This window comes from Homo sapiens, chromosome 2 (genome assembly GCF_000001405.40).
Source record: "Homo sapiens chromosome 2, GRCh38.p14 Primary Assembly".
Taxonomy (NCBI): Eukaryota; Metazoa; Chordata; class Mammalia; order Primates; family Hominidae; genus Homo; species Homo sapiens.
In genome coordinates this window covers 69298213-70435906 of record NC_000002.12, presented here as the reverse complement: position 1 = coordinate 70435906, position 1137694 = coordinate 69298213, and the positions used below count along the sequence as shown (strand labels likewise).

Here is a 1137694-nt window from a genome sequence, read left to right as displayed (position 1 = left end):
TATAGATCTTATATATAGGAAACCCTAAATAATCTACCTAAATATATATATCAGAACTAATAAATGAGTTCAGCAAGGTTACAGAATACAAGTTTAATACTTTTAAAAAACCATATTTCTATACACTTGCAATGAACAATCCAAACATAAAATTAAGAAAACAACTCACAACAGTAGCAAATAAAATACTTAGAAATAAACTTAACAAAAGAAGTGCAAAACTTATCCTCAGAAAACCACAAAAAAACTGTTGAAAACAACTAAGGAAGACCTAAATGAATGAAAAAATATTCCATGTTCATGGATTGGAAGACTTAATACTGTTAAGATGGCAATACTCCCCAAATTGATCTACAAACTCAGGCAATCCCTATCCGAATCTCAGCTGACTTCTTTGTGGAAACTAACAAGCTGATTCTAAAATTCATATGGAATTGCCAGGAATCCAGAATAGCCAAATCTTAAAAAAAGTAAAAAGTAAGAAGACTCACAGTTCCTGATTTCAAAACTACTATAAAACAATGAGAATCAAAGCAGTATGAAATTGGTGCAAGAACAGACAAAACAGACCTAAAAAATAGATGGATAGGATAGGGTAGGATAGGGTAGGGTAGGGTAGGGTAGGGTAGGGTAGGATAGGATATAGTATAGGATAGGATAGGATATAGGATAGGATAGGATAGGATATAGGATAGGATAGGATAGGATATAGGATAGGATAGGATAGGATACAGGATAGGATAGGATAGGATATAGGATAGGATAGGATAGGATATAGGATAGGATAGGATAGGATATAGGATAGGATAGGATAGGATAGGATAGGATAGGATAGGATAGGATATAGGATAGGATAGGATATAGGATAGGATAGGATAGGATAGGATATGGATAGGATAGGATAGGATAGGATAGGATATAGGATAGGATAGGATAAGATAGGATAGGATATAGGATAGGATAGGATAGGATATAGGATAGGATAGGATAGGATAGGATAGGATAGGATATAGGATAGGATAGGATAGGATATAGGATAGGATAGGATAGGATATAGGATAGGATAGGATAGGATATAGGATAGGATAGGATAGGATATAGGATAGGATAGGATAGGATATAGGATAGGAAAGGATAGGATATAGGATAGGATAGGATAGGATAGGATAGGATAGGATATAGGATAGGATAGGATAGGATATAGGATAGGATAGGATAGGATATAGGATAGGATAGGATAGGATATAGGATAGGATAGGACAGGATATAGGATAGGATAGGATAGGATATAGGATAGGATAGGATAGGATATAGGATAGGATAGGATATAGGATAGGATAGGATAGGATAGGATATAGGATAGGATAGGATAGGATATAGGATAGGATAGGATAGGATAGGATATAGGATAGGATAGGATATGGGATAGGATAGGATAGGATAGGATATGGGATAGGATAGGATAGGATATGGGATAGGATAGGATAGGATATGGGATAGGATAGGATAGGATATGGGATAGGATAGGATAGGATATGGGATAGGATAGGATATAGGATAGGGGATAGGATAGGATATGGGATATGGGATAGGATATAGGATAGGATAGGATGGGATAGGATATGGGATAGGATATGGGATAGGATATGGGATAGGATATGGGATAGGATATAGGATAGGATATAGGATAGGATATAGGATAGGATAGGATAGGATAGGATAGGATAGGATAGGATAGAATAGAATAGAATAGAATAGAATGTCCAGAAATAAAATCATACCTCTGTGGCTAACCAATCTTTGACAAAGGTACCAAGACAAGCCAATGGGGAAGGAATATTCTTTCCCAACAAATGGTGCTGAGACAACTAGATAATAACATGTAAAAGGATGAAGTTGGACCCCTATCTCAAATCACATACAACTCAAAATAGATAATATACCTAAATATAAAAGGTAAAAATATAAAAATCTTAGAAGAAAACAGGCATAAATCTTTGTGACATTGGGTTAAGCAATGATTCTTAAATACAACACCGAAGAAAAAATAGATAAGTTGAATGTCATTGAAATTAAAGTATTTTGTGCTCCAAGGAATACCATCAAGAAAGTGAAAAGATAATCTACAGAACGGGAGAAAATATTTTCAAATTATGTATCCAAGAGATAAGTATCTAAAATAAATAAAGAATTCATAACTTAACAATAAAAAGGCAAATAACCCAATTTAAAAATGGACAAAGGATTTGAATAAACATCTGTCCAAAGATATATGAATGGTCAACAAGCATATGAAAAGATGTTCAGCATCATTAGTTAACAGAGAAAAGCAAATCAAAACCACAATGAGATACCATTTTACATCCACTAGGGTGGCTAGAATCAAAAAGTCAGATAATAACAAGTGTTGACAAGGATGTGGAGGAATTAGAATCCTCATACATTGCTGGTGGGAATGTCAAATGATGCCGCCACTTTGGAAATAGTTTAGTGGTTCCTCAAATGATTAAACATAGAGTTACTATATGACTCAGAAATTCTACTCCTGGGTATATATATACACACACAAAAAAAGAAAATATATGTCCACACAAAAACTTGCACATAAATGTTCACAGGAGCATTATTTTTAATAGCTAAAAAATAGAAACAATCCACATGTCTATCAATTGAATGGATTTTTTAAATGTGGCACAGACTGTGCAATATTATTTGGCCAAAAAAATGAAATACTGTTACATGCTATATTGTGGATGAATCTGGAAAACATTACACTATGTGAAAGAAGCCAATCACAATAGACCACATATTGTATGACTCTATTTACATGAATTATCTAAAATAGGCAAATCCATAGATTATTTGTTGCTAGGAGCTGGGGGAGAAGGACAGAGGGTATCTGCTAATGAGTAGAGTTTCTTTTGGGGATGTTGAACATGTTCTAAAATTAAGTAGTAGTGATGGTTATGCAACATTGAGTTAACTAAAAACTGCTGAATGTATACTTAAAGAATTGTATACTTGAAGAATTGCATAAAGAATGAATTTTTTGGTATGTAAACTGTATCTCAATAAAACTATTCCTAACACACAAAAAAGGACAACTATAGATCCCATTATGGAAAAAAGGAAAAATAATAAGTTAAATGAAAATGAAACCATCACTGAACTGAAGAAATGGACTGAAATTTTCATTGTTTTTGTCTCAACATGAGTATGTATTTGCTGGAAATGCAGTTGTTCAGCATGATGAAGACAGGATTCAAAACGTACAGGACAAAGTAAGAAACCATTAGGCAATTGTGATTTTTTTCTTATCACCGATGAGACCATTGATATAAATAATATCATACAGCTACTATACTTATAGTTGTTCGTTGGTTTTTTGGTTTTTTTAACATGAGCAAAGAACTTTTGGACATGTGCCCATGTCAGACACAACATTAGGGAATAAATTATTTTGCATAGAGAACATTCTTGAGAAGTTAAATGTAGACAGGTCAAAATTAGTCAATATAAATATAAACAGTGCTGCTGTGATGTTGGTGCTAACATGGGACCTCTCATGAAACTTTTCCATGGTGGCATCATTCAGCAAGAAAATAGGATTTAAATTCATTGTGTCATTCACCAGGAATCTCTTTGTCGGTAAAACATTAAAAAGATAATGCATGATGACTGTAGTAATTAACTCTGTACACAAGATTCCCACTCCGGCTTGACCCAGAGTCACGATGAATTGTCTTCACAGTATGGCAATCTGCTGCCCTACACAGAGGTTATTTGGCTAACTAGTGTCCTCATACAAAAGCAATTGTTTCAACTATGGGTAGGAAAATTGCATCATTCATGTCATCTGAGGAAAAGTCCCCACCTCAGCTCACCAAATAAAATTGGATCAATTCTTGTTACTTTTCTTTGTCAAGACAACACCTCCAAAATGCCTTTGAAGGGCATTCACAAGTAGTTCCTCAAACGTATGATTTCATTTGCTCACTCTTGAGAAATTGTGTCTTTGGGAAACTTATTTGGCAAGAACCAACCTGGTTGACCTTCCTGCACAAAAATCAGTTTTCTAGTAATGAAAGTGATGATCTGAAGTTTATTTTTAAATTGAGGAGGTGAAGATTGAATTCCACAAATGGGCCCCTGTTATTAAAATTATGAAAATGAATGTTGTTCAGTTGTCTTTCCCAATTAATATATTAATGATGTGGATGAAGAACTATGAAGAGTTTTTAAAATCCAGTACTGAAAACTAAATAAAAAGACATGGGTGTACCAGAATCCTATAAATGTTCGTGTGATGGTTACTGTAATTATATGTATTTTTTTTAATTTCCTTTTCTACCATAGGCCTCAAAGCACTTTAAATATCCACTTGGAAATTCTAAAAAAAGAGTGTTTCAAAACTGCTCTATCGAAAGGAAGGTTCAACCCTATGAGTTGAATACACACATCACAAAGAATTTTCTGAGAATTCTGTCTAGTTTTTTTTTTTATTATTATACTTTAAGTTTTAGGGTACATGAGCACATTGTGCAGGTTAGTTACATATGTATACATGTGCCATGCTGGTGCGCTGCACCCACTAACTCGTAATCTAGCATTAGGTATATCTCCCAGTGCTATCCCTCACCCCTCCCCCCACCCCACAACAGTCCCCAGAGTGTGATGTTCCCCTTCCTGTGTCCATGTGATCTCATTGTTCAATTCCCACCTATGAGTGAGAATATGCAGACGACATGATTGTATATCTAGAAAACCCCATTGTCTCAGCCCAAAATCTCCTTAAGCTGATAAGCAACTTCAGCAAAGTCTCAGGATACAAAATCAATGTACAAAAATCACAAGCATTCTTATACACCAACAGCAGACAGAGAGCCAAATCATGAGTGAACTCCCATTCACAATTGCTTCAAAGAGAATAAAATACCTAGGAATCCAACTTACAAGGGATGTGAAGGACCTCTTCAAGGAGAACTACAAACCACTGCTCAAGGAAATAAAAGAGGATACAAACAAATGGAAGAACATTCCATGCTCATGGGTAGGAAGAATCAATATCGTGAAAATGGCCATACTGCCCAAGGTAATTTACAGATTCAATGCCATCCCCATCAAGCTACCAATGCCTTTCTTCACAGAATTGGAAAAAACTACTTTAAAGTTCATATGGAACCAAAAAAGAGCCCGCATCGCCAAGTCAATCCTAAGCCAAAAGAACAAAGCTGGAGGTATCACACTACCTGACTTCAAACTATACTACAAGGCTACAGTAACCAAAACAGCATGGTATTGGTACCAAAACAGAGATATAGATCAATGGAACAGAACAGAGCCCTCAGAAATAACGCCGCATATCTACAACTATCTGATCTTTGACAAACCTGAGAAAAACAAGCAATGGGGAAAGGATTCCCTATTTAATAAATGGTGCTGGGAAAACTGGCTAGCCATATGTAGAAAGCTGAAACTGGATCCCTTCCTTACACCTTATACAAAAATCAATTCAAGATGGATTAAAGACTTAAACGTTAGACCTAAAACCATAAAAACCCTAGAAGAAAACCTAGGCAATACCATTCAGGACATAGGCATGGGCAAGGACTTCATGTCTAAAACACCAAAAGCAATGGCAACAAAAGACAAAATTGACAAATGGGATCTAATTAAACTAAAGAGCTTCTGTACAGCAAAAGAAACTACCATCAGAGTGAACAGGAAACCTACAAAATGGGAGAAAATTTTCGCAACCTACTCATCTGACAAAGGGCTAATATCCAGAATCTACAATGAACTCAAACAAATTTACAAGAAAAAAACAAACAACCCCATCAAAAAGTGGGCAAAGGACATGAACAGACACTTCTCAAAAGAAGACATTTATGCAGCCAAAAAACACATGAAAAAATGCTCATCATCCCTGGCCATCAGAGAAATGCAAATCAAAACCACAATGAGATACCATCTCACACCAGTTAGAATGGCAATCATTAAAAAGTCAGGAAACAACAGGTGCTGGAGAGGAGGTGGAGAAATAGGAACACTTTTACACTGTTGGTGGGACTGTAAACTAGTTCAACCATTGTGGAAGTCAGTGTGGCGATTCCTCAGGGATCTAGAACTAGAAATACCATTTGACCCAGCCATCCCATTACTGGGTATATACCCAAAGGACTATAAATCATGCTGCTATAAAGACACATGCACACGTATGTTTATTGCAGCACTATTCACAATAGCAAAGACTTGGAACCAACCCAAATGTCCAACAATGATAGACTGGATTAAGAAAATGTGGCACATATACACCATGGAATACTATGCAGCCATAAAAAATGATGAGTTCATGTTCTTTGTAGGAACATGGATGAAATTGGAAATCATCATTCTCAGTAAACTATCACAAGAACAATTATATGTACTTTTTAAAACACTGTGAAAACACTATATCTCCGTTTAGAAGTGCCACACTTTTAATTAGACTTTTTTTGTTTGAAAACTAAGCATTACCTCCAAGTAAAGGATTCAAGGCTGAATTCCACCTTTGCATCATTAAAAAGGAAAATAAGACCTGTCTTTGAATTGTCAGTACAAACAGAAATAATACTGGAATCCATATTCTACAAAGAAGTAATAAAAAATTATGAGAAAGCAAAAACATATTATTATACAATTTTTCTTTTACTCAACTCCATATTGAAAATATGATCAACAATATCACGCATATTTATATCATATTGGATGCTTCTCTTCATGGTCTAATAAAAATAAAGTTTTACAATACTTAGAACAGCTTATCTTTCCTATCAGGCTTGTTTCACTCAGTTACATTACTTCCCTCATCCCTGCAGGCATTCTGACCCTTTTTTCTATGCTGGTGGAGACATATACAAACATCTATACACATATAAAGATTTTTCCAGCCGGGTGCAGTGGCTCATGCCTGTAATCCCAGCACTTTGGGAGGCCGAGGCGGGTGGATCACCTGAGGTCGGGAGTTCGAGACCAGCCTGGCCAACGTGGTGAAACCCCATCTCTACTAAAAATACAAAATTAGCCAGGGGCATGGTGGCACATGCCTGTAATCCCAGCTACTCAGGAGGCTGAGGCAGGAGAATCACTTGAACCCGGGAGGCAGAGGTTGTGGTGAGCCAAAATCGCGCCATTGCACTCCAGCCTGTGCAATGAGCGAGACTCCGTCTAAAAAAAAAAAAAAAAAAAAAAAAATCCACAAATAAGGGATTAACTATAAGTGTTAACTACTCAGATTTCTGTGGGGTTTTTTTCACATAATAATACATCATGAGCATCCCTCCAGGTCAATAGACATCAGTCTAAATCATTCTTTTTAATAACTGTACAACATTTTATTGTATGAATATATGACATTTTATTTCACCACATGGCTATTGATAGATACTCCATTTGTTTTTAGTTCTTCACTTCCAAAGTCAATGTTATACATAAATTGTACATAAATGTTTACCTACTGGTACTTTCATTTCTTAGGATGAAGTCACATGTAGGAATGGCTGGGTTGAGGGTAAACATGTATCTGATTAGAGGCATATTTGGCTACCATTAACAGAAACCCTCCTAACAGAGGCTTAAATTAAAAAATAATGATTTGTTCACCCATAACAAGGGCTTAGAGGGTAGTAGTGGTGGGTATTAGTTCAGAAGCCCAGGCCCTTATACATTTTTCTGCTCTGTTATCCTAGCATGTTGTTCTCATGCTTGTTTCCTCACGATTACATGGCTGCCGCAGCTCCAGGCATCAATCATGTTCAAATTCAAGGTAAAGTTGAAAAGTAGCAACAGCCTCATTTGTACCTTACATCAGCAAAGCAAAGGCCTTCCTAGAGATCCTGCAACAGCAGTCTTTCCCTTACTTTTTTTTTTTTTTTTTTTGACACGGGGTCTCTCTCTGTCACCCAGGCTAGAGTGCAGTGATGATCTCAGCTGACTCAGCTGACTGCAGCCTTGACCTCCCAGGCCCAAGCGATCCTCCCACTTCAGCCTCCCCAGGAGCCACCACATCTGGCTAATTTTGTATTTTTTGTAGAGACAAGGTTTTGCCATGTTGCTCAGGCTGGTCTCAAATTCCTGAGCTCAAGCAATCCACCCACCTCAGCCTCCCAAAGTGCTGGGATTACACATGTAGGCCATCATGCCTGGCCCCTTACATTTCATTGACCAGAACTGGGTTACATGGCCACTGATAGTTGCAAGGGAGCCTGGGAAATTGAGTAACTGGAAATTGTCATGATGGCTTAAATCAATTGTGGTAATTCACATTTCTACCACAGAGATAGTAGCCATTTTTTGAATCCTTGTCTACCCTAGATATAATAAACCTTTTTTATTTTTACTGGTCTGATATGTTAAAAGTATATCAATGTTGTTTTAATTTGCATTTTCCTGCTAATTAATGAGGTTGAGAATCTTGTAATATAATAATTGGCCATTTGGATTTCCTCTTCTTGAGTTGCTGCTATTCACATTCTTTATTCATTTTTAATTGGCTTATTTTTCTTTTCCTTATAACTTATAGAATCTTTTTGTGTCATATTAACTATTCATCTGTCATTTGTATTACAAATACTTTCCCAATCTTGTTGTGTCATATATATATATATGTATATATATATATAAAATTTTTTAATTTTGTGGGTATATAGTAGGTATATATACTTATGGGATACTTGGGATGTTTTGATACAGACATGCAATGCATAATAATCACATCGTGGAAAATAGGGTATCCATCCTCTCAAGCATTTATCCTTTGTGTTACAAACAATCCAATTATAGTCTTTTAGTTATTTTTAAATGTAAAATTATTATTGACTATTGTCACCTTGTTGTGCTACCAAATACTAGGTTTTATTCATTCTTCCTAACTCCAATCTTGTTGTCTTTTGACTTCATTTATGGAATTTTTTGTTATATAGGTAGTCAATTTTGTCTATTTTTTTAATTGGTTCTGGGTTTCCTGTCTTGCTTAAGAAAATATTCCCCTCCTCCCCTAACAAATTAAAATTATTCCAGTGCTCAGAAAGCTACTCATTTCAAATTTGAAGCAAATATGACTAGATGTCTAAACATTGGGGATAGGGGGAACTATATAGTTCAATCTCATTTATAAATGGAGATTTTTAAAATCCTAAATAAAATTTTAGGTTTTTAATTTGAAGTGTATTATAAGAAAAGGCATTACAACCAGCAGGGCTTATTCCAGACCTACAAGGATAAGGGGCAGATAAAAAACACATCACAGATATAACAAGTCATGGTCACCTGCATAGGCTTGTGATTAAGTCCTCACTCTACCACCATGGACCTTGGGAAGGTTACTCAACTTCTCTGGGCCCCAGTTTCCTCATGGTAAAATGAGGGTGTTAATCATATCTAACGCAAAGAGGTTTTGTGAGACTTACATGAGTTAATGCTCTCAGCCCAAAGACCGACACATAGCAAATGCTCAATAAATAGCTATTGCATTAACTATTATTAACAACACAAACAACCTGCATTATTTGTCTGTTTGCTTTGTTGGTTTCAGCCTTATTGATCCCTGGGAATCATGTTACGTATACACAAAGCAAGATCTCACTCAACACAGGTGTGTTGTGAATGATCTTTGAAGCCAGTTCCCACTACCATGTCGAGTGTCTGTTAAGGGAATACAGTAGAGACGAGGGGAGCCAAGTGTTTGCAGGGGAGCTGGGCCAGCCAGGTTTCATCATGCCAGCTGCCTGAGAAACACATTCAGATCTGTGCCCAGCGACTCGGCAGTCATTGCACAAGGCACAGGAACACACCCTCGGGGAGACACACCTAGTCACAAAGCAGGTATAGTGTGTCTGCCAGGGTCCCCCACCCCCAAACCAAAGGGCAGTGAGAGGTGACAGACACAAAAATGGGGCTCAGAAGGCGGTATGACAACCTTACTCCTGAGGGACTCCAGCAGGCCCTCCTCATGTCCCTTCCTGCTGGCCCCTAGGGCAGGCAGCTAGAGGGCTTCAGCCTTGGAAATTGCTGCTCAGCTAGCCTTTTGAGCCAACCTTACAGGTTGGACTTGCATTTGCCTGGATCCTTCTTCCATGCCTAGCCAGGCTACCTGAGAGTGAAATTAGCAGCAGGAGAGTGAAGAAGCTTCCCACTCACTCCCAGACCCCGTAAGACTCCCCAGAGCTTGCATGGCTTACACCTAGGAAGGGCTCAACACATTTAATTACACTTTCCTAAGAGGAATCAGACTAAGGGCATGGCTGGACTGAGGGCTTAAGTTCCACTTAAAGATCTGCGTTATTGGTTTGGCCTTGTTCTTCTCACTAGATTTTTCTCTCCGCTGGGTTTATTTTTTTCCTATCACCCCCTACCCCACCCTCAGAATAGAATACAGGCATTTTACCACAGGTGACATTTCAGCTTAACATACAGGCAGCAAACAGAACAACCAGCCAAGATTCAAGAAGGAGTTTTATTCCAACAGAATTAGAATATTTAGAGTTACATGAGACATGGCCCTTGTATTGGACTTAGATATCACCATTCAAAAGTAAGTTTTCAGAGAGCCTTTTAACGATGAGAAGAAAAGGTTCACAATCTAACATCAGGAGAGGGGAAAAAAAAGACTATATGGGAAAATATTAAAAATTAGTGCTTTTTCTGTATAGCAGGATTGGGAATGGCTTTCATTTTCTTCGTGTTTTTTCTGCCTTTTTTTTTTTTTTTTTTTTGAGACAGAGTCTCACTCTGTCACCCAGGCTGGAGTGCAGTGGTGCAATCTCAGCTCACTACAACCTCTGCCTCCCAGGTTCAAGCAATTCTCCTGCCTCAGCCTCTTGAGTAGCTGGAATTACAGGCACCTGCCACCACACCTGGCTCATTTTTGTATTTTTTAGTAGAGACGGAGTTTCCCCATGTTGGCCAGGCTGGTCTCGAGCTCCTGACCTCAAGCGATCCACCCACCTCAGCCTCCCAAAGTGCAGGGGTTACAGGTAGGAGCAACCACACCCAGCCTTTTTCTGCATTTTCCTTAAAGTGTACTCATTAATGTCATTATCATGTTTGTCACCCGGACCAGAATTCCACACCTGTCCATCAAAAGCCAGTTCCCATCTCTATCTCCTTGCATTTTCATCCACCTACTCTGCATCTCTAAGCCCAAATGCCTCTGTCCCTGGATTCTGCTTCCAGAGGTGTATCCCAATCACCAGCACATGCTCAGCAAAGGGATTTATCAAAAAATTATTTTTAATCAGATTTCAAGCTTTTCATGAAAAATCAGAAGACCTATCATAGTGCTCCAGGAATCCCACACGGCAACTAACAGTCTACACAACCATACCTTTTAGAGGAGCCACTCTTTTTCTGCCTCCCAGCAGCCGTTCCCTTCAAGATTTTGTTGCCTAAGCTAATCACTGCAAGGGGAATAGCCTTAATTTGTTTGACTCAATCAGGATTGACCCCCTCAGCTGGAGTTGTAAGCTACTTCCCTGAGCATATGAGAGGGTGAACAAAAAGCATCACTGAGCAAGAAAGTGGGGAATGACAGCTGGATGGCTGACTCACATCATTTTCCATATTATCTATGCACACTTCAAGGCCCACCTTAACTCCATCTTTCTTTGGAACTCCACCTTGGATCCCTCCAATTCCTTTCAACCAAGAGGGCTGACTTCCTGGATATCTTCTTTATAATTAATAACCCACAGTCTTGTGGCATTTCTCGAGTGTGTTTGGCACAAAGATAAAGTCAACTCTCCTAGAATGAACGGATGGATGAATGAATGAATGAACAAATAGTTATATGATAAAATGTACCGGAAGAGGACATGACTGGAGGAAGCCAGCAGGCCAATGCATTCATTCAAGAGAAGGGGAAAGGATAGATTGAAGCAGGGATAATGAAGATGAAAATGGAAAATATTTCGGAGATATTTGGTAAGATCTATCTAGCCTACTACTGGGATGTGGGGGTAGGGAGGGGTGGGGAGGAGTTGAAAATGCTATGGTTTTCTGGCCTAGATTCTGTAATTCTATTCGTAGAAGAAGAAAGCTGCAGGGTCCAGGGAGCTTGGCAGTACCTTCTTCTTATGGCATTGCTAACTAATGCCTCAGGTATGAGAAGATACTTTTGGGGTAAAAGGGGCCCAGTAATCAGCCTGGAGTCAGGATTGTTGTAAGGGAAGAGAGTGCATGCCAAAAGGGCTGATATTTCCGTTATGTCCTATAACTGGGAACTCCCTAAATGCAAGACACTTAATCAGGTCCCATAGAGAGAGAGGACCTCTGAAATGCTGGGCTAGGCTGCTGTCATATTAACTCTAGTGACAGAATCAACATCCAAGCACAGGGCAAACCTCCATAAATGAGCACCACAGAACACTGGGTCTCATGCTGCTGGGGGAAGAGTCAGGGCAGTTCCAAACACTGCAACCCAAAATCATTGGAAAGAGCCCCAATATTGAATTAAATGAAATCAATTTGATTTGACCATTCACTGTATTTTAAAATTCTCTAGCCTAAAAAAGGAACACAAAGGTATTTGGAAGATTGTGCTCCATGATTTAAAGGGCAGGAGTCTGCACCAAAATTATCTCCAATTGAGTTGAAATGTCTCTAAGAATGGAAATGTAGATCATAACTGGAACTTACTTTGAATAAAGCCCACTTATGGGAATTTACGTTGGTCCATGTTCCTGGCAGAAAGAGCACACATCAGCCATCCTTCTCAAAAGACTCCATGCTATGGTTTGAATGTGTCCCCCAAAATTCATTTGTTGGAAACTTAATCCCCAGTGCATCAATGTTGGGAGGGGTGCCTAATAAGAGATGATTAGGTCCTGAGGGCTCTGTCTCATGAATGAATTAATGTCATTATTGCGGGAGTGGGTTTGTTAGCTCAGGAGTAGGTTCCTTATGAAAGGGTGAGTTCAGTCCCTGCCTCTCTCTTGCCTTCTCTTAGCTCTTCCACTTATCTGTCATGTGAGGAACAGTGCTCCTCCCCTCCAGAGGATGCAGCATTCAAGGTGCCATCTTAGAAGCAGAGACCAGGCCCTCACCACACACCAAACCTGCCAGCATCTTGACCTTGGACTTTCCAGCCTCCAGAACTATTAGCCAATAAATTTCTCTTTATTATATTAATAAATCACCCAGTCTATAGCATTCTGTTATAGCCACACAAACCATGACACTAATCATTCAGAATTGTAAGGTTTACCTTCTTTCCCCTCCCCCTTAGTCTTCTATTCTCTGGCCTAAACAATCTTTATTCATTTCACTTTTCTATACCCTCACCTTTAATTACTTTGGCTCATTTCTGTGGCTTGTTTTGGGTTCTCTTCTGTGGCACCTTCAAATTTCTTCAGTAGGGTACAGGGACCCAAGCCACGCCTGACACAATGAGGACATTGCCATGCATCTTTCTGCCATTCTGGATGCCTCTTCTCTAAAAACAGGCAGTGGATATGAGCAGGTATATCACCTAAGAAGAAATATTATTATAAGTGGTCAATAACATATACTCAACTTCACTAATAATTAAAGACATGCAAATTAAAATAACAATATAACATTTTTCGCCCATCAGATCAGCATAGATTTAAAAAAAAAAGATTCTTAATATCCAGTGGTAGTTAGGGGTTTTTCAAACTATTGGTAGGAATATTGGAACAAACTTTATGGGGGGAGGGAGAACTTGATAGTTCTATACAATTTTACATGTATACATGTATACATTATACATTTTACATGTAGACATGTAGACATTATCACCCATGTAGACATTATCACCCATCTATTCCACTTTTATGAATTTATCCTTCAGAAATATTAGCACAAGCGTGTAAGATATAAGCAAAAGGGTTGCAGCATTGTTTGTAATGGGGAAAAAAATGGAAAAAATCTAAACTTCCAACAATAGAGACTGGTTAAATAAATGGTGCAAAAATACAATGGAATTCTATGCAGCCATTAAAAAGAATGATAGAAATCCCTAATCTAGGATATGATGTAGGAAATCAGCAAAGAAATGTTAGCTAGGATATTTTGTTAAATGAAAACAAATTTCAAAATTATTAGTAAAGAATGGGTTCATTTTTAATAATCTGTTGTGTATACGTGTAGAGATACAGAGATATACAAGTCTCTGTAGGTACACGAAGAACACTAAACTGTGCTTCTTAAGTGAGGTTCCTATACCAGCAACATCAGCATCACCTGGAAACTTATTAGAAATGCAAATTTTCCAGCTCCACCCTAGACCTGCTGAATCAGAATCCCTAGGGGTGGGGCCCAGCAATCTGTTTTAACAAGCCCTCCAGGTGGTTCCAATGTTCACTAAAAATTTGAGAATCACTGTTCTAGAAAAAGCATTTATCTAAAGGTGGGGAGAGAAGACATGTAGCTTACAAGAAAATTTCTCATTGTTTATTCCCTTTTATAATGTTGGAAAAAAAGTTAACTCTTTTAATGAGGGATGTTTCTCAAAGTCACGTACACATCTTATTAGGTTGTGGCAACTTATCAGTTAAATTGGCTTTTAAATTTTTTTTAATTTTTTGTGGCTGCATGTTAAGTGTATATATTTATGGGATGCATGAGTTTTTTGTGTTTATTATTTTTTAAGTTCCAGGGTACATGTGCAGGATGTGCAGGTTTGTTACATAGGTAAATGTGTGCCACGGTGGTTTGCTGTACCTATCAACCCATCACCTAGGTGTTAAGCCCAGCATGCATTAGCTCTTTTCCCTAATGCTCTTCCCACCGTCCCCCGCCCTCCCCACATACGATGCTTTGATACAGACATGCAATGTGTAATAATCACAGAGAATGGGGTATCCTTCTCCTGAATTGACTTCTTATCAGAAGAACTGACTTTTGCACTCTGCTTGAGGAAAATCCAACCTTCAAAACTTCCAACGTTTGAAGGGAGATACTTACATTACGGAATGATTTATGACATCACCAGAATAAAGGAAAATGAACACACACACATCAGGAATTGAACCTGGGTCTTCTGTGTGAGCTGAGGGAAGGGAGCTCATGGTCCCTGAGCCGTGGTTGCATCGTCTATGACTGAGGATAGCAACAGTACCTTGTCTCCTCAGAGGTCACACGGAGGAGCAGGTGACATACAGGAAAGCTTACTGCTAATTATCATATTCTGAGTACCAAGGTTTCTTAAAACAGTGCCCTCAACAACATGATCAACTGACTCTATTTTTCAGAAACACCATTATTGCATAACATCAGCCTAGAATGATCCTTCTAGGAGAAACAGCTCTGCCAGAGAGCCTTTGACACACACCTGCCAAGATTGCTTTTACTAGTGAAACATGTAAAACCTTGATGAAGCCAGTGAATAAGTGCAAATGATTTATTTGCACTCATTCCCAGGCCCTCCTGCCAGTCAGCCTCAAGCCTGCTTTGTGTGGAGTGTCCCTTTTATGATCTGTGAAAGCTCTGCTTCTTACAACCTCACCTCCTTGTCTTCAGACAACAAAGCAGGCTTTTCTATTTGCACAAAGTGCTTGTTGCTTTCTTGATCCATGAGAAAACGCGGAGCAAGAGAACAATAATGTGCTGCTTCTTTCTGCTCCAATAAAAAAGAGTTATGAAACAGAAGCCTGGGGCCAAAGCAGGCTCTCTGTCGTGTGTTTTGACAAAGAAATTGTTCCTTAAGCACAGTCTTCAGGCAGATGGCAGTAAACAAGACGGTGTGGCTCAGATCATATCACTGGGAGGCTCTTGCTCTGTCAATGCCACCCTGCTCTCTGGACCCAGCTAGGTGCCCAGAGTAGCAAGCAGAACCTTTGCCTTCCATCCAGAATGCCTCAAACCCCCTTTCCCCAGTGGATAGAGGTGCAAAGACCACCCAGCTAGGTGCCCAGAGTAGTAGGCAGAACCCTTCCCTTCCATCCAGAAGGCCTCAAACCCCCCTTCCCTAGGGTATAGAGGTGCAAAGACACCCAGCTAGGTGCCCAGAGTAGCTGGCAGAACCCTTGCCTTCCATCCAGAAGGCCTCAACCCCCCTTCCATAGGAATAGAGGTGCAAAGACACCCAGCTAGGTGCCCAGAGTAGCTGGCAGAACCCTTGCCTTCCATCCAGAAGGCCTCAAACCCCCTTCCCCAGTGGATAGAGGTGCAAAGACCACCCAGTTAGGTGCCCAGAGTAGTAGGCAGAACCCTTCCCTTCCATCCAGAAGGCTTCAAACCCCCCTTCCCTAGGAGATAGAGGTGCAAAGACACCCTGCTAGGTGCCCAGAGTAGCAGGCAGAGAACGCTTCCCTCCCTCCAGAAGGCCTCAAACCCTGCTTCCCTAGGAAACAGAGGTGCAAAGACACCCAGCTAGGTGCCCAGAGTAGCAGGCAGAATCCTTGCCTTCCATCCTGAAGGCCTCACATCCCCCTACCCTAGGGGATAGAGGTGCAAAGATACCACCTAGAGCTGTCCCTAGCTCCCAGACCTATCCCACCAGCCCTCTAGCAGTCTCCATCTGGCTTCAGGAAAGCTGTTGGAAAAAATTCAGGTGGATTCTGTTTTCTTCACAATACTAATTTGATAGGGTTTGAGGAGGAGCCCAGGAATTAGCCTTTGTTTGTTTGTTTGTTTTTCGTTTAACCTCTCTGGATGATGCTGATGGGCGGCTGAATTTAGGAACATGTTTTAGAGGCATCTAAAACATTTCCCTTTCTTTGAAACTCTGGCTCTCCTTAGCAGAACTGGTCTAGCCACCCACCTTAGCCTTCCCTGGGCTCTTCACACAGGCCCCCTAAGGGGCCCATACACATATGAAATCTATCACCCCCTTTACACATATCTCTTACCCCTCAAAAATAAGTAGAGGTTGGATCAACTGGGTCCAACTCCAAGCTTTGCTACTTACCAGCCCACGTCCCTGGGAAACTGACGAGCATTTGAGCCTCCGTTTCCTCAGCTGTAAGACGAAAATAATAATTATTGCCTAGGTTAACGAGGTTGAAAGGACCCAGGTGTGGGAAAGCACTACGCATGTGTACAGCATGGGCAAAGGCTACAATCGTTATTCACAGGTGTTGGTTCAGAGCTCTCCTCCCAGTGGGTGGTCCTCAAACTGGTTCCTGGCCTTTTAGAGACACCACAATGACCAGTGATATGGTTCGGCTCTGTGTTCCCACCCAAATCTCATGTCAAATTGTAATCCTCATTGCTGGAGGAGAGGCCTCGTGGGAGGTGATTGGATCATGGGGACGGACTTCCTCCTTGCTGTTCTGGTGACAGTGAGTGAGTTCTCGCGGGATCTGGTGGTTTAAAAGCGTGTAGCACGTCCCCCTTCACGCTCTGTAGCCTGCTTTGCTGGGTAAAGATGTGTCTGCTTCCCCTTCGCTTTCCTCCGTGATTTTAAGTTTCCTGAGGCCTCCCCAGCCATGCTTCCTGTACAGCCTGTAGAACTGTGAGTCAATTAAACCTCTTTTCTTATAAATTATCTAGTCTCAGGCAGTGCTTTATAGCAATGCAAGAACAGACTAATATAACCAGCATCCTTAATTCATTTCCAACCATTCCTCTAAATTTAAGGGATGGGGAGAGAGGAGGGTCGAAGGGCCTTGGGTGTGGGTGTGCCCTGCTTGGGTTAGGGGAACTCCATTTGAACAGTTGTCTTCACCACTCAAGAGTTCCTTTAGGAAAATCGTCCTATGCTGAAAACCAGGCTGGGGTAGGGGAGGGAGAATGCTGTGTGTGAAAGAAGTGATGAGTTACCACACTTCTAATAAGTTGAACCAGGCTTTAATTTTTTTTACTAAGCTACATTATTTGGGCTTTCACTAAAAAATTCTATTAATATTTTTAATGAGAAATGTGCTTGGGTATGCTTTATTACAGTTTGAAATCTTGTTTAATTCATTTTGATGCAGCATTTCCAAGATTTGTTCTAAAGTGGGCTTTTTTCAATACTTGTATTGATTGGCTATTATTGCTGGAAAAGATACTTCCCAAAGACACCTGCAGTACATCCAAATGGGAGAAGCGAATTGTGATATTCAGTGTTCAAACTGACACCAATTATACAAAGGCTTTTGTTGAAATGCAGCTGGTGAATTTATATATTCCTGACGCCAATTGTTCCACAAACTAATTGGAAGGTGTCACATTTTTACATTAACAAGGTTCAAAACTCACTGAAACTCTTCATTTAAAGATTTGTAAATACTGAGAAAAGCATGTTCCTAAGTTTTTTAAGAAGGCAGATCTGGGCATTTTTTTTAGGAGGCCCACTGCACTTTTTACTATAAAATTATATGACTACATTACCAAATACTCATCCTCAATTCTGTCTCCATAGCACAAGTTCCCGTCATCGCAAAGCAACTATTTTCTCCCTCATTGCTAGAGGATCACCATTACCTCAGAAGAACAAAATACCTGTGTTTATTGTTTTAAAAATTGCTTTTAGAAAGCACACTTCTAAGGGTCACTTGTCATCACTGATAAATGGGCAGCATATTCATAGCCCTTCTCTTTATAAAAGGAAATTTCTTGTTTTTAAGCATTCTGCCACAAGATAATCAGCTAATCTCTATGTGGTATAAAAGATGCTTGTAGTCACTACCCATCTCATTCAGAATATTAAGATTCCACTGTATTTTTATAGTCTTTTTTTTCATTATTACCAAATTGCTGATCTAGCACCTAGGGTACATATGGCTTCAACAGCATTATTGGAAAGCTTGCTTTTTAATAATATAGTGAATTAATTTCATCTAAGGTGTTACCTCTATAACCTTACTTCTGAATCCTCTTTTGTATGTTGTTCAAAGCAAACACTCGGTTAATGATTACACAATTTTTTCTAAAATTAAGTGTATTACAAAGCCACTCACTGTTGAAAAATATCCTTTGTATGATCTTCCTTTAGTAATTAAAAATTATGTCTTTTGGGTTCTTGTTTCCTGCTATAATTATGTATTTGTCTAGTCCTTCTCATTCCATCAGTATTTGTTTTATGTTTTTTGAAGCTTTTTATTGGGTACATAGATATTTAGGATTGTTATGTCTTCTTAATGTATTGACCCCTTTAACATATGTAACGTCCCCCTTGTTCTGAAGTCTACTTTGTCTCATATAGCCACTCTTTTATTATTACTTGCATGGCATTTTTCATGTATGTTTTTATATTTAAAGTAGGTTTTTTGTAGTCAGCATACGATCAGTCTTGCTTTTTTTTCCAATCTTACCACCTCTGTTTTTTATTTGGAATATTTAGATATTTGCATTTGATATAAATATGGTTGGACTAAATCGACCACCTGACAATTTGTCCTATCTGTTCTTTGTTCTTTTTCTCTCTTCCCGCCTTTTTTGGATTAACAGAGTGTTTTAATAATTATTTATCTCTACTACTGGCTTAATAATTACACCTCTTTGTTCTACTTTTTGGTGATTGCTCTAGTGTTTATAATACACAGTCTACCTTCAATATAATACCTCTTCAAGTACACTGACAAAACCTTACAACAGCACACTTCCACGTCCTCACTCTCGTCCTCTGTGCTATTGTTGTTATACATTTTACTCTACATACATTGTAACACCCCCAAACACAAGTAGGTTTCCTTCTCCTCCCCCAGCAGCAGTTAGCTTTTACTTTTACTCCTAGCCCAGAGATTGTAGCTCTTAGCCTAGGACAGGGGATGAGAGAGTTTCCTTCCCTTCAGTCTCCCTCTAAAGTGTATGGCTTTTGATTCATATGAAAGTAGTATCTGGAAAGTAAGTAGGGTCCATGCCTGTGCACCATGGAGGGAAAAGCTCTCTCAGGTTTCCTATCTCACCCCTAATCTTCATGAGTACCTGGTGGCGGCTCATACAAAAGGGCTGGCAAGTTAGCATGGGTTCCTCTTGGGTCTGGGGTTTCTAGAGATTCTAAATGGAGATACTAGAGGCACACTTGGCCCTTAAGAATTCATTAAAATTTTTTCTTACATGTTTTTTTGGCAAAGTGCTGATAGTTCTGTGCTCTATCTTATCTCAGGGGCTTCTCACCCCCTGGAATTTAGTAAACCCGGTTGATTTGAGACCTCAGCTCTCTAATGAGCTGAAAAACATTTAATGACTTATCTTTAGCCAGCTTTTTCTCATTACCTAGGGTGGATGCAATGAGCTCGTGTGACTTTCTGTATTATTTAAAAAAAAAAAAAAGGAATTTTTGTGGTATTTCTTTATTGAAATAGAATCTTAGAATGACCATAAGCTGATACATCTATACTTCCATCCAACAGTATAATATAAAACACCTCTCACGCTGAGCAATCCATTTTAATGCTTCTTGCTCCAAATTTTAAGCAATGTTTTCTAAGCATCATTCAACAGTTTCCAATGTTGTTTTTCTAACAAATGAATGCATCATAGTTTTTTGCCATAGTGTGTTCTATGTATTTCAGCCAGGAACTCAGAATATTTTCCAGTGTCAGAAAGTATTCCTCTAGTAGTGTACAACTTTTTGCCTTTTGCTATTGCATAAGAAACCTCAAAAGAGACTTTAAGCTGGGAGCAGTGGCTCACACCTGTAATCCGAACATTTTGGGAGGACACACAGGGAGGATCACTTGAGCTCAGGAGTTCAAGACCAGTCTGGGCAACATAATGAGACCCCCATCTCTACAAAAAAAAAAAAAAAGAAAAGAAAAAAAAAACCTAAAAATTAGCCACTCATAGTGACATGTGCCTGTATTCCATGCTTCTCAGGAGGCTGAGGTGGGAGGATTCGTTGGGCCTGGGAAGGCAAGGCAGGCTGCAGTCAGTGAGCTATGATCGCACTAGTGCAGTCTAGCCTGGGGGGTAAGAGAGATCCTGTCTCCAAAAAAAAAAGACACTTTAAACATATATTATTATGTTTAATAAAATTTTCTGCATTCAGAGTCCAGAGTGCTCACCATGGAACCATCTGTGTTTAGTAAAATTTTCTAACAAGATTTTTTTTTCCTGACTTTAAATATTGCTGAAAAACTGTAGAGACATGTCTTCATGTGTTGGGTGCTTAGTTTTTAAACACGCTGCTAAGTGTGATGGGGGTTTTTTGTTTTTGTTTTTTTGTTTGTTTTGAGACAGTGTCTTGCACTGTTGCCTGGGCTGGAGTGTAATGGCACTATCTCGGCTCACCGCAACCTCCACCTCCTGGGTTCACACGATTCTCTTGCCTCAGCCTCCCGAGTAGCTAGGATTACAGGTGCACACCACCACACCTGGCTAATTTTTTGTACTTTTAGTAGAGACAGGGTTTCACTATGTTGGCCAGACCGGTCTCAAACTCCTGACCTCGTGATTCGCCTGCCTCAGCCTCCCAAAGTGTGAGGATTATGGGCATGAGCCATCACGCCCAGCCAGTGTGATGGTTTTATATCACCATTTGCTAATCTCTTGAAGCATGATATAAACTTAGAGGGAGGCTCACCTTAAAGATTGTGGATGTAAATCCATATTCCAAATTGCCTTCCTTACCAGCTTTCTTCAACTTCTCGGATCTGATCAGATTGTCATTGTTTTTACTTTGTAACACAATGAGCCTGACACAGCTCACTGTGGGAATAGAAATGTCCCCTACTTTTTCTCTGTGTGTTCATGAGATTTGCTTGGATTTATGTTTTAGTAGGATTTTCAATCCATGCCTTCTTTATAAGCCGCTTGTCCACTTGTGAGCATTATTTTAGAATTTATAAATCTAATGTTCATTGCAGTTTGTCTCAGTATGCTAAAAAAATAAACAAAAGCCCAAGAATGCCACTGTTAGCCTTCTGTGTGATTGAAACCCTCATTCTGCCCTCAAGATACCTTACATGCCAGGCATGAAGGTGCTAGCTTCCATTAAATGTGAGTAAACTTCATCTCTTTCTTGTATCTTGGATTGGAAAATAAATATGAGTAGGAGTACTGGCATGTTCTTCCTGCTCCCCAGTGGGTCATCCTTGGGGATCTCACAGCCCACCTTAGAGAGCATTCATGTAAGACACATAGGGGGTGCTTCACACACAGTGGGTTTGAATTCCTGCAAATCCTCTTCCCTCGGGGGAACATGTGTAGTAAAAAACACTGGGAATGTCATCCAGTCCTCAGCTCTCTGGGGAATCTCGGAGGTTTATCTCTATAGGCAGGAGAATTAGGGAAGAACAAGTAAGGGACTAAACCAAGGGGTCTTACCTGAAAACTCAAGATGAGGCTGGACAAGGCTTGTGTTAGATCAGAGCCTGGGGACCAAAAGATGAGAGTCATTGGGTATCTCACAAGGTCATAGACATGGGGATGACTGTCAGCAGAAATGGCTCACCCAGATGTTTCTGAAGACAGATTCTCCCGAAAAGGAGGGGAGAGGACTCTGATGAGAGAGCCCAGGCTCCCCCAGCACAGGCAACCTGACCCAAATAATAACTACTTTTAGCTGACAGGAGCCATACAGGCCCCATGCAGGCAGGGGCACCTATATGATTACCAGCAGCACCCAATGTCCTTGACTCAGAAATACAGCACTCCTTTTTCCTAAGTGTTCTCCTAAAACCAAAGTAGATGGTGGCCAGGTGCAGTGGCTCATGCCTGTAATCCCAGCACTTTGGGAGACTAAGGAGGGAGGATTGCTTGAGCCTAGGAGTTTGTGACCAGCCTGGGCAACATAGCAAGGCCCCATCTGAATTATTTAAAAAAAGAAAAAAAGTAGATGGAGACACTGCAACCAAAGCCACCAGTCTGAGGCTTCTGTATCCCTAGATGTGATTGCATGTCTTGCCTGCTACTTCTGGGATCTGGATAAACCCCACAGGTGTCCTTCTCCCCACCTCCTCCTCCATCCTCCTCCCTACAGAGAGGATGAAAACCAACCCTGTGGTTCCTGCAAGGGGCAGCCTGACAGAGAGCCTCTGTATCCACACAGGAACAGTTCTGCGTGTCCGGCTGCCGGCCTGTGGCCTTTGATAAAGCCACACAGGGGAAACCTCTTTCAAGCAATGAGCATCGCTAGCAGAGCATTTATTGGCCTGCAGCAGTCCTGTGATGTGTAAGCCACTGCCTTGGCCTTCAGCCCACTTCAGAAGCACAACTTAAATAACGGCTTTCATGTTAGACTCTGAAGTGAGCCAAGGTTTGGGAAGCTCCTAGCTTTTAAGATGTGGCTTTCCTCATGTTTTGAATGGTCTCCTTTGACTAAGCCTAAACCAAGGTATCAGTCAACAAAAATTTATTGAGTACTTACTATTTTATTTCATTGCAAAAAAAAATTTTTTTTTCACATGCTCACTTGTACCCAGACACAAGCAAACTTCAAATCAAGAGAGAGAAGATAGATAAGAGGCATGGACTCCAGAGTTAGAGAGACTATAATTGAACTTCTGTTTCAAAGGTGACAAAACTGAGGCCCAAAGGTTAACTAACTTTTCCAAGGGCTTCCAGCCAGTCCCAGTTAATAAACAGCTTTAGAAGTTGAATCGTAGACTCTCAGAGTAGGGAGGGACCTCATAGTATGTTTTCTCCGGCCAGCTTCAACATAAGTTTGCTGATACCTGAATCTTTTCCCAAGATATGCTGATTGAGAGGTCTGGGTAAGGTCCAGAGATCTGCATTTTAACCACTCCTCCCCACTCACCACCCCACTTCCCACACATATCTGATTCTGATGCAGGTGGCACGCTCTTTGAGAAGCATTGGTCTAGTCCAAATTTCCAGTTAACGTCAAATTTTCAGGAAACTATGCCACCTGAGCAAAAGCAAGTGCAGTGATAGGACAATCTGTACTTCCTAAGGGGCTAGCACATTCCACTGTTGTGTGGCTGTTAGCATTAGAAAGTTCTTCCTTAGAGGTAACAATGTTTCAGGGAGGCTCTTCTGGGTCCTGGGAAGGCATGCGCTCATGAACCTAGATGATGAGGGAGTAGGGTAAGGTCACATGCAGAAGGGAGGAGGCAGGAATTCCAAGACAGGACTCTGCCTGGATTGCAGGGGTCACTCACAGGGAACTGAAACAAGAGCCAAGTGTCATTGAGGTCCTATAAGCATTCCCAAGGACCGGGTGAGTCGTCTATCCTTAGCAGCAGGCATTTGTTCTTCACAAGGGAGCAAATCTGGTTGGGTCAATTTGTCAGCATGCAATTCAGAACCCCGTGGAAATGCTCTTTCCAAGCTTCCCTTCTGGGAGGGTGTAGTCAGTGGACAGCCTCTAGCGGCTGCACCTCAGGATCCACCACAGCCTTCACAAGCCCCACACCGAATGGGCTACTCCCAGTCAGTCACTGAACACAGCAAGGGAAGCAGAGATAGGGCACTGTTTCCTGACAAAGGACTCTTCCAGCAGGCAACCTCATCTGAAGACTCCCCACCCATCCAGCTGAGATTTTTCTCAGATGCCCTGCAGCCTGAGGCTCTTCCTACACAATCCTCCTTTCCCTCTCTCCTTTCTCTGGTGTCAGACGAGCTTCATGGTCTACAGGATCTTTCTGTCTACTCCTGCTTCCTGTCCCCTGTATCCTTCCCAAACATTTCCCTCCAGTACATCTGTTGCTCTTTTAATTCCATCTTGGCATCTGCTTCCTGAAGGGCCCAACTCACATGCCACCTGATATGCAACAGCTTCTTTTATGTTCTTCCTTTATGTCCATGCTTGCTTTGGCCTGGGCACCAACCTTGGTCTAATCAGGTGTCGGGATCGCACAACCCCAGAAATAACTGCTCTTGGAAAAATTAATTCCTGGGGCTCTACCATAGGAGAGGGCTATAGATATGACAATCCAGTAAGGCCAGAATCAACTTTCTTGAAATTCTCCTGCTGGTACTAGCTGTCCCCACAAAACCGTGGTCTCCATATCAGGGTGTGCACATTCCAGGGGCAGCACAAGTCACCCTCCAGAGTGGGGGGAAAATACAAAGACGGCTTATTTTCCATCTTAAAAACAAAAAAGAACTTCAACTCTGCTAACAATTAATGTGCATATAACTTGTAAATAAATATATACTTGCCGGAAGAGTACTGAAAATATTTTACTGTTATGGGTGAACAATTTTTTAAAAGTGGAGAGTAGAGCTTTAGAGTGATAATGAATGAAACTAATCCCTGTTTGACATAATGCTTCCTAACACTTAAAGACAGCTTGTATGTCCTTCCTAAATTATCTCTTCCTCAGAAGAGGTATCCTCAGGTACTTTAGTCGGCACTCAGCTAGCTGAACTCCAAGATCCTTCATCAACCCTAGTTGTTATTTGTTAGTTACCATGAGAAAGTATTTGGCTAGGACTTAGTACCACTAACCTCCATCTCAGGGTTAGTGGCACTAAGTACTAGCCAAATACACACACACATTATATATATATATATACACACATATATGTAATTGTAAGAGCACTTAACAGATTACTGTGTTAAATGTTTAAGAGTACAATACAGTATTGTTAACTATAGGAACAGTGTTGTACAGATCTCTAGAACTTATTTAGCTTGTGTAATTAAGACTATACCTGTTGCAATTAGCAACTCCTCATTTCCTCCTGATAACCACAATTCTGATTCTATAAACATGACTATTTTAGATTCCATATATATATGTAAGATCATGCACTATTTGTCTGTATGTGCCTGGCTTATTTCACTTAGCATAATGTTCTCCAGGTTCTTCTGCATTGTTGAAAATTGAAAGATTTCCTTCTTTTTTAAAGCTGAATAATATTCCATTGTATCTATAAACCATATTTCCTTTCTATTCATTCAACATTGGGCATTTAGGTTGTTTCCACATCTTGGTTATTGTGAATAATGCTGCAGTGAAGTTGGGAGTGCAAATACATTTTTGAGATCCTAATTTGAATTCCTTTGTGTGTATATATATCCAGAAATGGGACTGCTGAATCATATGGTGGTTCTATTTTTAATTTTAGGGAGAGTCTTCATACTGCTTTCCATAGAGGCTGTAACGTTTTGCATTCCCACCAACAGTGTCAAGTACTCCAATTTCTCCATGTATTTTCCAACACTTGTTATCTTTTGTCTTTTTCATAATAGCCATCCTAACAGTGTGGTTTTGATTTGTTTCCCTGATAACTAGTGACGTTCAGCATCTTTTCATATAGCTATTGGCCATTTGTGTGTTGTCTTTGGAGAAATGTCTGTTCAAGTATTTGGCCCATTTTTAAATTGGTTATTAGCTGTTTTCCTTATATATTTTGGAAATTAACCCCTTATTTGATATATGGTTTACAAACATTTTCTCCCATTCTATAGGCTGCCTTTTCACTCTATTAATTACTTCTTTTGATGTGCAGAAGCTTTTTAGTTTGATGCAGTCTCATTGTTCTATTTTTGCCTTTGTTGCCTGTGCTTTTGGGGATATATCCAGAAAATCATGACCCAGACCAATGCATGAAGATTTCTCCTATGTTTTCTTATAGGAGTTTTATAGTTCAGGTCTTACATTTAAGTCTTTCATCTATTTTGAGTTGATTTTTGTGTGTGGTGTAAGATAAAAATCAAATTTTTTTATTGCATGTTGATACCCAGTTTTCCCAACACCATTTATGAAAAAGACTATCCTTTCCCCATTCTGTATTTTTAGCACCTTTGTTGAGGATCAGTTGACCATGCGTGTGTGGATTAATTTCTGCGCTCTTTATTCTGCTCCATTGTTCTATATGTCTATCCTTGTCCAGTACTAGACTGTTTTAAATTGTTGTAGTATTCTGAAATCAGGAAGTGTGATGCCTCCAGCTTTGTTCTTCTTTCTCAAGTGTGTTTTGGCTATTTGGGGTATTTTGTAGTTTTATATAAATTTTAACTTTTTTTTCTATTTATGTAAAAAATGCCATTGAGACTTTTATAGGGATTGCATTGAATCTGTAGATTGCTTTGGATAGAATGGATATTTTAATAAGTCTTTCAATTCATGAACATGGGGTGTCCATTTGTCCTTTTTTTTTTATTTTCCCATAGGTTATTAGGATACAGGTGGTGGTTAGTTATATGAATAAGTTCAATAGTGGTGATTTGTGAGACTTTGGTGCACCCATCACCCAAGCAGTATACCCTGCACCCTATTTATAATGTTTTATTCCTCCCCCCTACCCTTCCCCCAAGTCCCCAAAGTCCATTGTATCATTCTTATGCCTTTGCATCCTCATAGCTTAGCTCCCACATATCAGTGAGAACATACGATGTTTGGTTTTCCATTCCTGAGTTACTGTACTTAGAATAATAGTCTCCAATTTCATCCAAGTTGCTGTGAATGCTGTTGATTCATTCCTTTTTATGGCTAAGTAGTATTCCATTGTATATATATATATACCACAGTTTCTTTATCCACTCATTGATGGGCATTTGGGTTGGTTCCACGATTTTGCAGTTGTGAATTGCGCTGCTATAAACATGCGTGTGCAAGTATCTTTTTCAAATAATGACTTCTTGTCCTCTGGGTAGATACCCAGTAGTAGGATTGCTGGATCAAATGGTAGTTCCACTTTTAGCTCTTTAAGGAATCTCCACACTGTTTTCCGTAGTGGCTGTACTAGTTTGCATTCCTACCAGCAGTGAAGAAGTGTTCCCTGATTACCACATCCTTGCCAACATCTACTGATTTTTTTATTTTTTGATTATGGCCATTCTTGCAGGAGCAAGGTGGTGTTGCATTGTGGTTTTGATTTGCATGTTCCTGATTATTAGTGATGTTGAGCATTTTTTTATATGTTTGTGGACCATTTGTATATCTTCTTTTGAGAATTGTCCATTCATGTCCTTAGCCCACTTTCTGGGGGGATTTTTTTTTCTTGCTGATTTGAGTTCCTTGTAGAGTCTGGATATTAGTCCTTTGTCGGATGTATAGATTGTGAAGATTTTCTCCCATTCTGTGTGTTGTCTGTTCACTCTGCTGACTGTTCATTTAGTTTAGTTTAACTAAATCTCTTTAGTTTAATTAAGTCCCATCTATTTGTCTTTTTTTTTTTTCTTTTTTGTGAGAGGGAGTCTCGCTCTTGTTGCCCAGGCAGGAGTGCAGTGGCGCGATCTTGGCTCACTACAACGTCCGCCTCCCGGGTTCAAGCGATTCTCGTTACTCAGCCTCCCAAGTAGCTGGGATTACAGGAGCCTGCGACCACGCCCAGCTGATATTTTTATTATCAGTAGAGACGGGGTTTCCCCATGTTGGCCAGGCTGGTCTCGAACTCCCTACCTCAGGTGATCCACCCGCCTTGGCCTCCCAAAGTGCTGGGATTACAGGCATGAGCCACCGTGCCCGGCCTGTCTTTGTTTTTATTGCATTTGCTTTTGGGTTCTTGGTCATGAAATCCTTGCCTAAGCCAATGTCTAGAAGGGTTTTTCCAATGTTATCTTCTAGAATTTTTAGTTTCAAGTCTTAGATTTAAGTTCTTAATCCGTCTTGAGTTGATTTTTGTATGAGGTGAGAGATGAGGATCCAGTTTCATTCTTCTATGTGTAGCTAGCCAATTATCCCAGCACCATTTGTTGAAAAGGATGTCTTTTCCCCACTTTGTTTTTGTTTGCTTTGTCGAAGATCAGTTGGCTGTAAGTATTTGGGTTTATTTCTGGGTTCTCTATTCTGTCCCATTGGTCTTTGTGCCTATTTTTATATCAGTACCATGCTGTTTTGGTGAGTATGGCCTTATAGTTTGAAATCAGGTAGTGTGATGCCTCCAGATTTGTTCTTTTTGCTTAGTCTTGCTTTGGCTATGCGGGCTCTTTTTTGGTTCCATATGAATTTTAGAATTGTTTTTTCTAATTCTGTGAAGAATGATGGTGGTATTTTGATGAAGATTGTGTTGAATTTATAGATTACTTTTGGCAGTATGGTCATTTTCACAATATTGATTCTATCCATCCATGAGCATGGGATGTGTTTCCATTTGTTTGTGCATCTGTGATTTCTTTCATCAGTGTTTTGTAGTTTTCCTTGTAGAGGTCTTTTGCCTCTTTGGTTAGGTATATTCCTAAGTATTATTGTTTTTTGCAGCTATTTTAAAAGGGGTTGAGTTTCGTTGTTGTTGTTGTTTGTTTTTTGTTGTTTTTTTGTTTTGTTTTTGTTTTTTGAGACGGAGTCTCGCTTTGTCGCCCAGGCTAGAGCACAGTGGTGCGATCTCGGCTCACTGCAACCTCCGCCTCCCGGATTCAAGCTATTCTCCTGCTTCAGCCTCCTGAGTAGCTGGGACTACAGGCATGCACCACCACGCGCCCAGCTAATTTTTGTATTTTTAGTAGAGACGAGGCTTCACCATGTTGGCCAGGATGGTCTCGATCTCCTGACCTCGTGATCCACCTGCCTCAGCCTCCCAAAGTGCTGGGATTACAGGCATGAGCCACCATACCCAGCCAGGGTTGAGGTCTTAATTTGATTCTCTGCTTGGTCACTGTTGGTGTATAGGGGAGCTACTGATTTGTGTGCATTAGTCTTGTATCCAGAAGCTTTGCTGAATTCTTCTATCAGTTCTAGGAACTTTCTGGAGGAGTCCTTAGGGTTTTCGAGGTAAACAATCATATCATCAGCAGACAGTGACAGTTTGACTTCCTCTTTACCAATTTGGATGGCCTTTATTTCTTTCTCTTGTCTGATTACCCTGGCTAGCACTTCCAATACTATGTTGAAGAGGAGTGGTGACAGTGGGCATCCTTGTCTTGTTCCAGTTCTCAGAGGGAATGCTTTCAACTTTTCCCCGTTCAGTATTATGTTGGCTGTGGGTTTGTCATAGATGGCTTTTATTACATTGATGTATGGCCTTTGTATGCTGATTTTGCTGAGAGTTTTAATAACAAAGGGATGCTGGATTTTGTCAAATGCTTTTTCTGCATCTATTGAGATCATGTGATTTTTGTTTTTAATGCTGTTTATGTGGTATATCACATTTAATGACTTACATATGTTAGTCATCCCTGGTATGAAACCCACTTGATCATGGTGGATTATCTTTTTGATATATTGTTGGATTTGGTTAGATGGTATTTTGTTAAGGATTGTAGCATCTATATTCATCAAGGGTATCAGTCCGTAGTTTTCTTTTTTGGTTATGTCCTTTCCTAGTTTTGGTATTAGGGTGATGCTGGATTCATAGAATGAATTAGGGAGGGTTCCCTCTTTCTCTATCTTGTGGAATAGTGTCAAATAATTGGTATCAATTCTTCTCTGAATGTCTGGTAGAATTCTGCTGTGACTCCATCTGATCCTGGACTTTTTTGTTGGTAATTTTTTAATTACCATTTTAATCTTGCTGCTTGTTATTGATCTATTTATTGTATCTAATTCTTGCTGATTTAAGCTAAGAGGGTTGTATTTTTCCAGGAATTTATCCATCTCTTCTAGGTTTTCAAGTTTATGTGACACAAGACAAGTTAAAAGTACATAGGGTGGGTCCAGGGGACCAATGCTAGTATGGAGGCTGTGAAGCCTCCGAATTCTGGGAACCCACACTATTTATTGGTGATCAAAGAAGCAGGTGGTGAGGATGTGAGGATGTGGGAGTAGCAAGATAATGGTGCATCAAGCGTAGATGTGACAGTTTAGCATATGCTCTGCTACTTGAGATAATGGAGAACAGGTTCTTCTAACTCAAGGTACAATCAATTTTTGATCCTGGGAGAGCAAGAAGCAAGGCGCCAGCGAGTCTGGACACATTCCAGAGGCCACGAGGGGTTTTATGCCCTGAGTCCCGGATTCTCTCCAAGCCACAAGGAGTTTTATGTTTGGGCTTAGATTGTAGTGTGGTGGGGCAGCCTTCCACCCTTAGGCACAGAGCTTGGTGTTCCATGGGCCATGAGGGGTTTTAGACCCTGGACCCTGGATATGTTCCAAGACTCTCTTACATTATGTCAGACAAGCAAGCCCTGCCTCAGCCCTTCTATCAACATATGTGGTTAGGATTGTGATATTTTCCTGTTGGACAAGGTCTTTTACCATTATGTAATGTCCCTCTTTGTCTTTTTTGACTGCTATTGCTTTCAATTTTGTTTTGTCTGATGTAAGAATAGCTAGCCCTGCTCACTTTTGGTGTCCATTGGCATGAAATGCCTTTTTCCACCCTTTACTAAGTTTATGTGAGTCCTTATGTATTAGGTGAGTCTCTTGAAGGCAGCAGATAGTTTGTTGGTGAATTCTTATCCATTCTGCAACTCTGTATGTTTTAAGTATAGCATTTAGGACATTTAGATTCAATGTTAGTATTGAGATATGAGGTGCCATTCCATTCATTGTGCTATTTGTTGCCTGTGTACCTTGGTTTTCTGTTTTTGCTTTTTAACTTGTATTTTTATTTTATAGGTTCTGTGAGATTTATGCTTTAAAGATGTTCTGTTTTGATGTGTTTCCAGGATTTGTTTCAAAATTTAGAGCTCCTTTTAGCAGTTCTTGTAGTGGTGGCTTGGTAGTGGTGAGTTCTTTCAGCATTTGTTTGTCTGAAAAAGACTGTATGTTTCCTTCATATATGATGCTTAGTTTCTCTGGATACAAAATTCTTGGCTGATAATCGTTTTGTTTGAGGAGGCTGAAGATAGGGCCCCAATTCCTTCTGGCTTCTAGGGTTTCTGCTGAGCAATCTACTGTTAATCTGGTAGGTTTTCCTTTATAGGTTACCTGGTGCTGTTGTCTCACAGCTCTTAAGATTCTTTCCTTCATCTTAACTTTAGATAACCTGACAACTCTGTACTCTCCCCCTTTTCCTATGGATGTGGCTTCCTGAGAGCCAAGCTGTAGAGATCGTTATCTCTCTTCTGGGTCTAGCCACCCAGCAAGTCTACCAGGCTCTGGGCTGGTACTGGGGTTGTCTACACAGAGTCCTGGGATGTGAACCGTCTATGGGTCTCTCAGCCGTAGATACAGCACCTGTTCAGTGGAAGTGGCAGGGGGATGAAATGGACTCTGTAAGGGTTCTTAGCTTTGGTGGTTTAATGCTCTATTTGTGCTAGTTGGCCTCCTGCCAGGAGGTGGTGCTTTCCAGAGAGTATCAGCTGTGGTAGTATGGAGAGAAACCGGCAGTGGGTGGGGCCCTAGAACTCCAAAGAGTATATGCCCTTTGTCTTCAGCTACCAGGGTGGGCAAAGAAGGACAATCAGGTGGGGGCAGGGTTAGGCGTGTCTGAGCTCAGACTCTCCTTGGGCAGGTCTTGCTGCAGCTGCTGTGCGGGATGGGGGTGAAGTTCCCAGGTCAATCGAGTTGTGTCCCTAGGAGGATTATGGCTGCCTCTGCTGAGTCATGCAGGTTGTCAGGGAAGTGGGGGAAAGCCAGCAGTCACAGGCCTCACCCAGCTCCCATGCAATCCAAAGGGCCATTCTCACTCCCACCGTGCCCCCTCTCTGCAACAGCACTGAGTCTGTTTTCAGACAGTGGACAAGCAGGGCTGAGAACTTGCCCCATGTTACCCACCTTCCAGCTGCAGAAGAAAAGGGCTTTAGTTCTTCCTGCACCTGTGGAGTCTACATGCCGGATATGTGCCCTCCCCTAAGTTCTGGCCAAGAGGCTTCTCAACCAGTTCAAATTGTTACAAAGTTCAGCTGAAGACTTCCTTCTCCCTGTGGCATTTTCCCCGAAGGATCCCTGTGGTGCCAGGCAGAAATGGCCTGCTTGGGGACCCAGAGAGCTCCAAGGGCCTCTCCCACTGCTTCCTCTACCCCTGTATTTCGCTTGGCTCTCCAAACTGACTCAGCTCCAGGTAAGGCTGGAATCTTTTCCCGCAAACTAGACCTTCAGGTTCCCCAGTGGGGGTGTGTGTTTGGGGGTGGATGATCTCCCTTTCCCACTTCCACAGTTTGGGCACTCACGGTATTTGGGGTGTCTCCCGGGTCCTGCAGGAGCAATCCACTTCCTTCAGAGGGTCTGTGGGTCCTCTGGGATTCCTGATTTATTCCTGCAGTCATTCTGGAGCTAAAATTCATGATGCGACCCTCCACACAGTGTTCTGTCCATCCAAGTCAGAGCTGCAATCTAGTCCTGCCTCCTGTCTGCCATAATCTTGAGTATCTCTACTTCTACTTCTGTGGCACAGAAGGGCTCCCCAGCTCCTATTCCCTGAATCCTCCTCCTTCTCCCCTCTTTCTCTGTCTCTCTCCCTCAGTCTGTCGTCTTTAATTTTTTTTAATCAATGTTTTGTGGTTTTTAGTGTACAAGTCTTTCACCTCCTAAGTATTTTATTTTTTTCAGTGCAATTATAAATGGGAGTTTTCCTAATTTTCTTTCCAGATAGTTCATTATTACTTCACAGGTTTTTAAGGTAACTAAACAAAGAAAGAACAGGACAAAAAAAAAAAAACGCTTTTTAATTCTAGTTTTCATTCAAATGTGTTTATTGAGTACCTACCATGTAAAGTTACTGTTTTAGCACTGGAAATATAATGTTGAAAAAGTTAGGAAGGGTTTCTGCTCTCATGAGCTTATATTCCAGTAGAGGAAGCAGTCAATAAACAATAAATATAAGTGCTATGAGGAAAAAATAAAGCAGGATAAAAAGTTAGCCATAGGAATGGATGGCTTTTTAGATAGGATGGTCAGGGAAGGTCTCACTGATTGTTAACTCTTAAGACCCAAATAAGGTAAGGGAGGAGACATGAGACAATATGGGGGAAGTACATTCTAGACAGAAACAAACAGCCCATGCATAGATTCTGAGGCAGGAACATACTTGGATTTGAAGAGAATAAGAAGGCCAGTTGGTTAGAGTGCAGAGAAGAAAGAGATGAGGTCAGAGAGACTGGTGGGGTTGGATTAGAGACAGAAAGAGGCTAGAGGGCCCTCAGGTCTTTGACTCTTACCAGTATGGACCACCAGACCTGTGAGTGAGTAATGTTTCAAATTATTCTAGCCCCAGATCTCAAGCTGCTCTATAGAGATGAGCCTGCCCCACTGTGTCCTGTCTAAACTTCTGGCCCGCAGAATCTGCGAGCACAATAAATGGTTGTTTAACACCACTCGGTTTTGGAGTAATTTGTTAAGTGCCAAAATAACCAGAATAGAAGGGAGGGATAGTCTTTGCATCTCAAACTATAACTAGAGCCCACTGTTACAAGGGTGACTTTGCAAATATACGATTGAATCATGTGTGTTGATTTGATTGGTCCTTCTATCAGAGTTATGGGATTATCAGGAGATGCTGGATTCACTAGTAAAGACTTGGTTACCAACCCGGGTGGGATAGGTTCAATTAGTGGGCTATATGCTCTTCAGCTGAAAGGGGCTCTGGGTTTCCCCACTTATTTGTCACTGAGATTTCAAGTAAAATAAACTGGAGATGGCTACCCTGCCAGAGATGTTGGAAGAAGGCAGTCCTCTTACAAAGGGACTTCTTTATAAAAAGTCTCTTTGCTAAACTACAATTGGATTCATGTATTTAAAATTGTTCCTTCAGTCGATCAACTAGGAACCCACGATGTGCCCGATACGGGATTCTGTGTAGGGCATCTCTTTCCTGACCTCTATATGAATTTTAATATTTTCAGCTGTAAGAAATAGAAACCCCAATTTAAAATAACTTTAAACAATAGGGGAATTTAGTTCCTATAACAACTCCAGAGGAACACGGCTCCAGTGTTGGCTTCCTCAGTGGCTCAGCAATGTCAGCAAGGATCCAGGCTGCTTCCACTTTCCACTCAACCATCCTCAGTGTGTCCTGCCCAGACCAGCTCCCCTCGTACTCCCAACATGGCTGCTGCAATTCCAGGCATCAATACGCAGACATCAACACATACACAGGGCAACATCCAGAAGGAGAAAGGGACCATGTCTTATGTATCTAGTCCTTGATTTAAACAGTTCATGATTCACCCTATGGAACTGGACATGGGGCCCAGGCCCCTCTGAAGATAGAGGTGGACAGCAGGAAGCAGGATGTGGGCATCACCCAACAGTCTGCTCCAAACTCTAAGCCTGGTTAGAGAAGATCTCTCATTACTACCAAATAATCTCTCTCTGTAGTTAAAGTTTCTCCTTCTACTTCCTAAGGATGCCAAAAGGAATAGTTTTGTTTACAGGTCTTGCTACAGTGTCCTCGGCTCCTTGGAGAAAATACATGAGCTTAAAAAAAAAAAAAAACCTAAGCCTTATATTTTCTATCAATCACCTGCCCACGTGCACTTGAGCACCTTTTGCTCAGGATGAAGTTGACAGATAAATAAATAACATTCCTATCTTGATTGGCACTCCTTGTGGGTGAGAGCTGGTTTGTAGGCCATTGTCAATGGAGAACTGAGAGGGTCTGGGGAGGGGAACAGATGAGGAAGCATTTACCATCTATCAAGCTGTGAGGAATGGCTGCCACTCATCTCTCAGAGCAGGGATCTGCCAGGTCAAATCCAGCTTAATCACTTGTACGATGCATAAGCTAAGAATGGTTTTTAAATATTTTTTAATGGCTGAGAAAATAAGACTATTCATGACGTGAAGATTATTTGAAATTCAAGTTTCCGTGTCCATAAATGGAATATTTTGGAACATAGCCATGCTCATTCATTTACTTCTTGTCTATGGCTGCCTTTTACTTACTTACTTACTTACTTATTTATTTATTTATTTATTTATTCATTTAATACAGGATCTTGCTCTGTGGTCCAGGCTAGAGTGCAGTGACGCAATCTCGGCTCACTGCAACCTCTGCCTCCCAGGCTCAGGTGATCCTCCCACCTCAGCTTCCCAAGTAGCTGGGACTACAGACACATGTCACCACATCTGGCTAATTTCTGTATTTTTTGTAGAGACAGGGTTTCGCCACGTTGCCCAGGCTGGTCTTAAACTCCCGGGCTCAAGCGATTTGCCCTCCTCAGCCTCCCAAAATGTTGGGATTACAGGCGTGAGCCACCGCACCCAACCCTATGGCTGCTTTCACACTTGAACAGCTGCATTAAATAGTTGTAACACAGACTGAATGGCCCATGAACCCTAACATATTTACAATTTGGCCCTCCACAGAAAGCATGCTGACCCCTGCCTTGGAACAAAGTCCCTGACAGGGTCCCCAGGCATTGAGTAGGGCTGTGCCTGGAGCCTCCAGAGATACCAGCCCTCAGCCCATCTGCAGACCAGCCTCTTCCCAACTGAGTGGGATAGGAACCCCCGATGCTGTCTCATCCATTTAGCACAGGGGTCCTTAGACCTGAGTGCACATTAGAATCACCTAGGGAGCTTTGAAAAAATCCCATGCTTGGTTTCCACCCAGCACACTTTTTCTGTGGAGGGCCAAATTGTAAATATGTTAGGGTTCATGGGCCATTCAATCTGTGTCACAACTATTTAATGCGGCTGTTCAAGTGTGAAAGCAGCCATAGGGTTGGGTGCAGTAGCTCATGCCTGTAATCCCAACATTTTGGGAGGCTGAGGAGGGCAAATTGCTTGAGCACAGGAGTTCAAGACCAGCCTGCGCAATGTGGCAAAACCAATTAAAATCTCTGGGGATGGGCCCAGGCATCTGTCTCTTTCAGAAGCCCCCCAGGTGATGGCAAAGTGCAGTCAAGCTTGAGAACCGCTGCTAGATGCTTGTTGCCAATGTCAAGCCTGGTTTCTGGAGCTTTTTCTAAGCAAACACCATCACCCACCCTCAGGCAAGTGTTTTGGGGACAGCCCATCAGCACCACGCTAAGGTGGAGCTGGGCAAGAAGACATGGGAGAAGCAAGCTGTGGTTAACCCCTACCTTTCATTTGTACAGGTGTGCAGCCAAATGACCTCACCTGTGTACAGATGAGTTCCTGAGGTTTCCCAGGCTGGGGAGTCCTTGCCACCAGGGTTCTTCTTGTATCTCTTGCCAATTCTCAGCAGAGAAAACACAGTGTCTCACCCTAGCTGCCACTCATGAGTTTATTTTCCTTCACCTAAGAGGAGGCAAACAAAAGCCTGGTCATTGTCCAACCCAGGGACAGTTTAGTTGCATATCTTTCTCAATGGCACCAGAAACCTCTCTCTTCCTTGGCATGTAGTTGGAGAAGAAGAGCCACATATAGCACCCTCTTTCCTTTATTCACTCGCACAACAGATACCTACTGAGCACCACCTACTTACTAAGCCCTGTAGATTTTCAGAGTACAATAGTGAATAAGAGCCCCCAAAAGCTCATGGACTAGGAGAAGCCAACTTAGCCCACTCTTCTGCAGTGCTGAAGGGCTGCATCCAAGGGACATCTGCAGACTGAGTGAGGAAATGACTCTCCTTGTCAGGGGAAGAAAGGCATTTCATGCCAAGGATAGAGCATTTGCAAAAATACAGTGGCTGGAAGAAGTAGACATGGATCTGACTGGATCTGGGGCAGAGGGCTATCGGGTGGGCAGGAGTTGAGGCTGGAGATGAAAACTGGAGGCAGCATGAGAACAGCAGTCTGGCCAGGACCAGAGGAAACCATGGGAGCTTTTCTGGAGAGGAGTGAGCGAGGTTCAGAAGGAAGGAACCCCCGGCTGGATGTGCTGGATTCTGGAGAACAGAGGAACAGCCCCCATGTCCAACACTCTGTCCATTGCTCAGGATAAGATGCAACAAGCTCCCAAACTACTGCCATGGGAGTGGGGAGAGAGAGGAGCCAGATACAAGAAGTATCTCAGAAATACATTCAGTAGGACGTAGAGATCAATTTAAAGGGTGGTGCCAGAGAGTCCCTGCCACAGCTACCCAAGTCCCTCCCCAGCTGCCCAAGGTTCCAACCTCTCCTGTCCCCTGCTGGCTTTGCTCTCATCCCCAGCCAGAGCCAGTGAGAGAGAACACCAGGAAGGGAAAGAATGCTATTGGGGGATTTTCTTCTGTTTCTGTTTGTGTTCCTTTTTAACACCTGTTGTTAAGCCTCCCAAAAGTTCCCCTGGCTATTCTTCAAAATGGATTTTTTTGAAACGGCTCAGTGGGCTTCCCTTACAGACCATGATTACATTGCCAAAGCTCAGTGTTGCTCTCTGGTTATGCCCATGAGCTCTGGCATCAGAAAGGTCTGGATTTGAGCCCTAAAAAAAACACTAGCTGAAAAACCTGATCAAGTCATATAACCTCTCTAACCCCCAGACTCCCCATCTGTCAAATGGGTAAAGCAGTACCTGCCTCTTGAGGGTGTAGTGAGGATTAAATGAGATAGTAAAATAAAGACTTTAGCACCGACCCTAGCACATAAACTGCTTGGTAGATAGAGGCTGAGGTGGGAGGATCACTTGAGCCCAGAAGGTCAAGTTTGCAGTGGAGCCATGTTCACGCCACTGTACTGCAGCCTGGGCAACAGAGTGAGACCCTGTCTCTAAAATAAATATTAATAATAAATAATCATGAGAGCCTAAGGTCAATGGATGGGCAGTCTCAAGGAGACCAGGGTGTTCTACAGTACGGGCTCTAAAGTGAGGAAGCAAGAAAAAGAGTAGCTCATTCTCAAAGAAGGTGAGAGCAGTTGCTTGTGATAACACAATCTGTGGTGTAACCAAGAGAGTGGAAAGCTGAGCTGGATTGAAAGAGATTTTTGGAGGTTCAAAGGTTAAGGAACAACAAAGCCAGGGTGTTGGATGGATCATGCCATTAGATTTTGTTGCCAATGATGACAAAGGCAGAGATGGAGAGGAAGACAGTGCTAAAGTTGTTAGTAAGGGAAGGAAATCTCAGCCATGAGGAGGGGAAACAGATGGGATGGCAAGATAGCCCAAACCTCAGAGAAGTTGGTTTTAGTTGTTCATTGATTAAAAGGTTGATTTTTGTCTATTCAAAGGAGGAATGAGGAGAAATGGTTTAGAAACAGGAAATGTAAGGAAAATACCTACCATAATTCTTTGCTTATCAAAATTTAAGCTGTCATCTTTGAAAAGATTTCCCAAAACACTGCTAGGAGATACCCCAAAATGTTAATAGGGTTGTATAAATGTATATTTTCTGGTCATCTATTGACGTATAACCAACCACCCTAAAACTTAGTAGCCTAAGACATTAATTTTTCTCATGAATCTGCAACTTTGGCCAAGTTCAGCAGGGACAATTCATCTCCGCTCCACTCTGTGTCTGCTGGGGTGATCTGAAGGCTCGTTCATTCACATCTGACGGTTGATGCTGGCTGAGCCTTTAGCTGAGGCTGTGACCAAAGGACCTAAGTGCAACTTCATCTTGTGGCAACTTGGCTTCCTCACAGAATCGTGGCTGTGTTCCCGGAGTGAGTGTCTCAAGAGAACCAGGCAGAAGCTATATCAGCTTTCATGACTTAGCCTTGGTAATCATGTGGCCTCATTCTCCTTTAGTCACAGGTTCACCCAGATTCAAGGAGGCAGAGCAGAGACCCCACCTTTCAATGAAGGAGTGTCAAGTTCACATTGTGAGGAAAGCTTGCAATGTGAGATGGAATGTTGATGCAGCTATCTTTGGAAAATACAATCTATCATAGTGACTTTCATTTTATTCCTCTTTTACCTTATGGGATGGTGCCCAGTGAGTTCAAACTTTAGCCATTTGATTTTTTTTTTTTTTTTTTTTTTGAGACAGTCTCACTGTGAGACTCAGGCTGGAGTGCAGTGGTGTGATCTCAGCTCACTGGAACCTCCGCCTCCCAGGTTCAAGCGATTCTCCTGCCTCAGCCTCCGAAGTAGCTGGGATTACAGGTGTGCACCACCACACCCAGCTAATTTTTTTGCATTTTTAGTAGAGACAGGGTTTCACCATATTGGCCAGGCTGGTCTCGAATTCCTGACCTCAAGTGATCCGCCTGCCTCGGCCTCCCAAAGTGCCAGGATTACAGGCATGAGCCACCGCACCCAGCCTAGGCATTTGATTTTGAACCACCAGCCTGATCATTAAAAGGTTATCAGTCTTTCCTGTTTAAATGGAAATACTAAGAAATCTTTGAACAGACTTTCATTTGGGGAAGAATCACTTGAGTGGCCCCTTTCAGTTATGTTGATATAAAGCAAGAAAGCACACATGGTTCTGGAAAGACAAAGGACAAAAATTGTATCTTTTTGTTTGATTAATTTTTTGCTTGGCAAAGTCCTGGGCTCAATGCTATAAGCAGATAGAATTAGGCTGCCTCTCCCCAACACTCATTAATCAAAGGAACTTAAAAGTTATTGGGGAATAAGCAGGCAAATTTGCCAAAAGCACAAGGAGCTTTCTGGGAGGAAGAGGATCAATATCTTGACCTTTTCCCTTTAACATTCAAAGTTATCATAATAGGTTTAATTAATTGTAGGTATTTTGTAGAATGCACCTCCATTGAGGTTTGTCTTATGTTTTTCTTATGATTAGACTGGAGTTATGTGGTTTGGGGAGGAAGACCCCAGAGGTAACATCCCATTCTCATCCCATCATGTTAAAGGTACACACTATCAACATGACTTATCACTGTTGATGTTGACCTTGGTCACCTGCTCAAGGAGTGTTTGTCAGGTTCCTCCACCATAAAGCTACTCTTCCCCCACCTGCCCACCTTCTCATACAGTACACTTTGGACAAAAGTCACTATGCAAAGCTCATACTTAAGGAGCAAGGAGTGTGGTAGACTGCCTAATAGGCCCTAAATATGTCCACATGCTAATCCCCAGAATCTGTGAATGACACCTTATATGTCAAAAGTGATTTTATAGTTGCGATTAAATTGAGGATTTCACCATATAGAGATTATCCTGGATTATCAGAATGGGCCCTAATTGTAATTGCGAGTGTTCTTGTAAGAGAGAGGCAGAACAGGAAAAGAAACTATCATCAGAGTGAACAAACAACTTACAGAATGGGAGAATATGTTTGCAATCTATCCATCTGACAAAGATCTAATATCCAGAGTCTGCAAGGAACTTGAACAAATTTATAAGAAAACAACCCCATTAAAAAGTGGACAAAGGATATGAACAGACACTTCTCAAAAGAAGACATTCATGTGGCCAACAAACATATGAAAAAAAGCTAATCATCACTGATCACTAGAGAAATGCAAATCAAAACCACAATGAGCTACCATTTTATACCAGTCATAATGGTGATTATTAATAAGAAACAACAGATGCCAATGAGGTTGCAGAGAAAAAGAATGCTTTTACATTGTTAGTGGGAATGTAAATTAGTTCCACCATTGTGGAAGATAGTGTGGCAATTCCTCAAAGATCTAGAAACAAACACAGTTTGACCCAGCAATCCCATTACTGGGTATATGCCCAAAGGAATATAAATCATTCTGTTATAAAGATACAAGTCCACGTATGTTCATTATAGCACTATTCGCAATAACGAAGACGTGGAACCAACCCAAATGTCCATCAATGATAGACTGGATAAAGAAAATGTGGTACATATACACCATGGAATACTATACAGCCATAAAAAAGTAATGAGATCATGTCCTTTGCAGGGACATGAATGGAGCTGGAAGCCATTATCCTCAGCAAACTAACGCAAGAACTGAAAACCAAACACCACATGTTTCCTATTAAAAGTAGGAGCTGAATGATGAGAACACATGGACACATGGTGGGGACAGGGAACAACACACACTGGGGCCTGTCAGGGAGGGCAGGGGGAAGGGAGAGCATCAGGAAGAATAGCTAATGGATGCTGGGCTCAATACCTAGGTAACAGGTTGATCTGTGCAGCAAACCACCATGGCACACATTTACCTATGTAACAAACCTGTACATCCTGCACATGTACCCCAGAACTTAAAAGTTGAAGAAGAGGAGGAAGCCAGAGGGAGATTGACCCAGAAGAAGGGAAAAGCAATGTGATCCCAGAGGCAGAGAGTGGAGAAATGCGGCCAGCAATCAGGAGAAACTGGAGGAGGCAAGGAGACCCCAGAGACTCCAGAGAGAGCACAGACCCACTGACACCTTGATTTTAGTTCAGTGATACTGATGGCAGATTTCTGGCCCCTATAACTGTGAAAATAGATCTTTGTCAAAAATCGCCGAGTGTGGCAATTTGTTATAGCAGCCACAAGAAGCTAATGTGGAGAGTTATGTTCTACCTCCTTGAGGGTGCAGTGTCTATATAAATAATTTGAAATTCTTCTGCATTGGAGATTTGCCTCTTTGCCCACTTTGTTATTTATTCATTTATTTACAAAAATATATGAACTCATAAATATTTATACTTTGTGTTATAATCCATTACTGCTTTATTTTGTTCTCCACATTCTTTTGAGAGACACATGTCTTTCTCTTTGCAGGTAACCTACTACATCCACAGGTGCCTTGGGCAGGGCACATGAGAAGGTTCTAGAGATTAAATGGAGATTTAGAAGATGAGTTTGTCCACACCCAAGACAGTGACCTGCAGGCTGGGTGTGCAGATTTTGAAACAGAAACAGAGTAATAAACTTTCCATTAAAGCAAAAATGCAAAGGACAGTGTTACATGCACACATAAAATGGATTTTGCACACAAGTGACTAAATGGATAAATAATATCTCTAAAATATGCATCAAGTCTTCTCAGTAGTATAAGTTAACAAAATATCTTAGTTTATTCAGGCTGCTATAACAAAATACCTTAGACTGGGCAATTTATAAACAACAGAAATTTATTGCTCATGGTTCTGGAGGCTGGGAAGTCCAAGATCAAGGAGTCAGCAGATTTAGGTGGAAGGGAAAATCAAGCTCCCTCAAGCCTCTTTAACAAGAGACCCTAATCACACTCATGACAGCAGAGCCCTCATGACCTCATCATCTCCTAAAAGCCCCACCTCTTAATACTTGCAATGGAGATTAGGTTTCAACATATGGATTTTGGGGAGGACACAAACGTTCAGATCATAGCAACGTGGAATTTATAAGAATAAAAACTTAGTTTGGGTCTTGGTTGATGTCACTGATGGATTTTAGTCACCCTGAACTAACAAAAAACAGCAGCTATAGTCTATTTTCTTCAGAAAAACCTCAAAGCAAAGCGACTCCACACCTGTATGTCATTCTCACTCAAAAAATTTTCTGTTCCTTGCTGACAAGGTTTTCCTTGTTTCGAACAGAAGTCTCTTCAGCTTTAATTTCTATTTTCAGTCATCCAGAGATAGAACGAATATGTGTTTCCAAAAAAGTTTTAATGCCAAATTGGGTTGGGGACAAGGAGGGCTGCAAAGGCCATGGTACTTGAGGGAACAGTGAGAGGAAAGGGCCCTGGTCTAAGTGCTAGATACACAGGCCTTAGATTTCCTTCATGTGCCATTACTTTGCTGTGAACAAGATTGTTAATTTAAGAACATATTTCTCAAAGAAGGGAGAGATCACAGCCCAGTCTCCAGGAGTTAAAAGGGTAGTCTTTGGCATAGGACAGACCCGGGTTTTCGTTTTGGCTGTACCTCTTACCAGTTGTGAGATGTTGGGCAAGTTATCTCCCTGGGGCTCATTTTTCTCATCTGTAAAATAAAGACCATATCTATGTCATAGGTCATGTGAAGAGTATATGGAATCATGTTGACAGAACATGGCAAGCCCTGAACTGACCTTAACTAGACCTGGCAGTATATTAGGGTCCAATCCCCACCCTCTTCTCCCCTTCCCCCACTGCACAGGTGGGTTCCTGAATTGTTCTTGCTGCCTTAAATTAGTACAGCCCCAAACTGCAACCTGTAATCTTCCCTCTGACACTGAACAAAGGCCTTCAGGCCAAAAACTCATCCTCTGCCTTGGGTTTCTGAGTATACCCTTGATGAGGCTAAAAGTGGGCCCCAACCCACCTTGTTTAGCATACACTAACCCTGACTCCTTGCCTAGCATGCACTAGCACTGACTCCTTGCCTAGCATGCACTAGCCCTGGCTCCTTGCCTAGCATGCTTTAGCACTGACTCCTTATCTAGCATGCACTAGCCCTGACTCCTTGCCTAGCATGCACTAGCCCTGACTCCTTATGTAGCATGCACTAGCGCTGACCCCTTGTCTAGGATGCAGTAGCCCTGACCCCTTGTCTAGCATGCACTAGCCCTGACTCCTTGTCTAGCAGGTACTAGCTCTGACTCTTTGTCTAGCATGTACTAGCCCTGATTCCTTGTCTTGCATGTACTAGCTCTGACTCTTTGTCTAGCATGCACTAGCCCTGACTCCTTGTCTAGCATGCTGTAGCTCAGACTCTTCGTCTAGCATGTACTAGCCCTGACTCTTTGTCTAGCACGCTCTAGCCTTGACTCCTTGCCTAGCATACACTAGCCCTGACTCCTTGTCTAACATGTTCTCGCTCTCACTCCTCACCTAGTATTCACTAGCCCCCTCTCTGGGACCTGGTACATTCTACCTTAACCCTCTCCTGCTGGCTATAACCCTGCTTTGCCTCCCACACACATCTCTAGAACTAGGGCCTCACTCAGAACCTCCTATTGCCTCACCTCAGTCACTAGCCACAACTCTAAAGATGCTGGCATAACCTTGCCCAAACTGAAGGTCACTGTGTCCTCTAAGATTCTAACATCCAAATGCCACTACCTCTTGGTCCCTGTAGCCCTAGCTCACCCTCTAGCTGGCTCCTCCTCTGCTGATAGCCTGCTTGCTTCACACCTGAGGCACTGAAGGTAGCCTTTATCTTGTTTTACCTTCCACAGCAACTTTTGAATTGCCCCATTTCACAGATGAGAAAACTGAGCCCCAGAGATATTTGGTAATTTGCCCAATGTTCATGACTAATAACCTCCAGAGAACTTGGGGCCCCCTGACCTCTAATTCAGGTTCCACTCAGCTTCCTGTGTCACAGATCCAAACATCAGAAGAGCCAGCTCCCTAATTTGCACTTTGGATGGCAGTGAATTAAACTTTAAAGACTTGGCAGGTAGTGCTGTTCCTGACTCCCAGGCATTTGGCAGTGGTTGGTATATGTTTCCAGAGATACATTTCTACATGAAGGAAAAAAAGAGGGAACATATTTCTGTTTGACTAATAAACATCCAATCCCAAGGGCTCTACAAAATTTTAAGCCCTCAAATGGCACAGAGACCTGCCCAGTGAAAGACAAGGAAGTATTGAGTCGGGCAGAAACATCTGATTTTATTTGCAAAGGGGCCGTTTGGGATATAAGTGCTGTTAACATGATCCCAGGAGGAGGGAAACAGAATTTTCCAAGGCTCTCCCACAGTCAGTGAACTCTGTCTCTCAGAGGACATGGGGCCTTGGTGTCTGACCAGCCAGAAGCTTAGCCCACAAGTCTTGTGTGTGCACAGGTAGGCACAATAGAATCAGCCCTGGTGGCCTTGAAATGACATTCAACGTTATCAGGAGGAAAAGACTCCAACACATCAGTCTGAAAACAAGATGTCTCAGCCCTCATCACCATTGGAAATGACCTTGTTAATTAAATTGTTTATGTATATTCCATGGGGTCAAGGATGTTGCCTATTCACTGCTGGGTCCCCAGCTCCTAAAAGTGTCTGACATACAGCAGGAGATCAGTAAACATTCTTTGAGTGCACATATTATAGTTTCCATCTTGGACCTTCTTTGTTAGACACCAGCAAGACAAAAGGTACTGTGCTTTCATGGTCCTGGGGTGGGGTAAGCCAGGTCGCCAGCCCTAGTCTGCTGCCCAGGGGTCAGAGGTTATTGCCTGGTATGACCAGGATAGGGGAGGTCAAGGGCATCTATCCTAGTTATACCTTTGTTTATTTGTTTTAAATAACAAGTATTATCATGAATTTCTTTGCCAAAAGGCCCATCTCATTAAACCTACCAAATATCCTCCCTATCCAAAACTTAGTTGTAATTAATAATGATTACTATTGGCTATCATTTACTGATTGATCACCATGTGCTATGTATATATTATCTTATCAAGTTCTTAAAGCATCTCAGATTTGTATTATCCCTATTTTACTGATGAAGAAACTGAGGCTTGTAGAAGCTAAGCAATTTGGTCTAGGTTATACAGCTGTTAAGCAAGGGATACAAGCTGTGGACTTGAACCAAGTCTATTCAAAGCCCCTGACCTTCGCCACTATGCTATACTGCCTCTCACAAGGTCATAAAATTAGTAAATTGCTTGTTTTTTTCTCTTAAGTCAAAATTTCACAAGGAAAACCATCCAGCCCAGATTCTCCTATCAGACTTGGATTATTCAGTTACCTCCTGGAAAGCAGCAAAACTGCCTTTCTGAGCTGACTGGGTCACTGAGGTCATCTCTCCCTGACATGCTATCAGAGTCAGATCAGAACAACTGAAGTGGAGACCAGGCATGGCAGCCTTTACCTGCCACGAATGATATAGATGGTGGCAGCATCACAAAAGGAAATCAACTTGGGCTTTCATTCAACTTGCGGTCTCCCCTCTGTGGGTCTTTCCTACCTTTCACCTGTCTTGGGAAGAAGTAGGCATGGGTGAATTAGTTTACAGAAGTGTGCCAGAGCTCTGGGCACAAGGTGCCACTTCCTTAGGTCATGTGCATCCTCCACCTAGGAAAGACCAAAGCTCACCCAGAATCCCTCCTGATATTTTCAATAATAAAGGTTATGGTGGGTTCCTGGTATCCTCCCAGGAGGTGGTTCTCCCAAGGGTGTTAAAAAATATATATATCAGTTCTCCCTTGTTAAATGTGTGGTTTCCTATAATAGCTTGACATGGGCCATTACTCCATCCAGCACCACTCTATCTTCTTGAACCCTCAACCTCACCAGCTTACCTATTACATTAACTCCCAAGACAATGTCATCTCTATCCTCTTGGAAGGGAATGAGGCCTAGGACTCCATCTGAAGAGGGGTCACAGTTCTGACTGACTCAGGAAGGATGGATGTCTACCAGTCTCCATTTGCTAGAGAAGGGTTCGGTAGGCATCCAAAATTCTACCCTCTCAGAAGAGCCACCCCACACCATTTCCAGTGGCTGCCTCGGGGAAGGCCATGCAATAGTCCTCAGCTTTCCATCAGAGCTGGCAGTCCAAAATCAATCTCTCATCTGTGCCACTGGCAGCGCCCTCCATTGTGGGTGCCAAGAAAGTGGTACTTAAGCTGGGGGGTCAAGCAGAAAGGAAAAGATACATAACTGCAGCTGCACCGTGTCATGACGTCAGGGTCTAGAAACTGAAGAAGGCACGGGAGGGAGAAAGAAAAGGGATGTTTGTTGGGAAACCATCTCACACAGTCCAAATTAAACAGGCTGTTTGCTCAAGTCTACTTTCCATTTCTGCCCCTCTCTCTACTAATTATTACCTCTCCTAAAACCTTTCTCCCTTAACCCAATGTCCCACTTCTAAAAGAGTCTAAGGAATTCTTCCTGATCCTTTAAGAGCCTGAATTGCTGCATAAACTTAGTATCACTGGTCCCATTTTAAAATGCCAAGAACAAAGCAAGGCCCATGTCCTCTCCTTGAAGTCTTTCTTGAAAATTGCAGCCATCTCTGATCTCTCTCCCACCTCACCAGTCTTGAAATTTACTGACTGTATCATCCATTTGAGCACTTGAGCCTCTGTTCAGCCCAACAGAGGCCATGGCTTTTTTGTCTTGACTATTCTCAGACTATTTCATGTAAGTATCTTGTCTTCCTGGGAAAACTGTAAGCTCCCTGGAGTCTAGGACTGGGTCATGTAGTTCTTTAGTATATGACACTGTGTCATATATAGTGTTCTGTATATGGCTCTGAATACACAGGAAATATTTTTTATGAAACTGCAATGAGCTGAACAGAATCAAAGGGAGGCATATGACAAAAGATGAAATCACTGGGCACTCATCAGGAAAATATTTAGTGGCCTCCAATTTCAGGTGAGCAATGTTTAGGATGGGGCCACAGTATAAGCCAGAATAACACATGGGCCAGTACCTGTTGCAATAGGTAAGCTGACAGAGTGCTGTGAGGCTTTGGATTGAGCAGTCTGCACATGCAGAGGGAAGAGGAAGGAAGATCCATACTTTATTTGGACTGAGACTCAACACCAAACCATAGTCCAAGCGAGGCCACCCAAATGGCAATGCTTCCCTAGAACAGGTGCCAAGTTCACCAGATTAGCTGTTGATTTGTCCATTTTAGCACTATTCTACATCTCCATGGTCATCCAGTTTTCAAAGGACACCTGATTTTACCTCAACCACTACCTTTGTTGAAACAAAAAATAACTCATCAACTTACCCAGTCAAACAATATAAGTCAGAGGTAGCCTTGGGAATTTCACTGACAGCTCTAGAATTCCAGGTCTACTCCCTGCGGTTGGAAGTAGGCGTCCTTGTTCTCTCACTGGCACGTTTGAACTCTAAAAGGGCCTTTTTTCTAATGGCCTCCCGTGCAGATGTTAGCAAGAATGAACCTTCGGCCAGGCACAGTGGCTCATGAGTGGGAGAAATCAGCAGCCTGAGAGAGGATGGCACTCACAGAGTGTACAGCGTGAGGCTAGTGTTGGAGTCCCTGGAGGGTTTGTCAGCATTGGGAGGGGCTTCAGAGAGCACCTGCTCCATCGCCTGTGTTACAGGCCAGGAGCCTGAGGCCCTGGGAGACTGGACAACCTCCCAAGGCCACACAGTGTGATCACAGTGTTCCCGCAGCTGGGGCTTTGGGCTCCTAACTCCCAGTCCCCGGTTTTCCCAGTACCTAAGAAAAGAATGCAAAGAATTAAAAAATAAGGTGCAAACTCTGTGGTAAAATTTGATGGGTGAGAAGTACAATATCCTTTGAGAGCTCACAAAGAACAGCAACAGAAAAGTTCCACAGAATAGCTAGAGCGGGTTGCAGAGCTCATCATTGCCAGAAGTATCTATAGTGCCCACCAGACCCAGTGTGTCTTTCCTAGGGATGCTGTCATGAAGCCCACTGGGACTGGGGGGCTTTTTTCTTTGAGACAGGGTCTCACTCTGTCACCCAGACTGGAATGCAGTGGTGATCACGGCTCACTGCAGCCTTGACTTCCCAGACTCCAGCAATCCTCCCACCTCAACCTCCTGAGTAGCTGGGACTACAAGTGTGTGCCACCACACCCAGCCAATATTTGAATTTTTGGTGGAGATGGGGTGTCACCATGTTGCCCAGGCTGGGCTCAAGCAATCCACCCACCTCGGCCTCCCAAAGTGCTGGGATTACAGGCGTGAGCCACCATATCCAGCCAACTAAGGGGCTTAAACAACAGAAATTTATTTCCTCGAAGCTCTGGAAGCTAGAAGTTCAAGACTGAGGTGTCAAAAAGGTTGGTTTCTTCTGAGGCCTCTCTGCCTGGCTTGTAGATGCCTGCCTTTCCCCGTGTCTAGACATGGCCATCCCTCTATGTGCCTCTGAATCCTAATCTTCTCTTCTTACAAGGACACCAGCATATTGGATTAGGACCCACCCTAAAGACCTCGTTTTAACTTACCCTTTTAAAGTCTCCATCTCCAAATACAGTCACATTCTAAGGTACTGGGGGTTAGGACTTCAACATATAAATCTGGGGAAGACACAATTCAGCCGATAGCACCCAATAACATTTCATTCTGAATCTACTAGTGGGGAGTTGTCCAGTTCTTCTCCTCCTCCGACAGGGGATTTGGGCTAGTCTAGTGGGACATTGGCCTAGAAGCTACAGTGGGGCTGGGGCCTCTCAATCCAGCAACCAGAGCAGGATCACAGGGCTCCTTGAAAAGCCATGAGCCAGCCTTCCAGGAGCTTCTGCCCTGAGTCATTCCACATGCCCTCGTCACATCCTTCTCATCAATCTCCGCGGATCTCCACGTGCAAGTACAGAATAAACAGGAGGCTTTCTAAAAGAAATGCAGTTTGGCCTTTGTCCCATTCACGTGGAACAGAACTCCTGGGCTAAAGAGTAGAGGCAAATGTGATGGAGATGAAGATTATGCTGTGGCCCTGGCCTGGTCCCAAATGAGCAGCGCCCTCAGGCCCTGAGGCTGGAGAGACTGCTGCCACCCCAGCTGGCCTAGCCTACCCTGCAGGGGTGAGCTGGTGGGGCAGCGCCCCCCTCCGGCTTCACATTTTCTTCAGATTCTTCGCACATCTGCAGCAGCTTCCTGAAGATAGAAATCGGTTGGTGCCTACCTGTTTGGAAACCCACCAAAGCAAAGAGTAAAACAGCATCCAAATTGGTAGGAAACACTGTTTCAAGTCTGGAAAATACTCTTTTGATTATGTTAAAAAAAAATGACCATAAAGATAGCACAGAAACTGTGTCATTGAGAGCAAAATATGTGTTGATTTAAAAAAAAAAAAGTCCACGGCCTGGGAACTGTGTTATGAATCATGTTCCACTTTTGGAGGAAGAGCCAATTAGAGTACAAAACCTGGCTGGGCATGGTAGCTTACACCTGTAATCCCAACATTTTGGGAGGCCAAGACAGGAGGATCGCTTGAGGCCAGGAGTTTGAGACCAGCCTGGGAAACATAGCAAGACCCCATCTCTAGTTAAAAACCTGAAAAAGCAAACACACAAAAACCATAACCAAGTATGGTGATGCACGCCTGAAGCCCCAGTTACTCAGGAGGCTGCGGTAGGAGGATCTCTTGAGGCCAGGCATGAGGCTGCAGTGAGCTATGATTGAGCCACTGCACTCTAGCCTGGGTGACAGAGCAATACGCCATCTCTTAAAAAAAAAAAAAAAAAGCACAAAACCATTGTGTGCCCCTGTAACAAGGGACTTATGAGAAGGGCAGGTTTGCCCAACTCCTAGGACAACAAACATCAAGCAAACATCAAAAATGCTTCTCTGACCTTGCCCTAGGCTAACTTGATCATTTACAAATGAGCCCTGTCTACCTACACATGTGAAGTTCTCTATGAATGACATGAAACTTTGGTTACTTGCTGTATGTAGGGTCAAAGAGCTTTTGTTCCACGTTTGTCAGAAAGACTCAATGACATAGGACACAAGGCAGAATGCCAAAAACTACCCATGCCTTTTGTATTTTCATACCCTTGGAGTCATGGGTCTTTCCTTAACAAAGCTGGTGGACTAGTCCAGTCACAAAAGATAAACTGACATTATTTAAGGTGCCTTCCCAGCTCAGAGTTTGATGGTTGCTTTACTTCCCATTGACTGTTCAACATTAGCCAATCCCAGGGCTTTTCATGAGCCTGACACCAAGCACTGCCCTTATCAGAAGCATGGCATATTCAGGATAGCAAATGGCTCCCCACGGCTGGTACCTAAGGTGTGTTTTGCTTTGTATAACATAAAATTTTCGTCTCTCCAACTGCACACGAATTCTTTGTTTTCTGTTTTTGAGACAGTTTCTCATTTTGTCACCTAGGGGCTGGAGTGCAGTGGCGCAATCATGGACCACTGCACTCCAGTTTCTGGGCTCAAGCAATCCTCCCACCTCAGCCTCTCAAGTAGCTGGGACCACAGGTGCATACCACCACACTTGGCTAATTTTTTTTATTTTTTTGTAGAGATGGGGTCTCTACAACTGTGTTGCCCAGGCTGGTCTCCAACTCCTGGGCTCAAGCAGTCCTCCTGCCTCAGCCTCCCAAAGTGCTGGGGTTACAGGCATGAGCCACTGCACCCAGCCTGCACATAAATTCTAAATAGGGCCAGTAAGCCAGGCAGGTGCTATGTAGGAATTTTTAAATCTGAAAATCCAAAATCTATGTGTGAAAAACACTGCCTGAATGTACAGAGAGAAAATGTTGTGTTCTTTGTTGATGAAGAAAACCAAATTTTGTGAAATATTTAAAGAGGTTTGTTCTGAGCCAATATGAGTACCCAGGCCCCAGGGAACAGTCTCAAGAGGTCTTGAGAAACTATGGCTGAGAAGATAGGGTTACAGTTTGGTTTTATACATTTTAGAGAAATGGAAGTTACAGGCAAAGACATAAATCAATACATGTTAAGGTATATATTGGTTCGGCCCGGAAAAGCTGGGTATCTCAAAGCAGGGACTTACAGGTCACAGATGGATCCAAAGATTTTCTGATTGGCAGTTGGTTGAAAGAGTTGAACTTTGTCTAAAGACTTGCCAGTAGAAAGAAATGCTTGAGTTAAGCTAAGGGAGGTTGCCACGACCAGGGCTCTTGTTAGGTATATGAAGCCTCATAGGTAGCAGTCTTTGGAGAGAATAGATGGTAAATGTCTCTTTTTGGACCTTAAAAGATGTTTATCCCTCCTAAATTCAGGAAAGCCCTGTCCGCATTAATGGAGATTCTCTACAGATACAAATGTCCTCCCCTAAAAGACAGTTTTGCAGGACCATTTCAAAATATGTCAAAGAAATACATTTTGGGGTAAAATATTTTTATTTCCTTCAGGGTCTGCTGTCTGTCCTGTGATGCTAACCAGAGTCAGGTTGGCATTTGGTGTCTTATTCCCAGAGTCTGTTTTGTTAGTCTTATGATCTGTATTTTAATATTAATGCTGGTCAATTGCGCATAGACTCCAAAGGAAGGGGTATAATGAGGTGGTCCTTCCTTCTTGTATTAGTTCATTTTCACACTGCTATAAAGAACTACCTGAGACGGGGTAATTTATAAAGAAAAGTTTAATGGACTCACTGTTCCATGTGGCTGGGGAGGCCTCAGGAAGCTTACAATCATAGCGGAAGGCAAAAAGGAAGCAAGGCATGTCTTCCATGGCAGCAAGAGACAGAGAACAAGGGGGTAACTGCCACACGCTTTTAAACCATCAGATCCCGTGAGGACTCACTACCACAAGAACAGCATGGGGGAAAATGCCCCATGACCCAATCACCTCCCACCAGCTCCTTCCCCTGACACCTGGGGATTAAAATTCCACGTGAGATTTGGGTGGGGACACAGAGCCAGACCATATCACTTCCCATCATGGCTGGGTGTGATGGTTAATACTGAGTGTCAACTTGATTGAAGGATGTAAAGTATTGATCCTGGGTGTGTCTGTGAGGGTGTTGCCAAAGGAGATTAACATTTGAGTCAATGGCCTGGGGAAGGCAGACCCACCTTTAACCTGGTGGGCTCAATCTAATCAGCTGCCAGCAAATATAAAGCAGGCAGAAAAACGTGAAAAGTGTGAGACTGGCCTAGCCTCCCAGCCTACATCTTTCTCCCATGCTGGATACTTCCTGTCCTCAAACATCGGACTCCAAGTTCTTCAGTTTTAAGACTTGGACTGGCTCTCCTTGCATCTCAAGTTTGCAGACAGCCTATTTTGGGAACTTGTGATCATGTAAGTTAATACTTAATAATATATATATAATATATATATAATCTCATATTCTGTCCCTCTAGGGAACCCTGACTAATACACCAGGAATTCAGTTTTTCAGGTTTCTCTGGGGTCCCCTTGGTCCAGAGGGGATCCATTCAGTTTCAGGTAGGTAGCGAGGGGGTGCTTAGGATTTTATTTTTGGTTTACACCTTATTTGTAAGGATTTAGCAAACATACAACTAAAAGTGAATGAATAAATGATCCTGACAAGTTTGCTCCACACTAGTCCCCATCCTCCATGGAACTAGGAATGCCCATGGGCCCTTCATCTCCTTGAGACTGAGTTCCCAGAGGCTGCTCCACAGGCAACCCAAGGAGTGCAGGAGGTATTTGCCCTGTTTTTTGCATGTAAGATTTATCTGCTAGAAGTCAATGATAATAGTTAATATCCATGTTGGTTTAATTAAAAGAATTAGTTTTTCTCCCATATAATTAAAATGAAACTTGATGTCAGAATACAGAAGCACTCTAGTAATATACATCCAATTAGATATCCAGGAGATTTCATAACAACAGAATGCTAAGAGTTCTGTGGAAAGAGAACAGGGTAGATACTCATTTGCAGTAACATTCCAGTTCTTTTTTCATTCATTAAGGAAAGGCTGCCCACTGGACAAATTCAGGAAGTTATTATTCTAATCAAGATAAAGACCCAGACCTGACACACTTATAATAGCCTTAGGAATGCCCAGGGCAGGATGAACCAACCCAACCTGCTAGGACAACAACTGAGGTAGAGACCCAGGTGTGGGAAAGGTTTAAATGTAACCGCCACAGCCTGGATGAGGACAGGAAGTCCCAATCCTATACTGGAATGGGTGAGAACATTCTACCAGGGCCACACTTCCTGCTGCACCCAGTGTCAGCTCGATCCCCCAGGGCATGCAGATGAGGTCGGCAGCACAGCCCTGCCCTGCCCTTGTGGAGATGACAGCACAGGGAAGAGGAGATTAATGCCGGGGACTATCAGAAAGCAATCCAGACTGCGTGTGAGCAAGTGTTGGGTAGAAACTCTGACCACACACACCAGAAATGCAGAAAAGACAGTGATGAGTGGACGGGATTGCCCAGAGGAGCCTCACCAAGAGGGAAAAACTGAAACTGGGCGTTCAAGGGACAGATAAGGACTTCCTGCAGCAGAGAAGAGAATGGCAAAAGAAAAAAGGAAAAGAGAAAGAGATTTCTTTATAAAATGGAGTCACATCTAAAGAGTTGGTGGGAGTTTTCTATGTCATAGGTTATTATAGAAACTTCATGAGGGCTTAGTATATTCTCTCCCCCAACTTTCTCACTCTCTCTTTCTCACTCTTTCTCAACTGTTGATATGCATTTTGTCCAGTTATGAAACCAGAGGGCATCATTCTATAAATTAGAACTTTCAGGAGAGTAGAGGCAAACCTCTGAGGTCATTCAGAGTCATTTAAACATTGTCATTAGCAAGTAAGGGTGACTCACTACAACCTCTCATAGGCAGGTAGATTGGGTCCAAGAGGGTCGTGATTCATTCTTCCTCACCCCAGAAATCAGTCTCCCTAGCAGGGCAGGAAGTGGCCCCTGCCTTCTCCAGGACAGTTGACCAGGGACTTCCAGTAGGTTTCATGAGCCTGCTCAGCAGCCCTCTCCTGAAGGCCACTAAGACTTACTGTAAAGGGTGCAGCTCAGAAGGGGAGATCCTCATCACCTCTGGAGAATTCAAGAATGAGGCATCAAGCCAGAATTCATTATACCCTTCCCCACCTTCCACAAAACTTCTTTCCCTGAATGTTTCATAGGTTCAAAATGTAAGTCCCAGAAAGTTGACCACATGGATGGGCCTTATAAATGAACTGTTTCAGACATTAAAGAAGGTCTAAATAAATGGAAAAATTCCCTGCTTATGGGTCAGTAGACTTAACACTGATAAGATAGTGAAACTCCCCAAACTGATCTGCAGGTTCAACAAAAACCCTATCAGAATCCCAACTGATTTCTTCGTAGGAATCAATAACGATTGTAAAATTCATATGGAGTTTCAAGGGACCCAGACTAGCCAAAACAGTACTGAAAAATAACAAAGTAGGAGGACTACACTTCCTGATTTCAAAACTTACTACAGAGGTTCCTGGTTACTATAAAGCAATCAAGACAGTGTAATACTAGCACAGGAATAGACATGTCGATTAATGGAGTAAGATTAACAGCCCAGGAAGAAACCCATACATCTATGATCAACTGATTTTCTACGGGGGTACCAAGATTGCTATGTGGGGAAAGAAGAGTCTTTTCAACAAACAGCACTGAGTAGACACAGGCAAAACAATGAAGTTGGATCCTTCCCTCACACCATATGCAAAAATTAATTGGTCATTAGGAAATGTAAATCAAAACTGCAATGACATACCACTTAATACCTATGAGGATGGCTATAATAACTTTTTTTTAAAAAACAGAAGATAAGTATTGATGAGGATGTGGAGGAATTAGAACTCTCATGCATTACTGGTGGGTATGTAAAATAAAGCAGCCACTATAGAAAACAGTTTGGCAGTTCCTTTAAAAGTTAAATATAGAATTACCACATGACCCATCAATTCCACTCCCGTGTGTGTGTGTGTGTGTGTGTGTGTGTGTGTGTAATGTATATATGTGTGTATAAATATGTACAAAGTTTGTATATATATATAATATATATACACACATACATACAAGAGGAATGAGAACATATACCCACATAAAAACTTGTACACGGATATTTATAGCAGCATTATTTATAATATCAAAAAGGTGGAAACAACCCAAATGTCCGTCAATGGATGAATATATCAGCAAATGGCACTATATACATACAATGGAATATTCAGCCATAGAAAAAGCAATGAAGTAACTTGGATGAATCTCTAAAACACTACGCTAACTGAAAGAAACCAGGCACAAAAGGTAACATACTAGAATATTCCTTTTATATAAAATAGCCAGAATAGGCAAATTCATCAAGACAGAAAGCAGACTAGTGGTTAACAGGGGATTTGTGGAGGGGGCTAATAGAGATTATTTCATGGATACAGGTTGTTCTTCTGGGGTGGTGAAAAAGTTTTGAAACTAGAGAGAGGTAGTGGTTCACAACATTATAAATGCACTAAATACCACAGAATTGTACATTTTAAACTGGTTAATAGTGTGTTACATAAATTATACCTCAATTTTAAAATATTAACTCAAAAGGGAGGAAAGATCTAAATGTAAGAGCTAAAGTCTGAAAGTAAGGGCCCGGGGCCAGGAGCCTTGGCTCATGCTTGTAATACCAATGTTTTAAGAGGCCCAGGCAGGAGGGTTGCTTGAGGCCAGCAGTTTGAGATGTTGCCTGGGCAACATAGCGAGACCCTGTCTCTACAAAAGATTTTAAAGCTAGCCAGGCATGGTGGTGCACACCTGTAATCCCAGCTACTGAGGAGGCTGAAGCAGGAGGATCACTTGAGTCCAGGAGTTTGAGGTTACAGTGAGCTATAATCATGCCACTGCAATCATGTTGCTCTGGGCAACAGAGCAAGACCCTGTCTATATTAAAAAACTTATGACTCAATGTAAAAAGACTAATTATCCAATATTAAAATGGGCAAAAAAATCTGAATACCCATTTCTCCAAAGAAGATATGCAAATGGCCAATATGCATATCTATAAATGCTCTAGATCATTAGTCATTAGGGAAATGCAAACAAAAACCTTAACACCACTTCGCACCCACTAGGATGACTATGTTTAAAAAAAAAAAAAAAGTGTTGGCCAGGATGTGGAGAAATTGGAACCCTCATACGGTCAGGCAATTCCTCAAATGATTAAACAGAGTTATTGTATGATCCAGCAACTCCACTACCAGGTATATACCAAGAGAATGAAAACACCCCCTCACAAAAACTTGCACACAAATATTTACAGCAACATTGTATAAGAGAAATGAAAACATATACCCACAAAGAAACTTGAAAACAAATGTTTATAGCAGCATTATTCATTATAGCCAAAAGGTAGAAGCAACCTGAATGTCCACCTGATGAATGGATAAACAAAATGTAGCATATACATACAATGGAATGATAGTCATAAAAAGGTATGAAGTGATGATACATGCTACAACACACATGAACCTTGAAAACATGCTAAGTGAAAGAAACCAGGCACAAAGGCCACATATTATATAATCCCATTCATATGCAAGTCTGGAATAGAGAAATTTACAGAGACATATCAGTGCTTTTTGAAGGCTGGGGTCGGGGGAAAAGATGGGGTGATAGTTAAAGAGTAGGGGGTTTCTTTTGGAGGCAAAGGCTCTAATACTGGCTGTGATGATGGTTGCACAACTCTGCACATACTAAAGCCCAGTGAATTGTATACTTTAAATGGACAAATTGCATGGTATGTTAATTATATCTCAATCAAACTTTTTTAAAAATTAAGGCTCCAGTCTGGGCATGGTGGCTCACACCTATAATCTATGATTCCAACAATGGGAGGCCAAGGTGGGCAGATTGCTTGAGCCCAAGAGTTCGAGACCAACCTGGGAAACATAGCAAAACTTCATCTCTACAAAAAATACAAAAATTATCTGGGCGTAGTGGTACAACACACCTGTAGTCCCAGCTACTTGGGAGGCTGAGGTAGGAGGATTGCTTGAGCCTAGGAGGTCAAGGCTGCAGTGAGCTGTGATCCCTCCACTGCACTCCAGCCTGGGCAACAAGAGCAAGACCCTGTCCCAAATAAAAATAAATTGAGGCTCCATTCCTCCCCTACACGTCTATATACACATGCAAAGCCATGCTGTCTCCAGATCTACACCTGGAACTTTTCAAAACTGGGTTAGTCCATTCCCTGATTTTGGGGAACTGATCTTGAGATTTCTGGGCCCTTCTGACAGTTCGAGGTAATTGGCCGTTTACACACAAGGGCAAAGTAGTATTTGATAATTACTAAAGCCACAGTCCTGAATCACAGGAGTTAGGAGTTTGGGAAAACATCAACCACCCAACAGCCAGGTTTCCATGAAAGGAGGCCTCAGCTTCTGATAATCTCCAGCCCATTCTTAGTACATTCCACTTGTCTCTAGCTTCTCCTTTCCCATTTTGGCAAATTTCCCTCCGTCTCCCGTCTCCCAGCCTAACAGATTCTTGACTCTGAGAAAAAGCAAGCACATGCCCACCACCCCCTTTCCAATCAAGCTCAACTGCCTCCAGCCCCCTGCTCACATGTAAAGCCCAGCTGAACTCTGATCTGAGTTAAAAAGCTTTGTGTGTGCTAACAAGCTGTGGGTTTTTGCCTTTTTTCCACCAGCTCAGATTACCTGGTTTCCAAGTGGGCCAACTCTGGGAGAAACTCTTCCAATCAATGCCTTCAGTTGAGGTCTAAATGTCCATGCCTCTTACTCCAAAGGAATAAGAAACCAGAGGAAAAACACATTGCAACACAGTTATTACATTAGTTCTTTATAGCCAAGGTCTCCAGCTTGGAGGTGGGGTGGGGAGGGGAATGAAAGGTTTTCGTATTTGATGAATAAATGCCTTGTAGTCCCCTTTGGTTTTTCTTTAAAAAACTCCAAACATGTAGCAAATATTCTCTCGGTCCTGCACGTGGCACCCCCTCCTCTGGAAGAGAGGTTGAAAAGTAAAATCCATTTTACAGATACAGAAATGGAGGCAACAAGCCACCTGATAACTTTCTTGACTCCCAAACAAGTTCTAAGGCTACAACTTTCACCATCAAATTTACTTTCCACTTCAAATGTTCCTCTTAGACTCCCACTATCTGCTTTTCCAAGACAAATCCTACTTCTATTCAAATATTCAGACCCTCTTGGTCCATGATGTAGCCACCAAAACATAGCCCCTCCTGATCCTAACTTTGCTGGAACACACAAAATCAAGTCCCTGATCATATTGTATCATATTCTCTAGTTGTTTTCATGTGGAGTGCCCTAGCTGAGTGGTGCCCTTCCAGAGATTATATTTGTTTTATTTTTTTCTTTTCTGTAGAGGGAAAATGACCAGCTTCTTCAAGACATTGGGCCATGACATAAGATAAAATAGCCTAGATTGGTACAGCCATTATAAAAAAAAAAAAAGTATGGAGTTTCCTTAAAACATTAAAAATAGAGCTACGATATGATCTAGCAATCTCACTTCTGAGTATATATCCAAAGGAAATGAAATCAGTATCTTAAAGAGGTATTTGCTCCCCCATGTTCATTGCAGTATTATTCACAATAGGCAAGGCATGGAAACAGCCTAAGTGTGTCAACAGATGAATCGATAAAGAAAATGTGGGCCGGGCGCGGTGGCTCATGCCTGTAATCCCGACACTTTGGGAGGCCGAGGCAGGTGAACCACTTGAGGTCAGGCACTCAAGACCAGCCTGGCCAACATGGCAAAACCCTGTCTCTACTAAAAATACAAAAATTAGCCAAGCGTGGTGGTGTACACCTGTAGTCCCAGCTACTCAGGGAGCTAAGACACGAGAATTGCTTGAACCCGGGAGGTAGAGCTTGCAGTGAGCCGAGATCCACCACTGCACTCCAGCCTGGACGACAGAGGGAGACTCCAGCTTAAAATAAAATTAAATGTGGTATACATGATGAAATATTAGCCATTAAAAAGAAGGCAAGCCAGGTGCAGTGATGAGCACCTATAGTCCTAGCTACTTGGGAGGCGGAGGCAGTAGGGTCACTTGAGCCCAGGAGTTTCAGAACGGCCTGGACAACATAGGGAGACCCTGTCTCTACAAAAATTTTAAAAATTAGCCACATGTGGTAGTGCATGCCTGTGGTCCCAGCTACTTGAGAAGCTGAGGTGGGAGGATCACTTGGGCCTGGGAGATCAAGGCTGCCGTGAGCCATGATCACACCACTGCACTCTAGCCTGGGCGACAGAGCAAGACCCTGTCTCAAGAAGAAATCCTGTTATTTTCCACAAAATGGATGAACCTTGGGGCATTATGCTAAGTGAAATAAGTCTGAGAAAGATGAATACTCCATGATCTTCCTTATGTGTGGAATCCAAGAAAGTTAAGTTCATAGAAACAGAGAGTAGAAGGCTGATTACCAAGGGCTGGAGGTTGGGGGAATGAAGGAGGTGGTAAAAGGATACAAACTTTCAGTTTTAAGATTAGAAAGTTTTGGAGATCTAATGTACAGCATGGTGACTATAGTTAATAATACTATATTGTATACTTAAAATTTGCTAAGAGTGGATATTAAATGTTCTCACCACCACCAAAAAAAAAAAAAAAATGCTAACTATATGAGGTGATGAATGTGTTAACTAACTTGACTGTGGTAATCATTTCACACTATATATGTATATCAAAGCATCACGTTGTGTACCTTAAATATATACAATTTTATTCATCAGGTATAGCTCAATAAAGCTGAAAATTTTTAAATAATAGGCTGGCATGGTGGCTCACACCTGTAATCCCAGCACTTTGGGAAGCCAAGGCAGGAGGATCACTTGAGGCTAGGGGTTTGAGACCAGCCTGGGCTGACCTCATAGCATAGCAAGACCTCGTGTCTATAAAAAAATTAAAAAATTAGCCTGGCATAGTGCTGTGTGCCTGTAGTCTCAGCTACTCAGGAGGCTGAGGTAAGAGGGTCCCTTGAGCCTACGGGTTTGAGGCTACAGTAAGCTATGATCATGCCATTGCACTCTAGCCTGGGCGACTGAGTGAGACAGTCTCAAAAAGTACCAGTTCACATGTATTATTTAGGAGATGTACAGTCTGTGGAGTATCAGGCTGACTTACAGCTTTAGGTAAACATTAAACACTCAAATGTAAATTTGGGCTCAGGAGTGAGATATAGAATGGAAATGTGGGTTCAAGAGCCAACCCTTTAGTTGAAGCCACAGGTATGGATGATATGGATGGAGAGAGAGTAGTATCTGGAGGAGTCTAAAGATGGGGAGAGGGTTAATAAGATAGAGGAGACATGAACTATTGGTTATTCTTACCACTCCTACATTTGCAACCTGTCTTCACATCTCTTCCTTCCAAGAAGAATTAGCAAGGGCCAGGGCTGCAAAGAGCACAACATCAGTAATTGACTTTGGTGCCAATGCAGGCTGCAGCTGTGTCTGTAAACAATACAGTTCAGGATTTGTCACAGATGGTGCCAGCCAACGAGAACGTGCCTAGGGAGTCAAAGCAGGGTATCTTAGTACATTTTCTGTTGCTTATAATAGAATACCTGAAACTGGGTAATTTACAAAGCAAAGAAATGTATTTCTTGCAGTTGTGGAGGCTAAGAAGTCCAAGGTTGAGGAGCTGTGTCTGGTGAGAGCTTTCTGGGGTCTCTGCAGAGTCCTGAAACACAGGGTATCACATGGTGAGGGTGCTGAGCATGCTAACAAGCTCAGGTCTCTTCCTTTTCTTTTAAAGCCATCAGTCCCACCGGGCACAGTGGCTCATGCCTGTGATCCCAGCACTCTGGGAGGCCAAGGCAGGAGGATCACCTGAGGTCAGGAGTTCCAGACCAACCTGGCCAACATGACAAAACCCCATCTCTACTAAAAATACAAAAAGTAGCTGGGCATGGTGGTGGGCTACCTGTAATCCCAGCTACTCATAAGGCTGAGGCAGGAGAATCATCACTTGAACCTGGGAGGCAGAGGTTGCTGTGAGCTGAGATCGCACCATTGCACTCCAGCCTAGGCAACAAGAGCGAAACTCTGTCTCAAAAAAAATAAAGCCACCAGTTCCACTTCCATGATAATTCATTAATCCATTAGCCCATTAACCCATGAATCCATTGATTCACGAATGTATTAATCCATTCATAAGGGCAGCATCCTCATAATCCAATCATCTCTTAAAGGTCCCACCTCTCAACTGGGGAATAAATTCCAACAGGAGTTTTGGAGAAAACATTCAACCCATAGCATGGGGTTTGCTATTTTTTCAGTAGTTAATATTATATGTCAGTTATTTTCTAATAAAAATTGGATGATATACATATTTAACTGCTATATATATGTATATAGCGATTCTCCTGCCTCAGCCTCCTCCCAAGTAGCTGGGATTACAGGCATGCACCACCATGCCCAGCTAATTTTTGTATTTTTAGTAGAGACATGGTTTCACCATATTGGTCAAGCTGGTCTCGAGCTCCTGACCTCAGGTGATCCGCCTGCCTTGGCCTCCCAAAGTGCTGGGATTACAGGCGTGAGCCACCATGCCGGCCCCCAAAATATTTTTATACATAGCTTAATTCATACAATATGAGTACATGGTAAATTTGGCATAAACACTGAAAATTATGCACCCCCTTTTGATGAATACCCCAATTTACACCTAAGTAAAGCACCTAATTTAGGAAATTTATGTTTGGATATGATTTTGTTGTTTCAAGAGTAAATGTTATGGTGTGATTTTATTGTAAATTGTTCAATATGTGGTATGCTAAAAAGTATTTTCTATTAAAGATACTCAGTTAAATAGATAAATAATGAAATAGCCTAGATAAATTGTATATGAAAAATAAGATTGAGACATGATTAAAGAAGAATGCCTGTTAAACTAAAACTCAACAGAAATGAGACCTAAACCAATGAGAATGGAAAGAAATAATATAGAGTGTTGGGATGATTGGTTAGTTAGTTGCAAAATAAATCAATTTAGGTCCTTACCTTGTACTATATATCAGATATAACATATATCAAAATCAATTCCAGAATTATTAAGCTAAATGGAAAAAATCAAATCATACCTGATATAATGATTAATATGTACCAACTTGACTGGACCATAGGATGCCCAGATATTTGGCCAAACATTACTCTGGCTGTTTCTGTGAGGGTGTTTTCGGATGTGATTAACATTTAAATCAGTAGACTGAGTAAAGCAGATCCCCCCACTCTTCCATAATGTGAGTGGGCCTTACCCAATCAGTAGAAGGTCTGAATAGACTAAAAGGCTGACCCTCTCCCAAGCAAGAGTGCCTTCTCCTATCTGACAGATCTTCAAACAGGACCATCAGCTCTTCCTGGTTCTACAGCAGCCTACTGGTCTTCAGACTTGAACTGGGACATTGGCTTGGCAGATTTTGAACTTGCCATCCTTCATAATCATATGAACCAATTCCTTATAATCTTTCCATATATACACATCTTGTTGACTCTGTTTCTGTGGTAAAGCCTGACTAATACATGTGGGGGGGGAAAGTTAGAAGAGAATTATAAACCTTTGGCTTAGAAATGACTTTCTAGCCTTAAAAATGATGGTAAAAACATAGATGCAAAAATCTTCAACAAAATACTAGCTAACCGAATCCAACAACATATCAAAAAGATAATCCACCAAGATCAAGTGGGTTTCATACCAGAAATGCAGGGATGGTTCAACACATGCAAGTCAAGAAATGTGATACACCACATAAACAGAATTTAAAACAAAAATCACATGATCATCTCAATAGATGCAGAAAAAGCACTTAACAAAATCTGGCATCTCTTTATGATTAAAACCCTCAGCAAAATTGGGATAGAAGGGATATACGGTAATAAAAGCCATCTATGACAAACCCACAGCCAACATTATACTGTGGGAAAAGTTGAAAGCATTCGCCCTGAGAACTGGAACAAGACAAGGATGCCCACTCTCACCACTCCTAGTCAACATAGTACTGGAAGTCCCAGCCAGAGCACTCAGACAAAAGGCCTCCAAATTTGTAAGGAGGAAGTCAAACTGTCGCTATTCACTGAGGGAAATATTATTTGGCCATAAAGAGGAATGAAGTACTGACACATGCTACAACATGAATGAACCTATAAAATATTATGCTAAGCGAAGCCAGACACAAAAGGCCAGATATTCTATGAGTCCACTGATATGGAATTTAAATCCAGAATAGGCAAATTCATGGAGACAGGAAATAGATTCATGGAGACAGGAAATAGATTCATGGTTGCTAGGAGATTAGGGGAGTGGAGAATGAGAAGTGACTAATAAGTATGAAGTTTCCTTTTGGGGCGATAGGAATGTTTTGGAGCTAGGTATTGGTGATGGTTGCACAATACTGCACGTGCTAATTGCCTCTGAGTTGTCTGATGTAAAATGGTTAAAATGGTAAATTTTATGTTTATCTTACCACAATAAAAGTAAGTACCTCCTCAAATAATATCTGTTGAAAAATTCAAAAAGTTCCAAATTTAAATGAGAAAGTAAAAGCAATATTAGTGGCAGAGTACTAAGATCCTTAGTGGTCGCAGCCTGACACTGTCTGTTGCTTTTCATCTCACTGAAACCAAGGGCTTAGTAGCCAGGCCCACTGTCAACCAGACACCCAAAGGTCCTTGCCACTGCCTTTATGGGGCCACTCTCATCCTTGGAATGACCTCTGTGGATCCATTAGAACCAGTGGGATGGGCAGTGGTCTCTCAGGGCTTCAGGAATGTTTCTAATGCAGCCCCCAGAAGGCTCTGAGTTGGCTCACCTCATCTCCCTAGCTTCTGGAAGAGTTTTGGAAAACTAATTTTTTGTTGTTTTTTTTTAAGCCAGAGTCTCGCTCTGTCGTCCAGGCTGTAGTGCAGTAGCACGATCTTGGCTCACTGCAACCTCTACCTGCCAGGTTCAAGCAATTCTCGTGCCTCAGCCTGCCGAATAGCTGAAACCACCGGCACCTGCCACCTGCCACCACACCTGGCTAATTTTTATATCTTTACAGCTATTTTACAACTATGCAAGTTGCAGAAAGCTAGAAATAAGTGCAAATTCCCTGTATCCACAGAAATGCAAATAGATTGTATCCAGTGGGGTATAATTGATTGTTGCCCTCTGGGGAGTCCAGTTTTGCATCTTTAGTAGAGATGGGGTTTCATCATGTTGGCCAGGCTGGTTTCGAACTCCTGACCTCAGATGACCCACCTACTTCAGCCTCCTAAAGTGCTGGGATTACAGGCATGAGCCACTGCACCCAGCCTCGAAAACTAAGTTAAACATAGATTTTTATCTTATCACTCTTGGGCTTAAATTCAAATATGGTACTGCTATCCTACCTGTATAATCTTGCTAAAAGGAATGACAAGAGCAGAGAGACAAAGCAACAGCTGTGTCCCCCATGTGGACCTTTGCCTCAAGTTAATTAGGGAACTGTGGACATCAGGCTTCGGGAAAGGCTTTTAGGGACCATCCAACCATCCTCACTCTACAGATGAGGGCCTGTGGGCCCTGTGAGGTTCAGTGACTTACTGCCTCTCAGATGGGTAGAAAGCCAAGCTTCCTGTGGCACACACGTTCATGTAGGGACACGACACACGCAATCCTAACAGCCACATAAAATCACATACATCTTACCAGGAAAAATTGTAAAGGACATTCAAATGGCCAAAAAAGATGACTGGGTTATAACTGCCTTTCTTGGTCTTTAAGCGATTTTACAACTATGCAAGTTGCAGAAAGCTAGAAATAACTGCAAATTCCCTGTATCCACAGAAATGCAAATAGATTGTATCCAGTGGGGTGTAATTGATTGTTGCCCTCTGGGGAGTCCAGTTTTGCATCAACTGTACTTGTTAATTCATTTCAGCATTTCTTACCTATATATCTGTGGCTCTTTAAATTCTTCCTTTTGAACCAGTTGTATCTTACTCCTTTCCTCATTAGTTAATCATTTAAGTAAAATCTTTGACATGTTGATTTTATATTAGTATGAGAATCATAATTCTACCTTTGAAAAATTATCCATTAATCTGCAAGAGAGAATGGCAGTCATTTAAAAGTGTGTTTACAGAGCATTTTGCTTGAATGACAGTGAGACTGCAAAAGAAAGAATATCAAATGAAGAAAACAAGATGCAGTATTGACAAATATGGTGTGTGGCCGGGTGTGGTGGCTTATGCCTGTAATCTCAGCACTTTGGGAGGCCAAGGCAGGCAGATCACCTGAGGTCAGCAGTTTGAGACCAGCCTGGCCAACACAGTGAAACTCCATCTCTACTAAAAATACAAAATGAGCTGGGTGTGGTGGTGTGTGCCTGTAATCCCAGCTACTCGGGAGGCTTAAGCAGAAGAATCACCTGAACCCGGGAGGTGGAGGTTACAGTTGTGCCGAGATCATGCCATTGCACTCCAGCCTAGGCAAAAAAAGCAAAACTCCGTCTCTAAAAAAAAAAAGAAAAATACAGTGTGGCCAGGCATGGTGGCTCACACCTGTAATCCCAGCACTTTGGGAGGCCGAGGCAGGAGAATCACGTGAACCCGGGAGGTGGAGGTTGCAGTGAGCTGAGGTCGTGCCACACTGCACTCCAGCTGGGCGACAGAGTGAGACTCCATCTCAAAAAAAAAAGAGTGTGGTTCAATGATGTCAAAAATACAAAGAAAACCTAATGGAAAGAAATCAGGCAAAATATGAATAGGGGTTGCCAATAGGTACTAAGATTTATGAGGGTTTTTTTTGTTGTTGTTGCGGCTTCTTTATACCATTCTGCACTTGGCATGTTTTTACAATGAACATGAATTGCTCATTCATAGCCACACATACAAAATCTTTGAAGAGGAAAGAATAAAATATATTCTCTACTAAAAGCAAGAACTAAGACACCGAGAAACAGGTAGAGCAGGACTTGGAAACAAACAGCCCCTGCAAGATCATAAGCCAAATGCCTCCACAGGGGAGATGCAACTGGCAGGGTGCCAAGACCCCGAAGGCCCCTCGAAGTCTGTAGATATTTTATTTTTCCTGTTTATGATGGAAATATGCATGGCTCCATGTTTGCTTCTAACAACTTCTAGATTAATCTGTGTAAAATAACGATTGAAATTTAAATTATACGTAGAGCCTGGAAAAACACCTGCTTAACCTTTAATCTCCACTGAGAACTAAGATGCTCATTTGGCAGTTTGGCGAATGCTTATTAAACACCCCTGTCAGAGACAGGATCCGGGTCTTTTACATCAGGAAGCCTACCAGAGCCACATTCCAGAACTTTGCAGAAATACACAAACCAGAACAACATTCCAAAGCCTGTGTTTAGCAGATGACAGTCACTAGTACGAAAAGACACCTGCCATATACAGATGAAGTTTAATGCTCAAGGTAATAAAATGAGTTCATTTACCCCCATTTTTATATCTTCCTTTATAATAAAATTACACATGTATGTTTGTCAGGTGCTTTTCTTAGGCCAAAGCCCAACTGCCTCTCACTTCCCCTGTGTCTGATGCAAGGCATCAGTTACAGAGCTGGGATTACAGGTGCACACCACCACACCCAGCTCATTTTGTATTTTTTGTAGAGACGGAGTTTCACTGTGTTGGCCAGGCTGGTCTTGAACTCCTGACCTCAGGTGATCCGCCTACCCCGGCCTCCCAAAGTGCTGAGATTACAGGCATGAGCCACCACACCTGGCCACACACCACATTTGTCAATATTGCATCTTGTTTTCTTCATTTGACATTCTTTCTTCCGCAGTCTCACTGTCATTCAAGCAAAATACTCTGTAACTGATATCACGGTTGTCACTGCGATATCAAGAGAGAATAAAGAAGGCAGGAATAGAGGTGACCCTGTGGAATTAAAAAGCTACTCAAACCTCCCTTCACCCCAAGTTCTTCTTGCCTCTGGGCAGGGAGAAGAGACTCAGCACTGGAATCAACTGTGATCCACCTGTGAACAATTTAAGTGACTCCTTCCTTACTTTTGATGCAGGGCAGGTGAGCCCCAAACTGGGGCTTAGCCTATGAGAGTTCTTGGCTTTGCCCAGGAAAGAACTCGAGGGCAAACTGGAGGTAGAAGAAAATGGCTTTATGGAAGCAGCAGTGTTACGGCTCTGGCGGTGATCCAGCTCCGTGATTGCTCCTGCAGAGCAGGGCTGCCCCATAGGCAGAGAGTAGCAACTCAGGGCAGTTTTGCAGTCATGTTTATACCTACTTTTAATTTCATCTAGATTAAGGGGTGGTTTGCAGAGAAATTTCTAGGAAAGGAGTAGTAACTTTTGGATCATCAGGTCATTGCCATGGAAAGAGGCGGTAATTCCTGGGTGTTGTTCCTAGTGTTGTCATGGCAATGGTAAACTGACGTGGCACACTTGTGGGCGTGTCTTTTGGCAAGCTACTTGCCAAAAGTACAGCCCTGTTTTAGCTAGTCTTCAATTTGGTCTGGTGTCCGAGCCCCTCCAGAGTTGAGTCCTGCCTCCTACCTCATTTTTGCCTAGGTAAAAGTTAATTTACAGAGAGATGGAGAGGAATTCAAGGCAGGAAGTGCAGTAAAGAGGCTTAGGTGGAAGATATTTGGGAGAACTGGCAGCATTGAGCAAGGCCCCAGGCTGCTGAAAGGGCTCATCTTGACCATTTCTCACTTGGCGCAATACTTAAAATATTCGTGTTTATCATTTATACCACTTACTATGGAATGAACTGTGTCCCCTGCCCAAAAAAAAAAAAGTTACATGTTGAAGCCCTAACCCCCAATGTGACTATAATTGGAGACAAGGCCTTAGGAGATAATTAAGGTTAAATGAGACCATACGGGTAGGGCCCTGGTCTGATAGAATCAATCTTAAGAGACACCAGAGAGCCCTCTCTCCCTTTCTCTACATTCACAGACACATGCGAAGGAAAGGCCATGTGAGCACACAGCGGGAAGGCGTCATCTTCAAGCCAGGAAGAAAATCCTTCATCCCATAGCAAAGAGAAACTTAGGCTGTTGGCACTATAGCTGCCCCTTCTAAAGAGGCTGACTTAGATTAGTGTTGCTGGAAGTGAGAAATTTCATAATTAGGTACCCCCAATAGGAGCCTGGGTAGGTCTTAACTACGGCTGGGAGGACCCATCTTCTCAAGTAGGAACTAATGCCTGAGCTGGGTACTCGGCTGACCCAGCCAAAGCTAGGAGCTAAGGCTCAGAAAACAGCACTGAATTAGAAAAGTTTAGGAATTCCATTCCTGATGATTCTACTCCTAGAAAGGTCAAAGCATAGTCGGATGAGTTGGTGGGCGCCTGTAATCCCAGCTACTTGGGAGGCTGAGGCAGGAGAATTGCTTGAACCCAGGAGGCAGAGGTTGCAGTGAGCCAACAAGATCGTGCCACTGCACTCCAGCCCAGGCAACAGCATGAGGCTCAGTCTCAGAAAAAAAAAAAAAAAAAGTTCAAAGCAGCCCTATGTGCCTCAGTCAGGAGGGTTTGGAAGATGTGGAACCCAGAAGCAGAGGAAAGGGCACTCAGCAGCCGTCAAATGTTTAGAAAACATTTCTGCTTCTTTAGAATTCATTCTCCCTGCACCTCTCACACATGCAGGCCCACCCACACCCTCTCACCCACCTGGCATCCAGCACATCTCAAACTAGCCGTGCCCAGAGATACATTCCTTGAGAACTCAGTTTGCATGTCAAGAAAAGTTGCATTCTCTAATTTCCTTTATATTTACCTCTTCTACTGGCCAGTGCCAAGCTGCTGGAGCCCCCTCCACAATAAGCTGCTTTTCTTTGCAACAGGAAGTGCCATGTGGCCCAGCCTAAAAGGAGTGGTGCCTGAAGCCTCCTGGAGGAGCACCACCTGGGATTGGCTCTGGCACCTTCCTCTGTCCACCAGCTTTGGGCTGAGGGGGGCTGTAGGGTGGGATCAGGCAGTACCTGGTGGGAGCAGGGGTTGGGGCCAGGGGAGTAGCTCTCACAAAAACCTCTGTAGCTAGAACTGGCAGAACTGGGCCCATGTCTGCTGGGGAAAGACCAGGACCTTTCATCTAAAATAAACTGAAAGGGACCAGGCACGGTGGCTCATGCCTGTAATCCCAGCACTTTGGGAGGCCAAGGCAGAAGGATCATTTGAGGTCAGGAGTTCGAGACCAGCCTGGCCAACATGGTGAGACCCTGTCTCTACTAAAAATACAAAAATTAGGTGTGGTGGTGCACGCCTGTAATCCCAGCTACTTGGGAGGCTGAGGCAGGAGAATCACTTGAACCCAGGAGATGGAGGCTGTAGTGAGCTGAGATCGCACCACTGCACTCCAGCCTGAACAACAGAGTAAGACTCCATCTCAAAAATAAATACATAATAAAATAGATTGAATGTCCACTGCAAGGAAGACTAAATAGGTAAGTGGCCATGAGCTCTCTATGAGCACTGCTAGGGTAAGGGCCATGAGATTAGAAGGTGGGGGAGCAGGGAGAGAGTCCGCTCCTCTTTGCCTTGGTAACAGGGCAGCTTACAGGTCCATGTTAGCAGCAGCTGAATGAGATTCTTCCCTCGCCCTTCAGTCCCCAGGCACTGCCCAGTCGCCAAAGCTACAGCCCTGATTAGAGAAGGCTCTGCCCAGTGTGCCCTCCAGGTGGTGAGAGGCAGGCCAGGGCTACTCTGCAATTCCAGGCTTGTCTTTGGCTCTGGTGCTGCCATACTACTACCCCTTCCTCTTACTCCTCCAGATCTTCACCCAAAGGTCCTGAATTCCTTGCTAAAGGATGATAAAGCTCAGAGCATACCTAACCATGGTGGACTTTCTGGTGGGAAGAAGAGCACTGAGGGTCAGGAGGCTCTCCCTCCTTCCATTCCCACCGTAATGGGAGCTGCCTACTGCTGAGAGGACCTTCCTATCTGTGAAGTCTGAACCACTCCTGGCCTGTAAGTTTGGCCAGAAAGCAGCTGTGTGTGGAAAGGGCCCCTGGAGGTTGGAATGCCATGAGGTTAATCCTGCCGTGGGGTCAGGCAGGCAGGAAGCACCATGGACGTGGGGAAAGCATCCTCTCATCCTTGTTCTCTTCTCACCATCTCACCAGGGGCAAAATTGAGGTAGGAAATTTGCATTCCGATCAGACAGTCTGAGACCACTGTCAGGCTCCAGTCCTCAAAGATTAAACAGGGATTCCACCCCCCAGCTGTGACTCCATTTTCTGACCACAGGGTCCTTATGTAGCTGCTTGGATCGCTGTAGCAAATCTCTATACCAAAGGCCCCAGTGTCCTTGGTAATGTGATGTCTCCTCTCATCAAGAGGTGGAGTCCAGCAGCCAGGGCAGCAGCTCACATCTGTAATCCCAGCACTTTGGGAGGCCAAGGCAGGAGGATTGTCTGAGCCCAGGAGTTTGAGGCCAGCCTGAGCAACATAGTGAGACCTCACCTCCACAAACGAAACAGTTAAATAAAGAGGTGGAGTATATGTCTCCACCCCCTTGAATCTGGGCAGTCCTTGTGACTTAGAATGTGGAGGAACTGTTCTATGCAAGTTCCGGAGCCTAGGCCTCAGAAGGCCTTGCAGCTTCCACCCTCGCTCTCATGCCGTCCAGTGAGTCTAGCATACTCCTGGAGAGCAAGGTGACCCGGCCAACAGCCAGAACCCCCTGTCAGATGTGTGAATGAGACAAGCTTGGCCCATGCAGCTCTTTGAGGTACCAGTGACTGTTCACAGCATTCGTGAGCCCAGGCAAGATCAGAGAAGACTGAGCGCTTGGCCCTCCACCCAGAAAAGTTGTCATCTAAATGTCCTCGGGTTTTACTCGTACTGTTAGCCTTGCCTAGATGAAGGGTCCTCAATCCAAGCTGCACATTAGAATACCCTGGGGAGTGGTTTTTTTTTTTTTCCTTCAAATCCCAAGGACACATCTAAAACCAAGCAAATCAGAATCTCTGGAGGTAGCACCCAGGCGTCAGTATTGTTTAAAGCTTCCAGGTGATGTCCATACACAATTAAGGCTGAGAGTCACTGGTATAGAAACTTGCTACTCAAAGTGAGTTCCCAGACCAGCAGCTCTGGAGCCACTTGGGAGCTTGTTAGAAACAGAATCTTGGGCCCCACGCCACAACAAGGTGCCCAGGTGATTGGAATGCCCATTAGAGTGCTGGCCTGGAGCACTGCCCACCGCGCCTTCCTCACTCCATCTGCCGAACTCACACTCACCCTCTCATTCTCTCAGTGAAGCTTTCCCAAACCACCCCACCCTAACTCAGGCGCATCCCATGCTGCTCTTGGGGCACCCTGTGCTAACTACTTCATGGCTTTTCCCACAACTGAGCTTCAATCATTGTGCACTGATTCTGTTGATGTCTGTGTCCTCTAGTAGAAGGTGAGTTCCCCTGGGGCAGGATTCAGTTCTGCCTTATCCACTATTGTGGCCTCAGCACCAAGAAATGTGCCTGACACATAGTAAGGCTTTAGTAAGTATTTATTGAATTTCAAAGTTACTCCTAGGCAGCACAGAGTTCTTCCAAATAGTGCTCACTATGAGACATCTATGGCTGTGGTGGAGAAGGTAATGGAGTAACAGGGATGAAGGCTTACTTGCTGTGAAAGGAGGTTTCCAGGGGTGTATGAGAAGTGGCATGGTAGCCCCTGGAGGTCGAGAATCTCCATGGTAAACTGATGGTGCTGGAGCCAGAAGGACATGGGAGCTGCAAGGGATGTAATGTACCACCTGGATGAGGGCAGCCACCGCCAGCAGGGGACAACAGGGCAAAGGAGGAAAGAGGTGAAATCTAGAATGGTGGAGGCTTAGGGGTGTTCAGTGATCACAGGATGCAGCACAGACAGGTTCCCATGGATGTGAGACACTCATTCTTGGTAGATTTATTGATCTCAGAATTTTCTTTCCAGACACATGCATGTACATACGTATCTCTTGCACCGGCAGTCTGGAGTCCTCTCCTCTCTCTGAGTAGAAAACTCTAGCTTTAGTAACACCTCAGTCCAACTGCAGAAATGCACCATGCTAAGACAAGGAACACAATTTTTTTTTCTATGAAAAGAGCTGTAGAAATACAATTTTTAATAGTGAACTGGAATGGGACATGCTGCTGAGATCAGACATGGATGAAGGATTGAGCTCCCCAGACTTGGGCCCCCAGCCCCTTGGATGTCAGCAAAGCGGTGGGTGCAGGGGTGAGCCAAAGTGGTCTCCCAAGTCCCTGATGAGCATACACTCCGTGGTGGCCCTGAGAAGGTGACAGTGGGGTTCCAAATGAACTTCTCTTCTCAGATGAGGATCGTTAGTTTGGAAACAATGAGGGGTTCATTCCACTTAAACTATAGTGAAGAGCCTGGTCTCCCACAGCATCGTGGCCACTAACCTTGTCACTCTTCTCACAGCCACCCCCAGCTTAAGGATTCACTCATTACTCATTCATTTGGCAAATATTTGCTCGGTATCCAACGCACTCAGGCACTGTGCTAAACCCTGGTGATACAGTGGTGAAATAAAGACTATCAGGGCCAGCTGCAGCAGCTCATGCCTGTAGTCCCAGCGCTTTGGGAGGACGAGGTGGGAGGATTGCTTGAGCCTAGGAGTTTGAGACCAGCCTGGGCAACATAGAAAGATCACATATCTACAAAAAAGAGAAAATAATTAGTGGAACATGATGGCGTGTGCCAGTAATCCCAGCTACTGTGGAGGCTGAGGCAGGAGGATCACTTGAGCCCAGGAGTCAAGGCTGCAGTGACCTATAATTGCACCAACACACTCCAGCCTAGGCAATAGAGCAAGACCTTGTCTCATTTAAGAAAAGAGTATTCCCTGTTGTCCCAGAACTCAGAGTCTGGGTTTTAAACATTACTAAGAAGAGTCGTCACATAGCCCAGGGTTCACAAGGCCCAAGCTGTCTTCTTTAAAATTCATTGATTAGGTTTTTCCTTCACAAAAGCAATGTGTGTTTATTGCATTTAAAAATACACAAAAGTAGAGGAGAGAAATAAGTACCTTTTTTTTTTGAGACAGTCTTGCCCTGTCACCCAGGCTGGAGTGCAATGGCGTGATCTCAGCTCACCGCAACCTTCGCCTCCCAGGTTCAAGCAATTCTCCTGTCTCAGCCTCCCAAGTAGCTAGGATTACAGGTGCGCACCACCATGCCCAGCTAATTTTTTGTGTCTTTACTACAGACGGGGTTTCACCGTGTTGGCCAGGCTGGTCTTGAACTCCTGACCTCGTGATCCACCTGCCTCAGCCTCCCAAAGTGCTGGGATTACAGGCATGAGCCACCGCACCCAGCCAAGTACCTATTTTTAAACTAGCAGACTGCCACATCACATGTATGTGTATGTGTGTGTGTATATAAGTAAATATAATTTTCGTTTATAAAGCTGTGATCATAGTAGATACACAAATATAGTCTATTTTTCACTTACTATTATATCTTATGTATTTCCTTTGTTATTTTAAATTTTTAAAAGCATCAATTTAATGGCATATAATATGCCGTAGAATGCACATTTTATGTAGCCATTCTTTGAGTTTAGGACATTTTGTTAGTTTCTATTTATCGATGTCATATATAGTACTTATAGAATATCTGTATGCATAAAACTTAACTTAGATTTCCAGAACTGAGGTTTGGGGGTCAAAGGTGGAGGAAGGAAAAAGGGAACATTTTAGGGGAGCTCCTTTTATTCTTGCTTATGCTGGCGTGCTTTAGAATTCAACACAGCTCCTCAGATTTTAGAAGACCACACCTTTGGCCGGGCACAGTGGCTCGCACCTGTAATCCCAGAACTTTGGGAGGCCGAGACGGGTGGATCACCTGAGGTCAGGGGATCGAGACCGGCCTGGCCAGCATGGCGAAACCCCATCTCTACTAAAAATACAAAAATTAGCCCGGCATGGTGGCACGTGCCTGTAATCCCACCTACTAGGGGAGCTGAGGCAGGAAGATTGCTTGAACCTGGGAGGTGGAAGATGCAGTGAGCCGAGATCGTGCCACTGCACTCCAGCGTGGGCAACAGAGGGAGGCTCTGTCTCAAAAAAAAAAAAAAAAAAAAAGACCACACCTTTGCCATAGGCACATTCCATTGCCTGCCCTGCCCAGGCAGTTCCGAGGAACTGCCACACCCTCAGACTCTGGAAGAGGCGGCCTCTATGGCCAATAACTCTGCCCTTCACTGCAGATGAAAAAGTTGACTGGAGGAGGTTTGACCACATGACCCAAAATCAGCCAGTCCATTGGCTGGCTAGAAACCAATCATATTTCTATCCTCTGAAAAATTGAACTAGGAGGCCCAGAGACCATAGGAAATAGGTGGCCTGAGGGCTTACGGAGAAAAGACATTAAATCAAAGTTAAGATGAAGCACACATAAAAGATGTGTGCCTGGAGGGAAAGGGAGAAAAGGGGAGATGTGCCTAGAAAAACAGAGAAGAGAAAGTGGCCTTTGTTTCTGCTGGCATTCCAGTACCTGCCCCAGGCCAGCTCTATTTCCTGCCTTTGTGTTTTGAGAGATACCCCTGCTTCCCCTTCCCCCAAATAAATCTCATTTATCACTTGATCTAACTTGATTAGGTCTCTGTTCATTTCAACCAAAAGATCAGTGATTAAACCAATGGAATGTCATTTCTTTTTAGAGCCAAAGAACATTAGAACTGAAAAAGGTCACTGTATAATAAACAAACCCCTACCCTCTCATCTGTAGCTATGAGGACCGTGGGATTGGCCCCACCCAGTTCCAGAAGTGGCCTCTGAACCAATCAGGTGAATCCCACTCATCTGGCCACAATGATAGACCCTCCTATCTCCTAACAGTGATGGGTTCAGGAATAGGCATTTGACCTAAGATGGTCCCATCAAGGCAAATAGTCCTCATCTGTGTGCTATGTCTGCTTTAAGAAAGAGGAGGAGGAGAGAACTCCTTCCAATATTATGAAAGTAGTGTATGTTTCCTGAAAAAAAAAAAAGGTTAAATACGGGAAAAGATGAAGAAATAAAATAGCCTCACTGGTAATCAGGAAAATGTCAAAGAAAATCAATGAGACATCACTTTTTATTCAGCAGATTGGTAATTTTTTTCCTTTTCATTCACTGTTGACAAAGTTATGGGAAACACTTTAGTAATGCAATTGGGAATATCAATTATTACAGCCCCTCTGGAAGGCAAATTGATGGTATCTATTGAAGATTAAAGTCTTAGAACCCAGTGGTTCCTCCATACCTGCCCTGGGGAAACCCTTGCACATGTGACCAAGGAGTTACCTTCGAGGGTGTTCACTGAAGCATTATATGCAATAGGTTAAAATTAGAAATAATCTAAATGTCCATGAGAAAAGGAATAGCCATAAATATAGTTCTGAATTTCTCCATAACTACTTCAATGCTTAAGCCACCCTATGGACTAGTATGCTATAGTTAAAAGAATGAAGTAGATCAAATTGTCATAACACCCAACAAGACCTGTTGAGTGAAAATGCAAGTTGCAGAAAGAAATGTACAGTCCATGTAAACTAGTTCAACCATTGTGGAAGTCGGTGTGGTGATTCCTCAGGGATCTAGAACTAGAAATACCATTTGACCCATCCATCCCATCACTGGGTATATACCCAAAGGACTATAAATCATGCTGCTATAAAGACACATGCACACGTATGTTTATTGCGGCACTGTTCACAATAGCAAAGACTTGGAACCAACCCAAATGTCCAACAATGATAGACTGGATTAAGAAAATGTGGCACATATATACCATGGAATACTATGCAGCCATAAAAAATGATAAGTTCATGTCCTTTGTAGGGACATGGATGAAATTGGAAATCATCATTCTCAGTAAACTATCACAAGAACAAAAAACCAAACACTGCATATTCTCACTCATAGATGGGAATTGAACAATGAGAACACATGGACACAGGAAGGGGAACATCACACTCTGGGGACTGTTATGGGGTGGGGGGAGGGGGGAGGGATAGCATTGGGAGATATACCTAATGCTAGATGACGAGTTAGTGGGTGCAGCGCACCAGCATGTCACATGTATACATATGTAACTAACCTGCACATTGTGCACATGTACCCTAAAACTTAAAGTATATAATAAAAAAAATAAAATAAAAAAGAAATGTACAGTCCAATGTCATTTCTGGGTTTTTTTTAAGCCATTCACACAAAGCAATCTGATTCTCATTCATGTGTTTCTATATATGAATGTGAATATATAGGAAAGAAGTGATGGTCAGGGGGACAGTTTACTCTTACCATGGAATAGTAATTTTGTATAAAAGGACTGTAATAACATGTTAATTGTATAATTTTACATTAATACAATTAAGGTTTTAAAAATATGTGTGCAAGGCCAGGTATAGTGGCTCATGCCTGTGATCCCAGCACTTTGGGATGCTGAAGCGGGAAGATTGCTTGACCCCAGGAGTTCAAGACCAGCCTCTATGTAAAATAAGCAAGACCCAGTCTCTATGTAAAATAAAAAATTAGCCAGGTGTGATAGCACATACCTGCAGTCCCAGCTACTCAGGAGGCTGAGGTAGGAAAAGGATTGCTTGAGCCCAGGAAGTCAAGGCTGCAGTGAGTAGTGATTGTGCCACTGCACTCTAGCCTGGGTAACAGAGCAAGATCCTGTCTCAAAAAACATATGTGTATGTGTGTGTGTGTATACACACATACACACAAAATTTGGAAAACATGCAAAGAACAAAGAAGTAAATAAAATAACCTCCAATCCCACCTCAATTCCTAACTCTGGAACTCTTCCTTCCAGTGTTTTTTGGAGTCGGGGTCTGCTCAGCGTCACTCAAAGTATACCCAATCAGGCTGTCAGCTGCCCTTCTGCCCACAGGAGAGTCTGGGACCATCCAATCCAGAGAACTTCTCATCTAAATAGCACCTTGTCTCTACAAAGTCATTTGAATCACCCACCCTTTGTGATTCAAAATACTAAACAAAGTTATGAATTTTCCTATGACTGTTTCAATGCTTTTTTTAAAGCAGTAAATGTCAAAACCTTTCCAAACAAATGCTCCCCCTCCCTTTCTTTGTTTGGGCATTTGTTTTGTTATGCTTTGCCTTGTTTTGTCAGGATTTTTCATGTCCCTGTTTCTTGGTGCCCTAAACCCACATACAGTCTGCCTCTTGATTGATCCTATCTCTCCCCACCCCCAAAAAGGCTATGTTTGCAAAGACACACCCAGTTTGTCTGCCCCCACCCCGCCCCACATCTATTCCTCCTGTCTCAGTCTTGCCATTGTGTCCAGGGCAAGCTACAGAACAATGAATTCTTAGCAGATGATGGTATTGCCCTGTCCCCATGTTCTGAGCCAACCCCAGTTATGCCTGGCATCCGGGAGTCAGCGTTTTGTAGGCTTCTGTGACATTTGACAGCTCACATCCCACTTCTTTCAGCATTTGGAGCAGGAAGGACAGAAGGCTGCTCTTGTCACCACCAATGAGCTCATCCTTCTCCGAGAGGCAATAAGAAAGCGAAATTTCACCCCATGAATCAGGAAGCCTGAATTCATGACAAGGCACACATTCCCCAGCTTCCTGACCCACCGGCTGACCTTTCCATAAAAAGGAAAACTAGACAAGGCCTCCTCCCTAGAATAAAATAACCGATCAAACAAGGATAAGACATTTTTTACTAAAACAAACCTTTCACCCCATCGACCTGAATCCTTTGATTTCTGTATACCTTTCAAGGTCAGAACACTTTCTTTTCAGTCCTCTTGGGGATGAAGTCACACATTTCCGGGAGCCTTTCCCAACTTTAGCACTTGGGGCAGCGTAACCATGAGCATGTCACTTAACCATCCCAGTTTCTTAATCTAGAAAGTTAAACTAGAACACTCATTTCTATCTTTTTGCATTGTTGAAAGGGTTCGCTCTATAATCCTAGTGCAAAATGTGCCCTCAGCATCATTCACTATCTCATAATACTGGCTGCCCAACTAGTAGATAAATAGCACCTTGGAATTCAGATTGACCCTTCTTGGCTGTGCTGTTCTTGAGAGGTTAAGTCTAGGAAGGAAGTAATAACAATGTAAGGTCAACGGCACATGTTCCAGAGAGTCAGACTGCCTGGCTTTAAACATTCTCTCCAACACCTACTGGTGGTGGAACCATGAACAATTTCTCAAGTTCTCCAAACCTTAGGTTCTTCAAATTAAAAGTAGGGAAGTGGAAATAAATAATGCTGTGTAGGGCTTTTGTGGTGAGTAAAGGAAACAATGCATACAAAGCACTTAGCACAGTGCTTTTGATAAGATTTTGATTGGAAGATGTTAGCTATTCTTACTTTGGTGGTCACTGTAGTAACATTGTGTGAGTACACTGTTGGAGATCAGAATCATTAGGGGTTCCATCCATAGTAAGATCACACATTCCCTGGAGAAGTGTCAGGTGTGGAAGATAGTCAAAGTTGGTATAGTCAGCTGTGGACTAATAAGGGCTCTTTGGATTACAAGTGTCAGATGCTCAACTCAAAACTAATATTAATGAAAAAAAGGGGATTCATTAGCTCTTTGTGGCAGGGTTGGAGTTCGCCTTGAGCATGATTGGCTCCAAAGACTCAAAGTCATTAGGGCTCTCTAACTCCTTCCCTCAGTCCTGCTTCTCTCTGTAGATTGGTCTCATTCTCTCTTTGATGGATGACTTCCTCTATGTAGCAAGTAACCCCAGAGGAAAGACAGAGCTTCTCTCTTCCAGCATGTGTGTGTGAAATCCAGGGAAAGATTGGTTTTGAGTTGAACATCTGACACTTGTAATTCAAAGAGCCCTAATTAGTCCACAGCTGACTATACCAAATTTGACAATCTTCCACACCTGACATTTCTCCAGGGAATGTGTGCTCTTACTATGGATGGAACCCCTAACGATTCTGATCTCCAACAGTCGGCCCTGTTTAGATCATATGCCCACCCCTGGACCAATCACTGTGGACAAATGGATGGAGTATCCTGATTGGCCAAGCTAGCTCTATGCCTTTGGCCAGGGTGCTCTTCCTACCACGTAGAATGGGGGTTGTTCAACTCCACAAAGGAGATGGGCTAACGCTGTTACCAGAAAGGAAGAGGGTAAAGAATATTGATCATATCAACAGATGCCTAGTGTAGATAACATCTAGGGGTCATATTTCCTTTTTTTCTCCAGTTCAAGGTTCAGCTTTATTACTTGACACATTTCCAGTGTCTGGAACACTGATTCTTCTAAATTTGACTAATTAGAAGTTTATTAATGTGTAATATCTAATGTAATGCCAATGTATAATAGTCCCTTGAAAAGCATTTCCAAGTTAAGAATGAAAAATAAAGGTATATTATATATCATTAAATACAGATAGTTTCTATTCAATCAGGTCCACAGTCAACAATCAGCAAGATCAGTCTTAAGTTCTTCAAACTCTTCTGTTAAATCTTCTGTTGTTTTCTATGATGGGGGAAGGAATGAAAATCCCCATTGTTTTTCTACCTCTATACATGCTTGTGATGCTGGAGTTATTTGCACAAATTCTTTAAGGTCATAAGCCTTGCTCTTCAAGATGCATCTCTCGGTAAAAGGGTCACAGGAGACATCTCATGCAGAGATGAGACCTGGTCCTCAGATGCTTATTCTAGGTTCTTGGAAGTCCTTGAACAATTTGGTCTTTCGGTGAGTTTTTTTAGAACTTGTCAGAGTAAAAAACTTCAGCCAGAGCACCAAAGTTGTTACTGTTTTGAGTGCTATGAACCCATTCTGGTTGTTAGACAGCAGTTGGCCTGCTGTATTTCTGTAGCCTCCATGTGTTTTGCTGTGTCAAGCATCCTATTGTGACCTTCACCTTCGGGTGATAGCATTTCCAGCTCTTGCAGGATTCTAGTATGTCCTCCTTTCATGAGAATATCCAGTAAACTACCTGCCATAATATATGGGTAATCTTGGCATATAACAACAAAAATAAAGACCAAAACAAAATATGGATGCTGCAACTACTGGGAAGCTCAGCGTCCTCCCCATAAGTTCAGTCACTTAAATTTGAATCATCCTTACTAATAGTCACAAATGTGGAGTCATTGCATACTGTGAAAGAACTTTAGGGTCTGTGATGCAAACATAACACTGGAATAACATGATTCCTTTGGCCTTCTTGGAACCTCCACAAGACAGTCACTCCAGACTGAAGCCATTGAGTTGTTATCCCCAGTCTTACAGGACAGAGGGTGGGTTCTTCTACCACAGGATCTTCAGAATGGAGAAGTCTCCATGTTGCTGGCCATCTGGCCTTCTTTCAGACTCCCCCAACTATAACAAGCCAGCTGGTCAGCTTTCCTCCAGGTCCTTTAACTATTTTTAACAGGGCTAGTCTGCCTCTGTTCTCTTTCTAAATTATTGCTTTACAATTATCTTAGCGCAAGTCTCTGACTTCTTTTTATTTTCTTCAATGGGAATTTTGAAGTATTTGGCATCAGTGACTACAGGGTTTTCTTTCTCCCTAGGGTGGCAGCCATGGTTCTCCCCATCTCTGTAAGGTGTGTGATTCAGCATTCTGCTCTGCAGTCTTTTTTAGTCTGTCATGAAATCTATGCTCTGACTCAGGCTCTGAGTTTGCTCCAAGCTAAGAGTCTGCACCCCTGAGTGTGATAGCCTCTTTGCAACTTTATAATAAATGATCTTTGTTTGTTATAAAGCATGACACTTCATATCTTTTAGTCTCCCTATGGACTGGTAGCCATTATTCTAGGTCTCCTCTTTTAAGTACTAAAATCACTAATATTTAATAATTACAGAGTAGTCAGGAGTCACAGGAAGTGAAAAGAAAGCTCCTGCGTCCTTTCTCTGCAATTGCCTCATCTATTGATTCAGAACTTCTGGAAGGTATGTCTATTGTCCTAACTAAAGAGCTTTCAGGAAAGTTCAGAGGTAGAAATTCCAAACTTATAGGAGCCTGGCCCCAGAAGCATCCTGTTTTATTCTCCATAAAGTGTTGGTCTTGCTGCTGCTTGTAATCCTTTGCTCTTCTTTGTTTTTCCCTTTTTTCTTCATCTGGGAACTGCTTTTCTCCTTTCTTTCTCTTTTTCTTTTTTCTGCCCTTGTTTGTCATGATCATTTCTGTCTTCAAAGAGGCTTAAGGCAAAGAGACTTGCATACCAAATTAAGCCAGACCCTAAATCCAATGACTAATATCCTAATAAAAAGAGGAAAATCCCTACTAAGGCACTAAAAAAGAAAAAATGGAGACGAGGAGGAGAGAACAGAGATACACCCAGAGGAGAAGGCCACATGGAGAGGGAGGCCAGGATTGGAGTGATGCAGCCACAGCCAAGGAATGCCGATGATGGTCAGAAACCACCAGAAGCTAGGAAAGATGTGGGCAGACTCACTCCAAGCCTCCAGGAAGAGCCAGTCTTGTTGTCACCTTGACTTCTGACTTCTAGCCTCCAGCACTGTGAAAGAATAAATTTCTCCAGGCTGGGCGCGGTGGCTCACACCTGTAATCCCAGCACTTTGGGAGGCCGAGGCGGGCGGATCACGAGGTCAGGAGATTGAGACCATCCTGGCTAACATGGTGAAACCCCGTCTCTACTAAAAATATAAAAAAAATTAGCCGGGCGTGGTGGCACGCGCCTGTAGTCCCAGCTACTTGGGAGGCTGAGGCAGGAGAATGGCGTGAACCTGGGAGGCGGAGCTTGCAGTGAGCTGAGATGGCACCACTGCACTCCAGCCTGGGCAACAGAGCAAGACTCCGTCTCAAAAAAATAAATAAATAAAAATAAATTTCTGTTGTTTGAAGTGCCTTTCCAGCTCATCCTCACCCCCACTGGTTGGTTGTGGTTCTGGTTGCATAACTCTGTGAATGGTACAGTTTGTATTTTTTGAGACAGGGTCTCACTCTGTTGCCCAGGCTGGAGTGCAGTGGTGCAATCGTGGCTCACTGCAGCCTTGACATCCCAGCTCAAGCAGTGCTCCCACCTCACTCTCCCAAGTAGCTGGAACCACAGGTTGTGGAATTTTTTGTAGAGACAGGGCCTCCCTATGTTGCCCAGTCGGATCTTGAGCTCCTGTGCTCAAGTGATCCTCCTGCCTCAGCCTCCCAAATGTACAATAGTACATTTTAAATGAGTAAATTAATATGATATATAAATGATATTCAATAAAGCTCTTGTTTAAAAAAATTTTGTCCTGACCTGCCGGTGGCCTCATTTCCTCCCACTTTCAGGAGCAGCTGCAGAGGCTTCTCTGCACATTCCTTGTAGCTGTGTTTTCCCTACTCTGCTTTTCCAGCGTCTCTCCTACATTGATCCCAGCCCTGGGGCCTGCCCACCACCCTACCACCCTGCCAGATCCAGACAGAGAGGGAGAGAGAGAGAGGGAAAGGAAGAGGGAGAGTGGGGGAGACAGAGGGGATAAAATGCTTCAAACAAGAGAAAGTACCATAGAAAATCATAGCATGGACCTACTGAAGGGCATTTTAGGTTACTTCCACTTTTTCCCCTACAAAGAAACTGTCATTTGCTGTTACTTGTGCACTAGTGTGAGAGTTTCTCTAGGATATAGATGAGAGTGGAATTCCTGGGTTATAAGGTACATGTTCAACTCCCCTAGATAGCAATAGTTTATTCTCCAAAAAAGGTTGAAATAATTTACAATCCTACCAGCAATGTGTAAGAGTTCTCATTTTCCCACATCCTCCCCAGCCCTTGGTGTATCAGACTTGATGTTTTTTTCAGCACGATGATTATAAAATATTATCTCATTACTTAAAGGGGCATTTCTTTCTCTGATTATCACTTGAACGTCTGTTCATAGGTTTATAAATATACAGGTTCTTTCTCTATGAATCACCCATTCATATCCATTGTTAATTTTCTAGGGGTCATCTTTTACTTTTTGGCTTGTAAGTCTACATATATCCTGGGTAATAATCACTTCCCAGTTATGTGCATAGCAAACATCTTCACTCGGTCTGTGCCTTGTCTTTTTACTTCGGTTATGATATCTTTTATTATTTGACAAGTTTCGGGGTTTTTCTGGGTTTTTTTCGAGATGGTGTTTTGCTCTTGTTGTCCAGGCTGGAATACAATGGCGCGATCTCGGCTCATTGCAACCTCCGCCTCCCAGGTTCAAGCCTGCCTCAGCCTCCTGAGTAGCTGGGACTATAGGCATGCACCACAATGCCCAGCTAATTTTGTATTTTTAGTAGAGACAGGGTTTCGCCATGTTGACCAGACTGGTCTCAAATTCCTGACCTTAGGTGATCTGCCCACCTCGGCCTCCCAAGGTGCTGGGATTACAGACATGAGCCACTGCACCTGGCCTATTTGACAAGTTTTAATTTTTAATATTGTCAAGTATTCCTCTGGGGTTCATGGGAATTTTTTTCTTTCTTTGACAAATCCATCTCTACTTCATAAAAATATTCTTCTGTGTGTTTCTTTTTAAAGTTCTATACTCTTTTCCACACTTGGGCTTTAATCCATATGGGATTTATTTTATGTGTGCTCTGAGGTAGGAATTCAACTTTTTCTCCATAGATCTCCATAGATATGGTTTCAGCATATTTATTGAATAGTCCTTTGTTCCCCTATAATTTATAGTGGCTCTACTATTAAATCCAAGTTCTCACATACAAATGGAGACTTCAGAAATTCATCCTCCTTGACAAAAGTGCCAACAACACACAATGGGGAAAGGATAATGTCTTTAATAAATAGCATTGGGAAAATTGGATATCCACATGCAGAAGAATGAAATTTGACCCTTATCTCACACCATCTACAAAAGTCAACTCAAAATGGATTAAAAACTTAGACATAAGACTGGAAGTTGTAAAACTACTAGAAGAAAACATAGGAAAAAAGGTATTTGTCATTGGTCTAGGCAATGATTTTTTTGTGTATGACATGAAAAGCACAAGAAAGAAAAGCAAAAATAGACAAATGGGATGGCATCCAACTAAAAAGCTTCCACACAGCCAAGGAAACAATCAACAGAATGAAAAAACAACCTATGGAATGGGGGGAAAATATTTTCAAACCTTGTGTCTGATAAGGGGCTAATATTCAAAATATATAAAGAACCCATGTACCTCAGTAGCCAAAAAAAAAAACCCGAATTTTGAAATGAACAAAGGACCTGAATAGACATTTCTCAAAAGAAGATATACAAATGGCCAGTAGGAGCCAGGCACGGTGGAACTCACCTGTAGTCCCAGCTACTCGGGAGGTCGAGGTGGGAGAATCACTTGAGCCCAGGAGTTCAAGTCTAGCCTGGGAAACACAGACTCCATCTTGTAAGAAAGAAAAGAAAAGAAAAATACAAATGGCCAACAGGTATATGGAAAGGTGTGCTCAGCTTCACTAATCACCAGGAAAATGCAAAGCAAAAACAGTGGGATATTACCTCACACCTGTTAGAATGGCTATTATCAAAGAGGAAAAAATAAGTGTTAAGATGTGTAGAAATGAGAACCCTGGTATGCTGTTGGTGGGGATATCAAGGTGGGTACAGCCATTATAGAAAACATTGTGGAGCTTCATCCAAAAAATAAAAATAGGACTACCTTAGGATCCAGCAATCTCACTCCTGGGTATGCATCCAAAAGATACGAAATTAGTATCTTGAAGGAATACCTGCACTCTCATGTTCATTTCGTCATTATTCACAATAGCCAAGACATGGAAACAACCTAATTGTCTATTGATGGATGACAGGATAAATAAAATATGAGATAGATAGATATCACACACACACATGCTGGAACACTATTCAGCCTTTAAAAAGGAAGGAAATCCTGTCATTTGGAACAACACAGATAAACTTAGAGGACTTTATGATAAGTGAAATAAGCCAGACACGGAAAGAAAAATATTGTTTGATTTCACTTATATGTAGAATCTAAAAATGTCAAACTCATAGAAACAGAATGGCAGAATGGTGATTACCAGGGGCTGGGAGTATGAGGACTGGGGAGGTATTGGTCAAAGGATACAAATCTTTTGTTTATACAGGAGGAATAAGTTCAGGGGAGCTATTGTATAGCAAGGTGACTATATTTAACAATATCATGTTGTATACTACCCTCTCTGCTGAAAGGGTAGATCTTAAGTGTTCTCACCATACATACACACACACACACGTACACACACACACACACAAAGGTAACTGTGTGAGGTAATTGATATGTTAATTAGCTTGTGGTATTTCACAATGTTTACATATACCAAATCATCAAGTTGTACAACTTAAATATATGCAATGTTTAACTGTCAACTATACCTCAGTAAAGTTGGGGGGAATGGGAATTCATCCTTCTGCAAAAGTTATACAGTTTTAATTCCTATAGTTTTATGATGTCTTCATAACTTAAGGGCAAATATCCTCATCATACTCATCTTCAATATTGTCTTAGCTCTTCTTTAACCTTTTTAATACTAATTTTGTCAAGTTTCATGAAACCTCCTACTGAAAGTTTTAGTTGAATTACATTAAATTTATAATTTCGGGGAGAATTGTTACCATTTATGACTATAGTATATCTCTCTGTATTAGTCTACAGTCTCCAGAAAAACAGAACCAATACAGGGTGTGTGTGTGTGTGTGTGTGTGTGTGTGTGCGTGTGTGTGTGTGTGGGTGTAGAGAGAGAGATTTTAAAGAATTGGCTCACACAGTTGTGGGGCTTGCAAGTCCAAAATCTGTAGGGCAGGCCAGCAGCCTGGAAATTTCAGCAGAAATTGATGTTGCAGTCTTGAATCCTGAGGTAGTCTGGAAGCAGAATTCCTTCCTCTCACAGAGACGGCCATCTTTTCTCTGAGGCCACCCACAGTATGGAGAATAATCTGCTTTCCTCAATATCTCCTGATTTCAGTGTTAACCTAATATGAAAAAATACCTTCCTAGCAACATCTAGATCACTGTTTGAGCCAATAACTGGGTACCATAGCCCAGCCAGGTTGACACTTTAAATTAACTACCACGTTCTCCATGTTTTTAGGTCTTCTTTGATGTCTTCCATAAAGGTTTTGCATATCTGCTTGTTAGACTTATTACTGGATTCATAGTTTTTGTTGCTGTTGGAAATAGTATACATATATTTCTAACTTTATATTGAGGTATAGCATTCATATGGCAAAGTGCACAAATCACAAATGTCCAACTTGATGAATTTTTGCAAACCTAACACATCCATAAAACTAGCAAACAGAAACACAGAACCTTACTAACATCCCAGAAGCCCACTTGTACCTTCCTCCAGTAGCTGTTCACCACCTTTCCCCCTCATCAAGAGTAACTGCCCTGACTTCTAACACCATGATTGGTTTTCCCTGGTTTGGGATTTGATATAAATCATAGAAAATGTGCTTTTTTTTTTAAAGCTGATCTCTTAACATTCTGTTTGATATTTTTTCATATTGGATGCAGTTGTTGGTTCGTTCTCACTGCTGTTTTGAATTCCATTGATTACACCAGTCTTCTGTCAGTTTATCCATTCTACCATTGGTGGGCATTTGGGAAGCTGTTTGGGGCTAATGCAAATGGTGTTACTCTGAATATGTTTTTGGTGAACATAAAGATATAGGAAATGATTGTACATATCATTTGGTGAAAGTAGAATATAGGAAATGATGTATTTTTAATTATAATTCTGTTATTTAAGATGTTTAGGACCACTACTGAGTTTTCTAAGTCAATCTTAATTTGTCATCTGAAGACTTTTTTGGAACATATATGTAGAGAGTCGTAACACCTGGGCAATATTTCCAAGCTTTGCTGTGGCATTTGACATTCGTCCCAGGTCACCAGAGAGGCAAAAGCACCACCGCCCAGAAAGGACTCCTTCTGATAGAGGAAAAACCCTTTAAACTCCTTTGTCCTCTGGCTGGCAGCTCTCTTTGACTCAAGGCAATCTTATGAAGAGGGAGTTCTAGTCAAATAGACATAACAATTCCTACACCTGTGTCCCAACCACACACTCTTCACCTTCTGAATTTGGCCTTTGTGGTAGGCAGAATAAGACTTTCCAAAAATGTCCATGTCCTAATCCTCAGAACCTGTGAATATGTTATCGTACCTGGTAAAAGGGACTTTGTGGACGTGAATAAATTAAGGATTTTGAGATGGGGAGGTTATCCTGGATTATCTGGGTGGGCCCAAAATAATCATAAGGTTCTTTATAAGACAAAGGCAGGAAGGTCAGAGTCATAGAAGAACATGTGATTATGGAAGCAGAAGTCATATTGGCAGATGCTACCTTTGCTGGCTTTGACAATGGAGGAAGGGAGCATGGGCCAAGGAATGCAGGTGGCCTCCAGCAGCTGTAAAAACAAGGAAAAAGATCCCCTAGAGCCTCCAGAAGGAATCAGCCCTTTTGTCCCTTGACATTAGCCCAGTGAGATTGATTTTAGACTTCTGATCTTCAGAACTGTAAGATAATAAATTTGTGTTGTTTTAAACTACTAAATTTACAGTAATTTATTATAGCAGCAATACAGACTTCATCCCCAGCTCCCCTGCCCCCAGGTAACTGGAGAGGGTGATTTCCTGCTTCCTGCAGAGCACCACTCCCAACCCCACCCCTGGTCCTCACTGCAGGACTTGGTAGATGAACAGGGCTCTCTACTAACTTTCTTTCACATATAGATGCACCTTGATTTACAATGGGGTTACATCCTGATAAACCCACCATAAGTTGAAAGTACTAAAAATCCAAAATGCATTGAATATGCCTAACCTACTGAACATCAGAGCTTAGCCTAGTCTACCTTAAAAGTCCTCAGAACACTTACATTACTCTACAGTTGAGCAAATCATTGAACACAAAGCTTATTTTATAATAGTGTTAAATATCTCATGTAATTTATTGAATACTATACTGAAGTTGGAAAACAGAATGGTTGTGTTAAACTAAACTAAAACTTAAAGCCCTTGGCATAAGCATTCTAGGATTTACAGTAGCAGTGGAACTTAATCTTATGACTAATAATCTCAAACTTGAATCCCCTTCACACACATATAAATTCTTCAACATATTAGGTTTCTTCCCATTACAATACACCACATGATATCATATTCAAACCTCACTGCAACCAAAATATAACATCTCTTCTATTAGACTTAATTGCAATAGAAAAAACAATATCAACAAATGTAGCCCAATTCCAAAAACTCAAAGTACAGTTTCTGCTGAATGTGTATCACTTTTGTACCATCTAAAGTCAAAAAATCCTAAATCAAACAATCCTAAGTCAGGGACCATCCACACAGTCTTCAAGAGGTCCCTGGTACAGGCAGGGCTGCCTGTCTCTCTTCTCTGTTCCCATGCTGGGGCCTCCCTGGTTGTTCCCTGCCCTCCCTCAGGTGCTGTCAGTCCACAGAGAGAAGAGAAGCCATGTTCAGAGGCATGGCCAGGTTCTAACAAAAGGGGAAGCCAGTAGCAGTGCCCAGGCTCAAAACCTTCCTCTAAAATCTCATCAGCACCCCCTCACCACCACCCCACACAAGCCACCTCCTAAAACACTCGGTGCAAAACCCTGCAATTGCAGCTTCAAGACAAGTTCCCTAACTCTGTTCCACTCTCTTCCAGCTGGATTGCATCCCCTAAATCCAGTGATCCAGAAATTCTGGAGCCTCCACCAGGAAGAGAGAGCATAGGGTTGGATAACAGGGCAGGTCCCAGGCATTGTTTTGATTCTTGTTCTAAAGGGGCTTGGGCCCTCAGAACAAACTGGAAAACCCACCACCTTTTCATACCAGAGCATATCCCTGGTTTGCTTGAGAAGGACTCTCTAATGGCAGAGTTTTAGAGCCTCTAGGGGGAAAGGGTGAAGGTTGCATAATTGCTTACAAAACCTAGGCTAGGCACGGTGGCCCACACCTGTAATCTCAGCACTTTGGAAAGCAGAGGTGAGAGAATCGCTTGAGCTCAGGAGTTGGAGACCAGCCTGGTAACATAGTGAGACCCCGTCTCTACAAAAATTAAAAATTAGCCAGGCGTGGTCCCAGCTGCGCGGTAGGCTGAGGTGGAAGGATTGCTTGAGCCCAGGAGACCGAGGCTGCAGTGAGATGTGATTGTGCCACTTCACTCCACTCTGAGCAAGAGAGCAAGACCTTGTCTCAAACAGGTCTCTAAGGAGTTCTTAGAGAACCCAGCAACACCTGAGGGACCCTTAAGGTCTCCTACAGGTAGCCAAGACTCTTAAAACTAGGACTAGGGCACAAAGGACTCAAAGGAAGAGTCTGAACTGAAATGAGGACACACTTAGCATGATTGAAGAGAGTTTAATAAAGAGATCAGTCGCATGGTGGGAACCAGATTAAGGGCAACAATCCTGTGATTTATCCTGAAACTAGCAACAGTGGGGAGCTGTTGCTATCTCTAGACCTGAGGGGCAAGGGAGGGAGTGGACACACAGAGAGACCCATGGCCATGGGAGCGAGCTGTTTAAAGGGAGTCACAGCCTTCAGCAGAGAGAGGCAGCCATCGCCAGCCCAAGCCCTTAATGAGACACATTAAGCCTCAAGCACCTTTAACCGCTTTTGCACTTAAAGCAGAGGCCCATTGGTGAAGCAAAGGAGAAATCACAGAGTGGCCCTCTGCTTCTTACTCTCATTCCTTGGCCCTAGAGTTGGGTACTTCTTACAGCCAGGGGACCTGCAGGCTCCTGTTCATTGCCCCCATAGCAGGAAGACAAGGGAGAGCTGGGTTGGATCTTACCTTGGTGGTCCTGGGCCAGATGAAGGATGCCACCTAAACCTCTCTCACACCACCACCCACGTGCACACATACACTTGTACATCTCTATGCATATGTATTAAGAGCTATCAAGGGGCCGGGCATGGTGGCTCACGTCTGTAATCCCAGCACTTTGGGAGGCCAAGGTGGGCAGATCACCTGAGGTTGGGAGTTCAAAACCAGCCTGACCAACATGCAGAAGCCCTGTCTCTACTAAAAATACAAAAAATTAGCCGGGCATGGTGGTGCATGCCTGTAATCCCAACTACTCGGGAGGCTGAGGCGGAGAATCACTTGAACCTTGGAGGCGGAGGTTGCGGTGAGCCGAGATCATGCCATTGTACTCCAGCCTGGGCAACAAGATCGAAACTCTGTCTCAAAAAAAAAAAAAAAAAAAAAAAAAGGCTGTAAGTACTCTGCAGTTGTTAGTTATTTTATTATCAGGGATGCTCTTGGTGGGGTAAATTGGTCTTTAAAATACAAAGAGATTTTGAAGGTCCTGAAAGCAACCTGGAGTGGAAGCGATGAGAAGAAGAAAAAGAGGAGGGCAAACAAGTAAAGAGAAGATCATAAGATGGCTTAAGATTGGAGTCCACTGTAATAAAACAACCAACAAGACATCTCTAGTGGTGGGATGTCAAAGGATTGTAAGAATACATTTAATTTGGAACTGCTGCGTTGTCATGATGTAAACTCCTCCTCTGCCCCAACCCCTAGTACCACAGTGAAGTCTGATCCACACACAACTTGCCTTGTTTGGCGGGAGTGTGGATCATGTGGAAAAAGGAAGAGATTGTACTGCACACATAGGAGAAGGCAGAGTTGGATGGAGACAGTCTTTAAACTGAGGAAGCAGAAGTTTAGAACCAGTGGAAACCATAAGCCTCTCTCCCACTATTTCTCCATCCACACCCTAGCCCACAGCCCTAAGAACCCACAGAAATGTTAGGGAGACCTCTGGATTTCCCATTTGTGAAATAGATGGCTCAAAGGAAGTTTATCTAATTCTTAAGGAATTAGGTGACCCTAACTGACACTTGGGCAACACTTCAATAGACTCAAAACAGGCTGAGACAAGGTTCTTGAATTTGCTTTATTCTGTTATTCAATGATTAGTCATTCATTCATTTATTCACTCATTCAGACATGCAGGCAGTCAATGAATCACATCTACAGAGGATTGGCCACAGGGAAGGCACTGAGCAGTAAGCACTGGAGATTCAACAGTGAACAAGTTCCTGTCCCCACCCTGAAGGCACTTCTGACTGATGAGTGACACAGGCAAGATGAGCACAGAGAGACAAGGAGGCACAGGACCCCGTGGTCATCCAGGCTCTAGGCAGTAGAAGTGGCACATTGGAGGGAAGTGGCAAGGAAGCCCTCCCTCTGGAAATGATTTGGCTGTGGCTGGCATCACCCAGGTCCCTCCAAATGCCTTCCTTTCAGCTGTACCCCAAGACCCATCTTGGCTACTTACAGTCCCCTTCCTCTAAGCAGCAAGTTCTTCTCCATCTCAGCTGCAGCCACTCTGACTTCTGGATTCTCCTCACTCCAGTCCAAGCAGTGAAGTAAGACAGTCTTCCCGGCTCCCTTTTTCTGTTACTTCTCAAAAAATAAAGTACCCAGGCATCTCAGTTTTAAGGATTTGACTGCTAATTACTATAAGGTCATAGGGGACATAAAAAGTGATAAAATGGGTCTGTGTTAGTTACAAAGATTCCAAAATCTTACCACATTCTTAAAGTCCTGATCTTGAGTCAGGAGTTCCTGACTTTCTCTGAGATAGTAAATGAAATGATGATGATGATAATAATAATAGGAGGGGCCAGGCGTGGTGTCTCATGCCTGTAATCCTAGCACTTTGGGAAGCTGAGGCGAGTGGATCACTTGAGTTCAAAACCAGCCTGGCCAACATGGTGAAACCCCATCTCTACCAAAAATATTAAAAATTAGATGGGTGTGGTGGCACGCACCTGTAATCCCAGCTACTCAGGAGGCTGAGGCAGGAGAATCACTTGAACCCAGGAGGCAGAGGTTGCAGTGAGCCGAGATTGTGCCACTGCACTCCAGCCTGGGCAACAGAGTAAGACTCCACCTCAAAAAAATAATAACAGCAGGTATTGGGTGTCTAGGATTTCCAGGTACTTTGCATTCCACAGATATACAAATTTAATAGAATTATCCCCTTTTTGCAGATGAAGAAACAAAGGCTTATACAAAGTGGCTTGTCCAGGGGTGCAAAGCTAGAAAGACATGGATGGTAGGGCCCTGCTATTTGCACTGCACCCCACTCCACGTGTATTCCTGAAGGCAGAGTTCACCACCTCCCCCTCCTCCCTTTGACTAGACCTTGGGCAAAGGTCTGAGGGACCCATTCCCCCATGCTAGCCCCTCTTCCCAGACTCAAAACAGAATCATGGTTGCTTTCCCTTGTTTCAAGTAGGCAACCAGCCTCATCAAGGGTCCCTGGGCTAGGCGATGCCAGGCTGCTCTGAGCTTCAGGACTGACCTGGATTCCTTACCTTCCTTTTCCTCACAAGCACATTCTTATGCTCAGGTAAGCAAGGAACTCACTCAACAAGGAAGAGGTTGGAGCCTGCAAATAAGGATGTTTTCTGTTTCACATACTGTTGTAAGGATAAAATCATTTTTGTGAAAACATGTGACACAGAGTAGGTACTAGATATGTGTGAGTTGATGCTAAACAGGCTTTTCACTCATCTCTAACAAACTCTTCTCAAGCCATCTACCCAATCCTCACTGCTCACTTGAACTAGCTCAGCAGACCACCCCCTCTCCCTAAATCTTCATCTCTTCCTGGTTTTATTAGTTCCCATCTCTCTCAGAAGGAACACCCACCTTACCCCTCTAAGGCTGACCCCTCCATCTGGATGCTGGACCCCATGCCTCACACCAGGCCGTATCAGTTATTCCTCTTTTTTTGTTCGCTTTTTTTTTTTTTTTTTTTTTTTTGAGACGGAGTCTCACTCTGTCTCCCAGGCTGGAGTGTAGTGGTGCGATCTCCTGTATTCAAGCAATTCAGCCTCCTGTGTTCAAGCAATTGTCATGCCTCAGCTTCCGAGTAGCTGGGATTACAGGCATGCGCCACCACACCCAGCTAATTTTTGTATGTTTAGTAGAGATGGGCTTTCGCCATGTTGGCCAGGCTGGTCTCAAACTCCTGGTCTCAAGTGATCCGCCGGCTTTGGCCTCCTGAAGTACTGGGATTACAGGCATGAGCCACCACGCCCAGCCCAGTTATTCCCTTTTAGTCTTTGGTTTCTCATTCCATCTCCTTTCCCTTGCCTATGTGCCAGCTTAGTCTCACCCAAGATTTAAAAAACAAAAACCTCATGACCCTTCCCTCTTCTCAAGTTATAGCCCTTCACTCCTCCCTCCCATCTCTACTGCACTCCCTAAATGCCCTGCCTACCTGGTTTCCTGCAAATGGCATCATAAAAGTCACCAGGGACCTCCTCATTGCCACATCTGATGGTTCCCTTTTTTCTTGATTTTGCAGCTGCACTTGACCCTGAGGGCCACTGCCTCCTAGAAACCATCCCAGCCCATGCCACCATCTCACTGGGTTTGCTCCTGCATCTCTGACCGTGCCTTCCCAGCCTCCTCTGCCACCTCTTTTTCTCTTTAAATGTGGAAGCCCCAGTTTTCTTTCCTTGGCCCCTTTCTCCTTATTTATCACTCTTCCTGGACAATCACATCCACTCATACATCTGCATCAGTCTTCCAAGTCATCATTGCCAGCACCCAAGCACCAGAAGTATGGAGCCAGCCATGCTTTGGTGGAAATTGTGGGTACTGTGAGGGTGCTAGGCTTGGTGCTATCCTTCCCAAAGCTCAGACTTCTGCCTGGTGACCCATGGACACTTTATTCTTAGCTGTCAAATTGATCCATGGGCAAGGACTTCTGCTAGGCACTGGGGAGAATGCACAGAGGCTTAAAGCCCTGCAAGCTGGTCACTAGCCCCCCTTCTCCTTTGCTGGGTTCCCCTCCCTTAGGACATCCACATGGCCACACCCCCCCATCACTGCCATCACAAGTTCTATGCAACAGAAGGAATGATCAATTCAAAAAGGATAAGCCGCCCCTTTGCCAACACCCAAATTCCTTATTCTGTCTCCCCAACACACTTCCCATCACTCCACCCCATTCCCCAGTCAAATGGATCCAGCGTCACATGACAACAGTGCCCTCTAGAGGAGTACTTTTCAAATTGCAGTGGTGCTCTCGATGTGGCTAATTCATTTTCCAAAGGTGACTCGTATGTCCCATCCCACCTGCTGTTCTTACAATGGGACTTTGACACTCCACCCATTATGAAGTAGAGTCTATGTTCCCTTCGCTGCATTGGAGTGGGCTTGTGATTCTGGAGAAAATGATGCTATATGACTTCCACTTGGAGCTCTGAGGCACCTTAATCAGTTCAACTGCCCTGAGGCTGCCATGCACAAGGAAGCCCACACTGAGACCACACGGGGATGCTACCTGGAGAGAGAGATAGCTAATTCAGTCTGTCACTTCCAGCCCCAGCTACTGACCACAGTCACATGAGACACCTAAATCAGAACGGCCCTACTGAGCCCTTCCCAAATTGCTGCCCCAAAGAAACCATGAAAGATACTGAAATAATTACTGTTGCTTTAGGTCATCATGTTGGAATGATTTGTTATGCAGCAATAGATAACTAGATCAGTGGGTCATGAAATCATTCAAGTGTGTCATGACCAGCATTGATTTTTAAGAATTAACTGGTAGAGAACAGAATAGAATGGAAAATGTAATAACAAAAGTTTTGTGGAGAAACTTTTTTCAATAAATGTGTGTGTTTGCATATGTGTATACTGGATCAAGTAATAAAATGTATTTGTTTCTGTGCATCATGTAAAGTTTTTAAAGTTTTAAGAAGCTAGATTATTGTTGCAATTCCAGAAACTACAAAAACCAAACTCCACTAGGATCATCTCAGTGAGTCAAAGAGGCTGGAAATTATAGTACCTTATAAGCAAGTTACAGGTGCACCCATTTAGCTTTGTCATCTAAAGCAGAGGAACAGAAATGCCTTCTGCTTGTGAGAACAAGAAGGGAGGCAACTCCTAGAAAAGCGGTGTTCTAGATGGTTCTTGGATACTTTTACTATAATACTTGGTGCCTTGATCCTCTCAGTAATTAATGGAATTTCTGAGACAGTTTGATGGTATGTTTCTCCATAAAACTCCTGCATCAGCATCACATGGGGGCTTGTAAAAACACAGATCCCTTGGCCACAGTTCAAACGTAAGGCAGGGGGCCCAAGACTCTGTATCTTAACCCAGCCCCCCAAAGGAATTATAAACGCACTAAAGTTTGAGATCTACTGAGTCATAGGGAGGATTGTATGAGTATTGAAACTTAGGGCTGGGCATGGTGGCTCACGCCCATAATCCCAGTGCTTTGGGAGAACATGGAAGGAGGATTACTTGAGCCAGGAGGTCAAGACCAGCCTGGGCAACATAGCGAGACCCCATCTCTTTAAAAAAAAATTTTAGGTTAACTGTCATGCAAAGGCCTGCACTCCAGCCTGGGTGACAGGAGACCCTGTCTTTAAAAAAAAAAAAAAAAAGTTAACTCATCCAAAGACCTAATTGGTCAGAATCCTGAGACATCTTCACTGCACCACGGATGTAACCGGAAATAGCCCTGATTGTCAAGAAAGCTCATCCAGGCCTCCTGTAAAGTAAAAAGCAAGGCTGGAAATGCCTTCATTTCTTTAAAAAGAGGTTGTATTTCTGAGGAGTGTGTGTGTGTGTGCATGCACATGTGTGTATGTCTGTGTCTGTGTCTGGCTGTATGTGTCTGTGTATCTGGGTATGTGTGTGGCTGTGGCAGAAGTCCTGAAAAGGTTCGTTAGACAAGGCGTTTCCTGATAAGCTCCAGGACAGGCCTATCTATTCAGAATACTTTAAGCCTTGTCATACCTGCATGTTTTTCTCGTTCACTCACTGCACACACAGGTACACACACATGCATGCTCAGACTTTACTTTGATTGGTAGGTAACTAAATTCCTACTAGATAAAGTCTCTGCCTCTTTCTTCTTTTTTCTTTCCCAGAATTACATCCATATTAGTATAAATTCACTGGCCTAAAAGAAACGTTAGAGATCCTAAAATTCAGTGCTTTCTTAAGAAATTTGACAAGAACACTTTGTTAAAATCATCATCATGCCTTGACAGAATGCTGGTAGGTCACTTGGATTCAATTAAGCAGACAAAATTGTCTCATAGGAGAGTTAAATGCTCAACAAGATGCAAAGTTTATTTACATGTTGTTTTATCTCATAATAAAGTGAAAATATTAGATTAAATCATTTTATTGCATTAAGAATGAAAAGCACAATTTATGACAAAAAAAGTGTAATAATTACAAGACAAGAGACCTAACATAGAGCAGTACCATCAACCCCACTATCAGTTGGTAATCAGTGCCTATCTCTGCCTAGCAAGCTCAACCTCATGTTTCCAGGCCTGGGTCACTGTTCCTTAAGGATAGTTTATTATGTAAAAAAATATACACACACAATATATATATGTCTTTCTATTTTATTACATGTTCTTCAATACATGTAAGAAAAAATACTGTCTGGATTGCTTTGAGAGTTTGGTTTTGGTTTTAGAATGTTTGAGTTGGTTTTAGGATGTTTAGGATCACTTCACAGATGAGAGATTTAGAAACACTGATTTAACCTCATCTTCAGTGGGGAAAACTGAAGCCAAGAAGGGGAAATAACCTGCCCAAGATGGTAAGTCATTCTTTGCTTCAGGTTTTCAGGAAGAAAACACTTAGAGAAGATTCACGGGCATGCTAAGTACCTGCTGGTCTCTGATCCCGAGGGGAGTCTGGGGCCCACGAGGGGCCAGTGGCTGCTGGGAGTCACAGGCAGAATCAGAAGAAATTCCTGGAATTTGTATATATATATATATATATTTTTTTTTTTCCTTTTTTGTAGAGATGGAGTCTCACTGTGTTAGCCAGGCTGGTCTCAAACTCCTGGCCTCAAGCAATCCTCTGGCCTCGGCCTCCCAAAGTGCTGGGACTACAGACATAAGCCACCATGCTGGAATTTTTAAGATGTTGAGTATTTAAAACAGAGATCACGGCCGGTTGCAGTGGCTCATGCCTGTAATCCCAACACTCTGGGAGGCCAAGGTGGGCAAATCATCTGAGGTCAGGAGTTCAAGACCAGCCTGGCCAACATGGCGAAACCCCATCTCTACTAAAAATAAAGAAGCTAGCCGGGCATGATGGTGTGTGCCTGTAGTCCCAGCTACTTGGGAGGCCAAGCCACGAGAATGGCTTGAACCCAGGAAGCAGAGGTTGCAGTGAGCAGAGATCGCACCACTGCACTCCAGCCTGAGTGACAGAGTGAGACCCTGTCTCAAAAAATAATAATAATAATTAAATTTTTAAAAACAGAGATCAGGTCCTTGGCCATTATTTAGAGATTTGATTATTAATATGCATAACCATCTAGGGAGTTTATAAATAACCTTCAGTCTAATTGGGTGGGCCTAAATTGCCTCAATGTGTCCTTAGTCCCAGCAAGCAATAGACTCAAAGTGTGGGCAGGCTCCCACTTGCTGTGACGAAGCTGGCAGAAGCCACAACAAAGTCAGATCCATTCAGCTCGACTAGGCATAGCTCCATTGAGCAAATATTTTAAAATATTTTCTTAGTTTGTTTTGGGGGTTTTTTGGTTATTGTTTTTGTTTTTTGAGACAGGGTCTTGCTCTGTCACCCAGCCTGGAGTGCAGAGGCACAATCACATCTCACTGCAGCCTTGACCTCCCTGGGATCAGCTGATCCTCCCGCCTCAGCCTTCCAAGTAGCTGAGACTACAAGCATGTGCCAATATGCCTGACTAATTTGGGGCAGGAGGGTTGGTGTGGTTGTTTTTTTGTTTGTCTGTTTGTTTGTTTGTTTTGTAGAGATGGGATTTCACCATGTTGCCCAGGCTGGTCTCAAACTCCTAGGCTCAAGCGATCCACCCGCCTCAGTCTCCCAAAGTGCAGGGCTTACAGGCGTTGAGCTACCATGCCTGGCCCAAAATATTTTTTAAATTAAAAAAATTCCAGGCTGGACACGGTGGCTCATGCCTGTAATCCCAGCACTTTGGGAGGCCAAGGCAGGTGAATCACCTGAGGTCAGGAGTCAAGACCATCCTGGCCAACATGGCGAAAACTGTCTCTACTAAAAATACAAAAATTAGCTAGGCACGGTGGCGCATGCCTGTAACCCCAGCTACTAGGGGGGTTGAGGCAGGAGGATCACTTGAACCTGGGAGATGGAGGCTGCAGTGAGCCGAGATCGTGCCACTGCAATCCAGCCTGGGCAACAGAGCGAGACTCGGTCTAAAAAAAAAAATTCCAGGAATAGCTTTAGTACTTCTGATTCTACCTGTGACTCCCATCAGCCCACTGGTCCCTCATGGGCGCCAAGCCACCCCGATTTCCCTGCACTAACACCAGGAAGCTGGTGAAAAGCTGGCACCCTGGTTATAACCTTACATACAGTGACCCCTGCTACTGGGACCTGGAGACACATGCAAAACTATGGTGCCAACTTCAGGTTCATTCATTCTCCCTGTGCCCAAGGGACTTGCCTAAGCCCTCACTCACCCACCAGCAAAGCCCACAGGTTGGCATTGGTTGGTTGTCAGATTCCAATTGTGGATTAGAAGGTGTGACACAGTAGAGAAGTCTAGAAAGCAAGGGATGGTTGGAAAGGCATGGTAGTGAGCACAGAAACCCAAAGGGACCCCCCCACCCCGCCCGCCACCAGCAGAGGGTGTAGTCTCCGATAGTGCAGCCTAGAGCAGGTATATTCAAACTTAAGGAATGTGTAGAATTTTTTTTTTTTTTTTTTTAGAAAGGGTCTTGCTTTATTGCCTAGGCTGGAGTGCAGAGGCACGATGATGGCTCACTGCAGCCTCAAACTCCCACACCCAAGCAATCCTCCTACCTCCTACCTCAGCAGCAGCCCCTTCAGCCTCCAGTAGCTGGGACTACAGGTGCATGCCACAATGCCTGGCTAATTTTTAAAAAATTTTTTGTAGAACCAGAGTCTCACAAATCTATATATTACCTATATTCCAATAACAGATTCCTTCTTAGACCCTTCAAAAAAAAAAGAACGATTCAGTATCATAAAGATATCACTTTTTCTTAAATTATTATCCGTAAACTTGGTGTAATACTAATCAAAATCACAATTTTCATAAAACTTCATAACTGATTTTTAAAACTCCATCTAGGTCAGGTGCGGTGGCTCACACCTATAATCCCAGCAGTTCAGGAGGCCAAGGCAGGTGGATAACTTGAGGTCAGGGGTTCAAGACCAGCCTAGCCAACATGGTAAAACCCCATCTCTACTAAAAATATAAAAATTAGCTGGACATGGTCATGGATACCTGTAATCTCAGCTACTCAGGAGGCTGAGGCAGGAGAATCACTTGAACCCAGGAGGTGGAGGTTGCAGTAAGCTGAGATCGCGCCACTGCTCTCCAGCCTGGGCAACAGAGTGAGACTCTGTCTTAAAATAAATAGGCCGGGCGCGGTGGCTCACGCCTGTAATCCCAGCACTTTGGGAGGCTGAGGCGGGCGGATCACAGGGTCAGGAGATCGAGACCATCCTGGCTAACACGGTGAAACCCCATCTCTACCAAAAATACAAAAATTAGCCAGGCGTGGTGGCGGGCGCCTATAGTCCCAGCTGCTGGGGAGGCTGAGGCAGCAGAATGGCGTGAACCCAGGAGGCAGAGCTTGCATGAGCCGAGATCGCGCCACTGCACTCCAGCCTGGGTGACAGAGTGAGACTCCCTCTCAAAATAAATAAATAAATAAATAAATAAATAAATAAATAAATAAATAAAATCCATCACAAGAGAATATATACAATCGCCACGATTCTTTTTTAAAATGAGGGACAATGTAGGTAGAGTTGTCCTCTTGGCTATCAAATTATCCTGTAAAGCTATGACAATGGTAGTATTGGTATATAAATAAACAAATAGAACTGACTAATGTATAAATGGAAATTTAGTATATGATAAAGGAGCACTTCAAAATGTTAGGAAAAGGGGCAGGGGGCAGTGGCTCATGCCTGTAATCCCAGCATTTTGGGAGGCCGAGGTAGGCAGATCACCTGAGGTCAGGAGTTCAAGACCAGCCTGGCCAACATGGCAAAACCCTGTCTCTACTAAAAATACAAAAATTAGCCAGGCATGGTGACACATGCCTGTAGTCCCAGCTACTTGGCAGACCGAGGCAGGAGAATCGCTTGACCTCAGGAGGCAGAGGTTGCAATAAGCCAAGATCACACCACTGTACTCCAGCCTAGATGACAGAGTGAGACTCTGTCTCAAAAAAAAAAAAAAAAAAGACAAAATGGTAGGAGAAGAGTGGCCAGTTGAATAAATGGTGTTGGGCTATCTAGTTGGAAAAAAGTAAAGCTACATTTCAACCTCACATCATACCCTCTAAGATAAATATTTTTTAACTGTAAAAGTATTAGCAGAAGGCTGGGCACGGTGGCTCACATCTGTAATCCCAGCACTTTGGGAGGCCGAGGCGGGTGGATCAAAAGGTCAAGAGATCAAGACCATCCTGGCCAACATGGTGAAACCCTGTCTCTACTAAAAATAAAAAAATTAGCTGGACGTGGTGGCGCACACCTATAGTCCCAGCTACTCAGGAGGCTGAGGCAGGAGGATCGCTTAAACCCAGGAGGCGGAGGTTGCAGTGAGCTGAGATCGTGCCACTGCACTCCAGCATGGGGACACAGCAAGCCTCCATCTCAAAAAAGAAAAAAGAGTATTAGCAGAAAGTATGCAAAATGGGTTTAAACCATCCATTGAGGAAAAGAAAGGCTTTCTCAAGCAAAACACAAAATATATGAGTCATAAAGGGAGTGTCTTAGTCTGTTCTGACTGCTATAACAAAATACCGTAATTTGGGTAACTTATAAACAGTATTTCTCACAGTTCTAGAGTGTGGGAAGTCCAAGAGACTCCAAGATCCAGGTGCCAATAGATCCAGTGTCTGGTGAGGGCCTGCTTCCTATTTCATAAATGACTATCTTCTCCCTGTATCATCACATGGTGGAAGAGACAAGGGTCTCTTTCGCAAGGGCACTAATCCCATTCATGAGGGATCTACCCTCATGACCTAATTACCTCCCAAAGGTCTCACCTCCTAACATCACATTGGTAGATTACATTTCAACATATGAATTTCCGGGGACACAAACATTCAGTCTACAGAAGGGAAAAAATAATAAATGTAACCACTTGAAAAGGAAAATAAGGCTGGGTGCAATGGCTCACACCTGTAATACCAGCACTTCGAGAGGCCAAGGCAGGCGGATTGCTTGACATCAGGAGTTCAAGACCAGCCTGAACAACATGGTGAAACCCATCTCTACAAAATATACAAAAATTAGTCGGGCATGTTGGCACTCAACTATAGTCCCAGCTACTTGGGAGGCTGAAGCAGGAGGATCACTTGAACCCAGGAGGTTGAGGCTGCAGTGAGCAGAGATCGCGCTACTGTACTCCAGCCTGGGTGACAAAGTGAGACCCCATCTCAGAAAAAAAAGAGAGAGCCCTTCCCAACTCCCTTTTATTGTGAATCATCTGGGGTGTGTTCTCCCTCCCTGCAGCAAACTAAATAACCTACCTTTTTTTACTGCTGGTATGTTCCTGGTAGTCTCTGGTCGGTGAATATTGACAATACTGACAATACTATTTTATTATTAATTGTTTTTATTTTATTTTATATGTTTTTTGTTTGTTTATATGTTTTATATGTTTATTTTATATATTTATGTTTTATATGATAGGACATGATATTGATTTCTGCATGAGTTATATTATCCATAACTTCATTTCATTAAGGTAAAGGTGGAACTATAAGATATTTGTTTGAAAAGGGGGCACCAAGTCCAGCAGAATTGAGAAACACCAGGAGAAATAGCTCTTTGCCAGAATGCAAGACAAATTTGAATATGGCCACCCCAACCTGAGCAGGATCTCTGGACTCCCGTAGTTGGACATTTCCCCACATCCTGGTGGCTGTCAGCTAGGACTGCATGAGGACTCCATCAGCAGAAAGGAGGTTCTCCCATAAACAGTTCTACAAGAGCCTGCCCACACACTCCAGAGGCTACACCTGTACCAGATGACAGCTGCAAACCCTCAATGGCCTATGAGGGAGACCAAACTCTTCACATGGAGGATGGTTAGGAAATGTGCATATGACATGCAAAAATGCAAGAAGCTGGGATAAAGGAATAACAGGTAAACCTCTAGACCAGCCTGTAGTCAAGGAAGCATTGCTGGAACAGGGAAAGGCTGGCATTGAAGTGGAGAAAACCCTTCTATGCCCACCAGAAAGGTGGGAGCATCCCTGGAGGGAATCTTCTCCAACTGCCCTTTGCCCCATTGAAAATTCAGATGAGAAGAGGAGGCACAACGTGTCCTAGCTGCACACCTCCTGAGGTGAAGAAGAGAGACAGAATTATGGAGAGTGAGATGCTGAGGCCTCTGTACCACACCTGTCTCCCTAGGTGCAGGGCAGATGACCAGGGGCCTCATGCAAGGGACACTGGGCGCCACGAGAATCACGAACACAAACCATTAGCCCATAATCTACCTTTACCTTATTAAAATGATTCCCCCACTCCTACATTTCACGTTGTTTTCCTCCCTCCAGGAAGACTATCAACCCCAAATGATTACGCTTCCCTCCCTTCACACTCCCACCCCACCCATCCCACACTTGGTGCTGCTATGAATACCCCCATTAAAGCTCATTCCTCTGAACTCAGGCTCTGCCCTCTGTTAACAGGTGGCTTTTCTGCAGAAAGAAGTACCCATGGGCCAGGGGCGGTGTTCACACCTGTAATCCCAGCACTTTGGGAGGCTGAGGCGGGTGGATCACCTGAGGTCAGGAGTTCGAGACCAGCCTGACCAATATGGCAAAACCCCGTCTCTACTGAAAATACAAAAAAGTATCCCAGCATGGTGGTGGGTGCCTGTAATCCCAGCTACTGGGGAGGCTGAGGCAGGAAAATCACTTGAACCCAGGAGGCAGGGTTGCAGTGAGCCAAGATCGTGCCACTGCACTACAGCCTGGGCAACAAAGAGCAAAACTCGGCCTCAAAAAAAAAAAAAAAAAAAAAACCCAGGAAGCTGATCCTGTCAAACTAGGCAGAAGGCAAATAGAAACTGTCCCCAGCTCTGGGTGTGGGGCCCTCAGCTGGCAGGACTAGGGGGTCAGTGATGGGTGACCTCACAAGCTAAATCACCTGGGTCAGGGCTGAGTGACCTTGATAAAAGGTACTATGATAGCTCACTTCAGCCTTGAACTCCCAGGTTCAAGCAATCCTCCCACCTCAGCACCAACCCCTGACGGCCAGGTAGCTGGGACTACATGCACATGCCACCATGTTTGGCTAATTTTTATCATAAAGATAACACTTTTTCTTAAAAAAAATGTTCTTTTTGAGACAAAGTCTCACTCTGTTGTCCAGGCTGGAGTGCAGTGGCGCAATCTCAGCTCACTGCAACCTCTGCCTCCTGGGTTCAAGTGATTCTCATGCCTCAGCCTCTCAAGTAGCTGAGATTACACGTGCATACCACCTCGCCTGGCTAATTTTTGCGTTTTTAGCAGAGATGGGGTTTCACCATCTTGGCCAGGCTGGGCTCAAACATCTGACCTCAAGTGATCTCCCCACCTCGGCCTCCCAAAGTGCTGGGATTACAGGCATGAGCCACTGCCCCCAGCCTCTTTTTCTTAAATTATATTATCCATAAATTCAGTGCAATCCCAATCAAAATCACAATTTTTATAAAACTTCATGAACATAAAGCATTAGCCCAGAATCTACCCCATGGGACCCAGGGACTTCAGCCATCAGCACAGGGGGCTCTTTTTCCCATAATGTTCACATTTATCAAAGTAATGCAGTCGTTAAGAAAATAAGGCAAAATATTTTAAAAGTAGAAAGAGGAACACAGTTTCACCCACTTCCACCTTCAAAACAACTTTGCAAACGTGGCAGTGTATCTCCCTTCAAATGTTTATAAAATCTGCAAGTTTGCTCTAACATAGAACAATGCCATCAAATATATTTGGTGGTCCTAAAAGTCACACCGTGAGGACAGGCACCCAGAGCACAGTTGCATTTAGAATAAACTCCAAGCTCCTTCACGCAGCCTGCAGGCCGGTATGGTCTGGCCCTGCCTCTGTTCCCGGTCTCATCTCCCGACCCCACTGGCCTCTCTGCCCCTCAGGCAGACGGTTTTTTCAGTCCTGGAAGGCACCCAGCCCTGTCCATCTTGGTGACCCCAGGTGGGCCATTCTGCTCCTAATGTGCTTTGGGCGCCCCTGCAGCCTGGTTCACATCCTTTCACAATTCAAAGCTTGGTTCTGGGGCCTCTCCTGGCTTCCCCCATCCCCATCTCAGTTAAAGCCCCTCTGTTATTCTCTTTCACAGCCCTCTACCTTTTCTGAATAATACGTCCCCCAATTTATAATGATACACTTTGCTTATCTATTTGGCATCTGTGTCCCCCACTGGAGGGATATGGGCAGGGTGACATGTGTTTTGCTCCTCTCTGGTGCTCCCCTCCTTGGTGTTCTTTTGTTCACATCTCCCTGTTTCATCTGCTCCAGCCCAACTTGTTCCCAGTCCCATCAGCTTCCAACCTCATGGTTCAAATCCAATGTATAGTCTCTCTTTGCAACCCCCAAATAGTGTCTCCAGCTGTGAATTCTGTTTCTCTCCTCTAATAGGGGGCAGTCTCCTCCCTGCTTTTTTTTTTTTTTTTTTTTGCTTCAGCTGGGAGGTGAGCAGCCCCATCTGTTCCCACCCAGGCTGGCCCTAAGCAGCAGTCTCTACACTGCCGCCGAAGAAGTTCCTGCAGACTTCTCCCCGCCCCTAGAATCAAACACATCCACTAACATCAAGCTTGAGCCACAAAGTTCCAGAGGTACCTCTGGGTTGCTGGGAGGAGCAGCAGTAACTTAATGCTGGTGTCTGGGGTGCAGAGGAGAGAGGGCCCCACTCTGAGCTCACAGAGTGCTGGAGGTTCAGGCTGTGGAACACCGGAACACAGATGTTCCCCAGGAGCCTAGATGCCCACTCAAACCTTCTTAGGCACTTTTGAATCTTCTTTTTTTTTTTTCTTTTTGAGACGGAGTCTCGCTCTGTCAACCAGGCTGGAGTGCAGTGGCGCTATCTCGGATCACTGCAAGCTCCGCCTCCCAGGTTCACGCCATTCTCCTGCCTCTGCCTCCCGAGTAGATGGGACTACAGGCGCTCACCACCACGCCCGGCTATTTTTTGTATTTTTAGTAGACACAGAGTTTCACCGTGTTAGCCAGGATGGTCTCGATCTCCTGACCTCGTGATCCGCCCGCCTCGGCCTCCCAAAGTGCTGGGATTACAGGCGTGAGCCACCGCGCCCAGCCGGCACTTTTGAATCTTTACAGGTCCCACCATCTTGGGTGAGGCAAAGTACAGTTTACCTTCATTATTCACAGTAGTTATGTTCTATAAAGCTGGCTGGAGGCCAAGGGCAGTGGCTCACGCCTATAATAGCAGTACTTTGGAAGGCTGAAGTGGAAGGATCATTTGAGGCCGGGAATTTGAAAGCAGCCTGGGCAACATATTGAGACCGCATCTACACAAAAGAAAATTTGTTTTAATTGGGCAGGCATAGTGGCCCATGCCAGTAGTCACAGCTGCTCAGGAAGCTGAAGCAGGAGGATCTCTTGAGCCCAGGAGTTCAAGGTTACCGTGAGCTATGATCACACCACTGCACTCTAGCCTGGGCAACAGAACAAGACTGTCTCTAAAAAAAACAAAAGCTCAACCAAGAGCGTCTCTGATATTTAAATAACGATTGTAGAGAACTTTATAGTTCTTAACACATTTGCATGCATGTGTGTGTGTGTGTGTACACATATATGGCTAAATTAACAGCAGATCCTCAAGACTAACCACAGTAAACAAATTGCCATGATGCCTTTTCCATGAGAACTGCTTTGTACACCCTGGCAATCCATCAGAACAGAAGCCAAAGCCCCAGTGTGCCCTTTTGTACTCTGTACTCCAGCTCACCTGCTGCTTCCCAGCTCACCTGTTTTCCCAAAGTTACAGACAGAGGACAGACAACATTGTTAAACTCTAGAGTGATTCCCATGGGCAGGGCAGGGCAGCGGGAGTGAGTAGGAGGGTGTTTTCTTCAAGTTGAAGGAGAGGAAAGAAAAAATATCCAGCTGTAGCAATCAGATTGTCGGCACCAAAGACAGAGTGACTCAGGGCAGGTCCTTGGCAAGCAGGCACTGAGCCAGGCTGGGCCCACACCCTGGAGAATGAGAATAGCATTCTGTGATCAAAGTGGGAAGGAATGCATCCATTCCGGAAACCAGGTGAGGCAGGGTTGTCATTAAGACAATCTGGGCAGAGCTGTGATTACAGAGGGAGCAAGCTGACGGGATGAAAACGGAAATCCACAGCGCCTGCTCCCTGCTGAGCAGCCCAGCTTGCCCATGCTGCCCTTTGGTCCAGCTAATGTCTCTGGGCAGTGATAAGGCCTTAAGTATCTGTGGATAAAGCACCTGATAGTTAACTAAAAATAATAATAATTTCAAAGTTTTGTTGAGTGAGCTTTAGTATTATATGAACTATCAGTCCTCATTCTTTTTCTCATTAATTAGGATGGATGTTCTAACAAGAGAAATTTTATATAACTAAAGAAGACACTTTTTTTTTTTTTTGAGATGGAGCCTATGTCACCCAGGCTGGAGGGCAATGGCGCGATCTTGGCTCACTGCAACCTCTGCCTCCCGGGTTCAAGCGATTCTCCTGGCTCAGCCTCCCAAGTAGCTGGGACTACAGGCATGCGCCACCACACCTAGCTAATTTTTTTTATTTTTTATTTTTTATTTTTTGAGACCGAGTCTCGCTCTGTCGCCCAGGCTAGAGTGCAGTGGCGCGATCTCGGCTCACTGCAAGCTCCGCCTCCCGGGTTCACGCCATTCTCCTGCCTCAGCCTCCCGAGTAGCTGGGACTACAGGCGCCTGCCACCACACCCAGCTAATTTTTTTGTATTTTTAGTAGAGATGGGTTTCACCGTGTTAGCCAGGATGGTCTCCATCTCCTGACCTCGTGATCCGCCCGCCTCGGCCTCCCAAAGTGGTGGGATTACAGGCGTGAGCCACCGTGCCCGGACTAATTTTTGTATTTTTAATAGAGACGGGGTTTCACCATGTTGGCCAGGCTGGTGTCAAACTCCTGACCTCAAATGATCCGACCACCTCGGCCTCCCAAAGTGCTGGGATTACAGCTGTGAGCAAGAAGACACATTTATTAAAGAAAACTTAGAAACCCCTGTAAACATTCAGAAGAAAATTATAGTCATTTCTAATCCAATCACTCCTATGTGATGACCCTTAACAGTTGTGCTGTGATTCTTCAGATTTTCTTCTAGGCATGTATATATAACATTTGTTTCTTATTTTAAAAATAAATCATGATGCATAAACTATTTTGTTACTTGAGTTTTTTCACTCAATCAAATGTAACATACTTCTTTCTTACCAAAAAAAATTCTCCTACAGTGTGGTTCTTTGTGTCTGTGGGGTACTTCATTGCACGGTCCTTTTGTTAGTTATTTAATCTGTTTCCTGTTCTTACACGTTTAGTTGCTTCCAAACGTGGAATATTATAAATGCTGTACTATACATCCTAGTTCACATATCTTTCCAAACATGTCTGCTTATCTCCCTCCTTCAAGATGAATTGTTGGGTCAAGGAGTTTTCATGTATTTGTGGCTTATGATATTCACTGCTAAATGACCTTGCTCTACAGGCTAGTCGTACCATTTACATCACCACCGTGTAAACGGTCCTTTTTCCTCTCATCCTCGCCTGCAAAAGGTTTTGCCCTGCTAGCCAACGAGTTGAACTGTGTGATAGGAAGAACCGTGATTTGTTTTCTTTTTGATTTCTTAAATGTTTAGTGAAACTGAATATGATTTCATACATGCATTAGTTTCCTCAGGCTGCTCTAACAAAGTGTGACAAGCTGCGTGGCCTAAAACAACAGATATTGATGGTCTCACCTCTGAAGATGGTAGGGAAGGATCTGCTCCCGCCTCTCTCCTGGCTGCAGGTAGCCTCAGCTGTCCCTTGGCTTGCAGGGCTGTCTTCTCTCTGTGCCTCTTCACGTGTCTTCCCTCTGTGCCTGTCTGCCTCTGTCCAAATGTCCCCACTCTATAAGGACACCCAGTCACAATGGATTAGAGACCACTCTATGACCTCAGTTTAACTAGAATATAAATTAATCCAAGTGTACAGGCCCTATTTCCAAATAAGATCACAGTCTGAAGTACTAGGGGTTGGGACTTCAACATATCTTTTTAGGAGGACAAAGCCTTCTCCAACGATATGCTTATTAGCCATTCCTATTTCTTTTTCCTTTGGTGAATTGCCCACTTCTCTTTTTTTTTTTTTTTTCTTTGAGACTGAGTCTTGCTCTGTCACCAGGCTGGAGTGCAGTGGCTCGATCTCTGTTCACTGCAACCCTGCAACCTCCACCTTCAGGTTCAAGCAATTCTCCTGCCTTGGCCTCTCAAGTAGCTGGGACTTCAGGCTCATGCCAGCACGCCCAGCTAATTTTTTTTTTTTTTTTTTTTTTTGTATTTTTAGTAGAGACGGGGTTTCACCATGTTAGCCAGGATGGTCTTGATCTCTTGACCTGGTGATCCGCCCGCCTCAGCCTCCCAAAGTGCTGGGATTACAGGTGTGAGCCACCTTGCCCGGCTAAATTGCCCACTTTTCTATTGAGTTTTTTGCCTTTTTCTTTAATTGGTAGAAACACTTTGTTATCATTCTTTTATCAGACACATATGTTACAAATGTTTTCCCAGTTTGTGAAGAACAAGGGTTTTTTAATTTTTGCATATCCATATTTTTCTGTTTTATTTCTCTCCTTTATGTCCTACTTAGAATCATCCTGCCTCAAGATTATAAGAACAGTTTTGCCTGTGTTTCCCCTAGCACTTTTTTGTTATGTTTCTAAATTTCAAATCTGGAGTTTATTTTGACATGAGACTTAGATCACTTTTTCCCCAAATGGCCAGCCAGTTGTTCTAATATGTTGATTGAGTGACTCCTCTTTTTCCTTGGTGATTTGAAGCCATCTTTATCTTTTATTAAATCCCTATATATATATTTGAATCTATTGTGAGCTCGTTATTCATTTGTAAATATTTTTCTCTATGTCTATTGCCATACTATACTTTATAATACATTTTAATATTTAAGGTAGATATTCTTTATCATATTCAAGGAAAACTTTCCATCCTTAATTTATTAGGTAATTTCGCCAAAACACATTTGTATCAAATGCCTTCTTACCATATCTGTAGATAATGACGTCATTTTTCTCATTTATTTATTCAACAAATATGTCTTGAACACCAACTATGTACCAGGCCCTACGCTGAGTACTAAATACAACAGTGAGCAAAATAGACATGGTCCCTGCCTTCATGATGCTTATTGCAATCTAGTGGAGGACACAGATGTTAGTCAAATAATCCCATAAAAAAGGTAAAAGTACGGCCGGGCGTGGTGGCTCACGCCTGTAATCCCAGCACTTTGGGAGGCCAAGGCGGGTAGATCACCTGAGGTCAGGAGTTCAAGACCAGCCTGACAACATGGAGAAACCCCGTCTTTACTAAAAATATAAAATCAGCCGGGCGTGGTGGCTCACACCTGTAATCCCAGCAGTTTGGGCAGCCAAGGCAGGCAGATCACTAAGTCAAGAGATCGAGACCATCCTGGCCAACATGGTGAAACCCTGTCTCTACTAAAAATACAAAAATTAGCTGGGCATGGTGGTGTGCGCCTGTAGTCCCAGCTACTCAGGAGTCTGAGGCAGGAGAATTGCTTGAACCCAGGAGGCAGAGGTTACAGTGAGCCGAGATCATAACACTGCAATCCAGCCTGGCGACAGAGCAAGACTCCATCTAAAATATATATATATATATATATATATATATATATATAAATCAGCTGGGCATGGTGGTGCATGCCTGTAATCCCAGCTACTCGAGAGGCTGAGGCAGAAGAATCGCTTGAACCCAGGAGGCAGAGGTTGCAGTGAGCCGAGATCGCACCATTGCACTCCAGCCCGGGCAACAAAAGGGAAACTCCATCTCAAAAAAATAAATAAATAAAAAATAAAAGTACACCACAACTGGTGCTGGGAAGAAAAGGATTACAATACTTAATCTGTGGTCCATGCACCAGCAGCCTGGGCTCCACCTGGGAGCTTGTTAGAAACACAGCATCTCCAGACCTTCTGAACCAGAATCTGCACCTTACCAGGATGCTTCATAGTTTGAGTAGCCCAGGAGTAGGGAGGATTTGACTGATTACAGAGGTAAGGAAAGGTTCCTGAAGGAAGCAATGAGTAAACTTAGATCTGAAAGGAGAGAAGGCACTAAGTCAAAAAGGGAGGGAAGAGTTGCAGGTGGAGGAAAGAGCGTATGCAAAGCCTTTGTGGTCCTGGAAGCCTGGTGCACATGAAGAAATAAAAAGGCCAGTACACATGTTTAACACAGAGTGCCAGGCAGAGCATGGGGGAGGTAAGCTCAGAGAGAGAGGAGGGCCCAACATACAGGGCTTTGTGTACTAAGGCATTTTGCCTTTATATAGGAAATTATGTTGTGTTTTCAACATGGACATCACTGAATTATATGTGAACAATGAAGTGATTGCTTTTGCTGCCTTTGACCTGTGATGAAATGAATAGTTTATACTGATATATCACTTTATATTGAACTATATCAGCATTCCTGGAATAAACCCTACCTGAGTGTGATGTTTATTCGTTGGATTTTATTTGGAAGTACATTATCATTTTGCATCCACATTCATTCGTTAAATCAGTCTACATGTTTTGTATGCTTGTCAGGAGGATGTTTTTGGGTTTTTTGGTTTTTTCCAGACAGACTCTCATTCTGTCACCCAGGCTGGAGTGCAGTGGTGCAACCTTGGCTTACTGCAACCTCCACCTCCCAGGTTCAAGCGATTCTCCTGCCTCAACCTCCTGAGTAGCTGAGATTACAGGTGTGCACTACCGCACTGGCTAATTTTGGTATATTTTGTAGAGATGGGGTTTTGTCACATTGCCCAGGCTGGTCTTGAACTCCTGAGCTCAAGCAATCCTCCTGCCTCGGCCTCCCAAAGTGCTGGGATTACAGGCATGAGCCACCTTGCCCAGCCTGTTGAGGGGATGTTTTGTTCTCTTTATGTTTCATGCTAGCTTTGTAAAATAAAATTCTCTACTATCCAATAATTTATGTATCACAGGAATTCTTTTCTTTTTTTTCTTTTTTTGAGACAGAGTCTCACTCTTGTCACCCAGTCTGGAGTGCAATGGCGCAATATCGGCTCACTGAAACCTTCACCTCCCAGGTTCAAGTGATTCTCCTGCCTCAGCCTCCTGAGTAGCTAGGGTTACAGGTGCCTGCCACCACGTCTGGCCAATTTTTGTACTTTTAGTAGAGATGGGGTTTTGCCATGTTGGCCAGGCCGGTCTCGAACTCCTGACCTCAAGTGATCCGCCTGCGTTGGCCTCCCAAAGTGCTGGGATTACAGGCATGAGCCACCACTCCCAGCCAGGAATTCTTTCCTTTGAAGACTTGAAAAAACTCTGTATGCAAGAAGCGTCTTGAACATATATTGATAATTTATATTATCTTTAAAAAGAATCCCATGAGATCTAAAAACATATTAGCATAGCATTATGCATTACATTATTCTAATAATTTTTGTTCACCGTGGTATCTATGTTCCTTTTCTGATTACTCATTTTGTCTTTATTATATTAGGTGTGGTATCCATTTTATAGTTGCTTTGTTTTTAATAACAATGTGTTGAATCTGCTTATCTACTTATGGTAGTGGCTATATTTTGCAAAGCTATCTGTTAATCCTCTCCCCAACCCCTTCTCCATTAAGAGACCCTGCAGCCTTGACCTCAGAAGTACACACATGTGAGGTTGAGCCAATCAGGTACCAATCAGGTACCTCATAATTGCTGTTTCCAGGGTATATATGGGACCCAAGCCAGGCCAATCAGAGGTCTTTCCCGGGCTTTTTCTTGTAAAAGCTAGCAGTAAGAGCTGCCTTCTTTTCCTCTCTGGGTACAAGCTGAAAGGATGTGACCCTCAAGCTGCCAAGATCCACGTTCTTCTCCATGTGAAGGATAAAACAGAGCCAACACACAGAGAAATGCAGAAATGAAAAACCAAAAACCACTCCAACTGCCCTGGAGTCCTTTGGTTTGGCCAAAGCCAGCTCTGTCTCTGCTCTGTCTTTGATTTGATGAGTTACACCAATAAATTCCTTTATTAATTTCACTTAGTCAGTGTTGGATTTATTAAACCTGGGACTCATCTTTTTCCTTGAAGGCCTAAAAGAACTTCAGCATGTTTTTATCTTGGATTCATTTATCCTGATACTGATGCTGCAATCCCTGATTTCTTTGGGTCTGCCTTTGCAAGGCTGCCCTCTTATTTGTAGCCTTTCTGGGTTGCTTTTGTTTTGAGTGTCTCTTAACAATGGCTGTACTTTGCTGCACACACACCAGCGGGATATGTTCCTGGTGAAAAGTGCATGTGTACTTCCAGAGCCTTAGCTGGTTTGTGTCCTACCTGAGTAGCCAATTAAACTCACCCTGCCCCACACACATGACTCTGTAACACAAGGCTCTCTGGCCGTCTACCACCTCTGGTATTTTCATCATCATAGCACTCAGGGTTTCCATGCCCTGACTCAACTTCCTTCTGTTTCTGTCTCAAGCTTTTCCACCATGCCCACCAGAATTAGTTTTGAGTGTAATAAATGCCCCCATACTGCCAACCTTTCTACTAAGGTTTCCTTCACCTCCTTGTCTTAACTGAAACCTAGATTTTCCCATAAGATCCCCACTTCTAAAACATTAAGTACTATGGAAACCACTACCACATTTCATTTCAAAGTGTTCTTTCCTTTTTATTTCATCTTCCTTCCTCTTTATGTACTCCATTAGGCAGATCCATCTTCATTTCTATTATCTCATTATCTTTTTTTTCCATTTCCTAGAAACTATGTTTTCTTGACTTTAAAGAACAAGGCAAGCCTCCTCACACCTGTGATCCCACCACTTTGGGAGGCCAAGATGGGTGGATCACCCAAAGTCAGGAGTTCAAGACCAGCCTGGCCAACGTGGCAAAACCCCATCTCTACTGAAAATAACAAAAATTAGCCAGGCATGGTGGCACACACCTATAATCCCAGCTACTTGGGAGGTTGAGGCCAGAGAATCGCTTAAACCTGGAAGGTGGAGGTTGCAGTGAGCAGAGATGGTGCCACTGCTCTCCAGCCTGGGTGACAGAACAAGACTCTGTCTCAAAAAAAAAAAAAAAGAAAAAAAGAAAAAAGAACAATGCAATGCAAGCCTGGACAACGAGGTGAGACCCTGTCTCTACAAAAAAATTAAAAATTAGCTGAGCATAGTGGTATGTGTCTGTAGTCCTAGCTACTAGGGAGGCTGTGCCTGGAGGATCACTTGAGCCCAGGAGTTTAAGGTTATCGTGAGCTTTTTTTTTTTTTTTTAAGAGACAGGGTCTCACTCTGTTGCCCAGGCTTCAGTGCAGTGGCACAATCATAGCTCACTGCAGCCTCAAGCTCCTGGGCTCAAGTGATCCTTCTGCCTCAACCTCCCAAAGTGCTGAGGATTACAGAGATGAGCCACTGAACCCAGCCTACAGTGAGCTATGATCACCTAGTGGCTCTTTAGCCCTTCTTAACATCCATAACAAATCTCACAACCTCCACTGTGTCTGCTGCCACAGTCAAGATGTTACGCAAGCAGCCCTCAGCCACCCGCCACCTCTTGCCTTCCTCTCTACCTCCCTCATCCAGCCGGATTACATCAGCTAACAACTCTTGGATCTGTGAAGAACTTTGCTGACACTCTAAACTGCTCCTCAAAAACTACTAAGAGATGGGGCATGGTGGCTCACGCCTGTAATCCCAGCACTTTGCAGGCTGAGGCAGGCAGATCACTTGAGGACGGGAGTTCGAGACCAGCCTAGCCAACATGGTGAAACCTCGTCTCTACTAAAAATACAAAAATTGGCCAGGCGCGGTGGCTCACACCTGTAATCCCAGCACTTCGGGAGGCCGAGGCGGGCAGATCACGAGGTCAGGAGATCGAGACCATCCTGACCACAGTGAAACCCCATCTCTACTAAAAATACAAAAAAGTAGGTGGGCGTGGTGGCGGGCGCCTGTAGTCCCAGCTACTCAGGAGGCTGAGGCAGGAGAATGGCGTGAACCCGGGAGGCAGAGCTTGCACTGAGCCGAGACTGCGCCACGGCACTCCAGCCTGGGCGACAGAGCAAGACCCCATCTCAAAAAACAAAACAAAACAAAAAATTAGCCGGACATGGTGGCAGTTGCCTGTAATCCCTGCTACTAGGGAGGCTGAGGCATGAGAATCACTTGAACCCGGGAGGTGGAGGTTGCAGTGAGCCTAGATCGTGCCACTGCACTCCAGCCTGGGTGACAGAGTGTGCCCTGTCTCAAAAAAAAAAAAAAAAAGTTACTAAGAGCTTGCTGCTTTGTTACTGCCCCCTGAGTCCCCACTGCCCTTGAATCCCACTGGCCTACAAGGGACACTTGTCAAGAAGCAGGAAGGCATGGTGGTTACAGGTATGGCCTCTGGAGCCAGACAGCCTGGGTTTGAATCCTGGCTTTACTACTTGCAAACACATGACCTTGTGTAAGGTGCTTAACTTTTCTGTTTCCTCATCTGTAAAATGCAGACAATAATAATAATACCATAGGATTAGAATGAGGATTTGAAGACATATTTCCAAAGCACCTAGAATAATGCCCGGCACATCGTAAGCCAGACGTTTGTAAATAAATAAATGAGACTCTGTGTACCAACGGAGCTATTTCCCCTATGTCCAGCATTGATCATGACATCCCCAGTCTTCTCCATTCATTTTCCTTTTAATTTTTTATTTTGAAATATTTTCGAGCACACAGGAAAGTAAACACAGAGACTAATACAGCCAATGCCTATGTGCTTATCAGGCAGACTAATTTTTAAAACATTTGTGTAGCAGAGAGAGAAATATGTGTATTTGTGTGTACATGTGTATTATTCTAAGATATAGAGACAGAGTTCTGCCTGAGGAGAAATGAGTTCTTTTACTTAACTTGAATATAAAAGTGAAGCTTCTAGGACTTGGGCTGGACAGGTGAAAGGAAAACACACAAAGAAGCCTGGGAGACTGGATCCAGAAAGGAAGATACGATAAGGGTGGAGGAAAGAAAGGCCAAACCTCATAGTGAGTAGAATGTTCTTCTCCACAGAAGCAGGAATCGCTGAGGCCTTTCTGAACCACACAATCCTATGTTCAAGTTAAAGCTGTTTGCTGTGCCGTGATGCTGTATGACTTCTCTTGTTGCCTCAAACTTTCCATCAACAACCGCCACTCACACTCGCTCCATTGAGTGTGCGGTACTGAGAGGGCATGAAGCAACCAGGGAAGTACCTAGTGTAGGTTGACAAGGTCCAAAAATGGAATAGCACATATGGGAGATGAGATGCCACCCTGCAACCGGCAGCAGCCCGCCGGGAAACCAACCCCTTCATCCACAATAAACAAGCTAGGAGACCAGACCACTACAAATCAGACTTGCAGCAAGCCTGCCTGCTGTCTCTAAGTGACAATCCAGGATGCAGCTTCCCTCATTTTTGTCCCCACATCCAATTTATTTAATTTTTTTTATTTATTATTTTTTAGATGGAGTCTCACTCTGTTGGCCAGGCTGGAGTGCAGTGGCACGATCCTGGCTCACTGCAACCACCGCCTCCCAGGTTCAAGTGATTCTCCTGCCTCAGCCACCCTAACAGCTGAGAATACAGGTGCCTGCCACCACACCTGGCTAGTTTTTGCATTTTTAGTAGAGACAGGTTTTCACCATGTTGGCCAGTCTGGTCTCAAACTCCTGGACTCAAGCGATCCACCGGCCTCGGCCTCCCAAAGTGCTGGGATTACAGGCATAAGCCACCATGCCCAGCCCCCACATCCAATTTAAAACAAACCAGAGAAAGCCAAATATGCCCCTCTAATGAATCACAGAGGATTAATCACATTCGCTTTGCCTTCATGGCCCCTACAGCTTCTCCATGCTAACTGCCTTGCACCAGCACACCTGATGCCTTCGCTTTCTTCCACTGTGAAGCTTTCCCACTCTGCTTGCCTTTGAGCCTTCACTAAACACAAGTGATGGTGGCTGACTCCCTTGCTATAGCAAGTTCACAATAAATAGCCTTTGCTTTTCTCATTCAGCTGGTCTTTGTTTATCTCCACTGTCCCAAGGGATGACCACTCCAAATGCTGTCCACCTCTCCAGGTTGCAGAGGCCCAGGGTGCCCTCAGGAGATGGCAGCTTCAGTGGAGTAGTGATGGGGACAACCAGGTATGAAGAATCTGGTGCTAAAATATACTTGAGGTTCATGTACATACAACCTGCCTGCACTCCAGGCAACTCTCTGGATACCAACTCGCTGGTTCCTTCCTTTTCCCACACCTCCCACCCACAGCTCACCCCTTTGCAGTTGTCCAGATACAGTATCTTGTTTCCTTCATATCTGCCCGTTGAATACATTTAAGCATTATTCTTCCTGTGCACAAAGGATGCAGAAACCCAACCTTGGCCATGCCCTGTGTCTCGCTCCTCTGAAGAACACACAGTTCTGCCCTGGGTGGCTTGAGGTCTTCCCATGTAGGGGTTCCACTAGCACAGGTAGACCAAGGGCATTTACTCCTCCCCTCTGCCCTTCCATTAAGAATGTGCTCAGCTGGCCCTCTGCTAAGCTACTCTCCATGCTTCTAACAGGGAAGAGAGAAAATCCCACTAATGTTCTTTCTGGTCATGGCCAGCATAACCTCAAGTCAGGAGAAGAAATGCGTCCCACCTCCTTTGGTGTTCGGTGGAGCCACCCCGCATGTCTGCTAAAAGTTCAGCTGGAACCTGATGGTCTTGCCTCTCTTGGGTTCCTGACCAGGAGCCACAAGCCATGGCTAGAGGTCCCAAGCCCAGCGGTGCTGCTGGTATAATGACAGCCCCTCCCTCATTCCCTGAAGCATCTCTCACCCCCTCTCAGCACAGACCACCTAAATGGCAACTATCCCTTCTCAGCCCACCATCACCCTCCCCACACCCCACTAAGTTACATTGACTTAATGACAAAAATAAGTGTACAGATCTTGTCTTTAAAGGTTGAAGGCAAGCTGGGGCTGGTAGCTCACGCCTGTAATCCCAGCACTTTGGTGGGGCCAAAGTGGAAGGATTGCTTGAGCTCAGGATTTCGAGATCAGCCTAGGCAACACAGTAAGACCCCGTCTCTACAGAAAGTAAAATATTAGCTGGGCATGGTGGAGCACAACTGTAGTCCCAGCTACTCAGGAGGCCGAGGTGAAAGGATCACTTGAGCTGTGATCCTGCCACTGCCCTCCAGCCTAAGTAAGACCCTGCCAAAAAAAAGAAGAAAAGTTGACGGCAACCTTTTCATTTCTCCAGGATTAAATGACCCACAGTGGTCCTGGGCCAGATGCTTGTCCTGTCAGAACTGAGATGTCTGACTTTATGTAAAGTGCCACTGATGTTCTAATATCACCAAGAGAACCTAGGTCCAGCCATTAGTATCACTCTTCTTGTTGAGCTTGGATATATTTTGAATATCTGTGTGGCATGGTGTTTACACGGGTAAAGTATTCAGTATTTACAGTAGATGAAATAAGTCTTTGGCAACTCTGGATCCCCTCTTAAAACTTCTGTCCTAATCCCTTGTCCTTTCAGGAGCCTAGTGTCCACATTCAGCCCTCTAACTGTCCACAACTTTGACAATATCTCCTCAAATCCCACCACCCCACCCAGTCTTGACAATGCCTCAGAATGGATCTCTCCTCTCTTCTTACTCTTCACAATTTGGAGCCAGGGATGTTGCCTGATTAAGAAGGGACTCTTGGCCTCTTTGGTAAGGAACCAGAGAGATGGTTTAATCCAGTCAAGCTCATTTTACAGATAAAGAAATTGAATCCCAGAGAAAGGAATACCTAAGACCAACCCAGATCCAAAGATTTCAACCAAAGTTCCCTGAATGGACTTTTACTGTAAGGAGAAGCAGAGCCCTTTGGGTTGAGTGTGTGTGACAGGCCTGAGGTCGCCTCCTGTGGTGGAACAGAGCCCAGCCCCACAAGAGACCTTCCTTAAGGGGCTCCTCAGCACTTCTGCTCCCAAGGCCTGGACCACAACAGGTTCCACAAATTATTATTATTATCACCATTGTTGTTTTGCTATAACAACCACAGTAATAAGAGGGGGAGAAAGGGAAATACAGGATTCCCAGGAACAATAATAATTATTTACCTCATACCTCAGAGACACTAACTGCCTGCCACCACACCCCTGAGAGTTAATAGTATTGTCACAATTTATAAAAGGGAGAAGGAAGGAAGAGAAAAGGGAGTGGCTCTATCACTGAGTTAGCTGAAGGACAAGTTGGCAGAAGTAGGCTAAGAACACAGAAGAGTTTGATGCTCAGCCCAAGATTGAATCTGTAAACCAATGTTTTCAACAGAAACTAGATCTGCAACCTACACAGTACTTCAGCTCAGGACTTTCCAAACTCTTTTGATCATTATCCACAGTAGGAAATATAATTTCACATTTACACCCATGCATATAGCACTTTAAGAGGCAAAAGTGGGCAGATTGCTTGAGCCCAGGAGTTCGAGACCAACCTGGGTAACAGAGCAAGACCTTGTCTCTAAAAAAAATACGAAACTTAGCTGGGCATGATGGCGCATGCCTGTGGTCCCACTTACTTGAGAGGCTGAGGTGGGAGGTTGCAGTAAGACATGATTATGCCACTGCACTCTAGCCTTGGCAACAGAGCAAGACCCTATCTCAAAAAAAAAAAAAAAGATATAATAGCTATGAACCAACCCACACATTCTCACATTCTCACCCTACCCTCACCACCCTGGAAAAATGGGACAGTTCAACTCAATAAGTATTTACCAGGTACATCTGACCAGCACTCCACCAGATGCTGTGAGAAATGCTCTGATTGACAATACAATTTTAGACTTGCAAGGTCAGCAGGAGCAGGGGAGAAGATGTGAGTTTTGGAGTCCATCAGATCTCATTTGAGTCCCTTTTCCACTGTGTCTTAGCAGTGTGACCTTAAACAATGTACTTGACCTCTAAAAGCACTTTCTCCTGACAATGTTGAATTTTACCTGAGCCCAGTGATTCTGAAGAACAGTGAAGGTTAAGAAATCCCTAACTCTTTGTGTTCTGGAAAACGCTTACTGCAAGGACTCATACTTCTCCATATGACTTAGAGAAAACTCACACATGCCTCCCTTGTTTACTTATGACCAGGCCAGACACAGATTCCAAATTCCCATTCTTTACCTTATAAATAATTACCTGAATTGCTTGCTCCCATTGATCAATAGGAACAAGATGTCGGTTAACCAAACTTTGGGTTGAGAGCTTTCCTCCTCTCTCCAGACCTCTGAGGTTTGGCCACCCTGAGCCTGAGCCACACAACACTCTTGAGAGTTTCCTCCCAGAAAATATGCTAGCCTCACAGTAAAACATTCTCTGATCTACTATCTCATTGGTCACATCATCCTCTTCTCCTGCTTCCCAACACCTGGTTCTTTTCTAGCTTTTTTACTCCTTTAAAAAAACTCTTGGCCAGGCACAGTGGCTCACATTTGTAATCCCAGTACTTTGGGAGGCTGAGGAGGGCAGATCACTTGAGGTCAGGAGGTCACCTGAGGTCTCAGCCAGCCTGGCCAACGTGGCAAAACCCCATCTCTACTAAAAATAAAAAATGTAGATGGGTGTGGTGGCACATGCCTGTAATCCCAGCTACTCGGGAGGCTGAGATATGAGAATCACTTGAACCCGGGAGGCAGAGGTTGCAGTGAGCAGAGATCACACTGCTGCACTCCAACCTGGGTGACAAAGTAAGACTCTGTCTCAAAAAAAAAAAAAAAAAAAAGAAAAAGAAAAAACTCTTCTTCTCTTCTTTGTCTAACTCTCAAGATCTTTGCAGATGTTAAGGTCACAAGGTGCTCCCTACTGACGTAGTCCCTTCCCCCACTGCATTAGTCCCCTCCACTATTACAATATTCTCTCTCCCCCATTGCAACAGTCCCCTACCCCAGTGCGATACTCCCCTCCTCCTACTCAATTGTACCCTCCCCCTAATGCAACAGTCCTTCTCCCTCTATTGCAATAGTCCCCTCCCCTATTGCAGCAATCTTCTTTTTTTAAAGATGGGATCCGGCTGTGTTGTCCAAGCTGAACTAGAATTCCTGAGCTCAAGTGATCCTCCTGCTTCCCAAATAGCCCTCCAGAGTAGCTGACACTGCAGTTGTACAGCACCATGTCCGGCTGCAACAATCCTTTTGAATTAAAGTGTCTTCTTACTAAGTCTGAATGTGGTTTTGACACTTGTCTGCCAAATAAGGATAACAGTAACATCTGCAAAGCTGTGGAGAGGGTTAGAAGTCCTATCTTTATGTGCCTGGTATATCTGGTGCACAATGGGTGCTCAGTAAACAGAAGCTACTGTTATTATCTTTGAAGGTAAAATCCCAGATGAGAAAAGTGAGGCCCCACTCAGCCCCCACTTGCACTCAGCTCCATGGCCTACCTTGCAACAAGGAGTGTTATCATGAAGTGGCTTCAAGAGAATGTGACCCAGAGGATGGGGAGGACAGAGGCCGGGGTATTCAAGCCATGTCATTTCAGAGGTGTATAGAAAACACACTGGGATGACAGTCAGAGATATCCATGTGTATTCTAATTTCTGACACCCACTGTGATGACATGAAACCCATGTCTTTCTAGGGCCCAGTTTCATGAGAAGGTTGATTTGGATCAAGAATTCTCAAACTCAGGCCTGGCACGGTGGCTTACGCCTATAATCTTTTTAACAGTGGAGGGTGTCCAGGTTCTTGGCATCTTGAACAAAGAATTGGACAAAGCACACAAACAAAACAAGGAAGGAATGAAGGGATTTATTGAAAATAAAAGTACACTCCACAGTGTAGGAGCAGACCTGAGCATAGGGACCCAAGGGTCCTGTTACAGAGTTTTCGTGAGTTTAAATACCCTCTACTTGGGGTACACCCGATGTAAATGAAGAGGATGAAGTAGTTACAAAGTCATTTACTTGGTGTATGCCCTATGTAGAGAATATTTCTTCTCATAGCTGAAGTCTGAATCAGCCTTATGTTCCCAGCCTCCAGACCCTATTTTCCTGCCTCAATCTCAGCATTTTGGGAGATCAAGGCAAGAGGATCTCTTGAGGCCAGGAGCCTAAGGCCAACATGGGCAGCATAGGAAGACCTTGTTTCTACTAAAAATAAATATTTTCTTTTTTTTTTTTTTTTTTTTTTTGAGGCAGAGTCTCACTCTGTCACCCAGGCTGGAGTGCAGTGGCACGATCTCAGCTCACTGCAACCTCCGCCGCCCGGGTTCAAGCGATTCTCCTGCCTCAGCCTCCCAAGTAGCTGGGATTATAGGTACCTGCCACTACGCCCAGCTAATTTTTTGTAATTTTAGTAGAGATGAGGTTTCACCATGTTGGCTAGGCTGGTCTCAAACTCCTAACCTCGTGATTCACTTGCCTCAGCCTCCCAAAGTGCTGGGATGACAGGCGTGAGCCACCGCACCCAGCCAAAATAAGTATTTTCTATTTTATTTATTTATTTTGAGATGGAGTCTCACTCTGTCACCCAGGCTGGAGTACAACGGCGCCATCATGGCTCACTGCAACCTCCACCTCCCAGGTTCAAGCAATTCTCCTGCCTCGGCCTCCCAAGTAGCTAGGATTACAGGCATGTGCCACCATGCCCGGTTAATTTTTTTTTTTTTCCCCAGAGATGGAGTCTTGCTCTGTCGCCCAGGCTGGAGTGCAGTGGGGAGATCTCGGCTCACTGAAACTTCTGCCTCTCAGGTTTTTTAAGCAATTATCTTGCCTCATCCACCAGAGTAGCTGGGATTACAAGCATGTGACACCACACCCAGCTAATTTTTGTATTTTTAGTAGAGATGGGGTTTTACCATGTTGTCCAGGCTGGTCTCGAACTCCTGACCTCCTGATCCGCCCGCCTTGGCCTCCCAAAGTGCTGGGATTACAGGCATGAGCCACTGCGCCCGGCCCTAATTTGTTTGTATTTTTAGTAGAGACGGAGTCTTATCATGTTGGTCAGTCTGGTCTCAAACTCTTGACCTCGTGATCTGCCCTCCACGGCCTCCCAAAGTGCTGGGATTACAGGCATGAGCCACCACACCCGGCAAATTATTTTTTTAAAGAGTTTTCAAGCTGTGCCCCACATCACTCTGGGGCTCCATAGAGATGCATTCAGGATTCCACAAGATATCTGAGAATTTTAATTTTTTAAATGTTTTAAAATTCTTTTTTATCTGCCCTTCAAAAAACACCTGCTCAAGTATATTATATGCCATGTTTTAGCCTAGAAGACATCATTGGGGAATTTTCTTGTGCTACCAGGTTAACTTGCTTTAGTCCAGGCTTAGACTGAAGCTTCTCCTGCCACTTCTGCTTCGTAAAGAGTATCTCAAGACTGAAAAAGGAAGTGGTGGGAAGAGGCCACCATATGCAACTACTTACCTGGTAAAATCAAGGTTGTCTTGATTCTGTGTAAATAAAGCAAAACTGAGATGTACAATGGAAGCTGAGACTGTCCTAGAATTGGTATGTCATTCATAACCCAATTTCAATTTTTTTGTGTTGATTGAAACAACCTTGTTGTTCTAGAGCTATACTGGCCAATAGAACTTTCTGCAATTATGGAAATGCTATGTATCTACATATAGTAGCCACATGCCACATATCCTAGTGAGCATTTAAAATGTGGCTAGTGTAACTAAGCTGAATTCTTTAATTTTGTTATATTAAAATTTTTATTTTATTTTATTTTATTTTTTGAGATGGAGTCTCACTCTGTCACCCAGGCTGGAGTGCAATAGCACGATCTCAGCTCACTGCAACCTCCGCCTCCCGGATTCAAGCGATTCTTCTGCCTCAGCCTCCCGAGTAGCTGGGACCACAGGCGTGTGCACCACGCCTGGCCAATTTTTGTATTTTTAAGAGACAGGGTTTCACCATATTGGCCAGGCTGGTCTCAAACTCCTGACTTCATGATCCGCCCACCTCGGCCTCCCAAAATGCTGGGATTACATGCGTGAGCCATTGTGCCCGGCCCCCTTTTTTTTTTTTTTTTTTTTGAAATGGAGTCTTGCTCTGTCACCCAGGCTGGAGTGCAGTGGTGCAATCTCAGTTCACTACAACCTCCACCTCCTGGTTTCCAACAATTCTCCTGCCTCAGCCTCCTGAATAGCTGGGTTTACAGGCAAGCACCACCATACCTGCCTAATTTTTGTATTTTCAGTAGAGACAGGGTTTCACCATGTTGGCCAGGCTGGTCTCGAACTCCTGACCTCAAGTGATCCACCCACCTCAGCCTCCCAAAGTGCTGGGATTACAGTCATAAGCCATTGCACCCAGCCAAAAACTTTTTATATTTAAAATACAGATGGGGTCTCACTATGTTGCCCAGGCTGGTCTTAAACTCCCAAGCTCAATGGATCCTCTCACTTCAGCCTCCCAAAGCGCTACGATTATAGGCATGAGCCGCCATGTCTGCCTTTACTTTTCATTTAAATTTAAGTAACAACATGTAGTTAAGTGGCTGCCATCCTGGATGGCACAGTAGATAGTCTATCTACAATAAATCTTTGAAATGTAAACTTACAAAATTAATCGAGATAGTTAAAATAACATCATCCATTCTTTATATTGGAGTTGCCCCCCCAACCCCTCTGCACACCTAGTTGTTAAGTTTGAAAACTAACCAAAAAGAGGGGAAAGAATTTCTAATGTGAGCTCCCTTCTGCTGGGTAGCAAGGACATAATCTCAATCAATTTGAGAGTTCATCCTCGAGTTTCATCTGGTGGGAAGGTGGGTAGGATCATCTGTCCACACTGGCATCTGTGAGGGAAAAGGTCTCCATTCTTGGTTCACACCAGCTGCCTCAGAGTCATTCCTCTTCCCAATGACAATATTTCTCCAGATCCAGTTCTCTCAGGTACTTCTGGGCTCTGGGCTCCTCTCAGCTGCCTGGAGATCATTAGGCAGTTCCCATTCTGGGCCATGGGAAAGAGATACCGTCAGGCTGTCCGTGGCCCTATCTAGTTTCATGCTACTCTAGGGCAGCTCCTACTCACACTGAGCCTTGGAGAACCCTGTGGACTGCCTAAGGCCCTCTCTGCCTAGACCCCCTGCAGACATCACCCCTCTGGAGCCTGGCCAACTCCCTGGGACTCTACAAAGGCAGACATGACCCCTTTGCTCCTGGATTGCTCAGCCTACCTGGGGGATTCTATCAACCGCCATCCCAGGACTTACTCAAATCTCTACACTTGAATTATAATTTCAGTCCTTTTCTGCTTAACATTGGTCACTGGCTGTATGCAATGTTTCCTCTTATTTGTATATGACATGGAAACATTTGTAATATAATTGTAAAAGCAAGATACCAAAGTATATATATTTTATTACTACAATTTTCATTTATTTATTTTTTGAGACGGAGTCTTGCCCTGTCACCAGGCTGGAGTGCAGTGGTGCGATCTTGGCTCACTGCAACCTCCGCCTCCCGGGTTCAAGCAATTCCCCTGCCTTAACCTCCCGAGTAGCTGGGACTACAAGCGCGTGCCACCACGCCCGGCTAATTTTCTGTATTTTACTAGAGATGGGGTTTCACCACGTTGGCCAGGATGGTCTCAATCTCCCGACCTCATGATCCGCCCGCCTCGGCCTCCCAAAGTGCTGGGATTACAGGCGTGAGCCACCACGCCTGGCCTACAACAATGTTTTTAAAAACCCATATAGAAAAAAAAAGACTGGAAAGAAATAAATCAAGACCATATAGATGAAAGTGTGACCCTGGAGATGACAGAACACCTAGAAAAAAGAGACATGGAGCTGCCATATGAGCTCTAGAATGCTTACCTTCAGATGATATCTGAGAAACAAACATTTGTCATGTTTCAACAAAAGAAAGAAATCAAAAATTTAACAGTGGTATTTGAAGTAGTAGGGTAGCCAGGTATGGTGGCACATGCCTATAATCCCAGCTACTAGGGAAGCTGAGGCAGGAGAATTGCTTGAACCCAGGAGGTGGAGGATGCAGTGAGCCAAGATCGCCCCACTGCACTACAGCCAGGACAACAGAGTGAGGCTCCGTATAAAAAAATCAATCAATCAATCAATCAAAGTACATAAATAAATAAAGTTGTAGGGTAGTATTATGGATTTTTACATTTTTATCTATTCATTGTTGCTTTTCTCTGGTTTCCAAATATTTCTAGTAATCTGATTACCTGTATAATGAAATTAATGAGGGGTTAGTATGTGCCAGACACTAGGCAAAGAATTGGTGAAAAGCAATGACCAAAACAGACGTGGTCCCTCTCCTCATAGAGTTTTTAATCTAGCAAAGAAAATAAACATGGGACAAGTAATGAACAATAGTGATGGGCATCATCACAGACAAGTACAGAGGGCCAAGAAAATGACAGAGGAGCATACAGAGTGGGAAGGAGGCAATCAGAGAAGTCTTTTTAAAAAAAAACATTATGCCGGCCAGGCATGGTGGCTCACACCTATAATCCCAGCACTTTGGGAGGCAGAGGCGGACAGATCACAAGGTTAGGAGTTAGAGACCAACCTGACCAACATAGTGAAACCCCATCTCTACTAAAAATACAAAAATTAGCTGAGCATGGTGGTGCACACCTGTAGTCCCAGCTACTCAGGAGGCTGAGGCAGGAGAAGTGCTTAAACCAGGGAGGCAGAGGTTGCGGTGAGATGAGATCACCCACTGCACTCCAGCCTGGGCAACAGAGTGAGACTCCGTCTCAAAAAAAAAAAAAATTATGCCATAAGAAAAGTCTTTTTGATTCCATATAGCAAGTTCCCACTAATCAAAAGATTGAAATTATAGAGTGCGTTTACTGACCATAATGCAATCACGCCTGCAATTGATAAAAAGTTACCTAAAAATACCCATATGTTTAGAAATTAAGAAATATATTTTGGTCTGGCACAATAGCTCGCGCCTGTAATTCCAGCACTTTGGGAGGCCAAGGTGGGAGGATCACGTGAGCCCAGGAAGAGACCAGCCAGGACAACATGGCAAGACCCCATCTCTACCAAAAGAAATACAAAAATTAGCCAACTGTGGTGGCATGTGCCTGTAGTCCCAACTACTTGGGAGGCTGGGGTGGGAGGATCGCTTGAGCCCAGGAGGCAGAGGCTGCAGTGAGCTGAGATTGTGCCAGTACACCCCAGCCTGGGAGAAAAGCCAGACCCTATCTCAAAAAATATATATGTGTGTGTGTGTATATATGTGTGTGTGTGTGTCTGTATGTGTGTGTGTGTATTTCAAAAAATCCCATGGGTCAAATAATTCATATGGAAATTAGAAAACATTTGAACTAAAAAACTACATGTCAAAACTTGTGGCAGTGTAAAGCTAAAGCAGTACTAAAAGGAACACTTATAACCATAAAATGCAAATAACTAGAAGAAAGGCTGAATAAAAATAAATAAATATAATTTTTGTTTGTTTGTTTGTGTTTTGTTTTTTTGAGATGGAGCCTTGCTCTATCGCCCAGGCTGGAGTGCAGTGGCACAAGCTCAGCTCGCTGAAACCTCCGTCTCCCAGGTTCAAGCAATTCGCCTGCCTCAGCCTCCCAAGTAGCTGGGATTACAGGCACCAGCCACCACATCTGGCTAATTTTTGTATTTTAGTAGAGATGGGGTTTCACCATATTAGCCAGGTTGGTCTCGAACTCCTGACCTCAGGTGATCTACCCACCTCAGCCTCCCAAAGTGCTGGGATTAACAGGCATGAGCCACCGCGCCCAGCCAGCTTTTTTTTTTGTTTTTTTGTTTTGTTTTGTTTTTGAGACAGAGTCTCACTCTGTCACCCAGGCTGGAGTGCAATGGCGCGATCTCGGCTCACTGCAACCTCCACCTCCCGGGTTCAAGCAATTCTCCTGCCTCAGCCTCTCAAGTAGCTGGGATTACAGGCGCCCGCCACCATGCCCAGCTAATTTTTGTATTTTTAGTAGAGACAGGGTTTCGCCTCCTTGGCCAGGCTAGTCTCAAACTCCTAAACTCAGGTAATCCGCCCACCTCGGCCTCCCAAAGTGCTAAGATTACAGGCATGAGCCATCGCACCCGGCCAAATATAATTTTTTAACATCTCAAGAATACTTTCAAATCTTAGAGTTAAGAAACTTGTATTTTGTTTTTTGAGACAGGGTCTCACTTTGTCACCCAGGCTGGAGTGCTGGGGCACAATCATAGCTCACTGGAGCCTCCATCTCCTGGGCTCAAGCAATCTTCCCACCTCAGCCTCCTGAGTAGCTGAGACGACAGATATGCACCACCATGCCCGGCTAAATTTTTTATTTTTTGTTCAGACAGGATCTCCCTATATTGCCCAGGTTGGTCTCAAATTCCTGGCCTCAAGTGATCCTCCCTCCTCGGCCTCCCAAAGTGCTAGGATTGCAGCTATGAGCCATCCTGCCCAGCCAGAATGATTTTTTTTAAAAAAACACAAAAAGAATTAACCATAAAGGGAAAAAATATAAATAGGATTACATTTAAATTAAGGACTTCTTTCATTAATACTGTTTAAAAACTGAAACGTCCACAAAGTAGGAGAAAATATTGTAACACATATAACTGACAAAGAGCCATTACAAGACTATATAAATATATTCGACAGGCCGGGCTCAGTGGTGCAAGCCTGTAATCCCAGCACTTTGGGAGGCCGAGGCGGGTGGATCACAAGGTCAGGAGTTCAAGACCAGCCTGGCCAACATGGTGAAACCCAGTCTCTACTAAAAATACAAAAAATTAGCCAGGCAGGTGGTGCGTGCCTGTGATCCCAGCTACTCGGGAGGCTGGGGCAGAGAGTTGCTTGAACCCGGGAGGTGGAGGTTGCAGTGAGCCAAGATCTCGCCACTGCACTCCAGACTGGGCAACAGAGCGAGACTCTATCTCAAAAAAATTTAATTTAATTTAATTTAATTTAATTTAAAAAAAAAATATATATATATATATATATATATACACAGTCAACAAGCCAGCAAGTAAATGACCACTCCATAAGAAGATTTTTTTTTTTTTTGAGATGGAATTTTGCTCTGTCACCCAGGCTGGAGTGCAGTGGAGCAATCTCAGCTCACTGCAACCTCTGCCTCCCAGGTTTAAGCGATTCTCCTGCCTCAGCCTCCTGAGTAGTTGGGATTACAGTCCCATGCCACCGTGCCTGGCTAATTTTTGTATTTTTAGTAGAGACGGGGTTACACCATGTTGGTCAGGCCAGTCTCAAAATCCTGGCTTCAAGTGATCCATCTGCCTCGGCCTCCCAGAGTTCTGGGATTATAGGCATGAGCCACCACCTAGCCACAATAGGAAGATTTAAACAGGATCAACTGTAGTAGGCCAGGCAATAATAATAATAATAGTGGCTTTAGGGTGATAACAGTAAGCTAGAGAGATGTGAATAGATTCAAGAGATATTTACATAATTGGATATTTATAATCATAAAACATTTGCTTTATTTTATATTTAATAATATACATATATAAAATAATTATTCAACCAAAGTTTTGAATATATATGTATTTTTTTGGCAGAGAGCTCTGAAGCAATTGTGTGGGGGGGTGTGTGTGTGTGTACATATATATATATTTTTTTTTTTTTTTTAACCTGAGACAAGGTCTCTATCGCACAGGCTGGAGTGCAGTGGCGTGATCTCGGTTCACTGCAATCTCTGCCTCTCGGGTTCAAGTGATTCTCATGTCTCAGCCTCCTGAGTACCTGGTATTACAGGCATTCGCCACCACGCCCAGCTAATTTTTGTATTCTTAGTAGAGGCGGGGTTTCGCCATGTTGGCCAGGCTGGTCTCGAACTCCTGGCCTCAAGTGATCCACCCGCCTTGGCCTCCCAAAGTGCTGGGAATACAGGCGTGAGTCATCATGCCCGGCCAGCAATTGAATATATTTTTAAAAAGTACTTGTGACTTCCAAAAAGTTGACTGAATTCTTCATTCTGCAGAAGACAGTGTTCTTTGCTTGTGAGTTTTCTTTTCCCCAGCAAGGCATCATAATCGACCAAGGAGTGTCATGACTAGAGAGTGATAACACTTCAATCTCATTCTTGTTGGCATTAATTTAAAAACAAGTGATAACATGAGAATTGCTTTCTAAATTATCAGTTTGATTGATAAAGTTTCATCTGGAAGTCTTTAACCAAGGTTGGCCATAGCTGGGTTTCTGGCTACCACCCATTGCTAACCTGAGGGTTAGAAAAGGTAGCAGCATCTAGCAAAATTCACTTCCTCCCCTCATCCCGGGCCTCCTGGCCCCCATTTATCTCACCCACATCCTGAACATGAGAAAATAGGAAAGAGCCCTAGTCCCTCTTGTGCCACCATTTGTCTCTGGCACTGCGGGGCCTGCGTTCACAGGATGGCATGCAGGAGAGGTGGGAAAGGAATCAAGATGACAGAACTGACTACCCAGGATCCTGAAAGAGCTGTGACTTGTTTCCAGTGAGTCAGCCCAGGCTTGAGCCAGATAATCCTGAAACCTCATTTCCCACCCTCAAAGCACCAGGGTAATAGCACAGACAGGTATCTGAGCTTCCTAACATGAGATTAAACTCTGCTTCCACCATGACTCCCATGGGATTTCCACAGCCAACTAACTGGAAGTCAGGAATCATTTTTCTTTTTTTTTTTTCTGGGTTTTTTTTTTTCTGTTTTTTTGTTTTTTTGTTTTTTTTTTTTGAGGGAGAGTCTCGCTCTGTCACCCATGCTGGAGTGCAGTGGCACCATCTCAGCTCACTGCAACCTCCACCTCCTGAGTGCAAGTGATTCTCCCACCTCAGCCTCTGAGTAGCTGTGATTGCAGGTGTGTGCCGCTATGCCCAGCTAATGTTTTTATATTTTTAGTAGAGATGGGGGTTTCACCACGTTGGCCAGGCTGGTCTCAAGCTCCCAGCCCCAAGTGATCTGCCCGCCTCGGCCTCCCAATGTGCTGGAATTACAGATGTGAGCCACCGCCCCAGCCAAGAATCATTTTTCGTAAATACTAAAAGTACCATTCAATTTGTGTATAGAAACTAACAAGGCTGCATTACTCAAGGACTTTTAAACTCATTTTAGCATGATTAACTTGGCTCCTACAAGTAGGAGCTGTTGGAGAGGTTCTGTCTGGCATTTTAGGAATAAGAGGGAGAAGTGAGTAGTTTCAGATTGTGCTATAAAGAAGAAAGAAAGAACTTTCTGTGGAATATGGGACATAAGTATAAACATTAAGTCAGTCACAATAGAGATTTCCTACTTTTTCTAGTCTGGAGTTAGCCCATCAGGATTGGAATTCCAGCTCCACCAGTTTATAAATGTGCAATCTCTGGCAAGTGGTTTCATCTCCCTAGGCCTCAGTTTTCTGCCCTGAGTGAGAGAAGAGAGGAGAGTAAAGTACCCACCTCATAGGGTGCTTTGTCATGGAAATTAAATGAGATCATCCCGTGGAAGGCACTTAAAACACTGTCTGGCACATTATTTAATAGTTGGTGTCGCCCTGATTCCAGCTGCTGCTGGGAGCCACTTGTAGTCGAGCTTGAAGTGAACAGGCTGTCTCAAGACCCTGAACTGTGATTTATGGGGAGATACTCACACTTGTACTCACTAGAGAGGGCCTGGCGCTGGAAGAACACAGCTTGTTTGGTTGCTTGCTTGCTTGCTTGCTTGCTTGCTTGCTTGCTTTTATTTTTTATTTTATTTTTTTTGAGACAGAGTCTCACTTTGTTGCCCAAGCTGGAGTGCAGTGACGTGATCTCAGCTCGCTGCAACCTCTACCTCCCGGATTCAAGCGATTCTCCTGTCTCAGCCTCCCAAAGTAGCCAAGACTACAAGTGCCTGCCACCACGCCCGGCTAATTTTTGTGCTTTTAGTAGAGATGGGGTTTCACCATGTTGGCCAGGCTGGTCTCAAACTCCTGAACTCCTGACCTCAGGTGATCCACCTGCCTCAGCTCCCCAAAGTGCTGGGATTACAGGCGTGAGCCACCGTGCCCAATCAAAACATAGCTTTCTTCAAAGAAGCTTGGGTTGAGTCAAACTCCCCACTGCCCTAAACTAGAGTTCTCCTGCCATCTAGCGCCCAATGGCAGAAAATCGTTAAATTCTAATGACGGCCCCATTCCTTTGTTCCTCCCCCACCCCCACCTTGCACCCCCATGCCTGACATGGCTTTCTCTTCAGCCCCATATGCCAAGCAAACACCCACTCATTTCAATTCAATTCAAAGCCTCAATTCAAGCCTTATCTCCTCTAAGAAAACTTTCCTGAGGAACCCGGATGGCTCACTCCCTCCTTGCCAGCCTGGACCACCTCCTCCAGCACACCTCTTCCAACACTGCCCCTTCCCCTTCTCCACGGAGTGTGTTTCCCTTCTCCACTGACACTCCCCTCTGGACCCGCACCCCTAGCTAATGTATTCGATAAATGAATGCACACGACAGTACTGTTATGGGTGGGACAGTGAGGCATTCCAAAAAAAAAACTGCTCCAGGAATTCAGAAACAGTTTCATGTTGCTGGCATGTAAGTGCTTCATTGATGACTGCTTCATTGATGATCTGTAGCCCCTGCTTTGTCTCTGAAGTTCATTTTTTATGAGAAATAAATGCATAAACATACATCTACCCTGTGATCCAACAATCCCATTTCTAGATATTTACCCAAAAGAAAAGAAAATCTGTGTCTACAAAAGACTTGGTCCAGGACTGGGTGGTGGTGCATACCCGTAATCCCTTTGATAGGCAGAGGCAGGAGGATAGCTTGAGGCCTGGAGTTTGAGACCAGCCTGGACAACATAGCAAGATCCCATCTCCAAAAGAAAAAAAAAATGGTCAAGGATGTTCATAGTCACCACTTTATTCATAATAGCTACTAAGTGGAAAAGACCCAAACACCCATCAGCAGGGGAATGGATCAACAAATGTGGGCCGGGACCGATGCCTCATGCCTGCAATCTCAGCACTTTGGGAGGCCGAGGTGTGTGGATCCCTTGAGCTCAGGAGTTGGAGACCAGCTTGGCTAACATGGTGAAACCCCGTGTCTACAAAAAAAAAAAAAAAATTAGCCAGACGTGGTGGCACATGCCTGTAATCCCAGCTACTCGGGAGGCTGAGGCATGAGAATCACTTGAACCAGGGAGGTGGAGGCTGCATGAGCCGAGACCACATCACTGCACTCCAGCCTGGGTGACAGAGTAAGACCCTGTCTCAAAAAACAACAACGACAAATGTGGTATGTCCATTCAATAGAATACTACTCAGCAGCAAAAAAGAACCAACAACACAGCTCAATCTCGAAAGCATTAGGCTAAGTATTTTTCAGCAATATGCTAAAAAAGCCAGACAGAAAAGGAGTACTTATTGGATAATAACATACATATGACATTCTAGAAAGAGAAAATGTAATCTACAGTGACAGAAGCAGACCAGTTAGGGCAGGGGTGGGGAGATGGGGTAGAAAGGACGGAGATTGGGACAAGACAGAGTTTGGGTTTTTATTGTTGTTTAGAGACAGAGTCTCACTCTGTCGTCCAGGCTGGAGTGCAATGGCGTGATTTCGGCTCACTGCAACCTCTCCCTCCCGGGTTCAAGCAATTCTCCTGCCTCAGCCTCCCAAATAGCTGGGACTACAGGCATGTGCCACCACACCCGGCTAATTTTTGTATTTTTAGTAGGGACGGGGTTTCGCCAGGTTGGCCAGGCTGGTCTCAAATTCCTGAGCTCAGGTCATCCACCTGCCCACGGCCTCCCAAAGTGCTGGGATTACAGGCGTAAGCCACTGCGCCCGGCGGACAGGGTTTGTTAAAACTCATCAAGCAGCACGCCTAAGATCTGGGCATTTATCTGTATGTAAATTACATTAAATAATTTTAAAGAATGTAAAGGGAGGGACATGGGAGGGAGGAGGAAAGGCAGGCAGCAGCCGCAGGGCAGGTGTCCCAGTGACCGGTTCCCAAGCGGGAGGAGGGCGGTGGGCTCGCGGACACCAGCATGCAGTGGCTCCGTTCGGCCGCCAGGGGGGGGCGTGGGCCCTGGAAGGGCAGGCGGCGAAGGGCGGCGAAGGGCGGTGAGGGGGCGGGCCCGTACGCCGATTCCATATGGGCGCCGGCGCGGAGCGCCGCGGGGCAGCGCGGGGTCGCCATGGCTGAGCTGCAGCAGCTCCGGGTGCAGGAGGCGGTGGAGTCCATGGTGAAGAGTCTGGAAAGAGAGAACATCCGGAAGATGCAGGTAGCGGGGCTGGGGCCGAACCAGGACCCCCTTCTCAGCGGGTGGGTTCCGGGCCCTTCCCTCAGCCACCACGCGACGCCTTGCACTGCAGCCGCGTCCCCGCAGACCGGGTGTGGGCGGCCCTGGGGTCGCCGGGGCGGCCTCGGACAGGACTTCGGAAGCTTTGGCGGATCGGATGAAATCCGTGTGCCCTTGCCGTGCGCGAGGCTGTTTTCCGCCCCTTCCAGCCCGGGGCAGGAGCGTCCTCGGCGGCAGGTGGGAAGCCCCTGGTGGCAGGCGCTCGCCCCACCACCTTCCCCTCTTACGCGGCCCCTTCCGCAGGTGAGCGGCCCGAGGCCCAGCAGAGGCGCTGCCAACGTGAAAGACCAGAAAGGCGAGGACTTCCGGCCTCCCCGTTGGCCAGGTCATGCCTGCTTCTCTTGCGCCCAACCTCGCTTCACACAGCGCGGGTTTCTACACTGTTCTTCTCTGAGCCCCGCAATGCCTCTGTGTGTTTCGGTCCTGCTTCTCTCACGGAGTATGCGTTTCCCAGATAGTGCCCCTTGAGTCATTGATTAGTGGGTCGGCTGCCCTCTGGTGGAATTTGTATTGCTAGGTTGCTGACCTCTGAACCCCATGGAAGAGGCTCCTGGTTTTCAGAATTTGGCTTCGTCAGACCACCCTACCCTCACCCACTCGGGCGAACCTCTGTTCACCCAACCATCGGTGCAACAGGTGCCGATGAGCTAGCAGCAAGGACACCATGAAACACTACACTAGACATTGAGGATAATTTTCCCCAGTGGTGGTTTTAAGGTCCTGGTGTCTATTCTCAGGGAAGGTGAAAGCAGAAGGTGGAGAGAGAGGTGCAAATATCCACGTGGCCTTCTAACTCCTGTAGTGCTCCATAGTCATCTCTGTCCCCAGAGACTTTCCTACCTAACCTCTCTGCCCTTTCTCCCCAGGGTCTCATGTTCCGGTGCAGCGCCAGCTGTTGTGAGGACAGCCAGGCCTCCATGAAGCAGGTGCACCAGTGCATCGAGCGCTGCCATGTGCCTCTGGCTCAAGCCCAGGCTTTGGTCACCAGTGAGCTGGAGAAGTTCCAGGTGAGAAATATCCTAGACAGAGCACTGTAGTCCTTGATACAGACTTTTGCAGGAGATGACAAGCATTTGTTCAAAACTCTTGGCTTTAGTGTCTTGGTTCTGTTAACAGTTGTGATACTGATGGCCAACCAGTTTTCACAGGGTTTGAAATTTTGGAAAAAGTCTTGGCGGTCGAGTGCCTTAAGTTGAACATCATTTCCTATAGAAATGATGTAGGCCGAGCGCGGAGGCTCATGCCTGTAATCCCAGCACTTTAGGAGGCTGAGGCAGGTGGATCATGAGAGCAGGAGATCAAGACCATCCTGGCCAACATGGTGAAACCCCGTCTCTACTAAAATACAAAAAATTAGCCAGGCGTGGTGGCACGCACCTGTAGTCCCAGATACTAGGGAGGCTGAGGCAGGGGAATCTCTTGAACCCAGGAGGTGTAGTTGCAGTGAGCCAAGATCGCGCCACTGCACTTCAGCCTGGCAACAGAGCGAGACTCTGTCTCAAAAAAAAAGAAATGATGTAATGGGGAGTTACCAGGGGAGTTCATGACCAAGAGCCCTTATGCAGTTTGTTGGGGAGGAGGCGTTTGTTTGTTCCTTTTGACATAACCACCAAATACAGAATGTATACTGTGTAGTATAAAGTTTCCTGGCTGGACGCGTAGCTCGCGCCTGTAATCCCAACATTTTGGGAGGCCGAGGCGGGTGGATCACGAGGTCAGGAGTTTGAGACCGTCCTGGCCAACATGGTGAAACCCCATCTCTACTAAAAATACAGAAATTATCTGGGCATGGTGGCAGGTGCCTGTAATCCCAGCTACTCGGGAGGCTGAGGCAGGAGAATCGCTTGAAACTGGAAGGCGCAGGTTGCAGTGAGCCAAGATCGCATGCCATTGCGCTCCAGCCTGGACAACAAGAGCGAAACTCCGTCTCAAAAAAAAATAAATAATGTTCAGGCACGGTGGCTCACACCTGTAATCCCAGCACTTTGGGAGGCCGAGGCAGGCAGATCACGAGGTCAGGAGATCCAGACCATCCTGGCTAACACAGTGAAACCCCGTCTCTACTAAAAATACAAAAAATTGGCCAGGTGTGGTGGTGGGCGCCTGTAGTCCCAGCTACTCGGGAAGCTGAGGCAGGAGAATGGCGTGAATCCGGGAGGCAGAGCTTGCAGTGAGCCAAGATCACGTCACTGCACTCCAGCCTGGGTGACAGAGCGAGACTCCGTCTCAAAAAATAAATAAAATAAAAATAAAAAAATAAAGTTTCCTAAAACATATATTATTTTTAAAACAGCAGAATCTCTAGAAAGGTAGGATAGCCTTGAAAAGGTACAGATTCGAGGAACACCCTTCCACCATTTTGTGGACTTATACACCCACCCAGGACTGCCCCTAGTTGCTATACCCAGAGGGCAGCCCCTCTGTCACTAAGGAGCAGTCATTTATGTGAATCATTATTACTGTTGACTCACTGATTCCTGGCTCACAAGCCCCTCTGAGGTTACCAAAAGAGCTCCCTGTTTCCCTCTCTGGAGCAAAGAGTATCCACAACTTCATTTTACTCCCATCTTCTAAGTATATTTTTCTGGAACCTGGGGGAAGCAAGCCTACTTCCAAGCCAGCCTTTCATAGCCTGAGGTTCCATCCACATGGAAACTTATACATAATGTGACACATCTTTACATTCTTCCATTCAAAACGCTTCAAAGTTACTGCCATTATGAAGGAATAACTTCTTCAAGATCATGGAACCCCAAAGGGTTTCTTTGTGTTCTTTTTGACAGCTAATTTTATAGATGGGGTCTTTGAAAATGTGATTCTTGGATTGCTCTATAACTTCCCTTGCATTATCTTTTTAGTCCTCTCCAAGTGGACTTTCACTCTTCACTGGGCCAGAACCACTCCTGCCACTCACCCCCATGGGGCCGAATCCGGGGGTCATTTCTCAGTCTTCATCTTACTCTGTCTGCATCATTGACACAGTGGATCCCTCTCCTTCTTAAAGCACTTTATTCAGTTGGTCACCAGGACATCTCACTCTCCTGGTTTTCTGCCTCCTTCCTTGGCCTCCTTTGCTCTCTCTTCCCCACTCCAGCCTCTGAGCATCAGAGTGCCTGGGGCTGTCCTTGTTTCTTTTCTCCTTTCTGCCTACTTCTCTAGTCTCCTCTAGCCTCATAGCTGTAAATATAATCTCTATGCTGACAGCTCCTGCATTTATATCTGTAGGCCAGAGCTCACTGATAAACTCCACATTCACATATCCAACTAATTCCTCCACATCTCCATTTACTTTGTTTGTCTCTTTCCTCTCACTGGAATGTAAGTTCTGTAAGGGTAAGAACTTTGTTTTACTCATTGCTATATTCCCTAACATTAAAAGAGTGCCTGGCACATAGTAGATGCTCAATAAATATTTGTTGAATTGAATGTTTTCCTGTAGAAAGAACAGACTTTAAAGAATCAGTGGCTCACACCTATAATCCCAGCACTTTGGGAGGCTGACGCGGGTGGATCACCTGAGGTTGGGAGTTTGAGACCAGCCTGACCAACATGGAGAAACCCCGTCTCTACTAAAAATACAAAAAAAGTTAGCCAGGCATGGTGGCGCATGCCTGTAATCCTAGCTACTCAGGAGGCTGAGGCAGGAGAATCACTTGAACCCGGGAGGTGGAGGTTGTGGTGAGCCGAGATTGTGCCATTGCACTCCAGCTTAGGCAACAAGAGCGAAACTCCGTCTCAAAAAAAAAAAAAGAATCAAGATGTTTGTACATCTTACAATAACCTCTAGGGACCTCTCATTTCCTGGAAGAATGTTCTGCCCAATTTATTCTGTCATTCACCTGCTTTCTAGTAATAGTTTGAGCCCTCCTGGTGCCATCTTCTGTTTGAGTCAAGACAGTCTTGGAAAGCCAAACACAGTGGCTCACACCTCTAATCCCAACACTTTGGGAAGCCAAGGAGGGAGGATCACTTGAGCCCAGGAGTTCAAGACCAGCCTGGGCAACATAGGGAGATCCCATCTCTACAAAAATAATTTTTAAGAAAGTATTAGCCAAGAGTGGTGGCGTGTGCCTGTGGTCCTAGCTACTTGAGAGCAGAGGTGGAAAGATAGCGTGAGCCTGGGACGTTGAGGCTGCAGTAAGCCATAATTGTGCCACTGCAGCGCAGCGCTCCAGCCTGGGCAACAGAGTGAGACTCTGCTCAAAAAAAAAAAAAAAAAAAAAAACTTGGCCAATCACACTACCATGTCCCTTTAATTGACCAAGATAATACATATTAAACCTGTAGCACAGGGCCTAACACATAATGAGCACGCAGTAAATGGAGGCCTTACTCTCAGCTTTTTCTACGTTCTTCCTTCTTGCCACAGGACCGCCTGGCCCGGTGCACCATGCATTGCAACGACAAAGCCAAAGATTCAATAGATGCTGGGAGTAAGGAGCTTCAGGTGAAGCAGCAGCTGGACAGTTGTGTGACCAAGTGTGTGGATGACCACATGCACCTCATCCCAACTATGACCAAGAAGATGAAGGAGGCTCTCTTATCAATTGGAAAATAAAAGTATTTGCCAGTGGCCATCAGGGCTGAGGGCAAGAATATATTTTTTATAAGGAATTGGGAATTTTAGTCTTTTAAGCAAAGTTTACGAATGAAGAAATGAAGGATGGCCACAAGCGTAAGGCATATGTCACTTGCCTCTGGACACTGGTTATTTTATGTTTCAGTCCCTAAAAAATGAAATGGAAAAAAGTGGTGCTAAATCGAGTCAGAGATATTACAGGAGAGTTTTAGAGCTTATTATTTCCTGTGGCCAGTGCTTGTCCTGGCAGTAAGGCTTTCCCCTGTAACAAGCCAGAGCCCTCCAAGGTACCAGACTCTTCTTACTACACAGGTACTAACAGGCTGGCAGGTTAGAGTTGGTGGAGTCTGAGGAGAGATATTTTCTCTTTGTTGCCAACATCCTGTTTACCAAAAGTGTCACCCCACCATCTTCCATAAGCTGTGAAACAAAATCAATGAGGTCACTAACTTAGAAGGGAAAGAAAGTTTTCTGGGTCTTTGTTTTCTTGATTTGGGGTAATTTATACAAGGGCATACAAGTTGATTTTAAGATGTGGAACTGGGAGGTAGACTAGTTTGGATAAGAACTTTGAAATGTTCCTTGTGGATCCCCATTTCTGGTCATCAAGATGTGGATGTACATTTCTTAAAATTATTACATGCTGCATCTTTCAGCCTGGAGACTGTGCAGAAACATGAGAGGTGATGACACACTAATTATGGGAAGCAGAATTACTGGCTGATGGCCCCTGAGGCTGTGTGTAACAAAATGACAGGACAATCTTGCAGTAACACTTTCCCCTTGAAGAGAAGGGGGTTTTGATTGTGATATATACTAGTATCTAGGAATGAACAGTAAAAGAGGAGCAGTTGGCTACTTGATTACAACAGAGTAAATGAAGTACTGGATTTGGGAAAACCTGGTTTTATTAGAACATATGGAATGAAAGCCTACACCTAGCATTGCCTACTTAGCCCCCTGAATTAACAGAGCCCAATTGAGACAAACCCCTGGCAACAGGAAATTCAAGGGAGAAAAAGTAAGCAACTTGGGCTAGGATGAGCTGACTCCCTTAGAGCAAAGGAGAGACAGCCCCCATTACCAAATACCATTTTTGCCTGGGGCTTGTGCAGCTGGCAGTGTTCCTGCCCCAGCATGGCACCTTATTGTTTTGATAGCAACTTCGTTGAATTTTCACCAACTTATTACTTGAAATTATAATATAGCCTGTCCGTTTGCTGTTTCCAGGCTGTGATATATTTTCCTAGTGGTTTGACTTTAAAAATAAATAAGGTTTAATTTTCTCCCCACTATTGAGTCTTCTTTCCTTATATCTGGGTGGTGAATATGTAACTTTCTCAGGATGCTTCTCCTTTTAACAGGTTAAATGAGTTAAAATGTCCAGAAGAGTGGAAATTAGTTGTTATGGTTCAGATGCAGAACTGGTTCACTGTAAATGGGAAAAACTTTGAGAGGAGACTAGGACATTGTGACTTGAAGTTCATTAATGTAGAAAAGAAACTGTCTATGAGGCTAAAAAGAGAAATTCATTATCTATGTCAGGTCTCTAGCTTCAACTAAACACTAATAGCAAGTGGTAGTAAAGGTACAAAGCTATGACCCTGCTAGAAAAAATTCAGTGTCTAGGATTTTGAGTACTAAGAGAGTGCAAAATATGTGATGAGTTTAAGTCTTTACTATCATTGATATTTATATAGAGCCATTCCAGAATATCAGGAATTAACTGAATTTTTGAGAACTATCCCCTATTTAAACACAAGGTATTCTATTTTGGTTTAGTCTTCTATAATTTTGGGGTAACAACTGGGAACAAGTCCGAGACCACTTTTTACACATCTTGACATGAAAAAAGAACACCTTATATTAGAAAATGTTTGTGTGCTGCACTTCACATTTTATATACAGGGGCAATAGCACATCAGTGAGTTCTGGAGGTAGTGTTTGAAAAATTTCAGAATTCCCAGGCATGCTGGCTAACCCCTGTAATCTCAGCACTTTGGGAGCCGGAGGCAGGCAGATCTCTTGAGGCCAGGAATTTGAGAACAGCCTGGGCAACAAAGCAAGACCTCGTCTCTACAAAAAAAAATTAGCTGGGTGCAGTGGCGTGCGCCTGTAGTCTCAACAACTCAGGAGGCTGAGGTGGAAGGATTGCTTGAGGCCAGGAGTTCGAGGTTGCAGTGAGCCATGATCACACCATGCTCCCCAGCCTAGGCGACAGAGCAAGAACTCATCTCAAAAAAAATTTTTTTTGCAAGACCCCTCAGTCAGAAATAGATTCAAATTCTTGGAGACAGACCCAGTCACCTTACTCTACAATGGTTCAGAGGCTGCTAATTTACATGTTACGGGAACCCTACTTGGTCTGACAGTATGCTGTAGGGTTACCTGCCAAAAAAATATAGAGGCCCAGCCGGGAGCGGGGGCTCACGCCTGTAATCCCAGCACTTTGGGAGGCCGAGGCCAGCGGATCACGAGGTCAGGAGATCAAGACCATCCTGGCTAACACAGTGAAATACGGTGTCTACTAAAAATACAAAAAATCAGCCCGGCGTGGTGGCGGGCACCTGTTGTCCCAGCTACTCGGGAGGCTGAGGCAGGAGAATGGCGTGAACCCGGGAGGCAGAGCTTGCAGTGAGCCGAGATCGCGCCACTGCACTCCAGCCTGGGCGACAGAGCAAGACTCCGTCTCAAAAAAATATACATATATAGAGAGAGGCCCATTCCTCCAGGGATCATTATCATTTGGTATATTGGTATATATGAAGAAAATAAGCGATACGATCCACAGACATGCGGGATTGGCCGGGTTTGCCCAGGAGCTAGAGACGGGACCGTTATCTCAATATCTCAATTTTATTTTTTAAATAGAGAAGGGGTCTCGCTATGTTGCACAGGCTGGTCTCGAACTCCTGGGCTCAAGAGATCCAAAGTTCTGGGATTTACGGCGCCCGGCTTTTTTTATTTATTTATTTATTTTTATTTATTTTGGCTGTTCCATAGACAAGAGCAGGGATAACCGGCTGGGCGCGGTAGCTCACGCCTGTAATCCTAGCACTTTGGGAGGCCGAGGCGGGCGGATAACGAGGTCAGGAGATCGAGACCATCCTGGCTAACACGGCGAAACCCCGTCTCTACTAAAAAATACACAAAATTAGCCGGGCATGGTGGCGGGCGCCTGTAGTCCCAGCTATTCGGGTGGCTGAGGCAGGAGAATGGCGTGAGGCCGGGAGGCGGAGCTTGCAGTGAGCCGAGATCGCGCCACTGCACTCCAGCCTGGGCGACAGAGCTAGACTCCGTCTCAAAAAGAAAAGAAAAAGAGCAGGGATACCCACCGGTGGAATACCCGTTATCTCAATTTTGTACAAGGAAAACGGAATTCAGAAAGGTGCCTAGAGGACGCACCCCTCCGTCCTGGCCAATCGCTGAGGACATAACCGGAAGCTCAACGATGACCGAGGCGCTGAGATATCGCGAGGTGAAATGTAAAAACTGCCAACAATCCATTGGCTAACGAGGTCGATGACGCCAGACGCAAGACGCCGGGCCTACAGCGGGAGCGTGAGGAAAGCCGTGCGTTGCGTTCCAAGGCATCTGTGAGCCCGCGGAGTATACACCATGAGCAAAGCTCACCCTCCCGAGTTGAAAAAGTAAGTATGTGTGAGAGCCAAACCGAAGTGGTCAGTTATTTGCGTCCTGCGAGTCCCTTGGTTCCCTCTCCGTTAGCCGAATGTCTTGAGCCGCTTCACTTCATTTCTTCTTCCGGTCCGAGGTCGCCGGGATCCCGGCCAGGCTCCCGCGCATGAGACGTGAAGCCCGCGCAGAGCTCGCGCGTCGGTGTGGTTACAGCCGGCAGCCACGGCACCTCCTTCCGGCCGACTAGTCTCCAGGTCCCGCGGTCTGGCCCCTGGTCACCCGGCGCTGTCCCTCGTTCCTTGAAGATCTCCAGTGCTACCTTTTGTTGAACATCTCGAATAGTATCATGTTCTAGATAGACGGCTAGAGGGGGAAATTCTCTGAAGGAACTAAGGAGGGGCTGGAAGGGAAGGAAGTGTTTTTAAAACTACGTGAGGCATCAGAATCCGAAAGCCACTTTAGTCTTAGCAAATGTGTTTGTAGGTGTTTGAGCTTTTACTTAGAAACCTCATTCCTTTTTCTTGCCTTCTTTTACGTTAAGCTTGAATGTCATGTGTTATCTTGCTCTGATGTTGAAACTATATAAGAACATTCATTTTTCTTTTTTTTTAAGAACATTAATTTTTTCTAGTCAGAGAAGGCTAATTTTTTGAAGTTTTTTCTACACACCCAGTAAAGTCAAACAACTTTAAGTAGGAGAGCCTTACTTTAGGTAGGACTCAACGTAAAGCTTTGAATTCCTCAAATACTTTTTGAGTGGACTTAACAGGTTATGTGTTTCCTGACTACGTTTCTGTTTTGCTTATACTTCCTGATGCTGGAATTCTACATGTATTAGTTGGATTGCACAAAGGATGCAAAATTTTTACAGGGATCAGTTTTTTCTGGCGTAGCATGTGGTTGGCTTTGTGTATAGTTAGTTCATTTATTACCAGGCCCATGGAAGTCAGACAAAAGGTAAAGTTCCTATTTAATAATTTTGCGGCCGGGCACAGTGGCTCACGCCTGTAATCCCAGCACTTTGGGAGGCTGAGGCGGGAGGATCACCTGAGGTCAGGAGTTCGAGACCAGCCTGGCCAACATGGTGAAACCCCCGTCTCTACTAAAAATACAAAAAATTAGCCAGGCAGGTGGTGTGCGCCTGTAGTCTCAGCTATTCCGGAGGTTGAGGCAGGAGAATCGCTTGAACCCGGGAAGCGGAGGTTGCAGTGAGTCAAGATCGCGCCATTGCCCTCCAGCCTGGGTAACAAGACCGAAACTCTGTTTCAAAAAATAATAATATTTTTGCATTTAAAGGTCCATTTGTATCAAAGCCATCTTTTGTATGAAAACTACTTCTATGTATATTTTAGTTAGGTCTGTTAAGGAATTAATTATTAAAACATAAGCCCAACGCGGTGGCTCACGCCTGTAATCCCAGCACTTTGGGAGGCCGAGGCGGGCGGATCACGAGGTCAGGAGATGGAGATCATCATGGCTAAAACGGTGAAACCCCGTGTCTATAAAAATACAAAAAATTACGTGGGCTTGGTGGCGGGCGCTTGTAGTCCCAGCTACTCGGGAGGCTGAGGCAGGAGAATGGCGTGAACCCGGGAGGCGGAGCTTGCAGTGAGCCGAGATCGCGCCACTGCACTCCAGCCTGGGCAACAGAGCGAGACTCCGTCTCAAAAAAAAAAAAAAAAATAGAAGTTACTCAGAAATTATTGTGAAAATTACTCTTTTTATCTGAAAGTTATTTTTGGTGATGTAAGTATCCTCTGGATTCATCAGGGACTGGTGAAATGGTGATTTTTTTTTTTTTAACAAAAAGACCATTCTCTACTTGTAATCTAAGATTTTCTTTCTGATTCATAACATAGTTTTTGAAAATTTCAGAGAAGGAAGCTAGTTTTAATACCTTTCTCTTCCTCGTAGGTTTCATGAATTGTGAAATCCGGTCAGATCTGCCGCCAAAATGACTTAAAAATTTTTTCTTCCTCTGCTTTCTCACAGATAGCATCTTCTTTTACACCATTATGCCCTCCTTCTGGTGTAGCATAACTCAGGTGTTCTTAAATGGGGAGTAGGGAATCTGGTGCTACCGGCTTCTAGTGAGTAGACACCAGGGTGCTGCTAAACATCCTACTGCTTATTCGACTGCCCCCAACAATACAAAATTAACTGGTCCCAAATGTCAGTAGTATAGAAGTTGAGATACACTGGCTTAACTGAATTCTTCCTTCCACTTCTTAAAATTTGCTGCCACGGTAGTCTTGCCAGTGACTGCTTTAATAATTTATCACAGTATGCAAAATCGAGTCTGTACTTAACCCAGCATTCAAGCACCAAACCTTCTAGCTGCTAATACTCAGGTATTCCGTTCTCCAGTCACACTGAACTATTTGTGTTTGCTCTCACTTGCTGTGTGACTTTGAAAAATTGCTTTAGCTTTTCCAAGCCTAGTTCTCCATCTGTAAAAACGGTGGAAATGATAGACCATAATTGCAAAGTCGTTGTAAAGATTGTATAAGATCTTGTGTGTTATATTTGATACGTTTTATGTATCTTATTAAAATATAGTTTACTTCATATATGTGTGTGTGTGTGTGTGTGTGTGTGTGTGTGTGTGTGTGTGTGTTTTGAGATGGAGTTTCACTCTTATTGCCCAGGCTGGAGTGCAGTGGCGCGATCTTGGCTCACCGCAACCTGTGCCTCCCGGGTTCAAGCGATTCTCCTGCCTCAGCCTCCCGAGTAGCTGGGATTACAAGCATGCACCAACACACCCGACTAATTTTTTTTTTTTTTTTTTTTTTTTTTTTTTTTTTTTTTAGTAGAGACGGGTTTTCTCCATGTTGATCAGGCTGGTCTCGAACTCCCGACCTCAGGTGATCCGCCCGCCTTGGCCTCCCAAAGTGCTGGGATTACAAGCATGAGCCACCGCGCCCAGCCCATAAATATATTTTTACTTGTAAATGTATCTACTCCCTCCTTCAGTCATGCTCCTTGTTTTATATTTACATTTTCCCATGATAATCCTATACATTAAAATTGAATAAGTGCCCCACTTCGTGGCCCATATACTAAACATCTTTTTTTCATTTTTTTATATTTTAAAATTTGAATGAAATTTTTAAAATTGAATGAAATTTTATGTTTTCTGGCCTATATGGAAGAAATTAAAAACTGATTTGACTGCATGGCTTAATCTCGTATTCCACTAAAATGGAATTTTTTTTTAATTCATATCGTTTGAAGTTTCAAATGTGCATTTATTATTCTAAAATATACTTAAATGTTGAGGACTACCCTGAACATTTATGCTTGATGCTTTAATATTAAATAAAAGAACACTACTTATTTCAAATATAAAATACCTATTGAATTGGATATGATTTGATTACTGTTTGCTGTCTTTACAACTTAGTTTTGGAAATAACCAAACATAGGCAAGTCTTTGTTTTTCTCTTGTGACTATAAAATCCAGTCATTGAAAATTAGGTCAATGAGACCAGATGTGGTAGCTCATGCCTGTGTAATCCCAGCGGCACTTTGGGAGGCTGAGGGGGAGTATATTTTTCGAGGCCAGGAATTCAGGACCAGCCTGGGCAACATAATGAGACTCCCATCTCTTAAAAAAAAAAAAAAAAAGAAAGAAATTTAGGTCAATGAAACAACGTAGTATTGAACAATAAGAATGTAATTCACATTAGTATACTCTACTTAATGTAAATTAATATAGTCTAAATATGTTTCATTTTTATTGCCTTTCCTCTTCCCAAATTACTTTGCTTCCTAGAATGTCTAATTTAGGTAACCCTTTACGCCCCCACTCTTTTTTTCCCCTGAGACAGTTTCGCTCTATTGCCCAAGCTGGAGTGCAGTGGCGCAATCATGGCTCACTGCAGCCTCAACGTGGCAGGCTCCAGTGATTCTCCGACCTCAGCCTCCCAAGTAGCTGGAACCATAGGCATGTGCCACCACCCCCAGCTAATTTTTGTATTTTTGGTAGAGATGGGGTTTCACCATGTTGCCCAGGCTGGTCTCAACTCCTGAGCTCAAGCAGTCCACCCGCCTCAGCCCCCTAAAGTGCTGGGATTACAGGCGTGAGCTACCTCGCCCTACTCCCTCACTCTTTACAGCAATACATTATTTTTACTATTTTAGATTTCATTATTCCCATTGTATAAATTTTAGCAAATTATCTTAACTATACCTATTTACTTGTTTATGCTTAAATTTTTTTAATTGGTTATATAATCTTTACCCTTTTCCTTTTTCAGATTTATGGACAAGAAGTTATCATGTAAGTTTGTTGTTGTTTTGGGGTTTTTTTTAATTATTTAATTGCTTTTTACATGTGTCTTAGCAATGTTTGGAGCAACTTTATAAAAATTTAAAGCAGCCAGGCGCGATGGCTCACGGCTGTAATCCCAGCACTTTGGGAGGCCGAGGCAGGCGGATCGTGAGATCAGGAGATCAAGACCATCCTGGCTAACACGGTGAAACCCCGTCTCTACTAAAAATACAAAAAAAAATTAGCCGGGTGCAGTGGCGGGCGCCTGTAGTCCCAGTTACTCGGGAGGCTGAGTCAGGAGAATGGCATGAACCCAGGAGGCGGAGTTTGCAGTGAGCCAAGATGGCGGTACTGCACTCCAGCCTGGGCTATAGAGCTAGACTCCGTCTCAAAAAAAAAAAATTTAAAGCACACAGGACCTCTAATTCACATCCGTTAGTTAAGCAGATTACTTAATCCTAACTAGACAATTTTATTTACCTAATTTCTGATAATTAATTTAACAGCACTTCAGACTTTATCTTATGTAAGCCCTTCCTCACTTTGGCAAAATTAACAGGATTTATCAACCTTTTTTCTTTAAACAAGCTACAAAGGACTTAGACAAGGAACAGTTATCTTGTTTCTTGGGAATATGTAGGAATAACATTTGTTCAATTTATCTAAAAATCTGACCCACACAGTACTTGAAATATATGTAGGGGAAAAAACCATGAGCGTTAGAGGTAAGCAGCCTTCAGCTTGAATCTCACTTCTGTCGTACAGTAGCTGTATAACCATGAACCCAGTTACTTAAAAGCTCGGGCACGGTGGTTTACACCTATAATCCCCCAGCACTTTGGGAGGCCAAAGCGGGAGGATCCCTTGAGCCCAGGAGTTCGAGACCAGCCTGGGCAACATAGGGAGCCCCCATCTTTATAAAAATTTTAAAAAAGCTCTGAAGTTTAGTTCTGTCCTATAAAGTAAGGATAATACTACTTTTTAGGATTCTTATAAATTAAAATGTGGAAGTAAATACAAAAATGTTTAACCCAGTTCTTGTCATACAGTAAGGATAGTGGGTTTCAGACATCTCAAATACTTGTGTTTTATCCCACCTGATTTTTAGTGAATGCTTGGTAGCTAATGGAATGTTTTTCTAAAACTTCTTTTTCTCTTTTTAATAGTGAAATTAAATGGTGGCAGACATGTCCAAGGAATATTGCGGGGATTTGATCCCTTTATGAACCTTGTGATAGATGAATGTGTGGAGATGGCGACTAGTGGACAACAGAACAATATTGGAATGGTGGTAAGTAAAGATACAAGAGTTCTCTTGGAGATTTCATTTTTCTTTTGGAATGTGTATTAACTTTCCTGGTTAGTAACCCCCAGAAATGGCAAATAACAGGCAAGATTAGACTTTCCATCTCCTTTTTAGTTGCATACGGCAGTTACTCAGCTGTAGTAATATCCTGGTTACCTGTAGGTAAGATCTCAACTATACAGAACCTAAGGTCCTAGCGCTTGAAATAGCTGTTGGAAATCCTTTTTGAGCTTTATTCTGCAATAGAGGCTCATAGTTGGTCCTTCATTAGAGCAGTAGTTCTGAAACCTTAATGTGTATATGAATCCCCAGGGAATCTTCTTAAAATGAAGATTCTACTTCAGTAGGTATGGGGCAGAACTTAACTAAGGTTTTGCATTTCTACTAATGCCTAATGCAGATCTGCCAGTTCACAGGTAACACTTTCTGATTTTACTTGTATACATAGTTAACCTGGATTTTCTGGTTTACCACACCCAAAATTTTAAGGTAGCCAAGGTAAAAGTTACAAGGGATAATCACAATGACAGTTATTCACATGAGAGAAAAAGCAGGAAAAAATAAGCACATACTGAGCCCTCATAGGATTAAACATTCCTACATTCATTGGGCCGTAGTTTTAGTGATTGCTGAAGAAGAGTTTTGATACCCAGACTTTGAGTCCCTCTTTGTCTAACACAGGACAACATACCTAATAAAGCGGTAAGCCCAAAGTTCTTGAAAAAGGTGAACCAAAAAGGACAACTTACTTTTAGCAAATTATTAAGCATAAAGACCTCCAAGGAGTGGTAAGAGTTGCTAATTATTAGCCTTGATTTATTAACCTTGATTTTTAAGTTTGAGCAGTAAAGTTGAAGATAGACCTATTTTGACATCTCTGCCTGTTTAATTTTTTTACATACCATTCTTTCCAAGGTTTGTGTTATTACTTATTTCAGATACTTTTTCATTACTGTATTTTGAAAAGCAAATCAATAGTTATGACTGAAAAAACAGTTTAGAGTCTCCAGATACCACACTGTACCCCCAAGTTTCATGTAAATTGACTTGTCTTTCAGGTATATTCCCTTGTGAGCTTCTGTTGAATAAGGCTGCCAGCATGATTAGTAGCCAAGTCCTTTTAAAAACATTTTCTAGATACCCCAAGATTTTCCTCTCAGCCCTTATTTTTACAAATAAATTTTCATTCTAATAGAAGGTAGATTAGGTTTTTAGTTCCTTGCAAAAAATTTGCTGAAAAGGATTCAGGAAGAACTTGGCACCTAATTGTCAATTCTGCTTTGAGAAGATTAGAGAATTATGTAACACACTGCTCATTGGAATTTTATCAGAGAAGGAATAGAGCATCCCTCTGGCAATTTTCCCCCTAAACTTTATGGACTTTATTTTCTTTGCACAGAAATTGGTTGAAAGCACTGCCATCCCAAGTCATTTAAGTAATGATTACCTACTTAGTGTGTTGGGCAGCCTCCTGTTCCATCTCTGAGGTTTATGTGACACACACGCCCCCCAACCCCCAGCCAAAGAAAAAAAAAAGTTTTTATCAGCAGACAGTAATTCTTGCTGCTGAGTCTTCACTTTGAAAAAGAAATAATAACACATCAGACTTCTTTAATAAAAGACATTTTAAAAGGCAAGAACAGAGATGAACTTTTTGACTTTTCTAAAGTTGGAAGAAGGGAAACAAATAGGTTAAGGTTTTGTTATTTTGTTAGAAGTTGTTTAACAAAGGACAGTTGGCTTCATTATTACCTTGTCCAAGTCAGTGATCCATTGAGGCCATTGAAATTACTTAATACTGTTTTATTGCAGTTATGTGTGTGTTGGCTGGGCACAGTAGCTCACATCTATAATCCCAGCACTTCGAGAGGCTGAAGCAGGAGGATCACTTGAGCCCAGGAGTTTGAGATCAGCCTGGGCAACATAGTGAGACCTCATCTCTACAAAAAAATTAGAAAATTAGCCGGGCATGGTGGTGTGCACCTGTAGTCCCAGCTACTCAGGAGGCTGAGGCAGGAAGTCAAAGCTGCAGTGAGCTGAGATCACACTACTGCACTCCAATCTTTGTGACAAAGCGAGATCCTGTCTCAAAAAGGATGTGTTTGTTTTCAGGAGTGAGTTTGTTTTTAACCTGTCAGTTGGATCGTTACCTAATGATAAATCTCAACTATCTTCTGAGACATCCCCAGAGTTGTCAGTGGCATCGCCTCTATCTTACTTTTTATTATGTTACATAGTTCAGGCACTCTTGCTAGGGTTGTCCTTCTGTAGCATCATTGAAGCACAAAAAAGGGAGCAGTATGTAATTCTGGACCTGATGGTTCAAGTTTGATTTGGAGAATTAGGCCTCAAACACAGTGGCAAAAGAGGAAGAGCACTACAATAGGCCTCCTTTATCCTCAGAGTAGGTACCAGAAACCACAGATAGTAGTGAACCCTATGCACAAATTTCTGTGTGTGTGTGTGTGCACGCGCGTGTGTATGACAGAGTCTCACTGTGTCACCGAGGCTGGAGTGCAATGGTGTGGTCTCGGGTCACTGCAACCTCCGCCTCCTGGGTTCAAGCAGTTCTCCTGCCTCAGCTTCCCGAGTAGCTGGGACTACAGGCGCACACCACCACGCCAAGCTAATTTTTGTATTTTTAGTAGAGACAGGGTTTCACTATGTTGGCCAGGCTGGTCTCAAACTCCTGACCGCATGAGCCACCTGCCTTAGCCTCCCAAAGTGCTGGGATTACAGGCGTGAGCCACCGCGCCTGGCCAGCACGAACTTCTTTTTACTTCTTCACAATCTCACAGATAGAAGATTCGTCCTTACCATAAATCTTGGCAGTCTCAACATATGATTCTTTTTCTTATTAAGTCAAGAACTTGTACCTTTTCACTTAAAGGAAGCACTTTACAGCTTCTCTTTGGCATATCCATATTGCCAGCATCACTGCTCTTATACTTTCAGGCTAGTATTAAGTTAAAAAAAGGGTTACTTGAACACAAGTAACCCTTTGATACCACAACAGTCAATCATAAAACTGAGATAACTGATTAATGGGCAGCATGGAGATGCTAGACAAAGGATAATCCACATCCAGGGACAGTATGAGGTATCATCACACTGCTAAGAACAGCATGCAGTGTAAAACTTACGGATGTCTGTTGCTGGGACTATGCATTTAATGTTTTTGGACCACAGATAAGGTGGGACAAAGTTCACCATTTAGCCTTATTTTCTAAATATTATGTGACAAGACAAATATGTAAATTTAGCAGGGAGCTAGGCAGGAAGGCTAGCTTTTCTTGCTTTGGTCAATGAGATGTGATGTTCAATATCTGTTGCCAAAAAAAAAATTGAGAATTTAAAATTCTGATAACTGGCCAGGTACAGTGGCTCACACCTGTAATCCCAGCACTTTGGGAGGCCAAGGCAGGAGGATCACTTGAGACTAGGAGTTTGAGATAAGCCTGGGCAACATGGTGAGACCCTGTCTCTACAGAAAATTTTAAAATTAGCCCAGCTTGGTGGCTCATGCCTCTGGTCCCAGCTACTTGAGAGGCTGAAGTGGGAGGATCACTTGAGCCCAGGAGGTCAAGGCTGCAGTTAGCTGTGATTGAACCACTGCATTCCAGCTTGGGTGACAGAGCAAGACCCTGTTTCAAAAAAAATAATAATTAAAATGAAAATAAAATTCTGATAACTAGGTAAGCATGTTTCTACTCCTGGCTTATGCTGGGCATGGTGATGTGCGCCTATAGTCCCAGCTACTCAGGAGGCAGAGGCAGGAGAACCACTTGAGCCTAGGAGTTCGAGGATGCAGTGTGCAGTGATTGTGCATGTGAATAGCCACTGCACTGCAGCCTGGTCAGCATAGCTAGTCCCAGTCTCAAAAAAATGGAGGGGAGCTCTGTTAACTTAGAAGAAGAGTGTCAATCTTTAGACTCTTTCAGTTCCCATTGTCATTTTCAGGGCACTGTGTTTACTGGTTTTTGTTGTTGGTTTGAGATAAGGTCTCACTCTGTCACCGAGGCCGGAGTGCAGTAGCATGGAGCTTGGTTCACTGTGGTCTCAACCTCCCTGGGCTCAGTTGATCCTTCCACCTCAGCCTCCCGAGTAGCTGGAACCACAGGTGTGCACCACCACCCTCAGCTAATTTTTGTATTTTTGTAGAGACAGGGTTTTACCATGTTGCCCAGGCTGGTCTCAAACTCCTGGGCTCAAGCTATCTGCCCACCTGGGCCTCTCAAAATGCTGAGATTATAGGCGTGAGCCACCATGCCCAGCCATTCTTTTTTAAATCTGCTCTTTACTACCTTATCATACTCATTGCTGATAATTGGCTGCCAGGTTCCAAGACACTTATCCTACCAATTGTGTTCCCTTCTATTCTGTCAGCTGCAGTAATCACATGTGAGTTCTTTTATTCATATTTACCAGGTTATTGAGCCCTCTGTGTGCCTGCTACTATTTTAGGCACTGGGGTTTTGCACCTAAGTCCCTGCCCTCATAAAATTTACATTTGTATGGAGAACACAATAAATCATAGCGTATGTGTAAATAAAACAAGCATGATACTGTGAGAAAAGAATAAGTTACAACTACTTTTACTCTAGCTGCCTATAAGCATAGCTCCACTTTGAATCTTTTTGGAATGCCTCCATTTCTAATAAACACCTCAAATTATTACATTACCTTTCTCTCCCCTACATTACCTATTCTTTCCCTCCCGTACCCCTCCATTCACCTATCCAATTCTACTTGACTGATGGGTGATCTATCGATTATGATGATCTCCAGTCTATTAGGGACTTACTGTTTTTAGTCCCCTAGCCTTCCAGTTTCGCTTATTTTTCTACCCCTCTTGAATTCATTTACCAGCTGATTCATCTATACTCTGATAAGTTTGTCTGTTGGTTTGTTTTGGTTTTGGTTTGTTGTTTTTTTTTTTTTTTTTTTTTTTTTTTTGACAAAAGACAGTTTCGCTCGTTGCCCAGGCTGGAGTGCAGTGGCGCTATCTTGGCTTACCGCAACCTCCGCCTCCCGGGTTCAAGTGATTTCTCCTGCCTCAGCCTCCTGAGTAGCTGGGATTACAGGCATGTGCCACCACACCCGGCTAATTTTTTATTTTTAGTAGAGATGGGGGTTTCTCCATGTTGGCCAGGATGGTCTCGAACTCCCAACCTCAGGTGATCCACCCGCCTTGGCCTCCCAAAGTGCTGGGATTATAGGCGTGAGCCACCACACCCCCGATAAATATTCTTATCTTCATTTATGGCTTATCTACTAGGTCAAGCACTGTTCTCCTAGGGCCTTTTTTTTATAACTTCTCTTTCTGCCTCTAGGTTCTGTCCTATTCAAACTTCGGCGTATTTATATAATATCTTGTTGCAGGGACACTTATGGTTGTCATTCCCCCAAGTGAAACTCTCACTGGCTCATTGTTAGTTTCTGATGTCCTCCAAACACTAAGATTGGCATTTGAAGCTTTCCAAGATTGAATGCCAACTATCTTTGTTTCCTGATTCTCTTCGTGAACTTTTTACTGCATTCAAATTAGATTACTTCCTTATCCTCTCATACTTTGTCTTCATCTTAGTTCTGTCTAGAATTTCCTACAATCTCCTTTTCAAAATTCTGCCCAATTTCCAAGACCCAGGTAAAATGTCATTTTCATAAAGCATGCCTTTCACAATTTCCCATCCTGGTTTCTTCCCTAAATGATCTCATACCTCCAAACTGTACCTAACATACTCTACTGTACATATTTTACTCATTAATTTTTGGATCCCATAGAGTCAGGGATGGGCATTTAAATTTGAGTCCTGCATTTTAGAAGGTGAAATTAGGGCCAGGCGTAGTAGCTCACGCCTGTAATCCCAGCACTTTGTGAGGCTGAGGCAAGCAGATTACTTGAGGTCAGGAGTTTGACACCAGCCTGGCCAACATGGTGAAACCCCGTCTCTACCAAAAATATAAAAATTAGCTGGGCGTGGTCAGGGCTCCTGTAATCCTAGCTACTTGGGAGGCTGAAGCAGGATTGCTTGAACCTGGGTGGCAGAGGCTGCAGTGAGCCGAGATTGCGCCACTACACTCTAGCCTGGGCAACAGAGTGAGACTGTCTCAAAAAAAAAGGTGAAATTAGTCATTGGAGACTTGGCATTAGAATCTCATAAAGCAAATTGTTAGCCTTAAATCCAAAAGATGTCTGTCGTATAAAGGGCTTAGAGTTGTTTGGTGTCCCTGTGGCTTGAACAAAGCTTTGCAAACCGACATGTAATATTAAAAAACCATTAATGATTTGGTGAAAATTCTTAAATCATCATAGTTATGTCTGTTACCTGAGTTGTTCTTTTCAAATTTATTTTTCTCTTTCTTAGGTAATACGAGGAAATAGTATCATCATGTTAGAAGCCTTGGAACGAGTATAAATAATGGCTGTTCAGCAGAGAAACCCATGTCCTCTCTCCATAGGGCCTGTTTTACTATGATGTAAAAATTAGGTCATGTACATTTTCATATTAGACTTTTTGTTAAATAAACTTTTGTAATAGTCAAAAATGCTTTCTCAGATGTTCTGAATATAGAATATCAGCTCTCATTCCAGTTTTTTCTAACATGAATTTTCCTGGTTGACATTGATTTCAAAGGGTTTTATGCATTAAAGTGAAAGAATCTTATTAAATGTGAAACATGGCAAGGATTCCTTCTGTCCATCATCTTTCAACACTGAACAGATAAAGAAGTTACAAACATGAGTGAGTTTCTTCTAAAACACTAATTTTCAAAACTTGTAAGAATAGTAACTTTGATCTAGCCTGACTTTCCCAAGTACATCTACATTCCAAATATAGTACAACAGAAGCAAAAGACAAGAAGTAATGATGTAGTTGTTTATTTTGAATATAATCATGAAGTGGGGAAAAATTTTAATACAAGAGTAGAAAGAGGATTCCAGAGAAAAACATTCCAGTGTATCATGGTTCTTTGTGAGTGAGTAGAGAGGGGTAGTGAGGATGCTGTCCACAATGTATTCATCTAGTTAATGAATTGTATGGCCCACAAGCTCAAACGAGAGATACATTACAGATGGTTGTATTATAAACCTAATCTTAAGAAACCTTACCAAGCAAATGCTTAAAGACTGATTTTTTTGTGATCTGATAAAAAGCCTGCAAATCGTGAATCACTTTTAAACTGTACAGAATGGACTACACACCAGTATGGTAAAGTTCTTGTAAAACACCAAACACAATGGCTCATAGATATATACCTCTCTCACTCTTAAATGGCATTTCCTAATTATAGAAAATGTTTACAACAAAAGAACAAGAGGGATCAAACTAACAATCAATAAGGAGAACTGATGTGAAGTCCCATACACTGTTACTCCATTTTTCAGCAACTCTTTATAACTCCTTCATTGACTTGACTCCTTTACAACATACAGCTGAATTGTAGAACTAGTTCTTCAAGTGTGGTTCCTATAGTAGAACAGCAGCATCACTGGGGAACTTAATAAAATGCATCTTCTTATATCCCATAACAAACTTATTGAATAAACAGGGTGGAGCCTAGCGATGTTTTAACAAGCCCTTAAGGTAACTGATGCATGCTCAACTCAGAGAGCCACTGGAGCAGAGCTGGCTTTCATTCAGCCCCTGCATCATTTTTACCAGTCTCTTCTATTAAAAAAAAAGGTCTGGAGCAGTAAGCTCTGACAGTGTTTTTTCTTCCAATAAAACTCTTAATACTATAGTTGCATAAAACTACCTAATGCGCCCAGAGTAGCAGGTTCTGCTAGGATTTTTCTCCCAGTAAAAAAGCACTCAACACTGTAGTTGCATTAAAACTACTTGATGTCCTTGGTGTATTGATAACCTGTTTTGCTTTTGCCAAAGCAATTTCAGATGCCCTACTGGAAAATTTATCCAGAGTAGGTTTGATGTAATACCAGCAACATTTTTAATTTTTTTTTTTTCCTTTTGAGACACAGTCTCACTCTTGCCCAGGCTGGAGTGCAGTGGTGCGATCTCTGCTCACTGCAACCTCCATCTCCAGGGTTCAAGCGATTCTCGCGCCTCAGCCTCCCAAGTAGCTGGGATTACTGGCACACGCCACCATGCCTGGCTAATTTTTGTATTTTTAGTAAAGACAGGGTTTCACCATGTTGGCCAGGCTGGTCTCAAACTCCCGACCTCAAGAGATCCACCTGCCTCAGCCTCCCAAAGTGCTGGTGAGCCACCATACCCAGCCTAAACTGGTTTTTGTTTTTTTTTTCTGAGACAGAGTCTCGCTCTGTTGCCAGGCTGGAGTGCAGTGGTGCGATCTTGGCTCACTGCAACCTCCGCCTCCCGGTTGAGGCAATTCTCCTGCCTCAGCCTCCCAAGTAGCTGAGATTACAGTAGCTGGGATTACAGACATGCGCCACCATGTCCAGCCAATTTTTGTGTATTCAGTAGAGATGGGGTTTCACCATGTTGGCCAGGATGGTCTTGATCTCCTGACCTCGTGATCCGTTTGCCTTGGCCTCCCAAAGTGCTGGGATTACAGGCGTGAGCCACTGCGCCCAGCCTAAATTGGTATTATAAGTAAAAATATATCCCATTGCAAAACAAGTCTACAAATGATGGAAATTAATTAGTATTTACCAACATTTAGCATATACATAACAGTATTACTTTACAAATTGTCTTCATTAAAACCACAAAAGGAAACAAATATGAATACCTCAACATATCTGTTAAGAATAAAACTAGAAAAAAACACTCTTTTGACAAACCATGAGTTTAATCCCCTACCTATCAAATATATCTTGGCAGTTTTATCAGCATATTAACATTCACAACTGTGGTAGGGAAGAAGTCATTTTTACTCAGAACCAAAGTTTACACTATTTTGCTAAAGTAGCTAATGCCATGATCTGATGAAGGACTTTGAAGTTTCTATTCAATGGAAGGATTTTTTTTTTTTAAGATGGTCTCTGTTGCCCAGGCTGGAGTACAGTGGCATGATCATGATTCACTGCAGCCTTGACCTCCAAGGCTCAAGTGATCCTCCCACCTCAGCCTCCCGAGCAGCTGGGACCACAGGCGCGCATTACCATGCCTGGCCAACTTTTTAAAAATTTTTTGTAGAGATGGGGTTTCACCATGTTGCCCAGGCTGGTCTAGGCCTTTGTAATTTTTTAATAACACTACATGTTAAATTGGTTGCATTTACTTTTGAACTCTTAATCTTTTGCTTGTTCTGTTCTACCAGTGTCTTGACAGTTAATCATGATCTTTGCACAGTAGATGCAGAACTAGTTCTGAAGTTTTGCTGCCTGTTAATTACCATTTGGATGCTTTAAAACCCTACAGGTGATTCCAATGTGCAGCCAAGGTTGAGACCACTGTCTTAAGATTTCAGCAACCAATTTCTCACCCAGAATGCTACAGTAAATGAAACACTTAACTCTTTGGACATATGCTGGACTTGGTTAACTTTGGTGTCATTCCAAGTATTCTGTTCTAGTGCCAACTGCTCAGGAGTTATTTAAGTTGCCTCTGCTGTTAGGCTGTCTGTGCTTATTATCAAGATTACTTCTAAAGTTCTTACTAAGAGAACTGAGAAAGTTCTAAAAGAAAGATCCTTGCAAAATGGATCTGCTTTGATACAGATTGGGCTTCTTAGGACTTCTAAGGCACTAAAACCCTTTGTAGGCATTTTCACACCCACATTGGTGATTCCCAACCCTGGGTGCACATTAGAAACTTTAAATAGCTACAATGCTAAGGTCCTATCCTCAGTCTTTGAATCTGAATCTCTGGTTATGGGGGGGTCTCAGTATTTTTAAAAGCTCCTGAAGTGAGGATTTAATACTAGAATGCCAGTTTCTTAATTCAGTAGCCCATATTTGCTTTTCATTTTACTTGAGATTTTTGTTTAACATCTTCAAGTTACATTACTAAGACTTCTAAATTTCACCCCTAATCAAATCAAGACAGAAGAATCAAAAGACAACATTCTGAAAGTCAAGGCTTTAGGCATGGGCACACGTACTTCAAACCGGTATGAAATTACTAAGAGTCAGGCATAAGACACCAGCTCCCATAAATTTTATCTGACTGAAGATTATATCTAGCTGTAAAATTCAAAAGGACTACTCCCCAACTAAGATGTCTTTAAGTTCTCCCTCAGGTACTCACCTTAAAATGCTCTACAATTTTGATCAAAATCCAGCGCGCCACTCCCAGACCTACTGAATCAGAATCTTCAAGAGAGGAGCTTGAGAATCCATATGGTTTAACAAACTCCAGGTGATTATTTTTATTTACTTTTGAGACGGAGTTTTGCTCGTGTTGCTCAGGCTGAAGTGCAATGGTGAGATTGGCTCACTGCAACCACCACCTCCTAACTCCAGGTGATTCTTATTATCAGACAAGTTTAAGAAAAACTCCTAATGGATAGTGAAAGAATACTTAAGAAATTTTGGAGATGGCATAAGTGCAATAGCTATACCTTCACACTTAATTAGAACCGTGTGTTTTCCTATGACCAGCAGGGATTACTTTTATTAAACAATGATAATGGCAAAATATCTGGTTCAAAATCATCTCTGCTCAGATTTTGTTCTTTTTTGCCACTGATAGTCATTTGGAACTAGGAGGGGAAAAAGGAGTGTGTCACTTCATAGTTCAGTTTTAAGTTTCTCATATAAGCCATCCTGATCAATCATGTCTGTGTGCCCGTTCCAGCGGTGATAGGCAAGGAGTGCAGCGTTGTGGGCTGCAATGGCACTCATCTCCATGGCACTTGCTGCACACTCTATGCCATTGAGGTAATAAAGTCGATCATGGAGAATGATAGAGGGGCATTTCTCCGGGGGCTTATAGTGAGGATATGCAAGCCATGGCTTCTTCACAGCATAATCATAGGACAGAAAGAGCTTTAAAATTTGTGCTTTAGTAAGAGTTTCTTGGGAAAAGATCTTCCAAACATATGTTCCATCTGTTGATGGCTCAGGATCTTCCTTTTCTCTCACAGAGGGCACAATCCCAATACTGTTAATGAACAAATCTGAATTATCAGTGGTTAAAACTGTATTAAGGCCAAATTTATCTATGGGTCTAGAGCTAAAGATAGATGTATTCAATTCCCCCTTAACTAAAGTTGTCACTATATGTTGATAATATTGATGGAATTCCTCAATTGGAGGATCAAAGTTGAGAAAAGTAATATTCGACATTTTTCGATTCAACGGAGTGGCCACCAAGACGATGTCATAGAAGTCTGAACGAGTCTCAGTTCCAATTTGGTAGACCACTTCATACATCTTTGTTGGATTTCCTAGAGGAAATAAGGAGGCATATATTTGTTTAGTGTTTCTAACATACCTTCTAAAAATAATTGTATACCTTCTTCATAATTTCTCTATAATTCTAAAGAATTGAAGAAGTTATATCCCTTAAGATAGTTGTCCCTTGCATTTTTATTACATTGAGGCCAATTTCTTATTCAGAATGTCAGTAAGTACAAAATACAGAATTTTTACTTTTGAAGGTAAGATTATCTTTCGGCCGGGCATGGTGGCTCACACCTGTAATCTCAGCACTTTGGGAGGCCGAGGTGGGTGGATCACGAGGTCAGGAGATCGAGACCATCCTGGCTAACATGGTGAAACCCCGTCTCTACTAAAAATACAAAAAATTAGCCGAGCGCGGTGGCAGGCGCCTATAGTCCCAGCTACTCGGGACGCTGAGGCAGGCGCCTATAGTCCCAGCTACTCGGGACGCTGAGGCAGGAGAATGGCGTGAACCCGGGAGGCGGAGCTTGCAGTGAGCCGAGATAGGCCACTACAGTCCGGCCTGGGCAAAAGAGCGAGACTCCATCTCAAAAAAAAAAAAGATTATTTTTCAAATCCAAGGAGTGATGCCACAGCACTTAACTACACTGGGGAATTTTTTTTTTTTTTTTTTTTTTTTAGATGGAGTCTCACTCCGTCACCCAGGCTAGAGTGCAGTGGTGTGATCTTGGCTCACTGCAACCTCTGCCCCCTGGGTTCATGTGATTCTCCTGCCTCAGCCTCCCGAGTAGCTGGGATTACAGGCACCTGCCACCACGCCCGGCTAATTTTTTGTATTTTTAGTAGAGACAGGGTTTAACTATGTTGGCCAGGCTAGTCTTGATCTCCTGACCTCAGGTGATCCACCCTCCTTGGCCTCCCAAAGTACAGGGATTACAGGCATGAGCCACCGTGCCTGGCCCATTGGGGAATATTTCTATATGGTACAATATATACAATTTCAAGTTTCATCATTTTAGAACTGAGTAAGAGATGACAGAAGAGAAGTGTTTCTCCCTGAGCAATCATTTTCTGCAGGGGATATCAGGAACAATAAGAAATTCAAGCTTACCTGTGTACTTGGTCTTTGTTTTCTCCTCGATGTACATTACTGAGCCAGATATAAGATTGCTTTTGGATGCCTGCAGAAGCCCTGAGCAAACAAGTTTATTGCCACCTTCTACTGCCCAAAGGCCAGAATCAGAACAGGACAGTGACACCGCCCCTGTCAATAGGAGGAAAAATGTGTTTTAATTCTGACTTTTTGTAAGAGGCTCTCTACCCACTCTCCCTTCCCAATTACATGTTCTACTCCAAATGTCTCTAGACATTGCTAAATGGCCCCTGGGAGCAAAATCTCCCCCAGTTAAGAATTACTGAACTAATGAAAGCTAAAGACCCTCTCCCCCTAAAAATGCACATCTACATACGCACAATTTTGCTAACAATGTCTGAGGTTCACAGAGAAAAGTAGCCTCCAATCCACAGCCTAAAGTCAGGAACCACCATAGCATCAGGTAAGCCCCTCTGTGAACTAATGTCCACCACTGTTTCAAGCCCTGGCTTACCCACAAAGGCATTGATGTCCGTGCTTTGGCCATAATTGACCCTCATAACAGGAGCAATCATTTCATTGAGGAACTTCTCAGAAAAGCCGGCCTTTTGCAAGGTTTCAAGAAGTGTTCGATTAAGCATTCCAAGGAAGTCATCTCCTCCTAGAGCATGAAGTAATTTTTCGACACTACTGAAGGCATAGTCATGAGACTGGTAGCGGTAGATCCTTTGGAAAAGAAGAGAAATCCATTAAATACCAAACAAGATGTGGGGAAGGGGATGTATAAAGAAGGGAAGTGGCGTCATAAGAATCAAACTGACATCTAGGTGCAGTGGCTCACGCCTATAATCCCCACACTTTGGGAGGCAGAGGTGGGCAGGTCACCTGAGGTCAGGAGTTCAAGACCAGCCTGGCCAACATGGCAAAACCCCAGCTTTACTAAAAATACAAAAATTAACCAGGCATAGTGGTGTATGCCTGTGGTCCCAGCTACTTGGGAGGCTGAGGCAGGAGGACTGCTTGAGCCCCGGAATTCAAGGCCGCAGTGAACTGTGATAATGCCGCTGCACTCCAGCCTGGGCCAGACAGTGACAGTGTCTCTTAAAAAAAAAAAAAGAAAAAAAAAAAGAAAAGAAACTAAGGAAGAAAGAAAGAAGAAGAAAAAGGAAAAATAAAAAGTAGAAGTAAGGCCAGGCGCGGTGGTTTCATGCCTGTAATCCTAGCTCTTTGGAAGGCCAAGGCAGGCAGATCACTAGGTCAGGAGTTTGAGACCAGCCTGACCAACATGGTGAAACCCCGTCTCTACTAAAAATACAAAAATTAGCTGGGCCTGGTGGCGCACGCCTGTAATCCCAGCTATTCAGGAGGCTGAGGCAGGAGAATCGCTTCAACCCAGAAAGCGGAGGTTGCAGTGAGCCGAGATCACACCGCTGCACTCCAGCCTGGGCAACAGAGCGAGACTCCATCTCAAAAAAAAAAAAAAAAAAAAGTAGAAGTAAAATACTTTGTCTAAAGGCCACATGGCAAGTATAAGGCTCAATCACAACTTGCCCACTCTGCTGTCAATCACCCACACATGCACAGTCTCCACTGGAGCACACCTGACCCATTCACTGGTCTCTAAATTTGCCCTACATGCTGTATCCCCACCAGTGCACAAGCTCTTCCCTCCAACCTGAATACACTTCCCATTCCTAACCATGGAACATCTATTCTTCCTTAACAGAACTTGAATCCCACCTTCTCTGAAAAGTCTTGCTCAACTTCCCAGTCCACAGTTATATCATCTCCAGAAGCCTCATAAAACTTAGCACCAATGCCACTCATTCAACAATTAGATGCTTTCTATTATTTTTTAGAAAACATCACTTGACCAAAAAGAAAAATATCACCCAACACTTCTCTGCATTTTATGGATTTAAAACAACATTCACATAAATTAGTGCATTCAGTAATTCAAACACAATTTTTCATGTTGCAAATAGTACAAAGATGGAAAACAGGCTTAAGTTTGGGATAAGTAATACGGGGTTTATCTCTTATTCCCTTAAGGGGCTTATAGTTAGGGATAAGTAATAAGGCACATGCAGAGATAAGTATATGAAAATAAGAAATTAAGAGCCAAGGAAAGATCCCTATCACTGATCATGGAAGGGAAACTTTCACATCAAGTTTTTCTCTCAAAATGTACTATATTTTTTTACAGAACAAGGGACAGTATTATAACCATTTCAGTATTACCTACTAAAAGCATAGTAGTAGTATAAGTGTACAAAATGTTAAACACATTTTTATTGGAAAAACTGATTCGATATCTATGCCAAAACTGAGAAACTAAATACCTTCTAACCATAGCATTTGGGTCCCAGTCTTTAGGAGACTGGAAAAAGTAGGATGGAAACACTGAATTCTTCAGAAAAATAATAGCCTGGATATCTCATATCCAAAGAAGAGTGATCTTTGGCTAATGGTCAACATGAGAAAATAACAGTCAATTAAATAAGCTACTAATGATGCTATAAAAAACATATTCCCCAACTGCTCCTGCCAGAGCTGCAACCTCACTCAAGCAAGTCTCCCTGGGAGGGGGCGGGGTGGCAGCGGTGAGATGAAACTATATACACAATATAAACAGAGAGCACTCTAATTGTTTCATGATACAACTAATCGTATTAGAATAAATACACTGCTGGGTATGGTGGCTCATGCCTGTAATCCTAGCACTTTGGGAGGCAAAGTGGGGCAGCATCACTTGAGGTCAGTAGTTTGAGACCGCCTGGCCAACATGGTGAAACCCCATCTCTACTAAAAATACAAAAATTATCCAGGTGTGGTGGTGCATGCCTGTAATCCCAGCTACTCAGGTGGCTGAGGCATGAGAATTGCTTGACCCAGGAGACAGAGGTTGCAGTAAGTCAAGATCACACCACTGCACTACACCCTGGATGACAGAGCAAGACTCCATCTCAAAAAAATAATAATAATAAATGAAAAAACAGAATAAATACTACTAAAAAACAGCACCCAGGTGAGGCAGCATGCACCTGTAGTCACAGCTACTCAAGAGGCTGAGGTGGGAGGATCACTTAAGCCCAGGGGCACAAGGCTGTAGTACATTATGGTTGCACCTGTGAACAGCCAGCCAATATACTCCAGCCTGGGTGACAGAGTAAGACAGGAGGATACCTTGAGGCCAGGAGTTCAAGACTAGCCTGGGCAACATAGCAAGACTCTGTCTGTACACAAAATGTAAAAATTAGCCAGGCGCAGTGGTTCATGCCTGTAATCCCAGCACTTTGGGAGGCTGAGGCGGGCAGATCGCTTGAGGTCAGGAGTTTGAGACCAGCCTGGCCAACATAGCGAAACCCCACCTCTACTAAAAATACAAAAATTAACTGGGCATGGTGGCGCATGCCTGTAATACCAGCTACTTGGGAGGTGGAGGCAGGAGAATCGCTTGAACCTGGGAGGTAGAGGTTGCAGTGAGCCGAGATCGTGCCACTGCACTCTAGCCTTGGTGACAGAGTGAAACTCCCTCTCAAAAAAAAAAAAAAAAAAATTAAAAATTAGCCAGGCTCCTATATAATAGATTGATCATGCACCATATCCACAGGAGGTTGGAAAAACCATGCCATTTTCTGGAATTTAAGGGTGTTGCATTATTTCATCAATCATTTGTTGACAAAAAAGAAAAACTAAAAAATAAATTTAAAATGTGAACCTTCAGGTATTGAGTAACACCTTTATCTTGGTATAGAACTGATACTTTTTTTTTATTTTGAAATATCTGATAATAATTTGGAATGAAGTAAGGTTCTGTTAAAGAAAATATATTTGAAGACCCTTTAAAGCAGTGAATCTGAAACAATTTTCACACCCTTAAGTGGTTGATACGTACCTATTTTTAGGTATTTTGAGGTATTTACCATAAACTAAATTTAGAAATTTTTTAGATTCACTTGAAGTAAACATTACAAACATTGGATACGGTGGGGTTTTCTTTAGATTTTACTTGAGAGAAGGTGAGTACAAAGCAATTTGCAGTTGTTGTAATGACAAGATTACTGCGCAAGTGTGAATCCAAACAGTATAGCTTTTAAATTTTAAAGCATTTGGTAAATTATCGCTGAGTTTTTTTCTGTTGCCAATAGCAAACTGCTTTTCCATTAATGGAGAATTCACGCCTTTCAAGCATTTTAAATATGACAATATTTATAAATGTATGGTTTGGAGGAATCGTTTAAATTCTCTTTCCTAATTTTCTTTCTTTTGAAGATAGATTCTTTCAACAAGTAATTTGTAGTAATGACTGTGTTGACTTCAATTTTGGAGCGCAGTAGCTATGTTAAAGATGAACTATTTGGTCTCATTGAAGCCAACACAGAACTTGCTGCTGTGTTTTTTCTTCAGTGATAAATAAAATACTTACAGAAAAAAAAAAAAAAAAAAATTAGCCAGGCATGGTGAGGCATGCCTGTAGTCCCAGCTATTCAGGAAGCTGAGGCATGAGGATCACTTCAGCCCCGCTGGTTGAGGCTGCAGTGAGCTGTGATCACACCACTGCACTCCATCCAGCTTGGGCAACAGAGTGAGACCTTGTCTTAAAAAAAACAAAAACAAAAACAAAAAAATAATAATTTTTAAAAAAATATAACTGGGGCCAGGCACAGTGGCTCACGCCTGTAATCCCAGCACTTTGGGAGGCCAAGACAGGTGGATCACCTGAGGTCAGGAGTTCGAGACCAGCCTGACCAACATGGAGAAACCCTGTCTCTACTAAAAATACAAAATTAGCCGGGCGTAGTGGTGCAGTGGCACAGTGAGCCAAGGTGAGCCGAGGAGAGCCAAGATCGTGCCACTGCACTCCAGCCTGGGCAACAGAGACAGACTCCATCTCAAAAGAAAAAAAAAAGGAGAAAATGGTCTGAAAAGAAGACTAGAAATACATGGGGTTAGGAGGGTTGAATTCTAAATAAGACTGTCCAAAAACAAGAGTGGTCAGGAAAAGCCTCACTGAGAAGATGATATAGACCAAAGACCCGAAGGAGATGAGGATGCAAACCAGGCAAACACCTGGGGGAAAATATTTCCGGTAGAGGTAAAAGCAATGCAAAGGTCACATGACAGAAGCTTGCCTGGCACATTCAAGAAACAATGAAGCCAGAGCAGCTGAAGCAGAGTGATATGGGAGAACCGGGAGTGGTACAGCCAGAAATGTTACTGGGGAGAGGAAACTTCCAGAATGGCAGAGGAAGGACCTCTGGAAATCTGCTCCTCCATAAAAGCTATGAGAATACTGCCAAAAATGATCAACATTGACTCTTTCAGAGCTCTGCAGATAAACCAAAGCCTTTCCAAGTCCAAGGAGTATTTATTCAAGAAAAATGTCTGGCAGGCATGGTGGCTCACACCTGTAATCCCAGCACTCTGGGAAGCTGAGCCAGGCGGATCACTTGAGGTCAGGAGTTCAAGACCAGCCTGCCCAACATGGTGAAACACCATCTGTACCAAAAATATAAAAAATTAGCCAGGTGTGGTGGCACACGCCTGTAATCCCAGCTATTCAGGAGGCTGAGGCAGGAGAATCGCTTGAACCCAGGAGATGGAGGTTGCAGTGAGCCAAGATCGCACCATTGCACTCCAGCCTGGGCGACAAGAGGGAGACTCCGTCGAAAGAAAGAAAGAAAGAGAAAAAGAGAGAGAGAAAAAAAAATAAAAAATAAAACCAGCACCCTTCCAACTGCAATGTGAAACTAGCAAGCTAGAAGCCACTGGAGAGAACACAACGAGTTTGTAGCTCCCAAAAAGCACTATCCTCAGAGAACTGTCAATATTTGACCTATCTGGCAGCTCCGAAAAAGCTCTATCCTGAAGGCTTGTCTTTATTCGACCTGATTCAAAGTTCACTCTATGCAACAGCCCCATCCTGAGGGCACGTGTCCACGTGTCAAAAAAAAAATCTGTGGCAATTGTTTAACATCACAGATGCCGGAGGCTATGACATCAATAGAGACTACAAGAGGCTGACCAAAAAAACTTTTTAAAAAAGGCCGGGTGCAGTGGCTCACGCCTGTAATCCCAGCACATTGGGAGGCACAGGCTGGAGGATCACTTGAGGTTAGGAGTTCGAGACCAGCCTGGCCATCATGGCGAAAACCCATCTCTACTAAAAACACAAAAAATTAGCCAGGGTTGGTGGTGCATGCCTGTAGTCCCACCTACTCAGGAGGCTGAGGCACAAGAATTGCTTGAACCCGGGAGGCAGAGGTTGCAGTGAGCCGAGATAGCGCCACTGAACTCCAGCCTGGGCAACAGAGCGAGACTCTGTCTCAAAAAAAAAAAAAAAAAAATTAGCTGGGCATGGTAGTGCACATCTGTAGTCCCAGCCACTCAAGGGGCCTGAGGTTGGAGAATTGCTTGAGCCTGGGAGGCAGAGGTTGCTGTGAACATACTACACTCTAGCCTGGGCAACAGAGTAAAACATCATCTGAAAAAAAAAAAAAAACAGACACACAGATCCTTGAAACAAATAAGAAAACCCAGAAATAAACCTTCATGAATATGATCAAATGATCTTGACAGAACTGAAATACATAGTTCAACAATAATGGAGACTTCAATATCCCATTTTCAATAATGGACAGTTACTGAAAATGACAACAGTGTATTAGTTCACCAAGACTGCCATAACACAGTACCAAAGACTGGATGGCTTAAACAAAAAAAGTTTTATTTCTTATAGTTCTGTAGGCCAAAAGTCCAAGATCAAGGTGTGGATGCATTCGGTTTCTTCTGAGGCCTATTTCCTTGGCTTGCAGATGGCCACCTTCTTGCTGTGTCCTCACATGGTCTTTGTGTGTTTCTTCTGTGTCCCAATTTTTTTTTTTTTTTTTCTGAGACAGAGTTTCACGCTTGTTGCCCAGGCTGGAGTGCAATGGCTCACTGCAACCTCTGCCGCCCAGGTTCAAGTGATTCTCTTGCCTCAGCCTTCCTGAGTAGCTGGGATTACAAGCATGCACCACCACGCCCAGCTAATTTTTTGTATTTTTAGTAGAGAAGGGGTTTCACCATGTTGGTCAGGCTGGTCTCGAACTCCCAACCTCAGGTGATCTGCCCGCCTTGGCCTCCTTTCTGTGTCCTAATCTTAAGGACACCCATCAAATTGTTTTAGGGTCTACGCTAAAGACCTCATTTTAACTTAATCACATATTTAAAGGCCCTACATACATATGCAGTCACATTCTGAGTACTGGGTGGCTAGTGTTTCAACCTATGAATTTTGGGGAAAACAAATTTAAAAGTAAGGGATGAGAGCACAGAATCCTGTCATGTCTTCTCAGTCACAAAACAGATTTTGGCTATAAATCTCTATTAATGAAATAGCCACTGAAGGTTTCTGAGTTAGTGGAGTGATGTGATGAGCCTTAGATTTTAAAGAACTACTTTGGCTGCTAACCTGAGAACAAATGGTAGCAATATAACAGTAATGGCAGATGATTTAGGAGGTGTCTTGGTTTTCCACTGCTGCTATAACAAATTACCACAAACTTAGTGGCTTAAAACAACACAAATTTACGGCCGGGTGCAGTGGCTCACACCTGTAATCCCAGCACTTTGGGAGGCTGAGGCGGGTGGATCACGAGGTCAGGAGTGCAAGACCTGCCTGGCCAAGATGGTGAAACCCCATCTCTACTAAAAATACAAAAATTAGCCGGGCATGGTGGTGGGCGCCTGTGATCCCAACTACTCGGGAGGCTGAGGCAGAGAACTGCTTGAACCCAGGAGGCGGAGGCTGCAGTGAGCCAAGATTGTGCCACTGCACTCCAGCCTGGGTGACAGAGCAAGACTCTGTCTCAAAACAAAAAACAGCTCTCCCTCTCCCCCTCCCCCTCCCCCTCTCCCTCTCCACGGTCTCCCTCTGATGCCGAGCCAAGGCTGGACTGTACTGCTGCCATCTCGACTCACTGCAACCTCCCTGCCTGATTCTCCTGCTTCAGCCTGCCAAGTGCCTGGGATTGCAGGCGCGCGCCGCCACGCCTGACTGGTTTTCGTATTTTTTGGTGGAGACGGGGTTTCACCGTGTTGGCCGGGCTGGTCTCCAGTTCCTGACCATGAGTGATCTGCCAGCCTCGGCCTCCCGAGGTGCCAGGATTGCAGACGGAGTGTCGCTCACTCAGTGCTCAATGTTGCCCAGGCTGGAGTGCAGTGGCGTGATCTCGGCTCGCTACAACCTCCACCTCCCAGCCGCCTGCCTTGACCTCCCAAAAGTGCTGAGATTGCAGCCTCTGCCCAGCCGCCACCCCGTCTAGGAAGTGAGGAGTGTCTTTGCCTGGCCGCCCATCGTCTGGGATGTGAGGAACTCCTCTGCCCGGCCGCCCAGTCTGGGAAGTGAGGAGCGCCTCTTCCCGGCCGTCATCCCGTCTAGGAAGTGAGGAGCGTCTCTGCCCGGCTGCCCATCGTCTGGGATGTGGGGAGCGCCTCTGCCCCGCCGCCCCGTCTGAGATGTGAAGAGCGCCTCTGCCCGGCCGCGACGCCGTCTGGGAACTGAGGAGTGTCTCTGCCCCGCCGCCATCCCGTCTGGGAGGTGAGGAGCCTCTCTGACCAGCCGCCCTCTCTGAGAAGTGAGGAGCCCCTCCGCCCAGCAGCCGCCCTGTCTGGGAAGTGAGGAGCCCCTCTGCCCAGCCGCCACCCCGTCTGGGAGGTGTACCCAATAGCTCATTGAGAACGGGCCATGATGACGATGGCAGTTTTGTCGAATAGAAGTGGGGGAAATGTGGGGAAAGGAAGGAGAGATCGGATTGTTACTGTGTCTGTGTAGAAAGAGGTGGACATAGGAGACTCCATTTTGTTCTGTAGTAAGAGAAATTCTTCTGCCTTGGAATGCTGTTTATCTATGACCTTACCCCCAACCCCATGCTCTCTGAAACATGTGCTGTGTCCACTAAGGGTTAAATGGATTAAGGGCGGTGCAAGATGTGCTTTGTTAAACAGATGCTTGAAGGCAGCATACTCGTTAAGAGTCATCACCACTCCCTAATCTCAAGTACCCAGGGACACAAACACTGCGGAAGGCGGCAGGGCCCTCTGCCTAGGAAAACCAGAGACCTTTGTTCACATGTTTATCCGCTGACCTTCCCTCCACTATTGTCCTATGACCCTGCCAAATCCCCCTCTCCGAAGAACACCCAAGAATGATTAATAAATACTAACAAAAAAAAAAAAAGTTATAATCTTACGGTTCTGTAAATTAGAAGACCAAAGTCAGTCTCTCCGGGCTAAAATCAAGGTGTGCACAAGGCTGGTTCCTTCTAGAAGCTCTGAGGGAAGACTGTCTTTTCCAGCCTCTACAGGCCACCTGCATTCCTTGGCTCGTGGACGCACACCCCTTCCTAGCATCACTCCAATCTCTTCCTTCCATCATCACATCTCCTACTACCTACCCTGATCCTCCTGCCTCTCTAAGGACCCTTGTGATTATATTGGGCCCACCTAGATAATCCAGAATAATCTACCCATCCTTAACCATATCTGCAACGTCTCTTTTACCTCAAAAGGTAACACATTCACAGGTTCCAGGAATTAAGACATGGACATCTTGTGGCAGACAGCAGGGGAGAGGATTATTCAGCCTATAATAGGAGGCTACTCTAGCAATCCAGACAAGAGACAGTGGTGGTGACTTGGAACAAAGTGGTAGCAGTAATCCTGGAGAGAAGTAGTGGAATACTGGATGTATTTTAAAGGCTGATGGGATTCAAGATAGAGTGGGTTTGGGAAATGAAAGAACAAAAATTGACTCAAAATATTTGGTAGGAGTAACTGGAAGGAAGAAAGGGTGTTTATAAAGCCTTTCCCTGTGAGTCTATCAGTCTCAGATCAAGAAGTGTTAAGGATCTTACAAGTCCCCAGAAATGCACTAACTTGAGAGAGAAGAATAAGCTTTAACCTAGTCTACAAGCCAAGATATCTCAACAGGAAGCCATCAGCAGACCAGAGATTTAAATTCCACAAACATCTGAGTAAACATCTACTACATTCTAGTTACTGTGCGTAGCATAGAACACAAGCACACAGTGTGCACCGTATAATAAGGGATGTTTGAAAAGAAAGATGAATGTTGATTGAAGCATTAAGGAAATGCTTTGCTGAAAAAGTGAGATAAGAGGTTGGACTTGGGAGTAAAGAATGGCATCCGGCTGAGCGCGGTGGCTCACGCCTGTAATCCCAACACTTTGGGAGGCCAAGGTGGGAGGATCACTTGAGCCCAGGAGTTCAAGATCAGCTTGGGCAACATGGCAACACCCTGTCTCTACAAAAATTTAAAAAATTAGCCAAGCATGATGGCACATGCCTATAGTCCCAGCTGAGGCTGGAAGATGACTTGAGACCAGGAGGTCAAAGCTGCAGTGAGCTGTGATTGCACCACCGTACTCCAGCCTGGGTGACGGAGCAAGACTTGGTCTCAAAAAAAAAAAAAAAAAAAAAATTAGTTAAGAATGGCATCCAACCAGAACAACTACATAAATGTATGTGCAGAAGTGGAAATTAAGCTAGCTAGTGCTGATGTCAGGGGCTGCAGGATTTCCACTCAAGTACCTCCAACAGCAGAGAATGAATGAATGCACTGTTTTCGAGTATTGCCTACCACAAGCTTGAGCCCTCTTTCGAGTGTCATGGTTTACTACTGTTACATAGGTCTTTCTCCACCTTGTGTATACTTTGATCTTGGCTCACCACAACCTCCGCTTCCTGGGTTCAAGCGATTCTACTGCCTCAGCCTCCCAAGTAGCTGGCATTAGCTGCGCCTCCACACCCAGCTAATTTTTGTATTTTTAGCAAGGCGGAGTTTCACCATGTTGGCCAGGCTGGTCTCGAACTCCTGACCTCAAGATCTATCTGCCTTGGCCTCCCAAAGTGCTGGGATTACAGGCGTGTGCCACCGCGCCCGGCCCGTAAATTATTTTTTAAAGTCAAAAACAGTATAACCTATGTATCCCCTCACTGGTTCTTTTTCCCAGTTCTGTAATACCTTGAATTCACTTCAAAAGTGATTTCTTAGGCCAGGTGCGGTGGCTCATGCCTGTAATCGCAGCACTTTAGGAGGCCAAGGCGGGCAGATCAATTAAGGCCAGGAGTTTGAGACCAGCCTAGCCAACATGGTAAAACCCCATCTCTACTAAAAATAAAAAAATTATCTGGGTATGGTGGCACATGCCTGTAATCCCAGCTACTCAGGAGGCTGAGGCAGGAGAATCGCTTGGACTCAGGAGGCAGAGGTTGCAGTGAGCCGAGATTGCACCACTGCACTCCAGCCTGGGTGACAGAGTGAAACTCATCTCAAAAAAAAAAAAGTAATTTCTTAATTTCTCAAAGGGCAATTCTCTACATCTCAAGCAAGCCACAGATAAAAAAAAAAACAAGGCTGGGAACAGGAGCTCACAACCGTAATCCCAACACTTTGGGAGGCCCAGGTGAGTGGAACACTCGAGCCCAGGAATTCAAGACCAGCCTGGGCAACATGGCCAAACCTCATCTCTACAAAAAAAATACAAAAAATTAGCCAGATCTGATGGCACGTGCCTGTAGTCCCAGCTACACAGAGGCTAAGGTAGGCAGATCCCCTGAGCCCAGGAGGTCCAGGCTGCAGTGAGCCATGATCACACCACTGCACTCCAGCCTGGGTGACAGAGTGAGACCTGTATCAAAAAAAAAAAAAAAAAAAAGAGGGCCGGGCACAGTGGCTCACGCCTATAATCCCAACACTTTGGGAAGCCGAGACAGGCAGATCACAAGGTCAGGAGTTTGAGACCAGCCTGGCTAACACGGTGAAACCACATCTCTACTAAAAATACAAAAAATTAACCAGGCATGGTGGCATGTGCCTGTAGTCCCAGCTACTCAGGAGGCTGAGGCAGGAGAATCACTTGAACCTGGGAGGCAGATGTTGCAGTAAGCCGAGATCCCGCCACTGCACTCCAGCCTGGGCGACAAAACGAGACTCTATCTCAAAAAAAAAAAAGAAAAGAAAAGAAAAACAATACACACAAGCAGGGCTGATGCCATCAGAACTTGATCTGCCTGCTGAGTATGCAGCACCATGCCACCCACCTTCTATAAAGTGACTGGCCGTCTCTACGCAAATTCTATATATTTCCTTGGTTGTGTATTGCCTGTCTCTCCACTAGAATATATATTCTTTGAGGACAAGGACATGTTGTAGGTCCTATACTCTCAACATAGAACAATGCCTAGCACCTAACAGGTATTCAATATTGGGTGAATGAATGAATGGCTACTTAAAAACATTATGCACTGTAGATGGACTTAAGGTACCCACGGGAAAGGCATTTAAGGAACTGACCTAAGAATGATGTTGAGAAAGAAAGAAACCCCAAACTACCATGAGTTATAGAAACCAGAGCATATCCTGCTTAGCTTTCTTTTTTTTTTTTTTAGACAGTCTGGCTCTGTCCCCCAGGCTAGAGTGTAATGGCACGATCGTGGCTCACTGCAACCTCTGCCTCCCAGGTTCAAGTGATTCTCCTGCCTCAGGCTCACAAGTAGCTGGGATTACAGGCATGCACCACCACGCCGGCTAAATTTTTATATTTTTTGTAGAGACAGGGTTTTACCATGTTGGTCAGGCTGGTCTCAAACTCCTGACCTCAGGTGATCCACCAGCCTCAGCCTCCCAAAATTCTGGGATTAGAGGCATAAGCCACTGTGCCCAGCCCTGCTTAACTCATATTTGTCCTGTTCAATACCTGGTCATATGACATGTTTTGTTTTGTTTTGTTTTTCCCCTCAAGATGGAATCTTGTTCTGTCACCCAGGCTGGAGTGTAATGATGCGATCCTGGCCTCCAGTACCTAAAACTGTAAAGCAGCATAAAAATTAGCATGTGCTAGCCGGGCACAGTGGCTCATGCCTGCAATCCCAACACTTTGGGAGGCTGAGGCAGGCGGATCACGAGGTCAGGAGATCAAGACCATCCTGGCTAACACAGTGAAACCCCGTCTCTACTAAAAATACAAAAAATTAGCCAGGCACAGTGGCAGGCACCTGTAATCCCAGCTATTCGGGAGTCTGAGGCAGGAGAATCGCTTGAACCAGGGAGGCAGAGGTTGCAGTGAGCCGAGATGGTGCCACTGCACTCCAGCCCGGGCGACAGAGCAAAACTCCATCTCAAAAAAAAAAAAAAAAAAAATTAGCACATGCCGGCCAAGCTCGGTAGCTCACACCTGTAATCCCAGCACTTTGGGAGGCCGAGGCAGGTGGATCACCTGAGGTCAGGAGTTCGAGACCAGCCTGGCCAAGAGGGTGAAACCCCATCTCTACTAAAAATACAAAAATTAGCTGGGCGTGGTGGCAGGCATCTGTAATCCCAGCTACTCGGGAGCCTGAGGCAGGAGTATCGCTTGAACCCAAGAGGCAGAGGTTGCAGTGAGCCAATATCGAACCATTGCACTCCAGCCTAGGCAACAAGCGAAACTCCATCTCAAAAACAAAAAAACAAAAAAACTAAAAAACTAGAACATGCCAACAGCTTTAAAAATACAGATTGTACCTTTCAAAATTAGACTGGCTATTTTATGTTAGTCTTCCTGATTACCAAAGTGATACATATTCACACGCATTAAAAAAACTGTTTAAATATAGAAAAGCATAAGGACGAAAAAGAGGCACCTGAATTCTCACTACCCAAAACAGTGCTAGAATGTAAATTCTTGGAATATGGAACTTTTACTCTACTTCAGGCTGCTGGTTCACTGAAAACATGTCACTATTAAAGGCCATTTAAGTTTTCTGATCCTTTCTACAAGCTCTTGTACACATTATCTCAATTCATATACACAACACCAGCACAGCATAGAGATTAAGAGTGAAGACTCAAAGGCCAGACTGCCTGGGTGGCAACTCCAGCTATACCACTTACTATGTGGGTGAACTTGCCTTTTAAAACCTCTCTACACCGCCACCTTCTGCATCTGTTTAAAGAAGCTAAAAACAGTACCTACCAGAGTAAGTTGTCATAAGAATTCAAGGCATCTAACAGTATCTGGCAACACTAAAGAAGCATTTGCAAAATACACTTCAGAAGCAAAAATAAACCAACCTTTCAATATCCAAGCAAATAGTCTGCATAGTTTCTACAAAACATTTTGCCTAACAATGTTATAAACAGGCCTTGCTGTGAGGTAGAAAATGCTTACAAGAAATCATAATTCCTAAAGTTCATCAAGTTTAATTTAACCTAAATTAAAAGATCTTAGGTTAAATGGAAGGAAAAAAAATTACCTCATGAACTTGTCTAACACGTCCTCTACCCACATGTGCATACGGAGGGATTGAAATCCATAGCGCCAAACTAATTTAATCACGTTAATTATGAACCAGTTGCTCTCCTCAAATACCAGAGTCTCTCCATTATATATCCCCAGTAGGCCACCAGAGGCCTGAACAGCAGAGAGACCTGCAAAAACATAAAGCACAGCTAAGTCAGTGGTGTCTATGCTGATCAAATGAAAGAACGTAATCTGAGTGAATTTGGGGCTTCCCTCAGTTCTCAGGAGACACATAAAGGAGCTCTATCTTTGGAACAGTGTGAAACACTATACTTTCACTACACTGTCCAAAAGCAGATTTGCTAGGCGATGGGTCAGATGATCATGTAAATATTAATATATCAAAAGTAGATATATTTTTACCTGGCTATTTTTAGACTAAAAGTCTAAAAAAACTGGATAGTCAAAGGAAAAAAGCCAGAGTACCAACTGAATTCAATTTAAAAACAAAGATGTCAGACATGCATCTTCGTGGCATAATTTGTTCTGGGTATACCTTCGCCCTCGTGGAGGAAACGGAAGCAGAGGCAGCATCTACAGAGGATGTGGAAGGCAGCTGAGGCACTTCCATTCCTGTGAGAATCCTATTTTGCAAAACTGGATATTTCAGATAACTGGAAGGAGGCCAAAGTTACAAAATACTCCCTGCCGAAAGGGCCTCCAGAGGCCTGTCAGACTTTCCCCATGACCTATCCAGCTCCTCTGCTGTCAGGGCAGCAGTTGCACATCCCAAGTTCTAGGCACGTGTCTGCATCCACAGCTGTGTGACGGAGTTTGTTTTGTTGGTGGTGGTTTGTTTTGATAGGGTCTCACTTTGTTGCCCAGGCTGGAGTGCAGTGGCATGCAAGGCTCACTGCAGCTTCTATCTCCCAGGCTCAAGGGATCCTCCTGCCTCTGCCTCCCAAGAAGCTGGGACTACAGGTTTGTGCCATCACACCAGGCTAACTTTTTTATTTTTAGTAAAGACAGGATCTCACTATGTTGCCCAGACTGGTTTCTAACTCCTGGGCTCAAGTGATCCTCTGCCTCGGCCTCCCAAAGTGCTGGGATTACAGGCATGAGCCACTGACCCTGGCCATGGCCATATGTGAGTGACTTTGAGCCAGACAATTCAAGTCTCTGGGTCTCATTTACTCAGCTGCAAAATGATCACAATGAGATGACTATCTCCAAACCTTCTCTGATTCTTTAACACAAACCCAGAATTTTAAGAACAGACAACAGAGGCCGGGCACGGTGGCTCACCCCTGTAATCCCAGCACTTTGGAAGGCCAAGGCAGGCGGATCACCTGAGGTCAGGAGTTCAAGACCAGCTGGCCAACATGGTGAAACCCCGTCACTACTGAAAATACAAAAATTAGCTGGGCGTGGTGGCAGGCACCTGTAATCCCAGCTACTCAGGAGGCTAAGGCAGGAGAATCGCTTGAACCCGGGAGGCAGAGGTTGCAGTGAGCCAAGATCGCACCATTGCACTCCAGCCTGAGCGACAAGAGCGAAACTCCTCAAAAGAAAAAAAAAGACAATGGCAGCCATTCCCACCCCCACCCCATGGCTGTAATTCCAGATAACTGAAGATACAGACAACTAGTGTCCCATTACAGCAGAACTGCTCCTAACTCAGGCAGTACCAACTAACAAGAAAGTGAGGAAAACAGTTTTACCAACGTCTCTGTAAGGCAATTAACAAGGCAGAAATTTCAGTTCTCCATCTGATAAAAATATCCGGGGATGTCACACAGTAATCTGGTGAGCTCCAAGACCAAAATTACATACCCAGGTCTTTGACAAAACGTTTCATGTGCAGATTTAAAGGATGGATGACAGAACCTCCTGCCTCGTATTCTTGCCCCTGCACCATCATGGTAGCCAGGCGGCCCCCGACCTCTTCTCTTTCAAACAGGTCTATCTTCACATCTTTCCCAAATTTCTGCCGCAGGTAATAGGCTGCTGAAGTGCCACCAATTCCGGCTCCAATAATCGCTATGAGGGAAAAAAACAGAAGATTATATTTTCCCCTTTTACCAGCTCTGTGAGTTGTTTTGTTTTTGAAAGACCATCAATAGCAGAGGTTGTTACTCAAAGCTATTACCAACAATTTGGTGGGGGAAGAGTGACACCTGCAGCGAAGGTCTAACTCCCTGAATCTGGACAGACACTGTTCCCAGACAAAAGCAGTAGATTAATTAACATATTGACATTAACTCGATTTTTTTTCCAGATGCCCAAAGATTCTCACAGGTCTTTATGGAGGAACCAAGGGGCCTGCACACCCTTCCAGATGCCCAACTCACGGGCACATTAGAGGTGGACCTTTCCAGCACGCATTTTTAATAAAGTGACGGCCATTTATGCCTAGCTTTGTTGTGTCTAGATTCAATGTAGATAGGTTAATGATACCGAAGAACACAACTTTAAAGGGGGGCGGGAGGGAGACAGGAAGCAAAGAGCCAAGGCTCCTGACACTGGAGCTCTTGACAGTGGAAAGAGAACAGATTCTTTCTGCAGCTGTGTTAGTCCTAGGCGGAGAAACTGTGCAAGCCAAGGGCCTCTGAGAGCAGGCCGACCTCAGCAAAGCGGAGCTGGGGGAAGGCGGTTCAGCCTCCCAAGGGAAGCAGGCAGGGTCAACTTGTTTGCACTCCTCCCTGTGCTGTGCCTGCGTGAGCCTGTTAATCTGGCCGGGCGCCCCAGGTCAAGCCAGAACACTGGAGTCTTCACGGTCAGTGTTCAACGGGAAGATAGAGAAACCTAGGCCTCCCCGGAGCCCCACACCTAAGAGACAGGGGCTACAGGTACGCTAGGCGCCTGCCTGCCCGCCCGCCCCTGTCCCCGTCCACGCCCATTCCTCAAGTGGGCACCTCTCCACGCCTGGGAATGCACAGTCCTATTCCGACCAGAGCTGAAAGCCGCCCTGAAGTGTGAATGGGGGAAAGCGCGACCTGCGCAGCTGGCTCGGCCTGCACCGCTGGACTGCGTCGCGGCTGTGGGATCTGGGCGCACTGCGCAGCGGCCGCCCGGCGCGGGGCGCGCTCCAGCACCTTCCCGCGCCGCCCCCTTCTCGCCTACCGATTTTATCTGGCGGAGCACGCAGCTCGGCGCCCTCGGGGCATCCGCAGCTGCACAGCAACAGCCACAACCCCAGCAGCGAGGAGACGAGCTCCGCGACGACGCGCCCCATGGCCTCCACAAGCTCTGCAGCTGGCCTCAAGAGCCCCGCAGTCCTCCCACCGCTGCGCGGCTGCGCGCTCCGCCCAGCCCCGCCCCCAGGCCGCCCAGCCCCTGCGAGCCCCGCCCAGGTCCTGCGAGCCCCGCCCCGACCTCGCCCCGCCGGTCCTCTCAACCCTGCAGGAGCTCCCCACTCTGGGCCACTCAGTGCCCTAAGCACATCCTGCCGCCTCGAAGCCCACCCTCCTTCAGAAGACATCGAAGGCAGAAGCTGGCCGGGCGCGGTGGCTCAAGCCTGTAATCCCAGCACTTTGGGAGGCCGAGGTGGGTGGATCATGAGGTCAGGAGATCGAGACCATCCTGGCTAACACGGTGAAACCCCGTCTCTACTAAAAATACAAAAATTTAGCTCGGCATAGTGGCGGGCGCCTGTAGTCCCAGCTACTCGGGAGGCTGAGGCAGGAGAATGGCGTGAACCCGGGAGGCGGAGCTTGCAGTGAGCCGAGATTGCGCCACTGCACTCCAGCCTGGGAGACAGAGCCAGACTCCGTCTCAAAAAAAAAAAAAAAAAAAAAAAGGCAGAAGCTGAGGCTCGCCTCAGCTCTCCTCCTCCTTCCCTATCTATTTGGGTGAAGCACCTTAGTTCTTCACTAGTACCCTCTTCTGTTCCCTCCGTCGCTCCTCTCAAAGAATGCGCACAGCTAATCGCTGCCAGAAACAGACCAAAGGGACAACAGTACTTACTGAGTGATCACCCTGTTGCGAGAACTGTAAGGTTCTCCGTGAATGGGTAAATGGTGCTAACTGTAAAGAAAAATGAGGGAGACTGAGGATGGGGTGGCCCAAGGTGAAGGGGGTGTAATAGTAGTAACAGACATGAATAAAAGTAGTGTACCTGTAAGGACACCAGAATGTGCCACCCCAAAATACGCCTCTTTAGCCTAAGGATTATTTCAAGCCGAAGACAATTGAGAAGATGTAGATACGATGTAGATACGTGGGTGGAAAGTTCTCCGCCTTCCCCATTTGCCTAAAAGCAGGACATAAATTTTATTTTTTTAACAATTTTTAAATATATTGCATTTTATTACATAAAAGTAAAATTAGTAAAATAATATAATTTGATATACTTTATAATTTATAATTTCTCTCAGTATAATGTAGAAAAGTATTACTCTGAACACTTACTTTTTTTTTTTTTTTTTGAGACGGAGTCTCGCTCTGTTGCCCAGTCTGGAGTGCAGTGGTGCGATCTCAGCTCACTGCAAACTCTACGTCCCGGGTTCAAGCAATTCTTCTGCCTCAGCCTGTAGCTGGGACTACAGGCACCCGCCACCGTGCCTGGCTAATTTTGTGTATTTTTAGTAGAGACGAGGTTTCAGTGTGTCAGCCAGGATGGTCTCGATCTCCTGACCTCATGATCCACCCGCCTCGGCCTCACAAAGTGCTGGGATTACAGGTGTGAGCCACCGCGCCTGGCCATGAACACCTACCTTAAACATTACTTAATTTAGGCTAACTACAATGAGCCTCGCTACTTATATTTTTATCATGCATCTTACATTTTAATGTCCTTACTCTTTTATAGAAAAGGTCATAAAGAATGCCCAACTAATAAAGAATCTCTAATATCTCTGATACAGCAACAACTGATCACATACTTTCACATGTGAATACAATAGAAATAAAGTAACAGCATAAAGTAATTTGAAAGCTGTATTATATTATTATTCACTTTTCAAAAAATTGTTTTCAAGGAAACAAATATACTTTCAATGTAATTACAAAGCTTCAAAAAAACTCCTTTTAAAGTTATATACAAATAATTTAACAACTTTAATTGTGAATTCATTTTTATACTCAACACTCCTATTTAGTGTAATGTCTGAAGTAAAGCAGGACATAAATTTTAAAAGGCAAAGGTATCCCTCTTCCCACACTGCCTGGAAGGACAAAGGTTAATCACTAAAGACAATTTTACGCCTGTTAAATAAAATTCATAGGAAGCCATTGGTTTGGACTGAGCTCCTGCACTAGACTAGGCCCAACAGACTAAACCAAAATGGAGTCACTCAAGTCACTCATGTTCCACATCACAAGGTCAAAACTAAGTTGTCGATCTGACTTTCTAAGAAATCAGGAGAAAGAAAAATAATAGCCAAATTCCCGACAGACCAGTTTGAAGTGACATGATAAGGAAATACCCTCTGCTTTAAACTTTTCAAGGAAAGTAACCTCGAAACAACCAATGCACTTTTCTGTTTCTGCTTTCTTCAGCCCTTTCTGAAAGCCAACCTCCTCCACTCAACTCATAGGAACACTCATTCGATTTTATAAAATGAGGTGTTGCACAATTCTACAATCGCAACTAAAAGCCAATTATGCTCTTTAAACTAAATTAGTTGTAATTTTGTCTTTTGACAAACCTTTATCAGCCAGGAATCTACATGACAAACTTCATTAATGAGCCTTTTTCTATCGCGTATTTGCCTTCCCATAATTTGCCACCCCTAGAGACTCAAAATCATTTTCCTTCTCTTAACACTTCTCTTTTTTTTTCTTTCTTTCTTTTTTTTTTTTTTTTTGAGACGAAGTTTCGCTCTTGTTGCCCAGGCTGGAGTGCAATGGCGCAGTCTCACGGCAACGTCCGCCTCTCGGGTTCAAGCAATTCTCCTGCCTCAGCCTCCTGAGTAGCTGGGATTATAGGGAAGCGCCACCACACCCAGCTAATTTTGTATTTTTAGTAGAGATGGGGTTTCTCCGTGTTGGTTAGGCTGGTCTCGAACTCCCGACCTCAGGTGATCCGCCCACCTCGGCCTCCCAAAGTGCTGGAATTACAGGCGTGAGTCACTGTGCCCGGTTCTCTTAACACTTCTCTAAACATATACTGTTCTTTTTTGAAGATGCTGTATAATCCTGAATTCAAAGCTACCTCTTGGAGATTTGCTCATTTCCCTGGTCTCTCTTTTGAATACGTGACGTACATGTTTTTAAATTTCTGTTTTTCTTTTTTTCTTTCTTTCTTTTATTTATTTTGAGATGGCTTCGCTCTGTCACCCAGGCTGAAGTGCAATGGCACTATCACGGCTCACTGCAACCTCTCGCTCCTGGGCTCAAGCGATCCACCCACCTCAGCCACCAGAGTAGAGTACCTGGGACCACAGGCATCCACTACCATGCCCAGCTAATTTTTACATTTTTTGTAGAGATGGTTTTTTGCCATATTGCCCAGGCTGGTCTGGAACTCCTGGGCTCCCAAAGTGTTGGGATTACAGGCATGAGCCACCATGCCTGGTCCTGTTTGTTTTCTTCTTGTTAATCTGTCTTTTGTTACAGGGGTCTATCACAACCAAAACCTCGGAAGGGTAGAGGAAAACTCTTTTTTTCTCCCCAACATACCATACAATAGAACATTATGCATGCATTAAAAGGAAGCCAGGCACGGTGGCTCACGCCTGTAATCCCAGCACTCTGGGAGACCAAGGCAGGCAGAATATCTGAGGTCAGGAGTTCAAGACCAGCCTGGCCAACGTGGCAAAACTCTGCCTCTACTAAGAATACAAAAATTAGCTGGGCGTGGTGATGCATGCCTGTAATCCCACCTACTTGGGAGGTTGAGGCAGGAGAATCACTTGAACTTGGGAGGCCAAGGTTGCAGTGAGCTGAGATTGCACCACTGCACTCCAACCTGACAGGCTGATCTCAAAAAAAAAAAAAATTACAAAAAAAGAATGTTGGAGCTTGGCGCAGTGGCTCACACCTGTAATCCCAGCACTTTGGGAGGCTGAAGCAGGCAGATCACCTGAGGTCAGGAATTTGAGACCAGGCTGGTCAACATGGTGAAACCCTGTCTCTACTACTAAAAATATAAAAATCAGCCAGGCGTGGTAGCGCACACCTGTAATCCCAGCTACTCAGGAACGCTGAGACAGGACAATTGCTTGAACCCAGGAGGCAGAGGCTGCAGTGAGCCAAGATTACGCCACTGCACTCCAACCTGGGCGACAGAGTGAGACTCCGTCTCAAAAAAAAAAAAAATGGGTCTATAACTAATGTCCTAGTATTATCAGTTGAGAAAAGCTTGTGGTTGCATGATGGGTATAAAATGATCTCATGCCTCTTTTCCTTTCTCTGCCATCGTGGTGTGTTCTTGACTCCACCCTCACCATGTCTTCTCACAAGACTTTCAGGATTAAGTGATTCCTGCCCAAGAAACAAAAGCAAAATCGTCCCATTCCCCAGTGGATTCGGATGAAAACTGGAAATAAAATCAGGTACAACTCCAAAAGGAGACATTGGAGAAGAACCAAGCTGGGTCTATAAGGAATTGTACATGAGATGGCACACATATTTATGCTGTCTGAAGGTCACGATCACGTTACCATATCAAGCTGAAAATGTCACCCCTATCTGGAGAGTTCGACGTGTTTTCCTCTCCGAATCTGTTATGAACGCATTGGTTGGCTGGGTTCAGTAATAAATATGTGAGGCCTTTCATTTAAAAAAAAAAAGTCTCATTTCTGTAATTACAATACTTCACCCAAACAAACAAACAAAAATAACTAGTACATGAACATGAAGAACAATATAGATGAGAAGAAAATAGGTTGGATACAAAATAAAGTTAAACTTGGAGAAAGAGGCTGGGCTCAGTGGCTCACACCTGTAATCCCAGCACTTTGGGAGGCTAGGGCAGGCGGACGATTTGAGCCCAGGGTTCGAGACCAGCCTGAGCAAAATGGCGAAACCCCGTTTCTACGAAAAAATACAAAAAAATTAGCCTGGCATGGTGGTGTGCACCTGTAGTCCCAGCTACTCAGGAGGCTGAGGCAGGAGGATCACCTGAGCCTGGGAGGTAGAGGCTGAGGTGAGCAGTGATTGTGGTACTGCATTCCAGTCTGGGCACAGAGTGAGACTCTGCCCCCCAACCTCCAAAAAAAAAAAAAAAAAAAAAAAAGGTACATGTACCAGGATACAACTGCAACATTATTTGTAATACAATAGGTTTTTGAAAAGTAGTAACCTGAATATCCATCAATGCCAGTTATGGTAATTTATTCAATTTACCATTCAATACATTGGGGAACTTTCATTTTATGGACGATTTTGCAACTATTAAAAAACTATTAGGCCAGGACTGGGCGCAGTGGCTCACACCTGTAATTCCAGCATTTTGGGAGGCCGAGGCTGGTGCATCACTTGAGCCCAGCAATTTGAGACCAATCTGGGCAACAAAGTGAGACCTCCGTCTCTACAAAGAATACAAAAATTAGCTGGGCGTGGGCCGGGCATGGTGGCTCATGCCTGTAATCCCAGCACTTTGGGAGGCCGAGGCAGGCGGATGACCTGAGGTCAGGAATTCGAGACCAGCCTGGCCAATATGGTGAAACCCCATCTCTACTAAAAATACAAAAATTGGCCGGGTGTGGTGGCAGGCGCTTGTAATCCCAGCAACTCAGGAGGCTGAGGCAGGAGAATTGCTTGAACCCGGGAGGTGGAGGTTGCAGTGAGCTGAGATCGAGCCATTGCACTCCAGCCTGGGCAACAAGAGTGAAACTCTATCTCAAAAAAAAAAAAAAATTAGCCAGGCATGGTGGCACGTGCCTGTAGTCCCAGCTACTCAGGAGGCTAAGGTAGCAGGAACACCTGAGCCTGGAGGCAGAGGCTGCAGTGAGCTGACATCATTGCCACTGCACTCCAGCCTGGGCAACAGAGCGAGACCCTGTCTCAAAAAAAAAAAAAAAAAAAAAAGCCCGGCGCAGTGGCTCACACCTGTAATCCCAGCATTTTGGGAGGCCAAGGTGGGCGGATCACTTGAGGTTAGGAGTTTGAGACCAGACAGTCCAACATGGTGACACCCCATCTCTACTAAAAAATGCAAAAATTAGCGGGGCATGCTGGCCCACGCCTGTAATCTCAGCTACTAGGCGGGCTGAGGCAGGAAAATCGCTTGAACCTGGGAGGCAGAGGTTGCAGTGAGCTGAGATCAGGCGGGTGGATCATTTGAAGTCAGGAGTTTGAGACCAGCCTGGCCATCATGGTGAAATCCTGTCTCTACTAAAAATAAAAAAAAATTAGGCCGGGCATGGTGGCTCACGCCTGTAATCCCAGCACTTTGGGAGGCCGAGGCAGGCAGATCATCTGAGGTCAGGAATTCAAGACCAGCCTGACCAACACGGAGAAACCCCATCTCTACTAAAAATATAAAATTAGCCGGGCATGGTGGCACATGCCTGTAATCCCACCTACTCGGGAGGCTGAGGCAGGAGAATCGCTTGAACCCGGGAGGTGGAGGTGGCAGTGAGCCGAGATCATGCCATTGCACTCCAGCCTGGGCAACAAGAGCGAAACTCTGTCTCAAAAAAAAAAACTAGCCAGGTGTGGTGGCTCACACCTGTAATCCCAACTACTCTGGAGGCTGAGGCACAAGAAACGCTTGAGCCCAGGAGACAGAGTTCACAGTGAGCCAAGACACTGTCACTCTGGGTGACACTCTGTAAAAAAAAAACAAAAAACAAAAAAAAAAACCCTAAAAATCCCAAGTGTATACATGTGCATCTGTATAGAGTAAAATGTGGAATATTACAGATGAATCTATTAATATTACTTACCTCAAAAGGAGGAAGAAGATACATTTTTAATATTTTCCTTATGTATCCATTTCATTTCATTTGTAACACTAAGCACGTTGTACTTTTGTAACTTAAAAACTACTTTAAAAAAAGTACTTGTGCAATATCCATATAATGGAGTTTTATTTGGGAATAAAAAGGAATGAAGTACCGATACACGTTACAACATAGATGACCCTGAAAAGCATAATGTTAAGTGAAATAAGTCAGTTACAAGAAACCATATATTACATGCTTCCATTTATATGAAATGTCTAGAATAGGCAAATCTATAGGGGCAGAAAGACTAGTGGCTGGGACATGGAATGGGATGAGGGACAGGGAGTGTCTGCTAATTGCTACGGGTTTCCTTTTTGAGGTGAAGAAAATGTTATAAAATTGATTGTGGTGATTGTTGCACACACACCTCTGTGAATAAACTAAAAACCATTAAACTGAAAAACACTTTATATGGATGTCCCAAAAAGGTGTTTTTAAAACACCATCCCCATTAACATTTGTTTTATTCACCATCAAAAGACTAGTACTTGATATCTTTGAAAATAATCTGAAGAATGTGTCAGAGACTCTAAAGACAATTCCAAAAATGAAAAATCCAGAATGTATACAGTCTGAAGAAACTACTTTAAAGAGGACATCACGTTTTTGTTTTTTTGGTGTTTTGTTTTGTTTTTGAGGAGTCTTGCTCTGTGGCCCAGGGGCTCACTGCAACCTCCGACTCCCGGGTTCAAGTGATTCTCCTCCTACCTCAGCCTCCCGAGTAGCCGGGATTACAGACATGTGCCGCCACATCTGGCTAATTTTTGTATTTTAAAGTAGAGACGGGGTTTCTCCATGTTGGCCACGCTGGTCTTGAACTCCTGAGCTCTAGTGATCTGCCTGCCTCGGTCTCCCAAAGACTGGGATTACAGGCGTGAGCCGCCCCGCTCAGCCGACATCACGTTTTTCGATGTGTAAATTCTCCTATGTTTAAAAAATATTTCTACAACTTAAATAAACTTACATCATAGATATTTTCCAGTTCAACACTACAGATCTGATTAATAGCTTTTCAATAACTGCAAAATAGTCCATAAAATGAATGTTCCATCTGGGGGCAGCGGCTCACGTCTGTTATCTCAGCACTTTGGGAGGCTAAGGCAGGCAGATCACCTGAGGTCAGGAGTTCAAGACCAGCCTGGCCAACATGGCAAAACCCTGTCTCTACTAAAATACAAAAATTAGTTAGGCTAATTTAGGTGGTGGCGCACGTCTGTAATCCCAGCTACTAGGGAGGCTGAGGCAGGAGAATCGCTTGAACCTGGGAGGCAGAGGTTGCAGTGAGCCAAGATTGTGTCACTGCACTCCAGCCTGGGAGATAGAGCGAGACTGTCTCAAAAAAAAAAAAGAAAGAAAGAAAAAGAAAAAGTTCCACATGTATTTGGTGTAAATTGAATAAATTACCATAAGTGGCATTGATGGATATTCAGGTTACTCCATTTTTTTCTACTGTAAACAATGCTGCAGTTGTATCTTGGCACATAAATCTTTATAAATTAATTGTTTTATTTCTGTAGGATAGATTCCTAGACATAGGATTACTTTAGTGACATATATATATAATAAGCAATGTGAAATGCATACAGAGTATACTGAATCACATTTCAGAGCTCTAATTTCTCTGCCTCCTAAAGTTGGACTGAAGTTTATGTATCTTTTGACTTGTTTACTTTTAAGATTCTTGTGACCAATTTGCATTAAATAGCTGGGGTTTTTTGTTTGTTTCTTTGTTTGTTTTTTGAGACGGATCCTCGTTCTGTTGCCCAGGCTGGAGTGCAATGGCAAGATCTCGGCTCACTGCAATCTCCACCTCCCAGATTCAAGGATTCTCCTGCCTCAGCCTCCTGAGTAGTTGGGATTACGGGCCCCCACCACCACATCCAGCTAATTTTTGTATTTTTAGTAGAGACAGGGTTTCGCCATGTTGGTCAGGCTGGTCTCGAACTCCTGATCTCAGGTGATCCGCCCGCCTCAGCCATCCAAAGTGCTGGAATAACAGGCGTGAGCCACTGCCCCCGGCCTAAACAGCTATTTCTTAAATGCTTTTCAATGTGCAATCAATACACGGAAGAAATGCAAATATAAATAAAAATCTGGCATCTGGAAATATCCTCCCCGCGCTGAAAAATCTGGCTAGCACCAACGACGCAAATTCTTAATAAAATCCTTACTTTTTTAAGTAAAACTTTTTTTCTTTTTTCTTATTTCTTAAGTAAACATTTTAAATTGAAATTTTTTTTCTGTACAGAGAAAGTTGAAACATCCATTCCTATGTTTGGGATGAGAAAAGATAAATTATTTATGTTATTGGAAAACAGAAGATTACAGACTGTCAATAAACTTTTACTTTTAAATGAATAAATAATACATGACAATTCTTTTCACATGAGAGAACGTCTGCTTCTATTTCCTCCTAAAATACTGTGGCGGCTGGGCATGTCAACAGCGCCGCTGGTGTAGTGGTATCATGCAAGATTCCCATTCTTGCGACCCGGGTTCGATTCCCGGGCGGCGCATAGGCGTTTTGCTTCTCGCTCGCTAAAAACCAGATAGCTTGAAGAGTCTTTATATATCTTTCCAAAAGAGGAAAGATTTAGGCTTTTTACTGTCCCTGAAGGTTTCCACTCCCTCATAATTCGCGGTCGAAACACTCGAATCCGCAGCCAGAAGACAAAAAAGTTCACGCAAATCGTGAAGTAGTTAATACTTGCGCCTGCGCAGTCTGAGGCGTCCCTCGCGTCGGGTGGAAGAGCGGCTGCGCAACAAGTGAACCTATGGATTAAGGTGTAGCCGGGCGGCCCGGAGGTTGAGAGTGCAAGATTATTCTGCGCCTGCGCGGCCCGGGTAACTTTGCTGGCTGCTCCTAGGCTCCCGGCTCGCCGCCATCTTGTATTGGGGTTTCATTGTTCCCGCTGGGCCGGGCGGTTTAGTGTAATTGCCGCCGGAGGAGGAGGCGGAGTAACCTCTGGTCAGCCGAGAAACCCCACTATCCTGTAGCCATAACCGCTTAAACGATTTGGGAGGTAGTGAAGGGCAGGGAGCTGGACCTGGAGGCGCCGCCGCGACAGCAGCAGCCATGGAGGACGAGATGCCCAAGACTCTGTGAGTCTGGGGCAGCGATGAGGGAGGCGGGATGGTGGTCGTCCCGGAGGGAAGGCCTCGGCCCTGCGCCGCTCCCAGCCTATTGTTCTCCGTGGACACCGCGATATCGTGGTTTTTGTTTCCTTAGCATGCACCTGGATGCTTACAACCAAGACCCAATCTGTGAGGACGAGGTGAAGGGAGACGGGGCTCAACCCTCTCAATTAATCCCTTCACTTTAGCAACACCATTGCATGACCTTTGCTCTCGCCACGGGCCCTCTGTGGTCTTAGACCTGGAGAAAAGACTTTAATTCAGACCTCTTTTTAGAACTCGTCGAACCTTCCTTTTGTCCTATGCTTTCTTTCCTTTTCCCGCTTCTCCCCCTTTTTGATTAACCTCTTCTTATCTTTACAGCCGTCTCCCTTTAATTTTACTTTTGATTTCCTACTGAAATTCTTCCTTTCATTTTCTTCTCGGTGATAAGATTTTTTTTCCTCCTCGAGGGTGCTTGTACTCATTTTCAGTGCAGTAAACTTTATTCTTGCAGTTGCCAATTGGAAAAAAGCCAAGCATTTTTCTTTAACCTCTGGCTTTCCTTCTGTAGCACCCACCGACCAAAAAGCCTAACCAGACACCCCAAGGATTTGGAAATCTCACCCAGAAGGAATATATCAATTGAGGGGAAATGGATTTAATATTATTTTTATAGTCGTTTACTACTGTTGTGATTGACATGGTGTTGAACGAGCGGGCTGTAAATGCCCTAACATATTTACAGAGAATTTTTAGAGATAGCGTTAAATTACCGGAGCGTGGATATTTTCTTTGTCGTGTGGCTTCCCCAACTGCGTTCTTTGTTTTTCGAGGTATTATCGGATGAGTTGATCCTGCCTTTGTTGGCATTTCTCGGAAGAAGAAAAGCTCAATGAGTTCTTGACATAGCTTTTTGTTTTTCTTGGATGACATAGCTTTTTGTTTATATTCTTGGAATACTGGCAGTTTGAGAGCTCCATGCATTAAAAATGCAATTTTAGGTTTCTCTTTGCAGCTCTCTAATAAAGTTGCTCTGAAGTACGATGTAATTGTTTTTTTACCTCCAAAATTTTTCCACTTTTAAGTTGCTATTTCTTGTCTATATTGGAAATGTGGTTACACTTGTTTTCTTAATAGATTGTCAGTTAATCTGTTAGTAACCTTGAAATTTCTTTTCTCTATTCCTGAGGCTCAGAAAGTATCTTTTCAGTAGGACGTAGCAATTAGTGCATGACCTTTGTTTTAGGAAAGATTGTATCTGTAGATGAATACTCCCTAAAAAACTACTAGCCTCACGGTGTTGGTGGAATCTCTTCCCTCTTGCCTCTTAGCTATGACAGTCATCAGCATTTTGGGTTAAGGCACTGCTCGTGTTTTATAATGTAAACTTAATATTCTCAGTATTAGTTTGAAAATGTTTAATTTTAGAAACTGCAGAAGTATCTGACCACTTAACTTTTTAACTTTTTAATTTTGTTTTTACTTTTTAATTTTTTGAGATGGAGTCTCACTTTGTCACCCAGGCTGCAAGGCTAGAGTGCAGTGATGCGATTTCGGCTCACTGCAACCTCCACCTCCTGGGTTTAAATGATTCTCCTGCCTCACCCTCCCAAGTAGCTGGCACTACATGCGGGCACCACCATGCCCGGCTAATTTTTGTATTTTTAGTAGAGATGGGGTTTCACCATGTCGGCCAAGCTGGTCTCGAACTCCTGACCTCAGGTGATCCGCACACCTCGGCCTCCCAGAGTGCTGGGATTACAGGTGTGAGCCACTGCGCCTGGCCTGTCCTCAACTTTTAACTATTACATTTATTACTTATTTTGCCTTGTATCCCTCACTAATACACCCCATCCAAGAAACTCTTCCTCAAAGTAGTCATACTGTAAAAGTCTTCTCTTGTTTCTACCTCCCTCAACCCAAACTCCCATTTTTCTAGTCAGGCAAACCTTGACCAAACATGAGGGTACTAATCCCTAAGTTTTCCTAATAGTGTTTTTAATTTTAATGTAAGATTTTTGCTTTAATGACCCTGGAAGTCAGAGGCTTTTAATATATGTTCTTAGCAGAGTTCTTAGCACATTAAAAACACAGCCTCTCAATATATGTTCTTAGTGTGGTCCATGGTAAGTAATCAATACATTTGTTTAAGAAACTGGTATAATTGGCTGGGCACAGTGGCTCACGCCTATAATCCTAACACTTTGGGGGGCTGAGGAGGGTGGATCACTTGAGGGCAGGAGTTCAAGACCAGCCTGGCCAACATGGCGAAACCCTGTCTCTACTACAAATACAAAAATTAACTGAGCATGGTGGCGCATGCCTGTAATCCCAGCTACTCGGGAGGCTGAGGAAGGAGAATCGCTTGAACCCGGGAGGTGGAGGTTGCAGTGAGCCGAGGTTGCGCCATTGCACTCCAGCCTGTGCAACAGGAGGGAGGCTCCATCTCAAAAAAAAAAAAAAAAAAAAAAAAAATCTGGTAGAATTTCAAGCAGTGAATTAAGATTTTACTCTTTCTTGAGGATAAAATAGAGTCTGAATTTTTATCACCCACATACCTAAATGGCTCACTGGAAATTCCTTCATTTGCTACATCTGAGTGTTCGGCATCTCCATGTTAAGTTAGAGAATACCAGTATTTGATTTCTTGTCACCAATACTTTGGAATCATATTCTGAGACAAACTTCCCGAAAGTTTATACTGCAAGATTATTTTGAGGAGTATTCAAGGTACAGTTAATAAGTTCAAACATTTGTAGTGAGCATATGGGTGATGTATACTACTCTTCTCCATATATAAATTTGAAATTTTCCACAGTAAAAAAATAAAAATACGTGTATAGTGAGTCTGAATTGGCCTTGGTTACTTTAAAAATATTCAACTTGTGAACTAAAAGCTACACACTAGACTAGAAAAACATTGCTGGTGTTAGTTGATGAAAGTTAATTCCCTCAAATCCAGACACCTTAATATCCTTTGTGTGGTTTACTCTCAAATGCATGAGTGTTCTCTTTTGAGATAACTATACTGTTATTGTGCGGCTTTCCCATTTGCTAAGATGCAGATCTGTAAATTATAGACCATCTTTAAAAGCCTGCAGCTGGCCAGGCATGGTGGCTCACACCTGTAATCCCAGCACTTTGGGAAGCCGAGGTGAGTGGATCACCTGAGGTCAGAAGTTTGAGACCAACCTGGGCAACATGGTGAAACCCCATCTCTACTAAAAATACAAAAATTAGCTAGGTGTGGTGACACATGCCAGTAGCCTCAGCTACTCGGGACTCCGGAGGCTCAGGAAGGAGAATCGCCCGGGAGGTGGAGGTTGCAGTGAGCCGAGATCACGCCACTGCACTCCAGCCTGGATGACAGAGCAAGACGGAGCCCAATTAATTGCTATATACTAATGAGGGCCTTGCCTTTCTTCTGCTCCATGCTCATCTTTCATTCTTGTTGTCTACTCCACTCTCCAAATAGTATTGGCCTTGTAATTTGTATGAAATAAAATCTCTTGTATTGAGAATCAGACCTATCTTTTTTTTTTTTTTTTTTTTTTTGAGACAGAGTCTCGCTCTGTCACCCAGGCTGGAATGCAGTGGCCCAATCTTGGCTCACTGCAAGCTCTGCCTTCCAGGTTCACGCCATTCTCCTGCCTCAGCCTCCGGAGTAGCTGGGACTGCAGGCACCCGCCACCACGCCTGGCTAATTTTTTGTATTTGTAGTAGAGACACAGTTTCACCGTGTTAGCCAGGATGGTCTCGATCTCCTGACCTCGCGATCCGCCTGCCTCAGCCTCCCAAAGTGCTGGGATTACAGGCGACAATCAGACCTATTTTAAAGATTAGATTGAAGGCAAGGTTGGCCAAAATGAGATATTTATTAGATAATACTTATGTTTCCAAATAACTGCTAGTAATTAAGAATATGCTAGAAACATTACATTCACTCAGTAATATTGAGAGCATACTACATGGCTGTCCGTCTTCTGGGAACTGGGGATATGGTAGTACATATAATAGGCCTTTTACGAATTTACATAAGTAATTATGTTAGATGGTAATAAGTGCTATGGAGAAACATAATGCAGGGTATGCATGGTAAGGAGGAAGGGGTGGATATTTATAGAGAATAATAAAGGAAGGTCATCCTTTGATAAGTGACATTTGAGGAAAAAAGTGAAGGAGATGAGGGAGAGCCATGCTTCTATCTGAAGGAGGAGCACCCTAGAAAGAGCTAGTGCAAGGGGCCCTTGGGGGCAGGTCATGCTGGTTGGTTAGCCTGAAGAGAGTAAATGTAGTAGAGGAGTAGGAAATGAGGTCAGAATGATAAATAGGAATGTTAGGGGAGATAGAAAATGCCAGATCATACGGATCCTTATGAGGGCTATCTTATCTGAGTAGGAATGGAAGCTGTAAGTGGGTTTCACGCAGAGTAGTGGTATAGCCTATCTTAACCTTAAAACTGGCAAAAGCAAGTAGCCTAGTCAGGAAGCCAATCCAGGTATCAGAGAAAGCAGTGCCTGTAATTGTAGTTAGTGCTGGTGAAAGTGATGGGAAGTAGTTGAATTATGGATATGTTTTGAAAATAGAGCAACAGGAATTACCAGTGGCTTAGATGTGGCATGTGAGAATGATGTCAACAATAAATGGATTTATTTTAAAATGTGTAATATCAGTTATCTAAAATGTTATAGTTTGTTGCAAAATATAAGTAAAAATGAAAAGTCTTGAGGATCGATATCCCTTAAGATGTCTACAGGCATAGTATTGAATACATTTGTTCAAGCTGGTTTACCTAGTGAAGGAGGTCCCAACTAGTAAGGCAGTTTCAGCCATCTCTTGTAACAGATTATTCTTTGTGATGGGTATACATTTGTTAAATAATAATAAGGTTAGGATGCTGATGTATAGTATATACACAAGCACTTACTATTCTACACAATTTATTTATTTATTTATTTTAATTGAGATAGGGTCTCATCCTGTTGTCCAGGCTCTGGCGCAGTGGTGTGATCACAGCTCACTGTAGCCTCGACCTCTCAGGCTCAAGGGATCTTCCCACCTCAGCCTCCTGAATAGCTGGGACTATAGGCATGTGCCACCATGTCTGGCTAATTTTTAAAAATATTTGTAGAGAAGCGATCTCACTGTGTTGCCCAGGCTGGTCTCCAACTCCTGGGCTCAAGCGATCTTCCCACCTTAGCCTCCCAAAGTGGGATTATAGGTGTGAGCCACCGTGCCTGGTGTTTACACAGTTTCTTCATTAGCAAAAGACATAACTAATCTTTTCCCTCTAGGGTAACTTAAGCAAAATGAGAGAATTTTCTAGCAAATTGCAAATGTTCAGAAGTCATTCTGAGACAGTACATTTAACTCTTTAACAGATATTTATAGAGCAATAAATATCACTGCAATGATATTGCAATGTTCCAGGCAGTGTTCTAGACTAGCAGTCCCCAGCCTTTTTGGCACCGAGACCAGTTTTGTGGAAGACAATTTTTCCATGGGCGGGATGGTTTCAGGATGAAACTGTTCCACCTCAGAGCATCAGGCATTAGATAAATTCTCATAAGGAACACACAACCTAGATCCCTTGCATGCCCAGTTCACAAATGCTGCTGATCTTACAGGAGGCAGAGCTCAAGCAGTAATGCTCCCTCCCCTGCTGCTCACCTCCTGCTGTGTGGCCCAGTTCCTAACAGGCCATGGACGCATAATGGTCCATGGCCTAGGGGGGAGTTGGGGACCCCTGTTCTAGATGGTAGATACCAACTAAGAATAAAAATGAAAACCTCTTATGGAATTTATTATTAGGTAAAAAACTATTCATCGTTTTTACTCAAATTTTCAGAGACCTTATCAAATTCTGCCTTTTTTTTTTTTTTTTTTTTTTTTTTTGAGACTGAGTCTCTGTCACTCAGGCTGGACTGCCGTGGTGAGATCTCGGCTCACTGCAACCTCCACTTCCCGGGTTCAGGTGATTCTCTCGCCCACCATCACACTTGGCTAATTTTTTGTGTTTTTAGTAGAGGCAAGTTTCAACATATTGGCCAGGCTGATCTCGAACTCCTGAGCTCAAGTGATCCCCCACCTCAGCCTCCCAAAGTGCTGGGATTACAGGCGTGAGCCACCGCTCCCAGCTAATCCTGAAAATTTCTTATAGGCACAAGAGTCAGGTGAGAGTAGACACACAAGAGATGCAGAGATAGTACAGAGTTTTGTTTTTTGCGGGGGAGGGTTTTGCGGAAGAATGGCATGATAACCTTCATCTAGCATCCCTTAATGTTACCATCTTATATAACCGTGGTATAATTATCAAAATTAAGAAATTAACACTATAGGCTTTATTCCAATTTTTCCACTGATATCCTTTTTATATTCTAGGATCCAATTCAGGAAAATACCACATTGCATTTCGTCATCGTCTCTTTATTCTCCTTCATTCTGTGAGAGGTCTTTCTGACCTTAACACTTTTTTTTTTTTTTAGAGGTAAGGTCTCACTCTGGTGCCCAGACTGGAGTTCAGTGGCACAATCATTGTTCACTTCAGCTTCCCAAGTAGCTGGAACTACAGGTGCACACCACCACACCCAGCTAATTTTTTCTTATTTTTTGTAGAGACGGTGCATATCACTATGTTGCCCTAGCTGGTCTCAAACTACTGGCCTCAAGTGAATCTCTCACCTCGGCCTCCCAAAGCACTGGGTTTACAGGTGTGAGCCACCACACCCTACCGACACTTTGGAAGGGTACTGTTTCTCCTGTTCTCCAAAATCACCGTGACTTCTTTTTTCTTAACTTACTCTGTTGGTTAGAAGTAAGTCACCGAGGCTAGCTCACACTCAGGAAGAGGAAGATTAAGTTACACTTCCTGGAGGGAGGTATATCCAAAGAATTCATAGTCATGTAAAACCACTAGTTCATTGGTCAAAACTTTTTTTTTTCTTTTTTTAAGACAGAGTCTCGCTCTGTTGCCAGGCTGGAGTACAGTGGCATGATCTCGGCTCACTGCAACCTCTGCCTCCTGGGTTCAAGCGATTCTCCTGCCTCGGCCTCCCTAGTAGCTGAAACTACAGGCACACGCCACCAAGCCCAGCTAATTTTTTGTATTTTTTAGTAGAGACGGGGTTTCACTATGTTGGCCAGGATGGTCTTGATCTCCTGACCTGTGATCCGCCTCGGTCTCCCAAAGTGCTAGGATTACAGGCGTGAGCCACCGCACCTGTCCCAAAACCAATTTTTAATAAATATTTTAGTGGAGGTACTTTGAGGCTATTCAGATACCCTGTTTCCCCTTTTAAGGTTTCATCAACTAATGTGAGCTTCCATGGGTGGATCTTCCTTTAGAAATTATTACTGTGGTGTTTTAATGGTGATTTTCTATTTCTCTCATTCTTTCTACATTTATTAATTCTGTAAGAAAAAACTATTTTCCCCTCATCCGGGATCCATTTAAACATTATTGATTGTATTTGGTTGTCAGTGTTTTTTATGTCCTTTTTTTTTGGTGGGGGGGCAGGGAGGGCAGTGTCTTGCTCTGTCACCCTGGCTGGAGTACTGTGGTGTAATATGAGCTCACTGCAATGTCCACCTCCCAAGTTCAAGTGATTCTTGTGCCTCCCCTTCCCAGGTAGCTGGGATTACAGGCATGCGCCACCACACCTGGCTGATTTTTGTATTTATTGTAGTAGAGATGAGGTTTCACCATGTTGGCCAGGCTGGTCTCTAACTCCTGGTCTCAAGTGAACTGCCTACCTCGGCCTCCCAAAGTGCTAGGATTTCAGGCTTGAGCCACTGTGCCCAGCTTTCTGTTTCTTTTATTTATTTATATCTTAGAAATGAGGTCTTGCTATGTTCCCAGGCTGGACTCAAACTCCTGGGTTCAAGGGATCCACCCACCTCAGCCTCTCAAGTAGCTGGGGCTGCGGGCTTGTGCCACCACTCCCTTTTATTCAAGAACAGTCATCTGTTGTTTTTGTTTTAGGACAATAATTTTTTGAAGAGACTGAGTTGTCTTATAAAGTGTCCCACATCTGGATTCATGGAATTGTTTTATTTGCCTGATATCCTATAAACTTAAATCTAATTTTCAGCTTGGTTAGATTTAGGTTAGACTTTTTTATGTAAATATTTCATAGGTGATACTGTGTAATTCATATTATATATATGCAGTATCTCATTGGTCGTTGCCCATCTATAAAATAATTGAAAATTTTATCACTGGGTCATAGTGGTAACAGCCAAAGCTCTCATTTTTAAGGTAAGGTTTTCCCTTTGCAATTTATTAAGTAATCTATGTGATAACTTTGACACCTTGTGACTATTTCCACACCAACTGTTCATGTAGTAGTTTAAGCATTAATTAAAGATCCTTGCCTGAAACAGTTATTTCATTAGGGTTTACACATTGTTAATTTAATACTATCTTTCTACATTTATTAACTAGCATTCTCCTGTAAAGGAGAACTTTTCTAAACTAGAGCTATTAGATTACACTATTTAGTGGGAGTTCCTACTTAATAGGATAAATGCTTAATTCTGTCTCTTTTTCAGAATAAAGACTTGGTGTAGTAATAACTCCCAATACTGGTAAATTGCTGTTGGGTAAATGTTGCTGTTACTTTCTCTTTTGAGTACCATTATTTTACCTGATCGTTAAATGTCATTTGTTATTAAGACTCAGCATTTCTTCCTTTGCCATCTTAACCTTTTCCAAAGGCTTCGTGTTAAGCACTCAATATGTGTTTGTTGAATGGTAGATGGAAAGAAGAAATTGATTCCACACTTTGTGAGCATGTATGAATATTTACTTTTCTGGGGAGAAAGTCCATACCTTGTATCAAATTTTCTGAAGGGTACCTGAGAGACAAATGAGAAACTACCATTCTGGGGAGACTGCATTCCCTGATTCCAGAACTGATAAACCTCTAACTCTGTAAAATGACTAGAGGTAATCTCATCTCAAAATCTCATTTAAAAACTTATTTATAAACCCTTTATTGGCCGGGCGCAGTGGCTCACGCCTGTAATCCAAACACTTTGGGAGGCCGAGGCAAGCAGATCACGAGGTCAGGAGATCGAGACCATCCTGGCTAACATGGTGAAACCCCATCTCTACTAAAAATACAAAAAACTAGCCGGGCGTGGTGGCGGGTGCCTGTAGTCCCAGCTACTCGGGAGGCTGAGGCAGGAGAATGGCGTGAACTCAGGAGGCGGAGCTTGCAGTGAGCCGAGATCACGCCACTGCACTCCAGCCTGGGCGACAGAGCAAGACTCCGTCTCTAAATAAATGAATAAATAGTAAAACCTTTATTTTCTTTTTAGAGATAGAGTTTTGCTCTGTCACCTGGGATGGAGTGCAGTGGCATAATCATAGCTCACTGCAGCCTCTTAACTCCTGGGTTCAAGTGATCTTCCCACCTCAGCGTCCGAAGTAGCTGGGACCATGCCATGGGACATAGTGCCACCATGTCCGCTAATTTTTTATCTTTATTTTTATTTTTTGTAGAGACGGGGGTCTCGCTGTATTGACTGGGCTGATCTTGAACTCCTTGGCTAAAGTGATCTTTCCACCTTGGCCTCCAAAAGTGCTGGGATTACAGATGTGAGCCACTGCCCCTAATCTAAACCCTTTAAATGAAGATCATCACAGTCTTATGGTCTTGTAATGCACGATTTATATTTTTATATTGATAACCAACTCATAATCTGTGATGTTTCTACTCCCTTTCACCCCTCTTCTACTGATCAGTAATGTTAAATGGAAGGTTTCTCATCCCACTGTAAGCATTCAAAACAACTGATAATTTACCTATAACTTTTCAAAAATGTGTTCATTGCATAACCAAAGTCTACCTAAATTGAACAAATAAGGGAAATAATGTTAATTTAAAAATTGGGGGTACCAGCCTGGCCAATATGGTGAAACCCCGTCTCTACCAAAAATATAAAAAAATTAGCTGGGCGTGGTGGCGGGCGCCTGTAGCCCCAGCTACGTGGGTGGCTGAGGCAGGAGAATCACTTGAACCTGGGAGGTGGAGGTTGCAATGAGCCGAGATCGCACCACTGCACTCCAGCCTGGGCGACAGAGAGAGACTTTGTCCACAAAAAAAAAAAAAAAAAAAAAAAAAAACTTGGGGGAACGTCAATGTTCTTAGTAGTAGTAATACCATAGAAGTAGAAATAATTGCAATGCCTTTTAGGTTTGATGGTATACATTTTTTTTTTTAATTGAGATGGAGTCTCGCTCTGTTGCCCAAGCTGGAGTGCAGTGGCACCATCTCGGCTCACTGCAAGTTCCGTCTCCCAGGTTCACGCCGTTCTCCTGCCTCAGCCTCCCGAGTAGCCGGGACTACAGGCGCCCACCACCACGCCCAGCTAATTTTTTATATTTTTATTAGAGACGAGGTTTCATCGTGTTAGCCAGGATGGTCTTGATCTCCTGACCTCGTGATCCGCCCACCTCGGCCTCCCAAAGTGCTGGGATTACAGGCATGAGCCACCGCACCCAGCCTTTTTTTTTCTTTTTAAAGACAGTCTTGCTCCGTCACCCAGGCTGGAGTGCAGTGGCGTGATCGGGGCTCGTTGCAACCTCTGCCTCCTGGGTTCAAGCAATTCTCATGCCTCAGCCGTCCCCCAGTAGCTGGGATTACAGGCAGGCGCCACCACGCCCGGCTAATTTTTGTGTTTTTAGTAGAGAAGGGGTTTCACTGTGTTGGCCAGGCTGGTATCAAACTCCTGCCTCAAGTGATCCTCTCTCCTCAGCCTCCCAAAGTGCTGGGATTACAGGTGTGAGCCACCTCGCCCAGCCATTATTGTATAAGATATTTTATATAACTAATGATGATTCATTTGAGTGTTTTTAAAGCTTGTCTTCCTAAGGTAAGCCTGGAAACGTAGAAACAAGCAATCAGTTTGCAAAACGATGACTAAAACAGACAAGCACATACTAGCTTCCCCTTCACTAGCAAGGTGTAATATATTTTCTTTTTTGAGACATAGTCTCACTCTGTTGCCCAGGCTGGAGTGCAGTGGTGCAACCTCAGCTAACCCAGCCTCTGCCTCCTGGGTTCAAGTGATTCTCCTGCCTCAGCCTCCCAAGTAGCTGGGTTTACAGATGTGCACCACCATGCCTGGCTAATTTTTGTGTTTTTAGTAGAGACAGGGTTTCACCATGTTTACCAGGCTGGTCTCAACTCCTGGCCTCAGGTGATCTTCCCACCTTGGCTTCCCAAAGTGCTGGGATTACAGGCGTGAGCCACCACACCTAGCTAATATATTTTCAAATAACATACTTTACATCTGTTTTCAAAGAGATTTTGAAGTGTTGGCAAACTTTTAAAAGTTACTCCCAAATATTATAGTTTAAGGCAAAGATCTGCCTATTTCTCAAGTTTAATTTTTAATGAACAACTTTAGAAACCGATGGAGAATAAGCAAATTAAAAATGGTAAATCAAGGGCTGGGCACAATGCCTCATGCCTGTAATCTTTAAGATTACACTTTGGGAGGCCAAGGCAGGCAGATCGCTTGAACCCAGGAGTTTGAGACCAGCTCAGCAACATGGTGAAACGCCTTCTCTACAGAAACTGTAAAAAAATTAGCCAGATATGATGGCACACGCCTGTGGTCCCAGCTACTTGGGAGGCTGAAGTGGGAGAATCCCTTGTGCCCAGGAGGTGGAGATTGTAGTGAGCCAAGATTGCGCCACTACACTCTAGTCTGGGCAACCCAGAAGACCTTGTCTGAAAAAAAAATAAATTGAGGTAAATTGAGCTGGGTGTGGTGGTTCCTCTAGTCCGTTACTCAGGGGACCAAGGCAGTAGGTTTGCTTGAGGCCAGGAGTTTGAGAGCAGCCTGAGCAATATAGCCAGACTATTTCTCTTAAAAAAAAAAACCGGGTGCAGTGGCTCACACCTGTAATTTCAGCACTTTGGGAGGCTGAAGCAGGCGGGTCACCTGAGGTCAGGAGTTGGAGACCAGCCTGACCAACATGGAGAAACCCCGTCTCTACTAAAAATACAAAATTAGCTGGGTGTGGTCACGCATGCCTGTAATCCCAGCTACTCGGGGAGGCTGAGGCAGGGGAATCACTTGAACCCTGGAGGCGGAGGTTGTGGTGAGCCGAGATCGTGCCATTGCACTCTATCCTGGGCAACAAGAGTGAAACTCTGTCTCAAAAAAAAAAAAAGGTAAATTGTTTCTCTTTGTGTTTCAGATACGTCGGTAACCTTTCCAGAGATGTGACAGAAGCTCTAATTCTGCAACTCTTTAGCCAGATTGGACCTTGTAAAAACTGCAAAATGATTATGGATGTAAGGGTATTTTACTTAGTTAACTTTATTCTTTTTTTTTTTACACATTACTTAAAGCCATTGCTTGGAAGGAATTCTTAGTTTACCATGGTCTAAATATAGTATAAATTATTAGTTTACTGTAGTCTAAATATAGTCTTAGTTTACCATATTCTAAGTTAATAGGGATTTTAGTGAATTTGTAATGAACCTGTTTTGACAGCTGAATTTAATTTGTTTTATTACATGATGGAAGATGACAATAGAACTAGTTATTTCTAGATCAGATGGGAACATATATATGGGCTCTTTCAGGTGCATTGAGGCATCAGAAATGTTTATATGTGGTGTCAACTGGTTGGCTAATAAATTCAGCTCTTACAATTAAATTGGAAAACAGGTTTAAAAATAATAGGCATTTGGTACAGTGAAAGTATTTTTAACTTTATTTTTAAAGGTCATCATTCAAGTTTTTCTTGTATTTAGGCAATTCCTATTTATGAGACAATGTATTAAACACACACACATACACACACACACACACACACACACACACACTCATTCATCTAATTGGTGTTAACCCTGAATCATAATAGGTATAAAAAGACATTTAGGGAACATTTACCCCATTTCCCTGGAGTCTTTGTCTCCTGGTTGGGGGGAAAAGACTTTAAATTTTTTTTTGAGACGGAGTTTTGCTCTTGTTGCCCAGGCTGGAATACAATGGTGCGATCTCGGCTCGCTGCAACCTCCGCCTCCCGGGTTCAAGCAATTCTTCTGGCTCAGCCTCCCAAGTAGCTGGGATTACAGGCATGCGCCACTACACCTGGCTAATTTTGTATTCTTAGTAGAGATGGGGTTTCTCCATGTTGGTCAGGCTGGTTTAGAACTCCCGACCTCAGGTGATCCACCTGTCTTGGCCTCCCAAAGTACTGGGATTACAGGTATGAGCCACTGTACCTGGCCTAAATTTTTTAATGGGAAAGGCTATGTTAAAGAGAAATCCTTTTGTCCCATGGTCTCTCTTTTCTGTAAACTTTTCGTTTGTTTGTTTGTTTGTTTGTTTGTCTTGAAAGACAGGGTCTTGGTATAGCCATTGCACCCAGCCTGCTATAAACTTTCAGTTTTCTTTTCTCCAGAAAAGACAATCATGTATGTGTGTATGTGTATCTGTTACCTTCTTTCCTGTTGTATTCCAGTTCAACTTTTTTTTACTTAATATTTTTAAAAGTAATTATTTAGCCGGGCACAGTGGCTCACACCTGTAATCCCAGCACTTTGGGAGGCCGAGGCAGGCAGATCATGAGGTCAGGAGTTCGAGACTAGCCTGACCAACATGGCGAAACCCCGTCTCTACTAAAAATACCAAAATTAGCCGGACATGGTGGCAAGCGCCTGTAATCCCAGCTACTCAGGAGGCTAAGGCAGTAGAATTGTTTGAACCCAGGAGGCGAAGGTTGCAGTGAGCCGAGATTGCACCATTGCACTCCAGCCTGGGCGACAGAGGGAGACTGTCTCAAAAATATATATTTATCCAATTGGCTTTGATTTGTTGTCTTAGATCTTAAAATGTTGTCAGACCTTTGTTCTGATGCTGCAAAATCATCTGCATATTATATAGATGAAATCAACAAAGAGTTATGTTCTTTTATTCTATCACATTTAATATCGGTATGCCTTTGGATAAAGGAGAAAAAATCCATGTACCCATAGAGAAAGACAGGAGGGAAAGATGGGGAAAGATGAAGAGAAATTTAAAACCAGTCTTTCCTTAATCTAGATCTCCTTACTTATCCCAATGGTAGCATTTATGGAAAATTTGCTGCCTGTCAGTTACTTTAATACATTGTCATAAATGCTCAATAGAAACATAAAGAAGGTGTTATTTTCATTTCATGTATGAGGAAATGAGGCAAAGCAAGGCTGTAAACCCTAATTGATTTATCCGAATATAAATCTTCTCTGTTGGTTTGCCTGCTGCTACTCTCTCTCTGGCTGGTCATATGTTTCCCTGGGGAAAGATCATTAGACAAAACGTTAATGATTGCCTTGGCTACAGAAAAAACCAGGTTAGCCTTTGCCACTTTTTATCATTTGTGGATTCTGATCGCTCAAAAGCTTAGATTTTTATTATTCAAATCTAAATTCCAGTCTGTTCACATTCTGAGACTAATGTTCACATTTATAAATTTTATGCTCCCTGGACTGATAATATGTATATATGCTTCGATTCTTATTTAAAAAGTTAGTTTTTTCTGCATATAAATTAAGTAAAGCATATTCTTTTTCATTTATTTACTCTTAAATGCAAGTGACTTTTTCTTTTTTTTTTTTTAGACAGAGTCTCACTCTGTTGCCCAGGCTGGAGTGCAATGGCATGATCTCAGCTCACTGCAAACTCTGCCTCCCAGGTTCAAGCTATTCTCCTGCCTCAGCCTCCTAAGTAGCTGGGATTACAGGCATGCGCCACCACACCTGGCTAGTTTTCGTATTTTCAGTAGAGACAGGGTTTCACCATGTTGGCCAGGTGGTCTTGATCTCCTGATGTCATGATCCGCCCACCCCAGCTTCCCAAAGTGCTGGGATTACAGGCGTGAGCCACCACAGCCAGCCGCAAGTGACTTTTTCTAACTTCATTTCAGTGTTGCCTGTCAGCATTGATCTTGGTAATAGAATTCCCATTGTGTTTTATTAGTTTGAGTTATATAACATTTTTATTCTCTAATTTTTTTAGACAAAATATAGTCCCAATATATTAAACTTTGTCTTGGCCTCGTTGCTTTAAAATTTTTACAAGTCATTGCCAGTGACTCTCAAACTATTAATTGTTGATGTGCACAGTGACTGATGCCTGTAATCCCAACACTTTGGGAGGCAGAGGCTGGAGGATCACTTGAGCCCAGGAATTTGAGACCAGCCTGGGCAACATAACAAGACCACATCTCTAAAAAAAAATTAATTAACTGTACTTGAAATAAAATTGTATATTCCTCTATTTTAGTAGCTTTCTAGTCTTTTGAATTAGTTTTTTATTTTAACAAATCTGTTTAGGAGGCTATGGAAAGAATTTTAAAATGGCCTATAATGTCATTTGATATTTTGCACTGTAGGTGTAAAAATTGGAATTTTTTTCTGCTACTTGAATTTATAATTAAACATCCAGGTTCTATTTATCACATAGCCTCACCTACCTGGAACACCAGCAGAAAAGGGAAGTTTTGTTTTTTTTTTTGAGACAGAGTCTCGCTGTGCGCCCAGACTGGAATCCAGTGGCACCATCTTGGCTCACTGCAACGTCCCCCTCCTGAGTTCAAGCGAATCTCCTGCCTCAGCCTCCCGAGTAGATGGGATTACAAGCACACGCCACCACACCCAGCTGATTTTTGTATTTTTAGTAGAGATGAGGTTTCACCATTTTGGCCAGGCTAGTCTCGAACTCCTGACCTCAGGTGATCCACCTGCCTCATCCTCCCAGAGTGCTGAGATTACAGGCATGAGCTACTGTGCCCGGCCAAGGGAAGATAATTTTTTTTTTTTTTTTTTTTTTTTTTTTTTTTTTGAGACAGAGTTTCACTCTTGTTGCCCAGGCTGGAGTGCAATGGCGCAATCTCGGCTCACCACAACCTTCGCCTCCAGGGTTCAAGCGATTCTCCTGCCTCAGCCTCCCGAGTAGCTGGGATTACAGGCATGCACCACCACGCCCGGCTAATTTTGTATTTTTAGTAGAGACAGGGTTTCACCATGTTGGTCAGGCTGGTCTCAAACTCCTGACCTCAGGTGATCAGCCCACCTTGGCCTCCCAAAGTGCTGGGATTACAGGTGTGAGCCATCATGCCTGGCTGGGAAGATAATTTTTTTTCTTTTTTCTTTTTTCTTTTTTTTTTTTTTTTTGAGACAGAGTCTCGCTCTGTCGCCCAGGCTGGAGTGCAGTGGTGCAATCTCGGCTCACTGCACACTGCAAGCTCCGTCTCCTGGGTTCACGCCATTCTCCTGCCTTAGCCTCCTGAGTAGCTGGGACTACAGGCGCCCGCCACCAGGCCCGGCTAATTTTTTGTATTTTTAGTAGAGACGGGGTTTCACCGTGCTAGCCAGGATGGTGTCGATCTCCTGACCTCATGATCCGCCTGCCTCGGCCTCTCGAAGTGCTGGGATTACAGGCATGAGCCACTGCGCCTGGCGGGAAGATAATTTTTTAAAGGCTTCTGAGCAAGCAAAAAATTGATGTCAGAAAGTTCACATTCTAAAACTTATTCTAAAATTTTACTTACCAGAGAATCTCTTCAGTTTTCAGAGCCTATTTACCTATATTTTAAAACAGGTTTAAGAAGGTTGGCTAAGATTTTCTGCTACTCAGCAAGCTAGTAGCAGCAAGGAGCAATGTACATTTGTAGCAGTAAAAAGTAACTTATAACAGGGAGGGGATAGAAAAATCATAAAAAGCCGAAGTGAGACTTCAGAACTTAGGAGTTCAGTCAAACTTAATCTGTGTAGCTTGAACAAATGGTTATATGATGATGGGGTATGTGTAGCTATATATCCAGTTAGGATACCTAGTCATTAATATTAAATTATAGTACTATAGTATAACCTGTTGAAGAAAATAGCTATGTATAAAAGCAGTGTGATTTTAAGTGTTTGCTTTTTTTTTTTTACTTTTTAATTATTTTAGAGACAGGATCTTGCTGTGTTGCCCAGGCTGGATTCAAACTCCTGGGCTCAAGCATTCCTCCCACCTCAGCCTCCTAAAGTAGCTGGGACTACAGGAGCTGGCTGTTTACTTTTTTGTTTGTTTGTTTTTGAGACGGAGTCTTGCTCTGTCGCCCAGGCTGGAGTGCAGTGGCGCAGTCTCAGCTTACTGCAACCTCCACCTCCCGGGTTCAAGCAATTCTCCTGCCTCAGCCTCCCGAGTAGGTGGGATTACAGGAGCCTGCCACCATGCCTGGTTAATTTTTGTATTTTTTTTTAATAGAGACAGGGTTTCACCACGTTGGCCAAGTTGGTCTCAAACTGCTGACCTCATGATCCACCTGCCTTGGCCTCCCAAAGTGCTGGGATTACAGGTGTGAGCCACCTCACCCAGCCTACTTTTTTAAATCTAAAATTTACTTGTGGAATAGACCATTCATTCTCCATGGCCTGATAACTTAGATGTATAAAACTTGGTTTAAGATTTTTTTTTTTACATAATTTTAAGGTAATGGGTGAATAAAGCTTAAAATTGGCTTTTGTGTTTCTTCTCCCACAGACAGCTGGAAATGATCCCTATTGTTTTGTGGAGTTTCATGAGCATCGTCATGCAGCTGCAGCATTAGCTGCTATGAATGGACGGAAGATAATGGGTAAGGTAAGCTGTCGTAATTAAAGAAGGTGACTTGCACTGAAAAAATTTAAGTTATATATGATTTTGTTTCCTTTTTAGAAACATTAAACACTTTTTTTTTTTTTTTGAGATGAAATTTTGCCCTTGTTGCCCAATCTGGAGTGCAATGGCACAGTCTTGGCTCACTGCAACCTCTGCCTCCTGGGTTCAAGTGATTCTCCTGCCTCAGCCTCCCTAGTAGCTGGGATTACAGGAACGCACCACCACACCCAGCTAATTTTTCGTATTTTTAGTAGAAATGAGGTTTCACCATGTTAGCCAGACTGGTCTCAAACTCCTGACCTCAGGTGATCTGCCTGCCTCGGCTTCGCAAAGTGTTGGGATTATAGATGTGAGCCACCGCGCCTGGCTGAAACATTAAACACTTTATAGCAAAAGGTCAGTTATTGACATATAATATTAAAAAGGTAGGATAAAGCTTTTAGAGGGCAGAGGCTTGTGTTTATGTTAGTATTTTCTTTTCTTTTTTTTTTTTTTTGAGTTGGGTCTTTCTCTGTTGCCCAGGCTGGAGTGCAGCGGCGCGATCTCAGCTCACTGCAAGCTCTGCCTTCCGGGTTCATGCCATTCTCCTGCCTCAGCCTCTGGAGTAGCTGGGACTACAGGCGCCCGCCACCACGCCTGACTAATTTTTTGTATTTTTAGTAGAAACAGGGTTTCACCGTGTTGGCCAGGATGGTCTCAGTCGCCTGACCTCATGATCCGATCTGCCCGTCTCGGCCTCCCAAAGTGCTGCGATTACAGGCGTGAGCCACCGTCCCCAGGTTTTTTTGTTTTTTTTTTTTGAGATGGAATCTTGCTTTGTCACCCAGGCTGGAGTGCAGTGGCACCATCTTGGCTCACTGCAACCTCTGCCTCATGGGTTCAAGCAATTCTTCTGCTTCAGCCTCCTGGGTAGCTGGGATGACAGGCACCCACCATCATGCCCAGCTAATTTTTGTATTTTTGTAGAGACAGGGTTTCACTCTGATGGCCAGGCTGGTCTTGAACTCCTGACCTCAGGTGATCCGCCTGTCTTGGCCTCCGAAAGTGCTGAGATTACAGACGTCAGCCAGCAGCCTATGTTAGTATTTTCCATGGTGGATTGTACATGGTAAATAACAAAATATTTGCTGAATTACTCAAGCTTGGATGCTAATGGAAAAGAATGAAAGGAAAAAAAATAATATGGGTACTTTAGGTAGGAAAGGTTAATTGAATGATAACAGACACATAAAGATTAGGATTTGTCAACATTATTTGCCTAAATGTAGGTCAGAAGATTAAGTGTTGAAACTTGACCAGAGCTGGTATCTCCTTCAGTGTTTCATCTTAAACAGATATCTTCCTATGTGTTTATAGATACAAATGTGATTTTGGGCTTTATTTTTGTGAAGTATAAATGTAGAAATTTTTTTTTTTTAGGAAGTCAAAGTGAATTGGGCAACAACCCCTAGCAGTCAAAAGAAAGATACAAGCAGTAAGTATATTTTATGCTCTTTGAACATTTGTTTTTATTGTACCCAGTAGTTTTATTGTAAAGCCTATAAACATCATACATGTTTGCAGTAATGTTTTGATCGTTATCCTAAGATATGATTGAATGTGTTTGTGTTAATAAATTTAAGAACAAATCTAATCTTTGTCATCAGGTAGTACCGTTGTCAGCACACAGCGTTCACAAGGTAATTGTATCTTCTTAAACATAAAATGAAATCTCTTGAAAGGGTATTCACTAACCACCTGAAGTTTTTTTGTTTGATATTTGGGGGAGGGGGGCGGGAGGAGATATTATTTCTATTTGTCTCTCTAGCAATACTTTTCTCCCTTCTCAGTGTTGACCAAGTATAACTTGTCCGCTACTTTGGTGCTAGTTCAAGCTTTCTGACCCGTTTGGTAGCAGCTGATGCCTTAGAACTACTTTCACCAACTAAGGGGCAAAATACCCTCCTTTCTTGAGGTCACCATTTGGGCTTCATACCCAGATCTTCCAAATGCTTGAGTTGCTCCTCAAATTTTGTTTCCCAAAGAGCAATCCAAAATGTTGTTTAAGGCCTGTCAAATATGGGTAACTTTTCTTTCCAAATATGCTTTGTCAAATTGATGTATGTGTCCATTTTAAAGTGTTGGTCCAACAATTTTGCATTTTTAAAGTGTTTCTTTTTTTGATAATTGTCTTTTTTAAAAACTTCAGATATGGGTTGGTTATTTCTCTCCAATGCTTTTTTAATGGTTCTGATATAAAGTGAAGGGATTACTGTTTTCATTCTGTTGCCTTCAGTCTTAGTTCACTTGCACATGGATTCACATAAACTGAATGGTGTAATGTCTGGGCAACCAAAACTGTTGGCTTTTGAGAAAACTGTCAAATACTTTAACATCAAACTGTTGCAATGCAAGGTATTTCTTTGATTGTTCTTCACAAAATATGGTTAAACCAAGTATATATCATGTAGCTAGCTTCAGTAAATTGTGTTAACTGAGGCAAATCTAGTCTACATAATTCACAGTACCACTATTTTATTTTAATTTGTAAAGCCTTAATATAGTGGTAAACTGAATAAAAGTAAATAATTATTATTAGAATGGTAACTAAGTCATTAAATTTTTTTGCAGAACTGAAACTTGTATGTTATTAGTTTATTTTCTTAGACCAGTGTAATAATTGACTGTAAATAGAAATATAAATGTCACTTTACAGTTAGATGTATCACAGTCGTTTCAGGAGAATTTTTCCTATATTGTTACCTTGATTCATTGTTTAAAATTGGTAGGATTTGTATAGATATAGGATAGTGTTTTATTTATACTTTATCATAAGCCATAATCATTTTAAGAATACTTTATTGGATAGATTTTAGTACTTTTTAAATTCTAAAGTTCTATTTTTCTTTTCACTTCCCCTTCCTTCCCCTTATAAGATCATTTCCATGTCTTTGTTGGTGATCTCAGCCCAGAAATTACAACTGAAGATATAAAAGCTGCTTTTGCACCATTTGGAAGAATATCGTAAGTAACAGAAGATAAATAAAATCCTTTTAATTAGAAACAATTATATGTAGACATAACTTGAAAATAATTCTGTTGTGAATTTTGTACATTAATTTTATAACTTGAATATAATGTATTACATTGTTTAGAGATCATTCAAGAAGTTAACAGCAAAAGATTGTTTTCCCATTGATGAATAAACCTTTGGTTTTCAATTATCTTAAAATCCTTTTTCAATTAGCATAGCTCTTAAGAGACAAATTTGCCATTGTACATGTTTTACTTTCTTATATAGGTATCAAGCTAGCTTGGTGACAATCTTTAGTAAAATTGTGCTGTAACTAAGGAATTTAGATCTGTTGGGTACTTCTATGATACCATGCATTTTGTGTTAATATATTTTAACAAAAAGAAACCTTAACAATTCAACTTAAAAAGCAGTTATTGAATATTATTTTCTAGATATTTACACCCTTTTAAAAAAACTGCTAACAATAATAGTGCCTTAATAATATTTTATGAAGCACTGCCTTGCTTGCACTTGTTATTAGTCATACATTTTAGGCCCTTATGAATAAATACCTTACTTGAGATAGCATTCATCATAGAAGAACTTTAAAATTTTGAAAAGCATGCCATATTAGAGTAAGAATAACAAGTTGTTTACAGTACTTTCTGTAGAGTAATTAGCTTAGAAAACTTCTTCAGGGTTTCTGCTTGCTCTGTTATTTTTCCACCTAGAAGAATAGTAAAAAGGAAGTGCTAGCTGTGGTTTGGTTTGAACAGACCAACAGCAGAGATGAGATGAGGAGACTGGAAAGTAAATGCCAGTAGTATTGGTGAATTTTAGGAGCTTTCGTTTGAAGAGTTATCGTTCCTTGATTAGGGGATGTGACCAAGGAATTACCAACTTTAAAGGTGGTCACAGAATTAGGGCTTATAAATGGACTTCTTTCAGATGACATTTTTCTTTGTGAGACCTGATCAGGAAAATAAGTACAGCTTTCATTTCTTGATTGTCCTTCTTAATAATATCTTAGAGTTTCAATAATAATTAGCTTGCTTTCGAATATCTGGACTTAGACAGTCTTAGCCTTTGGCCTCTCAAGGGCTCTAAATCTCTATGCACAATTTTGTGTTTTCATTTTGGTGTGGAAAATCTTTGTAAATTTTATCCTATTGTCAGAGTAGTCATAGAACCATAAAAGGATAAAGAAGCCTGATCTAGATCTTTGCTGCTGCTTCAGAGAATCTTTTCAGAGAGAAATAAATGAGTTGAATATTTTTCAAGACTAACATTTTCTGAAACTTTAAGAAGAAAAAATTTTCTAACATTGTGAACAGATTAAGTAGCTATTTTATTAAATGCTTTGATTTTAATTGAGGTAGTTTTTTTGAAAACACGGGAATTTTAGTTTGGAATTAGGCAAAGATTGTTTAACAGTTGGTGAGTTTAAGTTAAGTGACCTTCAGATTTTAGCAATTTCATGATTTACAAATCGTGGGTTATATTTTTTTCTCTTAAATATATTTCTGTGTCATATTTTTAGTCTGTAGATTTTCTTATGGTCCCATGATTATTGGTGTATACTTTTTTTTTCTTGGTAAGACCTTTAAGTTTTATGATTTTCAATTGAGATAATGTATAATGTTTGAGTTTTAGGCTATATAAGGAATTAGCTTTCCTGCATTTAAAGGAATCATTTGGCAGTCAGTAGCATATTTTCCTGATTTTTTGTTGTTGTTAAAGGAGATAAGTTGATAACTGTATGTTGAAGGGTTCTCATGATATTCTCTAAAAAGTGCAAATATCAGTGCTTGATTTATAGATGTGTAATAAACAGTGGTCTGTAAAAGCATGTAGTATAAAAAATATGGTATTTTCCCTTATATACAGCCTATAAACTCTTCCTATTCCTTGAGTTTAGGGTAGACTAACAAATTACAGCGTAGAAGAGAGTCAGCTACCAGATTAAATGCATGCGTACCATACAGATAATTTATTAAGTATTTTTGCATATTGAACATTGACTTACATTAATTTTCCCTTTTCACCACCACGTCTTTGTCATTTTGACCCTGAACACTTAATAAATCACTCAGATTGATCTAAAATATGCTTATGTATACTTTAATAGAAAATTACATTGCATGGCTTTCTGACTTGGGTTTTTGTTATAAAAGTGCCTGTTTTGTTCATGTGTCCTGAGAGAGCAAGCATTGTGACATACCTGACTAACTTAAAAGCAGATTGCCTGTGAAGCACAATTTGAGTCCAATTTTTTGAGGTATGGAGTTTTAGCTATCATGGCTGGGTTTTTACTCAATCTCAAATAATAGGGCTCTGGTTATTTTGCAGAGTGTCTCTGAAGAATGGACAGAATTGCCCTGGCTAACTACAAGCTACGGTTCACAGTGGATAAATGTTGGCGTGCTTTTTTACTTTCTGACTTTTTAAAATTTTGCTTTTATATCTTGTAGTTCCAATCAATTTTATATGAATGCTATTATAAAATTCAGTGTAAAATCTTTTCTTGTCTAGCTTAAAACTTGTGTGTGTCTAGTATTTTTCTTCAATGATTTAACATTTCTGAAAATGTCAAGTTCTCAAAATTTAGACAAAAAGGGGGGTATAAATTGATCTGAAAAAATTAAATAGTTTAATTAGTTTAGGGAATATACAACTTTTTCATTCTTTTGGTTTCCAGTTTTCTATTTTTTTTTAATGATTAGGTAGAATATAGTGTCAAATAAGTTATAAATTGCATGGTTAAAGAAAGCCATTCATCTAATGTCCTGTGAACTTTATAAGTGGTTAAGTAGTTCATGTGAGTAGCTGCTTTCACCATGCTTAATATTTAAAAGTTTAAAAAGTTTTTTGAAGAGAGAGGCAATTTCTGTACAATATAAATATACATATATACTTAAGTTATTGATTTGCATGTCTATAAAATTAAGCCTCATTTCCTAATACATGATAAATTTTGTAGAATAAAAGGTGAATTTGCATTAAAGGTTCACTTTAATGAAGGTGAAACATGAGAATGAGTTGTGTGTGAAATTCTTATTTGATATCCAGAGGATAGTTTGCAAACCTAAACTTCTGATTGTTTCTGATTTCAGAGATGCCCGAGTGGTAAAAGACATGGCAACAGGAAAGTCTAAGGGATATGGCTTTGTCTCCTTTTTCAACAAATGGGTGAGCTCAGTGAGAAGTGCATGGATAATGCTTAAAGAGTAAAGAATGGAAACACTCCGTTTTAATTACTAATCTTTTTTTCGTCTGCTGTTTATTTTACTGATGATTAAAATAAACCCTCACTAGAAGATTTCTTCTGTTTTGTCTGTTTAACATTTATTGGCACCTGAGGCATGCAGAGTACTGATAAGATGTTTTCAGAATGTAGAAAGTAAAGTTGTTTAAATTATCAGCCAAAGGTAGATGTTGAAAATCTCATTTATGGATTTAATTCATTATCTCCCTAGTTTATATTCCCATGGTAGTTTAAAAGTAGCTAATAAAATACTGTGAGGAGGCCGGACGCAGTGGCTCACACCTGTAATCCCAACACTTTGGGAGGCTGAGGCGGGTGGATCACCTGAGGTCAGGACTTTGAGAACAGCCAGGTCAACCTGGTGAAACCCTGTTTCTACTAAAAATACAAAAATTATCCGGGCGTGGTGGCAGGCGCCTGTAGTCCCAGCTACTCGGGAAGCTGAGGCAGGAGGATCACTTGAACCCAGGAGGCACAGGTTGCAGTGAGCCGAGATCATGCCACAGCACAGCCTGGGCGACAGAGTGAGACCCTGTCTCAAAAAATAAATAAATAAATAAAAATACTGTGATGGATAGGAACTTTTTAAAAAATTAAATATTACCCGGGCACAGTGGTTTATGCCTATAACCTCAGCACTTTGGGAGGCTGAGAAGTTTGAGATAAATACTGGCAATATAGTGGGACCCTATCTCTACAAAATATATATATTTTTTATTTTACTTTTTTTTTAATTTTTTTTTTTCCGGGAATTCCGAAAATTCAGCCGAGCCCAGTGGCTCACACCTGTAATCCCAGCACTTTGGGATGCCAAGGTGGGCGGATCACTTGAGGTCAGGAGTTCAAGACCAACCTGGACAACATGGCAAAACCCCATCTCTACAAAAAATTAGCCAGGCATGGCGACACATGCCTGTAGTCCCAGCTACTTGCAGGGCTGAGGCGGGAGGATCACTTAAATCCAGGAGGCCAAAGCTGCAGTGAGTCATGATCAAGCCACTGTACTCCAGCCTGGGTGACAAAGTGAGGCCCTGTCTCAAGAAAAAAAAAGTTGAAAATTGTAAAGTACATTGAGAGGTGAAAACAATACAAGCTCAATCATGTACATGTCCCATCTACCAAAGATTTTTTTTTTCCTGTAAGATGAGAAAATAAAAATTAAGAGAATTTATTTGGTTCTCAAAACTTTACTATTAAGCATAGCATAATGTTTTAGAAAGGTAGAAAAATACCTTCTATAATGGATTGATAGCCGTGATTAATTTGAGTTCCTTAGAGGATTGATTCATAGGTTTTAGGATGTTTTAGTGCAAGTTAGGGAAATAAATTGGCGGTTTGATGGGCTAGGAACTCATTTTTCACATTTTCGAGATTGTGGACTGTAGGGTTCTGCTATATAAAAATCACTGTTGAATGTGTATTTAGTATGAACTAGAGTCAAATAGCAAAGGATGTCTCTTGATAACCTGTGTATGGCCTCTGGAGTTAGCCAGAGATGTATACAAATTCTGACAACCATTATAAAACAGATGTAACTTTGAGTAAATAATATAATTTTTTTTTTGAGACGGAGTTTCGCTCTGTTGCCCAGGCTGGAGCGCAATGGCGCAATTTCGGCTCACTGCAACCTCCATCTCCTGGGTTCAAGCAATTCTTCTGCCTCAGCCTCCCAAGTAGCTGGGATTACAGGTGCCGCCACCATGCACGGCTAATTTTTTGTATTTTTAGTAGAGACAGGATTTCACTATGTTGGCCAGGCTGGTCTCAAACTCCTGACCTTGTGATCCACCTGCCTCGGCCTCCCAGAGTGCTGGGATTACAGGCGTGAGCCACTGCGCCCGGCAGTAAATAATATAATCTTCTATAAAATCTTCTATAAATTTAAATCTATAAATTTCAACTTATGTAAAATTTGTGATACGTGCTTGGCTCTGTTACGCAGTGCTACAGCCCTGATTGCAATTACCCCCAGCCTCTCTTCCTATGTTCTACATGCTAGGAAGACCACAATACTGATTGAGCTTAGCTTCTCTGCCTACCCCAAAATAACTGAATGTTCCTGGAAAAAAACTGAGTTCAGGTGGTTTTGCTTCTAATTTAATGGTCACACACTTTAGGTGAGTACAGAGTACTGTCTTGGCAAACATGTGTTTCTCATCTTTCAACCACCAAACTTACATAAAATTCATCCACCTTCCCATTCTTCCTATTATAGTACAGGAAAGGTCCTTCCTGTCAAAGGCAAAATCACTTATGATTGTGTCCCCATCTCTCTTGCCTTTTCAAGGACTTTGAGCCTATGCTGCCACTGCTTCATTGTTTTTTTTTTGTTTGTTTGTTTTGTTTTGTTTTTGTTTTAACAGCAGCTTTATTGAGATATAATTCAAGTATACAGTGTGGCCGGGCACAGTGGCTCACACCTGTAATCCCAGCACTTTGGGAGACTAAGGCAGGCAGATTACTTGAGCCTAGGAATTTGAGAGCAGCCTGGGCAAAATGGCAAAACCCCTTCTCTACAAAAAATGAGCCAGGCATGGTGGCACACACCTGTAGTCCCAGTTACTTGAGAGGCAGAGGTGGGGGAATCACCTGAGCCCAGGAAGTTGAGGATCCAGTGAGCTGAGATTGCACCACTGCACTCCAGCCTGGACGACAGAGACCCTGTCTCAAAAAAAAAAATTTTTTTTTTAAAGTATACAATTCAGTGGTTTCTAGGTAATTCACAGAATTGTGCAACTATTACCAAAATAAATTTTAGAATATTTTTACCACCCCAAAAAGAAGCTACATGACTCATTAGCAGTCACTATCCTCCTTTCATGCCCCTCCTGCCAGCCCTGAACAATTGTCAATCTACTTTCTGTCTCTGTAGATTTCCCTGTTCTCAACATTTCCTATAAATGGAATCATAATGTGCTGTTCTTGTTATTACTGCTATTCTGTGTCATCACTCTATTCCTTCTCTACTGGATCATTCTCATCAACCTAGGATCTCTCTTTTTTTTTTGGAGAGAGGGTCTCACTCTGTCACTCAGGCTGGAGTGCAGTGGTGTGATCATAGCTCACTGCAGCCTCGAACTCCTGGCCTCAATCCATCCTCCTGCCTCAGCCTCCAGAGTAGCTGGGACCACAGGTGTACACCACCATGCCCACCTAATTTTTTTTTAAAAAAAGGCCAGGCATGGTGGCTCACACTTGTAATCCCAGCACTTTGGGTGGCCGAGGCAAGCAGATCATGAGGTCAGAAGTTCGAGACCAGCCTGACCAACATGGTGAAACCCCGTCTCTACTAAAAATAGAAAAATTAGCCAGGCATGGTGGCACACGCCTGTAATCACGGCTACTCAGGAGGCTGAGGCAGGAGAATCGCTTGAACCTGGGAGGCAAAGGTTGCAGTGAGCTGAGATTATGCCACTGCACTCCAGCCTGGGCAACAGAGTGAGACTCCGTCTCAAAAATATATATATATATTTTTTTGTAGGAACAATCTCACTTTGTTGCCCAGTCTGGCCTCGAACTCCTGGCTTCCACCAGTCCGCCCGCCTTGGCCTCCCAAAGTGGTGGGGTTATAGGCATGAGGCACCGTTCCTGGCCATCTAGTATCTCTTAATCAAAACCACTGTTTATCCTCACATCCCTTCCCTAACTGTATCCCCATTTCTTGGCTATAATTCTCAAGAGTTGTTTGCATATGCTTCTACTTTATCTCCCATTCACAACCACCAACATAGATACATCTCTGTTTTTTTTCCACTTTTTTGAGTGAGTAGTTTTATTTTTTTCCTGAGGAGCTGTATCAAAGTATCATAAACTGGATGGCTTAGAGCAACAAAAATTTATTTTCTCAATGTTTTGGAGGCGTGAAATTCACAATCAAGGTGTCAGCATGTCCATGCTCTTTTGAAGGCTCTGTAGAAGAATCCTTTGTTGCTTCTTCCAAGCTTCTGGTGGTTGCTGGTAATTCTTGGCATTCATTGGCTTGTAGCTGTATAACTCCAATCTCTGCCTTCATCTTCACATGACCATCTTCTCTCTTTGTGTATCCATATAATCATCATCTTTTTTTTTCGAGACAGGACCTCACTCTGTCACCCAGGCTGGAGTGTGGTGGCACAATCACAACTCACTGCAGCCTTGACCTCCCAGGCTTAGGTGATCTTTCCATCACAACCTCCTAAGTAGCTGGGACTACAGGTGTTGCAACACCATGCCCAGCTAATTTTTCTATTTTTTGTAGAGACAGGATTTTGTCATGTTGTCCAGGCTGGTCTCGAACTCCTGGGCTCATGATCCACCTGCCTCGGCCTCCCAAGTGCTGGGATTATAAGTGTGAGCCACCGTGCCCAGTCTGATCTTTACTTCTTATGAGGACTTGAGTCATTGGATTTGGGGCCCACCTTAATCCAGTATAACCTCATCTTAATTACTTCGGCAAAGACCCTGTTTCCAAATAAGGCCATATTTCACAGATACCAGGGTATAGGACTTCATATCGTTTTGAGGGACACAATTCAACACATAACATTAGTTAAGCGTCTCATGGAGTTCGGACTGGTTGGGGTGATAATATTTGTTTCTTTTTAAGAATGTGCATTTCCTGCCAGGCACAGTGGCTCATTCCTGTAATAACAGAACTTTGGGAGGCCAAGGCAGGAGGAGGACTGCTTGAGCCCAGGAGTTAGAAACCAGCCTGGGCAACAGCAAGACCCTGTCTCCATTAAAAAAAAAAAAAAAAAAAAGCCTGGCGACCTAGTCTGTGGACCCCGAATCCCTCCCATTGCCTGTTGCAACCAGTAAAGGCTGTTCCTACCATAGTAAAGAAATTAAAAAAATAAAAAAAACAGCCAACCTTGTTGGTGCATGCTTATAGTCCTAGCTACTAGGAGGCTGAGGTGGGAGTATCACTTGAGCCCAAGGAGTTCAAGGCTACAGTAAGCTGTGATCATGCCTGGATGACAGAATAAGACCCTATTTAATTTTTTTTTAAAGCATTTCGTTTTCATATTTCAAGAAAGGCCTTGAATTTGCCTGTTCCTTCAGTAGTAGATTAAGCTTACCTTTGATGTGTGCACACAAAAGTTACACTCCATTTACTTTTTAGTCTACTCTAAGCTGGTTTTACTCTCACTTTGTACCAATGCTACTCTATTTTCAAGGTCACCTCTTAACCTCTGTTTTCTTGGCTCCCTGGACCATACACTTTTGTGGCTTTCTTCCTTCATCACTGGCTACTCCTCCCTAGTCACCTTAGCTAGTGATTATTCCTTTACCCATTTTTCAAGTTTTGCTGTTTTTCAGGGCTCTGTCCTAGGCTCTTTCTCTAGTCTGCATGAATTTTGTATCTTCAGTCTACTTCTCTGCGTTCCACATTTATTAACAAATGGTCTTCATTTATATGTCTCACAGGCATCTCAAAGTTTTTTCTTAATGGAGCTTTTTGTTTCTTCCTCAGACCTGTTCCCCTTTTCTTTCCTAGTCTTTCTCCGCATTTCAATAAATGCTGTCTTTCCAATTTCTCTAGAGGAACCTAAGAGTTATCTTTTCTCTCCTTTTGCTTGTGGTGTCCCCTCCAGCCCCCATTATTTTGGCCTTGAGTTTAAGTTACATTCACTGCTACTGCAATGCTCCTGGCCACCAACACTTTTTAAAAATCTAGAATATTGCACAAGTTTCATAAAGTATCTTTATCCCCTTACTACCCATTATCCTAAGCCATTCTCCTCTTAGCGCTAAGAATGGCCTTCTTGCCGGGTGCGGTGGCTCACGCCTGTAATCCCAGCACTTTGGGAAGCCAAGGCAGGCGGATCACGAGGTCAGGAGATGGAGACCATCCTGTCTAACACGGTGAAACCCTGTCTCTACTAAAAAAGAAACCCTGTCTCTACTAAAAAATACAAAAAAAAATTAGCCGGGCTTGGTGGCTGGCACCTGTACAGGAGAATGGCAGGAACCCAGGAGGCGGAGCTTGCAGTGAGCCAAGAACGCGCCACTGCACTCCAGCCTGGGAGACAGAGCAAGACTCCATCTCGAAAAAAAGAATGGCCTTCTTAAAACATAGGTCATGATGATTCCTTGCTTAAAATCTTTCAGTTTCATTCTCTGACATTCTTTTTTGCTCGCTGGATTCCACTGAAACTAGTCTTTCACATGCTGCTTTCAGATGCATACCAAACTTTTGTGCCTTAACACACTTTGCAATACTTTTCTCTCTACTGGGGCTTTCTTCCTCATTGTTTTGACTTGGCTATCTCCTATTGCTGTCAGGCTTAGTTTAAATGTCATTTCAGAGAGACCTTTCTTATTCATCCTGTCTGTAGTAGATCCTTGTGCCCATATTCTCTATCTCAGCCTTTTGTTTCTGTCATAGGTCTTACCACAATATGTAATTGCTTTATTTGTTCCCCACAAAAGAATGTAAGAGACCATGTATGCTTGTTTACCAGTGTGTCCCTAGCTCTTAACCGCATGCCTGGAACATAACTGTTCAATATTTATTTGTTGGATGAATGAGAAACCAAATATTGTTAACAAGCTTGTTAGATTGTTTAAGATTTTCTTCTATAGTAGTCTGAGTTGCATGAACTTTATGATATCTACCTCATTAGGGCTGTCGGGCTCACGACCTTTTCAGATGATTAATGTTCCCAAAATTTAATATTCAAATAAGAGAAAAACAATACAAAAGCACCATTGGGTTGAGCATGGTGGCTCATGCCTGTAATCCTAGCACTTTGGGAAGCTGAGGTGGACAGATCACTTGAGGTCAGAAGTTTGAGACCAGGGCCGGGCACAGTGGCTCACGCCTGTAATCCCAGCACTTTGAGAGGCCGAGTTGGGAGGATCACGAGGTCAGGAGATCGAGACCATCCTGGCTAACATGGCGAAACCGTGTCTCTACTAAAAATACAAAAAATGAGCCAGGCGTGGTGGCAGGTGCCCGTAGTCCCAGCTACTTGGGAGGCTGAGGCAGGAGAATGGCGTGAACCTGGGAGGCAGAGCTTGCAGTGAGCCGAGATCACGCCATTACACTCCAGCCTGGGCCACAGAGCGAGACTTAAAAAAGAAAAAAAAAAGAAGAAGAAGTTCGAGACCAGCCTGGCCAATATGGCGAAACCCCATCTCTACTACAAATACAAAAATTAGCCAGGCATGGTGGCAGATGCCTGTAATCCCCGCTACTCAGGAGGCTGAGGCAGGAGAATCGCTTGAACCCAGTTGGCGGAGGTTGCAGTGACCCAAGATCACACCACTGCACTCCATCCTGGGTGACAGAGCGAGACTCTATCTGAAAAAATAAATAAAATAAAATTTAAAAATATAAAAAGCACCATTGCATTTTAGGAAAGCTATCATATGTTGTGTATTTCATAGAGCATTTTCACTTAAACATTTGTGAAAAGCACCAAGTTTTCTCTACTGCTAAGAGTTGTTTAACATCAACTAATAGTGACTTCTTTATTGTTTCTAATGTTGTACGGAACAGGATGCTGAAAACGCCATTCAACAGATGGGTGGCCAGTGGCTTGGTGGAAGACAAATCAGAACTAACTGGGCAACCCGAAAGCCTCCCGCTCCAAAGAGTACATATGAGTGTAGGTGTATTGGAGAAGAAAAGGAAATGTGGAATTTTGGAGAAAAATACGCTAGATTTTAAATGTTAGAGCTGTTCCCGGAGACTTATTGCAGAAATAGATGAGAAGCAAATCAAGACTACTATTCAAAAATGTACTTAGTTTTCATTTTTGTAATTATAAATAATATTATTTCTAATGTCAAGTCTCCTATTAAATAGAAAATACTGGGTAATTTTTTAGACATTCGTGGGGGAGGTTTAATTCTGAACTGAAGTATAATATGTGTAATATAAGCATTTTGATCAAGGTTAATGTTACCTTTACAGTAGTGTAGTGAATGCTACTTTTCTCTTTCTGCACATTTTATTTAATGAATTAAAGACATAAACCTTTTCTCTCACCAGCAAATACCAAACAGCTATCATATGATGAGGTTGTAAATCAGTCTAGTCCAAGCAACTGTACTGTATACTGTGGAGGTGTTACTTCTGGGCTAACAGGTATGGGAGCCTTCCCTGTGTGGCATTAATTTTTAAAGTGCAAAGCTTAATATTTGTAGGATTTTTATATAACTTAGTGTGATTTGTTTGTTTTGGTTTTTTGTCTAACAGAACAACTAATGCGTCAGACTTTTTCACCATTTGGACAAATAATGGAAATTCGAGTCTTTCCAGATAAAGGATATTCATTTGTTCGGTAGGGATGGTTTTTTAAAAAAACATTTTTCTTGGTAATGTAACTGGAAAACCAGAAAATAAATAAAAATAAAAAACTTTTTCCTCCAAAATATTTTTTGAACATTTACCTCGTTTTCTTAAAAATTTACCTTGGTTATAAAAAAGTTGAAATTTTGGCCGGGTGCGGTGGCTCACGCCTGTATTCCCAGCACTTTGGGAGGCCGAGACGGGTGGATCACCGTCATGAGTTTGAGACCAGCCTGGCCAACATTGTGAAACCCCGTCTCTACTAAAAATACAAAAATATAAAAATTAGCCGGCATGGCGGTGCATGCCTGTAATCACAGCTACTCGGGAGGCTGAGGCAGGAGAATCACTTGAACCCAGGAGGTGGAGGTTGCAGTGAGCCAAGATCACAATCACTGCACTCCAGCATGGGCAACAGAGCCAGACACCATCTCAAAAAAAAAAAATTGAAATTTCTCTAGCATCCAGCGTATTTGCCTCTGTGATTTTATAGCTCCCTCCCTAACACAAGGCCAGTGAAACACACATTCTTTGTTAACACAAGTTGCCCCAGAACTACAAGATCTTTGAAAAAAATAGCAAAGAAAATATGCCATGTTACGCAAACTGTTTTACCTCAGACTCACCTTGATTTTTAAAAATAGGTTTTATTCATAAATATTTAAAAGAATTTGTATTGGTGATTCTTAATATTGTTTTCAATAGGTTCAATTCCCATGAAAGTGCAGCACATGCAATTGTTTCTGTTAATGGTACTACCATTGAAGGTCATGTTGTGAAATGCTATTGGGGCAAAGAAACTCTTGATATGATAAATCCCGTGCAACAGGTGAGAGGGTTCTTAACTTTGAGAAGTAATTGTTGGGCTAATAATGTTATTTTAAGGTGAAGATTGTTGATAATCCTTGTTAATAAGTTTCTAGCTAAAATGATAGTATATAAGGGCTCTTCCTACATGTATTATAGTTCCAGAATGGTGTTTCATGGATTGCAGTGGTGACATGATGAATGTGACCGCCTCAATTGACTCATGCTCACACAGTGGATTTTAAAATGCTCCGAGAAACCTAAAAGGGTATTACATCTTTTTTTAATACTTGGTAGATTTATTCACATACCATTTGGAGAACTCACAAGCATGCTTGACTCAACTGAAACAAAAATAAAGCTGTAAATATAGTTATGGCCTTGGCATTTTTCTTCCAGATTTTGCTGCCTTTTTTTTCCAGGCAGCTTTAGTGGTTCAAACTTGATTCCACAAAGATTTCTATGAGGAAACTGTAAATGGAGCACAGAGATGGGAGTAAGCAAATCCTAAACTATATAAGTGTCTTAAGTAAGCTGAATATAGAAATAATTAATCACATCTTCCCTATCTAAAGGAAACAATCATGTAGATAGTATACCAAACACTTAAACATTCTACTAAGTTTAACATTTATTACTAGGGTATCAACTGATGCCTTCCAAAAACTATGCCATTCAGAGTATCACGTAGAGTTACAGCAGTATAACCTCACTTGTTTTGTTGTTGTTTTTTGTTTTTTTTTTTTTTTTTTTTTTTTTTAGCAGTCAACTCTTGTTTATCCTGTCATTTTAATTGTAATGATGGCCCTGTGTGTTTTGGCTAAGAATTTGTGGTATCAGCATATTAGGATTGTATATATATAGTTAACTTCAAGTAATACTAAATTTTATTTAATAGCAGAATCAAATTGGATATCCCCAACCTTATGGCCAGTGGGGCCAGTGGTATGGAAATGCACAACAAATTGGCCAGTATATGCCTAATGGTTGGCAAGTTCCTGCATATGGAATGTATGGCCAGGCATGGAACCAGCAAGGATTTAAGTAAGCATATCTTATGTCTTCCTTTACTAACCTTTGAAAATGTCTAAAGAAATTTTAAGTAGGAAGAAATTTTAAGAATTAGTGGGTAATAGGGCCTCTTATGTAAAGCGTAACTATAGCCTTGAAAGAACTTAAAATTGTTTTTTAGTAAGAAAATAAGAGCTTAATAGTTGTTAAGCTTTTCACATGACTAATGGTCACTTAGCCATTCTTATATACACTGAGTTTGATGCTAGTTGTTGTATTCATTATGCTTTTTTCTGTACAAAGGGTTTTTTCAATATGCCTTGTTACATTGCAAGCTTCCTTATACACCCTGAATTACACTATTTTACTTACATTTCTGAAAAACACACTGGAAATAAAAATACTTGAGAGGTTAAAAAGGAATTTAGTGGGCTGGGCGTGGTAGTTCCTGCCTGTAATCCCAGCATTTTGGGAGGCTGAAGTGGGTGGATCACTTGAGGCCAGGAGTTTGCGACCAGCCTGGCCAACATGGCGAAACCCCACCTCTGCTAAAAATACAAAAATTAGCCAGGTGTAGTGGTGCACACCAGTAGTTCCAGCTATTTGGGAGGCCGAGGCAGGAGAATCACTTGAACCTGGGAGGCGGAGGTTGCAGTGAGCTGAGACTACACCACTGCACTCCAGCCTGGGCAGCAGAGCAAGACTCTGTCTCAAAAAAAAAAAAGGATTTTGTGGTTGGGCATGGTGGCTCATGCCTATAATCCTAGCACTTTGGAAGGCCAAGGCAGGCGGATCACTTGAGTCCAGGAGTTTAAGATCAGCCTGGGCAACATGGCGAAATCTCATCTCTACAAAAGGTACAAAAAAAATTAGCCAGGCATGGTGGTTGCGTGCCTATAATCCCAGATGTTCGGGAGACTGAGGTAGGAGAATCGCTTGAGCCTGGGGAGACGTAGGTTGCAGTGAGCTGAGATCATACCACTGTACTCCAGCCTGGGTGACACAATGAAAACCTGTCTTAAAAAAAAAAAAAAAAGAAAAGAAAAGAAAATCTTGTAATGTTATGAATTTTTATGAGCTTTCATATGCTAATAATTGTTTTGATTTCTTCTTTGAGTAGTATAATGTTCCTTTTTCGTTGTAGGGAACCTACCTGACTCTTTCAGGTAGTGGTTTCCTCAGCAAATATGTTCAACCAAGGCATAGAGATGAGATGGATAGCTTTCTTTTCCAAGAATGGGGTTAGGTTTTTCTATATTCAAAGGAGATGAATGTTGATAAGTTCAGGGTATTTTCTTAGCTTTAATTTCTAACAAAATTAAACTGTCCAAATTAAACATACAGGGATGCTTGTTTTTAAGAGAAAAAAACTTTAGTAAAAGATTTCATTTTCCCTAGCATAAATTATTCTATTTGGGATTAAGAAAAAGTATGTTTCCCATTTCCCATATTTGTTCTTGTTGTTTGTTCTTGCCAATACTTTATTTTAATCAGTGGATTTCCTCTCCCCTCTGCTTCTTTCACATTCTCCACCAGTCAGACACAGTCTTCTGCACCATGGATGGGACCAAATTATGGAGTGCAACCGCCTCAAGGGCAAAATGGCAGCATGTTGCCCAATCAGCCTTCTGGGTATCGAGTGGCAGGGTATGAAACCCAGTGAATAAGGACTCCAGAATCTAAAGCCAGTGGCTTGAGGCTACAGGGAGTGTAGTAAAGCCGTTGTTTACTTAAAGATTTATCAAATCAGTCAGTGCAAATGTCAGATACAATGTATTTATTTAAAAGATTCATTTTTAATCATGAAATTACTTATCATCCACATTGTTTTAAAAAGAAACAAGATGCTGGATGTCTGCCAATTTTTGCCTTCATTACCTTTTTTGATAAAGTTTCTCAGATCCTTGTTTCAAACACAAATGCAGGGATTGCTGCCACTTTTTAACTATTAAGAGGCAGAAAATTGCACAATATTGAACTTTTTTCCACTGAAGTAGTGTGCAGTTCTAGTTTGCATTCCTGATATGATTTAAAACATGTAATATAAAGATGTTAAAAAAAAAAACCAAAACTGTGCAGAGTCTAGAAGTTGTTTGTCATCTTCAGCTTGTGCACAATTCTGTTTTAGGTTAAAAAAAGGCATTGTTTGAGCTGTCCCATCTCCACTGTTATCCCTTTGGGGTTTTTTAATATAAATTATTAGTTTACATCATTTTTGTATCTACATCTTTTTTCACAAATTTGTCTTGCCTTATTAAAGTTCTGTAAAATATACTTAAATGGAAAAAATGATGTTCATTTAGATTGAAAACTTTTCTCAGATGGATTGATAATTGCATTCATCTTGTGTTTTATATGAGAAGGTGCCTCAAGAATTTCCTGTTGGATTTGTTTAAAAGGATTTTTATCTTTCGTGATAAACTTTGCTGTGTACCAGGAACTATAAAAACAAAAACTTGTTACTAAAGAAAATATCTGAAATGTGATAAGTTCTTATGCCATGTTAATTTCATGTGTCAACTTCAACATTTACATGTATTATTTCATTATGTAAAATGTTTTAGCAATTTAATATTTTGCACAGTTAGCAAACTTTGTATGTCATTTCCTTCAAGGCATCATGCAGAGTTGACATGAGATTTATAAGGTTTTAAGTTGTTTGCATGTGAAAATCAAATACATACTTTGGTAGTCTTTGAATACAAAGTCATCTGCTCTTGTTTTTCAAGAATTTTGAGACACAAAGTTGTATGTAAAGGAATATATTAATTTGCCGTTTTCTAGGTAGATTTGCTCAAAAAGAGTGAATCAACTTAATATGTACAAATGATAGCTGTGAAACTGTAGAATATCTTTGTGTCAGGCTTGGAGTTCATTGTGACCTCCAAATTTTGCCTGAAGGACCAGCTGGGCAAAGCATCTTTTAAATGTTCAGAGGCCAAAAGATAAACAAAAAAAAAACCTTAAAATCCTACCTCTTTAAACAGCCTTCAGATAAGAGAATCCTCAGTGCAATCATTATTTTGATTCGTTTGGTACCTGTTTTCCTGGAGTTCCCGATTTTATTATTTTGGGGTGGCTCCAAGCATTAAGAGGTTTAATCTTTGATGGCATTGTTCTAGTTTTGAAATTTCTAGTATATTTCAGAGTCTCTTAGAAGACTTGTGTGGGAAGTTTCACTTTGTTTTCAGTGAAGATCACAAACCTCCTTCTTCCTTTACTCAAGAGGAAAGGTCCCAGTATACATATTTGAATGGTTGATGGTTTTCAAGACCTTCAGGGAGCTCCCTGCATTTTACCTAGAAACAGAAAAGGCCCGCAAAATCTTAAGTTTCCTGGCCTGCATTTCCCGGGTAGGGGCAAATGACTCCAAGCTGGTCTCTAAGCCAATACCCTTATAAACCAGAGCCCAGGAAAGACAGCTCGAGTGTATAATTCTCTGGAGCTCAATTCTATGCAGTTGTGCTGATATTTCATTAAGTCACTGTGTATTTTTAAGTGTTGATACATTAAAAGTCGCTTTATGGAAGATGAGTAAATTTTTTAAATACTTGGAAATTTTATTTCCTTGTTAACTTCTACAGATCAGGGCATGCAACCAAAAGCAGCTTAAATGAAATATTTTAAAATAAAATATCAGGAAGCTATTTTTAGATTTCTTCTGGCTTATGTTTCTACTTTAGGACCCTCATTGTTCTCTTATTAAAAAAAATTATTTCCTGTGCATCTCATGGACTGCAGGGTAAATTATTTGGGCATAAATAATTTAAATAGTTTTCTTTCATTTTGACTATCTCCAGTAATAACAGTTTTTATTATCCAGCATATTGGCTTATTGCACAAATCTTAAAATGTACATTGACTACTTTCTGAGAAGAAAGTGGTATCAGTACTCATGATGAAAAGGTTACTACTGAACAAATTCACATTTCAGGAACACCTCTATCTTTGGTTTAAATCTTACTCTTAGTTTTTCCGTCTAAAAATCATACTGGTATTAGTATCAGGTAAGGAAATTAAAGTTTTTAAAATGGTTTCATTCTCTGCAATATGCAAAATTTAGATTTTACTTTCTGGTACTGTAAAGAACCTGAAGTGATTTACACTTAATGGGTGATTAATCCAGTATTCTTTACCCTGAATGTTTGGATATTAAAGTTCCTTTATGTTTTCTATAACCTGTGGGATCTTCTTGCAGTGATTATTGTGTGTGAGATTTTTTTTCTTTTTGGTCTATCCATATTGTTATATTCACTCAGGTATTTTTTTTTTAATCTTATTCCAGAATCAGTGGTTTATATTGGGTTACTGTTTAACACCAAATGGAATTGGCATTCTGCAGATTTAATTAATTATGAAACCAGGGTCTCATTTTCCTTGCTGATACTTGTTGAAAATGAGATTCACATTCTAGTCTTTATTTTCCTCCTGTTTTGTCCCTGTGCTTGTACATCTTCCTTTTATTTGTGTGTTATAGTTCTATTCCATTTGAGAAGGCAGTTGGTAAGAACTAGATTGCATGTACAAAGACAGGTTTACTAAGTGCTGTACAGTGGTCCTGAGGTTACAGTTGAATTAGAAAAACGAAATGTACTTACAGGAAATAAGAAAGCAAACCTTTCAAATGAGAGTGATGATTTCTTTAAAAAAAATCAGTTTTTTTCTCTCAAATAATGTTCTTTATTTCACGAAATCGTCAATCTTAAGCATGAGCAGGGATAAACAACTCCTAGAAGGAACTCAATTCATTCTTCCTGGATTTTCTCTGTTGTTAAATCACAAAAATGATAGTCCCCAATCGTTTCTTTATAGGAGGTTATTACATTTCATTACAGTCACTGCATTTTGACTGTTGTGTTTAGAATTTGAATGTACATCCAAAATGATGAGTTTCAATTTAAGAGCCTTAATAAAATGTGTGAGTGTGTCTCAATTGAATAGGTTTTTCTACCTTCATTTGAAGACCATAATTCATATTCATATGAATTAACCAAACAGGAAATTCATATGTATTATATGTATTCATATGTATTAACCAAACAGGAAAACAACAGGTGTCAATGGTAGCAGGTTTTTGTAAACCATTTTTTTTTTTTGAGATGATGTCTCACTATTGTCCCCCACGCTGGAGTGCAATGGTGTGATCTCGGCTCCCTGCAACCTCCCCCTCCTAGGTTCAAGCCATTCTCTTGCCTCAGCCTCCTGAGTAGCTGGGATTACAGGCTCCTGCCACCACGCCTGGCTAACTTTTGTGTTTTCAGTACAGATGGGGTTTCACAATATTGGCCAGGCTGGTCTTGAACTCCCGATCTCAGGTGATCCACTTGTCTTGACCTCCCAAAGTGCTGGGATTACAGGTGTGAGCCACCACGACCAGCCTTTTTAAAAAAAAAAAAAAAAAAAACAGGCTTAATTCACTTTATTGTTCGTGTATAAAAACCCGTTTTTGTTTTTGTTTTTTTTTTTTTTTTTGAGACGAAGTCTCTGTCGCCCAGGCTGGAGTGCGGTGGCACACTCTCAGCTCACTGCAGCCTCTGCCTCCTGGGTTCAAGTGATTCTCCTGCCTCAGCCTCCCGAGTAGCTAGGACTATAGGCATGTGCCACCTTACCCAGCTGAATTTTTGTATCTTTAGTAGAGATAGGGTTTTGCCATGTTGAACAGGCTGATCTCAAACTCCTGACCTCAGATGATCCACCTGCCTCAGCCTCCTAAAGTGCTGGGATTACAGGAGTGAGCCACTGCGCCCAGCCAATGGTAGCATTTCTTGAGTGTCTTACAGTTATTTGAAATTTCTGCTCACTCAAATGGCTGTTTGCAGCACTAGCTTCAGAGATAAGATATTCCCAAGATTGCCAGTAATTAATTACACTGTGGCTCCTAAAGTTGGAGGGTGAAGTTACTGAGATAGTAAATTCAACTTTAAAAAGGAAAAAGCAAACTTTACTAGGTGATGCTGTTCAGAAAATAGAGATTAAGCACAATTTTGTATACTGGATAAATGAGATCCTTAGCTATTTATCCTTGTTCAGCTCTAGAATGCCAACAGCCAGACATACCCACCAGGCAGGATGTTGGAGGATCCTTCTGTGGTAAAACTAAGTGACTCTTGAGAGACAACAGTTACTGACATTTAAGAGCACCCACCGAAAACGCCAACTGGCCACCATTCCCTCTGCAGCCAGTCAATAAGGCCTGCCCATGTGCACAAATCTTCCAGACAGGTTTTTAGTGCTTCACTTTTACATAGGGATGGGAAAATACCACTAGAAATTTGAGGAAAACTTTGATTGTGAAAGGTAGCTCTAAACAAAAAGCAACTCTCAATCAGAAAATTTCCAGGAGCTGGAATGTCCCCAGATAAGATGTTGTATTCAAGAAATGATGGCCAGGCTCGGTGGCTCACGCCTGCAATCCCAGCACTTTGGGAGGCCGAGGCAGGCGGAACACCTGAGGTCGGGAGTTCGAGACCAACCTGGCCAACATGGTGAAACCCTGTCTCTACTAAAAATACAAAACTAGGCAGGGCACAGTGGCTCACGCCTGTAATCCTAGCACTTTGGGAGGCCGAGGCGGGTGGGTCACCTGAGGTCAGGAGTTCGAGACCAGCCTGCCCAACATGGTGAGACCCCCCCCCCCCATCTCTACTAAAAATACAAAAAATCCCAGCTGCTCAGGCGGCTGAGGTGGGAGAATTGCTTGAACCTGGGAGACAGAGGTTGCAATGAGCCAAGATAGCGCCACTGCACTCCAGCCTGGGCAACAGAGCGAGACTCTGTCTCAAAAAAAAAAAAAAAAAAATTAGCCAAGCATGGTGGTGCATGTCTGTAATCCCAACTACTCAGGAGGCTGAGGCAGGAGAATCACTTGAACCTGGGAGGCGGATGTTGCAGGGAGCCAAGATCGCACCACTGCACTCCAGCCTGGGTAACAAGAGGGAAACTCTGTCTCCAACAAACAACAGAAAATTCACTGGGCGTGGTGGCACAAGCCTGTAATCCCAGCTACTCAAGAGGCTGAGGCAGGAGAATCGCTTGAACCTAGGAGGCAGTGGTTGTAGTGAGCCAAGATGGCACTACTGCACTCCAGCCTGGGCAAAGCGAGACTGTCTCAAAAAACAAACCAACAAACAAAAAGAAATTAGGAAGCCAGACACAGTGACTCAGGCCTGTAATCCCAGCAATTTGGGAGGCCAAGGTGGGAGGATTGCTTGAGCCCAGGAGTTTGAAACCAGCCTGGGCAACATAGCAAGACCTCATGCCTACAAAAAATGAAATTAGGGCCTGGCTGCGGTGGCTCAAACCTGTAATCCCAGCATTTTGGGAGAGCGAGGCAGGTAGATCACCTGACGTCAGAAGATCGAGACCAACCTGGTGAACATGGCAAAACTCCGTCTCTACTAAAAATACAAAAATTATCTGGGCATGGTGGCACATTCCTGTAATCCCAGCTACACAAGAATCACTTTAACTCAGGAGGCTGAGGGTGCCAAGAGCAGAGATCATCCCATTGCATTCTAGCCTGGGCAACAGAGTGAGACTCTGTCTCAAAAAATAAATAAATAAATAAATAAATAAAATATGGCAGGGCACTGTGGCTCACTCCTGTAATCTCAGCACTTTGGAAGGCTGAGGCGGGTGGATCACCCACTTGAGGCCAGGAGTCCAAGACCAGCCTGACCAACGTGGGGAAATCCTGTCTCTACTAAAAATACAAAAATTAGCCAGGTGTGGTGGCACGTGCCTGTAATCCCAACTATTCAGGAGGCTGAGGCATGAGAATCCCTTGAACCCAGGAGGCGGAGGTTGCAGTGAGCTAAGATCGTGCTACTGTGCTCCAGCCTGGGTGATAGAGCAAGACCCTGTCTCAAAAAACAAACAAAAAACAATTAGCAGGATAGTAGTAAAATACCAGAAAAGGAAATTTAAAATATGAATGAATTCAGAATATTAAAAGACAAGAAACAGTTTTAGAACAGAAATCAAAAGTGAAGGGAAAAAATTAACTTGGCTCAATACAGGAGGTTTAATAACCAACTAACAGGTATCCCAGGAAAAGAACTGAGAAAATAGAGTGGGTAGAATGTACTGTATTTTTTTGAGACAGAGTCTTGCTCTTGCTCTGTTGCCCAGGCTGAAGTGCAGTGGCGCGATCTCGGTTCACTGTAACCTCCACCTCCTGGGTTCAAGTAATTCTCCTGCCCCAGCCTCCTGAGTAGTTGGGACTACAGCTGTAGTATTGGTATTGGGAGGCATTCATGCCCCATTTGGCTAAAATGACAAAACCGTTGTACTGGTTGACAAAAAAGGGGGCTACCTGGGATTGGGATGATAAAGCTAAGGCAGCCTTTCTGGCAGCCATGTGGGCTATTCAATAAGCACAGGCCCTACAAGTGATTGACTAGGGGAGCCATTTAAACTCTTCCTGCCTTGGCCTCCTAAAGTATGGGGGTTATAGGCCTGCCACCACGCCGAGCTAATTTTTGTATTTTTCATAGAGACCGGTTTTCACCATATTGGCCAGGCTGGTCTCGAACTCTTGACCTCAGGTGATTCGCCTGCCTCAGCCTCCCCAAGGGCCTGGATTACAGTCATGAGTCACCATTTCCGGCCTAGAATTTATTTTATTTTATTTATTTTATTCGTTTTATTTTATTTATTTTATTTATTTATTTATTTTTTTTTTTTTTTTTGAGGCAGAGTGTTGCTCTCTCTCCCAGGCTGGAATGCAGTGGCGCGATCTCGGCTCACTGCAAGCTCTGCCCCCCGGGTTCACGCCATTCTCCTCCTCAGCCTCCCCAGTAGCTGGGACTACAGGCGCCGGCCAGCACACCTGGCTAATTTTTTGTATTTTTCATAGAGACGGGATTTCACCGTGTTAGCCAGGATGGTCTGGATCTCCTGACCTCGTGATCCACCCGCCTCGGCCTCCCAAAGTGCTGGGATTACAGGCGTGAGCCACCGTGCCTGGCCGACACCAGACAATATTCTAAAAGTTACCAAATGGAGGCCGGGCGCGGTCCTCACACCTGTAATCCCAGCACTTTGGGAGGCCGAGGCGGGTGGATCACGAGGTCAGGAGATCGAGACCATCCTCGCCAACATGGTGAAACCCCGTCTCTACTAAAAATACAAAAAATTAGCCGGGCGTGGTGGCTGATGCCTGTAGTCCCAGCTACTCGGGAGGCTGAGGCAGGAGAATGGCGTGAACCCGGGAGGCGGAGCTTACAGTGAGCAGAGATCTCGCCACTGCACTCCAGCCTGGGCGACGGAGCGAGACTCCGTCTCAAAAAAAATAAATAAGTAAAAATAAAGTTACCAAATGGAAAAGGATTGAAATTAATACTAGCCTTAGATTCTCAAGCCAGGCGCAGTGGCTCAGGCCTATAACTCCCACACTTTAGGAGGCCAAGGCAGAAAGAGTTTAAATGGTGCCCCTAGTCAATCACTTGTAGGGCCTGTGCTTATTGAATAGCCCACATGGCTGCCAGAAAGGCTGCCTTAGCTTTATCATCCCAATCCCAGGTAGCCCTCTTTTTTGTCAACCAGTACAACGGTTTTGTCATTTTAGCCAAATGGGGCATGAACGCCCGCCAATACCCCAGCAGGCCCACAAAGGTCTGCAGCTGCCTCACCATGGTGGGCTGGGATATGTCTGAATTTTGTCTACGATGGCCTCTGGTATGACTTTTGTCTTACCCGACCAGATAACTCCCAAGAATTTGGCAGACAACCCAGGCCCTTGCACCTTGGATTCATTGACAGCCCAACCTCATGCTGCCAAATGTTGTTGCAAGAGGGGCACCACAGCTTCTAAATCTGCAGGAGAATCAGAGGTTAACATAATATCATCAATGTAATGGAATAGGCGGATCCCCTTTGGAAATTTCCAGGTGGCTAAATCCGTAGCAACGAGACCATGACATATGGTGGGACTATGCACGTAGCCCTGTGGCAACACTGTGAAAGTCCATTGTCGCCCTTCCCATGTGAAGCCAAACTGTTCCTGGCTCTCTGGAGCGATATCATCTGAAAGGGATGCATTAGCCAAATCCACTGCATAATGGTACTGTCCCAATTCCATCGTCAGGTGGTCCATCAAATCCGTGATAGACAGGACTGCTGCATGTAAAGGGGCTGTTACTTTATTTAGTTCTTGATAGTCCACTGTCATCTACAAAGTCCCAACGGGCCTTTTGACTGGCCATACCAGAGAATTGTAGGGGCTGTGTGTGCCATGCACTATCTGCACCTCCTCTACCTTTTTTTTTTTTTTTTTTTTTTTTTTTGAGACAGTCTCGCTCTGTCGCCCAGGCTGGAGTGCAGTAGCGCGATCTTGGCTCACTGCATGCTCTGCCTCCTAGGTTCACGCCATTTACCTGCCTCAGCCTCCCGAGTAGCTGGGACTGCGGCGCGTGCCACCACTCCTGGCTAATTTTTTGTATTTTTAGTAGAGACGGGGTTTCACCGTGTTAGCCAGGATGGTCTTAATCTCCTGACCTCGTGATCTGCCTGCCTTGGCCTCCCAAAGTGCTGGGATTACAGGCATGAGCCACCGAGCCCGGCCATCCTCTAGCTTCTTAATAGTCTCAGTTATCTCCGTATGCCCTCCTGGCAAGTGGTATTGACAAGCGGAGGTAACCCATCGGGGTTGTGGCAGAACCTGGGCAGGTGATGCATATGTCCCCATAGTACCAGCTTTCCTACATGTACGCGGAGTCTGAATTCTCTGGCTGTGGTGTGTAAGTTAAGACTGCAAAATATCCATCCCCAGAATGTATTCCAGTATGGGAGAGATATACACAGTGTATAAATGGGAAGCCAAGCAGCCAATGCCGAGGTGCAAAGATACAGGTTTTACTTTCACTGACTGGCCTCTATAACCATCTGTGTATGCAGCCTTGCCTAAAAACTTATCCCGTTTCCCATAGACGAGGCTATAATCTGCATCAGTACCTACCAGCACCAACACCTGCTGTACATTGGTGGGGTACCAGTGGATTGCCAATTCCACATGTGGCCTCTGATCTCTGGTGTCCTGCCAAGCCGGGCACCTTGGCCAGTTCCCTAATCAAACACAAGAGGCTTTATTCTCCCACCCATCTGCAAGTAATCCTTGAGCTGGAGTGTCCAGCAGGACTGGGTTGAGCAGCATCATCCTGCCCTGCCTTGGGCATTTTCCGGAATTGCTGCTCCGGGGACAATTGCTTCCACAAAGTTAACAGCACTTCATTGGGTTGCCTGTCAATTTTCTCTCAAGCAACCCCAGCCAATATCAGATCAATTCACATCTGCATGGGGGTCACCTGCTGGGGCCACTTTTTGTCCTGTGGCTCCCTATGGGAGGGATACCTTCCCCTTCTTTATAGCACAGACTCCCTGCTCCCACTGCTGGCTTTCTGCTTCCCCAAGGGCTGCCATGGCAGTATCACCTTATGTATGGTAGTCACCTTATGCCCAATGTATGGAGAAGGACAACGACCAGAGAGCCAAAACCACTCGGGGATGCAGAGCCCAACACAAGGTCCCTCATGTGGGAGGTAAAGCGTTCATCATCTGGCCCTTGGGTATTCAAATCAAACATAGCCTGCCACATACCCATCTTCCGAATTACCTCCACCAGCTCTGCATATGATTGCCATTTACTCACAGTTTTTGATAATTCTCTGGCATCATTCCACCCTGTCCACATGGCTGCCATCAGCCATTCAGTCAGGATATGGTCACCTTTCCCTTGTGCCAACTGCCTGCTCACCTGCAACCGCTGATGGAGGGAGGGGTGAGCTGTGACAGAAGCCAACTTTTCCGTCTCAGCAGTGGAACCGGAAATACTGTCAGCTCCTTTGTCCCAGAAGCGGAGCATCCAGGCAGGTAGGGGCTTCCGCTACTTACCTAACTCCCACAACTCAGTGGGGGTGTAGGCACTATATGAAGTGTGCTCCACCACGGTAGGGGGTCCCTGGGCCCACCCTTGGGGCCCAAGTGGCTGTTCATGCTCTATTTTCTGGCAGACCACAGGGTGAGCCTGCAGCAGGGGTTCTTCCTCCTCGGTATCAGATGGAATGGGAGTCTCTGGCCAGGAAGGCAGGCTCAAGCCTGCACTTACGGCAGTTACCCATTCTCATTCCAAGCTTTGTATTTGGGCCTCCAGGCACTCAGCTAGCACCTGGAGGTTCCTTACCTGTGCTGTATCCCGCAGGGACTGGGCATGCACTTTCCATAGCATAGTCAAAAATGCCCATCCAACTCTGCTGGCAAAGGCACCCTCCTTCTCGGTGTTGTATGCTTCCAGGTGCTTCAGGGCCTTCTCCATGCTCATGGGGGACCTGTCTACCTCTGCCCATGTTTCCACCAGGGCCCATCTGGACAGCACAGCTGCCACCAAGTACCGCAACCCATGTTGGGGCCACATGGCCAACCAGGGATCATCAGGTGCTGAGGACTCACTCACTTCAGAATCCTGCTAACTACACCAATTGTCCGGTTCCAACCTAAGCTGGAGTCCGAGGGGAGTTGGTGGACGGGTGGCAGGTAGTTGAAAGAACACTTGGGGGTCCGGAGGCAGGGGCTTTATTATGTGCCCCTCTCACAGTGTCAGTGATACATTTTTGCACCTCAGAGCCAGTTGATGAGCTCACTTATAACATGGTTACATAACTGTGATTATATAATGCACAGGATTGTACACACGCACTCCAATCCTGCTGTGTCACGCTGCACCAGATGTTTACCTTGGCCTACTCTTGACTGCCATGCAGCCTTTTTCCTTACATATATATACCATGGAATACTATGCAGCCATAAAAAAGAATGAAATCATGTCCTTTGCAGCAACATGGATGAAGCTGGAGGTCACTATCTGAAGTGAATTAATGTGGGAACAGAAAACCAAACACTACATGTTCTCACTTATAAGTGGGAGTGAAACATTGGGTACTCATGGAAATAATGATGGCAACAATAGAAACTGGGAACTACTGGGGGGAAGGTTGAGAGACTAACCATTAGGTACTATGCTCAGTACCTGGGTGATGGAACCATTCATACCCCAAACCTCAGCATCGTGCAATATACCCAGGTAAGAAAGCTGCACATGTTCCCCCAATCTAAAGTAAAAGTTGAGAAAAAAAGAAAATTTGATTTTGTGCATTCTATCTTATGCTCAGTTTTGGTCTGAGTTTTGTTGTTGTTGTTGTTGTTGTTGTTTTATTTTTTATTTTTTTCGAGACAGGGTCTCTAAAAAAGGCCCAAGCTGGTTTCAAACTCCTGGGTTCAAGCAATCCTGCCTCACCCTCCCAACATGCTGGGATTATAGGTGTGAGCCACTGCCCCCAGCCAAGTTGTTTTTTATATGAGACAATTTGGTAAGGGATCAAAAGATGAAAATACAGAAATAAATGGCATATAAATTTTGCATAACAGATGAAGCTTCTAGTACTGATGATGGCAGCTCAAGAAATGGACTTTGCTTTGGAAGGAACAGAGTAGTCCACAACTTTCCTTCCTATACTTGCAGGAAACTGCTACTTGAAAAAGATGAAACATCTTTAGATAGGTTTCTCAAAAAGTAGTCAAGTGCCCTTAAGTGAGTACTTCCATTAATCTCAAGATGCCTTTGAAAATTACCCAAAGAAGTTCTGATTTCTTTTTTTTTTTTTTTTTTTTTTGAGACGGAGTCTCGCTCTGTCGCCCAGGCTGGAGTGCAGTGGCGCGATCTCGGCTCACTGCAAGCTCCGCCTCCCGGGTTCACGCCATTCTCCTGCCTCAGCCTCCCGAGTAGCTGGGACTACAGGCGCCCGCTACCACGCCCGGCTAATTTTCTGTATTTTTAGTAGAGACGGGGTTTCACCGTGTTAGCCAGGATGGTCTCGATCTCCTGACCTCGTGATCCGCCCGCCTCGGCCTCCCAAAGTGCTGGGATTACAGGCATGAGCCACCGCGCCCGGCCAGAAGTTCTGATTTCTATGGCTTCAGTGCTTTTTCACCTGATTTGTTGCAATACAAATAATACGAGGGTTAAAAAGTAGGGATTTTGCACCTTTCTGAATTCCAGAGTACATAAGTGGTCTTTGAAGAGATTTTCAAATACAGGTAGGTTAACTACTATTTAAGGCAAAGTCTTTAGTTACATTGCAAACATAAATTAAATACTTAGGAGGTAATGTTTTGGACTCTTCCTGGCTATCACTCATCAGTTAATTAGGGTCTTTTAGAATTTGGTTTGGCTGGGTGTAGTAGCTCACACCTATAATCTCAGCGCTCTGGGAGGCCAAGGTGGTAGGATTGCTTGAACCTAGGAGTTTGAGAGACCAACCTGGGCAACATAGTGAGACTCCATCTCTACAACATAAAAAATTAAAATAAATAAATTAGCCAGGCATGGTGGCATGCACATGTAGTTCCAGCTACTTGGGAGGCTGAGGTAGCAGGATGATTTGACCCCGGGGAGTTGAGGCTGCAGTGAGCCATGATCATGCCACTGCACTCCAGCCTGGGCAACAGAGCAAGACCCTGTCTCAAAAAAAGAAAAATACAATGCCAAATGTTGCATGGGACACACTTATACTAAAAATAAAAATAAAAAAAATAAAAAATTGTTGTTTAGCTGAAATTCAAATTTAATGGAGTGTCCTGTATATTTTTTCTGTTGATTCTAGAGACAGTTGCAGGGTGGTGCAGCCAAAGCTGCCTTGGAGGCAGCTGCAGGTGGGACACATGAGGGGCAGCTGGGGCGGGTCCTGAGGACCACTGAGGTGAGCGCTGCTAGGGCTTCTGTACACTGATCCATTGGCTCCCACGCTGAGTATGAGAAGAGAACCAGAACCCATGAAGGAAGTGCCTTCCTTCCACTATCACTGCATTGTTCCCCAAGTGCCCTCTATTGACAAAGCGTAACATTGAGCCAACAAAGGAAAAATGTTTCAAAAAAAAAAGTGAATTGGGGGCTGAGAGACTCCCTTCTCAGGGCCTTGCACATGAACAGCTTTTCCCTATTTTGTGCTTTCAAGTCTCCACTTAAGTCACTTCCTCTAAGAGGCCTTCCTTTCTTCACTCCACAATCTAAATCACTAGCGTCTCAATCCATCTTATACTTTTCCTTTATAGCATTTGTCATAATTTTTAATTCTATTTAATTATTCATGTAGTTATTTATTTAAAACCTGTCCTCCCCACTAAACTAAAGTACTGATGACTATTTCCTTTTTTTTTTTTTTTTTCTTTGAGACAGAGTCTTGCTCTGTCTCCCAGGCTGGAGTGCAGTGGCACAATCTCGGCTCACTGAAACCTCTACCTCCAGGGTTCAAGTGATTCTTCTGCCTCAGCCTCCCAAGTAGCAGGGATTACAGGTGCATGCCACCACGCCTAGCTAATTTTTGTATTTTTAGTAGAAACGGGGTTTCACCATGTTGGCCACGCTGGTCTCGAACTCCTGCCCTCAAGTGATCTGCCAGCCTCAGCCTCCCAAAGTGCTGGGATTACAGGCATGAGCCACTGCTCCTGGCCTGGTGACTATTTCTTCAATGCCATAATATCCAGTACATGGTAAATAATAAAGCTTAATAAATGTTGAATTAATTGATTAATGAATGAGTTAATTAAATTGTTATTTCAAACAATCTAGTTTTGACCAAATGGCTTTCCACCTCGTGTGGACAGTACTACCAGCTGGAGTACTGGGAGTAAGTTAATAAAAAGCTGGCATTGAAGGACCAAATCAGGGCCAAGTTCTTTAAGCCATGTGATGTCATTTAAACTTTTTTTATCCTGAAGACCCCAGGGAGCCACTGATCCAATTTGTATTTAGTCAAGACGTGTTCCAGGTTGCAGACTTGATGAGCAGTTAGATGCATGGTGGATCCTTAGTTACTGGGATGTGAGAAGGCAGAGAAGCATGTTTGTGAGAGTGAGTAAGGACAGGAGCTATCATGGTGAGAGAGCAGGAGATGAGAGCAAATTAGTCTTACCTTTTTTTTTTTCAGACAGAGTCTCACTCTGTTGCCCAGGCTGGAGTGCAGTGTGTGATCTCGGCTCACTGCAGCCTCCGTCCGCCTCCTGGGTTCAAGCAATTCTCGTGCCTCAGCCTCCCAAGTGGCTGGGATTACAGGTATGTGCCACCACACCCAGTTAATTTTTGTATTTTGGGTAGAGACGGGGTTTCGCCATGTTGGCTAGGCTAGTCTTGAACTCCTGACCTCAGGTGATCCGCCTGCCTTGGCCTCCCAAAGTGCTGGGATTACAAGCGTGAGCCACCTCGCCTGGCCTTATCTTTCGATATGTGAGATTGGACGTGGGTGACACAGGTAGAAATATCCAGTAGGTAATGACATGGAATTTCGGAGGGTGATCTGGGCTGGATATAGAAATGGGAATCGTCTGTGTTTACGTGTTAGTTCAACCCTTGGAGTAGAGATCACCAAGTGAGATGAGGACTGTGGATAAAACTCAGGATCATTAGTGTTCAAGGAGGCAGAGGCAGGCCGGGTGCGGTGGCTCATGCCTGTAATCCCAGCAATTTGGAAGGCTGAGGTGGGCAGATCACTTGAGCCCAGGAGTTCAAGACCAGCCTGGGCAACATAGCAAGACCTCATCTCTACAAAAAATTAAAAAAAAATAGCCAGGCATGGTGGCATGTGCCTGTGGTTCCACCTGCTCAGGAGGCTGATGTAGGAGGATCATTTGCGTCCAGGAGGTTGAGACTGCAGTGAGCTGTGATCATGCCTCTGCACTGCAGCCTGGGCAACAAAACAAGACCCTGTCTCAAGAAAAAAAAAAAAGAGAATTCATGTGTTTTTGTGCATGTCTATACTGTTTTTCTAGGATACTTAGAAATTGAATGGGTTAAGGAAATGTGAATTGTAAAAATTGTATTGTATAGTGCCAAATTACCCTCTTAAAATGCTGTATATCAAAAAAAAAAAAAAAAAAAAAAAGGCTGTATACCAGCTGGGAGCGGTGGCTCACATCTATAATCCCAGCACTTTGGGAGGCCAAGGCAGGTGGATTCCCCCGAGGTCAGGAGTTCGAGACCAACATGGTGGTTGGTCAACATGGTGAAACCCTGTCTCTACTAAAAATACAAAAATCAGCCAGGCGTGGTGGCGCACACCTGTAGTCCCAACTACTGGGGAGGCTGAGTCAGGAGAATTGCTTGAACCTGGGAGGTGGAGGTTGTAGTGAGGCAAGATTAGGTCATTGCACTCCAGCCTGGCTGACAGAGCGAGACTTCATCTCAGAAAAAAAAAGGTCATATACCGTTTTACGCTCCAACCATTTATGTCAGAAAGCTCTTATTTCCCTTACATTCCTTCACCAATGCTGGTTGTTATCAAGCTTTTATCTTTTGCCAATCCAATGAATGTAAAATAATCTCTTTAGCTGTATTTCCCTGATTACAAGTAAAGTTAGTCATTTTTCATGATAATTGGCCATTTGTATTTATTTCTGTGAGATATCTGTTCATATCCTTTGTCTATTTCTTCATTAGATTGTTTCACTGTTTTTTTTTATCAATTAGTAAGAATCCCTTATATAGTTTGATATGCAAAAATCCTCTCTGAAAAAATGTGTCCTCCACCGAGGTCACTCAGGATTACCTCAGATTAAAATAATCATTTGAAGCCAGGTGTGGTGGCTCACACCTGTAATCCCAGCACGTTGGGAGGCTGCGGTGGGTGAATCACAAGGTCAAGAGATCAAGATCATCTGGCCAACATGGTGAAACCCTGTCTCTACTAAAAATACAAAAATTAGCTGTGTGTGGTGGTACATGCCTGTAGTCCCAGCTACTTGGGAGGCTGAGGCAGGAGAATCACTTGAACCCAGGAGGCGGAGGTTGCAGTGAGCCGAGATCGCACCACTGCACTCCAGCCTGGTGACAGAGCAAGACTCTGTCTCAAAAAAATAATAATAAAATAAAACAAAATAATCAGGTGTGAGTTCACAATAAAAAACTATCAAACACGGCCAAGCGCGGTGGCTCACGCCAGTAATCCCAGCACTCTGAGAGGTGGGCAGGTCACTTGAGGTCAGGAGATCGAGACCAGCCTGGCCAACATGGTGAAACTCCATCTCTACTAAAAATACAAAAATTAGCCAGATGTAGTGGTGCATGCCTGTAATCCCAGCTACTCGGGAGGCTGAGGCAGGAGAATCACTTGAACCTAGGAGGCAGCGGTTGCAGTGAGACGAGATTGCACCACTGCACTCCAGCCTGGGTGAGAGTAAAACTCCGTCTCAAAAAACAAACAAACAAAAAACCTATGAAACACATGAGGAAACAAGACTCTACAAGAGATCCAACAGAAACAAAGAACAGCAGAACTGGACCTACAAGAACTTTAGAAAATCACATATTGAATTTGTAATAACTACATTTCATGTCTTTAAAAATAAAAGATGTAATACAAATATGAACAAGGAAGAAATGACTGTCAAATGATTAGGCAGATTTTTGAAAAACTAATAGAACCTCTAGAAATTAAAAATACAATAGCTTAAATTAAAAATTCAATAGGCTGACTAAACAAATTAGATACAGCTGAAGAAGAGAATCTGTAATTCGGAACAGTACAAGAAGAGGGTACAAAATATGAAGGGTACAGCCAGACACAGTGGCTCACGCCTGTAATCCCAGCACTTTGGGAGGCCAAGGTGGGAGGATCACAAGGTCAGGAGTTCGAGACCAGCCTGGCCAATATGGTGAAACCTGTCTCTACTAAAAATACAAAAATTGGCCGGGCGTGGTGGCAGGCAACTAGAGTCCCAGCTACTCGGGAGTCTGAGACAGGAAAATCAGTTGAACCCGGGAGGCGGAGGTTGTAGTGAGCCAAGATCGCACCACTGCACTCCAGCCTGGGTGACAGAGCAAGACTCCCTCTCAAAAAAAAAAAAAAAAAAAAAAAAAAATTAGCCAGGTGTGGTTGTGGGTGCCTATAATCCCTGCTACTTGGGAGGCTGAGGCAGGAGAACCGCTTGAACCTGGGGGGCGGAGGTTGCAGTGAGCCGAGATTGCACCACTTCACTCCAGCCTGGGCAAAAGAGCGAAACTCCATCTAAAAAAAAAAAAATAGTGATTTAAGGGGGTCAGGAAGGGATGAAGAAAGGTTGATTAATGAGTACAAGTATACAGTTTAGTAGAAGAAATAAGACATCATGTTTGATAGATCATAGGGTGACTATAGCTTACAATAATAATCTGTTGTACATTTCAAAATAGAAGAGAATAATTCAATGTTTCTAACATAAAGACAAATATTTAGGGTGATGGATATCCCAGTTACACTGATTTGATCTTTACAGATTATATGAATTTATTAAATTATTACATGTACCCCCAAAATATGTACATCTATTATGTATCAATACTTTATTTTTAAGAGAAGGGGTCTTGCTATGTTGCCCAGGCTGGCCTCAAACTCTTAAACTTCTGAGCTCAAGCAATACTCCTGCATCAGCTTCCCAAATAATTGAGATTACAGGCATGTACCAATACTCCAAAAAATTTTTTAAAAGAAAAAAATATTGGATTAAAATGACAACAGGGCACCAGGAGCGGTGTCTCACACCTGTAATCCCAGCTCTTTGGGAGGTTGATTCGGGTGAATCCCAGAGGTCAGGAGTTTGAGGACAGCCTGACCAACATGGAGAAACCCCATCTCTACTAAAAATACAAAATTAGCCGGGCGTGGTGGCGCATGCCTGTAATCCCAGCTATTCGGGAGGCTGAGGTAGGAGAATCGCTTGAACCTGGGAGGCAGAGTTTAAGGTGAGCTGAGATCGCGCCATTGCACTCCAGCCTGGGCAACAATGAGCGAAACTCCGTCTCAAAAAAAAAAAAGAAAAAGAAAAAGAAAAAGAAATGATAACAGGGGCTAGAAGGATGAGAGAAGTTAAAAAATAATTATTGTCAGTTGGCAAAAATCAAAGAACTATGAATATCTGCTCTAATGTGCAAATAGCATATAAATTCTTTTTTTTTCTTTTTTTTTTTTTTGAGACGAAGTCTCACTCTGTCACCCAGGCTGGAGTGCAGTGGTGCGATCTTGGCTCACTGCAACCTCTGCCTCCCGGGTTCAGGCGATTCTTCTGCCTCAGCCTCCCCAATAGCTGGGACTACAGGCGCCCGCCACCACGACTGGCTAATTTTTTTGTATTTTTAGTAGAGACGGGGTTTCACCGTGTTAGCCAGGATGGTCTCGATCTCCTGACCTCATGATCCACCCGCCTCGGCCTCCAAAAGTGCTGGGATTACAGGCGTGAGCCACCGTGCCCGCCCTTTTTTTTTTTTTTTTTTTTTTTGAGATGGAGTCTTACTCTGTTGTCCAGGCAGGAGTGCAGTGGTGCCATCTCAGCTCACTGCAACCTCTGCCTCCCAGGTTCAAGCGATCCTCCTGCCTCAGCTTCCCAGGTAGCTGGGATCACAGGCGCCCACCACCACACCCCACTAATTTTTGTATTTTTAGTAGAGAGGGAGTTTTGCCACGTTGACCAGGCTGGTCTCAAACTCCTGACCTAGGTGATCCGCCCACCTCGGCCTCCCAAAGTGCTGGGATTACAGGTGTGAGCCACTGTATATCTGGCCAAATTCTTTTCATTGAAAATGGCTTTAGCCGAGCATGGTGTCTCATGCCTGTAATCCCAGCAACTTTGGGAGGCTGAGGTGGGAGGATTGCCTGGGGCCAGTTCAAGACCACTGCCTGAGCAACACAGAGAGACCCACCACCACCCCCAATCTCTACAAAAAATACAAAAATTAGCTGGGCATGGTGGCGAGCTCCTGTAGTCTCAGCTACCCAGGAGGCTTAGGAGGGAGGATCAATTGAGCTTGAGAAATTGAGACTGCAGATCACGCCACTGCACTCCAGCCTGGGCAGCAGAGTAAGACCCTGTCTCAAAAATTAAAAAAAAAAAAAAAAAGGGGGGGGGCGGAGCCGGGTGCAGTGGCTCACACCTGTAATGCCAGCACTTTGGGAGGCCAGGGTGGGTGGATCATGAGGTCAGGAGCTCAAGACCAGCCTGGCCAAAATGGTGAAACCCTGTCTCTACTAAAAATACAAAAATTAGCCGGGTGCGGTGGCGGGTGCCTGTAATCCCAGCTACTGGGGAGGCTGAGGCAGGAGAATGGTGTGAACCCGGGAGGTGGAGCTTGCAGTGAGCCGAGATTGCGCCACTGCACTCCAGCCTGGGCAACAGAGCGAGACTCTGTCTCAAAAAAAAAAAAAGGAAAAAGGAAAAAGGCCAGATGCGGTGAGCCATCGTGTCCCGCCTAGGGATTCTTTAGTTGGCAATTGGTTGAAGGAGTTCAGCTTTGGTAGAGCGCCATGGCTCACTGCCGTAATCCCAGCACTTTGGGAGGCCCAGGCAGGTGGATCATTTCAGGTCAGGAGTTCGAGACCAGCCTGACCAAAATGGTGAAACCCCATCTCTCTGAAACATACAAAAATTAGCCGGGTGTGGTGGCATGCACCTGTAATCTCAGCTACGCGGGAGGCTCAGGTGGGAGAATCACTTGAATCCCAGAGGCGGAGGTTGTAGTGAGCTGAGATCATGCCACTGCACTCCAGCTTGGGCAACAGAGGGAGACTCCTTCTCAAAAAAAAAAAAAAAAAAAAAAAAATAGAGTTAAGCTTTGTCTAAGGACTCGAAGTCAGTACAAAGGAATGCTTACATTATAAGGGTGGGGCATCTGCTTTTTATCATGTGGTGCTATACCTGATTCAGGCTGGAAAGTAAGCCACACGATACAGGGTTAATTTAAAAACTCATTTAAAAAGATGTTATGGTTTGTAGGGTGTGGCTTAATTCTTGCCTTGCATGGCCTTTGGTCTTGTTTATTATTTGGTATTCTATTGCTACAGAGAGTCTGTTCTGCCATTCTTATAATTTCTCTTTTAACATTAATGGTGGTCAGTTGTGCCTAAACTCCAAAAGAGGGAGTATAAGGAGGCATGTCCGACCTCCCTTTCCACCCAGGAGAATTCAGAATTCAGTTTAACATCCCCTTGGCCAAGGGGTGAGGGTTCATTCAGTTGGCTGTGGGGCATGGGATTTTATTTTTAGTTTACATAATAAATGGAAAGAAAACTAAAAAGTCTTCTGGAAAAATTGTGTCCCTCTCCCTCTCTTTCCAGTTTAAGAACTAATACTACAAACATTAGTCCTGGAATGTTCCATTTCTCTTTTTTTATTTTATTTATTTATTTTTTAGACGGAGTCGCTCTGTCGCCAGGCTGGAGTGCAGTGGCGCGATCTCAGCTCACTGCAACCTCAGCCTCCCAGGTTCAAGCGATTCTCCTGCCTTAGTGCCCCGAGTAGCTGGGACTACCCGCACGCGCTACCACGCCCAGCTAACTTTTTTTTTTTGTATTAGTAGAGAGACAGGGTTTCACCATGTTGGCCAGGATGGTCTCGATCTCTTGACCTTGTGATCCGCCCGCCTCGGCCTCCCAAAGTGCTGGGATTACAGCCGTGAGCCACGACGCCCGGCCGGAACGTTCCACTTCTCTTATAAATAGTTGACTAAGGTTTCCCAATAGTAAATTAACCTGCTACCACTAGTAAGTAGCCAGACTAGGGTCAGGAGAGCAGAAAACCTCATTCCAGGGTTTTCCAACACAGTGGCCTCACCATGAACACATTGCACTCGGGAGCTATCTTCAATCATGAACGATGAGCATTTAGATTTATTCCGTGATTCCAAGGACCAGAACTAAGATATACAGGAAGCTCTTTTTTATCTCATTTTAAGAGAAAACGTTCAAGTGTAGTTCAAAGTGTACTTAAGGGAGAAAAAGTTAACTTGTCATAAACATACATGTGATAGAGGTGAATACTCAGGTGGGCAAGAACCTCCAAACAAACTCCAAATTCGCAGCTGACATCTGCTAATAATGTAGAAAATCTCGGGCGATTTTTTTTTTAATTTTCATTTTTTGTAAGGACAGGGTCTCGCTATGTCGCTCAGGCTGGTCTCGAACTCCTAGCCTCAAGAGATCCTCCGCCTCAGCCTCCCAAAGTGCTGGGATTACAAGCGTGAGCCACCACGTCCAGCAACTCAAGTCATTTTTGCATCAATTACCAGCAAAAGTCTATTCAGAAATAGGACTCTCTCAGGCCAGAAGGGAGTCAAGACGAGCCTTGGAGGTGAGCGCCCAGTAAGATAGGCCAGAAGCACTCCAACTCCAAGGCAGAGCCTGAGCTTTACAGCCGCTAGGTCGGCGTATGTTCTACCACCGCATTCCCCCAGTGTCTCAGCGGTCTCTGAAGGAGAGAACTAAAACTCCCATAAGACAACGCGAGCTCAGGTGGGCGGCCACTTGCCGCGCGTGGGCGGCTCTGACCAATAACGATTGTCGTTACAGCGAACAGTTTGGCCCCGTTTGTAAAAGGCCGCGGCAGGCGAAGAGAGAAGAGGTGAGGGCGGTCGTCAGCTAAGGGCCCCGGGGCTCGCGGGGGGTGCGCAGGGCAGGTAAGGGGGTAGTGCTGAGCAAGGACCGGGGCGGCGGTGGGGCAGGGGTGTAGAGCTCGGGTTCCCAGCGGAAAGCATGTCCAAGGAGCGGCTGCCGGCGAGGTGATGCTTCTGCCTGGGCCTACTTGGGACCGGAAGTGAGCGCTCGCGCGGGGAGGATGCCGGGAAGCAGGTCCCAGGGGATATGTGTGTGTCGCTGCAGACCCATCCCGGAAGCCGGCCGGGAGGTGAGCGTCCCGGAGTCGGGCGGCCGCTCCGTTGACTGCAGGGCCCCGGCGGTCTTCCTCCGCTGTTCCGAGGCCGTTGAGGGCTGATGTGCTCCATCCTCCCACTTGTGGTTTGGCAAGCCATCCAGCCGACTACAAACCCACGTTTGTGAGTTACCTGCTGGCTGTGACGCTTCCGTCAAATCTGAGTAACAGTTTCCTCATCTCTAAGATGGGTAACATAGTATCTACCTCACAGGATCGTGTGGGCAGTACATGCATAGAAAGGATTTAACACGCAGTGTACTCAGCTAGTTTTATTATTTATCCGTAATGATCATTTGTTCTTTTCCCCTAACTGTGCCTCACAAGCATGAAACAGAATCCACCAAACATTTAGGTCTGGGTAGTGGTTGGATGGAAACCCATCGCGGGTTAACGCTTCCAACACCAGTCCCTTGACACTCTCCCGCCGAGGAGGCTGATTTGTAAACTTGCTGAGAAGAGAATACCCAGCAGATCTTTCAGGTTTCAAATCCACGTTCTTTACAAGTTGTGTTAATTGTTTGTATATGCTTTCGATATAGAGTCTCTAGGAAGTAATACTAGTACATGTTTTAAAATTCAAATACTGCCAAACAGTGAGATGTAAGTCTCCCTCCTAACTTCTGTTTCCCAAATCCCATGTCGTTTCTTCTGATGCAATAGACATTGTATGTGTGTGTGTCTAGATAGATACATATGTGTATCTCTCGTCTTTTTTTTTTTCTTTTAAAAGAGTAAAACCAAGAATAGCATATTACAAAGTGCTGCACTTTTTTCACTCCACAGTGTATCTTTTTTTTTTTTTAAGAGACAGGGTCTCACTATGTTGCCCAGGCTGGTCTTGAACTCCTGAGCTCAGTGATCCTCCCGCCTCAGCCTCCCAAAGTGCTGGGATTACAGGCGTGAGCCACCACGTCCAGCTACTCAGGCCATTTTTTTTTTTTTTTTTTTGAGACGGAGTCTCGCTGTCGCCCAGGCTGGAGTGCAGTGGCACGATCTCGGCTCACTGCAGGCTCCACCCCCCAGGGTTCACGCCATTCTCCTGCCTCAGCCTCCCTAGTAGCTGGGACTACAGGCGCCCGCCACCTCGCCCAGCTAATTTTTTGTATTTTTAGTAGAGACAGGGTTTCACTGTGTTAGCCAGGATGGTCTCGATCTCCTGACCTTGTGATCTGCCCGCCTCGGCCTCCCAAAGTGCTGGGATTACAGGCGTGAGCCACCGCGCCCGGCCCATTTTTTTTTTTTTTTTTTTTTTTTTTTGAGATGGAGTTTCTCTCTTGTTCCCCAGGCTGGAGTGCAATGGCACGATCTTGGCTCACCGCAACCTCTGGCTCCCGGGTTCAAGCGATCCTCCTGCCTCAGCCTCCGGAGTAGCTGGGATTACAGGCATACGTCACCACGCCCGGCTAATTTTGTATTTTTAGTAGAGATAGGGTTTCTCCATGTTGTTCAGGCTGGTCAGGAACTCCCGACCTCAGGTGATCCGCCTGCCTCGCCTCCCAAAGTGCTGGGATTACAGGTGTGAGCCACCGTGCCCGGCCATGCCATTTTTTTTTAAACAGCTGTAAAAATATTTTATTTTCTGGGAAGTATTCCATTTTGTAGGCATACCATAATTAATTACACCAGTATCTTCTTGAGGGACATCAGGTTGTTTCTTATATTTTGCTGCTACAAATATTCTTCATTGAGTTGCCTTATAATTTCCCTCATTTCACACATGTGGGAGTCAGTCTGTAAAATAAATTCTTAGTAGTGTAATTGCTGGGTCAGAATATCAAATCAAAATATACTGATTCCAAATATGCAAGGAAGATATCAAACAAGCTCAAATTGAGGGACATTTTGTAAAATATTCGACTCTTCAAAACTGTCAAGATTAGGAAAAAGAAAGACAAACTCACGGACTTGAGGGGACTAAGGAGACGTGATGACTCAATGCAATGTGGTATCTTGGATTTGATCCAGAAACAGAAAAAAGGGGCAAAGTCTAGAGTTCAGTTAATAATAATGTGGCAATGTTGGTCCCTTGGTTTTGACAAATGTCCCATGTTTATATATGATGTTAACATTGGGAAACTGGGTGAGTGGTGTTTGGGAACTGTGTTCTATCTGCCACTTTTCTGAAAATCTAAAATTAGTCTAAAAGATTTATTCTTTTTTAAAAGGGAGATTGAGGCCAGGCATAGCGGCTCACGCCTGTAATCCCAGTACTTTGGGAGGCCGAGACAGGCAGATCACTTGAGGTCAGGAGTTCGAGACCAGCCTGGCCAACATGGAGAAACCCCGTCTCAACTAAAAATACAGAAAAATTAGCCGGGCTTGGTGGTGGACGCCTGTAATCCCAGCTACTCAGGAGGCTGAGGCAGGAGAATTGCTTGAACCCGGGAGGCAGAGGTTGCAGTGAGCCAAGATCACGCCACTGCACTCCAGCCTGGGTGACAGAGCAAGACTCCGTCTCAAAAAAATAAATAAAATAAAAAGGGGCATTAGTGGACAACTGGTAAAATCTGAATAAAGCCTGTAGTAGAGTTAATAGTGTTGTACCAATGTTAAGACCTTATTTTTGACAAATGCCCCATAGTTATGTGAGATGTTAACATTTGGGGAGTCTGTGTGAAAGGTAGGTAGGAAGTCTCTGTACTGTCTTTAGCTTTCCTATAAAAGCCAAAATGCAGTCGGGTATGGTGGCTTATGCCTGTAATCCCAGAGCTTTGGGAGGCCGAGGTGGGTGGATCATCTGAGGTCAGGAGTTCGAGACCAGCCTGGCCAACATGGTGAAACCCCGTCTCTACTAAAAATACAAAAATTAGCTGGGCGTGGTGGCATGTGCCTGTAGTCTCAGTTAATCGGGAGGCTGAGGCAGGAGAATTGCTTGAACCCGGGAGGCGGAGGTTGCAGTGAGGTGAGATCACGCCACTGCACTCCAGCCTGGGTGACAAAGTGAGACTCCGTCTCAATTTAAAAAAAACTAAAATGTAATAAATGTGTTGAAATAAATTTTCTAAAATTATTGCAAAATTGAAAGCATTTTTAATAAAGAAATATGGATTTATAATGTTAAAGATACTCACAAATCGCCTGCTGGAGGGCATAATCAAAAAGTAAAAGAAAAGACTGGGCACAGTGGCTCATGCCTGTAATCCCAGCACTTGAGAGGCCGAGGCAGGCAGATCACTTGAGGTCGGGAATTTGAGACCAGCCTGGCCAACATGGTGAAACCCTGTCTCTACTAAAAATACAAAAAAGTTAGCTGGGCGTGGTAGCAGGTACCTGTAATCCCCGCTACTCAGGAGGCTGAGGCAGGAGAATCACTTGAACCCGGGAGGCGGAGGTTGCAGTGAGCTGAGATTGCGTCATTGCACTCCAGCCTGGGCAACAAGAGCGAAACTCCGTTGTCAACAACAACAACAAAAGTAAAAGAAAAGATAAAAGAGTGGAACTCCATTGTTGATGCTACAGCTATTCCTATGCTAAAGCTACAGCACCAACAGCTGGCAAACCACCTCCTCCCTTAATGACAGAAAGGTTTTTTTTTTGTTTTGTTTTGTTTTTTAATTATTATTATACTTTAAGTTTTAGGGTACATGTGCACAATGTGCAGGTTAGTTACATATGTATACATGTGCCATGCTGGTGTGCTGCACCCACTAACTCGTCATCTAGCCTTAGGTATATCTCCTAATGCTATCCCTCCCTCCTCCCCCCACCCCACAACTGTCCCCAGAGTGTGATGTTCCCCTTCCTGTGTCCATGTGTTCTCATTGTTCAATTCCCATCTATGAGTGAGAACATGCGGTGTTTGGTTTTTTGTCCTTGCGATAGTTTACTGAGAATGATGATTTCCAGTTTCATCCATGTCCCTACAAAGGACATGAACTCATCATTTTTTATGGCTGCATAGTATTCCATGGTGTATATGTGCCACATTTTCTTAATCCAGTCTATCATTGTTGGATATTTGGGTTGGTTCCAAGTCTTTGCTATTGTGAATAGTGCCGCAATAAACATACGTGTGCATGTGTCTTTATAGTAGCATGATTTATAGTCCTTTGGGTATATACCCAGTAATGGGATGGTCAAATGGTATTTCTAGTTCTAGATCCCTGAGGAATCGCCACACTGACTTCCACAATGGTTGAACTAGTTTATAGTCCCACCAACAGTGTAAAAGTCTTCCTATTTCTCCACATCCTCTCCAGCACATGTTGTTTCCTGACTTTTTAATGATATGACAGAAAGGTTTTTTTCCACTTTGATATGTTAAATCATCATTAGCAACATAATTTTTAAATTAATTTTTTCTAAGCTCTTTCATATATACAAATTGTATATATGTGTGTGTGTGTGTGTATATATACATATACGTATATATATGTCGTATCGTAGCTTTGCAGATGAAAAAATCCTGAAGCTCAGAAGTTAAAGGACTTGGTCACAGAGATCGTTCATGGTAAAAAGCAAACTGATCCTTCATGTTTTGACTTTGGAACAATATTCTAAGAATCCATGTGGGACTGAATGAGAATACCTACTAAAGAAGTTCATTGAGCTAGGAAGGAATGCTGTGTGAACAGGCTAATGACTCTACATCAGTGGCTTTTAACTGGGGCAGTTTTGCCTCCAGAGGACATTTGGCATTATCTGGAGACTTTTTTTTTTTTTTTTTTTTTACAATTAGGGATGGGGCCTGCTACCGGGATCTAGTGGGTAGAAACCAGGGATACTGTTAAACATTCTGCAATGCATAGGATAGCCCCCACAACAAAGAATTATCCAGTCCTAAATGTCAGCAGTGCCAAGGTGGAGAAACCCTGCTATGCATCTTATTTCACAAAGCACTTGTTTTCCTTAAAATATATATATATATGTGTGTGTGTATATATATATATGTGTGTATATATGTATGTGTGTGTGTGTTTGTGTGTGTGTGTATATATATATATTTTTTTTTGTGACAAAGTCTCACTCTGTTTCCCAGGCTGAAGTGCAGTGGTGCGATCTTGGCTCACTGCAACCTCTCTGCCTCCTGTGTTCAAGCAATTCTCATGCCTCAGCCTCCTGAGTAGCTGGGGTTATAGACATGTGCCATCATGCCTGCCTAATTTTTGTATTTTTAGTAGACACAGGTTTTCATCATGTTGGCTAGGCTGGTCTCGAACTCCTGGCCTCAAGTGACCCTCCCACCTCAGCCTCCCAAAGTGCTGGCAATTACAGGTGTGAGCCACTGTGCCTAGTCTTTTTAAAACTTTTTTTTTGACACGGAATTTCACTCTTGTCACCCATGCTGGAGTGCAATGGCGTGATCTCAGCTCACTGCAACCTCTGCCTCCCAGGTTCAAGTGATTCCCCTGCCTCAGCCTCCGGAGTAGCTGGGATTACAGACGTGCACCACCACGCCCAGATAATTTTTTTTGTTTGTATTATTAGTAGAGACAGGGTTTTACCATGTTGGCCAGGCTAGTCTTGAACTCCTGCCCTCAGGTGTTCCACCCGCCTCGGCCTCCCAAAGTGGTGGGATTACAGGCACGAGCCACTGCGCCCAGCCTAAAACATTTTTTTATTTTTATTTTTTTTGAGATGGAGTCTCACTCTGTCGCCCAGGCTGGAGTGCAGTGGCATGATCTCGGTTCACTGCAAGCTCTGTCTCCCGGGTTCACGCCATTCTCCTGCCTCAGCCTCCCAAGTAGCTGGGACTACAGGTGCCCGCCACCACGCCCGGCTAATTTTTTGTATTTTTAGTAGAGACAGGGTTTCACTGTGTTAGCCAGGATGGTCTTGATCTCCTGACCTTGTGATCCACCCACCTCGGCCTCCCAAAGTGCTGGGATTACAGGCATGAGCCACTGCGCCCGGCCTAAAACATTTTTTAAGAAGAATAGAGACCACTGGGCATGGTGGCTCACACCTGTAATCCCAGAACTTTGGGAGGCCGAGGCAGGAGGATTGCTTGAGCCCAGGAGTTCAAAGCCAGCCTGGGCAACATAGTGAGACCCCCATCTCTATAAAAAATTTATAATTAGCTGAGTGTAGTGGCACGTACCTGTGGTCTCAGCTATTTGAGAGTCTGAGGCAGGAGGATTGCTTGACCTTGGGAGGTCAAGGCTGCAGTGAGCCATGATCTGCACTCCATCTTTGACAACAGAGTGAGACTCTGTCTCAAAAAAAAAAAAAAAAAAAAAAAAAATAGGGCCAGGCACAGTGGTTCATGTCTGTAATCCCAGCACTTTGGGAGGCCAAGGCGGGCAGATCACTGGAGGTCAGGAGTTCAAAACCAGCCTGGCCAACATGGTGAAACCACATCTCTACTAAAAATACAAAAATTAGCCAGAGAATTGCTTGAGCCCGGGAGGCGGAGGTTGCAGTGAATCGAGATCACGTCACTGCACTCCATCCTGGGTGACAGAGCAAGACTGTCTCAAAACAATTTTTTTTTCTCTCTACATCTTCTATCCACTGATTAACAAATTGGAAAGTACAAATAAGAATAGTTTTAAAATGTCCACCTTTTCATTGGTGCTATGAACTAGTCCCCGACTGTAATTTTTACTGAGTAAATGAAGCTGTGTGGCTCACACTTATAATCCCAGCACTTTAAGAGGACAAGGCAGGAGGAGCGCTTGAGGCCAGGAGTTCGAGACCAGCCTGAGCAACAAAGTGAGACCCCTGTCTCTACCAAAAAATTTTTTAAAAATTAGCCAGGCATGGCAGCATGTACCTATAGTTTCAGCTACTTGGGAGGCTGAGGCAGGAAGATCACTTGAGCCCAGGAGGTTGAGTCTGCAGTAAGCTGTGATCACACCACTGCACTCCAGCCTGGGTAAGAGAGCAGAAAAATGCATAAAGCACTCAAAATGTGATGTATTACTATTAGGAAGGATGAGTTATTGACCAATTATATAACATAGCTCTAGGTGTGTTCTTTTTTTTTTTTTTTAAAGAGATGGGGTCGGCCGGGCGCATTGGCTCACGCCTGTAATCCCAGCACTTTGGGAGTCTGAGGTGGGCAGATCACGAGGTCAGGAGATCGAAACACAGTGAAACCCCGTCTCTACTAAAAATACAAAAAATTAGCCGGGCATGGTGGCATGTGCCCGTAGTCCCAGCTACTAAGGAGGCTGAGGCAGGAGAATCGCTTGAATCTGGGAAGTGGAGGTTGCAGTGAGCCGAGATTGCGCCACTGCACTCCAGCCTGGGTGAGCAGAGTGAGACTCCATCTCAAAGAAGAAAAAAAAAAAGAGATGGGGTCCTGCTCTGTCGCCAAGGCTGGGGTATAATGGCACAATTTGCAGCCTTGCTCTCCTGGACTCAGGTGATCCTCCCACCTCTGCCTCCAACGTAGCTGGGACTACAGGTGCACACCACCATGCCCAGCTAATTTTTAAATTTTTTTATAGAAATGAGGTCTCACTATGTTGTCCAGGCTGGTCTTGAACTCCTGGGCTCAAGTGATCCTCCACCTCAGCTTCCTAAATCTCTGGGATTACAGGAGTGAGCCACCATGCCAGACCTCTAAAGTGTTCTTGACAACCCCCTTTGTAATGACATTAGCACCTTTTTACCTTCCTTACAGTTGGAAGTACAAAACACTTAACCCATTTCCATAATCATTTCTGTCAAATATTTCTCAAGTAATTGTGAAAGACTTTGATTCCTATTCTGTTTGATTTCTAACGAAAGAATCATCCTGTCTTTGTATAACTTTAATATTTTTTCTTGTTTTACTCGCAGACTATCAAGATCTCCACTTAGGGAAGTGGGAATCTTATTTGCGGAACATTGGGCAGAAGCTTTGCCATTGGCTGGTGGAGAAGGAGGAGGCAGAATGTCTGCATTGTTACACCATACAGCTCAAACTTCAGAAGATTTTGGGTTAAGCAGTTATCATTAGTCTGCAAATGATCGTGTTTTCACCTGATCATTAGAAACTAATGAAACACCTTTTAAGTCTTATGAATTCAGGTTACACTGTTTTCCAGATGCCTTGGCAGCTGGTACAGGTAGGATTGGGCTAGGTTTTGTGGGGAATGATGGAAGGGAAAAAAACTCATCTTTCATGTTCTCTAATTCTTGCTGAAGTTAGACATCTGGGCATGTAAAGATTAGGTTAACTAACTTCCGTTGTTATATAGAACAGAGTTAAATCTGGAGAAATGCTTTGATTATTAGGATTTAAAAAAATAGGTATGAAAGGCAGTTTCCACTTTCATTTTGTTTGTAGGTTTAAATTTATGTTGTTTTGTGGTACAGTTTAAAAATAGTGGATAGCAGCCAGGCGCCGTGGCTCACACCTGTAATCCCAGCACTTTGGGAAGCTGAGGCAGGCGGATCACAAGGTCAGGAGTTCGAGGCCAGCCTGGCCAACATGGTCAAACCCCATCTCTACTAAAAATACAAAAATTAGCTGGGCGTGGTGGCGGGTGCCTATAGTCCCAGCTATTCGGGAGGCTGAGGCAGGAGAATCACTTGAACCCAGGAGGCGGAGGTTGCAGTGAGCCGAGATCGCGCCGCTGCACTCCAGCCTGGGCGACAGAGCGAGACTCCGTCTAAAAAAAAAAAATAGTAGATAGCTTTTTTATATTTTGCCTTCTGTACTAAATATCATAAGTGATTTTAACTTTTTGTGTGTGAAGGTATACTCATACTGTTGGATGTATTGTCTTTTGTAGGGCCTCTGAAAAATGGAACCAAATTCTCTGAGGACTAAAGTCCCAGCTTTCTTATCTGATTTGGGGAAGGCCACATTGAGGGGAATCAGAAAGTGTCCCCGATGTGGCACATACAATGGAACCCGGGGACTGAGCTGTAAGAACAAGACATGTGGAACCATATTCCGCTACGGTGCACGCAAGCAGCCTAGTGTTGAAGCTGTCAAAATCATTACAGGCTCTGATCTTCAGGTCTACTCAGTGCGGCAAAGAGACCGGGGCCCTGATTACCGATGCTTTGTGGAGCTCGGGGTTTCAGAGACAACAATCCAGACAGTGGATGGGACGATCATCACTCAGCTGAGCTCTGGACGGTGTTATGTCCCCTCATGCCTGAAAGCTGCCACTCAAGGCGTTGTGGAAAACCAGTGCCAGCACATCAAGCTGGCGGTGAACTGCCAGGCAGAGGCCACCCCTCTGACCCTGAAGAGCTCGGTCCTGAATGCAATGCAGGCCTCCCCGGAAACCAAACAGACCATCTGGCAGTTGGCCACGGAACCCACAGGTCCTCTGGTGCAGAGAATTACTAAAAACATCTTGGTGGTGAAATGCAAGGCAAGCCAGAAGCACAGTTTGGGGTATTTGCATACATCTTTTGTGCAGAAAGTCAGTGGCAAAAGCTTGCCTGAGCGCCGCTTCTTCTGCTCCTGTCAGACTCTGAAATCGCACAAGTCAAATGCCTCCAAGGATGAGACAGCCCAGAGATGCATTCATTTCTTTGCTTGCATCTGTGCCTTTGCCAGTGATGAGACACTGGCTCAGGAATTCTCAGACTTCCTAAATTTTGATTCCAGCGGTAGGTGGTATGGTTGATGTGGTTATTACGTTTTTCTAAAACTGCAATGAAAAGAGTTCCACTGATGCATTTGGAGATTGTCTTAGCAACCTTCAGAAACAGTTGCTAGATAATTCAAATGAAAAGTGTTCCTTCTTTTTTTTTTTTTTTTTTTTTTTTTTTGAGACAAGGTCTCACTTTGTTGCCCAGGCTAGAGTGCAGTGGCCTGATCACAGCTCACAGCAGCCTTGACCTCCCAGGCTCGAGATCCTACCACCTCAGTCCCCGCAGATAGCTAGGACCACAGGCACGTGCCACCATGCCTGGCTAATTTTTTTAATTTTTTGCAGATAGGGGTCTTACTTTGTTGCCGAGGCTGGTCTTGAACTCCTGGGCTGAAGCAGTCCTCCTGCCTCAACCTCCCAAAGTGCTGAGATCACAGGTGTGAGCCGCCACACCTGGTTGCATTCCTTCTTTCAGTCTCAGTCAGCACACTTGCATAAAGGTTGGTTGGTTGGTTGAAATTAATGATCAAGAGACAGAATCTCTTGATTTTTTTTTTTTTTTTTTTTTTTTGAGACAGAATCTTGCTCCATCACAAACGCTGGAGTGCAGTAGCACAACCTTGGCTCACCGCAACCCCTGCCTCCTGGGTTCAAGGAATCCTCATGCCTCAGTCTCCCAAGTAGCCGGGATTACAGGCGCCTGCCACCATGCCTGACCAATTTTTGTATTTTTAGTAGAGACAGGGTTTCTCCATGTTGGCCAGGCTGGTCTCAAACTCCTGGCCTCAGGTGATCTGCCTGCCTCAGCCTCCCAAAGTACTGGGATTACAGGCATGAGCCACTGCACCCAGTCTAAAGGAACTTATTTATTTATTTATATATTTATTGAGATGGAGTCTCACTCTGTCACCCAGGCTGGAATGCAATGGCGCAATCTCAGCTCACTGCAATCTCCACCTCCTGGGTTCAAGCGCTTCTCCTGCCTCAGCCTCCTGAGTAGCTGGGACTACAGGCATGTGCCACCATGCCTGGCTAATTTCTGTATTTTTAGTAGAGATGAGGTTTCACCATGTTGGCCAGGCTGGTCTCAAACTCCTGACCTCAGGTGATCCACCCGCCTCGGCCTCCCAGAGTGCTGGGATTACAGACGTGAGCCACCGCACCCGGCCCAAGGAACTTATTTTAAAACAAGCAATCACTCCATAATTTTTTTTTTGTTTTTGTTTTTGGTTTGTTTTTTGAGACAGCGTCTGCCTCTGTCGCCCAGGCTGGCATGCAGTGACATAATCACGGCTCATTACAGCCTTGACCCTCCTGGGCTAAAGTGATCCTCCCACTTCAGCCTCTCGAGTAGCTGGGAACACAGGCGTGGTAATTTTTTATTTTTTGTAGAGTTGGGGTCTGCCTATGTTGCCCAGCCTGGGATAATTCGTTTGGGGGATTTTTAAAAAGAAATTAACTTTTCGCTACATAGAGGCCTATACTTATACTTACCCTTGGATAGGATTAATAATTCAGAAATCTTCTTTTTTTTAGGTCTTAAAGAGATTATTGTACCCCAGTTAGGTTGCCATTCAGAATCAACAGTATCTGCTTGTGAGTCTACTGCCTCTAAGTCAAAGAAGAGGAGAAAGGATGAAGTATCTGGTAAGAGTCTGGTTGGTTGGTTTGGTGGTATTGTCTTTAGAGATTGTTTTACTGCGTTTTATGTCTTTGACTGAACCTCAGCAATTATAAGAAAATACTATATTTTATTTTATTTTTATTAAAATAAAGAGACAGGGGTCTTACCATCTTGCCCAGGCTGGCCTCGAACTCCAGGCCTTAAGTGATTCTCCCATCTTGGCCTCCCAGAGTGCTGGAATTATAGGTGTGAGCTATCACACCTGGCCAAGAAATATTATGTTTTTGTTCTTATGGGTTTTTTTCCTGAGAAAAGTTTTACTCTCCATTGATGATTCTTTTTCAAGTTAAGCTAAAAGTTTGATCCCTTAGCCAAAAATAAGATCCAACCAAATTCTACTTTTACTGTATATGTTTGTACATCCCTTAAACAGATTAATTTTATACCTTAATCTGCCTTAGGATAGTATTATGAAGTTTTCATCCATAGAGTGTTTAAAAAAATTTTGTGACAATGGTTATATTCCCCACACTAATTTAGAAATATAGGTTATTGTCTTCATTTTCAGTATATGGAGAAACACACACATACACACACCCACACACACATTTTTTTCTTTTTTTTTTTTTTGAGATGGAGTCTTGCTCTGTCGCCCAGGCTGGAGTGCAGTGGTGCGATCTCAGCTCACTGCAACCTCTGCCTCCCGGGTTCAAGCAATTCTCATATCAGCCTCCTGAGTAGCTGGGACTAAGGGTGCACGCCCAGTTAATTTTTATATTTTTAGTAGAGATGGGGTTTCACCATATTGGTCAGACTGGTCTTGAACTCCTGACCTCAGGTGATCCACCCGCTTTGGCTTCCCATAGTGCTGGGATTACAGGCCTGAGCCTGTAATAAGTAAGGCGTGAGCCGCTGCACCCAGCCTTATTTATTTATTTATTTATTTAGAGATGGAGTCTCGCTCTGTTGCCCAGGCTGGAGTACACTGATGCGATCTTCGGCTCACTGCAACCTCCACTGCCCAGGTTCAAGCAATTCTTCTGCCTCAGCCTCTTGAGTAGCTGGGATTACAGGCACCCACCACCATGCCTGCCTAATTTTTGTATTTTTAGTAGAGACGGGGTTTCGCCATGTTGGCCAGGCTGGTCTTGAACTCCTGACCTCAGGTGATCCACCCGCCTTGGCCTCCCAAAGTGCTGGGATTACAGGTGTGAGCCACTATGCCTGGCCAGGCCACATTTTTAAATTCAAATGCTTAATACTAGTGTCAGTTAAGGACTCTGATAAATCAATATGAAAATGGTGAAGTATCCTAGTAGGTAAGCATCAAGAGACCTAGAGTCTAAACAAAATGAAAATATTACTTGGTCCACACCCATGGACCAAACTCCAAACTTACTAGTAGACAGAGAAATGCAAACATTTTAGAAATGCAAAATTAAAACAGGATACCTTTTGCTACCAAATTAGCAAAGTTTGTGTGTTTTTTTGTTTGTTTGTTTGTTTGTTTTTTAAGAGATGAGTTCTCACTCTGTTGCCCAAGCTGGAGTGCAGGGGCACAATCATGGCTCACTGCAGCCTGGACCTCCTAGGCTCAAGAGATCCTCCTGCCTCAGCCTCCCAAGTAGCTGGGACTACAGGCACAAGCCACCATGCCTGGCTAATTTTTTGGTTTGTTTTTTGTAGAGACAGGGTTTCACTGTGTTGACCAGGCTGGTCTCAAACTCCTGACCTCAAGTGATCCTCCTGTCTCAGCCTCCCAAATTGTTGGAATTACAGGTGTAAGCCACCATGCCCAGCTGGCAAAGTTTTTTAAAATGATGAGACCACAGGCAAAGGTAAAATCCAGGCTCTCTGGCATGGCTAGTGTAGTATACATTGCTATAATCATTGGTATATAGCTTGTAGTATCTGTTAAGATCCTTAAAATGGTCCTACCTATAGGAAATATTGCTAGGGATGGATCAGGTGGTCATGCACAAGAGTTTTGGTGCTGGGAAGTTGAAGAAAGATGGAGAAACAAAGTGACATGGTCATTTGTGTATTTTAGAGAGGCAATTCTGGCAGGAATATAGAGCAGAAATTGTTGTTAAATGTTTACTTATTAGTCTTTCCCCTTTTTTTGGAAATGGAGTCTTGCTCTGGATTGTGCAGTGGCGTGATCTTGGCTCACTGCAACCTCCACCTCCTGGGTTCAAGCAATTCTGCTGCCTTAGCCTCCCGAGTAGCTGGGATTACAGGCTCCTGCCACCACGCTTGGCTATTTTTTTTTTTTCTTTTTTGAGGTGGAGTTCGGCTCTTGTTTCCCAGGCTGCAGTGTGATGGCGCGATCTCAGCTCACTGCAGCCTCCATCTCTCGGGTTCAAGTGATTCTCCTGCCTCGGTCTCCTAAGTAGCTGTGATTACAGGTGCTCGCCACCACACCCAGCTAATTTTTGTATTTTTAGTAGAGATGAGGTTTCACCATGTTGGCCAGACTGGTCTCAAACTCCTGACTTCAGGTGATCCACCCGTCTCGGCCTCCCAAAGTGGTGGGATTACAGGTGTGAGCCACCATGCCCGGCCCCACTTCTGAATAATCTTTTCTAAGGAAATAATTATTGGTATAGGAAAAACATTTTGTCTGGAGATGTTGATTTTATGATTATTTAGAAAATTAAAAAATTAGAAACAACTAAGGGTTAACCACTGGGGATAGTTAAATGAACCATGGTAAAGCCACTTTACCATAGAATATCAGGCAGGCATAAAAATGATTATAGTCTGGGTGCAGTGGTGCATGCCTGTAGTCCCAGCTACTCAGGAAGCTGAGGCAGGAGGGTCCCTTGAGCCCGGGAGCTCAAGGCTCTAGCACACTGTGATTGGACCTGTGAATAGCCACTGCATTCCAGCCTGGGCAATATAGCAAGACCTCATCTCTAAAAAATAAAAATTAAAAACAAGTGATAATAAAGAATTTGGGAAAATGCTCAGATCACTTGGGTAGCCAGATAAAGTATAGAATACTCAGTTAAACTTGAATTTCAGTTAACAAATAATTTTTTTTTTTTTTTGAGACAGTCTCGCTCTGTCGCCCAGGCTGGAGTGCAGTGGCGCAGTCTCGGCTCACTGCAAGCTCCGCCTCCTGGGTTCAGGCGATTCTCCTGCCTCAGCCTCCTGAGTAGCTGGGACTACAGGCACCTGCCACCGCGCCCGGCTAATTTTTTATATTTTTAGTGGAGTTGGGGTTTCACCATGTTAGCCAGGATGGTCTCAAGCTCCTGACTTCATGATCAGCCCACCTGGGCCTCCCAAAGTGCTGGGATTACAGAACGAATAATTTTTAGTATAAGTATTTCCATGCAATATTTGTGACATACTTTGATACTAAGACATTATTTGTTGTTTATCTGAAATTTAAAAGAACATTTTCTTTTTGCTAAATTTGGCAACTCTGGTAAAATCACAACTACTTAAAAATCACAAAACCAATAACATATTCACAGAGAAGAAAACGGAAGACAGTTCACTAGAAAAGTCATCGTAATTGTCTGACAGGTGGGAGCAATAAGTGAATTTTTTTCTTCCTTTCATTTCTGTTTATTCACCCAATTTCCTATAAAGAGCATAAGAAAGCTAAAATTTTATGTGTAAAGACTAATGCTAACTCCTAGAAACTGTGAAGCTAACCTAGAAATTAGCAAAGACTGTTTATATGTTTTAGACTCTAAAAATTAACATCAAATCAATTTATATTTAGCAGATACATTGTTAAACCTGTAATGATTTGTGGTTTAGGTGCACAGATGAACAGTTCACTACTGCCTCAAGATGCAGTGAGCAGTAATCTAAGGAAAAGTGGCCTGAAAAAGCCTGTGGTTGCTTCCTCGTTAAAAAGGCAGGGTAAGTTTCCCTTCCCTAGAATAGGCTACAGTGGTGGAAAGTCATCCTAAAGAAGCCAGAAGCAGTATAATCATGCACATTGTCACCCAAAGAGTCCCAGCATAAATACTAACAGAAGCACTGAGGCTGAGGTCCCTCCTGTCCCACCAGTTTCAAATCATGCTCAAAGCTAAATTATGCTGGAGGCCATTATCCTTAGCAAACTAATGCAGGAACAGAAAACCAAATACAGTATGTTCTTACTTATAAGTGGGAGCTAAATGATGAGAACACATGGACACATAGAGGGGAGCAACACACACTGGGGCTTATTGGAGGGTGAAACGTGGGAGGAGGGAGGAAAGGTGGAAGGGGGTGAGAGGATCAGGAAAAATAACTAATGGATACTAGGCTTAATAACCTGGGTGATGAGGCTGGGTGTGATGGCACATGCCTGTAATCCCAGCACTTTGGGAGGCCAAGCCAGGTGGATTACTTGAGGCCAGCAGTTCGAGGCCAGCCTGGCCAACGTGGCAAAACCCTGTCTCTACCTAAACAAACAAACAAACAAAACATATGTGTAATTAAATTTTAAAAATACCTGGGTGATGAAATAATCTTTTTTAATTTAAAAAAATAATTTTTAAAAAAAACTAAATTATGTCTAAAACCATAAAGATAGAGAACAGATTAGTAGTTGCCAGGATTTAAAGAGGGGGTTGGGGCTGAGCACGGTGCTCACGCCTGTAATCCCAGCACTTTGGGAGACTGAGGCAGGCAGATCACCTGAGGTCAGGAGTTTGAGACCAGTCTGGCCAACATGGTGAAACCCTGTCTCTACTAAAAATAGAAAAAATTAGCCAGATGTGGTGGCAGACGTCTGTAATCCCAGCTACTCAAGAGGCTGAGGCAGGAGAATCACTTGAACCCGGGAGGCAGAGGTTGCAGTGAGCCAAGATCGCACCATTTTCCTCCATCCTGGGCAATAAGAGCAAGACTTAGTCTCAAAAAAAAAAGAAAGAGGGGGTTGGGAGGGTTGTAACAGCAGCAATAAAAGAGTAGCACAGGGAGTCTTTGTGATGGACTGTTTTATGTCTTGACTGTGGTGTTGGTCACACAAGTCTACACATGCCCTAAAATTGCATGGAACTATATGCATGCATACCACACACAAGTACATAAAGCTGGTGAGATGTGAATAAGGTCACTAGATTGTAACCATGTCATTTTCCTGACTGTGATGTACTATAGTTTTACAAAATGTTACTCTTGGGTGAATCCGGATGAAGGGTATAGAAGCCTTATATTTCTTACAACTGCGTGTGAATGTACAATTACCTTAAAAAGTAATTTATTGTATTTATTTTTATTTATTTATTTATTTATTGGAGATGGAGTCTCACTCTGTTGCCCAGGCTGGAGTACAATGACATGATCTTGGTCACTGCAACCTCCGCCTCTGGGTTCAAGCGATTCTCCTGTTTTAGCCTCCCAAGTAGCTGGAATTACAGGTGCACGCCACCATGCCCGGCTAATTTTTGTATTTTTAGTAGAGATGGGGTTTCACCATGTTGTCCAGGCTGGTCTCAAACTCCTGACCCCAAGTGATCTGCTCACCTCAGCCTCACAAAGTACTGAGATTACAGGTGTGAGCCACCACGACTGGCCTAAATTATGTCTTTAAACAAAAAAATTCTGACATGTTTAGCAGCAGGTGTCTTGCAGGATGTGTTCATCTTATTGCTTATTACTCATGTGCAATTGGTATAGAGATTCAAAGTTGAAGGAAAAAGGCGTTTTATGTGACTGGGTGTGGTGGCTCACGCCTATAATCCCAGCACTTTGGGAGGCCGAGGTAGGAGTAGTGAGACTCCATCTCTACCAAAAAAAACACAAAAAACAAAAAAAAATTAGCTGGGTGTTGTGTCACATGCCTGTAAACTCAGCTACTTAGGAGGCTGAGGTGAGAAGATTGCTTGACCCTGGGATGTCGAGGCTGCAGTGAGTCATGATTGCACCACTGCACGGGTAACAGGATGAAATCTTGTCTAAAATAAAGAAAAAAAAGAATAATATAAAACAATACTAATTAAGTAATTCATTAAGAACTTATGACCAAGCACGGTGGCTCACGCCTGTGATCCCAGCACTCTGGGAAGCTGAGGCAGGCGGATGGATCACTTGAGGTCAGGAGTTTGAGACCAGCCTGGCCAACATGGTAAAACCCTGTCTCTACTAAAAAGTATAAAAAATGTAGCCAAGTATGGTGGCATGTGCCTGTAATCCCAGCTACTTGGGAGGCTGAGGCAGGAGAATCGCTTAAACCTGGAAGGTGAAGGTTGCAGTGAGCCAAGATCATGCTACTAGACTCCAGCCTGGGCAACAGAGTGAGACTCCGTCTCAAAAAAAAAAAAAAAAAAAAAAAAGAACTTACGCACTTAGGCATTCTAGGCATAAGTGTTTAAGGAAAGTCACAAAGTAAGCAGATCAACAGCATCAAATAGGTTTTTTTATTATTTATATACATATATTTTTTCAAGACAGAGTCTTGCTTTGTCACCCAGGCTGGAGTGCAATGGCGTGATCTCAGCTCACTGCAACCTTCGCCTCCCAGGTTCATCTCGTGCCTCAGCCTCCCAAGTAGCTGGGATCACAAGCATTTGCCACTATACCCTTCTAATTTTTGTATTTTTGGTAGAGATGGGGTTTTGCTATGTTGGCCAGGCTGCTCTCGAACTCCTGGCCTTAAGTGATCCGCCTGCCTTGGCCTCCCAAAGTGCTGGGATTATAGCAATTAGCCACTGTGCTTGGCTGATTTTTAATAATTTTTTGTCACTTCCTTTGGTGCAAAGAAAAAGGAAGGTAGCTTCAATCTAAATTGTCACTGTATGCCTTTACCTCTGATAATCTTAGTTTTAAATGAATAGTCATTGAGGCATTATCTCTACAAAAGGTGATACTGTACTTCAGACACGTGAAGATATTTTGTTGTTGGCGGTATTTTTTTGTTGTGTTTTTCTTTGACACAGGTCTTGCTCTGTCACTCAGGCTGGAGCGCAGTGGCGGGGATACAGCTCGCTGCAGCCTTCTGGGCTCAAATTATCCTCCCACCTTAGCCTCCCAAGTAGCTGGGACTACAGGCACATGCCACCACACTTGATTATTTATTTGTATTTTTAGTAGAGACGGAGTTTCGTCATGTTGCCCAATCTGGTCTCAAACTCCTGGGCTCAAGAGATCCACCCGCCTCGGCCTCCCAAAGTGCTAGGATTACAGGCATGAGCCACCGTGCCCGGAATAAAGATATTTTAAGAAAAGAAATAGAATGATAGATCTGTGGAAGGCTCTTGAATTTGGAGATATCCAGATGCATATCTTCATCTTAGAAGAGAGGAACTTGAGATATGGACCCTCGTCACTCAGTGGGTGGGGATCCTAGGTCCCATAGCCTTTTTTTTTTTTTTTTTTTTGAGACAGAGTCTCACTCTGTCGCCTAGGCTGGAGTACAGTGGCACAATCTCAGCTCACTGCAACCTCCGCCTCCTGGGCTCAAGCGATTCTCCTGCCTCAGCCTCCCGAGTAGCTGAGATTACAGGCGCACACCACTACGCCTGGCTAATTTTTTGTATTTTTAGTAGAGACAGGGTTTCACCATGTTGGCCAGGCTGGTCTCGAATTCCTGACCTCAGGTGATCCACCCGCCTTGGCCTCCCAAAGTGCTGGGATTACAGGCGTGAGCCACTGCACCCAGCTTCCCATAGCCTTTTGACTCCGACCTCTAAACTCTGGCTCCATTAAATTCCATCACTCGTTACTGTTTTTTCCAGTTATTTACTCCAGGGCTGCAAGATTTCACTCTTTCACTTATATTTAAGAGTGAATTTGGCTGGGTGCAGTGGCTCATGCCTGTAATGCCAGCACTTTGGGAGGCCGAGGTGGTTGGATCACGAGGTGAGGAGTTCAAGACCAGCCTGACCAAGATGTCAAAACCCCATCTGTACTAAAAATACAAAAATTAGCCAGGCACGGTAGCAGGTGCCTGTAAATCCCAGCTACTCAGGAGGCTGAAGCAGGAGAATCGCCTGAACCCGGGAGGCAGGGGTTGCAGTGAGCTGAGATCATGCCACTGCACTCTAGCCTGGGCAACAGAGCAAGACTCGGTCTCAAAAAAAAGTGAATTCATTCATTTTACATTTCTGAATACAAGGTTTTAGGTTTTAAGTCTAAAGGTATTATCATTGCAACCCACAGTGCGTGCATCACTCAGTCATCTATTTGTGGTCAACCTTGGCATGAAAGAATATGTTCATTATTGAGAGGGTCTGGGGCATATGGATACATGTTCATCAGGAATAAAACTAATTTATAAACCTCTAAAACAGCCATTATTTTTATTTATTTACTTATTTATTTTTACTTGAGATGGGGTCTCACTCTACACCCAGCCTGGAGTGCAGAGGCATGATCTCGGCTCACTGCAGCCTCTGCCTCCTGGGCTCAAACAATCCTCTCACCTCAGCCTCCTGAGTAGTTGGGACCACAGTCACGCACCACCATGCCAGGTTAATTTTTTTTTTTTGAGATGGAGTCTCGCTCTGTCACCCAGGCTGGAGTGCAGTGGCACAATCTCGGCTCACTGCAAGCTCCGCCTCCCGGGTTCATGCCATTCTCCTGCCTCAGCCTCCCGAGTAGCTGGGACTACAGGTGCCTGCCACCTCGCCTGGCTAATTTTTTGTATTTTTAGTAGAGACGGGGTTTCACTGTATTAGCCAGGATGGTCTCGATCTCCTGACCTCATGATCCACCCGCCTCGGCCTCCCAAAGTGCTGGGATTACAGGCGTGAGCCACCAAGCCCAGCCTAAAACAGTCATTATATAGGACCATTCTTTTATATGCAGTTTAGTGTTGCTTCTCATTTCGTATTTTCTTTTTCTTTTTTTTTTTTTAGAGTCTCACTCTTGCCCAGGCTGGAGTGCTGTGGCACGATCTCAGTTCACTGCAACCTCCGCCTCCCGGGTTCAAGCAATTCTCCCACCTCAGCCTCCAGAGTAGCTGTGATTAAGGTGCATGCCACCACGCCCAGCTAATTTTTGTATTTTTAGTAGAGACGGGGGTTTCACCATGTTGGCCAGCCTGGTCTTGAATTCCTGACCTCAGGTGGCTCACGCCTGTAATCCAGCACTTTGGGAGGCCAAGGCGTGCAGATCATTTGAGGCCAGGAGTTTGAGACCAGCCTGGGAAACACGGCAAAAACCCTGTCTCTATTAAAAAGAAAACAAAATTGGCTGGGCATGGTGACGCACCTGTAGTCCCAGCTACTCAGGAGGCTGAGGCATGAGAATCGCTTAAACCTGGGAGGTGGAGGTTGCAGTGAGCTGAGATCATGCCACTTCACCCCAACCAGGGCGACAGAGTGAGACTGAAGAAAAAAAAAAAAATCCCAGAATATCTTATTTCACTTAGTTTATTTGCTTTCTTTGAAGTTCAGCTTCAAGTTTTTTTTTTTTTTTTCTGGACAAACTTATTAACACTTCTCCCAGGACTTCAGAAGGCTGAGGCAGGTGGATTGCTTGAGCCTAGGAGTTCGAAGCCAGCTGGGCAACATGACAAAGCCTTGTCAATAAATAAAAAACAGGCCGGGCGCGGTGGCTCACGCCTGTAATCCCTACACTTTGGGAGGCCGAGGCAGGTGGATCACCTGAGGTCAGGAGTTGGAGACCAGCCTGGCCAACATGATGAAACCCCATCTCTACTAAAAATACAACAATTAGCCGGGTGTGGTGGCGGGTGCCTGTAATCCCAGCTACTCAGGAGGCTGAGGCAGGAGAATCGCTTGAACGCAGGAGGCAGAGATTGCAGTGAGCTGAGATTGTGCACTGCACTCCAGCCTGGGCAACAAGGGCGAACCTCTGTCTCAAAAAAATAAAATAAAAATAAAAAAACTTGTTAACTTTTTCAAACTTCAATTAGCTGTTTATTTTGTAAGAAAAGTTACTAAAGAAGTGTGTATGTGTGGTTTTTTTTTCCCTAGCCTGTGGTCAGCTGTTAGATGAGGCACAAGTGACTTTATCCTTCCAAGACTGGCTGGCCAGTGTCACAGAACGCATCCATCAAACCATGCACTATCAGTTTGATGGTAAGTATTGTTCATCTAACTGGGCTCTTGCTGAAAGTAGGAGAAATTAAGGTAATTGTGCTGTAATTCTCCTCTGATAGGAAAAGTAATTGGACTTCAGTCCAGAGAGCACTGGGCCACAAGAAAGTAGAAATCTAATTGAAAGAAAAAAACAATCACATAGTTAAAATTCAGGCGCAGCAAAATTATTATAATTTAGAGACAGAAGAGAAAAAACATAGCAAATAATAAGTAAAGGCAGGTAGTCTTATTGCTTGCATAAGTTCGTGTGCACGTGTGTGTGTGTGTGTGTGTGTGTGTGTGTGTGTGGTGAGGGAGATACTGAAGCTTTATGAGACTATTCTAACTCTCAAACTTAAAGCAAGGGGAAAAAAGATTAGAGAAAATCTAAGCCTGCACAACATAGTGAACCCCATCTCTACAAAAAATAGTGCCATTGCACTCCAGCCTGGGAAACGAAGCGAGACCCTGTATGGAAAAAAGAAAAATTGAAAATCTAAACACATGAGACTAAGATAGTTATATAGAATTACTAAACATACTGGCCGGGCATGGTGACTCTCACCTGTAATCCGACACTTTGGGAGGCCGAGGTGGGCGGATCACTTGAGGTCAGGAGTTCAAGACAAGCCTGGCCAACATGGCGAAACCCTATCTCTACTAAAAATACAAAACAATTAGCCAGGCATTATAGTGGGTGCCTGTAGTCCCAAATACCTGGGAGGCTGAGGTGGGAGAATTGCTTGAACCCGGGAGGCGGAGGTTGCAGTGAGCCAAGATCGCACCATTGCACTCCAGCCTGGGCAACAGTGAGACTCCATCTAAAAAAAAAAAAAGGGACATAAACATGCTGAGGAAGATTGGAGAACACAGGCTGGATTTGGGTGTTATTTGTTATAGTCTCATGGAACGTCACCAGTTTCAGATCTAGCCAGTCTCTGCTTGTTGCCTTAAAAGTATCCTATTAGCAGCCGGGTGCGGTGGCTCATGCCTGTAATCCCAGCACTTTGGGAGGCTGAGGCGGGCGGATCACGAGGTCAGAAGATTGAGACCATCCTGGCTAACACAGTGAAACCCCATCTCTACTAAAAATACAAAAAAATTAGCCAGGTGTGGTGGCGGGTGCCTGTAGTCCCAGCTACTCGGGAGGCTGAGGCAGGAGAATGGCGTGAACCCAGGAGGTGGAGCTTACAGTGATCTGAGATTGCACCACTGCACTCCAGCCTGGGTGACTAAGTGAGACTCCATCTCAAAAAAAAAAAAAAAGGATCCTATAGCTGGGCATGGTGGCAGAGGCCTGTAGTCCCAACTACTCAGGAGGCTGAGGTAGGTGAATCACTTGTCGCCCAGGCTGGAGTGCAGTGGCGTGATCTTGGCTCACTGTAATCTCCACCTCCCAGGTTCAAGCAATTCTCCTGCCTCAGCCTCCCAAGTAGCTGGGATTACAGGCACGCACCACCATGCCTGGCCAATTTTTTGTATTTTTAGTAGAGATGGGGTTTCACCATGTTAACCAGGCTGGTCTTGAACTCCTGACCTCAGGTGATCCACCTACCTCGGCCTCCCAAAGTGCTGGGATTACAGGCGTGAACCACCGTGCCCAGCCCAGAAAACAGAATATTGATAATACTATAAGCTAAACACTTGTAGTCCTCTTCCATCCCATCCTATTCCCTCTTCCATCCCATTCCTGTACCACCCTCTATTCCATCTTACCATCTCCATTACTACCACCTTTGTCCAGGTTTCCATCAGCTCGCTCCTTGACTATGAGTGTGTGTGTTTTACCTTTTTGAAGTTAATTCTTTTTTATTTTTTGAGACAGTCTTGCTCTGTCACACAGGCTGGAGTGCAGTGGTACAATCTCAGTTCACTGCAACCTCCACCTCCCAGGCTCAAGAAATTCTCGTGTTTCAGCCTCCTGAGTAGCTGGGATTATAGGCATGTGTCACCACTCCTGGCTAATTTTTGTATTTTTAATAGAGACAGGGTTTCACCATGTTGGCCAGGCTGGTCTCGAACTTCTGACCTCAAGTGATCCGCCTGCCTAGGCCTCCCAAAGTGTTGGAATTACAGGTGTGAGCCACCACACCTGGTCTGGACAGAATTTTTAAGAAAGACTGAACTCACTTGACCCCCTCCCCTTAACTCTTTTTGTTGACCTAATGTCTGACAAGTTTCTTTTCTTTTTTTTTTTTTGAGACAGAGTCTCACTCTGTCGCCCAGGCTGGAGTGCAGTGGCGTGATCTTGGCTCACTGCAACCTCCGCCTCCCAGGTTCAGGCGATTCTCCTGCCTCAGCCTCCCAAGTAGCTGGGACTACAGGCGCATGCCACCATGCCCGGCTAATTTTTTGTATTTTTAGTAGAGATGGAGTTTCACCATGTTAGCCAGGATGGTCTCAATTTCCTGACCTGGTGATCCACCTGCCTCATCCTCCCAAAGGGCTGGGATTACAGGTGTGAGCCACTGTGCCTGGCCGCAAGGTTCTTTAAGAGGTTGGTTAAGTACTTTCAAGTATTTTACCTGCCTTGAGGTCATATTCAGAGAGAAAGACAGATGCTTGCTGGGTAAGCAGTGTCCTAACTTGTAGTCCCTCAGCATTCATGGTGCTGACCATCGGGTGAGAGAGCATGTCATTAGTTTGCTTAGACATGAATGCAAATAGCAAGAACCTGGGGATAGCGAGCAAAAGGGAATCAAGTGGAGGCAGCCACCTCGGCCTCATTGTTCTCATCCCATCTTACTTCGCATACCCTTTAAGGGGGAAAGTCTGTGCTGTGTTGGTCTTTTTAAAATTTGCGGATTTGAAATGTTATACTTGGTGGATGACAAGGGTCTACTGTGTTGGTTTGTTTTTTCATTGTCTTTTTTCTTTTTTTTCAGTGGAGTCTCACCCTGTTGCCCAAGCTAGAGTGCAGTGGCATGATCTCGGCTCACTGCAACCTCTGCCTCCTGGGTTCAAGCGATTCTCCTGCCTCAGCTTCCTGAGTAGCTGGAATTACAGGCACACACCACCATGCCCAGCTAATTTTTTTTTTTTTTTTTTTTTTTAGTAGAGATGGGTTTTCACCATGTTGGCCAAGCTGGTCTCGAACTCCTGACCTCAGGTAATCCACCCACCTCGGCCTCCCAAAGTGCTGGGATTACAGGTGTGAGTCACCACGCCTGGCCTCTCTTTTCTTTTCTTTTTTTTTCCTTTTTGAGGGAGGGTCTCACTCTGTTGCCCAGGCTGGAGTGCAGTGGCGTGATCATGGCTTACTGCAGCCTCAACCTCCTCGACTCAGTTGATCCTCCCACCTCAGCCTCCCAAGTAGCTGGGACAGCAGGTGCATACCACCACGCCTGGCTAATTTAAAAAAAAATTTTGGCCAGGCACGGTGGCTCACGCCTGTAATCCCAGCACTTTGGGTGGCCGAGGTGGGTGGATCACGAGGTCAGGAGTTTGAGACCAGCCTGGCCAACATGGTGAAACCCCATCTCTACTAAAAATACAAAAATTAGCCAGGCGTGGTGGTGCACGCCTGTAGTCACAGCTACTCAGGAGGCTGAGGCAGGAGGATTGCTTGAACCCGGGAGGCAGAGGTTGCAGTGAGCCGAGATCATGCCATTGCACTCCAGCCTGGGCAACAGAGTGAGACTCCATCTCAAAAAAAAAATTTTTTTTTATAGACACTGGGTCTTTCTTTGTTGCCCAGGCTACACTGTGTTTTTTATGTTTGCAAGGGATCAACAGTAGGACTAGTGACAGTTCTTGGCCCAGAAAGGTCAATCAAAGCCTTCTTTTTGCCTCTGTATAAAGAAATCTCAGTGGTATTTTTAGTTATTACCGTCCCTTGATTCCTTTTCTTTCACCTCTCCCTGTACATCAGAAAGTCCACTGAGTTTCTTTAAATGAGTTGTTTCTTCTTGTTTCCCATAGGCAAACCAGAACCATTGGTGTTCCACATTCCTCAGTCATTTTTTGATGCCCTGCAACAAAGAATATCTATAGGAAGTGCAAAAAAACGGCTCCCCAACTCCACCACAGGTACAGGATTTCCCTTTGGTATAGTGATGGATGTCTCGAACATAGAGAATTATGTTTGGAAAAAATCTGTGTGGAATATTCACCGTGAGTATTCAGAGTTAGGACTTCTACTCACATGTCTGGAGCACAAAGCCTTCAATGATCAGCATATCAATTATCTACATCAACTGATTTGTCACCAAAACCTTTTATATATTTGCCTCTAGAATTTCTTTTTAAAAGTGCTGAGAATCTATAAGGAAATAATAGTACTGTATTAGAAACTAGGTAACAAATACAACAAAAGAAAATGTTATTTTTTGGTAATCTAATTTTGTCCTTTTTTCACGTTGAAGCTTTTGTTCGGAAAGATGCCTTGCCACTGGGAACCTTTTCCAAGTATACTTGGCATATCACTAATATCCTGCAAGTTAAACAAATCTTAGATACCCCAGAGGTGAGAGTTTATTTCTATAACAGTGGGAGGGTTGTGAAGGGAAGAGAGGGAGGCAAGTACAGGGACTATATTTGCACTGGTTCCTTGAGTTACAGACACCAGAGTTTCTTTTTTTCATGCTAAGAGATATTCAGAAATATCCCTGGCTTTATAGTTCTGACTCCAATTTTAATGTGTGTTCCCTATGGCTTGAAAAAAGTATCTTAAATTGGAATATACTTTTCCTTTGCCTTTGGGATTAAAAAAACATAATTTTTCTTATAAATTAAATAATGATCCCCTAATACTTATGATGAGTCCTAGATTTGACTGGCAGGCAGCTAGAAAGTATATAAATAATTTGAGATGATATAATATTTGTGAAGTCAGTGGCACCAGCACAGTTAAACCCTCCTCCCCAAACTACAGCTTTGTTCTCATTAGAGAAATGACCCTTTTTATTTTATTTTATTTTATTTTTGGGATGGAGTCTTGCTCTGTCACCCAGGCTGGAGTGCAGTGGCGCAATCTTGGCTCACTGCAACCTCTGCCTCCCGGGTTCAAGCAATTCCCTTGCCTCAGCCCCCCGGCTAGCTGGGATTACAGGCACGTGCCACCATACCCGGCTAATTTTTGTATTTTTAGTAGAGACAGGGTTTGACCATGTAGGCCAGGCTAGTCTCAAATTCCTGACCTCATGATCCTCCCAAACTGCTGGGATTACAAGGCATGAGCCACTGTGCCTGCCCGAGAAATGACCCTTTAAAAAAAATTTTTTTTTGGTCTTTTTTTTTTGAATTTTGGTTTTTTTGGGACAGAGTCTTACTCTGTTGCCTAGTCTGGAGTACAGTGGTGCAGTCACGGCTCACTCTACCTCCACCTCTTGGGATCAAGTGATCCTCCCACCTCAGCCTCCTGAGTAGCTTGGACTACAGGCATATGCCACCATGCCCAGCTAATTTTTGTAGAGATGGGGTTTCCCCATGTTGCCCAGGCTGGTCTCAAATTCCTGGACTCGAGCAATCTGTCTGCCGCAGTCTCCCAAAGTGCTGGGATTACAGGCATGAGCCACCAGGCCCACCCTATTAATTAAAAAAAAAAAAAAATTTAAGATAGGGTCTTGCTATGTTGCCCAGGCTGGTCTCAAATTCCTGGGTTCAAGCAGTCCTCCCATCTTGGCCTCCCAAAGTACTGTGATTACAGGTGTAATCTGCCTCTTCCAGCCACACTAGACATTTTATGTTTTTATTTTTATTTTTTGGAGACAGAGTCTCTTGCTCTGTTGCCCAGGCTGCAGTGCAGTGGCACGATCTCGGCTCACTGTAACCTCCACCTCCCAGGTTCAAGCAGTTCTCATGCCTCAACCTCCTGAGTAGCTGGGACTATAGGCACGCACCATCATGCCTGGCTAATTTTTGTATTTTTAGTAGAGACAGGGTTTTGCCATGTTGGCCAGGCTGGTCTCAAGCTCCTGATCTCAAGTGATCCGCCCACCTTGGCTTCCCAAAGTGCATGGATTACAGGCGTGAGCCCCTGTGCCTGTCTTACACATTTTAAAATGTTTTTCGGGCTGGGTGCGGTGGCTCACGCCTGTAATCACAGCACTTTGGGAGGCCGAGGCGGGTGGATCACGAGGTCAGGAGATCGAGACCATCCTGGCTAACACAGTGAAACCCCGTCTCTACTAAAAATACAAAAAAATTAGCCGGGCATGGTGGCAGGCTCCTGTAGTCCCAGCTACTCGGGAGGCTGAGTCAGGAGAATGGTGTGAACCCGGGAGGCGGAGCTTGCAGTGAGCCGAGATCGCACCACTGCACTCCAGCCTGGGCGACAGAGCAAGACGCTGTCTCAAAAAATATATATGTATGTATGTTTTTCAAGTAGATCCTGAAAATCTGAGATGGAGTTTTTTTTCCTACAGTAATAGAATTATGTAGAAAATTCAGGCCGCGCACGGTGGCTCACACCTGTAATCTCAGCACTTTGGGAGGCTAAGGCAGGTGGATCACCTGAGGTCAGGAGTTTGAGACCAGCCTGGCCAACATGGTGAAACCCCGTCACAACTAAAAATACAAAAATTATCCAGGCATGGTGGCAGGCACCTGTAATCCCAGCTACTTGGGAGGCTGAGGCAGGAGAATCGCTTGAACCCGGGAGGCGGAGGTTGCAGTGAGCTGAGGTTGCGCCATTGCACTCCAGCCTGGGGGACAAGATCGAGACTTCGTCTCCAAAAAAGTAGAAAATTCAGCATAATGTGATTTGATACATTAAGAGTAGCTTAATTGCAAGGCATTCTTCTGTTCAGGAAAAAAAAATAAGTTGTTTGATAGCTACAGAATTTACATGTGAGCCAGGCATGGTGGCTATAATACCAGCGATTTAGGAGGCTGAGATGAAGGATTGCTTGAGGCCAGGAGTTCAAGACCAGCCTAGGCAACACAGCGAGGCCCCTACTATTTTTTTTTTGTTTGAGACAGAGTCTCACTCTGTTGTCTAGGCTGGAATGCAGGGCACAATCTTGGCTCACTGCAGCCTCTGCCTCCCAGGTTCAAGCAATTCTCCCACCTCAGCCTCCCGAGTAGCTGGGATTACAAGCGCACCATCCTGCCCAGCTAATTTGTATTTTTAGTAGAGACAGGCTTTCACCATGTTGACCAGGCTGGTCCCAAGCTCCTGACCTCAGGTGATCCACCCTCCTTGGCTTCCCAAAGTGCTGGGATTACAGGCGTGAGCCAGTGCGCCAGGCCAGCAAAGGCCCCTACTCTTAAAAAAATAAAAAGAAAGAAAGAAAGAAAGCAAAAGAGGCTGGCGAGGTGGCTCATGCCTGTAATCCCAGCACTTTGGGAGGCCAAGGTGGGCAGATCACCTGAGGTCAGGGGTTTGAGACCAGCTTCGCCAACATGGTGAAAACCCGTCTCTACTAGAATACAAAAATTAGCCGGGCGTGGTGGCTTGCTCCTGTAATCCCAGCTACTCGGGAGGCTGAGGCAGGAGAATCACTTGAACCTGGGAGGCGGAGGTTGCAGTGAACTGAGATCGTGCCACTGCATTCTAGCCTGGGTGACAGAGCTAGACTCCATCTCCAAAAAAAAAGAAAAAAAGAAAAAGTGAGGCCTGGTGGTGTGTGCCTATAGTCCCAACCACTAAGAAAGCTGAAGCAAGAGGATCACTTGAGCCTGGGAGTTGGAGGCTACAGTGAGCCATGATTGTGCCACTGTACTCCAGCAGGGGCAACCAAGTGAGACCTTGACTCTTTTTTTTTTTTTTTTTTTGACACGGACTTTCACTCTTGTGGCCCAGTCTGGAGTGCAATCATGTGATCTTGGCTCACCTCAACCTCCACCTCCCAGGTTCAAGCGATTCTCCTGCCTCAGCCTTCTGAGTAGCTGGGATTACAGGCGTCTGCCACCACGCCTGGCTAATTTTGTATTTTTAGTAGAGATGAGGTTTCTCCATGTTGGTCAGGCTGGTCTCAAACTCCCGACCTCAGGTGATCCGCCTACCTCAGCCTCCCAAAGTTCTGGGATTACAGGCGTGAGCCACCACTCCTAGCGACCTTGCCTCTTAAAAAAAGTAAATACATGTGAACCCTAGAAAAGGGCTGTGTTGGCATTAAAAACACTTGAGGAACTCCTTTAAATGCACATGGCACAGAGGCAGTTTTTAGCCTGGAATGGATGACATTTAGGGAGACACTGAAGCAACTCAGGGTGCAGGCATGTGGGAGAATAGAGCTAACCATCATGGAGCTTCTCACTGTCAGGCATTACTTACCTCCGTCACCTCATTTGACCTCCCAGCCATGCCCTGGCATTAACTGCATTTTGCCCGTGAGAAAACAGGCTCTGAGAAGTTTGTAATTTGCTCTGGGTCACCACAGCATCCAGTTCCAGTTCTGCTTGGCTCAGTCCCAAGGACAGTATGAAGCATACAGGATGTGAGGTGAGCTGCAGGTGCTATGAACAAAGGAATTTAAGAGAAGAATGCTGCTAGCAGAGCAGTAGGGGAAGGAATGAAACTGATTTTAGAGCAGGTCTGTGCCAGCAGCAGTCATGTACCCATGAAGATGTTAGAGGCTCAATTGGTATATAGTTTGGCTGGGGTGGAAATTTAAGATTTTAGAGAAAAAAGGAAAGCCATGAATGATGTAAGGGAGAAAAGGCAGATTTGTTGACAGGATTTTCTTGAAAAACAGGGAAGTTGTAATTCATTTGAATATACTTAACAAGAAAGAAGGAATAATAAAAGATTTGTCGTCATCCAGGTATTGGTCTGTTTTGAAAGTTTTCTCTCTCACCTTTTTTTGGTATTGTCTTGGTGTCCAGATGCCCTTGGAAATCACCCGTAGCTTTATCCAGAACCGAGATGGGACTTATGAGCTATTTAAATGCCCTAAAGTGGAAGTAGAAAGCATAGCAGAAACCTACGGTCGTATAGAAAAACAACCAGTGCTGCGACCCTTGGAACTAAAAACTTTTCTCAAAGTTGGTAAGTGAACTTCAAAACTGCATCTTCCTTTGAGTGTCAGCTGGTGAACAGTACAGTACACTGTCCAAAGCTTTGGATCTTGACCTTAAACAAAGAAGACACATTCATTCACCTTGTAAAGGCAATCGTGGGATAAGGTATTTTGTTTCAATTGAACCAGTGTTTTCAAAAATAAAATTACAGGCCAGGTGCTGTGGCTCACACCTATAATCCCAGCACTTTGGGAGGCCAAGACAGGTGGATTGCTTGACGTTAGGAGTTTTGAGACCAGCCTGGCCAACATGGTGAAACCCAGTCTCTACTATAAAAATACAAAACTTAGCCAGGCATAGTGGCGCATGCCTGTAGTCCCAGCTACTCGAGAGGCTGAGGCACAAGAATCGCTTGAACCCAGGAGGCAGAGGTTACAGTGAGCCGAGATCTCACCACTGCACTCCAGCCTGGGCGGCAGAGTGAGACTCAGCCTCAAAAAAAGAAAAAAAAAAAAAAAAGACTTGCTGAATGAATAAATGCATGCCAGCCATAGTTTTAACTAATTTAGCTTTGTGATCTATCTGGTGGCCTCCCTTTGTTTCTTCAGTTTTGTATTTATTCTTCCAGAAGAAATTTAGAATTTATAATTATTCTGTCAAATTCTTGTGAATATTATTTTTTTGCTGCTCTTGTGAATGAAATATCTATCCTGATTCTAACTTGTTATTTCCAGTTATGGAAATCTCTTAGTTTTAATATACTTAATATTAAATTGGTACCCTTGATGAAGTCCCAGTAGTGATAATAGTAAATGAAAGCTGGGCACAGTGGCTTATGCCTGTAATCCCAGAGCTTTGGGGGCTGAGGCAGCAGGATCGCTTCAGGCCATGAATTCAAGACCAGCCTGGGCAATATAGCAAGACCCCCACTTTACTAAAAGAAGAAAAATTAAAATCTCTTCTAAGTCTGTTTTAGACTGTACTTGAATTTCATCTGCTTTATGGTGTTTTCCAAATCAGGTAACTGGCTTTTTTCAGTTCTAAATTTTTTTTTTTTTTTTGGAGAGGGAGTCTCGCTCTGTCACCAGGCTGGATAGAGTGCAGTGGCATGATCTTGGCTCACCACAACCTCTGCCTCCCGGATTCAAGCGATTCCCCTGCCTCAGCCTCCCGAGTAGCTGGGATTACAGGCGCCCACCGTCACACCCAGCTAATTTTTTGTATTTTAGTAGAGACGGGGTTTCACCATGTTGCCCAGGCTGGTCTCGAACTCCTGAGCTCAGGCAATCTGCCCACCTCGGCCCCCCAAAGTGCTAGGACTACAGGTGTGAGCCACCAGGCCGGGCCCTAAATTTGCTTTAAATTATTTCCTTCTTTTGTCTACAATAATTTCTCTTTTAAAATTTTCCTAATATTTTCTTGGAACTGTTTTATTTTTGTAGCTTTTAAAAGGAATACTCCGCCGAGGGCCGGGCACGGTGGCTCACGCCTGTAATCCCAGCACTTTGGGAGGCTGAGACAGGCGGATCACAAGGTCAGGAGATCGAGACCATCCTGGCTAACATGGTGAAACCCCATCTCTACTAAAATACAAAAAATTAGCTGGGCGCGGTGGCGGGAGGCTGAGGCAGGAGAATGGTGTGAACCCAGGATGCAGAGCTTGCAGTGAGCCGAGATCGCGCCACTGCACTCCATGCACTCCAGCCTGGGCAACAGAGCAAGACTCCGTCTCAAAAAAAAAAAAAAAAAAAAGGAATACTCGGCCGAGCGCGGTGGCTCATGCCTGTAATCCCAGCACTTTGGGAGGCCTAGGCAAGTGGATTACTTGAGGCCAGGAGTTCCAACCAGCCTGGCCAACATGGTGAAACCCCATCTCTACTAAAAATACAAAAATTAGCCAGGCGTGGCCGGGCGTGGTGACTCATGCCTATAATTCCAGCACTTTGGGAGGCTGAGGCGGGCAGATCACGAGGTCAGGAGATCAAGGCCATCCTGGCCAACATGGTGAAACCCCATCTCTACTAAAATGCAAAACATTAGCTGGGTGTGGTGGTGTGTGCCTGTAGTCACAGCTACTCGGGAGGCTGAGGTAGGGGAATTGCTTGAACCCAGGAGGTGGAGGTTGCAGTGAGCCGAGATCGTGCCATTGCACTTCAGCCTGGGCGAGAGGGCCAGACTCTGTCTCAAAAACAAACAAACAAACAAATAAATAAATAAATAAATAAATAATAAAAGGAATATGCAATTTTTTAAATTAATGTTTGATAACATTTAAAGTTATTATCTGAATCATCTATAATTATAATTTAGTTTCTCCCTGTCCTCAGTACCTTGTATTTAAAATTTCAAATTAGTTGAGGCTTTTAATCTTCATATTCTTAGTTTCCAATTTCTAGTTTTATTATTTTGAGGTCAGAAGATGTATCTTTAATTTCTTTCTTTTTTTTTTTTTTTGAGACCGAGTCTCACTCTGTCGCTCAGGCTGGAGTGCAGCAGTGCGATCCTGGCTCACTACACCCTCCATCTCCCAGGTTTAAGCAATTCTCCTGCCTCAGCCTCCTGAGTAGCTGGGATTACAGGCGCATGCCAGCATGCCCAGCTAATTTTTGTATATTTAGTGAGACAGGGTTTACCATGTTAACCAGGCTGATGTCGAACTCTGGACGTCTGGTGATCCGCCCACCTCGGCCTCCCAAAGTGCTGGGATTATAGACGTGAGCCACCAAGCCCGGCCTTAATTTCTTTCTTTTTAGGAATTTTAAAATGTTTTTTCACTAACAATATATGATATGAATTTGTGCTAGCATAGATGTTATTTATCCAATATAAACTCGTATATAGTTTTTGTTTGTTTTTCAGATACAGTCTTGCTCTGTCACCCAGGCGGGAGTGCAGTGGCACGATCTCGGCTCACTGCAACCTCCGCCTCCCGGGTTCAAGTGATTCTCCTGCCTCAGCCTCCTGAGTAGCTCAGATTACAGGCGTATGCCACCACACCCTGCTAATTTTTGTATTTTTAGTAGATATGGGGTTTCGCCATGTTGGCCAGGCTGGTCTCGAATTTCTAACCTCAGATGATCCGCCCACCTTGGCCTCCCAAAGTTCTGGGATTACAGGCGTGAGCCACCGCGCCCAGCTATATATAGCTTTTTCATTTTATTTTGGTGGTTTTTTGTTTGTTTGTTTGTTTGTTTGTTTTGAGACGGGAGTCTCGCTGTCGCCCAGGCTGGAGTGCAGTGGTGCGATCTCGGCTCACTGCAGGCTCCGCCCCCTGGGGTTCACGCCATTCTCTTGCCTCAGCCTCCTGAGTAGCTGGGACTACAGAGGCCCGCCACCTCGCCCGGCTAATTTTTTGTATTTTTAGTAGAGACGGGGTTTCACCATGTTAGCCAGGATGGTCTCGATCTCCTGACCTCGTGATCCATCCACCTCGGCCGCCCAAAGTGCTGGGATTACAGGCGTGAGCCACCGCACCCGGCCTTATTTTGGTGTTTAAGTCCTCTTTGTTATCTCTTTGACCTGCCAAAGACTAGAAGAGTCATTTTACCATTTGCTTCTAAAATTATGTTTCCCTGAATGACTTCTTATATTTCTAAAAGCCTTTAATTATTTTAAATGCAGTGTTGTTGGTACATCAGAGTTATTGCCAGATGTTGTTAACGTAAATTGTATGTTATCAATGTAAAAATAACTTTGCCCTAAATTCTTTGTCCAGTATTACAACAGTGACACCAGCTTTCTTTTGTTTTTTATTCTTTTAATTTTTTAAATTTTACTCTTTTTTTTTTTTTGAGATAGGGTCTTGCCCTGTTACCCAAGCTGGAGTGCAGTGGCACAATCACGGCTCACTGCAGCCTCAAACTCCTGGGCTCAAGCGATCCTCCCACCTCAGCCTCCTGAGTAGCTGGGACTACAGGCATGTGCCACCATTCCCAGCTAATTTCTTTTTATTTTTAGTAGGGACGAGGTCTTACTCTGTTGCCCACGCTGGTCTTGAACTCCTGGGTTCAAGCAGTCCTCGTGCCTCAGCCTCCCAAAGTGCTGAGATTACAGGCATAAGCCACCATGCCTGGCCTGTTTTTTATTTTTTTTAATATGTTCGCCATCCATTTAGTTTTAACTTTTTTGTGACACTGTTTTAATGGAATCTTTTTTCAGAGACAGGGTCTTGCCATGTTGCTCAGGCTGGAGTGCAATGGCTATTTCCAGGTGTGATCATAGTGCACTACAGCCTTGAACTCCTGGGTTCAAGTGATCCTTCCACTCTGCCTCCCAAGGAGGTGGGACTACAGGCACACACCACCAGGCCCAACTTAGATGAATCTCTTATCAACATTATATACTTGGTTTTGAGTTTTTCTAATTTTAATGGTCTATCCTCTTTATATTTATTATAATTTATATAGTTGGTCTTTTGTCTTATTTTTTGCTAAATGGACTACGTTCTCTGTCTTGTCTTCATAGTTTTTGAAGGTGATACCATATTCTTTTTTTTTTGAGACGGAGTTTCACTCTTATTGCCTAGGCTGGAGTGCAATGGGGCAATCTCGGCTCACCGCAACCTCCGCCTCCCGGGTTCAAGAGATTGTTCTGCCTCAGCCTCCCAAACAGCTGGGATTACAGGCATGTGCCACCATGCCCAGCTAATTTTGTATTTTTAGTAGAGATGGGGTTTCTCCACATTGGTCAGACTGGTCTTGAATTCCCAACCTCAGGTGATCTGCCCGCCTCAGCCTCCCAAAGTGCTGGGATTATAGGCATGAGCCACTGCACTCGGCCAGTGATACCATATTCTTAGTTTAGTTCTGCTAGTGTTTAATTTTGTATTTTTCTTTTTTTTTTTCTTTTTTTTTGAGATGGAGTCTCACTCTGTCACCCAGGCTGGAGTGCAGTGGCGCAATCTCGGCTCACTGCAACCTCCGCCTCCCAGGTTCACGCCATTCTCCTGCCTCAGCCTCCCGAGTAGCTGGGACTACAGGCACCCGCCACCACGCCTGGCTAATTTTTTGTATTTTTAGTAGAGATGGGGTTTCACCATATTGGTCAGGCTGGTCTCGAACTCCTGACCTCAGGTGATCCACCCGCTTTGGCCTCCCAAAGTGCTGGGATTACAGGCATGAGCCACCACACCCGGCCTAATTTTGTATTTTTCAAAAGTATTCTTTAACCTTCTATGTTTAAATCTTTGATCTGACAGAGCACAGCAGCTCACACCTATAATCCCAGCACTTTGGGAGGCTGGGGTTGGAGGATAGCTTGAGCCCAGGAGTTTGAGACCAGCCTGAGCAACACAAGGAGACCCCATCTCTATAAAAGAATTTTTAAAATTAGCCAGGGGCTCCTCTGCCTATGAAGTAGCCATTCTTTATTCCTTTACCTTCTTTTTACCTTCTTTTTATTTTTTATTTTTTTAGATGGAGTCTTGCTCTGACACCAGGCTGGAGTGCAGTGGTGCGATCTTGCTCACTGCAACCTCCACCTCCCAGGTTCAAGCAATTCTTCTGCCTCAGCCTCCTTAGTAGCTGGGACTACAGGCCTGTGCCATCATGCCCAGCTAATTTTTGTATTTTTAGTAGAGACGGGGTTTCACCATGTTGGCCAGGATGGTCTTGATCTCTTGACCTTGTGATCTGCCCGCCTTGGCCTCCCAAAGTGCTGGATTACAGGCGTGAGCCACCATGCCCGGCCTCCTTTACTTTCTTAATAAACTTACTTTCAAAAAAAAAAAAATTAGCCAGGAATGGTGGTACATGCCTGTGGTCCCAGCTACTTTGGAGGCTGAGGTGGGAGGATCGCTTGGGCCCTGGAGGTCGAGGCTGCAGTGAGCCATGATTGTGTCACTACGCTCCAGCCTAGGTGACAGAGCAAGACCTTGTCTCAAACAAAACAAAACAAAACAAAACAAAAAACTTTGATTCTCTGGAATTTATCATGATGTAAGTTAGGTAAGTTATAGGTAAGATTCTACCACCTTTTATTTTCTTCCAGATGGATATCTGGTTGATACAAACCATTTATTAGAAGAAACACTTATTTGTTCTTCTTTTAGTAGTTACAAATGCCATCTTTATCTTAGGCTAAATTCCTGTTGTATTTGTGTCTATTTCTAATCTTTCTGTTTTCTTCCTTTAATCTGTCTAGATGCATGCTAGTACCACACTCTTTGGGTTATTACGGGTTTATAATATATTTTAGAACCATGTCAGATTTTTTTTTTTTTTTTTTTTTTTTTTTTTTTAGTAAAAATTTCTTACAGAGATGGGGGTCTTACTATGTTGCCCAGGCTGGTCTTGAACTCCTGACCTCAAGTGATCCTCCACCCTGATCCTCTCAAAGTGCTGGGATTACAGGCATGAGCCACTGTGCCCAGCTGACCATGTAGATTTTAATTCTATTCTTTGTGATTCTTGAAATTTGGCCTTTTCTTGTTCGTCTTCCTTTTACTCTCATCCAGCTGCCTTTTCCTCCCAGTCTGAGCTCTCCTTAATGATTCTGGCCTTACTTTCATAAAGGCTGGATCTTATTTTTTTTCTTTTGTGGATGCTAAACAGTTCCCTGAAATTTCTGTGTTTTTTTTTTTGTTTGTTTGTTTGTTTTTTTGAGACAGAGTCTTGCTCTGTCACCCAGGCTGGAGTGCAGTGGCGCGATCTCGGCTCACTGCAACCTCCACCTCCCGGGTTCAAGCGATTCTCCTGCCTCAGCCTCCCGAGTAGCTGGGATTAGCCCGCCACCACGCCCAGCTAATTTTTGTATTTTTAGTAAAGACGGGGTTTCACCACATTGGCCAGGCTGGTCTCGAACTCCTGACCTCGTGATCCACCCGCCTCGGCCTCCCAAAATGCTGGGATTACAGGCATGAGCCACCGCGCCCGGCCGTTTAAATTTTCTTTTGGATAGATATATCAGTCATTGCTTTCCCTTCCTTTGATTCTTCTAGCTGTTTACTCCCTTTTCCTTATGTAGTTTTTTTTTTTTTTAATTTCCTGTTCTTTTCTTTACTTATTACTGAACAGATTAAGATCTGTCCAGACTTTGGGAGGCCAAGGCGGGTGGATCACGAGGTCAGGAGATCGAGACCATCCTGGCTAACATGGTGAAACCCCATCTCTACTAAAAATACAAAAAAATTAGCTGGGCGTGGTGGCGGGCGCCTGTAGTCCCAGCTACTCAGGAGGCTGAGGCAGGAGAATGGCATGAACCTGGGAGGCAGAGCTTGCAGTGAGCCGAGATCGCACCACTACAGCCTGGCGACAGAGCAAAACTCTGTCTCAAAAAAAAAAAAAAAAAGATCTGTCCAGACTCAAATTCTGGTAACAGGCAGGTTGCTTGGGACCACTCCTGCATGATGGCTGGCTCCCTCTCAGATCTGTATGTGGAGCGCTGATGCAGAGTTCTCAGATCTAATGTTTCTCTTTCCTACCACAGTGGCATCTCCTGACCATCTCTGCCTCCTTCATTGCTAATAATGGAATATAGGAAAAAAACACACAAAACTAAGATTCCCCGCATATATAGTTTTCAAGGGTTTCTCCTCCTTCTCACACCCAAATTGCTTTACTAGTGCAGACTGTACCTTCCAGAACACACTCTGCCACTGCTATTCACTTTTTTTTTTTTTTTGAGATGGAGTCTTGCTCTGTTGCCTAGGCTGGAGTGCAGTGGTGCGATCTTGGCTCACTGCAACCCCTGCCTCCCAGGTTCAAGCAATTCTTTTATCTCAGCCTTCTGAGTAGCTGGGATTACAGGGGCGTGCCACCACGCCTGGCTAATTTTTGTATTTTTAGTAGAGACGGAGTTTCACCATCTTGATCAGGCTGGTCTCGAACTCCTGACCTCATGATCTGCCCGGCTTGGCCTCCCAAAGTGCTGGGTTTACAGACGTGAGCGACTGCACCTGGCCCTGCTATTCACCTTAAATGCACCTACTCTCCTCCAAGTCCCCTTTGCAGTCATCAAGAATTCAGGTACATGAGTGGGGAGGGGTGTGTGTGAGATGTTCTAAAGGAAACGAAGTGGCGCTGCTCATTTGCTGCTCTGTACAAGTACTAGCCAGGGCACAAACAGTGAGAGAGACAAAGTATTTTCCTGCCTTTTTCCATGTAGCCTCCCTTTATGAAGGAAAGATGGGATATGCTATGGCCAAAGTCTGGGTAGGTTTCTTTCCATCCATCTCCACCTGTTTTATATTTCCTCCCAGAAGCTGCCAGTAGTCTTAGTGTTCATCAGTTGTAAGTTTTTATCTTTTTCTATGTCTTCATTGATATTTAAGTGAAAAGTTGGCAGCAGCTCCAGATATCATTTGAAATGGAAGCTAGAATGTCTGTGACAAACATGAACTAGATAATACCTAACATTTATATTCTATGACTAAAAGAAACCAAACAGACCAAAATACCCTGCCAATGAAGTTGTTAGTCTGGGGTGGGTGGATGGATGCTTTGTTTCTCATCATATCAGTGATGTCTTAGTCTTTGTGAGAAAGGACCAAAAGAAGTAGAGGGAAGGAATTTAAAAGGGGTGACTATTTAGGCTAAAGTGGAGGGAGAGTAACATAGTGAAGTTAAAAGTAAAATATAAGCCAGGCGCAGTGGCTCACGCCTGTAATCCCCACACTCTGGGAGGCTGAGGTGGGAGGATCATCAGAGGTCAGGAGTTCGAGACCAGCCTGGCCAACCTGCTGAAACCCTGTCTCTACTAAAAATACAAAAATTAGCTGGACATGGTGGTGCGTGCCTGTAGTCCCAGCTACTTGGAAGGCTGGAGAATCACCTGAACCCAGGAGGTGGAGGTTGCAGTGAACCGAGATTGCAACACTGCACTCCAGCCTGGGCAACAGAGCAATACTCCATCTCAAAAAACAAACAAACAAACAAAAAAGTAAAATATTAGCTTATGAAGTCAAAGATTTAGTAGTGCTGAGAGAAAAATGTATATACATTGTTAATTTTTATAATATAAAAATGTATATACATTAATTAATCCATCCTTCTTGTTTTTTTATTTTTTGGGGGTGTTTTTTGAGGCGGAGTCTCACTCTGTTGCCCAGGGTGGAGTGAAGTGGTGCGATCTTGGCTCACTGAAGCCTCCACCTCCTGGGTTCAGGCGATTCTTCTGCCTTAGCCTCCCGAGTAACTGGGATTACAGGAGCATGCTACCACACCTGGATAATCTTTGTATTTTTAGTAGAGACGGTTTTGCCGTGTTGGTCAGGCTGGTCTCAAACTCCTGACCTCAAGTGATCCGCCCACCTCAGCCTCCCACAGTGCTGGAATTACAGGTGTAAGCCACTGTCCCTGGCCTATCCTTCTTGTTTTCTTGTATTACTTTGTTTTTTTGAGACAAAGTCTCACTGTATTGCCCAGGCTGGCATTGAACTACTGGGTTCAAGCAGTCCTCCCACCTCAGTCTCCCAAGTAGTTGGGACTATGGGCACATTTCACCACACCTGGCTAATTTAATTTTTTGTAGAGACAGGGTCTCACTTTGTTGCATAGGCTGGTCTTAAACTCCTGGCCTCAAGCTATCCTCTCGCCTTGCCCACCAACACTGTTGGGATTACAGGCATGAACTACCATGCCTGGCCTAAATATATATGTTTTAACTTCATGATGGCTGGGCGTGGTGGCTCACGCCTGTAATCCCAGCACTTGGGAGTCTGAGGTGGGCGGATCACAAGGTCAAGAGATTGAGCCATCCTGGCTAACACGATGAAACCCCATCTCTACTAAAAATACAAAAAATTAGCCAGGTGTGGTGGCACGTGCCTGTAATCCCAGCTACTCAGGAGGCTGAGGAAGGAGAATCGCTTGAACCCGGGAGGCAAAGGTTGCAGTGAACTGAGATTGCGCCACTGCACTCCAGCCTGGGTGCCAAAGCGAGACTCCGTCTCAAAAAAAACAAAATAACCCAAAAACTTCATGATGATCAATAAATCTGATATCCCAATCACCACTGAATTTATAAACCTCATTCGGCCTTCTGATTATCAAAGCTGAACAGGCTGCTCCAATTCCGGACACTTTTTTTGCAATTAGGAACACCCATTAGAGTTAGGTGGAATTGTACTAATACTCCTTTCTTCTCTTTAGGCAACACTTCCCCAGATCAAAAGGAGCCAACACCTTTCATCATCGAGTGGATCCCAGATATCCTTCCCCAATCTAAGATTGGCGAGCTGCGGATCAAGTTTGAGTATGGCCACCACCGGAATGGGCATGTGGCGGAGTACCAAGACCAGCGGCCCCCCTTGGACCAGCCCTTGGAACTGGCCCCTCTGACCACTATTACTTTCCCTTAAAGCAAAACAAGATAATAATCTTTTGCTGCTTAATTTGCACATCCCCACCCCTTGACAACTTTAAATGCTAGTTAGGCACTTAGATGGCCCTGTTCCTTGGTAAACTGCTCTTAGCTAAGATGCAAATTCTCAGTGCTTTCAAGTGGATTCTGTTGAAGAAAATCTCTTGTAAATAGCCTTTTTGATGCTGCTGTGTACAGTCTTCATTATGCATTGGGCAGTATTTCTGGCTAGAGTTTTAAAAGGAACAGAAAGAAAACCAGCTTATTTTCCTTCTTACGGACTCATCTTTAGCGTTTATTTCAACCTTTTGCTAATTCTCTGAGAAATCTGCAGCACTCAGCCATACACCAACAGTGTTGGAAAGTTAACACCCTGGTTAGGGCAGAATGTTAAAGACCATCTTGGCAGAGTTCCAGCCACGCTCTTTATTCTGTTCTCAAATAAAGCAGTGTCACTAGTTTTTCCTAATTATATCTCATGGTTGCCTGTTTATAAAATTATAAATTTCGGGGGGGGGAGGCGGGATTTAACTGATAGTGATACTGGAAAAAGAGATCCAGGTGTGTCCGGAATTGGTGGGTTCTTGGTCTCACTGACTTCAAGAATGAAGCCGCGGACCCTCGCGGTGAGTGTTACAGCTGTTAAGGTGGCGCGTCTGGTGTCTGCCCCTTCTGATGTTCAGATGCGTTCGGAGTTTCTTCCTTCTGGTGGGTTCGTGGTCTTGCTGGCTCAGGAGTGAAGCTGCAGACCTTCGCGGTGAGTGTTACAGCTCTTAAGGCAGCGCGTCTGGAGTTGTTCATTCCTCCCGGTGGGCTCGTGGTCTCGCTGGGCTAAGGAGTGAAGCTGCAGATCTTCGCGGTGAGTGTTACAGCTCATAAAAGCAGCATGGACCCAAAGAGTGAGAGCAGTAGCAAGATTTATTGCAAAGAGCGAAAGAACAAAGCTTCCACAGTGTGGAAGGGGACCCGAGCGGGTTGTCAATGCTGGCTCTGGCAGCCTGCTTTTATGCTCTTATCTGGCCCCACCCACATCCTGCTGATTGGTAGAGCCGAGTGGCCTGTTTTGTCAGGGTGCTGATTGGTGCGTTTACAATCCTTGAGCTAGATACAAAGGTTCTCCACGTCCCCATCAGATTAGTTAGATACAGAGTTTCCACACACAGGTTCTCCAAGGCCCCACCATAGCAGCTAGATACAGAGTGTCGATTGGTGCACTCACAAACCTTGAGCTAAACACAGGGTGCTGATTGGTGTGTTTACAAACCTTGAGCTAGATACAGAGTGCCGACTGGTGTATTTACAATCCTTGAGCTAGACATAAAGGTTCTCCACATCCTCACCAGAGCAGCTAGATACGGAGTGTTGATTGGTGCACTCACAAACCTTGAGCTAAACACAGGGTGCTGATTGGTGTAGTTACAATCCCTGAGCTAGATATAAAGACTCTCCACGTCCCCACCAGAGCAGCTAGATACAGAGTGTCGACTGGTGCACTCACAAACCTTGAGCTAAACACAGGGTGCTGATTGGTGTATTTACAATCCCTGAGCTAGATATAAAGACTCCACATTCCCCCCCAGACTCAGGAGCCCAGCTGGCTTCACCCAGTGGATCCCACACTGGGGCTGCAGGTGGAGCTGCCTGCCAGTCCTGCGCCATGCGCTCACATTCCTCAGCCCTTGGGTGGTCGATGGGACTGGGCACTGTGGAGCAGGGGGTGGTGCTCGTCAGGGAGGCTCGGGCCGCACAGGAGCCCATGGAGTGGGTGGAAGGCTCAGGCATGGCGGGCCGCAGGTCCTAAGCCCTGCCCCGCAGGAAGGCAGCTAAGGCCCGGCGAAAAATCGAGCGCAGCGCTGGTGGGCCAGCACTGCTGGGGGACCCAGTACACCCTCCGCAGCCACTGACCCAGGTGCTAAGTGCCCCATTGCCCGGGGCCAGCAGGGCTGGCTGGCTGCTCCGAGTGCGGGGCCCACCAAGTCCCCGCCCACCGGGAACTCCAGCTGGCCCGCAAGCGCCGCACACAGCCCAGGTTCCCGCTCGTGCCTCTCCCTCCACACCTCCCAGCCTTGGCCAGCCCAGAAAGGGGCTCCCACAGTGCAGTGGGGGGCTGAAGGGCTCCTCAAATGCCACCAAAGTGGGAGCCCAGGCAGGGGAGGTGCCGAGAGCAAGCGAGGGCTCTGAGGACTGCCAGCACGCTGTCACCTCTCACAGGTATCAAGGGAATATTGCTGTTTAAAACTAATGCCTGTAATAGCTTGTTCACTTCATACTTGTATCTCTATATATTCTCAGTTAGTAAAATTCAATTGCTGTTTCTGATTGAATGATCACAGAATAGAGATACTGAAAGACCCAGAAGTATAAGCCTATCTTTAAGGAGGAAAGAAGGGAATGAACATTTCTTGCATGCCTACTATGTGCCAGGTACTTTCTTTGTTTTTGTTTGTTTTTTGAGATGGAGTCTCACTGTGTCGCCAGGCTGGAGTGTAGTGGCGTGATCTCGGCTCACTGCAACCTCCGCCTCCTGGGTTCAAGCGATTCTCCTGCCTCAGCCTCCCAAGTAGCTGAGACTACAGGCACCCGCCACTATTCCCAGCTAATTTTTTTTATTTTTTTTTTGTATTTTTAGTAGAGACGGGGTTTCACTATGTTGGCCAGGCTGGTCTTGAACTCCTGACCTCGTGATCTGCCCTCCTCGACCTCCCAAAGTGCTGGGATTACAGGCGTGAGCCACCACGCTCGGCCATACCAGGTACTTTGAATTGCGAGTGACAGAAAGCCAGTTAACCAGCTTGGGCAAAATAGGTATGAATGACTGGCTTGTGGACACTAAAGCAGAGCTAGACAACCACACTGGGCTGGAGCTGATGTGGCTGGGCCTCGGGACCTGTGGAGCTAGGGTCCATCTGACCCATTTCTGCCTCTCTCTGGGGCTTCATTTGATCTCAGCACAGAGCAGCTCCCCTAGTAGGAATTCTGGCTCCTGAAGTGCCTGAATGTATGGCTTCCTCACTGGAGCAGGACTCACTGCTCCACTCTCTGATCCAAAAGGCAGAACCCCTCCCAGCCCCCAAAAAGGCACTGATTGGCCTAACAGAGGGGGAGACATTTTTGGTAAGAGAGGTACTATGCCTCTAAAAGAGAAGGAATAACCACATTGTGTTGTCTACCCTCTGGGATTGAGGGGCTGGTTTGTGTCAGCTCCTAAGTGCGTCAGACAATAGGGAAAATTGTTGAGAATCCAGGGAGGTGCACAGAGACCTAGAACTTGAATTGGGCTTCAAAGGAGAGGAAGGGTTTGGATAGGTGGAGAAGATAAAACTAGATGAGGCATGCCCGGCACAGTGGCTCATGCCTGTAATCCCAGCACTTTGGGAGGCTGAGGTGGGCAGATCACAAGATCAAGAGATTGAGACCATCCTGGCCAACATGGTGAAACCCCGTCTCTACTAAAAATACAAAAATTAGCCAGGCGTGTTGGCGCGTGCCTGTAGTCCCAGCTACTCGGGAGGCTGAGGCAGGAGAATCGCTTGAACCTGGGAGGCAGAGGTTGCAGTGAGCCAAGATCGCACCACTGCACTCCACCCTGGCCATAGAGGCGAGACTCATCTCAAAAAAAAAAAAAAACAAACAAACAAAAACTAGATAAGGCAGAGGCTTGCCTGAAGAGCAGGAACACCCAAGGAAAGACCGTGGTTGGCCATCCTGAGAAATCCTTCAACCTGAAAACTTGGAGGACATCAGTCACAGCTTTTTCACAAAACACACCTGTGGGTGACAGGCAGATGCCTGCTCTAGTAATACCTGAATGACTCAGAAGAACCACAGGGGCCACAAAACACACGGGTGGAGCAAATCATCCACCCAAAGAGGACTCTGCTCAAGCAGTCAGATCTTCCCCCCAGCACCACTCCAGGACACTATCACAGCCCATCACAATCTGGAATGGAGTTCAGAGTCACCCCTTTTTTTCTAACTTGACACCCCCTCTACCAAGTCAAGCACGGGCCTAGGAGGACCAGCAGAACTGCTGCACCCACTCCCAGCCTCCAGACACCTCTGGGACAACATCAGTGTTGATCTCATTTCGGGCCTGCCCCACTCTCTCCCAGAGTCGTCCTAGATACTCCCACAGCAGCACTCCTCAAACCCCGCATCCACCTACCTCCCCACCCATACACATTCCCACGTGTACTGTCCATTGCACCCCTCCTCCATCAGTCAATGGGATCTCTAAGGACTGCCCAGGTGCTGCCTCTCCAAGCTAAGCCACCATTTGTATTCTGGAGAGAACAGCTTAAAACCCTCCATACCCACACGGCCTCCTGTCTACCGCACAGACTGATCATTCTCAGACTAAGTGTATCAATAGGTCTGAGAGGGATGCCTTCTTAACTCTTCCTCCTCCAGGCAACATGGCTGGGGCCCCTGACATCCTCATGAGAACAACAACTTGCTACTCCTCCACTCAGAACACTCTGGTTCTAATCTACTATGGCCCTGCCTCTACCAGTACTACTGTTGTCTCAACAGATTGCTTATATATATATATAAAACAGATTGCATATATATATACAAATTTTTTTCTTTTTTGAGATGGAGTCCCGCTCTGTCACCTAGGCTGGAGTGCAGTGGCGCAATCTCGGCTCACTACAACCTCCGCCTCCCGGATTCAAGCAATTCTTCTGCCCCAGCCTCCCGAGTAGTTGGGATTACAGGCATGCGCCACCACACCCAGCTAATTTTTGTATTTTTAGTAGAGATGGGGTTTCACCGTGTTGGCCAGGCTGGTCTTGAACTCCTGACCTCAGGTGATCCACCTGCCTCGACCTCCCAAAGTGTGCTGGGATTACAGGCGTGAGTCACGGCGCCCAGCCAGATTGCTAATATTTAGAAGCTACTTGGGGACCTCCAAACTCTAACTCCAAGAACTATCCACCCAAGAGATCTGTAGGCCTGCCACCTGACTTTCAAGGTACCAGATGTCATCAGCCCTGTGGCTTTGTGGGCCCACTAATTCCCAATCACCTAAATTCACCCCATCTTTCAGTGACTGCTGTCCTGGGTTGGTGCCAATGCCCTGCCCTTCCCTCCAGCCCACATGTGCATACACAAGCGCACACCATACATACTCCAGCCCTCATCCAACAGACACTGTTCTGTCAGAACCTCAGCCAGCTCCTCCTATCCCTGGTTCTCCCCTGTCCAAAAACGCCCAGAATATGCCCTCAGCTAGAAGAACCCAGAGAAATCTCACTATACCCTGCTGGAGGGGATGGGCAGGGGCTGCTCTCCCTAAGCTCTGTGAATTATAATAACTAGACCCTGTAAGTCACAGACAACACAAAAAAATCACCCACAGGGGGGCAGCCCTTTGTCTATTAGTGAATTTTCTCAAGAGATCTGCTTACCTGCTTCACCTATTTCTTCTTCCTTTAGCTCCCAGATTCTGATTTCCTGGTTTTCCTTTGTGGCAGATCATATTTTCTGACACTCGTAGGAATTTTTTTTTTTTTTTGAGACGCAGTTTCGCTCTTGTTGCCCAGACTGGAGTGCAATGGCATGATCTCGGCTCACCATAACCTCCACCTGCCGGGTTCAAGCAGTTCTCCTGCCTCGGCCTCACCAGTAGCTGGGATTACAGGCATGCGCCACCCATGCCCGGCTAATTGTGTATTTTTAGTAGAGACGGGGTTTCTCCCTGTTGGTCAGCCTGGTCTCGAAGTCCCGACCTCAGGTGATCCGCCTGCTTTGGCCTCCCAAAGCGCAGCGATTGCAGGCGTAAGCCACCGCGCCCAGCCTTGATTTTTTTTTAATCCTCCTTACCGACCTTGCTCCCTGCCTGCCTGTCTTCCCATCATCCAGTTCTGCAAGCGCCCTTCGCATCTACCATCCCACCTGCTGTACCAAGCGAGCAGGACGACTTACTTTATTTACAACAGCACTTCTCAAACTTCAATGTGCACAGGAATCACCCAGGGACCTAGTTAAAATGCGTATTTTGATGTAGAAGCTTTATTTTTTAAATTTTTTGAGACAGAGTTTCAAAAACGTGGGGGGAAAAGGGAAAAGATAGGTAGAAAATGATTCTTAGCACCCCCAAGCATCTTTAACCTTTCATTATGTTTACTTCCAGCCTTTTTCATGAAACAAAATTGTGGTCTGACTGTATACAGTGGTATTAACTACAAAGGTTCCTAAGAAGGGACATCTTGGTTGCCCAGGCTGGAGTGCAACGGAACAGTTTTGGCTCAATGCAACCTCTGCCTCCCGGGTTCAAGCGATCCTCCTGTCTCAGCCTCCCAAGTAGCTGGGATTACAGGCGCCCGCCACCATGCCCGGCTAATTTTTGTACTTTTAGTAGAGATGGGGTTTAGTAGAGACGGGGCCAACATGTTGGCCAGGGTGGTCTCAAAACTCCTGACCTCAGGTGATCCACCCACCTTGGCCTCCCAAAGTGCTGGGATTACAAGCATGAGGCATCGCATGCCGCCCGATTCAGAAGCTTTAAAGTGTGGTCCAAGATTCTGCATTTCCATCAAGCTTCCAAGTGATGCGGAAAGTGCTGGACAGCAGGGAGGCTGCTGGCCTGCAGACTGCACCAGACTGCACTTGGAGTAGCAGGTCTAATGCCTGATACAGTCCTGTAACGTCCCTCCCACCTTTCACTGTCACTCATGGGGAGGGCAGTGCTGGAGATGGGTGGAACTTAACAACTAGTGGCCAGGGCCATGTACCAGTGTCAGCTTTGTGCCACTCTCTCACCAAACTGCTCCAACTGCTGGGGCACTAACCTTGTTCCTTAGAACTAGTTCCCCACTCAGCAGTTCCAGAAGTACAAAGTGGGTTCTGTAGTTCTGTGAATTCCCTGCACAACTTTTCACTGTCTTCCCCACTCCCACCATCTTGCAGGTTCACAGTTTAGAGCCTGGGTTTGAAACCCCAGTCTGCCACTCTTTTATGCGCGGCCTTGGGCATGACTCTGAGCCCGTTTCCTCCGGATGATGTGAACAGTGATTAGATACCGTGGACGAATCACTCATTTTGTCCATTGTTTGAACTTTTCCTCTTCTACCTGTTCCTCTAAATTAGCCTTGAAGCTAAAAGGTGCTTTTTGTCCCTTCTTAGGAATCTTTGTAGTTAATACCACTGTATACAGTCAGACCACAATTTTGTTTCATGAAAAAGGCTGGAAGTAAACATAATGAAAGGTTAAAGATGCTTGGGGATGCTAAGAATCATTTTCTACCTATCTTTTCCCTTTTCCCCCCACGTTTTCTATAATTAACAATATTAACTTGATAGGTTTGAAAACAGTCAAAGTAAAATAAACGGCATGAAATCAAGCTTCCACCCGCTCCGCTGAGAGTAGGAGAAGAGAAAGAGAAACGCGCCGACCGCGCCTGGCTGGGGCTGGTCACGCGGCAGCCGCCCCCACGCCTCCGCCAGATGACGTAAGTCACGTTCTCCACTCGCCCGCGCCGCCGCTTCCGGGGGGCTCGGCTGCTTTGCTTCCACCAGGCGGCGCCGCAGGACGCTCAGTTGCCAATGCCTCCTGCGCAGCCGCCCTGGCGCACGGGACACGTCACCACCTTCGCGTCTTTTCTGGAGAGCGCGGGAATGAGAGCGCCGGAGGGTGGTGACGTCACCGGGGTTCCCTGCGTGGCTCGCAGGGGCGGGGCCAGGTACGTGGCGCGCTGCGGCCCGCCCGGGGATCGGGAGGGGAAGGAGAACAGAGAGGGGGAGGGGAAGGAGGGGGAGGGGAAACCAGCGGGACGGGGAGGGGCGAGGTGGGTGGTGCCGATGCCTAGTCTAGCCAGGGCTGACCGGGCCGCGCCCGCCTCGTGACCACTGTGGGGCTGCGCTGCGGGAAAGGTGCTGACGAGGCGGGCGCGCGAGCTCGGCGGGGAGGGGTGCGGCCGGTCGGCGGCTGGCCGGTCCCCGACTTCCCGGCACCCTGGGCGACCGCTCCCTCGTGCGAGCGGGACCACGCCTGGACCGGGGCCCGCAGGTTTTACAGGGCAGCGGGGGGGATTTGGGGCACGTGGGGTCGGGCCGCACCCCGACCTCGAGACGGCGCGGCGCTGCGAGCAAAGAGCCGTCGCGCCCGGAGCCAGGCCCCGCCCTACCTGGGATCCCGTCGCCCTCCCGTCCCCGGGCCTACACCCGCCCCACCTGGGATCCAGTAGCCCTCCCGCCCCCGGGCCTACACCCGCCCCGGTCAGCTCCGGCCAGGTCGGGGAGGAGGAGGGCACGCGCCGGGAGGACCGCGACTGGCCGCCTGGAGCCCGTGGCTCAGGCTTTCCCAGCCGCTGTTTTCCCCTTTGTACATCGGGATCCGCTTCGCACACTTAGTTTCTGCCTAGCACATGCTGGGTGTTGTGTCCAGATACACTAATTCTTTTTCCCCTTCTTCCCCGCCAGTCACTAGAGCCGGTCTGGAAGGGCACTAACGCCTGGGTAGTCCTTCAAACAAAAAGCGTTGTGTGTCTTGCTTACTGGCCGTTAATAGAAGTTTCCCCTTGAGAGTGGCTTTGGTTAGGAAAAAGGTGGCAAAGGGCCCATCCCTGAACTGATTAGTTGAGCCTGGGACCTGATCAGAATTGAGGGGAGGAGTGTTACCAGAATTTTCTCTGTGCCCCGCACTTGCATAAGTGCTTATGGCTAGGAGCCCTGTGTAGGGCACACATTACCTTGGGGCGCCCTTCGCTTCTTTCTCCTCTTGCTGCCCCTTCCCGGAATCTCTCACCTCATGACGTGACTATGGTCAAGTCATCGTTTCTGGGATGGCCTGACCCCTGGGGACACGCCAGCCTCCAGGAGCTTATATGAGGCTGGTTTACCAGAGTAGACAGTGTAAGGCCCTGTCCTGGAAGGAGGAACATGAATATGTCCTGAAGTGCTTGTGTCATGTGTCAGGGGTTGTGCTAGGCTTTTCACATGAGTGATCTCATTTGATTCCCACAGCGGTCCTGTGAGCTAGGGGGAATCATCATCCCTCTATGTAGTTGAGGAAACTGGTTCCGCCGGTTTAAGCAACTTACCTCACATTTCACAGTAGGGAGGTGATGGTTGTAGGGCTTTGGCAAGAAAGTGTCAGTACCTGGTCAGGCCCCTAGGGTGTGAGACGCTCAGGGCCATCCTGGAGGGTATGGGTGAAAGCATGTAACACCGTGGGTTTCCCCCCCTCTGTCACCCCATTCTCTTGGCCACCGCTACCATTTATATCAAGGCAAAACCAGGTTAGGTGGCAGATGGATAGTGTTCGAGGCAGAAGAAGCCCCAGAGGGCAAAGACAGGGCAATTCCTTCTACCCCTCACCCCACACACACTTTGCTTTGGTCATGGATGGGTTAATGGAAGGACTCCTGTGTATCAGACTTGGGTCTTTTTTAGCACCATCTGGCAGAAGTCACCTCTCCTCACACTTGCTGCTTCTACAAAACATTGTTCACTTGGCAGTCAGCAGTGCAAAAGGCAGAAGTGTGGTGCGTGTGTGATTTGGATTCAGTGGACCCCAGAGACAATTGTGTTGTTTGCATTATGTTGCGATTGACAGCCCATAGACACTGCTGTGTTGTATGTGGAACCACAAAAGACGAGAAAGGCAACAAAAGCAGACGTTCCCTCTCCTTTTAAAATTATCTTGTCGCTGGGCACGGTGTCTCATGCCTGTAATCCCAGCACTTTGGGAGGCCGAGGCAGACGGATCACGAGGTCAAGATCGAGACCATCCTGGCAAACATAATGAAACCCCGTCTCTACTGAAAATACAAAAATCAGCTGGACGTGGTGGCGCGTGCCTGTAGTCCCAGCTATTCAGGAGGCTGAGGCAGGAGAATCGCTTGAACCAGGGAGGCGGAGATTACAGTGAGCCGAGATTGCGCCACTGCACTGCAGCCTGGCAACAGAGCGAGACTCTGTCTCCAAAAAAAAAAAAACAACTTGCCTGCAGGATTGGATAGAGAAATTCCCAGGAGAAAGCAAACAAATAAGGGTGCAGGCATTTGTCCTTCAAAACAGGCGGGCAGATCACAAGGTCAGGAGCCAAGACCACGCCATTGCCCTCCATCTTGGGCGAGTGAGACTCCGTCTCAAATAAAACAAACAAAAAATCCCCAGGGCTTTGTAGGTAGACGCTTTTTGGCTTTGAACAAGGCAGGTAGCTTCAGTGTTTCAGATCAAGGAGTGGATGTAGGTTGAAGTGGGCAAATCACTTGAGGTCAGAAGTTTGAGACCAGCGTGGCCAACATGGTGAAACCCTGTCTTTACTAAGAATAAAAACATTAGCTGGGTGTGGTGGCACACACTTGTAATCCCAACTACTCCGGAGGCTGAGGTGGGAGGATGGAGGATTGCTCGAACCGGAAGGCGGGGGTTGCAGTGAGCCAAGATCGCACCACTGCACTCCAGCCTGAGCAACAGAGCAGGACTCCATCTCAGAAAAAAAAAAACAAAAACGAGTGGTTGAGCCTGATTGACCCAGGGACACGTTTTGTTTGTTTGTTTGTTTTTTGTTTTGTTTTGTTTTGTTTTAGATCAAGGACCCTCTCTGTTGCCCAGGCTAAGTGCAGTCGCACAATTATAGCTCAGTTAACCTCAAACTCCTGGGGTCAAGCCACCATCCCACCTCAGCGTCCTGAGTAGCTAGGACCACAACAAGCACATGCCACGGCGCCCGGCTAATTTTTAAAATTTTCTGTAGAGATGGGGTCTCGATACGCTACCCAGCCTGGTCTGGAATTCTTGGCCTTGAGTGATCCTCTCGCCTCAGCCTCCCAAAGCACTAGGATTACAGGCATGAGCCACAGCACCTGGCCCAGGGACACTTTAAACAGGGAGTGAGGCCAGGGGAGGTGGCTCATGCCTGTAATCCCAGCAATTTGGGAGGCTGAGGTGGGAGGATCCCTTGAACCCAGGAGTTCCAGACCAGCCTGGGCAACATGGTGAAACCCCATCTCTATTAAAAAAAGAAAAAAAAAAAAACCACTAGTCAGCGTTGTGATGCACGCTTGTAGTCCTAGCTATCTGGGAGGCTGAGGGTAGGACGAAAGCTTGAGCCCTGGAGATTAAGGCTGCAGTGAGCTGTGATCACACTCCAGCCTGGGCGTCGGAGAGAGACCCTGTCTCTTAAAAAAAACTGTGGGCGGAGTGAGTTTTTCTATTTCTTTCTTTGCTGACAAAGCGGCCCTTTCTGTCACAACATACTTATTGAAACCTGCTGGCCGGGCGGGGTGGCTCACGCCTGTAATCCCAGCACTTTGGGGGGCCGAGGCGGGTGGACCACCTGAGGTCAGGAGTACGAGACCAGCCTCAACATGGAGAAACCCCATCTCTACTAAAAATACAAAATTAAGGCTGGGCGCGGTGGCTCACGCCTGTAATCCCAGCACTTTGGGAGGCCGAGGCGGGCAGATCATGAGGTCAGGAGTTCTAGACCAGCCTGACCGACATGGTGAAACCCCGTCTCTACTAAAAATGCAAAAATGAGCTGGGCATGGAGGCACACGGCTGTAATCCCAGCTACTCGGGAGGCTGGGGCAGGAGAATCACTTGAACCTGGGAGGCGGAGGTTGCAGTGAGCCGAGACTGCGCCACTGCACTACAGCCTGGGCGACAGGGCAAGACTCCGTCTCAAAAAAACAAAAAAACAAAATTAGCTGGGCATGGTGGTGCATGCCTGTAATCCCAGCTACTCGGGAGGCTGAGGCAGGAGAATTGCTTGAACCTGGGAGGCAGAGGTTGCGGTGAGCCGAGATTGTGCCATTGCACTCCAGCCTGGGCAACAAGAGCGAAACTCCATCTCAAAAAAAAAAAAGAAAAAAGAAACCTGCAAGGCATGGGCCCTCGGGAGCTTATAGTCTAATAGGAGAGGGGCTGGAAAGTGGTTGTAATTTAGGTGAAGTTTAATCAATTGGGTTATAAACCAGTTTGGCAAACTTAACAGGAGGGGTTTGGCCATCCTTGAAAGTACCTGTGCTTCCAAGTACAGCCCTGGCAGGACCCAAGGCTAGTGGGAGACCAGGTAAGCTCCGTGAGTTCCTTGGTCAGGCTGCTGCTCCTGTTGCAGGAAAGAGGATCTTCTGCCTTAAAAAGTGAGACCTGACTTTAGGTTGGTTACTTTTGTTCTAAGTCTGCATTTTACTAAGCAATCCTTAGCCCATGGGGACATCGGCCAGTCAGGCCAGTTCAAGCGTTGCAGTCCATTTTGAATATCTGTCATTCCTCAGTGTGAGTAAATTGGCATTTGATTTATATGTCCCTCAACATTATGTGAACTCTCTAGGTGTTTGAGAGATGAGTCCCCTCGTACTGGGCCAGCCTGAAAGTGTAAGTCCCACATCTGGGTCCTTGTTTAAATTCCGCGAGGTAAGAAGTGAGGAGCTGCTGGAAAGAGGGGAAGGGGTTGGTGCAGGAAGCCAGCTTTGCTCACATTCAGGAGAATTATATTATCCACACAAGGCAGAAAGTGCTAAATTGTAGATGAATGATACATGCACTGGATGCTGTGAGTTCAGAAGAAGGTGAGATCACTGTGGGAGGTTAAGGGATGGTGCCACAGAGGAGGTGAGTAGGACTTGCAAAATGTTTGTGCTATCAGTAGATGGAGATGCAGGAGATGGAGAGGAACTACCCACTGTTTTGGTGGTTCGCCTCCACAGCTTACACAGAACATACAGTCATCTGATCTCTTAGGGACTGAGCCAATGGAAAGACATTGTGGCAGGAGAGGGAAGTGGTAGGCCTCAGACAAGGAAGGAAAAATCAACTATTTATTCACCAATTTATTTGTTCAACCTTTATTGAGTATTTTTTATGTGCCAGGCACTGAGCTGGGCCTGGGAATACAGCAATATACAAAACAAACAAAAGCCCTGCCCTCAAAAAGTTTACATTCTTTTTTTTTTTTTTTTTTTTTTTGAGATGGAGTCTGGTTCTGTCACCCAGGCTGGAGTGCAGTGGCGCAATCTCGGCTCACTGCAGCCTACAGGCATGCACCACCATGCCTGGCTAATTTTTTTTGTATTTTTAGTAGAGATGGGGTTTCACCATGTTGGCCAGAGGCTGTTCTTGAACTCCTGACCTTAAGTGATCTGCCAGCCTCGGCCTCCAAAAGTGCTGGGATTACAGGTGTGAGCCACCATGTCTGGCCAAAAGTTTACATTCCAGTGAGGAAAGAGAGAGAGACAAACAATGAATGAATGATGAACAAATGAATAAGCTATCTAGTATGTCGATAGTGACAAGTGCTACGGAGAAAATTAAAACAAGGGGGCCAGGCACGGTGGCTCACGCCTGTAATCCCAGCACTTTGGGAGGCTGAGGCTGGCAGATCACGAGGTCAGGAGATCAAGACCATCTTTGCCAACATGGTGAAACCCCGTCTCTACTAAAATACAAAAAATTAGCCGGGGGTAGTGATGGGTGCCTGTAATCCCAGCGACTTGGGAGGCTGAGGCAGGGGAATTGCTTGAACCCGGGTGGCGGAGGTTGTAGTGAATTGATATTGTGCCACCGCACTCCAGCCTGGTGACAGAGCAAGAGTCTGTCTCAAAAAAAAAAATTAATAAAAAAAACAAGGGGTGGGAGGCAGGAGGAAGTACAGAGGTTTTCCTCTAAATTTTAAATAAATTTTGTGGAAGTGAGTGATATAAAGGTAAAAGGGGGCCAGACGCGATGGCTCGCGCCTGTAATTCCAGCACTTTGGGAGGCTGAGGCGGGTGGATCACCTTAGGTCAGGAGTTAGAGACCAGTCTGGCCAACATGGTGAAACCCCGTCTCTACTAAAAATACAAAACTTAGCCAGGCGTGATGGCGGGTGCCTGTAATCCCAGCTCCTCAGTAGGCTGAGGCAGGCGAATCGTTTGAACCCGGGAGGCGGAGGTTGCGGTGAGCCGAGATCATGCCATTGCACTCCAGCCTGGGCAACAAGAGCGAAACTCCATCTCAAAAAAAAAAAAAAAAAAAAAGTAAAAGGGACACAAAATCTTTGTGATCATTTTCTGTGAGTTGGGGTAGCTAACTGACCAGGTTGTGTCCCAGGAGATAAGGCGTGTTTGTGAATATGACTCACTCCCTGGGGAAAAATAAGCCAAGATCTCCAAAAGAGAAAGCCAGAAAAGCCAGTTGCAATGATAGATGAAAATGGAATTTTACCCTAGACCCCAAATATAAACACTATATAGTTCTAAGAAAATAACAGTGTTGATGTGGTGAGATGTGATAGATCTAAGTGCAGAAGAGGAAGGAGCTGAAGACTCACTTTCTCGGCTCCTTTTCCTGCCCAGGGGGTGGAGGCTGGGCAGGGGGGAGGGGAGGAATCCAGGTCATGAGATGGGTGTGGCTGTGGAATCTGTGGAGACCACGTGTATTTCCTCAGGAGATTCCCTGTTCACAGATACAGGCATGAGCCTGGAGGGACTGCAAGTTGTGGTCTCAGGGTGACCACCTAGCTCTCCACGGCACTATTTTTTGAACCAAGAGTTTCAGAGCTATAAAGTTTATCATGCCAGAGATGAAATCGGAACACACAAAAAATTGGCATTCTGAAGACATTTTGATGGTTTATGAGAATCATGGGATAGAATAGCAGAAGGAAATAAAAGTTTGTGGTTGAGGGCAGGATGCGGTGGCTCACGCCTGTAATCCCAGCACTTTGGGAGGCCGAGGTGGGTGGATCACGAGGTCAGGAGACTGAGACCATCCTGGCTAACGTGGTGAAACCCCATCTCTACTAAAAATACAAAAAAATTAGCCGGGTGTGGTGGCGGGCAACTATAGTCCCAGCTGCTCGGGAGGCTGAGGCAGGAGGATGGTGTGAACCTGGCAGGCGGAGCTTGCAGTGAGCCGAGACTGCGCCACTGCTCTCCAGCCTGGGGGACAGCATGAGACTCTGTCTCAAAAAAAAAAAAAAAAAAAGTTTGTGATTGAGGAGTAAAGATTGAATATGGGATAGTAGGAATACTAGTGTTAACAGATAGTATCCATTGTAACCTGGCTAAGAGAGACAGCAGGCTCCCAAGAATTTGCAGTGGCCAGGCACAGTGGCCCACACCTGTTATTCCAGCACTTTGGAAGGCCAAAGCTGGAGGATTGGTTGAGCCTAGGAGTTCGAGAATAGCCTGGGTAACATAGTAAGACCTTGTCTCTACAAAAAATACAAAAATTAGCTGGGCATGGTGGCGCACGCCAGTAGTACCAGTTACTCGGAATAACAGTACCTGTTATTCCAACACTTTGGAAGGCCAAAGCTGGAGGATTGGTTGAGCCTAGGAGTTCAAGACTAGCCTGAGTAACATAAGACCCTGTCTGTACAAAACATACAAAAATTAACTGGGCATGGTGGCACACGCCAGTAGTACCAGTTACTTGGGAGGCTGAGGAGGGAGGATTGCTTGAGCCCAGGAGGTTGAGACTGCAGTGAGCCGTGATTGCACCACTGCACTCCAGCCTGAGTGACAGAGCAAGACCCTGTCTCAAAAAAAAAAAAAAAAAAAAAAAAATCCGGATGTGGTGGCTCATTTCTGTAATCCCAGCACTTTGGGAGGCGAGGCAGGCAGATCATTTGAGGTTAGGAGTTCGAGACGAGGCTGACCAACATGGTAAAACCCCATGTCTACTAAAAATATTTTAAAAATTAGCCAGGCGTGGTGGCTAATGCCTGTAGTCCCAGCTGCTCAGGAGGCTGAGGCAGATGAATTGCTTGAACCCAGGAGGCGGAAGTTGCAGTGAGCCTAGATCGCACTACTGCATTCCAGCCTGGGCAACCGAGAGACTCCGTCTAAAAAAAAAAAGTGCTCTATAGATGTCTATTGAATGAGTGAATGAATGCATTGATGAATGGATGGGTGGTCTCTCTGATCCTGAGCTTGCCATGACAAGCCTGGAGAACAGACATCTAGCCTATACCCTCCTTTTAATGGATTCCCCTTCATTGTAGGGTTCCCCCAAGGAGACAGCTACTGTTCAAAGTGTAGCCTTATACTGTTCTGCTGAGCTGATCTGCTTACACCTTACACTGTTCAATGGCAGATGGTGAGGCGTGCAGGGCCTATGGGCACTGGGGAATTCAAAGGCAATCTTCAGTCACCAACAAAATAGGGCCTACTACTTACGCGGTAATGCTTGTATACTGAGTTTGTCATGTCCTTATGACAAATTTGGACCAAGGTTGTTGGTCTGAGACAAGACCCAGTCTGCCCAGAAACTGCATGGGGCCTTCCCCAGCCCAGATTCCTTCAGTCATTTCATGCCCCCATGTTCCTGTGATCCTCTTTGCCTGGAAGAAAAACTACCCGTCATCAATGGGAATGGGTGATTTTCTACTTGCTTTTGAGCTCTATTTCATAAGCTGACAGTTTTCTGAGATTCCCAAGGACATAATGAAGCAGTTTCCCATCTGCGGGTTATCTTAATATTTTTAAGTGACAGACCTGTGTTTCAAGCCAGGATGTCCTGACAGGAAACCTGAGTAATATATTGCTCTTTCTTCCTGCTGGTGTGTTTTGGGTGGATGTGTGGGAGCCACAAATGTGTGGTAGCTTCTTGCTGCTTCCAACAGTCTGTGGTGTTCATTATCTTCTGGTTGGGGTTTTCCTTTGAGAATAAGCCAGCAAAGAATGAATGTCGAGGTATGGTTCCTGGTGATGCTGTGCGTGTGTAATGGGGAGTGAGCATGCTGCCTCCACGGAGTCCTCTGCTCCGTGTGCCCAGTGAATTGAACAACGCTCAAGGGAAGACATGTTCTGGCCCAGCATTCTCTGGGGAGTATATGGTATGGTTCTAGACACCTGAATCTCTGCCAAGCTCAGTGTCTCTCAAAATGACTTGCTTTTAGACTCACATTTGATTTTGTAAAATCTTTCACCGAACACACCTGGCAGACATCTCAAATTTCCTGCACATTAGCCAAGGAATTCTAGCTAATGAAAGCTGAAAGCTATGACACTGTTATGACAAAATTAACACCCTGAAAGGCTAATTAATCTTATATGGATTACATTACCTAGAGTTTGAGCTTTGGCCATTATCTTTGCAGTATAAAAGCTATTTCCCCAAAACCTTAAAAAAGAGAGAAAAGAAAGCCATTCCCATAAATCATATTTCCGACACATAGCTCACCATGAAAATGTCCACAACACAGTGATATAACTGATACCTTGCAAATGGCTTTTTAAAAACAAAACAAATTAGGCCAGGCACTAATGACCTGGCTTGATGACCTGAAGGTATCCTAACATGGCTGTTAGAGATTTGAGGGCAGGGGCTGAGTCTCGGTGTTTGTTTCTGTCCCTAGCACAGGGCCTCAGACAGTGATGGATACATATTAGGTGTCGATTAACAGTCACTGAATTACTGAATGGAAATTTACTGGTGCTGACTGCACCACTAGACTCCACACACAAATAGACCTGCCCCGTGGGATTCTTCACAAGAGCAAATATTTTATGAGAGCTGTTACTCCGAGTTGATTGGATGGGCAAAGTGAAACCACAGAATTGGGCTTTAAAACCAAGTGGATTTACTCTGCTAAATTTTACAACTAGGATCTTCTGCTCTGGGTGGAGAGTTGGACAAAATAACTTCGAATTTGAGGTTTGTAGGTTCTATGAAAATACAGGCTTTTTGTTTTGTTTTGTTTTGTGTTTTAAAGACAGATGAACCCAGCAGGCAAGCTGGCAGGAAGTCTGACTGCAGTACTTGCCTGAGAGGATGACACAGGCCAAATGAGAAAAGGAAAACAACAAGGCAGCCAGAGCTAGTAAAGCACTTTGCAAAGTAGCTGCAGAGCTTTCCAGGATTTTCTGGAAAAAGGAAGAAAAGGAGAGTAAAGGGCAGGAAGAGGATTGGTTAACAACTGGATTCAGAAATGCCGATGAGTGGATTTGCCTATCGGTTTTGTTTTTCTAAGTCAGGGATAAGGAAAGAGGGTACACTTGGCCTGGCGCTGCCTGCTGGCAGGGCTTCCTTCCCCAGGCTGTGCTGAAGCCATCCTTAGAGCTGCCAGGGTGTCCTGAGGCCTGCTGCCCTGTGCAACTCACTGGAAAAGAGGACAGACTGCCCTCCAAAGATGTCTAAGGCACATGGTACAGTGGAAGGAAGGGACAGCAGTTTTGTTTAATTTCATGTTGCTTAAAAAAATGTTTATATGCATTTGCTTTTTTGAACAGATAATTTATTTATATGTTTAAAACTAAAAAAAATGAAAAGATGTACATCTCTTCTGTCCCTGTCCCCCAAATGCCCACTTTCCCCCACCCTAAATAGATAACCCTGTTATAAGGTTTTTGTTTATCCTTCTAACGTTGTTTTTCTACACATACAAGCTAAAACAAATCTATACCCTTCCTTACTCCATTTTAACATATTTAGTGCCAGTCTGTACACGTTCTACACGTTTGTTGGGTTTTTCCCCCGCTTTAACACCCTATCTTGGTGACATTTCCTTATCGGTATATGAGAGTATCCTCATTTTTATCTATCTTTGCGGCTGTAGAGTATTACATTGTATGGACTACTATAATTTAACTGGTTCCCATCAAGGGGTGTTTAGATTGTTTCCAGTCTTTTGGCATTACAAATAAAAGCATGGACTTTAGAGACATGTGCTTTCAAACCCCAGTCCCGATGCCTACTAGGTGATTGACAATGGGTCTTAATTGCCTCCTCTGTAAAGAGGAATTTTTTGTTTGTTTGTTTGTTTGAGACAGAGTTTTGCTCTTGTTGCCCAGGATGGAGTTCAGTGGCGCGATCTCAGCTCACTGCAACCCCCGCCTCCTGGGTTCAAGCAATTCTCCAGCCTCAGTCTCCCAAGTGGCTGGGATTACAGGCATGTGCCACCATGCCCGGCTAATTTTGTATTTTTACTAGAGACGGGGTTTCGCCATGTTGGTCAGGCTGGTCTCGAACTGCTGACCTCAGATGATCCACCCGCCTCGGCCTCCCAAAGTGTTGGGATTACAGGCATGAGCCACTGCACCCGGCCAGGAATTATTTTATGTTTATTTCACCTGTCCCTTAACATTGCTGTGAAAGACTCATATAATATACAAAGAACTTGAGAAATCCTAGGTGCTCAGTGGAAACAATATACCTTGCAATGAAGCATATTCAAATTTATTCTTGAAAAAAAGAATACTGATCAGGACCCCTGGCTCATGCCTGTAATCCCCACGCTTTGGGAGGCCAAGGTCTCAAGAAGGACTGCTTGAGACCAGGAATTCAAGACCAGACTGAGCAACAGAACAAGACCCTACCTCTTCAAAAGTAAAAATAAAAAAATTAGCCAGACATGGTGGCACATGCCTATAATCCCAGCTACTTGGGAGGCTGAAGCAGGAGGATCTCTTGAGCCCACTACTGCACTCCAGCCTGGGTGAAAGAGCAAGACCCTGACTCTAAAAAAAAAATGTGTTTGATTATTTTTTGAGACAGTCTTGCTCTGTCACCCAGGCTGGAGTGCAGTGATGCAATCTCGGCTCTCTGCAACCTCCGCCCTCCAGGTTCAAGTGATTCTCCTGCCTCAGCCTCCCGAGTAGCTGGGATTACAAGTGTGCAACACCACGACTGGCTAATTTTTGTATTTTTAGTAGAGACAGGGTTTTGCCAGGAGTTGGAGGTTGCAGTGAGCCGAGATCACGCCACTGCACTCCAGCCTGGGCAACAGAGCAAGACTCCTTCTCAAAAAAAAAAAAAAAATGTGGCCACTGAAAAATTGTTAACATGATTCACTTTATATTGCTATTGACAGCATCTTCTATGCACTTTCCTACATAATCATCCTTCGCTTGGGTGAAGACAGTCCGTGTGATTGCCTGAGTCTTCTCTTCTCCAGTTATATCACACTGCTTGCGCCTTTTATTTTTTATTTTTTTTCAGACGGAGTCTCGCTCTGTTGCCAGGCTGGAGTGCAGTGGCGCAGTCTCGGCTCACTGCAACCTCCGCCTCCCAGGTTCAAGCAATTCTTCTGCCTCAGTCTCCCGAGTAGCTGGTACTACAGGCACGCACCACTATGCCCAGCTGATTTTTGTATTTTTAGTAGAGACGGGGTTTCACCATGTTAGCCAGGATGGTCTCAATCTCTTGACCTTGTGATCCGCCCGCCTCGGCCTCCCAAAGTGCTGGGATTACAGGCGTGAGCCACCACGCCCAGCCTGCTTGCTCCTTTCAAATCTGTTGATATACTGAAACCTCCTGAACTGAGATCATCCCGAGACCTCACTGTCTTGAACATGCTCAGTTCCCTCCACTCTTCCTTACAGATCATTTCTCATAGAACCAAATTTTGTCATCCTTGTTGTCCACATCTCAATATTCTCCAGGTTATGGCTATCTCTATCCCTCCTGCCCTCCAAAATGAGACCACACGCTTGTAATCCCAACACTTTGGGAAGCCAAGGCAGGCAGACTGCTTGAGCCCAGAAGTTGGACACCAGCCTGGGCAATGAAGTGAGACCCCTTCTCTATCAAAAAAAAAGAAAAAGAAAGAAAACAAAATAAATTTTTAAAAAAGGGGAGACAGAATCCTCCAGAGAACCGTTGCAGATGTCCCAGAAAGGTGATGCTCCCAAGTGCACAGGGACAGAAAGTAGAATGGTGGTTGCCAGGAGCTGGGTAGAGGGGAATGAGGGAGGAGTTGTTTCATGGGTACAGAGTTTCAGTTTAGGATGATGGAAGAGTTCTAGAGATGGATGATGGTGGTGAGTGCACAACCACGTGACTATATTTAGTGCCACTAAACTACACTTAAAAAATTGGTTAAAATGGGGCCGGGCGCGGTGGCTCACGCCTGTAATCCCAGCACTTTGGGAGGCCGAGGCGGGCGGATCATGAGGTCAGGAGATCGAGACCATCTTGGCTAACACGGTGAAACCATGTCTCTACTAAAAATACAAAAAAAATTAGCTGGGTATGGTGGCGGGCGCCTGTAGTCCCAGCTACTTGGGAGGCAGAGGCAGGAGAATGGCGTGAACCCGGGAGGTGGAGCTTGCAGTGAGACGAGATTGTGCCACTGCACTCCAGCCTGGGCCACACAGCGAGACTCCGTCTCAAAAAAAAAAAAAAAAAAAAAAATTGGTTAAAATAGGGTGGGTGTGGTGGCTCAAGCCTGTAATCCCAGCACTTTGGGAGGCCGAGGTGGGTGGATCACCTAAGGTCAGGAGTTCGAGACCAGCCTGGCCAACATGGTGAAACCCCGTCTCTACTAAAAAAAAAATACAAAATTATCTGGGCATGGTGGTGGGCAGCTGTCATCCCAGCTACATGGGAGGCTGAGGCAGGATAATCACTTTAACCTGGGAGGCGGAGGTTGCAGTGAGCCGAGATTGCGCCATTGCACTGGGCAACAAGAGTGAAAACTCCATCTTGAATAAAAAAAAAAAGCATTAGTCTCTTCACCCCACTCCCCATCAAGTTTTCCCAGACTGGGCCGGGCGCCATGGCTCACGCCTGTAATCTCAACAATTTGGGAGGCCGAGGCGGGTGGATCACGAGGTCAGGAGATCGAGACCATCCTGGCTAACATGGTGAAACCCCGTCTCTACTAAAAATACAAAAAATTAGCCAGGCATGGTGGCGGGCACCTGTAGTCCCAGCTACTCGGGAGGCCGAGGCAGGAGAATGGTGTGAACCCGGGAGGTGGAGCTTGCAGTGAGCGGAGATCGCACCACTGCACTCTAGCCTGGGTGACAGTGTGAGACTCCGTGTCAAAAAAAAAAAAAGCTTTCCCAAACTGGAAAATGCATGCTGTCTTGCGGCATGGTCCTGGGCATCTGTGAGGGCCTGCACTGACCTCTGAAGTATCTCCATGTCCAAGGGAGTACAACAATAAATAGTAAATAAAAACATCATGACAGGTTGAGAGAGAGACTGTAGAAAAAATGAAAGGGCTTTTTTCATCCTTTTATGAGAAAGGGGCCCATATTTTCATTTTCCCCTGGGCCCCAAAAATTATGTAGCCAATCCTGCTGGCAGATAAAACATTCCTGAAGGAGGTAGCCAGAAGCCTAATAATATTCTGGGGGTATTGTGGCTTAAGTATGTCAGCCCTGTCCAAATGTAGAACAATGCTGGGGGCTATTTCAAGCCACGTGAAATGTCAACACCTGTGGTAAAGGACTATTAGCAAAGCTAATGTGCAGAGTCTGCACACATGACAAGAAAAAAGTCAACTTGCTAGGAGGGGTTTGTTGGCTGTTTAGCTTTATCTGGACAAGGGAAAAAGTGGGTAGAAAAGGCTCTCTGGCTAGTTCCTCCTTGAAGCAAGAACTCAGCTTGTTTCTCTGGATAGTCTGTGGTCAGATATAACAATGGAAACTTCAGGAAATCTTTATTTAAAAAGAGAAGGTATCTCCCCACACCTTCTTCAATATTAGGTGCCACCAAATTCTGGCTGTTGATCTGTTACTCAACAACAACAAAAAATGTCTTTTGTTTATTTTTATGTCTGATTCCAAGGAGAGTTGAACTTATTTAAAGTGGGTCTTTAAAAAAAATCACTTCAGATGTTTGTTTCTTTTGAATTTTCCATTGGTATTCATTTTCTTATTTATTTGCAAGCACTTCCTACATAGCAAGAATAACAACATTTTGTTTTCATGTGTGTTGCAAATAGGTTTTCCCAGTTTGCCTATTGTTTTTTAACCTTGCCCGTTTGGAATAGCTTCAAGCCACATCATCTGATGGGAATGGAGGTCACCCTAACAGTGATACTGCAATGTCACTAATTCAATAACCACCAAATTTACTGCTAATAATCGCCAACATTTACTGAACATGCACCATATGCTTCATGTGCCATTAATCCACAAAATTACCCTATAAAGTAGGTACTATTTTTAGTTTCATTTTGTAGATGAAGAAACAGAAATAGGAGAGGCTAAGTAATGTGCCTAGTTACCCAGCCTAGTAAGGGATGGAATGTGGGGCTTGAACCCAGCCCTGACTCCTAAGTCCAGTTTCCAACCCTGCACTGTCCAATACAGTGACCGCAGGTAGCTATAGAGCACTTCACATGTAGCCAGCCTGATTTCAGAGACCAAGTGTAAAAAAAAGAATGTCAGATATCTCATTATTAAAAAATTTTTTTTTCAACAGGGTCTTGCTTTGTCACCCAGGCTGGAGTGCACTAGTGTGAACACAGCTCACTGCAGCCTCAACTTCCTGGGCTCAAACGATCCTCCCACCTCAGCCTTCTGAGTAGCTGGAATCACAGGTGTGTGCCACCATGCCCAGCCTCTCATTATTAATTTAAAAATTGGCCAGGTGTGATGGCTTACGCCTGTAATCTCAGCACTTTGGGAGGCTGAGGCAGGCAGATCACCTGAGGTCAAGAGTTTTGAGACCATCCTGACCAACAAGGTGAAACTCTGTCTCTACTAAAAATACAAAAATTAGCCGGGCATGATGGCATGCCTGTAATCCCAGCCACCCGGAAGGCTGAGGCAGGAGAATCGCTTGAACCCAGGAGGCTGCAGTGAGCCAAGATCGCACCACTGCACACCAGCCTGGGCAACAGAGCAAGACTCCATCTCAAAAAAAAAAAAAAAAGTGCCTACTGAAAAATTGTTAACATGATTCTGTTTACATTTCTGTTGACAGCATCTTCTATCCACTTTCCTACATAATCATCCTTCACTTGGGTGAAGACAGTCTGTGTGATCACCTGAGTCTTCTCTTCTCTAGTTATATCAAAAGGCTTGCGCCTTTTAAATCTGTTGATAAACTGAAACCTCCTTGCTTCCTGGTTTTCTTACATGAATTGAGATCATCCCAGGACCTCACTGTCTTGAACAAGCTCAGTTCTCTCCACTCTTCCTCACAGATGATTTCTCATAGGACCAAATTTTGTCATCCTTGTTGTCCACATCTCAATATTCTCCAGGTTATGGCTATCTCTATCCCTCTTGCCCTCCAAAATGAGACCACAGGCGGGGCACAGTGGCTCATGCTTGTAATCCCAACACTTTGGGAAGCCAAGGCAGGCAGATTCCTTGAGCCCAGAAGTTGGACACCAGCCTGGGCAATGAAGTGAAACCCCTTCTCTACCAAAAAAAAAAAAGAAAGAAAGAAAAGAAAATAAATTTTTAAAAAAGGGGAGACAATCCTCCAGAGAACCGTTGCAGATGTCCCAGAAAGGTGATGCTCCCAAGTGCACAGGGACAGAAAGTAGAATGGTGGTTGCCAGGAGCTGGGTAGAGGGGAATGAGGGAGTTGTTTCACGGGTACAGAGTTTCAGTTTAGGATGATGGAAGAGTTCTAGAGATGGATGATGGTGGTGAGTGCACAACCACGTGACTATTTAGTGCCACTAAACTGTACACTTAAAAATTGATTAAAATAAGCTTTATGTTGTGTACATATTACCACAAATACAATAAAAGAAATGAAGTTCTCATACGTGCTGCAGCAGGGATGAACCTTGAAAAGATTATGCTAAGTGGCCGGGCATGGTGGCTCACACGCCTGTAATTACAGCACTTTGGGAGGCTGTGGCAGGAGGATCGTTTGAGCTAAGGAGCTGGAGACCAGCGTGGGCAACATGGCGAAACCTGGTCTCTACCAAAAATACAAAAATTAGCTAGGCAGTGGTGGCAGCGCACCTGTAGTCCCAGCTATTTGGGAGGCTGAGGTGGGAGGATCACTTGAAACCCGGAGGTGGAGGTTGCAGTGAGCTGAGCGCCACTGTGCCCCAGCCTGGGCGACAGAACGAGACCGTGTCTCAAAGAAAAAAAAATAAAAAATAAAAAACCTTGTACTAAGCAAAATAAGCCGACACAGAAGGACGAATATTATATGATTCCACTTATACGAAATACCTAGAATAGGTAAATTCATTAGACAATTAGCCAAAGTGTATCAGAGGAGGTTGGGGGGATGCTGAGGGGAGGGGAAAAGAAAAAAGAAAATCAAGGGGTGGGAAGCAAATGGCTGCGGGGTAGAAGGGGAGTGGGCTGCCGCTTGGGTGTGTGGGCGTCAGGGGGAGACGGGACAGGCGATTTAGGCCCTGCGCGCAGGCGCCCCTGCGCTCCCGCCGTACGCAGCTGTCTTTGTCTGGGGCGGCGGCAGCGTGGCAGGAGCGAGGGGCGCCCCGACCCGTCCCCTCTGCCCTCCACTACCCCTGCCGGCTCCAGCCCGTCCGTGTCTCACCGTCTTTATTTAACAAAGAACGGAGAGACTATAAATGACCCTGAGCAGAGTGGCTGCGAGCAGGGCCCCTGGGGCGTCCCACGGGCGTCATCCTAGCCGCGTGAGCGCCGAGCTTGGGCACCGGGGGGGTTGGCGTGCTTGTACACTTGCTCCGTTTTCTCTGTAAGTACTAAGGATTCCCCTGCCGCCCTCTTCCTCATTTTCCACCATCCCAATTTACACAAGCATTAGTATTTTTTTTTTTTTTTTTGAGACGGCGTCTCGCTCTGTCACCCAGGCTGGAGTGCAGTGGCGCGATCTCGGCTCACTGCAAGCTCCGCCTCCCGGGTTCACGCCATTCTCCTGCCTTAGCCTCCCGTGTAGCTGGGACTACAGGCGCCCGTCACTACGCCCGGCTAACTTTTTGTATTTTTAGTAGAGACGGGGTTTCACCGTGGTCTCGATCTCCTGACCTCGTGATCCGTCCGCCTCGGCCTCCCAAAGTGCTGGGATTACAGGCGTCAGCCACGCGCCCGGCCACAAGCATTAGTATTTACTTCCGTAATTTCCCCATGCCCATGTAACATCACACACACACACACACACACACACACACACGTTTGCTTTTGTTTTCCAAGATGGCATCTAGTAGGCGCTTCTCTTTGTTTTGCTTTTCTAGTACACCGTGGAACCCCAAATCCCAGCTGGGATTCACTCTTTTCTAATGGCTGAACATTCATCCGGGGCATGAAGGCAGCTCAGTTCATTTCATCATTCCTTTGTTTCCTCTGTTTTGCCACCAGAAACTGCCGCGATGAATGTCAGTCCCCAGAGCCGGAACCGTTCCCGGTTTTCTCTACTTGGATCTGAGAACTCTGTCCCTCCAGCCCTGCGAGCGCTTTGCCAGGGTGACGGGCGGAAATGTCCCCGCATCCGTGCCTGCTTTCCCAGATGGGACCCTCCAGCAGTCCCCTCCACTGCCCGTGCTTCCTCCTAACCACTTCCCCCCAGCGACCGCGGAAGGCGCTTCCTCCCCCGCAGCGCGAGCCCCAAGCTCCTCCAGAGCCCCAGCTCTCCCCGCCCCCTTCCCGACCTTGTTTCATATGACCCCTCCCCCGCACATACTCAATTTCGTCTTCCCAAGGCGCCCACTCTCCACATCCTGATGAAAAAAAGAGCCGGCTGCTGTCCTATGTTATTGTCATACTTCTTTCCTCCCGTGCACTACACAACTTGAACAACTTTTTTTTTTCTTTTTTTGAGAAAAGGTCTCGAACTGTCGCCCAGGCTGGAGTACAGTGGCACGATGATGGCTCACTGCAGCCTCGCCCTCTCTGGGCACAGGTGATCCTCCTGCCTCAGCTTCCCAAGAAGCTGGTACTACAGGCGCGTGCCACCACTATTGGCTAATTTTAATTTTTTTTTAACCACAGGGTCTCGCTATGTTGCCCAGGCTGGTCTCGAACCCCTAGGCTCAAGGGATCCTCTCACCTCAGCCTCCCAAAGCGTGAGATTACAGGCGTGAGCCACCGCGCCCCGCGGTAAATACTATTCCAAGGAAATGGCACCTGAGTTTGAGGAGATTAATCGGGTTTACTGCAGGGAAGGAGCATTGGCCCTGGTGGCCAGAGGCAAGGGTACGAACCTGACCCTGCCCTTTCCCTGCCTGGTTCTGCCTTCAGCAAATTGTTCCACACATCTCTGGTTTCCTCCCCACATGATCCCAAGGCCCTGCTGGCTCTAGCCTTTGTGAGGCTAGAATTACAATTCCATTCCTCCCCAGCCACGCCCCATCTCTTGCTCCCTGTGCTAGCGCTTTCCCCAATCAGCCACACTTTCCTTTCCCATTCACTGAGCCTGTGGAAAGCCCTCTTATTCTGAATATCTAGATCCTATTCACCTTTGAAGACCCGACTTGGCCACGTTTCTTCCCAAAGCCTACTGCATGCCCTTTGTGGGAGGAACTGCTCTGTCCTTGCAACGCCACTGTGTGTAGTACTTTCTCTGTATCTTACCAGTGGCATCGCCCACTCTGCCTGGGGTGCTGTTCCATACTTGCCCTTCTTCCAGTGCCATCTATGTGTGTGGTAAGACCTCAGCATAGCACTTTGCCCACGGTAAAGGATATGGTTTCGGGAGTCCCAAGACCCGGGTCCACGTCCCAGCTCTGACACTAAATGTGTTATCTTGAACATGTCACATGGCCTTTCTGAGCTTAATTTCCCCAAATGTAAAATGGAAATAGTAACTTATTTCATAGTGTTGCTGTGTTGATTAGATGAGACATTATATAAGAAAATGCTTTGTGAACTGTAAAGCTATTTACACACATAAATAATAGTAAAGATAGATATTATTCAGATGCTGGCAAGAGGGATATTCTTTGCAAAACAGAATTAAAAAAAAAAAAGAAAAGAAGGCATGGTGGCTCATCTCTATAAACCCAACACTTAGCACTTAGGGAGGTCGAGGCGAGAGGATCACTTGAGCCCAGGAGTTCAAAACCAGCCTGGGCAACATAGCAAGACTCCCGTCTCTACAAAAATAAAATTAGCCTGGCATGGTGGCATGCGCCATTAATCCTAGCTATTTGGGAGCCTGAGCCCAGGAATTTGAGGTTACAGTGAATTATGATCATCCCACTGCACTGCAGCCTGAGTTGCAGAGCATCTCTTGAAAAAAAAAACAAAAATGTGGGAAAACTGTGGAAAATGAAAAAGACTTCTTGGTTGCCATCTCCAAATTTGGGGACTGATTCCTAATTATTCCTTTTAGATCAATTACCAGGTGATGTTAAATATACTGTAATAGTAAAAGCTAGAAATAATCTAACTTTTGAACAGTTGGAGGATGATGAAGTTATGGGTAATGGGAATAATATGTTATCATCAAAGTTAAATTTCTGAAGAATATTTAATGACATGGGAAACCAGTCATAATATAACATGAAAGCTAAAAAAGCAAGGTACTAAATAGTGGTGGAGAGGAGGTGTAAGAAGAGACTTTTCTCACCACCCTTCACAGCTTTCTGTTTGGCCCCTGAGTGGGGTGTCTGATGCCAGAGAACGTGGGACATATTCTAAGGCCTTAGTCTTACACAAATAGCTCACTCCCTGCCTCCCAAGAGACAGGGATTCAGAACAGGTGAACCAGGAGCCTAGAGCCTCAGGGGAGACCAAGGACTGTCCCAGATCCAGGCCCTGATTCTGTGGCCCAATGGCCTGACAATCTAAGGTCCTCTGTCTACCACTTCTTCCAGCCGGACTGTGGACCTCAAACATAACCTCTCACTTCCTGCTTTGACACTGTTTCCAGAGTGGGTTTATAGGAAAGACCTCCTCCAAAAAAGCAGGCTCCAACTACCAACACTAGAGAACTAAGCTCTAGCCAGGTGCAGTGGCTCACGCCTAATCCCAGCACTTTGGGAGGCCGAGGGGGGCAGATCACTTGAGGTCAGGAATTCAAGAGCAGCCTGGCCAACATGGCAAATCCCTGTCTCTACTTTTAAAAATACAAAAATTAGCCGAGCGTGCTGGTGTGTGCCTGTAATCCCAGCTACTTGGGAGGCTGAGGCATGAGAATTGCTTGAACCCAGGAGGCAGAGGTTGTAGTGAGCTGAGATCACACCACTACACTCCAGCCCAGGCAAGGCAACAGAGCGAGACACCGCCTCAAAAAAAAAAAAAAGAAAAGAAAAGAAAAAGAGAGAACTAAGTTCCAAAAAGAGGGGCCATGTGGGCCACAGGAGAGGACAAAAATGAGCTGTCACTGGTGGTTGGGGAAGTGCAAGGGGCTCCAGAGAGAAGGTGACATTTATGCTGGTCATGGGATGGTATTTGGCAAGTGGAGATATGATCATTAAAAGAAAGTTGTATTGTTATTATCTTACATTTCATAGTTCAGGATGGGGGAGGGGAGATGTTTTGTTTAAAATACCCTTTCTCCTCTTTTTTTTTTTTTGAGATGGAGTCTTGCACTGTCACCCAGGCTGGAGTGCAGTGGCCCGATCTCGGCTCACTGCAAGCTCTGCCTCCCGGGTTCACACCATTCTCCTGCCTCAGTCTCGCAAGTAGCTGGGACTACAGGTGCCCGCCACCACGCCTGGCTAATTTTTTTTGTATTTTTAGTAGAGACGGGGTTTCACCATGTTAGCCAGGATGGTTTCCATCTCCTGACCTCGTGATCCACCCACCTCGGCCTCCCAAACTGCTGGGATTACAGGCATGAGCCACTGCACCCGGCCCCCTTTCTCCTCTTATTAAAACTTTTATTGTAGAAAATGTGGAAAATAAAGATAAGAATATTAAAACATAAATAAATAAAGATAAGAATAAAAGTTTCCAGGCCAGGTGCAGTGGCTTACGCCTTTAATCCTAGCACTTTGGGAGGCCAAGGCGGGCGGATCACCTGAGGTCGGGAGTTCGAGACCAGCCTGACCAAAATGGAGAAACCCTGTCTCTACTAAAAATACAAAATTAGCCAGATGTGGTGGCTCACGCCTGTAATCCCAGCTACTTGGGAGGCTGAGGCAGGAGAATTGCTTGAACCTGGGAGGCAGAGGTTGCGGTGAGCTGAGATTGCGCCATTGTACTCTAGCCTGGGCGACAGAGCGAGACTCTGCCTCAAACAAAAAAAAGGAATAAAAGTTTCCTATAACCTCACCATCTAGAGCAGTGGTTCTTAACCCTGGCTGCACATTAGTGTCTCCTGGGGAGTGTTTAGGAAATACCATGAACTTTCTCCACCAATAACTTGAAGGGAAAAAAAAGAAAAGAAATACCATGAACCATCTGCAGAGAATCTGGTTCACGTGGGGCGAGGTGGGCCCCATGTTCTCTCTCTCTCTCTTTTTTTTTTTTTTTTGAGACGGAGTCTTGCTCTGTTGACCAGGCTGGAGTGCAATGGTGCAATCTTGGCTCGCTGCAACCTCTGCCTCACAGGTTCAAGTGATTCTCCTGCCTCAGTCTCCCGAGTAGCTGGGATTACAGATGTGCACCACCACACCCCGCTAATTTTTGTATTTTTAGTAGAGATGGGGTTTCACCATGTCAAACTCCTGACCCCAGTTGATCCACCCACCTTGGCCTCCCAAAGTGCTGGGATTACAAGCGTGAGCCACCATGCCTGGCCTGTTCTCTTGCTCATACACACACACACACACACACACACACACACACACACACACACACAAAATCTCACCCCATCCATTAGCAAATTCTATCAGTCTACCTTCAAAATAGATCCAAGATCTGAACACATGTCACTGTTTCCTCTGCCATCATCCTGGTCCAAGTCACCACCTCCTACCTGGATTATTGCAGTAACCTCCTAAGTGTTGTCCAACTTCTGTCTTCAGCCCCCATACCTGTCCCCTAAGCCTGTCTTCCACATTGCACTCTCTAGAGTGATCCTTTAAAAACCTAAGTCAGGGCCGGGCTCAGTGGCTTATGCCTGTAACCCTAGCACTTTGGGAGGCCAAGGCAGATGGATCACTTGAGGTCAGGAGTTCAAGATCAGCCTGGCCAACATGGTGAATCCCTGTCTCTACTAAAAATATAAAAATTAGCTGGGCATGGTGGCACACCCATGTAATCCCAGCTACTAGGGAGGCTGAGGCAGGAAAATCGCTTGTGCTCGGGAGTGGGAGGTTTCAGCAAGCCGAGATTGTGCCACTGCACTCCAGCCTCGGCGACAAAGCAAGACTCCATCTCAAAAATAAATAAATAAATAAAAATAAGAACCTAAGTCAGGACATGTCCCTTCCCTACTCAAAATCCTCCCCACGGCTCCCCATCTCACTCAGAGTAAATGACAAATCCTTAGAATGCCCACAGGGTCCTACATGACCCAACCTGGGCTGCTTTGCTGCCCTTGTCTCCTGCCAGTGACACCTGTGCTCACCATACTCCAGCCACACTGGCCTCCTTGCTGTTCTTAAAACACAGCAAGCATGTGCTGCCTCAAGGCCTTTGCACTGGCTGTTCCCTCTGCCTAGCCTCCCTTGGTAGTTCTCACCATTTCTTCAGGTCTCTGGTAAATCTCAACTCATCAGAGGGGCCTTCCCTGCCTACCCTAAATAAACCTGCAAAGTCCCTCACAGTCCCTAGACCCTCTTGTCTGCTGTACTCTTCTCCAGGGCACTTTTTACCAACACACCTATGATGTCTTTTTTGTTAATCCCAGGCCTCAGACTTAGAGTCTTGCAAAGTATCTCTTGAAAATAGCTCCTCAGCTTCCATCTCAAACCGTCTCTGCTGAGGTTCAACAGTCCCATTGTCTGCATCGCACCTCCCCCAAGCCTGTGTTCTCTAAACTCCTCCCTCCTTCTGCCTTCATCAGTCAGCTCGGGAAAATGAACTCCTATAGGAGTGGTCAGGCTTTCAGCCCCCAGAATGGCCCAAACTCAAGCCCCATGTTGGGGCTTTGCTAGTTAACTTATTAATTAATTAATTATATTTTGTAAACAAGATCATAACATTCCTATTGTTGGACAGCCAGGGTTTGTTTTTTTTTCCTCAAGTTTTTTACTATTGTTAACAACCTTGAACACACCCATGATTGTTTCCTTGAGATAAATTATTTGAAGAGGGATTATTAAGACAAAGGGTACAATTTTCAAGGCTTCTGGTGTGTATTGCCAATTTTTCTCCCAGTTTATCTAATTATACTCCCACTAGCAATATGTGGCGCCTTTTATAGTGTTACATCCTTGACAAAACTGGGTATTTAAAAAACATTGGGAGTTGAAAAAAAATTAGATCCTGTCTTAATTGACGTTATTGGTGAAGTTGAACATCTTTTTATTTTTATTTATTTATTTATTTTTGAGACTGAGTCTCTGTTGCACAAGCTAGAGTGCAGTGGGCATTCTTGGCTCACTGCAACCTCTGCCTCCTGGGTTCAAGTGATTCTTGTGCCTCCGCCTCCCAAGTAGCTGAGCCTACAGGCATGCGCCACCATGCTCAGCTAATTTTTGTATTTTTAGTAGAGACGGGGTTTCACATGTTGGCCAGGCTGGTCTAGAACTCCTGACCTCACGTGATCTACCCACCTCAGCCTCCCAAAGTCTGGGATTACAGGCTTGAGCCACTGCACCCGGCGAACATCTTTTTATCTATTTCCCTTTTTCTCATGATTTGCCTCCGTCCCTTTTCTTCTGTTGGAATATCAGACTTTTTCACTTCTTGATTTATAATCATTATTTTAATAGTAAGAATTTGACACTTTGACATGTGGATGCAGATGTTTTTTCAGTTTTACACCTTTCAATTCTGTTGTATGTTTTAATATAGACAATTTAGAAATATTTTACAAAATCTAGTTTCAAAATCTTTTTCCTTGCAGCTTTTGGTTTTGGTTTTATGTTTCTGGGTGGCAAGTTTTAAATAGGCCTCATAATATTCCCTGACATCTGAGATCCCATATTAAGTGGAGAGGGTTATAAATCTCAGACATTCCAGTTCTCAATCCACTTAGCCAGTGCCTTTCAAACTTTTTTTTTTTAAACTAAGACTTGTGGTAAAAGATACATTTTTACATACCATTATACATAAATATATTTATTTTTGAAAATTATTTTAAAACGTTTTATGAAACATTATGTACCATAACTACATGTGATATAGTCTGATATTTCCCGCTTGACTAATTTTATCTTATTTTTTAAGTGTTGGTCTTTACCTAGTAAATTGCTTTAACAAACCCATCAGTGGATTCTTGACTCAGGGTTTGAAAAACAGGTCAGGACCGTGAAGAGGCTGATTTTTCTCTCTGCCCAAATCATACCTCCTTCCATGCCACTTTCACTTATTTCCCACTCCAGAGGGGTGATGGAGAGGCCAGACAATCATAAATCCATAGAGGAACACTGAAGACTTGTGCAGGAGCACTCAGGCTGAACTAAGCTCTGATTGACATCTAACAGGCAAGAGTAAAAACTCTGGTTTTGAATTTCAAGCCTGAGGTTTAGAATAAAGTTCCTTCTAGTTCCATGGTCCTGAAATCCTCACCCTAACTATACTCATTTTAGTGTAGTCCTAGAAAACTCCTCTTGTCCACTGTGTAATCCTGGACTTGGCAACAAATGGTCACCAGGATCTGCTCCAGCTCAGCTGTTCTTGCAATTAGAGCCCAAGACAAGGGTGACATTACTTTCTTGGGCATAGAAACTAATCTGATGCATTCTTTGTACGTACATTTACACTGGCATGGAGAAGCCAGCCCCACTGTGCAAGGGTGGAGAATCATTAGGTAACTTACTCTGAAAAAAGAACTGATGACATAAAGTGAATAAAGAAGTGATGAATCCATGAGAAAGTCCTCATAAGAAACACCCGTCTAGGATTTGGGATCAGAAGACCTAAATTCAAGTCCCCATTCTGTCTGGAATTTCCCAACATTGTGTGTTCTGGGTCACGTCAAAACTCTGTGCCTCATCTTTCTCATCCATAAATGGTTATAATAATAGCAGCTTTCTCAGGATTGTAGAGAAATGCAATTGAAATAGCAGTAAGGTAGGTGCTAAGCAGTGGTAGTTGCTGCTGTCGATTTATATACAGGCCTTCCTGAGTTTGAAAGGCTGTTAAACCACTGGCCAGTTAATTTGGCGAGTGATTTGTGCCTATAGATTAACTCCAGTTAGAGTTAATGGTTCTAATATCCTTAAGAGCATTTTAGAGTTTAGGCCAGACACCTCTGGTTATTGCTTGTTAGGGCTGACTGTGCATGGGCAGGTTTCCATGTCATGAGCCCCAAAGCACAGCTAAACCGAGTCAAATGCATGGCACACATTTTTCTTTTCTTTCTTCCGAAAGAGCCTTCAGGGGTTTCTGGAGAGTGAGCACAGCCTGCCTTCCAGGCACCTCTGAGCTTTCTTGGTTGTGTGCCTTTCATTTTCATTTGCCCTGAGCGGCCCTTGCACCCACTAAGCCCCCAAGGGTGACTTTGGAAGACAAGCTCCAGCAACCTTGGTGTAGTTAAGATGAGTTTTAACACTGAAGGATAAAGCGAGGCCAGAATTGCAGATATGCTGCCCAGGTTTGCAGCCCCTGATAATGGTGAAACCTTGAAGGGAGCAAACTGTGAGGCTGAGGCTGAATTGATAGCTCCAAATGTTGCCATGGAGGCTTCTCGGGTGACAGGCTACTTCTGTTCCCTTTTTCCTCCCCACAGAAAATTTTCTGCTGGGGACTTACCTGAGGGGACTGCCTGACTCACAGGGATTTCCCTCCTCTGGGAAGAGCCAACACCTAGGATGCACCCCAGTGGCCATGTCTAGGGTTCAGGACTCTGTCTCCCTGGGCAGAGCTGACTGATAGGGCTGTGGGCACCTAACACAGGCAGGCAAACCAGATTCTCTCTCCTAGGAATTTGAAACCTGAACAGAATCTCTGAGCCTGGCAAGCTTGGAGCAGTGTCACATGAATGCTCGTGTTTTAGAATGAAGGTCCCTCAGCTGCCGCGGTCCCTGCCTGTCTAGGGCTGTTTGTTAGCACTTCCTTTAGTCCCCGGAGCCACCCTAGGCTCCTTCTAATAATGTCCTGTTTTGATTAGGTAGTCAGAGTTGCTTTGGGAGGACTCAAAGCAAAACCAAGCCTAACAAGAAAGCCATTATAAGGAATGGGGCACTGGAAACAGCATGGACTTGGTTGATTTTTTTTTAAACTCTTCCCACACCCAAGGTAGTTTTGAATCTTAGTTTTCAACTGGCCAGCTGTATATATAAATTTACACAAGTTACCTTTTCTTTCTTTCTTTCTTTTTTTTTTTTTTTTGAGATGGAGATTTGCTCTTGTTGCCCAGGCTGGAGTGCAATGGTGCGATCTTGGCTCACTGCAACCTCCGCCTCCCAGGTTCAAGTGATTCTCCTGCCTCAGCTTTCCGAGTATCTGGGATTACAGGCATGCACCACCACATCTGGCTAATTTTGTATTTTTAGTAGAGACAGGGTTTCTCCATGTTGGTCAGGCTGGTCTTGAACTCCTTACCTCAGGTGATCCACCCCCTTTGGCCTCCCAGAATGCTGGGATTACAGGCGTGAGCCACGGCACCCAGCCACAAGTTACTTTTTCTAAGCTTTAATTTCCTTGACTATAAAATGGTAACCACTGGGTGCAGTGGCTCACTCTTGTAATCCCAGCCCTTTGGGAGGCTAAGGCAGGAGGATTGCTTGCAGCCAGGAATTCGACATCAGCCTAGGCAACATAGTGTGAACCCTCCCCCACACCCCCGCCAAAAAAATTAGCTGGGCATGGTGGTACACACCTAGGGTCCTAGCTACTTGGGAGGCTGAAGTGGAAGGATTGCTTGATGCCAGAAGGTTGAGGCTATGGTGAGCTATAATTGCGCCACTACGCTCCGTCCAGCCTGGGCAACAGAGGTCTACCCTGTCTTTTCTTTTCTTTTTTTTTTTTTGAGATGGAGTCTCACTCTGTCACCCAGGCTGGAGTGCAGTGGCGCAATCTCGGCTCACTGCAATCTCCGCCTCCCGGGTTCAAGCGATTCTCCAGCCTCAGCCTCCCGAGTGGCTGGGATTACAGGCACGTGCTATCACACCCAACTAATTTTTGTATTTTTAGTAGAGACGGGGTTTCACCATGTTGGACAAGATGGTCTCGACCTCCTGAGCTTGTGGTTCACCCACCTTGGCCTCCCAAAGTGCTGGGATTACAGGAGTGAGCCACTGCACCCAGCGAGACCCTGTCTTTATAAAACAAAAACAAAAACGTAAATGCTTTCTTTACAGTTTTAAAAATTGGGATCATCTACTTCATAAAATTGGTTCTTTGATTAGTCTAATGATATTTCTTGTGGTCCCACAGAGGCATTTTTGCTCATTTCCTAGCCCTCAGTGTGACAGATGGCTGAGGCTTCTGGGCATTGGTGATATTAGGGTACTTTAAATTTCACTACATTTAACATTTTGTTAAACCAGGAATCCTTTCTTTCTCCATCTTCTCTAGGAATCAAAGGTTTCAATACTTCTCCTACTTGAGATTTTTGTTTGTTTTATCTCTTTAAAAGCCCCCTCTACAGAAGGGCCAGGGGCATGGTGGTAGCAACTACACATCCAGGAAAGTCTTGAGTTTTTTGTTTGTTTTTTTGAGACAGGGTCTCACTCTGTCGCCCTGGCTGGGGTGCAGTGGCACGAACGCTACTCACTGCAGCCTCAACCTCCTGGGTTCAAGCGATCTTCCTGCCTCAGCCTCCCGAGTAGCTGGGACCACAGGCATGCACCACCATGGCTAACTAATTGTAAGATTTTTTTGCTGTTGTTGCCCAGGCTGGTCTTGAATTCTTGGCCTCAAGTGATCTTCCTGTCTTGGCTTCCCAAAATGCTGGGATTATAGGCGTGAGACATCGTGCCTGGCAGTCTTGTTTTTTTTCAATTGTAGTGAAATACACATAACATAAAGTTTACCATCTCAGCCATCTAAGTGTACATGGCATTAAGCACATTCACATTGTTGTGTAACCATAGGATGATCTTGTTTTAAAGCAATTTTAAATATTTAAATTGCATTGTATTTTAATTTTTCTGCTGTATGCAAAATTGTCATATGAATAAAAAACTTTTAAACCCTTTGTCAGACCACCTGTCTCTGTTTTTCAAACTGCAGTAACAGTATGAACTAGGTCAAGTCCTAAGCAGTTTTGAGCTCTGCCCTGGGGAACATTACTCAGAAGTTAGTGCTGGAAGGGAATTTAGGAGTTGTCCAGTCCATGGGCCTTCCTTGATTTACATGATTGCCCATTTAGTTGGTTATTCAGGCATCAAACCTTTACTGAGCCTCTGTGCCAGGAACTGGAAAGGGTACTGGGGGAAGAACACAGCTGGGGTGGCCAAGCCACTGTCCTTCCCAGTGGAGCTCATGGCTGTCCAGAGGCAGATACGGACTCAGGACAATAGGGAAAGGGGCTCAGTGAGCTGGAGAGTATGAGATGAGATTAAAAATGTAGCCTGGGACCAGATTTTAAAGGCTTCAAATGTCATAGAGAAGAGTTTAGATTTTCTTTTATTTTTTGCTACAGGTAATGGAGTCAGTGGGGTGGGAGTGGAGGTGGAGTCATGTGCATTTTAGAGTCAGTGCTGGCAGCATTGTAGATAGAGGGTGGGCTGGAGGGGTGCAAAATCAAGCTCAGTGAGAAACCTGTTGCACTCAGTAGCTTGGAAACATTAAATGTCTTTTAAAATCACACAGTGACAGAGCCAGGCCGACTGCCCAGCCCCAGGTTCTTTCTAAGCAAATGCAATAGGATGGATTTTTTCTTTTTTTTTTTTTTTTTTTTTGAGACGGAGTCTCACTCTGTCACCCAGGCTGGAGTGCAGTGGCTTGATCTCGGCTCACTGCAAGCTCCACCTCCCGGGTTCACGCCATTCTCCTGCCTCAGCCTCCCGAGTAGCTGGGACTATAGGCGCCCACCACGACGCCCGGCTAATTTTTTTTGTATTTTTAGTAGAGACGGGGTTTCACCAGGTTAGCCAGGATGGTCTCGATCTCCTGACCTTGTGATCCGCCCGCCTCGGCCTCCCAAAGTGCTGGGATTACAGGCGTGAGCCACCGTGCCCGGCAGGATGGATTTTTTCAAAACTTTGCAATACCGGATTTTGCCAGTATTTCCTTCTAAAGAAGGCTCTCTCCCACCCAGTCCATGTTCTTTCCCTCATTCCATTGCTAGTTTCCCCAAAGCCTCCCTGGGGAAAGGCCTCTCCTCAAGATTATACTACTAGGAATGAAACTTGCTAGAAAAATGTGAAGCATTCCTGAACACCACCTCCACACCAGCAGCAGGCTTTGCAATGCTATCTTTGTGCCTTCCAGATAAAGAGATCGAAGTTTCTCCAAGATCTGATTCCCCAGGCTGATTTACATGAGGGGGGGTGTCAGTGGGGAGGAGGGATAGGCATGATCTGCAGAGAGGATGCAGATGGAAATTTCTGTTCCAAAGGTGAAGTCTCTCATGGCTGACAGCACTGGATCGCATTAACAAGGAAACCAGCCCTGCTCTCTGGCTGTGGGATCAGACACAAAATCTAAGGAACAGTTTGACTTCAATCTAGAATCCTGCAATATCTAAGCTGGAAGAGTCCTTAGGCCTATCTAGGCCAACCCACCCATTTTATGAATGGGGAAATTGAGCCCCAGGAAGTGGGAGATCAGACCTGGAGACAAGTGCTCTTGGCTTTATGCCAAGTATCCTTTCCACAGCCTCCTGCTGCTCTCATCCAATAGTACATGTGTATGTGTGCATAGATTTATAAATAAGTAAAACTTGAAAGATAAATAAAACAACAGAAAGTGCCCTTAAGTGGCTGCATTTTTTAAAATGTGCCACACTGGGTGCCGTGGCGCATGCCTGTGGTCCCTGCTACTCCGGAGGCTGAGCCGAGAGAATCCCTTGAGGCCAGGAGTTTGAGGTTGTAGTGTGTTATGATCACATCTGTGAACAGTCACTGCGCCTCAGCCTGAGCAACATAGCGAGACCCCTTCTTTAGAAAGAATTATTATTATTTCTTTTTTGGGATGGAGTTTTGCTCTTGTTGCCCAGACTGGAGTGCAATGGCATGATCTTGGCAACCTCTGCCTCCACGGTTCAAGCAATTCTCCTGCCTCAGCCTCCCGAGTAGCTGGGATTACTGGCATGTGCCACCATGCCTGGCTAATTTTGTATTTTTAGTAGAGACAGGGTTTTTCCATGTTGGTCAGGCTGGTCTCGAACTCCCAATCTCAGGTGATCCGCCCGCCTTGGCCTCCCAAAGTGCTGGGATTACAGGCGTAAGCCACCGCGCCCCGCCCATTTCCTGTATCTCTTACTCTACCAGCATGTCATAAATGTTTAGCAATCTTTGTAAAAAAAAACAAAAAAAAAAAGGAAGACTAGGAAAGAGAGCAGACAGATTGCTATATCTTTCTATCAGGTTGAAAAAACATTTAAGGCTGGTGGGGTGGCTACACAGGAGGCTAAAGCGGGAGGATCACTTGGGCCCAGGAATTAGAGGCTGCAGTGAGCTAGGATTCTGTCAATGCATTCCAGCCTGGGTGATAAGAGTTGTTTGTTTTGTTTGAGAAATAGTCTCGCTCTGTTGCCCAGGCTGGAGTGCAGTGGCGGGATCTTGGCTCACTGCAACCATTGCCTCCCAGGTTCAAGTGATTCTCCTGCCTCAGCCTCCCGAGTAGCTGGGATTAAAGGTGTGTGCCACTATGCCCAGCTAATTTTTGTATTTTTAGTAGAGACGGGGTTTTGCCATGTTGTCCAGGCTGGTCTTGAACTCCTGACCTCAAGTGATCTGCCTTCCTCAGCCTCTCAAAGTGTGCTGGGATTACAGGCATGAGCCACTGTGCCCAGCTCGTAGTCAGTATTTTTAAAGTATTAATAAATTATTGAGTTTGGCCAGGTATGGTGGTTTATTAATCCCAGCACTTTGGGAGGCCAAGGCAGGAGGATCACCTTAGCCCAGGAGCTCGAGACCAGCCTGGACATAATAGCAAGAACCTATCTCTACAAAAAAGTAAAAGGTTAGCTTGGCATGGTGGTGAGCGCCTGTAGTCCCAGCTGCTCAGGAGGCTGAGGCAGGAGGAACACTTGAGCCCAGAGGTTTGAGGCTGCAGTGAGCCGTGAAAACAAAACAAACAAAAAATACACACACACACACACACACACACACACACAGATATATACATGGAGAGAGAGGTTTTTTTTTTTTTTTGAGACGGAGTCTCTATGTCTCCCAGGCTGGAGTGCAGTGGTGTGATCTCAGCTCACTGCAACCTCTTCCTCCCAGGTTCAAGCAATTCTCCTGCCTCAGCCTCCCGAGTGTCTGGAAGTACAGGCGCCCGCAACCATTCCCAGCTAATTTTTGTAATTTTATTAGAGACAGGGTTTTGCCATGTTGGCCAGGCTGGTCTCAAACTCCTGACTGCAGGTGATCTGCCCACCTTGGCCTCCCAAAGTGCTGGGATTACAGGTGTGAACCACTGTGCCCGGCCTATACTGAGCTATTTTAAACTCTTTCCCACCCCTGTACTAAGTCTAAAATCCGGCGTATGTTTTACATCTTTATTCAGACTAGCCATATTCCAAGTATTCAACTGCCGCATGTGACAAGTGGCTGCCGTGTTGGACAGGACAGGTTAAATGTTTCCTTCATGTCCCAAAACCTGCATATTGTAAGTTTTTATTAAATATGCACCCCTGGGGTGCCCTGTCTCCTGCTGAGGAACCCTCCTGACAGCAGCACATGCTCTGCTTAGACCTTCTCTTCCAGTTTGAGCCCGTTTGGAAAAAGCCAATGTATTTTAACTTACTATATCCCATCCTTGTGCAAACATTGCCATGCCTTTGCAAGATCCATTGGCTTCAACATCGCTTTGACTTGCCTGCTTACACCAGATTTATGACCATAGGAAGAAAGTTACATTTTCTGGTTCTTTTTTGTTTTTTGTTTTTTTTGAGAGGGAGTCTGGCTCTGTCGCCAGTCTGGAGTACAGTGGCACGATCTCGGCTCACTGCAACCTCCGCCTCCTGGGTTCAAGTGATTCTCCTGCCTCAGCCTCCCGAGTAGCTGGGACTATAGGTGCGGGCCACCACACCCAGTTACTTTTTGTTTTTGTTTTTGTTTTTTTTTTGAGATGGAGTCTCACTCTGTTGCCAGGCTGGAGTGAGGTGGCGCAGTCTTGGCTCACTGCAACCTCCACCTCCTGGGTTCAAGCAATTCTCCTGCCTCAGCCTCCTGAGTAGCTGAGACTACAGGCACGTGCCACCACACCCGGCTAATTTTTTGTATTTTTAGTAGAGACGGGGTTTCACCGTATTAGCCAGGATGATTTCGATCTCCTGAGCTCGTGATCTGCCCGCCTCAGCCTCCCAAAGTGCTGGGATTACAAGCGTGAGCCACCACGCCCTGCCTATTTTTGTATTTTTAGTAGAAACAGGGTTTCACCATGTGGGCCAGGATGGTCTCCATCTCTTGACCTCGTGATCCGCCTGCCTCGGCCTCCAAAAGTGCTGGGATTACACGCGTGAACCACCGCACCCGGCCTTCTGTCTTAATTTTCACAAAAGTATTTGGCCCCAAAGGCAGCCGATGCAGGGGCAGAGTGTGAATGTCACAGGAGCCTCTGTACCTGTGACTCTTCCCACCCAGGCCCCGCCCCGCTGGGGGTGGCAGCCCTGTGGCCTTTGCAGCCAAGCAGCATGAGTCATCTTGGTCACTTGTTAAACCTTAGCTTCAGACTCAGAGCCGCTTTTGTTTTTCAGTTGAATCGGCAGCCCCGGACACACACATACCCCACCACACACCCACACACAAGCACGCGCGCGCACATGCGCAGCCAACCAGGCTTAGTTCTTAAGTGGGAGAACATATTGTTTGTCATAATTAATGTCACATTCCTGAACCTGGCCTTTCTCTGCCACCCTAGGGGCTGATGGTCTCTGTCTGGGAAGCCCTGTATGCTATCAGTTAGGGCGGGAGGTTGGGGAAGAATTCAGATCCGACCAAAGGAACAAGGCAGGAATTCATCCTCCTGTGACTGAAGGGACGTCCACAACCCAAACAGGGCCCCACTATTCCAGCCAGGGCGGCAGAGCCTCTCCTTGTCCTCCCACCCAGGGTTGGAGATTTAAGTCTCCATACGTCTCAATTCACTTCTTAACCCCAGTGGTTCTCAACCATGGCTGCATGTTAGACTCACTCAGGGAGCTTAAAAAATTTCTGATGCTCAGGTCAAAAACCAGACCAATTAACTCAGAACCTTTGAGGCCTTTACTCTTTGACCAGGTAGATTTATGATTTACAGGCTCAGATGGAGCCATACGCTCCGTCCAGCAGTCCTTCAGTACTCTGGGGTCCACAGCCCCAACAGTTTCCAGGCCCAAGAACAGTGATTGGACACCCCCACTGCTCTCTGGGCCCCCTCTGTCCTTCCTCAGTCAGTGTGGTTGAGAAAGTGCAGGGAAAGGAACACTCCTTTTCTCCCACTTCAGAGAAAGCTAGCAGCGTCCCCACCACTGCTGGCCACACACCCTGTGACCTCTGTGCTTTGCTCCGTATGCTTTTTCCTCTGTCTCATTCTCAAATGTTTAGTCTGTTTGTTGGTCTTTTCTTCTTCAGCTTATGAACATCCTTGTGTCACTACCACCTAAAAAACCCAAATCCTTATCTCCATTCTGTCTCCCCTTCAACTTAGTACCTACCTCTTAGCTTAGTGGCTTCTTCTTCTTCTTTTTTTTTTTTTTTGAGACAAGGTCTCGCTCTGTCGCCCAGGCTGGAGGGCAGTGGCGCAATCACGGTTCACTGCAGCCTCGAACTCCCAGGCTAAAGCAATCCTTCCACCTCAGCCCCTGGAGTAGCTGGGACTACAGGCGCCAGCCACCACACTGAGCTAATTTCATTTCTTTTCTTTTCTTTTCTTTTTTTTTTTTTGAGATGGAGTCTCACTCTTTCACCCAGGATGGAGTGCAGTGGTGCAATAATTTTTGTATTTTTGTATTTTTAGTAGAGATGGATTTTTACTGTGTTGGTCAGGCTGGTTTTGAACTCTTGACCTCAAGTGATCCGCCTGTCTCGGCCTCCCAAAATGCTGAGATTACAGGCATGAGCCACCGCACCCAGCCTCACTCAGCTAATTTTTGTATTTTTTGTAAGAGACAGGATTTCAGCATGTTGCCTACACTGGTCTTGAACTCCTGGGCTCCAGTGATCCTCATGCCTTGGCTTCCCAGAGTGCCGGGATTGTGGGTGTGAACCACCGCCTGGCCCTGCTAAGCTTCTTGAAGGAGTAGCCCAGAGGCAGTCTGCATATTGTCACCTCTCCTCAACCATCACAGGCGGCTTTCGCCCCAGCCCAACAAAGATACTCCCCACACTCACTAAGATCACCAATGACCTCCTTGCCACCAAATCCTTCCTTTGCTCATTTTCTTTTTCTTTCTTTCTTTCTTTCTTTTCTTTCCTTCTTTCTTTCTTTCTTTCCTTCTCTCTCCTTCTTTCTCTCCTTCTTTCTCTCTCTTTTCTTTCTTTCTTCTCTCTCTCTCTTTCTTTTTTTCTTTTGAGGGGGACAGAGTCTTGCTCTGTCGCCCACGCTGGAGTACAATGATGCAATCTCGGCTCACTGCAACCTCCACCTCCTGGGTTCAAGCAATTCTCCTGCCTCAGTCTCCCGAGTAGCTGGGATTACAGGCACACGCCACCACGCCTGGCTAATTTTTGTATTTTTAGTAGAGACGAGGTTTCACCATGTTGGCCAGGCTGGTCTCAAACTCCTGAGTGCAGGTGATCCACCCACCTTGGCCTCCCAAAATGCTGGGATTACAGGCATGAGTGAGCCCCTGCGCCCGGCGCCTGTTACAAATTAATAACACTAAAATAATAGCATTGCTTTGTGCCATTATTCCTTCATTCATTTAAAAACTTTTATTGAGAAACTACAATGTGGAGGCACTGTTTCTTAAGCTCTATGGCTATTTTTTTTTTTTTTTTCTGAGACGGAGTCTAGGTCTGTCTCCAGGCTGGAGTACAGTGGCTCGATCTCAACTCACTGCAACCTCTGCCTCCTGGGTTCAAGTGATTCTCCTGCCTCAGCCTCCCAAGTAACTGGGATTACAGGCATGTGCTGCCACACCTGTCTAATTTTTGTATTTTTAGTAGAGATGGAGTTTCACCATGTTGGCCAGGATGGTCTCGATCTCCTGACCTCGTGATCCGCCCACCTTGGCCTTTCAAAGTGCTGGGATTACAGGTGTGAGCCTCCATGCCCGGCCAGCTCTATGGCTGTTATGAACAAAAGATATGTGGACTCTGCTCTCATGAAGCTTACATTCTAGTAATAAGAAACAAAGCCAGGCACAGTGGCTCCCGCCTGTAATCCCAACACTTTGGGAGGCCAAGGTGGGAGGATCACTTGAGGTCAGGAGTTCAAGATCAGTCTGGCCAACATGGTGAAACCCCACCTCTACTAAAAATACAAAAATTAAGGCCAGGCATGGTGGCTTACGCCTGTAATCCCAGCACTATGGGAGGCTGAGGTGGGCGGATCACCTGAGGTTGGAAGTTCGAGACCAGCCTGACCAACATGGAGAAACCCCGTCTCTACTAAAAATACAAAATTAGAAGGGCGTGGTAGTGCATGCCTATAATCCCAGCTACTCGCGAGGCTGAGGCAGGAGAATTGCTTGAACCTGGGAGGCAGAGGTTGCAGTGAGCTGAGATCGCGCCACTGCACTCCAGCCTGGGCAACAAGAGCGAAACTCCATCTCAAAAACCAAAAACAAAAACAACAACAAAAATTAGCCTGGCATGGTGGCACGCCCCTGTAATCCCAGCTACTCGGGAGGCTGAGGCAGGAGAATCGTTTGAACCTGGGAGGCAGAGGTTGCAGTGAGCTGAGATCATGCCACTGCACTCCAGCCTGGGTGACAGAGTGAGAAATGAGATGTTATATTTAAAAAACTTCCACTTCTTTTACTCTTTTATTTTTTAAAATTTATTTATTTATTGTTTTCAGACAGTCTCACTCCGTCACCCAGGATGGAGTGGAGTGGTGTGATCTTGGCTCACTGCAACCTCCCCCTCCTGGGTTTAAGAGGTTCTCCTACCTCAGCTTTCCTAGCAGCTGGGATTAGAGATGCCCAGCTCCAAGCCAGGCTAATTTTTGTATTTTTAGTAGAGACAGGGTTTCACCATGTTGGCCAGGCTAGTCTCGAACTCCTGACCTTAAGTGATCCCCCCACCTCGGCCTCCCAAAGTGCTGGGATTACAGGCGTGAGTCACTGCGCCCTGCCAAAACTTCCACTTCTGATAGCAACCACAAATATGAAATATGCAGGAATAAAGTCGACCAGTAATGTGAAAGACATTATGAAAAAAAAACATTCAGAGAAATAAAGGGAATCTTTAAAAATGGAAAGAAACACTATGTATACCTAGATTGGAAAATCTAATATGAATTTTAAATTTTAATTTATTTTGGAAATACTTTGATGTAATAAAAATCAAAAGTTTAAATCAGAAAAAATAATTTTATTTTTTATTTTTAAATATTTTCTGACATATTCTGAGTCTGACTTTTGTTTGAGGAAATAATTTTAAAATGTTGAAAAATGGTATAAGACTGGTGCTACCAGTCATTACCATTTAGTACTTGGAAGTGATAACCAAACAGTGTGGAGCTGGCACAGGAAAAGACAGGTATGTCAGTAACACAGAAAGAAAAGACAGGTATGTCAGTAACACAGAAAGAAAAGACAGGTATGTCAGTAACACAGAAAGAAAAGACAGGTATGTCAGTAACACATCAATAGGAAAAAGGATAGATTACTTAGGGAATGACAAAATGTTTCATCTTGATGACAAATCTCGTAGGTTGGAGGTAGCTGCTTGCAGTTCTAATCGGGCTGTGAGGCCTAGTCTGAGTTTAGCCAGGAGTTCTGCATTTGATTAGAAATGTCTTCCGGGGGCCCGGGAAGGGGAGACAGATTCACTCGGACCACATATTTTCCCTTCTTGGATTATTCAATAAATATCATTGGACAACGAGCCTGCAATTTGGGGAAAAAAAATTACTAGCTCTTCCCATCATATATAATATATACCCAAGTAAATGTCAGATGGTTTAGATTTAAATAGTATAACAAAATGGAAATATAAAATACTAGGAGGAAAAAAGAGGAAATTTTGAAAAACAATTATTGAAGTTAGGGAAGGACTTTCCAAACCTGACTTTAAAGACAGAAACCATAAAGTTAAAGATTGATAGATTTAGCTACTTAATCATTAGACACTTCTGCAGAGCAGAAGTTAAAAGAAAACTGACACATTAAAAAAATGCATTATATGTCGAAGCGTTAATATTTTACTGTATAACGAGATCCTCAATCATTAAGAAAAATACGAACACTCCAATAGAAAAAGGTGAAAAAGATACGAATAGGCAATTCACTAAAGGAGAAATGCAAACAGCTGAGAGATACATAACATTTCTTTTTACTCACCAGTAATCCAAGAAATGAAAATTAAAACAATGCTATACCATTTTTTTCACCTGCCAAACTGGCAGAGAAAAATCTCCAGTGTGCTTAAGGATGGGGGAAACAACACTGAAATGGAGAAAATCCCAGCTAACTGGGCCTAGTCACTTTGGACACAAATTCTACTTTATAATGGTTTCCTATTTCAGAAAGCAGTCAAGCAGTAGAGGCATTTACTGGAGAGATCTGCAAAAGTTGAGAAAGGAGAAGACCTCTATGGCTAAACTATAATTCTGTAAATTTGTGGTTAGCAAGAATATCCTGTCAGACTGTTAAATTCTAGTTTCCTTTTCTTATTCTAAAACATCTTTTCTGAAGAAATGGGTCATGAGGGCTTAGCCTATTTTCCCCTAACAAAGCTTTAACATCTTGGATACCCAAATCCCTTGTTAAAATTTTGGGTATAAACTGGCCCCACCTTAGGGTACAGTGAGACAGCCCCCTACTGGGGATCACAGCATTGGCTTGAGGCCAAGAAGCCCACCCAGATGGGCCACTTCCTCCCCTGTGAGGAACAGGGGACTCACAGGTCTCCAGTCTTCTAATCCTGATCTGACACAGGTACAATAAACTCCATGTTTGTCACCTTGTTCTCAGTGGTGAGCTACAAAAATTAGCCGGACGTGGTGGCCGGCGCCTGTCCCAGCTACTGGGGAGGCTGACGCAGGAGAATCGTTTGAACCTGGGAGGCGGAGGTTGAAGTGAGCCAAGATCGCGCCACTGCACTCCAGCCTGGGATAGAGCCAGAAAAAAAAACAACAACAGTGCTCTTATAATAAATAAGACAAAATGCCCATCCCAGAAAGAAAACATGCAAAGGATATAAAGAGGTGGTTTATAAAAGAAAAAATATAAATTCAAAAATCATGAACCTTTCAGAATGCAAATTAAAATCACGAAGAGATCCTGCTTTTTGTTTAACAAATCAGCAAAGGCTAAAAAAAAAAGCAAGATGATGCCCAATGTTGGTGAAGGTACAGAAAAAGGGGCACAGTGATGACAGTACACTTTGGTAAAATCTTTCTGTAGAGTAGCATTTCTCAAAGAGTGGTGGGGGGCCCTAGGGCGCCCTCAGATCCTTTCAGGGGTCTGAGAGGTCAAAACTATTTTCTTTTTTTTAATAGGAAAATGTTTTTTAATTGGAACATTTTGGAAATAAGATAATGCAATGTCTTCTATAGTTACTCATTTACACTGAAACGTGATGGGTAACTTTTAGGGCGTTTGCTTCCAGTCACTTTCCCCTGACTCCTTGATGTGATAATTCCTTCCATAAGATACAACCATTCTCCCAAGAGACGCGATGACGAGTATGTGCGTGACTCTGGAGGGAAAGGGTCTACATCTGTCTCTGCTTGTGCCTCGGATGGGTTTTACAGTAGACGTACCACTGACCCCGCCTCTTCACCAGGTAACAGTCCTTGCAGCGCTTCTTAAGGACAGTCTTGTTTTTGAACCCCAGCGCGGGCAGCAGGTGGGGCAGGAGGCCGGGTGAGAGAAGTGAGCGCACTTCTGCCCCGGGTTCCACAGCCACGGGGGCTGCACCTCGAAGGGATCCAAATAGAAATGTGGAGAGGGCTCGAGGCTTCACTGTGTGACGACTGAGATATAGCATAGGGTTCACCATTTTCCTTATAAAAAGAGTTGCCATGTTGTGGTGAATCCGGCCGCGCGCTCTCACCCCCGCGCCGGTCCCTGCGTCGGCCCCTGCCAGGAAGAAAGATGGCGGCGGAACTATTTTTATAATAATACTAAGATGTGGCTGGGTGTGGTGGCTCACGCCTGTAATCCTAGCACTTTGGGAGGTTGAGGTGGGTGGATCACCTGAGGTCAGGAGTTTGAGACCAGCCTGGCCAACCTGGTGAAACCCTGTCTTTACTAAAAATACCAAAAAAAAAAAAAAAAAAAAAAAAAAATTAACTGGGTGCGGTGGTGCGCGCCTGTAGTCCCAGCTATTCAGGAGGCTGAGGTAGAATCGCTTGAACCTAGGAGGCAGAGGTTGCAGTGAGCCGAGATCGCGCCACAGCACTCCAGCCTAGGAGGCAGAGCAAGACTCCATCTCAAAAAAACAAAACAAAACAAAATTTGTTTGCCTTTTTCACTCTCGTTTGCTCACTGGCACAGAATGTAATTTTCCAGAGGTTAGATGATTGTGATATCACGTGATTAAGGCAGAAACAAACAGGAGACAGTGTATTCTATTGTCAGACATTAAGGAGATTTCCAAAAATGTAAATCTTAGTGTGCAAAATAGTTTCTCACACTAAGTTTTTTTTGCTTTGGAAATTTTTTTGTTTGTTTTTGTTTTTAGATGGAGTTTACTCTCGTTGCCCTGGTTGGAGTGCAATGGCGCCATCTCGGCTCACTGCAACCTCCGCCTACCGAGTTCAAGCAATTCTCCTGCCTCAGCCTCCCGAGCAGCTGGGATTACAGGCATGCGTCACCACGCCCGTCTAATTTTGTAATTTTAGTAGAGACGAGGTTTCTCCATGTTGGTCAGGCTGGTCTTGAACTCCCGACCTCAGGTGATCCGCCTGCCTCGGCCGCCCAAAGTGCTGGGATTACAGGCGTGAGCCACCGCGCCCGGCTGGAAAATAGTTATTTTTAATAAAAAATATCAACTTATGTTAGCATTTAATGGGTTTATTATAGTTATTTGTAAAATAATTAATATGTAAACATTTAAAATGTTTATATGCTTTATTTTGTGAGATGGTTAACCACATAACAAAAATGCTTTTTAGGAATCTCAATTTTTTTTTTTTGCAACAGGGTCTCACTCTGTTGCCCAGGCTGGAGTGCAGTGGTGCGATCATGGCTCACTGCGGCCTCATGGGCTCAAGTTATCCTCCCACCTCAGCCTCCCGAGTGGCTGTGACCACAGGCACTAGGCACTATACCTGGCTAACTTTCGTATTTTTTGTAGAGAAGAGGCTTTGCCATGTTGCCCAGGCCAGGATTGTCTATGAGCTTCCGGGCTCAAGTGATCCTTCCTCCATGACCTCCCAAAGTGCTGGGATTATAGGCGTGAGCCACCACATCGGCCAAACTGAGTAATTTTTAAGAGTGTAAAGGGATAAGATCAAAAAGTTTGAGAACTGCTGTTCTATAGCAAAGTGATAATGTGCATGAAAAGCCTTGGAAATGGAGCTGCCCTTAAATCAAGGCTTTCCTCTTTTGAATAATTTGATTTTGTTCTTTTGTTTTTGAGATGGAGTCTCGCTCTGTCCCCCAGGCTGATGTGCAATGGTGCGATCTCGGCTCACTGCAACCTCTGCCTTCCGGGTTCAAGCGATTCTCCCACCTCAGCCTCCCCGATAGCTGGGACTACAGGCACCCGCCACCGCGCCCAGCTACTCTTCTGTATTTTTAGGAGAGACGGGGTTTCACCATGTTGGCCAGGCTGGTCTGGAACTTCTGACCTCAAGTGATCCGCCCGTCTCGGCCTCCCAAAATGCTGGGATTACTTACAGGCGTGAGCCACCGCGCCCGGCCTCCGTTGTCTGTTCTGGAGTTCCAGACCAGCCTGGCCAACATGAAGAAACCTCATTTCTCCTAAAAATACAAAAATTACCTGAGCGCTGTGGCGGGTGCCTGTAGCCCCAGCTACCGGAGAGGCTGAGGCATAAGAATCACTTGAACTGAGCTGATATCGTGCCACTGCACTCCAGCCTGGGCGACAGAGCGAAACTCTGTCTCAAAAAAAAAAAAAAAGAAAAGAAAAAGAAAGAAAGACAGCAAAATGTACAAACAAATATGCATTAAATAGGAGAGAGGTTAAAAAAATAACATATGGCTAAAAAAAAAACGCACAAAATTGTAGTATTTATTGTAGTGAAAATGTTCACAATTTATTAAGGTAAAAAATAGGAAAAAAATATAAAATAATGAAAGAATAGTCTTTTCAACAAACAATGTTGGAACAACTGGATATCCATATGCAACAGAACAAATCTGGAATCTTACACCATATACAAAAATTAACATAAAATGAGTCAAAGACCTAAATCCGAGGTCATGAAGATTTATATTTTTGTTTTCTTCTAAGATTTTTATAGTTCTAGTTCTTACACTATAAAACTCATAGAAGAAAACATGAGTATAAATCTTCGTGACCTTAGATTAGGGAATGGTTTCTTACATATGACAATAAAAGCACAAGCAACCACAACCAAAAAAACAGAAAGAAAAAATTGGTCTTCATCAAAATTAAAAACTTTTGTGCTTCAAAGGACATTATTAAGAAAGTTATGACAACTCACAGAACGGGAGAAAATATTTACAAATTATATATCTAATAAGGTTCTAGTATATAGAATATATATAGAACTCTTACAACGCAATAATAAAAAGACAACTTAATTTTTTAAATGGGCAAAGGATTTTATTTTATTTTGTTGTTTTGAGATGGATTCTCGCTCTGTCACCCAGGCTGGAATTGTGATAGCGTGATCTCGGCTCACTGAAACCTCCACTTCCCGGGTTCAAGCAATTCTCCTGCCTCAGCCTCCCGAGTAGCTGGGACCACAGGCGCACACCATGGCACCTGGCTAAATTTTTTTAATTTTTAATTTTTTAATTTTTAATAGAGATGGGTTTTCACTATGTTGCCCAGGTTGGGGAGGATTTTAATAAATGTTTCTCCAAAGAAGATATATAAACAGCCAATAAGCAAATGGAAAGATACTCAATTAGGGAAATGCAGGTCAAAACCACAATGAGGTGTCACTTTACACCCACTAGGATGGCTACAGTAAAAAAAAGAAAAAAAAAAAAGTGGCCAGGTGCAGTGGCTCAAGCTTGTAATCCCAGCACTTTGGGAGACTAAGGCAGGCAGGCAGATAGTTTGAGACCAGCCTGGGCAATGTGGCAAAACCTTATCTTTACTAAAAATACAAAAAATTAGCCAGGTGTGGTGCCGCGTGCCTGTAGTCTCAGCTACTTGGGAGGCTGAGGTGGGAGGATCACCTGAGCTCGGGAAGTTGAGGCTGCAGTGAGCAGAGGTCGCACCACTGCACTCCAGCCTGAGCAACAGGAGTGAGACCCTATCCCAAAAAAAGAAAAAAAAGTGTTGGCAAGAATGTAGAAATATTAGAACCCTCATATACTGCTGGTGGGAATGTAAAATGATAGAGCCACTGTGAAAAAAATTTGGCAGTCCTCAAAAAGTTAAACATAGAGTTACCACATAACCCAGTAATTCCACTGATAGGTATATACTCCAAAGAAATGAAAACATATGTCCATACAAAACTTGTACACAAATGTTCAATGTTCACCATAGCATTATTCATAATAGTCAGGAAGTGGAAACAATACAAATGTCCAGCAACTAATGAATGGCTAAATAAAATGTCATATGGTCATGTGATACCATATATTGTATGACCATATCACACTTGAATATGAATATATTCAACCATTAAAAGAAAAGAAGGCTGGGTGCGGTGGCTCACGCCTGTAATCCCAGCACTTTGGGAGGCCGAGGCGGGCGGATCACGAGGTCAGGAGATCGAGACGATCCTGGTTAACACGGTGAAACCCCATCTCTACTAAAAAAATAAATAAATACAAAACATTAGGCCAGCCATGGTGGCTGGCACCTGTAGTCCCAGCTACTCAGGAGGCTGAGGCAGGAGAATGGTGTGAACCTGGGAGGCAGAGGTTGCAGTGAGCTGAGATCGTGCCACTGCACTCCAGCCTTGGTGACAGAGCGAGACTCCGTCTCAAAAAAAAAAAAGAAGAAAATAGGTACTGATACATGCTACAACATGGACAAACCTTGAAAACTTATATTAAATGAAAGCAGTCAGATGCAAAAGGCCACATATTATATAATTCTATTTATATGAAATGTGCAGAATAAACAAATCCATAGAGCCAGAAAGTAGATTAGTGCTTGCCAGGGACTCGGGGGTGGGGACTGGAGGTGAGGGAGGATGGAAATGACTGGTAATAGGTGCAAAGGTTACTTTTTGGGGTGATGAAAATGACTGGCATGAGAGAGTGATGATGATTACACAATCTTGTGAATATACTAAAAACCATTAAATTGTACACTTTAAAATGGTGAATTTGGCTGGGCGCAGTGGCTCACGCCTGTAACCCCAGCACTTTGGGAGGTCGAGGTGGGCAGATCACTTGAGGTCAGGAGTTTGAGACCAGCCTGACCAACATGGTGAAACCCTATCTCTTCTAAAAATACAAAAATTAGCCAGGCGGTGTGGTGGGCACCTGTAATCCCAGCTACTCAGGAGGCTGAGGCAGGAGAATCACCTGAACCCAGGAGATGGAGATTGGAGTGAGCCGAGATGGCACCACTACACTCCAGCCTGGGTGATGGAGCGAGACTCTGTCTTAAAAAAAAAGGGGGATATTTATATACACACACACACACTTTCTCTCTCTCTCTATACATATATGCGCATATATATATATATATATACTGCATCTCTATATATTGAAAAGTATTATATTTATATATGCATACAACAAAGAATAGAGGATGTTAATAGCAATAAGGATTTTTATATGTGTTAGATATTCATGTATGCTCTATAAAGACATATATTGCTTTCTTTTTTTTTTTTTTTTTTTTGAGACAGGGTCTCTGTCACCCAGGCTGGAGTGCAGTGACATGGTCACGGATCACTACAGCCTGGACCTCCGGGACTCAGGTGATCCTCCCACCTCAGCCTTCCAAGTAGCTGGGACCATAGGTGTGCACTACCAAGACCAGCTATTTTTTTTTTTTTTTTTTTGTATTTTTTGTAGAGACAGCGTTTTGCCATGTTGCCCAGGCTAGTCTCAAACTCATGGGCTCAAGCAATCTTCCCGAGCCTTGGCTTCCCAAAGTGCTGGAATTACAGGCATGAACCACCATTTCTGGCCTTTAAATTTTTATTTATTTATTTATTTATTTATGTATTTATTTATTTATTTATTTATTGAGGCGGAGTCTCGCTTCATCGCCCAGGCTGGAGTGCCGTGGCGCGATGCAAGCTCCGCCTCCCGGGTTCAGGCCATTCTCCTGCCTCAGCCTCCGGAGTAGCTGGGACTACAGGCGCCCGTCCCCACCCCCGGCTAATTTTTTGTACTTTTTTTTTTTTTTTTTTGAGACGGAGTCTCGCTCTGTAGCCCAGGCTGGAGTGCAGTGCCGCAATCTTGGCTCACTGCAAGCTCCGCCTCACGGGTTCACGCCATTCTCCTGCCTCAGCCTCCCGAGTAGCTGGGACTACAGGCACCAGCCACCACGCCCGGCTAATTTTTTGTATTTTTAGTAGAGACAGGGTTTCACCGTATTAGCCAGGATGGTCTTGATTTCCTGACCACGTGATCCGCCAGCCTCGGCCTCCCAAAGTGCTGAGATTACAGGCATGAGCCACCATGCCTGGTCCCTATTTTTTTTAATATAATAGAGATGAGGTCTCACTATGTTGCCCAGACTGGTCTCGAACTCGTGGCCTCAACTGATCATCTCGCCTTGGCCTCCCAAAGTGCTGGGATTACAGGCATAAACCACCGTTCCTGGCCTTTACATTTTTATTTTTTTTAAACATAATAGAGACAAGGTTTCACTATGTTGCCCAGACTGGTCTCGAACTCCTGGCCTCAACTGATCCTCCTGCCTTGGCCTTCCAAAGTGTTGGGAGTATAGGTGTGAGCCACCGTGCCAGGCTTCATGTATGTTTTCTTGACTGAAAAATTGGGCAGGCTGGGCACGCCGGCTTACACCTGTAATCCTAGCACTTTGGGAGGCTGAGGCAGGTGGATCGCTTGGAGGAGTTCGAGACCACCCTGGGCAACACGGTAAAACCCTGTCTCTACTAAAAATACAAAAAAATAGCCAGTGTGGTGCCTTATGACTGTAGTCCCAACTACTTGGGAGGCTGAGGTGGGAGGATTGCTTAAACCTAGGAGGCGGAGGTTACAGTGAGCCTAGATCACACCACTGCACTCCAGCCTGGGCGATACGGTGACACCCTGCCTCAAAATAAATAAATAAATAAATAAAATTATAAATAAATAAATAAATAAATAAAATAAAAAATAAAAAAATAAAAAAGAACAATTGAGCAATAAAAGTCATTACAGACAAGATGAAAAATGTGCAGACCGTCCATTTAGAGTCACCTTACTGTGACTGAACTGCTCAGGGAATAACCAGTTTGGCATCTTGCACCATTCGAGTGGCTAGCTGACATGATATGAGTTTGCTGACGCTGAAGGACGGTGGTCTCAGCTCCCTACCAAGGCTCACTCAGCCCAGTGGCAGATGTTTGGAGGCACAATCCACCCCTGGGAGGAGAAGGAGGGCAGCACAGTTACTATCTCCCTACTTCAGTGGACACAAGGTATAGGGGAAAATCAGGGCAGCCAAGCCCTCTCCCAAAGCCCTTGCTTTGAGGGCAGGAGGGCAGGGGAAAGGAGGGGCGAGGGCTTGGGCCTGCTTTTAGGGATTAACTTCTCCTCGTGTGTAACCTTCTCTGGAGTGTCTGTCTTCTTCCCCTCTACTGTCCTTACATCTTCCCCTCAAAGTCTAAAGTGATAGCCTATAATCCCAGCTACTTGGGAGGCTGAAGCAGGAGGATTGGTTGAGCCCAGGAGTTTGAGGCTGCAGTGGGCTGTGATCATACCATTGTCCTCCAGCCCAGGCCACAGAGTGAATGACCCCGTCTTAAAAATAAATAAATAAAATAAATAAGTAAGAAAAAGTCTAAAGCGACAGGCACAATAATAGATCAGGGATGTTCCGAGCAAATCTCACTGCAGTTCTTCCTTTCTACTTCCTCCTCAATCAAGTGCCTATGAATAGTTACCCAAAATGCCAAGCTGGGGCTTGTTGCTGCCAGTTTTTTGTCAACTTCCGCTTTTCTCTGTTAGAGTATTTACAGAAGGCCTGTGTGTCAGAAGTCAGCCCTGTGGCAGGAGGCAGAAGCTGGGATGGGTGCCCACAAAGGAAGCCTTATTTTCCAAGGCAGCCAGAGAATCATGGGTCTGAACTTATCCCGTCTTCTCAGATGGAGGACTAAGACCCAGAAAGAGGGAGGAATTTGTCCAAGCTCTCCCAGTGAGCTGATGCCAGAGCCAGGACTAGAACTCAGGTCTCCCAATTCTCAGCACAGTGTGATTTTCCTTGCAGAATGTTGATGCTCAAAGAACAGGAACCCCAGAACCCCAGGGAGGTAAGGAAGAAGAGCACAGCCAGGATCAGAAGAGTGAAGAAACAATGATGTCCCACAGGCAAGGATGCCCACACAGAATGACTTTGGGGGGACTGCCAGTTATTTTGTATGGAAGGCTGAAGGTAGTGGCAGGAGACTTGTTAGGCCTTGCACTGGTGAGGCTGGTGGGGAACAGATGTTCAAGGGCCTGGAAAACTGTGCTGAACAGTTTGGGTTTTCTTTCATAGACCATGGGGGTGAGGTGGGACTTGAAGGCCTTTGATCGGGGGACACATGTGTTTAGATCTGAATTTTAGGAAGGCCCCTCAGGTGGCCAGGCTAGGTGAGGTGAGCAGAGGACTTGGTAGTGGAAGGCTTCTCTTGCTGTGACTGCCTATTTGTATGTCTGACTGGGCGCTGTCTCACTGGCAGGAGGTGGCAGGCCCAGGGATGCTGGACAGTATGTGGTTCACCACTTGGGGTAGCCAAGAGTAGCAAGGGGTGAGGTGGGTTCAACTCACAAACCTGAAGCTCTTGGTAAATACTGCTTACTTTTCAGGTCACAGGGAGTAAGTAGCTGCTCTAGGGGTGAACCCAAGAGTGGTGATTCACTGTCCAAACTACTGGCTGGAGGAGAGCTCGTGGTGGTCATGTACGTGTGTGCATGTGTGTGTGTCTATATTTGAGTGGGGCAAGGGAGGGGATTGGGGACCGGGGGAGACCAGCCTTCTAAACACATGATACAAATACTATGGCTATGACACAACAGGTGTTTGTCAACCTGTTCCAGCTCTTCCCAACTATGGCAGTGGCTATGGCCTAACAGCTGGAGGCAGGAACAGGGCAGTGACAAGAATCAGCAACTGCATAGGGGCCTCATCAATTTCCAGTCCTCCATCCAGAAGAGGACAGGACATGCTCAAGCTGCCCCAAAGAGAAAGGACAAAGGAGAGGAATTCTGAGATGCAAGTCCCTATGGAAGAGGGGACAGAGTTAAATTCCAGCAGTCCAACAGACTATGGCTAGAGCCATAGTCTTCTCTTACCTGTATCTTTAACGTTCAGCTTACTATTGGTTCCTTATTATCTCCTGTTAGTGAGGTTCCTTTCAAAAACAATAAAACAAAACAATATTTTCCCGCTCAACTGCTCAACTTTTTGACTTAATTTTTTTTTTTTTTTTTTGAGACGGAGTCTCGCTCTTTTGCCCAGGCCGGACTGCAGTGGCGCTATCTCGGCTCACTGCAAGCTCCGCCTCCCGGGTTCACGCCCTTCTCCTGCCTCAGCCTCCCAAGTAGCTGGGACTACAGGGGCCCGCCACAGCGCCCAGCTAATTTTTTGTATTTTTAGTAGAGACGGGGTCTCACCGTGTTAGCCAGGATGGTCTACGATCTCCTGACCTCATGATCCGCCTGCCTCCGCCTTCCAAAGTGCTGGGATTACAGGCGTGAGCCACAGCGCCCGGCCAACTTTTTGACTTATTTCTTTTCCTCCTTTGCACCATCAAGTATTTGAGCAGTGGACACCCTTGCCTCCATTTCCTCACCCACTATGCCCTCCTCTCCTCCTGCAAACTGGTTTCCCCGCATCACTCTTCTGAAATTCTGCTCCCCAAACATACTCATTCCAGTGAAATTGTCTTCCCCAGAATTCCTTTGGTGTCTGAAAGGACTGGGGAGAAAGGATAAAAAAACTATTAAGATTGGCTGGGCGTGGTGGTTCACGTCTGTAATCCCAGCACTTTGGGAGGCCGAGACAGGTGGATCACCTGAGGTCAGAAGTTTGAGACCAGCCTGGCCAACGTGGTGAAACCCCATCTCTACTAAAAATACAAAAAATTAGCCAGGCGTGGTGGTGCGCACCTGTAATCACAGCTACTCAAGAGGCTGAGGCAGGAGAATCGCTTGAACCCAGGAGGCAGAGGTTGCAGTGAGCTATCATGCCACTGCACTACAGGCTGGGAGACAGAGCGAGACTCAGTCTCAACAACAACAACAACAACAACAACAACAACAACAACAACAACAACAAAAACTATTAAGATTTAGATTTTGGCCAGGGGCGGTGGCTCACATGTGTAATTCCAGCACTTTGGGAGGCTAAGAAGGGCGGATTGCTTGAGCCCAGGAGTTTGAGACCAGCCTGGGCAAATAGTGAGGCCCTGTTTCTACAAAAAAATACAAAAATTAGCCGGGCGTGTTGGCACATGCCTGTAGTCCCAGCTACCCAGGAGGCTGAGGTGGGAGGATCAGCTGAGTCGGGGAGGTTGAGGTTGCAGTGAGCCGTGACTGTGCCACTGCACTCCAACATGGATGACAGAGTTAGACCTTGTCTCAAAATAAATTAAATAATTTAGGCCGGGTGTGGTGGCTCACACCTCTAATCCCAGCACTTTGGGAGGCCAAGGTGGGTTGATCACCTGAGGTTGGGAGTTCAAGACCAGCCTGGCCAACATGGTGAAACCGTGTCTCTACTAAAAATACAAAAATTAGCTGGGTGTAATGGTGGGCACCTGTAATCTCAGCTACTTGGGAGGCTGAGGCAGGAGAATTGTTCGAAGCCAGGAGGCAGAGGTTGCAGTGAGCCAAGACTATGCCATTGCACTCCAGTCTGGGCAATAGAGACTTTGTCTCAAAAATAAATAAGTAAATAAATAGTTTAGATTTCAATTAAAAAAATTGTCTTTGATTCAGATTTCATTTGTTTTTAAACTGGTAATATTTAACTTTTGTGTTTATAATGTATATAATATTTAGGATTCTGCTTATATATAGCTTATAAACAAGCATAAGGATTAGCATACATATATAATTTATAAATAAACAAGTTATAAAGACATATGCTAAAGACTTGCTATGGAAGGCCTATACTTTAAGAAAATGTTTGGAGACCACCGATTTTCAGTATGACGCTCAAAGCCTTTGTTACGGCATTCAATGCTGGTGATAATTTAGCCTTAAGTAATTTTACGGCTTCCTTCACCTCCTCTTCCTCCCTTTACCACAGATCATACTCTTAACTATAATCAGCTACTAGACATCTTCCAAGCGCACCACAACAGCACGATGTAGTTCAGAGTACTTTGCCCACAGTAGCTGCTCAATCAAATCTGTTAAATAACCTCCTTACAGCATTATTGTCACTCCGTCAGCCCTGGACTGTTCCTCCTTGACTTCTCTCAAGGGCACTCTCCTGATTTCTCTCCTGCTGCTTCAACTATTCCTTCTGTCCTCACTGGCTGCCTCTTCCATATACACTTTACAAATATTTACTGAGTCCCTGCTATGTGTCAGGTATGGTGACAGGTACTAGGGTACCCAGTGAATAAGAAAACTAGGTCCTTCAACCCAACGAAATACCCCAAAACTCCATCTCTAGTCCCTTCCCCTCATTTACCTCTGTTCCTATGCAGCTTTGACTTCACCTCAGTCTTATTTCTAGCTACTTGTTGACTATTTCTGTCTGCATATACTTCTATCACCGTGCCTGAATTCATTGCTCCCCCTTTTTACATCTTCCTCTGGCCTCCACACCCAGTTTCAATATCTCTGCCATTGCCTAGTTCCTTTCCTTGCATTCCTATTGATACCACTTGCCAGCCTATATTAGAACCTGCTTCTTCCTTGAGGTAGTTTGCCAACTGCTATTCTTGCTTTTCATCTTTCCAAGTAGCAATTCGTCCTATGCCTTGCTGCCTAAATCATTATTTTACAAATTATTGCCAGCTTTGCCCAGTATAAGATGCAGTGGGGAGGAGGTTCAGGAAAGTCTGAGGCCTACTTTTCTTTCTTTTTTCTTTTTTGAGACAGGGTCTTGCTCTGTCGCTCAGGCTGAGTGCATTGGTATGATCACAGGCCACTGCAGCCTCGACCTCCCAGGTGCAGGGCAATCCTCCCACTTTAGCCTCCCAAGTAGCTGGAACTACAGGTGCACACCACCACACTTGTCTAATTTTTTTTTCTTTTTTTTTTTTTTTTGTAGAGACGAGGTTTCACCATGTTGCCCAGGTTGGTCTCAAACTCCTGAGCTCAAGTGATCTGCCCACCTCGGCCTCCCAGTGTTGGTATTACAGGCATGAGCCACTGCACCTGGCCTAATTTTTGGTATTAAGACCTGCTTTTCATAGGGCATTCAAACTGCTTCACCCAGCATTTCAGGGATTCTTCAAAGACTATTTGGCTTGGTGTTTGAGGGTTCAAGCTTATATCCCCTCTTGCCTTGATTTGGATTTGTGCTTATTGTTCCCAGAAGGCATGGTACCCACTTCTGGGTCTTCACTAGGTCCCCCTCCCTCCCCACCTGTCTTGGCCTCTCAGTCCAACTCATTTAATACACATTGCTTTGTTTCCTACCTTTTAATCATCTGTCTTCTCTGCCCAGATTTTGTGGCCAACCCTCAGCCCCCAGAAATGGGCCTTTTGGCTTTTTATAATCGAGTACACTGAAATTTACTGTGTTCTAAGCACTGTTCTGTTTTATATACATGCTTTCATTTTATTTTCACAAGCCCAGAAGGTGTTAATTTTAACATCTTCATTTATAGAGATTAATTTGTCCAAAGCCATGAATAGGAGGCAGAACTCAAATTTGAAAGCAAGTCTAACTCCAGAATTTGGGCTCCTTTCAGTGACTGCTTGCCTAACCCTGCGTGACCACATAATAAGCCTCAACGAATATTTACTGTGGATAATACTCCCCTCCCACAGGAACTTCTCTTTGCCATGAGTGATCTCCCATAGTGCCTGGGGTTTGAACTACCCACTTTGGCACCTACTGGTCTATTGTCTGATACTATTGTTTCTTCTTTCCCTCATCTCAGGCTCTATTTTCTCATACTATTGTTTCTAATGTTGCCTTTGCCTAGCAGTTTTCCTTCTCTCATCAGGTCAGGGATAGTCCTATTGGCTGACGTGGGCGTGAGGGTGCTACGGCCTTCACAGCGGGATCTTCCTCCTCCACTGAAGACAATCAGTGGCATTCAAATCTAAGACTCCTTTGGGGTGTTTGTTAAAAATACAGCTGATTAGTTTTGGGGTGGGACAGAGGAATCTGCATCTTTAACACTCAGATCATTCTTAGGTTATAGTCAGTGCATCAGTCTACATTCCCGCCTTGTGAAGACTGACCCATTTAGGCAGGATTATTTCCTGGTATAGGGATTCTCTAAACATTGCACACAGCTGAAGAATTGGAAACTGGGCCTCTTTTGTTTCTGGATACACCACTTGGCAGGTGTAATAACATCCTCTGACAGGCTGCTTGCCACAGGTGCATGCTTGACACGTGCGTCTCGTTGGTACCGTCCCCTCCCCCCTTCCCACCCCTGCTGCCCAACCAAGACCCCTCTAGTCCCACCACCACCCGGCAGCTGTTGCCCTCCTCCAAGCCCCCAATCCTCCCCGGCCCACTGCCCTCCCTTCCTTTCCTTTCCCTGCCCCCACACCCCTTCCCCAGGCTCCTCCCACCCCAGAATATTTTTTTGTTCCTAAGTTTATCCTGTGAGGTGGGGGTGGGGGAACTGGTTAGATGGAGAGGACGCTCTGCCATTTAGAGGTCCTACTGAGTGGGCACACCTTTTCCCCTCGAGAAAACCTTGTTTCTACCAGAGAAATGGGCAGAGGCCTCTCTCTGGAACTTGAACCTCTCTGTCCCTGGAAACATCCCAAAGCAGGCCCAGCCTGCCATGTTCCTTTGTTGGGGCACAGAGGGAATGGAATCTTACCGATAAGGTGAGAAGAGCTTGAGAGAATACCAAGGACGGGCCCACCCTTCTCCCTCCTCCCTCCAAACACCTCAGGCTAAAAGGGGAGGGAAAAAAAAGGCACCAACAAAGAGTTTAAGACAGCAATTCCCAGCTTTTTCAAATATGAAGCATTTTTTAACCAATCCGTTTTTTAATTCTTAAATTCTTGACATTACAGAACTAAACTGAAATTTATTAACATTCCACTCTTACATTTCTTATCGACAAACAGAAATAAAATTCATGAGCCAAAAAACCCAAAACAAAACTAAAAACAGGGAAAAGCTTATAAAACTAAATATGGATCCCAGCATTAACAGCTGAACAGAGAATGTGATTTTTAAATTCTTAGCGGATGATAAAGTTGTGTAGAAACTGAACACTTACAAATTATTTAAAACCTGGAATCACTGACCAGAAATTACACAGTTGGATCATGGGAGAACAGCAGAAAGGGGTTATTGAGGGAACCTACACTGTTCTAGCTGCACCCCATGCCCTTCTCAGAGGAAAGCCTGGCATTGATTAGATACTGGGCCAGACTAATACTGGCAGCAGAGCCAGTGATAGTAACCTGCCTACCAGAGGAGCCTTCCACTGGGTTGGCAATTTTGATCTGGGCCCCGGACATCTGGCGGATCTCATTAATGTTGGCGCCTTGGCGCCCGATTATGCAGCCAATTAAGTTATTTGGAATGGTGAGTTCATGGGTGGTTTGAGTAGATGCATCCAAACTTGCCCAATAGCCTTTCACCTCTGGAGAGCTGGAGTCAATTCCGGCGAATCCGGTCCCGCCGTGCATCATGGCAAAGTGAGACTGTTGTCTTGCCACCTGGTTCAGCTTGGCCAGATCGAGCGGAGAAATGGTGTGTTGTCCTTGAATCGAGTAGGCATCTAGAGGTGGTCCCTCCAGGTCATGGGTGGCATGGGGGTAGCCCGCAGCGTCGCTGCACCGATCTTGGCCGCCCGCGCAGATGACTGGGGAGCTGGCCGGCATGGGCTGGTACGGAATGGTCATGACTCTCCCTTGCGGAGACTGGGAGAGCGTCTCCAGCATGACCAGGCAAATCTGCTTGACACACTCGGTGACAGACTGCGGCACGCCAGCGATGGTGATGGCCCGCTCGGTGGAGTTGGGCAGCATATCCCCCGCCACCTGGACCTGCGCCCCCGTACTCTCGCGGATCTCTTTGATCTTACACCCGCCTTTCCCAATCAGGGAGCCGCACTGGGTGGCCGGCACCACCAGCCTCAGGGTGACCGGGGGCCTGCTGGCCGCGGTACTGTTGGTCATGGAGCTGTTGATATCTTCCTCCAGCTTGTCGATGATCATAGCGAAAGCCTTAAAGATGGCATTGGTGGGGCCGGTCAGAGTGATGATTCTCTCCGGACAATTCCCCTCCGAGATGTTGATCCGCGCGCCACTCTCCTCGCGGATCCTCTTAACCGACTCCCCTTTCTTCCCAATGATGCTTCCTACTTCCTTTCCGTGCATAAGAAGCCGAATGGTGAGAGTCACATTTAGTCCACTTTCAGTCACACCGGCATCCATGGCGAGCGGCGGGCGGCGTTCGGGGGAGTTGGGCTCGTTACGTGGTCAAGTCTTTGGCGGCTGGCGGGGGGAGGGGAGGTGTAGGCCCAAAACTGCCGGCGCGAGGCGAGCGAGGGCCGCGGGAGCGAGCGGGAGCGGGCGGGAGGCCGCAGCGTAGTCGCAGGGGCGGGCGGCGGCGGCGGAGGGGGCGAGCGGGGCCGGGAGCGGCGGGCGGGCGGGTGGGCGAGGGCGCGGCGGTGGCGACTCCGGCGGCAGCCTCGGCGGTCTGGGCGGGGCGGGAAGCCCGCTTTCAACCCCGCGTACCCTCTGACCCCGGAAGTGCTTGCTGCGCAGGACCCCTTGAAAAAAAATGAGGACCCGTCTTTTTTAGGTCACAAGATTGCGCCAACCCTTACATGGTCCTTAAAAAAAAAACCTTCTGACACTGCAGTAGTGAAAATGAAGCGCACGATGGGCGGAAGCTGTGAGTCCGGCAAAGTTTTAAAATGATGACGTATTTTATTAACTCTAACGGCACTGGCGGGTGACTGAAAATACTAGTGCTGTGTATGCGGGATAGACATTATTTTCCTGCCCTACATGAGGGGCTCGTGCGCGGAACGACATGGGCAGCCCCGGCGGAAACTGCAGGCACAAGCCGGGACGCCGCGGGTTTAAAACATGCGCGTGAGGTGACCAGAGCGCGTGCGCGAGGGTGTGGGGGGATGGGAGGGGCAGCAGCCCTCTTCCGGGGGGGAGGGGCGGCGAGGCGAGGCCTGCGGAGCGGGTGCGCGCGGGCGGGCACGTGGGGCCCTTTCGTCCCCGGCGTCCGGGCGCCCTGCATGGATCCCCCACCCCAGCTCCTGCTCCCCGGCGGCGGCCGGTGGGCAGAAAGACCGAAACCCACTCACGGCCGCCTGCCGAATCGCGGCTCTGCTGTTTGTGGGGCGTGCTAGAAACGTGGTCCTAAAAAGAATGGCGTCCATTTACATAATGCTTTGTTTGCGTTTCGCAAGTTTCTTTCGGTTAAAGCCACAGAAACCCCACCTCCTGCCCTTGTGTCGTTTCCACCGCGGCACCCTTTTCCGACATTAGAAACAATAGTGTACGCCTGTGGAGGCCTCGTTTGTTCAGGGGCTGCCGGCCAGGGCTTCAGGACGTTTCTGCGGCTTTCCCCGCGCGGCCTGGGCTCCCGCGGCTGCTTTTCGGGCCCATGGGCGCAGCCACTGCGCCAGGCTCAAGGGGGGCGGCCCCGTCAGGGCCCGCCATCTTGGAAGGCCTTTTTTGCCGGTTCTTCCCGCTGAGGAAGTGTCGCTCAAGACGCTGGCCTATGAGTTGTGATTTCTGCCTTTTCCCCTTCCTCCTTGGGCTAAGCCAGACCAGAAAGGGCCCCGTGCGCAACGTGCTTCACAATCTCTCAGGGAAAGCGGCTAACGTGGCGCTACTCCGCCTCCCCTGTTCCTTACCCTTGGGGCGGCCGCCATGTTTCCTGAACACAAAATGGCGACACGTGGTTAGCATTCGTCGCCAACGAGAAATTGGGGTCGGCCCGAAAGCTCTAGAATGCACCCCTCTTCCTCCCCGGGGCCTTCCACCTCCGCGAGTTTTATGACTTAAAAAAGCCCACAGGCTGGTCTGAAGGTCGGAGGCCTAATTTTAACGCGTTTTCCTCCCTTTAATTTGAAACGGGAACGCGAATGACTGTAAAATGTGGGCACAATATTTAATCTCTCGCCTTTTTAAAGCTTAATAGTGGATAATAGGGGGGCAGTATCAAGGGATAATTTGGGTCCCCACAGTACCAAAGCATTTAGAAACCTCTGTTTAATTTAAGGAATGAGATAAGTTACTGCTTTTCTAGACTTCCTAGCATGGGCTGTTGTGCTGGAGAGAACGAGAGCTACGAAGAGACTACAGTGCCTCTGACTTTTTCATAGGACAGTTGGCCGGTGAATCTTATTAATAGTTTACCACAATTAAGTGTTCATTTTTAGTCTAGAAGGGACAGGCGTTTATTGTGCATTGGCCAGTGCCAGCACATCCGATGCAAGGCAGTTCACCGTATTCTATCTTTAATTTTTACCATGGTCCTCTGAGGTAGGTGTTCTTATCTCTCTCTCTCTCTCTCTCTTTTAAACAGAGGAAGACAAACATAAAGATGAAGTGCTTAATTCAAGGTCACACAATGTCGGGGATGGACCTCCAGATTTCCTTACTGGTGAGCACATTTTCCAGGTTTTTCTGTAAATCAGGGTTTTGGAATTTAAATACTATTTAAAACGTTTAGGTGAGCTTGTCATTTAAATGAGCCCTTCAGGTAATCTTTTGTTGTGCAGTCAGCCCCTTTTTGTATCAGGCAGCTCCCAGCTTTTCCTGATAAGAGCTACACCTGTAACGGGCGGGCGGGCTGAAATGCTGTCTTATGCAGTGTCTGGTGAGGATAGGGAGGGGGAAGTGATTCAGCCTGCCCAGAGGCTCAGGTGTCTGTCGGTCTGGCCCTGTCTGTGGCACATTTGAGCCTACCTGCCTCTGGGGGAGCAAATGGTTTTTTGTATGACTGACTTGCTTCCGTCAGCTCCCCATGGGCTTGACTCTTGCCTCCCCCACCCCAGCACCCCAACCAGGTAAAAATAAATTCGCTCTGGCACCAAGCCTCCATTTCTCTGCAGAGATTGACAGAGCATGACAGAGTGTTAGGTCAGTCTGTGGACTCTTCAGTTCAATGCAACACGTAGCTAGTGGGCCAAGCAACAAACTGGTGCCTGAGCAGGGCTCTGATTGTGTGTGGATATGAGAGACAAAGAGAAGGGCTTTTTGCCTTTAACTTATGTTACTATCAGATATATTTTCCAAAGTGGTTTCATGTTAGTTTATATAACTCTACGAACATTTAATAGGTACATAACAGCAACGATGACAGTTACAGCACTAGGTGCTTACTGTGTGCTGGGCATTGTTCTAAGCCTTATTTTATGTATTCAGTGTCTCACATTTTTAAAAAAACCACTAAGAAACAAATTTTACATTATGATTTAAGACATTTATGCACACATATGTAACAAAATTTTTGCAAAACAATATTTGTTACTACATGCAGTATATGTACTTGGGTAATTTCTATTCTTTATATATAAAAAGGACACATTATAAAGTGATTAAAAACCCATTAATAAGTTGTGACCGCTTATACACATTTAATCCTCACAAAACCTCCTGAAATGGGTGGTGATATTAGGTCAGTTTTACAGAGGTACAGATTAGTGAAGGAATTTATCCAAGGTCACACAGCTATTAAGTGGTAAAGCAAGGATTTGAATTTAGGCAATCTGAGTCCAGAGACTCCATTCTTAACCACTAAACTGGATGTGGTCTCTGCAGAGAGTCCTGTCTCATAGGGAGACAGAATAGATGAGGGAATTAAAAATATTACCAAGTGTTAGAAACTCAGGTGACAACAAAAGGACTAAATTGCATATAATCAAGGAATGTTCAAACAAAGCCTTCTTCTGGTCTTTTAAATCTAACTTATTTCTTTTCTCTAGAGAAAATTTTATCTGTCAGGTCTTTCTTTCCAAGACTACCTACTGAAATATTTCCATAATTTCCTGTTATGTACTCCTGGGACTTAGTGCACCTCCTCAGTGAAGCCTTCCCTTTCCCAGCTTCCCCAGCTCTTAGCCTCCCTCCTTCCCCGAGAGTCTTAACAGTTTCTCCCTTCGGTAGCCCACGTTTGGACGTTGGTTAAATTGTAATGTGTCTTGGGGTTGGTAACATGTCATACAGACACCTTGGGTGATGCTGTGGTCTGGCAAAGAGGTCATTGGACCTTGGAATCTGAGGCTCTGGGCCCTAGTCCTAGCTCTGCCCCTGTCTAGCTCTGAGACTTCTACAACTCATCTGTCAGGGTTTCAGTTCTCCCTTTTATAAAGCAAGAGATTAAATGATCTCTAAGGGTCCTTCTACTTATGTCCAGGGACTGATGATATTTGATGACTTTGGTTATTTTTCTTTGGCGGGGTGGGAGGTTTATGTAAATGTTTTCTGCACTTTTGGTAAAATCTCCACTCCCTTCCTCAGACCTGCATTATCTTGTGGATACCTGAGTGAATTCCACACCACCCATTTTATAGATGAAACCACTGAGACATGGAGCAATTGACTGAGTAGTCACTGCCCCACCCCTGCCTGGAGCCTCACACATGACTCGCCTCCTCTCAGTGACCACAGGTTGGTTGAGGGGTTTAACAAGGCTAAGAAGGTGAGTCAGGTTTAGACTTTGGAAGTTGAACCACAGGATTTATGCTACATACAGAGGAATGATTGTTGCTTCCTCTTATGTTAAGTTGGTATGTCACGTAAAACCTTTCAGAGTGCTTTCACGTTACTTGTTTAATCATCACAGACAACTTTGCCAGTAGGGTCTTATGCCCATTTTACAGAAGAGCCATTTTTGGATTAGAGGAGTGAAGTGACTTGCCCAACGTTACACAGCCTGTTAGAATTTGAGCTGAACCTCTTGACTCTTAGTTATGGATTACACCTTTCCATGGCTTCTGATGCTTTTGATATGGACTTTGATGTGTGGGATAGCTTTACCTTAAACTCAAAAGGCTTTCTAGCCAGTTACTATTTTTCTGTCCCCAAACAGCCAATGCATTTACCTTAAGTTCCTAACTCTTGTTTTAGAAAATCTCTTCCCTCTTTTCCCTGATGTTTACATTTATGGGTTTGGAAGGGGTGGGAAGGATTCCTCAATAAGACTCTTATGTTCTCTGGGGGCAGGGACCACATTTATTTTCTGTAACCTACCTGGTTCAGCAAGCATACTATGGTTGTTTAATTTTTTTATTTTTAATTTTTATTTATTTTTTGAGAGAAGGTCTTGCTCTGTCACCCATGCTGGAGTGTAGTGGCTCCATCGTAGCTCACTGCCACCTCTATCCCCCAGGCTCAAGCAATCCTCCCACCTCAGCCTCCTCAGTAACTGGGACTGCAGGTGTGTGCCCACCATGCCGGCTGATTTTTAAGTTAAATTAATTTATGTATTTATTTTTGAGACAGAGTTTCGCGCTTGTTGCCCAGGATGGAGTGCAGTGGCGCGATCCTGGCTCACCACAACCACTGCCTCCCAGGTTCAAGCGATTCTCCTGCCTCAGCCTCTTGAGTAGCTGGGATTACAGGCATGTGCCGCCACACCCGGCTGATTGTGTATTTTTAGTAGAGACGGAGTTTCTCCATGTTGGTCAGGCTGGCCTCGAACTCCTGACCTCAGGTGATCTGCCTGCCCCGGCCTCCCAAAGTTCTGGGATTATAGGTGTGAGCCACCGCACCCGGCCTAATTTTTTTGTTTTTATTTTTAGTAGAGATGAGGTCTTGCTGTGTTGCTCAGGTTGGTTTTGAATTCCTGAGCTCAAGTGATTCTTCTGCCTCAGCCTCCCAAAGTCCTGGGATTTCTGGTGTGAGTCACCATGCCTGGCCTATAGCTATTTAAAGTTGCCGTACTGGCCAAGTACTGTGGATGAGGTGGTGAGGCGGGTAGACCATCTGAGGTCAGGAGTTCGAGACCAGCCTGACCAACATGGCAAAACTGTGTCTCTACTAAAAATACACACACACACACAAATTAGCTGGGCGTGATGGTGCGTGCCTGTAATCCCAGCTACTCGGGAGGCTGAGGCATGTGAATGTGAACCTGGGAGGCAGAGGTTGCAGTGAGCTGAGATGGTGCCACTGTACTCCAGCCTGGGAGACAGAGTGAGACTCTGTCTCAAAAAATAAAAATAAAAAATTGCCCTACTAACGTAGCTTTTTTTTTTAAGTGGTTTCTTTTTCTCTCTTAAGATTTATCTTTCTATTTCTCTTTTATTTAAAGTAATAGTAGTCTGGGCACGGTGGTTCACACCTGTAATCCCAGCATTTTGGGAGGCTGAAGCAGGAGGATCACTTGAGTCCAGGTGTTGGAGACCTGTCTGGGCAACATGGTGAGACCCTGTCTCTACAAAAAAATAAAAACATTAACTGGGTGTGGTGGCGTGCACCTGTAGTCCCAGCTACTTGCAAGGCTGAGATGGGAGAATCACTTGAGCCCGGGAGTTGGAGGCTGTATTGAGCCATGATCGCGTCACTGCACTTCAGTCCGGACAACAGAGTGAGACCTTATCTAAAAAAAGAAAATAAAAAATAAAGAGTAAATTGAGAGAGCCTTTCCCCTGTTACTTTCTAGGTTACTACAGTTGGAAATATATCTGTTGAAAAATTTTTTTTTTTTTTTAAGATGGAGTCTTGCTGTGTCACCAGGATGGAGTGCAGTGGCGCAATCTCGGCTCACTGCAACCTCTGCTTCCCGGGTTCAAGTGATTCTCCTGCCTCAGCAACCCGAGTAGCTGGCACTACAGGCGTGTTCCACCATGCCTGGCTAATTTTTCAGTATTTTTAGTAGAGATGGGGTTTCACTGTGTTAGCCAGGATGGAAAATTTTTTTATTTGGAAAGGAGAGCTTTATTTCTCATAAATAAATGCCAGGCTGGGAAGTGAGCCTCCAGCCAGAAGCCAGAAACAGGCACTTCCAAGCAATGTATCTTACCCATATTGTAGATAGTAACAATTTGACCTCATATGCTGGTGACCCTGCACTGCTGTTAGGAGATCACTTCTTGGTTCTCTGAGAAATGTAAGAAATGTGTTGGGGTTGGTATAGCTGGGTGTGGTGGCTCACACCTGTAATCCCTGCACTTTGGGCGCAGAGGCAGGAGGATTGTTTGAGCCTACGAATTCAAGACAAGCCCGGGCAACATAGGGAGCCCCTGTGTCTACCAAAACAGTTAGCCCAGCTGCTGGGCAGGTTGAGGTAAGGAGTTTCAAACTAGCAGACTGCAAAGTGGAGGACAGGGAAGGGTATTCCAGGCAGAGGAAGCAAAGGCCTGAAGTCAAAGAAAGCACAGTCAATTGAGAAGTTGTAGTCATTTCAGAAAGATATGAATGAAGGATGTTTACATTATCCAGTTTTTGGTGACTATTGTTTTGCTACTTCACTAGTGTATATTATTGAGATTTGACTATACTTGCTAGAGCACAGAAAGTTAAAGGCTTTATTTTATAGCAATAATTCTCTTTTAAGGTGAAGACATCAGAAATTATACTTCCTGTCCAGAGATTCTAAGGAGAAAATGTAAATTAAACCTGACCTTTGAGTTAGCAAATGATTGATAACTCTCTGTCCTATAAAAAAAAGAAGGGGTGGCCGGGCACAGTGGCTCACGCCTGTAATCCCAGCACTTTGGGCGGCCGAGGCGGGCAGATCACCTGAGGTCAGGAGTTCGAGACCAGCCTGGCCAACGTGGTGAAACCCTGTCTCTACTAAAAATACAAAAATTAGCTGAGTGTGGTGGCACATGCCTACAATCCCAGCTACTTGGGTGGCTGAGGTAGGAGAATTGCTTGAACCTGGGAGGCGGAGGTTGCAGTGACCCAAGATGGTGCCATTGCACTTCAGCCCAGGCAACAAGAGTGAAACTGTCTCAAAAAAAAAAAAACAGAAGGGGCAGGGCACAGCCTACTCCTTTCTCTCTAACTTCTGAATCTTACCATGTTTTGCTTTGTTTTTGAGGAGGGGTATGTATGGAAATTTAGGGTCTTTGTTAAGCTGGTTAGGAGGTTTGAGTTAGAGGGGAGAGAAAGGAGTTCAAGAATGATTGCTACTTTATGCAGAACAAAAAAAATACATTTAAATAACTCATTTCTCTGATCCCACTTACTAAGCACAAGCAAGACTTAACGGATTTTGTTTCAGAGAGACAGTTACTTCAACCAGACAAAGCATTTGTTCAACATTATTCACTGTGTAATATTTGTTGTGTCCCGATTAAGAGCATTGATTTTTGCTTTTTGTATTTCTGAGACACGGATATAGCTGAATTAAATAGAACCCTTCTGTGTGTTCATTGGATAGTACTGGGATTTTTATGTGGATTAAAAGAGAAGAAAAGTGTTATGCGTGGAATAGGAAAGAACAGGTTTAGAAAATGTATGTAGAGTCAGTGGTCATTTCTCACCCATTTTTATTCTTGATATCTCAGTAGCATTTGATACTCTGTTGCACCCTAGCTTCACTTGTCTTCCAGGATGTCACTCCCTTGATGCTGTTCCTGCCTCACTGGTTCCTCCTTCTCAACTTTTTTTTTCTTATTCTTCATCTCCTCACTCTCCATTGGTGGAGTACTCAGAGCAGTCCTTGGATCCCTTCTCTGTCTACACTCTTTTCCTAGGTGCTCTCTTTCAGGACTTTATTTTTTAGAGACAGATTCTCACTCTGTTGTCCAGGCCGGACTGCAGTGGCATGATAATAGTTGACTGTAGCCTTGAATTCCTGGTCTCAAGAAATCCTCCCTCCCCTCCTCAGTGGCTAGTACTACAGGTACCCACCACCATGCCTGGCTAATTTATTATTTTTTTTTTTGTAGAGACAGGGTCTCACAATGTTGCTGAGGCTGGATTCGATCAAGACTTTAAATGCCGTTATTCCCTGACAATTCATGAGTTTACATTATTAGCTTGAATGTCTTTCCCTGAACTCAAGACTTATATCCAACTATTCACTGGATATCTCCACTTGGGTGTCTAATAGTTTGTTGAACTTATTAAAAAACTTCAGAACATCTCCTCTCAAATCTGCATCTCTGGAAGGTCCTCCCCATTTCAGAGTTGCTATTCATCTGTGTATTGAATATATAGAGAGTCTCCCTTAAATCTGTTTTTTCATTCTCTTCATCCAATCCACCAGCAGGTCCTGTCAACTTCACCTTAAGATATATCCAGTATTTAAACACTTCCCACCACCTGCCCTGCTGCTACTGGAATAGCTTTCTAAGTGGTCTTCCTCCTTTTGCTCTTTGCCCCCTCAATCTAATTTTAACAGTGACCAGAATAATCCTTTTAAGTATATATCAGATCAAGTCACTGCTTTGCTGAAAACTGTCACCTGGGTGCCCAGATTAAAATCCCACCTGGATTAAAAGGTAGTGTCCCTACCATGGTCTATAAGACCATGTAGGATTCACACCACTCTCTCCCAGCTGCTCTGACTTCATTTCCTACCACTTCCCCTTGTGCTGTAGCCACAATGGTCTCCTTTGCAGTTGCTCCAGCATGCCAGGCCTTGGGGCCTTTGTAGTTGCTTTTTCTGCCAGGAACATCATTTTTCCAGATGTCAGTATGGCCTTCTCCCTTATCTCCTTCAGGTTTCTGCTCAACTGTCACTTAATCAGTGAAATATACCTTAACTGCCTTGTTTAAAATAAAAGCTATCTCTCTGCCTTCTGCTTTCTCTGCTCCCCTTCCCTGTTTTTTCTGCATAGCACTTGCTATTTGACATATTGTTTATTCATTCATTGTTCATTATTTAGCAAGTATTTATTGAGTGCTGTCTGCTTGTGCCAGGCATTGTGTTCTAGGGACTCTCTACCATAGTTTATTACATGTCACCACCCACTAGAATGTAAATTTCATGATGGTTAGGACTTTGTTTTGCTCATTGCTATAGCCCCACTGCTAGAACAGTGCTTGTAACATAGGAGCTGAATGAATAAATTTATTTAATTATTATTTTTTTTGAAACAGAGTCTTGCTCTGTCGCCCAGGCTGGAGTGCAGTGGCGCGATCTCGGCTCAGTGCAGCTTCCGCCTCCCGGGTCTCCTGCCTCAGCCTCCTGAGTAGCTGGGATTACAGGCGTGTGCCACCACGCCTGGCTAATTTTTGTATTTTTAGTAGAGACGAGGTTTCATCATGTTGGTCAGGCTGGTCTCAAACTCCTGACCTCATGATCCACCCCACCTCCGCCTCCCAGAGTGCTGGGATTATAGGTGTGAGCCACCACGCCCGGCTAATTTATTTAATTTTTATTTTATTTTTTTTGAGACAGAGTTTCGCTCTTGTTGTCCAGGCTGGAGTGCAATGGCGTCGTCTCAGCTCATTGCAACCTCTGCCTCCCGTATTCAAGTGATTCTCCTGCCTCAGCCTCCTGTGTAGCTGGGACAGCAGGCGGACGCCACCATGCCCAGATAATATTTTGTGTTTATAGTAGAGGCGGGGTTTCACCATGTTGGCCAGGCTGGTCTCGAACTCCTGACATCGGGTGATCTGCCCACCTCGGCCTCCCAAAGTGCTGGGATTACAGGTGTGAGCCACTGTGCCTGGCTGACAGTTTCTGTTTAAAGTAAATACTATTTATCTCTGCTTTATTTTGAAAAAAAGTTTCATAATAAGTGTATGGTTTTTTTTCCTAATGAAGGTAATAAAGGTTTTATTTTTAAAAACAAAGACTTTAGAATATTGCTTTTTATAGAGTAACATGTTTCCAATAAATATTTCCCTTTTTCTCCACCCAAGTACTTATCCTGTATTACATGAAGGAAATGAAATAAAAAGACTGCAGCCCCACTCCCAGCTACTCAGTGAGGTGGTAGCTAGGTAAGAAAACAACCCTTTCCTTTTAGATGAAATTGGAACTTAGGAGGTAGTAATCTTTGGGAGAGGCTTAAAGGGATTGATAATGATGATAACAAAAATAATAGTAATGGCCAGCTTTGATGAACCGGGCACTGTGCTAAGAACTTTATGTTGGTTGCCATCTTCTGACAACCATATGATTCCGGTACTATGAGAAGTAGAGCCAGTGTAGTAGGAGTGAGGAGCATAGACTATGGGGTCGGACCTCCTGCTTTGACACCTAAGTTTTGCCGGTAACTGACTGTGTGGCCTTGAACAAGAAAACTGTGCCTCATTTGTACGGATAGTCCCTGACTTACAGTGGTTTGACTTACAATTTTCAACTTTACGATGATGCAAAAGCCATATATGTTAATTAGAAACTGCACTTGAAATTCTTAATTTTGATATTTTCCTGGCCTACTGACACGTTCTCATGATGCTGGGCTGCAGCAACAAGCTGCAGCTCCCACTCAGCCGTGCAGTCATGAAGGCAAACAACCAATACTGCACACTGTACTGTGTTTAATAAATTACATGAGATATTCAAGTTTATAATAGGCATTGTATTAGATGATTTTGCCAAGCTAGAGGCTAATGTTAAGTGTTCTGAGCATATTTAAGATAGTCTAGGCTGAGCTATGATGTTTGGTAGGCTAAGTGTATCAAATATGTTTTTGACTTACGGTATTCGAGATGTAACCTCATCATAAGTCAAGGAACATCTGTATTTGTACAATGAGGATAATGATAATACCTGCCTCCTAAGATGGTGGTGACGGTTAAATGCCATCAGCTATGTAAAGTGCTTAGCATAGTGCTTGGCACATAGAAAGTGCTTACCAAATGTCAGCTATTATCATAAAAATTAAAATAGTTGTTATTCTCATTTAAAAGATGGATAAACAAAGGCTTAGAGAAATAAGGTAAATAAAGTAATTTGTGTAAGTCACACAGCATATAAATGACGGAATTAGTTTGCACCCAGGCAGTCAAACTCCAGAGCTTTTGCTAACCATTACGCTGCATCACCTTAGTAGGTTGAGAGGAAGACTGGGCAAAAACTGCATCTTGTCAAACTTGAGTGTAGGGGTAAAGGTCAGGCTTGAGTTCTGACTTACCTAACCTTCATTGTGATCTTAAGCATCTTATCAGTGTAGCATGTGCCTCGATTATTCTCTGAATTGATTCTTCCCTAGATCCAAAGACATGAATGATAGGTTAGTTATATTCTTCTCCTGCTGAGGGATTGGGTGTTCCCTGGACCGGGAAATGGAGCTAAACAAACACCTATGTCTCAGTGCTTTTTGGACCATAAGTAAGAGCTTGTCCGGCCTCTCTTGTTATTATGCTTGTTTATTTTTTCACATGACTGGTAATGATGAGAAGCAGAACAGCATACACATTGAGAATTTTCTTTTTTTTTTTTCTTTGAGACGGAGTTTTGCTCTTGTTGCCCAGGCTGGAATGCAATGGCGTGATCTCACCTCACCGCAACCTCCGCCTCCCGGGTTCAGGCAATTCTCCTGCCTCAGCCTCCCAAGTAGTAGCTGGGATTACGGGCATGTGACACCAAGCCCGGCTAATTTTGTATTTTTAGTAGAGACAGGGTTTCTCGATGTTCCTCAGGCTGGTCTTGAACTCCCAGCCTCAGGTGATCTGCCTGCCTCAGCCTCCCTAAGTGCTGGGATTACAGGCGTGAGCCACTGTGCCTGGCCACACGTTGAGAATTTTCTACATGCTATGTACTCTACATGGATTATCTCATTTAATCCTTAAAAATAACCTCATGGTGACTCTTATCCCCGTTTTATAGAGTTGAAGAGAGGTTAGAAAACTTGCTTCAAGTTGCACAGTTAATAAGTAGTAGAGCAGGGATTTAAATAAGGCAGTCCATCCTGAGTTCATGCTTGCTTTTTTTTTTTTTTTTTTTTTGAGATGTTGTCTTGCTCTGACCATTCTGGCTAACACGGTGAAACCGTGTCTCTACTAAAAATACAAAAAAAATCAGCTGGGCATAGTGGCAGGCGCCTGTAGTCCCAGCTACTCGGGAGGCTGAGGCAGGAGAATGGCGTGAACCCGGGAGGCGGAGATTGCAGTGAGCCGAGATCGCGCCACTGCACTCCAGCCTGGGCGACAGAGCGAGACTCTGTTTCAAAAAAAAAAAAAGATGTTATCTTGCTCTGTGGCCAGGCTGGAGTGCAGGGGCGCAATCTTGGCTCACTGCAACCACCTCCATCTCCTGGGTTCAAGCGATTCTCCTGCCTCAGCCTCCCATGTAGCTGGGACTACAGGTGCATGCCAGCATGCCCAGCTAATTTTTCTATTTTTTAGTAGAGACAGGGTTTCACCATGTTGGCCAGGATGCTCGATTTCTTGACCTCGTGATCCGCCTGCCTCGGCTTCCCAAAGTGCTGGGATTATAGGCGTGAGCCACTGCGCCTGGCCCCGAGTTCATGCTCTTAACCTCTGCACTCTACTGCTTGTAGTCTTTTCTTACCTCTGTTAAGTAGGTAGTATGGACTGTGTGGTATAAGAGTAGTAGGGCCAGCTCTGTTTTTCTCATATGAAAAATGGGAAGATTTTGACCACTGGACTAGGAATAAAGAGGACTGTGATCTTGACTTGACCCTGCCACCAACTTGCCATATTTAGGACTTCACTTTTTTTAGTTTTATGGTCCTTATTCATTAAACAAAGGGGTTGGGGCCAGGCGCGGTGGCTCATGCCTGTAATCCCAGTACTTTGGGAGGTCGAGGTGGGCGGATTACGAGGTCAGGAGCCTGGCCAATATGGTGAAACTCTGTCTCTACTAAAAATACAAAAAAAGGCCAGGTGTGGTGGTGTGTGCCTGTAGTCCCAGCTACTCGGGAGGCTGAGGCAGGAGAATCGCGTGAACCCAGGAGGCAGAGGTTGCAGTGAGCCAAGATTGTGCCACTGCACTCCAGCCTGGGCGACAGAGCAAGACTCTGTCTCCAAAAAAAAAAAGCAGTTGCTCTAGATGGCCTCTGAAGTCTCTTTGAACTCTGATGTTCTGTAATTGATCATAGGAAGTAAGAGTAACACCTGCTTAACACCTGCTTAGCTCCTTGAGTTTGGGGCAATGGTATTTGTGATTTCTGTTTTTTTTTTTTTTTTTTTTTTTTTTTGAGATGAAGTTTTGCTCTGTCGCCCGGGCTGGAGTGCAGTGGCGAGATCTCGGCTCACTGCAAGCTCCGCCTCCTGGGTTCACGCCATTCTCCTGCCTCACCCTCCCGAGTAGCTGGGACTACAGGCGCCCGCCACCATGCCCGGCTAATTTTTTTGTATTTTTAGTAGAGATGGGATTTCACCGTGTTAGCCAGGATGGTCTCCATCTCCTGACCTCGTGATCTGCCCATTTCGGCCTCCCAAAGTGCTGGGATTACAGGTGTGAGTCACCGCACCTGGCTGTGAGTTCTTAGAGAGTCTGCCTTGTGCAGGGAAGATGCCAGATTCTAGGGCAAGGGATGAGCCGTCTCCCTGAAGAAGGTAGATCTAGGTTCTTTTTTGAGGCTGGTTGCCAAGGGAACCCAGCCTCTGGCCAGCAACAGCCAGCAATGCTTTGGTTGAGGCTTGGGTACACATAATGAAAACAAGCCGCACATTTAGGTTTCATTCCTTGCCTTTCTCCCATCTCCACCTTTCCTTTTTCTTTCCTTGTTAAGCTGCTAGTTTTAAACACATTCATGTGTCAGACACTGTTTTAAATACTTAACAAAGTATCGTTAAGTATCGTTAAAGATTAAATGAAGTATCATTTAATCTTCACAGTAATCTTACAAAATAGGTACTCTTATTCTAAACAGAGGCAAGTAGAGTTAAGTAATTTGTCCAGATTTACTCAAGAGAAAGTAGTATCAAACCCGTACTTTTAGCTACTAAGTTGTACTGCCTGGTTGGATATTTAAAAAAATAGAAGAGGGACTTCTTAGTTATTTATTAGTGGTTTTTGTTTGTTTTGTTTTTATTTAGAATAAAAACTCTTGGAGCTGAAAAGAGCCTTTGAAGTAATTTTATGCAGTCTCCTTGTCTCCAGCCTGCCATCCAATTACAGGAATGTTTTCTATCATTCTCCTGACAAATGATCTTTCAAGTTCTCTTTGAATACCTCCATTAATAGGGGAGCTCATCAGTTCTTAGGACATCGTTGTTGAAAAGCTCTCATTGGTAGAAATATAATCATAATTTTTTGAGATAGGGTCTTGCTCTGTCACACAGGCTGGAGTGCAGTGTTGGATTACAGCTCACTGCAGCCTCAACCTCCCTGGCACAAGCGATCCTCCCCCTCAGCTTCTCCCTTCTCCGAGTAGCTGGGACTACAGGCACATGCCACCATGCCCGGCTGTTTTTTTTTTTTTTTTTTTTAGTTTTTTATAGAGACAAGGTTTCACTATATTGTTCAGACTGGTCTCGAATTCCTGGGGTCAAGTGATCCTTCTGCCTTGACCTCCTGAAGTGCTGGGATTACAGGCATGAGCCACCATGCCCTGCAAAAAATTATTATTTTTGTTTTTATTTTATTTTATTTCATTTTATTTTTGAGACGAAATCTTGCTCTGTCGCCCAGGACAGAGTGCAGTGGCACAATATTGGCTTACTGCAACCTCTGCCTCCTGAGTTCAAGTGATTCTCCTGCCTCAGCCTCCCCAGTAGCTGGGAGTACAGGCACTCACCATCATGCCTGGCTAATTTTTTTATTTTTAGTAGAGACAGGTTTCATCATGTTGGCTAGGCTGGTCTCAAACTCCTGACCTCAAGTGATCCTCCCGCCTCGGCCTCCCAAAGTGCTGGGATTACAGGCGTGAGCCACTGCGCCCAGCCACCTGGCCTTTTTTTATTTTTAAGAGATAGGGTCTTGCTTTGTCACCCAGGCTAGAGTGCAGTGGTGTGATCATAGCTTACTGTAGCCTTGAACTCCTGGGCTCAAGTGATCCCCCTGCCTCAGTCTTCTGAGTAGCTGGGACTACTGTGTGCCACCACACCAGGCTAATTCTAAAAATTTTCTGTAGAGGCTGGGTGCAGTGGCTCACACCTGTAATCCCAGCACTTTGGGAGGCCGAGGTGGGTGGATCACTTGAGGCCAGGAGTTTGAGACCAGACTGGCCAATGTGGCGAAACCCCATCTCTACTAAAAATACAAAAGTTAGCTGGGCATGGTGGTTCACATCTGTGATCCTACCTACTCGGGAGGCTGAGGCATGAGAATTGCTTGAACCCAGGAGGCAGAGGTAGCAGTGAGCTGAGATCGTGCCACTGCACTCCAGCCTGGGCAATAGAGCGAGACTCTTTCTCATAAAAAAAAAAAAGAAAGAAAAATTTTTGTAGAGACTGGGTCTCGCTATGTTGCCTGGGTTGGTCTTGGACTCCTGACCTCAATCAGTCCTCCCGCCTTGGCCTCCCAAAGTGCTGGGATTACAGGCATGAGCCACTGTGCCCTGCTGAAAATTATTTCTTGTTTTGAATTGAAATCTAATTGAGACTTCTCATTAATTTAATTTTTGTTTTTATTTATTTATATTTGAGACGGAGTCCCACTCTGTCACCCAGGCTGGAGTGCAGTGGCACGATATCGGCTCACTGCAACCTCCACCTCCTGGGTTCAAGTGATTCTTCTGCCTTGGCCTCCTGAGTAGCTGGGATTACAGGTGTGTGCCACTACGCCTGGCTAATTTTTATATTTTTAGTAGAGATGGGGTTTCACCATGTTGGCCAAGCTGGTCTGGAACTCCTGACCTCAGGTGATCCTCCCACCTCAGCCTCCCAAAGTGCTGGGATTACAGGCGTGAGGCACTGTGCCCGGCCTAATTTTAGACCAGTACCCCGGAACTATACAGAATAAATGTAATACATCTTCCACATGCAAACTCATGAACCTTTGAAGACAGTCTTCCTATGTGTAAGACATATTTGCAGTTTATCCTAATACCTAAACTTGCTTTCAGTTCAGATCATTCTGCACAGAAACAATTTCTACTTCTCCCTACTTTGTAAATGCAGTCTGACAAATCTGTGCTTCACTTAGGATTATTTAGTTACAAGGTGAGTATGCTTTCCTTTCCTCCTTGAAGAATGAATTGATGGTGAGCTAAGTCTTTACAATTGTCTGTGAGTTTGGAGGGTTTGCAGTCTCCTACTCTTGTAATCATTAGGAGGTCAGGCTGCTGCCCTGCTGCATACGCCATCAGAGCTCACAAAATGGCTGGAAGTTTATCCGGGCACTTGACAAACTGCATTTACTTCATCAGGCCACTAGGTGATGAACAACTCACAAACCCAGACTGCCAGGGACTGTGGTGTACAGGGCAGTTTCTGTTTATACTTGGAAAGGCCATTCGAAGTCATCTGGTCCAAACTCATTAAAAGGTTTTTGTTGGGGAGGGGAAACATGTTTTTTATATAGTTTGTCTTTCCTGGCTTTGTTACAGTTAAATGTTAATTGCCTGGGACATTTCCTTTTTTTTTTTTTTTTTTTTTTTTTGATACGGAGTCTCACTCTGTCACCCAGGCTGGAGTGCAATGGCACAATCTCGGCTCACTGCAGCCTCCGCCTCCCGGGTTCAAGCGATTCTCCTGCCTCAGCCTCCTACAGGCGTGCGCCACTGTGCCCAGCTAATTTTTGTATTTTATTTTTTTAGTAGAGACAGGATTTTGCACTGTTAGGCTGGTCTCGACCTACTGACCTCATGATCGCCCGCCTTGACCTCCCAAAGTGGTGGGATTACAGGCGTGAGCCACCACTTCCAGCCAAGTAGGACATTTCTTTGAGTGATTTTCTTAGAAGGGGGGCATGAGTGGTACTTTCAAAGTCTTTTTATGTCCAATTTCTTTTTAACCTTCGTGTATGAATGATATTGTGGTTAGGTTTAGAATTCTTGGAATACTAGTCCTAGTCTCGACAAAGTCTAAGTAGCTTTCCAGTGTTTTGAGTTTCTGGTGATACAGATGAGAAGTCCAATGGGATTTTTTTTCCTTGTAAGTAATAATCTGTTCTCTTGTTCTGGAAGTTTGTGAATTTTTATTTATGCTTAGAGTTTCCTGTGGTATGCTTCTGGTATGTCTTTTTTTTTTTTTTTTTTTTTTTTGAGATGGAGTCTTGCTCATGTTACCCAGTCTGGAGTGCAATGGCACGATCCCAGCTCACTGCAACTTCTGCCTCCTGGGTTCAAGCGATTCTTCTGCTTCAGCCTCCCGAGTAGCTGGGATTACAGATGCGTGCCACCACGCCTGGCTCATTTTTGTATTTTTAGTAGAGATGAGGTTTCGCCGTGTTGGCCAGGCTGAGGTGTATGCCTTTTAAAAATAACACTTGTTGGCACTTGATGAGCCTTTTAGACTTAAAAACTTAAAGTCTTTTTTCTGTTCAAGGTTGTTTTATTGCTTCCCTTTCTTTTTTTTTCCAACCTCCTTACTTTATAGAACTCAGAAAGGTGAAGTGACTTGTCCAAGCTCATATAGCTAGTTACAGATGAACCTCAAGCAAATAACCTGACTCCTTTGATGAACTAGACTTTTGTGTATTGAATATTGCTCCATTGAGAGGGCCATTATGAACAACTTAGAAACTTTTTAGTGAGACAGGAATTTTGCCAAGCCTTTGTGGGGAGATGAAGAAGGAAGAAGAGATAAAATTCATTATTTGTGGCCCATTTGAAGGGCTAAAGAATTCGCAAGTTCCCTGGTATCTCAGTTATTGAGCTACCCCGAAGCTCTAAAATGTAATAAAACCAGGAAGTTGCTTGAGCACTTGGAGAATTAGATTTTTAGTAGTCAGGAGTTGGATAAATGTGGTCATGCCCTATTGTAAATATCAAAAACATATAAATGGCATCCGAAGGCTTGGAGACAGACATCATAAACCATGTCTTATCAGTGGTCTGGTTTCTGTTTTGAGTTCCAACCTGGGATGCTTCTGTGGGAACCACCTGTTCCTGGCTCTGTTGATCTTTGGATTTCCCCAGCCCTTCAGTCCCTTTCAGTTTTGAAATGAAACCTACCCCAGAGGGCGAGGTCAGGTTACGAAGAGGACTTTGACAGCTCACCTTGGGTTGTTTTTTTCCCCCAGAGCTGTCTAGTGTGTGACTGTGTGAGGTGTGAGGCTCAGCAGGCTGTGATACAGATTAATTGATGGTGAATCAGCTGTTGGGTAAGGCCTGGGCTGTGTCATTTTTTGGGTAACCAGGAAAACATGACCAAATACATTGTCTTTCATCTATAGAAAGTTGAAACTTAAGGGTACAATCACCAGAAAGCTGCCCATGATCTCTGCCTTTGGTTTACTGACGAAGGAAAGGCTTTTTTTTTTTTTTTTTTTTTTTGAGACAAGAGTTTTGCTCTTGTTGCCCAGGCTGGAGTGCAATGGCACAATCTCTGCTCACTGCAACCTCCGCCTCCTGGGTTCAAGTGATTCTCCTGCCTCAACCTCCTGAGTAGCTGGGATTATAGGCATGTGCCACCACGACTGGCTAATTTTGTTATTTTTTTTTTTTTTTTAGTAGAGACGCGTTTTCTCCATGTTGGTCAGGCTGGTCTCGAACTCCCGACCTGAGTCAGGTGATCCGCCCGCCTTGGCCTCCCAAAGTGTTGGGATTACAGGCATGAGCCACTGTGCCTGGCTGAAGGAAAGGCTTTAACTTGCCTTCATCTTTCCTCATTTGTAGATCTTCCTTACCTCCTTTCTATTCACATCTCTAGCTTCCTGCTGCTGCTCTAGCTACTAAACCTTTACATAATGTGCCTTTTGGAATTGGTGCTTTGGAAGTGACTCCTCTAGATACCCCTAGAAACCCCCGTTCTCCAGCCAGACTCACAGAATGCAGCTTGCCGCCTCCTTTTTCTGTAAACCTGGTTTCCATAAGATTGCAGCACTTCATTTGGAATCTTTACAAGTGAAACTAGCTCTTTCTTCAACCCACTCCTTACCACTTCACCCCTGACTTTGCCTGACTGTACTTCAGCCCCATTCCTCAGCACTCCAGAGCTGCCTCCAAATGGCCAGATACTTTCAGATACCTTTTGCTCTTTGAAATTTCTGCTGGCCAGGAGGCCAGCAAGGCCACTTGATCACTGTCCTTGAAGCTGGCATCTATACCCATTTCCCCTGTGTGTGTTGCGATTTTGGTGTCTGATCTCTCCTCCTGGGGCTATAGCCCAGGCTCAGAGATTGGTGACCAGGGCTTGCCTGGAGCCAAGGATTTGGGATAGAGTGTGGACTTAGGGGGCTTGGTGTTAACATTTCAGAGGTAGACAGATGAGAAGCCAGAATACGTGAACCTCAAGGCCAGTGGAGGATGGGAAGGACAGAGAGAATTTAGTATCTGAAGCAAAAGATGACCTTTGTAAGCTTCTCCTCCTGCCCAATCTTTTTGAAAAATTATTTAATTTACAGAGAATATAATAAATGATATTTTTAAAATACCAAAACATTGTAGATCATATTTTGGCTATTCCTGTCTCCCCATTTCAGTTATTTCTGTATTCACTAGAGGTAATGTATTGGTGATTTGGAATGTACCTGCCATACTTCTTCCTGTGTGTTTATTTACACATGTATGAACCCAGAAAAAATTTAAAGTATTATTTTTTGTTTTATTTAATTCTCTATACAAGTGATATAACATCTTATGTATCATTCTGGTATTTTCTTCTATGATTTAATAACATGCTTTGACAGTATTCCATGTTAGTACAAACAGGCATATCTCATTCTTTTTGGTGCTGGATAGTATTTCATAGAATGGATATGCTGTATTTTATTTGGCTATTTTTCTATGAAGACATTAAGGTATTTCCAGTTTTTGGGTGATCTCAACCTCTTTGGCAGCTTCAGTTACCATCTACACGTGGATGATTCCCAAATCTCCAGCCCAGATCTCTAGACCAGATTATCCAATTGCTTACAACCCCACTGGGATGTCTTGCAGCCCCCTGCTTTTTCTCACTTGCTCCTTCTCCAGTGCCCAATCATATACATTATAGACAGTATGCAGCGGCTAAAGCCCCAAACCCAGTAATGATTAATCATTCCTTCCTTCCCTTCCCACGTCTGACAACCAGTCACTAGGACTTGTCCTCCCTACCTCCTCAGTATTTCTTGAATCTAATCATTTTCCCTCTCCATTGCTACTGCCCTGTACGTTAGTTTTTAAATTTATAAAAGAGTACTTCTGAGGATTAAGTGAATTAATATATATAAGATGCTTAGAATAATAGATTGGTACCTACTAATTGCTATGTGAATCTTAGTTGTTATTATCATCATCTTAGTTTATATAATCCATTATCATCACTGCTTCCAGTCTTAATTTTATTCACCCCTACCTCCATTCCAGTCTCCACACTACAGCCAGAGTGATCTTCATAAAATGGAAGAATGGGCCAGGCGTGGTGGCTCATGCCTGTAATCCCAGCAATTTGGGAGGCCGAGGTGGGAGGATCGCTTGAGCCCAGGAGTTCAAGGCAACATAGTGAGACCATGTCTCTACAAAAAATAACAAATTAGCCAAGTGTGGTGCTGGTGAACATCTGTGGTCCCAGATACTTGGGAGGCTGAAGTGGGAGGATCATTTGAGCTTGGGAGGTTGAAGCTGCAACGAACTGTAATGATGCCACTGCACTCCAGCCTTGGTGACAGAGGGAGACCTTGTCTCAAAAAAAAAATAAAGTAAAATGTAAGAATGATTGCTTAAATGATAATTCTCCTGCTTAAAAAGATGTCAGTGAGGCCAGGCGCAGTGGCTCATGCCTATAATCCCAGCACTTTAGGAGGGAGGCCAAGGCAGGTGGATCATCTGAGGTCAGGAGTTCGAGACCAGCCTGGCCAACATGGTGAAACCCCATCTCTACTAAAAATACAAAAATTAGCTGGGCGTGGTGGCAGGCACCTGTAATCCCAGCTACTCGGGAGGCTGAGGTAGGAGAATCACTTGAACCTGGGAGGTGGAGGTTGCAGTGAGCTGAGATTGCGCCATTGTACTCCAGCCTGGGCAACAAGAGCGAAACTCCATCTCAAAAAAAAAAAATGATGTTAGTGATGTTTCCATTGAACTGCTTTGTGTTTTGGAGACAGAGTCTCTGTCTCCTGGGCTTGAGTGCAATAGCATGATTTCGGCTCATGCAACCTCTGCCTCCCAGTTTCAAGCGATTGTCCTGCCTCAGCCTCCCAAAGTGCTGGGATTATGGGTGTGCACCACCATGCCCAGCTAATTTTTGTTATTTTTAGTAGAGATGGGGTTTCACCATGTTGGTTAGGCTGGTCTCGACCTCCTGGCCTCAAGTGATCTTCCCACCTCAGCCTCCTGAAATTCTGAGAGTACAGGCGTGAGCCACTGCACCCAGCCTCCATTGAGCTTTTAATGACTTCATTTTATTGAGATACCTGATTTTTCTTTTCTTTCCTTCCTTCCTTTTCTTTTTCTTTCTTTTTTTTTTTTTTTTTTTTTTTTTGAGTCAAAAGCCTCGTTCTGTCACCCAGGCTGTAGTGCAGTGGTGTGATCATAACTGACTGTACCGCTCTGGGCTCAAGGGATCTTCCTGCCTCAGCCTCCCCAGTAGCTGGGACTAAAGGCATGCGCCACCACACCTGGCTAATTTTTAAAAAAATTTTTTGTAGAAACGAGGTCTCACAGCTGGTCTCTGTGCCACTGCACCCTGCCCCTGCTTTTAAATGCTATCTCTTCAGACAGGTCTTCCCTTGACTATCTAATGATTCTAAAGTATCTACCCATATGCTTTTATTAACATCACCTGATTTTAATTCTGTGATCGCACTTATCAATATATTATAATTTTCTGGTTTATTTACATATTTGTTTATAGTCTTCTCCAATTAAAAGAGAACAGGAATATTGTCTTTTTTTTTTTTTTTTTTTTTTTGAGATGGTGTCTTGCACTGTTACCCAGGCTGGAGTGTAGTAGCGCCATCTCGGCTCATTGCAAGCTCCGCCTCCTGGGTTCATGCCATTCTTCTGCCTCAGCCTCCTGAGTAGCTGGGACTACAGGCGCTAATTTTTTGTACTTTTAGTAGAGACGGGATTTCACCGTGTTAGCCAGGATGATCTCGATCTCCTGACCTCATGATCCACCCGCCTCAACCTCCCAAAGTGCTGGGATTACAGGCATGAGCCACCCACCGCACCTGGCCTTTTTTTTGTTTTGTTTTGTTTTGTTTTGAGATGGAGTCTGGCTCTGTTGCCCAGGCTGGAGTGCAGTGGTTCGATCTCGGCTTACTGCAATGTCTGTCTCCTGGGTTCAAGCGATTCTTGTGCCTCAGCCTCCTCAGTAGCTGGGATTAGAGACGTGTGCCACCATGCCTGGCTTAAGTTTTGTATTTTTAGTAGGAACAAGGTTTCACCATGTTAGCCAGGCTGGTCTTGAGCTCCTGACCTCAAACGTTCCGCCTGCCTTGGCCTCCCAAAGTGCTGGGATTACAGGTGTGAGCCACTGTGCCTGGCTGATATTGTTTGTTTTATTCATTGTTGTATTCCTAGCACCTAGGACAATGTCTGACACATTATTGACAATACTTGTGAAGTGAATAGTAAAACAACTTTCTTTGTCCTATTAGGCCCTTTTGGCCTCTCCAGCATCATCTGCATCAGTCACCTATCTTGACCTTCCCATCCTCCAGCTCATGACATCTCTTTAGATGTGCTTTCTTGCTGCAAGGCCTTTGCGTGTGCTCTTCATTGTGCCTAGAACACCCTTCCTCCCATGCTCTGCCACTGCCTGGATATCTCCTATTCATCATCTAAGTTATAGCTTAGTATACATATAACTTCACCTGATTAGCCTTGATCCTACAACTCTGCATGCATTGCCATTAATTATCATATGTATTGTAATTATTTTGTTGTCTGTGTCCTTCACTAGACTGTAAGCTTATGTTGTGCTCACCATGAATTCCTAGTCAAAGCTTATCAGCAGTGGCTAGAAGGACCTTTGAGGTGGGGCACTAGGGAGGGGGATAGAGTATTGGGGGCAGCACCTGAGGTCTAGGAAGCTGTGCTTTAGGATGTCAGGGTGAGTTTTAAACACTGGCCCTTGGTTCATTGTCATTCTTCCTATTTCGTCCATCTTTGGTAATTCCCTTGTTTGCCTGGATGAACCATCTAAAATGATTAAGTCATATCCATGAAACCAGGGTAAGCCTGACACAAAACACTTGCTCATGAAGGGAGCATGTGTCCTGAGGATAAAGGTTGAGAATCTGGGTAGGCATATTATTAACTTCAGGTAGCTGAGGGCAGAATAACTGACAGCGGAGTAGAATTCTAAGCAAGGAAGGAAGCAAAAGGCCTGAAGGATAAGATGAGACAAGGCTGAAGCAGGATCATTAAATCATAAACCTGGAGCACCTGGATAGTGAGTAGAGTGTAAGAAGGAACAGGGCAAGCAATTCAGGATTAGAGTCATAAATAATCTTGGGGATTACTTAAATCATCTTTTAGCATTCTTACCTCTTTAGTTTGGAACCAGCTTTTGGATTATAGAAAGGATCAGATAGTTGACATACAAGGATTTGAGTGAGAGTGTATATTACTTTCTCTGTATTTTATGGGCTCTTTACTTTAAAATGAAATCCCCAGAAATCCTACCTTAACTTTTCCCCCACCTAAATTTCTGCTGCCAAGAGCCTATCCATTCTTTTAAATATGTCAGGTTCAACTCCCTTATCTTTGAAACAAGTTGCATGTACAGAAGCCTGCAGTAGTCCTGGAGCTTCCTTCAGACAGGGTGAAGGGAGTGAGCTCTCTTCAGGCTACCTCCTCCCACTGAACCAGGCATAGGAGCTGGCCTCAGCAGCCTTAGGAGTTCAGGACTCTGTTCAACATGAATCTGTGGAATTTCTCTCTGAATTTTGGGGAGAGAGTATTCTGTAGAATATAGTACGGGACTCTGTCAGTGAGGCATAGCAAAAAGTACTGGAAGACTGGCTGGATGTGTGTGAATGGTGGGATCCGAAGGTATGTAGGAGTGGGCATCAAGGTTTCTGACCTGGCTCTTAAATTTTGACAGCGTTAGGGGGCACTCATGTGCCAAGTAGAGAGTCTTGAGGGGTAGCGCTAGTCCCTGGCCCTTAGAGGTGTTCTGAATGTTTTTGTATGTAGCTCAGAGCTCTTTTGCAGGCTGATGGGGATTCATGAAGATAGAGTACTTACTGAGGAACGGTGTGTTCTGTTTTGAAGATTGGATGGAGTGGTTATGTGCACAGACTGGGCAGTCTATGGCCTGGTCATCTAGTCTCTGTGAGGTGAGGCACCTGCATTTCCTTCCTAGGGCCATGCTGGGAAAACCAACCTAAGAGAGCTGGAGATCATGACTATTGTTAGTGATTTCCCTGAGACTGCTAACTGTCTTTGCTTGCTCCTTCTGTTCTCTTAAGTCCCATGGCTGTAATGTCCTGCCTTCTATTTTCTGCTTTGGGACCTTCAAATTCCATAATTCATTCAGACTTCTCTTTCTAGAGACAAGGTCTCGCTATGTTGCCCAAGCTGGAGTGTGGTGGCTGTTCACAGGCGTGATCATAGCACACTACAGCACTGAACTTGAGCTCAAATGACCCTTCTGCTTCAGCCACCCAAGTTGCCGGGATATAGGTGTGCACCATCACACTTAGCTCAGACTGCTCTGTCTAGATTACTTAATGCCCAGCTTGACTCTGGCTTTACATAGTACTCTAATTATGACATTGACAGCCAGCTTCAAGTAAGGGCCTTTCTTCATTAGCCTTGTTCCTAGAGCTATGGTTTTGAAGCTTTAGTGCATCAGAATTACCCATGAGGGTGAGAGAGGGGGCGCTGGATACTTGTTTAAAATGCAGATTTCCTGGTATCAACTGCTAGATACTCTAATTGAGTAGGTTTGGGGTGGTGACCAGGAATCTGCAGCTTGATCAGCCTGCCAGGTGATTCTGACACCAGTCATCTGGTCTCCAGATCATATATATATGTATTTTTTTGAGATGGAGTTTCGCTCTTGTTGCCCAGGCTGGAGTGCAATGGCACGATCTTGGCTCACTGCAATCTCTGCCTCCCAGGTTCAAGCAGTTCTCCTGCCTCAACCTCCCAAGTAGCTGGGATTACAGGCACCCGCCACTATGCCCAGCTAAATTTTTTTTTTTTTAATTTTTTGTATTTTTAGTAGAGACGGGGTTTCACTATGTTGGCCAGGCTGGTCTCGAACTCCTGACATCAGGCAATCCACCCACCTCAGCCTCCCACAGTGCTGGGATTACAGGTGTGAGCCACCGTGCTCAGCCAAAGATATCTATGATATCTATTTTCTCCTTTTTTTTTTTTTTGAGACAGAGTTTTGCTCTTGTCACCCAGGCTGCAGTGCAATGGAGTGATCTCAGCTTACTGCAGCCTCCATCTCCCAGGTTCAAGAGATTCTCCTGCCTCAGCCTGCAGAGTAGCTAGGAATGCAGGCGTCCACCACCACACCCAGCTAAATTTTTTGTTTTTATTTTTGTATTTTTAGTAGAGACAGGGTTTCGCTATGTTGGCCAGGCTAGTCTTGAACTCTTGACCTCAGGTGATCCACTTGCCTCCCAAAGTGCTGGGATTACAGGTGTGAGCCACTGCACCCGGTCCTCCAGACCATATTTAGAGAAAAGGCAGGGAAAAGATTTGAGTTCTTTACTTGGATCCTGCAGTATCTGGTCCTTGCATGTTTCTCAAGTCTCATCCCAGGCCCCTTCTTCCCTACTGCTGGCACCTTCATCTGCTCACAGTTCGTTGACCCCTTCTCCAGTAGTTTCTGGCCTGAAGGCCTTTGCAGTGCTGTATAGCCTCTGCCTGGAACACTCTTTACTGTGCATAATGTCTCAATTAACTATCCCTAGGTTTTTTTTTGTTTTTTTTTTTTTTTGAGACAGAGTCTCACTCTATCACCCAGGCTGGAGTGCAGTGGCATGATCTCAGCTCACTACAACCTCTGCCTCCCAGGTTCAAGCGATTCTCCTGTCTCAGCTTCTCAAGTAGCTGGGACTACAGGCGTGCGCCACCATGCCCGGCTAATTTTGTATTTTTCATGGAGACGGGGTTTCTCCATGTTAGCCAGGCTGGTCTTGAACTCCTGACCTCAAGTGATTCACCTGCCTCGGCCTCCCAAAGTGCTGGGATTACAGGCATGAGCCACCGTGCCCGGCCTGTCCTTTGCCTTTAATTGTCAAGTAAGCATTATCTCCTTTTGAAGGGCTTTTCTGGCCGCTCTATATAAAGAAACTGTTAGCACCCCATTTGTTTACATAAGACCACTTAACTGTTTGTCTTTCTCTCCTGGTGGGTTTTAAGCTCTGTGAGGGCAGGGAACTTGTTCCTGGTTATGTATCTTCAGGGCCTAGTATGTAGAGACACTCAATAACTACTTGTTGACTAATCCACATTTTTATTTTCATGTTAGTATCTGTGTTGTTGGATCGTGTGTCTGCACAACTTTTTAAAATTGAGACAGAGTTTCGCTCTTGTTGCCCGGGCTGGAGTGCAGTGGAGCGATCTCAGCTTACTGCAGCCTCTGCCTTGCAGGTTCAAGCAGTTTTTCTGCCTCAGCCTCCCAAGTAGCTGGGATTACAGGCATGTGCCACCACACCTGGTTAATTTTGTATTTTTTTTTAGTAGAGACGGGGTTTCACCGTGGTGGTCAGGCTGGTCTCAAACTCCTGACCTCAGGTGATCCAGCTGCCTCGGCCTCCCAAAGTGCTGGGATTACAGGCGTAAGCCACTGTGCCCGGCGACTATGCCCAACTCTTGCCCTTTGTATGTATTGTTGCCTTTGCCAGAAACACCCTTTCTCATGTCAATTTGGCAGATTCCTTCTTGTCCTTTACTACTTCTTTAAGCATTTCTTTGACTTCTGAGACAGTGCAGGTTCAACAGAGACAGCACTTTGTCCTCTTTAATAGGCTTTTTTTTTTTTTTTTTTTGAGATGGAGTCTCACTCTGTTGCCCAGGCTGGAGCGTGGTGGTGTGATCTCGGCTTACTGCAACCTCTGCCTCCTGAGTTCAAGTAATTCTCATGCCTCAGCCTCCCGAGTAGCTGGAATTACAGATGTGCGCCACCACACCCAGCTAATTTTTGTATTTTTAGTGAACATGGGTTTTACCATGTTGGCCAGGCTGGTCTCAATTTCCTGAGCTCAGATGATCCGCCTGCTTCGGTCTCTCAAAGTGCTGGGATTACAGGCATTAGCCACCACACCTAGCCTTCTAACAGGCTTTTCAACCATATATTGTGATTTTACCTGTGTAGGAGATAGATGGTAGCGTCTGTCTTTTACAGTTGACAACCCAGAGGCTCTAAGACAGGTGTCCCCAACCCTAGTCTGTGGCTCATTAGGAACAGGTTGCCCAGCAGGAGGTGAGTGAGTGGTGGGCGAGTGAGCAAAGCTTCATCTGTGTTTTTACAACCATCACTCGCATTACTGCCCGAGCTGTGCCTCCTGTCAGATCAGCGCAGCATTAGATTCTCATAGGAGTGGGAACTCTATTGTGAACTGAGCAAGTGAGGGATCTAGGTTGCATGCTTCTTATGAGAATCTAATGCCTGATGATCTGTCACTGTCTCCTATCTCATCTAATTGCAGGAAAACAAGCTCAGGGCTCCCACTGATTGTACATTATGGTGAGTTGTATAATTATTTCATTATATATTACAACATAATAATAATAGAAATAACGTGCACAATAAATGTAATGTACTTGAATTATCCTGAGACCATTCCCTCCCCTTTGTCCATGGAAAAATTGTCTTTCATGAAACGGGTCCCTGATGCCAAAAAGGTTGGGGACGTCTGCTCTAAGAGATTAATTAACTTGGAAATGGCAGAACTGATACTTGAACCCTGATGTATCTAAGGAGCCCTCATTTCTACCTCACTATGCTCCCTCTAAGAAAACCAATCAGTGTGCATACCTATGTAACAAACCTGCATGTTCTGCACATGTAGCCCAGAACTTAAAGTATAATTAAAAAAAAAATTCAATTTACCATAAAAAAAAAAAAAAAAAGAAAACCAATCAGCAGACTGAGAGACACTGAAGTGAAAGAGGTGCTTTTAAAAAAATTAGTTGGTGGGCCAGGCACGGTGGCTCACGCCTGTAATCCCAGCACTTTGGGAGGCTGAGGTGGGCGGATCACGAGGTCAGGAGATGAGACCATCCTGGCTAACGTGGTGAAAACCCTGTCTCTACTAAAAAAAAATACAAAAAATTAGCCGGGCGTAGTGGCGGGCGCCTGTAGTCCCAGCTACTCAGGAGGCTGAGGCCAGGAGAATGGCGTGAACCTGGGAGGCGGAGCTTGCAGTGAGCCGGGTTGGCGCCATTGCATTCCAGCTTGGGTGACAGAGTGAGACTCTGTCTCAAAAAAAAAAAAAAAAAAAAAAGTTGGGTAATAAAACTTAAAAAAAAATTTCTGGCCAGGTGCGTAATTTCTGCCAGTAATCCCAGCATTTTGGGAGGCTGAGGTGGGAGGATCACCTGAGGTCAGGAGTTCAAGACCAGCCTGGCCAACATGGTGAAACCCTGTCTCTACTAAAAATACAAAAATTAGCCGGGTGTGCTGGCAGGCGCCTGTAATCCCAGCTACTCAGGAGGCTGAGGCAGGAGAATCGCCTGAACCTGGGAGGTGGAGGTTGCAGTGAGCCGAGATCATACCGTTGCACTCTAGCCTGGGGTACAAGAGCGAGACTTTGTCTCAAAAAAAAAAAAAAAAAATTTCTTCAGAGTAAAGGCGTGGTGGTTTACACCTGTAATTGTAGCACTTTGGTAGGCTGACACAGGCTGTCACTTGAGGCCAGGAGTTCCAGGCCAGCCTGGCCCACATGGCAAAACACTGTCTCTACAAAAAATACAAAAATTAACTGAGTGCAGTGGCGCGTGCCTGTAGTCCCAGCTACTTGGGAGGCTGAGGCAGGAGAATCGCATGAACCCGGGAGGTGAAGGTTGCTTGAACCCAAGAGGTGGAGGTTAACTCCAGCCTGGGTGACAGAGTGAGACTCAGTTTCCTCAGAGTTAAACACGTAAAATGAATAATTTTGACAAGAAATTTATAAAGACAGCAGAGTGTAAAGGGTGACCATAGCATTGAGAAGATGATGTGTATTTCATGTATTTCCTTGATCATATCCGTGATTCCTTGTGGTACTGATAAAGCCAACACATACAGCCTGGTAGAAATGAGCTTGGCCATGCGTGTTGGCTCACGCCTGTAATCCCAGCACTTGGGGAGGTTGAGGTGGGCAGATCACGATCAAGACCATCCTGGCCAACATGGTGAAACGCTGTCTGTACTAAAAATACAAAAAATTAGCTGGGCATGGTGGCATGCGCCTGTAGTCCCAGCTACTCGGGAGGCTGAGGCAGGAGAATCGCTTGAACCTGGGAGGCAGAGGTTGCAGTGAGCTGAGATTGTGCCACTGCATTTCAGCCTAGCCACAGAGCGAGACTCTGTCTAAAAAAAAAAAACAAAACAAAAAAATCGTTTTACTGGCTGGGCGCAGTGGCTCATGCCTATAATCCCAGCACTTTGGGAGGCCGAGGCGGGTGAATCACTTGAGGTCAGGAGTTCAAGACCAGCCTGGCTAAAATGATGAAACCCCATCTTTACTAAAACTACAATAATTAGCTGGGCGTGGTGGTGCATGCCTGTAATCCCAGCTACTTGGGAGGCTGAAGCAAGAGAATTGCTGGAACCTGGGAGGCGGAGGTTGCAGTGAGCCGAGATCACACCACTGCACTCCAGCCCGGGCAACAGAGCAAGATCCTGTTTCAAAAAAAAAAAGATACATAATGGATGGTTGGTTGCAGGAAAAAGAAAAATGACACAGATATACATAAACAAGCTGATGTGGAACAATCTCCAAGATCTGTCATTAAGAGAAAACTAAAGAAAAGTGCAAAATTGTATTTATGGTTAGTGTGCTAGTGTTAGCATTTATATGTAAAAAGAGGAGAAACTCTGTATACTTGTTATATACCCATACTGTTTCTGAAAATTTTCTTTTTCTTTCTTTCTTTCTTTTTTTTTAATAGAGATGGGTTTTCCCTGTGTTGCCCAGGCTGGTCTAGAACACGTGGACTCAAGCAATCCACCTACCTTGGCCTCCCAAAGTGCTGGGATTACAGGCATGAGCCACCATGCCTGGCCTTTTTGTTTTTTAATATCCTTCTCTGTTGCTGAATTTTTTTTTTTCACATATGAACATTACCTTTTTAAAAAGAGTAGTTGTGAGCTGGGCGCGGTGGCTCACGCCTATAATCCTAGCACTTTGGGAGGCTGAGGCGGGCAGATCACCTGAGGTCAGGAGTTTGAGACCAGCTTGCCTAACATGGCAAAACCCAGTCTCTACTAAAAATACAAAAAAATTAGCTGGGTGAGGTGGCGCACGCCTGTAATCCCAGCTACTCGCGAGGCTGAGACGGGAGAAACACTTGAACCCAGGAGGTGAAGGTTGCAGTGGCAGGGAGCCGAGATTGTGCCACTGCACTCCAGCCTGTGTGACAGAGCAAGACTCTGTCTAAACAAAACAAAACAAAACAAAAGCAGTTGTAAAAAAACACACATAAAATTTACCATCTTAACCATTTTTAAGGGTATGAGAAATTGTAAAAAACAAACGTAAAATATGCCATTTTAACCACTTTTTTTTTTTTTTTTTTTTTGAGACGGAGTCTCGCTCTGTCGCCCAGGCTGGAGTGAAGTGGCGCGATCTCGGCTCACTGCAAGCTCCGCCTCCCGGGTTCACACCATTCTCCTGCCTCAGCCTCCCGAGTAGCTGGGACTACAGGCGCCCGCTACCACGCCCGGCTAATTTTTTGTATTTTTAGTAGAGACGGGGTTTCACCGTTTTAGCCGGGATGGTCTCGATCTCCTGACCTCGTGATCCGCCCGCCTCGGCCTCTCAAAGTGCTGGGATTACAGGCGTGAGCCACCGCGCCCGGCCTTAACCACTTTTAAGTCTTTACATTTTGGTAGTCTTAGGTATATTCACATTTTGTGCAGCAGATCTCCAGAACTTTTTCATCTTGCAAAACTGAAACTCTGTACCCATTAAACAACAACTCTTCTTGCCCTACCCCTCCTTTCTCTCTGGTACCACCATTCTACTTTCTGTTTCTATGAATTTGGATACTTTACTACCTCATATAAATAGAGTTATACGGTATTTTTGTGTGTGTGATGGGCTTATTTTACTTAGCATAATGTGTTAGGGTTCATTCATGCTCTAGCATGTGACAGGATTTGTTTCTGGTTTAAGGTTGAATAATAATCCATTTTATGTATGCATCATAGTTTAGCCATTCATTCATCAATACGTTGCCTTTTTAAAAATTTTAATTTTTAATTTTTTTGTAGAGACGGAGTCTTGCTATGTTGCCCAGGCTGGTCTTGAACTCCTCACCTCAAGCGATCCTCCCGTCTTGGCCTCCCAAGTGTCAGGATTACGGGCATGTGCTATCACACCCAACCTGATACATTGCCTTTATAAATTTTTTTTTCTTTATTCTAAAAACCAGAAAAAACAAAACTGGATACATGTGCAGAACATGCAGGTTTGTTACATAGCTGTACGTGTGCCATGGTGGTTTGCTGCACCTATTGACCTATCCTGTAAGTTCCCTCCCCTCACCCCCACCCCCCAACAGCCCTGATGTGTGTTATTCCCTTCTCTGTATCCATGTGTTCTCAATGTTCAGCTCCCACTTATGAGTGAGAATGTGTGGTGTTTGGTATTATGTTCCTGTGTTAGTTTGCTGAGGATGATTCCAGCTTCATCCATGTCCCTGCAAAGGATATGATCTCATTGCTTTTTATGGCTGCATAGTATTCCATGGTTTATATGTACCATATTTTCTTTATCCAGTCTATCATTAATGGGCATTTGGGTTGGTTCCATGTCTTTGTTATTGTAAATAGTGCTGTAATAAACATACGTGTGCGTGTCTTTTTCTTTTTTTTGAGACGGAGTCTTGCTCTGTCGCCCAGTGGCATCAGAGTGTAGTGGCACGATCTCTGCTCACTGCAACCTCCACCTCCCAGGTTCCAGTGATTCTCCTGCCTCAGCCCTCCTGAGTAGCTGGGATTACAGGCGTGCGCCACCACGCCTGGCTAATTTTTGTATTTTTAATAGAGACAGGGTTTCACCACGTTGGCCAGACTGGTCTCAAACTCCTGACCTCAGGTAATCCACCTGTCTCGGCCTCCCAAAGTGCTGGGATTATAGGCGTGAGCCACCTCGCCTGTCCTGAGTGTTTTTTAAAAGTACTTTGCTTCACCTTATAAATGTGATCCTGAAAAGCTGGGTATAAACATTGTACGTATATATATGTATGTATGTATGTATGATGGATAGTTTAAGGGGTGGTTAAATAATATCTTAGTTAACTTTACAGCAAAGAGGAGACTCTTTTTTGTCTTGTGAATGATCCCCAACTTTATGTCTCAGATGTTTGTATTAGAGATTTTTCTTGAAGTAAAACCTACCTCTACTAGGAATGGAACCAAAAAGGGGGAGATGTGGTTATTTGAAATTGAAGATAGCTGTATATACCAGGACATCCCATCGTTTGTCTTACTTTACCCACTTCTCCATTTGTTTTACCAGCATCTCTGTTTTCCTGTTCCATGCACTAGAAATCCTGGAGCCCTCTTATTATTTTATTATTTATTTATTTATTTATTTATTTATTGAGACGGAGTCTTGCTCTGTCACCCAGGCTGGAGTGCAGTGGCGCGATCTCGGCTCACTGCAAACTCCGCCTCCCGGGTTCACACAATTCTGCCTCAGCCTCCTGAGTAGCTGGGACTACAGGCGCCTGCCACCGCGCCGGGCTAATTTTTTTGTGTGTATTTTTAGTAGAGACGGGGTTTCACCGTGGTCTTGATCTCCTGACCTTGTGACCCACCCGCCTCGGCCTCCCAAAGTGCTGGGATTACAGGTGTGAGCCACCGCGCCCACCTATTTTTTATTTTTTGAGACGGAGTCTCACTCTGTCACCCAGGCTGGAGTGCAGTGGCACGATACCGGCTTACTGCAACCTCCGTCTCCTGGGTTCAAGCGATTCTCCTGCCTCAGCCTCCTGACTAGCTGGGATTACAGTAGAGACGGGGTTTCACCATTTTGGCCAGGCTGGTCTTGAACTTCTCACCTTGTGATCCACCCGCCTCAGCCTCCCAAAGTGCTGGGATTACAGGCGTGAGCCACCGCGCCTGGTGAGCCCTCTTATTTTTATAACATGCTTCCTATGTGTTGATTTTGTTTTCCCTATTAGGGTAAATTTTTGAAGGCAGGAGGCATCTCTTATATCCTGTAGTGATGAGCATAATACGAGTTGTTCAATAAATACACATTTGGCAAAGATGAGAGAGGTGGAGAGAGAAAGAGGTTCCTCTGCTGAAGAAGTGTGATTACTTTTGGGTTTTGTCTACCTCATGTGGTACCCATTTCTAGCAGGGAATTTCTTCCACTTGCAGACCAAGTGTGTTGGGGACTTGAGATGCGTACATGAGTGTGATGTTTCCTGCTGAAAGCACAGGTAAGAGAGCTGAAGCCAGATTGGGGCCTGAAGAATCAGACTTGATAGTTTGTAGACTTCTGTGATAACCCTGAGGAGAGAATCTCAGGTTTCTATCCTCTGCTTAACAACAAGCCTGAATATTTAACTATAAGCAGGGCAGCTGGACCTGAATGTGCTTTAGGCGTCTTAAATTCAGTAGTACATAGTAGGAATGTTTGATAAAAGTGATTTTACTTTTTTTGTCAATAGTGTATGAAAGCACTTAACACAGAGCCTGGCTTATAGTTGGTGTCCAAGAGGTGACAGAGAGTATGTGAGAAATGTTTTGAAGTAGTTGAGTCTTTCCCTGAGTGCCCTGCCTCCACTCATGTGCCTATACCCCCCACCCCAGGCTAAAGATACAGGCACCAACAATGTGGATTTCACCTTTGGGAAGTTTCCAGTTCCTTGTTTGTGGCATTATGCTCAAACAAGAAGTGTAGTCTGCTCTTACATATGTAAGAGCAGATAGATCTGAACCCTGGCTACCCTCACCCCAGACTGAAAATGTTTGAATCAAACTAACATGTCTGGTCACCCTCGGCAGCTTTCCTTCGTAGGGACTTAGTCTCAAGAACCTTAGTGGGGAAATCTGTGAATCTCTGCGGTAAATGGGCAAGGCGGTGGATATGGGGGGTTGAGCATGAATTAACTTAGCCAGGATAGCTTATGAGTACAGGCATGGAGGAGAGGACATGGTAGGGGCCAAAAAGGGCTTGACTCTGTCATTTCTGCTCATAGAAAGATGTAGGCCTTGTGTGCCAAGGGTAGAGCTCTGGCCTCCTGTGGCCTTTCACCTCCATATGATGAGCCAGGCTTGCTCCCAGCTGTCCCTGCAGGGCATCTTGGGTTTTGTAGGGGATGAAAATAGGGAGTCTGAGTCAGGTGGCCTTGCTTCAAATCCTGCAGGTGTGCAGGGAGGAGTTGTGCCTCCCCAGGATCTGTTTCCTATGTATTGAAATAAGAGGAATCCCATCCAGATTCTGTGGAGGTTTCCTTCCATCCTTCTTATGTCCCTTTTTCACACTGTCACTGGCCTGGCTTCTGGGAAGAAGAGAGAAAGGATTAGAGAAATAAAGAACTTGAGGAGGTGTGTAGATTTGCTGTCCTTAAATTCTTTCTGGAGCAAAGTATAGGTATTGGGAGGAGGATCAGTGAATGGGTGCGTGAACAGATACGCTGCTTATACTGTTGCCTGGCACTCAGCCTGGACCCTTACTCAGTATTATTAATCTTGTTAGATGTTGGTCTACTCTCCCAGTTGGAATATGAGCATATATATGTGTAATTTTATATCAATGGAGTCATATCTTGTTACTGTTTTACCATCTTTTTTTCACTTGATTTCACTTGATTGAGGACATTTTCATGTCAATAAATACAGAATAAAGGGCTGAATTATAGTTCAGTGAGTGGATATAATACTGCTATTATTCTCTAATATTTAATCCATTTATTTTATCTGTTATCAGTGGGGTCTTCTTTGACTCCCGTAACAAGATAACAATCCTCCTTTCTTCCCTATCTCTCTTCCCTTCTATATTTTTCTCTATAGCATTTAGCATCATCTGATATATACTTTTCTTATTTATTTGCTTATTGCCTAACTTCCCTCCATTAGAATATAAGCTCCATGAAGACAGGGATTTTTCTTTTAAAGATTGTTTTATTATGCTAGAATCAGGCAGCATCTCATTCTATATCATAGAATGAGTGTTTCTACCCCTTTTTTTTGGAGACAGGGTCTCGCTCTGTCACCCACACTGGAGTGCAGTGGCATGATCTCGTCTCACTGCAAACTTTACCTCCTGGGCTTAAGTGATCCTCTTACCTCAGCCTCTCAAGTAATTGGGACTACAGGCATGTGCTGCTTCACCCAGCTATTTTTAAAATTTTTTTCTAAAGATGGGGTCTCAATGTGTTGCCCAGTCTGGTCTCAAACTCCTAGGTTCAAGCAATCCTCCCTCCTCAGCCTCCCAAAGTGCTGGGATTACAGGTGTCAACCACCACACCTGACCCTTTTTTCTTTTATCCATGCTCTATACTTGGTATTGAGAACAGTTCCTGGTACATCACTGATGCTTAATAAATATTTGTTGAGTGAATGAATTTGTTGGACATTTGGTATACTTATTGGGCTTTTTATTTGCAATATTTTGATTATTGTGAGCATTCTATGATAAACACTTGATATATACATCTTTGCATGCTTGTGCACTATCTCTTCAGGATAAATTCCAAGAAATTTGCCAGCTGAGTTAAAGGGTATGCATATTTAAAATGTCAATTCACGGAGCCAAACTACCCTTAAGAATATAAACTTCTATTAGCACATGAGATTGCCTGTTTTCCCATGTTTTTAATAACATTGGGTGTTGTATTTTTTGTCTTCCTCATCTGACAGGTGAGACGTGGTCTTGTAACACAGTGGTTAAGAATGTGACTTTGGAGCCAGCCTGCTAGGGGCTGAATTCTGACTCAGCCATTTACTAACTGTGTGACCTTAGGTAAGTCATTTACCTTCTTTGTCCCTCAGTTTCATCTCGGTTAAGTAGGGATAATGATAGCACCTATTTTATAGGGTTATTGTGAGGAATAAATCCAAGTAAAATGCTTAGAATAGTAACTGAAACATAGCACTCATTAGGAATGCTTTAATTTTCATTTATTTGAGTATTAAAGGTTGAATTTTCAGAGGTATTTTGGACCTTTGTATTTTTTCTTTAAATCACTTATTCATGACTTTTGAACTTTTTTTTTTCTTTTAGAGACAGGGTCTTGGTTTGTTGTCTAGGCTGGAATGCAGTGGTGCAATCATAGCTCACTGTAGCCTTGAACTCTTGGGCTCAAGAGATCCTCCTGCCTCAGCCTCGTGAGTAGCTGGGCCTACAGGCGCCTGCTACCACACCTGGCTAATTTTTTATTTTTTGTAGAGATGGGTTCTTGCAGCCCAGACTGGTCTTGAGCTTTGGCCTGAAGTGCTCCTCCTGCCTTGGCCTCTCAAAGCATTGGGGTTACAGGTGTGAAGCACTGCACCTTGCCTACACATTTTTTCCAATAATTTTTTTTATTAATTTGTAAGAGTTAACATGTCGACTATCATATATAACATAGAATTGTTCCCATTTTGTCATTTCCTTTCAACTTTGTCTATGTAGCTTTTTTTCTGTGTGCAAATTTTACATTTTTAGGTAGTCAGAAAATCTCTTCCCTTGTAATTTTTTCTGCTACTAGACCAATGTTTAGAAAAAAGCGTGCTTCCCCACCTCAAAATTATAAAAATAGTTACTTGTTCTTTTTGAGTACTGTGTGTGTTTAAATCTTTAATCTTTAAATTTAAATCTTTGATCCATCTGGTATTTATTTTGATATGAAGAGAGTGGTTGGGATCTGGCTGTATTTCTTTTTTCTTTTTTTTTCTTTTTTCTTTTTTTGACGAAGTCTCACTGTTGCTCAGGCTGGAGTGCAATGGCATGATCTCGGCTCATCACAACCTCTGCTTCCTGGGTTCAAGCGATTCTCCTGCCTCAGCCTCCCGAGTACCTGGGACTACAGGCACTCGCCACCATGCCCGGCTGATTTTTGTATTTTTAATAGAGATGGTTTCACTATGTTGGCCAGGCTGGTCTCGAACTCCTGACCTTGTGATCTGCCCACCTCAGCCTCGAAAAGTGCTGGGATTACAGGCGTGAGCCACTGCGCCCAGCCTTGTATTTTTTTTCAGTTTGGGTAGCTGTCCCTAATTCATTTGTTAAAGGAGAAGCAAGAGCAAGAACCTTTAATCTGTTCTCCTCTTCCCTAATTTGAAAGTAGCTTGTTATTTTGAATATCACTTTCTCTGAAATAGCACATCTCCATCTCAGAGAATGGATTTAATGTTTGGATACAGCCAAAAGTCATTTCATTACCAAACCATGGGGTGAATATACCATGTAAAGCAGTTTGGGATCAGAACTCACAGTCTGAATTGTAAGTGATGAGACTGCTGTCTCTCTGCTACAGCTTCTTGGCTGGCTCTGAAGGCTCTTTGAAGGCAGATCCTAACAAGGGGACTGCTTTGAAGGGCCATTGTTCATTTGGAATGATAAAGTCTATGTTGTTCAAAAAACAAATGCTTGTAGCAGGTATTTTTTCACTCCAGACTGAGAATATTGGTGGGATATTGATAAGGGGTACTGAATGGTAATAAACATGTGCTCTAGCTCTGTGCTAGTCAGCTTATTTCAGAACTCTAGTTTGATTCAGTTTCTTGCCTCTGACTCAAAATGGAGGGAGAGTGATTTTTACATAAGAGAACACACCCACATATCCTTTTGGCAGCAGCTACCTGCCAGAGATGTTGAAGAAGAGTAGCCAACCTTTACACAGCAGATATTGTGTGCCAGTCATAGTCCTAAGTATAATACCTTACATGTATAAACTTCTTATAAGGTTGGTGCTCTGTACCGAATTGAATAGTATCCCCCAAAATTCATGTTGTCCCAGAACCTATGAAAGTGATCTTACTTGAGGGAGGGGGGAGGGGGGAGGGATAGCATTAGGAGATATACCTAATGCTAAATGACGAGTTAATGGGTGTAGCACACCAGCATGGCACATGTATACATATGTAACTAACCTGCACATTGTGCACATGTACCCTAAAACTTAAAGTATAATAATAATAAAATAAAAAAAAAAAAGAAAGTGATCTTACTTGGAAATAAGGTCTTTGCACATATGATCAAGTTGAGATGAAGTTGTACTGGAAAGTCTGTCTAGTGACTGGTGTTGTCATAAGAAGAGAGGGACACAGAGGGAAGATGGCCACATGAAGATGGAGGCAGAGATTGCAGTTATGCTGCTGCAAACTAAGGAATGGCTCTGGCCCTCCAAGGATTGCTGATAACCACCAGAAACTAGAAGAGACAAGGAAGGATTCTTCCCTAGAGCCTTCAGAGGGAGCATGGCCCTACTGACACCTGGATTTCAAACTTGTAGCTTCCTAAACTGCAAGAGAATAAATTTCTGTTGTTTTAAGCCATATAGTTTGTGGTAATTTGTTATGGCAGTCCTAGGTAATTAGTGTACACTCTTACCATCTTCATTTTCAGATAAAGGAAACTGAGGCCCAGAGAAGTCAAATACTTTGAGATCTCTGTAGGCCCCTACTGTGCTGGCTGTGCATAGATTCCATACCTCCTGCTGTTGCTGTTGTTGGGTCTCCACCTTTACCATGGCCATCACCTCCTGGCAGTGCTGGAGCTGAGCTGCTGGAATAACTTGTTTTTCTTTTTTCTTTTTTTTTTTTCTTTTAAGACAGAGTTTTGCACTGTCCCCCAGGTTGGAGTGCAGTGGTGCGATCTCGGCTCACTGCAACCTTTGCTTCCTGGGTTCACGCCATTCTCCTGCCTCAGCCTCCCAAGTAGCTGGGACTACAGGCACCTGCCACCACGCCCGGCTAATTTTTTGTATTTTTAGTAGAGATGGGGTTTCACTGTGTTAGCCAGGATGGTCTCGATCTCCTGACCTCGTGATCTGCCCGCCTCGGCCTCCCAAAATGCTGGGATTACAGGGGTGAGCCACCATGCCTTGCCTCTTTTTTTTTTTTTTTTTTTTTTTTGAGATGGAGTCTCGCTCTGTCACCAGGCTGGAGTGCAGTGGCGCGATCTCGGCTCACTGCAACCTCTGCCTCCCGGATTTAAGCAATTCTCCTGCCTCAGCCTCCTGAGTAGCTGGGATTACAGGCACACGCCACCACGCCCAGCTAATTTTTGTGCTTTTAGTAGAGACGGCATTTCACCATGTTGGCCAGGATGGTCTCGATCTCTTGACCTTGTGATCCACCTGCCTTAGCCTCCCAAAGTGCTGGGATTACAGGCATGAGTCACCACGCCTGGCCTATGACTTGTTTTTCTAACACACCAGGCCATAGCCTTTCTTAATGTTTTGCCTGCTTCATACTGTAAATCAGAAACTCCTCTCGGGAGGCTTCTGACTGTAGCCTGACCATCTCACCTGATCTCTTCTCCAATCCCTCTTCCCCTCTCCCCTTTATTTTCCCTTTGCTATTTTTACTTTTCATGCAGTGTCAGAGAAGTGTAGTGACTATGTCGGGGGAGGATCCCCCAGCTGCCTCTGGTAGTTGGTTTTATACTTCCCACTTTTGGCGTGCTGTACCTTCTAGAATTTCTGTCAGTAGACAATTTTGTGTTTTTCTTTGGAGCTTTCAAGATCTTGCACATAGCTTATATAGTTACATGGCTGTGAACAGAGAACGGGCAGTTTCATGGTGGCATTGGCTGTGAGGGCACTTACATTGATGAATTCAACCCACCACAGTGGCTGTCTCCCCTGTCAAAGTGAGTGAGGGGATGAGAGCATTTTCTGAACCAGCTCATCTTCCTGAATAGCTTCTTGCATGCCCCTGGGCTTTTCTGTTGGCATTTAATTGCTGGCTGTGGAATCTTGCCTGTTTTCCAATATAGACCTTTGGCTTTAGATCCTGTTCTTGTTCTTACCCACTCTCACTAAACTGAACTCCAGGAACCACATCTCTTTTGTTTGCTGCTGTATCCCAGGACTGAGCAAAGGCCTGATGCTTACTAACACCTCAAGAAATATTTATTGAATGAAGAAATGAATATTGACCTGGAAAGTTCAAACTCTTGGTTTTCCTTGCTTCTTCCTGAAGTCAGGGGCCAGATTAAGAATTTGTTTAATAGTCTTAAGCAATAGAAAAATTATTATGTCCCTCATACTTTCATCCCTCCGTATGTATTTTAAAAACAGCGTAAATGCAAAACAAGTATAAAGAAACCTAGCAAAATATAAAGAAAATGCAGCAAAATTCTGATTTTTACCTTGGTTACCACTTTCATAAATATAAAGTAACTTAAAATATTTGTTGTTGTTGTTGTTCTTGTTTTGCCAGTTCCCTGAGCACATGCTGTTGAGTAATCCTGCCTGGACCAGTACTTCCCTCACCCTAGACTTCACCTTCAGTTCCCCTTTATACCACCTGCTGAAGCTGCCAGCCAGCCTTTTCGACCACCCTCCCTCCCCCAGGGGTGTTTGGCTTCTCAGACCCCAGCCTGAGCTAGTGCCCTTGGCTTCCTAGGGTCTTGCCAGGAAAGCAAAGGAGAACATGCATACCGCCAAAGAGTACCTAATAATAAGAACTCCCATCCTGAATTGTGATTTATAGTCAGCATAGCACATGTGTCAGGTGATTATACTTAGGCTGATTTTAGCCTTAATAATCTGCTTCTGTGATCCTGTATGTGGGAAGCCTAGAAATTTCTCTGTGATCCTCCTTCCTGGATCACTAAGAGACAAGTCAAGACATAGGTCCATTCTACCACCTGTGTTAATCTGGGCCTTGTTGAGACCATTTAAAGAAAGGCGTGATGCTAGAAGTAAGGTCCAGGCCTCCTGCACACTGTTTCAAGGCTGTGACCATAGTCAGATCCTGTTGCTTGAGTCCAAAGAGTTTAAAATAGTGTTGGAAACCTCCTAGGGAAAAAACAAAAAACAAAACACCACATCTTCCTGGGTAAGGAAGTGACATGTGCTGACTAGAGCAGGAGGGGTAGCCAAGGCTCCAAGTTCTATTCTGGACCTGTTGTTGATTTGAGGTGTGACATTCAGCAATCTGAGCTGATGTTCTGTAGCTCTGATTGGTTTCTCATCTTCTGCAGAGAGAGTGAAAGAGGCTGTGCTTGCAGGGGAAAAGGTGAACACTGGTCTCCTGTCCTTTAGGAGAGCTTCACCATTACACGTCCTGCCTCTCATTTGAATTTCCAGGCTTTTTTAGAGTCTCGCTCTATTGCCCAGATTGGAGTGCAGTGGTGTGATCTCGGCTCACTGCAACCTCTGCCTCTGGGTTTAAGCGATTCTCTCACCTCAGCCTCCCAAGTAGCTGGAATTATAGGTGCGTGCCACCATGCCTGGCTAATTTTTGTGTTTTTAGTAGAGACAGGGTTTCACCATGTTGGCCAGGCTAGTCTCGAACTCCTGACCTCAAGTGATCCACCCACCTCGGCCTCCCAACCAGGCTTTTTTAAATGCAGAAACCGCCCGCCCCCAGAGTTAATATGGAAACCCAGCAATGTTGTTTATGTTTTACTTGAATTCGTTTCATCAGAATTGCATTCCTTTTAACAGTGTGATTAGATCAGCTCTTAGAGGGGATGGCAGCTTCAGTAGGGTTTAGGAAAGGAAAGGAATATTTGTGTGGGGCACACACTTTGGCTTTGATAGCTTGAGGATACCAGGTACATGATAATTTAGATGGATAACAGAAACTTGTGTCCCTTGAGAGCCAGGCATGTATTAGATGCTTTCATACATTATTTAATTGTAATACAAACCAATAAAGTATTCCCATTTTTTGCACATGGGCAAGCTGAAAGTCAAAGAAGTTATGTAACTTGCCCAAGGTCACACAGCTAATAAAAAGGCTGAGCTAGGATTTATTTCTCCTCAAGTCTGTACAACGCCAGAGCCCATGCTGTTTTCACAGAGCTTTTCTGTCCCTGGTGAGATTTAGGAAAGGAGGGTAGGAGAAAGAAGGGTGATGAGATGCCATTTTTACCCACCTTGCGATTTTGCTTGTTGGGACGTGTTTAGCCAGAACATTCTGTTTATAGAATACTAGATTCTATATATAGAGATGCTGCAGCAACATATGTGGGAAAGATACCAATTGGCTGTAGGTGAGGATTTCAAAAAGCCTTTGTTCTTCATCACAGCATAGGCCACACGTGTCAAAACACCACTGGTAATTGGTTTACTGCTTAAGTGGCTCTGTCCTATCATCTACATAAAATCTGTTGATGTGGCTCACAAAGTCAGGTGTGATGGGGCCAGAGGTGAGGGTGTGGTGTATCCTCACTGCATGTACTGGAGCTGGTGGCACCTGTTGTGTGACTACTGCAGTGAATGATTACTGAGTAAATAAGAGGTGTCTCAGCCAGGCGTGGTGGCTCACGCCCGGAATCCCAGCACTTTGGGAGGCCGAGGTGGGCGGATCACCTGAGGTTGGGAGTTTGAGACCAGCCTGACCAACATGGAGAAACCCCGTCTCTACTAAAAATACAAAATTAGCTGGGCGTGGTGGCTCATGCCTGTGATCCCAGCCACTTGGGAGGCTGTGGCAGGAGAATCGCCTGAATCCGCGAGGCGGTGGTTGCCGTGAGCCGAGATCGTGTCATTGCACTCTAGCCTGGGCAACAAGAGTGGAACTCTGTCTCAGAAAAACAAAACAAAACATTAGGTGTCTCCTTTTTTCTTCTCCAAGGGAGACCAGATAGCAGTGGGTGCTGGCACACATCCAGGGATCCTGGCCCCTGGGCTAGCAGAAGAGATGGCTTGAAGGTGTCAGGTGATGGAATAAAAAGAGCTGGTCTGTCAAGTGGTATAATTTCAGGGGACCAAGAATGTGTCCTGCCCCTCAAAAACTTGCCCTAGCTGTTTGCTATTGCTTGGGATCCCACAATTGAAATTTCTTTTTCTTGATTTAAATCTTTGAGACCCTATTAAAAATGAAGAGACTCCAGGAAGAGTTTTGATTGTGAAACATTTTGGTCATGTTAACTGGAAGTATGAATGAGTTTATAAGATTGATTTCTGAGAACCAGACTGAGGAAGGGATAGGGAGGAGAAGGCACTGTGCCCCTAGTTGCAGGGACAAGAAGGAGACACCAATGAGTTTGAGATAAAGGCCTTGAAGAGAGATGCTGGGTCTCTAAAGAAATACTTGGTTTCCTTCACAGTTTTGTCTGAGAAAAGACAAGCAGCTGACAGTGCTGGTTATGGAGGCCCATGACCCCAAAAGAGGTTGTGCTGAGTAGATAGCCCACCAGCATGTTCGGATGGAGGCACAATGTTGTCTGGAGAGCAGCTGACAGCTATAATGTAACCAGGAGTGCTGGACCTTTGGGTCTGTGGTTTACTGTGATGTACTGAGACAAAGACTGTCACAGATCTTAGAAGGGGGAGGCACAGCTTCCAAGAAATGATGCAAAATGGTGGCGCAAAAGAGGCCACCAGTGGCAACAAGGGCAGGGCATTTCCTTTGTGGCTGGTGGTCACGGACAACTTCTGGTCTCAATTTCCCAATGAGCTATGCTAAGAAATTTACCAGAAAGCAAAATAAGCCATGCAAAAAGCGATGACAAAGCACTTGGGGTATCCATGCAAAGGTGCAGTTCCCCCTTGTCCACTAATTTTGTGGAGCCAAAAGAGCTGATCCAGAAGCTGCAAAGATAGTCCCTGTGATTAAGACATACAACTTTTTTTTTTTTAAATGCGAGACTCTGTCTTACTCTGCCACCCAGGCTGGAGTGCAGTAGAGCAATCTTGGCTCACTGCAACTTCCACCTCCTGGGTTCAAGTGATTTTCCTGCCTTAGCGTCCCAAGTAGCTGGGATTACAGGCGCGCACCACCACGCCCAGCTAATTTTTGTATTTTTAGTGGAGATGGGGTTTCACCATGTTGGCCAGGCTGGTCTTGAACTCCTGACCTCAGGTGATACACCCGCCTCGGCCTCCCAAAGAAGGCATACAGCTTTTTTGGCCTGAGTTCTTCCAAAGAGAGACCCTTCCTAGTTGACTTGGCATCATCTTTCATTCACCAGTGTTCTCTAACTGCCTTTATGATTAGAATTCTCACAGCGTTTTCTCCCCCAAGGGCATATTTTACAGAGGCAACTCAAATCTCAGTGCCTTTCTGAACTCCTTACAATTGGGTTTATAGATGCCTCCACCCTGAGGTTCAATTTCACTGTCCATATTCCTATTCTAAGTCTGGAGCACTTTATTTTTGATCCAGACTTTTAGCTTCACTGAGGCCTCTTGGGTTCTAGCTAATTTTTTTGGACACATTTCCCTAGTGGGCAGCCTAGGAATGGCCTGTCCTCCCTATCCCCCAAAGTTTGGCAAGGTCTGTACCCCCTACCTTAATGGAATCAGCACTACTTGAGATTTCTGAACATCCTACACCGTTTCCTCTCCCCTCAACCCCTGCAGCCTCATACACGAGGTCTAGTGGAAAGCAGGATCTGCTGATCACTAGGATATTAGAGCCAGTGTCTCCAGTAGGGAAGAACTCCTGGGCATGTGTTCTATGCCCTGAATGACAGCTCTCTGCCTATCAGTTTCTGCTTTCCCTCCATCTCACCTTTATTTTGGCTTTTACCTAGAAGTACAAACTTTGTCTTGTTCCTCTGCCTGGACTTCCTAACCCTGTCCAGGACTAAAGCCCTGCTGTCAGTCCCTCACCAGGGACTTTCCACACTTTCCCTGGCCAGGTCACTTATCTGATACTAGAGCCTTTTCTTGCATCTAGGCTTTAGTAGGTAGAGTTCTGTCCATGCACAGATCTCCCTGTGTTGACCACCTTGAACTTCGCCTAGTGCTCTTTGCGCTAATTAGATGCCATGCTAGTCTGTCCTGCTGCCTTCTGGAACAAGGCTCTTAGCTTTGTTGAGCTCTTGCCCTGGATTTCATGTTAGCTGTCCAGCTGCCTGCACCTCAAAAAGAGCTTTTAATATGCATTATAAAACTCCAAAAGGGAAATAGAATATATAACATTTTTCAAACGTATTTAACTAGAGATCCATTTTTTTTTTCTGAAGGAATATTTATTAAAATCTTACAGAATATGTGTTTGGTGGAATACAGTTTTGGAAAGAGTGAATCTTTATCCCAAAGGAATGGACATCAAATAGAGTAATTCCAGATGAAGATAATGTTACTATTACCTTCATCTGAAATTCCAGATGAAGGTAGTAATCACTATTTCCTGTGTGTCTGCATAAGGATAGCTCTAATCCGCAGTGGAACTCTAAAATAGGGAGGAAGGAAGAATTCTGCATTCTTTCTTCCACTTTGAATCCTCTTCTTCCCAATGGAAACAGGAAGTGGTAAATGCAATGGTGCCATCACGGCCATGGTCGTCACTGGCTTCTGGATACAAGATAGGAGGGCTTCTCTGAGGCTCTCTTCCCTAGATTGGACCTCTCAGAATTTCTCTAGAGTGCTCCTGAGCACCCTTCCTTCTACTCTGGGACTATATTCATCTCAGCATCAGTCTCAAGTTTAACTGCTAGTTCAGGATTTTGATGTTACACATGGGGATCAGTGCCAGATGGGATGTAGCTCATTTTTATGGAATGAGTATGACATAAATTTTCTCCTTTCCCTATTAAATTTCTCTTCTATATCTTGTGGGCAGTCCAGACTATAATTTTTTTTTCAATCCTTGAATGGAGATAAGCTCATGCTCTGTGGGCAGGGCGGTGTTACAGGTGGGTCGCCATTTAAATCCGACTGGGTGGGTGACCACGTACCAGGAATGGAAGTTGGCTTAGCTAGTAACCAAAGAGCAAGCCAGTTACTTCCCCTGCATGCCATTCCCAACCAGCACAGCTGGGGAAAGACCACCTGAAAGAAATCTCTAAGACTTCTGATGAAGAAATTACTAGGTCCTCTTGAGACCCTCATGTATGTGTCTTTATTGTCGTGAGTGAGATCATTAGTTGGCTGATCTCAGTTGGCTTAGCTAATCATAAACTAGATGGAAAGGCTCAGCTTTGACCATGACCTTAAATATGGATGGACCATGTCCTTAGGTATGTTCTTTGAGCATCCAGTAAGCAGCATTCTCCGTAGACAAGCCCCACCCTTGGGGCCTTAGCCTATGGCATTTGTCCATTTTTGCCATTTCTTCTGAAAGACTATGGTTTTAACTGAAGACCAGGGAGTCAGCTCGCTTATAGGAAGTGGGAAGAGGGCTTGAAATGGGCATTCAGAGATCTTAAATAGAGCTTGTAGTTTATTTGGTCAGTCTACAAGTATTTGCCACGTTAGTTTAGTTTAGTTTAGTTTAGTTTTGAGTCGGAGTCTCACTCTGTCACCCAGGCTGGAATACAGTGGTGTGATCTCGGCTCACTGAAACCTCTGCCTCCCGGGTTCAAGTGATTCTCCTGCCTCAGCCTCCCGAGTAGGTCAGATTACAGGGGCCTGCCACTGCGCCCGGCTAATTTTTGTACTTTTAGTAAAGACGAAGTTTCACCATCTTGGCCAGGCTGGTCTTGAACTTTTGACCTCATGATCCACCTGCCTCGGCCTCCCAAAGTGCTGGGATTACAGGCGTGAGCCACCGTGCCCAGCCGGTATTTGCTAAGTATTAATTGGCTTATAACTGTGGAAAACTTGTTAACAGCTTTAGGAAGGCTGTTAGGGAAAGTCTCAGGTTGCAGTGAGCTGAGATCAGGCCATTGCACTCCGGCCTGGGTGACAGAGCAAGACTCCATCTCAAAATAAATGAATAAAAATTTAAAAAATAAATAAAGAGACAAAGTCTTGCTCTGTCACTCAGGCTAGAGTGCGGTGGTGTGATCACAGTTCACTGCAGCTTCAAACTTCTGAGCTCAAGCAATCTTCCTGTCTCAGCCTCCCTGAGTAGTTGAGATTACATAGGTGGGTGCCACTATGCCCAACTGTCTCTACTCCCTCTATATACTGTCTCTAGATGATGCCATCTATATTTATTGGTTCAGCTACCACTGATACATCAAGTACTTTAATACCATCATCCTCCACCTAGATTTTTCTCTCTTCTGAGTTTCTTACTCATAATAGCCAAACACTATTGGCATTGTAACCTGGATAGCTCTTAAGCACCTTAAACTCAACATGTCTCAAGCCAAATTATATTGTTCATCACACCATTCTCTTTCCCTTTCCAAACCTCCTCCTCCTCCTCATTTCCTTGATTTAGGAGCATCACTGTCTGGCGTCATTTGTTAACATGCTTTTGCATTACTGTTTTCTATTCCCCCACTGGGAATTTAATAGTCTCCGGTTGTAATGTAAGATGTTTAGGATGTGGTTCTTTCTTTTCTTATTCAAGAACAATTAAAGGTTAAGCTGAGATTCAGACTCTAAGTAAAATGGAAGTCGTGGAGAGGAAGCATCTGAGGGCTAGAACCTTGGAAGAAAACTTGAGAGTTGACTAAGGCCACCCTTAGGTGCAGTAGGGGCCAGAAGACCTTTTTAGGAGCATGCAGAATGGAGAAGAGGTGGGGCATATGATCCTCAGTTTGTTTCTTGTGCAAGCAGAGTAATTGGCACCTCCCCTGCTGGCTGTTTGTGTAAATCACTGTGGAACCTCATGTAATCTGGTTTAAACGTCTAAGGATTGAGCATCCTAGTATAACCCATCAGCTAGCTGGAGTCATCCTTCTCCTTAAAGTTTTGGCTGAAAATGTCATTCTTCAACTTACAGCAAGTTGTTCTGATTCCTTCTTCAGATTTCTTCAAATTCCCAGGAGCTCTGATTTTGAGCTCTTGCTTCCATTGAATTTGTTTAGATTATGGATGGTTTACTAGATCAAGTACACTGACCCTGTTTCCATCCACAATGATACAGATGTAGAACTCCCAGCTAAAGCCTTTATATGCGTTGCAGACTTTATCAAAGGTTTGGGATAATGGAGAGAATTCAACATTGCAACAAAGTAAGCAACTTGAATTCTAATACTGGTTATTCCTGTTCCTCAGAGTACTTTTGCCCACCCCTCCACTAGGGATTTGTCATTATTCATATCACCCACATATGTTGGCTTTGTTTTTTTTTTTTTTTTGAGATGGAGTTTTGCTTTCGTTGCCCCGGCTGGAGTGCCATGGCATGATCTCGGCTTACTGCAACCTTTGCCTCCCACGTTCAAGTGATTCTCCTACCTCAGCCTCCCAAGTAGCTGGGATTACAGGCATGTGCCACTATGCCTGGCTAATTTTTGTATTTTTAGTAGAGACAGGGTTTCTCCATGTTGGTCAGGCTGGTCTCGAACTCCCAACCTCAGGTGATCCGCCCACCTCGGCTTCCCAAAGTGCTGGGATTACAGGCGTAAGCCACCCCACCCAGCTGGCCTTGGTCTTTTATAATCTTATCTTTCTCTCCTCTGCAAACTCTCCTTAGCATATTACCACTAGAACTCCAAATACTTCTGTCATTCTATTTTGCAAGCAATTTAACTCTCTCAAACTCTTCCTCCTAAAATCACTTCTGGGTTCACTTCTGTGTGTCCAGAGCCTACCAAGGGGGAATAAAGAGCTTCATACGCTTTTTTTTCCCCCTTGAGACATGGTTTTGTTCTGTTGCCAAGGCTGGAGTGAAGTGCTATGATGTGGTCATAGCTCATTGTAACCTCAAACTCTTGGCCTCAGGCAATCCTCCCACCTTAGCCTCCTGAGTAGCTAGCACTTACAGGTGATCACCACCACACCTGGCTACTATTTTTTTTGTCTTTTAGTGACAGGGTCTTGGTATGTTGCCCAGGCTGGTCTTGAACTTGGTATGTTGCCCAGCCTGGTTGCCCAGGCCACTGGCCTCAAGCAATTCAACTTTCTTGGCCTCCCAAAGTGTTGGGAATACAAGCATGAGCCACTCTGCCCAGCCTTCATGCATTTCTTTAGCTACACAAAGAATAATATGTAGACCCTCTGATGTTTACTTTTCCATTATCTTCCATCTTTTGAAGGTATTTCTTGTTTTGAGTAGCACTTACTGCTTATCTGCATAATGGTTTTACATTGAAGGATCTATGGAGGAAAAATAGGAGGATATTCTAGGTAAAAGCAACAATAAAAGCAGCAACCTTCACAAAACCTGTTGTGGACAAATGAAAAACTAGTCCAACTGGGCAGAAGAATTCTTGTCAAGGAGGAGAGCTCACAATAGATTAGAAAATCCAGAAACAGACCTAGGTTTCAGCAGGAAAGGATAGTGTTAGGACAAATGATACAGGACAGCTGGCTGACAAGAAAAAAAATTTCTGTCACCATATAACAAAATTAATTCTAAATGGATTACAAGTTTTTACATAAAAACTAAAGTAATAAATGTACTAGAAGATAATTTTTTTTTTGAAGTATGGCACTAAAGGCAGAAACTATAAAGGAAAATGTGTGATGAATTAGCTAAAAAAAAGTAACAGCATAAGCAAAAGTACATGACAAACTGGTTAAAAACAGTTTTCAACATATCTCTAATGTACACAGAGCTTTTACACGTTAATAGGAAAAAAAATACCACAAAAAAATGGGCCAAAGTCATAGAAGAATAAATTCAAATGTGACTAACAAAGCATATAGAAAAAGGCTATTTCAGCCAGGCGCAGTGCCTCATGCCTGTAATCCCAACACTTTGGGAGGTTTTTACAAAAATGAATTAGCCAGGAGTGGTGGTGCACACCTGTAGTCCCAGCAGTAGCTCAGGAGGCTGAGGCACGAGAACGGCCTGAATGCAGGAGGCGGAGGTTGCAGTCAGCTGAGATCACGCCACTGTGCCCCAGCCTGAGTGACAGAGCAAGACTCATGCCTGTAATCCCAGCACTTTAGGAAGTTGAGGCAGGCAGATTGCTTGAGCTCAGGAGTTTGAGAACAGACTAACAAGTCACTGATTATGCCAAGGTGTTTATCTACACCAAAATTGGAAGGTTACCTATCATGATGGAAATGGGGCTAACTGGAAAGGGGAGCCACTCCTCTAGAAGGGGAAGATGGATTTGTTTCCTGGAGTTGAATTTGAAGAGCTAGAGGTACATCCAAGAGGAAATGTTCCATAGGCTGGAGATTTCCATTTAGAGAAAAAAATTACTTCTAAAGTAGAAGCAATAGGTGGGAGTGGAGACTCCCTAGATTTGGCACCTTTGACAGGCTTGGAGGGGAGGTGGTATTTTGGTTCTTCCCTTCCTGCCAGAAGTCTCCTTGAGAGAGACTGGAGAGGAGTGTGTGGTCTCAATTAGAACCTGAAGAGTAGAGACTGGGGAGAGGTAGGAGTGGGCAGTAATCATAAACAACAGCCACAACAGCATTTAAAAATTACTTTAGGCCAGGCGCAGTGGCTCATACCTGTAATCCCAGCGCTTTGGGAGGCTGAGGTGGGAGGATCCCTTGAGCCTAGGAGTTCGAGGCTGCAGTGAGCCATGATCGTGCCACTGCACTCCAGCCTGGGTGACAGAGTGAGTCCCTGTCTTGGAAAAAAATAAAAATTACTTTAGAAAGTGACACTATAGTGACTTAAGTAACAGAATCCTGTGTGTTTTAGATTATTACTTTTTTTTGTTTTTTGTTTATGTGTACACTTCCAATTTTGGTGTAGACAAACACCTTGGCATTATCAGTGACTTGTTACTCTGTTCTCCTCTTCCTGCCTGAGAGACTGTCAAATCAGCACTTATTCTATAAAGTGTCTTTAGATTGATCCATTTCTTTATAATCCCACCCGCCCACGCTAGTTGCTACCTTATTATTTCATACTTGTATTGCCATTACAGCTTACTAACTGGTTTCTCTAATTTCATTTTCTGCTTCATTCATTTTGCATGCTACAACATAAAACCTGCCCTGATCACTGCTTTTATCACCACTATCTGCTCAAGAGCCTACAATGGCTCTTCATTACCAAGCCCACCAAGGTAAAATAATTTTGTCCGGTTTCAGCCCACCCACCATATTCAAGTAACAGGGTGTCTCTTTTTCTGCCCACCTCTTCACTGCTCCTAGCTCCAGGCTGCAGCTTTTGCTCTGTCTGCCCCTCTTTGGAAAATTCATCTCTAAGAGACAGGGAGTGGAGAAATGAGAAATGAACTTTGAGGCTGAATATCTGAAAATGCAGAATTAGGATTCAAACTCAGATATTCAGCCTCAAAGTTCATTTCTCATTTCTTTATTGAATTCTGGCTTCATTTCTTTGAAAGTAATACAGTAAAAGCATGAAAGTAATACAGTAAAAGCATATTGACTTAGACCAGTGATAGAAGGGCTTGAGTTAGTTAAATAAAAAAAAAAATTTTGTGAAGTCATTAGGTTTGTTTATTTTTGGAATTCCATGGTACCTCCACTTGTGTATTTGCTAGCTGATAGAGATCCTGAGAGGAGCTACTTTAATGAGTAGAAAATCAAGAGTCCCTTAAGTCACTTCAGTTTTCCAACTGGCAGTCATACTTATGGGATTAAATTATTTAACTGACTCATTCAGATAGCATAAACACAAAATGTAATTATCTCGTATGAGGAGTCCAGAATCAACAGGGTCAGTGTTAACAGAAATTTTCTTGCAATTGCTAGACTGGTGTCTGCTAAGAATCCTGCAAGGCATCTTGCACCTCAGTGCTTGGTGGGCAGTCAGAAAATGATGGTCAAGTAAATGAGTGAGTGAGTGAAGAACTAGTGGAATCTTTTTCCTTGAGGCATGTTGAGCTGTGTGAAACAGTCTTCCCACAGCCTCACACTGTAGTTTTGCTGGGTTGTTTAGGGACAAGTCATATTGCTCAGATTTTATAGTGAGGGAGGAAATGGAGGCACCATAGGACTTTTCTGCTCTGTGAGCTGGTAATTCCACAGAGGAGTGTTTTCAGAACTGGTAAGCTGGTATCACTTGAGTCCCAGTCACTGGATCTCTCCTCCTAAAAGATCAGGCTGCTGAGAGTCCCTGGAACAATTGAGGAGGCTCATGGAGGTGGGAGATTTCCTACTGGCAACCTGGATCTCGCCCAGAGAGGGCCCCTACTTTATAGGTCCGCTGTAGGAGGCTCTTCACCTCCCTTCCTTCTCATTGCTTGGATTCTAAATCCGGAACTTCTCTGGCACATCTCTGGTTTTTGCTTACACAGCCTGGCCCTGCCCTCTGGCTGTATGCCATTTGTGATTTTTAGCCCTGCTGGAAGTTACACTCTCTACAAGGGTAAAGCAAACTGGGAGGTGCTGGTTCTGGCTCCAGAGGGACTGGGGTCTGGGGCCTGTCACCTGGTCCTGCCTGTGTTTCCTGGTGAGTATTCTTGGCCGCCTTTTTACCCTTAGCACACCAACTCAAAGCCCATAATTCTGACTGGGTAAGGATTAGAAGAGACTACCTTCTTCAGAGGGTCTGTGGGGGCAGGAATGTTAGTGCTTTGGAAGAAGCTCCTGACAGCAACCGCCACATCCTGCCTTGGGAGAATTGTTGGTCTCATACAGATGATCTAACAGTTATATTGGAGGTGTCTGTGGGCAGTGGTATCATACCACAGAAGGATTTCCCACCAGGTTCTTTAAGTATTGGACCTGCTTTTCAAAATAAAATCTGATTTTCTTTCTTTTTTTTTTTTTTTGAGACAAAGTCTCGCTCTGTCGCCCAGGCTCAAGTGCAGTGGCGCAATCCCTGCTTAGTGCAACGTCCACCTCCCGGGTTCAAGTGATTCTCCTGCCTCAGCCTCCTGAGTAGCTGGGACTACAGGCATGCGCCACCACGCCTGGCTAATTTTTTGTATTTTTAGTAGAGACGGGGGTTTCACCATGTTGGCCAGGCTAGTCTTGAACTCCTGACCTCAGGTGTTCTGCCCGCCTCGGCCTCCCAAAGTGCTGGGATTATAGGCAGGGTTTGCAGTGAGCTGAGATCATGCCATTGCACTCCAGCCTGGGCAACAAGAGCGAAACTCCGTCTCAAAAAACATATAAATAAATAAAAGATAGCCAGTGTCTTAGGGACAGAAGCATTGCTTTCCTTTTTTTTTTTTTTTTTTTTTTTATGAGATGGAGTCTCGCTGTCGCTCAGGCTGGAGTGCAGTGGCACGATCTCGGCTCACTGCAGGCTCCACCCCCCGGGGTTCACGCCATTCTCCTGCCTCAGCCTCCCGTGTAGCTGGGACTACAGGCGCCCACCACCTCGCCCGGCTAATTTTTTGTATTTTTAGTAGAGACGGGGTTTCACCGTGTTAGCCAGGATGGTCTTGATCTCCTGACCTCGTGATCTGCCCGCCTCGGCCTCCCAAAGTGCTGGGATTACAGGCGTGAGCCACCGCGCCCGGCCAGCATTGCTTTCCTTAATCACATTCTCAGTGTCAGAAGACTGCCAGTGAGTGTATGGGAATTGTTTCAGGCTTGTTACATAGGCTTTACTTAGAGCTGGAGAGTTGATATAGAGAGATATAATAGAAATTTATTTAAAACAAAAAATGGCTGTGGCCAGTTCTTCTTCTAAAGAGGGGTGGCTTAATTCATATTCATAGGGGAAAAAATTATTCCATTCCCTTTACCACTACAGAATGGTGGTAGTGAGTGAAAGTTCAAAACTTCTTTTTGTTCCTCGGTGCTGATCAAGGGTAGAAAGGGTAGAACCTGGAGTGGATGGTTCATACTATGGGTGACTCCAGCTATGGGTCATTGGAAGTCAGAGAAAAGGGAGTGGAGAGCTAAGTTGTTTTGAATAATGTAAGGGGGATTTCTCTCCCGCCCTAATACACAAACACAATGTGAGAAGCATTTGAAGAGGATAAAGGGGCCAAGCAGTGTGGTAATAACCCCTCAGTCTTTTCATACCTTCAGGAAAGTCTGATGGGCACACAGTGTTTTGAGTGAGTGCATATATGTGTGTGTGTGTGTGTGTGTGTGTGTGTGTGTGTGTGTTTTCTGTTTGATAAAGCATGGAAAAGGGGGACTGAGTCCTGTATCTGGGACAGCTTAGAGCAGAGGAAGAGATCCGCCTCAGGAGGTGAGAAGTGAGTGAGATAAGAAGTCCAGCAAGAAATGGAGTCAGAGCCAAAGGGACTATGAAGAGCATTAGCTCCTGGGATTTGCAGAAATTCTGGGAAGGCCTTTGGACTTCTCATAGAACTTGGGATAGGGAGGTTCAGGGAGTTTTTAAAACATGCCCAAGGACAGGGTGGTTGTAGCTGATATCTGATTGCTGTAGTGCTGTGTAACTCATACAGTGTTTAACAGTGGTCCCCAAGATCCTGCTCTGTGTATGCTTCAGGAACCATCATGTTATTCCTCTCTCTATTCAGACTCCAAAGGGGGACAGCAAACTTCCCAACAAAGGACTTTGTTATACTCTTCCTGCCTTATGAGTTACACAGAACCTGAGGATGCTAGTTAAAAAAGTCGGAGAGCTGCAGCCTCCTCAGCCACACCATTGCTGAGTAGGATATATCATTAGGGGTAAAGAGGTTGGGCAAAGTCTTACACAAAGTCTTGGGACTTGAAGACTGCTCTCAGCAAGGACCTAAGCAAAATAAATTTTTTTGAGATAGGATCTCACTCTGTCACCCAGGCTGAAGTGCAGTAGTGCAATCATGGCTTACTGTAGCCTTAACCTCCTGGGCTCAAGCAATCCTCCTGCCTCAGCCTCTTGAGTAGCTGAGACTACAGGTGCATACCACCATGGCCAGATCATTTTTTTTTTTTTTTGTAGAGACCAAGTCTCGCCAGGTTGCTTAGGCTGATCTCGAACTTCTGGTGCTCAAGCAGCCCTCCCGTGTTAGCCTCCCAAAATGCTGAGATTATAATTGTGAGCCACCACACTTGGTCTTAAGCAAATATTAACTCCAATCACTATCCTAAGCCAAGGTGTCTGAGCAGCTGAGGGAGGACCAGAGTGAATGCAGCTAGTGCCACACTGAACAAACCACTCTTGCTCATTCCTTAGGGAGGAGGACCTGGTTGATAGAAGAATTTATCTCGTAGTCTTAACATCCACTGTAATTCCAAACTTTGAGGACGATAGAGATCAGTGGGCTTTGACTGCCCAGCATGCAGTCTCCATTCTTAGGTAAGAACACTTTGATTTTCCTTTTGGGTACCACATCCTTCCCCACTCTCAGACCAGATTCTGGTGGGATAAGTCCCTTGGAGGACACATGACTGTGGTCAGAGAATAGCAATTGACGTGGGCATGGTTCCAAATCCAGGCCAATCACGACTCTGGATTTCTGTTGGAACTGTTAAGAAAGTGACCTCATTTCTTTTCCAGGTGGGTTCCCAAGCCTGTAAAATGTAAGCCTTATGCTGCTGAGGGCCATCTTGCCACCCTGAGGGAAACGCTGCCTGAGAATGAAACAAGCATAAGTAAAAGCTGAGCTGTGAGATGGAGCAAGATGAAGGCCACATGACATCTTTGGAGCACCTGGATCTAACTGTGCCTTAAGCTAGTCTAACCCTGAACATTTCATCATTTCATTGACATGAGCCCAGGTTTTCTTTTTTTTTGGATGGAGTCTTGCTCTGTCGCCCAGGCTGGAGTGCAGTAGCTCAATCTCGGCTCACTGCAAGCTCCACCTCCCGGGTTCACGCCATTCTCCTGCCTTAGCCTCCCAAGTAGCTGGGACAACAGGCGCCCACCACCACTCCCAGCTAATTTTTTGTATTTTTAGTAGAGACGGGGTTTTACCATGTTAGCCGGGATGGTCTTGATCTCCTGACCTCATGATCCGCCCGCCTCGGCCTCCCAAAGTGCTGGGATTACAGGTGTGAGCCACTGCACCCAGCCCTCAGGTTTTCCCTTTTTTTACCCCTCCTTTTGAAAATTTGATGTGGAATTTTGCCACCTGCAGCCAGAAGAGTTTTAACTAATCAGTGCCATAAATTTTATATAGTTCTCCTTGCAAAATGTGGATCAGCCTTTCTCAGCAAATCCTTTGTCATAAAGTGCTGAATTGTAAGTTTGTCATGAGAATCACATGAGATCATGCATGTGAAGAACCTGGCATTATCCTCCTCATAGAAAAAAACCAGTAAATATTAACTACAGGAAGCAAGGAAGGAGTGGGGTGAGGGGAAGAAGAAGGGGTACTGATTTAAAAGAACCCTGGAGTCCTAAGGATAATCTAGGAACCCTCAGACCCAATCCGATACCCCTATTCTAAATGCTCCTAGTGCCCTGTACCTTCCCCTCATAAGCCTTCATTATCATTGTAATGATATGTTTATGTAATATTTTGATTAATGTCTCTCCTTCACTGACCTAGCAGTTCTAGCAGGGCAGTGATTTTGCTGTGTTGCATCCCCAGCACCTAGTCTGGTATGTGGCATTCAGCATATGTTTATTGAATGAATGGCCATGTGGTTATTCAGATCCTCCTTGATTATTGGGGTTAGGATTGTGGCAGAAGTGGCAAAATCAGGGAGAGTAGTCCCTGTCCCCTCTGTATCTTATACACTGCCCACACTCCCAACACACATACACATACAGAGAATTTTGTCTCAATTAGATAATTAACTTCTGCTTGGTTGTAAACCAAACCACTGGTTCTTAAACTTTCATTGGATCATTTTATTGAAGAATTAAATAGTGTGGTTCTGGCCTAATGTCTGGAAAGCCTTGCAGAGGAGTGGATTAGGTCTTTGTGATAAACAGGCAGCCTTCCCTGCTCCTGTGTCTTTATAAAATCTATTTAACTGGAGTAGTCCACCCTCCCTCAGGCTCTTACAGGAATATGTTGGAGGCTGTAGGAAGGTGGGAAACCGAGAGGGAAAGGACTGGGCCGCTGGAGACTTCACTCATTCCCTAGCAAGAAACAAAAGCAGTAAAAGGTGGCCCGAGGACAACCTGAAGCTCACTCCTTCAGCACTTTTGGCTGGAGGTCACTTGTTGGAGCCCCACTCAGAGCTCAGCACACCACCCCACCAGCAGCCTCCTCCTCCCAGCTGAGGCTGCATTTCATCCCTTCCCCCAGCCTGCTTTCCCTGAGATAGGGGAGTGTTTCCCAGGGCCCATGTGACTTCCACTGGCAAGTGACGATTACCAATGGTTTACTAGTCAGTGAAACTACCAAAGGCTTTTGTGCTGTAGTAATCCTTTTCCTGTTTAAAACTCTGGGGATTTTCTAATGTTGCCAATAGTTTTTCAAGTCAGCAATTACTGTGTGGATTATGTAATGGCTCGGTATTAAAAATAGAAAAGACTGGAGTTTGCATCTATTTTAACCAAATCTTGAAAACAGAGCAAAGGGAGGGGAAGGGTGGAGAGGGAGAGACCAGAGGAGGAGGGAGAAAAAGAGATCATGTGACTGGATAAGACAGCTCACAATTCACTGTGCCTTTCTCCCACCATTTGTGGCCCAAGGACCTGTACTCCCTCCTCAGCCTCCTCTAGGGAGGGGTCCTTGATGAGAATTCTGAGGACACAAGACCCCTTGTGGATATTTCTTAGCTCAGCCTTGGTGTGCTTACCTGCTTCTGACAAGCAAAGTGGCCAAGTAGGGGAGGGAGTTGAATCTGATGTCCTCCACTAAGTCCAGGACTCCTATTTTGTTTTGTTTTGTTTTTGAGACGGAGTCTTGCTCTGTCACCAGGGTGGAGTGCAGTGGCACAATCTCGGCTCACTGCAACTTCTGCTGCCTGGGTTCAAGTGATTCCCCTGCCTTAGCCTCCTGAGTAGCTGGGACTGCAGGTGCGCACCACCACGCCTGGCTCATTTTTTGTATTTTAGCAGAGATGGGGTTTCACCATGTTGGCCAGAATGGTCTCAATCTCCTGAGCTTGTGATCCACCCACCTCAGCCTCCCCAAGTGCTAGGATTACAGGTGTGAGCTACCGTGCCTGGCCGAACTCCTGTTTTTGTTTTTGTTTTTATTGCCAATGTCTTTGCACTCAGCTTGTTTCTCTTGCTGGAATGGTAGTCAGGGCGTCACTTATATGTCTTTAGCATCCCAAATTTCTGTCAGTCCCTTGGCCAAAGTTATTCCAAATAAATATTCAATGTAATTACCTGCCACTTCCCTGCCCCAATCCTCTTTCTGCTGGATTGCCACTCCTAAGCCCCAGATACAGAAATTGCAGGCTTACAATGGGTTTGCTCTCGAATGACATCACACCAGTCCCCTACCCCCTACTCTGAGTTGAGGGATATTTGTATTTTAACAGAGAGCCATTGAGTAACTTTAGGGCCTCTCTGGTGGTGGAAGTTTAGGTGCCAGGGTTGATATTTTGGGAAGGAGAATTTATTTTATTTATTTATTTTTTTGGAGACGGAGTCTCTCTGTCGCCCAGGCTGGAGTGCAGTGGCACGGCCTCAGCTCACTGCACCCTCCGCCTCCTGGGTTCAAATGATTCTCCTGCCTCAGCCTCCCGAGTAGCTGGGACTACAGGCTCGTGCCACCACGCCTGGCTATTTTTTGTTGCGTCATCCCATGGTGGAATGTAGAAGGGCAAGAAAGTATACATGCGCAAGGGAGGAGGGGGCCAGACTTATCCTTTTATCAGGAACCCAGTCTTGTGACTATGACATGAATCTATTTGTGAGAGCACAGCCCTCATGACCTAATCACCTCTTAAAGATCCTACCTCTCAACACTGATGCATTGGGGATTAAGTTTCCAACACATGAACTTTGGTGGATGCATTCAAACCACAGCACCAGGGTTCCTACTATGTCACCTCCAGAGGCACCCAGAGAGGAAGGTTTTGAGTTAATCACATCATAATTTATAGCCCTTGAGCCATCAGAGAGCCCATGCAGAGAGCACCCTATTTCCTAGGTCTCAGGTGGCATGGAGGGGTGAGTACGTTGAAGAAGGTGCTTGCTAATTTCCAAAGACTCAGCGCAAATAAGTTCAGTGGGGTTCATGGGAGAGAGACCTGAAATGAATCAATTGTGGGTAATACTAGAAAGTTGTCTTCTCGTCATTACTTCCATCTATTTCCACACCTACCCCATCACACTCCGTTCTCAGTATCTTCATCTGTATTGGGGTGGAAAAGAGTGCCAACAGCTCAGAATAATGCTGGTTCTAGCTGCACCCAGCCTCACCCAATGTGGCCCAACCTAGTGGAACTGCAGTGAAAGGAAGCGAGAGTTCTAATTATGGGTTTTAGGTATCATTTCACTAGATATGTTGGAGGATCTGAGGACCTTTCTTAGGGACCTTTAATTACAGTACCCTGGACTGGGAAGTGCCCATGATGTGGCACCTCTTTCTTACCCTGTAGGGTTTTCTTGACTACATAATTGAACATACTTATGGGGGTACATGTGATATTCTGATACATACAATGTATAATGACCAAATCAGGTTAATTAGCATATCCATCACCTCAAACCCTTGTCATTCCTTTGTGTTGGTAACATTCTAAATCTTCTAGTTATTTTGAAACATGACAGATTATTAACTGTAGTCACCCTTGTGTGCTATTGAATACTAGAACTTATTCCTTTTATCTAACTATATGTTTGTAACCATTAACCAACCTCTCATCAGTCTCTCTCCTACCCTTCCTGGCCTGTAGTAACCACCATTTTACTCTCTACTTCCATGAGATCACCTTTTTTGTGCTTGATTTATTTCAGTTAACATAATGGCCTTGGTTTTATCCATGTTACTGCAAATGACAGAATTTCATTCTTTTTTAGGCTGTATTTGTATATATACCACATTTTAATCCATTCTTCTGTTGATAGACTCTTAGGTTGATTCCACATCTTGGCTATTGTGACTGCTGCTGCAGTAAACATGGGAGTGCAGATATCTCTTTAATATACTGATTTCCTTTCTTTTGTATGTATTATGCCTAGCAGTAGGATTGCTGGATCATATGGTAGATATATTTTTAGTTTCTTGAGGAACTTTCATACTACTTTCCACAGTGGCTATACTAACTTACATCCTGCTCCACCCCCCGCTTTTTTTTTTTTTTTTTTTTTTTTTGAGAGACAGGGTCTTGCTCTGTCGCCCAGGCTGAGTGCAGTGGCCAGGATCTTGGCTTACTGCAGCCTGGACCTCCCAGGCTCAAGTGGTCCTCCCACATCAGCCTCCTGCGTAGCTGGGACTACAGGTGCACATCATCACGCCCAGCTAATTTTTTAATGTTTAAATTTTTTGTAGAGGCGGGATCTCACTATGTTGCCCAGCTGTTGTGAAAATCCTGGATGCAAGTAGTCCTCCTGCCTCAGCCTCCCAAAGTGCTGGGATTACAGGCGTGAGTGTCCACACCCAGCCTGCTATAGCTTTGTAGTATGTTTTGAAGTCAGGTAGTGCGATGCCTCTAGTTTTGTTCTTTCTGCTCAGGATTGCTTTGGCTATTTGGGGTCTTTTGTGGTTCCCTAGGAATGTTAGGGTTGTTTTTTCTATTTCTGTGAAGAATGTCGTTGGTATTTTGGTAGAGATTGCATTGAATCTGTAGATTGCTTTGGGTAATATGGGTATTTTAACAGTATAAATTTTTCCAATCTATGAGCATGAGATATCTTTTCATTTTTTGTATCCTCTTAAATTTCTTTCATCATTGTTTTATAGTTTTTATTGTAGAGATCTTTTACTTTGGTTAAATTTGTACCTAAGTATTTTATTTTATTTTTTTTTGCTATTGTTAGTGGAATTCCTTTCTTGATTTTGTTTTGTGATTCTTTGCTGTTGTATAGAAATGCTACTGATTTTCGTATGTTGGTTTTGTATCCTGCAACTTTACTGAATTTCTTTGTTGACTTCTAACAGTTTTTTGGTGGAGTCTTTAGGTTTTTAGGTTGTTGTAAACAAGAATAATTTGACTTCTTCCTTTCCAATCTGGATGCCCTTTATTTCTTTTTTTTTTTTCTGATTGCTCTGGCTAGGACTTCCAGGTCTATGTTAAATAAAGGTAGTGAAAGTGAGCATCCTTTTCTCATTCCATATGTATATATATTATTATTTTGAGATGGAGTTTCACTCTTGTTTTCCAGGCTGGAGTGCCCAAGTGATTCTCCTGCCTCAGCCTCCCAAGTAGCTGGGATTACAGGCGTGCGCCATCATGACTGACTAATTTTTGTATTTTTAGTAGAGACAAGGTTTCACCATGTTAGGCTGGTCTTGAACTCCTGACCTCACGTAATCCACCCACCTTGGCCTCCCAAAGTGCTGGGATTATAGGCATGAGCCACCGTGCCTGGCTGTTGTTCCATATCTTAGAGGATGACTGGGAAGTGCCCATGATGTGGCATCTCTTTCTCATCCTTACAGGTTTTTAGTTCTCTGATGCTAGATTCCAATCCATATTCTTACCAGAGGCTGACTTTGGTAAGGAGCACAAACTTCTGGTATGGTCCATATTTTAATTCTTTCAACCCATTGTGTCCATTAATGCATTTGGACATGCCTGGTCAAGTGTCCTGGCCTTTGGTATGGTCACAGCCATTGCAGCATCAGTATCTGTGTATCTGGATAGTCAGGCTACTCCAGACCATTTGTGTCAGCAGAAGCTGGAGTTCACAGAGAGTATCTGCTCTCCAAATCTCACCCCACCTTCCAGGCTTTGAGCAAGGTAGATGGTTTACCAAAGCACCTGCCTGAGGGGCTGCTAAGGGCTAGCATCAGTCCAGGAGTAAATCATTGGCACGATCCACAAAAGAATCCTTTCTACATAAACCCAACTCTCTGTTGTGGCCTCCTTTCCTCCCACCCCATGGATAGAACCATAAGGAGACATCAGAACTTGACCACAGCAATGTTGGGTACACTGGTCATCTCCATCCTTTTCTTTCCCTTCTCTTCCTCCTCCTCCTCCTCCTCTTTTCTCTTTTTCTCTCTCTTTTTTTCCTTTGGAGATGGAGTCTTGCTGTGTTGCCCAGGCTGGCCTTGAGCTCCTGAGATCAAGTGGTTCTCCTGCCTCAGCCTCCTGAGTAGCTGGAACTACAAGCATGAGCCTCCATCTCCTGCTCCATACTTTTCCTGAAGGAGATCACTCTTTCTATCATTAAAATATTTAATGCATTTCTAATCCCCAACACACACACATTCACATGCATGCGTGTATGCGTGTCATAATGATGGTGCTTCTAGTGTCTGTCTAGTGTCTGTTGAGATAATACAAGTGGTTATAAGCTGGTATGAAAATAATAACAAATTTAAATATATTTAATTTTTATACATCCAATCACATTGACAAATTTGAGACACAATAGTGTTTATATATGTGGAACATTTATTTGAGCTACAGACAGTGCAAGGTTCAAAAGGTGGATCTTTTGCATTAACTCTAGTACCAGGGCTCAGAGCTATGACATCTGTCACCCTTTACTGCATACCCTTCCCTTCCTAGACCTCTTCTGTGTCCATGAGATCAGACTTAGGAATGAGTTTGGGGAATGGGGCAAGACAGGCTGAGGGTTAGGCCTTAGAACTCCACCTATTTGCTGCAACTCCTCTGTCTGGAAGTTTCAGGAGGTTGGGGTAGGGAGGGGGCGAAATGTGGGGAGAAGTGGTGTGGCACCCAATGACACCAGTCACACCTGGAGCTACAACTGTCTTCCAACAGAAAATAGGGGAGGCAGGGAAAGGAAAGAGGATTGAGAAAGAGGGAGAAGAAGTGAGGAGAGGAGGGAAGGAGGAAGAGGGTTAGTGAGAAGGGGATTGTGGTCAGGGCAACCTTGGGGCTGAGCCAGATTGACAGGGGTGCTGCCCCTTGGGGAGGCAAGTAGGAGATTTCTTGGCATCCTGGCTCAGCCCTGGAGTAATCTGACTCCACAAGGCAGTACCGGCCCCTCTCTGTTCTCTCAGCATCTCCTTTCCTTCCAAACCAGAGTGACAGGCCCAGGCTGGCAAGAGCCATCTCTTTTGTCACAGAAGACTGCAACTAATGAACGACTTACTAGTTCTGACTGCCTTGACGGGTTTGCACTTTATGAGGAGATCCTAGTATATCACTTCTGCTGCCACTATTAAGTATTACCCAAACTATTCTCCTTCTCATCCAGTCAATTTTGGTAATTTTTATTTTTTTCTCAAAAAAAGTTTTTAAATTATTGGAATAAATTTTTCATAGTCTTACTATATTTTAAAGCTTGAGTTTATCTTCCATTTTTCATGCTAATATTATTTAATACTTTAGCCTTTTTTTTTTTTTTTAATAGTGACGGGATTTTGCTTTGTTGGCCAGGTTGGTCTTGAACTCTTAGCCTCAAGCAGTCCTCCTGTCCTCGCCTCCTAAAGTGCTAGGATTACAGGTGTGAGCTACTGTGCCTGGCCTCAGCCTTTTTTTATGATCTGTTTTACTAGTGGTCTGTCTTTTCTTTGAGGACCTTTTTTGTCATCTCTATTGTTTGTCTTCTATTTCATTAACTTTTTCTTTCTAATATTTAAAAACTAATTTTGCAATTGAAAAGTAATACAGTGGGTCACTTTCACTTACAAACAATTATAAAAAGACCAACAATCCAAAATAATAGAAAAAAGGACTTTTAAAAAAGAAATCTACATGGTTTATAAATGCAAGAAAATACTTTATTAGCAAGTACAACCATGCATCTTTTTTTTTTTTTTTGAGACAGAGTCTTGCTCCGTTGCCCAGGCTGGAGTACAGTGCTGCATTCTTGGCTCACTGCAACCTCTGCCTCCCGGGGTTCAAGTGATTCTTGTGCCTCAGCCTCCCAAGTAGCTGGGATTACAGGTGTGTGCCACCATGCCTGGCCAACAATGCATCTTTTAATGGTGGACCTCTAGGCCTGAGTGGAGAAGAGAGGCAGCTTCAGAGAGGCATCTACTGCAGAGAGAGAGTGCCCAATGGAGGGAACCCTGGGCTACAGCCGGGAGGTCACCCTGCTCTCAGCCCTGTCTTTTATTTACTAGTAATCAGCAAGGCATAGACCTCTCTTCCCTCCCCTGCAAATCATGACTAATAAAAAATGTCCCCACCTGCTTTGCCTGATTGGCTGTTGTATCACATCAGATTCAGAAGGTGAAGAAGACAAGACACCTGAACTCCTGCTCAGGCCCTCGCCCCCATCTTTCTTCTCCCACATGTGGCAGTGGGGAGGGGTTGTCGGTGAAACCAGCCTGTTCTGGCGGGACTACTTATCAGGCCCTGCCCTTAAAGGAAAATTATTTTGAAAAGAAAGAGTGGATCTTATTCTCTTTCTAGCTCATTGTGCTTTCTGGCTTATCTCTTCTTTAGTTTTGATTTTGATTTTGTTTTTAGGATTTTATGATTCTGTATTCTGTGGAGAAGCATGGGAGGGGAAGGTGTGTTGGAAACTGGGCCTAAAAACCAGGAGGCAGAAATGGATGTCCTGTATCAGCAGTTTTGGTCTCAGGACCCTTTTATACCCTTTTTCCTTCTTCATTTTTTTTTTAGCTTTATTGAGTTATAATTTATACACAAAAAATAGTATGCATTTAGTTTATGTGTCTTGATGAGTATACATCTTGGCAAGTTTGAACATGTGCATACACCCATGAGACCATCTCCACAACCAAAATGCTAAACTTATCCATTACCTCCAAAAATTTGCTTGTGTTATTTTTTTTTTAAACAGGGTCTCACTCTGTCATCCAGGCTGGAGTGCAGTGGTGCGATCTCAGCTCACTGCAGCCTTGACCTCCTAGGCTCAAATGATGCTCCCACTTCAGCTTCCTAAGTAGCTGGGACTACAGGCATGTGCCACCATGCCCCCACTAACTTTTTTTTTGTTTTTTGTAGAGTTGAGGTCTCACTATGTTGCCCAGGCTGGTCTCAATATCCCAGACTCAAGTGATCCTCCTGCCTTGGCCTCCCAAAGTGCTGGGATTACAGGCATGAGCCACTGTGCCTGGCCTGCTTGTGTTTGTGTGTGTGTGTGTGTGTGTGTGTGTGTGTAAGTGTGTGTGTGTGTTTTGGTAAGAACACTTAAGACAACATGTATTAGGCCTGGCATGGTGGCTCATGCCTGTAATCCCAGCACTTTGGGAGGCCAAGGCAGGCAGATCATGAGGTCAGGAGATTGAGACCACCCTGGCTAACACGGTGAAACCCCGTCTCTACTAAAAATACAAAAAAATTAGCCGGGCATGGTGGTGGGCACCTGTAGTCCCAGCTACTCAGGAGGCTGAGGCGGGAGAACGGCATGAACCTGGGAGGTGGAGCTTGCAGTGAGCCGAGATCGCACCACTGCACTCCAGCTTGGGTGACAGAGCCAGACTCCATCTCAAACAAAACAAAACAAAACAAAATGTATTGGCTGGGTGCGGTGGCTCACACCTGTAATCCCAGCACTTTGAGAGGCTGAGGTGGGCGGATCACGAGGTCAAGAGATCGAGACCATCTTGGCTAACATGGTGAAACCCCATCTCTACTAAAAATACAAAAAAAATTAGCTGGGTATGGTGGCACACTCCTGTAGTCCCAGCTACTCAGGAGGCTGAGGCAGGAGAATCGCATGAACCCGGGAGGCGGAGGTTGCAGTGAGCCGAGATCGTGCCACCTCACTCCAGCCTGGTGACAGAGAGAGACTCTGTCTCAAAAAAAAAAAAGTATTCTCTTAACGTATTTTAAAGTGCACAATACCGTATTGTTAACTATAGGTACTATATTGGACAGCAGATATCTAGAATTTATTCATCTTGGCCGGGCGTGGTGGCTCACACCTGTAATCCCAGCACTCTGGGAGGCCGAGGTGGGCAGATCATGAGGTCAGGAGATGGAGACCATCCTGGCTAACACAGTGAAGCCCCGTCTCTACCAAAAATACAAAAAATTAGCCGGGCGTGGCAGTGTGCACCTGTAGTCCTAGCTGCTGGGAAGGCTGAGGCAGGAGAATGTCGTGAACCCGGAAGGTGGAGCTTGCAGTGAGCTGAGATCACGCCACTGCACTCCAGCCTGGGTGACAGAGCGAGACTCTGTCTCAAAAAAAAAAAAAAAAGAATTTATTCATCTTGCGTACAGAACAATGGATGAGGAAAATGGTATGTACACACCATGGAATACTATACAACTTTAAAAAAGAAGGAAATCCTGCTATCTGTGACAACATGGATAAACCTAAAGAATACTGTGCCAAGTGAAACAAGCCAGTTACAGAAGGAAAAACACCATGTGATTCTACCTATGTGATGCATATTCCACATACATAAGAATGGAATGGTGGCCACCAGGGACTGGGGGAGGGAGCAATGGTGAGCATTCTTCAGTGGACATACAGCTTCCATTATATAATTTAAAAATTTAAAAAGCTGTGGTAAAATACACATAAAATTTTTAAGTATACTGTTCAGTAGTATTGAGTACATTTATATTGTGCAACCATCACCGCTCTTTATCTCTAGAATTCTTTTCATCTTGAAAATTGAAACTACCCATATGAAATGAAAACTCCCTATTCTCCCCTCCCTCAGCCCCTGATCACCACTAGTACCCTCTGTTCTCCATGCATCTGATTAGGCACCCCAAGTAAGTGGAATCATATAGCACATCTCCCTGTGTGGCTTACATCACTCTGCACAATGTCTTTTTTGTTTTTTTTGCCCAGGCTGGAGTGCAATGGCATGATCTCAGCTCACTGCAACCTCCATCTCCCAGGTTCAAATGATTCTCCTGCCTCAGCCTCCCAAGTAGCTGGGATTACAGATGCGTGCCACCACACCGGCTAATTTTTTGTATTTTTGTAGAAACGGGATTTCACCATGTTAGCCAGGCTAGTCTCAAACTCCTGACCTCGGATGATCTGCCCACCTCTGCCTCTCGAAGTGGTGGGATCACAGGCATGAGCCACCGTGCCCGGCCCACAACATCTTAAATGTTTATATTGTAGCATGTTTCAGAACTTCCTCTTCATGGCTGAACAACATTTCATTGTATGTATACACCACATTTTGTCCATCCATTCATCACTGATAGACATTTGGGTTGCTTGTACCTTGCTTGCTATTGTGATAATACCGCAACAAACATGAGTGAATAAATAACCTCTTCAGGACTCTACTTTCAATTCAATTGTATATATAACCAGAGTGGAATTGCTAGATCATATGGTAATTATATTTTTAATTATTTGAGGAACTGCCATGTTGTTTTCTCCAGCAGCTACACCATTTTGCATTCCCAGTAACTCTACATGAGGGGTTCAATTTCCCCATATCGTTGCGACACTTGTTATTTTTGATTTTTAAAAAATGTGTGTTTTGACAAGTAAAAATTGTATGGATTTATGGTATACAACATGATGTTTTGATATATATTGATATATATATATATACACACACATTGTGGAATGGCTAAATTAACCTATTGAACATATGCATTGCCTCATATACTTCCCATTTTTTTGTGATAAGACCACTTAATTTATTCTCAGCAATTTTCAAATATACAATATATTGTTACTAACTGTAGTCAGCATGATGTACAGTGGATCTCTTGAACTTGTTCCTCCTGTCTAACAAATTTTGTGTCCTTTGACCAACATCCTTCCAATCTCCCCACCCGCCACCCTCTGGTAACCACCATTTTACTCTCTATTTCTATGAGTTCAACTATTTTATACTCCATATATAAGTGAGGTCATGTGGTACTTGTCTTTCTGTACCTGGCTTATTTCACTTGACATAGTATCCTCCAGGTTCACTCATGTTGTCACAAACGACAGGATTTCCTTCCTTTTAAAGGATGAATGGTACTCCATTGTGTATATGTACCACATTTTCTTTATCCATTCATCTGCTGATGGACACTTACATTGATTTTATATCTTGGCTATTGTGAATAATGCTGTAATGAATATGGGAGTGTGAATATCTCTTCAACATACTGATTTCATTTCCCTTAGATATATGCCCAGTAGTGGTATTGCTGGATCATATGGTAGTTCTACTTTTAAATTTTTGAGGAACCACCATAGTGTTTTCCTTAATGGCTGTACTAATTCACATTTGCGTCAGTAATGTGCAAAGGTTTCCTTTTCTCAACATCCTTGCCAATGCTTGTCATCTTTCCTCTTTTTTGCAATAGCCATTCTAACAAGAGTGAGGTGATATGTCATTGTTTTGAATTGCATTTCTCTGGTGATTAGTGCAGTTCAGCACCTTTTCAGATTCCTGTTGGCCATTTGTATGTCGTATTTTGGGAAATGTCTGTTCAAGTCCTTTGATCATTTTAAAACTCTGGTTATTTGTTTTCTTCCTACTGAGTTGTTTGAGTTTCTTATCTACACTTTAGATCATAACAACCCCTTCTCAGATACATGGTTTGCAAATGTATTCTCTCACTCTGTAAGTTCTCTCTTCACTGTATTGTTTCCTTTACTGTGTGGAAGGGTTTCAGTTTGATGTAATCCTATTTTGCTTTTGTTGCCTGAGCTTTTGGAGTCATATCCAAAATTTTTGCCCAGACCAATGTCATGAAGCTTTTTCCCTATGCTTTCTTCTAGTAGTGTTACAGTTTCAGGTCTTATGTTTGTCTTTAATCCACTTTTATTTGATTTTTGTATATGGTGTGAAATGAACATCTAATTTCATTCTTCTGTATTTGAATATCCAGTTTTTCCAGCACCATTTATTGAGTAGGCTGTCCTTTCCCCAGTGTGTGTTCTTGGGACCTTTGTTGAAAATCAGTTGACTGTAAATACATAGATTTATTTCTGGGTTCTTTATTTTGTTCCTTTAGTCTATGTGTCTGTTTTTTGGTGGTACCATGCTGTTTTGGTTACTACAGCTTTGTAGTATATTTTGGAGACAGACAGTATGATACCTCTAGCCTTGTTCTTTTTGCTGCAGATTGCTTTGGCTATTTGGGGTCTTTTGTGGTTCCATAGGAATTTCAGAGTTGTTTTTTCAATTTTTGTGAAGAATTTTATTAGTATTTTGATAGAGATTGCTTTGAATCTGTAGGTCATTTTGGGTAGTATGAGCATTTTAATATTAATTCTTCCAAACCGTGGACACAGCATATCTTTCCATGTTTTGTGTGTGTCCTCTTCAGTTTCTTTCGTCAGTGTTTCAACAGTGTTTTCCATGTACAGATCTTTCATTTCCTTGATTAAATTTATTCCTAAGTATTTTTTATTCATTTATTTTATTTTATTTTATTTTATTTTATTTATTTATTTATTTTTGAGGTGGAGTCTCACTCTGTAGCCCAAGCTGGAGTGGCGTGATCTCGACTCACTGCAACCTCCGCCTCCTGGGATCAAGTGATTCTCGTGCCTCAGCCTCCTGAGTAGCCGGGACTACAGGTACGCACTATGACACCTGGCTAATTTTTTGTATTTTAGTAGAGATGGGGTTTCACCATGTTGCCCAGTGTGGTCTCAAATTCCTGAGCTCAGGCGATCCTCCCACCTTGGCCTCCCAAAGTGCTGGGATTGCAGGTGCGAGCCACTGCGCCCAGCCTATTCCGAAGTATTTTTAAATAGCTATTGTAAATGAGATTGTTTTCTTCATTTTTTTGATAGTTCGTTGTTATTGTATATAAACACTACTGAATTTTGCATGTTGATTTTGTTTCTTTTTTTTAAAAAAATACTAACAGACAAGCAAATGCATGTTGATTTTGTATCCTGCAACTTTACTGAATATGTTTATCAGTTCTAACAGTTTTTTGGTGAGTCTTTACTATTGTCTATCTAAAGATCATGTCATCAACAGACAGACAATTTAACTTTTTCCTTTGCGATTTGGACAAATTTTATTTCTTTCTCTTGACTAATTGTTCTGGCTAGGATTTCCAATACTGTTTTCAATAGAAGTGTCTGAAATAAGCATTCTTGTCTTATTACTAATCTTACGAAAAAAACTTTCAATTTTCACTATTCAATATGATGTTAGCTGTGGGCTTATCGTACATGACCCTTACTGTGTTGAGGTCCATTCCTTCTGTGCCTAATTTATTGAGAGTTTTTAATCATGAAAGGATGTTTAATTTTGTTGAATACCTTTCTCCATCAATTGAGATGATCAGGTTGGGCGTGGTGGCTCACGCCTGTAATCCCAGCACTTTGGGAGGCTGAGGTGGGCAGATCACAAGATCAGGAGATGGAGACCATCCTGGCTAACATGGTGAAACCCTGTCTCTACTAAAAATACAAAAAAATTAGCCAGGCATGGTGGTGGGCACCTGTAGTCCCAGCTACTTGGGAGGCTGAGGCAGGAGAATGGCATGAACCCGGGAGGCGGAGCTTGCAGTGATCTGAGATCACGCCACTGCACTGCAGCCTGGGTGACAGAGCCAGACTCCGTGTAAAAAAAAAATTGAGATGATCATAGGGCTTTTGTCCTTCCTCCTGTTAATGTGGTGTATCATATTTATTGATTTGTATATGTTGAACCATCCTTGCATCCCAGGAATAAATCCCAATTGATCATAATGGATTATCTTTTTTTTTTTTCTCCCTTGGTGGGGACAGAGTTTCACTCTGTTGCCTTGTTGTCCAGGCTGGAGGACAATGGTGTGATCTCAGCTCACTGCAACCTCTGCCTCGTAGGTTCAAGCAATTCTCATGCCTCAGCCTCCTGAGTAGCTGGGATTACAGGCATTTGCCACCATGCCTGGCTAGTTTTTGTATTTTCAGTAGAGATGGGTCTTCACCATGTTGGCCAAGCTGCTCTCAAACTCCTGACCTCAAGTCTGCCTGCCTTCGCCTCCCAAAGTGCTGGGATTACAGACATGAGCCTGGCCTGGATGATCTTTTTAATGTGTTGTTGAATTTGGTTTGCTGGTCTTGCTTTGTCACCCAGGCTGGAGTGCAGTGGCATAATCTTGGTTTACTGCAGGCCTTAAACTCCTGGGCTCAAGTAATCCTCCTGTCTCAGTCTTTTAAAGTGCTGGTATTACAGGTGTGAGCCACATTGCACCTGGCCTTATTGAGGATTTTTGTATCTATGCTGATGTAGTCCCATTGGTCTATAATTTTCTTTTCTTGTAGTGTCCTTGTCTGGCTATTGTTCACGAGCATGTTGTTCAATTTCTTTGTATTTGTGAAATTTTCCAAAATTCTTTTTATTATTTCTAGTTTCATACCATTGTGGTCAGAAAAGATACTTGGTATGATTTCAGTCTTCTAAAGTTTATTAAGACTCGTTTTGTGGCCTAACATGTGAGTTGTCCTCAAGAATGTTCCATGTGCACTTGGGAAGAATGTATTTTCTGCTGCTGTTGGATGGAATGTTCTTTATGTCTGTTAGTTTCCTTTGGTCTAAAGTGTAGTTCAAGTTTGATGTTTCCTTTTTGATTTTCTGGCTTTATTGAAAGTGGACTATTGAAGTCTCCTACTATTATTATTATTATGGAAATGGAGTCCTGCTTTGTCACCCAGGCTGGAGTGCAGTGGCAAAATCTCGGCTCACTGAAACCTCCTCCTCCCGGGTTCGAGTGATTCTCCTCCCTCAGCCTCCTGAGTAGCTGAGATTACAGGTGGGAGCCACCATGTCCAGCTAATTTTTGTATTTTTAGTAGAGATGTGATTTCGCCATGTTGGCCAGGCTGGTCTTGAACCCTTGAGTTCCAGTGATCTGCCCACGTCAGCCTCCCAAAGTGCTGGGGTTACAGGTGTGAGCCACCACACCTGGCCTAAAGTCCCCTACTATTATTGTATTATAATCTCTCTCTCTCTAGATGTATTGATATTTGCCTTATGTATCTAGAAGCTTTGATGTTGGATGTATTTACAGTTGTCCCTTGGTGTGGGATTGCTTCCAGTACCTCTGTGTGTAACAAAAGCTGCACCATTCAAGTCCCACAGTTGCCCTGCGAAACCTCTGTATATGAAAAGTTGGCCCTCCATGTACATGGGTTTCCCATCCTGTGAGTACTGTATTTTTGATCCTCATTTGGTTGGAAAAAATCTGCATATAAGTGGACCTGTGCAGTTCAAACCCGTGTTGTTCAAGGGTCAGCTGTATATTTACAGTTGTTATATTGTCTTGATAAATTGATCCTCTGTCATTATGTAATGATGTTCTTTGTCTTGTTTTACAGTTTTTACTTAGTCTGTTTTAAGTATAGCTACCCCTGCTCTCTTTGGTTTCCATTTGCCTGAAATGTCTTTTTCTAGCCTTTCACTTTCATTCTATGTGTGTTCTTAAATGTGAAGTTAATCTTCATAGGCCACATATAGTTGGGTCTGTTTTTAAATTTTTGATAGTATCCAACCTAATGGGTGTGAGGTGATAATTCTTTGTGGTTTTGATTTGCATTTCTCTAATGATTAGTGATGTTGAGCATCTTTACATATGATTGTTGGCCATTTGTGTCCCTTCTTTGGAGACTATTCAAAGTCCTTTACCCATTTTAAAAATGAAGGCATTTGCCCTTTGTTGTTGAGTTGTAGGAATTTTAAAAATATATTCTGGATAGTAAATCCTTTTCAGATATAAGATTTGCAAATGTTTTTTCCCATTCTGTGGGTTGTCTTTTCACTCTTTTTCTTTTTCTTTTTTTTTTTTTTTTTTTTTTGAGACAAGGTCTTGCTCTATTATCACTGGAGTACAATGGCGTGAATGTGGCTCACTGCAGTCTCGACCTTCCTGGCTCAAGGGATGCTCCCACCTCAGCCTCCCAAATAGCTGGGACTATAGACACATGTCACCACATCTGGCTAATTTTTTATTTTTTGTAGAGATGAGATTTCACCATATTACCCAGGCTGTTCTTGAACTCCTAGGCTCAAGTGATTTGTCTGCCTCAGCCTCCCAAAGTGTTAGGATTACAGGTGTGAGCCACTGCACCCGGCTGCCTTTTCACTCCTAATTGTATCCTCTGTTGCACAGAAATTTTTAAGTTTGATGTAGTCCCATATGTCTCCTTTTTTTTCCCCATGCTTTTTATGATTTCTAGCATCTTTTTGTGGGCTTATTGTGCTTGTATATCTTCTTTGGAGAAATGTCTGTTCAATTCCTTTGCCCTTTTTTGAATGGGGTTGTTTGGTTTTTCTGTTGTGGAATATTTAAATTTCTCTATGTATCCTCAATGTTAAGCCATACTAGAGATATGCTTTTCAAATATTTTCCCCCATTCTGTGCATCACCTTTTTTACTCTGCTGAAAGTGCTGTTTGATGCAAAAAAGTGTTTAATTTTCATGAGGTCCAATATATCTATTTTTTCTTTTGTTGCCTGTGCCTTGGGTGTTATATTCAAGAAATCATTGACAAATCCAATGATATGCTCTTCTACACTCTTAAAAATTATAGACAACCCCAAATAACTTTTATTTAGTGGTTTTAACAATATTTACCATGTCTGAAATATGATAAACATTAAAATTAGTATTTTGGAAAAATGCCATATTAGAAACTGATGATTTAAAAGTAACAACAATGAATCCATTACATGTGAACATACTGTTTTTTTGTTTGTTTGTTTGTTTGTTTTGAGACGGAGTTTCACTCTTTTGCCCAGGCTGGAGTGCAGTGGTGCGATTGCAGCTCACTGTAGTCTTCGCCTCCCAGGCTCAAGTGATTCTCATGCCTCAGCCTCCTGAGTAGCTGGGATTACAGGTGCTCACCACCACACCCGGCTAATTTTTGTAGAGATGGGGTTTCACCGTATTGGCCAGGCTGGTCTTGAACTCCAGACTTCAAGTGATCCACCCACCTTGGCCTCCCAAAGTGCTGGGATTACGGGCATGAGCCACTGCACCAGGCCAACATACTTTTTATAAAAACAGCTGTCTTCTCTAAAACAACAAAAAAATGTAGATAATAGTAGTATCATTTTATAGTTTTGCAACTCTCTTTAATGTTTGGCTTAATAGAAGATAGTTGGATTCTCGTATCTGTTTTTGTATTCAGTCTGTTGTGTATGTTGTTTTGATTGAAGTAGATGAAGGAAATCCAGCTACATACAGATTTGGAGTTGGAAAAAATAGTATTTTAATAACCTTTTTAGATCATGGTGGATACTCTTCTTTGTTATGTCATCAAAATTAGACAAATGGCAGTTTCTGAAAAATTAGTTGTAATGTGTGTAAAAAATTAGTTGAATCCATATCAGTGAACTCATACTTTTCTATATTAAACTTCATTGCTCTATCTTGCACTTTGAATGGGTCTTTTATTCATGCCTGATTTTGTAACATCATGCATTCGTCATTTTGAAAATGATGGTTCAGTGAATTATTCACATCTTCTAAATGTAGGCACATTTCAGTCTATAATATCAAAAACATATTTGTCAGTGTTACCACTGATTTCATCAGAAAAGTCTTGAGGTGTTAAGAAGTCTTTAGGTATCTACCAGCATGGATACACATTTTCCAAAATTTTAAATCTTCACTTGACAGCTCAAATTTTACAGTTGGCAACAAATACTGTCAGTTGTTTTCTATGAGGTGACAGGTTCACTTAATTCATTTTTGAGAAAATGTTTGCCAAATACCCAAGTCTGAATAATCATAGTTTGTTAGTCATTTTTTTCCTAATAAAAATGATGTTCTATGAAAAAGCAAGTAGTCAGCTTGTAATTCAAACAATCAGGTAAGTGCTTCCAGTACTTAGGTATTCAGCAGAAGTGCTTTGTGTACAGAGTATTAATAAGACATGTATTCAAGGGATAAGTTTTAATAAAATTAATAATTATTACTCTATCATGGACATTTTTACATTAAGTTTGCCTTTCTGTTGAACTGCAAGTACATGGGGGTGAAGACTGTGACTCCTGGTGCAGTTTGGTGCCTCTTCATTGACTTAAGGCTCTAGAAGGCACCAAATACTGTTGCTTTTGCATCATCAGTGCAAATGTCCGCAAAGTGAATGCTGCAGAAAAACTCTTGGTATTATTATAAAAATGATGTTGACCTTGGCCGGGCGCGGTGGCTCACGCCTGTAATCCCAGCACTTTGGGAGGCCGAGGTGGGCGGATCATGAGGTTGGGAGATTGAGACCATTCTGGCGAACACGGTAAAACCCTGTCTCTACTAAAAATACAAAAAATTAGCCGGGCGTGGTGGCGGGTGCCTGTAGTCCCAGCTACTCGGGAGGCTGAGGCAGGAGCATGGCATGAACCCGGGAGGCGGAGCTTGCAGTGAGCCGAGATTGCACTACTGCACTCCACCCTGGGCCACAGAGCGAGACTCATCTCAAAAAAAAAAAAAAATGATGTTGATCTCTTGGATCCCCCGGGAAGGGTCTTGGGGACCCAGGAGTCCAGGGATCATAATTTGAGAGCCATGGCCTATACGACCATGGGTACTAATAGCACATGCCTCCAGCACCCTCCATCAGCCTCCCTCGGCCTCATTTTCCTCAGTTGTAAAGGGAGGCCTGGGCAGGCTCTGTTTCTTCACACTGTTGGACCCTGTTTGCTAGCCCCCGAAGCTGCTTCTCCCTTAGCGGTGATGCTGCTTTCAGCTCCTGCTTTTCCTCCCTCTCTCATGCCTCCCTTTCTCTCCGTGGCTCCTCTTCCCCTCACTCTTTACAGGTTGGCATTCTTCTTGTTTCGTCTCCTCCTCCTTTCCCTGGATGATCTTATTTCCTCCCTGGTCTTTAACCATCACCTGCAGGCTGACAGCTCCCAAATCTCTATCTTCAATCCAGATGTCTGTCCCGGGCTCCAGTTTTGTGGTTCCACCTGAGACCTTTCCACCTATATGCTTTACAGGCAAGTCAAAGTCAGCATGTCTAAACTGGTTTCTTCGTCTTCCCCTACACATTGCTTCCTCTTCCAGAATAGACAGTCTTGGTTAATCCATCATCTGCTCAAATGCTTAAGCCAGAATCCCAGGAGTCCTCCTCCCCTTATCTGGCTCCCTCCCTTCCCTCATCTGCTCACCTGGCCTATCAGTTCTGCCTCCTAAACATTTTCCCAATCTCTCCCTGCTCTCCAGCCCCACCACCACTGCCTCAGCTCAGGCGCTCATCCCTTCTCACCTAAACGATTGCAAGGGTCTTCTCCCTGGCCCCCTGCCCCCTGTTTTCAACCTGTACTCTACAGTTCTGGTTGGAAACCACAAGAGTTATCTTCTCACACTTTTTTTTTTTAACTTTTAATTTAGGTTCAGGGGTACATGTGCAAGTTTGTTATATAGTTAAACTCGTGTCACAGGGGTTTGTTGTACAGATTATTTCATCACTCAGGTACTAAGCCTAGTACCCAAGAGTTATTTTTTTTGCTCCTTTCCCTTTTCCCACACCCCCCACCCTCCACCCTCAAGGAGGTCCCAGTGTGTATTGCTCCCCTCTGTGTTCATGAGTTCTCATCATTTAGCTCCCACTTGTAAGTGAGAACATGTGGTAGTTGGTTTTCTGTTCCTGCATTAGTTTGCTAAGGATAATGTGTTTTTCATTAAGTAAATACATATCGAGTACTTACCATACCAGGCTCTGTGCAGGCTGTGGGAATACAACATAGGACATAACAGATACTGTCCTGACCTCCAGCACTCACAGCATATGAAGGAGGAGAGAAAAGGACAGGGCACAGGTCATTAGGACCCAGTGCAGTGGGGAAAGATGGCAGAGGTGCTTGGGAACCCCTAGAAGTTTTGACTGAGGGCTGAGTCTGAGGGTGTTCAGGGAGCACTTCCTGGAGGAAGCAGCTCTCATGTTCAGACTGCAGCCTGGGTGGGAGTTAACTAAAAGAGATGGGAGTGTTGTGGTGAAAAACGTTACTGGAAAGTTTGATCATTTAATTTCCCTGTTAAATACTTCTCTTGTGAGCTTCACCACTGCCTGCAGGATCAAGTCCAAATTCCTTATCATGAAACACAACCTTTGTGGCCTCGTTGTCTGCCACTCCCCTGTATTCATTGTCATCAGCTTGAACTGCTTTCAGTTCCCCCCAACGCTGCTTGCTCACTCTCTCAGCTCCAGGCCTTTGCACATGCAGTTCCTTGTGCCCTCCACCCTTGCCACGCAAATCCCTACTGCCTATCTATCCAACTGTGAATCACCCCACGTCAGCTGTTCAGGAGACCTTCCTGGCCCCTCCCCTGTAGACTTTGTGGCTCCCTCTCTTGTGCTTCCCACCTGTACACACACCTGGACTCTTGTGCCCTTATCACGTCCTTAGAGCTTTTCCACTTGTGTATCTCCCGTGCCCCTACTTGACAGTGTGGGAACTAGACCCCTGTCTAGTTCACATACCCTCATCCCATGAGCATTTTGGGCATCCCCAGGGTGTGTGACTCTCCTGTGCTAGTGGACAAGGTTAGACAATTACCATTACCTTTTCGTCTTTTCCCCTCCTCCAGCTCTGTGACTTCCCTTTGCCCCTACCACACCCCATGTAGCTATCAGTTTTGCTGGACACGGCCACACCCATCAGGCACCCCATACCTGCTGGGAGTCACGGACACTCCTATAGCAGCAGTGCTGTGGGGCTGCTGGTCCCTGCATTGCCTTATAGAGCCGTGGGGCTTCGCCCTACAGATACATCTAAATTACAAATACCAGTCCAGCCCAGAATCAGTTCTTGCTGTTGAACGCAACTGTCTCTGGGTCAGCTTGTTGTGCCTGTTTTCCTTCTTCCCTTAGAAAGAGTTATTTCCTTCAGAACCTTTCTACCCCTCATGAAAATAGGCTTCCCAAAGGTCTGCCCACCAGCCAACTAGACAGATGTGGCCTGCATTGTCCCCCTGGAGGCAAAGGATGTGTGGGTATTTATTTATTTAAGATAGTAAGTTATGGCCAGGTGTGGTGGCTCACGCCTGTAATCCCAGCACTTTGGGAGGCCGAGGCGGGTGGATCACCTGAAGCCAGGAGTTTGAGACCAGCCTGGCCAACATGGTAAACCCTGCCTCCACTAAAAAATACAAAAATTAGCTGGGCATGGTGGTGCATGCCTGTAATCCCAGCTACTCGGGAGGCTGAGGCAGGAGAATCGCTTGAACCCAGGAGGCGGAGGTTGCAGTGAGCCAAGATCGTGCCACTGCACTCCAGCCTGGGCAACAGAGCAAGACTCCATCTCTAAAATAAATAAATAAATAAATAAATAAATAAATAAGACAATAAATTATATAAGCAGTGCTGAATACAGCTTCATCATTTAAAAATCCAAACAGTTTGGAAATATATAGACAAGTATATAAATGCTCTTCTTGCACCCCTTCCCCCATCCTAAAGCCTACCATACAGGTAGGCACTGTTAATTATTTGGTGGAAATGTTTACACTTTTTGCTTTGCATTTACACATGTGAGTGGCAGGGATAGTATCTGAGAAATTAATTTTTTTCTCTCCTGAATTTTCTCTTTTTCTGCCCTCACATTTATGGAGCTCATTACCTCCAGAGCAGCTTTTCAGGTTAGAAAACTGAATTTATCTTCAGGCATCTCTGGCTTTTGTGTGCTGAAAGCTTAAGCATTTAGGGCAACTCCAGGATTTGCTGAGTGGCTCATCAAAGGATGAGGATTCTCTTGCACAGACTGAATGCCTTGACTGGAAACGATGGAAGAAGGATTTCCTTGGGAGTGGAAAGGACCCCAACCCTTTTAGCCCTGTCCTCCCCAGGCTGGCTGGGGGCAGGACTACAATCCCAGAAGGAGGCAGTCATATGGTAGGGCTAGCCAGGGGTGTCCAGTCTTTTGGCTTCCCTGGGCCACATTGGAAGAAGAAGCATTGTCTGGGCCACACCTAAAATACACTAACACAATAGTTGATGAACTTAAAAAAAAAAAAACACACAAAAACATTTCATAATGTTTTAAGAAAGTTTACAAATTTGCATTGGGCCACATTCAAAGCTGTCCTGGGCTGCATGCGGCCCACAGGCTGTGGGTTGGACAAGGTTGGACTAGGCCGTGAAGACACAGGCAACCTGATCCAAGGTTCCTGGCTGCCTCTGCTGCCAGACCTGGCCTCTGCTGACTTCATCGGCAGCCTCATGCCTGGCACTTCTGAATATTCTGGAGAATTCAGACATACCTGAAATTAAGTTTTCTATTGTCAGGATTGAAGCTTACCATAATCAATGAGTTGAGTTATAGACTAAAATTTGATTTCTTGCACACCTGGATTTGTGAATGGAGATTCGTTCCTATGGCTTGTATTATATTACTCATATTCTGCCACTTAAAAAAATTAATAAGAAATCTTGAAAAATTTTCCACAGCAGCGGAAATGAATGAATGAGATAGATTTATCTCATTCAAAAGATGAATATTATTATTAAAAAAAAAATAGACCGGGCACGGTGGCTCATGCCTATAATCCCAGTACTTTGGGAGGCTGAGGTGGGCAGATCACTTGAGGTCAGGAGTTCAAGACCAGCCTGGCCAACATAGTGAAACCCTGTCGCTACTAAAAATGCAAAAATTAGCCAGGCGTGATGGAGCGTACCTGTAGTCCCAGCTACTCGGGAGACTGAGGCACGAGAATTGCATGAACCCAGGAGGCAGAGGTTGCAGTGAGCTGAGATCACACCACTGCACTCCATCCTGGGTGACAAAGTGAGACTCTTTGTCGCTAAATAAATAAATAAAAATACATACTCATAGTAGGAGACTCAAAACAATATCAAAGGAGAAAGCAAAAGTTCCCTGGTCCTCCAGTCCCACTCCCTAGATATAATGAGCTTCTTGAGGGATCTAGAAACTTTCTGTGCAGTTAAAGTCACATAGCTATTTATACATAGCTCTTTTTATATGCAAATAAGCTCAAATGATATATACTTTTCTGCATGTGTATCATCTATATTATAAAATTTAGCACAATTTTTCTATTATATATATATTCATATTTATTACTTATTATTAAATACGCTCTACTTATTTAAGTAGATATAGTTCTTTTTTTTTTTGAGGCAGGGTTTCGTTCTTGTTGCCCATGCCGGAGTGCAATGGTGCGATCTTGGCTTACCACAACCTGCGCCTCCAGGGTTCAAGCAATTCTGCCTCAGCCTCCCAAGTAGCTGGAATTACAGGCATGCGCCAACACGCCCGGCTCATTTTGTATTTTTTTAAAGTAGAAACGGAGTTTCTCCATGTTGGTTAGGCTGGTCTAGGACTCCTGACCTCAGGTGATCCACCCGCCTCAGCCTCCCAAGGTGCTGGGATTACAGGCGTGAGCAACCTGCGCCCGGCTTAAGTAGATAGCGTTCTACTTCATTTCTTTCAATGGCTACCCAGTATTTCACAGAATGGATATGTCACATGTATTTAACCAATGATTGGCATTTAAATTCCCAGATTTTTAGCTAGCATTTATTGACCACAGACTATGTTGTTGGAATATGGTAAGTTACATAATCTTTGTAGCAGCCCAAGAGATAGGTCCTTTTACTGCCTGTATGTCACAATGAAGGAACTCTGTTGCAAAGAGGTCAATAACTTTCCCAAGATCACATACCTGGTAGGTGGTAGATCTGGGACTTGAACCCAGGCAGCCAGGCCCCAACCCAAGGCTGCACTCTGGATTAGTATGCCACAGCCCCTCTGTAGACCCCGAGCACTTGTGCTGGTATAGCCATAAAATACACTCATAGCAATGTACCTGCTAGGTCAAGGGTATGTGCATTTTACACATTAATAGCGCTAAATGATCAGGATGTTATTTTATGTAAAGGGTAATGGGCTTCTTTTTATGACCAAGTACAGATCCCACTTGCTTCCTGAGAACAGAGGGGCTGCTGATGTTCTTGTACCCTGAGGCTCTATGAAGTAAGGGTGTTCTCTCTGCTTTGGCCAGGGCTTCAGCTCTGAATCCTATCTGGCCCTCTTCCCTCTGGGCTGGACTGGGCTCCCATGAGTCTTGGTGTCCTCTTATGCCCTCTAACCGAGGCCAAGGCCACTGGGTGCTGGAGAAGGCTGCCCCTGTACCCTCTTGGTCTCCTAAGTTTGAAGGTACCTCCCAGCTAGAAGCCACCTAGATCCCATTTTCTTTCCATCTGCAAGAGGGAAGATTTACACCCACCTAAGGAAACAGAATTGGCCTCCTTTGCCTCCTCATTTGCAGCTCCTACACCTAACCGTAGGGGGCCCCACTGTGGGACCTCCAGGCCTTGGTCCTCCCAGACCTTTGCGGAGGTGGGAGGTAAGATTGTGTGTCCTGGCTTCTCTGTGGCTGTGGCTTTTATAGGACTGTATCAGTGGTTCTCAAACAGGGACAGTTTTACCCCCCAGCCCCAGCACAGGACACCTGGCAATGTCTGGAGATATTTTTAGTCGTCACAACTTGGGGTGTATGTGTGTGTGCGCACATGGGCATGGGCATGTGCATGTGCACATATTCTACTGGCATCTAGTGGGTAGAAAGAGGCCAGGATGCTGCCAAACATCCTACAATGCACAGGACAGCCTGGCCACAAAGAATTATCCAGCTCAAAGTGTCAATAGTGCTAACATTGAGAAACCCTGGGCTATCGAAGGGCAGACAGTGCCCAGCACATGGCTCTCCCCCATGGCTCCTGAGTCTCTATGTAAACAGGGGCTGAGGGGTGGGTGGTATCTGGGTTGAAGGGAAGTGGCTTGAAGGTGTATTTACAAAAAGCTTTTTATAAACAATGAGTAGATGCGAATTTCCCTCTCAAAGAACAGGAGAATGGCTAGTGAAGTTTGGGGGTGGGTAGTGGGATAGATTGTCATTCTCTACATGCAGTCACAAGCTATGGAGAAATTAAGGATGTTGAAGACACTACAAAGTTTACTAAATGTGGCTCAGCTATTCTCAAAGAAAAATGCTTGGAATTAAATGCTTTATTATTAAACCAGATAGAATTTAACTGAGCAAGTTGGACACTCAAGAAGCAAGACAACAAAAAATAAGCTGACAAGAAGGAACTGGAGCAAATTAAGATAAAAGAAGTTAATGAATTAGAAAACAAGAAAATCTGTAACTTTAATAAATACATTTAAGACAAATAAAATTGACAATTTGGCATGCGTGTCAAGAAGACAACAGAATTAGATAAAAGTGGATGTAGAAGTGGAACAAAAACATTGATAAAAGAAACCACAGGCTGGGTGCACATGGTGGCTCACTCCTATAAGCCCAGCACTTTGGGAGGCCAAGGTGGGAAGATTGCCTGAGCCCAGGAGTTCAAGACCAGCCTGGGAAACATAGGGAAACCCCGTCTCCACAAAAAGTTTAAAAATTAGCAGAGTATAGTAGCTTGTGCCTGTAGTCCCAGCTACTCAGGAGGCTGAGGTGGGAGGATTGCTTGAGCCCTGGAGGTCCAGGCTGCAATGAGCTGCGATTGCCACTGCACTCCAGCTTGGGAAACAGAATGAGACCCTGACTCAAAATAATAATAATAATAAGAAACCATAGTGGAACCTCTCTGTGTGAGGGTGGCATGGGCTTGAGGGAGGGCGATGGACACTGCAGCATCTTCATGCATTCATTTAACAGCTATTTGCTGAGCACATACCGTGAGCCAGGCACTATTCTAAACACTGGGGGTACAGCATTTAACAAAATAGACAAAAGGCAGTGGCATTCTGAGCCCCAGTGAGCAGGTAACAACAGACGGGGACCAGTGACATCAATTCACCTGAGGCCCAAGGCTGGTTCAAGTGCCTGGAACCAAGATGTTTGTTGATTGAACAAGAAAATGCTGAGGCTTAGGTGAGGAGATAGAGCAGGAGACGAGAAGAGGTTTAACTTCCTTTCAGAAAGTCTAGGTTCAGAGGGAAGAACAGATTCTACCATATAAGAAAATGAATGTTTCTTAATGACTCAGGTAGTCTATCTTCTTACCAAATACTGATGTGTCTGAAGTAGTGTCCTGCCATGAGACCAACTGACTAGCACTCAATTACCCCACTTCTTTTTTTTTTTTTTTTTTTTTTTGAGATGGAGTTTTGCTGTGTTGCCAGGCTGGAGTACAGTGGCACGATCTCAGCTCACTGCAACCTCTGCCTCCTAGGTTCAAGCGATTCCCCTGCCTCAGCCTGCTGAGTAGCTGGGACTACAGGTGTGCGCCACGGCACCTGGCTAATTTTTTGTATTTTAGTAGAGACGGGGTTTTACCATGTTGGCCAGGATGGTCTGGATCTCCTGACCTCGTCATCCGCCCGCCTCGGCCTCCCAAAGTGCTGGGATTACAGGCATGAGCCACCGCGCCTGGCTTACCCCACCTCTTAAAAACAAGGACTCCATCTGGAGTTGGTCCCTATTCCTCTTCTGCTTTTCTATCTCAGACTTTCAGGCTACAGAAAAGAAACCTTTCCTCCAAGAATTGGAGCCTTGGCCAACCCTCACCCTTAGAAGACTCCGTTTGTGGCAGATGGCTCTCCCGTAAGCCAGTGTGGGATTCCTCTCAAACACCCTGTATTAGTCCATTTTGTGCTGCTATTACAGAATACCACAGACTGGGCAATTTATAATGAGCAGAGATTTACTTCCTACAGTTCTAGAGGCTAGGAAGTCCAAGATCGAGGGGCTTTGCTGCGTCAGCCCATGGTGGAAGGTGGAAAGGCGAAAAGAGTGGAAGAGAGAAAAGGGAGCCAAATTTGTCCTTTTGTGAGGAACCCACTCCCATGATAATAGCATTCATTCACTCTGCCCCATGGCCTGATCACTTCTCAGGCCCCACATCCCAGCACTTGCATTGGGAATTAAGTTTCCAACACATGCTTTCTGGGAGAAACATTGAAACCGCAGCACAACCCTCGTTTTAGGCCTCTGGCAGCCGTCATGGCCGGCTGGGCTCTCTCAACACCCAAGGCCCTTGGTGGGCTGCTTGGAGAAGAGCTTCCAAAGGAATGTTCTGTGGCCAGTAGCTGTCTTCCAGCTCAGCTACAGCCACTTCTTTGGCTTCTAAAGCACCTGGGAAGGGACCTTGCTCTCATGCCAGGCTGTGTGGAATCTTTCTTCACAGAGAGAGCAAGAGAGTGCTCAGGGGACTCAAAAGATGACATTTTCAAAAGGCTCCCTCTGCTTTTGTTAACAGTGGCAAACACTTGTGTCCTGTTCACCTTGGGCTGGGCAGTGTTCTACGTGCTTAACATCCATTAACAACCACTCTGTGAGGCAGGTCCTCTATGATCATCCCATTTTACAGATGAGGAAGCTGAGGCACAGAGCTGTGAAGTACCTTGGCCAAGGTCCCCATGATGGAAGTCTGGGCTTGGCCTCCATAAAGCCTCTCACATGTGCTCATGGCAAAGACTTCAGGACTTCTCTCCTCCGTCCACTCCTTCAAGAACCTTGTGAGCACCAGACACATTCACACATACACAAGGAGAAAAAGAGGCAGTTGTCTGGCCTCTTCCTGATTCTGACTCCCTCTCCAGAGGATTTAACTCATTTTTCTACAGAGGATTTAACTGAAGTGAGTGCTGATTGCAGAGATTATCGACAACTATAAACATTTACTTTTTGAATTTGAATGAACAAACCGTCTGTCACCCCTGCAGTGGTCTCTAGGGTTCTTTTGGCCTCTGGGCCTATAAACTGAGCTGGTTGGATAGTAGATTTGCTTGGACTTAAGAGCATACTCTATCACTCAGAAGGACGAGGGGGAGCTGGTGAAGCTGACTTTAAACACCAGGGACATAGGGCTATTCTGATCAGCCCCCCAGTTTAAGAAAGGAGGTACTTTCTCAGAAGAGGCCTCCAACAGCAAAGATGTGAAGTTGTAGATGGAGGGGAAGTGCTCCCTTGGATCAAAGCCAACTTTGCACTAGAGGCAGGAAGAAATGCTATGGGCTCATTAATTACAGGATGCCACAGGATTGGCTTTGCCTCTGGATGTGAGGGCAATAACCTATGCTTTAAACAAGCAGCCCCATCACTCTACAGTAATTAGCAGGACAATAGGCATCTTCATAGAACTAGATTGACAGGTAGCCCACAACATGCAGCCTCAAGCTGGCCTAGAACTGAGCTCTTTCAGATGCCACACCTGTGGGGCCAGCCAGCCCACGAGATCTTGGGCACAGAAGTGACACATTCTTTCTTAGGCTGTTTGCTGTGAACTTGCTATGTAGTAGGCAGTGTGAAGAACACACAAGAAATGTGAGACACAAACCTTACCCAGTCTTACCACAGCAAATTGAGGAGGCAAGATTAAGCTTGAAAAGTTAAAACAGCAGCACAAGAAATAGCATTTATGTCTCATACAAAGGGTATCAATGCTCAGAGCCACAGGGTAGCTCTGGACAGGGAACCCCACCAGGTAGATGGAAAGGTGGGGGTATGGTGGGGTCTGCATTACCTGCGGGGTCTCTGCCAGTGCACACTGCCATGTTTCTTACAAGAGAAGTAGGAAACAGAAAAAGAAAATTAAAAATCATGCTAATATTTGTCAGAGATACACATTGCTATGGTTTTGGTTATATCCTTTAAGATATTTTTTCTGTGCATATATATTTTATTACATAAATGGGTTCATACTGTACGTCTGTTCTATGACTCGCTTTTTATACTTAGCAATACATTGTGAACATTTTTTCTTGTCAATGAAATTTTTATTGATCGCTTATATTTCACTATGAATTTACCATGATTTAACGAATCCCTTCTTATTGCCACTTTAGGTTATTAACAATTGTGTCCATTATATATAATTCTGACTCTGTGCACATCCTTATTATTATTATCATTATTCTTTTTATGAGATGGAGTTTCGCTCTTGCTGCTCAGGCTGGGGTGCAATGGGGAGATCTTGGCTCACTGCAACCTCCATCTCCTGGGCTTAAGCGATTCTCCTGCCTCAGCCTCCTGAGTAGCCAGAGTTACAGGTATGTGCCACCATGCCTGGCTAATGTTTTTGTATTTTTAATAGAGACAGGGTGTCACCATGTTGGTCAGGCTGGTCTTGAACTCCTGACCTCAGATGACCCACCTGCCTCGGCCTCACAAAGTGCTGGGATTATAGGTGTGAACCACCAACCCCAGCCACATCCTTATTTTGATCCCCTTAAGTAGAAGGGGATCTACTGCTTTAGCCTCCCAAGTAGCTGAGATTACAGGCATGCACCACCACATTGGCTAACTTTTGTATTTTTTAGTAGAGACAGGGTTTCACCATGTTGGCCAGGCTTGTCTTGAACTCCTGAGTTCAAGTAATTCATCCTCCTCGGCCTCCCAAAGTGCTGGGATTATAGGCATGGTTTCTGTCTTTATGTCAGTTTCAGAAAGACTTCTGCTACAGAGTTTATATTAATATATTCAAACAAACTATCTCAATACTTTAATTTTTTTTTTTTAATTTAAAAAGTTAAATAGAGTAGATCAAGGAGTATGCACACTTTCAAGGATTTGGTACATATTGTCAAATTGCCTTCCAGGAAGGATGTATCAACTTAGGCTCTTGTCACCAATCCTATGAGAGTGCCTCCTTCACTATGTCCTTCCCAACACTGGGGATTAGCATTTTTGAAAATTTTGCAAATTTGATAAGCAAAAACAAATAGTATATCATTGTTGCTTTAGTTTGCTTTCCTTTTCCTTTTCTCTTTTTATTACTTGGACTCTTTTACAGGCCAGCCGTTGGTAATTCTTTCTGATGAATTATCTGCTTATGTGCTTTATCTAGTTTTCTTTTCTTTTTCTTTCTTTTTTTTTTTTTTTTTTTTTTTTTTTTTGAGGCAGGGTCTTGCTCTGTTGCCCAGGCTGGAGTGCAGTGGCGTGATCACAGCTCACTGCAGCCTCAACCTCCTGGGCTCAGGTGATCCCCCACCTCAGCTTCCCAAGTAACTGGGACTATAGGCGCATGCCACCATAGCCAGCTAGTTTTTGTATTTTAAGTAGAGACAGGGTTTTGCCGTGTTGGCCAGGCTGGTCTCAAGTTCCTGAGCCCAAGCAATCCGCCCACCTCGGCCTCCCAAAGTGTTGGGATTACAGGCGTGAGCCACCGAGCCCAGTCAGTTTTCTGTTTTCTATTGATATATTTCTCCATTTTTCCCACTTCATTTGTGTAGTTTATTATTATTATTTAGTGTGGTATATTATTTTTTTCTTATTTATTTTAAAGATGTATTCAGGCTATTAACTCCTTGTCTGTCATATATTACGTGTGTGTGTGTGTGTGTGTGTGGTTTTTTTTTTTTTTTTTGGAGATGAGGGTTTCACTATGTTGCCGAGGCTGGCCTCAAACATCTGGCCTCAAGTAATACTCCTGCCTTAGCCTGCCCAGTAGCTGGGATTACAGGTGTGAGCCACCTTGCCCAATTCTCATATATTACAAATATTTTATCCTAGATTATCACTTGTCATTTAGTCTTGTTCATTTTTAAAGCATTCATGAATCTAAAATATCCATGTAATCAAGGTAGTCTGTATAGGCTTTCCAAACCATGAGGCTAGAGGTGGCCATGACTCGAAGCAGGGAGGCCAGCAGGGAGGCGGCTCCTGCCAGAGTGCAGATGTGGCAGGATGAGGCCGAAGGTGGGGCAGGGCTAGAGAGGAGGCGAGCGGGGCCAACTCAAGGCAGATGAGAGAGGGGACCAAGATGTGGTGACCTTGGGTGGGAGAGGGAGGAAGGAGGAGGAGCCCGGGGTGACTCACAGGTGCTGACCCGGAGGAGGGCAGGGTGTGAGCAGGTAGAGGATGAGCCAGGATTGGGACTGTAGGAAGGGGAGTGGTGGGGGTGGGGTGCAGAGATCGTGACAATTCCCTTTGGGATTGTTGTGTGGAGGCTCCTGGCCAGATAAGTCACTGGTATTTGGATCACTAGGACTGGGCTGGTTTCTGTCTTTTTTTTTTTTTTTTTTTTTTTGAGACAGAGTCTTGCTCTGTCACTCAGGCTGGAGTGCAGTGGCACGATTTCAGCTCACTGAAACCTCTGCCTCCTGTGTTCAAGTGATTATCCTGCCTTAGCCTGCCGAGTAGCCAGGATTACAGGCATGCCCCCACCACACCGGCTAGTTTTTGTATTTTTGTAGTAGAGACTAGGTTTCACCATGTTGGCCAGTCTTGTGTTGAACTCCTGAGCTCAAGTGATCTGCCCTCCTTGGCCTCCCAAAATACTGGGATTATAGGCATTGTTTCTGTCTTTATATCAGTTTCAGGAATACTTCCGCTGCAGAATTTATATTAATATATTCACACAAATTATCTCAATATTTTAGTGAGTTTTTTTTTTTAATTTGAATCTTAATCTAGCTGGGCACAGTGGTGTGCACCTGGAGTCCCAGCTACCTGGGAGGCGGAGGCAGGAGGAATGCTCAGGCCTAGGAGCTGAAGGCTGTAGTGCGTTGCGATTGCACCTGTGACTAGCCACTGCACTCCAGCCTGGGCTACGTAGTGAAACCCTGTTTCCAAAAAATAAAATAAATATTAATCTAGATGGAATCTGTAGTATTTTTGTGAATTGTGAAAGTTAAGGAGTTAACTCACTGTCATTGACCTCCACCTGGGGCAGCCCCCAGTCCCTGGCCCAGAGACAGTCCTGTGGGCCCTCAGAGTCCCTGTGTCGCTGCTGCTGTTACTGCTATGGCTCTTGGCCTGTGCCCGACTGCTGACTGCCATCAAGCCCACTGTGTTGGGGTTTCCTGTCAGTCATGCCCGGAGCCCTGCCTCTAGCCAGTGCCCTCTCCCAGCCTGGTTTCTTTCGAGCATTTCCTGCGGGTTAGCTCTGGGGATCTTTTCCTAGCCTGTTCTTACCTGTGTTATTGCCAGAAAGAAATCTTTTTTTTTTTTTTTTGAGACGGAGTCTTGCTCTGTCACCCAGGCTGGAGTGCAGTGGCGTGATCTCTGCTCACTGCAAGATCCGCCTCCCGGGTTCACGCCATTCTCCTGCCTCAGCCTCCTGAGTAGCTGGGACTACAGGCGCCCACCACCGTGCCCGGCTAATTTTTTTTTGTATTTTTAGTAGAGACGGGGTTTCACCGTGGTCTCGATCTGACCTCGTGATCCACCCGCCTCAGCCTCCCAAAGTGCTGGGATTACAGGCGTGAGCCACTGCGCCCGGCACCAGAAAGAATTCTTCACAGTTGCTGGCATTTTTATGGCCTTTCCCCAGTTTCTTTAGCAGATGCATATTTTTCTCTGTTTCAGATTTGCTAGGTTCTTTTTTTTTTTAAGTGACTTTTTAAAGGATCTTTTCTTATTGGGGAATGACAAACATAAAGTCACAAATCCTAAGCATACATCTCAGTGAATTTTTACATAGGTATTCACTATGTCCCCACTACCCTGATCAAGAGACTTCTTTTAGCGTTAAGAAGCTATTGGTGGGAGGTTGGGTGGAGAGGGAAATCATAAATGTGTCCCCACACTGCTTTTTTTTTTTTTCTAGAACTATCAGGAAATGGTGTGAGGAGGGGAGCCACATATGAATTTCGGCTTTATAAAGGGGTATGGAGAGCACAGCGGTTAGAAGTCAGGCTGGTCATGAGCTGGTCCTGCCCCTCACTAGCCCTGAGACTTTCTATGCCTCAGTTTCAACAACTGTAAAATGGGAGTAGAATACAGCTCCTGTCTCATAGCATTGTCATGAAGATTACATGAGGCAGTGCACGTAAGTGCACAAAAAATGTCAATTGTTGTTTCTCTTGTTATTAATAACGATGAGGAAGAGGCGGCCGTAACCGTGGTTCTTAACTAGGAGTATGTGTCAGAATCACCTGGGGCACTTTTGCAAAAATACACATGCTTGACCCGGCCAGATCAACTGAGTCAGGATCTAGATTTTAAATGCCTCCCCAGGTCATTCTGTTGCTCATCTGTGGTTCAGTGCCATCGGGCTGGAGGTGGCCATGACTGGAAGCAGGGAAGCCAGCAGGCGGCCCCTGCCAGAGAGCAGGTGTGGCAGGAGGAGGACGCAGCTGGGGCAGGGCTGGCGAGGAGGAGAGCAGAGCTGACTTGAGGCAGACAGGAGAGGTGGCCAAGACATGGTGACTTTGCACAGGGGAGGGAGGAAGGAGGAGAAGCCCGGGGTGACTCACAGGTGCTGACTTGGACAAGTGTGGTGGAGGATGAGCCAGGGTAGGGACTACAGGAAGAGAAGTGGTGGGGGCAGGGCACAGAGATTGTGACAATTCCTTCTGGGCTCCTGGTGAGGATAAGTCAGTATTTAGATCTCTAGGCCTAGGTCGGTACTATGGTTCTGGGAGATGTTGGTGCGGAGGAGATGGATAAAGCCATGGGCTTGGTCATTGAGTAAAATGTAGAGGGCAGAGGAGGGCCAAGTTCACAAGCATCCTCCTCTGCAAAGGCCTGCGTCCATTTTTTTTTTTTTTTTTTAATAGACTGGGTCTTGCTCTGTCACCCAGGCTAGAGTGCAGTGGTGCGATCATAGCTCACTGTAGCTTTCAACTTCTGGGCTTAAGCCATCCTCCTGCCTTAACTTCTCAAAGTGTTGGAACTATAGGCGTGAGCCCCACACCCAGCCTCCTTGTGTGTCCACTTCTTATTCTGCCTTACCTAGAAATAGAGAAGAGCTTGTTTCTCATGCAATAACCCCTGCTGAGGACTGTTGGAAAATAAACTGTCCCCTCATCTGAAGATGAATAATAACTTTGGGTCATTTTCTTTCTTTACAGGTCACAGAATTTTCCACACTCCTTGACAGAGGTGCTTAACCCTTATCCATCAGCATTCTCAGACAGCACCTCCGGTTAGGGACAGTATCTGACCGTCCGACATCCCTGCAGCCCCCATGTGTCACACAGACTCAGCCTCAGGTAGATGGTTTCCGTAGATGGTGGCTTTCTTTGGACCCTTGACATCAACCAGTTACTATTTGGTAAGAACTTAAGTCATTCCAGTGCCTCTCTCAGAAGCATTTGCATTTAGAATTTCAGGTGTCATAGAAGTAATGAAAGACGTTGCATTCCTGAAGGAATGAATAAATTATTCATTTTGTTGTTCTGGAACATCACTGCCCACTAGAATTTACCATGATGATAGTAATGTTCTCTGTGCTGTTCCATGAAGTAGCTACTGGCCACATGTGGCTATTGAACATTTGAGATGTGTCCAGTGTGACTGAGGAACTGGATTTTTTCATTTTAATGAATTAAAATTGAATTTTTTTTTTGAGACAAGGTCTTACTCTGTCACCCACGCTGGAGTGCAGTGCTGTGATCATGGCTCATTGCAGCTTTGACCTCCTGGGCTCACATAATTCTCCCACCTCAGCCTCCCAAGTAGCTGGGACCACAGGTGTGTGCCACCACACCCAGCTAATTGTTTTTTTTTTTTTTTTTTTTTTTTTGAGAGATGGGGGTCTCCCTATATTGCCCAGGCTGGTCTCAAACTCCTGGGCTCAAGCGATCCTCCCTTGGCATCCCAAAGTGCTGGGATTACAGGGGTGAACCTCGACACCCCACCTTAAAATTGTAATTTAAACTGAAAAAAGGAAAACAGGCACTATGAAGTTGTATTCTCTGGGTTGGTGAGAGCTAGGGATGTTATGCTGATACCCCACCTGACTGCTCCACTACCAAGTGCTCCCCAAAGAGATTTGGAATAAAGGAGGAGGAGGCCTTGGTTCTTAACTAAGGATGATTCCAACCATCTGCAAAAGCAGGCATCAAGTAGAAGATTACTTGGCTGTTTCCACATCGAAACCAAATGGGCTTTCTTTCTCCCCCTAACGCTGGCCTCAGCCCTCATTCTGCCTGCATGAGAAGGCGGTGTCTAGTACTGCCCCTCCCAGGCCTCTCCAGGCTTCCTTCTTCCTGCTCTTCCCACCTTGGGACAATTGCCCCTGCCCTCCCTTCTGCCCTGTGTCCCTCTTCCTGCTCCCACCACAGCAAGCCCCACCTCCTCCAAGAAGGCTTCCCAGACTCCTCTGTCCCTTCCAGGTGAGGCTAGTTCTAGGGCCCTGAACAAATTCCATTTGGCTTCCCAACTGAGGGTAAGGTGGCAGGGATGGGTCTTAGGAAGATCAACTGCAGGATGGATGTGAGTGTAACCACTGTATTTCTGACTTCTTCGACCACTGCTTATGGTGAGAAAGATATCTCCTGTCCCAAGCAGGACACACCTCAATGTATGGATACATAGCACTGAAGCAAAAGTTTTTTTTTTTTTTTTTTGAGGCAGAGTCTTGCTCTGTCACCCAGGCTGGAGTGCAGTGGCGTGATCTTGGCTCACTGCAAGCTCCGCCTCCCGGGTTCGCACCATTCTTCTGCCTCAGCCTCCCGAGTAGCTGGGACTACAGGTGCCCGTCACCACGCCTGGCTAATTTTTTTTTTGTATTTTTAGTACAGACGGGGTTTCACTGTGTTAGCCAGGATGGTCTCGATCTCCTGACCTCGTGATCTGCCTGCCTCGGCCTCCCAAAGTGCTGGGATTACAGGTGTGAGCCACTGCACCCGGCCGCAAAAGTTTTGTCAAAACAATATTCACCCTGACTACATGTGATGTGCTTGGATATTATTCTGTTTAATTAATTAATTAATTAATTTATTTATTTATTTTTTGAGACGGAGTCTCGCTCTGTCACCCAGGCCGGAGTGCAGCGGCGCGATCTCGGCTCACTGCAAGCTCCGCCTTCCAGGTTCACGCCATTTTCCTGCCTCAGCCTCCTGAGTAGCTGGGACTACAGGTGCCTGCCACCACGCCCAGCTAATTTTTTTTTTTGTATTTTTAATAGAGACAGGGTTTCACCGTGTTAGCCAGGATGGTCTTGATCTCCTGACCTCATGATCCGCCCTCCTCGGCCTCCCAAAGTGCTGGGATTACAGGCATAAGCCACTGCACCTGTCCTATTCTGTTTATTTTTTTAAAGAGAAAGGCTGGTTGTGACCCACTAAATTGATTTCATGACCCAGTAGCAAGTCACAACCCACCAGGTGAGCAACATAGAGTGAGATCCTGGCTGCATCTTTGCCCCAGCTGTGACAGCCAGCCCTTCCCAACTCAGAGCAGCTCCAAACACAGCCCAGGCTGCCCGTTACTGTACCGCCCACATGCTGCACCCCGGGTTCCTTGAAGAGCTAGCACATGATGAGCTCATCCAAGTGGTCTCCCTGAGGGGCTCTGCTCTTTCCCAGACTCTCACTGCTCCGTTGGTCATGCTGTAAAATGGCCATGGCCACAGATGCTGTGTCAGGAGGTTGAAGTCTATAGAACACACTAGACACGTAAGAGAAGGATGCCAGGTCAGGGCCAGGGACACAGGCTGCACATCTCACCTCTCTTGATCTCATCCCTCTTAATGGGACCTCTCAGGTCTAGGGGTCTCACCAACGCTGCTCATCTAGCAGGGCCACACATAACAAATAGAAGCAGAGCAAGCCCTGGAACTCCTGCCTGACAGTGACACGACGACAGAAACATCTTACCAGTCAGAGGACCATGAGAAATAGATTCAAGGAGCATTCCACGTGCAAGTGAGTCTTGGCCCCATCTGCCTTTGGATTTTAGCCGTGAACTGGAAGGTATTGGAAAGAAGACCCTCAGAAATAGCTTAATCAAAATCCCTGCGTCTGAACCAAGTGCCTTATTTCTCTGTGGGCCTCAAGCTTCGCTGACATCTGTGGAGCACACTGTCCTAACAGGAGTGCTGTCTGATTTCCCAACGCTCTGCAAAACAAACAGCCTGGAAGGGTGGCTGGTGGAAGGTGGTTTTTAGAGAGAGACTTGTAGATAACAGGAAAGTGAAGGCTGTAAGGAAGGTTGTAATTAAACAGCACATGGAAACACAATCACATTATTGTCCCATTCCATAGGGATAATGATGACCACTTCAGTGGGAAAAGGAGAGGTTTTAAGTCATTAGGGACTATGGGCCACCTTTTAGGAAGATTTATTTTCAAAGGTTAAAATAGTGTTTTGGCAATTCAAGTTTCATTTTCAGAAAATGTAATTGATGGGAACCTCAGTGACTCTGGATGAATAAGATGCTGTTGAGTGGCTCTGACTTGGGCCAGCCGTGCTTCTCACAGGACCTTGGAGACCAAGGTCACTGTGATCTCAGGTTCAGGGGGCAAGTCCTCTCCACACAGCCCTAGTTGGCCTCACAGCTGAAAATGTCTCCCTTACTGTTGGACTCCTTTGTTCACCCACATGAGTTTGTGAATAAATCCTTTCCAGTCTGAAAGCTTGCTGACACTTGGAGACAGGTGTGGAGAGAGGACTCTGAGCTGGACACTTCCTGGGGATGGCAGGCCTGGTGGGATGGCCTAAGTAGCCATGGGACAGGACACAGCAACTCAGATGTGGGCTAGGGGTGCAGTTTGTGGAGCAGTGGCGGAGGGGTAGGCAGGTGTGGGCTTGAGGACAAATTCTGCCCTCTTCGCTACGTGGCCTGAGCCAGGGCAGCCCACTTGCCGAGGCAGGGCCGGGTCTCTGTTTCTTTGGTAGCCTGATTCCTCCCCACTCCCTGGCCACGTGGTCCCCAGATCTGCTTCTGTGAATCACCCTGAGTGACTGCAGGGGTGCTTCAATCAGTGAGGGGATCTCAAAGAAAAGCCAGGTATTTCTTAGACAAGGATTCTTAGATAAGGTTGATTTATTCCTCACCGTCTGAGAAAGCAACAGTCTAGTAGAAGGCAGTGGGGCCCAGGGCTCTGTCACCTCACCAGGAGGTCTCTGTCTTGACAATAGATTACTACGTAATGCACGTGTAATGCATTGCACATCCTATTGTTGACATTTTGCAAATCTAATTTAATTACAAAATGATGAAACCATTTCTCCCAAAGGGGGAGGATAACATGAAATCACAATAATAACCTAAAATAACAATATCAAAGTTCTAGGAAAAGATTTTAGACAAACCACTCTGTGACATGTCCCCAAGGCGAGAATGGAGTAGGGCTTGATCAAAATGGTGGTCTCAAACAAGCTGCCTAAAGGAATTATTATTTCAGTGGGATTAGAATAATGTGAGGGGTAGAGGAAAACCTGCCAGGCATAAGCATTCCACCTAGTGGAAATTAGATTTTGATGATGAAATCGCAAATGATTTTAACAGGGAGGAAGGGGGCGGGCAGCAGCCAAGGAGAACAGATGAGTGTAGGTTTTCAATGAACCTGCTGGGTTTTCACACTGCCTGATGCCTTGGCTGTGATATACCATGGGTATGTCAGAATGTCCAGAAGGACCGAAGTCTAGAATTAGCAACGATTGTAAAGGAATCCTGGTCAGCACCAAAGTTGTTTGTTTGCTTCCTTATTGGTCTGTTTGGAGCAAGAGGATGGACAAGGCAGCGACTCCCCTCGGCTAGGCGAAGACGCCGAGTAGAGAGAACAAAAAAGTGCACAATTCCCATTTTGTTTCCAATTCTACTTCCCTTGAGAATAGTCCTCACACTGGCAGAAAAAAAAAAAGTGGAACAAAGATCATTAAGAGTGAAATGAAGCCCCTAACAGAAGAGAAAATGTAAAATAGAGCTCTCTCAACTCTGTCCTAGAAAACGACCCACTTGTCACATTCCCCATAGGTGGTCACATTCCCCACAGGTGGTCACGTTCCCCACGGGTGGTCATCCAGGTTGGCCAGAGCCCCCAAAGCAGCACTTCTGGAGAGAGGTGGCATGACCAGAGACAAATCCATTTATTAGTCCTAAATTTCAAGACAGAGAAGAGAAACTTGCTGAGCAATGTGTTTTTTCTCTTTTCCTTTTTTTAAATAAAGCCCCGCAGTGGCTCACGCCTGTAATCCCAGCACTTTGGGAGGCCGAGGTGGGCGGATTGCCTGAGGTCGGGAGTTCAAGACCAGCCTGGCCAACATGGTGAAACCCCTCTCTACTAAAAATACAAAATTAGCCAGGTCTGGTGGTGCATACCTGTAATCCCAGCTACTCGGGAGACTGAGGCAGGAGAATCGCTTGAACCCGGGAGGCGAAGATTGTGGTGAGCCGAGATTGGGCCATTGCACTCCAGCCTGGGCAACGAGAGTGAGACTCCATCTCAAAAAAATAACAAATAAAGCCCCTGAAGGGAGGCTTCTCTGGGCTGCAGGTGACCCAGCCCCCAGAGGAACAATAAATGACTTTGGGGTAACAAAGTCATGACTCAAAGTAGTCTTGTCAGGGTGGAAAAAAGAAGACATTTTACAAGGGAAAATGTAACATTTTATATTTGGGTTCACTAAAATGATTCGTTCAAATACATAGTGGAGGAGCGTGGGGGCCCAAGGGGACTGGTTTTCCATGGGTTCCTTATGGACCAAGAGTGTGAAGATCAGGAGAGCCCCCACACATGGGAGGCAAGGACCTAGCACAGGGAGGGCCGCAGCCTTTCTCCATCCCCGCTTCTTGGGCCAACTGCCCGTGTGTGGGGTGCAGCTCTCAGATCCCAGCCAAGTAGGAATTCCCCAGGCAGGTCACCAAGAGGAAGGGGGTGTGGGGGCAGAGCAGTGGTGACGATGCAGGGGCTGTTAGCCAGAGGAGAGGTGAATTTATATAGCTGAAAAGCCACCAAAGATGAGAGAGGGACCGTTCTTTATGTCCAGCAGGCCACGTTTGAGGAGGCTGGCTGGGGTCCCATCTGAGATGAGTGCCGGTGTGGTGCGGAGTTCCCTGCCAAAGGAGGGTCTACACAGTCTCAAGATGGCCTCTCTGCCAGGGTACACCTCAGAAGGGATCTTAGAGGCTGCGTATGAAGGTGGCCCGAGGGCGCCTAATGTCCCTTCCCAAGAAGTTGATGATTACCATGGATGAGGAGTCAGTAGGAGAGAAAGTGTCCTTGTCCAGGCAGCTGGGAGGAGTGGTTAAAAGGGAGGCCAGGTGTGGTGGCTCACACCTGTAATCCCTGCACTTTGGGAGGCCAAGGCAGGGAGATGGCTTGAGTCCAGGACTTAGAGACCAGCCTGGGCAACATAGTAAGACCTCATCTCCACAAAACATTTTTTAAAAAATTAGCGAAGTGTGGCAGGAGGCTCAGGTGGGAGGATCACATGAGCCCTAGATGTCGAGGCTACAGTAAGCCCTGATCACACAACTGCACTCCAGCCTGGGCCGCAGAGTGAGACCCTGTCTACATAAATGAACAGGCTGGGCACAGTGGCTCATGCCTGTAATCCAAGCACTTTGGGAGGCTGAGGTGGGAGGATCATTTGAGGTCAGGAGTTCGAGACCAGCCTGGCCAACATGCTGAAACCCTATCTCTAATATAAATACAAATATTAGCCGGACATGGTGGCGGGGGCCTGTAATCCCAGCTACTCGGGAGGCTGAGGAATGAGAATCGCATGAACCCAGGAGGTGGAGGTTGCAGTGAGCCAAGATCTCGCCATTGTACTCCAACCTGGACAATAGAGTGAGACTCTGTTTCAAAAAAATAAAATAAAATAAAAATACATAAACAAACAAAAATAAAAAGGGCAAACCAAGGCACCGGGGTTCAAGCCCTGCCTCTGTCACTTTGTATGACCTTTGGCAAGGTACTTAAGCTCTCTGTGCCTCAGTGCCTTCATTAAAAATGAGGATCATGGCAACAGGACACACCTGCGAGGATTTCCGTGAGGGTTAAAAGAGTTAAATGAAGATTCTTAGCACTGTGGCCACACCCATGGCAAGGGCCATGTGCTGGATAGCTGCTGCAACTGTCATTGTCACCATCATCATCATCACCGCTGATTTAACATGCAGTTACTGAACCCTGTCTATGTGCCAGGGGAGTAGAGACCAGTAGGGTGGGTCCCCGCCTTCAAGAAGTCACAGCCCAGCATAGAAAGCACAGAATTGTCACATGCAGAGATGGGTTAGGGGCAGCACAGGGTGTGGTCACATCACCTGGGTGGGGCCCAGGAAGGCTCCTGGGGTTGGCGGGCCAGTGCCTCTGAAACCATGACGTGGCTCAGAAGCATTTCAGCATCTTGTTTTCCCGTGCTCATCAGGCTGTTTACTCTGGGGGCGGCTGTGCACTTAGTGCCCCCTCCACGCCCCAAATGAGCGCCGGGACTGGCCAGGACTGGCAGGGCTGGCTGGGCAGGTCCAAGGGCTCAGGGACCCGCCCCAGGGCCTCCTGGGCACACCTGGGGCCCACAGCCCCCCATTCCTGGGCCTTAAGGCCTGAACTCTGAGGCCCCCCATGTACGTGCACCCCTCTGTGCCAAGCACTGTCCTGTGCTGTGCTGTGGTGTTGTGTCTGATCCTGGGAGATGGGTGGTGTCAGGGTCATTCTCATTTTACAGCTAAGAAAATAGGCTGGGACATTAAATGTCTTATAAAAGGCCCAGCCAGGACTTGGAGCCAAGGTTTCCAATGCCAAAATCAGGTGCCGTTTCCATACCCCACCCTGGGCAAGACCAGAGGTGACTCAGCCAAGAACCCTGCCCTCCAGGAGGAGATGGAGCCAGAAATCTGAAAACTGACCCTCCAGCCCGGGAGAAGTGTGGCGGGGCTGTGAGAGCCCTGCCCTCTGGGCCCTATCCCCTGCCCATGCAGATTCTTGCAAAGTGGCCCCTGCCTGCTCACTCTTCATGGAAGCATCTCCTGGTCAGTGGTTGTTTTAGAGAAGGAAGGCAGTGGTTTAGGAAAAAAAAAGTGTTCTTTAGTGGTGGCAGCCTTTTTGTCAAATAAAATTTTATCAGAATACACTCAAAATTGGTAACAGGAGAGCCGTTCTGGGTACAGAGATTGAGGGGAACCTGTGTGTGACCTCTTGCTTCCTGACCCCTCCCATCCTACTCCAGACTCTTCTGCAGAACCCCATGTTGACCCCTGCTTTGAGGTGGCAGAGTTAACACTACTCTTCGTTATAAGCTCTCGTCTGGGGCAACTCAGAAGAACGTAAGTTCCATGGGGAAGGTTTTTGTTTGTTTCTAATTGTGGTAAAATATATATAACATAAAATCGACCATTTTAATGATTTTTGAGTGTACAATTCAGTGACATTAAGTATATTTACAATATCATGTAACCATCAACACCATTCATCTTCAGAACTTCTTCATCTTCCCACACTGAAACTCTCTACCCACTAAACACTAACTCCCACTACCCACCAAACATTTCCCTCCCTGCAGCTCCTGCAACCACCGCTGTACTTTCTGTCTCTATGAACTTGACTACTCTAGACACCTCATGTAAGTAGAATCATAGAGTATTTGTCCTTTTATGTCTGGTTCTTTCACTTAGCATAATGTTTTCAAGATTCATCCATGTTGTAGCATGTGTCAGAACTTCATTGCTTTTTACGGCTGAATAATATTCCATTGTGTAACTGTACCACATGTTCATCTGTTCAGCCATGCGTGGGCGCTTGGGTTGTTTCTTCCTTTCAGCTATTGCAAACCAATAATGCTGCTGTGAACATGGGTGCGCAAATATCTGTTTGAATCCCTGCTTTCAGTTCTTTTGGGTCTATACCTAAAGAAGTGGAATTGCTGCATCATATGGTAATTCTATGTTTAACTTCTTGGGGAACCACCATATCATTTTCCACAGTGGCTGTATACTACTTTACATACCCACTGGCAATGCACACAGATTCCAGTTTCTCCACATTCTCCCCATTGTGGCAGGGGTTTTAAACCTCTTCATCACGGGTGCACCCCCGGAGACTAGGGCAGTGCCTGGCACATTGTAGGTGCTTGATAAGTATTTGTTGGATGAATGAATGGGAGGCCTTGGCCTCAGAGCAGCTGTACCTGGGCACTCTCCTACCTGAAGGTGGCACCCAGTCAGTAAGTGTCCTACCCACACAGGGTCCAAAGACCTTCCCATTCCAGTCCCTGTTCAGCTCTGAGACAACCATCCTTTATTTGTTATTTATTTATTTATTGAAACAGGGTTTCACTGTGGTGCAGGCTGGAGTGCAGTGGCAAGATCATAGCTCACTACAGCCTCGAACTCATGGGCTCAAGTGATCTTCCCACCTCAGCCTCCCAAGTAGCTGGGACTACAGGCATGTGCTGCCCGGCTAAATTTTTTTTTTTTTTTTTTTTTTGTAGAGATGAGGTCTCACTTTGTTGCCTGCACTGGTCTAGAGCTCCTGGCCTCAAGTGATCCTCCTGCCTTGGCCTCCCAAAGCCCTGGGATTACAGATGTGAGCCACCACCCCGAACTGATTTTTTTTTAACGTGAATGTAAAAGTCCATCCAGGGCAAAGATAAGAGTCAAGAGGCCCAGAGGAATGGGACTGAAGTGTCAGGGGCCAAGGATAGCCCACCGTGGGTTTCCTGTGATCCTGGGGCTTGGCTGTTTGGACCAGGGATGAGGGATAGGAGAAGGGAGACAGGAGATGCCCAGAAGGATGTAGCCTTGGGGAACATCGCGGCTTCTGTGTCTGGTGCTGTAGTGAAAGAACCAGGAGGGGATGGCGATTGGCCTAGTGGTTTGCTGTGTTTCAGAACTCCTCCTCCCAATGCCTTCCCCTCACTCAGGCCAGACTTCTCACGCATTCCCACCCCTGCATCTTCGTTCCGGCTGTTCCCTGATCCCTTTTCCGGGAGCAGCATTCCTACTCCTCCTTCCTAACCCAAGGTGGCTCATCTCTCAAAGCCCAGAGGAAGGTGCACATCCTCTGCAGGGCTTTCTCCACAGTTCTAAGCCCCCTCTCTGCCAGGCCCCAGACCCCACAAGGCAAGGCTGGGGTGGACAGCATTGCATAGTATGTGTTGTGTACTGTGCGACAGGACGCCTCTTCAGCTCCAGCCAGAGCAGGCTGAGAGTCTGCCCACTAAGTGACCTCCCAGTCCTTTCCCACTCTCCTGGCTCACAGTGAGACGTGTGCACAGCTGGAACCACAAATGTCCCAATGGGTGTGATCAAAGCAGACACAGCAAGGTGACACCTGGCCCAGCAGGGCAGCAGTTAGGGCCCCCTAGAAAGGGGTCTCATGGTTCTCTTGTCCCCCACCATCTGGATTAAAGGGTCCCCAGGTCCTGAAGAGGAGCTGGTACTGCTATCAGAACCCAGGGCAGCGCCTGTGGTCTGCTGCATGAACGAGGGTCTGGGAAGTTGTCATCCCACTTCCAGTGTGGGCTCCCTCCTGCTCAGCACTGCTGGGCTGGGGACACAGACCTGAGTTATAGAGCCTTTGTAGGTGTTCCCACATGGATGTGCTGGTTTGGGAGGCCTTGACCTACCCCAGAGGGCAGCCCCTCATGAGCAGATTCCATTCTGGGCATACTTGTGTCTCTCTGAGCGAGGGGAGTGCTCACTGCTGCCTTCTCAGCTGCTAAGCAGAGGGGTTGCTGGGGAGGACCATTCCCCCTGTTAGCTAAACTACCCACTGCCATGTGTCCTGGGCCTCATGTAGATAGAGTTGCCCATGCAGGAAGCAGGCTCAGCTATGAATCTACCTGAGGGCAGAGCTTTCTGCACTTGTGTCTTTTGATTGGGATTCATATTAGACGCCTTGCTTACTTGTTCATGGGCAGGCATATATGGATGGGCACATCTGTGTCCCACTCAACAGTCTGACAGGCCCCCTGCTCTGAGTCTCCATAAGTCAAGGATGACTGCTTCCTTCTCTGAGGTATTCCCCCTGTCCCGACAGTGAGTTTTTATTACTGCTTGCCACATAGTCTGCGTTTTAAGTCTGGCCATTCCAAACTTCCCCTCCAAATTCGATGAGCCGTCTTGCCAACTGTGATTGCACAATGCCGAGACGGGTGAGCAGAAACGGTTGTGCTTACGTAGGTGTGTGGTTCTTTGTGATTTCTGTGGCTAACACTGCCATCTGCTTCATGTCCAGGGCTGGGTTCCATGTCTGTCTGAGCTCTTCACCACCTCGTCTACAGCAGTCTGTGACCCAAGGTAGTAATTGCTTAATAAGGCTCATGGTCTCAGGCGCCAGAAAGTTGTATTCATCTTTCTATCCTGGACCTGCACAGGAAGTCAGTGCCCCATATGCATTTGTTGAATGGAAGGAATTTTAAACTTCTTGAAGTTTCCCTTTCTTACTAGTTCTATATCTCAGCCCAGCCCAGAGCTGAGCCCATAACAGGGCTGATGGGTTGGCCAATGGATGGAACTGCTGAAAAGTTTCCTAAGTCTAAGTGGATTTTGATCCCCAAGGACACAAAGAAACCCAAAGGCTTGACACAACCAAGTATCTGGAGTGACTGTTGGTGAAAGGCCAGGGCCCATCACATGTGAGCCATGATCATGGGGCCATGGGAAGGGGATTTAGTGAGATGGGAAGAATGTGCGTCATGAAACAAGGGAAGGACTTCGCATGAACCAGTGGCGATCAGGTGCCAGGAAATGAGGAGTGTGGCTAACTCAGCAATCTGTCCCTGAGGTCTGATTCCAAAAGAAAGAGAAAAAAGGGAAGGAAGGAAAGAAGGGAAGGAGAGAAGGAAGGAAGGAAGAGAGGGAAGAGCAAAGAAAAGAGCGTAGGTTTGGAAGCCAGATAAAGCTGGACCTGGGCCGGGCGCCGTGGCTCACGCCCGTAATCCCAGCACTTCGGGAGGCCGAGGTGGGCAGATCACAAGGTCAGGAGATCGAGACCATCCTGGCTAACACAGTGAAACCCCGTCTCTACTAAAAATACAAAAAATTAGCTGGGCGTGGTGGTGGGTGCCTGTAGTCCCAGCTACTCGGGAGGCTGAGGCAGGAGAATGGCGTGAACCTGGGAGACAGAGCTTGCAGTGAGCCGAGATTGCGCCACTGCCCTCTAGCCTGGGCGACAGAGCGAGACTCTGCCTCAAAAAAAAAAAAAAAAGCTGGCCCTGACAGGAGTTTGAGACCAGCCTGTCCAACATGGTGAAAACCCGTCTCTACTAAAGATACAAAAAAACTGGGCGTGGTGCCAGGCGGCTGCAATCCCAGCTACTCGGTAGGCTGAGGCAGGAGAATCGCTTGAACCTGGGAGATAGAGGTTGCAGGGAGCCGAGATCGCAATATTGCACTCCAGCCTGGGTGACAGAGCAAGACTCTGTCTCAAAAAAAAAAAAAAAAAAAAAAAAAAAAGCTGGACCTGAATCCCCTTTCTATCTCTTTTAAGTGTGGATCTATAGACATGGTCTCTATCTCTATGTCCTAGTTTCTGCATCTGTAAAATGAGAATTAGATTAGATTAATGTGTGTGATGTGTCCCACACTGTTCTCAGCACATGGTAGAACTCAGTGTATTCATGCTGTAAATAATGGGGATTATTATTACCATAGCTCAGGTTTTGCATGAGGTATCAGTTTGGATTTAATGAACTTAAGCCAAAAAGAGCATTTATTTAAAAACTTCTGGCTGGGTGCGGTGGCTCACACCTGTAATCCCAGCACTTTGGGAGGCTGAGGCAGGTGGATCACCTGAGGTCAGGAATTTGAGACCAGCCTGGCCAACATGGTGAAACCTCGTCTCTACTAAAAATACAAAAATTAGCTGGGTATGGTGGTGCACCCCTGTAATCCCAGCTACTTGGGAGGCTAAGGCAGGAGAATTGCTTAAACCTGGGAGGTGGAAGTTTCAGTGAGCTGAGATTGCACCACTGCACTCCAGCCTGGGCAACAGAGTGAGACTCTGTCTCAAATAAAAATAAAAATAAAACCTCCTCGTTCATAGAGTTGAAGAAAGGGTTGAATCCCAAGACCTCAGGAAGGCTGGGAAAGGAGGGACTGGGGTTTCAGGAATAGGAAGACTGCTTCTGGGCAGAGGCAGTGCTAGTCTCCTTGTGTGACCTCCAGGTTCAAATCTCTCAGACAGTCTTACTGGCTGGCTTGGATCCTGGGCTGACAGCCCCACCAGTACCATGATGGAACTGGGGGAGAAGTAGTTCCCCCTCAGAAAAGTGAGGTGCTGTCCAGAATAAGGGAAGCAGAAGTTGCTGGACAAGCAGAACTGTTGACCACCGCACATGAGAATCCCTCACCTTCCCACCTCCACACCAGTGCCCGCTTAGGCCCTCCAGGTCAGCCCTCATTCACAGAACTGTGTAATTACTGCTCCCCTACCCTCCCCCATTCCTCAGATTCCTCCACCAATTTTAATTTCAACACACCATCTCCCTGCCTGCCACATCCAGCCCAGCCCAGCTCAGCCTAGCTGGGCCCGAGCAGGAGGTGGCAGCTTTGCCCAAAAGGCTGCCCTGCTCTGAGGCCTCCTGCCTTCTGGTCCCTCCCTGAGAGTCCCAGGCCAAATCCTCACCTGCTCTTCACAGAATTCCCTATGCCCTAGGGAACAGAACTCAGGCCAGTGCTGAAATCCCCATTTGCTTCTTCCTACTTCTGCCTTTTCAAAACCAGCTCTTCTTTTTACTTTGCTCTTGGCCAAATCCTGCAAAAATGTGTTCATGGGGAGGCCACTAGAACTTGAGCATCCAGTACAAGACGCTCCAATGAGAAAAAGACAGAAATACTCAGGGTTCCAGCCAGACATGGTGGCTCACGCCTGGAATCCCAGCACTTTGGGAGGCCATGGTGGGCGGATTGCCTGAGCTCGGAAGTTCAAGACCGACCTGGCCAACATGGTGAAACCCTGTCTCTACTAAAGATACAAAAATTAGCCGGGAGTGGTGGCACACACCTGTAATCCCAGCTACTCGGGAGGCTGGAGCAGGAGAATCACTTGAACGCTGGAGATGGAGGTTGCAGTGAGCCAAGATCACACCACTGCACTCCAGCCTGGGTGACAGGGCAAGACTCCATCTCAAAAAAATAAATAAATACTCAGGGTTCCAGAGGCCCCCACAGGGTGAGGGGAGGGGCCCATCTGCCAGCCTTGCTAGCCCTTTCTGCTCCAGGGTTCTGACGCAGCGATGCCATCTGCTCAGGGCATCTTAAAGGGCTTCCAGGTCTGAGGGGCCACACTTCAGAGGCCTAAGGTTTTGTGGTGACCAGCTGCAGGCCTGAGAAGGGGGGAAGCAGCCCCCAGGACTGCCCAGCCTGCATGACTCTGTCTTCCCTGCTCTGCTTGACGACTCCTAGTGCCCAGTGTCCTCCTGTCCTCACCCAGGTGCGTCTGTCCCATGAGGCACCAGTTGCCGCCAACCTCTCCCTTTATTTTTTTCTTTAGTACAGCTGGTACCTCCTGTGCCTCCTCCCCTTTCAGCTACCCATATGGCCAGAAAGCTCTGATCAATTAATTCCCACATAAGTGGTCAATTTAAAAATCTTAGAAAACTTATTTTTTGAGACAGGGTTTTGCTCTGTCACCCAGGCTGGAGTGCAGTGGCAGGATCACAGCTCATTCCAGCCTTGAACTTCTGGGCTTGAGTGATCCTCCCTCCTCAGCCTCCCAAGTAGCTGGGTCTACAGGCATGTGCCAAGAGGCCTGGCTATTTTTTTTTTTTTTTTAGTAGGGATGAGGTCTCTCTCTCTTGCCCAGGCTGGTCTCGAACTCCTGGGCTCAAATGATCCTCCTTTATAGGCATGAGCCACCATGCCTAGCCTTAATAGAAGAGATTTAATCACAGAGTGTCCACTTCAAAGGGTAGCTCTGAAGAGTAGATCCTTGTTGTAAGGCCTCCTGAGCATTGCAGCTCTTGTGCCCGATGGATGGAAGGATGGATGGATGGATGGATGGATGGATGGATGGATGGATGGATGGATAGATGAGAGGGAGGGAGAGAGGAAGGAGCCCGTAGGGAGAGATTTGCAGTTAGGATCACTTCCTCAGGGCCCCTTCCATCATGCAGATGGCCACCTGCTCTGCCGACATAGACCTGGCTCTGGGGTTACAGGCAACTGGGCTCTACCAACCTGTGCATCATTTAAAAGTAGAGAAAATAGCCGAGCATGGTGGCTCACGCCTATAATCCCAGCACTTTGGGAGGCCAAGGCAGGCGGATCACTTGAGGTCATGAGTTCAGGACCAGCCTGGCCAACCTGGTGAAACCTCATCTCTACTAAAAATACAAAAAAATTAGCTGAGCATTGTGGCATGTGCCTGTAAACCCAGCTACCCAGGAGGCTGAGGCAGGATAATTGCTCGAACCCGGGAGGCGGAGGTTGCAGTGAGCCGAGATCGCGCCACTGCACTCCAGCCTGGGTAACAGAGTAAGACTCCATCCCAAAACAAACAAACAACAACAACAAAGAAAACCTTTTCTCCTGATTATAAACATATTTCTTTGTGTAAAAATTTATAAATGCATTTAGAAGAAACTATGATTCACTCTAATTATATGATCCATTTGTAACTACTCTTAATATATGGTACATAGTTTAAAAAATTTTATTGAGCTTAAAGTGTATCTAGTTTTGTGTCCTAATTATTCTGCTTAACCTTCTATTGTAAGCATTTTCCACGTCAATAAATATTATAATGTAATACTTTCTGTCCACTTTCTATCATCATTGGATGCAGCATAATTTATTTAATCTACTTACTGTTCTTGGACATATAGATAATTTTCATACTTTTTTGTAATTATCACAAGTGGTGCAATATCCTTGCAAGTAAAGGATGTCCATCTATTTCTCTGATAAGTTTAGATAAAATCTTAGAAGTGAAATTCTGGGTAAAAGAATGTGAGCTTTAAAAAAGACCTTTTATTTTAAAATAATTTTAGGCCAGATGCAGTGGCTCACGCCTGTAATCCCAGCCCTCTGGGAGGCCAAGGTGGGCAGATCATCTGAAGTCAGGAGTTTGAGATCAGCCTGGCCAAAATGGAGAAACCCCATCTCTACCAAAAATACAAAAATTAGCCAGGCCTGGTGGCGGGCGCCTGTAATCCCAGCTACTCGGGAGGCTGAGGCTGGAAAATCACTTGAATCCAGGAGGGGGAGATTGCAGTGAGCTGAGATCTCTCCATTGCGCTCCATCCTGGGCAACAAGAGCGAAACTCTGTCTCAAAATAAATAAGTAAATAAAAAATAAAATAATTTTGGATTTATAGAAAGTTGAAAAGATAGTAGAGAGAATTCCCATATATCTTTTATCCAGCTTCCTCTAACGTTCCTATCTTACCTAACCAGGGTACATTTGCCAAAACTAATAAACTAACATTGGTATGATACTGTTAAGTAAACTCCAGATATTTTGGGATTTCATCATTTTTTCCATGAATGTCCTTTACTGTTCTGGGATACATTCCAGGATAGCATGTTGTATTTAGGGTGTGAATATTTGTGAGACTTCTTAGATAAATATACACATACATACACATTTGTATGTATGTGTGTGCATGTACACTTGAAAATCATATAAATTTATATTCCCACAAATAGCATTGCAGGGAATGAGAAAAAGACTTTGCCAACTTAAAAGAGAAATAGCAATAATAACAATGTGGCTTTAGTGGGCATTAATTCATTGCTAATGAGTTTACGGATTTTTTCATCTGTTTGGTGGCCAGTTGCTTTTCTTTGTTTTTGATTTCTCAATCACCTGCAGGAATTTTTGTCAGTGTTTAGATCTTTAGCTTCCACTCAAGGTGACACACAGCCAGAGTCAGGTGAGCATCTAGAAGCTGTGACTGGTGCTGCATCCTACTAAGTCACTGAAGGGGCCATGGGGGAGGGCAGGCTGCCCACGTGCTCCCTGTACAGACTTGGTTTCTCCCTCGGAGGCCTGCCCAGGTGGTGGAACCCAGCGACAATGAGGCTCCCTGCTCTCTGGGGCAGGCCAGCGGCAGGGGGAAATCTCATTCTATTTTCTGAGCCCTAGTTTTTTCACCCATTAAATGGGCACAATTTAGGCCTGTTCAGGTACTAGAAGATGATCGTGAAGTCACTGTGTAAAGCATCCTCCAAGTGGGTGATGGTGTTGTAGAGAGCAATGTGGTGAAGGGGACTGAGCAGTGCCTCGTATGGAGAGCGTGGAGCTTAGTCCACCAACCCAGGTGGCAGGAAACGCTCCTGAAATCAACTCAGCTCCAACTCTGAGCTCCCATGGTGCCTGAGGAGGAGGAAACTTCATCTTGGTCATTTTTAGGCCCCATCCAGTGAGGGTCACCCAAGAATCCAGGAGGTTGCCCAGAAATGTGGACAGGCAAGGGGCCTGTCACTCTCAAGGGCCTCATGAGGCTGAGACTCTGCCCCCAGGCCATTTTGGGGGCCTTTGTGCCCAGTTTGAGGGGGGTCCCATGTCCAGGGCTGGCCTCCCCACCTCTGTGTCCTGCCCCTCCCAGAGGGACATAGTACAGGCCTCTGCCCTCTTCCCACTCCCCAGTTCCTCCTCCCCTCTCTGTTCTCATTTTCTCCGAAGACTCTTCCCTCAGAGACTACAAGGAGCCCAGACACTGAAACAAAGAGGCAAAGGAGAGAAGGGCCTGGGGTGGCTTCTGCCTGGTCCTGAAACTCAAACGTCCCTGGCCGGGCGTGGTGGCTCACACCTATAATCCCAGCACTTTGGGAGGCCGAGGCGGGTGGATCATGAGGTCAGGAGATTGAGACCATCCTGGCCAACATGGTGAAACCCCATCTCTACTAAAAATACAAAAATTAGCTGGGTGTGGTGGCATGCACCTGTAGTCCCAGCTACTCAGGAGGCTGAGGCAGAAGAATCGCTTGAATCCAGGAGGTGGAGCTTGCGGTGAGCCGAGATCACACCACTGCACTCCAGCCTAGTGACAGAATGAGACTTTGTCTCAAAAAAACAAAAACAAACAAAAAACACGTCCCCTGCAACAGGGACACCCAAAAGAGGACAGGTCCAAGACCTTCTTGGAATGGGAGGAGGAGGAAAAATGCAACCATTGAAACACACATGAGTATCTAAGGAAATAATCTGGCCACACAGAGAAGAAATATGAAGATATGGCCTCTTGTCCAAATGGCACAGACCTGCCGTGTGGCCTCTGACAAGTCACCCATCGTCTGGGAGTTTCCTCAGTTGTGCAATGAAGGGGAGGGTTCCATGACCTCTGAGGCAGCCCGGCTCTCCTGTCCACGGGCTGCTACCACCTTGGAGGGCGCGAGGTTTGCTTCCGGTGTTCGGGGCCTTTCCCAGTCACTGCCTCACCAGGACACCCTCACCCGTGTCAGGCTGGGAAAGGGCTTTCTTAACCTTGTCATGCCTTGCTGTGGCTTGTCGTTGGTGTAATCTGTGAGGGCTTTTGTAGCTCTGCGTAATCATCAGGGTGAACGGGAGGTAGCTCTGGGTTTGGCCTAAGGCTGTTATGCGTTATCTCCTTTAATCCGCATAACTGCTTGATGGGCTGGGCCTGTCGTTTTCATTTTGTGAAGGGGAAAATGGGGCCCAAAGTTGTTTTCCTAAGGTGGCCTAGTGGGTGAGGCAGTGCTGGTCCCATTCTCAGACTGAGCTCCCTGGCCCTCCGGGTTGTGTCCCCTCTATGGGGCAACTATCCAGGGATGAGTGTGTGACCACGCTCAGAACCAGCCTGGGAAAACTTTCCCCAAGGAGACTCCCCTGGAGGCTTGGAGGGGTGGAAAGAGTGTTGGGAGAGTACAGAGCCCCCTGGGGAAGAAGCTTCTCTGGGGGTTGGAGCAAGCATTTCTCAGAATGCTGGGATCACTGCCTGGCCTTAAGCCCCAAGACTGCCAGCACACCCGCCCTGCAGAGGGTTGTAGCCAGAAACAGGCACCTGGCCAGTTGCATTTGTGCAAAGGAAGCCCATAGGGCCCCAGCCTGCTTCCTTTATGGGCTAGGGCAGGGTAGGGGATGTCTGAGTTTGAATTTAGTGTCTAGGGGATCCATACCCACACTTGTCATTCACCACCCAAGGGCATGGACCCACTTCTGGGGCTCATGACCTAGAGGACAGGCCAGACAGCCTGGAATGACACAACTCAGGGTGACACCAACAGGTCCCACTGGCTACTTTGTCACCTCCTTTTCTTCACTCCCCCCTCTGGAGTTACTAATTTCCACTTTGTGACCCTCCAAAGATGCATTCCACCCAACTTTCCCATTGAACTAGTGGGGAAATGGTACTTTCTGTATCCAAATCTTAGCTGAAACCAGAATTGGGGTTATATTGACTAAAAGATCATTTGGGGCCACTTCTTTTCATTTGTATTTATTAGGCCCCTCCTAGGTGGTAATGGGCCAGGTAGAGTGAGAGTACAGTAGAAACCCAAGACGAAATTATCCAGGAAGGTCAACCTTCATTTTACAGATGGAGACACGATAGTTCAGAGATGCAGAGGACCTCGCCCAAGGTCACGCAGATACCGGGCCAGTCTTGGGTTTGGAACATGAGGTTCCTGCCTTTCAGCCCCGTGATCTTTCGACAGCATCTTACACAACTTACAGAATGGTGGGGGAAGCAGGAATCGCACCTGCAAAACAATGACGGAACCCTGAGGGGGCAGGGCTCCCATTGCCAGTGACTTCCCACCCACAGTGGCTGTCAGTGCCTTTATGTTGTTTACTTAAATGTGCTTGTCTGGAGGTTGTCATTTTCTTTTGAGACACTGGGAATTCCCATAATTTTTTAAAAAAGTTCAGTAAAATTGAATTTCTACATTTTTGCCCAATTTTTTTCCTTTTTATTTTTTATTTTTTTTTACAGAGTCTCACTCTGTAGCCCAGGCTGGAGTGCAGTGGTGCAACCTCCTCCTCCCATGTTCAAGTGATTCTCCTGCCTCAGCCTCCCGAGTAGCTGGGACTACAGGTGCGCGCCACCATGCCTGGCCAAGTTTTGTATTTTTAGTAGAGACGGGGTTTCACCATGTTGGCCAGGCTGGTCTCGAACTCCTGACCTCAGGCGATCCACCTGCCGCGGCTTCCCAAAGTGCTGGAATTACAGGCATGAGTCACCTTGCCTGTCCCATTTTTGCCCAGTTTGTGTCTCCTCGGTGTATGAGTGTGTGTGTTTTGTCAGGGGCACTCTGTTCCTATAGGTTGGTCTGATTTGGGACTCTCTCTGTGTGTGCTTTGATGGGGGCACAGTGACAGGAGATGGTGGAAATAAGGCGTGGAGAGGCTGTATTGTGCCATCATACCTTACCAGGACACTCTGTGCCTGGAGGGGGAAAGGGAGGGGGCCAGCCATGCCAGGCTGAGAAAGGGCTTTCTTAACCCACAAGTGTACAGGCCTTGAAGGCTCATGACTTAGGGTCATTGTCACCCATTCATTCAGTCAAATCTGGAAAGCATTCAAAAAATAATTAAAAAATCACCTCTGGGGAAAAGTCTGGTGTCAGGTTCAGAAAGGATTTGTTTCATATCCAGAGCCATGTCTGGGTTGTGTTCTCTGCTATCCAAGAACCCGAGGGCTCTCATTCAGCCTCAAGGGCTATGGAAGTGACTCCTGGTAGGTGGCTCCAGCACTGACTCTGGGCCCTCAGGGTCGAGGTTGCGGTGAAGACTGCGGTCTGCATCGCCTCCTGCCCCAGATCGGATTGGAGGGAGCCAGGTGAGCGTGAGGAGGAGGCAGTGTGGGGCTGGGCCTGGCTTCCAAGGAGAACTACAAGAAGACCAAAATCAGATTGGGATCTCATGGGAGGGCAGCACTGGGTCTGGAACGGAAGGCTTTGCCCACCTGGCCTCTACACGGACCACGTGGCCGGAGGGTTGGGCCTTCCAGGGCCATGCACCTGGGAGGGACAAGGCTGGGTGCGGTTGGGTCACATGTCTAACTTGTGTTCCTTTGAAGCTGTGAGTTGGACAGATTTTATCTTGCCTGTTTTGACCCTCTGTGAGCTAACAGCTGGGGGTGGGGTGGGGAAGGGGAGGACGGAGAGCAGTAAGCGTGCTGGTTCTTCTTTTGGTCTGTTTAGCAACTTCCCATGACTTTTGAGCAAGGAACAGGTGTAACCCCTTGCACCCTGAGGTGTGCAGTTGACTACATATGCCTGTGGCCTCAAGGCCATGTAGAAATTGTCCCTGGTTCAGCCAAAGCAAATTCAAAACCAAAAGCAAATTCACTGACCACGGGGGAAAGAGTAGGAGATATTAAACAAGCAGCTCTGCCTGGCCTTCCACTCACATGGCCATGAGGCCCATCATTCAGCACATCATCTCGGCCCCTACTGCGTGCTGGGCACTGTGAGGAGCTTCTGCCTCCTGTCTCCTTCACGCTCCTTTCCTTTCCCCTCCATAGCTCAGCAAGGCCCACATTTTCCCGGTGAAGCCACAGAACCACAGGGAGAAACCCATGGACTTCGCCTCTCTCTCTAGGCAAGTGAATTTGGTGGCAAAGTCTCTTGGCAAATTCAAATTGTACTTGCTACAGTCTTTTCCTCAAGTAATTCTGGGTGCTTTCCAAACTTACCAGTTCCCTGAAGTACATGGGAGGAGGCAGGGAAGCTTCTCGGGGGAGGAGCAGCACCGGCAGGGAGGCCGAGGGGCAGCAGTGCGGACAGGGAGTCAGGTGACGTGAAAGGAAAGGTGGGTTGCAGGCTGGGCTCTTGCTGTCTGTGGGCTCCATTCAGAATCCCCCACTTCACCTAGGACACTCTGGCCTCCGTCCAGGCATCACTGCCATGGAAATCCCAGATACATTCAAGTCCTCTGTTAAACACCTGCCTCCACATCCCCTCCAGATCTTCTCTGTCCTCAAAAGGAGCTCTGCCCTTCAAGGGAGGGGCTGGGGGCTTTGCAGCTTTCTGTGCCTCTGGCCAAGGCTGATCCTCCTTCCTCCTGCCTGAGAATCCAACCTTAGCCTGGAGCAATCCCAGAGGAATATGGGTGTGGGAGTTTGTCGCGTGTGACCCACAGTCGGCTCTGGGACCCCTGCCCCAGGAGCTCTGGAGGACTGTCAGACACAGCTTGTTGCAGGGAAGCTAGTTGACAGAAGATGTAACAGGAGTGTGAACATGCCATCAGCCCATACCCCGACCTCCAGGAACAGCCTAGCCTTACGGTTCTGTGCCCTCCTCAGCCCAGGGACTCTTCACCCACCCAACATTGTCATTACCCAAAACTATTTCACCTCTGCTCTAAACAATTCCAAAATCCCCATCCTCTGATCCCAGCCTTCTTCCTGTCCAGAGTTCTCATCCACAACTCCTGCCACCCCAGGGTGAATGGCGAAGCCCTCCACCAACATGGCAGCCCACAGAGGAGCAGACTGGAGAGAAAGAAAATGAGTTCAGTTTCGCTGATAGATCTGAAAAATATACATTGGGCAGGGCCATCAGGTTTTGGAGAGCCTTTTGAGGGCCCTGCTCAAGGAAGAGCTGGGCTTGGGGTTCAGATCCAGGTGTGCTCAGATCATACCAGTTCCTATGAGCTGATTGTTAAATCTTCAGGAATTTCATGAACCAATGGTTAAACCCAGCTATTATGAAAAATTAAATTATAAATTAAATTATATAAACTTACAATTAAATGAATTATATTAAGGCAAAAATAATAAATTTTCAAAAACCATCACTTCCTAATAATTTTTTTTTTTTTGAGATGGAGTTTCACTCTTGTTGCTCAGGCTGGAGTGCAATGGCACGATCTCAGCTCATTGCAACCTCCGCCTCCCAGGTCCAAGGGATTCTCCTGCCTCAGCCTCCTGAGTAGCTGGGAAAACAGGCATGCACCACCATGCCTGGCTAATTTTGTATTGTTATTAGAGACAGAGTTTCTCCTTGTTGGTCAGGCTGGTCTCGAACTCCTGACGTCAGGTGATCTGCCCGCCTCGGTCTCCCAAAGTGTTGGGATTACAGGCATGAGCCACCATGCCTGGCAATAATTTTATATTTTATTATTCTTTATTCTTTTAAGATTATGTACATCTATTACATCTGTGGAAATACTATATAATGTTGTGTTACTGTGCTTTTTCCCCAAGTCTGCATTCAGTGACATCATATTGGTGGATTGAAATCAGCCACAGTGGGAATATTTACACCACAGAAGTGGGCAGCAACCACCACAAATCAGGGCTTTATTCATTATTTGGTTGACTATCTAGACTTAAGAAGGTTATGGAGAAAATGCTAATAATGCACATTAAACTTAAATGTATGTTTTGCCAATGGCCATTGCATTGTGAATGGCACAGAAAAATGAAGGAAATATTCTTCCAGTATTCAAAAACTATTCTCTGCTTCAGTAAAGAAATTGCTAACACCATTGACAAACAAGTAAAGTTCTGGCCAGGTGCAGTGGCTCTTGCCTGTGATCCCAGCACTTTGGGAGGTCCAGGCGGGAGGATTGCTCGAGGCCAGGAGTCCAAGACCAGCCTGGGCAATATAACTAAACCAGTTCTCTACAAAAAATAAAAAAGTTAGCTGGGCGTGGTGTGCACTATCTGAGGCAGGAGGATCTCTTGAGCCCAGGCGTTTGTGGTTACAGTGAGCTATGAACATTCCACTGCACTCCAAGTTCTGGGCAACCCATTCTGTAAAAAAAAAACAACAAGTGAAGTTCCAACATCTGTCTTTCTGGCTTCACTTTTTTCTTGCTAGTTGGTACAAACAAAAATATCAGTTAACATTCATGTTGGAACTACATTCATTTATCAGTTACAACTGTAGGCTGGTTATAGATTCAGCAGGTTGGCAAAAATCAATGAAAGCATCCTGTAAGACCCAACTGGCCATATGCAATTTACAGTAAAGAGTAGTATATATTTTTTATTATTTGTAAATTATTAGCCATCCTTTATGTCAATAAAATTTATCATAAATGTATGTATGTGTATATATGCATGCATTTTCCCCAGAGAGCTCATTGTTAATTAAACATCTACCAGCATACTACTGGGCAGGTTGCCTTAGTCTGAGGAGTGGCCAGAGATTTGACTCTGGAAAGATTCCCAGAAGAGGGTGGGAATGGCTGATGGAAAGAGGCTACTGAGGAGGTTGGAGGGGGCCTCAGGTGGAAGGATTAGCCTGGCCAGGCACAGAGTCCCTGAAAAGGGATGAGAAGTGAAGAAAACCTGGGATAGGGTGGAGTGAGAGCTCGCCATTTCTCTGCCAAGCAGGACGCAAGCCATCTTCTGCAAGCAGGAGGTGGAGAAGTGAGGAAGGGTGAAGGTTTGGCCTGAGTAGAGTAGTCAGTGTGGGGCCAAGAAAAGGGACCAGGGAGGACGAGGAAGAGTAAGGAGGACTGCAGAACACTCATGAAAACCGAGAGGACGGCAGGCCCGGCGAATGGCTCACGCCTGTAATCCCAGCACTTTAGGAGGCTGAGGCAGGCAGATCACCTGAGGTCAGGAGTTCCAGATCAGTCCTGCGAACGTGGTGAAACCCCGTCTCTACTAAAATTACAAAAAATAGCCGGGCATGGTGGCGGGAGCCTGTAATCCCAGCTACTTGGGAAGCTGAGGCAGGAGAATCACTTGAACCTGGGAGACAGACGTTGCAGTGAGCCGAGATCACGCCACTGCACTCCAGCCTGGGCGACAGAGCAAGACTCCATCTTGAAAAAAAAAAAAAGGGCCGGGCACGGTGGCTCACATCTGTAATCCCATAACTTTGGGAGGCTGAGGCAGGAGGATCACGAGGTCAAGAGTTGGAGACCAGCCTGACCAACATAGTGAAACTCCATGTCTACTAAAAATACAAAAAATTAGCCAGGCGTGGTGGTGGGCGCCTATAATCTCAGCGACTGGGGAGGCTGAGGCAGGAGAATCTCTTGAACCCGGGAGGCGGAGGTTGCAGTGAGCCGAGATCGCGCCACTGCACTCCAGCCTGGGTGACAGTGTGAGACTCCGTCTCAAAAAAAAAAAATGGTAAAGAAAACCTAGAAGACAGCAACCGAATCACAGCCATGAAAGCAAGAGGGTCGAGTGTAACCAGGTGCAGTACTGGCTAAGCCCCATGGTACGGATTGCTTGAATAATCTCCCAGGACAATCCTAGGAGGAAACCAAGGCTTGAAAGAATTAAGTCATTTGTCCACAGCTTGCAGCCAGTTAGTGGCTGAGTCAGGAGTTGAATTTAGGCAGCCTGGCCCTCTTGACAAGGCCAAAGACTGCGCAGAGGCACCTTTCTCCTCAGCAAAGCTCCCCCAGATGATGCAAGTTCAAATGCTCCAGGACGGAGATTGGCAGGGCTGGCTTGGCTACATGTCAAGGGCTTGTGGGCATCCTAAGGCTGGCAAAGCCGCCTCACATCTCCGGCCTCCCCAAACATTCTTGCACCTGATGCTCTTAGCACCCCGCACTGTCTGTTGAATCTAATTATAATGAATCTAGACTTGCATTTTTAAATATCTTTGTTATTTTACCTTCAGATAATTCATTCTTATTGTGTTTTTAAATAGTAAAGTATGTGACAGATTGGAAATTTACAAAACGATCCTGCGCCTTAGAACATTTGAGAGGCAGGGTCCTAACGTTCTATTCTAATCACATTGATCCCTTGCTGGGAGCCCTTAGTCATCCCTGCTGGCTATAGCAGTTTTCCAAATGGTGGGTGGGGATCAATTAGTGGGTTGGGAGATTAGTTTTCAGTGTCATTAAAAGAGTTAAAAAAGAAGTGGCCCCAAATAGAAAATATCAGAGTATATTACACATAGTAAATACATTTTGTTTTAGCTACATATATCTTCATGGATATGTGTACTGGATTATGATGAAAAATGTCTTTCTTACTATGAGTACAGTAAAAAAAAGCAACTTTTTTTTTTTGAGGCAGAGTCTTACTCTGTCACCCAAGCTGGAGTCCAGTGACATGATCTCAGCTCACTGCAACCTCCACCTCCCAGGTTCAAGCAATTCTCCTGCCTCAGCCTCCCAAGTAGCTGGGATTGCAGGTGCCCACCACCACACTTGGCAAATTTTTGTATTTTTAGTAGAGACAGGGTTTCACCATGTTGGCCAGGCTGGTCTCGAACTCCTGACCTCAGGTGATCTGCCCGCCTCGGCCTTCCAAAGTGTTGGGATTACAGGCATGAGCCACTGTGCCCGGCCAAAAAAAGGCAACTTTGAATGCTGCTCATCTGCAGTTAAAGAGCACTGCCAGGCCTGATATTCAAAGCCATCGAGGCAGAAGCAATTGCTGAGGAAGATCAGGCAATGCTTCATGGGAAAAAGGTGAGGACAGCCTGGGCTGGAGGATGTGCAGGTTGTGGATGAGACCAAAGGCCAAGAAACACCGGGACTTTCATGTTTAGACTGTACCAGTGCTGCAACTCAGAGAGGAGCTGGGCCTGGCAGTCCCTTATGATAGCACCTTAGAGGAGGGAGACCCTGAGTTTGCTAGGGAAATCAAAGGAGACTTCCTGGAGGTGGTAGTGTCTTAGTTGACTTCTCAGTGTTTGCCAGGAGAACAGGGGTGTCAGAGGGCTCATCTGGCTGAGTGGCTTGTGAAAAGGTATGAGAAAGCCCGTCCTGTTTGGGGAGCTACACGCCATTTTGTATAGGTAGAGCATGAACTAGGGAGGGGGACTTCGTGAGTCTTGTTGGGTGTCAAGATTTTATTTTGGGATGAAGAGCCATGGAGGAATTTTGAGCAGAATGGCATGAGCAGACTTACATCTTTGGAAGATGACTCTGGTGGCCTGAGGAGGGTGGATTAATGGAGAGGAGGCAGGAGGCAAGGAGTCCTGTAGGATGACTACCGACCTCAGCAGGGTGCCCTGAGGCCAGGGTGTGAAGAGGCATGGAGGCAGGAGAGAGACTCAGGAGGAGGAGCTGAGGGCACTGGCGACCCAGCAGTCCAGGTGGGGCCGTGAGAAAGGGGTGGAGGTGAGGAAGCCCCCTGTGTCTGTGACTCCGAGGGCTGGCTAGATAGTAGTGCCATTGCCAGATAAAGAACACAGAGAGCCAGGTGTGGTGGCTCATGCCTGTAATCCTGGCACTTTGGGAGGCCAAGGCGGGAGGATTGCTTGAGCCCAGGAGTTAGAGACCAGCCTGGGCAATGTAGGGAGACCCTGTCTTTACCAAAAAAAAAAAAAAATTTAAGAGAATTAGGCAGATGTGGTGGTGTGCACCTCTGATCCCCTCTAAGGTGGAACTGGAGCTGAGGTGGGAGGATTGCTTCAGCCCGGGAGGTCAAGGCTTCAGGGAGCCATGGCATTTCAGCCTAGGTGACGAAACAAACAAAAAACACAGGAGGCAGAGGGTGTCTGGTGAGAAGACAGCATGTTCACTGTTGAAAGTGGACTCGTAGGCAGACATGTAAGGTGGGCAGCTGGGGCAGTGGGGAGAGGATGGGTAAGCGGTGCAGAGAGGGGTGTCCCTGGCCTGGAGAGTGTGTGGAATGAGGGGGAATGGCCTGTAGACAGAGCCTCAGGGAGCCACATCTGTGAGTATCCAGGGAGAGAGGAACCCACAAAGGACAGAGGGGAGTGGTCGTAGTGGCAGAAGACCCAGAAACTTGGGATACAGAAACCAAAGGCGCAGAGAAGACCTAGGAGGAAAACAGCAGTGCGAGGGCTTCAGAAGGCCAGAGTCCTTGAGGCTGAGAGGGCCAGACTGCAGCCTCGGGGAACCGCCAATGTCCCTGGCAAGGCTGACGGCAGAGGGCGGTGAGGCTTTGTGTGTGAATGGAGGTAACACCATGAGGCAGAGTGTAAGCGGGCTGCCTCGGACCATGCCACACCGTGTGCAAATTAGAAAGGGGCACCCCTTCCTCCAGGCAGATTCAACCCCTCGTTCTGGCACATAGGCTTGGCAAGAGGAGTGCAGGCTATGCCTCAGCCTCCACCTGCCCCACAGTGGGGCATCTGTGCACCTTGGCCCTGTGAGTGTGGACCAACCCTTCTAGAAACTGCCTGTCAAGGAAGGCAACAAGTGGTCATTGACCAAGGAGATACAGGATCATGTGAGGGTTTTCTTTTTTAAGATGTGAAAGTCTCATGAGTGCTAATTTGGATAAAGGCAGGGAACCCACGGAGAGTGAGAATTTGGAGATTCAGGAAAAGAGTGTACATGACACGAGGCGGGAGGGTGCAAGGCTGGAGCGGCTGCCCTGGGAGACGCCCATGCTGCAGGGGAGAGTCCGTTCAGCAGCCGCCACACAGACCAGGGACACTGAGCCACAGTCGGGACTGCTTGTCCCCAGCGACCAGGGGTTCCAGTGCCCAAGACTCAGGCCCATGCAGACGGCCCAGGAGTGGGCCAAGAGCTGGGCAGACCAGGCTGGGGAGGGTCTTGGCACAGCCTTTGCTTACTTATTATTTACTTTTTACTATGGGAAATTTTCAAACACACCCCAAAGTGGTGAGAAACTCAAATAAACCCTCTTAGATCTATTTTCTAGCTTTAACAATAATTAATATTGCCAATCTTATTTTATGGACCAGTTTTTTTTGTGTTTGTTTGCTTTCCAAGACAGGGTCTCACTGTGTCATCCAGGCTGGAGTGCAGTGGTGCAATCTCGGCTCACCACGACCTCCACCTCCTGGGTTCAAGTGATTCTCCTACTTCATCCTCCCAAGTAGCTGGGACTACAGGCATGTGCCACCATCCTCTGCTAATTTTTGTCTTTTTAGTAGAGACAGGGTGTTTTCATGTTGGCCTTGAACTCCTGGCCTCAAGCGATCTACCCACCTTGGCCTCCCAAAGTGCTGGAATTACAAGTGTGAGCCACCATGCCTGGTCGATGTACCAGTTTTTAAAGCACCTTTTAAAAAACTTAAAATTTTAATAGACTTTATTTTTAGAGTAGTTTTAGATTTCACAGCAAAACTGAGTGAAAGGTACAGAAGTTTCCTATTTATTCCCTATTAAAAAACTTTATTTGGAAATTATTTTTATTTTTTATTTTTTTGAGACAGAGTCTTGCTCTGTCACCCAGGCTGGAGTGCAGTGGCTCTATCTTAGCTCACTGCAACCTTCGCCTTCTGGGTTCAAGCAATTCTCCTGCCTCAACCTACCAAATAGCCAGGACTACAGGCATGCGCCACCACGCCCAACTAATTTTTGTAATTTTTAGTAGAGCCAGGGTTTCACCATGTTGGCCAGGCTGGTCTGGAACTCCTGACCTCAGGTGATCCACCCACCTCAGCCTCCCAAAGTGTTGGGATTACAGGCATGAGCCACCATGCCTGGCCTATTTGGAAATAATTTTAAGCTTACAGAAAATGGCAAGAACAAGTTTTCTTAATTTGAAATAACTTTTTCTTATTAGAGGATATATTTACAGAATATCTGTAGAAGAAAGTTAAGATCATTCATGATTCTACTACCCCAAAATAACCACTGTCATTGTTTTGGTGTCTTTCTTCCTAGTCTTTTTTCTGTGTTCATAGACACTGTTTCCATTTTACCCAGAGACTATCCCAATCTCTCCGAGGCATCCTATCCTGTGCGTCCACATGCACTAACTCATTCTCAGGGCCTTCACTATCCACATCCCCCGCTCAGATGGTTTGCCTTTAGCAACAAAAATTAATCCAAGATTTTGGTCTGTGGATGCCCTTGTTCCCTGGTTTCAGGGCTACTGCATGTTTCCCCTGTAATATTCCTTTCATGTTTGTTTTTCTCTGGTGATACTGGCTGATACCTGGTTGCGGGAGTTGCCTGAGGCTCCTTGGGCTGCCATCTTGCCCGGAAGACTCCAGTGTGCCCCGCACCTCCTATGCTCATCCCTGAGTAGCTAGGTTGGAGTCTGTCTCTCTTACTTATCTGTGAACTCTGTGAGGGTAGGGCGCAGGTCTGATTCATCTCTCCAAGTGAGGCGGTGTTGGCCTCAGTAAGTATGTATGGAATTGAATCAACCCACCTATTTGGCATTGTCCATTCCTGTCTATGGCACAGACTCTCTGAGTGCCTGACACTGATTTACAGCCACGAGCATGGTGTCTGGCACACAGTAGGTGCTCAATACATGTGTGTGGATGGTGCGCCCAGCCACCTGGAGATTTCTATACATGTAAGGGCTCTGCTGTTTTTCCGTTTCTCTCTCTCCTGCCTCTCCCACATCTTCTGGATCACTTTGACATGCCAGAGGGAAGGTACCCCCTCTCTGTCGCCGCCCCCCATCTTCTGTATGTTAGGAGCAAAGCTAGGTTGGCAGTTGATTGAAAAGACACAACTTCCTGTGCTGAGGATATTTGATAGGTTTTAATTGCTCACAATACTAGTTATCATTAGAGACAATTCAAACTATTTCCAGATTAGTTCAAAGCTGCCTTTGAGGTATTTAAGTTGGACAGAAGCCCTCTATGTGTTCAGCTCTAAGCCAAGTTTCCTGGTGTCATTAGAAGCCCACTTGTAGTTGGAGATTACCCAATCTGAATGTTTTGATTGCCTGAATATTTCACTAATTGCAGGGGTGTTTGTCAAAAGTGACTTAATGTCCCCAAAGCTGTCTGGAGACCTGTGTTACAAGTCCCACTCCCAACCTCAGTTAAGCAGAGGGGACCCTGAAGAGGGGATGGGAGGAAGGGAATCTGCATAGGGTCTTTCCTTAGAGCCAGCCCCTCTTGCCAGGCAGGGCCCTGGCCCTCCGTGGCAAGGATGGGGCAGGAAAGGATGACGGCTTGGTCTAGGGTGGGGGCACCAGCAATTGGGAAAAAGGCAGAAACCCAATTCGGAGGGCTGGGCCCTGAGGAGGTGACTGAGAAGGCCTTCAGGACATCTTAGTAATCTTCATCTTTGATTGAAAGATAAAAACAGGGGAGAACCGGTTTTGGCAAATTGGACTTCTAGGAGTTAGTCAGCAACTTGGTCTGACCAACTCTTGGTTGGTCCTGGCCTTGACCCCAGGCCTGGAGGCTTGCAATGGCACTGGGGCCAGGACCACTGCTCCCCAAACACCTCCAGGACCCCCCAGGGTTGGGACTTGCATTAAGCATTTTGCTGCCTCCTGACATAGTGGATTTGGCTGGTGGGCTGCGCTGGGCCACTTTGGTTAGAGGGGTTCTGAGCTAGGGGCAAAGAAGGGTAGGAGGGAGACCCAAATGGGAAGAACAGGTTCTGGAACAGTGGCAAGCTGGGGAAGGGCCCTGCAGGCAGGAGAGCTCTGTCCTTCAGCGGTGACACTGGCCTACTGGGTGAGGAGTGTGGCAGGAACGCTCATGTTGAGGAGGTTTGGCAGGGACCAAGATGGGGGTCCAGTCAAGGTCAAGCTGTCCTGCCCGTGTGCCCTTGGCCATGACTGACTGTGAATGCTGGGTGGTGCCCAGCTGGGTGGTAGGAGCAGGCATGGGTGGTCTGGGGGTTTAGGTTTGGGGATAAGGAAACTGCAGGTGCCTTGGATTTCCAAATGTATCTCGCTGTGGTCAAAGCTCTTGGCTCCTGTGCAAGCTGCCACTGTGTTCTGGGAAGTCGTCAGGCCGCAGGAACAATCTGAAGCAAACGTGTCCTGCCCGCTTTGAATGTGGCCCAACACAAATTTGTAAACTTTCTTAAAACATTATGAGTTTATGAGTTTTTGTTTTTGTTTTTGTTTTTGTTTTTTTTTTAGCCCACCAGCTATCGTTAGTGTTAGTGTATTTTATGCATGGCCCAAGACAATTCTGGTGTCGCCCAGGGAAGCCAAATAATTGGACCCCTGGTCTAAAGTGTTTGAGGTGGGCCAGGCATGGTGGCTCACGCCTGTAATCCCAGCACTTTGGGAGGCCGAGGCGGGTGGATCACAAGGTCAGGAGATCCATCCTGGCTAACACGGTGAAACCTGTCTTTACTAAAAATATGAAAAATTAGCCAGGTGTGGTGGTGTAATCCCAGCTACTCAGGAGGCTGAAGCAGGAGAATCGCTTGAGCCCAGGAGGCAGAGGTTGCAGTGAGCCGAGATCACGCCACTGCACTCCAGCCTGGGCGACAGAGTGAGACTCCATCTCAATAAATAAATAAATAATAAAGTGTTTGGAGTGAACTCACTGCCCACCAAGGGCTTCAGGTCTCAGGAGGCCCGATGGGCCCAGTCTTGGGCTTGTCTTGATGGGCCCAGTCTTGGGCTTGTCTTGATTTGCCCAACTGGCCTGAGGGAGACTAAAGCAGGCAAAGGATCCAGGTGAATATAAGAAGTGAAACAATTTCAAAAAAACAGCAGAAAAGAAACAGCAAAAGGGAACCAGGGAGCTGAGAAAGAATTGGGCTGGTTGAGCTCACAGCCCAGAAATCTCAGTGAGGGGGCGTGGAGGGTAGGGAGCCCCACTCCTTCCTGTTTATTGTCCTGCTTTGCTCCTGCAGGGTTCAGTGCGGTGTGCTTGCTTCAGGGTACACCCAGGAGACGCTAATGGGTGATAATGAGGGTGTCCCGCCCCAATACCTATACTTGTCAATAATTAACCATGATTTCCTAGGTTCTGGGAGGAGGTAGTGGCACCTGGCCTGCCCTGGCTGGTTTAGCTCATGGGGCACCTCTGGCGTAGCCATTCCAAGGTCTCTGTGTGCTTCCAGGCTGTTCTAGGGATGGGTACCTCCCAAGGCATAAGGGAACTTGAGAACTGACCTTTACCCATGTTCCTGATCCTAGCCAGAGACAGACTCCCAGACTCGGCCAGAGGCTGATGCCAACTCCTTCCAGCTCTCACGGTAACCATGAGGCCCCTGCGTGTTTCTGTTGTGGAGGTCCCAGAGGGAACTGTATGGACAGACACAGCCCGAAGGGCCATCTGCCTCAAGCCACAGCAGCACAGAATTCTAAAGATTGTGGGGAAGGATGGGGCCAAGGTGGGCTTGGGCTCCTTGGTGAGAGAGGTGATTTGGGCCCAAGCAGCTAAGCAGGGGTGGAGGTTACTATAAACTTGTTCATCACCAGCCACAGTGCTTTGCCTGCCCTAGAGAGTCAGTGTGACCAAGGCTTCCATGCAGGGGTGTGATGGAACTGGCATTCCAGAGGGGGAAAAAGTCTTGATTTAGCATTTGCCAATTTTGGTGATGTAAATACTTCCACCAAGTCTGATTTCAAGTACCAATTGGTTTAACAATTGACTCACCAAATTCCTGAATATTTAACAAGCAGCTCTTTGTCCACTGCCCACCAGACCCCTGCCCCCGGCGCCTATGCTATACCTCTCTCAGCCCAGCGCTTCACCTCCCTGTCCTTGCAAAATCCCCTTCTCTGGCCGCTGGAAAGCCTGGGACCTGAGGCCATTGAAGCTCCTGTGCTCCAGGGTCCTGGAGCGGAGCTGGTCTTCTTCCCAGGTTGTTATACTCCTCATGGAGGTGATGTGTGTAAAATGCTTTGCCAATGTGAACACCAAACCCACTCAAATGAGGTCCCAAGGGACCACCGATTTCTAGTCTAAGGGCAGTAGGGAGATCGGAATTCAACATCTACCACTATGGTTTGAAAAGCCGGTTCAGGGCATTTGGCAGTCCCAGCTTGTCAGCTGACAAGCCACCTGCCTCGCTCCTCCCTTGGTCGCATGCTAACCTCCTCACTCATTTCCACTTCCAGGGGACCAGATGTGCAGAGGTAATGAATACCAGGGAATCAGGAAACCACTGGATCAGTTCTTTGAGCCACAGAACAACACTCATCCCAGCAGCTGGGAAGCTATCTGCAAAAGTCCATCTGCAGAAAGGGCTTCCTGGTCTTGCGTGTGGCTGGGCCATTTCTCTGGATGCAGGTTTTTCATTATACAGTCTTCTCAAAGAACCACCTGCTCTCAACACCTTCTCGGTGACTCCATTTCCCCTCCTCTGGGCTCCTGGAATGCCACAATGGCCCCACCTTAGCCAGGCAGCTGTGATGAGAGGTGTTGACCCAACTGCCTCTCTGCTGGCTCACTGAATCAGGTGGAAGGGGCTGGGGACAGCACAGTCTTGCATTGTGGTTGGGGACCTGGGCCATCCAGAGGCAGGACTGTCCAAAGGCAGGGTACTGCTGGGATTCCGCCAGGCACTGGGTGATGCATGGCATAGGGAGCTGAAGAGGGACAGGCTCTTGGCCAGGAAAAACAGCCCCAGAGCCACAGGTGTGCCATCGAGTCTTCCTCCTCTCCCATCCTTAATCACTCCTGTTTGGTGACAGCACACAGCTAGGCCTGGAGCCCAGCAAAGAGCCCCTGGGTCCCAGAGGAAGTTGTTCTGGGGGCTGGAGACAATCACAAATGCCAGGTTTGTGAGCCCCAGACTCTGGTTCATAGCAAGAGGCAGACTTGTGAACAAACCACCAGATCACACCGTAAAACACGCTCAACGAGGAGTGGGTGCCCTTTCTAGGGACAGGCAGAAGGCTCCATGGAGTGACCTTTGAATGGGGACATAAAAGTGGATCCCTTCAACAGCCCCTGCACAGCCCCAAGTCAGGCCTCCAGCCCTTGGACTCACAGATGTCCTCTGTAGACGACTGGATGTCCTCCCGTGCTACCCTTTACCCCTGCAGCGAGGGGCACAGAGCCAGAGCCCTCCAGGTCCTCACCACTGGCATCACCAACATAGTGGACATTTTCCCTCTCAGAATGAAAAGGGAGTGAAATTTCCCGTGATCTTTCCACAAATGACCAGCTTGGGGAGTGGGAGAGGAAGTGCTGCAGTGCCTGGGGAAGGGGCCCTGGAACAGTTCCTGGAAATGGAGAGGGGTGGATAGGGTGGAGACAATGCTCATGGAGTGCAGTATGGGGCCTACCCAGAGTTGCTTGGCCACCCCTCTGCCTCTGAATCAGGGGTGATCAATGAAGGAAAATTACTGCAGCAGTTGAGTCCATGTAAGATGATTGTGCACGTGTGTGTGTGTGTGTGTGTGTGTGTGTGTGTCCTCACTCACTTAAAAAAGACCATTTCTGTGCATTCTTTATGCTGGAACCCTCCTCTGCCTCCCTCTCCAGGAAATCCCATAGGATCCCATACCTGCTTTAGAATGTGTGTGAGACACTTCCCAGTGCCTGGCATGTGGTAGGAGCTCAGTACATGTAAACTGTTTTCCTTTGACCACTCAAAGTAGTCACTTGTTGGGGAGGCCAATGGCGGCTTCCCCGGTCTCTGAGCTGATGGGCGTCTGGTCCCTGCCTCCCCTTCCTTCACTGGCTGATGACAAATACCTGAATGTCATCACATCCTCCGTGTCCTCATCTGTTATTCTGGAACACAGGCCAGGGAGGGTACAGGGTAGTCCCCCTTCAACAGAGGCTGGCCTTTCTTGGGATGTGGGCTGGCTGGTGTTGGTCCAAGGATGGATGCAGAGGGTGAGGCACCCATCCTGCTAGTCCGGCCGGATGCTGGCAGGAGGGCGGGGTGAGGAGGGGCGGAGCTTCCAGAACAAAGGAGAATGGGGAGCCCAGGGGCCAGCCTAGGCATCAAAAAGGCTCTGCAGAGTGAACAGGCCACAGCACTGCCTGCCTCTGCCCCAGCAGTCAGCCAGCCGACCGCGCCTGCTCCCTCCTGCTTGCCCAAGGCCGGGCAAGTCATCCCCACTCTGCTTCGAGAGGCCCCGTTTTCCAGCGTGATTGCGCCGACACTGCTCTGTGGGTTTCTCTTCTTGGCGTGGGTTGCTGCTGAGGTTCCAGAGGAGAGCAGCAGGATGGCCGGGAGCGGAGCCAGGAGTGAGGAAGGCCGCCGGCAGCATGCCTTCGTCCCGGAACCTTTTGATGGGGCCAATGTCGTCCCAAACCTCTGGCTGCACAGCTTTGAAGTCATCAATGACCTCAACCATTGGGACCATATCACCAAGCTAAGGTTCCTGAAAGAGTCCCTCAGAGGAGAGGCCCTGGGTGTCTACAATAGGCTCAGTCCCCAGGACCAGGGAGACTATGGGACTGTGAAAGAGGCCCTCCTGAAGGCCTTTGGGGTCCCTGGGGCTGCCCCCAGCCACCTGCCCAAAGAGATCGTCTTTGCCAACAGCATGGGTAAGGGCTACTATCTCAAGGGGAAGATTGGCAAAGTGCCCGTGAGGTTCCTGGTGGACTCTGGGGCCCAGGTCTCTGTGGTCCACCCAAACTTGTGGGAGGAGGTCACTGATGGCGATCTGGACACCCTGCAGCCCTTTGAGAATGTGGTAAAGGTGGCCAATGGTGCTGAAATGAAGATCCTGGGTGTCTGGGATACAGCGGTGTCCCTAGGCAAGCTGAAGCTGAAGGCACAGTTCCTAGTGGCCAATGCGAGTGCCGAGGAAGCCATCATTGGCACTGATGTGCTCCAGGACCACAATGCTATCCTGGACTTTGAGCACCGCACATGCACCCTGAAAGGGAAGAAGTTTCGCCTTCTGCCTGTGGGAGGGTCCCTGGAAGATGAGTTTGACCTGGAGCTCATAGAGGAGGACCCCTCCTCAGAAGAAGGGCGGCAGGAGCTATCCCACTGAGAAGCCACCTTTTCTTTAACCTCCTAAATATTGGTGGGAAGACCCACCGCTGTGGGGGGGGTTGCATATCCTCATGGGGGTCACTGGGCTTGGCCAGTCTGCTTATCAACTCTTGCTCTTCTCTCCCCTTTGCCTCCCTCTGCAGGGGCCTTAATCTGCCCCTGGTAGGGGAGGCTTCCACTGAACAGGCACAGGTGAGGGAGAGCAGGCTGGCTTAGAGGGACAGGGTCCCCATGGTCATCAAGCTGCTGTTGATGACAAAGACTCAAAGGCTGGAAGAGCTCCCAAGGAAGCTAGAAATGCTTGTCTTTGAAAGAACTGTGGGACCCCTTCAGATTCCCTGAGGTATGGCTTGGTCACTCTCAGGTCCTCAAAGCCTGTCTTAGTTGGGCTGGGTCCTAGCTGCAGGGTCTTTGTGAGGGTCACAGTTGCTCTGGGACACCTCCCTGAAGAGCCTTTCCACCTGTACAATCGTATTTTCTTTCTGTCATTTGCTTTGAAGCCCATTGTGCCTTATGCCAATAATTCAATTGCTGCAAACACCAATAAAGATTGATTCATGGAAAAACCATGTAATGTGTTGATTGAGGATGAGAGGAATGTGAGAGGGAGTCAGCATCAAAGACAAGGGAGATTCACATGTCTACTGAGTGCCTAGCTGGAGGTATAAGAACATATACACAGGGATGACAGGTCTTGGATTTTCTAAGACAGTCTCAGCATAAAATATTTTGACTTATTCCCTCCAGAATTGCTCTCATTATTTTGAATCGTCATAATTCCTCTACTTATTTCAATCTGTAGTATTTTAGCATACAAATTGCCTCTATACCCAAAAGTGACCCTAAAGTTTTATGTGAGATGTCTTGATTGGGGATTGGGAAATTATGGTTATGATAAACAAACAGGAAAGTGTCTGCTGGGCAAATAGGTTCTTACAGCTGTCCAGGAGCGAGAACTTGGAGGCAGAAAGCAGGGCCAGGAGACAAGTGTTGACCTGTGTGGGGCAGCCCAAGGGCATGCTGGAGGACGGGGGAGGCTGTGGCAAGGCAGGGTCCCGGCGGTGGGAGGTCAGCTTCTTCTTGGAGGGACTTGGAACAGAGCCTGAAACTAGATGACCTGATGGAGGGGAGGACATTCCCAGATCTGGGAATGGGGTGTGCATCTCTTTTAGGGGTCCATCTCGTATTTGCTTCCAAATTTCTGTTTCTTTTTCTGGAGTGCAGCAGGGCTGGGAATCTGAAACTCAAAGGGAGGAGCTGAGTGGACAAAAGTCTCCACAGAAGAGCCAGTTTGTTCCAAATCTCAGGCCTCCCCACCAAGCACATCGGGCGAGCCTGTTCTCAGGGGAGGGTGGCCTGCACCCTCCAAACTTTGGGCCCAGGAAGATTGGCGCAAGGTCAGAGACTCGAACGTGCAGGGATCCCAGACCTCTTGATGGAGGCATGAAGGACCATTTTCCATCCTCCAGGGTGGAATGAGCCTCTTGAAGTTCCCACCTGGACAGCTCCTGAGGGAGAGACAGAAGGCAGGAGTGAAGCCCCTGGACTTTTTGAAGCTGATCTGAGCCAGGATCAGCTGCCCGTCCCTGGCCCCTTCTTCCCTCCGATTCCAGCTGTGATTCTCCTGGGAACTGAGGCATGGCTCAGCCCCTAATCCTCGGGGTTTACCGAGGCCCCTTCCCTGGGCAGCCAAGCATCTTAACTGAAATTAGCTCCATCAGCCCCAGGGCACCTGGAGGAAGGACAGGTGTGGGATCAGGAGGAAATCTATTTCCAGAAAAGTGATGCCTAGAGAAGTGGGTGGGAGAACTGGAGAAGGGGGTGAGAGAACTGGAGAAGGCGATGGGGGAACTGGAGAAAGGGTGGTCTCCGGATGACTCCCAGATCCTGCATCCCCCTTCTCAAATTTGATTTTCAGCCCCACTCTCTGTGGCCTAACGCATGCTGCTCTCTCATGGGCCGAGCCCTCTCCCGAGGGAACAATCCAGGTGGCACCTCCCTGTGACTTATTTTCCTCCAGGTCCTTTGGATCCCAGCCACGTGCTGGGTAGAAGGAGGGAGGGTAAAGAGTCTGTAAGTGGGTGGGTGGGGAGCTGGGGAGGGGACTAAGGAATTGGTGGCCAGGCCAGAATTCCAGAGCAATACCCCAGCCTCCCTGCCCTTTCCCACACACCACACGGAGTGGAGCCCTGTCCTGGGTGATTGCAAATGGGATGCTGTGTCCCAGCAGCAGACACCTTCTTCCCCTGCTCTGAGTGAGGAGAGCCTGTCTGAGCCCCCAGGTCTCCAGCTCTCAGCCAGTTTTCTCTCCTAGAGAAATGTGGGCCCCCCGAGAGGGCACAGTGAGGGGTGGGGTCTGTGACATCTGAAGCATGGCCCCCATGGAGGAAGGGACCATGTGGTGCTTCTTACTGGGAGACCCGAGTGAGGCTGAGACCGCTGCTGCATGCGGGTGAGAGTGATCACAGCTGCAGATGCGTCAACGTGGAACCCAGCTGCAGGACTATGAGCAGCTGCTCTCTGGGAAGTCAGGTATCAAACAACAGAGAAGCCCGGGAGAGAAGCCAGAAAAAGTGGGTTGTGGCCACACCACAGAGGGCTTGCTGTCTGGGTGAGGAGTTCACACCTGCCTCCCACAGTGGGCGTTTGAACCATGGGAGAGCAGGAAGATTCATCTGCCTTCTGGGTATAGGATGGAGTAAAGCAGCAGCAAAGGCTCTGCTGGGACACCATGGCAGTCCTTATACCTAAGGTCTGCTTTTGCAATGATGGAAAGGAGGATGCAGGATCAGTGTGAAGGTTTAGCCTTTGGAGCACATGATAATCACCAGAGAAGACCCATGAACATCAGTTCCTCCAGTGGTCCCAAAGTGCAGCAGGCTTGGGAACCCATGGTCTAAATTCCAGTGGCATCTACCCCTGTACTGCCCAAAGGGTGATCCATGAACCAGCAGGAAGGCGGCATCAGCATCACCTGCGAGCCTGTTGGGAATACAGACTCTCCATCCCCACCCAGACCAGCGCCAGAATCTGCAGTGAGCAAGATCCCCAAGTGATTCTAGGGGACATAAGAGTTTGAAAAGCCCTGGCCTAGAACATTCTAATACCTCTAGTTAAGGGGGCCCTACAAGCTGCCTTCTTCTCTAATAATGACCACCACAAACTGAATGCATGCCAGTTCCCCAGACCATACTAGATAATTCTTTATGCTTTTATCCAGAAAATCTTTAAGTCTTAATTTGAGACTAACAGGAAAGTTGCAAGAGCAGTACAAAGAATTTCCACGTTTCACCCAGTTTCCCCAAATATTAGCATTTTTCCAATTAACTTCATCATCTCTCTCATTCTCATTCCTTTTCTCCTATCTATATATATAGGAACCTTTGAAAATCGCAAATATGATGCACTTTTATCTCTAAATACTTCAGTGTATATTTCCTAGGGGAAAACAACAACAACAACAAGGGCATTCTCTTATATAACCATGATGCAGTTATCAAAATCAGGAAGTTCACTGATGTAATACCACTATCATCTGATCTTCAGATCTTACTCCAATGGTTCCAATTATCCCAACAAGAACATTGTTGGCCCCCAGATTATTTTCTAGTCCAGGACTGAATTCAGCTACATATTGCATTTAGTTGCCGTGTCTCTTTCATCTCCTTTAATCTGAGTAATTCCTCTGTCTTTGTTTTCATGACCCTGATAGTTTTGAGGACGCCTGGCCAGTTATTCTGTAGAATGTTCCTCAGTTTGGCTGAATCTGATGTTCAGTTGTGGTGAGATTCGGGCTGTGGGTTTCGGGCAGGAATACCCAGAAGTGATGGTGCATCCTCAGTACATCGTATCAGGAGGCATATGTTGCCGACTTGTTTCATCACTTGGTCAAAATGCTGTTTGCCAGGTTTTTACTCCATAAATAACTATTTTACCCCCGTCATGAGTAAGTGTCTTGTGGGGAGACACTCTGAAGCCATATAAATATCTTGTTTCTCATAAGACTGTCACCACTAGCCTCAGCACCCATTGGTGATCTTTGTCTGAATTGTCACTGTGATATTACCAAATTACCAAATGATGGTGATTTTCTAATCTCCTTCTTCTTCTTCTCCTCCTCCTCCTTCTCCTCCTCCTCCTCCCCTCCTCCTCTGCTTTCTTCTTCTTCTTCCTCTTTTCTTCTTCTTCTTCTTCTTCTTCTTCCTCTTCTCCTTCTCCTTCTTCTTTCTTCTTTCTTCTTCACAGGGTCTTGCTTTTTTGCCCTAGCTGGTCTCAAACTCCTGGGCTCAAGTGATCCTCCTGACTCAGCCTCCAAAGTAGCTGGGCTTACAGGACTAATTCTATCCTTCTATACCTATTAGCTGGCCCTCAACTCTACAGAAGAGCTTTCTCTACTCATTTATTGGTTGATTTATACCATGTGGACTTAGAGATTCTTATTTTTCTATGAGTTATACTCATTTACAATCATTATTTATTTTGATGCTCAAATTGTTTTAGATTTGGCCATGGGGACAGCTTCAAACTGGCTCCTGTCTCCTTGGGACGTGTCCCCATCATCATAAGAGCCCTTCCTTATTTTCTGGCACAAGATGTTCCAGGCTCATCTTGTCCCTTCCCTGTACCAGCCCTGGGATCAGCCATTTCTCCAGGAGCTCTGGTTCCTTTGAGTGGGGTCTGATATTCAGAAACAAGGATCTGGGTGTCAGGTGTGTGTGCTTCTTGCTACTGGCATGCCATCACTCCTAGGACCTCTCAGTGGTCAGAGCTAAGAAGAAAACCATAGAGTCCACTTCTCTATATTTCTCTCTCTCCCTCTCTCTATTATGAGTTCCTGCTGATACTTCCAATTCCAACCCCACACTCTAGGACTTAGTCTAACCTTCCCCTTTATTTATTATTTCTCATGTCACACAGCTACTGTGCCGATGTTGTAGCAAGGTGCGAGGTGGCACATCACACACGCTCCTGCAAACATCCAATCATCACGCTTACAAGCTACAAAAGGATCGTAACCTTCCCCTTGAGATTTGTGACTTCTTTCTCTAATAATGAGAAACCTGGCTCCAGGTTACTTATTTGCCCAGTTCTAAAATACCCAGAAAGTTGTTTCCGAATTGCTAACCCATGCACCTATGGAAGAGAAGCTTAGGAGCGCCCACTCATTCAGATCTCCCACCCAGTGCCAGGTGTGGGTGGCCATTGGCAGCAAATGAGAAAGACAAATGAGGAAGCCGAGCGCAGCTGCTGGCGGGAGAGTGGAGGTCTCCCAGGTGTGCAGGGAGTGCCTCGAGGGCCAGTGTCAAGGTGTGTCCTTATCTGAGGACACGATGTGTCCATCAAGAGGGCAGCTGGAGTCATAGACTGAAGGCCATGAGTCCTGCCCTTGTGGCCATGCGAGGGAAGGGCCAGCCTCCACGCTCCAGGGAGGTGACCTGGTCTGCCCACCTGGTCCTCTACACTGAGGAGATACTGGGGCAGCTGTCAGACATGACGCCACCCCACGTTCCAGGCCCATCAGTCACTGCTCCTGTATTGAGTCCACCGTTGCCAAGTAACCTCGGGTAAGGAAGCCTCTTGGCTGGGTAGCAAGAAAAGCTGTTATGCTTTTCACTGTGGGCTAATCAATTGGCTCTCAAGTTTTGACTGCTTGATATTGTGGGTCAGTAACCCCCAAGCCTGGAGAACTGTGTAACTCTGAGCTGGACTGTGGTGACTTCTCCAAGGCACATGTGGTGCTCTTCCTGTCTCTAGGAGTTCCTAGCAGAGCCTCTCCCTGCACTAGGAAGGACGTGAAGGGAGCCCTGTCCTCTAGGACAGTCTGGGAGAGGGAGGCAGGCAGGGCTTAGAGTGACCCTGTGCTGTGACCTCCTCCCCACTCCTGTGCTGGGTGGGACATTGTGCAGTCAGGGACAGCTCCCTAGAGATCTTTAAGTTGAGTCTTTAAAGATGAATGAATGGATGTTTCCCGGGAATATTTGGGGTGGAGGGAGGAAAGGGAAGAAAACAGGGAGGCAAGGACAAGCCTGCTGGTGTTGGCTAACAGAGACAGGAGGAGAAGACGGGGGCCAGCATGGATCCTCTCATATGGACTTTGAGGAAACTCCAGGAGACCAGGGAAGGAGATGCTGCTTTTATTTCAGCTCTAAAATGCACTCAATTCAAAAGTGTGTTTTAAGTTTATTAATATTCTTGGAGGAAACAACCACCACCTCTGCGATGCAAATGTATCTGCCAATGGTATATCTGGATCTAAGAAGCAGTAAAATGGGGAAATGGGGGTAAAATAGAGAAACTACTTGCCTTCTTAAGGACCAGCTCAGACCCATGTGGCTGCCTAGTGGGCAGTGCTGCAAAGGATTCTGGGACTGTATTCAGACACAGCCAGCAAGATGCCATGATTGATTAGTGATGTCTGGCCTGGAAGCAGGAGTGGAAGCTGAGCCCCTGCTTCTTCTGTGGTGGGCCATGAGGAGCCTTCATTCTCAGACAATGGAGAGCCAGGGCAGGGTTGGAGGCAGGGAAGTGACTTGATGGCATCTGCATCATGAGATGCATCTGAACCTCAGTTTACAAACTCATAGATGCTGATGTGAGAGATGTCATTTAAGAAAGTTTTCCATAATTAAAGTGAATTGGCCAGGCATGATGGCTCATGCCTGTAATCCCAACACTTTGGGAGGCAGAGGCAGGCAGATAACCTGAGGTCAGGAGTTCGAGACCAGCCTGGCCAACATGGTGAAACCTGTCTCTACTAAAAATACAAAAAAAAAAAAAAAATTAGCCGGGCATGGTGGCGTGTGCCTGTAATCCCAGCTACTTGGGAGGCTGAGGCAGGAGAATTGCTTGAACCTGGGAGGTGGAGGTTGCAGTGAGCCAAGATGGTGCCACTGCACTTCAGGCTGGGCAACAGAGTGAGACTTGCTCTCAAAAAAGAAAGAAAAAAAAGAAAAAAAAAGAAAATTAAGTCCAACTCTGAGTCCCCATTCAGCCAGGCATTTGAGAAATTCATTCTCAGTCACTTTGGTGAGCTCTTTTTACCCTGGATTGGGGGAAAGGTCCCAGAAACTTATGCAGCAGTGAAGCATTGGAGAAAGAGGACCCTGCAGGTCGTAACTGCCCAGTCGCAGTCACACTGTGTCCATGGAAATGCCCAGCGTCCCTGCACATGTGAGCCCTTCCGGCCACAAAGTTGTGCTGCTTTCTGTGCCATGCACGGGCACAAGGAGGCCCCGTCTTATGTCCTCCCTCTCTAGGGACGCCAGGCACCCACCCCATGTGCTGTCCCGCCACTTGCTTGGAGTGAGGCTGCTGAGAGGTGTGTGGGTGCCAGTTATCCCCAGGACTGACCACTGTCCATCCCCTGTCAAACCAGATCTGCCCTCTGCATATTCCCTTACTCTTCCTGAGACCACCCACAACTCCCTGTCCAGAGCACTGGGTCATACACTGATCCATGGTTTAGGCAGGTACAGAAGATGGGGAAGAAAAGTGTCTTGGGTCTTACACGCAACAGTGGCTTTTGGCCCAGTAAAATGAAAGTCCTGGCTACTTGCCTGAGCTGGGAGAAACAGGAGAAAATCAAAGAGCAAAAGCAGACCTTCATGTTTTCATGTCTCACCCCGCTGTGCAGCCCCTGGAGGGAGGCAGGGCAGAAGGCCTGATGGAGGGAGGTTGCCCTGGGGGTTCTGTGCTGCCCTGGTACGGGCTGAAGGGCTAAGCCAGCTAGTAAGAAAGGGGAACTGATTCCAAAGGTAACATGGAGGACGAACCAACAGGACTTAGGGGCATTTGTTATGGAGGTGAGAGAGGGACAGGTCTAAGGCAGTATTGGCAATGTCTGGGGACATTTTTGGTTGTCACATCTTCCAGGGGATAGGGGATGGGGGGGACTATTGGCATCTAGTGAGTAAAGGTCAGAGGCTGCAAAACATCCTGCAATGCACCAAACAACCCACACAATAAAGAACTATCCAGCCCCAGATGAGGTAACTCACAGCTTGCTTATGTGGCAATCTCTTTTCTCTTTTCATTTCCTTTTCTCCTTTTCTTTTTCTTTTCTTTTCTTCCCTTCCCTTTTCTTTTTTCTTTTCTTTTCTTCCTTTCCCTTCCCTTTTCTTTTCTTTTCCTTTCTTTTTCTTTTTCTTTTCTTACAGGATCTTGCTGTGTCGTGCCAGGCTGGAGTGCAGTGTCACGATCACAGCTCATTGTGGCCTAGACCTCCCAGGCTCAAGCAATCCCCTCATCTCAGCCTCCTGGTAGCTGGGACTATAGATGTGGGCCACCATGCCTAATTTTTGTATTTTTTGTAGAGACGGGGTTTTGCCATATTGCTCAAAATCCTGGGCTCAAGCAATTCTCCCGCCCAAAGTGTTGGGATTACAGGAGTGAGCCACTGCACCCGGCCAGGCAATTTCTTTCTAATTCTCACAAAACATCTACAAAGTAGGTTTTATACCCATTTAGTAGATGGGGGAATTGAGATTGGGAGAGGTTAATTTGCCCAGTGTTGTGTAAATGGTAAGTGGCTGAACTGAGATTGGAATTTAAGCCGGCTTGACTTTGGAGCACTCAATTTAGTTAGCTGGAACAGTTTGGTCAAACAAAGATTTTATTAAAATGAATTTAGGTTGTTTTAATCTATTATAAACAGAGCAAGGCAAGTGGGTGAAAATGAATTTGAAAAGCTGAAGTAACCAACAACTAGGTCTTTGTTAGCTAAGCAGTGTATAAGTTATTAACAAAACTCAAAAACAGTTAACTGTGGTTGGAAATATTCATTCTAAAAATCAATTTATGAAAATAAAAAACTCACCAAAAAAATCATCAAGTAAGTAGAGGAGACATAATTGGCTGAAAATAAACTAGGAGAGAAAAAACCCCTAAAACCCCCCTAAAACTCCAAATCCTCTTTTTTGATTGTTCATTTTTATTGCTTTGTTTATTCTTTCATGGTTCAAATTCCTTTAGTATTTTTTTTAATTGCAAAAGCAATGAGTGAGGCTTGCGGGAAAAGCAGAAACGTTGGTCAGTCTATATCTAGAGCTACATATCATATCTATCTATCTATATATATGTTTATATATAGATATATATATGATATGTATGTGTATATATATGATATGAGTGTGTGTGTATAGATCTATATATATAAATATACATATAGATATACACACACACACACACACACACACACACACACACACACTCACTTTTTTTTTTTTTTTTTTTGAGATGGAGTCTTGCTCTGTTGCCCAGGCTGGAGTGCAGTGGCGTGATCTCGGCTCACTGCAAGCTCCGCCTCCCGGGTTCAAGTGATTCTCCTGTCTCAGCCTCCCAAGTAGCTGGGACTACAGGCACCTGCCACCATGCCCAGCTAATTTTTGTATTTTTAGTAGAGACGGGGTTTCACCAAGTTGGCCAGGATGGTCTCGATCTCTTGACCTCGCGATCTGCCTGCCTCAGCCTCCCAAAGTGCTGGGATTACAGGCATGAGCCACTGCGCCTGGGCCACACACTCGCATATTTTATATACATATATAAGAACCTTGAACCCACTTACCCTGCTTAGGTCAAACACGGTGTATTTTTCCAGACCTTTCTCTATATACACTCATATGAATGTATTTTCTTTCATTCTTTCTCTTTCACTCTCTCGTTCTTGCCTTTTCTTTCTTTCCTTTTAACAAAAATAGGATTACATGGTAATTTCTGTTTTGTAAACTTTCATACTTTACTAAACCAATCCCCTATTTTATTTTTTATTATTTATTTATTTATTTATTTATTTATTTATTTATTTATTTATTTTTGAGACAGAGTCCCACTCTGTTGCCCATGCTGGAGTGCAGTGATGTGATCTCAGCTCACTGCAAACTCCACCTCCTGGATTCAAGTGATTCTCCAGCCTCAGCCTCCAGAATAGCTGGGACTACAGGCGCCAGCCACCATGCCTGGCTAATTTTTGTGTGTTTAGTAGAGGCGAGGTTTTCACCATGTTGGCCAGGCTGGTCTGGAACCCCTGACCTCAAGTGATCCACCCGCCTTGGCCTCCCAAAGTGCTGAGATTACAGGGGTGAGCCACTGCGCCCAGCCTCCCCTATTTTTTAACATTTAGATTGTTTCCAACATTTTGCTGTTATAAACCTCACAGTATGGTAATGAAAAGGAATGTACTGCAACCACACAAGAAAAACGAACGTCACAGTGTTGAATGAAAGAAGTCAGACACAAAACATACACAATATGATTTCATTTGTGTAGTATTCTCAAACAGATTGTCAAACCTAAAGCCCAGGCTTAGAGATGCATTCTTAGGAGGCAAGAGGACAAAGGCAAAAAGGACACGGTTACCCCAGCAGCAGGGTGGCTGTGTCCTTCAGGGCTAAAAAGGGTGCTGTGTTGGGAAGGACACTCAGGTGTACCTGGGGGCCAGTGATGTCCTGGCTCTTCACCAGTTGTGTTTTTTTGGGTGCTTACTTTATAATAACTATTAAACAGCACCTTTATGTTTTATGCACTTTTACATCTATATGTGCTGGCCGGGTGTAGTGGCTCATGCCTGTAATCCTAGCACTTTGGGAGGCTGAGGCAGGTGGATCACCTGAGGTCAGGAGTTCGAGACCAGCCTGGCCAATATAGTGAAACCCCATCCCTACTAAAAATACAAAAATTAGCTTGGTACGGTGGCAGACGCCTGTAATCCCAGCTACTCGGGAGGCTGAGGCAAGAGAATCGCTTGAACCCGGGAGGCGGAGGTTGCAGTGAGCTGAGATCGTGCCATTGCACTCCAGCCTGGACGAAAGAGTGAGACTCTGTCTCAAGAAACAAACAAACAAATACATATGCATGTGCCAAATCATGATAAAAAACATTAAAAATGAACAGAATGAAAATAGTTAACTAAAAAATTAACTAGAAATTTAAAGCCCAGGGTAAAACTAAATATGCCGAAATGTAAGCAAAATACTTGAAAAGGCACAAAACGATGCAATTCACCTTCATGCTGCATTAAAATTCTAATTTTTGAAAAATAATGTGGAGTATACTTTTAGACCAAATTGTCCTTTGGGCTGAATTGTTTCCTCTGCAGCTTGTTCTCAACCAAATTGTTTTCTGTCCAATTGCTTTTGTTTTTGAACCAGTCACCTGGATTTTTCCAAAACCCGGGTATTTTCTGTGGCCCTCACTGTACTGTACAATTCCGATGGTGATCAAGGCCAGTGATTAGTAAAAACCTCACTGGCTGTGTTTCATCACCTCTGCTTGGGGCCATATGATACTGGAGACTCTTGTCCTGCCTTAGCTCTGAGCCTAAAGTTCTCCTCTGTCTCTCTTAAAAAGTGTTAATTCGTTCGTTCATTCGTTCATTCATTCATTCATTCATTCATTCATTCATTCGCCCATCCATCCCCAAGTGGCCATCGCTGAGCACACACAGGCATGGTCCTGGGCATTGGGTCAGAGCCGCAGGGGGCCTGCAGGGTCTGCTCCGGCAGAGGTCCGTGTGAACATCAAGCAGGTAAAATACAAGGTGTCATGTGGTGATAAGAGAAAGTGAAATGCATCACTGCGCGGACAGCGGATAGAAAGTGACCAGGGAGCTGCGATTTTATACAGGTGGAGTCGGGGGTCCTCAAGGACACGGGGACGTTTGCACTGAGACCTGAGTGAAGCGCAGTCCGCCGCGAGGTGCCGGGGGGAGCGGCCAGGCAGGCTCCCCAAGTGGGGGCCCCCAGGTGTCCAGGGAAGAGTGAGGAGAGGGGTGGGGTGTAGACAGGGCCTGATCAGGTGGGGACCCGCCGCGGGGGAGGCCTGAGTGCTGTCAGCCGGACGGCATTCGCGGGAGGGCAGGATTTACAGGGGAGGCGGGGGGCGTGGGCAGAGCGGGAGACAGGGAGAGGACCTCGGAGGCTTCCGTGGGGTCCGGTGGCCCCGGAGGCAGGGCAGCCCCCTCCCTCGGGGCCTCTTCCTGAGACCAAAGGGCTCCACTCTGTAGGAGCAGCCAGCCCCCTTTCCTCCAGGGCGAGCTGCGGTATTCAGCACCGCCCTCCGTGGCTGCAAGCCTTCCCAGCCAGCCCGGAGCCTCCACTGATCCCTCCTAAAGGCATCTGGTCCAAGCTGCCCCCACTGCGGCCTGTCAAGCACTTTTGGATCCTGGTTCTGTCAGGCCCTCAGTGCCATCTGGCAACCACGGGGTCATCCCTAGATGTAGAGAATGTGCCATCCATACCCGACTGCAAATGGATGTATTGACGTTGAGTGGAACAGGCTGAGGACAGTGTCCCCTTCATGCCGCTGGACAGCTTCCTGCCGTGACCTGTCTCTGCTAATCAAACCTTGGTGGGGCCGAGGATGGTGTAATAAAATACTGAAATTTGCAAGCGATTAATTTTGATTGTTTGTTTGAGACAGGGTCTCACTCTGTGGCCCGGGCTGGAGTGCGGTGGTGCAATCGTGACTCACTGCAGCCTCCACCTCCCTGGGCTCAAGCAATTCTCCTGCCTCAGCCTCCCAGGTAGCTGGGACCACAGGCACAGGCCACTACCTCGGCTAATTTTTTTTTTTTTTTGAGAGACGGGGTCTCCCTCTGTCTCTCTGGCTTACTCCTAAAAAATCTGTAACATCCGATTCAAAGCTAGTTCCATAGAACCACTATTCTCATTTACTTGCAATCCAACGAACTTTCTCCAGTTGAGGAGAAAGGGTGGCATTCCTTCCTGTTTCTGGCAGGGGAATCAGACCCAGGTCAGCACTGCCACTGCCTCTGGCCTCTGCGGATATCCCCAAAGGAGCCCCAGTTCTTCTAGACAGGAGGGATTATTTCCAGCCCTGGGGCACCACCCTCCTAGTCCTTGGCAAGTTTGTTTCCATAACCAAACAAACAAACAAAAAAACCAAAAACCCCTCACATTCACCTTCCCTCTCCACACCCTTGACCCCAATAACCTCACTCCTGCTTAGTCAACCTCACTTCCGTCTGCTTGCAAAAGCATTTTTTATTTTACACTGTGATTCCGCATGGCAGTATCCTCTTGTTCTCTACAAAGGTGGATCGGAAGTAACTTCCAAAATTACAAATACTAAAATAGGAAAGATGTTGAGTAAAAGCCAAGGCCAGAGAAGAGACTAAGGGGAAACTGGGTCACAAACATGCACATTACAGGTTCTCACAAAATTACTAAAGGTGAAGTGTGAATTTGGCTCTGAGTTTCCTGACAGCCAAAGGGAGAAGAGAAAGATGATCTGTTGCATGATTCACTGTTTCCCTGAGGTAAACACACCTGTTTTTCAGGGGAAAGCAATGGGATTGCTGCAATGAGTTCCAAAAGAATACTTTTCCCTAACATTATAAAGTGTGGTGACAAGAAAGCAGGGCCAGGTTCCATCCTGATTATCTCTTTACTCTTCCACTGATACCTCTTCTGGGCCACACACTGTTCCATGCCCTGTGCTAGTCTGCATTGACTGGTAGCTTCTTTGACCAAAGTTATTAACTGCAAAGTAGCCAAGAATCATCACAACCTCTGCAGTTGCTCAGAGGTCATACTTGAAGTGTGGAGTTGTCCCCGTCTGGGTAGAGCTCTACCTACGGTTGTTCTGAATTTGCAGTGCAAAGGTACGTGTGAATGCGGGAACTGAAGTCATTTGGCCTCTTCTGATGAGATACTTGCAACATATGGGCATTTTAGCAAGGGCTTCCCTCTGTCTCTCTCTCTGAGCCACCTCTGTATGATCTGGTCTCTCTATGAGAGGAACTGCCCTGTAGGGCTGGCGGGGTCTTAGGGTCGTTTTGACCTTCCGAACAGCACATAGGTGAGATACTACCTGGAAAATAGCCACCCCTCCACTGTCAATGCCCACATTCTGTCCCTGAGTCACCCTCTGCTCCCCCTTTCGGTTTAACCACTTCCTGCCTACTGTTTGTTGTCTAAACAGCACAGTCAGAATGACATATTTGAACACTTCCCCACCCTCTAATGTAATTTTCCCTTCCAAGCTTATTTCTTCTCTGAGTGTTGGAATTTTGTATTCTGAAAATCCAAGTCACATGCCAGACAGTGTTCGAACGTTCTCTCCTTGGCTGGGAAAATGATTATAATTGCTCATATGTACTGAATGCTTTCTGCATGTCAGGCATGGGGAAAAGCTGTTTGCATACTTTACCTTACTTAATCCCCCTAGCAGCCCTGGGAAGTACATGCTGTTATTATCCTCACTCTACAGACCGGGTCAGCAGAGTCCCAGATACTTGCCTGGGGTCACCGAGGGTGTTAAGGGTGGAGTTGGCATCGACCCTTAGCTCCATTTGACCAGAGTCTGTGCACGTGACCATCACCCAGGACCACCTTCCGGGGTACCTAGGGGACATGGGCACTCCCCCTGAGTTTCTATTTCCACTTGGCCAGCCTATTGGTCTCTGTTGGTCATTACTGGCTCGAATGCTTCACAGCAATGGTTTTTTCCGCCTTCTGGGGGATGACAGTATCAGCGTGGCAAGGCGAGTGTGTTGGATGTTCTGCTTGTAACTAAACAGATACTGGTTCTCCCACGCCCACTGGTCCCTGTGCATGGCTGGGGGCTATCTCCAGGTGTCACCCAGCCCGGCTGTCTGGCTGGCCAATGGTGTTGGTTGGCCAGTGCCTTTCTCTCTTTCCCCTATCCCTAAGGCCCTCCCAGGTGCCTTCTCCTCCAGGATGGCTGCTTTCTTTGAAGGCAGACGTATTTCTGACACAGAGCTCCCTGCGTTGACTGTCTTCCTCACCTCTGCCCCCAGGCAAGGCCAAGAGCATCCTAGAAAAGCCCCTGCCCTTTTCTCCAGGGCCTGAGTGGGCCTCTCTAGCTCCAATACCCCCAGTCCACCCGCTCAGACCTGGCCTCAGGTGCATGCCCTTGGCCTCCGTCCTGGCTCTTCCTGTGGTCATCCCTTTGGATAAGATGGTTCGCCTGTCCCATTACATCCCTAGCCTGCCTTCACCAGACACGCTGCCTTCACCCACAGCCGGGGAGGCTCCCGGAAGCTTCAGCCAGTTAGAGCCTGCCCTGCCGTCTGCCTGAAAGTGGGTTAGTCACTCTGTCCCAACACAAAGCTTCCCTTTCCTCTGGGCAACATGTTCAACCCAGCCAGCAGCCAGCAGCCACATCTACCTCATCTAGTCTCCACAAGGACACTCGCAGAGGCAATGACTCCAGAATTCTGCATGGAACAGAGTGGGCAGGGAGCTGCCTCGCCACCCAGTTTGGGCTGAGCCCTGAACAATACTTCCTGCAGAGACCCTGCCTGTGGGACCCTTGGCCACTGGAAGCTGAATGTCCTTTACTTTTATATATATTTTAAAATAATTCCAACTTTTATTTTAGATTCAGGGGGTGCATGTGCAGATTACGAGGGTTTGTTTTTCTAGTTTTAGTTTTTTGAGACAGGGTCTCTCTCTGTCGCCCAGGCTGGAGTGTAGTGGTACAATCATAGCTCAAAGAAGCTTCGACCTCCTGGGCGCCCATCCTCCCATCTCAGCCTCCAGAGCAGCTGGGACGACAGGCCTACGTGTCCTTTATTGATGGGAAGGCCTAAGTGGGCAATGGGCCTTCCATAGTCTCTTGGCAGAGAGCCTTGGTGTGGCCCTCCTCATCTAGGTCATAGTGACATCGAAGAGGTGAGTCAAAGCTGCACTGGGTAATGGGGACTCCAGGGCCTAAGTAGAAGTCATGTACGGTAAATACTGGTTGAATAAATAAGTGATGTCACGGGGTTCGCCACCAAGACGACATGGGATAGAGAGAGTGTCTTCCTTTGAGAGCATGCTGGTTTATTCCCACTAGATCCCCAGGAGGATCAGCAGTAGAGGAGGGGGGGTCCTTCTTCACAATAGGCACAGAGGGAAGTTGAGATTGAGAGGACAGCCATGGCCTAGTAATTGTATTGTGAATTCCCATTTTTCTGCTCCACTGTCTGGAATATAAGGTCCCCTCCAAAGAAAATAGGTAGCCTCGTTCAAAGGCTTAAAAAGGAAAAGATGCCGTATATGGAAGACTGATGACAATTTGGCACAGCTCTTGCAAAAATTGGGGCAAGGGAGTGTGGGGCTCAGCAGCCCGGCTGCTGACGCTTCCAGTCCCACCCCTCACTAGCTCTGTGGGTTTGGGGCAAAATGCCTCACTTCTCTCTCCCTCAGCTTCCTTACCTGTGAAGTTTGGATAATGCTAGCGCTCCCCTCCCGGGGCCAATGTGAAGGTTCACGGAGGCCCTGCAGTGGCGCACCCAGCCCTTAGCACTCAGTAAATGTGGGCTGACCCTCGTTATGACATGGGCCCATACAGCATAACAAGTGACATTTTTTCATCCAGCTACTGTGAACAAGTCAGGAAACTTCGGAAATAAGATTTGTCATCTTGTGGGGGAGGCTATTTTATGTGAAAGCTGTCTTTCTAATTATCTACAGTTCAAAGCTTCCTCTCCGCAACCACAGTAAACAAGGGATCCTGATGCTTTAGAGAACGTAGCTTTTGTTGAGGTTGTGACCAATGCACTATTAGGTGGGTTCCATTTGGGGCTTGTCCACAGTGATGGATCCTAGAATCTCACATCCTAAAAGGGCCCAGCTGCCACCCCTACTCTTTGGAGAAAGCAGACAAGGCAGGCCACTTTCCAAAGTAGAAGTACCAGGAAGTTCCTTTTTCATCAGACCTGCAGGCAGAATGCCAATGCAGTTAACTTAAAAACCTTTCAAAAATTTTAGGTGGTTTTTAGAACAAGAAGTCATTGGTCAACAAGGAGAAAGACAACTTTTTCCTCCTCTTGACTCCGAAAAAGTGCTCTCCTGGTGTAACAAAAACAGGAAGACAGACTGCACTTGGCGAACTTGCCATGATGAGGACTTGAGCGCCAATGAGACTCACGCTGGAAAGGTGGCAGCATGAGGCAGGGGTTTGTGTGCTGTTCTTAGATGTGTCCTCACCTCTAGGACGGAGCCTGATATGGAGCAGGTACTCAAGCCGTATTTGTTCAGTGAATGAATAAATGTATACTAACCAGATGGGTTAGTATGTAAAGGAACGGACATCCTCAGCCAATGCCTCTCTCCTCTCAGTGAGTTGTGCAATCCACAAGGTCTTTCCTTTGACATGCCCCAGGTCCAGGCCACACCGCAGCCCCACGAAGCTGGACTCTGCCTGAGCACCTGCCTCACTGCCCTGGATGTTCTCCTTCCCAGCAATGCTCCTTTCCCAGCAAACACTCACTCCTCCTCCAGGGCCCAGCTCGAATGCACCACCTCTAACTTCTCATGGAGCTTTCCCACACAACTTTATTCCACAACTAATTACACTGCATTAAATTGTGTGCATATCTTTCCCAGCAGGCTACAGGCTGCTCAAAAGATGCAGAAGTCTTGGCAGTGCTTACAGCCTGCATCATTAGAGGCACCCAAAACAAAGGGCAAGTCAGCCAAGAATGAGTCAACGAGCAGGTGAAACCAGTAGGTGGGATGATGGGGCAGTGGAGAGGGTGGGACTGTGGCTAATTCTGATCAACAAATGGGCTCAACTGGAGCCACACAATCTCAATCCTCATCACAGGCTCCAAGGGCTGAAAACTTTTAGCTAGTGAAGTTTCCCTTAAATTAAAAGAAAAAAAGAAATCTGATGAACGCAGTTCTGCAAGGACAACCACGAAAGGGTAAATTGTGATACAAAACATCAGAAAGACCAAAATTTCTTTAATAATGAAATAATTTATTATTTGTTAACAGTTGAACAATACAGTTTACATATACACAGCAAAGATTCTCTAAAACATGTAGTAGTTTCTAAAAATGCATGTGCTAACTGTAGTAAAAAGCACCATTCTCTATGATCTTGACACAGGATTTACATTGGCGTCATATTTACATAAAGAAACATCTGGAAACAGAATAGCATACCCTTTCATCTGCTGCTCCCCTGTCAGGCTGTGTGTAGCATTAGGAAGATGGCCCCCCAAAAATGATGGTAACAGCAATATTCCAAGAGCACCAATTCTAGGGATGGGGTAAAGGCAAGTTTGGTTGTCAGGTAAAAGCTAAAATGAAGAATGCTCCCTCAACTTGCCACCCCACAGAGAGAAGAAATCAAAATGTAAAAATCTGGATAAATCTTAACATTGGGTGCCTTATGAATTCTCACTTTATGATTTTGAGAGAAGGTCAAATACTCAATCTCTTCAGCCATTCAATAGCTGAATCTAGCAGTGCCTGTCAATTTCTTCTTTCAGAAGAATCTGAGAAAATCATCCATGTAATATTGATAATGAAAAAAACCATGATAAATCACCTATTGCACACCCCACCCTCTAACCCAGTTATCTTTGAAAGCAAAGCATCCTACAGTCTATAGAGATCAGAGGATGTAGAATGAGAAACCACCTCATCGAAAAGGGTCTTTGGGTTGTCTTCTACCAGGAAGAGTTTTTAAATAGGAGTAGCCAGCTACTAGACACGCTAAACACACTGCATCAGAGTCAAACATAGAAAAAGAATAGATTGACATGCAAGAAATTGCGTTTAGCCTTTTACTACCTGATGTTCAACACTCAGGGAAGGCAAAGGGGGACAGACAAACTTGGGGAAACAAAGAAGAAACAGAAAAGACCAGGATGTTAAAGTCTCCTGTGTGGTTCATGAAAAAATAGAAAATAAAAAAAGACCAAGACTTGGGGGAAGAAATAGACTGTAAAGGACAATGATAGTGGTATTCTCGCCAATACAGTATGGTATAAAAACCTAAATAATAATATGTGTGTGTGTGTGTGTGTGTGTATATATAGATACTTTTCAAAAATAAGTTCTCTCTTGAAAGGATGGGGAAGAGGCAAGAAGAAATAAGCCCACAAAATCTATTCTCAAGCTCCAAGATATTGCTAGATGGTTATTTTGAGCATCACAATCCTACCTAGTTTACACTTTTTTCTTATCCCCCAGGATTTGCTCTTGGCCGCTTTGGGGATGCAGAAGAGAGGCCCATAGGAAACTCAGGTTGAGGCCCCTTTGTTGCTTTTGAAAAAGTAGAGGTTAAAGGAAAATGCCCACCTTAAAAAATAAAAACAAAACAAAACACTCAAGTGGCCAACTGCAGGACGAGGGCCTACTTAATGTTCAGTTCTGAATCAACACTGAAATTATTTTCATCTTAGGTTGACAGGGAAAATCTAGGTCCTGCCTAAAAATGTGATGCATTTTGAATCACTAAACTAGCATTAGGTGTGTGACTACAGAAAGGAGCCAGCAGTTGCTATCAGCACCTTGAAGAATTCAAGATCTCTGCTTAGCAAAAGAAAACCAAAATACAGACGACCTGGGTGCTCGGCCCACCATTCAAAGCCAACAGGGGATGGAAAGCTATGTTTTCAGGATGTTACAGAAGCACACATATATATTTTCCCACTGCATGAAATTAAATTAGACTGCGTACTCTTATTTTTCCCACTTGCGTTATGATGGTATCAATAAGAGTGCAGTTTAGATTTTTTTAGTTTTTTAAAATCAACTTTCACATAAAAATATGCATGTGCCTATATTTATACACATCTGTATTTACGTACAATTGTCAAAGTCTTAAAGGCTGGGGTTTATATCTCTGCCCATCCCCTCCCAACCCCAAAATCCCTAATAGAAAGGTTTTCATCTTGCTTAAAAAGACAAAACAACTAAAAAGACTATAGCTCTTAGCAGTCAGGCTGGTGGATCAGTGAATGAGAGAGGACAAATTGGCGAATCAGGGCTGCCGATCAGCCGCACGGGGCGCGGAGGATGGGGTTGGGGGGATTAGCTGCCTTGGGCTGAGTTTGCTGGTCCTGAAGATTACAGTTTTGGTTAGAGAGAGAAGCCTGTCTAGCATGCTGACTCGGTCTACCTCAAGCTTTGAAAGTAATGTCTAACCCTGCTGCCAGTTTATCACAAGTGCATTAAAAATATAGAGATCTATCAAGTTCCACATTTATATGCAATCAAACTGAAAAGGACCAGACAAACAGTGCAAAGGTCAAATAATTACTGTTTTATATTGGGACAGTACATTTCAGATTTCAACCAAAAGACAAAAATGCAGTTTAACTCAAAGGCACAACAATTGAAACACAGAAAATAATGGCATCTCTTGGATGCCTTATTTCTAAATTAAACAAAGAAGTACACAAATTTTGTTCCCTTCCCTCCCCCAGTGCAAGCCCACAAGCTTTTTCCAAAGTCTTGAGCTTTTGATGCTGTCCCGCATTGTGGACTTGTGAGGCGCTTGGATGTAGCAATGAAACAAAATGCTTGAGAGGTCTAGTGAATGGCATTCAAAAGGGACCTCAAAGTGCAGACATATCTTTTTCAAATATGTTACAGGCTGAACTGGCTCTTTGAACACTATCACTCTGCTTAAATCCAGGAAGCAGGCTTTAAAAATGCAAAAGGCATACAAGTTGTATTTCAGTGCAAATCTTTAGCTGGTTATTGGAAAAGATTCCAAAAATTAAAAAAAAAAAAAAAAAATCCTTTGTGTCACCTGCCCCTCCCCCCACCCAAAGCCAAAATGAAGAAAAGACAGAACAAAACAAAAACAGAAGAATTACAGGTGACTTTGGAATCATTTAGGAATCCACTACTTCCAATCAGAATGTTTAGAAAAATACATTAAAGAATCATTTTTTAAAAAACACAAAAGTAATCTTGCTTTCTGAGACTGCTCTTCGGGTATAGAATGAGCTTCCGTGTGGAGTGCGTTTGAACTTTGACCTTAGCTGTGTGCGAGGTGCAGGCGCTGGGGGAGCTTCAGGCTGTGGTGTGCGAGTGACCGCAGGGGAGCGTGGGGTGGCTGCCCGCTGCCGAGTCAGCCGTTGAGCCCTTAGGTCGCAGTGCGTCCGTGGATTTTAGTAATGTTCTCATCACTTTGTGACACACTCTGCTTCAGCATCACAGATTTTACAAATGGTTCAAATTCAATGAAAAAGATTCGCCAGAGGCTGAAAACATCAAGACCTCAAAAATATGAATGCAAAAATATTCAGGGGAATGAACTAATTTTGTAGATACCTACATACAAAGTTTCTAGAACATCTATAAAACCACAAAGTCATAAGAATTTGTTTTCCATTACATTAGTTTATATAAAATGAATAAATAGTATTTATAGATTTAATGTGTCTTATGTACATATACATGTGCTCTGTTTTAGCTTAAATAAAAATGCTACAAAGTCGGAGACCACTTAAGGGAGAAATCATAACCAAAAAGAAAAATCAGCCTTTTAAACTATCAACCCAAAAGCCTCCATAAAGAAGTTTCTGGGTGTGTCCAAAAATAATCAATAAGGAGAGGAGTTCTAGTAACAGTGTACCATCCTCTCCTGTTCACCTGCAACAGAGAGTAGAAATGTGGACTTTTTCTTTCACTGATAATGGCTACTAGCTCTGCTAGTGCCACAGCTCAGTTATTGCTGAAAGTTCAATAGGAAAATAGATTATAATTGGACCAAATGTCACTATTTTGGGGGGGGAAAAAAGGATAATCACTGTGTTAAGTGGGAAATGGAGATCTCATTTATCTCTGAGGTAGGAAAAAAAAATGTTCCAGAGACAAGTAGCATTAACAAAGTTGGAGGGGAGAATGTGCCTCGAGATAGCAGAACACAGCGAGGTCCCAAGAACATCGCACAAAAATAGATTGTACCGTTTTGTTTGTGAGAACAAACAATTTGGAACTTTGATGAGCTGTGCAACCCCAGAGACACACTATCAAGGTGTCCATTTTAAAGTGAGAAATACTGCTCCCATCCACACGCGGCGCGTCGGGGGAATGAGCATGCGCGGTGTGAAGGGCGTGTTTTCTAGAGGTATTCCTGACTTCCTCACTGGTGGTGAGGTCCATGGTTAAGTGCTCTTAAATGCTGCTTTCAAAGCTTACTTTGGAGTTCTGAGATCAGGATCTCAATTTCAAAAGTTTGTTTCCTTCAGTTTCCTAAGTACAAGACACACTTGGACATTCCTCCTAGGCAAGTAACACAGTAAGCCAGAAAACTGGAAGAAAGGTCTGGGAGAGGACACGAGGAGAGCAAAGAGGGGGATTGCTGAGATGTGGACATTGCTTATTCGGTCTAAGAATTCTTGGATGCTTCAAATTGATTGGAATGTATAGTCTCTCAGAGACAAATTTTTATGGCGAGAAAAAGAGAAGCTAGTGGATGCAATCAGAAACCCACAATCCTAAGCACCTCCTTGAAAACAGTTACAAAGCTGATTTTGGTCAAGGTGGGACACTGAAGTTTACGTGCAAGGGAGTTGTGGGCAGGTCCAATACGTTACCTAATCAGAACCAACAGGGAGAACCTTCAAGGAGACAGCCGCAGTGCCCACTCTCTTAGAGACCAAGACACGCCTTGTGACTGTCCTGCAGCTTTATTCTCTTGATGCTGGTGCTGGAATAGCCCTCATCACTGCCGAGGCTCTGCATGCTGCCCCGCTCGTCAGAGTCGCTCACACTGCTGCTGCTCCAGTCCAGATCACCTGTGAGATAGTCCGTGCTCTCCACGTCAACGTCGATTTCTTCTGCAGGGAGGACAAGAGAGAAGGACATTGATGAAAGCGCTCTGCAGAAAGCTCAGGCGTGGTGGCTCATGCTTGTAATCCCAGCACTTTGGGAGGCAAAGGCGGGTGGATCACTTGAGGTTAGGAGTTTGAGACCAGCTGGGCCAACACAGTGAAACCCTGTTTCTACTAATACAAAAATTTGGCTGGGTGTGGTGGCTCACGCCTGTAATCCCAGCACTTTGGGAGGCCAAGGTGGGTGAATTACTTGAGGTCAGGAGTTCGAGACCAGCCTGGCCAATATGGTGAAACCTCATCTCTACAAAAATAGGAAAATTTGCCAGGCATTGTGGTGTGTGCCTGTAATCCCAGCTGCTTGGGAGGCTTAGGCAGGGGAATCGCTTGAACCCGGGAGGCGGAGGTTGCAGTGAGCCAAGATCACACCACTGCACTCCAGCCTGGGTGACAGAGCAAGATTCCGTCTCAAAACAAAACAAAACAAACTAGGCTGAAAACTGACACCAATCAAACTCTTCTGGGGTTGTCACCTAAGTGTTAGCAGGGAGAAGGAACCTGTCACTGGAGGTCACACTGTTCGACTTCTCTACATCATACCCAGTGTCTTAGTTCTTCTTACACTCTGCCTCCTGTCCGCAGTACTGAACCCCTGCTCTGGGGTTGGGGAGCACAAGGGAGACAGGGAGGAGAGTGAGAGAGGCTCACCCCTGTCGGAGTCGGAGCGCTCCGAGGAGACGGTGGAGCCGATGCTGTCCATCCGGATCCTCTCAATGCCCAGCTTCTCCAGCTGCCTCTTCAGGTGTCGCTGCTCTCGCTGAAGCTGGTCGATTTGGTGAACGGCTTTTCTGTCACAATCTTCAAGTTTCTGCAAGTCAAAGGGGTAGTTGTTGGGCCCCACAGGGAGATCTCTAAATGGGCAATGGCCCCCGCATCTTCCCTTCTAGCAGTGGAATGCGCCACACTTCCTCAGACGCCTTTCGGTGCCACTCATCAAGCTTCTCCCTGAGACAGGAAGTCGACTGGCCAGTGACTCCTGGCTTCGTCTGACTCTTCAGCATCGCCAGTGCTGGGGGTACTTGTCCTGTCACAGGGATTCTGGGGGTGAGCTCTCACATACTGGCACCCTGGTAGCCCTCAGTTTTAGTATCAGAAAGACTGCAGGCAGCAGTCCCCAACCTGATCTCCCTTGTTTGCAGCAATCCCCTGAACACCTGATCTCCGGACTAGAAAACTGCACTTGATGGGAGCTTAAGAAACACGCTTCCATTTAAAACTATGTTTATTCAAGTACATGTCCCAATTACATAAGCACTTTTTTGTGTCATGCCAAATCTCAATTAACTTCTGTTTGTTAGCAGGAAATAATAGTCCCTTTTGATGTCCTGATTCTAATTTGTCCAACAGAAGAGTTTAGAAAACACATTTCCATAGAATACTCATTTTTATAAATCTGCCCCCAGCTTCTCATATTCTTCAGATAATTAAGAAGATTGTTTAATTGTAGCTGTTTTGCTTTAAATAGAGGTTTTCTCCCAGAATTGTCATGAATGCAGGCTTCTAACCATAATTAAAGTAACATTTGTCCAACTATAATATGATTATACAAACATGCTAAACAGGGATTTTGGCTGTGGCTCTCAAGACTTTGAATCCAATTCCCCTTACCCTTTGCTATTCAGGTAGCAAAGAGAGTGTCAACTCTGTGCCCGATACCCTAGGAGGTGCTGGGGCTGTGAGGTGAGCACAAAGACCCAGTCCCCTCCCTCGTGGGGTGTATAGTCTAAGGATTGAGACAACACAATGGTCACACAAACCACTGTCAAATGTCAGTTATGACAGGGCTAAGAGATACCCAGTGATGGGACCACCTGTCACAGGAAGGAGGTCACTGAGTTGGGAAAGTCAGCGAAGGATTATCAGAGCTAGAGAGACTTGCACTGTGATCTGAAGAATAAGTAGAAGTCCTCTAGGTGAAGAAGAGAGAGGAAAGTGTACCAAGCAGAGGGAAGAGCATTGACAAAGGCCCTAAAGTAAGACAATATGACAGTGCCAGGGACTGGAAGAAGGGCTGGAGAAAGGGGAATTGGGGAACAAGATGGTGCTGCAGAGGCAAGTGAGGACCAGGCAAGGCAGAATCTGGGGCAGACCAGGTGACAGAGCTTGTCCTGAGCCACAGAAGAATTTTAAACAAGGTCACGTGTTGATTTGCACCTTGGAAGGACTGTTCTCAGGAAGCATGGAAAGCAGACGGGAGGGACCCAGAGGGATATAGGGAGACCTCTGAGGATTTTATTGCAGTAGACAGTGGGGATGAAGATGGAAGTAGACCGGTTGCAAAATATTTAGGCCTTGGAGATGGCCTAGATATATGGTTAAGGAGCAGGAGCTATCACGGACTCCTGAATTTCTGGCTTGTACAACTGGATGGAGAGTTGGATGGACCATTTAACCTCTGGTGCATGGGAGTGAGAAACACTCAGTTGGGTTTTGAATATGTTGCATTTGAGGTACCTGTGATTCATCCAATAGCTAGACTGGAGGAGTTCAGGGGAGAGGACTGTCCTGGAGATGTAACAACAGACAAACCCTCACTGAACAGGTAAAGATAAAGCAGCATCCCAACAATACACTTACCTTTATGTGCAATTTGGCTTTTGTTAATAAACTCAACGTAGTGTGTCGACTTGATTCGGGTCCAAGTGGCACCAGCCCCTTCAACTTCTCCAGGCACAAGCGAAGATGAGCCCGTCTATGAAAACAAGACCACAGTAGCATTTGAGAGTTTCACAGTGGGCCAGAAGCACCCCAGGCAGAATGAGTTCTCAAAGAGTGTGAAGTTGCCCAGGCCTTGCGATGGCAAATGCTACCAATGACCTTTTGCTGAATAAACATATTTTGAACCAGACAACTCTGGTGAAAACCAATGAGAAGCAAAATCCAAGGTTTTCGAAGCTAAGTCTATTGATAATACAAGTGCTGGGGTAGGGAATAATATCTGCTATTATATAGTCATTCACATGTGTAAATACTATATACAGTAATGGTCCCTGACTCATGATGGTTCAACTTACAATTTTTTAAATTTATAATGAGTTTATTGAAGTATTAAATGCATATTAGACTTGGGATGTTTTTTATTTATGATGGGCTTCTTGAGACATAACCCCATCATAAGTCAAGGAGCATATATATCTGTGGAGTTATTTGTTGAAGCTTTATTTGTAATAGCAAAGATTGAAACAACCCAAATGACCACCCAGGAGGGAACTGGTTAAATAAATTATGCTACATCCACACCGTGTAGTACTATGTAGCTATCAAAAAGAATGAGAATGTGCTTTATGTCCTATTAGGAAAGATTTTCCAGATATATTGTTAAGTGGAGAAAAGCAAGATTCCAAACTGTGAGTATACCATGCTATCTTAAAGATGGAGGAAAACAAGAATCTATATTCATGTTTTCTTGTATGTAGACAAACTCTGGAATGACACATAAGAAACTGGCTGGGCAGGGAGAAGGCAAGGAACAGTCAGACAGAGATAAGGAAGGAAGTGATGGGGGTTTTTACTGAGTCATTTTTTATACTTTTTGTTCTTGGAGTATGTCAGACTGATGCAATGGCACGGAGTGGGAGAGGGAGAAGGGCTGGATGAAGCAGCAGCCACGGCAACTGACTGAAGAGAGAGCACGAGAGTTGCTCCAACTGAGAAATTTACATTTCCTTGAAATGGTTTGTGCTTTATTCTAGAACCTGGAAAATTCTATGAATGTAAGAAGCAGCTGAGATTTGGGGGTTTTGCTTAAGCTTACCACCTCCTTAAAGCCTTCCCAAGCCATCCTAGCTCACAGTGATTCCTCTATTTTCTAAGCACCACTTAACTGTTTATATTATTCACTGGGAAGTTCACTGTACTGCCTGACTTGTTTCATATTTCTTACTTAACCATTCATTGCAGTCTCCTTAGAAAGTCAGGATTGCAGCTTAATCATTGCTGTGCTGTCACCGTGCCTCAAACACACACATGCTTAATAAGTGTTTGCTGAATGGATTATGTCATCTATTCAACTAGACTTTAAGCTTCTAGAGGACAGAGTCCATCTCTACTGCATCTTTGCACCTTCAGCAGTGCTCAGAGTCTTCAGGTTTTAGATAACATTCATTGCCCACACACAACCTACTTGGAGCAGAGTTCCCTGGGGTCTAGGAGGCTCCCCTCCAGCTGAATTGGGAAACAATGCAATGCCTTATAGGTTTGCCCTTTTTCCTCTTAAGAATTGTACTGTAATAGCAAAAGTTGAAAATATAGACCAAAGAAAGGAAATGGCTTCAGAAAGCTATAGGACAGGTGAATATGCATGATATTAATGTAAGAAGTCAATTCACACTCTCCAGGGAGACTTCAGGATGTTCCCCTAAGGCAGGGCTAGTAAGCAAGGCATTAGACTTCCTTCCTTCTGAGCCTCCTGCCTCTTCTAGGTCATGAGGAAGTTGTCCTAAACTCTCCAAGGGTGCTCTAAGGCTTGGCAAGCTTGGGGAGTACAGCATTCATTTCTGAGCTAGGAAGAGGTAATAGCACAAGGGCTTTACTATTTTGTAAGTCTTTCACTTCTTCTGAAAAACCTGTCCATGTGGCAGAGTCAGAGCAAAGACTCATGTTACAGGTGTGCTCCTCCCACTACTGCATGTGGTGGGGACCAGGGAAGGGAAGAAAACTTGTATGTAAAATATACTTGTTCATCTTGGATAATATTCTTCAAAAAGAGCCATGAAAATAGATCATGTTATTAGAAACACTATGAGAAAGTATAATTTATACATTTATAAATTTGTCTATTTCTTGCCATAAAACTTATAGACTAATTTTCTTTTTTTGTTTTTTTTTTTTTTTTTTTTTTTTGAGACAGAGTTCTTGCTCTTGTCGCCCAGGCTGGAGTACAGTGCCGTGATCTCAGCTCATGGCAACCTCTGCCTCCCAGGCTCAACAGATTCTCCTTCTTCAGCCTCCTGAGTATCTGGGATTACAGGCGCCCGCCACCACGTCCGGCTAATTTTTGTATTTTTAGCAGAGATGGGGTTTCACCATGTTGGCCAGGCTGGTCTCGAACTCCTGACCTCAAGCAATCTGCCTGCCTCAGCCTCCCAAAGTGCTGGGATTACAGGTATGAGCTAATTTTCCAATTAGAAGAAAAAGTTCAAAAATTAAAATTATATTTAGATATTTTTCAGCCAGCTTGTTATTTGCAAAGACTGCATGATTCAGAACAGTGTCATTTTAGTACTTTTATGATGTTGGTTTATATGCAGATATGAGTGTGTGAATTTTTTTAGGAAGTTTGTCCACTGATAAAAATATAATAAAGTCATCTTTTGATGCATTGTCATTTCTAGCCTTATAGGAGTCTTGCCCAGAAAGTGCAATTTTCACTACCCAAATGTGGGTTTCCAAAGAACACTCCTAGTCGTGAAACTAGAAATAAGCCATTTGACTAATTCCAGCTGAGACTAATACTTGTTCATTCAGTGTTTTCTGGCCTAGTTCTACAAAAATAGGACCAGAATTCTTTCTGGATTTTTGCAGAGACCCAAAGCCAACTCTGTCTTTGGCAGTGTCTGCCTTGGCCTTCTCCGGCGCCTCACTGCTGCAGCCTGATGGCTGCCCCCTGCCCACATGCCACTGCCTGCAGACATCCCCACACTGGTGCCCGGGCCAACCACAGGAGAGCAATGAAATATATTAAGTAGACTCAGTTCTATCATACAGTAGTGAAATCCAATCCCTGAACCAGATAAAAAAGCAAACAGACCCCTCTGTTATGTACAGCTCCTACCAAAGCTCTCCAACCCTGACACACACACACATACACAGACACACATACAGACACACAAACTCCTGGGATCTAGAATCCCTCTGCCAGCCCTGAGTACCCACGGAGCTCCCAGATCCAAAACAAGCAGAACAAACACCCGTCTCAGCTCTCTTTTCTCAGTTCTGACTACTCCTGTGCCCTGCTGTCCCATTTTAAACCAGGTCAAACTCCCATTTGGGGAACTAGCAGGGGTTTTGCCATATATCCTCAACAGGAAGCCACCCGACACCTCAGTGTGACCCAGGAAGTTGACTCTCCTCCCATCACATCTTCTTCAGTCTTCCCTCTGTTGCCAAGAGCTACCTCCCATCTTCCTGGCACCCGGCTGCCTCTTCCTTTAGCACTGATCCACACTGCTTTGTACCTAGGCCATGGACTAACAAACTTCACCTTCTGACTCTTCAGAAACATAACTTTAATTATTCTGAATAAGCTGATATACCTTTGGTCTACAGTGGCATAAAGAAACCAATCTTTGAACTATAATAAGTCATGCTCTGAATCAAGTATGGCCCATAACTAGTAATAACAAATTTAGATACAACTATAGATTCTATTCAGTAAGTTTTAAGTATCCCAAATTTTGTTGATTTTTAATTTTTTTAAAAAATTCTGACTCAGTCACTATGCAACCAAATATTAATGCAGTGATTAAGAGTAAATGTCTGGAGAAATGTGGTACATATACATAATGGAGTACTATTCAGCCATAAAAAGAATGGGATCCTGTCATTTGCAACAACATGGATGGAACTGGAGGTCATTAGGTTAAGTGAAATAAGCCAGGCACAGAAAGACAAACGTTGCATATTCTCACTTATTTTTTGGATGTAAAAATCAAAACAATTGAACTCACAGACATAGAGAGTAGGAGGGTTACCAGAGGCTGGGAAAGGTAGCGGGGGTGGGCAGGAGGTGGGGATGGTTAATGGGTTAAAAAAAAAATAGCTTAAAAGAATGGATAACACCTAGTATTTGATAGCACAACAGGGTAACTATAGTCAAAATAATTGTATATTTTTAAATAACTGGAAGAGTAGAACTGGATGGTTTGCAACACAAAGGATAAATGCTTGAGGGGATGAACACCACATTTTACTTGATGTGATTATTATGCATTGCATGCCTGTATCAAACACCTCATGTACCCCATAAATATACAGACCTACTACATACCCACAAAAATTAAAAATGAAGTTAATATTTAAAAAAGAGTAAATGTTTGAGATCCTGGCTCTGCCACTTACTCCCTGTGTGACCCTGGGCAAATTACTTAACTCTGTGTAGCCTCAGTTTCCTCATCAGTAGAATGAGGGTGACAAGCGCCTCCCTGGGAGGGCTGTCATGGGTATTGACTGAGACAAGGTATGGAAGCCCTTGGGTCAGGGTCTGACAGGGAGTACTCTGTATATGGTAGCAGTTATTCTTTCAATCCTAGCTTCCTCTGTAGAAGGAGAATTGCTGTGAGCAAACACAGATAATAAGAGCACTATGATATTCCTTTTACAATCAATAGGGAACTCAAAAATGTCTCACTAGGCAGACAGAGGCTATCTGGCAAAATCCACTTTTCTGAATACTTCCTTGAAGAAAATGGACATCTTTTGTCATTAAAATAATTAATGGAAAATCTAATCCATTTTCTATGGAAACACAGAAAGTGCTTATGCTAAAAGTACTATTTCTTTACATTTACAAAATTAGCAAGGGTTTTATAAGGCCAATGAATGCAAAATAAAAGATTCCTTTATTTCCTGTTCACATCATTGAGAGTCAGGGGTAGAAAGGATTCCAAGGTTGGGAGGGAGGCAGCTGCCTCACTTCTGCTTGCTGCAGGAGCAAGTGTCCTGAAGAGTCTGGGCCTCCCTCCTTGATCTCGACTGCAATGGCCAAAGGAGAATAAAAATAGAGGCAAATATGTATTGACTTGGGAAGTCCAAGCACAGAGATCTTCACATATCTCATGTGCAATAGCAAGAAGAAAGTATAACATATTGAGGAGCAAATTTAAAACAGGTTGGGAAGGATCTATGGGAAGAAAACTATAAAACTTTGTTGAAAGACACAAGAAAATTGAGTAAATGAAAAAAATAGCAGATTCCTGGATATGAATCCTCCAAACAAAAAATGTCAATGTTCCTCAAGTTTGTTTACAAATTTAACACAATTCCAAGAAAAAAACTCCCAACAGTGTTCTTTTTAACACTGGGACTACACTTCATCTAGAAGAATAGATGTGTGTGACACTGCCAAAATTTTTGAATAAGAAGAATAATGAGGAGGAATGTGCTGTACCAGATATTAAATTGTATTATAAAGCTTCAATAATTAAAAACAGTGTAGTACTAATACAGGAATAGGCAGACAAATCAAATGAATAGGATAGAAATCCCCAGAAACAGACCTAAGAATAGATAGGAATTTAGCACATAAAGGAGATAACACCATAAATCCTTAGGGAAAGAATGGATTATTCAGAAAATGGCAAGAGAGTGAGGAGGTTAACATCAAAATAAATTCCAAACAGATTAAAGATTTAAATATAAAATATATTCAGATACCACGTATTTCTGCTGTTAGTTTTCCTTAACTTCTTGCCAGCCATGAATTACGGAAAGTAAATATCCAAGTAAAGGAAGTTATTAATGAAGAAGGTGCCAAGCTGTTTGAGGCACCAGCTCCTACCAGAGCTTTGGCACTGATAGAAAGCACCTGGGCTAACTCAGACAATTCTGACTGTAGCTCTTCTTATTTCTGCCTCCAGACCATGCTTTCTTGATTCTATCTATGGATCTCTCTCAGGCTAGTAGATCTGCAAATTGGGGAATAGATTCAACAGAGTAGGATTATTAGGTAGATGGTGCTATCTGTAGATAGTGCCTCCTGCATTAAATATACTATCCTTAAAGTTCTTCCTGACTTGGATGTAATCAAGACCAGAAGTGGTACCAAATGAAGGGTGTGTGGGTATGTGTGTGTGTTTGAAGGAAGCACTGTTATCTGTGATTAGTTCTCTTTATTGAAAGTGTAACAGGCTGGGCCGGGCGCAGTGGCTCACGCCTGTAATCCCAGCACTTTCGGAGGCCGAGGAGGGTGGATCACTTGAGGCCAGGAGTTTGAGACCAGCCTAGGCAACATGGCGAAACCCATCTCTACTAACAATACAAAAATTAGCCAGGTGCGGTGGCACACATCTGTAATCCCAGCTACTCAGGAGGTTGAGGCACAAGAATCGCTTGAACCTGGGAGGCAGAGGTTGCAGTGAGCCAAGATTGTGCCACTGTACTCCAGCCTGGGTGACAGAGCAAGACTCCATCTCAAAAAAAGAGAGAGAACTATTATGTTATGTTCTGCTGCTTTCTTAGGTCCCAGGCTATATTTTCTTTCTTTTTTTGTCTGCATTGTCAACCAGGCTGGAGTGTAGTGGTGCCATCACAGTTTACTGTAGCATCAACTTCGCAGACTCAATCAATCCTCCCACCTCAGCCTCCTGAGTAGGTGGGACTACAGGTTTTTTTTTTTTTTTTGGTACAGATGGGTCTCACTATGTTGCCCAGGCTGGTCTTGAATTCCTGGGCTCAACTGATCCTCCCACCTCGGCCTCCTAAAGTGCTGGGATTACAGTTGTGAGCCAGTGCCCCCAGCAAGTCTTGGGATACAATATTGAGTAAGATCAAGTCCCTACCTTTGAGGTAATTAAAATTTAGTTGGAGTGCTCAAACGTGTAGATGAATTATTGCAGAATGATTTGTAGGAGCTATATTCAAACCCTGATAGATATCAGCTCTCACCTAAAGTTATAGAATGGGCTCTCCTTTGCTCTTACCAAACATATTCTTTCTTTTCCCTCACCCTCAAACATCCCATCTGACTTAACTTCCTTCCAAGTTTTCACAGCCTATCATAACCTTCTTTTCCTTTCCAAATAGATCACCCTCAACAGGGTAGCCTGTTTAACTCTGAGGTTTCACCATTTTATCACCTATCTTGGTGTGGGCCAGACTTACCCAATTAAATAGCATCTTAAATCCTATAAGATAATTGGAGTTTGAACAAAAATAATTTTAGATATGGGTATGTATGAGCTGTATAATAAGGAAAAGAAGGTATTTAGTATAGAGTAAGAAGGAACAAGTTTTATTAATGGGACTTGTAAAATTAATCCCTTAAAATGTCAAGGGTCACAGGAGATTCTGCATTGAGAACAAAGCCCTACTGGGTTAAACAGAAAAAAAAAAAATCCAGGTGAAGACTACAAGTCACACTTTGAAGAGGGAAAAAATACTTTCCTCCTTTTTCTAAAATGATCCCTTTATAAACAATTGCCAAGTGCATCATTATTACCAACTTAATTGGAACCCTAAAAGGTTTTGAAGATTTCTCACAATTGTGCTGATAAATCTTTGTAGAAAATACAAAGATAGTAATATACTCAGTGAATAATACATAAATAGCAGTTAACAGTGGCTACATTTTGGAGAGATAAGGTCACTTCATTATTAAAGTATGAAATACATAAGTACACCACATTAATATCTCCTTTTCAGAGCCTAATTTTCAAATACAACATATATATTATAATCATACCTGTTGGCTCTATCCCACTATTTGACTATTAATGCCTATGACAAAAAGTAAGGGAATAGCCCCAGGGTCCCAGGTAGGAGACTGGAAATTGGTCAAATGACCAGCATGTGTCTCTCCTCCAAGTCTTGCCAAAGGCAGGTGTCATCTACTCAAGGGTTATAGTACAAGGAAGATGATTCTTGTGGTACAAATGTGAGTTCTTCTCCAGACCATCAATATAGATTGGATTTATACACTGATCGCTGTGTCTCTCCTTCGTAATAACCTTACCCCATGTTGCAACAAACATGGACTTGTTACAACATCCCAGAGTGAAATCTGAATGTGGTCAAGAAAGTTCAGAAACAATAAGAGTGATGCAATGCATACCACAACTCAGGCCCAGTGCAAAAGTCAGGCCCCAGCCCTTCCCATATAAGGGACTTGGTCATTTGAAAAATCAAAACCCAAAAGGAACAACTATAGGGACCTGTAATCAATTAGAATATTCTTCCAGAAGAGACCTGACTGAATTGATTTCTCATGCCAGACCAGATGCCACTGAAATACTGTTTGACCAAATGGAAATAACAGCTTAGATTGGGCTGCAGAGTCTTCCCCATGGAGCACACACAGAAATCTTCTGTCACAGGGTCAGAAGACTCTGGCAGAGGTAGTAGCTCTAGACCAGGCACCTAATTCTAGCAAGAGCTGCATATGTACCACTCCAGAAAAATGGATGTCTACTATTAAAGGAGACGCCAGAGCCATCTTTTGAAAAAAGAGTCTATTCTACCACCTGGCTCCTGACCTATTGGCTGTAGCTTATATGTGTTTGCTCAGTCTCCATTTGCTGAGGGATTCATTGAAAGGCTTTGTTTTAAATTGGAGGAATTCTCAGTTAAGAGAAAGAAATAGCAGAATTATCATCAATAAAGGGTATGTAACAACAAAAGATTCAAATATGTTTATATTCCAACAATAATCAATTAGTTAACTAAGATGGGAAACCAATAGCAATCTAAAAATATATAAATCCAGGAATACCTTTTACAGGACATGTATAAGACCTGTGTGGAAAACTTTGCTACAAAACTTTGCTTAGAGACAGAAGAGAAATCTGAATAAATTAAGGCACATACCAAATCCTGGATGAAAAGATCTAATATATAAGCATGAACTTTTAAAGGTTAATTTATATTGGAATTATGCAATGTCAATTTTTAAACTCCCCAAAGAATTTAGGGGTTGGGGAATTCACAGATTAAAATTTTTTTCAGGAAAAATAAACTGGTGAAAATAGATAAGGGCATGGAAAAAAAAAAAGGAGAATGAAAGGGTATATATTGGCACAGGAAGAAGAGATGGATCAATGGACTGGAAGAATAAGTCTAGAAAGAGACTTAGCCATAAACAAAAATAAGTATACACCAAAGGTAGCAACTTGAATCAGTGAGGGAAGACTGATTCTGTATAGCTAAATGATAAACTGGACAGTTATGTGATAGAAAAAGTGTCAATATCTTTCATATATGTCCTTTATATTATGGAAACTTTTTAAAATAAAGAAAAAGATAAATTCTTTAGTAGAAAATTGGGCAAAGGCTATTTAATAGACAATTCACACAAAGAGACACACAGAGTCAAAGACATAAAAATTGTTCAACTATGCTAGTAGTATGAGAAATGCAAATTAAAACAAGTTGCCTGTGTGTTTTTTTATTTTTTACTTATCAAACTCATAAAGGTTTTAAGTTATAACATCAACTTGTGAAGTGCAGGGAAAATAATGCCTGTAACCTGCCTGGTGGACAATCCAGCAATCCTAAAAACGTGTTCACCACCAATTCCATAGCTATACATTTATCCTAAGGAAATAATTATGATGTTGGACAGAGATTTTTCTACAGGTGGTTTAAGAAAGCATTGTTTAGGTTCTGGGAAGAATCTAAACCAGGGGACTGATTATATGAGGTTTAACATATTCATATAATATAATACTGGGCATTAAGTAATGTTGAAAAAGGAGATTTAATGACATTGGAAAATGTTTATAACTGGAAAAGATGCTACAAATTATTACTATATGATCCCATGTTGGTTAAAAAAAAGTACACACAAAAGTCTAGATGGATATAGAACAAATGTTAGCAGGTGTTACCTCTGAGAGGCCTATTACAGGTGATTTTTATATTCTTTGTGCTTTTCTGAATTTTCTAACTTTCTACACAAAACTATATTTTCAGTTCTTTTCCAAAACAATTGGAAAGATATATTTTCAAGTTCCATTGGTTTTCTCTGAGTGCTAGAACTATGGACAATTTAAATTTTTAGTATTATTTTCTATATTTCTCAAAATTTTCTGCAAGATTAGTTTAAAAAAAGAAAAGAAAAACCACACACACACACACACACATACCCCACCCTCCCAAGGGTGTTTTCTTAGGAGATCAGACCCAGAAAATTAGCTAAAATGCAGAGAAACACAGGCCATGTGCTGACTGACAAACCCCCTGTAGAGTGATATTAATCTGAGCTCCTCCACAGCAGTGCGTAGTCTTTACTGGATTCTGTAGTCCCAGCACCTACTACACGGCATCTTAGGTGCTCAACACCTATTCTGTTGAGTAGAAAATACTACCACCACCACCATTCTAGAAGTCTTTTCTTTTATTGTCCCACCAATGCGAAGATACTTCAAAGTGTTGGTGTTGGGTATAATATCCTTACAGTGGAGTCCTGATAACATAGAGTAACACTAATTATTTACAATCTCTAAAGTGCCATAGAAAAGGTTTCCATTCAAGAAAACTAACCCAAGTATAATCAACTCTGCAATATCAAGAAAAGGGAAAATCCCACTGTTAGAAGTTCTTTTCCTAAGTTGTCTTTTCTTCTTCTTCCTTTTTTTTTTGAGAGCCATGGCAATCTTTTTACACTTGATTTTAGCCAAAAGGCCAAGAAGCAATGAAAGCCATGATAATCTTTTTATGCAATGTTATCAGGTAAAAAATGGCTAAAGTATATTAGCATTTACCCGAGTGGTATTCTTTTATAGAACTCAGCTACTAAAACCAGGGAGAGTACAAAAACAGCTGTTCAGCTGACCTCCAAACCCTGAAGTTCTTAAGCATCCATGCTAATAAGAGAGTGGAGCCCAGCAACTTTAACCTCCCCTGAACTGCAGCAACCAATGCTTGCTTAAATTAAGTAAACTGAGTCCTGATTTTCCTTCTGTTCTGTTCACATGCTCTAGACTAGAAAGATTATCAAGACCTTAAAAGACCAAATTCCAAAAAAGAAAAGAAGGAAACTAGATAACTAATCCTTCAACAAGCAAAGGTTGATTGGTCATATACAAGCAAGCTCAATTACAGGCAGCTTGCCTAGTGGTGACTTCACGTTCAGTTTTCCAGAATTTTTACCTCTAGCTTCTTGTGCACATCCCAATCTTAGCACTTAGTATATTAACTGAAACTGTCTCTGCATCTTTCCCATTGGACAAACTGCACATTTTTCTGGGATGGGGACCTTGCTGATTTAATACCCTACTATGAACGCATTTAATACCCAGTAACATGTACAAGTTCTGGGGCCACCATAGACAGAAAATAAACATCCCTGAGGTGCTATAATAAATAATACAATTGACATTCTGTGGCATTCCTGCAGAGGCAAAAGTCACAAAGTTTTAGTAAGTCTTTATGTGAAGCGATCAAATTTTAATAATAATAAAAATAAATACCAAACTAAAGTATTAGAGGGGCGAAGAACTAGAAGACTTTTCAGCAGAAATAGTCCCGGTTTACCCACATCACTGCAAAGGCAGGAAGAAGGGAGAGAATCTGAAGAGAAAATCTAAAAATGAGAAAGAGAAGCCACAACTGACTACCTTTCCCCTTTAAGAAGAGATACTTTTGAGTTTCTAGTTCATGATATGTAAATAGCTAAAGCATAAAGGAAGCTCCAACTTAAAACATGGTCAGTCACAATCATAGAACAATTAAAAGGGAAGACGATGGGATGAGCAGAAGCATATATGCAGTGAGGCACACTCAGCATCACACACACACACACACACACGAAATTCCATAGTGGAGTAAAGCTAACCGCCCTCTTCCCAGATTCTACCTGCCTGGGAAGGGTTTAGTCTGCCCTTTCACTGATTAAACATAAATATCATTCAGATCCTGACTTTCAGAGTCAGGCTCCTTTTTCAAAGAGGGTTGGCAGGAAATAACCACATGTCTTTATAGAGCCATCATTACACATCCTTTTCTTGTTCATGCAGGGCACTGAGAAAGCACTCAATTTGGATGGGTAGCCCGCATTTCAAATTGATGGGAGCTCAGAGACCAGAATGAGGCTAGTTCAATGGTTCTCCGCCATGGCTGCACATGAGAATCACCTGGGGAGCTTTTGAAACATACGAGTGCAGAGCCTCAACCCAAACCAATTAAATCAGAATTGCTAAGGGTAAGGTCTGGGCATTATTTTGTTTGTTTGTTTGTTGGCTTTTAAAAGCTCCACAAAAAGTTATCATTAATTTTTTTCAGTATGGTAAAAGCAAGTGGTTTTTTTTTTGTTGTTGTTTTGGGTGTTTTGTGTGTTTTTTTTTTTTTTTGGTGTTTACTAGAGATACAAGAAAATTTGCTTTAAAATACTTCATGGGAATAGGTGGTTTTGCTTACAGAAGACTGGCAAAATGTTGATAATTACTGAAGCTGGGTAATGGATACATAGGAGTTGATTACATTAGTCACTCTACTTTTTTTTTTTTTTTTTGAGACGGAGTCTCACTCTGTTGCCCAAGCCGGAGTGCAGTGGCGGGATCTCGGCTCACCGCAACCTCCGCCTCTAGGGTTCAAGCGATTCTCCTGCCTCAGCCTCCCAAGTAGCTGGGATTACAGGCACGTGCCACCACACCTGGCTAATTTTTGTATTATTAGTTGAAACAGGGTTTTGCCATGTTGGCCAGGCTGGTCTCGAACTCCTGACCTCAGGTGATCCACCCACTTTGGCCTCCCAAAGTGCTGGGATTACAGGTATGAGCCACTGTACCTGGCCAGATTTGAAATTTTCTATAATAAAAAGTTATTTTATAGAATCAGCAGAAATAAACCTTTGTTCTCTACCCTCACCAGAAAAATATACAAGTGTATGTGTATAATGTATTTAATATAAAAATATGTTTAAAAATACACAGAAAGCTTTGCAAGTGATTCTAATGTGCAACCAGAGTTGAAAACCACTCGGCTGCCTCACTGAAGGAGGGGCAACTTGATTTGGAAAATAAAGATTTAAGTAAGCAGCAAGAGGCAATCCAGGTGAGAGAGATTCCACTCAGGCTGCGGCAAGATGGAGCCCAGTGAGGGTGGCAGTCCTCCTCTAGTTAGGCACCATCTCCAATTTCTGCCATGCATACATTTGCCTGAATTTTGAGACTCTTCATTCACAAGTAAACTGCAAATACACATACATACACGTTAATACACATGTGTTAATATATACTTACATGTATATTATGTGTATATATATCTGTGTATATGTATTTTAGATAACACTGCCAATGATATTCAGTAGCATGTAATTTTTTTAAAAACACTATTTGTGGAAATGTTGCCTCTGACTAAAATGCTTTGGTCTGTGGAATAGTCATTCAAAGGCCTTCTTCAGGAGTGGGCTGGTGCGGGTGAGGGTTAGGGGTGTGGTCTTTTAACTGGCAAGCTCTACATCTACCTAAGTAATTTATGAGCGATGCTGCTTAGAGGGCGCTGGGTGAATTCTGAAATCAGGTGCTACTAGTGGGAAGAGTCAAAAAGAGCAACCAAGTTTGAACTGCATGAACAGAGAATGCAACAAAGCTCCCCGCATTCCACCTCCCAAATCCCCAACTCACCTATTCTTCTCCATTTCATTGTGAGTTGATCTGAAAGAGGGAACAATAAGAGAAGAATAAGATATTTTTGTCTTAAAGAACTACTTCAACACCAACACAATTCTTTTAACTTCTTTCTCTCCAAAGTTGATAGGAGAGATGTAGAAAGGCAGAAAAATTCACTGGGCTCTACTAAAAAAATTAGTCCATTTGAAGAGTTAGATAAATGTAAATCCTAAAATAGAGTTCAAGGTAAAGCGACAAACCAAGAAGCATGCCTTCTCTAGTGGAAAAATAATCCATTTTAAGACAAGAAATAAAAGGGGTCTATTTATACAAAAACAGCTGCACGATGCAATGTGAATTTGCGTTATATAATACGACAAAGCTTTCTGTAGGCTAAGGGTAGAACAGGGGAGGTAGCACCCCTACCCCACCCCTGCAGTTTTCCCTAGGGGTAGCATACACCAAAATTTTGTGTAAAGTTGCTTGACTATATTGTTTTAAATAGTAAAATAACCCCCTTCCCCAAACTTCTGACTCCCTGAAGTAACTATCATGTACAAGATGCTACTGTTAAATAGCAACCAAATGATTTTAGGAAGGGGTTTCCAAAGTTCAGCTCAATATAAAGATGATAGGTTGCTTAAAGCAGAAGTTAGTGAAATGTGAAGTCCAGCTTTGCCACTGATATACTGTGGAATGAATAAAATTCTTTACCATCCTGTTACTGGTTAACCTGTCTATAAAATGAGAATAAAAATAATTACGAATTATTTACTGAACAAGTATGGACCAATGAGGTAACAGCTGTAAAACTGATTAGAGAGCCTTGGATGAAAGGTGTGATGGATATGAAACCATATGATTAGTGTATTTATGGCTGACCTTAAAGACAAGGTCTGGCCTAAGACTTTATGGACAAGTTACCATAAAGTCATAAGAAGTCAATGTGGCCCCTTTAGTGTCCTCCTCACACAACCCCTTCCTAACCAGTTATAAATTTGGAAGAAGCTACCAGTATTATAAAGGAGCTGAATCTTGCTTGACCTTTCTATGAAAATTCTCTAGAATTTAACCAGCTCAGGAGTTTACTCCCTGGTTCAGCTCATGAATTCTGTGGGGCCATAATCAGCACCTTACTGGGCTTAGGAAATAAATTCTCACAGCAATCATGGAGGAATACCACCTCAAGAGTGCTCAGCCACTCATTTACATCAGGGGCACCAACATCAAGTTCACTCATCAGAGAATGGGGGTAAGGAGAGTGAATGTGGGGGGATGGCAGCGGAAGTGAGGAGGTTGTCTTGAAATGAGAAATTTCCAACCTAGCATTAAACTTCTCTTTCACAGGGATCTTAGGAATCAATTTTTATTCACGAAGAAAAAATAAATGAGAAAATGACAGTATTTTAAGTTTAGAATATTTGTTTTCTAGGTAAACAATATATGGACCTCATGTATTCAAACCAATCCAAAATTGGTTAACTTAAAAGTTTCAGGCTAGGCGCAGTGGTTCACATCTGTAAGCCCAACACTTTGGGAGGCCGAGGCAGGCGGATCATGAGGTCAGGAAATTGAGACCATCCTGGCCAACATGGTGAAACCCTGTCTCTACTAAAATACAAAAATTAGCCGGGCGTGGTGGCGCGTGCCTGTAATCCCAGCTACTCCCTTGAACGAGGGAGTTGGAGGTTGCAGTGAGCTGAGATCGTGCCACTGCACTCCAGCCTAGCGACAGAGGGAGACTCCATCTCAAAAACAAAACAAAACAAAACAAAACAAAACAAAACAAAACAAAACTTTAAAATGGTCAGGCATGGTGGCTCAGACCTGTAATCTCAGCACTTTGGGAGGCTGAGGCAGGAGAATTGCTTGAGCTCAGGAGTTGGAGACCAGTGTGGGCAACACAGCAAGAGCCCATCTCAATTAAAAAGAAATAAAAGCTTTACACTGATTCACTTGGTTATCCCTCAGCATTCTCCAGTCACATTGTTCTGAAGGTTTATTGCCTTCAATGGCCAACAGGATACTATAGTTAACAAGAATCTGGCATATACTGCAAACCTTTGGCTCTAAAGCACGTGGCATTTTAACTTTAACCGGGACTAGTAAGTTCAAAGCCTGACAGATTTTTTTAAATGGATGAAAGTAGATGGGCATAGTGGGATCCCAGCACTTTGGGAGGCTGAGGTGGGTGGATCACTTGAGGTCAGGAGTTCGAGACCAGCCTGGCTAACCTGGCGAAACCCCGTCTTTACTAAAAATACAAAAATTAGCCAGGCATGGTCACATACGCCTGTAATCCCAGCTACTCGGGAGGCTGAGGCAGGAGAATCACTTGAACCCAGGAGGTAGAGGTTGTAGTAAGTCGAGATGGTGCCACTGCATTCTAGCTTAGGCAACAGAGCGAGACTGTCTAAAAATAAATAAATAAATAAAATAAAATGGATGAAAGTATATGCCAACAGTTGGTTGAGATTACCCTCTTTAACTGTAGACAAGGACCACCCCTTGTAGGTGGAGGAGAGGAAAGTGAATAGGTTGAGAAGAGAGTAGAAAATAACAGCACACAGGAAATTCTTACCAAAATATTTCTGGATTCTTTGAAAATATATAAACTAATAAATAGAGTTATATACTTATGCAAAATTCTGAATCCCCAAAATAAACTTTTAAACAAACTCCATAGGAAGCACAACTTCTTCCAAAATTTGAACAAAATTTTTAAAACTACAGATTTTATTTGATTACTCGAGTGTTAAACACATGGTGCTTTTTAAAGGGGGACTTGTACTTAATGGCTAGAGCATTACTGAAGTGCATCTAGTTTACTGAAACTGAGTTATTAATAAAAAGCAGCCCTTTCAAAAATGATCAGTTCCGAGACTGCCAGCCACCTCCATTGATGGGTAAACATTTACGTTTTTAATTAAAGCACTGTAAGAACACACTGATACCTTGTGTCAAAACTATTTTCCATGTGATTATGGAAAACAATGGATAACTCTGGAATCACTGATAAAGGTCAAATTTCACCATTTAAAAATACACTCTAATAAAAAAAAACTAAGCCAAATTACGGCGTATCTGAGATAACCAGGAAAAATTCTTGGGTTCAAAAACACTCCTCATGTCAGGTCACTCTAGCCACTGTCTTATAAAACAACTGGGTGGCAAGTCCTGAACTTCCTCTTTCACGTGAGTGCCAAAGCTTGCTTTACTCATTGAACAAAACACACTTTTAAGAAGTTCTAGATTTCAATTCTAAATAATTAGTAATTGACTTCAAAAATCAGTAGGAAAGAAACTTCCATCTTCCCATATTCCAGCAGTTCTATGGATAATTTCAAAAACAATTGATATTCACAATTTCATTTTCATTTTTGTTGTTTTAATAAGCAACTAGAGAAACGTGAATAAGATCTGCATTTTCAGTTCCCAAGAAGTTTCCTATGTGGCAAAATCTTATCTTTTATTGTCCAAGGAAAAGTACTTCCCTAGACTCTACAAGCAAAAAGCACAGCATTTCAACCTGTAAGAACAAGAATAAACTGTTATCCAAGGGTTATGTAAACCAGCAGTAATCTCTCCCTATCCTTTACCTCAGTTCAAAATTCTGACCATACATGGCTGAGGATATAAAGCCGATTCAAACCATGGGGTCAAGCTGCTTTCTCCATTATGATTGCTTGTTCCTCAGAAAAGGAGCTATTCCAAATGAGTCATGAAGGAAATGATCACACTGAAAGAAAACTGCCTGCTCTTGCCTCACACGTTTGGCTGGTGCTACCTCTAGGTTTAATCATGGTCTCTCAGAAATCCTTACACCACTGAATATATTACACTAACTCACTATCAGTCAGGTGTATGGACAACTGTGATAATCCCGTCTCTAACCATGGAAAGCAAACCAACCCATTAACAGAAGGATTTGTAGCCTTTATTTTTTTTTTTTTGGCATAGTACTGATTATTAAAGAGAAGATACTAGAAAGAATCCATTTCTTGGCTTAAGATTCTTAACTACTATTATTTTTCTTTCCTAATCACCTTTTGGGACCAAGCCACTTCAACATCTCATTTTCTTATCCCCACTAGTGAACATCCCCTACAACCTTCCTGTGAAACTAAGGAAAAAAACAAAGTGTTAAGGTATTAAGCCTCAATAAGTAACTTGGACAATTCCTCTCAAATCATTAGTGGACAATAATAAAAGCAAAAATGGATGATGCTTTTCCAGAAAAATTAACTGAAAGGCCTCAAAATTCTTCTAAACAAAATTAAAAAAATATTGTAACAAAATGCAACACAGCTTAATTGGTTTTACACCATTGCATATTACAAGTCAGTATTAACATCTTTCTTAAAGTGCCTTCATACCCATGCACAAAACTACTGGCTACCACCTTCAGGTAATGCTAAGGTGGGAGGACAAGCAAAACCTACCAGGTAATTACCAGGTTGATCCTTCAAGTGCCATTTTTATTCAAGGGCATGGCACAAGTAATGCTGCTCACATCCTGTGGTTCCACTAACGATACTAAAGAGGTAAACCAAGTACAGAAGACGCAGCAAGAACAAGTGATTTTTAGGTTTAAGTGGGAAATTCCTGGTCTGTATTAAGCCACAGAGGATATCCAAATAGATACTTGCAAGGAGTTATTCATGAGGGTGAGGGAGGGATAAGGATTCTAAACTAGTGACGAAAAGGTCAATGCTTTTAATTTACTGGCAGGAAAGGTATAGTTGAAGGGATCTAATAGAACAAATTTCCTAGCCAACTATATTTTAAGGGCAAAGAAGGGGGGAAACGGGCAGCAACATTGATGGACTATTTGCATGTACCAGAAACTATGCATAGGACTTTAATATGTGATTTAACTGACCATGAACCAAATCTCCAGTGAGATTCACAGCTTTTAAGAACTACGGTATAAGATAATCGATAAGGCTAACATGGAAAAGTTGTAGCATATTAATATTTTGGTATTATATATTCCTCTATCACTAAAGAGGTAGGTTTTAACCTCAATCATTCCTCTTTGCCATTACAAATAGAGATGACAAATTAGAGTATCAAACAAACCACTGTATTTAATTTACATGTCAAGTATGAGATCCTATCACTTATGCCAAGTCAGGTACTTTAATGTGTTTATAAAATCATTACTATGAAAAGTAAAAGAAATGGATAATGTCCAGCATTTTGACTTATAGAAAACTTGCCCTGAATCTGCAACTTCTGAAGGGAAAATACTGTCACCATTGCTAATCTCACTTGAAGCTTCCACAGATTTTTTTGTTCCAAAAGGGAAGAAAAGTGAAATTAAATTTTGAATAAAGTTCATAAAGAAATGTAAAACATTTCTATTTTTCTTTTCAGTTCCCTCAACCCAAACAGAAACAGCTTCCTGCAATGGCTTAAGTCCATGTGTACATTACTGAATCATGACGGCCACAATGTAATTTTATAGGGTTATAATCACAACAGAAAACTTACATTCAGCAGTTTGTGTCACCTACAATATAATCTAAAAGACAGAAAGAAGTATTTACCAAATTACCTGCTACTGCTGTTATTCTTTTTGGATTTGTTCCTCCGTTTTAAGGCATCTCTGTCCTTGTTATTGTATGGTAACATGGAGGCATAACCATGTTCAGCTTCTAGAAAACAGGAGGATCCAGTTAATGAATGGGCCCAGAATATTTAATGCTCTCTCCTCTCTACAGTATTTCCTTTTTCCTTTATTTATCTTTAAAAGAATATTGTGGAAATAATTAAATGGAGTAAGGTGGAATTCTGAGAACAATGATTTAAAAAAAAATTGTGTGAATATCGTCAATTCGGAGCAGGTGTAAGGAGGATTCCAGCTGCTCATTGTTGAGAAAGACACAGTAGTGGCTAGGCTCACGCAGCCTGGGTTTCCCACTGGCTACATCCAGCAGGTTGGTGCGGGTTAAGTGGAACCAGCTCAGGCGAAGGTGCGGGGCAAGCACCGTGAGCCGGGGACCGGGAGGCGCTGCTCCTCTGCCCAGGAGACTGGGGCGCCGGGCCCACCTGGGGGCCGGCCGGGACCAGCCCGGGTGAGGTAAACCAGGGAGGCTATCGGAGGGGGCCCCGGCCACCCACTCGTGAAGGGCTGGGGAAGGGGCGGCGTTCGGGACCCCGGCGGGCGGCAGCCCCTTCTCCACCCCATTCATTGCTTTGGGGCAGCGGCGGCTTCCCTTCGGACCGCGCGTGGGGAGAGCCAGAGGGGTTGGGAGCGCTCGCGGTCTCCCCGCCTCCAACCACCCCCGGAGCGGCTGGGCGCCCGGACCTGAGGCCGGCCCCACAGGACCCCCGGCCTCGTTTCGAGTGGACCCCTCCCCGTCCCCGTGCACCTCTCTCCCGCCGCTCCAGATAGTCGGCCGCCTCCAGCAGCATCTGGATGTTCATCCGAACCGCCGCCGCCATTCTGCACCGGGGGCCGGAGCCACGGGACCAACCCCCACTGCCCACGGGCTCGCTGCCGCCGCCGGACCGCTGTGGAGCCCGCTATGGAGCCCGCTGTGGAGCCCGCTGTGGACCCCGCGGAGCAGGGCTGAGGGAGCCTCTCTGGCAACCACGCTCGACAAGAGAGGGAGGGGGCCAGTGAGCTGGGCACCGCCGACACAGTGACAGAACCCGGAGCAGAGCAGCAGCCGCCACCGCCGCGGAGTGTTTATCCCCGACTCACCATCTCCCCGCCCCCAGCCCCTTCTCTTGACAGGCCAGCTTCGGCCGCGTTCCTCATTGGGCCCCCCAAAGAATGCCCCGCCCCTACACTTGTGCGATTGGGAGAGGGCTTCAGGGCTCCACCCCGCAAAGTCCGCTCCTCTCGCTGGTTGGTCACACTTGACAAGGCCCGGGCTCCACCCCCTCTTTCCAACTGGTGACAGGATTCGCAACTCCGCCTCGTGCTCCTTCCTTGTTTCCCATTGGTTCTATACCAACAACCCGGGCCCCCTTTTGCTTTGTTAGTATTGGCCAAGAGCTGCAGAAGGCAAGCACCTCGCCGGTCTCCCATTGGTGAAGCCTTCGGAAACCTCCCAGCTACGATGATGTCACCTTTCTCCAGGCCAGGCGAGCCCTAAGTGGCTGATGGTCAGCAGCCTGGCTGCTCCTCACCGGGTCTGGCATTGGCTGGGAGGGCCGGTCCGGCGCTGGGCGGCGCTGATTCACCAGCCGCTGCGGAGCTCTGCTCCACCCGGCCTTGCCTCGGACCTGTTGCCAAGACCTGTCCCCGGGGAAAACTTCCGGGGACCTGCCAGGCGTCCATCGAATGGAAGGCTGGCACCTCGTGTCGCCTGGGCGCTCTGCCCCGCTTGGGTTCGGGGCCGGAGCCCTCGGTCTGGTGGCCGCGGCCCTGGAGGTTCTGGGCTTCGCGGAACTCGGGCTGGCGAGGGCCCAGCCTCGAATCCTCCCGAAGAGCGGTGCAGGCTAGTGGCCGGTGAGCCGGGAGCTAGGGCAGGCGCCACGTGGCTGCTGCGGGGCTTGAGAAGAAAAGCCGGCCGTTGTTAAATGCTCGCCGCTCGGCGTTTTTTCTGCCCTCAAGAAAGAGCTGGAATCGGGCTGCAGTATACAGCATTGAGCTCATGCGCCTTTTCCGCACCCCCCTCCACCCCCGGGAAGTGATGGAATAATTAATTACTTTCACGCGAGCGGCTTTTTAAAGCTCAGAGACTTCCTGAACCTACAGAATGGCATTAAACCCTAAGATTCTTTGCTTAAATCTCTTTTGGGGTTTTCCCCTCCCTTTTAATTCTAGATGAAAACACTCACAAGATTATTGTTTTTGTTTGTTTGTTTTGAAAGGGAGTTTTGCTCTTGTCGCCCAGGCTGGAGTGCAATGGCGCGATCTCGGCTCACTGCAACCTCCTTCTCCCGGGTTCAAGCGATTCTCCTGCCTCAACCTTCTGAGTAGCTGGGATTACAGGTGCCCACCACCACGCCCGGCTAATTTTTGTATTTTTAGTAGAGACGGGGTTTCACCATGTTGGCCAGGCTGGTCTCGAACTCTTGACCTCAGGTGATCCACCCACCTCAGCCTCCCAAAGTGCTGGGATTACAGGCGTGAGCCACCGCACCCGGCCAAGAATACTCTTTAAGACGTCTGCAAATTGTGTGTTTCCGCATGGGGTGGTACCAATATAAATGCTTAATAGAATGTTACGTATACAGAACTAAAAAGGTTAAAGATCGGTCCCTAAACCTATTAAAATTTTTGAAATGAAAGCTATCTGGCAAACCAAGCTACACTGCCAATGTACTGACAGACATCTCCAATTTTAAAAGTAGAAATAAAGTTCTTGGTAGGTTGAGTCCCCAAAATACAAATGAGTAAAGCATGAACATATTTCTTTTTTTAAAAGTTTATTATTGTTGCCAATATATAATAGCTTACTATGTGTAGGTATCCTACCTACATTATCTCTAATCCTCAATATAACCCCATGAGGTAGGTTGTGTTAATTACATTTTGCACGTGAAGAAACTGAGGCCCAGGGAGGCTAAATGATTTTCCCTGTCATGCATTCAGCTGCAGACATGGAAACTGAACCTATGTATGTCTCACCCAGAGCCCAAATTACCAATCCTCCTGTTGGTAGTTGTATAAAGACAAGGTGGTTTAAACAGATTTCCAGACTGAGTCACAAAACACTGACAACTCAAGTACTGAAGAAAAAGAAAGACAAAGGTGTAAATGTAATTATGGTGGGAAATATTAAACATGTATTTTTTAATGTCCACAAACCCACTAAAATTAAATCAACTCAATAAATAGAATAAACATGTAGTAAATCATGCCTGACATATAGGCATATTCTGGTTTCAGTGGTTAACTGGATCTAAAAACTGATTCTTTATGAAAATACTAATGAAATACACATACTGAAGGTAAAGGTTTTCAAAGCACAATACAAAGTTGGAAATGAAGGTAGAAATATAACAGTTTTTTTTCTCCATATCAGACAGGTAATGTACTAACGCTGTAACAAGCTCTTTGGGAGGCACATCTCATACATGCAATGGGAACACCTAATTACTATGTTTATGAACTATAAAAGGATCTAAGTTTTAAAAGAGTATTTTTAAATTGGATGTTATTTGTAAAACAAACTTCAAAATCATAAACGAGTGCAATTCTACTAAAGTACCCAAAGTGATAATACTAAAAATGCTTTGATTTCATTATCCTGACATTTTGGATTTTGTATATATTTATATTTTCTCTTTAATTTTATTACAAACATTTGGCATATGTCTTTAGTCTCTTACTCTCAACTCTTTATTTTAACCAAGTCCTATTTCAGTATCATGACCCTTCCTCTACAATCACCCTGACCAGAAAGTCACACTTATTTTTGTCTTAAAAAGGGGGAAAAAAGGTTGAAATCTGAGCCAGAAACAGCAAATAATTTAAATGCCAACAAGTCTAGCTTAGACTCCAAACAAAAATACTACATTATATAAAAATTAGAGAATCAGCTGAAGAATAGACCATGTTCGTTCCTTGGTGGTGGATGAAATTATCAATTAGCCAGCAACACCAACTAGGGATTAGTATAATGAAGACCTTCAAAGGGTGTTTGGTGCCATCTACTGGAAATGAAGTAGTAAGTATAAAACAAAGGTTTTGAGATTCGGAGTTTTCCTAGAAATTATTTTACACAGATGTATGGAATGACCAGTTAATTAAGAAAACCTGAAAGTATAAGTTTTGAAGAAAGAACTGAGAATCCTAAGATAATGAAGAAGTGGTGACTTTCAATACCTAGTGCCTCAAAGGCATGGCCTAAGCATTGACTGACTGAGAGTCACAGCTCCAGAAATAGAAGCTGGGAATTCTAGAATGTTTGAACCAGAATTTTATGACCAGAACTTTAAATAAAAAGTTATGTGTAATAGCATAAACATGGGATGACAATAGTTTATATCTTTGAGCACATATCAAGATAAACTAATTGAGATATATACTTGAAAATGGGGAATTACAAAGACATAAAATATTAGACTTGTCAGATAATCTTTACTGCCAAGTTAATCTCTGCCCAGTCTCCTCTGGGAGGCTTATACTCCAGATGGGCATAGGACAGTATATTAAGAGGTAAATGCCAATACTGAGCAAGCAGCAGGCTCATCACACACTATGGAGTTCTCTGCCGGAGATGCCGCTTCAGAGAGCACCCCAGAGTGGCAGGGAAGAAAACTGTTACCGTATTATAATCCTGAAGTGCCTAAAAAGTTCTATCACTATGGGAATTAAAGCCCCCTATTTATAACTGAGTTTGATACCTCCTAACTACTATGACATTAAAATATATTTTGTCTTATAAGGTTTTGAGGAATTGATTTTGTTCCTCGAAGCAGATAAATCAGGATTTCAAGTTTCTGGTTCAACAGTATCATCTCTTTCTTTGTGGCTATTTTGGACACACTAATATGATACCTAACATCATAATATTAAATTTTAAAAACCTTTAAAAACACTGTTTTGCAAAAATTAGTCACTCTACAAATCTGTGATTTAGAAAATGAGGCAACAGCCAGGGGCCGTGGCTCATGCCTGTAATCTCAACACTTTGGGAGGCTGAAATGGGAGGATCACTTGAGCTCAGGAGTTTGAGACCAGACTGGGCAACATAGTGAGAACTCACCTCTACTCAAAAAATAAATTAGCTGGGTGTGGTGGTGCAGCCTGTAGTCCCAGCTACTTGGGAGGCTGAAGCAAGAGGACTGCTTGAGCCCAGGAAGTTGATGCTCCAGTGAGCATAATTGCACCACACAGCACTCCAGCCAGAGCAGGTAAACAAACAAACAAACAAAAAGGCAATGGCTAAATTGTCATATGTATATCACACAAAACACTATGCAGCAGCTTTTTAAAAGGTAGATTTATATATACTGTCAAGAAAAGATCCCTAAGGCACAGTGTTGAGTAAATAGATTGTAAAATAACCCTTACAGCATTTTCTTTTTAAAGGCCCAAACTATGTATTTTCCCAATTTCCTACTCTGCTATATACATACAGGCATGGACAAAAGATACAAAGCAAAGGATTAGCAGAAAGAATGGGCAATATCATTCTGAGTACTGTTCGAAAGGAGTTTAGCTTTGTCACGATGTTTTAAGACTGTTACAAGAAAGACGCTTGCCACAAATGATATTTCCTAAAAGAAAAAAATGTAATATTTAACTTTTCTTCTGTTGAGGCAAGATAAGTCAACTGCATATATCATAAATAAGATTTTCTTACTTTACAAGAAGGAAGAACTGAGATCCTGTTTTTTGAATGCAAGTTAAATACAAAATAAAGTACTTGGGTAACTAAAGGTAATCAGATGTAAAATGAAGATCAAGGGACTAGGTTAGTGAAAAAAGGTTACAGAACTATATTCACAAATTCAAGACATGGGTTGAGCGTTGCACTCTGTGCCAGCCACTGTGTGGTGCTGGGGCTGCAGAGCTAACCAAAGAGATCCCCCACTTCTCCGAGCTCACTGTCTAATAGAAGAACCAGACGTAATAAAAGAATATAGGGTATGTCAGGCAGTGATAAATGCGGTGAAGACAAGTAAAGGAGGGCTTGGAGAGCCACACGGAGAAACTGGAACCCTCATATATTGTGGATGGGACTGTAAAATAGTGCAGCAGCTTTGAAAGACAGTTTGACAGTGCTTTATGTTTAAGTTAAACATAGTTTCCATGACTTGGTAATTCCACTCCTAAGCATACTCCCAAGAGAACTGAAAACATGTTCATACAAAAACTTGTATACAAATGTTCTGGCACCATTCTTTCTTTCTTTCTTTTTTCTGAGATGGAGTCTCACTCTGTCACCCAGGCTGGAGTGCAATGGTGCAATCTCTGCTTACTGCAACCTCCGCCTCCTGGGTTCAAGCAATTCTCCTGCCTCAGCCTCGCAAGTAGCTGGGATTACAGGCACACGCCACCATGTCTGGCTAATTTTTGTATTTTTAGTAGAGACAGGGTTTCACTATGTTGGCCAGGCTGGTCTTGAACTCCTGACCTCAAGTGATCTGCCCACCTCGGCCTCCCAAAGTGCTGGGATTACTGGCATAAGCCACCACACCCAGCCATGGCACCATTATTTCTTAATAGTCAATAAGTGAAAACAACTCACATGCCCATCAACTGATGAATTATAAACAAAAATGTGGTATAACTATAGAATGGAATATTATTTGCAGACAAAAAAGAATGATGGATGTACTGATACATGCTACAACACAGAGGAACTTTGAAAACATTATGCTAAATGAGAGAAGCCAGACACAAAAGGCTACATGTTGTATTATTCCATTTATATGAAATGTTCAAAATAGGTACATCTGTAGAGACAGGAAGTACATTAGTGGATTCTAGGGGTAGGGGGATGAGGAGTGATTATTAATGGATATGAGGTTTCTTTCTGGGGTTATGAAAACATTCTGGAATTAGGAATGATGGATGCATAACTCTGAGTATATTAAAAACCACTGAATTGTAAGCTTTAGAAGGGTAAATTTTATGGCATATAAATTTTATCTCAACTTTTTAAATGTTAAAAAAAAAAAGAGTAAAGCAGAGTACAGAGACAGGGAAGAAAGTTTCCTATTTTGGATAGGGTGATCAGGAATGACCTTAGTTTGAGCAGAGATCTGAACAATGTAAAGAAGCTACTCGTGCAAATCGGGGAGGTGGGGGAACATTCCAGAAGGAAGAAAGAGCAAGTGAGAAGACTCTGGGAGTAGACACAAGCCTGTTTTGAAAGAACAGCAAGGAGGCCGGCCAGTGTAGCTCAGTGCAGTGAGCAAGAGTGAGGCTGTAGAAAGCCAGGGTCTAGGTCATATGGAGGCCCTGTAGACCACACTGAGGACTGGACTTTATTCTAAATGATTTAAAAAAATCACTGGAGCCAGGAGCAATATGACTAGTTGCACATTTAATTAATTAATTAATTTAGAGACAAAATCTCGCTCTGTTGCCCAGGCTGGAATGTAGTGGTGAGATCTTGGCTCACTGCAGCCTCCGCCTCCAGATTTCAAGCAAAACTCCTGCCCCAGCCACCCGAGTAGCTGGGATTACAGGTGCATGCCACCACGTCCAGCTAATTTTTGAATATTTAGTAGAGATGGAGTTTCACCACATTGGCCAAACTGGTCTCAAACTCCTGACCTCAAGTGATCCGCTGGCCTCAGCCTCACAAAGAGCTGGGATTATAGGCAGGAGCCACTGCGCCCAGCCTTGATGTACATTTCAAAAGGTTCCTCTCTGATACTGGATGGAGAATAAACAGGCAGCAAGAGTGGAAGGAGGAAGACTTGTTAGGAGGCTACTGCAGTAGTCCAGGCAAGAGAGATGGCTTAGGTTAGCACAGGTGGTGAAAAGTGGTCAAATTCAAAATGTACTCTGACGTTAAAGCCAAAATAATCTGCTAATGAATCAGATGTAAGGCATAAAATAAAAGAGTCAAAGATGGCCCCAAGGACCATGGTCTGAGCAAAGGAGTGAATGAAAGGGCCATTTACTATGATGGGAAAGCCCCAAAAAAGAAGACTGGGCAGAGTTCTGTTCAGTTAATCTTAAATTTGAGGTGCCTAATAGTCTAGTTGCATATACATGACTGTAGTTCAGTAAAATGGTCCGACAGGAAGAGTATAAATTTGAGAGAGATGGCAGAAGGTGTTTGAAGCCACACAAATGGACACTTCACCAAAGAAGAGACTAGAGAGTCCAAGGACTGAGCCCTGGAGCACTTAACATTTAGACACTTAGAAAACTTGGCTCAATTTACATCCCCTATGAGGATGAGCCTCTTAGAGGAAGAATACAAGGATGCTGCACTTTGGTTATTCTTCCAGAATTAGATGATCTAATGGATAAAAAGTTCCTTCAAACCAAGACTTTTGGGATCAAAGGTATCTTTTCTCGATTTTTCAAAGATTTCCTCTTCTTCTATTTCTTTAGTGTTAGCTCACAGACAGCAGATCTGTTGACCTACCAGATTCTCTCAGATTATTTATCTGCAAAGTATGCTGCCTTAAGGACTTCAAGTCAAATCTCTAGTAACACAACACCAATAAAATGATAAGGCAGTACTTTGGTTTGGAGTATATTATTTTATCCTAGAAGATTTGGCTTCACTATTAAGACAACAATTAGGTCTGCTTTTCTTAGGTATACACAAAAATAGAAACAGTCCTTATGATGGATTATTTACAGATATATAGTATTTTGGTGGGTAGAGGCATGGGGAACTATTTAGCTCAGCTGGCAAAAAGTCCAAGCAAAACAATCCAAATGCCTAGAGTGGTGACAGTTGTGCAATGGGTACTTCAAAGCTGTACAACATTCAAATACTTAAACATTGAAGGCAGTAGGTAGAATAAACATCAAGAGTTTCTGCCTTTATGCTGAATAGCATTAGCTTTCTCATCTGGGAAATGGGAGATGGTAGTACCTGCTCTATTTATCTCATAAGGATTAAGTGAATCAAGGTGCTCTGCACCCTGTAGCATGCAATGCAGTCATTATCATTATTATTTTCTTTACAGGGAACTAACGTGCCAGGAAAGCTTTCAAAGAACTAAGTAGGCCAGGCATGGAGGCTCGTGCTTGTAATCCCAGCACTTTGGGAGGCTGAGGTGGGTGATCACCTGAGCTCAGGAGTTCGAGACCAGCCTGGCCAACATAGTGAAACCCCATCTCTACTAAAAATACAAAAATTGAGGCTGAGCACGGTGGCTCATGCCTGTAATCCTAGCATTTTGGGAGGCCGAGGCAGGTGGATCATGAGGTCAGGAGATTGAGACCATCCTGGCTAACATGGTGAAACCCCATCTCTACTAAAAATACAAAAAATTAGTCAGGCGTGGTGGTAAGCGCCTGTAGTCCTAGCTACTTGGGAGTCTGAGGCAGGAGAATCACTTGAACCCGGGAGGTGGAGGTTGCAGTAAGCTGAGATTGCGCCACTGCGCTCCAGCCTGGGTGACAGAGCGAGACTCCATCTCAAAAAAAAAAAAAAAAAAAAAATTAGCCAGGCATGGTGGCATGCACCTGTAGTCCCAGCTACTTGGGAGGTTGAGGCAGGAGAATTGCTTAAACCCAGGAGGTGGAGGTTGCAGTGAGCCAAGATAATGCCACTGCACTCCAGCCTGGGCGACAGAGCAAGACTCTGTCTCAAAAAAAAAAAAAAAAAAAAGAACTACAATAGGTGGTCAAATTTCAGATGCAATAGGATTTAAAAATCTAGTTAAAGATTTGTAAAAGGTACATGCAAGGATAACCATTACAGAATTGCTTAAAGTAGCAAAATATTAGAAATAACTTAAAAATAACTTGAATGTCCATCAACAGGGAATTAGTTAAATAAATTATGGTCCATCCTACCATGGATTGACTATAAAGCAGCCCTTAAAAATCTAGAGATAAGGCCAGGCACGGTGGCTCATCCCTGTAATCCCAGCACTTTGGGAGGCCAAGGGGGGGTGGATCATCTGAGGTCAGGAGTTTGAGACCAGCCTGGACAACATGGTGAAACCCTGTCTCTACCAAAAATGCAAAAATTAGCCGGGCGTGGTGGTGCACGCCTGTAATCCCAGCTACCAGGAAGCTGAGGCAGGATAATTGCTTGAGCCCTGGCGGGAGAGGTTGCAGTGGGCCAAAACTGCGCCACTGCCCTCTAGCCTAGGTGACAGAGTGAAACTCTGTCTCAAAAAGGAAAAAAAAAAAAAAAGAAATTAAAAAACTGAGACAATTTTACCGGTACCGATAAGAAACCATCACAAGATGTATAAGATGTATGTGAACAAAGACTAGGTGCAGAACAGTATGAAGAGTTTGCTTCTATCTTTATATACAAGACATATATATATATAGATAGATAGATATAGATATGTTATATATATATATGTATAACATATATACAACCATATATAAATATATGGTTGTATATACGTGGAATATCTCTGAAAGGATATACAATTAATGCATCACTAGATATCCTTTGTATCATCTGAATTGTGTTCCATGTTTGTAGTACTTACTCAGGAAAATAGGTTAAAACCTAGCCACACAGCCTCAACTACCAGCAAAGTCTACAACAGAATGGGTGATGGTTATTATCTTCAATAGAAAAAGAGCGTTCTTCAAATGAAAAAAAGAAAAGCTTGCCAAAAGACAAATATTAATAGATCCAAGATTTAAAATTAGCATGTTACAAAAGAAATATGGCTAATACATTTAAAAAATATTCATCCTCCCTAGAAATGAAACAAAAATACAAAACCAAATAGTACCATTATTTTACCCATCAGGTAGGAAACTTTAAAACAAATTTTACACTTAATATTTGTACATGTATCTGAAACAAGAATGCTCATACTTTACTGGATAGAGTTGGCTGTTACCTTTTAGCCAGAGATACCAAATGTCTTAAAACATGTATACATGGCCCTTTTAATCTCACTCAGCAATGCCACGTCTAAGTACGGACCCTGAGGAAATAATGAAACATACAAAAATATGTATGTAATGGAGACAGATAGTAGTCACAGTTTTAATTATAATGGCAAGTCATGGGAGGCAAGCCAATGTTTACCAATAAAACATTAGTTAATAAATTATGATACAACCAAGTAGTTACTAAAAGCTAAGTTTCCAAAGAATATTTAAAAGTACTTTTTAAATGTTCACAGTACATAGGAGAAAAAAGGGTTAAAGAAAGAACTGCATACATATTCTGATCTCATAGGTGGGATCAACCCAAAGAAGCCTGGAAAAACATATACCAAAATGTTGAAATTGATTATTTCTGGGAGTAGATAACAGGTGATTTTCTGCTTTTCTTTTACTTTTGTTTTCTCTGAGATCTTTTTTTTGCATGTAATGCTTTTATACTTGCGGAGAGAACCATAAATGGTATTTTTTTGGGGGGGGGCGGGCGACCACAGAAGATAGAAAAATCTAGTTATGCTTTTTCATTCTTCCCATTTTTAGACTACTAACAATCAAGATACTTAAATCTATGTGTGAAAAAAAAAAGAAAATGTCTGGGGAGATTCTTTAGTAATAAAAATATTTATCAAATCTAAAAGGGTAGAAATACTGCTTTATTGGATAAACTTACTTCCAAATTACTTTCATGTTTTTTAAGAAGTCCTAATGAGCATTCAGGAAGAAAACATATACTGCTTCCACAGGAATAAGGACAAATAAAATGGGGTTGACGCCTGCCACAAATGATATTTCCTAAAAGAAAAAAATGTAATATTTAACCTTTCTTCTGTTGAGGCAAGGTAAGTTAACTGCATATATCATAAATAAGATTTTCTTACTTTACAAGAAAGGAGAACTGAGATCCTGTTTTTTGAATGCAAGTTAAATACAAAATACAAAATCCACTCTCTGACCAAGATGAGGGGAAAAAAAATCATCCTTCAACACTTCAATTCTCATGCAATGAAATCCAAAGGTCTGTTGAATCCACCTTTTCGATTCATGTACTGCCTATGATGAGAAGAGAAAATTCATTGTTTTTTTTTAATCCTATACTCCTCTTATAAAAAAAAAAACATGCATCAGAGATGAAAACTATAAACCATCTTTATAATAGCAAAGTCTAGGGTAGAAACTATTCAAGGTAATTTAATGTATATTTAGAGATTATTTTACTTTCAAAATAAACCAAAGACTTTCAGATTTCTTTTAACTCCAGATAGCAGTATTGAAGTTTAATTTTGAAATTATTTGAGAAGATTTACAGACTTAAAAAAAAAATCAATTGAAAATCCTTATTTATTTTAGGTAACACGAAACATATAATTTAGAAATAGAAAAGAGTTCCAAAACAGGCACCCATTGAGCAAATTCAATTGCACACTGTAATGATTCTCCCCCTAAGACCTTATTTGAAGGTAATTTTACAAAAGACTGTCCAAGATGATTCTAGTACCTTAGCTTATAGCATTTTCAATCACATGATTCATAATCTAAATTAACTGGACTATTAATCTTTTATCAGCGACAAAGTTAGAGAGAAAGGCAATGTTTGAAAATATCTTGACTTTTTCATTCATTAAGAATTCAGTGAGATTTCATGTATGGATTGGTTCGCTCCAAAACTGTGGTACAAATAAAATATGCCTATACTTAACAGAAGAATATATTTACAGTTGAAATCCTTACATAATCAATCTAGTTTAGGAGGGATCTATCTTATACCTAAATTATAATGAAATCAAAGCCCATAGACTTGAAATTATGCTTTTCTGAGGAAATTACTATCTATAGTCCTAAAATATTTAAGCCAACTACCCTCTCTCTAATAGCTATTAGCTTACATGTAAATGGGAAAACAATTTTAACACACCAGAATATAAGCAATGAATATTTCATTCAAACAAGGAACAGTATGGAAAACTGCTACATTTCCTACAAACATGATTATCTCATAATAAAGTTTGAAGTAAAAAACTGATTTATTAGTTCAAACATAATAATGGGGGCTATGCATACCTGTACTTCCTCTTCTGAGAGACATTTATGGCATAGGCATTTACAGAGCCATCCACCTTCTTACCCTGAAGAAAAACAATAAACAAACAGACAAAAAACAGGAAGGATACATTAAATCAGGATACATGAAAGCAGGTGTGGTGGCAGTGGCATGTACCTGTACTCCCAGCTACTTGGCGGAAGGCTAAGGTGGGAGGATTGCTTGAGCCCAGGAGTTTGGGACTGCAAGTAGCCATAATCACACCAATGCACTCCAGCCTGGGCAACTGAGCATGATCCAGTCTCAAAAAAAAAAAAAAAAAAAAAAGAAGAAGAAGAAAGGAGGAGAAAGGAAGAAGGAGGAAGGAAGAGGGAAGTAGGGGAGAAGCGGGGGCCGAGGGGGAGGAGGAGAAGGAGAAGCAGCAGAAGAAGCGGCAGCGGCAGCAGCGGAAGGGGAAGAAGCAGAAGAAAAGCAGAAGAAGAAAAGAAGCAGAAGCAGCAGTAGCAGAATAAACAGAAGCAGCAGCAGCAGAAGAAACTGAAACAGCAGCAGCAGAAGCAGAAGAAGAAGCAAGAGCAGCAGAAGGAGCAGCAGAAGGAGCAGCAGAAGAAGCAGAAGCAAAAGAAGCAAGAGCAGCAGCAGCACAAGCAGCAGAAGAAGCAGAAACACAAGCAGCAGAAGCAGAAGAAGCAAAAGCAGCAGAAGGAGCAGCAGAAGCAGCAGAAGCAGAAGCAGAAGCTAGAGCAGCAGCAGCACAAGCAGCAGCAGCAGCAGAGGAAACAGAAACAGCAGCAGCAGAAGCCGAAGAAGAAGCAAGAGCAGCAGAAGGAGCAGCAGAAGAAGCAGACGCAGAAGCAGAACCAGAAGAAGCAGGAGCAGCAGCAGGAGAAGCAGCACAAACAGAAGCAGCAGCAAGAGCAGCAGCAGCAGCAGCGGAAGTAGAGGAAGGAGGAGGAGGAGGAAGAAGGAGGAGGAAGGAGGAAGGAGGAGGAGGAAGGAGAAGAAAGAAGGAAGGAGGAAGGAGAAGAAAGAAGGGAGGAGGAAGGAGGGAGGAGGAAGGAGGAAGGAGGAAGGAGGAGAGTCCAATGAGGCAGAGATAATTTCCAGATCCTATGAGCTCCCAAGTGGTATAACTCTCTGCTCACATTTTTACAATCGTGTATAAGCAATTAATATTCAAACCAACAAACATTCACAGTGTATGTACTATGTGCAAAGCATGCTGAGAAAGTAGGGTAGCAGAATCTAATCTTTTCTGGTCAAAGAATACCTTGAAACCAGATAAAAGGTATAATCTCCAGAAAAACTCACATTCACACAAAATTTAACTTACAACCTTAGCTAATAATATTCTCATATCATGGCTGGAATGGTTGCCATTCATCTAAATCCCATTTCTTGTACAACCCTTGCAATTTTTTGTTCATTTTAAAAATTATTATTTTTTAGACACAGGGCCTCACTGTCGCCAGGTTGGAGTGCAGTGGCGTGATCATAGCTCACTGCAGCCTCAAACTCCTGGGCTCAAGTGATCTTCCTGCCTCAGCCTCCCGAGTAGCTGGGACTACAGGCACATGCCACCAAGCTGGGCTAATTTTTAATTTTTTTTTTCTGTAGAGATGGGATCTCACTATGTTGCCCAGGCTGGTCTTGAACTCCTGGTCTCAAGCAATTCTGCTGTGTTGGTCTTCCAAAGTGCTGGAATCCCAGGCATGAGCCGTTGTGCCCAGCCCAATTTTGATCTTTAAATCAAGAATCAGAACAGAATAACAGACACAAATGCTAGGTTGTTATGTGTTACTCCATCTTGACCTTTCTGAATGTAGCACCCATCCTCTTTTTCACAAATTCTTGTTCAGGTCTTCTGATCAGCCAAGTCAACTCAACATACCCACTTTCCCCCATGTTGTTCCTCATGCCTGAATTGCCTTCCCTGCCTCCAACTTGAACTATCTGGTTATTACCCATTGTTCAAGGCCCAATTCAAACATTCCAGGTGCCAGGAAGTGCCCTCTTCTCTAACTGCTGAAAAATGTTAACTGTGCCTTCCTCACAGTACCCTCTATTTCTTTCTTTCTTTCTTTTTTTTTTTTGAAATGGAGACTTGCTCTGCCACTAGGCTAGAGTGCAGTGGCGCAATCTCGGCTCACTGCAACCTCCGCCTGTCGGGTTTAAGTGATTCTCCTGCCTCAGCCTATCGAATAGCTGGGACTACAGGCATGCACCACTACGCCCAGCTAATTTTTGTATTTTTAGTAGACATGGGGTTTCATCATGTTGGCCAGGATGGTCTTGACCTCTTGACCTCGTGATCCCCCGCCTCGGCCTCCCAAAGTGCTGGGATTACAGGCATGAGCCACTGCACCCAGCCCAGTACCCTCTATTTTCTACCCTATAAAACCATGATGTACATCATAAAGTTATTTTCCCTATGAGACTGCAAGCTTCTTGATGGAGGGATATGTCTGAGAGTCACCTTTGCATTCTCACATCCTAGGTCACTGCACTCCCAGATATTCAGAAAATGACTTAGATGAGTATCATCAGCTAACGTCGTGACACATACAAGTGACCCCCACCTCCTCCCTCTCCCATTACTACTTATGCAAGATTAGCCTATCTGTGTAGTGTACTTAATTAGATATTGGTGTCAGGGCAAAGACCGATTCTGACCCACTGGCCAAAAGGCATACACAGACGAACAGTATATTTGAAGTGGGGCTAAAATAAATGTATTTGGTCTTACTTTTCTATTCCTATTTTCATGTATTTTTTTGGAGGTGGAAGGTAAGTCCTGAACAAATTACTTGTGAGGTATATGATTTTGAACTCCCTATAATAGGAAGTAAGCATGACTTAGAAAGACTGGTCTTGGGCACAAAAAAGTAAATGATGATAACCTTTTTACAAAGTTCGATTCCTAAAGGTTTACTGATTTCTGGAAACTATTTGCAGAATTGCATATTATTAGCCCTATCCTCATTTATTTACATGCTGGCATAGAAAATTATCCATTAATAAACAAAACCAAACTTTGAAACCATCTAGAAAAATGTTATTGAAGTAATTGCAGTTTTAGCCATTATTTTCAATGGCAAAAACTGTAATTACTTTTCCACCAATCTAATAAGATGAAAGGGAAAAGCCAAGCACATTGCTGTGAGGCTACAGTCCCAGCTACTTGGGAGGCTGGGGCAAGAGGATTTCTTGAGCCAAGGAGTTTGAGTACAGCCTGGACAACATAGGAAGACTCTGTCTCTTCAAAAATAAAAAAAAAAAAATGGACTGAGGCAGGAGGATTTCTTGAGGCCATGAGTTCAAGACCAATCTAGGCAGCACAGCAAGACCCTATCTCTGCAAAAAATAAAAACATTATCCTGGCGTGGCGGCATGTGCCTACTCTCAGCTACTCCAGAGGCTAAGGCAGGGAAATTGCTTCAGCCCAGGAGGTCAGGCTGCAGTGAGCCATGATCATACCACTGTACTCCAGTATGGGTGGCAAAACAAGACCCTGTCTCTAAAAAACTAAAAAATGAGGCCGGGCGCAATGTCTCACGCCTGTAATCCTAGCACTTTGGGAGGCCAAGGCAGGTGGATCCCTTCAGGCCAAGAGTTCGAGACCAGCCTGGCCAATATGGCGAAACCCCATCTCTACTAAAAATACGAAAATTAGCCAGGCGTGGTGGCAGGCGCCTGTAATCCCAGCAACTTGGGAGGCCAAGGCAGGAGAATCGGTTGAACCCAGGAGGCGGAGGTAGCAGTGAGCCGAGATTGCGCCGCTGCACTCCAGCCTGGACAACAGAGCGAGACTCTGTCTCGAAAAAATAAAATTAAAATAAAAAATAATACAAATAAAAAAATGAAAATACAATCAAATAGAAAGGAAAATGGGTGACTATACTGGCATATGAAGAGGTCCCACAATAGATCAATGATGAAACATCACAAGACACACATTACTTAAAAACACAAATGAGCTGACGTTATAACTGATAGCCATGAAGCCAACTGCATATAAACTAAATTGACATCCTTGTAGATGTCATTTTAAAAAACTGACATCAATTAGTGTGATGGTACTCCATAATTTTTTTAAGATCTATGACTTTTCACCTAAGTTTTCCTTTATAAGCAAACATCTTCTTCACTGACTACATTTAAGTGATGGGTGGCACCACCCTTAGATCTGACTTTCAGGAACTTTAAACCTAACATCCAGCAACAGGAAAACCAAAAAACAAAGAAAATAATTCCATTTTCTTTGGGGAAAAAGTTCCCTCCCCATTCTTCTAAAGACAATAAAACTATAGTTGCTTTACTTTTGACATATTTTAATTCACCCAACATATATCTTAATAAACTTACATTTCACCCAACATATATCTTAATAAACTTTCATTTATAAAATAGTCTTTGGAAAATAAATAAGAATTTAGGGCATTCAAGGGAAAAAAGCTGATAAATAAACTTCATTAAATTCCAAAACAGAGCTCACATAACCATTGCAAGAACAAGAGCTTGTTCTTAATTTCTCACCTCAAAACAGTCATGCCTCAGTACTCCTAAGTTACACACTGTCATTTTAAAACATGTGAGCCCTACACAGTCACATTAGTTAGAAAGAAACTTACAGCCACTGAGATTACCCCATTCCATTAGCAACTCAATGGAATACAAGACTTGGGAAAGTGGATTATTTTTGACAACTTTTTCTCAAACATCTCTATTTCCATTTGCAAAACTAAATGGAAAGACTTAAAATTCTAGAAAAGAGATTTTAAAAAATATGTTTTTCTTTCCACACACCCTCCCTCTCTCCATCCCCTCTCCTCTCTTCATTTCCTCTCTCTATACCCATCTCTCTCTTCCCCCATCTCTCGCTCTATGCTCTCCCTCCTCTATATAATCCCTCCCTCTTTTTCCTCTTCCCTCATCTCTCTGCTATTATGAAGGCTAGACAGCATTCCCTCCCCTATCCACCCCACTTCTAAGCTATGAGACAAGTATGCAGCTGCCCAATGTCATCTCTATCTGGCAGCTGGATTTTGTTCTTCCATTTCCCAGCAGTTCCCCTTCCAGAAACTCTGTTCTGGGTTAACTGTATCACTCAGGGTCCCAGCCTGACACCTGAGAGGCATTACTAACTACTCACTCCCACTTCCCCCAGCTCCTGAATCATTCTCAACTCAGTTCAGGCCTTTATCATCTTTCACTTGCACAAATCAGCAGTTCTCCCTGCCTTCAATCTAACCCACCTCCCATCTGTCCTCCATGCTGCCCCCAGAGTCATTATTCCAAAACACACATATAACCATGCCACTCCCTTATTTAAAAATCACTACTTCCTCTCCTCAACACCAAAAGAATAAACTCTGAATTCCTTAGCATGACTAAGGGCATCAAAAGCCCTCTGTGATTTGCCTCCTACCTCTATTTCTAGCCTAAGTCACTAGCCCATCAGCACCCCTTTATCCCTGGTCGAATCTGAAATTCCCACAATACACTATGCTCCTTTACACCTACATGGCATTTTCATGAGCTCTTCCCTCTACCTGAAATAATCTTCTTCCTCTTCTTTGTCTGATCACTTCTACTTGTCCTTTAAAATCTAATTCAAACATCGTCCCTGGCAACCACTCCCTGAATTCCAATGGCAGTTCACTGTTTCCTCCTTTGTATTCTCAAAGCCCTTCAAACAGATAGTTATTGTCTTATAACCAAATAAATTTGTATAAATGGAAAAGAACATGGAAAGATAGGACAGTCATAACATATTAATTCAAATGAGAATGTTGCACGTTTTACTTACTTTTGTGGAGTCAAAGGAGGCAAATCCCATTAACTTCATCATTTCTATTTCTTCCTCTGTTTTGCCCTCTAAGTCTTCCTCTGCAAAAAAGAATAATTTTGTGACCTCTCTATCATTTCAAATATATACATAAATAAAAAGAGAGGTGGTAACAGATTAATAGTCATTCCACCTCACTAGCAGAGAACACACAAAACAATTAGCTGAAGATGAGTCTAATGAAAAAATTCCTCTTACATTTGGACAGAATGTAACTTATGGTACAAAAAAAAAGTCCTCTCCTTGAAGCCTTTAGACAGGATTACCTTTTAAAAAAAAACCTGGGTTTCATATTAAGGACTACCTTTAATATCAGGCATGACACTATATAGTTCTGAAGACACTTCCAAAATAGAATATTCTCATGTTTTTAACTATCGTTCTATATCAGGAGCACCATAGATAACCAGCAACTTGCTAGGGTGCAATTAAAACAAAATCTCAGGCTGGGCACGGTGGTTCACGTCTATAATCCCAGCACTTTGGGAGGCCGAGGCGGGAGGATCACCTGAGGTCAGGAGTTTGAGACCAGCCTGGCTAACATGGTGAGAACCCGTCTCTACTAAAAATACAAAAATTAGCCGGGCATAGTGGCGGGTGCCTGTAATCCCAACTACTCTGGGACGCTGAGGCACAAGAATTGCTTAAACCCAGGAGGCGGAGGTTGCAGTGAGCCAAGATTGTGCCATTGCACTCCAGTCTGAGTGACAAGAATGAAACTCTATCTCAAAAAAAAAAAAACCAAAAAAAACTCAAAACCATATGCAATGAATACTATAAAAGGCTTAACATTTAAATGTTCAAGATTAAACTTTTATAATTTTATCATCACTGTACTTTTCCTACAGTTATTTATCTAATAACATTACCAGTAATCTGCCGTTCTTTGCTCTTTGTTTCTTTTGTTTCTTTCTTTTCCTCATCTCTTCTTTCTTTCAGTCGAGAAGGGGAAGGAGATGTGGATCTATGTCGTCTTGGAGATCTAATATTTATAAGCAAAGATGTTAGAAACAGACAGACATATCAACTTTGTATCAATCAGCACAGATATACATGAGGTGAGCTCCACAGAACCACGAGTCATTCCGTATAGCAAAGTGAGGAAAAAGGTTCTGCCAAGGCCTTGATTGTTAACAAAAAAATTTTTTAATGTAGTTTACTGCTTAATCATCAGTTGCATTCAGTACAACTAGGGCTAGAAAGCTTTCTGGAAGGCAGAAAAATGTAAATTAAAAGTTTCTAACAACCACACACAAATATACAAAAAAGCTGACTTAAACAGCAATTGATGGTTATTAAGACTCAGAGCCAGGTGGGGCTTGGTGGCTCACGCTACTAATTCCAGCACTTTGGAAAGCAGAGGCAGGAGGATTGCTTGAGCCTAGGAATTCAAGACCAGCCTGGGCAACACAGGGAGACCCTCTCTCTCAAAAAAAAAAAAAACAAACCAAAAAAAAGACTCAGAGCCCATTTCTAATGTTCTTCCAAGATCATCCATTCTTGATTACATACTTGAATAAATCATTATCACCAAAAAGTTAATAAAAAAGAAACAACAGGCCGGGTGCAGTGGCTCACGCCTGTAATCCCAGCACTTTGGGAGGCCGAGGTGGGTGGATCACGAGGTCAGGAGATCAAGACCATCCTGGCTAACACGTTGAAACCCCGTCTCTACTAAAAATACAAAAAAAATTAGCTGGGTGTGGTGGCATGTGCCTGTAGTCCCAGCTACTTGGGAGGCTCAGCAGCAGAATTGCTTGAACCAGGGGAGGCAGAGATTGCAGGGGAGGCGGAGGTTGCAGTGAGCAGATTGCGCCGCTGCACTCCAGCCTGGGTGACAGAGCGAGACTCCGTCTCAAAAAAGAGGAAAAGAAAGGAAAAGGAAAAGAAAAGGAAAGGAAAGGAACGGAAGAAAGAAACAAAAATATAAAATACTTATTTCTTTTTCTTGCCAAGCACCATGCTCTGGGGTTTGCATGCATTATTTCTTACTTACTCTTTCAAGACAACTTTGTGATGTAGAGTACTATTAGCACCATTTAACCAAGGTGAATGTTAGCTTTAGAATAAGGTTGGATTAAGTTTCCTCCATTTCAGGAAACCGTAAATCCCCTTATAAGCGATGAAAACAAAGTTAAGAGCTGCGACCAGTTTCTTAGGGACTTTCGGTAAATAAAACTCTTGGCTTATTTTCTGCCCTTACCGGGAGCGTCTTCGGTGCGGGGATCGCGAGCGGCTCCTTCTCCGATCTCTCTCCCGAGACCTGGACCTTTCTCGGCGCCTGCGTTCTCTCTCCCGGGATGTGGACCGGGAACGCCTACGTTCTAATGCAAACGCACACAAATTGCAGAACTGATAATTACCTCAAATATCTAGAGCTGCGCCGTCCAGTAGAAAAATAATGCAAACCATTACTAGTCACATTAAAAAGGTAAAAAGAGGCTGGGAGCGGTGGCTCACGCCTGTAATCCCAGCACTTTGTGAGGCTGGCGGGCGGATCACAAGGTCAGGAGTTCGAGACCAGCCTGGCCAACGCGGCGAAACCCCGTCTCTAATAAAAATACAAAAATTAGCCAGGCGTGGTGGCACGGACGGGTAATCCCAGCTACTCGGAAGGCTGAGGCATGAGAATCGCTTGAACCCAGGAGGTGGAGGTTGCAGTGAGCTGAGATCGGCCACTGCACTCCAGCCTGGGCGGGCGACAGAGCGAGACTCTGTCTCATTAAAAATAAATAAATTGATTTAAAAAAAAAACGAATCAGGGGCAGAACCGAGGGTCTAAGTTAGATCTCCTAATGGAAGTCCAGGGTTCTTTACGTCGCGCTGCCTCATTTATGGGGCTGGTAGCCAGAAAACATTACGAAGTGAGCTCCCAGGACTCAAAATTCTTAATATCGATTTCCCTGTAATGACCTGGGCAGGAATCTAACATTTATTAAGTATTTAAGAACCAGGCAGAATCACATACTGTATGTTATGGGATGTGACATTAATTCTCACATCAGTTTTTAAAAGTTGGCAATACTACCCTCAATGACTCATTCTGGGAATTCGATTCAGAAAGGCTGAGTAGTGACTTGCCCACCGTCGCCCAGAAATTCAGCAAAGGAACTGAGGTCTAATTCTAAACCCACCGGCCACAGTGTAATAAAAGTTATTGTATGAAGGTGACAAAGACTTAATGAAACTAATTCAGAGACAAACAACTGCCTTCAAACCGGAGAGGGCGGGCTGAAGAGGGCAGGGCCCAGGTCTACGTTCCTTTATCCACCCCTCGCTCTCCGCCTGGGAAAAGGGCCCGCCTCTCTGCTACGCGGCTACCAAAAACAAAACAAAATAAAACAAAAGGGACAGGCCTCCAACAGAGCCCCATATCCTCCGAATTGCTACAGGACTCACCCCTCCGTGGAGAGCGGCTGCGACTGCGACCCATTTGGAGTCCCGCTTCCCGGAAACAACTGTGCAACAACTTCCGGGAGGGCCGGGAACCGAGCTTTTACCGCCGACCAGAAAACGTCAAAACGAGTTGCGAGGGTTCCGGTCTTCTTTGTTCACGGTGGGCATTAAAACATGCGATTTGGTGTTATTATAGAAATTCCTGGAAAATTCAGCCGTATACCCATTATCCTAACACAGCTTTCATTTTTCCCCCATTTTTGTCCACATGCACAAAATAGAGCAAACCAATTGTAAACATAGCATAGACAAACAGCTTATGTTCTTCCACTTTTCCACATAACATTCATAAGGAGTGAATATACCAAAGTTCACTGTCCATCTGCTTTATATTTTCTCATGCCAGCATTGAGAAGGCACCCAAAACCTCCTATGGGCTCTTGGAAGGAAAACTAAAGGCCCCAGATTCCATCCTACCCGACAAAGTACTTCCCCAAAGTTGCCTCTGTCCTCAGGGAAAACAACAACAACAACAACAAAAACTTTAGAATGTTCAAAACTACAAAAATTAGGAGAAAGACTGTCTTGCCCCAAGGCTGAACCGTCTGTGGTAGAGCATAAATATGCTTACCAGGAAAGACTCAAACCTCTATTTCTTATTTTATTTTATTTTGTTCCAGGGTACATTTGCAGGATGTGCAGTTTTGTTACATAGGTAAATGTGTGCCATGGTGGTTCGCTACACCTATCAACCCATTAAGCCTTGCATCTATTAAGCTATTCTTCCCAATGCTCTCCCTCTCCCCAGCTCCTCCCCCTACAGGCCCCAGTGTGTGTTGTTCCTCTCCCTGTGCCCATGTGTTCTCATTGTTCAGCTCCTACTTATAAGTGAGAACATGCAATGTTTGGTTTTCTGTTTCTGTGTTAGTTTGCTGAAGATAATGGCTTCTAGTTCCATCCATGTCCCTGCAAAGGACATTATCTCGTTCCTTTTTATGGCTGTGTAGTATTCCATGGTGTATACGTACCACATTTTTTTAATCCAGTCTATCATTGATGGGCATTTGGGTTGATTCTATGTCTTCGCTATTGTGAATAGTACTGCAGTGAACATATGCGTGCAAGTATCTTCGTAATAAAATTATTTATATTCCTTTGGGTATATACCCAGTAATGGGATTGCTGGGTCAAATGGTATTTCTGGTTTTAGGTCTTTGAGGAAACACCACATTGTCTTCCACAATGGTTGAGCTAATTTACATTCCCACCAACAGTGTAAAAGTGTTGAACCTCTGTTTCTAATCAAACCAACTCTTTTCAGTCAGCTCTCTCTAGAATTATCAAGTCTAGTGACCTGGCTTTTAAAATACAAAGAGCTGGGGGATGGAAAGGGACTTTATTAGGTTGGAAAAAATGCCCACCAATCACATAAATTTTTAATTAGATTTATACATTCAGAGTGGCCTGTTTAATACCTGTCCCAACCCAAACTTCCAGGAAAGATCCAGCCATGACATCTAGGATTTCTACCAACAGCCCCAACCCCCAGATGCCTTTGGAATTACCCTGGCAAAGCATGCACTAGGTGTAGAATGGGGAGGTTCAAGGGAGGTGCAGACCCCAGGGAAGAAGATTTAGGGACATCATTGGAGAAACACACCACTAATGATAGCCAGGCGTGGTGACGCATGCTTGTAATCCCAGCTACTTGGGAGGCTGAGGCAGGAGAATTGCTTGAACCTGGGAGGTTGAGGTTGCAGTGAGCTGAGACTGCGCCACTGCACTCCAGCCTGGGCGACAGAGTGGGACTCCGTCTCAAACAAAAAAAAAAAAAAAGAAAGAAGAAGCACACCACTAATGATTGAAGAAATTATCCACAGGAAAGACAGGATTTATGGGAAGCCTAAGGGGGTATGTACTAGATGTGTAAGAGAGGAAGAACATGGTGGCCTCAGGTGGTGGCTGAAAATACTCTTTCTTTCTCTTTCTCTTTCTCCTTCTCCCCTCAGGGCTGGGGTCTCATCTGATGAAAATGCTTTTTAAGAAACCCCTCACCCGGCGCGGTGGCTCACGCCTGTAATCCCAGCACTTTGGGAGGCCGAGGCGGGCGGATCACGAGGTCAGGAGATCGAGACTACAGTGAAACACCGTCTCTACTAAAAATACAAAAAATTAGCCGGAGGTGGTGGCGGGTGCTTGTAGTCCCAGCTACTCGGGAGGCTGAGACAGGAAAATAGTGTGAACCTGGGAGGTGGAGCTTGCAGTGAGCCGAGATCGCGCCACTGCACTCCAGCTGGGCGGTAGAGTGAGACTCCGTCTCAAAAAAAAAAAAAAAAAAAAAAAAAAAAAGAAACCCCTCTAGGACTAAAAATGATTGGAAGGTATGCTGGGGATCAGTTGAATACACAAAGATTTTTTGAATGCATGCGATGCACAGGACACTATACCCCTTTGGCACTAGATTGAAAAGATGAGTAAGACATGGTCCCTGCCTCAAGGAGCTTGCACTCTAGCTGTGGAGGCAGACAGAGGAAGACACCTCTTCACTGTAATGTGGTAATATAAAATATGCACAGTGTGCTAAGGTGACATGAAAGAAGGCTATTCAGCCTAATTTGTCCAAGAGGGTTTCCTGGAATAATAATAATAGCTAATACATACTGTGCTAACTAAATGCCAGGCACTGTTATAAAAATGTTTATGTACACACACATTCACACACAATTAGTTGAGCTGTGAGACTGAAAAGAATACATTGTCCAAGCGAAGAGTAGGAGTAGCAGCAATAGCAAAGGCACAGAGATGTGTCACATTATGACATACACAAGCACTGAAAGAGGTTTGATATTATCATCACTTTGAGTTCACCATGGCAGACCTTACCAAGTACCTGGGACTTTATCCTTACAGTTATGGCTGGCCACTGGAGCATTTCAGGCTGGGAGTGACCTGACCAGATTTGCATTTTAGATGATTCATCTGGATGCCAGATCTAAAGACCTGAGCCAGAAAGAACAAGTGGAGGGAATGAGGGGTTGTACTAAGGCAATGATAGAAGAGAATGAGAAAGAACAGAATCAGGAGACATTTGAGGAATAGCATGGCAGGTATTGGAGGCTAGTTAGATCCAGGCAGTGGGAAGAGAGAGAAGAAACGACTTCCAGGCAGGGCCAGCTTTATAGGCATGTGACCTGTGTAGTCACACAGGGTCCTGGGCATAGAAGGGCTTAATACTCAGCTTTTGCTACTCTTGAAATTCCTACTAATCTTTGAACAAGAGGTTCTGCAATTTCCATTTTGCACTGGGCCTAGTAAAAAGTGTATCTCATAGTGATGCCTACTGAAGTGAGAAAGTCACAATTTGTCAGTTTACTGCTTAACTGAGACACGATGGTGAGTCCATGTGGGAGACAGTGGAGAAGGCAGTAAAAGGGAGATCCCTTTTTTATGTGAGAGCCCCTCTGTCAGTGATTAGTATGGACCCTTCCCTGCCCCTAGATCCCGCCATATCCATTCAGGGGAATTCCTTTTGTACACGTTTGCTCCACAGCATGAGGACCTAGTTACACTTTTGCTTTTGATGACAGGGAGAACATGAATTTCATTTTAGAAGATTATTAAGTGTGAGGGACTTGAGGAACATCCAGATAGATATATTTTTGGTAGGCATCTGACCAGCTACAGACTGAGTCTGATAATTAGGGAAGCAATCTGGGCTAAAGATAGAGATGGTGGGGTGGGCACGGTGGGTTATGCCTGTAATCCTAGCACTTTGGGAGGCTGAGGTGGGCGGATCATGAGGTAAGGAGATCAAGACCATTCTGACTAACACGGTGAAACCCCGTCTCTACTGAAAATACAAAAATTAGCCGGGCGTGATGGCAGGAGCCTGTAGTCCCAGCTACTCGGGGGGCTGAGGCAGGAGAATGGCGTGAACCCGGGAGGCGGAGCTTGCACCAGTGAGCCAAGATTGCGCCGTGGCATTCCAGCCTGGGCAGCAGAGCGAGACTCCATCTTAAAAAAAAAAAAAAAAAAAAAAAAAAAGATACAGATGGGGGAGTGATGCATTACAGGAGTCCATGAAATTGTCCCAGTGAGAAAAGTGTGCTAGATGAGCCAAGGATGGCCCCCATGTGGGGTTAAACAGACAAGAAAAGGCCCAAAGAAGCCAAGATGCAATTGTCAGGTAGCAAAACAAGAGTACAGAACAATGTGCTAGAATTCAGAGGGGTGGAGTTTTGAGAAAGAATGAGAATGTTCAGTGTAGCAAGCTGAATAATGGCCACCCAAAGATAGCTGGTTCTTTCCTCTGGAATCTGTGACTATTACCTTCTGTGGGAAAATGTTTACAGATGTGATTAAGAATATTGAGATAGGGAGATTATCCTTGATTATCCAGATAAACCCTAAATGCCATCACTAATGTCCTTATAAGGGACAGGCAGAGGGATGTTTGATACATACATGAGAGAAGGAGGCAATGTAACCACACAGGCAGAGATTGGATGGTGCAGCCACAAGCCAAGGTCTGCTGGCAGATTCTTCTCTAGAAACTCTGAAGGGAGCACATCCCTACTACACTTTGGGTTTGGCCCAGTAAAACTGGTTTTGGACTTCTGGCCTCTAGAATGGTAAGAGATGCTCTTGTTTGAAGCCATCAGGTCTGTGGTAATTGGTTGCATCAGCCTCAGGAAACTAATACCATCAGCTATGTCAAATGCAGCAGGGAATCCTTTAAAACAGGGGTCCCTAATTCCCAGGTCATGGACCAGTATGGGTCTGTGGCCTGTTAGGAACCGGGCCACATGGCAGGAGGTAAGCAGCTGGTGAGCCAGCATTACTTCCTGAGCTCTGCCTCCTGTCAGATCAGCAAGGCACTAGATTCTCATAGGAGCGCAAACCCTACTGTGAATTGTACATGCGAGGGATCTAGGTTGCATGCTCCTTATGAGAATCTAACTAATACCTGATGATCTGAGGTCAACAGTTTCATCCCGAAACCATCCCCTGCCCCCATCCTGTGGAAAAATTGTCTCCCACAAAACTGGTCCCTGGTGCCAAAAAGGCTGGGGACTTCTGCTTTAAAATAAGAACTGAAAACTGTCCACTGGATTTAGCTTTATAGAGGCCATTGGTGAACTTGCTGAAAGTTGTTTTTGGGGAGAGTAGGTAAGACAAATTACAAAGAATTACATTCATCTTTCCTGCTCCCAAAATCCATACCAGCATGGGACATTAGGGAAGATGCCATCAGCAGAGCAGAAGCTGAGGAATTTCCCAACCAGAAAAATCATACCTAAGACAGTGGCAACTCAACACAGCGAAAGAAGTGATGACTGAAAAGGTGAACAGATCTCTCTTTGTAGTCACATTCATCCACCTCTCCTTCACCACCCCAGGCCTGCGGCAACCACTAACATTTTTTCTACCTCTGTAGCTTTCCATTTTAAGAATGTTATATACATGGAATCATGTGATACATGACCTTTTTTTTTCTTTTGAGACAGAGTCCTGCTCTGTCGCCCAGGTTCAAGCGATTCTCCTGCCTCAGCCTCCCCAGTAGCTGGGTTCGCATGCATGTGCCACCACACCCAGCTAATTTTTGTATTTTTATTAGAGGCAAGGTTTAGCCATGTTGGCCAAACTGGTCTCAAACTCCTGGCCTCCAGTGATCCACCTGCCTCAGCTTCCCAAAGTGCTGAGATTACAGGCATGGGCCACCGTGCCTGGCTGATACATGACCTTTTAAAATGGACTTTTTTCATTACAATGCCCTTGAGATCATCCAAGTTATTGTATCAGTAATCTGTTCCTTTTTGTGGTGGAGTTGTATTCCATAGTATGAATGTACCACAGTTTAACCATTCACCAATTGTAGGACATTTTGCCGGTTTTGGCTTTTAGCTATTACAGATAAAGCTGTTATGACAATTTGTATACAGGTTTTTCTACTGATAAACGCCCAGGAGTGTGATTGCTGGGCTTTATGGTAAGTGCCCGTATAGTTTTTTTTTTTTTTTTTAAAGAAACTGCCAATCTATTTTCCAAAATGGTTATGCCATTTTACGTGCCTACCAGCAATGTATGAGAAATCCAGTTTCTACACATCCTCACTAGCATTTGGTGTTGTCACTATTTTTTAGGTATTCTAATAGGTAGATAGTGATATCTCATCGTGGTCTTAACTTGTATTTCCCTAATGGCTATCTCAATATATTTCCATATTCTTATTTACCATCCATATATACTTTTTGGTGAAATGTCTCTTCATGTCTTTTGTCCATTTTCTGTTTGGATTATTGGTTTTAACTGTTGAGTTTTTTGTTGTTGTTTTGTTTTTTGTTTTTTTTATTTTTTGATACGGGTCACCCACGTGGTGTGAACACAGCTTACTGCAGCCTCGACCTTCTGAGCTCAAGTGATCTTCTTACCTCAGCCTCCCAGGCAGCTGGGATTACAGGTGCATGCCACCACACCCAGCTAATCAAAAAAAATTTTTTTTTTTGTAGGGATGGAGTCTCCCTACATTGCCAAGGTTGGTCTCAAACTCCTGGACTCAAGCGATCCTCCCGCCTTAGCCTCCCATAGTGCTGGGATTGCAGGTGTGAGCCACCATGCCTGGCCAATTGTTGAGTTTTGAGAGTTCTTTATATACTCTAGATATGAGTCCTTTGTCAGATATATGATTTACAAATATTTTCTTCCAGTCTGTGGTTTATCTTTTCACCCACTTAACAGGATCTCTTACAGAGGAAAGTTTTAAATTTTGAGTAAGCCCACTTATTATCTTTTTTACAGATTGTGCTCTTAGTGTCATGCCTAAGAACTGTCACCAAGGCCCAGAATCCTGCTGTAGGTTGAATGTTTGTTTCCCCCAAAATTCGTATGTTGAAACCTAACCTCTGGTGTGATAGTGTTAGGAGGTGGGGCCTTTGGGAGGTGAATAGGTCATGAGGATGGGGGTCCTCATGAATGGGATTAGTGCCCTTATAAGAGAGACCCCAGAGAGTTCCCTTTCCCCTTCCATGATGTAAGGACACAGCAAGAAGGCACTATTCTGTTCTATGAACCAGGAAGTAGGCCCTCACCAAATGAAGAACATGCTGATGCCTTGATCTGGAACTTCCCAGCCTTCAAAACTGTGAGAAATACAATTCTGTTGTTTATAAAGCCACCCAGTCTATGGGATTCTGTTCTAGCAGCCTGAATGGACTAAGACTGTCCAAAGACTTTCTCCTACGTAATCTTCTAAAGGTTTTATAATTTTACATTTTATATTTAAATGATATTTTGACTTTTGTATAATGTGTAAGGTTTAGGCGAAGATTCACTAAACCTCTTAGTGTTATATTTGGTCAAATGCTTTTTCTGCATCTATTAATATGATCATGTGATTTTTCTTTAGTTTGTTAAAATGGTAAATTACACGAATTGATTTTCAAATTGGTTCATATTGAACCAACATGACCCAGAGAATCCCTCTGTTGGGTATGTACCCAAAGGAAATAAAATCAGCACCACAGAGGTGTCTGGGCTCCCACATCAATTGCAGCATTATTCACAAGAGTCAATCTATGCAAACAATGTAAGTGTCCATTGATGGATAAATGGATCAATTGTGCTATATATAAAATGGAATATTATTTGGCCTTAAAAGAGGAAATATTCCATTTGCAAAAACATGAATCAAACTGGAGGACATTATGCTAAGCGAAAAAAGCCAGACACCGAAAAATACTGCATGATCTCATTTATATATGGGATCCAAAAAAAGTCACATACATAGTGTACAACAGTAGTTACCAAGGGCAGAGAGGAGGAGGAAATGGGGAGATGTAGGTCAAAGGGTACAAACTTGCAGTTATGTAGGATCAATAAGTCTAGAGATCCAATGTGCCACAAAGCTACAGTTATTAATCTTGCATATTGAAGTTTTGCAAAGAACGTAGATTTTAGGTGCTTTTACCACACAAAACAAGAGGTAACAGTGGTAGATGATGGATATATTGTCTGCATGTCCTAATCTTTTCACTATGTATATCAAAACATCATGTACACTTTAAACATACACAATTTTTTTTAAAAGGAAAACAGCTCTGGGATTTGAGTTTACTTTCAGCTCCACTGCTCCACAGCTTTACCAACTTGGCTTTAGGCTTTCAGTTTTTTCTTCTCTAAAGTGGGAATAATAAAGTTTAATACTTTAGACTATTGTGAGGAATAATAGCACATAGCCTTTAGTAAAATGTGTGTTTTAAAAATCTGGACTGTTTTAATCAGATATGGTGGCTTAGTCTGTTTCTACTGCTATATCAGAATACCACAGACTGGATATACAAAGAAGAGTTTATTTGGCTCGTGGTTCTGAAGACTGGGAAGTCTAAGAGCATGCTTCCAGCATCTGGTGAGGGTCATCTCATGGTGGAAGGCATCGTGTGGTAAGGAAGCACGTGCAACAGAGAGCAAGAGGCGGAGGGGGCAAACTCATCATTTTCATCAGAAACCCCCTCCCGCAGTAATGGCATTCATTCATTCATGAGTGTGGAGCCCTTGTGACCTAATCACCTCTCCAACGTCCTGCCTCTCAACACTGTTAAAATGGGAATTCAATTTCCATTTTATGAACTTTTGAGGGACACACTCAAACCATAGCATATGGTAAGACACAGAGACACAGAAATGAATGTCACGAAGGAAGATGTTTTTAACTGGGTAAAACATTACAGTTTCCTAGAAGCAGGAGGCATGGCATCCCACACAGGGAAGCACTAGGGTTGACCAGGAGGTGAAGGGAATGAGGGGAAAGCATGGGTGAGACTTTACTGTGGTTGTCATGGGAAGGAATGGGCGAGGCAGGGTAAGCAGCTTCTAAGACTGGCTAGTTTGAATAATTTCAGCAGGCTCTCAGGTGAGAGGCTGGCCCTGGGGTGATTAGGGGATGGGAATCTTGGCTTGGCTTATGAGAGTTTGTTAAAGGAGGTAGTTGGGGATACAGGCTTTGGATTGGCTGGGGTGTATATGTAAGGCATGCTCCAATGGGAGTCTTTTGCAATCTCTAGGAATTAGTCCTAGGAAGAGAAGTCTTAGCAAGAACCCAGATGTCAAAACATCAGAAAATAAAAAGGCATGTGACTACAGTTTGTCATTATTCACACATTTATGGCACACTGCATGTATCAGAGGATTAAACAATGAAAAAGACACAAGTCCAAAAAAAAAAAAAAAAAAGACACAAGTCATGAGTAGCTTGCAGTCCAGTGGGGGATACAAACAAGTAAACAGTGTGAAAGTGCATTAATGGGGAAACAGAGTATTAGGATGGCACATACCATGGGAGGGTTGTGAAGAAAAGTTTCCAGGAGAAAATAATGTCCAAACAAGACCTAAAGTATGAGCAGAAACTAGCCAGGTGAAATGGGGTGACATCTGTGGTGGGGAAAGGGGGAAGAGATTGTCCAGGCTGAGGAGACTGCATGTGCAAGGGCAAGAAGCGAGGCACAGGATGGGCTCTTTACAGAACTAAAGAAAAGTATAGACAGCCACCTTGGGGGCAGAGTGCAGAGATGTGAAGACAAGGCTGAAATAGACTTGTTAGCTATTGTACAGAGTTATCCTGAGGGCAAATGGGGAACATTCAAAGAATTTTAAGGATAGGAGAATAGATAAGAGATTTGAGTTTATGCAGATAATGGGTAATGTGGAGACTCAATTAGAAGGGGAAACACAGGAGGTTGGTGCAAGAATCTAGGTTGGAAATTATCATGGTCTGTACTAGAATGGTGGCAGTGGGCAAGGTGAGAAGTGGCTGCATTTGAGATACAGTTGGTAAAACCAAAAGAACTTTGTGATTTCTGGATGCAGAGCATGAGGGAGTTGGAAGATTCAGAATGACATCTAGGTTTCTGGCTTGCACAATTGAGTAGCGTGATTTGCTGACATGAGGCATACAAGACAAATTCTGGGGAAAGCAGATGCATGCAGATCTGGACACGCTAGCTTGAGATGCTATTTTGAACACTCAAGAGATGTCAGCTAGATGTGTATCTGGAACTTGGAAGAGAGATCTAGGCTGAAACTACAAGAAAAGGAATTACCAAAATACAGATGGTCATTTGAAGCCATGAGAGTACATGAAATCACCTGGTGCAGGCTCAGGAGAGAAAAGAGCCTGGAGACAGTCAGAGGAAGAAAACAAAATGAGACCAAGGAGTGGCCGGAGAAATAGAAATAGTGTGATGTCAGAGAAGTTTAAGAGAAGATTCCTTTTTAAGGAGAGCAAAGTGGTCAATTTTAAATGTTAGTTAAAAGGAATGCACATCTAACCTACAGGATTGACAGCAAAGTCTTTGTTGACCCAGGAAATTTTATTTTGAGCCAGGAAGTTAGATTTTTTTTTAACCTTTGCCAGTCCTAGTTCTTATAAAATTACCAGCCATTACAAAAGTATTCTAGTTTATTTTTAAGAGACAAGGTCTTACTCTGTTGCCCATGCTGGAGTATAGCGGGCACAATCATAGCTCACTGCAGCCTTGAACTCTTGGCTCAAGCAGTCCTCCGCCTCAGCCTACTGAATAGCTAGGACTACACCCAGCTAATTTTTATTATTTTTATATTTATGTATTTACTTTTTTGAGATGGAGTCTCACTCTGTCGCCCAAGCTGGAGTGCAGTGGCGTGACCTTGGCTCACTGCAAACTCTGCCTCTCGGGTTCAACAGATTCTCCTGCCTCAGCCTCCCGAGTAGCTGGGACGACAGGCACGTGCCACCATGCCCGGCTAATTTTTGTATTTTTAGTAGAGACAGGGTTTCACCATGTTGGCCAGGCTGGTCTCAAACTCCTGACCTCAGGTGATCCACCCTCCTTAGCCTCCCAAAGTGTTGGGGTTACAGGCGTGAGCCACTGCGTCAGGCTTCAGCTATTTTTTTAAAAAATATTTTTTGTAGACATGGGGTCTTGCTATGCTGCCCAACCTGGTCTCAGAACTCCTGGCCTGAAGAGATCCTCCTGCCTTGGCCCCCCAAAGTGCTGAGATTACAGGCATGAGCCACCATGCCCAGCTTTTTATACTTTACAAATGAATGCACGCTGTTGAATAATTCTGCTCCATAATTAGATACAGTCTGACCACTAGTAAATAATGATTGATGCCCTTTGAGGATTTTTGCTCTTTGTACCCGTGTACCTTAGACCTTGGGAAGAATTAAAACTCTCTGGTTGAGGAGAGTTTGTATCATGCCCTTTTTAAAAAATTATTTTAATCCAATAACATGATTGGGTCCATATTGGTTGAACATATTTCAGGAGATTGACAAGTCATCTATGCTTATCATTTGTACCCCTGGCTCTATTATTTTCTATTCTTTACACAGGTTCATCTTAAACAGTATAACCATTACCAGTCCAATATTCTACATCAGCTATCAGAACTTTCTGAAATAGAAATATTCTATAGCTGTACTGTCCAATATGGTAGCCACCAGGTACATGAGTTACTGAGCACTTACAGTGTGGCTAGTGTGACTGAGGGAGTACATTTTAAATTTCTTTAAATTTTAATTAACTTACACTTAAGTGGCCACAATGATCTTCAGTAACCCTATTTTTTTAATGTATTTTTTGAGATGGAGTCTTACTCTGTCACCCAGGCTGGAGTGCAATGGTGCGATCTCGGCTCACTGCAACCTCTGCCTCCCAGATTCAAGCGATTCTCCTGCTTCAGCCTCCCGAGTAGCTGGGATTACAGGTGCCCGCCACTACGCCCAGCTAATTTTTGTATTTTTAGTAGAGACGGGGTTTCACCATGTTAGTAAGGCTGGTCTCGAACTCCTGACCGCAGGTGATCTGCCCATCTCGGCCTCCCAAAGTGCTGGGATTACAGGTGTGAGCCACTGTGCCCAGCCTCCAGTAACCCTATTTTTGCATTTGATGTTGAAAATTGCTCACATATGATGGTAATCCTATTGAAAGACTTGAAATTAGATAAAATGTTAGCTGTGAAACACTTCATAAAAAAAACAAAACAAAACAAAACAGGCCGGGCAGTGGCTCATGCCTGTGATCCCAGTACTTTGGGAGGCCAAGGCGGGCGGATCACGAGGTCAAGAGATGGAGACCTTCCTGGCCAACATGGTGGTCAAGAGATCGAGACCTTCCTGGCCAATATGGTGAAACCCCGTCTCTACTAAAAATACAAAAATAAGCTGGGCGTGGTGGTGTGCACCTGTGGTCCCAGCTACTCAGGAGGCTGAGGCAGGAGAATTGCTTGAACCCAGGAGGCAGAGGTTGCAGTGAGCTGAGATCGCGCCACTGCACTCCAGCCTGGCGACACAGCGAGACTCCGCCTTAAAAACAAAACATAACAAAACAAAACAGTGACTACCACTGTTCTCCACATGGTTTTGCCTATCTTGCTAAGTTTCCATGCCAAACCATTTTTTTTTAAAGGAAAGGTATTTATATCCCTTCTTAATAACTTAGTGTGAAACTCTAGGACATATTCTCTTAAAGACCTCTTCCTTACTAATAGACAAACACAAATCATTCTTAAAATTAAATATTGTTTTCTAGCTCTAGCATAAAAAAATAGTAGAGGCTGTAAGACAAAAGCTGACAAAACACAAAGCTTTCACAAACCATGGTTTATACAATACTTTATCTTACACTATTAACACTTTATTGAAAATATTTCTATTGAAAAGAACTCTGGAAACACATAAAAATATTTGGTAAGAAAACAAAAGCACATCTTTACTACCAGTGTGAATTACTACCTGACAATTATCAACTTCTCAAATAAGAACATTAACCTACTTGTGATTGAAGAAAGAATTATCCTGTCTATGGATGACATAAGCAACTTGGCCAGGACAGAACCAATGGATGAAACCACATATAAATCCAATTTGGCCAGTTAACTTATGTAAGTGAAATGAAACAGTTAACTTTATTCATTAATATGATCAAAACATTATCTTTACTTCCAAGATCTGCAAAAACTTAATTATCCAAATAATTTAAGTTTGGAATTTATATATTTTTCAATACATAAAGGGTAAGGAAACTCTTATACAGTAATGAGACGGAAAGAAAACAACAGCTTCCCGTGAAAAAGACCTAATGTAGTCAAATATAAAAATAAGTACAGTAGCCTCTTTTTTTTTTTTTTTTTTTTTGAGACGGAGTCTCACTCTGTCGCCTAGGTTGGAGTGCAATGGCGCAATCTCCACTCACTGCAACCTCTGCCTCCTGGGTTCAAGTGATTCTCCTGCCTCAGCCTCCTGAGTAGCTGAGATGACAGGCGTGTGCCACCATGCCTGGCTAATTTTTATTTTGTGTATTTAATAGAGATGGGGTTTCACCATGTTGGTCATGGCTGATCTTAAACTCCTGACCTCAGATGATCTGCCTGCCTCGGCCTCCCAAAGTGCTGGGCTTACAAGTGTGAGCCACCACACCTGGCTGACACCCAGCTGAAATGTAACCTCTTGATAACAGCCAAATCACTGTATTAGAAACATTTAAATTCCAGCTCTGAGGGTCAAGGGTGAGGCATTTAAAAGGTTCCTTTAAGTTAAACCAAATGGATGAATTTTAAAAGAACAAAAGCAATTTATGAACCTATGGGCATATCATTAAAAAAGAAAAAAATTATTAATAAATTCCAAAAGTTAAAAGGAGTTGGGAAAAAAACCTAACTAGAAAGAAAAAATTTTGGTTTCAATTAAGGGGGATTTTTTGGTCCATTTTATGTAAGAGCTTACTCTTTTTCCAAATGGGCATTTATTATTTGCACAGATACATAAAAATGATTCCCATTTTAAAAACCATAATAAAAATATACATTAACCACAGAAGTACTTACTCTAACTGGAAAGAAAATGAACATGGCTATTTTCAAAACAGTAATAAACACAAAAGGTCAACATACATAAATCATGACAAGTGTACATCTCATTTTTGACAAAAATAAGTTCCATTTTTACATTAATGCTTCATCATCAGGCTCCATATTACATCCTCTGACCTTATTTACATTTACTATGAAATTTCTATTAGCATGTGTCACTCAAAGGCACTCAATTCAGAGGGTAAAAAGTCCTGAGCTTAAGTAGGAAACAAAGTTCCCAACTAAAATTTGAACATAAATAATTCTAAAGATCAGAGAATATTAAAATGTTTAAAACTATAATATCTGGTACATAAATAATTCAAAACCTAATAATAAAGGTGTACAGACTGTCAAAGAAAAGACCATGTAAGGCAAGAAATATCCTTGGAATCAAACTGATTTTTCCCTCATTCAAGATCATTTGAAGGTGCAAAGCTAACTTTCACTGTTCTTAAACTCCTAGGAAAGTCAAATTAAAAAAAATAGCAATGACAATGCTTAAGTTTTAAAAAAAGTTTATCAGCTTAGTCTCCAAAACCAGGAAGAAAATATTTAATGATTAAAAACAAGTATGACCTGGAAAGATATTAGACTAAAAGGAGGAATCACAATGAGCAGGTGAAAATGTTAAAGGAAAGCTTTCAATACACCAACTGAAAAAGGCATTTCTAATTGGCCAACCAAATTATTCTTTTAGATTATTTTAGCCAAATAAAAAGAAATTTACAGATGGATAACTGAGGTCCACTAACATAAGGTAGAAACAAAGTTTAAGCTAAAAATTAAATCTATATTTTGTTGCAGATAAATGTGAGATTTACCTACAGCAATTTTCTATTGATGCTAAATTAAAAGCATGAATTGACATCGTTCTAACAGAAATGGTTTGACAGATATTTTCTTGGCTTTAAAATGTTCTTACGCATATGCATAGAAATGCAATGAGGATAAGAATAATCTTCTGTATTGTCTGTACAGTTCATAAGGCCTTTGTCATTGTTAGTCACCTTCGATGTGAATATCAGTAGGGCCATTAAATTAAAGCTGGCCTAAAAAGTTTTCAAAGTGCTACTGTTTCCAACTGATGAAATCTTCAGTTTTCTGGATTTTCTGGGTGACGATTATTTTCAATTCTTTTTTTCTGGTGATATATACAAGAAGTTACAGCAGATATATAAAGGGAAGATCAGAAGCCTGCTGTCCAAGTTCATCACCACTTGTTCCTATAAGACAGATTTGTAGATTCAATGACAATTAGATAAAATAAAAACAAAAAACCAAACTGTTGAACTGAGTGAACCAAAGGAGATAGTGTCCTGAGTCTGAGATCCACAACTCCACTCTCCAAACTCCCACCCATTAGCTGTGTGACCTTGTCAAATGCAGCTTCCTCACTGTAAGATGGGGACAGTAAGAGTACCTGACTTAAAGGAGGATTACAAGAGATAATACACAGGGGGTTTTGCAAAGCCAGCTATCTATTAAGTACTCAATAATGGTAGTTATTTTCATTATTGCAAAAATTTCTATCAAATACTTACATATTTTGTCAACAGATACAATGTCTAGAAATACATAAACTTCTCACTGGGCTTCAATTTTTAAAAAAATTTATTTCCTTTTACAAAATTAATTAATTATTTTTAAAAATGAGATAGGGTCTTTCTATATTGCCCAAGCTGGCCTTGAACTCCTGGGCTCAAGAGATCTTCCTGCCTCATCCTCCCGCCTCAGCCTCCTGAGTAGCTGGGACTACAGGCAGGTGCCACTGTGCCTGGCTACTTGGCTTCAATTACTGATGGCCGTTGGGTACAGCAAATCACCCAGATGAAGGTCGGGAGTCATTATCATCATCAAAAAGCAGGGTTCCTACTATTGACATTTCCCACTGTCCCTATGACAAACATGTAATTTGTCTCCTGAAACATAAAATACATTATCATGGAAAAGCAATTTCAGGTTCAGTTACATCAACACACACAAGAATGCTCAGAACTCCCAGAGACAGGAGCTGACACTACACAAATATAACATCCCTGATGCTACAGATCTCTGTTTGGAACCTCATATATCCTTTACTAGAAGCATTTGGTAAATAGAATCAATCCTCAGAGTAAAAGAAGAAACACTAAAATGAGAATTCCTACGTTTTAAATGCCTGGGATATGCTCTCTGCAATAGTATGCATTAGTTACACTTTATTTATTTTGGATAAGATACTATTAAACACTGTTTAAATCCAAAGTTTTAATTTTTTACTGAGACATGTATTCCTGCATGAAGAGGAACTAAAACTAGAATATCTGTGTGACTGAAGCAGACTCACTAGACACAGCTTCTGTGTTGAGGGAACAAGAAGATAAATTTGAATAAAGAAGGTAGAGAGTACAAATGTCTCACACACACACACACACACACACACACAAACACACAATCTCTCTCTCTGTACGAGGGAAAGTGGTATTATAAAAAGACATCAGTGAACAAAATCAGGGGAGGCCATCACCTAGACTGTGCTAACAAGTGTCACCAGAGAGGAATTATGCCAAAGCATGGTTGGTCTTCAGATGCTTGAGACATCCTGAACTAGTCAAAATTTATATCAATAATCTGGGTGAAGGCACATTTACCAAATTTGTTGAGGACAAATGTTTTGATGATATGTATATCTGATGATAAAAATCAAGATTCTGTTCCATAACTAAAAGGCTCTGAGGAAGATTAGCCTTCTAGTATTTGAATACAGTTAAGATTGAGGCAGGGAAGGGTAGGTCAAAGGGCCAACTCTGGAGAAAGAAGGAAGGCACGTGGATATCACTTGGCTGAATGGATACACCAATTTTTGAATATTAAATTGTATTAATCCCCACTCTCCATTCCCAAACAGGATAGGTCGATCCGAGCTTCATCAAATCTGTTGTTTCACCTAAAGGTTCAATCTGCATCTACATTTGCATTGAAGTACCTTTATAGCAAAGTTCTATTTTCCTTATTCCATTGTGGATGGAATCTGTGGAGCCCACATATAGCAGCAGCAGAGCAGCAGCAACTTCCTAGGTCCCCATTTCTACTTCCAGACAATTAAATAAATTTCTGGGTATTTGTTGTTGTTGGTAGTGTTTTTTGTCTGTCTGTTTTTGTTTTGAGACAGGGTCTGACTCTGTCACCCAGGCTGGAGTGCGGTGGCATGATCATGGCTCATTGCAGCCTCAGCCTCCCAGGCTCAAGTGATCTTCCTGCCTCAGCTTCCAAGTAGGTGGTACCACAGGCACATGCCACCACGCCCGGCTAATTTTTCAATTTTTTGTATAGATAGGGTTTTGCTAAGTTGCCAGGGCTGGTCTTGAACTCCTGGTCTCAAGCAATCCTCTGGCCTTGGTCTCCCAAAGTGCTGGGATTACAGGCATGAGCTACCACGCCAAGCCTGCAATTTGGCTTTGATTCTCCATCCCAGCTTTTCAATGTCTCACCAGGTTACCTTTTTTGTCCATCTCTTAAATACCAGTGGTCCCTAGGGTTCTATCCTGTCATATTCTCTACACATTTCCTGTACATTATCTCATCCAATTATTATTTCTAGTTCAGGCATTACTTGTAAACTCCAAATCCATTATTCACCAGCCTATCAAATTTTCACCTTGATGCTCTCAAATTAAACATGCCCTAAACAGAATTCATCATCTCTTCACCATCACCAACACTATGTCATGTTCATTTTCCTTCCTATAATTCAAATCTCAGGTAAAACCACTACTGTAAATTAAATTGCTCAAATCAGAAAACCATCTGACATTTCCTCATGCACACACACAATTAAGAATCAAATTCTCAATTGCACCACTTTATTTCCAGAACCCATCAATATTTTCCTCTTCATTGCTACATTCTTTAAGGTTCTTATCACTTTTAATCTGAATTATAGCTATATAATCATAAATTGTTTTATTGCCATTATCATATCTTTAATCCTTCCTACACATTGCTGTCTGACGGAACCTTCTATAGTGAAAATCCATTTAGCATGGTCTTATAAGATGGACAGTTACAAAATAAATATACAAAAATCACTAACTTTCTTACATTATCAAAAACTATTAGAACAAATGATTCATTTCATATTAGCAACTGAAATGTAAAATACTGGCTGGGTGCGGTGGCTTACACCTGTAACCCCAGCACTTTGGGAGCCTGAGGTGGGCGGATCACGAGGTCAGGAGATCGAGACCATCTTGGCCAACAGAGTGAAACCCTGTCTCTACTAAAATACAAAAAAGCTGGGCGTGGTGGCATGTGCCTATAATCCCAGCTACTTGGGAGGCTGAGGCAGGGGAATCGCTTGAACCCGGGAGGTGGAGGTTGCAGTGAGCTGAGATCACGCCACTGCATTCCAGCCTGGCGACAGAACAAGACTCCGTTTCAAAAAAAAAAAAAGAAATGTAAAATACTAAGTGTTATACTTCCAGGAAATACACAGGAACAATATGGGAAAAACTACAAATTTTAGAGACAGACATAAGGGAAGACCTACGTAAATGTAGAAAATACCATATTCCAGAAAGGAAGACATCAATGGTCCACAAACTACTCTACATATTTAATCATATAAATTAAAATCCCCATAGGAATTTTTGCAAGGAAACTTGATAAAATGATCCTACATCCCATACAGGAGAATAATCATGCACAAAGAACTGAGAGATTTTTGAAAAAAAGAAAAATGAAGGTGGTTTTGCGTAACTAAATATTAAAATGCATTTTAAAGTTAGCCTAATTAAAACAATGCCTTGTCTTCATAACAAAGAAATCAATAAAACAAAAAGTCCAGAAATGAAAGCAAGTTTATAAGTATTTCATGTACAATAAGGCATTTCAAATACATTGATACATCCAGTACATTTCAGATATATCGTCAAATACTCCAAAGTAAAAAATTAAGCCATAAAAAGAACAGAAGAATATATAGATGACTATTTATATAATCCTAGTAAGATGGAGGCCTAAGGATAACACCAAAAAAAAGAAATCATAAAAGAAAAAGATAGATTGTTTTGAAGGTTGAAAAGACAAATGACAAAAATGTAAAAACTGTTTGGGCCTGGTGGCTCATGCCTGTAATCCCAGCACTTTGGGAGGCGGAGGCAGGTGGATCACTTGAGCCTAGGAATTCCAGACAAGCCCAGGCAACGTGGCAAAACCTCGTCTCTATAAAAAAATACAAAAAAGTTAGCTGGGCATGGTGGTGCGAGCCTGTAGTCTCAGCTACTTGTGAGGCTGAGGTGCGTGGAAAGGTTGGGCCCAGGAGGTGGAAGCTGCAGTGAGCCAAGATTGTACCATTGCACTCCAGCCTGAGTGACAGAGTGACAACCTGTCTCGGAAAAAAAAAAAAAAGTAAAAACTATAGAGTATCACAAATGTATTTTTAATATATAAAAGCTGTTAAAAATTAGCAAGAAAAAAATGAAATTTTAATAAAAAATTAAACAGGAACAATATAAGCTGTCAGTTTACATGAGATGATACGTTCAATAAGCATAAAAAAACCCAACAATACAGTAACCAAAGAAATGAAAATTGAAAATTAAGGGCCAGGCGCGGTGGCTCACACCTGTAATCCCAGCACTTTGGGAGGCCAAGGCAGGTGGATTACTTGAGGCCAGAAGTTCAAGACCAGCCTGGCTAACATGGTGAAATCCTGTCTCTACTAAAAATTAGTGCACTCCAGCCTGGGCGACAGAGCAAGACTCTGTCTCAAAACAAACAAACAAAAAGAAATGAAAATTAAAACAAATATTTGTTTTCACATTTACTACGCTGGGATAGAGATGAAAAAGAATAAGATACAATATTGGGTATACTCTCCTGTACTGCTGCCAGGGGGAAGTATAAATTGGACAGTAGCTTTGGAGGGCAATTTGGCCATTAGAAAATTGTATGCACCATGCAACAAGAATTCTACTTCTTGGAATTTATGCTTTAAAAATATCATAAAAATGGACAAAGATATATGTATATTTCCTATAGTAATGAAAAAAAATGAGAAACAACTTTATCCAATAAAGAGGAATTATCTAAGTTACGGTATAGCCAAAACAACTAATATTATGCCGTTCATAAAAATGATGCTGTGAATATATATTTATTGACCAAAAAAAGCTATGTACAACAAAGTGAAAAAAAAAAAAAAAGGTTACAATTACTACCTCACTGTCTGATGCACCTAGGCTCACCTGGCCTTGGGCTCTGAAAGAGGACCAAGCCTTTCTTCTACTGGGCCCAGGCCAGGTGACCCCATTTTGCCTCTCCCCCAGGCCTGACCACTATGCGACCAACAAGTTCTCCCAGGCCACTGACTTGGCCATGAAGAAGACAGAGGACAACAATGCACTTGTGTTCATTGTGGATGTCGAGGTCAAAAAGCATAAGATCAAACAGGCTGTGGAGGAGCTCTATGACACCAATGTGGCCAAGATCAACACCGTGATCAGGGCTGATGGAGAGAAGAAAGCCCATGTTCAGCTGGCTCCTGAGCATGCTGCTTTTAGAGGCTGCCAAAAAATTGGGATCATCTAAGTTGAATCCAGCTGGCAAATTCTAAATATATATGTTTTTCACCATTAAAAAAAAAAGCAGGTTACAAAATAGCTAACCTACTGTGATCCAATTTTGCAAAAATGATACAGGTGAAGGAAAAACTCAGCAATGTATCTGAGTGGTACATGTATGATTGTTGTTTCAGCTGACTCATATTTTCTATTTTTTCGACAACATCTATAACCTATATAAAACACGGAGACAACTCCCAAAGTAAATCTCCCAAACTCCATCCACAGCCCTCATGCCCTGGCTCTAGTTATACTGAACTCTTCCAACCATCTTTCAGTTCCTTGAATATGACCCATGTATTCCCTTGCTTCCGGAAATCTTACTCACCATTTGAGGCTTGGTTCAGGTATGCATTCACTTTAACACTTTTCCAGGAGAGGATGTTTTCCCTGAGCTGTCTTTCTTTCTCCTCCTCCTCCAATAACCACCCCCAACCACGGCAGCTGCTCAGTTACAGGTCAGAGTCTTCTCCCTCAAGGTTGCACACTCTGAGCTAATTCTATCATGCTACTTACACTAGGCTATATTAACACAAGCCTGTCTTTATTTCTTCTACTTCTAGCTGAGAACCAAGCACATGGTGGGGACACAAATGTTTGCTGAAGGAACATGGGAATACAACTATTATCTTGGCCTGGTGCTTTTTTAGGTCTCTGGCTGGGTTTGAGCCATGACAGTATTTTTCATGAAGTTTCAGGTAGAAGATAAAGATAGTCATTGTCTGTTCAGCTGCAGAGGTTACAAGAAGGACCAACAGAGAGTTCTGATGGAGGCAGATTTGGACTTTCTCATTATATACCTGCCTTGAAATGGACATTCCTACATATTACCTTTCATGTAAGATGGGGGTCAGTTAGAGTTTCAACAATGGGTGGATGACCCCCTCTGTAAGAATGCTGTTAAAAGAAGTTCTCATATAGGGCATGTGAGGTTACAATGATCACTTCCGGGGTTACTTGCAATGCTAAGGATGTTCTATGATAGTCTCTTCAGTCTGAGGAAAACTACTAACTTCTCATAATTTATGTAAACTATAACAGGCTTTGAATCCTTTAATAAAACATTATGCCCTTTGGAATGATGATTACTTTTAATAGAAATAAAGTTCCTCAATATTTTAACAGCTTTCAGTTTTACTTTTAAAAATGGTCTACTTTCTCATCATGACACTTTGAAACTTCTCCATGTGTGTGATGTATGAATAAATAAATGGCTTTGGAGATAATCTGGGGAACATTGCAGAGTTTGCCATCTTACGAACCTAATGGGCTAGAGAATAATGCTCTTATGATATTCGGAGCTATGGAGACATACAGGATTGTCTTTAAGATGCCTGCTGTGAATGTATAAATAAATGCACTATGTACACAATGGATAAAGCACTTAAGATTCCTAAAATTTTAGGAATGAATTTTAGTGCTGCTGATATTCAGGATAAACAATTATTTCCTTATAATCAGTGTTTCCCTGCCCCTCAAACAGTGTTTTCTTTTTTTCTCCTAATTATGCTTCCATTGGGATGGGGTCAATTATGCATAAGTGAATGTGGTACTTTCATCTTTACCTTCAAAAGACTTTTAAACCAACTTTTAGGTCAAAATGCCATCACTTTAATGTTAATTCTACTTAAGAATTTTCAAAAGAGGATTCAAAAGACAAATATTATGATGACATACCAGAAGATAATCGAACATACCTGATCCTTTTCAAGTGTAAGTATTTGATAGCCAGTTGTTCTACTACATATTAGTTTTCCACTACTATCAAAAGAAGCCAAACGTAATCTAGGATTAAAAAAAAAATAAAAAATAAACACAAGATTTTTAAACCACAGATTAAACAAGCTCTTCCTTACTTTCATATTTACTTTTTCCTCTGTTTTTTATTTGATAAAAGACTTTTAGGAAGTCTTTTCAAACTGTAATCTGACTGCATTCAGTGACAAGCCTGTGCTATTATACATATCTGGCCAAGAGAAATCATTTATAAATGTTTTTATTGTGGTAAAATATACGTAACATTTATCATTTTAACCATTTTAAAGTATATAGTTCTGTGGCATTAAATATATTTCCACATTGTTCTGCACCCATCTCTAGAACATTTTAATTTTCCCTCGCTGAAGCTCCTTACCCATTAAACACTAACTCCCCACTTTCCCTTCCCTCAGGCCCTGGCAACCACCAGTGTATCCTCTGTACCTATGAATTTGTCTACTCTAGGTACTTCGTATGAGTGGAATCTTACAATATTTGTGCTTTGTGAGTGGCTTATTTCACTTGGCATGTCTTCCAGGTTCATCCATGTTTAGCATGTATGAGAATTTGCTTCCTTTTCAAGGCTAAATAATGTTCTATTTTATGTATATACCACATTTTGTTTCTCTAGCATCTGTCAGTGAACATGTGGGTTGCTTCCACCTTTTGGCTATTGTGAATAATGCTGTTATGAACATAAGTATACAAAAATATCTGTTTAAGTCCCTATTTTCAATTCTTCTGGTCTATAGAAGAGAAACTGCTGGATCATATGGTAATTCTGTTTAATTTTTTTGAGGAAGTGTCATACCATGCTCCATAGTGGCTGTGCCATTTTACATGGCCACGAGCAGTACACAAGGGTTCTAAATACTCCACATCCTTGCCAACACCTGTTACTTTTGTTGTTTTTTTTCTATTCTGTTTTTACTAATAGCTATCCTAATAGGTGTGAAGTGATAGCTCATTGTGATTTTGGTTTGTATGTCCCTAATTAGTAATGTTGAACATCTTTTCATGTGTTTATTAGCCATTTATATATCTTCTTTGGAGAAATGTTTATGGAAGTCTTTGGCCCATTTTTGAGCTGAGTTGAGTTTTCTTTTTAAATTATAGAGTTGTAGGAGTTTTCTATATATTCTGGGTATTAATGTCTTATCAAATGTAGCGTTACAAATATCTGCTCTCATTCCATGGGTTGCCTTTTCACTGTCTTGACACTGTCCTCTGATACACAAGTTTGTGATTTTGATGAAGTCCAATTTTATCTACTGCTTCTTTTGTTGCCTGTGCTTGGGTGTCTTATGGAAGAAATCACTGCCAAATCAATTGTTATGAAGCTTTTCCCCTATGTTTTCTTCCAAGAGTTTCATAGTTGCAGTTCTTATGCTTAGATCTTTGATCCATTTTAAGTTAATTTTTGTATTTGGTGTAAGGTAAGTATAAATATATGACTTTTAAATCATGTTCATTAAGCTACTGTCCAATTTGTCAGCTTCTGGTATCCTCTCAGAAAAAGATTGCCAGCAACTACTGGGCAAAATTTAACATATTAAATCCTTTAAAAAGTTAAGGATAATATGTGTTTTCCTGGAAACATACCTTGCTACATATTTCAACAGTCTGGATCTTTTATTTGCTAGGAATAGCAACAAGGCAACGACTTCAAGGCTGATATTCCCTACTGGTATATATTCCAGCCTATTCATTCTCCCTGACATACTAGATCCTATGATTCTGATTACTAACAATAGATTTCACAGGAATGGAGCCTCGTCATTTCCTACCACTTCCACATATACTGTAGCTTACCAAAGTTCTACTAATGTTGGTGTAAATTATCAAGGTTTTATTTCTTATATTTTCTCTGGAGTGAGGAGGAGTGGGGTGGGGAAATCTCATCCTACCTAAATGCTATGCTCCTTCGAGGCTGTAAACTGACAGATCCGCTACATGGCTGATTCAGTGTATTGCGTTTGAAAATGATGTATCGATTGGTGTAAGTTACAAGTAGGTCGAAGCCGAAGTTAAAACCTGTCCAACGCCAGCAGTACTAAAAAATACAAGAGAGAAGACTTATTTCAGTTTATCATATTAGCAAGTAGAAAATAAAAAATTCAAAATGTCTTTTTGTCTCTAACTCATTCCAAGTATTTCCCTCATGGGTGGTCGACTTTTTGTCAGTGACTTTTTCTTAAGGCTTACCACCCAAAACTATTTATCTAAGCTAGAAAAGCTGCCCTTAATGATCATAATTCTCTAAGCTACTTTCCTCTTCATGATCAGTTTCCTTATCTCTCCATACTGCAATTCTACCATAAATAATAAGGCTTTTTTTTTTTTTTTTTTTTTTTGAGACAGAGTCTCATTCTGTCACTCAGGCTGGAGTGCAGTGGCATGATCTTGGCTCACTGCAACCTCCACCTCCCGGGTTCAAGCGATTCTCCTGCCTCAGCCTCCCAAGTAGCTGGGACTACAGGTCCCTGCCACCACGCCCGGCTAATTTTTTTTTTTTTTTTTTTGAGACAGAGGTTTGCTCTAGTTGCCCAGGCTGGAGTGCAATGGCATGATCTTGGCTCACCACAACCTCCACCTCCCGGGTTCAAGCGATTCTCCTGCCTCAGCCTCCTGAGTAGCTGGGATTACAGGCATGCGCCAAGCCTGGCTAATTTTGTATTTTTAGTAGAGACGGGGTTTTTCCATGTTGGTCAGGCTGGTCTCGAACTCCCGACCTCAGGTGATCCGCCCGCCTCGGCCTCCCAAAGTGCTGGGACTACAAAGTGTAAGCCACTGTGCCCGGCCTTTTTTTTTTGTATTTTGAGTAGAGACGGGGTTTCACTATGTTGGCCAGGCTGGTCTTGAACTGCTGACCTTGTGATCCACACGCCTCGGCCTCCCAAAGCGCTGGGATTACAGGCGTGAGCCACTGCACCCAGCAATAATAAGGCTTTTCACTGCAACTCTAAGTGGGTATATAGCTTAGAGCACTAAGAGTTTCTAGAGCACTAAGGTAATTAAGAGCCCATTAAAATCCACCTTGCTTTAAAAATACTCTTAAGGGCTGGGTGTGGTGGCTCACGCCTGTAATCCCAGCACTTTGGGAGGCCGAGGCGGGTGGATCACCTGAGGTCTGAGGTTCAAAAACAGCCTGGCCAACATGGCGAAACCCCATCTCTACTAAAAATACAAAAAAGAATAAAAAAAAATAAAAATAAAAATAAAAATAAAATACTCTAACTCAAGTAACACACAACTGGGTTATTTAAATATCATCATGGGGTTCACGAGTTTGTTTATTCTATCAGCTAATAGTTAATGTGAGAGTATCAGATAAGGTAGTGTGATACAGAGAAGTAGTTAGGGCTTCAAGTGTTTGGCTGACACCCTGAATTGCAATTCAGTATTTAACTGATATTTATTGAGCACATATTATATGCCAGGCACTCCTCTAAGCAATGGAATCATAGCAGTAAATAACATACAGTTTCTGCCCTAGTAGAGGTGATAACTGTAAGGGCAAAGCTTTTTTTTTTTTAAAGAGACAGGGTCTCGTTATATTGCCCAGGCTGAACTCTAACTCCTGGGTTCAAGCAATTTTTCCACCTAAGCCTCCCAAGTAGCTGGAATTGCAGGTGCATACCACTGTGCCTGGCTGGAGCAAAGCTTTTGAATAGGTGAGCATGGATAGAGTCCAGTACAAAGAGAGGGAATGGACTAAGATAGAAGTAGGCAGTTCATTTTTCTAATAAGATGAAATGCATAGCGCATAGCTACAGGTGCAGGTAGACTGGCAGAACTACTGGTAAGATGATGTACAGATTCTCTTTTCATTGCAGTAGGCAGCAAGGCCATCAGATAAGAATAAGGGTGGGAGCATTGCCCTTTTAAGGAGAGAAGGTATGAGTTACCTCAGCTAATGGGAGGATCAATTCACTAGGAAAATGCAGACAGATCATGATGCAGCACTAACCTACTTCAAGTTCATGGTTACCACATTCAAGTGGAACCCAATGGGGTACGGTGTTTGTCTTTAATCACATTCATCTGTCTGGATGCAGGCATGGAGTGCAACCCTTGACAAGAGTTGGGGTTTAGCCAGGTGAGTTTAACATGTCAATGAGGAAAAAGAAAAGTTAAAAGAGTATAAGCAAGGGACCAATTTTACGATGGAACATAAAATATAAGTCAAGCAAAATAAGAAGTAGAAATGTGGTCAGAAAGGTGATAGGGAAAGGTTGTAAAAACAATGTATTGTATATCCAGAATGGAGTTAAAAAATTGTTGGAGTCCAGGTGCTAGAGAGAATGAGCTAGAAAGACGAGGTGGGGTCTGAAAACGGGATGCCTGAAATGGAGATTTTGAAGGTGGTGTAGTAATTAATAATGCAAAAATTGAGGGTATGCTCACAGGAATGGATGCCTGAGGTAGGGTGGAGCACAAGAGCATGGGGGAAGGAAGGTCAGGGAACAGAGATATTGAAATCAACACGACCGAGAATAAGAGTAGTGGTAAAGAAAGGTAGTGAGGGCTGGACGTGGTGGCTCATGCCTATAATCTCAACAATTTGGGAGGCCAAGGTAGGAGGACCACTTGAGCCCAGGAGTCTGAGAACAGCCTGGGCAACATAGTGAGACCTCGTCTCTACAAAAATTTTAAAAAATTAGCCAGGCGTGGTGGTGCATTCTTGTAGTCCCAGCTACTTGGGAGGCTCAGGTGGGAGGATCACTTGAGCCCAGGAAGTCAAGGCTTCAGTGAGTCATGATCATGCCACTACACTCCAGCCTGGGCAACAGAGTGAGACTCTGTCTCAAAAAAAAAAGAAAGAAAAGAAAAGAAAGGCAGTGAACTCAGTGAATTATGGCCACAATAAGAGTAGTAGGTGGTATAGTAGGAGAATTTGCTTCAAAGTAACAAGAAGATCTGAAAGCAGCAACAAGGAAGAATGAGAACTAAAGAAAACTATTCTTTTATACTCTGAACATTTATCATAATACAAAGGCAAACATAGGCTGGGTGTGGTGGCTCATGCCTATAATTCTAGCACTTTGGGAGGCTAAGGCAGGAAGATCTCTTGAGCCCACTAATTCGAGACTAGCCTGGGCAACACAGGGAGACCCCCAACTCTACAAAAAGTAAAAAAATAAAATTAGCTGGCTGTGGTGACACGTGTCTGTAGTCTCAGCTACTCCAGAGACTGTTGCTTTTAGTCCAGAGCATTGAGGCTGCAGTGAGCGATGATTGTGCCACTGCACTCCAACCTGGGCGACACAGTGAGACACTGTCCATCAGTCAATCAATGTGAACGTAAAATAATCAACTTTTAAAAATTAAAAATAAATAAAGTCAAAATGAGGAAAAGTTTGGGAGAGAAATAACCAAATAGGTATCTATATAAGGTTGATTTTTTTTGAAAAACAAAAATTATGATTAGTTAGGGGGGAATATTTAAAAATGTAGTTCATGTCTCATTAGTGGATTGTAAAATCAATTTAATAAGATACAATCAGTTTTTTTTTTTTTTTCTTGAGATGGAGACTCGCTCTGTCACCAGGCTGAAGTGCAGTGTCACAATCTTGACTCACTGCAACGTCTGCCTTACGAGTTCAAGCAATCTCCTGCCTCAGCCTTCCGAGTAGCTAGGACTACAGGCATACACCACTACGCCCAGAGAATTTTTGTATTTTTAGTAGAGACAGGGTTTCACCATGTTAGCCAGGATGGTCTTGATCTCCTGACCTCATGATCTGCCTGCCTCAGTCTCCCAAAGTGCTGGAATTACAGGCATGAGCCGCCGTGCCCAGCCACAATCAGTTTTTTTAAAAAAATATTAAATAGAAGGCTGGGCATGGTGGCTCATGCTTACAATCCCAGCTATTTGGGAGGCTGGGATGGGAGAAGTGCTTGAGCCTGGGAGTTAAAGGCTGCAGTGAGCTGTGGTCACGCCACTGCACTCCAGGTTGGGTGACAGAGGGAGAGCCTGTCTCTAACAAATAACATAAAATAAAAGTATTAAATAGAAAAAATAATTTCTGGATGCACAGGGGTAAGTATTGTTTTTAAATACTTTTCTTTCACTTATATACATTTATATTGGGTGGTAATGAAAAAATATCTTTTTTTTTTTGAGATGGAGTCTTACTTTGTCGCCCAGGCTGGAGTGCAGTGGCATGATCTCGGCTTACTGCAACCTCTGCCTCCCGAGTTCAGGTGATTCTCGTGCCTCAGCCTCCCTGGTAGCTGGGTTTACAGGCATGCACCACCATGCCTGGCTAACTTCTGTATTTTTAGTAGAGATGGGGTTTCACCATGTTGGCCAGGCTGGTCTTGAACTCCTGGCCTCAAGTGATCCGCCCATCTCAGCCTTCCAAAGTGCTGGGATTATAGGCGTGAGCCACCGCACCTGGCCAAGAAAAGGTAATTCCTAATGTGGGTAACAATCAATGGATTTGAATGTCTTTGATTTAGGACAACTGTAACACAGAATCACTTTTAAGACTATGTAACAGATCCCTCACAATTTCTTCTTTATCTTAATTTCTGGATTGCTAAGGGACCCTCTTCTTGTATGTCTTATCTGAACTCAAAATTTAAGTTCAGCATTCTCATACAAGGCCAAGTAATCAATCACTACTGAGTGTGGTGGCTGTAACTACTTTCCCAGCAGATCATGCTACAGAAAGTGTATCAAACAAGCTCTTCTGAGGTATGACAGGTGTCATGATTACTACTTACAGGTGCAGGATGTGCTGATAATACAATTTGTATAAGAATATTAACAGTCACAACCCATACTTACTTCACCATCTTTGGCAAGCTTTCTACCACACCTCATGCTGTTTCCCTCTAGTTCTTCTTTATTGATTTCTTGAGGCCTAAAAATATACATAAAATATGAACGTTCATAGAAAATATGCAACTAATAATTAAAAAAGAACTATGAGTTAAGAACAGAAAATCTTGCTACCAGATTTAAAAATAAGTTTTTGTGGTACAGATAAAAATAAGAAAGTGTTGATTAAATTTAGTCCATTATTTTTGCTAGATAAAAAAGATTTAATATCTTCTATGTTTCACTTATTGCCCTGACTTCTGGACTACTTTTATTAGGGCTCAGCCAAACCAGAGTAGAGGAAAAAAAACCTGAAAAATTCTATTTGCCAAAAAAAAAAAAAAAAAAAAAAGTAAAAGTCTAACTACAAGTAAAATAAGCTAAAATCTATTATTTCTGTAAATAAGATGTGACTTGATATCACCTACCACTTAATATTACTTGTTTCACATGCAAACCATTTTTCATATAGTGTAACTATGCAAAATCAATATTAATAGAAAATGGCTGTAAAATTTTATCAGTTAAGTCTTTATTTGGTTCCCTAGTTTAAAAACCTTAATCAACTAAGAGAAATACTGTTATCTAAAGTTGTAATAAATATGGTATTATAATTAGCATCATTATTCCAAATGATAACAGTAATATAATACATTCATTCATATATTCATTCACAACATGAAATGCCTAGAAATTGGGTACAATAATAGCATATATAATACATAATAAAATAATGAAACAAATACAATAAATAAATAAGTGTAAATAAGACTAATAAAACATATCCTTGATATCCAAGAGCTCAGTTCAGTAGGGAACTAGACATAAATAATAATTATACTACAGTTAATTATAATAATATTAATAATTTGTGGTTTGTGATGTTAAGCACATGAAGAAGGTACAGATTTATTGCCTAGGATTAGAGGGGGATCATTAGAGAGTAAATATTATTTGTGCCCGAGTGGAAGCTTGTTGGGTGGGGTGGAGGTGAGGGGTGAATTCTATGGAGGGGTAAGAGTATTCCAGGCAGAAGAAATAGTGGATAAAAAGGAACTGGAGCATAACAGAAAACCAAAATGTAAAGGAATTTAATGCAGCTGCAGCATATGAACATAAGAATTTAGTGCACATTTAGTGCAGATGAACATGAAAGGAGAGGAAGCTAAAGACATCTGGGATAGAATGCTGACAGTCCCCACAGATCATGCTAAAAAGTTTCAACTGCTCTTGTAGGTAACAAGTTCCCAAGCATTTATTCTGTAACTTTTAAACTTTTTGTTACGAAAAACTACAAACATATGAAAGCAGAGAAAATAGTATGAGCCAAATTTTCTTACCATCTAGCTTCAATAATCTTGAACAGCAATACTATAATCCCTTAACTGTCATCAAATATCCCTGGACATATTTAAGTAGAGAAGTGACACAGTTTTATTTCTGTTTTAGAAAGATAACCCTCTTGGCAACATAGACAAGAGTTTTATGAGGAGAAGCCCAGAGGGAAATTTGACACCAGATTATAACCTAGCATCCAGGGAATATAGTGTCTTCCTCACTTTAGCAGTCCTGCAGCAGTGAGCAGATGCTTGGTATCTGCTGAACAGAACATTTCCTAAGAGGGGATATATCATATACAGTTGACCCTTGAACAACAGGTTTGAACTGCTTGGGTCCATTTATACAGATTTTTCTCAACCAAAATCAGATCAAAAATGCAGTATTTGTAGGATGTGAAATCTGTGTATATGGAGAGCCAACTTTTCGTATATGTGGGTTTTGCAGGGTCAACTAACTGCGGGACTAGAGTATGTGTGGATTTTGGTATACGCAGGGGTCCTGAAACCAATTCCCCCAAAATGACTGTACTTCTTAAGGCAAAAAACTAAAGACTTATTCTAGTGCAGTATCTTAGATGAGACTCTGTATTACCTCAATAAGGACATGGGTGAGGAAAATCATGAAAAATAAAGAACATCCAAAATTTAAAAATTGAATATACAGAAGAAGTAGGATGATTTATAAGTTACTTCATACACTACAAAATGCTTCAGTTCTGAATTCCATTAAATAGCTCATCGTTACTTCATATACTACAAAATGCTTCAGTTCTCAATTCCATTAAATAGCTCACTTTTTGATTTCAATTTATTATTTGTATTTCAACAATCTTTTTTTTTTTTGGGATGGAGTTTTGCTCTTGTTGCCCAGGCTGGAGTGCAATGGCGCAATCTTGGCTCACTGCAACTTCCGCCTCCCGGGTTCAAGCGATTCTCCTGCCTCAGCCTCCTGAGTAGCTGGGATTACAGGCATGCGCTACCACACCCAGCTAATTTTGTATTTTTAGTAGAGACAGGGTTTCTCCATCTCGGTCAGGCTTGTCTCGAACTCCTGACCTCAGGTGATCCACCCACCCCGGCCTCCCAAAGTGCTGGGATTACAGGTGTGAGCCACCACACCCAGCCTCAACAATCTTACTATTATTTATGCTGGATAAATATACTGGGAATATGTTTGAAAAAATATATAATTATAATCAAAGTAGAAACTAGGATCCTGGATAATAAAAATGACATAATCATCATGAATTTATGTAATACTTTCATACACTTACTGTTAGGATGAAAACTTATAATTAGGTCATTATTTAAAAAAATTATTTAGTATATAAAAATGAGTTCAAAGAGATCAGGGCAAAAAATTAAACTTTGAAGGTCTTTCTGTACACTCAGTCTCTCCACAATACCTATATATTAAGAAGCTAGCAGAAGGATCAAATCACAAATATAAAAGTTCTGTGAACTACAAAGCACTATAATAATCTTTCCTTTAAGATGAAGAAAGAGGATTAATGTTTTGTGGGGGGAGTCATATGTTTTTGGGGAAGGTATCTGTAACCAGATGGTGTTTTTTTGTTTGTTTGTTTGTTTTGTTTTTTTGAGACTGAGTCTCACTTTATCCCCCAGGCTTGGAAGTGCAGTGGAGCAATTTTGGCTTACCGCAACCTCCACTTCCAGGGTTTAGTAGAGACGGGGTTTCACTATGTTGGCCAGGCTGGTCTCGAACTCTTGACCCCAAGTGATCCTCCCACCTCAGCCTCCCAAAGTGCTGGGATTACAGGCGTGAGCCACCGTGCCCAGCCTGGATGGTTTTTAAATTCATTTTAGACTTAAAGATCTTCAAAAACTATTTATTACATTAATCAGAATTTGACAATACTACCATAAGAAAAACAGATTTACCTAGACATAAATATAAAAATTATGCTTTATGAAAGCATTACCTCAAATAATAGTTCAGTATGTTGAAAGAAAATCATATGATACTAAGTGAAACAAAGTATATATGGATTACATGTTCAATTTTACTAATAAAGCAAATGACATTTCCATAATTGCATTATACTATCTAATTGACCAGAAAGACATTTATAAGACTGATAATGTTGCAAAAATATAATAAAAAGTGATTATATGATCTTTACTTCAACAGCTTGAGTTTTCAATACTGTTAATGATTTTTCAACATAATGAATGCATTAAAAAATTCATAGCAAATTTTTTTAATGAAAAATGATAAGGTATAATATACTTACCCCACCTCACTGTCCTGTTCTGCCCGCAGCATAGCAAACCACTGCTGTTTATACACAGAAGAGAGCCATTCTGAAATGTAAGAATAAATTAATAATAATAAATAACGACTGAAGAACATAAAGGATTTAAACATTCATAGTTGACAAAATTGTTACCATTTCTAAATACAAGTTTAAAATAGCAATTTAAAAATTAGGTAGCTTAGGCCAAGCATGGTGGCTCATGCCTATAATCCCAGCACTTTGGGAGGCCAAGGCAGGTGGATCACCTGAGGTCAGGAGTTCGAGATCAGCCTGACTAACATGGCAAAACCCCGTCTCTACTAAAAATACAAAAATTAGCCGGGTGTGGTGGTGGGCGCCTGTAATCCCAACTACTTGGGGGGCTGAGGCGGGAGAATCGCTTGAACCCAGGAGGCGGAGGTTGCAGGGAGCCAAGATCATGCCACTGCACTCCAGCCTGTGTGACAGAGCAAGACTCTGTCTCAAACAATCAAACAGACAGACAAACAAACAAACAAACGAAACTGGTAGGTAGCTTATATTTTACAAAAATACTATAATGGCTGAATGATCTTTAAAGTGGTAAAGGTTTTACAGCTTTGTCTCAGGCTAGACTGTACTTATTACATTGCATACATTTAAATTGGGATAGTTAAAAGCATATTCTTGCGTTTAACGTTTTCCCTTTCATAGTTCATATTAATTTTTCAATTGTAAAAATCATATCTGAAACTATATTTTTAGTGTTTACAGAAGTTCTGACAGAAAATTGAATAATAAACTCTTCCATTATTAACATAAAAAAACAATTAATTGGTTTTTTGGGAAATAAGCCATCCCTAAATTCGTAGATGAAACATGCACACTCAATAAATAATTCTAGAATATTAGATTTAGATAACATAAAAATTAAAATATTTTAAATTATTCTAAATAGAATAAAAATTGTAATTACAGACATTCCTTTAATAATAAATATTTTTCCCACAAAATAAGCCTGTGTAAGTGGAAACATTAGCTATTTTAGATAAAAACAGATTAAAAATAAGAGTAGGCCAGGTGAGATGGCTCATGCTTGTAATCCCAAGCACTTTGGGAGGCTGAGGTAGGAGGATCACTTGAGCCCAGGAGTTCTAGACCAGCCTGGGCAACATAGTGAGACCTGATCTCTCCAAAACCACAAAAATTAGGTGCGTGCACCTGTAGTCCCAGCTACTCAGGAGGCTGAGGCAGAAAGATCTCTTGAGTCTGAGAGATCAAGGCTGCAGCGAGCCCTGGACATGCCAATGCACTCAAAACCTGGGCAACAGAGCAAGAACCTGCCTCAAAAAAAATAAATAAATACAAATAGAATTGGCTCAGCACTATTTATCTTTCTGCTCTTGTTTATTCCCAACTAGAATGGGTAGTTTTTCTATTTTTTTTTAAGTTCTTAAATTATTTCTCAATCTCTATGTAAAAGAGGGGTAGAAATCGTAGTGCAATTAAAATCTGGATTGTCACTTCCTAGGTCTCTACTTAATAAAAGTAATCCGGTGACTTCCAATGATTTACTGGTGTCTTTCCTTAAAACATCCCATATATACTTTTTTTTTTTTTTTTAGAGAGAGAGAGACACGGTCTCACTCTGTGGCCCAGGCTGGGGTCCGGTGGCCCTATCTTGGTAAACTGCAGCCTTGAACTCCTGGGCTCAAGCAGTTCTCCTCTCAGCCTCCAGAGTAGCTGGGACTATAGGTGTCTGCCACCATGCCTAGCTAATTTTTCCATTTTTTATGGAGAAGGGGTCTCCTGCTTCGGCCACCTAAAGTGCTGGGATTACAGGCGTGAGCCACCATGTCTGGCCTAAATACACTTTTGAATCTTTCTTTCAGGGTCCTCCAAAATTACATTCTTGCTATTATAAGGAATTTAAGTGTCTAGTACAGATAATTTGTCTTCATAGGTAAATACTAGTAGCAACTATTACATGACTCAGCACACATACACACATATATTTAAAAAAATTCATATATATATATATATTTAAAGCTGATCCCTACCTATTAAAATACCTGGAGTTTGAAACTCATTGATCTAGAGATAGCATATGGCATTTCATGACTCATTTGTAAAATTGGAATGAAAGAGTCAGACATACGTAAATATTCTCAAATATCATGTTAGATGTATCCCATAAATTTTTTTTTTTTTTTTTTTTTTTGAGACAGAGTCTTGCTCTGTCACCAGGCTGGAGTGTGGTGGCGCGATCTGGGTTCACAGCAACCTCCACCTCCCAGGTTCAAGCGATTCCTCTGCCTCAGCCTCCCGAGTAGCTGGGATTACAGGCATGTGCCACCACACCTGGCTTATTTTTTGTATTTTAGTAGAGACGGAGTTTCACCATGTTGGTCAGGATGGTCTCGATCTCCTTACCTCATGATCCACCTGCCTCGGCCTTCCAAAGTGCTGGGATTACAGGCGTGAGCCACCACACCCGGCCAAAAATGTTTTAGAATTTAAATTCCAACAATTTTTGCATAACCTCCTTTAAAACCAAAAGCATTTGAACAAGTTAAAAACATGAGTACATATTTTTGTTCCTCTTGTCATAGTTTAATCCAAAAGAATAAAAAGTCAAACTTGAAATCTTTCTGGTCATTGGTAGCTCAAGGATTCTAGGTCCCATGTCTTAAAAGCAGCATTCCAAAAATAAGTCAATGTAACACAAGTTCAAATGCAATGTTAATAGCATTGCAAAAGGAAAAAAAAAGAATCCCTGGTAAAATATGGGATGAAAATAAGTGAAGCAGGTTCTTTTACACAGAGTTTTCAATATGTTTGTATGCAATCATCTCCAAAAAGGAAGAAACACTAGGAAGAGTTTGCCAGAACCCTTTTTGGCAGAGAGCTACTGTTAGCTGGAAAGATTCTGAAAAAGTGCCTTCAAGAAACTTTGACTAAGTAGACTAAATTTTGACTAAATAGTAATATGTTTCCGCACTTATTTTAAACTTTATCAGACCAAGGTCCAAAACAAAAACTCAAAATAGGGGCTGGGTACAGTGACTCATGCCTGTAATTCCAGCATTTTGGGAGACCGAGGCAGAAGCATTGCTTAAGACTAGAAGTTTGAGAACAGCCTGGGTAACATGGCAAGACTCTGTCTCTACCCACCTGCCCCTCCCCAGCCTGCAGGGGGAAAAAATATGGACATTTCAAGGTGGTATTTGACAGCGTCACGGATCTGATCTGCAGCTGTGATCTAGTCTACAGCAGTTTTGAATATAAACCCAGTATTTTCCCAATGGAATAAATGAGATACATTAGATTGAATTTATTTAGATTATTTCCCTAGTTTTACACAAAGAATATGGGAAAGGGCCCTCTAAAACCATATTATTTGAAAATCTCATGTCTTACATTCACAAACTTTAAAAAGCAAAAAAAAGATACTTCCTAATTTGCCCAGTATTTTTTGTTTAAGTGAAGGGAAAAGTGTATCTTCAGGTATACATACACTAACATGAATCCACTTAAAACTAATATGGCTTATAGCAAAAAACTAAGCCTACAAGTTGAACAACTTATGAAACACATAAATTAGATGTAGATAATGAAGATGAGTGACTAAACATTTACATAGTAAAAATTCCTACATGGACAAATAAGAGTATTCTGTATAGAGTATCTAGGTATAAAATATTAACACAAAATTATGGAGAAGCCTGGTTCAAAAATGCTTATGTATAATAACGTCAAAATCTAGTTCTGAAGCTATTTTCTGAGTTTATTACATGGATTTACATACCTTTTCATTTTCAGTAACTTATTTTCACAAAACTGACAATGAGGTAATTGGGTAGAAAGTTGGAACAGAGTGGCAGAAATTGATACAATTGCTGAAGGAAATGAAAAAGAGAAATAATGAACTAAAAGTAGTGTAAGAAGTCCCAAGGTTCAAGCTTAGTGTTGAAATGTGAATTTGCAGTGACACCAATACAAAAGCTGTAGGATGATCTGCAGTACTCAGCACAAAGTAGAGGGTATAGGAACAAAGAAGGTTTAATTTAGTTCTAGGATTTTGCCAAGTGAAGGACACAGAGTTGAAGACAACTGTGAGAGTGACCTAACATGATCTATCATGAAATCCAAGCCTGAGAGGGAAGAAAAGACAGGAGAGGTTTGAAAGACTGGCAGAAAATGAAGGGCTTAAAATGGGTTGGAAGTTAAAGAGCAGTGTAAAAGGGAATGAGGCTATGAACATGCTAGGCTATATAATAGCCTGAAAACTACCAGGTTTCTGATGCTGAGAAATTCTGGGTTCACAAGGTTCATGGCATATCCAGGTTTTAGGAAGAAAGTGCCTAATGTTTGGCAAAGAGGTCAAATAACTAGGAGGCTGAGAGCTGAGGTCAAAAAACTACTAGGAGGCTGGGATATTAAATGTATTTGTTCATATGGACATATTATGTGACTGGATTGGGGGAGAAATAGACAGTAAAATAAGTGTCTAAGTCTTAAATGAATGCAAAGAAATGATTAGGGGTCAGAAGAGAAAACAGGCTCAGATGGCATGCAATAATGGTTTGGAAAGTGCACACTGAGGGGGCTAGGACGGTGGTCTCCTGGCCCTATATTAGTAGGGTGTGAGAGCCAGAAAGTCTTCTACGGAGGGAAAATAGCTTATTCTGGAAGTTAAAAAAAAAAAAAAAAAAAAAAAAAAAAGGAGGGAAGAGATGGAAGATTTTGTTGTCCCTGGTTCCAGGGCATATAGTAGAAAGGTCTGGGAGGAATAGTAACAAGATAGGTCAGAGGTATCCAAGTGGAGGAAAGCATGACAAGAGTATGGAATAAGACAGTTAATGAACCTAATGACCTAAGATAAACCTAATTCCATGAAATAATGGAGTTGAACTGTGCTTGACACAGTTGAATCCTAAAATAAAGTGCTTCTATACAAAGTCCCAATTCAACTTTTAATTAAACATGCTTCTAAATTTTTCACCTAAAGATGGTAAACAGATGTACCCAAATTCCCCATATTGCCAAACGCCTAACTTTGATTAACGTTAACACATGTTTGGCACTATTTCTGAAAAATGATCAAGTTTTAGGTTGATTAATCAAAATAATTTCAACTAATTTCAAATCTAAGATACCTTCCTACTGAGAGCATATATCAGCCTATCTCAATAATGTGAATTAGGTGGCTTCCTTCTGTCTCTTCACAATGTGATAAATAATTATCTGTAAGATACGGTAACAATGACTGAAATCTGCCAAAAAATACAGGATCTAAATTCTTTCTGATTTTATACTGAACAAAATATTTTAGACTAGAAATACTTGTACCCATCTTGCAATCCAAAAATATAAAGCTTATCCACTTGCATCACAGGCACACTTAAATTAAACTACTTTAGAACAGACTTTTCCCCAATCTCTTACAAAATACATTTGCAAAAAGCCTTAAAAGGAAGTACAGTTAGAGCGGCATATGTAATTGGCTTTGGCATCTAACATTACATTATTGCTAGGGCCTGGTATTTAACAGATACTAAAACTATTATAGAACTGCTATACTATAAGCAATGTAAAATTCAGAGAATTTGTGACTTAAACAGTATCTATAAACTTGCTAAAGTGATTTTATAAAAATGCATCACTTCCAAATATACCAGAAGAGTTAACTCTAAGTTTTCCTTCCCTTCAATTTCTTTCCAAATAAGTATACAGATATCAGGAACAAAAATCTATAAACATATAGCTATGTCACAATTAAGGTGTCAAAAATAATCACAACTTTTTAGACAAATCTATAATTATTACTACAAACATTACATGTAAATGTTCAAACAGAAATTCTATTTTCAATTTTGTATATGTATATATAGTACTAAATAGAATTATTCACAAGCACTAGAGATTTAACTCAGAAAGGTAAATCAGTAGTTATTTCAAAAAATTTAAATTATAATTAGCAAAGACACATTTGCTTCAACATGAAGTTTAAGACTTTAGAATAAGAAAAAATCAAAATAAACAAATTTAAGGAGCACTAATAGAAAAATCACTTATGATCTTTAAATACTTCAAAAGTCATTTTAAAAAGTCTCATCCAAAATCATGTACTGGTTTATTAAATTAAAGAACATCCATATTACAGAATACTAGATAATCATTTAAATATTCTAGAGAGTATTTCATGAAATATGATATGGGAAAATACTCATGATATGTAAGCACAGAAAATTACTTCTATAGGATGATTCCACTTTGGCATAAAGATGTATACCTTTTTGGGATTAATAATAATTTCTACTTCTTTCCTTGTTCTTTTCTATGATCTATATTACTTTATAATCAGAAATATATTACTTAAAATTACAAATTATGTTCTCTTACCTGAAGGTACTACAGCATCTTGTTCAATAATTCTTGCAGAAGCCAGATCACTGATAATATATTGTAACCTTAAATGTCTGAATACTGACACAAATGGTTTTCCTTGTTCAGTTTCAAGAAAGGCCATACCTTCAAAATCTATAAAAAACCATGTAAGTTAAACAGCCATTCTTTTCAAACCTATTATTCTTAAATGTTTTTGTGGACGGGGGATACGTACATTCATGTCTATTAGAATACAAAATAAGCTAGTTTTAAAGTTCTCAAGAATTTTATAAACCTTAGGTTTACAGATAAGAACATAAGGAGATTTATTTTAAAATCCCAGGAAATTAACTTTGGTCTTAATGAAACCCCCAGGCTGGGAATTCAGCTGTTTCTGGGCATTTGGCATGTATAGTGCAGCAAGTTGGGAAAGGAAGGCTTGAGAAAGGTACTTAGGATTACACATTCTCGCCAGAATCCCCCTCCCAAGACCTGAACAGGCCAGTGAAACTCTGGAGCCCAAAAGCCTCACTCAAGGATAAGGTACACAGGACAAAGAATATCTCTTAATTTCTTTTAACTTACATTTCAGCTACATGTAATGAACACTAGTTAATATATTAATTCTCTATTGAAATACAAAATAAGAAAGACACTGTATGGCTAGGCGTGGTGGCTCACGCCTGTGATCCCAGCTACTCAGGAGGCTGAGGTGGAAAGATTGCTTGAGCCCAGGAGTTTCAGCTTGCAGTGAGCTATGATTGCACCACTGCACTCCAGCCTGTGTGACAGAGCAAGAACTTGTCTCTAAAATAAGTAATAATGATAATAATAATAATAATAATAATAATAATACTGAAAATAGAATAATTTGGCTGGGCGTGGTGGCTCACGCCTGTAATCCCAACACTTTGGGAGGCCGAGGAGGGTGGATCACGAGGTCAGGAGTTCAAGATCAGCCTGGCCAAGATGATGAAACCCTGTCTCTACTAAAAATACAAAAAAAATTAGCTGGGTGTGGTAGTGGGCATCTGTAAACCCAGCTAACTGGGAGGCTGAGGCAGAGAATTGCTTAAACCCGGGAGGCAGAGGATGCAGTGAGCTGAGATTGCGCCACTGCACTCTAGCCTGGGTGACAGAGTGAAACTCTGTCTCAAAAAAAGAAAAGAAAATAGAATAATTCAAGTTTATGAAGTATATAATTTTTTTTCTTTTAGGGAGAATTTAAGGTTATTCCTAAAAATTACCCTCAGTTACATTCCAGTGTGCTTTCATGAGTCAGAAGGAAAGGTTTAGAGTTACTGCTATCAAACAGGTATTTGTGCATGAGCCCTAGTCTATGTTTTCTGTTAAACGACATATACCCAGGAGAGTATGTATACCCAGTCCTGTTGCTATTAAGGATAAGGAGAAAAACATGACAGTTGCCATTATAGACTATTATGTCTCAAACCATGCTTCACATGGAACACAGGTTTTCTGTAGACCAGAAGGTGTTCCCCACTAAAATATTTTTTTCCTGAAAATTGTAAAAAGACAGCCAAGTTAATGAAAAGAATTTCCACATTATCTCATATATTTTTTGTATTCCCTTGGCACCTGCCTAGAGTCAGCAAAGCAAACAAGAAAGCAGTAAATTCATTAAAAAATTAATAGTTAACTTCACTTATTTATACAACAGGTGTGTGACAGTGGATTTATATCTCTTGAGTTTAAAAATAACAACATTGGTTCCAGTTCATATGTTGAATTAAATGTGCCAATTTCAGGGGGTGTGCTGAGAATACCATTTTGTTTTTACAAGTGTTCTGTCACATGAACAAGATATAAAAATCTAATTCTGGATTGTCTCATAGAAATCTGGTGATTCTAACTCATGAAGCCTTTTCGTCACGGCTGTAGAAGAGACTGGCTCATTTACTTCTGTAAGAATTTATAGAACCAAAAAAAATGTTTTAAAGTTTCTTGCTGGACAACATGTGGCCATACTTATTCCATCAGCCAAATTCAATAGCAATCCTTAAGTATAATTGTGTAGAAAACTTTCTAAATTTCTGTTGTTTCTTGTAGTCCTGATCCATATAGATCTGAAAAGTCAAATAATTAAGAAAACTTAAAAGAAATATACAAAAATATATGGCAGGTGTGGTGGCTCATGCCTGTAATCCTAGCACATTGGGAGGCCGAGGCAGGCAGATCACTCGAGGACAGAAGTTCAAGACCAGCCTGGCCAACATGGCAAACTCCATCTGTACTAAAAATACAAAATATTAGCTGGGTGTGGTGGCATGCACCTGTAGTCCCAGCTACTCGGGAGGCTGAGGCAGGAGAATTGCTTGAATCTGGGAGGTGGAGGTTGCACTGAGCCAAGATCGCACCACTGCACTTCCAGCCTGGGTGACAGAGCAAGACTCTGTCTCAAAAAAAAAAAGACAGACAGACATATGCCAAAATATAACGAGTGAGGGATCACAGGTGATTTTTCTATCCTATTTCCTAAGTATGCATCTTATTTATAATTTTAAAACTATTGAAAATGACTCTGTAAAATCTTCATAGAAAAACAAGAGCATCAGACATACATTTTGGTTTGTGCAATCAATGTCTCCTTGAAAAGTTATCTTGAACTGTATACTTTCACACCTCAGGGGCTGGGAGGGAGAGCCTCAAGTGGGAATCCAGAAGTGGACCACAGCTTGCTTCTCTAGTTTCTGCCACTTAGGCTACAGGGCAATTTCTCTTTTGATTGATTGCTGTGGTGGATCTATCTGGAGCACAAATGATCATAAGGTTCTATCAACATTTGCCTAATATCTACTGTTTCTACTGAGTCTCTTTGTCTTTTTAACTTCTTCACCATCCTTGTCTCTTTCAGCTTTTCTCTCTCTTCTATTTAAATGCTTTCCCCTACTTTTCTCCTCTATAATTTCCCTAGTCCTTCTTTAATTGCCATAACGTAACACAAAAGTATAATTTAAGATACAAGTTTAGTATTTTTGTTCTTCAAGGAAATCAAGTTATATTTCACTGATATGGTTCTTTACACATTTTTACTTCAGGAACTTTATAGAAAATTAATTTATCTGGCTCTGAGGTAGGTAATTTGACTACATAAAATAATTCTATAAAATGTATTTAACTAAGATATAAAGAGCATGAAATTTTAAAACTAAGAATATCTATTCATCAAAAGACATTTTTTTTCCTTTTGAGACAGGGTCTCACTCTGCTGTCCAGGCTGGAGTGCAGTGGTGTGTGGCCATGGCTCACTGCAGCCCTGACACCCCCAGGGTCAGGTGATCCTCCCCCCAGTAGCTGGGAATACAGACAAGTACATGCCACCACGCCCTGCTAATTCTTTTTTTTTGAGACAGAGTTTTGCTCGTTGCCCAGGCTGGAGTGCAATGGCGCAATCTCGGCCCCCTGCAACTTCCGCCTTCTGGTTTCCAGCGATTCTCCTCCTTCAGCCTCCCTAGCAGCTGGGATTATAGGCGACCACCACCATACCCGGCTAATTTTTGTATTTTTAGTAGAGACAGGGTTTCACCATGTTGGCCACGCTGGTCTCCAACTCCTGACCTTGTGATCTGCCCACCTCAGCCTCCCAAAGCGCTGGGAGTACAGGCGTCAGCCTCCCAAAGTGCTGGGAGTACAGGCATCAGCCTCCGTGCCAGGCTGCCCTGCTAATTCTTTAAACTTTTTGTAGGGACAGGGTCTTGATATGTTGCCCAGGCTGTCCTTGAACTCCTGGTCTCAAGTGAGCCTCCTGCCTTGACCTCCCAAAGTGCTGGGATTACAGGCATGAGCCACGGCACCCAACCAAAAAGACATCTTTAATAAATTAAAAAGATAACCTACAAACTGGAAGTGCAGAACATATGTATGACAAAGGATTAGTTATCAGGAATACATAAAGAATGCCTACAAATCAATAAGAAAAGACAAATCTGACATTAAAATAGGAAACATACCTGAACAGATATCTCACAGAAGAGGAAACATATGGCTAATAACCATATTAAGAGTCATTCAATCTCTTTAGTTATAAAGGACATTAAAATTAAGGCCACAATGTGACATAGTTCCATAACAACTAAAACAAAATGATATATTATACAGTGGCGTGTTGCTGCTAGCTCATAGGAGCTGTGTGCATCTCCTTTCTCATTCAGTGATGTCATGTTGGTAGCTTGCAATCAATCAGCCATGATGGGAAAATTTGTACCATGGGAATTAAGAAATGGTACTAATCAAGGATTATTTTTTCAGAGTCAGCTTATTAGCACACCACTATGTAATATATGTTAAGACGTATATACATGGTGCAATAATATATATTTATAAAGCAAAAGAATAAACATGAAGTTCAAGATAGTGGTTAGGAAAAGTCAGAGGGACACAATAGAAAAGAAGCACATGAGTTAAGACTGAAGTTACTGATGTTCTAGTACTCAAAGATTAGGTCACAAAGGCTCAACGTATTAAAAATAAACCAAAAAGGTGGCCATAAACTAAGAAAATCACGAACTAAGGATTTATCCAGTTCTTTGCACCTGACAGCCGTAAAAAATACTTTTTCTAGATATGTTTTAGCAAAGTAAAAAATAACATACATACATTTTAACTTAGTATACACATGTATTTTTTTTATATTGCATGCCCTCCTTTGCACAGATAAGACCTTATAGCAGTTGATCTTAACCAATTTTAGATCAGTCTCCACTAAGAATCTGACGGAAGGTATGGAAGCTCTCCTCTCACAAATGTATGCAGCAGCACACACACATATCAAATTCTGTACCCACTTTTGGGAGTCAGTGACACATGAAAGCCTATCTATGGCCCCTATGTTAAGAATGGTTGCCTGACGGGGTATAGCTTGTTAGAGAAAACTCAGTGTGGTCAAGACAAATGCAATCAACAAGATCTGTTAGTGATAAAATGGGAAAAACAATAGTTTTTGGCGATCAAGAGTATGATGACAGTTCAAGGAGTAACAATTCAGATAATGATAGTTAAGGTATTTTTCTTATCTAGCCTTGATTTTCTCACTGTAAATGAGGGGTGAAGTAGATAATTGCTAAGGTCTTCTCCAAGCTCTAAAATTAAGTCTATAAACAAGTCAGGGCCTGATTTCATTTAATTAATTAATTTATTTATTTTCTGTTCTCATGGGGCCTGATTTTAACAAATTTCCTTTTAAAAGACAAGTTCTCAAAAACTTCAGGCCTACCTTTCCTCTGTTTAGAAAACCAGACATCTGTTTCTGTCAAAAGCTGTTTTAAAGATCCATTCCAAGAAGGCACAAGTTGAAGGAACATCCACTAAGTTAAAAAAAATTAAATAAGAAAACAATTATGAAATTTCATCATTTTATGATTTTACATTTTCAAATTGCTTTCACCTTAAAATATAATAGCTAAAAAATTTAACTTCTACTTTACCAGCAATTGCAAGAAAGAAAGTACAACTATAAGCACTCAATTTATCATGGCATTATCATAGTCCAATGGCTGGGTGCTGTGGCTCACACCTATAATCCCAGCACTTGGGAGGCCAAGGTGGGCAGATCACTTGAGAGAGGTTTAGACCAGCCTGGGAAACATGGTCAAACCCCATCTCTACACACAGAAAAAAAACTAGCTGGGCATAGTGGTATGCATCTGGAGTCCCAGCTACTCAAGAGGCTGAGGTGAGAGAACCTTTTGAGCCCTAGAGGTCGAGGTGCAGTGAGCCATGATCGCACCACTATGTTCTAGTCTAGGTGACAGAGCGAGACCTTGTCTCCAGGAAAAAAGAAAAAAAAATCATAGTCCAGTGATAAAAATTGGATGTGTGTGCTAAGGAGTAAGCCAATCCTTCAGAAGTATTTATGGTAACACACTGGAGATTACTGTATTAAAAAGGTAAAGGTTTAATATATATGTATATTAATTAGAAATTTTATACTAATTTATTCTACTAACAACTCAATTTCACTAAATACTATATGAGATTATAAAAGCAAGAAATGAACATGGGAAAAAGGAGCTTCTTTGTCTTACTGCTGCTGAGATAATACGCAGAGTAGGTAAGAGCAAAAACTTTTAAATCCTGAACCTGGCACTTAAGAGCCGGGCACATTACCTAGTATCTCTGGGCCTTAATTTCTTCATTTGTAAAATGAGCATGATAATATGTTTACCTCATAGGACATTAAAATATTTAATATACATAAATACTTAGAATGGTGCACGGCACGTAAACATCCTGTAAGTATTAGTACTTACCATTACTGGCAAAAAGCAGTTTTAATAACAGAAATGAATGCCACTGTGACAACTCACTGCAGGCTCCACCTCCTAGGCTCAGGTGATCCTCCCACCTCAGCCTGCTGAGTAGCTGGGACTACAGGCACGAACCACCACACCCAGCTAATCTTTTGTATTTTTTGTAGAGAGGGGTTTTTGCCATGTTACCCAAGCTGATCTTGAACTCCAGGCCTCAAGCGATCCGCCAGCCTGGGCCTCCCAAATTGCTGGGATTACAGGCGTAAGCCACTGTGCCTGACCTCTGCACCAATTTTTTAAAAGATTGGATAGCCCAGATAGTAAAGTTCCTTGAAGAAAAACAGTAACAAAATTTCACCTCTACCATAGAAACAAACAAACAAAGAGTCCCTATGAGATAAGCTAGAAAGTGTCTCAGTCTGAAGTTTCACAACTGTGTTAAATACTCACAACACTGTTTTGCGGACAAAAGGGTAAAGGCAGGATTATGCAGTAGGAAGAGGGCAATGGACTAGGACTCCCAAGACCCAGTCTCTGCCTCAAACCTGCTCTGAGTCTCACTATCTACATGGAAGAATAATGGCTGATCTGTGTCTTCAAAGAGTTGTGAAAATAAAATTAGATTTTTTAAATGTTGAAACTTTTCAAAAGCATGAAGTAAAACATATGCCAGACACACAAACAGGCCTTTAAAAGAAAAATTTCAACATTTCTTAGAAAAAGCGTGTGTAAAAATGCCATCATTAACTGAAGCTCAACTTTGAAAACGTTCCTAAAAACAATATAAAACATTTTTGATTATGTAAATAAACAAATAGCAATAACATATTTTTTGTTAAAGAAAAGTCTGGGAAAAAACAGAAAAGTATTCCTAAAATAGAAAAGTACAAAAAATAAAGTTAAAATCACTAATGATTCCAAATCCCTAAATATAAAGACTTTTTAAGGTTTCGGCCTATTTCCTTTTCCTACATTTATAACCATCCCTTTATTACTGGATACTGTTTCCAGTTTTTCACCATTATACGCATTGCTGAGGTGACATCCTTGTATAATATGACATCATATTACGTCAGTACCTTTTTTAGAGCAGTGTATATATCCATCTCCACTTGCATCACAAATAAGTTAGATGAACCAATGAGCTGTTTCATGACATTTATACTGAAAAGGATAAATAGAGGGAGTGAGCTTATCTTTAGGCACAGGCTAAAGGATCCTGGTAGAAATAAAAGCTTTAAGTCTTTCTTGTAAAAAAATATGTGGAATTAAAAATGACAGCAGTCCTTCTGCCCAAGACAAAGAATCTTAGAAAACAATCTATCTGGATACAAGGATACTTTTAATTCAGATAGTGCAATCTATCTGGATACAAGGATACTTTTAATTCAGATAGTGTGCTGTGAAAGGTCCTTTTCACACTGATAGGGAAACAAAGAGCTCTGATCTGCTGATTAATCAAGTTAAAGCAAGGTTCCGGTAAGATAACTTTAAGTATGCTCTGATAAAATGGCAGTCTTCCTCTTTTGCCTTCCACCACTCCACTTCTACGTTTTGTTTTGTTCTTTAAAAAAAGGCCAGGCATAGTGGCTCACATCTGTAATCCCAGCACTTTGGGAGGCAGGAGAATCATTTGAGGCCAGATGTTTGAGACCAGCCTGGACAACATGGTGAGACCTCGTGCTACCAAAAAAAAAAAAAAAAAAATTAGCCAATCATGTTGGTGTGCACCTGTAGTCCCAGCTACTCGGGAGGCTGAAGGGGTGGGAAGGATCGCTTGAGCCCAAGAGGTGGAGGCTGCAGTGAGCCAAGACTGTTACCACTGCACTCCAGCCTGGGCAACAGAGCAAGACACTGTCTCCAAAACCAAAAAAAAAAAGACACTAAAACAGCTATATCGTCAAAGTAATCTTTAACCTCTAGGCTTAAGAGAATTGCTTAGTCATAAACTATGGTTTTAGTACTATTCAAGACAATAAGATCAAGAAACGTGCTAGTTATTTAGAGTGAAAATGATATCACCAGTTATTTGTTTTGTTTTGCTTTTCCTTTGTTCTTTCTTTCCTTTGAGCCATAAAAAGCCAAGAGAGCACGTGGGTTTTTAAGAGGATCCTGCTCCTTTTTCAAAAAGTTCAGTGAGAAATTAGAGTCATCCCCCTGTATCTGTGGGGGATTGGTTTCAGAACCTCCTACAAATACCAAAATCCTCTATGCTCAAGTCCCTTATATAAAATGGCATAGTATTTGCATGTAACCTATGCACATCCTCTCATATACTTTAAATCATCTCTAGGTGTTCTTACAGTACCTAATACAATGTAAATGTTATGCAATAGTTGTCATACTACATTGGGTTTTTTTGTTATTATTTTTTATAGTTTTTCCCCCAAATCTTTTCAATCGGCAGTTGGTAGAATCCACAAATGGAGAACCCATGGATAAGCAGGGTTGACTGTATTAAAGTGTTTCTAACGATTTTCAAATCAAACATTCTACGGTGATTTATTTATGCCTTGACATCACCAGGTGATGAAAGTCTCTCACACTTCTCTACCAAATTATCTCGTAAAGGCAAAAGAAAGGAAAAAAACCCCATAATCTAGGAGGTGGTCTAACCATAAAAAGTAACATTTCTATAAATTGTATCTTGAGAGTTCAAGGAAATTTGAATTCCCTCTATTCCATAATGTATTTAAACATAAAAATATTTACCTCTTCCCCACCTCCTCCCCACCAAAAAAAAAAAAAAAATCAGTAAAATTCACATTCTGGGAAGCTATGTAATGTTTGACTTTGGTTTTGTACATTTCCATCAGAATGTCACATACTCTCGGACACATTTGTATCCTTGTCTCAGAAGCACTGCTGTCAGGGAAATGCAAGCCAGAAAATGACTGTAATGCCAACCAGCCTTCAAAAGTTAACTGCTAGCCAGATTTTCTCAGACCCATCACAAATATCTTAGTCCCATTACTACAAATAAGCTCTTTGACAGCAAGAGACCATGACAAAATCATCTCTGCATTCTTCACAGCCCCTAATAGAGTATCTTTACATATAAAGGACAGTCAGGAAGTACTTGCTGCAGGAATAAATGGATAATATGCGTACTTAATCCAAAAAGCCAAACTAAGCTGGGTGCAGTGGTATGTGCCTATAATCCCTGCTACTTGGAGGCTGAGGCAGGAGGACTGCTTGAGCTCAGGAGTTTGAGTCTAGCCTGGGCAACATACCAAGGCCCCCATCTCTTTAAAAAAGAAAGGCTGCTCTGCAGCTTGGGTGGTGGGCAGGGTGGGCAGTCCTCATTGTCACCGCCATATTTCTTGTAGGTTTTTAGAACCCTGGAATCCATTTCTCACGGGTGACTGCGGTCCTATTATTCCAGCTTGGACTACATAGTCCACAGGTGATGGAGAAATCTTGGACCTCTGGCTCCATCTCCAGGACCTCTGGCTCTGCGCTGTGCTGCGTCTGACCAGGTCCCGCTTGAGGACGAAGGCGGCGCAGTTGACTGCAGGAGCCTCTGCAGCCCCAGCCTGAAGCCTGCATGGGACCCTGTGTGGCGCTAACAGGTTTTTTTTAAAGGAAGATTGATATTTTCTCAAAGAGAGGGGATGTCACTATGTTGCCCAGGATGATCTCGAACTCCTAGATTCAAGCAATCCTCCCACCTTGGCCTCCCAAAGTGCTGGGATTATAGGTCTAGGTTTTCCCAAATCGCTTTTCTGGTAGAGAAACCCTGAGGACTGATTGGCTTTTGCTTGTCTAAAACCATGGCCTGTGAATTTGTAACATTCAGGGACATGGCCACAGACTTCTCTCATCAGGAGTGGGAATACCTTGACCTGGTTCAGAAGACCTTGTACCAGGAGGTGACGGTGAAGAACCATGGTAACTTGTCTCACTCTCACTGAGGCTGGAGAGCAGTGTCGCAATCACAGCTCACTGCAACCTTGACCTCTATGGCTTAAGCAATCCTCCTGCCTCAGCCTCCAGAGTAGCTGGGACTACAGATTTGGATTCAAGGTGTGAAATAATCAGAGATGGAAAAATATACATTTATAGGAGACACACATTTGTTACTCCACATCAGAGAATTCATCCTAGTGAGAAAACGGATCAACATGAAAAGTTTTTGAAGGTAAAAAAAAAAAAAAAAAAAGGCCAAAACAGTTTCTTCAAACTTATTTCTCAATAAAAAAGATGATTTTTAAAATATAACTTTTAAATTCTCTAACAGCCTGGCAAAACCTGAAACTTTTCTATAGTCTTATAACAGTAATGCATTTTTCGGTTAAAACAGTAGACATAATATCCATTATATTATTCACAACAAAGAAATAAGTTTGCACAGCATTTCTTCAGTTTATGGATGTAGTCAAGCCCTTTCATTAAATTGTTTGCTTTTTCATAATATATTTTTGTGTTCTACAAAAATGTTATGTACTTTAACAAATGATAAACAATATTTTAGGATGACTAATTATGAAGTTACTTGAAATTCAAATACCTGAGTTCTTTAAAAAGTTCAACATTCTGGTGAGTCATCAAATTGTTTAGAAGCCATTCAAGGCACCTGAAATTAAAATATATAATTATTACATTATATGCCATGTATTTACAATTTATTAAGTAGGACTTATAGTTAAAATAAAATCAGATTAATCTTGCCAGAACATGCTCAAAACTTTTAGCTTAACAATAGGAAATTTAGTATTATTTTTGTCAGTGGATATTATTAAGAGAATATTTCCTTTATATTAACGAGAGCATTTCCAGTTTTAAAACTTCATTTTGAGTTTGTGTTAAATAGTTTATTAAGGGGTCTGCATACTAGTATAACCTTCTTTAAAATCTCAAAACAGGTACTGCAACTCTCAAGAGTTAGAAGGACTGTCAGTCTATCAGGCCTACTTCTTAAACAATTTTAATAGAAAATATACTATAAAGTGCAGTGGCATGATCACGGCTCATTGCAGTCTTGAACCTCCTGGGCTCAAAGAATCCTCTGACCTCAGCCTCCAGAATAGTGGGGACCACAGGTGCATGCCACCATGCCTGGCTAATTTTTAAAATTTTTTGTAGAGATGGGGTCTCCCTACATTGCTCAGGCTGGTCTTAATCTCCTGGGCCCAAGTGATCTTTCTGCCTTGGCCTCCCAAACCACTGGGATTACAGGTGTTAGCCACCACACCCGACCAAGGTGACCATGGTTTTTATAAGCATGTATATAACCCACCTATGGTCACTTACAAAGACGACACTTTTGAGGAATTTACTAATTAGTCCAAAAGTTAAAAGGGGCTTTTTATTTAATAAAATTCCATCCCCCTATCCTATTTTTCCTTAATTCTTTCTTTCTTATAGCTATACATTCTCTTAAGAAACTAAAGCAACCAAATTCCTAAAAGTGGGATAGGAAGAAAAACAAGAAAGGCAACTCACTTTTTCTTTACAGAATCTAATCCATAGGTCCCTGCTGATGTGTAATAGCCACATACAGTTTTCACATTAACTGTTTCCTTCATTGTCTCACCACACTGCTGTATTAAACCGTCCTGTAAATATAAATAAGCACTGGAAAGGCCCATTTCACGTGGGAAAAATTAGCTCTGACAGCTTTTACATATTAAAAAGTAAAAGAAAAAAAAAAAGAAGAAAGAAAAGAAAGAAAACTCATTAAGTGCAGCAAACCTAAGTTTTTTTTTTTTTTTTTAACAAGTCCAATAAAAATACTGAAAAAAGTTCAGCAAGTATTCAACTAAATACTTGGAATTTGAAAATGGAAGGTGGGGGGGAGTAGTAAGGTAGAGAATGAATACTGCTATTCTTTTTCTTTTCTATTCTTCCCCTGTCTGAGACCTTTGCAAATTTCTTTAGCAGCATTTTGTCTGTTTTGCCATTTCTTTTTAAATTAAGAAGTCTACATAGTCAGTTAACCATGTGATGGGACTAAACTAACAGTATGCATTAGCAGAAAGTGATCAAGTTTAAAATAACTACAATATCTAAGAGATAGACTTAAAACAAGTATATTATTATTTCAAATGATTAACATTAAAGTTTTAACCTAAAATGTTTATATAGGTTTTAAGTGAACTAACTTTAATATATGGGAAGAATACTACTTTTCATTCAAATTTCTGAAATACATTCATCATGCAGGTATATTAAGTTAAAGAGTTAGTAAATCATAAAAGTAAGCAGAAGGTGAATTTAGAACAAAACCAAAAGGACCAGAGTTAGATAATAAAGTATACTTATTGGAAGTAAGTATTGAAAGGATCAAAACATTTTGAAAATCAAATGATCTCAACCAAGGATATTTAGCAAGCTATTAATACTTCAAATAAATCAGTACAAAAATACCACATAAAAGTAAACAATTTTTTAAGATTAAAATAAAACATTGACTCCATTAGGATTTTAAACTTACCTGGAAATCATTCTAGACTCCTCCCCTTTCCTCTTAACATTTAGTCTATCACCAAGTCCAGTGGATTATCCCTGAATCTCTCTGGTATCCACTTTTTCCCCTCCAAGCTTATTGCTACTACCCTACTTTCCTCCCTTGGACGAATGCAACAAGTTTTTGTCTCTAATGCTGTACTCATCTTTCCTTCAATTCATCTGTCACATTGTTACTGAAGTATTCTTTCTAAAACATAACTTCGTCTTTCCCCTGATTAAAATATTCCAAAGGTACTGTGTATGCTAAACTTCTTAGCAATGTATAGATGTATTTTCATGATCTGGCTTCTGCCCCCCTCTTCTGCAATCCTTCTTATGTTTATGTGGGAGCCATGTTTCTGTTAGAGTCTTGAATCCTCCATTATTTCACATCACTAGATCTTAGTTTACTCTGTTCTCTCTGTCTGAAATGCTCTTCCTTCCCCTCTTCTTACTTTGCAATACAAACACACTTTCAAGACTCTGTGTGAAAATGTAACTTTCGTATGTGACACCACCAGGATGAACTGACCACTCCCTTCTTTATCCATTCACTAAATGCTACAGGATGTTTATTATCATACCTATAATATTGAACAGCTCTTACTTTACCTTTGGGTTTGTATATCAACCCTCCCTCCCCTCTCCACACATACATACTATGTTGTGAACTTTTTGAAAGTAAGGATTACGTCTTAAGTTACCTTTGGCTTTCTGTGTCTAGTTTGACACAGTGCTCAACACACTTCTCTTCAATGAACAAATCTGTCATTCTGCCAGTAGATTAAAATACATATATGTGATTTATACACAATTCTTTCAAAATTAAGAGAAATTTAAATAGTAGGCATGCATGTTTATTTGAACCCATGAATGAAATTAATTGGTAATCATAAGCCATCTGCTTAATAGTCAAGTCATTAATGAAATCTGTAAATGACCTTAGACAAGTACGTTTTTTCCACATTATAGTCATACTAAGATATCTACACAGAAATGGCCTGCATTCATTTTATGCAGACATCATGACTCCCTCGGTTGTAATAAATTGCTTTTGGTTAGGCATTTTAAATGATTTATAATAAATGTCATATTTATACATTTCATTTTTATTTAAAAACTCCAAAAAAGCTAAGCTTTATTTTTGTTTTTGGAGTACACACTTTGAGACAAAGATTATTATTCTGAACCTTTCTTCGAATAACGTGCATACTTACCAACTGCAGCAAACAAGCTGCTGCCAAAATGGCAACAACTCGACTGGGCTTTATCAAGACATCATCTCGATACAGTGAACCAAATGCAACCTGCAGTGCTGAAAGCAAGGTACACATGTAGGATGAAATAATATTTATATCTATTACAAGTGTTATACAAATAACAACAACGACTGTCTTCACACACAAAGACATCCGTCTAAATGTGGCATGCACATAAAAGGATAACAGAAGTATCTCTAATTAAAACGCTAGTAATGGTTACTGGTTGACACTGTTAATTTAATAACAAGGTTATAAATTTCTGTTTATTCTACCAAATCTAGCTGCATTCTTCTAACATGTAATCTTGACATCAGTGGTCACAACCAAGATGCCTTGCAAGAAGTTGTATAAGATACTCCTCAGTAGACCAATCGTTAAGTACAAATACGCAGACTCAAAGATAATCTTAACCCGGCTGCTTTCAGCACTCCACCACTGAGAAATGTGGTACAGCTCCTGAGTCCTGTCCATGCCACACTCATTCCCAGCCCCCACAGTGATCTATGCCTGTTCATCCTTCCTCCACTGCCACTGTTATGAATGTCCCACATGGTTTGCTTTGTAAATATTCTTTTTTTTTTTTTTGAGATGGAGTCTCGCTCTGTCGCCCAGGCTGGAGTGCAGTGGCGCGATCTCGGCTCACTGCAAGCTCTGCCTCCCGGGTTCACGCCATTCTCCTGCCTCAGCCTCCCAAATAGCTGGGACTACAGGTGCCTGCCACCACGCTTGGCTAATTTTTTGTATTTTTTTAAGTAGAGATGGGGTTCACCATGTTAGCCAGGATGGTCTCGATCTCCTGACCTTGTGATCCACCCACCTTGGCCTCCCAACGTGCTGGGATTACAGGCTGTAAATATTCTTAACTAAAGTATTTCTTTGCCTTTGTATCGCACCAGGTACTTCCATGTGGACCACCAATGAGGGGAGCAGCAAGAGCACTGGAATGGGAATGAGGAGAGCTGTAGTCTGACACAGGCTCACTAAACTGCTCTGAGATCCAAAATAAGTCCCTTAACTCCTCTGAGCCTCAGCTTCCTCAACTAAGGATTCTTTTAGCTCTAAAACAATATTTTTATTTATTGTTCCCAGAAAACATCTTCATACATAGGGAATAATCAGTATTATTTATCAGATTTTCTATGTAATTAAAAAAAAAAATGGTCATACTTTTCCTTCCTCCATCCTACATCTTCCATATCCCAGGTGGGCATATTTACAAAGATAAGTAAACAAACTGATAAGGCCCAAATGACAAAACAGATTAGTGATAAGATGGACAGAACTGATAAACTATGGTGTAAATCAACATCAAATTATCACCTTGAGGTGATAAAAGGAGTTTTCTAGACTACAAGGCTGGAAGGAATTATTTATCTTCTACCAGAAGAATAAGATTATGTTTTTACGATTGTTGCATAATAGTAATTATTGTGGTAGTTACCTTCTACATCAATGTTCTGGTCAGGAATCTCCAGTTCAATAATATTCATGCTGGATTCTTTCCAAGAACCACTGAACATACTAGAAAAGTAGCCAGACTTAAACAAAAAAAAAAGTCAACGATTATCAAGTACTTTCTGTGTCTTCCAAATTATTTGCCCATTTCTAATTCTAAGCAACTATTCTATCCATTAACTAAACTCATCCATTCTATTACTTCAACAGAAAAAGAACTGCCAAATATGTCCACAGGAGAAAAGAAATTAAGATAAGGACACTATTAGGTGTATCAAAATATACTTTTGGTTTAGTACTATTTTTGACAAAAAACTAAAATTCTTATATTACTATCTAAATTGAATTCATGTATATTATTTGAACCTGGTTAGCTTTTTACTCAAACTGTTGAATCTTTACTGTACACCTGAATGGCTATAAAGGACCAAACCAGTCCCAAGTCAGCAAAAACAGGATGATCGCCAAAGAAACCAGGGAAAATCCAAAATTTAGTTTAATGAGAAATGTCCAGAATGGACCTGAATTCTTGGAAAGGTACAGAATGAAGTCTTTAGGTATCTGCCAGATAGCACTCCTCATAATTAGAATTACTTTGAAATGGATCAAATATTAACTAATTTATTTAAAAATGTTACTGAGTACTTAGTATGTAGAAGGCACTGTGAATATAGCAATAAACAAAATCGATATTGTTTCTGTCCTCAGGGGGCTTATATTTTAGCATGTGGCTTGAATTATAATACATCTTCCACGAGGGGTAAAGTTTTAACAGAGGTATTCTTACCCTCAAGTTCACAAAACTGCTTTCAGATATTAAAAAGAAACAACATGAATCATACCCTGAAGTTAAAAGCAATATTCTGATATAGTATCTGGGCAACATACTTCAAGCCAAAATAAATTTGTTTCAAAAACACATTTTAAAACATGATTAAAATGTTAGAGAAGGCAATTCATTTTCAAATACTTTTACTGAAAAATTTTATACTATGCTGTCTTACCAGTAATTATTCTCAAATGGTAAAGAGGAAAAATGTAAGTTCCAAAGGATAAAAACTGTTGTTTTATTTCTAGTGCCTCAAACAATACCTAGCTTATAGATTTGATGAAAGAAAATGAATAAAATATTTGGGCCATTAGAGCAACATTGTATTCTATTTTGAAAGCTCCGATTTTTTTTTTTTTTTTTTTTTTTTTTTTGAGACAGAGTCTCGCTCTGTTGCCCAGGCTGGAATGCAGTGGTACGATCTCAGCTCACTGCAACCTCCATCTCCCAGGTTCAAGCAATTCTCCTGCCTCAGCCTCCTGAGTAGCTGGGATTACAGGTGCCCAACACCACGTCAGCTATGAAAGTTCTGAATTTTTAAAGTGGGGTGGCAGGTAGTAATATTTTCAGTACAGAAATCTACTTAGTCTATATACTTTTTGGTGTTGTCTTTACCTGCATTTTTCAGGAGAGAACTTTCTATTCACACTCAATGTGAACTACAAAGCAACATTTCAGATGAGTTTATCCAATTTAAATAACCATAAGCAAAATAAACACTACAATCTTAACTTTAATGTTAAATATTTTTTCCCCAACTTTTCCCCTTTTATCAACAGAAGGCACCGAAAAAAGCATTTTATGAAGTAATGACAAATACGTAGTATTAGGCTAGTCTGATACTGAAATATCAAAATCTCTTTCTAGACCAAACTTAGTTTTCACTAACAATGTTTGCCATTTTTCTTACAGACTGATCAAATGAGAGGATTTAACCACTATGGTGTTCATGCAAAAGATTACTGTGAAGTGCAATGAGGAAGAACATGACTTAAGAGTTTCAGTGACTACCCTGTTACTCAAATAGAAAAAATACTTACTTGACATAAATATATTTTGTGTAAGCTCCATTCTTCTCCTAGAGCACAAATCTTAATGTCACTGTTTTCACCATTCAAAAATAATGTTTGATAAATATATTTAGATGTACTCTTTAATTTTTTCCTGTTAAAAGAAATGAAAAAGTCACATATTTATATAAAACTGAATGTTTTACTGATTTTGCATATATTTCTAAATACTCCTTTTATTCAATTTCTATTAAATAGAGTCAACTTACCTATTGTGTAAAAGGATAGGGAGATAGTATATATTCAAATTTTCTTGTGTCTAGAAGAGTACATAAGAAACTAATAATAGTGGTTATCTCTGGGGTCCTCTATGCACGGGAGAGATAGTGGAGAAAGGGGGGCAGCATGGGAGGCAGACTTTTCACTACACATGTTTTAGCAATTTTGGACTAATTTAATTACCCATTCAATAGATTAAGAAGTTAGCATGTTGATTTTTTGCTTATTTCCTTATTTAGAAACCAGCACTATGAAGGAGCTCAAATAGCGCAATAATCTGCAAGTAGGAAATGGAGAACAAGAGTAAACATTTCACCTACCCAAGTAATTTTAAAATAATTTACATTTAATCTTATTTTGGTACCAACCTATTCTTAAACTACTTAAAATGTTTTCCAGCCACTGGACAAACGGTTTGCAACCTTAGATCAAAGGTTTTCTTTTCTTTTCCTATTTGTTTTTTAAAATTATTTATTTATTTATTTTAGATGAAAGGTTTTTAAAACTGCTCAAAGGAGAAGTCTTAGGGGCCACCAAGGAGAGCTAAGGAGTGAACTGTGAGCATCCCATCTAACTTCAACCAGAGCAGCATCACCTATTCTATCTGTAAACATACTGGATTTCTGCACAGATTTAATTTAAAGGAAGACTTGACTAAAAAAATAAAGTTTGAAAATCATTGCTCAAAATGATCCAGTAACTAAGAAAAGGCCTTAGGCAGAGGCTGATCAATATCTTAAATTCCTGACCAATTCTGAAAGCTTTCCTAGCACATAAAACCTTCAATCTCTTTTTAAAAATGAAGTAATTGTTTCAGATGACATCCTGAATTGGCGAATTTAACACCTGTGTACTTAACACCTCTTCCTAGCCGACAATAAAAACAGCACATGTCTTAGTGGTAACAGACTTGGGTTTGAGTCCCAGCTGCTCAGTTATCACAGCTGTAAAAAGAGGACATTAATAGTATCCACTTCACTCGTTATGATGCGAAATCAAGAGACAATGTAGTTTCCAGTTCCTGACGGCAGAATGTACACATGTTGGCTTCCCATCCCTCCCCAAATTACATTAAAGATTAAGAGTACAAAAAAGGAATAAGTCCACACCAGGAAAAGGTGAGGGTAGGCTCATCACTTGATGAGAGATTTATACAGATCTGAAAGTTAGAAAACAAATTCAAATGAAAAAGAACAGTGACAGCCACAGCCAAAAAATACATTATGGAGGACTAGGATGGAGGCTAAGCTTATCTGCCCATCAGAACCCTTGGGAGAAAAGAAGGATGAGGTCTCAGGGAAACAAAGGCAGAAGTAAGAAGAGGGGCAGAAAATGGGGAAACTAGTGCCTTCTCCACTCTATGAACACAGAGTATAGATAAGGAGAGTACAGATACTGAGGCAAAAAGATTCCAAGGTTTTTCTAGAAATAGCACAAAGCTAATGGAAGATCTAAGGCTGTAGTGTAGCTGCTGGTGCCCAGACAAAGCAATCCTCATTCTGAAATTTAAAGAATCTGTGGCCTGTTCACTCCCAATCCATTCACCCTAAGTCATGGTTCCCAAACCGTGTGTGAAATTCACCAGTTCAGGATACCATCTGAACTTAGAGCACCACAGCCAACTCAGAGAGGCATGTGGAGTATTTTAAATTCGAAGGAAACACAGTAACATCTTTCAGATACCATGCAATCTGCTATCATTAGGTTGTTTGGCCCTAACTATGAGGTATTTCTTTTGGACCAGGGGTGAAAATTACTAAAATATGAAATGTGCTGTGATCCATGAAAGCTTGGGAACCTCTGCTCTACAAAGCATGCCCCACCTATAACCAACTTCGTAGTCTTCTTACTCAAAGAAGAGGTACATTGGAAATAGATCTATTTCCTCAATTAAAACACCATACACCAGTTACTCCTTCTTAAATATAAGTGGACAAGCAAGGAAGGATCACCCACCATGAGGAAGAATAAGAGCATATCAGAGAGACAGAGAGACTCCCTCCACCCCTGGAAACATATAATTCAGGGAAAAGAGAGGAAAAAAACACCCTCTCACCAGTATACCTAGAGATCTGAGATTATTATATTTACCCCATAGACTGCTATGATAAAGGATCACTCAGAACAAGAAAGAGCTTTTAGAGACTAAAGACATGATTACTGAAATTTAAAAAAACAAATAAACCAAAGAATAGTTTGTTTGTTTTTCTTCCTCATGTTGGGTGATCCTTCCTTGCTTGTCCACTTATATTTAAGAATGAATAACTGATGTATGGTGTTTTAATTGAGTAAATAGATCTATTTCCAAGGTACCTCTTCTTTGAGTAAGAAGACTACGAAGTTGGTTATAGGTGGGGCATGCTTTGTAGAGCAGAGGTTCCCAAGCTTTCATGGATCACAGCACATTTCATATTTTAGTAATTTTCACCCCTGGTCCAAAAGAAATACCTCATAGTTAGGGCCAAACAACCTAATGATAGTGATGAAAAAGTTAAAGGAAATTTCCCAGAACATAAAGCAAAAAGACAAAGAAAGGAAAAAAGAAGAGACAGGCATAATCCAAGAAATCCAAAATCCAGTTAAGAGGCATCCCAGAAAGAAAAAATAAAGATAAGAAGCGAAAGGAAATTATGGAAGAAATTAATGGAAAAAAATTTCCCAAAACTAAGGTAGTATATGAGTCTCCAGATTATAAGGATCCAACAAGTACCAAGGCCATTAAAAGACCCACACTTAAGCACATTCTAATTAAATCCCAAAATACCAAAGAAAAAGTTCCACAAGTTCCAGAGAGCAAAAATGGTCACCTGAAAAGAGAATTACACCAGAATCAAATTTTTCATCAAGACTGTAGGCCTGAAGACAATGAAGCAGCGTCATCAAAGATATGAAGAAAGTTACTTTAGATTTCCATACCCAGTCAGAGGATGAATAAAGTAAAAGAGACTAAATTTATATTTAGATACGCACAAATTACCCCCTTTTGCACCCTTCCTTGGAAAATACTTGAGGATGTATTAAATAGTTCCTAAAATAAGCGAGAAAGAAATGCAGGCTACACAAAATAGTGGATTCAATCCTAGAGATGGGGTGAAAGTAAGTCCCAGCATAAGAGTAGACAAATCCAGATTGGAACAGGAGGATGGAAGAGGTCTAGGTTTTAGAGAAGGATTCCATGAAAGTGTGTTTCAAAAGACTTTTCTGTGTTTTTTCAGAAAAACCCGAAGCCATGATGAAGGAATATTGTTATTTTGACAAGAGTGGGGGAAAGGCCATTATAAACTCTAGGACAATAAAAAAGCAATACAAAAAAAGGCACTGTCCAAATAAGATAAAAACAAAAGCAGGGCCTGACTTTAAGCACTTGATGGAATACAAGAAAAGATTCCATATGACTGTGAGGTTAGAAAAATTTCTCCCTTTGAACAGACAAGCAGTTGTGACACTGGACCCATCAAGTATGATTTATAATCCTAGCATACTACTTAACTCTTCTGAAACAATATTTACTTAGTTATAACTATGTAATGTCGTTTCAATTTTTTAGAGACAAGCTACGGACAAAACACTCAAGATCTGGTTGTAGAACAGTGTGGGTTTTAACAGTCTCGTAAATGTAAAAGTAGAACATGCAGTTGACAAAGGTATGAGGTGGAAGTTGGGCCTAAAAGCTAAAACTTCTCATAAAGTGGTCTGTTGATGTGGGAGAGCACACCAGACAACCTCAGGAAGTATATACTAGGGCCAACACACAAAATTCAACATCTTAATACTTTCTCTTTTAAATTTTTATTTGTTTAGTTTTTGAGACAGGGTCTTACTCTGTTGCTCAGGCTGGAGCGCAGTGGCGCAATCTTGGCTCACTACAACCTCCGCCTCCTGAGTTCAGGTAATTCTCCTGCCTCAGCCTCCCAAGTAGCTAGGAATACAGGCGTGCACCACCAAGCCTGGCTAATTTTTGTATTTTTTGGTAGAGGCGGGGTTTCACTGTGTTGGTCAGGCTGGTCTCAAACTCCTGGCCTAAAGTGATCTGCTTGCCTTGGCTTCCCAAAGTGCTGGGATTACAGGCGTGAGCCACCACGCCTGGCCCGTCTTAGTATTTTCTTACACCCTGCATCCGTATTGGGCTGAATAATCCAAGCATCTTCCAGTAATATACAGACACTAAATTCTGATATGCATTTTCCGATAAAGGTTTGCCTTAAAAACTTTCCATTCCAGTCCACTCATGTAGTCTAGGAGTTGGTACACTTTTTCTGTAAAGGTCTAGATAGTAAATATCTTTAGCCTTCTGGGCCAAAAGGCCTCCAAATAATTTTGTTGGCATCCTAGTAGGCAGTGTCCTACTTGCCAGCCTCAGCTTACCACACTTGAGCAAACTTTTCCACCATCCAGTGGGCTACAGCCACACCTCCTTCAACATCATCTGAATCTTAGCTTGGGAAAGGGGTGGGGGCACCTATTCCAAATTTGTTCCTTCTGTGGCTATTCTGCCTCAGCCTTAGAAGTACTGACTACTACATGTATTTTCTAGGGATCTCTTTACCTTAGCGTTTTGTCCTCAGTAGTTAATTCTCTGTGCCTTGTTAATAATGTTTATATTAAATTTCCTGTATTCAAATTGCTGTGTGATTTCTCTCCTTCAAATGCACTGTGACATATATTTCAATAATTACGTTAAATATAAGTGGTCTAACTACTAATTGAAAGGTTAGATTGTCCTGTTGGACAAAAGAAGCAAGACTCAACTATATGCTGTTTACTTGATATCTGTTTTAAATATACACAGGTAAAAAGTGAAAGGAGGGAAAATAAGATATCATTCAGACATTTATCAAAAGAAAGTGGCTGATGGATACACTACAATCCCAGACTTCACCACTACTTGTTATATACATGTGAGAAACCTGCAGCTGTACCCCCTAAATATAAATAAATAAATGTATATATGTATGTATGTATGTGGTAGTGGCTAAATTACTAGGGATAAAGAAGGATGAACATTTTGTTATGATAAAGGGGCCAATTCATCAAGGAGACATATTTACTGCATGCTTACATTCTAGACATTGTGCATTTGTTTGTTCTCATATTTGTCAAAGCCTAAAAGGCAGGTATTTATATCTCCAATTTACATATGAGGGAAATAAGGCTATTAAGTGCAGAATACAGACAAGAAGTCAGAATTTTTTTTTTTTTTTTGAGACAGAGTCTCACTTTGTCACCCAGACTGGAGTGCAGTTGTGCGATCTTGGCTCACTGCAACCTCGCCTCCCAGGTTCAAGCCATTCTTCTGCCTCAGCGTCCCGAGTAGCTGGGATTACAGGCAGCTGCCACCACGACTGGTTAGTTTTTATATTTTTAGTAGAGACAGGGTTTCGCCATGTTGGCCAGGCTGGTTTTGAACTCCTGACCTCAGGTGATCTGTCTGCTTCAGCCTCCCAAAGTGCTGGGATTATAGGCATGAGCCACTGCACCTGGCCAAGAACTCAGAACTCTTAAAACTATGCTATAGGTTGGCAATGGTGGCTCACACCTGTAATCCCAACACTTTGGGAGGTCAAGGCAACAGGATCACTTGAACCCAGGAGTTCCAGGCCAGCCTGGGTGGGCAACAGAGTGAGACCTTGTTTCTACAAATAAAAAAATTAGCTGGGTGTGGTGGTGCATGCCTGTGGTCTCAGCTACACAGAAGGCTGAGGTGGGAGAATTGCCTGATTCTGTGAGGTCGAGGTAGAGTGAGTCATGATCCCACCACTGCATTCCAGCCTGGGCGACACAGCGAGACCCTGTCTCAAAATAGAGAAAAATTTTTCCAAAGGAAAAAAAAACTATGCTACACTGACGCTTCAAAAAGGTTACAGGGTCAGGCATGGTGGCTCACACCTGTAATCTCAGCCCTTTGGGAGGCTTAGGTGGGAGGATCGCTTCAACCCAGGCGTTTGAGACCAGCCTGGGCAATATAGTGAGACTCCTTTAGAAAAAAGCTCCAAAAATCAAACAAACAATTAAAAAAGTTACTGAATAGTATTCACAGTAGGGGTACATTTTTGTATAATAAATACAAATATTCATACAAAAAAAGGTACAAAAGGTTTTATAAACCAAACTATTAAGTTTTTAATCTATGATTCCTTTTTTACAATATATAACACTTGTATAGCAAAACCTTTTTGAATCTGCTTTTAAAGTTTAATTTTAGGCCGGGTGCGCAGTGGCTCACGCCTATAATTCCAGCACTTTGGGAGGCTGAGGCCAGCAGATCACCTGAGGTCGGGAATTTGAGACAAGCCTGGCCAACACGATGAAACCTGTCTCTACTAAAAACAGAAAACATTAGCCAGGCGTGGTGGTGCGCGCCGGTAGTCCCAGCTACTCGGGAGGCTGAGGCACAAGAATCGCTTGAACCAGGAGGTGGAGGTTGCAGTGAGTTGAGATCGCACCACTGCACTCCGGCCTGAGTGACAGAGCAAGGCTCTGTCTCAAAAAGAAAAAGAAATCATTTAAAAAATTTCATGTGTGACCCTACCAAATAACCTTTAAAAACAAAAGCAGAAAAACCAAATTGTTTGTGTAAGCATATATTCTACCTATAAACTACATTCCAGGTCACAAGTCAATATTCCATCTTTCAACTCATCCAAAAAAAAAAAAAAAAGGGGTTAAACAAGCTGCAGCAGCACCGCCCTACATACAGTACATCCACGGTCAACGACTTCATCAACTACTAGAAACTTGCACAGACTCTGTTCCTAGTTAGGAACAAATGTACACTATTGATAAACTTCACCTTTACAATTAACAAGAACTCCTGTGTGCAATTACTTACCCTCCACTGAGTGGGCGACAATAAGAGTGCCTATTTCAGAGATTACATTTAGTGTCTGTACTAAGGCAACCGGATGCAAAACAACTTACTCTGCGGCTACCCACTTGAGAGGGCAAAGGTGGACTGGGAAGGCCAGCCAGCCGGGCGTCTCTAAGGTTTAACGAGACGCGAGCTCGGGCTTGGCGTTTCTCATCCTCATCTTGGGGCTGTAACAACACCCTGGAAGCGTCTGTGGTTGAAAATGCGGAACACCTGGCGTCTCCCAAGGCGCTCCCCAGTCCGCCCCGCATCGGGCCGGCTTCCACATTCACCCTGTCAAGGGCACGTCCCCTCTCCATAGGCTGGGGAGCGCTGCACCCCGCAAGCGCACGAGGCGCCGGCTCGGCCCCAGGCCCAACAGGTGCGGGTCCGGGTCCGCGCGGGTGCGTGCCCCCACGTACCTTCGAGGGGTGTTGAGGAGCCGCTGCTGCTCGTCCCCCTCCTCCTCATCCTCGTCCGTCTCCGAGTCAGGGTGACAGTAGCAGAAGGACCCGCTGCTCCGCTTGCGCTTGTGGCTGCCCGCACAGTAACAGAATCCGTGGCCCGCCGCATCGTCTCCAGTGTCCGGCCTCCGGGCCGAGCCCCCCGCCCTGGCACCCTGCGCCTGCTGGGCAAGGGCTGGTCTTGGCTGGCGCAGCACCCGGCTGCTCAACGATCCCATGGGTCACGGCTCCCCGAGACTTCAGGGAGCCCAGAGAAGGGGGTCTCCCGCCATGGCTCGGCCGCCGCCGCCAGCCTTCCCCGAGCGCAGGTGCCTACACCGCCACCTTCTCACGCGCAGCCCCAACCGTTGCAGCGGACGCCACAGTCTCCATCCTCTTCCCCGCCCGCAGCGTCCGGTCGCGCCGCGCTCTAGCACCGCAGCACCTCGCCCCCTCGCTTTCGCAACAAAGCGCGGGACGGAGGGCGCATGCGTACGGCGAGCCTCCGGAAGGGGCGGGGCAAGGCGTGCGTGCGTGGCAGGTGGAGCCTGCGCACAATCCGGCGCGCCAGTGCAGGCTGGTGTTTTCGGGCCTGCGGTGGGCGTGGCCTCTGACTAACCCGAACTTCGGCGTAGACGTAGTGTTAAACCGTGGTTCATACGCGCCTCTGTAGTGGCAAGACCTGGGACTCCAGTCACTCATTGTTTCTACAAAGGTGCCTTGAGTCCCCGGTGCTTATGGGCCTGTGCTAAGCTAGTGGCAAAACCCCGAAGCTATTTGGTCTCCTTGCGGGAGCTCGGCGCTTGCTGGGGCCACGCTCTGCTTGCTTGGGCGTGGCCTCCTGTGAGAGGGGGCCCTAGGATGAGGCGATATGCTGGATTCCTGGGCTTCCTTAACATGAGCCCTCCCCTGCTGTAGACGTGAATGGAACCCGTTAAGTTATGGGAACGTTCCCGGCACTCCTTTCCTTTCCTCTCAAGTGCCAGTGGGATGTCCGAATAGGGTCTGGCACCATGACTGTCTGGACTCAAAAGTGCCTTCAGGAGGCCCTAGCAAAATTTACTAGTGTCTGCTTGGAGTAGTAGCAGCTCTTGTGATGGACTCCGGACAGCCAGCGTTCATTCCCTGACTCCCTTCTGTTACTTTTTAAGTAAAATAATGAAAATATTTCAAATAGAGTAATACAGATTCCTGTGGACCGACCACTAGCTTGAAATTTTATCAGACTTGCTTTCATTCTTTTTTCCTCCCAGCTTTATTGAGGTGTAATCAATGATTCATTCTTTTTTAAATAGAACAATACATATAGGCAGAAGCCCCTGCGTACCTCCTCCATCTCATTCTGTCTCCCTCCCCAGTGGCAATCACTGTGCTGAGAATGTTGTATATCATGTCCATGCATGTCCTTATATGCATACCCATAAATAATATTTTCTTTTGCATGTTTAGACATATCATGGAATGGAATCATAGTTGTACCTCTCATTGTGCACCTTTCTCCTCTCTCAAAATTATACTCTCAAGATTTATCCATTTGGTCAATCGCTAGATAATTTTCACTGCTCATTGTATGACTGACCCATATTTGTTTTTACATTCCTTAGTGAGAGAGGTTATTTCTACTTTAACGGCCTTACAGAGCAGCAATGAACATCATGTGCAATGGATTCACCAAGCAGATTCCCAAAAGTGAATTTGCTGCGAAATCTGCAACTTTGTTAGCTATTACCAAATTGCTCTCTGGGTTGATTGCATCAAGGTACCAATTTAGACTCCCATTGGCAGTATACGTAGTTTGAGGGTCCCCGTGGACTAATGTCTGATTCATGCATGAGAAATCTGAACCGAGAGAGGCTAGCCGAGGCAGCTTGGGGTGGAGGTGGGAGGCGGAGAATAATGGCTGCAGAGGGATCAGCTTGCATACACAGAATTTGCCAGCACAAAGAACGTGCAGGTGTTTCCCATGGAGCAGATGTGGACCACCATGAGACAGCTTAGGTCCTGCCCAACAGGCCTGGGAGGAAGGCAATGAACTTCAGCACTGAGAACCTCAAAGAGTCACCAAATTCCTAGAGGCTGAAAAAGGAGTACACATTTGCCTTGCCAGAGGAACCTCAGGTGAGTAGCGTGATGAGGTTGACAAAGGAACCCACAAGAATGCCCACAAGAATCAACTTTAGTCTGTCAGGGTCACATAGGGCTGATCCTCTACCACCACAGCAATGACAGTCAGGTAACAACTTTCCTGCTCCCCTTAACTCTCTTCTTTGCTACAACCCAGACATGGTAGGTTGGGGCAGGGGGAGAACATTGAAGGAAACCTAGGTGGAAAAAGAAGAGAAGCCCATGGTCTCCCTTTCCCCAGAAACCAGCTTCCTACTTGCAATAGGCCAGAGGTGAGTGAGGGAAGAAGCATCAACTGTAAATCAAGCTTGCAATTTTGACTGGATATATTACTTACTAAAATGACACTGTTTTATGACCTTAAGGGACTACACAGTAGGACTTTAAAACCTAAGAGTGAACAGAAAAGTCATGACTCTATCTGAATTTACATCTGAAGAAGGGGAAGAACTGCCCACTGAATAAATGTAAGTGGACAGTGGGAGGGAAAAACAAACATAATTATATCTCAAAGTCATGCTAATTCAATATGACAAACATTCGTCCAGGGTGACTTTATCCCACCTTCTAGAAATCTTCTGGTGAATCAATGCTATTTGTTTTAAAATTTTGGCTAAGCTACATATCATTTAAAGATAAAACTTCTACCAAAAAAATCACCATGCTTCCAAAGACAAAGCTGATGTGGAGATTCTGTGGTCTTCTGGGAAGGCATTGAAGTGGTAGTATTATTTCCTGTAAGTAACTGGAGTGACTAAATATTCACATAAGTAGCTTCTACCAGTAGCTGTAGCTTTTATAATAAACAACACTAAACTAAAAAATTCTTATTATTTCACTCACCAAAATACAATGGATGCTATAAAATCAACAAAAAAGGCAAGTATTCCCACTATAAGAATATGAATGTCCTTTATACATTTATGATATTTAATATAAATGGTCTACTTAGAGCAGAGGGCATCACTCATTTCCAGAGAATAAGTTCATACATTATTTTATGTTATTGAGTAGTGTTTGGCATATGTGAACATTAGCCAGTAGGCACGCATAAGACTAAATATGATTTTTTTTTTCTTATCTTGTAATTCCTGTAGAAACTGAGTAACACAAGTCCTTCAAAAATAGCTCCTTTCAGGGGCCAAGATGAAAAACCTCAGAAGGTGAAAAGTGGATCAGAGAAAGACTATACCTCACTTTAAAGACACTTTTTTTTTTTTTTTTTTTAGATGGATTCTCGCTCTGTCGCCCAGGCTGGCGTGATCTCGGCTCACTGCAACCTTTGCCTCCTGCCTCCTGGGTTCAAGCAGTTCTCCCTGACTCAGCCTCCGAGTGGCTGGGATTACAGGCACCAGCCACCACACCCGGCTAATTTTTATATTTTTAGTAGAGATGCAGTTTCTCCATGTTGGCCAGGCTAGTCTTGAACTCCTGACCTTAGGTGATCCACCCGCCTTGGCCTCCCAAAGTGTTGGGATTACTGGCGTGAGCCCCCGCCCCCGGCCTAAAAACACCATTTTTAAATTAAAATTATTTTTCCACGTTCTTACAAAGTGAACTTTTTAATTAAATCCAAGTACATCTTCAGAATGTTTCTGGAGTTGAAAGGCACAGTGCAAATAGAAATTACTACAATCAACAAAATTGATTTTAAAAAGTATTTTTAGCACAAAAAAGTTTTCTTTATATCATACTAAATTCAGAGCATTACATCATTCCCAGAATACCTAGTTTGAAGCTTATTTTTTTTTCCATTCACTTGCAAGCTGGATTAAGACATTAACTATAATAATATGGAATGTTCAGCATTTATGTTTGGTAACCAGATGTATATGGTTTGTATAACCATACTTTAGAATTTAGTTCAGATAAATTGGTTTTGGTATACTTTGACTACAGAAAGTGATTTCAACATAAGATGTGATGAAGGAAGTCTCCCATGAAAAACTTAGTAAGGATCAACTGATGCTATGGACAAAACCTAAAAAAAGAGATTTGTAGATGCTTTCAAGGCTTTGACTATGAAATATAGAAAACTGGATGGGCATTCTTACTGACCGGATGCTTACAATTTCAAATGAAGAAACTACTAGCCACTCTAAAAATTGGATTAGGGAAAAAAGTGATTTTAGAACAGTCTTCCATTTAAAAAATTTTTCACTGAAAAGAAAATATGGAATAATTTAATATATTCAATGTCTGTGAAACACAAAGTAGAAAGTAATCTTTTAAAAACATGGAATACATATTTATTTCTACTTTAAAATCTCCATTTATATCTTATAAGCTTTGAAATGCAAGTACAGCTTTAAAGCATCATAATGACTAATTATAGGTGAATAATAATACAGACAGTCTATATTCTAGGAGGCAGCTGTAGGCGTTTTAATTGGAAATAAGCATTCTGAGATAATGATAATAGCAGTGTAGAAAAATGAAGTTAAAAAAATTCAAAGTGTTGAGAATCCTCCTGTCCTTCTGGGATTTTTATTTTAATCATCTCCTCCACAGAGAACAAGCAGTACTTTCCTGTAGTCTCCAGATGTGTCACCCTGTTCGATAGGGAAGCAAAGTTAGATAAATAGATTTTAAAATGAAACACACAGTTCAAAGTCATCTAAGCCAACTTTTTCAAGCTTGGCTGGATTTTTCTTAGCTTTAAATTTTTTTTGTTATTTTTTATTACGAAGGTAATACTTATTCAGTGTAGAAAATAAAGACAAAAAAGAACACAAAAATCAACCATTATTCCATCATCTAGAGACTACTATTCTTACCGTTTTGATGTGTGAATGTCCTTCCAGTCTTTTTTCTATGTATCTAGATACCCAATGTGATAGAACAGTAGTATTCTGTGTTCTGCTTTTTCACTTAACAATATAGCCTATTTCCCTATTTTGTTCATTTTTGTTTGTGGTTTTTTTTTTTTTTTTTTTTTTTTGAGACAGAGTCTTGTTCTGTCACCCAGGCTGGAGTGCAGTGGCGCCATCTTGACTCACTGCAAGCTCTGCCTCCCGGGTTCACGCCATTCTTCTGCGTCAGCCTCCTGAGTAGCTGGGACTACAGGCGCCTGCCACCATGCCCGGCTAATTTTGTTTTTGTATTTTTAGTAGAAATGGGGTTTCACCATGTTAGCCAGGATGGTCTTGATCTCCTGATCTCATGATCTGCCAGCCTTGGCCTCCCAAAAAGTGCTGGGATTACAGGCGTGAGCAACCGTGCTAGGGCCCTATTTTGTTAAATATTATTCTACAACATTATTTAATGGTTACAGAATATCCCATTGTATGCAGGTAAAATAATTTATTTGATCACATCCTCCCTCTCCCTATTGTTGGATATTTACGTTGTTTCAATTTTTCACTATTATAAACACTGCTTCAATAAGCATATTGTAGTTACATTTTTGTATATTTTCTTAATGATTTATTCTGGATAAATTTTCATAAAATGGGAATTACTGGACTAAATGCATTTTCTTAAACCTTTTTTTTTTTTTTTTTCTGAGACGGAGTCTCGTTCTGTGGCCCAGGCTAGAGTGCAATGGTGCAATCCTGGCTCACTGCGACCTCCGCCTCCCAGGTTCAAGTGATTCTCCTGCCTCAGCTGCCTGCGTAGCTGGCACTACAGGTACACACCACCACGCCTGGCTAATTTTTATTTTTTTAGTAGAGACAGGGTTTCACCATGTTGGCCAGGCTGGTCTTGAAGTCCTGACCTCAAGTGATCCACTCACCTTGGCCTCCCAAAGTACTAGGATTACAGGTGTGAGCCACCGCACCCAGCCTGTTTTCTTAAACATTTTGATATGGGTTACAAAACAGTCTTCCGGAAAGGTTCTATAATTTCTGCATATAAATTTTTGTGGTCTAATAATTGATTAATTTTTTAATCTTTAATTTTATTTATTTATTTTTATTATATTTTTAGAGACAGGGTCTTGCTCTATCACCCAGGCTGGAGAACAGTGGTGTGGTCATAGCTCACTGCAGCTTCGAACTCCTGGGCTCAAGTGATCCTCCCACCTCAGCTTCCCAGAATGCTGGGATTACAGGTGTGAGCCACTGCACCTGGCCTAGATTAATTTTTATTAGTCATTCGTGGGGACTAGAAAAGATGGAATCTCTGTATATAGGGTTCAAAGTTTAATAAGTATCTGTTAAGCTCAATCTTAATATATCCTTGTTTATACTTTGCCTCATTGATGTGCCAAAGCATAGGATGTATTAAAGTCTCTCGCTAGCATACTAATTCCATTATATGTTTTCTTCTGGAGCCTCAAGTTTCTTATTTATACATTTGAATGCAATATAATTTGGTACTGAAAGTTTCATAACAGTTTAATCTTTGCTGTGAATTGTTGCCTTTGTCAGTATAACGTGATCCACTTTCTCCTATTTAATACTTTTTCTCCCTAAATTCTTCTTTTTATTAATAGCATAATCTCCGCTTTCTTTCTTGTATGTCCGCTTTCTTTCTTTCCCTGGTGTTTTTCTTTAAGCTTTTTACATGTCACTGTATTTTAGTTGTTTCTTATAAACAGCATGAAGTTGGATTTTATATTTTTACCTAACCTGAGAGTTTATTTATTTTTATAACTTTTATTTTTATCTTTTGTCATTTTTTTCTATTATTTACATATTTTATGCTTCTATTCTGCTTTTTTCATTTCTTTTGACAACTATTATTGAATGAGTAATGTATTCTTTATTTTTAATCTTTTCTAGTGGTGTGTGTGTGTATACACACATATATTTACATATTTATATATACAGACATATATACACTAGATTATAGTGTTTTCTTCCCAAGCCAATCAATATATTTGTACTCAATCATTTTAGTGTTGGTATAGTATTATATTGTATGGATTTTCCATAATTTGTTATTCCCTATTGATTAATAGTAATAACAATATATAATAAATTATATACTATAATACCATATTATTGATATAAATATAAATAACATAAAGCCATGTAAATAATATAAATAATGCTATGATGAAGTATTATACTTCATCTATTCTTTTCACATTTCATTAAACAATTTTATTCAAATTCAGAGACTTTTTCTTGTGGTAAAAAAATATATATATATAATTTGTCATTTTAACCATTTTCAAGTGGCACTAGTTACTTTTACAATGTTATGTAACCATCATCACTGTCTATTTCTAAAACCCTTTCATCACCCCAAACAGAAACTCTGTACCCACTAACCAATAACTCCCATTCTTTCCTCTCCCTCCAAATTGCTGGTAACCTCTAATCTACTTTCTGTCCCTATGAATCTACCTATTCTACATATTTCATAAAGCAGAATCATACAATATTTGTCCGTTTGTGTCTGATTTATTGCACGTAGTATATTTTCAAGGTTCATTCACGTATCAAAAATGTCATTCCTTTTTTTCATGACAGCGTACCATTGAATATCATTGCTTTTTATGTATGTATATACATTTTGTTTATCCAGTCATCTGTTGATGGATATTTAGGTTGTTTCCACCTTGTGCCTATTGTTAATAATGTTTATGTTGATGTACAACTAGCTGTTTGGGTTCCTGTTTTCATTTAAGTATATAACTGAGAGTGGAATTGCTGGCTCATATGGTCATTCTATGTTAAAATTTTTTCTTTTTCTTTTTTGGGATGGGTCTTTACTCAGGCTGGAGTCTTGAAGTGGTACAGTCATGGCTCACTGCAGCCTCGACCTCCCCAGCCTCAGGTGATCATCCCACCTCAGCCTCCTGAGTAGCTGGGACTACAGGCGTGCACCACCACACCCGGCTAATTTTTGTTGATTTTGTAGAGACAGGGTCTCACTATGTTGGCTAGGCTGGTCTCGAACTCCCGGGCTCAAGTGATCCACCTGTCTCGGCCTCCCAAAGTGCTGGGATTACAGGCATGAGCCACGATGCCTGGTCTATATTAAACTTTTTGAAGAAGTTTGGTGCTTAAAGTTTCGTAACAGACTGTTTTTCACAGTGGCTGCACCGCTTTATATTCCTACCAACAGTGCACAAGAGTTCTAGTCTCTCCATATCCTCCATAAATCATTTGTCATTTCCTGGGGTTATTTTGTTTTTTTCTTGTTTGTAGTATATTTTCCCATAACTTCACTTACCGTCATCCTTGAATCTTAAACTAGTTATATAGTTCAGCTCTGCAAAATCAAGTTACCTCATAGCCTAGTCAGAAATAGAAACAAGTTCCTGCATGCCTTGTAGACGTAGTAACAAAATCCACAGCTTGGTGGGGCATGGTGGCTCACACCTGTAATCCCAGCACTTTGGGAGGCCGAGACGGGTGGATCACTTGAGGTCAGGAGTTCAAGACTAGCCTGGCCAACATGGTGAAACGCCATTTCTACAAAAAATACAAAGCTCATGCCTGTAGTCCCAGCTACTCAGGAGGCTGAGGCAGGAGGATCACTTGAACCTAGGAGGTGGAGGTTGCAGTGAGTGGAGATTGCGCCACTACACTCCAGCCTGGGCGACAGAGTGAGACTCCATCTAAAAAAAAAAATCTGCAGTTAAAATCACCTAATTGTCACACCTCTCCAAGCTTTGAGTAGGATTCAGAATATTTAGTTCACAGATCGAACGCTGATTTGAAGCTTGCAGTGCAGGCAACCTTAGCTCCTAGGGAAATCTGTCTCACTTTCATGTCCATGAGACTCTTCCAGCATCCTCAAGAAACAAAATCCCAGGAATGCCTGGCTTTGAGGGAGGTGAACCATTTCTCACCACTACCATGCCCTCTTAGGACTCCTAGAAGTCTGGTGCCTGGTAAAGAACAGTAATTCAGGATAGCTAAAATGCTTTCCCATATTCCCAGCAGACCTCAGCTGGCCCCTGCCTAGGACTCTGGATTCAGTTGTTTATCTTCTCTCATAATTAGGTAGACGAGGAAATTGTGTGCTTAAAAGTATTCATTAAAATGTAATCTTTGTCTGAGGTCAACATAAAATAATTACTGTATTTAGAAGGCAAATTTCCAGCTTGTATCCTGGCAAAGGTTTAAATATCTGTGTGAAAGAGGAGAGACTGGAAATATCGGGAGCATAATCTTTAAGGGAAATGATATATGCCAAGAAGAGGGGGACAACAAGTGCTAAATGCCAAGGTCAGAGGGGTCCTTTTCTGGATCCTTTACTCTGGACTTAGGCTGCTGTGACCTACCTTGATGAACGAGTACAGAGACTTTCCATAGAGTCTCTTGAAGTGTGCCCGGATATCCAACATGTCAATTTCTGCTCGAGAAACCATCACTCTGATGAGGGTGTTATCATCGGTGCCCAAGCCCTAAGGAAGAAAACGAAATCCAAACATATACAAAAACCTAGCTGTTTTTCAGTGTCTTCTTTAGTCTATCAAAGCAAGACTAGAGATGACTGTGCTGACGATGTCCTTTGCTCCACTACTTGGCAGGCCTGAGGAATATCCTCACTCTTTATCATGGTATTCAAGGCTCTCCACAACTCACTTTTCCAATGCTCTATGTTCTGACCACAGGATGCCGTTCCCTGCTTTTCTAGAGCCATAACCTGTGCTGTCCAGACATACCCTGCCACCTGGCTCACCTACGATTCCTTCTCATGGAGTATTATCCTTCCCTCCCCAGCCTTATCACCCCTTCCCTTCACCACATGAAATCCTCTGATGTAAAACTTCTACATTTGGAAGGTCCTGCTCAAATATACCAACTGTTTATATATTCTTTGCAGATTCTCCACCTCAAAAAACAAATATTGAAAAAAAAAAAAACCCTTTCCTCTGTGTTTCTACAATGTTTGGATCCTCAACTACTGTCTTACATTCTGTCTTGTTATAATTGGTGTTTTGCACATACTTGCCTAGGCTAGACATTCTTTGAGAGCAAGGTCTACATTTTTGTTGTTGTTGTTTTGTTTTGCTTTTTTTTTTTTTCTTTTTTGAGACAGAGTCTCACTGTGTTGCCTAGGCTGGAGTGCAGTAGTGCAATTTCAGCTCACTGCAACCTCTGCCTCCTGGGTTCCAGTGATTCTCCTGCCTCAGCCTCCCAAGCAGATGGGATTATAGGCATGAGCCACCATACCTGACTAATTTTTGCATTTTTGTAGAGACGGGGATTTCACCATGACGGCCAGGCTGGTCTTGAACTCCTGACCTCAAGTAATCCACCCGCCTCAGCCTCCCAAAGTGCTGGGATTACAGGCGTGAGCCACCGCACCTGGCCAAAGACTACATTTTGACCTTCCCTGCACCTCCTGTGATTCTCAGCCTGCAGAGTACGATGGAGGGTTAGGAATACGGGCTCTGGAGCTAGAATGCCAGGTAAACACCTGGCATTCTTGCTCCATACTTCCTCACTGAGAATCTTGGGCAAACTGCATATCCTTTCTATGCCTCAGTTTCCTCATCTGTAAATTGGAGGTTAGTAATAGTACCAGCCTGATAGAGCTGTTGTGGGGATATAATTAATCTATTAAAAACAGTGATCCATACATCCTAAGTACTCAGTAAATATCACCTAGTATTATTATTAGCAGGCACTCACTGAAGTATTTGATGAATTGAATTGGATCTTTCAGAGCAAAGTTTGGATAGGGGATATAAGTAAGCTTAAGAAGGTGGACACAAGATAACTCAAATTCATTTAGATGCTGAAAATAAGGCCATTTACCTTCATCGATTTATAGAGCTTTTCAGCAAAATATGCAGATTTGTTCCTCATGCACTTTACTGTCAAAGAAAAAAAAAGAAGAAATGAAAAGATTACAGATAAGACCCATGAAAAAAGAAAAGTGACAGTTGTTTCCTCTGTTTCTACAAGGTATCAATATTTGCTTTGCCAGGGAAATTTTAGCCAAGCAATGTTTCATGAACATAGGCGATGCTCTATGTATTTTCACAGATAGAAAGTACCCTCAATTTATCATCAAGTTCCTGGAGAAGTAATTGATAAAGTCTATCAAAGCAAAGGGTGGTATTTCATTTCAAAATAAGGATTACTGTATCTGCCATATGAGACAGTTACTAGTTCTAACCATTCACAGACTTGCAAGCTGCAGCCTGTATATCTGCACATTATTACCTTTCACATAGGACATACAAAGGCACAGAAGATATAAAATATATAAACCACATGGCACAATAGCAATCAGGTTGTATATAATATTTCTTGTTTAAAAATCTGGAATGTAACATGAGTGATTCATGATAAACAACTTTTATCTCTAAAAATAATTCTATATCCCCATATTGCAAACTGATAATGAGAAGGAAAATCTATAAACATTTGTTTCTCTACTCCCCCTACCAGCTTACCTATAGCCAGCAGAGCATCTTCAAAGCTACCAGATGTTTCAGATTTAATACTCTGTTCAATATCCTTCTGTGATATCCTTTTGTATTCATCAAACACTGCAGACAATAACAAAATAGTATTATTGGGAAGAAAAAACAGAGGAAACTAAAATTTATGGAGAGAATGAGCATTTTTAACTAGCCTACACTATTTATTCTTTGGCATATTTCAGGAGGAAACTAATTAGTAATGTGGGCAAGCAGCCAGGAGGGATGTGCAGAGTGGAATGGGCCCCAGATAAGGAGGAAGAAATGCTGTGATGTTTGGAGGACATCAGTCAAGTCCTTTCCCTTATCTGGGACCCTCACACATAAAATGGAGATGGCCTCTGGGGAGCTTTGCTTTCCTTTCTCATTGTTTCCTTAATAAGCAGAATGTGTCTTTTTGTGTTTTTGTCCTTGGCAATCACCTCCCTGTCATCTCCCTTTTGGCTCATCAAAACTAGAACAATTCAACTGCTTCAGAACTGAGTCACAGTTAATAACAGCTGGTTGCATCTTTTAAAATACTTAAACATAATTACATTTGTTGTTGTTTTTTGCCAAGTATTTTTGAATGTGGTGAATATGTTCCCCTCTCTTGCTGTCTCCTTCTGGAAACTTCTTAGAGCAGGTATCTATTTTATCTTCTCACCATCGCCTTCTTTGGGGTGCTGCCTCACTTCCATCAATGTGATTTTAACAGGGCTGTCAATCAAGGGACACCATACCCAACAACATACACCACAACCTCTGTCAAACACGTGAGCAGTTGACCCAGTCAGGACCCGTTAGACTCTCTCCTGGGAACTTTTTAATTGAGCAGCTCACGGGGATGGCCAAAAGCACTGCATCATCTTTACCCTCAGAGAAACCTATTAAACTTCCTGGGTGTCACACTCAGAGATTCTAATTCAGCCAGTCTGAAGTAGGGGGTCAATATTTAGCATTTTTAATAGAAAACGAACTTCAGAAACTCTGCTTTAGAAATAAAATCCATTATTCCCTTCTACTGAGACCCCCAGAACTGCCTTGATTTCTGTTCTTCCTGAAGGTGTTCAGCTGTCTGTTCAAATCTGTGAGCTACCAGTATTTTCCATTTTCCCTCCTGTGCCATTCTATATTATTTCATCTTTTCTTACTTAAATTGAAGTCAGTGTGTGTGGCTTGGAATCAAAGAACTTAATTGACACATTTTCTAAGCCTCAGTTTTCTCCACTGTAAAATGGGGAAAATAATTACTGCTCCATTGAGTGTTGCAAGAAACAATGCTTATAAAATGCTTAACACTGCACCTAGAAAATAGAACATTATTAACAAAACGGTAGTTATTATGAAATCTCACCATTATTGTTGGTTGGTAAGACAATTATGAAGTTTTCCTAGTCCAAACAGTGCTTAAAATATTTTCTCCCAGTGGCTTACAAACAGATATTTCATAACTGCCTAACTATTGACTTGTACCCAGAAGTGAAAATTCTTGCAAATGCATTTATGCACTAAATCGGCTTCTGAGGACCTGCAGTTCTTGGAAAACACCACCAGGGGGAGATTCCTGTTATTTGTAACCAGGCAAGGGAAGGAAGTGAAGAAAGAAGCTGAGTCAGAAGTTTGTGTACCTGATGGTAGCCCGGGATATTGATTAACAGGAGTAATCACCTGTTTTTTTGTCACTGTGAAAAACCTGAAATAATTACAACTTCAGAATGTGTTGTACTTCTCAATTGCTTTATGTTTTCAATTTAGCAAACTCATTCTCAAATTTCCCACAAGCTTTGCAAATCAGTGTGTGTGATTAAAAGGGTATGGTGGGTGGGTTTATAAAATTATAATGTACTTAAAGATCTAAAGAACTCGTATAAAAGATGAAATATCTTATTATATCCTTACTTGCTTGTTTAAAAGAATATGAACCTGACAGCAAATATTCTAAAATTGTCTAGTATCTTTCCCCCAAATAAGTTAAAATCACATTACAAAGTTTATATTTATCAGAAACAAATTAGAAACATATCAAATTTGAAATTATCCACTATTCATCTTATACAACATAACCCCTAAAGAAATCACTTGTATTAGCTTTACAGCTTGGATATTACACAGGAATAAATATCAACCAACATTGCTATTTTATTGCTACCTGATCTACTACAGATTACTTTCATATGTAACTACATTAGAATGAAAATACTGGGGCTACTTTAGAAAAAGGACTGACTGTGAAGGTCAGTTTCCTAGAAACAAGAATGCCAAACTTCTATGACTACATGCACTTTTTCTAATTATTCATAATTAATCTTTCAGAAATTAGCTTTCATATACATCATTGGACTAATACATTTCCAGGGTGAGAATCTAAGACACTTGGGTACAATCAGTTCTTTGTACCAACTGAAGGAGGAAGGTTATCAACTACTTATGGGCAATATAGTTTTTGCTATCTTTCACTCCTTTTCTTTGGGAAATGAAGTAAGTGCCTTACCATGCAACAGGTGATTTCGGTTCCGGGAACAGAGAACAGTTAGAAATTTCACCTCATCTGTCCCCCATTTCTTCTCTCCAGCCTCATACAGGTCCTGAAGCCAAACAAAGCACAGGTCTAAAATTCCAAAAACGATGTGCCAGGACACAGGCAAATATTTCCAGAAGCTCAAAGAGCTGAGCTGGCTTAGTTTTATTTTGTTGGTGATGGGGTTGGAAATGGTAGTGGTGAGTGGAAATGACTCAGGATCCTTCCTCAGGCATAAGGCTGTTGGGACCCTGTCATACCCCCCTGGGAGTCAGGGCAAACACTAGCAGTTCCCTAGCTGGAGACTACATGGTTCTATCTTAAGAGCTAAAAGAAATGCCCTAGATTTGGGCTGTCCCCTACAGTTGCCACTAACCACATGTGGCTGTTTAAATGTTAATTGAAATTAAATACAATTTAAAATTCAGCTCTTCAATCACATTGGCCTCATTTCAAGTACCCAGCGGCTACAGGTAGCCGGTAGTCACCCATACAGGACAGTGCAGATGTGGAATGTTCTCATCACTGCGGGGAGTTCTATTGGATAGCCCTGCTCTAGAATGATCTGTGATTTTCCTGAGGCTACAGGTCTCACAGTAGAACCAGGGACCCATTGCCAATTGCTTACATTCCAACCAGGTAGGAATATAGGAAACTCATTCTGCTCAATTTAACTACATTATTGCTCAATCAGAATTACTGTTCATTTTTAATAAGCAGCTTGCCTGTTACATTTCTCAAAAAGATCTTAACTCACACATATTGTGGCTCATTGGGCTTACCTCCATATACTCCCCCATTTTTTCACTTCTTTCTCTGATTCCCTCACTGCTTTAGAGTCAATTCACATAATCATAAAAATTTAAAGCTGAAAGCGTTCATCTAATTCACCTAATTCAAAAGAGTTCATCTTATTCAGCACTTCTGAAACTTGAATCTCAACAGGCTTGTGACAATTTATTTTATGTCAACTTGACTGAGCCATGGGTTACCCAGATTTTTGCTCAAACATTATTCTGGGTGTTTCTGTGAGGGTTTTTGGATGATCCAATATGGAGGAGGGGCCCTCATACAATCAGCTGAAAGCTTTTGTTTTCAAGAAGAGGGCTGACCTTCCCAAGAGTGAGAGGGACTCCTCCTGCCTGACTGCCTTGAGCTAGGACATCAGTTTTTTTCCTGCCTTTGGACTTGAACTGGAACATCAGCTCTTCATGGGTTTCCAGCCTGCTGGCCTTCAGATGGGAACTGCTCCTAGTTCTCAGGCCTTTGGACTCAGACTGGAACAAAACCATAGGCTGGCCTGCATCTCCAGCTTGCTGATTCCCTCTGAAGATCCTGGTACTTGCCCAACTCCATCCTCTCTCTCTTTCTCTCACACACACACACACACACACACACACACACACACACACACACACACACACCCCTCTGTGTCTCTCTCGCTCTCTCTCTCTATTGGTTCTGTTCCTCTTAAGAATTCTGACTAATACATTGCTTTAATTAATAAAGCATAGTTGTGGGCTGGGCACGGTGGCTCATGCCTGTAATCATAGCACTTTGGAAGGCCAAGGCAGATAGGTTGCTTGAGCCCAGGAGTTTGAGACCAGCCTGGGCAATATGGCAAAACCCCACCTCTACCAAAAAAATATTTAAAACTTAGCCAGGCATGATGGCACACGCCTGTAGTCCAGCTACTCAGGAGGCTGAGGTGGGAGGATCACTTGAGCCTGGGAGGTGAAGGTTGCAGTGGGCCGAGATCATGCCACTGCACAACAGCCTGGGAGACAGAGCAAGACCCTATCTCAAAAAAAAAAAAAAAAAAAAAGAATAAAATACAGGTTAGTGGAAGTGACACTGATCTCTGAGGCTAGATCATAAACAATCATGCAACTGCCATTGTTTCTATTGGAATGCTTGCTTTCTGGGTGCTCCTTCTTGAAACCCAGCTGCCGTGCTCCAAGAAGCCCAAGCCACACACATACCTCTATCCCCTCTAATGAAAGCAACAGGTTCTTTTTTTTTGCATAAAACAAAGTTGTTCATACCTCACAAACTGAATGGAACCAATCCCTCATTATGGTTATGTATTGGTTAAGAATACTGGGTCTATGGTCAGGCGCGGTGGCTCATGCCTGTAATCCCGGCACTTTGGGAGGCCATGGCAGGTGGATCATTTGAGGTCAGGAGTTCAAGACCAGCCTGGCCAACATGTTGAAACCCTATCTCTATTAAAAATACAAAAACTAGCCGGGTGGTGGTGGTGCATCCTGTAATCCCAGATACTCAGGAGGCTGAGGTGGGAGAATTGCTTGAACCTGGGAGGGGGAGGTTGCGGTGAGCTGAGATCACACCACCACACTCCAGTCTGGACGACAGTGAGACCCTGTCTCAAAAAAAAAAAAAAAAAAAGAGAGAGAGAGAGAGAGAGAATACTGGGTCTAGATGCCAATTGGTTCAAATCCTAGCTCTGCCCTTTATTATCTTTCTGAGCTTGAGCAAGGTACTTGACCTCTCTGAGCCTCAGTTTCCTTGTTTGTAAAATGGGGATAGCAATACTTACCTTATGAAGTTATTGCAAAGATTCAATGACATACTTAATATAGAATTTAGAACAGTGGGCCACGCGCGATGGCTCATGCCTGTAATCCCAGCACTTTGGGAGGCCAAGGCAGGCGGATCACCAGAGGTCAGGAGTTTAAGACCAGCCTGGCCAACATGGTGAAAACCCGTCTCTACTAAAAATAGAAAAAAATTAGCCGGGTATGGTGGCAGGCACCTGTAATCCCAGCTATTTGGGAGGCTGAGGCAGCAGAATCACTTGAACCCAGGAGGCGGAGGTTGCAGTGAGCCAAGATCATGCCATTGCACTCCAGCCTGGGCAACAAGAGTGAAACTCCATCTCAAAAAAAAAAAAAAAATTTTAGAACAGTGTTTGGTACCTGGTAATGACCCACTTTTTATTAGCTATTATCGTTAGTGTTATCTGGCCACAGCTGATTAGACCATGGGTTGGTTCCAGGACAACCATCACTGGGCTGGGAAACAGAGAGGCAAATGCCTCTTGGGGTTTGCTATTAATTTTACCCAGCAGGGTATACACTGTGTCAAGCTATTTTATATAGGTCCTATCAAATGTCCTCTTTGATGAAGTAAAAGTGCACAGTGAACAGTCCCTTTCACCTCCACGGGATTCGGAAGACAGTGGTTCTCTGGGATTGCCACACAATGGTCCTAATGTTGAGAAACTTGGAACCCAGGAGTGCTTATATAATGATGTCCAGCCCCAGGTACCTCTGCAAGAAACCTGTTATTAAAGGCTATCTGTGGGAATATTTTTAAAGAACATATCCAAGCCTGGCTAATATACACTGTAATATAAGTTGCTATCCACCCACTAAGGCCTGTCTCATTGGCGAAAGAGAAGAAAGCTGGAAGAAAGAAGCTGCAGTTCTACCAACCTGGGCATCCTGTCTCACGAGAGCATCGTCCAGATAATTTCCTTCATCCCTCCCACCCTGAGGATGAGAAAAACAAATAAAAAATAATTCGAGAGTATACATGAAGATCTGGGGACACCATTAAGATAGCAGGTCTAGAGTAATGAGACAAAATACCACAAGAATTGGAGCTTCAGACCCAGGGAGGGAGGACAGACGTCCTCTAAATGCGCTCGCATTATTACAATGGCTCTGATGTGTGCCTAGAGGGCTGAGCCTCAGTGTGGCCCCTAACGTTGCATGAGTGCCTCTGCCAATAGCAGGAGAAGCTTCCCAAGGACAGCTCCCTCCACTATCTCCTGGCCTCCCCCACCACCCCACTCTCCTGTGTCTTCCCAGCTGACTCATGCCTTCCTAACTGGCAAATCTACATTGATCAACCTCTGCCAAAAGGGGGTCGGGATGTGCATGTAGTTCCAGCTACTCGAGGCTGAGGTGGGAGGATGTCTTGAGGCCAGGAGTTCAAGGCAGTGAGCTAAGATGGCACCTGTGAAGAGCTGGCCTGGGAAACATAGCAAGACCTTGAATCTTAAAAAAAAAAAAAAAAAAGGTGGGGAGGTTGGGAACAGAGGAGAGTCGAGAGAATATGAGACCTATGGTGGGACTTGAGGATCCCATAAAAATGTCCCCCTACCCCTCACCAACACCAGCTCACAAGAAGGCAGGGTGGAAGCCTCTGAAGAATGCTAACAAATGATAAAATGGGCTACTTTCCTCTAGTTTTTAGGCTATTTTTATTGTTATACTGTCTCGATGTTCCATGGTCTAGGCATGGCTCATCAGAGTGGTAAATATGGGAGGAAAAGAGAAAGTGGGAAAGAAATATGAGACACAGGCAGGCGTTACTAAGTAAATATTGGAGACAAGAGCAAAGTGGAAATTGGAGATGATTTCCAGGGTTCTGCTTCTTTAGGTGTAGGAGGAACAACAGCAATATTAACAGAAACAGGCAAGTCCGGAAGAAGAGCTGGTTTGAAGGGAAAATGAGTTCTGGTTCAGTTCATTAAGGGTATAGTAGAATATCTGTAATGAAACATCTAAAAAGCAATGTGAAATGAGAGTCTCAAGCTCAGGAAGGAGGCCGGGGATAAAGATGCAATTGGGAAGTGATGTGAAATGTCTGAAGTCTCCAGCTTCCCTTTTCAGGCAACCCTGCCCCACCTAGCTCAGTCCTGCTTTATTTTCCAGCTGGAATTTTCCAGGTAGCTTCCTACCTGGTCGTCCAGCCTCCAGTTCCTCTCCACTGTTCATCCTACACGTCACTATTACATTACTCTTCTGAAAGTGCAGCTCCAGTCACATCACTCCCATCATCGTTGTCATCATCACGTCATCTACTGCTCCCAAATAAATAAGTGTAAACTGCTCCCAACATAGAATTCCAGTTTATCCTCCCACCCTGTTTCCAGAATCACCAGCCCAACTGTTCACCCAGTTGTTCCCTGAACCCCATGTTCCCTGCCTTATTCTTGCTGTTCTTCCTGTCTGCAATACACCCACCCACGTCTCTGCCTCTTGAAATTCTAGTAATCCTCCAAGTCCTCTCTGAACCAGCATCTCTGTCATGAAGGCTTTTCTTTGTTTCTACAACCAAATTTTCTCCTTGAATCTTCTTTTTCCTATGCGCCTCTCCTTTGGCATGTAATCTTTTCATGCCTTCTAGCAACTGTGTACCTGATGTATTCCCTTATGACAATATATACTCTTAAGGCCCAGGAACTGCCTCTGAATCATCTTCATAACTCTCAATGCACTGAGTGACAGGGGGACCTGGCAGGTGTTAGGTACTTGTAAATATCAAATTAAAGTAGAAAAAATGGGCAGGCAGGATTAGCCAGAGTCTCTGAAGGAGAAATAAGATAAAGGAACAGAGGGGTCTGAGAACACTACCTGGGGAATATCCACATGTCAGGGGCTGAAAGGATGAGAAAGGCTGGCAAAGGGGATAGAGTGGACATTTCGATAAAACCCGCCCCCCATCAGAAGCAGTCACTCACAGCTGACAGAGACACCAGCACTCGCTGGAACATGAACGATGTGTCAGAGCGAATGTCATCTTCAAGGCTCCGTCCATATTCTAGCAAGAGAGTGAAATTAGCTACTTCAGAATTAAGAGTCTTGCCCAATGCCCTGTCACACTCCAGAGCAATCTGTCCCCTCAAGACCAGCCTGCTTATGGAAGCAGCTTATCATGAGGTTTTTTCACCCCACACACAGTTTTTCAAAAACTAAACTCTGGTAAAATGGTCAAGATCAGCTTATCCTGTCACACGATATTCCTGTTTTTGTTTTGTTTCTTTTGAGATGGAGTCTCATTCTGTTGCCCAGGCTGGATGGAGTCTGGAGTGCAGTGGCACCATCTCAGCTCACTGCAACCTCTGCCTCCTGGGTTCATGCAATTCTCCTGCCTCAGCCTCCCAAGTAGCTGGGATTACAGGTGTGCCCCACTATGCCCAGCTAATTTTTGTATTTTTAGTACAGACAGGGTTCTGTCATTTTGGCCAGGCTGGTCGTGAACTCCTGACCTCAGGTGATCCGCCTGCCTTGGCCTCCCAAAGTTCTGGGATTGTAGGCGTGAGCCACCGCACCCAGCCAAGATATTCCTGTTTCTTAAAATGTGGGGTTGAAAAAGCTGGGTCTGAAATCCTCCCTCTGTGCTTCCTGCCACCCAGGGGTCCGATCTGAACGTGGTTCTCAGTGACACAGAGGGAACCACAGCTGTGGAGCAGCCTCTGCTGCTTCACTGATGGAAAGCAACCAGATAGGAGCTTCTGAACCCAGCTTTGAGGTGGGGCTGGGGTTGGAGCGCTGTCAAATGCAAATCCTAGCATATGCCTCTCTGCCACGTCTCTCACTTGGGAGGTTCTGACAGGTTATCCATGAGAAGCTCCACGGCCGAGCGCAGTGGCTCATGCCTGTAATCCTAACACTTTGGGAGGCTGAGGAGGGCAGACTGCTTGAATCCAGGAGTTCGAGACCAGCCTGGGCAACATGGTGAACCCCCATCTCTACAAAAAATACAAAAATTAGCTGGGTATGTTGGCGCATGCTTGTAGTACCAGCTACAGGGGAGGCTGAGGTGGGAGGATCATCTCAGCCTGGGGAGGTCAAGGCTGCAGTGAGCCATGACCATGCCACTGCACTCCAGCCTGGGCCACAGAGCGAGATCCTGTGTCAAAAAAAATAGGCAGGGGGAGCTTCAGCAAGAAATTAAAAATCACTTCTTCATAATTAATTTTTAAAAAGCAAAAACGAAAAGAGAAGCTCCAGCCCTTCACAGCCCTCAGGGAAGAAAACCCTCATTGGGCAGATGTGGGGATTGGGTTGCTAAATCCAGACTCCTAAGGTTTAGAATCTCCTGCTCTGAACACTTCCCACAAAGCTCTTATTGTGGTTGTTTTCTTTCTATAAAGGTAACACATGTTGACCACAGAAGGCTTAGGAAAAAACAAATAAGTAAAAAGAAGGGGCAAGGCGAGGAACTCCACTGCAGTCTAATCACCCAGAAATAAGAATCATTGACAACATTTCTGTAAATATCCTTCCTCATTTTCCCCCACATGCACAAATTATTTTCATTTATTTAAAAAATACTGTGTTATTAACTGTGTTAATTTTTTAAAAATGGGATCATAGCATACTATTTTATGGCTTGTCTTTTTCACTTACATATACCAAACCATTTAATAAATATTTTAATAGTATTCTTGGCCAGGTGTAGTGGCTCACATCTGTAATCCCAGCACTTCGGGAGGCGGAGGTGGGCAGATTGCTTGGGCCCAGGAGTTTGAGACCAGCCTGGGCAGCATGGCGAAACCCCATCTCTACAAAAAATACAAAAATTAGCTGGGTGTGGTGGCGCACACCTGTGGTCCCAGCTACTCAGAAGGCTGCAGTGGGTGGGTTGCTGAAGCCCAGGAGGTCGAGGTTGCAGTGAGCTATGATGGGGCCATTGCATTCCAGCCTGGGCAACAGAGTGAGACCCTGTCTCAAAAAAAAAGGCTAAATAAAAGAAAAAAATACTCTTTAATATAAGTTTTAATGACTACATAATAGTTCATTGTGTAAGTGTATAATATTTTGTTTAGACAATCTGCTACTCTTGGGCATTTTTAGCTAATGTAGACAATGCTGAATAAACACTGTGAGATCTGAACCTCTGTGCATTTTTAGTTATATTCTTAGGGCAAAAAGTCAGGCATTTTTTAAAGGCACTTCATACGTATCACCCTCTGGAGGTCTCTAAGGGGGAGTGAATGGCTGTCATTCTGATTTGGCTGGAGGACGTACAGTCCAGTCTGAAGGGAAGAATTTGGGCCAGACGGCCCCTCCAGACCATTCCTTGGAATGCTAAGATCTGCTGGTGCCACCACTTTTGAACAAGTACCTTAGATTCTTTGTCTGATAATAAGGAACAACTTTCCAACTTTTAGGGTAATAAAATACTGCACTGGGTAGGCAAAATAGAGTGTCATCTTCACCTGAGAAATCTTAAGGAGCCAACAGACCGCCATTTGGCTAAACAGGGATCTCCCTCGAAGCAGAGCTTGGCACCGAGGATCCCTCATGCTCAGCGTTCTGTGAAAAGTCTAATCAGCAAACAACAACCCGCTGCTACCCTCATTCTCTAATCACAGCGAAACCTCAGCCAGGGCCACTGCGGATGTCACGTACGCTGCTGGTAGGTTTGGCTTATGCGCCGGATCTCCTCAGGGGTCCGGGAGGCCAGGATCTCAATTAGGCAGCCCTCATCAGTGCCGGCTCCCTAAACAAGAAACCAGAGGACAGGGCTATATGAGCCAGTTTACAAAGCTGAGGCCCAGACACAGAAGGAATACATCTGTCATGAATCTGCAGAGAATAAAGACAATCCACTGCGTTCTAACAACAGGGTTTGTTCACTTTTATTGTCCCACCCGAAACCCAAAGTGTTTGCCGTAACAATTATGAGTAATAACAAACATTTCTAGGCTGTTTATTATGTGTTCGTTACTGTGCCCGGGTAGGTATGGTTTCTGCCCTCTGGGGACTTAATTTTTCCTTGACCTCTTCTGCTCTCTTCCTCTGAAGGGCAGAATTTTCTGGCAAAGACTTTGTCACCTCTTTGCTTTCCCAGAGCCTGGCCCAGAACCTTCCACAAGTCTGAGTATTTATTGACATGGTTGAGGAGGATAATTGTACTCCTCGACTTATGATGAGGAGTACAATACACTGAAAATTTTTAAGTAGAACCATCCTAAGGTGGGGACCATTTATATTTGCATTACATACTTGGTCATTAAAATTTGGCAGACCAGGCTAGGGCACAGTGGGTACGTCATCTAGGGAAGCCAGGAACTCTTTTGCCAGAAGTAAGCCTATAGTAGACCTGGAGGCCCCTAAAGTGTCAGTCATAAAGTTACATATCTCAAAAGTAGTTAGCTGTCTAGAGATAGCTAAAAGTCTCTAGAGCTGTACTAAAAGCGACAATTATAATCACTCCCCATTGAGCCACAGGAAGGAGCAAATGATTCCCTAACTTTTTGGAAAAGAACTTTTAAATTATAATTGGTATAATGTAAAGTAATGATGTTTTCAAGTTGTCGTAAATGAAGGAAAATCTCCTATACTTTACACCTGCTACTCTCAGAAGGCCTTGGTCATAGTTTCTTTCTTTTTTAAAAAAATTTAACTTTTACTTTAAGTGCAGGGGTACATGTGCAGGTTTGTTATATAGATAAACTTGTGTCATGGGGGTTTGTTGTACAGATTATTTCATTACCCAGGTATTAAGCCTAGTACCCATTAGTTATTTTTCCTGATCCTCTCCCTCCTCCCACCCTCCATCCTCCAACAGGCCCCAGTGTGTGTTGTTCCCCTCTATGTGTCCATGTGTTTTCATCATTTAGCTCCCACTTGTAAGTGAAAACATATGGTATTTGATTTTCTGTTCCTGCCTTAGTTTGCTAAGGACAATGACCTCCAGCTCCATCCATGTTCCTCCAGAGGACATGATCTTGTTCCTTTTTACAGCTATTCCATGGTGTACATGTACCACATTTTCTTTATCCAGTCTACCATTGATGGGCGTTTAGGTTGCTTCCATGTCTTTCTTATTGGGTGACAGTTTCTTAAGAAAGCACATCAGCGTTTGCACCAACAGCACCAAGAGCACGAGAGGAAGAGCACAGACCTTCATGGCCCTTCGCAGCTCTTGCACGTCATACAGCACCGTGGGCGTCATCATCCCCACAATCACCTGCTCGAAGTTGCCACTCAGTTCTGACTTCAGGTCGTCTATCAAGTCCTGCAATGCAAGAAAGTAGCTCCGCTTAACTGCTATAGCAAATTAGACCAGCTACTCTCCAGGTGTGGTCCAGGGATGTCTGGGGTCTCCAAGACCCTTTCAAGGGGCCTGCAAGTCAAAACTATCCTCAGAATAACACTCAGATGTTATTTGCCTTTTCACTGTCATTCTTCCACAAGCATACAGTGGGGTTTTCCTAAGGCTATTTGACATTGTCTGTGCATCAACAACTGTCTGTTCAAATACTCCCCCCATTTTCAAGTACATATCTGTACAAGCCAGATTTTCTTCATATACCCCAACCAAAACCACATATCATAACAAATTGAAGTAGAAATAGATATGAGAAGCCATCTGTCTTCCATTAAGCCAGACATTAAAGAGATCTGCAAAATGTAAAACAATGCCAATCTTCTCACTAAATGTTTTTTCGTTTTGGGATATATAGCTATTTTTCATTAAAATGTTATTTACAGTAACATACAATATACTTATTATTTTTACTAAGTTAACAAATATCTATTTTTAAATGCCCTCAGTTTTAGTTTCTAATAGGGCAAATATCAAAAGATATAACCCACAAAACCAAAAGTCCTAAAAAATTTAAGAGGTAAAGGAACTTTGAGGTGAATATGTTTGTAGACACCGATGTAAATGTATTTGCCTACTTAACAATATGTCTTGAATATACTTCCAAGTCAATATTCACTGATAACCTTTTTAGCAGCTGTGGAGATTTCTATAGATAGGTGCAACATAATTTCTTTTTTTTTTTTTTTTAGATGGAGTCTTGCTCTGTTGCCTAGGCTGGAGCGCAGTGGCACGATCTTGACTCACTGCAGACTCCGCCTCCTGGATTCAAGCGATTCTCCTGCCTCAGTCTCCCAAGTAGCTGGGATTACAGGTGCCCACCACCATGCCCAGCTAATTTTTTTGTATTTTTAGTAGAGACGGGGTTTCACCATGTTGGTCAGGCTGGTCTCGAACTCCTGACCTCAAGTGATCCACTCGCCTCGGCCTCCCAAAGTGCTAGGATTACAGGTGTGAGCCACCACACCCAGCCTAATTTCTTTAACTAGTCACCTGTTTCTATTTTTCTACTGTTATATACATAAGGCATTTAGTTGTATCTTTGTGATCATTCATGACTATTTCTTAAGGCTCAATTCCTGAGATATAGTTTCCAAATATAATTATTTGGAAAATGGACCAAATTCTAAAGATGTTTATTCACATTTCCTCCTGGAATGGGTCAGAGAGTTTAAGAACTTGTTTAAGATCAATTGACGAAGAAGGAGCTGAATCGCTATTCTTTTTTTTTTTTTTTTTTTTTTTTTTGAGATGGAGTCTGTCTCTGTTGCCCAGGCTGGAGTGAAGTGGCATGATCTTGGCTCACTGCAACCTCCACCTCCTGGTTCAAGCAATTCTCCTGCCTCAACCTACAAAGTAGCTAGGATTACAGGTGCTCAGCACCATGCCCGGCTAATTTTTGTATTTTTTAAGGAGAGATGGGGTTTCACCATGTTGGCCAGGTTGGTCTCAAACTCCTGGCCTCAAGTGATCCACCCACCTCGGTCTCCCAAAGTGCTGGGATTACAGGTGTGACCCACCACACCTGGCCTCAAGAACATCTTTAAACAAGACAAAGGATCGATCTTTTAAAACACAAGGTCACTTCGGGAACCTAGATCAGGAAGAGGCCCTGCTTCCTGTTGCTGCGAAGTCAGCCAGACAGAGCAGGAAAGACTGTGGCCTACCCTGCCGATGGTGCTCTTGTAGGCTGTCCTGATCTCCTGGCGCTGGGCGGTGTTGCGGTAGGCAAGGACGCTAATAATGGCGTCTTCATCGGTGCCTGGGGGAAGAAGGGAGACAGCAGGTAAGTGTGATTTGAGAGAGGAATGAGAAAGCAGGTTCCTCTGTGGACATTGGAGTTACCCAAACACATGCAGAGGGCTTTCTAAGAAAAGAGGCCCTTATTCAGAGGGTTTGTCTACTTTTTGGGAAACAGATGCTAGGTTCGGGACTTAGCCTCTCCTTTAATTAGCTGTTTACTACTGAAGAAAATGGTTAACTTTCTAAACATTAGTTTCCTTATCTGCAAATGTGAATGATGACAGTGATTTCCCTCGATAGGCTGCTGCAAGTGTTAATATAATTAAATGCCTAGCACTTACTAAACATTTAATAAATGTTGGCTGGAGTAATTTTTTCTCTCCTCTAGAATATTTTTTTTTTTTTTTTTTTTTTGAGAGAAAGTCTCACTCTGTCACCCAGGCTGGAGTGCAATGGCGCGATCTCAGCTCACTGCAACCTCCGCCTCCTGGGTTCAAGCGATTCTCCTGCCTCAGCCTCCTGAGTAGCTGGGATTACAGGGCTGTGCCACCACCCCCAGCGAATTTTTGTGTTTTTAGTAGAGACAGGGTTTCACTATGTTGACCAGGCTGGTCTTGAGCTCCTGACCTCAAATGATCTGCCCTCCTCGGCCTCCCAAAGTGCTGGGGTTACATGTGTGAGACACCACGCCCAGCCATCTCCTCTAGAATTCTTTTCATGTCTTTTGAATCTCCTCTCTCTCTCTTCCATATTCTTGCCTTTTTTTTTGTTTTTATCTTTTTATCATCTCCTCTGAGTTTTGAAACAATTCAAACTTGTCTGTTAATTCACCAATTTGGCATTTTGCAGAGTTTAAGTTGGCTGTTACTGCATTCACTGTGTTTTAAAATCTGGAACTATGTTTTGCACTTCTAAGCTATCTTTCCTGAACACAAATGGTTCCCTTTTAGAACTGCTGACAAATTACCATGATACAACATCTTACCAAAACTTTAAGCAAAAATTACAAATTAAAAATGTTCTAAGTTTTGCTTGCCTGTTTCTTGCAGCAGCTTTAACAAGGAGACTTTATTCTGATTTTTCAGATTGGTCCCTTGTCTTTATAACAGCTGGCTGTTCATAAATGTTTGGTGAATCTTCTGTTTCCTCGTTGTTTGTGCTGTATGGGGGGTTGGAATGGGTTTCAGAAATGATTCTATTGAAAATATTTCAGGGAGAAATGAAAAAATACAGCCAAACTTTAGTTATCCTTGGCAAGGTTAGAGATGCAAAAAGATGTGAGGTGTGGAGAGGAAGCTATAGAACTTTAAGTTTACATACCTTGGGGACCTACTTTCTGTTCCTTTTTTTTTTTTCTTTTTTTGAGATGGAGTTTCGCTCTGTCACCCGGGCTGGAGTGCAGTCCAGCTCACTCCCTCTCCCTCCCAGGTTCAAGCAATTCTCCTGCCTCAGCCTCCCTAGTAGCTGGGATTACAGGTGCCTGCCACCATGCCTGGCTAATTTTTTTTTGTATTTTTTACTAGAGATGGGTTTCACCATGTTGACCAGGCTGGTCTTGAACTCCTGACCTCAGGCGATCCACCTGCCTCAGCCTCCCAAAGTGCTGAGATTACAGGCATGAGCCATCATGCCCAGCCGTGTTCCTATTTTTAAAAAGGAGAGGACAATCCATATAACAATCAATTTCTCCCTTGGCACTCTCAGCTAGGAGGGGGTGTGGAAGGGGCAGAGAGGGTTCATTACCTTTTGTTCATTCCCTGTTTCTGTGAAAGGGATCACTCTTCCCCCCAGTCAAGCCAAGCTGAAATCCTCAAAATAGATTCAATTTTTTTTTTTTTTTTTGAGACAGAGTCTTGCTCTGTGGCCAGTCTGTAGTGCAGTGGTGCCATCTCGGCTCACTGCAACCTCTGCCTCCCGGGTTCAAGCGATTCTCCTGCCTCAGCCTCCCCAGTAGCTGGGACTACAGGTGCACGCCACCACGCCCAGCTAATTTTTGTGTTTTTAGTAGAGACGGGGTTTCACCTTGTTGGCCAGAATGGTCTCGATCTTTTGACCTTGTGCTCTGCCCACCTAGGCCTCCCAAAGTGCTGGGATTACAGGCGTGAGCCACTGCACCCAGCCCAATAGCTTTGATTTTTTTACCCTCTCCTTTCCTCTTCATTCAAGTCCACGGTCATGCAAAATGTTGCTTTACAGCCTCTTTTGCATTCTTTCACTCTTTTTATTTCCTATCACAACCATTCCAATTCAAGATTTCAGGGTTTCTTCTTAGACAAGTGCAGATGTCTGCTAACTAGTATTCTTAACTCCTGGTTGGTCTTCCCAGAGTCTTGCCAGATTCATTTTTGTAAAAAGAAAAACTCTCACAATGTCTCTCCCCTGCTCAGAAATACACAATGGCTCCCCATCATCTGCTGGATTTACTTTAGGCACTGCAGCCTGACATTTGAGACTCTCTACAGTATCCCATTCACTATTGTAAATAGCCACATAAAAGGACACTAGGCAGCCAAATTCATGGACTCAGCTCTTGAAATATTGTGCTTTACCCAACTGTGCTGCACTCCAGGCTCCTGACCCCCTTCATTACCAGTCTATTGGTTTATATGTCCTCTTAACCCCCTCCATTTAGCATCATGATTCTGTCATATGTTGTTTCCCAGCCAGTGCCTGTGGGTCATTCCCGCATGTCTGTGATTCTTATGGGTGCTTTCTCAGTAGCACCCCTAAAACCTCCTTCTGGTACCTGCTTTCTCAGAAAGCTCCCAACCAGCCTACTTCTGCTTTGCAAGTACCTCCTGCTGATACAGGAGATAGAAAGAAATTGTTTAAGCAGATAGTGAGGGCAGGTCGGGTGTGGTAGCTCATGCCTGTAATCCTAGCACTTTGGGAGGCTGGGGTGGGTGGATCACTTGAGGTCAGGAGTTCAAGACCAGCCTGGCCAACATGGTAAAACCTTGTCTCTATTAAAATATAAAAGTTAGCCAGGTATGGTGGTGGGGGCCTGTAATTCCAGCTACTCAGGAGGCTGAGGCATGAGAATCACTTGAACCCGGGAGGTGGAGGTTGCAGTGAGCCAAGATCATGCCAGTGCATGCCACAGCCTGAGTGACAGAGCGAGGCCCCATCTCAAAAAAGAAAAAAAAAACAAAAAACAGATAGTGAGGGCAAAAGAGTCCTTGGCAGAACTTCCCTTGTAACAAAAAGCAGCCCCCAAAATCATTTTTTTTTCTAACAAAGAGCAGCCTGAAAAATCAAGCTACAAACGTAGATAAGGAAACTGAAAGCTTGCACAAGGGAATGCTGGCCGCTGTACCAACAGAAAAGGGCTACCTGGGGGCCAGGCATGTCCACCATGGAAACTCCACCTTCCCTTTTTTGTTAGCATGTGTACAGTAAGAAAGAAATGACCAATACAGTACAGCTCAGGCTGAAAACCCACCTGCATAATAAAAGACTGGGGTAGGGACTGTCAGAGATTCATGCCCTATGCAGATAGCACACCTGTTTCTAACTGGTTTTTGGTGCCCTATGTAGATCAGACATCAGCCCCCCAACCCCCAGTGCCTGCCACAGCTCATCTATAAACCCCTCTGCATTTCACCGTGAATTGGTAACCCATTTTTCTGGAATCCCTCTCTGTAGCAGAGAGCTAGTCTCTTTCTTTTCCCTATTAAACTTCCACTCTTAACCTCACTCTTTGTGTGTCTACGTCCTTGATATCTGTGGCCGTGAGACAACAAACCATGGGTGTCACCCCAGACGAGGCCACTTCACTGCTGCAAGACACTTTTCTGTGGATTTACCATGACTCCCCTAGACCTCCGCACATGCCATTCCATTCACCTGAAACACCTTGTCCCTTAATTCTGTTTACAGAAACTCAATCATCTCCCAAGGTCCATTTTAACATCTACATCCTCCAAGAAGCTTTGCCCGATGCCCCCAAGTGAAATGTGATCTCTTCTCTTTGAACCCCAGTGGGATCTTATTTGTGCCCCTCCTGTCACTGTTATATTATGAATTAATCATAGTTATTTTTGTGCATGCCTTAGCTGTGCTAGTATTCATAGACTATTTGAACACAAGAACTAGGGATTATAATCCTTGTCTTCTCCAACAGTCTGCCTTGCATTGGCCCACACATAACAGGCACTGAAAAGGGGTTGGTTGTGCCAAATGTCTCCTCACCCTTTATGCTGATAATTCTGAATGTAACATGGGCTACATTTTGAATTATGGTGTCCTTGTAACCAAAGAATTAGGATAAACTGAAAAAAAAGGTGGGTCCTATGCCTTTCTCTTTTTATGAAAAAGGGAAAAGAAGAAGATACATAGATTCAGGACAATGTTCTCTTCAGAGATGGGCAGCAGCATAGAACAGTGGCTTGAACTCCAGCTCTGGAATCAGACTTGAGGCAGCTGATCATGCAAAGATGAAAGGAAAGTGTTCTAGGAATTATCTAGAATCCTGAATATACCACTTAATAGTTCTGAGACCGTGGGCAAGTCAGCCAGCCTCACTCACTATACTTTACCTTCTCAACAGTAAGACAAGCTTCTGTCAGGATTAAAACAGATAACCCATGGAAAGCATCTATCTCTATGTCTGACACATAGTAGAGCTTAATAAACATTTTCTATTATTGCTACGGTTGTTGTTACTGTTAGCAACATTGAGGCTGAGTAAAATGAATTCTTTTTGGATAGAAAGATGGTCTCATGGTCAAGTGTTTTTACCCAAATCTCAAGGAGATTCTAAATAGCAGCTAAGAACCAGGGGATACTTCTCTGGCCAAAAGTCTACTGAGACAAGGTCTTGGGGGCAGAGGCTAGGCCAGGTAGTTTGTGGTGCACATAGAATCACTGTACCTACCCAGCATGAAGGTGTTGGCCCCCAAGGAGCTAACTGGAGGGTAGCATGCTGGAAGACACTACCAGTGTTATAGGAGGCAAAAAGAAATTATTTAGGTAGACATTTAGGGTAAAGTGAGTCCCCAGCAGAAAACTTTCCTTTTAACAAAAAGCAGCTCAAAAATAGCTCCCTTTCTAACCACACACAGTTAAAAAAAATCACTTCTCTTCTAACAACAAGTAACCTGAAAGTTCAGGCTGTAAAATACAGATAAGACAGCTCAAGCACAGAAGAAGGGGTGGAAGTCTCCTGGGTAATTGCCAAACTTCACACTTATACAATGGGCCCCAGTAAAACAGTGGGTCTTAATAAGCACATTCCTTTCCCTTTAGGTGCACTAAGATAGAGAAACTAAAAGCAGACTCATGGGGCGGATGCCTGCAGCTGCAAGAAGATGTATGGGAACAGACACAGAAACTCTCCCTCCCAGATAAGCAAGACAAAGAAACACAGACTAAGAGTCAGCCTATGTGGTCAGGGAATGGGATAAAAGCTGATAAAAAAAATTCTGCTCTATATAGATAGCACACTTGGTCGCAGCTAAACCATCAGGCCCTAAGAGGATAAGACATCCCCTCCTCATGAGGCCCCTCCTCCCTAGACCATTTATAAAAACCCTGACATTTTTACTACTGCTTAGCAACCTGCTCGGGACCCCTCTCTGTGACTGTGAGCTGTTCTGTTCTTTTGCCTATTAAACTCCTGCTCCAAACTCACTCGATGTGTGTGTGCATGTCCTTGACCTCAATATCTGGTCGTGTGACCAAGAACCTCAGTATTCACCCCAGACAACAAGGCTGCTTCATTTTGAGGGCTCGTCTGGGATTTGAAGGTGACTTCATCAGAATGGTGAGTAAAGGAGCGGACTCTACTTTCACTTCCGAGGCTTCTTGTCCTCCGTTTTTATTCTCTCAAATAACTATCAAAAACACCGGGCATCTGACAGCTGATTAAGGAGCCACAAGGGCTGGCCACCAGTCTTGAAGACTCAGATGTGAGGCTTGCTGGGGAGGACCTGCCCTCAGGGTGCCGGGAATGTTGGCTGTGTCCAAACTAGTTTCTTTTCACAGAAAGCCTGGTTGTTGTATGGGGCTGGAATAGGTCCTGGAGCAACTGAGAATTTCTGGCCAGGGCCACACCCTGGTGTTATTCAAAAGGCTCCTGGACTGACCCCAGCCTCTGATTGCCTGACTGGGTGTCAGCCATAGGATCTCCAAGTTTTCCTATTGCAAATCTTATTTTCCTCCTTTCCTTTCTGCAGTCACCATGTCTCCCATCTCCTCTCTGTATGCAATGCTGCAGGAATTTTTATAGCCCAGGAAATAATTCAATTAGGCAGGTTTAGCAACCACCGTAGTAACCAGGAATGCAGGTTAAGGGATTGCTGTTTTTCTGACTTTTTACAGACAGGGGAATTCCATGATCCAGATCTCAAAGACTATTTAACTCCTAATGATAATACTTCCTGGGGTTGGGTGGGAGGTTATTTTCCCCCCAGTAAATGCCCCTCTGTCCACTTAGGCTGTTTCTTTTCCCATGTGAGGAACCAGCACTGTCCAGTCGGACCGGATAGCCCCTCTATGAGGCAAACTAACTTTCTCCTGTTAGGAGGTATGCTGTGGGGACAGCATGCCACAGGTCAGACTTCTCTCTCCATCCTTTGTTTAAAGAGCATATGGAGGCAAAGTTACTGCCTGGTATTCCACTAGCACCACCTAGTAAAATGGGAATCCTCTCCATGAGGAATCTTGTCTGCCCTTTGCTAAAAGTCTCTGGCTTTTCAGTTCTCCTCCCTTTTACATCCCTCTAATAGAGACCAAACCTTATGCCCCCTCTGCAAGTGGGAGAACTCTGCTTTCAGCAGCAAGGAGGAACATGTCCTCCAAAACCAAATTTTAGTCTCAGTACTCTCTCTGTTAGCAGGAAGGCCACCATTTGACCCTTACGTTCTCTGAAGACACCCATTCTGCCTACAACTAGAATGGCATCTAAATAGAAAGGGGATTTTATGTCTGGAAGTTAACCGGAACCACCACCTAAGAATAAATCCTCTAGTCCAGTCCATAATAGCAGAGTATAAAGCTCATTCCAGTACACTCCCTCTATTAAGGGGCCTTGCTTAAATGCAAGTGTTACATTATCTCTCCGGAGATCCATTTATCAAGAAGCCACACAGGTCACACAGGTCTAGGAGGTCAGAGAGTAATTACCCAATTATTAGGCAGAGGACTGAGGTCATATGGGTAAACATGACTAGCCCATTGATTAGGTCCTCTGGTATTACGCTTGGGGGTCACACCTGCAACCATGGGGCTGCAACTATGGTGCTGGGACCCGGGGACCAAGGAGGGAGAACAGCCAGGAGGACTCTCCTACTGTGTCCCCTCCTCCCTGAGTCACATTGAAAAGAACCAGGAGACCGAGGAAACCTCTATTCTTGTCTCTTTTGCAGATGGGTAACAAGCCATCTTCAGCCGGCACTCCTCTGGAGTGCATTCTGAAGCACTGGGAGTCCTTTGACCCTAAAACTTTGAAGAAAAAGCAGCTCATTTTCTTTTGCAGAAGGGCATGGCCTTCTTACTGTCTCAGGGATGAACAGACATGGCCAGCTGAAGGGAACCTTGATTTTAATCTTATCCATCAATTAGATCTTTTCTGTAGACAGGAGAGCAAATGGTCCAAGGTCCCCTATGCACAGGCTTTCTTTGCCCCGCGAGACAACCCAGACGTTAGCAAGCACTGCACAATTGACTCAGCTCTCTTAGCAATCATATCAGGCGGGTCTGTGGAGAGTAATTCCCCTAAGTTAGAAGAGCAAGTTTTGCAGGAGCCATTGGGGGCAGCTTCTAAGTGCCCCAGTCCTTCTAGTTTTCCTAATCTGGGGCCCCCTCCAACTGCACCATCAGCTTCTCCAGCTTCACCATCTCCAAAGCTCCCCACTGCCCCAGCTTCACTTCTACCCCTACAAGAAATGCCAGATGGAAGGGGCACCCCTAGGGTACATGTTCCCTTCTCATTACAGGACTGTAGAAAAATAAAGGGAGACTTGCGCCGATTTTCTGATGTCCCTAATAGGTAGACAGAGACCTTCCAAAATCTAACTCAAGTGTTTGACTTCACATGGAGAGCTGTTATGTTGCTTCTAAGTCAAACCCTCACTGCAGCCAAAAAGCAGGCAGCTCCTGATATTAGAAGGAAACCACAAAAACAGGCTATAGGACCAGATAGTACCTTGGAAGATCTCCTGAAGGTGGCCACCTTGGTCTTTTACCATAGGGACTGGGAGGAGCCCCAGGAGAAAAAGAGAAAGTGACTAAGGCTCAAGGAGATGCTTTGCAGGCTTGCAGAGTCCAGGATCCTCAGGAAGCATCCACTAATTGCTACTGGTGTGGCAAGCCAGGGCACTTTAAGAAGAATTGCCCAGGCAACAAGAAAAAGCCACCTTGACCCTGTCCAGCGTGTGGTGAAGACCACTGGATATTAAACTGCCCCTGGATATGGAGGTCACTAGGTCCAGAACTAGTCTCACAGATGGTCCGGCAGGACTGACAGGTCCTAGGGCTCAGACCCCTGGCTCCAGTGGCTCAGACTGCCATCACTGTTCAGGAGCCCCGGGTGATTCTGGAAATTGAAGGAAGGAGGGTGGGCTTCCTCCTGGATACTGGAGCCAGTCTCTCTGTTCTCCTGTCCAATCAAGGCCTCCCCTCTTCCCATAGCACAACCATGGTGGGTGTCTCAGGAAAGACTCTAACCCAATATTTCTCTCACTGTAGTTGGGGGGAACTTATTATTTACACATGCCTTCTTAAATATGCCTGAAAGTCCCCCCACTCCTTTACTAGGTAGAGATATTTTAGCCCACATGGGGGCCAGCATCCTCATGGCCCCAGGACAAACTCTTTGTCTTCCCTTAGTGAAAGCCAACATTAATCCAGAAGTGTGGACAACTCAAGGAAGAATAGGTCAAGCTAAAACTGCTAGGCCAGTTCAGATCCGCCTTAAAAATCCCACTTCTTTTCCTAACCAGAGACAATATCCTCTAAAGCCAGAGGCCAGGAAAGGGCTAGAAGCTATTATTAATAACCTAAAAATGCAGGGCCTCCTCAGACCCTGTAACAGTCCTTGCAACACCCCGATACTAGGAGCATAAAAACCCAATGGGGAATGGAGACTAGTTCAGGACATCTGCCTCATTAATGGGCCATAGTCCCAATTCATCCGTTTGAGTCCTTGCTGACTCAAATACCTGAAGGAACTAAATGGTTTATAGTCCTAGATTTAAAGGATGCCTTTTTCTGCATACCGTTACATCCTGACTCTCAATACCTGTTTGCCTGTAAGGATCCCTCCGGCCAGACCACACAGTTAACATGGATGGTGCTGCCTCAGGGATTTCAAAACAGCCCTCACTCATTTGGACAAGCACTGTCAAAGGACCCCTCTAAGTTTTCCCGTCCTCAGGTCAGGGTCTTGCAGTATGTAGATAACACTTTCCTCTATGCCCCAATCAAGGAAGGCTCAGGAAGATGCTAAGACTCTCCTTAATTTCTTAGCTGAAAGGGAGTATAGAGTCTCAAAATCCAAAGCTCAGCTCTGTCAGACTTCAGTAAAGTACCTAGTTCTGGTCTTATCAGAAGGGACCAGAGCACCAGGTGAGGAAAGGATTAGGCCCATTTCCTTTGATAGTTAGGGAAATTCTTGGGCATTACTGGATTTTGTAAACTGTGAGTACCTGGGCACAGGGAAATGGCTCACCCTTTATACCACCTCATAAAAGAAACTCAAACAGTTAAAACTCACCCCTCTCTCTTTTGGGAACCTAAGGCTCAAAAAGCCTTTAACCAGCTAAACCAAGCCTTCCTGGCTAACACGGTGAAACCCCGTCTCTACTAAAAATGCAAAAAAAATTAGCTGGGCATGGTGGCAGGCACCTGTAGTCCCAGCTACTCGGGAGGCTGAGGCAAGAGAATGGCGTGAACTCGGAAGGCAGAGCTTGCAGTGAGCTGAGATCATGCCACTGCACTCCAGCCTGGGCGACAGAGTGAGACTCCGTCTCAAAAATAACATAACATAACATAACATAACATAACATAACATAACATAACATAACATAATATAACATAACATAATATAACATAACATACCAGCCCTCAGTCTTTCCATGGGGAAAGCATTCAGTCTCTATGTAACAAAAAGGAAGGAAATGGCCCTGGAAGTTTTAACTAAGGCTTGAGGTCCAGCTCAACAGCCAGTGAGTTACTTAAGCAAGGAACTTAAAACTTGGTGGCCAAAGGATGGTCAGCCTGCCTCCAAGCAGTTACAGTGGAGGCTTTGCTGGTGTCAGAGGCCACTGGGTTAACCATGGGAAATAACTGTTTAACCCCACACAATGTAACAGGACTGTTGTCCTCTAAGGAAAGTCTCTGGCTGACAAACAATTGCCTCCTCAAATACCAAGCTTTGCTGCTAAAGGGATCTGCAGTCCAGCTGAAAACCTGCCCTTGCCTGAGCCCAGCCACTTTCTCCCAGAGAAAACTGGAGAACCTAAACATGATTGTGAACAGGTAAGTGGAGCAAACTGGGTAAAAGAAATAATAAGAATTACTGTTTGCATTCTTTGTAAAGTTTTAATTAATGAAAAAGGATTTTCTTAAAGAGCATTCAGCTTAATTAAAAGTGGATATCCAATCAATGGGTATATTTAAAAGGCCTTTATGTTTTTCTCTTCATAAATCTTCTTAAATAAATCTTCATAAATCTGGAAACTTTTTTTTCTCAGTTGACTGAATTGCTTTTTTTTTTTACTGTGTCTTGCCACTCTTGGTGCACCTAGAATGGCTTCCGGTGGCCTGGGACTCCTTGGGGAAACAGAAAATGCACCACAAATCCCATTTTAGGAAAAATCTGTTTTCCTCGGAGCCCCTGGAATTAAAGGTGAATAAATACCTCTCAAAATCGTCTTTGTCTTCTGGCTATGCTTGCTTATTAGGCCCTGGAAGCTGTATTCCTAGCTCTGTTCTGAAAGAACCTCACTCAGAGGCCAATAATCCAATTGGGACATTGGCAAATGCAAAATCTTATAACTGCTGGATCTTCTTCTGTTTGTGTGGTTATATATGTGTTACTTGTGTAATGCCTATTAAAAAAAGGAGCTCTAATTAATTGGCCTAAGAAAAATAAGCGCTTAAATCAAACATTTTTAAGGGAAAAGTAAAAGCTGTGGTACCTTTCAGTTCATGTGACTTTAATCTTTAAAAATAAAAAGAGTCTTAGGAATTATTGGTAAAATACAAATGTCTTCAAGGTATAAAAATGTGGTCTAAATTATGCAGGTCAAATACTAGTTTGCTAAATGTTTTAAGGTTGTAAACTGCTTTTTTTTTTTTGAGATGGAGTCTTGCTCTGTCGCCAGACTGGAGTGCAGTAGTGCGATCTTGGCCCACTGCAACCTCTGACTCCCTGGTTCAAGTGATTCTCCTGTCTCAGCCTCCTGAGTAGCTGGGATTACAGGCACGCGCCACCACATCCATCTAATTTTTGCATTTTTAGTAGAGACGGGGTTTCACCATGTTGGCCAGGATGGTCTCGATCTCCTGACCTCGTGATCCGCCCGCCTTGGCCTCCCAAAGTGCTGGGATTACAGGCAGGAGCCATTGCGACTGGCCATAAAACTACTTCTTTATTTAGCCTTTAAAAACTATCAACGTGCCTGCTTCACAATTGGTAGCACCTGGGAACATACGGAAGCAACCAAGCCCCTAACTATGCTGAAAGGAGTCAAACATTATCTGCATCCAGCACATAATTAAAACAACCTAACAGGTTTTACATTAAAGTTAAAAATTACTAAAAGTTACCATTATAACATGTGATTGAAACTACTGAACATGGAATTACATGGAAAGTGTGTAAAAACAGTAAAAGATGTTTTTATTTAAAGATTATAAGAGGGCATGGAAATGTATATTTTGCTTAGAAATAAAGAATTGTCTTAAAGTAGAAGGTTTAAGCAAATTGTAAAAAAAAACTGTAAAAATCTTGCAAAAAAAAACACTGCGTGTAAACATATTAACTAAATGCAAAAGGGCATTATATGGTTTTTTTCTGTAAATTAATCACTGAAATAAAAGCACAGCAAGGTTTTCTTAAAATGCTAATCTACTCTTTAGCAAAACTTGTCAAGGGTTATAACAGGTATGTGAAAATCTCACTTCATGGTCAAACTGGTTAAAATTAAATAGGATTGTCTATAATGTTTCATTTAAAATTAAGTTTAACATTAATAGCAAACTAATGCAAGGGTAAAATTTAACTTTCTCTCTTAACACGGGATTTTCATGGAATAGAAAAGGCTAATGAATGGTTTTTGCTTTTTCAAATTTCTGGCTCAACATTTTGGCAAAAACAAAAACTTTTGGTAATCTAAAATTCTATTTCATAATATCAAGTGTTTTAAATTTTAAATATACTTAACAGGCTTCCCAAAGTCAAACTTTAGTCTCAAGTCTGTCTTTCCTAACCCCTGGCTTTTGGGTGCTGCAGAGGACCCCTGAAGCATCTAGAAGAGAGGTAAACAGTATTATTTAACATGTTGAGGTACATAAAATTGCCAAAATGATGTCTAATACTCTTCAGGTTATACTTTAGGGAATAATATTAACATGTGTTCCAAAACTGTATGGGATGTCTATGGTTCTAGTGTCTGAATATGTGCTATTACAATTAAGGTTGTTATGCTGGGTTTTTGAAAAACACAAAAATAACCAAATTTCTTTGTCAATTGTATTTCTGACTGTATCCAAACTGGACATTTTGTCATTTACAGACAATTGTTGTTTTGTTTTAATTCTCTTCAAAAGATGGTTCATAATCAAGCCATGGGACTTTAACAAGTTCTCTCCAATGCAGGTTTGTCATGACCAAAAAATGTATGGGACTCATAAAAGGCTAAAATGTTTATAAATATCAAAACAAAAGTTAATGGAATGAACTGAACTAATAGAAAACTAAAGCAATATTCTTCACTTATTCTTAGAACACGGCTAATCCTTATTTTATTTTTTAGAGTCAAAAAAACTTGTCTTAAGCTAGCTACAGCCTTTGATAACTAAGCAAAGTGTACTACTATAGGCAAAGTTTGGAGCATGTTTATGTCTCTCTGCCTAATTCCTGTAGAATTTGGAAACTAGTTATAAATATTCTTAAATTACAACAATATAGTTGTTTGAATCAGTGCAGCAAGAATCCATTTTCTCTTGCAACAAAACACAATTGGAAAAACTGGTTGTTTTACCAAGGCTTTGACTAGAAGGGTATATTTCCCTTTAAGGAATCAAGCTTAACTTGCTGAGCCAATAAAAGCCCCTGGGGAAAACTGGCCTCATATCTGTCTACACAGTCTCCATACAGGGTTCCTGACCTGCAGTGAGTAAAGAATGTCACTTTCTAACAGGCCTAGGAACCCCATGCTTCTGGAACCTCAAGAAGGAAAAAAATTTATCCAACTCACAGGTATTTAAAAGTACAAACCTATGGCTGGGCTTGGCTTTAAAAAGTCCTATCTAAAATTCCTCATGGAACAAGGTTCCATCAAAGCCAATCTAAGAGGCTTATGTAAGGATGATTATTCTTGCTGTACTTTATGCAAATAATTAGGCCAAGTATAGGACTGAAGTCTGTTTTGCAAACAACTCAGTCCTATCATAGATTATTTTTAACAAAAATGAGGACTAGAGAAAGAGAAATTATGTTTTAAGACTTATCATACATCTGTTATTAACCTGTAGTCCCATCAGTTGTTTTTAAGTTCTTGCCTACATTTTAAACTAACCCTGCTTACTCCTGTCAACCAACCAGGAATCTCTGGCTGCAGCTCAGAGAAAACAGAAAGGCATCGGTAATAGAAAAATCTGGAAACATGTTCTAGTTCTGGGCAATTATCCTACAAATCCTGCCAGGTAAACTAGAACCCCAGGGTTTCTCCCTTTTTTGGGAAAGTAAGACCAAGGAAGCTAAACAAAGCCAAGCCCCATATACCCACTTACAGCAGCACAACCCATCTGAATGGCTCACAGGTATCAAACAAACTCTGTTGTCATGGTTACGGCCTATAGTGCCCCCATTAATAATAGTAATCTTAATACTCATATTTAGAACCTATATTCTAAACCTCCTTGTGAAGTTTATCTCTTCTCGCTTAGAAACCATCAAGCTTCAGATGGTGCTGAAAATGGAGCCGAAAATGAAACTGCCCTCCTACGAGGGACCCTTAAATCAACCCCAGGAGGAGCCCTAGCTGCTGTTCCCCACACAACGCCACTCTCCAGCAGGAAGTAGCCAGAAGAAATCGTCACCCAGTTTCCCCTAGCAGCAGTTATGGATTTCATTCCTGAGGGGGGAAATATGTTATAGGAGGCAGAAAGAAATGATTTAGGTAGACATTTAGGGTAAAGTGAGTCCCCAGCAGAAAACTTTCCTTTTAACAAAAAGCAGCTCAAAAATAGCTCCCTTTCTAACCTCATGCAGTTCAAAAAAAAAGCACTTCTCTTCTAACAACAAGCAGCCTGAAAGTTCAGGCTGTAAAACACAGAGAAGATGGCTTGAGCACAGAAAGGGAGGGGGAAGTCTCCTGGGTAATCACCAAACTTCACATTTACACAGTGGGCCCCAGTAAAACAGTGGGTCTTAATAAGCATATTCCTTCCCTTTAGGCGCAGTAAGATTGAGGAGCTAAAAACAGACTTGGGTGGATGTCTGCAGCTGCAAGAAGATGTGTGGGAACAGACACAGAAACTCTCCCTCCCAGATAAGCAAGACAAAGAAACACAGAATAAGAGTCCATCTATGTGGTCAGAGAATGGGATAAGAGCTGATTTAAAAAAACTCTGCTCTATATAGAAGGCACACCTGGTCCCAACCAAACCACTGGACCCTAGGAGGATAAGACCTCCTCTGCTCATGAGCCCCCTCCTCAGTAGCCCATTTATAAAAACCCTGACAATTTTACTACCACTTGGCAACCCGCTCGGGACCCCTCTCTGTGATGGAGAGCTGTTCTTTTCTTTTGCCTATTAAACTCCTGCTCCAAACTCACTGTGTGTGTGTCTGTCTGCAACCTCAATCTCCTTGGCCATGACACCAAAAACCTTAGTATTTACCCCAGACAACAAGGCTGCTTCACCAGCCTTCTCACATTAAATTCCACACATTGCATGTCGGTGCTGTCACAGCTGTGTCTATCACCACAGCAACAAGCAGACGGACTCAAGGCAAGAATGTGGACTTAGTGCTGATGACCCCGAGCTTGAGATGGGATCTGCCTAGTGTGAGCCATGGCTCAGTTTCACTCACTGTGCGACTTGGTGAGAGTTACTCGGCCTCTCTGGGTCTCAGTTTCACATCTGTAAAATGGGGCTAAAATAACAATAGGAATAGCTGCTTTCACTAAATCACAGGTTGTTGCATATATCCAATGAGATAATGTCTGTGAAACTGCTTTGTAAATCTGTGGCACCATATACACACCAGCACTAATTGGAAAACAAATACATTTCTAAAATTTAATATGCAGATTCATGATGTCGTAATTCAAAGCAGGTTTAAACAATAGGGGAAATCCATAATGAGTATATTAAATTTATCATTCTTTATTAAAGTGAAGAACTAATGCCCCTCCCCATCCAGTTTGTCCCAACTTATCTCAACTTGTTCCATGTGTTTTCTTTCCCTCCCTCCCTCCCTCTCCTCCTTCTTTCCTTCCTTCTTCCCTTCTTTCCCTCTTTCTTTTTTTTTTTTTTTTTGAGATGGAGTCTCGCTCTGTCGCCCAGCCTGGAGTGCAGTGGTGCAATCTCAGCTCACTGCAAGCTCCACCTCCCGGGTTCACGCCATTCTCCTGCCTCAGCCTCCTGAGTAGCTGGGACTACAGGCGCCCGCCACCACGCCCAGCTAATTTTTTTGTATTTTTAGTAGAGACGGGGTTTCACCGTGTTAGCCAGGATGGTCTCGATCTCCTGACCTCGTGATCCACCCGCCTCAGCCTCCCAAAGTGCTGGGATTACAGGCGTGAGCCACCGTGCCCAGCCTCTTTCTTTCTTTTTTGAGATGGAGTCTCACTCTGTCTCCCAGGCTGGAGTGCCATGGCGAGATCTCAGCTCACTGCAACCTCCACCTCCTGGGTTCAAGTGATTCTCCTGCCTCAGCCTCCCAAGTAGCTGGGATTACAGGTGTGTGCCACCACGCTTGGCTAATTTTTTTATTTTTAGTCTAGATGGGGTCTTGTCATGTTGGCCAGGCTTGTCTCGAACTTGTGGCCTCAAGTGATCTGCCCACCTCAGCCTCCCAAAGTGCTGAGATGACAGGCATGAGCCCCACACCCAGCCTCCCTTGTGTTTTATTAAAGGAAGACCCACGTGATGGCCAGCAGACATGGCACCCTCCTGTGTGACCCTGTGATGTGCAATGCACGCAGGAGGATTCACTTCCAGCAGGACACATACCGAGCCCTTTCATGGCCTTCCTCAGGGTCTGGGCATCTTCCATGGCATTGAATCCTGAAGCAGCTTTGACAGTACCTCCTTTGGTTGCCTGAGCACACAAGAGAGTGATGTTACTGAGAGGCAGCCTCTCACCAACACGGAGGCATCTCATTCGGCAAACATTTGTTGAGCACTGACCATAGCCTAGATGGTATTCTAGGTGCTAGGGGTACAGTAGTGACCATGAAAAATTAAGCTCTTGCTCCCCGGGACTGATGCTCTAGCTCATGGGAGGCAGACAGTAAACAAGCCAACAATTCACAATTCCATAAAGTGCCTAGGGGTGAGCATTGCTGTGAAGCAGATAGAGAGGTCCTGCAGGACCCATTCTGAGGAGTGACATTGAGGTTAAGAGCTGAATGAAATGAAGCAGCTGCTCATGCAAAGATGGAGGCAAGGGTTACAGGCAGAGGAAACAGCTCCTGCAAAGGTCCTGAGGCCGGAACTAGTTTGTAGGGAAAGCAGGACAGAGGCCAGTGTGGCTCAAGTTGGTGGGCAAGGAGTGGGGGGAAGACAAACTACACCAACGTGGAACCCTGTTCTCCCCAAAAGGGAAAAATATCAAACCTGAATCCAGTCAAGCCTCTAGAGCCAAAAACAAATTTCCAGTAAACAGGAGAAAGGAGAATGTTAAACCACACCAAAGGGTTGCAGTCAGCAAAATCCAGACTCTCAGACACAGCACTTAAAAAACGATCTAGTTTCTTCGACAAATAAATTGCAAGGAGAATTTAAAGAGAGAGAGATGGAAGGGAACTACAGTTTAAAAGATATGAAAAGGAACATCAATGATCATAATGTGAACCTGTAGTACCATAATTTGGATCCTAAATTAAACAGTAAAAAGCAAAAGACATTTATGAGACGATGGAAATTTGAACATTGACTTGACATTTGATGACACTAACGACTTGGTTTTAACATTTTTAGGTATAAGAATGGCATTATGGTGATATTTCATTTTTAAAAGAGGTTTAATCTATTGAAATAGTTTACAGATGAAATGAGATGTCTTGGGTTTGCTTCAAAATCACACAGGTGGAGAGAAAGGGGAGGAAGTGGATATAAAGAAGAAACAGGCCGGATGTGGTGGCTCACCCCAGTAATCCCAGCACTTTGGGAGGCTGAGGCAGGCAGATCTCTTGAGCCCAGGAGTTTGAGACCAGACTGGGCAACATGGTGAAACCTCATCTCTACAAAAACATACAAAAAAATTAGCTACACATGGTGGCACAGGCCTGTAGTCCCAGCTACTCAGGAAGCTGAGGTGGGAGGATCTCTTGAGCCCAGGAGGTGGAGACTGCAGTGAGCCGAGATCATACCACTGTGCTCCAATCTGGGCGACAGAGTGAGACCCTGTCTCAAAAAAACAAAGACAAAAAACAGGAGTGACCATGAGTTAATAATTATTGATAGGTACACAAAGGGGTTCCTTATAGTATTCTGTTTACTTTTGTATATGTTTAAAGTTTTCCATAATAAAAATATTTAAATAAATGAATTAAAAATAAAAAAGAAGGAAATCAGAGGGGTGGGCTGGGGCCAGAGCAAGGCAGCCCTTCAAACCAGGTAAGGAGTTTGTATTTTATTCTAAGTACAGTAGAAAGCCACCGACAGGTTTTGAGAAAGGAGATAGGGACATGTGATCTGACTTATCTATTTAAAAGATCCCCCTGGGCTGCTGTAGAGAGATGCAGAGACCATTTGAGAGCCTGGGCCAAGATCTGGGGGTGGGATATGAGCTAGACTAGGGTGAAATAGTTAAGATGGAAATAAACAGAGGAACAGACAGCTCAGCACATGTTTTGGAGCAAAGGCGACAGAACTTGCTGATGGACTGACGTGGGAGGTGAGGAAAGAAAAGAATCAAGTATAACTCTAAATCTTTTCCCCTGAGCAGCTGGGTATCATTTACCCAGATGGAGAAAACTGGAGGAAGACTACCAGATTCAGAGTGGCAGTGTGGAGTGGGATTTAGACGTTCTATGTTGGAAATGTTAAGTTTGGGATGTCCATTAAATATCCAAGTGGAATTGTCAAAAAGACAATTGGTTATACGGTATAAGTCTAGAGGTCACATCCAGTATAATAAAGTCGGGATGCATCAGCATTTGGGTGGTACTTGATGAAATGACCTGGAAAGAAAGTGAAAATAGGGAACAGGGACTTAGGATAAGCCTGGGTCTCTCCAACAGTACAGGTCCAAAAGGGGAGAGCCCAGAAAGGATGGCTGAGAAGGGGTGGTCCTTGAGCTCATAGGAAATCCAGGATCGAGCACTGTCCAGAGGCTGAGGAAGGAGGGAGTAGTTGGCGCTTGGTCTAAGAAGCTTAGTGGGAAGGAGCATAAGCACTGGAGTGGGGTATGAATCTTATCTTTACCTCTTTCTAGCTGTGTGACCTGGGGACGTTTCATTTTTCTCACTTGTATGTTGCGAATAATAACTCACAGAAACAGGATAATACAGGAATGCACTTAGCACAAAACCCAGAAAAAAGTAAACACTAAAACAAAAACTCAGAAACATCATCATCATCATCATCATCATCATCAAAGAGAACTTCAGCTGTACCTCCATAATAAATAAAATAATGAGATTCTTTTATCTATTTCTTGTATTATACCTCCACACAAGCCTATGGGGTAATGCCAAAGCAGAATCTAGGATGGAGCATTTGTACAAGGTGGCATAAACAGTGTGGAATAGAGCTAAAGTTTTCTGATAATCTAATTGGATCCAAGAATGTAATATGGGCCATCTAAAGGAATGGAGGATTTTTATACCCTTAGCACAGTTCTCTGGTGAGCCTGACTTGAGCTTACTGCACTAGACCACCCTGGCCTGGACCTCTCAGGCCCATAGTGGCCCACATCAAGCCCATCCAAGTCCTCAGGTACCCAGGGCACGGGCCTTCTCTGCTGCAAGACCAGGCTTTCATGTTCTGGATATGGTAAGCATTTGGCACTTGGTCATCACCCTCTATATGTCTGACAGAGGAAGGTAGACATGTATGACATCGACTTCCTTGGGCCCCGTTATTGGATGAATTGTATCTCCCCCCTCAAAAAAGACATGTTGAAGTCCTAACCTCCAGCACCTCAGAATGTGACCTTATTTGGAAATAGGGCCACTGCAGATTAATCAGTTAAGATGAGGTGATACTGGTGTAGGGTGGGCCCCTAATCCAATACGACTGGTGTCCTTATAAGAAGATGTGGATATGAGAAGACAGAGACATACAAGGGGTGAGCACCGTATGACAAAGGCAGAGATGGAAGTTATGCAGCAGCAAGCCAAGGAATAGCTAGGATTGCCAGCAAACCCCCAGAAGCTAGGAAGAGGCCCAGAAGGCTTCTGCACAGGTGTCAAAGGGAGCATGGCTCTGCTGACACCTTGCTTTGGATTTCTGGCCTCCAGAACTGTGAGGCAATACATTTCTACTATTCTAAGCCATCCAGTTTGTGCTATTAGGTTGGTGCAATTACTTTTGCAAATACTTTATTTTGGCAGCCTCAAGAAACTAACAGAGGCACTTTACTTCTTTTCTTCTATTATATATCAGTAGTAATACGCAAATTGGTGACTTGCTGTCAGAATTCCAACATGGCTGTTGGCCCCAGCATGAGACAGCTTTCTGAGTTGAATGTTTCACAAGGTTCTTTTGGAAATTCCGTATTGAAAAATTTTTGGATGGCACTCAAACACTGCATTCAACTTTTAAGCAAACTGCGTTGCTGTGGGACACTACTATGGATTAGGATTAATATATAACAAGGTGAATCGATAGAGGAATTGGCAAGGGTGGTTCCGTTTATCAGTTAGCATTCTTAATGACTCTTTTTCTCCAAGAAAGAGATCAAGAAATGTGTTCCCTGTTAGCATGATAAATATCCATATTGATTGAATTTCAGAGTATAATAGGCCATTATCCATTCTGGGAAGACAGGGAATTCTGTCCCAAGAGGGCCCATTGTGATAGCAGGCAAAGGAAACAGAGAGGATATAGGAAGGAATGACAAAAATGAATAGATAGAAATAGGTGCCATATCACAATTGATGAAATATTGTTATTACATTAATAATGAAGAAGATACATGCCAAAAAGATCAGAGTACAATACAATGGAATACTAATGAACAATAAAAAGGAATGGAGGAACAAAACTACTGATGCAACAATACGGATGAATTGCAAAAGAATATAATGCCCAGAAAAAGAAGTCAGACACAAAAGAGTACCTACTCTATGATTCAATATATAGGATGTTCTAGAACAGGCAAAACTAACTTATGATAACACTCAGAACAGCAGTTGCATTTCTTGTGTGGAGTGGAGGGTGGGAAGGGGAGTTAATATGAAACGGGCATGGAGGAGCTTCTAGGAATGATAAAATGTCCTACCTTGATATGAGAGTAGGTTATGTGGGTATATATATGTATTTGTCAAAACTTAACGACCAGTAACCTTAAAGGATGTGCATTTCACTATATGCCAATTATACCTCCATAAAACATGTTTTAAAATCTTGAATACAATGATTTAAAAAATATTATAGAGAATTTGGAAAATTTTTTAAAAATTAAGAAGAAAGCTGGGCGCGGTGGCTCACGCCCGTAATCCCAGCACTTTGGGAGGCCGAGGCGGGCAGATCATGAGGTCAGGAGTTCGAGACCAGCCTGGCCAACACAGTGAAACCCTGTCTCTACCAAAAATACAAAAAATTAGTCAGGCGTGGTGGCGAGCGCCTGTAATCCCAGCTACTCAGGAGGCTGAGGCAGGGGAACCGCTTAAACCTACGACGGAGGTGGTAGTGAGCCAAGATCGCGCCACTGCTCTCCAGCCTGGGCAACAGATTGAGACTCTGTCTCAAAAAAAATAAAAATAAAAATAAATTAAGAAGAAAATTAAAACACTCATAACCACTAGAGTAAATAATTTTAATGATATGAAATGTAATATAAACATTACATTATCTCATTAGCATAGAGAAGAGATAAAGCATAAGATCAGAGTGAATAACTTGTTTCCTATTTTCCTATACTAAGTGGGGTACAAGGAAAGCTACAAAACTATTATTTATGCTCTTATTACTCTTATTTAAAAATCATTATACATATGAGTAAGGTCTAAAATTAAAAAATGGCAAATAGTTGGTGTTTCCAATGTTGCGACTGTATAGTGTGATTTTCTTTTTAAAATGTCCTTTATCTGTCAATAAATAATAGTCATGATAGAAAAACAGGTTTTAGGAGGAAAGATGAGAGCAACTGAGGTAATTTTCTCCGAGTGGAAAGCACACAAAGGGCCACTTGATTACAGTCTTCATTTGTAGGAAAGCTGTGAGCCTGCTGAAGACAGGAAGAGCATCTCATTAATTCTGAGTCCTAGTCCCACATCTGCCACAAAGTAGGGGCACCATAAGCATTTCTGAATAAATATTCTCCACGTTGGCTAGGCACAGTGGCTCATGCCTGTAATCCCAGAACTTTGGGAGGCCAAGGTGGGAGGATCGCTTGAGGCCAGGAGTTTGAGACCAGCTTGGGCAACATAGCGAGCCCCTCATCTCTATAAAAAATAAAAATACGTAAATATTTTTAAAAAAATTCTCCATGGCCAGGGAGAATCAATCAGCAAGAAAATGATTTTAAACTAAAGCATGAGAGATTTGGGGCACACATGAATAAGCCTTTGACTGTCAGAGATCATGAAGAAAATTCTGGAATATCTAATGCAAAAGAAATTAAGAGTATATTACTCTTTGTTCAGGATAGTTTACTTTACACACCCATCTTCCTAAAGGAAGGCATCTCAAGCTGTCAGGCTCTCCAGTTCCTCTCTAGGTATAAGATTTCTACTTCTATTATTGCTTCCTCCAGAAGACCACGGATCAGAATTACTTGTCTATTCAGAAACCGTATTTGGGCAAGAGAAGGAGAGCAGATGTCCAGCCTTAGGTACAGCCATGTTTTCAGCTAAGAGGCTCAGCTTCCACCTCAGAGCTGAACTTTACAGAACTCTCAAAGGGATTCAATTCGATGCTTGTTCCAAAGAGCAAATAACCAAGGTCCAAGGTGTCTGATTACTGTCTAAAGCAGGAGGCAGCCAACACACCCATATTGTTAAGAAACACCCCTCTTGATGAGCCTGAAATGATGTGGCTACCTCAGAGTATCGATAGCAGTCCTCTTCAGGTGGTAGAACCTAAAGAATTTTTAGTTTTTCCTTTTTAAATGTTCTAAAATAAACATGTAGCGCTTCTGCAGACAGAAAATTACAACTTGTTTCTATATTCTCAGGATGTTAAAAGAATTCAAAGAATTCTCTCTTTGAATCAGTTTTCAAGGTCAAGTTGCTTACCACCCCTAAAAGAAATTTAAATGATGTTTAGAAATAGACCTGCCTTTTCATGTCCTCCTCCTTCCCCTCTGTTGAGTAAACAATGCTTTGTTTAAGCTAACAGTTGCTGAGCCCACATTCTGTACCTGTTGGCAGCTGGCACCAGATAGGGTTGAGGTATTTCACAACTTACCATGGCCATGACTCTAGGTCAAGATCAGAGTTCAGCCACCCAAGCAGAAGTTCTTCTGTGATAAAAGCAGAGGGGAAATTACTGTGATGAAGGAAATGGCATTAAAATCATTAATCAGGATAACTTGCAGTTTGCATGAAGCTAAGCCATGAGGAAATGACACCCAACTTAATCAAAAGGCCAGTTACTGATTAGCCAAAGATACAAGGAATGGGCTAATTAGAGAAACTGTTAAAAAAAGTCAACTTTATCACACTGGTAAAATATTTTCCCACCTGTTCTTCTGTTTGGAGATACACACTACAGAAAGGATTCCTATTGTTTTGTTAGGTTAAGTACCAATACTTGTACTCAAGCTGGACACAGATTCTGAACTGAATGTTACAGCAGATCAGAAGAGGTTCCCCCTTTGAGAAAAGAGATAATCCAACTGCATCAGAGGAAAGTACAGCATACCAGCCTCCCCTCTGTGTGTGCATCTGTGTGAGTGTGTTTGTGTGTGTGTAATGACAGGCCGGCAGCCCAACCAACATTAGAATCTTTTCGTTTCCCAGTGGCGATTTTCACCGCCACCATTCTAGGATTAAAGATTTTCTTCCCTTTAAGCTGCAGGCTTATACACTCAACTTTGTCCTCGGTTTTCAGCACCCCCTCTTTCATCATCATCACACATTTTTTTCAGTTGTTCAGAATGCAAGAAATGTCTTCACTGTAGTCTAGGACTCTTGTGGAGTTCTCATGACACATAAACAGTCCCCTAATGGCAGCCCACCACCTCCTATTCCCATATCTAAGTCATATAAACAAGGCACCTTCTCTTTTCTTGTTTTTTTGAGTCAGGGTCTCCCTCCATTGTCCAGGCTGGAGTGCAGTGGTGCAATCATAGCCCTCTGCAGCCTCGAACTCCTGGACTCAAGCGATCCTCCTGCCTCAGCCTCCCGAGTCACTGGGACTACAGGTGCGAACCACCTGGATAAGGCTCCTCTTCTCAGAGTTTAGTTAGATCCTTGATACTCAAAGAGTCATCCTAGAACCAGGAGTACATGCATTCCTGGGAACTTGTTAAAAATGCAGAACCTGGCTGGGCGTGGTGGCTCACGCCTGTAATCCCAGCACTTTAGGAGGCTGAGGCAGGTGGATCATTTGAGGTCAGGAGTTTGAGACCAGCCTGGCCCACATGGTGAAACCCCATCTCTACTAAAAATATAAAAATTAGCTGGGGGGTAGTGGCACACGCCTGTAATTCCAGATACTTGGGAGGCTGAGGCAGGAGAATCACTTGAGCCTGGGAGGTGGAGGTTGCAGCGAGCCAAGATCATGCCACTGCACTCCAGTCTGGGTGACAGAGTGAGACACTGTCTCAAAAGAGAGAGATAGAAAAAAAGCAGAATCTCAGGTCCCTACCCCACACCTACTCCCAGAATCTGCATTTTTACAAGATTCCCCAAACATTTGCCTGCACAGTAGTTTGAAAAGCACTGGTCTAGATAATCTGACCAAGCAGTGTGCCTTTTGATGATAACTAAGTCCTTCTTAACCCACCTGATTACCATTTAGGCCTTGTTTGATCACATTTGCTTTTTACCTTCCAGTTTCATTCTTCCTGTTTCCCATCATTCATTGCCGACTTACCCCCTATTACCTGGGGGTTCAACTAAGGGGAGAACCAACTAGTCCTGGGACACACCCTGAGCAAAGGTACAGAGGTGGGAATGAGCTGCAGTTTCAGGAATAATGAGGAAATGCGGGAGTGACAGCAGAGGGCTCATTCCAGGGAAGGCTCAGAAACAAGGTTGGAAAAGCCAAAGTGAACTGAATGGTATGGGCCTTGCACGGCCGGCTGAGGAGTCTGGCTACAGAATACCATAGGTCATGGGAATACTGTGGAAAGTTTTTTGTTATTTGCAGACAAATGCCATAATAAAAGAAAAGCTTTAACAAGGTACTGTACTTTACTATAGGGTAAACTGGAAAGAGAGAGACTGGAGTGAGAGAGAAGGAGTTAAGAAGGCTTGAGAGACAGCTACAGGAACAGATGGGTAGAGGCAAAAGCTTGGGCAGGGTGTGGCACTGGAATATGATATATGGGGGATGTCTGGAAGGAAGACTTTATCAGAAGTAGTGACTCATGGACTGTGTAGATTTACTCATTCAATCACCAAATGTTCCTACATGACCTCTCACAGCACCTCTCCAGGCACTGATAGAGATAATGCAGTGGATAAGACAATGAACCTGCTGTCAAGGCATTTATAGTCTACCAGGAGAGATAGACGACACATTTATTTATTTTATTTTATTTTTTACATAACTAGACATCTTTATCTTTTGACAAATAGCTTTTACAAACATAATTTTCAAGCTCTTTCCACAATATAAATCATTACTTGGCTCCCCTTATTTCATTAAAAAAAAAAGGATTCATTCTGACTTCTCTTTCCTTTTTTTTTTTTTTTTTTTTTTTTTTGAGGCAGAGTGTTGCTCTGTTGCCCAGGCTAGAGTGCAGCGGTGCAATCTTGGCTCACTGCAACCTCTGCCTCCCAGGTTCAAGCGAGTCTTCTGTCTCAGCCTCCCTGGTAGATGGATTACAGATGGATTACAGGCATGTATCACCATACCCGGCTAATTTTTGTATTTTTAGTACAGACAGGATTTCACCATATTGGCCAGGCTGGTCTTGAACTTCTGACCTCAAGTGATCTGCCCACCTCAGCCTCCCAAAGTGCTGGGACTACAGGCATGAGCCATCACACCTGGCCCTCTGATTTCTCTTTTTTTTTTTTTTTTTTTTTTTTTTTTGAGACAGAGTTTCACTCTCGTTGCCCAGGCTGGAGTGCAATGGCACGATCTTGGCTCACTGCAACCTCCGCCTCCCGGGTTCAAGTGATTCGCCTGCCTCAGCCTCCCGAGTAGCTGGGATTACAAGCATGTGCCGCCATGCCTGGCTAATTTTGTATTTTTAGTAGAGACAGGGTTTCTCCATGTTGGTCAGGCTGGTCTCGAACTCCCGACGTCAGGTGATCTGCCCGCCTCGGCCTCCCAAAGTGTTGGGATTACAGGCGTGAACCACCGCGCCCAGCCCAACTTTACTTTCTAAATGCCAGATATACATCAACCAGGCCTTTTCTGACTCCAGAGACAGTTGACTTGGTGACAGTATTGATATCCACTGTAGAGATGCATTGTAACTTGGCTAACTCTAATTAGTTCTGATATTAACAGGCCCAGCATAGGCTGCTAAAACCCTTTGACAATTTTAAAATATATTTTTAACTCTTACTTATAACTTCTATTCAACCTCTTTGCCACCAACAACAAATTTTAGAACGAATAAATAAGATAATTTCTGATTTCGGCGAGATGATGAAAATATAACAGGATGATAGCACAGAGCAAGGGTCGGCAAACCACAGTAGCTCATGGGTGAAATCCTGCTTTTGTACAACCTACAAGCCAAGAATGTCTTTATATTTTTAAATAATTGACCAGAAAATCAAATAAGGGATATTTTATTACATGTGAAAATTGTACAAAATTCAAACTTCGAAGACTTATTGGAACAGTCACACGTGTTTGTTTATATTTTGTCTGTGGCTACTTTCAAGCTACAACAGCAGAAATGAGTAGTTGTGACAGAGACCATGTGGCCCAGGAAGCTAAGAATATTTATTATCTGGCCCTTCACAGAAAACATTTGCTGACCCCTGACATGGAGGATGACAGGATCAGGTTACCAGGAAGAAGCTGGCCTGGGCAGGGCGATCCGGAAGGCATCTCTGAGTTGACATCTGAACTAAGACCTGAATGAAGGGAAGGGGCTAGCCGTTCAAAATTCTGAAGGAGAACTCTTTCAGGTAGCTGGAGCAGTCAGTGCAAAGGCCCTGCAGCAGAAATTGGCTTACTGTGTTTGAAGGATGGACAAAAGCATTGTGAACAAGGGCAAGAGTGGCATGAGATGAAGATGCAGTCAGGCCATATAATATTGTGACTTAGAGTAAGGGATATACACCTGTTCTCCTCCTGTTCCTGGTACATAACTCCTAAATCCCTTGGAATTTTGTAAGCGATAAGAACAATAAGGGTGAAAGGAGCATCTTTTGTTATTCATAACAAGCCCGGTTAACCGCACCTGAGTTCATGTTAATGAGGGGACGTCTGGAAAGCCCCCAGATAACTATAGGATGGGGGGCTGGTTGCCCTGGTAAACAAACTCTGTGATTAAAGAGTTGGAATTTTCAGCCCAACCTCTCACCTCAGGGGAGGAGAGAAGGGCTGGAGATTGATTTCATCACCAATGGCCAATGATTGGATCAATCATGCCTATGTAACAAAGACTCCATAAAAACCCAAAGGACAGTGGGAAATAGGGAGTGGAGGGGTTGAAGAGCTTCCAGGTTAGTGAACATATGGAGGTGCTGGGAAGACGTGCGCCTGGAGAGGCCGTGGAAGCTGTGAGCCCCTCCCCACGTGCCCCACCCTATGCATTCTTCCATTTGGCTGTTCCTGATCTGTAGCTCTTTATCATAAACTGATAATCCAGTAAGTAAACTGTTTTCCTGAGTCCTGTGAGCCATTCTAGCAAATGATGAAAGTCAACAGGGGGTCATGGGAACCTCTGATTTCTAGCCATTCCATCAGAAGCACAGGTGACAAGCTGGACTTGACACTGGCATCTGAAGTGGTGGAGGACTGTGGGACTGATCCCTTAACCCAAGCTTGTCCAACCTGTGGCTCGTGGGCCACATGTGGCCCAGGACAGCTTTGAATCTGGCTCAACACAAATTCATAAACTTTATTAAAACATTATGAGATTTTTTGCAATTTTTTTTTCTCATGAGCTATTGTTAGTGTTAGTGTATTTTATGTGTGGTCCAAGACAATTATTCTTCTTCCAATGTGGCCCAGGGAAGCCGAAAGATTGGACACCCCTGCCTTAACCAGTGGGGTCTGTGCTAACTTGATAGTGTCAGAATTTAGTTAAATTGTGGCACACCCAGTTGGTGTCCAAAGAGAACTGAAGAACTGCTTGATGCTTGATGTGGGAACCCCCACCCCACCCCCTCACCCATCACATCTGGTGCTAGAAGTGAAAAAGTGTTAAAGTATAAGGAAAAATAGTTTGTTTTCCTATACAATTGGTGTCAGAAGTGGGATTTGCTAGAATGGCCCTGGCTTGCAGAAATATGTGGTTTGGGAAGAGAAAGAACAAAAGGGTTGGGGATGAGAAACTTTGATTCCTGGGTGGCCACATGGTCATGAGATAGGCAGGCTGGTGGGTTCCCTATTTTTAAATGGTCTGGGCCAGGCATGGTGGCTCACGCCTGTAATTCCAGCACTTTGGGAGGCTGAGGTGGGTAGATCACCTGAGGTCAGGAGTTTGAGATCAGCCTGGCCAACATGGTGAAACCCTATCTCTAATAAAAATATAAAAATTAAGCTGGGCATGGTGGTGAGTGCCTGTAATCCCAGCTACTCAGGAGGCTGAGGCAGGAGAATCATGTGAACCCCCAGAAGTGGAGGCTGCAGTGAACCAAGATTGCACCACTGCACTCCAGCCTGGGCAACAGAGTGAGACTCTGTCTCAATAAATAAATAAATAAATAAATAAATAAAATAAAAATAAATAAAATGGCCTGGAAGAAAATGATAGAAGCCATTCACTCAAGCTTTAACTTATCTAACTCTCAGCCAATTAATAACAAAAGACCCAAGAAGCTTATTAACCACGAGTTCCTATTTCAGGGGGCTGGGGACTTCCCTGGAGCCCTGCATGCATAGCTAGACTTAAAGTCCAACCTACAGTTACCCTTCCTCATTTTAAGGCTAAAAATGCATGGGGTGGAGATTTAAAATACTAATGTTGCATATGATGCATGAAGAAGCATGAGTGCTAGAAAAGCCTCTCCTATACATGCTCTGATGTAACCCTTTCCCATGGAAAGACCCTATAAAACTAACCCACACACTATCCTCCGATAGCAGTCTGTTTCTTTTCCTTTCTCAGCACTGGCTCCCTTGTGCATGAGCCAAAACAAACTTTCTCTTTGCTGCTATGTATGGTGATTGCTCTTGATTTCTATCCTGGGTGATTACAAGAACCCATGGCATTGGTAACAGCCACTCATGGTACGGAGTAGCATACCATGCTGAGATCTGTTAGTAAAGGTAAAAGCTACCCCAAGGTGTTGGCTCACTGGAAGCATAAGGAAATGCAAACTAATAAGAAAAGGCGATATATTCAGTCCCTTGGTTATTATCTGTAACAGATAAAATAAAATTAAAAGAGAGTGCTGGGTCAGACCAAGCTCAGATTTCAGTGAGTCTGCGCTCTAGCCAGTAACTGCAAAGCCACCCACCAATGGCAAAATCATGCTGAGATTAGACAATATCACTAAGAACTCTGGTAACCAAGAAGGCAGTTTATGTGGGGTGGAAGGCAAACCATGAAACGATTGAAACCACAGGGTATAGTGTGAAGAAGTTATTTCATTTTGTAGATCAGTATCATAAACTTCCTGAAGAACCTTTATTCAAATGGGTTGTGTGAGTAACTAAGTGAGTGACAGTGTCTTAGGTTTCGAACACTGCAGAGTATTCAAAATGCTAGCATTCATGTTTGGGTTGATGCAGGACCCACAGCTCTCTATGGAGCAATCGCAGATGTTTCAGGTGGTCCAGACACATAGGAGGTTATTCCTGAGAGAACATCCAGCCTGGTGGACTGGACAAAAGCCACACTAAGGTCTGTTTACCCTGAGAAGGGGGACTGTTCCTCTCCCCTTATAAATGCCAAGTAGAATACCCCTGATGAAGCAGCTGATGTGCTTCATATGCAAACCACAGAGGACTGGCTTGATGATCATCGGGGTATTTGTCTGCTGAATATGCCTGTTACCCAGGTCATGGTAAACGCTGTGATTAAGGGGGCTCCTTTTGGCTGGACGCGGTGGCTCACGCCTGTAATCTCTGCACTTTGGGAGGCCGAGGTGGGTGGACTACCTGAGGTCAGGAGTTTGAGACCAGCCTGGCCAACCTGATGAAACCCCGTCTCTACTAAATATACAAACAATTAGTCAGGCATGGTGGCGGGTGCCTGTAATCCCAGCTACTCGGAAGGCTGAGGCAGAAGAATCACTTGAACCTGGGAGGCGGAGGTTGCAGTGAGCTGAGATTGCGCCACTGCTCTCCAACCTGGGCAACAAGAGCGAAACTCTGTCTCAAAAAAAAAAAAAAAGGGGGGGGGGGGGCTCCTTTTACATAAACACCTCATATAACCTTACTGCTGCAAAACCAAGGGAGTCTTATTGAATTTTCTCTCTCAGTTTCCCCTTATGGGTCTTACAGATGCTAATAAAAACATGAGGTTAGTTAAGAGAAGAATGGAGAAAGGCACAGAGAGTCACGGACTAGTCTTAGCAGGGTGGAAATTTTTAAATGGTTATTAACACATAGGGCAGGGTGAGATGGCTCACGCCTGTAATCCCAGCATTGTGGGAGGCAGGGGCGGGCAGATCACCTGAGGTCAGGAGTTCGAGACCAGCCTGGCCAACACGGTGAAACCCTGCCTCTACTAAAAATAGCAAAATTAGCCTGGCATGCCTGTAATCCCAGCTACTAGGGAGGCTGAGGTACAAGAATTGCTTGAGGACGGGCGCGGTGACTCATGCCTGTAATCCCAGCACTTTGGGAGGCCGAGGCAGGCGAATCACGAGGTCAGGAGTTCAAGACCAGCCTGACCAATATGGTGAAACCCCGTCTCTACTAAAAATACAAAAATTAGCCAGGCGTGGTGGTGCACGCCTGTAATCCCAGATACTCGGGAGGCTGAGGAAGTAGAATTGCTTGAACCCAGGAGGCAGAGGTTGCAGTGAGCTGAGATCACGCCACTGCACTCTAGCCTGGGTGACAGAGCAAGACTCTGTCGAAAACAAAAAAAAAAAAAAAAAAAAAAAAGAAGGAAAGAAAAGAAAAGAAAAGAAAGGAGAATAAAACAAATATTGATAAACAAACAAACAAACAAAAAATCAGGGGCAAAACTTAAGACCTTCACAGATCTTAGCCAGTCCTTGGTCTGGAGGCCCTGTTTCATGTCATGTGAATGATCCACATGTACCCATATCCCTTGGTAAGTATGATTCATATGCTAATTGGCTGACAACCCTGGCAGATACTGCTTTTCAGAGCAAGGGCCTTCCCTTTGCTTTCATGTAGTTTTGGAATAAATGACAAGTGAGGAGGCAGGGAAGGGGGACACCTCTCCAAAAGAGGCAAGCTTTAATATGAACATTCCACTCCTTTTTACCACATCAAGAAGTGGAAAGACATCTTGAGCAAAGCCTTCTGGAAATACTGAGAGTCATTACACAAGGAGCTAGAAATATTTCACTTAAGGAAAAAGAAGGTATCATACTTGAACACTGGGTACTTTTATTCAATTTATTTTGAAACTTGGACAGCACACAGTGTAATATACACATTTATATACAGACAGCTGTTGTTTATTTATTAAAGTTTTACTAGTACAAAACAAATTTCTTTCTTTCTTTCTTTCTTTTTTTTTTGAGACAGTCTCGCTCTGTTGCCAGGCTGGAGTGCAGTGGCATGATCTCGGCTCACTGCAACCTCCGCCTCCCGGGTTCAAGTGATTCTCCTGCCTCAGCCTCCCAAGTAGCTTGGATCACAGACGCCTGCCACCATGCCCAGCTAATTTTTGTATTTTTAGTAGAGACAGGGTTTCACCATGTTTGCCAGGATGGTCTTGATCTCCTGACCTCATGATCTGCCCGCCTCGGCCTCCCAAAGTGCTGGGATTACAGGTGTGAGCCACTGCGCCTGGCCACCAAACAGATTTCTAAATAGAATATACAAATAAATGCAGAAAATGGTACTCCTCGATTCATTGTTATATCAGATAGTATGTGTAAAGTCAGTCTACACAAATGCTTATTAGCATAGAGCCTGGCACCTGGTAAGGCCTCAATAACTCTTGGCACAAGGATGGGGGGAGCAGAAAGAGGAAAGAAATGCACCCCCCAAAACACAATTGCTACAGCCTCTCTTAGCAATTGCTAAGGCCTCTCTTAGCTGCACAGAATGACAGCTCCCAAGGGCTGAAAAGCCTTTCTTCTGGAAGTTCCACCTATAACCTTCCCACCTCATTTTCCACCTGCCTCGCAGTGCCATGCTCTTAGCAGAGCCTCTGCCCGACATTCTTTGCTATCTCACCTTCCTTGATTCCTTTGTTCTTTCTCTCTGAAGCCCTTTCTACAATCCATAAGCTGCACATTGTGACCAAGTCCACAATGACTCAGACTGTGTTGGGGGTTTAAAAGCTCCTTTGCTGCTCACAGATGGGGCGAAATAATTAGCAACTATGCCTCAGTTTTTACATCTGTAAAATGCAAACACGCTCCCATTTTGGGGGTGATTCAAATAACTCTAAAAGCATCAGGACTGTTCCAGATGGAAAGATGAAGGCTGAAGGTGATACACTTTTTAGTGATGTCTTAAAAACCTAGGGTTATGAAGAACATGGGTGGGTGACTACAGCTTCTTAACAGTATCTGAACTCTACGACTAGGGCTTAGGATAGGGATCTGAAGTTTTTAAGACATAGTTTTGGAGCAACTGAAAGATAGTTGGGAATTAAACATATGAGACCTATCTCAATAGCAGTTACAAAAGGGAAAAATAAGTTGTAAATAAGTTCAACTTATTTCAACTAAGATTACATAAATTCATGGAAATAATTTACAATGAATTCATAAAGAAAAAGTAGGTATGTTGAGAATACATCTATACTGGTTTCCAGGATGTCCAGAAGGATAATAATACACTGTAACACAAATTGCCCAGTTGTATCTGCCAGAAATGGGCAAGCCAGGTGCTGACTCAACTAGAAAGTTTCTTATGTCCTTATGGCAGACTGCAGGGATGTGGAACAAGAACTTCTGATTTCAAGTCCTATTTAGTAGGCTATATGTGGAGGTAACAGTGTGGTGCATTCTCCTCTCTCACCCAGCATTTGGAAAGCGGGCAAAGTAGATACTTCCCTAAGCATTAGACTAGTAAAATCAGCAAACACCCATCAAAACAAAGATATGCAAACTCATTTTAATGGGAAAGAACGGCTCCTGGGTTGAAGCAGGCTTGCTGGAAGATATTAGCATGTTTAAGGAAAACTTGTGTCCATCAGCAGAGCAAGCTCCATGCAAAACTGGCACAGATGCTTACTTTGAAATATTCATCTAAGCCCTGTCCTACGGAAAGGGTGAAGCCAGTGGTCGGGGGTCAGATATTTCCCCACTGTGAAGATGAATTCTGTCCATCTAATACTCCCTTGTTCCATGGTTGCCAAGCACCTTTTAGGCTAGAGTTTGGCTTCCCAAATCAACCTGTCTACAAATATTGGAGCATGAGGATTTTTGCCTAAATAATATTTTTCCTTTCTTTTTTTTTTTTTTTTCTTTTTTTTTTTTTTGGAGACAGGGTCTTGCCCTGTTGCCCAGGCTGGAGTGCAGTGGTACAGTCATAGCTCACTTCAGCCTCGAACTACTTAGCTCAAGAGATCCTGCCGCCTCAGCCTCCCGAGTAGCTGGAACTACAGGTACGTGCCACCACGCCCAGCTAATTTTTTTTTTTTTTAAATTTTCTAGACAAGGCCTCGCTGCATTGCCTAGGCTGGCCTTGAATGCCTAGGCTCAAGCGATCGTCTGCCTCACCCTCCCAACGTGCTGGGATTACAGGTGTGAACCACCATGCCTGGCACTGTATTTCTTAATATAAATAAATTAGCAATATGTGTGTGTCTGCACGTGTGTGTGTCTGCACGTGTGTGTTTGCATGTGTGTGTGCGTACAGGTTTAATGAGCCTGGTGAATAGGAATCCTCCCTTTCTTGTCGTGCTGAGAGAGAGTTTCTCTGGGTCTGCTGGATGTTGCATTGTGGTGAATTCACCCCGGTAACTGAAGCTCTCCTTCAGACCCCACCACAACTTGGCGGCCTCCATTCAGGTTCCTAACATTGACCCACATCCCAGAACAGGCCACCTGAGCCTATTATGAAGGGACCTGCCAGCCTTGTGGCACATTCCTACTGAATCCTTCCCTTCGCTGGAAGATCACATGTGAGTGAGTCATTCACTATTTTTCTTTGGTACATGGTTTCATTTTACAGCCCACAAGGATGACAAATTTAAACCACTGGTCTGCAGATTGCAAAGGGTGTGACTGGGCCCCACCCAAACACTAAAGGCTTTCAAAACTGTCTATGAAATAGGAAAATGAGAGTAACTCTCTTTTTTTCCTTCTTTTTTTCTTGGAACTTAGATCCTTCTAAAAGTAAAGGAAGTTTTATTGCAGTGACGGGGTTTGAGTTGGGAGAAATAACATTTTAAACGTGTATTCAAAGGCAAGATGTAGAAGGTAAAGGAATGAAAACAAATTTGGAGGCCTGCCTACTAGGCCATCTTAAATAAGAATCGATTCCAGCCTAGCACCCAGCTAGTAACTTACGGACGGTCTTTTGTCCATATTTTGGCCAGTTATTCACAGCACTGTTGAGGGCAATAATAATCCTTTCAATCCACAAGTAATTAAAAAACATGTATCTTAGGCCTGGTGCAGTGGCTCACACCTGTAAACCCAGCACTTTGGGAGGCTGAGGTGGGCAGATCACCTGAGGTCAGGAGTTTGAGACCAGCCTGGCCAACATGAGGAAACCCCATCTCTACTAAAAATACAAAAATTAGCTGGGTGTGGTGGCACGTGCCTGTAATCCCAGCTACCCGGGAGTCTGAGGCAGGAGAATCGCTGGAACCTGGAGGCAGAGGCTGCAGTGAGCCGAGATCACGCCACTGCACTCCAGCCTGGGTGACAGAGGGAGACTCCGTCTCAAAAAAATAAAAAAATGTATTTTACATATAATTTAAAACATCCCACGCCTTCTCTGCTCTTCCCACATCATGCCAAAGCCAGTTTTTACTCCAATGATTGCTTTGTCTAAAAGGCAGGGGAAGGAGGGAGGGAACACTTATTAAACACTCCTCCATGTTATCTTATCTACTCAATAACCTCTGGGACAATGACTATTATTTCCACTTAACAAGTTAAAAACTGAGAAAAGTTGTGTAATTTGCCTGAAGTTAGCATGAGGCCAGACTGGGATAAAACACCTAGTTTACCTGATTTGAAAGCCACTAGATACTACAGTAGTGAAAACTGGTTGTGGTGAGTTCTATCTTGTCTTAAGAGGTAGGGCTAAATATCTACATTTTATAACAATAAGGAAAGTCACAGTGGCCTCAATGATTGCTGGGAAAGCTGACTGGGTCCCACATGTTGATAGTTTAATCCTTGCTTTGTTGTATGGCCTTAGTTCCCAGGCTCAAGCTTCGAATAGTGCATAAATCAAAGAATATTCTAATACGCTTTATAAATGTGCAGCTTCCCTACCTTGTTTTTCTGGGCACCATCATCAACTTGCTTCAGATATAATGAAGTACCCAATATAGTGCTTTAGACTTTCCTAAGTAATTTTCTTTTTAATTTTTATTTTCTGAGTGACCCCTAGTGCCACCTGTGGACTAGAGACCTTTGGAATTTCAGTTGGCTGGTTTTTTGTTGGTGGAGGTTTTTTTTTGTTTTTTGTTTTTTAACTTTTCTTTTGAGATGGGGTCTCACTATGTTGCTCAGGCTGGGCCTGAACTCTTGGGCTCAAGTGGTCAGCCTGCCTCCACCTCCCAAAGTGCTGGGATTACAGGCATGAGCCACTGCACCTGACCTTCTGCCTTTTAATTGCAGACAAATTATTTGGATTTCCCTCCCCTCAGTCCAGTGACCTGAGAAACAAGAAGCTGATGTGGTAGTAATGCTGATTATTTCTATCATGGGACTTACAGGACAGTTTTACTGATGTTTCATGTTCATTCACCTACTCATTCAACACACATTATCTGAATGCCTGCCCCATGTCAGGTACCATTTGATTTACTAAACGGCACACTTTCCTTTCCGCCTGTATACCTTTCATGACAGTATATGATCCCCTATGCCTTGTAGGTTTAAGAGTAACCTGCCATTTAAAAAAATCCTGGAAGCTACAGAGATGACGTGGTTGAACTTCCTGCTGTAAAGACTTTACGACCTTTCTCAATGGTCCTCTCCCAGCTTCCAGTCATCCTCTCTCTGGCCCTGCGCTCACTCCTCCACAGGTAGGCTTTGCCACTGCTAAGCAGCTGTAACCATCAGGAGAGCTGGCCTTGTATTCCTTATTCCATCCTCTAGAGCCAGAGGGACTTTATTTTAAAATAAGTAGTTATTGAGCTAGTTGTACTGAATGCTTATGTGTTTTGTCACTATTATATCATTTTGCCCTATTATTTTCCAGTGGACTGGACATGATAATTTAAGTTTTAGAGAAGTTAAGCATAGTACCCCAGGTCACTCAGTAATAGGTGATAAGAGCTATGTTTTCATAGGTCTGCCTGTCTTTAGAGACCTTTATATTATACCATGCTGAATACATGCTATAATATATACTCGCATATACTATATAGTATGTGTATACGTGTATAATTATATGAATATTATATATGTGTACATATGTATATATTTACATAATATGCATAATATATACAAAGTGTATATATATAAAGAGTATGTACATATGCGTATAATTAGGTGAAAAGGCAGATGACAATTCTAGAGGCTTTTAGAATCATGACAGAATAAAAACTTTAAATTGTTACATTTCTTGCTGAGCTAAAACTTTCTCGTTCTTCATATCTTTTAACAAGCTGGATGCAAAAAACAAAACAACAACAAAAACCGTCCTCTTCCAGACTTATCTGATGGAAACTGGACCACACTTTTGACGGGCAGACAGATGGCCCCGGTCAAACATGTTTAGTACAAGGCTGGTGGCCATTTCAAGAAAGCAGCGCATTTCTAATCCCCACACGCTCTAATTCAGCCATACGGCCTTTCTGGTGGGAGAACAACGTGGCATGGCTCTGTAATATGTCTCTTTGGGCAGACACATGGTCAGAGTTTTGCCATCTCCAGCTAAAAGGGACATAAAGATTCCACCCAAGCACATTCTGTGGCCCTCCCTTAAAACAGGGCCCAGCATCCTGTGTTTAGGTTGGGAGGTCATGGCTGATCCAACCACAATAGCAAAGTTCCCAAAGTACAGCCTGCTTCAGAGACTACTGATGCATCATGACTTCGGGGTATCTGAATCCAGTGTCGAAACAGGTTAGATATAATGACCCCATCTGGTTATGTTTATTTTAGCACCAGCAATATTAAGACTATCCAGTATATACCAGTAGAGAAAGGAATGCCAAAAATAGCTCTTCTAGCTTTTGCTACAAACTGAAAACATTATGGGCTTTCATTCAAAGCCTCAGATGGAGTTGGCACAGCTGCAACATGTTTTTTCCAGCCCTGGATGGCAGTTGCTTATGCTTTTGGAGGCAGCGCCCCTCCAGGCTTAAAGGCACAACCCTTCTTTTGATCACTCAAGGTTGATTTTCCCTGTTTCAGATCAAAATGTGAAGTAAACCATACATGAGAGAGTAATTCTAAGGCTACAATATAAGCATGCAAAGAAAATGGGAGTAGAAATAGAGGGGAAATTCTTGCCCCCCAGAAAGAGTGCATTTCTCCCAGATTGGATTGTTAGGGTAGAAAAGACTTTAGAGCGCATCAGACCCACCCCTCCACTTTATAGCTAGGAAACAGGCCTATCTACAGGCGAGTGATGGGTTTGCCTTCTGGGCAGTGTGCTTGGTAATAACATGTTAGGTTCTGTCAGCTGACCCAAGGTCTGGAAGGTGCTGGCACTGTGGGCAACACAAGCTCACCCTAGGATGGGTGATCTATGCCACCCTTCTGATGAGAAAAAAAGGAAAAGTACAGGTCTAACTATGGTGCAGCCAACTTCCTGGCCTAGTTGCTAATTTCACATCATGGGCCATTCAGATAAACGGAAACTTCTCCTTCAATGACCACCCCATCCTTCCTCTATAACAAAGTGGTTGGAGCCCTGGAGCACAACCACCTGGGTTTATAATCCTCCTAAAGGTACTTTCTAACTGGGTGATTTGGGCCAAGGTATAATCTCTTGTGCCTCAGTTTCCTCATGGGTAACAAAGAGTTAATAACAATAGTTCCTTTATAAGACAACTGCAAAAATTAATCAAGTTATTACATCACGTAAGTACTTAGAATGGTGCAGACATTGTGTACTCAACAGATGTTAGCTATTCTTCTATTACTGTTCTCTCCAAGTAATCTTTATCACATCTACAGTATTCTAGCATTACCTGTTTAGTGAGCTGTTTAAGGTGGGGTTACCAAATCTACCCACATGAAAAACATCTGTGGCGTATAGAGTTCAGGCTTTCACATTTACCAACAAGTCAAACTAGATTCCTTTGTGGTTCTTTTGGTCACCAAGTCCGTAAGGTCCTCTGTGTGTGTCTGTCCTCTGACAAAAGCATTATCCAGTTGTATGAATTCTAAGGCAGCATCTTCCCTCTCCAAATTCTCATCCTGGGCCTCTACTTTCCTGTTTCTAAATTTTAGCAGTGCCTTGCACATAGCGGGCCTGCAAGAAATGCCTGCTGATTAATTGAACTGGCTGCCCCCGAAGCCATAGGACTGGCATTAATTGCTATGGCTCTTTGGGCTTCCTGAAGGCCTCATTGCTAGGAAGGGCCCTCTCCTGCTTCCTCAGCCCCCCTCTCCTCCTCTCACTTTCTTTCTGAGACCCATGGTATTCTCTAACCAACCATTAGCATAGTATCGAACTCCAGTCACACTGCGGTTTATTTTCCATCCACAATTGATTTTAGACTAGGGTTTTAGATAAGCCTCAAAAGCATTATTCTGGCTAAATGAAGCCAAACAAAGTATTTACATGAAACGCTAGAACGAACAAAGCTAATATATAGTGCTAGAAAGTGCAAAAGTGGTTGTCTGGGGCCAGTGATTGGGGGCACTGGTGAGGCAGAAGGGATACTAACTGTAGAGGAGCATGAGGCAACATCAAGGGGTGATGAAAATGTTCTTTACCTTGATTGGGGTAGTGTACCCGGATATATACATCTGCCAACACTCACTGAACTCCACTCATACCCATTAGAATGGCTACTATTCAAAACAGAACAACAGAAAACAACAAATGTTGGTGAAGATATGGAGAAACTTGAACCCTTCTACACTGCTGGTAAGAAAGTAAAATGGTACAGCCACCGTAAAAACAGTATGGTGGTTCCTCAACAAATTAAAAATAGAATTACCATATGGTCCAACAATTCCACTTCTAGGTATACATATACCCAAAAGAACAGGAAGCAGGAACTCGAAGAAATGTTTGCACATCCATGTTCACAGCAGCATTACTCACAATAGCCAAAAGTGGAAGCAAAACAAGTGTCCCTCAACAGATAAATGGATAAACACAATGTGGTGTGTGTGTGTGTGTGTGTGTGTATACACATATATACAGTGGAATATATACAGTGGAATATTATTCAACCTTACAGAGGAAGGAAATTCTGCCACATGCTATAACACTGATGAACCTAAGGACACTAAGCTAAGTGAAATAAGCCAGTCACAAAAGGATGAATACTACATGAATCCACTTATATGTACTCAAAGTAGTCAAATTCATAGAGACAGAAAGCAGAATGATAATGCTGGAGGAAAGGGAAGAGGGAGTTACAGCTAAATAGTACAGAGTTTCAGTTTTACAAGATGAAAAGAGTTCTGTGAATGGATGGTGGTGATGGTTGCAAAACAATGTGAATATACTTAATGTCACTGAACTGTTACATTTAAGAATGTTTAAGATGGTAAAATTTCATGTGTATTTATTTCACCACAATTTTTAAAAGTTGATTTTAAATGTTAACTCCTTAAAAGAAACGATGGCTCATCAAACTAACCACTTAAGATGGGTGCATTTTATGGTGGTATAAAACCTAAGTAAGAGGTCAAGTTCTCAACCTAAGTAAGAGGCTCACAGTGGCCTCTCAGGGAAGCACGCTGCTGTTATCCATCACTTAGCAACGCCCACTCTAAGGCAAAGTCCAAACCAGTGGAATCCATGTGGCTTTTGCACAGCATCATGAGTAAAATCCTCTCCTCAAGTATAACTGTTATTTAAAGAGAAAATGTGTCAAGCATGGTTAGGGTTATATCATGTTTCCTGATCTGTTCTCAGAGTTATTTTAGAATCAAAGTCCCTCGAGGAAACATGAAAGATCGCTTAATTTCATGTTCATCTTTCAGAAACACCATTGGTAAACTATTACAGGTGAGTGTGAAACTAATACAGAAATCCCAACAGGTTGATCACACAGGAACCCCAAGACGTTCATCACAAACTATTGGCATTGATCTCCAGTTCTTGTCTGTTCTATCACCAGGGATTCTCATCTGCACTTAGGCCCCTTCAGTCTCTTCTTATGGGTTACAAACTACAGGCCTCCATTTCCCAAGACCAAATTCCAAGGTTGGCCAGTAACGATGGTATCTTTTGTTGTCTTAGCAATCATAAGTCTTAGAGATAAAAGAAGAGGACCACGTCAGAAAAAAACTAAGGTCAGGTGCGGTGGCTCACGTCTGTAATCCCAGCACTTTGGGAGGCCGAGGAGGGCAGATCACAAGGTCAGGAGTTTGAGACCAGCCTGACCAACATGGCGAAACCCCATCTCCACTAAAAATATAAAAATTAGCCAGGCGTGGTGGCGCACGCCTGTAATCCCAGCTACTCAGGAGGCTGAGACAGGAGAATTGCTTGAACCCAGGAGGCGGAGGTTGCAGTGAGACGAGATCACGCCACTGCACTCCAGCCTGGGCAACAGAGCGAGACTCTATCTCAAAAAAAAAAAAAAAAAAGTATTATGTCCTGTGGTCACTGAAGTATTTAAAAATTAAAAATAATATCAGTTTGTCATTTAAAAAAAGAAAATGAATAAATTAAAGTACAGGAGGGAAGGGATTTGCAGTGAGTCAGTGATAAAGCTAGACCATTTTCCTTGTTGGGTTCTATTTGCCTGGAATATAGGCATTATGCAGCCCAGAACTTTCCTTCTGGCTCTAAAAACACAACATCACCACCTCTATTTGCCCACGTGGGGAAAAAACAAAAAGCCCTCTCTTTCCAGATGAACCAGAAAAGCAGCTTTGTTTCCTACACAGATTTCAACTGGCTCCACCTCGGAGATCTGGAACTGAGCAGAGAGTAAGCACTGCTCTCTTCAAAGTCTCACTTTGTTCTGGGGCCTCCCGCGCCCCGAAGTCATCAAGTTCCAGCTCTGTGGGCAACTCCTCCTCCCCTTGGATCAGCCATTCCCTCTCTGGGCCAGGGCAGGGTTCTGTCCCCACATCTTTCCAAAATTCAAGCTGATTCCGGCAGAAGAGCACAAAAACAGAACTGTAAAATTCTTCCACAGTGGATTTCTGATTCACGTGAGGAACTTACTATTTCTGATGCAGCAGCCGCTCCCAGTTTCTCATTCAAGATTCTCGTGAAGGCACAGGGAAGAAAAGGGAGAAACTCATGACACAATGGAAAAGACTAGGATGGTCATGAGATAATGTTAGAAGCTGAGAGGAAGTGAAACGGACTTACGGCAGATGGAGCTGGATGAAGAGTATGTGAGTGTGAGTGAGTATGAGTGTGTGTGAGTGTGTGAGTGAGTGTGTGTGTTTATGAGACAATAGGGAGATGGGGTCTGCCTCTCTAGCAGCTCTGTCTGATGTGGGGATCTATTCAGAACACCCTACCCTGAGGTGAGGAGCTGTGAGGTAGGCCCATAGCTGGCCCTCCTCATCCAAAGCAGGCCGAGAGGTGTTGGGGCGCGAATCATGGTGGCAGAGTAGATTCAAGGAGGCATGATCAGTGAGAAGCACCCTAGCAGAAATCCATGCTAGGAGTTATATTTTTAATATACATAAATACATACTTATTTATTTATTTTTGCCCAGAGAACCAGGCATTTGTGACAGAAAAAGAAGCAGAGAAGAACAAAGGGAAAACCAGCTAGCAACTGGGAATTAGACCAGGCCCATTACAATCCCTCCTCTGCTGTAAAGCTGATGCTAACACAGAAAGGTGCACGTGGTGGCACTAAAGTGTTCTGTTCACTATGTCTTTTTTTTTTTTTTTCCCCTAGACGGGGTCTCACTCTGTCACCCAGGCTAGAGTGCAGTGGCACTATCATAGCTCAGTGCAGCCTCCAGCTTTTAGGGTCCAGTGATTCTCCACCTCAGCCTCCCAAGTAGCTGTTGCTACAGGCATGAGCCACCTCGCCTGGCTCCTCACCCTGTCTTTTGACAGACTGTCTCTATACCCCAATATGGTGCCACCAGCTGCATGTTTCTGAGCAACTGAAAGTGGCTAGAGAGACTGAGAAACTAAATTTTAAATTTTGTTTCATTTTAATTATATTTAAATTTTGAAATTGATGCAGTATGAAATATTTCCCCATTACACACAGCTTTATTGCTCTGGTAGGGCTACATTGTTCAACCATTGTATGTGTAGGGCACATGTCAAGCATGTGGCATCTTTTCTAGTATTACACGTAATCACTAATCTAGTTGGTGCCAACAGATTTATTCACTTTGATATTTTTCTAGGCACTGATGCAATATTTTAATGTATTTATTTGAAGAAGTTTTACAGACAGCACAAGTTTGAGTTATTTTAACATAATTAAATTATTTTCTAGTTAAAAAGTAGCTATGGACACATTTTAAGTTTTTTTTTTTTTTTTTTTAAGACAGCATCTTGCTCTGTCACAGACGGGGTCTCACCATGTTGTCCAGGCTGGTCTTGAACTCCTGGGCTCAAGCGATCCTACCACCTCAGACTCCCAAAGTGCTGGGATTACAGGCGTGAGCCACTGCACCCAGCTACGTTTTAAGATTTAAAACAAAGGCACGTTACTGATGTACAATTGAGTGGAGTAGCAGAAGCATCACGGCTGGCACAGTAAAGAACAAGAGATGGAATTGACAAGAGAGTTCGTGAATTAACTTGGAAAGATGCAGTTTTAAAAGCGAGAGCCTTTTCACTTCGAAGTGAAATTCTTTTAAAAAACATGAATCAGTTTTTTCCATGTGGATGCAAATATTAAAGGAAAATTATTTTAGGTACTTGATTTAGTTATTGGAAAAATTTTTGAAGTATGTTTGAAATAATTTGAGCATGTAAATTGATGTGAAAACTGAACATTTCATGAAATCTAAATACAGACATTTGATGAAAAATTTGCATTCAGATTTGGATGTGCTATCAGTTTAAAATACACATCAGACTGCTACAACACAGCACGAAAAGAAGCCTATAAAATATCTCATTAATAATGTTTATATTGATTACATGTTGAAATGATATTACTTTGGGTATATTGGGTAAAATATATCTATATTATTAAGTTAATTTTGCCTGTTTCTTTACTTTTTTGAATGTAATTACTAGACAATTCAAACTTGCATTTGTGGCTTACTTTATATTTATTTATTTTTTAATTAATTAATTAATTAATTAATTTAATAGAGACGAGGTGTCACTATGTTGCCCAGGCTGACCTTGAACTCCTGAGCTCAAGCTATCCTCCCACCTTGGCCTCCCAAAGTGGTTCACCAGTGTGAGCCACCACACTCAGCCTCACTTTGTATTTCTACTGCATAGCAAACTCTACACATATTTTATCTTATTTGATAATAATTGTTATAGCTAATGTTGATTGAACATTTATTATGGCCAGATACTGTTCTGAACACTTTACATGAATGGTCAGACTATCTCTTTAAATCACGCACACAAAAACTTGTTTATTTATCTTCTCAGTGCCTTCATTTCCCCATTTGCTAAAAAAGAAAAAGAAAAACATAATATGCACCTATGTCAAAATGCTAGAAAACAAGGGAAAAAAACAAAGCCCCAGAATACTTAAAAGAAGAGTCTATCTCTGAAAATAATCCACTTAATTATTCAGAAGAAACACTTAGGAAACTATTAGGTATCCTCAGTGTTTGGCAGAAAAACATAGCATTCTAAACAGGGAAGAAGACTGGCTGGCAATAAAACATCAATAAATCCTTTGAGACTACAGATTTTGGCTTAAATATTCCATACTCATCACATCAAGGGCAAGATTCATTTTCTATGACCATCCTTCTCCTCCCTCTCTCTATTTAATCAAGTGTCAAGAGATTTTAGATTTTTAAACCATATGTGTATTCAAAAACGACTTACCAACTCATATTTAAATATCACTCTTTTCACTACTGTTTGGTTTCAATGAAATTGTTTTTTCATAAAAATGGAATCCTTCCTAAAAGAAATGAAGACTAACTGCAGAGGTCATAGAAAATGTAATACTAATACCTCAAAAAATCACAAAAAAAGATAAAACAGGCCGGGCGTGGTGGCTCATGCATGTAATCCCAGCACTTTGGGAGGCCGAGGCGGGTGGATCACGAGGTCAGGAGATAGAGACCATCCTGGCTAACACGGTGAAACCCCGTCTCTACTAACAATACGAAAAATTAGCCGGGCATGGTGGCGGGCACCTGTAGTCCCAGCTACTCGGGAGGCTGAGGCAGGAGAATGGCGTGAACCCAGGAGGTGGAGCTTGCAGTGAGCCAAGATCACACCACTGCACTCCAGCCTGGGCGATAGAGCCAGACTCCGTCTCAAAAAAAAGATAAAACAAAATACTAATTGTCTTTTTAATATTAATCTTTATTTAATTTTAAATTTTAAAGATAATATATGTACACGCCAAAAAATTATTTTTTGGTTTTGTTTTAGCAGCCTCAGGATCTTATGGCAGTAACAATGAAGTATGCATCCTGGACAGTCAGTGCTGGTTTTATTTATCACTATTAACCTCTCCTTCCCTCTAGCTGTTATTATTATTGTTATTATTAAAGTAAACTGTGTGATCTGATAAACTTGTTTTCCAAACCCTGCAGAATCTAGGTAGAGGTAGAATTTTTCACTGCAGTGTTGAAAATAATGAATCTTTCCACGCTTACAAATACAAATGATTAACTTTCATAGAATTTTAGAGACTGGAAAGCCTTTAGCAATCATCTATTTCACCCTTTCATTTTATTTTGTAGATTATTAAATCAACTTTAAACACTGTAAAGGACATTTTTTAAAGTAATGTAAACTTACCATCTACTTTCTGTTTATTCCAGTGTTTCAGCACAGTTGTAATCACAGTATGTATATAATTTTGTGTTCTACTCTTCTACTTAATTTTCTATATTTTATACAATCACCATATTTATTATTTTACTATTTTACTATAGTCATCCATCAAACTGATATAATTTACTCAATGTCCCTACTATTGGTTGTTCAGATTTTCTATCTCAGAATTATAATCTTTTTTTTTTTTTTTTTTTGAGACAGAGTCTCTCTCTGTCGCTGGAGTGCAGTGGTGCTATCTTGGCTCACTGAAACCTCCGCCTCCCGTGTTCAAGGGATTCTCTTGCCCCAGCCTCCTGAGTAGCTGGGATTACAGGCATGCGTCACCATACCCAACTAATTTTTAGAACACTTTTAGTAGAAATGGGGTTTCACCATGTTGCCAAGACGGGTCTTGAACTACTGACTTCAGGTGATCTGCGAGGCTCAGCCTCCCAAAGTGCTGGGATTACAGGCATGAGCCACTGTGCCTGGCCTATAATCTTTACAATTAGCCTTGTAGATACTTACTTCTGTTGGCTTATTCCTTGTGATATCTGATAATTATGAACATTTCTAGTTGTCCTCAAAATTTATAAGGATATCCAAAGCCCAACCACCCATAAGTTAGCTTGCTTGCTCAATTTATTTATTCTTAATTTAATATTTAGGCGTAAAATTGAACCTTATTATTATTAACTTGCCTTATCATTTTTATTTTTTTAAGAAACAGGGTCTCACTCTGTCACCCAAGCTGGAGTGCAGTAGCACAGTCATAGCTCACTGCAGCCTGGAACTTCTGGGCTCAAACAATCCTCCCATCTCAGCCTGTTGAGTAGCTGGGACTACAGGCATGTGCCACCACTTCCGGCTAATTTTCAAAATTTTTTTGCAGAGGTAGAGTCTCCCTATGTTGCCCAGCAGGCTGGTCTCAAGCTTCTGGCCTCAACCAATCTTCCTGCCTCAGCCTCCCAAAGTGCTGGGCTTATAGGCGTAAGCCTCTGTGCTTGGTCTCCTTTTAACCTTAGTAGTAGGGGTCAGGTACGGTAGCTCACGCCTGTAGTCGCAGCGCTTTGGGAAGCCAAGATGGGCAGATCACTTGAGGCCAGGAGTTCAAGACCAGCCTGGCGAACATGGTGAAACCCTGTCTCTACAAAAAACACAAAAATTACCTGGGCATGGTGGTGCACGCCTGTAATCCCAGCTATGCCGGATGCTGAGGCACAAGAATTGCTTGAACCCAGGAGGCAGAGGTTGCAAATATTTGTTTTCATGTTTACTACACTGGGATAGAGATGAAAAAGAGTAAGACACAATATTGGGTATACTCTCCTGTACTGCAGGTGGGGAGTATAAATTGGACAGTACTTTTTTTTTTTTTTTTTTTTTGAGACAAAGTCTCATTCAGCCGCCCAGGCTGGAGTGCAGTGGCACGATCTTGGCTCACTGCAACCTCCATCCCCTGGGTTCAAGCGATTCTCCTGCCTCAGCCTCCCAAGTAGCTGGGACTATAGGCACACACCACTATGCCCAGCTAATTTTTGTATTTTTATTAATAGAGACCGATTTCACCATGTTGCCCAGGATGGTCTCAATCTCTCGACCTCGTGATCCACCCACCTTGGCCTCCCAAAGTGCTGGGATTACAGGCGTGAGCCACCCCACCCGGCCCTGGACAGTACTTTTGGAGGGCAATTTGGCCATTAGTAAATTGTATGCACCACGCAACAAGAATTCTACTTCTTGGGATTTATCTTTTAAAATATAACAGAAAAGGCTGGGCATGGTGGCTCACACCTGTAACCCCAGAACTTTGGGAGGCCGAGGCAGGCGGATGACGAGGTCAGGAGATCGAGACCATCTTGGCTAACATGGTGAAACCCTGTCTCTACTAAAAAAAAAAAAAACAAAAAATTAGGCGTGGTGATAGGTGCCTGTAGTCCCAGCTACTAGGGAGGCTGGGGCAGGAGAATGGCATCAACCCGGGAGGCAGAGCTTGCAGTGAGCCGAGATCATGCGACTGCACTCCAGCCTGGGCAACACAGCGAGACTCCACCTAAAAAAAAAAAAAAAAAAAAAAATATATATATATATATATATATATATATAAAACAAAAATGGCTGGGCACGGTGGCTCACACCTGTAATCCCAGCATTTTGGGAGGCTGAGGCGGGCAGATCACCTGAGGTTAGGAGTTCAAGATTAGCCTGGCTAACATGGTGAAACCCCGTCTCTACTGAAAATACAAAAAAATTAGCCGGGCATGGTGGCACGTGCCTGTAGTCTCAGCTAGTCGGAAAGCTGAGGCAGAAGAATTGCTTGAAATTAGGAGGTGGAGGTTGTAGTGAGCCGAGATGGTCCACTGCACGCCAGCCTGGGGAACAGAGTGAGACTCTGTCTAAAAAAAAAAAATAATAATTAATTAATTAATTTAATAAGTAGTAGGAACACTGAATCTTTCTTTTTTTAAAACTTGTATTCTTTGTGAATTATTGGTGTGTATTTTTTGCCCATTTTTAGGATCTTGGTGCTTTACTGACATATACATTATGCATATATTATAAATTTTAATATTTTATACCAAAAATTAATTCTAAGTATGTTTCCAATTTAATATTCTTCTTTTAGTTTTGTATAGTCAAAATTTGGAAGAAAAAATTTAAATTATACCTGTCCATCTTTTCCTTTGTATTCCTCATTATAATATTTCAATAGTTAGAAAAGTCTGGTTCATTTTGCTATTCTCTCACTTGGGTGTATATTGGAAAATGTTCATAATAAAAGCTTTTTTTAAAGCTAGTCAAGGGAAACAGTACAAGTAGAGAAGGAACAAAGAAATCTCTGTAACTGGCTGTGATCAGTAATAAAAACTTTTTTTAAAAAGTATCTCTTTCTCATTGCTAGAAAAATGATCTTACTTTATTTCTACTAGTTTTTCTCCCACCCCTTTCATTTTACAGTTGAGGAAAGGCACCCATGAGGTTAAAAAGTAACTAGCTGACTATGTGACTCATCTTCCCCTGCTACTAAACTCAGCCACCACCCTTTTTTTTTAGGCACAGCAAAAACGCCCCAAGGCAGGGCTATTTGGAAAGGGTTAGGATTCAATTAAAGAAAGCTGGGCTGGTAGCTTCCAAGTGACTGGTGTTTTATTCCTACAAACTTACACCAACCCTAACCCACAAGGTAAGGCCAGGGATATGCTGATAAAGCTAATAGCCAGCTCTCCAAGGAAAGGACACCCTGATGTGTAGCCACTTTTTTGGTGTAAATCTTTGCACCCTGACCAATTTCAAGTTACTAATGTGATGTCACTCAACTTGGAGTTGGGAGTAGATGGTCAGTAGCACCCCATTACACATTAATACTAGTTTCACCACACAGATATAATAGACATAAATACCCTCGAGAGCATAGATAATGGTAAAAGGTAGGAAAAAGAATTAGGAAATGATGAATTGTTTTAAATACAAATTACTTATAAATATTCATATTTCAATATAACTTATTTACTCATTAGTTCATATAATTTAATTTTAAATCACGGCTGGCTATTTTTAACAATCAGCTTGCAAAACCTCTAAAAATTTAACAACTAGCTCTCAGGGGCTGATACAAGGACAATTCAGCACATCACTGGGAGATAGAAGAATAACAAAAGCAAGATTTATTTTTTCAATCATGGTAACATATATATAGCAAAATTTACCATTTTAACCATTAAAAAAATTTTTTTGAGGTAGGGTCTCACCATGTTGCCCAGGCTGGAGTGCAGTGGTGTGATCTCAGCTCACTGCAGCCTTGACCTCCCTGGCTCAAGCTATCCTACTATTTCAGCCTCCCAAGTAGCTGGGACTACAGGTGCAGGCCACCATGCGTGGCTAATTTTTGTAGGGACAGGGTTTCACCATGTTGTCCAGGCTAGTCTTCAACTCCTGACCTCAAGTGATCTGCCAGCCTCGGCCTCCCAAAGTGCTGGGATTACAGGCGTGAGCCACTGTTCCTGGCCTATTTTAACCATTTTAAAGTGTACAATTCAGTGGCATTAAGAACATTTACAATGTCTTGCAACAATCACCACCATCTATTCCTAGATCTCTTCTATCATTCCAAACAGAAACTCCGAACACGTGAAACAGTAACTCCCCATTTCCCCCTCACCTTAGCCCTTGGTAACCTCTATTCCACTATCTGTCTCTATGAGTTTGACTATTCTAGGTATTTTATATAAGTGGAATCACGTAACATTTATCCTTCTGTGTCTGGATTATTTCACTTAGCATGTTTTCAAGGTTTGTCCATGCTGTACCATCTAATAGAATTTCATTCCTTTTAAAGTGAAACCAAAATTTCAAGACCAACATTTAGAGCCACCTTCGTATACAGACAATGAACCAGGCCTGGAGGGAAGATACATAGACCTCACTCTACCTTCTCACTTCCAAAGAACAAGCCCAGCCTAGAGTCACCAAAATACAGAAGGCTAGGTGAATCCCTCTGTGCAAAACACAGCCAGAGGGGAAGGCCCCAGGACAGCCTTAGGAGGGAGCATAAAAGAACCTGGAAAGGATAGGATGTGTGTGGTACACATGATAAAATCCTATTATATCATCTTTTCAATAAACCCAGATCAGTATCATTTGTTCTAAAAGTGTGGTTTCCAGACCAACAGCATCACCATCACCTGGGACCTTGTTCAAAGTACAATTCTTAGGCCCAACCCTAGATCTACAGAATCCTAAACTCTGGGGATGGGATCCAGCAGTTTGGGTTTTAAGAAGCCTCCAGGCCATGCATGGTAGCTTGTGCCTGTAATCTCAGCTACTGGGAGGCTGAGGTGGGAGAATCCCTGAGTGCAGGAGTTTGAGGCCAGTCTGGGTAACATACCAAGACCCCCATCTCTAAAAAATAAAAATAAATAATCTTTGTAAAGTGCAAGAATCCCGCCAGGTGATTCTGATACATGCTGAGGTTTGAGAACCCTGGTTCTATAGTAATAATTCTAGACTCAAACTATTGATGTCTGAAAGGGTCCCCAAACCACACCATGGGCATTTCGTAAGTATAGATCGCCAATCATGACCTTACATCAAGTATGAGGAAATGGGAACGGGGATAAGTTATGTTAATGGGGGAAGTTATAACACTTTTAAAACACTTGCATAAACATGACTTAGGAAATACTGTGTTTGCCAAAGATTATTTAAACAGCAGAGTTCTCAAAACCATCCACTGCAAACATGCATTACTCCTGGTAGGCCAGATCTGATATTCCATGATATCTGTGAAACTTCAAATTAAATTCTCTTCCCACAGATGGATGCTGGCATAGGCTGTCATGAAGATCATTCAGGCTTAGAATCCAGAACAAGAACCAAGTTCCAGTCCCTGTTCTGCCCTCCAGATTTAACCCCACCTATGAGAGCTGGTTTATTTTGGCATAAAATTGGGATAGTAGCAGTTATTGCAATGCACAGACTTTTTTGCAAGAATCAGCAATAATGTCAACCTCCACTACACCTTCCTTCTTCCTTAGGAGAAACTTCTTTCTGTTTGGAGATTGGGTTTGGTAAACCAGGAAGGTGGGGCTAGCCCCAGGAGGAAATAATAAGTGGTCCAAGGCAACCCCCTTTGAACAGCCATGAATGGGTTAGGAGTGGCCATGTGACCCACTTCTGACCAAAAAGAAATAAGGACAAACCTGCTAAGACGCTTTGAAGTTCCTCCAGGCTAAAAAGACAGAGTCAGCCAGCCAAATTCCCCCTTTCTCCTGGCCCTGGATGTTGTCAGGACATGATGTCTGGAGCTACAGCTTCAAAAGGATTCTACTTAATATCGATTGTACAGCATCTGTCTAGCTTGTTACCTGAGGAAAGTTCTCAAATTCAAAAGTACACAAAAGTCACGTGGGGAGCAGTTAAAATATAGATTTTCGGTGAGGACCCTTGACTCTGGAAATCTTGGGTGGGCCCCAGAGACTTCATTTAATCAAGTTTAAATAAGCAACCCTGGCATTCTCCTCATAAGAATCAGCCCAGGCCCTGATTCTTATGCAAGTGGTTTTCAGACCCCAGTTCCAAAACTGCCACTCGCTATGTGTGCAGGCACTCATAGTCCTTACTTAAAATTTATTTTGCCCCTATCATATACTAGGCATGGCAAGAGAAAGATGGAGGAGACATGATCTTGCTCTCAAGAAGCACGTAATCTAAGAGAAATAGAACAGGTACATAACTAGTTTAAAGACAAAGCGGCATGTGAGAACTATTACGAATTGCAGGGTAGGGGAAGATGGACAACGTCCACCTAAGAAATTAAAAGAGCTCTCACGTGACTTAGGCTTTGAATAATAATGGGATTTCAATAGGGAAAGAATTTTCCAAGCAGAGTAAACAGTAAAAGCAAAGCTCCTGCTATGATTATGAACGTTAAGACTTATTTGGAAAAGACTAGTTAGCTTGGAGTTGAGTGGGAGTTTAAGGACACCATGAACGGAGCAAGAGCTACAGAAGTAATTTTCAAAACTGGATCATTTTTGTGGCAGGCCAGGCCTAGAGGGTGGACTAAATTTTCTAGGCCATGGGAAATTGTCCATTCATACTGCACACTTCTAGCAAGGGCCGAGTATGTGCTCAGCAGCACTGTGCTAGCCAGAGGGGGCTGCATCGTCCCTGCCCTCAGTGGAGCTCAAAGCTGAAGAGAGGAGGCAGGTATGTGATCAGATATAATAAGGTGTGAACATTCCCATTCCCATGCTGGGGAAATCACAGAAAGTGTCAGGAGTGTGTAGGAGAGGCCCCTGACCCAGATTATGTCAATCAGGGAAGGAGACCATGTCGAAGATGAATATTGGAGGTCTGGACAGGGTAAGCAGGGAAGCAAGGAGTCATGTTTCTCCAAGGCTAAATCTCTGCCTTGATTTCCTTCCTGGTACCCAGCACTTTCATTTTATCTGAAAACATTTATTACATAACTTTGCCAGGCACTGGAACAGATGCAAAGGGAAGTAGGGATTTATATTCCAGGCCAGCAGTTCCTTACATGGGATCCTTGGACCCTCTAGGACCTGTCCCTCAATACTCATCTGCCCTGTCTCCCATACACCTACAGAATGGACTTAGTTTCTAAGGAACCTCCATCTCCACCTCTGGGACTTGCCTGCTGTAACAGACATGCCATTCCTTCAGTGTGCTTTGGCTTAGCTTTCTCATCTCCACAACTGTGCATAAGCCCTTCTTCTCCAGCCCTGGCTCAATATAAACCTTCCTCCTCCAGGAAGCCTTCTGTGACCACTAATGATAGAGTTAGGTGCACCTCTTCTGTTACTCCATGGCAGTCTGCACATATATATCAAATTATTATACTGATCATACAGTCCTATGATTTTTTAATTATTGATTTACTTATCTCCCTGAGTCAGTGTGTTTCATTCTTGAATCTCTAGTGCCCGCCACTTACATATATAATAAATAAATGCACCTTTGCCCATTTGGCAGAGGCCACTGACCTCCTGCCTACCTCTTGAAGACCCTACGCCAAGGTTCTGAGCTGCCTCCCCTGCCTTTAGATGCTGCCCTAAGTCTTGATCCCAGAAGGATGGGCCACCAGAGTCATGATGCAGCACATGGTCCTGATTCAGCCTCTGCTCTCCACTCCTCACCTGGATCCCCTAGATACTCAGAATGACCTAAATCAATATCAAGTTCATCTTGGACAAGTGGTTTGGACTTAGGCTCTCCTCCTTCCCCTCTGAAAGAATTCATCCCCATAGCTTAATCTCCCAGCCCTGTCTTTTTCTGCTCATTTCCCCACTTTGTATTTTTTTTTTTTTTTTTTTTTGAGACAGGGTCTCACTCTGTCATCCAGGTTGGAGTTCAGTGGCACGATCTTGGCTCACTGCAACCTCTGCCTCCAAGGCCCAAGCGATTCTCCCACCTCAGCCTCTCCAGTAGCTGGGACTACAGGAGTGTGCCACCATGCCTGGCCAATTGTTTTATATCTTTGGTAGAGAAAGGGTTTCGCCCAGGCTGGTCTCGAACCCCTGAGCTCAGGCAATCCACCTGCTTAGCCTGGGATTACAAGCATGAGCCACTGCGGCTGGCCTGATTCCCCCACTTTTAACCTATTACACAGAGTGGTAAAGCATAGGATATAGAGTCATACTGACAAGTTCAAATCCTGGCTGTGAAGCTCGTCAGTGTGCAACTTTGAGCAAATTACTCAACCCCTTTGTGCCTCAGTTTCCTCATTTACATTGGCAATGATAATACTAGTACCCACCTAATATGGGTGAAAATTTAATAAAATATCATACCAGATGTCTGGCACAGGGTCAGGATCATAGAAGACACTTGGTGAACATTAGCTATCAACATCTCCAGCAGAGAGAGGCAGGTCCCTCACAGACTAAGACATAGTCTGGCTGAAGATAGGGGTCCAGGCTCCAAAGCCAAGGTCAGGCCCCTCAGTGCCCATGGCCATTGATATCACTGGGAGACATTTCTCTGACAAAGGCCCCTGCCCTAGCAGGTCTACCTAGTCTACAGGCCCTGATTTATCCCATCTACCTCCTCTCTCTGCTTCTGCAGCTAAAGACACACTGGAACCAATCAGACCATTTAAAAACAGAGCTAGGTCAGGCACCATGGCTCATGCTTGTCATCCCAGCACTTTGGGAGGCTGAAGCAGGCAGATGGCTTGACTCCAGGAGTTTGAAACCAGCCTGGGAAACGTGGTAAAACTCTGTCTCTACAAAAAATACAAAAAATTAGCTGGGTGTGGCAGCGCGTGCCTATAGTTCCAGCCACCTGGGAGGCTAAGGTGGAAGGGTCACCTGCGCCCAGGAGTTTGAGGCTGCAGTGTGCCATTGTTGTGCCACTGCACTCCAGCCAGGGTGACAGAGTGAGACCCTGTCTTAGAAAAACAAAAACAAAACAAAACCAAAAGCAGAACTTTCTCCACCATCCAACTAGAGGCACTTTACATTCTTTTGGAACCAGCTACCCAAGTGAAACACACGGCAAGAATGAGCGGTGGCTGCTTCATCTCATTGGAAACTGAAGGATACTTGCATGCTAGTCCTTTGTACACATATAAGGAAGTATATGATCGAATGTTAATTTTAAGGTTGGAAATCTGATAATTATACATTCTTCATTTCTATTTAATTCTCCTTCTTCACAAACAATGTTCAATGGGCAGGTGATATCTGTAACACTATTTTTTTTTAATTAATTGGTAATACATAAACATAACAAATTCAAATAGTACAAATAAGTACATAACAACAAGTCTGTAAGACTTTCCTTCCCCCTCCCCAGGCAACCACTCTTATAATTTTCCTGTGTATCCTCCTAGAAGTATTTAATGCACTAATAAGCATATGAGAATATAGACAGCCTCCATCTTTTTCTTTTTTTTTTTTGAGATAGAGTCTCGCTCTGTCACCCAGGCTGGAGTGTAGGGGCATGATCTCGGCTCACTGCAACCTCCGTCCTGTGTTCAAGCAATTCTTCTGCCTCAGCCTCCCTAGAAGCTGGGATTATGTGCGTGCACTACCACACCTAGCTATTTTTTTTTTTTTAGTAAGAGACGGGGTTTTACCATGTTGGCTAGGCTGGTCTCAAACTTCTGACCTCAAGTGATCCGCCTGCCTCAGCCTCCCAAAGTGCTGGGATTACAGGTGTGAGAGCCTCCATCATTTTTATACACCAAAATGGTAGCATACCACACACAGCTGTACTTTACTTTTTAAAAAATATCTTCACTGTCATTCTATATCAGTTCCTATCAACCTGCACCATTTTTTAATAGCTACATAGTATTACTCTGCATAGATGTTCCATAATTTAACCAGATCTTTACTGATGTTTAGGTTGTTTCTACTATTTTGCTACTACAAACAAGGCTGCAATGTGTATGTCTGCTGGGGCTCAGAAACTGATATCCCAAAATATGGTGCTTTGACATGCTGAACCAAAGACATCCCCCCTCCTACCTCCTGTCTCTCAATCCTCTGTCTCTCCCAAAGTTGTTCTCTGAAGTTCCCTTATCTGACTAAAGTCTGGACCTACCAAAAAAGGAAACCATTACCCCTAGTCCCTTCCCTGAGTTTTCATTAGCTGAATTCATATTGTAGTAGGAAAGACAAAAGTCTGTCAACACACCTGGATGGACTTTTGTCACAAACCATTGTCTGTTCTGTGGGCCCAAGAGGCTCTGTCCCGGGCCATTGTATGTTCTTCGAGCCAGCTGAATTCCCCCAAACATCAGTTGCCACCTCCCTAAAACATCCACACTTCCTCAACTCTCTTTCCTCTAAAAAGTAGGGTGTAGGCCAGGCACAGTGGTGCACGCATGTAATCCCAGTACTTGGGGAGGCTGAGGCAGGTGGATCACTTGAGCCCAGGAGTTGGAAACCAGCCTGGGCAACATGGCAAAACTTCGTCTCTACAAAAAAATACAGAAAATTAGCCAGGTGTGGTGGCATGCACCTATAGTCCCAGCTACCCAGGAGGCTGAGATGGGAGGATCCCCTGAGCTTGGGAGGTCGAGGGTGCAGTGAGCCACGATCATGCCACTACACTCCAGCCTTGTGCAACAGAGTGAGACCCTGTATTAAAAAAAAAAAAAAAAAGAAGTAGGGTATACAAGCATCTGCACCCCACTGGAATATTAAGTAAATTCACTCTGTGATTTTCCTTCATGTATAATATGGGGGAAAATGAATATTCCCCCATAAAATATGTATTAATATAAAATTAATGTGAAATTAATATGTAAAATTAATAATGCAAGTTAACATAATTTATGTAATATAATTTATAAAAGATAGTTATAATTTTATAATTAATATATTAATATAATGTAAAATTAATGAAAAATAATGCAAAATTAATATTCCCCCATAATATATGTATTTTCCGCATGTGTGCCTTTTCTCTCATTTTTTTTTTTCTTTTTTTGAGACGGAAGGAATCTCACTCTGTCGCCCAGGCTGGAGTGCAGTGGCGTGATCTCGGCTCACTGCAAGCTCTGCCTCCCGGGTTCACACCATTCTCCTGCCTCAGCCTCCTGAGTAGCTGGGCCTACGGGCACCCGCCACCATTCCCGGCTAATTTTTTTTGTATTTTTTTAGTAGAGACGGGGTTTCACCATGTTAGCCAGGATGGTCTCAATCTCCTGACCTCGTGATCCACCCGCCTCAGCCTCCCAAAGTGCTGTGATTACAGGCATGAGCCACCGCGCCTGGCTTGCCTTTTCTCTAATTATCTCCTTTTGTGAGTTGATTTTTCAGCAAACCTTCAGAGGGCAAAGGGGATCCGTTCTCTTGTCCCCCACAGTAATTTTATACAATATTTTTAAATAATTTCGGGCCAGTGGTTCATGCCTGTAATCCCAGCACTTCGGGAGACCAAGGCAGGAGGATCACCCAGGAGTTTGAGACCAGCCTAGGCAACATAGTAAGACCCTATCTATGCAAAATTTTTAAATAATAATAATAATAAGCTGGGCATGCCTGTAGTCCCAGCTACTCTAGAGGCTGAAGTGGAAGGATTGCTTAAACCCAGGAGTTTGTGGGTACGGTGAGCTATGATTACACCAGGGCACTCCAGGCTGGACTACAGAGCAAGACCCCCTTTCTGAAAATTAAAAAAGTAACAATTTTGTGTAGTTTTGACTGCAACTCATTACACATTGCTCAACCTGTATCCATGACTGAGTTTAGAAGTGTGTCTATAAACTCCTTGAAATTGTACGAAAAATGTTAAGTGTGTATTTATTTTTATCAAGAAAGGATCCATGGCTTCAGTCAGATTCTTATAAGGGTCTGTGACTCCAAGAAGGGTGAGAACCACTGAGTCAACAGGTGCTTGCACAGCATCAAAAAGTAGCAATAGCAGAAGCTAAAGTTGGGTAAGACTCAGAAAATGTTTTCCTAAGTCCCCTGTAGAGGAGTAAGAGAGAAGATGCTGGGGGCTGATCATGGCAAGGGCTTATAGCTCTAAAGGACCTACTCCAGGGAATATGGTTCAATCGCATATAAATCAGGAGAACTTGTTCCCAGTAATCACAGGGCCCCTTTATATTAGATTCTGTTAATGATTTAATATGCTACCTCTCTGGGGTGGCGGGGAGGTGAGTGCCTAAACCCAGAGGAATGAATTCACAGTGACTGGGCCTGGAGGTCTCTTGAAGACTTGACAAAATGAGGTAGAGGTGGACATGGGGGGGCTTCCTGCTCTGTTACATGTCAGGCTGCTTGTTCTGTGTGTTTCTTCTAGGCCTCAAGGGTTAGTTATTTCGTGGGGAGGAGGAGGAAAATGGAAGGATTTTTCGTTTTTGTTTTTTGAGACAGAGTCTTGCTGTCACTCAGGCTGGAGTGTAGTAGTGCAATTTTGGCTCACTGCAACCTTTGCCTCCTGGGCTCCAGTGATCCTCCCACTTCAGCCTCCCATATAGCTTGGACTACAGGAGTGCACCACCACACCTGGCTAATTTTTATAGTTTTTTTTTTTTCATTTGTTTGTTTGTTTTTGGTAGAGACAGAATTCTCCATGTTGACCAGGCTGTAGAAGGTCTTTTCCGTAGTAATTTACAGTCTGACACTTAGCTGCAATATAATATTCACTCTGTTTTTTCACGTCAAGCAGTGTGGACCAAGAAGCATTATGGCAATTTACTGACATCAAACAACTTGAATCTTTAAAAAGAATTCTTCAAAGGTGGTGGTTCAGGTTCCCATAGCAAAAGCTCTCAGTCCAGTTCAAACAAAACCAAACACTAATAAATTACTCCCGATAAAACCAACAACAAGCCTTAGATAGAAATCCTAAATTCCTCAGGGAATTAATGTAGTAATCTATTCAGTTTCAATTAAGTTAAACAACAAACAAACAAAAAAACCTTTAGTTGGAGCTCTACATTGTTCTAGAGGTGTTAGCACTATAAGACTATGTGGTGAGTTTGCAGGGGAAAAAAAACCTGTTAATCAAATCACAAGGGAGATGTGATTGGTATAATAAAGAACTATCCTTGGCCGGGCGCAGTGGCTCACATCTGTAATCCCAGCACTTTGGGAGGCCGAGGCGGGTGGATCATGAGGTCAGGGGTTTGAGACCACCCTGGCAAACATGGTGAAACCCCGTCTCCACTAAAAATACAAAAATTAGCCTGGCATGGTGGCGTGTGCCTGTAATCCCAGCTACTTGGGAGGCTGAGGCAGGAGAATCACTTGAACCTGGGAGGCAGAGGTTGCAGTGAGCCAAGATCGCACGACTGCACTCCAGCCTGGGTGACAGAGCAAGATTCTGCCTCGAAAACAAACAAACAAATAAACAAACAAAAGAACTATCCTTGAGAAGGAAGGTTTTAGCATTTACCACATTACCTAGAGTTTATACATAATGACCAAAACCTAAGTTTCCTTGGGAAGGTGATATGTTTTTATTAATGCTTTATTCAATTTATGAAGTATGCACATATTCATATAAGTGTTTCTAAAGCATAGTTTCTCAGCCGGGCGTGGTGGCTCACACCTGTAATCCCAGAACTTTGGGAGGCTGATGCAAGCGGATCATCTGAGGTCAGGAGTTCGAGACCAGCCTGGCCAATATGGTGAAACCCCACCTCTACTAAAAATACAAAAATTAGCTGGGTGTGGTAGCATGCACCTGTAGACCCAGCTACTCAGGAGGCTGAGGCAGGAGAATCGCTTGAACCTGGGAGGCAAAGGTTGCAGTGAGCTGAGATGGCACCATTGCACTCCAGCCTGAGTGACAGAGAAAGACTCTGTCTCAAAAAATAAAAAAATAAAAAAAATAAAGCATAGTTTCTCAAAGTGAGGCCTGAATCACAATCATCCAAGGAGCTGCTTAAATAAGCAGAATCTGCATATTGTACAAGCTTCCTGGGTGATTCTGATGCACCCTGAAGTTTGGGAACTATAGATTTAGAAGTTAACTGAGCTTAATCTGCTAACCCTTCCCAGCTCCATCAGAAAAGGGCTGTGAACCTCTGCCTAAACTTGTAGTGACAGAGCTCTCGCCAACATCAAGGCCACCCAGCCTATGGGTTTTAAAAACTACTTCCTCAAATTCAACCAGAGCCCACCACCCAGCTCTGCCAAACACCTCAAAGAGCGAGTTTATTCCCTTATCCACATGTCAAACCCCTCTGGCATTTAGGGCTGCTGGCTAGCATGCACCCCTCACACTCACTGCAAACTTATTTTTTTTTCTTTTTATTTAGAGACAGGATCTCACTCTGTCACCTAGGCTGGAGTGCAGTGGCACAATCATAGCTCACTGCAGTCTCAAACTCCTGGGCTCAAGGGATCCTCCTGCCTCAGGCTCCCAAGTAGCTGGGACAACAGCAGTGTGCTCCCTTTCCAGTTGAAACAGTTCTTGTTCATTCAACCCCATTTCATATCAGCTTGACAAGAAGAAAATAAGAAAAAGGAAAACACTTGTTCAAGATTTAGTTAACAATCTACGAAGCCACAAATCCAAATTACTATGAACCAAGCACTGATGGAGTTATGGTAGGGCAGAGAGGATAAGAGAACAGGCTTTTGTATCCTGGCAGCTGGATTTAAGCTTTCGTTCACAAATGGTCTGAACTTGACCAAGGATTATGATATGGAACCTTGGGATCCTCAGCTGTAAACCAACGTTAATAACCCCATTGCAGGTTGAAGTGAAGATTAGATAAGACAGCCTAGGATGAGTGTTACTCAAAGTTGCTCCAGGGAGGACACTGCAGTGTCTATCAAACTGCCTCCATAAGTAGCCCTAATTGCAGTGAAAACAAACCCTCAAGGGCTAGGTTTGGACCAAATTGCAGCTCAAATCCCAAGCAAAATGTTTTTGAGGTTTCTTGTTTTAGATTTAAAAGGTATACAATTTTTGGATTCTACTTCAAAATATATCTGTGATTGTTTTAGTATAAAAAGTGTTTTTTAATTTCAAATATTTGTGTAAAAATGACACTCAAAGAAAATCTCCTCCTCTTGTTTTTGTTTGTTTGTTTGTTTGTTTTTCAGACAGGGCCTCACTCTATTACCCAGGCTGCAGTGCAATGGTGTGATCATAACTCACTGCAGCCTTGAACTCCTGGGCTTAAGTGAAACTCCCTCCCAGCCTCCCAAGTAGCTGGGACTACAGGTGGGTGTCACCATGCCCAAGTAATTTTTAAAATTTTTGTAGAGACGGGGTCTTGCTATGTTGCCCAGGCTTCCCCACCCCTTGTTTATTCTGGAACTTCAGGTACTCCCTGGCACACTGCCCACAATCCCCAGTGCCTGCCACTCATCTTTATCTCCCTTGGAGAAAAGCAGGCTTAGTCTAAAAGCAGATAATAAATGAGCTCAGGAAAACAAATGAGTGGCTGGACATAAACAAAGAAACATGCCACTGGACATGAGCCTGGGGATGACCAGGAGGCTCACCCTTTAAACACCAAGGCCTGGAGTGGTACATGGCTTGACTGTGCGGGTTACTCTCTAAATTGCTTGCAGAGAAACATTATCCCTAACCAAATGCAAGAACATCTAGGAGGGAAATTCACAGAAGCCCTTGATCCAGTAGTTGTGTGTCTGTGCCTGTCTATGTGTGGGTGGGGGCAGGGGTGTACTTGTGTCTCTATCTTCAATCAACAGAAATCTGACATGAGCTGAATGAGGATGGCCTTGGCCTGATAGGGCTCTGGAGAGTCAGCAGCTCTTGGGTCATGGGGTTATCCGTTTTCTTATCCCTGTCCACTTCCTCTCCTACTTGCTCTTCCACCTGTGTCTGAGAATTCCCTGGCAACTAAAAACCTAGGGTTTGGCCGCTGGGCACGGTGGCTCATGCCTGTAATCCCAGCACTTTGGGAGGCTAAGGCAGGTGGATCACCTGAGGTCAGGAGTTCAAGACCAGCCTGACCAACATGTTAAAACCCCATCTCTACTAAAAATACAAAAATTAGCCAGGCGTGTTGGCACACGCCTGTAGTCCCAGCTACTCGGGAGGCTGAGGCAGGAGAATCTCTTGAACCCAGAAGGCGGAGGTTGCAGTGAGCAGAGATCATATCACTGCGCTCCAGCCTGGGCAACAGAGCAAGACTCCATCTCAAAAAAAAAAATCTAGGGTTTGGTTATCAATAGAGTTACCAGTTACCTCCTGAATAGCTGAGACTATAGGCACGTGGTGGCATGCACCTGTAGTCTCAGCTACTCAGGAGGTTGAGGTGGGTGAAACACCTGAGCCTGGGAGGCAGAGTGAACTGTATCCAGCCACTGCACTCCAGCCTGGGCTACAGGAGTGAGACCTCGTCTCAAAACAAAACAAAACAAAAAATTAAAGGGCAAACAGTAGGGAGTGGAAGGGGGTGGTGGGGTGTCATGGACTGGTGGGCAGGAGAATGGATAACTTGGAGAGGGACACCTTATCTATCCTTCCCACTGTCAGCAGGAGAGAGCAGATGCCCAGTTCCATGTAAAGCACGAGTTATGCAGGACCCACTCTGCTCTGTCAGCTCAGAAGACTTGCATTGCCCCGGGGGTCACTTCTGCCGGTAAATGGTTGAGAAGCCTTCCTCCTTGGCACCAAAGTCTCCAGCTGGTCAAAGTCATGACAAAATGCTGAGACTGCGCCACCAGCCAACTCAAGTCATGGACCCTATAATAATCAGACTCCGATGTGCCGGGCACTGTGCCGAGGGCATTAGACACACGAGAAGGTAAGAAAGTGGTAAGGATCTAGGAGAAAGGAGTAAGTTTCTTAAATGGAGTAAAGAATTAAAAAGTAAACTGTAAGAGGTGTTAGGAGGAGTTAGCTACAGGCAAGATTATCTCGGTCCTTTCTTTTTGATGCAAAGCCTAGCACATGGACTGAATAAATAACTGCCGTGGTCTCTGACCCGCGTCCTGAGCCGTGTAAGCGGCCCTGGATGTCCTGGATGGTGCCAGCGGTTAAGCACCGCGCTCGCCTCCCTCTCGCCCACCCGGAGCGAGTCCAGGGCCCGCTGGCCCCCTCCACCCTGTGGCCGCCCGGGCTTGCCCGCAAGCCGGCGGCGAGCACCCACTCTGGGGTGCAGCGCGGAGCCGGGCATCCCCGCGAGACGCTCCCGGGCCACGCTCCCCGTTCCCTGAGCCCAGGACCCCCGGCCCGGAGCCCCTTTACCCCTCGTACCGAGGCCGGGCTGCGCTCCTCCTCTGCGGCTGCGGAGGTCACACCCTACTCAGGGCCAGACAGCGGGTCTTATCCGGGACGGATCCGCCCCACTGTGGGGTGGAGACTGAGCCCAAGTTCCTGGTTGTTCCTCTGCCCACGAGACCGGAAAATCCCTCTCTAGGGGAAGCGCACCTGGGGCCCCGGGCCGGGACGGCCGCGCCAGGAGCTCTCGGAGAGGCAGGCCTCGACCCCCGGCGGGTCCGCCCTCCACACGTGCCTGCTCCCCAGGCCCGCCCGGTCCCCCGGCCTCGCCCCCTGCCCGGATTGGACAGTGTCCCCAGTATCGCCAGCCCCGCTCCTGGCCGCGCAGGGTGGGAGCAGTTGGATTCTTGGGGTCCCGTTTCCCGGGCGCTCCACACCCTCGGAGGGCCGAGCCCGGGCCACCTCGCCAGTTCCTCCCTGCGCCTGCCGCGCCCAGCTCCGCGCCAAGCCGGAGTCCCGCGGCAAATCCGCGCTTCCCCCCACCTCGGGAAACCGTTCGTCTCCCAACGGCAGGTCGTGCCGAGCCCGTGGCCGGAAAAGTAGAAAGTGAAATCTGAAGGATACATTTCATTCCCCTCTTTCACATGAAAACACACATTCCCAAAAGTTTCCAGCACTTCCCTCTTCCCTGTGCGCCCAGCAGGCCAGGAAAGCTTTGGAGTAGGAGTTAGGAGCAGCCCCGGATCTTTGTACTCCTGTGAGTGACTAAAGTTTAGACACTGTCCGTAGCTCCCAGGTTCGGCTTGGCGCGGCGCTCATCCCTTGTAATAGTTCTGTGTTTTCATATCTGCTTCCCCTGCTGGACGCAGCCTCTTGAAGACACCAACTAGGGCTAGGTCGTCTTTGCACCCATGCCCAGCACCGATTTCGCCACGTAGTGAATGCTTGCAGAATGAATCCGTTGAGTCTATAGGCAAATTCAGTTTTTTTAAAAAACAGAGAATAGCCCGTTTGGGGAGTGTTTTCCATCCGACACATCAAAATCTAAGTGGTTAATGGCACCCTTAAAGCTGGAGAGGTAACATTAAATTATTTCATTAAGATGTAATTTTAAAAGGTGGTTTAATATGGTTTAGAGCACGGGTTTTAGGATCAGACTGATTTGGATACTAAAACTGGTTCTGCCTCTTTTATCTGCATATGATAACTTAAAAAATTAAGGCTGGGCACAGTGGCTCATGCCTGTAATCCCAGCACTTTGGGAGGCCAGGGCAAGTGGATCACTTTAGCCCAGGAGTTCGAGATAAGCCTGGCCAATGTGGTGAAATCCCATCTCAAAAAAAAAAAAAAAAAAAACATATATATAGCCGGGTGTGGTGGCATGCGCCTGTAGTCCCAGCTATTCAGTCGGATGAGGTGGGATAAACACCCAAGCCCGGGAGGCAGAGGCTCAGTAAGCTGAGATTGCGCCACTGCACGCCAGCCTGGGCGACAGAGTGAGACATTGTCTAAAAAAAAAAAAAAAAAAAAAGAGGAAGAAAGAAAAGAAAAAGAAAGAAAAAAAGAAAAGAAAACAAAAAATAAATAAATAATTAGCCGGGTGCATAGCCACGCCTGTAGTCCCAGCTACTAGCCAGGCTGAAGCAGGAGGATCACTCTAAACCCAGGAGTTCAATGTTGCTGTGAGCTATGACTGCACCACTGCACTCCAGCCTGGGCGACAGGGTGAGACCTTGTCTCAAAACAAAAACAAAAACAAAAACAAAACAAAACAAAAAATTAAAGGTCAAACAGTAGGAAAAAAAATGAAATACAGATAATTCATTTCTTAAGCAAGATTAGAGAGACACTGCATCCCTTACAAGCAACAATTAGGCCAGGTGAGGTGGCTCAGACTGTAATCCCAACACTTTGGGAGGCCCAGGTGGTTGCTTGAGGCTAGGAGTTTGGGAGATTATCCTGGGCTACATGGCGAAAACCTGTCCCTAAAAAAGAAAAAGAAAAAGAAAGAAAAAATTAAGCTACATGAAAAAAATAAAGTTTAGGAATGAAGTAGATGCGTTGGCACCCCGCGTAAATAACCTTTACTAGGTGGGTGCATCCAGCCCCAGGTCACTGCCCCTTCATTGCCCCCATCTGCTGACATCTGCGCTCAGACCAGACTGAGGAAGCCATGGCCAGAGGCTAACTTTTTTAGCTTATAAAAGGCCAGGAATAAATCTGTGGTACCCTTCATATGCCAGAGTTCCCATGGGATCAGACTGAGGATAAACTTCATCAGAAACCATATCTTTGCTCAGTTTCTCCCTCTGGCCTATCCTATTTCCCTCACTTACTCGGAGGCTTCCCTCGAGAATACCCTCACTACAGCACTTGCACAAGAATCCTAGGGTCAGGCTCTGTTTCCAGGAAACCTGATCTAAGAGTATTTAAAAAATTAATATAATTGTTGAAATTCCACTCCAAGGAGCCTTTAAATTAAAGATAGGGCTGGGTGCTGTGGCTCACGCCTGTAACACCAGCACGTTGGAAGGCCGCGGTGGGAGGATGGCTTGAGGTCAGGAGTTCGAGATCAGCCTGGGCAACATAATGAGACTCTCTCTCCCACCCACCGTGTCTCTTTAAAAAAAAAAAAAAAATTAGCCAAGCCTAGTGACGCACGCCTCTAGTCCCAGCTACTGGGGAGGCTGAGGCAGGAAAATCACTTGAGCCCAGGGGTTTGAAGCTGCAGTGAGCTATGCCTCTGCACTCCAGCCTGGGTGACAGAGTGAGACTCTGTCCCCACCCCACCCCCCTAAAAAAACCACTTTTTTAAATAAAAAAAAATTAAAAATCTCACAAGGACAAGGGAACAAGAGAGGAAAAATAATAAGAGTTTGGAACCTGGAAAGCACGTGGACAGGTGATAACTGACTTAACAGACCTCAGAAAGCCGACTTCCAAACCAGGAGTAGGGAAAACCGAGAAGCAACATGACAGTAGGATTTCTCGGGATAGGAGAGTTTGCTGCACTGGATGTGTCTGAAAGTGGGTGTGTAGGTGAGACTAAACCCAGGACGATTTCTTGTAAGTCTGTACAAGAAGCAGTCAGCATTCCCAACACTGCACAGTGGCCACGGTCCCTCTTCCACGAGGGTGGATGATTGGAAGGATGTTCTCTGAAGAATCATGCAGTGGCTCTCTGGAATGGGGACATCAGATGTAGTTGAGGTGTTCTGGTTATCTAAGGCTGCCTAAAAAACCATCCCAACACTTGAAGGTTACATAAAACAGTGACCATTATATCTCATGATTTTGTGGGTCTGAATTTGAACTGAGCAATTCTTCTATTCCACCTGGCATCAAGAAAGGTCACTTGGTGTTATCCAGCTGGCAGATGGGCCAGTCTGGAGAACTCACATATTGGGTACCATGATAAGAAGAGCTGGAAGGTTGGTCTCAACTGGCACTGTCAACTAGAGCATCTACACATGCCCCTTCACATGGCAGGCTCAGGGTCAGATTTCCTTCATGGAGGCTCAGGGTTTCCAGAAAGTTTACTCCAAGACATCCAGGCAGAAGTTACAAGCCTTCTTATGCACGCTTGGAAGCTGTTGAACATTATTTCTGTTGCATTCTATAAATCATGCCAGTCACTAGGGCCAGTCTAGATTTAAGGGAAGGGGATTAGGCTCCATCCCTGAGTGGGGAGGGGTGGGAGGGTGCAAAGAATTTGCAGCCATCTTTCATCAAGGCCATGAGATTAACACAAGACTAGGGCTACTGTACTGAAATTGAAGAGCCATATGAAACTTAAGATGATGCCTACTGAGCTGCTTGGTATTCTTCCCGCTTGGCTCCTAGAACTCTGGCAGCCAAGTTCAAACTCACCAGGCTGGAGAGTTTGGAATACTTTTCTTTGGGGAATCTAAGAGGAAAGACCTGAAGAGATGTAATCATTTATGCAATGAAACTGGAGCAACCTGTTGGTAAACTCACCCTTGTCAAGCCCCACCCACTTACACACGCACTCAGGGCTTCCAGGCAGCTTTGTAGACCTCACTCTTAGGGTTGCGAGATAAAATACAGGACACTTAGTTAGATTTGATTTTCAGTTAAACACCAATTAATGTTTTACTAAAATATAAAATACTTATGTACTATAAGTATGTCCAAATATTGCATGAGACATACTTATACTAAAAATTATTCATTGTTTATCTAAAATTCAAATTTAACCAGATGTCCTGTCTTTTTTTTCTTTCTTTTTGTTGCTAAATCTGGCACACTTAAGTAAGAGCAGGCAGCTGAAGGTCATCACAATGTAGGGGAAGGATCTGACATTAAAAACAGAACCCAAAACATGCTAACAGGAAAAAAGAGAAAAGGAAGAAAAAGAGTATAGGGGGAGAAGAAAACTGAGAAATCTATTATTGATCTTCTCTGAGAAAGATCAAATAAAACAGAAAAGCTGGGTGCGATGACATGAGCCTGTAGTCCCTGCTGCTTGGTAGGCTGAGGCAGGAGGACAACTTGAGCCCAGGAGTTTGAGGCTATGACCACACCTGTGAACAGCCACTGCACTCTAGCCTGGGTGACATAGCGAGACACTATCTCAATAAGTAAATAAATAAATACCCTAAAAAAGGAACACTCATAGAACCAAACACAGCTCTTTTAAATTAAAAATCTGATAGCAAAAATAAAAAACTGAGTAGAATGTTAAGAAGATAAAGTTAGAAAATATCCTAGAATGCATAGACAGAAGGCAAAGAGAAGGGAAAGAAATAAGAAAGGATAAGAAGATTAGAAAGCCAGCCTTGGACATCTGGGAAACAGGGGAAGAAATGAATTAAATAATTCAATTATATATTTTGAGAACTAAAGAGCATGAATTTCCACATTGAAAGTGCTCACTGAGCATAGTGCAATGGACAAAACCAGAACCACACCAAGGCAACATTGTGATAAAACTTTAGAAGACTGAGGACATAGGGAAGATCTTACAAGTACCCAGGAGGAAATAAGGTTTCACATAAAGGATCCAGAATCGGAATGGCATCTGATTTCTCAGTAGCAACACATGAAACTGAAAGACAATGGAATAATGTCTTTAAAATGCTGAGAGTAGGCTGGGTGCAGTGGCTCACACCTGTAATCCCAGCACTCTGAGAGGCCAAGGTGAGTGGATCACTTGAGGACAGGAGTTCAAGACCAGCCTGGCCAACTTGTTGAAATCCCATCTCTACTAAAAAATACAAAAATTAGCCAAGCGTGGTGGTGGTCACCTGTAATCCCAGATACTCAGGAGGCTGAAGCATGAGAATCACTTGAACCTGGGAACTGGAGGTTTCAGTGAGCCAAGATGGCACCACTGCACTCCAACCTGAGTGATAGAGCGAGACTCTGTATCTAAATAAATTAAATAAATAAGTAAATAAAATGCTGAGAGAAAATTATTTCTAACATAGATTCTCATACACATACAAATTAGCAGTCAAATGTGGGGGTAAATATATTCCAGACACGTACAATTTCAAAATGTTTATCTCCCATGTACCTTTTCTTAAGAAGTTTTCAGATGGTGAAAGCTTTTCCACCTAAACAAGGACATAAACCAAGAAACTTTTTTCTAAAAAAAGGGAATAGCAGAATGAACAACTGAGAATTGAATGATGGGGAAGGGTAATTAGTTAATACTATAGTTACAGACTTCTAATTTTTCTTAACTATAGAGTACAGCTAACATTTACTTACTGTGTGCACTTACTATGTGCCAGTCAGTATTCTAGGTGCTTTAAATATATGATATTAATGATTTAATCCTCACACGGTTCGATGAGTTAGATACTCTCATAGAGTAGGTGTCAAGAAGTGTTACTATTAATGGTATACAATCATTTATTAATTCTACAAGTTGCATTAAACTTCCTGCTGCAGATTGTATTTTTCAGAATTGCAGCAACAATATGTTCAGTCCCATGTGCTCTTCCAAAAACCCTGCCCCCCACCTCAATCAAGAGGTGGCATCTAAGTCCTTTCCCCTTGAACCCAGGTAGGCTTCTTAGATGGGTTTCTGTGACTGCACAACCAAAGTAATGCTATGTGACTTTCAAAACTGGGTCTTAAAAGGAGACCTGGTCATCTAGCTCTAGGCATCGGTTAGCTCTCTTGCTCAGAACATGTGCCTTTGGAGTATATAAGTACAGCAGCCCTGAAACCACCATGTTGCAGAGATCATGTAAATAGAACCCATGAAAATAAAGAGTCAAGGAGCTTTGGCTGTTTCATGCCCCAGCAGTTTGAGTTTTCCCTGTCTCAGTGCCAGACATGTGACTAGGAAGCCTTCAAGGCCACTCCAGTATGATCGCTGTCTCATGGTAGCCAGTTGACACATTCTGAGTGGGAACTAACTAGCTGAGCCCAGTCAATCACCAGAATCATGAGAGATAATAATAAATGATTGTGATTGTTTCACACCCCTGAATTTTGAGTGTTATTTTTTGGAGCGATAGACAAGCAGAACACTGCCAGGTAAAATTGGGTTTTAGCCTAGACTTCTGAATCTCCTCTCTAAATACTCACTGAAATGGCCCAAGACATGCAAATAGGGGATTTTTTTTTTCCCAGAGTGGCAAGTCTCCCCTCTGATACTGCAGTTGAGTCCAAAGCTCATACTGCTTACTGCACAGCAGCCAACAAGTTGAGAGACAAGGTGTTGGGGCAAGGAAGATGACTTTGTTTCAGGGAGCCAGTAAACCAAGACGATGGTGGACTAGTGTTCTAAAGCACCCTAAGTCGATAGATTTTTAGGCTCCTTTTATGTTGGGGGAAAGGGGAACAGGGAAGGAGTTAAAGTCCAGAGGTGACTGGTGACCACAGACATCTGGGCATCAGCAGGGGTCCAAGGAGGTTGCACATCTTCTTTGTTCATAGTTAACTGCTTGTCAGATCCACCCTTTTCCTATAAATCTTTAAGATAGCATTGTTACTTGTGTATATACTTCCTTACCTCCTCAGAGGTCTGTTTCAAAAGACAGATAGTCATTAGTTCTACAGTTAAAATATAAAATAAATTCTTTCCATGATTAGCTTGGCCTACAGGCAGGAATGAGCAAAAGCAGTTAGCTTGTGAGGTTAGAAGCAAGATGGAGTCAGCTATGTTAGATTTCTTTCACTGTTACAATTCCCCAGTATCAAAGGTTCATTCCATAATCTTGTGGAGTTGGGGACAACAGGATGTTGTCTCTCATTTGGCTACTTTCAGTGGAACTGGGCAGGGTTGACAAGGGGTGACTGTGGAATGACACCTAGAAGGAACAAGTGAATGGGATTGTTTGAGATGTTGCTGAATACCCACTCATCAGTGAAGTTTGCTGGAATAAAACTGTGGGTACACTATACTCAAGTTGACACTACTAGAGGGCCCCTCCTATCTCAAAAACCGGAGAAACAAAGTGCTGGGATTACAGGTTTAAGCCACTGCACCCGGCTGGAAGATGACTTTTTTGGGGGGAACAAGCAAACTGAGAAAATGGTGGCCTAGTGTCCTAAAGAATCATCTTAAGTTCATGGATTTTTTTGGCTCCTTTTATGTTAGGGGAAGGGAGAACAGAGAGGGGTTAAGGTCTAGAGGTGACTGGTGACCACAGACATCTGGGCATCAGCAGGGCTCCAAGGAGGTTGCAAAACTTCTTTGTTCATGGTCAAATGCTTGTCAGGTCCACGTTATTGCTATAAATCGTCAAGACAGCATTGTTTAAATGTTGTGTGCATACTTCCTTATCTCCTCAGGGGTCTATTTCAAAACAGAGGTAATCATTAGTTCTACAGTTAAACTATAATCTAAATTCTTTCCATGATTAGCTTAGTCTACATGCAGGAATGCACGAAGGCAGTTAGCTTGTGAGGTCAGAAGCAAGATGGAGTCAGCTATGTTCGATTTCTCTCACTGTTACAATATTGGCAATGGTAGTCTCAGGAGGATGGCCAGGCCACGTCCAGTCTGGCTGCTGGCCAGTGAGGAGGAGAGACTAGAGGCCAGATAACCTTTGGCTCCTTGGGACAGTGGGTTAGCAAAGCCTTGAGAAGAAACTTTGCCAGGGTGACTTTCCTTGCCAGATGGCTTCCTCCACCATCCTTTCAAGCTGCTGGAAGGTACCCAACCCTGCAGCCTAGGATAATGAGAGGAAGATTCTAAGAGCATCAAAATAGACAGGCAGGGAGCCAAAAAGAATTAGCTCATTGATTCAGTAAGGCCAGATTAAAAAAAAAAAATAGCTCATCCCATATTGGAACAAATGCAAAGCATGGATAGAGTTTTCAACCTTCAAGGATGAGTAAGCATAAAAAATTATATAGAACTGTAAAAAAAATTCGGGAACATAAAAAACATAACACCTAAGAGGTCAAAGAAGAAAGTATTTTTTAAGTTTTACAGTATGAAGCAAAAGTAAATTTTAAACAGCTTCTGCTTTGTCTTTCATAGATTAAAACAGGCCAAAAATGGACAAATCTGAATATTATTATTCATAAGGCAGAATTAATATTTATGAACTGGACTAGAGTTCACAGAAAACACCTTATTTTCTTTTCCTGTCTTTTCTTTTTTTTTTTTTTCTAAGACAGGGTTTCACTCTGTCACCCAGGCTGGAGTGCAGTGGTGCAATCACTGCTCACTGAAGTCTCAACTTCCTGTGCTTAAGTGATCCTCCTGGCTCAGCCTCCTGAGCTGGGCTCCTCAGCTGGGACCACAGGCATGCCCACCATGCCCACCTAATTTTTTCTATTTTTTGTAGATGGGGTCTCACTATATTGCCCAGATTGGTCTCAAACTCCTGGGCTCAGGTGATCCTCCAGCCTCAGTCTCCCAAAGTGTTGGGATTACAGGTGTGAGCCACCAGGCCCAGCCAAATTGCAGATTTTTACCAACAGTTTTCTGGTGTTAGATCTAAGATGACAGCTGTTATAGCAGATTAATAGCTTAACACCAATAATTCTTCATGTTTTATTTTCCAGTAAATCTTAAGACTAATTCAGATGTTAATTTTCATTAAGTAAATAAACATTTTGCCTCAATATCCCTAAAGATGAAAATTTACTCTATCTACAAGAACAAGCGTTTTTAATAATGCTTCATTTTACTATTAAAGGCTATTTTTTTCAGTTGTCTACTAAACATTTACAAAAACTGACAACATATTTATTTGCAAAGAAAACCTCACTAAATTCCAAAATAAAAATAGGAGTTTGAATCTCAACTTTACCATTTCCTAACTGGTGACCTTAAGAAAGTCACAGATCATGGTCTCCAAGGAAAAGGTGGCACCCACAGCTTGCTCCACATCCAACCTGGGCCTCTAAATAATGTATGGCATAGCAAGGTAACTGATAAGCAACATGACTTCGATCAGCACCGCTTCTTGACTAAGGTCCGCTTTTGGCACTGTAGTAATCTTTTTTTTTTCTTTTTTTGAGACAGAGTTTTGCTCTTATTGCCCAGGCTGGAGTGCAATGGTGCGATCTCAGCTCACTGCAACCTCCGCCTCCTGGGTTCATGTGATTCTCCTACCTCAGCCTCCAGAGTAGCTGGGATTACAGGCATGCACCACCACGCCCAACTAATTTTTTATTTTTAGTAGAGACGGGGCTTCTCCATGTTGGTCAGGCTGGCCTCGAACTCCCGACCTCAGGTGATCCGCCTGCCTTGGCCTCCCAAAGTGCTGGGATTACAGGCGTGAGCCACCACGCCCAGCCAACACTGTAATACTCTTTACTCGATGAACTCTACTGCTGTTTGGGAAGAGGTATTGCCCAGTTTATATCACTTCTAGATATCAGATATTAGATATTCTCAGAACTTCTCGTTTACCTGATCTACAGACACAGCGAGCGACACCCACAACCCCACTCCCATCAAGGGTAAAATCTAATATTCTACAGAACACATAACTAAGGGCTGGGCGCGGTGGCTCACGCCTGTAATCCCAGCACTTTGGGAGGCCGAGGCGGCCGGATCACGAGGTCAGGAGATTGAGACCATCCTGGCTAACACGGTGAAACCCCATCTTTACTAAAAATACAAAAAATTAGCCGGGCGTGGTGGCGGGCGCCTGTAGTCCCAGCTACTCAGGAGGCTGAGGCAGGAGAATGGCATGAACCCAGGAGGAGTTTGCAGTGAGTCGAGATCGTGCCACTGCACTCCAGCCTGGGCGACAGAGCCAGACTCCATCTCAAAAAAAAAAAAAAAAAAGAAAGAAAAGAAAATGTAACTAAGAAATAGCATCAGCATTTGGTATTTCTGTTTTTTCCTGCCCCAAAGGAGCGACACCCTTTCTTTCCTTCCCCAAAACCTGTTTTCCTTGCCATGAACTGCTGCAGCTCAACAAAAAGAGAAACCTTATTTGACCACAGGGAGGTTCATCATTTGCATCATATCAGTATAAAGTTCAGCATAGTTTGACAGTCAAATAATGCATTTGCAGATCATTGCTTCCAAGGAAGTGTCCTACCCCACCCTTTACTCAGATGCATGACAGCTGACAAGGAAGCCTTTTTTAATTCAATTATTGGCTTTTTAAAAAACATCTGCTTTTTGAGGTTGTGCCCTTCTGCTGCTGAGCCGCAGCTCATATTCAAGCGTCATCAAACCAAGCCATCATTATGAAAATAAGCTCTGATCATAGGGGTCAACATGGTCTCATTTGTTTTCACAAATACTCTAGGTGGATGTGGATTGCGCTGAAGTGACTGCAGTTAAGTTGGCTATTTTCAAAAACAAAGCAGCTGCAAATAGTCCAGGGCGAGAGTCAGCATCATCACTCAGCTCTTTCATACAGGTTTTTGTAGTAGAGCTTTCAGCTTGAGCTAAGTTTGTGGCCACTGCTAAGTTCGAGCAAGTCTGGGTAGGTCTGGCAGATGGATAGAAAAGTCCACTAGAGGTCTGAGAAGCCTCATGCAAGAAGGGAAGGGAGCCAGTTGTGCTGAAGTTAATTAACAAAGACCCAGTCATTGCAGGAGACTCCAGACCCCAAGAATAAAACTAGGACCCAGCCTCCAGGAAATAAGTCTCAAACATTGAGTGGGATGGAACCAGGCCCTATGTTGTTACCTTCTGCATCCTGGTAGACACAGGGAGGCCTACTGGTGACTACAACAAACTCATGAATTTTAATATAAATAGTGACATCGTGGCTTTTGGCTTCTTGAGGCCAGCACTCCTCAGGGCCAGCACTTCAAACCCATCGACCTAAAAGGCAGGTTTGGGGAACTGTTGGTGGAGACATAATTTTGCCTTACCCAGCAGCACTTCCCTGTCATCACTACTGGATGGAGAAAGCGAATATATGACATTAGTAGTGCCTCCTCCCGTTCCTACATTGGCAGTAGGCCTTGCTAATGGGTCATTATCAAGCAATCCCTAAGCAGCAGAGATTACTGCAGCTGTTAGGTCAATTTACCAATCTTCCATAGATTCAACCAGTAAGGAGAAAACACACCCAAACAGATTTAGACAGTTTCTTACAGTGCAGCTGGCAGCATGAGCAGCATGTTTACGTAGGTTCTCTTTTACCTCCAAGTCGCATAGGGGCCATGTGGAGGCAGGCCCAGGTGGATACTGAGCAGACAGTGGGTCTATGTCACAGCTGAAGAACATTGAACCTCAGAAACCCCCATCTTAGAAGGAGACTGCTCACAAATTTGCTTATCCTCCTGGATGTTGTTGTTGTTAAGACTGAATTTCATTCTTGTCGCCCAGGCTGGAGTGCAATGGTACAATCTCGGCTCACTGTAACCTCTGCCTCCCAGGTTCAAGCAATTCTCCTGCCTCAACCTCCCAAATAGCTGGGATTATAGGCATGCACCACCATGCCTGGCTAATTTTTGTATTTTTAGTAGAGATGGGGTTTCCTCATGTTGGCCAGGCTGGTCTCGAACTCCTGACCTCAGGTGATCCACCCACCTTGGCCTCCCAAAATGCTGGGATTACAGGTATGAGCCACCATGCCCAGCCCTCCTGGGTTTAAAAAACAGAATTTTTTTTTTTTTAAATAAAAGTAGAGGTGCGGTCTCACTATGTTGCCCAGGGTGGTCTCAAACTCCTGGCCTCAAGCGATCCTCCCGCCTTGGCCTCCCAAAGTGCTGAGATTACATGTGTGTGCCATCGTGCCTGGCCCCTCCCTGGAGAATGTAAGCAAATCTTCAGGGAATAAAGGGCACGGTCTCTAGCTCTGTTACCCTGGAATATCTCAGGAAGAGGCAGCTCCAAATCTCTTTGCAGGGAGTCACTATCTTTATCTTTCCAAGACTGTCTGTTATGCAAATATCTGTGAATCAAACTGTCAATGCCTTTTGCTCAGAAGGTTTCCAGAAACACAGAAGCCATGGAGAATTATCTCCCAACAATTATAACATCTTTTTATAAACTGAACACAGTACATTTTATTCACACCCCAGTAATAAAAACTAATATGATGAAAATGTCACTGTAAATCACTTCGTGTGAAATATAAAAATCCATGAACAGTGTATAAAAATAATGACTATGAAGTGATATCTTTCTGGAAGTTCTTAACTTTATCCTGGGATTTCCCGAGAATAGCATTGTGGACATTTTGGGCTGGATGTTTCTTTGTTGTGGGGCGGCTGTCCTGGCATTGGAGGATGTTAGGCAGCATTTCTGCTTATCCACCAGACACCTGTAGCACCACCCCTAAGTTGTGCCAAAAATGTCTCCAGACATTGCCATACATGTCCTGGGTGACAAAAATAGCTTCCCATTGAGAACCACTGCTCTATGTTACTCTCTTCTCGTGTAGTCATGTTTTAAAAATAAATTGTCAAACATCAAATGCCTAGGAATAAATCAATGGAAGTTGTATAAGACCACTACACTGAAAATTATAAGACGTTATTGAGGGCCGTGCATGGTGGCTCACACCTGTAATCCCAGCACTTTTGGGAGGCTGAGGCAGGTGGATCACTTGAGGTGAGAAGATAGAGACCAGACTGGCCAACACGGTGAAATTCTGTCTCTACTAAAAATGTGAAAATTAGCTGTGCATGGTAGCTTGCACCTGTAGTCCCAGCTACTTGGGAAGCTGAGGCACGAGAATTGCTTGAACCCGGGTGGTGGAGGTTGCAGTGAGCCGAGATCGTGCCACTGCACTCCAGCCTGGGCGACAGAGCAGACTCCATCTCAAAAAAGAAAAATATTATTGAGAAAAATAAAGAAGATATAATGGAGGAAGGTACTTATGATTTAATATGGTAAATATGTAATGCTCCCAAATTGATCTATAAATTCAAATGAGCCAAAAAATCTCATCAAGAGTTTGAGGTATGTATATAGAAACTGACAAACCTATCCTAAAGTTTAGACCAAAATGCAAACGACAAAAAGAGCAAAGTCTATCTTGAAGAAAAAGATCAATGCCAGAGATATAAAACTATCAAGACTCAACAATATGACACTTAAAGTCAGTGTGGTATTCATATACAGATAGAGAAATAGACAAACGGAATGGAAGACAGAGGGCAGAAACAGGCCCTCACCTTTCTGGTCACCTGATTTATGACAAAGTTGGCAGTGTAGTGAGGAAAAGACAGACTTTTCTATAAATGATGCTAGATCAGTTGGATATCATGTGAAAAAATAATGAATTTTGATACCTATTTAAATAAGAATGAATCACAGATAGATTGGCCATTCAAACATGAAAAGGAAAACACATTTTTAGAAGAACACATAGGTTAATATCTTCATGACCTTGTGGTAGGTGAAGGTTTGATTTCTTAAACTGGACATAAAAAAGACTAACCATAAAGAAAAATAAATAAATTCAGTTATATTAAACTTAAGAATTTCTGCTCATCAAGACACTAAGAGAGTGAGTAAGCAAGACTTAGAGTAGGATAAGATATTTACAATACATGTATCAAAAAAGGGCTCATAGCAAGATCATATAGAGAAGCAACGAAGTAAAAGCACTATGGAGCAAAAGCATGAGAAGAACAGGATATTTACATATTGCCTCATTATATATTTATTAACTACAAGAGAAATAAAATAGTAACAGTACAGTGGAGACACAAGACAGATACCACCTTAACCAAATGATCCAAGCTAACTTTACCACTGATAAAGTATATTGACATTGTGTTCTTCCTGATATGAACTGAGAAGGATACATTATTTCTTGCAAAGATCCATAACCATATTTAACTTGAGTGTTTCCTTTAGACAAATACAAATTGAGGGCACTTTACAAACTAACTGGCCAGTTCTCTTCAAAGACGTTAAGGTCACGAAAGACAGACTGAAGAACTGACTTAGGTTAATGGAGACTTAAGGAGACATGGCAAGTAAATACAATGTGTGATCCTGGCTTGATTCCTGGCCCAGAAAAAGACATTAGCGAGACAATTGTTAAAATCGTAATAAGCTCTGAAGATGGGTACCAATGTTAATTTCTTGATTTTGAGATTAGCTACAGTTATGTAAGATATCGAGATATCAAGCCAGATGAAGGAAACACAAGATTTTTTGTAGGCTTTTTCCTGAGGTCTAAAATTATCTCAAAATGAATAACTAAAAATAAAGAAAAAATTAAATTTTTGTAAAGTGCCTATTCAAATATTTTGCAGTAAATTGGTAAAAGACTTCAACAGCACTTTATAAAACAGAATATCAAAATAGCCAATATAGCACATTAAAAAAAAATGCTCAACTTGATTAGTCTTCAGGGCAATGCAAATCAAAGCCTGGTGAGATACTGCTGCACACACCAGAATGTCCAAAATGAAAAAGACTAGTTATACCAAATGTTATCAGATTGGAGCAACTGCTACTCTATACACTGCTGGTGGGGATGTAAATTGGTAGAACCACACTGAGAAACAGTTTGGCAGCATCAATTTAAGCTGAACAAATGTGTGTCCTATGACCCAGCAATGCGTAACAGTGTTCATGAAAAGACATTTTCAAAGAATTTTATAGGAGCATTATTTGTAATAACTAATAACCGAAATAATTTACATGTCCATCAATAGTGAAACGAGGCTAGGCACAGTGGCTCATGCCTATAATCCCAGAACTTTTGGAGGCCAAGGTGGGAGGATTGCTTGAGCCCAGGAGTTCAAGGCCAGCCTGGGCAACATAGGGAGAGCCAGTGTCTAAAAAAATTAGCTGTGCGTGGTGGTGCACACCTGTAGTCCCAGCTACTCGGGAGGCTGAGGTGGGAGGATCACTTGAGCCCAGAAGTTCTAGGCTGCAGTGAGCCAGGATCATGCCACTGCACTCCAGCCTGGGCGACAGAACAAGACCCTGTATATATATATATTTGCTTGTGTGTGTGTGAAATGAATAGACCGTGGCATAGTCACATAATGGAATACAATACAGCAAGAGAAATATCAAACTACAAGTACACACAACAACGTGGATGTTAATATTGTGTGATGAAAGCCAGGCACACAACAGTACTTCTTATTTTATGTTATTGATAGAAAATTCAAAAGCAAGTGCAATTCATCTATGGTTTTAAAAGTCAGGATAATGGTTACCCTTGGGGTGACTAGAAGGGTTTCTGGGGTTCTGATAATATTCTGTTTCTTGATCTAAGCACTGATTACATGGTTGTGTTCACTTTTGGCAAATTCATTGAGCTGTGTGTTTCTCTGTATGTATGTTATGCTTCCATTAAAAGTTTATATTAAAGAAGTCAATCTTTTAGGCGAAATCATCGCATTTTTCTAGCATAGTAATAAAGACACAGCTAGTGTAAGCTGACAAATGAGTTAAACTCCTGAGCTGAAGAATGCTTGGATTGGCCCTGTATTAGTCTGTTTTCACATGCTATAAAGAACACCCAAGACTGGGTAATTTATAAAGAAAAGAGGTTTAATTGACTCACAGTTCTGAATGGCTGGGGAGGCCTCAGGAAACTTACAATTATGGCAGAAGGTAAAATGGAAGCAAGGCGTCTTACGTGTTGGCAGGAGAGAGTGAGGGGGGAAGTGCCACTTTTAAACTATCAGATCTCATGAACTCACCCACTATCATGAGAACATCACGGGGGAAACCGCCCCCATAATCCAATTACCTCGAGGTCCCTCCCTCGACACCTGGGGATTACAATTCGAGATGAGATTTGGGTGGGGACACCCAAGAGCACCCAGAGCAAAACCATATCAGGCTCTTCAGGAAAAATTATTTTCAAAATACACAATTGATCTCACTGAATAGCTCTGATAATTTTCTCAGCTGCATCCTGACAACTGCATAGTGAAAAAAAAGTCACAAGAACCAAATCATGAAGTGATGACTAAACATATTTTACAGAATTTTGTGCATTTATATATGTGAAAGAAAAACTAATAAAATGTCAGGTAAAATGAGGTGGCTCTTAAAATGCCATTGTTTTCCTTAAAAATAAATGATTACTTGATTTTTCTAGGAAAATACAAAACAGAGGCTGTGAGTGATCAAGAGTCTCATTTAGCCTCTTACAGTGCACATTAGCCTGAAGGCCACACACTCCCTTCACCCACTGTTTGCTCTTCTCTGAGCCTTGAGCCTCTTCAGCTCATGGGAATTGACTTTGAAGGTGGACAAGACGATGTACCAGCGTGATGGAAGTGTTCTGTGTCCTAATGGGGGCGGTGGCTACACTGGTGTATACATTTATTAAACTCACTGAACCGTACACTTAAGGCACACTTTTAAATACATTTAAAGGCACACATTTGAAGTGTATGGTATATTTATTTGGGGCAGCATTCATATATTTAAATAAATATACAATAAATAAATATATAAATAATAAATATACCATGTATTTATATATAAATAAATAATAAATTTATATATTTATAGATTTAAGTATATGGTATATTTATTTGGGGCATCATTTATATACATTTAAATATATAAATGATGCCTCAAATAAAAAGATGCCGAAATGATTAATGCTAAAATGATAGATGTTAATATATATGTTAATATGTTATATCTCTGTAAATAGCTATATGTCACCTTGAGTCAGAATTTATTAAACTGACATCCATTATGTTATCAGTAAGCCCTCCTGGCATTTCTCAGGTGGATGTCAGGAAGCTGAGCTCCCTGTGGCTTGACCTGCGTCTCCTGGGTTTAAACATCGGCTGACTGCAGGAGTCAGAGGGAGAAGAAAAGGAGACAGGCTGTGCATGAACTTGACGAGTGCCATGAAACAATTATTCCACTCAATAAAATTTCTTGACAGGATGAGCAGGTATTTTCAAATCGCATAATAATGAAGCTGGGATCAGCTAAACGTTCCACACGGACAGCGGCTGCAACCCAGCTTCCTCTCAAATTCCATCCTCAGGAAAGTGTTTCCAGTACTTAGGCGAGGACGCCATCTAGTGGCAGAAGAAGCAACCACAGGGCGAGAGCAGCGTGGCCGAATGAGTTCATCTTTCTTGCCCCAGCTTATCTTTCTTTCTTGCCCCAGCTTATCTTTCTTTCTTGCCCCAGCTTATCTTTCTTTCTTTGCCTTTTTACAGAACTAAGGTCTCTTGGCAGAAGGTAATTCTCCACTAGTGGACTGCCGGTGGTGGGTTAGTCACTCACCAAAGGGCTTGAAAGGATCTTCTGAAAAGATGCTTTGACACTGAAGAGAATTGAGGGGGCTCTTTTGAAGGGACAGAGTCAGACACTAAATCTCCCCTAGCCAGGACAGTAATGGTGACAGCTGGGGACACAAGGCTGCAATTAGCCCATACCTGCCTGACGTATTTGTACTAATTAGAAAAAGTCTTCTTTTATATGGGGGGATGAAGCCCCAGGGTGCACGACTTGGTAAATGGAATACTGGCTGTTTTTCAGCGGCCCTCCCTGCTTCTGCCAGGAACTCTTGTACAGTAGACAACCTGCACGACCATGTGCTGCAGCCCTTAGGCAGCAATAGTACCTTCTCCTGGCACCTCATTTGCCCACAGCAAACACCAGTTTCTAGGAGATGGGGCACAAGATGGGTACACCCACCCTCAAATGTATCCTTAAGGTATTTGGATAGCCATTGTTGCATGTGGATTTCCATTTCTTTTCTTTTTCTTTTTTTCTTTTTTTGAGATGGAGTTTCACTCTTGTTGCCCGGGCTGTAGTGCAATGGCGCGATCTTGGCTTACCGCAACCTCCGCCTCCCGGGTTCAAGTGATTCTCCAGCCTCAGCCCACCGAGGAGCTGGGATTACAGGCGTGCGCCACCGCGCCCGGCCCCATTTCAACAGTTCAGAAGTTTTTAGCTTTCGGGCCTAGGTTTTGAAAGCCTCTTGCAGCTGAAATGGAGAAAGGGTAGGAGCTTCTCATGTAGTGTCTTTAGGAAAATAGCATCACAGGCTGGGTGCAGTGGGTGGTGCATGCCTGTAATCCCAGCACTTTAGGAGACCAACGTGGGAGGATGACTTGAGCCCAGGAGTTTGAGATCAGCCTGGGGAATATAGCAAGACCCTGTCTCTATTAGAAGAAAGAAAACAAAATAAAATAGCATCACACAGCTATGTCATAAAAGACTGTAGTGTGGGATTGGACATCCAAAGTTATAGATAAACGGCATAAGAAATTTTATGTCATAAAATTTGTGGATAGACAAAAGACACACTGCAGAACTAAAGGAAAATGTTTATTCACTTAGCTAACATTTCCTAAGTACCCTGGTTGGAGACATTGGACTAGGAAGAGGGAACAATGGTGACTAGAACAAGAGTCTCTCTGCTTGGCAGACTCCATGGTCATCACCACATCCTTGCCCTAGAAAATGCCTGCTCTCCTCCCCTAGTCCACACTGCAAAAAGCTTGTCTTTTTTTTGAAGCCTTCTGGAGTTCAGGAGTTTCTTCATATCACTTTGGAGGCATCTTTTAGCACATCTTATTATAATTACTACATATTTATTTAGTAGCTTTTACCTCCCCCTGAATCAGCTTATTGTTTCTTTGTTTTCTATTTCATTGGTGTTTGCTCTTATCTTTATTATTTCCTTCATTATACTTTTTTTTTTTTTTGAGACAGTCTTGCTCTGTCGCCGAGGCTGGAGTACAGTGGCATGATCTCGGCTCACTGCAACCTCCACCTCCCAGGTTCAAGCGATTCTCCTGCCTCAGCCTCTCTAGTAGTTGGGACTACAGGATCGTGCCACCATGCCCGGCTAATATATATATATATATATATTTTTTGGTATTTTTAGTAGAGATGGAGTTTCATCATGTTAGCCAGAATGGTCTTGATCTCCTGACCTCGTGATCCGCCCACCTCGGCCTCCCAAAGTGCTGGGATTACAGGCATGAGCCACCATGCCCGGCCTATTTCCTTCATTATTCTTTCTTTAGGTTTACTCTGCGCTTTTTTCTATTGTCTTTAGTTGAACTCTGACCCATTTATTTGTTTTTGCTATTTTTTATTGTAGTTAAATACATATAACATAAAATTTGCCGTTTTAAACATTTTGACGTGCATAAATTCAGTGGCATTAATTAAATTCACGATGTTGTGCAACTATCATCACTATTTCTAAAACTTTTCATCACCCCCAACAGAAAGTCTGTATCCATTAAGCAGTAAATCCCCATTCCTACCTCCCCCGAGACCCTAGTAACCTCTAATCTCCTTTCTGTCTCTATGAATTTGCCTGTTCCCGATATTTTATACAAGTAGAATCATATAATATTTGTCCTTTTGCGTCTGCCTTATTTCACTTAATGTAATGTTTTTAAGGCTCATCCATGTTGCCGCATGTGTCAGAACTTCACTGCTTTATATGGCTGAATAATATTCCATTGAATATACATACCATATTCTGATCCATTCATCTGTTGATGGACACTTGGGCTGTTTCCACTTTTTGGCTATGGCGAATAACGCTGCCGTGAACACTGGCATGCAAGCGTGAGTTTGAGTCTCTGTTTTAAATTCTTTTGAGTATATACCTATAATTATGTCTTTACATCACTGCTACTTCCAATAGACCATAGACCTTTAAGGTTGGTCTCATTCATTTTTACATCCCCAGACTTAGCACAGGCCAAATACACAGTAGGAATGGGTGTGAGTTTGGTAAATAAATGAATAATGATAACAATATTTTACATCCATGAATCACTTTGAAGGTTATAAAACACTGGTCATTTTTTTTTATTTAATCTTCCCAATGACCCTGTGAGATACTTAGGAGAGTCTAATATTATTATTTCTATTTTATAGAAGAGGATAGCCAAGGTAAAAGAATCAGTGTCAAAGTCACTTAGGATTCAAATCCAAACCTTTCACCATCTAGTTCAATTCCATTTTCATCCTAACTTGCTGTTTCTCCTGTTATTTCTGACAAAAAATATTGGTGAAAATATCCATTCTTACTGAAAATTAACTACAGGAATATAATAAAGGTTTTTCTATAAAAGAGCCAGAGGAGACTGGGGGAGGTCTTGATTTGTCCTTATTGTCTAGTCAAATAGCTGCTTACCTGGAGTTTAAACAATCCAGAGTAATTTTTTTTTTTTTGAGACGGTCTCACTCTGTTGCCCAGGCTGGAATGCAGTGGCATGATCACAGCTTGCTGCAGCCTCTACCTCCCAGGCTCAAGCAATCCTCACCTTAGCCTCCCAAGTATATGGGACTACAGGCGTGTTCCACCGTGCCTGGTTAACTTTTCAATTTTTTTTGTAGAGACAGGGTCTTGCCAGCCTTGTCTCCAACTCCTGGGCTCAAGCAATCCTCCTGCCTCAGCCTCCCAAAGTGCTGGGATCGCAGGCATCAGCCACCAAGGCCAGCCAGAGTGATCTTTCGACATCAGATTTGCTTGTGTTATTGCTGCTCTACGTGAAACCTTCCAATGCCTTTGCAGTGCTTCCAGGGTAAATAACAAAATCATTAACAGGCCTACCCACCCTGTAGAGTCTAGCTTTTGAGATCTAAACTCCAATCTCAACAGGGACTAGACAATTAGCTTAAATGAGCAAACAGGCTGGGTAAGAGATGAAAAACAGCAGCTGGCTTTTGGCTGCAGTGGTGGGAACTGACAAAGAGTGGCCGGGCTGTGGCAGCTCGGAGAGTCCATGCCACATGTGAAGCAGCAGCCAGGGCTTGATTTATTGCCATGGGGGCATGCAGGCCCAGGGTGGCCAGACCTCCCAAGTTTCTTAGAGGAGCAGAAATCTGGATATTTTGTGTGACATCTATATATGTTTAATAATGGCAATGAATTCAAATTTAAAAATCATTTGGGCCAACACTTTGGTGAGAATCAGAGGAAGCAGAACAGGCCAGATGCTGCCCACAGAAGATGGAGACCTCAACTCTTTGCTCTGCATGTCTCTCCTGGCTTACCTCCGGTCCCTCTGTACTCTGGCCATACCAGATATCTTCTAGGACCTCTTATGCAGTAGTTCTCAACCCTGGGTGCACACAGGAATCACTGAGGGGACCTGGAAGAAAAAAAAAGTGACATTTGGACCCCTCCTCTGGGTATTTCTTTAATGATGTTCACATATAGGCAGATTGAGAATGTCTAATTACCAACTGGACTTCTGCCTCCAGCTGTGCCCCCTCTGGTCAATTTCCCATATTGCAGCAAGAGGAATCTTTTAAAAACATAAATCTGATCAAGTCACTTCCCTACTCAAAATCTTCCATGGCTGCCCCTTGCCATCAGGATACATAACTTTGCACTCTTGGAAGGTCCTTCATGCTGCATCCCATGCAGAGCCCTCCATCCTCACTTCTTCCCCTCACTGCCTCTGCTCCTCCCCACCGTGAATGAACTTTGCTTCAGCTCCCCTGAATTTCTTGAAGTTCCATGGATGCACTGTGCTCTTTCACCTATGAGCCTTTGAACATGTGCAGTTGGCAAAGCCTGCGTGAAAGTGGTCACCAAGGCACTGATGGAGCGAGAGGAGGGACCGGGGGGATTTGAAGCAGTGCAGAGAGGTGGCCAACACTAGTACTATGTTCAAAAAGGGGAAAATTGAAGGCAGAGATTACAATTAGTATTGCTTGTTTCCCTCTCCCCAGCCCTCCGAGGGCCAAGTCCTGAGCATATGAAACAAATTCTGAATTGAATCGGAATTACATTCTCAGGAAATAGTCTCTAGTCTGCTTGCTTATTTGGAGGGGGAGCTCGTTCCTAATCTGAATGAGAGTCAAAGCAGAACAGTAGCACTAATGACCTATGTATTCACCCAAAATGCCAATATTTATTGATCATTTACTGGTTGCCTGGCACGTTGGAACTGTAATGACAACCAGAGAGCTTATTGCCAATTGGTAAAGACTTCGCCAGGCACAGTGACTGATGTCTGTAATCCTAGCACTTTGGGAGGCCAAGGTGGGACGATCACTTAAGCAGGAGTTTGAGACCAGCCTGGGCAACATAGTGAGACCCCATCTCTACTAAAAATACAAAATTTAATGATTTTTAACTAATGATTTTTGTATAATTAATAATTCAAAAAATAATTTTAGGCAGGGCATGGTTTCTCATGCCTGTAATCCCAGCACTTTGGGAGGCTGAGGCAGGTGGATCACTTGAGGTCAGGAGTTCGAGACCAGCCCAGCCAACATGGTGAAACCTGTCTCTACTAAAAATATAAAAATTAGCCAGGTGTGTTGGTGGGCGCCTGTAATCCCAGCTACTCAGGAGGCTGAGGCACAAGAATCACTCAAACCCGGGAGGCAGAGTTTGCAATGAGCCGAGATTGCACCACTGCACTCTAGCCTGGGCAACAGAGCAAGACTCCGTCTCAAAAAAAAATAATAATAATTTTTAAAAATTACTTGGATGTTGTGGCACATACCTGTAGTCCCAGCTACTCAGGAGGCTGAAAGCAGGAGGCTTTCTTGAGCCCAGGAGGCTGCAATGTGCTATGGTTGCACTATCATACTCCAGCCTGGGTGCAGAGCGAGACCCTGCCTCAAAAAAAAAAAAAAAAAAAAAAAAAAGACTGGAAAATAGTCAATGGTTAGAAAACTGTAAAAATGGGGGTGTGGCAAGGTCAGGAGTTCAAGACCAGCTTGGCCAACATAGTGAAACCTTGTCTCTACTAAAAATACAAAAAATTAGCTGGGCGTGGTGGCAGGTGCCTGTAATTCCAGCTACTTGGGAGAATGAGGCAGGAGAATCACTTGAACCTAGGAGGTGGAGGTTGCAGTGAGCCGAGATTGTGCCACTGCACTCCAGCCTGGGTGACAGTGTGAGACTCAGTCACAAAAAAAAAAAAAAGGAGGGTAGCTAGCTTGAGACTTGGAATATCAGGAAAAGCTTTATAAGAGACTCTGGAAGGACAAGCAGAGGCCATGCTGTGTATGCATGTGTGTGTATGCATGTGCGTATGCACACATGTGTATGCATGTATGTGTGTGCATGTATATGTGTGTGCATGTGTGCAGCATGTGTGTGTATGCACGTATGTGTATGCATGTGTGTGAATGTGTGTGTATGTGTGTGTATGCATGTATGTGTGTGCATTTGTGTATGCATGTGTGTGCATGTGTGCGCATGTGCATGCATGCATGTGTATACGTGTGTACATGTTTGTGTATGCATGTGTGTGCTGTGGATAGGGCTGGTGGGAGAGAAGGAAACCCCAAAGCACAAGAAGCAGCAGGTATAAAGCCCTGGAGCCAAAGAAGTCATGACAGGTTCTGGAAAGTGTAAGTAATTCCACAAGTCTGAACCTGAGTGATTCTATGACCTCTTCCAGTGACCTCAAATTCTGGCTAAGCATTTCCCAAACGTAGCTGAAATAGTATCTACTTGAGAAAGTTGAATATAATTTAGTTCCTGGCTGGTGTATTACATCCCCCCAAGAATCTCTTAAGAGATTGTCAGGTAAAGAAGGAAGGGTGAAATGACAAACATCCAGAGGGTGGGGGTGCCATTTATATTGCAATCCATCTCCCAGTGGTAGCCTTCTTTGGGAATTCTGACCAGCTGGGGGGACCTTTCCCCACAGGTTCAAGCTTTTGTCTAGCAAATCTGGGGTCCTCACTTCTGTTATGTAGATGGGAAGCAAGGTTCTCCTGGGGTTACACAGCAGGAACTTGACATTTGGAGAATGTGATTGATGAGTTCTGTCCTCCCACAGAGAAGTCCCATGGTGAGAGAGGGCTCTAGAAGCCAAGTAGCCAGGGGACTTTCCAAACTAAACATCTGCTATGAAATGCAGACCGCACTGAGCTATGCCTGACCTAGCTAGACATACAGCCTTAGGGTATCAAGCATCTCCCTAGCCAGGGTTTCCCCATTAAAACTATTCCTTTTAATTCCAGCTTTCTTACTTAGAGGACCCCTGCTGAAACATTCTAGAGGGAAGGGAGTGCATAGGTTGTGTACGTCTCTTAGTTTGCCTGTCATCTGGTAGAAAGCCAAGGCCCATAGGGATCCAGGCACATTCTAGTTTAGTTAGTGCCTGAAACAAGCAAACTGGATGAGGTACCAGTCCCAGGCATCAGGAAGGCTCAGGGCATCTGCTGCAGAGGCAAGGCTTTGTGGGGAGGGGTCACAGGGAACAACATATTCCAAAGAAGATGAAACAAAGAAAAGCAAAGTTTCCAGTTAGATACGTGGAGTTAAAGAGGAAATGGCGGTAACAGAAAGATGCAGCGACGGGTAATTCCAGAAATGAAAAGGATGGGACATCAGGCCTTTCTGCTTCAACTCAAAGTCAGATCCCTTGAACTCACAAAATAATATTGGCTGATACCCTGGAGAGGGAGGCCTTTGTTACCCTCATTTATGATGCAGGAATAATGATCAAATGCCACCTGCTTGTGTCGATGAGCCAGGCCTGACAATTAAAGGGTGGGCGCCAGGATGGGCTTTGGGAGTGTGGGATGAAAGGCACTGGATGAGAACAAAGGGGCCATGGTGGGAGTTTTCCAGCACCAGCCTCAGTTTTCTGCACAGAAGCCTCCTGCCACCTCAATGCCAGCTTTGAAGGCATAGGCAGGCAAAGAAAACCAACAAGCCAAACAAAATGCATATGGATGCTTTTAAATGGGCATGTTCCTATTCAGTGGGCATGAATTGGAGAATATTCATCTTCAGCCACCTCCTGCACCCTCAGGGCGTCAGCTCCTCCTTCCAGGACCACTGAAGAGATGGAGCCCCCACCCCAGCCCCTCTGCTACACGATGCTGCTTTACGGTCTCCCCTGCACTTCCCTTGTTTCTTGATTGGTTTCTCTGGTTATCATCTGTTTTGTCTTGCCACAGTGTGATGCCAGGGAGCAGAGGCTGGACGGTGTTCTCCTCCACACAGTGCTTGGCCAGTAGTAGGCAGACAGCAAACAGCTGAATTGATGACTCAGAAAAACTTAAACATCGCCAACTCTGTCATCTCTTTTAGTAAACCTACTGGACAATTCCATTTAAATGTATGATACTTACTTCAAACTGCACATGAACAAAACACAACTCTTTTCGTTCTTGCCCTCCCCTCTGGCCAATGACCAAGTCAAAAACGTCGAGTCATTTTCCATCCTGAGCTCTTCACCTGGATTCCCGGAGCAGCCTCATAACTAATCCGCTGCCCTCCTGTTGTGCTGTCTCTCAGACCCGTTCTCCCGAGTGATCTTCTCAAAACGAGCTTGAGCATGTCACACCACTGCTTGAAACCCTTTGGGGGCTCCCTGTCGCCCTCACATAAAGACCAAACATTTTAACCTGACAAACAAGGCCTTCCCTGATGTGGCTCTCGCCCGTCTCTCCAACCCCCTCTGCACATCTCAGCTCAAGTCATCCTGAGCTGCTCGCAGTTCCTCGAGTGCAGCTGCTGTTACGTTCACCCTCTGCCTCTCCTCTTATCTTTCTGGTGAATCCCTTTTTTCCTGGTTCACCTGTTCTATGAAGACTTTTTTTGACCAGTATTGTATTTCTCAGGACTCTTGACTTTAAGGGACAGAAACCCAACACAAACTAGCTTCAGTTAAAAGGGGATGTATTAACTCATTTAAGTAAGGACTAGACAGAGCCACCACAGGAATGGCTAGATCCAGACACCCAAACAATGCTGTCAGCTCTCTCTCTCTCTCTTACTCATATGTACATGTATTTTGGCTTCTTATTATGAGTTGGTCTCATCCTTTCTTGCTAGAGGAGACTGTACTCACAGAGAACTCTAGACTTACATACAGTTTGATCACTCCAGGAGAGAGTGAGGCTTCTTTCTCCCAGTCTCAGGTTATTAAAATTATGGGAAAGGCTAAGAGTAGCCTGGCTGGTGACGTGTGCCCAGCACTTGGCCCATGACTAGAGGGACAGTGTTGTGATTGACCATGCCTTGGACTCTCTTTCTTGACCTAGGAAGAAAGAATGGGTATTCCTCTTGAGGGAGCAGCTGCCAGATAAAAGAGGGAGTCTGTTATCACATAAAGAGGGTAGACCACTGATGTCTCCTTCTTACCCCTCCCTCCACCTCCATTTATGTTCCCACTGCCCTCTGTGCATAGGCACAGAAGGGGACAAAACACATTTTGGACTCAGATAGACATAGAGCCAGTTACTGGCTTTATAGTAACTATGTGACTTTGGGAATGTTTTAAGCCTCTTCGTGCCTCTGCATTTGCATCTGTACAATGTTTTAGGGATGTGTTGTGAGGGTTAAAAACCTAGGCAAATTATCTGGGACATAGTAGGTACTATGGCAGTCATAACAATTATATTTGACCATCTCCCTTTTCTAAACCATGATTTGGCCAGGCGTGATGGCTTATGCCTGTAATCCCAGCACTTTGGGAGGCCGAGGTGGGAGGATCACTTGAGACCAGGAGTTCAAGACCAGCCTGGCCAATATGGTGAAACCCCGTCTCTACTAAAAATACAAAAAGTAGCCAGGCATGGTGGTGCGTACCTGTAATCCCAGCTACTTGGGAGGCTGAGGTGAGAATCGCTTGAACCCAGGAGGGGGAGGTTGTGGTGAGAGGAGATTGCACCACTGCACTCCAGCCTGGGTGACAGAGCGAGACTCCATTTCAAAAAATAAATAAATAAAATAAAATAAAAAACAAACCATGATTTGCTTGAGGCAGGGCCTTATTTTAGGCAAAATTTAACTTGGTTATAAGAGCAGGGCTCAAATATATGATGGATTGATTTCTGTCCACTGAAACAGGATGATACTGAAAGATAAGGCAAGTTTTGCAGATGAGGGAGATATTCAGTTCTGTCTTCTTCAATCTTGGCTTTATGATACTGGCCCATTGTTATTATGTAGTCTTCTGTTTCAAGCTCTCCAAAGCATCTCCACATCTGTTACTTGACTTCACTGTGTCACCCTGGAGGGAGGACCTTGCGTTAGGCTTCATGAACAGATCTGATGAGGTATCCACAAGACACAAGGTTAACCAAGAATGGGCAGCAGGGGGCGTTGTGGACAAGCCCCGGGGAAGCCAAGGGAAAAACTGCAGAGGTTCTGAACCTAGACCTGCCCAACGTCCTGCTGACCGACTCAGGCACCTCCGGACCTGGGTGTCTGGCTATTGATTGGGTACATGCTGAAGCACGCTTGCCTCCCAGGGCATCCCATCACAAATTAGGCCCCAGCTCTGGGATCTGGCCCAACGCAGGCCCTCTCCCATGTATAGGAGCTGTGGGGACAACACAGGAGGTTAATGGGAGCTCGGCCAGGATCCCAGGAAATAAAGCACTGAGGTTTGATACACTGATGGGCACACTGTGGACAGCAGGCTGGCTGGACTGGGGCAGGTGGAGTGTTATGTGAGTTTTCGGTCACGTGCCCTCGCCGAAGCCCCGTCTCTTATATTCTTAGGCTTCCTTCGGCTTCGGTTGCCAGGAGTAGGTGCTTGTATTCTATAGAGTCGTTTATATTTGAAATCCTGCATGGATGCATTTGGTCCTCACCGCATCCTTCCTCCCTTCCGGAAACTGTACGCTCCCCTCCTTAGAAGGTCACTTCTCCACTCCATGGGGTTCTGGTGGGGCTCCCAGAATGTGCCCACATCTCCACCCTTACCCCACCCCCCGGCCCACCCAGCCACTGGAGGTGGGAAAGAGCTAGGGCTTGTCAGAAGGCAGACCTTGAAGGAGAAGAGCCTCCCAGTAGGGAGGTCAGGAATGTGCTCAAAATCCAGGCTCAGATGTCTTCAAAAGCCTGGAGAGATGTCACCCACCAGGCACTGTGGTCTTTGGCAACTCATGTGGGACAGAGGTGTAGACTAAAGAATGTTCTGCCCCATTCTCTTGCGGAGGACAGAGCAAGGGAGAGTAGAGCTCCTTCCATATTCGAATTTCCCTTTCTCCTCTTCACGGCAGGGAGTCCGACCTTTGTGTTCCTCCATCAAGTGGAATTTGTGCTGCAGGGTAGACAGCGAAAGCTGCTGAGGCATAACCGTTTTTCCCCCATTCTTTCTTTTTGTGAAAGGCAAAACTCCTCAAAGTCCTAAACTGTTAAGAGAGTTAGGTGCCCCAAGAGGAGACGGGAGAGCGGTGATGCCTTCAGGGCAGCAGCAGAAGCAATGGAAGGATGGATGAGGAACCCCACAAAGGGGAGAGAACTCTGGAGTCTGTGAAGAGCGGGGAGCTGAGACCCAACTCGTTATGTTACGGGTTGTGTGTTGCTGGATCCGGCAGGTAACAGCTTGCTGGACTGAATGTTAAAGTCTCAAGAGTTTTACAAACTGATTGACTTTACTTTTTAAATTGGCTTTATTGAGGTGTACAATTTACATACTTGGAAGCAGCTATGGTAGAAGTGTTTTTACACCATGGAGATTGGCACATACTACAATTCAGGGCTTTCTCTCTGCCCCAGAGCCAGCTGCTAAACATTTACCAGCACACCACCGAACATAAGAGTGGCTTCTTCCAATCTTATCATCCACATATCGCTTCTTCCTTGGGGAGAATGAGTGACAAGAATGGGAGGGAGAGGGCCAGAAAGTGTGTTACACCAATAGCACTCCCCTGAAAATGGAGTAGAGGTTCTTCATGGAAACAAAGAATGGAGATAGAGGGGCTCCCTCTACCTTCCTTCCATCCTTTCATTTTCTTTTTTTTTTTACTTCATAATAATGACTATACTGAAGATTTCAGGAAAGAATAGGAGGCAGCAGGGTGGTGGTTGAGAGTAAGGCTTTGGAGTCAGATGGCATTTGGGTTCCCACAGCAGCTCTGCCACTCTCTAGTTGTGTGGTGTTGTATAAAGTGAGCAAGGTCAGAGTGGGAAGTATTGTTGTATGTATTTAGGGTAGAAGCCAGTCCACTCTGGTCATCTGAGCTCTGTTGGGGATCTTCATTGGCCCCAAAGAGTCCTGTTTTCATCTTCTCTGAGCCACTGCAATGAATGAATGGTGGTAGGCGTCCACAAACCTGGTGCACAAAATGTGGATAGGATTTAGGTGATATCTTCACAACTCAAGAAGAACCCAGGCTTCAACAGTCCAAGAAGCTGTAATCTCCTTCTTCTAGGCACATCTGAAAACAAAATGCCAAATGGGAGGTCCTGTTGCTAATGTTGGTCCTCCAGTTCTTTACGAGGGAGTGGGTAGATCCCATGGCCTGTCTGAATGTCACTTTCCTCATCCATAGGGTAGAAATGACAGGATAACCTCATTATCTTTTGTGAATCCATATTAAAAGGCCCAGAACCATTGCAAATTTGTTACTGAAACTTTCTGGAGTTCCCCAGTTGGATCCAATTAGGATCATTACTGAGATGGTTGTCTCCCCTAGGCTGAAAGAAAAATGCCACCGTTAACCTTTAATCATTCACAACAAACCCAAAGAAAAAGTCCTTGGCCCAGGTCCTAATAGGGCTATTAAAGCTATTTTCCTATTCAGCTGCTTAGACTCGGAGTGAATAACCCGGTAATTTTCTACTGCTTCTCCCCACGGAATGTAAAGGACCAAGAGAGTGAACTCTCCTAACTAATGCGCTTTAAGGCAGGGGCCAGATTTTACCTTCCTGTCTCTTGGTTTGCTTCCACCCTCCAATTTTCTCCTTTGGTTGTTTTATTTTAGTGTGAGGGGTATGTGTTTGTGTGTATGTGGTGGTGGTGGTGGGGTGGGGTTGGGGAACATTTGGTTGTGTGTGGTGTGTCTGTATGTATGTGTGTGGTCTGTTTAGTGGAAAACTTTGGAAGCACGCAATAGTTACACATGGTGTCTAAGACCCCCCAGGAAAAGGAGAGACCAAGAGAATGAAGAGAAAAAAATAAAAATAAATTGAGACAAAATAGGCAACACATACAAAAATCCTATGTATAAAAACTGTTTTCTCAATTTCTTGCTCTCCTTTTTCCTTTTTGCTGCAGTAGAGACCCCCCCATCATGCCCCATATTTCTCTATGTCTCTTTTCTCTCTCTGTGCCCTCATTAACTCAACCTCCTTAACACTTCCAAAACCAGAAATCATTGTCCTGACACCATCCCCCACACCCTTCAAGTCCTATTTCTCTTTCTGAATTCCCCAATCTGTTTTCAGGTTCTATTTTAGGTCAGCTGCCCAAACAAACAAAACCCAAAAAACCATATATCAGAACCATTTCTTATTTTCTTAATTGGCTTTATTGAGGTACAATGTACATACTACAAACTCACTCATCTTAAGTGTTCAGTTTAATTCTTCTTGACAAATGTATACAGTCATACAACCACCACCACGATCAAGGTGTAGAACATTTCCTTCATTCCAAAAAGTTCTTACCTCCACTCCCAAGCCCAGGAAACTAGAAATATCACTATAGTTTTGCCTTTTCTAAAATATCATATAAATGGATTTATACAGTGGGTAGTCTTTGATGCCTGGTTTCTGTCCTTAGCACACTGCTTTTGAGATTTATCTATGCTGTTACATGTATCGGTAGCTTATTCATTTTTACTGCTGAGAAATATTGCATTAAATAGACACATCACAATTGTTTGTTTATCCATTCATCAGTAGATGGACATTTGGGTTGTTTCTCGGCTCATTGCAACCTCTGCCTCCTGGGTTCAAGCGGTTCTCCCGCCTCAGCCTCCCAAGTAGCTGGAATTACAGGTGTGTGTCACTATGCCCAGCTCATTTTTGTATTTTTAATAGAGACAGAGTTTCACCATGTTGACCAGGCTTGTCTCAAACTCCTGATCTCAAGTGACCCACCCATCCCAGCCTCCCAAAGTGCTGGGATTACAGGTGTGAGCAACCACGCCTGGCCAGTTTGGGCTATTATTAATTAAGTGCTCTGAATATTCATATACAGGTTTTTGTGTGGATGTATTTTCACTTCTCTGAGGAGTAGAATTGTATTTTATTTCTAGGAGGAGAGTTGCCGGGTTGTATAGTAAGTGTAGTTTAACTTTACAAAACACTGGATAAACTGTTTTCCAAAGGGGCTGTATCATTTTCATTTCCACCAGCAATGTATGAGAATTCCAGTTGCTCCATATCATTGCTAACACTTTGTATTGCCAGTTAAAAAATGTTAGCCTGTAGTGTTTGTAGTATTACCTCATTGTCCTTTTACTTTGTATTTCTCAGGTGACTAATGTGGAGTATATTTTCATGGGGTTATTTGCCTTAAGTAGATCTTCTTTGGTAAATTATCTGTTCACTTTTTTTTACCCATTGAAAAATTGACTCATTTGTCTTTTTATAATTGATTTGTAAGAGTTATTTATATATTCTGGATGCAAGACCTGTATCAGATATATATTTTGCCTATGGAAATAATCTGAAATACAGACAGAGTCATGCATAAGGATTTCCATATCAATGTTACTTACAATTGTGATGAAATTGGAAACAAGTTACAATCTAATAAAAGGAAAACTTCATTTCTTTATGATTCAAGGTGATATTTTACAGCCATTTAATGATATAAAAAATTTACAGACATGGAAATCTACTTTTAATATAATTTTAAGCAGAAAGTAAAATTACATATAATATCAGCAATGCATTTAAAAAGCCTGGAAGTGGGCCGGGCATGGTGGCTCACACCTGTAATCCCAGTACTTTGGGAGGCCGAAGTGGGCAGATCACAAGGTCAGGAGTTCAAGACCAGCCTGGCCAATATGGTGAAACCCTGTCTCTACTAAAAATACAAAATTAGCCGGGCGTGGTGGCACATGCCTGTAATCCCAGCTACTCGGGAGGCTGAGGCAGGAGAATCGCTTGAACCTGGAAGGTGGAGGTTGCAGTGAGCTGAGTTCACGCCATTGCACTCCAGCCTGGGCAACAAGAGCAAAACTCTGTCTCAAAAAAAAAAAAAAAAAAAAAAAGCCTGGAAGTGCATGCTGCCATAATAAGTGATACCATCTATGTGGTAAGATTATGGCTGGTGTTTAAGTTACCTATTGTTTGTCAAAATTTATACAGCAAGCATGCTTTAGTTAAAAAGGGGGAAAGTGTCATAAATAATTAAATGGTTGAAGCAGTGCTTGGTGCTTCCCTTACAAGCACACCTGGCTTGCATAATGATTCGTGATACTATTAATAACAAAGTGAGTTGGTTAATTGCATAACAGACCACCCCAAAGCTTTGAACTATAATTCCAGCTCTGCCCTTGAACTCCAGGCAGTGTTTCTGAAATGGGTTTCAGAGTTAAGAGTTACCTAGCGAGGTTGCCATGTAGATTTCTGGGATGTGGCTTCCCGTGTATGTACTCTAAAATGTGCAAAAGTTCTTGATGTTACGTTCAGTGACTTGGGAAGATCATCTTGGGAAGTCAGGCATGCCTTGAATACTTAGAAGAGAGCGTGTCTGTGCTTCTGCTGATGGAAAACAATGACCAAAGAGAACACAGACTCAGAGGGCTGGAGGCAAAGCAATGCAGGCAGTTAATGAGAAAAGCCTTTGTTTGAGGAAAATATTGGCACTAAGAAGAAAGGTGGGAATGGAAAGAGGAAATGGAGGGAAGAATAGAGAGGCTAAGCAAACAGGTCAGACTTTGACGAAGTAAACTTTATAGATGTATTTTGCACATAAAGTCTTATCCTGTAAATAATTTGTATCCTTTACTCACTTTAATTTCTTAACTCTAAGTAATTTCTGTTGCCCTCTGAAGACTGTCAGGAGGGTACAATTACTACTGGGTTTATTGAGAGGAAAAAATTTAAGGAACTTAAGATGCTCCTATAGGGATTACTCTCATACAAAGGCAATTTCTTAAAGCAACATGTTTTGCGAGGGTCAGTGATTTGGTTCATATCAGAGGCATCTTTGAACCTGGTCAGTTACTTTACCTAAGGCAGACACACTATATATGTTTGCTGATGAGTGACCTAAGAGACAAAGAAATAATATTCAAATTATTATTCAGAAGATATAGTAGAGGTTTTTTTTTTTAAGTTTGGTAGCTGGGATTATAGGCACGTGTGACCCTTCTTGGCTGATTTTTGTATTTTTAGTAGAGACAGGGTTTCACCATGTTGACCAGGCTGGTTTCGAACTCCTGGCCTCAAATGATCTGCCTGCCTAGGTGGATGGGATGCAGATGCAGTCGAGGCAAAGAAGCTGACCTCGAGTACACAGGCACCCTCGATTGTTGGAGGACCATCTTCAGAGAGGAAAGGGGCAAAGCTTTCTTCAAGGGCATGTGGTCCTCAGAAACAGGGACCTGCTGGTCCTGCAGGATGAGCTGAAGAAAATCACCTAAATGCATCTGTCTCCCCGATAAAAAAAACCAAGAGACCCATGAAGAATACTTCTCTCTCTCTCTCTCTCTCTTTCTTTCTTCTCCCAGGCTCAAGTGATCCTCCCACCTCAGCCTCCCGAGTAGCCGGGATCACAGGCGGATGCCACCAGCCTGGCTAATTTTTGTATTTTTTGTAGAGACAGGGTTTCGCCATGGACAGCCTTAAAATACTTAACTGTTACGGACCACTGACCGAACAATTCTAATGGTCTTTATCCTGGCTAGTCGTGTCCGTAGAGAGTTGCGGAAGGCTCTAGAAAAGGAGCTCATTGCGATCACGTTTGACCATTGGCACTCGATGCCACGTATTGATCACTGAGAGGAAGGGGGGAATCATGATATCATTGTGGGCCCAAGTGGGACTCAGCTCCACTACTCAGACCTAGAGTCCAGATACTTGCAGGACCTGAGCTGTGTTTAAGTATTTATTTAAAGCAAAATAATCATGTCTCCCGTTTGTGCTTAAGCACTAGCACCTCTTTTCTGCAGTGGAATATTTGCGATTATGTTCTATGTTGGGCACTCTGCTGCAAAATACTGAAAACAGGAAATGGCAGGAGAAAACCATGTTGCTGAGTGGAACAAACCAGTCCATAAGAATAAATATTGTGTAACTTCGTTTACATAAAATTTAAATACAGTGATAGAGAGTAGGAGGATGGTTACCAGAGGCTGGGAAGGGTAGTGGAGGTGGCTGTGGGTAGTGGGGATGGTTAATGGGTACAAAAAAATAGAACGAATAAGACCTAGTATTTGATAGCATGACAGAGTGATTATAGTCAATAATAATTTAATTGTACATTTTAAAATAACTAAAAGAGTATAATTGGGTTGTTTGTAACACAAAGGATAAATGTTTGAGGGGATGGATACCCCATTTTATATGATGCGATTGTTATGCGTAGCATGCCTGTATCAAAACATCTCATGTACCCCATAAATAAATACACCTACTATGTACCTACAAAAACTAAAATTAAATTTTTTAAAATTTAAATACATGCGAAGAACAACTGTCGTGTTTGGGGTTCCACGGTTATGAGATAAAACTATAAAGAAAAGCAAGGAAATAATTATCATTGAAATTAAGGTAATAATTACTTTGGAAAGAAAATAAACAGTAATTGGGAGGAATCACCAGTGGGATTCCTGGAATATTGGCAATTTTGTATTTCTTGACCTGGGTGTTGTTTTGTGATATCTCATCAAGCTGTTTTGTACACATTACTGCTTGCACATTAGACTGACCCAGGAAGAAGTAGAAAGATTGGATAAACCAATAACTATAGAAGAAACTGAAATGCTAGCCGAGACCTACTTTCCAAAAGGGAACAGATCCTATGACTCTATGGCTAGGGTCTATCAGACATTTAAGGAAGAAATATTTCCTATCTTATACAAATATTACTGTGCTAGCATAACCCTATACCAGAGCTAAATGAGGAGAGCAAAAGAAATATAAAATATAGGCTAAGCTCACATATAGAAAGATACCAGTATTCTACATACAATACTAGCAAATCGAATCTAGCAATTTATTAAATGAATAATAATCACAACCAAGTCAAGTGTATTTCAGGAATGAAAGGGTTTTCCAACACCAGAATATCTACAATGTAATCCACTAGAGATGTGAAATAAAGGAGGAAGATGATACGAACATTAACTTGGTAGATGACATAAAAGCATTTCTATGTGGTCTATCCATACAATGAGAAATTATTCGGCCATAACAAGTAATGATTTACTGATACATGATATAGCATAGAGGAACCTTGAAAACACACTAAGTGAAAGAAGCTAGACACAAAAGGTCACGTATAGTATGATTCCATTTCTATGAAATGTCCAGAATAGGCAGATGTATGGAGACACAATTGTTCTATACCAGCAATAACAAAAAAACTCCTCAACCCAGTGAGGTTCCAGAAATGCAGGCATGGCCCATTATTAGGAATTGTACCGACTGGGCGCGGTGGCTCATGCCTGTAATCCCAGCACTTTGGGAGGCTGAGGCAGGTGGATCACCTGAAGTCAGGAGTTCGAGACCAGCCTGGCCAAACTGGCGAAACCCCCGTCTCTACTAAAAATACAAAAATTAGCCAGGCATGGTGGTGGGCACCTGTGATGCCAGCTACTCGGGAGGCTGAGGCAGGAGAATCGCTTGAACCCGGGAGGCAGAGGTTGCAGTGAGCTGAGATCGAACCACTGTACCCCAGCCTGGGTGACAGAGTGAGATTCCTCAAAAAAAAAAAAAAAAAAAAAAAAAAAAAGGAATTGTACCAATGTGCTACTATATTAACAGATCAAAGGAAAAAGTATAATCATCACACTAGATACTGAAATGCCATTTAGCAAAATTGAACATTCATTCCTGATTTAACAAACAAACCAAAATCAAAACAAAAACCAGAGTCTTAGTATCTTAGAAATAGCTAGATTATTTTTGCCATTATAAAAATTCAGCATCATACTTTAATTTCCATTAAAGAAAGAAGATATTATGCTTTTTCTTTTTTTGTTCTCACACTACACAGATATATATATTTTTTAATAAAAAATTTTAATTAAAAAAATTAACATGTACCTTAAAGCACTTTGAGGAAGTATGTGCTTTGTTTTGTTTTGTTTTTTGAGACAAAGTCTTGCTCTGTTACCTAGGCTGGAGTCCAGTGGCATGATCTTAGCTCACTGCAACCTCCACCTCCTGGATTCAAGCGATTGTCCTGCCTCAGCCTCCCAAGTAGCTGGGACTACAGGTGCCCGGCACCAGGCCTGGCTAATTTTTGTATTTTTAATAGAAACAGGGTCTCACCATGTTGGCCAGGCTGGTCTCGAACTCCTGACCTCAAGTGATCCACCCGCCTTGGCCTCCCAAAGTGCTGGGATTACAGTCATGAGCCACCACTCCCAGCCAGAAGTATGTGCTTAAAAGACACGTAAGAATACATTATAAAATCGAAAGTGTTAATATGTTAACAACTACAAAATCTTTAGATTATAAGGAGACTCCAATTCCAAATTGTAGAACAAAGATTCTGGTTACAACCAGGATGGTTACTGCAGCTTACACTTTAGGGTGAACTGGGACGCTCTGAGCCATCCCAAAGTGATGGTGTGCCAACAAACCAATGATTTGATTATATAAGCAGCACATATTCATTGTAGAAAAAGTAGAGACTAACAAGAGGCAAAATAATAAAAAGGAAGCCCTATAATCCCACGACCCATTAGATAACCATTAGTAACTTTTTTTTTCTTTCTTTTTTTGAGACAGCATCTCACTCTGTCACCCAGGCTGGAGTGCAGAGGCATGATCTTGGCTCACTGAAGCCCAGACTTCTCAGGCTTCAGTGATCCTCCCACCTCAGCCTCTCAAGTAGCTGGGACCACAGTTGCACACCACCACGCTTGGCTAATTTTTTATTTTTTATTTTTGTAGAAGTAGTGGGCAGTCTCTCTATGTCACCCAGGCTGGTCTCAAATTCCTGGCCTCCAGTGATCCTCCTCCCTCAGCCTCCAAAAGTCCTGGAATTACAGGCCCATCAGTAACCTTTTAAAGTAAGATACTATACTTTAATAATGTTTTGGAAATCCTAACCAGTATGATTAAGTAAGAAAATAATTTAAGAGTTAAAATTACCTCTTGAGGTAAGGAGGATTTATTAATTTAAATGATATCAAATAATAACTAGAAACCTGACAAAAATAGGCCAAAAAGAAATGTTAGGAATCTGGGGGAGATTGCAAAAACAGCTACAATCTTTTGCAGCTCTTCTCAGAAATGAAGTATATTTCTTCACACTATGAGCTCAACCATGTGACTTTCTTTAGAACAATGGGACATTAGCAAACATGATGCAAGCAGAAACTTGAAAACTGTTTGTGTGTTAAGACTTGCCTTCTTTTACCATTTTAAGAGGCTGAGACCACTGCTCTGTGAATGAGCCTAGGTTAGCCCGCGGCATGATGAGAAACACACAGACTCTTCATCCCTGTTGCTCCAGCTGACACAGAACCAACTACCAGACATCTGAGTGAAGCCACTCTCGTCTATCGAGGCCAATTAAAGTGCCAGTTTTCTGCAGAAATAAACCGAGTTGGCCCAGACCAGAAAAACTGCCAGTTGACCCACAGAGTTGAGAAATAATGTTTCTTATTTTAAGACGCTAAGTATTGGGTGGTTTGTTTTGCCAGAAAAGCTAACAGAAATTATAAGAGAATTTTAGTAAAGTAGTTAGTTACTTTTTGTATAATTACTGTACAAAATGGCTCGTTAGAAAATATAATGAAAGAAAAGATCCCATTTAAATAGGAACACTATGATCAATTTATCTGAAAATAAACTTAACTAGAAATAGGCAGGACCATATAAAGAAAATATAAAATCTCTATTAAGGGGTATTATTTCTTGCTGTATTTAATCTATCAATTCAATGTGATCCCAATAAAAATATTTAAAAATTTCTTTTCAACATTTTACAAGATAATATTGGGGTCATCTGTAGAAATAAACAAGAAAGAATAGCCAAGAAGAAAATCTCAACAGAAAGATATTAGGGGAGGGGAGGCAGTTAGATTAAATATTTAAATACATTTTGAAGTTACAAGAATTAAAACATTTAAGCTGCGGGGGGGTGGCACGCACCTGTAGTCCTAGCTACCTGGGAGGCTGAGGTAGGAGGATGGCTTGAATCCAGCCTGAGCAACGTAGTAAGACTCCATCACTAAAATAAGTAAATAAGTGAAAAAAATAACCCAGTTTGATTCTAGCAGAGATTTAGATAGATAATGGAATAAAATAGGAAATCCAGAAATAAACTAAAATGAGAATTTAGTAGATGATAGTGGTGACATTTCTAATCCATGAGAGGAAAGATGAATTATTCAGAAAACAGTGTTGAGACTATGGCAGGACTATCTGGGAGAAAAAAAGAGTCAAGCTGTATAACTCCTCTTCTTTCATCAAAGTAAATTCCAGAAAGAGTATGATGTAAAATGTTAAAATGAGACTCTAAAAGTACTAGCAATAAAGAAGTCAGACACAAAAGGCCACATATTGTGATTCTATGTTTATGAAATGTCTTGGGAATCCATAGAGACAAAGTAGATTAGTGGTTGCCGGGGACTCGTGGGGACATGAAAATGGGAAGTGATCACTTAATGGGTGGAAGGTTTCTTTTGGGGGTGATGAAAAAAATGTAAAATTAGATAATGGCAAAGATTGCACAACTGTGAATATACTGAGATCACTGAATTGCATACTTTAAAAGGGTACATTTTATATGTGAATTATATTTTAATAACACTCTTATTAAAAAGAAAAAAAAAAAGGAAGCCAGAGGCGAAAGAGTCCATAGGGGGTTCTGACCCACACATGAGGTCAGGAAGGTTGTCTACAGAGGGAAAAGGAGGACAGGGTCTGAAAAGGGGTTTCATGGCAGCAGATGTTTTACAGGTGAGAAAGGGGGCAGGGAAATTAACTCTCTTGGCTCTGATTACCCTGTGACTCTGTGTCTTTCCAGAACTTAAGAACTTTGCATGCGCTGGACAATAATTTTGAATTTAATGAATGGTTTTTGAGTAAAATAAATGCTAGAAGAAAACATGGGCGAATTTATTTATAATACTGTTATGAAGACTTTGCAAACATGGCACAAAACCCAGAAATCATATAGAAAATGACTGATGTTTGCTTAGAAATGAACAGTTTTATATTTTAAAACCACATACATATGATTATAGTTTTATAGTTACGTTTTAAAAAAATTTTGTCTTTAGAGATACACGTTGAAAACACCTGTGGATGAAATGATGATGTCTGGGATCTGCTTCAAAATAATTTTTTATTAAGAGACAGGGTCTCACTCTGTCACCCAGGCTGGAGTACAGTGGTACAATCATAGCTCACTTAACCTCCAACTCTTGGGCTCAAGTGATTCTCCCTCCTCAGCCTCCCGAGTAGCTGAGACCACAGGTATACACCACCACACTCAGTTAATTTTTTTTAGAGATGAGGTCTCACTATATTGCCCAGGCTGGTCTCCAACTCCTGGCTTCAAGTGACCCACCCACCTCCGCCTCCCAAGTGCTGGGATTACAAGTGTGAGCCACCATGCCTGGCTCTCAAAATAATTTGAGGTGTGGTGGAGATTAAACTTGGTAATGGGTACACAGAGTACTCTTTTCTCTACTTTTTAAATATATTTGATTTATATATTTTGGATTTTTTCATAATAAAAAGTAAAAAATAGGCCAGGTGCAGTGGCTCACACCTGTAATCCCAGCAGTTTGGGAGGCTGAGGCAGGCGGATCATTTGAGGTCAGGAGTTCAACACCAGCCTGGCCAACATGGCAAAACCTATCTCTACTAAAAACACAAAAAAATGAGCCATGGGTGGTGGCGCACACCTGTAATCACAGCTGCTCAGGAGGCTGAGGCAGGAGAATTGCTTGAACCCAGGAGGTGGAGGTTGTAGTGAGCTGAGATCGCGCCACTGCATTCCAGCCTGGGTGACAGAGTGATACCCTGTCTCAAAAATATATATAAATAAAATAAAAAGTAAACAGCAAGAAGATCTGTGTACAAAGTAAAAAGATAAATAAGCTGGGAACAGGTATTTGCAACATAAGATATTAAAAGGGCTAATTTCTTAATTTATTAAGAACGCATACAAATTACTAAGAAAAAGAAAGCCCAAGAGAAAACAATGGGTAAAGATATCAACAGATGCAACAATAAAAAAAAAAGTCGCCAATAAATCTGTGAAACGGTGACCAGCCTTACTCATGCATGCAAAGGAAAACAATAACCAGATTCCTCTTCCATGGAGTAAACTGGCAGCATGAAGAGGCTGGATAGTAAGCAGGATTGGTGAGGGTGGGGGAAATGTGGCTGGACCTACTTGCTGTGGTGGGAATGAAGGTATCACCTTTTAGAAGGACAATTTCAGCATATCTGTCTGCAAATTTAAAATACATACCTCCATACAGTGAATATAATACTATTCAGCCTTAAAAGGAAGGAATTTCTGATACATGCTGTAACATGAATGAACCTTGAGGACGTTACGCTAAGTGAAATAAGCCAGTCACAAAAAGACAAATGATTCCGCTTTTACAAGGTAGCCAGAGTAGTCAAAATCATACAGATAGAAAATAGAATGGTGTTTGCTAGCGGGAGGGACACGGAGGGCAGTGGAGAGAATGGGGAGTTCATGTTGAATGGGTATAGAGTTTCAGTCCGAGATGAGGAAAAGAGTTCTGGAGATGGCTGGTGGTGAGGGTTGCACAACAATATGAATGTACTTAAAACCACTCACCTGTACACTGAAAAAATGATTAAGATAGTAATTTTTAGGTGTCTTTTGCCACAGTTAAAAAAAAAATTAAGCCAGGCACAGTGGCTCACTCCTGTAATCCCCACAATTTGGGAGGCTGAGTTGGGCAGATCACTTGAGGTCAGGAGTTCGAGACCAGCCTGGCCAACATGGTGAAACCCCGTCTCCACTAAAAATACAAAAAAATTAGCCAGATGTGGTGGCGGGTGCCTGTAATCCCAGCTACTCAGGAGGCTGAGGCAGGAGAATTTCTTGAACCTGGGAGGCGGAGGTTGTAGTGAGCTGAGATCACACCACTGCACTCCAGCCTGGGTGACAGAGTGGGACTCTGTCTCAAAATCAGAAAAGAAAGAAAGAAATACATACATACCCCTTGACCAAGTGATTCCACTGCCAAACATTTACCTTAGGTTACACACAAAAAAATATGCCAAGTATGTTCATTTCTATAGCTGTAACAGCAAAATCTTCAAACAGCTTAAATGCCCAACAATGGTGAATTCACTAAATAATTATGTAATACCATATAGCACGCTACTCCGTAGAGATTTTGAAAAGGTGGTTTGAGCTCTGAGATATATGACTATGCAATCAAGGCAATAGCATGCCACAGAATGTGTACTGTACGACCCATGTGTACGCATTTCTAAAAGTGTGTGTTGTGTATGTATGTGATAAATTATGAGTCATTTCTATATAATTGTAAGATACTTTTCTGCAGTCATGAATACATTGTTAATAGTGAGAAGAGTACGGATGGTGGCAGTGATAGTAAGACTTTTTAAACCTTTTTGTAGTGCTTGGACTTTTTACTTTATTTGAATGTAATTATTTGTATTTATTTATTTAGAGACAGCCTTGATGTGTCACCCAAGCTGGAGTGCAGTGGTGCCATAGCTCACTGTAGCCTCCAACTCCTGGGCTCAAGAGATCCTCCCGCCTCAGCCTCCTGGGCAGCTGGGACTATAAGCATGCTTCACCACATCCGACATTTTTAATTTTTTAAGTTTAAAATAAAAATGTGATGTTTTGTATTCAGTCTGTGAGCTTCGTCGGTTTACAAGATGTGTTTCCATTTGGATGTTTTATCTAATCACTTTCTTTAAAAAAATTTACATTTCCTCATGCTGCTTTGTCTAAAATCGTAATGTTAAGTCTTATTTTTGTCTTTCTACACATTTCTTCAGTTTTTCCCTCTCTCCTTCCATTCTCTCTGGGTGCTCACTTTCCTGACTAACTTAACTGCCTGTGGCTATTATACACTGCATTGGGACGTCTTTGGAATGGCTGCCTTCCTGCTGGGGCGACTAAATTCCCTGGAGGTCGCCATCTTCAGACTTTTTATAGTACTCCTTGCATCTGGTACCTGCACAGCATGTGCTGAAAATTTTTTCTTGGTCATGATGGACCCTCTTCCCTTGAAAGCCTCAAAGCTGCAGTCTTGGATTCTTTGTTCCTGGCACCTCAACCTGCATCTTTTTATTACCCCTCAGGTTTTAGGAGTATCAAGTCCACCTCAAGTGGTAAGCCTAAATTTGTTTTTTTTCTGTTGTTGTTTGTTTCTTGTTTTTTGTTTTGTTTTGTTTTGTTTTTTGGGACAGGGTCTCACTGTCATCTAGGCTGGAACACAGTGGCATGATCATAGCTCACTGCAGCCTGGGCTCAAGGAATCCTCCCTCCTCAGTCTCCTGAGTAGCTGAGACTACGGGTTCACACCACCACGCCTGGCTTATTTATTTCTCATTTTCTCATAGAATGAGGTCTCACTATGTAGCCAGGGCTGGTCTTGAACTCCTGGGCTCAAGTGATCCTCCCACCTCAGTCTCCAAAGTGCTGGGATTACAGACATGAGCCACCACACCTGGCCCTAAGTTTCTTACTATGTGGGTGTCCTCTAACTTTTCACATGTGCTTTCCACATCTTTGATCTTTTAACTCCCTTCTCTGAGTGCACAAAATAGAGAAAAGAGCCCTGGAAGGTGGGGCCAGGAGACCAAAGTTTACCCTGGCTCTGCCACCAGTTTACTGAGTGGCTCTAGGCCCAGGTCCTCCTCTATGTCATGAACATGAGCGCTAGACCCCACCCCACACACTCCCACTGCCAGTGCTGGTGCTTGGCAAAGACCATCACATCCTCCTCTTTACCCATGATTCATATCTTCAGTTGTCCCCCCTCACCCGAATCTTTCCTTCAATCCATCAGCTTTTTAAGATATTAGTATAGTCTATTTTCCAGGCTTTGTTGTTTAGCTCTTGTTCCACTTTTCCTGCCTTATCCTCTTATATCCTTTTGATTCTTTCAATCAATATTCCAAAGCATAAAAATAAACCTAGTTTCTTTCTACTTCTTCTCCCTCTTCATTGAAATTACAACTCAAAACCACCACCCTCTTGCAGAGCTTTATGAATTAGTAGTTGTATCACCATCTTGAGAAGCAGAGACAAAGCTTGGTAGCGCAGAAAGGACACAAGCCTCAGAGTGACAAGGACCAGAATTGAATCCCCCTCATGATCGAGTCTCAGTTCCTTCATCTGCATAATGGAGACAGTAACAGTTCACACTTGCCCATCGCACAGTCCTGCCCCGCCCCACCTAGTCAGAGCCGACAACGCAGCTTGTCCCCAGGATCCATTCCTTCCATAGGTGACACTCCTGCCCCCAGGCCCTCTGGTCATCCTTCTCTGCCGCCCTAGGCTCCCACTATCTGCACCTCATGGCTGTCCCCACTCTGTTCTGGCCTTCTCAATGAATAAAAGCTCCCTGTGGAGAAACAACAGGGAGATGTCGGGGGAAGAGGCCAGCCAAGGAAATGGAGGGAGTTGAAGGGCAGTTTTTTAGCTCCATAAATTTCTGCGGGTGGGGGCTTCCTAGAAAGCTGGGCTTCATCTTCCATCTGCTATAGACTGAATGTTTGTGTCCCGCAAAATTCATAGGTTAAAATCCCAATCCTCAAGGTGATGGTATTAGGAGGCGGAACCTTTGGGAGGAAATTCATGAATGAGCAGAACCCTCATGAATGAGATTAGTGCTCGTATGAGAGAGACTCAGAAGAGCTTCCTTGCTCCTTCAGTCATGTGAGGACAGAGCAAGGTGATAACAACTATGAACCAGAAAGCAGGCCACATCAGACTCTGAATCTGCCAGTGCCTTGATCCTGGACTTCTCGGCCTCCAGATCTGTGAGAAATAAATTTCTGTTGTTTTTAAACCACTCAATCTATAGTATTCTTTTTTTTTTTTTTTTTTTGAGATGGGGTCTCACTGTGTTGCCCAGGCTAGCCTCAAACTCCTGGGCTTAAGAGATCCTCCCATCTCAGCCTTTCAAAGTGCTCAGGTTATAGGAATGAACCACTTTGCCCAGTCCCTGAGCCACCACACCTGGCCCCAGGTATCTTTGATGTTACCATTGTTAATGTTTAGGGCACCATAAACTGTGCCCATACAGAATAGCAAGCTTAATTAATAAATGTTATATACTGACTGCTCCACTGCTCAGACACAACAATATTGACATTAGGCCAATTAACAACCCTACGATGGCCTCTCAGTGTTCAAGTGAAAGGAAGAATCATGTGCATCTCTCATTTTTGAATCCGAAGCTAGAAATGATTAAGCTTAGTAAGCAAGGTGTGTCAAAAGCTGAGACAGGCCAAAAGCTAGGCTTCTTGTGCCAAACAGATAGCCAAGTTGTGAATGCAAAGGAAAAATTCTTGAAGGAAATTAAAAGTGCTACTCCAGTGAACACAAGTATGATAAGAAAGCGAAACAGCATTGATACGGAGAAAGTTTCAGTGAGCTGGATAGAAGATCAAACCAGCAACAACATTCCCTTCATCCAAAGCCTAGCCTAGAACAAGGCACTAAACTCTTTTCAATCCTGCGAAGGCTGGGAGACGTAAGGAAGCTGCAGAACAAAAGTCTGAGGCTAGCAGAGGTTGCTTCATGAGATTTAAGGCAAGAAGCCATCTCTATAACATAAAAGTGCAAGGTGAAGAGGCAAGTGCTGATGGAGAAGCTGCAGCAAGTTATCCAGAAGATCTAGCTAAGATCATAGATGAAGGTGGCTACACTGAACAATAGATTTTCGATGGAGATGAAACAGCCTTCTACTAGAAGAAGATGCCATCTAGGACTTTCGTAGCTAGAGAGAAGTCAATGCCTAGCTTCAAAGGACAGGCGACTCTCTTGTTAGGGACTAATGCAGCTGGTGACTTTAAGTTGAACATGGTGCTCATTTACCATTCTGGAAATCCTAGGACCCTTAAGTATTATGCTAAATCTACTCTGCCAGTGCTGTATAAATGGAGCAACAAAGCCTGGATGACAGCACATCTGTTTATAGCATGGTTTACTGAATAATTTAAGCCTGCTGTTGAGACTTACTACTCAAAAAATAAAAAAGATTCCTTTTTAATATATTACTGCTTCTTGACAATGCACCTAGTCACCCAAGAACTCTGATGGAGATGTACAAGGAGCTGAATGTTGTTTTCATGCCTGCTAACACAACATCCATTCTGTAGCCCATGGATCAAGGAGTGATTTTTGACTTTCAAGTCTTGTTATTTAAGAAATACATTTGTAAGGCTGTAGCTGCCATAGATAGTGATTCCTCTGATGGATCTGGGCAAAGTAAATTGAAAACCTTCTGGAAAGGATTCACCATTTTAGATGTTATTATAAATACTCATGATTCATGAGAGAAGGGCAAACTATCAACATCAACAGAGTTTGGAGGAAGCTGATTTTAACTCTCGTGGATGACTGTGGGGTCTGAGACTTCAATGGAGCAAGTCACTGCAGATGTGGTGAAAATAGCAAGAGAACTGGAATTAGAAGTGGTACCTGGAGATGTGACTGAATTGCTGCAATCTCATGATTAAACTTGAACAGATGAGAAATTGCTTTCTGTGGATGAGCAAAGAAAGTGATTTCTTGAGATGGAAGCTGCTTCTGGTGAAGGTGCTGTGAGCAGTGTTGAAATGACAAGAAACGATTGAGAATGTTCCATAAACTTAGTTGATAAAGCATCAACTAAGGGTTTGAGAGGATGGAATCCAATTTTGAAAGGAGTTCTCCTGTGGGCAAAATGCTATCAAACAGCATCTCACAATACAGAGAAATCTTTTGTGAGAGGAAGAGTCAATAAATGCGGCAAATTTCATTGTATTATTTTAAGAAATTGCCACAGCCACCCAACCTTCAGCAACCACCACCCTGATCAGTCAGCAGTCACCAGTGTTGAGATGAGATCCTCCACTAGCAAAAAGATTTCAACTCACTAAAGGCTCAGATGACTGTTAACATTTTTTTTTAGCAAAAAAGTATTTTTAAATTAAGGTATATACTTTTTTAAGACGTAATGCTATTGCACACTTCATAGACTGCAGTATAGTATAAACATAACCTTTCTATGCACTGGGAACCAAAAAATCTGTGTGACTCACTTATTCCAAATATTTGCTTTATTGCAGTGGTTGGGATTGAAACCCACATAAACTCTGAGGTATGCCTGTATCTCAGAGGTAAGATTGCTGTTTGGTTGGAGATTAATCTTACAGGGTAAGGTAACTCATGCTTTCAGTCCACTGTTGGAAAGGCTTCTCCCAAGGGGATGCCAGCTCTCCCCAGCGTGGTTTCTCCTCCACTTCGTTGCTTCCATTCAATCACTGTCAAGAAGAGCATGCGGGTGTTGTTTTATTTCACACTCATGGGCTGCTGTTCTATGCTGCTTATTACAACACTTTCCACAACTTCTTTTTTCTCCCTCATCTCCAAAAATAGCAAATGACATTGCATGCCCAGATTTTCCACCTGAGTTTGTTTTTCATTTTTGAGGGAAATCAGCACGGGTGCTGAGTGCTGCCTCAGCACCAAATGAATACTGGTATGAACCCCAGGACAAAGTCAAAGGTTATACTCGTCTGCAATGCAGCTGCAAATCTGCCTTGATTCTCAGCGTGAGGAGAATGGATGCTGTTTATGGTGTGAGTACTATATATGGAAATAGCTTGAATGTGCCTGGATTTCTGCATTAAATATGTTCCTGGAATTTAATGTGTACTTTTTTTTTTTCTTTTTTGAGACAGAGTCTTGCTCTGTCACCCAAGCTGGAGTGCAGTGGCGCAATCATGGCTTTCTGCAACCTCGACCTCCTGGGCTCAAGTGATACTCCCACCTCTCAGCCTCCTGAGTAGCTGGGGCTGCAGGCATGCACCACCATGCCGGCTAATTTTTGTACTTTTTGTAGAGACGAGGTTTCGCCATGTTGCCTAGGCTGGTTAAATTTATCTTATAACAGCCTGGGCATGGTGGCTTACGCCTGTAATCCCAGCACTTTGGGAGGCCAAGGCAGGTGGATCACTTGAACCCAGCAGTTTGAGACCAGCCTGGGCAACATAGCAAGACCCCCTCTCTGAAAATATTTAAAATTTAACAATAAATAAATAAATTTATCTTACAACAAAGTTTACCCAGAATGACTGGTGTCTTAGTCCATCTGAGCTGCCATAGACTGGGTATTTTATAAACCATAGAAATGTATTGTTATGATGCTGGAAACCATCATTCTCAGCAAACTATCGCAAGGACAAAAAACCAAACACCACATGTTCTCACTCATAGGTGGGAATTGAACAATGAGAACACATGGACACAGGAAGGGGAACATCACACACCGGGGACTGTTGTGGGGTGGGGGGAGGGGGGAGGGGGGAGGGATAGCATTAGGAGATATACCTAATGCTAAATGACGAGTTAATGGGTTCAGCACACCAACATGGCACAGGTATACATATGTAACAAACCTGCACGATGTGCACATGTACCCTAAAACTTAAAGTATAATTAAAAAAAAAAAAGAAATGTATTGTTTACTGTTCTGGATCAAAGTCAAGGCACCAACGGATGTGGTATCTGGTGAGGGCTTACTTTCTGCTTCACAGGATATCTTCCTGCTGCGTTCTCACATTGTGGAAGGGGCAAACAAGCGCCCTTGGTTCTCTCTCACAGGGCAGTAATCCCATTCACCCCATTCACTTTAGGACCTCATCACTTCCTAAGGCACCACTTCTTAATACTACTGCATTGGGGATTAAATATGAATGTTGCAGGGGTTGAGGGGAGACACAAACATTCAGACCATAGCAACTGGTAAACAGTGTTTCCATGATAATCAGATACGTTGGAATAGGGAGACCAACTTTTTATATAAACCATGCGTAACCTGGTTTCTCCAGGCCACAGTAGCCAGGAGATTCAAGTGGGCTTTAGGACCACTGAGAACTCTCTGGCAGCTTCATGGGTGTGCAACCTGTACAGTTGTCCAGAGGTCTGCATTCAGAAGGGCCTGGTGCTTGGTTTAATGCTCAGCTGTCACAATCATGAAATTCTTAACTCTAAACAAGGGGCCTGTGTTGTCATTTTGCATTGGGCCCTGCAAATATTGTTCCCCATAGCTACTGCCCCTTGTTAAACCTAACCCCAAATATGTCCAGGAACCCCCTGGGAGTGGGTGTCACAGATGTTGATGAAACCACTCAGTAACCTACTTTGTGCCTGCTTCATTTCCTTCCTCTCCTGTCCCCACAGACACTGTGGCCCTGACATGTGGCAGTCCTTGGGGACCTGCAGGCAGGGTGCCATGTCCTCTGGAATCCCCAGAGGCCTGAAGACATGCTGCATGTTCCTGCAGAAGTGCTCCTGGCTCTCCTTGTGAAACACCTTATCTCTTGACCCCAAAGCCCATCTGCTTGAGCCCCAAATGTCTCACTGAGCTTAGCATGGAAACATGCTCCTCAGTTGTCTGCTTATGGCCCCTGTCCCTCTCTTAGACCCTAGACAGTGACCTGCTACCTCCCGTGTCTTCCTGGTTAGCTGCTCCTTCTCCGGCCTTCCCTTCTCCCCTTCCATCCACTTTCCTCCCCAGGGAGCTTACAGTTTCCCTTTGAAGTCCTCACTAAACACAGATGAGGACTCTTCAAAGAACTGCACCGACCAACTCTATGTTCTTCCGAACTGCATTGCAGGCAGCTATTAATAGGAGCAACAAAAAAGGGGAGGTTCACTAGGCAAATAAATTTGGGAAACAGTGCATATTAGATGCTCTTCTTGGAGATTTAACTAGTCACTATCAAGCATGTTGAAAGTTCAGGGAAGAATCTATTTAACCTAATATAACCCAGTGTTTCCTAAATTGGGCATTATATTGGGCATTGAACACTCTGACCATCCCTCCCCCACCTCACACACACACATTAGCAGTATGCAGATTGCATTCTTGGGTGATACACACTTAGAGTACAATAAAATAAATTGATATAAACCAATTCTGAACATAATTCAATATTGCTTTGAGGATTCATGAGATGCTGGCATTTATCTTTTGATCTCTGGACAAATGGAAATTAAGCATACTCCAAATGATATTTAAAATACACTAAAGACATTTAGCCTTACCTAGCGCTAGGCACATTGTAAATACTCAGTATATACTTGTGGAATTACTGAATTTATGGAAATCCTTTGGGCCTCAGTTTCATCTACTTAGAGGAACTGGATTAGTTGGTCTCTGACATCACTTAATAAACATCAAGTGTCTTTTAAGTTAGTCACTGAGGTATGAAGACTGGGCTCCTCTCCCAAAAGAACTGACAGCCTAGTAGAAAACAGGCAATATGCAAACAATTATAATACAACATAATATTGTTACAGGAAATATATATACTGTTATGGAACTATAGAGGAGGTAATAGCATTGAGTCTTAAAAAATAAGTAGGCGTTCATTAGGATGAAATGATACAGGGAAAGGGAATTCCAAACCAAGTGCACAGCACAAACAAATAAATGAAGACCTAAAGCATTGAATCTTTCATGGACACTTCTAGGCCTAAATCCCTTGACTTTATAAATGTCATGGTAAATTGCATAATGCATATCATCATGCCCAAATTCATATTTTATAATGCCATATGTTAGATCTCCTTACTGTGGTTTCACCTGAGGCAATCTTCTGAAATTTTCTTTAAAAAAATGAAGAGTTGTCTGGGCGCGGTGGCTCACGCCTGTAATCCCAGCACTTTGGGAGGCCGAGGTGGGTGGATCACCTGAGGTCAGGAGTTCAAGACCAGCCTGGACAACATGGTGAAACCCTGTCTCTACAAAAATACAAAAATTAGCCAGGTATGATGGCAAGTGCCTGTAATCCCAGCTACTTGGGAGGCTGAGGCGGGAGAATCGTTTGAACCCGGGAGGCGGAGGTTGTAGTGAGCCAAGATCACGCCACTGCACTCCAGCCTGGGTGACAGAGTGAGACTCAGTCTCAAAACAAACAAACACACAAAAAACAAAAAACCTGAAGTTACTGAATAGTAACCAATCCCCCTTCCCTTCAAGACAGATGCCAGGAAACCCAGCTATAATGGCTAGGCAGCTCTAGTCCTGCCAGCTGCTTCTACGCTGCTAACTTCTGTCCTGCTAATGTGAGGTCTGGGCTGCTCAGAAGGCTCACTCCAGCCCTCCTGTCCCAGGCCTTTTCTAATTGTGTTCCACAGCTCTCTGGGTTTCAATGGGTTCTGTGGCTAGTTTCTAAAGAAATAAGCTATAGGCATGCATATGTGCATGCGTCTGTGTGTGTGTGTGTGTGTGTGTGTGCATGTGTGTGTGTGTGTGAAATCACTGACGGTTCTCATATTTTTAACTCTGAGCCTATCATTTTGATGCAGTTCATTCCTGTCTTCTGTCTCCAAAGTAAACTCCCATCTTTATACTGTGGTAGGTGCATCCGTTTTTCAGTGTAAAGACTGTACCAGGGGCTAGGAGCAGTGGCTCATCCCTGTAATCCCAGCACTTTGGGAGGTCAAGGCGGGTGGATTACTTGAGGTCAGGAGTTCGAGGCCAACATGGTGAAACCCCGTCTCTACTAAAAATACAAAAATTAGCTGGGCATGGAAGTGGGCGCCTGTAATCTCAGTTACTTGAGAGGCTGAGGCAGGAGAATCACTTGAACCTGGGAGGCAGAGGTTGCAGTGAGCCGAGATAGCACCACTGCACTCCAGCCTGGATGACAAAGAGAGGCTCCGTTTAAAAAAAGAAAAAAAAAAAAAGACTGTACCAGAAAGAGAAAGGTACAAGTGGCGGTTCTCCCAGGCAGAGTATTTGCAAACTTGATATTTCTGCTACCCACATAAGGAATATTAAAAGGAAAGAAAGACTGTTGCCACAGCCTTCATCTCTAGAATTCATTTATACATATGATTTACCATTATTGTTATTTCTTGGTTATTTCAGGATGTTTCTTCCCAATAAGATCCCAGGATAAATTCTGATTATTAGTTGCTTTGTTTTACAAACAGTACTAAGGCACTGAAACATGGTGCTTAATAGAGCAACCGGTGATGCCCTGGCATATGTGGAGTTTGAGATCAAGGCCTCTTGTTACTCAGGAGAGATGGCATGTGATGGGTAAAGGTTTTGCAGAAATTACCTTTAAATGAACTCCTCAGCATGCATTGTCACCTAAAAAGGAATAAGGTTTCAAGGGGTTGGACCAATAAAGGGCTAATCTTAGATGTCTGAAAATCATTTGAAAAATGTAGAACCTTTGCTCAGGCTGGAGAGGGTATCCCAGGGGTAAGTGTGTAGGAACTGCAAAAACAGGGTGGAGCCACTAAGTAGATGAAAAGACTGGGCCGGGCGCAGTGGCTCATGCCTGTAATCCCAGCACTTTGGGAGGCTGAGGTGGGTGGATCACTTGAGGTCAGGAGTTCAAGACCAGTCTGGTCAACATGGTGAAACACCGTCTCTACTAAAAATACAAAAATTAGCCAGGGATGGTGGTGCGTGCCTGTAATCCCAGCTACTTGGGAGGCTGAGGCAGGAGAATCACTTGATCCCAGGAGGTGGAGGCTGCAGTGAGTCGAGATAGCACAACTGCACTCCAGCCTGGGCAACAGAGTGAGACTCTGTCTCAAATAAATAAATAAATAAACAAAAATAAAACAAATAAATAGGTGGGAGGACAAATTTTGAGAGACACCTGAATTCTATTTCAGCTGACCATGCTAAAATTTCCTTAAATTTTAATTTTGATTAAATGTGTTTAACATCCAAATAATACTATGCACAGTTCACATGGCAGAGTACTACACAGCTGTAAAAAAGAACGAGGAATATATGGAGTGATCCTTAGACTTTATGGCTAGTGAAAACAAAACAAGGTAGAAAAAATTGTCTATAGTATGCTACTGTTTATCTAAAAAGAGAGAATTTGATATATGAAAATGTTTCCTTATTTTTTTAATGAGAGAATATGCCATAAAACTTTATTTCTTAAAAAAGACTTTGTTGGGAAGTAGATAGGGTAGAGGGACTGGGATAGAAGTCACACTCCTCTGAATATGCCTGCTGTTGTAGATTTGACTTTAGAAATTTGTAATCATTTTACATAATTATAAAATATTTTTAATTGAAAAGCAATCCCTATGAAACAAAACCAAAATGAAACAAATGAACTGAAATGTACACTCTGAGTTGGCGGAATAACCACACAGGAAGGAACTACTTCAAGTGACTTTAATTTGATTTTCATTATTATGATACGCCATAAAACCAAAAAGAACTACATAACGACCTTAAATGTATTTCAATAGTCATATGGTTGGTGGTGGGTCTTAGAACAGTTATTGTAAGACAGTTGCATTTTTTTTGTGAAATAAAGCAAATAAGTAATTTTATTGATGTCTTTGAGAATTGGGATTTTCAATAAGGGAAAAAAAGTATAAATGTGAGATTGACGAGGTTGAAAAAACATCTCGTAGTCTTGTTTGAAATGTCATATGGGCTGGTCATGGTGGCTCATGTCTGTAATCCCAGCACTTTGGGAGGTCAAGGCAGGAGGATCACTTGAGGCCAGAAATTTGAGACCAGCCTGGGCAAAATAGTAAGACCCTCTCTCTATAAAAATAAAAAAATTAGTAAGATATGGTGGTATGTGCCTATAATCCCAGCTACTCAGGAGGCTGAGGCAGGAGGATCACTTGAACCCAGTTCAAGGCTGCGGTGGACTATGATCATGCCACTTTACTCCAGCCTGAGTGACAAAGTGAAACTCTGTCTCCAAAAAAAAAGGAAAAGAAAAGAAAATGTCGTATGAACCACAATATATTTTCGAAGAGGAAGAAGAGAAAGGAGAGGAGGAAGAAGAAAGGAAGGAGAACTTCCTAATTCTTTCTACTAAAAAGCCCCAGAAACTATGATCAACCTAGTAGGCTGACAACACTGGAGCCCAGAGTTTGGTCTCTAAATTTCATTTCCCATTGAAAGGAACCAGGACTCTTTGGAGAAATGGCCAATTCCTGATCTGGGGCAGAAAATACATGAGTTGAATGTGGAATGTAAGAGATCTTGTCATATTAGAAATCAAGGAAATAAGTCAGATCATGTTAAAAAGACTTGGAAGCCAAGTTGAATATTAATAAAAATAACAATAGCAATTGATTAAAACACATCAAATATTTTTAAATCCATTAGTTCATCATAATGCTTAAAAAGAAACAAAACAGCTCATTGTTCTTCCTAGGCAGATGCTTGGGAGCCAACTCATTGCTTTGAATTTCACAGGTAATGAAGCATTTATCTTACATTTTCTGTACTTCAGCGTAACCATATCATTGAAAAGGGGATATTTCTCTTTATAAAAGTATTCCAGCTAATAATTAAAGGAGCAATGAGAAAATTAGAAGATCACCGTTTAGAACTGCAAATGAATTAACAGATCTAGACGCTTATCATCAGTGGCTGCTGACGTCACAATTTCTCACTGTATTTCTCACTATTCTCCTAGTTGAATTGAAAAGCAATCCCTATAAAACAAAATCAAAATTCCACTATTCTCCTAGTGAGAAATACAGGACACCACCAACAAAGCATTCCTTCCCAAAGAATCAAACATAAACGTTATCACAGAAAATATAGGGGAAAGAGAAACTTGTTAAATATGCCATAATGCAATTTTTAAAAATTCAGACTGGGAAATTCTATATGACAAATAACACGGCACCTTCAACAAATAAATAATGAAAGGGAAACTTACAGCCTAAAAGAGGTTTAAGAAACCCATCTAACCATGGCGATGTGTGGACCCTACATCCTGACTTGAGCAAGCTCAAATAAAAAGTTTATGACACAAATGGGAAAATTTAAATAATGACTGGATATTAGATGATATTAGAGAATCAATATTAATTTCTTAAGTGTGATAAAAGTATTGTGGGTATATTTTCAAAATGCTCTTATGTTTTAGAGATGCATACTGACGTGTTTATGGACTCAATGATATGTTCAGGCATTTGTTCCACAAGAATCTGGAGGAATGGATGGTAGGTAGATGGGAGGATAGATGATGTAAGATTAGATATAAAATTGATAGTTGTAAGCTGGGCGCGGCAGCCCACGCCTGTAATCCCAGCACTTTGGGAGGCTGAGGCAACTAGAAAGCACAATGGATCAAAAATCAGGTAGTCAGAGACTTGGGGGACGTCTTCAAGATTATCCAGCCCCATCCCCTCTTTTGATGCGTGAACCATCTCTACACCATCCCTAAAGGTCATTGCCCATATTCTGCAGGATTGCCTTCAGCCCATTCCTCTTTAGATAGCTTTGCCTGTAAGAAATTTCTTTCTTTTTTCTCTCCTTCCCAAAAATATCTTTTTTTTTTTTTGAGACAGGGTCTTGCTCTGTTGCCTAGGCTGAAGTGCAGTGGAGTGATCCCAGTTCCCTTCAATCTCTGCCTCCCAGGTTCAAGTGATTCTCTTGTCTCAGCCTCCTGACTAGCTGGGACCACAGGTGTGTGCCACTATTCCCAGCTAATTATTTTTATTTGTTTTTAGTAGAGACGGGTCTCACCATGTTGCCCAGGCTGGTCTCGAACTCCTGAGCTCAAGCGATCTGCCCACGTTGGCCTCCCAAAGTGCTGGGATTACAGGCATGAGCCACCATGCCTAGCCAGAAATGTCTTCCTTATACTGAACAGAAATCTGTCTCCTTGTATCCTTTTCTACCCACCAATTAGAGCCCTAATCCTTCCTTACACAACAGCCTCTCAAATATTTGAAAACAAGCTCTCCCCTGTCCCTCTCATCTCACCGCTCATGCAAGTGTCTTGAGCTCCAGGCTGCACAGCGCCGCTCCTCTCCGTTGTTTCACACACTCGTGACTTTGGTTCTCTGCCATCCTCTGCTCTGATCTCAGGAAAGTGTGACTTTAAGTTATGTGTTCTGGAATAAAGGGATCTGGGTGTGTCCTGACAAATGCAGAGAACAGCAGGGTTATCACCTCCCTTCTACCAGTGACTGCATTTCTGGTTACCATGGTCCAGAGCCCATGTGCACAAACTTGCAAGAGCTGATAGTTAAATGTTCAAGAATTTTCTGAGCTAGTTGTAAAATGCAGTTCTAATTAAAAGTTAAATTATGCTGGGCAAGGTGGTTAACGTCTGTAATCCCAGCCCTCTGGGAGGCCAAGTCCAGAGGATTGCTTGAGCCCAGGAGTTCAAACCAGTCTGGGCAGTATAGTGAGACCCCGTTTCTACAAAAAATTTAAAAAAGTATTAGCCAAGCATGGTGGGGCACGTCTGTGGTCTCAGCTATCCAAGAGGCTGAGGTGGGAGGAGCGCTTGAGCCTGGGAGATTGAGGCTGCAGTGAGCTGAGATCACGCCACCGTACTCCAGCCTGGGTAACAGAGCAAGACCCTGTCTCAGGCCAGGTGCGGTGGCTCACGCCTGTAATTCCAGCACTTTGGGCAGATCACGAGGTCAAGAGTTTGAAACCATCCTGGCCAAAATGGTGGAACCCCATCTCTACTAAAAATACAAAAATTAGCTGGGTGTGGTGGCACGTGCCTGTAGTCCCAGCTACTTGGGAGGCTGAGGTAGGAGAATTGCTTGAACCCAGGAGGCAGAGGTTGCAGTGAGAAGAGATCACGCCATTGCACTCCAGCCTGGGCGACAGAGCCAGACTCTGTCTCAAAAACAAAACAAAACAAAACAAAACAAGACCCTGTCTCGAAAATAATAATAATAATTTTAAAAATTAAAGTTAAATTACATAAGCCTACAATTAGATATATTAAAAACAAAGGTAATAAGTAATTAAAATACTACTTCCTAGTAATTTTACTGTGTTTAATTATTATCTCTCCTCTTGAGGTTAATCACATCTACTGCATCTGTGTGGTGGAAATACCACATAATGGCATGCTATCACACATCTCTTCCAACCTCTGAGTTCAGTGCCACAAAGTCAGTACCTTGAAACTGGCCAAGGTGAGAGTATTTACACTACAGAGATTGGTCAGAGCTATAAATCAAGGTCCCTCCCTCTCTCCGCCCCCAACCCAGGGCCAGTTGTTAAATATTTACCACACCACTGGATACAGCCTAAAATCTTAGTTTTTTTGGCAACCACGTTACACTTCTGACTCATATTGAGTTAAGGCTCTTAGTTACCGTTAAAGCAAGTATTGCTTATTCTCACTGATAGATTTAATTCCTTAGACCTCATATTAATCACCCTTAAATTTCATCCTTTTAGATTCAACCTAGGAATTTTCGTTCTGCCATTCAAGTATTCATCATACCCTCTAACTTCATGTTGCCTATAAATCTGATGAGCACACCTTCTGTATATTTATTCTGAAAGCATTTATGAGGAGACAGTGAAGGACAGACACAGCCTGGGACTCACCACTGCATGCTTCTTTACAGTTTGTTAGCCAGCACCTGTGCGTACAATTGACTGGTTTCTAATTCATTCAGTGTGCCACAATTCAGTTTATATCTCTCTGTCTTGTCCAAAAGAATATCATGAAAAAAAAACTTTATTAAATGTCTAACTGATAACAAAATATTCTATATGTATGGGCATTCCCTGAGGTACTGGGCTGGTAACTCTGTCAAAGCCAAGAGATAAATTAGCCCTGACTTGTTTTTAGTGAACTCATCTGGATCTTAATCATTCCTTTTTTATCTAGTGCCTGAAACTGTTCCTCTAATAATCCCCCCTTCTAGACTCTGGCCTGAGATTGAGGTTACAGACCATTATCTACATTTTTTTCTGGCTCTGCTTTCTCTTTCTGAAAATCAGAATACTCCACTGTTACCAGTCTTCTGGAATCTCTCCTATTCTCTATGATGCCCCAAATATCCCTGACGATTGTTGGTGATCCCACAACAATGTTTTCTCAAGACCCAAAGACATCATTCTTCAAAACTGGGGACTTGAAATCACTTGGAGCAGCTTTGGGCTCTTTCTCACTCTATTATTCCATCTTGGGCTTCTATCTTCGCTTACCAAAGTTTATGCTCTTTCTCTATTTCTCCTCACCTTACTGATAACATGTGGAGAAAAAATGTCCTTGTCCCGAAAGTTAGAAGCAGAAGAGAATTGAAGATCTCTGTTTTCTCTATGTCCCCCATTGACAGTGGCCCTACATTTTACCTGATGGGGTTTTTTTTTCTCTTTCTTTCTTTTTTTTTTTTTTTTGAGACAGTCTTGCTCTGTTGCCCAGGCTGGAGTACAGTGGCACAAACATGGCTCACTACAGTCTCAACCTCCTGGTTTCAAGTAATCCTCCCACTGGAACCTCCTGAGTAGCTGGGACTACAGGTGCACACCACCCCACCATGCCTGGATAATTTTTGTATTTTTTGTAGAGATGGGATCTCACCATGTTGCCTAGGCTCATCTTATAGGCATGAGCCACTGCACTCGACCATACCTGGTGTCATTCCTCAAACTTTACTACAAAGACTGTAACACCCAAATTATATCCATCACATAATCTGATAGTTTCAGAATAATGTGAACTTATTTGGAGCTTTAGCCTTTCTGACGCAACTGTGTCCCATGTACATTCGGGCAGATGTAATGGCAATTTGATGGTAGGATAGATATTTGATAAGAGATTCCTTTCATGAGTTGTGACACCACATCCTTGTTTGAATTTGCAACAAGCTCCCTACTTTCTAAAGTGAAGCATGGTATAGAGTAGTCTTAAGCTTTTCAATTAATTGGACTTGAGAATTTTTCATCTTAAAATTTTTGAGAAAAACTGTTAATACTTCTGAGCTCGCAAATCACAATCAAGGAGATCCACAAAAATGAAATAATTCAGTATATTTAGCAGCTTTTCTCTTTAATTTTACTTAGCTGATCTTTAACATAACACAACTTAAAACAATCAACTCTTGTTATGCTGCATTCTCTTACCTGGAACTCTCTAAGTTGCCCTTATGCATAGTTCCAAAAAAATGTGAACAATGTTTATGGGTTTTAATCCAGAGGCCCTGAGCTAGGAGATATGAAATCTAGGTTCACCACCGCTTTGTTCTGCCATAACCAGCTGTGCAATCTGGGACAAATTCTCTTGCCTTATTTGTTCACATCTAAGTGTTGTCATAAGTTCCATCCAAATTCAAGAGAACAGAGTAGTACATTACCCAGCTATCTTTCTAAGGGCTCTTGGCTGTCTCCATATACTCTCTAGTAGATGTGTGAGTGTGCAGGTATGTATGGAGGGACAGACTGAAAAACAGTCTGAGTTGGGAGTCTTGGTAGGAAGAGGAAAAGGAGGAGGAGGAGGAGGAAGAAGAAGACAGCGCATATCGTTCCTCTTTGGTTTCTCAGAAGAGGTAATTTCAAAACAAAACTAAGCCAACCTATCAAAACAAGATAATGACAAGGGAGAAAGTAAAGGTTTTTGGCCAAATTCATCTCACAATCATTCTTCCTGTCCCCACAAAGCTATCTGAACTGAGATCTTATTAGCAGACTCCATTTCCAGTAAACATCACTCAATTAGAACAAAAACGGGAAGCTCCCACATGTAGCAGCTGGAAAGAGTCCCAGATGCAGGAAGAGGTTTGTATGACATCATCCAGAGTTATGCAGTAGGAGGGTCTGCAGATTAGAAAATATAGCTCACCTAAGAGTTCTTTTCACTGGGAACTTTTAGCCGCATTTAGCAGGCCTGAGTTTGTTAGAATATATGTTTATTGACATATGTGTGTTTATTTAACCCATATGTAGGAATGTATATACTTCTTGGAAATTATTTAAATGCTAAGGAAAACTTTATTCCTGTCTCTCTGTGTGTATAAACACTTAATTAAAAGACCAGAAAAAAATATAGACAAATACTATTATCCTTGTGCATGTAGAAAAATTTTGTTCCTGTTTTAAACAATAACGTGGATATTTTAGTAAAAATGATACATGCTTACTGTAAAATATTAAACAAATTAGAAAAGCACAAAGAAGATCATAAAAATCATCTGACGTCTCAAGACTGAGAAATAAACACTGACAGCATTTTGTTAAGAACTCTCTAGACCTTTCTCATGCCTGGAGATAGATGTTCACTCTTACATGAGTGGCATGTTCTTGATTTGCTGCACTGTATTTCTCCTTACTTCTCAATGATGTCATTCATCTCTTTAAATGTCACCAAATATAGGGATGTAATGTGACTTCTAAGGACCTCATAGTTTTCCATTTTATTTTGTTTATTTCATATTTTCATATACTTAGTCAATTCCACATTAAAAAAATACAGTTGTTGAGAAAGAACTTGTTAAGCTTCAAAAGAACCATTACATAAAGAATGTGAAGTTATATAAAGAAACTCATTTACACAAGAATCTGTTTTAGTTGTCCCTATTCCAAAAGCTTGAAATAGTGTATGTAAACAATGAGGTACTGTAAACATGTAAAAGGGTATCTTTATTATTACTGAACCATTAAATAAAATTAAATGTTTTAAAAAGCAAGGATGAATCATAAAGTAAAACTCAATAGATTCCACAACATAGAAGAAACGTAAAATATCTTAAAGAAAATTTAAAAAAAATTTATTGAAACAAATGGAAATTGACATAGAACGTACGAAAACCTATGGGATACAGCAAAAGCAGTGCTAAGAGGGGAGTTTATATCAATAAACACCTACATCAAAAAAGTAGGAAGATTTCAAATAAATGATCTAAAGATGCCTTCAAGGAACTGGAAAAGCAAGAACGGGCCAGGCATGGTGGCTCACTCCTGTAGTCCCAGCACTTTGGGAGGCTGAATCAGGAGGATGGCTTGAGCCCAGGAGTTTGAGACCAGCTTAGGCAACATACTTAGGCAACATAGGGAGACCCTGTCTCTACAAAACATTAAAAAAGTTTAGCCAGACACAGTGGTGCACAATTGTGGTCCCAGCCACTTAGGATGCTAAAGTGGGAGGTTCACTTGAGCCCAGAGGGTCAAGGCTGGAATAAGCCATCATAGAGCCATTGTACTCCAGCCTGGGCAACAGAGCAAGACCCTGACTCAAAGGAAAAAAAAAAGCAAGAACAATCCAAACCCCAAATTAGTAGAATAAAATTAATAATAAAGATCAGAGCAGAATTAAATGAAATACAGACTTAAAAAACAATACAAAGGATCAATGAAATGAAAAGTTGTCTTTTTGAAAAAGTAAGCAAAATTGATAAATCGCTAGCTAGACTAACCAAGAAAAAGGAGAGAAGACACAAATAAATAAAATCAGAAATGGGCCGGGCACAGAGGCTCATGCCTGTAATCCCAGCACTTTGGAAGGCCCAGGCAGGTGGACCAACATGGTGAAACCCCATTTCTACTAAAAATACCAAAATTAGCTGGATATGGTGGCACGTGCCTGTAATCCCAGCTACTCAGGAGGCTGAGGCAGGAGAATTGCTTGAATCTAGGAGGTGGATATTGCAGTGAGCTGAGATTGCACCACGGCACTCCAGCCTGGGCAACAGAGTGAGACCTTGTTTCAAAAAAAAAAAAAAAATCAGAAATGAAAAAGGAGACATTGTAACTGATGCCACAGAAATACAAAAAATCATCAGAGACTGTTATGAACAACTATACACTAACAAACTGGAAAACCTAGAGGAAATGAACAAATTATTGGACACATACAGCCTACCAAGATTGAATAAGAAAAATATGGAAACCTGAACAGACCAATAATGAGTAATGAAATTAAATCAGTAATAAAAAGTCTCTCAACAAAGAAAAGTCCAGGACCAGATGGCTTCACTGCTGAATTCTACCAAACTTACAAAGAACTAACACCAATTCTTCTCAAACTATTCCAAAAAAGTGAAGAGGAGAGAATTCTTCCTAACTCATTCTATGAGGCCAGCATTATCCTTATACCAAACTAAGACAAGGACCAAACAACAAAAAAAGAAAACTAAGGTCATTATCCCCGATGAACACAGATGCAAAAATCCTCAATGAAATACTAGCAAACTGAATCCAACAGCACATCAAAAAGGTAATACACCATTATTAAGAGAGATTTATCTCAGGGATGTAAGGATGGTTCAACATACGCCAATCAATAAATGTGATACATTACATCAACAGAATGAAGGACAAAAACTATATGATCATCTCAATTGACCCAGAAAAAGCATTTGATAAAATTCAACATACCTTCATGGTAAGAATTCCCAACAAACTAGGCATAGAAGGAACATACCTCAACATACTAAAGGCCATATAGGACAAACCCACAGCTAACATCATACTGAATGGGGAAAAGATGAAAGCCTTTCCCCTAAGAACTGGAACAAGACAAGGATGCCCACTTGCACCACTCCTATTCAACACAGGATTGAAAGTCCTAGCCAGAGCAATCAGGCAAGAGGAAGAAATAAAAGGCATCCAGATTGGAAAAGAGGAAGTCAAATTGTTCCCCTTTGCAGATGACATGATCTTATATCTAGAAAAACCTAAAGGGTGCACCCAAAAACTTTTAGAACTGATAAATGAATTCATTAAATTTGCAGGATACAAAATCAATGTACAAAAATCAGTAGCATTTCTATACACCAATAATGAACTAGCTGAGAAAGAAATCAAGAAGGTAATCCCATTTACAGTAGCTACAAAAGAGAAATGACTAAGAATAAATTTAACCAAGGAAGTGAAAGACTTCTATAAGGGAAACTACAAAATGCTGATGAAAGAAATTGAAGAGGACACAAACAAATGAAAAGACATATTTTGTTCATAGATCAGAAGAATTAACGCTCTTAAAATGACCAAACTACCCAAAGCAATAATCAGATTCAATGCAACTCCTATGAAAAGACCAATGTCATTTTTTACAGAAATAGGGGAAAAAATCCTAAAATTCATGTAGAATCAAAAAAGAGCTTGAAGAGCCAAAGCAATCCTGAGTAAAAAGAACAAAGCAAGAGGCATCACACTACCTGACTTCAAAATATATTACAAGGTTATAGCATAGCAATCAAAGTAGGGTGGTATTGGTATAAAAACAGACACATAGACCACAGAACACAGAATCCGGAAGTAAATCCACTTATTTCCAGCCAACTGATTGTCTACAAAGGTGCCAATAACAGACATTGAGAAAAGGACACCCTCTTCAATAATTGGTGCTTAGAAAATTGGATATGCTTCTACAGAAAAATGAAATTGGAACCCTGTCCATCACCATATGCAAAAATAAACTCAAGATGGAGCAAAGACATAAATATAAGACCTACAACTAAAAGCTACTGGAAGAAAACATAGGGAAAACACTTTAGGACACAGGTGTAGGGCAAGAGTTTATGGCTAAGACCTCAAAAGCACAGAAAAAAACCCCCACAAAAATAAGCAAATAGGACTATATTAAACTAAAAAACTTCTGCACAGCAAAGGAAACAATCAACGAAGTGAAGAGACAACCTGTTTAATAGGAGAAAATGTTTGCAAACTATTCATCCCACAAGGGAATTATATCCAGATTATACAAGGAACTCAAACAACTCAAGTAATCCCACTGAAAAGTGGGCAAAGGAGATGAATAGACATTTCTACAAAAAATAAAAACAAATTAGCCAGGCATGGTGGCACATGCCTGTGGTCCATCTACTTGGGAGGCTGAGGTGGGAGGATCACTTGAGCCCAGGAGGTTGAGGCTGCAATGAGCTGTGATCATGCCACTGTGCCACAGTCTGGGCAACAGAGTGAGACTTTGTCTCAAAACCAAAAACTTTTTAATAAAATAAAATTTAAAAAACCACAAAATATTACATATACTTAATAAATATGTAATGTGTATCAATAAAAAACCAAAACAATAAAAACAACTCAAAAAATAGCTAAAGCAGACCTGACAGAGGGTTAATACAGCAATATATAAACAGCTCATGTAAAACAATAAGGATGGTAATTCATAATAGAAAAATAGCTTACAACTACAAATACTTACAAATAACTTAAAATTTAAATATAGCTAAATATCACTATTAATCAATAAATAAAATTAAAACAACAGACAACTTTTTCACCAACAGTATACAAGATTTTAAAGATGAGCTGTTACATATATAGTAACTAGTACTTGGTTAACAAATAAATGCCTCGTGAATATTAGGTCTTATTATTCTTACTCAGTGGTGTAATATATTTCTGTTGAAAGTAGAAATAGAAATTTGTGGGCTGGGCACGGTGGCTCATGCCCGTAGTCCCAGCACTTTGGGAGGCCTAGGCAGGAGAACTGCTTGGGCCCAGGAGTTGGAGACCAGCCTGGGCAACATGGCAAAACCCAGTCTCTACAAAAAACACACAAAAAATTAGCCCGGTGTGGTGCTGTGTACCTGTGGTTCCAGCTACTTGGGAGGCTGAGGTGGGAGTATCTCCTGAGCCCAGGAGGTTGAGGCTGCAGTGAGTCATGATGGCACCACTGCACTCCAGCCTGGGTGACAGAGTAAGACCCTGACTCAAAAAAAAAAAAAAAAAAAAAAGAAAAGAAAAGAAAGTGTAGATTTGTAATGCCCTTCTGAAAAAAAAAAGCAATTTAGCAACATAAACCAAAAGTTGTAAAAATATTTGTAATCTTTACATAGTAATTCTACTTCTAGAACTGTCATTAAATAATAATTTGAAAGGTAGACAAAGGCTTTATACACAAAGAAGCAGATCACCACATTATTTATAACAAAAATTGTAAATGGCCTAAATGTCATAGGGGCAAAACGTGTACAGATAAACCTCGCAGATATTGCAGTTTCAGTTCCAGACCGCCGAAATAAAGCAAATATCACGACAAGGTGAGTCACACAAATTTTTTTGGTTTCTCAGTGCATATAAAAGTTATGTTCCCTTCACAGTAGAGGAGGGGGAAAAGTTGTGTTTGCACCATACTGTAGTCTATCAAGGGTGCAATAGCATTATGTCTAAAAATACAAAAGTAGTACTCTTTTCTCCAGGTACAGGGCAGGATGCCTGTCACATGAGGGTCTTCAGGGGAGAAGGGAGATGCTCAGAGGTTAATTTCTAGGTTTTCTGGCTTGCTTTAGGGGTAAGAAGTTCTAGTTTCTACTATCTTCCTTAAGGAAGAATAATTCCATTTTCTATCACCTGCTTCTGTGGAGAAATGGGAGAAAGAGAAAGGAGGGAGGGAGAAGGTCAGAGGGAGCTTGCTGTTTCTGAGGCTCTTCCAGTCTCCTTCAGCTCAAAACACTCAGCATGCCAAAGTGCCATCCATTAGGGTATCGTGTTCTGAGCTCCTACAATATCCAATAATAAAGAGATGGATATTAAGCAAATTGTGATGTAGCTATAAGAGAGAATACTCTGAAGGCATTTAAAATTATATTTATGAGGCCAGGCACAGTGGCTCACGCCTGTAATCCCAGCACTTTGGGAGCTCGAGGCTGGTGGATCACCTGAGGTCAGGAGTTCAAGACTAGCCTGGCCAACCTGGTGAAACCCTGTCTCTACTAAAAATTCAAAAATCAGCAGGGCGTGGTGGCACACACCTGTCATCTCAGCTACTTGGGAGGCTGAGGTAGGAGAACCACTCGAACCCAGGAGGCAGAGGTTGCAGTGAGCCAAGATGGGCCATTGCACTCCAGTCTGGGCAACAGAGTGAGACTCTGTCTCAAAAAAAATTATATATTTATGAAGAACCTTTAATAACTTAAAGAGATATGATACAATATAATATTAAGCAAAGAAAAGAAGAGACAAAATTTTATGTACAATAATTTTAATTATATGCATAAGAAATAGGCTTGGCAGGGTGTGGTGGCTCACGCCTATAATCCCAACACTTTGGGAAGCTGAGGTAGAATGACTGCTTGAGGCCAAGGAGTTTGAGACCAGCCTGGGCGATATAGTGAGAACCTATCTCTACAAGAAATAAAAACGAAAATAAAAAAAGAAATAGCCTTAGAAGGAGATACACCAAAATATTAACAAATTTTATCTATTAGGAATGGGAATAGGGGTGTTTTTTTGTTTTTTTCCCCCGCTCTGTCGCCCAGGCTGGAGTACAGTGATGCGATCTTGGCTCACTGCAACCTCCACCTCCCGGGTTCAAGCAATTCTCCTGCCTCAGCCTCCCTAGTAGCTGGGACTACAGGCATGCGCCACCACGCCCAGCTAATTTTTGTATTTTTGGTAGAGACAGGGTTTCACCATGTTGGCCAGGATGGTCTTAATCTCTTGACCTCATGATCCGCCAGCCTTGGCCTCCCAAAGTACTGGGATTATAGGTGTGCGCCACTGTGCCCGGCCAGAGATGGTTTTTAATTTATACTTTATTTTAAAATTGTCTACAAAGGACATATGTACTTTTATAACCAGAAACACTATTTTTAAAAAATTGAAGACAATACATATTTAATGAATTTAAAAGCAAATTCAAATACAATATAACATTTAAAAATTCAAATTCTCAAGAGGTTGAAAACTTGAATCATTTTATACTGTCTAGTAGACATTGCCTAGGTTTTCACAAGTCTCTGTCATTCACTACGCATGAGACTTTGAACTAGTTAACTAATTACCAATTCTGGGCCTCCCAGAATTTCAAAGACTTCATTTCCCATAGGTCTATGAACCACATCTGTTTAGTTTAATTTTTATTTACTTTTAAGGTGAAATTCCTTTATTCACTTGTTTCTGAACCTACTATTCTAAACTCAAGAAGTTTTTAACATTAATATATTTCTTATTCACATTTTTTCACATTTCAAAATGACTGAAGAAGCAAACATTATTTTCTAATGATCTTGATTTAGTTTTTTAAAACTTCTTTTTATTGTGGCAAAATATAGATAACATAAAGTTTACCATTTTAACTATTATTATTATTATTATCATTATTATTTTTTTTTTTTTGAGACAGAGTCTTGCTCTGTCGCCCAGGCTGGAGTGCAGTGGCACAATCTCGGCTCACTGCAAGCTCTGCCTTCCGGGTTCACACCATTCTCCTGCCTCAACCTCCCGAGAATCTGAGACCACGCTTGGCTAATTTTTTGTATTTTTAGTAGAGACAGGGTTTCACCGTGTTAGCCAGGATGGTCTTGATCTCCTGACCTCGTGATCTGCCCGCCTTGGCCTCCCAAAGTGCTGGGATTCATTTTAACCATTTTTAAGCATACAGATCAGTGGCATTAGATACGTTCACGTTGCTGTGAATCATCATCTATCCCCACAACTCTCCTGTTAAACAACAACTCTGCATTCCTCCCTCCCCGCAGCCCCTGGAAACTGTCATTCTGCTTTCTGCCCCTATGACTCACTCTTCCAGGTATCTCACTTTTGCTCAGCTTTAGGCTCTAAACAAGTCTTTTCTCTATCTTAGTTGAGAAGCCTGACAGTGTGAAAGAGGTAACTTTTAAAATTCTGAATGGTTTTAACATTGAGATGACATGTACATACAATAAAAATGCACACAGATCCTTTTAAAATAAAATTTTAATCTATATTTATGTAAATACATATGTGATAGAGTATTGTCAACATGACTATAAGGTCATGAGACTCACATGCCATTTTATTTTGAAGTCATATCATATACGTAAGTGAAATAACAGAATATAAAACTATATGCTGCGATTCTACTATGTAAAGAGAGTATCTTTGTATGGGGCAGGATGACTGAGGAAAATAAAAACAGTTTGGGCCGGGCGCGGTGGCTCACGCCTGTAATCCCAGCACTTTGGGAGGCCAAGGCAGGTGGATCACGAGGACAGGAGATCGAGACCATCCTGGCTAACACAGTGAAACCCCGTCTCTACTACAAATACAGAAAATTAGCCGGGCATGGTGACAGGCACCTGTAGTCTCAGCTACTCAGGAGGCTGAGGCAGGAGAATCGCTTGAACCCGGGAGGTGGAGGTTGCAGTGAGCCGAGATGGTGCCACTGCACTCCAGCCTGGGTGACAGAGCGAGACTCCATCTCAAAAAAACGAAAAAAAAAAAAAAAACAGTTTATGTTAGAGTACAATTTTTGAAATGAGATTTTAAAAAAATTATCAATAGTGTTACTGAGTTGGAGAATCAATTATTTTTTATTGTAAGAGGATGACAGAGAATAGGTATTGAAGTCACAGGTTAATAATTTAGAAGAGAAAGGGCTGATAATGTCTTATATTTCAATATTTCTAGAAAATCAGCCTGTGTGGAAACTTTTCCCAAGCTTACCCAATTTGAATCTTAAAAGTGTTTCTTTTTCCTCCCTAAAAATAGACACAGAAATTGCTGAGTGCTTCTGTAAAAAGACAGAAGCATAAAATGACCATTGTATTTCTATACATTAGGTACATGTTCCTTCACTAGCTTGCCCAGGAACAAAAGCAAATATCAATGGTTTGCTCTTATCAATTCATAATTCTTTATTTCCGTCACAGTGTGTTCCCATTGATTACACACAGGAATAAAAATAGAAAACTCTGAGCTGGTGCCTTTGCCAGTTGCGCAGATGACTTTCTGAACAAGGAAGTTTTATATGGGTGGATGGGCATAGGAACTTGGCTTGAAATGTTAAAAAGGCAGGAAAAAAACAGCAGAATCTATTTTTCATTGTGGGAGAGCCCAGGTTGTCCTGCTTATCTGAAATTAAGCCCAAATCCTAAAATTTCTGAATACCTGCTGTCAGCTTCCTGCAAACGGGCCAGGTTGCCTAAGGAATGTCATGAGAGAGCTGGCAGAGGCAGGGGACAGGACAGGCACCAGCAAACACCACTTCACCATGCAGCTATTTTCATGTCCTCCCAGCCCACTGAAGTGCTGATAATGGCTTGGATCAATTCAACAAACACATTTCGTATACCTCCTTTGCACCAGACAGTGTTCACCGAGGCACGCAGGGTGGCCGCAGGTAAGAAGCACAGTGGGCAGCCAGCTGGGGGAATGTGTGACGGGACCCACTCTCCCTATCCCCTTCACCCCAAAGCCTCGTGTAGGGTAAGGAACATCAAAATGGGACAGATTCAGTCCAGCCTCATATCTCCCCAGGTGCCTTAGTCTGCAGGGAGGCAGAATCCCAGGGGGATTCTCCCAGCCCACAGTCCTGTTTGGCACTGGGCTAGGGCCACTGAGTGAGAGAGGGAGTTGGTGCAGAAGTCAGCTCCCACTGAGGGTGGCTGCAGGTCAGCACTTTTCTCCTTCACTTTGTGTGTGTGTGTGTGTGTGTGTGTGTGTGTGTGTGTGTGTCTTTGAAAAAAATGTTTCTTTTCTTTTTTTTTAATATACTTTAAGTTCTGGGGTACATGTGCAGAACGTGCAGGTTTGTTAGATAGGTATACACATGCCATGGTGGTTTGCTGTGCCCATCAACCCGTCATCTACATTGGGTATTTCTCCTAATGCTATCCATCCCCTAGCCCCCCAATCCCCAACCCCCAACCCCAGCGTGTGATGTTCCCCTCCTTGTGTCCATGTGTTCTCATTGTTCAACTCCCATTTGTGAGTGAGAACATGCAGTGTTTGGTTTTCTGTTCTCATGTTAGTTTGCTGAGAATGATGGTCCAGCTTCATCCATGTCCCTGTAAAGGACATGAACTCATCCTTTTTTATGGCTGCATAGTATTCCATGGTGTATATGTGCCACATTTTGTTTATCCAGTCCATCATTGATGGGCATTTGGGTTGGTTCCAAGTCTTTGCTATTGTGAACAGTGCTGCACTAAACATACCTGTGCATGTGTCTTTATAGTAGAATGATTTATAATCCTTCGGGTATATGGGATTGCTGGGTCAAATGGTATTTTTCGTTCTGGATCCTTGAGGAATTGCCACACTGTCTTCCACAATGGTTGAACTAATTTATGCTCCCACCAACAGTGTAAAAGTGTTCTTATTTCTCCACATCCTCTCCAGCATCTGTTGTTCCCCGACTTTTTAATGATCGCCATTCTAACTGGTGTGAGATGGTATCTCATTGTGGTTTTGATTTGCATTTCTCTAATACCAGTGACGATGAGCTTTTTTTTTTATATGTTATGTATACTAATTGACTATATAGAGAAAAAAAATATTGACTTTCCATAAAGCCACTACCAGCGTCATAAAATATTAGTGTGTTCCCTTAATTGTTTCAGGTCTTTAAAAAAACAAAGTGATTAACACTGTTGAAACTGTTTATGAACCTCTCCCCAAACCCATTTACTTCCCTCTCTCCCCATGCATAGTCATCATTCTGAATATCTTCTTTGGCATTTACTAGCATGTTTTTATGCTATTTCTACACATGTAGGTATCCACAAAAATATTGTTTGGTTTTGCTGTTTTTAAAAGGTATAATTTATATAAACAAAATTATACTATAATGTATTTATTAGATACATAATATTGTTTAAAATACATAATAGGCTGGCTGTGGTGGCTCACACCTGTAATTCCAGCACTTTGGGGGGCCAGGGCAGGCAGATCACTTGAGGTCAGGAGTTCAAGACCAGCCTGGCCAACATGGCAAAACCCCATCTCTACTAAAAATACAAAAATTAGTTGGGTGTGGTGGCACATAACTGTAAACCCAGCTACCCAGGAGGCTGAGGCAGGAGAACCACTTTAACCCAAGAGGCAGAGGTTGCACTGAGCCGAGATCACACCACTGTACTTCAGCCTGGGTGACAGAGCGACATTCTGTCTCAATAAATAAATAAATAAATAAATAAAATACATAATAAAGTACATAATTTTTTTCACTCAGTAGTGTTTTATATTCAACCATGTTGATCATGTAACTGTGGTTCATGAATATCCCACAATTTATCTCCAATCTATAAATAATGGGTTGCTTCCAATTATATTTGTTTGTTTGCTATAAAAACAATGTTTTAAGATCATTTCCCACATGTCTCCTGCTACCCATCCTCAAGAGTTTTTCTAGGATGTAAACATGTGAGAATTGAATCACTGAGTCATAAGGTTTTTGCACTTTTAATAAAATATCAAACTGTTTTGCAAATTAGTTGTACAGTTTATACTCTCAGTTGCAGTGAATGAGAGTTCTAGTTGCTCCACATCTTATCAACACTTGTTGGTTTCTGACTCTTTAGCAGTGATAGCATGCCTTACCAAGGATTGGTGTTGCATTTCCCTGACTATGAATGAGGTCAAGCATCTTTTTTGTGTACTTATTCACAATTCATATGTGTGTATATATATATATTTTTTGAGATGGAGTCTCATTATATCGCCCAGGCAGGAGTGCAGTGGCGCAATCTCAGCTTACTGCAACCTTTGCCTCCCAAGTTCAAGCAATTCTCCTGTTTCAGCCCCCCGAGTAGCTGAAATTACAGGCATGCGCCACTACACCTGGTTAATTTGTATTTTTGTATTTTTAGTAGAGACAGGGTTTCACCATGTTGGCCAGGGTAGTCTAGAACTCCTGACCTCAGATGATCCACCAGCCTTGGCCTCCCAAAGTGCTGGGATTATGGGCATGAGCCACCATGCCCAATTCATATTTTTTATTCTGTAAAATGTCTTGACAGGTCTTTTTTGCATTGCTTTTTCTCTTGTGTTGTTTCTTATTGATTCACAGGAGTTCTTTACATATTCAGGATGCTAAACTTTACTGTTACTAGAGTTGCAGATATTTTGATTGAGTTTTAGCCTGTCATTTTATGCATTTTATGGTATTTTTATAAACAAAAGTTATTGATTTTAATGTAGTCTCAAATTTATCATTTTTTAAAGGTTTGTGCTTTTTGTGTTTTATTTAAGGAATCCTTCTCCACCCCAAAGTCATAAAGCTATTCTACTCATTCTATTATCTAAATATTTAAAACATTTGCTCTTCACATTTTAGGTCCATTCTGAATTGATTATTGATGGTATTCCCTTCTTTTTTTTTTTTTTTTTTTTTTTTGAGATGGAGTCTGACTCTGTCACCCATGCTGGAGTGCAGTGGTGTGATCTTGGCTCACTGCAGCCTTGACCTCCTGGGCTCAAGTGATCCTCCCACCTCAGCTTCCTGAGTAGCTGAGCCTACTGGTGTGCACCATCATGCCTGGCTAAATTTTGTATTTTTGGCAGAGACAGGGGTCTCACTATGTTGCTCAGGCTGGTCTCAAACTCCTTAGCTCAAGCAGTCTGCCCTGTTTCAACCTCCTAGAGTGCTGGGATTACAGGTGTGAGCCATCACGCCTGACCCTGAATTGATTTTTATGATTGATGTAAGGTAAGGGTCCACTTTCATTTTTTCCGTAGATAACCAAATTTTCCAGTACTATTTACTCTTCCCCATGTATATGTCATCTATCAGGTCTCCATTTATCCATAGGTCAATTTCTGGTCTCTCTATTCTGCCAGTTGTCTATCCCTGTGCCCATGCCACATTGTCTTAGTTACTATAGCTTTATAATTAGGGTGACCTTGCTTCAAGTTTACTGTGGACCAGTCGCCATCTCTATTTTAGCATTTGTCTCATTTGTCTTTTTTTTTTTTTTTTTTTTTGAGATTGAGTCTCGCTCTGTCGCCAGGCTGGAGTGCAGTGGTGCGATCTCAGCTCACTGCAACCTCCACCTCCCAGGTTCAAGCAATTCTCCTGCCTCAGCCTCCCAAGTAGCTGGGACTAGAAGTGTGTGCCACTACACCCAGCTAATTTATGTGTTTTTAGTAGAGATGGGGTTTCACCATGTTGGCCAGGATGGTCTTGATCTCTTGACTTCTAGTGATCCACCTGCTTCGACTTCCCAAAATGCTGGGATTACAGGCATGAGCCACCGTGCCTGGCCATTTGTCATTTTTTAGCCACATATTCATAGTTGCTTTATAATATGCTGGAATGATTTTGGTAAACTTTCACTTTGTGCTTCAGTTCCTACCCTGTCTCTAGTGTATAAGACACGTGTGCAGCAAACACAGGTTTGTGACACAAGGTTAAAAGTGGAATATCACTAGTAATGATCAGTACTTTTCCCCCCAACTCTTCCCAGAGGCAAGATAACTATTAAGTCTCTTTCAAGGGCAGTCTGCTGGGCACTTATCAGTAAAATAAGGCAAGGAAGGTGAAGTCTTTACAATCTTGAGTAGCGGTGGGAGAAGTATTAGATGTGCCTGCTCCTGATAACTATTTGGTATACAAGACAGTAGGATGAGGCCAGCCAGGCAACAGAGTCAGTGGGAAACATGAGAAATTCTAGATTAGATTATATAAACTATGTGCAGGAAATAAAGGCTGAACAGTCCTGCAATAAAGAATATAGAAGGTACATGGACACTCTTGTTACAGTGGTTTTGGTATTTATTGTATGGTAAAATCTATGATTCTTTTTTTTTTTTGAGATGGAGTCTCACTCTGTCGCCCAGGCTAGAGTGCAGTGGCGCGATCTCGGCTCATTGCAACCTCTGCCGCCTGGGTTCAAGCAATTCTCCTGCCTCAGCTTCCCAAGTAGCTGGGATTACAGGTGTGTACTACCATGCCTGGCTAATTTTTTGTATTTTTAGTAGAGACAAGGATTCATCATGTTGGCCAGGCTGGTCTCAAACTCCTGACCTCCAGTGATCTGCCCACCTCTGCCTCCCAAAGTGTTGGGATTGCAGGCGTGAGCCACTGCGCCCGGCCTTATGATTCTTTATAAACAAAAATTTGTTTGGTTACACCCTTATACTGGTAATAAATTGTTTGACAAAAATGGGCTCAAAGAAGGCCAGGCGCAGTGGCTTAGGCCTGTAATCCCAGTGCTTTGGGAGGCCGAGGCGGGTGGATCACCTGAGGTCAGGAGTTTGAGACCAGCCTGGCCAAAATGGTGAAACCCCATCTCTACTAAAAATACAAAAATTAGCCAGATTAGCCGGCGTGGTGGCACACACCTGTAATCCCAGCTACTCGGGAGGCTGAGGCAGGAGAATCACTTGAACCTGAGAGGCGGAGGTTGCAGTGAGGCGAGATCGCACCACTGCACTGCAGCCTGGGTGATAGAGCGAGACTCTGCCTTCAAGAAAAAAAAAAAAAGGCTCAAAAGGAATGGAAATAAAGTATATGTTTAAATAAATAATTTTAATTTCTCAAGAAAATACATGATGACTATATAACATTTGTGTGTCAGCGTTTACCATCTTGTGGGACATGTGGTAATATTACTGACCACGTGAATACCAGAAGGCAAGCCTGCTGCAGAAGCCAAAGTGTCTCATTCCACAGACAGGAGTTATACACAGCGTAATATGGCTGTGCCTGAAGACAATGAATTTCCACATGCAGAAGGTGAGTTTTACATATCACTCAGTGAAACCTAACTTCATCAAGATGAAATGACGGTTCTAAATTAATATTTTTTATTATACACATACATGTATGTGTCTATACATATATAATGAGAAAGATATATATGTGTATATTTACCTATACACAAATGTAGAGAGAAATACCTGGAAGACTGTATCTCAAGAGTGATTGTCTCTAGGAAAGGGACAATTCATACTTTTTTTAAAAAAATTTTTTGTAGAGACAGGGTCTCACTATGTTGCCCCAGGCTGGTCTTAACTCCTGGGCTCAAGCAATCCTCCCACCTCAGCCTCCTAAAGTGCTGGGATTACAGGCATGAGCCACCATGCCGTATATCATACTTCTTTGTCTTCATTTAGCTTGTCTATGTTCTCTGACTCATTCCTTATACTTCTGTAATAACAAATAAAAATAGAAAAAAATTTCACTTGGAGGGGAAATGACTGAATTCATAATCTTTAGTAAACAACCTAGAGTTTATAAAACAGATAAGCATGGACTTATAAACCGGTCCATGCATAGTATTAATGGCCCCAATTAAAGGCTACCCGGCTCCACACTCTTTGCCTTGTAATTTTATTGTCCCTTCCTCCTGTTACTGAACATTCCTCTGGTAACATACTTAGGCCAATGGAATGTTATCAGACATGAGACGAGCAGGGACTTGAAAAGCACCTGTGCATTTCTGCATGCTCACTAGTGCATCTCTGCCTCAGCATGACGGCTTGTCCCGGCTAGCCCAATGGAGGAATGCAAAGACACATGGAGAAAAGCAGAGACCATCCTAGTCCCACAAATTCCAGTCAACCCCCAATACACAAGAGAGCCCAGCCAAGATCAACTGCTGATTCCGGGTGCAGCAGCAAGTCCCATCTAAGCAGGAAGAATGGCTCAGCTGCCATGGCCTTGGGAGCAATAAAAATGAGTCTTCAGGTGCTTTGTTACCCACATTGTTGGGTCAATAGATAACTGATAATAAAGAATAGATCACATGCTATGTGGAGAGGAGAAGAAAAGGACAAAAGAGACAAAAAAGAGAGAGAAGAACTGACATAAATGTTGCCACAGCATCCCCATACATCACATCACAGGATATCCTGTCCAGTTCTCTACAGATAGGCCAGAGTATTTTGTACATCGGACTGAATCAGTCTATAACACTTTTATGGGACTTTTATTTTTCTTTCCTTTTTTTTTTTTTCAGGTCAGATGGGTAATGTGCCGAGGTCATAACAAGGTTTGAGTGTGGCACATCTCACACATGTGCGTGAATACCAATCATTATGCCCATGAACTACAAAAGGATCTCTTTCTTTTTTTCAATAGCTTTGTCGAGGTATTCACGTGCCAGTTTACCTGTGTGAAGTGTACAATTCAATAGTTTTTTGTATATTCACAGAGTTGTGCAACCATCACCACAATCAATTTTGGAACACTTGTATCACTTCAAAAAGAAATGCTGTACCCATTAGCAGTCTCTTTCATTTCCTTCCCACCCTCTCTGCCTCCTCAGCTTTAGGCAACCACTAATCTAATTTCTATCTCCATAGAGTTGCTTATTTTACTATTTTATTTTATTTTATTTTATTTCATTTTATTTTATTATTTTATTTTATTTTGAGATGGAGTCTCACTCTATCGGCCAGGCTGAAGTGCAGTGATGTGATCTCAGCTCACTGCAACTTCCACCTCCCAGGTTCAAGTGATTCTTGTGCCTCAGCCTCCTGAGTAGCTGGAACTACAGGTGTGCACCAACACGCTTAGCTAATTTTTGTATTTTTAGTAGAGGCAGGATTTTGCCATGTTGGCCAGGCTGGTCTCAAACTCCTGGCCTCAAGTGATCCTCCCACCTTGGCCTCCCAAAGTGCTGGGATTACAGGCATGAGCCACCACACCCAGCCTGATATTTTATATTATATGTGGTCCTTTGTTACTGGCTTCTTTCACTTAGCATAATGCTTTAAAGATTCATCCATGTTGTAGTATGTATCAGTACTTAATTCTTTTTCATTGTAGAATAATATTGCATTGTATGAATATTCCATATTTTGTTTATCCATTCATCAGTTACTGGACATTTTGGTTGTTTCCACTTTTCGGCTACTATGAATAATGCTGCTATGAACATTTGTGTATAAGTTTTTTTGCATACATATGCTTTTATTCCTCTTGGGTATATCACTATGACTGGAATTCCTGTGTCATATGGTGATACTGTTTAACCTTTTGAGAAACTAGCAAACTGTTTTCCACCAGTTGCACATTTTACATTTCTACCAGCATTGTATGAAAGTTCCAGCTTCTCCACATCTTTGTCAACACTTGTTATTGTCTGTTTTTTCAATTACAGCTACCCCAATGGCTGTAAAGTAGTATCTCATTGTGGTTTTGGTATGCATTTCCCTAATAATCAATGATGTTTAGCACCTTTTCATGTGTTTATTGGCCATGTGTGTACCTTCTTTGCAGAAATACCTATTCAGCCCACACTGGAGTGCAATGGTGTGATCTTGGCTCACTGCAACCTCTGCCTCCCAGGTTCAAGTGATTCTCCTGCCTCAGCCTCCCAAGTAGCTGAGACCACAGGTGCCCACCACCACGCCCCGCTATTTTTTTGTATTTTTTGTAGAGACAGGGTTTCACCATATTGCCCAGGCTGGTCTTGAACTCCTGACATTGTGATCCGCCTGCCTCAGGCTCCCAAAGTGCTGGGATTATAGGTGTGAGCCACCATGCCTGGCCCTTGTGCATTTTAAATTAGGTTATTTGTTGCTTTTTATTGCTGAGTTGTAAGAGTTCTTTATCTATTCTGAGTACAAGTACCTTATCAGACATATGCTTGCACATGCTTTCCCCCATTCTGTGGGTTGTCTTTTTGTTTTCTTAAGTGTGTTTTGAAGAGTTCTTAATTTTGATGAAATCTAATTAATCTGTTTTTTTATCACTTGTGTCTACAAGCTTTGGATTCAGCTACAGTATCAGAAAGGAGACTTGCCACTAAGGATAAAAATTCCCCTCTTTACATGCCTTGGGCTATTTAAATGAGTATAGGGATAGGAGATTCAGAAGTCTAGGCTAAAACTCACTTTTATCTGGAAATGTTCTGCTTGTCTATTGCTCCAAAAAAATAACACCCACAATTCTGGGGTGGAGTCTCACTCTGTCGCCCAGGCAGATGATTGAAACAATCATTTATTGTTGTTATCTCTCATGATTCTGGTGAGTGACTGGACTCAGCTAGGTGGTACCACTCAGAGTGTGTTGCCTGGCTGCCATGAGACAGGGATAATGCTGGAGTCATCTTGAGGGCCTCAGAATCATTCACATGTCTGGCACTGGGACAGGGAAAACTCAAACCGCTGCGGGCTTCAACAGCCAGGGTTCCTCGGACTCTATTTTAACGTGGTCTGTTCACGTGATCTCTGCCGCACGGTGGTTTCATGTACTTATATGCTCCAAAGGCACATATTACGAGCAAGAGAGCTAGATGGAAGCTGTACTACCTTTCAAGATGCGGTTTTGAAAGTCACATAGCAGTACTTTATTTATTTTTGTTTATTTTGAAACAGAGTTTTGCTCTGTCACCCAGGCTAGAATGCAGTGGCGCGATCTCAGCTCATTGCAACCTCCACCTCCCAGGGTCAAGTGATTCTCCTGCCTCAGCCTCCTGAGTAGCTGGGATTACAGGTGCATACCATGACACTCAGCTAATTTTTGTATTTTTAGTAGACACGGGGTTTTGCCGTGTTGGCCGGGCTGGTCTCGAACTCCTGACCTCAAGTGATCTGCCTGCCTCAGCCTCCCAAAGTGCTGGGATTACAGGCATAAGCCACTGCGCCTGGCCAACATAGCATTACTTTAGAGGTGCAGTCACAGAAACCCGTCCGAGAAGCCTACCTGGGTTCAAGGGGAAAGGACATAGATGCCATCTCTTGATTGAGGTAGGGGGTAGGGTTTTTGGAAGAGCACATGGGATTGAACATACTGTTGCTGCCAATTTTGAAAAATACAGTCTGCTGCAGGAAGTTTAATGTGACTTGTTGAATTAATAACAATTGTATACCGTCAATAGTAATACTTACTGACACCTATTCTATGCAAGAATGTAACTGATATAGCTGTTGTGAAGATTAACTGATTGATACCATTGATGTGAATCACCTAGAATAATGACTGGCACATAGTAAGTGCACATAGTAAGTAAATGTTAGGTGTACTCTAGAAAGTACTTTAGAAAGCTGTAACTATAGTGTTAGCTTATTACCCTTCCCCACCATTCAATTTTTAGTTGTTCATTTTGCTATTCATTTAAAAAAACACACACACAAAAGCTTTCTTGATTTATGTCCTTATTTTGGTGGAAAAGCTTTCACCTTCTGAAAGCTTCTTGAAAAAAGGTACATGGAAGATAAATATTTTGAAATTGTACGTGTCTGAAATACATTTACCCCCACGCTTTACTACTACATTTGGATGGGTATGAGAATCTATGTTGGAAGTTATTTTCCCTCAGATTTTAAAGACATTATTCCATTGTCTTTCAGTTTCATGTGTTGCTACTGAGAAATCAGATGCCATTCTCATTCTGGATTCTTTAAGTGAAACTTCATTTCCTCCTAGGCACTTGTAAGATCTTCTCTATGTCCTCAGTCTTCCATATCACAACGTGCCCTGGTGTGGTTCTGGTTTTGTCCATTGCACTGTACTCAGCACTTTCAATGTGGAAATTCATGCTCTTTAGTTCTCAAAATATATAATTGAATTATTTAATTCATTTCTTCCCCTGTTTCCCAGATGTCCAGGGCTGGCTTTCTAATCTTAACCTTTCTTATTTCTTTCCCTTCTCTTTGCCTTTTGCCTATGCATTCTAGGATAATTTCTAACTTTATCTTCTTAACATTCTACTGAGTTTTTCATTTTTGCTATCAGATTTTTAATTTAAAAGAACTCCATTTGGTTCTCTGAGTGTTCATTTTTTAGAGTATTCTTTTTTTATTGACACAGGGTCTCTCTATGTCACCCAGGCTAGAGTGCAGTGGCTGTTCACAGGCATGATAATAGCACACTACAACCTCAAACTGGGCTCAAGCAATCCTCCTACCTTAGCCTGTGGAGAAGCAGGGACTACAGTCTTGTGTCACCATGCCCAGCATTTCTGATCTTTCTCAGAGAAGCTCAATAGTAGATTTCTCAAAGTTTTCTTCTCCCCATAGTCTTTTTCTTCCTCATTTCATTTTCTCTGTTAGCGTGTTTTGGATTCTATCTTTATTGTCAGATCCTTCCCTTATATTGTGATGACCTTTGGCTCTGCTCTTATGTAAGTGTGCTATATTTAGCAAAAAAAAAAAAAAAAAAAAAAAAAAAAAAAAAAGGCCGGGTGCATTGGCTCACGCCTGTAATCCCAGCACTTTGGGAGGCCGAGACGGGAGGATCATGAGGTCAGGAGATCGAGACCATCCTGGCTAACATGGTGAAACCCCGTCTCTACTAAAAATACAAAAAAAAATAGCTGGGCGTGGTGGTGGGCGCCTGTAGTCCCAGCTACTCAAGAGGCTGAGGCAGGAGAATGGCGTGAACCTGGGAGGCGGAGCTTGCAGTGAGTGGAGATCATGCGACTGCACTCCAGCCTGGGTGACAGAGGGAGACTCCATCTCAAAAAAAAAAAAAAAAAAGAAAAAGAAAAACCAGGACATCTGGTTAAATTTGAATTTTAGATAAACAACAATTTTTAGTACATGTATGTCTCATGCAGTATTTAGGACATACTTATAGTACATGAGTATTTTATATTTTAGTAAAAAATTATTTACTGTTTAACTGAAAATCAAATTTAACTAAGTGTCCTGTATTTTATCTCGCAACCCTAAGAGTGAGGTCTACAAAGCTGCCTGGAAGCCCTGAGTGCGTGTGTAAGTGGGTGGGGCTTGACAAGGGTGAGTTTACCAACAGGTTGCTCCAGTTTCATTGCATAAATGATTACATCTCTTCAGGTCTTTCCTCTTAGAGTCCCCAAAGAAAAGTATTCCAAATTCTCCATCCTGGTGAGTTTGAACCTGGCTGCCAGAGTTCTAGGAGCCAAGCAGGAAGAATACCAAGCAGCTCAGTAGACATCATCTTAAGTTTCATATGGCTCTTCAATTTCAGTACAGTAGCCCTAGTCTTGTGTTAATCTCATGGCCTTGATGAAAGATGGCTGCAAATTCTTTGCACCCTCCCACCCCTCCCCACTCAGGGATGGAGCCTAATCCCCTTCCCTTAAATCTAGACTGGCCCTAGTGACTGGCATGATTTATAGAATGCAACAGAAATAATGTTCAACAGCTTCCAAGCGTGCATAGGAAGGCTTGTAACTTCTGCCTGGATGTCTTGGAGTATCCTTTCTGGAAACCCTGAGCCTCCATGAAGGAAATCTGACCCTGAGCCTGCCATGTGAAGGGGCATGTGTAGATGCTCTAGTTTACAGTGCCAGTTGAGACCAACCTTCCAGCTCTTCTTATCATGGTACCCAATATGTGAGTTCTCCAGACTGGTCCATCTGCCAGCTGGATAACACCAAGTGACCTTTCTTGATGCCAGGTGGGACAGAAGAATTGCTCAGTTCAAATTCAGACCCACAAAATCATGAGATATAATGGTCACTGTTTTATGTAACCTTCAAGTGTTGGGGTGGTTTTTTAGGCAACCTTAGATAGCCAGAACACCTCGACTACATCTGGTGTCCCCATTCCAGAGAGCCACTGCATGATTCTTCAGAGAACATGCTTCCAATCATCCACCCTCGTGGAAGAGGGACAGTGGCCGCTGTGCAGTATTGGGGATGCTGACTGCTTCTTGTACAGACTTACAAGAAATCGTCCTGGGTTTAGTCTCACCTACACACCCACTTTCAGACGTATCCAGTGCAAAAAAAACTCTCTTACCCCGAGAAATCCTACTGTCATGTTGCTTCTTGGTTTTCCCTACTACTGGTTTGAAAGTCAGCTTTCTCAGGTCTGCTAAGTCAGTTATCACCTGTCCACGTGCTTTCCAGGTTCCAAACTCTTATTATTTTTTCTCTCTTCTTCCCTTGTCCTTGTGAGATTTAAAAAAATTTTGAGATCGGGACTTACTCTGTCACCCAGGCTGGAGTGCAGTGACAAGATCATAGCTCACTGTAATCACAGCTCACTGCATTTTTTTTTTCGGTAGATCTGGGGTCTCATCATCTTGCACAGGGTGGTCTTGAACTCCTGGGCTCAAGCAATCCTCCTTCCTCAGCCTCCCAAAGTGCTGAGATTACAGGAATGAGCCACTGTGCCTAATTACTCTTTTTCATTTAATAATAGTTTCTTGCATTGCATTTCTTCCTGAGTTTGATTTTCTTCTTTCTGAAATACAAATTTTAGTAGCTCCTTTAGGAAAGGTCTATGAGTTTAAATTTTCTCAGCTTTTTTTTTTTTTTTTGTCTGAAGCTTCCTTTATTTCATCTTATGCTTCAAGTATGCTTAACTGGGTACAGAATTCTAGATTTATTTTTATATTTTCCTACCCACTTTGAAGATATTAATCCTTTGTTTCTGGCCTGTATTGTTGTCATGAGAAGTCTTCTGTCTAATTGCTGTTTTCTTGTGAGTAATCTATATTTCCTCTCTTTGAGTTCTTAAGTCCGTCTGTATGTCTTTGTCAGTAAATGTAGCTATATGTGGATTTGCTTTTCTCTATGCTTTTAGGACTTATGCTTCTGGAATCTGAAGAGTTACATCTTTTTTCAGTCCTGGACATTCTCAGCCATTGTCATCTTCCCCCTCCCTTCTATTATCTCTCTTATCTCTCCCTTCTATTTTGAGTATGTTCCTATCTTCCATATCTCAACTTTTCACTCATATTCTCTCTCTCTCTCTCTCTCTCTCCCTCCCTCCCTTCTGGCAAATAGCCTCAGCTTTAACTTCTAGTTAATTGGTTCTTTCTCTTTAATTGTGTCTTATCTGCTATTTAACCATTTGCTTTAAATTTTGGTGATTATGTCTTTCATTTCTAAAATTTCCCTTTGGTAGTTCTCTAGATTTATCTGTTGTTTCTTCATACACTCTTTTTCCTAATCATAGGGTTTTGATTTCTTATTTCATTTGTAATTATTTTAAACAATACTTATTTTACATCACCTTTTAGAATGTTAGTCTAATGTTTCAGGATTTTAAGGCTCCAGTGCTCTTGTTTTGTTCTCTTAACTGAGCTTATGGGTGATTTTTTTCTTGTGTTTTACGCTGTTTTTCTATGAACTCTGTTTTACATTGATTTGTTTTAGTCTATGAGACCTTCATGTGACCTTGGTTGAAGGAGTATCCAGAGTGATTTTACGTTTGCTCCTGTAAGTGCCTCTAGGGTTTACCATTGGCCCAGAATCAATTTTTATGTTAACTTCTTAATTTAAGTGTTTCTTGACCACAAAGAGAGTATTAAGCAAAGTCAAAAGCAATGTGAAAAGCAGGTCTGGGTTTTTAATGACTCTGCAGAAATTCTTTTTTCTAACTCTTTCTTCTGCATATATAAAGACAGACAAGAAATACATACATACATACATATGTGCATACATGCATACACACAGATAGACAAGAAAATATGTATTTTCTTGTCACCTCTCTGGGCTGGTGAGTAGATTTTTTGCTATGTGTCCTTTCACTGAGGGTGCCACTCTTTGAGAGTTCCAGCTTCACACAGGATTATCTGTCTGTACCAGGCCCAGGACTAAGGTGCTTCATTCCTAGGTATGCCTTAAAATCCAAGTTCTTGACTTATGACATTTTCTCCCCAGCCCCCACTGCCACCAGCAATTGCAATGGTAGCTGGAATCTTTTCCCTCTGATTTCAAGACCTGCTTCCTTTCTGTCACCTGCAAACTCACATTTCTTTCTTGCAAGCACGAAAGCTCTACATTTAAAGTCTCATCATGTTGCCCAGACTGGTCTCAAGCTCCTGGCCTCAAGCAATCCTCCTGCTACAGCCTCCCAAAGAGCTAGGATTACAGGCGTGAGCCACCATGCCCTGCTCTATTGCTGATTTTTATACATGATTCTTACTTAACTATTCTGAAAGCCAAATACTTGTATTTGACACATGCCATACATAGTAACAAAAGCATCACTTGAGCCCAGAAGTTCAAGGTTGCAGTGAGCTATTGATCACACCACTGCACTCCAGCCTAGGCAACAGAATGAGACCCTTCTCTCTAAAAGAAGAGATAATAAACAAATAAATAAGAGAAGCATACAATGCCTTTAATCATACTGCTCACTTAATGACTTACTTGTAACTTTAGTGACACATTTTAGTGCATTGTTTCAAAATAAGTAATAAATAGCATATTCTTTTCATCTTGGTTTATAACATAAAGTGGAGAAGCCAATTACACTAGAGCAGTCTAACTTTCGTCTTGTCTTTACTAATGTTTCTAGATGCTATCTCTAATTTATTTCCCAATGGTTTATAATCTTTCTTGAAACATATATGAACACATATTTGTATTGAAAATGAGCTTAGACAAAAAAGAAGTTAGACTTTTTTTCACAAAGTAACTCTGATTTACCTCGTTTGTTTCACAAATAGGACTGACTTTACTAACTAGATACATTTTCATAAATTAAATGAGCAAAACCTGCATCTCCTCAGGTTTGACAAAAATAAATTTAAAGTGGCCAGGCATAGTGGCTCACGCCTGTAATCCCAGCACTTTGGGAGCCTACGGCGGGTGGATCATGAGGTCAGGAGTTCGAGACCAGCCTGACCAACATGGTGAAACCCCGTCTCTACTAAAATTACAAAAAAAATTAGCCAGGTGTGGTGCTGCGCACCTGTAATCCCAGCTACTCAGGAGGCTGAGGCAGGAGAATCGCTTGAACCAGGGAGGCGGAGGTTGCAGTGAGCTGAGATGGTGCCACTGCACTCCAGCCTGGGCGACAGAGCGAGACTCAGTCTCAAAAAAAAGTAAACAAATGAATAAATAAATAAAAATAAATTTAAATCACATTATAAGAACAGCATTTTACCAAGAAATATTGTATTGAAAAGGTGCTTTGAAATGAACATTATTTCTATTTTCTGAACTCTCCCTGAGAATACTGGGTTAAACAAGGTACCTCTAAGAGAAATAATAGCAGTCATTTGTTAAATCTTCGTGAAACTGTTTTGATATCTTTCCTAGAAGGTGAGGGTATGAACAGCCTCAACAGCTGGGGAATAAATGTCTGCAAGGAGCGGCTTCTATTGTTTGCTTTTTTTTTTTTTTTTTTGAGACAGAACCTTGCTCTGTCACCGAGGCTGGAGTGCAGTGGGGTGATCTCAGCTCACTGCAGCCTCTGCCTCCCAGGCTCAAGCAATTCTCCTGCCTCAGCCTCCCAAGTAGCTGGGATTACGGGAGTGTGCCACCACGCCAAGCTAATTTTTTTGTATTTTTAATAGAGACAGGGTTTTGCCATGTTGGCCAGGCTGGTCTCTAACTCCCAGGCTCAAGTGATCCTCCTGCCTCAGCCTTTCAAAGTGCTGGGATTACAGGTGTGTGCCACTGTGCCCCGCCTATTTTTTTTTGCTTTTGACAGAATTTAAAGAGGATCGTTCAAGTTAAAGTTGATACATTATTAAGAATAATTTTTGAGAATAAAACCTTTGAGTATTTTTGCGTATATTTCAGGAGTGCAAAGAAAAAAGTAATAGTATTAAAGGGAACTTCTTCAAGCCTCATCCACTTATATATTGAACAAGTTTCCCCAATGCTTATATCTATAAAAAATTTTTAAATAGGCATGGAATTGATAGAATTAGTGAACAAAAATTTTTAAATCCCCATTCATCTTGTGAATAAATGCATTTCCAATATATTTTTATTTTTTGTGTTTATCAAAATTTGTATTATACATATACTGTTCTAATCAATTGTATAAAGTTAATAAGTAGCATAAATCAATCCAGAAGAAAAATTTTAACACTTAGAGACTTATACTCACAGGAAGTTAAAAGCTTAAATTTACATGTATATCCATATGTTGTTGTAGAGAATTATAATATAAAATCAATAAATGAATTCCCAGCATAAAATTATTACTTTAGAATAAAATATTTGGGGAGGCAAAAATATATGTTCTAGAAGAAAAAGCAATAATGTGAAATTTCTAACTGTTGGAGAATAAGTAGGATGATGGTGAATATAGTCCATCGAATATGTGGTATTTAGTCTCCATTGCGTACATTAAAAATAGTAATGTAAGTTTTATTTTATAATATCAGTATTTATAAGATGCCAGAAATATCCTTTGTAATTATTTAGAGTTGTGATGAAAATTTCTATATGTCAACTTTAAAATATATGAGCGAGTACAAGGTGTTAAAAATTAATGTAGTGTGCTGGGCACGGTGGCTCATGCTTGTAAATCCTAGCACTTTGGGAGGTCGAGGTGGGTGGATCACAAGGTCAGGAGTTTGAGACCAGCCTGGCCAAAACAGTGAAACTCCGTTTCTACTAAAAATACAAAAATTAGCTGGGCATGGTGGCGGGTGCCTGTAATGCCAGCTACTCGGGAGGCTGAGCCAGGAGAATTGCTTGAACCCAGGAGGTGGAGGTTGCAGTGTGCTGAGATTGCGCCACTGTACTCCAGCCTTGGTGACAGAGAGACTCCACCTCAAAAAAAAAAAAAAAATGAATATAGTGATTATATCAGTAAAAACATTGTAAAGCCACTATAATAGCTCACAGTGTATGATATTTCACAGTTGTTTCCAGCTGAAAGGCTGTAGATTTCTACTGTGGCCTAATCTCTGCCCTCCTGTTACACCAGCAAGAACTAATGAGCAGGCCCAGTGGCTCACACCTGTAATCTCAGCACTTGAGGAGACTGAGGCAGGCAGATCACCTGAGGTCAGGAGTACAAGACCAGCCTGGCCAACATGGTGAAACCCCATCTCTACTAAAAATACAAAAATTAGTTGGGTGTGGTGGCGCATGCCTGTAGTCTCAGTTACTCAGGAGGCTTAGGGAGAACAGCTTGAACCCAGGAGGTGGAGGTTGCAGTGAGCGGAAATCAGGCCGCTAAACTCCATCCTGGGGGATAGAGCAAGACTCCATCTCAAAAAAAAAAAAAAAAAAAGGAACTACTGTATTTGGAAAATATGTGCAGAGAAGCACTAAACTCTGAAGTTTCTAATGAACTGGGGTCAATACTGTATTCAGTAGTTCAGCGGTTATGACCAAGTATCATATATATATATACACACACATATATATATACATATATATACATATATATACACATATATATACACATATATACACATATATATACACATATATACACATATATATACACATATATATACATATATATACATATATACATATATATACATATATGTATATATATACGTATATACATATATATACGTATATACATATATATACGTATATATATACATATATACATATATATGTGTGTGTATATATATATATATACGTATATATATTTTAATTATACTTTAAGTGCTGGGATACATATGCATAACGTGCAGGTTTGTTACATAGGTATACACATGCCATGGTGGTTTGCTGGACCCATCAACCCATCATCTACATTAGGTATTTCTTCTAACGCTATCCCTCCCTTAGCTCCCTACCCACTGACAGGCCCCAGTGTGTGATGTTCCCCTCCCTGTGTCCATGTGTTCTCATTGTTCAACTCCCACTTACGAGTGAGAACATGTGGTGTTTGGTTTTCTGTTCCTGTGTTAGTTTTGAGAATGATGGTTTCCAGCTTCATCCATGTTCCTGCAAAGGACATGAACTCATCTTTTTTATGACTGCACAGTATTCCATGGTGTATATGTGCCACATTTTCTTTATCTAGTCTATCACTGATGGGCATTTGGATTGGTTCCAAGTCTTTGCTATTGTGAACAGTGCCGCAATAAACATATGTGTGCATGTGTCTTTAAAGTGGAATGATTTACAATCCTTTGGGTATATACTCAGTAATGGGATTGCTGGGTCAAATGGTATTTCTGGTTCTAGATCCTTTTGGAATCGCCACACTGTCTTCCACAATGGTAGAACTAATTAACACTCCCACCAACAGTGTAAAACCGTTGCTCTTTCTCCACATCCTCTCCTGCATCTGTTGTTTCCTGACTTTTTAATGATCGCCATTCTAACTGGCATGAGATGGTATCTCATTGTGGTTTTGATTTACATTTCTCTAATGACCAGTGATGATGAGCTTTTTTTCATATGTTTTTTGGCTACATAAATGTCTTCTTTTGAGAAGTATCTGTTCATATCCTTTGCTCACTTTTTGATTGGGTTGTCTGTTTTTTTCTTGTAAATTTGTTTGAGTTCCTTGCAGATTCTGGGTATTAGCCCTTGGTCAGATGGATAGATTGCAAAAATTTTCTCCCATTCTCTAGGTTGCCTGTTCACTCTGATGACAGTTTCTTTTGCTGTGCAGAAACTCTTTAGTTTAATTAGATCCCATTTGTCAATTTTGGCTTTTGTTGCCATTGCTTTTGGTGTTATAGTCATGAAGTCTTTACCCAGGCCTCTGTCCTGAATGGTATTGCGTAGGTTTTCTTCTAGGGTTTTTATGGTTTTAGGTCTTACATTTAAGTCTTTAATCCATCTTGAGTTCATTTTTGTATAAGGTGTAAGGAAGGGGTCCAGTTTCTGTTTTCTGCATATGGCTAGCCAGTTTTCCCATCGCCATTTATTAAATAGGGAATCCTTTCCCCATTGCTTGTTTTTGTCAGGTTTGTCAAAGATCAGATGGTTGTAGATGTGTGGTGTTATTTCTGAGGCCTCTGTTCTGTTCCATTGGTCTATATATCTGTTTTGGTACCAGTACTATGCTGTTTTGGTTACTGTAGCCTTGTAGTATAGTTTGAAGCCAGGTAGTGCGATGCCTCCAGCTTTGTTCTTTTTGCTTAGGATTGTCTTGGCTATCCAAAATTCCTCAATAAAATACTGGCAAACCGAATCCAGCAGCATATCAAAAAGCTTATCTGCCATGATCAAGTCAGCTTCATCCCTGGGATGCAAGGCTGGTTCAACATATGCAAGTCAATAAACATAATCCATCACATAAACAGAACCAATGACAAAAACTACATGATTATCTCAATACATGCAGAAAGGGCCTTCAATAAATTTCAACACCCCTTCATGCTAAAAACTCTCAATAAACTAGGTATTGACGGAATGTATCTCAAAATAATAAGAGCCATTTATGACAAACCCACACCCAATATCATATTGAATGGGCAAAAGCTGGAAGCATTCCCTTTGAAAACCGGCACAAGACAAGGATGCCCTCTCTCACCGCTCCTATTCAACATAGTATTGGAAGTTCTGGCCAGGGCAATCAGGCAATAGAAAGAAATAAAGAGTATTCAAATAGAAAGAGAGGAAGTCAAATTGTCTCTGTTTGCAGACGACATGATTGTATATTTAGAAAACCCCATTGTCTCAGCCCAAAATCTCCTTAAGCTGATAAGCAACTTCAGCAAAGTCTCAGGATACAAAATCAATGTGCAAAAATCACAAGCATTCCTATACACCAATAATAGACAAACAGAGAGCCAAATCATGAGTGAACTCCCATTCACAATTGCTACTAAGAGAATAAAATACCTGGGTATACAACTTATAAGGGATGTGAAGGACCTCTTCAAGGAGAACTACAAACCATTGCTCAAGGAAATAAGAGAGGACACAAACAAATGGAAAAACATTCCATGCTCATAGATAGAAAGAATCAATATTGTGAAAATGGTCATACTGCCCAAAGTAATGTATAGATCCAATGTTATCCCCATCAAGCTTCCATTGGCTTTCTTCACAGAATTAGAAAAAACTACTTTAAATTTCATATGGAACCAAGCATCATATTTTAAAACTTCACAAGGAGGCATGGCTAAGGACTGGTGCCTGGCCCTCCAAAATACCCTCTAGGGGAAAGACAGTCATTTTTAAGAGTTCTCAGCTTAGGCAAGAGGGCAAGACATAGTGTCCAATCATAAGTGAGTTTCCAGGGCTGGTTTAGGAAATGGTGTCACAAGGGGCCCAGGGGTAATTGCTAGGCTATCCTAAGAAGTATGTGGAGGCTGGGATTCAGGAATTAGGGTATTTTCCTCTCAGGAATGGAGAAATGCAGGAGGGCATTTGGTTCCTGTGTCCCCAGGACTCTACTGCTAGTGAAATCTAAGGATGAGGTGAGTATATGTTCCAGTTTACCTGGACAGTCCAGTTAATGATTTTTGTCCTAGCATAATTTTCATTGTCCCCACTTTCACTCCTGAAGCATCTCAATTGGACTGTAAATCATATATCATTTACGCATACTTCACATTTATTCTCCATTTCTGTACTTACCTAACTGTGGACCAGTAACAAAGTTCAAGCACTGGCACTGGTTTGTGGATCAACACTTTCGGTAGCGTGGTTTTAGGAGTCAGAATAAGACTTCTAGTAGAACATCCTTTACTCCAGTGTTGAGTGATTATTCGCTCAAATAGTCCTGAAGAACTGAGACCAGAGTTCCAGATTTGGCTCCTGTGTGGATGACGTGTAGCTTCTTGTTGTTCCTCAGACACAGATCACACCCCATAGCCAAAATGTGTTCTGTGACACAGGGGCATCCAACTAAGAGGCTGTGAACTAAGGGAGAAAGATCTTAAGAATACATGTCTCACTAAGGTTAGGCCAGGAATATTCCCTGACCATTTCAGGAACCCCACTCTATATTTTATGTCAAGTATAACAAAGACGTCTTAGCTAAATTCTTTCCTTTTTGTGGGGGACGAAATCTTGCTCTGTCGCCCAGGCTGGGGTGCAGTGGCACTGTCTGGGTTCACCACAACCTCCGCATCCTGGGTTCAACTGATTCTCCTGCCTCAGCCTCCTGAGTAGCTGGGATTACAGGCACCTGCCACCATGCCTGACTAATTTTTGTATTTTTAGTAGAGACGGGTTTTCGCTTTGTTGGCCAGACTGGTCTCGAAAGCCTGACCTCACGTGATCTGCCTGCCTCAGCCTCCCAAAGTGCTGGGATTACAGGTATGAGCCACCGCGCCCAGCCTTAGTTCAATTCTTTAATGTGCCCATTCCAGTCAGCACAACCGGTTTTCAAAATGAAAAGTCTTAAGTTCTAATTTAAGAAGTCATCTGACTAGAGATCCCTAAGCTTCTCCCAACAACCTATTAAAAGTCTTTAAAAGAAAAAGATTGACTCATAGCAACACTGCTCATCTAAGGATGAGTAAACAGAAAAAAATTACAACCACCTCATAGGTTTATGAGAAGATTCTACAGCATATAAAAAGAAAACACAGCACTCAAGATGAGGAAGAGGCTGGGCGTGGTAGCTCACGCCTGTAATCCCAGCACTTTGAGAGTCTGAGGCGAGTGGATCATTTGAGGTGAGGAGTTCGAGGCCAGGCTTGCCAACATGGCAAAACCCTGTCTCTACTAAAAATACAGAAAATTAGCTGGGCATAGGCCTGTAGTCCCGGCTTCTTGGGAGGCTGAGGCAGGAGAATCTGTTGAACCTGGGAGGCAGAGGTTGCAGGGAGCTGAGATTGTGCCACTGCCCTCTAGCCTGGGTGATAGAGTGAGACTCCATCTAAAAAACAAAAAACAAAACTACTTTATGTTTGCAATAAAAATTCAATAAAAAGGCCGAGAATATGGGGGTTTACGCCTGTAATCCCAGCACTTTTGGAGGCTGAGGCAGGATTGCTTGAACCCAGGAAGTTGAGGCTGGAATGAGCTGAGATCACGCCACTGCACTCCAGCCTGGTCAACAGAGTGAGACTCTGTCTCCCCGCCCCCCCCCCCCAAAAAAAAAAAAAAAAAGCCGGGCGCGGTGGCTCACGCCTGTAATCCCACCACTTTGGGAGGCCGAGATGGGGGGATCACGACGTCAGGAGATTGAGACCATCTTGACTAACATGGTGAAACGCTGTCTCTACTAAAAATACAAAAAATTAGCTGGGCGTGGTGGTGGGAGCCTGTAGTCCCAGCTACTCCGGAGGCCGAGGCAGGAGAATGGCGTGAACCCGGGAGGCGGAGCTTGCAGTGAGCCGAGATTGCGCCACTGCACTCCAGCCTGGGCGACAGAGCGAGACTCTGTCTCAAAAACAACAACAACAACAACAAGACAAATGGATACTAAAAAACAGGTAATATATGAAGTATACAGATTGAGGTAAAAAGGAAGAGCTGGCAGTAAGGCAAGTAAGAATCAAAAGAAACTAGACAAGGTAATGAAAATCTCTAAGAAAACAAAAATACGTCTTGCTCTGTCCCCTAGGGTGGAGTGCAGTGGTGTGATCATAGTTTACTGCAACCTCAAGTTCCTGGGCTGAAGCAATCCTCTCGCCTCATTCTCCCAAGTGGGTAGGACTCTAGGCACATGGAACCATGCCTGGCTAACATCCTCACCTGTTCTTTTCCTCATCTGTTTGTTTTGCACCATATTGTTTAGTACATGGTAGTTCACTACATACTGATTGAATAAAGGAACACTCTCAAATCAATTCTTAAAAATAAATGCTCCAATGGAAAAATGGAAGAGGATACAATTTAGAAATGAAGAAATATACACAACCAATAATTACTACATTATAAACTCTGTGAAGGAAAACACATGTCCATCTTCTTTATCATATTTCCAGTGCCTAGCATTGTTTTGGTATATAACAGATTCTTAATAAACAACTGATGAATAAATAAATGAACAAGAAAAATTGTTCAGCCTCACTAATTTAAACAATGACAACAAAAAACACCATTCCTACCTAACAAAATGAAATCGATTTCTTTTTAAACTGCACAAACTCAGTGCTGGCAAGGGTATGGAAATACTTAGGATTTAATGCCTTCTTTTAAGATCAAAAGCTCTAGCTGGGCACAGTGGCTATGCCTGTAATCCCAAGCCTTTGGGAGGCCGAGGGAGGAGGATTGCTTGAGGCCAGGAGTTCAAGATCAGACTAGGCAACATAGAAACACCCTGTCTCTACAAAAAATTAAGAAATAATTAGCTGGCTGTGGTGCTGTGCACCAGTTATACAGGAAGCTGAGGTGGGTGGATCCCTTGAAAGCCTCAGGTTATGATCATGCCACTGCACTCCAGCCTGGGTGACAGAGCAAGACCCTGTCTCAAAGAAAAAAAAAAGGATACAAAAACCACCAAAAGCTCCTTGAAGGCAAGGAGTGTAACTATTTTGTTTATTGTAATAAACTTTCTAAAGTCTAGCACATGGTGCTTAATAAATATTTGTTTACTGGATCAGTGAATGGAGAACAAATCAATATCAATCTCCTGGAGGGTACTTTGGCTCTCTAGCTGTAAAAACATTCATACCTTTTGACCTAATTATTCCATTTATAACAACGTAGCCTTAGAAAGAAAATCATGGGGCCAAGCACGGTGGCTCATGCCTGTAATCCCAGCACTTTGGGAGGCTGAGGTGAGTGGATCACCTGAGGTCAGGAGTTCAAGACCAGCCTGGCCAACATGGTGAAACCCTGTGTCTACAAAAAATACAAAAATTAGCCGGGCATGATGGCGGGTGCTTGTAATCCCAGCTATTCAAGAGGCTGAGGTGGGAGAATCTCTTGAACCCGGGAGGTGGTGGCTGCAGTCAGCCGAGATTGTGCCATTACACTCCGGCATGGAAGACAGAGTGAGACTCCGTCTCAAAAAAAAAAAAAAAAAAAAAAAAAAAAATCAGGCCAGGCACAGTGGCTCACACCTTTAATCCCAGCAGTTTGGGAGGCTGATGCGGGTGGATTGCTTGAGTTCAGGAGTCCAAGACCAGCCTCGGCAACATGGTGAAACCCTGTCTCTACAAAAATAAAAAAATAAAAAAATAAAAAGCCAGACGTGGTGGTGTGAGCCTGTAGTTCCAGCTACTCAGAAGGCTAAGGTGAGAGGATTGCTTGAGCCCAGGAGGTCGAGGCTGCAGTGAGCTGAGGTTGTGCCACTGCACTCCAGCCTGGGCGGTAGGGCGAGACACTGTCTTAAAAAAAAAAAAAAAAAAAAAAAAAAGAAAGAAAATCAAAGAAGCACACAAGAGAATACAAGAGAATATTCATTCTAATCATATAAAAAGTAACATTTAAAAATAAAACATTTGACAGTAAAGCACTGATTACTAAGCAACTACTAAAAGAATATTTTTAGAGAATATACAATGAAATAGGAAACTATGGAATGAAAAAAATAAAATATAAATATATAATGTGATCTAATATAGTAAAAAAGGTACTTATATATGGAAACATGCTAAAAGGAAATTGATCAAAATGTCAATAGCAATTATCGCTGAGTGGTAGAATTATAGCTGATTTTTATTTTCTTCTATCTACTTTCTTCAATGAGCACATAATTACTTTCTTAAACAAAATCCAAAACCAAAATCAACTGGAAAATAAGAAGACAAGGCTCAGTTTAAAAGAGAAAATTAGGCTGGGCGCGGTGGCTCACACCTGTAATCCCAGCACTTTGGGAGGCTGAGGTGGGCAGATCACCTGAGGTTGAGAGCTCGAGACCAGCCTGACCAACATGGAGAAACCCCATCTCTACTAAAAATGCAAAATTAGCTAGGCGTGGTGGCACATGCCTGTAATCCCTGCTACTCAGGAAGGCTGAGGCAGGAGAATCGCTTGAACCTGGGAGGCGGAGGTTGCGGTGAGCCAAGATTGTGCCATTGCACTCCAGCCTGGGTAACAGAGCAAAACTCCATCTCAAAAAAAAAAAAAAAGAAAAGAAAGAAAGAAAATTAAAAATTAAAAAAATCAAGAAACGTCTTTTTTTTTTTTTTTTTTTTTTGAGACTGAGTCTTACTCTGTCTCCCCAGATGGAGTGCAGTGGTGCACTCTCGGCTCACTGCAAGCTCCGCCTCCTGGGTTAAAGTGATTCTCATGCCTCAGCCTCCCGAGCTGGTATTACAGGTGCATGCCACCATGCCCGGCTAATTTTTGTATTTTTAATAGAGACGGGGTTTCACCATGTTGGCCAGGCTGGTCTTGAAGTCCTGACCTCAAGTGATCCACCTGCCTCGGCCTCCCAAAGTGTTGGGATTACGGGCATGAGCCAGCATGCCTGGGCAAGAACTGTCATTTTTTTAAAAAGGACATGGTTCTTACAAGTTCGCTTCTGCTAAACAGTGGTTCTCAAACTTGAATGTGTATTAGAATTACCTGAAAGGTTTGTGAACAGAAACTGCTGCCTCTGCCCCTCCCTCTTACTCAGTAGGTCTGGATGGGGCCCCAAAATTTGCATTTCTAACAAGTTCCACTTCGCTAAAAGACGGCAACATAGAAAGCCCATATGGTGTAATGAAAATGATGTGGGTTTTGAGGTCAGTCTTGGCTCTGCCCTTTTTAAGATGTTTTGTAGAAATAGTTGACAGACTCTAATCCTGCTCAGCCTCTGTTTCCACACCAATAAAAGTAATGCACACTTCATAGATGTATTGTGAGGGTTAAATGGTATGATTAAATACCCAACATAGTGCTTGACTCAGTTAAGGATTTTAATTAATGGTGGTCCCCTTTCCTTTGATTTCCTCAAAGATACAGCACACTGGGTTTATGGTAACATGATTTAGGTGTACCACAGGTCAAATCATTTCCTTCAAACTTAACAAACCATACATGTTCATCTGCTACTAACAAAATCTTCATTGTTCATCTATAAAATTGGGAATAATAGTGTAACAGTATTTTCTTTGATAAAATAGATAATACTGTCTACTTTGTAGGCAACCATGAAGATTAAATAAAATAATATCAGTCAGGCACGGTGGCTCACATCTGTAATCTCAGCACTTTGGGAGGCTGAGGTGGGAGGATCACCTGAGTCCAGGAGTTTGAGGTCAGCCTGGGCAACAAAGCAAGACCCCATCTCTATTTTTTATATAATTATTTTTTTTAAAAAGTGGCTGGGCGTGGTGGCTCATGCCTGTAATCCCAGCATTTTGGGAGGCCAAGGTGGGTGGATGGCCTGAGCTCAGGAGTTCAAGACCACCCTGGGCAACATGGTGAAACCCTGTCTCTACTAAAATACAAAAAATTAGCCAGGCATGGTGGCACACACCTGTAGTCCCCGCTACTCGGGAGGCTGAGGCACAAGAATCGCTGGAGCCTGGGAGGCAGAGGTTGCAGTGAGACGAGATCACGCCACTGCACTACAACTTGAGCTACAGAGTGAGACTCTGTCTCAAAAAATAAATAAATAAATAAATAAATAAATAAATAAAATAAAAATAAAACAATAAAACAATATATATATATTTTTTAAATTCCATAACTGGCATATGGAAGATACATAGTGTTAACTGAAGAATCCCAAGGTTTATAAATTTGGAGAGGGGAGCTTTACTTTTTATAAAGGGTTGCAGCCTGCAGGCTGGTGATCCTGACAGGCTGGGAAGTGTAGACTCTGGCAGAGACTGAAAGCAGGTATTTAGAGGGAGGAAAAAGTGGAACACAAATTTATGCCAAATGAGTTGGCTAAGAATACACACTTAAGTTACAGGAGCTTTGATTATTCACAAAGCGGGGGGCAGCACATGCATGCATAGTGAGCAAACATGCATGTTACATATGTCCTATGTTCTCTTTGGGGTGGAGATTTAACATTTAAATGCATTACAATTAGGTGAAGCAAAGGACATGAAGACACTCAGTGCACAGCCTCTGAAAACCAGCCAGAACCAGTCTGTGGTTGGTAGTCTCTTACTAGGATGTTACTGAAATCAGTCTCTTGTCCAATCAAAGAAATAGTTATGGTTTGTGGAACAGGGGTTGGGGGGATACAGTTAGTCAGCATCTAGTGGTCAGTGAGCTACAATTGATTCAATATTGCTTATCTCCAGGCCAGTGTCTATTTAGCTACCAGAGAAAAAGAAAAACCTTGTGGCAGTTAGAAGATGGTTTACTCTTCAAGTGTAGGGATGTGTGACTTAACCCTTGCCTGACACAGCCTTAGGTCTTGTTTATAATTTGGCATCTTATTGCCTCAAAGAGTCTGTTCCATCGGTCATATGATCACTATTGTAACAATAGTAAATGGCACTTTCTTTTCCCACTCCCTTTGACTATTTACCCATAGCATCTTCCACACCTAGTTCAAAATTCATCTAGGATACTTCAAATCAATCTTTCCACCTTAATCAGATAGCTCTGTTTTGTGTCACATTTAAAGTAAATTATTTACTTTAAGTACTGCTAAGAACACACTCTATGTAAACTATTATACTGGATGCCCAAGGAGATAAGTAGAAGATGGTTCTCTGGCTTTGAGGTGTTTGGTTGAGACAGCAATATACATTAAAAGTTGAACAGGAATGCAAAGCAGCATGGGACAAATTATACAGAAAGTGTGATAGTTTTGAGATTATAGTGGCTGATCTGTTCATTATTTTGTACTCAGGAACTAAAAAATTACTAAGAGTTGTAAGAGCTCTGGTTTTATAGCTGAGATAATAAGCCCAGTGACACAAGTGGTCTAGGATCCCAGCTATGAAGTGGCAAGAGGTTTCCTGTCTCCTGGTCCTATGCTGCTTGTGCGTGGGTTTCTAACTATTCACGAGTCTTTTAATCAGTTAATGTTTGCTCTCTCTAAGTAGACAGTTTAGTATAGCCAGGTAAGAACTGGGCTTTGAAACTAAAATGTTTGGGTTTGAATCCTGGCTTTGCTATTTACTGTGTGACTTTGGGCAAGTCACTAATCTCTTTGCTTTACTTACCCACCTATAAAATGAGTATAATAATGGTACTTTACTTCATAGGGTGGTTGTGAGCATTATATACTTAATATATGTAAAGCATGAAAAACTGTGGATTTGTCATTATAATTGCTATTAGTCTGTGAGGGAATGGAGGGCAAGGAATCTAGTCATGTTTTTTGTTTTTTAAACCTCTTCCCTCAGCTTCTGATCAGAGCATTCACGTGGGTGTTAAATAAATGCATGTTAGCTACCTTAAGCATATTGGGAGTTTTTGTATCACTGAAGTAAGACTTGAGATTTGTGTAAGCCTGGACTAGTCTGGTACCAGAGAAGTCTAGAAAGGTAAAAACTGAGATAGCATCAGATTGATTTTAGGACCTAGCACAGCTTGTTTAAAAAAGTCAGTCAAGACAAATAAGTGCTGAGAGAAATGGGGGTCAATGAGTCTAATTCCAAATGAGCTTTCTCATCTATTTTAAGATCTGCTTCAAACTTCCTCAGACAAAAATCTGGCCTTTTAAGGAAAGTGCAGAGAACATGCCTTCGTGGGCTTAGTTTGAGGGAATAGGGGCTGCATTTCACCCTGGAGGTGGCTACATGAATTCGTGAACTGAGGTGACAACACTGACTCTCTCCGGAAGAAAAGATGCTATCTCTTCACGGAGTTTAATTACAATGGCACTACTTGAAACAAGCTGCAGCAGCAGCAACAACAAACGCTACTGTTAACCCAGTCACAGCTCAGCTCAATATTCAGATTAGAGAAAGCAAGAACCATTTTTTTCCCTGGGACACCCTTCTCTACTCAAATACCCGCTGAAAAAAAAATTCTGAGACAAGCACTAGGGAGTGGGGAAAGCGGGCAGAGATGAACAATAACCCATATTCAGGGGTTAGAAAAATAATATTAATAAATCATGGTAGGTTTTTTTGTTTGTTTTTGGCAGCAACTTGCCACTCTTCAGCATCATCCATCAGGAAATCTAGGTCGGAAAAGTGTACCAACTGACCTTCCAAATTTTCTGCATTTGGCAGATGCAAATCACACAGTCCATCCCCGCCCTCAGCACTTGGACGGTATCAGGGAAACGTAAGTATCAATGGAAGAATCTTGAAGTGAAAAATAAATAACTGGTCAGGTTAGGGTTAGTGTTCTTGTGTGCAAGGGAGCTAGTGAAGTTTAGGCTTTGATGCGCACCCACAGCGTCAGCAAAGGAGGAGGAATTAAGGGACAGCATGGGCCGAAAAGCCCCCGAGTTTTGAGGTCAAGCCAACGGGCTGGGTCTCCGGTATCCTAGGATCTGCCCTGCACACAACCTTTGGCAGTTTCTCGGTTTGAATCTCGCCTGTACATTTCCAGACGAGACACTGTCTTACTGAGCGTTCTCACAGCGCCTAGCTCAGAGCTGACCGCAGAGCCGGCTCTCAATAACATCGAGACGCAAAAGCAGCTTTTGAGGTTAGGGGCGGAAGGGCATCGGTTTTACTTATTTCAAGGCTGGCGCTCGGTGCAGCCGGATCCAACTGCCAGCACAATGTTCCCGATCACTTCTCGCTTCCATTTCAGCCCAGGAGACGTCGGGAAACCCACAGGACCCGCTAGGGGCTAAGCGGTTAAGCCGCGTCCTTCAGGTGTCAGTCTCGATCCGTTCGGAAACCACAACCTCCAGAATCCCTTGTGCCAGGAGGCCAGGCCGCAAATAAGATGGCTCCAGAAGGGTGGAACATACAGCGGGGGGGGGGGGGGGGGAACTTAGTTGTTGGCAGTTTCTTCACGGGATGTGTTTAAATTGCCGAGTCCCCACATACGCGCCACCCCACAAATCTCCTTCGAGGCCGTGGAGGCCACACGGCTGCCGCCTCGCCCTCTCCTCCAGGAGTATGCTGGGATTTGTAGTCCAGCAGCCGGACTGTGCCGAGCTACCTTTCCCAGCTTGCCCTGCGGCTCGGGTGATATCAACAGTCTTTTCCAGAACTCTGTCTGCACTGAGACCCTCTTCCCCCAGTCCTCTTCTCGCGGTCGACTCCTTCCCATCCGTGGCGACAGAACGGCGGTTGCAGGAGAGGCCCCGGTCCCTCGCCGCGCCGCCCCGAGGGGCACTTCCGGCGGCGGTTCACTTCCTGGTTGGGTGGATGGAGCCGGGCGGGAGCGCGCGCGGGGGAGGGGCGGCGGGTCAGTCTCCGCCCGGCGCTCCCGGGATCAGCTGGCGGGCGGGCGGGAGCCGAGCGCGGCCCCGGCTCTCGCTGCAGCGCCGCCTCTTCTCTGCGTCGCAGGCCGGCCCGGCGGCCGTGACAATGTCGCGGGGCTGGTAGCAGGGCGCCGGCCGCCGAGCCGTCTCAAGTGGGTGCTGCCAGGATGCCGCCTCGAGGGGCGGCGGGGAGACCCGGGAGGAGCGGGAGGCAGTGCCCGGGAGGGTCGGCGCTGCCGGAGCAGCTCGGATCCCTCCTTTCTCCGAGCTCCCGGCTCGGGGGTCCCGGGTTCTGGGGCCGGGGTCGCGTTTTCAGCCCCACGGTTTTTCTCGCCGGGAAAATACATGAAGCGTTTCCCCAGGATGATGGCTTTTGCTCCCCCTAGGACTCAGCGGTTGAATTTTTAAGCGTGTTACTGATTCATCCTCTCTTTCTTCCTCTGTCATCACAGGTTTAAACTTACACGAATCGCTTTCTGGAGGAGGAGGGGACCCGCTGCGCGATTGACACGCATATTCCTATAGGCATCCTCCCTCAGCCCCCACCCCCACGGCCGGATTCGGGTGGCTCCTCTCCGAGGTGAAATCTGAGAAGAAATCCTTGGATCTCTTTTCTTAAAAAAAAAAAAAAAAAAAAAAAATCTAGAAACCATCGGTATTTTGCTTTGCTGCTCCCTATTCGCAAGATGAAGAAGTTTTTCGACTCCCGGCGAGAGCAGGGCGGCTCTGGCCTGGGCTCCGGCTCCAGCGGAGGAGGGGGCAGCACCTCGGGCCTGGGCAGTGGCTACATCGGAAGAGTCTTCGGCATCGGGCGACAGCAGGTCACAGTGGACGAGGTGTTGGCGGAAGGTACGGTGGGGCTCAATGCGCCGTAAATTAAAATCTTGTGCTGATGCGGCAATACTGTGGTTTCTAGTTGTTGCATGTATGAATGGGCTTTGACCAGTTGACCCTCCCTTCCCCCTTCACTTGCCCTGTGAGTCATTGTCCTTGAGAGATTTAAAATTGAGATTTGAAAGTGACTGGGCTTATGGGGGTGTGGGGAGGTTGCCGAAATTGTTTACGTTAGTGGCCTTTTATTTTTATTTTTTTAATATTGAGAAGCCAAATTTTGAGGATCACACAAGAAAACGTATGTGTGAAAGTGTAAAGCTTTATGCCAAAGGCAGGGTGATGGGCTTGTCATCCTCCTAAAACTTAAAATCTTGATGTGAAGGCTGAAGGGTGGGGGGACTTTTAAGAAGAGAGGGGTTTCTCCTTCTCCTACCCAACTTTCCCACTTCCATGAGCAGGCATTGGAAGGAAGAGAGGATTTTCGGAGAACGTGAACGTGTTTTTCCAAGGGCCAAGGCTCTTGGTGGATTTCACTAGTAGATTTGTTTCCTGACCCAACTGTAATCAGGTCCCCAGGTTATAGCAAAGATAACAGAAATTACATAAAACAAATGTGGTTATTTTGAACTCAGTCTAGTAGGCCCCTCTTCCTTCTCGCTTTAGGTTTTGTTTTTTGTTTTTTTAATCAAAAGAAAAATTACTTGAGAGTGGCTCTGATTTTGTTTTTTCGCTATCAGAGAGGATGTTATTTAGATCTGCTGCATAAATTCCCTCTGTGTTTCATCTGTGTGTCTATACTCACGTAGATATACATCTTGATTCCCCCAGGCTTTCGGGAAATCTTTGCATGTCTCTTTTGGTAACCTTAACCTCGACCTTCATAATTATGCCAGACTCATACTTTTCACAGCCCTTCGCCTGCCTAGTGTGCTTTTATTTTTAATAAAAGCAGCAATTTCCTTGGCATGAAGCAATTCAGACTGATTGGATGGGGCCAACCTGCTGTAGGTTGTGTTATAGACCGAGAGGGGTTGGAAGAAGGGAGAGGTCTCTCTTACTGCAACATGGTGATGGTAGGGAACAGTTTTATTAGCAAGGGAAGAGAGAAAGCTAAGAGGCCTCTTTAAAAAGGGGCCTTTTGCAAGCTAAAGTTGAAGCAAGGGTCCTGACCTGGGCCTGGGAAATGCTTACCATGGTGGATGTTGCGGGCTGGTGGGTGGGTTTGGAAGAGGAAGAAGCTGTGTTTGGCTCTCAGCTTGTGTAAGCACTGGATTCAGCAGGGCCCAGTTTTCTGGGAATAGAGTTGAAGTCTGTACTTTAAAAACATGATTTTTAAAAAAGATCTCTGACAGTTAATGTCCATGTGAAATTATTGCTCTTCCAATCTCAGTACTGTTCTAGCTGCGCTTTATCTGGGGCCAGAGTCACTGTCCCCTTGGATCTTTCCCGTGGACTTTGGTGCAGGCTAGGAGATGCTTCTGTGCCCGCTGCCAGATCCGCACCCTTGAGTCTGATCTGTCTCTTTCATCCCTGTGCCAAAGCCCTTAACTGCAGTGGGGTGGAGAAACAGTGAAAAGGAGAGTGTGTCAGAGAGAAATCAGGAGAAACGAAGGGCCACAGAACACTTTCCTCCCCTCTGAATGGCCTCTGCTGACCTTATAGCCCACGAGCGTTTTGTTCAGCTAGGATGTTGTCTCATCACGGATGATGCTGCCCTAAGCGGTGCATGTTCTCCAAGTGTGAGAGAAGTGATAGGGAAAAGAAAAGGCAAAATTGGTCTTTGTTACCTAGGCTGCCTTCCTCTTCTCTGGGATTCATCTTTGAGAACTGCGCATCACGTATTGTGATATTTTTACACAGAATTTAGGACTTGTAGCTCTGCATTTATTCATTCAACAGTTTATGGAGTTGCCTGTGAAGTGCCAGGTGCTGTGCTAGGCTCTGGGGGTATACTGTTAAACTAGATGCTAGCTTTTACCAACTGCTTTAAGAGATGGAAAATAGCCAGTTATAGTGGATTGGTAAATGCCATCATAGAGATAAACTTAGGGTGCAGTGGCCCCCAGTTTTAGGGAGCCCAGGATTTCTGAAGGAAGTGACTGAAGAGTGAGTAGGAGTTAGTGTGGTGGCACCATGGGCAAAGACAGAGTAGCGAGAGAGAATGTCACGTAAAACTGGGTCTGGCTATGCGCCCTTTTTGTGTTCTTTGGCTTAAGTTGAGTTTGAATTTGTGGCTCTTAGAAGTATGTAGATATGTAGGAGCCAGTATACAAAGTATTTATGTAGCACCTACCAAGTCCAAAGACCCTATGAAGTTCTGAGATGGATGAGGGAGGTCTATAGTGTGATTGACATCTGCCTTTAAGGATCTGCCAATGAATTTGGGAAGATGAGGCATACATTCACACATACAGTAGCATGGTTACCAGCACTGTCTGTAGAGTCAGACAGATCTAGGTTCAAATTCTGGATCTGTTCTTTACTAGCTGTGGAACTGTAGGCAAGACATTCCAAACCACTCTTGAATCTCTGTTTCCCTGTGGCAGTGGTTCTCAAAGTGGGGCATACTTATCACCTGCGAGCTTGTTGGAAATGGAGATTCTCAGGCCTCACTCTGTAGGCTGTGGGTGTGGGGCTTAATAAGTTCCTGGAGAGATTCTGACGCAAGGTCAAGTTTGAGAACCACTGCTTAATGGGCTGGTCATGAAGATTAAATGAGGCAATATATATAATTAACATTTTCAGGTGTTCAATAAATGGTAGCCATTACTTACCAGCAACGTTATACATCATATGTATATATGTGGGGGGGGAGAGAGAGAGAGAGAGAGAGAGAGAGTGTGTGTGTGTGTGTGTGTGTGTGTGTGTGTGTGTGTGTTAAAGGGGAGTGGGAGCAATGTGAAAGCTAGTTGAGCTGCAGCAATCTGAAGCAATTCCTTTCCCCCATTGTTAGGGGACAGAGCCAGATGTTCTTTGCAGAGTCCTCACCAGCTCCTTAAAGGCTTAACAGACGTTTTGGGTAGCCATGCTCCTTCCCTGGACTCTCTTCTCTGTGAGTCCCCGAGTGCTGACTTATCTACAGTTCTAGCCAGAGTTGTTTAAGGACCACAGGAGTTGTACCCTGTGTGCCCAGAGCGGTGGCTAGGCAGTTTAGGGAGGAGTGGTGTGAGAGGCTTCAAAACACAGACCAGATTACCACCACATTCCGCTGATGATCTCTTTTTCTCTAGCGTGGGTATTGGTCTGTGCTTTTTCATAAGGAATTGCAAGAACCCCAAGGAGCAGGTGCTGGGTAAGACAAAAAGATGTCGCACTGCCATACCTCCCCTGGTAGCATCAGCCTTCCTGGCCTGGTTTCACTAACTAGTCCAGCAGGGGCTGTTTGGGGGAAGTGAAGGCTTTAAGTTATGAGTTTAGAGGAATATGGCTATTTCTAGGCTGGGTGCCAGGGAGAATATTTTCTTTCTAGCTTTCTCAGCAAAGATGCCATGATGAGAAGCTAAATCATGTCTAAGTTAATGGGCATATGATATCAAGGGAAGATTTGGTTTAAGCTTCCAGAATGAGCTCAATGGGAAAATTGGAGCAATGTTCAAAGAAGGATTGAGAAGCTGTGCTTTTATCATACTTCCTTAGCTATACGAGGACTTATATCTAAGCTTTAAACAATAAATGTTTATTTATTACTGTGTTGAAGACAACATTCTGGAACTATAAGGTGGACTAGATGGCTCCTCAGAACAGCTTTCTAATTTATATTCAAGGAATCCAGGTCCAAGGCTGATGAGAAGTACCAAATGTCCACATCAGTAAACTTTGATAATTTCTCCTACCTACAGAGCAAACTAGTAAGGCTTAAAAATGTGTGTGAAATCACCAAAAATTCCATTAAAGGCACATAATATGTTGGTGGTATCAATATGATACACGTACGTGCCTCTTTGTGGCAGGCACTGTATTAGGTTCCAGAGATCCTAAGATGAATGGGACACAGGCCTGACTCTTAACAGAGCTCAACACCTGAGATAAGTGTCCAGCACTTAAGCGTGGCCTTTGACATACATACCTTAGATGGTAAAAGATGTTATGATAAAGAGCCTGGGGGTGAGAGTTCATAGGTGACATGAAGTTTGAACAGGAATAGAAATTGCCCAGCAGATGTTCCAGATGGGGGTTACTCAGGACCTCTCAGGCTGAGAGAATAGTATAGGCAAAGTGGTGAAACAGCATGATAAATTTTGAGAATACTGACTAGTTTAGTGTTACCATTTTCATCAGTACACATTTCCTCCCCAGAATCAAGGAAAGAAGGACAGAGGACACGGAGTGGTAGAATGAAATTCTTTAAGTTGCTCCCTGGAGGTGCTTGCTACTCACTTTCTTCAGTGGCCCTGGGCCTTTTGAAAGACTGATGAATAGGTACCAAGAATGCACGGCTCCCCTCCTGTGCCTCAGCCCCGTGCCAATTGTGGGGAAAGGGAGCAGCGAGTGTCTGGGGAAAGAGTGGTCCCAGAAGGTTTGATAAGAGGCTAGAAGCTTAAGCAAAAGCAGGCAGGGAAGGGAAATGACCAGTGTTACCGAAAGGTATGAACAGGGGAGATATTGAAGGTGTTTGACCAGAGCAGAAGGTACATTGGAGAGAAAAGGAAGGACTAATTTTATGGAGAATCTTGAGTGCCAGGCAGAGAGATTTAGTTATAAGCACCTGAGACCTTCTCTTGACGCAAACACCAATTTGATCCCTCCCACTTCAGATGTCTTTGCCTGCTGGGAAGTCTGGTTTTTTAGAGGCAACTGCAGATTTTCAGGGGGTGGTTTGTGAATGGTGTCTTCTTCCTGGCTTTGGGCATGATGACGGTTGTAGCTTTGCTAAATATAGCCAAATCTAGAATTCAGAAATGAAGTCCAGAATAAGCAATTGCCATGGTCAAACTCTTTCTTTCAGTCTTTCTAACAAAGTAAAGCTCATTTAATAACAAATAATGATGAAGAGAGAGCAGCAGTTTCACGTGACTTTTGAGTGGGAGGGTATGAGGGGAGACATACACTTGTACCCTGGTAGCTAAAACGCCATGTAGAGTACACAAGAAAGGTTTGATAAATATTAACAAAACACACAAAAAATATTACTGCATCAGAGCCGTCATTTTAACTTGCAATATTTGAATGTTGACGCTTCGGAAAGGGGACTAGTACCACCTTCATCTTGCACCCTTTCAAGGATGCATGCCTTCTGAGCCTACTTATGAGGTAACTGTGACATCCGCATCTGAAAGAGAAAAAAATGATAATAATAGAAACGTATTGTCTATTAAAGTAGCATCTAGCACTGTGAGCTAGCAGAGACTTGCCTCCGGTCTATTTTATGGAGCCATATTTTGGTGTGGTGGAAAGAACACTGCATTATGAATTGGGAGATCAAGGTTTGTCAGTTCATTCACTCCCTTATTCAGTAAATGTTACTGAGCATTCATTATGTGCCAGGCATCATGCGGAGATAAATGAGACATGGCTGTGCCTTGAGGACCTCACAGTCATAGGATTTCAGATATGTGAGCAAATAGCTGCAGATGCTGCGCTGGAGTCATGTAAAAGAGCTGGGGAACAGACCCAAGGCAACAATTTTGTGGGTTGGGGAGTAGTCAGGGAAAGCTAAAGAAAGGTGACATTTGAGGTGTGTCTTCAAAAATGAGAACTTATTGCTAGATGGACAAGGTAGAAGAACATTCTAGGCAGAGAGAATAACATGGCCAAAGACACAAAAGCAGAAAAATAACTGCTTACTGGGGAGCTGTATGTTTTGAGATAGCGATAATCTACTAGTGGCCCAGGGCTGTGCTGTTCAATAAAGTAGCCCACTAGCCACATATGGCTATTTAAATTATCTAAAATAGGCCGGGTGCAGTGGCTCATGCCTGTAATCCCAACACTTTGGGAGGCTGAGGCAGATGGATCACCTGAGGTCAGGAGTTTGAGACCAGCCTGGCCAACATGGTGAAACCTCGTCTCTAGTAAACACACAAAAATTAGCCGGGCGTGGTGGCGGCTACCTGTAATTCCAGCTACTTGGGAGGCTAAGGCAGCAGAATCGCTTGAATCCGGGAGGCAGAGGTTGCAGTGAGCCAAGATCCTGCCACTGTACTCCAGCCTGGGTGACAGAGTGAGTCTCCGTCTCAAAAAAAAAAAAGAAAAAGAAAAAATAAATTATCTAAAATAGCAGTTCATCAGATGCACTAGCCACATTTTGATTGCTTAATAGTCACATGTGGCTAGTGCTTACAGTTTTGGACAGCACAGGTGAGATGTATTTCATCATCACAAGTTCTGGCAGTGTTGGTCTAGAGCAGTAGTCTCTAAACTTTTTGGATAGAATAGTGCTCTAGTTAAAAAACATGCCATATCTTCATGTATGTGTGCTTGTTTATTTGTAAGTTATATTCATGTCCTGCTATCATTAGCTAATATCTGAAGTCACATTATATACTTAGGATGAAGTTCATCATAAATGATAGTGGATGCAAATCTATATTTTAAATAATCTCAACAAGATTTTGGTTAACTTATTCAATTGTGATTGTGTCTACATTGCAGTGTGACTATGTATGAAGAGTATGCCAGGAATAGATATGACAGCTCTGCCATTCTCTTGTTCATTTTTGATTGCATTATCTTTAATCCAAGGTTTTTTTTTAGTAGAAATCTTTTTAAGCCTCTAGTTTGTTTTGTGATGATTAATTAATTTAAAATAATGTAATCAGTGAATCCATTTAACCAAGCACACATGAACTATAGTATATCTCAGTGTGCTATAAAGATGTCACCCCATCAGCCCTCAATAGTGGACATGTGACTGAACATTGACTGAATGGGAGTGCTAGTGTTGGGCCATATGTTATATATTAACAAGGACAAAATCTTATTTTTTCTAAATTTTTAAATGTAAAATACACATAACCTAAAATGTATTATCTTAATCATTTTTAAATGTACGTCTAGGTGTTAAATATATTCATAATATGCAACCATCACCACCATCCATTCCCATAACTCTTTTCATCTTGTAAAACTGAAATTGTACCTATTAAATGACAACTCTCATTCCCACCTCTCTCTAGCCTCTGGCAACCAGCGCTCCACTTACTGTCTCTATGATTTTTACTACGTTGAATACCTCATATAAGTGGAATATTACTGTATTTGGCCTTTTGTCATTGGCTTATTTCACTTAGCATAATGTCCTCAAGGTTCATTTGTTTTGTACCATGTGTCAGAATTTCCTTCCTGTTTAAGGTTCAGGAATATGCCATTGTATATATATGCCACATGTATCATTCATCAGTGGACACTGGGTTGCTTCCACCTTTTAGCTATTGTGAATAATGTTGCTACAGTTATGAACATGGATGTACAAATATCTCTTCAAGACCCTGCGTTCTTTTGGGTATATACTCAGAAATGCAATTGCTAGGTCATATGGTAATCCTATTTTTAATTTTTTAAGGAATTGCCACATTGTTTTCCATAGCGGCTGTACCCATGTTTCATTCCCATCAACAGTGCACAAAGGTTCCAGTTATTCCTCATTCTCACCGACACTTGTTTTCTGTTTTGTGACAGTGGCTATCCTAATGGATGTGAGGTGGTATCTTCTTATACTTTTGATTTGTATTTCCCTAGTAATTTGTGATGTCACGCATCTTGTTATGTGTTTATTAGCTATTTGTATATCTTCTTTGGAAAATGTCTATTTAAGTCCTTTGCCCATTTTTGAATTGGGTTGTTATTTTAGGAGTTCTCTGTATATTCTGGGTATCAATTCCTTATCAGATACATGATTTGCAGATATTTTCTCACATTCTGTGGGTTGCCTTTTTACTTGGAAAATCTTACTTTTTAAAATGAAAATAAATAAAAATAGAGGATCTTTTATTTTCTTTGTCTACCCCAGTGCATTGTCATCTTGTACACTACTGTTTTGAGACCATTGTAGTCTAGAGCAGTGGTTCTGTACCATTTTTTGTTCCTCAAAAAAAGACCAAAAATATTGCAATACTTACTTTAACTTTACTAAGAGAAAACTAGAACATAGGTAAAGATGGTGAACTAGATGCAGCAAGGTTCCATGAAGGTGAGGTTACAGAGAAAAGACTCAGTTAAGAATAGTCTGTCTTCATGAAATCTTTCATAACCATTGCAGTCCTCTCTGATCTCCTTCCTTCAAACCCATAGCTTAGAGACTACACCACAGACCCCATCACTGCAAGAGATATGTAATTGCCTTTTGGGGTTCAGTTGTTTCTTGTGTGTTGGTCATATCATGCCAACTAGCAGGACAGGAGCCGAGTCTTCCATTACTTCTCTGTTTGCCATAGCATCTCAGACAGAGAACATATGAGATGCTTAGTAAAACCTTGCTGCCTCTTTCACTGGCAGGACAAGCTGCTCTTATGCGAAATAGCCTTATATCTACATACTCTCATTTTGTGATTGCGTCATCCCTGCAGAGGTAGAAAGCATGGTTATTACTCCAGCTGTACAGATGAGGAAGCAGTGGCTGACATTGGTTGAATGACTTCTTCAAAGTCATATTGGCAAGAAGTAGCAGTGAATGAACTTGAACCCGAGGCTCCTAGCTACAAGTATAGGATTCTTCCTTAAAATTCTTCCTTGTACAAAGGATCATCAGTATCTTTTCTCATAACATTCTTTTTATATATATATTTTTCAGACAGAGTCTTGCTGTCGCCCAGGCTAGAGTGCAGTGGCACAATCTTGGCTCACTGCAACCTCTGCCTCTCAGATTTAAGCAATTCTCCTGCCTCAGCCTCTCGAGTAGCTGGAACTATAGGCATGTGCCACCACACCCAGCTAATTTTTGTATTTTTAGTAGAGGTAGGGTTTCACCATGTTAGCCAGGCTGGTCTTGAACTCCTGACCTCAAGTGATCCACCTGCCTCAGCCTCCCAAAGTGGTGGGATTACAGGCGTGAGCCACTGTGCCCGGCCCTCTCATAACATTGTTGACCTTTAATAACCAACCCTTCCCAGCTGAATCTCCCTGTGAGCTTTTCAAGTCAGATAATGCTTCCATAGCATTTGAAGGTTGCTTACTGGCTTAGTTCCTCTGGGCTGCTGTAACAAAATATCAGAAACTAGGTAGCCTATAAACAATAGAAATTTATTTCCCACAGCTCTGGAGGCTATGAAGTCCAAGATCAGAGTACCAGGATGGTCAGGTTCTAGTCAGGGCCCTCTTCTGGGCTACAGACTACTGAGTTTTTTTTTTTTTTTTTTGAGACAGCGTCTCATTCTGTCGCCAGGCTGGAGTACAGTGGTGCGATCTTGGCTCACTGCAACCTCTGCCTCCCGGGTTCAAGAGATTCTCCTGCCTCAGTCTCCCAAGTAGCTGGTACTGCAGGCGCGTACCACCATGCCCAGCTAATTTTTGTGTTTTTAGTAGAGATGGGGTTTCACCATGTTGACCAGGATGGTCTCGATCTCCTGACCTCATGATCCACCCACCTTGGCCTCCCAAAGTGCTGGGATTACAGGCGTGAGCCACCGTGCCTGGCACTGCTGACTTCTTGATGTCAGCAGTGGAAGGGACTGCTGCTTTCTGGGACCTCTTTTTGCCTGTTTTCTTTCTCTTTTTTCTTGGGGCCTTTTTTTTTTTTTGAAACAGAGTCTCACTCTGTTGCCCAGGCTGGAGTGCAGTGGCGCGATCTCGGCTCACTGCAAGCTCCACCTCCCGGGTTCATGCCATTCTCCTGCCTGTCGGCTGAGTAGCTGGGACTACAGGTGCCTGCCACCATGCCTGGCTAATTTTTTTTAATTTTTTTATTTTTATTTATTTTTTTTATTGAGACGGAGTCTTGCTCTGTCACCCAGGCTGTAGTGCAGTGGCCTGATCTTGGCTCACTGCGAGCTCTGCCTCCCGGGTTCACACCATTCTCCTGCCTCAGCCTCCCGAGTAGCTGGGACTACAGGTGCCCACCACCATGCCCGGCTAATTTTTTGCATTTTTAGTAGAGACGGGGTTTCACCGTGATAGCCAGGACGGTCTCGATCTCCCGACCTCGTGATCCACTCGCCTCGGCCTCCCAAAGTGCTGGGATTACAGGCGTAAGCCACCGTGCCCGGCTTTTTTTTTTGTATTTTTAGTAGAGACGGGGTTTCACCATGTTAGCCAGGATGGTCTCGATCTCCTGACCTCGTGATCTGCCTGCCTTGGTCTCCCAAAGTGTTGGGATTACAGGCGTGAGCCATCGCGCCTGGCGCTAGTTCATTGATTCTAAGAAAACAAATTTGAAAATTAGGTGATTTGCCTAAAGTCACACCGCCAATTAGGCCCTTCTGAGCAACTCCCAACTACTGTCTCTTCCCACATTGGTCAACAGTCATTTGTGCTACCTTGGCACTACTAACATTTTGGTCTGGGTAACTCTTTGTTGTGGAGGGCTGTCTTGTGCACTATGGGATCTTTAGCAGTATCCATGGCCTCTACCCACTAGTTGCCAGAATTATATAATACATACACAGCCTACTGTGGCAATGAAAAATGTCTCAACATTGCTAAATGTCACCTGTGGGGCAAAATTGCCTGTTTTAGAGAACATGTCTAGTTCAGCATGTTTGTATATGTTCTGGTCTTCTGTTGGTAAAGTTGAAGTAAGTATTGCAATATTTTTGGTCTTTTTTGAGGAAGAAAATGGTCTACATAAATAATTCAGATGTTCTGTGTTTATACCCAAAGCAAAAAAGCCTTTTATTTGCTGTGAATTTAATCACTCAGGAATGATAAACTATTAGCTTGTAAGGTGATACTGGCTGTAGCATTTTATACCTCCTTTCTCCCTTTTTTGTTTTTATTATTATTGATCTATTATTTTTATTATTTAGCCTATTATGTATACTTTATTTATTTTTGAGACAGGGTCTCACTTTGTCACCCAGTGGGGTGATCTCAGCTCCCTGCAACCTCCGCCTCCCGGGCTCAAGCGATCCTTCCACCTCAGCCTCCTGAATATCTGGGACCACAGGTGCGCACCACCACACCTGGCTAATCTTTGTATTTTTTGTAGAGGTGGAGTTTTGCCATGTTGCCCAGGCTGGTCTTGAACCCCTGGGCCCAAGCAATCCACCTGCCTCAGCCTCCCAAAGTGCTGGAATTACAGGTGTGAGCCACTGCACCCTTAAAACAATCCCACTTCTGTTGAGTCACAAGTAATTGTTAGGAAAGAGGATTCCTTTTGGAGGAGACTTCCACCTTGGCAGAGGACAAGTTCCTGAAATTTGAAGTTTCATTTGAGGTCTGCTGTGGGTGAATCAGTTTGAGCTGGTCAGTTTTCTCCTTGGGCTCTGTGTTAACCTTGGCAGACAAGGAATGGCAGTGCCAACTGAAGCTTTGTTATTTTTGTCAAAAAACAGAGATTATTGGACCAAAGAGCTCATGGTATCTATTATTATTATAGAAGGCTAAGCATAGCATTGATGCTAGATTATCTTTTGTCGTTATAATGAGCTTAAATAATGATGCCTGTCATCTAGGACTTGAATCCTGTAGAAAGCAACATAATGCCACATAATTTGTTTGCTGCATGTTTTCAAGGACACTTACAGCTATTGTACTGGGACCTTTAGGGTAAGAGAAAGATTATTGTCCTTTTGGTACTGAGCATGAATTTGAGAACAAAATGATGACTTTATTACCTATGGGGACAGGAAGAAGGAATGGAACTAAGGCATCGTAGGTTGGGTCCTTCCTGGAGGACTGGGGCCTGAGCAGCATTTACTGAGATGGCAGGTCTCCTGCTAGTACCTTGGTTCATTTTCTCTGGTCAGTGAATCTGATTGATTCAGGAAGTGCTGATTATTTTACAGGTTTGTTAGACTTGTTTAATCTCCCCTGGGATAGCCCACCCCTGTTCCACAGGCCTTTGTTCTCTGCTGTTTTTAGAAGCCTTGGAATCTTGGTATTGGAGGGGAAGGGGGCAGCACTGGAAGAAATAATTTCATTGGGCTTTTTGGCTGTAGAGAAAAATCTTGGCTTGACCAGGTGTAACTCAGTAATGATTATGGAAAACCTGATATCCAATACTGTCTTTCCTCCCCTTCCCCCCTGGAATAAAGGGAGTGCTATGATGTTCTCCTTAGGAGAAGACTTTCAAGGTTAGTACTGTGTGTGATGGTTTAAAAGCATGAGAATTGAAGGTAAATAGCCCTTGGCTGGAATCCTGGACATGTCCCTGTGATGTTAGGAAAAGTTAACTAAGATCTAGTCTTCTCATCTATAAAATGTAGATTTGTAAAATGCAAAAGCATGGGTTGTTGTAAGAATTAAATGATGTATGCAAAGCACTTCACACAGTGACTGGTGTATGTTAGTTAGCAGTTTGTAAATGGTAACTCTTAGTATTGAGGTGCATGAATTTTGTTTTTATCAGGCCATATTTGTATCACTATGTATATAACCTGGTGGAGTTAGAGTTTTGGAAATACACACAGGAGGTCTCTCTCTCTCCCTCCCCCTCCCTCTCCCTCCCCCTCCCCCCCCACCCCCCGCCCCACTCAGAGTATTCACAAACCCCCAGATGAGGAATAGGGAGAAGAGAAAGAGAAATATTGTAGTTTGATTTTTGTTTTTTAAACTCTCACCTCTTGAAAGCTACCTGTGTGTCAGGGAGTTTTTCTTAACCTATCAAGTTTTTATAAGTATGATGGGCCTCTCTACCTGCCAGGAATGCCTGGCACCTGCTGCCTATCCAATTTAAATGCTTGTGTGCTAATGCCGCAGGTCTGCTGCTTCCACCAGGCCTGCGCCCTCCTCACCATCTTTGTACCGTGGATTTAGTTCTTTCCAGTTCTTTACTCATGGTGTTCCCCGCAGCTGGGATATTTCCTCCTTCCCCACCCGCCTACCTTAGTCCTACCTAAGATTTATTTTACCTAGCCTAGGTATTCACCACAGCTGCCTCTGGATGCCTGTCTTTTTTTGCTGGCTATCTTAACTTTTTTGGGCCCATAACCTCAAAGTTTTATTTTACTGTTTATTTTGTTTGTATCTACTTTCTAGTGTTAGATAATTAGTTATTGCCTTAGGCTTATTTTGTATCCAATTGAGTACTCGTAAATTTGAACATGGCAACAGTGGGTACTGGAGAATGAATTAACTGGATGAATATTACAGTAAATCAGTACTAATTAAAACTTGCTGGGCAGGCAGGAGAGACTAGACGGATTTGAGATATACAAACCTCCCTTATTTATCCCTATTCCAATCGTATAATAGATCTGTGTTTGAGGACTTCACCTCGCTTATTACAATAAGAACTATTGAATCTTATAGAGTTTCAGTAAAGTTGAGAAATAACAAAATCCAAAGCAAAGTAGAACATCTTTCAGAAAGCCATGTGAATCTCTATTGATTGGATTAAATTATTGGCGTCTGGTACCATTGATCTCAAAAGTAGAGATATAGGGTGTATCTTAGCTATATAAAGGAACTCTAAACCATTTAAATGCTATACTGTAAAGATGGAGACAATTAGCTCATGTGTCAAAAACTCAGATATTACTGAAATTCATCTTTAAGCAAAGCATACATTCATTTTCTAGTTGATGATTGGCATTGGCCTGCAGTAAATTAGGACAGTGATTTTTAACTTGTATTTGGGGTAGTGAGCATGCAGACAGGTCACAAATAGGAAGGGAATATATAATTTGAAAATGCATAGATTGGCTCCAGGTCCAGCCAGAAAAGGAGAGAACCTCAAAGAAGATGGGGATTGGCTGTATACCCTCTAAAGAGGCACATTATAGACTTAAGAGGTCGGAGTGTGGAGAAGACGTGAGATTTTCATATTTATCAAAGAAGATATGGTTTTTAAAAGACTGATAAATATGGCATTAAGCAGCTGAGTTATAAAATGAGTCTAGAGAGGTGGTACCTGTAGTTGAGTACTGTATGTACCTCTGGGAACAAACATATTTCTTCCTGTTCTTGCTAGTTTCAGAGAGGAGGAGTGAAAAGAGCAATCAACAGCAAATTCTGCGTGGTGGTTTGCTGTGAGCTCCACAGCATTTTTGAAAGGTCAGCTCTAGGTGGCTCGCTCACCAATGATGAGAATTTCCTTGAAAAAAGTTAATTTTAGATCATAGAGACTTCCTCAGAAGATGAAGTATTCCTTTCTCTTTTAAAATCATAGTGTTAGAATCAGTATAACATCAAATGGGTTATTTAAGTGGCTGTCTACTCACCCAGCAATTATGTGGTGATTTTTAAGGTGGTATGACAGAGTGTTGTTCAAGTCTACCATCAAATCCTGCTTCTAGGGTTAGCTCACAGAACACAAATGAACAACTGTATGAGATAGGGAAGTAGGTTATCTGGTCTCTTCAGTGATCTTGGATATATCACTTCCCCTCTCTGAGCTTGTCTTATGTGAATAAGGAGATCACCGGGTGATCTTGAAGGTCTCTTCTAGTGCAAACATGGTTTTTAAGTTCTGTGGTTTTTGTTGACACTATTTGGGAGGGAGAATGAGATTGGGTTGATGAGACGGAAATGTTAGACCTATGTAGCTGGGATAAGAAAACATTAAAAAAAAAAAGAAAAGAAACAGGGTTTTGCTATGTTGCCCAGGCTGGTCTCAAACTTCTGGTTTTAAGCAGTCCTCCCACCTCGGCCTCCCAAAGTGCCAGGATTACAGGCGTGAGCCACCACGCCCAGCCAAGACAATAGTTTTGAGGTGGATTGTTAACCTTGGCCTACGTATGGTCCTCACAGGGAGGTATCATTCTTACTGGAGGTGAAAGATTCCATTCCTTTTTTTCTGCTTTCCTTCTTTCTATATCTTTACCTTAAACTTAGAAAAATCAGTGTTAATAATTAGATGTTGCAGATGACAGAAAGCTAGATTGGATCTTGGGCTACTGGCTTAAGTGACTGGGTAGATAATGGTGTCAATAAAAAGAAGAAAGAATAGTGTTTGAGGAAAAGAGACGGGCTTCAGTTAGGGACTTTTTAATGAGCCATCAGTGGAAATCCAAGTATGGATGTAGTTCAGGATGCTGTTGCATAGGACTGGCCTGCATTGTAGAGAAAAGTTGGAGTGGGAGTTGTCATAAAACCACAAGATAGGAATGAAAACTGAAATGGAGTGAGATCTCATAAGGAGACTGTGTGGAGGAAGAGGAGTCCACCTGGAATAAAATCCAAACTCCTCACACTGACCTGCAAACCCCTACAATAGCTTGTGTCTCTCTTCCCCTCAACCACTTGCTTTTTAGTCACAGTGATTCTTGTTCATCTTTTTTGAGCATAGAACATAGTTTCTTCTTTAGTGTCTAAGGCTTGGCTGGTGCCTTTTCCTGGAATGTTCTTCCTTCTTGTCTTCCCTTGGTTGGCTTTTTGTCATTCAGAGCTCACTTAAATCCCACTTCATAGAGGCTGTCCTTTACCGCCCAGTGTAAGGAACCAATCCTGTTTTATTTCACCGTGTAGCATGTATCAGCAGATTTTCTTGCTTATTATTTATTTATCACTCCCACTCCCCCCACTAGAATTTCAGCTCCATGAGAATCTTTTTTTTTTTTTTTCTCTTTTTGAGACAGAGTCTCACTCTGTCACCCAGGCTGGAGTGTAATGGTGCAGTCTCGGCTCACTGCAACCTCCGTCTCCTGGGTTCAAGCGATTCTCCTGCCTCAGCCTTCCTAGTAGCTGGGACTACAGGCGCCCGCCACCACGCCTAGCTAATTTTTGTATTTTTAGTAGAGACGGGGGTTTCACCATATTGGCCAGGCTGGTCTCGAACTCCTGACCTCAGGAGATCCACCCGCCTCGGCCTCCCAAAGTGCTGGGATTATAATTGTGAGCCACCATGCCTGGCCTCCATGAGAATCTTGTCTGACTTGTTCATGGCTGGATCCCCAGTGTCTAGAATAGTGAGTGCCTGGCACATCTGCAGAGCTCAGTAGAAACCAGTTGAATGAAAGAGTAGGCACATGAAGGAGGCAGAAAGAATGATTGACGGTAGAATCAGGAGGATGTGAAGTGACGAAAATAAATCCTAAGTAAAATTAAAAGAAGAAGGGGCCGAGTGCCCTGGTGGCCCATGCCTATAATCCCAGCACTTTGAGAGGCCAAGGCAGGGGGATTGCTTGAGCCCAGGAGTTCAAGACCAGTCTGGGCAACATGGCAAAACCCTGTCTCTACAAAAAAAAAAAAAAAAAGCCAGGCATGGTGGAATGCACCTATAGTCCCACCTACTTAGGAGGCTGAGGTGGGAAGATCGCTTGAGCCTGGGAGGTTGAAGCTACAGTGAGCTGTGATCGCGCCACCTCACTCCAGGCTGGGAGACAGAGTGAGACCCTGTCTCAAAAAAAAATAATAATAATAATAATTAATTAATTTAATTTTAAAATGGAAGGAATGGACACTTCAGAGTGTTAACTCATTACAGACGTCAAGATAAGTGTTAATTGGATTTGGAAATATGGAGGTAATTTGTGAGCTTCGTTAGCAGTTTCTGTGGAGCAGTGACTGAAGTCCAGGTGGCAGTGAAATGATGACTGACTGGGAAGGGAGGTGGATGCTGAATCAGGGCAGAATTTATTATTATTTCTTAATAATAATTGTATTATTTTTAATAATAATATAATTTTTGTAATGATGGACAAGTCTTGAGTATATTAGGCAGAGAAGAAGCAATCAAAGAGAGGAAGAGGTTGAAAATACAGTACTGGGGTATCATTGATGGAGTAACCCAAAGAAGGGATGGGAGGTCATGGGTGAGGTCGTGAACTCAAGTAACAGAGATAACCTTGGACAGGAGAAAGGGTACTTCATTCACTGACCTGGAAGGAAGGAGAGAAGGAATAGATACAGAGGAAGAGAAATTGGGTGAGGTTTGGTAAGTTGAGGGAGTTCTTGCTTCTGTTTTCTATTGAATGCTGTGAATGGAGTTGAATTGGATTTAAGAAGAGTAGGGAAAGGATATGGAGGAGTTCCTTAGATGTGTGGAGAGAAGAAATGACAAAGGATAGGTAGAAGAATGGCCTGGTCTTATGAAGAGCCCATTTGAGACAACTCATTGTTGGAAAAGAGATGTTCCTGGCCCATGAAAGTGTATCAATTTTTAAAGTTTTACTATTTTGAAATATTTTATACATATATTTCCTGTCTTCCAGTTTTGAAATATGTTATACATATATTTCCTGTCTTCTGGAGTGTATACCACAGAGGCAGCGTGACATAAGTGGAAAGTACTCCTGAACTGAACCTGTTTAGTGACCTCACCACATACTGTACTCTGACACATTGCTTCCCAGTTCCGTCCACCAGGCTCCCTATGTGTAAAATGAGGACTAGATGGTAAATTTACTTTCCAACTCTAACATCTTATGGTTCGTTAATTTTTATATATGCATTTTATTAGAGTGTTACTGTTTTGTTATAGATCTGTTAGGGTGTTTGCTTGATACGGATGAGACAGACAGCTTGCTCTTCAATGAAATGGCCCTGGATTGCTGTCTTTTTTGAATTTCATGTTTGTGCTTTATGGTGGTTTCCGCTTCCTTATGAGACTGTTAGCTGTCCTTCTTGCTGCTATCCATGTGCCTTCCTGAATTAACACTACTCCTCTAATTTGCTGCTTTTAATCTGCTGTGGACTGGACACTGGATGACTAAGCTTGTTAGAACTGTGTGTGACAATAAAGAGGCTCTTAGTGAGAGTTCGAAGGTCTTGTCTGAGATCAAGATACGTGGGTTTTATATCTCTTGTTGGCACAGAAACCATTTTTTTATGTCTCACATTCTATAAAGGTTGAGTTTGGAAGAGATAACGGCTTACCATTTGACACTTACTGTTAATGAAATGTGTTTATAACCATTTTTCTGAAGAGTTGAGTAGCAATGCTCAGGGACTTAACTTATTTCTGTTTTCTTTTTTGCTTGCAATCCCTTCCCTTACTCTTCCAACCCTCCCTTCTCAGTCTCTGCCCCACACATTCAATGTAAGGCATTGTTCTAGGCACTGTTATAATATTGTTTCGGTTATTCCATTTCTATTTATGGAAGCCACAGAGAGGGTTCCAGGATTGTAACTCACTGTTCAGTGCTGGATGTGCTTATATCTCAGTAGGGCTCTGCTGGAGACTCTCAGATGAGGTTTAGTGTTGGGGACTAGGAAACTTGAAGCAATGAAATGAATACTGGTTCCATATACTGTATAATCTTTGGTTGATATGGAAGAAAGCAATCAAGAAGTCTTAAAATTATTTTGGACATGCAAATTAATCTATTATGATAGTGGAATGATTAGAAGATAAAGCCAGACAAAAATAGAAAGTGTTACCCATAGTCCCATAGATTGTCATTGTTAATATTTTGATATTATATTCTTCTTCAAGACTTTGCAAAAATAAGAATATATTCCACATCATCCCCTGTAATCTGCTTTCTCACTTAGCAATAGATTGCAGCTCTCTTTCTGTGTTAAAGGTCTGCATCATCAATTTTAGTCCATTGTTTGGAGATGTTGCAATTTACTTAACCAATTTCCTATTTTTAGACATTTATGTTATTTTATAGATATTACAAAACAGCTGCAACGAATTTTTTTTAAGCCTTTGAGTACTTGTTCTATTACTTCTTTAGAATTAATTTCTGGACACAAAATGGCTGGATCAAAAGATATGCTTATTTTACCTTTTGATGCAAATTACAAGCTGGCCTCCATAAAAATTAAACCTGTATATACTTCCATCTTGTGTATGTGGTTGGACGTGTTCCCTCCCTCTCTCCCTTTCTCCTCTAGCTCCCTCCCTTCCTTCTCTTTTCTTTTTCTCCCTGCCTTCTTCCTTCCCTCCCTCTCTGTTTTTTATATTTATTTTATGGTGAATTTTTGTTTATGTTCCTTTACTTATATTCCGGTTAGGGCACTTGTTTCTTAATGACTTAATAGGAGTTCTTTACATATTTAAGACATTAATCCTTTGTTATATACATTGCGGGTTTTTTTTCTATTTTGTCATTTACCTTAATAGTGGGCTTTTTGCAGATATTTTAAATTTTTGTGCTATCAAGTATGTTAGTCTTTTCCTTTATGATTTTTGTTGGCAGCCATCCTTGGAAAGGCCTGAGAAGAAAGGCAGGTCCTTGATCACAGAGAGTCTGAAGTTTATCTTTGAGTAGTATCAGAGCCATTCAGAGTTGTGGGGTTTAAAAAATACATTTTTTTCTTGTAGAGACAGGGTTTTGCTATATTGCCCATGCTGGTCTCAAACTCCTGACCTCAAGCGGTCCTCCCACCTGGGCCTCCCAAAGTGCTTACAGTCATGAGCCACAGCACCCAGCCCTCCATTCAGAGTTTTTCAGAGGGGCTGGCATGATCAGAAAAGCACTTGAGTTAGATTTCTGGAGGGTGACCAGAGGGAGCTGAGTCTGGAGGAAGGGCATCTACGAGGCTGTTGACATGATCCAGGTTCAAGACTGCCAGGTCTGAGTGGCAGAGTGGTGACAGGAACAGAGAGAAGTGCAGACTAGGAATATTTTGGCAGTCGTAATGTGTCCAGAATTGGTGGGTTCTTGGTCTTACTGACTTCAAGAATGAAGCCGCGGACCCTCGCAGTGAGTGTCACAGTTCTTAAAGGCGGTGTGTTTGGAGTTTGTTCCTTCTGATGTTCGGATGTGTTCAGAGTTTCTTCCTTCTGGTGGGTTCGTGGTCTCGCTAGCTCAGGAGTGAAGCTGCAGACCTTTGCGGTGAGTGTTACAGCTCATAAAGGCAGTGTGGACCCAAAGAGTGAGCAGCAGCAAGATTTATTGCAAAGAGCGAAAGAACAAAGCTTCCACGGTGTGGAAGGGGACCTGAGTGGGTTGCCACTGATGTCTCTGGCAGCCTGCTTTTATTCTTATTTGGCCCCACCCACATTCTGCTGATTGGTCCATTTTACAGAGAGCCGATTGGTCTGTTTTACAGAGAGCTGATTGGTCCATTTTGACAGGGTGCTGATTGGTGCGTTTATAATCCCTGAGCTAGACACAAAAGTTCTCCACGTCCCCACTAGATTAGCTAGATGCGGAGTGTCGATTGGTGTATTTACAAACCCTGAGCTAGACACAGGGTGCTGATTGGTGTGTTTACAAACCTTGAGCTAGATACAGAGTGCCAATTGGTGTATTTACAATCCCTCAGCTAGACATAAAGGTTCTCCAAGTCCCCACCAGATTAACTAGATACAGAGTGCCATTGATGCATTCACAAACCCTGAGCTAGACACAAGGTGCTGATTGGTGTGTTTATAAGCCTTGAGCTAGATACAGAGTGTCGATTGGTGTACTTACAGTCCCTCAGCTAGACATAAAGGTTCTCCAAGTCTCCACTAGACTCGGGAGCCCAGCTGGCTTCACCCAGTGGATCTTGCACCAGGGCCGCAGGTGGAGCTGCTTGCCGGTCCCGTGCCGTGCACCTGCACTCCTCAGCCCTTGGGCAGTTGATGGGACCGGGCGCTGTGGAGCAGGGGGTGGCGCTCGTCGGGGAGGCTCCGGCTGCGCAGGAGCCCACCGCCGGGCGGGGGAGGGGGGAAGGCTCAGGCATGGCGGGCTGCAGGTCCCAAGCCCTGCCCCGCGGGGAGGCAGCTAAGGCCCGGCCAGAAATCGAGGGCAGCAGCTGCTGGCTCAGGTGGTAAGCCCCTCACTGCCTGGGGCCCGCTGTCTGCTCTGAGTGCGGGGCCCACCAAGCCCACGCCCACCTGGAACTGGCGCTGGCCCACAGGCGCCCTGCGCAGCCCCGGTTCCCGCCCGCACCTCTCCCTCCACACCTCCCTGCAAGCTGAGGGAGCCAGCTCTGGCCTTGGCCAGCCCAGAAAGGGGCTCCCACAGTGCAGCGGCGGGCTGAAGGGCTCCTCAAGCACGGCCAGAGTGGGCGCCAAGGCCGAGGAGGCGTCGAAAGCGAGTGAGGGCTAGGAGGGCTGCCAGCACGCTGTCACCTCTCAGTAACATCAGGCCTTGGTGCCCGGTTGGATTCGGAGTTGGAGGGGAGGTGTGGAATCAAGAGTGATTCCAGGCTTTCAGTTTGAGTGCCTAACTAAGGGTGAGATGGAAGTGGCACCCACTGAGCAGTGTTACACAGCAGAGAGGGAAGGTTGAAAGAGGGAAGATACAGGTTTAATGAGAGGAGGCAGCGTGTTCGTAGTTGGCCATGATCAGTTTGCAGTGTGCTTGGGTTGTGTTTTAGTCATCTATTGCTGTATAACAAACCACCCCAAAACCTTGTGGCCTAAACCAACAACAGCTTATAATTGCTCATGATTCTGTGGGTTGACTGAGGGTTCAGCTGGACTTCTACTAGGGCTTCTGTTCATCTCATTTGAGGTCTGTCAAAATTACAAATTGCCTTTACTCCTTTTTTTTTTTGGTGGAGTTTTGCTCTGTCGCCCAGGCTGGAGTGGTGCAGTGGCACAATCTCAGCTCACTGCAACCTCTGTCGCCTTTTTTCAAGCGATTCTTCTGCCTCGGCCTCCCGAGTAGCTGGGACTACAGGTGCACACCACCAAGCCCGGCTAATCTTTTTTGTATTTTTGTTAGAGACAGAGTTTCACCATGTTGGCGAAGCTGGTCTCGAACTCCCGACCTCAGGTGATGCCTTAGTTTCCCAAAGTGCTGGGATTACAGGCGCAAGCCACCACGCGCAACCAAAATTGCCTTTACTCCTACCACTCGACTCTACTATATACTTGAATTCAGAACATCCCAGCATGGACCAGTATATCACCTAACACCGTGCTTCCTCCTTAAAAGAAATACACATGTCAGTGAAAGACAGGAAGTACTATGAGTGTATATACAAGGCTCTGGTGTTCTTTACACCCTGGTGGACGCACCACAGTGAGAGTTGGGCAAAGGGTATGCTTTTTAAAAATTTTATTTCATTAAAGTTGGCTAATGGCTTTGAGAAACTTGGGCAAATCATTTTAAGGAAAGATATCTAGGGAAGTTAAGTATCATGGCATTGATTTGTTTGAAGCTGTCCATACAGGGATACTTGTATTCAAGTTTGCAAATCACTAGTCAAGAGTCAGAAGAGTAGTGGGCTGAGGATGGAATTTAGGCTTAGCAACATTTAAGGGGTAGCTTAGTAAGGAGAGCCCTTAAAGGTGACAGAGAAGGAATGTCCAGCGAGGTGGGAGGAGAATCAGTAGAATGCAGTGTCTCGCAGACATGGGATCCAACAAAATTAAAAAGTTGGAAGTAAAGAGGGTCAAATATCCCAGAGAGGTCAAGTAGGATAAAGACTGGAAAGTGTCCTCTGGATTGGCCAGTGGAGTGGCATTGACCTCTGCAAGAGCATTCAGAAGAGTGATGGAAACGGAATTATAGATTACAGTGAGTTGGTGAGTGGGAGCACCAAGTCTAAACTATTTCTTTGAGAAATGTTCATAAGAAAAGAAAGGGAGAGATCATAGCTTGGGAGATGCTTGAGCATATCAGTAGGCTGATGGGAAGAGGCACCAGGCTAGAGAGAGGAGGTCAGGGGAGAGATTGAGGTTAAAACAGAAGAGAGGGCAGTTCCTCATGGAGCAAGGTCCCAGAGGAGACAGGAGGGAATGGAGTAGTCTTCATTTTTAAAAATTGCAATTCCATTCTTTTAGATACTCAGGCCAAAAACCTCTTGTCATTCAGTTTATCAGAAAATCCTGTTTGCTCTATATTCACAATACAGCCAAGGTCCAACCACTTCTTACTGCCTTCGTTGCTGTCTCTCTGGGCCAGCCTGTCATTGGCCTGGATGATGGCAGCTGTTTCTTCACTGGTCTCTCCACTGCTGCCTGAGCCTCCTCAGTCTACTCAGCACAGTAGCCAGAGTGAGCCTTTAAAGTGCCAATCATTTCATGTTAGTTACTCCTCTGCTCAGAAGCGTCCAGTGATTCCCCATCTCAGAGTAAAACTGTAAATCCTGCTGTGGCCTAGAAAGTGCTATGCTCTGCCCCACCGTTTCCTCTCTGCATTCTTATTTTACTCTTCTCCTCTGGTTATTGCTCTCTATCCATACTGGCTTCCTTCCTGTGGTTTCTTAAAGCAGGGCAGATTCGCACCTCCCTGCTCAGGCCTCTTGTACTTGCTGTTCCCCTTGCCTGTGGAATGTGTCCTCTAGGTAGCCCCAAAGCTTGCTCTCCCTCACCTATTTTGCTTAAATGTCACTTTCTGAGAGAGTCCTTCCCTGACCATTCCATTAAAATTTGCAACCCCTCCCTCCCGGCAGCACTCCCTCCCTCTTCCCTGCTTTGGCTCTGCTATATAACGTGCTTGTTTGTGTATTGTCTCTCCTCTTTGGAACTTAAGCTTTATGAGCTTTTCTGTTTTATTCACAGGCCTAGAACCATGGCTCTCATAGAGTAGGGACACAGTAAATATTTGTTGATTAAATGGGTGGATGGATGAATAAGATCAAGGCTGAACCTTGGGAAAGAAGAGGGAAATTTCACACTCTGAGACAGGAGGAGATGAGTGAATCTGTATGGATATAGATAAGTTTGTAGTGGGGAAGCCTTGGGGGTAGGGTGGGAATTGAAGGCAATCATAACAGATACCCTCAATTTTCTGGAGTAAGGAGGCAAGGTTGTCTGCCGAGGATAGTGGTAAGTATGGGGCTGAGGATACTCCTGAGAGTTGGGTTAGTCATCGAGGGGAATGAGAGAGGGAGCTAACCAAGGACAAGGAAAGGACCCAAGCCAGGATGGACACCATGAGGCAGTCTTGTAAGGCTGTGTGATTTGAGGTTAGGAACAGAGCAGGTGGATTTAGCATTGATTCAAGGTTGGGGAGGTGTGAGGGGAGGCTAGGAGTGCACAGAAATCAAAGGAGCAGTGTAGATGGTCAACCATGGGGCCAGAATGGGGAGACAAGCCTGTCTAAGCAGGGGGTTGATTGGTTGATTGAAAGAAAATGGAAGAGTCAGAGCATGGAGGACTGGATGGTCAGGCCAGAATGAAAGCCTAAGGGAATGGAAGTCTTGGAGGGTGTGTCAGAATGGGGGAGACTGATGTTTAAGATTTGTGTTGACAAGGTCTAGAGGGTGGCCATGGATGTGTAGGTCATTGAGAGGACCAAAGGTCAGTGTCGTGAAGAAATCTGGAGGCTGCAGTTTAGGAATAAGTGGATTTTGAGACCACCCAGAAAGATGGTAGGAGTTGCAGTGGAGGGAAGCCAAGATGCTACAGGCATCCGTGAATGTTAGAGACTGAGCCAGAGGGGGAAGTACAAAGGCAAGGCAGGGTGGAAGCCAGTGTAGCCACGTGGCATGAGCTCAAAGGAGCAGGAATTTTTACATGAGGGTGGAGGAGTGATGGTTTGGAGTCAACTCAGGAGAGCAAGGAAAGTTCTGACCTCCTGCGCTAAGCTACTGAGGCGTAGGAAAATATGGCATCAGAGGGCTAGTGATGCAAGTGATATTGGCTGGTGCAGGAGCAGGACCGAGCAAGTTGGATGATTTATCCTTTGGCTTGATTGTGGAGCTAAGTTGTTTTTATTGTTAGGTATTTATAATTTATGGCATTTATTTGGCAGCTTAACTTCCTCTTATTAAAAGGAACCCATTTTTATTTTGCATGTATTTTACTTATATATTAGTATATTGAATATTATATATTTATTTATATCTCTACTTATATTTAATTTTATGTGTACATGAATTCTTTTTTCTCCTTTGGGTCTTGGCTTTGTGACAAAAAAGACCTTGCATGGTCGCTGTAGAGGCATCTTCAGGACCTGGTTTTGAATTTGCTTTTTGTATTTTATTGCTGGGAGCTCCTGCTTACCTTTCACTTTTATGCCCTCCTGGTCAGGTTGGTTGCCTCATGGTTCTTTTTTATCACTAGACTAATGATTAATTCTTAGTGAAGCCCTTCACCTCAGAGGTTGCTGAATGATGAAGGACCACTTCCCTGAATCTTTGCTCAGCAGCCTCGAGATAAAGGAGGAGGTATGACTCTGTCAGCCAAAAAGCCTAATCTTTGAGTTGGAAATGGTTTATTCCTTGTATATTCTTTCTAGGTGTTAACAAACCAAAATAGTAGAGGCATCTCCATTAAATGTGGCCTCTTCTATACTCCTAATGCTTCCAGCTCTTCACTTTATCCCTTCACAGGAGCAGGCACAGCGTGCTGCTGGGAATGTCTGTTCACTTCTTTTACATGTGATTAGTTGTTCCTGATGTTTGCACTCTCATACACTCAAGCATGTGGCACATACCTCTTTAGGATTTGCTGCATCTTACAATAACGATTTATTTATCAGTCTTCTAAGCTGTTCTCCCTTCATCCCTGACCCAACTTGGACTCCTTGAGGGTATGGTTAGGTTCTCACTCATCTTTTTGTATGCTTTTAATAAGTAGGTATTTAGGAAGTAGGTATTAAATTAATGCATTAAACTTAGAATTCAAACAGCCTAACTCACAGATCTTGCAAAGGAGAAACTATGCCCAGAGGATTAAATGGCCTGTCCGAAACTACACAGCTAGGTTCAATTGGGATTAGAATCCATTTCTCCTCTCAAGCTTGTGGGGTCTTCTGAAAGATTAATGTCAAAGCAACTCGATGTGAATTGATTGTGTTCCTTAAAGTTAGAGATAATTGAATTCCTTGAAAATTCACTTATATCTTCTAGGGATAGGGGCTTTCAACCTTTCATTTCACCTGTTACCCTGTTTGGGGGTGGTGTGATGGTTTGGAATTTTGTTGTTCTTGACTGAGATTAGAGAATGAGGGCCTAGGCACAGGGAGGCTCTGTTCTGCTTGTCAAACCAGTAGGTTTGCTTTTTCCTTGACCTATACCTTAAGGACATCCTTCTATCTTGTAGGTGCTAGTGGAGCTATGTTACCATACACTGGGGATAGGATGAGGGCCCCTGGATAATCTGTGGCCTGGCAAGTGACACAGGCAGAAAGCAGCATGTCCAGGTCCCTCGTGGGTGGCTTGGGGGAACTTGGGGTTAGAAAAAGGGCATTATAACCAGGTGCTAGAAGTTCACAGATAGGTCATTTGTGGCTGGTAGGATTGGCAGGAAACAATGAGTCACACTGGTAGGTATACAAGGGATAGAAAAAGAAGAAATTTTTGATAATTGCTAGAGAGCCCTTTTTCCATTTAGACCAGTAGGTCTCAATTGTGGCTGTTTTGCCCCCCAGGAGACACTTGGCAATATCTAGAGACATTTTTGATTGTCACACCTAGGAAAGGGCTATTACAGGCATCAAACGAATGGAGGTCAGGGATGCTGGTGAATATCCTGTAGTGCATGGGATGGGGATGGCCCCCATAACAGGGAATTATACAGTCCAAAGTCATGAGCGTCCAGGTTGAGAATCCCTGATTTACACCCTGGGCCCCAACATCAGTACTCTGGTGGTTACTTAAGTCATAAAAAAAATAGTTTTTTATATATACTTTACTTTGAACTCTATTGTTAAATGGCAAAATCAGGTTTATTTCACCTTTTTCTTTTCGTTCTTTTTTTAAAATGGAGGCAAAATTCACATAACATAATTAACCATTTTAAAGTGAACAGTTCAGTGGCATTTAGTACATTAACAATGTTGTGCAGCTGGGCATGGTGGCTGGTGGCTGTGATTCCTGCTACTCAAGCGGCTGAGGTGAGAGGATCACTTGAGCCCAGAAGCTCAGCCTGGACAACAGCAAACTTCATCTCTAAAAGAAAACCAGAAACCAAAACTAAACATAATGTTGTGCAACCACTACCTCTATCTAGTTCCAAAACATTTTCATCGCCCGAAAAGGAAAGTGGTACCCACTAATCAGTTTTTAGTACAGACAGGGTTTTGCCGTGTTGCCCAGGCTGGTCTTGAACTCCTGAGCTCACATGATTTGTCTGCCTTGACCTCCCAAAGTGCTGTGATTACAGGCATGAGCCACCATGCCCAGTCACTATGTTTAGCTTTAACATAAAATTTACCATTTTAGTATTTAACCTTTGATATAGACTTGTCATTCCACAAACACATTTTAAGCCCCATGTCATGAGGGCACTGTTGAAAGCACTGCATAAATTATGATGAACAAAACAGTTATAGGTGTTTTTCTCCTAGAGCTTACAGTCTAGTGGGGAAGGCAGACATTGAACTCCCACCAGTAAGTTTTCAAGTCCGGGAAGTGAATTTAGCTGTAAAAGTATAGGAGTTGAAGCCAGTGCAGTAGGATTGACTGTCACAGTTTCTTGCTTTCCACTTTCTTTCTGTGTGAGTACAGTTTCTTTCATATAAGAGCAAATTCATAGCCAAAAAGAAACAGGGAAGGAAGAAATGAAGAAAATAAATGAGAGAAAGCAAGACCCAGGAGCGAGGAGGAGGGAGGATTGGGGAGGTCCTCCCAGGAAATCCCGTGTTTCAGGTTCTTCTAGAAACTCCTCAGGCCAGTTCTTAAAACATCTTCCACTGTGGTCTGTCTTTATCTTTTGAGTCATATAGATGGGAATGGTATTTCCATTTGGTTAAATGGTACTGGGTTAAAAAGCAAAATAACATACCCTGCCTCCCATCCTCTGTGTCTCTCATAAGGATCAGAGCCCAAGTGACATGAGGTCAGCTGAGTGCCCAGCAGGACTGAACTATTCTGGCCTGCGGGGCTTCTCTGCGAAGTCCCGAGAAGTGGCTAAGCTGAGGTCGAAGTCCACATGGAAAGGACAGCACCAATGGGCATGCAGTTTCCTTGGTAGACTATGTAAGTGAAAACCCTAGAAGGAAGGTTTTTGATGGTGCCCATGAGGAAAGAGGACAGCAACATGTTTTGTTTTTTTCCTCGTGGTTGGGGTCATATTAATTTCTTAGGGCCACAGTAACAAATGACCACAAACTGGGTGGCTTACACCAGTAGAGATTAATTAACCTTCTCACAGTTCTGGAGGCCAGAAGTGAGAAATCAATGTGTTGACAGGGCCGTGCTCCCTCAAAAGCTCCAGGGGAGAATCATTTCTTGCCTATTCTGGCTTCTCGTGGCTCCAGGCATTCCTTGGTTTGTGGCTCCATCACTCCAGTCCCTGTCTCAGTTTTTGCATGACCTTCTCCTCTTCTGTGTGTCTCTCCTCTGAGTGTCTCTTCTAAGGACACTTATCATTAGATTTAGGGTCTGCCAGCATAATCCAGGATGACCCCCATCTTGAGATCTTTCAATTAATTACACCTACAAAGACTCTTTTTCTATATAAGGTCACATTTACAGGTTTCTGGGCTTAGGACATGGACCTTTCTTTTGGGGGAACCATTATTCAACCTACCAGAGTGGTGAAGGAGACAGGGTGTTGGGAGCAAAGGTTTTTGTTTTTGTTTTTGTTTTCCTGGTTGGGAGAGAAGGAAGCAAAATGCCGTGGAGAGTGCCATGACTAAATCCCTCACCTGGGACCCTGCACTGTTGCTGCCACTCTCGGGAAACTTTCAGCTTGAAATGCCAGCTCCACGGGGCAGGACTGGAATGGCCTGACCAGGTCTGGCTTCATGAGAGAGAGTTTACTAGACTCCTCCTTCCAGCTGTTACACCTGTCCCTGTGTGACTCCATGTCTGCCTTCCTTCAATGAGCCTTTCCTCTTCCCTTTCTCCTTCCTTGCCTTTGTTTTCAGCCTGTTTTCTCACCAGTATTTTGTGTTTCTTTGGTATTTCTCTCTAGTCATGGACAGTAAATGAAACAGAAGTAGGCATTTTACTAATTTTAACCTTTATTAATGAATTCTTTGTTGCTTGTCTTCTGAGCTGACTCACCTGATAGTGGTGCTCAAAAGGAAAACCATTTCCTCTACTCACATTTCTGACACCAAATCTAAGTTTTTTCCACACTAACAATCAGTTATTTGACTTCCTAGACACCGTTTGGGTGTCCTACTATTCAAATTAATTCTGACACTATCTATTTGGAGTTAGCTTCAGATTTTACAGATTAAGGGCTCAAGACTGCCCCCATTTCAGATGCCAGTTGCAAGCTTCTGGTACCAGGTTAGCTACAAATTAGGGGTTCTCATTACCCCTTCCTCCTGTTTGATCATTTGCAACAGTGGCTCACACCACTCAGGGAAATACTTTATGTTTATCAGTTTATTGTAAAGGATACAAATGAACAACCAGGTAAGAGCTACCTAGGACAAGGGATGGGGAAGGGGCATGGAGCTTGCATGCCCTCTCTGGGCATGCCACCCTCCAGGTACCTCCACATACGGAGCTATCTAGAAGCTCTTTAAACCCCTTTATTTAGGGTTTTTATGGAGGCTTTATTACATAGGTATGATTGATTAAATCACTGGCCCTTGTTGATTAGCTCTATCTCTAGCTCTTGCCCTCCTCAGAGGCTAGGGGTAAGACTTAAGGTTCTAACCTTCTAATCACATGGTTGAGTTCCCTGCCAACCAGCCCCCATCCGGAAGCTACCTAGGAAGCCCAGCCACTAGCCATTTCATTCACTTACAAAAAGACACTCTGCATTCTGGAGATTTCAAGGGTTTTAGACGCTTTTGTGTTAGGAAACAGGGGCTAAGACCAAATATTAACAAAAGATGCTCCTATCACCCCTACCACTCAGGAAATTACTACAAGGGTTTTAGGTGCTCTGTGTCAGGAATCAGGGGCAACGACCAAATATATATTTCTTATTGCATCATGGTGCTGTAGCTTGGAAGTGATTTCCCCTCTTCCTGGGGTCTTGATCATTGGCCCCATGATTTGGGGTGTGATTCTAGGAGCTGTTGGGATTGCACAAAGCCTGTGCCTTCAGATGCTTGCATCTCATCTTCCTTGACAAGATGCCTGTCTTAAAGTGGGCCATTGGACTGAGGGAGGTGATGGGCCTCATGAGACCTCAAATTACCCACTTACACTGAATTTTCCTGGTCTCCAGATCTAGAGCTTAGGCCATTTCACATGGCTAAACTGCTTTGTTAAAATGCTGCTTTCCCCTAAGGACACTGATATGTCTAAAGGTCCAGAAGCCTAGTCAGCACTTCTCCAGGTAATACTTTAACTTTGACCAAAACATAAAGTTGACATCATAGTAGAGTGGAAGACACAGAGCCTTTGAAGGCTTTGACTAACTGGGAGATTGTCATTGACTTGCTTTCTGTAAACTGGCTCATGTCTTCCATCTTGGTATGAATGTACCAGTTTTTCATTTTCCAAGGATTGGCTTGCCTCCTTAGACAACACTGAGACTTCCTTGGTAAAACTTATACAGCACATGGTTTAGAGTTGAATGGTGAAGGAGGCAAGGACCATAGAGAAGATGCTAGAAAGAACCTTTATCATAAAATATCAAACAATGTGAAAACATTCTTCCCTAGATAATGACTCCAAAATACAACTGTTGTCGTTTTCTGGTGAAACGTCTAGAGCCAGCTGTGCCATTCTCATAGCATCTTCATAATAATAAGAGCTGACTTTTAGTGCTTATGTAGCAAGTGCCTGTTGGAATTATCTTATTTATCTCCACAGCCCTACTGTTACCTCATTTTACTTCCGAGAAAGTTTAAGCAACTTGCCACAAAGTTGTCTGCTAATAGGTAGAAGGACTGCTGACTCTAAACCCAAGCCCTTTTTTAAAAGTTGTGGTTACATACATAATATAACATTTACCATTTTAATCCTTTTTTAGTATACAGTTCTATGGCATTAAGTACATTCACATTATTTTTTTTCTCTCTAACAGATGAAATACTTTAATCCATATATTAATAAATCCCCAGTTGGATAACTTTTTTTATTATACTTTAAGTTCTAGGGTACATGTGCACAACGTGCAGTACATTCACATTATTGTGTACTCATGACCACCATCCATCTCCAGAACTTTTTCATCGTCCCAACTGAAAGTCTATGCCCATTAAACACTAACTCCCTATTCCCTTTCTCCCCCAAGCCCCTGGCAGCCACCATTCTACTTTCTGTCCCTATGAATTTGCCTACTCTAGATACCTCATCTAAAATGGAATCATAGAGTGTTTTGCTTTTTGTGAGTGGCTTATTTCACTTAGTATAATGTCTTCAGAGTTCATCCATGTTATAGTATATGTCAAAATGTTCTTCCCTTTTAAGGCTAAATAATATTCCATTGCATGTCTATACCACAGTTTCCTTATCCATTCATCTGTTGATGGATGGCTGGATTGCTTCTACCTTCTGGCTGTTGTGAGAAATGTTGCTGTGAACATGGGTATACGTATCTCTCTTCAAGACCCTGCATTCTGTTCTTTTGGGTGTTGTATTTGGGTTCTCCAGAGGGACAGAACCAATAAGGTATATGTATATATAAAGGGAGTTTATTAGGGAGAATTGGCTCATAAAATTACAAGGCAAAGTCCCATGATAGGCCATCTGCAAGCTCGGGGAGAGAGAAGCCATTAGTGGCTCAGTCCAAGCCCGAAAGCCTCAAAACCAACTCTAAACCATGTGCTGTATAAGTTTTACCAAGGAAGTCTCAATGTTGTCTGACAGTGCAGCCCCCAGTCTGAGGCCGAAGGCCCAAAAGCCCCCAGGAAGCCACTGGTCCGAGTCCCAAAGTCCAAAAGCAGAAGAATCTGGAAGTCTGATGCCCAAGGGCAGGAGGAGAGGAAGCAAAGAGTCCTGCATGTGAAGAGAGAGAGAGCGAGAAGACTCTGCAGGCTATTTATCCCCCTTCTGCCTACTTTGTTCTAGCCGCGTTGGCAGCCAGTTGGATGGTGCCCACCCACATTGAGGGTGGGTCTCCCCCTCGTAGTCCACCAACTCAAATGTCAGTCTCCTCTGGCAACACCCTCATAGACACACCCAGAAACTGCCTCACCAGCCATCTAGGCATCCCTCAATCCAGTCAAATTGACACCTAATATTAGCCATAACAGGTATATACCCAGAAATGGAATTGCTGGATCATAAGGTAGTTCAGTGCTCAGCTTTTTTAGGAATTGGCATACCATTTTCCACAGCAGCTGCACCATATTACATTCCCATCAGCAATCCATAAGAGTTCCAATTATTCCACATCCTCACCAAAACTTGTTATTTTCTGCTGTTTTTTCTTAGTAATAGCTATCCTAGTGGGTGTGAAATGATAATCACGTTGTTGTTTGATTTACATTTCCCTAATGACTAATAATGTTGAGCATCTTCTCCTGTGCTTATTATTAGCTGTTTGTATATCTCATTTGTATATCTTCTTTGGAGAAATGTCTATTAATAGTCCATTGTTCATTTTTCTAATAGGGCTGTTATTGAATTTTAGGAATTTTTAATATTTTCTGGATGTTAACTTCTTATCAGATGTATGATTTATAAATACAGTATTTCCTTCCATTCCATGGATTGCCTTTCTACTCTTTTGCTAGTTGTCCTTTGATACTCAAAAGTGTTTAATTTTTGCTATGGTTCCATTTGCATATTTTTGCATTTGTTGCCTGTGCCTTTGGTATCATATCCAAGAAGTCATCGCTAAATTCAATGTCATGAAGATTTTCCCATATGTTTTCTTCTGAGGAATTTGTAGTTTTAGCTTTTTAGATGTTTGATCCAATTTGAGTTAATTTTTGTGTAGTCATGAGGTAAGAAGGGGTCCTCCTTTTTTTGCATGTGGGTATCCAGTTTTCCCAGTTCCATTTGTTGAAGAGGTTATCCTTTCCCCCTTGAATGGTCTTGGCACGCTTGCTGAAAAATCATTTGACCATATATGTGAGGGTTTATTTCTGGGATCTCTATTTTATTCTATTAGTCTCTATATCTGTCTTTATGCCAGTACCACACTGTTTTGATGACTGTAGTTTTGTAGTAAGTTTTTAAATCAGAAGGTATGTGACCTCCAATTTTTTTTTTTTTTTTTTTTTTTGAGACAGAGTCTCACTCTGTCGCCCAGGCTGGAGTGCAGTGGTGTGATCTCGGCTCACTGCAAAGCTCCGCCTCCCGGGTTCACGCCATTCTCTTGCCTCAGCCTCCCGAGTAGCTGGGACTACAGGTGCCCGCCACCATGCTCGGCTAATTTTTTGTATTTTTTAGTAGAGATGGGGTTTCACCATGTTAGTCAGGATGGTCTCGATCTCCTGACCTCGTGATCCACCCACCTCGGCCTCCTAAAGTGCTGGGATTACAGGCGTGAGCCACCGCACCTGGCCCAATTTTGTTATTTTTCTAATTTGTTTTGGTTATTCAGAGTCCCTTGAGATTTCGTGTGGGTTTAGGTTGGATTTTCTTATTTTTTATTTTTATTATTATTTTTTAGATGGAGTCTCACTGTGTCACCCAGGCTGGGGTGCAATGGCACAATCTCGGCTCACTGCAACCTCTGCCTTCTGGGTTCAAATGATTCTCCTGCCTCAGCCTCAGGCACCCACCACCGTGCCTGACTAATTTTTGTATTTTTAGTAGAAACGGAGTTTTGCCATGTTGGCCAGGCTGGTCTCAAACTCCTGACCTCAGGTGATCCGCCTGCCTCTGCCTTCCAAAATGCTGGGATTACAGGCCTGAGCCACCGTGCCTGGCCTGGATTTTTAATTTTATTGGTATTCTCTTTTTGTTTTGAGATAGGGTCTCACTCTGTCACCCAGGATGGAGTGTAGTGGCACAATCTTGGCTCACTGCAACCTCCCCCTCCTGGGTTTAGGTGATTCTCCCACCTCAGCCTCCCGAATAGCTGGGACTACAGGCACCCGCCACCAAGCCCGGCTAATTTTTGTGTGTTTTGGTAGAGATGGGGTTCCACTATGTTGGCCAGGCTGGCCTTGAACTCCTGACCTCAAGTGATCCGCCTGCCTTGGCCTCCCAAAGTGCTGGGATTACAGGTATGAGCCACTGTGCCCAGCCTATTTTATTGGGATGGCATTGAACCTGTAGATTGCTTTGGATAGTATTGACATCCTAACAACAAGTCTTCCAATCCACATACACAAGATGTCTCCTTTTATGTGTGTCTTCTCCAATTTCTTTCAGCATTGTTTTATCATTTTCGGTGTACAAGTCTTTCATCTCCTTAGTTGAGTTTATTCTTGATTATTTTATTGTTTTTGATGCATTGTAAATGAAATGGATTTATTTCCCTTTCATATTATTCGCTGTTAGTGTATAGAAATGTAACTGATTTTGTATCCTTCAACTTTGCTGAATTTATTATTTCTAAGAAGTTTTTTTGTTAAGCTTAAGCTTTTAATATGCCATGTTCTTTCTCTGTCCTGTGTTAAAATTAATCTCTACCTCATTTTTGTCTTCTGACATTTCTGAGTTCTTGGGGAATTTGTTTCGCTTTTCCAATTTGATTGTATAGTCTTCAATTTGCTGTTCCTTTCCTCCGTTACTATTTAAACCAGTATTCAAAGTTTTAATTTCCATTCAGTCTTTCCTATTTCAGAAATCCCTTTTTAAAAACCACTTACTTAAGTATCATAGTTACACTGACTCCTTAAATCTTATTCTGAACATAGTTTTACAGCCATCACCATAATCTCATGGGAGATGAATTCTTAGAGAGATAATTGTGAGTCTCTGTCTTCTTCATATTCAAATGAAGGAGCAAGGGGAAATTTTAGGTTGACTGAATTTACACTGGCTGCCCGTGCCAGACCCAGCCCTTCAGTGCCACTCCCTCTGCCAAGCTGTTGGCCTGGGCAGGGAGCTGGGTGGGTGAATGTCTGCTCAAGGCTCTGAGGAAAGCTGTTGGTTGCGCCTTGGCTTGTGTTGTAGGAGTTCTGTGCCTGCTGCCCTAGCCTTCTTTTGTGTCCTGCAGGTGCTGCCTGCATTTATTGCTGCCTGCATTTATTGCCAGGACACATTGCTTCTTAGAAAGCTAGCTGGGCCTTCTTTGGTCCTGCTCCATCTTGACTAAATCTAGCAGATATTCCTCAAAGTTCTAGGCAGGTTGGATGGCATCCTTCCTGGTTTCCAACTCAAATGCATGTTTTTGTCTATTTTTGTGTGCCTTTAGTTTATTTTAAAAGGACCTGGGGGCAGGAGACATGTGTTCCCCTGTTGCCATTGTACTCAGATGTCCTATAAGACAATTCTTTTGACCAACTCCACCTGATGAGATTATCAGGCTCTTCCCCTTCCCTGCTGTAGCACATATGTCTGTTCACAGCAAGCTGAGTGGTCATGGCTAATCTCTAGTCTGCCCACACCCTGGATGATCCAACCACTGGCCTGATTGATTGGGTTGGAGAAGAGAGAGTTTCTCTTGTATCATTACTCTTATGATTCAGGGAAAAATCAATTTAAAAAATTACTGAGTTAGAAATAGGTTGGCTTATTATAAGTATAATCTAGAAGGTTTTCATGATACTGTCCCACCTCTCGATGGCCATGTTTAATAGATTTTGTATCCTGGTAGCTAGCAGTAGTCGTTACCCGTGTTTGATAAATTATTTTATTCCTGAGTACCATTTTGGGGGCTTGTGGGAGTCAGAGAGAGTAACCAAATACTCATGGGAAAGAAAAGTAGAAGAGATAAAGTGTTAACGCATCATCAGAAATCAAGGCAAAGTCTTTCCTGTTTCTTACAAGGCCATACGATGACCCCTCCTCTTACCTCTGCCTTACTGAGCCCATTTTCTGATATTCACCTGCTCCACTCTTCTTTTTAGTCCTTGAGTATGCCAGGTGTGCTCCTGCCCGTCCTTCCCTCTCCCTGGGGTTCTCTTCCTCCAAATAGCCCCATGCTCTGCCCACTCACCTCCTTCACAGTTTTGTTCATATGTCACCTTCTTGGGGAACCCTTCTCTGACCCTTAATTTGAAATTCTTCACCCTCTTCCCCCACATAACACTCTCTGTCAAACCTTCTTGCTTTATTTTTCTCCACAGCGTTTATCACAATCTAACGCACTTTTTTTTTTTTTTTTTTTTTTTGAGGCAAGACTGGAGTGCAATTGTGTGATCTCGGCTCACTGCAACCTCTGCCTCTTGGGCTCAAGCCATCCTCCCACCTCAGCCTGCCAAGTAGCTGGGACTACAGGCATGCACCACCACGCCCGGCTAATTTCTGTATTTTTTGTAGAGATGGGGTTTTACCTGGTTGCCCAGGCTGGTCTTGAACTTGTGAGCTCAAGCAGTCCTCCCGCTTAGGTCTCCCAAAGTGTTGGGATTATAGGCGTGGGCTACCACACCTAGCCTCTAACCTACTTTTTAATGTATGTATTTATTTTATGGCCTGTCTCCCTGGTTGAGTGCAAGCTCCATGAGGGCAGATATTTGTGTCAGTTTTGTTTACTGCTGTATCTCCAATACCTAGAGAGGTGCTTGTCATGCAGTAGTCACTTTGTAAGCATTTATTGAGTGATCAATGATTGGTGGCTTCTAGTGTCATTCAGCGGCAGCAGGACGATGTATGTCTGTTCTAGATCACTGAGTCTTAAAATGTTTTCAAGTGACCTACAGATTTTTATCATTCATTCATTCATTCATTCAAGAAGTTGCTGTGTGTATCCTCAGTGAATCAGACATTGAGGTACTAGCCTGGAAGTCTCATCAGGGGATATTTATCTTTGTATCTCCAGCACTAAGTGCAGCAAGTGCCAGGTAGTACAAGAGAAGGATTTGTGAAAGTCTGTGGGATCAAACTGCTGAGGTCTTGTGAAGACAAAAGTGAATAATACACATCCTTGTGTTCAATTGGATCGTGGTCAAGTGGGGAAGACATGGACACCCAATAATCCTGTGACTTGAGTGCTATAAGAGAGGGATTACAGAGATGAGAAAAAACAGTTGCTTGGGGATGGTAGAAATCAGGAAGCAGCTTTTTGTAAATATGATATTTATGCTGAACCTTAAAGATGGTTCTTCTGAGTGAACAAGCAGGGAGAGAAGGTTAGACATAGGAACAACATGAGCAAAGATACAAAGGCAGGAAAGTGCAAAGCATGTTCCTAGGACAGTGAATTGTCCTGTGTAGCTGGAATAGTGAGTTCATGGGGGTGGAGGGGAGGAATGGGCTGAACAGTAGCTCTGGATCACATCCTGAAGGCCTTGAATGCCACAGATGAGGTCTGTGAACCTTCTGTAGGCAGTGGGACACTGTTAAAAGTGTCCATAGAAGAGATGGAAAACACATTAGTGGTTACCAGGAATTAGGGGCAGTGTGGGGGCAGGGGGAAGGTAGGAGCGGAGGATGACTATAAAGAGGCAGCATAAGGGATCTTTTTGGTGATGGAACAGTTCTGTATCCTGACTGTGGTTGTGGTTACACACATCTACACATTATAAATTTACATACAACTACACATACATATGAGTGCATGTAAAACTGGTGTAAAACATCCTCAGCATGTTTTTTAAGTCTCTGCCTCAGCCTGGAGTGAATAAGGTCTGTGGATTGTGCCAATGTCAGTTTCCTGGTTTTGACGTTGTACCATAGTTATGTCAGATGTCACCATTGGGGGAAACTGGATGAAGGGTACGTGGATCTCCTCTGCACTATTTTCGCAACTTCCTGTGAATCTATACTTAATTCAAAATAAAAAGTTAGAAAAAATGCATAAGAAGGAAAAGGCAGAGCAAGGAGAATGGTTAGGGTTTCCACTAGTTTACCATGATTTCATTGTGAAATGCTATGTTCGGATACCATGTAAGATGCTTGGGAAGCATCTTTTTCAGAAGTTACAAAACACAGTGTCTACCCTTGAGAAATTTGTTGTTGAATGGAGGAAACAAGTTTTAAGTAGTGATCATTCTGTGTGCTGGCTTTTAGTAGTAAAGGTAGGTACACAGCAAGGTGAGAGCAAGGAAAAAGGGGACAAACTGCTGGGGTAGGGAGGGCTTCATAGTGACACAAGGACTGGGCTGACTCCAGGGAAGAGTGGGAGTTTGTGTGGCACATGCTGGGGCTCTGTAAAAGCCCGGGTGAGACATAAGGCTGAAATTAGTGCTAGGAGGAATTGAGAGTAGGGAATGGATTCAAGAGCATTTTGGAGAAGCATTGATGCAAATTGTTGAAGTACTGTGTGTTGAGACAGAGAGGGAAGAGTCTGAGGTGACTTAAGTTTTCAGCTTGACTGAAAGCATGGTGGCTCCATTAGCCAAAATTTAGAGTCTAGAAGGAGAAAGGTTTTGGCTAGGGTATGTTTAGTGTGAGGTATCTGAGGGACTCCATGCAGAGAGGCTGGGGTGCAGTTGGGGTGTGGCACCCGGGAGAAGCAGTGCCAGAGCTAGAGACGTATTGGACCCTAAGGTGCAGCCCCACTGGACCGCTTGCCACTTCCCCAGTCATCCTCAGCATGTTTTTAAAGTCTCTGCCTCAGCCTGGAGTGTCCCTCTGTTCCTTCTCCATCCTGTGAAATCCCACCCCTGTGTCAGCTCGTATGTTCCTTCAGTGTCTGCTTCAGAATAGAGGTGATGACTTTAAACCTTGCGAGCTTGTGGATTTTGTCCACTGATACTATGGTGGGGCAAGAAGGTAAGAGGGTGAGTTAGCAATGAGCATTTGGAGGTGTCGTGCCCTAGAGGAGGAGAGAAACAGTTGGAGAGGAGAAGAAGCATGAAAGCAATGAGGCCACATGGAAGCTTGGCTGCTCAGCCTCTGCAGAGCTGCCCACCCAGAATTAGACATGACCAGGAGAAGAAATAGGCAGTGAGCTAAATCACAGAAGTTCATGACAACACGAAAGATAAGCATTCACTCTACGTCACCCCAGAGCTCCACCTCCTGTGTAAAGCTGCCTGACATTGAATGGTGTCTGGCCAGCCTGATTAATTTTTAATATTTGATTCTCTGGTGAGGTGGCTAGGCATTGAGGTGCATCAAAGGCAGCTTTTGTTTCTATGAAGTTGGTCAAAATAACACTGGAGAGTCAGGTTACTGCAGCCTTGAGCTCTGGTTGTTCTGAAGGGATGAGATCAGACTCTCTAACTAACCGAGTTTCAGAAGGATCTTTGCCTTTTGCAAGGAAAGTTATTTGGAACTGGAAGTGGGTATGCTTCCTCTTGGATTCTATATCTCTTATTATCGGAAAATACCTCATTTTTCAGCCACAGATAGAAAACAGCATCAGTGCATCAGGTTTCCAATTCTGTCCATGACTCAAATGATGTCTGAGTTCTGAAAACCTGCTGCCAACTCCTGAAACACCAGAGAATTTAAACACAAATGTTCTCTAAATAATATGCTCCTTACGCTGTGTAGCCTGCAAAGCAGATGATGATGATGATGATGATGATGATTTTAATTCTGCACAGTATCTCCTTAATTCTCTAATTTCCCCATCTTTTAAATTGTATACCTAAATGTTCTCTCTTAAAATTTTTTATTTTTTACCCTCTTATCTTTCTACACAGAGCCCTTCATAGCTGAGGATGGATAGTATCTGAGTGGTGAGAACCTACATGTGAGGAGAGCTGCTCTGAAGTGACTCACATGTGGATTTGCGACCTTCTGCAGTGATGGCTGGTTAGGCAGGAGGGGGAAGATCATGGAAAGGGAGGCGATAGTGTGACTCCATTTTATCAGTGGTATGCTTTGTGAGAGCCCACAAGCTAACAGAGGAATTGCCTTTTATTCTCAGAATAGGGTTCTCTCTCTCTCTCTCCTCTGTTTCTTGCGTGCTGGCTCGTGATCTACCTACTTGTAAAGATGCTTTCACAAGCTTGAAAGACTCCACAGTGTCATGGACTGTGAGGAAACTCTATTCTACCCACTTTTGCCTTACTTGGAAATTTTTACAATAATCATGATTACTTTTATAATCAGAAAAGTTATAAACAGTCCCACTGGAAAAATAAACATTTAAAAATCAGGAAAAGATGTTCAAATGTTGAAAATGCCTCTTTATTGAATTTCTAAGTCTTTATCTTTTTTGACTTCCATAACTGATAAATTATTTTAATGAATTTCTTGATATTTGTCCATCCCTCCATCCATTCATCCTTACTTTTTTGAACCAACTTGATTTTGCCATGGTGTCTTATTCTTTTAATGTACTGCCTGATTCAATTTACTAGTAATTTGTAAATGGGATAATACATAGTTTTCTTTTCACCTGTACTGAATGCCAGAGTTTTGGTATTAGGGCTGTACTTAACTTGCTCCATAAAATAAATGAGGAAGCGTTTCATATTTTTCTGTTGCTTTTTAAAAATTTGAAATAATAAATACCATCTTTTTTTAGTGAGCTTAGTTTATGTGAGGCACAATGATTGGAACCCAGATCTGCACAGCTCTGAAGTCTTTGCTCATCCTGTTTGTCACTGCAGTATCAAAGGAGGAAGGCCAGCCTTGGAACCCTGAGTCTCTGTGGTCAGGAGCGCCTCAGGGGGCTGGACTTTTCACTCATCTTGTCCTTTTCTTTTCTTAATTAAAAATTTCATTTTGAAATAATTTCAGTTACATAAACAGTAGAAAAATGATACACAAGATTCACATATACTCTTCACCCAGATTCACCGATGGTTAATATTTTGCTACATTTGTTTTATCATATTTTTCTGAGTTATTTGAAAGTCAGCCACATAATATATAATATCCCTTTATAATTATATACAGTATATAATATAAACATTTTAGTGTATATTTCCTTAAAAAAACAAACTAAACTAATAAAAAACAAAGTATAGATGTCACAATCAGGATATTAACTTTGATATAAACTGTTATCTAATCTGTTTATTCAGATTTTACTAATTGTCCCAGTCGTGCCCGTTGTAGCAAAAGAAAAACATTTTCCTTCGGTTCAGGATTTAATCTGGGATCAAACATTGTGTTTAGTTGTCATGTCTTTTAAATCTCTTTTAATCTGGAACAGCTCCTTAATCTTACATTGTCTTTCATGACCTTGACATTTTTAGTTTACAGGCCAGTTCTACTTTATAGGATGTTCCTTAATTTGAGTGATTTTGATGTTCCCTGTGCTTAGATTTAAGGTATGTGTTTTTGACTGGGATACTGCAATGGTGTGTCTTTCTAGGTGCATCATAACAAGAGGTCCTGATGCCTACTTGTCCCATCACTGATAACCAACCTAAATCATCTAGTTAACTGGTATCTGCCAGGCTTCTCCACTGTTAAGTTACTATTTTTCACTTTGTAATTAGTAAGTATTTTGTAGGGTGATACTTTGTATATAAATCCTCTTCCTTATCAAACTTTCATTTACTAATGCTAGTGTCCATCCTTCTGAAGCAACAAAGTGAGACATGCAAAGTGAATAGACTCTACCCCTTGGAGCTAAAATGAAGCCAAGAGAAAGTGAACCATTCAGTCCGTTTAGGCAGATAAGCCAATTTTTTTTTTTTTTAACTCACTACCTATGGTCTTTGGGTTTTGTCTTTGCAAAGGTTAATTGAAATCTAGTCATACTCTTGAGAATAGTGATTGGCTGTAGCTTGTAACCTTTGGGTTCCTATTTTGGTCACCCAGGGCTCAAGATGGGTCCACCCAGTTTATTCTGGTCATAAGTGCCCCTTGGGGCTTTGGCCGATGGCTCTGTTCTATCTTTGGCTCTTTGATCCTTTGTCTTTGCCTCTAAGATGCTGTCAATTGGAGTCCCAATAAACTGCCTCTGTGCTGAATCACCTATAAACAAGCATCGCTTCTGGCTACAGACTTATCTTATCAGACAACTCTCTACTGAGCCCAGTTACACAGCCTATGCTATCTATGCTAAGGCTGCAGTTGTATGAGTCACACAAGTAGTTTTTAGTATGTCAGAGAGTCCAGAACTGTGTGTCATATGAAGAAATATTAAAAACACCCAGTGGTATACTTGGGCACACTTTAGCTATTGCAGGTTCTGTTCCAGACCACTGCAATAAAGCAAATATCACAGTAAAGGGAGTCACACAACTTTTTTGGTTTCCCAGTGCATATAAAAGTTATGTTTACACTATACTATAGTCTACTAAGTGTTTTAAGCCTACTAAGTGTTAAGTCTAAAAAATGTACATACCTGAATTTAAACATATTTTATTGCTAAATAGGCTAACAATCATCTGAGCCTTCAGTGAGTCATAATCTTTTTGCTGGTGGAGGGTCTTGCCTTGATGTTGATAACTGCTGACTGACCAGGGGGGTGGTTGCTGAAAGTTGGGGTGACTGTGACAGTTTCTTAAAATAAGACAACAATGAAGTTTTCCACATCCATTAACTCTTCCTTTCATGAAGAAGAGGAAGAGTTGTCTGGAGTATTTGATCCTGTTTGATAGCATTTTACCCACAGTAGCTTCTTTAAAATTGGAGTCATCCCTCCCAAACTCTGCTGCTGCTTTATCAGCTAAGTTGATGTAATTCTAAATCCTTTGTTGTCATTTCAACAATGTTCACAGCATCTTCACCGGGAGGAGATTCATCTCAAGAAACCACTTTTTTTGCCCATCCGTAAGAAGCCACTTCCATCCGTTCAAGTTTGATCATGAGATTGCGACAATTCAGTCACATCTTCAGGCTCCACTTCTAATTCTAGTTGTCTTGCTATTTTCACCACATCTGTAGTTGTTGTTACTTTCTCTGCTGAAGGCTTGAATCCCCAAAGTCATCCATGAGAGTTGGAATCAGCTTCTTCCAAACTCCTATTAATGTTGGTATTTTGACTTCTTCTCATGAATCACGATTTTTTTTTCCTTTTTCCTTTTTTCCTCTTTATTCACAAACTGATTGTTAGTGCAAAAAAAAAAAAAAAACTGAGACAGATTAAGAATGCAACTTGGATCTTCAGTCTTCTCTTTTCAACTCAATCCTGGAATATTCATAATATTCTAGCCATCGGGTTCTCTCCTTTCTTTTTTGTCTTCAAAGTCCTTTCCAAAAGGAAACATACTGCTTGGCATTCTATATTATTCCTAATTTCCAGGTGGAAAAATGAGACAGTGACATCTAAAAACATTGGAGAGGCTGGACACAGTGGCTCATGCCTGTAATTCTAGCACTTTGGGAGGCCAAGGAAGGAGGATCCCTTGAGCCCAGGAGTTCAAGACCAGCCTGGACAACATAGTGAGACTCTGTCTCTACAAAAAAAAAAAAAAAAAATTAGCTGGATATGGTGGCATACACTTGTAGTTCCAACTATTCAGGAGGCTGAGGTGAGAGGACTGATTGCACCCGGGAGGTCAAGGCTGCAGTGAGCCGTGATCATACCACTGCACTCCAGCCTCAGTGACAGAGTGAGACCCCGTTTCAAAACAACAACAACAAACACACACACACATTGCAGACTGTATTTTTAAAAACAAGGCAATAATTCAGGCTTTTCTTGCTTTAATTCTCTCTATATTATCACAGTAAAATGTTTAACAAAGTCCAAGAGATTACTGATACACAATAACAACCTAAGACTTTACATTAATGGAGCTATCAATAATAACCTAATCAGTGAAATAACTAGAAAAGCATCAAATGTAAAGAGTGATTTGCTATTCTATTTATATAGTATTGAAACTGTCATAACATTTACAGACCCAGAAAGTCTGAGGTAATATCGAATAATACTTGATAACTGAAATACTGCAACATCGTGAAGGATCTTCTAAATGACCAAAAACAGTTGAAATTTTGTTTGGTATAATTTCAGTGAAGTTTTTTTTTTTTTTTTTTTACACAGAACTATATATATTTTTAAATTAGTAATCCACATAAGTTATACACAAAATTAAGTGACTAGATTGTTCAGTAAAACTCTACATTGCTTTCTTATTATGGACTAATGAGCTTATAATTCACTGTCACTTTTAAGAAATTCTAGTCTATAGACATGTTCGAATTGTTTGGTCTTATTAGTTTCAGTAGCAAAAACCACCACTTCTTTTATATTTAATTCTTTTGAATATCATCTTTAAAGAGCCTGACTTGAATTTTGTCAAAATAAATCACACCTTAACCCTCCAGTCTCTAGTCTGTGTGTTCTTCATGAGCTTCAGTTCAGTGTAAGCTAGCACACGGACCTCCCCATGAATTTTCTACAACTTTAACACTTTCCACAAAGTGTCATGTCCTTCTCTAGGCTTTTGGTAGAATGTGAAGTTAATAATGGCATGTGATGTTCCTTAGCATAATCTATCAAAAAGTAATGATCTCCTTGTAAAAAAAGCCATGGGCTGCAATCACACATCTGAGTTGACAGACATCCACATCAACTCTTCATAAAAAGAAAAGGGGTGGGACATTAGCGGCTCATACCTATAATCCCAGCACTTTGGGAGGCTGAGGCAAGTGGATCGCTTGAGCTCAGGAGTTTGAGACCAGCCTGGGCAACATAGCAGGACCCTGGTCTTTACAAAAAATAAAAAAATTATCTGGGTGTGGTGTTGTGCACCTGTAGTCCCAGCTGCTCAGGAGGCTGAGGTGGGAGGATCACTTGAACCCAGGAGGCAAACATTGCAGTGAGCTGAAATCACACCACTGCACTCCAGCCTGGGCACTAGAGTGAGAACCTGTCTTCAAAAAAAAGAAAAAAAAAAAGAAAAAGAAAACGTTTGTGTCTTCTGGAGTATAAATATCCACTTTTAAGAAATTCAAACAGATCCCAACATAAACGTCTTCAAACTTAATGGGTTTTACATGACTCATCATTTATAGATCCTTGGCACCAACCTCTGGACATTTTATAACCCAACACACTGCAGTATGGAGGGAACACCATGAAAGGATACTTCTGGTATAAAATATGGGGTTTTTGGTGAAATCCTCTGTAGGAATAATTGTTACTCAGAGGATAACCTGTGAAAAACTTCTCTGGTTTCAGTTTAAAAGATACTTTACTAAATTTCAAATATCGATGGAAACATCAGTGTCTGTATTCATGATGTACTTGGCATTGGGGCAAAACTCAGTTACCCACCTGAATGCCATAATGGTTTTCAAGGTCATGTTATTATATGTATCCAAAACATGTGGTTGCATTATGTCACCATAAAGAAGGTGTTCACCCTCTAAGCACAGTGCTAACATTTTGTCTTCCCTTTCAGACATAACGTAAGAATCTCTTATCTCCACCAACACTTTTTTTTCATCTCAAGTAACTCCAATGGCCTGTCTGGCTTTCATATTTGAGGGATGGGAAGTTACTGGGATGATGAGAAATGGTTGGTTAGTTGGTTGATTTTGAGACCCGATCTTACTCTGTCTCCAGGCTGGAGTACAGTGTGGCATGATCATGGCTCACTGCAGCCTTGACCTTCTGGGCTCAAGCGATCCTCCCAGCTAGTAGCTGGGACTAGTGGTGCATGCCACCATGCCTGGCTGTTTAAAAAAAAAATTTTTTTTTTTTTGGTAGAGATGGAGTCTCCCTCTGTTGCCCAGACTGGTCTCGAACTCCTGAGCTCAAGTGATCCTCCTGCCTTAGCTTCCCAAAGTGTTGGGATTACAGGCATGAGCCATTGCACTGGGTCCAGAAATGGGTTTTGATGAGAGCAGTTTGAATGCTCTCAAAATGCAAAGTGAAGGTATTGTCTGTAAATTGTCTCATACTCCAGAAGCACATCCAGTTTACATGTTCTGTCACATTGTAGTGGGGAAGGCTGAGGTAACACATCACGAGGAAACTCAGGAGCGATAGCAACAGGAGACCCCATGTGAGGGATCCTAGTGACATCCTACTTGGAAGGGCTGTCCAGGGAGCTGGGGCTGTCCAGAGAGCCGGAGCCATCCGTAGCAGCTCAGAAGCATGCGAGCTGCAGGTTCTTCCTCTTGATTAATTTCTTGTCAATGAAATACTTTCAGTTTCACCAGTTGAACATTTAGCTGTATGTAGTTTTCAAAAATAATGCCACCAAAAAAAAAGAGAATCTCAGATTGGCTTGAAATTCTGCCATAAATGCCTTATAAAACACACACCTGTAGAATTTCAGATGAGATTAAAGCACTAGCTAAAATTTTTTGTTGTTTTGTGTGTTCCATGCTTTAAGTAAAACACTCAGATTTGCTGTGAACACTATGAACACAGAAAAAAAAAAAGACCCAATTTGGTAATACTTCCCTTCGTAGTAGCTTTTCCCAACAAAACAGCCACCTCCTAAACACAGGCACTGGTAACACCCTCGCCTTCTACTCCCCCACCACCATGGCAAAAACCCCCAGCCACTCCTGGGGGCGTTAGAAGGCAGAGAGTGCACCCTGGGACAAGGCAAGGTGGCCAACATGCAGCTTCAGCCTGGGCTCACCACCACATACCCCAGCATTCTTCTGCATCGCCCACAGCTCCACCAGGCTCCTTCTCCAGCACTCACCTGAGCAGGGAACTGCTAGTCACAGAGGCCCACTGCCTGAGGTTTGGTGGCTCAGCTCCTGCCATGCTCCAGAAAAGCATGAATGGTCTTAGCAATATCTAAGATGGTGAGTCCTTTCCAGAAGGTTTTAAATTTACTTTGCCCAGGTCCATCAGAGGAGCCTCTATCTGTGGCAGCTATTGCCTTATGAAATGTATTTCTTAAATAATAATACTTGAAAGTCAAAATTCCCCGGGCATGGTGGCCCACACCTGTAATTCCAGCACTTTGGGAGGTGAAGGCAGGTGGATCACCTAAGGTCAGGAGTTCAAGACCAGCCTGGCCAACATGGCAAAACCCTGTCTCTAGTAAAAATACAAAAATTAGCTGGGCGTGGTGGCAGGTGCCTGTAATCCTAGCTACTGGGGAGGCTGAGGTGGGGAGAATTGCTTGAACCTGGGAGGCCAAGGTCTCAGTGAGCCAAAATGGCGCCACTGCACTTGAGCCTGAGCAACAGAGTGAGACTTTGTCTCAAAAAAAAAAAAAAAAAGTCAAAATTACTCCTTGATCCATGAGCTACAGAATGTATGTTGTGTTAGCAGGCATGAAAACATTAATCTCCTTGTGCATCTCCGTCAGAGCTCTTGGATGACTAGGTGCATTGTCAAGGAGCAGTAATATTTTGCAACGAATTTTGTTTTTCCTGAGTAGTAAGTCTGCAGTGGGCTTAAATTATTCAGTTAACCATTCTGTAAACAGATGTGCTGTCATCCAGGCCTTGTTGTTCCATTTATAGAGCACAGGCAGAATAGATTTAGCATAACTCTTAAGTGCCCTAGGATTTTCAGTCTGGCCAATGAGCATTGGCTTTAACCTAAAGTCACCAGGTGCATTAGTTCCTAACAGGAGCATCAGCCTGACCTTCACAGGTTTGAAGCCAGGCACTGACTTCTCCTCTCTAGCTATGAAAGTCTTAGATGGCATCTTCTTCCAATATAAGGCTTTTCATCTCCATTGAGAATCTGTTGTTTAGTGAAGCCACCTTCATCAATGGTCTTATCTAGATCTTATGGATAACTTGCTACAACTACATCAGCACTTGCTGCCTCACCTTGCACTTTTATGTAATAGAGATGACTTCTTGTCTTAAACCTCATGAACCAACCTCTGCTGGCTTCAAACTTCTTCTGGAGCTTTCTTACCTCCCCAGCCTTCATAGAATTGAGGAGAGTTAGTGGTGCCTAGCTCTAGATTAGACTTTGGCGTAAGGGAATGTTTTGGCAGGTTTGTTCTTATATCCAGCACACTAAAACTTTATCCATATCATTCATGTAGCACTTCAAATTTCCTTCAAGAGGTTGGGTGCAGTGGCTCACGCCTGTAATCCCAACACTTTGGGAGGCCGAGGTGGACGGATCACTTGAGGTCATGAGTTCGAGACCAGCCTAGCCAACTTGGTGAAACCCCGTCTCTACTAAAAATACAAAAACAACTAGCCAGGTGTGGTGGTGCGTGCCTGTAATCCCAGCTACTCAGGAGGCTGAGGCAGGAGAATCGCTTGAACCTGGGAAGCAGAGGTTGCAGTGAGCCAAGATCACACCACTGCACTCCAGCCTGGGCAACAGAGTGAAACTCCATCTCAAAAACAAACAAAACAAAACAAAAAAGAAACAAAATCCTAGCTTTTTCCATGCTGATAGTGCTCACGCAAACATGGTGAACGTTCCTAAAACCCGCTGGACTTGTGTCAGAAGTGTGGCAAGCACCAACCCCACAAAGTGACACAGTAAAAAGGGCAAGGATTCTCTGTATGCCCAGGGAAAGTGGCGTTATGACAGGAAGCAGAGTGGCTGTAGTGGGCAAACTAAGCCGATTTTCTGGAAAAAGGCTAAAACTACAAAGAAGATTGTGCTAAGGCTTGAGTGCGTTGAGCCCAACTGCAGGTCTAAGAGAATGCTGGCTATTAAAAGAGGCAAGCATTCTGAACTGGGAGGAGGTAAGAAGAGAAAGGGCTAAGTGATCCAGTTCTAAGTGTTACCTTTTCTTTTATTATGAAGACAATAAAACCTTGAGTTTATATTCACTTAAAAAAAATTCCTTCAAGAACATTTTCTTTGCATTCACAACCTGGCTAACTGTTTGGTACAAGAGGCCTCACTTTCGGCCTGTGGTAATTAGACATAGTAGTGTTCTATTTCTTCAGTAGCCACATTCCTGGCAGTAGTAACCATGAAAACATGGCTCTCTGCTATGGTATTACCACACACCTCTGTCATGTGGTTAAGTATAAAGCACTGAATTGTAAATCATTTATTTTGAAATTCATTCATATAAACAAATAAGTTCAAAGTTATCCTCACGATAACATGACTGTCCTTCAAATTTTGATACGTTTTCTTGAGTGCAAAGAATGATGTGGAGGTACAGCTCTTACCCTAAGGGGCTACACACGATCCACAGGATCCTCCTACTTGAACTAGAGCCCTTATGTGGGTGCCAGATGTCCATGGGCATATGTCTTATTTTTGAATGTCTTTGGATATATGTGTTATGGTGGAGAGAGTTGAACAATTGTGCTAAAACCTAGCTTTGAATTTAGAGATATACCACTACCTCCCCTCCCCTTCCCAAAGAAAAATCTGGGGGCAGTAGAAATTGCTCACAAAAGCGGATTCCAACTTGTACCTTAGGAGAGACCCTGTCCCCTCCCTCAGTCTTTTTATTCTTTCTTGTTTTTATTAATGAGTTCTTATACTTTTGATTTACTGTTGAATTAAAAGCAATACATTAAAATGGAGAAGGACGCCAACCTGACAGTAGAGAACAATGGCAAGAGCCGCTAAGGTCAAAGACAGAAATGTTAAAGCTGGCAGAGGAGTTAAAAGGATTACAGTCTGGAGCTACCTAATGAGTGAGGGAAGTAGCATTGTACACTCTAGTAGCCTCTGAGGCATCCCAGCATTGAGTGAGAAACAGGTAATAAATGTTTGTGATGATTTCTCCAGTTAACTAGAAAAGGTGGAATTTTATCCAGTATACAGTTTGGAGCACTGAGATGTAAATAGTAGCTTATCTTGACAAATTTTACTGCAACTAATTCACATTAATTATAAATATTTAGAAACATGAAAGAAAAGATATATAAAACAACTCATATCACCCATAGATTTAATTACTTTTAGCACATTAGTATGGTATTTAGCTCTTCAGCCCTTTTCTATGTATAAAGATAGTATATAATAAGATATATTTGCATATTATATAAAATACATGTTATATAATATATATACCAAATTTATGTGTGAGAACATGAAGCCTGCTTTTTTATTTAAAAAAAATTTACTTGTGGTAAAAATACACAATAAAAAGTATACCCTCTTAACCATTTTGTAAAGCCTGTTTTTTTAAACTCAATAATATGTTGTGAACATTTTTCCATATCACTGAGTATAGATGTTTATTTTAAGGCTGCATGGATATACCATAATCTAGTTAGTCAATTTCCTAGTGCTAAATATTTAGGTTTCCAACTTTGGTTATTAACACTGCATAAAGCATCTTTAAATATATATACTTCTACATTTCATCAGAGTCCCAAAATAATTGTTGGATCAATGGATGTCTACTTTCTGAATGCTTCCAATGTATCTTATCAAAGCACACTTCTGTTTCACTATATTCTTGCCAATATTTGATGTTATAATTCTTTTAAATTAATGTTTATGTAATTTAGTCTTTAATACTAAAAATGCAAGCAGCAGTGGAAACTAAAGTCAATGAGAAAATGCATTTTAGGGAATGTGACGCATGAAGTTATTCAGGCTTATAAACTAGCAAACCACTGGTTCTGTAAGAGAAGAACTTAACACAGCAACTATTTAGAACACAGGCATGATGAGCCTTAAGACACTCACTTGTTCATGGAGTGTACAAAATTCATGTAAGTCTTCATGAATGTGAAGAAATGCCTCATAATTTGAAGAAGAGATGTTAAATGAGTCCAATTATCATAAGCCAAATCTGTGAATCTCAGGGTAGAACTGTGAATCTCAGGGTAGAACTTTATTGAATTTTGTGTAACATTTTTGATGTTGAAACTTTTTTTCACTTGCCACTAACTTTGTGGGTTTTGTTTTATTTGCCACAGAGAAGTTTCACATTTTAATGAGGAAGAAATGAATCAAATTTTTGGTTACTCTTTTCATGTTATGTTTATAGAAAACCATCTCTACCTCCAAAGTTATAGTACAGTTGTAATTTTCTTTTAGCAGTTTTACAGTTTTATTTTTGACACTTAAGTCAGAAGTTGCAAACATTTTTATTGAATAGACCGCTGTTGTGGGGGGCTGTCCTGTGCATTATTAGGATGTTGGCATCCCTTGACCTCTGCCCACTTGATGCCAGCAGCACCCCTTGTCTCCCCAGTTGTGACAACTGGAAATGTCTCCAGATATTGCCAGTTGCCCTCTTTGGGCCAAAACTACCCTCTCTTGAGAAGCAGTGGTATGATAAACCTTAAAGTGAGTTGAGGCAGTACCCAATAAGAAACACTGGCAGGACAAGAGACCAGTCATTGGCTGAGTGGAATACTCAGGTCGACTATTTCTTGAAAATTGTATTCTAGTCTAGAGATTGGAGATACTGGGAATTTGGAGCGGTCTTCCTTTTGTTGCAGTTTTGGATTCCAAACTGCAATGAAAGATCTTGGTTCTTCTGCTTCACTTCCTCATTTGCTCTTATTGACCTCTCTGTGGACTAGGAGAACCAGGAGAGGGTAACTGGGAGTTATTAATAAAAGTGTTAGGAAAATTGTCAGCAGATGCCTTGGTGACATCTTGTTCCAACTTTCCAATTTAAGCTCCATTAAACTGGCTGTGGTCTTTGTGGTTTGAAATATAGAACAGGCCAGGCGCAGTGGCTCACGCCTGTAATCCCAGCACTTTGGGAGGCTGAGGCGGGCGGATCACGAGGTCAGGAGTTTGAGACCAGCCTGACCAAAATGATGAAACCCCGTCTCTGCTAAAAATACAAAAATTAGCCAGGCGTGGCGGTGGGCACCTGTAATCCCAGCTACTCAGGAGGCTGAGGCAGGAGAATCGCCTGAACCTGGGAGGCAGAGGTTGTAGTGAGCCGAGATTGCGCCACTGCACTCCAGCCTGGGAGGCAGAGGTTGCAGTGAGCCGAGATCACGCCACTGCACTCCAGCCTGGGAGACAGAGCGAGACTCCCTCTCAAAAAAAAAAAAAAAGAAAAAGAAAAAAAGAAAAAAAAATTATAGAACCAACTTTAACCCCGTTGGCTCTAGAATAAAGTGATTTATGAGTCTTTTATGAAGACATCATCCTGCAACATAGTCTTATTTCTCTTTCCCTGGTTTACCATGGCTTGTAGGAATGATACTTCCATACCTTGGTGGCATATGGTAAATCTCTTGGGTACGGTCACAGTGGTGTTGGTCAGTAGACCTTACTGGTTTTGATTGATCACCAGTTATTTCATGCTCCTGTAGAGCCTGGGTGCTGAACTGGGCTTCATTTTCTTCTTTGCTGTTGTGACCTTTTGAGTTGAGTTCTTTCTCCACTTTGTGCCTAAATCTCCATATTTCTAAAAGTCATAGAGAGTGACTGATGATATTTATAATGTTAACTCCTTAACTGTAGATATTCTAACTACAGTTTAAATAAATGCTCCATACAATATGGACATAGAAAATGGATTTGCCTTTTCCAATCTTACCAGTCTTTCAGAATTCATCTGAAATCTGTTCGCAAAAAACTTTCCCTAGCAATCGAGCTGACATTCATCTTTCCATAGTAGGTGCTCGATGTAGGCTTATATTTTTTCTCAATGTCTCATGCCTTATCGCTCCAATAAAGTTTGTGTTTTGGGGAGGTGGGAATGGAGATTGGAAGAGACAGTACATTTTGTTGCCATATTAAATCTCTCGTGATTTATTTCATTTGACTTTTCTACTAATTTTAAGATTGATAGGATATACTTATTCCCATTTTACAACTGTGAAAATGGAGCTTTAGAGAAGTTGAGGCTTTTCCAGTTAGTAGATGGTTAAGCCAAAGATAGTATGTATTGATATTGGGATTCCTAACTAGAGAAATTGTGCAAATCTAAAAATGGTTTTTGATTTGCTCCTGTATCTGCAATATGCAGAATCTTAGCGTTGCCAGTTAAAAATTGAGACATCTAAGCCTGCTATATTAAGTAGGCTGTGTACAAGGTTAGTGGGGATGGCTTATGCTGAATCACTCCTGCCCTGGCTCTGTCCTCCAGGAAGGACAGGCACTGCGGAATGGCAGTCTGGGGGTGGGTGTACCGACTGATCAAAACAGTTTCTCTGTATAGCTTTCTTGGAATGTGTGCTCTCCTCTGTTCTCAGGCATCTTTGCTAACCAAAGCCCCCAGTGTCCTCTGCTTTAATCCTTAGCATTTCTGCTGCTACGGAAAGGGCTTTGTGATAAAATACCAACGAAAAGTGGGTGGTTTAGGGGCAGGTTCCAGTCGGCCTCTTTTTCACATTTCTGATATGTACTGAAGTGACTAGGAAGTTAATGCGCCTTGTCTAGTTTGTGGAGACTGTAGAGAATGACATGATGTGTTCTGCTGGAGGAAGAGGATGATGGAGTCTTGTTTTTACCTGAGCTCATGCAGTGGTAGTGAAGCTCCCAGCTTATCTTCCTGTCTGGCTTCCATTGCTGGTCGTCCCTAGTGAGCAGAGCCATTCAGAGGTTTTTTGACTTATTCCCTGGCCTGGCAGAGCTAGCTTCTATGAATTTTTTTTTTAATCAGAACCAGTTGGACCATGTTCTCTTTTTATTATCTTGCTTGGCTTTCTTCTGTGGAGACAAAATGGAGCTACCTTAAAACAAAGTAGGAGCTGCTCACTTCCCTGTGCCTGACTCTACTCCAGGTACTTTGTTATCTGTACCTGAACGCTCAAGGCAGATCATTCCTAGGGATTGCTCTCTGCTTTCAGGACACTTCCATCAGCTTTTCGGACCCAATACTCCTTTACTTTCTTTCTTTCTTTTTTTTTTTTTTTTTTTTTGAGACAGAGTTTCTCTTTGTTGCCCAGGCTGGAGTACAATGGCGCGATCTCGGCTCACTGCAACCTCCGCCTCCCGGGTTCAAGAGATTCTCCTGCCTCAGCCTCCCAAGTAGCTGGGATTACAGGCATGCGCCATCAAGCCCGGCTAATTTTTGTATTTTTAATAGAGACAGGGTTTCATCATATTGGTCAGGCTGGTCTCGAACTCCTGACCTCTGGTGATCTGCCTGCCTCGGCCTCCCAAAGTGTTGGGATTACAGGCATGAGCCACTGTGCCTGGCCCCAATACTCCTTTACTTTCTTTGAGTTACAATGTTGCATCTATTCTGTTCACAGCCCCTAGGACTCCTTTTCCTGCTGATCTTTCTAGGTCTTGACTCTCTGCCTCGTTGCTTGACCGCTACCCGGCTTCAGAGTCCAATAATTATATTTTCAACTTTGTCCTGTATATGCTCCACTTCTTGGCTGGAACTCTGTTCAGTTTATTTCCTGACTTTGAACTATCTCCACGTAGTGCCACCTTGTTTCCTGATCTAAGGACTGTGCAACTCCTCTCCAGTCGGCCACATCTCTGACCAAGGGATTCAGTGAAAACTCTGGTTTCTCACCTGAACTTTGATCTTTAACCCCAGCTGACACTAGTAATGGCCTTTGTGATCAGGCTCTGAAAGAAGACTGACTTCATGTGAACCATGTGAGCATATTGTTCATATATCCCTCAAGGTGGATTCCTTCTTTTCTAAAAGGCATCTAAAAAGCAACGGAAGTTCTTTTGAAAATCAGAGGCTGCCTTTTTGGTAGCAGTTCTTTCATTTATTCTGTAGAGGATCCAGATTGAGCTCTTTATAAAATATTCTCCTACATAATGTACTGGGATAGTCCTAACAATAGTAAACCTTGATCCACAGATCACATGTGCCATTGGATAAAAATAAATAATGCAGAGGAACTCAATAAGACCAGCCTGTTTAAAGGAGACATCATAAAAACCTCCATTAAAAAAAGAAAAAAAAAATCATGTAGCTGTGGTAGCAAGTATAAAACAAATGTAAGAACTGAGGAGTAACAAAATGATGCAATTAGCTTAGCACCCACAGATGGTTTCAGATACACTCAGATGTCACAGGCATCCAGGACTAGGCCTGCTTTGATCATTTGGAGGGCAGGATTTCTGGATACCTGCGTCACCTGTAGCCATCTACTGCTGAAACAAACCGTTATAACAGAGAGGGAGTTCTTAGTTAAGGGAATGGGTTTACTCTTCTTTCTTACTATAAGGGATGGGGAAACTGATGTCCGTGACAAATACTGAAAGTGGAGCATGTCCTATATCAGCAAAAGTTCCCATAACTAGAGTTTTTCTGAAGGTGCAGGTGATGTCAGGTACCCACCTGATGGGCCTTACTTAGGAAAGAAGGGGGTGGAGGAGACAGGGATGAACATTTGTTAAGAGCTTCTGTGTTTAGATGTGTGCCGGGTGCTTTATGATGCTGTCTCACATAATCTTCACAATAACCTCTGTGGAACAGGGGATGGTTGCTCATGTTATATGTGAACTCAGGTCACGTTACTATGGAGTGTTGGCTGTGGGATTTGAACCCTTATCTAACTCCAAAGTCTTGCTCCTTAGAAATGAAGCAGGTTTGGCTGGGCATGGTAGCTCATGCCTGTAATCCCAGCACTTTAGGGAGGCTGAGGTAGGAGGATCGCTTGAGGCCAGGGGTTCAAGACCAGCCTGGACAACATAGTGAGACCTTGTCTCTACAAAAAATTTAAAAAAAAGAAAAAAGAAATGAGGCCTGGCATGGTGGCTTATGCTTGTAACTCCCAACATTTTGGGAGGCCAAGGTAGGAAGATCACTTGAGCCCAGGAGTTCAAGACCAGCCTGAGCAACATAGTAAAACTCTGTCTCTACAAAAAAATTTAAAAATATTAGCTGGGCAACTGGGTGCAGTGGCTTACACCTGTAATCTCAGCACTTTGGGAGGCTGAGGCAGGTGGATCACCTGAGGTCAGGAGTTCAAGACCAGTCTGGCTAACATGGCGAAACCCAGTCTCTACTAAAAATACAAAAATTAGCTGGGCATGGTGGCATGCCCCTGTAATACCAGCTACTTGGGAGGCTGAGACAGGAGAATCACTTGAACCCAAGAGGCGGAGGTTGCAGTGAGCCGAGATCCCGCCACTGCACTCCAGCCTGGGCAACAAGAGCGAAACGACATCAAAAAAATATATATATATATATACACACACATATATACATATACACATATGTATATATATGTGTATATATACACATGTGTATATATGTACACACGTGTGTGTATATATGTGTGTGTACACGCATATGTGTATATATGTGTGTGTGCACGCATATGTGTATATATGTGCGTATATATACATGCGTATATACGTGTGTATACATGTGTGTATATATACACATGTGTATATATATATAAGCTGAGCATGGTGGCAAGCCCCTGTAGTCCTAGCTATTCGAGAGGCTGAGATGGAAGGATTGCTTGAGCCCAGGAGGTCGAGGCTGCAGCGAGCTGTCAGCATGCCATCGTACTCCAGCCTGGGCAACAGAACAAGACCCTGTCTTTAAAAAAAAAAAAGTTTTTTTTTAAAGAAAAGAAATGAGGCAGGTTTGCTTTAGAAAATGAAAGCTGCTGATTTGGGCAGAAAGGCAGAAGATATGGAAGAAGGACCCAGCCTCAAGTCCCTTGTTCCTTGAAGATTAGAAGATTACTGCATTTGAAAGCATGGTGCATTGGTTCTCACAGCTAACTGCCTATTAGGCTCACCTGTGCAGATTTTACCCTCCGCCCGACCCAAACCCACCACCCTAAGGATTTTGAATCTCAGTATGTTCCAGCTGGGAAACTGGAGAATTATCTTTTTAAAAACTTCCAAGGTGATTCTGATGTGCTGTTAGAATTGAGAAACTTTTCTGTGTCTAAAGAACAATGGAATGAATGTGAGCCCGGGAGTGGCCCTAGGGATAATCTTTCCAACTCTTTTGTGATATAGGAGAGAAAACTAAGGCCCAGAGATCTCAGAAGCCAGACACTCCTTCATTCAGTAGTTACCGAGCATTGACTTTGTTATTCTAGGTGATTCAGACAATGCAAAGAAAAATACTTTCCTTGTCTTTGAAGAGTTTTTAGCCTAAGATCACATAGCTGGTTAATGCAGAGCCACAATTGGAACCCAGGTTTCCTGACGTCTTTTGTGTTTTTAAGCCTTTTGAATATTGTCATTGCCAGGCCCTCTTTGAGCTCCTGAAGCTCTGTAAATGGTTCCTCAACACTGTGGTAAGTTGCCTCCAAAGCCCATGGTTACCTTGTGCCAAAAGTCCCCTGCCTGCCTTTCTGCCTCATTACCAGCCTGGTATTCAACCACCCACTTTGCCTTAGGTTCATAGGCCCACAGGTTTTCAGTTGACTGCTTTGTTCTCAGTTCATTTTTAAGCATCTCACCTGGAAAAGGCCTGAAAAAGCTGCATAATGATTATTTTAGAAATGCAGTGCTTAGACAAAACCTGCCCCACTGGTGGTCACCCTGATCTCTTTGCTATTCTTTTTAATGAGTTCATAATCCTCCGGTTCATCTCACAGTGTTCTTGTAGACTGCATATTTTTCGGAGTTTTTCCCAGACCCCTTGGGGCAGTGACGTGCGGAGGGCAGGGAGCACTCCGCACCAATCAGGCAGAGGGTGGTGCCAGAGGGAAGGTGGAGGGAAGAGTTGTTTGCCCAGCACTGTGCTAGGCCAATTTTTGTATATTTTTTTCTTTAGTGCTTTTCAATAGCTTTGGGGGAGAAAGTTTCCACATCTGTAAAATATGGATAATAACTGAGGCTTAAAGAAGTTAAGTAACTTTCTCAAGTTTATGTAAACAAGTTTCATTGCTAGAAATCAAACCCTGGAAACTACTGACTGAAAGGTCATCCTCTTTTCCTAGTACCATATGCCACATCATATGTAAAACTTTTGATCTAGTCCAAACATACTTTTTGGGTAAGTGATTCTTAAATTTGGTTTCTGGTATTTTTCAGTAGGTTTTAGAACTCAAGGCTGCCTTTAACGATGCAGGAGAGATACAGGACTTTGGACAGGACTCTGGAGAGGAGGGTAGCGTTAGGTATTGGAGTCTGAGAATTGCAGTGATGACAGGCACCAAGCTCCTAGGCCAGCCCATTGGAACCAGGGGCCAACATAACTACTGTCCCAGTCCAGGGTCAGAACTTGGAAAACTCAGTGCCGAAGCATAAATGTTAACCAGAGGTCCTTGGGGAGTTGGGGTGGTGTGGGGACATGGACCTCTAGCTTAAGAATATCTCCTGGCTGGGCGCAGTGGCTCACACCTGTAGTCCCAATACTTTGGGAGGCCGGGCCAGGAGGATTGCTTGAAGCCAGGGATTTGAAACCAGCCTGGGCAACAAAGTGAGACCCCATCTCTACAAAAAATTAATTTAAAAAAGAATATCTCTTATATGTTATGCCAATTGGAGATTATAGATCTCTCCTTTTCATAGAATAGTCTCTTCTTATAATCCTCGATTAAAGCTTGAATTTTTATGTAGTTTTTTTGGATAACACTTATCTGGACCTCAGTTTTTGAATCTACAAAATGATAATTTGGGTTTATTGTGATGAGGAAATGGGAACATGTATGTAGATGACTTTTCTTCACTGTAGACTATTCATACAGATATGAGATGGGTATGAGACCCAGGATCCCTAAAAACAGATTGGTAAGAAAGGCAGTGTAGTTGTTGGGCAAAGGGAACAGTGATTTTTAGAGTGTGGAAAGCTCTAGGAGAAGGAGGGAGACCAGAGTGGGGATGCTGCACTGGAAGTGAGGTGGAAGGCTTTAGATTTCCTGGTGAGTAATCGAGGTCTCTGAGTGCCTGGGGTTGAAGGTTGAGGGAGTTCAAAGACTTGATGCTGACCTGGGATCTTACTGAGACCAGTCGCTGCCTGTGTGCGTGAGGATACCACCTTGTGCAATCTAGTTCAATGGTGTGTCACCAAGAGCCTGACCTGACACCTAAATGTGACGTAGTGTCCCTTAGAAATCATGTCATGTGATGTAACGTTTAGCTTGAGTCCTGTATTAGAACCAGTGCAACTGGGGATTGGCTTGAGGCAAGTTCCCAACTTGAAACAAGTTGGGAAACCAAGGCACCAAGAGAAAAAGTTACCCCTACAAGTCTGGACTATTCAAAACTGAAGCTGAAAGCAACCTTCTGACTCTGACTTTCTTATACTCTTACCCCATTTCTTTTCTTTTATCAAAACATGGTATTACCAAGTTCCCAAGAGCGAATTATAATTAAAGTAACCACAGTGTAAAGCTCATCAACCCAGAGTCTCGGAATGAGGTGGAGAGAAGCTAGTTAGAGAAGAGGTATTATGTAATGACCTAATTATGAGGCCTGCCATCTGCTTAGGAGTCACGCCTGCCTGGTTAGGATTCCCTGATTGTGTTTTTTAAGGAAGATGCTAGATTGTTAAAGGGGGTAGGGAGAGAAGGTAACTATACCAGAATCATTAGGGCCTTTCTTGAAGGAGGCGGGTGGGTTTTGCGGGGAGGGAGATGAAGCAGCCATGGAGGGCTCCTAAGCAGATGTTCCCCATTAGCTTGGAGAGCAGTGTAGAAGGTTAATTATTCTGTAAAAGAGGTTCCTTATTAGGGAAGGGTGGTCAGGTGAAGCTGGCTATCAGAACATGGCTGATACCCCAGGTTTACCTGGAGAGACAACTAAGACATTTTTTTTCCATTCAGGGGAAAGAGTGAGAAATCCACTTTATTTTTTTAAGTGGACATTTTGTGCTGTGGATGAAGATCCGTAGCTTGAAAAAATATCCAGAAACTTGAAAAAGTGGAACGAAGTCAACTTAGAATAGAAACACAAACCACAATGCTCATGGCACCTAGTGAGTTGCCTCTAAAGGGACTCAGGGCCAAGAATCAGATGAAAAAATTGTACACATATCAAGAAAGTGGCAGGTGAAGAGAGTGAGTCTTTGGACCCACTAAGGGTATAGCTCTAATGCTGAACGGGCTCTTTGGACTTTCAGCCATGAAGCCGAGACCCAGGAGGATGTGGACACACTGCTTGTACTGCTTGTACAGTAGACATACAAGGAGTGACTTTCAAGGAAATTATTAAACTTCCTGAACACTCTTTCAGAGAATCTTTAACAGAAAATCTCTTTGCCTTCAGGTTTCAAAAATGTGCCTATATTAGGGAGATCAGAGTGATTGGAGCATAAAGAGTGAATATCCCCAAGGAAGTAATGCTTCCCTAATTCCTGCCTCTACTTCCCACCTGTCAGGGAGCTTCTTTTAATTTACTTCCATCCTCTGCTCACCACCACACTCCAGTGTGAAAGCAATGTTGTCTTTTAAAGAATTAGTAATTCAAATCCCTGTATAGAATTTCGGAGGTTATTTGGTGTATTTCATATCCCTGAAGAATCACCAAAATGTGGCAAATGTCCAGCTCCAAAGGTGAGAGATGTTTATGTCCCTCACTTTCACTTTATAAATAAGGAAACTGAGGGCCAGTGAAGTATAGTGACTTGCTCAAGGTCATAGCTTGTTATTTGTGGAACTTGGACCACAACTAGGCCTCCTGACTCCTGATGGTTCTTTCTGTTGCCTTTTGGTATCTCTCACGTGGAGTTTTATTTGAATTGCTGCCAGGAGTTCTGTGGCTGTGGCAGTTACATATGATCACGGTGGGTGTAACTGCACAGTCAACAGATATAACCCTGTAGGGGTAATATGGGGCTCTCACTGGTGTCTTAACTTCCAGCAACAGAGTCCTCAGAGCTCCAGGGAAGAGTTTTGAGATGCTAGACATCAGCATTCTTTCTGTAAGTTTGCAATGACTTTGGAACAGAAAATTTTATTTCCACATCTGAGTCTGTCTCTTCTCTTCCTTTTGACCACCACTTCTTGTTGGACACTGTTTGTGGAGTGTGGACTAACCTTGTGTCTTTCACTTGATTTTTTTAACATTCAAACTTTTAGCTTGAGCAGACAGCTGGCAAGAGGTTTCTCTGTAGAATATTGAATAGCCATTTAGAATGTGGGTTATGATGTTCCGCCCTCACCCCCCAGTAGCAGGTCTTTTTAGGGGACAGGAATTTGCAAAGTCATTAGCTTCCTTCCCCAGACCAAAAGAGCCAGCGTGGGCAAACTTCCTCACCACCTCTCCCACCCCGAAACCACTGGTAGGGTTTATTTAATTTAGTCTTGTGCATGTGTGCACGCACACACACGCGCACACACACGCACACACACACGTGCACACACACGCACACACGGAGGTTTTTCATGTATAGAGATACTCTGATTCTATTCTAAGTGTTCTCAGTATACTGCAGTTTCTACTTCTTATTTCAAAGAGATCTGAAATATGTCCTGATCCTGGGACAGTGGTTCCCCAAACTGGCAGATGATCTGTGTTGTCTGTGAGGCTTTTGTAAAAAATAGATCCAGGGCCCCACTCAGGCTTGCTGAATCAGACTCTATCAGCATTTAGCTATTTATTTACTAAGTACTTTATCAGTGATGTAATACATATTTTGTAAATTAGGTACTTAATAAGTAGCTTATGAATTTTACAAAATGCAAAAGCCAAAATTTGTCTTTAAAAAAATATTTTTCACACGACACTGATTTATCTTCAAAAATGCACTTTTTTTTTTTTAAAGACAGGGCACTCTGTCACCCAGGCTGGAATGCAGTGACGCAATCATGGCTCACTGCAGCTTCAACCACCTGGGCTCAAGCAATTCTCCCACCACAGCCTCTTGAGTAGCTAGGACCACAGATGCGCACCACCATGCCTGGCTAAGTTTTTAAAAAATTATTTTGTAGAGACTGGGTCTCGCTGTGTTGCCCAGGCCGGTCTCAAATTCCTGGGCTCAAGTGATCTTCCCACTTCAGCCTCCCAAAGTGCTGGGATTATAGGCATGAACCACCATGCCCAGCCCAAAAAAGATCTATTTTTAACCTAAAGAAAGTGTTTTGCGTCAATTTTCAACCTGTTATCATAAATGTACATTTTTAAATTACTCCCTTTTTTGAAGCCCTGAATTAAAACGTTGCTCTGCAATTTAGCAATCTCATTTGACACTCGGCAGGTGGGCCAGTCCATTTTCAAATGGGCCATTTTCAAACGTATTTAGAGAATACTTTTCACTAGTCATCCTTATATTATTGCAGAAAAAAATACATTCACTCTACAATGCCACACTGATTGTAGTGCACTGTTTTTAAAAAAACAAAACCAGCTGGGCGCAGTGGCTCACTCCTGTAATTCCAGCACTTTGGGAGGCTGAGGTGGGTGGATCATGAGGTCAGGAGCCAACGTGGTGAAACCCCATCTCTACTGAAAATACAAAAATTAGCTGGGTGTGGTGGCGTGTGCCTGTAATCCCAGCTACTCAGGAGGCTGAGGCAGGAGAATTGCTTGAACCCGGGAGGCGGAGGTTGCAGTGAGCCGAGATCGTGCCACTGCACTCCAGCCTGGGAGACAGAGTGAGATTCCGTCTCAATAAATAAATAAATAAAATTAAAAAACAAAACCTTTTGTCCTCTCAGCAGGCTCTAGATAAATTCATAAGCTACTTATTAAATATCTAATATGTAAAGCATGTGTTACTTACATGTACTTCTATAAAAAAAAAAAGATCATTTTTATTAATTTGCTTGTAAACTTGCATAGTTTAAAAACTTGTAACAAAATGCAACCCTAAATATGCATATGACTGTCCTTGGGCTGGTGGTGACCATCATTTTGCGCATTAGACTGAATATAGAAAAAGCACACATACTCTGCTCAAAGAATGTAGTGCATTAAAGCCTTCATAGAGTTCATGTAATTCAGTCTTTTGGTTTTATAGATAGGAGAGCTGAGATCAAGTGAGAAGAAGTGAGTGGATTCAAATGTATTAACCAAGACACTCTGTGGGCACATTAACAGTTATCTACTTAAACGAGCTGAAATAAAAAGGGAAATGTGAAAAAGACAAGTTGGTGGGTGTTTCTAACGGAACCTGGAGCAAAAGTGCTACTGACCCTCGCCAAGAGTCTGAAATTAGAAGAAAAAGGCCACCAGGAGTGTTTCTCTCTCTCTCATCTCTGCTTTTTTTCTGCTTCTGCTTTGGTCTTCTTTTTTAATGCAGATAGACTTTCTCTGTTTAATATTCCTATGGCACCATATGGTTTCCGTGCAGCTCCCACTTTTCACTTGCTGTAGTTTAAGTTGTCTGCACATACTTATACCAAATTCCACTTTTCCAGGAAAGAATCTGAGTTGCCTGGTGTGGATCAGATGTCCATGATGGTCCCATGAAGTCTGGCAAGGATGGGGAAAGGGTATTCTTTAGTACAAACATAATGGGTGGAGGAGAGGGGATGTCCAGAGAAAGGTGGATCATTGAGTTGCACAGACCCCCACCAAAGGTTTCTGTTCTGAGAGTACACTAAGAAATTCTAGTAGTCTAGGAGAAAAATGAGGAGGATCTGAAATAAGCCAGTGGCTGTTAGTATGGGCAGAAGTTAGCAGACTTGAAAGAGATGGAGACAAATCATCAAGATTTGGTTGTTAGTTGGATATTGGGGAGAGGGAGTTTCTGAAGACAGGAAATGGGGTAGATGGTGGTCACAGCATTGGGGAACACAGAAAGGGAGGCTTGGGAGGTATGTGTGGAGGGGACACCTGGGGTTTGATTTCAGTTTTAAACATGTTGAGTTTGGGGTGCCTGTGAAAATTACAAGTGGAAATGTTTATCAGCTTAATTGAGAAAGTCAAATATATGGGTCTGGACCTCTGGAGATAGTTGTCAATATTATGAATGTAATTAAAGGATGTTTAAATGCCTAATGGGTGAAATCAACCAGGGCGCATTTATAGGGTGAACAGAGATGACTCAGGACTGAACGCTGAGGAAACACTGGCAATTAAGGAACAGGAGGAAGACGAACAACTCTAAAGGAGATCAAGAAGTGGACAGAGATGTAGGGGAAATACTGAGCATGTCATGTCCTTTTCTTTGGAAGCCCAAAGGAAAGAGTAGTTTTTAAAATTCTTTATTTTAGACATGGTCTGGCTCTGTCATTGAGGCTGGAGTGCAGTGGCACAGTCTCAGCTTCTCAGCTCACTTCAACCTCCACCTCCCGGGCCCAAGCAATCCTCCCACCTCAGTCTCCTGAGTAGTTGGGTCTCTAGGCATGCACCACCACACCCAGTTAATTTTTGTATTTTTTGTAGAGATGGGGTCTCTCCATGTTGCCCAGTCTAGTCTCAACCCCTCGGCTCAAGCAGTTCTCCCACCTCGGCCTCCCAAAGTACTGGGATTACAGGCATGAGCCACCAGGCCTGGCTGGAAAGAGTGATTCAAGAATGTCACCAGTGAAAAGTGCTCAGTAGCTGTCACACAAGGTGCCATCTGAAAACCATCCGCTTGATTGAGCCACAGAGAGGTCCTGGGCCTTGGAGAGGGCAGAATCTACTTCATAAGAGGTTTCTGAATGACTGGGAGGTAGAATGTGGAGAGAGTGAGAGAATAGACAGGTTGAAATGTCTAGTTGTAAAAGAGAGGAAAGGGGTGGTAGCTAGTTGGATCAAGAAAGAGGTAAAGACGAGGTCAGGAGATCGAGACCATCCTGGCTAACACAGTGAAGCCCCGTCTCTAATAAAAACACAAAAAAATTAGCCGGGCATGGTGGCACGCACCTGTAGTCCCAGCTACTTGGGAGGCTGAGGCAGGAGAACTGCGTGAACCCGGGAGGTGGAGCTTGCAGTGAGCCGAGACCGCGCCACTGCACTCCAGCCTGGGCGACAGAGCGAGACTCCGTCTGAAAAAAAAAAAAAAAAAGAGGTGAAGAGATTTTTGTTTCTTTTTATGATCAGAGAGACTTGGAGCTTGTTTAAACACTGGTGGGAGAAAGGCAGTAGAGAGGGAACAATTTCTTCAGGGAGTGAAGTCCCTAAACGATGGGCTCTAGAGACAGGAGGGGAAGCCAGGCTGGGCTTCAGATAGAGGAGAGCAGGGAATGTAAACGTTGAGGGATTGGGACGTTTTAGGACTTCAGAGTGTTGGTAGATTGGGGTGGTGGAAAGGGAGGAATGGTGGCTCCTCTCAGTGTTCAGAGATTTTTAAATGGCATTTTTGACCCTGGAAATAGCTTCAGATAAAAAAGTAGGTAGCTGTGCTGTATAGATCAGTGGGAGTTGGGGAGGAGGTGGTGCACCTGCAAGCAGGATCTCATTGCATTTGAACTCTAGTCTGAGCCAGGTTGTTGATGTGCTCAGCATTGGACTCTCAGGTTTCCTTAGGATTGAATCACTAATTGCCATGAAGCAGGCTCTGACCACAGTCAGCATCTCTTACTATTCAGCATTCAGAGAAAAGCCTAAAGGCATCTTTCTATTCTATATTTCACTGAAAACATTTTCCGCACTCCCATCACGTCTTCTTACTAATGTAACCCTATCGGGATGTGTGCAAGATCTGATTTTGTCTAATGCTAACCATTTTTCACTTCATCTAAAGCCCTGGACTCGTAGTAATTAATTACTGCTTGAAAGCTGAGAGGTGAGGTGGCCCTGTTCCCTTTAACAGCCCGAGGGAGGGAAGGGGGTGGAGAATGCAATGAATTCTTCCTCTTCTCCAACTCTGGCCCTTCCTTCCACCTCAGATCATGTTGTCTTGGGAGACTGAATTTCTTAGGGTGCCTTAGTGAAGATGAAGGTGAAAGGAATACCCAGGAATGGTGAAAATAAATAGAATTTAAGAATAAGTCCACCATCTCCACCATCCCTGCCCCCTCCCCAACCTACAGCGCTAGCCCCCATGGGAATGTGCTGGCTCTTGGTCTGAGTCCCTCCTGCCTCCTGTGGAGACAGTTGTGGTGAGTGGGGATTAAGAGAAGTCTTGCCCTGGCCTCCTGTTTTGGCACAGTGTAGATTGCACCCTGCTTCCAGCTGTTGAGGCAAGTACAAAGGACAAGAGTAGGGGTTAGGGCCAGGAAGGAAAGAATGTAACTCAATCTTTGAAGCTGAAATCCCTACCACAGCCTGGTCTGGGAAATGATCTCCACTGTGTACCAGTAGTTCTTGGCGCTCTCCCATATTGCCACTCAGCTCTGCCTGTCATGGAGGGTAGAGGGGATGTTTCACCTGGAATGAGTGTTAGGGCACCATTTCTTCTTCACAGCAGGGGAGTAAATTCTACAGAGTAGTCTAGTTCCTCAGGATGGCACCCTGCCCCCTCTTAAGTACGTGGGGTCAGAGATCAGACAGTGGAAAGTCAGGTGAATTTCTTACCTTGCGGTGTCTCATTTTACTTATTGGTAAACTGGGCCTTGAGTCTCTGATGAGTGATGGGTAACTTGGTGAGAAAAGCACAGTAGAACATGCTGGAGGATCCTCTTGTAGGTGGGCTTTAAGAAATGAGCCTGCTAGGCACAGGCCAAGAGCACTGGGCAAACAACCAGATTTTGGGCAGAAGACAGGGGTTCTGCTGCTCAGAGTGAACCTGCAGTTGGTTCCCCGTCGGCAAGACTGGTGTAATAGTACTCGCCTCACAGGCTTGTCATGAGGATGCAATTAGGTAATGCATGTGAAAGTGCTTGGCGCAGAGCTGAATCTCAATAGTGCTGTTTTTGGATGTGTCCTAAACAGATGTGCTGTTAAGTAGCTGGAAGATGTGAAGGTCTGGTAGGGACTAGGCCATGTGGTCTTAATGCCGTGGAGAATGATATTGCATGTATGTTTCTTCCCCTTTATATTTGGATTATATTTGTGTTGTTACCAGAGCAGTTTTTCAGACCGCTATCTAAGGTGGAGACACTTCCATGGTCATTTATTTGATCTTGTAGAAGCGAGGCTCTAGAGGCCATTTTTTTCTAGGCATATACGGAAATGCCACCAGGTGGACCTAGGCTTTGATAAACTTCTCATAAGCATGGTTAATTGAGCTAATCATTTTCATTCACTCTGATTCACTTGTTTTTGGAATGCTTATGTGTTTATACCTCCATTGAAACTCAAGCATAAAACTAATGCAGGAACAGAAAATCAAATACTGCATGTTCTCACTTGTAAGTGGGAGCTAAATGATGAGGACTTAGGAACACAAAGAAGGAAACAGCAGACACTGGGGTATACTTGAGGGTGGAGGGTGGGAGGAGGGAGAGGAGCAGAAAAGATAACTATTGGGTACTGGGCTTAATACCTGGGTGATGAAATGATCTGTACAACAAACCCCCGTGACACGAGTTTACCTACATAATTAATAAACCTTCACATGTACCCCCAAACCTAAAATAAAAGTTAGAAAAAAAAAACCTCAAGCATAATTGTTAACATATATGTATCTTAAAATAGTATTCTGTTAAAGACTAACACTCCCCTTGTGGTTAGGGAGGGGTTGTCAATCATTGTATATTGTATATTTTCTTAATGGATTTTTCTGTTTTAATCCCAGAAAGTCATTGGGGAGAGAGCTTGGGCTAGTGGAGAGTGAGGAGGGTTTTGTAGGAGTTGTGGTCTGGCAGGGCCTGAGAGAGTGCATGGGTTTCTTTAGACCAGGCTATTCCCCGCTCCAGGGTACTTTCATTCTTCTTTTGTTCCTGTTTAGGGCTGGCATTAGAGCAGACAGGCATTGGTGTGCCCCACTGCCCTGACCATGATGGAAGGGTGAAAACATTTTCTAGGAAATTAGCCCATCAGGATTACAGTAAGCAAGAAACAAATTAATGCAAAAAGTCTTCCATGAACAAAGTATCAGAATTTAAAATAAAGACAGGATCAGTAACTGTGCTGAGCCCAGCCATATTGGAGCCTGAGGCAAAAAGAAAAATCAATACTGAAATACTGATCCTGTCTTTATTTAAAAATTTGAAATTTGTGGCCGGGCACGGTGTCTCACGCCTGTAATCCTAGCACTTTGGGTGGCCAAGGCGGGTGGATCACCTGAGGTTAAGAGTTCGAGACCAGCCTGGCCAGTGTAGCCAAATCCTGTCTCTACTAAAATTACAAAAATTAGCCGACATGTTGGCGCGTGCCTGTAATCCTGGCTACTTGGGAGGCTGAGGCAGGAGAATCGCCTGAACCAGTGGGCGGAGGTTGCAGTGAGCCGAGATTGCGCCATTGCACTCCAGCCTGGGCGACAAGAGTGAAACTCTGTCTCAAAAAAAAAAAAAAAAAAAAAATTTGTTTATCTTGGATTTTATTTGCCCTAATTTCAATTTTTAAAAAATATTGCAGTAAAATAGTATTTATCTGGACTACTGAGATTTTTTGGCACCTTTCTAAATTTTGTGCCCCTAGCAAGTGCCTCATTCCCCTTACCCTAGTCCTGGCCCTGGTTTTATACCAGAGACAAAGGAAGTTTTCCCCTCACATAATTCAGTTCATTGATTGGTGCTAGTGTGCTCCCGGTCCTTCTTGGAGGGTCGCCTTCTTAACAAGCCTCAAGTTTGGAGGACAGGTTTTTCTAAAAACAAACAACCAAAAATGTATTTTCATAGAAAAAAAGATAATATATGGTCATTATAGAACATAGATCATCATCCACAAGTAAATCAGTCTTAGAAGTTGTTTGTTTTGTTTTAGTCACAGCATTTTGTTGTGTGTGTGGTTTTTTTTTTTTTTTTGTAGTCTTTTTGCTATACGTATTTTTATTTGTAAAGACAGAATTTCGCCCTGTCACCCAGGCTGGAGTGCAGTGGCACAATGATAGTTCAATGTATGAACTATGTATGTATCATAGTTTAATGTATGATCACTGGGCTCAAGTGATCCTCCTGTTTCAGCCTCCCGAGTAGCTAGGACCACAAGTGTGCACCACCAGCTATTTTGTTTGTTTTTGTAGAGATGAGGTCTTGCTATGTTGCCCAGCTGGTCTTTAACTCCTGGCCTCAGGAAATCCTCTCGCCTCAGCCTCCAGAAGTACTGGGATTATGGGCATGAGCCACCATCCCCGTCGTGTACATTTAATGTTCAATATTTTACTAGCTATAGAATGTTCTTTCGTATAAACAAACTATTTTTTTTTAAGCCAAATATCTCTCTCTCTCTCTTATTTTTTTAAGGCAATGGGCTCTTGCTATGTTGCCCAGGCTGGAGTGCAGTGGCTATTCACAGGTGGGATCATTGTGCACTGCAGCCTTGAACTCCCTGGCTCCAGCGATCCTCCTGCCTCAGCCTCCCAAGTAGCTGGGACTACAGGCATACACCACCATGCCCAGCCCCAATCTCTCTCTCTTTCTCTTCTCTTTTTTTTTTTTTTTTTTTTTTGAGAGGGAGTCTTACTCTGTCACCTAGTCTGAAGTGCAGTGGTGTGATCTCTGCTCACTGCAGCTTCCGCCTCCCGGATTCAAGATTCAAGCAATTCTCCTGCCCCAGCCTCCCGAGTAGCTGGGATTACAGGTGTGCACCACTATACCCAGCTAATTTTTGTATTTTTAGTAGAGATGGGGTTTCACTGTTGGCCAGGCTTGTCTCCAACTCCTACTCCTGACCTCAAGTGATCCACCTCAGCCTCCCAAAGTGCTTGGGATTACAGGCTTGAGCTACCATGCCTGGCTCTAATCTCTTTTCATTGGGCATTTAAGTGACTTCTATTTTTTATGTTTATAGTTTTTTTGTCTTGACTTTATTTTTATTTTTATTTTTATTTTGAGATGGAGTCTTGCTCTGTCACCCAGGCTGGAGTGCAGTGGCATGATCTCAGCTCACTGCTCTACCCTCCAAGTTCAGGCGATTCTCCTGCCTCAGCCTCCCAAGCAGCTGAGATTACAAGCACCCGCAACCACGCCCAGCTAATTTTTGTATTTTTAGTAGAGACGGGTTTCACTATGTTGGCCAGGCTGGTCTCGAACTCCTGACCTCAAGTGATCTGCCTGCCTCGGCCTCCCAAAGTGCTGGGATTACAGGTGTGAGCCACCAAACCTGGCCTGTCTTAACTATTTTTGTACATACTTTGTGGATATTTCAGGTTATTTCCTTAAGATGGATTCCTAGAAGTGGAATTTAGGAGTTGAAAGATCTCTTGGGTTTTTATGCATATTGCCACATTGCTTTCCAGGCACACGCCAGCCAACATTCTACCAGAGGTCTTTCTGCCTCACTGAGACTACTTGCCGATGCAGCTTATGGATTACTCAGCTCCCATTCCTTTCCCTCTTCTCAATATTTTTTGACATGTAGCCTTACCACTAGCATTAGATACTTGGGTGGAATGCTTCTCGTCTTCCTTCCAGGTCAGGTGGGATTCCCTGTTCTTCTTCAGAGCTACTTTTCCTCCTTGTTTTAGCATATATCTTGTCTAAACCGTGTGACACCTTGGTTTGTCCTGGTGCCCTGTCCTGGCTTCTGAATGAATGAGCACTTTCCTAATTAAGCTTCAGATATTTTTTCCTTAGGCTTCTGACTGCTCTGCACTGACCTCGTGGCCTCTCTCTTCAACCCTTTGTTGAGGCCCCCAAGACTCTGGTTATGGAAGACCCACCTTCCTCCCCAGCCCACATTCTGTCTCTGTTCTGTTTTGCCTGGTACCCATTTATTATCAATCTAGTTGATGAGTTTATACTCATTTGGTTTTTAGGTTGTTAATGCTAGGTCTCTGCTTCAGGGAAGCTGGGTTTCTTTATGTTTTATTTGGAGCCTGAGTCAAGTCTGATCTCAGCTTTGTCCAAGAGGGCTGAGTCGGCCATCCCTGGAGCTTACTGCATCGCTGGAGCTTCCACTGAGAGCCAGAAACTGACTCCTCAGTTTTGTTTCTCTTCCTATTACCCAGCTCTCACTTCCTTGGAGTCACTAGGTTTCTGTTTACCCGGAGGAATGTCTTGACCTCTCAGGTCTTTTGGAAGCACAGTGAGAGGACGACAGAGAGATCAGTGCCTGGGCAGACTTCTCTCTTGTGCATACAGCATTTTCACACAGCCAGGACTGGGGTGAGCCACTCGCCTCAAGTGCAGAATTTAAGGGGCACTCAAGACTCAGTAATCAAGATAAAGAATATTTGTATGCTTTTTTTTTTTTTTTTTTTTTTTAAAGACAGAGTTTCGTTTTTGTTGCCCAGGCTGGAGTGCAGTGGCATGATCTCGGCTCACTGCAACCTCTTCCTCCCGGGTTCAAGGGATTCTCCTGCCTCAGCCTCCCGAGTAGCTGGGATGACAGTTGTGTGCCACCACACCTGGCTAATTTTTGTATTTTTAGTAGAGACAGGGGTTTCTCCATGTTGGCCAGGCTGGTCTCGAATTCCTCACCTCAGGTGATCTGCCCACCTCGGCTGGGATTACAGGTGTGAGCCACCATGCCTGGCCTCAGTTTTTTAAAAATAAAAATTAATGCAAACAACCATGGTGAACAAAATATTAGAATTTAAAATAAAGACAGGATCAGTAACAGTGTTGTGCTCAGCCACCCTGCAGCCCAAGACCAAGAAAAAATCAGTAATTCTGAGTCTGTCCCTTTGTGCTCAGGGCAAGTGCCTCACTCCCCTCACCCTAGTCCTGACCCTGGTTTCACACCAAAGGTGGAGTAAGTTTTCCCCTGATGTAATTCAGTTCATCAGTTGGTGCTGGCATGCTCCTTGGTCCTTCTTGGAAACTTACCTTCTTCACAGGCCTTGCCAGGTTTGTCTGTGGCTGGGCTTTTATTTCATCTGATATGAAAGACTCCAGCCTGTGTTTCCTCCCGTTTGAGGGCTTAATCCTCTTCTCTGTGATTGCTTTCTGATAATCCCAGGTGAAAACCATCTTCACAACATTCCCAGGTAATGAGTGCTCTGAGTGGCAGAGATCTTGGCTCCTGTCCTCCCTAACACTGATCCGTCAGCTCAAGAAAGGTAACAGTGCAAGCCATGTACCCCTGTCCACTTCTCTGTGTCTGTCCTTTCCCAAATAGGTATTTGACCATTTTTCTTCCTTGGTCTCAGTATACTAATGCAAGTACTGTTTTAATGTAAATCTAGTCCTTATCTTAAAAATTCTAACTCATCAAGTGTAATTTTTAGTATTATATTTTAACACTCTGTTCTGGGTAGTTTCTATTAAAGCCTGTAATTGTTAAAATTATTGAAACTCATATTATTGAGCTCATATGTTCTACAGACATATTGGTGCAAGGTGACTTAGAGTCATTGGGTGCAAGGAACAGAAATTTAATTCAGATTAGATTAAGTAAAAAGGAGTGTATTGGATAAGTACAAGGGAACCTCCCAGAACCCAACAGCAGGAAGTGAAGCTAGATTTTGTGGGTGTTGGAAGTTACCAGGTCTTTCTTCTGTCTGCCTCTCTGTCTGTCTCTCTGGAACACACATGGCTGACAGTAGCAGCCATCAGCCTAGTCTACATGGTTGTGTAGCACCATTTGATTACAGTTCCTAGGTCATCACTTCGGATTCTCAAGGGAGAATGCACTCCAGGTGTCCTCTCCTGGTCCAGTTAGCTGTGGGAGGGAAAGAGGATCACTTGACATAATACATCTCTAATCATTATTTTAGCATAGGGTGAAGAGTATGATAAACTAGGCCAATGTGTTTCGTACAATGAATAAAAATAAAATCCTTGCCCTGTGAGAGAATATAGTCCTAGCAAGAAAGACTAGAATGCATACAAGTGGGATATAATCAGGGTAAAAAAATCAAGGTGGGCATGGGGGTGGGCATTCTGTTGGGTGAAAGTTCACAGAGAAGTCCTGGTTTGATCTACACCAAACTTAGAGCTGTGAGTTTACCAGTTAAAGAGGGGATGGACATTCCAGTACAGGGTACATACAGAAAAGCACAGAGGCATCAGAGAACACTGGCCAGGCACTCTCAGGAGTTCACTGTGGGTTCCAGATTATGATTGGCCTTGTACATCATATTAAGAGATTTAATCTTGTAGATGATCAAGAGCTAGAGGAGAATTATAAGTAGGGAAGCAACATGATTGGATGTGCTATTAATTTGCCAAACATCTATTAATCATCTACCACGTGCTAAGCACTGTATTAGCCCTGAGGATTCCAAGATAAATAAGAAGCTCTCCTTGCTAGTTTTATTTTCTTTGGTGACTCATTTTTCAGGTGCCCTACCTAGAGAACAGCCTAGAATGTTGTTTTTATAGGTTCACAGTATCCAAAATCCTTACACTGGTAGGAATAACAAGTATCATTTCTACGGCAGAAAAGAGTGGTTCCCTCTTTGCCTTGTCTGTCTAGTGGAGAGATTAACACATCCAAGATAATCACAATACATTATGATAAGTGCAACAAAATAGAGCTTCAGGCCACATGTATGGTAATCTGAAAATTTGGGTGACTGGCAGGGACAGGGAGGACTTTGCAGAAGAGGTGTTATTTTAACAATTGTAAACTCATTTTGTCAAGCAGAAGACTGAGACAGGATATTCCAGGCAGAGGAAACAGCATGTGTGAACCTCCTGAGAATAAAGCAGCAAAAAGGTTAAAGTTCTGAAAGTTTGTTGGGTTGGGAGGAGCAGAGGTGAGGAAGAGGGAGTATTGAGAGATGAGGCTGAGTGAGGAAAGGGCAATATTCAAATTATAAAGGGACTGGAACTGTCATACATTTTTGGTGGGAGTATACAATGGTACAATCACGTTGTTGGTATAAGAAAAGCTCTGTCACTTTCTTATAAAATTAAACATATACCTATCCAGTGACCCAGCACTTCTACTCTTAGGTATTTACCCCAGAGAAATAAAAATATGGCACAAAAAGACTTGTACAACAGTGCTCTTAGAGCTTTCTTTATAACAGCCCCAATCTGAAATAACCCACGTGTCCATCCGTAAGGGAGAGGACAAACAGATTTATTCAAATAATGAAACACTAGTCAGCAATGAAAATTAACAAACTACTAATACATTCAACAACATAAACAATTATGATGAGTAAAATATCCTTACACAAAAAAGCACATACCATATGAGTCTATTTTTCTGAAGTTCTAAAGTAGGCTAAACTAATAATACATGAAAACAATCAGAACAGCGGTTGCCTATGGGAGGATTTGGGTGGGATTGTCTGGAAAGGGGCCTGAGGGACTTTGTGTGAGATGGAAAGATTTTATATTTTGATGGGGGTTTGGGTTACCTGAGTGTGTTCACTTACCAAAACTCATCCAATAGCACACTGAAGATTTGTACATTTCACTGTAAATAAATTTTATTTACCCTCATCCCCAAAAAGAATGATGAACCCTGAATACTAAAGATATGTATGCTGAAGTATTTAGGGGGAAGTGCACTGAGGTTTGCAACTGACTGGGAAATGCATCAAAAATGAGATGAGTTGATGTTTGGATAGATGGATGATAAACAGCTGATAAAAGAAGTATAGCAAAATGTTAATACTTGTAGATTCTACAAGTGGTGGGTGTATGGATGTTTGCAGTTTGATCTTTTCAACTTTACTGTATGTTTGAAATTTTTCATAATAAAATGGGGAAACGTATAAAGGCTCTTATATTCTGCTGCATTAAGGAATTTGGACTTTCCTCTGGCTCGAAGGGACTAATGAATGCTTTTAAGAGGAGTCATTCCATACAAGTTTTAGAAAGAGACTGGAGGCACAGAAACTTATGACTCTATTTTAGTTTTTCAGTAAGAAAAGAGGAAGGCCTGAGCTAAGGGGCATCAGGGGTGCAGTAGAAGGGATGGATTCTGGGTTTGGGGATAGAATTCTTAAGACTCAGTGAAATCAACTTGGCAATGGTGGGAGTTGGGGTGGGGAGGATATTGTGAGCTGGTGCCCAGTCCTGATTGAAGGACCACGACCTAGGGGCTGATGGATGACAGTTGTGTGGTCAGATAGCCTGAATGTCAGAGGAAAGGCTTTAACACGAAGTTAAGTTAGAATGCTCTGTAACTAATGGTTGGGAGCTAAGAAAACGTCAGCCTGCTTTCCAGCATGAGAGCCCATCTTTCAGAACATAGGAGGGTCAGGGCAGAATAGGATGACCTGGAAAAAGTAGTTGTGTCTGGAGACCAGTTCTAAGGAAACCTAAAGAGTTGAAAACAAGCCTGGGCAACATAGCAGGATCCTGTCTCTACAAAAAATTTAAAAATTAGTTGGGTGTGGTGGCATGCACCTCTAGTCTCAGCCACTTGGGAAGCTGAGCTGGGAGGATCACTTGAGCCTGAGGGTTCAAGGCTTCAGTGAGCCATGATTGCACCACTGCACTCCAGTTTGGGTAACAGAGCGAGACCCTGTCTTAAAAAAAAAAAAAAAAAAAAAAAGTTGAAAACATTTATATACCTTTGATGCCAGTGCGTATTCCATAACCTGGCTACTAAACTCACATCATTACACTAGAAAGTGCTCAGGATTCACAGTTACTTAACCCGATCTTTCTACAAAAGCAGTAAGTGTGGAAAACTGTGTAAGCTTTGAAGCATGAAGTTGAACTGGAATGTTCTCGAATTAACATTTGGGAGCTGAGAGAATGTCAGCCGGAACTTCAGCTTTGCTGAGTCTCCCATTCTCTTTTGGAGAATGTAATCCACTAACATATGGTGTCCTGGTTGAAATGATCAGAGCCACAGCTTGAAGGTCTGTAGCATGGGTGGGGACTGACACATGTGAGCACCGATGCTGCTCCCTCCGGCTGACCTCTGCTGCTCTGTTTGCTCATCACTTACTAGGAGATTGTGGCCCCGGTGGATTAGAGGGATGAGCACAATTTATGCCCAAGAGGCTCTCCATTCCTTTAGGCAAGGGATGCTTCAGGATCGAGCATGGGGTGTTTCATTTCTTTTCCCTCTCAACTGAAGAGCGTTTTGATTTCCAGCACAATTATTATTTTTGAAAGAAGCAATAGTGTGTAGGACAAGTATTTATTATTGTGACAGCAGAGAGATTTCTGTGAAGCTCCCCTTAAAGTTCCACCTTGAGCACTTGCCCTGGGGTGAAGGGTTCAGTCCTGTCTCACACTGCTCAGTTGTGCCAGGCTGAGCAGTGCAGGGTTTTTCTACCTTTTCACCAAGAGGATGTTCTCTTAATATATGTCCCTTCTAGTCCATACTAGACTCTAACCTTCTGAAGGTCTGGTAAGGGTTTTTGTTGTTGCTGTCATTGTAGTTTTGTTGTTTTTTTAAAATTTTTTATTGGTATCCTTTATGGTACTCAGCAAACACATTGTATAACAAACACTTGAGAACCTGCTATGGAGCAGCCACTGTGCTGGGTGACAGAGATGCCACAGTGAATCAGTCATCGTCCCTGCCCTTGTGCAGTTTAGAGTGTACAGGGGAAGAAGGCATGCAACCAGGAATTACCCTATAAGTATTTAATTATATTCATGGTATGTCCTGGAGGGAAAGTAGAGGGTGCTGTGTATACCAAAGAACTTAATCATATGGGAGTGAGGGCCAGGGACCATCAGGAAAGGCTTAGCAAGGAAGTAACGTTTAGCCTGAAATCTGAAGGATGATTACTAGGAGTGGCTCAGGCCAAGAATGGGGTGAAAGGGCCAAAGGGAGAAGCATGTGCAAAGATCCTTAGGCAGATTGGAGCATAAGCAATGCTGAAGAAGAAAGAAGGCTCTTGTGGCTGGAACAGAGTGAGCACTGGAAGGTGGAGGTGTATGAGCTAGGTTGGAGAGAGACCACATCACTCTGGGAATTGCGGGCCTTGGTCAGTATTTGGAGTTTTATTCTAAGAGGGGTGAGAAGCCATTGCGAAGTTTCAAATGATATTAAGTTTCTGATGTCTTTCAGCATATCTCTCTACATTTGCCAGATAGCTAACTCTGTGGCAGCAGTACGGCAAAGGTGGGGGCGGGTAGCTTGTGGAAAGGCCCTTTCTTGGTTAGCCTTAGCTGATAGCCCAGGCCCAATGTGCTGTGGTTCTAGGTGCAGTAATCAAAAAGTCTCTGGTATATGTGAACCAACTTGATTTCTTAAACTCTTCCCTTTTGTTCCAGGCAAGTATTTTTCCTGGAAAATTAATTTTTGAGAGGAGGAGGGAGACTCTTGCCAAACCCCTAAAAAGAACCTCCTGAGCTGGAGATCCTCCCCAATCAATCATAACAGTCCTGGAGAGAAAGAACCAATAGCCAGGCCAGTGTGCCATGTTCAGCCTGGGCTGTGGCCTCGATTGGGTTCTGTTGATGTTTCTGTACCACCTCCACAACCACCACCGTTTGCCAGTCTCTGATTTTGTGCCCACAGCTTGAGTGGGGAGAGAGGGAGTTGAAAACCTCAAGTCATCCCCCATCTGGGTGTTCTATCTGCTTGGGGAAAGGACTGCTTTGACATGTTCTCCAGAAGGAGCTGGCACATGATGATTTTTAATTGAGGCAAGTGAGGAGAGATTGACATTAAAAAAACAAACCCCAAGCCCCCACTGAAATCAGTGTTGACACATGCTTTGCATTGACCTTTTCTCCTGGAAAAAGCTTTGCTGTGCTCCTTGCCATCTGTTCTAGAGTTTTGAAAACTTTTGTTCCTTCCGAAGCTTTTGGCAAAGTTGTCTTCAATGTAAGTTGTGGATGGGTGTTGATCAGCCTCTTGGGGGTCATTCCTTGTGGGAGCTCACAGATGCTGTGGATAGAGCACCCAAGTTCTCACCATGGAGAGGACACTCTCCCACTTGAATAGTGCACCCAGGTTCTCACTGTGGAGAGGACACTCTGCCACCTGAATAGTCCACCCAAGCTCTCACCATGGAGAGGACACACTCCCACCTGAACAGTGTACCCGAACTCTCACTGTGGAGAGGACACTCTGCCACCTGAATAGTCCACCCAAGCTCTCACCGTGGAGAGGACACTCTGCCACCTGCATAGTGTACGCAAGCTCTCACTGTGGAGAGGACACTCTGCCACCTGAATAGTGCACCCAGGTTCTAACTGTGGAGAGGACACTCTCCCACCTGAATAGTGCACCCAGGTTCTTACCGTGGAGAGGATACTCTGCCACCTGAATGGTACACCCAAGCTCTCACCATGGAGAGGACACTCTCCCACCTGATCAGCTAGACAGGCAGAGCTGTGGGCAGTCCCTCTTGCCTTTCACTGTGCCATTTCTCTTCTCCCTTCCCTGGGAGTGGAGGTGTTCCTGCATGATCTGCTGCTGCAGGGAGGGGACGGCAGCTTGAGAGGGGACACCAGTTGGCACCCTTGCAGTCTAGCCCTGGTCCGGCCACTAGGTGGCAGTACTAAGGAGGATGCTTAGGCTTTTCACTGTGTTTTAGTTTCCCAGTTGGTCAAGTGGAGGTTGTAGTACATGACCTGCTGACTTCACAGGCCCTTGTAAAGATGGAAGCAGGGCTGTCTGGTTCAGTCCTAGCTTAGAAATGTGTTTTCATTAAACTGCACAAGGTTTAAGAGATTTTTAAAAGTTTGTTGCCTGATTTTTAAATCAGGAGCTCTCACCTAAAGATCCAGCTGTTTTTAGCAGTCAAAAGACTTGACAACTCTTAGCCCACGTTCCTTCGTGACAGCAATTGGCTGGCATTGAGGAATGGCTGCCCCATGAGCAGGGGCATGAACTTTCTCAGGGCCACCGGCCCCACTCCTCCCTGTGATCTTCCTGACAGTGAGTCTGTGTCATCACACACCCTCCATACGTTTTGTTAAAGCTGGACTGTGTCACTCCTTTATGTGATCTCCCTGGCTCTTCAGGCATTTGGGTTTGTGCTCTTGATCTCGAGAAGATATTCCAGATTTAGAATTTTATGATAAGTAATGTATCATACAAATACAAAGTGGTTTTTGCAGGGAGGTGGGGGTGGAAGGGAAAGGCAGGAACACCTTCTGTGTGCTAGGTGCTTTGCTTATCATTTGATCATCCCCAAAGCTTTGAGGTAGGAGTGGGGGTGGGGAGGATATTGTGAGTTGGTGCACAGTCCTGATTGAAGGACTATGACCTAGGGGCTGGTTGATACAATCACGTGGTCAGATAGCCTGCATGTCAGAAGAAGGGCTTTAGCATGAAGTGAAAGCCCTTGGCAGGTAAGAGGACAGCCTCAGGGAAATTGTAGCTTACCTGAGCCAGGATTCGAACTTAACCTGTTGGGCTCTAAAGGAATACTACATGTCTCAAGGTGAAGCGGGGCATAGCTCCTTCCCTAAAAGCTGCCTGTACACATCTACACCTTCGGTAGGCATGTAAGTGAGGGCTATTTGCATGACTTGTAGTGGTGTAGTCTTTTTGTCTTTATAAAATACTTATACCTAGAGCTGTAGAATATTTGGGGGGTAAATTTTTCTCTCCTTTGTAGCAGAATTGCTCCTTTTTTTTTTTCTAGCCTTTCTCCAAAATTACACAGCTAAAAGTAGAGCTACTTTGAAGGTGAGGAGGAAGCAGTATACAGAGCCCTACCCTTGTAAGGGAGGGAGGTCAGTTTTTCCTCGTGCAGCCACTGAAGTACCTTCTGTAATCCTAGGGCTTGGAGGAACCCAGTTTAAATAGTAGCACTCATTTAGTCTTAATTTCTTTTCTTTTCTTTTTTCTTTTTTCTTTTTTTTTTGAGATGGAGTCTCACTCTGTCACTCAGGCTGGAGTGCAGTGGCGTGATCTCGGCTCACTGAAACCTCCGACCCCCTGATTCAAGCAATTCTCCTGCCTCAGCCTTCCGAGTAGCTGGGATTACAGGCATGCGCCACCACACCCAGCTAATTTTTGTATTTTTAGTAGAGACAGGGTTTCACCATGTTAGCTAGGACGGTCTCAATCTCCTGACCTCGTGATCCACCTGCCTCGGCCTCCCAAAGTGCTGGGATTACAGGCGTGAGCCACCGCGCCTGGCCTAATTTAGTCTTAATTTCTGCCCATGAGGAAATGAAGGCCAGAGAGATCCAGCAACTTGTTCAGTGTTCATTTACGTCTCCTGGATGAAACCCACTTTAACTGAATTATCTGTCTGATTCCTTAGAAAAGCTTCAGAACACTATTATTTTATGCTTGTTTTCTGCTTTAAGTAAGCAGCATCTGTTGAGTTTCACCTTATTTTAAAAGAGAAACAAAGAGTTTGTAGGGCAGAAAATTGGAAAACGAAGAGCAGAAAATGGGCCTGGATGCGGTTTTTCTTCATTTGGTATCCTCCAGCTCTTTTGGCTTGTGTCATCTTTCCATCTCAGACAAGTGGACTTCATTCCCAAAAGTGTATATAGGACTTATGTTAGGAGTGCAGTTTCCTTTTACCTGCAAGAAATAAACAGTTGGTGATTTCAGTGCCTAGAATCTAGGCCTGATTTTAAAATATCCAGCAAACCTCTTTGGCAGCAAACCCAGAAACCCTGTCTCAGCACCATGATGGGCTTCTTTGTCTCATATTCCTAGTCTAATCATTCTCATTATTTGCCCAGCTGTTTCCCATCACTTCTCAGATAATCACTTTGGTGTGTTTCTCCTCTTCCTGCTCACCTTACCTTCCCTTCCCTCACTTTTCCTTGCAAAGTGGAAGTCACTGGTGTCCTGATTCATTCAGAACAGCCCCTGGGACTTGGCACCCTCTACCATGATTCAGTGTTTGAATATAGAGCCAGAAGATATACTACTTGCTTCTTCTTCCAAAGCCCCATTGCTGAATTGAATATCATGGTGACGCCCCCAAGGAGAGTGTTTAAATCTTTGTCTTTATTTATTTTTCTACAGACAGGGAGGGTCTCGCTCTGTTGCTCAGGCTGGAGTGCAGTGGTGCCATCATAGTTCACTGTAGCCTCAACCTCCTGGGCCCAAGCAATCCTCCTGCTTCAGCCTCCCGAGTACCTAGACTACAGGCATGCACCAGTGCACCTGGCTAATTTGTCTGTTTATTTGTTTTGTTTTTGAGATGGAGTCTCGCTCTGTCGCCCAGGCTGGAGTGCAGTGGTGCGATCTCAGCTCACTGCAACCTCCGCCTCCCAGGTTCAAGCAATTCTCCTGCCTCAGGCTTCCGAGTAGCTGGGACTACAGGCGCACACCACCACGCCTGGCTAATTTTTGTATTTTTAGTAGAGACGGGGTTTCATCGTGTTAGCCAGGATGGTCTTGATCTCCTGACTTTGTGATCTGCCCGCCTCGACCTCCCAAAATGCTGGGATTACAGACATGAGCCACCGTGTCTGGCCTGTCTTTGTTTTTTAAAAGTCTGAAGACCATGATCTCATGTTGATATCAGAAGTAAAAGAGATTTTAGAATTTATGTAATACCCTCCTCTGTGTATTGCAAATTCTCACTCACTGTCTTCTCCCAGCAAAGAACTAGGCACTTCTGTCATCTTTGCTTATTTAGCAGGTAGAAGTCCAAGTTATCTCAGTAATTTCATTGGTGACTCCATGATCCTATGCTTATTAAAACCTTTTATCAGGAAAGTGATGGGAAGCTGCTAATCCTAGGAGTTTAAATGTTGAAGGATCTATAGGGAAGTGCAAATTAAAACCACAACAAGATGTCACTACACACCCACTAGAATAGCTAAAATGAAAAATACAGCACCAAGTGTTGGTAAGGATGTGGAACAAACAGAACTCTCGTATGTGGCTGCTGGGAGTGTAAAATAGCACAACCACTGTGGAGTACTGCTTGGCAGTTTCTTATACATAAAGGGAAATAGTCACTTGGCATATGACCCAACAATTCCATTCCTGGGTACATACCTAGGAGAAATAATTATCTATGTCCATAAAAAAGACTTCTGTATGAATGTTTAATTCATAATACCCAAAAGCTAGAAAAAATTCACATGTCCTTCAACAGGTGAATGAAGAAACTAATTGTGGAATATGTATACAATGGAATACTAGTTGACCAAAAAAACAAAAACTACATGGAACGATGAAGATGAATCTCAGAAATGTTATGCTGCGTGAAAGAAGCCAGACCAAAGCAGTGTATACTGTAGGATTCCATTTATTCTAGAGCAAGCAAAACTATAGGGATGGAAAGCAGATCCAAAGTTATTTAATACACGGGGTGGTGAGGGAGGGGAGGGGAGATTGTCTGCAAAGGTACCTGAAGAACTATCTGCAGTGATGGATTGGCTGTCGCCACAGCCACTCGTGCGGGTATATACAGTTGCGAAAACTCATCAAACTGTACACCTAAAATGGGTGGATTGTATAATATATGAAGTTGATATAAAAATAAAAATTTCTAAAGATGAGGGATCTTATCTGAACTCTGCCACCAACTAGCTCTGTGCATTCTTGTGAAAGGAACTTAATCTTTCTGCATGTCTTTCCTGTTGGGAAAATGAATATGATAGGTTGCTCGCCTACCTTATTCAGTCATTGTGTGAATACAAATGAAATAATTTATTTTGAAATGCCTTTAAAATAAGTCGTATACACATGCTGGGTGGGAGGAGTATTCTGTAAACTCATCTTGAGGGAAGAAAGATAAGAACTGTGGTGATGAATGTCTGAGCTAATATTTATATATATGTTGGAATTCATTTGCAAATCATCTTTTAACTTTGTGGAACATGAGCTGTGTCACTTCCCCTTCTTGGCTTTGAGTAAAATGAAGGTGTTAGACTAGATCAGACATAGAAAACTGGAGGCTCGGAGATTATCTAAAGCTTTTCAGATGTGTTTTCTTTGGCCTCTGTGCTATGGTGACCTGAACAGCATTAATTTAAAAGGTGACTTGTTGCCAGTGTTTAAATGTGGAGATTTCACATACAATTTTGGGTTTCTAGCTCATCTTTAGAAATTAGCAGATCCGACAAAACCAGGTCCATATTCCCACATGGCAACAATGATCTGGAGTTGCATGGTGGCCATCCCATTACATGAGCCATCACATTCGTTTCCCATATTCTCTGCTACTATCTGTATGTAGCCTTTTCTGTCTTCTGTAGACACCTTAAGTAGAGAGTTAGTTCATTATTGAATGCTCACTGTGTGTTAAACACTATTTTATGGCATGACAATCCAGAGGCAAACCAAACAGACAAAACCTCTAAACTCATGGTGAGCTATAAATAGCCATCCACATCTCCATCAACAATTAGGGGGAGAAAGACCAAAAATGCTATATATTTTAGGGAAAATGGGAGAAAACGTGTTTTCTTCTGGACATAAAAAAAAATCCTACATATTTAATAGGCAAAGCATGTCTGTGTCAAAATTATCCTGCCTACTTCACTTGCTTGCTTCACATAATAGATCATATCCTTTTTATCTTTATGATTCAATAGATTCACAGATGAGATTATCTGAGTGTTTCAAAAAATGCCAGTAGGCAGAGAGACTGACACAGGCTACTGAATGTTAAGATTTTCTTACCTCTGTCCAAACCATTAGGTTTTTCCTTTTAATCTAGATCTTGGGATGCAACTCAGGCTGAAATAAACATCTCTATTGACAGTCTTCTCTGTTGACAGCCTCCTTCCGTAATAGCCTGAACCCTCTTAAGCTCTGGCTGAGAATCTCATCACCCTGATCCGTGTGACAGACAGGGCTGTGCACGAGAAGTATCTTGAATGGCACTATCTCCTCTCTTCTAACCTAGTTTACATCTCCATTTGGCCAACTACACAGTGATAGTGACCAACATCTTTAGACTGACAAGTCCTGTTAGGCGTGGATTTTGATCTCGTGATTTAAATGCTTCTCATCTGCAGATAAGCCCTTTTATAGGCATAGATGCTTGACAATGTGGCTTCATCTGTGTTAAGTAAAGTGATTCACTGATTTGCTTTTAGATTTATCATGGTCATAGGCTTTGAGAATCTGGGCTGGCTCTTGTCAGCCATTGTGCTTACTGGATTGCATGGTAGGCGACTGACCCATTTCTTCAGTCCTGGCTGTAAAGGTCATCTTGCTACCTACAAAGAAAACTACACTGCTCCCATCTGGTGGTAGTTATCTCAAATTGCAGCATCTGAAAGAGTTGCCTTGTCCTTCAGCAGTGACAGGCATCATTGAACTGTAGGAAATACCTATTCCCACCTTTTGTTTCACAACATTGTCAGCTGTTTCCTTATTACCTAAAGGGTATCACATGGTTTTTATAGGAGAGAGAACCACCCCACCTTCTGCCCATAACTAGCCATGGGACTCCTAAGCCTCTCTTGGTTTGTCTATGCATAAAGCAAAACACTTGGACTTAATACTCTCTAGGAGTGCCACTCTTGTGAAGTCTGTAGTTCCGTGATTTTTTAAAAAATTCTAAATATCAATGAAGTGAATCCTACTTATACTATTTACAAAACAATTATGAACATACATAGAAATTTTGTAATTTACACTACTATTTTCCTCAATTCTGATTAATTATAAGAGAACATCATGGATTTAATAACTTTGGCAGGGGGTGGGGGGAAGAAAAGATAAATACCACTGCATTAAATGCACATTTTTATTACAAGACATTCTGATACCCTAAAAAGCAAAATGTAAAAAACATGCATTTTAGAATTGAGGAGAGAGAGAGTGTGTGTGTGTGTGTGTGTGTGTGTGTGTGTGTGTGAGAGAGAGAGAGATAGATAAGACCTCTAAGTGTCAATGCTACTTTTGAAAATGGAAAATGTTATTGAGATACAAAGATTAGAGAGATGACAGTTAAAATTAAAGATTATATGATAAATTTTAGTGTTTATTTGAATACTGAGGAACATTGTAACAGGAAATATGCAAACATGCAGTCTCTGGTAAATCATTATCACAGTCCACATTCGGAACTGAAGCCCATTAAATTTCTTTTTACAAAATTAGGTGTGTATTTTATGAAAACGTGCAATAGTGCTTTATGATAAAGGCTCTTTATGGTTGCAAGGAACAAAAACCTACTCAAGCTAACTTGAAAAGAATAACTATGTAAAGATACAGCAGGAAATGCCATGGGCATCAACAGACAGGTACTAAAGTGCCGCTGAGCCTTGGGGGAATTAGAAGGGCATAATCAGGACCCGAGGCTTTATTTCTCAGAGGCCTAAGATCTCTGTAATGGTTGTTTATTGATCTGTATCAATTTTGCATGTGGCTCCTAACCCAGTACTATGTCATAACCCCAATTCAAATTCCCATACTGAAGACTTACCTCTGTGTTCACCTCTATACAATTAGTGACCACCTCTGTGCAAGAATGGCATACTGATTTTTTTGCTGAACAGAGTCAATGGACAGGATATTCAAGCTAAATGATGACAATGTACAAGGCAGGCAGATGGACTGAGCGTCCAGTGTAACTGCTACTTACTCCAAAGCCTTCAACTTTGACAGCTTTGCCTCACTTTGTCTAACTCCTGTCACCAATGGCATTGAACACCTCATACAGTGCTTTAGGAGTGAGGATGAGGTTAGGGTTCTAAGAATTTGGGGAATGCTGTGGTGTAACAAATTTAGAGCACTTGAGAATTCCTGTAGAGTTATATACATTTTTTTTTTTTTTTTGAGACAGGGTCTCTTTCACCCAGGCTGGAGTTCAGTGGCGCAGTCACAGCTCACTGCAACCTCCACCTCCCAGGCTCAAGCCATCCTTCCCACCTCAGCCTTCCAAGTAGCTGGGCCATAGGTGTGCGCCCACCATGCCTCGCTAATTTTTGTATTTTTTGTAGAGACAGGGTTTCGCCATGTTGCCAAGGGTGGTCCTGAACTCCTGAGCTCAAGCGATCTGCCTGCTTCAGCCTCCCAAAGTTCTGGGATTACAGGCATGAGCCACCACACCTGGCTTATATATTTCTGTTAATGAATTGTGAACTGTCTTTTAGAGAAAGGTCAGTGTGGACATTAAAAAGTCTCCCCAATAATTGTCATACTTGCCTTGTGTATGCTATGTGGAATAGCACTTTCTTACCCTTATCATGTATCTTCTCAACAGCCCAGGAGGTAGGGAGGTCCGGAAGAATCTTTAGGTCTGTTTCTAGATTCGAATTGAGTGATAGGATGAGAAGAAAAGAAGAGGAGATTCTTGAAATTAATTGACAACTATTTATAATAGAAATTAGTGAAATAATTTCCTAGCCTCTCTGGTATGAGGGAAAGTGTGCTCCACTTATGCTTTTAAAAATGTTTTTGGTTTGAATCAGATGTCTTTGAGCCTCTGTATTCTTCAGCTGGTAATTGTTTAAAGGGGAAAATAACACCCAATCTCACAGAACTGTGTTAAGAATTAAACAAGAGCATCAAAATACCCAAGACAGGGCTGGTACAGTGGCTCATGCTTGTAATCCCAGCACTGTGGGAGGCCAAGGTGGGAGCCCAGGAGTTTGAGACTAGCCTGGGCAACATAGCAAAAGCACTTCTCTACAAAAAAGTATAAAAATTAGCCAGGAGTGGTGGTGTACACCTGTAATCCCAGCTACTCGGGAGGCTGAGGTGGGAGGATCGATTGAACCCAGGAGGTCAAGGCTGCAGTGAGCAGTGATCACGCCACTTCATGCCAGTCTGGGCCACAGAGGGAAACCCTGTCTCAAAAAAAAAAAAAAAAAAGTACATAGGATAGTACTTGTAATGTAGTACTACCCATTTATCTGTTTATTTGTAGGTTATTTGGAAAATAATTACTATTCTTTTGTTATCCTAAGATAGGTGTTTGGGAACAATTTCTCTGACTCTTGCCACCCACTCCCACAAGTAATATCTCCAAGTTCTGAGAATCTAAGAATGTGTTCTACAACAGGCTAGCCCTAAAGGCTGGCTGGCAGTGGCATTAGTACCATTAGCAGTGACAGTGGCAACCTCCAGCCACCACAGTTATGTGGCTGACTTTTTGAACATTGACTCAAAAGAGCTTGTGTGTGTTTCTCTCACAGGTGGATTTGCTATTGTATTTCTGGTGAGGACAAGCAATGGGATGAAATGTGCCTTGAAACGCATGTTTGTCAACAATGAGCATGATCTCCAGGTGTGCAAGAGAGAAATCCAGATAATGGTAAGGCTGCCCCTTGGACTTGGGACTGTTTAAAATGGAGGCAGAGATTGTACCCTCTCATAAGAAAGCCAAGCGGGGTTTGTTCCCTTCCCTGAGATGGTACAGAGGCCTCTGTACAAAATGGGACTCAACAGCCATGGGATATAGGACACCGCCCTTGCCTTGGTCACTCTCAGCTGGAGGGCAGAGGAAAAAGCATTTTGAGAGAACTGACCAGTTTTTAGGTCAGAAAAGTCATTTTGGGCATTGGGAAAAGCTTACTTAACAACATGGTTCCCAGAAATTAACTGTGATATTTAATCCAGAAAGCCTAACTTTCCAATGAGCCTCTTCTTCTGGTCTTGTCTCTCTCTCTCTCTGTTACCAATCCCCAGTCTCAGTTCAACCCTCCTGAGCTCTTCAAAATCCTGTGAACATATCCTTATACAACTTAATATTTTTACATGTAGTTCTTTCGACCTGGAATGCTTTCCCCCTTTTTTGGCCTGGAAACCTAGACCAAAACCTAGAAACCTCATATATACTCTATGAATCTATTTATAGAAGTCCAAGAACAGGCAACATTATCTGTGGAGATAGAAATCAGAACGTGGTTATTCAGGGGTGGGAAGTTGACTAGAAATGGGTATACGGGGACTTTCTAGGCCGTGGAAATGTTCTGTGTGTTGTTTTAGATAGTGGTTACACAGGGTATATATGTGTCAGAACTCAATTGAACACCTTAAAATCTGCACATTTTGTTATGTTAATTAGACTTCAATTCTTAAAACTTACTCATTTTTCAAGATGCAGATTTATATGTTTAAAGAAAGAGTCCATGCTGAAATATATATGGAGGAAATAATATAATGTCCTTAGAACAATGAGTGAGTTTAGAAGATAAATAAGATTGGTCAAGAGTTGATGGTGATCAAAGCAGAATTATGAGTATATGGGAATTTGTTAGAGTAGCATCTTTCTTTTACCTCTGTTTGACATTATACATAATATTATACCTAATAATATAATAATATGTAATATTATACATAATTATACATAAGAAACTTTGAATATATAGCCTTTTATTCCTTTGTGCTTCCACAGTGCTTTTGTTTTATACCAATTATATTGCTTAACCTGTTATATTGTAAGCAGTTCTGCTATCAGGAAGTAAGTTATTTAAAATCAGAAATTGTATGCTCCAACATACTGCTTGACATGAAGTAAATGCTTAATAAACTTTGGAAGAAATTAGTATTTGAATAATGGTAATAGCAGATACATATGTTCACCTAGAGATGATGATTCCTTTTATGCCCTGGATTTTAATGCTTTTTAAAGAGCAGAAAGGGATCCAACAATGGAGAGGGTGGCATTGTAGGTATCCCATCAGGCTCCGCTTGCCCCTGTTCACCCTATGTGGCCTTTTCAGTGGCTGCTTAGAGTAACTAGTTAGGCTGCAGTTGGACTTCTGAAAGTACTCAGAGTGTTAGAGAGCCTGGCACTACTCTAGATTTTAGAAAGCCAAAACTATTTGGGAAGGAACTGTCAGCACTGCACAACAAACCAGCCAACTCCCAAGGGCCATATACATACAGTCAAGACCACGTGGGCCTGTCTGTAAGGCACCAATGCCTTCCACTCCCCTGCACATAGCTCCAGATTCCTGTTCTTGCTGTATCTTCCTTCACACACGCAGTGGGTTTTCTGGCTGCTTCTCATTATTTGTCTTCCTCCCTCCTTGCCCATGCTTGTTCAGCTCTCACACGCTTTGTTTCCTGTCTTTGCTTCTGCTGTTTCCTCTATCTGGAATGCCCTTCTTGCTCATTTACTTGTGTTACAAAAGCAATCCCATGATTTCACTTTCTCCTCCTTATTTAAAAACACACTGAGAGCTTACTTGGGCTAGGCAGGCATTGTAGTGGAGGAACTAAGAAGCACAGGCCCATGAGGAGCTCACAAATTAATGGGCCTGATTAAGAGTTAAATCACACAGGTTCAAGTTTTGGCCCAGAGGCGTATTAGCTGTGAGAGTTTTGTTTTTAGTTTATATTCTTTCAAAGCTTTAATATTCAAATAGGTGAACTAAGCTTGTTACAAAAAACGTCAAGCAATTCCCCAAGGGGAACTCCTATGCCATTACAAGGTCCCAGCGGCAACCTCTTTAGGTGATTCTTTTGATGTCTTTCTAAATAACATGCTAATATTGCTAGTTCTTGATTTTTCTTCCATTTTAGGCATTATCTCCTATGGGAAGTAAAGACGTAACTGTCACTTACTTGCTGCTTGCCTCTCTCCCCAAATACTTGCAGTATTCTCATCTTCCATTCTTTGAAAACACCAGTAAACTTTGGCAATATGTAGTTTATATGAATATTAGTTTTTACATTATTATATAAGAAAACTATTTCAACTGAATTCCTGGTGGACTATGATTCCTATGCCTTTCCTATGTAACTTTGCTTTCACTAAAATTATTAATGGTCTTGTTTTTCCTCTCTTGGTCTGAGTTTTCTTTGTACTTTTTAACAGTTTAATTCCCAATTTTCCTTAAGTTGTGTAAACCATTTTTTGAATTTTTTAGACGCATTTAATGGTGTCTGTTTTATCATCTTCAAGATTTCTCCCTCAGTCTTCTGACTGAGGAACCTCGGCTGATTATTCTCTGACTAATTTACAGTCGAATCTTGGAATTTCCTGGACATTTCCTTTGCCTCTCTTTTTTGTTAGAACCCGTAATTCCTTTTTTGGCTAACTTCCTCATTTTGTTGGAGCCGATCCTCCAGTATCTTTTTTTTTTTCTCTTTTGAGATGGGGTCTCAGTTACCCAAGCTGGAGCGTAGTGGCACAATCATAGCTCACTGCAGCCGCCATCTCCTGGTCTCAAGCAATTCTCCTACCTCAGCTTCCCCACTAGCTGGGACTATAGGCACATGCCACCAGACCCAGCTATTTTTTTTTTTTTTCCTTAGAGACAAGGTCTTGCTATGTTGCCCAGGCTGGTCTCACACTCTTGAGCTCAAGTGATCCTCCCATCTCAGCCTCCCAAAGTGCTGGGATTACAGGCATGAGCCACTATGCCCAGCCTCAGTAGCTTTTTGATACATGGTAGATAAATTTTTTTGAACTTTCAGGTCTAGGCCGGGCACGGTGGCTCATGCCCGTAATCCCAGCACTTTGGGCGGCCAAGGTGGGCAGATCACGAGGTCAGGAGATGGAGACCATCCTGGCCAACATGGTGGAAACCCTTGTCTACTAAAAATACAAAAATTAGCTGGGCATGGCAGTGCGTGCCTGTAATCCCAGCTATTCAGGAAGCTGAGGCAGGAGAATCGCTTGAACCCAGAAGGCGGAGGTTACAGTGAGCCAACATCACGCCACTACACTCCAGCCTGGTGACAGAGCTAGACTCCGTCTCAAAAAAAAAAAAAAAAAAAAAAAAACAACTTTCAATTCTAGAAGTATCTTTATTTTATGTTCGCACATCATAGTTTGAGTACAGAATTCTGAGTTGGAAATCATTTCATTTAGATTTTTTAAAGCACCGTTCTACTATATTTTAGCTTTCAGTGTTGCTCTTGGGAAATCCTAAGTCATTCTAATGCCTAGTCCGTTGGGAGTGACCCATATATTCTACCAGGAAATTTACAAATTTTCTCTTTGTTTCTAATGTTCTGAAATTTCATGATATGCCTTTGTGTATGCATTTATTTATTATGTTAGGTGTTTGTGGTCCCTTTCAATCTAGAAACTCATATCCTTGCATTCTGGGGGATTTTTTAGTTTCATTTTTTTCCCCTTTTTCTGAAATTTCTATAATTTGGATATTGGTTCTCCTGAATTGATTTTCTAATTTTCTTGTTTTCTCCCTTCTTTTTATATTTCTTTGTCATTTTGCTCCACATTCCAGATTTCCTCACCTCTATATTCCAACCATCCTGATGAAATTTATTTACCAGACTTTTAAATCTCTAAGATCTTTTTTGTTTTTGTTTTATTTTTAATTTCGATGAGTCCAGTTTATCAATTGTTCTTTTTATGGATTGTGCGTTTGGTGTCAAACCTAAGAAATCTTTGCCTAGCTCTCAATTCTGAAGATTTTCTTTTAAGTTTTATAGTCTTACATTTAAACCTATGAGCCATTTTGAGTTTTTTTTTTTCTTTTTTGAGACGGAGTCTTCTTGCTCTGTTGCCTAGGCTGGAGTGCAGTGGTGCAATCCCGGCTCACTGCAATCTCTGCCTCCCAGGTTCAGGTAATTCTCCTGCCTCAGCCTCCCGAGTAGCTGGGAGTACAGGTACGCGCCACCATGCCCAGTTATTTTTGTATTTTTAGTAGAGATGGGGTTTCACCATGTTGGCCAGGCTGGTCCTCAACTCCTGACCCAAGTGATTTGCCTGCCTCAGCCTCCCAAAGTGCTGGGATTACAGGCTTGAGCCACTGCAGCTAGCCATTTTGACTTAATTTTTGCATAATGAGTCTTAGGTTGCGGTTCATTTTTTCCTTATGGATATCTAATTGCTCTTAGTACCATTTATTGAAAAGGCTGTCATTTAATATCTTGGTTAAAAATCAGTTGAACTTAATTGTGAAGGTCCATTTGCAGGCCTTTCTCTATTCTCTATTCCCTTCCATTAATCTATGTACCTATCCTTCTACCAATACCACACAGCCTTGATTACTGTAGCTAAATAAGTTTTAAAATGGACTGAATTTTCCCACTTTTTTTTTAATTTCTTACTGTTTTAAATCTGAAGTCCTATGTAACATTTTTAAGCCCACTAAGTCTCAGACTTCTGTCAGATAGAAGCCATAACCCCAGCCCTACCTCTCTCAGTGACTCTAAGAATTGTGAAGGGAATCAGAAGATGTAACATGCTGTGTAATATGCTGAGGTTTGGGTGTTCATACTCAAAGAAGCAGATTCCTCTCTACTTCCAGTGGCAGAACAACGGGCACGTTGCATCCAAACGCAAAGAGAACTGTTAGCGGTTTCACTGAGTGGTTTCACGTTTTATTTTGATAAATGCTGTCCACCATGTACTGGAGTCTTGTCTGAGTTCTTTGATCCATATGGGATGTGTGCTCTGATAGAGTCGAAGGGATCTGACTTCTGATGGACATTTGGAGGGTAGGTTTTGGACTTCTGATCCCTTTGCCTGAAAGCAGGAAAAGATTAATTATCTTCAGACCTAAAGGGGTAAGAACAGTGATAGGAAATAGCTACAGCTCCAGATGTGTCAAGGCTATTCTGTGTTCACATCCCCTGGCCCAGATGGATTACATCCTCATTGAGCTTGATAATGAGGACAGTAAGCTGCCACCAGTGATGTTTGAGGATTTGCTTCGAAGAGATCAGATGATTCAAAGCAGGCAAATGGTTTCTTATTCTACAAAGGGTGGAAGATAGATCCTGTACAGTAGGAAGCTCAGGATTGTTCTGGGACAAGAATCTGGAACAGATTATTTTATTTTTTTCTTCAACTTTTAAGTTCCAGGGTACATGTACAGGATGTGCAGGTTTGTTACATAGGTAAATGTGTGCCATGGTGGTTTGCTGCACATAACAACCCATCACCTAGGTATTAAGCCCAGCATCCATTAGCTATTCTTCCTGATGCTCTCTCTCCCTCCACCACCCCCACCGGCCCCAGTGTGTGTCGTTACCCGCTATGTGTCCATGTGTTCTCATCATTTAGCTCCCATTTATAAGTGAGAACACAGATTATTTTCAAAGATGCTTTGATTATATCTTTTGTGTAAGAAAGTTGGGGTGTGTGTGTGTGTGTGTGTATACATAATACATAATTGTTTGAATTTGCCTGAAAAAAAAACACAGGAAGCATGAAAGAAAGAAACAATAAATGTGGTTCACTATAGGGGATGGGGATTGGAGTAGGAAAAAAATTGTCTAGTATTATGAACTATTTGAATGTTAATATATTACACACTTTAAAAATGAATGACGGCTGGGCACTGTGGCTCACGCCTATAATCTCAACACTTTGGGAGGCCGAGGAGGGTGGATCATTTGAGGTCAGGAGTTTGAGACCAGCCTGTCCAAAATGGCCAAACCCTGTCTCTACTAAAAGTACAAAAATTAGCCGGGCGTGATTGTGTACACATGTAATCCCAGCTACTCAGGAGGCTGAGGCAAGAGAATCACTTGAGCCGGGGAGGTGCGGGTTGCAGTGAGCCAAGATTGTGCCACTGCATTCCAGACTGGGCGACAGAACAAGATTCTGTCTAAATAAATAAATAAAAATTTTAAAATAGAAAAAAAAAAGAGGCCGGGCACGCAGTGGCTCACGTCTATACTCCCAGCACTTTGGGCGGTCGGATCATGAGGTCAAGAGATGAGACCATCCTGGCCAACATGGTGAAACCCCATCTCTACTAAAAATACAAAAATTAGCTGAGCATGGTGGTGCACGCCTGTAATCCCAGCTACTTGGGAGGCTGAGGCAGGAGAATCGCTTGAGGCTGGGAGGCAGAGGGTGCAGTGAGCTGAGATTGCGCCACTGCACTCCAGCCTGGTGACAGAGCAAAATACCATCTCAGAAAAAAAAATGACATTTTAAGCTGTTTTATAGTTACTTGGATGAGTAAGCAGAGGTCCAGAGAGCCTTCAGGTTCAATAAGAACAAACCATGTCATAACAACATCCTGTTCTCCTTTGGGAAGATGTCTGGATAGAGAGCTCAGTGCGGTGCAGTAGATCCAGTATCTGTGGACTTTGGCCAGGTGTTTTGATAAGGACACTCACCAGACATCTGTCAGCAAAACGAAGAGTCTAGGCTGGATTGCTACTGGTTATAAAGGTTTCTGATAAGTGGTTTGATATTAATCTGGAGGAAACTTTCTAAAAAGAAAGCATTGTGGCTTACCATTAATTTTATGTTATTTTACATTTAACAAATAACTCGTTTAAAGAAATAGAAGATACATTGATCAATTATGTGCCTTTATAAAGTTGGAAGATGTAGTAACTGCATTGAGTCATAGAATCAGGCTCCAAAATGGTTCTTATAAATTGGAGCAGTGGACTGATTCTAATGAAATGAAATAATAAGGTAAGATCATACACTTGAAATTTTATTCTAATCAACTTTACAAGCATAGTTCTTGGGAGGCAGAGATTAAAAGCAGCATGAGTGGAAAAGACTTAGGTATTTAAGTGGTCAGTTAATTCAGAATGCATGTATAGTATGATGTGGGTGCCAAAAGACAAAAAGAATGTAATGTTTAGCTGCATTAATAGAATTATAGAAGGTGATAGTGCTGGTCTACTCTGCATGAGTCAGACCAAGCCTGGAGTATTTCATTCATTTCCTGGGGCCATTCTTATAAAAAGAATGTAGCAGAGCAAAGCATATAAATGTAGGAGCAGCCAAAATGGTCTTAAAAACCATGTCAGAGAAAGAGGGGATGTTTCACATGGAGAAAAGAACACTCAGTCTAAATAATGCTATTTCACCTGTTTATTATATTTTACTTTTTATTTATTTATTTTTGAGACTGAGTCTCACTCTGTCACCCAGGCTGGAGTGCAGTGGCATAATCTCGGCTCACTGCAACCTCCACCTCCTGGGTTCAAGCAATTCTCCTGTCTCGGCCTCCCGAGTAGCTGGGACTACAGGCGCATGCCACCACGCCTGGCTAATTTTTGTGTTTTTAGTAGAGACGCGGTTTCACCATGTTGGTCAGGCTGGTCTCGAACTCCTGACCTCAGGTAATCCACCCACCTTGGCCTCCCAAAGTGCTGGGATTACAGGCGTGAGCCACCGAGCCCAGCCTTACCTGTTTAGAAAGTGGAAAAATAGACTAGACTTGCTAATTTTGCTCTGGAAAGGACCATCTAGAAAATCAGGAGGTGGAAGATTCCAGATAGGTAAGGAAGAACTGTCTAACGGGTGAGGGCTGTCTGTAGATTGGCTGAGGGCCTAAGGAAGTGGCATTATTCTAACAAAACAGCTTGTTGGCCGGGTGTGGTGGCTCACGCTTGTAGTACCAGCACTTTGGGAGGCCAAGGCAGGTGGATCACGAGGTCAAGAGATCGAGACCATCCTGGCCAAGATGGTGAAACCCTGTTTCTACTAAAAATACAAAAATTAGCTGGGTGTGGTGGTGCATGCCTGTAGTCCCAGCTACTTGGGAGGCTGAGGCAGGAGAATCACTTGAACCCAGGAGGCAGAGCTTGCAGTGAGCCAAGATTGTGCCACTGCACTCCAGCCTGGTGACAGAGCAAGACTGTCTCAAAAGAAAAGAAGGAAGGAAGGAAGGGGAAGAAAAAGAGAGAGAGAGAGAAAGAAAGAAAGAAAAGAAAGAAAGAGGAAGGAAGGAAGAGAGAGAGAAAGAAGGAAGGAAGAAAGAGAGAAAGGAAGGAGAGAGAAAGAAAAAGAAAGGAAAAAAGAAAGAAAAAGAAGGAAAGATAGAAAAAACAAAGAAAACGAAAGAAAAGAAAAGAAGGAAAGCTTGTCAGAAGGCTGTAGTGGGGATTCAGATATGGGCTGCCTGGTTGCTCTAGATCAGTGTTACTCAAAGGATCTTTTTTCCTTATGCTTTTCTCCTCCTGTGTGTTGACTTACAAAAAATCTATTTTCCTCCCAGTCTGTCATGTTACTTTTGTGTGTATACAAATTGAGATAAAATTTACCCTTTTAAAGCATACGGTCCAGTGATTTTTAGTATATTCACAAGGTTGTGCAACCATCACCACTATCTAATTTTAGAACACTTTTTTCTTATCCCCTGAAGGAAACTTCCAGCCTGTTAGCAGTCTTTCCTTATTCCCCCTCTCCACAGCCCCTGATAACCACTCATGTTTTTACTGCATATTCTAGATATTTCATATAAATTGACTCATACAATATTTGACCTCTTGTGTCTGTTTTCACTTAGCATATTGTTGTTAAGGTTCATCCTTAAAAACATGTCCTTGATACATGTCATAGCATGTATCAATATTTCATTCCATTGTGTGGCTTGTGATATTCTGTTGTATGAATGTACCACATTTTATTTATTCATTTATCAGTTGATGGAATTGGGTTATTTTCACATTTTGGCTATTGTGAATAATGTTGCTATGAACATTTGTGTAGAAATTTTTGTGTGCCTATAATATTTTCACATCTCTTGGGTGAAATTGCTAGGTCATATGATAACTTGACTTTTTGAGGAACTGTCAGACTGTTTTGGTAGCTGCATCATTTTATATTTCTACTAGTAATATACAAGGATTCCAATTTTCACCTCCTTGCCAATATTTTTTATTATTTGTTTTTTATTATAGCCATCTTAGTGGGTGTGAAATGGTATTTCACTGTGATTTTTTATTTATATTTCCCTAATGATTGATTATGCTGATCATCTTTTCATATACTTTCGGGCATTTGTATATGCTCTTTGGAAAAATATCTATTCAGATCCTTTGCTAATTTTTACATAGGGTTGTCTTTTTTGTTGTTGTTGAGTTGTAAGGGTTCTTCACATATTCTGGACACTAAATCCTTATCAGATGTATGATTTGTAAATATTTTCTTCCATTCCATATGTTGTTTTTAGACTGTCTTAATAGTGCCATTTGAAACACAAGTTTTTAATTTCAATAAAGTGCAATTTATCGCTTTTTGCTTGATTGCTTGAGCTTTAAGTGTCATATCTAAGAACCCATTGCCTCATCTAAAGTCACAAAGATTTGCACGTATGTTTTCTTTGAGGGATTTTTAGTTCTTTGATCCATTTTGAGTTAATGTTTGTATATGGTGTGAGGTAGGGATCCAAATAATTCCCACTTGTCCCAGCACTACTTTTAAAAAAGACCATTTTTCACCCATTGAATTGTCTTGGCACCCTTGTCAAAAATCAGTTGAGTATAAATGTACTGATGCCACTCAAAGGATCTTGTGCCATAATATAAATCAATGAACTGCTTCCCTCACAGGTAAGATCTTGCTGGGGGGAGAAAAGAGAGCTTAGTGATTTGATTGATTTATGTGCTGGAGCAAGCTCCTTATTTCCTTACCTTCTGGTAATAGTTTATTAACCAGCAGATGTTAACCAGTAACATCTGCTGGTAATAGTTTTATTAACCAGCAGATGAGGGCTCTGCCCTCATGACTTAATCACCTCCTAAAGGCCCCACCTCTTAATACGATTGCATTGGGGATTTAAGTTTTAACATGAATTTTGGAGGGGACACAAGCCTTCAAACCATAGCATGGTTCTACCAATATTTTGTTGCTTTTTTCCAGATGCTTTATTATTCCTCTTAGGATGAGACCAACTCAGAGGCAACATTGCTGATTCTTTTTCAAATAGTTAAATGTAGGGATATGAGTCTTTCATTCATCTTTGAATATTTGGAGGATATGATCCTTATTTTGGTTTCAAAGAACTTCTCTCCAGTTCTTCCTACTTTCAGGAATGTGTAAATGGAAATGAGTTCTAGATGGGTTGATGATGAGATGGGAAAGCAGAGGGAAGGATAGGCCACTAAAATGTGAGTCCCAAAATCATTTTCTGTTTGGGAAAAACTTGAATTATAGAGATTGTGTGTCAGCTTCATCATCTCCCTTATGTATTATCCAAAGCAGATGCAGTAAGTCTTTTGTCTCATCAAACTTCTTTGTCATTCCTATACATTTAGGAAATGACCTTGTTCTCTACCAAAAATAAAACAACAGATACGAACTCATTTGAGTTCTCTTTTTCTTCCGCCTTAAACCAGCATGCACAGCCATCCTTGCCTCCTTCCTGCTTGCCAGGGGGAAAAAAAAAAAGTTACCCTAAGACCAGTCCCTTGAACAGTACTCTTAATCCCACCCTTCTACTTATAGGACTTTTTCCGTCAATTATCATCATCCTGTCCTGTATCTTAAAGCTCTCTTCTCTTGGCTCCTTCCTCTTTCTGGTGCTCAGTTTTCTCCCATTCTAAACACCCTTTCCCCTCAATGCTGCTGCCTTAGGCACAAATGTTCTGCAAGAGTAATCTGTAGACCCTGGCCCTACTTGCTCAACTCTCATTCATTGCAAGTCCAGTTTCATTCTCACCACCATCCCATCTGTTCTGTGAAACTACTCTCACGTAAGTCTCCAGTGACTTCCATCTGCCAATTCCAAAGCCTTTCTACTTTTGTCTGAACTTTTGTTGCAGCTGCCATTTCTGAGGCAATAGTCATTCACAATCCATCACTCAGAGGAAGACTCTAATGAGTTTTAACTTTGATGCCCAGGGTTCAGGTGTATTCACTTCATACCATGGGGTTTTCTCTTGTTTTGTTATGAAATTTGTTTTTCACTGTAAACAGCTGAATCTAATTAGAGTGGTGGTAGTTTCTGTTCTCACGGTCCAAACTGCTAAGTTTGTATGGTGACTCTCAGGGGACCACATGTTTTCCTTCCCCCTGACCTTTTTGAAACAAAAATCAGACAATTTATTAAAACTAGTTTAAAAAATAAAACCTTACCTTGCATTTGTGCAAAAATCATATCACCCAGCTTGCCTTCTTTTTCTTTCCTCAACTTACTTCTTAATTACTTGGTTTTGAATATCATCATTACAAAGAGCTGCCTCTCTGGAGATGTTTAAAGGACTATACCAAAATGTGAGGCCACTTCCAGTTCCTAGATGGGTCCTGACACATAGGAGGTGCTCAACAAATGTTGGTTGGATGAATGAATTCATCCAAGCAGCCCTAAGAGATCACATGCAGTTCCAACTGAAGAGCTGGAAACATGCCCATCTTATATCCCAGTTGGTTGGCTTGAAAGGCCTGATTATGAACAAAATGCTTAGGTCTGGATGCTATTGTAGTCCCTTCAAGACTTTGTAAATAGCTTTTTTTTTTTTGGTAGATTTCCCAAAAGGAAAAAAACAGTACGAACTATTTAAAAGTCAAGTTAAATTCATTTTTGCCCCTACAACCAGGAAAAACATCAATTTTATTTTTCTTAATTAGAAGTTCACATATTTAAGTAGTTCACACGGTCTCTCTACTCTTTACCCCCTGCAGTGTTTCTGGAGAGGGGAGTCTTTGCTTCTAGTTTACGTGGAGCATTGATGCAGTAAGCAAGTAGGCACTCTGTGCATTTGACTCTAGAATTTAGGTTCTGGAGTGTGCTCTGGTTTAGTAGGGTTATGGAATTGCTATTGAAGATCTAGCAGTGAATCTCAGGGACCACTGGAAACCTGTTCTTGACTTTGCTCCTTAGTCTTCTCTGTCAACACTGTATCATCTCTGTATTTAAATTATCTGTGCTAATGGAACTGACTGGCTAATTCTGTCCTATTGGCATCTGAAACTAACAATATATTTCTCCTCTCTTGTTCACAGAGGGATCTTTCAGGGCACAAGAATATTGTGGGTTACATTGATTCTAGTATCAACAACGTGAGTAGCGGTGATGTATGGGAAGTGCTCATTCTGATGGACTTTTGTAGAGGTATGTATATGAACCATTCCCTTAAGCTGTCATTTCTCTAGCATTTTGATTGTCATGGTTAGGGTGGTCATTTCACTTAATGTGCACTGCACTCTATGATATGTTCTGGTTTGACAGATGAGAAAACTAAAAGATACAGTCTGCTGTCAACTCTTAGTTATTCTTATAACGGTACAAACGTAGATAATATAGAACTCCATTTTTGTTAGGTTTGGGAAGGTTTGGTGTTTGTATATAAATGAAGATGTGTAAGAATGAGAATGAATATGTTCTTTGTGATGCTTTATAACAAATGATGAAGGCACATAATAAAGGCTGAACTCCAGATGGATGAAAGAAACAGTGCAGCTTCCCCAACTCCCTCACTTGTGTGTTCTCTTTCCCACTCATGCCATCATTCATGTGTTACGGGGTAAAAGCATCCTTTTTGTCTAATGGAAGTGACCCTCCTGTCCCTACTCTAAGGCTATAATTCCTAGTAAGGTGAGGCTATATTCAAATGATGCAGCTGTTAACAGTGGAGTAAAGTCATTGAAAGCTTCAAGTTTCAAAAAAACATTTATCTTGGGAAATTCAGACTGTAGCATGAATTTTTTTCAGAGTTAATTGCATTTTATATAACCATTGTTTGGAGGTTTGGCTTAGGTCAGTGCCTTACTGTTTGGTGCTGTGTTTTGTAATCACCCTTAGTTCCATTAACATTTTCCTTACGCTTAAGATACTATCCATAGGCCGGGCGCGGTGGCTCATGCCTGTAATCCCAGCACTTTGGGAGGCCAAGGCGGGTGGATCATGAGGTCAAGAGATCGAGACTATCTTGGTTAACATGGTAAAACCCTATTTCTACTAAAAATACAAAAATTAGCTGGGCATGGTGGTGCGCACCTGTAATCCCAGCTACTCGGGAGGCTGAGGCAGCAGAATCACTTGAACCCAGGAGGTGGAGGTTGCAGTGAGCTGAGATCACGCCACTACACTCTAGCCTGGCAACAGAGTGAGACTCTGTCTCAAAAAAAAGAAGATACTATCCATAAATTAAATATGTTGCTAATCCCAAAAATGTGATGTTAACCAGTAATTTTAGCCCTTACTGTATTAACTATTTACCTGATTTCCTAAAGTACTAACAAATTTGAACTTGACCGTTTGTTTCCTCCTGCTCATTTCCTTTTTGGATACTAAAATGTTTAGAGATCAGGCAGTAGGAGCATCCAGGCATCTGGATAATGTTGTAAGTGAGGTCATCAATCTTTTGGTCCTGGAGATTAATTGTTGGTGGTACCATTTCTGCAAGCCAAGCAGTAAGCAGTGAAGCCAGAGAGACTAAGCTGTTCTTGAAGTTCAAAGTATAAAACCATCTTCTTCCTGCTCCCTGGACCTATTGTGCCATCTGATTCTTACTAAAAGATATGGCAAGTTGAGGCTGTGGCCATGTCTCATACACAACGAACACAATATAACCAGGCAACTAAAGCAGGACCATATTGTCAGTTCTACTAACCTCGAAGACATAATGAGGGCAGCTCACATCTGGGGTGCTTTATAAAATAAAGAAACTGTTTTTGATGCATTAGAGGAGACACTGAATTATAAGAAAACAAATCCCAAGCTGGGAGTCAAGACAACTAGGTTTTAATCCTGGCTCAGTCAGTGGTCAGCTCTGTTACCTTAGTCCAGACTGCTTCTCTTTGGACGCCGTTCATTCTCTTAGACTAAATGACAAGTCCGAATGTTTATAACGTCTCCTTTGCCCTGTACGTACCCCCTCAGGTGGCCAGGTGGTAAACCTGATGAACCAGCGCCTGCAAACAGGCTTTACAGAGAATGAAGTGCTCCAGATATTTTGTGATACCTGTGAAGCTGTTGCCCGCCTGCATCAGTGCAAAACTCCTATTATCCACCGGGACCTGAAGGTACAGACCACACTCTTTCATTACGGGCATTCTACTCAATATTTTCTGTCTGCCCCAGGGATGGAGTAGATACTGTGGGGATATGAGAGAAATTTAAGATATGGTCCCTGTTTTTATGTTTATATTCTGCCTGAGGAGAGAAAATAACAAAGGAAAAAGTACAGTACAGGTGTAAGTTTTATTACTTAAGCAGCCTCCAGAAATTCTTTATAATTATCACATGCCTGAGCCTGTGTTGTTTTTGTTTTTCCTGATATACTCCCCCCACTTTTTCAGGATTGTGAAAAGTAATACTTTTAATTTAAATACTTAGTAAACAATGATGCTTGGTTTTTAAAGTCTTATTTCATATTTTGCAAAATCAACTAATTGATTTTTTTTAATTGTCCTAATTGCCATCACCTTGCACTGTGCCTTTCATATTGTAGTCACTTGACAGTGTTTGTTGAATGGAATTGGCACCTTGTTAGGGTTCAACTTAGCATGTATTGGGCACCAATTACGTGCCATGTACTCTACTACGTTTTATGTACAGTGTCTCTTCAGGGGGAGACATTCTTTGTTACGTTTTATAGTTGAGGAAACTAAGAAGCAGAGAGGTTATGTGACTTGCCTAAAGTCATATAACTAGGAAGGACAGTGCCAGAATTTGAATCCAGCCTTCAGATTCTAAATTACAATTTCTTTTCATTCTACCGTGTTTCAGGAAACATGCTTCATAGCTAATAACTTGAATCAGCATCCCCTAGCATGCTTGTTAAATGCAGGCTGGTAGGTTCCACACTGAATCTCTTGGGCCAAAATTTTGGTAGTGACATCAGGGAAGCCCAAGAAGCCATATCTTAATAAGAACACTGGGTGGTTTTTGTATACTCTAAAGGTTTTGGGATAAAGCAGCATACCTGCATTTCTTTTATTTCTTAACTTTTTAAAAAAAATTGAGACATAATTCACATACTATAAAATTTACTGCTTTAAAGTATATAATTCAGGCCAGGCGTGGTGGCTCATGCCTATAATCCCAGCACTTCAGGAGGCCAAGGCGGGCAGATCACTTGAGATCAGGAGTATGAGACCAGCCTGGCCAACATGGCGAAACCACGTCTCTACTAAAAATACAAAAAATTAGCCGGGTGTAGTAGCGCATGCCTATAGTCCCAGGTACTCAGGAGGCGGAGGCATGAGAATCACTTGCACCTGGGAGGCAGGGGTTGCAGTGAGTGGAGATCACGCCACTGCACTCCAGCCTGAGCAACAGAGCGAGACTCTGCCTCAAAAAAAAAAAAAAAAAAAAAGAAGTATAAAATTCAGCAGTTTCTAGTATACTTACAAAGTTGTGTAACCATCGCTACTATCTAATTCCAGAACATTTCATCATCCCCAAAAGAAACCCTGTATCCATTAGCAGTCCCTATTCTGTCTCCCCTTTCCCTCTCTCCTGGCAACCCCTAATCTACTTTCTGTCTCTGTATTTTCATGTTCTGAACATTTCATATAAATGGAATCATCATATGTGACCCCTTCTGTCTGACTTTTTCACTTAGCACAATGTTTTCAAGGTTCGTCAATGTTATAGTATGTATCAGTACTTCATTTTCATAGTTTCATAATATTCTGTTGTATGGATGTACCACATTTTGTTTATCCATTCATTCACTGATGAACATTCGAGTTGTTTTCACTTTTTGGCTATTATGAATAATAACACTGCTATGAACATTCATGTACCAGTTTTTGTGTGGACATATGTTTTGAATTCTTATAGGTCTATACCTAGGGGTAGATTGTGGGGTCATATAGTAGCTCTGTGTTTAACTTTTTGAGGACCCTTCAAACTGTTTTCCAAAGTAGTCACACTATTTTACGTCCATCGGCAATACGTGAAGGTTCCAGTTTCTCCACATCTTTACCAACACTTGTTATTGACCTTTTTTGTTTTAGCCATCCTAGTGGGTATGAAGTGGTACATCCTGGCATTTCTATATTAAGGCAGTTAGCTTACAGGAGAATGAGTATATACCTCCCAAAGGCTTAGATAGCTTTCTGTAGTGTACCTCTGCGCACAGTCAGCCCTTTTTTTCTAAGTAGAAATAGAGGAATGTGGCCGGGCGTGGTGGCTCATGCCTATAATCCCAGCACTTTGGGAGGCTGAGGCGGGTGGATCACCTGTGGTCAGGAGTTCGAGACCAGCCTGGCCAACATGGTGAAACCCCATTTCTACTAAATACAAAAAATTAGCTGGGTGTGGTGGCTGGCACCTGTAATCCCAGCTACTTAGGCGGCTGAGGCAGGAGAACTGCTTGAACCCAGGAGGCGGAGGTTGCAGTGAGCCGAGATTGTGCCACTACACTCCAGCCTGGGTGACAGAGCAAGACTCTGTCTCAAAAAAAAAAAAAAAAAAGGCAAGTGGGGCAGGGAATGCATGTTGTTGAATATTTATTATAAGCTTAGCATAGCACAAGTACATAATTCTGTGGGGATGGGACAAATATAACATTGTTCCTACCCTCAAGATATTCAAAGTATTGTTGGTAAGAAGATACCAATGAAATATTTAGACTTGAAACAGAAATAGATGAAATATAAAACTCTATAGAAGAAAATGATGAATAGAAGATAATCAAGGGGTTTAATGTATGGCCAGATAGTGAGATCAGGCAGTGATGATTGGAATTTTCTGGAAAAGTGGGATTTTGAAGGCCTGATAGGAAGTAAGTGGTCACAGAGAGGATGAAGAACATTCTGGGTAGAGAGTAGAGCCAGAGGGCTCCCTGCAGAAGGGAACAGCAAGGTGTGTGGGGATGAGAAGGTGGGTCAGAGCTCCAGTGTGTGGCCAGTTGCAGACCAGGCTAGAGTGACCACAGGCATTGCTCTGAATATGTATTGACACTACTCCTAGTTGCCTTTAACAATGAGTAAAATTTTTGTTTAAATCCTGTTAGCATGTATTTCAGAACAGGCAGTGGTACCAAAACTTAAGGACCTGACCCCTGGCCTTGCTGCCTGCCTTGGAGAAGAGTGTGAGAGGCATAGAAATAGGGGAGAAATGTGGCTGGTGGGCACCGCTCTTATGATCCATGTGACCTTTTGCCTCTCTGTAGCCCCCGTTCTGCACCCCTTCCATGTCAAATGGGGTTAGAGTTCATCCTGTGAACTCTGACTCTGCACCACCGTGTGACTCATACTGACGGAATTACAAGTGCTGTGAGAGGTGAGCATAGGCAGCTTCCTCCGTATTGCCAAATGCAGAGAACATTTTCCAGTCCCTGTCTTATTCCCCCTGTGGCTTCTGGCTCCTTTGTGACTGTCTCTCCCTTGACCTCTATGATGGTGTCTTCTCCCCAGCTCCTCCTTTCCAGGCTCCTTGGCTTTCTTCTCAAATCACTAGCCTCTCCGAGCCTGAGTTTCATCATCTGTAAAGTGGAGCTAACAGTGCCTGCTCTGTTAGGGTGGTGGTGAGGTTGAATGAGGGAGTGCTTGTCAATCTCTAGGCGCACATCCCTGGCATGGTAAATGCCTGAAAGGGCTCAGAGGTGAGGACAAGGGAAAGAGCAGAGGGACACAGAGGATCCTTTTAGAAAGTAATATTCCCATGTTCTCAGAGTCTTCCTTTATATTAACTTTGTTTTTTGTTTTTTTTTGAGATGAAGTCTTGCTCTCTTGCCCAGGCTGTAGTGCAGTGGCACAATCTCAGCTCACTACAGCTGTCACTTCCTGGGTTCAAACGATTCTCATGCCTCAGCCTCCCGAGTAGCTGGGATTACTGGTGCCCGCCACCACGCGTGGCTAATTTTTGTATTTTTAGTAGAGACGGGGTTTCACCATGTTAGCAAGACTGGTCTTGAACTCTTGACCTCAAGTGATCCGCCTGCCTTGGCCTCCCAAAGTGCTGGGATTATAGGCATGGGCCACCATGCCCAGCCCTCTTTATATTGATTTTTAAACACTTACTGGATTAAATGAAGCCTGAATGATAGTCATGTCATACCAGTAAATAACACCTGTCCAGCTTACGTAGTTACCAGGATAGCACTGCCTGGTGACATTCCCTGTGCTACAGTGAGGTGCTGGGTCAGCATCACCCAGTGATGGGGCCCTGGAGACAGAGCTCAGTGTCTTGCCTGGGATGCTGAGTAGGTCGGTGGGAGGGCTAAGGCAGCGGGCCCCAGCCTCTTCCTTCACTGCACTGAACAGCCCACAAGATGTTTCAGCAGGGGAATGCGGAGCAAACTGGAATGAAAGGCTAGAGTGAGGTTACCAGACTTCATTTCCCCAGCCAGCCCTCAGTGCTTTACCCCTTGCACCTCAGTGCTCCTAAGACGGAGGCAGCGCAATGCTGGACACACAGTAGTTGGCCTTCTGCATCTGATGTTCCACATCTGCAGATTCAACCATCTGTAGGTGGAGAATACACACAGTTGTCCCCCCTTATCAGTGGGTTTTGATGCATGGTTGGTTGCATGGAGGGAGACGTGAAACCTGCAGATAAGGAGAGCTGATTGTATTGGACTCTGTGGTTGTGTTTTCATCAATATTGAAGATCATCAGGCATGCTGCCAATTTGTTCACTGTGGTTCAGGAGACTCTTTCTCCTTTACCTTGGATATAGGGACCATGGGAAGAGGCCTGGATTGTGATTGTTGCAGAGAAGTCCTGGTCGCTGTTGTTTTTAGTCATTGACTCCCCAGATCTTACACTCGATGCCATCTAGATGCTTTCATTAGCACGTTAGATTTTATTGCTGTCTGCTAGTATGTCCGCGCTGGGCAGTTACAGTTGTCTGCGCATCTGCAGCTTCCCCAAGTGCTCCTGTTCACCCTGGCTCTGTCGTTGCATCACATAGTCTCAGCGACTCTGAGCTCCATGTCACTGTGAGAACCAGCCACCACAGTCCTAGCAGTAGTCAGGGCCAAAGAGTTCTCTATTTTCCTGTTTTCCAGAGAAAATGCTAGTTGCTTCTCTGTGAGCAGGATTTCCATTCGGTGAGAAGGTGCCACTGTGAATAAAAGTTAATAGGATGAGGGAAAGAGCACGGGCCAGGCCTACTTCGGGCCTTGTGGAGCCAGCGCCACTCTGCCTGTGGGTCTGCTGGTTCACATGCAGAACTGAGGAAACCCCCCTTGCCCTCCCTACTGCCTGTGCAGCCTTTCTTTCCAGTGACAGAGGAAATAAACTGAAAGTGGTCCCTGTCCTTAAGCAGCTTATGTTCTAAAAATAACCATAGCAGAAGTGCTGTTCTATATTGAAGATCTCTCCTCTAATACATTATTTTAACACTTTAATCATTTTCCCCATTTTAAATTTTCATTTCTCTGAGAAAGATAAAGATCAGTATTGCAGATCATGGTGTTGTGGATCTGGGAAGGTCACCTAAGCCAGCCCTCTTCTTTACCAGTGAGGAAACCTCCGCACAGAAAGGCTGTGACCTGCACAGGTAGTTGAGTGATCAAACCAGAACGGAGACCACGGTTTTTCACTCCCGTTTTATTCTGTTGTATTATACCATGCTATTTGTCCAAGCACTTAAGAAAGGAGAAGAAAGGGTTAAGGCTTAACATGCACATTCATGTCAAAAGAGTCATAGATGTCTCCTTTGTTAGAATAGAGATTTTGATCTCATGAAGTATAATAGGATGAAGATTCTTGTCCCATTTTTAGAAACACAGGTTTGAAAACCTGCATTCATCTAATCCTTCAAATTTTGCAGTGGCAATACATTCTCTGACTGAAATGCCTAATGCCATACCTGTTTGGAATAATATTGAGATGAAGAGGTCAGTAGGAGGTAGCCTCTTAGATCTTTTTGCTAAAGCTGTAAGCAGAGTTTGACAGTGACAACTTCAATTGCACTCTTAAGCTGAGAGGCTAGGAAATGGGGTCAGCAGCATCGCACTCTCAAAGAATGGAAAGGTTCGGGATTGTAAGCAGTGGTAAACAATCTTGAGCTTCACCCTAAGGGACTTTGCCAAAAACAAAGTCCCTATGCAAATTCTCTGAAGCTTTCAGAAGGTGGTGTACGACTGTCTAGTTGGGTTTCTACCTTCTTAATCTCACATAATCTATTCACACCTGCTTACTTCCATCCCTGTTGATTTTTCTCTATACCCTGCCCTAGTCATCTCACACCCAGACTGTTGTACCTGCCCTTGTTGGCTTCCTTCTTTTCTTCTCCCTCAATTTTGCCAAGCTAATTTTCATAAAATGGCTGTCTTCATGTGCTGCTGACCTGAGAAAAATGCTGAATGGTGCCCAAGTGCCCTTCCTCAGTCTGCTGTCTGTGTGCTTCTCTGGTCCTCTCCCTTTCTCCTTCCTCCTTCCTCGCCAATCTCAACTGTCCATCCCCCTTAATTGCACAATGCACATCAGCACGGTGGGTGAGGGTGTGGTCCTGGCAGTCCGGTGGCCTGAGCCTAAATACTGCCCTACTATCCTGTGACCTCAGACAAGTTAGGTAACTTCTCTGGCCTCTTTTTTCTAATCTATTAAGGGAGACAATAAGGCTTTGTAAGGATTATATGAAATACTCTAGGTAAAAGCGCGTGGAGCAGTGTCTGGCACTTAATAAGTGCTGTTAGTTGCTACTGTTATTATCACTCTGGTTTCTATGCTTTGTTCCTGTTATTAGTTTCACTTTTGTAAGTCCTTCACTTCCTCCATGGCTCCACATTGTCTTGTCTCCCCTTTCCTGACAGCAGTGGTTCATAGTAGGTCCTTTCCCATGTTTTCAGCTTTCTTTGCAGTACTGGTACTATGCATAGCACTATTCCAGCCACAGTGGCCTGCCTCTGTGCCTCAGACCCTTCAGGCACACTCCCATCTCAGGGCCTTTGTGCTACTGTTTTCTGCTTGGAATGCTCTTTCCCCATATGGCACATGGCTGCTCCTTCTTCATCCAGGTCTCTGTTCCCCTTGGAGAGACCTTCCCCGACTATACTATTTAAAATAACATTCGTCTTCACCTTACATACATTCACCTGCTGTATTCTTGTCATAATATTTATCACTACCAGGCAAGTATAATTATTTTCTTCTTATCCCCAGTTGGACTGTAAGCTCTGTGAGAGGATAGACCTTGTTGTGTTCACAGCCTTATCCCTAGAGCCTAGAAAAGTTCTTGGCATATAGTAGGAGTTGAAACGTGTTTCTTTTGTTTTTTAGTTTTTAATTTTTGTGGGTACGTAATGGGTGTATATAGGAGTTATATGAGACATTTTGATACTGGTATGCAATGTGTAATATCACATCAGGATGAGTAGGGTATCTGCCACCTCAAGCATTTATCCTTTGTGTGAAACATGTTTCTTTGATAAATGTATGGTATAACAGCTTTTCTAGATGTACATTCCAGCATTAGAAGTGTAGAAACTGATTCAGAAAGCGAGTGCACACATACAATAGGAGAAGCATGGTTTTAGATGAGCCCTGCCAGGTGCATGAGGCCGAGGAGGAAGATTGTTGCTGAATGATGCTGAATAAGTGATTTCATCGGCAACATTTAAGGGTCCCTGGCGTGTGTACAGCACTGGACAAGGTGTTATGGGAGATGCACAGGCATAACACAGTGCCCTTTTCTCTAAAGTTTTGTATTCTTACTTGGGAAGGCAAGCATAAATACATAAGAAGTTAAATACCAACCCACAGTGAAAGAAACATTGCCAAATTGTAAATGATTATCAGTGATTATTACCTACCAAAGGTTGGCAAAATTTATTTACAAAGGGCCAGATAATAAATATTTTAAGTCTGTCATAACTGCTCACTCTGCTGTCAGAGCTCAAAAGCAGCCATAAACTTTAGGGTAAGTAACAAGTGGGCATGGTTTGATGTGGCCTGAAGGCCTTTGGCAGCCTCTGCTATTGACAGTAAGTTCTGTAGATTTTGTGAACTGGTTGTGAAAGGTTTTTCTGAGGAGTTACAACTGGAGTGGAGAATGAGCAGTTGAATAAAAGGAGCAATTGAATAAAAGGACAAATTAGGTTGTGTATGGAATGCTTAGGAGACATCGAACAAATCAGCCTGGCTAGTGTTTAGACACTTCATTCCTTATTCACTAGATTTCTATTGTGGGGGCATTTCTGAACATAAAGCACCAAGAAAGTCCTGTCCTTAAGCTTGCACCCAATGCATTAGACAAGTATTGTCTCCCCTACTATAGTTGGAAGTAAGGATGGGGGCCTTGAGTAATTGCTCTGCTTCTAACCTGCTTCCTGTAGCAGGAATATAATTGCCTATCCTTTCTAGAGTGAGGTTGTTTAGGTTCACTTCCCAGCTGTACCAACTATTGGCTGTGTGACATTTAGCAAGTGACTTAATCACTCTGAGCCTCATTTTCTCCATCTGTGAGAGAAGGATAATAATCATATTGGGATTATGAGGATGTAGTGGGATAATCCATGTAAAATGCTGAGTACAGTAGTACTGGCAATAATAAAGCTCAGAAAATGATGGCTGTTATTTTTATAACCTCTAAATTAGATTGAAAACATTAGCGTTGTTTTGTTGGAATTATTTTAAATTCCTAAAGTGTGTATATGCTCAGGAAGCTTGACTGTGTCACTTTGTGTAAATAGATTAAACTGGTGAGCTTTATAAAAAAGACATAGATGATGGAAATATTTGCGTGCCTCAGCCTTATCTCAAAGGAATGAATCTCTCCTAATCTTTCATAACCCTATGCTTAAGAATTGTTCATCATAGAACATACCTGTGCAGGTTGATGGCTGTAGTTCAAACTACCTATGTGGCTGGAAATTCCAAGGTCAAAATTATAGATTAAAGTGATTCCAGGGTAGTAGTGCCCCCAGCTACACCAGTATATCCTCTCTGGAAGAACAATAGACTTTAAACCCAGATCTTACAAGCTTTTTACAGATTAAGTTCCAAGGAATGTAAGTTAACAAAAACAAAAAGCTCCTCACAACACCACCATAAGCAAGGTTTAGTAGGAGTAAGAAACAATAAACTGCAGAATCAGTTGGCAGCAGAGACTTCAAATATTGGAATTGGCAGATACAGACTATAAAATATACTTAATGTAATTCTTAGAAGAATTAAAAGAAAGTATAGAAACAAGTATAGAAATTAGAGACTATTATAATTGACCAGTTGTTTTTAAAAGAATCAGTAGTAGTACAGTAGTACGGCCTGGATATTTGGTGGCTCCTATCTTGCGCCTGACACACCAGGTTTGCACACACATACACACACCTACACAGTGTTTTTTGGTTTATTCCATTCAACATACATTTTTTATACCAAGCATTGTGTTAGGCACTAGGTAGAGAAGACCAAGAATATGATTATAAGAAGATGCTTATCTTTAAGGAGCTTATCTTTCAGAGTAGACTATTTTATAGTCTACTCTTGCCTTTGTTTTCCAAAGGTGATCAGTCTTTGGAAGGCTGAAGGCAAAAGACAATGGAGACTACAGTCTTAATGGCCTAACAAGATTTTTTGGCTGCCATTTTACTGCCCACACATAGCCAGGTCTGTCCTCCGGCATACTAGTCAGCTCAGTTCACCTAGACCCAAAATCAGTACACCTTGAGTACATAGTGCCCACTATTTTGGAGTTGTCATTTCATTTGTAGAGTCCTTTGATACCAGGGATTTCTCTAGATTTGGGGCTTTATAAGCTCCCTGCTGCCTAGAACTCCTAACTCACTGCCCAAAGAATTCATTTATTTAAAAAATTAGGGCAATACATTAACAGGAAAACTGCCCATTTATCCCCAGACATTTTATCACATTGAGAAGTAACTGAAACATAAGCAATATTAATTCTGAATATCCTAACCTAGTGTAGTAAAGACATTTATATAGGTACTTATAAGGTCCAAGTGAAGTAATTCACATCATGAGAGAATGAAATACTGAAGGACAATAGGGAAAGAGTGACATTTTATCTGAGTGGGAGCCTGAAAGTTTCAAAAAGGACATGGCATTTGAACTGGGGTTTGAAATGAGATTTTGATAGTTGGCTAAGGAGGTGGGGTTGTGGAGGGCATCCTGGCCTAAAAGAAGAGCAAGAGCAAAGGCACAGGTCAGAGGCTTGAAAGTATGAGGATGGTTTCTGCAGAGGTGAGAAATGTGGCTGAAATTTACAAAAATGGCACTCTTGCATCCCCCACCGTGGAGTTTCCTCTTTTTTCCCTCTCCACCCACTTTTCCCTCTTACTCTGCATCTCCTGTGTTCCACTTGGGATGACCCCTGTTGAGATACTTGGAGAGGAATAACTTCCCTGTGCACATTAATGAGACTGCCAGAAATAAAACGTTTATTTATGTGACTGTGAAACCAAATTTTCACGTGCATTACTAAATGATATCTTGGAATGGGTGGTTGGGGAATGTTTTTCAGGTTGAAAACATCCTCTTGCATGACCGAGGCCACTATGTCCTGTGTGACTTTGGAAGCGCCACCAACAAATTCCAGAATCCACAAACTGAGGGAGTCAATGCAGTAGAAGATGAGATTAAGAAGTAAGCTTTTTCTCCTTTCATGGAGTTTTGTCCACAATCAGATGAGCAACTTTACCTTCAGCTTATGGATGAGAAGGTCAGGGTGGGGAGAGAATGGTGATAGTCAGTTGTCCTTCATCTCAGAGCATCATGTTTACAGTTGGGTTGTTTGACTTTAAGTGAAGAATGAGGAGGGGGTTTACAGGCATACATCAGAGTAAAAGGAAGGACTCTTAGAGCACTTTATCAGTGGTCCTGTGGTCATTGTACATAGATGTTTTGATTTATGATGTCACAGAGCCTATAAAAAGCTGAGAGGTGCACACACCGTAAAAGTACTAGCATGTTTTTAAGTATGATCACAACAACCATGACATTATCAGTCAAACAGATGTGCTTTTTACTGAACCCTAAATTGCTCCTTTCTTCCTGCTCATAAGGCGATCTAAGTGGAAATAATGGTGAGTAGGTTATTAAAGTCTCTGCAGATACTGAATCACAGACTTTCATGATAAAAAGCTTCTTTAGATTTGTGACTCCAATAAGAGCCTGACCCATTTTCTCCTCATGTCCACAATGTTGGATTTTTTACAGGCAACAGCACTCGCTATTACTACTAATAAGTCAACAGTCTAGCCTGCACACCTACATCCTGATCTTCTCTGTCCTTTCATGCGTCACCCCAGACAACCATGCCCGGGGCAAGAAGAACCTGATCGACCCAAGGCCCTGAGGGATGCCTAGACGTGTCCCATCTGGGATCTAGAGACTAAAGCATCATAAATCACATGCTTGGTAACACCAAGACACTCACTTCGAGGACGTGCTTATACTACTTTTTTCTGGAGCAAGAGATAAAACTGTTATTTCAGCCTGATTCCAGGAGCAAAGAGGAAGGGCTCTTGATTCCATCCACTCCTCACCCCAGCCAGGGCCCACTTTCTGCTCTTCTGCAGAGTACCACAGTCAGTATTACATCTCTGTGTTGAGCCACATGTAAAGGCCATTTTTAAAACAACAAATTGACAAAATATAGTATCAGTATAAGAATTTTGAGAAGATTTTGTCATTTGAGGACCCAAGAAAAGTTGCTTTTAGAATTTATTTAATGCATTAGTGTCTGAGTCCCCACATGTTCTTAGACTAGGAGGACTGCTGCCAGAACGCCTTGGTGTGATGATATGATTGTACCAAGGACAGCCTTTCATTTTATCTCTACTAATATTTCATACTCTCTTCTGCAGATTGCTCCCAGGGATTCTGTTAATGTAAAAAGAAAAAAAGTATTTCTGCTGCTCCTGGTTTTTAATTATAGTATTGACATATTTAATAAAAAATGAATCTCTTGATTGTAGATACACAACGCTGTCCTATCGAGCACCAGAAATGGTCAACCTGTACAGTGGCAAAATCATCACTACGAAGGCAGACATTTGGGTAGGTGTCAGGTAACCTATCCATACCTCAGATAGCAGCAGTCTTGACTGTGAATTCCCAAGGTTAATGCACACAGCGCTATAGCATGGTGGCTACTGTACCATATCATGGTCTACTTACCCCTCAAGGTTATTCTTGATGTGAGAATACCAGCCACTGCTTCTTGAAGCATGATAAAGAAAATTACTTCCAAGCTCTGTGAAAATTATTTAGATTTTTTTTCATGTATATGTTACTGGTTCTTAAGAGCAAAACAGGTAAATACTTATTATTTACTGGAACACGATTTGGTAATAATGGTAGAAATAATGTAACTCAGCTGCTAACAGTGGTGTTGGGTTCTAAAACTCATGTTTCTAATACATTAATAGTCTATAGTTTTTGTATCTGCTAGTAAATGTGGATGGTGCCAGTTTCTCATTAGATCCATTTAGAGTCATGATAAATAAGCCACTAGTAGCAATCTGCTATCTTTATTTTTTAGGCTCTTGGATGTTTGTTGTATAAATTATGCTACTTCACTTTGCCATTTGGGGAAAGTCAGGTGGCAATTTGTGATGGAAACTTCACAATTCCTGATAATTCTCGATATTCTCAAGACATGCACTGCCTAATTAGTAAGTATTTTAAGTTTCTAGTTTCATATTTTTATTTCTAATCACAAAGAATGAATTGGGGGATAAAGGGATTAGATTCCAGGAGTAATGAGTTAGATGCAAAGGTAAAGAAATTAGTTGATAATGATTGGGAACTCAAAGACAATGTAACTGTCTAGTTAGAGTGGTGGGTCTTTTTGCTAGAAATCTGAAGTTCTGTTTCACACCTGAGCCCAGCCACCCAAGCAGAAATCCTAACTGCCTGGAGCAGTATAGTGCTTCTATATTCTGTTGCAGTCTCTATGAAAGCTCCGGTACCAAAGGAGTCCAGCTGACTCATATCAAGTGATAAGAAATTCATCTTTGCAAAACTGGAAGCAACTCAAATGAAAATGATTGCAGTACATTCACTGGAGTGAATAGATAATTAAGACTATATAACTCCGTGGAACCAGGTTTTTCTTCTCATTTAGGTTAATCACTGGATTTTGATAACATGCATCTAAACTCAATGCTTTCTTAAAAATAGTCTTAAGATTCCCCACTATTTGGTATCATCATAGCAAGCATATGTACTAACATTCATTAACCAGATGGTAGAATAAGTAATCTTTAAAGAAAAAAAAAAGAATAATATTTGCACAAAGCCCCTATACTAAAATGCTAAAGAAGCAGAGATTTTTATCATCTTTCCACATTGGTCAAGACTCTTAACATCTAAGTTTTAACTGTTATGGATTGATTATAAATCCTGAGTAACCCATTTGGGTCCTGCATGGGGATACACTGGAAAAAATAGAAGCAGCAAATGTGGGTGGAGCATCTGACATTTGTTGAGGGCCTACTTATACCTCATTTAATTCTTAAAATCCTTTATGTATTAAGTGTAATTATTCCCATTATGCAAATGAGGAAACTGAAACTGAGAAAATGTAGGTAACTTATCCACTTAACATAGATACAGCTTTTAAGGTGCTGCCCATTCCATTGTGCCAGTTTTGTCAATCAGCCTCTTCCATTTATTAACAAAAAAAGGAGGAATATTTAAAGGGCTGGATTATGACATTTAATAATTGTTGGATTGTTTTAAGAGATAAAGCATTATGTCCATGTTAGAATTCCAGGTATGTAAGTGAGATTGGTAGGAAATATGGGAAAATGGCCAACTTTGATATTAGACTAGTATTATTTTTTGATAATTTTTAAAACATTTATGCAGTAAATTCATATTGGGAAATACAACTCTTTATGAATGTCTATACCATGGACATCTTTCCCAAACTGCTTGCAAACCATTTGGCAACTCCACTATCACCCTAAACGCACAGATCTAAAATTAAGTTTATCATCATTAGCCCTCCTTCCTTCTTTTTACCCTCAATACCCAGTTCGCCTGTCCTCTTTTCAGTTTCTCTCAGTGGTATCACCATTGAAGCCTGGAAGAATGAAATTTAAGATTTCTTTGGATCCAGCTAGCAAGAGAGGAAAGGTTCAGTCGTGTACTCGGCCATATTCCTTTTTTGGAGTTTCTACTGTTTTCATTACATTCTTTATATGAACATCACTGTCACCATAGTATATACAGACTCTGTCAGCTCATGCCTTTACTGTTGGACTGGTCACCAGCTTTTCTCCTCTCTTTTCAATCCATCCAGCACACCCTCACCAAAAGATTCCTCTTATAAAACACCACCTCTCATGTCCCTGATTAGGAAACTCTAGCGGCTTGCCAATGGTCTCACAGTAGGGCTCAGCTTCTTAGCATGGCATTTAAGATTCTGATTCTGATTGCATTCCACCCACTCAGACTTCTCTCTACCCTGTCCTTCTGGCTCCTCTATTTACTTGCAGCAGGCATTCTCTTGTCTTTCTCCAAGTCCTTCTTTGCTCAGACTGTTCTCTTAACTAGAATGTCTTTTTCTTTGCTTCCCCACTGACTAAATTCTGTCCTGCCTTCAAGGGCCACCTCAAGCTCTGCCTCTTCTGCAAGGCAGTCACAAGGCTGCACCCTCACTGATCTTTTTGGAACTTAGTGTCCAGAGCATTCACTTTATTATTTAAGCAGTCAGCTGCCTTGCGTTGTTGTTTGCATGTGTATGTGTATGTTTGTGGTCTTCTCAAATAATTTTTTTTCCCCCTGAGGATTTTTCCAGCCTCAGGGAGGCAGAAGCTTAAAGGACCTGGAAATAGACAAGTGATCTATAGGTCACAGGAAAAGTAGATATGCATACGTTACTTTGTAATTTCTTTTAATCTGGAAACCAGCTAATATTTCCAACAAAAGAATAATAAGTAAATTCATGAAGTTTGGGTTTTGGTTATAATTATTAAGAATAATCATTCGTTTAGTAAGATAAGATGAACCAAGGAAGCCCATGGTAAGACCGTGTAACCTCCTAGGTATCGGAGTATGAAGGTGGTAACTTTCATATTGAGAGCTTGAGTCCCTCTGGTGCAAAGCATAGAATATGAACTTTAAGTATCTTTGTTACAATCTATATATTTTATTTTCTTATGGATATTAAATATTTCAGGAACATTAGAGCTTCTCTTTCTAAGGGAGAGAAAAGGGGATAATTATACTGTCTGACTTCTATGAAAAATAAAAGTTTAAAAACAAAACATTGGGAGTAGAGAGAGGAATGATGCTTCCTAGCTAGTGTAATAACTGTTGGAATATTATTAAATAAATTCACATGTTTGCCTTAGGGTATATGTTGGAACCAGACCCTGACAAAAGGCCGGATATTTACCAGGTGTCCTACTTCTCATTTAAGCTACTCAAGAAAGAGTGCCCAATTCCAAATGTACAGGTACGTGAATGGTGCTATTTAAAGGGAGTAAACATTATCAAATTGCCATTTTGAGCTCCTGGGGTGTTAATCAGCTGTTTAAATGAATTTAGATGTCCCTTGCTTTATCTACTGGGGGTAGTCAAGCAAAGCTAACTGTGAAGCAGTTGCCATAAAGGGAATCCAGTTTTCCCATGGAATTTAATTATAAAACTGAAGCAATTGTACTGAACAAAAAAATGCCCTAGGGATTGAGTTGGACGCTTTGGATGAAGATTGACCAACTTCATGTCTGTCAACTCTTCTAGTTCTCTGAGAGCCACATGCCTGTTGTAGTCACCTGGAGGTGATTACAGGCAGGCTACTTTCCCGAGGCAATGCCTTGGACATGCCCCCATGCCTGTTAGAACCTACGCCCCTTGTCCCCGTTCTCCTTCCTTGCAGCAGAGCTTTCTTGATTTTGCTTCTGCTGTTGGCCATTTATAACTCACACTCCTCTTTCTCTGTCCTTCCAGCACATCAAGCCATAAGAATGTTTTCTACATTTAGTAATCCTAAACTCTGCACTCAGTTTTCAGAGCAAAATGCTTGCAAATGTCCTTTTTACAGATTTCAAATGTTGCTAGTACGGCTGGGCATGGTGGCTCACGTCTGTAATCCCAGCACTTTGGGAGGCCGAGGAGGATGGATCACCTGAGGTCAGGAGTTCAAGACCAGCCTGGCCAACATGGCAAAACCCCATCTCTACTAAAAATCCTTGCATATTTTTCATGTCATATTGTGATTTATTTTTCTTAAATATTTTATTAATGGATGCTATAATAATAGATTCTGATCTGAAATGTTCTTGCTAGTTCCTCCAATAATGAACTTTTGATTTCACTGCTGGGACTTAAGGGTGCTGCTCCTCTTTCACTCTCACATTTGGAATCAGATGTGGGGTTCATCCATGTGGAGCTCAGAATATTGGCTTTATTACTAATAAGCTTGAGTCAGAAGATGCAGCTTGACCAGTCAGGCTCCCTAGCATTAGACCCACATGACTGAAATGTAAACACCTGATTCCTGGGGGACCAGCTCTTCTTTAAAGGAAGGAGGGCAAAGCAAACCGGACCAGCTCAGTTTTTCTACAGTCTTAACAGTCACAGAAGTCAACTCTTCTCCTTTGGGAGAGGAATGCTTGAAGAAGAGGAAGTGCTAGAAGTTTTCTAGCAGAAAATCTCCCCCCACCTGGAAACATGAAGGAAGCGAGAGGACCCTCCTAAAAGGCCAGTTTTATAACTAGTATTGTGTGTTGGTTTCCCAGATTAAAACGAGGGATACTGTGCAGTAACCAAACATGACTGTCTTCTTTTGTAGTCCCACTTTCCCATTCATAAAGTTAAATAATGTGAAATCTAAGTGGAAGCATTCAGATTGGTAGCTAGTTTTTTAAAAGTACACCTCACAAGTCTTATGTCATTTGGTACTCAGTAGTGGTAAGCACTTGTTTTAGGGTTAGGGACAGCTAGTTGGTGCTCCCTCATGAGGCATTATTAGATGGATAGTGCAGATTTCAAGCCAGAGGAACTCTCCTTGGCTTGTGGACTGAGTAGTGCCTCACATGTTGGGAAGGGTACTGGCTCAGCAGCCATACACAGAGGTGGCTGTGGTTTTCTCTGAGCATTCTAACTTGCAGACTCAGTGCACCCTGGTTTGACACATTGATAAGCTCGAACGAAGATCTGTCTGGGATCCAGAATAATACCAGCTACAGACATTTCCTTCCCATTCCTTTCATAGCATCACTTCTAAGCTGTGCTATAGGAGGAGAAGGGTACTGAGATCAAGCCCCAGTGACTCACCATGGTACAGAAGGTAGAGAATAATCCGGGAATGTGTGCTGCACACAAGCTACTCTCTCCTCTTCTCAGATACATTGCTTCCCTGACTGTGGCTGAGTCTGATATGCATTTGGTTAACTTTCCTTCCCTCTACCAGACAGAGCTCAGGGCCTGGAAGCTGCTCCAGAAGATCCCAAAATGTGTTTCCATCAGCTCTCAGTCCCAGTCAGGCTGCTTATTCTTTAACAAAGAAATCTGTGATGTCCTTTTGTTTTGTTCTGTTTTGTTTGCAATTCTATAGAACTCTCCCATTCCTGCAAAGCTTCCTGAACCAGTGAAAGCCAGTGAGGCAGCTGCAAAAAAGACCCAGCCAAAGGCCAGGTAAGAAATGCCTTCATGAACACATGTCCTCCTTGGATTGCCACAGCAGCAGGGAATGATGCCTGTGTTTCTTGATTCTTATGTATGCTGTCATGACCAGGGGCTGCACAGATCAGGAAAGCAAGCTCTGTCTTGCCTAGGCAGAAACGGTTCTTTGGGAATGCAAAAAGGAATATCATGAAATATTGTGATCTACATTTGAAAGAGAATCAAGAACTCTGAAGCTGTTTTCTTTGCATGGGAATAGGCTCAGGGGCATTCAGAGATGAGGCAACAGCAGACTTTAAATATTGCTAGTACGGCCAGGCGTGGTGTTTCACGTCTATAATCCCAGCACTTTGGGAGGCCTAGGAGGGTAGATCACCTGAGGTCGGGAGTTCAAGACCAGCCTGGCCAACATGACAAAATCCCATCTACTAAAAATACAAAAATTAGCTGGGTATGGTGGCACACACCTGTAGTCCCAGCTGCTTGGGAGGCTGAGGCAGGAGAATCACTTGAACCTGGAAGGTGGAGGTTGCAGTGAGCTGAGATCACGCCACCGCACTCTAGCCCGGGCGACAGAGCAAGACTCCATCTCAAAAACAAAACAAAACAAAACAAAACAAAACAAAACAAAAAAAGAATGTTGCTAGTACAAGAGTATCCTAAACATTAGGCAGGCATGGTAGCACGTGCCTGTGGTACCAACTGCTCTGGAGGCTGAGGCAGGAGAATTACTTGAGGTCAGGAGTTTGGGATCAGCCTGGGCAATACAGTGAGACCCTATCTCTTTTTAAAAAATGTAAAAAATATCCTAAACATGTGTCCTGACTTTTGGTTAGCTGCATTCACCACCCTAACACTCAACCTCCCTTTCCTTCTTACTTTCTATGGCTCCAACCACATTAGGAAAATGCAGGTCAAAGCACCAGGTCAGTGAACAGCAGAAGACTCTCTGGGTCTTAGCTAATCACAGTCTGTTCAACCTAGGTTCTTCCAAAAAGCAGATGCCAAAAGAGGATTAAACGAAGATGTTATTTGGGGAAATGCCCATGTGAGGGAAAACAGGGAGGGAGCCAGGAAAGGCTGGGAGTGCCATCGGAAGGCAATGCAAGTCTGACCCAGACAGAGGGAGAAGAAGCATGGGTGGAAGTGACCTAGACTGTCTCACAACTTAAGTAAGACTCACCAAAGGTGTTGGGGTCCTTGTGCCAGTCAGCCAGCAGATAGTCCCTCATCTCCTAGGAATTCCTGTGGGTTGGAGGTTAGGGCTGGCAGCAACCTATGGGAAGCATGGCACCAGGGCAAACACACAGCAGTGCTGCATTTAGTGCTGCATTTTGGGAATGCAGCAGCTGAGCATTGGGGTTTTATGCTCCCTGTAGATGAAGGTCTACAAAGCACTTTCGCATGGCTGCCACCCCTTCCAAATGGCAGATTCTAGAGGTAGCGCAGGAGATATTTATACTCCTCTTTTTTCTACCACCATCACGAGTAAGTGCTAGCAGCAAACTGCGTCAACAAAGTACCCTGGATGGGAATATGTGAATTTTAATTGAACAGTCAAATAACACCTGTATCTTAAAAAGTTCTTTAATATTTATTAAATGCCTGCTGTGTACATGAAGTTATTTTAGATGTGCCTCTAAAGTAGTGAGACTTTGATTTTTAATAAACGTAGCAAACTTGCTTAACAAACAAAACTTGTTACTTTGTAGTCTGTCCATTTCCTTCACTAATTCTGCCATGCTCACCTCTTTGGAAGTTGTTTTGGGGCTGATTTAAGTAGCTTAGTCCTTTGTGCTCATGGCTGTCTTGTACTAGGCTCAAACATGATATGTGCAGAGGGTAAGCAATGATCCCTTTCCCCACTCCACTCCACAAAACATACTCATTGAAGTCCATACAAACTAATATTTTGGACATTCTACAATTAATAAAACAGATTGACAGTTACTGATAACATTTGATGTTCACATCTGCCTTATGATGTAGGCATATGTTTTTCCCTTTTACACATAAAGGACCCAAAGCTGAAAGAGGGTGAGTGACATACCCATTATCACACAGTTACTTAGTGAGGAGCTAGAACTCAGATATATTTTTCTTTGGCTCCAGATCCCATTGCTCTAATATGTTCCCCTCAAGAGATGATCAACATGGAGGTTGTGCTGTTTGGGTTTCTACAGAAGCCTGCTCACCTCCCTCACCCTTGGCTTTTTCTTTTTTTCCTCTTTTTTTTTTTTTGAGATGGAGTCTTGCTCTGTCACCCAGGGTGGAGTGCAGTGGCGTGATCTTGGCTCACTGCAACCTCTGCCTCCCGGGTTCAAGTGATTCTTCAGCCTCAGCCTCCCGAGTAGCTGGGACTACAGGCGCGTGCCACCACACCCGGCTAATTTTTGTATTTTTAGTAGAGACGGCGTTTTGCCATGTTGGCCAGGCTGGTCTCAAACTCCTGACCTCAAGTGATCCACCCGCCTCAGCCTCCCAGAGTGCTGGGATTAAAGGTGTGAGCCACCACACCCAGCCAGCTTTTTCTTTCTTACACCTTTCTTCTTTTCTCCAGCACGTGTCCCATTTTTCTTCCCACATCCCTTGCCCAGGTTCTAGCCCCCAAGATGTGATAGCCTTTATATCACCACTTCCCCAACCGGCACAAGAGCATCCCTCTAACAGGTTGCCAGTGCAAAGTTTCTGGGCCCAGGATGGACCTTGGAGGTATGTCATGGGAAGGACATGAGGCCAGCTGCTTTGCTTCCTGTTTTACATTCATGGAGGCTGTTTTGGAAATATTTTGACAAAACATGCTTTGGAAATATTCTTGAAACTTATTAATTTTGGCCTAACCTCAGTTATACTCTGTAAAGTGGAGTTTCAAAGGACGGCCAACTCTGATCTGAGTTAGGTAGTAGCTAGCTGCCTGGACTACTGTAAATGAGTGGAAGTTAGCACCTGGGCTTCTGCACCCCTCACAGGGAGCAAGCAGTCTTCCCTATATTAGTTTGAAAGTGTCGATCTGGCTGTGAATTACAGAAAGTCCAAAGTGACAGCTGCGTATAGAAGATAGATGTTTATTTTTTTCTCTCAAGTAAACAAAGTCTGGAGGTAAGTAGTCCAAGGCCAGCATGGCAGTTCTGCTCCATGAGGCCCTCAGGGATCTAGACTTCTTCAAGCTAACCACATCACCATTCCTACAGTGTAGCTATGGCTGCATGGATCAATATGGCAACATCTCTGCTCCTAGCAGCAGGATCAAGGAATAGTCAAAGAGGAAGACAGAGGACTTGAACCAGTTATTTCTTATGGTTTCTGGAAACTGCCACCTGATAATCTTCTTACATCTCATGTAATGCCAGGACTTAGAAACAGGTTCACACCTGTTTTCAAAAGAGACTGGGCAATGTGATTTTTACTCTGGGTGACCCTGTGCCCAGCTAAAACTTCTGTTACTGTGGAAAAAAGATAGTATGTATATTGGAAGAAATGGAGTTTCTGTGACACTTCCTTTTTATTTTTAAACCCTTTGACTTGAATTATTTACTTTTTCCTTCCAGTTCCCATGTTGGATTCACTCATCTGCATGCTTTTCATTTTAGAGAGACCACTTTAACAGCTAGTTGCAGCCAAGTTTGAATCCTCTTCGCATCTGAAAACCATGTGCCTCAAACCTCTCTTTGCATTATTACCCAAAGGGTATTTTGGGAAATCCTAGGAGGTACTAGGTAAAAGCGCCACAAGAAGAAATAAGCTTGAGAATGCAAAGAGAATACTATATAGCATTCTTTTTGAGATTGTCCTTGCATATTCGCACATGAAAAGTTCTGCTAGAAGGAGAGCCACTCAGTATATTTTGATCAGTGTGTTAAAAATGTATTTGCCCACCAAGCCTACTTTCAGAAGGTCTAGTAACAATGGCATCCTGTGGGAGATTCTTTGGGAAGCATCGATTAAACAGACCTGGAAGGTTTGGGTCGATGTGGAAGCGGAAGCATTGTGTCCTCTGCCCACTCCCTTCCATTTTTCCCATACTTTAATATGAACCTTTCTCTTTTCCCTTTCTAGACTGACAGATCCCATTCCCACCACAGAGACTTCAATTGCACCCCGCCAGAGGCCTAAAGCTGGGCAGACTCAGCCGAACCCAGGAATCCTTCCCATCCAGCCAGCGCTGACACCCCGGAAGAGGGCCACTGTTCAGCCCCCACCTCAGGCTGCAGGTTTGTATCTAGATTGGTTTGAAACTCAATACACCTCTTTGTTATTCTGGACAACAGAGAAGTCTTGGAAAGCCTGGTTTGCTTTAGGATTGGACTCCAGAGGCACACAGAGATAACAGTGTTCCTTGAGGAACAGGAGGAAGCTGCCCTTGAAATTGTATGGCAGTGGCCGGGCGTGGTGGCTCATGCCTGTAATCCCAACACTTTGGGAGGCTAAGGCGGGTGAATCATCCGAGGTCAGTTCGATTTCGAGACCAGCCTGGCCAACATGATGAAACCCTGTTTTTCAAAAAAAAAAGTACAAAAAATTAGCCAGGCATTGTGGTGTGCGCCTGTAGTCCCAGCTACTGGGGAGGCTGAGGCAGGAGAATCGCTTGAACCTGGGAGGCAGAGGTTGCAGTGAGCCAAGACCGTGCCATTGCACTCCAGCCTGGGTGACGAGTGAAACTCCGCTTCAAAAAAAAAAAAAAAAAAAGAAAAGAATTGTATCGCAAATGGCTGGCAAAAGGAGAGGCCTCCTTGAATTCTGAGATGGATCTCCAAAACCACTAAAGCCCTTTGTCGCTTTTTCTAGACTTGGCCCTGATTTTTGCAGTTTGGAACCTTATCCTCCCTCTTTATTTCATATATTTCCCTTTGCCTTTAAAGAAATAAGACTCTTCCAAAGTGTTGAGTTCAGTCCAGGGCAGCTTCCCTGTTCTGTTAATTAAACTTTGGGACATTGAAATGGGCTAGGGGAGATGATTGGGTAGAAAGCATTATTTTATTCATTTGCCTCCCAGCCTACAAAAATGCCTGCTTGGGTCTAATACATCAACAGTTAAAGATGCCTGGAAGAGACAGGACTAAAGAGGCTGAAGAGCTTGGACTAGCAGACAACTTACTTTCAATTTTAGGAAGTTTGGGGTCTGATGGGCTGAGATACAAAGAAACTGAGTTATTTTCATACATGCCTAAAAAAAAAATAGAAACAAGACTCCTCTCTTTTGACATTCACAGAAGAATATTGTTTCTTTAATGCTTTGTCTCTTGAAGTATCTAACACCCCCTCATGTTTTGGCATTCTGTTTCTAATGAAATAAGTAAGCTTTGTTTCATAAAAAGGATTGATCCAAAATATCGAGTAACTGAACCCTACCAGGAAGCTGCTTTTGGTGAATTTGGTGGCCATCTACTTATAGCCACGCATCCAGACTGGGATAAGCTACATGTAGAACACCAGGGAATGATGTTGTCATGCTGCATGCCAAGAGGGGCAAAGCTTGTGCATATGTACCAAAGGCCAGTTGAATATGTAGACATTTGGGGTGCCAACTAAAGTTGTAATTGACTAAATGGGATGATTAATAAGGGAAGACTTTCTTAAGGAGGCAATATTGAACCTTGTTTTGAAAAATTTGAAGCACATAATTTAGCAAGAAGATAGAAAGACATTCCAGGTGGGACAGAGCATGTGGAAAGACAGTGAGGAGGACACGAATCTTGAGATACTCTGCACACTTGTCACCCCCTATTAGTTGTTTTGGCAAGACAGAAAGCCATTTTTGTGTGGAAGCATTTGGAACCCTTACATGGACTTTATTCTCATTGCAGGATCCAGCAATCAGCCTGGCCTTTTAGCCAGTGTTCCCCAACCAAAACCCCAAGCCCCACCCAGCCAGCCTCTGCCGCAAACTCAGGCCAAGCAGCCACAGGCTCCTCCCACTCCACAGCAGACGCCTTCTACTCAGGCCCAGGGTCTGCCCGCTCAGGCCCAGGCCACACCCCAGCACCAGCAGCAACTCTTCCTCAAGCAGCAACAGCAGCAGCAACAGCCACCGCCAGCACAGCAGCAGCCGGCAGGCACGTTTTACCAGCAGCAGCAGGCCCAGACTCAGCAGGTAAGGTGGTCAGAGTGTGGCCCTTGCTTGCATATCTGAGTCATGACTGTGAAAAGGCCCACTAGGTAAAGGTGTCTTCCCAGAGAGCCATTAAACATTACATCACTGTTTCTCATAGATGTAGATACTAAAGCATTGAGAAGCGGATCCATCACTCACACCCCTTTCACCCTTTTACTCAGGCCATGAGGAATCTGTCATCTGATTGAGGAACATCAGTACAAGAGCTATTTTTTTGGCCGGGTGCAGTGGCTCGCGCCTGTAATCCCAGCACTTTGGGAGGCCGAGACAGGTGGATCACGAGGTCAAGAGATCGAGACCATCCTGGCCAACATGGTGAAACCCTGTCTCTACTAAAAATACAAAAATTAGCTGGGCATGGTGGCGCAAGCCTGTCGTCCCAGCTACTTGGGAAGCTGAGGCAGAAGAATCGCTTGAACCCAGGAGGCAGAGGTTCAGTGAGCCGAGATCGTGCCATTGCACTCCAGCCTGGGCAACAAGAGCAAGACTCTGTCTCAAAAAAAAAAAAAAAAAAAAAAAAACTATTTTTTTTTAAGGACTGCTTTTTTTTCTTCTTTTTTCTAATACAACTGTAACACCATTATCATAAGAGAGGAAAAAATAACAATAGTTTCTTATTATCAAATATCCATTAGTGTTTAACTGTTTCTGATATCTCATAATTAAGTTGGCTTGTTTGAATCAGTATCCAATACTAACAGATTGTATTTAGTTGGTCTATATTGTTTTCCATTATCTTTTCATATATTTTTTTCACATTTTTTACTATGAATGTATTCATTTTATAATGATGAGTATATCTGTTTTTTTGGAGGTATGGTCTTGCTCTGTTTCCCAGGCTGGAGTGAAGTGGTGCAGTTATAGCTCACTGCAGCCTCCAGTTCCTGGGCTCAAGTGATCATCCCAGCTGAGTCTCTCAAGTAGCTAGGACTATAAGCATGTGCCACCATGCCTGGCTAATTTTTATTGGTAGAAATGGGGGTCTCGTTATTTTGCCCAGGCTGGTCTCAAACTCCCGGCCTCAAGCCATCCTCCCACCTCAGCCTCCCAAATCATCGGAATTACACACATTAGCCTATGCGGCTGCTGGCTGATATATCTTTTAAGTCCCCTTTTATCCATAGGTTCCCTCTCCTCTTTTTTTTTTTTTTTTTGCTTTTTGTCATTTAATTTTTCGGAGAAACTGGATTATTTGTCCCTTGGAATTTTTGGCATTCTGGGTTTAGCTGATTGCATGCTATGGTGTCATTTGATGTGTCTGACCGTCTTCCGTGTACACTGGTAATTTCTCGAGGCTTACTCAGTATTTGATTCAGTTTGACAATTCTTTGTTCTTCCTGTTGCATCATGTCAGGAGGTCTGTAATGTCTCTCTGGCCTCTATTTCACTGATATTAAGATCAGGGAGCGTGTACTTTCAGATTTCCCTGAAGACTGCGTTTCCCAAAAATATTTTTAAAAAAAGGAAGAAAAAAAGATCAATCGGTGTATTGAGGTGTTGTCTGTCTGATCCATTTGTTTAATGTTCCCCATTAGCTTAGCAGGTATCACTGATCATTTGCCAAGTTCCTTAATTCATCAGGGATGGCACAGTGATATTCTAACATTCCCTCTTCATTTGAGGGCTGGACGTTTTCCATGAAGAAATTTTTTCATCAGCTCTTTAGCTACCCTGAGGTACTGTTTGTACAGAAAAGGCAGGAAAAACACTTGATTCTTTCCTTTTGTTTACTGGTTTTCAGAGTAATAAATTTGTTCCCTCTTGTCATCCAAAGGTGAACAGTGACGTTTTTGTTTTGTTTAGTTTAGTTAGTATCATTAGGAATTCTTAGATTTTAACATATTTGATATCTTTGAATACATTGCTTTTTTTGTTTTGTTTTTACTAGAGGTGGGGCCTTGCTGTGTTGCCCAGGCTGGAGTGCAGTGGCTATTCACAAGCAGGATCCCACTACTAATCAGCCCTGGAGTTTTGACCTGCTCCGTTTCTAATCTGCGCTGGTTCAACCCTCCTTAGGCTACTGGTCCCCTGCTCCCGGGAGGTCCTCATACTGATGCTGACCTTAGTGCAGACACCCAACTAGCATAGCATACTACAACCCTTGACTTCCTGGGCTCAAGCGATCCTCCCGCCTCAGCCTTCCGAGTAGCTGGGACTACAGGTGCACACCACCATGCCTGGCATATTGCAGTTTTAAAAAATGTATTTATTTTAAAGCTCAGATTGCCCCAACTTTGGCCAGTGGAAGTCTCTTCAAATTGGCTCCTAAATCCTTTGAATGTAACTCCAGTGGTCTTTAATGATTTCCTTGCTATCTAGGATCATGCTGCCCTCTAGGATCATGCTGCCCTCAACTTGAAATCATCCATTTTTCTTAGGAGCTCTGTTTCTTTTTAGTGCAAATAATGTTTAGAAACCACAGTTTTGATGCTAGAAATACCATTTGCCTAATGGATTGCTTGTTGTTTCTAGGCCTTCTCAGTGGACAATTAGAAAATATATTTTGTTTTGTTTTGTTGGAGAATAGGCATTATGAATTCGGATTTATATTCCTAATTTGGATTTGTAATTACTGGATTTCTGTTTAACTTCTTGGATTTTGTTGTTTTTTTTTTTTTCTGGAAATCTTGATTCTTAACAGCATTAACATAGATAATTAATTGTTCTATCGTTTTAAGATAGCAATAACCATATGATTACTGAAAACAGTTTAAGATTTCCTTGCCCATTTTACCCTTAGAATGTTTAGCACATTATTTTCTGGCGCGTTCAGCTACCAATTTGATACACCGGTTTATATGCATTGTTTTGCTTTTGATTTTTAGTTATTGCTTTTTAAATTTTAGTTTAATTCTGTTTTGTGGATATGTGAAACATTTACATAGTTTCAGAGTTAAATCTGCAAAAGTCCATCCCCACCAACCCATATATAGTGGTATTGCTCATTCTTATTTACAACTTGAGAGTATTCTATTAGATATTTCCTTCAGGATATATCTATCATAAATATTTAATCAGCCAGTCTCCTGTTGATAGACATTTGGGTTGTTTCCAGTATTTTGCTGTTATAAGTAGGCAGCTATTTTTTTTTTTTGACATCTTCTAATTTGTTAACCCTTTAACTTTGCCCCAGTAGACAAACAGTATCCTCCCAATTGACTCTAATAACTACGTAAAGTATACGGGATGTTCAAAGATACAGTGTTGACCTTAGTTCATCAGCAGGCCCTTATTTTGAGCTCTGTTTGTGTATGTAGCACATAGCCCCTAACAGTGGGGATTAGAGAGACATATAAGAAGTGTGGGCCAGATACAGTGGCTCATGCTTGTAATCTCAGCATCTTCAGAGGCCGAAGCGGGAGGATTGCTTGAGCCCAGGAGGTCGAGACAGCCTGGGCAACATTGTGAGACTGTGTCTCTACAAAAAATAAGAAAAAAAATTAGCCAGGCATGGTAGTGTGCACCTGTGATACCAGGTACTTAGGAGGCTGAGGTGGAATGATCACTTGAGCCCAGGAGGTCAAGGGTGCAGTGAGCCGAGATTGCTTGCACCACTACATCCCAGCCTGGGCAACACAGCAAGACACTATCTCAAACAAACAAACAAAAGGAAGCGTCATAGAGCACACTGGCTATTTTGAATGTTTAAGGAAGTTTAATAAAAATGGAGCTCTTGGGAAATAATTTTTAGTAAGACTTGAGATGAGTCTTAATAGTTGAGTTAACATTTAGGTTATTCTTTTCAGTGTCATCATTGCTTCATCCTGTTCAGGTAGGGAAGCATTTTAATCTTGGCTACTTCAAATCCCTTTATAAGAAGGATTACCTCTATGATTAGGAGATCGTTTATTAGCTCCTGCTATACTCTAGCTTATGGAGTCACATGATGTTTAGTCAGATAGCTTCCCTTAGGCAAGGCCCAGAAACCCACTTGGAAGGCCAGTCTGTAGTGCAGGAGGCAGCCTGGTGCAATGGATGGAGCCTAGCAGTGTAAGGGACTGCTGCTGTGTTGTATTTTAATTCCCTGAGGTCTCTATCATGAGATTTTAGGCCTAGCCTCAAGACTTTTCTACTTGCCCTTGCCTTTGGCTTTAGCACTGGTCTTCATTGTTTTTGAGACATTTGTCTTTTGTGACTATTATTCTGGGACAGGCCCTTATTCATCTCCTCATTTCTTGCTCAGTTTCAGGCAGTACATCCAGCAACCCAGAAACCAGCAATTGCTCAGTTCCCTGTGGTGTCCCAAGGAGGCTCTCAACAGCAGCTAATGCAGAATTTCTACCAGCAGCAGCAGCAGCAGCAACAACAACAGCAACAGCAACAGCTGGCCACAGCCCTGCATCAACAACAGCTGATGACTCAGCAGGCTGCCTTGCAGCAAAAGCCCACTATGGCAGCAGGACAGCAGCCCCAGCCACAGCCAGCTGCAGCCCCACAGCCAGCCCCTGCCCAGGAGCCAGCGGTAAGAATCAACCAGAGCTCAGAGCACAAAAGCAGCAGAGGAATGTGCAGCGAGAGCTAGGGGAAGGGTGGGAAAGATGGCAGCAGCTGATGAGGGTCCAGGTTGCTTTCCCACCTGGGTGGTTCAATTATTTGATCTTTCCTTGATATATCCAAGAATAGTATGGATGTTCTATAGAAGATAGAGGTTTTTTTAAAAAAGGATTCTAGGCTACTGATGAAGAGCCTTCTTAATTTTTATCACTCTGAAACTAGGCTAGCAGGAAGATCTGTTCATCATCTCTGTCTGTGTCACTTTGAACAGTCAAGGACCTAGGCAGGATTAAAGCTAATCCCTTTCTCTTCTTCAAGGGGCAGTTTGATCCATTGTGCCCTTTCCAGGCCCTGGGTCCTCCATGTTGTGTTTATTCTTTGTCTTGGATGACATTACTAATCACATTATTTAAGTTTACCATGCAGCTCCCGTCAAGGGCCTGCTTACCTGAGACCATTCACCCTGGTGTAATCCCCCTGGGTACCAGAGCATCTGAGTATCCAGTCATTTGAGCCATCTTATCAATTTAGAAATTGGGCATGTCCACTTTTAGATATTGGCTGAGTATGGCATCAGAACCCCTCGTCTGATTGTCCTCTACAGTTTCAACACACACGGGCACATCATGCTTTGGCCTGTGATAAGTGGATTTTTTTCTGTACTCTTATTTTTCTGAGTGATAGTGATAGAAAATGTTATGGTGTTAGAAAAAGACATTTTGCATACCCAGCTGGTAGAGTGTCACAGCTACCCTGTTACTCCCAGGGAAGTCTAACTACTAGAGGAACAAAGGAAAAGTAAGAAGCCATCTTTCTGCTGGGCACAGTGGCCTCACGCCTGTAATCCCAGCACTTTGGGAGGCCGAGGCGGGCGGATCACAAGGTCAGGAGATCGAGACCATCCTGGCTAACGTGGTGAAACCACGTCTCTACTAAAAATACAAAAAAAAAATTAGCCGGGCGTGGTGGCAGGCACCTATAGTCCCAGCTACTCGGGAGGCTGAGGCAGGAGAATGGCGTGAACCCGGGAGGTGGAGCTTGCAGTGAGTGGAGATCATGCCACTGCACTCCAGCCTGGGCCACAGAGCAAGACTCCATCTCAAAAAAAAAAAAGAAACCATCTTTCTGAGGATTGATTTCTAATAGAGTTTTGTCTCCCATCTTAAACCAGAAAACCTACATCGCTTCGAAAGGAAGCAGTGCCGTAGATTGTCTTCTTTAAGTCTTAGCTAAGTGTGTGTTTAGTGTCTTTACACCTTCGTTTCTAAAACAACTCAGACTTCCTGCAGGCATGGAGTAGACAGTGAGTCTCTGTATTTTTAACAAGAGGTAAAGTTCCTCTTCTTCATGGAAAAAGAGTTTTTAAAAAAATTAGTACATGAGATAGCTAGAAGGGACCTTAATTATTCAGTTCAGCCTCCTCATTTTACAGAATTGGAAACTGAGGCATAGACTAGAAAGTGGTTGCCCAAGACATACGAACTGATGGTAGTGGAGCTGGGGCAAGAATCAAAGAATCCTGATCTGTGTTTAAGTTTAATTATAACAAATGCTCATCCAGGGTGATAAAATGATCAACTACTACTGACTACACTTCTTATGAGGTTCCCCTATGCTTCTCCTACACAAAAGTGTCTACTCCCTTGGGAATGAATTATGAACTTTCTCCGTGTTCTTTGGATGAAAAAACACTTTGAACACTTTGCTCTGGGATAGTTGGTTTTGGGGACAGAGAGGAAACAGAAATAGACCATGCTTTGGCCAGGAGCCATAGAGCTTCTCAGCTTTGACCCATCCTTGTCTCCGCTGACTCTTGGCAGGGCTAATCTAAAGAAGCAAGTGAATGAAGGTAAAGCGTACCCTGTAGCCATCTTAAAGCAATAATTAGCAAAGGGGAAATGGCCATTTGCCCTAGATGTTTATTGCAGTCTTATTAATAATAGCCCAGAGAATTTGGAAGCAACCTAAATTGCTGAGAAACCCAACTGTGCAGCCATTAAAAAGCACGGTTATAAAGTCTGTACAACAGTATGAAAAGAAATGCTCATGAGGTAATGTTAAAGGAATTGTGAAATTACGGAAAAACTATACACTTGAAAAGAGACTTAAAGTATAAGGTACCAAAAAGATAAGGATTGTATCTAGTTGTATTAGAGTGATGGAATAGAAGTCTGTTTTCTATATTCTTACATTTCTTGATGTGATTATACTCCTTTTATAATTACATTTTTAAAAAATCGTCAGCAAAATAGACATCTGAGTCTTTTTATTCCTTCTCCCGTGGTCTCTCTGTCCCTCCTCCCACTTTCCAATCCTGTTTGGATGGGATGGCATCATGGGGCAGAAAAGAGTCCTGAGCCACAGTCAGGAGACATGGGCTCTGCTTCCAGTTAACCCTGTGACCTTGAATGAGCATTTGGCCTCAGTGCAGGAGTTGAAATCTGCATTTTCTAAGGTCCCTTTAAACTCTCACATTCTTTGATTCTAAGTGGAAGTATAACTGTCTGCCAGGGTTGCTGGGAGGCGTAGCTGAACAGATACAAACCACTTAGTGTCTGTAGATTGCTGTTATAGGGCAAGGTGTCCTGAAGGAGGCATCTAATCTTCAGTGTGCTGCATCTGGAGAACAGAAGAGAAAAATGTTCTCCAAGTGGTAAGAAAACTATCCAACTCCTTTCCTTTATGCCATCAACCTCGAGACAAAACAACTTCGGATGTAAAATGCCCTGGAGATTTCACCATCCCTTCCCTCCAGTCCTTCATCTCAGAATAGAGTTGTCACTGGACTCTTCAAAATAAAGGGACCCAACAGTTTAGTATTCTTTTCAGATTAATGAATGTCTCATGAAATAAGCCCATTCAGTGTATCCTCAAAGCCCTCTGACCCCTATGTGTGGTAGTATTCAGCCAGCTGTTACAGGCACAACTCTGGACCCCCAGAGGAAGTTGTGGAGCTGGAGCTGTGGTTGTCTTCACAGAGCACTCTGCCTCTCCTTCAGCAGGGCAGCTTTGTTACCCTTCTAACCTCTGATTGATATTAGAACCTTATATTGTAACATTCAGCCTGTTGGTTAAGTGGATGGAATACTGACATGTGTACATAGTCTACCTTAATAAATTTTCCAAGTCCTGAGGACAAGATGAGGGCAGTCAATATCCCAAGCTAGAAGCATCCTGACCCAGGTAGCTGGATAGTCTAGTTTCCTTAAACTGTCTCAGGGCCTGCCTTTGTAGACACTGAGACTGCAGCTGAACTGAGTTGCAGCATGGAGCAGCAACTCTAATCTGAGAAGAGGGACTGGAGGGAAGGGATGGTGAAATACCTGGGGCATTTTATATCCAAAGTTATTTTATCTCTAGGTTGATAGTGTAAAGGAAAGGGGTTGGGTGGCTTTCTTAACATTTTTTGTTCATTTTCCTTGATATAGGTGACTTATGCTTAAGGACCACTCATGTGGTCACAAGGATATTCTCACCGGTATGTTGTTCTGTGGTGGCAGTTTGGCCTGTTTTGAAAATGGCCCACATCACAAGAGTCCTTGTATTATTAGCTCAGTCATCATCAGGACCTTTTTTTTCTTTCTTCTTCTTATATTCTCTGCCAGTTCTTCAATATTATGTCCAAACTGAAGATTGAAACAAGTTAATCCCACTAAACTAATGCTACATATTTTCTTAGGAGTTGCCACAGAAATAGGATCTTATATACCCATCCCATCAGTGAAATAAAGAGCCTTAACAACAAAACAAAAAAGGGAATGCTTATACATTCTTGATGGGAGTATAAGTTAGTTCAACCATTGTGGAAAGCAGTGTGGCGATTCTTCACAGAGCTAAAAAGAGAACTACTATTCAACCCAGCAATCCCATTACTGGGTGTATACTCAAAGGAATATAAATTGTTCTGCCATAAAGACACATGCATGTGTATGTTCATTGCAGCACTATTCATAACAGCAAAGACATGGGATCAACCTAAATGCCCATCAATGGGAGATTGGATAAAGAAAATGTGGTACATATATACCATGGAATACTATGCAGCCATAAAAAAGAAGGAGGATGGAGGCTTTGCAAGAACATGGTTGGAGCTGGAGGCCATTATCCTTAGCAAACTATTGGAGGAATAGAAAACCAAATAGCACATGCACTCACTTACAAATGAGAGCTACATGATGAGAACTCATGGACGCAAAGAGGGAAACAACAGACGCTGGGGCCTCCTTGAAGGTGGAGGGTGGGAGGAGGGAGAGGATCAGAAAAAATAACTCTTGTGTACTAGGCTTAGTACCTTGGTGACAAAATAATCTGTACAACAAACCCCCGTGACACGAGTTTGCCTGTTTACCTGTATAACAAACCTGCACATGTACCCCCGAACCTAAAATAAAAGTTCAAAACAAACGAGCAGTAACATTTATTAATCACAGTAGAATTTTCTCTGACTCACTCCCAACCTGTGGTCTCGCTATGGCAGAGAGTGAGGGATCTCTTAGCAGAAATCATTCAGCTTAAATGTGTTTCGCTGGAGATACGTCTTCATTGGCCTTTACCTGTAGTGATAGGATCTATTGCTTGCCCTTTGAAAGCATTCTGAATGAGTTTGTATGTGACTCCAGAAATAGAAAGTGGTCCTTTATGATAAATTCTAGATCTTTACAGCTGGAATAGCTTCTGCATTCTTATGCTTTGAGCTGAATATGGTTAACATATGGTTACCCTATATATTATCGCTGATAAAGATTGAAATTTATGTGTATCAGGCAAATACCATGTTGTTATCAGTCTCAAAGTTGCAGCACAGATTGTCAAAGCCTGGATTTTTCTTTCTGGGCATTATTGATAAACTTAGCCATGTGAGTTTCATGTTAGTGCTTATGTGGCATTTTTTGTTGTTGTTGTTACACTTATCTGTTTGTTTTTCCTTTAACTTTTTTTTTTAATTTAATGAAACACTTTCCGTCTCTCTTCCTAGCAGATTCAAGCCCCAGTAAGACAACAGCCAAAGGTTCAGACAACCCCACCTCCTGCCGTCCAGGGGCAGAAAGTTGGATCTCTCACTCCACCCTCATCCCCCAAAACCCAACGTGCTGGGCACAGGCGTATTCTCAGTGACGTAACCCACAGTGCAGTCTTTGGGGTCCCTGCCAGCAAATCAACCCAGCTGCTCCAGGCAGCTGCAGCTGAGGCCAGTCTCAATAAGTCCAAGTATGTGGTGCTTCCTCTTTGTTGTTCTTACCTCTGTGGGCAAAGTCTGCCTGCGGCTGTTAGTGTGTGATTCTTTGCATAAGTGTGTAGATGTGTGTAATGCAAATACAGTGGTGTGTACTTGTGTTTGTTTATTTTTCTGGTTTGTTTATTTTTCTGGCTCATTTCATCTTGCATGTACTTGTGTTTAATGAGCAGCTGTGAATTTGTCTTTAGTGCATGGGCCATACTAATCTTAAGAAATCTTTTCCTACTTGGCCCACTGTTCTCATTCTCTCACCTGTTCCATGCTCTACAGTGTGTTTTCTGAACTCTCGATCTGACCGAGTCTCTCCACGCTGAAAAGTCTTTCACTGGCTCCTCATGATAGCTGAGCACACTGCTTAACATAGCAGGGCCTGTTGTGTTTCACAGGCAGACTTGCCATTCTTCACCTTCCCGAGCCCTTTGTTCCTCCTGTGCCCTCTCCTGGGACTGCTATGCTCCTCCTTGCCCACCTAGGGAATGTTCATTTATTCATCAAGATCCATGTCAGAGGTTGACTTTTCCTTGACCCTTCCTCTGATATGATGTATAATTTTTGTCTGAACATTTTTTTGAGCTTATATGACATTGTGTTGTCGTTAATTATTTGTATGTCTGACCGAACTGGTTTGTGAGTTCTCCAAGACAATGACCATGTCTTAGTCAACCTTTGGAAATCCAGTGACTGGTTCTGTGCCTGACAAGTAGATTTTGATGAGTGTTGAGTAAATGCAGTTTCAGACCCTTAACTGTCTTAGAACCATACACTCTAAAGTTAAAATCTTTCAATGAAGTTAAGAGAGACTTTATAAGAAAATTATATAATGATACTTAGATGCACAAAGTAGTGGTAACTGTCTTTATTTCTTTTTAATTGTGATGGTGGCCCTTAACTCTATGCATGCTGGATCCTGAGAGATGAGAGGCAGCCTAAATAGACCTCTTTCCTGCCCTTCCAGAGGTCAGTTATTGTGGATGTTATGGTGGTCACCACAAGATACACAAGTCTAAGAACAGGTTGCTTTTAGATCCTGAACTGAAACAACTTGCAGATAAGACTGAAAACTTAAGCAAGAGATTAAGGAAGTAGTGGGAGGTAGTGAGTCATGAAGGAAAGGAGACATTCATTTCACAAAGTGGAATGGGTATCTGCGGAAATTCTTCAGGTGCTGTGGAAAGCCCTTTTAGGAAAACACTGTGGGCTGGATGCAGTGGCTCACGCCTGTAATCCTAGCACTTTGGGAGGCCAAGGCAGGTGGATCACCTGAGGTCAGGAGTTCAAGACCAGCCTGGCCAACATGTTGAAACCTTGTCTCTACTAAAAATACAAAAATTAGCCAGGCGTGGTGGCATGCGCCTGTAATCCCAGCTACTCGGGAGGCTGAGGCAGGAGAATCGCTTGAACCTGGGAGACGGAGGTTGCAGTGAGTCGAGATCACGCCATTGTGCTCCAACGTGGGTGAAAGAGCAAAACTCTGACTCAAAAAAAAAAAAAAAAATACTGTGGTGGAAAATGATGGTTTGACCCAGAAAATAATTTGATTCTGAAACAGAGAAAATAAGTTGACCCTTTTTGTTTTGTTCAACTTTTATATCTTTTTGTTTCGTGGGGGTGGGAACCTACCTAGGTCTGCAACCACCACTCCATCAGGCTCTCCTCGGACCTCTCAACAAAACGTTTATAATCCTTCAGAAGGGTCTACGTGGAATCCCTTTGATGACGATAATTTCTCCAAACTCACAGCTGAAGAACTGCTAAACAAGGACTTTGCCAAGCTTGGGGAAGGTGAGTAAGCTGTGTCTTTTTTTGTGCTTCTTGATTATAGATTCTCTGTGCTAAGAAATAACCAGGAATGAGAAAGAATCGTAACTCTAGAAGGGTATGCATGTGGAAACGTAGGCTTGGGCCTTTGCATAAGGCTTGATTTCAAAGTATGCATACAAGTCAGTTTTTATTTTTACCATGGGCCCTGAAGTCCTCATCTTCAGGAAATCCTGATCTATTGTGGGTGGTAGCAAGGAGAGTGTGATGCTTAGGGAAGAAACTTGTAGAAAAGGTTTGTGACATAGTCCAGGATAACAGCATCAGGCATGGTCCCTCCTTGGAGGAGTGTGATGGTTCTCTCATCCTAGGTTGGTTTACTGTCCCAGAAAGTTGCCACTGCTTGTCCATGAATGTGCCTTCACATGGACACTGAATCTTTCTTTCACTATAGTCAGAGTTCTGTATTACTGTACTACACAGAAAGATGATTAAATAAATAGAAGATATACTTCTGCCTGAAGAACAGTCTACTTTGGAAGGCAGGACACACACACACACACACACACACACACAGGCACATGCACACACTTTGGAACAAATTCTAATATGCATAATTCTAATAATTCTAATAATGTTAGAGAGTACTCTAATAAAAAGTACTCTCAATGTAGATAAGGGCGCAGGATAAAGGAATGATGAGAACCAATTGAGTGGTATGAACTATTGGCCAAACATTTTGGCTTTAACTATCATTTTATAGAAATCTTTTAAAACTCCAATCCAGGTGTGGTGGCTCACGCCCGTAACCCAGTACTTTGGGAGGCTGAGGCAAGAGAATCACTTGAGCCCAGGAGTTCAAGACCAGCCTGGGCAACATGCCAAGATCCTATCTCTACAAAAAATTTTAAAAATTAGCTGGGCATCCTGGCACACATCTGTAGTCCCAGCTACTTGGGAGGCTGAGGTGGAAGGATCACTTGAGCCCAAGAGGTCGAGGCTGCAGTGGGCTATGAATTTACCACTGCACTCTAGCCTGGGTGACAGAGTGAGACCCTGTCTGTTGAAAAAAATTCCTATTACTTTCTTGCTTTTTTAAACAGAAGATAGGGCATAGTACTTAACTTTTTTGGCAACTTTGTTTCATTGTTATGTATACCAGTTGTTATTCTGGACTGTAAATAGAAATACCTCTATAGACTACTGAAAATTGTAGTAGTTTTGTACCCAAATAACTAGCCCCTGAGTTTTAATAATTTCCTCTCCCTTTTCTTACTGTTCAGCTGTCAGCTTTCACATTAAGCTACTGTCATTATGCTTGTCCCTCATAACGTCTCATTATTGCCATCTCCACCACTCCCTCTTCTCATTTGCTCTCCTAAACTGCTTCCAACATGGAAAGCAGATCATCAAACTCATTAGAGCTGTATAAAGTGAATAGATTACAAGTGAGGGCGGGAGGCATTAAATGTGCAGTTCCGTAGTGTTAAGTACATTCACACTGTTGTGCAACCAACCAATCTCCAGAACGCTTTTCATTTTGCAAAACTGATGACATGCTCTCTTTTGATTCTTAACAATTTCCTTTTTTTTCTCAGCCGTTCTCTCAGTTATTGCAATGACTAGACAAGGACCTTTGAATGTGTCGCCATAATGCAGTAAAAGTAGTCAAGTCCAGAAGTCAGTTCAGAGAATGCCCCTTACCTCTGCCATGTGTGTGTGCCTCGCAAGATTCTGCTAGAATGAACTGAGTGGTGTTTTGTCTCTCCAGGCAAACATCCCGAGAAGCTTGGAGGCTCAGCTGAGAGTTTGATCCCAGGCTTTCAATCAACCCAAGGTGATGCTTTTGCTACGACCTCATTTTCTGCTGGAACTGGTTAGTATGGCAAATACCTGGAACGGGAGGTTCACTGTTGTTACCTTCACACTGTTTTTTACTCCACAGATAACTCTAGCATGCCAGTGAAATCCAAATCCTGGCAGTACCGTGTATATATATATATATGTTTTTCATGGTCTATTTAATTTAAAATTTACTTTTTTTTAATTCAAAAGCTTTCTGATCAAAAAGGGATAAAGATCTAGAACCACTTTGAATTAAAGTGGCAGGACAGTCTGGCAGTAATATGCAGGACTTGTTCTCTCTAGTCCACAGGCACGTCTTAAACAAATATTTCTAGATTTAAGAAACACCCAGTGTTCATTGCTTGTAATTTCTTAGGTTTCTGAGATTACTTGAAGAATTTTAAAAATTAAATATTCTGTTATAGCTAACACTCCTCTAAACTGTGTGTGTGTGTGTGTGTGTGGGTGTGTGTGCGCACACGCACGCACGCTGTTGGGGAGAAGGAGGGAGGTATTTTTTAATGAGACTTCTAAAAAAGGAGGGAGGTTTTTTTAAATGAGACTTTGTTAAAAGTATAGAAGCAATCATAAGAGACAAACTTTTCCCTTCTATTAATAAAAAATTATACATTTTGATTATATAAAAGTTAGTAATTTATAGAGAAGAAAGTTAAAATTCTCCATGACCTCACGACCAAGAGATAGTCTAGGGATACTATCTTGATATCTGTTAGAGGCATTTAACCTTTTGAGAGTCACAGATATCTTTGTGAATCTAATGAAAGTTATAGGTCTCCCTGACCAGAATACACATGACCACAATTTTATTTTTTGAGATGGAGTCTCGCTCTGTTGCCCAGGCTGGAGTGCAATGGCTCAATCTTGGCTCACTGCAACCGCCGCCTCCTGGGTTCAAGTGATTCTCCCGCCTCAGCCTCCAGAGTAGCTAGGATTACAGGCACCTGCCATCATGCCCAGCTAATTTTTGTATGTTTGTAGAGACGGGATGTCACCATGTTGGCCAGGCTGGTCTTGAACTCCTGATCTCAGGTGATCTGCCTGCCTTGGCCTCCAAAAGTGCTGGGATTACAGGCGTGAGCCACCATGCCCAGCCATATGACCACAATTTTGTACACTCTTTGGCCCCCTGCTTAAGACTCTGAGACTCTGATATGCATCTTTTTTTTTTTTTTTTTTTTTTTGAGATGGAGTCTCATTCTGTCGCCCAGGCTGGAGTGCAGTGGCACAGTCTCGGCTCACTGCAAACTCTGCCTCCCAGGTTCAAGCAATTCTCATGCCTCAAGCCTCTCAAGTAGCTAGGACTACCGGTGTATGCCACTATGGCCGGCTAATGTTTGTAGTTTTAGTAGAGATGGAGTTTCACCATGTTGGCCATGCTAGTCTCGAACTCCTGAGCTCAAGTGATCTGCCTGCTTCGGCCTCCCAAAGTGCTGGGATTACAGGCATGAGCTACCACACCCAACCTGATATGCATCTTTATAGTCATATTTTGAAGCCTAATTTTTTCACTTAATGAACCTGGCACATATCTCCTACATCATTAAAGAAGCTCCTAAAATATAATTTTTTTTTTTTTTTTTAGACGGAATTTCGCTCTTGTTGCCGGGGCTGGAGTGCAATGGTGCGATCTTGGCTCACTGCAACCTCCACCTTCCAGGTTCAAACGATTCTCCTGCCTCAGCCTCCCAAATAGCTGGGATCACAGGCATGTGCCACCATGCCCAGCTAATTTTGTTAAAGTATAATTTTTAAAAATTATTACAGGTGCGGTGGCTTACACCTGTAATCCCAGCACTTTGAGAGGCCGAGGTGGGCAGATCGCTTAAGGTCAAGAGTTTGAGACCAGCCTGGCCAACATGGTGAAACCTCATCTCTGCCAAAAAATACAAAAATTAGCCAGGCATGGTGGCGCACACCTGTAGCCCCAGCTACTCAGGTGGCTCAGGTGGGAGGATCCCTTGACCCCAGGAGGCAGAGGTTGCAGTGAGCTGAGGTCACAACACTGCTTTCTAGCCTGGGCAACAGCGTGAGATCCTGTCTCAAAAAAACAAAAACAAAAACAAAACTTCTAGGATACACCAGATGTATGATATATCCTAGTGTATTTAACCAATTGCATCTTTTTTAACATTAACTTTATTCCAGTATTTACTATTATAAACACTTCAGCAATGAATGTGAGCTTTTGAAAGTATTCTTTACAAGATGTAGAATTTGGCATGCTTCTAAAAGTGATCTTTTTAATTATACTGATTAGTATCTACTTTTAACCTTATCATATATTCTTTCTGCCTGCTTTCTTTAGGAATGTTAGTAGTTTTTCTAACCTCATAAATTTATTTCTGAATAGAATGTTGTCATTTAATAATATTTGATATGTAATACTCTCTTATTCTTATTATCTGGATATTTTTAAATAGAAGTTTCAATTTTTTCTTTAATCAAAAGTTACTCAGGTTATGTTTTCATTGCACTATGACCAATATGCCCTGTGCAGTCTTTGCTGTAAACTATACTGAAGGGCTGTCTGTGGCCCAGTTTGTTATTCATTTTTAAATGTCCTCTGGAAATTAGCAGTTTCCACGTCAATAAATATTAATCTACAATATGATTGTTCATGGAAGAATGGCAACATTTATTTAATATCCCCTTTTATGAATATTTACATTGTTACCAATTTTTCACCATATAAATATTCTTGAAGCTAAATTTTTGTTTATATCCTTTACAGTTTCTCTAAGATAACTTCTAAGAGACTATGTGCTAAATCAAAAGTATGTATATTTTAAGGTTTTTTATACATATTTTCAAGTTGTAGTCCAAGAAAGCTATATAAATTTTGTTTCGATTAATAGTGAATGAGAGTCATTTTCCCTGCCATTTCTCCACCCAGCCAGCACAGCCCAGGCCAAAGACTGTAGACAGAGAACCTTATTTTTATTTTATTTATTTATTTTTTGAGACAGTTCTGCTCTTGTTGCCCAGGCTGGAGTGCAATGGCACAATCTTGGCTCACCGCAACCTCTGCCTCCCAGGTTCAAGCGATTCTCCTGCCTCAGCCTCCCAAGTAGCTGAGATTACAAGCATGCACCACCACACCAGGCTAATTTTGTACTTTTAGTAGAGACAGGGTTTCTCCATGTTGGTCAGGCTGGTCTTGAACTCCTGACCTCAGGTGATCCTCCCGCCTCAGCCTCCCAAAGTGCTGGGATTACAGACGTGAGCCACCGCACCCAGCCAGAGAACCTTATTTACTGACCCATTTTTATTTCTTTGAGATTGTATTGTTTGTGTCCTTTGCCTTTTAGATTCATTTTGTAAGCATTCTTCATATGTCACATATTATCTTTTCCTAGAAAATCATCTGCAGTTTTAAAATTTTTCATTAAAGTACAACAATATATATATATATCTTTTAATATCTGTGTACATTAATTTTAATTGTATGTATTTGTGTTCCTCTTTTTCTTGGTAACTCTAGCCAGAGGTTGGATGTTTTATTATATTTTCAGAGACAACACTTAGATTTATAAAATCTTCTGTTTTCTTTTTTATTCTTTACCTTTTGCTTTTATCTTTATTACATTTTCCTGTTTGTTTGTTTGTGTGAGATGGTGTCTCGCTCTGTTGCCTAGGCTGGAGTGCAGTGGTGGGATATCTGTTCACTGCAACCTCTGCCTCCTGGGTTCAAGCAATTCTCCTGTCTCAGCCTCCCAAGCAGCTGGGACAACAGTTGCACGCCACCGTGCCCAGCTAATGTTTTGTATTTTTAGTAGAGATGGGGTTTCACCATATTGGCCAGGCTGGTCTCAAATTCGTGACCTCAGGTGATCCACCCACCTCGGCCTCCCAAATGCTGGGATTACAGGCGTGAGCCACCTCGCCTGGCCATTTTCTTGTTTTTCTTATATTTGGTGATATTAAGAGGAACACATAGTAACATATTTTAAAATTCTTTTTTAAAAAATAAAGTACTTGGGCTGTGAGTTTTTCTTCACAATTTGACAGTCATTTTCACCCAGCACAAAAGTGGGGAGGGAGGCTAATTATAATCTTCAGGGAGGCTTTGTCATGTGAAAATATTCCAATGTCCTCCTTCCTCTTTCTCCAGTTGCCTCGCTTCAACCTTTGAAGATTACACTGTTTATTAAGAATGCTTTCTAATGAGTGTGTATTTCCCTAGTAAAAAAAAAAATGGGGTTTTGTGGAGCTTAACCATAGCTCATAAATATTCGTATGATATTCTCATTATTATTTTGGAGTTATGCTTTTCATCATTAAGTAGTTAAAAATTTTTGTTTCACTTTTAGCTTTGTTTGTGTAAATTGTATAAGTATATTGATATTTTGGTGAAATTTGAAAATGTTCCAAAACCAGTTCATGCTGCTTGAAGTTTGATGTGCCACATAGTTGACCAAACATATCAAATGTGTAAAGCATTGACTGTTGTCTTTGAAATAGAACATCAAAATGATGATTAGCCATGGACCTGGGTAGGATATAGTTTGTCTGGAAAGAGGGTCACAGAATAAGCCCTGAGAGTCTTCTTTGCTGCTGAGTCCCAGAATTTGGCACGATGTTTGGCTCCATACAGACGTGTTGAATGAATAAGAAGAGTTGCTTTGTGCCAAAGCTTAGGACCTTGGATTCAGCAGCGTTAACAATCGAGGTCCCTGATCATTTTCCATCTACTCACCCTACCAACCCCAGTTTTAATGCCTAGTTTTCATCTATTACACATGGTTATGTTTCACTGTTTGTATGAGCTGTTTTTTAATGAGGTTTATTTTGTTTTTGTTTCTGCCTTTCCACTACTTTATATTTACTCCAAAGGCTGCAAATGGTTGTGTGTGTGTGTGTGTGTGTGTGTGTGTGTGTGTATATATATATATATATATATATATATATATATATTTTAAGGGACTTAAAGGCACAGCTACAAACACATATTTGAGTAAAGTTATGACAGTAATAACATTGAACATGTATCAAGCACTTGAGGCATGTTAAACCCACTGGGTAAGCACTTTTCTTGCTCATTATCTCAGGTGATCCTCACAAAGACCACCTGCCCAAGGGCACAGCTGGAGAATGACAGAATAGAGATTTGTACCTGTAGCCCAGCTCAAAAACTGTAGTTATAACCACATCTCAGGAATCTCATAAACCAGCAACACTAAGCTTTTACAAACATTAAAAAGTGTCTTCATAGTTTCCTCAGTTTATCTGGTCTTTTTCTATCAACATTTGATATTTTCCCCTCTCTCTTGTTTGCAGTGTAAATGTTTCTTTTCTGTGACACCTTCATTCTTTACAAATGAAAGAAAATTACATCTAGATCCCAGGAACTCATTTGCTCTCGTTTGTACAAAGGGCAAGATGACATCATTTTCTATAAATTTTCTAACTGAACTCAGACTGTTTACAGATTTTAAACCTTCTGATTGATCAAAGGAGAAACTAAGCAGGAAATGTCATAATGGGTTCGGGAGGATGGCACGGGGCTATATTAAACATTTGTATGGTAAAAGCTGCAAAAATGACAGACTGTGTCTATACATTGGAGGAGAAACAGGCAAACATTTAAAACTTCACATGGTGCCTCTTTATTTTCATATGTTTTCCTGTGTATAATTTACACATGTTCATTTATAAAAATGTGGAGAAATGAATAAGGCCCAAAGTAAAGAAAATAAAATCTTATAACCCCACCTTGAGAGAAGAGCATTTGCTGACATTTTACAGTATTTGTATCTAGAATTTTATTTCTGCATATAAATTTTTTTCAAATATGACTTACACCGTATATTCAGTTTTGCAGTTTGCTTTTTTTCTTTTAAATATGTTTCATTGTGTCGTTTTAAAATATTTCAAGGACTTAAAAGCAGTTATTTTATCCTTCTTTTCCTCCTTCTACCTTTAAAGAAACTTAGTTTAAAACCCACTTTAATAACAAAATTATAGAGACTGAGAACAGAATAGTGGTTTCCAAAGAATAGTAACAGGAATAAGTGGTGGGTGTCACTACAAAGGAGTAGAATGAGGAGGTCTTTGGTTTCATGGAACAGTTCTGTATCATGATTGCAGTGGTGCTCATTCTAATCTATACGGAGAATCAAGTTGCGAAGAACTATACACACAGGTTGGGGGAAGTGAAAGTCCCAGAGGGAACTAGGGGCCCCAGAAGGGAGTGCTTTAAAGGCTGAGAAATACGGTTTGAATGAGGAGTTGGGGGTCCTAGAAGAAGGTTGAAGGTCCAAGAAGTTGAGTGTTGGAAGGTGTGAGATTAGGATCCCAAGGAGTGTTGGAAGTCCAAGGAAGGGCTGAGGGTTAGAGAGTGGGAATTCAGAGTCCAAAGAACAGTGGGGTTAGTAGTGTGTCAGTGGGGGTTGGAGGTGACCTTCCATCCCATCCCCACTTCCCAGGGCAGGCCTGGAGATGAAGAGGGCAGATACTCACAGTCCTGAGAGTTCAGTGTGCCAGTCACTGAGCTGGGTCTGATAGCAGCTGCTGGCACACTGGGGCTGACCGGCCACTGGGTAGGACATGGCTGTGGAGATGATGGAGGAGGTTACCCACTAAGGGGATGCCACTGCACCTCCCCATTCCCTTCTGCCACATCTGGGTATTAACACCCCAGTCTGTCCCTATTGGCCCTTGCCTGTTACCCATCTAGTTGAGCTGGGGCTGGGAAGTTCCTGCACACCTGAGGAATGGTAAGCATCACACATGCCACCACCTCCATATCTGGGCCTGGGGCACTGGGTTCCCACATTTCAAGGGCCTCTGGAGTGAAAGCAGGTGCCGTATGTCTTTGAAGCCAGGATGTAAAGGAGGCGGCCAGATTCCAGGGACTGGAAATGTCGCCGGTCCATCCAGCAATCCCACCTTTGCCTTCCACTTTATCATGCATCTCAGACTATATCTTGCGTGCCCTGAGGAGGTAGCATTAAGGGTGGCAGAGGTGGCTGCTGTGACAGTGGCAGAGTGTATTCAAGAGATGCTGGGTACTGAGTAGGCGAGGGCAAGGGACTGGGGCACTGGGCTCTCGGGGGCAGGGGAGGTGGGGAGAAAGAGGCCCGGTCAGCCACTGACTACGAGAAATGTGGAATAGAGGTGGGTGGGGTGGAAACTCTCCCATGTCATCACAGCTGCCCAGTAGACCCCAGAGCATCCTCCTCATGCCAGAGGCAGAACTGGAGAGAGACCAAGATTCAGAGACAGGTAAAGTCCAAGACAGGGAAAGAAGGAAATCAGAGCCAGTTGCCCACAGAGATGCTGCCAGTGATGCCCACACATGCTCAGCACTTTGACTCCTCCACAAGCCTGTTTTACAGACAGAACACTGAGGCCAAGAGAGGTGAAAAGAAATGTCCCACATTTGATGGCCCAGGCCAAGGGGATTAGTAGAGGGGATGCTGAGCCCCATGATTTCCAAATTCAACCCAGCACCACTCAGGCTGAGAAGGAGGGATTCAGGGGTCATTGAGAAAGACAGGGATGTCCAGGGAGCGAGATGAAAAGAGGCAGAGAGACATGAGTGGGGTGGGGTGGGGTGGGGTGGAGGGAGAACAGAGCAGAGGGTGTGGGTGGGGTCCCAGAGCCAGAGGTATGGGTGACATCGGCACTGAGGGGAGAAGAAAAGAACAGTAGACACATGCACAAATAGGGCCACGTAACAACTGGTGAGCACTGAGGAGCCTAGGGCCGCGGTACTGTGCTGGAGTCGGTGATCTCAGGCTACAGTTTATATAAGACATCACCACTGGGGGAAGCTGGTTGAAGGGTTCACAGGACTGTATGTGCAGGAACTTCTTGTGGTTCTGTATTACTTCAAAATAAAACGTTTTTTAAAAACCCACTTTATAGAAACAAAATGAGGCTTTTTTTTTTCTAGAAAGACAGCTGACAAACAAAATGAGATTTTAATTAACGAACAAACTGAATACTGAAATGCAAAGTAAAGAATGATTATGTATGGCTGGGCACGGTGGCTCACGCCTGTAATCCCAGCACTTTGGGAGGCCGAGGCAGTTGGATCACAAGGTCAGGAGTTCAAGAGCAGCCTGGCCAACATGGTAAAACCCCGTCTCTACTAAAAATACAAAAATTAGCCAGGTGTGGTGGTAGGTGCCTGTAATCCCAGCTACTCGGGAGGCTGAGGCAGAGAATTGCTTGAACCTGGGAGGCAGAGCTTGCAGTGAGCCAAAATTGCACCACTGTACTCCAGCCTGGGCAACAGAGCAAGACTCCATCTCAAAAAAAAAAAAAAAAAAAAAAAAAGAATGATAATGTAAAGCTGCATGTGGTGGTGCATGCCTGTAATCCTAGCTACTAGGCTACTAGGCTGAGGTGGGAGGATCGCTTGAGCCCAGGAGTTTAAGTCCAGCCTAGTTAACATAGCAAGACCTCAGTCTCTTGGAGAAAAAAAATAAAAAGAATGATAAAGTGGAAACCAAGAAACCTGGCTTCTGATCCTACCTCTGGCTAGTCTTTAACGTTTAGGCTTCATTTTCTTTTATGGGGAAATAAGAAAATTGTGCCAGAAAATTCTGAGACCACGTCAAGCTCTGTTATTCCATAGGGTGTATAGAGTTCTGTAAATCTATATTTTGCCAAATATAGAATGAATGCCAATAGTATGTTAAGTATAGTACAGAGATTAGGGCTTGTCTAACCTTGGAATAGGCAAGAAGTCTATTTCTGCCCCTTTCTGTGTGTCTGCCTATCACTATATTAGACATCATGGTGATACAGTAGGACTTAGTCCTTAAAGGACCTCAAGAGGGTGATAGATACATAGGAAGTACCTATACACATGCTAGATTACAAAACAGATAGTGTTATATCTGTTTATGTGCTAAAATGTGTGATATGGACATTACCTCCTCTCGACATTCTGAAAGAGATACTGTAGACTGCAGTATATCCAAGAAAGGAGTGGAATTTCAGACATATGAATACCCTGGTTTTATTGTTAATTGCATCTCATAATATGTTGCAAGGACCAGGTTGAGCTGGGTGCGGTGGCTCATGCCTGTAATCCCAGCACTTTGGGAGGCTGAGGTGGGTGGATCACCTGAGATCAGGAGTTCAAGACTAGCCTGACCAACATGGTGAAACCCTGTCTTTATTAAAAATACAAAAATTAGCTGTGCGTGGTGGCAGGCGCCTGGCGACTCAGGAGGCTGAGGCAGGAGAATCGCTTGAACCGGGAGGCGGAGGTTTCAGTGAGCCGAGATTGTGCCATTGCACTCCAGCCTGGTGGACACGAGTGAGACTTCGTCTCAAAAAAAAAAAAAAAACGGGCCAGATTGAGTATCTCATAGATACTTTGCTGTTCACTGAGCTACAGCCACTTTTATTCTAGGCTTAGACTTACTCTGTAGTTTGAACTGTTGCATTAATAGAGGGTAAACTTACCTAGATTTACTTGGTGTTATTGCTTTTCTCTTTTTTTCTCTCCTGACTCCTCCTTCCCCTCCAACCTAACTCCAGCTGAAAAAAGGAAGGGTGGGCAGACTGTGGACTCTGGCCTCCCGCTTCTAAGCGTGTCTGATCCTTTCATTCCTCTTCAAGTACCTGATGCACCAGGTAGGTGAACAGAACTGTTCTGAGGTTAAGCAGCTTGATTTGCATGTCCCAGGCCTTGTAGAAAGTTCTGCCTTAAATACCCCGTGAAAAGGATCTGAATTCCAAGCCCTAATAATAGGCTGCTGTTGTATATTTTTACTGTGTCTCAATAAGAGGAGTAAACTTGTCCTGGAGGGTACCAGCCCTTAGCAAAGATAAAATCAGTTCAGGTTATACCAAATTGATTTCCATATTATATCAATGTTCAGTTTTTCATCCTTGATTGTGTTAATGGTGACGTGAGGGGCCTCTGTATTGGAAAGAACATTAGTCCAATATGATTTTAACAATGGTGGGGAGGCTGTAAGCACATGATAAAGTGATCAAAATATGAATAGTGGTGATAGTGTGATCATGGGATTGTGGGTGACTGCTGTTCAGTTCTTTTCTATAATGCCTTTTTATTTTATAATATAAAAACACATAATGATAATTAGGGAATGGGATAATAATTAATAGGGAATGTGCGTCAGGAGACCTGGGTTCCCTTCCAGGCTCTGCCGCTACCTGAAAACCTTCTGGGCTTGGTTCTTCATCAGTGAAGTGTGTTGGACTGCAGGAGTTTGAATATCTCTTGTAGTCCACCATATCTCAATTTTAAGTAGCAGTCTAAAAAGTAGAAAGTGGTTGATGTGTTCTGAAAGAGCTTTTGGAACAGTGATTGGATGCTTCCCAGTTGGAGTTCAAGTTGCCAAAGCTTTTCCTTCCGGCCTTCCTTCCGTACTCTTTGGTGGGAGGAGTGGTGTGGGGAAGAGAAGCCGCCCTTTCTCTTATCTGTCAGTCTCTTCACAAAAGCAAATTGTTCCAGCTCCTTAGAAGCAGTTGACAGTTGTTTTGCTTCTGATCATTTTTCCTTTTTTCCCATTGTTGCCCCTACCAACTCTTGACCTTGAACTGACAGGACTGGCTTGGTTTTTTTTCTCTCCCAAAATGTTAAAGGTATTTGATTGCTTGCTTCAAGACTGGAAGTGACTGCGATGTTCATATCCTTTACCAAGTCTGCCCACCATCACTAAGACAGACTGCAGCTAGGGTACCAAGGCAGTTTTTATTTTTTATTTTTAGACAAATTTGTTTACCCCTCTAAGGAGAAGCAAACACTTGCCTTGATCAGGTAGTACTGTATAACTTTATAGCTTACTGGACCTGGATGTAGCTTAAAAATATCGAAAACCACTAAGGAATGATTCAATACAGGGTAGTTAAAAGGGAAGAAAGGAATGAAATAGAGGCGCTTTTTTCCTTTGCACTTTTCAGGTATGCCTGGCAGTACTTGGACAAGTTCATTTTGAATAGAAGGTTAGAAAAGTGTGGGCTGTAAACTCCAGCTGGGGCTCACTGTCTTTTCCTCCCTGTTTTGGTAATCATGGGATCAGACAAGGGAAAGAGGTGATGGAGGCATTCTCCTTTTGACACCCCTTCAGGTTCTTGCTTTGCTGTTGCTTAGGTAGCCCATGGGCTGCAGAAGCCAGGAAGAAGGCCTCTTTGCACAGGGCAGAGGATGAGGGCCCTCAGGCAAGTAACTGTCCTGTGCAGCTGTCACAGGAGTCCTCTGGATCAGGGTTGAAGAGCCAGGCACATGCCCCAGGTGGCTCAGGAAATCGGCTTCAGCTTGTGGAAATGCGTCTGGGGCCACCAGAGCCAGCTGGCTGCCATCCTGCCTGCCTTCTTGTCATCTTTCCTGTCTCCTGGTCCTCCATGCTTCTTTCATCCTGGTGGATTCCTGCTGAAATGTTACTGGTATACACTTTAATACCAATTAAGCCAAGACCTCTCTTGGGTTTCGGTGGAAAGATCAACTAAAATGAGACATTTTAATAGAGAACTGCAGGAGTGTATTATTTACTTTCTGATCTGTCAGACCAGACTCATCTGTTGAAAACATAAGTCAGACAGTTAACTCTTCTGTGCTTTGGTGAATTCTCATATCACTGAGGGGGCATAAAATCCAGGCTGCTTACTGCGACCTGCAAGGCCCTAAGTGGTGTGGCCCTTGCCTACCCCTCTAATCTCAGCTGAGAGCGCTGTTCCCCTCCATCTTGTCTTTCCTCCAACAAGCTAAGCTTGTTCCCACCCTGGGGACTTTGCACTTGCTGGTGCTCAGCTTGGAAAGCCTTCCCTTCAGTTTTGTTCCCTTGTGTCATTCAACCTGTGGGTCTCAGCTTAAATGCCGTCTGCTCAGAAAGGCCCAGTGTGGTCCCATGGGCACTCCCAGTCACATCCCCTGGCACTTTTTCTTCATAGCCCTTATCAGGACATAGTCTGTCTTTCCTCATCCTATCACTCTCTGAGGGAGGGGCCTCATCTGTCTTATTCATCACCTGTATCAGCTGTGCCAACGACACTGTCTGTATTCACTTAGTGAGTATTTACAGATCCGACAAATGAATGAAATAAAACCAGAAGCTGGAAGCCTTTAGGTGGCCCCATTACCCTGCATTTCTGTCCCAGCTCCCAGGCACCAGACGACTGGCTCCATAGCCTTCCATCTGCACCTCTGCCAACTCCCAGCCAGTCCCCCCACACCCACTCTTTGAGAGTGAATAAAGGAAGGCACAGCCCACAGTGTCAGGCAGCTGCCAGTCCCTGGGCTGATGAGAATAGTAGCTAGGCTCAGCAGGTCGTTTAGCCCCGTCCTTTCACGGTGTCCTGCAGAATTGTGCTAAGTATGTTATATTACCACGGTGGCTTTGACTATTCTGCTTATTTTAACATTCAGCCTCTAGCACATTCAGTTACACAGCTTCTATATCAAGGCCACTGCATCCTTTTTTTTTTTTTTTTTTTGAGACGGAGTCTCGCTCTGTCGCCCAGGCTGGAGTGCAGTGGCGCGATCTCGGCTCACTGCAAGCTCCGCCTCCCGGGTTCACGCCATTCTCCTGCCTCAGCCTTACTGCATCCTTTTTTAACATTTTTGAATATTGAGTGAGGAAAGGGCTCAGGGTTCAGTGTCTCTAGAACCTGGGCAAACTACAAATTTGGTTTTACCCCGCAAAAAGCAAGTAGTCTGTCACACCTCCAGCCCACTATGGACACCAGTCAAGTTTTTTGCCTGATTTTCTTTGTTTTGCATACATGCTCATCTTCTACTCTCAGCCATACTGATGATAAGAATCATGAAAGGCTGGGCGTGGTAGCTGACACCTGTAATACCAGCACTTTGGGAGGTCGAGGCGGGTGGATCACCTGAGGTCAGGAGTTCGAAACCAGCCTGACCAATACGATGAAATCCCTGTCTCTACTAAAAATACAAAAATTAGCCAGGCGTGGTGGCATGCGCCTGTACTTGCAGGTACTCGGGAGACTGAGACAGGAGAATTGCTTGAACCCGGGAGGTGGAGTTTCCAGTGAGCTGAGGTCACACTCCTCCACTCTATCCTGGGCGACAGAGCAAGACTCTATCTCAAAAAAAAAAAAAAAAAAAAAAGAATTGGCCAGGCACGGTGGCTCACGCCTGTAATCCCAGCACTCTGGGAGGCCGAGGCAGGTGGATCACCTGAGGTCAGGCGTTCGAGGCCAATCTGGCCAACATGGTGGGACCCTGTCTCTACTAAAAATACAAAAATTAGCTGGGCATGGTGGTGGGCGCCTATAATCCCAGGCACTCAGGAGGCTGAGGCAGAAGAATTGCTTGAACCTGGGAGGCAGAGATTGCAGTGAGCTGAGATCGCGCCACTGCACTCCAGCCTGGGTGACAGAGCAAGACTCCGTCTCAAAAAAAAAAAGACTCATGGACTCTCAGTCTCCTGAAGACCATGCGTTTCAATGACTTTTAACTTTTTTATTTTATGCTTTTAAAATGATTTCACGTACAAGTACCTTTGATCTTATAGATACTGGGGAGTGGTAGGTGGTAGATAATGTCAAGTAACGCCCTCATGGTGTGGGTGAGGAAGTGAGTCCTTAGTGTTGTTTGGACTGTGCTCAGCCACACATTCTTCTTATTGCCCACACTCCCCAAACAGTGGAGGGTTCTTTTATCTTTGGGACAGTTCTCAGATCAATAAAGCCTTTGACCAGAGAGCTAAATTTAAGGCTTTGGGAAATATAAAAATAGATCTGAAACTGTTAGTCCTGAGTTCTAGCCATTAGTGGCTAGGTGATTGTGGTCAAATCACTTAAATTGTGTGTTCTTATCCTTAAAATTGGCAATACTAAAACCTACCTTATGGGGTGGTCACAAGGTTAGATGAAATCATGTATTTGAAATTTCTATGTGAATTTTAAATTACTATAAAGATGGGAAATGCTGTTTCAACTTTGGTTCTACATCCCTATTCCCAGTGGGGCAGTCCTAGTTATCATAAAATGATATTTTTCTCTTGTTGAAATTAAACTTGCTCTTATGACCTTTAACTTTTGCACAACTGAGAACCATTAAAATAGATTTCCTGGATACAGTGATTGTCAAACTATGGGTAAAGGGCACTGGATAATTGTAGGTTGGTTCGTTGGTTTGTTTTAAGGAATATTTTTATTTTTCAAAGCACTATAAAACAAATTTTCTTAGAAGGTCTGGAATATGAAAATCATAGCCATGAACATTTGTATGCTTACAAAGCTGCCAAATGATGCATGGCTAGTGAGTCTCAGAGTATTTCACTGATGCTCAAATGCTGCTTGTCCATTTATTTGCCTTCTGTATGCATTAGGAAACAGATAAGCTATAAGTAGTACCAGCATTTTAAAATATGGTAGAAAAGAGGCTGGGCCAGGCTCATGCCTATAATCTCAGCACTTTGCGGGGCCAAGGCGAAAGGATCACTTGAGCCTGGGAGTTCGAGACCAGCCTGGGCAACGTGGTGAGACCCTGTATCTAAAAAAAAAAAAATTTTTTTTTAATTAGCCAGGCATAGTGCTGCATGCCTGTAGTCCTAGCTACTTGGGAGGCTGAGGCAGGAGGATCCTTGAGCCCAGGAGTTTGAGGCTGCAATGAGCTATGATCACACTACTACACTCTAGCCTGGGTGTGACAGAGTGAGACCCTGTCTCTTAAAAAGTGTGTGTGTGTGTGTGTGTGTGGGTACACACACATAGATATATTTTAGAAAGATTGAGGAATTTTCTCTGAAAACTGGGGACAATATTTTTAAATCATTCTTTTAAATTGTAGTAAAATGTACATAATGAGATTTACCATTTTAACCATTTCTAAGTGTACAGTTCAGTGGCATTAAGTATATTCTCATTGTTTTGCAGCCATCACTACCATCCATCCACCCACCTTTTTTCAACTTGTGAAACTGAAACTCTGTACCCATTAAACAACAACTCTCTATTTCCCCTCCCCCCAGCCCCTGGCAACCACCACTCTATTTTCTGTCTCTATGAATTTTACTACTCTAGGAACCGAATGTAAGTGGAATCATACAGTATTTGTCCTTTTGTGACTGGCTTATTTCATTTAGTATCATATCCTTAAGGTTCATTCATGTTGTAGGATATGTCAGAATTTTCTTCCTTTCTCAGGCTAAGTAATATTCCATTGTATGTATATACCACATTTTCTTTCTCCTTTCATCTGTTAATGGACACTTGGGTTGCTTCCATCTTTTGTCTTTTGTGAGAGATGCCTCTGTGAACATTGAGTGCACAAATTTCTCTTCCAGATCCTGCTTTCAATTCTCTTGGGTATATACCCAGAAATGGAATTGCTGGATCATATGCTAATTCTATTTTTAACTTTTTGAGGACCACTGTTTTCCATAGAGGCTGCATCATTTTACATTCCCACCAACAATGCCCAAGGATTTGAGGAAACGATCTTTATAACAAGTCTGCAGTACTGATCTCGGCGTTCCACAGACTAAGCAAGAAGACATTCGTTGCCCCATCAGTGCTGCTTCTTAGAATTAAAAACTTTTTTAAAAAAGTGCCTCTTGGTTTATGGCAATTCATCATCTCTTGAGAAGTTAAGCAAGAGAAGCTGTGTTTTCTCAAAAGTTTATAGTCAAGACGGGCATTCTTCTCATAACTTTTGGCCTGGCCTCTTCCTCATTTCCAACTGCTGTCTCGTGATACTGAGAAGTCCAAGGTTGATCATAATATGTGTTTTTACTCTGGAAAGCTTATCTTTCTGCAGATTTAATTCTCTAAAATGAACTTGGAATGGGGCATGATGTTTGACTTTTGCTTCCAACTTGCAGATGTCACAAATGGTTTCTCAATGCTAAGAACTCTTTAGAGTGACTAGATTTCATTTTATTTTATTTCTTTTTTAGGGTGACTAGAGTTTTAAAACATCATCTCTCGTCATGAGACTTCAGGGCTTACACCCCAACTCAGACAGAACATAGATTTCCAAAGCCACAAGGCTGGAGTGGCCGTGTCCTCTTTTTTGGTGGGGCTGGTATTCGGCCCTTCCATGTCTGTGAGTCCTGCCGTTCTACTCCTCCTGCTCATATTCCTAACCAGAGTCAGAATGGGCCTTGAGAAAGCCCTTGGTTTTATTAGCCTGTATAAGTAGATACCTGTCCTCTTTTTTTTTTTTTTTTTGAGACGGAGTCTCGCTCTGTCGCCCAGTCTGGAGTGCAATGGTGTGATCTCAGCTTGCTGCAACCTCTGCCTCCTGGCTTCAAGCAATTCTCCTGCCTCAGCCCCCCGAGTAGCTCAGATTACAGGCATGCGCCACCACGCCTGGCTAATTTTTGTATTTTTCGTAGAGATTGTGTTTCACCATGCTGGCCAGGCTGGTCTTGAACTCCTGACCTCAGGTGATCCACCCGCCTCAGCTTCCCAAAGTGCTGGGATTACAGGGGTGAGCCCCATAGCCGGCTTCTCTTTTGATATTTTAGGAGAGGGGCTGGATATGGTGGCTCGCTCCTGTAATCCCAGCACTTTGGGAGGCTGAGTTGGGTGGATCGCCTGAGGCCAGGAGTTTGAGATGAGACTGGGTAACATACAGGGACGCCATTTTTTCAAAAAAAAAAAAAAGTTTTAAGTTAGCCAGGCATGGTGGCATGCATCTGTAGTTCCAGTTACTTGGAGGCTGAGGTAGGAGTGCTGGGATTACAAGTGTGAGCCACTGCGCCTGGTCAGTTTATCTTCATTTTGTCCATAAGAGAACTTCAGTCTAGAAAGAGTAAGAGATTTGCCCAAAGTACTACACAAACTTAGTGTAGAGCAGGTCTCCTGTTTCTTAGTACCTTGTGTACCTCTCTGTTAGACCATCCTGCCTCTTCCCCACCTTTCACTTTATTCTAACAGTTCTGCTTATTCTGTTCTCACCCAAGACATTTGAGTAAAATATGGAACTTGACCCATATTCACTACTGTAATCACAGGCACCTGTGGCTTGGTGACCCCCTAGCCCATTTAGTCCTCTTACTTAAAAGAGACGTTAATCCCCTTTTATGTACCAAACACTTTATTTATACACACGCATTAATTCTGATAAATACACCCTTTTAATCCCAACAACACTTTAAAGTAGTTCTTAATCTGTTTACAGGTGAGAAAATTGCTTAGAAAAATCAGGCAACTTAAATTCAGGCTCTTTTACTCTTTACTTTTTGGGATTTTGCAGGCCCCAGCTAAAATTCAAAAAATGTATAGTATCACAATAAAAGGTAAAAATAAATCAATAAAATGATACTCTCTATCTTTTTTTATAACTTCAACTTATTTTCTAGATTTAGGGGATACGTGTGCATGTTTGTTACCTGGGTACATAGCATGATGCTGAGGTTTGGGGTACAACTGATCCCATCACTCAGGTACTGAACATAGTACCCAATAGTTATTCAACTTTTGTTCCCCTCCCTCAAACACACACACACACACACACACACACACACGTCCACACACACACGTTTAGAGTCTGGAGTCAGTTCTAAAAATATCAGAGTAAGCCTAAAAACTAATGCAAAACTTGGCCGAGCACAGTGGCTCACACCTGTAATTCCAGCACTTTGGATCACCTGAGGTCAGGAGTTTGAGACCAGCCTGGCCCACATGGCGAAACCCCATTTCTAATAAAAATAACAAAAATTAGCTGGGCGTGGTGGCAGGCGCCTATAATGCCAGATACTCGGGAGGCTGAGGCGGGAGAATTGCTTGAACCTAGGAGGCGGAGGTTGCAGTGAGCTGAGATCGCGCCATTGCACTCCAGCCTGGGCAACAAGAGTGAAACTCTGTCTCAAAAAAAAAAAAAAAAAAAGCAAACAAACAAAAAATACTAATGCAAAACTGGACCATTTTCTTCTCTTCAGAATTGTCCAATTGCTTTTCACAAACATTTCATAGGAAGATTAAATCATTACTAAAATACAATTTATGAATAATTTGGGGGTTTCATTGGTCTATCCCCTTAAATAATTGAGAATAACAGTGTCAGTCTTTGTACATTTCAGGTATGAACTGTCCCAGAAGAATGGCTTTTGCCTTTGCATCCAAAGAAGTCACTTCTCATAACTCATGGTGAAAAAAGGTCTTTGTTCATTAGACATCACTAAGTCACGATATGCTGATGTGAAGCGTGATTGATGTTTTTGGATCTTAAGGAACACTTCTACAGTTTCCTACATTCACCACTCTCTTCTCTGTGCTGTTCTTCTCCATGCCCCATCATGATACTTGGCTTCGGTGTGTTTCTATTAAACTGTAAGGGAAAGGACAGAATTTATAAAACAAAGGATATCAGGGCCAGCCCTTGATGCAGATGGAAGGCCTCCAGGCTCCATGATTTATAGACTGTCAGCATCCTATAGCCTTTCTTGTGCCTCCCATTACATCCTTTTCTCAAGTTCTTCATTTACAATGACCAAAAATGACCAGTAATAGCTTTAGATGTGACCTCTTCTAAGAGTCCTTACATTTTAAAGCAATCAAAACTTTAGTTAAACCAGAAGAATGAAACTCCAGTGTGGTCAGATATCTGAGTCTTAGTATCAGCTAGCTCTCTTGCTTGCTTGCTGTGAGATCTTTGGCAAGTTTCTTTAACTTTCTGGAGCTGGTTTCTTCATTCATAGAGGAGAAGGCTGAATTAGATAAGATATGAGGTTCTTTCCAATGCTAACCTGTCTGATAACATTACCGTTGTCCCTGGGACCATGTCTATGTGAAGACTCATATTCCTATATTGATGGAGATAGGCAGACCCCTAGACAGATACAGAGAGAACTTCAGAGACAAGTCCAGGCTCTACCATGTCTAATCTGTGACTTTGGGCAAGTTGCACATTCTCATAGTCTCTGATCTTCATTCTTTTAAACTGTATTAGTATTCCCAAACCCAGGGGTTTTTGAATAATGAATGAAAATATTTGATATTAAGCTCTACAAATGTAAGTGACGTCCATCATTGTGATGGCACCTGGAGGCCAACTGAGTCACTGGGAGCCTTCCTTCCCTGTGAGAGTCCTGGGAGTCCAAGTAGCTTTTCGCACAGCTGTCCACCTTACATAGACATGGCCTGTGCTCTCACTCCCAGCTTTGTGCCTGGTATTGTTCTGTCTGCAGCTCCTCCCTCCCACATTTCTGGTATTTGAGTATTCCCAAGCAGCCGTGACCATACAAGTTATCTATGTGAATAGCTTGTTACTTTGAGGTTTGGTCAGAAAATAAGCCCCCCTAAATCAGGCAGTTTACACCATTCTGTCTCACCACACAACACGTGTACACTCATGTACTTCTTTACCCTCCCACGTGCTTTTTGCTAATGACTTATAAAAATATTAGATTCTTGAGCCAGGTTCAGTGGCTCATACCTGTAATGTCAGCAACTCAGGAGGCTGAGGCAGGAGGATTACTTGAGGCCAGGAGCTTAAGATTGTCCTGGGCAGCATAGCGAGACCCCATCTCTACTAAAATGAAAAATAAAAAATATTAGCCGAGCATGGTGGTACATGCCTGTAGCCCTAGCTTCTCAGAAGGCTGCGGCTGAAGGATCTGTTGAGCCCGAGAGTTCGAGGCTGCAGTGAGCCGTGATCGTTCCACAGCACTTCAGCCCGGGTGGCAGAGCACTATCCTGTCTCTTAAAAAAAAAAAAGGCCAGGCTCAGTGACTCACATCTGTAATCCCAGCACTTTGGGAGGCCAAGGTGGGTGGATCACCTGAGGTCAGGAGTTCGAGACCAACCTGGCCATCATAGTGAAACCCCATCTCTGCTAAAAATACAAAAATTAGCCGAGTGTGGTGGCGCACACTCGTAATCCCAGTTACTGGAGACTGAGGCAGGAGAATCGCTTGAACATGGGAGAGGGAGGTTGCAAGTGAGCCGAAATTGTGCCATTGCACTCCAGCCTGGGCGACAAGAGCGAAACTCCCATCTCAGAAAAAAAAAAAAAAGAGAGATTTTCTTCAATTCCTGTTCTTTCCACCTCCCCAGTCAAGCCAAAAGGCATAGATGTGGCAGGGCATCTGAGGGGAAACCAAGAACTGGGATACAAAGGTTCGTAAGACCCTTCCTTACCTTCAGTCATGCTTAAGGGCTGCGAGAGAATTGAGTGCAGGATGCTCCAGAAGATTCCTGATGTGGCAGGAAGGTGGGGAAAGGCTTACAGGAGATAGTATTGAGTGACAAGTACAAAAAAGTAGGGGGAGGCATCTCCATTTTACAGATGAGGAGATAATGTCAGAAGGTTAAGGAACTGTGCCAGAGTCACAACATGTCACCAGAGAGGCTAGAATTCAGAATCTGAAAGAATGCTAGCCTGAGGTTTTGCACCAAGATAAACTGCTGCATGAAAGACAAGCAAGTAATTTTGGGTCTTTACTTTTTATCCATTGCTTTTCAAGATTGCAAATATATGAGTGCTAACTTAAAAGAAGCAAGTAATTTCATTTTTTTAAGTGACAGTTTTTTGAGGAGAGAGGAATGAAGCAAAAACTAGTGTTTGGAGCAATGCAAAGTTAGACTTTTTAGGAAAACCATCTTATTTTTACCAGTATGCTGAAAATTATTAGAGATATTTTTAACATCTTATAATGTCATATACAGTGTAAGGTTAATGCTAATATAATTACACTTGTATACTTGGTTAGTGCCCTGTGAGGGTTTTTTTCCTGCAACTGAAAAACTTCCTTTTTTTTCCTTCCTTTTTTTTATGTTTTTATTTATTATTATTATTTTTTTTTTTGAGACTCACTCTGTCACCCAGGCTGGAGTGCAATGGCATGATCTTGGCTCAGTGCAGCCTCCGCCTCCTGAGTACAAGCAATTCTCTTGCCTCAGCCTCCTGAGTAGCTGGGACTTCAGGCATGCGCCACCACGCCTGGCTAATTTTTGTATTTTTAGTAGAGGCGGGGTTTCGCCATGTTGGTCAGGCTGGGACTATAGGCATGCACTACCACACCCGGCTAATTTTTGTATTTTAAGTAGAGATGTGGATTTCCCCATGTTGGCCAGGCTGGTCTCGAACTCCTGTCCTCAGGTGATCCACCCACCTCGGCCTCCCAAAGTGCTGGGATTACAGGCGTGAGCCACTGCACCCAGCCGTCCTTCCTTTTTTTAATATAAACGAGGTATAAATGAGATATGTAGCTTATTGTCATTTAATTCAAAGTTATCTGCATTCCGTAGACTCCAGAGATGGTGAATTGGCTTTACATATAAGTCTTTTTCTGCAGTGTGTTAATTATACTAAAGCAAATTATCTTGCCAAGACTCTGAAATCCATTCTTTTGTTTGACCTGTGTAGTTACAGATCACCTAAATTGAAGATCACCTAAAATTTGGTTCCTGTTTTTCCATGAATATCAATTTATTTCTTGCTTATCTCAATTCCCAAATGGCCTAGAAGAATACAGATTTATTACAACGTTATATACACGTTCTTGGACTTTAAGTCACTTCTTTTTCTCAAGCAAACATTTTAATTTTAGTTCTCTTAATGACATTTCCATGGTTTAAAAGAACGTTGTTGACATGTCTTTAATTGGGCAAGTTACAGAATTTATGTGATCTAAGTCTCCTCTTAACAGGAAATGTGAGCTCTAAATTCCCTTCTTCCTATAAGATTCTATGATTCATTATTTTGTTTCAAGTTAATGCTTTACCTTTAATAGCTTAAAGGTAAATAGAGGGTTCTTGATGGATCGGGCTAAAAGAATTGTTTTGGAAGGAATCCAAATGTGCACACATTGTCAAACATTAAGTTACCAGGTGTGACAAGTCTGGTGGCTCAGGCGTCCTTTTATTTCTTGGCCAGAAGACATCAAGAGTAATCCATTTTTGGGCTTAAGTGAATTTTGTGATATTTGACCATAGAATAATATGACTGCCAGCATGTCACAGGTGCATAGTTGGCAGACAATAAATGATCGTTGAAGTCAGCTTAGGTGTGGTTGAATTGATTATCTTGGTGAGTTATAAACTGTTTCTAAATAAAGTCCCCCCCAACCCCCGAAAAAAGAGAGAGATTCAAAACTAAGCCCGAGAAGGAAAATGAACATACAAAGATTTATATGCAAATGTTTATGGCAGCTTTATTTTTACCAGCTTAAAAACTGGAAACAACCAAATGTTCAGTTGGTGAATGGATCAACAAAGTGTGGTACAGCCATACAATGGAACAGGACTCAGCAGAAAAACAGAGCAAACTATTGATACTTGCGACCACACGGATGACTTTCATCTCAAAGGCATTATGCCAAAGGAAGGAAACCACACACAAAAGACTACATACTCTGTGGTTCCATTTATAGGAAATTCTGGAAAAGGCAAAGCTGTAGGGACAGAAAGCAGATCTGTTGTTACCAGGGTCTGTGGTGAGAGGAAGGCACTGACTGTAAAGGGTTATGAAGGAATTTTCTCAGGTTTTGGAAATGTTCTGTATCATTTCAGTGGTAATGATATGAATGTATACATTTGTCCAGACTAACCACATTGTACACTTAAAATGGGCGACTTTTATTGTATGCAAATTACACCTCAAATAAAAACAAGCAGACGCACCCAGGACAGCATCTTGAATGCCTTACAAAGTGACTACTTCACTTGAGGAAGTAATCATTTTTAAACTTCCAATTTTGAAAACCTGTTGTTAACAAGATATTAATAGCATTCATTTTTATGGTGAACCTGTACCAAATATTGACCCCTAAAATGTGTTTGCTTAAAGAATAGTGAATGATCCGCTGGCTTTAATATCTTACTACATTTTTGCTTTCTTTTTGTCTCTCTGCCCAACGTAGAAAAACTAATTGAGGGACTCAAATCTCCTGACACTTCTCTTCTGCTCCCTGACCTCTTGCCTATGACAGATCCTTTTGGTAGCACTTCTGATGCTGTAATTGGTAAAGTCATCATCTCTGTTTCTTCAGTCATGCATGATATGTGTGCCTGTTTCAAGAATGACAAGTACCTAGTTAACCAATCCCTGGGGAATAGCCCTGCCACCCCAGAAGCCAAGGCTATTTAATCTCACTTGTATCACTCCAAATGAAGTGTTTTCCTTGCTTTTCGGGGGTACAACGTCTATTTTTTGCCTTTCTTGATATCTGGAGATTTCTAGAGTGGATCTCTTATGAATGAGGAGGAATGTGGAAAGTTTCACATTTAGTTAGAAGAACTTTAAAAAATTGGTTTCTAACTAGACTACCTTTACTGAACTTAATGAAATTTAGCAGATTCTTCTTTTTTTTTTTTTTGTTTGAGACAGAGTTTCACTCTTGTTGCCTAGGCTGGAGTGCAATGGCAAGATCTCAGCTCACTGCAACCTCCATCTCCCGGGTTCAAGCAATTCTCCTGCCTCAGCCTCCCGAGTAGCTGAGATTACAGGCATGCACCACCATGCCTGGCTAATTTTTATATTTTTAGTAGAGATAGGGTTTCTCCATGTTGGTCAGGCTGGTCTCGAACTCCTGACCTCAGGTGATCCACCTGCCTTGGCCTCCCAAAGTGCTGGGATTACAGGGGTGAGCCACCATGCCCAGCCCAGATTCTTCTTTAGAAGGCCCATGTACATCCAGCTGCAGTGGGACGAGCCTGGGAAGCATAGGAAGACCCCATCCCTACAAAAAAAATGTTGTTAGTTAGCCAGGTGTGGGGGTGCACACCTGTGCTACCAGCTCTTTGGGAGGCTGAGACGGAAGATCACTTTGAGCCAGGGGGTTTGAGGCTGCAGTGAGCCCTGATCATGCCACTGCCCTCCAGCTTAAGTGACAGAGACCCATCTTAAACAAAATTAAAAAATTTAAAAAGGTCCATGTATATACCAAGTATCAGTAACTGAGAAAACATTTTGCCCACTGGTTAAGCCCCATAAATAGAATCCAGGGCAGGGGCTTGGTCTGCTTCCTCTCTCACATTTTCCTATGTTCCAACAGCAAGGCAGGCAAGATTTGCAAAATGTCCAAGGCCCCTGTACTCCAGGAGGGTCCAATCATGAGGCACCTAATAATGCCTTTGGGCAGAAAGTCCTAGAACTCAGAAGTGCCATGACCTTGCATAGGGGTAGGCCTGCAGCTGAGGGGTGTCACGTGGTGCAAAAGGCCTCCCAGCTACATCCTGGGATGGGGTTTGAGATGGATTAATGGCCTTTGCATGGCACAGAGGATGTTTGCCCCCAGGTTTATCCCTTAATAAAAGTGAAATTACCAGAAAAAATTAAGGTGCCTTTCAGCCCATCTCTTCTGACATGGAAGAGGTTTGCTGAGCGGCTTATGTTCTGAATTTGTTTATGAGAACTGATCATTAGTGAGACTGGCCACAGTATTTAACCTTGCACATGCATGCTCAGTGAAGCCTAGACATTCAGAGCAGCAGAAATAAAGTAACTTATTTTTCTTTCCACCTTGCCTGAGACTGGCATTTTAGAGACCTGTTAAAAGAAAGTCTTCACATGGCTGGGTGCAGTGGCTCACACTTGTAACCACAGGACTTTGGGAGGCCAAGGTGGGATAGATCGCTTGAGCTCAGGAGCAAGACACCATCTCAAAAAATGAGAATTAAAAAAAAAGAAGAAAGCTTCACAGAATTTCCTAAAGAAACTTCTGACTCCCTTTCCCTTACCCTTTCCTCTTCTTAATGCTCTGTTACGAAAGAAAAAGCTGATGTTGCTGTTGAGAGTCTCATACCAGGACTGGAGCCCCCAGTTCCCCAGCGCCTCCCATCTCAGACGGAATCTGTGACCTCGAATCGCACAGGTCAGTCAGGTGTCTCTGCAGCTGCAGGGACTGGTCGGTGTGGTGAACCTCTGAGCCAGTCTTTTCACCTGGCTCAGTCGTTCCTGGGCTTATTTTGAAGCCCAGGTAGTTCCTCCTGAAATGGACACTCTGAATTGTCACAGCCCCGGCTTCTAGATGTTGAGTGATATATTTCCTTGCTAAAGAACTGAGTACTTTTTGGAGCCATGTTCTCTGTGGAGTGATCTCTGGGCTTTCTCTGGTTACAGTATTTCTTTATTCAAAATTCTTTTCACTGGTGGTGGGATCCCTCTATGTCCTTAATTAAAGAACTCTGCCGAGCTGTAAGGATACCCTTAACCCTCCAGATTGCTGTACATCTTTCCAGTCTGCCAATGCCAGTGATGTCCGTGGAGCTCATCTTCTATATATTGATGTTCCGTTCCCAGCACAGTGCTTTAATCCTGTATAGGTAATTTGCTGTAAAATTGTAGGCAAAGTTGAAGTCTTCCCTAGATGTAGTATTACTTGTACCCTAATTTCAAAATTCAGTCTTAATAGAATTTCTTAACTGCCCACAAATACAGATTTGGTAACCTTCTTCTTTTTTTTTTTTTTTTGTCCATAATTCCCTTGATAAAAGTATCTGGTTTTCAAACTTGGATAGAAACAATTAGAAGCCTAGGAAATGTGAGGATAAATTCATGCAGGTGAAAAAAAAATTACCTCCAAAGACATTATGATTTATTTTCCTTATCCTCATTTGAATGTTTTCTCCTAGAAAACTTCTCAGAAAACAATCCCTGTGTTAAAATGCTTAAACTCAGGCTGGGTGCCTTGGCTCACACCTGTAATCCCAGCACTTTGGGAGACTGAAGTGGGCGGATCACCTGAGGTCGGGAGTTTGAGACCAGCCTGACCAACATGGAGAAACGCCGTCTCCACTAAAAATACAAAATTAGCCGGTTGTGGTAGCGCATGCCTGTAATCCCAGCTACTCAAGAGGCTGAGGCAGGAGAATCGCTTGAACCCAGAAGGCAGAGGTTGCGGTGAGCCAAGGTCGTCCCACTGCACTCCAGCCTGGGAGCTGGAGCGAGACTCCGTCTCAAAAAGAAACTTAAACTCTGAGTTTTTGTCTTGGTTTTCTGAAGTCAAAATCATGTTCAAAGGGCCAATTTCAATGTAAAGAATACTAGCTAGAGGCATTGTGGGTGGGAACCTGGTTGAGTTCTAGAAGGTACTGTTTAATCTTGTCACATTCTGCTAATAATAAGCCAGAGGCAACCCTCTCCTAATCAGTTTGGATACTTTGTCCTATAGTAACTTCCTTCTATGAGTGTTTAGGGAAAGTTTAAGTGAAACTCTAATTGTAAAGTTTTTTCTCCCAAATGGCATTCACTAAGAACTGAGGTGCTAAAGTTAGCTCAGCATCCAAATCACAGACCTATTTAACCAGCAACCTCTGAGCAAAAAATTATCCTCTATTTCTATGTTAATGTTAAGAGGAATCTAGAAAGACATGTTTCTATAGATGAAAATCCAGAAGCCTCCACACATTTCTTTTGGTTTTCATTCTCCCACTTTGGCTTGTATGTGTAACGTGTAAATGCAGTAACTTAAAAGCTAAGATCTAATCTCATGATACAGATGAAAATCCAGAAGGCTCCACACATTTCTTTTGGTTTTTATTCTCCCGCTTTGGCTTTTATGTGTAACGTGTAAATGCAGTAACTTAAAAGCTAAGATCTAATCTCATGATATTGTTGTGTGTGCCACTTAATGCCATCACTGACCTGGGATGCTGTTAATCTGGACTCAGATTCTCTCACCGGGGAAGATTCCCTGCTTGATTGCTCTCTGCTCTCTAACCCTACTACTGACCTTCTGGAAGAGTTTGCCCCCACAGCAATCTCTGCTCCAGTCCATAAAGGTAAATGCTTTCTTCTTCTCAGGCCCACATGTGTCCTTAGAGGGGAAAGAACTAAACAACTTTTGAAAGTTTTTCTTATCAAAAGTCTTTACTAGTGAAGTTTTAAAACTACCTCCTTGTATGGAAAACTTGAGTATCTCCTAGATACTGTGTTATAATACCTCTCAGTGAGAATATTTACTAAGACTTAGACGACCGGCCAGTTGTGGTAGCTCAGGCCTGCAATCCCAGCACTTTGGGAGGCTGAGGTGGGAGGATCACTTGAGCCTAGGAATTTGAGACCAGCCTGGACAACATACGGAGTCTCAGTCTCTACAAAAAAATTTTTTAATTAGCCAGCCATGGCAGCATGCACCGGTGGTACCAGCTTCTCGGGAGACTGAGGTGGGATGATTGCTTGAGGCCCGGAGGGCAAAGCTGCAGTGAGCCATGATCGCACCACTGCACTCCAGCCTGGGCAGCAGAGCAAGACTCTGTCTAAAAAAACAAAAAAAATAGCAGACAGGTACTAAAAATAAATAAAATTAAATCTGAAAAAAGCCCTAGACAACAGATTGGTGAAAGTATTGCTTTCTGGCAAGAACATAGAATGCAGATATTCCATGTTACCTTTAAGAGCTAGATACCTTTGCAGTCAATTCAAGTAGATGGTTGAAGTGACTATCTACTGCCTGCCTATAATGATCATATGATGCTTGTTGGCCTTAGAATGTAAAATGGTTTTATCATATCTGATTCAAAGTTATTGCATAGTGATGACTGCAATAAAGAAATAAGCATCTTTCCTCAAAAGTCAGTCCTTGCAAGGTTGAACTTGTAGAAGTTTTGAATTTTAGTTCACCTTCAAGTCATGATTGGTTACTGGATTTCTCTTTCTAATCTACTATTTTCATTTTTCAGTCTTGGGTTAATAGTGGTCTGAAATCCTGGACAGAGGTAGCTTGAATCAGATTCTATTCAATGAGCAGTTTGTGACAGTGTCAGGCTCAATGCCTGGCTTACTTTGTTACTGAACTTTCTGTGATTGGGTAGTGAAAGTAGTCTTCTGGAAAGAGAAAATGTGTAGAAAAGAAAGAGCTTAAGTCCCTTCAGGAGAAAATTCAAGAAGGAAGCCTCCCCAGAATGACTAAAAATAATCACCTCTGTGGTTTGCAATGGTAATAGCTGAGTTTTTGTTTTTACCCGTGATGACATTAAAATGATTATGTTTTTATAGATTATGTAGAGGGAAGTTACCTATTTAGACAGTGATGTCTGGCAGGAGTATGTCAGCAGCAATGTAGAATTACAGAGAAGCATCATTTGCAAAATAAGTGCTCAGCCAGCACTTGCTTGCTGTTAGGGTAGCTTTAATTAGAATGGAGAAGACTATTCTAACAAACTTCTACTTGAGGCCTCAGTGCGTGTGATCTTGTGCCTCAGCGTTCCCTGAGGCTTCTGAGTTGTTTCAGTGTCTTTTTTTCCCAGTCACAGTGCAGTGAGTCCTTCCAGCAGTATTTTGTTTGCATTATATACAGTGGTTACTTCTTAAAGAGCCACCAATTCTCTTCCTCCTCCCCTGCCCTGCCCCCAAGCCCCGGTTTTGAGTTTTTCAAATATTGTTTGGCCTCTGTTCCCTCAGTGAAGACAAGTGACTTATTCCTATGCCTTTGTGGATTAGTGACAATGAAGAGATACCTCACAATAATTATAATTAATGTCTTATAAATAATAGAATTCTTCCAAGAACCCTTTTCCCTAATCATTATAAAAGTCAACATGGCCAACTCTAAAGCATTTTTTTCTATATCTCTGTATTTTCCAGTTTTGCTATTTTTATTTCAACTCAGAAAGATAAATCCTTTCACCTTTGAAAATAACAGGGCTGTACAGTTGAGATCTTTGTGCCTCTTTCACATTCTCTCATTTGCTAATCTCTGCCTCTGTTGTTTCTGCTTGTGTACTTGCATTCTGTATTAAGCTGCAGAAGATAGTAATCTCATCTCAGGTTTTGATGTCCCTGAGGGCTCGGACAAGGTGGCTGAAGATGAGTTTGACCCTATTCCTGTATTGATAACCAAAAACCCACAAGGTAAGAAAAAGGATGGGGAAAAGAGAAGAGCTTGGCCTCAGTTCTCTTCAAAATAGTCATGCACCTAATCTGCAAGGGGGAAGAAAAGCATCAACATTTAATGAAGGACATTGGGTGTAATGAGAATCATTGTAGGCTGGACCAATAGAGATAGATAGAGATAGGTATCTTTAAAGTTTGACCGTGGTGTTTATTTAGAGAGAAGTCTTTAACAGTTGGCCAAAAGTTAGTTTTTACCATGAAGCCAAAAGCAAAATGATCTTTAGTCAGTGGAAACCTGAAGGTATATATCAAAAGCACATCACATTTTTTATCATGATTAGAATAATCCATAATAAATATTTTTCCCAAAGAGATTAACAGCTGTGTTTTGGTATCATTCACATCTTTTTGACATTAATGGAGCATCCTTTTTCAACTTTGATGGAGGAAAATCATGTGAACATGCCATAAAACACTAAATTACCATGGGACCATCTATTTATTTTTTAAAGCATGTTCTTATTGCAGTATCTTAATAACTAGTTTCTCCCCAAAGCAAAAATTATTGATTTTTACTTTATCAAAGGGAGATGGCTTGATATTATCAGGAAGTTGGTATATAGCCAGCAATTCTCAACCAAAAAAAGTATTGATTTGAAAATAGTGCCCTCTTTGCAAGATGTCCTACCTATACTGTGGTGTGCACAGAGTGCCTGAGCTTTTGGTGGGAGGTGGTGGACAGCTAACTTACATGTTTCAAAATCAACGTGTAAGGGTTTGCAAATGTAAAATATTGCTTCTCTAGGGTTTGGTTTTTTTGGTTTTTTTTTGTTTTGGTTTTGGTTTTGGTTTGGTTTTTCTTCTTTGCTTGCTCTGCACATCTAAACCTTAACCCTCTATGTTTTGTACTGAATTCCTATCTCTCCACTTCCAGGTGGGCACTCTAGAAACAGCAGTGGGAGCTCTGAGTCCAGTCTTCCCAACCTAGCCAGGTCTTTACTGCTGGTGGATCAGCTCATAGACCTGTAGCCGTGACCCAGTAGCAGATGCAGTTCTGTAACCTTCATACCGTAAAATACATTTTCATTACGGAGTTATGAAAAAAATGATTTTTTTAAAAAAATCTGCAAATAAGGGGCCCTCCAGCCCTTTTCTCCTACCCCTTGCCTTCTCCTGTAGAAATGATAAGGAAAGAAAATCACTTTGGCCCTCCAGATATTCCTTGGCCAGTTCCTCCTTGTTAGTTTGCTGTGTTTTCTCATTACCCTTCTTCAATAGCATTATCTTAAATCAAGCACTAGATGCCATGAGCTTCACCTCTGCTGGAATCAACTCCACCAAAAGCTTAACTGTAACTGAAACTAGTGAATTGACACTTTTGTCTCGTTCTTGCTAGGAATGGCCTCCCAGATCAATTCTCCCAACCCCCGTCTCCTTTGGCCAGATGCTGATGAATGTATTTCCCTGTTTTTGCTTTTTATCCTGATGCATTATCATGAGGACATGGCTACTTCAGTTGGTCTTAACTCTAGGCAGTAGCCTGGAGATGGGTGTGTGGTTTAAGAAAGGGTAAAACTTACTGACTGGTAGTATATATTTGAGAAGAGAAATTGAGCCCAGCTCTAGCCAACCAACTTTGACCTTGTTTGATCATAGACTTAGCCAAGGGATTTTACACCCCATGCAACCTGCCCAGCATTCGTCCAGCTTTCTGGCTTCCATTGAACCGTGATTTCTCAGATCTGGAGACGTGACTGCAAGTATTTGAGATCCTTGGATACAATGTGTACGTTATATAAATCCCAAGTATTGCCATTCCTTTTCATGTTAACTGTTCCAAGTGGGATCTCAGAATTAGACCAAAACAAGACGGTGGTAATATGATACCTTTTATTAGAAGACTTTTCACTGGGGCGGGGGTGGGGGGAGGATGGGGAGGGGAAGGAATTGTAGCAGAAACAGATGTATTTTTCTTGTGATTTTTATTTTGAATCAAATATTGTAAATTGTGTATAAATGAAGATGCTGAATAGTTCTGTTTCCACTTGGCATTTCAAGTCTGATATCAGGTGTCTGTACAGGGTTTTGATTTCTTTCCCTTGTATAACTACACAACAATCCTACAGTGTAACATATGGAATCATTTTGAATAGACTTGTGTGCTATAAGCTTTCAGCAGGTCCTCTGTCTCTAGAATAAGCATGTTGTTTATTTTCAGATAATCAGAAATAAGTGTGCTGACAAGCTGGACACAATCTGGGTGTGCCCAGCTTACCTTTCTTTCTGATGTTTAAATTGAAGGCTGCAGCCAATGGAATATGTTCAGCTGGTTTTCCTTGGCTTCCTAGATTAAAAAAAAATAATAAAGCATAGTTCTTTATTAACTTTAGGATATTGTTCATAAAATAAATAAAGGCCCCTGCACTAACATGACAACATGCCTCATGGTCACCCTCTCTATATGTACTTACTCATTAAAGTGTATTTTATTTCCTTATGTGGAAAGCACTTTTATAAAATCACCCTTTTGAAAAGAAGTGGGCACAGAGAACCCCACTCCTGTTCTTTTCCTCTAGTGCCATTGTCCATCATCAAAAGGGAAACTCTTAGTTAATCAGATCTGTACAAATAAAATTCCAAGTCCATTTGCTTGTTTTGCTATCTAGTACTTTTGTTTCTTCTTCCTCACATTTGCACTTTATGGGGGAAAAAAGTTTAACAGCAACAACAGCCTATAAAACACTGCATTCTGGAGGGCAAGGTTTGACCCTAGGAATGTGCGAGTAGCCTTTGAAAGGCATTGGAGGAAAAGTCTGAATCTTCCAGCCTTCCTTCTGTCTTTAAATACTTCCCGTGCTGGCTGAAACAAGATGAGCTAGGTAAAGGCCTCTAGTTGAATAACAGACCATTTCCAAAACTGAGAGAGGCACAAGCTTCCTGCCGAGGATTAAAAAGCAAAAGATATCCACGAAGGGCTCTCTGTGGTTGGATAGCAGTGAAAATAGGACTTGGTTTACCCCTTTATGGACAGGAAAATTGCTGCAGGTCAGAATTGTATTCTCTTTCCTGGACATAGAAAGAATGTATAAATTAATGAAGGAAATGTTTATTTTTAAATAAGAATAATGTTTGAGTTCTATGTTTTCATATTTGATTTTTTTCGTATATACATGTTAGAAATATAATGAAATATCTAGTTTCTCAATTTAATTGAAACTATGAAGAGTACAGTTTAGAAATTAGGTATCTCTAAATTGTTCTTTTCATATATTACCCATAATTACATTGAAATATATTATCTAGTCATTTGGCTCAGTAAAGCTTAATGGAGGCAGTTAATGAAAATGAGCAGACTAGAAGCCAGAGACGGCAGTAGAAGCCTAAGGGAGATAATGACAAGAAATTGTCTTGGGCTTATTTAGAGTAAGGCCTCCTCAAAGGGGAGAACTATTTTTCTGTTAAGGAACACATATGAGTGCTTTGGTAAACGGAGCCTTCCTTGGTTTAGAGCATCATCCCTGAGCTGAAAGAGTTTATTTGAGTTGAGCATAGTGTCCTGGTACCTGTGGAATCATAGCCTGAGCTACAAAGGGACCTTTGAGACCATCCTCTAGTCCACCATCCTCTTCATTTTACAGGTGTGGGACCTGAGCTGGATTGAACAGGGTCGGGGGAGAAGAGGCCTGGGCAGGACAGGCCACCTGGGATCTCATCCTGGCCCTTGCCAGCCACTGGCTGAGTGACCTTCAGCAGGCACTTCACCTCTCAGAGTTGCTGTTCCTTAGAGTTATACGATGGGTTTGGACTAGATGGTCTTTAAGATTATAGAAGTATAGGGTCCTAAGTATATATTATTATATTGAGAAGGGCTATGAAGGATTTATATAATCCTGATGTTCTTCAGTTATCTTCTGTAGTTCCTGCTATTACGGTAGCAGTGTTTACATTTTAAAGAATTATAATGGGCTTTTACTAACTTGCTCTTTCTTGATTATCTGAATAGAAGCCTAAATCATAATCTTAGAGATTTTCCTTTTTAAGTATTACAGAAACACATGCGTGGACACACACCTACCTATTCTAATAAAATGGTATCAGAAGATTTCTTTTTAAATGTATAATCAGGCATCTACCAGTTTAAAACGGGCAAATACTATAAGCATATGTTTCTGATTTGCTTTTATTCCAGCTATGTAAGAGGAGTAACTATAGCAGAAAACATGACAAATTGATTTTTCCCTTTACAACATTCAAATGAGTCCCAATGTTTTCAAAAATACATACCTCAGAGGAGATAAGGCTTAAGTGGACACTTCTAAGTATGATTATAATTATTATAATTAATGATTTCTTTAGCAGACATATCAGAATTTTGACATCTAATTAAGTGTTGTTCCCCTCAATGTCATCTAGTTTTACTTAAGAAGTTAATACTTATTCTAATGATGCTGCCATCCTTAAAGTTATTTTTGAAACTCCTCTCCTTAGAAATAATATCAAGGAAGGTAATAAGGTATAAGAAAATCAGCTATATTATTTAATTAGTATCACTTTGAGAAAGCACCTGGAAGTATATTCTTTCTTTGTCTACTTTTTCTACTACTCTTGGTTCTGAGTAACATTTAGCCATTTCCAGAAAGCAAATTCAACCCTGTAAGATGAAGAGTGGTTACTGTTGAAGACAGTAAAAAGGATAATCCACAAAAAATTCTCAGAGAGGACCTTATAATAGAAAGTGAACATGATTAAGACTTAATTTCTGTAATTTTCTGAATAAGGAAACTTCTGTGATTCCTTAGTCTTTAGAATGGTTTAAAACATTGAAAGATATGGGTATTAAAACACCTCTGAAAGAAGTTGTCACTTTGTTCAGTGTTATTTGATATTGGACTTCGCTCTTCCTGAATTAGAATTACACAACTTGGATTGCTAATACTTGTGGAAAAACAAACCCAAGAAACGAACTACTTTCTCAAGATGTAATATTTGTTTTATTATTAATACTTTTGGTTGTTTTGATTACTTATTTCCTACTCTCCTGACAGATAATTGATCAACCAATATAACCTTCCCCAGGTTAGGAACAGTTCTGCCTTCAGCAGTGCTGTGGGAATGAAGGGATCTTTGGGGCTGACAGCCTATGATGTGGAGGGATCTGCACTCAGCTAAATAAATACATGCTATAGATACCTTGGGCCAAAATAAAGTCTCTCTTGATAAGGTTTTTCTGTGATTTCCCAGAGTCCTTAACCTTCTCTGTCTGCAAGATTATCAGGCTCCCATAGCCACTAACTTTGAGCTTTGGGATGAAAATGACAGGATTGCCCAGTGTGCCGGGTTAAGCAAATTAGAGGCTGCCTGGCAGAACAGAAAAACTATCACATGAATATTTAGAATGGAAGCTTTCCTGAAACACTCCAGATACTGCAAAGCTATCTTTATTCCTCTCTAAAGGCTATAATTTTATCAACACAAAGTCAGCCTTTTCTTTTTCCACATTAGTAATGTTTCTGAAGTTGGATGTGCTTAGATTTCTTAAATCAGAATGAGTGCTAGGAAATCTATAACAAGAAACCTCTTTTGCTTCTCCCAGATTTCCTTTCACTAATACGGGATAGGGAGGCTCCTTGGGTAATGCTAACCTATGCAAAGAAGTTACCAAATGGTGGTAGTTGCTAGAATTAAAGACACGTTCTTGGTTCACACTTTGATGTAGTGACCTGAATTTACTCTTTTCCTGTGAGTATTCTACTCTGCCCTATTGCACTCTCCTTTGTCATGTGGATGTGTGTTTATCATAGGTCTTTAACGCGTCCTTCCCAAGAAGACAAAGCATACAGTTGTACATGAAGATATCTTATGCAGTAAAAACGTGAAATTTGAACATTGCTGCACAAGTATTGTATAAAAAAAAGTCTGTAAAGAACTTTCTTATGTAAACATACAGGGGAATAAAGACTTTTATCTGTTCAAATGGGAGCATGATGTTTAGAGATGTAAATAACTTAAAATAAGTTGCTCTTTTCCTGAGCTGAAAACCCACTTTTTTGCAGAAAGGATTTAATCACAGTATTGAGTGACAATAAGTACCTGGGCACAAGAAAAGTATAGCTACACACTGAGGACATATTAATGAATCATGGCTACCTGAGAGAGTAAAACCCCTGTTTTAGTCTCAAGGAGAATAAGACGCCTGCCAGCCTACACTGGATATGACCAGACTCAGGGTTGTAAAATGGAGCGCAGGTTTGCAGCTTCCCTCCTCTAACTTAATCCCTAATATACCCAGGCCAACTTAATTAAACATTTTGTGTTGGCAAGAATAATTTTATCCCCAGTGAGAAAACTCACTCATTTAATTGCCTCATTGGCCTGAGAGGCACAGCTGGCCATTTTTGGCTTCCATGAGGTCCCTCATTTCCCAGTCGTGGGTTTTAATGCAGCTACCTAATATATGGTGGAACCAAATGCTTAATTTTGTTATGTGAGCTAGAAGGTCATGGTAATTATTAGTTTGATGTACGTCTCTTGATTTCCCCAGTTTGGTTCTAAAATTTTACGTTTCAATTGCTGCTGCATTTCCAAGTTCTTGTGAAGGGATATTTTGCTTTCTGTTTACTAACTATATGTGAGAAGGCTTCTTCTCAATGCTCCAAGTCTTCGTTTTCTGTTTTTGGCAAGAATCATATCTTTGATACTCCCTGTAACCGTTCTTTCAGTTTTTGGTATGAGGAAAAGTAAACTTCTGGTGTTGTGTGATGTATTTCATTAAGGAATATCCAGCCTGACATTTAAGTCTTCAGATTTTAATTCTGTAGGGAGCATTCTGATGGCCCTCACTATGTCAATCAGATGGAGTTTCCAGGGGAAACCCATCCTAAATGATTCAGCACTTTGGGTTGCTTTGGAAGTGAATAGGGAGCTGGTGAGGATAGTTGCCAAGTTGTCAGGTATTTTAGGAACTCCTTCTCTTCCCTGAAGCATGTGAGTTCTTGCTGAAATCTACATAATTTGGAGCCTCAAAATAGACTAATATGGAGTTACCCATATTGAAAGTGTCAACGTGCCTAACCTGGCACACAGTCCTACATCAGAGCAAGAAAAAGAAGTATGTTTTGACTTCTTGCTTAATTTTATGTGTGAAACCAAAATAAAAAGAGGCATGATCCAGTTTGAGGGAATTATAACAAAACCCTACGTTAGGCTCTATGATAAGTAAGACCCTGTGCAGACTATGAAGCCAGGCCCTGGGCTTTAGCCCCTGAGGTACAACAGGCAGTGTTTACTGAGCTCTATGGCCACAGGGTATCTGCTATGACGTGCCATTGGTTACCAAAGGAACTGGGTCAAGGCATGTGGTTAGGTTAGTATAAATCCTTCAATGCTAGTAAAGAGACTGCTTCAAACACGTTTTCTTGTTGACACAATGCTACCTTCATATAAAGGAACTGTTCACCCTGAAAACACATTTTCCCTGTAAGAACACATTCACATACTCAAAAAAAGACTTTTATCTGCCAACAAGATTTAATGGTTACCTTCTGTTTCTAGTATATTTGGAATTTATCCTTCTCTCGACTACCTTGTTTCTGGTGCTGCCACCACCAGAATTCCTTAAGGGAATGTGGAGGTCTGGGCTTCCCCCATATTCTCTGGCATTTCTTTGCCCTTCAGAGTGCCAGGCCTGGAGAGTTGCAAAGTGTGGTTGCTCTCCGCCTCAGCCACACTGTACCTCCTCTAACAAGAATAGAAAGGTTAAGGGACTTGGCCTTCTCAGGACAACCCTTTAAATGTACTTTTCCATTCCTACAAAGCCTGTTGATGCTGAAAGAAAGATAGGAAATAGCTCTTGTCCTTGTTTTGAAGGACAGGAGACTAATTTTCCCTTCAAACTTGATATTCTGGTGTTTTTGTGACTGTTTTTGTAAATTATTCAAAGTTGTTGGAATTTTAAGTCTGATTTTCCCAGTACTCATCATGAAGGTCATAGAATATGCTCTGAGTTGGAAGGTTTTCCAAATGGGTTCTCGACCAAAAACCCACTTTTTAACAAATAATTTTGATGGGTTAGACATGTTCTTCCATCCTCTCCAACCCTGAATATGGGCACATACACACACCCCTTGGTACTTCCTAGTTCTCAAAATGTAATCTAGCACTTCAGGCATCCAAAGTGCCCCTGGTTCAATAGATAGCTGCTTTTTTGCCAGTCTCTGTGCACAAATTGTTTTAACTGAATTCAGTTTAAATTTCCAAAAAACACTGACTCTGTTCAAACTAGTGTTCATTGGATTATTGACCTGTATGATGCCAGAGTTGGTCACTGGCTTGACTAAGTTTTCCATTTTTTTTCCCTAAGAGATATTTTGCTCTCCTGCAGAACAAGCTTAATAACATCAACTTTCAAGGTAGTTTTGGAAGATGAGAAATTGTGCTTTTGTTTTGGCAACTGAAAACTTTGTCCAACTGATACTATGTGAGGAAGGTGGTTCAAGGAGTTTTAGGGCCCTCTTGTCCTTCTTTAAGGCTCTGCAAACCTTATTTTGGAAAACTTATTTTTCTCCCTTTTATTTGAATTTCCTCCCAGAAATTATCATCTTGGTATCACTGAGACAAATCTAATATCAATTTACTTGCCTGAGAAATTAGGATTATGTCTGTCCACATAAATCGCAAGGAAGAAGGTATTCTGTTTATTTCCTGTCCACTGACTGATGCTTTCGTATCACCATGTAGCTGCACATACTAAAATTATAATACAAGGAAAAATTTATTCTTTTCAAAATCTTATTCTTCAAATACTATTCTGAAAGCCATTTGGCACCAGTACAGAATTTAACTTAACGCCCCAATCTGGAATTCACTGAACGCATTCAAACTGTTAGAAAGGAAAATAAAAATGGAGGACAAACACATTTTTGTTCTGTTTCTGAAAACAATATTTAAGGTCAGAACTGTTTAAAAAGAAGCACTGCTAAAAAGTTATAGGATTCAGAGAAACATAGTATTTTTGTACAGTATCTTATAAAATGTTCAGACCTCTCTCTACATTCTCTTTACAATGTAATGTCTCTAAGTGACTGGTTTCCCAATAAACTGATTTTAATGCCTCTTCTGCTGTGGTCTGTGTGCTTAATTCATGCAGAAACTTTAGCAGGGGATAATTTTTGGCAGAAATTTCTGCTAGCTAATGGTTTGCATAGGAGGGGAGAGGGTCAGTATGGGAAGGGGATCATTGAGTTCCATCTCTACAGAGGTTCTGGGTCATCTATGGCTCCAAATCATTGTATCTAATATTCTTATCCTGGTGGGTTGGGAAACTCCAGTAGTATCTCTTTACTGAGCCCATGATGAAATGATACCTTTACCCCCAACCACCCTTTCTCTGGATTCTTCTTGCTTAGTTACATATGCCTTTTTCCTGCCCTCTTGCTAACATGTGCCCAATGACATACTTCTAACCTGCTAATATTTCTTGGAAGGTAAGCTCTCTTGCATTCTGATAATTGTCTATTTGATTTTAAAAGCCAGAGCACCCTGAGGCACCTCTACCTAGATAGAAATAGACTAGTATATTGGAGTTTGCTAATGCTTCTGTAATGGCCCATGCATTTTACTCCTTCTGCTTAAAGAACTTTATGGCAGATTCATTTAAGCAGAGGAGATCTTTATGAACTTAGAAGACTGAAAACAAAATTCTGGGGCAACTCCAGCTGAAGGTGATTTATTTGGTCTGATTTTGATGCTGTATGCTCCCCTCAGAAGGTACCTTCAGTATTTATATTTTGGGCACTCGTATGCTCTTTGAGTAGTGCTTGTGATGTAAGTCATCAAGTAAACTTGCATTTATCAAGCAGCCACATTCTGCTTCTTTTCAGAGAGTTTGTCCCTCTGCATGTGGCGCGGATGACCACATGCCAGATTCTGAATTGAGTCATCCCCAGACAGTGTTTCTACATAATCCAAAACTGTCATGGTATATGTGGAGATGAATGACTGGGTTTGTTTTCATTCCATAATGAGCCAGTGCCAGGTAGAGCAGGTGTCCGTGCCTGGCCCTGTGTGTAGGAGCATTGCATAGTTACGCTGAATGTCTGTGTGCCTAACATCTTCATCTCCTTTCCTGTACGTCGTGCCTATCATGTTCCAAAACGTGAGACAGTGGTTGATTGTGTTCCAGTTTGTGTGCAGTTTCCTTGCCTGACTTTTATTTTTATGTTTTTCCTGTTGCATTTTCAACATCTATTATTTGGTCCCACAATGTTTTTGCCGCGGGTTGACCATTAAATGTTCCAAATAGAGTTGAATTGACCTACACATTAATTCTGCATTTTATGCTTTTCTAGATCTCCAGAGGGAGTCCAATCCCTGTCCTGTAATAACTGTAGAGCACTTTAAAGAATCACTGGGTGTTAAAGGCCTTCCGCTGTATCCAGACCCCTCCAGAGTACCTGGCACAAAGACTCAGAACAACTTAGAATCTGACTACTTGGCCAGAGATGGCCCTTCAAGCAACAGCTCATTCCACAGCAGCGAAGAGGAAGGGACTGACCTTGAAGGAGACATGCTGGACTGCAGTGGGTCTCGGCCTCTCCTTATGGAGTCTGAAGAAGAAGATGAGAGCTGCAGACCCCCCCCGGGGAAGCTGGGAGGAGCCGTTCCATTCGCTCCACCAGAAGTCTCTCCTGAGCAAGCAAAGACAGTGCAAGGTGGAAGAAAGAACCAGTTTCAAGCCTTCACACAGCCAGCCACTGATGGGCTCAGTGAGCCAGATGTTTTTGCCATAGCTCCCTTCAGGAGCTCAAGGGTTCCAAATGATGACATGGACATTTTCTCCAAAGCCCCATTTGTCTCCAAGAGCAGTATGGCTCCTTCCCAGCCAGAGGAGTCAGACGTGTTTTTGAGAGCTCCTTTCACTAAGAAGAAAAGCATGGAGGAGTTAACAGTTATCCAATGCACCTCCCAGGAGCTGCCTGCACAGACCGGTCTCCTCAGTCAGACAGGTGATGTCCCCCTGCCCGCGGGCCGTGAGAGAGCTGTGTACACCTCTGTCCAAGCTCAGTATTCCACAGCTGGTTTTGTGCAACAGTCTAACCTCCTGTCCCATTCTGTACAAGCAGCAGACCATCTGGACAGCATCTCTCCCAGGGGATCCTGCCTGGAATCTGGGGGTCATTCTAATGACAGAAACAAAGGACCTCAGCTCCAGAAAGAAGCTGTCTCAGGCCCCATGGCTGGCAAACCATTCCGCCCCCAGTCCTTATCCAAGTATTCCCGTCACTATAGCCCAGAAGACGAGCCAAGTCCAGAAGCCCAGCCCATTGCTGCCTACAAAATTGTTTCACAAACCAACAAGCAGTCGATAGCTGGGTCTGTTTCTATCACATCCCTTTCCTCCAGGACTACGGAGCTGCCAGCTGCTGATCCATTTGCTCTAGCACCCTTCCCTTCAAAATCAGGCAAGAAACCCTAGGAGCAAAACCTGAGCCTCAAGCCTCTTGTCTCTATCCCACCCTCAATACCCGCCATGGCACTCCCAGCTTAGCCTTCTGAAGAAGAAATATTATCAGTTCTTATATTTCAATTCCCTGCGTCAGAGCAGAATTTCTTGAGTCAACAAACTCAGTTGCAGTGATATTTAGTTGAAGCCCCTTTAAGTTATGTTCATTTTTGTTTGTTTGTTTGTTTGTTTATATTGATTTCTGGACTTGGAGGCATTTTCATCTCCTTCACAGAGGTCATCCACTTCCACCAAGAACTCTGCTTTCCCCCCGCCCCACCCACAGAAACTGTTTAAATCCTGAAATACTTCTTCACCCCAATCCCAAAGGGGCCCTATTGTTGCTAGTTTTAATTCCTGTAGCTCCTGTTCTAAGTCATGCCCATCGAAGAATCAAGATTAGTCCCTCCACTAAATCAAGATTTAGTACTCTTGAAAAGGGGAGATGTCTGGAAAGAAGAGCAAGATAAAAACCCTGCACATCAACAGGAAGTATAATCCTGCAGTTACTAATAATTCCTGTAGAAGCAGCAGCTCTAGGAGTCTCCAGATCTGATTCTCAGTCTGTGTGCAAGCCAGGCTGGCTCTCGTGCATGACTGTCTATGGGTGTGGAATGTACGTCAGAGCCTGTGTAGAGATACAGGCAGATGGGCTAACTCCTCATGTCTAGTCATGCTGGCAGGGCTTTCCCCACATCCATGCTTTTGAAATTAGTGTGAGTGTACAGGTTTGTGTGTGCATGTATACGTGTGTGTGCACAGGAAGCATTTCCACTTGAGGGAAATCCTGCCCCATCATGCCTACCTCCACAATGAAATCACTCGTTTTTTGGTGTTTGCTCGCCTAACTGACTTGAACCCCATTTTATTTATTTAGTTTTTTTCTCATGGCAAAGTAGAATACGTTGGAAGGTGTAGGGAAATCCTGCTGGAACTGGTGTTTCAGAGTAAATCTTTTTTCTCTCCGGAATTTCTTGTTTTGCTATTAACAAATTATATTTACCTGATTATGAAAAATTAATTTTCCTTATACATTTTCCCCTTACAACACTAGAAAAGAGCACCTTGTTACAGTTCCGGCCTCTCAGTATGTGGGCTAAATGCCAGCATTAGGGAATTCATTAATCATGAGACTAGGCTACAAACTAGGCTTGCTTGTTTTGGGGTGGTTTTGTTGTTGTTGTTGTTGTTGTTGTTGTTGTTTCCAAATCTCTACTGCCTTTTGAGGAAATGTAAATCTGAGACATGGAAATAAGTGTTTGGGAGAATGGAAAAGAGCTGAATCAGGTAGGCATGAAAACTTTTACATTCTCTATCCTCTTTAGATGTTGAAATAGGCCAGACAGGTTAACTGATGTTTTTTAAAATTGTCTTTTATTTCTGGAAAGATCTGACTTATTCCTAGCTTTTTTCATACCCTTTATTATTAGTGCCTTAAAATAAAGCTGGCCAGGTGCAGTGCCACACACCTGTAATACCAGCATTTTGGAAGGCTGAGGCAGGAGGATCAGTTGAGCCCAGGAAGTTCAAGACCAACTCTGGCAACACAGCGAGACCCTGTCCCTTCAAAAAATAAATAAAAAAATAGGCTGGGCATGGTGGCTCACACCTGTAATCCCAGCACTTTGGGAGGCCAAGGTGGGCAGATCACAAGGTCAGGAGTTTGAGACCAGCCTGGCCAACATGGTGAAACCCCATCTCTACTAAAAATACAAAAAATTAGCTGGACGTGGTGGTGCACACCTGTAGTCCCAGCTACTCAGGAGGCTGAGGCAGGAGAATCGCTTGAACCCGGGAGGCAGAGGTTGCAGTGAGCAGAGATTGCGCCACTGCACTCTGGCCTGGGCGACAGAGCGAGTCTAAAAAATAAAATTAAATAAAATAATGAAAAAAATTAGCTGGGTATGGTGACATATGCCTGTAGCTACTCAGGAGGCTGAGCTGGAAGGATCACTTGAGCCCAGGAGTTTGAGGCTGCAGTGAGTTGTGAGTCCAGCCTGGGTGACAGAGTGAGACACTGTCTCCAAAAATATAATAATAAAAATAAAGCCTGTATCTCAATGGGAAGATTTCTGCTAAGGCAGTTCAACTCACTGGAAAGAACTGCTGCATTAGGTTTCAACTTTAATGCTTTCTGTTACTTCTAGTAAAGGTTAAGTGATTTTTCCATTAGCTGTAGAAGTTTGGAGAGCTATTTACCAAGCCAGATCAATGATTTAAAAATTATTGGAAATTCATCTAAGAATCAAGTCTGAATGCCCAATTCTATTGCGGTTGATTAGGTGTGATATTCTTTAAAGTTCAGGAATATTGGCAGTAAAAAATGAGCAGCTACTTTTCAATACTTTGTCCTTTTTTGGTGGTCTCTGCCTATTTCAAATGTCCTGATCAAAAGATAAATAATTGGCACTGTGCCAAGGTTTGGTTTTCCAACTAAGGTTTCAACTGTGCCAGAAACCTATGTCCTTCACTTTGGTGGATGCTAAATGTTATTCTAAGAATATGCTTTTTCCCAATTCTCCTTTCTGATTTTTATGTATTAGTGGATGCAAAATTGTCTTTCTAGTTGAATGAATAATTTCGGCTAATGCACGTGGAACTTTGCACCCCAGATTCTTCCCATGGTCATTATCAAGTGAAGCCCTCAAAAACATGAGCGAAGAGCCTAGAAATACTCAGGGAGATTTCTCACCCCAACTCAGAAATTTTTTTTTTTTTTTTCAAGACGGCGTCTTGCTCTGTCGCTCAGGCGGGAGTGCAGTGGTGTGATCTCGGCTCACTGCAACCTCCATTTTCCGAGTTCAAGCGATTCTGCCTCAGCCTCCCGAGTAGCTGGGATTATAGGCACACACCACCGCGCCTGGCTAATTTTTGTATTCTTAGTAGAGATGGGGTTTCACCATGTTGGCCAGGTTGGTCTTGAACTCTTGACCTTGTGATCCACCCACCTTGGCTTCCCAAAGTGCTAGGATTACAGGCGTGAGCCACCGCACCTGGCCCAGAAATTCTTTTTTTTTTTTTAAATTATTATTATACTTTAAGTTTTAGGGTACATGTGCACAATGTGCAGGTTAGTTACATATGTATACATGTGCCATGCTCGTGTGCTGCACCCACTAACTCGTCATTTAGCATTAGGTATATCTCCTAATGCTATCCCGCCCCCCTCCCCCCACCCCACAACAGTCCCCAGAGTGTGATGTTCCCCTTACTGTGTCCATGTGTTCTCTTTGTTCAATTCCCACCTATGAGTGAGAACATGCGGTGTTTGGTTCAGAAATTCTTAAAGTAAGAGATCATTCTAATTCCCCTTTCCAAATATTCAGGATTATCTCTGTAACAGCCCAGCAAAATGTTTTTCCTTTGGTTATTTGATAATTCCCTTCTAATCAAGTGACTATTTTAATTCTCAAGGTGCAAATCAGGATAAAATCATGGTGATTTTACTACATAGTTGAATACTTCGTCAAGTATGAGCTTGTATCCTTTTTAAATTTTTCACTGGAGGCCAGGCGCGGTGGCTCACGCTTGTAATCCCAGCACTTTGGGAGGCCGAGGTGGGTGGATCACTTGAGGGTAGGAGTTTGAGACCAGCCTGGCCAACATGGTGAAACCCTGTCTCTACCAAAAATACAAAAAGTAGCTGGGCGTGATGGCACGCACCTGTAGTCCCAGTTACTAGGGAGGCTGAGGCAGAATTGCTTGACCCAGGGAGGCAGACTTTGCAGTGAGCCAAGATTGTGTCATTGCACTCCAGCCTGGGCGAGAAGAGCAAAACTCCGCCTCAAAAAAAAAAAAAAAATTGTCACTGGAGACATGATGGGTGGAGACTCTACATACCTTCTTTGAATACAGAAACGGATGCAAACACATGCAAATTACTTTTTTTTTTTTTTTTGGTGATGCATGAAAAAACTTTGACTTGTGGATTACATTAATTATTAGTAACAGTTAGATTCTGCCGACTTGTATTACAGTAGGGTCTTATTTCCTTAAAGAGAAAAAAAAATACAGTCATGCCCCACTTAATGATGAGGGAGACATTCAGAGAAATGCATCCTTAGGTGATTTTGTCATTGTGTGAACATCACAGAGTGTACTTAACACAAACCTAGATGGCACGGCCTACTACCTACCTAGGCTATATGGTCCAGCCTGTTGCTCCTGGGCTACAAACCTGTACAGCATGTTACTGTACTGAATACTGTAGGCAGTTGTAACACAATGGTAAGTATTTCTGTATCCAAACATTTTAGACATAGAAAAGGTACAGTAAAAATATGGTATAATCTTATGGGACCATCATGGTATATGTGGTCCATCATTGATGGAATCGTTTTTATGCAGCACATGACTGTATATAATCAACAAACAACTCTACTTTCTTGTTTTCGTTTGTTGTGTTTTTGCTTTACACATTTGATAGGGAACATAGAAGTTGTGACCTTTCATTTCAGTGGAAAGCATTGAGCCAGAATATATTTATTCCTAAACCATCGAGCCACACATGCATTGATGAACCCTGAAAGAATCCACAGTAATTGACTAACAGGCAGTACTGAATGAAAGATGTCATATGTGGTGAAAAATATTTAATATATCAGTTTCTTGGGCTCACATACAGCCCTTTAGTTCCAAGTGCTTGGTTAGATTAGAAAATGGGATGAACACAATTTGATGCTGAAGCAGCTGCTGAGCAGCACCCAGGGAGTCTAGGTCATACGCCCTATATTGTTTTCGGCCCACTTATTGTTGAGTTGAAAAGTCTCATATTTGTAGACTAGAGTGTATGTGTTTAGAGGCTCATGTTGTATCTGAGTTTTCTCTGGCAACTAAGATCTCTTTCTAAACGTTCTAGAAAGATACTGGTATCTTACTGGCCCATTATTTAGTAAGTTTTAGAATACATGTACATCAGTGTTTTCAACTGCTTGGTGGACATTTCACTGATGCATAATCAAAGTAGCAGATTATAATCATCAGAGTGATCTGACAAGGAAATTCTGTATTTGCTTCCATAAAGAAAAATAATCAAAACATATATCAGATATAATATATATGCAGTATATCACATAGGAAATTTTATTGTAGGAAATTAGAGAAGGATGCTACTCAATTCATTCTCTAGCAGGAAGAATACAGCTTAAAAATCACTTGGGTCCCTTTAATAAAGAAAAGTGTGATTCTGTGTTGTGTGTTTGGAACTGAAATTGGAGAACACGTGCCAGTCGACTGTGAAATGGTTGCTGGATAAAACCACAGATGTGGTTTTATCCGAGAAATGTGGGACTGAAATTATTTTGATGAGAGGTACATAAGAGAGCTGCAGAAAAGACTGTAGCTTCTGAGGAGGCAGGAGTACCTTGTTAATATCCAAACCACCCCTGAGTTCTAATGTTCCAACTCCACCTAAACGAGGAATTGGAAACTTTAAATGGAATTATCTAATTTAAATTCTTAGTTTTTTCTTTGTCTTTCTCAGCTGATACTTGTAGTTTTGTTTTGTTTTTTAACCACCAAGAACACTTGCAAGTTTGTTACTGAAAACATCACTAAAGGAAAAGAAGAGTTTCAAAATGCTTGAAAAGTAGTATGTGGTTGGGAATTGTTTTTGTTCAAGTCCCTGGAAGTCCTCTTGGCTTAGCTCCCTTGTTCCTGTTCCCACTTCATTTCCTTACTTAACATTCCCCTATTTTGAGCATGTCAATAAGTGCATGATGAATGGCACAGTTGAATGATCATGTTAACTTTAATTGCTTCCTTTGTTGCTGTAAACAGTTTCTTGTTAAGTTTCAGCCAAGTCTGTGACAATCTCACCAAATAAGAATGAAATGGGCGGGGTGTGGTGGCTCACACTTGGAATCCCAGCACTCTGGGAGGCTGTGTTGGGCCGATCGCTTGAGCTCATGAGTTCAAGACCAACCTGGGCAACATGGCAAAACCTTGTCTCTACAAAAAATACAAAAATTAGCCAGGCATGGTGGTGCACACCTGTAGTCCCAGCTACTTGGGAGGCTTAGGTGGGAGGATGGCTTGAGCACGGGAGGCAGAGGTTGCACTAAGCCAAGATCGTGTCACTGCACTCCAGCCCAGGCAATAGAGCCAGACCCTGTCTCAAAAAAACAAAACAAACAAAACATGAATGAATGAAATGGCTCACCTTCCCTATTATGAACTAGAAGAAAGGATGAAGGAAGGTTGGCAGGACCCCAGCCTTACTCTGTAGTGACAACCCAGAGGTACTTTTCCCGGAATGCAGGGTCAAGTTTATGTGTGAAGGGACTCTAGAATAGCTGGTAAAAATGGCTACATGGTAACCATTCTTGACTTAGTCCAGTATTCCCATAATTTGTAATTCCATAAATTTATTCTCAGCTGTCCCCCAGCCATTTCTAATAGAAGGATGTGTACCCCAGTTTTGACAATGTTCTTGAAATCAAGTTAGTGTTACCTGCATTGCATTATAATGGAACTATATGTACATGTTAAAGGGATCCGTTTGATTCCTTTCGGCAAGGAATTGCAAAAATAGTTTTTACCAATACCAGTTAAAATAGGATAGGTTAGACTTTGGGGGCAGGGTGAGACAGTGCAGCCTTTTCACTCTGAAATGGCAAATCAGCTGTACTCTTTGAGTCTACCAGAGATTCCTATTTGAGTGTGAATGGGGTGTGTGTGTGTGTGTGTGTGCTCATTCATCTTCATGCTTTCTTCCATGGTGTTAATTCAAGCTCTCCTAATAAAGGTATCCAAAGAGTACTGAGAAGTGACCATAGGTATTTGGCATGAGTAAATGTAGTTCCTTTTGCCAAAAAAACTCTCAAAAGTTACAACTGGAGTTCTTCGCGATAAAAGGTTGGGGAAATCAGCCATGGCTTTAGCCTTGTTCCCAAGTACACATCTTCTTATCCACAAGGATGAAACTCTGTAGGGCTCACCCTGAGGGCTCATGTGTGGCATTGAGAGGGTAGCAGTGACCAGAACACCACAAGGCCCACAAGATGTTTTGAATGAGGGAACATTTAATGTCATTTGTTAGGAGATAGAAACCAAATAATAAAGGACAAGGACCACGCTCATTCCGTGGAGAAGAGGTGAACTCCCTCTGCTGACTATTTGGAATGGACTGAATGAGGAGGTCTCTCCAGCCAGAAGGAGTATTGAGGTCATCAGGCCTCAGAAAACAATGTACACATAATCTCGGGCTGTGAACAAGAGAAAGGAGGGGGGGAAACATGAAAGTCAATCTTAACAATTTTTGCAATACCTCTTATTTGCAGACCATTGGATTTATGTTATTGCACTCTCGGTGTGATTTATCGTATGTATCTGATAGGTTTTATGAATTGTTTTGAGTTGTAAACTCCTATACCCTTTATTAAAATGGACCTAATTAAGTGATTTATGCTTTGTGCAATTTCTTAAATCAGATCTCTCTAGGATTGAAGGGATCCATAGGTATCTTTCACTTAGTGTGAAGCCTAGTAGTATACTTTTATATTCCTGAAGAGAGACCAGCATTAACATAAAGAGAGAAGTCTTAGGAAAAAATATACCTAAGAATTATTTTTAAAATTCATACTGTGAAGGAGAATCTGCCTGCCTATTTCCTCTCCAAATTTCAGAAAATAACACAGAGTGCTATTTGCCTGAACTTTAATGAGCTTGACTTTGTTATGATTCAGGGAGAACTGGTTACACCTCTGCTGAGTTTGCAGAGGTGACATTTGAAGAAGACCCAGGAATCCAAAGAGTTCTGGTATTATATGCATGAATGAAGCCAAAGTTGCCTACTTCTGAAAATTTAAGACCTAAATATACACCCCACCGAATTCTACCATGTGAAGTTCTTATGTTTTTCCTATTTCAAGTTAACATTAAGCAAAAGCATAGTCTTTTTTATGTGTGCCTCCGCAGTTGCTCTGGGGGAAGCCCTTTTCAGACTGTCCCTGAGCCTTCTGCTAAGGTGTGCCCTGCCTTCCATGTAGGGAACACAGGAGTAGCAAACACAAGCTCCCACAGGTGGACTCTGCATTCACTTTGTGTCTCACTTTTGCCCCTGAGGCTGGTTGGCAGTAGACCAAGGAGGTGCCCTTATATCACCCCTTAACACCCAAGTAGGAGGAACCAGGGTGAGACCCCAGGGGAAAGCCATGAGCAGATGGTTTAGATCTGCTTCTCTAGATTTAAGTCAAAGTTCTTTCCCCCTCTCCTCTTATGTATTTTTCCTTGAGTTCCTCTTTTCTTATATTTGAGTAGTAAGATCTAGAGGGCTTAGCTTAGCATGTCAGTTTACATGGAAGGAGACCAAGTAGTCCCTCAACCTGCTGTTATATGAGCTTAGCCTAGGGGCCCAAAAAGAGACATATTCCCTTCAGAATGCAGCCCAGGTGTGGACATGGATGAAGAATTAATGGGAGAAGCACTTGGGCATATTTGAATGCTCAAGCAGCTAAGCTCAGCAGCAGAGGAGAAACAATCTGTAGAGAAGGAACAGATGAAGGAATAAGAGAGTGAAAAGTAAATGGACAACAAGCACACCTAGCACTCAGTCATAGTTTTTAAATACCATTCTCTAACGAAAAGAGCCAGGGCTCCATGGAAAAATGGCTGATTCTAGGGCTGGAGCAGGAAATATACAAGATGAACCAGGAGCATCTTGTAGTGTAGTGTCAGAAGGTTAAAAAGGGCTTTAAAAAAAAATGGGGGCCAGGTGTGGTGGCTTATGCCTGTAATCCCAGCAGTTCGGGAGGCTGAGGTGGGTGGCCGAGGTGGGTGGATCTCTTGAGGTCAGGAGTTCGAGACCAGCCTGGCCAACATGGTGAAACCCTGTCTCTACTAAAAATACAAAATAGCCAGGCGTGGTGGCGTGCACCTGTGATTCCAGCTTCTCGGAAGGCTGAGGCAGGAGAATCGCTTGAACCCAGGAGGCGAAGGTTGCAGTGAGCCAAGATTGTGCCACTGCATTCCAGCCAATATATATATTGGCCAGGCATGGTGGCTCACTTCTGTAATCCTAGCATAGAGGAGGCCAAGACGGGAGAATCATTTGAGGCTAGGCATTCGAGACCACCCTGGGCAACACAGTGAGACCCCATCACTACCAAAAAAAAAAAAAAAAAAAAAAAAGAGTCACAGGAACACAAGAGCCAACCTGAAAGAACTCCCATGGTCAAAGCTAGAACAAACTGAGCAATAAAATAAACACTGCATTATTAGATGATAACACATAGGATAAACATCCATGAGCCCATACTGATATAAAAAATGATTGAATAAACAGGATAAATGGGGAAGAAAAACAAATCTCTCACACAGAATTTCAATTAATCTATTATTAGATTATATTCCTCCTCACAGGAAGTGGAACTCAAGACTTTCTGTATTGAAACATAGCCACAGTCTTTCATTTATATATTGCCTATGGCTGCTTTTGCTATCCAAGGACAGGGTGGAGTAGTTGCAACAGAGACCATGTGGTCGGCAAAGACAAAAATATTTACCCTATGGCCCTTTACAGAAAACTGATTTGACTCCCGCTGTAATTCTTGCAACCTGCTCCTCTTACCTCCTGCCCCTGATAAGTACATTTTACTCAGCAAGCTGGGGTCCCCTTCCCTGCTAGCGCCCCTCATTAGCAGAATCCCTCCAGGAAGGCTCACCCTGGCTTGCTTCTGCAGTGCCCACTTGGCCCATGGAAAGTTTTGGCATCCTTGTCCCACCAAATATGAGAGTGCAAGCCTGTCTCCTGTCCCTTCTCTCTTTGCTGTGCCTCTTGTGGGCTACTTGGACCCACCTCTCTTCTCTGGAATTCATCCCCAAACTCCTGAGGACACTCCAAGGACCGTCTTACCATATTTTACCCCAGTAATTGGGGAGACTGACCCAAAAGTTTCTGCAGGGCAGGAAGCCCGCAGTCAGGGAGTGAGACCTCACACTCCTCTAATCATAGGCAACCTAGGGCCTTTAAGGATGATTCTCAGTTGGCTTGTCTTACGTAACATGGATGGGTTGGGTGGAGGTGTCACCAATTTTTTTTTTTAACATCTTTCAGGAAGCCTAACCACTTTAAAATGTTAGAGGCCTTTGATATCACCCAGTGTCCTTGACTTGGAGGCTTAAGCCAAAACTCCAAGACAGCAGGAAAGTCCCATTCCATATCCTGTTCCACAGGGCTACCATGCTGGTTAACTCCAGGGAACGATTCACATTGCATCTTGTTTTATTGTGGCCTCTAGAGTTAAACAGGGCACACCCTTCATAGCCAGAAGAGGTAGCCTTCCAGCTACATATACATATACATAGCTACAAACCCGAATGACCAGGTGTTCCCAGGTATTCTCTTAGATCTCAAATCTAGGAACACCTGGCTTTGGAGGTAAAAGGGGAGAAGTAGTTTGATGAAGGAAATCAAGGTTTTGTTGGTTTTTGGGGTAATCATTAGGTAAAAAATAGAAGAGCGCCAGGCGTGATGGCTCACGCCTGTAATCCCAGCACTTTGGGAGGCCGAGGTGGGCGGATCATGAGGTCAGGAGTTCAAGACCAGCCTAGCCAACATGGTGAAACACTGTCTCTACTCAAAATACAAGAATTAGCCGGGTGTGGTGGCACATGCCTGTAATCCCAGCTACTCGGGAGGCTGAGGCAGGAGAATGGCTTGAACCTGGGAGGCGGAGGTTGTGGTGAGCCAAAATCACGCCACTGCACTCCAGCCTGGGCGACAGAGTGAGGCTCCATCCTAAAAACAAACAAACAAACTAGCAGAAAAGCTACAAAGCTTGCAGAGAAATTTTGGGAAATACAAGAGCAGGAACTTTGTTTTTAAAATGTTTATTCCAGGTCTGGCATAGTGGCTCAGGCCTGTAATCCCAGCACTTTGGGAGGCTGATGCAGGAAGATCACTTGAGGAGTTCCGAGAGCCACCTGTATAACATAGTGAGACCCCTGTCTCTACAAAGATAAAGATAAAAAAATAACTGGGCACTGTGGTGTGCACCTCTAGTCCCAGCTACTTAGGAGGCTGAGGTAGAAGGATCACTTGAGCCCAGGAGTTTGAAGCTGTAGTATACCATGGTCACACCACTGCACTCCAGCCTGGAAGACAGAGCAAGACTGTGTCTTAAATAAATAAAAGTTTTTTTCTGGATTATTTAAGAAAGAAGATATTTTTCCCTCTCAATCAACAAACCAAAGACAATGCAGAAGGGGCTGTATGTAATTAGAGTGATAAATGGAAGGTATTATCTTTGTTGTCATTTGCTTAATCCTTTTTTGAGACCTTCACCAACCTCACAGTACAATGTGGCTGTGTCTCTGCTCCCACCTTCTCTGTGGAAAGTCCCATGACTGACATCTCTCTCCATCCATTCCTGGGATCATGTGTGCTTGGAACAGATTCTGTTCTGCTACCATTTACTAATTTGCTTCTTCAACTGCTCTGCTGCCTGCGACCAAATCAGCCCCAGAAGGCTGTTAATAGAACAATTTTAGACAAATTAAATTTAACAGAGCTTAATTGAGCAACGAATGATTCACAAATCAGGCAGCCCCCAGAACCAGAGTAGGTTCAGAGCGACTCCAGGACTGTCACATGGTTAGATACGATTTATGGACAGAAAAAGGAAAGTAATCTATAGAAAATAAAAGTGAGGTACAGAAACAGCTCAATTGGTGACAGCTGGGGATTTACCTTATTTGACCTGGTTTGAACATTTGACTGCCTGTGGTTGACTGAAGTTTGGCTCCTGTGACTGGCTGAGACTGCTTGTTAGAAGAGTCTGTTAAGAAATCAAGTTGGGTTACAGTTCACTGTGTCTAGAGAAACCTAACTTAAAATATGCAAGGGGGCAGCTTTAGGCCAAACATAACAATTTCCCCCTTTTGAACAACCTCTCAATCTGAGAGATTAACCAAAACTTTAGGCATTGATATCATTCTGTCACCATCATACATGGAGTTATTTGGTCTCAAATTTCACTGAGAAATAATAGAACAGTGGGTTTTGTTTTGTTTTTTTGAGATAGAGTCTCGCTCTGTCACCCAGGCTGGATGGAGTGCAGCGGCGAGATCTCGGCTCATTGCAAGCTCCGCCTCCCGGGTTCACGCCATTCTCCTGCCTCAGCCTCCTGAGTAGCTGGGACTACAGGCGCCCGCCACCACGCCCGGCTAATTTTTTGTATTTTTAGTAGAGACAGGGTTTCACCGTGTTAACCAGGATAGTCTTGATCTCCTGACCTAGTGATCCACCCACCTCAGCCTCCCAAAGTGTTGGGATTACAGGCGTGAGCCACTGTGCCTGGCAGAACAGTGGGTTTTGTAAGGTGGGAACAAAGAAACAGAACAATAGAAAGAAAGCTGATTGGGTAACATCAGGTTACTTTTTTGTAAGAGTTACAGCATAGGAGGACTTCCTTGTCATGCTGGAATCTCCTGTTTTCAGGAGAAAAAAAGAAACAGGTCTGTTTTGAGGTCTATCTGCCTCCTACAAGTTTCAGTTTGATTACATGGCATTTAGCGTGAGTGACTCCATTTTAGTTTGGTCTGGTCTGTTGGGGCCTAGTGCAGGAGCTCAGTCCAAAACAATGACCTCCCATAATTTTATTTAACAAGGCCAAGGCACCTATGGTGTAATGTCTTCCTACTTCGCCTGTCCAGATGCGGGCTGGTGCAACCTGCTTCAGACCCTGACATCCAATCAGTAGTTAACTGTGCTCCACAGGTTCCACTGGGGTACAGCATGCCCCTCTCCTTTCACTGGCTAGAAAGCAGCAGGACCCTGGGCTCAGGGCTCACACAGTCTTAGATGTTTTAATGAAACAACTTCCTTCTTTTCCTTTATTTCAAACACTCTCCCTGAGCCTGAGGCAGAGTTCATGGGGGCTGGTCCAGAAGACAGTCTGAGTATCTGGGCTGCTTGACCTTGGATCAAACATATGAATTGACTCTTTCCTCAAGACAGGAATTCTTCCCCAGGATGAATTCTTTCCCAGAAGCGTTCACCATACCTCAGGTAAATATTTCTTTGTTTCATCTGCCACATCAGTCCAGCAGAAATACTCAAATCCATCTCATTTCTAGGAATAACACAGATTAGTCGGCTGACCTCAGGTGTCACTCCTTGTAGAACATCAGGAACGGGTCTAAAAGTGTTATAGGAGAATAAAGCAACAGCATCGTTGTAACTACCTATGTGACAAGCTCAGTTCAAGGCACTTTGAATGCATTTTCTCTAATCACTCAACCATTTTCAGTAGGTATTGTTCCCTGCATTTTACAGATTAGGAAAGTTAGGCTCATCCATTCAACAAGTTTTTTTTGTTTGTTTTTGTGAGACGGAGTCTTGCTCTGTCGCTCAGGCTGGAGTGCAGTAACACGATCTCTGCTCACTGCAACCTCTGCCTCCCGGGTTCAAGCATTCTCCTGCTTCAGCCTCCTGAGTAGCTGGGACGACAGGTGTGTGCCACCACGCCTGGCTAATTTTTTGTATTTTTAGTAGAGACAGGGTTTCACCATGTTAGCCAGGATGGTCTCGATCTCCTGACCTCGTGATCCACCCTCCTCGGCCTCCCAAAGTGCTGGGATTACAGGTGTAAGCCACCACGCCGGGCCTCAAGAAGTATTTATGGAGCACTTACTGAATGACAGGTGCTGTTCTAGGCATATGAGATACATCAGTTATCAATATAAGCAAATATCTCTACCTTTGTGGGGCATACATTCTAGACAGGGGAAACTGATGGAAAAATAATTAGCATAATAATGAAATAAAATATATTTATTAGAAGATGATTAGTTCTACAGAACTTCAGAGAGGTTTCAATTTAGCAAGTATATCTTGAGTATGTCTTAAATGCCAGGCACTAGGAATAAAATCAAGAAGATAAAGGTGGCATGCCTATATGGTGCTTACAGTCAAGTGATGCCATAGAGTAAGGGGCAGAACTAGTAGTTAATGTCACTGCTGACATCCATGTTGGGAAAGATAACCAGAATGAGTGACTGAGGCAAGTATCTCAGTCAATTGAGGTTTATTAAGCCAGCTTCAGGGAGTGTCAGGGAAAAAAACGTGAGCCACAGATGTATCTGTGGCTGTTTTTCCAAAGAGGTTTTCAGGAGGTTTAGTATGTATACTTTTCCTTAAAGGGGAGGAAGGCACGTAGGAAGATGGGCAGGTAGGTGTAAAGGTGAATGGTTACATTCTTAGGAGACTTTAGTTAGTGCCCAGTAAATCTACATTTTTACATAAGATAAGATGAATGTCTGAAGAAAAAAGGGATTAAAGGAAGAATCAATTATGCAAACATCTTTGGGTAGCTGGAGGAATGACTGATCTCATTTGTCTTTGTTCTACACCTGGGAAGATAAGCTTGTAATCAACATTATCAGTGTGGAATGGAACAGACTTTAGTTTTAGGAGCGAGATACACTGGAAACCTAAAGTTACAACTGGCATGTCCTTGTTTATGGGAGGCTGGCAAAGAATTTACTTATGCATGATCTATGGGGAAGTTATTCGGAGATGCCTGAGGCCTTTTACCTTTCCATGCGGGTCTGGCTAACGCATAATGCTAGTGACAGCTATTCATTTGCAAGAGGGGGTTGCATAACTCAGCCTCTTTGGAATAAGGAGTGGAAGTCCTGAAATTTTTTAAATTTTCTGTCACATGTCCTCGTTCTTCAAAATCTTTCAGAGAAAAAACCCTGTAGAAGACACGAGTTTGTGGTTGTAAGTTTCATCTGATTCCAAGTCGCTAGGAAGCCTCATTCCTAGGGGGTCATGTCCTACGGAGATGGGGGAGAAACTAAAGAAGCAATGCCAAATAACAGCAACAAAGGGAAAGTAATCCTGGAACCTGATTCAGGCTACGTAATTGTCTCCTCAATTAAGGCAATTCTTTGGGCAATCATCTCCCTAACTCTTTTAGTTGTACATTGACACATTATAATGTCTGAAGCAGTCTATAGACTAGTTTTTCTAGAGTCTCTGAAGCATCTTCAGATTGCAGTGGCAATCTGACGGATTTTCCTGGATTGTGACTTGAATCAGGTGTTTAAGTGAACCCTTTGCATAGTTCATATTCAATAGGCACAAAGATTGTTTATATATAAATTGCTGTTATTTCTCCCAAAGTTTAAGTTCTCTGGCTTCTGCTTGTAGAGCTTTAAGAAAAGCATAGTTTTAATTTCTCATGATTCATCAGAGGCATGTGAACCAGAGCAACTCCATCGTGAGTAGGGGCTGGGTAAAATAAGGCTGAGACCTACTGGGCTGCATTCCCAGGCATTCTAAGTCACAGGATGAGATAGGATCTCAGCACAAGATACAGGTCATAAAGACCTTGCTGATAAAACAACTTGCAGTAAAGAAGCCGGCCAAAACCCACCAAAACCGAGATGGCGACAAGAGAGACCTCTGGTCATCCTCTCTGCTACACTTCCGCCAGCACCATGACAGTTTACAAATACCATGGCAATGTCAGGAAGTTACCCTATATAGTCTAAAAAGGAGAGGCATGAAGAATCCACCCCTTGTTTAGCATATCATCAATAAATAACTATAAAATTGACAACCAGCAGCCCTTGGGGCTGCTCTGTCTATGAAGTAGCCATTCTTTTATTCCTCTACTTCTTTTTTTTATTTTATTATATTATTATTATCATACTTTAAGTTTTAGGGTACATGTGCACAACGTGCAGGTTTGTTACATATGTATACATGTGCCATGTTGGTGTGCTGCACCCATTAACCCGTCATTTAGCATTAGGTATATTGCCTAATGCTATCCCTCCCCCCTTATTCCTCTACTTTCTTAATAAACTTGCTTCACTTTACGGACTCACCCTGGATTCTTTCGTACGCAAGATCCAAGAACTCTGTCTTAGGGTCTGGATCGGGACCCCTTTCCAGTAACAATTCCAAATCAAGAAAATGGAAGAAAAAGTTGAAAATGTTAGTTTGGAGACTTGCAGCCAGGAAATAAGTCTGAATCCAGTCCAAATTATAGGCAAATAATAAAAACTCAAAAACAATGAATAAGGCTAGAATCTAATAACAGGTGTCAGGCCTCGGAGCCCAAGCTAAGCCATCATATCCCCTATGACCTGCATGTATACATCCAGATGGCCTGAAGTAACTGAAGAATCACAAAAGAAGTGAAAATGGCCTGTTCCTGCCTTAACTGATGACATTACCTTGTGAAATTCCTTCTCCTGGCTCATCCTGGCTCAAAAGCTTTCCCACTGAGCACCTTGTGTCCCCCACCCCTGCCAGCCAGAGAACAACCCCCTTTGACTGTAATTTTCCTTTACCTTCCCAAATCCTATAAAATGGTCCCACCCCATCTCCCTTTGCTGACTCTCTTTTCAGACTCAGCCCGCCTGCACCCAGGTGAAATAAACAGCCTTGTTGCTCACACAAAACCCGTTTGGTGGTCTCTTCACACGGACGCGAATGAAATTTGGTGCTGTGACTCGGATCGGGGGATCTCCCTTGGGAGATAAATCCCATGTCCTCCTGCTCTTTGCTCTGTGAGAAGGATCCACTTATGACCTCAGGTCCTCAGACCAACCAGCCCACAGAACATCTCACCAATTTTAAATCGGGTAAGCGGCCTCTTTTTACTCTCTTCTCCAACCTCTCTCACTATCCCTCAACCTCTTTCTCCTTCAGTCTTTCCCTTCTCTTAATTTCAGTTCCTTCAATCACACTTTGGTCTCTCCCTTCTCTTAATTTCAGTTCCTCTCCTTTTCTGGTAGAGACAGGAGATGCGTTTTATCCGTGAACCCAAAACTCCGGCGCTGGTCACGGACTCGGGAAGACAGTCTTCCCTTGGTGTTTAATCATGTGGGGTTGCCTGCTTGATTATTCACCCACATTTCAGAGGTGTCTGACCACACAGGGATGCCTGCCTTGGTCCTTCAGCCTTAGCGGCAAGCACTGCTTTTCTGGGGGGCAAGCACCCCCCCACCCCTTCTCTCCATGTCTCTATCCCTTTTCCACTTTCCTGGAGGGCAAGCATCCCCCACCTCTTCTCTCCGTGTCTTTACCCCTTTTCCACTTTTCTGGGGGGCAAGCACCCCCCCACTCCTTCTCTCTCTGTCTCTACCCCTTTTCCACTTTCCTGGGGGGCAAGCACCTCCCACCCCTTTTCTGCTTTCCTAAGGGCAAGCGCCCCCCACCCCTTCTCTCCATGTCCCTATCCTCTCTTTTCTCTGGACTTGCCTCCTTCACTATAGGCAACCTTCCACACTCCATTCCTCCTTCTTCTCCCTTAGCCTGTGTTCTCAAGAACTTCAAACCTCTTCAACTCACACCTGACCTAAAACCTAAATGCCTTATTTTCTTCTGCAACACCGCTTGACCCCAATACAAACTTGACAGTGGTTCCAAATAACCAGAAAACAGCACTTTCGATTTTTCCATCCTACAAGATCTAAATAATTCTTGTCATAAAATGGGCAAACGGTCTGAGGTGCCTGATATCCAGGCATTCTTTTACACATCGGTCCCTCCCTAGTCTCTGTTTCTAATGCAACTCGTCCCAAATCTTGCTTCTTTCCCTCCCGCCTGTCCCCTCAGTCCTAACCCCAAGCGTCAATGAGTCTTTCCAATCTTCCTTTTCTACAGACCCATCTGACCTCTCCCCTCCTCCCCAGGCTGCTCCTCGCCAGGCTGAGCTAGGTCCCAATTCTTCCTCAGCCTCCACTCCCCCACCCTGTAATCCTTTTATCACCTCCTCTCCTCACACCCAGTCCAGCTTACAGTTTTGTTCTGCAACTAGCCCTCCCCAACCTGCCCAGAAATTTCCTCTTAGAAAGGTGGCTGGAGCTAAAGGCATAGTCAAGGTTAATGCTCCTTTCCTTTATCTGACCTTTCCCAAATCGGTTAGTGTTTAGGCTCTTTTTCATCAAATATAAAAACCCAGCCCAGTTCATGGCCTGTTTGGCAGCAACCCTTAGACTCTTTACAGCCCTAGACACTGAAGGGTCAGAAGGCTGTTTCATTCTAAATATGCATTTTATCACCCAGTCAGCTCCTGTCATTAGAAATAAAGCTCCAAGAATTAAATTCCGGCCCTCAAACCCCAAAACAGGACTTAATTAACCTCACCTTCAAGGTGTACAATAATAGAGTAGAGGCAGCCAAGTAGCAATGTATTTCTGAGTTGCAATTCCTTGCCTCCACTGTGAGGGAAACCCCAGCCACATCTCCAGCACACAAAAACTTCAAAACGCCTGAACCGCAGCAGCCACGTGTTCCTCCAGGACCTCCTCCCCCAGGAGCTTGCTACAAGTGCTGGAAATCTGGCCACTGGGCCAAGGAATGCCCACAGCCCGTTATTCCTCCTTAGCCATGTCCCATCTGTGTGGGACCCCACTGAAAATCGGACTCTTCAACTCACCTGGCAGCCACTCCCAGAGCCCCTGGAACTCTGGCCCAAGGCTCTCTGACTCCTTCCCGGATCTTCTTGGCTTAGCGGCTGAAGACTGATGCTGCCCAATCACCTTGGAAGCCCCCTAGACCATCATGGATGCCAAGCTTCGGGTAACTCTCACAGTGGAAGGTAAGCCCGTCCCCTTCTTAATCAACACGGAGGCTACCCACTCCACATTACCTTCTTTTCATGGGCCTATTTCCCTTGCCCCCATAACTGTTGTGGGTATTGATGGCCAGGCTTCTAAACCTCTTAAACTCCCCAACTCTGGTGCCAACTTGGACAACATTCTTTTATGCACTCTTTTTTAGTTATCCCCACCTGCCCAGTTCCCTTATTAGGCTGAGACATTTTAACTAAATTATCTGCTTCCCTGACTATTCCTAGGCTACAGCCACACCTCATTGCTGCCTTTTCCCCCAGTTCAAAGCCTCCTTCGTGTCTTCCTTTCGTATCTCCCCACCTTAACCCACAATTATAGGATACCTCTACTCCCTCCATGGCAACCGATCTCAAGCCCTTACCATCCCATTAAAACCTAATCACCCTTACCCCGCTCAACGCCAATATCCCATCCCATAGCACACTTTAAAAGGATTAAAGCCTGTTATCACTTGCCTGTTACAGCATGGCCTTTTAAAGCCTATAAACTCTCCTTACAATTCCCCCATTTTACCTGTCCAAAAACCGGACAAGCCTTACAGGTTAGTTCAGGATGCACACTTTATCAACCAAATTGTTTTGCCTATCCACCCTGTAGTGCCCAACCCTTACACTCTTTTGTCCTCAATACCTTCCTCCACAACTCTCTATTCTATTCTTGATCTTAAAGATGCTTTTTTCACTATTCCCCTGCACCCCTTGTCCCAGCCTCTCTTTGCTTTTACCTAGACTGATCCTGACACCTATCAGTCTCAGCAGCTTACCTGGGCTGTACTGCCACAAGGCTCCAGGGACAGCCCTCATTACTTCAGCCAAGCTCTTTCTCATGATTTACTTTCTTTCCATCCCTCCGCTGCTCACCTTATTCAATATATTGATGACCTTCTACTTTGTAGCCCCTCCTTTGAATCTTCTCAACAAGACATCCTCCTGCTCTTTCAACATTTATTCTCCAAAGGATATCGGGTATCCTTCTCCAAAGCTCAAATTTCTTCTCCATCCGTTACCTACCTTGGCATAATTCTTCATAAAAACACACATGCTCTCCCTGCTGATCGTGTCTGACTGATCTCTCAAACCCTAACACCTTCTACAAAACCACAATTCCTTTCCTTCCTAGGCATGATTGGATACTTTCACCTTTGGATACCTGGTTTTGCCATCCTAACAAAACCATTATATAAACTCACAAAAGGAAACCTAGCTGACCCCATAAATCCTAAATCCTTTCCCCACTCCTCTTTTCATTCCTTGAAGATAGCTTTAGAGACTGCCCCCACGTTAGCTCTCCCTGACTCATCCCAACCCTTTTCATTACACACAGCCAAAGTGCAGGGCTGTGCAGTTGGAATTCTTACACAAGGACCAGGACCATGCCCTATAGCCTTTTTGTCCAAACAACTTGACCTTACTGTTTTAGGCTGGCCATCATGTCTCTGTGCAGTGGCTGCCACCGCCCTAATACTTTTAGAGGCCCTCAAAATCACAAACTATGCTCAACTCACTCTCTACAGTTCTCATAACTTCCAAAATCTATTTTCTTCCTCACACCTGATGCATATACTTTCTGCTGCACTACACTACCTCTCAGCAAGCCAAACTCATTGCCTTAACTCAAGTCCTCACCCTTGCAAAGGAATTATGTGTCAATATTTATACTGACTCTAAATATGCCTTCCATATCCTGCACCACCATGCTGTTACATGAGCTGAAAGAGATTTCCTCACTATGCAAGGGTCCTCCATTATTAATGCCTCTTTAACAAAAACTCTTCTCAAAGCTGCTTTACTTCCAAAGGAGGCTGGAGTCATTCACTGCAAGGGCCATCAAAAGGCATCAGATCCCATTGCTCAGGACAATGCGTATGTTGATAAGGTAGCTTAAAAAGCAGCCATCAAAAGGCATCAGATCCCATTGCTCAGGATGATGCTTATGCTGATAAGGTAGCTAAAAAAGCAGCTAGAGTTCCAACTTCTATCCCTCATGGCAGTTTTTCTCCTTTTCATCTGGCCACTCCCACCTACTCCCCAACTGAAACTTCCACCTATCAATCTTTTCCCACACAAGGCAAATGGTTCTTGGACCAAGGGTCTCCTTCCAGCCTCACAGGCCCATTCTATTCTGTTGTCATTTCATAACCTCTTCCATGTAGGTTACAAGCCGCTAGCCCATCTCTTAGAACCTCTCATTTCCTTTCCATCGTAGAAATCTATCCTCAAGGAAATCACTTCTCAGTGTTCCATCTGCTATTCTACTACTCTTCAGGGATTACTCAGGCCTACATATCAAGCTCGGGGCCACCCAGGACTGGAAAATTGACTTTACTCACATGCCTCAGTGAGGAAACTAAAATACCTCTTGGTCTGGGTAGACACTTTCACTGGGTGGGTAGAGGCCTTTCCCACAGGGTCTGAGAAGGCCACCGCAGTCATTTCTTCCCTTCTGTCAGACATAATTCCTCGGTTTGGCCTTCTCACCTCTATGCAGTCCGATAACGGACTGGCCTTTATTAGTCAAATCACCCAAGCAGTTTTTCAGGCTCTTGGTATTCAGTGAAATCTTTATATCCCTTACCGTCCTCAGTCTTCAGGAAGGGTAGAATGGACTAATGGTCTTTTAAAAACACAACTCACCAAGCTCAGCCACCAACTTAAAAAGGACTGGACAATACTTTTATCACTTGCCTTTCTCAGAATTTGGGCCTGTCCTTGGAATGCTACAGGGTACAGCCCATTTGAGCTCCTGTATAGACGTTCCTTTTTATTAGGCCCCAGTCTCATTCCAGACACCATACCAACTTGGACTGTACCCCAAAAAACTTGTCATCCCTACTATCTTCTGTCTGGTCATACTCATATTCACCATTCTCAACTACACATAAATGCCCTGCTCTTGTTTACAGTGCCGGTTTACACTGTTTCTCCAAGCCATCACAGCTGATATCTCCTGGTGCTATCTCCAAACCGCCACTCTTAACTCCTTCTTAAAGTAAATAAATAATCTTTGCTGGCAGGGCTATGCTGAACCTCCTTGGGCACTCTCTAATTAGATGTACTGGGTCCTCCCAATTCTTAGTCCTTTAATACCTGTTTTTCTCCTTCTCTTATTCCTTTTAGTTTTTTAATTCATGCAAAACCATATCCAGGCCATCACCAATACTTCTATACAACAAATGTTTCTTCTAACAACCCCACAATATCACCCCTTACCACAAAATCTTCCTTCAGCTTAATCTCTCCCACTCTAGATTCCCACGCTGCCCCTAATCCCGCTTGAAGCAGCCCTGAGAAACATCACCCATTCTCTCTCCATACCACCCCCCAAAATTTTCACCGCCCCAACACTTTACCACTATTTTGTTTTATTTTTCTTATTAATATAAAAAGACAGGAATGTCAGACCTCTGAGCCCAAGCTAAGCCATCATATCCCCTGTGACCTGCACATACATCCAGATGGCCTGAAGTAACTGAAGAATCATAAAAGAAGTGAAAATGGCCTGTTCCTGCCTTAACTGATGACATTACCTTGTGAAATTCCTTCTCCTGGCTCATCCTGGATCAAAAGCTCCCACACTGAGCACCTTGTGACCCCTACCCCTGCCAGCTAGAAAACAACCCCCTTTGACTGTAATTTTCCTTTACCTACCCAAATCCTATAAAATGGCCCCACCCCTATCTCCCTTTGCTGACTCTCTTTTCAGACTCAGCCCATCTGCACCCAGGTGAAATAAACAGCCCTGTTGCTCACACAAAACCTGTTGGGTGGTCTCTTCACACGGATGCGAGTGAAACAGGTACACTATAGTTTTCTTCTGAAACGTAATTTTTCTTTTTCTAGTTTCCCATTTTTATCAAGGATAAATCATAGTAGGACCAATTTATTTACAAAATAAGTTTTAGTCTTATTGTACTTGGCCTGATTATTTGCATACAATGCTGTAAGCGTAGTGATTGACCATAGAGGCTCCTTTTAAATTGGCTTTGTGGGAACCATTTCATAAGGAATAGCAGATTTGACTTTTTAAAAGCCTCTTGAGGTTATCCAAGCCAAGGATTTATGTATGCCTGTAGATACCTGTATGAATTGGGGGTGAATTCCACTTTTCTTGAGGTTCCAAAGTAACTTGAGTTTCCTGGGCCTGTCAGAAAGTGACAATCTTTACTTATTACAGGTCAGGAACTTTGTAAAAGAATTGGATAGACATGGTACCAGGCCAGTCTTTCCAAAGGGCTTTTTATTGGCTCTATAAAGTCAATGTCAATTCCTCAAAGCAGTCGGAGTACATCTGAAAAAAATGCTATTCCAGTCAAAGCCTTGATAAAATAACCAGTGTCTCAAATTTTGTCCTGTTACAAAAGAAAACAGATTCTTACTGAATTTATGCAAATAACTATACTGCTATATATTAAGAATACTCACAAATAGGCCGGGTGTGGTGGCTCACACCTGTAATCCCAACACTTTGGGAGACTGAGGCAGGAGGACTGCTTGAGCTCAGGAGTTTGAGAGCAGCCTGGGCAACATAGTGAGACCCTGTCTCTGCAAAAAATAAACAAAATTAGCTGAGTGTGGTGTTGGGCACCTGTAGTCACAGTTACTTGCTTGGGAGGCTGAGGTGGAAGGATCAGTTTAGCCTGGGAAGTTGAGGCTGCAGTGAGCTGAGATTGCACCACTGCAATCCTGCCTGGGCAACAGAGTGAGACCTTGTCTCAAAAAAAAAAAAAAAAAAAAAAAAAAAAAAAGAATCTCACAAATAGTTTCCAAATTCTGGGGAAATTTAGAGAGAAAGAATATGCTTCAAATTTTGATCAGAAAGGTATATTTTACCCAACTTGTTGTAAGCTATAAATAGCTCAACAGAAAAAAGTTTTCTTGACTCTGTAAAAACAAAACAAAAATTATCAGCAATGTTTCAAACAAAAAACAGTCATTAAAAATTACTTCACACACATACAAAAATTACTTTAATATTCTATTGGTTTAGTCCCATTAATTAACTCTTGTTCTTTTTGATGTTGGGTTAGCAATCCTCATGAATACATCAGCTTTTTAATTAGAGTCCTGGAAAGCATTTTCATAGTCCAATGCTATGATCTCCAAAGTTATCGGAAACTTGTATTCAAGAGTATTTGTTAGAGTCCTTTCCATGAATTTCCTTAAAGAAGAAAATTTTGGACTGCAGCTGATTATAAACTACTTTTTGAGAAGAATCAAAATAAAACAACAATTGTCTGTGGATGACAAAACTCTTAGAACAGCCATGGTTAACCTAATGCTAGATGACGAGTTAGTGGGTGCAGCACACCAGCATGGCACATGTATACATATGTAACTAACCTGCACATTGTGCACATGTACCCTAAAACTTAAAGTATTAAAAAAAAAAAAAAAAGAACAGCCATGGTTAAAGACACAATTGACAAGGAAATTTGGTTATTTCTGTGGCACACAACGATGTAACATAATAATCATAATTATTACTGATGTCATATACTAAGACATACCAGAATTACAGGAATCTCACACAATTTTGAAACACACATTAATAACTCATTCATATAAATATAACCCAAAGAAAGTTAAACACCATTTCACATTTGACAATGCTTCCTCTCCCCCACATAGCGTTCTATTCCCTTAGTGCCTTTGTTGATTTACAAATCTTCTCCAGGAGCTCCCTGAGACCAGGAATTGTTTTGTTCATCTTAATATTACTCCACACAGGATTTTGATCATCTGTGAGTAACAGGAAACCTAATTAAACAGTACTGTAGGCAAATATTGACCTAAAAGAAAGAAGCTGAGGCAAAATTAATATAGAGAATTTATTTGGGCCAAGGTTGAGGACTGTAGCCCTGGCCATATTGCAGGTTGCCTTGGAGAGTGCTCTGGGAAAAAAGGAGAGGCTCAACTTTTTAAAGAAAAAGAGACAAATCAGGGGAGAGGAACAATTACAAAAGTTGCTCATCAGGTATTCTCATTTGACTTTTTTTTTTTCTTGAGACAGGGTCTCATGCTGTCACCCAGGCTGGAGTGCAGTGGTGCAATCACGGCTCATTGCAGCCTCAACTTCCCAGGCTCAGGTGATTCTCTCATCTCAGCCTCCCAAATAGCTGGCACTACAGGCATATGCCATGACATCTGGCTAATTTTTTGTGGAGACATGGTTTGTTTGTAGAGACTCCCAAGTGCTGGGATTAGAGGCGTGAGCCACAGCACCCGGCCCTGATACTTTTCTTTTTTAGGCTAGTCAATGGGCCTCATAATTTAAAGGGGCTCACCTTCCTCAGATAACATGTTTTTATTCTGCCAGGGTTAGTGGCTCATGCTTGTAAACCCTCCATGTTTCCCAGCATGGTCTCAAACTCCTGGGCTCAAGCAATTTGCCCACCTTGGCCTCCCAGAGTGTTGGGATTACAGGTGTGAGCCACCATGCTCAGCAGGTATTCTCATTGGTTTACAGAAATAACATTGTTAGTGACTGGCCATGCACTGTTGAACTATAGGGTATATGGCATGTTAACGGCTTCTTGACATTAGTCTAGTGTATACATAGCAAGTGACTTCAAGAAGTTGTTACTTAGCTCAAGGGCGAATGAGATATTACTGCTGCTACATTTTAAATGCCTCTCTGGGCCTGATACTTTTTCTAGTGCAGGCTTGTGGTGCAGGACTGGCAGGCAGCTCTGCTCATGGCCCTGGCATGGGATCCACTAGGCGAAGCCAGCTGGGCTCCTGAGTCAGGTGGGGACTTGGAGAACTTTTATGTCTAGCCAGAGGATTGTATATGTATCAATCAGCACTCTGTGTCTAGCTTGGGGTTTATGGATGCACCAATCAGCACTCTGTATCTAGCTAATCTGGTGGGAACTTGGAGAACTTTTATGTCTGGCTAAAGGATTGTAAATACACCAATCAGCACCCTGTGTCTAGCTCAAGGTTTGTAAATGCACCAATCAGTGCTCTGTGTCTAGCTAACCTAGTGGGGACTTGGAGAACTTTTACTCTAGCTAGAGGATTGTAAATACACCAATCAGCACTCTATGTCTAGCTCAGGGATTGTAAACGCACCAATCAGCACCCTGTCAAAACGGACCAATCAGCTCTCTGTAAAACAAACCAATCAGTACTCTGTAAAATGGACCAATCAGCTCTCTGTAAAATGGGCCAATCAGCAGGATGTGGGTGGGGTCAGATAAGGGAATAAAAGCAGGGTGCCTGAGGCAGCAGTGGCAACCTGCTTGGGTCCCCTTCCATGTTATGAAAGCTTTGTTCTTTTGCTCTTTGTAGTAAATCTTGATGTGGCTCACTCTTTGGGCCCGTGCTGTCTTTATGAACTGTAACACCCATCGCAAAGGTCTGCAGCTTCACTCCTGAAGTCAGTGAGACCACGAACCCACCAGAAGAAACAAACTCCGGACACATCTGACCATCTGAAGGAACAGACTCTGGACACACCATCTTTAAGAACTGTAACACTCACCACAAGGGTCCATGGCTTCATTCTTGAAGTTAGCGAGACCAAGAACCCACCAATTCCGGACACAGTAGCACAGAGGCTGTGGGTGGTTTGACTAGAGCAGGCCCTAAGAATGGTGGGACATAGAAGCCTCGTTTCAGGGGTTTGAGGAGTGGGAAGTGAAAAACTAGAGACTAAGAGTGCAGACCATTTTTTTAAGCCACTTGGTTCTGAAGGGAAGAAAAGAGTGTGGAAGAGGATTTGGGGCAAGGCAGGATTTTTCTTATGATAAGGAATCCATCAGAGAGGGAAAAATTGAAGTCTGAGAAGAACGATTGTTCCAAGGTGGAAGAGCCACATTTTATTTTTGATTGAGGGTCAAAAACAGAGCCTTGGACTGCCTTGCGGTCTAGAATGGGTGTGTGTGGGGGGGTGGGTGGGGGGTTGGATGGGGGAAGATCACTGGGTGGGGGGTTGGATGGGGGAAGATCACTAGTAGTTAAAAGCAAGTACGCAGCATTGGGAATGAACCAAACTCGTAGGAGGCACAGCCCACTCAGTGTGCGGGCCCGGGCGAGCTGCAGGCCTGAAACCCACCCACCCTCTTAGATGTGTCTGTGGGCCATAGAAATTACTAGGGTTGTCTTGGGTGTGGCCTCAACCTGTTCAACAACAGGTGTGCTGTTTCCATTCTGGAAACCAGTCCTCTGTCTTCCAGAACAGTGATTCTCAAATTTTAGCTGGCATCAGAATCCTGGGAAGGGTTTGTTAAAACACTACTAGGCAGGGTGAGGTAACCTAAGAGCTTTTGGAGGCCCAGGTGAGAGGGATCACTTGAGGCCAGCAGAGTTCAAGAGCAGCCCAGGCAACACAGGGAGACCTCTTCTCTACAAAAATACTACTACTACTACTGCTAATAAAAGCCAGGCACCGTGGCTCACACCTGTAATCCCAGTGCTTTGGGAGGCTGAGGCTGGAGGATGAATCACTTGAGCCCAGGAGTTGGTTTTGGTGAGCTATGATCGCACTCCTGCTCTCCAGCCTGGGCAACAGAGATAGACCCTGTCTCTGGAAAAAGAAAAAAAAAAAAAGCAAGTAACAAAGATTTCTAGTCCCCACCTACAGAGATTGTGCCTCAGTAAGTATAAAGTGGGGCCCAGGATTTCTAACATGTTCTAACGTGCATTTCTAACGTGTTCTCCTGCTTTTTTTTGGCCCCTAGTCCGCACTTTGAGAACCGTTGTCCTAGAGAAAACGGAATACTCCAGGAAGGTTCTGGAAGAATAGGTAATGGGCTTTGGCACTCTGCCCTGGAAACTAGTCAAGTCTCATGTTAATCGGAGAAGGGCAGCACTGTACCAGATACATCCTCTGTGCGGGTTGGTCCAAGATGACCAAGTGGCAGCTGACAAGCACAGCTATGAGGAAGGGTTAGACACAGTTCCACATCAGACCCATGGGAAAAGGGCAGGAGAAATGCGAGAACCTTTTAGAAGGAATGCTCCAGGGAGTCTTTGGGGGCAGTCACTGAGCTGGGCCTGGAGGCTGAGTAGGGTCCTAGAGGAGGGAATGGGTCAGGTTTAGGGGCTGGAAACAGCATTCGCAAGGCAGCACCAGCACCAGCTAAAAACCTAGCCAACAGGGAAAACAAAGTACGGAAACACGCATGCGTTCACAGTGCTGCGTGAATTAACCAAGCGTTGGCGCAAACGGGAAAGGTTCCCCGGCCTCTCTTGGTCAGGGTGACGCAGTAGCCTGCAAACCTCGGCGCGTAGGCCACCGCACTTATCCGCAGCAGGACCGCCCGCAGCCGGTAGGGTGGGCTCTTCCCAGTGCCCGCCCAGCTACCGGCCAGCCTGCGGCTGCGCAGATCTTTCGTGGTTCTGTCAGGGAGACCCTTAGGCACTCCGGACTAAGATGGCGGCGACGGCCAGGCGGGGCTGGGGAGCTGCGGCTGTTGCCGCCGGGCTGCGCAGGCGGTAGGTGACGAGCCTGGAGCTCCGAATAGGTGTGCCGCTGGGCTTAGCCAGCGGAGCGGTCGCCGCCTTGCAGACCCTCTCTCGAGGCGGGTGGGTAGTGCATCTGATGGAGCCGGCGGGTCCGCCCTGTCGCCGTAGTTGGGGGTGAGCCCTGAGGCTGTCTGTGCGGGAGCTCGGCGCTTCTGTGGCCTAATCCGGGCGGACTCTCTGGAGCTTCCTCTCAGGCTCAGAGACCCAGTTCTTGAGTCTCTGCGGTACGGAAGCTTGTAGAGACTGGCTGTAGAGCCAGAACGGAGGAGCTGTTTTAAAATCGTGTGCCTCTCCCGCCCCCAGGCCCTCTACCGGGTGCATTCCCTCCTCTTCTAAACGCAGAATCAGAATGTCACACAGAAGGGAAGAAAATACCTTGTCTCGTTTCCTCATTTTCCCAGTAAGGCCCTGAAAGAGGAGGTGACATGTCCAAGGTTACACAGTTTCTAAGTGATGGAATTCCGACGAGAACCAGGACCCCTAGATTCCCTGCACCCACCACCATTAAGCCCACTCTGTTCCCTTGTTTTTTCCGCCTCCCTGAGCCCTACCTTTGAGTTTCACCTTTCAAAGACTTCTGTGAACATTGCTAAGAGGACATTTATGTAGGTGTACCTTAATTTTACGTCTGGAGAAAATGGCCTACGGAGAGTTTGCCCTCTAGAGTATTAGACATTGTAGTGTTAATGGTGCTCTTGAAGTTTAAATGTATATCCTAAAAAGATTTAAGTTGGTAGAATTTTTTGTTAGTTACCTCCTGTGTTTGAGTAGATGTCTTCCTTGAATAATGTAATCCACTCTTACTTTAAAAAAACAAGACTTTAAACCTGTATGTTGGAATGTGCTTCCTCTTTATTCATTCTGCTGCCTTTTCCCTGGGCTGAAGGGACGAGAATATTATTCTTCTAGTGCATTTCCAAATTCCAGAGTATTCACAGATTTAGATACTGAGCTATAGAAAAAGGCATTTTTACCCCAAACCTTGAACTGCACTCAATTAGTAATTATTGGGCACCAATTAAATAATGGTAGCAGCTGCCATTTATTGAGCACTTACTGCATGGCCTGGCACTGGTTTAAGCACTTTACATGGATTCTCTGGATTATTTATGAGGTAGCTGTGAAACTAATCTCATTGTAGAGATGAAGAACTGAGGCCATTGTGCTAGCAGCTAGAAATGAAGATAGTTTCTCCCCTTAATGAGTATGCAGTCTAGCAAGAAAAATATATTAACAAATAATGACAGTCATGAGTGCTGTAATAGATTCATGTAATTTAAAGTGGTGTGCCGGGCGTGGTGGCTCACGCCTGTAATCCCAGCACTTTGAGAGGTCAAGCTGGGCGGATTGGCTGAGGTCAGGAGTTCGAGACCAGTCTGGCCAACATGGTGAAACTAAAAAAAAAAAAAAAAAAGCTGGGCGTGGTGGTGTGTGCCTGTAATCCCAGCGAGTTGGGAGGCTGAGGCAGGGGAATTGCTTGAACCAGGGAGGTGGAGGTTGCAGTGAGCCAAGATCACGCCACTGCACTTCAGCCTGGGTGACAGAGTGAGAAAAGCGAGATTATTTCCATCTCAAAATAAAGTGGTGACAGCTCTTACTGTGATCAACACTGGAGCTAGTGTGGGGAGTGGCAGTCAGGACTTCACAGATTATTTGATTCCCATTCAGTGTTGATTCCATTGTTCTCTTGAATCCTCGGTGCCAATCCTTTTATCTCTCCAATAGCATCTAAGAAACTCTATGGGTTACAGTCCCACAGTATCCCAGTAGTCTTTTGCTTATCAATGGCATATAAAGATTATTGAAGGTAGTAAACAGTTCATCTGTATTTTGTTAATACTTAATTGGTGCCCACTCTTTCTTTTCCACGAGAAGAATTCCAGTTTTGTGAGAGAGAGAAAAAAATGTGGCAGCCGCTGTTGCTTCTTGCCTATTTTAAGCAGAAGATAATTAGATAAATGTGATCTTGTGTATGATCACAAACAATTTTGGCCTTTGGAAAAAATTTTAACAGAAAATTATGACAGTGAAAGACCGTTCTAACTGACCATCATTTTGCCTTTAACCTCTAGACTGCCCATTCCCGGGCTTGGGCCAAGCTAACTTTGGGAGACATTTAGTTTATAGTTTAAATGATAATAGCCCTTTCCCAAAATTAAACCACCTTTATAAAGCTAATGAAAGACCACCAGGTTTGGAGGATGAGAGGAGCCTGAATTCTGCTAAGGTGTAGATGTAAATGATTACCAGCCATTATTCTGGCGGTCCTAAGAGTTGCAACTTCCCCAATTACTCCTGCAGAAAACATCTCTCTTGTAGAACCTAAGATTAGCCTTTTCAGGTTTTTGCATTTCTGACTGGTCCTGTGGCCCCGCCCACAAACGGGCTGAGCACTCAGGAGGATCATTTTCCGCACCCCTATGATTGCATCCCCAACCAGTCAGCAACACCCGTTCCCTGGCCTGCCAGTCTATCCTTGAAAACCCCTAGCCTCAGATCCAGAGAGACTGAGTACTAAAACTCCACTCTCCCTTTCAGCTGGCTCCATGTGAATTAAACTCTTTATTGCAAATCCCCTGTCTTGATGAATTAGCAGTATCTGGACAGTGGGCAAAGTGAACCCATTGGCAATTATAAATGACTCCTGTACTTAAAATTTTTCTATGGCTCCTATGAAGTGGCAGTGGTAATGGATAGCGATGATATTTTCAAGTAAACCGGATTTTAAAGTAAATTGCATTGGGATTTTAAGAATTTTTACTATTAAAGTCTCCTTTTACTTCCTTTTCCAGTAATATTTGCTTTCATTTTCTTCCTTTGTTTTCAGTTTGTCAAAGCCATAAAAAATAGCCAATTAAGTTTTCTCTGTAAGAGTGAAGTAAAGTTAGAGGCCTGGCGCTGTGGCTCACGCCTGTAATCCCAGCACTTTGGGAGGCCGAGGCTAGTGGATCATGAGGTCAGGAGTTCAAGACCAGCCTGGCCAAGATGGTGAAACCCTGTCTCTACTAAAAATACAAAAATTAGCCGGGCATGGTGGTGGGCATCTATAATCCCAGCTACTTGGGAGGCTGAGGCGGAGAATTGCTTGAACCCAGGAGGCGGAGGTTGCAGTGAGCCAAGATCGCACCACTGCACTCCATCCTGGGCGACAGAGCAAGACTCCGTCTCACAAAAAAAAAAAGAAAAAAAAAAGTGAAGTGAAGTTACAACACTGGGTTAATATGTTTCCATCCAAAAAGCATATAAAAGGCAGGGCATGGTGGCTCACGCCTATAATCCCAGCACTTTGGGAGGCCAAAGTGGGAGGATTACTTGAGCCAGGAGCTGGAGATCAGCCTGAGCAACATAGTGGTAATCCATCTCTACCAGAAGTAAAAAAAAAAAAAAAAACTAGCTGGGCATGGTGGCATACAGCTGTAGTGTCACCTACTTGGGAGGCTGAGGTGGGAGAATCACTTGAGCCTAGGATGTTGAGGCTGCAGTGAGCCCTGATCACACCATTGTACTCCAGCATGGGTGACAGAACAAGACCCTGTCTCAAAACAAAACACGAAAAGCGTGATCAAGATCGTTGGCTGTGTAATCCCAGCATTTTGGGAGGCCAAGGCAGGTGGATCACTTTAGGTCAGGAGTTGGAGATCAGCCTGGCCAACGTGGTGAAACCCTGTCTCTACTAAAAATATAAAAATTAGCCGGGTGTGATGGTGTACACCTGTAATCCCAGCTACTAGGGAGGCTGAGGCAAGAGAATCACTTGAACCCAGGAGGTGGAGGTTGCAGTAAGCTGGGATCGCATCACTGCACTCCAGCGTGGGCGACAAAGTGAGACTCAGTCTCAAAAAAAAAAGACGGGCCAGGTGTGGTGTCTCATGCCTGTAATCTCAGCACTTTGGGAGGCCGATACGGGAGGATCACCTGAGGTCAAGAGTTCGAGACCATCCTGGCCAACATGGTGAAACCCTGTCTCTACTAAAAAGTACAAAAATTAGCCAGGCATGGTGGCGGGCACCTGTAATCTCAGCTACTCGGGAGGCTGAGGCAGCAGAATTGCTGGCACCTGGGAGATGGAGGTTGCAGTGAGCCGAGATTGTGCCATTGCACTCCAGCCTGGGCCAACAACAGTGAGACTCCATCTCAAAAACAAAAAGGACAGTCGTATACTTTTTTTTTTTTTTTTTTTGGAGATGGAGTCTTGCTCTTTGGGCCAGGCTGGAGTGCAGTGGCACGATCTCGGCTCACTGCAACCTACGCCTCCTGGGTTCAAGCGATTCCTCTGCCTCAGCCTCCCGAGTAGCTGGGATTACAGGCGCCCACCACCACTCCCAGCTATTTTTTGTATTTTTAGTAGAGATGGAGTTGCACCATGTTGGGCAGGCTCGTCTCGAACTCCTGACCTCAGGTGATCCACCTGCCTTGGCCTCCCAAAGTGCTGGCATTACAGGCGTGAGCCACCACCCCTGGCCCAATAGTATACTTTCTTTTAGATTTTTTGAAGTATTGAAATACTTTTCAAAACAGGTAATATAGGTTATCTTGAGAGAGGGAAACGTAAGGGACAGGAAAGGAGGGAGGCTTTCACTATTTATGCTTTTTTCCCTTACCAGTTTTGAACCATGTGACTCTATTGCCTAATTCTAAATTTTTTAAAAAAATAAAAAAGCTTATAGTTATTTGCTTCCTTCCTGTATAACCAAGAGTCTGGGACTATGGGTTATAAATTACTAATGTAGATACAATTCTGTTTCTTTTTTTTTTTGAGGTAGAGTTTCACTCTTGTTGCCCAGGCTGGAGTGCAATGGCATGATGTTGGCTCACTGCAACCTCTGCCTCCTGGGTTCAAGCAATTCTCCTGCCTCAGCCTCCTGAGTAGCTGGGATTACAGGCATGTGCCACCATGCCCGGCTAATTTTGTATTTTTAGTAGAGATGGGGTTTCTCCATGTTGGTCAGGCTGGTCTTGAACTCCCAACCTCACGTGATCCACCTGCCTCGGCCTCCCAAAATGCTGGGATTACAGGCGTGAGCCACCTCACCCAGCCCAATTCTGTTTCTTATACCTCAATGTTATATTATCCTGTGCACACCCGGTTATCAAGGGTAGGAATTTCCATTTGAGCTCTACCTGATTTTGAATTGTTTGTAGATATTGCTTGCCTAAGTAAGTGGAAATAATGTAGATGGAAGATGAAAAGTCAGTTCTCTAATTATTTCTATTGCGGGTTATGTTTAAATTTTACATAGGTCTTTTTTATACATGAGAAGTAGAAACCAACTTTAAAAGATTAGAGCTCTTAAAATGTCATTCATTATGTGCTTTTAAATGCAGGTTCTGTCATATGTTGAAGAATCCATACACCATTAAGAAACAGCCTCTGCATCAGTTTGTACAAAGACCACTTTTCCCACTACCTGCAGCCTTTTATCACCCAGGTAAAATTTCACCTCTTTTATAGCAGTTGTGTTTCAGAAACTGATGGAACTGTGCTAGGATTTTGTGGATCATAAAAGATGAGAATTTGTATATTTTCTATTTAGAAGCCTATAGATAGAATATAGGAAAAAAAGCTATATTTTTCTTATAGGCTTCTAAGTAGAAAATGTATTTGCAAGGATATTGTCCAATAGATCTATGAAATCTCAGTATGTTGTATAACATATCCCCTGCAACACAAGAGTTGCTCAATAAATGATTTCCAAAATGAAAATACTGTAGAAGTTAAAATCTGACTGGGTGTGGTGGCTCATGCCTGTAATCCCAGTACTTTGAGAGGCTGAGGCAGGTTGATCGCTTGAGCCCAGGAGTTTGAGACCAGCCTGGGCAACACAGCAAAACCCTGTCTCTACAAAAAATACAAAAAATTAGCTGGGCATGGTGGCGCACACGTGTAGTCCCAGCTGCTTGGGAGGCTGAGGTGGGAGAATCCCTTTAGCCCAGGAGTTCAAGCTTGCAGTGAGCCGTGATCACACCACTGTGCTCCAGCCTGGGTGACAAAGTGGGACCCTGTCTCAAAAAGAAGTTTCAAATGGGGATTGTGTTTCAAAGAATTCTATGTATTTAAAGCTACTGCTGTCCTTTTTTTGGATAAGAATACCCTTAAAATTAGTAAATTTCTGGCTTTCATCCAGACCTTAGAACACAGGATTTTGAATGTAGTAAAAAACTACATTCAAAAAAAAGAAAGAAAAGCTTTTTTGTCAAAATTAATTACTATGGTTTTGTTAATAATCTTGATTGTTAACGAGATATATACTTTAATTTTCTTTAATTTGGGAAATAGATATGATTTAAAATAATTTGAAGTGTGATGACTGTAATGTAGAGTTAGGGAAGTTTAAGGGGAGAGGGTATGTGTGTCTGCATGTGTGTATGTATGTAAATGTATACCTATATGTGTTATGGAGCTGTAAGCATATAAATTCAGCCTCTCCTTTCCATTGCTAGCTTGAACACATTCCTGTGGCCATACTCTGGCTGATTCTGGCTAAGGGCGTGAGTTAAATCAGGGTAGACCTTACCCCTTCTGTAGCCAGGGGCCAGAAGAGGAACACTTTCCTGCAGGCTTGCCTGACTGCTTGGATCACAGAATAGCTTAGATATAAATATTGTAAATACTGAGTAACTCAGCTGATTAAACCACTTTAATTGGACTTTTAAACTTTGTAGGACTGAAATATGTGGTCATATAGGCTTTTCAAATAGGAAACCCATTAATTTTAGTCATTGATATTGACTTTAAGCACCACTAATCTGTATTTTGGGGGAGTTTACATCTACCTCCTTAGGTACCTATTAGTACCAAGCATAATAGGAAAAAATAGGCTGGCATGGTGGCTCATGCCTATAATCCCAACACTTTGAGAGGCTGAGGCGGGCAGATCCCTTGAGCCCAAGAAGTTCAAGACCAGCCTCAGCAACATGGTCAAACCCTGTCTTTACAAAAAAATACAAAAATTATCTGGGCTTGGTGGTGCATGCCTGTAGTCCCAGCTACTCAGGAGGCTGAGGTGGGAGAATCACTTGAGCCTAGGAGGTTGAGGCTGCAGTGAGCTGTAATCATGCCACTGCACTTCAGCCTGGGCAGCAGAGTGAGACACTGTCTCAAAAAAAAAAAAAGGAAGAAATATTTTTTATCATTCTGTCCTGTTTCCTGTTGTAAGTCTCATGACATTTTCATGAGCATCTTTCTGGATGATGGACCTGGGAGTCATTTTTGAAATACAAAATTAAACCCAATTGAGATTATAATTGTAATGATTTTGTTAAGTACCTATTCAAATTAGGTGTTTTTTTTTGTTTGTTTTTGAGGCAGGGTCTCACTATGTTGCCCAGGCTAAAGTGCAGTGATGTGATCTTGGCTCACTGTAACCTCCGCCTCCTGGGCTCCAGCCATCCTCCCACCTCAGTCTCCCAAGTAGCTGGTACTACAGGTGCGTACCAACACACCCAGCTAATTTTCGTATTTTTTGTAGAGACGAGGTTTCACTACATTACCTAGGCTGGTCTTGAACTCCAGAGCTCAAGTAACCTGCCTGGCTCAGCCTCCCAAAGTGCTGGGATTATAGGCGTGAGCCACCGTGCCCAGCCTGAATTAGTTTTTTAGTAATAGCTTTATTTATTGTCAACAGTAAAAAGTTCTGTGATGATGTCATTCATTTTCATACTTTCTACTTTAGATAGTATAGAGTATATGCTCTTAAGTGACTTTTTATTTTGCATTTGTAGTTTTTACCCTCAAGGATTTCTAAAAATTTTGCTTTCTGCAGGTGTAGTTTTTCTCAAATTGATTGAGTAGAATAAAGCCAGATTTTTTTTTTTTGTCTTGGCTCACTGCATTTTCTACTGCCTGGGCTCAAGCAGTCCTCTTGCCTTAGCCTCCTATGTAGCTGGAATTATAGGCACATGCCACCACAGCTGACCAATTTTTGTATTTTTTTGTAGAGACAGGATCTCTGTTGCCCAGGCTGGTCTCGAACTTCTGCCCTCAAGTGATCCTCCTGCCTTGGCCTCCCAAAGTGCTGGGATTATAGGTGTGAGCTGATGCACCCAGTTGAAGCCAGATTTAATTTTTCAAATATTGGTAGAGTACTGTGTGCAGATTTTGGTTAGCAATAAATTATTAATACAAGCTGCAAGAAATGATTGGTTCAGAGCCAGAGTTAGAAGATTATTTACAGAAAGTGTTGGCAGCCCTTTCTTTAATGTGTCATTGAAAAATCATTCCCTTATAACACAGATTTTCAGAAGAATGTCTTACTAGAAATATACATATTTTAAATGAAGTACTTGGACATTGCGGCTATTTTTTCATTTTTTAGGAATTGTCTGGTTGTCTAATTAGAAAAAGGATTTAAACAAAATGTATGGGAGTTCACTTTCAATTTTTTTCTTTATCCATGAAATGGTTTAACTTCAGCTAGCTGGAACTGCATGGCAAAGTACAAAAATGGCTCTCAGTTGTCAAATTAGAACTTTTTCTGTAATGACTAAGAAAAGCATTTTTGTACCAACCATATGTTTTGCCAAATTTAAACTCTTTCAAATTTAAAATAAAACTGTTGCTTTTTGATATTCTATTCTCTCTCCTAAAATAGGTGATGTGAAAATTAGGACAGGAAGATTGATCTTAAATGTATTTTCCTATTATGCCTGGCAATGTTAGATAAGGATTAGCAATATGTACGGTGGCTAAGAAAGTCAGCACCTAGAAAATTGTCCAGCTTTGAATCCTGGCTCTGTCACTTAGTAGCTGAGTGACCTTTAGTCTCCTTATTATAAAATAAGATAAAAATAGTAAGTATTGAAAGTACTCATTGAAAGTATGTAAGGATTAAATGATATAATACATGTAAAGTGCTTAGCACCCTGCCCAGTGCATGATAGGCACTGAATAATTTTTTTTTTTTTGAGACAGAGTCTCACTATGTCTCGCAGGCTGGAGTGCGTGGTGGCTGGATCTTGGCTCACTGCAACCTCCCTCTCCTGGGTTCAAGCAATTCTCCTGCATCAGCCTTCTAGGTAGCTGGGATTACAGGCGCACATCACCACACCTGGCTAATTTTTGTATTTTTAGTAGACACAGGGTTTTACCATGTTGACCAGGCTGTTCTCGAACTCCTGACCTCAGGTGATCCGCCTGCCTTGGCCTCCCAAAGTGCTGGGGATTATAGGCATAACCCACTGCGCCCGGCCAGGCACTGAATAAATTTTAATTGTTATATAGTATTGTCAGTCTATTTAAATATACTGCTGTAAGATGGAGGATTTCTTTTTACTCAGAAGGTTCATTTTCTTTTTTCTTTTTTCTTTTTGAGACAGAGTCTTGCTCTGTTGCCCAGGCTGGACTGTAATGGCGCAATCTTGGTTCACTGCAGCCTCCACCTCCCAGGTTCAAGTGATTGTCCTGCCTCAGCCTCCTAAGTAGCTGGGATTACAGGAGCGCACTACCACGCCTGGCTAATTTTTGTATTTTTACAAATACCTCTACAAAATAACCCTACCTCTACAAAACCCCTGTAGAGACGGGGTTTCACCATGTTGGCCAGGCTGGTCCTGAACTCCTGACCTCAGGTGATCTGCCCACCTCGGCCTTCCAAAGTGCTGGGATTACAGGTGTGAGCCACCACACCTGGCCTTTTTTTTTTTTTTTTTTTTGAGACTGAGTGTCACTCTGTCACCCAGGCTGGAGTGCAGTGGCACATTCTTGGCTCACTGCAAGCTCCGCCTCCCATGTTCAAGTGATTCTCCTGCCTCAGCCTCCCAAGTAGCTGGGACTACGGACGCACACTACCACGCCTGGCTGACGTTTGTGTTTATAGTAGAGATGGGTTTTCACCATGTTGGCTAGGCTGGTTTCAAACTCCTGACCTTGTGATCCACCTGCCTTTACCTCCCAAAGTGCTGAGATTACAGGCGTGAGCCACCATGCCTGGCCTTCTATTTTTTTTTGAGATGGAGTTTTGCTCTTTTTGCCCAGGCTGGAGTGCAATGGTGCGATCCCAGTTAACTGCAACCTCTGCCTCCCAGGTTCAAGTGATTCTCCTGCCTCAGCCTCCTGAGTAGCTGGGATTACAGGCGCCTGCCACCACGCCCGGTTAATTTTGTATTTTTAGTAGAGACGGGGTTTCACCATGTTGGCCAGGCTGGTCAGGAACTCCTGACCTCAGGTGATCCACCCGCTTTGGCCTCCCAAAGTGCTAGGATTATAGGCGTGAGCCACCACGCCTGGCCAGAAAATTCATTTTCTTTTCTTTCTTTCTTTCTTTTTTTTTTTTGAGACCTAGTCTCTCTCTATTGCCCAGGCTGGAGTGCAATGGCAGGATCTCAGCTCACTGCAACCCGGGTTCAATCGATTCTCCTGCCTCAGCTTCCTGAGTAGCTGGGATTACAGGCAGATACCACCACGTCTGGCTAATTTTTGTATTTTTTTAGTAGAGACGGGGTTTCACCATGTTGGCCAGGCTGGTCTCAAACTCCTGACCTCGTGATCCGCCCGCCTCGGCCTCCCAAAGTGCTGGGATTCCAGGCGTGAGCCACTGCCCCCTTCATTATGATTATTCATAATGAATAATCAGATCTGTTTAATAGTTTTAAAACTATTAAAATGCCAGTGCCGTCCTTTCGTCCTGCAAGCTGTTGTCATAATAGCAAGGTAGGAAATTAAAGATTGTGTTATCTCTTTATTGCTTTAGTGAATCCATTCTCAATCTAATCATGGTCCTAGAAAAAAGATATTATAAGAAAAGAGTTGGCGGGCACAGTGGCTCATGCCTGTAATCCCAGCATTTTGGGAGGCCAAGGCAGGCGGATCACCTGAGGTCAGGAGTTCGAGATTAGCCTGGCCAACATGGTGAAACCTCATCTCTACTAAAAATACAAAAATTAGCTGGGCTTGGTGGTATATGCTGGTAATCTCAGCTACTCAGGAGGCTGAGGCAGGAGAATTGCTTGAACCTGGAAGGCAGAGTTTGCAGTGAGCCGAGATCATGCCACTGCACTCCAGCTTGGGCGACAGAGCGAGACTCAATCTCAAAAAAAGAAGAGTCTGTAAAGATGTCTTTTAGGCTAGGCACAGTGGCTCACGCCTTTAATCCTAGCACTTTGGGAGGCCGAGGCGGATGGATCGCCTGAGGCCAGGAGTTCAAGACCAGCCTGGCCAACATGATGAAACCCCTTCTCTACAAAAAATCAAAAATTAGCTGGGTGTGGTGGTGCACACCTGTAGTTCCAGCCACTTGGGAAGCTGAGGCATGAGAATCGCTTGAATCCAGAAAGCAGAGGTTGTAGTGAGCCAAGATTGTGCCACTGCACTCTAGCTTGGGTACAGTGTGAGTCCTTGTCTTGAAACAAACAAAATAGATATCTTTTAAATATTCCAGGAAGTAATTTGCATAGATTCTTGCTTATGTTGTATTTTGTTATGTTATTTACTGTACCATTAGGCAACTTAATTAATATCTCTAAGCCTCCGTGTCTTCATTTGTAAAATGGGAGTAAGAGTTCCTTCTTTACAGGGTTGTTAAAGGCATAAATACATGTAAAGCACCTGGGCCAGGCATGGTGGCTCATGCCTGTAATCCCAACACTTTGGGAGGCTGAGGTAGGTGGATCACTCGAGGCAAGGAGTTTGAGATCAGCCTGGCCAACATGGTGAAACCCAGTTTAAAAAAAAAAAAATTAGGCCGGGCACAGTGGCTTACACCTGTAATCCCACCACTTTGGGAGGCTGAGGTGGGTGGATCACGTGAGGTCAGGAGTTTGAGACCAGCTGGGCCAACATGGTGAAACCCTGTCTCTACTAAAAATACAAAAATTAGCCGGGCATGGTGGTGCATGCCTATAATCCCAGCTACTCAGGAGGCTGAGGCAGGAGAATCACTTGAACTTAGGGGGCAGAGGTTGCAGTGAGCCACGATTGTGCCACTTCACTCTAGCCTGGGGGAAAGAGCGAAACTCCATCTCAAAAAAAAAAAAAATTAAAAATAAATAAATAAAGCACTTGGCCCCGGAGCTGGACATGATGGCTTACACCTGTAATCCCAGCACTTTACTTTGGGAGGCCAAGGTGGAAGGCTCACTTGAGGCCAGGTGTTTGAGACCAGCTTGAGCAACATTGGGAGATTCCACCTCCACAGATTTTTTTTAAAAAAAGCCTTTGGCTGGGCGCGGTGGCTCACACCTGTAATCCCAGCACTTTGTGAGGCCGAGGCGGGCAGATCATGAGGTCAGGAGATCAAAACCATCCTGGGTAACACAGTGAAACCCCGTCTCTACTAAAAATACAGAAAAAATTAGCCGGGCATGGCAGCGGGTGCCTGTAGTCCTAGCTACTCGGGAGGCTGAGGCAGGAGAATGGCATGAACCTGGGAGGTGGAGCTTGTAGTGAGCAGAGATGGCGCCACTGCACTCCAGCCTGGGCGACAGAGGGAGACTCCGCCTCAAAAAAAAAAAAAAAAGCGTTTGACCCTGTATTTGGCATATAATAAGCACACAATAACTTTATTATTACTATTATAAATTGCTAACTTTGTCTTTAAAATAATGGTGGCACTTTAGAAAGAAGAGAATGTAGCATTTTAGTGTATTAATGTCAGCAATAAGTGATCTGTGATTATGATAGCCATTGGTACAAAGTCACCAAATAGACTATATATAGGACTCCTGAATTATGAATATGTATAAGACTTAAGTGTTTACTATTTCTGGAATCTGTTTCATAACACAACTATTTAAATAATCAGTGTATTGGCTGGGCACAGTGCTCACACTCTAATCCCAACAGTTTGGAAGGCTGAGGTGGGAGGATCATTTGAGTCCAGGAATTTGGGACCAGTCTGGGCAATAGCGTGAGACCCTGTCTCTGCAAAAAAATACAAATATTAACTAGGTCTGATGGTGCACGCCTGTAGTCCCAGATACTTTTGAGGCTTAAATAGGAGGATTGCCTGAGCCCTGGAATTTGAGGTCGTAGTGAACCGTGATTGTGCCACTGCACTCCAGCCTGGGCAACAGAGCAAGACCTTGTCTCAAAAAAAACAAAAACAAAAACAAAAAACCCAAAAACCAATAAACCAGAGTGTTAGTAGAAAACTATATGCACTTAAATATATTGAGATATATATATATATATATATATTTTTTTTTTTTTTTTTTTTTTTTTTTTTGAGACAGAGTCTCACTTTGTCACCAGGCTGGAGTGCAGTGGTGCAATCTCGGCTCACTGCAACCTCCGCCTCGCAGGTTCAAGCAATTCTCTGCCTCAGTCACCCAAGTAGCTGGGATTACAGGCACCCGCCACCACGCCTGGCTAATTTTTGTATTTTTAGTAGAGACGAGGCTTCACCATCTTGGCCAGGCTGGTCTTGAACTCCTGACCTCGTAATCCACCCGCCTCGGCCTCCCTAAGTGCTGGGATTACAGGTGTGAGCCACTGCGCCCGGCTCTATGGTGATATATTTCTTTCTTATCCTTATAAATGCTTTGTCAGGGCAATAAAGCCTTGGGTTTTTCCCCAGTTTTTCTTACTTCTTCTGATTCTCTGCAAATGAGCACTTCATAGTCCATAAACTTGTTAACTGTTTTTTCTAGAATAACATTTTCTTCTTTTTCTTTTTTAGTGAGATACATGTTTATTCAAACACAAGATACCCCAAATCCAAACAGCTTAAAGTTTATACCAGGAAAACCAGTTCTTGAGACAAGGACCATGGATTTTCCCACCCCAGCTGCAGCATTTCGCTCCCCTCTGGCTAGGTATATTACTGTTTTCATTTGCTTTTACCAAGAAACATAAATAACTAACTGACTTTGGGGTTAAGACAACTCTGTTTAACTATTGCATTTCTATGTGCACTGCATTTTTTTTTAAGTGTAGAAAATAATTTCTTTTCAGATGAGAGATTAAAAAAAAAATAAGGCCTGTTGCAGTGCCTCACACCTGTAATCCTAACACTTTGGAAGGCTGAAGTGGGAGGATTGCTTGAGTCCAGGAGTTTGAGACCAGCCTGGGCAACATAGAGAGACTCCATCTCTACCACACACACATACACACACACACACACACACACACACACACACACACACACACACACTCACACAGAGAGCCCATCTCTACCCGCCCCCCCCCACACACACACACAGCCCATCTCACCACACACACACACACATACACACACACACACACACACAAATTTAGCTGAGTGTGATGGTGTGTACCTCTGGTCTCAGCTACTCAGAAGGCTGAGATGGGAAGATCGCTTGAGCCTGGGAGGTTGAGGCTGCAGTGAGCCATGATGGTGCCACTGCACTCCAGCCTGGGCAACAGAGTGAGACCCTGTCTCAAAAAAACCCAAAAATGTTGAGGAGGCTGAGGAGGTGGGGATCACTTGAGCTCAGGAGTTGGAGACCAGCCTGGGCAACATGGTGAAACCCTGTCTACAAAAAATACAAAAATTAGCCAAGTGTGGTGGTATGTGTCTGTATTCCCAGCTACTAGGGAGGCTGAGGTGGGAGGATCACTTAAACCCAGGAGGTTAAGGAAACTATGAGCTGTGATGCCATGATTGTGCCATTGCATTCCAGCCTAGGCGAGCGAGTGAGACCCTGCCTCAAAAAAGAAAAGAAAAATGAGAGTTGATATTAAAAAAATTTTCTCCTGTGATATATTTGAGAGATCTATAGCATGAATAAATAAAAACTTATATTTTTACTTAAGAAAAAATATTCATCAAATTGATAAATATGGTAAATTTCCATTTCAGATCTTAAAAAATCTGATTTTTAAGAATAATGAGAACTTGCTTATTTTATTCATAAGGGTAGTTGAATCTGTAGTTCTTTCAAGATGGAATAATTTCTAAAATACTCTATTCAGAACTATAAATGAAAACTAGTCAGTGGGGACAGTTTTAAAATTCACCAGATAAAGGCATGTTTAAACCAGTAGTCCCCCCTTATCTGTGGTTTCACTTTCCCTGGTTTCAGTTACCCAAGATCAGCCATAGTCTAAAAATATTAAATGGAAAATTCCAGAAATAAACAATTCATCAGTTTTAAATTGTGCTGCTTTTCTGAGTAGCATGGTGAAATCTTGCTCTGTCCTCCCCAGGGCATAAATTATCCCTTTTCTAGTGTATCCATGTCATATACCCTGTCTGCCTGTGCCCTCCCCTCTGCTGAACCCCCCACCACCCTCGCTGCATCATTGATCACTTAGAAGCCATCTCTTAAAGTAGTGATGCTGGCATATTGCTGGCATATTGTTATAATTGTTCTATTTTATTATCAGTTGTTAATCTCTTACTGTGCCTAATTTATAAATTAAACTTTATCATAGGTATATATGTATAGGAAAAAAACATAATACTTGCAGGGTTCAATACTATGTGTAGTTTCAGGGATCCACTGGGGGCATTGGAATGGATCCCCTGAGGATAAGGGGGGACTACTGTATGTTAGAGATGATAAAGAACAGGGCCAGGTGCGGTGGCTCATCCCTGTAATCCCAGCACTTTGGGAGGCCGAGGCGGGCGGATCATGTCAGGAGATCGAGAGCATCCTGGCTAACAGTGAAACCCCATCTCTACTAAAAATACAAAAAATTAGCCGGATGTGGTGGCGGGCGCCTGTAGTCCTAGCCACTCGGGAGGCTGAGGCAGGAGAATGGCATGAACCCGGGAGGCAGAGCTTGCAGTGAGCCGAGATAGCGCCACTGCATTCCAGCCTGGGCGACAGAGCGAGACTGTCTCAAAAAAAAAAAAAAAAAAAAAAAAAGCACAAATGATAAAATTGTTGGGATGAACCTCTTTTTAACTGATAGAGAAGTTAATAATAAAGAATATTAGTCAGTAGAGTCAGTCAGCATCAGTTGAAATTTTGGGGAACCGAAGCCTCAATCTGATTGCCAGGGATACTCGGAAAACAGAGCTCAGGTAACTATTTCTATACGTACAGCCATTTTATATGTCTCGTTTAAGGAACCTAGGGATTTGCTAAGCTCTGGAATCGTTTTTAAAATTTATAATTAATAGGTACTTTTTTTTTCTTAAACATATCACTTCTCAGAATATACCTTAGAGTGTTTGTTTTTCATATTTTATTTTTAACTTTTTATTTATTTTTTGAGATAAGGTTTCACTTTTGTTGCCCAGGCTGGAGTGTCTGGAGTGTGATGGCGTGATCTTGGCTCACTGCAACCTCCACCTCCTGGGTTCAAGCTATTCTCCTGCCTTAGCCTCCCTAGTAATTGGGACTATAGGCACATGCCACCTCACCTGGCTAAATTCGGTATTTTTTGTAGAGACTAGGTCTCATCATGTTGCCCAGGCTGGTCTCAGACTCCTGAGCTCAAGTGTTCTGTCCTTCTCGGCTTCCAAAGTACTGGGATTACAGGCTGTTTTTCGTACTTTTTTGATATAAGTCACAGTAAAAAGTGTTTTACATTATGTGTGTGTATGCGTGAGATACAAATGTTTGATGGGATAGTTTTCACTATTTTTTCACCCTTACAATAGATAATAGATTCTTAAATTTCCTTTCTTCATCTCTTTTTGTTGTTCTGTTTTATTTTATTACATAAAACCCTGTCACTACATACATGATTCCACAACTCACTACTGGGTTTTAAAAACCCTACCCTAGAAGTTACTTGCACATGTGCCCAAGATACGTGCAGGGATGTATTTACTGTCATAGACATCTGAGACATACAAGTGAAGAAAGCAACTTGCAGAACAGTGAGTCCAATATGATACTATGTATATAAAAGCAAAAACCACAGAACAACAAATGCACTGACAAAAAGATCTGGAAGAATACACACGAAACTGATAACAGGATTTGGTAGGGGTAGTCAAGGGGCATTTAAATTTTATTGTTTGAAACATTTACATCAAGAATGAGTTCATATTTTGTATTAAAAAAGTAAAAGTAAAAAAGCCCCAATTAATTCAGTTATAGATTAGTTAGAGATTATTTCTGTCAGATGTTCAGTTGGCAAAATCTCTTTTCAAGTTAGTCTTTTGAAAATAGTCTGTTTAGGCTGGGTGTGGTGGCTCATGCCTGTAATCCCAGCACTTTGGGAGGTGGGTGGATCACCTGAGGTCAGGAGTTGAGACCAGCCTGGGCAACATGGTGAAACCCCATCTCTACTAAAATACAAAAATTAGCTGGGCGTGGTGGTGGGCGCCTGTAATCCCAGCTACTTGGGAGGCTGAGGCAGGAAAATTGCTTGAACCCAGGAGGCGGAGGTTGCAATGAGCCAAGATCTCACCACTGCACTCCAGCCTGGGGGACAGAGGGTGACTCCGTCTCAAAAGAGAAAAAAAAAAAAATAGTCTGTTTAGTGCTCAGTACAGTGCCTGGCACTTAGTAGGTGTCAAATATTGGTTGAATGAATGATTGATAGTATAGATATAGCAGTCTATTCATTCACCAGGTGATGGACATTTCCATATTTTTCTGTATGTGTGGCTATTTTAAATGAAGCTGCTATGAAGATTTATGTACAAGTCTTTGTGGAGCACGAGTTTTTATTTCTTTTGGGTAAATAACTAGGAGTGGGATTGCTAAATCGTAGAGTAGGAATATAAAACAAAATTGGCCATGAGTTGATCATTGTTAAAGCTGCAAAGGATATGTGGAGAATTTTTTACTTTTCTCTACTTTTGTGTATGTTTAAACTTTTCCATAATCAAGCATTTTAATATCTCTTATTTTTTCTTTTTTTGCAGGCAGTTATTTAGGATTGAAGGAGTAAAAAGTGTCTTCTTTGGACCAGATTTCATCACTGTCACAAAGGTAAACATAGGATTATATAAAATAAGACTTGAAATACTCTTCATTTTTTTCTGAGTCCAATGCCTCTCTCTCCAACATTTCCATTCTTTCTGTTCTTTAATTTTTATATTTTATTTTTGAGACAGGGTCTTACTCTCTTGTCCTCTAAATGTCACAAGAATCAAGCGAAATATGCTATGTTTTTCTTTTTCTTTTCTTTTTCTTTTTTTTGAGATGAAGTCTTGCTCTTGTCCCCCAGGCTGGAGTGTGATGGTGCGATCTTGGCTCACTGCCACCTCTGCCTCCCAGGTCCAAGTGATTCTCCTGCCTCGGCGCCCCCCCCCGCCACCCTGAGTAGCTGGGATTGCAGGCGCCTGCCACCATGCCCAGCTAATTTTTATATTTTTAGTAGAGACAGGGTTTCGCCATGTTGGCCAGGCTGGTCTAGAACTCCCGACCTCAGGTGATCCACCCGCCTCGGCCTCCAAATTGCTGGGATTACAGGCGTGAGCCACCACGCCTATAAAAAATATGCTATGTTTTTCAACAGTCAAGGCAGTATCTGCTAGAAAGGGCTGTTCCATTTTTGATGTCTACTAGATTAATGGGACATGAACTATTTAAATTTGAACTATGTATCCTTTTAAATCTGTTAATTGACATATATCCACGGAACTTAAATCACTTGCCTGATAGTGTGTGAAAATCAAAAATATTTATTAAACTCCCCTTAAGCAAATTGAAAGGATTAGTCTGAGCTCTTTATGTCCTTAAAAGTGGACATACTGGGGGCCGGGTGTGGTGGCTCACGCCTGTAATCCCAGCACTTTGGGAGGCCGAGGTGGGCAGATCATGAGGTCAGGAGATCAAAACCATTCTGGCTAACATGGTGAAACCCCGTCTCTACTAAAAATACAAAAAAAAAGTAGCCGGGCATGGTGGCGGGCGCCTGTAGCCCCAGCTACTCAGGAGGCTGAAGCAGGAGAATGGCGTGAACCCGGGAGGCGGAGCTTGCAGTGAGCGGAGATCGGGCCACTGCACTCCAGCCTGGGCGACAGAGCGAGACTGCATCTCAAAAAAGAAAAAAAGGGGACATACTGGGTTAGTGACATGTTAAATCTAGTCATCTAGTCCAGTATTCTCTTGCGGCTATTTATTTAGAGACAAAGTCTCACTCCACACCCAGGTCAGAGTGCAGTGGCATGATCTCAGCTCACTGCAGCCTAAGCCTCTTGAGCTTAAGCAGTCATCTCACCTCAGCCTCCCTAGTAGCTGGGACTATACGTGCATACCACCATGTCCAACTAATTTTTGTATTTTTTGTAGAGATAGGGTTTCGCCATGTTTTCCAGGCTGGTCTCAAATTTCTGAGCTCAAACAATCTGCTCACCTCGGCCTCCCAAAGTGCTGGGATTACCGGTGTGAACCACCACGTCCAGCCCCCCATTCTTCAGTTTTCTTTCTTCCATATTTTTTAAGGAGAAGAAGGGATGAACATTTATTTAATATATTCAATGTCGGATATGGCCCTAGTGCTTTACATATGTTATCTAATTCTTACAACTAGTTATTTTATAAGTGGGAAATTATATATTTATTTTTTAAAGTTATTTAGTTCTTTTACGTATAGCCTATGCTATATAAAAATTTTTATAGGTAAAAATGTGATTATATCTTAAAGGGTTTTGGTTTTTTTTTTTTTCCTATTTTTCTTGATTAGATTTAGTAAGTCATCTTTTAGCTCTCTTACTTTCATTATTTAGTTACCCTATTTGAAATTGCCCTAGCTCTACAATTTTTTCTTAAGTGAAATGACATAACCAATAGATAATATCCCAAGTTAGGGTATATGTTGATACACATATATGTATGTGTGTGTGTATATCTATCTATCTACACATACATATAGATGGGATCTTGCTCTGTTTCCCCAGGCTGGAATACAGTAGTGCGATCATGGGTCACTGCAACCACTAACTCCCAGGCTCAAGCGATCCTGCTGTCTCAGCTTCCCGAGTAGCTGGGACTACAGGTGCATGCCACTATGCCCAGCTAATTTTTTTTTTATTTTTTTTTATTGTAGAGACAGTGTCCTTCTATGTTGCCCAGGCTGGTCTCAAACTCCTGGGCTCATGCAATCCTTCTGTCTCGGCCTCCCAAAATGTTGGGATTACAGGTGTGAGCCACCACGCCTGGCCCACGTTGGTATTTAATAGACGGAATACTGGATTTATTTTGTTTTCTTCCAGTAATGTTTCTCATCATGGACTATCACATTTTACTGAATGTCTTCAGCAATCGCCTGTTTCTATTTCTGATTTCCAGTTGATAATTAGACTTCTTTATGCATCATTTGTGTTATTTTTTTCTAAATATATATGTATATTTGCAGCTTATATGCTGCCCTTTTTTTCTCATTCAGACAACTTTAGAATATTTTTTCTTTTTATTACCAATATTTTCCTATTTAGTAGAGCCTGCTATTTACTGAAGATCTGAGGTAACACTCTGATTTGTTTTCCAAATAATTTATTACCTACAACTAGTTTCCATTCCCAATCACTAAGATATTTCACTAGTTTTACTTTTATAACCTTAGCAGTCCCCATTTATCTCACCTTTTATGTACTATCTCTATATTGTTTCCTTTTTTTGTTTTTTGAGATGGAGTCTCACTCCGTCGCCCAGGCTGGAGGGCAGTGGCACGATCTCGGCTCACTGCAACCTCCGCCTCCCGGGTTCAAGCGATTCTCCTTCCTTGGCCTCCCTAGTAGCTGGGATTACAGGCCTCTGCAACCACGCCGGCTAATTTTTGTATTATTAGTAGAGAAAGGTTTTCACCATGTTGGCCAGGCTGGTCTCAAACTCCTGACCTCAGGTGATCCACCCGCCTCGGCCTCCCCAAAGTGCTGGGATTACAGGCATGAGCCACCATGCCCAGCCAAATTTCTTTCATACCCTTTAAGTAATATATATAAGTAAATTTTTTGAATAGTTGTAGGCTGTTCCGTATACTTGATCAAGCAATTACATCCTATGTTTTTTTTAAGAGAATGGGAATCTCTTTATCATCTTCTTTAAAGACAGAAAATCCATTTAATATTTTGTCTTCACATCATGAAAAACATCTTTTAATCATTTAAATCAAATTAAAACAATGAAAGTGAATGAATTAATAATAATATTATTACTAATATATTAATAATTATATTTAAATTAATTAAATATTAATTTTTATTAATTATAAATTATAATTATATTATTAATAATAATAAGTGAATGAATTAATGAATGGGGGATCTTTAAGATTTTATCTTCTGAAATTCGTTTAAACAGGACCCTTTAAGATGTGGAGCTAATATATATTCTCCAGAAGTGGTTGCCATTGCATAGGTATAGTGTGTATATAGGAAAAGATATTTTTTCTTTTCCTTTCCTTTCCTCTTTTCTTTTCTTTTTATCTCTTTTCTTTTCCTTTCCCTTTTACCTTCCTCTCTTCGCCTGCCTGCTTGCCTTCCTTCCTCCTTTCCTTTTTTCTGCTGCTTTTTTCTCTTTTTTCTTTCTTCCTTTCCCTTTATTATTTTTAAAAATATAAAAAGAGACGAAGTCTCGCTATGTTGCCCAGGCTAGTCTTAAACTCCTGGACTCAAGCAATCCTCTTGCCTCAGCTTCCCAAAATGTTGGGATTAGGCATGAACTACCACACCTGACCAGGAAAAGCTTCTTAAGAGGTGTAAGGGGGCCAGGCGCTGTGGCTCACGCCTGTAATCCCTGCACTTTGGGAGGCCGGGGTGGGTGGATCACGAGGTCAGGCTTCGACCTCTCAAAATGCTGGGATTACAGGCATGAACCACCGTGCCCAACCTTAAATATCTTGTGTTATACTGCAAATTGCCTTTTTTACTAAGTATAATAATTTTGAAATATATCCATTTCAAAAAACATAGTTCTAGTTTACTCATTTTACGTGCTGGAGAGTATTTCATTATAGGAATAAGATATAGTTAATTTGTTCCTTTATGTTCAAGGCACACACCTGTAGTCCCAGCTACTTGGGAGGCTGAGGCAGGAGAATCGCTTGAACCCAGGAGGCGGAGGTTGCAGTGAGCCAAGATCACACCACTGTACTCCATCCAGCCTGGGCAACAGAGTGAGACTCCATCTCAAAAAAAAAAAAGAAAAAAGAGGTATAAGGTAGTGTTCTGTATGGGTCTTTGCCGTTGCCTGGAAATACAGCATTTTCCTTTAAATGTTTATAGGAAAATGAAGAATTAGACTGGAATTTACTGAAACCAGATATTTATGCAACAATCATGGACTTCTTTGCATCTGGCTTACCCCTGGTTACTGAGGAAACACCTTCAGGAGAAGCAGGTAACATGTTGTATTGAGTAATTAAAATTTGTCCTTTTTTTAGACTTTTCTATTTTCTTCACATTTACCTTGATTTCAGAAGTCATAGGAATCTAGATTTCTATCATTTAATATATTTAGCTCTGCAAATTTATATATCATTTTGAAAGCTTGTGTATAAATTGGCATTACTCTATAAAACAAAAATTTTCAATTATAAAAATTTTCAAACATGCAGAAAATATCATGCTCACCAATTTGCCCTCCACTCATATCTAACAAATGTTAATTAAGTTACAGAATGGGCTTTTGGGAAAAACAAAACAAATGTTATCTTTTGCCACAGTTGCTTTAGACTCATTTTAAATAAAATATTAAACATACAGTGTCAGAATATAGAGCATAAAGTAAAAAAAAGAAACCGCTAAAACCACTGTACCCCCATCCCTTTTCCCTTCCTAGTTCCAGAGATGTGTGAAAACTTGTTTTGTTTTATACTATACATGTAAGTCTCTGCAGGGAATATATAAGACTAGTTTTTGTTTTTAAGTTTTAAATCTCTGTTTTTTTTTTTTTTTTTTTTTTTTAGAGACAGACTCTCACTCTGTCACCCCAGTTGGAGTGCAGTGACGCAATGTTGGCTCACTGCAACCCCCACCTCCCAGGTTCAAGTGTTTCTCATGCCTCAGCCTCCCAAGTAGCTGGGATTACAGGTGTGCACCACCACACCCAGCTAATTTTTGTATTTTTAGTAGAGATGGGGTTTCATCATGTTTGTCAGGCTGGTCTTGAATTCCTGACCTCAAGTGATCACCTGGCTTCAACCTCTCAAAATGCTGGGATTACAGGCATGAACCACCGTGCCTAACCTTAAATATCTTGTATTATACTGCAAATTGTCTTTTTTACTAAGTGTAATATTTTTGAAACATATCCATTTCAAAAAACATAGTTCTAGTTTACTCATTTTATGTGCTGGATAGCATTTCATTATAGGAATAAGATATAGTTAATTTGTTCCTTTATGTTCAAGTAAAGTTTTTGTACTAATTTTTATTGAAAACATTGCTGTAGTGAGCATCCTTATACAAGTCTGTTTATGAATATGTGGAGAGCTTCTTTATTTATTTGTTTATTTATTTTTATTTATTTATTTTTGGAGACAGAGTCTTGCTCTGTTGCCCAGGCTGGAGTGCAGTGGCGTGATCTCGGCTCACTGCAGCCTCTGCCTCCTGGGTTCCAGTGATTCTCCTGCCTCAGCCTTCCAAGTAGCTGGTATTACAGGCGCCCACCACCATGCCTGGGTAATTTTTGTATTTTTAGTAGAGACAGAGTTTAACCATGTTGGCCAGGCTGGTCTTGAACTCCAGACCTCATGATTCGCCTGCCTCGGCCTCCCAAAGTGCTGGGATTACAGGCATGAGCCATCGTGCCCGGCCTTATTTTTGAGACAGAGTCTTGCTCTGTCATCCAGGCTGGAGTGCAGTGGCATGATCTCAGTTCACTGCAGCCTCTGCTTCCCAGGTTCAAGCGATCCTTCTACCTCAGCCTCCCGAGTGGCTGGGATTACAGGCATGCACCACCACGCCCAGCTAGTTTTTGTATTTTTAGTAGAGGGGGTTTTGCCATGTTGGCCGGGCTGATCCCGAACTCCTGACCTCAAGTGGATTCACCTGCCTTGGCCTTCCAAAGTTGGGATTACAGGCGTGAGCCACCCTGCCTGGCCGAGAGCTTCTTTAGATTATGTTCCTAAAAGTGGAATTGCTATATCATAAGTTGATCTAATTAAGCCCACATTAGCCGTATATTTTAAGAATTTCAATGTTCTTATATCTTTGTCATCATTTAGTGTCTTTTTTTTTTTTTTACCCGTATGTTGGGTATACAATGGTACCTTGTTTTTTTTTCTTTTTTTTTTTTGAAACGGAGTTTCGCTCTTGTTGCCCAGGCTGGAGTGCAATGGCGCGATCTCAGCTCACCACAACCTCCACCTCCTGGGTTCAAGCGATTCTCCTGCCTCAGCCTCCTGAATAGCTGGGATTACAGGTGCCTGCCACCATGCCCAACTAATTTTTCTATTTTTAGTAGAGACGGGGTTTCACCATGTTGGCTGGTCTGGTCTTGAACTCCTGATCCATCTGCCTCAGCCTCCCAAAGTGCTGGGATTACAGGCATGAGCCACTGAGCCTGGCCGGTATCTTGTTTTAATTGCATTTCCTTGATTAATACTGAGTGTTAAGAGTTTCATATGTTTATTGGCCATTTACTTTTCTTGTCAGTGAATTTTCTATTTATATCTTTTCTACTTAAAAACAAATTGAGTCATGTGTCTTTTTTTTTTTTTTTTTGAGACAGTGACCTGCTCTGTCACCCAAACTGGAGTGCAGTGGCATGATCATGGCTCACTACATCCTCAGCTTCCCAGGCTTAAGCAATCCTCCTGCCTCTGTCTCCCAAGTAGCTGGGATTATAGGCTCCTGCCACCATGCCTGGTTAATGTTTTTATTTTTAAAATTTTTTTGGCTGGGCGTGGTGGCTCACGCCTGTAATCCCAGGAATTTGGGAGGCCGAGGCGGGTGGATCACGAGGTCAGGAGTTCGAGACCAGCCTGACCAACATGGTGAAACCCCATCTCTACTAAAAATACAAAAATTAGCTGGGTGTGGTGGCGCGTGCCTGTAATCCCAGCTACTCGGGAGGCTGGGGCAGAAGAATTGCTTGAATCTGGGAGGCGGAGGTTGCAGTGAGCTGAGATCATGCCACTGCACTCCAGCCTGGGAGACAGGGCGAGACTCCATCTCAAAAAAATAAATAAATGAAAATTTTAAAAAATAAATAAATAAAATTTTTTTGTAGAGGCCTGGCACAGTGGCTCACACCTGTAATCCCAGCATTTTGGGAGGCTGAGGTGGGCAGATCACGAGGTTAAGAGATCGAGACCATCCTAGCCAACATGGTAAAACCCCATCTCTGCTAAAAATACAGAAATCAGCTGGGCATGGTGGCACGTGCCTGTAGTCCCAGCTACTTGGGAGGCTGAGGCAGGAGAATTGCTTGAACTTGGGAGGCAGAGGTTGCAGTGAGCTGACATCATGCCATTGCACTCCAGCCTAGTGACAGAGCGAGACTCCGTCCCCCCGCCAAAAAATTTTTTTTTGTGGAGATGAGATCTTGTTAGGTTGCCCAGGCTGGTCTTCAAGTGATCCTCCTGCCTCAGCATCGCAAAGTACTGAGATTATAAGCATGAACCACCGCCACCTGGCCCATATGTCTTTTTTATATTTATTTAAACAGGTTTTTAAAAAATATTCTGGGCTGGACACCACGCCCCACACCTGTGATCCCAGCACTTGGGGAGGTGAAGGCAGCAGATTGTGTGAGCTCAGAAACTTGAGACTAGCCTGGGCAATATGGCAAAACCCTGTGTTTACGAAAAAATACAAAAATTAGCTGGGCATGGTGATGCGTGCATGTAGTCCCACCTACTTGACAAGCTGAGGTGGGAGGATCGCTTGAGCCCAGGAGGCTGAGGCTGTAGTGAGCCATGTTCACGCCACCACACTCCATCTTGGGTGATAGAACTAGACCACATCTCTTAAAAAAAAATAAAAAGTCTCATTCTCTCTGTATATATATAAATATTCTGAATATTAATTCTTTGTTAGGTATTTTCTTAGCAAATGATATCTCCCTAACTGTGACTTAACTTTTCATTTTGTTTATGATGTCTTTTGTCATACAGAAAATTTTCATTTTAATGTGGTTACATTAGTTCATCTTTTTCCTTTGTGGTTTATGCCTTTTGTACCTTGTTTTAGTAAGTTATTTAGTGTAAAGCACTTGGAAGAGTGATTGTACATGAAGCTCCATAAGTATTTGCTGATACTGTTGTATTTGTTGTTGATGAAGTTTTTCCTTTCTCCAGTATCACAAAGATACTGTCATATGTGTATGTGTATATGTATTTTTGTTTTTTAAAGTTTTATTTTTTACACTTACATATTTAATCACTGTGGGATTTGTTTTTCTATATAGTTTATAATAATTTTATCTTTTTCTACATAGGTAATCAATTATCCCAGTCTTTCCTCATGAATTTATAATATTATACATGGGTCTTTTTCTAAGATGTTTTTTGTCCCTGTGGTCTTTTTGCCCCCCTTCCTGTTTTAATAACATATGGAGTTTTAATTATAATATCTCTGTAACAATTAGTATAGTATATGATAATATCTGGAAGAAAAAGTTCCTCAATTAAAAAAAACTTTCTGGTAGTCTGCTCACTTTATTCTTCCTTGTAAATTTAATGACCATCTTGTAAAGTCTCTAAAAAACCATGTCAAGAGTTTGGTTGAAGTTGCATTAAATTTACAGATTAAATTTGGGAGAATTAACATTTCTTCAACATTGATATTTTTTCATCCCCAAATTTTCCCATTTATGTGAGACTTCTCTTATGTTCTTTTCTTGGTATGAGCTCATGTTAGTTCTAGGTACTATATAGGTTTTGTTATCATAAAGCGTTCTTCTTTTGTTTAGTAAGCACTTAGACATACTGATTACTGTATTTCAGGCACAATTCTAAGCACTTTACAAGTATAAACTCACTTAATTCTTAAAATAACCTTATCAGATAGGAACTGTTACCACATTTCACACATGAGAAAACTGAGGCACTGAATGGTTGAGTAATTTGCTCAAGGTCACACAGGTAGTAAGTGGCAGAGATAGATAAGAACTTTGGGCAATCTGCCTCCAGCGTTCATGCTCTTAACCACTACACTGTGCTGCCTGTATCTGTTTTTTGGGTTTTTTTTGAGACAGGGTCTTGCTTTGTTGCCCAGGCTGGAGAGCAATGGTGCGATCTCGGCTCACTGCAACCTCCACCTCCCAGGTTCAAGCGATTCTCCTGCCTCAGCCACCTGAGCAGCTGGGATTACAGGCGCCAAACACCATGCCCGACTGATTTTTGTATTTTTAGTAGAGATAGGGTTTCACCATGTTGGCCAGGCTGCTCTAGAACTCCTGACCTCAGGTGATCCGCCCACCTTGGCCTGTCAAAGTGGTGGGATTATGGGCGTGAACCACCTCACTCGACCCTGTATCTGTTTTAAAATAATGTTTTCTAATTTGGGGTGTTGGGTATTGGAATACTGTTGATTTTTGTATATTGATCTTATATCCGTCAAGGTTAGCACTCATTAGTTCTAGTAGTTCATCAATGTTAATAAGCATTGACTACAAAAACCGAACGTTTATATGTGCATATACACATATATACACTGCTATAGTTTGGACACTTGTCCCCTCCAAATATCATGCTGAAATTTGATCCCCAGTGTTGGAGGTGGAGTCTAATGGGAGGTGAGTGGGTCATGGGGATGGATCCCTCAATAGTAGATGAATGCCCTCTCGAAGAGCCGGAGGTATGAGGGGAGGGGAGTGAGTTCTTACTCTATTAGTTCTTTTGAGAGCTGAGTGCTAAGAAGAGTCCCAGTAACAACATCTCCTTCCTGTCTCACCATGTGATCTCTGCATGGGCCAGCTCCCCTTCTTCTTCCATGGGGGTAAGCAGCTTGAGGTCCTCACCAGATGCCAAGTCTTCAACTTTTCTAGACATCAGAATCAACCAAATAAACATTTTTTTCTTTGTAAATTGCACAGTCTCAGGTATTCCTTTATAGCAACACTAAATAGACTATGACATGCAGAAACATTTGTATAATTATCTTTAGGTGATACAGGTATATTTTTAGATATATGTCTTGAGTCTTAGAGATATGCACAAGGCAACATGTAGAAACATGTTCACTGAAATATTTTTTAACTATACCAGCAGTTAAAAGGAATGAACTAGATTGGGAGATACCAACATAGAAACATAAAAAAGAAAATATTAAGTAAAAAAGGAAAATTCAAATGTATGTACATTTATAAATGTATCATTTATGAAAATTTTTAGTACTACATGAAACAGTTACATGTATTCTTTATGGATCCATATGTAAACCTTATAACTTTTTAGAGTAATTTGTATCTACTAACATTAAAAATGCACAAGCTAGGTTGGGTGCGGTGGCTAACGCCTGTAATCCCAGCACTTTGGGAGGCCGAGGCAGGTGGATCACCTGAGGTCAGGAGTTCAAGAACGGCCTGGCCAACATGGTGTAACCCCGTCTCTACTAAAAATACAAAAAAATTAGCCAGGTGTGGTGGCAGGCACCTGTAATTCCAACTACTTAGGAGGCTGAGGCAGGAGAATTGCTTGAACCCAAGAGATGGAGGTTGCAGTGAGCTGAGGTAAAAGAGTGAAACTCTGTCAAAAAAAAAAAAAAAAAAAAAAAGCACAAGCCTGTTTACACAAATATCCCACCAGTAGGAATTTATCTCATAAATATAATTGCAATAGTACATTGATGTATGTATGTGTGTGTGTATATATATATATATATATATATATATATATATATAAAATTTTATATTTTTTTGAGACGGTGTTTCACTGTCACCCAGGCTGGAGTGCAGTGGCGTGATCTCAGCTCACTGCAACCTCCGCCTCCCGGGTTCAAGTGATTCTCCTGCCTCAGCCTCTGGAGTAGCTGGGATTACAGACACCCACCACCACTCCCGGCTAATTTCTGTATTTTTAGTAGAGACGGGATTTCACCATGTTGGCCAGGCTGGTCTAAAACTCCTGACCTCAAGTGATCTGCCCACCTTGGCCTCCCAAAGTGCTGGGATTACAGGTGTGAGCCACTGAGCCCAGCCTTTTGATATATATTTATATAAGCAAATATGTTGCGGGATTGTTAGAAATAGCAGCAAACTGTATAAACAACTGAAATAATGAAGAAACTGGCAAAGACAAATCTATATAAAAGTTACTGTGTACCAGTTTTAAATATTGAGGCATATTTGTATATGCTAATGGGGAAAGACCTTCAAGATATATTACACAGAAAAGAGCAAGATATAGAATAGTATGTATGGTATGATCTCATTTGTGTTAATTTATACATGTAAATGTAAACACGTGCTGGGAAGATATAAACTAAAATGATAGTTATTGTCTATGGAAGGGATGGTGGGGAAGTAGAATTTAGGTTTATTGATCTAAGACAGTTTTAGCTTTTGTGCTTCTTTTCCCCCAACAAATTTATTTATTTTTAATTATCTATTTTTTTTTTTTTTTTGAGGTGGGGTCTCACTCTGTTGCCCAGGCTGGAGTGCGGTGGTGCGATCTCGGCTCACTGCCACCTCCACCTCCTGGGTTCAAGCAATTCTCCTGCCTCAGCCTCCCAAGTAACTGAGATTACAGGCGTGTGCCACCACATCCAGCTAATTTTTGTATTTTTAGTAGAGACAGGGTTTTACCATGTTGGCCAGGCTGGTCTCAAACTCCTGACCTCAGGTGACGCGTCTGCCTCAGCCTCCCAAAGTGCTAGGGTTATAGGGGGAACCACTGCGCCCAGCCCTTTTGTGTGTTTTCTTTTCCTTTTTTTCTTTTTCTTTTCTTTTTTTTTTTTTTTTTGAGATAGAGTCTTGCTCTGTTAGCCAGGCTGGAATACAGTGGTGCGATCTTAGCTCACTTCAACCTCCGCCATCTGGGTTCAAGTGATTCTCGTGTCAGCCTACCGAGTAGCTGGGATTACAGGCACCTACCACCACACCCGGCTAATTTTTGTATTTTTAGTAAAGACAGGGTTTTGCCCTATTGGCCAGGCTGGTCTGGAACTCCTGACCTCAAGTGATGTGCCTACCTCAGCCTCCCAAAGTGCTGGGATTACAGGCATGAGCCATGTTTTATTTATTTTCTTAAAAAACTCAATGTTAATATAATTTAATTTTAGGGGTTGCCAGAATCTAGTGTTTGTTATAACGTAATATGAAATCTCCATATTTTTGGTTTTCTCAAAGGCTAACTTTGTGCTCAGAAGATTTGTAGAACATTTCAGAGGCCAGGCATGGCTCATGCCTGTAATCTCAGTACTTTGAGGGGCCAAGGTAGAAGGATCACTTGAGCCCAGGAGTTGAAGATCATCTTGGGCAACCGGATTAGTCTGTTCTCACGCTGCTGATAAAGACATACCTGAGACTGGGCAATTTATAAAGGAAAGAGGTTTAATTGACTCACAGTTCAGCATAGCTGGGGAGGCCTTAGGAAAGTTACAATCATGGCGGAAGGGGAAGCAAACACGCGAGTCTTCACATGACGGCAACAAGAAGAAGTGCCAAGCAAAAGGGAGAAAAGTTCCTTATAAAACGATCAGATCTCGTGAGAACTCACTCACTATCACGAGAACAGCATGAGGGTAACTACCCCCATGATTCAGTTACCTCCCACCAGCTCCCTCCCACAACACATAGGGATTATGGGAACTGAAGTTCAAGATGAGATTTGGTTGGGGACACAGCCAAACCATATCAGCAACATGGCGAGGCCCCATCTCTACAGAAAATAAAAAAATTGCCTGGGTGTGGTGGCTCACACCTGTGGTCCCAAACTACTTGGGAGGCTGAGGCAGGAGGACTGCTTGAGCCCAGGAGGTTGAGGCTGCAGTGAGCTGTGATCACCCCACTGCACTCCGCACTGGGCAACAGAGTGAAACGCTGTCTCAAGAAGAAAAATAAAAGAACATTTCAGAAATTTCCAGAAGGCTTACATCTATATTTAGTATGGCTGGCATTTTGAAAACCAGTAAATTGAGAAACTGAAGATGTAACTTAACTTACAAAGTAGGTGTGCCTTTTTGTCTCAAAGTTTCCATCAAAATCAGTTTCTTTTCTCTGATACTTTCAATCCTTGAGAACAGAGAATGTCTGCATATTTACTGGCTTAAAATTTCATACCCTAACATCATTAGCATATCAAGATGTTTTAGTGTACTCATCTTTATCACCAGATGTTGAGTTGATTGGTATTCCCTAATTTTTCTTCAGATAATCAAATGAATGTTTCTGTCATCAATTTCCCAAAATATATCTCCATACCAAGTTACATGTTCTTTCTATAGTTTTATGTTTTTAATGAACCATGTAGTTAAAATCATTCTGTTTTAATACTCGTACTTGCATGGCTATAAAATTTCTACTCTTGATGTTTTTATATGTAATTATTTCTAGGATCTGAAGAAGATGATGAAGTTGTGGCAATGATTAAGGAATTGTTAGATACTAGAATACGGTACGTGCTCCTCTCTCTACCTGAATTCAAGTGCTTTGGAGGCATTTTTCATTATAGCAATATAGTTTTAGTTGGCCATGAGATTATAGTAGATTTTCAAAATAAGTGCAAGTTAATGTAAACCACAACAGGTAGCCGTGACAATTGAATTTAAAGCCTGTATCTTCTCTACATTTACTCAAAATTTTAAAACATCCAATTTATTTAAACATATTCAATGAAGAAATGTATTCTTCACAGTCTCAATTTAGATTTGATATTGTTATAATACCAAATTTCTTAAAAAGAAAAAAAAAAGACTTAATGTTTGGCAAGGTTGTGAAGAGAGAATGAGTACCTATTTTCAGTATATTGCCCATACAGAATAAATGTTAAGTGAGTGGAGAACAGCAGGCTTCTACTTTTGCTTGTAGCAGACCAATAGTCATGCTGAGAACTCCCAGAAAAGCTGGATAAAGTACAATAAAAAGAATTTGTTTGAAAGCATTAGATAGCTGCCAGAGCAAGCAAAATGTGAGGTGCCAAGATCCTGGAGAGAAGGGAAGCTCACTGAGTTTTCCCTTCAGGCATTTGCTGTTCCTTGCTACATAGCTAGGGTAGAAGAAGCTGGGCAGAGGGCAGCTGCCAAGAATCAGAGAAACCACTGGGCTTTCAGAAAATTTGTTTAGATGGGAAGACAAAAATTAAAATTCTGGGTTACCAATGAAATCTTGATTTCAAGGACCAAGATCCTAGAGAGCAGGGAAGTTAAGAAAAGTAAGCCTATAGTTTTTGGTTTTTTTTTAAGACGGAGTCTTGCTCTGTCACCCAGGCTGGCATGCAATCTCAGCTCACTACAGCCTCGCCTCCCGGGTTCAAGCGGTTCTCCAGATTCAGCCTCCTGAGTAGCTGGGATTACAGGCACAGGCCACCACACCCAGCTAATTTTTGTATTTTTGGAAGAGACAGGGTTTCACCATGTTGGCCAGGCTGGTCTTGAACTCCTGACCTTGTGATCCGCCCACCTCAACTTCTCAAAGTGCTGGGATTACAGACATGAGCCACTGCGCCCAGCCAAGTAAGCCTATAGTTAGTAACAATGTATTGTATTCTTGAAAATTGTGGCTGGGTGTGGTGGCTCACGCTTGTAATCCCAGCTGTTTGGGAGGCGGAGGTAGGTGGATCACCTAAGATCAGGAGTTCAAGACCAGCCTGGCCAACATGTTGAAACCCCATCTCTACTAAGAATACAAAAATTAGCCAGGCGTGGTGGTGGGCATCTGTAATCCCAGCTACTAGGGAGACCGAGGTAGGAGAATCACTTGAACCCTGGAGGCGGAGGTTGCAGTCAGCCAAGATTATGCCATTGCACTCCAGCCTGGGCGACGAGCAAAACTCTTTCTCAAAAAAAAAAAAAAAAAAAAAAATTTGCTAAGATAGTAGTTATTAAGTGTTCTTGACACAAAAAATAAGTATGCGAGGTAATGTATATGTTAGTATATGTTAATTAGCTTGATTTAGCCATTCCATGGTGTATACAGATATTTTTTTTTTGAGACAGAGTCTTGCTCTGTCACCCAGGCTGGAGTGCTGCACGATATCAGCTCACTGCAACCTCTGCCTCCCAGGTTCAAGTGATTCTCCTGCCTCAGCCTCCTGAGTAGCTGGGATTACAGGCATGTACCACCACACCCAGCTAATTTTTGTAGTTTTAGTAGAGACAGGGTTTCACCGTGTTGGCCAGGTTGGTCACGACCTCCTGACCTCAGGTGATCTACCCTCCTCGGCCTCCCAAAGTGCCGGGATTACAGGCGTGGGTCACCGCTCCCGGCCTACATATTTCAAAACATCATGTTGTACATGGAAATATCTATAATTTTTGTGAATTAAGAATAATTAATTGGAGGCCGGGTGCGGTGCCTCACGCCTGTAATCCCAGCACTTTGGGAGGCCGAGGTGGGTGGATCATGAGGTCAGGAGATTGAGACCATCCTGGCTAACACAGTGAAACCCTGTCTCTATTAAAAATACAAAAAATTAGCCGGGCATGGTGGCGGGGGCCTGTAGTCCCAGCTACTCGGGAGGCTGAGGCAGGAGAATGGCGTGAACCTGGGAGGCGGAGCTTGCAGTGACCCAAGATTGCACCACTGCACTCCAGCCTGGGCGACAGAGTGAGACTCTATCTCAAAAAAAAAAAAAGTAACCCTGGAACTAAAATTATAATAACTGAACTTAAGAACTCATTAGATTGGACATAGTTGAAGAGAAGATTAGTATACTGGAATTTAAGTCAGTAGAAAATATTCAGCCTGAAGCACAGGGAGAGAAGAGAATAGAAGATATGGGAAAGAAGCATGAGATGGTGGGCACGGTGCTCACACCTATAATTCCAGCACTTTGGGAGGCTGAGGTAGGAGGATTGCTTGAGCTCAGAAGTTAGAGACCACCCTGGCAACATAGTGAGACCTTGTCTCTACAAAAAATTAAAAAATTAGCTGGGTGTGGTGGTGTGCACCTGTAGTCTCAGCTGTTCCTGAGGCGGGAAGATTGCTTGAGCCCGGGAGATTGAGGCTGCAGTGGGCTGTGATCACACCATTGCACTCTGGTCAAGGAGATAGAACAAGACCCTGTCTCACCAGAAAAAAAAAAATGAATCAAACCTCCGGAGGGGAGAAATAGAATAAAAAATAATTCATCAATCTGAAACAATGCAAAATAGGAAACAGTAAATGGTAATATAAACTCAAAAGTGTTGGCATTTAAATGACAGTAGTTTGATGAACAAAAATAAGATTGTCAAATTGGATGTGAAAAAACAAAAAAACAAAATCAACTATAGACTGCTTAGAAGAGATATAGGGGCCAGGCATGGCGGCTAATGCCTGTAATCCTAGCATTTTGGGAGGCCAAGGTGGCAGATTGCTTGAGCCCAGGAGTTTGAGACCAGCCTGGGCAACATAGTGAGACCCCGTCTCTACAATGAAAGAAAGAGAGAAAGAGAAAGAAAGAGAGAGGGAGGGAGGAAGGAAGTGAAGGAAGGAAGGAGGGAGGGAGGGGAAAAGAAAAGAGAAGAGAAAAGGAAAGAAATAGAATATTTGTATGACCTTCGGGTAGGCAATTTTTTTTTTTTTCCCCAACGGGACACAAGAAATCAGATAAAGACCGGGCGCGGTGGCTTACACCTGTAATCCCAGCACTTTGAGAGGCCGAGGTGAATGGATCATCTGAGGTTGGGAGTTCGAGACCACCCTGACCAACATGGAGAAACCTTGTGTCTACTAAAAAAATAAAAAATTAGCCACGCATGGTGGCGGGCACCTGTAATCCCAGCTACTCGGGAGGCTGAGGCAGGAGAATCCCTTGAACCCGGGAGGCGGAGGTTACAGTGAGCCGAGATCGAGCCATTGCACTCCAGCCTGGGCAACAAGAGCGAAACTCCGTCTTAAAAAATAAATATATGTATATATATATCAGATAAAAATCAAGGAAAATACATATAAATTGGACTACAGTAAAATTGTGACTGTCTCTTCATCAGAAGATGCCATTGGCTGGGCACAGTGGCTTGTGCCTGTAATTCCAGCTACTTAAAAGGCTGAGGCAGGGGAGGCTCCCTTGAGCTTAGGAGTTTTAGGTAGCAGTGAGTGAGCTGTGATCATGCCACTGTATTCCAGCCTATGTGACAAAGCGAGACTGTTGAAAAGTGCCATTTACAGTCAAAAGGCAGGGTACAGATTAGAAGATATTTACAGTGTTTATATGACAATACATAAATAACTTGTACAAATTGGTAAGAAAAAGACAATCAGACACTGGAGCAGGTACTTCGCAAAAGATGATCAAATAGTGGCTGGGCGCAGTGGCTGACACCCATAATCCCGGCACTTTGGGAGGCTGAGGTGAGCGGATCACCTGAGGTCAGGAGTTCAAGATCAGCTTGGCCAACATGGTGAAACATGGTCTCTACTAAAAATACAAAAAATTAGCTGGGGGTATTGGTGCATGCCTGTGATCCCAGCTATCTGGGAGTCTGAGGCAGGAGAATCACCTGTACCCGGGAGGCGGAAGTTGCAGTGAGCTGAGATCGTGCCATTGCACTCCAGCCTGGGCAACAGAGTGAGACTCTGTCTCCAAAAAAAAAAAAGGAAAAAAGATAATCAAGTAGCCACTAAACATGAAAAAATGCTTAACCTCATTAGTTATTGTGAATATTCAAACCATAATTAAATATTTGTACAAATCCAGTAGAATAGTTAAAACTATTAAGACTGACAACACCAATTGTTGGTGAGGATGTGGAGCAACAGAAACTCTCATACACTGCTGGTGGGAATGTAAGTTTATATAACTGGAAAACTATATGGCAGTATTTATTAAATCTCAACATATTCATACTCTTTATTCAGCAATTTCACTTTCAGGTATATTCCCAGTAGTAATATATATGCATACCAAAAGACATTTCTAAGAATCTTTATAACTGCACTATTTGTAAAAGCCAAAACCTAATGTTAACCTAAATGTCTATCAACAGTAGAATGGATAAATAAATTCTGGTATATTTGCTTAATGGAATACTATGCAGCAGTGAGAGTAAATGACCTAGTACTATACTCAGCAACATAGGTGAATCTCACAAAGAGCATAGGAAGCCAGATACAAAAGAGTAATTCTACGTGATTTATAAATAGAATTTATATTTGTAAATTATAAAGTTCAGAGACTGGCAAAACTCATCAGTGGTGATATGAATTAGGATAATGGCAGCATTTTTGTTGTGGGGAGTGATTGGAAGGAAGCCCAAAGGGGACTTCTGGAGGTTTGGTGTTGTTTCTTGGTTTGGGTGGTTATAAATGTGTGTTCACTTTGTGAAAACTTAGTGAACTGTGCATACATGATTTAAGCATTTTTCTGTATTAATGTTGTATTTCAATGAAAAGTTTACCTGAAAATGAAGCCAGCATGTGACAGTCTCCCTTTTCCTTCACTCAAAAGAAGTGACTGAGTATATTTTAGGTAATCACAATAATTATTAGGAAATTTGAAATCTTAAGTGCTGTAAAATATTGTTTTATTTAAAAAAAATTTCTTTAGAGACAGGGTCTCGCTGTGTCACCCAAGCTGGAGTGCACTGGTGTGATAATAGCTCACTGCAGCTTCCAACTCCTGGGCTCAAGCAGTCCTCCTACCTTGGCCTCTCAAATTGCTGGGAATATAGGTGTGAGCCACCATGCCCAGCCTTAAAAAGATATTAGCAAGCAAGATCAAATGCGGTAAGCGGAGGAAATATTTGTATGAGTGAATTTTGGTATTTTACCTGAGAGTAAAAAAAAAAAATTTAATTCTAAATAAAACTTAGCCACAGTTATTATTCTGTATTATAAAAGTAGCTCTAACTTTGTGAATTTTACTAATATAAAATTTAAGCTCTGAGCTGTATTAAATTTTTTCAATGAAAACTTGTATTTTAAAGAATATGTCATAAATATTCTTTGACCTCACAGGCCAACTGTGCAGGAAGATGGAGGGGATGTAATCTACAAAGGCTTTGAAGATGGCATTGTACAGCTGAAACTCCAGGGTTCTTGTACCAGCTGCCCTAGTTCAATCATTACTCTGAAAAATGGAATTCAGAACATGCTGCAGTTTTATATTCCGGAGGTAGAAGGCGTAGAACAGGTATGCCAATATTATATGACAGTCTAGATTTTTTTCATTTTTTCTTTTTCTTTGTAGATACAAAGGCTGGAAATAGATGTTAAGGCAAGTATTTGAAAAGAAGTTCATGACCTAGCTTTTTCTTCAAGGGCTGGATTTTTGTGTTGCAATTTTTATCAGACTTGAAGTCTCTTATTTTAGAAGTAACTTTGGGCTGGGCGCAGTGGCTCAAACCTATAATCCCAGCACTTTGGGAGGCTGAGGTGGGTGGATCACCTGAGGTTGGGAGTTCCAGACCAGCCTGACCAACATGGAGAAAACCCCGTCTCTACTAAAAATACAAAATTAGCTGGGCATGGTGGCAGACGCCTGTAATCCCAGCTACTTGGGAGGCTGAGGCAGGAGAATTGCTTGAACCTGGGAGGCGGAGGTTGCGGTGAGCCGAGATCGCGCCATTGCACTCCAGCCTGGGCAACAAAAGCGAAACTCCGTCAAAAAAAAAAAAAAATGAAGTAACTTTAGTGTTATGAGAACCTACTATGTGCCAGGCATTTTTGCTCATTTCATCTTCTAATGACACAGTGCATTAAGTCATTCCCATTTTGCACATAAGGCTACAGAGACTCAGAGGGCATATTGCTGCCCTGATTGCACAAAAATTATGAAAAAGGTTTAAAATGTAACACAGTGTTTTATAGATGAGATTTAGAAATCTTTAGTGGAAGAACTCTACTACATCATATTTACCAATTTTTTTTTTTTTTTTTTTGTAGAGACGGGGTCTTGCTATGTTGCCCAAGTTGGTCTTGAATTCCTGGCCTCAGGTGATCCTCCCAAAATGCTGGGATTAAGGATTAACACAACTGGCCTAATCTATGTATTCTTAAATATGCAAGCAAGAAGCCCATTAAGAAATCATAGTTTGTTGTTATACTGAGTAGAATTCTAGAGCTTTACGTGTAGCACAATATCAACATTTTTTTTTTTGCCAACATACCTAAGGAGTATAACACAGCACCTTGTCATCAGTAATAATGAGTCTCACTGCAGTGATTCTCAACCAAAAAGCATGGCCTTATGGAGAGAGATTATCAAGGAGTGAAGGGATGTGTGGAAATTAGAAATTTCCAACCCACAGAATTTCAGGTAATTCATTCTTTTTTTTTTTTTTTTTGGAGACAGAATCTTGTTCTGTTGCCCAGGCTGGAGTGCAGTGACACGCTATCTCGGCTCACTGCAACCTCCACCTCCCAGGTTGAAGCAGTTCCCATCCCTCAGCCTCATGAGTAGCTGGGATTACAGGCACATGCCACCATTTTTTGTATTTTGTATTTTAGTAGAGACGGGGTTTCATCATGTTGCCCAGGCTGATTTCAAACTCCTGAGCTCAGGCAATTTGCCCGCCTCGGCCTCCCAGAGTGCTAGGATTACAGGCATGAGCCACCGTGCCTGACCACCTCAGGTAATTCTGTGCCCTTAAGGGCTCCATTGGGAATCACTCATCCTTGGGTAGTATTAAAATTCATCTGTTCCACAGTGAGCAGGTCTATATAGACCTATCCCCAAAGTCTTAGGGAGCTGAGAGGCTGAAGACAGAGGCTGGCAAATCCAGTTGGTCAGAAAGAAACATTTAATAGGGACTGAGGAACAGAAGCCATTTATCGGGCAGCTGCAAGATGATGGATTCCTGCATTGTTACCCGCTAGACTCAGGGCTTATATACCAGGAGGAATGGGTATACATGCTTCAGAAGATATGTGTAGGACAATTGAAGTCAGCCCCTCTGGAAAAGGCAAGAATGCTATTTGCCTAATAGCCTATAATTTGCTTAAGGGCAAGATTTATGCTAAGTATGTGTTTGTTTAGGATAACATCAAGATTATTTTGACCTAAAGGCAGAATTAAGTAGAAAACTTAGAGGCATTCCTAGAACTGAGGGTAGTCAATGTGGCAGATTAGCATCCAAGATGGAGTTGCTTTAGCCTCCACACCATCGTTTTGGTCCAGTACATGACATCTTCTCTTTGAAGTTTTTATCCATCCCCCACTTGGAATTAAGTTCTTCTTTGACAGGTCCAAAGCTTCTGTTTTTGCTTTATGTTTATGTAGCTTTCTGTATCTGTTTTAGCTTTATGTTTACGTGGAAGCTCCCTAAGAGACTTGAAATCATATCCAAGTCTTTGTGTTCCTCTGCAACAACTAGCTGTGTGCCTTACAAATGTCCTATACATGCTTTGTATTAAGTATTTGGGAATATTATTCCAAATTAAGGAATAATTCTGCCTAAAATATGAGTTGGTTGACAAAATTTTTTGGATTGGGTATTGTTGAAATTGGATGTAAAATATTAATTTCTTGGGAATAAATACCAATTTTTACTCAACCAAAAAGACAGCCTATGAAAGAATTCTTTTTCTATTGATTGTCTCAGATCAGAGCCAGAATCTGGATTTTTTTTTTTTTTTTTTTTGAGACGTAGTTTCACTCTTGTTGCCCAGGCTGGAGTACAATGGCTTGATCTTGGCTCACTGCAGCCTCCACCTCCCGAGTTCAAATGATTCTCCTGCCTTAGCTTCCCAGGTAGCTGGGATTACAGGCGCGCGCCACCACGCCTGGCTAATTTTTATATTTTTAGTAGAGATGGGGGTTTCGCCATGTTGACCGGGCTGGTCTTGAACTCTTGACCTCAGGTGATCCACCTGCCTCAGCCTCCCAAAGTGCTGGGATTACAGGCATGAGCCACTGTGCCTGGCCTAGATTTTTTTTAAAAAAAAAAACCTTACTTTGTTCCATTATCATCTATATGCCTTAAAAAATTATGTTAGTTGATACTTTGGTGGATTGACTGAGGAACATTTTTATTCAATTGTCCAGGGTAGGGTGATGAATTGGCCTTCAGATTAGAAACTTGAATTGGCATCTAATTGTAGTAGGTGTGGTGAGGAGAAAAAAACATTCTTAGGTTTATGTAACTTTTTCCTTCTCCAATGGAGTTAGTCTGTTATCTTAGTAATACATTAACTCATGGAAAGATAATAGCTGTTGTAACATTTTCCTGAGGCTTAAAATGATCTTTTATCTCAGTAAGACTAAAATAATTAGTTCCTAATATGGTGGGGTTTTTTTGTTTTGTTTTGTTTTTCACTTTCCTTGGGGATTCATTTTAATAAAAATAAATGTTTTTAAAATAACAATTTGGTATAGCTTCACAGAATATATTTAAGTAAATAAGATGGTTTTGAAAAAAAGAAAAAGTCATTTACATTAGTCTTATGGCTAGAGAATACCAGTTAAATTGTTTTTTTTTTTTTGAGACGGAGTCTTGCTCTATCACCAAGCTGGAGTGCTCTATCACCAGGCACTAGGCTCACTGCAACCTCCACCTCCCCAGTTCATGCCATTCTCCTGCCTTAGTCTCCCGGGTACCTGGGACTACAGGCGCCCACCACCACGACCGGCTAATTTTTTGTATTTTTAGTAGAGACGGGGTTTCACTGTGTTAGCCAGGATGGTCTTGATCTTCTGCCCTCATGATCTGCCTGCCTCAGCCTCCCAAAGTGCTGGGATTACAGGCGTGAGCCACCGCGCCTGGCCCCAGTTAATTATTTATAGTCTTTTCTGCCCAGCTGAGACTCTGCTATGGGTAGCCTCTTTGAGACAAGGAGAAGTGATCAATGCTTTAATTAATTTCCAAATATTTAATTTGCTTTTATTTTATTTTATTTTTTTTTTGAGACAGAGTCTCGCTGTGTTGCCCACGCTGGAGTGCAGTGGCGCGATCTCGGCTCACTGCAAGCTCTGCTTCCCAGGTTCACGCCATCCTCCTGCCTCAGCCTCCCGAGTAGCTGGGACTACAGGCGCCCGCCTGGCTAATTTTTTGTATTTTCAGTAGAGATGGGGTTGCTTTTATGTTTTTAGGATACCGGGTTATGATTCAAACCTTGTTCTTTGGGGCTGTTGATAGATTTATTCTTACTGGCTTGTCATGCCTCATTATAGAGTGTATCAGGTAAAGAAGTAATATTAAAATCAGGAAAACAGCAAAATCTAATCATTTTCTTAATTCTTAAATTGTCTTTGTTTTTTGGTTTTAGGTTATGGATGATGAATCAGATGAAAAAGAAGCAAACTCACCTTAAAATAATCTGGATTTTCTTTGGGCATAACAGTCAGACTTGTTGATAATATATATCAAGTTTTTATTATTAATATGCTGAGGAACTTGAAGATTAATAAAATATGCTCTTCAGAGAATGATATATAAATATTGCATGTTTGCTTTACCTCATATGAGTTATTTATAACCTCTTGAATCATCTTCTGTACACGTGGATTTTATCCAAGGATATTTTTATTTTTGTCCCTCATTTCCCATGGCTCTTTCTTTGCATATGTGTGAAGGAGTTTAAAATACATTTCCCCCCATCTAATTTATTTACTTTTTTCCATACAGGAAGAAACAGAATGCTTTTTAGAATATTCTAAAATAGCTTTTTGTGAAATATCTAAAACTATTTTTACTGAAGTTTTTAGCTTAAGAAACAGCTAAACAAGTCTGTTTTAAAAATGGTATCTGGCTACTAGCCCCCAATTAAGTAGCAAAGAACTGCTTAAGACCAAAAAAAAGAAATCAAAAATGTCCGGGTATGGTGGCTAACGCCTATAATCCCAGCACTTTGGGAGGCCGAGGTGGGCAGATCACGAGGTCAGGAGTTTGAGACCAGCCTGAACAACATGGTGAAACCCCGTCTCCACTAAAAATACAAAAATTAGCCGGGCGCGGAGGCACGCGCCTGTAATCCCAGCTACTTAGGAGGCTGAGGCAGGAGAACTGCTTGAACCCGGGAGGCGGAGGTGGCAGTGAGCTGAGATCACGCCACTGCACTCCAGCCTGGGGGACGGAGCGAGACTCCATCTCAAAAAAAAAAAAAAAAAAAAAAAAAAAAAAGGTGAAAAACTTGAAAACTAACTCCCAGAATCTGGACACAGTTTCTATTGGTTAAGATGGAGATGGCCAAATTAGAAAAACTGCCTCAGCATGCCCAGCCTTTACCTTATCAATCAGAATTGCTGAAGAAAAGAGAAGAAGCTGCTTTGGTCCTCCCACTGGCTTCTGACTCAGAGATCCAAAATCTGTACCATGCCAGAAGTGTGCATCATTATTTTTGTACTCTAGGGGTACTGCTTTTTCAGGTAGCCAAAAGAGTGATTTAGCCTCCTCTCTCATTTTTCTACAGTAATTCAGAGACTGCAGTTAACAGAAAATACAGGGAAAGGAAAGATGGGAAAAATAGTTGTGATGCATTGCATCTCTGGAATTCTAGTCCCTCAAATTAAGGAGATTAAGATAGTGATGGAAACAGGAAGAACTCTAGCAGTTGTGAGTGCTGGGAATTGAAGTTTTTACTTTTATCCTTTGGTTCACTGAACCAAATAGTAGGGTTGGAGAATTCATTCCTTGAGATATCATGTATGAATTTAATTTAGACACTGGGAATTGCTTCATAAGCAAGGCAACTTAACCTGCCCTTTAGTTGAAGCTACAGGAAATTGACATCGTGGATGAGATGCCAGTAATGGCAGATCTTGTATGTGGCCATGAAATAAGTGGCTGAATTGGATGGAGGATTAGTTTATTAGAAGAGAGGAAATTGGCCTGGCGCAGTGGCTCATGCCTGTAATCCCAACACTTTGGGAGGCTGAGGTGGGTGGATCACTTGAGGTAAGGAATTCGAGACCAGCCTGGCCAATGGTGAAACCTTGTCTCTACTAAAAATACAACAATTAGCCAGGCAAGGTGGCATGTGCCTGTAATCCCAGCTACTCAGGAGGATGAGGCACGAAAATCCCTTGAACCTGGGAGGCGGAGGTTGCAGTGAGCTGGGATCGTGCCATTGCACTCCAACCTGGGTGACAGAGCGAGAGTCTGTCTCAAACAAACAAACAAAAAAACAGGAAATTATTCAATTGAGAGGCCAAAGAGGAAGAGAGGAAAGATTTTCTACAAAAGCAACAGCCATGAAGAACAAGGAGGAAAGGTGTGGGAAGAACATTCTAGGCATAAGAACAGTATAATCAGAATTGTAAGTGTGAAATGTATTTGGGAACCTCAAGAAACTAAGTATGGCTTGAGTATAAAGTGAAAATGGTGCATGAGTAGGCAGTGGTAGTATAGAGAGTGCCACAGAAACTCTTGGTTGCCTACCCAACATACACCCTCACTTCTTGTTAAGGAAGGCACTCTCAGTAGGTCTCACCTCAGTCCCAGGGGATAGTTATGATTAAACCAGTCACTTTAACTCCATTTTTCTTTTCCAGTCATTAGTCTGTGGGTAGCCATATGACCTAGCTCTGGCCAGTAAACTGGAAGAGAAAGTCTATTGGAGAATTCTGGAAAGATTGTCTTTCCTAGTTAAGAGAGTGTGTATGTGAGTTAATCTCTGGAAAGAAGGCTCTTTTTTTTTTCCTCCATCCATTCCTTTTCTTCCTGCTTGGTACACTGTAGAGTGTGATGTTCAAAGCAATGACAGTCAACTTGTAATCATGACTAAAAGGTGGTCCACTGAGAATAGCAAAGAGCAAAGAAAGGGTCTGGATCCTTGGCCTTGCACGGTGGCTCACACCTGTAATCCCACCACTTTGGGACACCCAGGCGGGTAGATCACTTGAGGCCAAGGGTTTGAGACCAGTGTGGCCACCATGGTGAAACCCCATCTCTACTTAAAAACACAAAAATTAGCCTGGTGCAGTGGCACATGCCACCTAGTAGTCCCAGCTACTAGGGAGTCTGAGGCTTGAGAATCACTTGAGCCTGGAAGGTGGAGGTTGCAGTGAGCCGAGATCACATCACTGCACTCCACCATGGGCGACAGCAAGACTCTGTCTCAGGAAAAAAAAAAAAAGGGTCTGGATCCTTGAGGCATTGTTGGCCTTTTGGCCAGACTAAGAATTACTCACTTTCAGAGTTTATATGATGTGAGATAAATGTTTTTCTTGTTTTAGCTATTGTTATCAGGTATTCTGTAACTTGAAGCTGATTGCATTCTGAGAGACTGGTAAATGATGGAGGACTTGGTAAATACTTTTACCGATTTTTCATTTGTGGTAAACTGCCAAATGTCAACCTTAAAATGAAAACAGGCCGGCCGCGGTGGCTCACACCTGTAATTCCAGCACTTTGGGAGGCTGAGGCGGGTGGATCACCTGAGGTCAGGAGTTCGAGACCAGTCTGGCCAACATGGTAAAACCCTGTCTCTACTAAAAAAATACAAAAATTAGCTGGGCATGGTGGTGGGCGCCTGTAATCCCAGATACTCGGGAGGCAGAGGCAGGAGAACCGCTGGAACCCAGGAGGCAGAGGTGGCAGTGAGCCGAGATCACGCAACTGCACTCCAGCCTCGGTGACAGAGCAAGACGCCATGTCAAACAACAAAAACAACAACAACAAATTAACATGTATTTTTTAATTAATTGAACCACTATTCAAAGGTTAAGTTTAATCAGGTAATGGTTTTTATTCTGGAATATTTATACTGAATTTCTCCCTATCTAATCCCAAAGAAAGACTAATAATCACTATTAGTTGTGTTTAGCCAGAACAAAAATTAAACAAAAACCAAAAATACAAGAAACCCCCAAAATGTATAAAATATTTTGTATCTATTTTATTTTTTTCTTTTTAAAATAGAGATGGGGTCTTACTCTGTTGCCCAGGCTGGAGTTGCAGTGGTGCAATCATAGCTCAGTGCAGCCTCAAACTCCTGGGCTCAAGCCATCTTCCTGCCTCAGCCTCCCAAGTAGCTAGGACTACAGGCATGCACAACCATGTCCAGCTTTTATAAAATATTTTACATGAAATATCCTGAAAACACTTTGTAAATATGGGATGCTTCAGTAAGTATTTGAAACTAAGATTATTGGTCAAGAGTAAGCCAGGCACTTGGAGGGTTTTTCTTTTTGAGACAGGGTGTCACTCTACTGCCCAGGCTGGAGTGCAGTGGCGTGATTATGGGTCACTGCAGCCTTGACTTCCCAGACTCAAGTGATTCCCCACCTCCACCTCTCAAGTAGTTGGGACTATAGGTGCGCACTACCACACCCAGCTAATTTTCGTTTTTTTTTTTTTTTTTTTTTTTTTTTTTTTGTAGAGACGGGATTTTACCATGTTGCTCAGGTGGATCTGCAACTCGTGGGCTTAAGTGATCCACCTGCCTCAGCATCCCAAAGTGCTGAGATTACAGGCGTGAGCCACCACGCCTGGCCTGAGGATTTTTCACTAACCAAAATTAGGATGAAGCCCTATGCAGGATGACATACAGTCACATGAGAGCAACATATATAAAAATAGCAAACGTTCATTGAACATTCAGTGTTCATTTATTCATTGAACATCCTTCATCCTCAAGCCTGAGGTTTTCACAAAGACTGTTCTAAGCACCTTATATTTATGAAGTCATTTAATCCTACGTGATAGTTAACTATTGTCCCTCCTCCGCCCCCCCCACCGCCCCTGCCTTTTTATTTTGAGACGAAGTCTTGCTCTGTCGTCCAGGCTGGAGTGCAGTGGCACCATCTCAGCTCACTGCAACCTCCTCCTCCCAAGTTCAAGCAATTCTTCTGGAATTACAGGCATGCGCCACCACACCTGACTATTTTTGTATTTTTGGTAGAGACAGGGTTTCACCATATTGGCCAGGCTGGTCCCTGACCTCAAGTGATCCACCCGCCTTGGCCTCCCAAAGTGCTGGGATTACAGGCTTGAGCCACTGTGCCCGGCCTATTGTCCCCATTTTTATAAACTGGAAGATGGAGGCACAAGGAAAAGTACATTGTCCATTGCCATGCAACTTGAGTGGAAAAGCTAGGAACATGAACTCTGGCATTCTGGCTGCAGGGCCTATGCACATTATAGCTATACTATTCTGCCTTAAGGAAGTTGGGCTCATACCCCTCTTGAGTATTCCTACTTGAGGGAGGAGAGAAGCTTTCCTTGCTTTCATAGCTACTTACGAGTGGGCAAGAGTCTAGAACCACAGTAGACAAAAGCAGTGGTATGTACATGTGTGTCCATTTTTTTATGCAGGAATATGAAACTAGTTGCTTTCCAGTCCAGAGGGAATCTACACCCCTCTTGGGAAATCCCAGCCATATACTCCATTTTGCCATATCAGTGTTATCTGTGATTATTCCCTAGGAGCTTACAAGATACACAGAAGCAACTTTTCAAGTATCCCTTGAAAGAAACCCTAGAAAAATAGTACTTTTTCTGTGTCCTTACGTTTCAAGTGATCTTTCAGTTCTAGGCAGCTCCCTGAATGGTCCACCCCTTATTGTGGCTCTGTTCACATCCAACAGGACAGAAATAGTAGGTTAAAGGTAGGACCAGTTTATCTCATGGTTTTCAATTTGTTGACTTTCTTGGCAGTAGAAAGAGTTTCTTTCTCGCAGAGCTAGAAAACTCTGCCCCAGCTTCTGCCTACTGGAAAAATTTGGAGCCACGTTGGAGAGGAGTATTGGGGAGGGCATAGCTTCTAGTTGGAGTTAGCATCCTTTGTCCTCAAGCCTCAGGTTTTCTGGGGGGCAATCAGGTCATATTTGCTTGATGCGGTGGACATATTTTTTTGTGTGCCTTCTTGGTGTTCTTCTTTTAGCAACACCTTCCCCTTTCCTTTGAAGAACTGCTTCCTCTTGCCGTATGTGGCTATATGACTCTATAGGGCTTTGGTGGAGCTGTCCTATCACAATGTCTTGCCTTCTTTGCCACAGGAGTGGGGCATGTGACTCACGCTGGACTGGCCAGAATCCTTGTCTAGAATATAAAAAGTAAGGATGGAGGAATAGCCTCTCTCATTTTGGGCTGCAAGCTATAAAGTTGTGATTACAGAGCTATTTGAGGATTATTTCCCTGTCCATGAGGTCAGAGAGGTAGTTCAAGAGTTCTGACAACATTCTGTCCCTGGGTATAAATGTGCTGAAAGCTGTTTGTATTCCTGTTCTTTCCAATTACGTGAGCTAGTAAATCCCCTTCTTTAGTTTGAGTGGTCTTCTATTTATTATTTGTCAGTGAAAGCTCTGCCCTCTAGGCACATCTTTCACCATGACTGTGAGAAATAAATTTGTGAGAGCTGCATCCTTGAAGAGCTCTGTGAAAGCTCTTTCTGTGGGAGTGCTGCCACTGAATTGGGAAATCTAGTACTCATCCTGTGGGTGAAGAGTAACCACGATATTGGAAGCAAGGAAAAACTGGATCACATTTGTATTTTTGACAGGTCCCTCTGGAGCCAAAGTGTGTGGGATGAACTGCGGGAGGCTAAAGGGGTTCACTCAAAGGGTCTTTCTGAGGCCTTGATTGGTGCCTTTTGTTCTTGTCCTCATTTCTTTTCACAGGCCTCAGGGGCTCAACCTATTTCTTTTTCCTTTGATACTTGCTACCATCTTCTCTGTCCACTGGGGTACATTTCTCCACAAAGCTCCCTAAAAAGTAGGACATATGTACCCCAGCTCCCCATATTCTTATGCAAAGGAATTTTTATTTTAATAATTTTATTGCTATTACTGGAATTCACATAAGGGTTAATAAAAATGACTACAGCTATTTCAATTAAGGTTCTTCGTTGCGTTAGTAATGGCAACTGGAAGCTCTGATGGCCTTCAGCCATCAGATCCAATGGGACTGAATCTACGAACAGGGAAATGGACTTACATAAAGAGATGGTGAATGACACCCCCTTGCCATCATTACTTTTTTTGTTGTCGTTCAGAATGTTTTGATCAGGAGAGAAAATCCATTCCCTCATTTGTTTGAATTAGACCCAGATGTCCCCTTCCCTTCATAGATCATTTATTTTCTTCTCCTTCAGGCCTTATTCCCAAAGGTCCAGTTAAGGCGGAGCTCTGTATAAAGGGAGGTCAGGCACCCAAAGTGTGTATCTTAACTGGCGCATGGTTACAAAGAGTTCTTTGTTGTGTTGGGTTAGTGAGGTTCTTCAAGGCTGATTTGGGAAAATACTGTCCTTCAAAGTTTCTTCTCTTTTTTGTCAAATTATTTTTTTATTTACTTTTTTTTTAACTTTTTTTTTTTTTTCTGAGTTGGGGACTTTCCAGTCTTTACTGAAAACTTTTAAAAATTTGTATTTAGACAAATTCTAAAAGACCTGTAACACTAGTTTCTTCTTCTCAACTGATTCATAAATATCTTCCAAAATAGTTTGTTGAGTGGAGATGGATAAGACAAATTGATAGTCATTGTGGTGGAGTAGCAGGCAGAAGAAGAAAGCAAAGGGTTAAATAGATTACTATAGTTGGAGCATGAGAACTCTGGTAGTACTGCTGACATTTTCTTTGTGGCATTGACAGGTTTGCTGCCAGTGCACAAAGATGTTGCTTAAGCATTGGAACCATACCTTGGCTTTTAGGTAATACAACGGAGTTCTAACCAGAGCCTTAGATGAGGGTTCTGAGGCTAGATGTATATCCACAGTCTTTTGTTTCTTGAATTAAGAAATGTATTATTACCAAAAAGCTCACTGTTTTTTTTTTTTTTAAACTTTGCTCTGGGTGATCCAGGGACCTGTTTAAGGGATTGAAATATCAAAAGGGCTTTTAGGTGAGAAATACTCTGCTTAGTTAAATGTGACATTTTTCAGCTTCTCTGAGGCAAGTGAAAAAAGGCACTTTTCCCCGTAAGAAGAACTGAAAGCCTTATGCTCACTTAATCATATAACCAGCCATAGAAGGTTAATTCCGCTAAGAAAATAGGACTTTTTTTCACTCATTCCAAAATAAATTTGATCTTTTACTTTGTGCTGTGGTCTAAAAGTGTTGGGTATGTAAAATCTAGTTCTAGCTTCAAGAAACTTACAGCCCAGTGGGAAAATACAGAAAATCATAAAATATCAAAGAATATTTCTTTACAGTGAGTAGCTCAAAGAGTAAGAGGTTAATGCATGTCTCCAAGTCTGTCTAGGGGGGATAAAAAAGGCTTTCCTGAAGAGGTAGCATCTAAACAGAGACGTGGTGGGGATTCTATGCAGAGTAACCAAAGTGTGCAAAAGATTTGAGAATCTTGGCCCAGTTGAGGAACTACCTGTTGAGCCTGTTGGGAGTGTATAGGGCTGGAAGGACGGCTAAGACCAGACACATGAACAGCAGTCAGCAGGCTAAGACCAGACACATGAACAGCAGTCAGCACTCCAGGAATTCTGTGTGCCATGTACGTTTTTGATACTACTCTACTCTAGAGCCATTATAGAGTTCTGATTACTCCACATTTGACTAAAGATACCATTTAAGGCTGTTTAAAGCAAATGCCCAGGTAATAAATTCTCAGAAACATCATCCCTCTCTAATCAAGTCTCTCTTGTCAGACATGGCGCATTAATTCATAGAATGAATCGTTCGTAAGTCAAACGCGCGGCTGTTAAAGCTAGGGAATTCCTAGCCGTCTCAGGTGGGTCATGGGAGGAGGTGGGCCAGCAGTTTCTTACGTCCAGGCTCATAGTCGGATAGTTGAGCCTTACATTCCTCCTCTACCCCTCCACAATAAACTGAGGGTTATGGAGGCAACGGATGCGGAGGGCTTTTAGGGGCCAAGCATATTACACAAGGAATTGAATTGCTTATTACCAGAGAGGCTGACCTTTGGGGCTTTACAGTCAAGAATTTTGTTATCTCTCTCCTCCCACCTCAACCTAATTCTTTGCAATTTTTTTCAGCCTTATGTTCCCCAGGATTCCCTTTTCATACTTCCTGCTTTTTTCCTCCTCTTTCCTCGCTTCGTGCAGTGCTGGCGCCTGGGGCCTGGGGCTGCACGGGGCACGCACCCGGGCTATTGCTTTGCTAACAATTCCATCCTTCTCTTTCCGTCATTCCCTGCCAGGTGCTGAGTTTCTCCCTCCCTCTCGGCTCGGTCCCTCCCGCGGCTCGCCCCGGGGCGGGCGTCTCCAGGAACTCCAGGCGGACGCGGCCACGAGCCACTGCCACGTCGCCGCCGCCAGCAGTCCAGCGCCTGCGTGGGCTCGGGGGGCGGGGCAGCGCTGGGAGGCGGGACTTGCGCGTGAGCGGCGCGTGAGCGGTTCAATGGAGCCTACGGGCGGCGGCGCGCTGCGCGCCGAGGGGCGGGGCCCGGCGGCGGTTGCTGGCGGAGCCCGGGAGGCGGAGAAGGCTGTCGTTGCCTTGGCCGTCGCATCCCCGAGGGAGTCGTGTCGGCGCCACCCCGGCCCCCGAGCCCGCAGATTGCCCACCGAAGCTCGTGTGTGCACCCCCGATCCCGCCAGCCACTCGCCCCTGGCCTCGCGGGCCGTGTCTCCGGCATCATGTGTGGTAAGGGGGCCGGGAGCGGGGGGCGTGTTGCCGGGTGGCGCTGGGGTGCGGTGCGGGTGCCGCTAAGGCCCAAGGCGACGGGCGGAAGCGGGAGTGTGGAGGGTGCGAAGTCTGGGTGATGGGCAAGGGGCGCCCAGTGGTGGCTGCGGGGGCGGGGGCCGGCATCCACGGGCGGGAGAGGGGGTGGCGGCCGGGAGAAAGGCACCTGAGAGGAAGGCGGGCCCCCTTTGCCGGGGGCTAGCGGGCGCCTTGGCGCGGAGAAGGAACCGAAAGGGGAGAGAAACGCCTTTATTGAAAAAGGAGGAGAGAGCTGAGGGAATTGAGGTGTGGAGGGGGTTGCCTTCAAAAGGGCCCACCAGGTGAGTGAGGAAACCTGTGGAACCTCGGGCGAGGTCTCTTGAACTTACCTTGCATTTTTCTAAAAATCTTTAAAAAAATATTTTACTTGTTTCTGGGGAGGCCCAATAGAAAACAGACCCTAGCTAGAGCCACGGTAGTGCCATTAAACGTGATACTTCCTGCCATCCCTTGTCTCAACAGAAACCATTGCTAATCAATAACTTGGTTCATGGGCTTAGACCTGATCCTCTGGTGGAAGAGGCCTTCAAATGTCTGTGGCGATAGGTTATACATAATTTATCATTTGCGTGTGCACCCATTAAAAATGCCAGCTCTGAAAAATATCAGTTATACCTTGGATGTATACCCCTTTAGAATACCAACTATGAAAAATATCATTTATCCCTTGCATGTGCATCCATTAAAAATACTAGCTATGGAAAGTTGAGCAAATATCTTTCCTAGAGCCTTAAAAAATTAAGGTTAGGCCCTTTTATTCCATGTTTTGAGAGTCGTTTATTATGACCTAAGTGTTAGTGAAAGAGACTTTGAGAATCGTGTCTGACATGACTGATATCTTCTAAAATTGGTGTTAATTTGGCTATTGCCAGTAAAAATAATTGTATTCTTACCTTTCTTATTGAAATTTACAACCGACTTTATCCCTGGAAGAAAGTACACTTTTTTTTTTTTTTTTTAAAGGGAAGTACCATTGTAAGAGAATTGAAAACTCTCTGGGAGACTTCTTATTTGCAGCCTTTTACACGAAGGAACTGAACAGGAGGTGGATTGTACTCGTTAGTGTATATATTTCCTGTATTTAACTTTATGCTCATTTCAGCTTCTGAAAATGAGGAGCAGGTTTAAATTTAGAGTAGATTAAAAAAAAACCCACATAAAAACAGAAACACCTATAAATAGCTTACTGAAATTATTAGAGTAGAGCTGACTTCAGAATCAGACTTTTGCAGTGTCTACTTAGTAGAATGGTTTTGCATTTAGTTTGGAGCTGTGAAGTAGTGAATTTGCAAACTGGTCAATCTCCAGTGTGCTTCATTTGGTAGTTAACTGTTCCTGAATGATGAGGGGTGTGCCTCATCAAGTACTCAACATTCTGGTTGCAGGTCATTTCATCATGTTCCAAGAAAAAAACGTAGTCAAAGTACTTACTGAAAAAAAAATAAATAAATAAATAAATCAGCGCTGGGCGTGGTGGCTCCCGCCTATAATCTCAGCACTTTGGGAGGCCGAGGCAGGTGGATCACCTGAGCTCAGGAGTTCAAGACTAGCCTGGCCAACGTGGTGAAACTCCATGTCTACTAAAAATACAAAATTAGCTGGGCGTGGTGGTACGCGCCTGTAATCCCAGCTACTCGGGAGGCTGAGGCAGGAGAATTGCTTGAACCCAGGAGGTGGAGGTTGCAGTGAGCCGGGATCGCGCCATTGTAATCCAGCCTGGGTAAAAAAGAGCAAAACTCCATCTCAAAAATGATAAATAAATATAAATAAATAAATCAGATATGGAAATCAGGTTCAGATAAGGGAGATACCTTTAGGGTGGAGACTAAATGTTGGGAGTTTTCACATAGTTTGTGTCTCCATTCCATAGAGTTTTACGGCTGAGGAAACAGGTATTGAAGAAATAAAAAGTGAATATTTGAGGCATTTCTGAGGTCCTGCTTTTAAGTCATACCACGGTTTTGCCTGATTCTAGGGATAGGGTTCAGAATTTATTTTCTCTCTAATGTAAATTCTGAAAGATAAGAAGATGAGTGTCATTATTTTCCTCCCACATCTTAGTCATTGAACTAAAATTCCTGAGCAGAGAAATGGAGTGAAAATTAGACTAGATGGGAAAATCTGGAAGCTTACTTTCTGATTACTTGCTATCTAGTTAAGTTTTTCTCTTTCTTTCCTTCTTTCTTTTCTTTTCTTTCTTTCTTTCTTTTTCTTTCTTTCTTCTTTCTCTCTCTTTCTTTCTTTCTCTTCTTTCTTTTCTTTCTTTCTTTTTTCTTTTTTTTTTTTTTTTTTTGTGACGGGGCCTCTCTCTGTCGCCCAGGCTGGAGTGCAGCGGCATGATCTTGGCTCACTGCAGCCTCTGTCTCCGGGGTTCAACCTCCCGAGTAGCTGGGATTACAGGGGTGTACCACCACACCTGGCTAATTTTTGCATTTTTGGTAGAGGTGGGGTTTCACCATGTTGACCAGACTGGTCTGCTGACCTCAGGTAATCCACCTACCACAGCCTCCCAAAGTGCTGGGATTACAGGAGTGAGCCACCTTACCCGGCCCTAGTTAAATTTGCCTAAAAGATTATTTTATTTCAACGTTGTGCATTGTTGAAGCAGAAGAATGAGGATTGAAGATTCTGATGTGCTTTTTTTCAATCAGATATACTGATAAAATTGATATGTTTACCAGCTTGTATTGGGATGTTAATAAGTGTTAGGAAAAAAGATCCTCTGGTCCAGTAAATTTGGGAAGCAACATATTAAATCGCGTGGTAATGTTTTGTTTTGTTTTTTGATTGGAGGATTTCTTGGAATCTTTAATGTATTAATAATAAGCATTGAGAATCTCCCAGAGAAGAATAGTGTGTCTATTTTCCAAATTTATTTTATCTTCCTTTTTCTTGGTAGTTTGGAATATACTTTGTCCTTTTTATTTGCATTATTTTTGGTTTTGCTGAGTGTCAAGTCACTTAAGCTATCCCTAGCTTTTAACAGATTTTGCTATTGTTTTTATAAATGTGAAGTTATACCCTTCTGATTCGACGGTGTATATAAAATGGAATTTTGGGGATGGGCGCGGTGGCTCACGCCTGCAATCCCAGCACTTTGGGAGGCTGAGGTGGGTGGATCACCTGAGGTCAGGAGTTTGAGACCAGCCTGACCAACATGGTGAAACCCTGTCTCTACTAAAAATCCAAAAAAATTAGCCGGGCGTAGTGGCGCATGCCTGTAATCCTAGTTACTCGGAAGCCCGAGGCAGGAGAATCTCTTGAACCCAGGAGGTGGAGGTTGCAGTGAGCTGAGATAGTGCCATTCTACTCCAGCCTGGGCGACAAGAGTGAGAGACTGTCTCAAAATAAATAAATAAATAAGTAAATAAATAAATAAATAAATGGAATGTTTGCAAATGAGATCCTTTTTAAAAGCAGTAAAGGAACTTGCAATTTTAAAGTATCCTAAAATGAATTTTTCAAAAGTTTTTTGTAATTATACTGTCTAATGGCTTTGGAGATAATTGAGGGATGCTGAGATTGGCTGCTAGGATTGGTCATAAAACCAGTACTATTAACATATCCTTACATATACTGGATATGAAGAAGTTGTGAGAGAAAATAATTGCTTAATAAGCATTTCTTCAATTGTCCCCTGGAAATGGAGGTTAATAGGTTCTGGTAATGAGCAGTAGAAGGCGGGAAAGGGTTTTGTAACACAAGTTTGGGAAATTCTGCTCTTGGAGATTCACAATTAGCAAGATTAAAGGTTCCAGAAAGTTCTAAATATATACCTAACTTTAACCAGGTAGTTCTTAAACCTTTAATTATGAAACCTTTCTTTACTTCATTCCTTTTTAGCATCCGGTGAAATAGTGTTCTGTTTCTGTGGTTTGAGAATTTTTTGACCGTATATTTCAGGTGCCTAGAAAGTGTTAGAAGATACTTGCAGGTATTTGAAATGATGGCTTTATACTTGGCACTCTGCCCTTTGCAGAGATGACTAAAATAAGAGAGTTGCCTTCAAGAAATTGCTGCCTGATCAGAGGAAAGAAAATGAATGCACATGCAACAGCTTCAGGTGAAAATACACAGTCCTTGTTCATTGCCATGTCATAGACCACAAGTAGAATGAGTAGAAATTTAGAGACTGGAGAGCTCTGGGGTTTGGGTTTCTGTGTTAGGTTCAGGAATGTTCTGGGTGATGGGGCAGGACTTTTACTCAACTTGTAGAGTATTAGTATACTGTGAGAGGTAATCATTAATGGCATATGTTAACCGTCAGTGAATGGAGGCGGAAATAGTTTGAGAACTACTACCAGATGAAGGAGGAAATAGAAGTGCCAGGAAAACAGACCAAGGAACAGTGGTTAAAGGCAGAAGAGTTCCAAAGTAGTATATTGCCTTGAACAGAGTCTATAAAAGTAGAAAAAGGTCATTCATATGTAATACTGCAGAGAAGTTAATTGGATATGGTTATGAAGAAATTATTAGAGAAATTGCATATGTCAAGGCAGAAGGGTCTCAGTTTGTGTTTAGGAGGAGGGCTGCAAGTAATATGAAAAAGAAGAGGATTTTGGGATTGAGGTCCCCTGGGAGTGTTGAGAAGTTGAATTCTAGAGCTGTGGTTCCTGACCTACAAGCCCTGAAGTTGTTACAGGGTGTTCATTGCTTATTCATATGCTTATAACTTTGTCTGTAAGTTGAATAAAGATTGTTCTAGATCATTGAATAATAAAAATTTAACCCATTGTTGTGAAGGAGCCTCAGAATATTTTGATGTTAACAAAAGAGTTCTGTATTTACAAAGTTGGAGAAACACTCATCAAGAGTTAGGAGTAAGGCCCAGTGTGGGGTTCCCTCTGGTAATACCAGCATTTTGGGAGGCTGAGGTGGGCGAATCACTTGAGGTCAGGAGTTTGAGACCAGCCTGGCCAACATAGCGAAGCCCCATCTCTACTAAAAATACAAAAATTAGCCAGCTGTTGTGGTACGCACCTGTAATCCCAGCTACTTGGGAGGCTAAGGGAGGAGAAGTGCTTGGACCTGGGAGGTGAAGGTTGCAGTGAGCTGAGAACACGCCACTGTACCCCAGCCTGGGTGACTGAGTGACACTCTGTCTCAATTAAAAAAAAAAAAAAGAGTTATAAGTAGCCAGTGTTTTGGCTTACACCTGTAATCCCAGCCACTCAGGAAGCTGAGGCAGGAGGATTGCTTGACGCTAGGAGTTCAAGATCAGCCCGGGCAACATAGTGAGATCCCATCTCTATTAAAAAAAAAAAAATTAGCCAGGCATGGTGGTGCATACCTGTAGTCCAGTCTACTTAGAAGACTGAGGTGGGAGGATTGAGTCCAGGAGTTTGAGGCTGCAGTGAGCTATGATTGTGCTGCTGCACTCCAGCCTGGGTACTGGGTGACAGAGCAGGACTGTTAAAAAAAAAAAAAAAAGTTACAAGTAGGGGAGAGGCTAGCTTCAGAGAGTAGTATGTGTAATATGTCTCTCTTGAGATTACAAGGAAGGATGAGAAGTATTTATATATTGTTAAACTGTTGAAAAGAAGATGGGTGAGGGGCAGTGACTCATGCTTGTGAACTCAGCATTTTGGGAGGCTGAGGTGGGAGGATCACTTGAGGCTTGGAGTTTGATACCAGCCCGGACAGCATATTGAGACCTTGTCTCTATATTTTAAAAACAAAAAAAGAAAATGAAGACTTTAATTCTGGCCAGGCGCAGTGGCTCACGCCTATAATCCCAGCACTTTGGGAGGCCGAGGCGGGCAGATCACCTGAGGTCAGGAGTTCGAGACCAGCCTGGCCAGCGTGGTGAAACCCTGTCACTGCTAAAAATACAAAAATTAGCCAGGCGTGGTAACACACGCCTGTAATCCCAGCTGCTGCTCAAGAGGCTGAGGCGGGAGAATCGCTTGAACTCAGGAGGTGGAGGTTGCAGTGAGCTGAGATAGCGCCACTGCCCTCCAGCCTGGGTGACAGAACGAGACTCTGTCTAAAAAAAAAAAAGACTTTAATTCTATAAAGTAAGAATCTACCAAAAATGAAAAAGAAGCTGGGAAGAGAAAATGAGGATTTGAGAGTAGTATGTAGCTTAGACTCTAAAATAATATCTGGGAGAAGTTTGAAAGTTAAGCAAGTGATGAATTAATAGGATTGGTCAGCAGTTCGGAGGGCCCATCCGAAAGTGGACCGAAATGGATAGGATAGATGAGTTCTCCTTGGCTGTCATAGTTCAGTGTAGAGATGCTCAGAGACTAGGAGTCAGAGCACAGTGGACCCAGAGGGTTTGACTTGGCAGTATGATGAAAAATTGTAGTCTGATGTGAATGGTCAGAAGAGAGAGAGATGGAATATTTGAAGATTGTGAGCAGGAAGTACATGCTTTTTTTTCTCAAGAAAGATGATGACATAGGTTGACTGTGAGGGAATGTATAGAGATGTCATGACTTAACTAGTGATTTGAGCTCCAGAATGTTAAATGTGCAAGAGACGTGTCATGGAGCCCCTTCTAGTGGCAATAGTTACAGTAAAGTAGGGGAGACATGAACCAATTAAACACACAAATAATTGAAAGTCTTAATTGTTTCACTCCATATGTTATTTTTGTATGTGTGATTTATTTTATTTTACTTTTACATTTTTTATTTTTTTGAGACAGAGTCTCACTGTGTCGCCCAGCCTGGAGTGCAGTGGCGCAATCTCGGCCCACTTCACCCTCTGCCCCACCTCCTGGGCTCAAGTGATTCTTCTGCCTCAGCCTCCTGAGTAGCTGGGACAGGCACGCGTCACCATGCCTGGCTAGGAATTTTGTATTTTTAATGGAGACGGGGTTTCACCATGTTGGCCAGGCTGATCTCGAACTCCTGACCTCAAGTGATCCACCCTCCTCAGCCTCCCAAATTGCTGGGATTACAGGCGTGAGCCACGGCATCTGGCCTTTATATGTGCTTTTAGGATTGTAGAAGATGTACCTTGGCTGGATGCATTGGCTCATGCCTGTAATCCCAGCACTTTGGGAGGCCGAAACAAGAGGATCGCTTGAGTCCAGGAGTTCGAGACCAGCCTGGGCAATGTAGTAAGACCTCATTTCTACAAGAAATAAAAAAATAACTGGGCGTGGTAGCTTACGTCTGTAATCCCAGCTACTCCAGAGGCTGAGGCAGGAGAATTGCTTGAACCTGGGAGACAGGTTGCAGTGAGCCAAGATCGCATCACTATACTCCAGCCTTGGCGACAAGAGCAAAACTCCATCTCAAAAATTAAAAATAAATAAGTAAATAAATAAATAAATTACAGGCACATTAGCATGTGCCTGTGGTCCCAGCTACTTGGGAGGCTGAGATGAGGGGATCACTTGAGTCCAGGAGGTGGTGGTTTTAATGAGCTGGGATTGTGCCACTGTACTCCAGCCTGGGCGACAGAGCAGACCCCTGGTGAAAAGAAAAAAGAAAATGTATCTCAAATAATACTTAATTTTAAAGAAATCTTAAATGTAGAATGTGATTCCATAATTATAATATTGACTAGTTCACTGCAACCTTGAACCCCTGGGCTCAAGTGATTCTCTCACCTCAGCCTTCCAAGTATCTGGGACTACAGGCATGCACCACCATGCCTAATTTTTTATTTTTGGTAGAGGCAGGGTCTCCCTGTATTGCCCAGGCTGATCTCAAACTCCTGCCCATGATCCTCCCGCCTTGGCCTACGAAAGTGCTGGGATTACAGGTATCTGCTACTGTGCCTGGCCTGTAGAAAAATTTATAGCTGAAGGACTGGGAGTGTGTGTATGGGAATAACAGTAGTTATCTCTGAGAAAGGGGTTGGAACCTGTGTGGAGACAGAAAGGAGAGATTTTCACAATTCTGTAGCATCTGTATAGTTTTAATATTTATTTATTTATTTCAAATTTTAATAGAGACAGGGTCTTGGTATGTTGCCCTGGCTGGTTTCGAACTCCTGAGCTCAAGTAACCTCTGCCTCTCTTCCCACAGTGCTGGGATTACAGATGTGAGCCACTGCTCCTGGCCTACTTTGAATTTTTAATGATGGTGATGAATTAATTTGTGACTAGCATTATAAGAAAAATAAAATTTAGAGTTTAAGTGACATTGTAGGTAGATTTTGATTCAGAAGTTTTAAGTTTAGAGAATGAATTTGAACACTTATCACTGATAAGTTACAATGTTTAGGGTCCCAAAATATTGCAGCTGTCAAATGATAAAATATATAAAAATAAAATTTAGTATTCATAAGGACATAAATGCAACCAGACATAGGAATTTTAATAATTTGACGAGTCAGTTTTCTTTTCAGTAAGGTTTAACAGTCTGTATTTGCAGCTACATTGCTTTCAACCAGGTGTGTCTAGTCTGTGATCCAGATTGCTTCTGAAATTTTGTTAGCAAGGTGCTCATAATTGCTTTTTTGTCATTGAATTTAAGTTGCCATTTATTGAGAATGATGCCTGTAGGTTCAAGCATCTGCTTCAGTTATGGAGTTATTTTATTCCAAGTATATTCCATTAGTAAGAAAGCTTACACTTGTGAAGTGCATGCTGATTTGGGGGTAGAGAATCTATGCTTATACAGCTACTGTGTGTGCTCTTAGAGCAATTACTGAAGAGTGGCGGAAAGTTGATATTAGGCTTTTGTCATTACCTTACTTAAGAACTGTTTATTGGGAGTTTAGGCCGGGTGCAGTGGCTTATGCCTGTAATCCTAGCACTTTGGGAGGCTGAGGCGAGTGGATCACCTGAGGTCAGGAGTTCGAGACCAGCCTAGCCAACATGGCGAAACCCCATCTCTACTAAAAATACAAAAAATTAGCCGGGCATGGCGGCGGCCACTGTAATTCCAGCTACTTGGGAGGCTGAGGCAGGAGAATTGCTGGAACCTGGGAGGTGGAGGTTGCAGTGAGCTGAGATGGCGCCAGCCTTGGCGACAAAGCGAGACTCTGTTTCAAAAAAACAAAAAACAAAAAACTGTTTATTGGGAGTTTTGATAAGACAAGTCAAAGACCTGAAAATAGAGGTCAGACTAACGATTTCTGCTCTAACAAGCATCATTGTGAGTTGTGAATGCCTCCCTTGTGAACATGCCCTGTGTACCTGATGAATTGCTGCCAGTATTGTCTCGGGCACCCCAAGATTACAGTTAACCCGGTATCCCCGCAGGTGGAATGTCTTGGGCTAGTAGTGCTATCAAGGGACAGGGCTATGAAACTGACAGGTTCAACTTCTTAGCTCCCATTTTCCTCATCAGGTATGTCTGAGGCTAATCCCCTTCCTTCTTCTAGCTCTGTTACTTTTTTGTTTGTTTCTTTGTTTGTTTTTTTGAGACGGAGTCTTGCTCTGTTGCCCAGGCTGGAGTGCAGTGGTGCAGTCTAGGTTCACTGCAACCTCTGCCTCCCAGGTTCAAGCTATTCTCGTGCCTCAGCCTCCCGAGTAGCTGAGACTACAGGCACGTGCCACCACAGCTGGCTATTTTTTTTTTTTTATTTTTATTTTTAGTAGAGACGGGGTTTCACCATGTTGGTTAGGCTGGTCTTGAACTCCTGACCTCGTGATCCGCCCGCCTCGGCCTCCCAAAGTGTCGGGATTACAGGTGTGAGCCACTGTGCCCAGCCAAAATGTTCTTAAGCTCTCAAGATTCATATAGTGAGCCATTATAAACCAAGGAGATTGGAGTTAGAAGTATTATTAAAGTTGAATGCTGTTGTTGAGTTACATTATTAAAAACAGTGAATTTAATATTGCATTACTTAATCTTTTTTTTTTTTTTTTTTTTGAGACGGAGTCTTGCTCTGTTGCCCAGGCTAGAGTGCAGTGGCACGATCTCAGCTCACTGCAACCTCTGCCTCCCAGGTTCAAGCAATTCTCCTGCTTCAGCCGCCTGAGTAGCTGCGATTGCAGGCACCTGCCATCATGCCTGGCTAATTTTGGTATTTTTGTGGAGACGGAGTTTCAGCGTGTTGCCCAGGCTGGTCTTGAACTCCTTACCTCATGTGATCCACTCGCCTTGGCCTCCAAGTTGCTGGGATTACAGGCGTGAGCCACCCAGCCCTGCCGCATTAATCTTTAAAAAAAAGTAGAGTCTATAAATTGTCTTAAAAACAATTTTATATCATTAGCATTTAAATAGTTTTAACACATTCATATACATCTTTAATCTTTAAATCATTTACCATCCGGCTTACATTTTTATGTTTTTACCAACTTTCATTTTTATCATCTGGCTTACATTTTTACTTTTACTATCAGACTTAGATTTCTTAAAAAAGAGAGAGTTTAGGAGTGAGTTTTTCTGGATGTGCTTAGAATTTGGCAGCTCTGGACAATCTGCAAACAATCCTCGACAGGCTTCTGTTTTCAAATAAGCTAGATTGTATCCTCCTTTAGTGGACTCTAGCTGATGCAGTCACAGTGGTGGGAACTAGTTCAGATTCAGTTTTTTTCACACTTTTTTTTTTTTCTTTTGAGATGGAGTCTCGCTCTGTCTCCCAGGCTGGAGTGCAGCAGTGCGATCTCGGCTCACTGCAACCTCCGCCTCCTGGGTTCAAGGGTTCAAGTGATTCTCCCCGTCTCAGCCTACCAAGTAGCTGGAGTACAGGTGCACGCCACCATGCCCGGCCAATTTTTGTATTTTTAGTAGTAACTATGGGTTTCGCCATGTTGGCCAGGCTGGTCTTGATTTCCTGGCTTCAGGTGATGCGCCTGCCTTAGCTTCCCAAAGTTGGGATTACAGGCGTGAGCCACTGCACCTGGCCCACATTTGTATTAAAGTATTGTTTTAGAAAAGATTTGTGTGCTGTGTATTGTCTTTTAATGACCTGGTTAAAATACTTAATTGATAGTTATCTGTACGTGTTTAATCTTTCTCAAAGATCAGTGACCCATAGGTGAAGAGTGCAAAGTTTGATTTACAATTGGGTTATTCGTTTATTCATATTACAGATACTTCATGAAGGAACAGCAGTAGCAACAAAAACCCCGGACTCATTCTTCTGAATTAAATGGGTGCAGATTGGTCTGGAGACTCTTCTGCTGCCCTCTAGTGTTTATATCATGAGTAGCCATTGAAAGTTGGAAGCTGCACATTGCTGTGCCGCTACCACTCTTACCTTAGCAATATCCTTAAGCAGCATGTTGTTTATCCTTATCTTAATTGCTGTGCTTTGAGGTTGGGAATGCTATTTGTGGGTATCTCTGGGATATCAGTTAACTCAATTTCTATTTTTGAATTATGTAAGATAGATGTTCTACCCTCCCTTACAGGGTGGTGGTGCTGTGAAAGTAAGATGACTGTACATTACAGGAAAGCTTAAAAAAATAAAAATGTAAGGTGTGTGTGTATCTTTTTTTAATCTGAATGAAATATGGGATTTCTGTAAGTCTTTGGCCTGGAACTGCTTCTTTGGGGAGAGTTGAAACCGTTGTTTCAGGTTATTTTGGATTTTAATGTGTGAGTTTCTCTTTTTTAGGGCATAATAATTTATTTGAGAAAATTGCAATGTATTGATCATGGTGATCAGCATGTATGTTATGGCTTTCCTGTTGGGTATCAACAATGTGCCATTTTTGTATACTGAAATATTTCAGTAGGATCACACTCTATAGAAGTAAATGTCTCTTTTCAGATGGAAATGAAGACTAGTTTTTTGGGAGTTCTATCTCACAGAATTAATTTAAACTTCTTATGAATCAGAATTACAGTGAAATGTAGTTAAGAAAAAAGGAAGTTTTAAAATAAGCAGCTTGAACTTGTATTTTTGTATATTTTATATAATTTAGTCTTCAGTTTTGATACATTAAAGCTGTGTCCACTCTGGCCAAAGCACAGCCATGGAAAACCTCAGATAATGCCCATGCTGCCATTCCTAAAAGTGTGGATTTCCTTTACCTGTGTTTTGTTACTTCTTTGCTTATCCCGTTCAGTTCACATTGTATTACTGCTTTGATTTCTAGTTTTGTTTTTCCAAATGATTGCTCTTTTTCTGTGAATTTTCAAGGGTTGTTATGTGGTTGTCATTTGCTAATGTGATGAACAAGTAATTCAAGCAATTATCTTTTAAGATAGTTATATATTTGGTCAGTTTTTACTATTTTACGTAATTATTTAAGGGGTGAGTATTTTTCATATCATTTATTCCTAAATGTCACTGATAGCATGGTTATTGGAAATAAGCAAAATTAATCTCATTGGTACAGATTTTAGGGCCTATATATGTTGCTTAAATTACTTTAGAAATTTTTTTCTTGAAACGAAATGCTCTGTATATAGGACATAAACCATGAATTTGTTAATTGGTTTTTAAAAAAATTAAATTTCACTTGACAAAAATGGCAGTCATGGAAAATAAGTAGCCAGCTTTATAAGCTTCTTTGCCAGGTGCAGTGGCTCACACCTGTAATCCTAGCACTTTGGGAGGCCGAGGCGGGCAGATCACGAGGTCAGGAGATTGAGACCATCCTGGCTAACATAGTAAAACCCCGTTTCTACTAAATATACAAAAAATTAGCTGGGCGTGGTGGCAGGCACCTGTAGTCCCAGCTACTCGGGAGGCTGAGGCAGGAGAATGGTGTGAACCCGGGAGGCGGAGCTTGCCGTGAGCCGAGATCGTGCTGCTGGACTCCATCCTGCGTGACAGAGTGAGACTCTGTCTCAAAAAAAAAAAAGAAAAAATTATAAATGTGTATTTTGACATGTTTAGTTTTTTATACTTATGAGAAACTCCCCCTTGAAAAAGTTCCATTGCCTTTAAACGGTTTGAAATGTTTGAAAGACAGAATCTAACTTCACGTTTTTTCACATACTTGACATAATTATGCTAATTTTGATTTTTTAAATCAGAATTTTTCATTAAATATTTGTTTATTTGCAGGTATATTTGCTTACTTAAACTACCATGTTCCTCGAACGAGACGAGAAATCCTGGAGACCCTAATCAAAGGCCTTCAGAGACTGGAGTACAGAGGATATGATTCTGCTGGTACTTTAAAAAAAATACTATGGATTTTGCATGATTCTTTAAATAGATACTATTTTTATTGTTATTAGGAGACTAGACTATTAAAGTCTGTTTTGTTTTGAGTAAGTGTAAATTGGAAGAATTTTTGTCTTTTATCATATTTAAAGGATTTATTTATGTAATCTCAACAGTGTTACCATTTATGTGGAGTATTGCTTATGATGATCTCTTAAGAATATTATTGTAAAAACATCATATGGGGGATTATTGTGGTAAAACAAAATTCGTGAAGGTCTTACTCTAAATTCTTTTTTCTTTCCTATAACTTTAATTTTTATCCATTGATTTCATGCTTTGACACATAAACTTGCCTCAGATTCTTTTTTCTTATTTTTATTATTTATTTTTGAGATAGGGTCTCACTCTGTCACCCCAGCTGGAGTGTAGTGGTGCGGTCATAGCTCACTACAGTCTCGAACTCTGGGCTCAGGCAATCCTCCCTCCGTAGCCTCCTCAGTAGCTAGGACTATAGCTGTGTGCCACCATGCCCAGCTAATTTTTAAAAAGTTTTTGTAGACACGAGAGTCTCACTATGTTGCCTGGGCTGGTCTCAAACTCCTGGCCTCAAGTGATCCTCCTGCCTTGGCCTTTCAAAGTGCTGGGATTACAGGCAAGCCACTGATTCCAGCCTCATCTATCTTAAATAAATTACACATAAACATAACTTTCTGGCAACTTTATGTTCTACCCTAGCTCCTTCCCTCAACTATGTCAGAGGTTCCTAAGACCATCCTCAGATTTGACGATTCCCTAGGAGGACTCACAGAACTCAGCATTTGGTTGTACTCATGGCTATGTTTCATTATAACAAAAGAATACAAAGCACAATCAGCAAAGGGAGAAGGTGCAGGAATTGAAGTCTTGAGAAAGCTAGGCACAAGCTGCTCACCAGTGGATCAGTGCCTAAGGTTTTCATTGGGGGTTGGTCACATAGGCACCCTCTGCCCAGCATGTACCAAAATTCTAGACTCCCAAAATAAGAGCAGATGTTCAGCATAAACCACTTTGTTTGCACAGTTTGTGTAGTGAGACACTTTTGGTTAGGGTGGTAGGAATCCTTCCAAAAACCAAGTTTCTAGACACCAGTGAAGGGCCAACCTTGAAAACAGGCCTTTCTGAGGATAGCAGTTTCACACCTGCTGTGTTAACTCTTTTTTGTACACTTAACATTGCCACATGGAATGGACATTTGTCTTCCTTGACTTTCCTTAGTAATGGAAAGTCAGTTCCTCAACTCCTTTGTTTTTAAAATTCTCTCCTTCCTTAGCTTCCTTGACAGCACATCTTATTCTCTTCCTAAGATGCTAAGATTACTTCTTTTCTGTTTGCTTTGGAGGCTCCTTTCTTCTACTTACAGCTCAAATATTAATGTTCTTCAAGATTCTTTTTTTTTTTGAGGTGAGTCTTGCTCTGTCACCCAGGCTGGAGTGCAATGGTGCGATCTCGGCTGACTGTTGCAACCTCTGTCTTCCGGATTCAGCTGATTCTTCTGCCTTAGCCTCTCCAGTAGCTGGGATAACAGGCATGCACCACCACGCCTGGCTAATTTTTGTATTTTTAGTAGAGATGGGGTTTCACCATGTTGCCTAGGCTGGTCTTGAACTCCTGACCTCAGGAGATCCACCCGCCCTGGCCTCCCAAAGTGCTGGGATTATAGGCGTGAGCCACTGCACCCAGCCAATATTCTTTTCTAGATCCACTTCTCTTATTTGGTGTCTTCATGGGTGAGCTCTGACTCATCAATCTTCTTTTTTTTTTTTTTTTTTTTGAGATGGAGTCTCACTCTGTCACAAGGCTGGAGTGCAGTGGCGTGATCTTGGCTCACTGCAGCCTCCACCTCCCGAGTTCAAGCAATTCTCCTGCCTCACCCTCCTGAGTAGCTGGGATTACAGGTGCCTGCCACCACACCCAGCTAATTTTTGTATTTTTAGTAGAGACGGGGTTTCACCATGTTGGCCAGGATGGTCTCGATCTCCTGACCTCGTGATCTGCCCGCCTCGGCCTCCCAAAGTGCTGGGATTACAGGCGTGAGCCGCCGTGCCTGGCCCATCAGCCTTCTGTTAATATATGTTGGTAACTTCTTTGTTTTATTCTTTTTATTTTTTATTTATTTTTAATTTTTATTTTTTTGAGATGGAGTCTTGCTCTGTCGCCCAGCCTGGAGTGCAGTGGCATGATCTCAGCTCACTGCAAGCTCCACCTCCCGGGTTCACGCCATTCTCCTGCCTCAGCCTCCCGAGTAGCTGGGACAACAGGCACCCGCCACCACGCCCGGCTAATTTTTTGTATTTTTAGTAGAGACGGGGTTTCACCATGTTAGCCAGGATGGTCTCGATCTCCTGACCTCGTGATCTGCCCGCCTCACCCTCCCAAAATGCTGGGATTACAGACATGAGCCACCGCGCCCGGCCAGTATTTTTTATTTTTAATTTTAATTTTTTTGTGTGAGAGTATGTTGGTGACTTCTAATCCAGATGTATTTCTTTTAATCCAGATTTATCTCCCAAGCTGTATTCTAGGCCTCCTACAAGTTTCTTCCTAGATAGACCATGATATTTTAAACTTTGCATGTTCAAAAATTGAACTGAGGCCGGGCGTGGTGACTCACGCCTGTAATCCCAGCACTTTGGGAGGCTGAGGTGGATGGATCACTTGAGGTAAGGAGTTCAAGACCAGCCTAACCAACATGGTGAAACCCCATCTCTACTTAAAAAAAAAAAAAAATTAGCCACGCATTGTGGTGTGCACCTGTGATCCCAGCTATTTGGGAGGCTGAGGCAGGAGAATTGCTGAACCTGGGAGGCAGAGGTTGCAGGGAGCTGAGATTGCGCCACTGCCCTCCATCCTGGGCGACAGAGCAAGAACCTGTCTCAAAAAAAAAAAAAAAAAAGAAAAGAAAAGAAAAATAAGCTGAATACATTGCAGTCCTCACCCTGCTCCCCACCCTGTTTTTTGTTTGTTTGTTTTTGAGATGAATCTCACTCTGTCGCCCAGGCTGGAATGCAGTGGTGTGATCTCAGCTCACTGCAACCTCCACCTCTCGGGTTCAAGCCATTCTCCTGCCTCAGCCTCCCAAGTAGCTGGGATTACAGGCATGCCCACTCTGTTTTTCTATGTCCCTTTTATTGAGAATCATTCAACAAGTCCTTCAAGCCATTCAACAAGTCCTTTGAGGTATTCCACACTTCTCCTGCTTTCTCACTTACATTCAGTCAGTTCCACTTTTCAATATCATTTATTTCTGTCTGCATTACCACTGTTTAGTTCAGGTCCTCTTCATTTTTGCTTTGCTGTAGCTGTAGCTTTTGACAGCTGGTTTCTTCCTTCCGTTTCTCTCCCTCCAGTTCTTTCCCTACACTTGTTTCTAGAAGGGCTTTGCTAAACATTTTTGCCGAATCACTTCTCTGCTTAAAGGACAGTGTTTTCCCAGTATCTTCAGGGTAGCTTTTTCAAATTCCTTAGCAACTTAAGGAGACTCTTAAGAGATGTATTCTGTGACCTTCTTTCCTTAGCTACCTTCTGAGGTGGGTGCCCATCTTTTGCATTTCTCCATTGTATCCCAATTGTAACCTGTAGTATTTTTATTATAATTCATAATCACGCTGAATTATTTTTTCCTTGTCTGTCTTCTCGATAGACTTAGAAATTTGAGGACAGGAATGGAGTTATTTTTGTTTTTGTGTCTAGCAGCTATCCTGGTTCTTGACACACAATAGGTTTTCAGTAGGTAATTGAATTAATACATTAGTGAATTAATTAGATGAGAATGTATTTTTTAATTAAAAATTTTGCCTCACATTAATAATTTTATCAGTAGCCAGTTTCTAAATTTTGCTTTTTTACCTCATGATGGTTTAGGTGTGGGATTTGATGGAGGCAATGATAAAGATTGGGAAGCCAATGCCTGCAAAATCCAGCTTATTAAGAAGAAAGGAAAAGTTAAGGCACTGGATGAAGAAGTTCACAGTAACGTACTTAATTTGATTTTTGTCCCCTTTCCCCTTCTCTTCCTTTTCCCCTCCCCATTCTCCTCTAAGTTACTCCCTCCCCCCATATTTTGGGACCAATTTTAATGATAATGGTCTGTAACATTGAAGGGAGGAAAGAAAAGTAGTTTTGTTACTGTCTGGACTAGTTTTAAAATGTACCTGAGCCTGAAAAATAATCATTGCAACTAGGGAAGGAAATTAGTTAGGTATATTACCTTCAGTGTAAGCTCTGAATATTAAATGAAGTATCTTCAGAGCCACCATTCCTGAGGAAGAGCTTTTCATAAGACAAAAGGTATTTTTAGTGATGCCCTTTTACACATGTCTTCACTTGCTAATTGTCTTCACTTTGGATTAAATGCCTAGCTTGGATGTAGTCAATTTTGACATTGCACCTTTGAATAGGTCTGATATAATCTGGTAAGTATCATGTTTTCCCTCACAGTTTTCTTCTCTGGCACAAGGAGTTGTCAGAGATGTATGCCCCATCAAAGAGGATTTACTTCTCAGTATTTAGATCATAACATTATTCTTACACATTTTATTTTTTTCACAAGAAACTTGAAAACAAAGCAAACTTTGAAGTAGATTGATTGAAAAAATATTTTTAAAATTCTCCACAAAACCCAGGAAACCGCAAGTATTTTATGTACCTACTCATATGAATGCCATCATAATCATTGTAAAAGAGTACAGGTAGAGGAAAATGATGGATTTTGTCTTTTTTTTTTCCCACATAAGCCATACGTTTAGCTCTGTAGTACTTGTTTAACGAATTAAATCAATACTTATTTTGCCTGTATTGTAGTGTAAGATTAGCTAGGGGTAAAGCAGACACCCAAATAACTATACTTCAAAAACAGTAGTATAAATATCTACTATGTGTTCTGCATCCTGTATACCAGGCTGATTGTAGCAGGTTCTGTAGGAGAGAACAGACATTGCTGTGAGATTCAGGGGAGAGTTCCCACAAGTTGACGAGACTGGGAATACATAGGGAATGGGTGCTGATTATATTTGGTCAGTGAAGATGTGAAGGGAGGACCTTCTGAGTAGATAGCATAGCAAGATAAGAAGAGTAATGGCAGGCGTGTTGATGGAATGATAGTAGTCCTTTTTATTTACAGTATTGGTAGACAAATAAGGGAGGCTAGAAAGGCAGATTGTGAACAGAATCACCATTTTTCAATGTCAGCATATTGAAACATGCCTCTTCGTGGTCAACTTTTTTTTTTTTTTCTTCCCTTCCCAGATGGAGTCTCGCTGTAACGCCCAGGCTGGAGTGCAATGGTGCAATCTTGGTTCACTGCAACTTCTGCCTCCCAGATTCAAGCGATTCTCCTGTTTCAGACTCCCGAGTGGCTGGGATTACCAGGCGTGTGCCATCATGCCCGGCTAATTTTTGTATTTTTGGTAGAGATGGGGTTTCACCATATTGGCCAGGCTGGTCTTGAACTCCTGACCTCAAGTGATTCGCCTGCCTCGGCCTCTCAAAGTAGTGGGATTACAGGCATTAGCCACTGAGCCTGGCCAACTGGTTTGTTTTTGAAGTGTAGTTATCTGAGTGTCTACTTTACTCACAGCTAATTTTTTTTTAAGATGGACTCTTGGTCTGTTGCACAGGCTGGAGTGTAGTGACACAATCTCGGTTCACTGCAACCTCTGCTTCCTGGTTCACGCCATTCTCCTGCCTCAGCCTCCTGAGTAGCTGGGACCACAGGCGCCCGCCACAACGCCTGGCTAATTATTTCGTATTTTTAGTAGAGATGGGGTTTCACCATGTTAGCCAGGATAGTCTCGATCTCCTGACCTCGTGATCTGCCCGCCTTGGCCTCCCAAGTGCTGGGATTGCAGGCGTGAGCCACCACACCTTGCTAATTTTTGTATTTTTAGTAGAGACGGGGTTTTGCCATGTTGGCCAGGCTGGTCTTGAACTCCTGACCTCAGGCGATCCACCCTCTTTGACCTCCCAAAGTGCTAGAATTACAGGCTTGAACCACTGCACCTGGCCAACCCCTAGCTAATCTTACCCTGCAATACATGCAAAATAAGTATTGATTGAATTTATTATCTACAAATGGAAACTTGTAGATATTGCTGGTGAATTTGTAACTGGTAAATCACTTTAAAGAGCAATCTGGCCATATCTACATGGGAAATGCCTATAACCTGAGACTAAGCACTTCCACTCTTGGATATATACTTGAAGGAAACACAGTGAACAAGGTGACATGACAACAAGATTCACTGTTGCAAAATTTAGAAACAGCCTAAATGTCTATAAGTAAGGGAATGGGATGATATAATAAGTTGTGTGTGCCGGGCGTGGTGGCTCACGCTTGTAATCCTGGCACTTTGGGAGGCCGAGGTGGGCGGATTGCCTGAGCTCTGGTGTTTGAGACCAGCCTGGGCAACATGGTGAAACCCCATCTCTACTAAAATACAAAAAATTAGCCGGGTGTGGCGGCGTGCACCTGTAGTTCCAGCTATTCGGGAGGCTGAGGCAGGAGAATCACTTGAATCCAGGAGGCGGAGGTTGCAGTGAGCTGAGATCGTGCCACTGCACTCCAGCCTGGGTGACAGAGTGAGACTCCGTCTCCACAAAACAACAACAACAACAACAACAACAACAAAAAATAAGTTGTATATGATAGTGAATGAGCATATGTAGCTTTTGAAAGAAGTGTACTGAATCTGGTTCTGCATATGGGAACATGGATAATTCCTGGTATGTAAAGTATAGGACATTTAAAAACACAAAACGGTACTATCATTTATGGTCTCATGTTAACATAATCATAGTTTAAAAGGCATGAATAGTAAGACTGTGTCAACTTGAAAATCTTCTGAGGAGTAAGTGAATGGGATGGGGATATAAAGGAGGTTATCAACTGCATTTTTTACATTTATTTATTTCAAGTTTCCATATACCACACTGATTTTTTACATTTTAGATCTTAAAAAATATGTAAAGCACAGATGACTAGATGTTTTGTTAACTCTGAGTATGGGTAGTTGGGTGTTCATTATTCCCAGCAAATTTAAATATGTTTGAAGTATTTTTTTTGAAAAGGGAAGATGACATCTGAGAAAAGGCAGGCAGAGGGCAAGGAGCCATGGGAGTAGAGGTAGGGTAAGATAGAAGATGCAAATGAGGAAATTATTGAAGCACTACGGCCCAAGAAGATCAAGGCACAGGCAAGGAGTTAGCCTTTAAAGGAAAAAGTGTACTTTAGGAATCAAAGATGAAAGACAAACTTAAAGCAGATAATTACCAGGTGAGAGGACAAAAGCTGAGTAAAGTGGAAATTGAGGGATTGCAGGTAGGATTGAGCTTTATGGAGAATAGAAAAGATATGATGAACTGTCAGGGAACTGGATTGAGCTATCAGTTTAATGAATAAGGAACTTGGATACATGTTTCTTAGGTAGCAACAGTGAAATAGATATGTGAATTTGAAAGGGTCTTAATTTACAGAATTTTCTGACTTTCTTCAGTATTGCTTGGCAGTAGATGGGAGAAGAGAAACCGAGTGTGGGGGTTAATCTAGACTTAAGATTCAGCAAAGGGCTTTAAAATGGGTAACAGACAATAAGGAAGCGTCAAGGATTCAAAGTCATGATTAATTTATATGACAGGAAATATTTATTATGAGAAATGTGCTTATTGTCATAGCAATAATTTTTTCTTACTAGACATTCGGTAATGTTCCTACAGCAACAGTGAAATAAAGGTGTGGTAATTATCATGAATTTGAAATGGATTCAATATATAGAATCTTGTGACTTTCTCCAGTATTGCCTGCCAGCATGTGCAAGGAGATACTGCTTTAATTATAGTTAGCTTAAAAAAGTTGTCAAAGAGGCCAGGCGTGGTGGCTCACGCCTGTAATCCCAGCACTTTGGGAGGTTGAGGTGGGCGGATCACCTGAGGTCAGGAGTTCGAGACCAGCCTGGCCAACATGGTGAAACCCTGTCTGTACTAAAAATACAAAAAATTAGCCAGGCGTGGTGGTGCGTGCCTGTAATCCCAGCTACTCAGGAGGCTGAGATAGGAGAATCGCTTGAACCCGGGAGGGAGAGGTTGCAGTGAGCCAAGATTGCGCCATTGTACTTACTCCAGCTTGGGCACAAGAGCAAAACTCCGTTTCAAAAAAAAAATAAAAAAAGTAGTCAAAGATGTTTTCATTTCTTGCATTGGCCTGTTGAATAATGGTAAATGGTATTTTTCTTGAGGTCATTTATCAGGTTGCCTTAATTACTTAGAACACAGTTAAGCCAGGAAAGAATAGATGCCTGAGTTTATTCATTGATAGATTGAGCCATCCAACAAAAAGGTATCTGCCATGTATACCTTTTAGTGCTTAGGATTCAAAAATAATAAGGTAGGCTGCTGTTTTTGTAGAACTCAAATTCTGGTGGAAGCTAGGTTGACAACATATAAATGTTATAGTACAATAGAATATACCATTGTGGTTTTATTTATTTATTTATTTACTTATTTTTGAGACGGAGTCTTGCTCTTTCGCCCAGGCTGGAGGGCAGTGGCATGATCTCAGCTCACTGCAGCTTCCCCTTCCTGGGTTCAATTGATTCTCCTACCTCAGCCTCCTGAGTAGCTGGGATTACAGGCGTGTGCTACCACGCCCAGCTAATTTTTTCAGTAGAGACAGGGTTTCACCATGTTGGCCAGGCTGGTCTTAAACTCCTGACCTCTGGTGATCCACCTGCCTCAGCCTCCCAAAGTGCTGGGATTACAGGCATGAGCCGTGGTGCTCGGCCAGTTTGCTCTTAATTTAGACCTAACTCTGATAAACTTTGTTATCTGGGTTCTTAGCCAAATTAATTTTATATTTAGGAAATTAAGAGCATTACTAGTTAATAACTGGAGCTGTCCATTTTTTTAAGAAACCCCAAGAAAAGATAGCTTATATGAAAAATAAGAATCAGCTACTTCTTTTTTTTTTTTTTTTTTTTTTTTTTGAGAGGGAGTCTCGCTCTGTCACCCAGGCTGGAGTGCAGTGATGTGATCTCAGCTCACTGTAACCTCTACCTCCTGGGTTCAAGCGATTCTCCTGCCTCAACCTCCCGAGTAGCTGGGATTACAGGCGCGCACCACCACACCCGGCTAATTTTTGTAGTTTTAGTAGAGACAGGGTTTCACCATGTTGGTAAGGCTGGTCTTGGACTCCTGACCTTGTGTCCCACCCGCCTCTGCCTCCCGAAGTGCTGGGATTACAGGCATGAGCCACCACATCTGGACAAATCAGCTACTTTTCAAGATAAAGGAACATTGGCCTATGCCGATTTCCCAGTAGCCCCATACTTTCATAGCATTGCTCGGTTCTTAAATACCTATTTGATTTTGGAGGCACTCCATAGTTGCAGTTTCTATTGTGAGACGTGTGTACACTCACCAGAGACCAAAGAAATTGCAGTCATAAGGTTGTGTGTCATTGGGAAAATGAATTTATTTTTACATGTTTAATTAAATTGATAATGACTTTTTAAGGCAAGAATTAAATATAGATTTAAAAGATTACATTAATTGTTTTTGTCCTTAACTCTTGAGTATTTGTATCTCCAGGAAACTTGAAAGAATAGTACATTATTACCTATATATACTTCACCTAACTTTATCTGTTATTAAAATTTTGTCATGTTTGCTTTAACTCTGTATTAGTTTTTTGGTTGTTATTGAAACCATTTGCCTTCAATATTTCAGTTGCATAAACTCCTAAATCTTTATTTATCTTTATTTTTAATTTTTGTGGGTATATAGTAGGTGTGTAAACTTACTGGGTACATGAGATGTCTTGATACAGACGTACAATGTGTTCCTAAGTCTTTTTTTTTTTTTTTTGAGATGGAGTCTCGCTCTGTTGCCCAGGCTGGAGTGCAGTGGCATGATCTCAGCTCACTGCAACCTCTGCCTCCTGGGTTCAGGCGAATATCCTGCCTCTGCCTCCGGAGTAGCCAGGACTACAGGCGCGTGCCACCATGCCTGGCCAATTTTTGTATTTTTAGTAGAGATGGGGTTTCCCCATGTTGGCCAGACTGGTCTTGAACTCCTGACCTCAGGTGATCCACCTGCCTCGGCCTCCCACAGTGCTGGGATTACGGGCGTGAGCCACTGCACCCTGCCTCCTAAGTCTTTTAATCACTATTTTGAATATGCCTGATCTTTAGTTTCAGTGATTGTATATTCCAAGAGAGCAGCATTGTAATAATTGTATTTAAATATAGCTTATAGCATTATCTCTGCAGCATGATTTAATATTGAAATTTTTCTTTTCATATTCTTCAGAGCAACAAGATATGGATTTGGATATAGAATTTGATGTACACCTTGGAATAGCTCATACCCGTTGGGCAACACATGGAGAACCCAGTCCTGTCAATAGCCACCCCCAGCGCTCTGATAAAAATAATGGTATGGAAAGATTTTTTGTGCTTTGGAATGATTGTGGAAACCTAATAATGGGGGCAGAATGAAGGCTTTTAGATTTTCATTATTTTAATAATTTTTCATCTGGAAAATTTCAAACATTCAGAAGTAGTAGAGAGCATATGGAGCTGAGAGTGCTGGCTCATGCCTGTAATCCCAGCACTTTGGGAGCCTGAGTTGGGAGGATTGCTTGAGTCCAGGAGTTCACGATCAGCCGTGGCAACATAGTGAGACCCTGTCTCTACAAAAAATAAAAAAATAAGTTAGGCATTGTGGTGCATGCTTGTAGTCTCAGCTACTCGGGAGACTGAGGTGGGAGGATCGTTTAAGCCCAGGAGGTAGAGGCTGCAGTGAGCCGTGGTCACACCTCATGCCATTGCCCTCCAACCTGGACAACAGAATGAGACCCTGTCTGTCCACCATGCCTGGCTAATTTTTGTATTTTTAGTAGAGACGGGGTTTCACTGTGTTGACCAGGCTGGTCTTGAACTCCTGACCTCAAGTGATCCTCCCGTCTCGGCCTCCCAAAGTGCTGGGATTATAGGCATGAACCACTGCTCCTGGCTGAGAACTTTTGTTATTGGTTTTGTCCTTAGGGCATATCTCTCTAGAAATGTATAATCAAATTACTGTGTTTTAGAGTTACTTGGAATAGTCTTTCTCCATGCAGTTGTGCTACGTGTTACTTTAATATGTTTTAGAAACATTTTTTTTATTTTTATTATTATTTTTTGAGACCAAGTCTCGCTGTGTCGCCCAGGCTGGAGTGCAGTGGTGCGATATCGGCTCACTGCAACCTCCACCTTCCAGGTTCAAGCAATTCTCCTGCCTCAGCCTCCCAAGTAGCTGGGACTACAGGTGTGTGCCACTACACCCGGGTAATTTTTTGTATTTTTAGTAGAGACGGCATTTCACTGTATTAGCCAGGATGGTCTCGATCTCCTGACCTTGTGATCCGCCCACCTCAGCCTCCTAAAGTGCTGGGATTACAGGAGTGAGCCACTGTACCTGTCCTATTTTTTATTTTTAAGGATTGATATTCTTTAAAAATAAATGTTATTTATAATTATTTAAAATATTTACATAATTCCGAAGTCACATCTTTAAAATAAGACACACTAAAAGAAGTCTACCCAGCACTTTGGAAGGCTGAGATGGAGGGATTGCCTGAGCCCAGGAGTTTGAGACCAGCCTGAGCAACATGGCAAAATCCTGTGCCTACAGAAAATACAAAAATTAGCTTGATGGTGGCATGCGCCCATAGTCCCAGCTACTCAGGAGGCTAAGGCAGGAGGATCACCTGAACCTGGGGGTTGAGGCTGCAGTGAGCCATGATTGCCCCATTGCACTTCAGCCTGGGTGACAGAGTGAGACTGTCTCAACAAAACAAGTCTAGACTCTTCTGTTTCCTCTTATTCCCCTCGTAGGTAACATTCACCAATTATTGAGTCTGTTCTTTCATTTAAAAAAAATAAGCAAATACATACAGAATACATACAAAAGTGTGTATGTGTGTATTTATCCCTCCCCATTTTTTTTCCTTTTATTTTAGAGACAGGGTCTCACTCCTCCACCCAGGCTGGGTACAGTGGTGGGATCATAGCTCACTGTAACCTCAAATTCTTGGGCACAAGTGATCTTCCTGCCTCAGCCTCCTGAGTAGCTAGGATCACAGGCTTGCACCACCACACCCAGCTAATTTATTTTATTTTTGTAGAGATAGGGGTCTTGCTTTGTTGCTCAGGCTGGTTACAAATTTCTGGACTCAAGTAATCTTCCCACCTCAGCCTCCCAAAGTGCTGAGATTACAGGCATGAACCACTGCACCCAGCCCTTGCTGATTTTTAGTTTAATTCAGAAGCTGCCTATTTAGGCTTCTTGTGCTTCAATACTTACTGTTGAATTTGATCATAATGCTAGCAATAATTTAGACTTTTGACACTGACAAGGCCTTTATGAAAGATTCCCGAAAACTTACATCTAGATTATGTTTTGAGAATTTGGCTTTAAGTTAAGACCTTTAAATTAGCTGTTTATTAATCTCTTTGTTCTAGCATGAAGTTTTTTTTTTTTTTTTTTTTTGAGAAGGAATCTCGCTCTTTCTCCAAGGCTGGAGTGCAATGGCATGCTTTCCGCTCACTGCAACCTCTGCCTCCTGGATTCAGCGATTCTTCTGCCTCAAGCCTCCCAAGTAGCTGGAATTACAGGCGCCTGACACCACGCCTGGCAATTTTTTGTATTTTTAGTAGAGACAAGGTTTCACCATGTTGGCTAGGCTGGTCTCGAACTCCTGAGCTCAGGTGATCCATCTATCTCAGCCCCCCAGAATGCTGGGATTACAGGCATGAGCCACCGCACCCGGCAAGTTTTTTTATAAATTTATTTTTGTGGTTGCTATCATCTCTAAAAAATCTAGTGAAAATGTTTATTATTTGGTTTCTAATTACTGTCAGCCAAAATATCAGATCTTTATGTATATTAAGAACATTGTTGGGGGCCGGGTGTGGTGACTCATGCCTGTAATCCTAGCACTTTGGGAGGCCAAGGCAGGTGGATCACCTGAAATTAGGAGTTGGAGACCAGCCTGACCAATATGGCAAAACCCCGTCTCTATTAAAAATACAAAAATTAGCTGGGTATGGTGGCATGCACCTGTAATCCCAGCTACTTGAGAGGCTGAGCCAGGAGAATCGCTGGAACCCAAGAGGTGGAGGTTGCAGTGAGCCGAGATCGTGCCACTTCACTCCAGTCTGGGTGACAGAGCAAGACTTTGTCTCAGAAAAGGAAAAAGAACATTTTGGCCTGGCATAGTGGCTCATGTCTGTAATCTCAAGACACTGGAAGGATGAAGTGGGAGGATTGCTTCAGCTCAGGAGACTAGCCTGGGCAACATAGCGAGACTCTCTCTACAGAAAAATAAAAAAATTAGTTGAGTGTGGTGTAAGCAGCTGTAATCCCAGCTGCTTGGAAGGCTGATGTGGAAGAATCACCTGAGCCCAGGAGTTTAAGGCTGCAGTGAGTCATGATTGAGCCACTGTACTCCAGCTTGGTGACAGAGCAACATCGTGTCTCCAAAAAAAAAAAAAATATTTTGATAATTTCATATAAAATTTAATTTAGCAGTAATTTTTCTCCTAACTGAAATGAACTCTGAATAATAAATCCAGGATTGGTAGGATTTTTTTTTTTTTTTTTTTTTTTGAGACAGAATCTCACTCTGTTGCCCAGGCTGGAATGCAGTGGTGGGATCTCGGCTCACTGCAACCTCTGCCTCCCAGATTCAAGCGATTCTCCTGCCTCAGCCTCCCAAGTAGCTGGGTTTACAGGCACGTGCCACCACGCCTGGCTAATGTTTTGTATTTTTAGTAGAGACAGGGTTTCGCCATGTTGAACAGGATGGTCTCAAACTCCTGACCTCAGGTGGTCTGCCCATCTCGACCTCTTAAAGTGCTGGGATTACAGGCATGAGCCACCGTGCTCAGCCGGATTGGTAGTTTTTATGTACCAGCAGTCGCTACAAATAATGATATTGTCAACTCTTGATTATCTGTTCTTACAGTTTTCAAAATTAGTTAAAAAAGATGAAAATTATCCCGAGATCATGTCTATTTTCTCTTGGAATGATATTTTAACATTTATGTTTCTGACATTCTATGACTTATTTGGATCTCAAACAAGTAAATTTAACTATGGAACTGATTGGTTTTTCTTAGCAAATTCCTTAGTTCTAGTTCTTAAATTCATTTAGTGTAAATCAGATTATTGTTTTAGTTTGAAAGGACTTCTCTTTAAACTTTTACTCAAGAATGAATGAACAGAGAAATAAGAAGAATATTTAGTTCAGCTCTCTCATTTTGCAAATGAGGCAACAGACCCAATAAACTTGCTCCTTTCACATGGGTAACATTTGATTACTAGTTTAGCCACAACTGAAATTGTTATCTCTAGACTTCCTGTTTATTTCCCTACTGTACCCACCTCCCCTGCACTGTTTGCTTCAGCTATGCCACATAAACAATGCTGCTGATCTACCTGATGATAATCTGGTAAATGAGAAGTAGATGTAATTATGTTATAAATAACATAAATAGTATATAGCATGTTAAAAATTTTTGACTTGAGAAAAATCCAGTTAGAGTAATAGCTATTTTAGATTTATCATACTTCTAACTTTTTTGTCTTCAACACTTTTACCTCTTTTAGAATTTATCGTTATTCACAATGGAATCATCACCAACTACAAAGACTTGAAAAAGTTTTTGGTAAGTAAGGTGACCTCAAAAGACCCCAGTCTTTGAGAATACTTCTAACGAGAGCACTGGGGTCGGTTGTTGGGATGTGCAACAAACACCATATGTGTGTCATCAATTAATTTCTTGGACAATTCCAAGGGCACGGTGGTTTATTGGATTTTTCTTTGCTAACAGTGGAACAATTGTGTTTTTTAATATGAAAAGGAAATGATTAGCATTTGACTGTAATATACATGACAAAAGGCTCAAATAAAATTGGAATTTTGTGGAGACATTTTTTGCATTCTGAGAGATTGTCATGCTTTAAAGTTCCTAGGATATATTAATACAAGAAGAATCAGGACAAATTAAATGAAAGTTTTATGTCGTAAATAGCTATATACTGTATAGTAGTGGTCATAGTGCTGACCTGCATGAGTGCTTTCTTAGGGCTGTTCAATTGAACTTTCTCCAGTGTTGGAAGACAGTGTATCTGGGCTATTCAGTATAGTAGCCACTGTCCACATGTGGTTGTTGAGCTAGTATGACTGAGGAACTGAATTTTAAATTTTATTTAATTTTAATTAAATTGAAATAGCCACATACAGCTAATGGCTATTTATTAGACAGTAAGTTAAGTGTATGTTCAGTTAAACAGAGTCCCACACTGTTTTAGAGTCACTGATCAGCTGGTGACTTTAATTTTGAATAATGGGATATGGTGTTCAAAGAATATTAGAAATTAGTGGCATTTTGACGGAACAATTCTGTAGAAAAGGTTTTTTTATCATTAATATTTCTTTAATTGTATCTTTTTTTTCTTTCTACTTACAGGAAAGCAAAGGCTATGACTTCGAATCTGAAACAGACACAGAGACAATTGCCAAGCTCGTTAAGTATATGTATGACAATCGGGAAAGTCAAGATACCAGCTTTACTACCTTGGTGGAGAGAGTTATCCAACAATTGGTATTAAGCCACATTTTTAAAGATAATTATGCCAACATTAATGCTGAGAAACTTTCTGGAAATTAAGTTTGATAAGCAGGAACTGTGCTATTTTTTTATTTTTGGCTTTTATTTCTCATATAACTATTCAAGTTGAATAATTTTGAGAAACTGATTGATTTATTGATTCCCCCCCACCCTCCATTTAAAATTCTACTTACTTCATTCAGGTTTAATGTCATGAAAATGAAAATTAATCCAAAATCAGTGTGTCTAAAAACTATGCATATATGCACACATCCATATGCACCACACGTGGACATGTACACAGTACACACGATGGAGGATTAGTTATTCCCTTGCTTCTTGCTCATCCGAGTGTTCTTCTCAACCAATAACTTAGCACAATAGTAGCTTCACAGCTACCACAGTTTATTTTCTGGGATAATGCCTGCTTGTCTCTGAGCCAACAAAGTCAACTACTTATTTTTCCTTTTGGGGACTTTCCCTTGGCTCTGAACTTCTATAGAAAAGCATTTCCAAGCCCATGAGAAAATCAGTATTCTTTTTGATTCCATCCAACATTCCTAATTAAAGATTAAAGACATCAAAGATCTACAAATGTCCAAATCCATAGTGATACCTACATTTCCCTTCCCCACTCATAACTCTAGCTTTCCCACTTAAAAGTCCTTTACTTCCCAAATACGGTCCAGCCCTCACTTCTCTCCCACCTGCACCCAAATCTTATATCTGTAGCAAAAAGAGGAAGCAGGAAGATGGAGAATGTAGAGGCCTATTCCTTCCCTTTCCCCAAGGCAGAGTGGAGTAGTGTGCCTTCCCAGCCTTTTCTCGTTTCTAACAGGCTTTGCCTTTTATTCATTGTATAATCCAGTTTGTGTTCCAAGGTGGTTCTTCCCTCTCCTACTTCATGTTCCTCTTTTATCTGTTCTTGATTCCTGTAAGCTCTGTCCCTGAGGATTCGGGTTGATGGAGTTGTATGGTGTGCATGTTAATAATTGTATATATTTATATCTCTAATATCAAGGTCAGAAAGAGTGGAAGTTAACAGTGGTGTACAATTACTAGGGCAGAGAATAGGTTTTGGATTTTGATCTTAGGATCTTTTCTAATTCTGTCGTTCCTCTGATAATTCATAGTATTATGACGATATAGATAGGTAGATGATGGAGATAGGATATATAGGTTCAGAAGTGTTCATAGCCTGTAGAAAGGATGACTTTTTAAATGATCTATTTTTGTAGTTGTTATCTATTGAGCATATTTTGGGTGTAGGCTTGGTTAAAAAAGTGGGTCTTGGCTGCGCGTGGTGGCTCACGCCTGTAATCCCAGCACTTTGGGAGGCCGAGGTGGGCAGATCACGAGGTCAAGAGATGGAGACCATCCTGGCCAACATGGTGAAACCCTGTCTCTATTAAAAATACAAAAATTAGCGTGGGGGTGCGTGCCTGTAATCCCAGCTACTCGGGAGGCTGAGGCAGGAGAATCACTTGAACCAGGGAGTTGGGGGTTGCAGTGAGCCGAGATCGTGCCACTGCACCCCAGCCTGGTCACAGAGTGAGACTCCATCTCAAAAAAAAAAAAAAATGTGGGTCTTGGATACACCAAAGCTTAGGAGTAAGTGTTTACTTAAACTTTAGACTTGTTTATAAACTGGTACAAAAGAGCATTTGTGTGAACAAAAAATTTCTGCGCTGAAGCCAGTATGTTCTAGGCATTTCTGACTTGATAATTGATTAAATAGTGCTAATGGATTTTTTTCCCTCCCTAGGAAGGTGCTTTTGCACTTGTGTTTAAAAGTGTTCATTTTCCCGGGCAAGCAGTTGGCACAAGGTACATATAACTCTAACAATGACTAATGTATTTCAACATATTTGAGTTACATGTTTATTCTTCGTAGACTATACATGACCCTTTATTATAAAGGCTCTGCCCTTTATTAGATATATTCATGTGAGCATATTTTCACATCTTCCTTCTTGTCTGTTGCTTACCACTCTTCCATTTAACAGAATCCCTGAAGAAAGCAAATACAGGCCGGGCGCTGTGGCTCACACCTGTAATCCTAGCATTTTGGGAGGTCGAGGCAGGCGGATCATCTGAGGTCAGGAGTTTGAGACCAGCCAGGCCAACATGGCGAAACCCCGTCTCTACTAAATATAGAAAAATTAGCCGGGTGTGGTAGCACATGCCTGTAATCCCAGCTACTCGGGAGGCTGAGGCAAGGAGAACCGCTTGAACCCAGGAGGCAAGAGGTTTCAGTGAGCCGAGATCGTGCCACTGCACTCCAGCCTGGCCTACAGAGCGAGACTCTGTCTGAAAAAAAAAAAAAAAAAAAAAAAAAAGAAAGCAAATATATTTTGGCATTTAATTGGCCTTTTGTCTTTGTTGGGCGCACCAAGGTTACTTTGTGAATTTGGATATTGAATATTATCTAATAAAGTTAAAATATTAGCTTTTTCTGTATTTTTTGAAACATATATTCTAGACAGATTCCTAGATAATTGTACCATCACTACTTCTTGCTAGGATATTTAGGCCTGATCATGAAGTCCTAAGTGAGGCGCCCTAAGATATTATGGTAAGAGAGATATTTTTAATCTGAAAACAGGGTGACTAAGGAGAAGGTGCTACACTTTCATATATTGGCATTCTGTGCACAATTGAAAGGAAGGTTCCCTTTAACATTACAAAGGAAAAAAATTAAAATACATTGTTACAGAACAGGTGTTGGCAAGTTTTCTGGAGTGGGCCGGATAGTAACTATTTTAGGCTTTCTGGACCATGTAGCCTCTGTAGCAACTACTCAACTTTGCAGTTGTAGTGTGAAAGCAGCTGCAGAAAATAAGTAAAAGAATGGGCATGGGTATGTTCCAAAATAACTGTATTTAATACAATTTTTATTTGTCAATTAAGAAAAATAATTAAAAAAAAACCAAAAACCTGTATTAGGCTGGGCGTGGTGACTCATGCCTGTAATCCCAGCACTTTGGGAGGCTGAGATGGGTGGATTGCTTGACCCCAGGAGTTCCAGATCAGCCTAGGCAACATGACAAAATCCCATCTCTATAAAAAATAAAAAATTTAGCTGGGTGTGGTGGTGCATGCCTGTAGTCCCAGCTACTCAGGAGGCTGAGGCAAGGGGATCACTTGAGGCCAGGAGGTCAAGGCTGCAGTGAGCTGTGATTGCGCCACTGCACTCTAGCCTGGGAGACAGAGCAAGGCTGTTGTCAAAAAACAAACAAATAAACAAAAACCGTTTATTTATAAAAATAAACCCTGGGGCTGCAGGTCAGTTTGCTGACCCCTGATAGAGAATATTTTGGATATAGGATCTTGTTCTGTCATCCAGGCTGGAGTGCAGTGGCGCGATCTTGGCTCACTCCAACCTTCACCTCCCAGACTCAGGCAATCCTCCTAACTCAGCCTTCCGAGTAGCTGAGACTGTAGGCACGTGCCATCACACCTGGCTAATTAGGAGACGGGGTTTTGCCATGTTTCCCAGAGTGGTCTTGAACTCGTGGGCTCAAGTGATCTGCCTGCCTAGGCCTCCTGAAGTGCTGGGATTACGGGTGTGAGCCATTGCACCTGGCCCAATACTGATTTTTTTAAAAAATTCTTTTTATCTAGTTCTTATATCTGAAGTTGAGCTTGGGGAGGATGATTTAAACATTTGAAGAGTATTGGCCCATTAAATTTTATGTCATTAGTCCATTATTTATAAAAATGGTTTAATTCTAACTGCTTTTGCAATTTACAGGCGAGGTAGCCCTCTGTTGATTGGTGTACGGAGTGAACATAAACTTTCTACTGATCACATTCCTATACTCTACAGAACAGGTAAAATTACCTCTACAAATGCAGTGCAGTAGATATGAAGAATTATTTTCCTTAAGTTGGAATAGATGGCTCTTTGGTCAGATGCACATGTATATATAGTTCTGTCTAGACATGAAAAAGATTTGTTTTTGTGAGTTCTCTGATGATTAGAATTTTTTTCTGTTGTGTATCCTTAGCTAGGACTCAGATTGGATCAAAATTCACACGGTGGGGATCACAGGGAGAAAGAGGTGGGAAATGCACTCTGCATGGATGGGGAGGATCTTATCCTCTTTTGTTTATTCTTTACTAATTCTTTTGTTCTTGGAGTGAATGAATGTGCTGGGCCTCTAAAAATGTGCTTATTTTGTGGGGAAGCATATTTTGACATTTTTCTAATTTGCGGAGTATATTTTGCGTGTCTGCTTTTGGCATTTAGAAAGTGCTTTTAATAATTTCATTAAAATTTCTGAAATTTGAGAAAATAGTTGAAATTGTAAATTATTTTTTCCTTTGTTTTAAAATCATGTAGGATGTATGCTTAGATTAGGAAAAGAGCATTGTGTGCTAGGTTATTATAGATTGACTAAGTGGTAGTTATTTGAATCATTTAGGCTAACTTTTAACTGAAATATGTTTAAGTGGTCTTTATTTTTTATACATGACATATTGTTGGATTTACATTTGCTATCTTGATTGGCTTTATTTGAATTTGTAGTGATTGTTCTTTTATATTGTTTATGTGTAAAGTTTATTTTTTGTTTTTCTTATTTATTTACTTCGATGTAACTTTTTTATAGAGCGGCAGGGGGAGACAGGGTCTTGCTCTGTTGCCCAGGCTGGAGTGCAGTGCAGTGGTATGGTCATACCTCACTGCAATTTCGAACTCTTGGGCTCAGGTGGATCCTCTTGCCTCAGCCTCTCAAATAGCTAGTACTACAAGCGTGTGCCATCATACCCAGCTAATTCTTATTTTTAGCCAGGGTTTTGCTCTCTCAGCCAGGCTGGAGTGCAGTGGTTTCGTCATGGCTCACTTCAGCCTTGGCTGCCTAGGCTCAAGTGATTCTCCCACCTCAGCCTCTTGAGTAGCTGGGACCACAGGCATGTGCCACCACCCCCAGCCAATTTTTTTATTTGTAAAAAGGAAGTCTTGCTATGTTGGCCAGGCTGGTCTCAAACTCTTGGGCTTAAGGGATCCTCCCACCTCAACCTCCTAAATTACAGGGATTACAGGAATGAGCCACTGTGCCTGGCTCCCAGCTAACTTTAAATTTTTTGTACAAATGGAGTCTTGCTATATTGCCCAGGCTGTTCTTGAACTCCTGGAGTCAAGTGATCCACCTGCCTCAGCCTCCCAAAGTGCTGAGATCACAGGTGTGAGCCACTGTGCCCAGCCCAGAAGTGTTCTTTTCATTTAAACAGACATTGATATCTCAAATTTTTTTTACCTTATTTATTTATTTTTTGAAACAGTCTTGTTCTGTTGCCCAGGCTGGAGTGCAGTGACATGATCTTGGCTCACTGCAACCTCTGCCTCCCGGGTTCAAGCGAGTCTCATGCCTCAGCCTCCAGAGTAGCTGGGACTACCAGTGCACACCACCACACCCGGCTAACTTTTGTATTTTTAGTAGAGACGGGGTTTCGCCATTTTGGCCGGGCTAATCTCGAACTCCTGACCTCAGGTGATCCGCCCACCTCGGCCTCCCAAAGTGCTGGGATTACAGGTGTGAGCCGCTGCACCCAGCCTCAAATTTTTTTTACATATTTTAACTAAATATACTTTGTTATTTGAAGAATGAAATTATCAATATTTGGAGAAAAAACACAGTGAAACTCAAGCCTATTAGGACATTTTATAAGCAAAAGTAGTTGTTTTTTTTTTTTTTTTTTTTTTTTTGAGACGAAGTCTCGCTCTGTTGCTCAGGCTGTAGTGCAGTGGCGTGATCTCGGCTCACTGCAACCTCGGCCTCCCGGGTTCAAGCGAGTGTCTTGCCTCAGCCTCCTGAGTAGCTGGGATTACAGGCACGTGCCACCACACCCAGCAAATTTTTCTATTTTTAGTAGAGACGGGGTTTCAGGCTGTTGCTCAGGCTGGTCTCAAACTCCTGACCTCATGATCCGCCCACCTCGGCCTCCCAAAGTGCTGGGATTACAGGCCTGAGCCACCACACCTGGTTGCATTTATTTTTTTAAAATGCTGAGCTCTCTTTTTATGTGTTTTTAAATTCACTTTTTTGTTTTGTTTTTGAGACAAAGTCATGCTCTGTCACCCAGGCTGGAGTGCAATGGCACAATCTCACCTCACTGCAACCTCCACCTCCCAGGTTCAAGCGATTCTCCCACCTCAGCCTCCGGAATAGCTGAGACTACAGGTGTACTCTACCACTCTCAGCTAATTTTTTGTGTTTTTAGTAGAGACGAGGTTTCACCATGTTGGCCAGGCTGGTCTTGAACTCCTGACCTCAAGTGATCTGCCCACCTCGGCCTCCCAAAGTGCTGGGATTAAAAGCATGAGCCACTGTGCCTGGTCTCTGTTTTTTAACATACAGTAATATTTACTCTTTTTCATGTAGTTTCACCAATTTTGTCAGATGCGAAATTGCATAAGTACCACCATAATCAAGATACAGAACAATTTCATCACTCAATAAGGTCCCTCAACCTGCCCTCTGTCATCAACCCTTGTCTCATTCCCAGCCCCTGGCAAACACTAATATGTTATTTTTCTATAATGTTACTTTTTCTTGGATGTCATCTTACATTTATTTTTCAGTTTGGCATCTTTGCTGTTAAATATGAATGGGAAAAGTTACTTTGTTTTCATCACTAAAACATCAAATAATCACAGATGGTGGAAAACTTCGAATATACTTTTTTTGGCTTTTATTTTTAATAGATATATAATTATATGTTTATGTGGTGTATATTTCAATACATGTGTACAATGTATAATGATCAGCTCAGGATAAATAGCACATTTGAATGCACATTTCTGATAATTATCAAGTCTGCCTTTATATGTGCATTTTAAGAGGATAGATGAAATAGCAGTTTTTATAAGTATACTTGTGATGTTCTCTGGCTATTGTGTCCATAGTTCTAAGTTCTGTTATGTCCTGGCCTTGAAGAAAGGTGCATTTTTGTCTCTAGGACATTTATGTAGTCTTCAACTAATAGATTTTTTTCCTATATAAGGCCAATTTATAAAACCTTAGCATTCCAGTTTTGATGAAAAAGTTAATATTAATGTCTTGACAAATTAAGTAGAGGTGTCATAATTCTGAAATACAAGAATTAAAAGGATATTAGCTTTGCAAAAAGACCCTACTTTATCCTGACTTAAAGGAAGAGTAAGAAAACCCAAGTTGAAGAAAGGAGAGTTTCTTGGTTTATAAATTTTGTCTCTAACAGTGGGTGCCACATATGATATACCGTGATTAGAGAGTGATATGCATCTGTTTTGTTTTCAAATCAGAATTAGTGTAGACTACAACTTGATTTGTTATGCTGACTTGCTGCTAAAATCTAGTGAGGTTTTGTTATGATACAATAAAAATTAATTTGCCACTAGCCTTCATTTTCTTTTTCTTTTTTTTTTTTTTTTGAGACAGAGTTTTTGCTCTGTTGCCCAGGCTGGAGTACAATGGCGTGTGATTTCGGCTCACTGCAGCCTCCACTTCCTGGGTTCAAGTGATTCTCCTGCCTAAGCCTCCCAAGTAGCTGGGATTATAGGCGTCTGCCACCACGTCTGGCCAATTTTTGTATTTTCAGTAGAGATGGGGTTTCGCCATGTTGACCAGGCTGGTCTTGAACTCCTGACCTCAAGTGATTCACCTGCCTCGGCCTTCCAAAGTGCTAGGATTACAGGCGTGAGCCCCTGTGTTCATTTTATTTTTCGTTGCACAATTTTGATATTTTAAATGTAATTTTGTTATAATTATAGGTACACAAACTTTTATGTGTTAAGATCATTGTTTTGTATAAAGTTAAAATTAATTTATACATACTTTTGATTTAAAAAACCGGTTAATATTAAGGAATTACTTGTCTTTTACCTGGAAAATAAATATTATATTAAAAAAACATATAATGTAGCACTTTTACCTGCCACGCACTCTTTGATAGTTGCTACTTCACTGTACACTTTTTGTCTGTTCTTATTGGCTTATTGCATGGAAATAAGGTGATCTACTTGGCTTTTTAAATTTGCTAAAATTGTTTTGTGTTGCTATGATTTTTTCTTGATTTTATAGAATATTATGCATATTTCTACATTGGACATGATTTTCTACATGTTTGCCAATTCATGTTAACTATATGCTTTAGGCAAAGACAAGAAAGGAAGCTGCAATCTCTCTCGTGTGGACAGCACAACCTGCCTTTTCCCGGTGGAAGAAAAAGCAGTGGAGTATTACTTTGCTTCTGATGCAAGGTGAGCTTCCTTAGTTGATTCAAAGAGATTTTTAGTAAAACTTCTCATTCTGCAGGAAACCCAAGAAGTCATTGTGTATCAGTCTAGTTGTGCTCTGTGAGATAACTTTTTAAATTAAAGAAATACAGGTGACCATTTTGGAGATGGGGCTGTAAGGACACTTTTTCTGTCATTTCAAAGTATGTGGGTCAGTTTACTAAGAACACATATACTGCTTGAGACTTGTTCCAGTGTATTTATTTTAGAGCTCTTACATTTTTTTCCTTCTTATTTCAGGAGCCTTATCCAGGTTTTGAAGGGAGGAGATTCTAGATTGAAGAGTAAAATGGCTTAGTTAGTATCCCAATAGTTATAGCATAGTTGCTAAACTATTGTAGTTTTAGTCTAATGTAGATACTCATCTTTTACATTTAGAATTAATTTGCAGCATAATCATTTTTATAAAGGGATAGTAGTAGACTAAGATATTTTGAGAGAAAATGCAGGGGGATGTTTACATGCATTTGTAAATGAAATAGTAATGAGGATAAAATAAAATCACCGAAATTGCAAACAAGTATTTGAGTCATCCACTGTACCTGAAAATAAGAGAAAATAATAAAAATAAGAAAATAATGCCATTTAGGACATCAGGGAATATATTATCTCAGTGGGAAAACAAGCTTTACTCTTTAATGTTTTTACAGGTGTGTAAGGTGTGTAGTCAGGGCTAAGATGTGTAAGATTACACAGTTGACAGTTATGGCTTAAATACACTGGAATTACAGAAACATATCAGCCTTTTCTCATTCATTTATACATTCATATTGAACACTGGGTGAAGTCATATGCTAGCGTCAGGAGATAATGGTGAGTAAAAATAAAAATATTACTTTTCCTTAGGAGCTCTTCCATAGTGAGGAGGCAAATTTTAAACAATGATCACAGAAGTGTAGAATTCCAGCTGTGACAAGAGCTGCAGAATGCTAGTAACAGAGTGATTTACCCTTGGTGGGTAAATTTCTTTAAGGGAATGATGTTTGAACTGAGAGTTAAGGAGAGATTAGGAGTTAATTAGGTTAACAGGTAGAGGGAGGAACATTCATTCTTTGCAAATGGCTCAGCCTGTGAGAGTTTAGGATGGCTTTGAGTGTGGCCAGAATAGAGAGAGTGAGAGGAAGCTTGGGGGGAGATGAAGCTGGAGAAGGAGGTATAGGGATTACGGTAAGGCACTTTGTTGTCTCTCTGAGAGCCAAAGGGAAACTGTCAAATGGTTTGTTGAGTGAAGGAGAAATCTTTATTAGAGTTGTTGCCTTTTGATATCAATTTTGGCAGAAATGGAGGATGGACGGAGAGAGATCAGAGAGAAAGTGGGTGGACTAATTGGGAGATCGCTGCAGTAGTCCACCCGAGGAGCTGATGGGAGCTTGAATTTGTCTGGTGGTGGACATAGAAACTAAGAATATTTGGAAGTTAAAATTTCAGGACTTGGTAATGGATAGAATGAGGAGGAAACAACCATGCTTTCTGATCTAATCTGTTTGGTTTAGATTGCTATGCAGAGTTCCTTTTATTTTTTGTCCACAATGACCACCTTCCCCATACTTTCCTGTAGGGGTTGGCATTAGTAACCAGAAAATTCTCTGAGATACTGCAGAGTGATAGAGTTTATATTGAAATTTGGTTCTTGTATCCAAATGATAGTTTCATTTGTAATAATGATCCTTGGTTATCGATTGTAATATCTCCTTGAAAACTTTATAGTGCTGTCATAGAACACACCAATCGCGTCATCTTTCTGGAAGATGATGATGTTGCAGCAGTAGTGGATGGACGTCTTTCTATCCATCGAATTAAACGAACTGCAGGAGATCACCCCGGACGAGCTGTGCAAACACTCCAGATGGAACTCCAGCAGATCATGAAGGGTGAAAGTTTTTGTCATGTTATAGCTTGCTGTCCTTACTGGAAAGAATATATTCTACTTCCTTTCCTAGCATATTAAATCTAGTAATGAATGATGAGTGGAATCTTCCACATGATTAGTGAAGGGACAACGCTAGGAAAAGGGATGATTCTTTAGAGAAATTATCTGCTGTTTTTACAATCGTCTTCAAACTAATTAATGATTTGTTATTTGTAACATTATAAAAAGGTTATTAACACTTGATACTTTAAAGATACTTTATAAACATAAAAATAGTTAATGTTCTGTTCCTTTTTATTCTCTTTGTGCTTTAGTTTTCTTATATATAACATGAGGATAATATAGCCTGCCTCATTAAGGTTGTTTTGAGGATTAAGAAGCTACTATATGGCTGGGTGCGGTGGCTCACACCTGTAATCTTAGCACTTTGGGAGGCCGAGGTGGGCAGATCACCTAAGGTGGGGAGTTTGAGACCAGTCTGGCCTTGCCAACGTGGAGAAACCCCGACTGTACTAAAAAATACAAAATTAGCTGGGTGTGGTGGCGCATGCCTGTAATCCCAGCTACTCGGGAGGCTGAGGCAGGAGAATGGCTTGAACCCGGGAGGCAGAGGTTTCAGTGAGCCGAGATTGCGCCATTGCACTCCAGCCTTGGCAACAAGAGCAAAACTCTGTCTCAAAAAAAAAAAAAAGAAGCTTAAAACAGTGTCTGACACACTTAGTCGTATGTAATATTTGCTTCTGTTAACTATTATAATTATTATGATTTGGATTATTTTATTCCTTTCTGATGGGATTGTGGTAGGAATAAAAACTAACATTGGCCAGGCACGGTGGCTCATGCCTGTAATCTCAACACTTAGGGAGGCCAAGGTAGGAGGATCACTTGAGCTCAGGAGTTTGAGACCAGCCTGGGCAACATAGTGAGACCTTATCTCTACTACAAACTAAAAAAAAAAAAAGTCCAGGTGCACTGGCTCACACCTGTAATCCTAGCACTTTGGGAGGCTGAAGCAGGCAGATTGCCAGAGCTCAGGAGTTCAAGACCAGCCTCAGCAACATAGCAAAACCCTGTTTCTACTAAAAATACAAAGAAAATTATGGGCATGGTGGCATGTACCTGTAGTCTCAGTGACTGGGGAGGCTGAGGTGGGAGAATCACTTGAACCCAGGAGGCAGAGGTTGCAGTGAGGTGAGATCGTGCCGCTGCACTCCAGCCTGGGCGACAGAGTGAGACTCTGTCTCAAACAAAACAAAACAAAACAAAACAAAACTATGAGCCGGGCATGGTAGTGTGTGCCTGTAGTCTCAGCTACTCAGGTGGCTGAGGTGTGAGAATTGCTTGAGCCCAGGAGATTGAGGCTGCAGTGAGCGGTGATCTTGCGGTGATCACTTCAGTCTGGGTGACAAAGACCCTGTCTCAAAAAAAAAAGTAAAAATAAGAAATAACATTTATTGCATAACTCTATATATATATATGTCAGATTTTTTGCTTTATTAATCCATACTACAATCCATACTGTGAAGTAATTGGTCTCTTATTTTATAGATTAATAATTTCCCCAGTTTAGATAGTAAAGGATAGAACTACAGTTTGGGTGGGTTGCACTCCAAAACTTAAAGCTTGTCCCAGTTGACTGAGTGCGGTGGCTCACGCCTGTAATCCCAGCACTTTGGGAGGCCGAGGTGGTTGGATCATGAGGTCAGGAGTTCGAGACCAGCCTGGTCAGTATGGTGAAACCTTGTCTCTACTAAAAATACAAAAAATTAGCCGGGCGTGGTAGCACACGCCTGTAGTCACAGCTACTCAGGAGGCTGAGGCAGGGGAATCCCTTGAATCCAGGAGGCCAAGATTGCAGTGAGCCTACATCATGCCACTCCACTCCAGCCTGGGTGACAGAGCAAGACTCCGTCTCAAAAAAAAAAAAGCTTGTCTCATTCACTTGTTGTAACTGCACATTTCAAGTATGAAGTTAATTAAAAGTGACTTTTACTGTTATTTTTTTCCACAGAGTAAAATATGTTCACCCAATCTTTTAGGCAGTCATGTCTATTGCATGAACTTTTGTTATATTTTATTTACCAAGATTATATTAAAGGAAACTTTTAGTTGTGTACAAATTCTTTTATTTGATTTGTTTTTGTTTTAATTATGTGATTTCTATTACTATAGGCAACTTCAGTTCATTTATGCAGAAGGAAATATTTGAGCAGCCAGAGTCTGTCGTGAACACAATGAGAGGAAGAGTCAACTTTGATGACTATACTGGTAATTACATATGAATTATTTTATTATTTCAGTGTCTCTGACAGTAGGAGGTGCCATTAACAACCTGAAAGTTCATTGCCCTTAATAGCCTTGTAGAACAACTACAGCTGCCAGCCATCAGTGGAGCCCAGCCATCTTGGAAAAAGTTCTTTAGTGTGTGATTCTACCTATATAAGATATCTAGAATAGTCAGATTCACAGAAAGAGAAAGTAGATTAATGGTTACCAAGGGCTGTGGGGAGGGGAAATGGGGAGTCACTGTTTAAAGGGTACAGAGTTTCAGTTGTGGGATGATGAAATTACAGAAATGGATTGTAGTGATGGTTGCACAATAATGTGAATGTGCTTAATGCCACTGAATTGTACATTTAAACATAGTTAAAATGGTAAATTTTATGTGTAGGTCACCCACTGTGTACCAGGGACTGTCCTAGGTACTGTGAATTCTAAGAAGAATAAGACCTGGTCCCGTTGCTGGGCAGCTTATGTGTATCTGCCTGGCCTAGGTTTCCTTTCTGAGTGTATAAATAAGTAAAAGTGTGAACTTCCCCAGAGGTCTTTCAGTTATTTGCCTGATGCCTTTGGATAACCTGTACCCTCCTGCATTTTTAAGGTAGAGGTGAGAGTACAACACTACTCTTTTTTTTAGGATGGAGTTTTGCTATTGTTGCCCAGGCTGGGGTGCAGTGGTGCCATCTCGGCTCACCGCAACTGCTGCCTCCCGGGTTCAAGTGATTCTCCTGCCTCAGCCTCCCAAGTAGCTGGGATTACAGGCATGTACCACCAGAGGAATTGTATCTGCCTCTGTAGACAGAGGTGGTTGTTGAAGATGGTTGAGCTGGAAGAACTGGGAGAGTAGCAGTAAATTCTTTTATGGTATTTATGGAAATGAGGTCAGGAAAAAGATTTGTTTTATAAGGGAAGAAAATGAGACAAACTTTGGGAAGTTCACGGTTTTAAAAAGTACTTTTGGCTGGGTGCAGTGGCTCATGCCTGTAATCCCAGCGCTTTGGGAACCCAAAGCGGGAGGATCGCTTGAGCTCAGGAATTCTAGACCAGTCTGACCTCCTTTTTACTAAAAATTTTTAAAAAATTAGCTGGGTGTGGTGGTGGGTGCCTGTAGCCCTGGCTACTGAAGAGCCTGAGGTGGGAGGATTGCTTGAGCCCTGTAGATCGAGGCTGCAGTGAGCTCTGACTCCACCACTGCACTGCAGCCTGGTTGAAAGACCTGTCTCAAAAAAAAAAAATAAAAAAGAGTACTTATATCTGTATTATGTACATAAAAGTTCTGTAATAAAACAGGATAGCTGTCATCTTTTTTGTTGTTAGGATGAGGAGATTGAGGCTTTCAGTTTGTCAAAGGTCACATTGTTAGTCATTTATTGAACCAAACTACTCCCCATGTATTCATTGTTCTAAGTGCTCTCCATCCCCTCCCCTGTCCATCAGGCATTCTTTCTTTTGCCTGTAGTGATGGCTTACCTCATCTCAAAAGGGATCAGGCTTTTCTCAAAAGCATCAAATTTAGAGCTTTGGGCAGCTTCTTTCAGAACTATCCCAACTATCCTCAGCCACCAGAAATTTCTAGGACTAATTTTAAGGAAACAACCGTGGCCAGCTAATCTCACTGTCTTACATCCATGTCATTCTTTGTCATCATCTGCAATACAGGTCTTTCTGGTAGTTGGTCTGCCTTTTTTTTTTTTTTTTTTTTTTTGCTTTGCTTTTATATTGAGTCTTTGCCTTTGCATGACCCTGATCCAGCCTTTTACTGCTGTTTCCTTTCTTCTCAAACATTTGTAATTAATGCCAAGGTCTGTGGAAAACACTGTAGGCAGAGGTACACAAACAGGCTTGGTCTAGTGCAGTAACAGCAAGAAGGCCAGTCTGGCTGGTGTGGCCTGAGTGAGAAGGGATGTGCTAGGTCAGAGTAAGCAGGAGACAGGTCTTATGGGACTTGAAGGCCAAAGTAAGTAGTTCGGATTTGATTATAAATTATTTGGGAAGCTAGTGACACTTTTTATTTTGTTTGGTTTTGTTTTCTACTTGCTAATTTTTTAAAATAGAGAAACATACCTTCTTTCATTATTGAAATTCAAAACGGAGAACATATAATTATTCAAAAGATAAAAAGTAAAACACATACCTTGGTTTTATAGTATAACTAACTAAGATAAAAAAGAAGGTGGACTGGCTGGGCGTGGTGGCTGACACCTGTAATCCCAGCACTTTGGGAGGCCAAGGTGGGTGGATTACTTGAGGTCAGGAGTCCGAGACGAGCCTAGCCAACATGGTGAAACCCTCTCTACTAAAAATAGAAAAAAATTAGCTGGGCGTGGTGGCTCGCGGCCTGTAATCCCAGCTACTAAGGAGGCCAAGGCTGGAGAATCGCTTGAACCTGGGAGGTGGAGGTTGCAGTGAGCCGAGATTGCACCACTGCACTCCAGCTTGGGCTACAGAGCAAGACTCTGTCTCAAAAAAAAAAAAAAGGTGAGGAGATGAAGAGAGCAGGGGCAGAGTAGACAGACTGAAAATGGTTCAGAGAGAGCAGCAGGATGAGGCCCACGAGGAGGTACCTGTCATTCTCCTCAGCCAGATTTGGAATTGTTTGAGTCCAGAAGCTCTCAGTGCCTTGACCACTATATTTACTTGGTGGGTGATTAGGGAATTTTAGTTGACCAGTTGAATGAATGTTGAATGAGAATTTCTCACAGATAGAAAACTAGCCTGTGTGGAAGGATTTCTGGACAAGACACATGGAGAACAACATGTAAATAGCTATAGAAACTGAAAATGAAAAAGAGGACAGACTTCATTGGAGGGTCTTTATGTTTTTAAAGGATCACTGTAAGAGATCCTTCTGGTAGCATATGGAGAGCAGACTCCAGGAGGTGGAGAACAGAAGAGAGAACTGGAGAATGTTGCTGTCGTCCAGGGAGAGATGCTGGGTTTGAAGATAAATGTGGAGGGATCAGAACAATCAAGCATTTTGACTGAAGCATTAGGGGAATGGGGACGGCAAAGACTGAGAGGAGAGTGGGTTTATGTTACTCTACAGAGCACCTTTCTGGGCACCAGAGGGGAAATAAACGTAACTGAGATAATGTTTTTCCCAGACAGGTTTATTGAGACATAATTAGATATAATAAAATTCACCATTCCTAGTGTATAACTCTAAGTTTGACAAACCTCTACAACATAGTCATAATCATAACCTCTACAAAGTCAAGATGTAGAACAGTTCCATCACTCCCAAAATTTCCTTGCACCCTATTGTTGTCAACCCCTCCTCCAGCTCCAGCCCTCTACATCTAATGATCTGTTTTCTGTGTCCCTCTACTTTTGCCTTTAAGATAACTTTCAAAGAGAAGAATGTAAAAATAACTAACTAAGGTAGAATGTAATAAATACTGTAATTGTGTGGGGATGTAGAGAGGTGAGTAAGGTCAGTTACAAGTTTGGGGGCGCCAGTGAAGTTGTGACTTATTTAATTTACTTTTCAAAATTACAGAGAACTGTGCTTTCCAAGAGGAATATTAATTCTTTAAAACAGCAGTATTCTTCCTCATATTGGCAGTGGATACTCACAAAATGCGATTGCCTAGTTCACATGGTTCTTTGCTAAATAATTATGTACACAAACTTTTATTTCAGTGAATTTGGGTGGTTTGAAGGATCACATAAAGGAGATCCAGAGATGCCGGCGTTTGATTCTTATTGCTTGTGGAACAAGTTACCATGCTGGTGTAGCAGTAAGTGCTTTTTAAAATTTTAATTATGTTGAATATTAGAGAATATCTGTAGACCAAGTAGTAGTCTAATAACATACTGTGTAAAACTATGTTTTGTTAATGTGTTATCTTTTCCCTTTTGTGATAAAAAAAGAAGGTAAGGGGAGAAATTTACCAGCTGCTTGGAATTATTTATCCATGGAAGATCTGTAGAAAAGGTCCCTAGATATACAGATAGACCTCCTGCAACGGACTTCATGAAAGGCCAAGAGGGGGAGAGTTTGTGTACTGTCCTAGACTTGTAGCCTAGGGAGCTTGCCTACATGTGTAAGAGCCATCGTTGGGTTTTGCTTAGCATTGTTCACTTGCCCTAGACAGATGGCCTGCATCATGTGTGAACCTCAGTGCAATTTTACTTTGTGGGCACATTACTGCAAAGAAAGGTAGTCTGCTTTTTTTTTTAAATCAGATTTTATTCTTTAAATTGTTCTTTTAGAAGCTGAAATTCAGTATCAAAAATGTGTATTGTCAGTGCAGAAGCATAGGTGTATGAGGGTCTTTTATTCCAATAAAAGACCAATATTTGCCCACGTAGTTTCCTTAGAAAGAGACAGTTTATGTGTTGCTGATGTCAACTGTTATGAACAGAAGACCTTTACATTCAATTTCTGCTTTTAGGATTGACTTCCAAAGTTCCTGACATAACTTATTTATTTGCTGAGGCATAAATATTTATTAGGAGCCATTTATTTAAGCAGTGAGTGAAACTATCTGGTCACCTGCCCTTGCATCTCAACAAGCTTTGCTCTTTTCTAAGACTACACCAAATACCTCCTCCCCTCCTCCCCCAAAATTATATGGTCCTAAACAGAAAGTCTATGTAATGTTGAAGGGTAGAGGTCTAAAAAAGTGATTGTTTTGTCTGGGTGTTGTGGCTCACACCTGTAATCCCAGCACTTTGGGAGGGCAAAGTGGGAGGATCAGTTGACCCTAGGAGTTTGAGCCTGGGCAACATAGCGAGACCCCGTCTCTACCAAAAAAAAAAAATTATCGGGGTGTGGTGGCAACTCCCTGTAGTCCTAGCTACTTGGGAGGCTGAGGCAGGAGGATCGCTTGAGTCCAGAAGGTGAGGCTGCAGTGAGCCTAGATTGCACCGCTGAACTCCAACCTGGGCGACAAAACCAGGCCCTGTCTCAAAAAAAAAAAAAAATTTTGAACACGGGAAGAAGAAAGATGTAAACACGTTAGTGGTGGCTTAGATCTATTACTGAATGAGCCCTGTATTCAGAAATAGAAAATTTGATTAAACGCTTCATCTAACGCTAAGACAATTTGGGGGCAGAAATTATATACTCTGTTAGAATTCTCTAATGTAAGATTTTTTGTTGTTTTGTGGATGCCAAGACTACTGTAGTAAACAAACATTAGAAATCCCCCTGTGGTTTATCAGACAAAATAGTACCATTTATTTTATCCTGTTTTACATTTTTGTTGTTGTTTCATGACACATTTACATGTTTTTTTTTTAGTATCTATATCCTGAATAACTGACTACACTCTAATCATTCTTAACTCATTTATGCCAGAGGTTGCAAAATTTTTTTGTGAAAAATCATCAGACCTTGGTGCTGACCTTGAGCAGTAGGATATAAATAACTCCCACATGCTTAACGTTCCAGTGATGGAACACTAGGCATAAATGATTTAAGTATAGCCTACTTAATATGCTTTTCAAAATTTTAATTTTCTCTAGGTTTTGTAGTGGCATTCAGTGGAATTTATAGCATTAAGTTACTCTATTGTGATGGAAATATGTCATTTTGTGTATTTATAAAAAGTTGTTCGCAGCTGGGTGCAGTGGTGTGTGCCTATAGTTCCAGCTCCTCGGAAGCTGGGGCAGGAGGATCACTTGAGACCAGGAATTTGAGGCCACAGTGCCCTAGAATCATGCCTCTGAATAGCTGCTACACTCCAGCCTGGGCAACAAACCAAGACCCCATCTTTAACCAAAAAAAAAAAAAAAAAAAAAAAAGTTGCCCCAACTAAAATAATAAACTATTAATTAGCACAGATAAATCTTGAGATTACTTTTTTGGGGTTTATTACTTTTAAATATCTGGTAAGCCTCCAGATTTCTATCTTTCTCTCTTCTTTCCCCATCTTTTTATTTTGAAGAATATGATTCCAATGTAACATTTATATTATAAACTGGGTGAAAAGGTTTGGTTTACATTTATTTGTGGGAAAACATTTAGCATTTTAGTGTCGGTAACTTAATTATGTATAATAAAATATATTAATGGAAAAGAATAATAAAAAATAGGAGCATTTTATCTTCAATGATTTTCTTTACATGATGTTGTAATATTGTTAAAAAATGCCAAATCAAAGTTATTTAATATTTTTGGGGGAACCAAGTAAAACGATTCTGTTCAAATTTGTGGGCAAGCAAAAGTTAAGGGCTATGAAATAAGGGCACCTTTAAGTTCTTTATTGCTGAGAAGGAGGAAAGCTGAGATGGGTGAGAGATGGGGAGGGCCACTTGCCTGAAGAGGCTGGTGAAAGGCTGTCAGGTTAGGTGAGCTCCACAGTTAGAATTAAAGCAACACTAAATGTATACATTGGTTGAGCTTAAAGTTTTTGCTGCCTAAAAGATAATTTTTCTGTTTTTGATTTTCCGATGTTTAGTGTAAAAATAATTAGAATGGAAATTTACTGAAATGAAGGTTAAACTACGTTTTGCACAGAGGCATACTGCTCCCTACTTCATTCCCCCTGCCCCATGCCACAAAAGTTGAAAATAGTGAGCCCTGTTAAACAAGATTTCTAAAATATATTGACTTCTTTTGGGAAATGGTCATATTTATGAATACGTTGTACTTTTAAAGTGTTTAATTTTTCTCTATATATTTGTACATCTGTTACCTGATTTGAAACCCCTCCCTAACATGGGTATTACATGAATTTTCATTTTAAAGATTAGGAATTGGGAGGTTAGAGATAACACACAAGCTGACTCAGAACCATGCTCTTTCCACTTCTCAAAACGTTTTATATGTGTGGGTATGTTTCCTTATAAGAATGTATGTGTCCAGGCGCAGTGGCTCATGCCTGTAATCCCAGCACTTTGGGAGGCTGAGGCGAGCAGATCATGAGGTCAGGAGATTGAGACCATCCTGGCCAACATGGTGAAACCCCATCTCTACTAAGCTGGGCATGGTGGCGCACGCCTATAGTCCCAGCTACTCAGGAGGCTGAGGCAGGAGAATTGCTTGAACCCGGGAGGCGGAGGTTACGGTGAGCCGAGATGGCACCACTGCACTCCAGCCTGGCGACAGAGCGAGACTCCGTCTCAAAAAAAAAAAAAAAAGGAATGTATACATAGATAGTTGTCTAAAGAGACTGATAGTAAAATGTTAGCCATGCTTATCTCAAGTGGTAGGATTTTGATTTTTTTTTTTTAAATATTTTAATCTGGGTTGTTTTTATTTTCTAACGTGTCATTTTTGTAATCAGAAAAAGCAAAAACTATACATTGAATCCAAAGAAGTCCGATGAAAGAGTATTTGAAGGAAAGTTCTGTGACCAAGTCATATTTTCTCTGCAGACACGTCAAGTTCTTGAGGAGCTGACTGAGTTGCCTGTGATGGTGGAACTAGCAAGTGACTTCCTGGACAGAAACACACCAGTCTTTCGAGATGATGTTTGCTTTTTCCTTAGTCAATCAGGTGTGTTAATTTTAAAGACTTAAAAGGAAGGAAAGTTATTCTTTCTAATAATTCTAGCATATCTTGGCAAAAGCTGATATTTAAAGATAAACTGGCATTGCAGATGACTTGACGAATACAGATTTATTTTAATGTTACATAATTCTTTATGAATTAGTAAAAATGAACACCTTTTGTGTTCAAAGAGCTGGATTTTCAATGACAGAGAAGGAAGAGAGATCCTGACAAGCCATATTACTTAAAGTTTTATAAATTTATTAAGTGGATGTTTTGTATTTTATTTAAAACAAGTAATATTGTTGAAAGTGTGGTCAATTTGTTTTTGCTCCTAAGAAACAGCATATGTTAAAACTGTTCTGTGTGTTATGGTTGGCCTACTTTTTACACAGGTGAGACAGCAGATACTTTGATGGGTCTTCGTTACTGTAAGGAGAGAGGAGCTTTAACTGTGGGGATCACAAACACAGTTGGCAGTTCCATATCACGGGAGACAGATTGTGGAGTTCATATTAATGCTGGTCCTGAGATTGGTGTGGCCAGTACAAAGGTAAATTCTTGACTCATTTCTCTGATGATTATTTAATCATAGTGTCAGTGAAGCAGACTAGTCTGTAGACTAGTCTGTATCTTATTTTTGTTAGCAGTTATAGAACTCACACATTTTATTTTTGTTAGCAGTTATAGAACTCACACATTTTACTAATCATTGTAATTATTGTAGGACTTTAGGGTCAGATAGATAAAAGACTTGTCATTCTCTCCCTCTTCCTGATAGAGTTTAAAAGGGACTTATGTATATAATGTAAGTCCATTTTGAAAAGGTCTCTGCTGGCTATCCTTGTCTATCGCTTACTGCCCTCCTGCTAGGCACAGTAGGATACATAACAAGTATATAACATCCCCTTCTTTTATGAAGTATAGTCTGGAATTTGAAAAGTAACAAATTAGAAACATCCACTTTAACCATTTTTGGAATTTTTATTTACCTATTTATGGTTTCTAATAAATAATGTAAAAATATACATACTACCTCTGAAAGTTTGTAAGGAGGAATACACCTTTGGTATAAAATTTGGCAACTGCCAGGCATGGTGGCTCACGCCTGTAATCCCAGCACTTTGGGAGGCTGAGGCGGGCGGATCATTTGAGCTCAGGAGTTCAAGACCAGCCTGGCCAACATGGTGAATCCCGTCTCTACTAAAAATACAAAAATTAGCCAGGTGTGGTAGCACGTGCCTGTAATCCCAGCATACCCGGGAGGCTGAGGCAAGAGAATCACTTGAACCTGGGAGGTGGAGGTTGCAGTGAAGCGAGATTGTGCCACTGCACTCCAGTCTGGGTGACAGAGCAAGAGTCCATCTAAAAAAAAAAAAAAAAAAAAAAATTTAAAATTTGGCAATTAAAAAAAATTTTTTAATGAGTATTGTATGACAATATCTTTCTCTTTAGATATTGCTCTGGGGAGGTTTAAAGGTACTGTCTTGTGTTTTGAAGGCCTGGTAAGACTACTTTGCTCTTTGGAATTGGAATATGCATAAATTTAGGTGGCTAATAAAAATAGGAAATCTTAGAAAGTTGTATAAATACAAGAGATGTTATCCCTCCACAAGTGTTTTTTTGGGGTTTTAGGTTTGTTTGGTTGTTATTTAGAGACAGGGTCTTGTTTTGTCACCCAGGCTGGGGCTGGAGTGCAGTGACAGGAATCATAGCTCCCTGCAGCCTCAGACTCATGGGCTCAAGTGATCTCTGCCTCAGCTTCCTGAGTGGCTGGGACTGCAGATGCACCAGGCTAGTTTTTTTTTTTTTTTTAAGATGGGGTCTCACTATGTTGTCCAATGTGTTACTTTTTATGATTTCACATTTTTGTTTTCTCAATATTTTTCTACTTAAGTTTGATATTTCTTGCTGATTATCTAATAAGATGTTGGGATATTGGTGGATTTGAGTTTAATTAAAGGATTGTGAAAGACAATGTTAATGTGTACATAACTGCATTTGAATTCTTTTCCCTCAAAGATTCTCATAGAGAATTTTTTGTAGAAAGTTTGTGATTCTTATATAAAAATTCTTCTTTTCTTTTTCTTTTTCTTTTTTTTTTTTTTTTTGGAGACAGACTCTCACTCTGTTGGCCAGGCTGGAGTGCAGTGGCGTGATCTCAGCTCACTGCAACCCCCGCCTCCTGGGTTCAAGCGATTCTCCTGCCTCAGCCTCCCAGGTAGCTGGGATTACAGGCACCTGCCACCACGCCTGGCTAATTTTTGTATTTTTGATAGCAATGGGGTTTCACCATGTTGGCCAGGCTTGTCTTGAACTCCTGACCTCAAGTGATCTGCCTGCCTCAACCTCCCAAAGTGCTGGAATTACAGGCATGAGCCACACTGTACCTGGCCCCCCACCTTTTTTTTTTTTTTTGGAGACAGGGTCTCTCCTCTTTATCATCCAGAGTACATAGAGTGCAGTGGTGCTCATGGCTTACTGCAGCCTGGACCTTCCCAGGCTCAGGTGATCCTCCCACCTTAGCCTCCTGAGTAGCTGGGACTACAGGTACAGGCCACTACCCATGCCTGGCTAATTTTTGTATTTTTTTGTAGAGACGGAGTTTTACCATGTTGCCTAGGCCAGTCTCGAACTCTTGGGCTCAAACGATCTGCCTGCTTTGGCCTCCCAAAGTGCTGGGGTTACAGGCATAAAAACTCTTGAGTGAGATTTTTATTTCTTGGGTATTTCGATATTGCTAACACTATAATTTACAGAGTGCTGAAACTTGAATTTTCTCCATATGGTAATTAAAACGTGTTACATGTTTGTGCTTGGGTTTCCATCCTGTGGCTGAATAAATGACCAGCCACCTTTAGTAGCACTTAAGGATTTGATTGGGGGATTGGAATCCCAGAGGCTCTTTATTTATAACAGATTGTGAAACAAGGGCTACAACGTGGTGTATGTGGGATATGGGATTGTTTGGATGGATGCCATTGACTTAATCTTTTCATAAAATGTTTCTGGAATTGTGAGCTGCCAAGGGAAATATATATTTTACATTTCTCATTCCTTTGTTTATGAGAACTTTAATTTGCCTCAACATTTTATGATGATGATTTTCAAATATACAGCAGAGTTTTAAAAATTTTACATACAGGCTGGGTGCAGTGGCTCACAACTGTTATCCTGGCACTTTGGGAGGCTGAATTGGGAGGATCACTTGAGGCTAAGAGTTCAAGACCAGCCGAGGCATCAGAGTGAGACCTTATCTCTATAAAAAATACAAAAATTAGCGGGGCATGGTGGTGCGTGCGTGTAGTCCCAGCTACTCAGGAGGCTGAGGCACGAGGATCCCTTGAGCCTGAGAGTTTGAGGCTGCAGTGAGCCATGATCACACCACTACACTCTAGCTTGGATGATAGAGTGAGACCCTGTCTTAAAAAAAAAAATAAAAATTTTACATTAGCATTGGTATACCCACCATCTAGCTTCTACCATAGCATATTCACCAATTTTAAGTGTACAGTTTTAGTAAATTCATTTGGCTGTACAACTGTTATCACAATCCAGTTTTAGAAGATGATCACCTGAAATATTCCTTTGTGTTTCTTTGTAGTCAATCCTTACTCCTACCCTCCAGCCTCATACTCAGGAACTACTGTTTTCTCTTGCTGTATTATGGCATTTTCCAGAAAATTTTTGTAAATGGAATTGTATAACACGTCTTGTGTGTCTAGCTTCTTTCATTTAGCCTGAAGTTTGTTTTTTAAATAAAGCCAGTTAAATTTAGCAGTGAGGTATTGTATACCAACTTTAGTAACGCTAATGTTAATGAGTTCTAGTGACCCACTATTGGACTACCCTAGCCTGAAGTTTTTGAGATTTGTTCATGTTGTTATTTGTATCATTAGTTCTTTCTTTCTGCAAATCTTTTTTTTAAATATTTTTATTTTGAAATAACTATATAGGAAGTTGCAAAGATAGTACAGAGAAGTCTTACATACTTTTTACCCATTACCCCAGTGGTTACCACCTATATAAGAAAAATTAGCATCTTTTTAGTACAGACTTTAATTTTTTTCAAAAATAACTCTTAAAAAAATTGAGTAAGTATGGCAATTTAGTATTTCATTTTTCTTGGATTCTAAAGTAATTTTATTCAAATGTCTTAGACATTTTGGGCTTAGTTACTTACAATAAGTTTTGGGTTATTTAGTCACAGACCATTCCAGGTGGCAAATAAGAGTTTTTATGTTAATGGGTATTGAAAGAAGTCGATTATTATTACTATTATTATTATTATTTTGAGATGGAGTTTTGCTCTTGTTGCCCAGGCTGGAGTGCAGTGGTGTGATCTCTGCTCACTGTAACTTCCGCCCTCCGGTTTCAAGTGATTCTCCTGCCTCAGCCTCTCAAGTAGCTGGGATTACAGGTAACTGCCACCACGCCTGGCCAATTTTTGTATTTTTAGTAGAGACTGGGTGTCACCTTGTTGGCCAGTCTGGTCTCGAACTCCTGACCACGTGATCCACCCGTCTTGGCCTCCCAAAGTGCTGGGATTACAGGCGTAAGCCACCGCGCCCAGCCAAAAGTTGATTATTGATCCTAATCCCTGGGCCCAGTGATGGAGCACATAGAAGAATTCTGTGATCTTGCCTGTAAATTCTCAACTTTGCCTGAAAAACTGTCAGGATTAGAGGGATCTTACTGAGTTTCTCATAGTATCAGACCATAGACAAGTTGATACTACTGGAGGAATTGATGGGTATAAATGGTAGGTTCAGCAATTTTTATATGTTATTGCAGGTGTTTAGAATTTCACCACAGTGCTGACTTTTGTTGATTTAAAAAAATAAAAATGTAACTTTGTTTTTGGCTGAACAAAAAGAAAAACCAAGTTTAAAATTTCAGAGTCAGCATTTTCCTGGTAAACTCTTTCAAACCTCGGTAGATTCTGAATGTAGGGTATAGCTTATTTTTCCTCATAATTGGTTTCCTGGTATGTATTGATGAAATTAAAAATATGAAATTCAAATTAGAAATTAAACTGTAATAGCAATGCAATGGAAAAACATGGATTAAAGTTGCTCCGTTTAATATTTGTACTTAAAAACTAGTGTTCAGATGGTTTCAGTTCAAACAAATAAACACTAGTTTGTAGAATAACATTTTTAGTTATGGGCTACAGGAACTGGAATACTCATTATCTGATCAGTTTGGATTGGAAACAGTTTAAGTATTCCAGGGGTCCAAGATACCTCTGGCCTGGTAGTATGTTTTGTGATTAATTGATTAATTGAAAAGTAAACCACAGTAGGAAGAAGTAGACTGGAAGAGTCTGGAATTTAGAATATAGATGTGCTCATTAGTCTCGGAGGCAGAGGACTCCAAATTCACTTTAGTGTTATGGGAAAAGATTCCAGTCTGCTGGTGGAATATAATAGGTGTACAGGGAGGCAGTTGTGGAGGACCATGTGAGCAGCTGGAGGCTGGGAAGTCCAGCAGGAGGAAACAGGGAGTCTCATTTAACTATTGGGATGTTAAGGAGTTACCAGACTGTGATTTTATTATAGAGGGAGTCTCATCCACATCATGCCAGGAAATCACTAATGGAGTAATCCCTTATCAAGAGAAGAGTAATAGAAATTCAGCATATAATCCGCGCGCGCACACACACACCCCTCAGCATAAATTTCCTAAAGCTAAAATTATATCTAACACTGTAACTGACAACAGCACAATAACCTACTGAAAGAGATGTAAATAAAAGCCTCAAATATCTGAAACATAAAAATGTTTTTCAAAATAACTATTGGATTAAAAAAAATCAGAACTACCATTAAGAAAGACTTACTAGAGGCCGGGCGTGGTGGCTCATGCTTGTAATCCCAGCACTTTGGGCAGATCACTTGAGGACAGGAGTTCAAGACCAGCCTGGCCAACATAGTGAAACCCCGTCTCTACTAAAAAAACACGAGAAAATTAGCCGGGCATGGTGGCGGGCGCCTGTAATCCCAGCTACTTGGGGTGGCTGAAGCAGGAGAATCACGCGAACCCAGGAGGCTGAGGTTGCAGTGAGCCAAGATCATGCCATTGCAATCCAGCCTGGGCAACAAGAGCAAAACTGTGTCTCAAAAAAAAAAAAAAAAGAAAAGAAAAGAAAGACTAGAAAAAAGTAAACAATAAATAATAGGGGTAAAAATTTAGAGTGTGTGGCCAAAGTGATAAATAGAGGGAAATAGCATTAAATTCCTAGCACAAATTGATGAAAATGCCATATTTTTAAATGGAAAGATTGTTTTGTAAAGAAATGACATATCTTGGGTTAGAATTAGTGTTCCTTCAACTTGCACTAAAATTAATTTCAAACAGGCTAAAAAGGAAAATGTTAAAAAAATAAAAAGGAACAGTGAAAACAAAAGAAGTAAGAAAATTTAATAATACTTAGTTTATGTAGGATGTGGAAGAGTTATCTGAGTCTAAAAGTACTACGTAAAAGTTAAAAAATTATGTCAGCACCAATATAAAAGGTCAGTCCACGATGAGAAAAAATATTTGAGACATAACAATAACTACCTTCTTTTTTTTAATTTTAGAGAATAGTATTGTATTGAATACGTTTTATTCACAGAAAAATAAACTTTAATCTACAATGAATGCCAGATTATACAGCAGAAAGCAGTTTTCTTAGTTTTCCACATAGAAAGGTTCTTACTAAGTGAAAAAAACCATAAAATTATATTCAGAAATATATTACTCTGTCTCAAAACATTTCACATGATTATTCACAATACTAATACAATTAGATCAGTCATTCAGTCAGGTTAAAATATAACAGTAATGAAAAAAATGCAAAATCTAACATAAATTATATTAAAACCCTTGTTACATCACACCAAAAATGCAAATTTCTTACTAAATCCAGAAAAATGGTAACATATATAGTAATTTAAGGTATTACATTAATGGTACAGAATAAGAAAGAAGTGGTAAACTCTGAAAATCTGTAGGCATATCTGCAAACTTCAGACTTCAAAGTAGAATCTGACCACCCAAACATTAATGTAGCATTTGTCTAATTTTTTTGTTTTGAACAATAACTACCTTCTTAAAACCAATTTGAATAAAGAAACTCAAGTTGAAAAACAGGTGAGGAACAACAAAGTCAGTTGTCAAAAGAGAAAATATAAATGGTCAACAAACATGAAAAAAAAGCTTAGCTTTAGGATTCAAGATATGTATGCTAAAATAGTAGTGAAGGTTCATTGTCCCGCAGTCAAAATGGTAAAAGTTTGCTAAAGAGATAATTCTCAGTATTTCACAGAACTTGACAAAACAGGCACATCTCACAGTCACATAAAGTTAGTAAGAATGAAAATAGTCTTGGCAGTAGGATTGTGAGTTTTGAAATACATACAATTCTGTATCCTAAGAAACTAATTGTCTTTTAGTTCAAGCTGTCATCAATAAAATTTATAGTACGTTTTGAGCCTGTGTGTCAGGGATTATACAGAACTGAATGCGTTACATTTGTCTCATTTAATTGTCATTATAATCTTGTAAGTGTCATGTGCATTTAACAGATGGGGTATCTGAGGCCTAAAGAGATGAAAACTGCTCAAGGTTATAATGTAACTTGACAGAGTTCAGTTTTAGGATTACACTTGTACTATTATTTAGGAGTGAAAGCAAGTTATAAAATTGTACCTGCTAATTAATTTTCTTAACTGTGTAAAGAAAAGAAAAACAGTAAAAACTTTAAGGCAATATTCACAAGTGTTATTAATAGCATATTATTAATGTAATTATTTCTAATAACAGATGAGATTAAATATTATTTCTGTTTACTTTTCTACAACTGTAGTTTTCCTTTTTTTTTTTTTTAATGCAAACTTAAAACATAAAACTGGGATTGAGGAACAGGCAATAGGCAAAGGTGGAAATCAAAGAGCAATTAAAAAAAAAAATCCAGCAATACCAGTGCAAGTACCCCAAGGAGAGTTTATCAAGCACTTGCCTTTTGACTTACACCAAAAACTAAATGTGGTTAGGCACATGCTGATTTGCTCATCTTTTCCTTCCTTTCTTAGGGATATTAGGAATTTTATAAGCATTCAATGGGTTATAAGGTGTTTGGCTTTTGTATCTAAGAAATAAAGGTTGAGTCATTTGTTCAAGATTCAGAAAAGGAGAATAGTGATAGATTTCCCAAGTACTGGTTCAGTTCACTGTTACTAAGATAGTTTATTTTTGTTTTTTGGAGACAGGGTCTCACTCTGTCCCAGGCTGCAGTGCTGTGGTGCGATCCTGGTTCACTGCAACCTCTGCCTCCCGGGCTCAAGTGATCCTCCTGAGTAGCTGGGACCACAGGTGCACACCACCACACCCAGCTAATTTTTGTATTTTTTTTAGAGACAGGGTTTCGCTATGTTGCCCAGGCTGGTCTCGAACTCCTAAGCTCAAGCGATCCCCCTGCCCTGGCCTTCCAAAGTGCTGAGATTACAGGCATGAGCCACCATGCTTGGCCCTAACGTAGTTTTAAGAGATAGAGAATATATACTGTAAAACCAATGGGAATTTTATTTTCAGCTTTTTAAAATTAAAAGTTCTAAATTCTTCAGATGCAGCTGCAACTAATTGTCCTGCTTTTTTGTGATGTTTCAGGCTTATACCAGCCAGTTTGTATCCCTTGTGATGTTTGCCCTTATGATGTGTGATGATCGGATCTCCATGCAAGAAAGACGCAAAGAGATCATGCTTGGATTGAAACGGCTGCCTGGTACAAAGACACTCATATATTACACTTTTGTTGTCTAAGGGAGTGGGTAATAGGTAAAATTCTCTTATCCTTGAAGCTGTGGCTTGTAGCTATTTAGTCAATAAGATCTTTCTACGTTTGCTCCGATGTATTAAAAAAATACCCATACTGATTGATAGCACAGAGGAATAGAAACACTGGTCTTTTGTTATTTGCTGCCAATATATTGTTATTTTATTTGTTTGGTTTATTGTCCTTTTTTGCTAATATTACTTCTTAGATTTGATTAAGGAAGTACTGAGCATGGATGACGAAATTCAGAAACTAGCAACAGAACTTTATCATCAGAAGTCAGTTCTGATAATGGGACGAGGCTATCATTATGCTACTTGTCTTGAAGGGGCACTGGTAAGTTTTCTCAGTTCTAATTAGTATCAGTCCATTGACCTGCAGACCTGACACATAGTCATACTTTTACATTAAATGAATGAAATAGGTAGAACTTTTGAAAGTGCTTCTGTATTTATGCATTGTGGTTTGTTTACTTTGAGAAAGTGCAACAGAGAACTCTGTTCAGAAGTGAAAATCAAAAAGAGTACATTTTAACATGATAAACTTGGATTTAGCAAGTAACTTGGGTTAATTTGTTCAAATATGAATAAAGATTAAGTTCTCTAGATAAGAAATTTAATTGAGGTCAAGCTGGGCACAGTGGCTCACGTCTATAATCCCAGCACTTTGGGAGGACATGGCAGGTAGATCAAACTTGAAGTCAGAAGTTCGAGACCAGCCTGGCCAACGTGGTGAAACCCCATCTCTACTAATAATACAAAAACATTAGCTGGATGTGGTAATGCATGACTATAATCCCAGCTACTTGGGAGGCTAAGGCGGGAAGATCACTTGAACCTAGGAGGTGGAGGTGGCAGTGAGCCGAGATCACACCACTGTACTCCAGCCTGGGCGATCGAAGAAGACTCTGTCTTAAAAAAAAAAAAAAAAAGGGTTAACCAGAAATATGAATATGTTTGTGATAATCTAAAATCTTTAAAAAGTCCTTGTGGAGCTTTAAAACTTCCAATTACATGTTGATAATATAGAAATAGTGATCTATTAACTTGTTAGATATATTTATAGATCAGTGGTCCTTTAATACTTTTGGATAGATAGACAGTGGCTTGACATATCAGATGCTTTTTATAATATTTACTTAAACATGGATTTTTGAAAAGTGGATTGAAGACAAATCTGGTTCTTTCCTATTAGAAAATCAAAGAAATTACTTATATGCACTCTGAAGGCATCCTTGCTGGTGAATTGAAACATGGCCCTCTGGCTTTGGTGGATAAATTGATGCCTGTGATCATGATCATCATGAGAGATCACACTTATGCCAAGTGTCAGAATGCTCTTCAGCAAGTGGTTGCTCGGCAGGTAAGTCGGGGGACTGTGAGAACACCTTGGGGATCAAAGAGGGGAGTTACGCTAGCTTATTTGAATGACTTACAAAACATGTTTACACGTGTTAACTCATTTACTTTGGAATACAGCCTTTGAGGTTTACATGTGAGGAATCAGATACTTAAGAGTTTTTTTTTTTTTTTTTTTTTGAGATGGAGTCTCTGTCACCCACCCTGGAGTGCAGTGGCACAATCTTGGCTCACTGCAACCTCTGCCTCCTGGGTTCAGGCAATTTTCCTGCCTCAGCCTCCCAAGTAGCTGGGATTACAGGCACACTCCACCACGCCTGGCTAATTTTGTATTTTTGGTAGAGATGGGGTTTCATGTTGGCCAGGCTGGTGTCGAACTCCTGACCTGAAGTGATCCACCTGCCTCAACCCCCCAAAGTTCTGGGATTACAGGCATGAGCCACCCCGCCTGGCCCAGATACTTAGAGCTTTAAGAAGACCAAGGTCATAGATCTCATATTGGGCAGAACCAAGACCAGAACTGAGGTCTTGGTCTCCACATCCTGTCTTCTTTTAGTTAACATATGCTGTTCCTTTTTAATTTAATACTTCTAAAACATTTAAAAATGTATTTTAAAATATTTTTAAATATATATTTCAGCTGGTTGCAGTGGCACATGACTGTAGTCCCAGCTACTCTGGGGACTGAGGCAGGAGGATCACTTGAGTCCAGGAGTTTGAATACAGCCTGGGTAGCATAGTGAGACCCTGTCTCTAAAACAGTAAATAAAATAAATTAAAAAAAATTACACACACGCGATATATTTCAGGGGAAATCTAACATCTAGGTTTTATTTTAATATTATATAATTGAGTTTTCTTCAGATCAGTTGGCTTTATATATAAATTCCAAAAGATATTATTCCCTAAGCACAATGTGGTGGTAATGAACTTGAGCTTTGAAGTTAGGCAAACCTGCAGTCAAGTACTAAGCCTGGTATTTCTTAGTTGCATGAGTTTAAACAAATTACTGGATCCCATAACGCTTCTGTTTCCTCGACTATAAGTAATAACAATCAGATTTACTACACAGGAATTTAAAGAAGTCTGTCCGTGAGGCTTCATATGGATTATGCAGTGCAATTTTTGCACATTCGTAAGCTATAGCCCTGCCTTTGCCCACCAGTGATGTTGTGTATGTGTGTGATTTTCTTTCCTAGGGGCGGCCTGTGGTAATTTGTGATAAGGAGGATACTGAGACCATTAAGAACACAAAAAGAACGATCAAGGTGCCCCACTCAGTGGACTGCTTGCAGGGCATTCTCAGCGTGATCCCTTTACAGTTGCTGGCTTTCCACCTTGCTGTGCTGAGAGGCTATGATGTAAGTCATCTACCACTGCAGAAATCTTGGGATGGTTTTTTACCTGGATACATTCTGATTTTTTTCTCCTAAATTTTTAACAATAGTGTTTGAGAAATCTATCAAATATATATCTGTCACCTGTTATATTTTCATGGCCCAATTTGTAGGTTACATCACAACATCTTCTTACCCATAGAACTTGAAGGAACCTTGGGGTTCACCTCCAAGATTGTGACTCACCTTGGGTAGTCTCCACCTGTTTTCTTAATATAACCTCTATCTCTTAACAGGGCAGCTATTGGCATTTGGCAGGACAATTCTTTTTTGTTTGGAACTGTCCCACACATTGAAGACTTTGTAGCATTCCTGGTTTCTCAGCCATTGTGGCAACCAAAACATAGTGCTTTTGTTTTTAGTGTCCCCTATGAGGGCTACTACTTCTGTAGAGGACCACAGTAGCTCTTTCTGTGTGAACTGGCACCTTTAGAATGCTTTTTCCTAACCAATTTCAGTTTTTTTCAGGACACATTATGTGATTATATTTTCTAATCTAATTCTTTGTAGTCTGTAATAAAGATGGTTAATGAATGTATTGTTTTCTGTTTTTATAAACAAAAATAATTTGCTTATAGTAACCACCCCCTTCCCCAGTCTATATAATCTCTCAAATCTTGCTTTTTTTTTTTTTCTTTTTGCAGGTTGATTTCCCACGGAATCTTGCCAAATCTGTGACTGTAGAGTGAGGAATATCTATACAAAATGTACGAAACTGTATGATTAAGCAACACAAGACACCTTTTGTATTTAAAACCTTGATTTAAAATATCACCCCTTGAAGCCTTTTTTTAGTAAATCCTTATTTATATATCAGTTATAATTATTCCACTCAATATGTGATTTTTGTGAAGTTACCTCTTACATTTTCCCAGTAATTTGTGGAGGACTTTGAATAATGGAATCTATATTGGAATCTGTATCAGAAAGATTCTAGCTATTATTTTCTTTAAAGAATGCTGGGTGTTGCATTTCTGGACCCTCCACTTCAATCTGAGAAGACAATATGTTTCTAAAAATTGGTACTTGTTTCACCATACTTCATTCAGACCAGTGAAAGAGTAGTGCATTTAATTGGAGTATCTAAAGCCAGTGGCAGTGTATGCTCATACTTGGACAGTTAGGGAAGGGTTTGCCAAGTTTTAAGAGAAGATGTGATTTATTTTGAAATTTGTTTCTGTTTTGTTTTTAAATCAAACTGTAAAACTTAAAACTGAAAAATTTTATTGGTAGGATTTATATCTAAGTTTGGTTAGCCTTAGTTTCTCAGACTTGTTGTCTATTATCTGTAGGTGGAAGAAATTTAGGAAGCGAAATATTACAGTAGTGCATTGGTGGGTCTCAATCCTTAACATATTTGCACAATTTTATAGCACAAACTTTAAATTCAAGCTGCTTTGGACAACTGACAATATGATTTTAAATTTGAAGATGGGATGTGTACATGTTGGGTATCCTACTACTTTGTGTTTTCATCTCCTAAAAGTGGTTTTTATTTCCTTGTATCTGTAGTCTTTTATTTTTTAAATGACTGCTGAATGACATATTTTATCTTGTTCTTTAAAATCACAACACAGAGCTGCTATTAAATTAATATTGATATATTCAGTATTCTCTTCAACTTTGTCACGAGGAAGAATTTCCTGTAGTTAATTTTAACTTTCCTTCATTACATTGTTGCATAAAACTAGTCCCTTAGTGCCAGTTTGGAAGTTACTTGCAATTGTTTGGAAGATTTGCAGGTCGCTGACCTCATCATTTCACTCTAAGTATATGTGGTAGGCTAAGCTCAGAAAAAGGTATGTATGCTTTACACTGATAGGCACCAAATTTAGTATTGTATCCTAAGTATTTTTCCTCTTCTGTATTTTCTGTGCTCTACCCCTGAAATATATTTAGGAATAAAGAAGATATAAATAAAGTGATATTGGGGTATGTTCAGCTTGTAAGTGTCAGAAATGGAAGTTGACAATTTGGATTAAAATATTTAAAGTAGAATGTTATTATTTGATACCCCCAAAATTGTGAGTAATAATTTCTTAATGGAGCTTTTCTGGCCAGATCTTCAGGGCTATAGGAGAGTGTGTTTGTTTTTGGTGAAGTCCTTCTTTTTCAAAGGTTTTTACTTTTAAATTGTGAAGATAAGCTATTTAGCACAATTATTTAAGTAAGCTGTTTTTTCCTTTCTTTTCTTTCTTTTCTTGTTTTAACTTCTGGGTGAGGTTAAGATTTTCTAATAGTTATTGTTGTTGCCAGAGAAGCATAGAATTCTGCTTGTGTCTTAGGGTTAGAGAAAGATTTGTTATATTTTGAGGTAATTTGGAAGGACTTTCATACATGGTGACTAGAAACCTGATCTTTTTAAGAATAAAATAGGGTCACTATTTACATTATATATAATATATGGCTATTATAGCTATATTAATCTACTTTAATTGTTTCTAAGATTATTTTGTGTAAGTCAGCTAGCGTGTGTATAGTGTCATTTCTTATGTTTTGTATATTAACGTTTTACAAACACAATTTGTGTGGGTTTGTAGCATTTCTTATAGTTTAAAGTATGATTCAGCATTCTAAGTTAAAACTAATATGTGAAGTCAGTCATTAGTCTGCATAATCTCTGTCTCCCTCTGTGTGTGTCTTTCTATAAAGCACATGTGTACACACACACACACAAATATACTGAAAGCTAGGGTAAGTTCTAAACTGAATATCAAAAACCAAAATCAAGAACAAAGAAGTGATATTTTCCAAACAAACATGGATTCTCTGCCGGGTGCAGTGGCTCAGCCTGTAATACCAGCCTCCACTTTGGGAGTCTGAGGTGGGAGTATTGCTTGAGCTCAAGAGTTGGAGAACAGCCTGGGCAACATGGTGAGACCTGGTCTTTACAAAAATTTTTTTGGCCGGACGCAGTGGCTCACACCTGTAATCCCAGCACTTTGGGAGGCCGAGGCAGGTTGATCATGAGGTCAAGAGATCGAGACCATCCTGGCCAACATGGTGAAACCCCGTCTTTACTAAAAATACAAAAATTAGCTGGGAGTGGTGGCGTGCGCCTGTAGTCCCAACTACTTGGGAGGCTGAGGCAGGAGAATCGCTTGAACCCAGGAGGCGGAGGTTGCAGTGAGGCGAGATCACGCCACTACACTCCAGCCTGGCGACAGAGCAAGACTCTCTCAAAAAAAAAAAAAAAAAATTTTTTTTTTAAATGGGCTGGGCATGGTGGCTTGTGCCTGTAGTCTCAGCAACTTGGGAGGCTTAAGTAGTAGGATCGCTTGAGCCTGGGAGGTTGAGGCTGCAGTGAGCTGTGATTGTGCCACTGTGCTTCAGCTTGAGTGACAGAGTGAGACCCTCCTGACTCAAAACAAAAAACATGGTTTCTCCTCTCTCTCCTGTCTTCTTACTCTCTATCCCATTTGATGTAGTGATTTTTAAATGCTTTTGTAAGTTAATTCTTAACACAAAAGAGACATTGTAATGAGGCACACCACTAAAGTGAGCATGCCCAATTAAAACCAGTGTAATATAGGATAAGAAAATCTGATTTTTCAAAAAAGATACTCTACATAAAGAATCCTTCATATAAAAAGTTCTTTCTTGTAGTACATTTAAAGTTTTAATTCACTCATGTATAACTGAGAGTTCCTTTGAGCCCTTTTTAGGCAGGGAGGCATGTCTGTCATCTAGCGTGTGGCCCAGTAAGTGATTATTACATTGGAATCAGTTTTTCAGTCTTTTAAAATAAATTCTGTGCCATAAGAATAAAAGATAAAGAGAAAAATTAATGTTAACTATTTTTAGCTTATTATAACTATGTCAACAAGTGTTTATTAATACCTATTATGGGAAAGTCACTGTGGTTGGCATTGAAAATTACATCATCTTTAAAGCAGTATTTGTCCCCAGATGGACTCATCACTAGCAAAGACTAGGTTCATTGGAAGGCATAGGGTGAGAGAATGGGAAGATGAAGTGGAGGCGGGTTGTTAAAGTGCTGTCAGTGAGTGATTTTGTCTACTTGAATAATGGTCCATGTTTGGGGGCATATTGTGTTTCATAAGAAGTGAAAGGTATTTGCAAAGTAAGCTACAAATGACCCATAAATCTGTTAACAACAGTCCTTAATATGCAAAGATGAAAAACAAGCATTACTGCTACCCAAAGGGAACTGGTGCTTGGTGATGTGCAGATGGGGCTGTTGGTTAAGAGAGCTATTACAGGTTTTCTCTCTTAGGTTTCATAGGAGGTAGTTACTGAGATGAGATTGTTTTATCTTTTTGAATACAGATCTCTTGTCTTGAGTTAGTTCTGAGGATGGGAGTAATAAAGGAGTTTTTTGTTTTTTTGTTTGTTTGTTTGTTTTGGCTCCTTAGTAATACTCCTCTGACATTTATTTCTATTATTCTTCAAAGAAAGGAAACCAACTGAAATGTTTGCTTTAACAAACATTTTAATAAGTTCTCTGGGTTTTTTTTTCCCCTTTTAAAAAAATTAGCATATACCATAGCAATAAAAGAACTAATGTTAACTATTGTATGCTACAACTTAAGTGATTTTTCTAAAGAAGCACAATGTCATTGAAAGTATTATTGAAAAGGATCATAGTCACATTGAATTTGTGAAGGCCAAAGAAATTGAAGGGAGTGATATTTTCATTTTATGATATTCACATATTTAGTAAATTTTGTGTACAAGAATACCAGGCAGAGTGTTTTACCCATGGAAACAGGTTTCAGATTACTTTATTTTTACTGTTAGAGTCTCAAGTTTAGAAATGCTAACACTTAAATCAGTTTTTTTCTCACTATACTTGAAGATTGTTAATATTTTGATATCTTCCTAGCTTGATGAATTTAAACATATCTTCAGATCTGTGACAGTGACAGCCAATAGGACTGATAATATTAGCTTCAAACCAATAATATCCAGGGTTAAAATAAAAATCATAGTGAAAGTACGATTGTAAAATTATGCTATATTAACTTTTAAGTCTGTAATAACTTGACATCAAAATGTTATGTAATTACCATAAATAATGGCTAGCGAGAACATCTTTGGAAATTCTCAAATTACCTTTCTTACTACACTGTTTGCAGAATGAATGTAGAAATGATCCTGTTAGCTTTCTGAATGTTCTGTGGTTGAATGTGTTTTTGCTTAAATAAAGCTTTTGGTATTTGTTTAAATTACACTTCTTGAGAAGTGGAAATTTTAGGATCATCTTTGCTTTGTTTCAGTTTTGTGATTTTTGAAATGAATGTTTAGTTTACTGAGCCAGTTGGTCATTTCTTCCTCATGTCGTTAAGTCCAGTGAGTAAGCCTGAACTGTGAATAAATTACCAAAAACTTGCTTAGAATTTCATTTTGAAGCAATTTGCTAATATTTGAAGTGTATACACATTTGTAGTTATGTTAGAAATTGTATTGTACTAAGAATGTAATCAATGTCTACTTTAGTTGTAAACATTTCTGATGTCAAAACTTTATTCATTACTGTTGATTTTAAGAATAAGAAATCACTGCCTAAATATTACCAAAAGCCACTGTCTCTACCCGAACTTCCCAGTTTGGGAAAGAATCGTTAGATAAAACAAAGGCTCTGCCCTTTCTGATACCAAACTCCACAGATACTTTCTCACATCTTTTAAAACATTTTGCAATAACATATTGTTTATAGGAAGTTTACGGGGTATGCAATGATTAAAACTTTTAAGTGAATTGATAGTTGCAAAAGAAAGGATAATATTTAAGGTCAGTGAGTAGCAAGACAATCTAAAGTTTCTGTAATATCTGGCTCTCTGTTAATTATAGAGCAAAGTTTCCCTTACAGAATCCTTTTATGAACAGCAAGCTAGAGTCTATCCCTAGTGGTTATAGCACCTGCTGCGTTTTTCAGGAGACAGTTAGGCCAGGGTGATTTGAATGGATAGATGTGCTGTTTTGCCTGCTTGTAGAATTCAGCCCAGTCTTTGGTCTCTCTCTCTCTCTCCCTCCTCCACCTCTCCCTCTCTCTTCTTCTGCACCAGAGCCTAAGGCTGCGCCACCAAGATGCGTCATTTTTTCCAGAGGCTTCTTTTTTTTTTTTTTGAGATGGAGTTTTGCTCTGTTGCCCAGGCTGGCATGCAGTGCTGCAATCTTGGCTGACTGCAACTTCCACCTCCCGTGTTCACACGAGTCTTTTGCCTCAGCCTCTGGATTAGCTGGGATTACAGGCACGTGCCACCATGCCTAGCTAATTTTTGTGTTTTTAGTAGAGACGGGGTTTCACCATGTTGGCCAGGCTAGTCTCAAACTCCTGACCTTAAGTGATCTGCCCGCCTTGGCCTCCCAAAGTGCTGGGATTACAGGCATGAGTCACCGTGTCCTGCCCAGACATATCAAATTTGACAGGTATTGTATACCCTTTGGATCTTTAGGAATTAATTTTTGCCTCTGTCACTCAGCTTTGTATATTTTGAAATGGAGATAAGTATAGGGAGGTCTTGGAAGGAAAATTGCCAGAATTCCCAAACCATGTAACACTCATTGAGAATTCCAGATCCATTATATCTAAAGGGCAAGTGAAGGAAACAGTATTGTGAACTGGGTATAACTCCTTGGTTCTTAACTAGTACATTCTTAATCTGTGAGACCCAAAGGTTGATAAACAATAATTTAAGATTGTACAGTACTCTAAACGTCTGCAAAGGTCTAGATGTTATCAGTATCACTAGTTTTTATTTCTGCCAGTAGCTCCCTTTTAGGTTACATTGTTGTCCTCTTTCCAGTGTCGCATCTGTCATTGGTTTTTCACTATGGCAAGTTCATTAAAAAGCTTGCTCCATTGTTATCTTCAAGTAATGCCCATAAGGAGATGGAAGATATCTGAGACAATTAAGGCTTTAGCTTCTAGGCAAGAGAAATAACGTTGCATTAAATTTCAAGTTTCTTTCTGCTAGACTTGAATGTGTCTAGCCACTCTAATTTATGGGGGCTTTTGGTTTTTTCCTATTGTACTTTGTATGTAGAATTGTTTTGAAATATCAAGCATATTTACTTTGAATTTGAACTCTTTCTTAATTTTGTATTTATCCTTTGAATAAAATGTAAATCCAATATTTATTATTAATTTACTTTCATTGCTGCTACGTAGAAACCTAGGAAGTGTTGGGAATCTTTGTAGGATTTCTGTCTTTTGTTCTTGGTTGTTAGCTTGGACCCATGTGGCATTACTAAAGTTTAGAGCATTTCTTTGTTTGAAAAAAACTAATTTAGAAACTTTTTCATATATGTAGTCTTTTTTTGGTGCTTGAAGTGGTAAAAATAAGCTGGCCTCTGAATACAGAATTGACTTTGCTGACATGACACTGGGAATTTAAATGATTTCTGTCTTCCCAGCAGGGACAAATTTGTATAAATTAGTTTGTGCATTCCTAGTTCTATTAGAAGATAGGGCTGATTATTATTATTATTATTTTGAGAAAGGGTCTCTCCCAGTTGCCTAGGCTGGAAGGCAGTGGCATGATCATAGCTCAATGCAGCCTTGACCTCCTAGGCTCAAGGTGTCCTTCCAACTCAGCCTTCCAAGTTGTTGGGACCACAGGTATGCTCTAGTACATGCAGCTAATTTTTTATTAGTACAGAATATTCAGCAGACATTGTCCAGCACAGTTCACCCTTTGCAACACACATCTAGACTCACCCTTGAACTCATGTTTAAAGTTCCAAAGAAAAACATGGTGAAACCCCATCTCTACTAAAAATACAAAAAATTAGCCGGGCGTGGTGGCAGGCCCCTGTAGCCCCAGCTACTCGGGAGGCTGAGGCAGGAGAATGGCATGAATCCGGGAGGCGGAGCTTGCAGTGAGTGGAGATCGCGCCACTGCACTCCAGCCTGGGCGACAGTGAGACTCCGACTCAAAAAAAAGACTATCATGATTCTGCCTGCCATGGATCAGCTATCCCTTTTGAAATGAAGACACGCTCACCCTCTTCCCAAGAAGAGGAGATAAGAAGTTACACAAATTACTTGGTCCATTTCTGTGTGGTATTATTCCTCTTGCTTAATCACAACCTCCCTTGATATAAAAGTCTTATACACAGTCATCCCCTCTTGTCTACAAGGGATATATTCCAAGACCCCCAGTGGATACCTGAAACCACAGATAGTACCAATCCCTATTTATATTTATACTGGTTTTTTTTGTTTTTTTTTTTGATCTGATAACCGGCATAGCTACTAAGTGATTAATGGACAGGTAGTGTATAAGGGTAGAGACACCAGACATAGGGGTGTTTCATGTCCTGGGTGGGACAGCTCAAGGTTTCATCATGCTACTCAGATGGCATGCAATTTAAAACTTATTAATTGAAGCCATGCTTGTAATCCCCTAGGACTTTGGGAGGCCAAGGCAGGAGAATTACACTCCCATAAGTATTCCAAGACATAAAAGCTCAAAATCCAAAATGATACACATGGGAGATAAGATACTACAAATGATAGAATCAAATTTGCCAACACTGCAAACATTTTAGGCAGTCCTCCCGCCTCAGCCTCCTGAATAGCTGGGACTACAGGTGCATGCCACCACACCTGATTTTTTTCCTTTATGTAGAGATGGGGTCTTGCTATGTTTGCCTAGGCTGGTTTCAAACTCCTGGCCTCATGCAATTCTCCCCCATTCAAAAGAAGAGAGACTCTCTAGAATCTCTTTATCTGACTAAGGAAACTACTTTCCAAAAAAATGCAATTGTCTTAAGACCCCCTTTTCTAGGAATCTTATAACCAGGAAAGATAAACCACTGGAGAAGACAAAGAGATTAAAAGTTGTCATCATGCCCAGATAGACTTTTCATCTGTTCTTCTGAGAACAGCTTTGAGAGTTTACTTGAAAGACTATTTGCATAAGGCAACCTTTGTTCACAATGTAGTTCTACCCCTCACCTTCCTGTAATTTGCTGATCATATTCAGTTTTCTAAGATAATCAATTATAAGATAATGTCTGCCTCCCAGGTTGATTCATTTTCCCTAGAAATTATTTACTACCCTTCCAAAACAGCTCCCCACCCCATTTTCCTCTTCCTTATAAAGAGGGTGTTTGAATTTCAGCCATGTGTCCTTGCTTTGAGTCTCATATTTGTGGGATTCCCATGTCCATGTGCATATGAAATTTGTGTGCCTTTTCTCCTGTTAATCTGTCATAGCTCATTTCAGCAAACCTTCAGAGAGGAAAGAAGGAAAGCTTTACTTCCATCTCTGCAATCTGTAGATTACTTATAATACCTAATACAGCCAGGCATAGTGGCTCACACCTGCAACCCCAGTGCTTTGGGAGGCTGAGGTAGGAGGATTGTTGGAGTCCAGGAGCTTGAGACTAGCCTAGGCAATGTAATGAGACACCATCTCTAGAAAAATAAAAATAAAAAAATTAGCCAGGCATGGTGGCTTGTGCCTGTAGTCCTACCTACTCAGGAGGCTGAGATAGGAGAATTACTTGAGCCTAGGAGTTCAAGGTTGCAGTGAGCTATGATTGTGTCATTGCACTCCAGCCTGGACGACAGAACAAGACCATGTCTCTAAACAAAACAGACCACCCAATATAATGTAAATGCTGTGTAAATAGTTGTATTGTATTTTAAAATTGGTATTTTTTATTGTTGTAATTTTATATATCTTTTTAAACAAATATTTTGGATCCATGGTTGGTTGAGTCCATGGATGTAGAACCCATGGGTACAAAGGGCTGACTGTATCAGAAGCAGTAAGAGGAATCAAATGTATGACAAAGGAATAAGACAATAAAGAAGGACAAGGCAGATTTCAGGAAGGACTGAAAATGAAATATAACAATTGAAATTAGAATGGATAAACAGATTAGGCCCAGCTGAAGAGAGAATTAGTGAACAAAAAGATAGGTCTGAAGAAATAATCCAGAATGCAGCATTTACTATAGAGAGTGATAGAAAATGAGAAAAGTCAAAGCTTCTTGACTTTTTAGAGAATTTTCTAGACCAGATTAAAGGCAAATCCTAGAATTTAGAGTGCTTCACACATCTTAAGCTGATAAAAGGAAATTGCATTCTTAAACACATTGTTTTGAAACTGAACACAAAAGATGAAGAGATCTAAAAAGCCAGAGAGATAAGACTACCCACAAAAAGTCAATAATTAGACTGACAGCTTATTTCCCAACTGCACCAGTGGAAACAAGGACAATGGAACTATTTCAAAGTGCTGAAAAAATAATTCATGAAACTGAATTTGAAGACTGATGGGAAAAATGTGCTATCTGATGAATAAAAACTGGGACTCTCACTAAAATCTTCCAAAGATAAATGCTAAGGTGATGGAAAATGATCCCACAAAGGCTTAAGATACAACATAATGAATGGTGGCTGGGTGTGGTGGCACATACCTGTAGTCCCAGTTACTCAGGAGGCTGAGGCAGCAGGATCACTTAAGCCAAGGAGTTCAAGGCTGTAGTGGACTATGATCATGCCTGTGAATAGCCACTGCACTCCAGCCTGAGCAACATAGCAAGATCCCATCTCTTTAAAAAATAAAAAAGAATGGTGAGCGAAACAAAACAAAACACTTTTAAGTGAGGGTAAATCTAAAGCACTAACGGTCTAAAACAGTAATATTTTAGGAGCTATAAAACAATCCATAATGAACTAAAATGCTAGACAATAATATTGTAACTTAGGAGTAGATGAGCAGGGTTAAAACATAAGGCTCTTTTTATGATGTGGCAAGAGGGTAAAGATAACTTCTGACTTTGTGAAGTTAAATATGGATATTTAAACTTTTATGAAAACTAAGATTAGAGAATATAGTTCCCAAAGTAACAGAAGAAAAAAAATGGAATTTAGGAAATCCAAGTACATTGGTAATAATCACAACAAGTATAGAAGACATCTAAAACACAGGGACACAGAAAAGTTGAATGTGAAAGGCTGGAAAAAGGTACACCAGGCAAATCCCAACCCAAGGAAAGATGGCAAGCTACATGAATATGACAAGATAGACTGTAAGTGAAAATGACTTATTTGAAAATAGTGCGTCTTCCATGGAAAAGTTTGGTAGCTTCTCAAAAAGTTAAACATGGAATTACCATACGAACCAGCAGTTCCACTCCTAGGTATATACCCAATAGAACTGAAAACAGAAACTCAGGTACTTGTACACCAATGTTTATATCAGGATTACTTATAACAGCCAAAAGGCGGAAACAACCCAAGTGTCCATCAACGAATGAATAAAGGAAATGTGATATATACACACAATGGAATACTACTGAGTCATAAAGAGGAATGAAGTCCTGATACACTCCAAATCATAGCTGAACCTTGAAAACATAAGCAAAATAAGCCAGACATTAACGAACAAATATTATATGATTCCATTTATATAAAATATCTACAATAGGCAAATTCATAGAGACAGAAAGTAAATTAGAGATTACCAGAGGCTTGAAAGAGGAAAAAATGGGGAGTTATTGCTTAATAGATACAGAGTTTCCATTTTGGGTGATGAAAACTTTTGAAGATGGATAGTGGTGATCATTGCACAACATTGTGAATGTAATTAGTGCCACTGGATTGTACACTGAAGAATGGTTAAAATGGCAAATTTTATGTTATATGTATTTTACCACAATAAAAACAGTTTAAGACTGGATGTAGTGGCTCGTGCCTGTAATCCAAGCACTTTGGGATGCTGAGGCTGGAGGATCACTTGAGCTCAGGAGTTTATACCAGCCTGGGCCACATAGTGAGTTCCTGTGTCTACAAAACAAACAAAAAACCAAAACCCTTAACTGGGTGTGGTGGTGCATCTGTGGTCCCAGCTACTCAGGAGGCTGAGGTAGAAGGATCACTTGTGCCAGGAGCTTGAGTCTACAGTGAGCTATGATTGTACCACTGCACTCCAGCCTGGGTAACAGAGCAAGACCCTGTCCCAAAAAAAGTTTAAAAAAGCATTACTAGAGACAAAAATTGTTACCATCAAATGATAAAAGTTTCAATTCAACAGGTATTGCATTTAACACTTTTGCCAAATGGTGAATAAATCTTTGTCTCTCATTATGGTTTTAATTTATATTTCCTTTTTTTCTTTTTTTGGAGATGGAGTCTTGCTCTGTCACCCAGGCTGGAGTGCAGTGGCGCCATCTCGGCTCACTGCAACCTCTGCCTCCCGGGTTCAAGCGATTCTCTTGCCTCAGCCTCCCGAGTAGCTGAGACTACAGGTGAGCGCCACCACGCCCAGCTGATAGTTTGTATTTTTAGTAGAGACGGGGTTTCACCATTTTAGCAAGGATGGTCTCGATCTCCTGACCTCATGATCCGCCCACCTCAGCCTCCCAAAGTGCTGGGATTACAGGCGTGAGCCACTGTGCCTGGCCTATATTTCCTTGATTATTAATGATTTGAGCATCTTTTCATATGTGTATTGACTGCTTTTTTTGGTGATGAATCTGATCAAATCTTTTTAAAATCAGTTTTTAAAAATTGGATGATTTATTGTTTACTTTTTAACTTGGAGGGGTTTTTTACATATTCTGAATTCTAGTTCTTTGTTGTGTATTGCAAATATGTTCTCCCCTTTGTGACCTGTCTTTTCATTCTCTTTTTCGTATTGTATAGAAATTCTTAACTTTAATGTAGTCAAATTGATTACTTATTTTCCCTGATTTGTGCTTTTATGTAACTTGTTCAAGGAATCCTTCCTAGGTCTTAAACATATCCTCCTGTATTGTTTTCTAAAACCCTTAAAGCTTTTCCTTTCATCCTTGGATTTTTAGTTCACCTGAAATGGATTTTAAGTTTGATATGATGTAGGAATTCATTTTAACTTTTTTTTTTTTTTTTTTTGGCCGGGCATGGTGGCTCATGCCTGTAATCCCAGCACTTTAGGAGGCCGAGGTGGATAGATCTCTTGACGTCAGGAGTTCGAGACCAGCCTGGCCAACATTACAAAATCCCGTCTGCATTAAAAATACAAAAATTAGCCAGGCATAGTGGCGGGCGCCTGTAATCCTGGCTACTCGGGAGGCTTAGGCATGAGAATCGCTTGAACCTGGGAGGCAGAGGTTGCAGTGAGCCAAGGTCACGCCATTGCACTCCAACCTGGGTGATAGAGCCAGTCAGTCTCAAAAAGAAAAAAAACAAAAACAACAACAAAAAAAACACTTTTTTTTTTAATGAAGATATCCTATTTCCCAGCATGTTTATCAAAAATCCCATCCTTTCCCAATTTCTCTGCAACGTCACCTCTCATATCAAGTGTTCATATAAGTGGGTTTGTTTCCATGGGCTATTTGTCTCTGTACCAATTCAACACTGTCTGCATTATGTAGCTTTATAAGAAGTCTTGATATCTGGTAGGGCAACCCTCCTTTTCTCACTGTTTTTCTTCAAGAATATCTTGGCTATTCTTTTTCTTTTCAATTTATATAAGGATTTTAGAAGCAGCTTGTCAAGTTACACAACTGCTGAGGTTTTTATTGGAATTGCCTTAATATTATAGATGAATATGGGGAGAATTGGCAGTTTTACAATGTTGAGCCTTCCAGGCTATGCATGTGGTTTGAGCACATCTCTGCTTATTTGTGTCTCATTAATGACTCTACATTTCTATAATTTTTATCCATAGAGTCTGTTGTAGACTGAATAATGACTTCCAAAGATATCAGGTCCTAACCCTGGGACCTTGTAAATGTTACCTTATATGGAAAAGAGTATTTGCAGATGTGATTGAGTTAAGGATCTTGGGATGCAGAGGTTTTCCTGGATTATTTGGGTGGGGCCTGTAGGTATCATTGTAAGAGGGAGGCAGAAGGAGATTTGACACAAAGAGGAGAAGGCACTTAACCACAGAGGTAGAAACTGGAGGGATGCAGCCACAAGCCAAGGAATGCCAGCAGCCACCAGAAGCTGGAAGGGACAAGAAAGATTTTTCCCATAGAGCTGCCATACCAGCATCCACTCAGTCATACTGACTTCGGACTTCTGGTCTCCAGAACAACTGTGAAAGGATAAATCTCTGTTGTTTTTAGGTCACCAAGTTAGTGGTAACTTGTTTCAGCAGCCACAGGAAACAATTCAGAGGCTTTGCACATCTTTCGTTATATTTATTCCTAGGTATTTGATATTTTCTGTTGTTCTTAAAATGATATATTTTTAAAAGCTGTTTGTTGCTGTTATGGAAAATCCAGTGAAATTTGCTGTGTTGATTTTTGTTTGCTGCAACTTTGCTAAACTTACTTGTTAATTCTAATGGATTTTTCTAGGTATATACTCATATTACCTGTGAATAACAGCACGTTTGTTTCTTTTCTTCTAATCTTTACGTATTTTTAAAAAATTGCTCTACAGTGCTGCCTAGGGCATCCATTACAGTTTGAACTGAAATGGTAATGGAAACATCTTTGTTTTGTCCCTGATCTCAAAGGAAAGGTTTCAACATTTTATCATTATATTTACTGTAGACTTTTGTAGATACTCTCTATCAGGTTAAGAACTTTTTTCTTCTTCTTCTTGGTTTCTAAGAGGTAGGGGGTTTTTTGTGTGTTGCTTTTTTGCTTTTGTTTTTGAGCAGGGTCTTGCTCTGTCACTCAGGCTGGAGTGCAGTGGCGTGATCCTGGCTCACTGCAACCTCCACCTCCCTGGTTCAAGCGATTCTCATGCCTCAGCCTCCCAAGTACCTGTGATTTCAGGTGCCTGCCACCACGCCTGGCTAATTTTTTTGTATTTTTAGTAGAGACAGGGTTTCACCATGTTGGCCAGGCTGGTTTTGAACTCCTGAGCTCAGGCAGTCTACCCGCCTCGGCCTCCCAGAGTGCTAGGATTACAGGTGTGAGCCACCACGCCTGGCCGAAACATCATCTTTAGATCTCATAGTTTTATTGTGTCCATTGTACAACCTCAGGCAAGAGTGTGCGGGAGCCACGACTCTGTCTTCCTGGAGGGGGAAATGTTCATTGAAATTTGTTCAGGAACCATTTTCTCTTTATATATGTGGACAGAGCCACTGAAATCTATTGTTTGAACCTTGGTATGGGAGGGAGCACTGTGTGCTCACGCAGACCTGGATCTCAGTGAAATAATAGGGGCAAAAGGACCTTGCATATAGTTGCTTATATATTTATAACACTTTGAAGAAAGTAATGATGTAAAAGTCCAGATTTATGCTAATATTTTGTTTAGCTTCTCTTTCCCTGCTCTGAGGATTGGTGCTAGAGCTAAAGAGAGAGACATCATTTTCTCAGTGTTATGTTTGGATTGAAACACCAGGATAAGCCAGTTTGCCCTTATCTGAAAGTCATTTTGATTCCCGTCTACCCTGGGTTGAGTTAGAAATGTGTGAAATGAATCCTGAGTTGAGGTGTGAAAAAGCAAATGAAGATCTTACACACATATTCATTGAAAGAATGTCTATAAAAGGGCTTTTAATGCTGCAATATAGGTAACATGTGTAATACCTGTAACATGTGGAAGGTAAAACTCATCAGAAATGTGAATGGGAAGTAGAAAATCAAGAGACAGAGACAGCATTATTTATTCTCTATTAAATGAAGAACTTTAAAAACGTTGAAAAGTAAGCAAAACTATGGCCAGCCAAGTAAGAGAAGCAGAGAAATACCAAAACTGACCAAACTCAATAAATAACTTTAACTTGGCTTATTGCAACATCACAGTATCTCTGCAGGTCTGGTTCCATATCAGGCTGTTTCCCTAATGTATCTCTAGGAGAACATTTCAAGTCAAAGACATACTTTATGCTCAGCCATAAATCTCATGCTTTATATGCTTGAAAATAATAAAAGTTCTAGAGTCGAGTTAATTTCACTTCTTTCTTTTATATTATTAATGCTCCCATCCTTTTGGAGATTGGAATGTGGAATGCAATGTGGCAAATATTAAAAAGTGGGAAAAGATGTAGGAAAATAATCTGATGTCAATTTTCTTTTCCCTTGGAGTGGAGCAATCCTTTCCCCCAGAGCTCAGGCCCAGCTTGGCTTCTCGGCAGCCTCAGGCGGCCACACGGAGAGGGTGGCTCTCCCACCTGCCTTCTTGAATGGGCTCTCTCGGATGGAGAGGTTGGAGAAGGGACCCCACTTGGGGCTAAGTGGATACAGATGTGCTTGGACATGTCGGAATGGGGCGGCCTGGCCACCCAAAAGACTTCTTGTGGGGAGGGCCTGAGGAGCTTCCTGCAGGGCAGAAATGATGAGTTTGCCCTCAGCCACAGGAGGAAGCTTAATGCGGAGAAGGGCCACCTGCCACCACTTGGACTGGCCCTGGGATCTGTGGCCGGGATCTTTGGTTGGCCGGGGCATGTGAGTAAACTCTAAGGTCATCTGCTGACAATGCCTGTGAGGCAGTGGGCACAGCGGCCTGGTTTGGGGCGTGTTTCTTGAGTGTAGCACAAAGGGAGGCGAGGGGCTCTCCTCGGAGCAGCCTCCTCACCCACCACCAAGTGCTTTGACTTCCAGGGACAGCACAGAGGTGATGCAGGTCCTATCGGGCCCTGTTGCGGAGACAAGCCGCCCTACGTCTGGCAGTGGATTTGTTCAGGGCCACATCCAGGCACACGACCCAGAGGACTCAGAGACCTCCTAGGAGGCAAGGCCCTTGCAAGCAAGTGGGAGAAACACCTGGAGCCAATGGGATCTGGGTTCCTGTGGGTCACATGTTAGTGTCATTTCATCGGCCCTGCAGGCTTGGGAGGCCCAAGGAAACTTGGGTTACATAAAAAGGGAAAAGCATACTGTAGTTTGGCAAACAAAATGCGTCTTTGTGTGTGAGAGTGTGTGTGAGAGAAATGAGCTTTCATTTAGAAGCATCGGCAGCGGTTCTAACTGGTTCCCAAGTCCTTTTAAAATGATATTTTCTGAGCCTGGAAACCAAGCAGGCAGATCATGGAATTTTGGCTGGAGATGTTTTTTTAAAAATGTAGGCTAGCAATGAAAAAGGAGGTGGTAATTTGGCTCTGAGGCCTTTACGGGCTGCAGAGCAAACCCAGCAGGGTTACCATGGCGGCGCTTCTACTGTTTATATAAACAAAGGTTTTTTTCCTGACAAACATACTTCATATTTAATAATCTTCAATCCACAGGGGCCTCTTCCCTCTCTTTGTGTGTCGCTAGTTCAAGCCATTTGGAACTGGGGAGAGTTTTATTATTGCATGTGGTTGTTTTCAGGCACCCAATACACTTCAGAATTAAGTGTTAAGTGCTGGTATCTTGAAGTGCAGGGTGAGAGGTAGTCCGTGATTGTAAGAGAGATGAACCTGCATGAGAAAATGCAAAACAGGCTTTTCCTGGGTCCAGAGTCTCCTGGGCCAGCCACACCCAGCATTCAGAAGTAGACACTGCCACAGTAATTCAGTTCACACTCCCAATACAACTTGCACAGCACCTACCACACCTCTCTGAGTGGCACCGCAGCCTTCAGATTACCACTGCCTGAGATGTCCACTTCCTGTTAGCCCATATCTAATTATGTGTGGAGACTTAACAAATCCTGTATTGTGAGAGGACTCCTCTGGTTATGGGTAACAGAAACCCTACTCTATGGAACTGAAGCACAAAAGGGGACTTAGAACTGGATCGTGTCACTGGAAATGCCAGGGTAACCTGGCTTCAGGAATCACCGACCCAGCTTGTGTGCCTGTATCCCAGATTCTGGCACATCTGACATAATCCCTGTGACCCTCCTCTCCATAGTTTCCCCATAGTCTCCAGGAAGACTCCGTCTTTTTAGACATGTTGGGTCTGACCTAAGGACTTTGAGTGTTCTCAGGCATTTCTCTAGGGACACAGAGTGACCAGAAATGCCAGCCAGCTTGGGCAAAGCCACTTGCCTTTTCCTCCCTCTGGAACATCCAGCCACCTCTCTAGACCTGCCCAGGAGCTCAGAGCAGCCTAGGAGGTCCTCTCAGTTGTTGCCCCCTCACTGTCCTCTGGGGTCTCCAGAGCCAGCAGGGAGTACTGAGGGTCCCTCCCAGCTGCAAGCTCCAGAATTCTCTACAGATGCCACTGCCAGGGTTACCCTGTGAATAAACTGGTTCTACTCCAAGGGTGTCACACGTGCATGATGTAGGTAGACATGGCATCGGGACTCCAATGATCCCAGACAGAATCTGCATGACCTCCTGTGAATATCGCCAGCAGCAGCCAATCTGTGGGTCCATATTTTGGCTTAATTCCCCCAGCTTTGGGGTCCTTCATAACGACAGGACATTGGTGTCCTCCTCCACCACTCCAAATGCCACAGGCATTTATCAAAGTCCCCAGGAGTTTGCGTGTGTGTTTAGGAAGAAGCCCATTACGTCTTCTGCGGGTCTGGGTTAGCAATCGTCTGCACCTGTTGTGCCCTCTCCTCAGGGCCCATGCCTTGCCCCGCAAGCTGGTCACCCCACAGCGGCTGCTCCTGAGGTATTACCAGGCTCAGTTCTTGCACTGAGTGGGGCTGGGACCACATACCACAGGGTCACTCTCTCATTCACTGCTCCACCATCTCCTTTCCACTAAACTTTCTTCTGCACTAAAAGATCCTCATATCCCCTGCCATGAACACCACAGCCATCTATTTCAGCAGGTGACCCCCTGTTAAACAGAGCCACCAGAGAGACCCCCAGGAGCACAGCGCTGGTTGGAGAACACCACAGCTGGGGTCTAGATGTCCTCATTCTCGGCCTTCTTCTTTTATACCCAAACGATGCTTTCTCTGTTAATAATATCTGAGAGAACTGTTGCTTAAAAATGTAAAACGAAACCACCGTGTAAATGGAGCGGGGTCTTCCTTGGAAAGTCTAACCTTGGGGGCACCTAGTTGATGTAAAGAAACCACTGGCTGTCAGAGGGGAAGGGGGATTTGAGGACAGCCGAGTCAGGGAGCGTGGAGCAGCCAGGCTTTGTGGCAGGGCCTTCCACAGGGGCATGCTGGAGCTCAGCACTGAGAGCACCGGGAAGAGAGGGACAGCAATGGGCACCTCAGCCCCTCAGCAGGAGAAGATGGCGACCGCCACAGTGGCCCAGACTCCTGGAACTTCTGAACTACTTGGTAATTGGTTGGAATTTTCGGGGGTCCGCAGAACCCACAGTTCTCCAGGTGGAGCCGAACCAGAAAAATGCTACTTTGTGGTGTTACTGTGACCCCCACCCCCGCGCCGTATCCACCCCAGGTGCATTGATTAGGAAGTTGGTTCTGGCTATTTAAAACAGTGCTGAAACAGGTGGGTGTGAGCGGGGGAGCGGAATCACACAAACCGCGCTGGTCACAGCAGAGGAGCGCCCCACACGACAGCCTTGCGGAGACGGGCAGCGGCCACACGGGGGCAGCGCCTTCCCAGCCTGAATGAGCACAGACGCCGCGAAGCCCCCGAGAGTCGAGAGGAAGCGCAGTTAAGGGGCGGCCACGCGTCTCGGCCCTGTGCCCTTCCTTACATTTCTCGCTCTGCGGGGCGCGCCATGCCTGCAAACACAGGGCATCAATGGTCTTGGGAGGCTGGAATGTGGGGTGTGCAGAATCCATCCAGCGCAGTCTAGGGCAGGACCCAAGGGACACCCTGTGGGGGTGCTCTGGGCTGGTCCCCTCCAAGCCCCTCTGCCCGCTCCCTGATCTCACTCAGATCGGTCCCCTCTCCCTCAGAGAGCGGCCCTTGAGCTTCAGGCACTTTTCTAGGCCCTGGGGGCACAGCCGTCCCGGGGCGCCGTCTGGAGGGCAGGGACAGTAGTGTCCCCGCAGCGCCTCCTACCTGCCACCACCTCCACCTGTGCCGGGAGCCCCAGACCCGCCGGCCGAGCCGGGTGCGGAAGAGGCTGCAGGCGCCCGGGGCCCGGCCTTCGGAAGTAGGGGTCGCAGAGGGGCTCCGGCCTTGCGGTATCTTGTGTCGGCCGCACCCCAGGGTGTGGCTCTGGAACGGGTAGTGGGGAAGCTGCGGCGGCGCGCAGTGATCCCAGCGGGGCGTCTGGAGACAACAGAAGGGGCGGTGCTCACGGGACCGGCGTCTTTCCCGGGGGCCACAGTCGGGCCAGCGGGGCATCTCTCCGGACGGCCCCTCCCCGCTCTCTCTGCTCGGATGTTCACGCTTCCACCCTCAGCGCGGGGCCGCCCTGCCTCCCCCTCCGGAGCCCCCAAGCGGGTGTCAAGGGCAGCCGCACCCACGCGGAAAGCTCAGTTTCCCCTCCTGTCCTTTAGGTTTCTGTGGCTTCTTTCTGCCTCCGTAGCTGGAGCCAGGACGTGGCCGTGGTCCGGGAGAGCTGCGCCCAGAGTCCCGGCTTCCTGCGTGAGGGGGAGCGGCTGGGAAGCGGGTTCCTGGCGGCTGGACCACCGCCCCAGGTGGGCGTGCGAACTCAGGGCCTGGATTCGCACACAGAGAGCCCTCCTACAGCTGTGCACGCCCCGCGCCGGCTCCCCTTCCTGGTTTTTGATGGATACAGCCGGTCCCAGGCCCACCAGTTTAAATGAGTTTAAATCCCCACGCAGCCGACATTGAGGAGAGAATTCAGGAAGCTGGCACGGCTGCATCTCCAGCCAGAAGGTTTTGTGTCTGACATTTGATTGCAAATTGCAACGTTTCAAGGCTTTATAGCTCAGGGGTTGAAGGCAGGAGAGGGAGCCTATCTGTAAATATCTTTCTCCTTAAAATGTGGTCTCTCCCGCCTCTCTTCCTTTTGGCTCCTTTCCTTTTTTTTGGCACAGGAAGATGGCTGAGGTCAGCGAGGCTGGGTTGTTTCCCTGTCCACAGCGCATTAGGGACCAGAAAAGAATGTTGGTGTCTCTAAGGTGAGCTGCTGTCGCCTCAGGGTCCCGGGCTGGGGGTGACAAGGGCTAAGCTAAGACGAGGCCCCTAGGTGAGTGGATTTTGCATTGATTTGGAAGCTGGTTCAGGCTATTCAAAACAGTGCTGAATTCTTTGATGTTGAGGTCGCTTTGGACCTCGAGGTCCCACTTATGCCGGCTTCTTGCTCCAGGAGCGACGGCCCTGGTAGAGAAAGGGAAGTCGCGCAGCCTCTCAGGTGGCCAGGTCTCCCGCTAACCCCCACTGGCAGCTTGTCTGAGGTCTGACTGCAGAGCTGTCCGAAAGGAGCTGGGCTAGGAGATGCCAGTGGGATGTCCCAGCCACACAAAACTGCAGGCAGAAATGGGTTGACCATGCCTCAGTCTTGACTGCCCCACCCATTGCCCACCCCAGTGCCTGACCAGCTTGCAATGACTTGACCAGTACATGTGACCCTCAGCAGCCACCTGCTAATATAAGCTCCCATTTCAATCCACTTCACATGCCACCTGCCCATTCAGGACCCTCACCTCCAACGCCCCCCCCCCCCCCACCCCTTGCTGCAGCATGCCTCAACTCCCCAGGCCTTGCTCAGCCTGCTGTCTTAGAAGAACTGGTCGTGTGTGGTCCAGGGCTCTGGGCTCTGGCCTCTGCATCGTGTCAGCACGTGGCTGCCCTGGGCTGGAAGAGGGACGCTGCTGTCCCTTCTGGTATTCTGGGCAAGGGGATGAGGAGGCTTTTCTCCAAGGCCCTGTAACGCAGCTGAGATCAGGCTGAAATTTTTAGCAGGACCGTCCTGGAGGCTTGGACAAGCACAGGGCAGTGAGGTGCAGTCCACCTCCCAGGGTGGTGGCTACTAGGGCCATAGGAGCATCCTTGGGGAGATGGGGACCCCCCGCAGAGTTGTAGCTGCCATCATCTCTCCCCCAGAGAGAGGGTTCTACCTGCTCTCTATATTCAGGAGAGAGGATGAGGACTTCCATTCACCTTTGGGACAGCCTTTACTTTGTCCCCGGGCCCAAAGAGAAGAGGAAATTCCTTTTTCCTGCAGCCCGGGACTCAGATCCTCTCATTTCTGTGCCTTGGTCTGTCTGTGCCTAGGACACTTGACAGTGGGGTTCATCCAGTTGCGGAGAGAGAGAGGGACAGTAGCCCCATCCTCAGCGACAGCAGCCCCACCCTCAGCGACAGCCCCACCCTGGGCCCTGCAGGCTGCGCTCCACAGAGCCACAGCTGCTATCAGCGCACTCGGGTATCAGCCGCGCACGGGGGGATGTCGGGAGCTCAGTGCATTCCTTTCCCTCCACCCACCCTCAGATCAGGCAGCACTCATGTCTGCCTGGAACATCTGCGTTCAGATTCCTGGAGGCTTCGCAGTTACCTTCAGGGATAATGTGGGCATTTGCTTCACTCAAGATGGTTTTCCTAGAAAAGGGCAAATCTGACTCTGGGGTGAATTTAGGCATCAACTCATATGGAAGTAAACTGCTGGATCCTTGAAGTACAGCTTATGCAGAGTTTAAAAATTCTCCAGGTTTGGGTCCAAGCTACAGCATCACTTTCCATGGCTTTCTCTCCTCTCATCTGTCTCCTATTCTCCACCCTAGCTATTTGAAAGCTCCCCATTCCTCTCAATTCTCCTACCACCCCCTTCCCCAACTGCCTGCCCTCAATTCTGGGTGGCTGCCCTAATTTGGGGTGAAAATAGAAGCCAGCAATCCACCATCCCTCAGCTTCCCATCGACTCACCTGCACAAAGAGGCATGGTGGCTCCTAGCCTCTCCTTTTCTCCTGTCACACTGGAGAAGGCTCACCACCCTGCCAAACCTGGCCCTCCTGCATCTGGGAGGAGGAGGCAGGCAGCAGGAGGCTCTGTAGGCAGCCTCTAAAAAGACCCTGGCTTCCATCTTGCTTGCCCTGTCCTGCTCTTTGACTTGCTCACTCTGCTGAAAGCTGGGTACTGTGTTGTGAGCTGCCCTGCGGAGAAACTTGTGAGGCAAGGAGCTGAGTTCTTTGGTTCAATAGCCTGTAAATAACTGAATTCTGCCAATAACCACATGAAGGGCTTGGAAGTGAGCCCTCCTCCCTCAGATGAGCCTTCAGATGAGACCACATCCCAGCTGACTGCAGCCTCATCACAGACCCTGAGCCCAAGGACCCAGCTACACCAGTTCAGATTCTTGACTCACAGGAATTGTGAGAAAATAAATGTTTATTATTTTCAACTGCAAAATTTGGGAATAATTTGTTACACAGCTATAGATAATGAATACAATGGTTCTCAGACTTGTTAATTTCTCAGCCCTGAAAATTTTGGAAAAAATTGGGGATTCATATAAATTTCCCAGCTTTTTATTTTACAAAATATGTCTTGAAAAATGATAACCACTCTTTTCTTTCCTTATTGTTGTTATAAATGAAGGATCAACATTTCATTTTAATTATTTTTTATGTAGGTATTATTTTCACTTTGGGAGGCCAAAGTAGGAGGATCATTTGAGGCTAGGAGTTGGAGACCAGCCTGTGCAACATAGTGAAACCTCATCTCAATGAAAAAGGTATTATTTTCATACAGTACAATTTGTCTGTTTAAAATCTGAAGGTCAAAAGTAGTTGCTGCAATTTCCCAGCCAACAGGAAGGGAGAGGATGTGTCCATAGCAGATGTCTTCAAGCAAATAGCTTTGAAATTTCACACCTAACTTTTGCTGAGATATCATTGGCTCAAAATAAGTCACACAAGCAACCCAGCTGTATGGCAGGCTGGGAAATGTAGACTCTAGTTGGTTAATTAAATGCCCACTTAAAAGCCAGGGGATTCTATTATTATGGAAGGAGACAGTTCTGTGTTGTCTTCTAAATTGTCAGCCTCTGCCTCTCTTCTGGATTCTATCCATCAGCATGTCATGGGCTTCTCATTTAAAAAAGCACCTCCTTTGACTGCACACGCCGCACGCTCCTTGTTAGCACCTGCCCTTCCTCTTCCTTAAACTCTTTTCCCTTTTTCCTCACTTCCATTCACTCCTCAACCCTAGGCAGTACAGCTATTCCCTGACACTCCTCTGAGACCAGTGGTCTTTTTTTGTTGAATTCATTCTTTTCAGAGCCTCCCTTACTGGCTGTCTCTGTAGCTTCCAGCACGTTGATACTCTCTCCTGGAATACTCTGTGTCCTTCACTTATTTGCTTTTATAGCCTCATGTTTTCTACATTAATTGTAGTCACTCATAGACAGCCCCTGCTATGAATGACTCCTTTTCTGCTTTCTTCTTCCTTTTTTTTTTTTTTTTTTTTTTTTTTGGAGATGGAGTTTTGCTCTTGTTATCCAGGCTGGAGTGCAATGGCACGATCTCAGCTCACCACAACCTCTGCCTCCTGGGTTCAAGCAATTCTCCTGCCTCAGCCTCCTGAGTAGCTGGGATTACAGGCATCCACCACCATGCCCAGCTAATTTTTTTTTTTTTGTATGTTTAGTACAGACAGGGTTTCACCATATTGGCCAGGCTGGCCTTGAACTCCTGACCTCAGGTGATCCACCCACCTCAGCCTCCCAAAGTGCTGGGATTACAGGTGTGAGCCACTGCGCCTGGCCCTTTTCTGCCTTCTATTATCTCTCAGCATTTCCCAGGGCACTTTCATCTTATTTTCTCCTTCCACTCCATACACTTATTCTGAGCAGATCCACTTCTAGGATAAACCAGTTAGGATTGTGTTTAGCTGCATGTAACAGAAACCCAGCAAATAGTGGCCAGCACAAGCAGGGGGTTAATTTCTAATGAAGCAGGGAGTCTGGGGGCTGGCCAAGACCAGGGCTCATTAGGCCCCTTCTGTATTCTGCTTTGCCATCTTTAATGTGTGGCTATTTTCCCATGGTGCAAGATGGCTGCCACATCCTCAGGCATCACGTCTACATTCCAGGCATGAAGAAGGAAAAGGGAAAAGGGCAGGAGGCAAAGGGAGGGTGCTGACTGAGTCTGTTACATTTTATAAAGGCTATCTCAGGAGGCCTCCCAGTGCCTTCCACCCCCATTTCACAACCAGGTCCTGTGGCCTGCCCTAGGTACTACAGTGTCATAGGAAATGAGTTATTTAGCTGGGCACAGTGCAGACCAAAACAAAACCAGGGGTCGTGGTGTTAATAAGAAAGAAAGAGAAGATAATAAGTGGGTGGGAAAGCAGCCATGGGTGCCACCCATGACTTTAATTGGCATCTATCTGCTGATAACTCAAAAAAATTCATATCTTTTATACAAATGGCCAGTAAGCACATGAAACAATACAAAACATCACTAATCACTAGGGAAATGTAAATAAAAACCATGATGAGATACCACTTCACAATCCTTAAGATAGCCATTGTTTTAAGTAAACTCAAAACAAGTGTACAGATGTGGAGAATTTGGAATTCTTGTGCATTGCTGGTGGGAATGTAAAACGGTGTAGCGTGTCCGAAAAACAGTCTGGCAATTCACCCAAAATTAAACATAGAATTACCATAGGATCTGGCAATTCCACTTCTAGGTATATATCCCAAGTAATTGATGGCAGGGACTTGAATAAACATTTGTGCACCCATGTTCATAGAAGCATTATTCATAATAGCCAGAAGGTGGAAACAACCCAAATGTCCATTAACAGATGAATGGATAAACAAAAGGTGTGTGTGCATGCAATGGAATATTATTTAGCCTTAAAAAGCAATAAAGGTTATTGATTTATTGATTTATTTACTTATTTTTTGAGATGGAGTTTTTGCTCTGTTGCCCAGGCTGGAGTGCAATGGCACCATCTTGGCTCACTGCAACCTCCGCCTTCTGGGTTCAAGCAATTCACCTGGCTCAGCTGGGACTACAGGTGCCCACCAACATGCCTGGCTAATTTTTGTATTTTTAGTAGAGACAGGGTTTCACCCTGTTGGCCAGGATGGTATCTAACTCTTGACCTCAGGTGATCCTCCTGCCTCGGCCTCCCAAAGTGCTGGGATTACAGGTGTGAGCCATTGCACCCCGCCTGAAAAAGCAATGAAGTTCTGACACATGGTACAACATGGATGACCCTTGAAGACATTATACTAACTGAAACAAGTCAGACACAAAAGGACAAATATTGTATGATTCCACTTACACGAGGTACCTGGAATAGGCAAGTTCATAGAGAATAAAGTAGAAGGTAGAACAGAGGTTACCGGGGCTGGAGAGAGGGGGGAATGGGGAGTTATTGCTTAATGAGTACAGACAGAGTTTCGGTTTTGCAAGATGAAGAGTTCTGGAGGTGGATGGTAGTGATGGTTGCACAATAATGTGCATGTACTTAACACTACTGAACTATATACTTAAAATGGTTAAAATGGTATTTTTTTTGAGACAGGGTCTCTGGAATCTCACTATATTGCCCAGGCTGGTCTCAAACTCCTGGGCTTAAGCAATCCTCCCACCTCAGCCTCCTGAGTAGTTGGAACTACCTGCCACCCTGTCTGACTTAAAATGGTAAATTTTATGTTATATGTATGTTACCATAATTTAAAAAAACTCCCTATCTTCAGTTTTGAACCCTCATACTTTCAAGGCTTGTCTATTCAAGCACTGGACATTTGGCTTGGATGTCACCTTAAACTCTATACCCAGAACTGAACTCATGAAGTCCCACGCTGGGCTCTATGTGTTACCTCTCTGAGGTCACATTCACAAGCTTTGTCACTGGCCTGCAAAGCTTTATACCTTGCCAAGACGGGAGTGCCCAGAGCTCCACCTCCCTCTGGAATAGGAGGGTCTTGGAAGGTTCTGGTCTCAGCCCCAGGTCCAGGGGGCCCAGGCTTCCTTATCAAGTCCAGATCATCATCCCCCGCCCTTCCAAAAACAAACAAAACACCTCCTTTCTCTTTCCCTCCCAAATTCCTTTTCAGAGCCCTTGGTGTCTTTTCCTGCTTTGATCTTGGGGGAAGACCATCCTGTCCATGTTGCCAGATTTTGGACAAGAGGTTGGGCTCTGCCCTTGGGACAAGGGCAAGCTGCTCTACCCTTTTCCAGAACAATGCCTGTCAAGGAGTCTCAGGGTGGGGAAAGCCTTGTCAAGCACGCAGGGTTCTGTCACACCCTTCCTCAGGACCAGGAGCTTCCCTGGGGGAGGATGTATGAGCCAGCATCCTTCCTGGTCAGCTGTTGTTGACTATGACCCCAGCCTGGGACTGTGAGTGCCTACCCTCTGCACATTTGCAAACAGCTGGTCTGCTGGCTCCTGTGAGGAGAAAGATATACTCCAAAGGGACTTGTAGTGTCTGCCTACATATGAAAAAGTCTGGTGTCCTGTAGAAATTTCTGCTTCACCTGGCACTTCTACAAACAAAATGTAAAGCAATTCTTGGCCAGGCAAGGTGGCTCATGCCTGTAATTCAAGCATTTCAAAAGGCCAAGGCTGGAGCATCACTTGAGGCCAGGAATTCAAGACCATGCTGGGCAATATAGTGAGACCCTCTCTCTACAAAAAATATAAACATGAACCAGGCATGGTAATGTGCGCTTGTGGTCCCAGCTACTCGGGAGGCTGAAGCGAGAGGATCACTTGAGCTCAGGGAGTCAAGGCTGCAGTGAGCCCTGATTGCACTACTGCACTTCAGCCTGGGAGACAGAGCAAGACTCTGTCTCAAATAAAAATAAAAATAAAAAGATAACTCACCAGGAGACATGCTAATTAACAATGAAGACGGGGAAGAGACTGAGATTTGGGGACATTTCTGATCCTATCAGCCATAAGCCATTAGCTCAGGCACACACACGATCTTGTTTATTAGACCCGAAAGCCTGATTGAAAGGTATTTGTTATCTCCTGCTGCATAACAGATTCCCCTGAAACTTAGTGGTTCAAAATAACATTTATTATCTCATAGTTTCTGTGGGTTAGGAATACAGAATGGCTTGACAGGGTTCTCTGGCTCAGGGTCTCACAATCTGCGATTAAAGCCTCAGCTGGGGCTGCAGTCATCTCAAGGCTCTCCAGGGTAGGATCCTCCTCCAAGTGCACTCGCTGAGTGTTGGTGAGAATCAGCTCATCGCTGGCTGTTGGCCAGAGGCCACCTCAGTTCCTTGCCATGGGGGCCTCTCTGTAGGGTAGCTCACAGTAGCAGCCAGAGTGAGCACACTGGAGGGGCCAGAGAGAGTGTGAGCAGGAGGGTGGTCAGTCTTTTATACCCCAAGCATGATTTTGCTGTATTCTCTTAATTAGAAGCAGCTCCGTAGGTCTAGCCCCCATGCAAGGGGAGGAGACTAACCAGGGCACAAATACCAGGAGCTGGGGGTTATTGGGAGTCATTTTAAAAGCATCTCACCATACTTGCTAAATAGCCACTGAGTTCTCTTTTGGCTTTGGATATTTTGTCTTGCAGGGAACTTTGGTCAATCAGAGGTTAGGAGGTGGAGAAATAAGCAGACACAGGTCCATGCAGTTCCCCCTGCCTTTCCCGGTAGCTGTCTTTCCCACTTGTGTTGATTTCAGCATTTTCAGACACAGATGGTGAGGTTGCGCATGTGTGTGAAGGGCCAGGGTTTCTCCTTGGCCTCTGAAGAAGAAAAGCGCAGTGGTTCTTAGGGCTGCCTTCCCTCTCCTTGCTCTGACTCGCCCTGGTGGTTTGGCCTTGCTCTGTGGTTTGTTTACATGGCTGGGCAAGGAAGATGACTTACCCTATCCAGGCTCCTAAGCCACATGGAGCCCTGGCAGGGCTGATTTCAAAGTGAATCATCAGTCAAAATAAGTCCTAACCAATGCCATGAGCAAACGTCCATGTCCGTGGGGACAGTGTCTTTCCTGCAGACGCACATGACAAATCACACTTCTGTGTCTTTGCATGTGCTGTTCCCCATCTGAAAACCCCATCCTACCAGCCCATCCATCCTTGCAGGTGCC

The 1137694-nt window shown here is 43.0% G+C and overlaps 14 protein-coding genes, 7 long non-coding RNA genes, 6 other non-coding genes and 8 pseudogenes across 228 annotated transcripts, besides 108 other annotated features; 20 read left to right on the top strand and 15 right to left on the bottom strand.

The window, feature by feature from the left end:
• BRD7P6 (bromodomain containing 7 pseudogene 6) lies at positions 79989-93812 on the bottom strand (annotated as a pseudogene).
• Positions 105796-106090: a silencer, noted in NCBI's record as "tiled region #10868; K562 Repressive non-DNase unmatched - State 21:Repr". NCBI's record gives its function as "represses a minimal TATA promoter and a strong SV40 promoter by Sharpr-MPRA in K562 cells {active_cell/tissue: K562}" and the evidence as "EXISTENCE:reporter gene assay evidence [ECO:0000049][PMID:27701403]".
• Positions 131718-131847: a silencer, noted in NCBI's record as "silent region_11612". NCBI's record gives its function as "represses an Ori minimal core promoter by ATAC-STARR-seq in GM12878 lymphoblastoid cells {active_cell/tissue: GM12878}" and the evidence as "EXISTENCE:reporter gene assay evidence [ECO:0000049][PMID:35858748]".
• Positions 133606-134554: an enhancer, noted in NCBI's record as "NANOG-H3K27ac-H3K4me1 hESC enhancer chr2:70528485-70529433 (GRCh37/hg19 assembly coordinates)". NCBI's record gives its function as "activates a minimal SCP1, AML or CMV promoter by ChIP-STARR-seq in primed H9 embryonic stem cells {active_cell/tissue: H9 hESC(primed)}" and the evidence as "EXISTENCE:reporter gene assay evidence [ECO:0000049][PMID:30033119]".
• Positions 133651-133920: a silencer, noted in NCBI's record as "silent region_11611". NCBI's record gives its function as "represses an Ori minimal core promoter by ATAC-STARR-seq in GM12878 lymphoblastoid cells {active_cell/tissue: GM12878}" and the evidence as "EXISTENCE:reporter gene assay evidence [ECO:0000049][PMID:35858748]".
• Positions 133840-139931, top strand: FAM136A (family with sequence similarity 136 member A). Of its 6 annotated transcripts, none has more exons than NM_001329758.2 (4): positions 133840-133982; positions 134304-134385; positions 134927-135067; positions 138430-139931. In NM_001329758.2, the coding sequence occupies exons 3-4, from the start codon at positions 134933-134935 to the stop codon at positions 138616-138618; spliced, it is 324 nt and encodes a 107-aa protein (NP_001316687.1). In that variant the 5' UTR covers positions 133840-133982; positions 134304-134385; positions 134927-134932; the 3' UTR covers positions 138619-139931. The 6 variants fall into 6 exon arrangements, with proteins under 6 accessions (NP_001316687.1, NP_001316686.1, NP_116211.2 ...); NM_001329757.2 differs by having other exon boundaries at positions 134304-134499; NM_032822.3 differs by lacking the exon at positions 134304-134385.
• Positions 134555-135504: an enhancer, noted in NCBI's record as "NANOG-H3K27ac-H3K4me1 hESC enhancer chr2:70527535-70528484 (GRCh37/hg19 assembly coordinates)". NCBI's record gives its function as "activates a minimal SCP1, AML or CMV promoter by ChIP-STARR-seq in naive H9 embryonic stem cells {active_cell/tissue: H9 hESC(naive)}" and the evidence as "EXISTENCE:reporter gene assay evidence [ECO:0000049][PMID:30033119]".
• LOC124906023 (uncharacterized) lies at positions 139893-142005 on the bottom strand. The gene is made up of 2 exons (XR_007086880.1): positions 141975-142005; positions 139893-140849 (listed from the first exon to the last, which is right to left on the bottom strand). It is a non-coding gene; the product is annotated as an uncharacterized LOC124906023 (long non-coding RNA).
• Positions 142006-142485: an enhancer, noted in NCBI's record as "active region_16007". NCBI's record gives its function as "activates an Ori minimal core promoter by ATAC-STARR-seq in GM12878 lymphoblastoid cells {active_cell/tissue: GM12878}" and the evidence as "EXISTENCE:reporter gene assay evidence [ECO:0000049][PMID:35858748]".
• SNRPG (small nuclear ribonucleoprotein polypeptide G) lies at positions 142167-154545 on the top strand. 8 transcript variants are annotated; one of them, NM_001317165.2, is made up of 5 exons: positions 142167-142289; positions 146535-146557; positions 147715-147839; positions 148536-148642; positions 154223-154545. In NM_001317165.2, exons 1-5 carry the CDS (start codon positions 142258-142260, stop codon positions 154224-154226), a joined length of 291 nt encoding a protein of 96 aa, NP_001304094.1. In that variant the 5' UTR covers positions 142167-142257; the 3' UTR covers positions 154227-154545. The 8 variants fall into 8 exon arrangements, with proteins under 8 accessions (NP_001304094.1, NP_001304095.1, NP_003087.1 ...); NM_001317169.2 differs by lacking the exons at positions 142167-142289; positions 148536-148642 and adding exons at positions 142460-142616; positions 144598-144626; NM_001317166.2 differs by lacking the exon at positions 148536-148642 and having other exon boundaries at positions 147715-147836.
• Positions 142502-143409: an enhancer, noted in NCBI's record as "NANOG-H3K27ac-H3K4me1 hESC enhancer chr2:70519630-70520537 (GRCh37/hg19 assembly coordinates)". NCBI's record gives its function as "activates a minimal SCP1, AML or CMV promoter by ChIP-STARR-seq in naive H9 embryonic stem cells {active_cell/tissue: H9 hESC(naive)}" and the evidence as "EXISTENCE:reporter gene assay evidence [ECO:0000049][PMID:30033119]".
• Positions 154546-154721: 176 nt separating the features above from the next.
• On the bottom strand, positions 154722-177992 carry PCYOX1 (prenylcysteine oxidase 1). 2 transcript variants are annotated; one of them, XM_047444689.1, is made up of 6 exons: positions 177972-177992; positions 176341-176547; positions 174521-174695; positions 160737-160948; positions 160241-160393; positions 154722-159173 (listed from the first exon to the last, which is right to left on the bottom strand). In XM_047444689.1, the coding sequence occupies exons 2-6, from the start codon at positions 176426-176428 to the stop codon at positions 158515-158517; spliced, it is 1287 nt and encodes a 428-aa protein (XP_047300645.1). In that variant the 5' UTR covers positions 176429-176547; positions 177972-177992; the 3' UTR covers positions 154722-158514. The 2 variants fall into 2 exon arrangements, with proteins under 2 accessions (XP_047300645.1, NP_057381.3); NM_016297.4 differs by lacking the exon at positions 177972-177992 and adding an exon at positions 177631-177770.
• Positions 177405-177514: a silencer, noted in NCBI's record as "silent region_11610". NCBI's record gives its function as "represses an Ori minimal core promoter by ATAC-STARR-seq in GM12878 lymphoblastoid cells {active_cell/tissue: GM12878}" and the evidence as "EXISTENCE:reporter gene assay evidence [ECO:0000049][PMID:35858748]".
• Positions 177785-177914: a silencer, noted in NCBI's record as "silent region_11609". NCBI's record gives its function as "represses an Ori minimal core promoter by ATAC-STARR-seq in GM12878 lymphoblastoid cells {active_cell/tissue: GM12878}" and the evidence as "EXISTENCE:reporter gene assay evidence [ECO:0000049][PMID:35858748]".
• On the top strand, positions 181849-182232 carry RPL39P15 (ribosomal protein L39 pseudogene 15; annotated as a pseudogene).
• MIR1285-2 (microRNA 1285-2) lies at positions 182902-182989 on the top strand. Its single transcript, NR_031617.1, has one exon. It is a non-coding gene; the product is annotated as a microRNA 1285-2 (primary transcript).
• On the top strand, positions 186846-186916 carry TRG-CCC2-1 (tRNA-Gly (anticodon CCC) 2-1). Its single transcript has one exon. It is a non-coding gene; the product is annotated as a tRNA-Gly (tRNA).
• Positions 186883-187697: an enhancer, noted in NCBI's record as "NANOG-H3K27ac-H3K4me1 hESC enhancer chr2:70475342-70476156 (GRCh37/hg19 assembly coordinates)". NCBI's record gives its function as "activates a minimal SCP1, AML or CMV promoter by ChIP-STARR-seq in primed H9 embryonic stem cells {active_cell/tissue: H9 hESC(primed)}" and the evidence as "EXISTENCE:reporter gene assay evidence [ECO:0000049][PMID:30033119]".
• On the top strand, positions 187114-226463 carry TIA1 (TIA1 cytotoxic granule associated RNA binding protein). Of its 48 annotated transcripts, none has more exons than NR_147227.2 (15): positions 187279-187502; positions 199732-199828; positions 205053-205146; positions 206589-206643; positions 206816-206848; positions 208085-208172; positions 210514-210579; positions 211278-211353; positions 218913-219021; positions 219408-219503; positions 219615-219699; positions 220413-220536; positions 220674-220782; positions 221413-221558; positions 223062-226463. NR_147227.2 is itself a non-coding variant. In NM_001351517.2 (15 exons), exons 9-15 carry the CDS (start codon positions 211300-211302, stop codon positions 223186-223188), a joined length of 738 nt encoding a protein of 245 aa, NP_001338446.1. In that variant the 5' UTR covers positions 187279-187502; positions 199732-199828; positions 205053-205146; positions 206589-206643; positions 206816-206848; positions 207445-207563; positions 208085-208172; positions 210339-210442; positions 211278-211299; the 3' UTR covers positions 223189-226463. The 48 variants fall into 48 exon arrangements, 31 of the variants coding, with proteins under 31 accessions (NP_001338440.1, NP_001338442.1, NP_001338441.1 ...); NR_147230.2 differs by lacking the exon at positions 220674-220782 and adding an exon at positions 207445-207563 and having other exon boundaries at positions 205053-205151; positions 218913-219154; NM_001351517.2 differs by lacking the exons at positions 210514-210579; positions 220674-220782 and adding exons at positions 207445-207563; positions 210339-210442 and having other exon boundaries at positions 221416-221558.
• Positions 187698-188513: an enhancer, noted in NCBI's record as "NANOG-H3K27ac-H3K4me1 hESC enhancer chr2:70474526-70475341 (GRCh37/hg19 assembly coordinates)". NCBI's record gives its function as "activates a minimal SCP1, AML or CMV promoter by ChIP-STARR-seq in primed H9 embryonic stem cells {active_cell/tissue: H9 hESC(primed)}" and the evidence as "EXISTENCE:reporter gene assay evidence [ECO:0000049][PMID:30033119]".
• Positions 244441-245026: an enhancer, noted in NCBI's record as "H3K27ac hESC enhancer chr2:70418013-70418598 (GRCh37/hg19 assembly coordinates)". NCBI's record gives its function as "activates a minimal SCP1, AML or CMV promoter by ChIP-STARR-seq in primed H9 embryonic stem cells {active_cell/tissue: H9 hESC(primed)}" and the evidence as "EXISTENCE:reporter gene assay evidence [ECO:0000049][PMID:30033119]".
• Positions 244480-244569: an enhancer, noted in NCBI's record as "active region_16006". NCBI's record gives its function as "activates an Ori minimal core promoter by ATAC-STARR-seq in GM12878 lymphoblastoid cells {active_cell/tissue: GM12878}" and the evidence as "EXISTENCE:reporter gene assay evidence [ECO:0000049][PMID:35858748]".
• Positions 244590-244649: an enhancer, noted in NCBI's record as "active region_16005". NCBI's record gives its function as "activates an Ori minimal core promoter by ATAC-STARR-seq in GM12878 lymphoblastoid cells {active_cell/tissue: GM12878}" and the evidence as "EXISTENCE:reporter gene assay evidence [ECO:0000049][PMID:35858748]".
• C2orf42 (chromosome 2 open reading frame 42) lies at positions 244888-286022 on the top strand. 15 transcript variants are annotated; one of them, NR_145968.2, is made up of 11 exons: positions 244888-244989; positions 252972-253240; positions 253910-254744; positions 256265-256375; positions 260130-260234; positions 266246-266350; positions 270272-270379; positions 270715-270815; positions 275120-275282; positions 283039-283218; positions 285343-286022. NR_145968.2 is itself a non-coding variant. In NM_017880.3 (10 exons), the coding sequence occupies exons 3-10, from the start codon at positions 253922-253924 to the stop codon at positions 285549-285551; spliced, it is 1725 nt and encodes a 574-aa protein (NP_060350.1). In that variant the 5' UTR covers positions 244888-244934; positions 252972-253240; positions 253910-253921; the 3' UTR covers positions 285552-286022. The 15 variants fall into 15 exon arrangements, 9 of the variants coding, with proteins under 9 accessions (NP_060350.1, NP_001335688.1, NP_001335690.1 ...); NR_145970.2 differs by having other exon boundaries at positions 244888-245216; NR_145972.2 differs by having other exon boundaries at positions 244888-245364; positions 283042-283218.
• Positions 245240-245289: an enhancer, noted in NCBI's record as "active region_16004". NCBI's record gives its function as "activates an Ori minimal core promoter by ATAC-STARR-seq in GM12878 lymphoblastoid cells {active_cell/tissue: GM12878}" and the evidence as "EXISTENCE:reporter gene assay evidence [ECO:0000049][PMID:35858748]".
• Positions 245380-245489: an enhancer, noted in NCBI's record as "active region_16003". NCBI's record gives its function as "activates an Ori minimal core promoter by ATAC-STARR-seq in GM12878 lymphoblastoid cells {active_cell/tissue: GM12878}" and the evidence as "EXISTENCE:reporter gene assay evidence [ECO:0000049][PMID:35858748]".
• Positions 254214-254613: an enhancer, noted in NCBI's record as "active region_16002". NCBI's record gives its function as "activates an Ori minimal core promoter by ATAC-STARR-seq in GM12878 lymphoblastoid cells {active_cell/tissue: GM12878}" and the evidence as "EXISTENCE:reporter gene assay evidence [ECO:0000049][PMID:35858748]".
• Positions 274818-274867: an enhancer, noted in NCBI's record as "active region_16001". NCBI's record gives its function as "activates an Ori minimal core promoter by ATAC-STARR-seq in GM12878 lymphoblastoid cells {active_cell/tissue: GM12878}" and the evidence as "EXISTENCE:reporter gene assay evidence [ECO:0000049][PMID:35858748]".
• Positions 286445-286974: an enhancer, noted in NCBI's record as "H3K27ac-H3K4me1 hESC enhancer chr2:70376065-70376594 (GRCh37/hg19 assembly coordinates)". NCBI's record gives its function as "activates a minimal SCP1, AML or CMV promoter by ChIP-STARR-seq in primed H9 embryonic stem cells {active_cell/tissue: H9 hESC(primed)}" and the evidence as "EXISTENCE:reporter gene assay evidence [ECO:0000049][PMID:30033119]".
• Positions 289567-289616: an enhancer, noted in NCBI's record as "active region_16000". NCBI's record gives its function as "activates an Ori minimal core promoter by ATAC-STARR-seq in GM12878 lymphoblastoid cells {active_cell/tissue: GM12878}" and the evidence as "EXISTENCE:reporter gene assay evidence [ECO:0000049][PMID:35858748]".
• Positions 292279-292328: a silencer, noted in NCBI's record as "silent region_11608". NCBI's record gives its function as "represses an Ori minimal core promoter by ATAC-STARR-seq in GM12878 lymphoblastoid cells {active_cell/tissue: GM12878}" and the evidence as "EXISTENCE:reporter gene assay evidence [ECO:0000049][PMID:35858748]".
• Positions 292659-292798: an enhancer, noted in NCBI's record as "active region_15999". NCBI's record gives its function as "activates an Ori minimal core promoter by ATAC-STARR-seq in GM12878 lymphoblastoid cells {active_cell/tissue: GM12878}" and the evidence as "EXISTENCE:reporter gene assay evidence [ECO:0000049][PMID:35858748]".
• Positions 292809-293168: an enhancer, noted in NCBI's record as "active region_15998". NCBI's record gives its function as "activates an Ori minimal core promoter by ATAC-STARR-seq in GM12878 lymphoblastoid cells {active_cell/tissue: GM12878}" and the evidence as "EXISTENCE:reporter gene assay evidence [ECO:0000049][PMID:35858748]".
• Positions 293259-293968: a silencer, noted in NCBI's record as "silent region_11607". NCBI's record gives its function as "represses an Ori minimal core promoter by ATAC-STARR-seq in GM12878 lymphoblastoid cells {active_cell/tissue: GM12878}" and the evidence as "EXISTENCE:reporter gene assay evidence [ECO:0000049][PMID:35858748]".
• Positions 294389-294928: an enhancer, noted in NCBI's record as "OCT4-NANOG-H3K27ac-H3K4me1 hESC enhancer chr2:70368111-70368650 (GRCh37/hg19 assembly coordinates)". NCBI's record gives its function as "activates a minimal SCP1, AML or CMV promoter by ChIP-STARR-seq in naive H9 embryonic stem cells {active_cell/tissue: H9 hESC(naive)}" and the evidence as "EXISTENCE:reporter gene assay evidence [ECO:0000049][PMID:30033119]".
• Positions 294456-294750: a silencer, noted in NCBI's record as "tiled region #4230; HepG2 Repressive non-DNase unmatched - State 1:Tss". NCBI's record gives its function as "represses a minimal TATA promoter and a strong SV40 promoter by Sharpr-MPRA in HepG2 cells {active_cell/tissue: HepG2}" and the evidence as "EXISTENCE:reporter gene assay evidence [ECO:0000049][PMID:27701403]".
• Positions 296516-296810: a silencer, noted in NCBI's record as "tiled region #12614; K562 Repressive DNase matched - State 5:Enh". NCBI's record gives its function as "represses a minimal TATA promoter and a strong SV40 promoter by Sharpr-MPRA in K562 cells {active_cell/tissue: K562}" and the evidence as "EXISTENCE:reporter gene assay evidence [ECO:0000049][PMID:27701403]".
• Positions 296516-297094: a biological region, named in NCBI's record as "Sharpr-MPRA regulatory region 12614".
• Positions 296553-297094: an enhancer, noted in NCBI's record as "H3K4me1 hESC enhancer chr2:70365945-70366486 (GRCh37/hg19 assembly coordinates)". NCBI's record gives its function as "activates a minimal SCP1, AML or CMV promoter by ChIP-STARR-seq in primed H9 embryonic stem cells {active_cell/tissue: H9 hESC(primed)}" and the evidence as "EXISTENCE:reporter gene assay evidence [ECO:0000049][PMID:30033119]".
• Positions 297095-297636: an enhancer, noted in NCBI's record as "H3K4me1 hESC enhancer chr2:70365403-70365944 (GRCh37/hg19 assembly coordinates)". NCBI's record gives its function as "activates a minimal SCP1, AML or CMV promoter by ChIP-STARR-seq in primed H9 embryonic stem cells {active_cell/tissue: H9 hESC(primed)}" and the evidence as "EXISTENCE:reporter gene assay evidence [ECO:0000049][PMID:30033119]".
• Positions 299990-300039: an enhancer, noted in NCBI's record as "active region_15997". NCBI's record gives its function as "activates an Ori minimal core promoter by ATAC-STARR-seq in GM12878 lymphoblastoid cells {active_cell/tissue: GM12878}" and the evidence as "EXISTENCE:reporter gene assay evidence [ECO:0000049][PMID:35858748]".
• Positions 300100-300159: an enhancer, noted in NCBI's record as "active region_15996". NCBI's record gives its function as "activates an Ori minimal core promoter by ATAC-STARR-seq in GM12878 lymphoblastoid cells {active_cell/tissue: GM12878}" and the evidence as "EXISTENCE:reporter gene assay evidence [ECO:0000049][PMID:35858748]".
• Positions 302063-302372: an enhancer, noted in NCBI's record as "active region_15995". NCBI's record gives its function as "activates an Ori minimal core promoter by ATAC-STARR-seq in GM12878 lymphoblastoid cells {active_cell/tissue: GM12878}" and the evidence as "EXISTENCE:reporter gene assay evidence [ECO:0000049][PMID:35858748]".
• Positions 310591-311871, top strand: LINC01816 (long intergenic non-protein coding RNA 1816). The gene is made up of 2 exons (NR_024444.1): positions 310591-310861; positions 311482-311871. It is a non-coding gene; the product is annotated as a long intergenic non-protein coding RNA 1816 (long non-coding RNA).
• Positions 310676-310970: a silencer, noted in NCBI's record as "tiled region #3961; K562 Repressive DNase matched - State 1:Tss". NCBI's record gives its function as "represses a minimal TATA promoter and a strong SV40 promoter by Sharpr-MPRA in K562 cells {active_cell/tissue: K562}" and the evidence as "EXISTENCE:reporter gene assay evidence [ECO:0000049][PMID:27701403]".
• Positions 311297-312102: an enhancer, noted in NCBI's record as "NANOG-H3K27ac-H3K4me1 hESC enhancer chr2:70350937-70351742 (GRCh37/hg19 assembly coordinates)". NCBI's record gives its function as "activates a minimal SCP1, AML or CMV promoter by ChIP-STARR-seq in naive and primed H9 embryonic stem cells {active_cell/tissue: H9 hESC(naive and primed)}" and the evidence as "EXISTENCE:reporter gene assay evidence [ECO:0000049][PMID:30033119]".
• Positions 312103-312908: an enhancer, noted in NCBI's record as "NANOG-H3K27ac-H3K4me1 hESC enhancer chr2:70350131-70350936 (GRCh37/hg19 assembly coordinates)". NCBI's record gives its function as "activates a minimal SCP1, AML or CMV promoter by ChIP-STARR-seq in naive and primed H9 embryonic stem cells {active_cell/tissue: H9 hESC(naive and primed)}" and the evidence as "EXISTENCE:reporter gene assay evidence [ECO:0000049][PMID:30033119]".
• Positions 314724-314823: an enhancer, noted in NCBI's record as "active region_15994". NCBI's record gives its function as "activates an Ori minimal core promoter by ATAC-STARR-seq in GM12878 lymphoblastoid cells {active_cell/tissue: GM12878}" and the evidence as "EXISTENCE:reporter gene assay evidence [ECO:0000049][PMID:35858748]".
• Positions 319651-319710: an enhancer, noted in NCBI's record as "active region_15993". NCBI's record gives its function as "activates an Ori minimal core promoter by ATAC-STARR-seq in GM12878 lymphoblastoid cells {active_cell/tissue: GM12878}" and the evidence as "EXISTENCE:reporter gene assay evidence [ECO:0000049][PMID:35858748]".
• Positions 319731-319920: an enhancer, noted in NCBI's record as "active region_15992". NCBI's record gives its function as "activates an Ori minimal core promoter by ATAC-STARR-seq in GM12878 lymphoblastoid cells {active_cell/tissue: GM12878}" and the evidence as "EXISTENCE:reporter gene assay evidence [ECO:0000049][PMID:35858748]".
• Positions 332425-332474: an enhancer, noted in NCBI's record as "active region_15991". NCBI's record gives its function as "activates an Ori minimal core promoter by ATAC-STARR-seq in GM12878 lymphoblastoid cells {active_cell/tissue: GM12878}" and the evidence as "EXISTENCE:reporter gene assay evidence [ECO:0000049][PMID:35858748]".
• MRPL36P1 (mitochondrial ribosomal protein L36 pseudogene 1) lies at positions 332821-333410 on the bottom strand (annotated as a pseudogene).
• Positions 340175-340284: an enhancer, noted in NCBI's record as "active region_15990". NCBI's record gives its function as "activates an Ori minimal core promoter by ATAC-STARR-seq in GM12878 lymphoblastoid cells {active_cell/tissue: GM12878}" and the evidence as "EXISTENCE:reporter gene assay evidence [ECO:0000049][PMID:35858748]".
• Positions 340455-340694: an enhancer, noted in NCBI's record as "active region_15989". NCBI's record gives its function as "activates an Ori minimal core promoter by ATAC-STARR-seq in GM12878 lymphoblastoid cells {active_cell/tissue: GM12878}" and the evidence as "EXISTENCE:reporter gene assay evidence [ECO:0000049][PMID:35858748]".
• Positions 340587-342014, top strand: LOC124906022 (uncharacterized). 2 transcript variants are annotated; one of them, XR_007086868.1, is made up of 2 exons: positions 340587-341521; positions 341660-342014. It is a non-coding gene; the product is annotated as an uncharacterized LOC124906022 (long non-coding RNA). The 2 variants fall into 2 exon arrangements; XR_007086862.1 differs by having other exon boundaries at positions 341639-342014.
• Positions 346088-346177: a silencer, noted in NCBI's record as "silent region_11606". NCBI's record gives its function as "represses an Ori minimal core promoter by ATAC-STARR-seq in GM12878 lymphoblastoid cells {active_cell/tissue: GM12878}" and the evidence as "EXISTENCE:reporter gene assay evidence [ECO:0000049][PMID:35858748]".
• Positions 346268-346317: a silencer, noted in NCBI's record as "silent region_11605". NCBI's record gives its function as "represses an Ori minimal core promoter by ATAC-STARR-seq in GM12878 lymphoblastoid cells {active_cell/tissue: GM12878}" and the evidence as "EXISTENCE:reporter gene assay evidence [ECO:0000049][PMID:35858748]".
• On the bottom strand, positions 346704-348430 carry PCBP1 (poly(rC) binding protein 1). The gene has a single exon (NM_006196.4). The coding sequence runs from the start codon at positions 348161-348163 to the stop codon at positions 347093-347095; it is 1071 nt and encodes a 356-aa protein (NP_006187.2). The 5' UTR covers positions 348164-348430; the 3' UTR covers positions 346704-347092.
• Positions 347126-347292: an enhancer, noted in NCBI's record as "conserved acetylation island sequence C15". NCBI's record gives its function as "activates a minimal heat-shock promoter by reporter assays in Jurkat T cells {active_cell/tissue: Jurkat}" and the evidence as "EXISTENCE:reporter gene assay evidence [ECO:0000049][PMID:17135569]".
• Positions 347364-348008: an enhancer, noted in NCBI's record as "NANOG-H3K27ac-H3K4me1 hESC enhancer chr2:70315031-70315675 (GRCh37/hg19 assembly coordinates)". NCBI's record gives its function as "activates a minimal SCP1, AML or CMV promoter by ChIP-STARR-seq in primed H9 embryonic stem cells {active_cell/tissue: H9 hESC(primed)}" and the evidence as "EXISTENCE:reporter gene assay evidence [ECO:0000049][PMID:30033119]".
• PCBP1-AS1 (PCBP1 antisense RNA 1) lies at positions 347699-473644 on the top strand. Of its 83 annotated transcripts, NR_033872.1 has the most exons (11): positions 348892-348929; positions 350283-350360; positions 352220-352369; positions 354417-354537; positions 376227-376264; positions 384602-384704; positions 403652-403774; positions 439019-439221; positions 447069-447165; positions 471480-471676; positions 472407-473644. It is a non-coding gene; the product is annotated as a PCBP1 antisense RNA 1 (long non-coding RNA). The 83 variants fall into 83 exon arrangements; NR_183102.1 differs by lacking the exons at positions 348892-348929; positions 352220-352369; positions 354417-354537; ... (2 more) ...; positions 471480-471676; positions 472407-473644 and adding exons at positions 348961-350091; positions 379997-380193; positions 382115-382176; positions 403976-405910; NR_183104.1 differs by lacking the exons at positions 348892-348929; positions 354417-354537; positions 376227-376264; ... (2 more) ...; positions 471480-471676; positions 472407-473644 and adding exons at positions 348961-350091; positions 379997-380193; positions 382115-382176; positions 403976-405910.
• Positions 348344-348403: a silencer, noted in NCBI's record as "silent region_11604". NCBI's record gives its function as "represses an Ori minimal core promoter by ATAC-STARR-seq in GM12878 lymphoblastoid cells {active_cell/tissue: GM12878}" and the evidence as "EXISTENCE:reporter gene assay evidence [ECO:0000049][PMID:35858748]".
• On the top strand, positions 348532-503190 carry ASPRV1 (aspartic peptidase retroviral like 1). 11 transcript variants are annotated; one of them, NR_170636.1, is made up of 10 exons: positions 349634-350091; positions 350283-350360; positions 352220-352369; positions 376227-376264; positions 379997-380193; positions 382115-382176; positions 384602-384704; positions 417776-417892; positions 439019-439221; positions 472407-475818. NR_170636.1 is itself a non-coding variant. In NM_152792.4 (1 exon), the coding sequence occupies exon 1, from the start codon at positions 474471-474473 to the stop codon at positions 475248-475250; it is 780 nt and encodes a 259-aa protein (NP_690005.3). In that variant the 5' UTR covers positions 474276-474470; the 3' UTR covers positions 475251-475818. The 11 variants fall into 11 exon arrangements, 1 of the variants encoding a protein (NP_690005.3); NR_170635.1 differs by lacking the exons at positions 349634-350091; positions 376227-376264; positions 379997-380193; positions 382115-382176; positions 417776-417892 and adding exons at positions 348890-348929; positions 403652-403774; positions 447069-447165; NR_170638.1 differs by lacking the exons at positions 376227-376264; positions 379997-380193; positions 382115-382176 and adding an exon at positions 447402-447461 and having other exon boundaries at positions 349514-349655; positions 352220-352400.
• Positions 348854-349003: a silencer, noted in NCBI's record as "silent region_11603". NCBI's record gives its function as "represses an Ori minimal core promoter by ATAC-STARR-seq in GM12878 lymphoblastoid cells {active_cell/tissue: GM12878}" and the evidence as "EXISTENCE:reporter gene assay evidence [ECO:0000049][PMID:35858748]".
• Positions 349214-349423: an enhancer, noted in NCBI's record as "active region_15988". NCBI's record gives its function as "activates an Ori minimal core promoter by ATAC-STARR-seq in GM12878 lymphoblastoid cells {active_cell/tissue: GM12878}" and the evidence as "EXISTENCE:reporter gene assay evidence [ECO:0000049][PMID:35858748]".
• Positions 349464-349553: an enhancer, noted in NCBI's record as "active region_15987". NCBI's record gives its function as "activates an Ori minimal core promoter by ATAC-STARR-seq in GM12878 lymphoblastoid cells {active_cell/tissue: GM12878}" and the evidence as "EXISTENCE:reporter gene assay evidence [ECO:0000049][PMID:35858748]".
• Positions 349694-349833: an enhancer, noted in NCBI's record as "active region_15986". NCBI's record gives its function as "activates an Ori minimal core promoter by ATAC-STARR-seq in GM12878 lymphoblastoid cells {active_cell/tissue: GM12878}" and the evidence as "EXISTENCE:reporter gene assay evidence [ECO:0000049][PMID:35858748]".
• On the top strand, positions 360635-360893 carry RN7SL470P (RNA, 7SL, cytoplasmic 470, pseudogene; annotated as a pseudogene).
• Positions 364749-364818: an enhancer, noted in NCBI's record as "active region_15985". NCBI's record gives its function as "activates an Ori minimal core promoter by ATAC-STARR-seq in GM12878 lymphoblastoid cells {active_cell/tissue: GM12878}" and the evidence as "EXISTENCE:reporter gene assay evidence [ECO:0000049][PMID:35858748]".
• Positions 364749-365050: a biological region, named in NCBI's record as "Sharpr-MPRA regulatory region 12254".
• Positions 364756-365050: an enhancer, noted in NCBI's record as "tiled region #12254; HepG2 Activating DNase unmatched - State 5:Enh, and K562 Activating DNase matched - State 5:Enh". NCBI's record gives its function as "activates a minimal TATA promoter and a strong SV40 promoter by Sharpr-MPRA in HepG2 and K562 cells {active_cell/tissue: HepG2 | K562}" and the evidence as "EXISTENCE:reporter gene assay evidence [ECO:0000049][PMID:27701403]".
• Positions 366497-366576: an enhancer, noted in NCBI's record as "active region_15984". NCBI's record gives its function as "activates an Ori minimal core promoter by ATAC-STARR-seq in GM12878 lymphoblastoid cells {active_cell/tissue: GM12878}" and the evidence as "EXISTENCE:reporter gene assay evidence [ECO:0000049][PMID:35858748]".
• Positions 405945-406816: an enhancer, noted in NCBI's record as "H3K27ac hESC enhancer chr2:70256223-70257094 (GRCh37/hg19 assembly coordinates)". NCBI's record gives its function as "activates a minimal SCP1, AML or CMV promoter by ChIP-STARR-seq in primed H9 embryonic stem cells {active_cell/tissue: H9 hESC(primed)}" and the evidence as "EXISTENCE:reporter gene assay evidence [ECO:0000049][PMID:30033119]".
• Positions 425286-425355: an enhancer, noted in NCBI's record as "active region_15983". NCBI's record gives its function as "activates an Ori minimal core promoter by ATAC-STARR-seq in GM12878 lymphoblastoid cells {active_cell/tissue: GM12878}" and the evidence as "EXISTENCE:reporter gene assay evidence [ECO:0000049][PMID:35858748]".
• Positions 438205-438459: a silencer, noted in NCBI's record as "fragment chr2:70224580-70224834 (GRCh37/hg19 assembly coordinates)". NCBI's record gives its function as "represses an EF-1alpha promoter that drives an FKBP-Casp9 reporter gene in an ReSE screen in phorbol 12-myristate 13-acetate-treated (for megakaryocytic differentiation) K562 erythroleukemia cells {active_cell/tissue: K562(+PMA)}" and the evidence as "EXISTENCE:reporter gene assay evidence [ECO:0000049][PMID:32094911]".
• Positions 442241-442740: an enhancer, noted in NCBI's record as "H3K4me1 hESC enhancer chr2:70220299-70220798 (GRCh37/hg19 assembly coordinates)". NCBI's record gives its function as "activates a minimal SCP1, AML or CMV promoter by ChIP-STARR-seq in primed H9 embryonic stem cells {active_cell/tissue: H9 hESC(primed)}" and the evidence as "EXISTENCE:reporter gene assay evidence [ECO:0000049][PMID:30033119]".
• Positions 450416-450916: an enhancer, noted in NCBI's record as "H3K4me1 hESC enhancer chr2:70212123-70212623 (GRCh37/hg19 assembly coordinates)". NCBI's record gives its function as "activates a minimal SCP1, AML or CMV promoter by ChIP-STARR-seq in primed H9 embryonic stem cells {active_cell/tissue: H9 hESC(primed)}" and the evidence as "EXISTENCE:reporter gene assay evidence [ECO:0000049][PMID:30033119]".
• Positions 450917-451417: an enhancer, noted in NCBI's record as "H3K4me1 hESC enhancer chr2:70211622-70212122 (GRCh37/hg19 assembly coordinates)". NCBI's record gives its function as "activates a minimal SCP1, AML or CMV promoter by ChIP-STARR-seq in primed H9 embryonic stem cells {active_cell/tissue: H9 hESC(primed)}" and the evidence as "EXISTENCE:reporter gene assay evidence [ECO:0000049][PMID:30033119]".
• Positions 459150-459660: an enhancer, noted in NCBI's record as "H3K4me1 hESC enhancer chr2:70203379-70203889 (GRCh37/hg19 assembly coordinates)". NCBI's record gives its function as "activates a minimal SCP1, AML or CMV promoter by ChIP-STARR-seq in naive H9 embryonic stem cells {active_cell/tissue: H9 hESC(naive)}" and the evidence as "EXISTENCE:reporter gene assay evidence [ECO:0000049][PMID:30033119]".
• Positions 459661-460172: an enhancer, noted in NCBI's record as "H3K4me1 hESC enhancer chr2:70202867-70203378 (GRCh37/hg19 assembly coordinates)". NCBI's record gives its function as "activates a minimal SCP1, AML or CMV promoter by ChIP-STARR-seq in naive H9 embryonic stem cells {active_cell/tissue: H9 hESC(naive)}" and the evidence as "EXISTENCE:reporter gene assay evidence [ECO:0000049][PMID:30033119]".
• Positions 462877-463754: an enhancer, noted in NCBI's record as "H3K4me1 hESC enhancer chr2:70199285-70200162 (GRCh37/hg19 assembly coordinates)". NCBI's record gives its function as "activates a minimal SCP1, AML or CMV promoter by ChIP-STARR-seq in primed H9 embryonic stem cells {active_cell/tissue: H9 hESC(primed)}" and the evidence as "EXISTENCE:reporter gene assay evidence [ECO:0000049][PMID:30033119]".
• Positions 474096-474390: a silencer, noted in NCBI's record as "tiled region #1834; HepG2 Repressive non-DNase unmatched - State 22:ReprW". NCBI's record gives its function as "represses a minimal TATA promoter and a strong SV40 promoter by Sharpr-MPRA in HepG2 cells {active_cell/tissue: HepG2}" and the evidence as "EXISTENCE:reporter gene assay evidence [ECO:0000049][PMID:27701403]".
• Positions 480160-480262, bottom strand: LOC124906177 (small nucleolar RNA U13). Its single transcript, XR_007088762.1, has one exon. It is a non-coding gene; the product is annotated as a small nucleolar RNA U13 (small nucleolar RNA).
• Positions 488225-489424: an enhancer, noted in NCBI's record as "P300/CBP strongly-dependent group 1 enhancer chr2:70173615-70174814 (GRCh37/hg19 assembly coordinates)". NCBI's record gives its function as "activates an origin of replication core promoter dependent on BRD2, BRD4, P300/CBP, MED14 and CDK7 cofactors, with strong dependence on P300/CBP, by STARR-seq in HCT116 cells {active_cell/tissue: HCT116}" and the evidence as "EXISTENCE:reporter gene assay evidence [ECO:0000049][PMID:35650434]".
• MXD1 (MAX dimerization protein 1) lies at positions 492962-520798 on the bottom strand. Of its 3 annotated transcripts, none has more exons than NM_002357.4 (6): positions 520504-520798; positions 519687-519786; positions 514142-514171; positions 500442-500556; positions 498513-498672; positions 492962-497810 (listed from the first exon to the last, which is right to left on the bottom strand). In NM_002357.4, exons 1-6 carry the CDS (start codon positions 520574-520576, stop codon positions 497623-497625), a joined length of 666 nt encoding a protein of 221 aa, NP_002348.1. In that variant the 5' UTR covers positions 520577-520798; the 3' UTR covers positions 492962-497622. The 3 variants fall into 3 exon arrangements, with proteins under 3 accessions (NP_002348.1, NP_001189442.1, NP_001189443.1); NM_001202513.2 differs by having other exon boundaries at positions 492962-497807; NM_001202514.2 differs by lacking the exon at positions 514142-514171.
• Positions 498063-498598: an enhancer, noted in NCBI's record as "H3K4me1 hESC enhancer chr2:70164441-70164976 (GRCh37/hg19 assembly coordinates)". NCBI's record gives its function as "activates a minimal SCP1, AML or CMV promoter by ChIP-STARR-seq in primed H9 embryonic stem cells {active_cell/tissue: H9 hESC(primed)}" and the evidence as "EXISTENCE:reporter gene assay evidence [ECO:0000049][PMID:30033119]".
• Positions 508476-508770: an enhancer, noted in NCBI's record as "tiled region #10436; K562 Activating non-DNase unmatched - State 17:Gen3'". NCBI's record gives its function as "activates a minimal TATA promoter and a strong SV40 promoter by Sharpr-MPRA in K562 cells {active_cell/tissue: K562}" and the evidence as "EXISTENCE:reporter gene assay evidence [ECO:0000049][PMID:27701403]".
• Positions 520195-520424: a silencer, noted in NCBI's record as "silent region_11602". NCBI's record gives its function as "represses an Ori minimal core promoter by ATAC-STARR-seq in GM12878 lymphoblastoid cells {active_cell/tissue: GM12878}" and the evidence as "EXISTENCE:reporter gene assay evidence [ECO:0000049][PMID:35858748]".
• Positions 520967-521572: an enhancer, noted in NCBI's record as "NANOG-H3K27ac-H3K4me1 hESC enhancer chr2:70141467-70142072 (GRCh37/hg19 assembly coordinates)". NCBI's record gives its function as "activates a minimal SCP1, AML or CMV promoter by ChIP-STARR-seq in primed H9 embryonic stem cells {active_cell/tissue: H9 hESC(primed)}" and the evidence as "EXISTENCE:reporter gene assay evidence [ECO:0000049][PMID:30033119]".
• Positions 521075-521274: an enhancer, noted in NCBI's record as "active region_15982". NCBI's record gives its function as "activates an Ori minimal core promoter by ATAC-STARR-seq in GM12878 lymphoblastoid cells {active_cell/tissue: GM12878}" and the evidence as "EXISTENCE:reporter gene assay evidence [ECO:0000049][PMID:35858748]".
• Positions 521375-521484: an enhancer, noted in NCBI's record as "active region_15981". NCBI's record gives its function as "activates an Ori minimal core promoter by ATAC-STARR-seq in GM12878 lymphoblastoid cells {active_cell/tissue: GM12878}" and the evidence as "EXISTENCE:reporter gene assay evidence [ECO:0000049][PMID:35858748]".
• Positions 521585-521634: an enhancer, noted in NCBI's record as "active region_15980". NCBI's record gives its function as "activates an Ori minimal core promoter by ATAC-STARR-seq in GM12878 lymphoblastoid cells {active_cell/tissue: GM12878}" and the evidence as "EXISTENCE:reporter gene assay evidence [ECO:0000049][PMID:35858748]".
• Positions 523108-523212, bottom strand: LOC124906176 (small nucleolar RNA U13). The gene has a single exon (XR_007088761.1). It is a non-coding gene; the product is annotated as a small nucleolar RNA U13 (small nucleolar RNA).
• A 7458-nt stretch (positions 523213-530670) lies between these two features.
• Positions 530671-541951, bottom strand: SNRNP27 (small nuclear ribonucleoprotein U4/U6.U5 subunit 27). 2 transcript variants are annotated; one of them, NR_037862.2, is made up of 7 exons: positions 541889-541951; positions 540693-540813; positions 539359-539471; positions 538451-538530; positions 532662-532726; positions 531482-531653; positions 530671-531395 (listed from the first exon to the last, which is right to left on the bottom strand). NR_037862.2 is itself a non-coding variant. In NM_006857.3 (6 exons), exons 1-6 carry the CDS (start codon positions 541920-541922, stop codon positions 531599-531601), a joined length of 468 nt encoding a protein of 155 aa, NP_006848.1. In that variant the 5' UTR covers positions 541923-541951; the 3' UTR covers positions 530671-531598. The 2 variants fall into 2 exon arrangements, 1 of the variants encoding a protein (NP_006848.1); NM_006857.3 differs by having other exon boundaries at positions 530671-531653.
• Positions 540456-541390: an enhancer, noted in NCBI's record as "NANOG-H3K27ac-H3K4me1 hESC enhancer chr2:70121649-70122583 (GRCh37/hg19 assembly coordinates)". NCBI's record gives its function as "activates a minimal SCP1, AML or CMV promoter by ChIP-STARR-seq in naive H9 embryonic stem cells {active_cell/tissue: H9 hESC(naive)}" and the evidence as "EXISTENCE:reporter gene assay evidence [ECO:0000049][PMID:30033119]".
• Positions 541391-542326: an enhancer, noted in NCBI's record as "OCT4-NANOG-H3K27ac-H3K4me1 hESC enhancer chr2:70120713-70121648 (GRCh37/hg19 assembly coordinates)". NCBI's record gives its function as "activates a minimal SCP1, AML or CMV promoter by ChIP-STARR-seq in naive H9 embryonic stem cells {active_cell/tissue: H9 hESC(naive)}" and the evidence as "EXISTENCE:reporter gene assay evidence [ECO:0000049][PMID:30033119]".
• Positions 541589-541648: an enhancer, noted in NCBI's record as "active region_15979". NCBI's record gives its function as "activates an Ori minimal core promoter by ATAC-STARR-seq in GM12878 lymphoblastoid cells {active_cell/tissue: GM12878}" and the evidence as "EXISTENCE:reporter gene assay evidence [ECO:0000049][PMID:35858748]".
• Positions 554523-606247, bottom strand: GMCL1 (germ cell-less 1, spermatogenesis associated). 6 transcript variants are annotated; one of them, NM_178439.5, is made up of 14 exons: positions 605755-606247; positions 598237-598360; positions 596354-596450; positions 594868-594965; positions 592646-592758; positions 591711-591776; positions 588280-588364; positions 586165-586255; positions 580947-581084; positions 574560-574629; positions 570932-571007; positions 566043-566188; positions 564075-564162; positions 554523-556998 (listed from the first exon to the last, which is right to left on the bottom strand). In NM_178439.5, exons 1-14 carry the CDS (start codon positions 606012-606014, stop codon positions 556903-556905), a joined length of 1548 nt encoding a protein of 515 aa, NP_848526.1. In that variant the 5' UTR covers positions 606015-606247; the 3' UTR covers positions 554523-556902. The 6 variants fall into 6 exon arrangements, 5 of the variants coding, with proteins under 5 accessions (NP_848526.1, XP_011531335.1, XP_011531336.1 ...); XM_011533033.3 differs by lacking the exon at positions 580947-581084; XR_007079574.1 differs by lacking the exons at positions 554523-556998; positions 564075-564162 and adding an exon at positions 568106-568208 and having other exon boundaries at positions 566102-566188.
• On the top strand, positions 562088-562342 carry RPL23AP92 (ribosomal protein L23a pseudogene 92; annotated as a pseudogene).
• Positions 605369-606289: an enhancer, noted in NCBI's record as "H3K27ac hESC enhancer chr2:70056750-70057670 (GRCh37/hg19 assembly coordinates)". NCBI's record gives its function as "activates a minimal SCP1, AML or CMV promoter by ChIP-STARR-seq in naive H9 embryonic stem cells {active_cell/tissue: H9 hESC(naive)}" and the evidence as "EXISTENCE:reporter gene assay evidence [ECO:0000049][PMID:30033119]".
• Positions 605369-607211: a biological region, named in NCBI's record as "H3K27ac hESC enhancers GRCh37_chr2:70055828-70056749 and GRCh37_chr2:70056750-70057670".
• Positions 605583-605758: a silencer, noted in NCBI's record as "fragment chr2:70057281-70057456 (GRCh37/hg19 assembly coordinates)". NCBI's record gives its function as "represses an EF-1alpha promoter that drives an FKBP-Casp9 reporter gene in an ReSE screen in phorbol 12-myristate 13-acetate-treated (for megakaryocytic differentiation) K562 erythroleukemia cells {active_cell/tissue: K562(+PMA)}" and the evidence as "EXISTENCE:reporter gene assay evidence [ECO:0000049][PMID:32094911]".
• Positions 605706-605785: a silencer, noted in NCBI's record as "silent region_11601". NCBI's record gives its function as "represses an Ori minimal core promoter by ATAC-STARR-seq in GM12878 lymphoblastoid cells {active_cell/tissue: GM12878}" and the evidence as "EXISTENCE:reporter gene assay evidence [ECO:0000049][PMID:35858748]".
• Positions 606166-606395: a silencer, noted in NCBI's record as "silent region_11600". NCBI's record gives its function as "represses an Ori minimal core promoter by ATAC-STARR-seq in GM12878 lymphoblastoid cells {active_cell/tissue: GM12878}" and the evidence as "EXISTENCE:reporter gene assay evidence [ECO:0000049][PMID:35858748]".
• Positions 606290-607211: an enhancer, noted in NCBI's record as "H3K27ac hESC enhancer chr2:70055828-70056749 (GRCh37/hg19 assembly coordinates)". NCBI's record gives its function as "activates a minimal SCP1, AML or CMV promoter by ChIP-STARR-seq in naive H9 embryonic stem cells {active_cell/tissue: H9 hESC(naive)}" and the evidence as "EXISTENCE:reporter gene assay evidence [ECO:0000049][PMID:30033119]".
• LOC124906021 (uncharacterized) lies at positions 606376-610165 on the top strand. The gene is made up of 2 exons (XR_007086846.1): positions 606376-607893; positions 609129-610165. It is a non-coding gene; the product is annotated as an uncharacterized LOC124906021 (long non-coding RNA).
• Positions 606806-606895: an enhancer, noted in NCBI's record as "active region_15978". NCBI's record gives its function as "activates an Ori minimal core promoter by ATAC-STARR-seq in GM12878 lymphoblastoid cells {active_cell/tissue: GM12878}" and the evidence as "EXISTENCE:reporter gene assay evidence [ECO:0000049][PMID:35858748]".
• ANXA4 (annexin A4) lies at positions 608795-792099 on the bottom strand. 11 transcript variants are annotated; one of them, XM_047444083.1, is made up of 18 exons: positions 791002-792099; positions 782625-782909; positions 750424-758282; positions 748825-748981; positions 720716-723397; positions 715036-715133; positions 654333-654387; positions 647766-647853; positions 631280-631374; positions 629409-629522; positions 627911-628001; positions 625234-625313; positions 623198-623254; positions 619713-619806; positions 617213-617308; positions 616569-616627; positions 615086-615208; positions 608795-610451 (listed from the first exon to the last, which is right to left on the bottom strand). In XM_047444083.1, exons 7-18 carry the CDS (start codon positions 654339-654341, stop codon positions 610392-610394), a joined length of 966 nt encoding a protein of 321 aa, XP_047300039.1. In that variant the 5' UTR covers positions 654342-654387; positions 715036-715133; positions 720716-723397; positions 748825-748981; positions 750424-758282; positions 782625-782909; positions 791002-792099; the 3' UTR covers positions 608795-610391. The 11 variants fall into 11 exon arrangements, with proteins under 11 accessions (XP_047300039.1, XP_047300038.1, XP_047300037.1 ...); XM_047444082.1 differs by lacking the exons at positions 720716-723397; positions 748825-748981; positions 750424-758282 and adding exons at positions 672831-672873; positions 682262-682372; positions 693732-695680; XM_047444081.1 differs by lacking the exons at positions 720716-723397; positions 748825-748981; positions 750424-758282 and adding exons at positions 672831-672873; positions 693732-695680.
• SMANTIS (SMARCA4 interacting SWI/SNF chromatin remodeling complex scaffold lncRNA) lies at positions 636909-646358 on the top strand. Of its 2 annotated transcripts, NR_164153.1 has the most exons (4): positions 636909-637119; positions 641686-641834; positions 642104-645703; positions 645981-646358. It is a non-coding gene; the product is annotated as an SMARCA4 interacting SWI/SNF chromatin remodeling complex scaffold lncRNA (long non-coding RNA). The 2 variants fall into 2 exon arrangements; NR_164155.1 differs by lacking the exon at positions 641686-641834 and having other exon boundaries at positions 645471-645642.
• Positions 673215-673274: an enhancer, noted in NCBI's record as "active region_15977". NCBI's record gives its function as "activates an Ori minimal core promoter by ATAC-STARR-seq in GM12878 lymphoblastoid cells {active_cell/tissue: GM12878}" and the evidence as "EXISTENCE:reporter gene assay evidence [ECO:0000049][PMID:35858748]".
• Positions 693505-693744: a silencer, noted in NCBI's record as "silent region_11599". NCBI's record gives its function as "represses an Ori minimal core promoter by ATAC-STARR-seq in GM12878 lymphoblastoid cells {active_cell/tissue: GM12878}" and the evidence as "EXISTENCE:reporter gene assay evidence [ECO:0000049][PMID:35858748]".
• Positions 693955-694134: a silencer, noted in NCBI's record as "silent region_11598". NCBI's record gives its function as "represses an Ori minimal core promoter by ATAC-STARR-seq in GM12878 lymphoblastoid cells {active_cell/tissue: GM12878}" and the evidence as "EXISTENCE:reporter gene assay evidence [ECO:0000049][PMID:35858748]".
• Positions 711149-711198: an enhancer, noted in NCBI's record as "active region_15976". NCBI's record gives its function as "activates an Ori minimal core promoter by ATAC-STARR-seq in GM12878 lymphoblastoid cells {active_cell/tissue: GM12878}" and the evidence as "EXISTENCE:reporter gene assay evidence [ECO:0000049][PMID:35858748]".
• On the bottom strand, positions 768446-768548 carry LOC124906149 (small nucleolar RNA U13). Its single transcript, XR_007088738.1, has one exon. It is a non-coding gene; the product is annotated as a small nucleolar RNA U13 (small nucleolar RNA).
• Positions 790382-790984: an enhancer, noted in NCBI's record as "NANOG-H3K4me1 hESC enhancer chr2:69872055-69872657 (GRCh37/hg19 assembly coordinates)". NCBI's record gives its function as "activates a minimal SCP1, AML or CMV promoter by ChIP-STARR-seq in naive H9 embryonic stem cells {active_cell/tissue: H9 hESC(naive)}" and the evidence as "EXISTENCE:reporter gene assay evidence [ECO:0000049][PMID:30033119]".
• Positions 791740-792009: an enhancer, noted in NCBI's record as "active region_15975". NCBI's record gives its function as "activates an Ori minimal core promoter by ATAC-STARR-seq in GM12878 lymphoblastoid cells {active_cell/tissue: GM12878}" and the evidence as "EXISTENCE:reporter gene assay evidence [ECO:0000049][PMID:35858748]".
• Positions 792090-792419: a silencer, noted in NCBI's record as "silent region_11597". NCBI's record gives its function as "represses an Ori minimal core promoter by ATAC-STARR-seq in GM12878 lymphoblastoid cells {active_cell/tissue: GM12878}" and the evidence as "EXISTENCE:reporter gene assay evidence [ECO:0000049][PMID:35858748]".
• Positions 792168-977910, top strand: AAK1 (AP2 associated kinase 1). 5 transcript variants are annotated; one of them, NM_014911.5, is made up of 22 exons: positions 792168-792332; positions 792633-793029; positions 878929-879047; positions 891363-891471; positions 893242-893384; positions 903745-903866; positions 905201-905282; positions 905767-905899; positions 908588-908691; positions 910795-910874; positions 914919-915073; positions 916667-916953; positions 921158-921436; positions 926447-926676; positions 928329-928486; positions 930234-930338; positions 939827-939922; positions 953095-953196; positions 954946-955047; positions 956846-956956; positions 958917-959027; positions 959944-977910. In NM_014911.5, exons 2-22 carry the CDS (start codon positions 792867-792869, stop codon positions 960036-960038), a joined length of 2886 nt encoding a protein of 961 aa, NP_055726.4. In that variant the 5' UTR covers positions 792168-792332; positions 792633-792866; the 3' UTR covers positions 960039-977910. The 5 variants fall into 5 exon arrangements, with proteins under 5 accessions (NP_055726.4, NP_001413675.1, NP_001413674.1 ...); NM_001371575.1 differs by lacking the exon at positions 956846-956956 and having other exon boundaries at positions 792169-792332; positions 958923-959027; NM_001426746.1 differs by lacking the exons at positions 939827-939922; positions 953095-953196; positions 954946-955047; positions 956846-956956; positions 958917-959027 and having other exon boundaries at positions 969356-977910.
• B3GALNT1P1 (beta-1,3-N-acetylgalactosaminyltransferase 1 pseudogene 1) lies at positions 836756-838022 on the bottom strand (annotated as a pseudogene).
• On the top strand, positions 840821-841223 carry RPL36AP16 (ribosomal protein L36a pseudogene 16; annotated as a pseudogene).
• Positions 852796-853090: a silencer, noted in NCBI's record as "tiled region #3088; HepG2 Repressive DNase matched - State 8:EnhW". NCBI's record gives its function as "represses a minimal TATA promoter and a strong SV40 promoter by Sharpr-MPRA in HepG2 cells {active_cell/tissue: HepG2}" and the evidence as "EXISTENCE:reporter gene assay evidence [ECO:0000049][PMID:27701403]".
• Positions 857864-858364: an enhancer, noted in NCBI's record as "H3K4me1 hESC enhancer chr2:69804675-69805175 (GRCh37/hg19 assembly coordinates)". NCBI's record gives its function as "activates a minimal SCP1, AML or CMV promoter by ChIP-STARR-seq in primed H9 embryonic stem cells {active_cell/tissue: H9 hESC(primed)}" and the evidence as "EXISTENCE:reporter gene assay evidence [ECO:0000049][PMID:30033119]".
• Positions 889981-890030: an enhancer, noted in NCBI's record as "active region_15974". NCBI's record gives its function as "activates an Ori minimal core promoter by ATAC-STARR-seq in GM12878 lymphoblastoid cells {active_cell/tissue: GM12878}" and the evidence as "EXISTENCE:reporter gene assay evidence [ECO:0000049][PMID:35858748]".
• Positions 890081-890130: an enhancer, noted in NCBI's record as "active region_15973". NCBI's record gives its function as "activates an Ori minimal core promoter by ATAC-STARR-seq in GM12878 lymphoblastoid cells {active_cell/tissue: GM12878}" and the evidence as "EXISTENCE:reporter gene assay evidence [ECO:0000049][PMID:35858748]".
• Positions 899853-899902: an enhancer, noted in NCBI's record as "active region_15972". NCBI's record gives its function as "activates an Ori minimal core promoter by ATAC-STARR-seq in GM12878 lymphoblastoid cells {active_cell/tissue: GM12878}" and the evidence as "EXISTENCE:reporter gene assay evidence [ECO:0000049][PMID:35858748]".
• SNORA36C (small nucleolar RNA, H/ACA box 36C) lies at positions 915736-915863 on the top strand. Its single transcript, NR_003705.1, has one exon. It is a non-coding gene; the product is annotated as a small nucleolar RNA, H/ACA box 36C (small nucleolar RNA).
• Positions 916696-916990: an enhancer, noted in NCBI's record as "tiled region #9634; K562 Activating non-DNase unmatched - State 8:EnhW". NCBI's record gives its function as "activates a minimal TATA promoter and a strong SV40 promoter by Sharpr-MPRA in K562 cells {active_cell/tissue: K562}" and the evidence as "EXISTENCE:reporter gene assay evidence [ECO:0000049][PMID:27701403]".
• Positions 918861-919156, bottom strand: RN7SL604P (RNA, 7SL, cytoplasmic 604, pseudogene; annotated as a pseudogene).
• A 3956-nt stretch (positions 977911-981866) lies between the features above and the next one.
• Positions 981867-986408, bottom strand: LOC124906020 (uncharacterized). 3 transcript variants are annotated; one of them, XR_007086829.1, is made up of 3 exons: positions 986350-986408; positions 982199-982286; positions 981867-981953 (listed from the first exon to the last, which is right to left on the bottom strand). It is a non-coding gene; the product is annotated as an uncharacterized LOC124906020 (long non-coding RNA). The 3 variants fall into 3 exon arrangements; XR_007086821.1 differs by having other exon boundaries at positions 981887-981978; XR_007086836.1 differs by lacking the exon at positions 986350-986408 and adding an exon at positions 985046-985150 and having other exon boundaries at positions 981887-981978.
• Positions 990659-991215: an enhancer, noted in NCBI's record as "OCT4-NANOG hESC enhancer chr2:69671824-69672380 (GRCh37/hg19 assembly coordinates)". NCBI's record gives its function as "activates a minimal SCP1, AML or CMV promoter by ChIP-STARR-seq in naive and primed H9 embryonic stem cells {active_cell/tissue: H9 hESC(naive and primed)}" and the evidence as "EXISTENCE:reporter gene assay evidence [ECO:0000049][PMID:30033119]".
• NFU1 (NFU1 iron-sulfur cluster scaffold) lies at positions 996340-1040157 on the top strand. 7 transcript variants are annotated; one of them, NM_001374284.1, is made up of 9 exons: positions 996340-996912; positions 997790-997854; positions 1003902-1004005; positions 1012190-1012325; positions 1016303-1016369; positions 1020608-1020722; positions 1029825-1029885; positions 1035369-1035543; positions 1039617-1039781. In NM_001374284.1, exons 3-9 carry the CDS (start codon positions 1003912-1003914, stop codon positions 1039659-1039661), a joined length of 693 nt encoding a protein of 230 aa, NP_001361213.1. In that variant the 5' UTR covers positions 996340-996912; positions 997790-997854; positions 1003902-1003911; the 3' UTR covers positions 1039662-1039781. The 7 variants fall into 7 exon arrangements, 5 of the variants coding, with proteins under 5 accessions (NP_001361213.1, XP_047299895.1, NP_001002756.1 ...); XM_047443939.1 differs by lacking the exons at positions 996340-996912; positions 997790-997854 and adding an exon at positions 998275-998380 and having other exon boundaries at positions 1039617-1040157; NM_015700.4 differs by lacking the exons at positions 996340-996912; positions 997790-997854 and adding an exon at positions 998472-998636 and having other exon boundaries at positions 1039617-1040157.
• Positions 998467-998616: an enhancer, noted in NCBI's record as "active region_15971". NCBI's record gives its function as "activates an Ori minimal core promoter by ATAC-STARR-seq in GM12878 lymphoblastoid cells {active_cell/tissue: GM12878}" and the evidence as "EXISTENCE:reporter gene assay evidence [ECO:0000049][PMID:35858748]".
• Positions 1043581-1044081: an enhancer, noted in NCBI's record as "H3K4me1 hESC enhancer chr2:69618958-69619458 (GRCh37/hg19 assembly coordinates)". NCBI's record gives its function as "activates a minimal SCP1, AML or CMV promoter by ChIP-STARR-seq in naive H9 embryonic stem cells {active_cell/tissue: H9 hESC(naive)}" and the evidence as "EXISTENCE:reporter gene assay evidence [ECO:0000049][PMID:30033119]".
• Positions 1048261-1048370: a silencer, noted in NCBI's record as "silent region_11596". NCBI's record gives its function as "represses an Ori minimal core promoter by ATAC-STARR-seq in GM12878 lymphoblastoid cells {active_cell/tissue: GM12878}" and the evidence as "EXISTENCE:reporter gene assay evidence [ECO:0000049][PMID:35858748]".
• Positions 1048261-1049100: a biological region, named in NCBI's record as "H3K27ac hESC enhancer GRCh37_chr2:69614151-69614710".
• Positions 1048329-1048888: an enhancer, noted in NCBI's record as "H3K27ac hESC enhancer chr2:69614151-69614710 (GRCh37/hg19 assembly coordinates)". NCBI's record gives its function as "activates a minimal SCP1, AML or CMV promoter by ChIP-STARR-seq in naive H9 embryonic stem cells {active_cell/tissue: H9 hESC(naive)}" and the evidence as "EXISTENCE:reporter gene assay evidence [ECO:0000049][PMID:30033119]".
• Positions 1048431-1049100: a silencer, noted in NCBI's record as "silent region_11595". NCBI's record gives its function as "represses an Ori minimal core promoter by ATAC-STARR-seq in GM12878 lymphoblastoid cells {active_cell/tissue: GM12878}" and the evidence as "EXISTENCE:reporter gene assay evidence [ECO:0000049][PMID:35858748]".
• GFPT1 (glutamine--fructose-6-phosphate transaminase 1) lies at positions 1048680-1116127 on the top strand. Of its 4 annotated transcripts, none has more exons than NM_001244710.2 (20): positions 1048680-1048842; positions 1061794-1061901; positions 1065799-1065906; positions 1072237-1072362; positions 1076581-1076639; positions 1077444-1077578; positions 1079350-1079411; positions 1081339-1081418; positions 1081595-1081648; positions 1085724-1085829; positions 1087573-1087736; positions 1089908-1090003; positions 1093658-1093755; positions 1097342-1097462; positions 1097852-1098009; positions 1106109-1106223; positions 1106483-1106610; positions 1107469-1107636; positions 1108832-1108993; positions 1109674-1116127. In NM_001244710.2, exons 1-20 carry the CDS (start codon positions 1048836-1048838, stop codon positions 1109716-1109718), a joined length of 2100 nt encoding a protein of 699 aa, NP_001231639.1. In that variant the 5' UTR covers positions 1048680-1048835; the 3' UTR covers positions 1109719-1116127. The 4 variants fall into 4 exon arrangements, with proteins under 4 accessions (NP_001231639.1, NP_002047.2, XP_016859290.1 ...); XM_017003801.2 differs by lacking the exon at positions 1048680-1048842 and adding an exon at positions 1052824-1052983; NM_002056.4 differs by lacking the exon at positions 1081595-1081648.
• Positions 1054387-1054436: an enhancer, noted in NCBI's record as "active region_15970". NCBI's record gives its function as "activates an Ori minimal core promoter by ATAC-STARR-seq in GM12878 lymphoblastoid cells {active_cell/tissue: GM12878}" and the evidence as "EXISTENCE:reporter gene assay evidence [ECO:0000049][PMID:35858748]".
• Positions 1124902-1125404: an enhancer, noted in NCBI's record as "H3K4me1 hESC enhancer chr2:69537635-69538137 (GRCh37/hg19 assembly coordinates)". NCBI's record gives its function as "activates a minimal SCP1, AML or CMV promoter by ChIP-STARR-seq in primed H9 embryonic stem cells {active_cell/tissue: H9 hESC(primed)}" and the evidence as "EXISTENCE:reporter gene assay evidence [ECO:0000049][PMID:30033119]".
• Positions 1128520-1128569: an enhancer, noted in NCBI's record as "active region_15969". NCBI's record gives its function as "activates an Ori minimal core promoter by ATAC-STARR-seq in GM12878 lymphoblastoid cells {active_cell/tissue: GM12878}" and the evidence as "EXISTENCE:reporter gene assay evidence [ECO:0000049][PMID:35858748]".
• Positions 1128800-1128949: a silencer, noted in NCBI's record as "silent region_11594". NCBI's record gives its function as "represses an Ori minimal core promoter by ATAC-STARR-seq in GM12878 lymphoblastoid cells {active_cell/tissue: GM12878}" and the evidence as "EXISTENCE:reporter gene assay evidence [ECO:0000049][PMID:35858748]".
• Positions 1129055-1129794: an enhancer, noted in NCBI's record as "H3K4me1 hESC enhancer chr2:69533245-69533984 (GRCh37/hg19 assembly coordinates)". NCBI's record gives its function as "activates a minimal SCP1, AML or CMV promoter by ChIP-STARR-seq in naive and primed H9 embryonic stem cells {active_cell/tissue: H9 hESC(naive and primed)}" and the evidence as "EXISTENCE:reporter gene assay evidence [ECO:0000049][PMID:30033119]".

Bases quoted from the DNA above. Each gene is read 5' to 3' on its own strand.
- PCBP1 (NM_006196.4), bottom strand. From the start codon at position 348,163: ATGGATGCCGGTGTGACTGAAAGTGGACTAAATGTGACTCTCACCATT.
- ANXA4 (XM_047444083.1), bottom strand. The intron at 631,375-647,765 runs GTATGTGTCCTG...TTCTTCCCCCAG, and splicing joins GAAGGCCATGAAAGGGCTCG to GCACCGATGAAGACGCCATT. The intron at 615,209-616,568 runs GTAAATGGCCTT...TTTCTTCCTTAG, and splicing joins AGCTCTATAAATCGATGAAG to GGCTTGGGCACCGATGATAA.
- GMCL1 (NM_178439.5), bottom strand. From the start codon at position 606,014: ATGGGATCGTTGAGCAGCCGGGTGCTGCGCCAGCCAAGACCAGCCCTT. The intron at 592,759-594,867 runs GTAAGTATGCAC...TTATATTTACAG, and splicing joins CAGCTTGTTTGCTGCAGTTG to GACGGTTTAATACAGCAGTG. The intron at 591,777-592,645 runs GTGAGTTGCCTT...TTTTAATTTCAG, and splicing joins TTAGATTCTGTAAAGAAAAA to GTGCCTTGAATGGCTTCTAA.
- SNRPG (NM_001317165.2), top strand. From the start codon at position 142,258: ATGAGCAAAGCTCACCCTCCCGAGTTGAAAAA. The intron at 142,290-146,534 runs GTAAGTATGTGT...TTCCTTTTTCAG, and splicing joins CACCCTCCCGAGTTGAAAAA to ATTTATGGACAAGAAGTTAT. The intron at 147,840-148,535 runs GTAAGTAAAGAT...TGTCTAACACAG, and splicing joins AGAACAATATTGGAATGGTG to GACAACATACCTAATAAAGC.
- FAM136A (NM_001329752.2), top strand. From the start codon at position 133,896: ATGGCTGAGCTGCAGCAGCTCCGGGTGCAGGAGGCGGTGGAGTCCATG. The intron at 134,304-134,926 runs GTGAGCGGCCCG...CTTTCTCCCCAG, and splicing joins TTACGCGGCCCCTTCCGCAG to GGTCTCATGTTCCGGTGCAG. The intron at 135,068-138,429 runs GTGAGAAATATC...TTCTTGCCACAG, and splicing joins GTGAGCTGGAGAAGTTCCAG to GACCGCCTGGCCCGGTGCAC.
- ASPRV1 (NM_152792.4), top strand. From the start codon at position 474,471: ATGGCCGGGAGCGGAGCCAGGAGTGAGGAAGGCCGCCGGCAGCATGCC.
- PCYOX1 (NM_016297.4), bottom strand. From the start codon at position 177,742: ATGGGGCGCGTCGTCGCGGAGCTCGTCTCCTCGCTGCTGGGGTTGTGG. The intron at 174,696-176,340 runs GTATGTAATTTT...ATGTTTTTGCAG, and splicing joins ACGTTTTGTCAAAGACCTGG to GTCTCTCTGCTGTTCAGGCC. The intron at 160,949-174,520 runs GTAATTTTTTTT...TCTTTTCCAAAG, and splicing joins GTGTTAGACAAGTTCATGAG to GATCTACCGCTACCAGTCTC.
- NFU1 (NM_001002755.4), top strand. From the start codon at position 998,485: ATGGCGGCGACGGCCAGGCGGGGCTGGGGAGCTGCGGCTGTTGCCGCC. The intron at 998,547-1,003,901 runs GTAGGTGACGAG...TTTTAAATGCAG, and splicing joins GCCGCCGGGCTGCGCAGGCG to GTTCTGTCATATGTTGAAGA. The intron at 1,012,326-1,016,302 runs GTATATTACTGT...CTTTTTTTGCAG, and splicing joins TTTCGCTCCCCTCTGGCTAG to GCAGTTATTTAGGATTGAAG.
- TIA1 (NM_022173.4), top strand. From the start codon at position 187,477: ATGGAGGACGAGATGCCCAAGACTCT. The intron at 206,644-206,815 runs GTAAGTATATTT...CTTTGTCATCAG, and splicing joins TCAAAAGAAAGATACAAGCA to GTAGTACCGTTGTCAGCACA. The intron at 219,700-220,412 runs GTAGGGATGGTT...TGTTTTCAATAG, and splicing joins AAAGGATATTCATTTGTTCG to GTTCAATTCCCATGAAAGTG.
- AAK1 (NM_001426745.1), top strand. From the start codon at position 792,867: ATGAAGAAGTTTTTCGACTCCCGGCGAGAGCAGGGCGGCTCTGGCCTG. The intron at 903,867-905,200 runs GTAAGCTTTTTC...TCTTGATTGTAG, and splicing joins GTAGAAGATGAGATTAAGAA to ATACACAACGCTGTCCTATC. The intron at 926,677-928,328 runs GTATGTGGTGCT...GAACCTACCTAG, and splicing joins GCCAGTCTCAATAAGTCCAA to GTCTGCAACCACCACTCCAT.
- SNRNP27 (NM_006857.3), bottom strand. From the start codon at position 541,922: ATGGGTCGCAGTCGCAGCCGCTCTCCACGGAGGG. The intron at 539,472-540,692 runs GTAAGGGCAGAA...TATAAATATTAG, and splicing joins CCGCACCGAAGACGCTCCCG to ATCTCCAAGACGACATAGAT. The intron at 532,727-538,450 runs GTAAGTAAAACG...GTTTTTCTTCAG, and splicing joins CCTCCTTTGACTCCACAAAA to GGTAAGAAGGTGGATGGCTC.
- C2orf42 (NM_017880.3), top strand. From the start codon at position 253,922: ATGGAACCAAATTCTCTGAGGACTAAAGTCCCAGCTTTCTTATCTGAT. The intron at 270,380-270,714 runs GTACAGGATTTC...TTCACGTTGAAG, and splicing joins GCTCCCCAACTCCACCACAG to CTTTTGTTCGGAAAGATGCC. The intron at 275,283-285,342 runs GTAAGTGAACTT...TCTTCTCTTTAG, and splicing joins AAAAACTTTTCTCAAAGTTG to GCAACACTTCCCCAGATCAA.
- MXD1 (NM_002357.4), bottom strand. From the start codon at position 520,576: ATGGCGGCGGCGGTTCGGATGAACATCCAGATGCTGCTGGAGGCGGCC. The intron at 498,673-500,441 runs GTAAGTGTATTG...TTTGACTTGCAG, and splicing joins AAGCCAAATTGCACATAAAG to AAACTTGAAGATTGTGACAG. The intron at 497,811-498,512 runs GTGAGCCTCTCT...TCCTCCCTGCAG, and splicing joins GCGCTCCGACTCCGACAGGG to AAGAAATCGACGTTGACGTG.
- GFPT1 (XM_017003801.2), top strand. From the start codon at position 1,052,902: ATGACTAAAATAAGAGAGTTGCCTTCAAGAAATTGCTGCCTGATCAGA. The intron at 1,081,649-1,085,723 runs GTGGGAAATGCA...TATATGCTTTAG, and splicing joins GGGATCACAGGGAGAAAGAG to GCAAAGACAAGAAAGGAAGC. The intron at 1,090,004-1,093,657 runs GTAATTACATAT...CTTTTATTTCAG, and splicing joins CAACTTTGATGACTATACTG to TGAATTTGGGTGGTTTGAAG.